At 40.5% G+C, this 1,002,888-nt stretch overlaps 3 protein-coding genes and 1 long non-coding RNA gene across 14 annotated transcripts; 2 read left to right on the top strand and 2 right to left on the bottom strand.

Moving 5' to 3' along the window:
- Positions 1–38,482: 38,482 nt before the first annotated feature.
- On the top strand, positions 38,483–111,903 carry pwwp2b (PWWP domain containing 2B). 11 transcript variants are annotated; one of them, XR_011882719.1, is made up of 6 exons: positions 38,483–38,568; positions 39,338–39,807; positions 42,145–43,770; positions 74,862–76,704; positions 77,153–77,206; positions 107,536–111,897. XR_011882719.1 is itself a non-coding variant. In XM_072239382.1 (4 exons), the coding sequence occupies exons 2-3, from the start codon at positions 39,650–39,652 to the stop codon at positions 43,754–43,756; spliced, it is 1,770 nt and encodes a 589-aa protein (XP_072095483.1). In that variant the 5' UTR covers positions 38,483–38,568; positions 39,338–39,649; the 3' UTR covers positions 43,757–43,770; positions 107,536–111,903. The 11 variants fall into 11 exon arrangements, 4 of the variants coding, with proteins under 4 accessions (XP_072095483.1, XP_072095480.1, XP_072095479.1 ...); XR_011882718.1 differs by lacking the exon at positions 107,536–111,897 and adding an exon at positions 77,822–77,925; XR_011882720.1 differs by lacking the exon at positions 77,153–77,206.
- A 303,328-nt stretch (positions 111,904–415,231) lies between these two features.
- On the bottom strand, positions 415,232–434,540 carry LOC140185757 (uncharacterized). The gene is made up of 3 exons (XR_011882712.1): positions 434,475–434,540; positions 418,274–418,537; positions 415,232–415,762 (listed from the first exon to the last, which is right to left on the bottom strand). It is a non-coding gene; the product is annotated as an uncharacterized lncRNA (long non-coding RNA).
- LOC140185756 (inositol polyphosphate-5-phosphatase A-like) lies at positions 433,411–914,484 on the top strand. Its single transcript, XM_072239377.1, has 16 exons — positions 433,411–434,019; positions 590,143–590,184; positions 647,168–647,268; positions 652,823–652,910; positions 736,638–736,701; positions 743,047–743,150; positions 765,672–765,724; positions 769,615–769,734; positions 808,814–808,898; positions 846,160–846,255; positions 846,337–846,411; positions 868,804–868,877; positions 888,190–888,301; positions 903,549–903,617; positions 912,664–912,751; positions 912,910–914,484. The coding sequence occupies exons 1-15, from the start codon at positions 433,945–433,947 to the stop codon at positions 912,742–912,744; spliced, it is 1,239 nt and encodes a 412-aa protein (XP_072095478.1). The 5' UTR covers positions 433,411–433,944; the 3' UTR covers positions 912,745–912,751; positions 912,910–914,484.
- A 3,406-nt stretch (positions 914,485–917,890) lies between these two features.
- On the bottom strand, positions 917,891–919,993 carry nkx6.2 (NK6 homeobox 2). Its single transcript, XM_072239767.1, has 3 exons — positions 919,579–919,993; positions 918,951–919,123; positions 917,891–918,145 (listed from the first exon to the last, which is right to left on the bottom strand). The coding sequence occupies exons 1-3, from the start codon at positions 919,991–919,993 to the stop codon at positions 917,891–917,893; spliced, it is 843 nt and encodes a 280-aa protein (XP_072095868.1).
- Positions 919,994–1,002,888: the final 82,895 nt, after the last annotated feature.

Here is a 1,002,888-nt window from a genome sequence, read left to right as displayed (position 1 = left end):
GGTCTCGGAGTTATATTCCAATCTTGCGTCCAAAATATTAAATATTGAATATTAATTGCCCAATAATAAAATCTTAGGTTAGGCAATGTCAAACCACCATCTTTCTTGGATTTCTGTAAGTATTTTTTACTTAATCTGGGATTTTTATTTTGTCATATATAAGAGGAAATTTTAAGATCAATAGTATCAAAAAAGGATTTAGGAATAAAAATTGGTATCGTTTGAAATAAATATTAAAAATTTATGTAAAATAATCATTTTAATAGCATTGATTCGGCCAATCAATGATGGAGACAGTGGGGACCACTTAGTAATCAGTTATTTAACCTGATTAATTAACGGTAAAAGGTTGAAATGGAATAGATCCTTATGTCTTACATTTCTTTTGAAGATTATATATAATTGCCACTATGTTGCACTTTGGGTGAATTAGATATCACTCTTAAGGACTTATTTTTCATGAATTTTGAGAGGTCCTCAAGGGTTGGTGGAACTGCATTAGTTCAGGTAAGTAGAGAGAATTCTATTGCACTCCTGACTTGTACCAAGATGGAGAGATCTAGAAGAGTAAAGACATACTGCAAGATTTGTAGCCCTTTACATTCCCATGTCACCAAGTATTTACGTGGCTGGTCCAAGTAAGCTTTTGGTCAACAGATTCAGATTTAGAGATGCAACATGGTATCCATCCCTTACCTTCCAACATCCTCCATGATGTTGATAGTAAAGAACTTGACAATGGTGATACCGTTGAATGTTAAGAATAGCAGGTTAGATTTCTGTTTGTTAGAGGTGGTTATTACTTGCCATTTTGGTGATGTAGATGTTATCAGCCTAAACTGCTTTATTGTCTGAGGATTTACAATGGAAACTGTGCATTATGCAATGATCCCAAACTTAGCATTTCCATGATCGTGGAAGAAAATCCTTGATAAAGCACATGAAAACTGGTACCAGCAGATTCTATTTCACTTATTACAATTTTGAGCAGAATATTGATTTTGTTTTTTCCATGGATAGTTTGGAGAAATTGTTATTATCATTAATTTACCGGTACACAATAAATGCAGAATTTACACTGCAGAATATTTTTAAATTGTGTGGTGCATGGCCAAGTGGTTAGGCCGTTGGGCTCACGATCTGAAGGTCGTGGGTTCAAGTTTCGGCCAAGGCAGTGTGTTGTGCCTTTGAGCAAGGCACTTAACCACACACTGCTCCAGAAAACCCAACTGAAAATGGGTACTGGCAAATGCTGGGGGTTAACCTCGCATAGACTGGCGTCCTATCTGGGGGGTGGGGAGTCTCATACTCTCAGTTGCTTCACGCCACAGAAACCGGCATAAGCACCGGCCTGATGGGCCACAAGGCTCGGGACAGACTTTAATTTTAACTAAAATACTCTTAAATTGGATGAATTTTTAGTCATTTGTATTGGTGGGTGGTGGGATTCTCCTCACTGGCTCTGGAAAAGATATACTGTATGTAGGTTAGCAAACACCAAGATTTACAGATATCCAGTTTCTTAAGGGGTGCTGTGAAGTTGAGACATTTCACGAGCCAGAACTCCTCTTCTTGTTCAAGCAGTGGTGCAGAAGTTATCTTGAGCCAATTTCAAAGATAATAGCATTCTATCAAGACTCTTGGCTGCAGATTTGATTACAGTAAAAGCTTTAACATTCAGAAATCTTTTAGTGAAGTTAACTGTTCTGCAATACCTGTTTTCCCTATGTGAGTTATCCAGCATGTGGCTTTAGCTCCCTCTAGTGGCTTAATCAAGTAGTTTTGGATGTTTTTCAGTGATCACAGTGACACAACTGGTGGTAATCCTTAAACTGTGTTTACTTATGTACTCCACCGCTCCTATCAAATAATCAGGTTTGTACAATGTAACATAACTCTTGATTAGATGATGAACTATAAAGACAAGTTTGAGGAAATGATTACATCACAGCAGCATTTGGCAAAGTTTAAATGAAGAATCAAGGAGGAAAATGTCTCATCTGGTTCAGAATATGATTGATTAGAGTTACTGTTGCACTGGTAGCTTCCTTCATGTTTGAAAAACATATTTAATAAAAGACTCTTTTTAGATTATTAAGACACGCAGTCCCCTTTTATTGTAATTTAGTAATGCATGCATTAAGAAATGATACAATATTTCCTCCAGTGTGATATCACAAACCACAGGACAGACCAAGACTGAAAAAACTGACAAAACCACATAATTATAACATATAGTTACAACAGTGCAACAATACCATAACTTGATGAAGAACAGTCCATGGCACAGTAAAAAGTTCAAAGTCTCTCAAATGTCCCACATCTCACGCAGACGGGAGAAGGAAGAAAAACTCTCCCTGCCATGCCCGACCACAGTCCGATTTTGAGTCATCCGAAAACTTCGAGCCTCCGACACCGAGTACTGAGCGCCATCTCTATCCGAACGATTCGACCTCAATCTCGGTCACCAGCAGCAGGCAAAGCCGGGAATTTTGAGGCCTTCCCTCTGGAAGATTTCTCAATCGCGCAGTACAACAGCAGCAAACTGACGTTTCAGAAATTTCTCCAGATGTTCCTCTGTGCTTTCACGTCTGTCTCCATCAAATCAGAATTGTCCACAGCCCCTATTTAACGGATACGAGATCATTTTTCACCGGAGGGCTGCACACGCGTGGCGTGCTGCTCTCTCTCCTCCCGACTTCATGATATTTTTATGAAGTTGTATTTACTCATATTTTAGGAATATGAGTAAAAAGAAAGAGCAAGCGAAGAGTGGGTCTCCATAAGTAAAGGGTTAATCAATGTATGGAGCCAGGTGATATGGCTAAGGTCCTAAATAAATAACTTGCCTGTATTCACTAAGGAGAAGGAAATGGAGGAGTCTTCACAGCGAAATTCAGGAAGGACAACTTGGTAATCTGGTGAACGTCAGTATGAACAAGCTATAAGGTATCATGGAAAGCATAATGGTTGATAATCCCACATTGCCACAGGAAGCCAGGGAGGAGATAGCTGGAGGTGTAATGGGTCCTGATAGAAATCTTTGTCCCTTCATTAGCCACAGGTGAGGTGCCTGAAGAATAGAAGTTTATGTTTTTTTTACTTAAAGAAGGGCAAGAAGGATAGGCCAGGTAACCACAGGCAAGTAAATTTATGTCAGTGATAAGGAAATTATTGGAGAAAATTCTAAGGGATAGAATTTATGTACATTTGGAAAGGCAGGGACTGTTCAGGGATAATCAGCAAGTTTTTGTGCAGGGAAAATCCTGGTTTACTAATCTGATTGAGCCTTTTAAGAAGATAACTAATAAGTCTGATAATGGTAGAACAGTAGACATTGTCTGTATGGATTTTAGTAAGGCATTTGGCTTGGGTCCAGCATGGTAGTCCACGCTAGTCCATAAGCTCAAACATATGGGATCAAATTGGATCTGAAATTGGTTGGATGATAGCAGGCAGAGGGTAGTGGTGAGAGAATGCTTTTCTGATTGGAAGTGGATGGCTAAGGGAATACCGCAGAAAGAGGGCTGGGATCCTGTTGTTAGGATAATATTGAAGATATGGATGTTTAAGATGGCGCTGCTGAAGGCGAGCAACAACTTATGAGTGGTTACCAAAACAAGGAATACAACAAAATACTTCATTAATTACACTTTTTCTGTTAAAAAAAAAGAGTAAATGATCATTGCACACAATGGAAAGATGAGTGAAGGCAAGGTTGAGTCAAGGATCAAAATGTGCAGGTGCGGAATGAAGGGATATTCGAGACAAAGTTGGGGCGAGTGAAGCAGAGCAAAGTTGGAGTAGATTAATTAAAAAGCAGCAGTTGATTGATTTTTGATTCCTACTGCATTGAAAATTCTAGTTCCAATTTAAATATTTCCCCTCCACAAATGTTTCTTGACCTGCTGAGATCCTCCAGCACTTTTTTTGTTCCAGATTGTGCCATCTGCACTCTCTTGAGTGTTGATTTATACTCAAATACACCAATGTGCAGATATTCCAGCTGGATATGTATAACAGATACTTTTAAATGTGTTGCACATAATATGTTCCAGATCATCAGATATGAGATCTACACAAAATGGAAAAGCACAATTGATATTGATCTTAAAACTAGTCCAATCAAGAGTGTTTGATATACCAGTAAATCTGAACAATAATAATCCACTTCACCAAAAGGTACGCCGTAGTGCATGTAAAGCTGCAAGGAAGAAGTTACATTTGTAATTTATACCTTGTTGATATTGAGTATACTGTAACCTCAGCCAAAGCTAAAGATTTTTGCTTTAATTGCAGAAGAGAATGTTGAAAATAATCAGCAGGTTAGGTAGCATCTGTGGACAGAGAAAATATAGTTATCGTTACTGATGGGTAGTTCTGACACAAACATGAAAGGTTGCTTACCTGAATCTACTTATTTAAATATTGATCCCTAAAAGCTATAACATGCCCTTGACAGAAAAGGAGAACTGTTCTATCCTGCATTGAGCTTTGTTGGAACTGTAAAGGAAGCCAAAGTTGGAGAAATCTGAGTGGAAAGGGGTTGGAAAACCCCTTTGCTTTGAGTCAGGCAACTCAAAGGCTGGGATCTCACCTGTGGACTTAATGGAGTCATTCTGTAGAATAGTCATCCAATCTGCAGTACATTTCTCCAATACAGAGCAGCAGTGGCTGTAATATACTACGTTGGGAAAAGTGCAAATAATTTAGTTGAGAAAATTCTGGGTCTCAGAATGGTGTCAATGAAAGAGGTAAAAGGGCAGGTGTTGCATCTTCTGTGGTTGCATGAGAAAGGAAGAGTAGTAGTTGGTAGGAGTATGAGATCAAACCATACAGTCACAAAGGGAATAGCCCCTTTAAAGTTCTGAAAAGGAATGTATGCTTGTATGTGGCACAGGGGTTTAAGTGAAGGTGGTGAAAATTATGGAGATAATCTGTTGAATGTGGAGGCTGGGAGGGTGGAAGGTGAGGACAAAGGAAATCCTATCACTGTTCTGAGTGGAAGGAGAGGAGCAAGAGCAGAAGTATGGTAAGTAGAAGAAAAGCATTTGGGATACCAGTTAACTATAGTAGAGAGGATCTCATGATTAGGCAAAGAAAAATATCATAGGAGCACTGGTGTCAAAAGATTCCTTATCAGGATAGATGTGGAGCAGGTTGAGAAACTGGGGAAGCAAAATGAGCAGCAGTGTGGTTAGGATAACCTTAATCTTTTAGCTACCTGTTACTTTAATTTGCCATCCCACTCCCACACTCTGTCCACTAGAGAAAGCAGGATCTCCCAGTGGCCACCCATTTTAATTCCACATCCCATTCCCGTTCTGATATGTCAATCCATGGCCTCCTCTACTATCAAGATGAAGCCACACTCAGGTTGGAGGAACAACACCTTATATTCCATCTGGGTAACCTCCAACCTGATGGCATGAACATTGATTTCTCTAACGTCCGTTAATGCCCCTCCTCCCCTTCTTACCCCATCCCTTACTTATTTTTATTTCCCCCTTTTTTTGCTGCTGCTTCTCTCTCTCTCTCCCTCTTACAATCACTCCTTGCCTGCTCTCCCCTCCCCTTTTCTTTCTCCCTAGACCTCCTATCCCATGACCCTCTCCCTTCTCCAGCCTTGTATCCCTTTCGCCAATCAACTTTCCAGCTCTTTGCTTCTTCCCTCCCCACCCTGCCTTCTATCATTTTGGATCTCGATCTCCCCCTCGCCCTCCCACTTTCAAATCTCTTACTATCTCTTCTTTCAGTTAGTCCTGACGAAGGGTCTCAGCCCGAAACATCGACTGTACTTCTTTCTATAGATGCTGCCCGGCCTGCTGCATTCCACCAGCATTTTGTGTGTGTTGCCTGACCTCCTTGTCTTGGTTTTCTTGTATTATTCCAACAAAACACAGAGTAAGCTTGAGGATCTCATAAACACAATAGACCAGTGAGACTTACTTCAGTGGTTGGTAAGTTGATGGAGAAGATCCTGAGAGGCAGGATTTATGAACATTTGAAGAGGCATAATATGATTAGGAATAGTCAGCATGGCTTTGTCAAAGGTAGGTCATGCTTTACGAGCCTGATTGAATTTTTTGAGGCATTTAATAAGATACCCCGTGCAAGGTTTAATGAGAAAGTAAGGAGGCATGGGATCCAAAGGGATATTGCTTTGTGGATCCAGAACTAGTTTGCAAAGAAGGCAAAGAATGCTTGTAGACAGGTCATATTCTGCATGGAGGTCAGTGACCAGTGGTGTGCCTTAGGGATCTGTTCTGGGACCCCAACATAAATGACCTGGATGGGGAAATGGAGGCAAGAGGAATTCTGTAGATGCTGGAAATTCAAGCAACACACATCAAAGTTGCTGGTGAGCGCAGCAGGCCAGGCAGCATCTCTAGGAAGAGGTACATCGACATTTCAGGCCGAGACCCTTCGTCAGGACTAACTGCAGGAAGAGCTAGTAACAGATTTCTTACTAACTCATCCTGCAGTTAGTCCTGACGAAGGGTCTCGGCCTGAAACGTCGACCGTACCAATTCCTAGAGATGCTGCCTGGCCTGTTGCGTTCACCAGCAATTTTGATGGGAAATGGAGGGATGGGTTAGTAAATTTGCTGATGACATAAAGGTTGGGAGTGTTGTGGATAGTGTGGAGGACTGTCAGAGGTTACAGTGGGATGTTGTAACCCGTGGTTTGTCGAATGTTGGATGAAATGCAAACCTTTGGGGTAACTTTGGTCTGTGTCTTCGCTATTGCTTCGCACGCACTTGGGTTCGGTGACAGTACCAATATGCTTTTTTTTTTGCTGGTAGGGGGAAGGTGGATCATTGCTTGCTGCTGCTTACGTGCAGGAGGGTGGGAGCTGGAGGGACTTTGGGGTTCTCACGTTTAACTGTCATTCACTCTTTAGGGCACTTCTCTGTTTTCGTGGATGCTTGCGAAGAAAAAGCATTTCAGGATGTATATTGTATACATTTCTCTGATATTAATTTCTACCTTTGAACGTTGATGGGATGCAAAACTGGGCTGAGAAGTGACAGATGGAGTTCAACCCTGATAAGCGTGAGGTGGTTCATTTTGGTAGGTCAGATATGATGACAGAATATAGTATTAATGGTGAGACTCTTGGCAATGTGGAGGATCAGAGGGATCTTGGGGTCCGAGTCCATAGGACACTCAAAGCAGCTGCGCAGATTGACTCTGTGGTTAAGAAAGCATACAGTGCATTTGCTTTCATCAATCGTGGGATTGAGTTAAAGAGCCGAGAGGCAATGTTGCAGCTGTGTAGGACTCTGGTCAGACCCCACTTGGAGTACTGTGCTTAGTTCTGGTTGCCTCACTATAAGAAGGATATGGAAACCATAGAAAGGGTGCAGGGGAGGTTTACAAGGATGTTACCTGGATTGGAGAGCATGCCTTATGAGAATAGGTTGAGTGAACTCAGCCTTTTCTCCTCAGAGCGACGGAGGATGAGAGGTGACCTGATAGAGGTGTATGAGATGATGAGAGGCATTGATCATGTGGATAGAATGGCTAGCACAAGAGGACATAGTTTTAAGCTGCTTGGAAGTAGGTACAGAGGAGATGTCAGGGGTAAGTTGTTTACGCAGAGAGTGGTGAGTGCGTGGAATGGGCTGCCGGTGACGACGGTGGAGGCAGATACAATAGGGTCTTTTAAGAGACTCCTGGATAGGTACACGGAGCTTAGAAAAATAGATGGCTATGGATAACCCTATAGGTAATTGCTAAGGTAAGGACATTTTCTGCATAGCTTTGTGGACTGAAGGGCCTGTATTGTGCAGATACAAGAGATTCTGCAGAGCAACACACACTAAATGCTGGAGGAATTCAGTAAGTCAGGCAGCACCTATGGAAATGAACAAACAGTTAATGTTTCAGGCTGAGACCCTTCATCAGGACTACAAAGGAAGAGGGAAAATGCCAGAATAAAAAGGTGTTAGAGGAGAGGAAGGAAGACAGGTTAGAAGATGATAGATGAAGTCAGGTGGATGGGAAGGTAAAGGGATGGAGAGGAGGAATCTGAGAGGAGAGGAGAGTGAACCATAGGACAAAGGGAAGAACGAGAGGCACGAGGGGGAGGTGATATTCAGCTGAGAAGAAGAGTTAAGAAGTGAGAGTGGGGACTAGCAGAAGAAGGAAGAGAGAGGGATAAAGAAAAACAGCTACAGGAAGGGGAAACCAATGCCCATGCCATCATGTTGGAGGCTACCTGGATGGAATATGAGGTGTTGCTCCTCCACCCTGATACTGACCTCATCGTGGCAGAAGAGGAGGCCCTAGACCACTACGTGTCAGAGCGGGAATGGGGATATGAATTAAAATGGTTGGTTAACAGAAGTTTTGCTTTTGGCAGATGGAGCAGAGGTGCTCAACAAAGCAGTCCCCCAATTTACATTGGGTCTCACCAATGAAGAGGAAGGAGGCCACATCGGGAGCAACAGATGCAATAGGTGGCCCCAACAGATCTGCAGGTGAAGTGTTGCCTCACCTGGAAGTACTGTTGGGACCCTGTATGGAGGTGACAGCAGAGGTGAATGGGAGGGTATACAGTTTCTTAGAATGAGGAACTTACTCTCTCCAAGCGTTATGCTATCTTTAGAACTCAGTATTGAATTAAACAATTTCACAGAAAACCGTTCTTGTTTGTTTCATAACTGGCTAATTCCGATGAAAGGTCATCATCTTGTGACTTTAAGATCTTCCCTCTCTCTAGACACCGCCTTGTCTGTTGAGGATATCAGGTATTTTCTTTTGTTTTGGATTTCCAAAAACTGCTGTGATTTGCATCTCTGATATCAGCTTTTTTCTCTCTTGTTTTGGATTTCCAAAAACTGTTGTGATTTGCATCCCTCAACTGCAACATTGCTTCTGATTCCAATCTACTTGCTTCATTTATATTCACTTTGCACTAGACAGGTCGGCTGTGGCTAACAGGCATTTATCTCCCTCATTTAGATGGCATTAATAGCATTTTTGTACGCCTTGGTCTCCACTCCATCAAAGACTCCCTACAACTTAAAATTCAGTTCACCTATAAACAAGGAGGAACCATCACTACCGCCTGTCTTCTGAATATTTCCATGGTTTTTGGAAAGATCATCAGTGTCATGAAGAGATACCAGATTAATACCATCCACAAACCTGTAAGGAAGCTCAAATCACAGCTTATGTGAGTCTAAGATGACCTGGGACTCAGGAAGGCTGGTGTTTACAGGATTCCCTGTGAATGCGGAGCAGTGTATATCGGCCAGATGGAGCATACGGGGGAAACTGCATCAAGGAGCATAGACATTCGCAAAGATCACAGGATTAATTATGACGACATAAAGTTACTGTGCCGCACCAATAGTTTTGGGACCGCCTGGTGAGGGAAGCCATTGAAATAAAACCAGAGGAAAAGAATTTCAGCAAAGACAAAGGTCTCACTCTGAGAACTGGAATTTGATTGTCAACAAAGTGGGACAGCGGAAACCTGATTGGAGGAGGACTAACCTATCAGGAGGGATGAACAATGGGGGTATATACCACAGGACCAGACATGCCTGGACTAGACCTTGTCATCGAAACGTCCGTTAAAATCAATACCTGTACCTGGCTGGAAGCCCAAGAAGAGTTTATTCGTCATATATGCCTGTAAAGCACTAGATCCTTTTTCACTTCTTTTCTCACTGTTCCAGTCTTGAAGAAGTACATTGACCTGATACTGTACATTAACTCCATTTCTCGTACCTCATATGTTATTACTCAACAGACGACATTGAGTATCTTAAACAATGTCTTTTTTTTAACTCTTGTATCTTTAGCATCTAAAGTTTTTATGTGTTCTGATTACTCACTGGCACCCTTTCTGTAGTGGAAGCCAATATCATGACCTCATGGCAATGCAGTCCAGTATTAGTCATTAACTGGAGCTAGCCTACAACTTCTGAGGGGTGTCCTTTTGCAAGCAGAGGTACACCTTAGGAATAAGTGAATGTCAAAGTCTGTAGTTTATTTATTTATTGAGATATAGCACGGAAAATCATATTCGCAAGTACATGTAGGCACAGGTCAAATGAAAAACTTAATTGCAGCAGAATCACAGGCACCTAGCATACATAAAATGTACTTCTGTTTTTTGGCTATTTGAGAGTAAATCTACATTAAAAGTTATGCAGAACAGCACCACAGTTGCTCCTTTCTGTTTATAACACACTTACATTGCCCTTTTGTTGACCTATGACATATTAGTTCCAAATACATTGTGCGCAAGTTATTTAAGCAGGTTTAAGAACCTAAAGAGCAGTGCAATAAATTTACTTAGTCTTGTATGCCAATAGTAGCTTCCAATTGTAAATCTCATACAAGTAAAGTTGCTGAGCAAGTTTACTACTTACAAAGTAATTCAGGCCATTTTCCTGATTACATTTATTAACAAGTTTCAAAAATTTGCTTCTCACCTTTGTAGGCATATTTCTTTCAGTTTGAAAACAAAGCCATTAAACAATGCATTGGATTTTCTTCTGCCGTATCTATTAGTGAAATCCAAACTCCTGTTGCTTTGGCTGAGGTCACACTGTAAAAATGCAAACTCACTTCAACTCCCTTAGAGATCATTTAATTTCCTTCTTCAAAGAACAGGGTTTCTCTTTCTCCACCATTGATGCTGCCTTCACCCGCATCTCTTCCATTTCCCAAACATCTACTGTCACCCTATCTTCCCGCCGTCTTAACAGAAGTACAATTCTTCCTGTCCTTACCTACTACCCTATGAGTCTCCACATCCAACAGATCATTCAACACAACCTTCATCATCTCCAAAGGGATCCTCCCATCAAACATGTCTTTAACCCCCCCCCCCCACTTTCCACAGGGATCACTCCAGCTGTGATTCCCTTGGCCATTCATCCTTCCCCACTAATCTCCCTCCCCACATTTATCACTGCAAGCAGCCTAAGTGCTACGCCTGCCCATTCACCTCTTCCCTCACCTCCATTCAGGGCCTAAACAGTCCTTCCAGGTGAGGCAATATTTCACCTGCAAACCTGCTTGGGTCATCTATTGTGTCCAGTGCTCCTGATGCAGCCTCCTCTACATTGGTGAGACCCGTCGGAAATTGGGGGAACGCTTCTTCAAGCACCTCCACTCCATCCACGAAAAGTGGAAATTCATGTTGGCCAAACATTTTAATTCCCATTCTGACATGTTGGTCCATGGCCTCAACTTGTGCCACAATGAGGCCACACTCTGGGTGGAGGAGCAACACCTTGTATTTCATCTGGGTAGCATCCAACCTGATGGCTTGAATAATTACTTCGCCTTCTGGTAAAAAACATTCTTTCCCTCTCACTCCACTCTTCTTCTACTTCCCACTCTGGCCTTTTTCTTTTTCTCACTTGCCAATCACGTCCTCCTGGGACCTCTTCTTCCCTTTATCCTATGGTCCACTCTCCTTTCAGATCTCTTTCTCTCCAGCCCTTGTCTTTCTAACCCACCTGGCTTCACCTATTATCTTCTAGCTATCCTCCCATCTTTTTATTCTGGCATCTGGCCCTTCCTTTCCAGTCCTGATAGAGGGCCTCGGCCCAAAACATCGACTGTTTGTTCATTTCATAGATGCTGCCTACCCTGATGAGTTCCTCCAGCATTTTGTGTGTGCTACAGTGAATTGTTTAAATCTTTTAACTTCCTATTTCAGTTTACCATCATTATAAATGGTGAAGAAAGAGCTTTCCCTTGCTGAAAGGCTTCTGAATTTTCCTGTGCTTTAGCCCCTTATATCATTTTCTGTAAAATCCCCATTCACTTAAAATATTATCAATCAGAAAACACCAGGGTAAACAGTCAGTAAAATATTAACTTTTATTTAATGTAATAGTCTTGAGAGCGGAGGAGGAATGAAGAAGAAAAATATCTAACTGGTATAAATATGCACCTGCAGTGGTTAGAAAATTGTGCCACCACAAAGGCTGTGTATAAGAAGGTCCAGAGTCACCACTACTTACTGAGGAGACTGAGGTCCTTTGAAGTATGCAGGCCTCTCCTTCGCATGTTCCACCAGTCTGTTGTCACAAGTACAATCTTCTGTGCGGTTGTGTGCTGGGGCAATGGCATCCACACGGGTGATGCCAATAGGCTTAATAAACTGATTAGAAAAGCTTTTACAGGAGTCAAACTGGACATGCTGGAGGCTGTGGTAGAACAAAAGACTACATAAAATCTCGGCAATTATGGACAATGTTTCTCACTCTCTCCATGCTACCTTGGCTGAACAGAGGAGCACTTTTAGAAATAGATTAAGACAACTGTATTGCTCCAAAGAGTGCTATATGAGGTTATTTTTACCCTCTTTCGTTAGTCAACCCATATCCATGGAAGTGATGACCCCCCCCCACCCATTAGAAAGTTTGATGTAACTTATTTTTTATTCCTTCTTACTTCTCTTCTAATAGTTGGATACCTGTGCACTTGTAACATACAGTGACACTGTAATTACCTTTGGGATCAATAAAGTATCTATCTCTACGTATCGGACTCAGCTCCTTTGTAGTTCAATGAAATATATAGGAGCTGTCTGTACAGGTGTAACATGCTTCTCCATTGGTGGCAAAAACATCAGCAGTGCTCAGAGGGCATTTTAAGCATACAATTATGTTCAAATAATATGGCAACACTTTTGCTATAAGTTATCGAAAGGAAAATACAATACCTTTTTTCTCATTTGAGCCCACAATTGCAATTTTCTTTATACATTCCAAATCACCTCTGTTTTGCAAAACAAATTGTGCAACTAACTTAAATCTCATTTTTTCATTCTCTTTGGTCAAATGCTAGAAGGCGGCGGTGGCAAACCATTTCTGTAGAAAAACTTGCCAAGAGCAGTCATGGTCATTAATGCCAGTTGGTGGTGTAGTGGCATCCACACCGGACTTCAGGGCGAGCGGTCCCAGATTCGAATCTGGACGGCTCCTTGGAGGCTTTCCATCCGTGCTGGGTTGAGCGTTGAGCTAGCAACTCGGCCTTGTAAAATAGACAAACAGCAAGGTTACTGCCCAATGCACCAAATAGGCACAGAGAGGAACTTCAATCATGGTCATCACCCATGTCATATGACATGGCACATAATGATAATGATTAGTAAAATGCAGTTGTTACTACATTATATTTTCTTTTTAAACCAAAAGAAAATAAATTTGTAGTACTGTATTACTTTCTTGTATTCATTTCTGAGAAGCCGAAATGCATATCATGACTTAATTTAGAAATACAGCGCTGTTCTCGACCTAGAACAAGGGGAGGATGCTAGAGGTAAGGCTGAGGAAAGAATGATTGTGATTAATCCTGAAAACCAATGAAAAATAAGCAAACTTTTGTTCCAACACTGTAGATCTTTTATCATTCTCACAGAAGATTTAAAAACTGCTGCGATCAAAGGTAATTTGAAATTACTCTTCAAAATTAGAAGACAATAATGTTCAGATTTATCTTCCCTCAACAGCCATAGGGAAATTACTGGGACACATAGTGACTGAGGCATAAGGAGAAAATAATGGGTCATGTGATCACATATTAATGAGAAAGAAAACCACATAGCTGCAACAGAGAAAATTTATCACAAACTGATCACATTCTTCTTTACCCAAGTGGAGATCAACAAATGGATAGTATCCATTTACTATAGTTAAAGTTAAAGTCTGTCCCGAGCTTTATAGGCTCATTAGGCCGGTGCTTATGCCAGTTTCTGTGGTGTGAAGCAACTGAGAGTACGAGACTCCCCCCTTCCCCCCCCACCGGATAGGATGCCAGTTAACCCCCAGCATTTTGCTGGTACCCATTTTCAGCTGGGTGAACTGGAGCATTGTGTGGTTAAATGCATTGCTCAAGGACACAACACGCTGCCTCGACTGGGGCTCAAACTCACGACCTTCAGATAGTCATAGTCATAGTCATACTTTATTGATCCCGGGGGAAATTGGTTTTCGTTATAGTTGCACCATAAATAATAAATAGAAATAGTAATAGTAATATTACTATTAGTAAATAGTAAATAGTAATAGAAAATAGTAATAAATTGTTAAATAGTAATATGTAAATTATGCCAGTAAATTATGAAATAAGTCCAGGACCAGCCTATCGGCTCAGGGTGTCTGACCCTCCAAGGGAGGAATTGTAAAGTTTGATGGCCACAGGCAGGAATGACTTCCTCTGACGCTCTGTGCTGCATCTCGGAAGACTGAGTCTCTGGCTGAATGTACTCCTGTGCCCACCCAGTACATTATGTAGTGGGTGGGCACAGGATAAGTGAGATCACTAGTCCAACACAACCACTTATTAGAGACAAGTTATTACTTAAGAAACATGTTGAGTCACAGGAGGGTGCCAAGGGTGAGTGCAACTGCATTAGACTATTTACTAAAGGTTATCACAATAAAGTGGATTCCCTAAGATTTAAGTTGAAACTGTGGGAAAAGTCTTAGACCATTTTAGTCAGTGTAGTGTGATATAAATCGAAACAAAAATATAGAACAAAACTAGGAAGAAAATTCTGTCAATTAAAAGCAATGGTTCTGCCAATCTGTGTATCTTGGTAGAATCGAGCTGCATGGAGGAGATGGTGCTGGGAAGTTAGTTACCTTTTTGTAGGTTTTTCCATGCAAGGGCATTGATGTTCCCATCCCAGACTGTGATGTAACCAGTCAGCATACTCACCACTAGTCATCTATAGAAGTTTGTCAACGTTTTGAATGACATGCTAAATTTTCGCAAACTTCTAAGAAGAGATCCTGCTGTCCCATCTTTGTAACGGCACTTGCGTGCTGGACCCAGGACAGATTCTCTGAAGTGATAATACCGAGGAGTTTAAAGTTGCAGACCTTCTCCACTTCTGATCGCCCGATGAGAACTGGCTCAAGGACCCCAGTTTCCTCCTCCTATAATAAATAATCAGATCGTTGGTTTTGCTGACATTGAATATGGTTGTTGTTATGGCACCATTCAGTCAAATTTTCCGTCTCTCTCCTATATGCCCATTCATCCTCACTTTTGATTCACCCAAACAACAGTGGTATCAGAGCAAACTAGTATCAAGTGAGTAGAGCAGGGGTCTGAGCATACAGCCTTGTGGTGCAGCTGTGCTAATGATGTTTGTGGGAGAGATGTTGCTCATCTGAACTGACGGTGGTCTAAAAGTGAGGAAATCAAGAATCAGTTGCACGAGGGGGTATTGAGGCCAGGATTATTGATTAGTTTTGAGGGTATGGTAGTGTTGAATGCAGAGCTGTAGTCAATGAAGAGCAACTTGATGGATGCATCTTCATTGTCCAGGTATTCCAGGATTGCGTGAGGAGCCAATGAAATGGCATCTGCTGTTGACCTGTTGTGACGGTAGGCAAATTAGAACAGATCCAGGTCACACCTCAGGCAGGAGTTGATGTGCTTCATCACTGTGGATGTTAGTGCTACTGGATGATGGTCATTGAGGCAGAGTACTATATTCTTCAATATTCTTATAATTGAAGCCTGCCTGAAATAGGTGGGTACCTCAGACTGCCAAAGTGAGAAGTTAAAGATGTCAGCAAGTCGATTAGCCCAGGTCTTCAGTACTCAGCCAGATATGTATCAAAATAACACCACATTCACAGATATTGCTGTATTGCAGTATAAGCATCTTCTTGTCCCTTATCAGTGCTGTTAACCTTAACTAACGAGGTAGCACAGTAAACAATGAAAAATGTAAACAGCAGCCTTCCCTTCATCTCCTTTCATTTTTTTTCATTGACACATATCAATTTATGTCACTTCAGCTTTGGCAAGCTTTGTTACTGGGCTGAAACACCTTTTGTATCAAAAAATTTTAAATTCCCTTTAATTATATCTGTCTGTGAAGTTACACTTACATATTGTTTCTCTCTATCATTGGCTGTAGTCATTAATTATGAGTAAGGATTGTTAAGACTTTTACAATTAATGGTAATAACTAAATCCAATATTTTAGGAGATTTTTGTTTACCTAGAATGTGATTGAAATGTGAGTGAACAAATTTGGTACATTTGAGAAGAACCAAGTGAACACAAAGAGGAATTATAAAGGGTTCAGTGATGGGATGAGGTGAAGCTGGGGATGCTTTTACAAGAACCATGAACACAAACCCATATCTATTGAGATACAACAGATACATATGGCCTAAATTCTGAAATTCTAGTTCTATTTCAATTAACTGGCAAGTGCAGAAGAGGAAATAAAGACAGTGATTTGAATGTGTATCTGTTGTAACTTTCAAATAGTGTATGTTTTAATATCCAAATACTACATCCTTTATAACATGCATGGATAAGTATCTTGCCATTAGCTTGTTTTGCTAATTCTGTTTTTTTTATTATGTGAATTCATCATAATTCTGAGTGCTGTCAAGTGCAAAGCAATTAGAACAGCAGGGCTGCTATGTTATTTGTTAGCTCAGTAATTGCTATGTGTGTGCTATGTCTTCATGCATTTCCTTCGACTAACTACATTGATGTTTTATCCAAGGAGAAGAGTACCAAAGCACTTCATTTTTTTAAGGTTACACTTTACATGACTCTTTCTGCTTAATATGTGAGCACGTTGTGTATTATTTCCTAATCTTTGCAAAGGAAACAAAGATCGCTTTGCCTATTACAAGTGACTGCAATGATTACAAGTTAACAAATTTAGTACACTGACAAAAAAACAACCTTGGTTCAATAACACATGGAAGAACTTTAAAATGAACTTCTTAGCTAACAGGTCAAAAATAACGCAAACTTGAGGAATTCTGCAGATGCTGGAAATTCAAGCAACACACATCAAAGTTGCTGGTGAACGCAGCAGGCCAGGCAGCATCTCTAGGAAGAGGTACAGTCGACATTTCAGGCTGAGACCCTTCATCAGGACTCAGGTCCCCTACTCTCAATGTAAAAAGCCTATCCACGTCAACTCTATCTATCCCCCTCATAATTTTAAATACCTCTATCAAGTCTCCTTCTACGCTCCAAAGAATAAAGACCCAACTTGTTCAACCTTTCTCTGTAACTCAGGTCCTGACGAAGGGTCTCAGCCTGAAACGTCGACTGTACCTCTTCCTAGAGATGTTGCCTGGCCTGCTGCGTTCACCAGCAACTTTGACGTGTGTAGGTCAAAAATAATGCTGATGAAATTTCAAGCCTGTATTCGACATTCAGCATAAATACTGGTAGGTGAGCTATGAGTGTATAAAAATGTCAGTTTTGCAAATAGTTTGCAATATCTTAATTCAACATCTTATTTTGGTACAAGTGAGATGATATAATTTCTTAAAGAATTCTCTTGCAATAGAGTTATTACTAAAATGTCAAACACAGGAATGGTAGAAATCCCTTTTATCACTGGGAACAAACTATAACCATAACAAACCTGAACTCCAATCATAGCAGCAGTTTCCTGGTTGTTGCCTTGTCTATAGTTTATATCACCTTCCTTCACCTCTATCACTTAATGCAGACAATTTTGAGGTTTTGCAATTTGGTTGGACCAAACAGGGCAAGTCTTACACAGCAAACAGTAGGGTACTGAGGAGTGTGGTAGAACAAAGGGATCTGGCAATACAAGTACATAATTTATTGAAAGCGGTGTGATAGATAGGGTTGTAAAGAAAGCTTTTGCCACATTGGTCTTCATAAATCAATGTACTGAGTACAGGAGATGGGATGTTATGTTGACATTGTATAAGATGTTGGAGAGGTATAACTTGGAGTATTGTTTGCAGTTTTGATCACCTACCTATAAGAAAAACATAAACAAGTTTGAAAGAGTATAGACAAAATTTACAAGGATGTTGGAGGACCTGAGTTGCAAGGAAAGATTGAATAGGTTACAACTATACTCTTTAGAACGTAGAAGATTGAGAGGAGATTTGATAGAGGTATACAAAAGTATGAGGTTTATAACCATATAACCATATAACAATCACAGCACAAAAATAGGCCATCTCGGCCCTTCTAGTCCATGCCGAATGCTTACTCTCACCTAGTCCCACCAACCTGCACTCAGCCCATAACCCTCCATTCCTTCCCTGTCCATATAGCTATCCAATTTTACTTTAAATGACAATATAGAACCTACCTCTACCACTTCTGCTGGAAGCTCGTTCCACACAGCTACCACTCTGTGAGTAAAGAAGTTCCCCCTCATATTACCCCTAAACTTTTGCCCCCTAGCTCTCAACCCATGTCCTCTTGTTTGAATCTCCCCTACTCTCAATATAAAAAGCCTATCCACGTCAACTCTATCTATCCCCCTCATAATTTTAAATACCTCTATCAAGTCCCCTTCTACGCTCCAAAGAATAAAGACCCAACTTGTTCAGCCTTTCTCTATAACTTAGGTGCTGAAACCCAGGTAACATTCTAGTAAATCTTCTCTGTACTCTCTCTATTTTGTTGACATCTTTCCTATAATTCAGTGACCAGAACTGTACTCAATACTCCAAATTTGCCCTTACCAATGCCTTGTACAATTTTAACATTGCATCCCAACTCCTATACTCAATGCTCTGATTTACAAAGGCCAGCATGCCAAAAGCTTTCTTCACCACCCTATCCACATGAGACTCCACCTTCAGGGAACTATGCACCATTATTCCTAGATCCCTCTGTTCTAAAGCATTCTTCAGTGCCCTACCATTTACCATGTATGTCCTATTTTAATTAGTCCTACCAAAACACAGTGCCTCACATTTATCAGCATTAAACTCCATCTGCCATCTTTCAGCCCACTCTTCTAACTGGCCTAAATCTCTCTACAATGTTATAGCTAGGGTAAATGCAAGCAGGCTTTTTCCAGTGAGGTTGGGTGGACCACAACCAGAGGTCACGGGTTAAGCATAAAAGGTGAGAAGTTTAGGGGGAAAATGAGGGGAAACCTTTTCACTCAGAGAGTCGTGAGGGTGTAAAATGAGCTGCCAGCACAAGTGGTGCATGCAAGCTCGATTTTGGTGTTTAAGAGAAGTTTGAAGGTACATGGAAAGTAGGGATATGGAGGGCTATAGTCCCAATGCAGGTTTTTAGGAGTAGGCAGTTTAAATGATTTTGGTATGGGCTAGATGGCTCAAAGGGCCTATTTCTGTGCAGTACCTCTCTGTGACTCTAACAATGCAGTGGACAGACCTTGAATTAGATTTTCCTGATTACTGGAATGCTAGAACATTGTGGGTGGGAGAACAATCGACTGTTATTCTTTAGAATTGATAGGAGAATGATTGGAACGTTATTCATTCATGTGTGGCATACATGAGTCCCAACTAAGTTCTATTAAGCAGAACTGGAGATATTTCCAATGTTAAGGAGATGTAAAATGATGAGATTGGAACAAAATAAGTGCTCATTTTCAGTTTGGGGCATTGCTGGTCCGAGATGCAACACTGAACAGAGGTAGAGGCTGAATAATATTCGGCCTGTAATAGAAAAGGAGGAGCAGAATATACTCAAATAAAATATATTTCAGTAAGCTAGGTGATGATTTAAAGGGTTAAGGCTGAAGATAACAAAAGCATTGGTGGATTGCTATCTCAGACAGAAATTTAACATCCTGATGGCACTCAGATTCCAAGTTTTTCAATATTTACCAACAATTCATAGATCCTATTGCAGAATTCTGTGTAGGAAACTTGTGAATGACTGATACTTATTGGGGTGAGAGAATTAAAAGCAAGTGCCACAGTAAGGTGATAAAAATTATCAGAAGACATTATCAGAAATGCCAAGAGGTATAGTGTACATTATTAAATTTTACTCGGGCAGTAGTCAAGCATTCAAGAGAAAAAATAACCAAGGGAAAGGACAGTGCAAGGTGGAAACATGACACTCAAGACACGTGGCTAACCAGCCCTGTGCTGAGCCTCCTACAATATTGATAGAGTCGCACAAGGTGTTTTCAAAGAGAAGATCTCATTAGCAATGGTCAAGGTACTTTTACTTTGTGCCATTTATTCCCTACCATTCCATATTGCAGTGTTCCTAAAAACAGGAGGAGCAAAACTCCAGGCTGATCTATTCTGCCACTGGTTGTGCCAACTCAGTGATTATATGTGAGCTTCAAGTGACCACAGTTCTAAAGGCATCTTTCTGCTACCTCGTGCTTATTGTTGCTTAGTTTTCTCATGGTATTGTAAGAAGTTGTGCCACTGAAAAAAATGTTCTTCATTGATATTTAATTCCAACTAAAATGTTAAACAAGATTTCAACTGTTTATGTAACGTATGTGAATGTTACTACTTGTAGAAAATGATTGTTTTGCATAGTATTCTGGGCTACTGAAGCATTTTGTTAGTCTTGTTTATGCCCTTCAGTGGCATTTGTTTAGTTTCAATGCAACACACCTACAAATTGCATTTCTTCATGCAGAAGCTGCATTATGACAAATCGTTCTGATTATATGCCCATATCCCAACTCGGGTTAATGCCATCTTGTTCAAACACGAAGCACGGTGTTCATATTTCTCAAGGCAAGTGATGAAGGATTATGGGCATCTCAGACAACTGCATTGGTTGGGTGCCCGATTTCTCATCTTCTCGTAACTGCAATTATAGTTGCTAAGAGGTGCCATGTTAACAGTGAGGAACATTGCTCATAAGTGTGCTGTGCAGTTCAATTTACAGTAAATATCTGATCATCCACAATCAAGTGATTCATGAATGCTGATCATCTAGCTCACTAGCTGATGTTTTCCATGCTCCATTCCCACTCACCAGAGCCCCTGTTCCTGTGCCTTCTTTCACTCACAAGGACCCTGATTTTCACATCCCATTTCCATGCACTGGGAATGTTCTCCATTTAAGCTTATTGATTTAATTGGAAAAGTTACTGTAATAATTTGTAAATCAAAAATAAGTCAATTTAAAGTGCCTTGGCATACTAGTAAGAAATAACATCCAATAGTCAGAAAAATGTGCTAATCTGCTATCACTGACATCCCAAGAGTGCCATACTGCGGGAGCTTTACTACATGCATCTTCTAAAGTTCTGTTGTGATCTGCAATATAAATGCCACTGGTGGTTTGGGGTTACAGGAGCCACATTGCATATCCCTTGTGCACAGTTCAGAGACTGAAATTATAGCCTTTGTGAAGCTCAAAAAAAAAGGATGAACACTGATGAAATAAAATTCCTCTTTAACCTTCAACTTCGTGCCATATTGGCAGCAATGTGATAATGAAAGACACTGCTGTTGTAACTGGCACGTACACAAAGAGAGTTTATTGATCTTATTTTAAAATATTTGCATATAACCACAGTCAATGTGTTGCAAACTTTATTAATCATTAACTTTATAACTATGAAAACATCTACAAGAGACAACTTTGCCAAAGGCAGCAATATTCCAAATACACCAGGAGCAAAAGTTCCAGGCCAGGGTTTTTACAAGCCTACATGAATCCCAGAATAAAATAGTGCACTGTCTTATTTCTGATTGGTCTGTTTAATAGGTTTGTTATGACGTACAGGAATCTGCAATAAACTTCATCCTTTGTTCCTTTTCATTTTAGCCTGGTTATGACTTTCAGGTACTTGCATTGAGGTAACGTGGAGTTGAAATTCACTGTAATTACCTGCTTAAATCACTTGTTGCTGCAGGAAATATGAAAAAAAAGTAGATGAACTTTATATTTCTCTTTCAAAAGTTGTAAAGTGTAGGATCCCAAAATATTTCATTGTTTATCTTTTCCTACAAGTTATACTTTGCAATTTGACTACATTCAGCCCAATGTTTAGCTTTTATAAAATACACATAGAATTTTTTCACACTTCACAAGTTACACAACATTTTCAAATAATACTCATTTTAACAGCTCCCTATTGCATTTATTGTACAGGAAAATGCATGCAGTTTAGTCCATCCAAAATTACCAAAGGGCACATTTTAACTTCAAAATTTATTTTCATCACAAATCCATCCACTTACAGTATCCAGAGTTGCCTTGATGGAATTCTGATGACTTCTGGTTAAAGTTTCTCCATCAGAAAATTATTAAACTATGAGCTTAAAAGTGAGAATACCGGTGCATTTCATGATTTGAATAATGTAATTGCTGGCTTTGTTGCAAAATTTGCGACAATACAAAGATAGGTGGAGGGGCAAGTAGTTTTGAGGAAAAAAGGGAGCTACAGAAGAACTTAGACAGATTAGGAGAATGATCAAAGAAATGGCAGATCGACTATAGCGTCATGAAGTGTGTGGTCATGCACTTTGGTAGAAGAAATGAAAGGGTTAACCATTTTCTAAATGGAGAGAAAATACAAAAATCTGAGGTACAATTGTATTTGGGAGTCCTTTTGCAGGTTAATTTGCAAGCTGAGTCTGTAGTGAGGAAGGCAAATGCAATGTTAGCATTCATTTCAAGTTGACTGGAATATAAAAGCAAGGATGTAATGTTGAGATTTTATAAAACACTGGTGAGGCCTTACTTGGAATATTATGTGCAGTTTTGGGCCCCTTTTCTGAGAAAGGATGTGCTGAAACTGGAGAGAGTTCAAAGGAGATTCACGAAAATGATCCTAGGTTAAACAGCTTGTCATATAGAAACCACAGAAAAACTACAGCCCAGAAACAGGCCTTTTGGCCCTTGGCCGTGCCAAACCATTTTCTGCCTAGTCCCACTGACCTGCACACAGACCATATCCCTCCATACACCTCCCATCCATGTATCTGTCCAATGTATTCTTAAATGTTAACCCGCATTTACCACCTCGTCTGGCAGCTCATTCCACACTCCCACCACTCTCTGTGTGAAGAAGCCCCCACTAATGTTCCCTTTAAACTTTTCCCCCCTCACCCTTAACCCATGTCCTCTGGTTTTTTTCTCCCCTTGCTTCAGTGGAAAAAGCCTGCTTGCATTCACTCTATCCATACCCATCATAATTTTATATACCTCTATCAAATCTCCCCTCATTATTCTACGCTCCAGGGAATAAAGTCCTAACCTATTCAACCTTTCTCTGTAACTGAGTTTCTCAAGTCCCGGCAACATCCTTGTAAACCTTCTCTGCACTCTTTCAACCTTATTAATATCCTTCTTGTAATTTGGTGACCAAAACTGAACACAATACTCCAGATTCGGCCTCACCAATGCCTTATACAACCTCATCATAGCATTCCAGCTCTTATACTCAATACTTTGATTAATAAAGGCCAACGTACCAAAAGCTCTCTTTACGACCCTATCTACCTGTGATGCCACTTTTAGGGAATTTTGTATCTGTATTCCCAGATCCTTCTGTTCTACTGCACTCCTCAGTGCCTTACCATTAACCCTGTATGTTCTACCTTGGTTCGTCCTTCCAACGTGCAATATCTCACACTTGTCTGTATTAAACTCCATCTGCCATTTTTCAGCCCATTTTTCCAGCTGGTCCAAGTCCCTCTGCAAGCTTTGAAAACCTTCCTCACTGTCCACTACACCTCCAATCTTTGTATCATCAGCAAATTTGCTGATCCAATTTACCACATTAACATCCAGATCATTGATATAGATGACAAATAACAATGGGCCCAGCACTGATCCCTGTGGCACACCACTAGTCACAGGCCTCCACTCTGAGAAACAATTCTCTACTACCACTCTTTGGCTTCTTCCATTGAGCCAATGTCTAATCCAATTTACCATCTCTCCATGTATACCTAGCGACTGAATTTTCCTAACTAACCTCCAAGGTGGGACCTTGTCAAAGACCTTACTGAAGTCCATGTAGACAACGTCCACCACCTTCCCTTCATCCACTTTCCTGGTAACCTCCTTGAAAAACTCCAGTAGATTGGTCAAACATGACCTACCATGCACAAAGCTATGTTGACTCTCCCTAATAAGTCCCTGTCTATCCAAATGCTTGTACATTCTGTCTCTTAGTACTCCCTCCAATAACTTACCCACTACCAATGTCAAATTTACAGGCCTATAATTTCCCGGATTACTTTTCGATCCTTTTTTAAACAACGGAACAACATGAGCCATTCTCCAGTCCTCTGGTACCTCACCCGTAGACACCGACGTTTTAAATATATCTGCCAGGGCCCCTGCAATTTTAACACTAGTCTCCTTCAAGGTCCGAGGGAATACCCTGCCAGGTCCTGGGGATTTATCCACTTTAATTTGCCTCAAGATAGCAAGCACCTCCTCCTTTTCAATCTGTACAATTTCCATGATCTCACTACTTGTTTCCCTTAATTCCATAGACTTCATGCCAGTTTCCTTAGCAGATACAGATGCAAAAAACCCATTTAAGATCTCCCCCATTTCTTCTGGTTCCGCACATAGCCGACCACTCTGATCTTCAAGAGGACCAATTTTATCCCTTACAATCCTTTTACTCTTAATATACCTGTAAAAACTCTTTGGATTATCCTTCACTTTGACTGCCAAGGCAACCTCATGTCTTCTTTTAGCCCTCCTGATTTCCTTTTTAAGTATTTTCTTGCACTTTTTATACTCCTCAATCACCTTATTTACTCCCTGTTACCTGTACATGTTGTACAACTCTCTCTTCTTTATCGGAGTTGCAATATCCCTTGAGAACCAAGGTTCCTAATTCCTATTCACTTTGCCTTTAATCCTGACAGGAAGATACAAGCTCTGCACTCTCAAAATTTCTCCTTTGAAGGCTTCCCACTTACCGATCACATCCTTGCCAGAGAACAACCTGTCCCAACCCACGCTTTTTAGATCCTTTCTATGAAGAGCTTTTGATGGCTCTGGGCCTGTATTCGCTGGAATTCAGAAGAATGAGGGTTGACCTTGTTGAAACCTCTCAAATGGTGAAAGGCCTATCAGTGTGAAAAGGATGTTTCCAATAGTGGTAGTGTCTAAGACCAGTGGACACCAACCTCAAAATAGAGGGGCATCCTTTTAGAATGGAGATGAGGAATTTCTTTAGCCAGAGAGTGTTGAATCTGTAGAATCCATTGCCACAGGCAGCTGTGGAGGCTGTATATTTAAGACAGATGTTGATGGATTCTTGATTGGTCAGGGCATGAAGAGACATGGGGAGAAGGCAGGAGATTGGGGCTAAGAGGGAAAATGGATCAGCCATGATGAAATAGCGGAGCAGACTCAATGGGCCAAATGGCCTAATTCTGTTGCTATATCTTACGGTCTTAATGGAGAGTTAGAAAATGTCTCTTACCATCATATTCATTGCCTCTGATGCTTGAAGTCTATTTTGAAGACGAGAACTTGAGAAAATGGACGCCTTCCCCCTGCCCTCAAAACCTGCTCTACCATTCAATATCATCATGACTGATCTTACTGCCGGCTTAAATTCCTCTGTGCCCAAAAGAAAAAAGGAATATTAGTCCATTTTAAGTGGCTGTGAGTTTCACTGACTACCTTCAGTTCTTCTTGGAATCATGTTTTTGCTCTTAACTAGTTAGCTTCTCAACTAATTATTAATTCTGGATTGAACACCATGATTATTGTGGAATAGGGTTGAAGTAACATTGTCTTTTCATTAATAACTTTGCAGCCACACACAATATGATGGAGGAATTCACTGGGTCAGGTAGCATCTAAGGAGGGAAACAGACAGTAAGCATTTCAGGTTGAGAGCCTTCATCCAGACAGAAAAATAGTGTGGAGATAGCTGTGATGAAGGGGTGGCGCAAGAGCTAGCAGGTGAATCCAGGTGAGAGGGGAGTGGGAATAGCATCAGAAGATGGGAGATCAAATGTCCAAGTGACAAAGAACTAAAGGTTCTGACATCCGATAGGAGAGGAAGTGAAGCTGATGGAAGTTGCAAAGTTTGTTGTTTTGGCTCTAGACCAAGACTGAAAAATTGCTGCAATCTTATGATCATATGCTGTAAGATTGGGGAAACTGGGTAGAGAGTGAAAGAATTGTGGAGTTTCGAAGGGGAATGAAGAAATCAACACCTGTAGAATTGGAAACATTTTCAATTGAGGAGCCAGATCTTGCAGCAGAAAACGATAAAATAGCATATAAACTGAGTTACCTGTGCAGCAACACCCCGCAGACAGTAGTGAGAGCTGGTTCACAGGCAATTGGGGATGTATTTTGGAAAAGATTTTCATATTTTATAGCAGTGCTGAAGCTAATATTAAATTAATATCCCTCGGAGAAAAAGCAAAAAAAGTTAGAAGAGTGCAGAATCATAAATGATTGCTATGACAAGGAATCCTGAGGGACCCAAGATTCTTCTGAAAAGATGCTCGGAATCGGAGTCTGTGGCATTTACACCTACAACCCTACAGGAAGCCCAGGTATGACCTCTGGATGGCAATCATCAGAGTGAAAAGGAAACTTTGTGTGAAACTGGATACACAATAAGATGAATGACAGCTGTAGCAGGGTTTGATTGCCATTACTTCCTTTAAGGCAAAACCTAACAGCATGAACTGATACTTCAATGCCTTTTATGCGTGCTTTGAAAGGGAAAATAAACTTACACCTGTGCAAATCCCCACAGTTTCTGGTTACCCTGTGACCTCTATCTCAACAGCTAACATCAGAACATCCTTCAATAGGGCGAACCCTCTCAAGGTGTAAGACACTGATGGTGAACCTGACAGGTTATTTATCGAAAACCTGTGCCAACCAACTGGTAGGTGTTCTCAAGGATATCTTCAAATTCTCAATACTCACTTCTCACATAGGTACTCATATCCTTCAAAAGATCATCAATCATACCAATGTCCAAGTAGGCAGGGTGAGCTGCTCAACAACTTTCAACTGGTACCACTCACTTCTACCGTGATGAAGTGCTTTGAGAGTTTGGTCATTGCTAAAATTGGTTTCTGCTTAAACAAGGATCTGTATCCCCTGTAGTTTGCTTACTTCCACAATAGTTCTGCAGCAGATTCAATCTCACTGGCTCTCCAGTGAGTCTTGGACCACCTGGACAACAACAAAACCTATGTCAGGCTGCTGTTTATCGATTACAGCACGGCATTCAACACCATCATCATATCAGTCTTCAAAATCTGGAGGCCTCTACCTCCATCTGCAATTATGTTCTTAATTTCCTCATTGAGAAATCACAGTCAATATGAATTGGTGATAACAACTCCTCCTCACTGACAACAAGCACAGGCACACCTCAAAGATGCACTCTTAGCCCTCTGCTCTACTCACGCTACATTCCTGGGGTACTTTTCAAGCACAATCCACAACTTCACCAATGATATTACCGTTGTTGGCAGAATCTCAGATGGTGACAAGGAGGTGTATAGGAGTGAAATAGATTGGTTAGTTGAGTTATGTCAGAACAACAACCTCTCACTCAATGTCAGCAAGACCAAGGAACTGATTGTTGACTTCAGGAAAGGGAAGTCGGGAGAACACACACCAGTTCTTATAGAGGGGACAATGCTACAAAGGGTAAGCAGTTTCAATTTCCTGGGCATCAACATCTCAGAGGATCTATCCTGGGCCCACCGTATTGAAGCAGACATCATGAAGGCATGCCAGCGGCTATAATTTGGCATGTCACCAAAGACTCTCATAAATGTCTATAGATGTACCATGGAGAGCATTCGGACTGGTTGCATCACCAGCTGGTATGGAGGGGCAAACGTGCAGGATCGTAAGAGTCTGGAAGGGACAAAGGGACTAAAAGAGGATGGGAGGAAAGGAGGAAAGTAATAATGTACATTAGTTTGCAATCTGGCCCACTGTGCAATTTTCTCCTAACTCACTTCCAGTTTCAGAATCTTTCACTATCAGACAATACTTCCAGTTTACTTTCTTTGGTACTTTGACCCAACTTTGTAAAATATCTTCCAATATTTTGATATGCTAAAAACACCATTTAAGTAACACTGCAAGACCTCTTATCTAATCACTGTTATCATAAGTAATTACACTTCGGAACACATTGAATGATTTTATTTCTATTAAGACACAAGACTTTAGAGCAGGAGTGGACCATGCAAAAGTTCAGTGCAGTGCCTTGTAATATCAGAGCAGGGGCAGAATTCCCCTGGTCCTCACCTCCTACCTCAATTGTCCATTCATTACAATTTCCATCAGTTCCACCAAGACTCCCGACCAGAAGCCCTGGATGAACCATGAGCTCTGCAGTCTACTGAGGACCAGATCAGAGGCATTTTAGTCTGGTGACCAAGAAATTCACAAGAGGTCTGGATATGACCTCCAGAAAGCCATCTCATGGGGAAGTGGCGATTCCAGACTAAACTTGAAGGACGCTTGACAGCGGTGGCAGGGCTTGAATGCTATCACCTCTTATAAAGTTAATTTAAGTGAGTTAATTTAAGTGACATAGATAACAACAGGCCTCAACTTCTAGATGAGCACAGTGCCTTATATGCTCACTTTAACTGTCTATACATGGAGGAACCATCACAAACTCCCACAGCCCCTTATGATCCTGTGATTTCACTAATCACTGAGGCCGATGTATGAGCAGCCTTCAGGAAAGTGAACCCATGAAAAGCATATGGCCCAGAGAGGATACCTGGACAAGTACTAAAGACCCGTGCTAATCACCTGGCTGGAGTGTTCAGTGAGATCCTTCACCTCGCAATTCAGTAGTCTGAGGTACCCACCCCCTTCACGCTAACTTCACTTATATCAGTGCCTAAGAAGAACGTAATAATCTGCCTCAATGACTGTCATCTGGTATCGCTTCAAATCAAATCAAATTCAGTTTTAATTATCATTCATTCATACATGAAAACAGCTGAAGGAAACAACATTCCTCTGGGGCCAAGGTGCAAAATATACATGGCACATTCAAGTTAGTTAGCTCACATACAGTCACGCAAAAAAGTATATATACAGCCCAAGTCCCTAAGTGACATGTCCCACAAATGGATGGTGTAGTTCCCGGCAGTCTGCAGAAGAAAACATGCACGCAATCCAGCTTGTCATTCCACCGATCAGACACTGTAGAGAAAGCACTGATGAGAGTGGCCAGCCCCCAATCAAGCATGGACACCACACTACACCACCTCCGGTGTCTCCTCTCCTGGACTGCAGAAGCAGGCAAGCCCACAGCTTGAGGCCTAGTCCTTGCTAGAACCGAGGCCATGCAGCTTCCCTGCCATCAACTGCACCATCAAACAAGGGAAACAGGCATGTGACATCTTACATTATCAATGTCCAACAGAGTCTTGCGATCACAAAAGAAACTTCCAAAATAATTACATATGGTTACACTGCACGCTGCCTTTGTACACCAACTCTGATGCCTTCAATGCCTTCCTGTAGCAGGCAGCAACATGGTCTGCACCAAGTCCAGCTCCTCCACCAATAAGCAGCTCACTGATGGGGTAGACCTGCAGTACCCAAAATTCTTGGAGTCCCGCCTTGTCTTGTGATTGCAAAAAAGGCTTTTAAAGAAGAAAAAATTCACCTTTTGTTGGCTCCTGAGAGGCCACTGCATTTGAACGCGTCATCATCTTACTGGATTACCAGACATCCACAGTGATGGAGTATTTTGAGAGGCTGGTGATGAAGCATATCAGCTCTTGCCTGAGAAACAATTTGAATCTGCTCCAATTTGCCTACAGGAGCAACAGGTCCACAGCAAATGCCATCTCATTGGCTCTTCACTTAACCCTGGAACATTTGGCCAGCAAAGATGCATACATCAGGATGCTCCTTATTAACTACAGTTCAGCATTCAATACCCTCATCCACTCAAAACTAATCAATAAGCTTCAAGACCTCAGTCTCAACACATTCTTGTGCAACTGGATCCTCGGTCTCAATGCATCCTTGTGCAACTTGTAGCCCCCAGTCAGTTCAGATTGGCAACAACATCTCCATCTCCTCCACAAACCCCATCAGCGCAGGTGCACCACAAGGCTGTGTGCTTTGTTCCCTGCTCTACACTTATGACTGTACAGCTAAGCACAGCCTAATGCCATATTCAAGCTTGATGACATCACCACCATCAGAGGCGGAATCAAAGGTGGTGACGAATCAGCATATAGGAGGGAGAGTGAAGATCTGGCTGAGTGGTGCCATAACAACAACCACTCACTCAATGTCAACAAGACCAAGGAGCTGATTATTGACCTCAGGAAAAGGATATCGGAGGTTCATAAGCCAGAGGTGGATAGGGTCAGCAACTTTAAATTCTTAGGTGCTAACATTTCAGAGACCTGTCCTAGGTACAGCACATAAATTATATTATGAAGAAAGCACAACAGCACCTCTACTTTCTTAGGAGTTTATGAAGATTTGACATGACATCTAAAACCTTAACTAACTTCTATAGATGTGTTGTGGAGAGTATATTGACTGGCTGCACCACAGCCTGGTTTGGAAACACCAATGCCCTCAAACGGAAAATCCAACAAGAAGTAGTGGATATGGCCAAGTCCATTGTGGGTAAAGCCCTCCTCACAATTGATCATATCTACACAAAGCAGCATCCATCCTCAAGGACCTCCATCACCCAGGTCATGTTCTCTTCCAATAGCTGCCATCATGAAGAAAGTACAGGAGACTCAGGACTCACTCTACCAGGTTCAGGAATAGTTACACCTCTCAATCACCAGGCTCTTGAACCAAAGGTGATAACTTCATTCAACTTCTTTTGCACTACCATTGAAGTGTTCCACAACCTGTGGACACACTTTCAAGGACTTGTCATCTCATGTTCTCGATGCTTATTGCTTATGTATTTATTATTATTATTTCTTTCTTTTTGTATTTGCACAGTTTGTTGTCTCCTGCACATTGGTTGAATGCCCAAGTTGGTACAGTCTTTCATTAATTCTATTGTGGTTATTATTCTATTAAGATTTATTAAGTATGCCCACAAGAAAATGAATCTCAGGCTTGCACATGGTGACCTATATGTACTTTGAATGTTGAATTCCACCACCAGACACATATTCCTCTTCCATCAGCGACACTGCCCTGCACCTCATATATCCTATATTTTGAATCCTTTCGCTATTTAGAAGGGGTAGTGACTCCCCAGTGCAGTCTTCTACCTCACTAGTTGCTCCATAGCACTTTCCCTCAGAACCACAGCAGATCTACACCTCCTCCCTACCCATCACTGTATCTAATATTTTCATTCAGTTTTCACTATAAGATCTCTTCTACATGAGAGAAACCAAATACAAAATGGATGAGCATTTTGCAGAGCAGCTACTGTATGTTCTGTTCACAAAGGTGACCTGGAGTTTCCTGTTGCCTGCCCCTTTAATTCTCCACCACATTCTCACACAGACCTTGCTGCCTGTGATTATTTGCACTACAACAAAGTCCAAGGCAAGTTTGATGGACACCACCTTATCTTCTGACTGGACACTTTGTAGTCTTCTCTATTCAAAATCAAATTCTCTAATTTCTGACAACTCACTTCCTCTGTTTTGCGCAAAACCATGCATTTGTAACAGAGGCTGTTTTGCTTCTCTTCTCCATTAGCTCACCCTGACCCTACTTATTTGCAACACATAACCACCCTATATCATTCTCTAGTAACTCCCTTGCCAACATGAAGTTCCTGTTAATGATCCACTTAAATATATCACCTTCCACCCTTAACTCGTGACCTCTGGTTCTAGTCTCACTCGACCTCAGTGGAAAAAAGCCTGCTTATGTTTACCAATCCATAATCCGCATATGTCCATGGCTATATTTCACTAAGAGTTTGAGAAGATCTGGTATGTTACCAAAGTGTAGTAACTTTCTACAGATGTACCCTGGAAAACAATTTGACGTGGAGACACCAATTCATAGGATCAGAAGAAGTTGCTGAGGCTTGTAAACTCAGCCATCTCCATCATGAGCACAAGCGTCCCCACCATCAAGAACTTAACCAAAAGGCAAAACTTCAAGAAAATAGTATCTAGTATAAAGGACTTTCACCATCAGGACATGCCCCATTTTCATTCCTACCATCAATGAGGAGGTACAGGAGGCTGAAGATCGAGATTCAACACTGTAGGAACAACTTCTTCTCCTCTGCCATCAGATTTTGGAATGTTCCATGAACTCATCTACACTACCTCACAGTTTGCTCTTATTTTGCACTTTTTAATATATTCTTCTTGTAATTTATAGTAATGTTTATGCATTGCCCTGTGGTGAAGACCTTCATCAGTCAGTTGACCATGAATATTGCGTCCTAACTGCCTTGTTATGCAAGCCTGGGCAGTACGATACGGAGAGCAAGTTGTTGCCCGTGTAGCAAGCTCCCCCTCTCCACGCATTTGATGAACCCAAAGGAACGGCAGAGGCCGATACAGTTTGGTACCAGCAGCGTCGCAGGAGTTGCCAGTCAGTATTGAGCTCAATGTAGGGCTCCAGATTTTTCCCTCAGGGTTTACTCCCAAAGTCTTCCACATGAGTGGGTATAGCCGCAAGTCAGTGGAGGTTTGAGATCAGAGTTTTTCTTCTCCTAGATGAGCTGCCAATCACAACTGACGAGCCCCATCTGCCTGAAGCAACTGGTTTTAAGGTGCCAATAACCCACCTTTGCCCCTTATCCTATCAGTAGAAACTTAGTAGTTTCTCCTGTCCAAGCTAGTAGCTAAGCCACACATGAAGGCCAGGAGCTGAACTTGATTGTCAGAGGCCATTTGAAGTGCACGCCATTAGGAGTATTTAATAGGTAGTGGAATCTTGTCTCCATTACCACTCCCAGCTGTAACAACCTTAAGGAACCTTATTGCCTTATACTGCTGCTATAAAACTACAAATTTCATGAGCTATTTCAAAGATAATAAACCCCTGATTTTGATTCTGAATCTGATCCATAGCTTTCTTGGGTAGATAATTTCAAAGAAAATTCCAAATAATACATCATTTTATCTGTCCTGTCCATTTAAGTTTTACCTAGAATGAAAAGGACAGCAAAACTGTTTGGTTCATGGCAAACATGGAGCTGGGAAGGAAATAGAGTTTTAGAAGCTTTACACAGAGTGTGATTGTAATCGAGATATTTAATAAATCGGAAAATTAAAGTTCATGAAATGGGCAGCAGAGAAGAGATAAAGCTGGAAGTCATAAAGAAATTCATCCTGATAGTTTCATGAATGGACAACATAGAAATCAAAAATAAGGAGGGGTAAGAATGGAAAATATAGTGAGTGCATAGAAGTTTTTGAATTGTGCTGATTGCATTTGGACAGATTAAAGTGGGATATATGAGGACAGTGCCATTGGGCTATTATAATTGGGCCATTAAAGAAAATTTGGAGAGATGTACATTGCTCATTGTATATCGAGAAAAAGGACACAAAGAATTGTCTCAAACAGTGTACGCCACTCAATGACTCATGCAGGGAGCTAATTAAAATAATTCTAAATCTCAAACAAAAAATATCATGTCCTAGAGTTACTTCATACCACCTTTTGGACTTCAAAAAACATTTCTGATTCCTTAAGTACAGTTGATGAAAGTTGCATAAAAATCAAATCTTCAGTTGGAATGTTTAAGGAACACTGATGTTGATTTCAGTGCATGTGTTCCAGCACAGCAATGGGTTACACCTAAACTGAAAGGAGACCAACATCCTGGAAAGTGAATTTGAATAGGCTTGGCAGGCAGGAGATTAGCTGGAAACAAGGAAAGATAATTGGATTATTTCAGTGCATAAAGAATTGCATTTATTTCATTGCAAGAGGTCTGACAAGTAAGGCAGATGAACTTAGGCGTCGGATAGCTACATCGGACTGGGACATTATAACCATGAAGGAAATATGGCTAAGAGAGGGACAGAACTGGCAGTTTAGTCTTTCAGGGTACAGGTGCTTTAGGCGGGGTAGAGGCAGAGAAAAGAGAAGGAAGGAACTTGCATTTTTGACTAAGGGGAATGTCACAGCAATAGTCAGAGGTGAAATCACTGAAGAATCATCCAGTGAGGCTTTATGGGTGGAGCTGAGAATAAAGAAGTGAATTATCTGAGTGTTAGGATGGTATGAAAGGCCTTCAACTAGACAACAGGAAGAAGAACTAATAGGCAAGTGATTGTGCAGAACTGTCAGAATAATTCAGGATCTTAACTTTCCTAACAAAGACTGGGACTACCGTATTAAGGAATTAGATGGCATAGAATTTTTTAAGTGTGTTCAAGGAAGTTTCTTTTAACAACATATGGAGGGCCCTGCTAGGGAGAGGGTAAAGTTCAACCTACTCTTGGGTAATAGGATGGTGCGAGTAACAGAGTTGACCTGTGACCATATTTCTATTAGTTTTAAGATAGTTATGGAAAGGAACAGAACTGGTCCACAGTTTCAAGTGCTTAACTGAGGCAAGGTTAATTTTGATGTTATGGGATAGGAGCTTGCAAAGGCTGATAGTTAGGTTGTTTGTGGACCACAGACAAGTAGGAGACTTTCAAAGGAAAGATAGCGACAGCTGAATGTCTACATGCTCCAGATAGAGTAAATGGGAAGGTTAATAGGAGTAGAGGTGACAATATTATTGAGGCCTAGTGAGGAAAAGGAAGGAGGCCTAAGTCAAGTACAGGCAGCTGTGATCAAGTAAATTCTGGAGGAGTACAATGGATGTAGTCAAGAAAGAAATTAGGAGGGCAAAAGGGGGACATGAGATAACTTTTGTCAGAGAAGATAAAGGAAAGTTTAAAATGATTTTATTAAGTATATTAAAGTAAAAGTGTAACTAGAGAGAGAATATGGTTCTCAAAGAGCAGAGGGAACCTGGACAAAATTTGAGTCACTCAAGTTTGAAAGATGCTCAATTGCTGTTGGTAGGGCTTGAATGTTATCACTTCCTACAAGGAGAAACCAAGAAGCATCGGTGACAACAAGGCTTCACTCCCAGATGAGCTGAATGCCCTTCATACTTGCTTTGACCATCAAAACAATGAAGACACCTTCACAAACTCCCACAATCCCCAATGACCTTATGATTTCGGTCACTGATGCCAACAAGAGAGCATGCATCAGGAGGGAGAACCAACAGAAAGCATCTAATCCAGAGAGGGTAGCTGGCTGAATACTAGAGACCTGTGCTGATATCTTCAACTTTTCAATTTGGCAGTCTAAAGTACCCACCTGTTTCAAGCGGGCTTCAATTACACCGATGCCTAAGAAGAACACGTTACTCTGCTTCAATGTCTATTGTCTAGTAAAGTGCTTTGGTGAAGAAACATGTTAACTCCTGCCTGAGAAGCGACTTGGATCCACTCCAATTTGACTACTATCATAACAAGTCAACAGCAGATGCCATTTCATTGGCTCATCACTCACTCCTGGAACATCCGGACAGTAACCATGCATACATCAGGATGCTCTTCATTGACTACAGCTCAGCATTCAATATTATCATTCCCTCAAAACTAATCAATAAGCTTCAGGTCCTAGGCCTCAATGCCTCCTTGTGTAATTGGATCCTCAATGTCCTCACTTGCAGACCCCAGGTAGTTCGAATTGGTAATGCATAACTGGTGGAAATGTACTTAATTCACAACCACCAACAATGAGTTGGGTTTCACTTTAAGAGCTAGTCTGACATGATGATGGTATTACATAAAGAGTTTTTAGCATGCTTTGGGTTCAGTTTTGTCACGTCCATTAAGTGAGTTGCTACGGCTTTTCTGAATCATAAAACGCCTCTGCCATTTTATTTGCGAAAACCTACATTAGTGACCCCAATGCTGTAGGACAATTCCAGTGTTATTGAACAAATCAGCCAATGTAGCTGCTTTGAAACCGCTGGAGTTTTGGGAGCAAAATGCCGCCGCTTGGTTCATGCAAACTGAGGCTCAATTCGCACTTCAAGAAATCTCTGCCAACAACAGGAAATGTTTCTATGTAGTAACTTTGCTCAGAAAATCCATGGCTGCAAGAGTGGTGACTCAACTAGAACACCTGCCTGAACACAATAAATATCGGCTGCTGGAAACTCACTTTTTACAGACATGTCAGGTCCCTAAGCCATAGTTTGACCATGTCAATGTGGACCTTGTTGATCCTCTTCCCTCCTCCCCTGGTTTCATGTACCTCCTTATCATGGTGGACCATACCACCAGGTGGCCAGAGGTTGTTCCTCTAGCATTGACGACAGCCGCAGATGTAGCTCAAGCATTCATCAGCACCTGGATTGCTTGTTTTGGCACCCCATCTGATAGTTCCTCAGACTGCGGTCTCCAGTTCATATCAAACTACAGGGCTGCAATGGCCCAGAACCTCAGTATTAGGCTACATTGCACCACGACATATCACCCGCAGTCCAATGGCCTATGCGTACAGTTTGACTATTCCTTAAAGGCTGCTCTGAGGGATTCCCTGACTGATGAGTGTTGGCATGATTGTCTCCCATGGGTTCTGCTGGGGCTTAGAACAGCTCCAAAAGAGGGCCTGCAGTCATCTGTGGCTGAGTTAGTATAGGGGTAGCCATTACGAGTAACAGGTGATTTCATTCCTGATGCCATGACTTCCTGGTTGGCCTCTCAACAGCTTCCCACCATCAGTAAGTTCAAGCAACACACATAAAAATTGCTGGTGAACGCAGCAGGCAAGGCAGCATCTATAGGAAGAGGTACAGTTGACATTTCGGGCTGAGACCCTTTGTCAGGATTAACTAAAAGAAGAGATAGTAAGAGATTTGAAAGTGGGAGGGGGAGGGGGAGATCCGAAATAATAGGAGAAGACAGTGTGGCCACTGGGAGATCCTGCTTTCTCTGGTGGACACACATTTTAATTCCACATCCCATTCCCATTCTGATATGTCTATCCACGGCCTCCTCTACTGTCAAGATGAAGCCACACTCTGGTTGGAGGAACAACACCTTATATTCCATCTGGGTAGCCTCCAACCTGATGGCATGAACATTGACTTCTCTAACTTCCGTTAATGCCCCACCTCCCCCTCGTACCCCATCCGTTATTTATTTATCTTTTATTATTTTTTTTCTCTCTCTCCTTTTTCTCCCTCTGTCCCTCTCACCATACTCCTTGCCCATCCTCTGGGCTTCCGCCCTCCCCCTTTCTTTCTCCCTAGGCCTCCCGTCCATCCCATGATCCTCTCATATCCCTTTTGCCAATCAACTTTCCAGCTCTTAGCTCCATCCCTTCACCCTCCTGTCTTCTCCTATCGTTTCGGATCTCCCCCTCCCCCTCCCACTTTCAAATCTCTTACTAGCTCTTCTTTCAGTTAGTCCTGACAAAGTTTCTCAGCCGGAAACATCGACTGTACCTCTTCCTATAGATGCTGCCTGGCCTGCTGTGTTCACCAGCAATTTTTATGTGTGTTGCTTGAAATTCCAGCATCTGCAGATTTCCTCGTGTTTGCATCAGTAAATTCAATTCCTTTTCACCTATTTCTACCTCCCATCATGGCATACAGCACTCTTGGGTTCCTGTTGACCCTCATTCTGCCTCGTTTGTTTTTGTCTGCCATGATGCACACCAACATCCCCTTAGGTCCCCTTATGATGGCCCATTCTGCATTTTGGAACAGGGCGAAACACCTTTATCATAGATAAGAGGGGTAAACATATTTCAGTAGATCGCCTTAAATCGGCCGCCAAGGTGATTCCGCTACCATGCCCCTGCTGTCATGACATGACCATCAGCATGTCCACACACCTCTGGACAAGCCAGAGGCACCTGCTGTTCCTCCACCCTGGGGACATAGGAACCAAGCTAGTCAACTCGTCCGAGCTCCAGACAGGATCACAATGCCAGTTTTAGTGAATTCTGGAGGGGCTGTGGAATTGTGGAATTGTGGAATCAGCTGCCAGTAGCTGAGGCAGGTACAATAATTAGAAAGGTTTAGAAGGTTGTGGGCAAAACACATGCAAATGGGACTAGTTTCCACAAACCAGTTGACTGAAGGGCCTGGTTCCACATTATATTATTCTATGACTCTATGTCACAAAATGATCACTTCTATCTTTGCTCTCCCTAATGTGGAGGGTTAACTTTGTGAGCAGCAAAGGGTTAGAAAAGGAAGGTGTTGCATTGCAGTTAGATGCTGTAGAAATGGGGAGGTTGTGTTGGGGTGCATGAATCATTAAACAATGTTGTTAATGAGGGGTCCTTTTGGAATGCTGAAAGGGGTGAGGAAGGGATGGGAAGTTATACAAAGTTATAGAGATGGCAAGGATGGATAGAGAGACCACTTTGGGTTGGCTGTTTTGGAGTGACCAAAGGCAAGTTCTTTCGACGTTCAGGCTGGGAAGGAAAAGTCTGAAGGTAGAAGGGTGGGAGTTACATTCTGGTTTTGCTTTTTTTCTCTGGAGCAATATAAAAGGCGCTGGTGGAACTCAGCTGGACAAGCTTGTTCAACGGTGAGAATTTTGCTTTTAATCTCTTTGTAAGTTTAAGAATATTTTGGTTGGTAACAAACTGCGAAAACAGCATGATAGCAATGGTAAATGGACTCACTTGCAATGTAAGCAACAAACTTATGCTGTGATTGACAGTATTGAGGGACGTGTAATCGAACCGCAAGAGGACGCTGTCTAGCGCTTCCGCAATCCATCCTTTGCATTGCTTTATTAATCATCGTGCTCATTAGGCCGCTGTGGGGCGTTTGATTCTGGAAGCTTTAAAGACTTCAAATGGTGTACCTTCAGGAAACCGTCTACGTGTAGTATTCAGTCCGTGCATTCTCAGGTATTATTTATTGCTCTTTTTAAATAGGACGATGCTTTACACCGTGTTCTATGCGTGGTTTCAAAGTAAAATCTATTTTATTACCCTGATTTGTTGAAGATAAATATATCAGAATCTTAGAACGAACAGTTTAAAGTTTTTTTGTTAATTGAAATGACTTGGTGCTTCGTAGGCCAACAGGGGTGATGTATTAGCCTATTGTCCTAAATTAAATTGTTATTTTAAGCCTAATTATATAAAATGAATTGAAAGATACATATGATAAGACTGTACTCACTGTTTTAAATGTAAGGATGAAAAGATCTACGACCTGGATACTTTAAAATCACGTTGGTAGTTGGCAGCACAATTGTTAATACTTTAAGGTTAAAGTAGGCCTGTAGCCAGTGCATAAACCACTTTTGTTGAGTCTGGGGAGATTAGTTTTTAAAGATCATGGAATATTAATCATAATCCAGGATTGAAAGAGAGCAACATAGTCAAATATAGACAGCTGTTAAGGTCAGTGCGCTTTATTTCCATATATTGAAAACAAAGAAGACGGTTGAATCCTAATTAAGCGCCTCCCTAATTCTCTCTAAACAGTTCTGCATGGATGAGATTATATTTAATGCTGCAAATTGGAATGAGAACCCAAGGAAGTGGATCAGCTGTGTTTAATCTCATCACAATTGTCTGTGTGAGGGAAGTGCGATTTTCTTGCGAATGATTGTCATATGCAGTGAACGGTGAATTGTTTGTAACATGTTTTTCCTGGTTTCACTTGCAGGGAAGAACGGTGCTTCTTTTCCCCCTCCCAAGCGAATCTTCCCCAGCCTGTGGTTCACGCTGCACTGGTGATCGTGTGCGTGAGTGCGCGCAGCTGTTTGTCTCGAGCTCCGGGATCAGGCGATGGGACGCATGCGTCAGGCACCCGCGCTCCGCTCTGGGCCGTGCGACTGAGCGAGCCTCCTTTTGATTGACAGGTGGAGGGCGAGGCGCGGGCACGGAGCGACGCTCGCTCCCCGCTGCGTCACCCTACCCCCCCACCCCGCCCCTCCCCCAATCACCCCCCGCACCCCAGCATTGCCCCGCCAGCAACATGGCGGCGCTCAGCCCGGAGCCCGGAGCCGCAGCGGGGTTACGAGCCGGCGCCCAGCTCTCCGTCACTGTGGAACACGTCGTTAGCGGCACCTTAGTGGTGTCCACCAACTTCGGAGGCAGCAGCTTCACCGGGATCCTGATAGACATGGCCAAGAAGTAAGTCCTCTGCCCTCCCCACTCCCCCAGCAACCACCCCTCCCTCTCCCGTCAGTGCACACATTTTATTTAGATGTAAAACAACTCGAGTTTGAAGCCACCCACGCTCTACAGCAAGCACTAGGCCTTTCAGCACAAGGGAGATGGGTAATTGGCGTTAGATCAAACACAATCTGCTTTGCAAAATTTGAGGAATTAATTCTTTGAATGCTGTCTAGTGTGACCTAGTTCATAATAGAAACAACTATTCTACCATTCTATATGGGCATCACGTTGGCAATCTGATTGAATCCTATATTTTAGATGTCATCCAATCAAGAACAATTTGAAAACATGCTGAGGAAAGGCACTTTTTTTTTGCAATAGCATCTTTTTCCCAAAATGATGCTTGCTATTTTGGCGCCTGATTGATAGTTTGAGGCACTGAGTACTAAACTTGCTTCTCTCTTAAATCATATGCCTTCAGTTCAAAGCAGCAGATTCCTTTAAGCAGTTGATATACAGCAAATTACAGAATCTTGACCCAGTTCTCTAATAAAAATCCATGCATAAATGGTGTTTTTATTTGACTGAAGAGATCCCTGGATAACTATGTAATAGTTCAAATTTAAATTTTATTTTGTCCTTTATTTTTTGGGTTGTCAACATTGCCCTAACCTAAAATCACTTTGGAAGTCATGAGATAAAAATTCCCTGCATATATTTTGTAAGAAAACCACGACTGGAATTTTGCTCATATTGGCTGAATATTTTGTATTCCAACTGAATCGGGATAGATACATCTGATTAGATGCTCTCCAGCACTATTGACATTCTATTGCTCTTTAAAGTCTGTTATTTGAGTGAGTTTTTTTGGTGTATCTTTTTGTAGTCAATACATTCCTTCAGAAGCTGCAAACAAAAGAAATGCTGGTTCAGCGGAATAAGGATTTCGTTATGGCTGGTCCTTTCAGTATAGTTCATAAAAAAAAACTTAAGTGTAAAATTTACTATTTGAAGGACTTTGGTTCCTTTGCAGAGTACAAATGGGTCTTCAATATCAAATTAGTTTAAATTGGCTCTTGGTGAACTTGAAGAGGACTTTCAGTTTTGCATGTCATGAGGCACAATCTGTACTTGCTCTACCATTTTTTGAAGTTCTCAGGGTTGTGAGATAGGATACTAATTATCTCCATTGCATTTTACTTCACACTGTTGAGCATGGTAGATCTGTGTTTGGCCTCTTGTTGCCCTTTCTGAGGCTCTGTTTTAAAACAGAATAAACTCCATGGAATCAAATCTAGAGCTTCCATTGCTGTGGAGCAGGTGCAGTGCAGTTGAAACCCTTTTCCCTAGTGAGTCCATGCCATTAAAATGCAGTGCAAGTCCTGGGTTCTCTATCAATTTGTGCAAGAGTGATGTTGACTAGAGTGGCAACAAGGAAATTGTTAGACATTAAAATAAACAAGTTTCAGTTCCTTGATTTGTTCATGGACATCATTGTGAAGATCGTGTACTGCCAATAAGTGCTCAGTTGCTGCTCACCCCCCTCCTCTGATAAAATACTAATTCTGAAATCAAATAAAACCCATCCTCTTGCCCCGAAATAACCATAATTGTTAAATTGACAGGATTGTTGCAGCTACAAGTGACACCTAGTTCACTTCTAGGCAGTTACCTGTGCACTTTTTTACATTTTGATATTGCTTGATCAGTAAAGTACAAGATAAGTGTTTTGCATTGCAATGTCAAATTGGAAATGCCAATAAAATAAAATTCTTTAATTGCTAACCATCATAAAGAGGACTTTGTAATATATTCATAAGTGTGATCTGTAGCTTGGTCACTTTCAGCTTCCTCATTTGCAGGAAATGTAGGGAAGTTTAAGGAGTCATTGCATTCTTTTTATTAAAAAAAACTAATTTGTAGTCTATTCTCCGCATATATTGTTTGGCCATGTTTAATTAAAAGTTGGAAATATTTAATAATATGATAAGTAGTATGTAAAGTGGTTCAATATGCCATCCTGTCTTTCACTTAAAATTTCAGCACTGTGTATTTTATAATTCTGCTTTGTTTTAACCCCCTCTGCAACTGCAAACAAAAACTGAAACCATTAATATGAATTTAGGGGATCAAGACTGCAAATAAAAGCTATTTTCAGTGGCAAGGTTCCACAGAATCTGGCATTCTATTTATAATCAGCACAAACCTTCATAATTAGATTCTAGTTAAAATTTCAACCATTTAATGTGGACACTTTCTTGTAGCCATGCAAGAAATTACATGGTCTAGATTTTGCTTTTTATTCTGTCAGTATGCCATTAACTCTTTGTTTCTTGAATATTTTTCCACCAGGTCTGGTTTGTGTGGTTTACTGCCAAACCCGTTTCCTGTTGAATCATGCACCAGTGAATTCCTTGATGGGAAAGAACAGCCAGTCTGTCAGACTGAGTCTGAGCTCTGCAACTTGCAGCACCCCAAGATGTCAAACAGAGAACAAGTTTCACCTCTTCAGCCATTACCAAAAACTGTGCCTTGCTTTCCACCTTATTGTGAAGGTGTACCTCTGCCACAACCTCTGGTATTGAGACAAACTTACAATCAGTGGGTTCCCCAGCCTCCACCTCGGACAATCAAACGCACCAAAAGGCGCCTCTCAAGGAATCGTGATCCTGGTAAGCTTATAATGAGCACCATTAGATTGCGACCTAGGCAGGTACTGTGTGAAAAGTGCAAAAACACACTAAATCGTGAGGAAGAGGATGATGATGACAAAGATGGACACAGCAATAAGAATGAGAAAAAGACTAGCATGGAAGAAAATGAAAAGAGGAAACCTGAGGTAATGTGTTGTGAAAATAGGAAAATAAAAAAGGAAAAGAAAGATGATAAATTTTCTAGTGAGATGGTGCATCGAAGCCCAGTAATTAAAATATCATACAGCACTCCTCAAGGGAAAGGAAAGGTGGTGAAAATTCCATCACGGGTACATGGCTCAGTTGAGCCATTTTGTCCTAAACGGTTAGGTCAAAATGAAAGTGTGGACCAGGACAAGAACACACATTGTGATGAGATGGAGGTTCTTCAAGAAAAGTCATTTTCTAGTCCATCTGGAACCATTCCAAAGCTAAAACTAACTAGGCCTTTGCATTCCATGGCAGACATCCCACCACCTAGAATTCGATTAAAACCTCATCGGCTCAGTAACGGGGACAATGTTGCAATTTATAAGGCTGAGCTTGTAGATGATATAAATAGTGAAGTGCAACCTGCACGGAGATCAGATAGTGGTACACTTCATTCTGAAGAATCCACAGGAAAGAGTTCGGTGGAGACATCAGGGAGTTCTGGAGAGGAGGACCAATGGAGGTATAAAAGGAGTCGTCGAAGCAAGGATCAAGATGATCTGACTGTATATTTAAGTTATAGGAAAAAAAGAGCAGATTCATCAAGCTTATCAGTCTGTAGCAACGATAGTCTAGATGAATCGAAGTCTTCTAGTTCAGAAATAACTTCACCAGAAATATGTGATTTTGCACCTGGAGATGATGCATCTGTGTCATCTTCTTCCAAAGAAGAAAAGACTGTGCCACCCTTAACTGTGAGACTTCATACCAAAACTGTCACAAGATGTGTAACAACCGAAGGCAGGACTATATCCGTTGGCGATATTGTATGGGGGAAGATTCATGGCTTCCCCTGGTGGCCTGCACGTATTCTCGGCATTAGTGTTAACAAGAAGGAAAATGGGACTCCAGTGTGGCAGGAAGCCAGGGTGTCTTGGTTTGGATCACCTACAACATCGCTGCTTTCTGTGTCAAAAGTCTCGCCATTTTTGGAGTATTTTAAGTTGAGGTTTAACAGGAAGAAGAAAGGAGTGTACCGCAGGGCGATTACAGAAGCTGCAAAGGCAGCTGATCACCTGACACCTGAAATCCGATCTCTCCTTTCGCAATATGAAACTTAACTGAGCCAAAGCAGGTGAGTGATGGTAAAGCTGGCTTCTTGAACTTCATTTCAGGTATATGATTAAAAATTTCCAGAAGCAAAATAACTGACTCCACAGGATTTGTACCCTGTAAATCAATTAAATTACCTCTGAAGATTCACAATTGGGAGAGAATAATACAATAGTATATGTTTAGATATGAGCATTTGGTAATTGGTTACATAGTAAAGTGTGACCAAAAGACTTTTTCAGTCTTTGAGGCCTTGGCAGTTCATAGAATCATGTTTGAAGTTTCTGTGGTTAGATGCTATTTTCCTGCCAGCAGCCCTGTAATTTCCTGGGATGGTGGGACCAAAATCAGATTAAATGCTGAGATTAAATACAATTTATAGACTGAAATCTATCAAGACTTCCCTCAGATAAATAAAGCTAGTGCTGGAGATAATATTTTTTCCCAGTTATTTTACCTATCCAGTTAAGTCATTGGAACACAGGTAGGTTTTGGTATATTATTGAGTAAATATATGCTAGCCAATGGGTACTTGTACACTTGTTGCCCTTACCAGGCCTGGTCTTATCCAATCTTGGAGATACAGCAATCCTCATTCCAATGTTCTAAGTGCTTGCACATCTGCATGGTTCTGTATTTTTGTATTCATGTGTGAATAAGTTTGCTCAAGATGGAAATCAATCAGCAACTCTCCTCTCAATTTTTCTATAGTCTCAATACCTAGGCCACAATCTGGAACGGTAGTGCTGCAAGTGGTGCACTGCTGTCTCGCAACTCTCGTGTTCTGCTTTCATTTCTGACCTTCAGTCTGAATAACTGTGTAGAGCATTGTTCTGCCTGTGACTGTATGAGTTTACCTGGGTTGCTTCAATTTCTTCCCACATCCCGAAGATATTTCTAGTTGGTAGGTAATTGGCTACAGTGGATTTCCTCTTGGTGTACAAAAATCAAGATAGTAATGTAAGAGAGGATAGGTTAAAGGGGAAAATAAAAGGATGAATGGGATTACTAGGAGAATTAGTATAGACTTGGTGGGCAAAATGGAGTTCTTCTACTCTGAAGAAAGTATTAAGTTAGAACCATTATTTTTAAATGAGCATTGATCCTAGAATATGCTGGAAGTTGTTCTCCTAAAGAGTTCCACAGCCTTTGATTATACCGGATTGGAATGCAGCCAATTCATAATCCATTTAAATTCCTACTGATTACAAAAGGTTTTGTCTTGTTACCCATTGGGTTGAAGCATTTCACCTGCATACTGTAATTGCTGGTATTTACTTTTTTCTGATGAGTGACTGGATTGGTGAAGTTGCTTATCAGTCATCAAGGAGCAGACCTGGCTGCCTTGCTGTGCCAGTGAGTGGGTGGGTGGGTGGGGGGGGGGGGAGAGTGGAGAGTCTCCTGCTCTTAGTGTAGGTGAGGTCTGTTGCATGGGAACTCCTGAGTGGTGGGAGGCATCTGGCTGAAAAACCTGTCTCAGTGTTGTTGGCAATTGCTTCACCATTATCACATGCTCTGAGACACAGATCATTCCATACAAAAGTTCATTGTAGCACTTGAGAGTGGGAGGGCGGGGGGGGGGAAAAGAGAGGATTGCAGAATGTAAGACCATAAGATGTAGGAGCAGAATTAGGCCATTGGCCCATAAAGTCTGCTCAGCCATTTCATCATGGCTGATCTATTTTTCCTCTCCTCCCTTCTCCCTGTATCCCTGTGGCAACGGATTCCACGGATACACCACCCTCTGGCTGAAGAAACAATGCCACACATAATTACAGAGGAAAGTGCAGTGCAGGTAGACAAGAAGGTATAAGGGCCATGGCGAGATATGTTGAGGGATCAAGGATTCGTCCTTCACATTTAAATATTTAATTTTCATGTTTAAATATTTCATCTTTATTGTACAAGAAGTGTGTTCAAGAGTCTTATAACAGCAGGGCAGAAGCTGTCCTTGAGCCTAGTGATCTGTTCTCAAGATTTTGTATCTTCTGATGGGAAAGGGAGAATAACTGGGGTGTCACTTCTATTATGTCTTCCTGAGGCTGGGAATTGTAGGTGGTGGGGGGGGGGCAGGCGGGTGCAGAGTGTGAGGATGGAGGACGGTTTTCATGATTATTCATTATTCATGATATTCTTATATTTTCTGTTTGGTTAGAAATAGAAAATACAAGTGTAGGGTTCTCAGTAATATTAACAGTAATGTTAACTGTTAAGGCTAACAGAAATATTACTGAGAACCTTACACAAGTGATATAGATCACTATGGTTTTGGCCGTTTGCTATATCAGAGAATTGCAGGCGTACTCTCATGATTTTTCAAATACAGTCAGTAAACATGACTTCCTGCTGATGATAGAATCAAGAATCAAAAAATGCCATTATCAAGGTCTGAAAAATGAATGTAGATTATAGAGGTTACAGATCTTGTGACAATATAAAGATGGGGAGAGGGGAGTTGCTCCTAGTTGATTGCAATATGCAATTTGTGGAGCAAGCTGAAATGTGTGCCAGAAGATGTATAATTGTTTTGTATGTTTTTTTTCCCTGGCTGAGCATTTAGTGATGTTAAAATGTTTCCACATATAATTGTTGCATGAGGAATTTTAGATTACTTGTCAGTACTGTTTATACTGAACTATTGTGTGATTGCTCATGAGATGGGTAATGGATAAGTTCATTCAGCTTCCGAGAGTTTTTGTGCATCTGGCTATTGATTTTTAATGATCAGTTGATCAGATAATCCTTTGATCCATTCAAATTTGGCTAATACCAAATGTCCAACCGTTGGGACCTATCAACTTCCTGAATATGACTTGTTTCCCTTGTTTTGATCATTTCATGGAGAGCAGTCTTGAATCCTATTAGCTGCCGGAGATGTTGCCAAGGATTTGTGAGACATATCCCACTTTTTCAGTCTGGCTGGTGATTTTCTGGACAGGAGTTCAACTTTTAAGATTGTTTTCAATTCTATCCAAAATTCAAAATGTAATTATCAGAAGTTAATCATTGATAGTGAAGACCATAGCAGGTGGTTGTATAATTGCGACAAAAGTGAAGTGATGCAAAGAAGTCATTTAATATCCTTGCCCTATTGAGCCAATTTTCTGTCTATTATAAGGAGCCTTTTAGAGAGCCAATTACATTTTCACTTGTCATCTGGCACCCATCAAGGTAAAAGATCTTTTGCTGTGATCACCGCAGATCACTGTATTCTATGTTCATTTCCTTTTAGCTGCTCACTTTTTAATTTTGTATTTAAGTATATTCTTTTCAGTGTTCAGAAGTGTTTCACTAGTTAGCAATTTGGGTGTTTCTATGTGTACTTTCTTTTGCCCTTGAGATTAGAGATGACTTTTCATTTTTCTGTAGAATGATTTGCGAAATTGACCTATTCCTCCTTGCTTTTAATTTATTGATCATTGTTACCTAAGCCAATTAACTTTTCCAAGTTTAGTTGCTTTTCTAATATTTCTTGATATGATACTTCATGAAGTCTTAATTTGTTGTTGCTGTCAACCACTGTGCATTTATCACGACAAGGTTATTTAAAATTGCATGTTCCTGACACTGGCTGGGCGAGTGATGATTATGGTGGTAACAAGTCACTTTGATATGGGCCATCATACTTTTTGCATAGCCTTTGAAGTCAAAGCAAACTTGATTTGAACTTTTTTTAAGAATATATTACTGGAGCTGCAAGTGTTTGAGCCTGGTTTGAAATTGCAATATGATTTTCTGACTTGTTAACATAATTTTGGGTTGTCACTTGAACTTTTAATTGTCTTCCATGATGTGCAGTACTTTTGTCCTAAAGGTTGCTGTAATTAAACTATTATTACTCCATGTTCTTAATGTGTTGCATTTTATCACCATAATTTTAGTGCGTAATGAAGTAATCAGCATTAAGTATCTTTGTGAATGAAGTCTTGTTTTCTCATTAGCGATTAAAGTTGCTAACTTTGTCTCAAGCTTTTTGTTAATATTTTAGCAAATACCCATGCAATATGAAAATTATTGCATCTAAATTTCTGTCGTAGCAAGGATTTCTACTGCTTTGGAGTTTGTGATGGTGTTAAATGCCATGAATTTGAAATGGCACAGCACTTAGTGGTCTCAGATCTCAAACTAAATATGGCAATTAAATATTTGGCCTTTAAATCACTTCAGCTGAAAATAATTCTGAATGCCTTCTGTGTTGTACTTTGCAGTGTCCGTTCAGTGATTTGTAACGGATGCAGCCTTGAATAGCCTTAAAATGGTCTGGTTATAATTAGAATAATCCCTTTAAATAGGTTTTGATTATATTGCATTGAAAGCATCTGGTCAGTGCCTCAAATTCAAGAGATACTTCTGCAGTAGAAAATAATTCATCTATTCAAGTTTAACAACGTCAACTTTCTCGGTGCTTCTTTTTAAAGAAGTTTTAGTTTTTCTATAAGGAGTTTGTGGGGGTGAGGGGAAAGCCAGAGAGAGTTATGTTTTTATTGCTGGTGTCAGTTAATAATGAAAAGAGCTCTACTCCATACTGTTTTTTGAAAGCAATTGTTTCTACATTTGCTAAAGCAATTTTATTTTGAAACTATGACTCGTGTTATTGATGTTTAATTCTGAGCCTATGAATCATAGATGTACCATTTCACTGCATTGCAATAATTCAGCCATTTTTATTCATCCTTGCTTGCAGCTTGTGATGGATAACTGGCAGGCAAGATTTCACAGAAGTTGGCCTGTCTGATTCAAGTTTCTAAATGGCTTTTTTTGTGCTTTTGTAATTTTGTACGGTTTTTTCTGTACTGTAATTATCTGGCTATATTTGGTGTGCATCCGCCTTTTGAAAAGGAACAGACACATTTACTGGACCTTTAGTTTGTTTTTTGTTCTATTTATAAAAGCAATTCCATAAAGTACTTTGAGGCTTATTATAAAATTTAGGGTGTGGATTGAGTTAAGAATAAATATGCATTAAACTTCAATTGGGCTGCAGTTCTCATCCTGTGAACAAATTTATGAGCGGGATAAAGGCTTTAAATGGATCTCCTAACATGAATGGGAATGAAAATTGCAGCTGCAAGAAAAGGAAAGATTTTGAGATCATTTCTAAAAGACGCTCAAAAGGGTTTAAGTGGGTGAAGTATTCTAACAAGGAAAACTTCTGATGATGAGTCTTGCACTATAAAATTAGCAGAGGGAAAATGTTAATTCTCTGACATCTATTAGAAGCAAGTACTAGCCCCTTAATTTCTGTGACCTTTGAGGGAATCTGATTTATAATATTTGTGTACAGTGATTGAAGGTAACGGGATGAACTTTTGCATTTAATTTGGTAAAGCAAAGTGCAGATTGAATGATGCTGTCCCTTGAGTATTACAAACTTTATGGCGTATGTTTGGGGCTTGCGTTCTTAAGTTGTACATATTGGAGACTTATTAGTGTTTATCAAGATCTGATATTTTCAGTGATTTAAAGTTTATATTGGTCTTAAAGTACAACTAAATTAAAATTGGGTAATGTGTACAAATGTTGACCAGCACAGGTTGAGTCTTAATCATTTCTTAACCCGCTCAGGATTTTTTTTTCCCTCTGAATTTGCAAAAGTTTTATTTTCTTACATTATTGTCTCATGACTTTCTAATGATCTACAGATTGCTAACCATTTTTATGTTTTCACAATCTGTAATAGAACTTTAAAAGCTATGTGCAGCATACTGTTTTAAAAAAAATAATTCTGCATGCCTGGTGCAAAATGGAGGGCATCTTGACTGGTTATATCATGGCCTGGTACAGAAGCACCAATGCCCAAGAGTGGAAAAAAACAACAAAAAGTAGTGGATACCGCGCAGTCCATCACAGGAAAAGCCCTCCCCACCATTGAACGCATCCAAAAGGAGTGCTGCAACAAGAAACCAGCATCTATCATCTAGGTCATTCTCTTCTTGCTGCTGCCATTGGGAAAGAGGTACAGAAGCCTTGGATCCCACACCACCAGGTTCAGGAACAGTTATTACCCTTCAACCATCAGGCTTTTGATCCAGTGCGAATAACTTCACTCACCCCGATACTGAACTGATTTCATCACCTATGGACTTGCTTTCAAAGACTCTACAACTTGTGTTCACAATATTATTTATTTATTACTATTTGCTTTTTTTTGTTTGCACTGTTTGCTTTTTACACATTGGTTGTTTGTCAGTCTTGTGTGTAGTTTTACATTGATTCTATTGTGTTCTACTGTAAATGCCCACAAGAAAATGAATTCCAGGGTAGTATATGGTGACATGTATGTACTTTGATAAATTTATGTTGAACTTTGAGTTTTAATAGTATTTTTTTTAAAAATCAGATTTTCCATGTAGGACTTGTTGTTTTGTTGGTTGGAGCTTAATTATTGAATAAAATTCAAACCTAATTATATTCCTAATACATTCTAAGGTGCAATTCAATTTTTTTTTAAAAATCTCAGTATGTTTATAGTGCAGTCCATGAGTATTCTGTGAAGTTTTGTTTGAAATTTGATTTCTTAGAATTAAATGACATCAGATCTCTGCCATGTTCCTTAATGCAAAGTTTGATAGTTGCCTGAGGCTTGGTCTCCCAATTATGCATTTGATTTATGAGCAGAGGACTGTTTGTAGGAACTATTGCTTTGGCAAGCACAAATGTTAGTGGAAGACCAATTCCAAATCATATTGCTCTGCCACATACATGTGTAAGCCCTTTGACCCACAGTTTATCCCACCCCCAAGCATCCATCTATAATCCCATTTTCCGTTAGTTGGTCTGTAGCCTTCACTCACTCGGCAATTCAAATGATCATCTATATGCTTGAATGTTGTGAGAATCTCTGACTCCACCATCCCATTGTGTAGTGTATTCCTGATATCTACCAAATGATTTGAAATTCTTCTTCCTATGAGTTCCTCTTACTCCAAACCTTTTAAGACAACTTCATACAAAACTTTTTCCCATAGTAAACAGCTCTGCTGTAGCCCCAGCAGCGCACACGAAATGCTGGAGGAACGGAACAGGCCAGGCAGCATCTATTGGGGGGGGCGGGGGGGGTACAGTCAACATTTTGACTGAGACCCTTCGGCAGGACCCGGCCTGAAATGTCAACTGTACTTCTATAGAGCTGCTTGGCCTTTTGAGTTCCTCCAGCATTCTGTGTGTATTGCTTGGATTTCCAGCATCTGCAGATTCTCTCTTGTTTCTATCTGTAACACCTCCTCCCTCCTCTCTCTTCTCCCCCCCCCCCCCCCCCAGTTACCTTGCTAGCAGTTTTGATTCATTTCTGAATTGGTCCATTCTGAACAACATCCTTGTGAAACTCCTCTTCCTTCTCAAGATACATTGTTCAGAACTTTACACAGTACTACAAGAATGGCCCAAAGCAGTGTTTTGTAATGTTTGTGATGGATTCCCGCATAACAAGTTTGCAGATTTGTATACGGTTGGGAGGGGTCGGGGTAACTACCAGGGCAAAGCTGCAGTGCTGGGGGGTGGGGGGAAGAGGTGTGCAGTAGTGACAGGGAATTCATTGATTCAAGGAGCAGACAAGATCCTGTGGAAAAGAAGACTCCTGGATGGTATGTTCCCTCCCAGGTGACAGGGTCAGAGATGAATTAGTATCTTTAGCATTCTTCAATGGGATGGAGAACAGCTAGAAGTTATAGCCACATCAGTACCAAAGGCATAGGCAGGAATGAGTGAAGAAGTGAGTTGAGGGTTTAACTAAAAGATGGAACATCCAGGGTGGTGAATTTAGGATTATTATCTGTGTCAAGTGCTGGTGAGGCAAGAAATAGGAAGATGGTGTAGGGGCGATGATTTTTGGATCATTGTGTTCTCTTCCAGGGCAAGTGGTAGTTGTACAAATGAGATGGTCTGAACTGGAGGGGGACCAATCTTTGTGGGAAGGTTTGCTAATGTTCCTTTTTTTTGTGGGGGGGGGGCAGTTAAACTAGAGTTGCAGGGGTATGTGAACCTGAGTCGGCAGGGTAGCAAGAGGAATGGTGGAAGGTGAAATTAAGTCAAGTTTTTTGTCATTTCGACCATAAGCTGCTGGTACAGCACACAGTAAAAACAAAACATTTCTCCAGGACCCTAGTGCTACATTGAACAACACACAACTACACTAGACTGTGAGACAGCACAGGGCTACACTAGACTAAGTAAAACAACATTTAAAAACTGCACTAGACTACAGACCTGCACAGGACTACAAGACTACATAAAGTGCACAAAACAGTGTAAGGCAGTACAATAATAAACAAGACAATAATAAACAATCCTTCGTCAGGACTGAAACGTTCCAGCCTGAAACGTCGACCGATCTTTTCCACGGATGCTGCCCGACCTGCTGAGTTCCTCCAGCGTGTTGTGAGCGTTGCTTTGACCCCAGCATCTGCAGATTATTTTGTGTCTACAGTAGAGGACAAATTACAATATAATAAATGATGTAGATGTCAATCCAAACTCTGAGTGTTGAGGAGTCTGATGGCTTGGCGGAAGAAACTGTTGCACAGGCTGGTCGCGGCAGCCCGAATACCTCGGTGCCTTCAAGCAAAGACAGATTGACTGGTTGAGTGTGGCAGGGCAAGGCAGATGAACTTGGAGCATAATATGTGGAAATGTGATGTTGTGGCCATCAGTGAAACTTGGTTACAGGAGGGGCAAGACCGGCAGCTCAATGTTCCTGGGTTCTGATGTTTCAGGAATGATAGGGGATTGTCAAAGGGAGAGGGGTGGTATTGCCCAACAAGGAAAATGTTATTGCAGTGCTCAGAGAGGATATATTGGAGGGCTTATCCGTTGATGTGATTATAGTTGAAACTGAGGAGTAATAAAGAATAACCACATTAATGGGACTATATTATAGACTTCCCAGTAGTGAATAGCCATTCACAATCGACAATGTGGGCACGTGGCCAAGTGGTTAAGGCAGTGGACTAGCGACCTAAAGGTCGCGAGTTCGAGCCCCAGCCGAGGCAACGTGTTGTGCAAGGTACTTAATCACACATTGCTCTGCGACGACACAGGTGCCAAGCTGTATGGGTCCTAATGCCCTTCCCTTAGACAACATTGGTGTCGTGGAGAGGGGAGACTTGCAGCATGGGCAACTGCTGGTCTTCCATACAACCTTGCCCAGGCCTGTGCCCTGGAGAATGAAGACTTTCCAGGCGCAGATCCATGGTCTCACAAGACTAACGGATGCCCAATAGTCAGTAGGATTTAGAGGATTGGGTCCAGTATCTTAGGTGTGTGTAGCATTCATTTTTCAATTCAATACATATACTATAGAAAAAGGTTGAGAACACACATTTAAATTTAAGTATAGTAAGCAGTCATTAACTTATAAATATGCAGTCATTTGTAGTTGGGCTTGCAGAGTTCTGTTCTTTCATCCTGGTACTCTTTTGTCCATGGCGCCTACTAATTCATCAGAACCATGCTCTTAAAATCTCAAGCTTTTTTCCAAATGCTGCCTTATTTCTGTAATCTCTGGTTCTATAATTCTAAAATGTATTCTTCAGTTTTGGTTTCTGGCATATCTTTGTTTTAATTCCTGGATCAAGCTGGCTATGCCTTCAGGTCTAAAAGTCTGGAATTCTCTCCTCAAAATCCATTTGTGCTCCATGCTAATACTAGTCTCTCTATCAAAGACTTGAGTTGTCAGACCAAATTTCCTTAAGTAATCAGATTGTTTTAATACTCTGCTAATGCACCTTGTTATAATAAGTAGCCTACTTGGGGGGGGGGGGGGGGGGTGACCTGCCGGGGAGAGCTGCAATAACTAAGTCTCTAGCACTGAGTCTGGTGCTGTGGCTCAGAAGAGGAGAAAGGCAAAAGGACTGCAGTGTTGATAGAAGATTCCATAGTTAGAGGAACAGATGAAATTCTGTGGCTGCGATAGAGGCACCTGGATGGAAAGTTGCCTCACTGGTGTCAGAGTCAGCGATATCTCAGATCCGGTCCATGACATCCTCAAGGGTGATATTGAGCAGCCAGAAGTCCTGGTACATACAGTATTGGCACCAATGACATGGTACATAAGGTGAGGAGGTAGAAAGCTGAAAAACAGGACCTCCACAGTACTAATCTCTGGATTGTTGCCTCTGCCAGTGAAGGTAAGAATAGGATAATATGACAGTGAATGTGTGGCTGAGGAACTGGTATACAGGGTGGTGATTTAGATTTATGGCTCATTTGATCTTCTCTGGGAAAGGTACACCTGTACAAAAGGAATGGGTTACACCAAAATCTGAGGGGGTCCAATGTTCTTGCAGGCAGGTTGGCTAGAGCTGTAGGGTTGTTTGGGGGTGGGGGGTGGGGGGGAAACTGGAGTGATGAGGTATTTGGTTTCCAAAAGATAGGCTATGTCTAGTGACACTCCTAGCAAGAAGAGGCTGATGATAGGCCAAAATTGCAATTTACAGGATGAGTTGCAATGAAAAAGGTGGACAAAAATTGAAAAGGGTGAATACAGGACCGAAGGATGAACTTGTAGCACAGTTACAGATTGGTATGTATGATGTAGGCATCACTAAATCTTGGCTGAAAGAAGATTATAGCTGGAAGTTTAACATCCAAGGATACACATTGTATTGAAAGGGCAGGCAGGAAGGCAGAGGGGGTGGTGTTGCTCTGTTGGTTTTTTAAAAGAAAATGGAAATCAAATCATTAGAAAGAGGTGGCATAGGGTTGGAGGGTGTTGAATCATTGTGGATAGAGTTGAGGAACTGCAAGAGTAAAAAGACCCTGATGGGAGTTGTATACAGACCCACAAATAATAGTAAGGATGTGGTCTACAAATTACTGTGGAAGATAGGAAATGCAAGCCAAAAGAGCAATGTTACGATAGTCATGGGGAATTTCAGTATGCATGCAGATTGGGGAAAATCAGGTTGGTGCTGGTTCCTAAGAGGGGAAATTTCTAGACTGCCTACAAGATGGCTTTTTAGGGGAACTTGTGGTTGAGCCCACATAACACAATTGAATTCACCCAGAAATTTGGGAAGGAGAAGCTAAGAGTCAGATGTATCGGTATTACAGTGGAGTAAAGGGAATTACAGAGGGATGAGAGAAATTGGCCAGAATTGATTGGAAAAGAACACTGGCAGGGGTGACAACAGAGCAGCAATGACTGGAATTTCTGGAAGCAGTTAAACAATTCAGAAGACGCAGGGTACATGTATCCCAGAGTGGAAAAAATATCTAAAAGCAAGATGAAACCGCCATGATTAATAAGAGGGTTAAAGCCGACAGAAAAGCCAAAGAGAGGGCATGTAATAGAGCAAAAATTGGTGGGAAGTTAGAGGATTGGGAAGCTTTTTAAAAACCAATAGAAGGCAACAAAAAAAATAATGAAGGTAAAAATGAAATACAAAAGTAAGCTAGCCAGTAATATTAAAAGAGGATGCCAAAAGTTTCTTCAGATACACAAAGTGTAAAAGAGATGAGAGTGGATATCTGACAGCTGAAGAACGATACTAGAGAGGTCATAGTGGGGGACAAGGAAATGTTGGATGAACATCATTCTTCTCTGTGGAAAAGACCAGCGGTATCCCGGAAGTTCAAGAATGTTAGGGGATAGAAGTGTGTCTCCGTTCCAAGGGAGAAGTTTCTTGGAAAACTGAAAGGGCTGAAGGTAGATAGGTAGGTGAAGGGCTGGACTAGATGGTGTGCACCCAAGGATTCTGGAAGAGGTGGTTGAAGAAATTGTGGAGGCAATTCATATTCATAGTCATACTTTATTGATCCCAGGGAGAATTGGTTTTTGTTACAGTTGCACCATAAATAATAAATAATAATAGAACCATAAATAGTTTAATAGTAATATGTAAATTATGCCAGTAAATTATGAAACAAGTCCAGGACCAGCCTATCGGCTCAGGGTGTCTGACCCTCCAAGGGAGGAGTTGTAAAGTTTGATGGCCACAGGCAGGAATGACTTCCTATGACGCCCTGTGCTGCATCAAGGAGGAATGATCTTTCAAGAATCACTAGCTTCTAGAATGGTTCCAGCAGATTGGAAAATGGCTTCAAGTGATAGACCTCAACACTGACATTTTCCCGTAAAACTGTCTTGGTACAATTTTGAGTTCATTGTTCCCTCTATGATTACAAGCTATCCTGGTCCTGAGGCAGCAAAACAGCTCCAAACCATAATGTTCCTTCCACCCTAAATTTTTGGAGATGCAATTTTCATCATTTTTCAGCTTCAGTTAAGGAGAAGTTATACTCACCATTGTTAAGCCACATTTGGAATATGCAGTTGCTGCATGGAACCCATACACAAACAAAAACACTACTTCCATCGAGCGACAGGAAGCCTGATTTGTTACAAATACTTACGAGAGAGAAACGAGTGTTACTCAACTTTTAAATTCATTAAAGTGGAACTCTCTCCAAGATAAACATGAAGCACACCGCCTGACCTGTTTTTACAAAATGTTAAATGGTCAATTTGATATAGACTACCAATCCCACATCAAACCCAAACCGGAGCAGATGAGGGCACTCAACTCAATTTGAAATACTAACGAGTCAGATGTGTACAGCAATTCATTTTTCCCCCGCACAATTAAAGCATAGAATAATCTTAATCCTAACACAGTCACACAACCAAACCCAATTAAATTTAAGGCAGCTTTTCTTCAAAAATCTCCTTCTTAAGCCCACCCTCCGCCATCTCCAGTTTAAATTCCATGCGGAATATTTTGGAGGATCAAGAAGCAAGAACCCTGCTTCACAGTTGGGATGAAGTGTTAGTGTGTAGTGTCCTTTTTCCTCCAAACGTAGTTATATGCATTTCTGCCAAGAAGTTCAACTTTTGTCTCTTCTGTCCACAGAACATTGTCTCAGAAGTTAGTTGTGGAACATCCAGGTGGTCTTTTGCAAACTTGAGACATGCAGCATTTTTTTTTGAAGAACAGAGGTTTCCTCTGTGGTGTCCTTCCATGAACAGCATTCTTGTTCTGTGTTTTTCTCATAGTGGACACATGAACGGAAACATTAGCAAGTTCTAGAGATTTCTGCAGGTCCTTTGCTGTTACCCTTGGGTTCTTTTTCACCTCCTTCAGCATTGTGTCTTGTGCTGTTGTTGTGACCTTTGCACTTTGCACGGCACCCACTTCAGTACAACAGTACTGAATTCCTTCCATTTGTAGTCATTTTCTCACTGTGGACTCTCAGGTCTTTAGAAATGCTTTTGTAGTCTTTTCCAGCTTCATGCACCTCTACAATTTTTTTTCTAATATCTTTTGAAAGCTGTTTTGGTCAAGGCATGGTGTTCATAAACAGATCTTTCTTGAGACGAGCAGGCACTAACCTGACTTTGTGTGCATTTTTTTTTAATAGGCAGGGCACCTCTGCAACCCACACCTCTGATCTGATTTCATTCATTGGAACACCTGACTCTCAGACATCCCACCTCTCCCGGAAGTTCCAGGAATCTCCCGCATATAAATAGTGGCTCCCTCATGCCTGCAAATTATATACAATATCCCGCAAATCAATTTTTTGAGAGAGAGCGAGAGAGAGAAAGCAAGAGAGAGCGCGAGAGCGACCACGAGAGAGAGAGAGCGTGCTATGGCAGAGTGTTCCAAAAAAAGAAAATATAAAACGTGTGTCACTCCAGACTACACTAAAGTGTACCCCTGCCTAATAGGGGTCAAAAATAATGACAGTGTTGCTCGCTGCACTGTTTGCAACCATGACTTTTCTATTGCCCATGGTGGGTTAAGACTGTAAAAGACCTGTTGAGGTGAGTTTAACAGGTGTCATTCGTTCATTAGCATAGCTAACGTTATTTAAGCTAGCTGCTGAGGAGCTACTCTATTGCAGACATCCCACCTCTCCCAGCAGTTCTAAGAGTCACCTGCAAATTGATGGTGCTACCTCTCTGAAATGAGTTTTTGCAGGGTGGGGTGTCTGGTCTCCAAATAGCTTTTGTAAAAGGCAGAGGTTCACATACTTTTATGAAACTAGACTGTGATTGTTTAAATGGAGTACTTTGTATTGAGAAGAAGTGCAATTGTTTGTCATTACTAATTTAGGCAGATTGTGTTTGGTAATCTTATTTATGAGTAAATAATAATACAAGGACCTGGTAATTGCAAAGAGGTCTCTTAACTTTTTGCAACTGTATATATATCCAGCCAAATGTAACTGAGTAAAGGTTAAGATCCAATAATAAAAGGGTGAACTTGTTAATGAAATATTTCACTGTATCCTGATTTATGATGACTTTTGGAATTTTTCCAATTTTGTTTGCTGCTGAAGTGTAGGCATTAGGCCTGAATATTTTTGCACTAAGAGCAACCATGCTGCTTCTTCCATTAAGAAGGAAGGTGGTCATAAAGGAACCACAACAGAGGATAGTACATTTGTTTTGGGGGCTGAGGACCCCTTTGGTGAAGCAGGCTTTCATCTTCAGGGCTGGTGTATAGTTTCATAGTGGGTTAGGTGTGGTGAGAAATGGAGCCATATACTTTCCTCATTGAGTTTCTGCTGTGGGATGGTCAAAGAGCAGTTAACTGAAATTAACAAGATCTTCAGCATTAAGTAAGGATAAGTTATTAAAATAATAGATGGAAATTTTCATTGTGATCAAAGTTTTAAAAAGTTTTAAATTCTAATAGGGTTTATATATTTTATGCTTTCTGATTCAAATTCTTCAAGTCCTGGTTTTCAGGCAAGCTGTATTTTAAATGTAGACTTCCCAATTTGATGAAATTCGCAATTTGTCTTTGACTATTTTTCTGTTATACACATCTAAACTATTGTGCTTCAAAAAAAAATTAACTACAAAAGGCCTGTTTCAATGAAAATGTGGGGCCAAAGAACTGCTTAAGAGTTAGTTGCCTTGTTTCTTACAACATATTTCTGAGCATTTAATTAAGTCAAATGACATATTGTCCAGTATTTGCCTGAATTGTTCATTGAAATCTTTTACATATTTAAGAAATTAGGGTTTGCCACCCTTTGCCATTTCAGAAGTAAAAGTGGGCATGATCTGATATCGGATAATGTTAAGTCTAAAATTCCCCCAGATTTAGATTCCCAGCAACGGGATACATCATTTTGAAACCACTTTGTCAAGCCTCCTTCTGAATCTTGTGTGGCCCTCCCCCCCACCCCCCGCTATTCTTTTAAAGACCAATGAATATAGCAAGTTCACCTTTTCCCTATAAGCAAATTCCAGAATTGATCTAGTCTTGTCTCCAGAGCAAGTATATCTTCCATTAAATAAGGAGGGAGAAGTTACATATGATTGTGTGTGGTACTGGCAGTGCTAAGTACAGTGGTAGCTTGGCAATACTCCATTTGCCTTCCTAACTATATGTTGTACCTACAAGTTCTGTTGACTTAATCTTTCTTGTGTTCGGACATTCTAGTTTCTCTGTACAGCAGCATTCTGTTGTTTCTCTCTAAATAAATATTCTCTTTATTCCATTTTATCTCAGAGATTTTTGCCCACCTTTAACTTGCATTTAATCCCTTTTATTTTGATTTTATATTCTCATCCTAACTTGATTTCTTACCTGCCTCTATTGTCAACAAATTAGGCTACCTGCTTTGTAATCCAGTTCTTTTCACAGATCATAAATATGGATTATATTTCTGAGGCACAACATGCCAAGAAGAAAATAATAATTTAATTTTATTCTGTTAATTGGCCAGTATTGCATACATGCTTGTATATTACCTGCAGTATGTTGAGCCTTTTTTTGTGCAGTAACCTTTATGCGGGCTTTTGGATTCCTCTGGAAATCCAAACAAACTACATCTACTGGCTTCCCTTTCATCTGCTGTTTATATTTCCAAAGAAATCTAATGAATTTGTCAAGCATGATTTCCCTTTCATAGAAGAATCGTGATTCTGCTTGATTATATTATGACTTTATAATTGTCTACTTCCTCAATAAAGGAATCTAGAATTTTTCCAGTGACATGTCAGACTACTATACTATAATTTTCCACTGTTGTCTTCCTAGTTCCTTAAATTAGGCTGTTTTTTTTATATAACAGGCTGTTCATTTGTAGTTTTCCAATCCATTGGAATCTTTCCAGAATATCTTCAGCACAGAATACAAGGAGTATGCCAGCTTTTAGAGGTATTAATTTGCAAATCTTCAGTGATTGTTTTAGGTCCCTCCCTTATTTCACATGACTAGATCTGAAAGGGCTTGTTTGCTAAATGATTTTTAAAACCTGTTTGTTCTGGGTGTAATCTAATAGTTCATCCTCCAGTGTACCTTTGCCAATTTGATTTGCACAATTTACATGAAGATTAGTGGTCCATGATTATTGTGCCTTTGCTGTAAGCCCCCATTTCTTTATTTTCTGTACTATTTCTTATCTCCTCCCAGACTAATATAACATCTTGATCTTCTAAACCAAGTTTACCCCTTGCCTCTATGTCATTCTTATCCTTTTATTAATGGAATGAATCTGTCTCCCTTTTCCTCTATATCTATTCTTCCAAAATTTATTTATTTCGAGATGCAGCATGGAACAGGCCCATAGAGCCCAATGAGCCACATTGCCAAGCAACACACCTCTTTAATTCTAGCCTAATCGCAGAACCGCTTACAGTATGTTTTTGGACTGTGGGAGGAAACCAGAGCACCCAGAGGAATCCCAGGTGCTCAAGGGAAGGCAATACAAACTTACAGAGGACGCAAAATTGAACTCTGAACTCTGCTTCAGGCTCTAATTGTGTCACACTGCTACGTTACTATGGCAGCCCGTGGTAAACTGCTAACTACTCTGGAGTATTTGATTCTCAGTTTTCATCACAAACTTTGATCAATACCCCTGTAATGACTGCATGAGCAGGTCCTGCCTATTTGTTTCCATTTGAATTTCAGGAACACTTTGATCATTTTATAATACAATGGACTTTTTTGTTTTAATTGTTCTTTCTTGTATCATTTTTAATATCTCTAAAATGTTCCTGTGATGTTGCTGCAGGTAAGTTTTTTTTTAATTAACTTTCATCCTATGCCACTTTAAAGACTTTCATTGCTTAACCCCTTTTTTGCCAACGAATTAATAAAGTTGTTATCCTCTCCCAGTCCAGTATATGAAAGATACCTTTTGGGTTTCGCCTTTTTTTTGAACTGGAGAGATCTGCAGCTTGTAACATCCCTAGCGCCAATTTCCTCCTACCTCCTCCCCTTTTCAAACTGTTCTGAACTTTCCTATTCGAGAAAATTGAAGTGTAGTAATTTAGTTTCTAATAACAGACTCTGATACCTGTCCCACAGTTAATGTTAGAGTGATAATCTTTTTATTTCCAAGTTTGCCTTTAATAATAAATGAACAATTATTAAACTCCAATGCAAGAGAGCAGTTTATGAATGAAGTGATTTTATTTAGAAAATTGAGAACCAACAGGTGGGCAATATCTTTCTCTTCTAACTGTGATGGATAGGTTTCCAAGTTCTGATTTCTGTCTTTGTGGTTTTTTTTAAACAGCTGTATCTACTAATTCCTTTGCTTTTATTTTCCTTTTTTTCTCTAGTACTTTCCCTCATCCCTTTTCCCTAAAGACCTGTACCAAATACATATTTAGTAAGTTTTCCATTTCCTGATTTCCTATTGCAATAGTATCTGGTGTTTCAAATCATGTATGACCAGTCCCCTTGAAATGCAAATGTTATCTCTAGAAAATTCACAAATGTGCTTAAAATTTTGCTGCCTAGAAATTTCATTGCATTGTGCTCTTTACTCAATTTCTCTCTCTATCCGGCCCCAGAGTAGACTGTGATAAAGACCATTTCCAATCATTCCACATCAGTAAGGGATTTCCAAGTGTAAAGCACCCATGCCTTGTTAATTTCTATGTCTGGGGAAGAATGGGATGATATCTTGCATGCAGCTCTCTAGTGGAACGCTGTAGAAGAATCTGGAGCATCAATATTCGAGCATTCAAGGACTAATTTCCCAGTGTAGCAGTAAATAAGAAACTGCTGTAGCAGAGTGAATTAAGATCCAAATGTTAAGAATAAATACTTTGTTCTAACAGAACTTTTTAATGGCATTTTTAATGTTTTCATATCAACAATTTAATCTGAAACTATGGGAATTTCTGGTGTGAATAACCTTAGGCCTGAAACAAAAATTTGTTTTGCAAGAAGAGTAGACATTTTAACATTGTAGTTCAAGTCCAGTTGTAAACCATCTTTATTTTTGCATTTGAGTGTTTATTATAGGAATTTTGGAGTATAACAAAATTCACTTATTTAAAAATGTGCTATCTTTTAGATTGGTTAGATAGCTAACACATTTAACAGACTACTGATTGTGTTAAGGTCGATTATAGCTGGAACCAGCAGATATTGGTGCCTTGGATGATTGTACAAATAGTAGTCATAGTCATACTTTATTGATCCCGGGGGAAATTGGTTTTCGTTACAGTTGCACCATAAATAATAAATAGTAATAAAACCATAAATAATTAAATAGTAATATGTAAATTATGCCAGGAATTAAGTCCAGGACCCGCCTACTAGCTCAGGGTGTCTGACCCTCCAAGGGAGGAGTTGTAAAGTTTGATGGCCACAGGCAGGAATGACTTCCTATGACGCTCTGTGCTGCATCTCGGTGGAATGAGTCTCTGGCTGAATGTACTCCTGTGCCCACCCAGTACATTATGTAGTGGATGGGAGACATTGTCCAAAATGGCATGCAACTTGGACAGCATCCTCTTTTCAGACACCACCATCAGAGAGTCCAGTTCCATCCCCACAACATCACTGGCCTTACGAATGAGTTTGTTGATTCTGTTGGTGTCTGTTACCCTCAGCCTGCTGCCCCAGCGCACAATAGCAAACATGATGGCACTGGCCACCACAGACACGTAGAACATCCTTAGCATCGTCCGGCAGATGTTAAAGGACCTCACTGTCCTCAGGAAATAGAGATGGCTCTGACCCTTCTTGTAGACAGTCTCAGTGTTCTTTGACCAGTCCAGTTTATTGTCAACTCGTATCCCTAGGTATTTGTAATCCTCCACCATGTCCACACTGACCCCCGGATGGAAACAGGGGTCACCGGTACCTTAGCTCTCCTCAGGTCTACCACCAGCTCCTTAGTCTTTTTCACATTAAGCTGCAGATAATTCTGCTCACACCATGTGACAGAGTTTCCTACTGTAGCCCTGTACTCAGCCTCATCTCCCTTGCTGATGCATCCAACTATGGCAGAGTCATCAGGAAACTTCTGAAGATGACAAGACTCTGTGCAGTAGTTGAAGTCCGGGATGTAAATGGTGAAGAGAAAGGGAGACAAGACAGTCCCCTGTGGAGCCCCAGTGCTGCTGATCACTCTGTCGGACACACAGTGTTGCAAGTTCATGTACTGTGGTCTGCTAGTCAGGTAATCAAGAATCCATGATACCAGGAAAGCATCCACCTACATCGCTGTCAACTTCTCCCCCAGCAGAGCAGGGCGAATGGTGTTGAACGCACTGGAGAAGTAAAAAACATGACCCTCACAGTGCTCGCTGGCTTGTCCAGGTGGGCATAGACACGGTTCAGCAGCTAGACAATGGCATCCTCAACTCCTAGTCGGGGCTGGTAGGCAAATTGGAGGGGATCTAAGTGTGGCCTGACCATAGGCCGGAGCAGCTACAGAACAAGTCTCTCCAGGGTCTTCATGATGTGGGAAGTCAATGCCACCATTCTGTAGGCATTGAGGCCGCTGGAGTGCGGCGTCTTCGGCACAGGGACGAGGCAGGATGTCTTCCACAGCACAGGAACCCTCCGGAGCCTCAGGCTCAGGTTGAATACATGGCGAAGTACTCCACATAGCTGAGGGGCACAGGCTTTGAGCACCCTGGTACTGACACCATCCGGTCCTGCAGCCTTGCTTGGGTTGAGATGTTTCAGCTGTCTTCTCACCGGTTCAGCTGTGAAGCCCTCCGTGGTGGTTTCGTGTAGGAAAGGGGTATAGTCATGCGAGCAGGGTGGGGGACTGTGAGGTTGGGTAGGAGGGGAGAGTGGAATATGTGTTGGTTGGGGGCCGACAACAGATGGCTCATGTGGGGGATGGGCAGGGGCCACAATGTCAAATCTGCTAAAGAACAGGTTAAGTTCATTGGCCCTGTCCACACTGCCTTCAGCTCCTCTGTTGCTAGTTTGCCGGAACCCAGTGATGGTCCTCATCCCCCTCCAGACCTCTCTCATGTTGTTCTGCTGGAGTTTCCACTCAAGCTTCCTTCTGTACCTGTCTTTAGCCTCCTTGATCCTGGCTTTCAGGTCCCTCTGTATTGCCCTCAGCTCCTCCCTATTTCCATCTCTAAACGCCCTCTTTTTAGCATTCAGGATGTCCTTAATGTCCTTTGTTACCCAGGGCTTGTTATTTGAATAACAAAGGACAGTTTTTGTCGGAACATTGCAGTCCACACAGAAGCTGATGTAATCAGTGATGCACTCTGTGAGCCCACCAATATCCTCTCCATGTGACTCACAGAGTGCCTGCCAGTCTGTCACCTCAAAACAACCCTGGAGCGCCTCATAAGCCTCCTCCAACCATTTTCTCACTGTCCTCGAGGTTGCCGGTTTACTCTTCACCAGAGGCACGTAGCAGGGTTTTAGATGCACCAGGTTGTGATCTGACCTTCCCAGTGGGGGAGGGGAGAGGAGCTGTATGCATCCTTAATGTTAGCGTACATCAAATCCAGAGTCCTCTCCCCTTTGGTTGTACAGCTCACATACTGCATGAAGTTGGGCAGTGTTCTAGCCATGGTAACATGGTTGAAGTCACCCGAGAAAGGAAGGTGAGGAAGAGACTGGCTGGCAGAACAGCTGAAAATTACTTGGATCACACTTTCAGCATTAATGTACACTTAATAATTTACAAATCACTCTGTACTTCTGTGTACTCAAGTCTTGAAAGATTGTCTGAATGGCAAGTTCCTGAGGTTCTTCTAAACTCATGGCATCACATCTATCTTTCTTTCTTTCTTTGAGTAATGCTTGTAAGCCCTGAAGCCAGATACTTTGCTGGCTCTTGGGGTCGTACATTAAAATGCCAGTGATCCTCAGGTGAAGTACTGTTAAGTTTCAGGGCCCCTACATGAATATAGTAGTCCTAAACTTCCCAGATATTTTGGTGAATCCATAGTGCTTTGCTGCTGAATTCATTTTTTAACCTAATAATGGCAGAAACTTGCTGATGTTTCAAACATACACTGGGAAATCTGCTTTCATAACAGAAGTCCTTACACATCTGGAGAAGAATGATGCTTATGTGAGAATGCTGTTCTTGGACTCTAGTTCAGCATTCAACACCATAATTCCATCAGGTTCGACAAGAAGCTTGGAGACCTCTCTGCCTTCACCCCGCCTTGTGTAGCTGGATCCCGGACTTCCTGTCAGGTCACTGGCAGGTGGTAAGAGTGGGCTCCCTCACCTCTGCCTCGCTGATCCTCAACACAGGTGCCCCTCAGGGCTGTGTACTAAGCTCCCTCCTTTACTCTCTATATACCCATGACTGTGTCACCACCACAGCTCCAATCTGCTAATTAAATTTGCGGGTGATACTACACTGATTGGCCTAATCTCAAATAATAATGAGGCAGCCTACAGAGAAGAAATCATCACCCTGACATGGGGTGTCAAGAAAACAACCTCTCCCTCAATGTCGCAAAAACTAAGGAGCTGGTTGTGGACTCCAGGAGGAATGGAGGCAGGCTAGCTCCTATTGACATCAATGGATCTGGGGTTGAGAGGGTGAACAGCTTTAAGTTCCTCGGCTTAAACATCACCGAGGATCTCGCATGGTCTGTACATACTGGCTGTGTGCTGAAAAAGGCATGACAGCACCTCTTTCACCCTAGGTGGTTGAAGAAGTTTGGTATGGACCCCCACATCCTAGGAACTTCCCACAGAGACATAATTGAGAGCATCCTGACTGGCTGCATCGCTGCCTGGTATGGGAACTGTGTACTTCCCTCAAGCGCGGGGCTCTGCTGAGAGTGGTGCAGACAGCTCAGTGCATCTGTAGATGTGAACTTCCCACTATTCACGACACTTACAAAGACAGATGTGTAAAAAGGGCCCGAAGGATCATTGGGAACCCGAGTCACCCCAACCACAAACTGTTCCAGCTGCTACCATCCGGGAAATGGTAACGCAGCATAAAAGCCAGGACCAATTCATGCTGACACAACTGTATTTCTATGTTATATTGACTGTCCTGTTGGATGTAAGAAATAAATTCAGTTCAATAACAACACATTCTGAATATATTTATTTGAATATTTTGGTATTTGCTTATGAATTGGGATTTCTTTTAACCATTTGTCCTGTTTTCCCCACGCCCCTTTCTCCCACACATATGTACCTAATTCCTTCACAAATCATCTACAGCAGAGGCATTTACAATAGCTAATGAGTCACGTCTTGGAGATTTTAGAGGAAACAGGAGTATGCCCAAACTTCCCACATAGCTGAAAGGAGAATATGCAAAATATTCCTAGGACATACATATTCATATAGTCCAGAAGCTTCCATTACTCTGTTAGTGTACACAAAAAATCTCAGAGCTGAAGAATGTCCCTCAAAATGCTGATCAAATTGAGTCCAAAAAGCTCAGGCTAGAGCACGTTTTTTAAAATATCATTCAGTTGCATAAATAAAACTTCTGGGTAATCTCTCAAATAGATAAATTATTATCTAAGAGAAAAAGGTCAATTAAGTTAGCTGTCCCATTGCTTAATACAAAGGTTTGGTATATATTTCAGCAAAAATATTGAGTAATTTCCTAACCCCTCTTTGACCCCGATGTAATCAGATCTCATAGACAAGACCGCCCTTTTTTTTTCCCTCATTGGGAGTTGAGGTGCTGGATAAGGCAATTAATATTTTTTCCTAATCTTTTATAGACAGTTTAGGTATTTGTTATAAAGTGGTATTAGAAATGAGTTGCTGACATCTGTTTATTCCTTTTTGCATAAATGGAAATGCATTTAGAAGTCATTAGGCTGCTACGTTACACTGCTGTTGTAAGACACTTGGCCTTTGTGCGAAGCCATTGAGTTTTCCAGGTACTAGTTTTGCAGTGTATTTCTGGAACTGAGATATATCAAATCTCCTTTGATAAGCTAGCGTCTAGAGTTAATTTTTTAGAGGGGTTAAATCCTTGAGTGGCGTTTTGATGAATATTTTTGAGCTTTGGAATTTTTTTAGTGTCTGTGACTCAGTGGAATCTTTTGGGCTTCCTGAATGTATGTGTTCAAGGAATATTTTTAGGAACATTCCATAAACTAGAACAAAGAAGCAAACTTCCAACCGCTGTTTTTTTTTAGTGTTTTTCTTTACCTCTGCCTCCTCCAGTTTGATAATGTTTTAGATATATCTTCAATTGTCAAAACCCCTGCTTCTTGAATTCTATCTCTAAATATTTTTCCCTGCAGTACTTGTAGACACCTTAAAATATTATTTTGTCCTTGGGTGTATGATGCTGTGAAGTACCACTTCGGGTTGTTTTACCTGGTATTGTGTGCCAGAATGTTTTTTGTGGTCTTGAAAAGCTTCATGGGTACAAGGAAGAGAATTTTGCAACAATTAGAAGAGCCATAAATGGGGGCAAGGAAGGTAGTGTGAATCTTCTGGTTATTAGCAGAATATGCCAAGTACTTTACATTGAAGAATGCTTGAGCAAACTTGCCGTTGCATCACTTGATTGCAGTAAAACATTCAAATGAAGATCCTTCCTAACATTGACATTAGGAATGCAAGTTCTTAATGGTTGAGAGGGAAAGGTGCAGCATGTCATAGAAACATAGAAAACCTACAGCGCAATTCAGGCCCTTCGGCCCACAAAGCTGTCCGAACATGTCCTTGCCTTAGAACCACCCAGGCTTACCCATAGCCTTCTTTTTCCGTGTACCTATCCAGGAGCCTTTTAAAAGACCCTATCGTTTCCACCTCCACCGCCGCCACCGGCAGACCATTCCACGCACTCGCCACTCTCTGCGTTTTTAATAAACAAATTTGAAGCAACAAAGAATGTATTACAAAAATTGCAACAAAAAGCTGTATATTAATATCTTGAATTTTTGAGTATGAAGACAAATTGTTGAGTTGTTACTTTTCCAGATTTGAGGATGTGATATTTTATGTTTGTTTTTAATTTAGCTTTTAGTGCTGCTAGTAAAGAAAGACTGAGTTTTTTCCAGGTTCCAATCGACAAGAATTTTTAAGAATTCTGAGAATGTTTGGCTTTTACAATTTATAGTGTTCTGTTTACAATAAGGGTTCAAAGTAAATTTATTATCGAAGTACATGTGTCACCAGATACAATGCTGAGGTTTATTTCCTTGTGGGCATTCACAGTAAATACAAAGAATATTGGGATTGAGTGGTTAGACACGTTGCTTTCCAACAGTGTTCTCATCTTTTGTTTAGCCTTCAAAAGGCAGCAACGATAACACTGAGGAATTTAAAGTTGCTGACCCTCTCCAACTCTGATCACCTGATGAGGACTGGCTCATGGACCTCCGGTTTCCTCCCCCTGTAGTCAATAATCAGCTCTTTGGTCTTGCTGACATTGAGTGAAAGGTTGTTATTGTCACTCTACCCAGCCAGACTTTTAATCTCTCTCCTATATGCTGATTCATTGCTATCTTTGATTCGAACAATGACAGTCATGTCATCAGCAAACTTAAGACCATAAGACAGGAGCAGAATCAGGCCATCTGGCCCATTGAGTCTGCTCCACTATTCAATCATGGCTGATGCTTTTTTTCTATCACATCCAAGGGTTGGACAATCTGTTCCACCTGTAATAGAGGGAATGTTCCCACATCAGTTTGACAACACAAATCAGAAACACAAGAGATTCTGCAGATGCTGGAAATCTAGAGTAAAACACACAAAATGCTGGAGGAACTCAGCAGGTCAGGCAGCATCTATAGAAATGAATAAACAGTCGATGTTTCAGGCTGAGACCCTTCTTCAGGGGAAAAAGTGAAGGGAGCAGAAGCCGCAATAGGGAGAAGCATTGACTCTGTGTGTGTGTGTGTGTGTGTGTGTGTGTGTGTGTGTGTGTGTGTGTGTGTGTGTGTCTATACACACAGACACACAGTGGCATGCAAAAATTTGGGCACCCCAGTCAAAATTTCTGTTACTGTGAATAGTTAAGTGAGTAGAAGATAAAATGATCTCCAAAAGTCATAAAGTTAAAGATGAAACATTCTTTTCAACATTTCAAGCAAGATTAGTATATTATTTTTGTTTTGTACAATTTCAGAGTGGGGGAAAAAAGGAAAGGAGCACCATGAAAAAGTTTGGGCACCCTAAGAGATTTGAGCTCTCAGATAACTTTTACCAGGGTGGCTTGTTCACAGTCATCATTAGGAAAGGCTAGGGTGATGCAAATTTCAAAGCTTTATGAATACCCTGACTCCTCAAACCTTGTCCCAACAATCAGCAGCCATGGGCTCCTCTAAGCAGCTGCCTAGCACTCTGAAAATTAAAATAAATGATGCCCACAAAGCAGGAGAAGGCTATAAGAAGATAGCAAAGTGTTTTCAGGTAGCGGTTTCCTCAGTTTGTAATGTAATTAAAAAATGGCAGTTAACAGGAACGGTGGAGGTCAAGTTGAGGTCTGGAAGACCAAGAAAACCTTCCGAGAGAACTGCTCGTAGCATTGCTAGAAAGGCAAATCAAAACCCCCGTTTGACTGCAAAAGACCTTCAGGAAGATTTAGCAGACTCTGGAGTGGTGGTGCACTGTTCTACTGTGCAGTGACACCTGCCAAATATGACCTTCATGGAAGAGTCATCAGCAGAAAACCTTCCCTGCATCCTCACCACAAAATTCAGTATCAGAAGTTTCCAAAGGAACGTCCAACTGTAACGAAAACCAATTTCCTCCGGGATCAATAAAGTATGACAAACAAGCCTGGTGCATTTTGGAAACAAGTCCTGTGGACTGATGAAGTTAAAATAGAACTTTTTGGACGCAATGAGCAAAGGTATGTTTGGAGAAAAAAGGGTGCAGAATTTCATGAAAAGAACACCTCTCCAACTGGTAAGCACAGGGGTGGATCGATCATGCTTTGGACTTGTGTTGCAGCCAATAGCATGGGGGATATTTCACTGGTAGAGGGAAGAATGAATTCAATTAAATACCAGCAAATTCTGGAAGAAAACTTTGCACTGTCTGTGGGAAAAAAAAAGCTGAAGATGAAGAGAGGATGGCTTCTACAACAGGATAATGATATTAAACACATCTCAAACTACACAATGGACTACCTCAACGGGCGCAAGCTGTAGATTTTGCCATGGCCCTCACAGTCCCCCTGACCTAAACATCATAGAGAGTCTGTGGATAGACCTCAAAAGAGCAGTGCATGCAAGACGGCCCAAGAATCTCACAGAAGTAGAAGCCTTTTGCAAGGAAGAATGGGCATAAATTCCCCCAAACAAGAATTGAAAGACTCTCAGCTGGCTACAGAAAGTGTTTACAAGCTGTGATACTTGCCAAAGGGGGTGTTACTAAGTACTGAACATGCTGGGTGCCCAAACTTTTGCTTCAGACCCTTTTCCTTTTTTGTTATTTTGAAACTGTTAAAGCTGGAAATAAAAACACACTTGTACACATGCTGTGGTGATGGTGATTGTGGAGGAGATATTGTAGCTAATCTGAACTGACTAGGGTCTGCAGGTGAGGATATTGAGGATCCAGTTGTACAAGTTGAGGTCTAGGTCTTGAAGCTTACTGATTAATTTTGAGGAGATGTTGGTGTTGAATGCAGAGCTGTAGTCAATGAAGAGCATCCTGATATATGCATCTTCACTGTCCAGATGTTCCACAATTGAGTGGTTTGGCACTTTGCTTTCCAGCACTGTCATCTTTTGATTAGTTTTCTACAAAAGGCAGTAGTGGAGCAGTGTATACTCAGTGAATAAAACAGTGAAAGTCTTGTAATTTTATTTTTTTTTGCTAGCATATAAATTAGTTGCTATATTTTCAAGTGTTTCATAAAGTGTAGTAGAATATTCCATGAGAGTCATTAATGTGAGCAAAATAATTTCCTCCAATTTATATTTTAAGTTTGTATGCTTATTTGCAATGAATTCTCTCCAATACTAGGCTATTACATAAAAATGCACTGTAATTCCTTTAATGCTATATGCCATTTCCTCTTTCCTTCTTACAGCCTCTTCAGCCTCTCCACTGCTGTTTATAATACTGCAATGTTTCCAATACCTGGATTATTCTCTCTGAGCTAGAATTTGCTCTTCAGGTGGAGCATTTTTAATTTCCATCCTTTTTCTGTTTTTATCACCATTCACAAAGTTCATTCAGCCTCTCATCAGAGCTCATCCAATGGATTTATGTAACCCTTCATTTACCTTGGGCATCTTTTACTTACTGCTCCATACTTTGCTGGCCCACCAGGTCTGTGGTGATGTAAATTACTCCTCTATTCCTCAGCTAGACCAATGAATTGTGCTCTACTGAGTGTGCTCTGCATTCTTTACTTATGATTGAGCAATCTATGCTAACGGCAATCTGTCTCAACAGATTATTAATGCATTTATTACCTCTGCAACTGATGCTGAGCATGAACATTGTATGTTGCTTTCATATACATAATCTTATAGATGTTTGCCCTCATTCACTTTTGCCATTTCTCATTAACTGACCAGTTATATACAGTAGATAATACAGGAAATATGCAAAACAACTTGTGCAGTTATTGATTGAAGGGGATTTAACCTGCAAATTTCCCAATTATATTTTCCCTATTGATGCTGCTAGACTCCGAGTTTTTTTTTCAGTTTGTTTTCACAGAAAAAGCAGGCCTGTGTTTCCATTGCTTCCTGGCTATAACTCCCACTTTCATTAACTAGAACTTGTACCAAACTCTGACTGTTCCTGGATTCAGATTCATTTATTTATCACATGTACATCAAAACGTGAAGTGATAGGTACTATTTGTATTAACAACCAGAACAACCTGAGGCAGTGTTCAGGGCAGCCCGCACATCTTGCATGTGCTCTGGTGCCAACAAAGCATGCCCACCAGCAATAGTAAAACAAGACCCTTTCCTTTTGACTTCCTCAACAGACTTGGACTTATTTTGGCCAGTGGGGCTCAACTTCTGGACTTCTGATTGACCATTGCGCTTGTCTTTGGTGTCGATCCAGGACTCAGCAATGAGGACCCCGAACACTTAGCCTTGAACTCTGGTCTTGCTCACTCATGTGCCTAGGGAATCACTGGCCCTAGTCTCCTGCTGGGTGGAGCTGCAATCCTGGACCACATCGAAGACTCATTGTTCTGAGGGCCCAATATCTGTCTATGGATGTCCTTCATCACACATCTATGTTGCTCGCTTTTGAGTGTGGATCAGAGGCCCAAACTCTGGTTTGACCCCTAATTACCCAAAACCCTGTCTCTAAACATTAACATGACCCCCAACTCCCTTCTCTATCCCCAACACCATTCCTACAAACCTAAAGACCTTGTACTGAGTTCTTTCTCGGCACTACCTCAATGCCAGTTTGCTAACCGACAATGATTGTGATCCAACAACATATTTTAAAACTTTGGCACCCCCCATCTCTTCAATGCTAAAATCTGCCATCTTACATTGACCAAATGTGTGGGTTTGTTACGTTTCCACTGCAGCAGTCTGATGACAGGCTGTATCTCTAATTCAGGAGCCCTGAACAATTCTAATATTCACTTAAAAGCTAGACATTGTGAGTAAATAAATAAATAAAATCACTGAATACAAACTTATTTCAATGAGGCTTTCCTAATCCTCATTCAGTGAATGAGGATTCTAGTCTTATGTCAGGACTCCATTGGGTAAGGTTGGAGGCAGATACCTTTATGTAATTTTGAAGTACCCTTGTACATTTGGCATCATCTTTTTTTGTAATACCTAATGTCTAACTTCCCAAGAGGAGCATAGTGCTGGCAGTTTTCTTCAGAACTTATCATGGCCAGCACAGTTCAGTTTATCTGCTTTATTGTGACTGGTGGACTTAACCTTCAGCAAGTTGTTGGAGAGCATCATGTCACATTTGCCATATTTCATTTAATATTGCTTACAATTTTTGAAATGTGCTGATGAGCTTCCAAATTAATTTCTAGCATTTATTTTTAGGATTGGAAGTATTTTAATTTTAAATGGTATTAAATTACTGGATGTTTTCACACATGATATTTACAGAGGGCTCTAAGTAAATTATTCACCTAACAGTAATTCAGACAGATACTGTCTAGCCAGACTGGTTTGGTTTCCAAAGGAATTCATGTAGAGTTTGCATGCAAATTAATGAGTAAATGGAAGTTTTGCTTTCCTGAATTTCTCAAAATATTTTATACACATTTTCCTCTTAATTACAATGTTTTAATTGTGTGCATTTGAAATGTTTACAGTTCATTTAAAAACTTTTAATCTTTAACATAAAAAGATACTAAAATTTCAAAATTCAGGTAATTGAGGCATACAGAACTTTTAAAGAGCATCCATAATCAGGTGACTAGAATGGCACATTATACTTGATATAATTTGGACAATACCTTGTGCAGCAGCTCTTGGTATTTGTGCTGTGATTTGCTCTTTATTACTAGGGTTTAAGTATCAGTGTAGGATCTAGCTTCTGTGATCTTGGATCCCCTTTTTGTGATCAGCGTTGTATTATCACTGCTTTGCACATCCTAAATTTCTTGTTTGTAACTTACTGCTACAACAACTTTTTGCACCACTTCATTGATTTTCTACAGTTTCATTGGCTGGTTTTTCCTTTATCTATCATAATGTTGTTATCTGAATGCAAGCTATTTAATATTCCCAAAACAAAGTGAAATCCTCCAATCAATGATCTGGCATCCAAATTAGATGTTGCATGTATTTCAAAGTCTCTGGAGAAAAAACTGGTCTTCAGGTAATAAGCTAAATGCATGAATGAGCACCTGCTCTTAATTGTACTTGCCTCAGCACATTTGTGGTTTACTGAAGTCAACAGAACTAATGTTCAAAAAGTAGTAATGTTCAGCTACAACACTTGTGCATATTTAGCAAATGTCTGCCAATTCTTTTTAGAAACATGTTTTTCTTTGTAATTTCAAACATTAACCTCTTATTATTACAAAAGATAATCTTGCTGCTCTGTCAGTTCCAACTTGCTTCTCTATCTATGCTGATTCCTGGCTGCTTTTCAAATCCTTAGAATCTCCTTCACTTTTGTTTTGGATCCCTTTTTCTTGGGAGGGGGCACCAGATTATTTTGGATGAGATATTAAGATAATGCCAAATGTCTTGTTATAACAACAAAAAGAAAATTAAAATCCATTAAGTTGTATAGAAAGCTTGGATAGGTGGGTCCTGCCAGCATGTTTTCTAAAATAGATTTAAATAGGGTTTTGAATTCTGCATAAGTAACTAGTTCAGTTAGAATACTGGAGATAGATTTTGTTAATGAATAATAGTTGGATTTATCACAGTTCAGTGACATTCGGCAGTCGAACCTGGCTGTTTAAACTGCACCTGATGGAAACTAATTGGGCCTGTGTTCTGCCCAGATATTCTGTCCTAGCTTGGATTGTGCTATGCCACCTGCCTTGGTATTTTACCCCGGTCTATTTGACTTGTCAGTAGTTAACGCAATCTTAACAAGATATTGAGCCAGGCATATAAATGTCCTCAGGGTGTCCATTTCAAGTTTGAATATGTAAATGATGCAGATTGTGGTGCTGGGCAAAGGGGGTGATCTTTGAGCACTGTCTCAGGGGCCAGCTTCAGATTTACCTCAATGTTGTGATTGGGAGAGGGGGTAGGGAGAAGAAATTACCTCACCTGGGGTTTGTGTGTTGATGTCATGTTTAATATTGAATTATTGTCCATGCATGGTGTTTTGCCTATTCCTTCTCTGGATCAGGAAGGCAAAAAATATAAATGCTTAATTTCTGATGCAGATTAGCCTGTTATAGCAGTATTGCAATGCATATTTGTAAAATGAGTAATTTTCAAGATGTCAAAGTCCAGTTGTAGAAATGCTTCAGTGCAAGTAGTTTCTTTCCACATTCTTTTAATTGACATGTGATGCAGTAATTTTCCTTTCTTCTCTCTTTAAGATAGCCGAAGATCAGGAGAAAAAAAAGTCAATATCCTCTCTGATTTAAATGGCTTTGATCTTCAGCCAGTACTCCATTGGAGAATTTTGTTTGGTATTTACGAGGCTATCGGATCCTGGTGAATTCTTGTCAACAGTTATCTTGAAGGAGCCGAAGGACTGGGCTTTATCTGTGACGGGCAAGAGTGGAGCAGAGGGAAGTCTGACATTTCATTTCGGACTGTTATTGATTGTGATGGAGCCCATATTCTCATGGGTGGACAGTGAATAGTATAAGTTGGAATGTAGCTATTTAAGTCACTACTCTTTGTCTAAGACTTGTCTCAATCAAAATAAAATTACTGCAAAAATTTCTAAGGGTGAGTAATGGATAAAGACTAGTCTCTTTATTTTGATTCCTGTTTTTTTAATTATGTAATGCAGTAGTTTTAATACAGCAAGTATAAAATGTCTAAATACTGCAATTGCCCACTGGTCTTGCAAACAATTGCAGGGCATAATAGGCATTATTTGTAACTTCATTAGCATTTAGCAGCATATGATTATCTCTGCACCAGATGCAAAGCTTGCAGAAGGCCTGTGTTGCCTCTTCCTCCAGTAACATTGGATATGTTCCAAATGCACAAGTAATGCTGAAGTAGTAATGGTTTGAAAATAGTTCCGTACTGTAACCTGAAGATGAAATTGTAACATGATGAGTTTACAGTGGAGAAGAGTTAATTAATAAAAAGATCAAGTTTCCAGGGGGAGTCCTTATTGAAAGGCATTTAATGTTGACTCTTTGACATTGAGCAATATTGTGGATGCCATGATTTGGTGTTTTCTAATTACACCCTGTTTTCATTGTAGAATGATGACTAGCTGTAATGTTTGTTTTGCACAACAATGCTAAAATAACTGCATACTGTCAACCTTTTGAAGATTTAATGAAGAGGAAAGTAAAATTTAATGAGGATCATGTCATGCCTGAAAAATAATACCTGACTGGTTAAAGGGGGTTAACAGATTTATTGAATGCATTGTTCTCGTGTTTAGAATGATTGGGGCCCGGAGTAAGTTATATTTTGTATAGTGGAGCTCGCTAATTCTGACTGAGTCTAATTTGTTTCAAAAAGATTGTCCTGTTTTAACCACTGAAAAAAGCACTACCTGATGCTTACCAGTGTGTCCTTGCTCAGTCTTGTTCTTCAGAGATGCCTTTTTGAGTATTCCATAATGTGCCAGTTAGTTATCATGTCTTCATGACTTGGAGCCATACACATCAGTAAGCCTGCCCTGTATTCTGCCCAAATATTCATTAAAGGTAATGTTCTTACTATGCAGATGGATTTTAAGGCTATGATAGGAGGGGTTAAAAAAAATCACTTTTGTTCCTAGCTTTGTCCATTTGATCCTGCTATAGTCTCTCTAGTTATCAAATTAGGCAAGTCTGAAATGCAGTCCACAATACAAGGAATGGACACTTACGTATTGAGAATTGATTATCTGCAGAACAAAATGAAAACACGAGCAGTTGCCTTCAGAAGGGAAATCTGGAGAAATGGAACAGTTTAGAAACAGCTATTTTGTATGGAATGTACTTGCCATGTGGGACTAGGGGGATCAGCAAACACATTCTGCAGGAGTTGAGAATGTAATTTGAAGTGAAATTTGAGGTGGTATTCACTCCTTGACTTCCTCTGGTCCATTTTTCTTAAAAGTGCGCAAATGACCTGTTTCAAATATAGGGTTTTGGGGTAATTCAGTTGTCAATCTCTTTATACAGCTAGGAAGCCTGAAGACTTATTTGAAGGATTCCACCACATTCCCAGTGCCCCTTTTTTTGTTGCAAATTTCTGCATGAGGTATGTAAGCAAACTTAAGTAATCAGTGTCATACAGACAAATTTAAAATTTGGTCTTTTAACAGAATTTTATATTTTTGTTCCTGCAATATCTTTGTTCTTTTGTCTTTTCCGTCTTGTAATTGTTTCCAATACCTTTCACAGAAGTCATGTTTAAGGATTTTTGTCCATTATTAAATGGAACAAAGTTACTGATTTGATTCTTCATTGGGGGAAAAAAGTATCTGGACATTTATTTTCTGGTTAAAAATACCATTATACAAAATGATAATTGTTTAAAAATAAACCTGGTTTTTGCTAGCTAGAATGGTTAAATTCTAAGATCCAGTGCTGATATCCTGTTTGTGAGAATTTAAAAAATTTAAAGTCTGTACGCATGGATGTTTTTCTCCTACAAATGTACCAACAAATAGACAATAAGTGCTAAAGGCATTTTCCTACATGTACAGATTCAGTCACTCTGCCTGTTGCCAACTTGATTTCAGGGACATCTCTTTATCATGGTGAGTAATCAAAAGACTCGAGCCCTTTTTGTGAATCTGTGTGTTGAAACAAAAATATATGTATTTACAGTACCAAAGCTATCACTTATTTTATCTTTAAAATTCCATTGAGTAGAAAATTTGATCCTGAAAAAAAAAGCTCTAATTGCTGTTTGTTTATTTTTGCATCCTGAAAGAGGTCCTCTGCATAAAAATATGTTGTGATGATTAAAGGCTACTGCAGAGTGTGTGTGTGTGTGTGTTTGTGCACAGATGTGTGTATGTCTCCTCAGAGTTATAGACGAAGTTTCAACTCCTCCACTTGCATTAGCATAAGTAAGCCAATTGGATTTGGGAAAAACTTATTAAACAATTCCCTGGAATAATTAGCAAGCTGTGACATGTATGGGACAGCATAGAACCTCAACTTCAAAGACCCTGCACTGAAAATATCAGTCTTAAATTGGATTTAATTTCCTGGATAGTAAATTGCAGTGAGCGATTCTAAGTTTACATGATGTGTACAGGAAAAATTTTATTTTGTGATTGTATCAGTTAATTTTAAAATGTGCGCTGCTGTAATTGTAAACGCTAGTGAATTGTATTCAGTCTCTGTATGATTTTGCTTTCCAACAGATTGAATTTGTGTATTTACTAGTGCACTTCCACTGTACAAACTGCTGATTTGGAGTAGCAACAGCAAGGTGAAAACTAATCAGCAATAAAGTCTATTGAAACAGTTTGTATATCTTTTTTTTTTGTAGTGCTAACACTGCATCTGAACTCCATTTGGTTCTATTTCTCTATTGTAAAAGTTATTTTTGACCATATCCCATGTAAATTTATTAACATTTGAGAGAATTGGAAACCAAAAGGTTACACAATACAGTACCATAGGGAAAAGCTGAGATTGTTAGTTCAGCCTCGTGATAATTGAATTACACACTTACAGCTTTTATTTTTGGACTGTGATTTTTTTTTTTTGGTTTATAATTTCCTCTCTCCACCCTACCCTCCAACCCATTTATGTAATAGGGTTACTTCAGAAATATAAATTTGATTGGAAATAATGTGGTTTATCTTAAAATTATTTCTGTGCCCCTGAAAGAATTTGTCTTTTCCTGTCAGTTTGGCCAAGTATACCAACTTCTTTAAATAAATATTCCCCTCTGTATATTTGAAGGTGAGCGATGAATGAACCTGCTGAGTAATAACTGTTTTAAACGACAATAACTCCTATTTATGAGTTGGTAGTTTTTTGCAACAGGTGTACCTCCAAGATTGAATGTTAGTTTCTGTGCAGTTTAGCATTTATTTCAGCTTGTTTTTGTTTACCCATGTAACATTGTTGTAATTGTGCCTCAAAGCCTCAAAGTCTTGCACTGAATACATTTTTTTTTGTAAATTGAGTAATTGCTCAAGTTACTGGTGTTGACAAAATAATATAAAGCAGTTCCAAATAAGGGGAAAAAATTAATGACAGTCATTGATTTTAAGCCACTAATAAGTGTGTGCTTTTCAGCATTCAGTATAATATTTCCATTGAATGCCTGCTTTGTCTGATAATCTGAGTGTTGATATCAGGAGAGAATACAAAATGGTTTTTGTCCTGTCAGGCAATCTGTGATTAGATTTCTTTTATGTGTGTTTAACCAGCAAATATCTTGTACGTAGATGACCATCTCATACTTTTCCTGGAGTGCAACAGTAGCATTCTATTTTGTATTGCTTTGCTTCAGATGTGATCAGATCTGGAAATAGTTTTCAGTTCAAAAATTTGTAAATAAGCATGCTTTGGTTTTATTGATTTGAATAGCTTTCTCTTCTCCCTATAACATCAGAGTTATGCTTTGAAGCAACTACTGTTTCAGTAGTTTGGATAGAAGCTGTTTTACTTTTTAAAAATAACTAGGTAGGAATTCAATTTGCATATGTTACAGCATACCTTGTTTTTTGAAAAGAAAGTCAAAGGTGCCATTATATTCTGCAGGATGTCTAATAGAAGTTGAGGAACAATCATGTTTTAAAGTTTACTTTTGGTTTTAAAGGAGGATTTGTGAAAGAGCAAGTTACTTACATATTCATGTCCTGTATAGGATACATTGGTTTAAGGGGAAACTAAATGAACCTTCCACTGTCAAATTACCTTGGTGAATTAAAAGATTCATCATCTTGTTCAATTTTGGATATGGCCTTTCAATGTTGCTAAATGCCCCAAGGCTCATTATAGGACTTATCAAATATAATTTTGATATCAAACCACCTAAACAGTTAATTAGAACTGGAGTATAAAGCTAGTAGCAGTTTCAATGACCAGAAAACTACTGAGCTATCTTTTTTATGTGGTTCACTAATTTTTGCAGTGTAGGAAATTTGCTGACCTTATCAGGTCTGTATCCTAAATTAGGCACTGAGCATCCCTTAGCAAACTAGTCTGTTCAGGAAAAATCATAGTTTATCATTATTTGCCTAAGTACATGTATGCACACGTGCAATGACAAACTTGCTTGCAGCAGCAGTATCACAAGCACATAGGATCATATAAGCAGCATTCACAAAAAAAAGTTATACACAATTTTCACAAAAAATGTGTAAAAATACCAAGTTCTGTAGGCCTGCATATGTTTATCCATGAAAGGTGGTGGACAGTTAAATGATTAATGCAAGACTGAGACTTCAGGAGTATCCCCATGTGCCAAATAAGTGCAGAAGCTTTTGCAACCATGTTCAGTCAAAAGTGCTGAGTGGGTAACCATTATGAAATCCCTGTTATTCAAAGTTAAAGTACATTTATTATCAATGTATGCAGTATACAACCCTGAGATTCATCTACCTGCAAAGAAAACATAAAACACCCAACGTGCAAAAAGAGAAAACAAGTCATGCAAAAGGCAAAAAAACGATCAATTACACAGAATATTAAACATCAAACAGTCTAGGGATGTTCAGTTTAGTTCAGTTCCATTTAGTGTTGCTATTCATTGATGGCAGAGCCAGTCTACCCTGATCAAAATTGCACAAAATAACAATTTTTTAAAAAGAGTAACCAGAAAAACTTGACAGGAACTATAGAGTCCTCTTAAAAATGAGTCCAATCCACAAACTGCACTGATCAAACCTTGCCCAAGAACAAAGACTCCTGCACCTTCCTTCAGCAGCAGCAGCAGCAAGCGAAAGAGATACCAGTCAAATGCAGGCACCACCTTCTGGCAGCAGTGAGTGAGAGGGCAAGGGAGACCAGTCAAACACGGGCATCTTCCTCTGGGCAGCAGCAAGCAAGAGGGAGACTGGTCAAGTGCAGACAGACACCACCGAGCTCCATCGCTCACCTCCCGCTCTCATCCTTGTTGATTGCAATCTGGCTCGACGCTTTAATCGGGGAGGAAAAGAGCAGGTCGTGGGTTCACGCTCCGCCATTAGGTCACACAGTCCATTTTCAACCACGCTGAATTCCATCAAAGGCAGCAAAAGTACCAGGTTGCTCAGTCGGCCCAAAAACATATTATCAAAATGTAAATTACAGGCTCCAATCATACACACATTAGTAGAAGTGTGTGTATGTGTATGTATGTATATATATTATGTTGTAGTAGGTTTGTGAACTGTAGCTATTGGTCACATAAAGTTGGTCTACAACTTTTTTCATACACTTTACCTGAGGTTCAGTGCTCTCAGTTTCACGAAACAGCAAAGGGTTGGACCAAGTGGCATTCACTATTACACTGAGCAATTGCACCGCAGCAAGTAGCTCCACTTCAGACAGACCGATCCTATACGGTTACAATATAACCTGGAGAATTACTAGGCTTTTTCTTGCTCACACCAGGAAGGGTCATATTTTAAATGTGGAATGGATGATCGTGTTTTAAAAAAAGCCCTATTGGTGCTGAAAATCTGAAATATAAAGAAAGTAAGTATTGTCGTGTAGAGATGCATATAACCTGAAAAGTTAACATTGTTTTTCTCTCCATCAGTGTGCTGCCTGACTTAAGAACATAAGAAGTGGGAGGAGTGGGTAGGCCATCTGGGCCCACCACTCCTGCTCAACCATTCAATTAGGTCATGGCTGATCTTGCGATTGGCTTACCTCCACCTTTCTGTCTTTTTCTCCCATGATCATAATGCAAAAATCTATGTCTCAAATAGATATATTGAAGTAGCTTCCCCTGCTTCCTTGGACAAACAACTCCACTGATTCACCACTGCGAAAAGCAGTTCCTCCTCATCTCTGTCCTAAATCTATTCCCCAGAATTTTGAGGCTATATGCCCTCTAGTTCTGATCTCACCTACTAGTGGAAACTAATTTCCTGCCTCTATCTCATCTATTCATTTCATAAATTTCTGCTTCTGTAAGATCCCCTCTAATTCTTCTGAATTCTACTTAGCATAGCCCCAGATAACTCACTTTCCTCATGGGTAGAGTGTAACCACAGGTGATTCAATTTCTCAGTGAATTGCTGGGCATTTTCTGCTTTTAATTTCTTTTTGATTCATGTTAAATTGATGGATTGGTGGGAAAGAAATTAACCATTTATCATTTAATGCTTGTGCATCTGAAATAAAAGAAAAATACTGTTTACATTCTGGAGTAATAAATGTATTTGTACTTTTTACTTGGAAGTATAGAGCCCCCATGCTTGTGTATAAATAGATTGAAAGCACAGACAATGGTTAACAAAGCTATGGATTTGTTCTGAGTTAGAATAGAAAATATGTTTTTTAAAAAGCAATGTTAAACTAATATGCTTTTAAACAATTCTGATCTCATTAAAACATTGTTAAAATAATACCAGTACTGAGAAATTGAATTTTGTGGAATAGTTCTCTATTATTGAGATACAGCAAGGAATAGGCGCTTCCGTCCCTTTGAGCCAGCAATCCCCTGGTTTAATCCTAACCTAATCACAGGGCAATTTACAATGTCTAATTAACTTGCAACTGGTAGTTTAAACAGTGTAGGTTTCTTAATGCCAATACTAATAAAATAGAATTTTTTAGATGTTCATGAGTGGAGTCAGTTAAGTGGCCATAGTGCTATTTCTTTTGGAAAAAACATGAACCATGATAGAAAAATATAAGGCAGTCACTGATAAATTACAAGAAACTTTTAAGAAGACAGAAGACAATATCATAAGTAAATAGAAAATTTTTAAAAGAAATGCAGGCATAAAATAGAAAGTTCAAAGGATATGTCACTGGAATCAAATTAAGAGGAGTAGCAGCTGGCTTGAGAGTCAAATTAACATTGCCTTGGACGCATTAGATTAAATGTCCTCTTTCTGTGCTGTATGTGTTTTGCAGTATGACGTGCTGTGCAATACATATTTGGGGATTCTATCTTGGTGACTGTCCCATAGAAATTTGAGTTCTAATTGACAAATTGGTGCATAAAAAAATAATAAATGATTCAAGCTTGTGTGCTGATTTTAAATAAATAATTCAATACAGTCTGGTATATTTTCAAAGCTATAATAAAATGTTTTCTGCACAAAAATAATTGTATCACTATATGTTCCCTAGTTAGAAATTTTGGATGAGTAATTATTTTCTGTTTTATTGTTCTGTTCTTATATTTAGTTAAAAGTTTGTTCTTTTTTTCTTCTGTTTGCTAACTGCTCTCATCTTTGCTTCAATCAATTTTACTACTCATTCCTGTCTTTCCTCTGGTCTATTCTGCCAGCATTACTCTTTGGCAATCGCTGTCTCTATCTCTCACTCCTCTCTAAGCTTGCCATCTATCTCTACTATATATAACTTTCCTCTGCCCTTGGTGCACCTCCACAGATACTTATTATTAAATATTTGTACTGTTATGTGCAACTGGCAGTTGGGTATAAAGTAACTTAAATTTTGTGGGTAACATTTACTTTTTCGGCAATGGAAACTACTTTGGAAATAAATAAAGGTTTTTGATTGCTAGCCATGCATATTTGGTACATTTTGGCTCAGCACTGTTTCTTTGACCTGGTTCCCAGAGAACTGAAATTTCAATGTCACAAATCTGTGCCAAGATATTTGCAAAGTTGAGTCCAGCAATAGAGCACAATGTTCTGAAAGTGCCTCCTAAGCACTAGAACATATTGGGACATCCTGGAGTTCATAAAGCCATTATTCAAGTAACAGGGTGTTATTTTAAATGCAGCAAAAAGCTGTAGATTCCACCAATAAATTGCATTCACTATTTGGAAGCTGCTTTTGCAGCATGTGTTAAACTTGAAAGCCTGCCTCCTTATTATGGCAATAACACTTCTGGACTGATGCAATTTTCCATATAGGATTTGGAAAAAATGCAGAATTAGGTTTATTATCACTGACATATGTGGTGAAATGTGTTGTTTTGGGGCAGCAGTGTACTGCAATACATGGAGTATAGTACAAATTATAACAGTATGCATATATGCAGAGCAAAAATAGTGACAGTATTCATGGTTTTATGGACCATTCACAGATCTGAGGCTCCTGTTGCTTCTCCCTGATGGTAGTAATAAAAAGAGGGCATGTCCTTGGTGGGCTCCTTAATGATAGATACTGCATGTTTTTTTTCTTGACACATTGTCTTTTGAAGATGTACTTGATGGTGGGGATGTTAGTGCCCATGATGGACCTGGCTGAGTCTACAACCATCTGCAGCTTTGTTTTTTATCCTGTGCAGTGGTCCCTTTATACCAGGTAGTGATGCAACCAGTCACAATGCTGTCCACTGTAGAAATTTGCTAGAGTCTTTAGTTACGTACCAAATATCCTTAAGCCCCTAACGAAGTGTAGCCACTGACATGCCACCTTCAGTGCATAAAAATGTTAGGCTCAGGATAGATCTTAAGCGATGTTGACCCCAGGAACTTGGCCTCACTCGGCCCGAAACGTCGACTGTCCCTCTTCCTAGAGATGCTGCCTGGCCTGCTGCATTCACCAGCAATTTTTATGTGTGTTGCTTGAAATTCCAGTATCTGCAGATTTCCTCGTGTTTGCACTATATCCAGTACTGGCCCCTTGATGTGGACGGGAGTGTTTTCCTTAATTTTCTCATTCCTAAAGTCCACAGTCAATTCCTTGATATTTCCAAAGTTGAGTCCAGCAACGGAACACAGTCACTCTTCCAAAGCAATACTCAAACTTGGGGATGTTGCTGTGTGAGATAGCATGGACACAAACTTGTGGGTTTCATCACATCATGGCTGTGCTGTGGGAGAGGACAATCATTCACTCTATACTGCAAAGGCTGAGCTAAGGAGTAATTTCTTCACTTAGTGAATATGTGGAATTGAGAGCCAGAAGTGGTTGAGGCAGGTACATGGAGGGAGAGGGCCCTGTTGGGATATGGGCTTACGCAAGAATTTGGGACTAGTCGGGTGGGTCCAGTGGTCAGCATGGACTTGTGCCAAAGGGCCTATTTCCATACTGTGTTGCTCTGTGACTCTAAATATCCTCCCCATTTTACCCTTTGAGCCTCCAAGAGGTCAAAAGACATACCGGTTGGTATGTCAGTTGGTCATTATAAATTGGCCCCTGATTAGGCTAGGGTTAAATCACATTACTGGTGGCACAGTTTGAAGGTTTGGAAGGGCCTATTCTGCACAGTATCTCAGTAAGTAAGTAAATAAATATTGAATACTTATGCAAGATCACTTCTCATCTTCTATACTGTAAATTTTGTCAGTTCAATCTGCCTTCATGTGACAGGTTTGTCATTCCAAAATTCAGTCCAGTGAATCTTAAATGGCACTCCCTCCACTGCAAGTATGTCTTTTTTTAATGCAAAGAGACTAAAACATATGCAATACTTTGGGTGTGGTCACCTCAACACTTGAGATAATTGTAGTTGTAAGTGGTTCTAGTCTGTATGTTCTAATTTTAGTTAATGAAGTAGGATAAACTTACTGCCAATTTCTTTAAATGCTCATTCCTTAACCCAGTAACTTAGCGAATGTTTACAAGCTGTTTCTGTAGATGTTTTAGAGGAGAAATGGGAAAGAATCAGTATTTCCAGTTTTATGTTTCATTTGGCATATACAGATCGAACTCGTCTGCCTGTTTCTATAATTAAACACAGTAGTCGCTATTAATACATGTAAGACAGAGGTGAAAATTTTGCTTTGACTTTGTGTAATGTGATTCTGCCTTATCCTGGCCTTATCGTTATGATTTGAACTGAGTGTGTGATTTCCTGTTCGATCAATAGTTGGTCAAAGTTTGCTGGGTTTGAAGCAACCTAACTTGCCCTCAGCTTTTGCTTTGCGACAGAACTTAACAGGGGCTTCATGGAATGGGGAAATCTTTAACCTGAGCATTTTAGCAGATGCCTCATTAGTTTCACTTTCCATTCCCTTCGTATTTGCTTAACAAACACCCTCCAGTCCTTTCAAACCTTGTTCTTATCTCCTGTGTAGCTCGCTTAAAAGTTCATCACAAATACTGGGTTCAGGCTGCTACTTGTTCCTCCACTTCGTTATTCTTCTCCCTACCAAGTCCTTGAAAACTCTTTATCATTAACCATGACTTCATCAATCTGAGTAATTTCTGATCTTTTACTGAAGCCTTTCTGACCAAACCATAAGCACTTACAAGCTCAACCAAAGAGAATGCAGATGCTCAAGTCTGAACCAATAATCAATCAGCTGCAGGAATTCAGTGGATCGAACAGCATCTGTGGGAGGAAAGGAAATGTTGATAGTTGGGGTCAAAACCCTGACAGTGGAGAGGTGAGGTGCCAAGTATAAAGAAGAGGAGTGGTAAGGAAGGATTCTTAGGTAATTAGAAGACTAGGAAGGGTGTAATCCATCTATCATTTACCTGCCACTGTCCCTCAACTCCACCCTCGCTCACAACCCCTACCCAGTACTAGCTTGACATTTTACACCCTCCTTGGTCTTCTAATCATCTCAGAATTTTTAATCGCTATTCCAGTTCTGTTTTTTCTGTCATTCTCTTCACTCAGCCCTGATGCAGGGTTTTGACCTGAAACATTAATTCCTTTCCTCTGCTTGACTTGCTGAGTGCCTCCAGCAGGTTGGTTGATGACACAATCCACATTGTTTTACTCCTGGTGGTTTATCGCTTCTACCTCCTGGAAAACTATTCTCCACATCCTCATTAATCTGTTGCCAATGTCATGAAGCCTCCCAACATATTATTAAATCTTGTTTAAAAATGCAGTCTACTTTTCACATTTATTTCAAGTGTTGTGATTCAATTCCTCACTCAGCAATTCTGATGTAACACCTTAAATTGCTTTTAAGTTGTAAAGCATGTGTCTTTTTAAGTGCTTTTCTGTATTCACCTGTTGGAACTTCAGTTCATCCACTAAGCTATCTCCTTTGTTTCTCATATTGGTTCTGTGTGCTTAGTGTTTCCTTCAAGTGTGGGGGAAACATAATTTAGTTATGTGTGTTTTCTTTCTTGTTGCTATATGTTGGATATAATTTAAATTGAATAATTTTGTATTTACTTGTGATACTACCTCTTTGCAGGGTTCCATCAGCAATAGGGCCTGTTAAGAATTGGCAGCACTTTCTCCTGGTGCTAATTTTACACCACATTGTTCAGTCTGTGTTCAGTTTACCAATCTACTTGTGCTTTCCCTCAGCCTTCCTTTGCTGCTACTTCATGCTCTTGGGCCTTTATTATCTGCTGTTTCTCATTCTTGTTTGGGTGTAGGGACAAGTGCTGAAGTGGGTCTTTGGACTCTGGATTTCTGTCTTTGGGCTTACAGATATCCCACCTCTCCCGGAAGTTCCGGGAGCCTCCCGCATATGAATAGTGGCTCCCTGATGCCTGCAAATTACATACAATATCACGGAAATCAATTTTTTTGAGAACGAGCAAGAGAAAGCGAGAGAAAAAGCAAGAGAGAGCACGAGGGAGAAAGCATGCGAGAGTGCGAGAGAGAGAGAGAGAAAGCAAGTGAGAGCGTGAGAGCAAGCAAGCGAGAGAGCACGCGAGCGACCACAAGAGAGAGAGAGAGAGAGCGCAAATGCGCCATGGCAGAGTGTTCCAAAAAAAAAGAAAATATAAAACGTATGTCACCCCAGACTACACTAAGGTATACCCCTGCCTAATAGGGGTTAAAGATAATGACAGTATTGCTCGCTGCACTGTTTGCAACAGTGACTTTTCTGTTGCCCATGGTGGGTTAAGACTTGTTGAGGTGAGTTTAACAGGTGTCATTCGTTCATTAGCATAGCTAACGTTATTTAAACTAGCTGGCCAGCTGCTAAGGAGTTACTCTATTGCAGACATCCCACCTCTCCCGGAAGTTCCGGGAGTCTCCCGCAAATTGATGGTGCTACCTCCCTGAAATGAGTTTTTGCAGGGTGGGATGTCTGGGCTTAATTGAAGAAGCCTAAATTTTCCACCAAGAACAAATTGATGGTTTTCAAATTCAGTCCTTGCTTACTGCTTGTCTTTGCATTGCAGTACATAAAATCTGTGAATTTATTGTCAAAATCCTCTTAAAAATGCATGGATTGACAGGAAGTGTATAGGATTTTTTAATGTGATTCTGCCTTGTGCAGGCGTTCAAAATAGTTTGGTATATTTGTGTTTGGATAATTTGAACTGATTTTTTTTTTCTGCTGCGCTGTCCACATTTAGTAGGTCTGCAAAAGGTTAATTTGCCTGCAAGTTTTGTTTTGCAGCAGAAATGTCGTCATACTGGAACATTAGGTGACTCGTCTTCTTTAAAAATTTTAAAGGCAGACGTTTGTAGATGTTTGATAAGCAAGGCTGTGAAAACTTGCTGTGGGTAGAGTTGAGGTTGCAATATCGTCAGCCGTAACTTTATCTCATGGTGAAAATAGCTTGAGGAGTCAAGTAACCCACCCCTGTTCCTAATGTAAATTTTTGTTTTGATCCCAAGATCCATTACAAGCCATGTATCTTTGCTAACACCAATTGTATCCACCTTCACAACACTTTCCCACTCCAGCTGTTTCAGTTTATTTGCTGCTGACATGCAATTTTATAACTTTATTATCGCAAGATTTGATTAGTTCAGGTTGCTCATGTTCCTTTCAGTCTAAAATTGAGCTCTGTAGCCCAGTTTGTGGCAAGTTCATTTACCCAACATAACCTCTGCTTGCTGATCTACACAGGTCTACAACACATTCTTGTAATAAAAATCCTTTCTTGACCTTGGCCCTCATTACCTCTGAAATATCTTTCATATCATGAAATCAAGATAGGATTGTAGAGTTACACACAGTGTGGAAACAGGCCATTTGGCTCATCATATTCATGCTAACTATTAAGTAATGAAACTAATACCCTTTGCCAGCACTCGCTTCATAACCTTGTATGTCTTGTTGACTCAGTGCTTGTCTTCATCATTCAATCAAGCAATGTGTTCCAAATATCATTGACCCTCTGCACAAAAAAGTTCCTTCTCCGATCTCCTCTAAGCCCCTTACCATAAACCAGTGTCCTTTTTTTTATTGTGCAGTGCCGAAAAGTTTCCTGTTATCTCCTCTGTCTATGCTTCTCACAATTTTGTATATCCTGCCCACAGCCGCCTTTCTTCTAAGGAAGAAGGCTTCAAAGGTCTGCTCTTCTTTCTTGACAGAAGAACCCCAATCCCCCTCCATCACCACACTCCTTTGTCTGGCAGAGCTGGTCCTCACACTTAATTGTTTTTCCTTTGGCTCCTCCTCATTTCTCCAAACCCAAGGTAGTAGCCATGGGCACTCACATGGGCTGAGCTATGCCTGTCACTTTGTTGGCTATGTAGAACAGTCTATGTTCGAAGCCTTCCCCGGTCATACTCCCCAACTCTTCCTCTGCTATATTAACTACTGCATCAGTGTACTTCATACACCCATGCTGAGCTCATCAATTTCATCAATTTTGCCTCTAACTTCCACTCTGCCCTTAAATTCACTTTGGCCACCTCTAACTCTGGAGATAAACCGACAGCTGACATGCTTTATAAACTGACTGATTCCCATAGTTATCTCAACTCTTCCTCTTTCCACCCTATTCTCTTTTAAAAATGCTGTTCCCTTTTCAGTTTCTTCAACTCTGCCACATTTGTTCTCAGAATGTGGCTTTCCATTTCAGGACATCTGACAGGTCTTTCTCCTTTAAAGAACGGGGATTCCCTCCCTCTACAATTGATGCTGCTCTCTCTCTCCCATCTCCTCCACTCCCCGTACAGCTACACTCTCCCAATCTTCCTGTCATTGTAATGGTAATAAAGTCCCGCTTGTCCTTGCCTACCACCCCATCAGGCTCTGCATTCAATACATTATCCTCTGCAATTTCCACTGTCTCCAAAGGGACCACACCACTAAACACATCTTTAATCCCCCCCCTACCCCCAACGCTTTCTACAGCAATCACTCCCTCCGCAATTTTCTTTTTCATTTGTCCCTCCTTACTAATCTAGAATATAGAACATAGAATAGTACAGCACAGTACAGGCCCTTCGGCCCGCAATGTTGTGCTGACGCTCAAACCCTGCCTCCCATATAAGCCCCCACCTTAGATTCCTCCATATACCTGTCTAGTAGTCTCTTAAACTTCACTAGTGTATCTGCCTCCACCACTGACTCAGGCAGTGCATTCCACGCACCAACCACTCTCTGAGTAAAAAACTTTCCTCTAATATCCCCCTTGAACTTCCCACCCCTTACCTTAAAGCCATGCCCTCTTGTATTGAGCAGTGGTGCCCTGGGGAAGAGGCGCTGGCTATCCACTCTATCTATTCCTCTTATTATCTTGTACACCTCTATCATGCCTCCTCTCATCTTCCTTCTCTCCAAAGAGTAAAGCCCTAGCTCCCTTAATCTCTGATCATAATGCATACTTTCTAAACCAGGCAGCATCCTGGTAAATCTCCTCTGTACCTTTTCCAGTGCTTCCACATCCTTCCTATAGTGAGGTGACCAGGACTGGACACAGTACTCCAAGTGTGGCCTAACCAGAGTTTTATAGAGCTGCATCATTACATCACGACTCTTAAACTCTATCCCTCGACTTATGAAAGCTAACACCCCATAAGCTTTCTTAACTACCCTATCCACCTGTGAGGCAACTTTCAGGGATCTGTGGACATGTACCCCGAGATCCCTCTGCTCCTCCACACTATCAAGTATCCTGCCATTTACTTTGTACTCTGCCTTGGAGTTTGTCCTTCCAAAGTGTACCACCTCACACTTCTCCAGGTTGAACTCCATCTGCCACTTCTCAGCCCACTTCTGCATCCTATCAATGTCTCTCTGCAATCTTTGACAATCCTCTACACTATCTACAACACCACCAACCTTTGTGTCGTCTGCAAACTTGCCAACCCACCCTTCTACCCCCACATCCAGGTCGTTAATAAAAATCACGAAAAGTAGAGGTCCCAGAACAGATCCTTGTGGGACACCACTAGTCACAATCCTCCAATCTGAATGTACTCCCTCCACCACCACCCTCTGCCTTCTGCAGGCAAGCCAATTCTGAATCCACCTGGCCAAACTTCCCTGGATCCCATGCCTTCTAACTTTCTGAATAAGCCTACCGTGTGGAACCTTGTCAAATGCCTTACTAAAATCCATATAGATCACATCCACTACACTACCCTCATCTATATGCCTGGTCACCTCCTCAAAGAACTCTATCAGGCTTGTTAGACACGATCTGCCCTTCACAAAGCCATGCTGACTGTCCCTGATCAGACCATGATTCTCTAAATGCCTATAGATCCTATCTCTAAGAATCTTTTCCAACAGCTTTCCCACCACAGACATAAGGCTCACTGGTCTATAATTACCCGGACTATCCCTACTACCTTTTTTGAACAAGGGAACAACATTTGCCTCCCTCCAATCCTCCAGTACCATTCCCGTGGACACGAGGACATAAAGATCCTAGCCAGAGGCTCAGCAATCTCTTCTCTCGCCTCGTGGAGCAGCCGGGGGAATATTCCATCAGGCCCCAGGGACTTATCTGTCCTAATGTATTTTAACAACTCCAACACCTCCTCTCCCTTAATATCAGCATGCTCCAGAACATCAACCTCACTCATATTGTCCTCACCATCATCAAGTTCCCTCTCATTGGTGAATACCGAAGAGAAGTATTCATTGAGGACCTCGCTCACTTCCACAGCCTCCAGGCATATCTTCCCACCTTTATCTCTAATCAGTCCTACCTTCACTCCTGTCATCCTTTTTTTCTTCACATAACTGAAGAATGCCTTGGGGTTTTCCTTTACCCTACTCGCCAAGGCCTTCTCATGCCCCCTTCTTGCTTTCTCAGCCCCTTCTTAAGCTCCTTTCTTGCTTTCCTATATTCCTCAATAGACCCATCTGATCCTTGCTTCCTAAACCTCATGTATGCTGCCTTCTTCCTCCTGACTAGATTTTCCACCTCACTTGTCACCCATGGTTCCTTCATCCTACCAATCCTTATCTTCCTCACCGGGACAAATTTATCCCTTACATCCCTCAAGAGATCTCTAAACATCGACCACATGTCCATAGTACATTTCCCTGCAAAAACATCATCCCAATTCACACCCGCAAGTTCTAGCCTTATAGCCTCATAATTTGCCTTTCCCCAATTAAAAATTTTCCTGTCTTCTTTGATTCTATCCTTTTCCATGATAATTATAAAGGCCAGGGAGCGGAGGTCACTGTCCCCCAGATGCTCACCCACTGAGAGATCTGTGACCTGACCCGGTTCATTACCAAGTACTAGATCTAGTATGGCATTCCCCCTGGTCAGCCTGTCCACATACTGTGACAGGAATCCATCCTGGACACACCTAACAAATTCTGCCCCATCTAAACCCTTGGAACTAATCAGGTGCCAATCAGTATTAGGGAAGTTAAAGTCACCCATGATAACAACCCTGTTATTTTTGCACCTTTCCAAAATCTGCCTCCCAATCTGCTCCTCTGTATCTCTGCTGCTACCAAGGGGGCCTATAGAATACCCCCAGTAGAGTAACTGCTCCCTTCCTGTTCCTGACTTCCACCCATACTGACTCAAAAGAGGATCCTGCTACATTATCCACCCTTTCTGTAGCTGTAATAGTATCCCTGACCAGTAATGCCACCCCTCCTCCCCTTTTTCCTCCCTCTCTATCCCTTTTAAAGCACTGAAATCCAGGAATATTGAGAATCCATTCCTGCCCTGGTGCCAGCCAAGTCTCTGTAATGGCCACTACATCATAATTCCATGTATGTATCCAAGCTCTCAGTTCATCACCTTTGTTCCTGATGCTTCTTGCATTGAGGTACACACATTTCAGCCCTTCTACCTTACTGTCTTTACACTGTTTATTCTGCTTCTCTTTCCTCAAAGCCTCTCTGTATGTTAGATCTGGCTTTACTCCATGCACTTCTTTCACTGCTCTATAGCTCTGGATCCCATCCCGCTCGCAAGTTAGTTTAAACCCTCCTGAACCATGCTAGCAAACCTACCTGCAAGGATATTGCTCCCTCTCCCTCTCCCTCTAGGCACTAGCGACCAAAGTGCTACAGCTGCCCTTCCTCCCTCACTTCCATTCAGGGCCCCAAATAATACTTCCAGGTGAGGCAACACTTCACCTGCGAATCTTCTGGGGTCATCTGCTGTGTCCGGCGCTTCTGATGCATTCTGCTCTATATTGGTGTGAACCGTCATAACTTGGGAGACCACTTTGTCGAGCACCTCCGCACCATCCGCCACAAGAAAGACTTCCTGGTGGCCAAATACTTTAATTTCAATTCCCATCCCCGTGTTGACCCATGGCCACTTTTTGTACCAAGATGAGGCCACACTCAGGGTGGAGGAGCAACACCTTGTATTCTGTCCTGATACCCTCCAGCCTGATGGCATGAATATAGATTTCCCTCTCTTGTGAACAAAACTCCCCCCCCTTCTCTATTCCCCACTCTGACTTTTTATTTCCTCTCACCTGCCTATTACTTCCTTCCAGTCCCCTTCTCCTTTCCTTTCTCCTATTGTTCACTCTCCTCTCCTATCAATTCTTTCTTCTCCAGCCCTGGACGTTTTCCACACATATGGCTTCACCTATCACTTTCCAGCTAGCCTCTTTCCCCTCCCCCACCTTCTAATTCAGGCATCTCACCCCTTCACTCCCAGTCCTGAAGAAGGGTCTCGGCCTGAGCCGTTGTCTGTCTACTCTGTCATAGATGAGCTCCTCCAGCATTTAGTGGGTTGCTATGGATTTCCAGCATCTGCAGATTTTTCTCATGTTTGGAATTGTGTTCAGTTCTGATTAACTCATTATAGAAAAGATATGGAAACTTTAGAGAGGGTGCAGAGGAGATTTACTGGGATGTTGTTTGTCTGCATTAGAGATATGTCTTGTGTGGAAAGGCTGAGTGAGTTCAGGCTTTTCTTTTTAGAGTGAAAGTGTATACAATGATAAGAGGCATAGATTGGAAACTGGTGCCTTTTTTCCCCAGGGCAGCATAGTTTTAAGGTGATTGTAGGAAAGTATATGTGGGGGGAGGGGGTATTTCGGAAGTGGGTGTTTTCATTTATAGCGAGTGGTGGGTGCGTGGACTGCTTTGTTGTGGGCAGATACTTTAATGATATTTACAAGACTCTTAAGCAGGCATATGGTTAAAAGAAAAGGAGAGTTCTATGTGGGAGGGAAACTTTAGATTAATCTTGGAGTAGATTAAAATGGCAGCGCAAAAACATGACAGAAGGGTCAGCACAATTCTATGTAAAACAAACCTAAGTTTTCTAATCATTGAAACATTCCATCCCGGGCAACCACATGGTGGATCTCCTCAGACCCTGTCCAGTGCAATTGCATGCTTCATTTTACTAACTGATTAATACCATCCTCTGGCCTATGACTATCTTCGAATGACACCAGTTGCTCCCATTTTTGCAAGGTATGGACCAAGTGCATACAAATAAGGTTAGTCTAGATGGATAAACAAGGGAAAATCTGCAGATGCTGAAAATCCAACCAACGCACACGAAATGCTGGGGGAATTCAGCAGGCCAGGCAGCATCTATGGAAAAGAGTAAACAGTGGAAGTTTCAGGTTGAGACCCTTCGTGAGTCCTGATGAAGGATCTCAGCCTGAACTGTTAATTTGGTCCTGAAGTTGTAATTGATTACCATTACACCGTACATTCTGTAACTATTGCAGTAATCATGTTTCTAGCTTCCTCCATTTAAATAATATGTACAACTTTTAAGTCCAGAGAAGACGAGAAACAGGGGCCCAAAATGAAACTCTGGATTCAAACCTGAAGGGCATTTTTTAAAATTAAATTTCTTTCATCAGTGCTAGTAATCTCAAGTTGAAAGGCAACTAGCTGGAAATTTTGCATGCTGAATAAATTGCTTGTACTATTGCTTTAGGGAAAATTACTTCAAAAATGTAGTACACATGATGCACAGCTGGAGTGAGTCTGAAAATCGAAAATAAAATTGCATTTACTGGAATCTGAAATGAGAGCAGAAAAGGCTGGCAGAACTCAGTAGGTCAGGCAACATTTGTAGAAAGAGGAATGGCTATTGTTTCAGCCCACTAGAGGAACGGAGCAAGTTGAGCAACAACTGTGGGGAGGAAAGGACTTGTTGACATTTTGGGTCAAAACCCAGCTTCAGCCCCAAAGTAGTGTTTTAACCCAAGCCTCCCACCTCCCCACTGATGCCACTTATCCCACTGAGTTTCTCCAGAAAACTGCTTCAGGTTCCAATATCTGCAGTCTCTCTTGTTTCTCCAGTTATTGTTTTAGGTCTGAAGCCCTATGTCAGAACAGAAAAGAGATTTTAAAAAAGAATTTTAAATTGCCATAGAAGGTAGTGCACAGAATCAGAATCACATTTATTGTCACTTTTCTTAAATGACCATGACAGGAGTAGATTTGGGCCATTTGGAACATTGAATCTGTGCTGCTATTTGAATGGCTGATTTACTTGCCCTCTCAACTCCTTTCTCTTGGCTTCTCCCCATAACCTTTGACATCCTTACTAATTAAGTACCTATCAACCTCCACTTTAAATATACCCAATGATTTTGCCTTCACAGTCGTTTGTGGCAATAAATTACACAGATTCACCACCCTCTGGTTAAAGAAATTTCTCCTTATCTCTGTTCTAGAGTGAGTTTATTGTATTTTGAGGCTGTGCTCTGGTTCTAGAATCCTCCACCACCGGAAACATCCTTTGCATGTCCACTTTGTTAGGCCTTTCAATATTTGGCAGGTTTCAATGAGATTTCTCCCCTCATTCTTCTGAACTCCAATGAGTACAGGCCCAGAGCTATCAAATGCTCTGCATAAGTTAACCCTTTCATTCACAGGATTATCTCTAATGCCAGCACATCCCCCTTCTTGTATATGGGACCCAAAACTCCTCAGAATACTCCATATGTGGTCTGACTGATGCCTTATAAAGCCTCAGTATTATGTCCTTGCTTTTATATTCTAGCCCTCTTGAAATTAATGCTAACATTCATTTGCCTTCCTTACTATCGGCGCAACCTGCAAATTAAATTTTAAGGCCTCCTGCACTAGGTTTCCTAAGTCCCTTTGTACTTCCGATTTCTGAATTTGCTCCCTCTGCCAATGGATCCTCGACTTCCTAACCAGAAGACCACAATCTGTGCAGATTGGTGATAACATCTCCTCACTGACGACCATCACTGGTGCACCTCGGGTGTGTGCTTAGCCCACTGCTCTACTCTCTGACTGTGTGACAAGGCACAGCTCAAATACCATCTATAAATTTGATGATGATACAACCATTGTTGGTAGAATGTCAGACAGTGACGAGAGGGTGTACAGGAGCGAGATATGCCAACTAGTGGAGTGGTGTCGCAGCAATAACCTGGCACAACGTCAGTAAGACGAAAGAGCTGATTGTGGACTTCAGGAAGGGTAAGACAGAGGAACACATACCAATCCTCATTGAGGGATCAGAAGTGGGGAGAGTGTGAGCAGTTTCAAGTTCCTGGATGTCAAGATCTCAGAGGATCTAACCTGGCCCCAACGTATCGATGCAGTCAGAAAGAAGGCAAGATAGCAGCTATACTTAATTAGGAGTTTGAAGAAATTTGGTGTGTCAACAAATGCACTCAAAAACTTCTATAGATGTACCGTGGAGAGCATTCTAACAGGCTGCCTCACTCTCTGGTATGGGGATGGTCAGGGGGGTGCTATTCCACAAGACCAAAAGATGCTGCAGAGGGTTGTAAATTTAGTCGGCTCGATCTTGGGTACTAGCCTACAAAGTACCCAGGACATCTTCAAGGAGCGGTGTCTCAGGAAGGCAGCTTCCATTATTAAGGACCACCAGCACCCAGGGCATGCCCTTTTCTGACTGTTATCATCGGGTAGGAGGTACAGAAGCCTGAAGGAACACACTCAGCGATTCAGGAACACCCCTCTACCATCCGATTCCTAAATGGACATTGAACCCTGGGACACTACCTCACTTTTTTAATATATTATTTCTGTTTTTTGCACGATTTTTAATTATTCAATATACATATATATGTACTTGATTTATCTATTTATTATTTTTTGTTTTTTCTTCTGTATTATGTATTGCATTGAACTGCAGCTGCTAAGTTAACAAATTTCACGACACATGCCAGTGATAATAAACCTGATTCTGATTCCAGTTTAGAAAATGGTCTGTGCCTTCATTCCTTCTATCAAAGTGCATGACTATACTTCCCTATGTTGTATTCCATGTGCCAGTTTTATTCACAGTCCTCATCTGTCCAAGTCACACTGCAGACTTCATGCTTCCTTAATGCTAGCTGACCCTCCACCTGTCTTCGTATCATCCACAAGCTTTGTCACAGCACCATCAAATCTGTTATCTAGGTCATTAACTGATACGTAAATTTTTGTTAGCAGCCTTTGAGTATATCATTACGTACAGCAGAGGAACCTGGCATGGTCTTCTACTGCTGTCGTCCAGCCTCTTCAAGGTTTGACACGTGTGTTCTGAGATGCTCTACGGCACACCTCTGTTGTAACATATGGTTATTTTAGTTACAGTCGCTTTCCTGGCAGCTTGAACCAGTCTACCTATTCTCTTTCATTAACAAAGTGTTTTTGCCCACAGAACTGCTGCTCACTGGATGCTTTTAAGTTTTCTGCACTATTCTTTCTAAACTTGAGATTACTGTTGGTGAAAATCACAGGAAGTAAACAGTTTCTGAGATACTCAAACCACCCCATCTGGCACCAACATTCATGCAGTCAGTCACTCAGATCACAGTTCTTCCCCATTCTGATGTTTAGTCTGAACAACGACTGAATCTCTTGACAATATATGCATGCTTTTATGCATTGTAGTGCTACCACATGATTGTCTGACTAGAGAGTAGTATTAACCAGCAGATAAACCTGATAAAGTAGCCAATGAGTGTGGATATAATATAATTTTTTTTAAAAAAGGAAACTTAAGGTTAAGGAACCCTGAGATGTGGTGATCATTATTTGATAGAATTTGTCCTGCACTTTCAGAGAGAGAAGTTAAAATCGAATGTATTGGGATTACAATTGAGTAAAAGTAACTATGGAGTCATAAGAGAGGAGCTGGCCAATTTTGATTTGAAGCAGTCACTAGCAGGAATGACAGTAGAGTAGTAATGCTGGGGTGTCTGAGTAATGGAAGATGCAGGATCGATTCATTGCAAAGTAGAAGCATTCTAAAGAGGGAATGAGACCATTTTGCCAGCAGATAAGTCAAAGGCAGCATAAAAGCAAAAGAGAGGGCATATAATATACCAAAAATTAGTGGGAAGCTGGAGGATTGGAAAGTTTTTAAAATCTAATAGAAGGCAAATAACACAGCAGTAAGGAGAGAAAAGCTGAAATATGAAAGTAAGCCAGCCAATGAGAGGATACCAAAAGTTTTTTTTCAGATATGTAAAGAGTAAAAGAGGCAAGAATGGACATCAGATCGCTGGGAAAAGACACTAGAGAGGTAGTAATGGTGTTACTTTTCGCATCAGTGTTCATTGTGGAAGGCACCAGCAACATACCAGAAATGTGAGATTGTCAAGGGGCAGAGTGAGTGCAGTTCCCATTGCTGAGAAGGTGGTGCTTGTGGGGCTCAAAGATCTGAAGGTAAATGTCACCTGGACCAGAATCCCAGGGTTCTGTGAAGGAGGGAGCTGTGAAGAGATCGTGAAGGCACTAGTAATAATCTTTCAAGAATCACTAGATTCTGAACTGGTTCCACAGGACTGGAAAATTGCCAATCTCACTATACTCTTTAAGAAGGGGGGGGGCAAAAATTAGGAAATTAATCAGGCCAGGTAGCCTTACTTCAGTGGTTGGCAAGATGTTAGCAGTCTACTTGAGGTTTCTGACACAAGATAAGGTAGGTCAAACTCAGCATAATTTCCTTAAAGGGAATTCTATAGACGTGAAATGTGTTGTTTTGGGGCAGCAATACAGTGTAAAGACATAAAATTAATATAAATTACAAAATAACTAGTGAGGTAGTGTTCCTGGCTTCATTCACCATTGACTAATCTCACAGCAGAGGGGAGGAAGCTGTTTCTGAATCAGAGTGTGGATCTTCAGGCTCCTCCCAGTAACAAGAAGAAGGCATATCCCAGATGACGAGGGTCCTCAGTGATGGATGCTACTTTCTTGAAGCACCGTCTCTTAAAGATGTTCTCAATGATGCCCATGCTGAAGCTGGCTAAGTGTACGATCCTCTGTCACCCCTTGCGATCTTGTTCTTGAGTTGCATTACAGCCTAGTATGGGCACTAGGCAAAATGAATAGGATGAAGAATACCAGTGATAGAGTGAGATCAGGTCACATGGGCTAGTATGCAATTAGAGGGTGATAATGTTTCTCTTTCTCTGTATTATGTGTTGCTATTAGCAGGGCTGTGAAACATACCCACCAGATTAGGCTGCATTTATAGAGAGAAAATAGAGGTATACAAAATTGAGGGGTATAGATAGGGTTTTTCCCCACTGAGGTTCGTGGGACTATAACCAGAGGTCATGGGTTAAAGGTGAAAAGTTTAAGGGGAATTTTTTCACTCAGAAGGTCATGAGAGTGTGGAATGAGCTGCCAGCACATGATCGATTTCAACGTTTAGGAGAAATTTGAATAGGTACATGGATAGTAGGGATATAGAGAGCTACAGTCCCAGTACAGGCCAATGGGAGCAAGCAGTTTAAATAGTTTGGGCATGGACTAGATGGTGCCAAAGGGCCTGTTTCTGTGCTGTACTTCTGTGACTTTTTTTTTTAAAACAGAGCTAAAATCATAGATGGATAATTGGTAGAAATGGCTAATTCGGATACCGATAAAAAGCATTCAATATTGCATCTGGTTGTGCACAGAGAAGGTGGGTGTTTTTCCTCATGTTTACATTAGGTCTCATTGAAACAGTGCAGGGGACCACAGACGGTTTATCTTGCAAATATAATTTATAATGACCCTGATGTGGTTCAGTGAATTGCAAAGCTGTATTGCCCTGGGTGGCCCAGATTGAACATTAAATATTTCTGAGTTGACGTGGTAAGATCTGAAAAGAAGAGATTCTGTGTCACTATAAATATTTAATAAATATTTCATTAGCAACAGCAATCAGAACATCTTTTTAACAGATCTCTGAAGATTTTCAGAAACATTCTCTTTTCAAACCTTAAGTAAAATCCACATAATCTTTCTCAGTATAATTTGTGTATGTTCCAGGCTTTAAGTAATTGATATGAACTACTGTCAAATGTTCACCAAGTTATACTCTTCCCACTCAGATATGATCAATGTTGTTTTTGCATGTAAGATAAGTATGTGAATAAATTCAGGAAGGACGAGCGATAAAGATCTCTGGGCACAAAGCCATAATGTCAGTTAATGTACAACATATGATTAATGTCACCTTAGCAAAATTGTGACACAGATGTATGAATAATACATGGTTTGACTATAAGAGCAGGCCCTAACTAGAAAATAAAGGCTTGTTAAAGGGTCCTTTCCTAGCTGGGTGGAATTGGTTATGTTTCCTCCCAGGTGGTCGAAGGTCATCCAGCTGTTAGGTAAGCCTCTGAATTCTTTATTGCCAAGGGACCCTAAACATCTGGGTCTTCCTCCACCCCCAATGACTTTAATTTCTGGTTCATCTCCATTACCGTCTGCTACTCTAGGACAGATGGGCACAGACCAGTCTTATTAGTTCAAGCAGCTGTTCCCTGGTCATGATCCAGCAAAGTTTGTGCATCGTTTACAACCTTGGGCCTATTGTGCATGTGATATACAGAGGGCACATGGCACATTGTGAGTCTGGAAAATATTGCTCTTCCAAAGCTTTAAACCAGACCGCAGGGTTTCATGTGAACACCATTTCAATACAAGATTTTACACTAAAGGATTTCTAATTATTAGCATTTTAAGATATTGATTCTATATTCCACTGTTGTCTCCAGGTTTGTTCTCAGCAAACCTAATGGTAGAATAGTAGGTATGCTAATTTGAGTTTCATTGGATTGTGACAACAGTTCCCTGTGGAGTTGCTGGTATTTCTTGGAGCATTACCTGTAAGTTTTGGGATGGAAACTTGCTGAGATTCCCCTGCATTTACACAGGGGACTTTGCTCTATCAAGCCACACTGGGTTAGACCCGCTGCATGATCCTTAAACCTATGCATTTCTTTGAAGATTGTAGAGCTCTGGAGTTTGTGTTCTAAGTTATTTGTTTTGCTTAACTTTTTTGATTCATTTTTCAAGATAGTTTATTTGTAGTAGTGATTAAAAGCTACTGCATATTAGAGACATTCAAAAACCTTAAATCTTTGATGGCTGTGATAAATGATAAAGGCTTTTCTTGTTGGCTGAACGGTTCCAGGGAGTTCCACAGCGGGGTCTTCTGAAGTTGTACCACTATTTAAGGGCCTGCAAGAACAGCCTTTCAGATCAAGGAATGCAAGTACAAAATAAATTTTTTATCAAGGTACATACACTTGCAAGATAAAGTTTGTGAACCTCTTGCATTTACCTGTTTTTTTGCATTATTTGCTCGTAAAATGCTGTCTGATCTTCATCTAAGTTACATTAATAGACAAGCACATTCTGCGTAAACTAGTAACACACAAACAATTGTCACCATATACACTCCTGAGATTCATTTTCTTGCAGGCCATACTCAATAAGTCTATAATATTATAGAATAATAACCCTAATAAAATCAATGGAAGACTGTACCAATTTGTGAATTCAACCAGTTGCTTTCCTGTGATAACATTTTGTGTAGAACTGCTCAGTGGTGAGGAGGACCTTACCTATGATAGACTGGGGTCATATCCGTTCAAGGGCATTGGTGTTTCCATTCCAGGCTGTGATGTAGCCAATCAATATACTCTCCACTACACATCTATTGAAGCTTTAGATGTCATGCTGAATCTTCGTAAGCTCCTAAGGAAGTAGAGGTGCTGCTGTGCTTTCTTCGTAATTACACTTAAACTAAGGGAGGAACGATTGCTGCCTTTCTGCCAGAGGAGCTAAATCTTTTTTACGCTCGATTTGATGCTGCCAATACTGAGCCCCTGAGGAGAGCTGCTGAAGCGACCGGCAGCTTGGTAATCTCTGAGGTCGAAGTACGCAGGTGTTTCCAAAGAGTGGACAGTCACAAGGCTGTGGGATCGGACGGTATCCCAGAGCAAGTACTCAGGATGTTTGCAACACAACTGGCAGGTGTGTTTACAGACATTTTTAATCTCTCCCTCTCCAAATGTAGAGTGCCCTCCTGCTTCAAAATATCCGCCATTGTTCCAGTACCTAAAAAGACCAAGGTAACATGTCTGAACACCTAGCGTCCTGTCACACTCACCTCAATAACAAGCAAATGCTTTGAGAGGACGGTCAAGGAATACACCTGCAGCATGCTCCCACCCACACTGGACCCCCTTACAGTTCACCTACCAACACAACCAATCGACAGATGATGCAATAGCCACAGCTCTACACATTGTCCTTACACACCTGGCGAAGAAGGATACTTATGTGAGAATGTTGTTGTTGGACTACAGTTCAGCAGTCAACAGCATAATTCCCTCCAGGCTCGAGATGAAGCTCAGAGACATCGGTCTTCACCCTGCCTTGTGTAGCTAGATCCTGATCTTACTGACAGATCGCCGACAGATAGTAAGAATGGGCTCCCTCACTTCTGCCCCTCTGACCCTCAATATGGGTGCCCCTCAGGGCTGTGTACTAAGCCCCCTCCTTTACTCCCTGTATATCCATGACTGTGTCGCCACCCACAGCTCCAGTCTGCTAATTAAATTTGCTGATGACACTACACTGATTGGCCTAATCTCAAATAATAATAAGGCAATGGAGACAGGCTATCCCCTACTGACATCAATGGATCTGGGGCCGAGAGGGTGAACAGCTTTAAGTTACATATACATATTTATTTTTTGAAAAAAAATTGCTATTGTGAGATTTCAGTGCAGTGTCCACTAAATTCAAAAAGTGGAGATGAAAGCAAAATGATTTTCTTTAAAGCTACTGAGGCCTAGAGAGCTAATATGTGAAACACAGTCCTGAGCTATTTTATACTACATAGAGCAAAAATGTAGTATGTAGTGATATGCTTCTAGACCAGAAGCATACCCACAATTTTATTCAAATTCAAAAGTGGCACAAAATGCAGTTTTCACCAGATACGGAAATTATGATATACTGAGATTCTGCTTGAGACAAGTGCAAACAGTAAAATAAAATAAAAGCACAGGAAATGTTCATTACCCTGTATTTTTTAACATTCTGGTGCTTATTGGCATTCAAAACAAAAATAATTTAACTTAAAATATTTACATAACTGTTTTAAAATAGTCACTTACTATAATTGTTATTGACTTATTTTAATTCAAGAGTTTGAGGAAGGGTAAGGTAGGGGGGAAGAAACATGAGTTATTTTCTAGCAAAGAATCCACACTTTTTTAAGGCGCCTGTATTAAAAACATTTGGCTCGTGTGGCATTTCAGGCATTTGAAGCTGGACACTATTGTTGCTGGATCAATGTGCAATATTTGAATATGACATTCGTCTGTCCTTAATTTTAACAACATACTTACTGTACCTATAAATAAATGGGTTAATTCCTTTGTTCAAAATAGCCCACAGAATTAATGTATTAAGCATGCAACTGTACCTAACAGCATTTGTGATTTTTGAGCTGTTCTGCTCTTCTATCTCTCAAATAAATTATCTTTTTATATTAAGATTAAAAATCATTGTACACATATTACAATAAACTGCAAAAGCAAGGTCTAAAACTTTGTTCTTAAATGTACTTGTCTAATGACACCTTTGAAATTGCCAATCTGTTACACTTTCATCGATTTTTAATGTCTGTAATCACATTTCTCATAAATATTGACTGCACTAACAGAAACAGTGCAGACTGTCTCCTTGGTAACAAAGCAGCCTTGACCATAAATGGGTAAACAAACTTGCAAAGTAAATGCTTTCAAAATTACCGAACATAGCAATTCAGTCCCCTGGCCTTCAGGTTACTCATTGTAAGAATTTGTGCTTCCTTTGTAAATTAAGTTCATATCTGTTCCAATTTACTGCTATTTTCCGACCATGGCATGCTGTAATGATAGGAATAGTCAATTAAAGCTGACTAGTATATTGATGGCACAAAGAACCTCACTATCATAGAAGTATCTGCCAGCAACTGTCCTGATAGTAAACAGATCTTAACATAGGAAGCATGGCAAGTAGTTTGTCCACTGCAAGTTCTCATTAACAACATGATGAAAACCAGCTAATTAAACGAGTGAGGCTTATTGAGGGATCAGTATTGGCCAAAATACCAAAGGTGATCTTTGTTTTTTTTTAAGTAACCCATGGAACCTATCCTATCCACTTAGGAGAAGAGGGGACAGTAATTCTGAAAGACCTGTATTACCCTAAACAGTCTGACTACATTCGCAGGCTACATCCTTAAGTATGAAATTTGCAAAAAAAAAAATCACCTTTTTATGATGGCAATGAGTGAGTAACCGAGCCGCAGTTGAAATTATGACAACATTTTGTAAAACTTCTGTGTGGCGTGCTTATTTAAAATGTAAATTTGGTTGGATATTTGTATTTCTTCACCTTGAGATGCATGCTGTTTGAAAGTTGCCTGTAAGTGCAACTTTCAAAAGCTGTTCATCTAAAAAATATTTTTGATTTTTGACCATGTAATTATGGCTAAAAGTTATGCCTGACTCATTGTTTTAACAGCTTTAAGTTCTACTGCACAAACTGATCTCATTACTTTATGCCAAGTATCTCAAATCACACATGATAAAGATATTTTTGTAAAATGAGGAAATTAGGTTATTTTAATTTTTGCACCTTGTTCATCAGCTGTGTATGTTGTAGGTTATTGCTGTCAATTTCTAAGTCACTACCAAGTAGTGAGTTAGTACTTGTGGTTACGGCAATTAATGTTCACTAACCTGGCCATTTGATAATTTTAAGTCTGGCTTTTTATGAACATGGTTTCTGATATGAAGACAATATCTACTAATAACAATGCATAAAAAATGTATACTGGGGTCACGTTCAGTAGTGTAAACACAATCACATTTCTATCTGTGGTGGTGTTGCTGGCTGTGAAATTCATTGCCACAAACAGCTGTGGAAGCCAATTTATTGGGTATATTTAAAATGAAGGTTGATAAATTCTTGATTAGTAAGGATGTCAAAGGAAGCAGGGAGAAAGCAGGAGAATAGGGAAAGAGGGAAAATAAGTCGGCCATGATCAACTGGCAGAATAGTCTCAATCTGCTCTATTGTCTTATGGTCTTACTGGCATTCTTCACCGGAAAGCTACCTTTAAGTTCTGTGAACCATTGAGGCCATTTTATGATTACCAGATTTCTTTTTTTAGCGTGGCGCCCATATAGTCAAGTAACAAGTGTACACAGGTGAGACATTAAGGGAACAAAATCTGAATTAGGAGGTAGAAATGAGAATACTTAAATCATGTATAGTAAATGAAATAACGTAAGGGAAATGATGGTGGGAGCAAGAGAGGAATGAAAAAGATGGAGAAATAAAAGTGAAAGTTTATAGTGGTCAACAATAATTTTTCTGAGAGAATAAGGCTCACATTTGACCAGAATATAAATGTACTTTCTGATTAGACATATCATTACTATCTCACTCTTGGGTGATTAGAGTGATCTTGAGTTAGGTACACACGAATATTGGGTATTTTGTACTTTGTGTGAGGCTCTAAAGGCTAATGAGTTCTGTGGCCAAGTGTCTTTCAAGCTATGTGTGGAGGAGAAACCGAGTTGGAGACAATGGATACGACGAGTTTGATGGAGTACACTTACAGCTTTTCACATTCAGAAAACATTGCTATTTGTCAATTAACAGACACTCATAACTCCATTGATAAGCCACTAATAAGGGAAATGCATGTAATGTTAATCAACTTCTGGTGGTATTGTCTTTCAAAGTACATTTTATTATGAAAATTATACAACCTTGAAAATAGTGTCCTCACAGACTGCCACAAAACAAAGAACCCCAATACATTAAAAGCAAAGGAAGACTGTCAAATACCCAGTGTACAGAGAGAGAGAGAGAGAAAGAAACAAATTCTGCAAACAGCATTCAGACTGAAGTTCACAATGCCAGGCATTACTGTAGCCGGTCTAGACGTCCACTAGTTGCAGGTCACAACTTATCAGGGATCTGCTCTAAATCACGACCCGATCCATCCATAATAAATCCAATGCTGGACAGAACATGAGGATTTCATTTCTTTTCCATATCTGACGCAATCTGAACCCAGCACATGTACTTGTGTCTTGTCAGGCTCTGATGGGGCAGCTTCAGACCAAAAAGCAAAGCTAAGTAGAATCCGTCTGAACATTTTTGTCAGTGCTATCATTCCCCCACTCTGCCATCCAAATAAGGCATTGCTACTAGGAAAATTAAGTCTTCTTCCTAAACCACAGCTGGAGTTATTCTTTTGCATGAGATCTCATCTGCCAACTGGAGACAGCTTCCCTGCTTGTTAATGGATCACTGCAGGAGTTCATAAGCAACCTGCATGACCACTACAAGTTCATTTTGCCTTCATTTGGAGTGCTAGTGAGAAGGCAAAGGTTTTCACTGTATTGTATTTACAGAGTTGTTCATGGAAAATGTATCCTGACATTTTATTGTATTAGGAATCTCATTAATTCAGTTTCAGATGTTGCTGTGCAATTACAGTGTTGTGATTGACAGGCAAGAAGAAAACACAAGCAATTTCCTCCACCATTATTGAAGTCATTCCCCCATCATTGTGTCCATGTAAAATTCATGAAAGATAAATTCAAATTTGGAGGATTTTAAATCTTTTAAAAATACATTTTCCTTTCCAGAAGGGTTTCAGTATTAATTTTAAATGTGTAATGTCATGACCAAGTTAACCTTTAAATCCATTGGCTGAGCAAATGTTTAGGTTAAACATCGTGTCAGCATATCTGTATGCTTAATTTTTTTTATTGTCTTTTATGCATATATGAATCAATAATCTGTTTGCATATTTTGTAGCAGTGCAGGGAGATAAAGAAACCAATACAACTTCAGTCACACTACCTCGCATAATGAAGCAGTAAAAGATCTTGAGAGATTAGAATGAGCGCTAACTATACACACGTGCCTTCGCTCTCTCATTTTTGAGAAGAGCAAAGCCTTCTTGAGTACTACAAACAAGTCACAGTTCTGAAAGTTTCACATGTAAATAGTACTTCAACAGCTGCCAAGTACTTTTTCAATGAGTGAGCATATGTGGAAATGTTGGCTGAATGCTTCTGGTAGGCAGTCTCATTAGCCATAAATTTGATTTTATTCTGTTACTGAATATGGTGTCGATAGGAAAGTTGTGGTACAGCTGGAGTATCAGATAAAAGTTAAAGCAGATTTGAAATTCTCTAGTTCCTTGCTGCGAAAAAGAAAGTATGTTGCTTGCTGAGGATATAGTATGTAAAACCACAATCACCCTCAATAAGGCACTGAATGTTCAATGGTTGGGAAAGAAAACATTTCTCATTTCCGGACTTACAGCAGCTGTGTTCACCACATCATATAAAGTTGAAACAAACACTTTATGATCATCAGCACAACTTTGGAAGACTTTAAAGGAGAGATCACTTTAGATGAAATTATGGCAGGGACTTGTGCATTATTTTGAATAAATGATCCACAAAGTTATAATTAGGAGATCCTGCCATACCTGGTAATTTATACATTGGAAAATAATGGCACTGGGGAGAATGTGTTTTGGTCTAAACATCTACATGGCATGACAGCCTTCTGATGCATTGCATTGACATTCTCTGCTGCAGATTATCCTTCCCATTCTATGCTGACTCTTTCCATTTGTCCACTTTTTATTTTAGATCCTTTTGCTTGCCTGGATGCTGACAATACCTGTAGATGCAATATCACTTGCTCAGACTTTTCCGGGAATCAACACTGAGATCAACAACTATCAGCGCTGAGACACGGCAGTGGAGGGCTGACTGAGTGAAGAGTTCTGCTGTCAAGACAGAGATCTCTGGATAGAAACCTGTTCGAACAGTTCCATCGAACTGATAATGTTCAAGTTAACATGGAGTAAGGAATGTCAGGCACATTTCTCGGTGCCTTAGAGCCTGCTGGGAAATGCCTCTCCTGGTACATTTGGCAAGATTTGTTTTCTCCCTTGCCACGTTATCCAGTATGCTGTCAATACCAGTTCAGTACAGCAGTTTCATCATCTGTATGATAATAATCTGCTCACAGAGTGACCAAGCTTTACTAATCCTGTTGCCCTGCAACAATACAATTTAAAGTGCTAAGACTGAAGTATGTATTGCCTGGCATCACTGAAATCTCTGACCACCTTCAATCTTAAATGTAAATTACATGCCTGAAATTTTTTTTCCATCAGAGGTCGAGGTCATACTTAGTCTCTGCTTCCTCAGCCAAAAATCACTCCAGCCAACCACTGCTGATCTTGGCGCTATTCCACATTTTGCTGCTCAGTGTTGCAGTACAGAGGGCAGTTAAACTTCAAACTCAAGAGAAGTCTTTATCTTTGTTTAGCTTAGAAGCAGGGAGCACAGACCCAGACATTCCATAAGGATTCAATATTGTTTATTGTCATTCTTCAATGCACGAATATGAGAACAAAATGGTTGTTAGTCCAAATCCAATGCAGCATAAAAACACAATAAATAGAGCAGCAATCCTATAAAACACAGTGTACAAGTAAAGAGGCAGTGCATGGGGGAATGAAGGGTGCTGAGGTGCTGTGGAGAGGAGTGGCTGACATGGATGCAGTGGTGGGGTGGGTTAATGGGTGGAGATGTTGATCAGCCTCATGGGCTTGGGGATGTAATTGTTTTTAAATCCAGTACTCATGGCCTCCCTGATAAAAGTTCCTCCATCAAAAACTGCACTCGTATTCTTGCAGAGAACCCTGGCAGCTGCCTGCTGAAAAATCACTGTGGCCCCCATGCACAAGGTACATGCCTTCTGAGAGCATCAATCTGCACCAGACCATCCAGGAGCATACTCATGTCCTGTCTTCCATCTGTGCAATATTCCCTCAGTAGCAACATCCTCAAGTAATTGGAGTAGGTTTGTTGCACTGTGTAATGTTACATCCCTTGAAGAGTTTTTGTTCAAATAAATCACAACTGCTCTGATGTATGCTGAGATGTACAAAAACCTAAAACAATTCAGTAGAGAATAATGTGTTAAAAACCAGCAGTGTTGGGGTGAACCAACATCAAAACATTGTACCTGTGCTGTGCTAACTATTGTGCGATGAGCTTGACCAAATTCAAGAGGGTTTAGCAAATAGTGGAGAATACATTTCACCAATTGTTGTGGGATTCTTTTGCCTGATGCACATGTGGAATTCATCACTGGCTCGGAGCTCCTTAGTCTTCTGCGGAGAAGCGCCAGCAACAGTAGTCATTCAACTCAAGCAAAAGAAGGAAAACTAGTAGAGAGCAAACATTTCTATACTTTCCTCCATAAACTCATGACGTGCTGAAGGGCTTTACAGACAATGGAGAGTTCTCAAAATGTAGCATTAGAGCCAGTTCACACACACTAAGTTCTTGCTGTGAATGATGTAATAAGAACTAGATATTCTTTTTGTGGTGAGGTTGCCAAACAGATGTGTTTTGAGGAATTAAAAATAAAATATGAGCAGGATTAGACCATTGGGTCTCTCAAGCCTGCTTTGCGATTCAATGAAATCATGCCAGATATTCTAGCTCAACATCATGTTCTCATATCCTTTGCTTCCCCTATTACCCAACAATTTATCAATCTCAGTTTCAAATACGGTCAGTGACTGAGCTGTCCAGGGGGGGAGAAATCCAGTGATCCACAACCCTCTGGGCAAAGGAATTTCTCCTTGACCCTTAGGTCAATGACCCTTATTTCTAGATCTCTCAGCCAGAGAAACCATTCCTGCCATGTTTACCATGTTGCTCCCTCTAACAATTTTGCACACTTCAGCAGGACTAGCAAAGATTATGCTAAAAAAAAATTTATTAAGCAAGAAATTTCCAAGGTTTTATTGCAATGAAACCATAATTGTGATGAGGAGGCATGACAATGAGTCTTGGTGAAATTTCAATGTTTTATATGACCTATATATACTGAGCAGATGGTGCTTAGGACAGGCTCAATAGGACTGTTGATCAGTGGAGCATTAGGTTCTGATGATAGGTGGGTGAAGATTATAGTGAATGAAATGGTTTATTATAATAACACTAAAGTAAGTGACAATCAGATAATCAGTTTTTGAAGTAACATATTCACAATAGAACAAAGTAATCCCATTCTGAAAGGTATCAATCATCTTTTATCTTATTTAATATATCATATTAAATATTCTTCCTGATAGGCTGAATGTCTTTTACACTCAGTTTGATGCACGGAACAATGTGCCAGCGAGGAAGGCTCCCTTTTCCCCCTGAGGAGCAGGCATTTTGTCCTGCCATAGCTCAAGCCCCTAGCCAGAGTCAACCCAAGTAACGCTGCAGGGTAGAATGACATACCCGGCCAGGTGCTGATGGACTATGCAGCCCAGTTAACGGAGGTTCTAACAGACATCTTCAACATCTCTCTTGAACAGACCAGTGTCCCATCAGGCTTCAAGGTGGCCACTATCATCCTGGTGTCCAAGAGGCCAATAGTGTCCTACCTCAATCACTACCGTGGTACTGACCTCAACATTAATGTACTTTGAGCAGCTGGTTATGGATCACATTAAATCCCATCTTCCTGCTACACTGCGCTCTTTTCAGTTTGCTTATTGCTGAAATCAGTCCACTGAGGATGCCATAGTCCACTCTGTCCTGTCCCTCCTGGAACATGGTGCCTCATATGCCATAATGCTGTTTATTGACTTCAGCTCGGCGTATAATACAATCACCCCTCAGAAGCCGGTGGGTAAACTGTCCTCATTGGGTTTCAACACTTCTCTTTGTAACTGGATCCTGGACTTCTTGACAGAAAGACCACAGTCAGTCCATCTAGGTGAAACATCTCTAGCTCTGTCACACCGATCACTGGCGCTCTCCAGGGCTGCATGTTCGGCCCACTGCTGACATATGCCTTGCGAGATCCAGTCCGAACTGAATCATCAAGTTTGCTGATGACACAACGGTGGTTGACTTCATCAACAATAACGATGAGATGGCATACAGAGAGGAGGTAGAGTAGCTGGCAGAATGGTGCATGCACATCAACCTGAGTCTCAACGTAGACAAGATCAAAGAGATAACTGTGGACTTTAGGAAGGAGCAGTCTGACCACTCCTCACTGCACATGCACAGCTCCTCCATGGAGAGCATTAGGAGCACCAAGTTGCTGGGAGTGCAAATAATGGTCCCTCTCGGCCCCTCAACACCCTCTTTGGTCAAGAAAGCACAGCATCTCCACTTCCTGAGGAGATTGAGGTAAGTGAGGCTCCACTACTCCTACCCGGCCCATTTTAACCAGTTTTTTACAGCAGCACCATCAAGAGTACCCTGACCAGCTGCATCGCTGTCTGGTATGGGAATTGCAAGGCACCTAATGTAAGTCCCTACAAAGGATTGCAAGGACTGCTGAGAAGATCATCATTATCTTCCACTCATTAGAGATATTTATCAGGAGCGCTGCGTACACAGAGCGCTTAGCATTATCAGAGACCCCTCCCATTTGTCCAACAATCTCTTTGACCCCTACCTACCTTAGGATTCGGACAAGAACTGTTAGGACAAGAAACAGCTTCTTCCCCCAAACTACAAGACTACTGAGCTCCCTGCTACCACCCAGGGCTCATCACATTTGAAGTGCCAGTAGCATTATACTGTTACTTTTTAACTTGTATGTACATGCACCTTATTATTTGTTAATTTATTTGTGGTAATGTAACTTTATGTGTAGTGTGTGTGAGTTACTGTATATATACCGTGTTGTGCACCTTGGTCCAGAGGAACATTTTGTATACATGTGTATGGCTGAATGACAATAAACTGAACTTGAACTTGATACATGCTCTGCATTGGTGTTCTGTGCAAATTGTATGTGGGGAGCAGCAGCTATTAATTACAAATTTACCAAATTTTCATTTACTGCTAAGGACATAATTTTACAACAGAAGTGAAAGGTAGGTTTAAGAGTATTCTAAACTGTCCATTATTTATTAATCTTTAATAATGATATTCTTATAGTAAAGTAGCACATGCAAAATATACCTGCAGTATATGGTCATTTGTATAGATTTTGATTGAAGTTTTAATATGTAATTGCATCAATGTCTACATATCAGAAATTTGCTGGCTGTAATGCCAATTACCTGTTGTATTATTTTACTTGCAATAGTTAATTTTATTACAGATATTTGCTCTTTAGATGTTTAAGTGCATGATTTCTATTGAGAAAAAGGTGAATCATTTTCATTAAACAAGTATGCACAACAAAATGATGCAAATGTTTTTGTGCATGGATGTTTGCTAAACTCTCTTGAACATGATAGTACAATTGACATCCTCTCATCCTTTGAGTGCTCCTGTCATTTCAGTTTCTCTGTATTTTTCAACCTTCCTTTGTCTACGTCACTCTAGTTGAAAGCAGTGACCAAGAAGAATTTTCTATAAGTTTAGTTTTTTACTGAGTTCATATTTATATGTAAAGCACAATTTACAGCATATTATTATTAGCTCTGTGTATGGAATTACAGTATGTCTATACTTCAAAGATTACTAGGTCACAAGGAATTTGATTTGTTCTGAGTTCTTGCTGAGTAGCCCTAAAGGTCATTAAGGTGATTATCTTTAAGAGATAACTTTCTTAGTGAAAGCATTTGCAGAGCTGACTGCTTCCTGATATGAAGACGAACACAACAGGAGAGCAGCCATAAGGCTTGGTATCCACTTCCTTTAGCTGCACAGATTAAGACAAGGTACTTTTACACCCAATTGATGTGGGCAAAGATAGATATGGGAATGAGCTGGCAATGAATACATCCAGCACAAATCTTTTCCTCTTTACAGAAGGAAACCGTTTTCAGGACTGCCATAGGAATTGAAGAAACATTGCCTACCTAATTGAAGAGTGTTGAGGACAACAATAATTTACATTTATATTGCTACCTGGAAATTGGATTGCAATGCACCATGTTTCTAAGCACTACGCAATTCCATTTCAATGAAAAACCTATTAATAATAATAATATGATTTATTTATAGAACAGGTCCCACACAAAGAACGTTGCTCAGGGTGTTTTACAATGGGATAAAGTGCAATCATGAAAATAAAAGGCAAAATGATGTTAGTTAAAAACAAGGCTAAATGAATAGGTTTTGTGCTGGCATTTAAAAGTGTCATCTGAGTCATGCATCCTTGTAGTTTTAGGTATTGAGTTCGACAGTTTAGGAGCATGGTTCAGAAAAGCTGACCTGCCAATTATCTTTTGAGAGAGATTGTTTACATTTAAGAAACCAGCAGAAGAAGACCTGACAGCTCGAGCAGGATTAGAAATCAAAAGCGACTCTGTGATGTACTCTGGTCCCAGACCACTGGGAGCTTTAAAAACAAGTAAGAGAACCTTAAAATCAATTCTAAAAGAAATGTAAAATCTAAAAGTAGTTAGGATGGGAATGATGTTCTCCCTGATCCTGGTTTTAGTTAAAAGTCTAGCAGTGGCGTTCTGAATAAGTTGAAGTTAGTCAATCAATTGCTTTGGAAGTCCAGAAAAAGTGCATTGTAGCATTCTAATCTATTTGATATAAAGACATAAATTAAATTTTCAACATCATTACGTGACTGAAATGGACGTACTTTTACAATATTTCTTAAGTGTAGAGATGATGCTCTGGTCAGTTTCTTGATTGAGAATTTTTAAAATTCAAACCTGAATCAAGGATAACACCCAGGTTTGTTACTTCTGATTTTCCAAGGGGAGCCAAGTTCCCAAGCTTCTCAAGAAGGGAAATCAGCTGGTTGTCTATCTTTTTGGTTTCTTATTTTGTCAGATATGCTACGCACAGAGATGTACGGTGGAGCCCTCAACATGCTGGAGCAACGTTGCCAGGATTGTTGGTTTTAACACGTCCAGCACCTGTGCATGTCACAGGCCATTTGTGTTGAATCAGGCCTACCATGAAGAGGATCCATCTCATTTGAACCCACTTATGTGTCTCAATTTGCATCCAGTCTTTTATTCCTCCCATATTCTATACAACTTGACCTTTGCTTGAAAACAATCCCACCCCACTTTAAGGAAAAGATATAAAGGGAATCTGGTGGATATATTTTTCAGACATTGAGTAGTGGATATGTGGTATGAGCTGCCAGAGATAATGGCAGAGGTGGGTATAATTACCATGTTTAAAAGATATTTAAAGATTTACTTCCAAGTGTGTCTGAACGTGAAAATACTTTTGGGCTCAGACCAGGTGCGATGAGTTTTATTAGGTTACTTAGTGGCAGTAACAGACTGAGGAACTGTTTGAGAGGGAATGAAGGGGTACATCCATAGTCGCTTTACAGGATGATAAACTTCCAGGGGGTGGGGTCAGAAGGTAGTTTCTTCACCATCATCATCCAATGATGACCAGATGAACATGTACTGCAGTGTCTGTGTCTTTTCTTGAACTTTTCTAAATTACATTGTTGAGGGGGAGATATTCCTATCTTTCCTTGACATTTTTAATTGCTTGTTTTGTATGCTATTCCAATTAATTCTAACTGATGAAGAACCGGAGCAAAGGTCACTAGAGTACTGTTTTAATAGGGCCTAATCTTCCAGAATGAGCTTATTATCATAATTCCATATAGTTTCAGGTGCGGCTTTGAAGGGCAGAGGAAAGCAATTTGAAGGTGAGAGATGGATATTGTGTGCTGGTAAAATTTACAGGGGTCTGGACAATTAAAGGGAGGGGTATCAGAGTCAGTGTAAAAAATCCTAGTCACTAGAGAAAAGGGTTAACATACAGTACTGTGCAAAAGTCTTAGGCACATATGTATGGCTAGGGAACCTAAGACTTTTGCACAGTACTGTAGTAATTTTATGTATTGCACTGTACTGCTGCAAAAAAAAACACAAGTTTCATGACATACGTGAGTGATGATGAATCTGATTCAGAAATGGGTCACTATTGTGGACCAAGAGTGGGAAGAGGAAAGGGAGAGGGGAGTCACATTTGGGAAAAGGGGAAGGTAGCGGGAAGCAGCAGAGAGACATTCTGTAATGATCAATAATCCAATTGTTCAGAGTCAAATGACCTTGCCTTGTGTCTCAGGGCTGGGTGTGTCGGCACCTGTGCCATGCCCCGCCCTGGCGCTCCTTCCCTTTCACCCATCCCACATCTGTCCCACGGTGCTCCACCCTCGCCATTCCCAACATCCTTTGCTTGCGCCAGATTTATAAACTCGTTCTCTGCTCCACATTGACAAAAATCTTAGGCACCCTAGCTGTACATATGGCCTAAAACTTCTGCACAGAACTGTATTTGGGGATGCACCAAGGTTATTAGGTGGTGAGAGGTGAATAGTGAAAATTGAAAGGTTTCAATAGGTAACATTTACTGTCAGAGAAATGTGTACAATATACATCCATGAGGAGTGCCCCAAAGAATGAATGACAGTTAAATGTTAGAACCCCAAAGACCCCCAGCATTACCCCTCCCATGCATAAGCAGCAGCAAAGCAACGACCCCCCACCAGCAAAAGTGCAATGGCATCCCCCCACCCACCGAGCACTCAAGCGTGCAGCAAAGCATCAGTAAAGACACAGACTTGCAATACCCCAAAGACTACCCATTCACCCGGTGTTCGACATACCACTGGCTCTCTCCCTAATAAGGGAAAAAGAGGTGCCCCCGTTTCACAGTGAGAGGGGAGACATAACAAAACAGCTCGCTGACTTATGGTGCTAAAAGTCTGTTGCACCGCTTCTTCCAAGCTCTCTGCCCAAAGGACCTGAGTCTCTGGGCACACAGTCAGCAGCCAGCTTGCTGCTTTCAATCGACCGTCTCCCACAACACACCAGTTTTCTGCGCCAGCACCTACCTCAGTTCTGCCCACCTCCAGAGGCACGAAATCCGGGAACCCTGAAGGCGCTTGTCCTTGCATATTGAATAGCGACCAGTCCTGAGACCCCGAGAGCATGTCCTATTTCCACAAAGAACCAAAGTCAGCATGTGACTCCAATAGAGATATTAAAGATAGAAATAGAGCTGTTTCCGAAAGTGCAAGCAAAGGAGTTGCGGTTAGGCGCCATCGTCCTCAACCTGATGAGGAATAACCCGGTATATGGCCTGCAGTCCTGGGTATTAAAATACTGCATTCAGTGGTTGCAAAAATATCTGTAGTCTGTGCCACTTTACCAAACCATCACCAATATTCCTGCAAGCAGCTGGAAGCAGGCCTGAAATAATTAGTTATTGTGGCTTTATTGTCCTTGTATAAAGTGGCTAAGGCCTAAATCTGACTCTATGCTGACCACCAACCAGTCAATTTAGCAATCACAGTCTGTGCCTGGTAGGTGCAGCAATGTAGTGTGGTTGGTGAACCTTAGATTCGAATAACCAGAGTATTGTGTCAGTTAAGTCCTCTTCCACTGGAAATGGAGAAGTCTAAAATAAATCTTCTTCCCTGTTTGGATTAACCACCCTGTACCCTGATATAAAAATGGTTACCAGATGGCCTGCAAACTTTTGTGTTACTTCCCATTATCTTCCTGGAAAGGAACATGAAGTGACGACAGAATTGCATTATGGTCTACCGCTGAGAGCATGGCATATCAGGAATGGAGTGATTCTAAAAGGCATTCATTTATTTCAAAATTCAAAATACAAAGTAAATTTTATTATCAAAGTGCATACCTGTCATCATATACAATCCTGAGATTCATTTTCTTGTGGGCATATTTAACAAATCTGTAGAATAATAACTGTAATGGAATCAGTGAAGGGCCACCCAACTAGGGCATTCAACCGGAGTGCAGAAAATGAACTGTGCAAATGCAAAAAAAAAAGAAACAATTACAGTAAATAAATATTGAGAACATGAGATAAAGAGTTCTTGAAAGTGAGTCCATTGGTTGTGGGAAGATATCAATGATGGGGCAAGTGAAGTTATCCCCTTTGCTTCAAGAACCTGATGGTTGAGGGGTAGTAACTGTTCCTGAACCTAGTGTTATGAGTCGTGAGGCTCTTGTACCTTCTCCCTGGTGGAGCAGCGAGCAGACAGCATGTCCTGAGTGGTGGGGGTCTCTGATGATGGACCCTGCTTTGTTGCAACAGCATTTCGTGTAGATGTGCTCAGTGCTGGGGAGGGCTTTACCCATGATGGTCTGGGCTGTAGCCACTACTTTTTGTATGATCTTCAATTCAAGGGCATCGGTGTTTCCATACAGGGCTGTGATGCAGCCAGACAATATATTAATAATATATATGTATCTTATTTATTTAGAGATACAGCACAGTCTTCTGGCCCAACAAGACTGCGCTGCCCGATTACACCCACGTGACCAATTAACCATGCGTCTTTGGAAATGAGAGGAAATTGGAGCACCCGGAAGAAGCCCACACAGTCACGGGAAGAACAAACAAACTTTTTACCGACAGCAGTGAAAATCGAACCCAGCTCGCTGGTGCTTTTAAGTGGCACGCTAATCACTGCACTACCATGCCACCCCTATAATATTATAGTCAGGCAGGCATTAGATATTTCTGTGTTGTTGTGTCTACTGCCATCATTTGGGAACTGAGAATGTTGTAGTAATTCTTACGACATAAGGAGGAACTCTCTTTAGAAAATCCATTGATTGCAGCAACAATACTTTGGAGAGAAATGGCAGAGCAGCTGCCATTGGAAACAAAAAACAAAGAACGCTAAAACAACTTTAAAATTGCTAACTCAAGCTCAAGTGCTGGCAAAATTAAATCATTGTTGAAAAAAAATTGTTCCTTAATTTTGCCAGGCATCAAAGTTAATGGGAAACTGTTCAAGTAATAGTTCAAAGTGGGATGCACATCATAGAAAAGAAGAGGCAGCTGAGATGAATAGCTGGTTGGAATTCATCCTCTCAGCTCCCACATGAAGAACCATTATCCCAATGCACGTTAGTGTCTTCAAACAGAAAGTAAAATGGCTAAGGAGGATGGTTTCAAATGAACGGAAAGTTATTCTGCTTATTCATCAGCCTAAAGGATATTGGTAGCTTGTCAAAAGATATAAATTTTGTATTACAAATCTGGTGTTCATTAAGACCCAAATTCTTGATAATATCACTTGAAATACCATTTGGAAAGCAAAATAAAACCACAGATGCTAGAAATCTAATAAAAACCAAAAATACAGGGTTGCTATGAATATTGCAAAAATATATACTTTTTATTCTTTTGACATCCACATAGTATTGACAAGCATGAATGGTTTACAGTTAAAACACATTGTGTTGTAAGGGACTATTGTTATCTATTCCAAAAAGCTAGTGTCACAATAGAAACTGACTTCGAGCTGACCCAGACTGAGGGATGGGTGGTACTTCTGCTTAATTGTAAGCATTTGCACAATTAATTTGTGCAGTCTTTATCCTTTTCCAAAATGAGCACAAATCTGCAGCACTGAAGTACTCATTAACTTAGCCCTGAGTTGGCAATACTGCTCTGTGAAACCACAAGTACAGCCAGAGACTACACTGGAGAATTGATACTGTATTATGTTACACTCATGCACCTTACCCTGTAGCTGAAGAAACTTTTAGACCAAAAGTGTACATAAATATACACGATGCATTAGATTTCCCAATCACATTCAAATTCATGTTTTATGAATTTTTCATTGTGTTGGTCAGACATATTAAGAGATATTTGCCAGGTGGCTTTGAGTCATTGACAAACAATGATTGAATGCACAAGCACACAGCTCCCATCCCCTGAAAGATCAATTAAAACCAAACTGTTGGCATGTTAAATGTATGCAGCATGGTAGACAGATGGACAACTATCCCCATTGCTGGAAGTAATTATTCCATATTGATTTGCTGTTGTTTAAATCCTTTTGAAACCCCACTCTTTGTGTTTTGATAGTGTTTTGAAAGGCAATGGTTTGTTCTTCAATTGCCCTGTAAGTTGCTAATTATGTTTCAGGCACATCTATTTCCTAAAAGCAATTTGACATTTTCATTTCAAGCCATTAACTACCCCTTTGGGATTGCAAAGTGCCACGTTTTGTGTGATGTGCTGAGCACTGTCAGAAACCTCTGTAGGCTCTTGCTCATTAAAGAAAAACACACAATGAAGCAATGTAAAATTTTATTTTTAAACCTTGATTTGTATCAACAAAGTGAAAGTAATAATTTGTGCAGGGAGTGGTTATTTTTCAATCCATTTTTTAAATGTTTAATGCAACGTTCATGTTTAATGTTTTTGGGAATATAAAATGATTTGGCCATAATGCTTAACAAACAGGTACTTTCAAATGTACGAATACAATCCAATAAATATGTACTTTTAAAATACATTGATGTTGTACAGTACTTTCAAACATGTAGTGTTTAGATCAATATTTCTGTTTACTGGCATAGAGCACTACAGCACAGAAACAGGCCCTTCAGCCCATCTAGTCCATGCCAAATTGTTATTCTTCCTAGTCCCATTGACCCGGACATGGATCATAAACAACAGGAATTCTGCAGATGCTGGAAATTCAAGCAACACACATCAAAGTTGCTGGTGAACGCAGCAGGCCAGGCAGCATCTGTAGGAAGAGGTGCAGTCGACGTTTCAGGCCAAGAGCCTTCGTCAGGACTAACTGAAGGAAGAGTGAGTAAGGGATTTGAAAGTTGGAGGGGGAGGGGGAGATCCAAAATGATAGGAGAAGACAGGAGGGGGAGGGATAGAGCCAAGAGCTGGACAGGTGATAGGCAAAAGGGGATACAGGAGAATCATGGGACAGGAGGTCCGGGAAGAAAGACGGGGGGGGGGGGACCCAGAGGATGGGCAAGAGGTATATTCAGAGGGACAGAGGGAGAAAAAGGAGAGTGAGAGAAAGAATGTGTGCATAAAAATAAGTAATAGATGGGGTACGAGGGGGAGGTGGGGCCTAGTGGAAGTTAGAGAAGTCGATGTTCATGCCATCAGGTTGGAGGCTACCCAGACGGAATATGAGGTGTTGTTCCTCCAACCTGAGTGTGGCTTCATCTTTACAGTAGAGGAGGCCGTGGATAGACATGTCAGAATGGGAATGGGACATGGAATTAAAATGTGTGGCCACTGGGACATCCTGCTTTCTCTGGCGGACAGAGCGTAGATGTTCAGCAAAGCAGTCTCCCAGTCTGCGTCGGGTCTCGCCAATATATAAAAGGCCACATCGGGAGCACCGGATGCAGTATATCACCCCAGTCGACTCACAGGTGAAGTGTTGCCTCACCTGGAAGGACTGTTTGGGGCCCTGAATGGTGGTAAGGGAGGAAGTGTAAGGGCATGTGTAGCACTTGTTCCACTTAGACGGATAAATGCCAGGAGGGAGATCAGTGGGGAGGGATGGGGGGGACGAATGGACAAGGGAGTTGTGTAGGGAGCGATCCCTGCGGAATGCAGAGAGAGGGGGGGAGGGAAAGATGTGCTTAGTGGTGGGATCCCGTTGGAGGTGGCGGAAGTTACGGAGAATAATATGTTGGACCTGGAGGCTGGTGGGGTGGTAGGTGAGGACCAGGGGAACCCTGTTCCTAGTGGGGTGGCGGGAGGATGGAGTGAGGATGGATCATAGCTCTTCATGCCCCTCCCATCCATACTTCTCTTAAATGTTTCAATTCAACCCTCATCCACCATTTCCACTGTAGTTCATAACAACTTAGTGTATTTTTCTAAACGAGAGAAAATCTGCAGATGCCAGAAATCAAACAAAATGCAAGAAGAACTCAGCAGGCCAGGCAGCATCTACGGAAAAAAGTACCGTTGACATTTCAGGCCAAAATCCTCCAGCAGGACTGGAGAAAAAAAAAGCTAAGGAGTAGATTTAAACGGTGGGGGGAAGAGGAGAGAGAAATGCCAGGCGATAGGTGAGACCTGGAGGGGGAGGGATGAAGTAAAGAGCTGGGAAGTTGATTGGTAAAAGAGACAGAAGACCATGGGAGGAAAAGAAAGGGCGAGGAGCACCAGAGGGAGGCAATGGGCGGGCAAGGAGATGTGAGAGAGGGAAAGGTGATGGGTTATGGTGGGGGGGTGGGCATTATTGGAAGTTCAAGAAATCGAGGTTCATGCCATCAGGTTGGAGACTACCCAAACAGAATATATGATGTTGTTCCTCCAACCTAAGTATGGCTTCATCACAACAGTGGATGAGGCCATGGATGGACATATCGGAAAGGGAATGGGAAGTGAGATTAAAATGGATGGCCACTGGGTTATCCCACTTGTTCTGGTGGATGGAGCGTAGATGCTCGGTGAAGCGGTCTCCCAATCTATGTCAGGTTTCACCGATATACAGCAGGCCACACTGGGAGCATCAAAGACAATAAATGACCCTAACAGACTCACAGGTAAAGTGTCGACTCACCTGAAAGGACTGTTTAGGGGCCTGAATGGTAGTGAGTGAGGTGGTGTAGGAGCAGGTGTAGCACTTGTTCCGCTTGCAAGGATAAGTGCCAAGAGGGAGATCAGTGGGGAGGGACAAATGGACAAGGGAGTCGCATAGGGAGCTATCCCTGTGAAATGCAGAAAGTTAGGGGGGAGGGAAAGATGTGCTTGGTGGTGGGATCCTGTTGGAGGTGGCGAAAGTTTTGGAGAATTATGTGCTGGACATGGAGGCTGGTGGGGTGGTAGATGAGGACAAGAGGAACCCTATCCCTGGTAGGGTGGCGGGAGGATGGGGTATGAGCAGGCATGCGTGAAATAGAGGAGATGCGGTTGAGGGCAGCATTGATGATGGAAGAAGGGAAGCCCCTTTCTTTGACAAAGAACACCTCCTTCTTTATAGAATGAAAAGCATCATCATGAAAGCAGATGCAGCGGAGAAGGAGGAATTGAAAAAAGGAGATGGCGTTTTTACTACAAGTAGTAGGTTGGGACGAGGTGTAGTCCAGGTAGCAGTGAGAATCTGTGGGTTTGTAATAGACATTGGTGGATAAGCTGCCTCCAGAGATTGAGACAGCGAGATCGAGAAAGGGAAGGGACGTGTTGGAAATGGACCAGGTGAACTTGAGGGCAAGGTGGAAGTTGGAGGCAAAGTGGATGAAGTCGACGAGTTCAGCACGGGTACAGGAAGCAGCACGAATGCAATTGTCGATGTAGCATAGGAAAAGTGTGAGACGGTCTCCAGTGTAGGCTTGGAACGTAGACTGTTCCATGCAGCCAACAAACAAGCAGGCACAGCTGGAATCCACGCAAGTGCCCATGGCTGCCCCTTTTGTTTGAAGGAAGTGGGAGGAGCCAAAAGAGAAATAATTTACAGTCGATGAGTGTGGTGTTGGAAGGGAATTGGTTAGGTCTGGTGTCCAGAAAAAAAACAGAGAGCTTTGAGGCCTTTCTGGTGTAGAGGGACTGGACATCCATAGTAAAAATAAGATGATGGGAGCCAGACAACTTGAAATCCTTGAAAAGACCAAGAGTGCGTGAGGTGTCACAGATGTAGGTGGGAAGGGACTGAACAGGGTTGAGGTATGCAGATACAAGTTCAGTGGGGCAGGAACAAGCTGAAACAATGGGTTTACCTGGACAAGCAGATTTGTGGGCCTTGGGTAGGGGGTAGAAACGGGAGATGCGGGATGCGAGGACTATGAGGTTGGTGGCAGTATTGGGAGATTCCCACAGTCAATAAGGTTGGTGATGGTGTGGGAGTCAAAAGCCTGGTGTTCCTTAGTGCGGTCCTGTTCGAGGTGTAACTAAGAGGAGGTGTCTGATAGTTGATGCTGGGCCTCAGCAAGGTAGAGGTCAGTACGCCAGATTACTACAGCACCTCCCTTATCTGCAGGTTTGATGGTGAGGTTAGGATTAGTGGGGAGGGAGTGGAGAGCAGAGTGTTTGGAAGGAGTGAGGTTGGAATAGGAGAGAGAAGTGTTAAAGTCTAGACGGTTAATGTCCTGTCGGCAGTTGGCAATGAAAAGGTCCACAGCAGGCAGAGGACCAGGGCAGGTTGTCCAGGAAGAGGATGAGGGTTGAAGACAGGAGAAGGGGTCATCGGTGTGGAGTAGGGAGTCCTTGCCAAAGAAATAGGCTCAGAGATGGAGGCGGCTGAAGAAAAGCTCAGTGTCATGGGGGGCGCGGAACTCACTGACAGGCGGACAAAGTTGAGGCCCTCACTGAGGACAGTACGTTCTACCTCAGAAATGGGAATGTCGGAGGGAATGGTGAAACCTGGAACAGATGAGAGCTGAGATTAGAGGGGGAAAGGGGATTAGTAGTGTCTGAGGAAAAGGGAGGTTTGGGGTATTTAGGGGCGATGGGGTAAGAGGAAGGTGGAGTCTCTGAGGGCCGAAGAGCTGGTGGCAGGACCTGAGAGAGACAGGATCGTAGAGTGGTGATGGGGGAAGTGGAGACAGGGGTTCTAGCGGTAATGCATGAAGACCCAGCCTGGGCCTTCTGTCTCTTTCACCAATCAACTTCCCAGCTCATTACTTCATCCCACCCCCTCCAGGTTTCACCTATCACCTGGTGTTTCCTCTCCCCTCCCCCCACCATTTAAATCTACTCCTCAGCTTTGTTTGTCCAGTCCTGCCAGTGGGTTTCAGCCCGAAACATCGACTGTACTTTTTTCTACAGATGCTGCCTGGCCTGCTGATTTCCCCCAGCATTTTGTGAGTGTTTCTCAGTATATTTTCTACCTGTGTTTTGTTGAAAAGGTATAAAATATTCCTTTTGAAATAATGTGCTTAGATTTCTGAGAGCTTATGCCCTACTCAATATGCTGAGTTGTGATTCACATTCTATATACTTACAAATTTAAAATTCGAACCTTCCCCACTTTCCTTTTTCACACCAAGGCACCAGCTTGTGACAATAGTACTGTTTCACACCAAATCACACCCAATGAATAGTTTCAACACATGAATGTTTGCATTTTATGAAGGTAGGCCTTTTATCTGTGGGAATCATTAATCCAAAATTAAGCTTCTCTCTGTGACTATAATTGAGCATTTTACAGTACTGAATGGCAGTGAAAATTTCTTTCCCTTAAGATACACGCACACACACACACACACACACCTCTCCCTGATTTTATTCACAGCAATATGTGGTCTACAAATTACAATGGGAGGTAGAAAATGCCAAAGGGGCAATGTTACAATAGTCATGGGGGAGTTCAATATGCACGTAGATTGGAAAAATCAAGTTGGTGCAGGATTCCAAGAGGGGGATTTTCTAGAATGCCTACGAGATGGCTTTTTAGAGCATCTTGTGGTTGAGCCTGCTAGGAAATCAGCTATTCCGGATTGGGTGTTGTGCAATGAACCAGAATTGGCTAGAGAGCTTAAGGTAAAAGAATCTTTTGGGGTAAGTGATCGTATTTTGATCAAATTCTCACTGAAACTTGAGGAGAAGAAGAAGCTAAAGTAAGTGGTATCAGTATTACAGTGGAGTAAATGGAATTACAGAGGCATGAGAGTGAAGTTGGCCAGAACTGATTGGAAAAGAACACTGGCAGGGATGACAGCAGAGCAGCAATGGCCGGAATTTCTGGAAGCAATTCGGAAGGCATGGGATATATACTGTATATATATCCCAAAGAGGAATAAATATTCTTGATGCAAGATGACAAAAACCGTGGTAAACAAGAAAAGTCAAAGCCAACATAAAAGCCAAAGAGAGAAAACATTAGTGGGAAGTTAGAGGATTGGGAAGCTTTTAAATACCAACAAAAAGTCATTAAGAAGGCAAATATGGAATATAAAAGTAAACAAGCCAATAATATTAAAGAGGATACCCAAAAGTTCCTTTGCCTACATAAAGTGTAAAAGAGAGATGAGGGTGGATATCAGACTGCTGGAAAACAATGCTGGAGAGGTAGTCATGGTGAACAAGGAAATGGTGGATGAACTGAATAAGTATTTTGCATCAGTCTTCAGATGGAAGACACTAACAGTATGGTGGAAGTTTCAGGTGTCGGGGGCATGAAGTGTGTGAAGTTACCATTACTAGAGAGAAGTTTCTTGGGAAACCGAAAGGTCTGAAGGTTGATAAGTCACCTGGAACAGATGTTGTACACCTCAGGGTTCTGACTGAGTTGGCTGAAGGGATTGTGGAGGTATTAGTATTGATCTTTCAAGAATCACTAGATCCTGGAATGGTTCCGGATGACTGGAAAATTGCAAATGTCACTCCACTTTTCAAGAAGGGAGAGGGGCAGAAGAAAGGAACTTTTAAGCCAGTTAGTTTGATGTCAGTGGTTGGGAAGATATTGGAGTCAACTTTAAGGATGAGGTCTTGGTACTTGAAGACACATGATAAAATAAGCCATTGTCAGTTGGCCTGGTTTCCTCAAGGGCAAATCTTGCCTGACAAATCTGTTGGAATTCTTTGAAGAAATATCAAGCAGGATAGACAAAGGAGAATCAGTTGATATTAGCAGCACACATCAAAGTTGCTGGTGAACGCAGCAGGTCAGGCAGCATCTCCAGGAAGAGGTACAGTTGACGTTTCGGGCCGAGACCCTTGACGAAGGGTCTCGGCCCGAAACATCGACTGTACCTCTTCCTAGAGATGCTGCCTGGCCCGCTGCGTTCACTAGCAACTTTGATGTGTGTTGCTTGAATTTCCAGCATCTGCAGAATTCCTGTTGTATCAGTTGATGTTGTGTACTTGAATTTTCAGAAGGCCTTTGACAAGGTGCCACACATGAGGCTGCTTAACAAGCTTTGAGCCCATGGTATTACAGGAAAAATTCTAGCAGGGATAAAGCAGTGGCTCATTGATAGGAGGCAAAGAGTGGGGACAAAGGGAGCCTTTTCTGCTTGGCTGCCAGTGACTAGTGGTGTTCCACAGGGGTCTGTCTTGGGACCGATTCTTTTTACATTGTATGTCAATGATTTGGATGATGCAACTGATGGCTTGGTTGCAAAGTTTGCGGACGATATGAAGATAGGTGGAGGGGCAGATCATTTTGGGGAAGGGGAGAGGCTACTGAAGGGCTTAGACAGATTAGGAGAATGGGGTAAGAAATGGAGATGGCATACAGTGTCGGGAAGTGTATGGTCATGCACTTTGGTAGAAGTAGTAAAAGGGTTGACGATTTTCTTATTCCATTAACTAAAAACTGAAAGGTGAACTCTTTAATGGACAGTTAAGTTTCAGGTCAAGACTATTCAAGAGTCTCCCTTTCCCTCTACAGATTACGCCTAACCCACTGAGTCCTTCCGGAAGTTTGTTTTTTGGTGCTCCAGTTTTCGGTATTTGCAGTCTGTTGTGTCTCCAACATTTTGATAACTTGTCAAATTAGCAATAATGATTTTGCAAACTACAGACCAGATATCTAAATGAAGTAATGAATTGGCATAAGTTTTCATTTCTGGACTTAGTAATTTCATTAAATTAGCACGTATACATGTATATTTGCTGCTGATCACATATTGTCTTGAAGAATCATGATTGCCTTGGCCAGTGAATCCCTCCTATTTGCATCTGTCAGGATCAGAATTGGTATCAATACATTTGCCTTCAGCCCTTCTTTTACATGGGGAGGAGTGATCTTTTCTGGTTATGGTAAGAAAAACTCAGACAGCATGATTCAATGATAAATAGGGTATTACATGCTTAACAAATTATTTCGTTACAATACTTTTCAATATCATCACACCCCACTGAGGTGTTGTGTAAACCACAGACATTTGCCAGATTTGTATGAAGTGCCTGAAGCATTAGCAATCCATCTGTAAAGGATGGGATGTTAAAAAATAACTTAGGCCATCTGATCTCAGGTTTTTAACCCTATGAAATGTCTCCACCCAAAATGTCAACTGTTTACACTTTTCCATAGGTGCTGCCTGGCCTGTTGAGTTCCTCCAGCATTTTGTGTGTGTGGTGCTTTGGATTTCCAGCATCTGCAGATTTTTTCATGTTTCAGGTTTTGAATGATTGTTTATGTAGTGAATAAGGAAAAAAAATGGTAATTTTGGACAGTATAGAACTTAAGCAGTAGTAACATATGGATTTTTGATTTAAGAAATCATTATACAGCAATTAGATATAACAAATTAATCTTCTATTCAAGATAATATTTATCTAGAACTTCTGTTGAGAAATTATGATATTTGAGCATTTGATAAGATAATACCATAGGTTCTTTGATTTTTTTTGCAGTTATATTTTGTCAATTTTCTCTCTGAAAGTTATTATCCAATACCAATTCTTTCCAAATGTTTCCTGAAGATATTAATGTCTTCACTACAATACCATTAGATGAGCGTAACTGCTTACCACTAATATGGGATTGATGGGAATGCTCTTAGCGTAAGCATGGACTATATGGGGCAATTGGCTTCCTCCCATGTTGTAAGAAAATATGAAGAGATTACCTAATAGTTTGTTCAAATGGCAATTATTTGTATTAGCCTTAATATCAATTTCAGAATTCAGTTCATCTCAGGTCAGCTGATCAGCCCAAATCAGCTGTCACCTACTGGTACATATATTAGTTTTCAAAAGGTGCCGCTGAATTCCCAGAAGAGCTGGAATTGATTTTACTTGCCTGTCCTACCCACCCCACCACCATCCCCAATCTAGGCACTGAGGTAATACCAGTTTAGAACCATATTTGCCTGGATGAGCTCACTGAACCATTGAGTACAGAAATAAAGTTTATTTCTTGGAAGATATTGAATAGAAAGAAATAGTAAAGATAAACGAGATTTTTAAAGGATTGTTCAAATCCTTGAATTGTGCAAAATTTATGACAATTGAGATGCTGTACTATCAAAATCTTGCATCGTATTTTAAATCAATTTTGCTGAAAAGCCACATTTTTATTGGAGCGTGGTTAAGGACAAATAAAAAAATCTTGTACAGATTATTTTAGCAGTAATTATGTAAAGAGAACAAGTAATAATGTTCTAGCATGAAAAGGCTATTGAAGTACAATATATTTTTGATTCAGTTATCATACTCAGGGTCTGGTCTCACCAGTTCCTCCTGTAGGCAGATATTGTGGTTTCTATAATGCAGAATGCATCTTTCCCTTCCAAATATCTGGACAGATAATGAACAGGAAAGGATTACTCTGACCAAGAGTGACGCAACATTTATTTAACAATGTGAAAGATTATGTGTTACAAAGTTTAATCACCTTGTCAATATATCAAAATAATGAATTTGCTTCTCCCTTGGCAAAATAAAAAGCAAGAAACTATATATTCACTTCTGTTCATTTTGCTGTGCTGAAGCCCTGTCCAAGCACTTTGTTGGATATAGATTTTAGATTAACAAGTTACCAAATGGAAGTTCACTGTAGAATATCTCCTGACAACAATACCTATCTGTGACTGGAAAGAGTCACAGGTCCGTTTAGAAAAGCAACAGGCACAAAATGTAGGAGGAACTCAGCAGGCCAGGCAGCAGCATCTATGGAAAAGAGTACAGTCGACGTTTCAGGCCAAGACTTCTCATCAGGACCGAAGAAAAAAAATTCTCTTTTTTCCTCCAGTCCTGATGATGAGTCTCAGCCTGAAACATTGTCAGTACTCTTTTCCATACATGCTGCCTGGCCTGCTGAGTTCCTCCAGCATTTTGTGTGTGTTGCTTGGACTTCCAGTATCTACAGATTTTCTCTTGTTTGTGTTCCAGTTACATAACTTCATCCCAAACACTTGTCAATCAAAAATTTGTACCTCCTGGCAACAGGATGTCATTAACATTGAAGATTTTGGAATTGACGGAAATGGCCAGTTTCAGTGATCTGTGTAAAATAGTTTGAATGACCTGCCAAAAAGACCCCCTTTCACATGGGGTAATCACAATCACGCCCTGCATACCAAGGATCTCTGGAGTATCCATGACAGCCTTGTTCTGAAGGGAGCATATTTGTCTGTCAGTATATCAACACCCTTTCCTTTTACAGAAAGCAACTGGTAACTACTGCCAACAATCCTTTAATAATAATAGAGAATGTATATCAGCATCTAATACAGGCAGGTATGTTTTTGTTGAGTGCCACCAGTAATTTAGTTTAAGTTTCAGTTCTTATACCAACCCACTCTGCCAGTCTGAAAGTTTCGGTAAACATTCTTTAAAGCTTATACTGTAGGTTTGGTATTTCTTTCCTCGGCCAAAAGGTAAGGTGCAAAGAATGCTGACAAAAAATACCACTGGATTTATTGATTTTGTGATATTGAATATTCCTACCACACTAATATAAAAACTCTCAGAATAAGTGAGAAGTGATTTTAAAAAAAGGTTGAAGTTAATTAAAACTTTTAATGGTAATTAATTTTCATTTTCAAATCAAGTTGTAAATTTTCTAATCCAGATTAAACCTCAAATTACTAGCCAGAATATAATGACCTTGTGCTGCACTCTCCTCGAATCGATCCAATTTTGTGACAGAAAATTCATAGCTTGAGATGCACAGCAGTGTGGAAATCTCAGCTGTGACTTTAAGAATAGTCATATCCACAAACGATAACATAGCACCTGTAGCAGTACCTCAGGGGCAGCAGAGAGAATGGGAGACAGTCGGAGTAGCGGTATTGTATTTATAGTGTAGGAGATCTTTCAGACAGTTCAATGGCGAGTCAAGTACAGTACCACTGAGATGATCTTTAGTCTCCTTATACACCATAGGATTCTGCAGGTGCTCCAGGGAGGGATTAGCTGCCTGATTTGTCTTTTGAGAATTTAATGTTTAGGTTGCTAAGCAATTAAAGGAAACAGTCTGCAAGACTGTTAATTTAAAGAATATCCACTCATTCTGCAACGCCTTACTTTCCAAGCAGTTCACCACCTAAACTGTAGCAGTTCTAGAAGGTGACCAAATATATCATTTCCAAGAGCTGTTAAAGATAGACCTAGACAACAATGTCCAAAGGCCAATAGAGCATCATTTTTTTAAGTTACACCCACTGAGACATTTATTTGTCACAGACTGTTCAGGTTCAGCATTTTCTATCTTTTGAGTAAGGTTTTAAATAGAATCATCCGTACATCATTAATCTCAGAAAATATGTGGTTTGTATGGTTATTGCCTTATACTTCATCATTTGAATATTATACAGCTTTGCCATGGAAGTGTAGTGCTTTGTTTACTTGGCTCCTAATCTGCACTCTGATCCCAATCATTCTCAAATGTGTGAAACAATGCCGCGACAGAAGTTTGCTCTGAGAATGCTGCATCTGTGTTCCCAGTTGCTACACAATAGTAAGTTCAATTTTTTTCTCACCTTCCTTGTTTCCAGTCTTAGCTAGGATGTCACATATTTCAGTGAGATTTATGACCCAAACTATTTAGTTGTCAAGGTTGCCATGAGTAATTTTCAGGGAGAGGTAATAGGGTTTGGAAGAGCATTAGCAATATTTTTCAAATGCCTTGACAAAGACTGCAAAAATTGCTGCAATGTTCCATAACATTTTCAGTTTGGGGGAACTGTTTTTATTCTATTAACTACATTGTGCGCTGCTGTGTGTCTATATCAATAGAAAAATTGGAAAAAATAAATGATTTCCATCACTGAATATATCAAGCATGTCCATAAACCAGGGGTTGCAAGATTGTGATTTGCAGCATTTGAACACTGACAGATAACGTCACTTCGCTGAAATGAAGCAGAATGTGTGTTTATGGGCCTGCATTCAGTAATATTCCTTCCCACAGTTGCTTTCTTGGATAAACAGACAAAATCTTTGAAACGTTGACAAGACACCCAGAAGTCTGAGTGGAAGAGATGTTCATTAAATTATTAAACACGGAACTAACTACAGGTGATTGTGTTGTGGCCTCAGGACTGCCCACGCAATTGATCCACTTAATCCTCTCCTGCACAGAGACATGTGTCAGCAACGCTGTCCATCTTGTGCAAAGAGAATCTTGGAAGAGAAACTATGTTTAAAATTTTTACCAGTCACTTACGGAAGTTCAGAAATGGAATGTGTGTAGGTGATTGGTTTCTTTTGAGAGAACAGTATGTCTTAACATAGAAGTAGAAAAATAACCCAACTTGCAAGGATTGCCTTTATGTCACAGGTGTGTTCTGAAAACAACCTGATAATTTGGAGGCTAGAAATAACAAGTAACACGTGCATCATTAACAACTTGGACTGAGACGGGTTGGATTTCTTTGATGATTTTTGTCTTGGAATCACGTTCCTTCAGTCCAGGTTCAGCATTTCTAACAGTTATAATGATACAGGAGGAGGTTATTTGGCACACTGGGTCCATGCAACGTTCCAGAGAAGCAATGCTATTAGTCCCATTCCCCATCTCCTTTCCCCCCGTGCCACTGCAAATACTTTCCCTCACGCATATCCATCAACTCCTGATTCTTTCTGCCCTTAATCTACACTCAGCAATCATTTATAGAACCAATCGAATGTAACAACATATTTTTGCGGTATTTATTGGAGTCAAAATGGTTGTTGTGATGCATCGAGTGTGGTAGTGTAGTGGGTAGTGCTTGTCACTCTCACTTTCAGCTTCCGCTGCTGGCTCTCCTCGCCAGGACCTCTCCTACAGCAAGTGTCATGTAGTGCCTCCTTACTGCGACACATGGAAACTGAACTCCTTTCAGACTCGGGCTGAACTACAGAGGAGGAAGAGGAGGTTTGGCCCCTGCACACATAGCATGCAGGCCCACTGCTGTGTAGACATGCCCTGGTGCTTGTGAACCAGACCCCCAACTATGGATAAGTAGCCCCACTGCCTTGTGGACAGCTTCGGGAGGGACGAAGGCTAAGGGAGTAAACCCAGACAGGAAATCCAGAGTCAAGCCCCTAAGGCAGCTGGACGTCATTGAACATCCTTCCTGCAGCTCCTGCAGCAAAGCCGGTGCCAAATGTATTGCTTCATAACCTTTCCTTTGGACTACTCTGGTGAGGCTGAGAGGAGGATCTTGACCACTGGGCATCTCAGGAGCTCCATACCTTCCGCCCAGGCTTGTGTTGATGATCATCAGCCATTGTCCTTCGAGACCAACGGATGCCAACCACCACAACCAAACTGGAGCACCCAGAGGAAATGTACACAGTAATAGAGAGAACCTGCAAGCCCCACACAGATGGAGGAAAGCTCCCAGAAGTTATAAGGCCCTCAGTCCCGTTACTGATAAAAACCTCATTCTCATCTTGTGCAACATAGGAAACCTATTTTGTAGGTTGGGTGGGACTGCAACTAGAGGTCATGGGTTAAGGGTGAAAGGTGAAATGTTTAAGGGGAACATGAGGGGAAACTTCTTCACTCAGAGCACCGTGAGGGTGTGGAACGAGCTGCCAGCACAAGTGGTGCATGCAAGCAATTTTTAAGAGAAGGATGGATAGGTACATGGAAGGGAGGGGTATGGAGGGCTATGAACCAGGTGCAGGTCAATGGGAGTAGGCAGATTAAATGATTTGGCATGGACTAGATGGGCCAGAGGGCCTGTTTCTGTGCTGTATTTTTTATATGACTCTATGACCCTTTTTCAATGACTCTATAACTACGCCCCTCTGATTGAGCATTCCTAATTAAAGTTAGATTGAGGCTGGTTAACTAGTGGGCCATAAAGTACTACTGTTTAATCTATTTGCTTGATGGCAATAAAAAGGGAGATTACTCAACTTCCACCCATGTAGATTGCCTGGAATTTCCTGTGACCAGTGTGTCAAGGCTTTCAAAGGGAGCAGCATTATGTGTGGTTCCGTTTTTAGGAAGATTATCATGACTTTTTGTTTTTGTTACATCAATTGCTTTTCAGGAGTGCCAAAAAATGTTGAAATTGCCTTTTGCAGCTTATGTAGTCTACATTCATAGAAGGGAAACTTGTAACATTTATCTTATATTGAGCAAGAGGAATTAAAGCAAAGGAAGAAAGGATGCTGATAAGGCGTGGTGACATGATCTGGACACCCATGACCATGCCTCCTTCTAACCCTAAACTGCTGACAGAGACAAATTTCACCAAGGAACAGGCCCCTGAGGTTGTGATAAGTTAGTTTGCCTTCCAAAAATAGGGCTAGCATGGAATGCTCTCAAGAAAATAGGACTAGTCACATGGAAGTTCATCGGCTTCTTTCTCTCTCGAACTTTCAACATACTCAATCACTTTGTTAGCTATGTGTAATATTTCAGTAATATTTATCACAACTTATCACGATACATCAAGAGCAAGAGGATAACAAGAGGAAGGGTGGGACCACCCAAGGATAAAGGAGGGAACATTTATTTGGATGCAGAGAATGTGAGTGAGGTACTTGCTTTAGTATTTACCGAAGAATAGGACATGGAAGATCAGGAGATCAGTTCTGAGTGTATAAGTACATTAGGGCGTCCTAATGAGTTTTGTTCTGAGGGCCGAATGGGATTTACCCCAGGTTGTTGAAGGAGGCAAGAGATGAGATTGCTGGGCCCTTGACCAGTTTCTTCATGTCCTCTCATTAGCGAGTAGCTAATGTTGTACCTCTATTTAAGAAGGGATAAAGGGAGATCTAGGTGTTCTTGTACATCAGTCACTGAAAGTAAGCATGCAAGTACAGCAAGCAGTGAAGAAAGCTAATGGCATATTGGCCTTCATAACAAGGGGAATTGAGTATAAGAGCAAAGAGGTCCTTCTGCAGCTGTACAGGGCCCTGGTGAGACCACACCTGGAGTACTGTGTGCAGTTTTGGTCTCCAAATTTGAGGAAGGATATTCTTGCTATTGAGGGAGTGCAGCGTAGGTTAATTCCTGGGATGGCGGGACTGTCATATGTTGAAAGATTGGAGCGACTGGGCTTGTATACTCTGGAATTTAGAAGGCTGAGAGGAGATTTTATTGAAACATAAGATTATTAAGGGATTGGACACCCTGCAGACAGAAAGCATGTTCCCGCTGATGGGTGAGTCCAGAACCAGAGGCCACAGTTTAAGAACTAGGGGTAGGCCATTTAGAACGGAGTTGAGGAAAAACTTTTTCACCCAGAGAGTGGTGGATGTATGGAATGCTCTGCCCCAGAAGGCTGTGGAGGCCAAGTCTCTGGATGTTTTCAAGAAAGAGATGGCTAGAGCTCTTAAAGATAGTTGAATCAAAGGTTATGGGGATAAGGCAGGAACTGGATACTGATAGTGGATGATCAGCCATGATCACAGTGAATGGCAGTGCTGGCTCGAAGGGCCGAATGGTGTACTCCTGCACCTATTGTCTATTGTCTAAAATCCTGGGAACTATAGTCTGGTGAGTCTTATGTCAGTTGTAGGGAAATTGCTGGAAAAAAATTCTTAGGGATAGGATATATGAGTATTTGGAAATGAATGGCTTAATTAGCAAGAGCTGGCACGGCTTTGTGTGTGGCAGGGCGCACCTTAAAAATTTAATTGTATTTTTTGACAAGAGGTGAGAGAGATTGATGAGGGTAGGGCAGTAGATGTTGTCTACATGGATTTTAGTAAGGTGTATGACAAAGTCCCTCATGGGAGACTAATCCAGAAGATTAAGATGCATGGAGTCCATGGCAAATTGGCAGTTCGGATTCAGAACTGGCTTTTGCATAGAAGACAAGGGTAGTGGTTGAAGGAACTTAATTGTGTTGGAGGTCTGTAATTAGTGGAGTTCCACAGGGATCTGTGCTGGGACCCCTGCTGTTTGTGATACAGTATTTAAATGACCTGGATGGAAATGTAGATGGGTGGGTTAGTAAATTTGCAGATGATACCAAGATTGGTGGAGTTGTGGATAGTGCAGAAGACTGGCAAAGAATACAGCATGATATAGATCACTTGCAGATATGGGCTGAGAAATGGCAGATGGAGTTTAACCCAGATGAATGTGAGGTGTTGCAACTCGGTAGGACAAATAGAAGGAGACAGTACACTGTTAAGGACAAGATCTTTAACAGTGTTACTGAGCAGACAGATCTTAGTTCATAGCTCTTTGAAAATGGCGACACAGGTCAATGAAGTGGTTAAGGAGGCTTATGGAATGCTTGCTTTTATTAGTTGAAGCATTGTGTTCAAAAAGTCAGGAGGTTATGTTGAAACTTTACAAAACTCTTGTTAGGCCACATCTGGAGTATTGTGTTAAAGTTGTGGTCCTTTTCAGGATTTGTCAATTACTATAACAGGTTCCTGCCAAACCTGGCTACTGTGCTCCACCCCTTATTACTACAGATTACTGCAGATCATTGCTACAGATCGGGAAGAAATGGCAATGGACAAAGCAGTGTGTCATGGCTTTCAAGAAAGTAAAGGAAATGGTGATGTCAGACACTGTGCTCACACATTATGATCCACATCATGAAGTGAGGCTTACCTGTGATGCCTCACCTTATGGTATAGGTGCAGTCATGACACATGTTATGAGTGATGGAAGTGAACACCCTATAGCCTTTGAATTATGTTCCTTTACCACTGAAAAGAAGAATTACTCAGAGTTTGACAGAGAGGCCTTAAGTCTAGTTTGAGGTGTAAAACGTTTCAACCAATACTTGTTTGGAAGAGAGTTTACCCTCACTACTGATCATCAACTACTAATATCCATTTTCAGTCTACAGAAGGGTATTGCACTAACAGCAGCACAAATGCAGAGATGTGCTCTGTTTTCTGGAAGACATAATTACAAGATCACATTCAACAAGACTACTAATCTTGGAAATGCTGATGGATTGTCCCAGCTATCCTAGGAAAAGGAAATAGCTGTAACAATTTACTAAAGAGGACACTCCTCTTGATGCATTCTCCCTAATGCAGATTGAAAGTCTCCCTATTATGGCAGAGATGCTCCAAAGGGAAACGAGAAGAAAAAACACGCGGTCTCAGGTCTACATGGCCACCCAAAAGGGCTGTAATGTGCAGCAGAAGCTCCAATTCCCCAATATTTACCAGTGCTGGGATGACTTGCCCTTGATGGCTGTTGTCTCATCTGGGGATTGACAGTTGTTTCACCATCCAAGCTGAGAGCTAAAGTGTTGGACGAGCCACATGCCAGTCATCTAGGCATGGTCAACATGAAAGCGTTGGCTCAAAGCTTTGTCTGGTAGCCTGGGATTGATCAGCAGATCGAGCAGCTTGCCATGCACTGTTCAGGATGCCAGCACGTCCCAAAGATGCCAAGGGCAGCATCCCTCCATCCCTGGGAATGGCTTGCATTGCCCTGGGAGAGGATTCATGTGGATTTTGCCAGACCATTCATGGACGCAAATTTCGTGGTATTAGTGGATGCAGGTACGAGGTGGCCAGAAGTGTTCCCAATAGCTTTCACTACAGCCTTGCACTCTGTTGATGTGTTGAGAAGCCTCTTCTCAAGGACTGGGCTACAGAGCTCTTAGTCAGTGACAATGGACCATGATGTGTTGCAGAACAGTTTCGCAACACTGAAAATGACTGGAATAAAATATATATACATTTGCAGCTGCAAATGACTTGGCAGAAAGTTTTGTCTATAGTCTGAAGAATGCACTGTGAGTAATGTCAGCAGAACACACTGTGAGTAATGTCAGCAGACCTGAGACACTGCCAATTTGCTCCTTGCATATCACAATACAGCACACTCCACAACCAACAATTCACCAGATATGCTGTTCCTGGCTCATCCCTTGTGCTCACGCTTGGATCTGCTCAAACCCCATGTCAGTAGGAGTATGCAGGACAAACACCTGAGACAAATTGTAGGCTGCTCAGACAAGGAGGTTTGATGTTTCGCTCCTGGACCAGCAGTCCTAGTGAGAGACTACAGAGGTTATCAAAGGTGGGTACTTGGAAAGAATAAGGACAGAACTGGACCATTCTCCTATACAGTGGAGTTTGCATTTGACATCACCTGGAGACGACACATCGATCAGTTGAAAAGAGCAGAGTCATTTGCTGGAGGAGAAAGGTGGCCAGAGCTATCAGAACCACTTCCTGCAGTCCCAGAGTCAACTCCTACAACCATGGAGGAGGCTCCAGAACCTGAGATTGTCTCAGCCACAAATCTCACCTGTGAATCAGAGTGAGCATCCTTGTCAGGAGAGGCATTATCCCACAAGAGTAAGAAATCCTCCACAGCAATAAAATTTATAGGGGTCTATAAAAATGGGTCTATCTATCAATTGCAAAAAGACAGGATGTATGGTGATATCCAGAAAGAAGGAGAATCCCATCTGCAGGCTGAGAATAAACGGGGAAGACATAAAACAAGTAAAGAACTTTTGCTACTTAGGAAGCTGGGTGACATCAGATGGCAGGTGCAACATGGACACCAAAAGAAGAATAAGGATGTCAAAAGACACCTTTACAGAATGTAGAGTATACTGACCAATACTAAACTGGGCATGACAACCCGCCTCAGAGTACTGAAATGTTACGTTTACCCAGTTATGTTATATGGCTCAGAATGTTGGACGATATCTAGTAACATGAGGAAACGAATTGTAGCAGCAGAGATGTGGTTTTTGAGGAGGATGCAAAGAATATCATAGACGAAATGAATATCTAACGAGGAGGATGTCATGAACAGAGCAAACACAAAAAGAGAAATAATGTATGAGATCATGAAAAGGCAACATAACTTCATTGGATGTGCGATTAGGAAAGAGGAGTTAGAATGCATAGTAATTATGGGAAAGATTGAAGGGAAGAAAGCAAGAGGAAGACAAAGACAAATGATGATGGAGACAGCAGCCAGAGAACTGGAAATGAATACCAATGAATTGATCCACTTGACCTCAAACAGGAGTGTGTGGGCCATGGCAGTCAAAGCTCAAACTGGGCACGGCACCTGATGATCATGATGACGATGATAGTACTTTAATGTATTGCACTGTACTAATGCCGCAAAAAAAACAAATTGCATGACATGTGAGTGATGATAAACCTGATTCTGATATAGGTCTCCTTTGTGGACTACAAGTGGGAAGGGGGCGAGAGAGAGCCATTATGGTTCAGAGAAGGGAAAAGAGGGGAGGGAGCAGGAAGCACCAGAGGGGCATTCTGTAATGATCAACTAACCAACTGGTTTAAATCAAATGACCTTGCCTGGTGTCTCAGGGCTGGGCAATTGGCAGTGTCTCAGGTCTGCTGACATTACTCACAGGGCACCCCATACCACCCCCTGCCCCTGGGATTCCTTCTCTGCCACCTGTCCCAAACCCTTCCTGCAGCACTCCATCCCCACCATTTCCAACATTATTTGCTCCTGCCAAATTTTGGAGTTAGATTTGGATTTACAAATCATAACAATGAACATAAACTTGGACACAATCCATTCAGTTCCCACTGCCTATGAACAACAGGATACAGAACTGACTATCACCATCACTATTATACTTTGTAATGGATGGGAGCCCTTAAAGGTGACCACCAGGCATCTCTTTTCCCTTTGTCTCTGTATATTGCTGCTCTTTATCTTTGCAATGCTCTCTCACTAACTTCACTGACAACATGCTTCTGAAAAGTATACCCTCTCTATTGTAACCACTCTTGGTTACTGTGAGGGCATTGGCCCACACTTGCAGCTGAATGCTGTTCCAGGCTTAAATGGCCCAGATCTTTCTTCCCGATCTTCATCCTCGCTCCTTACATTTACAAACAGCCTCTCACAATCATCAGCTCTTCAAATCTTCCTCCTATTTGTTCAGATCTGCGAATTCTCCTCTGTGGCCCTCCATCAGCAACACTCACATTAAGTGTTCAGATTTTTTCATTACTGAATCTCATGTTTAGCTTTGTGAATGAATGTCCAAACGTAGGCTCCCGGGTTAATTACTCAAGATGGAGAATGGGTTTACAGGGAGTTCATAAGGGACCTGTTGCTGCCTAACCTTAGTTATTGCAGTCTGTTGGTCACAAAGTCAAGGATACAATTGCAAATTATGGTGATGAGTCACAGGTTTAGACGTTTGGAAATGAGTTTTCTTGGAATTATAGTACTGAAGGCAGAGCTGCAATCTGTAAACAATATCCAACATTGGTGCCTTTACGATGCAGATGCTCCAGACATGAGTTCAGGGTTAGGGGGATGACATCCACTTTAGACCATTTTTTAAAGCAGGTGGGAACCTCAGAATAATAGAAGAAGAAGTAAAAAATGTCTGTAAATACTTATGCCAGCTGATCTATGCAGAATCTAAGGACTTGGCCAAGGACACTATCCTGGCTAGATACATTCTCCAGAAACACACATCAAAGTTGCTGGTGAACGCAGCAGGCCAGGCAGCATCTGTAGGAAGAGGTGTAGTCGACGTTTCAGGCCGAGACCCTTCGAATTGCTTGAATTTCCAGCATCTGCAGAATTCCTGTTGTTTACATTCTCCAGAAGATTGTTCTTATGATGTAAGTAGCTCATTTTCCTGAAAGGGGAATTTGATCATTGAGATCTTCCACAATAATCATTGGGTATGCAAGCAGTGAGCTGCCTCTCTTCCCCTCCATTAATAATATAAAGTTGCTTCACCTGATGGACCTTAACAAAGCTTAGCAAACAGAAAAATTCTTAATTTTGATTTCTAATATACCCTGAATTCATTGCTCTCAAAGACATATATCATTTAGGTTATGAAGTCAGAGAGATACAGTACAGAAGCAGGCCTTTGGATTCCCTTAAACCATAAACTATTCATCATGCTAATTCTACATTAATTCAATTTCTTTTCTCCACCATATTCTGCTCCCCTCCATCATAAAGGCAATCTACAATGGCCCATTATCCTATCAACCTCTGTGTTTTTGCAATGAGCGATGAAACTCGAACACTCACACAGTCACAGGGACAAAGTGCAACTTTCACCCATACAGGTCCTGGGGTCTTGTTAACCAGCCTTTCGAATCTGCCCCACAGGGACATTCATAGTGTGGACATCGGGGGAAAATTGTGAATCAGACTAGATGTAATCCTGTACCCAAGGCATAATAGCAAGCTTACTCTCCACTCAGCAAACAGGTTGCTGGAGGAGCTCAGTGGATCATAAGAATTAGGAGCAAAATTAGGCCATTCAGCCCATCATGTCTGCTCTGCTGTCAAGCAGCAACTGTGGGAGGAAAGAAATTGTCGACGTTTCAGGTTGAAACACTGCATCAAGTCCTGATGCTGAATCACCTACTGAGTCTGTCCAGCACTTTACTTGTTGCTCCAGATCACAGTATCTGCATTCTCTTGTGCCTTAGGCTGAATCTCATTGATCAGGCATGTGTACAGTGAGATCACAGGATGTTGAAAACTTAGAGTCTGTCTACACCCAGCTGGTTGATTTTCAGAGTGGCTTTCTGAGGAAAGTTACTATGAATCATAAGTTAATAAGTTATTTCTGAGAAAATGGCGGCACATTCAGGCACAGCAGCTTCTATGGAATTCAAAGGTGTTACTGTCTTTTAGAAGTATATTTTCTACAATCACAACATCCTGCTGGACATTAAGAACTTAAAGTCCACCCATCAGTGAATTTCTCCTTCGTGGAGGAACTGAAGGAGCTGGACTTGGTGCGGATCGTGCTGCTGCCTGCATCAGAGAGGCATTGGAGGAGGTGGTGTGCGGTCTAACAGTGCATGATCGGCTTAATCACTTTTCTTGTGATTGCAAGACCCTGTTGGTTATTGTTAATGTGGAATACTACAAGTCCAATTCACTGACTTGATGGCGAACGGACAGTGGGGGAGCTGCATGGCCTCAGCTGCAGTGAGGGCTAGGCCCAAAGCCATGGTGTTGCCTGTTTACAGCTGCCCAGGAGAGAGGCGTCAGAGTTGGTGCGCTCCTCCAGAGGCGGTGTGGTGTGGTGTCCAAGCTGGAGTGTTTCTTGCCCTCCAGCATTCACTCGGCAGAAGACAAGCCATATTGTATTCAACTGCAGACTGCTGCAACACTCATGGACTCAGGCTCTCAGGCTCTTGGACTATATTTTTTAGGTGACTGTATTTTACTGAGGTCTTATATGTGCCTTGTGCTGTGTGTGACTGTTGGTACTGTGCTTTGCACTTTGGCCCTGAAGTAATGCTGTTTTGTTTGGCTGTATTCATGGGTATTCATGTATAGTTGAAAGGCAATTAAACTGGAACTTGAACTTGTGAAACAATGGGCAAAAAAAGTCCCTGTCTATTTATCTAAAGTAGGATTGGGATGATCTGTAACAAGGGCAATGTTCCTCCCACTCCCACAATCCCTCAAAATAAATTCTAAACACTCTCTACTCTGCTGCTATTCTTCAGCTTGTTTTGCAACAAAGAACAACTTTCATTTTGCCCTTTTCAACTCTTTGTATTCAGTATTTTCCCCATTCGCTTCAGTTTTTCCATTTAACTCAGTCAAAAATCCTTTTATTTGTTTGTCTGCTTTCTTTAGGAGTGATGGTAGTTTGGAGAAATGGCTGGGAAGGGGCCAATTGGCTGACCCCTCATGCAATGCCTTTTATTTATTTGTAAAGGAAAGAGATAGGGAAATGTCCACAGATCCAGAGCAACAGCTAAGTTCACTTACATACAGACTGCCAGCCTTCTGTATTACCAATTGCATTGGCTCAATACCATGGTTAAAATGACTGGTTTGACTAAAATGATAGAGGGCCTCAACCCAAAATGTTGATTGCCCATTTTGTTCCACAGATACTGCTTGACCCTCTGAATTCCTCCATCATTTTGTGTGTTGTTCATTATTAAACTAATTACAACATACTGTACTTTAATCTATTATAGAAAAAGAAGGTGCTAATACAAAAGTTCATGACAAAGGAACATTAAAAAGAAATCCGCAGATGAGGGAAAGCTAAAATGTAAAACAGTAACAGTTGGAAATGCTCAGTAGGTTGGTCCCCACATCTGTGGGAAGAGAAAATGAGTCAACGTTCCAGGTTCAAGACCCTGGTCAGATTGGCTTGAGTAGCTGAATACTTCCAGCATTTTCTGTTTTTGTAAAGGTTCACTCATCAAGTCACTTCTTAATGAAAGATTGAGATTATCATACTTCTAAGTTGAAGACAAAAAAAGGACTGAAGATTTTGGAATCTGGAACAAGAAGAGGAACAATGGAAGAACTCAGCAGGTCAGGCAGTATCTGTGGAAGCAAAAGATGAAATTTAACATTTCACGTAAAGACCCTGCATCAGGTCTGAGTGGGAATGAGGAAAGGTTGTCAGTTTGTAGCACCATGAATGAGATAGAGGCTTGTTAGGTGATGGGTGGAGCCAGATAGGAGGGGACAAGGTGTAGATTCAATCATGGGGTGAAGGGATGGGAAAGGGGAGCAAAGAGAGTAGAAAACAAGGTGGATGGTAAGAATGTATGGGAGAACACCAACGGGTGGGTAATTGAAAAATTCAATGAGAAGTTTTTCTTCCAGCTTGCACCTGGCCTCTCCATAGTAATGAGGAAGGCCAAGGACAGACAATTTGGTGTGGGAGTGAGAAGGAGAGTAACCAGAACCTTAAGATGGCCATTTCAGATGGAGCAGTATGCTCAGCAAAACATTTGCTCAGCTTTCACTTGGTTTCTCCAAAGTAGAAGTGGCCATATTGCAAATATTGAATATAATAGACAAGTTGCAAGATGTATGGGTGAACCTTTGCCTCAACTGGAAAGGCTTCAAAGTGATCCCACCATCAGTCAAGTCTTTCCCTCTCCTTCCCCTTCTGCTTTCTGTAGGGATGGTTCTATCTGAGACCCCCTGGTCCAGCCATCTCTCCCCAGGCACCCCTCCGTCTCCAGGCACTTTCCCCTGCTACCGAAGAAGATGTAACACCTGAGCCCTCACCTCGCCCCTCTCCATCTACCAGGAGCCATTATGTAAACTTCATTTCAAAAGAGAATGAGAAAGTCTGATATTCATTCAGGCTGGTACGCAGATTCTCGGCAACAAGATATGTGCCTGGAGGAAGGTCCTGTGTGCCTGTCCTACTCAAAGAAACGGTTGGTAGAAGACAGCTATTGTGATCTTCTCCAAGCGTGAGAACCTTCACCTATCAGCGTAGCTCAGGTAGGCTCTGTGCCTTTTGGCTAAGGTCCCAAACCACCTTGGCCTGCCTCAGCCATAAAACTGTCTCCAGTAATGGATTGCAAAAAAATTATATTATTCTCATGACATTCATTCAGTAACTATTTCAGTAATTGAATGCTGGAAAAACACTTTCTGTAAATTTAGGTCTATTTTGTGTCCTTGGACAGTCTTATTATCAAAGTATGTATACTTCGATGCAACCTTGAGTTTCATCTCCTTCCAGGCAGCCACAAAAAAGGAAACCCAATAGAGCCCATTGGAAAAAGAAGACCGTCAAACACCAAATGTACAGAGAGAAAAAAATGAATGGTGCAAATGATTAAAGTAAGCAAATAGCATTCAGAACTGAAGTTTACAAAAGTGAGTCCATAGACACTGCAGCCGATTCAGGAGCAGTCTCAGTTCAGAGCAAAACTGTAAAGGTCATGGAGCAGTGAGTTGACCCAGCCCATCTCTCGACCCTCATCCCATGCCAAGTTCCCCCAGTGCTTCGTGGTGTACGACATCATAGAGCTTGGTTGAGTTGGGCATCTGGGCCTGTTTCTGTGCTGTACAACTCTGCCATGATGCTGTAACTTCATGTTACAAGTTATTTTTCAGCCTCTTTCTTGCTAGCCAGAAATGGAGTTTGATAAATGTCACTTCCCTGTTAGTAGACTGTGACTCTGAAGACATCAGTAACTTTAAAAACAAACCCTAGGACGCACCAAACACTTAGTGAGATGCAGCACTTGCCTGAAGATATCAATAAGCGACTAACCTGAAAGGTGATGATTACTGATCCTTTGTGACACACAGTCACATCCTCCCTTCCCTCTCTTACTGAACATCGTGGCTGCTGCTTAGTAGCAATGCAACAATGTAAACCTCGCACATCAAATTTAATAAATCCACCAGCTCAGCAACATTAACCCAGCAGCATTGAGCAGATTCTAACATAGAAGAAAAACAAACCTTTACTCTTAAAGCATCCTGACGAAGGGTCCCAGCCCGAAACATCAGCTGTTTATTTATTTCCATAGATGCTGCCTGACCTGCATCCAGACCCTTCATGGCTGGAAAATGAGGTGAATTTTTTTAAAGACATCACAGAATGGGTCTTTGAGTGCTGTAAACTACCGTGATTCTATGACCTGTTTGTGATATTAGGTGTGGTATAAGAACTAAATAAGATATCAGGGTTAAATCTGCTGCCTCTCTTTGAAATCGTGCCACGGAGTCCATGTCCTCCGGTTTAAATGGTAGACAGGGCCTAAGCTTAATAACTACTCTCAGTTCTCTTTCAGGTCTGTATTGAAGTGTCATTTCAGAATTTTACATCACTGAAATGGGACACGTAAGGCAGGCACAATCGGCTTATTCTGAGGAAACAGTACTACCAGCCATGTCATGGCTAGCGTAAACTGTGCCAATCTTGCATTTGCCTTTGGCTATCTTCCTGATCCCATGGAGTTTTTAACCCAGGGCCAGTGGAACGCCATTGATTTTCAATTGGGACGCAAAATATGACCTTAGAGGATAACTTTGAGCAGCTCTGGACGTACCAGTCCTAGTTTCAGGCTGTATTTTATTAGCATGAGTGGCAGAAATTAGGGCTAACCATTTCAGCAAATAGAGCTGAAAGGCAGCAGCATCTGATGGCCTGTAAACCATTCGATGGCCTATGGCTAATGGTCTATGATCCGTTTCAACAACCGGAGCTGACAGACAAAAGCAAAGCCGCTGCTGGAGTGGCAGAGGTGGGATTATGACTGTATTCATACTGAGAAAGAGCAGCACACACACATTCTCCATGAAAATCTCCCAGGTACCCACCTCAGATGTTGTGATAATTCATAGATTGATATCCTGAGCACTATATGGACACTGATGTCTGCAACCACAATACAGCTACATGAAACCAGAAAATCTTTTGGAAGGATGTGGCAGATTAGTCATACATTGCAATCCCCTTGGCTTTTCTCAGGGACTTTTAAATTTAAATTCTCATCATTTCCAGTAAGACAATGTTGGGAAAAAAAAAGTTACTGTTCTACCTAAATGCTGCAAATTTATTATCTTTAATAAAAAAAAATACTGATGTCGCTCTCCGCCTGGTGAACTTAAGTGGATTTCCCCAGCAAAGTGCAGTAGAGTTTCAATCTACCTAACATTAAAGAGCAGCATGGTGGCACGACTATGTGGTGCAGTGGCGTAGCTGGTACAGCAGCTCCAACAACTCGGGTTCAGTCCTGGGCTCTGGTGCTGATCTTGTAGAGTTTGGACGTTTGCATGTGACCCTGTGAGTTTCGTCCCACTTCCCAAACACGTGTGGATTGGTACTCTAACTGGCCACTGTCAATTGCCCCTGGTGTGTAAAATTTGGAAGGTGCTGATGCAAAATAGGGGAGAATAAAATGGGATGAGCTTGTTTGATTGTCAGCATCAAATAGTAGACTAAAGGGACTGTTTCCAAGTTGCATGAGTCCATGACTCCATGACTGACTCAAGTCAATCAATCACAAGTGCAAAATTTACAATTGTCCCAGTATCCATTAGGGTGGCAGAAAGATTTCAAATATTTTCCAGCATCTGCATATTAAGGTACTTTCCAACTTCACACCTGAAAGGTTTAGTCTAATTTGCACACTTGGCTCTCTCACCTTAGGTTTCTCAAGGTTCAATATTGATATCTACAACATTATTTATGGCAGCCTTCAAGCTTCTAAATTCCAGTGAATACTACTCATGTTTTTGCAACTTCTCTTGTAATTTTTAATCCCTTGAGTGCAAGTAACTCTACACCGGGTGCTTTCCAAGATCAATATTTTGTTCCTAAGGTACATGTTCACAGTGTACAGTAGTTTTTGCATAGCCAGGGTTTTGTACAATTTCAGCATAGTCAGAATACCAACTTGTATTCCAGTCCTCCAAGAAGGTCTTCAATCAATTAACCTTTCTAATTACTTTCTGGACCTTCTAACCAGACCTTATAGATCTGCGTCCCTTTGGATTTTGACTCCTTCTAGATTCCTGCTGTTTAGAATGTACTCTGATCAGCTTTGTTTTTGACTCAAAGTGCAAGCCCTTACATTTGCCTTGTTGGAAATCATTTCCTAAAACTTTGCCCATTTACTGTATCTCACTGTAATTCAATTCATCTATTTATGTTTACCATGTTGCCTGCCTTTGTGTCATTAGTGAACTTAGATATGTAACTTCCTATCCCATGATTAAATTATCCATAAATATTATGATTAGTTTGTAACCCCAGCCTAGATTGGATTGCATTTATTTCTGCATCTCCATTACAACCTGTTCTTAGTAAGATTTATTTTATCAGATTGAGGGGAGTTACTTTTGAGAAATATTATACAGCGACTGAAGAGGAAGCTACTCGCTAGTCTCTCAGGCTTCAATTAAAGATGTGTTCCAGTGAGCAACATCACTTAAATAATCCTGCAGTCCCAAAAATCCTGGAGAGCCTCAGAGTCTAAAAGATCACCATCAAAAAAGTTGCAGACAGTTTAGAATATAAAGGCGGGGGGGAATGCTGGTGGTGCACAGCCGCTCAGTCAGCAGCTCTGAATTAAAAAAGGCAAATTAGTGTTTTGGGTTAGAGTATTGTTTTCCAGGTTTTGTAGTTTTTATTATCTTTATTTTTATCTACCCACCAAGAAAACAGCATAAAAATCATAAACACGAGAAAGTCTGCAGATGCTGGAAATCCAATGCAACACACACAAAGTGCTGGAGGAACTCAGCAGGTCAGGCAGCATCTATGCAAATGATAGATAGTCAGCGATTCAAACTGAGATCCCTCTTCAGGACTGGGAAGGAAGGGGGAAGATGCCAGGATAAAAAGGTGGGTGGAGGGGAAGGAGGCTAGCTGGAAGGTGATAGGTGAAGCTGGGTGGGTGGGAAAGGTCAAGGGCTGGAGAAGATGGAACTGATAGGAGAGGAGAGAGGACCATAGGAGAAAAGGAAGGAAGAGGGAACCCAGAGGGAAGTAATAGGCAGGCGAGGAGAGGTAAAAGTTCAGAGTGAGGAATAGAGGAAGGGGAGGGGGGGTAAATTTGTTTACTGGAAAAGAATTCAATATTCATACCATCAGGTTGGAGGCTACCCAGACGGAATAAAAGGAGCATGAAAATCAGTTTTTGTATAATAGTAGTGCTTTAAGGCAGATCTTTTTTTAGCTTTCAAATCTATTATTGAAAGGCATTGCAGCCAAAGCATCTTCTGTGTTGATGTTCTGATCTGATTATAGTGTTTTCCTTTCTTGCATGTTGAAGCTGATGGCTTGTGGAATTGGTGAAATGAAGCATGAAGTAGAAGTGGTGTTTCATAAAGTACAAAGAGAATTCGTATCTAATTATTCCACCGTTCTCTTTATTATCCATCAGTAATTTAATCACTCAGCTGACCATTTATTTTCCCATTTCAACACCAGCATTCAATCAAGGATTAAATGAATGCTAATTTCATTCAATTTTGCACAGTGTCTTTGTATTCCTTATCCTGTCTCCTCACTTTAAAACTACATAAATATGCATGTCAGGCTGGGTTACCATGAAATTTGACAATCGCTCTTTTGTTTGAGGACCCTGTGAAATAAATAGATTGTTTATAAAATACAGTTTGAGTTTATTAATACAGTTCATAATGCCATCAACTCTGCCTAGAAGCTTTCCTTTGGGCACCAGCACCAGGTAGCAGCAGTAGTGTTTTGTATTGTGAAATTCATTCCTTTGATGAATTATGGGAGCAAAGTTTTATGGAGAGTCCTAGCTTTATCGACTGAAGATGAAATTCTAGTCATGTTTTATCTAACCATTTTGGAAAACAGTTTCTCGATTCAGAGAATAAATAAATCTGGCTGCTGCTCATTCCAATCAGGAAAGGCCCAGAGCTGATCCTTTACTTGAGTACAGTTACCATGACTCAGCTGGAATGAATGTTATTCATTCTGCAATGAGATCACCATCCCAGACCTAAGGAAAGTCTCGCCTTCTGATTGTATCATAGTCACACTGAATTAGAAGTACATAAATGAAGATGAAGGACCAGGATCATATGATATTAAATTAGAATCTATTAATATGCTATAATAATGCATAAAATTTTTGTACCTATTTAGATAAAATATATGAAGTATGTATGTGGTTGATAGTTGTCCTCCTCCAGGGCAACAGACATCACAGTGATTTTGGGAGTTATCTTGTGTCATCATGTGTACCCAGCAGATTTAAACAAAATAATTAATTTTCAAAAGGATCAACATTTCAGCTTCTACCTTTTTGCAAGTGTTATGTAATGATACATGCAAAAATGATTATTTAAGTGAAATCCCAGAGAAATGAAGGTACTTGCAGAACCATATCTATGTATATGGTCACAAGCAAGAGATAATCTGCAGATGCTGGAAATGCAAGCAACACGCACAAAATGGTGGAGGAACTCAGCAGGCCAGGCAGCATCTATGGAAAAGAGTACAGTTGATGTTTTGGGATGAGTCCTTTCATCAGGACTGGAGAAAAAAAGATGAGGAGTCAGAGTTAGAAGGTGGGGCGTTGTTATTGTTCAATTCATTAAGTCAGGTCCAACTCTTCGTGGCCTCATGGACCCCTGTACACAAAGCCTTCTTGTTGGAAACTGCCTCTCTAAGATCCCCAAGGTCATGCGCATTGTCTGAGTAATATTATCTATCCATCGTCCTCTCCTTCTTTTACCTTCTGTTTTACCTAACATGAGAGTCCTCTCCAAGGAACCCTGTCTTCTCATGATGTGGCCAAAATATTTGAGCTTCTGTCTCATCATCAAGCCTCCTAGTGAACAGTCTGGCTGTATTTCTTCAAGTATTGACTTGTTGGATCTTCTTGCTGTCCAACAAACTCTTAACACTTTCCACTAGCATCCAAGTTCAAAGGCGTCAATTCTTCTGTATCCAGCCTTACTAATAGTCCAGTTCTCACAGCCGTACATCACAGCTGGAAATACCGTAGACTTGACTATACAGACCTTCATACACAATGTTATGTCTCTGCTGTTCAGTATTTTATCTAAATTTGCCATTGCTGTCCTCCCCAGAAGTAAGGATCATTTAACTTTGTGGCTGCAGTTACCATCTATAGAAATCTTAGAACCAAGGAAGACAAAATCTGTCACTGCTTCCACTTCCTTTCCATTTACTTCCACAGAGTTAATCGGGCTAATTAACATAATCTTGATTTTCTTAATACTGAGTGTTACGTACCCCGTTACTGGGTTGCCAAACCAGCAGAAATGGACCACTTAGTTGGAGTCTGGTTTAACAGAAACTAATAAAGTTTTATTAAAGAAATAAGTAACACAGTACTCTAATCGTAAGGATATAAATGCAACAGGTTAGCAATGATAAAATACACGTACACAGAACTAGGGTAATAGGAATCAATCAAGCTCTATCGCAGTCTAGGGGTAAAATGATCAGTCTCAAGTGACGCGGAGTTCAGTTCAGCTTAGTACAGTTCGCAGTAATCACTGTTCCATTGGAGAGAGAGAGAGAGAGAGAGAATGCAAATTTTGATCCAAACAGACCTTTGATGTTCTTCGCAGTTAGCTTTCGGGCGATCCCTTTTATGTCTTCTGTGGTCACCGACTGTGACCCCTCCGTTCCGGATACAACCGTTCTTCCGCGGTGAACCCGGCACCCAGGCAAGGGCGGACACACACACCAGCTTCCAGCCGATCGTCCCTTTTCACCCTGTCAGTCTATGGTCAGTTCCCTCGAACCAGACCTCCAACTCCCACCACCTTGTGGGGGCACACCGCTCTTCCAGGGTCTCGTTATCTCGTGATCTCGTGGTGTGTGTCGTGCCTTAGTAAATCTGTTCTTTTTATCCCCCTGCTGGGGTATCGCCTGTCCATCAAACTTCAAACAGTTCAGGTTCAAAACAACTGGTCTGTCAATATTCTGAAATGTGTTTCTTTCTTGTTAATCTCTCTCTTCTCTCTTATTAGCATTTTGAATGTTTCTCCATTGTCTCACTTATCTCTCTCTCTCATTACCATCAATCTTCTGTTTTTCATCACATGAGGAAAAAACCAGCTTTTGCACTTTTTTCTTTCACTTTGATTAGAAGCTTCCTCAGATCCTCCTCACTGTCAGCCATTAGAGTAATATCATCTGCATGTCTGAGGTTGTTAATATTTCATCCGGCAGTTTTGATTCCAACATTTGAGTCTCCTAGACCAGGATTCCTCGATGTGTTCAGCATATAGATTAAATAAGTAGGGTGACAGTATGCAGCCTTGTTGTACTCCTTTCCCAGTCCTGAACCAGTTTGTTGGCCTGTGTTCAGTTCCAACTGTTGCTTCATGATCCTCACACAAGTTTCTCATAAGGCAGATCAGTTGTCCGGGTATCCCCATTTCTTTAAGGATTTGCCATAGTTTATCATGGTCCACAGTGTCGAAGGCTTTAGAGTAGTCAATAAAACATAGATAAATACTTTTCTGGTATTCCCTTGATTTCTCCATTATCCAGCGAGAGTTATCAATTTGGTCTCTGGTGCCTCTGCACCCGAGCGGGGTGTGAGGAGGAAGAAACACAAGGTGATTGGTGAAACTGGGAGGAAGGGGAGGGGTGAAGTAAAGAGCTGGGAAGTTGATTGGTGAAAGAGATAACAGGGCTGGAGAAGGGGGAATCCGATAGGAGAGGACAGAAGGCCATGGAAGAAAGAAAAGAGAGCACCACCAGAGGCAGGTAAGTAGATAAGGTGAGAGAGGGAAATGGGAATGGGGATTGGTGAAGGAGGTGGTGAGGGGGGGCATTACCGGAAGTTTGAGAAATTGATGTTCATGCTGTCAAGATGGAGGCTACCCAAACAGAGGATAAGGTGTCGCACCTCCAACCTGAGTGTGGCCTCATCACAACAGTGGAGGAGGCCATGGGAATGGGAAGTGGAATTAAAATGGGTGGCCACTGGGATATTCTGCTTTTGCTGGTGGATAGAGTGTAGGTGCTTGGCAAAGTGGTCTCCCAATCTACGTCGGGTCTCACCAATATACAAGAGGCCACACCGGGAGCATCGGATACAGTATATGACCCCAACAGACTCATAGGTGAAGTGTCACCGCACCTGGAGGGACTCCTTAGAGCCCTGAATGGTAGTGAGGGAGGAAGCGTAGGGGCAGGTGTAGCACTTCTTCCACTTGTAAGGATAAACAGTGAGGAGGGACGAATGGACAAAGGAGTTGCGTAGGGAGTGATTCCTGTGGAAAGCAGAAAGTTGGGGGGAGGTGGAAGAAAAGATGCGCTTGGTGGTGGGATCCTGTTAGAGATGCCGAAGTTATGGAGAATTATGTGCTGAAAGTGCAGGCTGAGGGGGTGGTAGTTGAAGACAAGAGGAACCCTATCCCTGGTGGGTTGGCAGGAGGATGGGATGAGGGCAGATGTTTGCGAAATGGAAGATATGCAGTTGAGGGCAGTGATGATGGTGGAAGAAGGGAAGCCCCTTTCTTTGAAGAAGGAGGACATCTCCTTTGTTCTGGAATGAAAAGCCTCATCATGGTGGAGACAGAGGAATTGAGAGAAGGGGATGGCATTTTTACAAGTAACAGGGTGGGAAGAGGTATAGTCCAGTTAGCTGTGAGAGTCAGTGTGGGTTTATAATAGACATCAGTAGATAAGCTTTCTCCAGAAATAGAGAGACAGAGAGATCAAGAAAGGGGAGGGAGGTGTCGGCAATGAACTAAGTAAATTTGAAGGCGAGGTGGAAGTTGGAGGCAAAGTTGATGGAGTCAACAAACTCTGCATGGATGCAGGAAGCAGCACCAATGCAACCCTGTATCTCTTTCACCAATCAACTTCCCAGCTCTTTACTTCACCCCTCTCCTCGCTCCCGGTTTCACCTATCACCTTGTGTTTCTTCCTCCCTCCCCCCACCTTTTAACCCTGACTCCTCACCTTTTTTTCTCCAGTCCTGATGAAGGGTCTCAGCCTGAAACATTGACTGTACTCTTTTCTATAAATGTTGCCTGGCTTGCTGAGTTCCTCCAGCATCTTGTGTGTGTTGTCTGTGTACGTGGTGTATTGTTCAGGAAGAAGAATAATCCTTTGCATGCAATAGGAGTTAATTTACCATGGCTGTAATGCTAGCAAGGTGAAGCAGTCTGATTATTTCAGAGGTGAGTCCAATGCTTTTGTCTGCTTGGTGGAATTTTCTTTTAAACTTCTATGTTCACTCTGATAATTTCATTAAATACCTGCAAAGAAAAGAGTTACTGAAATGCAGAACACAAGGGCTTGCTTCTCAATATGTTAAACCTATCAGAAAATGATAATTAATTCTCCTAGGTTGTTGATGAGTGATTCCAGGGATGGGGAATTTGATCTACAAGGTAGGATCACTCTTCTTGGAGCAAAGGAAATTGAGAGATGACTAAACATCGGTGTAATGTAAAGTGGGTTGATACAGGATCAATAACAAAAGCAACTTCCATAGGTAGGCGGATTGAAGATGAGGGGACATAGCTTTGAAGTCTTAGGCAAAATAAAAGAGTGGACTGTCAGGGCAATCATTTTTTTTAATGTGTCAATGAACCCACTAACTCTAAGAGTAGTAGAAACAGATCAGAGCTTGGAATTAAATAGCAAGGAACAAAATAATTTATAGGGTCATAAGAAAAGAGCAGGGGAAGAGAGCTGAACAATTTCTACACCAAGAGCCGATGTGAGTCTGATGGCCAAATGGCCTTCATATATGTCATGACAATTCTATGATTCTCTGAAAGCTCTCTCATCCATGCTTCACGAATAATTCAAATCTGCTGCATTACTCAGGTAATAGTGCAACCAGCCTTCAGGAAGAAATATAAGAACACAAGATAACAGAAGCGGGAATAGGCCGCTCAGCTCATCAAACCTGATCATGGTTAACTAACCCAAGCTTCATCTTCTGTGCAATTCATCATGCCTCTCTATTCTCTGATTTCTTTCAAAAAACGTATTCACGGTAGCTCATCCTTGTTACAGCTCAGGGCATCAGAGTTCAATTCCAACATCATCTGTAAGGAGCTTGTGTGTTCCTCCCCATGACCCCAGTGGGTCTCCTTCACGTTCCTCCCCATGACCACAGTGGGTCTCTGTCATGTTCCTTCCCATGACTGCAGGGGTTTCCTCATGTTCCTCCCCATGACCCCAGTGGGTTTCCTTCACATTCCTCCCCATGACCGCAGTGGGACTCCTTTACGTTCCTCCCCATGACCCCAGTGGGTTTCATTCATGCTCCTCCCCATGACCCCAGTGGGTCTCCTTCATGCTCCTCCCCATGACCCCAGTGGGTCTCCTTCATGCTCCTCCCCATGACCCCAGTGGGTTTCCTTCATGCTCCTCCCCATGACCCCAGTGGGTCTCCTTCAGATTGCTCCAGTTTCTTCCCACAGTCCAAAGGTGTTTGGGTTAGAAGGTTAATTGGTCATGATAAATTCTCCTGTGATTAGGTTAAATAGGTGGGTTACTGGGCAGCACAGCTCATTGGGCTGGACTGGCCGGTTCCGCACCGTATCTCTAAACAAATAAATATATCTCCCCCCCCCCCACCCCTGAATAATTTAGCCTCAACAGCCTCTCACTTCTCCTCGCTATAGAACATTCCACAAATTTACCATCTACAAGAAGAAAGCGAGACTTGTTTTTCCCTGCCGAAGGGTTTCAGCCCGAAATGTTGGCTGTACTTTTTTTATAGATGCTGCCTGGCCTACAGAGTTCCTCCAACATTTTGTGTGTGTTGCTTGTCAATCTTAGCATGAGATGTGACCATCGTGGCATTAAGTAAGGGAGCACAGATGATGAGAACTATGGAGGGCAGAAGGTTAATTCAGTCTTTTATTTCATTCAGATCCTAATCATGTCACACAATTAACCTTCGAACCTCTTTGTAGGAAGTGTGAAAATCAAAGATTCAAAGTACATTTATTATCAAAGTATATATGCCGTATACAACCCTGAGATTTGTCTTCCCCACAGTTAGTCATGAAACAAAGAAAAACCATGGAACCTGTTTAAAGTAAAACATCAACTCCCTCGCCACCCCACCACCATGCTAAAAAAAAACACAAATCATGCAAATGGTAAAAAAATGAGCAAATAATCATAGAATATAAAATGTAAATTACAAAATGAAAAAAGTCCAGGCATATTCAGTTCAGTTCAGTTCAACCTCACTTTCCACAGGGGCACAATTGAGAGCATCCTAACTGGCTGTGTCACTGCCTGGTATGGGAACTCCACTTCTCTCCATTGCAGGACCCTGCAGACAGTGGTGCGGACAGCCCAGCACATCTATGGATGTGAACTTCTGACTATTCAGGATATTTACATTGACAGGTGCATAAAAAGGGACCGAAGGATCATTGGGGACCTGATTCACCCCAACTGCAAACTGTTCCAGCTGCTACCATCTGGAAAATTGTACTGCAGCATTAAAGCCAGGACCAGGCTCCAGGACAGCTTATTCCACCAGGTCATCAGACTGATTACCTCACACTGACACAATTGTATTTCTAAACTGTAATGACTGTTCTGTTGACTATCTTGCTGTGCATATTATATATTACAAATTACTATAATTTGCACATTGCTCATTCAGACAGACATAACATAAAAATCCTCATGTATGTGAAGGGTGTAAAAAAAAATGAAGTCAATTCAATTCATCATGCTGTGTCGTTCGTTATCTGCAGGCCACCCCAATCAAAATCGCCAAAAATAGCAACAAAAAAGGAACAAGCTGAAACCAGAAACACATCATAACATGAACTTGAGTCCAATACACTAAACTGTTGATTAAACCTTGCCCAAGATCCAGAACTCCAGCACCATCCAACAGCGTCGAGGGAGAGAGAGAGCATTCGAACACAGGAACCTTCCTCCAGCAGCAGTGCAAGGGAGGTTGGTAGACATGTATCAAGTCTGCATTTCATACCTGGTCAAAGGATGATGCGGCTGGGTCAGGAGATAGTTGAGTCAATAAAGTGGGTCTCTGGATAGGAGAAGAATAGGATCCACTTGCTTTTGGAGGAGTTTCCAATGAGAAAAGCAGAACAGGTAACACAATGCTGTTTGTCAATGGGAAGATGCAGCATTGTTTCATTAGGTACAATGTCACAACAGAGGCAAAAATAGAACAGACCTACTCGGTTTTAAAGCAGAAAGTGATTCAATCTTTTAATTCTGATGATGCCATGATGGAAAGAAATTCCAGAAAAATAACATAATTACACGCTTCTTGTAGTTTTTCTGTTACCCTGGCAATGAAACAAGCACCCCTTTGCTCTGTTGTGAGAATTCAGCTTGGGGTTAAAAAAATCCAAATCACCCAACAAAAAAAATCCTAGTATGTAAATTTTTTCATTATCAGTCTATCCTCCTCTCTTGCAATGTGTTTAAAAATAATCAAATAGCTGGTTATCCACATAAAAAACCTTACAGAGATCCTTGTTTTCCTGATATACTGGTATGGACATGTCCTTGTATATTGTTTATGATTTTTTTTCATTTTTCATTTTATGAACAATAGACCAAGCTAGAGATAGACAATAGACAATAGGTGCAGGAGTAGGCCATTCGACCCTTCGAGCCAGCACCGCCATTCACTGTGATCATGGCTGATCGTCCACAATCAGTATCCAGTTCCTGCCCTATCCCCATAACCTTTGATTCCGCTATCTTTAAGAGCTCTATCCATCTCTTTCTTGAAAGCATCCAGAGACTTGGCCTCCACAGCCTTCTGGGGCAGAGCATTCCATACATCCACACCTCTCTGGGTGAAAAAGTTCTTCCTCAACTCCGTTCTAAATGGCCTACCCCTTATTCTTAAACTGTGGCCTCTGGTTCTGGACTCGCCCATCAGCGGGAACATGCTCCCTGCCTCCAGCGTGTCCAATCCCTTAATAATTTTATATGTTTCAATAAGATCCCCTCTCAGCCTTCTAAATTCCAGAGTATACAAGCCCAGTCGCTCCAATCTTTCAACATATGACAGTCCCGTCATCCCAGGAATTAACTTTGTGAACCCACGCTGCACTCCCTCAATAGCAAGAATGTCCTTCCTCAAATTTGGAGACCAAAACTGCACACAGTACTCCAGGTGTGGTCTCACCAGGGCCCTGTACAGCTGCAGAAGGACCTCTTTGCTCGTATACTCAATTCCCCTTATTATGAAGGCCAGCATGCCATTAGCTTTCTTCACAGCCTGCTGAACTTGCATGCTTGCTTTCAGTACAAGAACACCTAGATCTCGTTGTACTTCCCTTTTTCCTAACTTGACTCCATTTAGATAATAATCTGCCTTCCTGTTCTTACCACCAAAGTGGATAACCTCACATTTACCCACATTAAGCAGCATTTGCCATGCATCTGCCCACTCATCCAGCCTGTCCAAGTCACCCTGCATTTTCATACCATCCTCCTCACATTTCACACTGCCACACAACTTTGTGTCATCAGCAAATTTGCTAATGTTACTTTTAATTCCCTCATCTAAATCATTAATATATATTGTAAACAGCTGCAGTCCCAGCACCAAACCCTGCGGTACCCCATTGGTCACCGCCTGCCATTCCGAAAGGGACCCATTAATCGCTACTTTTGTTTTCTGTCAGCCAGCCAATTTTCAATCCATGTCAGAACTCTGCCCCCAATACTATGTGCCCTAATTTTGCCCACTAATCTCCTATTTGGGACTTTATCAAAGGCTTTCTGAAAGTCCAGGTACACTACAGCCACTGGCTCTCCCTTGTCCATTTTCATAGTTACAACCTCAAAAAATTCCAGAAGATTAGTCGAGCACGATTTCCCCTTTGTAAATCCATGCTGACTCGGACCGATCCTGTTACTGCTATCCAGATGTGTTGTAATTTCATCTTTTATAATTGACTCCAGCATCTTTCCCAATGATAAAAGAAAATTTCCTGGAAATTTATTGACATTAATGATTGATAATCAAAAATGATTGGTTAGTTATGATAGTTAAATAATTTTAATTACGGTATTTGCCATTTGATGTTAAGATATTTGGATTGAAGCCTTCACTGTTTCTTCCTCTACAGATGCTGCCTGACCTTCCCAGCATTTCCTGTTTTTATTTCAGACTACCAGCTTCTGTAATTTTTGTACTAATGGAAAATTTCTTATATCATTGGAGATATTTTCACTTCAATATTTACTCTTCAAAAAAGCTCTTAGTCCCCTTGGTTCTACAAGATGACTGGTATCTCTGTAGTTCCCAATTTCAATCTTATCCTCTCTTTATTCCCCTTAGATTGTTTTGTCCACACTCCAATCAACTCCTACTATTTACATATAAGTAACTAATAGGACATCTTGACTGCTCCCTCCATAATTCCCTTGTCCAAATTCAGCTGCAGTTAGTTACACTGAATGTGATCATATTGCTGCCTCTGAAAAGTGTGTTGACCAACAGCCAAACTATGCATCAACGTGTCTCTTCAGAGGCAATGCTACTACAAACTGCTAGGGGATGTAGGATTGCCACTGTGAGTTCCATGATTTCTGACTCTGACAAGCCATTGCCTCACCAAATGCTCTAAAGGAAATGGGAGCCTATTAAGAGGATTACATTGCAGTACACAGACTAAGGATATTGCATCACTTTGGTTTTGTATAACGTACACCAGACAGATTCTAGTTCCTGGGAGACTAACTGCATGGTTGGCGAGGCAGCTGTTCTGTGTTCCATAGCATTATTTACTTGCCATTAGGAGCAAATTTCCTTCCTGCTGTGAATTGTGTCATTCGTGGTACATGATATTTTATCATTGTATAGTATGTCACCCTTCTTACAATGGCTCAAGAAGGCAGTGCCTATCGTCAAGGATCCCCCACCATCCAGGTCATGCCCTCTTCTCGTTGGGAGGAGGGACAGAAACCTGAAGTTCCACACCACCAAGTTCAGAAGCTGTTATGTTCTGACAACCATCAGGATCTTGAATGAACTGGTACAACCTAAGCCTAACAAACCAATGGAATACCTCGGACAACCTTGCACCACTATGGATTTGTCTCTGATTGTGACTTTCGTTTGCACCATATTTTTTTTCTCCCTCCTTTCACTGTCTTTAATAATGTATATTTTGTGGGTTGTCTGTATCTATGTACTTGTCATGCTGCTGCAAGCATATTTTTTAATTCTACCTGGACCTCACCATACCTGTGCATATGACAATGACATTTACTTGATATTTTCAAAACACAAAAAATACTGAAGCAGTATTGTCCTTATTGTTTCTCCAACTTGAAAAGAGATAAGTCTGTGACCTTACTATATTCAGGGCACAACATATGGTTCAGGAATCCATCTGCTATGTAAAGTCATTTGTTTTCCCCTTCTCTCAATTCCTCCGTCTCCACCGTATCTGCTCTCAGGATGAGGATTTTCATTCCAGAACAAAGGTGTCCTCCTCCTTCAAAGAAAGGGGCTTCCCTGTCGACACCATCAACGTTGCCCTCACCCGCACCTCTTCCATTTTGCGCAAGTCTGCCCTCACCCCATTCTTTCGCATCCCCACCAGGGATAGGATTTCTCTTGTTCTTACCTACCACCCCACCAGCCTCCACAACCAGCACATAATTCTCCGTAACATCCACCATCTCCAATGGGATCCCACCACCAAGTACATCTTTCCCTTTCCCCACTTTCTGCAGGGATCACTCCCTATGCGACTCCCTTGTCCATTCATCCCTCCCCACTCATCTCCCTCCTGGCACTTATCTTTGAAAACAGAAAAATGCTACACCTACCCCTACACCTCCTCCCTCACTACCATTCAGGGCTCCCAAACCATCCTTCTAGGTGAGGCAACTCTTGGAGTCATCCACTGTATTCAGTGCTCTCAGTGTGGCCTTCTGTATATTGGTGAAGCCTGACATAGATTGGGAGACCACTTAGCCGAGCACCTATGCTCCGTCCGCCAGAAAAAGTGGGATCTCTCAGTGATCACCCATTTTAATTCCACTTCCCATTTCCATTCCCGACATGTCGGTCCATGGCCTCCTCTACTGTTGTGATGAGGACACACTCAGGATGGAGGTGCAACACCTTGTATTCCATCTGGGTAGTTTCCAATCTAATGGCACAAACATCAATCTCTCAAACTTCTGCTAATATACCCCTGCCCCCACCTCCTTCACCATTCCCCATTCCCATTTCCCTCTCTCACCTTATCTACTTAACTGCCCATCACCTCCTTCTGGTGCTCCTCCACTTTTTCTTTCTTCCATGGCCTTCTGTCCTCGCCTAGCAGATTTCCCCATCTCCACGAATCAACTTCCCAGCTATTTACTTCAGCCCTCTCCCCACCTCCCAGTTCCACCCATCACCCGGTGTTTCTTCCTCCCCTCCCCCCACCTTGCAACTCTGACTCCTAATCTTTATTTCTCCAGTCCCGATGAAGGGTGTCGGCCCGAAACTCCGACTATACTCTTTTCCAAAGCTGCTCCCTGGCCTGCTGAATTCCTTCAGCGTTTTGTGCGTGTTGCCTAGATTTGTAGCATCCGCAGATTTTCTCTTGTTTGTTTACAAACTGGATCGATTGCAAAGGAAAACTGTGCAATTACTTTGGGTTAAATAAAAAAATGCAATTAATTTTTGGGACCCCCCCCCCCGACACATCGACACATATTGAGGCACAACCAGTGCTCATCTGGACACTAACTGTGTGGGCTACTAGCAACCCTAGCGAAGCCCACTTCAGAGCCATTTATTGGAGACCATTTTAGAGGTCAATATTGGCATTGCCAATGACCTCCACATCCCGTGAATGAGAAAACAAACAGAACCTTTGAACAAGTGTTCCTTGGCCAGCCACTAACAGCCCTAATTATTTGGCTATACAAATGCCAATCACCATCTAGGCAATGAATTGCCTTACTTTTAGCTGGTTGGTGTTAGCTGGCATTTCCCGCTGAACGAAAGCAAGTGCCACCCACAAACCTGCACTGATGAAAAATAGTGAAGTTTACTGACTAACCAGCCAGAGATCCTCTTTGCATTGCTAGTGAACGTTTTCCTAGTACGTTATGCTATAGAAAAACATACATGCAAGAAGCCAGTTAGTATACACAAATTCGATTCTATGCTAGAAATTTAAAATTCCCTGAACCTTATTTCTAGGACTGATATTTTCCAGGATTAAATCCAGAGTTCAGGGCAAACCAGAAGGTACCAGTTTCCATCCTTGTCTATGAGATCGATGGGAGCTGTTTGACTAAAACTGACATCAATACCCATGATCTTAGGGGGGGGCAAGGTAATCAGCTGGGATAACTTGAGCATTAATCCATCGCAATTGTACATCAGGCAAAAAGAGTGAATTCAGCTAAAAGAGTTCGCTGACCTTGTCAAAACCAACTGCCCGCAGCTACATCTTTTCATCCGGAAGTGCTGTCCTGTGAGGCCACTGTTCTGCACACAGGCCACTGAATAAATTAACCCTACCACATATTTTGTGTATTAGTATTTCGAGTTTTCAATTTGAGTTTTGGCGTTTGATTTTTTTCCTTAATGTCAGCAAAACATGAGAGCTGGTGGTTGACTTCAGGAAGAGGAATGGTGCTCCTGCTCCGGTTTACATCAGCATTGCTGAGGTTGACATGGTTGAATGCTTCAAGTTCCTAAGAGTGAACATCACTATTTGCCTGTCCTGAGCCAACCACATAGATGCCAAATCCAAAAAAGTGCATCAACGTCTCTCCTTCCTCAGGAAGCTCAAGAAATTCGATAGGTCCTCTTTGACCCTCACAGATTTTTATTTCATACACTTTAGAAAGCAGCTTATTTGGTGGTTTGGTGCAGCAGCTGCTCTGCCCGAGACATCAGGAAACTTCAGAGAGCCATTGACTTTCTCTCCTTCCCTTAATGAACTCCCTCTAACTTCTTGCCGCCTTGGTAAAGCAGCCAACATAATCAAAGACCCATCCATCTCACATATTCTGTCCTTTTCCCCTTCCCATCGGGCAGAAGCTACAGAAGCCTGAAAGCATGTGCCACCAGACTCAAGGACAGCCTCTTGTCCTTGTTATTGTTGTAAGACTTTTAAATGGTTCCATAGTACAATAAGATTACAATCTACCTCATTGTGGCTTTGCACTTTGCTATTTATCTGAACGGCACTTTCTCTGTAACTGTTGCACATTATTCTGCATTCTGTTATTGCTTTTTTCTTGTACTTGCTCAATGCACAGTTGTGATGAAATGATCCGTGCAGAACGCATATAAAACAAGGGTTGTCACTGTACCTCAGTGATGTAACATTTATAAACCAATTTACCTTTTTACCGATTTTAAATTCACACCAGCAGCTCCCAATAAAATGATAAATAACCTAATTACTTATTTACATTGCTGCCATATTACCAAGTAACACACATAAAAGTTGCTGGTAAACACAGCAGGCCAGGCAGCATCTCTAGGAAAAGGTACAGTCGACGACGTTTGGGGCTGAGACTCTTCGTCAGGACTAACTGAAAGAAGAGCTAGTAAGAGATTTGAAAGTCTAGGTTTTGTATTTGTGTTTGTTTTTACAAAATATGGTGGCATTTTAACCCTGAGGGCGAGAGAGAGAGAGAGAGAATGTTGATTATGATTTGAGTCAGTGTGTTGATGGGGTTATGAAACATGATCATAACCACTGTGAATGGGCACACCTCTTGTGCATCTGGGCAAGGTTGAAGGCTGGGTCAGTGACCTATTCTCAAGAAGAAGATCAGGAATGAAGATCTATCAGTGACCAAGTATTTCAGGTTGACCAAAGATAAATGCTCTTTGGTCTGCCCAAAACTTGCAGGCCTGCCAGCATGTTGAGATGTCCGTGGAGGAATGTCACCGACTGGCACATTCCAGGCTGCAGAGGTGTGTGCTGAGGGACACTCTGAAACTTGGTGCAGCCAGCGCAAGGGTTCTGTGAGGAACAATCACAGTGTCGGGTTCTTCTGCCACTGGACAGGGAGGAGCAAGGTTACTGAGGAAGCTCCTCAATTATTGTAGTAGTGTGCCACTCAAGGGGACCGCACAATTGGCAAGGGTGCTATTGGTTTTATGGAATGTACTAAAACACTACTTAACACATTCATTGTGAATGTTAGAATGGAAAGGCAGGTTATTCTTGTAAATAATTTTTAAAATTATAAATAGAGTTTATTTGGTATAACAATCAGTGACCAAGTCTGTCCAATTGCAAACAAGAAAAAATCTGCAGAAGCTGAAAATCCAGGTGACACGCATGCAGTGCTAGAGGAGCTCAGCAGGTCAGGCAGCATCTATGGAAAAGAGTACAGTCAATGTTTTGGGCCAAGACCCTTCATCAGACCTCAGTCCTGAAATGTCAACTGTACTCTTTTTCCATAGATGCCGCCTGACCTGCTGAGTTCCTCCAGCATTGTGCGAGTGTGACCAGGTGTATCTCAGGCTTCTGCAGAAATGTACGTTTCACATCAGTAGTCTGGCTTTATCAATTTAGATAATCTGGCAGTGAAAGGAAGCAAAACCAGCCAAATCCTGCAAGCAATGTTTCTTTTATAACCCAGTTTGTGAAACTGTCAGCCCCAGAGTGATGCCTCTCAAGCTCCTGAAACTAAACTGTCTTGTTTGACTCACCAAGGCCGCATCTCCGAATGCAATCCAGTGTCTCACTTTGCACAACCCAAAGATCTCATTCACATCTCACCCTTCAAAGCTCTACTTCTCCATGGTCCCATTCTGGTTTTTTGAGGATACAAAAAGTAGGGCACCGAGGCAAGATCAAATTCTGTCTTAATTACTTAAATTGGTAGGTTTTTTTGCCAACAGATAAAAGTTCATAGCTAACATGCTCCTCAGCATAAAACAGTCACAAAGTTGACCTAAGCTCAGTGGCCACATTATTAGGTATCTCCTGTACCTAATAAAGGGGTCACTGACTATTTTCATGATCTTTTGCTGCTGTAGCCCATCCACTTCAAGGATCAACATGCTACGCATACAGAGGTGTCTTCTGCATGCCTCTGTTGTAATACATGGTTACTTGAGTTACTGTCACCTTCCTGTCAGCTTGAACCAGTCTGGCCATTCTCCTCTGACCTCTCTCATAAACAAGGCATTTTCGCTTACAGAACTGCCAATCACCAGATGTTTTCTGTTTTTCACACCACTCTCTGTAAACTCTAGAAACCGTTCTGTATGAAAATCCCAGAAGATTGGCAGTTTTTGAGATACTCAAATTACCCCATCCGGCATCAATAATCATTCCAATGTCACAGTCACTTAGATCACACCTCTTCCCCATTCTGATATTTGGTCTGGACATCTTGACCATGTATGCATTGAGTTGTTGCCATATTATAGGCTGATTAGATATTTGTATTAACGAGCAGGTGTACGTGTACCTAATAAAGTAGCCACTGAGTGCATCTTCCTGATAGATGCAAGAGCCAAATCTCAAGTTCTTCTTACCAAAAGATAAATATTGGACTTTTCCAATGAGTTAGCAGTAACAGGGGCAGATTCGGATATTTTTCCATTAAAAAAAACGCCCTACAATGGTGAATTTGCTGTTGAAATCTCGTAAGTAGAATTAAAAGTTTTTAAATTAATTAATTTCCCCGGATATATCCTGATGCTGTATATACTACAGATGCTGTATGTGACACAACATAAAAGGTAAAAGTAGTGATTTCAAATGCTGCTCAACTTATTAGTGAAAGTTTCTACACTAAACACAGAAAGAAAAATTATCGTTCAGGAATGGATCCTTAGACATTTTGATATTTATTGTGTGGCCCAGTAACACGACCCATCTGCTCTGATCTTATACAATGCTTTGTCTGAATGATTACTGAATGCCTGGATCATTTTTACAGAGGGCTAAAAGAACTGCTGTTAGCATTAGCAACTCACGCAACTAAGTCCAAACTGCTAACTAAGCTCTATTTTCATTTCTTCCCCAATTCCATTGCCTAATAAGGTATCAATGGAGATAGCTCACTCATGGTTGAAATATTTGGTTAAATACGCCCTCGAAGCACTTAAAAAAAAACAAATATTAGTCATTATTTTTCACTGATAACAAACTGAGAACATTTTCAAATATATTTCCAATTTTTGTGTTTGTAATATACTTCTGTGCGCTCCAGTTTTCCAATCAAAGCAGTTCGGGTATCATTATAACTGGATGTAGGTTAACTCCACGTGGTAAAAATTGGCTAAGAAATTAGAATTACAAAGAAATTGTTACCCAGTATACCTTTTACTGAATTGAATGGTGTTACCACAACAAACTTGCATTCAACATCAGTAAGACCAGAATTGATTGTGGACTTCAGAAAGGGGAAGATGAAGGAAAACACAGCAGTCCTTGTCAGGTATCAGGAGTGGACAGGGTGAGCAAATACAAGTCCCTGGGTGTCAGCTTCTCTGAGAATCCATCTTGGGCCCATCATTCTGATGCAGTTACAAAGAAGACATGACAGTGGCTATACTTCATTAGGAGCCTGAGGAGATGCAGTACATCACAAAAGACACTGATAAATTTCTACAGATGAACCATGGAGAGCATTCTAACTGGCTGAGTCACTGTGGGGGCTGCTGCAGAAAGTTGTAATCTCAGTCAGCACAATCATGGGTACTAGTCTCCTCAGCATTTAGGAAGTCTTGAAGGAGCAATGCCTCAAAAAGGCAGCATCCATCATTAAGGGCCCCTCAGGATTAATAAAGTATATCTACCTATCACCCAGGCCATGCCCTCTTAGAACCATAGAACATTACAGCACAGAAACAAGCCTTTTGGCACTTCTTGGCTGTGCCGAACCGTTTTTCTGCCTAGTCCCACTGACCTGCACCTGGACCATATCCCTTCATACACCTCTCAACCATGTACCTGTCCAAGTTTTTTTTAAACGTTAAAAGTGAGCCCGCGTTTACCACTTCATCTGGCAGCTCATTCCACACTCCCACCACTCTCTGTGTGAAGAAGCCGCCCCCAAATGTTCCCTTTAAACTTTTCCCCCTTCACCCTTAACCCATGTCCTCTGGTTTTTTTCTCCCCCAGTCTCAGTGGAAAAAGCCTGCTTGCATTCACTCTATCTATACCCATCATAATTTTATAGACCTCTATCAAATCTCCCTTCATTCTTCTATGCTCCAGGGAATAAAGTCCTAACCTATTCAACCTTTCTCTGTAACTGAGTTTCTCAAGTCCCGACAACATCCTTGTAAACCTTCTCTGCACTCTTTCAACCTTATTAATATCCCTCCTGTAATTTGGTGACCAAAACTGCACACAATACTCCAAATTCGGCCTCACCAATGCCTTATACAACCTCACCATAACATTCCAACTCTTATACTCAATACTTTGATTAATAAAGGCCAATGTACCAAAAGCTCTCTTTACAGTCCTATCTACCTGTGATGCCACTTTTAGGGAATTTTGTATCTGTATTCCCAGATCCCTCTGTTCTACTGCACTCCTCAGTGCCCTACCATTTACCTTGTATGTTCTACCTTGGTTTGTCCTTCCAAAGTGCAATATTTCACACGTCTGTATTAATCTCCATCTGCCATTTTTCCAGCTGGTCCAAATCCCTCTACAAGCTTTGAAAACCTTCCTCATTGTCCACTACACCGCCAATCTTTGTATCATCAGCAAATTTGCTGATCCAATTTACCACATTATCATCCAGATCATTGATATAGATGACAAATAACAATGGGCCCAGCACTGATCCCAGTGGCACACCACTAGTCACAGGCCTCCACTTAGAGAAGCAATCCTCCACTACCACTCTGTGGCTTCTTCCATTGAGCCAATGTCTAATCCAATTTACTACCTCTCCGTGTATACCAAGCGACTGAATCTTCCTAACTAACTTCCCATGCAGGACCTTGTCAAAGGCCTTACTGAAGTCCATGTAGACAACATCCACTGCCTTCCCTTCATCCACTTTCCTGGTAACCTCCTTGAAAAACTCTAATAGATTTGTTAAACATGGCCTACAACGCACAAAGCCATGTTGACTCTCGCTAATAAGTCCCTGTCAGTCCAAATACATAGAACATAGAATAGTACAGCACAGTACAGGCCCTTCAGCCCACAATGTTGTGCTGACCCTCAAACCTTGCCTCCCATATAAACCCCCATCTTAGATTCCTCCATATACCTGTCTAGTAGTCTCTTAAACTTCACAAGTGTATCTACCTCCACCACTGACTCAGGCAGTGCATTCCACGCACCAACCACTCTCTAAGTAAAAAACCTTCCTCTAATATCTCCCTTGAACTTCCCACCCCTTACCTTAAAGCCATGTCCTTTTGTATTGAGCAGTGGTGCCCTGGGGAAGAAGCGCTAGCTATCCACTCTATCTATTCCTCTTATTATCTTGTACACCTCTATCATGTCTCCTCTCATTCTCCTCTCCAAAGAGTAAAGCCCTAGCTCCCTTAATCTCTGATCATAATGCATACTTTCTAAACCAGGCAGCATCCTGGTAAATCTCCTCTGCACCCTTTCCAATGCTTCCACATTCTTCCTATAGTGAGGTGACCAGAACTGAACACGGTACTCCAAGTGTGGCCTAACCAGAGTTTTATAGAACTGCATCATTACATCATGACTCTTAAACTCTATCCCTCGACTTATGAAAGCTAACACCCCATAAGCTTTCTTAACTACCCTATCCACCTGTGAGGCAACTTTCAAGGATCCGTGGACATGTACCCCGAGCTCCCTCTGCTCCTCCACACTACCAAGTATCCTGCCATTTACTTTGTACTCTGCCTTGGAGTTTGTCCTTCCAAAGTGTACCACCTCACACTTCTCCAGGTTGAACTCCATCTGCCACTTCTCAGCCCACTTCTGCATCCTATCAATGTCTCTCTGCAACCTTTGACAATCCTCTACAATATCTACAACACCACCAACCTTTGTGTCGTCTGTAAACTTGCCAACCCACCCTTCTACCCCCACATCCAGGTCGTTAATAAATACTTGTAGATCCTATCTCTTTGTACTCCTTCCAATAATTTACCTACTACCGACGTCAAATTTACTGGCCCATAATTTCCTGGATTACTTTTACAGCCTTTTTTAAACAATGGAACAATATGAGCTATCCCCCAATCCTCCAGCACCTCACACGTAGATACCGACATTTTAAATATATCTGCCAGGGCTCCTGCTATTTCAACACTAGTCTCCTTCAAGGTCCTAGGGAATACCCTGTAAGGTCCTGGGGATTTATCTACTCTGATTTGCCTCAAGATAGCAAGCACCTCCTCCTCTTCAATCTGTATAGGTTCCGTGACCTCTCTACTTGTTTGCCTTATTTCCATTGACTCCATGCCAGTATCCTTAGTAAATATCGGCGCAAAAAAACCATTTATGATCTCACACAAAAAATGCTGATGAACGCAGCAGACCAGGCAGCATCTATAGGAAGAGGCACAGTTGATGTTTTGGGCCTTTTCTTCTTGAGCATTTTTTTGTGTGGGTTGCTTGAAATTCCAGCATCTGCAGATTTCCTTGTGTTTGCGCATTTAAGATCTCACCCATTTCTTCTGGTTCCAAAAATAGATGACCACTCTGATCTTCAAGAGGACCAATTTTATCCCTTACTATCCTTTTACTCTTAATATACCTGTAGAAGCTCTTTGGATTATCCTTCATCTTGACTGCCAAAGCAACCTCATGTCTTCTTTTATCCCTCCTGATTTCTTTCTTAAGTTTTTTTGCACTTTTTATACTCGTCAAGCACCTTATTTGCTCCCTGTTTCCTATACATGTCATATATATCTCTCTCTTCTTAATCAGAGTTCCAATATCCCTTGAGAACCAAGGTTCCCTATTCTTACGCAAACACGAGGAAATCTGCAGATTCACAATTTCGGATCTCCCCCTCCCCCTCCCACTTTCAAATCTCTTACTAGCTCTCCTTTCAGTTAGTCCTGACGAAGGGTCTCGGCCCGAAAGGTCGACTGTACCTCTTCCTAGAGATGCTGCCTGGCCTGCTGCGTTCACCAGCAACTTTTATGTGTGTTCCTTATTCTTATTCACTTTGCCTTTAATCCTGACAGGAACATACAAACTCTGCACTCTCAAAGTTTCTCCTTTGAAGGTCTCCCACTTACCAATCACATCCTTGCCGGAGAACAACCTGTCCCAATCCATGCTTTTTAGATCCTTTCTCATTTCTTCAAATTTGGCCTTTTAATTGCTACCATCAGGGAGGAGATACAGGAGCCTGAAGGTACACACCGAATGATTCAGGAACAGCTTCTTCCCCTCTGCCATCAGATTACTAAATGATATTGTACCCATAAATACTACCTCACTACTTTTTTATACTACTTATTTAATTTAACGTTTATTTGTTTCTTACTGTAATTTACAGTTTTATAATTACAGATTGCCATATAACAACAAATTTCATGACATATGTCAGTGATATTAAAGCTGTTTCTGAGTCTGATTCTACCTGGTGACAGCAGTTACCCAGCAATGAGACCTCTCTTCTTTCCCCAGGCCACCTGTGCATTGGTTGCGGCCTGTGCTGGGTCTGGGTTTGTTCTTATGTTTCTACCACGTTACCTGATGCAGTTAAGCTGACAGCAGTTATTTACCTTGAAACAGACAGGGATATCAGGAAGGAATTCAAGGATGCATTATGGTGGAAAAGTGAACAGGTAAATTACTTCACAACTTGCAGAGTAATGTTTGGAATTCAAGAGGGGAACGCTACCTTATCACTAACAGCACTTCAGAATCAAGCTTATTATTACTGCCTTAAATGATGTGCAATTATTGTTTCGTGGCAGCAACACAGTGCAAAGAGATAGAAGTATTATAAATTATGAAATAAATAAATAGTGAAAAAAATAAATAAGAAGGTAGTGCTTGTGGTTTCATAAACTGCTCAGAAATCTGATTTCTGAACAGGCTTCTAGATCACTGAGTGTGGGTCTTCAGGCTCCTGTACCACCTCCTTGATGGAAGTAACAAGAAGAGGGCATGTCTTGGATGGTGAGGGTGCTTAGTGATGGATGCCACCAAGTTGAGGCATTGACTCTGGAAGATGTCCTTGTTGTTGGGAAGAGTTGTGCCTGTGTTGGAGCTGTCTGAGTCTACAGCACTTTTCAGCCTCTTATTATCATATGCATTAGAGCCTCCATATCAGGTTGCAATGAAACCAGTCACCACTGTACATCTGTAGAAATCTGTAAGAATCTTTGCTGACACATAAAATCTCCTCAAACTGGAGTGCCTTCTTTGTGATTGCATCAGTACCTTGGGCCCAAGAAAGATCCTGCGAGACAACCAGGCACGATCAAGGAGGAAGCTGCCAGTGGGGTCTGTGAAAGTCTGTGTGTGTGTGTGTGTGTGTGTGTGTGTGTGTGTGTGTGTGTGTGTGTGTGTGTGTGTGTGTGTGTGTGTGTGGTCCACGAACGCCTCCACTTAGGAGAAGTTCCCAAATGCTTGCATCCTCTCTGCCTGTCTTCAGTGTAGATTTTGGGTTAGCTCTCTGTCACAGCAGGGAGCAGTGAACTGTGAGATGTACAAAGATGACCATCAGCAGCGAGGAATGATTGTTTGACTGGAAAACTGAAAGTTAACGCAATAGTGATCTGCTTGGGCAAAGCACTCAAGGTATGCCTGGCCAACACGGACACATTTCTGGAGGAACGCTGCAAGTCAGGCAGTATCCATGGAAATGAATTAATAGTCAACATTTCCGGCAAGGACCCTCCTTCCCCCTTCTTATTCAGGTTTCTTCCCCCTTCTTTTCCAATCCTGAAGAAGGGCCTTGGCCTGAAATGTCAAGTGTTTATTCAATTCCATAGATGCTGTCTGACCTGCCAAATTCCTCCAGCAGTTTGTGTGTGATACTCTGCATTTCCAGCATCTGCAGAATCTCTTATGGTTAAGGTATGCCTGAGGTTGTGTTTGAGATTTGTCACAAATGTCATTAAGGTCAAAGAATGCAGTTTGACAATTGATCCTTTAAATAGCATTATTCACACTGGACTATACTCTAATTATTCTGCAAGTAATAGGAGCCTTTGTATCACAGATCAGTGACACTGATGCCTCAGTGCGGATTGTGTGTGTTTGACTATTGCCAATGTTTTGGGGATGGGATACTGTATACTACCAAAATAAAGATGATGGGGTAAATAAAGCAGTCAGCAGTTAACATTGTCTTTGGTGCTAAAACAACCAGGAATACACAGAATATTGTTCTGTTCCAAGTTGCTAATATTCCTTTTTTCTTGGAGAGCTGTGCAAAGTAAAATTTTGTCTCAAACCTTGTTGGGGTGGCATGGTTGTGTTTTGTTTTGAAGCCAGTCAATCATCTTATCTAAAATTAAACTTTAAACTGCTCTTTTTAACGTTTGCCAAGAACATCTGCCTAAAACCAGAGGGGTCCTGCTTTAAATATGGAAATTGGAGCCCAAAGGCATAAATGAGACCTAATGCCAATGAAAAGTAGCATGACTGGGGGAATCCACTCAAATTTTTCTTGCCATTAGAATTGGCATTAGAAGAGATCCTTCACACAAATAATTAAAAATGAACTGAATTTTTGGAGGGGATTTCAACAGGCACCTGACACACTAAATTGCTCATTTGGTATGAGAATGAAAATATGAATTTCTTCCCCATACTGTCTTTGAGTTTAGGCAAACTCATTAGTTGCCATCGATCTAGATTTTTTTTTTGCTCTCTGTTTTTTTTAAATGTCAGTAACACTCAGTCAGCTGTCTTTTGATTTTTAAAGTCGATCCGTTTCACTATTAAAGATTTGACCTTCATTTAAAGTAATGCATCTTTTGCTTTAATCATCATAATCTTTCATCAGCATATGGGCCTTTCAAGTATTTCTCTACAGTATTTCAGTTTTCAATTTCGTGGCGTGTAAGCAGTTGTCTTGTAGTTTGTTTAAATTGCAATGTCTGTAGTACCATATTGATCTACATCTTCGAACAGCAGGCACAGTGTATTTTGCTGTAGCATAGTCTTTCAGACTGTTTACCCTCGTTTATTTTTCTTAAACTTGTATTGACATTCAAGGGTACAGATGCTTGAATTTCACTTACTCAAAAGCATATTCATAAATTGAAACGCTGATGCAAAGCTAATGGTGGAATGTCCTCAAACTAAAAATGGTGTGAGAAATTGCAGTACAGTGTGCAGTATGGCATTCAATATACACATGGATCTGCAAAAACCAAACAATGCATAGAAAGAAGCCAGACCCAGCTGAGGATCGGAGCAGTTACATAGAAACATAGAAAATCTACAGCACATTACAGACCCTTCAGCCCACAATGTTGTTCCGAACAGGTAACTTACTCTAGACGCTGCCCAAAATCTCCCGACCACATAGTCCTCTTCTAGAACATAATAGAGACAAGAGAGGATTGTGCCATTATAAAGATCTCCAAGGTCTAAATGGACATAAGAAGCCACTTTGTTAACTTTATTCTCCAGAAATTAATAAAAAACAAAATAAAGGAGCCATTTTATTCTAAATTTAGAGGAGCTGGAACAGAATTGTGTGTTTATGTTTGCTATTAATGACACCGGTGCCAAGCAGTATGGGTCCTAATGCCCTTCCCTTGGATAACATTGGTGTTGTGGAGAGGGGAGACTTGCAGCATGGGCAACTGCTGGTCTTCCATACAACCTTGCCTAGGCCTGCGCCCTGAAACCTTCCAAGACAGAAATCCATGGTCTCATGAGACTAATGGATGCCTATATAACAGATCAAAGTAAGAAATTGTGTAAAAATTCATCCCAAATAAATCTTGGAAATCTCGGACACATTCCTACAAATGGTTACTGTGTGAAAAATGAAGCAATACACAAATAGAGAAGTTGTGATTTGCATTGCTAAATTGATATTGAATTAAGAAGCTGGATGACTTTCTAACTAGACATGGCAGTTTGGGATCATTGTAGTTAAATTACTGGATTAGTAACTACTGCTCTGGAGAAATGAGATCACATTACCCTATACAAACTAGGAAATCTCACTTTTAAGTTTATGAAATAAATCCAGAACAGAACCCTAGTTTCAGACAACAAAACTTCCAGTGTGCAGTAAAAATAAACAAATCGGGCTTGCAGTTGCCAGTCAGATGAAGAATCTTGTCATCTTTACTGAAATGGTAGGGTAGATCACTTATTTTAGCAATGGATAATAAGTACTGGTCTCAGCATGAACAAAATAAATGTATGTGAGATTGATATGGCTGTCTGTTTCAATAGGCAGTTATTTGCATCCTTTTGGATATCATGACATCCCAGAGCACATTATAACCTATAAAGTGCCTTGTAAATAAATCCAATCTTCTCATACCCTATAATGAAATATATTGGATAGACAATACACACATTTTCAGGACAGCAGGTGTTCAATACTATATGACTGGCAACCATAACTAGCCAAGCAATATAACACAGATGGTGTGTGTTCCACTTACATTAAGAATTTCGAAGTTGAGTTTTCTTTATTGTTGTTCCATGTAGTTGTAAAGTGTTGAAATCAATACAATATCTTTTCAATAAGGATCTGCGTCAAAATTTTATGTCTTCAGTTTACTATTTCAGAGATTCTCCGATGACCTTTTTAATGTCATTGCTTTATCTCCTCAATTTTTTTGTGTGTTTGCAACAATATTGATTTTTCTTGAGTCCAAACATCGACCCGAAATGTCAACATTTCCTTCCCTCCCACAGATGCTGCTCAACTCGCCGAGTTCTTCCAGTGGATTGGTTGTTGCTCCAGATTCAAGAGGCAGCAGTCTCTGTGTTTCTTGTCTACATTTTGCCTGCATTGATTGGGCTGGATTTTTGTAACATAAAATATTTCCATATTTCTTGCTGCATCATCAGTTTTAATAATTACTAAATTGTGGCAAACTGCACTTGTCCAATTTGCTAGAGGTCAATTCTATTGATTGTCCCTGAAAAACTCAATTACCAGACATGAATCAGAAGGAAAAGAGGGAGAATTTCAACTCGATATGTCTCTTTTGCATACTCTGGACTCTATTGGTTTCAAAGATAGAAATATACACTCAGTAGGCAGGGATTCATCAAAGATAGTCAGCAGAATTTTGTGTGTAGGAGATCCTGTCTGAACAATTTGAATTCATTTTTCAAAGAATTAACAAAATGTATTGATGAGGGCAGCGTGTTTGATGTGATCAACATTGAATTTAGTCAGGCCTTTGACAGGATACCACATGCGAGACTGGTCAAAAACCTCCAAGCCCAATAGATCCAGGGTAGGTTAGCAAACTAGATCAAAAACTGGCATGGTAATATGATGCACAAGGTGAATGATTAGCTTTTTGACTGGGAGCTGGTGACCACATGCGCCAAAGAGATCAGTGTTGAGACACCTATTATTCATTACATATATTAACAGTTTGGATATATATCTAGGAAGTGTGATTAATACATTTGCAGATAATATGAAAACCAATAGTGCTCTTGATAGTGGGAGGATACTTGTAGGCTACAGTATCCTATTGATGAGCTGGTAAGATGGGTAGAACAATGGCAGATAGAGTTTTATCCTGATAAGTATTAATGTTGGGGGACGCTAATCAGGGTAGGACATACATTAGATTAGATTAGATTATGAGGACACGCAGTCCTCTTTTATTGTCATTTAGTAATGCATGCATTAAGAAATGATACAGTTTGTTCCTCCAGAATGATATCACAGAAACACAAGACAAACCAAGACTAAAAAAAACTGACAAAAACCACATAATTATAACATATAGTTACAACACTGCAAGCAATACCGTAATTTGATGAAGAGCAGACCGTGGGCACAGTAAAAAAAAAAATCTCAAAGTCTCTCGAAAGTCCCATCATCTCACGCAGACAGTTGAAGGGAGAAACTCTCCCTGCCATGAGCTTCCAGCGCCGCAAACTTGCCGATACAGCATCCTGGAAGCACCTGACCACAGTCCGACTCTGAGTCCGTCCGAAAACTTCAAGCCTCTGACCAGCTCTCCGACACCGGACACCAAGCACTGAGCACCATCTCTGCCGAACGTTTCGACCCCGGCCCCGGCAACAGGCAATAGGAAAAGCCAAGGATTTGGGGCCTTCCCCTCCAGAGATTCTCGATCACACAGTAGTAGCGGCAGCGAAGCAGGCATTTCAGAAGTTTCTCCAGATGTTCCTCCGTGCTTCTCACGGCTGTCTCCATCAAATCAGGATTGTGCATGGCAACCTACTTCACAAATACAATATCAATTTGGAGTGGCCGTGCACGCTACGTGGCACCGCCATCTTCCCCTCTCTTCCTACATAATGAATTGTAGGGACCTAAGGAGAAATAAGAAACAGAGGAGCTTTGTGGACATGTCCCAGGATCCCTGAAGGTGGCTGTACAGGAAGATAAGGTGGGAAAGAAGGAAGATAAGGTGGTGGAGACTTGCCTTCATTAGGCAGGAAACAGAACATAAGAGCAAGGTGGTTATGGTACAACTTTATAAAACAATGGTTAGATCACAACTGGAGGATTATGTTCAGACCTGGCCATCACCCTGTGGGAAAACTGTGGTGGCACTGGAGAGGGTGCACAGGATGTTGCCCATGATTGTGCATTTCAGTTTTGAGGAAAGATTGGAATGGCTGGCTTTATTTTCCCTGGGATAGAGGAGGCTGAACATTAACATGAGAGTGATATATATTTATGAGAGTGATAAATAGGTTAGATAGAAAGATTTTTTTTTCTGATGGTGAGTGTTTAAGACAGGAGGCCGTAGGTTTATGTAAGGAGCAAAAGGTTTGGAAGGGAAGTGATCAAGAGGATGGTTGTAGTCTAAACCACAATGCCAGAGATGATAGTGTGTAAAAGTATTCTCACAATACTCAAGCAACATCTTGAGGAACATTGGCATTGGAAGGCAACCAGCCAAGAACTGGTAAATGAGATTGCTATAGACAGGTATTTGATGGTCAATAATGACATAATTGGCAAGGCTGCATGATTCTATGACCCTGTGACTCTATATACTTGTGAACTTTGAAAAACAAAGGGAATATTTTCCACCATGGCTTTGCTTGTCCTCTTGCTTACATGTTGAGCATCCAAGGAAATCATGTGTTGGACTCAATAAAGACAATCTTAAAATGTCAAGTGCTTGCACAAATTAAACACAGATATTTGAAAATAAATGTAATTATGAACAGGATTTCTAAATGGGAATGATTAAGCAGAAAAATGATAGCTGTACAAAACAGTAGACTCTATCAGTACATTTACAAAGAATGCCAAAATAATTCTGCAGAGATTTTTGAAAAATAACACCTCCAATCGGAAGCAAGAAGTGAGTCAATATGTTTGAACCTCGTACTGACACTGCATACTTGTTCCTATTTTACAGGCTCAGCTTGCAAATCAGGATCTTATACTTCCTGATGACTATAGGTAATGATATATTGTGAAGGAAATCTCACATTTTAATCTAATACTAAGGAGTTGCACCAAAGTATGTTCATTTAAAGAGAAATATTTCTAAAGCTGAGATTTCTGTGGTGAAAAAGCTGTAACTATAGATTTGGCATGTCAATACATAGAACAGTACAGCTCAGTTACAGGCCCTTTGGCTCATGATGTTGTGCTGACTTTTTAACCTACTCCAAGAACAATCTAACCCTTCTCTTCCACATAGTCATACATTTTTCTTTCATCTATGTGCCCATCTAAGAGTCTCTTAAATGCCCCTAATTTATCTGCCTCTATCCATGCACCTACCACTCTGGGTAAAAGTCCTACCTCTGATATCTCCCCCCCCCCCCCCATACTTTGCTCCAAACACTTTAAAGCTATACCCCCTTGCCATTTCCACTCTGTGAAGAGGTCTCAGACTGTGCACTCTATCTATGCCTATTATCATCTTGTACACCTCTATCAAGTCACCTCTCATCCTTCTTCACTCCAAAGTGGACAGCCCTAGTTTGCTCAACCTATTCTCATAAGACATGCTCTCTAACTCAGGCAGCTTCCTTGAAAATCTCCTCTGCACCCTCTCCAAAGCTTTCACATTCTTCTTATAATGAGACAACCAGAATTGAACATAATACTCCAAATGTGGTCTAAGCAGAGTTTTATAGACTTGTAACATTACCCCATGGCTTTTGAATTCAATCCCCCTGACCAATGAAAAGCAATACACCATGTGCTTTCTTAACCACCCTAAAAACTTGTGCTACCACTGTGAGAGGTCTATAGATGTGGACAACAAGATCCCTCTGTTCCCCCACACTGTTAAGAATCCTACTACTAACCTTGTACTCTTCTTTCAAGTTCAACCATCCAAAGTGTATCACTTCACACTTTTCTGAATTGAACTCCATCTGCCACTTCTCAGCCCAGCTCTGTGTTCTATTAATGTCCATTGTGATGTACAACAACCTTCTATACTATCCACAACACCACCAACTTTCGTGTCATCTGCAAACATAGAAAACCACCCTTCCACTTCCTCATACAAGTCATTTATAAAAATCACAAAGAACAGATCCATGTGGACTACCACTGGTCACTGACCTCCTAGCAGAATATGCTCCATCTACAACCACCTCTGCTTTCCGTGGGCAAGCCAATTCTGAATCCACAAGACAAGCTCCCCTGTATCCCATGCCTCCTGACGTTCTGAATGAGCATATCCATAACTTGATTCATCTGTTTGTGGTGATTGAGGACTGGACACAAGATGTCACGTGTAGCAGTTGGAATGGAATTGAGCTGCAAAGAATTCTGTTGAATCTATTTATACTGTTTCAGAGAGTGTTGAAAGTGTATAACTCTAGCAGGTTTTGCTATCAATTTCTGCATCACCTTAAAATAAAAAAATTGAGTGAGTGAGTCCTCTGTCAGTCAGGGTCGACCATGGACATTGTGTCTTAGTTGGCTAGATATGCAAGCCTGAACAGTACAATGTGGAGAGCAAGCTGTTGCCCGCGTAGCAAGCTCCCCCTCTCCATGTGTCTGATAAACCCAAAGGAACGGCAGAGACCGATACAGTTTGGTAACAGCCGCGTTGCAGGAGTTGTCAGTCAGCGCTGAACTCAACGTAGGGACTCCAGCTCCAGGTTTTTCCTTCAGAGTTTAGCTGCTTGGCAGCAGAGGTTTGAGATCAGAGTTTTCCTTCCCCTAGATGAGCTGCCAATCACAACTGATGAGTCTCACCTGCCCGAGGCAACTAGTTTTAAGGTGCCAGTAACCCGCCTTTTCCCCTTCTCCTGTCAGTAGAAACAGTTCCGCTGGGCTTAGTAGCTAAGCCACATGTGAAGGCCAGGAGCTGGACTTGGTTGTCAGAGGCTATTTGCGGTGCCATTGGGAATGTTTAATAGGTAATGGGAGCTTGTCCCCATTACCACCCCTGGCTATAACAACCTTAAGGAAAATAAAAAATTACCCCCATATATTTTCATGTTACAACAGAGCAAGAGACCGACCGCTTGCCACTTTAACTCCGTGGCAACATCTAGCAGAGAATCCTGTCATTTACTTTCCCCTACTCTTTTCCCAGTGTTCTCCACTTTATTTTCTCCTAAGTGTCTGTAGCCTTCCTTTTAGAAAGCCTGGATTGATTCTGTATCTACCACCTCAACAGGTTGTGAACTCCAGATTGTTGTATATTCTTTGTAGTTTCATTTAATAATTTGTTAGCTTATGTGGAATTTATTTCTATGTTTCCACCATTTTTATAATAGGCTGCTGACCACTTTCCCATATGGGAAATATAAAAAATCTGTGAATGTAATACCTATTTAGATGGACAAAACTGTGCCTCTCTGTTTGTAAGCTTCCAGTTTCGATCTCCTAATCAATGAGTTACTTGTCTAAGCTACATCAATACTATCAAGTCACCTGGAGTGCTCATCTCGCACAACCTCTCATAGTCCCAGAACACATTCTACTCAATCAGGAAAGCTCACCACTGCTTTCTGAGGAGACTGAAAAGAGCTGGATAATGCACATCTATACTCATGTCATTCTACAGATGCGAAGTAGAGGATATCCTAGTAAACTGCATCACTTCATGGTAAGAAAACTGCATTGCAATGGACAGGAAAGCTCTACAGCAGGTAGTCAAAACTGCCCAACGCATCACTGACCCACCATTAAGGACATATGTACAGAACGGTGCTGGAAAAGGGTCAGTAACATCCTGAACGATCCCACACACCCCGTATATGGACTGATGGCATGAACGTCGACTTCTCTAACTTCCGCTAATGCCCCAACTCCCCCTCGTACCCCATCCGTTATTTATTTTTATACACACATTCTTTCTCTCACTCTCCTTTTTCTCCCTGTGTCCCTCTGACTATACCCCTTGCCCATCCTCTGGGTCCCCCCCCCCCGTCTTTCTCCCCAGGCCTCCTGTCCCATGATCCTCTCATATCCCCTTTGCCAATCACCTGTCCAGCTCTTGGCTCCATCCCTCCCCCTCCTGTCTTCTCCTATCATTTTGGATCTCCCCCTCCCCCTCCCACTTTCAAATCTCTTACTATCTCTTCTTTCAGTTAGTCCTGACGAAGGGTCTCGGCCTGAAACGTCGACTGTACCTCTTCCTAGAGATGCTGCCTGGCCTGCTGCGTTCACCAGCAACTTTGATGTGCGTTGCTTGAATTCCCAGCATCTGCAGAATTCCTGTTGTTTCCGTATATGGACTGTTTGTTCCACTCCTGTTATGGAAGAGGCTGCGCAGCATCCACACCAGGACCACCAGACTCAAAGACAATTACTTTTCCTAAGCAGTAAGGCCGATCATCACTTCCACTCACTAACCCACCCCACCATGCCCCAACCACCACTTTATCATTTCCTGCCAGTCACCTTATATATGGACACTCCTGTGCCTAGCATCACTTTATGGACATACAATCAATCAATCTATCTATATATACAAGCTATCTTCTGTATTTATTGTGTTTTTTAATTATTGCTGTGTTCTTTATCTTATTGTGTTTTTTTTTAATCTGCACTGGATCCAGAGTTACAATTATTTTGTTCTCCTTTACACTTGTATACTGGAAAGGACATTAAATAATCCTGAATCTTGAAGTCGAGTTGGGGGTGGTTAGAAGAAGTGTGTTGTTTAATTGTAAAATTGCTTGAAAATTGAACTGTACCTGGGTGGCTTAAAACATTGAAGGAGAGATCAACTTGTTGAAAATGTGACAGGTTAGATGCAGAATTTGGCAGGCTGACTGTGAAACTGAGCTGGGACACTTGAGCAGTCTGGGAAGGAGTTCTCTTAAAAAACACACCTTATTTTTTCCCCAGGGGCTTCCATTGTTTGTTGGTGATGGTGAGATAAAGATCCCATGTGTTCATTGGAATTGAATTTGTGTCAGAACATTATGGGATGAGGTGATAATGATCTTGAAATGTGCAGCATTTTTATGTAAATGTATAAACTTTGCATAGATTTCCATTATTTCCTGATCATTATCACCTCATTGCATCAGGTTCTAACACAAATAGAAGTTCAGTTTTGATAAACATGTTGATGCAATTTGTGTCTCCCCATCCTCAACAGATAATTGAAGGCCACTGCAGAGAAAAAAAGATGTTTTTGGCAGGAGCAGTCAGCCACCTCATAAAGCGTTGAAACTCTTCACTGAAGGAAACTAATTCATTGCAATACATTCAATTTAACCAATTTCCCCCGGGATCAATAAAGTATGACTATGTCTATGACTATGACTATTCTATTTTAATTACTATTATCATTGATTACCAATGGTCCGATAGTAGGGGTTAAATTAAGAAGATGTGGGTGGAAGTACTAGTTTATCACCATGGCAACTCTAGTTTCACTTCATAGAGATACTTATTTTGCTCTATCCAAAGTTCCCCCGCCCTCTCTACAACCTAAAGCAAATGTTTTCCCTCTTTTCAAGTCCGGAGAAAGGGTCTTTGATCTGAAATGTTAACCCACTTTCTCTTTTCAGGGACACTTTTTGACTTCCTGAGTGTTTCCATTTTTTTTGTAATATAAATGTGAAAAACATGTTTTCTTGGCACTCTATTACTGGACAATAAATAGACCTTAACACACTTGCTCATTCAATTAAGTGAACATTGGTGACAGGATTCTTTGATGTCTAATTGGAAATCTTTGTAGACCTCATAGAGTGCAGAATATTTGACCTGCTAACTGGCAGCTACTAGCTCCTAATTTTTCCAGGTTAGAGGGTGGGCAAACCTACATAAATGCATGCCTGTTGCCAAGTTGTTCACCTGTCTGCTGATTTTGCAATAAAATTTCTCCTTTATTGCAAAGCTGAGAGGGTGGCATCTCCAATTCTTTGAGATCACAGTTAACTTCTGTTCCCAATGAATCCAAGCTTTGCAGGATCGTTTTGTTGCACCCAGATCACTGGAACCTGGGAGACCTCAAGATGAATGACACTCCAGGGAAGAGCATGATCTCTGATTCCATCTGGGACTTAGTACTGATGGGGGGGTGGGGTGTAGCTGGTAAGGGTTTTATCTGGAGGCTAGGCAGGACTAACTTAAAAAGGCTCCTTTATTAAATTACATGACTGGAAGCCTAATAATAATTCACAAAAAAAGGTTTTCCAGTTGCTTTCTTCTGACGTTCATTGTCCAATGACTTCCCAAGTCAAAGAGGGTCATGCTGCCTCTAAACTGAAGATCATATTTCCTTAACCAAAAGTAATTATCCTTCAAAAGCCTTGTAAAGCATTTCAATAGAGATGATAGCTCACTTAAAGGACTGCCCACTTTAAACACTGCTTCATTTGGTGATAAGCTTTTTATTGCATAAACAGGTGCAGCAAATAAGGGAGATTCATACAGAGTGGATTGTGTTCTACGAAGGCATATTATCCAAGTCATCCTTTCTCAATGGGAATGGAATTGGCCGGAAGAACTGAATATGTTCCTTCAAAAGATCCAATACGACTAACACAGGAATAACAAAATGTATATCAGGTTGTCCACAGTGTGCTCACAACCCTAGAGGTTCAAAGATGTAAGGGGGATAAATGTTTAATTTCCTGTGGATCCCAGAGAGAAGGTGGAAATGGGGGAGAAAACTAAGGAGAAATGAGAGGGTTCAGAGCAGCGACAGGAGGGGTTTTTTGTATTGATCAGGAAGAGATGCAGTGTTCTCCCAGATTTTAAGTTTGATATTACTGGCATATGTCATTAAATTTGTTGTTTTGGGGCATCAGTACATTGCAATATATAATAATAAAAATACAAATTATATTAAGTATATATATGTGTGTGTGTGTGTGTGTGTGTGTGTGTGCGCGCGCGCGCGCATAAAAAAATCAATTAAATAAATACAAAAAGAGGAGAGGGAAAATGTGAGGTGGTGTTCATAGATTCATTGTCCATTTCAGAAATCCGATAGCAGAGGGGCAGAAGCTGCTCCTGAAATGTTGAGTGTGTTTCTTCAGGCTCACACTTTCCACTGCTGATCCCTCATTGAGAGCTGGTGTGTGTTCACTCAACTTACCCTTCCTGAAGTCCACAATCAATTCCTTGGTGTTACTGACATTGACTGCAAGGTTGTTGTTGTGAATGCTAAACTGTGATCAATAAACAGCAGCCTGACATAGGTGTTGCTGTTGTCCAGGCAATCCACGGCCGAGTGGAGAGCCAGTGAGACTGCATCCACTGTAGACCTATCGTGGTGATAGACAAACTGTGGTGGGTCTAGATCCTTGCTTAAGCAGGAGTTGATTTAAGCAATGACCAACCACTCAAAGCACTTCATCAAAATATATGTGAATGCAACTGGGCCATAGCCATTGAGGCAGCTCACCCTGTTCTTCTTGGGCACTGTTATGATTGTCACCCTTTTGAAGCAAGTGGGATCCTCCAAATGCAGCAGTGAGTGATTGAAGTTGTCCTTGAACACTCCTACCAGTTGGTTGGCATAGGTTTTCAGAGCCCTACCAGCTGCACCATCAGGGCAAGGGTTTACCCTCTTGAAAGATGTTCTGACATTTGCCTCTGAGACAAAGATCACAAGGTCACCAAATGCTGCAGGGATTCGCACAGGTGTCCTTTTATTCTCCCTTTCAAAATTCCTCACCACTGTTGCTGCGGTCTTCAGTCTCTGCCTGTATGCTGGCAGTAGAAGTACAGCCAGGTGATCAGACTTTCCAAAGCGTGGGCATGGGGTGACACAGTGTGTGATTTTGATAGTGATGTAATAACGGTCAAGTGTGTTGACTCCTCTGGTTCCACAGGTAATATGGTGGTGGTAGTTGTTCAGAGACTTCTTCAAGCTGGCCTCTATTGAAATTCCTCACAATGATAGAGAAGGCATCAGGGTGCACTATTTCGTGTCTGTTGATCATGATGCTCAGCTCTTCCAGTGCCTGTCTAATGTTGGCCTGAGATTTTTGCAGTGATAGGCAGGCGGGTGATAGAAGTTTGGAGCTGGAAGCTTCTGGCTGAGTGAGACGCCAGGATTAGGATCGGACCATGTGAGTCAGTCTAAGCAGGGTGCTCGAGTTAGAAAGGAGCATTACATTTTGAGACACCTGTTGATTATGCACAATATTTGCTGGATCTCAAAGAAATTCTTCAAACCAACTAAATGTATTGATCTTTAGCCAAAATAAGGACAGCAAAAACTTGTTTTCTGACTGATGTGCTGATGTCGGCTATGTGCAGCTGATGAGCTGAAAACTCTGAGTGGATTGATAGCAGGGTGGACACCATTCTTTGCCCCAGGCTTCTCCACACCCCTCAGCAACAGTCACCAGCCAATACTGAAGATAAAACTAACAAAGGGAGTTTATCGGCTGAAAGCTCATGTTTGGGTTCTGAACTGGGCTTTACAGAAATTACATATTTCTGTATGTAAATCGGTTGGGCAGAAACTTCTTGCAGTTCACAAAGATTATATATCCGGCACATTCTGTAGTTTTGAAAGAGATTAGGTAAATAAATCTTTAGCTTCCGAGAGCTTAATCAGTTCATAGAAATATTTACAAGGAGTTAGATTTGTTTAGAGATTTTGTTCTTTGGGACACACATTGTCAATTAACAGAATTGACACTATTCCTACTCATTTGAAAGAAAACCATAATGCCATACCTTTAATTCACCCTGTTGGTTATATTTCACACAGGTCAAAAAATGATTGGACTATGTGTTTCATTAACTCCCCAAAGCACAGTCTGACTCTTTGCACTGCTAGAGATTATCAGTTGATTTCAAATTGGGTTTCTGGTTACATTTCCACTTTTAAATGTCAGAATCCTAGTCTGCTGAGTGTGGGGAGATCTCTAATGTCTGAATGCCTCCTGCAAATCTCCTGTGGCCTACTATGGACAAGAAACGCAAAAACACATGCCAGCAAGTAATTCAATAAACATAATTGACTCAAAGATGAATGTTGCTGCAGTAGGAATGAGATTAGACTTGAAATGAAAATGATCTTGTATATAAATATGTTCCAAGTTAATGGGTACAGTGAACTCAATCTAAAGATATGAGTTCTCAAACTGCTGTTGGTGACATTCAATATTTTCGTTCGACATTGCTTAGTCTACGTGCTCTAAATTTGTTCATGCCTTTGTCCAGATAGTGCAGGAAAAATAAGTCAAAGGAATGTACGTATATTGTGTGAAGGCTAATACATTTTAATCCTCTTTAGATTTTCCTTTTCCTGCTGAAGTCCCTGACTCACTTTGAATTAAGGTTTCATGATAACAACAGCATCCTGATACAATTTCCATTCATGACTTCAATCTAACATTCTGCCGCTGTGATTTATAGTGCAAAGGGAAAGAGAGGTGTTACTGCAACTGGAGTGGACTCCTCTCCCAACGCTCACATGTGAAGACTTTCGAGTATGATAGTTGTTTTGTATTTAAGTTTTATTTTAGTTATCGTGTACATTGTTTAATTACAGGTTATATGTAAAAATACATACATGATGTAAAGTTGCATACATCATCACACTACTGGGGCTCCACAGGGGACTGTCTTGTCTCCCTTTCTCTTCACCATTTACACCTCTGACTTCAAATACTGCACACAGTCTTGCCATCTTCAGAAGTTTTCTGATGACTCTGCCATAGTTGGATGCATCAGTGAGGGAGATGGGGCTGAGTACAGGGCTACGGTAGGAAACTTTGTCACATGGTGTGAGCAGAATTATCTGCAGCTTAATGTGAAAAAGACTAAGGAGCTGGTGGTGGACCTGAGGAGGGCTAAGGCACCAGGACCCCTGTTTCCATCCAGGGGGTCAGTGTGGACATGGTGGAGGATTACAAATACCTGGGGATATGAATTGACAATAAACCGGACTGGTCAAAGAACACTGAGGCTGTCTACAAGAAGGGTCAGAGCCGTCTCTATTTCCTAAGGAGACTGAGGTCCTTTAACATCTGTCGGACGATGCTGAGGATGTTCAACTAGTCTGTGGTGGCCAGTGCTATCATGTTTGCTGTTGTTGTGTGCTGGGGCAGCAGGCTGAGGGTAGCAGACACCAACAGAATCAACAAACTCATTCGTAAGGCCAGTGATGTTGTGGGGATGGAACTGGACTCTCTGACAGTGGTGTTTGAAAAGAGGATGCTGTCCAAGTTGCATGCCATCTTGGACAATGTCTCCCATCCACTACATAATGTACTGGTTGGGCACAGGAGTACATTCAGCCAGAGACTCATTCCACCGAGATGCAGCACAGAGCGTCATAGGAAGTCATTCCTGCCTGTGGCCATCAAACTTTACAACTGCTCTCTTGGAGGGTCAGACACCCTGAGCCGATAGGCTGGTCCTGGACTTATTTCCTGGCATAAATTACATATGACTATTTAATTATTTATGGTTTTATATTGCTATATTTATACTCTATTCTTAGTTGGTGCAACTGTAACAAAAACCAGTTTCCCTCGGGATCAATAAAGTATGACTATGACTACCATGATACATGTGCACCCTGCTTAATGTAAACTCAAAGTTAGACCCGCATTTTGGACTTTTGTGTCTTCCTTTGCATTAGAGTAATGTCTTGAAATTAACATAACAATAGTTACGTTGTAATTAGGAGCAGGATAGGATACACAGCTTGTCACTCCCAGTTCCTATCTTGGAGACACTAGTTCCCATTTACAGCAAATCTAATAGAAAGTTGATTGGGATTAGTTGACTCATCAGAAATCCTTCTGTTTTCCAGTGCCACAGGCATCCCAGCAAGGAGATCCTTAAGACTGATTTTTCAACAACTAACAGTGAAGGATATTTCAAAGCAATCCAATCTTTCCCTCCAATGGACAGCAGGTAATGACAAAGATGAGGCAGTTAACTCTTGTGGAGATTCAATGCCATTCCAATATCTCTGCCCACTAAAGTATCTGTGAATTAAACCACAAATCATCTGCAGCATTGACATCAAAAATCAGCTATCACTTTAATCATGATCTATCACTTCAGATTTTGTCATTGAATAAATTAATAAATTGTCTGTGAGACAAAAATAAGCAAATTGTTATTAGTACAGCAAACCTAATCTAACCATAAAAAATCTAGTTCAGTAAGCTGGAATCATTCTTCAGGTCATCTCCTTTCTTGGGGAAGATAAACCATATTTTAAAATGTGCATAGTCAGTGAATCTTTAGCTTATAAGGAAATCTATTGCAGAGTATATAGCTTGAGAATTAAAACAAAGTGTGTCTTAGTTTACTCAGGGGTTTTTAACAGAGTGCTTCCTCATACATTGTTACAACCCAGAGGGCTGTTATGTGATATATTGTTAAAGGAACCATGATTTTAAATCAGCATTTATTGATCAGAGCTAATAGCATGTATTCTCCACAGGATAAGTGACGAGTTTGATGAAAGGGCTTTGTCTTGAAACTTTAACTCTGTTCCTCTCTACAGTTGCTGAGTTCTTCCAGCAATTTTTGATTTTATACCAAAATATCCTGCCTGTTCTCCCCTGTCTTTTTTTTACCCATGGAGTATTTTCAGTGGTTTCAATATTTGTTTCAGATTTACAATATCTGCTGTAGCTTGCACTCTGGCACAACAAGTGTTATGCAAGATCCTGGTAACTAGTGAGAGGCTTAATTGACTGTATTTTATGTCTGAGGATGCTGTGTTGCTGGGTTTTGCGATAAAAACAACATTTGCCTGCGATGTAGTTGTGGATATAGATTGGCAGAATATCCAGTGCACTTTATTTTTATGTATCCTGTTCGGGTTGGTGAAAAATCCTGAAATAGCCGTTCCTCACGGACCATCATTAATTTTTCATTTGAGTCAGTTTGTCAGGAAATTGGAGACTTTGCAAGGAATAATATTCTTTGACATATCTGTGTGCTGCTTAAAGATGGAAAATCTTTAGCTGCAGAGCTACAACGTCAATATTTTGTAGCTTGATCTAACAGATTCCTGGGAGATGGCTGTTGATGAGAACAAATTGTACAGCAGATGGAAACTAGAGGAAAACTGGGCTTCCTTCACTGTGAGCCAGTCTGCTGCCTTTCTCTGGTGTTCACTGTATCATGTGCACTGTTCTTTTTTCTCTCTGATGTAAACAAAAGCTTTCTTCAGTTGTTGATTTAATTGGTTTTGTATCAAACCGATTTGCACAGTATCGACACAGTACGCTTAAATGCTATGATGTCTCAGTAGCAATAACATCAATAACAAAAGAGTATATTAATAGTTGCCACAAGAGATTCTGCAGTTGCTGGAAATCTTGAGCAACACACACAATATGCTGGAGGAACTCAGCAGGTCAATCTGGAGGGAAATAAGCAGTCGAAGTTTCAGTCCTGATGGAGGGTCCAGGCCTGGAAAATTAACTGTTTATTGCCCTCTATAGATGCTGCCTGACCTGCAGAGTTTCTCCCGCATTGTGGGGATATCAATAGCTGCTTCAGGAAAGATTTATGAAAAGAAGCTCTCATGACTGAAGGAGGTCCAAAAGTATTTTAAATTTAGTGAAGTACTTTTGGAACAATACATTATATACAGGAAATTTTGTATTGCTCCTTATCGTACCCTGTGGCGGCATTTTTGCCATTTTCATAGCATTTGACTGGTTTTATGAGACTGAGTAGTTGTTAGCTCGACACTCAAGCCAGCACGAATAGAAAGCGTGCAAAGAGCCAACTGGATCCATTCGCCTCTAAGTCTAGTGCTGATGCCACTACAGCACCAGCCAGCTATTGCAGGAAAGACAGTGGCAAAATTCACACACCAGTGAGTAACCCAGACATGTCATCATTAGTGAAAGATTGGAAGGGATGATGAGTGACTTAGAGATGGGATAACTTGTGATCTAGTGATGTAATAGCTACAGATCCAGAGATTCACAGCTAGAATAGCCAAGGACACATAGATGGGAGAGCAGGGAACCAAGGAGGTGGAATCAACATTGACCCAGAGATAGAGATATATGACCAAGAGACCTAAGAATTCAGTGATGTGACACTCAAGAACTCAGAGATGAGAAACCCAATGACCCAGGGATGGGATAGCAAGGAATCAAAGACCCAAGAATACTCTAAAAGGATTAGAGCTGGGATCTCTGTTGTTTGTGATATGTAAAAGATTTTGAACATTTATATATTTTTTGCCTCTCAAAATCTTATGAGCTTCTATCAGGTTACCCCTCTGCCTTCTTCACTCTAGGGAAAGCAATCCTGCATACCGATTGCTCCCCACAGCTAAGGTCCTCCAGTCCAGGCAATATCCTCTTGAATCTCCTCTACACTAGGCTATTTGTTTGTCAACATTCCTTGACACCCTGCTACTCACTGTATCATTTACTGTACAATATCATTTACTGTCCTTATCATTTACTGTACAATATGTACTATTTCACTTGCTAAAACGCATCACCCTGCACTTGTCAGGATTGAGTTCCATTTGCCAACACTCTGCTTAACTTTCCAACTGATCAATCTCCTGCTGCAGCCTTATTTAAGATCATAAGACATATGAGCAGAATTAGGCCATTCAGCCCATTAAGACTGCTCCACCATTCAATCCTGGCTGATTTATTATCCCATTCTTTTGCCTTATCCCCATAACCTTACCAAGAAGCCATTAACCTCCATTTTAAATATACCCAATGTCTTTGCCTCCACAGGTGTGTGGCAATGAATTCCACAAATTTACCATGTTTTGACTAAAGAGCTTCTGCCTCATCCCTGTTCTAAAGGAATGTCCTTGCATTCTAAGAGAAATAACTTCCATCACTATCTATAGGCATGTCATCTGCAAGCTTACCTATCATTGTTTGTGAATGTAGGAAGTTTGACAGGTAGGTCCGTGGATAACATGGAAGTTGCTGGTGTTGTTGTGTTAAAGGTTGCCTCAGGCTATAGAAGGATGTAGTTCAGTTAGAAAACTGGCCGGAGCTTTGGCAGATGAAATTTAGTCCTGACAAGTGCAAGATATTGCATTTTGGTGAGTCAAATACAGATAGGATATATATAATGAAAATAGGGTGCTAAGAATTTTTGGTGAACAGAGAGATTGAGGGGTCCAACTCCATAGTTCCCTGAAAATTTCAACATAGGTCAAAAGGGTGATAGGACATACAAATAAAGCATACAAGATACCTGATTTCATGTACAGTATAGTGGATTCCAGTTAATTGGGATATACCAGGACCAGTACATTTTGGGCCACATAAGCAGCTGTCCTAATTAGCCAAAGTTTCATGGAACTATTTAAAAAGGTATAAAAAAGACAAAGAACTATTTAATTAAGTAACAAATTATGTATTTAAATGAAATACAGAGCAAACTGGAGCATTACCAATGCTACTACAGTACGATAAAACTATCTATTGGCTCCTTGTAGCTATTGACAGAGGAATTCATCCATTGTATGCTGCTGTGTTCCTTATATGACTGAATGAAAAAAATCAGTGCAGACACCGAGTGCAGACAATGGACTGCCTTCATGCAATGCTTTTGATGATTGCATCCTTCAGAACCTTCATTGTAACACTCAAGATGATTGTCGGTACCTTCAAATTCTTTGTAGTTGCTAATTTTTTGAAGTAGTGAAATAGTTTCAATTTCACTCGCAGCTGATCTCGGCATCTCCGAACCTGAGCGCTTGAAACCACAGTGAGCAAAACAATTCTGGATTGAGTTACTGCTTATTTCTCGTCAACTATCACTGACAAGAATCACCACTTTCGAACAGAAACATACACAACTGTTCACTCTAAGTACAGTATAATGTGTAACAGCCACGCAAGTGCACGTGACTAACACTAGTTAGAAACTGTCAGCAACAGCCTCCTGTCCAAAAGCGGCATAGTGTCCCAGATAAATAAAGGGAATCCCAGCTATTTTCTCAATTAGTTTTTGCTCTTTAAGAGTTGTCCCAGATAAGCAGCTGCCCTGCCTAACCAATAGCCCAATTAACTGGATCCACTATACTGGGACATAGAATATAAGAATTCGGATGTTATGTTGCACTTTCACAAAACACAGGTTGGTTCACTGCTGTGTACAGTTCAAGTTGCTACACTATAGAAAGAATGTGACTGTGTTGGAGATAGTGCAGAGCAGATGTTGCCTGGATCACAGGATTTTAGATATGGGGAGTGATTTGATAGGCTAGGCTGGTTTACTCCAGAGAGAAGGAGACTGAGGGGTAAACTTATAGAAGTATATAAGTGAAACCCCGGTTTCCTTGGGCTGCATGAGTCTAGGGAATACACAATCCGGTCCTGCCAAACCCATGAGATTGGGATGACTCCCACCTCAAACCCCAGTTTGTGTGGATGCTGCGTAATTTGCTACCCTGTTACAAATCACTTCCAAGAAATAACAGCTAGCACACTACATATGATTAAAGGAATTATATTTATGAATCTTAACTGACTGGTTAATAAAGAAAAGAAAGAAAAAGACAAAAAGGGCCCATTATAATTAAACAGTCAAATGTTGGAGCTCAACTCTTCCAAAAGACATGTTCACCGATCCTCAGTAGACTTCAGCACCTTACTCCATCGAATCACGGTCCCCCACCAGGTCGAATTCTACGACTGGTTCTCTCCAGCATCTTCTCTCTTCCTCTCCCGCCAAACAAAGGACACCAGCTCACACCCGTGTTAGGCACACAATACAAAAAACCTGCTCTCCTGATGGGATGGCTCACATTCCAAAGCACTCATTATCTCTAACCATAATCCAAACACTGCTGCTACAGAAAGACCATTACATTAGCAGTGAAACCTTTACCAGGGTGTTACATAAGATTTTGAGAAGCATAGATAGGGTGGATAATCAAAATCTTTTCCTCCATGGTAGGAATAGTCAAAATGAGAGGGCAATGCTTTCAGGTTGGATGTTGGTGTTTTAGAGAAGACCTGGGTAGTAAGTGTTTGGAACAAACTGCCAGAGGAGGTGGTGGAATCAGATACAATAATCATGTCTGAGAGACACAGGGATGCTCACTTCAATAGGCAGGGCATGCAAAGATACGGTCTTAATGCAGGCAAATTGAACGAGAGTAGATCAACAAAAGGTCTTGCATGGGTGAGCACATTGAGTTGAAGAACCCATTTCTAACCCGTACAATCTGCAATCCTATGAATCAATGAGTATAGCAGTGGTAGGCACAGATCACTATAAAAGAGCAATGGTACAAGTGTAGGCAGATCGACAGCTCAGATTATATACAATGATCAGCACTGAAGGCGTGGTGTGGGCCAATGTGCAGGAAGTGAGTGATGCAGTGACAGGATCAATGAGGAAACAATGAAAGTGCAGCACACACTATTCCATTTATCTTTAAATATCACTGTGGCATGGCGGGGTGGAGAGACATCTCCTTACACCTCCTTTGGTACACCTCCTTCCCTCTCCTAGCCTGCAGGTCGCCCTTGGGCTCCCTGCTTAGCCCCCCTGCCCCCACCAATCAGGTTCACATGAAACCATGGGAGCAGGTGATGGACGGTCATAAAAGCAGCTGGTGCATACCACAACTCCCGGTTACGCAACCTCTGATGCCAGGTAGACAATCTCTGAAGAGTGTTGTTAATGGCTGGGGTCACCCGTCTTGTAAAGACACTGCCCAGAAGAAGGCAGCGGCAAACCACTTCTGTAGAAAAATTTGTCAAGAACAATCATGGTCAAGGATAAGACCGTGATTGCCTACGTCAATGCGACACAGCACATAATGATGACACTAAAATATTAGCATAGGACAAAATATGGTTGAAATTCATCAAGTTTGTAATAACTAGCTCTTGGAAATGAGTTGGATTGTAATTTTGGCCCTTCCCGTTAAAATGCTGTGTACCGCTGCTTTAATCTGCCTGATGGGTAAATAGTCATGGGTTTACATCCACTAAATTGGGAGGAGAGGGTAATGAATTAAACATTCAAGTTGACCCAAATTGAATTTTATTCATAAATAGATAACCTTAACTAAATTTCAACCAATTTGAGTTTGGATGCCAAGGACTCATAGATGGAAAATGCCATCCTCTCACAATGCCACTTAACATATTAGCAAGCATTGTGTCCTGGCTGTTCTGTTGATTAGGGATTTTTCTCAATTCTGAGCTGAAGCTTTCTCAGGGAAGAAGAGATTTGATTCTCACTGATTTAGCAACAGAGTAGGCATGCAATCATTAACGGTTTAGCAATGCAGTGCGTATTTGAGTCTGATTTGAAGTAACAGGGTAAGAAGTATTTTTAGACCTAGTGGTGTAGGGTATTGCACACTTGATTTTAGCTGGATTAAAGGGAGTTTGAAACTGGGTTCCTCTCTGATACACACTGGCAGGTGGTATGTATATGTTTGGAAATATGGGGAGAATTGTAATCTCATGTCAGGAAACAGCTGTTCAGGGAGGGAGCAAGGTTGTTAGAAACCAATACACGAGAATGAAATTACATGAGCATCAGTACTTTTCTGTTGCAAATTAAGGTAACAATGCAATTGTCCGAATGCTGGGTGAGGAGACAAATCTGACAAGTTCCTGACTACTGTGTAGGGAACCTGATGCAAAAGTGCAACATTATGGCTGGCCAGTGAGAACTTGTTCTCAATTCTCACTGTTACCTTAATCTACCAAAAGTCATTGATTTGTATCACACTAATAATGAGAACAATGACTGTTTGAGGACTACGATCCAATACAGAAATGTGAACTGAAAGTGGGCAATGAAACGATGGAACAAACATGGAATTTCAATTGCTTAGAGATCACCATAACATCTAATGGTATGGTTGTTGCTGGAATTAGAAGGATTAGGATTGCTAAAAGCATGTTCAAATATTTGAGCAAGATACTAAAGAATAACATAATTGTTATGGGTAGGAGTGTTGTGGTGCTATGTTAATTCCACACCAATATATGGAAGTGAATGTTGGACAACATCAAACTGATGGAAAACTTGAAGCTGCAGAAATGTGGTTTTTGAGAAAAATGATGAAAATATCATGGAAGGGCAGAGTGACATATGAGGAAATGTTGCGAAAAGTTGGAATAAGAAGAGAGCTGATATCATCAATCAGGAAATAGCAGCTTGAATTTCTGGGACATGTACTGAGGAAAGAGAGGCCTGAACATCTTGCAGTAATGGGAAGAACTGTTGGAAGAAAAAATTGCAGTCGACAGCGCATGAATAAATCGAGGGATGGACAGGCAAAAGTTTTGAAGGGCTTATTAGAGCTTCTCAGACTAAAGACGGATTGAAGACCATGATCACCCACATCATACGACATAGCAAGTAATGATGAAGATGATGACTGTCAGGAGGAGGGGAAAGAGCTGGTCGTGTAAGGACCTACAACTATCCCAGAGGTTCTGGTGTTAAACTTACATCCGGCTGCTGTTTATTTATTACAGCTCAGTGTTCAACGCAATCATACTCTCAGTTCTAATCAAAAAACTCCAATAGACACCCCTATCAGAATCATGTTTATCATCACCCATATATGTTATGAAATTTGTTTTCTTGCTGTAGCAGTACAGTGCAAAAGTCTTAGATGCCCTAGCTATATATATGTACCTAAGGATTTTGCATTGTACTGTAGTTCTGATGAAGGGGCTTTGACCTGAAGCATTACCTCTGTTTCTCTTTGATTAGTTGTTGCATTACTTGCTGATGGTTCTCAGCATCTTATGTTTTTATTTAAGATCTTAGCATTTGTGCTTTTGCAAATATTCATTTAAGTACATGCACTAGTTGACCTTGAGCATGCAAAATTGTTGCAGGTGATTATGTCACAGAAGAATCTCGTTGTTGGGGAGTGGGATAGATGGGATTGTTAAGATTACTATGAGATTGAGCATAGACTTGATGTGCTAAATTGTTAAATCATAAAGAATTATGCACAGTTTATTAAAGTAAGAGGAATTAGAGCTGTTAGAGCTGCTGGGGAGGGTTTAAACTAATTTGGCAGGGGAGTGGGAACTGGAATGAAGGAGTTCAGGATAGGATGAATGGTAAAAAAGCAAAGATAGCATGCAGTCAAACTATCAGAATGTCCAGGCAGATGATAGGACAAAATTGCAGCCAGCAGGATGAGTATCAGTGCAATAGGGATGCAAAATCAAAAAGGGTAGCAAATGCAGCACTCAAAGTTTTATTTCTGAATGCGGGGGCGTAAGAAATAAGGTGGACAATCTTGTTGGTCAGGTATGATGTTGTGGCCATCACTGAATCATAGCTGAAGGATGGTTGTAGTTGGGAGCTGTATGTCCAAGGTTACACATTGTATCAGAGGGATAGAAAGGTAAGCAGAGGGGTGGCGTGGCTCTGCTGGTAAAGGATGGCATCAAATCAATAGAAAAATGTGACATAGGATCAGAAAATGTTGAATTCTTGTGGATCGAGTTAAGAAACTGCAAGGGTAAAATGATGGCAGTTATATACAGGCCTCCCAACAATAGCTGGGATGTGGACCACAGGTTACAACAGGAATTAGAAAAGGCATGTCAAAAGGGCAATGGGAGTTTTTAACATGCAGGTCGATTGTGAAAACCAGGTTGGTAATGGATCTCAAGAGAGTGGGTTTCTTGAATGCCTAAAAGATAGATCTTTAGAACAGTTTGTCATTGAGCCTGTTGGAGGATCAGCTATACTGGATTGGGTGTTATGTAATGAACTGGAGGCGATTAGAGAGCTTAAGATAAAAGAGCCCTAAGGAGACAGTGATCACAATATGATTGAGTTCAACTTGAAATTTGATAGGGAGAAAGTAAAATCTGACATAACAGTATTTTAGTGGAGTAAAGCAAATTACAGTGGTTGGCCAAAATAAATTGTAAGGAGATGCTGGCAAGGATGACAGCAGAGCAGCAATGGCTTGAGTTTCTGGGAAAAATGAAGAACATACAGGACAGATGTATTCCAAAAATGAAGAAATACTCAAATGGCAAAGTAGTACAACCACGGCTGACAGGGGAAGTCAAACCTAATGTAAAAACAAAAGGGAGGGCATACAACAAAGCAAAAATTAGCAGGAAGATAGAGGATTTGGATGCTTTTATAAACCTACAGAGAGGAACAAAACAAATCATTAGAAGGGAAAGATGAAATATGAAAGCAAGCTATCAAATAATATCAAAGTGGATAGTAAAAGCTTTTTCAAAAATGTGAAAAATAAAGGAGAAATGAGAGTGGATATAGGACTGCTAGAAAATGAGGCTGGAGAAATAATAACGGGGAATAAGGAGATGGCAGATGAACTAAATGACTATTTTGCGTCAGTCTTCACTGTGGAAGACACACTAGCAGTGTGCCAAATGTTGGAGTGTGTGAAGGAAGGGAAGTGAGTGCAGTTACTATTACAAGGAAGAAGGTGCTCAAAAAGCTGAAAGACCTAAGTGTACATAAGTCACCCAGACCAGATGAACTGCACCCTAGGATTCTGAAAGAAGTAGTGATAGAGATTGTGGAGGCATCAACAATGATGTTTCAAAACTCATTGGATTTTGGCATGGTGCCAGGGGACTGGAAAATTGCAAATATCACTCCACTCTTTAAGAAAGGAGGAAGGCAGCAGAAAGGAAATTATAGAGCAGTTAGCCTGACCTCAGTGGTTGTGAAGATGTTGGAGTCAATTGTTAAGGATGAGGTTATGGAGTACTTGGTGACACAAGACAGGATAGGACAAAATCAGCATGGTTTCCTTCAAGGAAAATCTTGCCTGACAAACCTGTTGGAATTCTTTGAGGATATTACAGGTAAGATAGACGAAGGGGATTCAGTGGATGTTGTATATTTGGACTTAAGGCCTTTGACAAGGTGCCACACGTGAGGCCACTTACCAAGTTACGAGCCTATGATATTACAGGAAAGTTACTAACATGGTTAGAACATTGTCTGAGCATTAGGAGGAGGCAGCGAGTGGGAATAAAAAGATCTTTTTCTGGTTGGCTGTCAGTGATTAGTGGTATTCTGCAGGGGTTGGTGTTGGGACCACTTCTTTTTATGCTGTATATAAATGATTTAGATGATGGAATAGTTGGCTTTGTTGCCAAGTTTGCAGATGATATGAAGATTGGTGGAGGGGCATATAGTGTTGAGGAAACAAGTAGGATGCAGAAGAGCTTAGACAGATTAGGAGAATGGACAAGAGAGTGGCAAATGAAATACAATGTTGCAAGATGCATGGTAATGCACTTTGGTAGTAGAAATAAATATGTAGACTATTTTCTATAAGGGGAGAAAATCCAAATATGGGGAGTCCTTGTGCAGAACACCTAAAGGCTAACCTGCAGGTAGAGTCAGTGGTGAGGAAAGCAAATGCCATGTTAGCATTCATTTCAAGAGGTCTTGAATACAGGAGCAGGGATGCGATGCTGAAGCTTTATAAGGCACTGGTGAGGACCCACCTTGAGTATTGTGAAGAGTTTTGGGCTCCTCATCTGAGAAAAGATGTGCTAACATTGGAGGGCATCCAGAGGCGGTTCACAAGGAAGATTCCAGGAATGAAAGGTTTATCATACGAGGCTCTGGGTCTGTACTTGCTGAAATTTAGAAGGATGTGGGGGGGGGGGGGATCTCATTGAAACCTTTCGAATGTTAAAAACCTAGACAAAGTAGATGTGGAAAGGATGTTTCCCATGGTGGGGGAGTCTAGGACAAGACGGCACAGCCTCAGGATAGAGAGATGTCTATTTAAAACAGAGATGCGGAGAAATTTCTTTCTCCGCCAGAGGGTGGTGAATTTGCAGAATTTGTTACCACAGGCAGCTGTGGAGGCCAGGTCATTAGGTGTATTGAAGGCAGAGGTTGATAGATTCTTTATTGGTTAAGGCATCAAGGGTTACAGGGAGAAGGCCAGGGAATGGAGTTGAGGAGGGGAAAAATGGATTAGCTATGATTGAATGGCAGAGCCGACTCGATGGGCCAAATGGCCTAATTCTGCTGCTTATGTATTATGGTCTTACAAATTACATAAAGAATTGAAAGGAAGCTTGAGTAATGCAGGGAAGTGTGGTGCATCACACTCTTTGTCAGCAGACACAAGATTGTTCATTCTGGTAAAAGAACAGTGAGAGTTCTACTCCACGTGGGTGAAGACAGACAATGTGGTAGAATGGATACAAAAAAAATTCAAGCATTACTGAGCTTCCTGCCAAGCAGTGCGGAAGTAAAGGTTGAAATGTTATAGATAATCTATTTATGTATCTATAATATATACGAAGGCCATGGGTGGGGCATTGTGAACCCTTTTTTTATTTCCAAAACATGTAGGTACAAGGTGCATTGTAAAGGATAGACCCCAAGAGAAACATTTTCCGGTTGAGTGTTGTCAGAATGTGGAATGCTCTGGTGGAGATAGCAACAACATTCAGAGGGAAACTTAATGGACTTTTGGAAAGGGGATTGAAAGAACTATGGGAATAAGGAACTCTGACCATTGCTCATGTAGAAAATAAACAGCCCAAAGATTGGCTCAGCCAAACTGAGTATCACCACGTTGGCATTTTTATGTACGTAAATAATTCCATTGGTGGCCTGATAACAGGGATAGTTCAGGCAGCACGGTAATTGCCCAACATTTCAAAAGAACACTTTGTTAGTCAGTGACTCAGCAGTCTCATGTAATTAGACGGAAATGGTATTCAATAAACCCGTGCAGCTGATGCTGACAACAGCCTTAATCATGCCGAGTGACAAGGCCCTCCTGCTGATTCCAGTTCCTTTCAACACCCTCATGTATAGAAACTCAGGGATATCATATTGCAGCATTCACAAAAGCTCTCCTGTACTTGACACTCTCATTGATCGGCAAGCACAAAAAACAAAGTGCGTTGGCTGCAAAGATGGGCGCATCTCATTGCAGGTGCCAAAAGAGAACGGAATCAGAATCAGGTTTAATATCACCTGTATAGTGTATGTTGTGAAACTTGTTTACTTTATGGCAGTATGCAATATATGATAATATGGAAAAAAACTGTGAATTACAGTATATAGATAAATAGTTAAATTAAATAAGTAGTGCAAAAACAGAAATTAAAAAGTAATGAGGTAGTGTTTATAGGTTCAATATCCTTTCAGAAGTCAGATGGCAGAGGAGAAGAAGCTGTTCCTGAATCACTGAGTGTGTGCCTTCAGGCTTCTGCACCTCCTTCCTGATGGTAACAGTGAGAAGAGGGCAGATGTGGATGCCTTGTCTAAGCTCTCTCCAGAAAACCTGCTGTTCTAGTTACACGCAATGTTCACCTTTTTGCTGTGGCTTTTCTCTTCTTCTTAAGCAGTCCTTTGAGATCAAGGATGATTTATGTCATCTAGTATTCTGCGCATTGATTTGGGTGATGAGTCCAATGAGCAAACTGCAGACTACCTCAGATCACATTATCCTGATCTTACCTTGATTACATTCTTAAATTCAGCCTCGATTACTTGCACAGAGTCCTGCCTGTGGTTGAATGCAAAAAGTCTGAATTGTGTTTTTTTTTCAAACCTCCAACTCTGAAGGCAGTCATTGGTATTTAGTCAATTAGTCATTATGTCAGATCATCAGAAGATAAGATCATGGCATCAGCAATTTAACAGCACTTTTACATTCAATCTTCAGCATGGGTTTGAGAATTCTGTCATATCTTTATTTTACATTTGTCATTACTTTAATCCTCTGTGTATTTCATATTGATTCCTTTGTCAGCCAAGTGGCTACTGTATGCCACAAACTGAAAGCCCATGTTCCAAGCCAAATTTCACTCTATATTAAAACGAGAATAATTCAATGGCTGCAAAAGCACTTTCCTATGGTAATGGTACATATTAGACACAATCAGACTGGAAGATGAGATGAGGATCAGAGACAATGAACGGGATTATAAAAGACTCTTTCGTTTCTGAGTATTTGGTGGATAACAGACCAGTTAGGGTGCCACGTGGTTCTCCAATGGTGCAACGCATGAGCAATAGGCCAAATGTCAATTCTTCCTTCAGGTCGTGTATTGCAGCTGAGCAAAGCTAATGCTGTAGATAGTTTTCACAGCAGATAACGGTCAAACTGGAATAAGTAAAAAAACTGAAAGTGGAGCCAGACTCTGCTGTACTCATGTTAAAGTATGGGCCATTTTTATCCATCACTTGCCACTCTCCCATCTGCCATTCCTTCTCTCATCTGTTACTTTTCACTACATACACAAGAGATTTTGTAGATGCTGAAAATCTTAAGGAACACACACAAAGTGCTGATGGATCTTAGCATCAATAGAGTGGAATAAATAGTCATCATTTTGGGCCCAACCAAGACACTTCATCGGGACTAGAATGGAAGGGGGTATCAGCTGGAATAAGAAGGTCTGGGGAGGGGAAGGAGTACAAACTGGCAGGTGATAGGTGAATCCCAGTGAGGGGGAAGATGAGTGGCTGGGGGAGAGGGGATGAAGTAAGAAGCTGGGTGTTGATAGATGGAAAACGTAGAGAACTGAAGAAGAAGGAATCTGATAGGAGAGGAGAATGGACCATGAGAGAAAGGGAACGAAAAGAGGCTCCAGAGGTACGGGTTGGGTAGGTGGGGAGAAGGGGAAGGAGGAGAAGTTACTGAAAGTTAGAGAAATCAATGTCAATGCCGTCCAGTTGGAGGTTACCCAGATGGAATATGAGGTGATGCTCCTCCTGAGTGAGTCTTTTTTCACTAACTTATTTCTTCTTCTGCTGTCTAGGAGGTCACTGTTACTGCTTTGGAGCAATTCTGGTACTTATTTGCAGCATACCAGTCTTGTCTTATTAGTGCCAAGGGACCAATTTCCTTTTCAGTTTTCCATTAACAGGACAACTAATCTCCTAGTTCAATTCCCAGCACTACTGATGCGCCAGAGGAATTTCAGCTCCAAGATCTCCAGGAGAGATCCTCAAGACATCTTCATTTTTATTTTAGCAGAAAAGTTGGTATGAGTATAACAGTGAAAATGTTTCAGTTGAACTTTTTCTATTGTCAATAATTTTAGCAAATTGCTCTGAGAGTATGAAAGCCTGTTAAGATTATTAGCGTCTGGCACAAAGCAGGTACAGGTAGACATAATGTTATCTTGGCTAATTACCTTAAAATTTAACCATAGCCACAATATAATGCTTTGATTGCATTCAGAATGTTATCAGGAGAAAACTTGTGGGTGCTGCTTCAGCATAGTAAGACTATATTAAAAACGCTGTATGCACATTTAGCACTGAGAAACAAAACAAAAAGGAATGGACCTCGAAGCAGGAAATGACTGAATTCACAGCGCAAAATCGGCTTGTCATCTTTTGTTCTTCGGAAAATTTCCCCTATCTACTATTGCAAAATTCTATTACACCTGAAATCTGAAGCCATGATGGAGTGAGAGGAAGAATATGGATAAGTTGTTGAGTGTTGGTGTTCATGTTTGGGCTGAAGTGTCTTAGGGCAAAGTCTGGGCTGAGAGGGTGAGAGCCTCAGTCAGAGAGTTGACAGTTGTGTCAGATGTAAATGATGGGAGATGGGAAGAGAGTCACAATCAGCTGGTGGTGGGAGAGGTTCTGTTTTGTAGTTGTTTGTGATGAGGTGTTAATCAGTGTTGCACTTTGGTGGGAAGAGGGAAAGGAGTGTATGGCAGGAGGCTGAAAAAGACTGGATACCAGAGATAAGTATAGAGCTTAAAATGAATAACATTTCCATGCAATGGACTTTGTAGCCTTGGATCTGATGAGGACCTCACTGGAGTGTCCACGCATTAATTGTGAGAGGCTGTTCTTGGTGTAATGGGTGTGCTACAGTAGGGTCTGGGGTATTGATTCATAGGTATCTATGAAGGAATGTTGAATGATCCAAATGGTGAATCTTATTTGTAGCTTAATTTTGTGTTTCTCTTGCTATTTGCATCTACCACATTGATCCCTTCCACATTCATGAAAAGCTGCATGATATCTGAACTTTCCTCCACATGGAAAATCTGATGGTGATGATATCTTTTAGACAGATTGGGATCTTCACTGAAATTTTCAATGTACCTTTGTATTGTTGACACTTCTTTCTCTTTGTTCAGTTATTAATGAAGTAATCTTCGTCAACGATTTCAGTAATGAATTTCCCTCAGGAACCTGGAACAGATTTGTCACTACTAGTTCTACAGCATTCAGCTCCAATTAGTACAAGTTGGGTAATGAAGTAACCCATGCAAGCTGATATCCATGTTGACCAGATAATTGACTGCTGCTACTTATTCTGCCAGGCAATAATCATCTTTGTCAGAAAAATGTACAGCCAGCTTTGAGAGTGTCAACATGAGCAAGCCTCCCACCATCAGGATCTTGGGATCACCACTAAACAGAAGACTAGCAGAGAAAGCCGTATCAACACCATGGACATACACACAGGGCAGTTGGCCACTTGAAAGTGAATAAATTACCCCTCTTGACCCTTCCACCATATGACCCCCAACTCCGAACAGGTGCCAAACTCAGATCAGCATCTGAATTCTTAACACTACAGTCATAATGAAACTGAAGAAGATCCTGTACATGAAGATGAACTCTTGACTTCACAATCTATACATTATGACCCTTGCACCTTATTGTTAACCTGCACCACACACTCTCTGTAACTAACTGCATCACTAAATTCTGCATTTGGTTTTCCCTTTGTACAAGGTTCATTGATTGTCCTGCATGGACTCTGTCTGCACTTCTCACTGCCTTGCTAATCTAAAACTCTGCTCACCTTGTACATTTCCTCTTCTCCCTCCCTCCCATCAGGCAAAAGATACAAAAGCCTGAAAATAGGAACCACCGGGCTCAAGGACAGCTTCTACCCTGCTGTTACAGGAGAATTGAATGGTCCTAGTTCAATCAGAAGGACTCTTGACCTCATAGTCTACCTTGTTATGGACTAATGCCTTATTGTCTACCAACGCTCCACTTCCTCCATAACTGTAACACTTTCTGTATTCTGTTATTGTTTTTCCTATGTACTACCTCAATGTACTTATGTGACGAAATGATCGGTATGGATGGCATTTTTCACTGTATTTTGGTGCATACAACCGTAGTAAGACACTTATTAATTACATCCAGTACAAAGCAGACTGCTTGTCCATTGAATTCAAATTCCCACTATATCCAATTTCCCTGCATACTCTTCCTGAGAAAATATTAGCGACCTCCAACTTAAAATGTCCTTTTAAGATGTGCAGATGTGGATCCACACATTCTGGAGACATGAGCACAAAATGCACACCGACAATCAAGTGTATTGCTAGAGAAGCCCTACATCTTTCAGAAGATAGATTAAACTGAGACTTATTTTTTCAGATGGATATGAAGTTTCCATAACACTGTATTGTCGAGGAGCAGCCATGTTATCCTTAACGTTGTGACCACTCCTTTACTTCGATTGACATCACTGAGGCAGATTATCTAGTCGCATTGGATTGCTGTTTTTGGAGCTTGTTGTGTGCTACCCGCTTCTTGTGTTTTCTACATCACAACAGTGGCTACATCATATTCTCCATTACTCTAGTATGTTTTAATATCTCTCTGAGGCTGTACAGGTGCTTATATAAATCCAGTGCAACAGAATGCAAGATGGAGATACACGCGATTGTGCAGATGCTGGAAATTTTGAGCAACACACACAAAATGCTGGAGGAACTCAACAAGTCAGGCAGCATCTATTGAGGGAAATGAACAGTCGACTTTTCAGGCTGAGACCCTTCATCAGAACTGGAAAGGAAGGGGGCAGAAGCCAGAATAAAAAGATAAGAGTAGGACCATAAGACATAGGAGCAGAATTATATCATTCGGCCCATCAAGTCTGCTCTGGCATTCCATCATTGCTGATTCATTACCCCTCTCAAACCCATTCCCCTGCTTTCTCAAAACCTTTGATGCCCTTACTAATCAAAAACCTACCAACCTCTGCTTTAAATATACCCAGTGACTTGGTCTTCACAGCCATCTATGGCAATAAATTCCACAGGTTCACCACATGCTGGCTAAAAACGTCCCTCGTCATCTCTGTTCTAAAGAGACTTCCTTGGATTCTGAGGCTGTGCTCTCTGGTCCTAATCTCCCCCACTATAGGAAATATCCTCTCCATGTCCACTCTCTGTAGCCCTTTCAATATTTGATAAGTTTCAATGCTTGCAGATAGTAGGTGAGTCCAAGAGAGGGGAGGGGAAGGTAGGTGGTTGGAGGGGGGGAGTAGGTATGAAAGGGAATGATGTGAGGAGCTAGGAGGTGATAGATGGAAAAGGACTGAAGAAAAATGAATCTGATAGGAGAGGACAGTGGTCCATAGAATAAAAGACAAGTTGGGGAATCTGAAGGAAGTAATCAACAGGTCATGAGACCAGAGCAGGAGAAGAAAAGGGAAGAAAGGGCCACCAGATAAAGGGAGAACATGGGGAGGAGGTAAACAACAAGGAAACTAGAAGGGAGTGGTTACTGGATATTAGAGAAATCAATGTTGATGCCATCAGGTTGAAGATGAACAAGACAGAATATGAGATGTCGCTCCTCCATCTTAGATCTGGCCTCATTGTGGTAGATGTCTGTGTGGGAGTGGGAAATGGAATTGAAATGGGTAGACACCGGAAGGTCCTGACTGTAGTGGCAGATAGAGTGAAGATAGTTGACGAAGCCGTCCCTCAATCCGTGTCTGGTCTCATTGGTGCAGAGAAGTCCATACCAGGAGCAACAGTTGCAATAAATGACACTGAGAAACTTGCAGGTAAATTTCTACCTCACTTAGCAAGACTGTTTAGGGCTCTGAATGGTGGTAAGGGGTGAGGTGTGGGGACAGGTGTAGTATTTAGCACAGTTACAGGGATAAATGCCAGGAGGGAGATCAGTAGGGATCAATGAGTGGACAAGGGAGTCATGGAGAGAGCAATCCCAGCAGAAAGTGGAGAAGAGCAAGTCAGGGAATGATGTGGCTGATGGCAGAATACTGTTAGAAATGGTGTAAGTTTTGGAGAATGATGTCAGATATGGAGGCATGTGAGGTAGTAGATGAGGACAAGGGAACTTTGTTATGTAGGTGTGACGATGAGGTGAGGGCAAATGTGTAGGTAGATGGATGAGATATGGGTGAGGGCAACAATGATAGGGGTGGAAGAGAAACCCCTTTTTCTGGAAAAAAAAGAGGATGCCTCAGATGTCCTGGAATGAAAGGCCTCATCTTGAAAACAGGTATGGCAGAGGTGGAAGAATTGAGAGAAGGGAATAACATTCTTAGAAGTGACAGGGTGGAAAGAGGGAGAGTCAAGCAAACAAGACCTTGTTCACTAGTTTGAAGAAGGGTGACAGAGTACTAGTGAATGTGCTGGACAATATTTCGCCCCTTAACACACATCATGAAAATAAACTATCAGTCTCATATCATGTTGCTGTTGGTGGGCCTCGCAGTGTGTACGTTGGCTGCTGCGCAGCAACAGTGGCCTTCATTAGGTCTAAAGTGCTTTGCTGTGAATGTGCTGTATCAAAGCTGCATTTCTTTCCAAAACCTGCATGGAGTCATCAGGACAAGAATATGACCATTCAAGGAGAAATAGGCATTAATGCCTTCTAAGTGCAGTTGGGAAAGGGTAGCAAATGAAGTATAGCCGGCAGTATCCTCAACCTGGGCGTGATTAATATTCCCAGAAATCAGTTAGCCTAAATCAGAGATCAGGTTCTAGATTAAAATGTTGCAAATTTAAAATAGCTTCACTTCGATTAACATTTCAGAAAACTGAAAACAGACGTCTGATCTGCATGCCTGTGGTGAGCAGCACAGTGTGGTAGTATGCAAGTGCAAGTCAATGCTTTGGGAGCTGGGCTGGCACGTGACCAGAAGCTGGCTGTCTCCCCACTTACTTAACTAAACAGCACATGCTGTCAGCTGGGAGTGATGGGGCAGGGAAGTGAGAGAGACAGCAGAAAGAGAGAGAGAGAGAGAGAGAAAACAAGATGAAGCCCTACAGCGTGGGCTTCTGCTTTTTTTCCCCAAGAATGCAGAGGCTGCCCACTGAATCTCCCAATAGTAGTTCTCACAGTGTCAGCAGTGTGACACAACTCGTACCCTGGGGCAAGAGGTGAAATCAAAGCCTGGATCTAATTCTCCCATCAATTAGCACACCCTTATTTGCGTAAATGTTGAGTTATCTCTTTCTTTGTAGTCATACAGGAATAATTGTTCATTGCTTGGGAATGTATTTTGAGAGTATCTTGCACTAGTTATGACTAGCTGTGCTGATTGACGCAACACCCGTGTTTTTTAAAGGGGAATGGCTGATGCCTGTCATTGGTTCTGGAAGTCATGGCGGAGAATGAAGTAGGGCAGGTGCTACAATTTACAGATCCACGCCTGATCGATGAGCTCGAGAGAGTGGCCGCACAGGAGACTCTCTGACTCGGTAATCAGACAGCAGTGACTTGAGGGGATACATCCCAGGGTGGAGTCATCTGCCACATGAGTAACACAGTGGGTCCACTGATAATTCTGCTGCTTCATTCCTCCAATAACCAACGTTTGATCCTATCCTTTGGATACGTCAGTAAGACCAAAGAACTAGTTGTAGACTTCTGAAAGGATAAGACGAGGGAACACACACCAGTCCTTATAAAGGGATCAGAAGTGGAAAGGGTGAGCGATCTCAAGTTTCTGGATGTCAGTATCTCTGAGGATCTGTCCTGGGCCCGACATAGGAAGAAGGCACAACAGTGGACTAGTCTATATTTCATTAGGAGTTTGAGGAGATTTTGTATGTCATCAAAAACGCTCGCAAATTTCTGCAGATGTGCCGTGGAGAGCATTCTAACTCACTGTATCACTGTCTGGTATGGGGTGGGGGGGTTGCTACTGGACAGAATCAAAATAAGCTGCAGAGAGTGTGTTGTCATCTCCACCTTGGGCACCAGCCGTATCACCCAGGACATGTCTTGTTCTCATTATTACCAACAAGAAGGAGATACAGGAGCCTGAGGTCAACAATTCAGGAACAGCTTCTTCCCCTCTGCCATCTGACTTCTGACTTCTGAATGGACTTTGAACCCATGAAAATCACACAAAATGCTGGAGGAACTCAGGCAGCATCTATGGAGAAAAGTACAGTCAATGTTTTGGGCCGAACCACTTCGGTAGGGCTGGAAAGAAAAAACTGCGGAGCAGATTTAAACGGTGGGGAGAGGGGAGAGAGAACCACAAGGTGATAGGTGAAACCCAGAGGGGTAGAGATGAAGTAAAGAACTGGGAAGTTGAATAGTGAAAGAGACAGAAGGCCATGGAAGAAAGAAAAAGGGGAAAGAGCACCAGAGGGAGGTGATGAGCAAGCAAGGAGATAAGGTGAGAGAGAGAAAAGGGGGTGGAAAATGGAGATGGGGGGAGGGGTTGGGGGCATTACTGGAAGTTTGAGAAATCGATGTTCATGCCATCAGGTTGGAGGCTACCCAAACGGAATATGAGGTATTGTTCCTCCAACCTAAGTGTGGCCTCATCACAACAGTGGAGGAGGCCATGGATGGACATATCGGAATGGGAAGTGGAATTAAAATGAACTCTGCCTCACTACTTTTTTTTATTTTTGAACTACTTACTTAATTTAACTATTAAATATATATGTATATACTTACTGTAATTCACATTTTTTCCCTCTATTATTATGTATTGGAATGTACTGCTGCCACAAAGACAACATATTTCACGATATATAACAGGCTGGTGAAGTTAAACCTGATTCTGATTTTGGTACTGTCTACATTGAATTTGCACAGCCTTTATAGTGAATTTATAGATTTCTCTTGGGTGCTCTTGTTTTCGGCCACATTCCAGTATCTGGTGGTTGATGAGATAATTGGGCACTGTAATTTAGTCCTAGTGCAGTTAGGGCAGGGAGAGTTGATGGGCATGGGAAAAGAGAGATGATGGTGGAATGGGACTGATGGTATTGCTCTGAGAGTTGAAATAGACTCAATGGCACAAATGACATTCTTCTCTATCACAAGAATATGTGAAAAGCCTTTGAGAAGCAGCCCCTGTTTCCTTCCACATCCCAGTGGCGTACAGCTTGTCTGCTGTAAGCTGACCTACTGTATAGGCGAATGATGAAATGTGGGGTAGTTGGTAGGGAGAATGGATGTGGATTATTGTAGAATTTGTGTAAATGTGCGCTCAATGGTCAAAATGGATTCATTGGGCTGAATGGCCTAGATTTGTGCTGAGCCTGGCTTCTCACATTGCTCCACTATAATAGACATCCAGTATCCATGAAGCAATAACTTCTGTAATCAAGGGCTTTATCAGACAGTTTTTACTCTTGATGTTCCACCAAGCACTTACCACCACACTATACCGATACGTCTCAGCTTGCATACTGACCAACCCATAACCTTCTTTACTGCAAGATTCCCACTAACATGTACTCAGTGATCAGTTTATTAGGTACCTCTTGTACCTTGAGTCATTTGAGCTACTGCTGCCTTCCTGTCAGTTTGAATCAATCTGGTCATTCTCCTCTGAACTCTTTCAATAACAAGGCATTTTCACCCACGTCCAACTGCAGCTCACTAGATTTTTTTTTTGCATCGTTCTCTGTGAACTCTAGAGACTGTTGTGCATGAAAATCCTAGGACATCAGCAGCTTCTGAGATACTCAAACCACCCCATCTGGCACCAACAATCATTCCATGCTCAAAGTCACTGCCATGTCATTGACTGATTAGATATTCGTATTATCAGGTAGGTATGCTGGTGTACCTAATAAAGAGGTCACTGGGTGTACCTGCTTTCTGTGACACCGCTGGAGCCAGCAATAGCAGAAGACAGGCGAGTAATCTTATGTCCTTCATCTCCTCAGTCGTCAGGACCGTAGCAATGCTTGTCCCTCTGTGCCAAGGAGCAGTCTTTGAGTATGGCTTTAAGTAATTGAGATAACCTGAGACAAGCTAACCTTGTGTTGCTAACACATGACGGTATGTAGCAGCGACGAGTTAGTCATCATGGCTATCCCTTGAGGTCGAGGATGATGGTCTTCATTCTGTTGATCTACTTATGGGCTCTCAAATGGCTTATGATTTCATGACCGATTGCATACGCATGAATGCATGAAGGTACCCAACAGTCAAAAGATACAAATCATGCTAAAAATGTGCTCTTGTTACTTGTATTCAGAATTGAAAGCAGGCTTGCATCCACCGTGCCAAAGAATTTCAGCTCCATGTTGTTTAAACTTCCAGCATTTGATTTCTTTCTTCCACAACGAGAGACAAGTTTTAACATCCAAGAGCTTCTGGATTTGGATCGGGGGTAAATAAAAATGTAAAAAGCACTCAAATCTGACACCGACTGTTTTATGAGAGGCAGGGGATCACCCTCCCAGGGTAGTTGGTTGTTTATTCAGATATGTTAATGAGGCTGTGTGCTTTGATCTGTTCTACCTTCAGCAATGCTCAGCTGGAATGCATCTTGGTCATTTAAAGGAGGCAAGGAGCATAAGAAGAAGCACTGCCTGTGGGCTAGAAGGATCAGTAATAACTTCATTGTCCAGCATGCTAACCCTCAAGCCTCTTCACCTGTGTTTGGAAAATAAAGGTGGGGTTGGTTGTAGCTGACGGGCCTGAGATTGATGGCCTAATATCCTAACAATCACACCCTTCACCCTCTGCAAATATCATCATCCTCAGTCCAATGTTCTCTCTTGACCTCAAAGCACACAGTGTTGCCTTGCTTACCTCTGCTATCAGAGACGCAAGAGACCGCAGATGCTGGAATCCGGAGCAACAAACAATCTGCTGGAAGAACTCGACGGGTCGAGAAACGTCCGTGAGAGGAAAGCAATTGTCGACATTTTGTGTCCTGTGTTTTGACCGGAAACTTTGACAATTCATTTCCTTCCACAGAGGATGCTCAATTCATTAAGTTCTTCTAGCAGGTTGCTTGTTGCTATTTAATGTCATTGCCCAATTTTCTTCCCTCCCCCCTCCAAGGTATCCCTCCCATTTCCCTTCTATACTTCCCTCTGTTCCTTGTTACCTTCCCAGCTTTGACAGCTCCCTCACCCCTACACCTTCAACCTCTTCCTCACCCTTCTCTACCCTCTTTAGCTGCAGCCTAGTGCTAAAGAATTGGTACCGATCGTAAACCAATCTCTTAATTTGGATAAGGATAAGAAGCAATTCTTTTCACATGGTAAGCAGTTCCTGCCATTAAGTTAATCAGGAAGAACATGAAGCTCTCATTTATTGAAGTTCATTTGGACTGCATTCAAACAGTGACTGATTGGATTTTCTGCCTGATTGGGTTATAAATATTTTTTCCACCACACACCATGCCTGAGTCTTTATTCTTTCAATCTTGTCAATTCTTTAAATTCTTCTTGTCCATAAGAGCTTTCAAACACTTGAGGGATGCTTCCACCCCTTAAGGAATCTGGCTATGACTCAGTATGCAAACTTCAAAATTTAAGTCCCTAGACGACAGCGCGCAGAGCGACCCTGAGGGTGTCCAGGGGGCTACATAAGAACAATACAAAATCATGGTTAGAAATATAATACAAAAAAATAAAGCTTTTGTTTTCATTGAAATCTGCAAAATTTGCTTTATCATTGCCTGAATATGGTATTAATATGAAACATTACAATGCTATGTATAACATGACATCATTATTTTACATAATTTTGCAATTAGTGCTATCGAGTGATTAGAAAAATAATCCAGACTAATTGTGTGATTGCAGAAGGAATGGGGTATTAATTGTGGTTTTACTCTGCTTATAAAGCAATTATGGAATACAAGACTTTTGTATTGGGGGCTTGCCAGTGAGCTAGTTAACCAGACTTGCAGTAGTTTATATAAGAAATGTCCAACAGGGCCTTGCAATGACAAGAAATACATTTAAGACAAACATGCGCACCACTTTCGCGCACTGCTTTCAACTCTTTCTTCCCTTGGTGACTGTAGCAAGCGACAACATGGCACGCAATAAGCCCATGACGTGCAGCTCCTCTGTTATCCAGCAACTCACTAGTGAGGTGGACTTGCATTTCTGGTTGTTCTTAATATCCAGCAGTGTTTCATCTCCTCAGCTGTCAGGACCATAGCAATGCTTGTCCCTCTGTGCCAAGGAGAAGTCTTTGAGAATGGCTTTAAGTAATCATGATAACCTGAGACAAGCTAAACTTGTGTGGTTAACTCATGACGGTATGTAGCGGTGACCAGTTATTATTGCATGACCAATTGCATATGTATGAATGCATGAAGGTATTCATGTATTCACGTAAGAAAGATGTAAAAGAATAACAATTACACCATTACACACGAAATGCTGGGGGAACTCGGCAGGCCAGGCAAGTGTCTATGGAAAAAAGTACAGTTGGTGTTTCGGGCCAAGACCCTTTGACAGGACTGGGGCCTGCTGAACTCCTCCAGCATCATATGTATGTTCCTTCGATTTCCAGCATCTGCAGATTTTCTTTTGTTTGACAATTACACCATTGGTTGGATCCTAAGAGACCACTGTGACCAACTGCAACACCATCTTACTGGAAGGACTTTGCTCTTCCCATTTACTTTCTCCATCCACTTTCTCTCTCTCTCTTCCTCTCTCATCCACTCTTTTTGTCTACACTCCCTTCTTTTAATTCCTCCTCTCTCTCTGCCCATCTGGCACAGTCTTCTTTCACTCTCCCTCAAACTCTTCTGCCTGTCCACATCACTCTACCCCACTGTTTCTCGTTACTCTTGCTTCCCTTCATGTCTCCGTCTTTCTCACCTTTCCCTTTCTCCCTCTCTCTTGCTCTTCTACCTCTTCCCTCAGTGTCTCTTTCTTTCCCCCTCTTATATTTCCCTTCTCTCACCCTCACTCTTTATTCTACTCTTTCTCTCTACCCCTCCCCCCACCTGCTCTCATCCCTTTTTCAAGTATGTCACCCTTTCCACCTGGAGCTGAGGCCTGTTTCCTGCAGTCTTTGGTTCCATGGGATTACAAGACATCCCACCAGCTGGGATGGGTGATATGACCTAAGGTAACAAACTGAACTTGGGAAATTGCCAGGACAAATGCCCAGGAAAGTGCAGGAATACAGTTGCCAGCCTTAAGGAATAAGGTGTGAGTCCAATCTCGAGGAATGAGATGTGGGTCAAGTTTCAGAAAAGTGGAAGGGGTCTGTTTGGTCTCAAGGAGGCGTGGATAGATCCAGACTCAGATGACAATAGTATGTCCATCATTAAGGAAGCTAGCCCTGGATGCATCCAGCTTTGCAGCAAGAAGTAGCATTATCGAGACTTGGATACAAGGGAACCCAGCAGAGTTTTTCCTCTTGTGAGCAGTTCTGGTGGCATGAGCAAGGCTGCAAAATGACTTAATTTCCTGTATGATTTTAGTCCAAAATTCATTCCTTCAATTTAAACAGTAAATCATTGCCTATTGAAGTAGCTATGGGTCAATGCAATATCAAACAGAGCACATTGATCAGATAGCATTGCCTAAAGGAGGGCATTGGTTGGAACTTCAGTCACTATTATCTCTCAGCCATGACCCACCAAAGCAGTCCCTCACAAAAGCATTAACCGGTTTCTCTTTCTACAGAGGCTGCTTGACTGGCTGAGATCATCAGCATTTTCTCTTTATTTCAGTTGAGACAATCAATTGTTTCATCTTCAGAATTGCAGTGGCCCTGGGTGGGGTCCAGGGTGCTGGGGATCATAGACTGGATGCTAAATGGAAAACTGCAAAAAGTTGCAGCTGCTTTTGTTTAAACATAACTAAGTACATAATTAATCGCCTTTGAAGCACTCTTGAGTCACTTCAAGGATGTAAAATGCTTATTTAAATACAAACTCCTTTTATTTTCTTTTATTAGTAGACAATAATTAGTGAAGGCGTGGATATTTTTTCCAGTTTTATAATTTTCAATTAAGTGAAGAGCTGTGATTTACCCTCATCTAGTTTCTCAATGTAAGCAGTTTGCTGGCATCTGGAAACTAGAAACACAAAGGAGTGTGGGGGGTGGTGTTGGACGGAAGTGAAGGAGAGGAACAGTAATCATCAGGAGTATTTATTTTTCGGTGAGAGACAGGTAGAAATGTTTCATTGTGTGACTTCATCAGGCATTGTGCTAGTGAAAATAACACAAGGTTCTTCCAAGTCAGAAAGAAGAGATAAATGACATGAGAAAGACTGCAGATGCACACACAAAATGTCGGAGGAACTCAGCAGTTCAGGCAGAATCAATGAGAGTGAATAAATGGTCAACATTTTGGGCCAAGATTCTTCTTCTGGACTGGGAAGGAAGGGTGAAAAAAGATTGGATGGTGGTAGGAGGCTAGCTGGAAGGTGACAGGTGAAGCCTGGTGGGAGGGAAAGGTAAAGGGCTGGAGAAGATGGAATCTGATAGGAGAGGAGAGTGAACCATAGGAGAAAGGGAAGGACAAGAAGCAAGTGAGAAGTAAAAAATAGAGTGAGGAAGAGGGGAGGGGAGAGAAAAAATACTGGAAGGAGAAATCAATATTCATGCCATCAGGTTGGAGGCTACCAAGCAAGAATATAAGGTTTTGCTCCTCTACCCTGAGGGTGGCCTCATCTTGGCACAAGAGGAGGTCATGAAAAGAAGAGACAGTTCCCTTTACATACTGCAATGCGTATGAGTGACTATAGCAAAAGAAATTGAAGGAATGGCTTTCTTTCTGGAAGGTTAATGAATTATGTCTCACACACCCTGTCCCAAATCAGAATCAAAGCCAGTTGAGAACTGTGCAGATTGATTAACTTGGTTATCAACTGCTTTAAAATCTGTGAAGCCTAGAACGCATCATCGAAATGACACACTGGTCAGTTAAGTGCTTGCTTCTTGCACTGACGTCAAACTGAACAAGCCGCACTCCATTCCAATTAAATTTTCCAGCCATCCCTGATGTCAGTTGTGCAGCTAATAATTAAAGGGCAGAAATAATTTTCATTATGCATGCTGTTATTGCTGCATTAATGTTGACATTTTTATGCAGAATTGAATTTAAATGACTGGATCAGCTGCCAGCAGAGTATCACATTAGTTACATCAATAAAGGTTGATTGATTTCTTCATTTCCTGCTTATTAAAGGACCTCCTTCCCTTCCATGTTATTTTCCTCCCAATTTGGGATATCTCATACAACAAAACTGACTTAGAAATGAGAAGATGAATAGGCATAAACCACTACAAATACTCCCCTTCTTTGGAAATTTCCCCCTTCCAGTGTTTGACCTCTATTTATTGAGTCCCTCAAGTAGAAAGGAGGACAGCGCTGACTCATACCTAGGCAGGCTATAGGTTTTACATGGTTGTTCCAAAGACACAACTAGGGTCATACATATTCCTCCATGAACTGGTTTACATTCAGGAATCAATTCTGTTAACAGAGGACCTCACTTGCACTAAGTGACACTCAGCACTGTTTATACCGTAGCATCATTAGATTATTTTTCAATTAGATTAGATTAGGTTATGATGACACGCAGTCCTCTTTTATTGTCATTGAGTAATGCATGCATTAAGAAATGATACAATATTCCTCCGGTGTGATATCACAGAAACACAGGACAGACCAAGATTGAAAAACTGACAAAAACCACATAATTATAACATATAGTTACAACAGTGCAAGCAATACCTTAACTTGGTGAAGAACAGGCCATGGGCACGGTAAAAAAAGTTCAAAGTCTCTCGAAAGTCCCACATCTCACGCAGACGGGAGAAGGAAGAAAACTCTCCCTGCCATGCCTGACCGCAGTCTGATTCTGAGTCGTCCAAAAACTTCGAGCCTCCGACCAGCCCTCTGACACCGAGCACCATCTCTGCCGAGCGCTTCGACCCCAGCCCCAGCCGCCATCATAGTGAATGGATGACTGAATCTATGTTAACTTTAAGCTCCCCATTACACTAATCCTATTTCTTACTTTCTCTAGACTCCAACTAACTTCCCCAAACCTCTAGGGGTAATTTACAATGATTAGTTAACCAATCCACACGCCTTTAAGATGTATGAGAACACTGGAGCACACATTCACAGTGAGAACTCCATGCAAACAGGTAGAAATGAGGATTGAACTTTGGTAACAGGAGCGATAAGATGGCAGCTTTACTAGCTGTGCCACTGTGCCATCTGCAAGGATTTTCATTTTTGAGTTTAGAAGATGTGATTTGGTATTGGTGAAAGTGAAGATCTGATTCCAAACAACTCATCTTCCCGGGCAACCTTGCAAACGGATCTACCAAATACTTGTTTTAACCTCTTGGTCATAGGAGCACATTGACAGCCAAGGGCAGTTTCCAATATTGGCTGCTTCTTTTAAGTACAGGCTTTCATACATAGCACATCCTTGCCAAGACCCCCTTGGCAAACTCCCTCAGAGGGCCCTTTTGTGTAAAGTATGTGGCTTTGGAAAGCATAGTTCTTCACCTGTTTGTCCTGGTATCCTCTGACTCTTTGGGAGTGCATCCTATCGCTCTCCCATTGTTGCATCATTCCTTTTACTCAATAGCAGCACTTTGTGGTGGATGGAAGAGTCTTGCTTGCACTCAAATGTGTCCCTTTAAGATTGATTGCAGCAGATGCTCCCACTTCGCTAAATATCAACAGTTTTGAGAACTTCTAACAGATCTAAAAGGCATGCAGTGCTGAAACTTACAATGTCCAACATGTTTTAAGATGCATCACAAAAGGAAATCTGGCGGTTGCACTCCATGAACCTTACTCTTTATCCAACTTTGGTAGTCGCCGATAGAGTGACTCATAATTTGGAGCATAAAGACATCATCTATTATCAAAGGTTCTTCTGCTGGAAGTTCATACTCATGAAGAGGGTCACACAGTCATGCGCTTGCTAAAAGTGCCCCTTCTCCAGTTAAACCAATTTGTCCAGTTGGAATTTCATAACATCATTACATTATACATTTGAGAAATATGTGTCTTGTGGTTATCAAAACTTCATCAAGAGGCTATAAAACTCACCCATTGTCTACTATTGACTACAGCCACATGATGTTATTAGAGAGACAGATAGTAGTTTAAGGGGTCATTCAACCCAGATAATGATGACTTAAGTTGGTGAGTGTTGCTGATTCACTAATCAACTTTCACCTACTTACTTACTGCCCTTTATGCCACTGGCATTTAGGGCAGCAATGAACGTCCTCCATCCCTGGCAGTATTCTAGGCTTCCTTCATCATGCCAGTAGCTTCCTCTTGATTTTTGTTACTGTCAGTCATGTAAATCCTGGGTGGAGACTCAGGATGTAGAAGGATTCTTCATTGCTGTTTCCGTAACAATTTTGTTTTACCAGTCAGGGTTGTTAGCCCTGAGCTGACCCCTCAAACCTGAAGGACCGGTGGACCACTCTTAGTCTGACCTCTACCCTTTGACCTGTTTGGCATGGGTGACCCTACCAAAAGCCAAAGCATAAAGCCCTGACTCCAGCCAGCACAGCTCTCCAGGTCATTGAGGCACAGAAGTCTCCAAACCACAACAAGGTTATGGTCCTCTTGGATCAAGTTTCACAAACTGACCAAAACTGATTCTGTTTGGATTGTTTCCAATCCGAACTTTGCTTCAATGAACTTTCCAAGTTCTTTTGGTAAAATCATGTATGTGACTGTTCAGCAGATACAAAGTAAATCAATAATTGATTGAATATAAAAATCCTACGTTAGAACTACATTTAAAAGAAGTGTATAATAGAAAATTTACCGATGGTGAGAAACATCAGAGTCTTTGGAAAAAAAATGTCCCTGGGGTGTAAGAGGAAGGAAAAGTTAATACTTAAAAAATGTGAAATGAGAGCAATAACCAGCTGGAGAAGAATATGGGGATCAGCATCAAAACAACTAAGGAACTTTTAACTGAAACATAGATAGAAAGATTATGGTTAGGATGTGATCCTTAGTTGAAAGCCTAACAATGTTTAATGCAAGGCTAACATGTTGGGGCAAGAATTGTGAATCTTCAAAGAACAACTGCTTTTTGGAGGCACAGAATTGTTGAGAAAACTAATGGGCCATCATATGCAACCCCAACAATGGAGTATCAGTTAGGATAATGGGTTATTAGAATTATCAGCATTAAGAAATCCAAAATAAACTTCCTAAGTTATATATCAACAGGAGATTGTAATTTTGCAGAACATCTTGAACAAAAATTTAATTCAGAAAGGCGCAGTTGGGTCAAAATAATTTTCTTCATGTCAACTTTCACACAAAGAGATTTAGTGGACTGCAGATCAAGATAATTGTTTCAGGAATCTATGTTGTATGTGGATGTGAATAAAACATGTTTGGAAGAATCCTGAGAGTGCAACGTGCAGAGATCAGCCGAGGCACGCCTATAACCCTGAAGGAAATGAGTGAGGAAGTAGGCGAGTCTCTTATTATTTTTGACCCTTTCATAAATACAGTACTCCAAGTCGAAAGATTAAAATGTCTTTGAAAGTGTTCAGAGAAAATTTACAAAGAATATAACGATTTATAATGACTGTTTCAAAATGAAGAAAACTTAGAATACTGTATTTCATGTTCTTTCGATATAAGAGGATTGGCAGTGGAAAGATATGGTACAGGTCTGCAAAGTAGAAAATAGTTCAAGTCAGTTATTGAACTTTGACACCAAACATAAAATTGGCATACAGAGGTACCAAATAAACAAGCCTTAATTGAGGCAGAAATTTTATTTTTTTCTCAAATAACCAAATACTATGCTAATAAAATTAATGGCCTGTCGATTAGCTCCTTTAAAGGATAAGCTGAATAAACATTTTATTAGGACAGAATTGGCATCTGCCAGGATCAAAATCAAAGGGAGTCAAATACTCTGTGGAACATGAAGGCTTGAGCACTGTTGGGAACATAAAAACATTTGTGGAATGTAGCTAGCCAGAGCTGAATAGACAGTCTGTTATAATATCATCCAGTCTAATGTCTTGGAATGATGGTGAATTGGGGCGATAGTGAAATCGGGGTATGAGGGGAAATATCAGGACTTTAATTTTTTTGGGGTAGGTTTTCCTATGTTATTTACCCCCCAAAGGAAATTAAATAAATGGTGTAGATTATTCTGCAAGGCAAATTACATGTGGACTGGAAAAGTAGTGTATACTTTGTTCTCCATTAATGATTTATGATTTTAGTTGAACACCTAGAATAGACAACAATTTTGCAAGTTCCATCAATCTGCTTGTTAATTGCTTAATTGCTGACAGCTCTTGTGAATTTGAAACTTGCTGGAATGTCAGGTTTGTGGCTTTTTAATCAGCCTTGAAGCAGCTCCATCTATCTAAATAATAAAAGCTCAGCTGGCCTTGACAGAAATTTAAGTAACAGACTTTGCTTTTGGTGTGAGCTGCCTGAAATATTATACTCAATGAATTGAAACCTTTTTATTGATTTAGATGTGATGGTATTAAAGTCTAAATTGATTTAACTTGCTGTAATGCAGTCTTTTCATGTTTCCAACTTAAGTGTTTCTTTCAAGAAAATCTGCTTAGAATTGACTGCAGAGCTTTCTAGAGATCCCACCATTGTCCTTTATTTTCATTTTCTTGGTTTATTAGAGGAGCATTGTGTCTGGTAAATGTTGTTTTATAAAGTAAAACTTCCTTTATAAGGACGAACAGGGCATGATGTTTGCATCAATGTTGTCATTCATAAGTTATTCAGTAAGATATTTTAGTAAGAGAGAAAGTTGTATAAAATACACCTTTTACCAAAAACAAGTATTCCACCCCTCTGAATAGCCATAGTGTTGCCATTTAAGCAAAAACCTGAGGAAAGCTACTCCAAAATTGCAATGGGAAGACAAACTAGAAGGCTATAACTTTGTTGAACATTAGAGTATTTATTCTGCAGTAAGTTTAGGATGTATGAAATAAGTTGCAAAAAGACTTGTTTCAATCATTCATCATTTTATTCCAGGGTGAAGAACTTTTGTTCTTGTGCAGCCTTTGATTTTGCAGGATTGCATAGTTTCAAGAACACCAAAACAAGCAGGAGCCTTTGTAAAGGTGAAGAGCTTTTGTGCTTGTATAGACTTTGATTTTGCATGATTCCTTAGTTTTAAGGACACCAAAACCTGGAGCCTTTGTAAAGGTGCCTTTGTGTGAAATGGGTACATCAGCCTTTGTAAGTGAAATACGAATGACTTCTCAGAAACATTCCTGATTTTAAATAGATGTATTGGCACCCTGTTTATTATTTACCATTTTGGGTGGAACTTTTTCATGGCCATTCAATGCGGAGGGATAGCATTTGGAATGGCACTGAGACTCTGGACTCCATGTATCAGGGGGATATGGAGCTTCAATATAAACAATACAAGAGGCAAACAATCTCATCTACCCTCTGGTCAGTCGCCTCTTAGCCCATCTGTGGGTCCTACTGTGACCTCATCAGTCAGCTCACAATCTGTAGAGTAATAACTCTATCCTCAATCCTGAGGGAATGCTAAAGAAGATATTATTTCTTAGTCTGAGAATTCCTCTTCAGCCAACAAGGTTGTTAACCATTGACAATTTTTTTTCTCACCCCTTCCTTAAATGTGATTGAGTTTTTCTTGTGCTTACTATCTCTCCATCCATCAGTGATACTTATATCCATTGTTACCACATCTTCCTCACCGCCTCTGAACTTCACAGGGACCATTTCCAATGTGGCACCAACGTGCCAGAAATGGCTGGGTCTGCCCTTTTCCCACTGCTGAGGCCTCTTTTGGTGATTGTAGTGATTTGCATGTAATTCTTTGAATTTAGCTTATTGTATTTACTGTGCACTATGGGGTCCCTGTACACACTGTAGAGATCAAGCACAGATTAATTGAATTTTTCAGAACACTTTCATGGTCTCTGAAAATGTGGCCCTGAGATTTTGATACCCAGTATATTAATGGTCTGTCCCACTTTCACTCTGAATTCTCAGCCTTGACCTTCTGTTCTCTTTGACATCCTGTTCTCTTCTAATGTAATTCCACAGGAACTAGTGAAGCAGTGCCTCATCTTTTGATTAGGAAAGTTTTTTTTGTAATCATATTGTTACTGCTGTCATTTAGACAAACCTTTTGCCACAAACACAAGAGGATCAGCAGATGCTGGAAACCTTGATCAGGACCTGCTGAATCCTGATGAAGGGTCTTGGCCCGAAATGCCATTTGTATATCCCCCCCCCTCCATCGAAGCTGCCTGACTTGCTTGAGTTCTTCCAGCACTTTGTGGGCAGGCTGACCTTTTGCTTTGTTACCTCTCCATTATAATGCCACTCAAATTTATGACTAAATAACTTTGGAAGATAAGTTTTTTGGAGTGAGGACAGCTACTAAATAACAATGTTTATTGCCCGTACAAACCTTGAAATCTGATTTTCAGGAAGTTGGCATCTTTGATGAGAGACATTGATCATGTGGATAGTCAGAGGCTTTTTCCCAGGGCTGAAATGGTTGCCACAAGAGGACACAGGTCTAAGGTGCTGGGGAGTAGGTACAGAGCAGATGTCAGGGGTAGGTTTTTTACAGAGAGTGGTGAGTGTGTGAAATGGGCTGCCAGCAACAGTGGTGGAGGCGGATACGATAGGGCAGGGGTCCCCAACCTTTTTTGCACCGCAGACTGGTTTAATATTGACAATATTCTTGCAGACCAGCCGACCAGAGGGGGGGGAGGGTTATTCAAGTAGGGTTAAACTCACCTCAACATGTCTTTTACAGTTATGGTTGCCAACTTTCTCACTCCCGAATAAGGAATAAAAGTAGCAGTCAAATCCCAGGACACTTGTGTTTACCTCAGGAAAGACTACTATGACCATGAAGCCTTGCGCGGGCACCTGTCTGTGCATGCGTGATGTGCGCATGCGCGTAGGTGCTGATTTTATTTTCCACAAATCAGTTTTGGCTTAATCTTCCCGACTATACTGTACATACATTATTTCTACTTTATATACGCTGTGTATTTATCATATCATTCCTGCTTTTACTATATTTTAGTGTTATTTTAGGTTTTATGTGTTATTTGGTAGGTTATTTTTTGGGTCTGGGATCACTCAAAATTTTTTCCCATATAAATTAATGGTACTGTAATTGCTTCTGCGCTTTACGCCATTTCAGCACGAAAGGTTTCATAGGGGGAAATACGGGACAAGGGCGGTCCCGTCTGGGACAATCCAATTTAGCCCGATATACGGGATGTCCCGGCAAATACGGGACTGTAGGCAACCCTATGTTCAAGTTCAACAGTGCATGACAGGGAATGAGGAAAGGTGCAGCTGACTCATATTGTTTCCTCACGGCCCGGTAGCACATGCATTGCGGCCCAGTACCGCTCCGTGGCCCAGTGGTTGGAGACCGCTGCGATAGGGTCTTTTAAGAGACTTTTGGATAGGTACATGGAGCTTAGAAAGATAGAGGGCTATGGGTAAACCTAGTAATTTCTAAGGTAGGGACACATTCAGCAGAACTTTGTGGGCCGAAGGGCCTGTATTGTGCTGTAGGTTTTCTATGTTTCTATGTTTAGAGTAACATAAGATTTCCACCTCCGAAGACTATTTCATGGAAGAGTCTGAATCCACATCAAGCTAAATAGATTAGATTAGATTAGATTATGAGGACACACAGTCCTCTTTTATTGTCATTTAGTAATGCATGCATTAAGAAATGATACAATATTCCTCTGGTGTGATATCACAGAAATACAGGACAGACCAAGACTGAAAAACTAACAAAAACCACATAATTATAACATATAGTTACAACAGCGCAACAATACCATGACTTGATGAAGAACAGGCCATGGCACAGTAAAAAAAGTTCAAAGTCACTCGAAAGTCCCACATCTCACACAGACGGGTGAAGGAAGAAAACTCTCCCTGCCATGCCCGACCACAGCCCGACTCTGAGCCATCTGAAAACTTGGAGCCTCCGACCAGCCCTCCGACACCAAGTACCGAGCACCATCTCTGCCGAACGCTTCGACCCCAGCCTCGGTCGCCAGCAGCAGGCAAAGCGGGGGATTTTGGGGCCTTCCCTCCGGAGATTCTCGATCGCACAGTAGCAGTGGCAGTGAACCCGGCATTTCAGAAATTTCTCCAGATGTTCCTCTGTGCTTCTCACATCTGTCTCCATCAAATCAGAATTGTGCATGGCATCCTACTTAGAAATACGATATCATTTCACCGGAGAGCTGCCCGCGCTGCCATCTTCTTATCTTTGACATGTGTCATGAAGTTAGTTGGTTTGCAGCAACAGTAAAGTGCAAAACATAAAAATATTACAAGTTTCAATAAGAAATGTTTTAAAATAGTGTAAAAAGAAAGGCAAATAGTGTTCAGGGACTCTTCAGAAATCTGTTGATGGAGGGAAAAAGTTGTTCCTAAAATACTGAGTGTGCGTCTCCAGTTACCTGATGGCAATGGGGAAAGAGGCATGTCCTGGACAGCAAGGATCCTTAATGATGGATGGCATTTTTTTGAGGCACTGCTAATTTATAACTTATAATTATAGGCAAATAATGTAAATTAACCTACATAATTAGAAATATTGCACTGTAAATCATTGCTGTTTGTAGCAAGTAGTCACTTATATTTTGAAGATATTTTCAGAAATAGCATTCTGGAAGCAATCTAAATATCATACAAGATTGTAGTCCCTGCAGGAGGCCCGCCATCATTATGTTGCCTATATTTAAATAGAATTGCAGTTTTAGATACAAAGTAACATCAGCTCATCAGAGCCCTATACTGTTATTACTTTCAAAATAATTTAATTACTGTGAATAAATGTTTTTCTGTTCTCAGGGAAAAATGACTCCCCTTTGCAATCAATTTCAGAGCACATTCAATGCAATAGCAATGCAATCTTTCATACGGAGTTGCATTGCAGGCAAAATTAGAGATTCTGCAAGTGTGTGTCATGTAATCTATGTCTTTTAAGCTTTTTTTTTGGTGTGTGCTGTTTACTGTCAGGCTCCCATCAGGAAAACCAAGTAAATCTCAACATTTTGCAACTCAGCACTGGGGATTACGAAGCAAGTGAGGAATTCAGGGCCAGTTTCATGATCTAGTTTTTAGCAGCACATGATAGCCATGTTATTTGCTATGGTGAAGTTATTCATCAGCATTAGTCACATCATTCCATTCAGTTTTGTGTTCTTAAAGATATATTGGCACAGTTTATATTTCTATTTCAAAGCTTGGCTGAGAAATTAGTAATTTAGTTGATATAGTCAATGAGTATTGTTAGTGACCAAATGTCTGCGAATGAAAGCTATTTTAGAATTAATCTGGAGTGCTACATTTGAGTGCGTGGATCTGGGATATGGGACTATTATTTTCTGGTTTTGGCTGGCCTTATGAGAGTATCAATTTTGTGCCTGACAGCCTGGAACCTGTTTTAACAGGTCCAAGTGTTGAAGATCTCATCTGTATTTAATATGCTGACTTGTGTATTAAGGAAGAAATAGTATTCAGCAAGCAAATCCGTGATCGGTCGGAAGCAGCTGTGTTTTAAAATTAAATGCCATCTACTGGATCTCTGTGCATTGCGCAGTGAGGCTACATTGTGTTTCTTCCGATTGCACATGATATAAGAGGTGACTGAAATCTGACAGCACTTGTTGACACAAAAGAATTATTTTCATTGGAGCAATTGACAACTTGAGTTATCACAATTCATTCTCATGACCTTGAGGTCAAAGTGCCAAAACAGCCAGTGATCTACCTCTTTGGTTCATTACTCTTATCAGTGACTTGTACTCCATAATAGCCTTTGTGTTGTAACTAGGGAGCTGTTCCAATTTGTAATGTTTGGGTGGAAATGAAAGAATTGGGGGTAAATTGGAAAGAATCCGTCTATTGTTTACATAGTGACTATTAATTATAGATTGGATAAAGTACATCTTTGTTATAAATAGGATCGTTACTGCCATCTAGAGAACTTAAGCAGATATTGGCCACATACAACCAATCCTAAAAGGTTGGGTTTGTCCCAGCATAAACGCTGTGTAAGGATGCTGTTCAAAGCTTAATCCTCAATGCAATACAGTAGTTTAAGTGGAGGCCATACATTTTCCAAGAGACATTCTATCAGGAATAAATTAAATGAAACTGCAGCAATTGTTTTCACTTGAATGCCTGAAATAACAAATAATTGTTCACATCATATGGAAGAATGTTGTATGATTGACTAACACATTTCAAAGTCATAGAGGTTAATCTACATATTAAAGTGAGACAGAAGGGTGTATTGACACCACCAGCAGAGTTCCACTGGGGTGTGAATAATGCACATTCAGTGGACATTTTGTTCTTTGTTTGGGATGTTTATCTATTGAGCCTAAACACAAGCCAATTTACAATGACCAATTAACCTATCAACTGGTACGTTTTTGGACTCTGGGAGAAAACCCGAGTACTTGGAGGAAACCCGTGCGGACACAGGGAGCTTATACAAGCCCGTTACAGACAGCAATGGGACTTGAACACAAGTGGCTGGTACTGTAAAGTGTTGTGCTAACCATGATGCCACTGTATATCGTTCACTCCAGCCCTGGATAGAATGAACTCGCACCAAGTTGGTCACTTGATTGTTCAGGGGAATAAATTGCAAGAAGGCAGTAAGAGTTGTTAGAACTTTGGAACAATCCATTTAAATGAATTGGAAGAAGGGGACTGAGTGTAGCGCAGCAAAATTTGCTGATGACACTAAACTGAGTGGAAAAGCAAATTGTACAGAGGATGTGGAGAGTGTGCAGAGGGATATAGATAGGTTAATGAGTGGGCCAAGGTTTTACAGATGGAATACAACGTTGGTAAATGCGAGATCATCCACTTTAGAAGGAATAATAGAAGAGCAGATTATTATTTAAATGGTGAAAGATTGTAGCATGCTGTTGTGCAGAGGGACTTGGGAGTTGTTGTGCATGAATCGCAAAAAGTTGGCTTGCAGATACAACAGGGATTGAATTCAAGAGCAGGGAGGTCATGCTGCAACTATACAGGATACTGGCGAGGCCACACCTGAAGTACCGTGTGCAGTTCTGGTCTCCAGACTTGAGGAAGGATATACTGGCTTTGGAGGCAGTGCAGAGGAAGTTCACCAGGTTGATGCCAGGGATGAAGGGGTTAACCTATGAGGAGAGACTGAGTCGCCTGGGACTATACTCTCTGGAGTTCAGAAGAATGAGAGGAGATCTTATAGAAACATACAAAATTTTGAAAGGGATAGATAGGATATAAGTAGGAAGTTGTTTCCATTGGTAGGTGAGACTAGAACTAGGGGACATTGCCTCAAGATTCAGGGGAGAAGATTTAGGACAGAGATAAGGAGAAACTGTTTTTTCCTAGAGAGTGGTGAATCCGTGGAATTCTCTGCCTAGGGAAGCAGTTGAGGCTTCCTCACGAAATATATTTAAGAAACAGATAGGTTTTTACATAGTAAGGGAATTAAGGGTTATGGGGAAAAGGCAGGTAGATGGAGCTGAATTTATGGACAGATCAGCCATGATCTTATTGAATGGTGGGGCAGGCTTGATGGGCCGAATGGTCTACTCCTGCTCCTATTTCTTATGTTCTTAAGCACAGTGTACGTCCCCTTTATCGGCTGAGCAAGTATCTCAGGTGTTTCAATGGCCAGTTAGGTGTGGGAAATAAATGCAGGGCTTGCCCATGGTGCCCAGATCCTCAAAGATGGATATGTTACAAAACTTATTCACAGCATATGAGCAGCTCACAGTGGCTACAGCAGAAACAAGCTGACCATGCTTCATTTTGGTATGGTGTGTCCTGTGCTTCATTTATCCCAGATTCAAATTAGTTTACTGTCATATACACCAGGGTGCAATGAAATTCCTAGCTCACATGATGATAACAGAATAGTTTGTGCTTGGTAATAATAAATACAGCAATTAGTGCAAAACAGAGGAATGGTACAAGGTAAAGTTGGGCAAAAAAATTGCTGAAATGACAATAAAGGAAGAGGATATAATTAAGAGAACATAGCAGGAAAGTAGTGTAATAGAGGTGGTTGGTCTAATATGTGCGTGGAAGTAGCTACTCTTGAGTCAGGTCATCAGAACTTTCAAACTGCTGTATCTTCCCTAAGAAAATAGAACAGAGGAAAGGGAATGGCAGGGTGGCAGGGATCTTTGATAATACTATTAACCTTTCTGAGGACACGGACTGTGAAGATGAAGAGGATGGAAGGATGTTATGAGCTTGTGATAAACTAGGCCATGTTTACCACTCTCTGCAGGGTCTTATTGACCAGAGCTGACTAGTTGCCATTTCACACTGAAATGAAACTTAACTGGCGACTTCTTTTCCTCTTGCTCCCATTTCACTGTTGACAGGTGATACTTCCAGATTGATTTTTAACATATTTGAAAGTTAACCTTTTGCAGACCTCCCGTACAAGGGTTCTCACTTCCAGTTAGCAGTAAGTGCGTCAGATTGACGAACACTATGATGGATCTTCACTTTCCAGGGCCTGAGAGATTAATCGCTAATCTCAGTTTTCTAGCGCGGGGGCATGACCTTTCCAAAGGGTCAGTTATTGGTGATAAAGTTTAGCACATGTTCTTTGCTCAGCTTTTTGCTCTAAGCATGAACCAGACTCCAGTTTTCAATGTAAATTGTGGGTGGTAATCAGTTTGAAGTGAAAAGCACAGACTGCTAGCCCACGGCAGGTGATTGGTGCTTAGAGGTCTGGCTTGTAACGTGAAGTGACCAGGAGTCTTCTTGCCTGCATTAGCCAAATGTAAGACACTGGGGTTCTGTCACTTAGCACATCAAACACGGTTACAAGTTGGAATGTTTGTATACTGGATGGGTCAGCCCTCACAGCATTCATTGAGGAAGTTTAGATCTCTGTCATCAGATGCTGTTAAGACCATTTGTGTGAGTTACTTCGTCCCACCGAAGGTATCTGGAAGACATCACATGCAGATAATGTCATCTAGTGGAAAATAGTACAATTATCAGAAGCATTGGGAATTGTTAGGAATGACAGAAAGAACTAGAATTCATCCCACAACCTTCAGTTTTTGCAATGGATAGCCTGTACTATTTTCAGGGATAACATTAAGATGTAGGATCAAGTTATTTATTGCGGAAGGAGGGGCAGAGCAAAGAAATGTGGTTGCTTTCTATAACATGTTCTGAACGAAGCTTGAAGCTGTTGTCAATGAACAGCAAGGCACTGGTGCGTGCCGCTGATCTATGTCAATTGCCATCATACCTACTGCAGATGCAGTGTTATTAACACTTTGGAAGCTGGACCGATCCTCAGTAGTTCTTGTGTAGAAAAAGAGTGCCTGCCCCAGACTCGGAGCAGAGCAAGCACAGACACATTAATAGCCACCGAAGCCCCAGTCCTTTGCCTAGCACACTCCCATATAATATTGAATTATTATTGTTCACATCACATCAAATGCTTTATCTTTGGAGCATAGTTGTGAAATAACTAGTGAAGGCTGGCCAGATAATTCAGAAGTTCTATATTCATGATAGAAATCGAATGGGAAATGGTAACAGTTTGGAATGTCATTATTTTGCACGTTGATAGTGCAAAAGTTTAACATTTTACACATTGGTTACTTGTTTATGAATAGTTTTTCATATATTCTATTGTATCTTATTTTTCTGTTCATGCCTACAAGAAGATGAATCTCAGGGTAGTATATGGTAACATATGTACTTTGATAATAAATTTTGCTTTGACTACTTTGAGTTTGATTCTCTTAGCATTTTTCTATACAATTTAGTCCAATAAAGCTAAAAATAGATACTAATCTTCTTGGTTGTTTTTACTAAAAGAAAATGCATTCTTGTTTTTCAAGTGATATATGTACAAGAGGCTAACTCTAATGTGATAAGATTATTCTGAAGAAGAATGCCTGAGGCAACTTTGTCAACTCTTCAATAAGCAAGGAGTGGAGAAATGAATTCCTTCTGTGACAATGCCTGTAGAAAACAAACTGAGGATAGCCTAGATTATATTTACTTCAATAGTCTAAATCTTGCAAAGAGTCACACAATTCTAGCCTAGCAATATATCATACACGTGGTGTAGATTCGGAAATATCCAGGTTTAATTTAAGTTCATCCGGAGGTTTTTGTATGTAATGAAGATAACGATGCAGGTCTTGCAATTGGAGGCCAGTGTTCTTACAACTGATTACCATTGTCATATCTGAGGTATTTGTGTGCATAAGATCCTTAAGGCTGAACTCAGCAGTAATTTTCTGAGATTTATTAACTTGGACTAGGAGCTGGTAATACCAGTGAGGTACAACAGGCAGATCTGTCTCAGAAGCTAGGTCAATGCCATTAAAAGACAGCATAGTAATACAGCAGTTGTTGCTATGGCTTCCCAGGTCCAGATTCATTGGTTTGAAATTGACACTGGTGCTGTCTATCTGGAGTTTGCATGTTCTCTCCATGATTCTGTGTGTCCTTTCCTTATACATGCTGATCAGTTAATTGGCTAATGTTCAGGAAGCTGGCAAAAAAAAAATCAAAGGGAGTTAATTGATGGCATAGAGTCAGAGTTACTTCAGATGGAAACAGGCCCTTAAGACCAGATTTTCCATGCCAGCTATGAAACCCATCAAACTAGACCCATGTGCCTACATAACTCCCATTATTCCTCTAACCAGGAAATTCCAATCTGGGTTCCACATATCCCTTGCTTAATGGTAATGGTCCATGGCATAAAAGAGGTTGGTAACCCCTGTTCTTAGTGTTTCATATCCACTTATCTGTCTGAATGTTCTTTAAGCTTGTAATTATACTTGCTTCTACAGCCTCCTCTGACAGTTTATCAAAAATAACCACTGCTTTCTGTAGTTTAAATAAATGCCTTTCACACTCCCTTTAAATCTCTCCTCTCTCACCTTAAATCTATGCCATTGAGATCCCCTTACTCTTGGAAAACTGCATTCACTCTGTCCCTCATGATTTTGAAACTTCTACATGGTCACTCCTTAGCCTCTCAAACTCCAGGACCCAGTGCAGTTTGCTTTGATTGAAATTGTGTGGAGGCACATATAATTCAGAATTATAAACCATCAGCAGTCCAAATACAGGTTTTTTTTTCTGAATGGAAATCACATAGAATTATACTTTATACTTTATTGTCGCCAAACAATTGATACTAGAATGTACAACCATCATAGCAATATTTGATTCTGCGCTTCTCGCTCCCTGGATTACAAATCGATAGTAAATATTAAAAAGTTAAATTATAAATCATAAATAGAAAATATAAAAATGGAAAGTGGAAAGTAAGGTAGTGCAAAAAAACCGAGAGGCAGGTCCGGATATTTGGAGGGTACGGCCCAGATCTGGGTCAGGATCCGTTCAGCAGTCTTATCACAGTTGGAAAGAAGCTGTTCCCAAATCTGGCCGTACGAGTCTTCAAGCTCCTGAGCCTTCTCCCGGAGGGAAGAGGGACGAAAAGTACGTTGGCTGGGTGGGTCGTGTCCTTGATTATCCTGGCAGCATTGCTCTGACAGTGTGCGGTGTAAAGAGAGTCCAAGGACAGAAGATTGGTTTGTGTGATGTGCTGCACCGTGTTCACGATCTTCTGCAGCTTCTTCCAGTCTTGGACAGGACAACTTCCATACCAGGTTGTGATGCACCCTAGAAGAATGCCTTCTACGGTGCATCTATAAAAATTAGTGAGGGTTTTAGGGGACAGGCCAAATTTCTTTAGTTTTCTCAGGATTATTTCTATGAACGTTCTGAATTCAGTACTTCCCTACTTACTGCATTTTCAAATATCAAAATTATTAAAGTGTTATCAGCACCAATGGTGCTTTGACATTAGTGGGACAGCAGCCCAACAGAATGAGGTAGAACAGGTATAGTTTAATAACTCACAAAACTGAGAGCAGAATGACACTTTATTCAGTTCATTGACTTTCAAATTTCTGCCTGGAACACATCTCTTTTAAGGAAAGGCAAAGTCTAATATTATTTGTTATTTGAATGGTGTGATGCACCAGCCAATAATGTGCAAGTTTCATAGAATGCAGGCCCCCGAATTATCCATTGGTTTTGATGAAAGAAATAAAGCTCCTAAACAGAAGATAATGAGTGACAACCACCTTAAGTTTGAAAAAAACATCTCAAGAAGTTACATTCTTGGTATAGTCTATATGATGTTACTTGATGGTTACTTAATGATCTATTGCATTCCTCAGATTCATTCTGATCTGATGTTCCTGTGAGTATATTTACCAGCAGGGCTCAGTGGCTACCAGAAATACTGGGTTCCCAGATCAACATTGTGTCAAATTGTCATTGGTACCTATGGTGGAAAGAACAATCATCTGCTAGATATTTGATATGCAAGACTTGGTGGTGCAGTGATCCTTTCAGTACATTGTGATCCATTCATTCTCTGAGCAATTGGCTAAGTACAACAAATTGTAATTAAGGTGACATACTTGAGTTGCTAAGATGAAAAGAGACTAGCTGTTGTGTTTAATGCATCAAGTATAAATTATCAATGTGTTTTTGTTGCTGTTATTGGCTCCCATTATTACCGACACGTGTTGAGACCACTTCTGACTACATTTCAACGTTACTTTACTCAAAATCAGGCAACATTATGGACACATTGTTTCTATAATAGATCCTGAAGAAGGGTCTTGGCCCAAAACATCAACTGTCTACTCGTTTCCATAGATGCTGCCTGACCTGCTGAGTTCCTCCAGCATTTTGTGTGTGTTATTATAGAAACAAACTAGATGTTTATCTAATATTATATCAGTGTAATTTTCTGTTCTTTCCAGCATTGGCTGGAAGCTAAATTGTACACCTTCTGATTATGGAGGTGTCAAGGAGATCACAGAGGTTGGTACTTTAATGACAGGAGTATGTCAGCTTAGTACTGGCTGCTTGAGTATCTTGCATGCAACCAGGGCCAATTAGTCATTGTTTTTTCTGCTTCAGTAATGATTTCTCGAGTGTTTGACAACAAATAAAGTCAGTCTGGTTAGAAGAGAAGTGGCTGCAGCAAGTGCTGGCAGCATTCAGGAAGTTGTTCTGTGTCTTTCGGACTGAATCAGCCTGCAGTTGCAGTCATCTCCCAAGTCCAGAACTATCAAAGCTTGATGTTGAGGTCACTAAGTTTCTGTGGCCAAGAACCATCATTTAAGACCATAGTGAGAGGCTAGAACCTATACTTAAACTATTTTGGAATATTTTGGTTATGAACTATACATACAAGAAAAATGCTGATTTAATATGACAATATGCTGGAGGAGCTCAGCATGTCAGGCAGCATCTATGGATGGAAATAAACAGCTAACATTTTGGGTTGAGATCATTCATCAGAACCCGAAAGGAAGGAGGAAAATTCTAGATTTCCAGCATCTGCAGTACCCCTTGTGTCTATTAATATGATTTCTTGTGCTCAGAATGGCTTCATATATATGCAATGCATTATGTATTTGCAAATGTTATGAATAAAATATATTTATGGAAAAACTAAAACTTGCTGACTTTTTACAAGGAGCGTTGCAGATTGGCATATTATAACGTCCAGGATTATATGGTAGGGAACGCACTGAAACTTGGTGCAAAAGCTCTGTAAGGACAGAGACGGCAGGGGATTTTGGACTCTTCTGATTATGGAATGTATCAAAACGAATTATTGATGGCATACTGACGTAATATAACTTTACCAATTCATTGAAATGACCTGTATTCCACTGAAACATATGAATGTACTGAAATATACAAATTGCCACATGTTTGAGTAACCGATGTTAGGGATGCATGCTGTAATATTGGGTATGGATTCCTGTGTGGAAGGGCTTGAAGATTGTCACAGAAAACCAACAATTTTTCCTCTGACAGATTACAAATTTTCCGAAGCTCTTCCTGAACCCATACAACACATCTCAGCTGTACTCCCTCAGAGGAGTGACAGTTTGTAATCTCTCCAAATATTTAGCTGCTCGCGTCTTTGTAGATTCCTGGCAGCTGCTACAGTCCTCAATTGTTTGTGTTGAGTTTGGTGTAGTCCTAGAGTTCAGAGCCTCACGAGATTTTATTCCAAGACTGTCTGCATTCTCCTTCACTTGAGCAAACCGAACGGTGTGAGAACTACCCGATGACATGGGGATGACGTGCACTAAGTGAATGCCGAGGCTCCCTGAAAATTTTAAATGTGTTGATTTGTACGTTTGGTTTTAGAAATTTATTCTGAGTTTGCCAATGGGATCCTGTGATGGTCAACAACAATGACAATGTGTCAAAGCTGGTGAACGAGCAAGTCTGCTTGGGTTTCCTATATTGCAATCAGATGCATTAAGCCCATGTGTGTGTCGGTTGCTACTGGGGTGAGCAGCCCTGCAGACAACCCTCATGATAACATAAGGGAGCAAGGCAGGATGAAACTATTAGACTGCTGCTGGCTTTCTGGTTGTTGCCTTGCAGTGCACTGTATAGTTGCACACCAGCTAGACACTTTTCAGTCTGCTGCATCAACAATTTAACAAGCACCTTCGGGCAGTTCTGCAATGCTTCAGGGCAGAAGCTTGCAGTCCTTTTAAGGACTCTGCCTGCTACACTATACTTCAGGGGTATGCCTACAAATGCACTTGTGCCTCGCAGAAGCGAACAAAGGACTGAAGTCTAGACAAATGACTTTCAGCATCTGGCATAGGGCTCCCTGTGGACTCCAAGAACTACAACTATCCCAGGAAAACACAAAACACTTGTAGAATGCAGCTGTCATCATAAATGAAGGAATAACCAGAGAGCAATGGATCAATGATCCTGTCATGTTTCCTGTGAGTACCTGAGTGGTCCAGTCTGCCTGTTCTGAAAGGGAGGGATGAGGAAGGTGTACTGAAATAGAAAAAAAGGTGGGTAAAGACAAGGTTCCCCTGGTGCTTTTACCTGTCAACCTTCAGATGACCTTGTAGTCATAGATTCATACAGCATGGAAGAAGGCCTTTCGGCCCAAATAGTCCATGCTGACCAAGATGCATATCCAATTTAGTCCTATTTGCCAGAATTTGACCCATAACCTTCTAAACCTTTCCAATCCATTTACCTGTCCAACTGTATTTGAAAAGTTGGTACTGCACCTGCCTCAGCCACTTCTTTCAGTTAGATTCCATTGGATTCCATCCTTTCAAATCAGATGTATTTTCCCTTGCACTTCCCTTTCAATATTCCAACGGACTGTTTCTTCTATAACTCCCTGGTTCTGCTTCCCATCTCCATCAGCACCAATCCTCATGCCTTGGCAACTTCCATCATATCTACAGTTACACAACACCCACTGTTTAACCTTTCACTCCCTGTTACTCTGCTCATAAACTAGTAGATAACATCAAAATAGGAGATACTATGGATAGTGAAGAGAGTTATCGAAGATTACAGTGAGGTCTGGATCATGGGCCAAAGAATACAGATGGGATTTAACTTGGACAGGTGTGTGGTATTGCACTTCAGTAAGTTAAACAAGGGTAGGTCTTGCACAGAAAATAGTTTTGTAGAACAGAGATTGAGGGTACTGATATATAGTTCTTTGAAAGTAGAGATACAGGTAGACAAGATGGTAAAGAAAACATGTTGCATGCCTCATTGGTTAGGGCAATGAGTACTAGAGATGAGACATCCTAGTAGATTTGAGGCCAAATCTGGAGTATTGTGTTCAGTTTTGGTCACCAAGTTACAGGAAGAATATAAATAAGGTTGAAAGAGTGCAGAGAAGGTTTACAAGGATGTTGCCGGGACTTGAGAAACTCAGTTACAGAGAAAGGTTGAATAGGTTAGGATGTTATTCCCTGGAGCGTAGAAGAATGAGGGGAGATTTGATAGAGGTATATAAAATTATGATGGGTATAGATAGAGTGAATGCAAGCAGGCTTTTTCCACTGAGGCAAGGGGAGAAAAAAACCAGAGGACATGGGTTAAGGGTGAGGGGGGAAAAGTTTAAAGGGAACATTAGGGGAGGCTTCTTCACACAGAGAGTGGTGGGAGTATGGAATGAGCTGCCAGACGAGATGGTAAATGCGGGTTCTTTTTTAACATTTAAGAATAAATTGGACAGATACATAGATGGGAGGTGTATGGAGGGATATGGTCCATGTGCAGGTCGGTGGGACTAGGCAGAAAATGTTTCGGCACAGCCAAGAAGGGCCAAAAAGGCCTGTTTCTGTGCTGTAGTTTCTATGGTTCTATGGTTCTAGAACTGTACAATTTTTTAGTGAGATCACACTTGGTATGTTATGTGTAGATCTGGTCACCCAGTTTTACGAATGATGTCATTAAGCTGACAGGGGTGCAGAAAACATTAGGAAGATGTTACTTGGATGATAGGGCTTATTAGAACAGGTTGAGGAGTGACCTTGTCAATTTAGATAGCATTCTGAGAGTCATAGATAAGGTGAGTGTCCACAGGGTAGGAAGCCTTAAAAATCAGAAGGTATAAGTTTAAAGTAGAGGGGAAAAGTTTAAAAAGGATCTAAGGGTCAACCTTTTCATACAGAGGCTGTTGTGTATATGGAACGAACTGCCAGAAAAAGCTGCAGAAATGGATATGATACACTTAGAAAGATTTTAGACAGGTATATGAAGATGAAAGTTTAAAAGTGATAATGGACAAATGTAGGCAAATGGGACCAGTTTGGGCTGACAACATGGAAGTGTTGGGCCGAAGGCCTGTTTCCCTGTTGTATACTGTATCTCTGACCAAACATTCCTTCACTTGTATTTCTTTCCAATTAATGTACTGCATTTGCTGCCCATGATGTGGTCATTCCTATACCGGAGAAACCCTAAGCACAGATCACTGTTGTGTGGACCTCCCCAGAGCTTCCAGTCTCATGTAACTTTAATTCACACCTTTGGCTCTTGCATGGTTCCAACTAATCCTAATACAAGCTTAACATAAAACAGTATCTCATTTTCCAACATGTCACATTGCAACCCTTGGAATTCCATATTAACTTCAAATAACCATCCTTTCCAATTCTAATACAGAAGTAGCAAATTGAGCAATTTGAGCAGCATCGGTGGAAAGAAACAATTAATGTTTTGAATGAGTGATCCTTTATCAAGTACAAGAAGGGAGAGGAAAATACTTTATATTTTATATGTCCAGCATCAGCACTTTGATTTTTTTTTCTTTTCAGTTCTAGGTTCTATGTAGTACGATAAGAAATCAATAGTTTGTATCATTAACTTTTCTCCCTCCTGCAAATGCTGGCCGGCCTGTCAGGCATTTCCAGCATTCTCCTTTATTTTACCTTTTCAGCAGCTGCTGTGGTTCGGTTCCACTTTCTCTCCCTTCATTCTCCATCTAGTTCCCAACCTGAGGTCCACGGATTCCTCGGTTAATGGTAGGGGTCCATGGCATAAAAAGGCCCAGCAATCTCTTATCTAGTTACATTTCTTTCCTGTACACCAGCTGCGGATAACAAGCCTTTGTCTCTCTTCTTCATCTGGAACCAACATCATTTATTTCATGAGCATAAGGAATAGGAGCAGATGTAAAGCACTTTATCCCTCAAGACTTCTTTGCCTTTCAACAACATCATGCTGATCTCTTACAACAGTGTTTTCCTACCAGACCCTTTGATTCCTTTAATCTTTCAATCTGAGCTTTTAGTATGGCCAGTGACTGAGCCTCCACACCCCTCAGAGATGGAGAGTTCTGAAGATTCACTTCCCTTTGAGTGAAGGAATTGCTCTTCATTTCAGTTCTAAGTGGCCTGCTCTCTTACTTTGAGCTCTGGTTCTAGCCATCCTTTAGGCAGGGAAAACATCCTTTCTGCTTTTGTTACATTGAGGCCTTGAACAGTTTTGAATGCTTCAGTGAAATTACCTTGTTTTTCTAAGCATTGACAGACCATCCTATCCAAACGCTCTTTGTGATTATGACCCTCCACTCCTGACAAAAAAAACCTAGTGAGTCTCCTCTGCACTCTCTCAATTGATACCACGTCCTTCTCATTGTCTGGTGACCAGAACTAGACACAAATTTCTAATCAAAAATAAATTATGCAGGAGAAGGTCACGTTCTGTTCCTGTTTCTGACTTATGAATCTGCAGTATTTTCCTTTCTCACCTCTTGACCTTGACGATATCTACTTTTGTGTATCACCCACATGCTCACCACTCTAAATAACTTCTTTTCATATTAATGATGGTCGACAGCAGAGTATACAAAAGAATGACAGCCAGAAATTTTCCCTACCTAACTTGAAAGTATGTCTAGTGTTAGACACTGCTAAAAGCCTCCACCCACCCACCTTGCCCAACAAGTGCTTAACTTTGCCCAAAACAGTTGTTTCTTAAACAGCTGAACAAAGCTTCTCAATTTACACAAAAATTAGGTTCTGCCCCTTAGCAAAGTATCAATTGTAGACCAGATTTTGGTTGACCTTCCTCCAAATTGTATCATATATTTGTGTTAAAACTATAAATTCAAAACTTTCCCCTTACTAAGATAAAGTATTAGGAAGACTCAATCATTCAAAATACATTAATGCTGATCTGAGTTCAATGCTTACAGACAGCAGTGAGAAGGTTGAAGTAATTTCCGAGATACAAAAGACTGCAGATGCTGGAGACTAAATATTTCCACTGAATGTATTTTAAAGACAATAGAAAGAATGAAGGCAGCAGTTTTTTTGTTGTTTTTGTTAACGATGAGCTTTGAAGCAGACTAGTTTAGTTTCTTTGCCAAATTTCTCTTGTCATCACATGGTTCAGACAAGCATCCACATGTCAGGGTATGTTACACCATCAGGATAATCTTTAACCATATGATATTCATAACCTACAACTAATGCTGTTGGTATACAAATTAACAATTGTGCATTCTCCTATCAACACCCTCTGGTTGATTCATTAAATTCCATCTTACTTTATGTAATCTATGCTGTTCTAGAAATTTCAAACCTTATAATACTTTTAGATAATGAAACTTTCAGAGACAACAGTTAAAAATTTGTTGTCTGAACCAGATATGCACTGTAGTAACATATGTGCATTACATTTTATTTATGAAATTTCACTCTTTTGACTTTAACAAATATGAATTTTAGGAGCAGAGTGCATGGAATGATACCATGCTGTGTGTTTTTAACTTGAAGGGTATGAAGTCTTCCCATGTCCTCATGTAACATCTTTTTGTGGTCACAAGCCTCAATTCCCTTACAGACTAGCAGGGAGCCATGCTGATTTCCTGGCAGGCTAATGCACAGACTTCTCTAAAATGTGGGTGATATGCATGGAAACAGTTTGGATTGGGTCGATGGTTTGCCTGGTTTGAATTCGATTTCCCCTCTCCACTATCTTTCTGTCATGGGAACAGAATTTTGGAGCCAATTTTTTTTTAATTAATCCCCTTGTGGGAACTGTACATCTGTCTGTATGTTTTTGTGTCAGATAAATTTTGTGTTGAGACACTCTCAAGAGGTAATGATCAGACCTGCAGAGAATTGGTAGCATTGAAGATTCATGAAAATATGGATCTGCAAAGAAAGCAGCCCCTGTTACAGATGGATAAGGGGCCCAGTTCATCTGTCTACCCTACCCATTGCTCTGTAAAGACTAGCTGTCCCTATGGCAAACCTAAATGAGTGCCATTCTTACTAGACTGCCCCAACAGTGCCTATGCACAAAAGCTTCTTTATGGAGCTTGCGAATGTTTACTGGCAGTGGGATTTTTCTGTTTGCTAACTAACAACACGATCACTTTTGCAATTTCCCCTCAGTATCTCTGAGGATCTATCCTGGGCCCAACATATCGATGCAATTACAAAGAAGGCACAACAGCAGCTATATTTCACTAGGAGTTTGAGGTGACTTGGTATGTCAACAAAGACACTCGCAGATTTCTACAGATGTGTCGTGGAAAGCATTCTAACTGGTTGCACCCCGGTCTGGTAAGGAGCAGCCGCTGCATAGGATTGGAAAAAGCTGTAGAAAGTTGTAAACTCAGGCAGCTCCTCAGCATCAAGGACACCTTCAAAAGGTGATGCCTCAGGAAGGCTGTGTCCATCACTAAGACATGCCCTCTTCTCATTGCTACCATCAAGAAAGAGGTACAGAAGCCTGAAAACACATGCATGTTTCAGCAACAGCTTCTTCCTATCTTCTATCAGATTTCTGCGTAACCAATGAACCCATGGGCACTACCTCAGTATTTTTTTCTCTTTCTTTTTGCACTACTTGCTTAATTTAATTTTTTATACCTATTTCTTATTGTAATTTATAGTTTTTAATATGCACTGTAATCCACACACATCAAAGTTGCTGGTGAATGCAGCAGGCCGGGCAGCGTCTCTAGGAAGAGGTACAGTCGGCGTATCGGGCCGAGCCCCTTCGTCAGGACTGGACGAAGGGTCTCGGCCCGAAATGTCGACTGTACCTCTTCCTAGAGATGCTGCCTGGCCTGCTGCGTTCACCAGCAACTTTGATGTGTGTGGTTTGAATTTCCAGCATCTGCAGATTTCCTCGTGTATGCATTGTAATGTACTGCTGCTGCAAAACAACAAATTTCACAACATACTGTGTTCCAGTGATATTAAGCCTGATTCTGATGAAGTACTCACATTTTGGATTGCATTAACTGGAATGCATGGCCTTTGATTTTTCTTAGCACTGGAAAGGTACCTTTAACAGATTACTTTACTGGGCCAATGCATGTTATACTGCATATGCCGGTTTGCCACTCCAGAATTCTATTGCATGTGAAGTTCAAGACAGAGAGGGCAATGGATCATAAGACCATAAGATACAGGAGCAGAATTAAGCCATTTGACCCATCGAGTCTGCTCCGCCATTTTATCATGGCTGATCCATTTTCTTCTCAACTCCATTCTCCTGCCTTCTCCCCATACCCTTTCACACCCTGACTAATCAACGACCCATCAAACTTCACCTCAATTTCAACCTGGCCTCCACAGCCACCTGTGGCAACCAATTTCACAGATTCACCACACTCTGGCTGAACAAATTTATCCTCATCTTTGTTCTAGATCCTTACATTAAAAATCCTTCCATTCTGAGGCTACACACTCTAGTCTTAGTCTCCTTTACTATTGAAAACATCATCTGCACAACCACCTTATTTAGGCCTTTCAACGTTCAGTATGTTTGGAGACAAGAGGGCGTACAGGAGCAAGATACACCAGCTGGTTGAGTGGTGTCACAGCAACAACCTTGTACTCAATGTCAGTAAGACCAAAGAACTGATTGTGGACTTCAGAAAAGGTAGAACAAGGGAACACAAACTAATCCTGATAGAGGGATCAGAAGTGGAGTGAGTGAGCAATTTCAAGTTCCTGGGTGTCAAGATCTCGGAGGATCTAACCTGGTCCCAACATAATGATGCAGCTATAAAGATGGCAAGATAGCAGCTATATTTCATTAGGAGTTTGAGGAGATTTAGCTTGTCTCCTAAAACACTGGAAAACTTCTACAGGTGTACCATGGAGAGCATTCTGACAGGCTGAATCACTGTCTGGTATGGAAGTGGGGTGGGGCTATTGCACAGGATCAAAAGAATCTACAGAAAGTTGCAAAAATTAGTCAGCTCCAACTTGGGTACTAACCTCCGTAGCATGGAAGGTATCTTCAAGGAATGGTGCCTCAGAAAGGTGGCATCCATTGATAAGGACCCCCATCACCTAGGACATGTCCTCTTCTCATTCTTACCATCAAGGAAGGAGGTATAGAAGACTAAAGGAATGCATTCAGTGATTCAGAAACAGTTTCTTCCCCTCTGCCATCTGATTCCTAAATAGACATTGAACCCATAAATGCTACCTCACATTTTAAAAATATATATTTCTGTTTTGCACTATTTTTAATTTAACTATTTAGTATACATATATACTTACTATGCCAGCCGGTGGTGTGGTGGCATAAACACCAGAGCTCAAGGCGAATGGTCCTGAGATCAAGTTTGGCCGGCTCCTCGCATGTTTTCCACTCATGCTAGGTTGAGCATTGAGCCGGCGACTCAGCATTGTAAAACACAGTCAAGCGCTATGGAAACGGCAAAAACGCCAACTGTTGTGCCATGGGGTGTGTAAAGGAACAACAATATACTTACTGTAATTGATTTACTTACGTACATATTTTTTTTCTGTATTGTCATGTGTTGCATTGATCTGCTGCCAATAAGTTAACGAAGTTCACAACTCTTGCTGGTGATATTGAATCTGATTCTGATTCACTGAGGATCTCCCCCGCCCCCCCCAAACCATTTTTCTAAACTCCAGTGAGTACAGACCCAGAGCCATCAAGCATTCTTTATACATTAACCCTTTCAGTCCCATGTTCATTCTTGTGAACCTCCTCTGGACCCTCTCCAACAGCACATGCTTTATTAGATATGAGGCCCAAAACTGTTCACAATACTTCAAATGTGGTCTGACCAATGCCTTATAAACCCGCAGAATTATCTTCTTGTTTTTCTAATCTAGAAAGAAATGAATACTAACGTTCCATTTGCCTTCCTTACTACTGACTCAATCTGCATTTTAAGTTTTGGGGAATCCTACACAAGGACTCCCAAGTCCCTTTGCAGCTCTGATTTCTGAATTTGCTCTCTTTTTAGAAAACTGTCTATACCTTTATTCCTGCTACCAACGTCTATGGCCATACACTTCCCTGCACTGTATTTCATCTGCTACTTCATTGCCCGTTCTCTTGATCTGTCTGAGCCTGGTGAGGGGGGTATCCTTAACAAAAAGGAAATATATTTGGTGTAGTTCAGACAGAGCACAGAATTCCATAACCTTGGAACTGCTCTGGTGTTTACTGATCATTAAAGCATATTAGCTTCTCCATTTGCCATCTGCCAGCCATGCACCTGTGATTGACTTACTCCAATCAAACCGGGTACAACCGAGTGCCACTATGTCTGTTCTATGTATTCGAACATTATATTTGTAGTGAACCATGAACTAATTCCCCATTTTTATTGAAAGTGGAATAAAATTGAAACGTAGAACAGCACAGGAACAGGTCCTTCAGCCTGTGCTGGACACAATGACAAATTAAACTAAATCACTTCTGTTCCATACCCCTCCATTGTCTGCATATTCAAGTGTCCATCTAGCTGCCTCTTAAATTCCATTATTGTATCTGCTTCTTCCATTCCAGCCACCTATCATCCTCTGTGTAAACAAAAACACCTGCCTGCATATTGCCTTTAAACAATCCCCCTCTCACCGTAAAAGCACATCCTCTAATATTTGACATTTCTACCTTGAGAGAAAGATTCTGACTGTCTACCCAACCTGTGCCTCTCAATTTTATGAACTTCTAACAAGTCTCCCCTCAGCCTTTGAGAAAACAACAAAACAACCTAAGTTTGTCCAACCGCTCCTTATAGCACGTGCTCTCTAATCCAGGCAACATCCTGGTAAACTTCTTCTGCAGCCTCTAACTTCAGTAACCTGAACCTCAGTAACCTTAAATTCCTGGGTGTCACTATTTCAGAGAACCTGTCCTGGACCCATCATTTAAAAATAATTGCGAAGAAAGCACGACAGTGCCTCTACTTCCTCAGGAGTCTGTGGAGGTTCGACATGTCATCGAAAACCTTCGCAAACTTCTATAGGTGTGTGGTGGAAAGTGTGCTGACTGACTGCATTACGGCCTGGTGTGGGAACACCAAAGCCTTTGAGCAAAATTCAGTGACTCAGCCAGTACATCACGGGTAAAACCCTCCCAACCTTTGAGCACATTTATATGAAACGTTGCTGTAGAAAAGCAGCATCCATCATCAAAGATCCTCACCTCCCAGGCCGTGCTCATTTCTCGCTGCAGCCATCAGGCAGAACGTACAAGTGACTCAGGACTCGCACCATAGGTTCAAGAACAGTGACTACCCTTCAACCATCAGACTCTTGAACAAAAGAGGATAGCTACACTCATTTAAGGACTCTGTTATATTGTTACTTCATGCTTGTTATTTATTGCTATTTATTTACATCTGCATTTACACAGTTTGTTTATAGTTAACAGTTCCTGATGTTTACACATTTCAGCTACTGTTCTATAGATTTGCTAAGCATGCCTGAAGAAGAAGAATCTCATGGTTGTATGTGGTCACATGTATGTGCTCTGATAATAAATTTTACTTTGAAGTTTGAACTTTTCCAAAGCCTCTACATCCTTCCTGTAAATGGGATGATCAAAATTGCACATAATGTTTTTCGATGTGCCCATTGAATTTCTTAGACTGTAATATTAAACTGTTAATAGAAATATTTTGACTCACAATGTACTGTACTTGCAAACCAGTACACAAACAGGAAGCAGAATGGTTAATTGTTGACATTATGATAAAACCTTATGATAACAAATGGAAATGTAGCACTTCTTTTCCCACCCACTATCCCCACAATAGATAATTTGGCATGGATCCGAGAAGATATGATTAAAGAATCTAGACATTACATGAGAATAGGACAGCAGCAGAAACCATAAACTTTGCTCTTAAAATAATTCTGGTCTTTAAAGAACTCATCTGGAAGTCACATCATTCTCTACAATTTCCACCATCTCTAAAGGGATCCTACCGCCAGGTACATTTTTACCTCACCTCCAATCTCTGTTTTTTGCAGGGATCACTCCTTCCATAATTCCCTTGTCCATTTGTCCCTCCCCCACTAGTCTCCCTCCCAGCACTTACCTCTGCAAGTGACCCAGTGCTACACCTCCCTCACCTACATTCGGGGCCCCAAACAGTGCTTCCAGGTAAGGCAACACTTTATCTGCGAATCTGCTGGGGTCACCTGTGTCATGGTCCGGTCCGTGAAGTCCGTATTCTGGTTCACGATCCAGTCCATCGACCCTTGCTCCAGGTTTTCCTGTCTACCCTGTTTCTGTTCTTGTTGAGCTCTAATTAAGGCAGCTGATGCTTGTTGGGGCTGGCTGCCTAAATACCTTCAGAGACGAGGGTGTGGGTGCTGGATAGTTCTTGTCCTACTCCTTGTATCCCTTCCTCTGCCTCCTGTTTCCTCGCCGGAAGCCCTGCCTTGTCTTGCCGGTAACTCTCGCCTCGCCTGAAGTTCTCGTCTTGCTTTGCTTTGCCTTGCCAGAAGCCTTGCCTTGTCTTGCAGGTAACTCTCGCCTCACCTGAAGTTCTCGTTTCGCCTTGTATTGCCTGAAGCCTTGCCTTGTCTTGCTGGTAACTCTCGCCTGCAGTCTTGTCCTGGAGCCACCCTGTACCTAGCTTCCTTCCTGTCCCTTGCCTCCGCCCAGATAAGCCAGGCCATCTTGCTATTACCTGCGGTTGGTTCTGTTCCTTCCTGTCCCTTGCCTCCGTCGGGTAAACCAGGCCGTCTTGCCATTACTTGCGGTTGGTTCTGTCCCTTCCTGTTCCATGCCTCTGTCGGGTAAACCAGGCCGTCTTGCCGTTACCTGCGGTTGGTTCTGTCCCTTCCTGTTCCATGCCTCTGTCGGGTAAACCAGGCCGTCTTGCCGTTACCTGTGGTTGGTTCTGTCCCTTCCTGTTCCATGCCTCTGTTGGGTGGTGATCCGTGCCCTGTCCAGGAGGAGCCTGCCTAACCTCAAGCCTGAAGACTCCAGCCTCATCCTGCCTGCCTGCCTGCCAAGCCTCGTCCTTGCCTAGTTCTGGGGTCCAAGCCAGAGGCAAGACCCAGGTACTGGGTCCTTGTCCAGTCTTTGGCTCGGAGTCCAAGCCCGGGCTCCTAGCTCTCTTGTCCAGTCCTGTTCCGGGTTCCCGGTTTTCATGTCCATGTCCTTGCCCCCACCCTGTATCCTAGTCCTGTCACTAGTACTTCAGTGTCTGTGTCTTGCACTTGGGTCCGTTCCTAGCCACCTCCGTGTGACAATCTGTTGTATCCGGTGCTCCCGATACGGCCTCCTCTACATTGGCGTGACCCGTTGTAAATTGGGGGACTGCTTCATTTGCCTAAAGGGGAACTTCCCGGTGGCCAAACATTTTAATTTGTTGTTTGCGATTTTAATTCTGATTCCGATTCCCATTCCCAGTCCAACGCGTCAGTCCATGGCCTCCTCTTGTGCAATGATGAAGCCTTCCTCAGGGGGGAGGAGCAACACCTTATATTCCATTTGAGTAACCTCCAACCTGAAGGCACGAATATTGATTTCTCCCTCCGGTATAAAAACAATTCCATCCCTCTCTCCCTTCTATTCCTAACTCTGGCCCCTTCCCTCTTCTCACCTGCCTACTACATTCCCCTGCTTCCCCTCCTCCTTCCCTTTCTTCTATGGTCCACTCTCCTCTCCTATCCCATCAGATTCCTTCCTCCCCAGCCCTTTTCCTTCCCTACCCACCTGGCTTCACCCATCCCCTTTAAACTATCCTCCTTTCCCTCTCCATATCTTTTTATTCTAGTGTCTTCCTGCTTCCTTTCCTGTCCCGAAGAAGGGTCTCGGCCCAAAACGTGGCCTGGTTGTTCATTTTTATGGATGCTCCCTGACCTGCTGAGTTTCTCCAGCATTTTCTGTGTTTTGACCTAGAGTTGGTCAGAGACAGTTTAGGACAGTAATTATTAGATTCACAAATGCAGTTCTGCCCGAACTCTTAACCTGCACTTTTTAACTTTCTGATCACTTTTCAATCCAGTTTTCTATCATTCATGTCATTGCACCATCCTCAATTTTCTCCATTATTGTCTTATATGGGATAATTTTCATATTGTCCACTTATTTACACTCTTACCAACTCAAAGAATTGTCAGCAGTTTGACAAGCACATTTTCCTGTTTTAAATCCACAGTGGCTCCATTTAATTATTTATTTGTTGAGAAAGCATAGGTAGGTATGAGTCAGACAGAAATGACCACTGCTGGGCCAGTTCACCTGGTAATAGTGGGCTGGTATTGAATAAGGGAGAGATGGATTAGTTCAGATTTGTGGATCTTGTGCAATAAGTAGGTGCAGCCTACTTATTGCACAAGTCACAACTGATAATGTCAGTTATCGTGATCAAAATACGTTGTTGTTCATCCTAACCAACCTTTTACTGTTGATACCATCAATCACACCATTGTTCTACAGCTCCATCCTCTGTAGTTAACTGAGGACAATCCTTCATCTGGTTTTACCCACCCAGTTGTAACTACCAGGCTGGCTGGTGGTGTAGTGGCATCAACGCTGGACTTCAGGGCAGACAGTCCTGAGTTCAAACCCAGCCGGGTCCCAACCTGGGCAGCAGCAGTATCTGTGCAGAGGAAAGGCCTGGTCCATGAAGTCAAGAAGAGTTGGACTCATCTTAACAACTGAACAACAACAATTGCAACTAACAGCAGTGTCTCTTACCAATGCATTGATATTTCTAGAGTGATCTATTGATCCCAAAATGTGACTGTTAAGATTTACAGACATGTTGATTGGAAGGTACTGACTTCCCGTTAAGCGGTATGATTGCATACAGTGGCAATACTATTCCAAGAAAAAGTAGGTTAATTCCACAATCAGTCAAGCCAATACACACTGCTGGCATGTCGGCACTGGTGTTTCTGTGTAATTTCTATTTACACTGAACTTTGTTTTGTAAATGGCTTTGGAGATTAGCAGTGTGTTGAATAAGCCATTTATAGTCAGAGTGATGAAATGCACTATTTATTCAAGGGTTTCTGTTTGACAAACTCTTGCATAAACAGTACATTTAAAATGGTAACAAATCAATGAATTTCATTTTGTTTGACCATGTGTTGGAAATATTGTTCAATTCGTTTTTTTCTCTCTCCTGCTTTTCTTAATGTGCAACACTCATGTTTTCATGAGACAATTATTCTAAGCTAAGATTAAGATCTGCTCAATTGTTTCTGACCCAGCACACCAGCTTCACCCCACTTCCCCCCACTTCCATCCACCATCCAGGCATCTGACTTCCGATAAGAGGTCTAGAGATCTTGATTACTCAGGAAGACCCCATGATCACAGCCACTTGTATTTGGTCTTAGTGTAGCAATGGTTGATGTTAATGTCATGGTGCTGATACTCCTGATGAAGCATGCTGCTTATTCTAGGGTGTTATGGTCTATGCCCTGAAGCTTTCTGAGGTGCCATTGATCACCTATGGGACCCCTGGAAGGTGGTCTTTGTATGATACTAGCAGCAGGGAAAGTAGAAAGTCATGTTTTATTATTTGTGCCGACAGCCACATAAATGGGAGTGTCTGCATGTTGTACTCTCCTGAAGTTCAGCTCCATTAATTTCAGAAGCAAGACACAACATGCAGCTTGTATACGATGAAGTCATGCTGAATCATATGATAATACTTCCAGTTTGTCCTCTGTCAAGTGTTGACTGATAACTCAATGATAGCATTTATGAGTTTAAGTCAGAAACCTACCTTAATATCACACCTTGGCTATATGCCTATTGTAGTATTAGATGTGATTATCTATGACTTTGGTGAAACATTAAAAGTTCAGACTTCTGCGTATTAAATAGACAAGAAGGAAACTCTTTAAAGAAGATCAAGGGACAGTTCTAAGTGAACTGGGCAACCTATATTCCCCATCTAAAGTGAACCTTTGCTGTTTATTTGAGTTGAGTGGATAGGCAAACTGCACCAAGTGGAAATTGGCTGAACGTTCTGAAGTTTGGTTGGAAAGCCATTTGCTCCATCTTTGCGGACTGAACGATCCAGCTCCAAGGAGAGATGAAAGACCATTCGAAGTCTGGAGATCTTAAACATCGCAAGTGTTGTTCTAAGTCCACCACGAATACAATGAGCTAATGAGTGGAGGACCAACGTACTTAACTCCAGTGGTCACAATATACACTACTGGACACCACCCCTGTAATTTCCAGATGTGTGTATGTGGCCCACATATTCCATTGACCTAGCAGTAATAGATTTTACAGAACCCAGGAGTCTTGCCGTTTGAGTGACTAAAAGGGGGACTGACAGCAGAGGCTACAGGCTGCATTTAGAATTCCTCTCAGGTAGGATCCCTTTAAGATAAGTACTTAAGACCATTAGGCCACAAGACATACGAGCAGAATTAGGCCATTTGGCCCATCAAGTCTGCTCAACCATTCTTTCATAGCTGATTTATTATCCTCCTCAATGCTATTCTCCTGCTTTCTCCCTGTAACCTGGACACTCTGACTAAAAAAGAACCTATCAACCTCCACTTTAACTATACTCAATGACTTGGCCTCCACAGCCACCTGTGGCAACGAATTCCACAGATTAACAATCCTCTGGCTAAAGAAATTCCTCCTCATGTATGTTCTAAATGGACATCCCTCTATTCTGAGGCTGTGCCCTCTAGTCCTAGATTCACCCACTACAGGAAACATCTTCCCTACATCCACTTGATCCAGAACTTTCAATTTTCGAAAGGTTTCAATAAGATTCCCCTTCATTCTTAATTCCAGCGATTATGGGCCCAGAGCCATCAAATACTCCTCACACATTAATCTTTATATCCCCGAAATCATTCTCATGAGCTTCCTCTAGACAATCTCTAAAGCCAGCACATCTTTTCTTGGATAAGGGGCCCAAAGTACTCACCATACTCCACATGCTGTCTGAGCAATGCTTTATAAAGCCTCAGCATTACCCCCTTGTTCTTATACTCTAGTCCTCTTGAAATGAATGCCAACATTGTATTTGCCTTCCTTATTACCAATTCAACCTGCAAGTTAACCCTTAGGGAATCCCGCACAAGGACTCCCACATCCTTTTGCACCTCTGATTTTTGAATTTTTTTCTCTGTTTATTCCTTCTGTCAAAGTGTATGACCATACACTTCCCTACACTATATTCCATCTGCCACTTCTTTGCCCATTCTTCCAATTTGTCTGTCTTTCAGCAGACTCCTTGTTTCCTCAACATCTACTTGCTCCTCCACCTATCATCATATCAATCAGCAAATGGCCACAAAGCCATCGATTCTTTCATCCAAATCATTGGCATGTAATGTGAAAAGAAGTGGTCCCAACATCGACCCCTATGGAGCACCACTAGTCACTGGCAGTCAACCAGAAAAGACCCACATTTATTCCCCCTCTTTGCCTCTTGCCAGTCAGCCAATCTTCTATCCATGCTAGCATCTTTCCTTGTTAAACAGCCTCATGTGCAGTAGCTTGTCAAAGGCCTTCTGAAAATCCAAGTAATCAACATCCACTGATTCTTCTTTGTCAAATCTTGCCTCTTATTTCCTCAAAAAAAATCGGCAGATTTGACAGCCACAATTTCTCCTTAAGGAAACCACACTGGCTTTGGCCCATTTTATCATGTGCCTCCACATACCTTAAAACCTCATCTTTCCAACCACTGGTGCTCGTGTAGGTCAATGGAAGTAGGCAGTTTAAATGGCTCAGCACAGACTAGATGGGCCAAACTTTCCTGTGCTGTACTTTTCTATGACTCCATGACATTGAAGTCATGCTAACTGGCCAAAAATTTCCATTTTCCTTTCTTAAAGAGCGGAGTGACATTTGCAATTTTCTAGTCCTCCAGGACCATTGCAGAATTTAGTGATTCTTGAAAGATCATTACTAATGCCTCCACAATCTCTTCAGCTATCTCTTTCAGAACACTGGGGTGTAGTCCATCTGGTCCAGGTGACTTATCTTCCTTCAGACCTTTCAACTTTCCAAGCAGCAGCATCTCCTTGGTAATGGCAACTACACCATCTCCTGCCCCCTGACTCTCTCAAATTTCTGGCATAATAATTATTAATAATAAACTTATTTGTATAATATATCAATAATAATTAACTGGCTTTCTTTCAGCACCTTAAGCTTTCACTGTCTCCTGGTGTGACTTACTACTTCCCTCACGTGTCCTTCCACATCTAGATATTAAAGTTTACACATCTACAATCCCCACCCCTCACCTCCAATAGTAATCTTATCTCTCATGTTGACTGTAATCTTACCCCCTTGACTATTGTGACCCTCAACTACCTCTGCAAGCTACCTTGGACTTGGTGCACTGATAATCTTCTCAGCAGCAAGCCCTCCAACTAAATACTTGCTGAGATACCAGAACTTTTCGAGTCTTAGAGGTCCTTTGGCCCACCAAATCTCGTACTGAAACTCACCTACCCATTTACATTCATCCTATTTCAATCCTATTTGCTATTCTCCCCACATTGTTATCAATGGTGACTAGTGATGTACCTCAGGGATCCATTCTGGGACCCTTACTCTTCGTGATTTTTTATAAATGACCTGGATGAGGAAGTGGAGGGATGGGTTGGTAAGTTTGCTGATGACACAAAGGTTGGGGATGTTGTGGATAGTGTGGAGGGCTGTCAGAGGTTACAGCAGGACATTGATAGGATGCAAAACTGGGCTGAGAAGTGGCAGATGGAATTCAATCCAGGTAAGTGTGAAGTGGTTAATTTTGGTAGATCAAATATGATGGTAGAATATAGTATTAATGGTAAGACTCTTGGCAGTGTGGAGGATCAGCGGGATCTTGGGGTCCGAGTCCATAGGACACTCAAAGCAGCTGCGCAGGTTGACTCTGTGGTTAAGAAGGCATACGGTGTATTGGCTTTCATCAATCATGGAATTGAATTTAGGAGCCGAGAGGTAATGTTGCAGCTATATAGGACCCTGGTCAGACCCCACTTGGAGTACTGTGCTCAGTTCTGGTCACCTCACTACAGGAAGGATGTGGAAGCCATAGAAAGGGTGCAGAGGAGATTTACAAGGATGTTGCCTGGATTGGTGAGCATGCCTTATGAGAATAGGTTGAGTGTACTCAGCCTTTTCTCCTTGGAGCGACGGAGGATGAGAGGTGACCTGATAGAGGTATATAAGATGATGAGAGGCATTAATCGTGTAGATGGTCAGAGGCTTTTTCCCAGGACTGAAATGGTTTCCACAAGAGGACACAGGTTTAGGGTGCTGGGGAGTAGGTACAGAGGTGTCAGGGTAAGTTTTTTACTCAGAGTGGTGAGTGAGTGGAATGAGTTGCCGGCAACAGTGGTGGAGGCGGATACGATAGGGTCTTTTAAGAGACTTTTAGATAGGTACATGGAGCTTAGAAAAATAGAGGGCTATAGGTAAGCCTGGTAATTTCTAAGGTACGGACATATTTGGCACAACTCTGTGGGCTGAAGGGCCTGTATTGTGCTGTAGGTTTTCTATGTTTCTAATAGCAGCAATTTACAACGCCTATTTAACCTACCGGCCTGCACAATTTAGGAATATGAAAGGAAACAAGAGCACCCATAGAAAATCCACATAGTCACAGGGAAAGCTTGCAATCTCCACAGAGACAACATCCAAGGTCAGGATTGTCTCTGGTGCTGAGGAATCAGTTCTACTAGCTGCACAGCCCTTCTTTCCTTTATATCTCTGTTTTCTGAGGAGGGAGGAGACGATGGCGGCGTGACGCAGTGCGCGTGGCCGTTCTGAATTGATGTCGTATCTGTGAAGTAGGATGCCGTGCACAATCCTGAGTTGATAGAGACAGACGTGAAGAAGCACGGAGAAACATCTGGAGTAACTTCTGAAATGCCTGCTTCACTGCCGCTGCTACTACGAGATCGAGAATCTCCAGAGGGAAGGCCCCAGATCGTTGGCCTTGCCTGTTGCCGGGGCCGGGGTCAAAACCTCGGCAGAGATGGTGCTTGGTGCATCGGTGTCAGGGAGCTGGTCGGAGGCTCAGAGTTTTCGGACAGACTCGGAGTCAGACTGTGGTCAGATGCTTCCGGGATGCTGCATCGGCAAGTTTGCGGTGCTGGAGGTTTACCGTCTGCGTGAGATGATGGGACTTTCGAGAGACTCTGGGACTCTACCGTGCCCATAGTCTGTTCTTATCAAATTACGGAATTGCTTTGCACTGTTGTAACAATATGTTATAATTATGTGGTTTTTGTCAGTTTTTTCAGTCTTGGTTTGTCATGTGTCTCTGTGATATCATTCTGGAAAAATATTGTGTCATTTCTTAATGCATGCATTACTAAATGACAATAAAAGAGGACTGTGTGTCCTCATAATGTAATCTAATCTAATTCTACTTTAAGAAAACCTCTATAGAAAGAAAATAATATTTCATCTTTCTCTCCTCAGCCGCACTTACTTGCTTTTAATGACAGCAACCAATTTCTAGCCATGTGGACCTTTCCGAGTATATGAAGGGCATAGGAAGAAACTGGCTATCATTCATTTTGATTGTCTTTCTTATCCTACTTCTAATTCTGTTTTCTCGTCCTTTCTTTCTATCCTTTATTTTACTCTCCTCATTTTTTTCCCTGATGTACTGTAGATCTACATTCACAATAAAGAATAGAACTGCAGGTACCTTTCACTTACTTGGGGGGGAGGAGAAAGAAATCTCCTCTTGTCTCTATCATTTTCTCTTGTTCTATGTAAATTTATTTTTATTGCATAAGCTTAATGGGCAAAAATATTTGGCATAATCTTTATCTAACAGTATTTGCCAAACATTGCAACCGGATATCAGATCAAGCTATGTTATTAAAATAATTCTGCAATGCATTTGCATGACCTCATTATGGTGAAGATTAAGCATGTGGCTCTACTGGGGCTCTCTTTAATAGAGCATCTCTGCAAGGAGCTATGTCCTGTAATTAATATTTTATTCTTTTTCTTCTTTAAAATTTATTTCTCGATAGTAATACTTGCAAAAAAAAAAAGAAAAAAATCCTTCATCCCTTCTTGCCTCGCCCTCAAACCCTTGCAGTCTCTTGTGTCTCTCTGTCCGGTAAATCTAAAGTACTGATCATTATTCTGCAGCATCTACAAAGTTATGTCAAATTATCAAGCTTTAGTTCTAAATCCTTTGGCTATGACTTAGTTGATAGCTGTCTCTCTTCTAAGATGGAAGGTTCTGCTAACCCAAACGAAGATCTTGCATAAATTCTGTTTGCATTTGATATATTAATGTGCCCACTCAACAGCTGTTGACCGGATATTTTACTACATAAAATATTAACTCAATTTATGTAAGATTCGTGTCCTTCCTAGAGGTACAGATGACATCTTTTCCTGATGGCGATAAAGTTTACAAGAGTTTTTGTAATCCTCCTTGAAAACAGCACACACTTTCTCAGTTTCAGGCTGTAGTGAAAACTTGGGGCACTTCAAGAGGGTGACAATGAGATGAAGCAGTTTTAAAATTATCTTTGGAGCTAAGTGCCTACAGGTAAGCAGGAAGCATTGTTCGGTGCAGAGAACCTTTAGATCTCTGATTTCAGCCTTGTCAGTGATGGAGTAAGAAATAATGCATCTGCAGCTTTCTGTATATATTTCAGCCACTGTGATTAAATGGGTGATTCATGTCAAGTTCTGTCAGTAGTGATCTTCTGAATGGTTCTATTGAATGTAATGGGGAATGGTAATGTCAAAGGAAAATAGTATCTCATCATGCTTTACTTAGATTTCCAGAGACCAGGAGATAAGTTACTGCATCTAAAGTTATTGCAGAAAGCACAGTACCATAATGTAGGAGGTAATTTTTTTGGGATGGATAGAAATGAGCTCACTTACAAGAAACAGAGAGTCAACATAAATATGTTTTTCTCATTGGCAAAATGCAATGATGCACCATGAGTTGTGTTACTGATGCCAGATTGTAGAGGAAGGACAGAACATTCTGAAGCATGAGCTTCCCTCTGAAGAATACTGCAAGGGGCCCTGAGCAGTCTAGTCCTTCATCTAGAACAGGGGTTCCCAACCTGGGGTCTACGGACCCCACGGTTAATGGTAAGACTCATTGGCATAAAAGAAGATCAGGAACCCCTGATCTAGAAGGTCTGAAAACCATTGTCTGCTGACTTTTGACACTCCAGTAGATGTCATTGTAATTATGTTCTTCAGCACTGACTGGAACTCAGACCAAAGAGTAGAAAGCCTTTATCCAATGAGAACTATCCATCTATCTGACATGATGGATGAGATATGTTGGGCGCAGTGACAGCCCCGGGATAATTGTGTCATGCACATCAGGCTTCCGTTAAAGACCTGCTGAAAGAGATGGTGATGAATTTCCATTTCCTTGTTTAGGGGGTCTACATATACGCCAATAATAGAACTATTCCAATTCCAATCACTTGAGAAGTAACGAACTACAAAATGGCAAATGTGGCATTAGACAGCTGTTGCACCCCAACACAACTGTAGAACAGGTGCTGGAGGGTGACTATGGAAGGTGAGTGAATCTATTGTTACGGCACCAGAAAACTGTCATTTTCAGAAGAATTATTCCTTGGTAGATGTTGCTAAGAGTATGGCTTCAGAAGCCACTTTGGCACTGGTCTGGAGAACCTGTTCCATTCTCACTTTCTGTATTTGGTCTCCCCTGATAAGTTGGAGTTGCACATGACTCCTATTCTCTGGAAGTATTGGAAACACAACGGGACAGCTACTGAAGTGCCCACCAGACAGGCTACCGTGGTTCCAGAGCTCTCACAGGCTTGCTACTGCATCCTCATCCCTTAGCTCTAAAGTAATCTCTAATCCAATAAACCTGTAAGTAATTGCATGTTTCCTAAAATAGTGCAGGTGCATGGCCTGTCCCAGTTGATAAGACTTGCTTTCTGCGCTCTGGTTTTCATTTCATATCTACAGGGAACCATCGGTTGGTATTGCACTAGAGTCACGGCACCCATGTGCACTCTACAGGTTCTGTGAAAACATGAAAGAGTGTCACTGGACATCTCATTACGCAGTATGAGTAACAGAAGGTTGTGATCATGTTTTGTAATCAATATATTGCTAAAAGTAACTTGCTTGCGAAATAGATGCTCCCAAGGTGAAATTCCAGGTTATTCTTCACTACCACATCACCGGCTAGGAATTGACTGGTTCTTCCTTGGCATATTTCTTACATTAAGGGAGGAGGTCAAAGCAGAAAAGATTGCAATATTTAAGAGGCATTTAGACAGATACAGGCCTGGAACTGAGGGATTTAAACCATGTGCAGGCTGATGGGATTAGTTAGATTGACACAGACATGGCTTGAAGAGCTTACTTCTGTGCTGTTTCCACTTTTCGATGCCTGAGCAGCACTTTGGAATATCCAAGCAGACTTGTTTAAGGTGCCACATAAATGTAGATCGTTCACTCAGATTTCTGCATTCAGTGCCTTGCGGATGATTACATTCTTGATCCTTTGTGCATACTAACAAGGTGCGGCATTAGGATAAAAATTTAGGAATACCCAGGAGAAACTTGGTCAGTGATGGTGTTTAACATGGAGACAATTTCTTCGTATTTCACCTCTAATCCTCACCTTATTCCATTCCTGAGCTGTGGAGCCCTATTACAAGATGCAACAGATTTTTTTTGTACCAAAACAAATAATGACTACATATTCTTACCAACAAAATGTCTTTGACTTACAGAAGAATATTGTTCAGTTTTTTTTCTGCTCACTGCTCCTTACAAAAGTAATTTACTTGGCTGCTGCAATGATATTCTCTTCTCATCACTTCTTTTTCCTCTCTGTATCAGTTTATGAGAAACGCTTCAAATAGTGAATGTCAAAACAAAGCTTGGAAGAACTGATTATCTGATAATATCCTCGGGGGCAATTATGAAAGAACAATATATGTGGATTATTACAATCTGCTTTACAGTATATGATTCTGACCTACAGACATGTCTCTAATACAAATTATATTTCCACAGGATTCCTAACTTGCCTTGAAGTTGCTTCTGTAACGGTGGCTATGTGGGAGAGGAAAGAGATATTTACTTTAAAGAAAAATAAATCCTCCATCCTGTTTCGATGATGCACTGGAGGCTATGCTCTCGATCTGACCAAAATCACCTCAATGGAGCCCCCAGTTGGAAAATCTATGGTTAGAGCACAGAATTCTCAACCCAGACTCAGGAAGATAGTAAATTATATTAAGTATGTCAGCTCCGCTTCAGAATGTAAAAATTAATGGACTAATTGGAAAATTAAGATGCTGTTTTGCAAATGAGAAGCTCACAGATAAATTTGGATGGTGTGAGGGAATAGAAAAATGTCTTCCATGGATGGAGAGACAGCTCCGTCCACTGCAGGAAGTGAACACTGAGTTATATGTGTCAGTGGAACTGGCCAGCATGCAGACCGTGTTGCTGCCTGCTACCCGATGGCATCAGAGTTGGTGCGTGAGGGCAGCATACAGTGCATTCTATGGGTGATTGTCTTGGACATTTTTGTTGGAATCGCAAGACCCTGTTGGACATTGATAACGTAAGACGAGGTCGGCGTGGTTCCCTTGTCTGGAGGTGTGACAGGCGGTGAGGGAGCTGCCAGGCCTCAGTTGTAGTGAGGACCAGGCCTCAAGCTGCAGGCCTCCCTGCTGCTGCAGTCCAGGAGAGAGACTCTGGAGCCGGCGTAGCATGCTTGGTTGGAGGTGGCCTCCTCCATTACTGCTGCCTTCCAGTGTTCAATCAGTGGAATGACAAGCTGGATTGCAACGGCTGCACACTGCCAGGAATCTGTACCATCAATTTGCGGAACATATTACTTAGGGTCTTGGACTACACAGGTGTATGTTTTTTAGCTCGCTGTTTTGAATGTGCTGTGTATGTTTGCATCTTGGCCCCAGAAGAATGCTGTTTCATTTGGCTGTGTTCATGTATGGTTGAAATGATAATTAAACTTCAACTTGATTTGATGTGAATTATGCTTTACAACTTTATGCAAGTATTTCAATTACTAGAAGGTTGCTGCTGTTACTATTATTGAGATGGATGAGATGGTTTTCAGGACAAATAATCAACACTTTGATGTTCCTGTTAGGATACAGCAGGTTTTCAATAAGGTGCTTCCTTTGTGACCATTGCCATTATTTTCACTATGGCAGCATTTCTATTGTTGTCTTCACTTAGGTGTTGTGGTGATGGAGATGACAGACAGGATTAGCAATGCCTACAAAATGCTGGAGGAACTCAACAGGTCAGGCAGCATCTAAGGAAAATAAACTGTCAATGTTTCAGGCTGAGACCCTTCATCGGAATCTATCAACCTGAAAGATCCTCTGTTTATTTCTCTCCATTGATGCTCCCTTACCTTCTGAGTTCCTTCAGCATTGTGCATGTATTGCTGAATATTTCCAGCACTGGCAGAATGTCTTGTGTCACTGACAGGATCAGGATATGTACTGTCCATCAGTCATCAACCCTTGTCATGGTGTAAGTGATGTGGGCAACCTCGAGGTCCCTCACTCTGTTCTAATGTCTGGAATGCAGTGAGATCTTCTATCTGTCTGCCTGATGAAACAAGGTGGTGATAACATTAGGATCGTGCTCCAGGTATTAGTCAGGAGCTCCACTGAAGTTAGATTTCCCTATTTTTACCTGTGCCAATCACATTCTTCCAGAGGAATATATCTTTTCCATTTCTGGAATTGAGGATGCCAAGGAGTATGAGTAAAACTTGGGCCATGGATGCTCAAGAACAGAACAAAATTCATTTTTGTTCTCATCCATTGCTTCCAATACATATCACATGCATTGACTGTAGTATATTCTCTCTGCATTAGAGTGAGCTGAACATCCACATTGAGTTCGGTTGACCCACAGTGGATCTCACTGAGGTGTCAAACTAGCTCATTCTTGAGGTTGATCCCATCTCCATAAAGATGGTGTTGTGGAAACTGAACAAGACAGACAAGAAACTGTTCTACTCTTGTCACTTCCACTCCACCGCCAAGATCACAATAAACTCAGTTATTAATTTACCATATGCAGACAAGGCTTTTCTACATCCATACTTGGAAGCTTAGCTCCAAGACATTAAATATTCCTTTACAAAAGTGTATGGGGGGGGGGGGTAGGACTTGTGCCAAATATCCAAAAAGCAAAGGCCCTCCAGCAACATAATACTTCTGCATAACATTGCCATCAGAGAATCCAGATCCACCACAAGACCATGGAAAATGTATTCCACATTCCACATGGCTGGAACTATCTCTCAGCAAAGAGCAGGAGGAACACACAATATCCTGTAGGAGGGAATGTGCATGCTCACATGCCCAACACCAAACTGCTAAAAACTGATGCTCATTCAATCTCTATCAAGGTAAGGGTCTACCAGGTAGACAGTAAGAAGGATTCAAGGATGTTCTGAAACCCTCCTTCGAAAGGTAGAAGATACTTACCAACTTGGAGTCAAAGAATTATCAGCATGAAAATAGGCCCACCAAGTCTGTGCTAGCCATCAAGCTGCATTTTTACACTAACCCTGCTCTGGTCTATTTTATTCTTTCCTCATTCTCACCAACACCACCCAAATTCTTTCACTCCTCCGTGCAATAGGGCCAATTTCCATTGGCCACCAGCCTGCACATTTTTAGTATGTGAGACGAAACTGGAGCAGCAGGAGGAAATCCACACCGTCACCAGGAGAACATGCAAACTCCACGCAGACAGCATCAGAGGTCTGGATTGAGCCCAGGTCATGGGATTTGGGAAGCAGCAGCTCTTCACTATGGGGGAGTGAGAATCCTCTGAGAAACGTTGGTCTATGACTGCTCGGAGTGGAGAAGAACCATACAGATTGGCATTGAGGCATTGCAAATCATGAATTCATGCAGCAGAAGCAACAGAAGTCTCGTGCAAATGGCAGAAGGCTTGCAACACTTTCCAAACTACTTCCTCCCCCACCCACATCAACCACCTTTGTTCCGATCAGTTGGAGGCTGAATCTAAGTCCTTCGTAATCTTAGCAGTTCAGACGATCATGACTAAACCCACTGACTCACCCAGGCAGCCCAGGCATTAGAAAACAGTCATTAAAATCGGAATGTTACAGAGGGCCAAGAGAAGTGGAACAGAGCAGAATCTGTAGCACTGGAGGTTAGAAAAGGTTACAAAGAAAGGGAGAGGAGACGCCATGTTGGAATTTAAAATGAAGGGATCATCAGAAATTCTTTTGGATTTCCTGATACTTAGCTGGAAGAAACATCTGCTTGCCCAGTACTGGAAATAGAATATAAGCTGCTGGTGGAAGTGATGGAGGGAAATGCACAGTTGATGCTTTACATTGACACCCAAATGGATTGATTGTCCATCTCCCACCACAGATGCTGCCTGACATATTGAGCTCTTCCAGAGGTTTGTTTTTTTTTAAATGCTCCAGATTACAGCATCTGCAGCCTTTGGAAGCCTGATAATCACTCTGAGAAATGGATGGATGGGTGGTGAGGGGGAGCTGGTTGAAGGCCAACATGACGGAAGAGATAATAACTAAGCAAGGAGCAAGAATATCATAAGTGTTGAAGCCTTTGAATTTCAGTGTGGTACTGACATCTGTGCTCAGGATGGGAAGGGTTAGAGAAGAGAAATGGCTAGAATCTACTTTGATAGTTGCAATCCCCTGTGACCTATTGCAATATACCTCCCTCCAGAGAGCTGCTGACGTGTGTTAGAAAGGGCAAGTAGATTGTTGTTCACAGTCAATTGCTTTCTTCCTCTGATGTGAATGTGGCTTCAAGTCTAGGCAATGATCCCTCCCACTCAAACACGTTATTCATGTTTGCTGGAATTTTCTTTTGTAATTGTCACTGATCACATTTTCTTGTTTTAAAAAAAATGTCCACCATGACACTAGTTTATAATATTTCCATTGACAAAACTTTTATTTGGAGTAACATTTCACTGGCAAACAATACTGCCCTCTAATGGTAAAAGTGAAGTAAGCAACTCTGCTTCCCTCTGTGGGCTCCGCTGTCTCTTTGATCGGCTGCAAATGGATATCCAGTGGTAAAGACTAAAATGATGGTTTTTCAACTTTTGTTCCAGTACCACAAACACTCAAGGAGTACGATAATTTTTATTTTATTTAATTGTGTCACACAGGCAGAAGAGCACTATATTTTCCTTCCCTGCTGTTTTCGTTTTATTTTCTAAATGACAAACTCTGAATTTATACTAGTCAGAGCAGGTTTCCCAAACAACTCCGGTCAGATTGGAGGCAGGTGCAGGATTTAGTCATCTGATCTAGTTCAGGTACACACTGAGTCAATAAGTTACACAGGGACTGCAAAGCCTGTCAGAAGAGATAATTCAATACAGTATACCTATTGAAGAGGACAAATATTGTAAAAGACTGGATAGGGACAATTTTATCCCTGATTGCATGTTCAATCTTATTAACAAAGGGGAAAGTCTACAAACTCAGTGGCATAATGTCTGAACTTCCAGGTTATTTCCTTTCCCTGCCTCAGTGGGACACTGTGCGATTGCTCCCTAAAACAACCTCCACACGCCTGTCGTGCATTTCCCAGAACACATCTGTTTTCAATGTTTGCTCCCAAGCCCTCCCTAACAACATCAATAATCACCCTTCCCCATTCAAACATGGTCTGCTATTATCCCTCAACAAAGCTATGGTAAAGGTCATGGAGCTGTGGTCACTGTCTCTGAAATTCTTACCCAGTGAGTGATCTGTCACTTGAGCAGATTCATTGCTCAGTACGAGATCCAGTAAGACCTCTCCTTTAGCCGACCTGTCTATATATTATGTCAGGGATCCTTGCCGCACATGCCTACAAATTCCACCCCATTTAAACCTTTTGTGCTAAGAAGGTGCCGATTGATATTAAGGAAGTCACACATGACAACAATCCTGTTATTTTTGCATCTTTCCAAAGTGCAGTACTGTACCTGAGTCTTAGGCACAAATATATGGCTAGGGAGCCTAAGACTTCTGCACAGTACTGTAGGAATTTTATGTACTGCCCTTTTCTGCTGCAAAAACCAAATTTTATAACATATGTAAGTGACGAAAAACCTGATTTTTGATATGGGTCTCAATTGTGGACTGAGATTGGGAAGGGAGTAGGGAGAGGGGAATCATAATTGGGGAAAAGGGGAAGGGAGAGAGGAGGAAACTGGAAGCACAATTCTGTAATGATCAATAAAACAACTGTTTGAGATCAAATGACCTTATCTGTTGCCTCAGGGCTTGGGAAGTGTGCACCCGCCCCTGGCATTCCTTCTCCATCACCTGTCCCACACACCTCCTGCGGTGCTCCACCCTCACCCATTCCCAACATCCTTTGCTCCCACCATATTTTCAAACTCGCTCTGTTCCACATTGACTAAATACAGTACTGTGCATAACTCCAGTAATCTGGCACCTGATTGCTCAGAGGTCCTGTCAGTTCAGCACCTACTCATTCACTCATCCAAAATGTGGACCGAGGGTCCTGAGAGTGAGTCATGCTGGGGTCCACCTGTGGGCCAGGTGTGCATCTCCAGCTCAGGAAGGTCCACCTGTGGGCCAGGTGTGCATGTCCAGCTAAGGATGGTCCACCTGTAGGCCAGGTGTGCATGTCCAGCTAAGGATGGTCTATGGTCTACCTATGGGTCAGGTGTGCATCTCCAGCTAAGGATGGGCCAGGTGTGGGTCAGGTGTGCATCTCCAGCTAAGGATGGGCCAGGTGTGCATCTCCAGCTAAGGATGTTCCACCTGTGGCCAGGTGTGCATCTCCAGCTAAGGATGGGTCAGGTGTGCATCTCCAGCTAAGGATGGGTTCCAGAACTCAAGGACAGGAACGTATGTGCATTTGTGGATGGAGCTGGGATCAGAAGCTTGCATATATCCCAGTCCCTTTAAACTCAGAAGATTCATTGGAAAAATTATTAGGTACAGCATCTAAAAACAGTGAACTAAGAATGTGTCCTGGTATAAATAGGACTAACAACAAATCATCCCAGAAAACCTCTGGTCCAGCACAACAAAAGGATGCCACATTATGAAAGTTTACTGTACTGTGCTTTTCTTCTTATTTTTTAGATCGTTATTTTACTTAAAGCAATTTGTTTTCTTGTTAAGTACACCCTTCTGTGTTGGGAAACTGCCTTCACCTGCATATCCTCTATTTTGTGGACATCCATGCTCACCCCATCTTGTTCCCATCTTAAACAGGGATAGTGTTCCTTTTGTCCTCACCTACAACCCCATGATTCTCTGATTCCAACCTATCATTCTCCACAACTTCCATCATCTTCAACAGGATCCTGCCACTAAGTACATCCTTACCTCCCCTCACTCGCTGTTTTCCACAGAGATTGCTCTCTCCGTGATTCCCTTGTCCATTCGTCCCTCCCAACTAATCTCCCTCCCGGCACAAATCCCTGCAAGTGACAGAATTGCTACACCTGCTATTAATCTTCTTTCTTACTTCCATTCAAAGCCCCAAACATTCCTTCCAGGTGAAGAAACACTTCACCTGTGAATCTGTTGGGATTAATTTTTGTATCCAGTGCTCCTGATGTGGCCTCCTTTACATTGGTGAGACCTGATGTAAGTTGGGGGACTGCTTTGTCGAGCACTTCTGCTCCATCTACCAAAAGCGGAAATTCGCAGTGGCCATCCATTTTAGCTCGAATTTTGACATGTTGGTCCATGGCCTCCTCCTCTTTTGCCACGACGAGGCCACTCTCTGGTTGGAGGAGTAGCACATCATATTCTGTCTAGGTAGCCTCCAACCTGATGGCATGAACATCACTTTCTCCTTCTGGTAATTTTATTCCCCACCCCCTTCCCTCTTCTTCTATCCCCCACTCAGGCCTCTTCCCTCTTCTCCTCACCTGCCTATCACCTCCCCCAGAGCCCCTCCTCCATCTGTTTCTCCCATGGTCTACTCTCCTCTCCTATCAGATTCCTTCTTCTCCAGGCCTTTATCTTTCCCACCCACCCGGATTCACCAATCACCTTCCAGCTAGCCTCCTTCCCCTCTTCCCCCCCCCCCCACTTCTTTTTATTCTGGTGTCTTCACCCTTTCTTTCCAGTCCTGAAAAAGGGCGTCGGACGGAAATGTTGATTACTTATTCATTTCCATGAAAGCTGCCTGACCTGCTGAGTTCCTCCAGCATTTTGTATGTGTTACTCTGGACTTCCAGCACCTGCAGAGGCTCCTGTGTGTGTCGAAGATAGTTGTTTACACCAAATGTTATATACAAGGATCTTTCACGCCTGTTCTAACATTTAAATGCATCACACACAAAGTGCTGGAGGAACTCACTTGGTCGTTCAGCATCTATGGAGGAAAAAGGACGGTTGACATTTTCGGTTAAGGCAGAATCCTGATGAAACACAATATGTTAGGTTTTTTTAGAATGAATTAATACATTTCCCAGCAATCAGCAGTAACAGAAAACGTTAACTTACAGAGAATTTATTAAAATAATGATCAAGGAACCATCAGTCTGAAAAAAAATCATGAGTACATAATCAAAAACTATTGAAAGCATTGGAACAGTTGGTCTTTATTAATGACTGTCTGATGGATCTCCAGAACCTACTTTGTTCTCTGTTTCCAATATATCCACAAAATAAACAGCCACTGGATTGAATAATTTCATCACTTGTTCATACATTTCAAAGCTTTAATCTGGCATCAGTTCTGGATATCATTCTTTGAACTTCGTGGCCAGCAAGACTCAAACAGAACAGTAAAAGACTGTGCAGAGCACTGAGGGGAGAGAGGCCTCCTTGTGCTGTCATGAATCACGCTGAAATATCGCCAGTGTCCAGCTGTCCTTATTGGCTTATTTCCTTCGAAGTGGGGGGAGGGAGCGAATCCTGACCAAAGTATTCCAGTCAATCCTCTCAAATGGTGAGAAACTGGCAGAGGCACTTGAACCTTGATCAAATTTTCTTCTTTGAATCTTGTTATTTCACACGGGCGCAAACCGCACTGGGACTTCTGTTATGGATTCCTTTCCTGCTTCTTTCCAGGAACATTGAGCTGATTGTTCAATTGCCTCTCACTGTGTTCATACAGACACCACAACTAGAACCTGACTGAATCACACTGCGGAGAACACACTTATCCATTGGAGGGAGTCCTGCTTCTAAGTTCTGCCTCGAATACATATTTTAAGCATATTTCCCTCACTCCTGCATGCAGAGTTAAATTCTTCAAAGTTCAAAATGCAAGGTACATTTATTATCAAAATACGTAAACTATATACAACCTAAAAAAAGACCGGCAAATGCTCAATGTGCAAAAAAAACCCAACAAATTGTGGAAACAATAAAAGTAAGCAGATAAGATTTAGAACTGTAGTTCACAAAAGTGAGTCCACAGCCCCGAAGCCAGTCGTCGTTGTAGCAGACTGAAGAGTCCATTAGTTGCAGGCCCCAGCCTTAGTTCAACACAGAGACAAATAAACCTTGTGGAGTAGTGAGCTGAACTGGCCCATCCCTCGCCTTCGGCCCAGAAACCCTGACTTCTTCAATCTGGCCTGCTGTGTAAATCATCCAAACCTTGGGCCGTTCCTCCATTTCTCGCTCTCGGATCAGGGCCTTGCCGCTTTGATATACTCTCAGGCCTGGGCCTGGCTGTCTTGATTCAGCCCATATCAACCTTTCTAATTCCACCCAGCACTTAAGTCGTTCAAACCTCGGGTCTTTCCTCTCTCTAGTGCTCGGGCCCTGCCACCTTGCCTCTTGCTTTGTCTCCGCTTGCCTCGCCTTGGTTCTGCTGCATTGAATCACCTGCAAGTCCACTCCAGCAATGGCCAAGCATTGGCTCATTCCCCGCTTTCGGGCGCTGGACCCAGCACCTCAGTTCGGCCCCTACATGCCGTGACCAGCATCCTGCACCTCCGGGACTTCAGATCACACCGCAAAAACTAATACTCTGCTGATATTAACTAATATTCCTTTGCCAGATAAGATTGTTAATGTTTTTTAAGCAGATGGAATTATTTTGAAAGGTCCGGTCAGGTACGGTTAAGGAATAGGCAGTGGATAATCATTCCTCCGAGAGGACCACAACCTTGTCATAGGGTTTGAGGATTGCGTGCCTCAATGACCCAGAGAATCGTGTTGGCTGGAGTCAGGACTTCATGGTTTGGCTCCTGGTAGGGTCACCCATGCCAACCAGGTCAAAGGGTAGAGGCCAGACTAAGTGGTCCACCAGTCCTCCAGGTTTGGGGCATCAGCCCGGGGTAGTAACCCTGACTGGTAAACAAAACTGTTACCGAGATAGCAATGAAGAATCCTTCTACACCTGAGTGTGATGGTATTTCTGAGTCTCCACCTGAAACTTGCATGACTGACAGTAGTGAAAGACAAGCTACTGACACGATGAAGGAAGCCCTGAACACCGCCAGAGAGGGAGGACCTTCACTGCTGCCCTAGACGCCAGCTGCGTAGCAGGCAGTGAGTAGGTAGGTAGCAGATGTTCACTGTTTGTCACTGTTACTTGCTCTGGAGCCTGGCTGCTTCCTGGTAGCAGTACCATTGATGGGACTTGGATGAGGGAGATATCCCTAAAACAAAATGGAAATGAATTGATCACAGTGGTAACCTTCCAGAGCCTCCTTCATGGCTTTGCACTGTGGAATAGCTGAGCCAAATGTTCTGCTCAGTCATGCTGCTTTTTGACCTGAGTCTGGTTGAGTTTCTAGTTCAGGTTGGATTCTTTCACAAGAGACTGCAGATGCTCAGACTTGGAGCAGCAAATGGTCTGCTGGGGGAACTCAATAGTCCACGTGGCATTTGAAGGAGGAAAGGAATTGTCAACGTTTCAGGTCCTGATGTAAAGTTTCTTATAAAATTATTAAAGGAATTGATAAGACAGAGGCAGGAAAGTTGCTTCCACTGGTAAGTGAGATGAGAACTCAAGATTCAGGGGAATTGATTTAAGCAGTAGATGAGGAAAAACTGGTTTGGAGAGTGGTGAACCTGTGGAATTCTCTGCCCAGGGAAGCAGTAGAGGCTACCTCATTATATCTATTTAAAGCACAGTCAGAGTTTTGCATAGCAGTCAAATTAAGGTTATGGGGAATAGGCAAATAGGTGGAGCTGAGTCCACAGCCCAATCAGTAATGATCTTATTGAAAGGTGGAGCAGAGGGCTGGCTGGTGGCACAACGACATCAGCACCGGACCCTGGAGCAGAGGTTCCCTGGTTCGAAACTAGTCGGGTCCGCTCCCAAGTACGCTTTCCATCCGTGCTGGGTTGAGTATCGAGATCGCAACCCAACCTTGTAAAATAAAGGGAAAATACTGCGAAAATGTCTGTGTGAGGAGTGGTGCGCCACACAGTCTCTCTCTCTCTCACTCCGTGCCTTGTAAAAAGCCATGAAAAAGACATCATTACGGACGCACGCATGGACACGCGGACGCGCACACATGCACACACAGACGCACATGCACAGACTCGCACGCACGCAGGCACACGCCAAAAAAAAAGAAAGATGGAGCAGGCTCGACAGACCAGATGGCTGACACCTGCTCCTACTTCTTATGTTCTTATGAGTACTTGTTGACGAGGCATACTCCTTTACTGCAAGGCTAACTTTAAGAACTGAGTGTACCACTTAGTGGGACCTTCATACACTGTTGAAGTAGACAATTCCGATTAGCTGCTACGTACTGCTGTCATGAAAGGATGTTTAGTTAATGGTTCTCACTCTTTTTAATAGCTTCTGTTTGTGTAATACAGAGGAACGCATAATCACAACATTAATATTGTTTTTCAAGTGTTGCTGCTTGAGGGGGATGGAAGAAATCAAAGAACATGGTTCTTTCAAGTAGAGTGAAGACAGTAGCAGTCAGTGTATACAGTATGTTGTTTACAGCAGCCAGTTTGGAAGGTATGAGCAGGCCCAGTCCTTTGCTTAATAAATGGAATGCGAGTGCCCAGTGGGCCACTTTTGGTAAGCAGAACTGACGCTGCAGGATGAACCGATGATGAATGGCCTTGCCAAGGACTTGGAGAGAGTGCAGAGCAAGGATGCAAAGCAATGTGAAAAAAGGAGTACAATATTTTTCTTAAAGCTACGGCTGGAATCGTTTGAGAAGGTAGTGAGACCACCTGTACAATGCACTGTGGAAGAGGTCCTATATAAGGGCATGGTGACTTTTTTTGAGCTGTTGTCAAGTTTATGAGGTACAACTAATAAACAGAGGAAATAATTGGTGAAACCATTGTCAAGCTGGCAAAAATGTACAATCCCCCCCAACAGAGCAATGTGGATCTCTCTGTGTAAGTACTGGTGAAGGAGAGAACTGAAACAACTTATTTAGTAGATTTAATATTTTAAATAGTATGAAGGGAAGCCGCCAGTACGAAGGCATAAAGTCATAAAGTTGAGTTTATTATTATGGGTACAAGGCAGAGGTCAGGCTGGCCAGCCAGTAAGAATGAGGACTGGTGGCGAGACTGGAGTTCTGAAATAAATGTATGTGCGGTAGCTTCACATGTACATAGCATCATATAAGCAGCACTCACAAGAAAAAAAAAACATAAGTATAAATTATACACAAGATTTACAAAAAAAATTAGAACAAAAAATCTATAAAGTCCATTTTATAGTGGTTATAGTGTGCTATAATATTTGTTTTATCGACTACACAAAAGCATTTGATAAAGTGAAGCACAATAAGTTATTTAAAATATTACAGGAGACTCTAGATCTAGATTCGAAAGACCTCCGCCTAATCAGAAATCTGTACTGGGAACAAACTGCCGCTGTAAGAATAGATGGAGAAGTGAGTCAGTTTACGAAAATCAAGAGCGGCGTTAGACAAGGGTGTGTTTTCCCCCCTGATTTGTTTAATGTGTACAATATTACAAAAAATAAGAGACATCTTGAGAATCAAAGTTGGCGGTGAAAACGTCAATAATTTCAAATATGCGGATGACACTGTGTTAATTGCAAGTACAGAGAAAGAAATACAAAACTTAATTGATATAGTTGTTGAAGAAAGTGCAAAAATGGGTCTATCTATCAATTACAAAAAGACAGGATATATGGTGATATCCAAAAAGAAGGAGAATCCTATCTGCAGGCTGAGAATAAACGGGGAAGACATAAAACAAGTACAGAACTTTTGCTACTTAGAAAGCTGGGTGACATCAGATGCAGGTGCCACATGGACACCAAAAGAAGAATAGGGATGGCAAAAGACACCTTTATGAGAATGAAGAGTATACTGACCAACACTAAACTAGGCATGACAACCCACCTCAAAGTACTGAAATGTTACATTTATCCAGTTATGTTATATGGCTCAGAATGTTGGACAATATCTAGTAACATGAGGAAACGAATTGAAGCATCAGAGATGTGGTTTTTGAGGAGGATGCAAAGAGTATCATGGATGAAATGAATATCTAACGAGGATGTCATGAACAGAACAAACACAAAAAGAGAAATAATGTATGAGATTATGAAAAGGCAACGTAACTTCATTGGACATGTGATTAGGAAAGAGGAGTTAGAATGCACGGTAATTATGGGAAAGACTGAAGGGAAGAAAGAAAGAGGAAGACAAAGACAAATGATGATGGAGAACTGGAAATGAATACCAATGAATTGATCCACTTGACCTGAAACAGGAGTATGTGGGCCATGGCAATCAAAGCTCAAACTGGGCACAGCACCTGGTGATGATGAGTGTTGCTAAACTGTAATGGTGATAAGGGTTTTTTCCAGTTGGTTGAAGAACTGAATGGATGAAGGGAAATAGATGTTCTTGAACCCTGTGGAGTTGGACTTTTGTATCTCCTACATGATGGTAACTGTAGAAAGGGGAATGACCTGGATGGCTGGAATTTTGATGATGCATGTTCCCTTCCTGAGCAGCACTTCCTGCAGGTATTACCAATAATGGAGAGGAGTGTGCCCATGATGTATCAGGCAGAGTCCTCTACTCTGTACAACGTCATACATTTGAATAGCCATAGTAATAGTGCGATTATGCGAGTCAAGTTTGATGTTCTCCTCAGGTGTTGTCTATTGCTGGGTCCTTAGGTGGCTGTAGAGGCTGATCCAGGATCTAGTTATTCTGGTCCAGTCTGGTCAAGAGTAAGTGGTGGCTATGTTTAGCGTTTGGGTCATTTGGCTGTTCAGTCTTTCCGCTCGCAGTTGCTGCTTGTTTTCTATGACATGATGGAGGTCGCTGTCATGTAGCACAGCTCCCTTCTGAACAGATTTCTTCCAGGTGTATCTATTGAGTGCAATGTCTTCCCAGTTTTTAGATGTCATGTTCAATTTCTTCAGATTGATTTTACCGATATCATTGAAGCTTTTCTTTTGCCCACTAGGGGCTAGCTGACCTTCCTTCAACTGGGAGTGAAGGATCTGTAAAGGGAGTAAAGGGGACCATGAGTTAGGCATCTGAATAACATGACCTACCCATAAGAGTTGGTATTGCTTTATCATGATGGAAATGCTGTTCATTTTGGCCTCCTTCTGTACGTTGGAGTTTGTGTGTCTGCCCTTCCAGATGATCCTTAAAATCTTTTGTAAGGGTCTTTGGTGATAGTGTTCCAGGGCTTTCAAATGTCCTCTGTAGGAGATCCATGATTCAGCTCCATACGGTAATGCAGGAAGGACAACTGCTTGATAGATCAAAAGTTTTGTTTGGAACTGTATGTTGTGGTCTTCAAAGACGCTTTTCCTTAATCTAGCATAGGCTCCATTAGCACTAGTCAGGCAGTGGTTGATCCCTGAGCTGATATCTGCTTTTGAAGGGAGAATACTGCCAAAGGAGGGAAAGTGGTCTACATTTTCAAGGGGATATTATCAACTTTTATACCAGGCTGGATAAATGGCTGGTTGGGCAGTGGCTGATAATGGACCTGTTTCTTTTATATCCAAGACAAGACCCAGGGTCCTGCATGCCTTGGAAAAAGTGTTCAGAATACACTGGAGGTCTTCAGAATCTGCTGTGATGGCATTGTCATCCACATATTGAAGCTCCATGGTAGTGGTGGTGTTGACCTTGTTGTTGGCCTTGAACTGGTGGAGGTTGAAAAGCTTGTTGTCCATTCTATACACAATTGGGAGGTCTTTGCCAATGAGGTCAAGGATGGCAGCAATAAAGATGACAAGGATGGGTGCAACGATGCAGCCCTGTTTGACTCTTAACAGTGAAGGGTTCTGATTCAGAACCACTTTTGCTGAGTACTGTGGCTGACATGCCATCATGCAGTAGCCTCAGTAATCACTGGAGTGTGTCAGGGCAGCCAGGTCTTGATAGTGTACATCAGAGAGCTTGGCAGATTACTGTATCGAATGCCTTTGCCAAAGTATAAGGATTGCCTTTGTTCATGGCATTTTTCATGTAATAGGCGTATTGTGAAGATTATATCTGCAGTACCTCTAGATGGATGGAAACCACACTGTAATTCAAGGAGTACTTCAGACAGCAGAAGGACTTGGTGGACTTGATTAGCTGTACCAGGACAGTTACAATATTTTCAATAGCTCTCTCATCACTACCTGCGATGCATACAATAGCAATGTCATCACCAAATTTGAAGATGTTATTGGAGTTCTGCTTAGCCACACCATCATGTGTATAGAGAATAGAGCAGGGGGCTAAGGACACAGCCTTGACATGTACCTGGGTTGATGATGACCTCCGAGGATGGGGTGAGAGTTACATCTGCTGTTGACCTGTTGCGGTGGTTGGCGAATTGGAACAGATCCAGGCCCTCTCTGAGGCAAGTGTTGATTGGTTTCACCATAACCATCCTCTGGAAACATTTCCATTATGACATATGTTTAAGAATGTGAGCCAGTTTTGCTTAGGGAATGAATCAAATGAAACGTCGACTAATCTTTTTAACTGATGCTGACTGACCTGCTGAGTTCCTCCAGCGCATTGTGAGTGTTCCTTAGGGAATGAATGCTGGACATGCAAAATCATCCTCATCAACTGTGATAGGTTAAGTGGTCACAAGAAGTGATTTTCGCTGGAATTCTTGCATCTTAATGGCTATAAAGGTAAGAAAGATTGATGTAACCTGCGTGGAAATCAGTGATTTGAGTGCTGCAAGAACACGTGGAAATCTAAAGATTTTAGTGATACATCCACTGCCATTCATTCACCACCTTGGTAGTACTCTTTTCATTATCTTTTGAGCCCTTTACATGGACATGATAGGAATCCATACAGTGAAGGCGGAACTTGATACAGGTGCAGATCACTCATTTATGTTCCGTTGGCAGTATGGGAAGCTACCCAGTGAAACATGATAGACAAGCTGTAATAGATCTCCTTCCAGGATGGAGCTACATCAATACCAAAGGAGGTGCAAGGTGCTCTTTCTGTTCGCTATCCTGTAGGTCACCCTTGGACAAGTTGGTCCTCCCAATCAGAATCACGTGAAGCATGGGAGCAGGTGGTGGATGGTCATATGAACAGCTGGTGCACATCACAAGCCCTGGTTGTGTGACCACTAATGCCAGGCAGACATCTAATGGTTGCGGGGGTCACCTGTCTTGAAAAGACACTGCCCAGAAAATGGCAATGGCAAGCCACTTCTGTAGAAAAATTTGCCAAGGTCATCATGGCACCATGATGGCCTATGTTATATGACAACTCACGTAATGGTGATAATGATGATGATTCTTGCCAATTTTGGGCCAATTATCATGGAGTCATGAGATACATTACTGAAGTGACATTACTAAAGCACGTGCTGATGAAATGTATTTATACTCCTCAATTGCCTTCAGGTTTTCTTGTGATCCTTCCATATTCGTACTCATTGAGGCATATTAAGACATATATTGGTGGGTGCCACGATAGCTTAGCTGCAGTGCGACACTATTTCAGCACGGGGCATCGGAGTTTGGTTTTCAATTCTGGTGTCTTATGTAAGAAAGTTTGTACGTTCTTGCCATAAGCATGTGGTGCTCTGATTTCCTCTCACAGTCCAAAAACATACCGGTTAGTAAGTTAATTGGTCATTGTAAGCTGTCCTGTGATTAGACTGCGTTTAAATAAATGGGGTGCTGGGCTGTGCAGTTTGTTAGGCCAGAAGGGCCTGTTCTGTGCTGTATCTCTAAAAACAAACAAACAAACAAACAAATCGATATCAGCACACAGGTTGGACTGGAAACAAGATCAAATCACAAATGAATGACCTGGTGCGCCTTTTGCGTTTGTGCCTCTTCCAAATTTTGATGATTACTCTTGTCATGCGCATACTTCATTAAGGCTTGACTTTTGGTGAGTTGGTGGTCTAAGTTGTGTTTTAGAAATAGCTTGCATGGTATTACTGAGCAGTGCAGATTGACAATCTGCCGGAGTGATTGTCATATGTTGGCAAACGGCCCATTTTGATTCAGTCACTCAAGTTCTATTGTTGATGCCAATGACCAGTGCTAATACCAGTTGCACGTTGAAGCTGCTGTGGTTGCATTACTGGCTTCATTAATCCTATCATTTTCTACTATCTTGCTCCTATTTGTTTCATTCTTCTTTAACAGGTAACAGTTCTTGCTATTCCATGGTTTGCCCTGATCTCAGGTCCAAACTAAATTCATTTCTGGATAAGTATCATGGCAAGAGGCAGGCTTTATTTAGTCCTGCACTAAATGATTGATTCTTCTTGCAATCAATAGTATTTAGATCAAGGGTTCCCAACCTGGGGTCCATGGCCCCTTTGATTTATGTATTGGTCCATGGCATGAAAGCAGTTGTGAACCCTTGATTTAAAGTAATATTCCTCAACAATAAGTTTCCAGTCCTCTTCCTCTAACTTTTTTTTGAAAAAAAGCAAGCTTTCCTGTTTACACAATGCTGCCAGGAAAATCAACAGGATTAGTATTCTTATGTTAAATACCACGATAACTTTAAAAAAAGATCTTCTATCATCAGCCTTTTGATTTTGTCGCACATTCACCAGTTCTGAATAATGTTGACCCGTTGAGGAAATTCTTTTCCTCTAGATTCACTTGCTGGGTACATTCTTTGAATTCTTTCATCAATGTGACAAAATGATAGTTACACACACAAATTGCTGGAGGAACTCAGCAGGCCAGGCAGCATCTAAGGAAAGGAGTAAACAGTTGATATTTCGAGCTGAGAGTCTATATCAGGACTGGAAAGCAGCGATGAGGAATCAGAATTAGAAGGTGGGGGGAGAGGAGGAAGAGGTACAAGGTAGTAGGTGATAGGTGAAACCAGAAGAGAAGGAGGGGTGAAGTAAAGAGCTGGGAAGTCGATTTGTGCAAGAGATAAAGGGCTGAAAAAAGGGGAATCTGATAGGAGAGGACAGAAGGCCATGGAAGAAAGGGAAGGGAAGGAGCACCAGAGGGAGGTGATGGGAAGGTAAGGAGATAAGGTGATAGAGGGAAGTGGGTTTGGGGAATGGTGAAGTTGGGGGGGGGAGTAACTACTGAAAGTTCAAGAAATTGATGTTCATGCCATCAGGTTGGAGGCTACCCAGACGGAATATAAGGCGCTGCTTCTCCAACCTTGGTGTGCCCTCGTTGCGGCATAGAGGAGGCCATGGACTGACAGGTCAGAATGGGAATTCAGTGATGTTGTGGGGATGGAACTGGACTCTCTGACGGTGGTGTCTGAAAAGGTGATGCTGTCCAAGTTGTATGCCGTCTTGGACAATGTCTCCCATCCATTACATAATGTACTGGTTGGGCACAGAAGTACATTCAGCCAGAGACTCATTCCACCGAGATGCAGCACAGAGTGTCGTAGGAAGTCATTCCATCAAACTTTACGACTCCTCCCTTGGAGGGTCAGACACCCTGAGCCAATAGGCTGGTCCTGGACTTAATTCCTGGCATAATTTACATATTACTATTTAATTATTTATGGTTTTATTACTGCTTAATTATTTATGGTGCAACTGTAACGAAAACCAATTTCCCCCGGGATCAATAAAGTATGACTATGACTATGAATAAAGGTAGAATTGAAATGCGTGGCCACTTGGGAGATCCCACTTGTTCTGGTGGACAGAGCATAGCTGCTTCTCATCTCTTTTTCTCAGTCCTGACGAAGGGTCTCGGCCCGAAACTCCAGCTGTTTACTCTTTTCCATCGATACTGACTGGCCTGCAGCGTTCCTCCAGCATCTTGTGCGTATTACTTTGATTTCCAGCATCGAAAAGACCATAAGATATAGCAGCAGAATTAGTCCATTTGGCTCATCTGCAAATTTTCTGTTGTTTGTGAGCATGTTAGTTATCTGATGTTGAATAAGAAGGCAGTTAAAATACATATTTGACTTCATAACAAGTTTTATAGAGTCATAACTAGTGAGCACCCGTACATATTAATAGATTCTAAACAGTAAGAAACCATTAATCCCATATTCCAGCATGTAGTCTATAACCTCTGATACCCAGGTGATTCAAGTGCTCATCCTGACACCTTTTTAAATGCTGTTATTGACGTTGCTTCTACAACTCTCTCCAGGACTGTTTTCTAGTTACTCACCACTCTTTGGGTGAAAAATGTCCGCCTCAAATTCCCTTGAAATCTCTTACCCCTTAATCTAAACCTATGCCCTCTGGTTTTTGATCACTCCTAAGGGGAAAAAATTCTGCAGTCTACTCTATTTCCACCCTTCTTAATTTCATTAAGTGCATGTCCCCTCTTAGCATCTTCTGCTCCAGGGAAAACTGACTGAGTCTCTCCTTAAAACTCAAAATAGTTTACCCAGGGCAACATCCTAGAGAATCTCCTCTGGACCCTCTCCAGTACTATCACGTCTTTTCCATAGGGTGATGACAGCAGCTGCATGCAGTGCTTCAGCTGAGGTCTGACGAAGGTTTTATAACATTGGAGCATAACCTAAACACAAGAGATGCTGAAATCCAGAGCAGCACACACAAAATGCTGGAGGAACTCAGCAGGTCAGGCAGCATCTAAGGAAATAAATAAACAATTGATGCTTCAGATCTCCCCCTCCCCCCTCCAACTTTCAACTCTCTTACTATCTCTTCTTTCAGTTAGTCCTGACGAAGGGTCTCAGCCCAAAACATCAACCGTACCTCTTCCTAGAGATGCTGCCTGGCCTGCTGTGTTCAGCAGCATTTTTTGTGTGTATTGCTTCAGGCCGTGACCCTTCTTCTGGACTGTCAAGGAACGGAGAGGAGGTCAGAATAAGAAGTGGAGGGGGGGGGGATACAGGCTAGAAGATGATAGTGTAGGTGAAGCCAGGTGAGTGAGGGAGGAATTAAGAAACAGGGAGAAGTGGAAAAGGTAAATGGTTGGAGAAGAAGGAATCTGATAGGAGAGGGGAGTGAACTATGTGAGAAAGGAAAGGAGGCGGGGCACCAAGGACGGCTGAGAGGCAAATAGAAGAAGAAGGAACAGGAAGGGGGAATAAATTACTGGAAGTTAGAGAAATCGATGCTCATGCCATCAGGTTGATGACTACCCAGACAGAATATGAGGTGTTGCATATCCAACCTAACAGTAGCCTCATCATGGCAGCAGGGAAGGCCATGGACCAACATGACGGAATGGAAATGGGGATTGCTTCGCCACCAGGAAATTCTGCTTTTTGCAGATGGAGTGAAGGTGCTCAACAAAGCGGTCCCCTAATCTATGGTGGATAACCTACCCGTTCTTGTATTCAATGCCTTCCTAAATCTGCACTGCTATCTTCAAAGATTCAAAGTATATTTATTATCAAAGTCTGTGTACAGTATGCAACCCTGAGATTCGTCCTCACACAGACAGCCATGAAACAAAGAAACAACATGGACCCATTCAAAGAAAACATCATACACCCAATGTGCAAAAAAAAAGAACAAATCGTGCAAACAGCAAAAAAAAGTGGAAAAGCACACAGATTATAAAACATCAAACTACAGAGTCCTTGAAACAGCCTAGGGATGTTCAGGTTAGTTCAATTCTGTTCAATTTATCACTGTCTCACACATTGACTGTAGGCTGCAGAGTTAGTCCACCCCAACCAAAATCACACAGAATAGCAATAAAAAAATGGAGTAACCAGAAGCTGACCATAAACCACATCAATTAAACCTTGCCCAAGACCCTAGACTACTGCAGCAATGCACGAAAGGAGTCAAATTCAGGCAGAGAGCGCTGAACACCCACTCACCTTCCATTCTCATCCTCGTTGATTTCACTTGATCGCACTGTAATCCGCGAGAAATAGAGTTGGTCATGGGCTCAGGCACCATCTCTAGGCTTCTTAGCTTCCAGGCCACTCACTCTGCTCCAAATCTCACCGAACTCCCTTGGTGACAGCCAAGGGCCAGATTGCTCAATCAGCCTGAAAACACACCACCAGAATGTAACTCACAGGTTCCAATCACACACAGCTTATTGGTAGAATCAGACTTGAAAAAAGAAAAGCTAGTAGTTTTGTGAACTTTTTTTATGTATTCATTTACAGGATGTGTGTGTCGCCAGCTAGTCCAGCATTTATTGCCCATCCCTAGCTGCCCTTTAGAAGGTACTGATGAGCTGCCTTCTTGAACCACTGCAGTCCCTGAGCTGCAGGTATACCCACAATGCTGTCAAGGAGGGAATTCCATGATTTTGACTCAGCAACAATGAAGGCACAGCGATATATTTCCAAGTCAAGATGGTGAGTGACTTGGAAAGGAATATCCAAGTGTTGGTGTTTCCATGTATCTGCTGCTCTTGTCCTTCTAGGTGGTAGTGGTTGTGGGTCTGTAAGGCGCTGCCTTAGGAACATTTGGTGTGTTGTTGCAGTGCATCTTGTAGACAGTACCCATGGCTGCAACTGTTCGCTGATGGTGGAGGGATTGGATGCTTGTGGAAGGGGTACCAATCAAGTGGGCTGCCTTGTACTGGATGGTGTCAAGCTTCTTGAGTGTTGATGAAGCTGCACTCATCCAGGCGAGAGGCGGGTATTCCATTACACTCCTGACCTGAGCATTGTAGATGGTGGATAGGCTTTGGGGAGTCAGGAGGTGGGTTACACACTGCAGGATTCCTAGCCTTTGATCTGCTTGGTAGTCACGGTCTGAAGGATGTCACCTTTGATCGTGTTGTTCGCCGGTGCCATCTTTAGACTTGCACACCAAGGTCCTCTGCTCCTTAATATTCTGAAGGACATTTTATAGCATATATCTTAGGCACAGTGGTACTCCAAAAATGTAACATCTCCTACTTATCTGGATTTTATTCCATTTGCCAACACATCAATATCACCCTGTGTCATCCACACTTCAACACATCCACCAATCCTAGTGTTTGCTAATTTTCTCTTCGTCTTCATCTAATAGGGTGAAAGCATTGAATATGTGAACTTCCATTTTGGTCTTCCATTTATCACTTTTCACTTGTCAGTATATTTTTTATTAGGAATCAAAGAAAGCCATTTTTGAATGTGGCCACATTTCCTCTGGGCATCAGTTTTGTCTGTTGATGTTTTGTTTAATTTCCAAAGCAATTTGGTGTTTTCTTTAAATGTGGTTTTTTGCATGTACTGGCTTTTTTGTGTGGCTGTTTTGGTGGTGGTCTAATGGATTGAAGCATATCCATTTCAATTCAACTCCTTAGTGTTGTGGTAACAGAATGCTTCAATCCATTCATCCGGTTAGGAGGACTTCGATTTTTTTTCTCTCTGTGGTCTGAGATATCACACACAATTTCCTTGTGATCTAGGTAATTTCAGAAATGACTTTTAGCTTCCCTCTTATGAGAAGCGAAGTTAACGACAAATAATAATTTTAGCCAATGTAATATGACAGCCCAATCTTTGTTTTTTTTAGTATAGTTTAGGGTTTTTTTTCTCTCTTTATAAAATATCTTTTTCATGGTTAGTTACTCAGAGATTGGGAGGCTAAACTACACTTGTTACTTGGAATCTGTGCTTGTACATGTTAACCATTATTAATGTAATCCTGATCTCTTTGTATCATTATTATTATTGTTATGTTTATTAATTTTGAAACTTACTAAAAAGATTGAAAAAGAAAGCTTCCCTCTTATGAGGAACACTTTCTCAAATGGCCTTGTAGTTCTCAACCTTGGCTCAGTGCTGATACTGTAAAAAGCTGAGTTGGAAAATCATGTGTTCAAATTCCACTCAGAGTCTTTAGTCCCTAATTTAGTCTGACATTTCAATGTCAACACTGAAGTAGTATGCTGCAATGCAGCATTGCAACAATGACTACACTTCAAAAATATTTAATTGGCTTTGACATGCTGAAAGTTTTCTGTTTTTTTTCCTCTTTCTATTTTACTGCTTCTTTCTTTTCTGTTGATTGTTGGCACGGCAACACAATAAAAGTTAAACATTTACAACACTTCTCCCCTAAACTCTCTGTAACGTGGGAAAATAAGCCACACATCTTTTCATATTAGTTTGCCATTTTTAAATAGTACTAATACATAATTGTGAAGAGTAAACTTCATCAAGATATGTATTTTAATTCTTTCTTAATAACGTATATAACCAAAATATTTGTACATTATTTTTATAGGTGTTAGTAAGTTGAAACTCCCTTCAAAGCTAATTATTTCTGATTAGGGAAGCAACTAGCTTTTAAACTCTTGGAAGAAGTAGTAGGAGATTAAAATAATTTCTGCAAATGAGGGGGAGAAAATGCAGATGAATTCAGGGAGCCCTCACCTTCCCTGATGACAGGATGCACATTTGCAGGCACCATCTGCATGTGGTTTGTTTGTTACATGCCACATCATATAATGTAGGCAATCATGATTTTTCCATGATCATGATTGTTGTTGGCAAATTTCTCTACAGAAGTGGTTTGCCGTTGCCTCCTTTTGGGCGGCGTCTTACACTTCCTTTGGTAGTGACTTATCTCCAACCCACCACCCACAACATATTGTACATTTTTAAAAAGGACAGAATAACTTCAACTCAGATAAAGAATTTGATTAGTAGCAGAGACAAATTATCTTATAACCTTCAACCTTGTTATTGCCATTGATTGAAGAAAATGACTATAAGATATAGGAGCAGAAGTAGGCCATTCGGCCCATCGAGTCTGCTCCGCCATTCGAAAATGGGCTGATCCAATTCTTCCAATCATCCCCACTCCCCTGCCTTCACCCCATACTCTTTGATGCCCTGGCTAATCAAGAATCTATCTACCTCTGCCTTAAATACACCCAATGACTTGGCCTCCACAGCTGCTTGTGGCAACAAATTCCACAGATTTACCACCCTCTGACTAAAGTATCTCTGCATCTCAGTTCTAAAAGGATGTCCTTCAATCCTGAAGTCATGCCCTCTTGTCCTAGAATCCCCTACCATGGGAAATAACTTTGCCATATCTAATCCGTTCAGGCCTTTTTACATTTGGAATGTTTCTATGAGATCCCCCCTCATTTTCCTGAACTCCAGGGAATACAGCCCAAGAGCTGCCAGACTTTCCTCATACAGTAAACCTTTCATTCCTGGAATCATTCTTGTGGATCTTCTCTGAACCCTCTCCAATGTCGGTATATCCTTTCTAAAATAAGAAGCCTTATAGAGCCTCAACATTACATCCTGCTCTTATATTCTATACCTCTAGAAATGAATACCAACATTGCATTCGCCTTCTTCACAACCGATTCAACCTGGAAGTTAACCTTTAGGGTATCTTGCACAAGGACTCCCAAGTCCCTTTGCATCTCTGCATTTTGAATTCTCTCCCCATCTAAATAATAGTCTGCCCATTTATTTCTTCCACTAAAGTGCATGACCATACACTTTCCAACACTGTATTTCATTTACCACTTCTTTGCCCATTGCCCTAAACTATCTAAGTCTCTCTGCTGGCTCTCTGTTTCCTCAACACTACCTGCTCCTCCACTTATCTTTGTATCATCGGCAAATTTAGCCACAAATCCATTAATCCCATAGTCCAAATCATTGACATGCATCGTAAAAAGCAGCGGTCCTAACACTGACCCCTGTAGAACTCCACTGGTAACCGGCAGCCAGCCAGAATAGGATCCCTTTATTCCCACTCTCCGTTTTCTGCCGACCAGCCAATGCTCCACCCATGCTAGTAACTTCCCTGTAATTCCATGGGCTCTTATCTTGCTAAGCAGCTTCATGTGTGGCATCTTGTCAAAGGCCTTCTGAAAATCCAGGTACACCATTTCTACTGCATCTCCTTTGTCTACCCTGCTTGTGATTTCCCCAAAGAATTGCAGTTGGTTTGTCAGGCAGGATTTTCCTTTCAGGAAACCATGCTGGCTTTGACCTATCTTGTCAGGTGCCTCCAGGTGCTCTGTAATCTCATCCCTAACAATCAATTCCAACAACTTCCCAAACAACTGATGTCAGGCTAACAGGTCTTTAGTTTCCTTTCTGCTGCCTCCCACCCTTCTTAAATAGCGGAGTAACATTTGCAACATCTGGTGTAATGCCAGAATCTATCAATTCTTGAAAAATCATCATTAATGCCTTTGCAATCTCTCCAGAGACTTCTTTCAGAACCCGAGGGTGCATTCCATCAGGTCCAGGAGATTTATCCGCCCTCAGACCATGAAGCTTCCTGAGCACCTTCGTAATTTTCACTGCCCACAAACTTCATTTCCCTGACACTCTTGCATGTCCGGTATACTGAAGAAGTCTTTCACTGTGAAGAGTGATGCAAAATACGCATTCAGTTCCTCTGCCATCTCCGCATGCCTTATTACAATATCTCCAGCATCATTTTGCTTTGGTCCTATAACTACCCTCGACTCTCTTTTACCCTTTATATTCTTAAAAAAAGCCTTTAGTATCTTCTTTGATATTTGTCGCCAGCTTCCTCTCATAATTCATCTTTTCCTTCTGAATGACCTTCTCAGTTTCCTTCTGCAAGTTTTTAAAAGCTCCCCAATACTCTATCTTCCCACTAGCTCTGGCTTCCTTGTATGCCCTCTCTTTCGCTTTTACTTTGGCTCTGACTTCGCTTGTCAGCCACAATAGTGTCCTTCCCTTTGAAAATTTCTTCTAGTTTGGAATATATCTGTCTTGCACTTCCCTCATTTTTCGCAGAAACTCCAGCCATTGCTGCTCTGCTGTCCTTCCTGCAAATGCCGCTTTCCAGTCAAATTCAGCCAGTTCCCCTCTCATGCCATAGTAATTTCCTTTATTCCACAGAAATACCGACACATTGGATTTTATTTTTTCCCTCTCAAATTTCAATGTGAATTCGATTATATTGTGGTCACTGTTCCCTAAGGGATCCTTAACCTTAAACTCTCTTATCACCTCCGGATTATTGCACAACACCCAATCCAGCACAGCCGATCCCCTAGTGGGCTCAACAACAAGCTACTCTAAAAAGCCATCCCTTAGACATTCTACAAATTCTCTCTCTTGAGGTCGATTACTAACCTGGTTTTCCCAATCCACTTTCATGTTAAAATCCCCAATGATTATCATGACATTGTCTTTCTGACATGCCTTTTCTATCTCCTGCTGTAATTTGTAATCCACATCCTGGCTGCTGTTTGGAGACCTGTATACAACTGCCATTAGGGTTTTTACCCTTGCCACTTTTTAACTCAACCCATAGACACTCTACACCTTCCAATCCTATGTCATCTCTTTCCAATGCTGTAATATTACTTCTTATACGCAGAGCCACACCACCCCCTCTGCCTACTAACCTATCTTTCCTATATACTGTATATCCTTGGACGTGCCAGCCAGCAAGCCACTTTATCACTTTCCAAGGCCACTGACTCACTCAAATGTCTCACGCTTACACGTACATACTCTAGCTTTTGCGCACATCTCCACAATTGCCACATCCATCCACGTCGCCGTGCTTCACGCAGAGCTGTGTGGGTTTGGTATCTCTCTTAAAAGTGGAGAGCTCAATTAATTAAGGTTTTTGTTAGTTTTTGGAGTAGCATGTAACAATATGTTCAGTGTTTCATTATTTACCTGCAACATCCAAGCCGTTACAAACCTTGCTATTCGGTTGGTGGTGTTTAATTCTACACTTTTCTGTGATACTGACTCTTTTTCTTACACTGTAATGTTGAGATTTAACAGTGAACCATCAATAACATCTACTGTTTGATCGAAAACTCAGGGTTATGGAAACACTTGTTGCTTCTGTTTTTTTTATGAACATCTGAAATGGAATCACAGCTTCTTCTACCAATTTGTGGTGGCAGTAGAGCTGGCAGCTGAACATCAGAATAATTCAGTGTTATTCCTGTCAGTAAAATAGTTTTGGATTAGTCTGAAATGAGTGCACCTATCTTGAAAACACACATCTTGCTTATTCACCCAGGGGGCAGAGCTTTTGCTTGATTGCACATGCGTTTATAATCAATTTGCATGCAAATAGTCAAATGATTGAGGAATTTAAAGTGCTAATTGCATCCAGTGCCAATTAATATTCTGCCGCTCTGATCAGCATCGCAATTGAGGGTGACACTTCCCTCAGAACTGGTCATGTCTGCACGTTTTGACTGAATTCCGTCTGCTTGTGCATACTGTGAAATTATTTAAAATAACATTTCTTCAGGCCAACAGCCACCAATAGATATCCTGCAAAAGATTTTAATTATAACATTTCATTAGCCAAGAAACTGACTACATTATATCAATCTAACAATCATTTAATTCATTATCATGTTTATAGCTCTTGGAATCATATTCCTCAGATATATTCGACGAATTGATCCATGCTCTCATATATGATTTTGAGACCTAGACTACCAACAGCAGGAATTGAGGAAAATACCACAATGTCATCTCTGCAAAATCTACCAAATTTCTTGAAATGGTTAAGATGAACTAGTGTCAATATACACTTTCAGGCTAGCATTCACAGTATTAGGGACTCTGGTCACATTCGGATAGATGCGTTGCTTGCTTGCCCAAAGCCAGTCTTCAAAAACTGATCACAAACAAGAGAACGTCTGCAGTTGCTGGAAATCCGAGCAACACACACAAAATGCTGGAGGAACTCAACAGGCCTGGCAGCAGCTATGGAAAAGAGTACAGTCGACATTTCGGGCTGAAACAGGACTGGAGAAATAAAGATAAAGAGTCAGAGTTAGAAGGTGGGGGCGGGGGGAGGGAGGGAAGGAAGAACCACAAGGTGATAGGAGAGTTCTTCCCTTCGACAAGAGTTTGATGAGACCCTATCTCACTGCTCCCCCTCTGTGATATCTGCTGCCCTCCGACTCTTCGACCACATGCTCACTCAGACCCACTACCACAGCCATGGACTTCCTAACTCTCTACTACATCCCCACCCCTGGTTTCACCTATCACCTCGTGGTTCTTCCTCCCCACCCCCACCTTCTAACTGTGACTCCTCATCTATTTTTTTTTCCAGTCCTGTTGAAGGGTCTCAGTCCGAAACGTCGACTATACCCCTTTCAAAAACTGATGCCATATTCCAATCTCTGCTGTGGGAAAATAGTACCAGCTGGAAATTGTTTGTTCTGTAACTTCCTGCTTACTATCTGTAGAGTGATTCTGTGAATGTATAAATGCTGCTAACTTGGGAACATGATGACTTGGATTAACACAATTACTGCATAAGCCCTGTCCTTCTAACAGGCTAAAAAAAACAACAACAGCTAGTTAACCATCTTAGCCAGCTGTAAAACATATCAAAAACCACTGCCTTAGATATTCAAAACTATTAACACCAATAAAACAGTTAAACTGCTTTAAATATTAACTTAATAATGGACAAAAGGAGTTCAGCACAAGTAAAATAATTCAAGTAAACAAAATTGCTATTAAAATACACAATTTCTCTGTTACCTTTCATCTCTCCTCACCTTCATTCCTCCTCATCCATCTGAATCAAGATGCTCTTCCTGGACAAGAAAATCTGCAGGCAATGGAAATCCGAGCAACGCACACAAAATTCTGGAGGAACTCAGTAGGCCAGGCAGCATCTATGGAAAAGAATAAAAAGTCATTTTTTGTTGATTGCCTCCCCCAATCACCATTCCCATTCCCGCTTCCTTATCTTACCTCATCTTCTTACCTGCCCATCACTTCCCTCTGGTGCCCCTCCCCCTTCCATTTCTTCCATGATCTTCTATCCTCTCCTACTAGATTCCCCCTTTGCCAGCCCTTTACCTCCTTCACCTATCAGCATCCCAGCTCTTTACTTCACTCCCCCCTCTCCTGGTTTCACCTATATCTACCACCTTTACGTATTCCTCCCCTTCTCTCATCTTCTTACTCTAACTTCTCACCTGCAAGTTCACACTCTCCATAAGAAGTCCAAAATCAGATTAACATTGGATAAAGACTGGTGATCACCCGCCATGGAAATAACAGCACAGAAAGTTGCCCTTTGGTCAAAAGAGTATGACATTGTCACTGCTACATAGACATTTCTTGCTACCTTGGTTCAACCAAACCAATCTGCAAATCAATTATTCCTTTCTCTCTTTTGTAATTATCCACATGCAGAGTATTTAATGCACATTTTAAAATCTAAACTGAAATATTGGCTTCTAATGTCAATATTGAATTTTGTTTATCAGATTTGTCCTTTTTGAGAAAGTCATTTTTGATCCAAATATCCCTTTTTATACCATTTCTGTTAATCTGTTGCAGTATTTCTTGGCCATTTAACTCTTAGAATTTTTGATTGAGACACTTTCTCTAGTTGTGACATAATATTGCTGAAAGTAGTTAATTTAAGATTCATTTGCCACTTTGCTGGGTGAGATACTTCACGACGTGCCCGTAGGTGGTAATTTGGTCCAAAGTCATCCAACAACAGCAACAATTACTACCTCTCACTTGAAGTTTTTCTACAGATGTTGAGCTGTATGTTCCAACCAGCCAGAATACACTAAGATCTCTACACCCTACATGAATTGCAAAGGTGGGGAATAGAACAGAATAGTTTACAGATATAATGTTTGAAACTTAGCCTAACCAGACTTCAAACCTAGGAAAAAAATTAACTGTTGTGGTTATTTAAGTAACATTTTCCTGATTGCCAACTCTTAAAATAGCCAACTGAAAACATTCCAACATAAGAATAAAGAATTTAATATTGTTATCTGTGATATTCCCACGGTGAAATTCAAAGGCCATTTTTTTTAAAAAAGGAGTTTGGCATCTGCCTTAGCTTTACACAATGGGATTTGGCTTTCTTGAATCAAGACGACTACACACAAGATTTGATCACAAGACACGACAGAGTGAAAGGTCCAGTTCAGTCAAAAAGGTGCCAGTGAACAACAATTCCTCAGGCGACATCTTTCAGCAAGCCAATCTCTTCAATTATTTTACTTTCTCTATGTCTTTTGCTTGTTCTTTTGGTCTTGATTGTGTTACAGAAACTGTTGGAGCCTATGACATGCAGTTTAAAATTCAATCGATTGATCTAGCTCTCTGCTGTGTCCGGAGAGGACTGAGAACACGAGCTGCCTTGTGGAGAAGACTAGAGACAGGGTCCTGAAGATGACCCAGAACATGAGCTTGCCTCACGGAAAAGACCAGAGATGGAGCACAGGGTCCGGAATGACTCCATTTCAAAGCGTCAAGTAAGATTGAAGCATGGAGGCGAATGTCGGAGGATCCAGTGGTCACTCTCTACAGAGGTCACGTGGGCAACGGCAGTCGGTAGCATTCGGACCCGGCATGACGGTCACTCCTCATGGAAGGACTGAGTTCATCTGGCCGCTTTCCTCAAATGCTGACGGGAAGATGACTTCAATATTCTGAGATTTATGTGATTATTGGACTGTAGTTGATATTAGTCTCCAGTTTTCGGTGCTTTCTTTCTTGTTGCTGATTGGCGGGTGGGTGATATGTTACTTTTTGTGAGTGGGAGGGGCTGGCAATTTGGTGTCTGATGTTCTTGTTGGTATTTTTCTGTGTGGGCGATCACTTCATTATTTATGTGTGAAAGAGGGGGTTGGGATTTTGATGCTATTGTTGCTGTTCTTTTCTCTGAGGGGGGCCTTGGGGGCTTGACGTTGTTGTCACAGTTCTGTTTTGCGAGGGAAGGGGTTGGTGTTTTGGGGTGTTTGATGTTCTAGCTGCTGTTTTCCATGTGGGCAATCTGTTAGATTTTTTGTGCGAGGGAGGGAATGGGGGGGTTGGTTTGGGGTTTGCGAGTTCTGTTTCTTTTTCTTTTTCATCCTGTGGTGGGGGGGTGTTGACATCTTTTCTTTCAACAACTCCCATTGTTTATCTGTGTTTCATGGCTATCTGGAGAAGACTAATATCAGAGTTGTATTGTACAGACATACTTTGACAATAAAATGAACCTTTGAAACTTTGAACAATTGAATAGTTCAGTAAATTCTACTTCTTAAAAAATTCCCGTGCTAATTTTTAAAGTTAGAGTATCAATTGGAAGCAGCTCACAGAATGACTTGGTATATTTTACACACCAATCACAGTTCCTGGTCATGGATGGACCTCTGCACAAGCAAGCACAAACCATTAATAGATAGCAGTCATCATTTTGCAGCAGACCTAGCTGCATCATTCTTATTTGCATCATGAGCAAGGAAAATGCTACCTGGTTTGAGGACTAATATATAGGCACTGGATGCAGGACGTTGGGGGCAGGAATTTTCTTTGCTTCAGTGCCATTTCTCCTCCATTGCCTCCTCCTATTGGATGATATGTAGCCATGAACTATCAAATGAGTTACTGCTCACACTGAACTTAACTGCCAGTCAACACACACACACATACACACACACACACACACACACACACACACACACACACACACACACACACACAACAACAACAACAACACTAACAAAATGCTGTAGGAACTCAACAGGCAAGACAGCATCTATGAAAAAGAGTACTATCAAAGCTTCAGACCGAGACGTCGACTATACTCTTTGCCAAAGATGCTGCCTGGCCTGCTGAGTTCCTCCAGAATTTTGTGTGCGTTGCTTGGATTTCCAGCATCTGCAGATTTTCCATGTTTGTTAACTGCCAGTGTTTGGTGAGAAGCCCAGACCCTTTTCCTGAAATGCAGGTATCTCAATTAGGCCCCACTTTGGTGTTTACTATGGCTGTTTCCCTATCTGCAGGGCAGATTTCAATAATGGGAACATATTGTTACTTTTGTCTTGCAGAACAAATGGAGAATTCTGGGTACTCTAACTTTTAAACTTCAGTGAGCTTCTCTCTTGAAGCAACTAAGTGCATATCAGGAATCCTTTTCTAAGTGCTACACTCTAGTTTCAAAGCTAATGGAAAGCTTATGTTTTTTTAATATATTTCTTTGCAGAGGGTACAGCTTATACACATGAGACAGAAGGATCTTAAAAGAAGTGTATGCACTTCTTTTGAAGGCTCTTCAAAGACTGTATCTGGAACTTCCAGCGGATGCTATTGTAGTCTGGAATGAAGTTGGTTGTCCCCAAGCCTTAAAGGGATGACATCCATAAAGGAATAACTTAAAGATAATTCATATGGGTAGCAGCTATTCTAACAAACCAATGCCACCGCTGGCGACCCAGCATGAGTTGTTATCCTTGTTTGATGTGTCCTCTGATCATTCCAATAATAATGTTCCAAAAGTCCAAGAACTGTATTCAATCCTTAATTAGCAACTAACAGAACAAACAATCTTGAAGTGATCCAATTTCTGAAAGTAAGATTAGCAATATTAAATGTAACTAAGTGGACTTGATTGAAGTTAAGTAAAGTTAAATGATTTCAAATGTGATTAAATAGAGTTAAGCGTAATAAATGCTCGACAAAAGATATGACATCCAGCGATCCTCAGTACTAAACTAAACCGCCCAGAGCAAAGCACGAATACGTAACTTATTCCCTCGCTTTTACTACGCCCCCACCCACGTGACTAGTTACCACAATAAACATACCAAACAGGCAACACAGAATACAATGCTGACGGAGAACAGATGCTTGGCCCCTACAGTATGTTTAAAATTAAGGGTGACATGGATAAGGTGGATGGTACAGTCTTTTCCACAGTTAAAGGGAATTCAAAATTAGGAAGCGTAGATTTAGAGCAAAAAGGGAAAGATTTAAAAGGGGCCTGAGGAGTAACTTTTTCAAGCAGATGGCTTTGCTTACATACAACAAACTGCCAGAGGAAGTGGTTGAGATAGGTACTACAGTATTGGTTAAGACTATCTTGGAAAGGTACTTAGAGTGGTGGGGCTTGAGGGATATGGGCTGGAGGCAGGAAATTGGGTCTTTAAGGATTTGTTTGGTCAAAGAACCTGCAGCTGTGCTGTACTGCTCTATGCTTTGCTAATTATTATTCATTACTCATTATTACGTAGGCTACGAGTTTTTCGAGATTCAAGATTGTTTAATGTCATTTCCTGTACACAAGTGTATAGGGCAGCAAAATAATTGTTACTCTGCATCCAATGCAGCATAAAAATCCACAAAAGATAAAAAACATTATAATAATACATGATGAATGTAAATACATAAGACAGCTTATATAACTAGATTGATTGGATGTCCATAAAGTGATGCTAGGCACAGGAGTGTCTGTACATAAGGTGACTGACATGAAATGATCAAGTAGTGGTGGTTGGCAGTACGGAGGGGTGGGTTAGCTGTAAAGTCAAAAACTTTGCTGTCTTTCTCCATTTAGATTCACCTTTCAATTAGGCATCTTTATTTTTCAATAAATGTCAACCGAAAATTTCTATTTTCATTAGCACTACATGGTAACTTCTATTTCTGGGATGTTCTACATAGAAAACTGAACCACCATTTCTTCTTGTAATATGAGTTGTGCATCAGACACCCACAGAATGACATCATTCTTTGTAACACCACCCTCCTGGACCACTACAGAGGAATTTGACCGTGTTGCTCCAGAGGACTGGAAAGAATTTGGATGGGTGCTGTTGGGGGTTTTGGTATATGAGGCTAATGGTGATGGCTGGCCACCTGCAAGGACAGTAATATCTTAAATCTGCTGGGCTGATCTGGGAGACCTGCCAGTAAAATCCTTGGTCCACATCCCAAAATAAAACACTCCCAGCAAATTCTGAACTCTTGGTGCACCATCCCATCTAGTAATGACCCTAAGACCGATCTTTCCCAAGGTGACCTACCTGCCATCAGATTCTTGATTCACCCACCCCTCTGTTCTATACTAATTCCAGTGTCTAATCTCCTTTTCTATCTGAGCCTCTCCAGCAGATCCTCAACCTGCATCCTAATACCCACTAAGATTCATAGAAACAGTTTGTTCCTGCTCTCATTGAATACCCATAGTACAAAAACACACTGACTGCAGAAACCTGCTTCAGATTGTCATCCCCAAAGCCCGGGTTCTAAGATCCCCACAATGGTTAAATGCTCAATTGAGTTTCATAGTCAAAGCCTTGGGAGTCTATCAAAACTCTAGTTTAATACAATGGAAATCTGAAAGCACCCTGGTGGATGCACAAGAACTTCTTTGTATTACTCCAAAGAGCATGTTAGTGGGCAGCGGTCTCCCATCTTTGACCTTATAGGCAACTCTCTCCAGTTGTAGTTTCCTGAATTTCGGCTGTCTTTCTCAGTGGAATTTAGTTCAAAGGCATTGTAAAGGATGGGAGAGGGGGGCAGCGGATCAAATTTCCCCAGCTACTTTTGAAAGTTCGGGAAAAACTCTTCCTCCGCCAGACACAGCACAATGAATCATTAATCTACAGATACATATCTACTGATACGGAGCAGAGGAGTTTCTGAGCCCGTCCAGCTAAACCAAGAGCGAGGTTGGATCAAGCTAAGCACTGGTCCAATTTCGAAAGGTCGGGTACGGACTGGAACATGGTGGTGGTGTCCCGGCCCAGAGTGCATCAATGCGGTGGAACTCAGTTGGGTGTTGGGACTATTTAAACGCCGGGTCAAGTGGATTGAAAATGCAAGATGTCAGGACCAGAGGTGAGGGTCAGGCCAGTTCTGTTTGCTGCTCTGCAACATTTACTCTGCTGTCCGTGGCACTGTCGCTGAGGCCATGTCCTGTTACGGCTGCTCTGGGCTTCATGTCTGTGAGCTTCGCTATGATTTGACCTGCTGTGTGATGAACTGAGGCTGAGGCTATGGGCCTTTGCTGGTTGGTCCAGGCTTCGGGGCTATGGACTCGCCTTCGTTCTGAATGCTGTTGCTTGCTTTCATTGTTTGCATGATTTGTGTTTTCTTTCTCTCTCTGGGCATTGGGTGTTGGTTTTTTTTTTAAAAAAATTGGATTCTTTCAGGTTTCTTGAAGCAGATGAATCACACAGTTGTATAATTTATACATACTTTGATAATAAATGTACTTTGAACTTTTGAACTTTGCTTTGCTGTTGGCCACAGTAAAGAATGCTGGGGATCACAGTTCTATCCATTTCCATTCAATCGTTGCCTGGGGACCAAAAGTAAGGTCATTATTCACTTTGTAGTCTCAGCATGTTTGTTGGAGACAGCTGCTAGTGACCTATGTAGAATTACCTGATCCATGGCTCTAAGGTATAGGAGCAGAATTAGGCCATTCATCCAATTGAGTCTGCTTTGCCACTTAATCTTGGATGATTTTTCTTCATCTTTATTTTCCTCTATTCACCACCCCTAAACCTTCTTACCAATGAAGAGCCTGTCAATCAATTTCCGCTTTAAATGCACTGATTGACTTGACGTCCAGAGCTGTCTGAGGCAATGAACTCCACCGATTCACTGCTCTTTGAAAGAAGCAATTCCTCACCAGTTTAGTTCTAAAGAGATGCCTCTTTATTCCGAGGCTGCGTCCTCATATCCTAGACTCTTCTACTCATGGAAACATCTACTCTATCCTGGTTTCAGTGAAATTCTGCATGTTGCCACTCCCCCCCAACCCTGCAACTATTCTGAACTCAGTTGAATAAAAGCCCAAAGCCATCAAATGTTCACCAGCTTTTCATGTGGATGGAAAAAGATTCGGATCCTTTCCCAGTGCACATTTTTAAATCCTCTTTCATACTTCCTGTAGTTTCATCTTCCTGCACAATGCACGTTAATGTGCAATTTGAAATGTTAGTGATTTACATGTGTGCTTTAATCCAAACCCAAACTGTTGATCAGTGTAGCTTTTCCACTGCAGTTTCACAATCATTTGTACACAGAATCTTCTGTGAAGGTTGGCACAACTTGAAAGAGATGGCATTGGTTTACCTTCATTTAATTCAGATATCCTGCCAAACAAATTTATCAAACAGCAGAATGTCCTATTCAGTTCTACTTTGTTTTAAATATTTAAACAACATGATGGATGGAGGTCGGTAGACTCAGTGGGTCTACACCAACACCAAAATAAATTTACATAAATGCTTGGAGTATTTATTCAATTCTTTGTCCACACCTTTCAACTATATTCACCTATCAATGAAATCATTTGTTTTAGCCAGTCATCAATCATAATGCTGCTTTAAGCTGTTTCCTGCCAAATGTTTGACTCTAACCATGATGGGATTGGGTGGGGAATGTGGTAAGTAGTGGTGTATGGAGGAAGGTATATTGACACTTTATCATAGTAATCTCAGACTGACATTGTGGTGTTGAATATTAACAGAAAGCAGAGCTGTTTATTTAATCTATTCATTATTCAGAATGTGGGTGATGTTTTCAAGGTCATGAATTAATGCCATCCCTACATGCCCCTGTGAAGATGGTGGTGAGTTACTTCCTTCAGATGCTGCAGCCCTTTCCACCAGGTCAGAATCAGGAGACAGAGGAGTTGCCACTCTTCTAAATTCCACCTCTTCATGGTCCCATTCTGGGTTTTTGAGGATACAAAAATTAGGGCACCAAGGCAAGGTCAAATGTCACTTTGATTACATAAATTTAAGGATTTTTGCCTACGATACAAAAAAATGTTCATAGATAACATGCTCCTCAGCAAAAAACAGTATTTCCTCTACCTAATAAAGTGGCTACTGAATATGTGCTCTTGGTCTTCTACTGCTGTACCCATACATTTCAAGGTTCAACGTATTGTGTATTCAGAGATGCTCTTCTGCACGCCACTGTTGTCATGCATGGTTATTTGAGTTACTGTCGCCTCCCTGTCAACTTGAACCAGTCTGGTCTTTCTCCTCTGACCTCATTAACAGAGCATTTTTGCCCACAGAACTTCCACTTGTTGAATGTATTTTGTTTTTTTTTGCACCATTCTATGTAAATTCTTGAGACTGCTGTGCATGAAAATCCTAAGGGATCAGCAGCTTCTCAGAGACTCAAACCACCCCACCTGGCACCACAGTCAATGTCATTTAGATCACATTTCTTCTCCATTTTGATGTTTAGTTCAAACAATAAATGAATCTCTTAACTGTATCACCATGCTTTTATGCATTGATTTGCTGCCACATGATTGTCTGATCAGATATTTGCATTAACGAGCAGGTATGCGAGTGTATCTAATAAGGTGGCCACTGACTGTATGTTAGAATGCCTAATTCTGGACCTGATTTTTGTGTAATCCATCTCAGTAATACATACTACATCAGGTTCCTCCAAATGTACAGTTCCTTTCAAGTCACCTATTTTATTACAGACACTGTGCATCGCTACTCAAAGTATTAATGCAGTAGTTTAACAATGTCCTAATTGCAGAAATTGAATATTGTATTTAGGTGTTAATTACCTAGTTTCTATGTTGTACGTTTCTTTAGTGTTTATCCTCCAGGACAAGTATCAAGTTAGAAGAATTTGTAAACCTTACTTACAGATAAAATTACTTCCAAACTTTTAGTATTCAGACTTTGAATATGCATGATACTGGCATCTGTAGGGAATGTACTTGTCAAGAAATGGTGGAGCATATATTGTCTGAATGCAGCTCCTATAGATGCAAAGGAAATATTTAATTGTTAAATTGAGACCTTTGGGGCAGACACGGTTTAACATGGAAAGTTTGATAGGATGTCATGCCATCATAATGTATATAAGTGTGTATTAGACTTTCTGAAATGCATTAGACATTTTGATATTTTTTGAGTTTTTTTGTTGAAGAAGAATTTTATGGGTATACTTTTGTCTCTTTGCTCCACAATCCGACTCAGTAGGCAGTGGTAATGTACCTCGTGTTGGTCTGCCAACCACCATTAAACTTCACAAGAAGAAATAGTAGTATTCAGATATGTTGTATTTGAGTCAATTCAATGTCCTCTGATCTCTCCCCTGAAATTAATCCTCCTATTTCAAATGGAACAGGTTAGAGAAAAGGGGAATACCTTTTGAAACTGGCATGTGTATAATTTTAAAGAATATACTGGTTGATAGAGGATTCACCAGGAACCTCAATGATAATTCTATAATGCTTCACATTTCAAAAAGTTCGAAGTAAAATTTATTATCAGAGTACATTCCTGTCACCATATACAATTCTGAAATTTTTTTTTCTGTGGGCATAATTTGCAAATCTATAGAACAGTAACTGTAAACAGGATTAATGAACAACAAACTGTACAAATGCAGACATAAATAAATAGCAATAAATAATGAACAAAATGAAAGCGCCTTTAACTGAGTCCTTAAATGAGTGTAGCTATCACCTCTTGTTCAAAAGCCTGATGGTTGAGGGGTACTAATTGTCTTGAACTTAGTGGTGTGAGTCCTGAGGCACTTGTATCTTCTACCTGTTGGCAGCAGTGAGAAAAGAGCATGGCCTGAGTGGTGAGAATCTTTGACGATTGATGCTGTTTTCTTATGGTAATGTTTCATGTAGGTGTGCTCAATGGTTGGGAGGGTTTTACCCATGATGTACTGGGCCGAATCCACTACCTTTTGAAGGATTTTCCACTCAAAGACATTGGTGTTTCCATACCCGGCCGTAATGCAGCCAGTCAGCACTCTTTCTACTGCACACCTTTAGAAATTTGCCAAGGTTTTTGATGACATGCCAAATCTCCGCAGACTCCTAAGGAAGTAGAGGTGCTATCATGCTTTCTTCACAATTACATTTAAATGATGGGTCCAGGACAGCTCTTCTGAGATATTGACACCCAGGAATTTTAAGTTACTGACCCTCTTCGTCTCTGATCCTCCAATGATTACTGGCTCATGGATCTCTGGTTTCCCTTTCCTGAAGTCTACAATCAGTTCCTTGGTCTTATTGACATTGAGTGAGAGGTTGTTGTTACTCCACCACTCAGCCAAATTTTCTATCTCCCTCCTGTATGCTGGTTCATCACCACCTTTGATACAGTCCACACAGTGGTGTCATCAGCAAACATGTATATGGTGTTGGAGCTGTACTTATCCACACAGTTGGGGTGTATGGGGTGTCAGGGAGGGGTAGCACCTCTGGTGGGGGAACATGTCGCGTCCTTTCAAGGTGGTTTGTCCACCTTTGGTCCCCATCTGGCATTCAGCTCTCACTTGTGGCTCCCCATAGCTGTTTGCATGCAACAGCGGCCACACCCTGGGCAAATGCTTCGACAAGCCAGCTAAACCAGGTGAGGGCAGCCGATGGGTCTCAAACCCTCGGTGAGATAGGTAGTTGTCTATCCCAGCATGTGAAAACAGACTTTGGCAGATTGAGCAGACGAGACCAATGGAAGATCCAATGGTCAAGAAGGCAGTATCTGCAAGCATCGTGGAACATGTAGAGCAGGACAAGACACAGAAGATGTCCTGGTCATCCACTGCGTCTTGTCCCACCTCCAGCCATCTCGACTCTTGTCCTGCCACTGGATCCAGATGGGAATTGGGAAGAGAGAGTGAAGCTGATGCTATGCAACTCTCCCTCACTTAAACTCAAATCAAGTGCTAGTCTGTTGAGGTCTTCATCGATGGAACGATGGACGAACCTAAATCTACACAGTCCTAGTTGTAAAGCAAGTAGAGCAGGGAGCTAAATACACACCTCTGAAGTGCTCTGTGGTAATGGAGATTGTGGAGGGGATGCTTAATGTACATAATGGTATTGTTTTTATTCTTTTCCGTGCCTTGTGGCGCATCGGGCAGCAACCTTGCTATTTCTTTAGCATTTGTCTGTCTTTTACAAGGCCAAATCGCTAGCTCGATGCTCAACCCAGCACGGATGGAAAGTGTGCAAGGAGCCATCCGGATTCGAAACTAGGACCACTCACCTTAAAGTCCAGTGCAGATGCCACAACACCACCAGCCGGCTATAATGGTATTCCACAGTTTACAACTGTGGGAAGAGGTGGTCCTTCCTGGTTTTATTTACTGGCGTATGTTAGAGCATTTTGTCTTTTCCATCAGTTTGATCTTGAAGGGTTTGGTGTTACTAATGAATAGAATGTAACAATATATATTTCCTGCACACTTCTTTCTCCACCAAAAGAGTCTGTCTGCAGAAATACAGAACTTTACAATGTATCAGAGTATCAGAGACTTTATATTGATCTAAAATGTTACAATTGGTTATGTCACATCTGCCTTTAAGTTCACACTTACCCGAAAAGAGCTGTCAGCGGAAACCACGTGCAACAATGTGATGGTCTCAAGTTGCCAATTCATCTGGAAGAGGTATGTGTGGTGATGAATCTGAGTTGTAATCTAGGAATAATTGTAGGCATTCCCAAACTGCAAGGATGAGCAAATGAACACAGTAGTTGGCTCCAGCTTCAACATGTGCACATTGGAGATATTTGCCATGGCTGGTCAAGAAAATCAGAGTAGAATGTTGTCAGTTCCAATGTGAGTTTTGTTGACCTAACAGATGCATTTGGCTCCATAATTTTTTCCAGACTTACTGAGGATGGTTGCAGTAAGGGGGCTGAGGAGGAGATGCTGGGGGGCATAGGGGTTGGGAACTACAGATGAGAATTTAGATTGGATTTTACCTGAGGCAGAAACATGTTAGGTCCAAAGGTACAATTTAATGTCAGAGGAATGTATACAATATACATCCTGAAATGCTTTTCCTTGGCAGCCATCCATGAAAACAGAGGAGTGCCCCAAAGAATGAATGACAGTTAAATGTTAGAACCCCAAAGTACCCCCCCAGCTCCCCTCCGTCCCACGAGTAAGCGGCAGTCAACAACAATCCCCCTCCCCCACCTGCAAAAAAAGCATCAGCACCACCACCAAGCACTCAGGCATGAGCAAAGCAATAGCAAAGACACAGACTTGCAGTTACCCCAAAGACTTTGCATTTTACCCAGTATTTGACGTACCGCAGGTTCTCTCTCTCTCCCTAATAAGGGAGGAAGAGGTGTCTCCATTTTTCCAGCGAGCAGAGAGACAATACAAACAACTCGCTAGTTTACAATGTTAAAAGTCCGTTACATCGCTTTTTTTGAGCTCCGTGCCTGAAGATCTCAAAGATCCGGGGTCTCCAGCCACACAGTCACAGATAACCTGACTCCCCCGACGGCACATAGGACTCCTGTTGTGACACCAACCATCGGACCGCCCGTCTCCAGAGCCCCGAGATCCCAGGCTTCTGAATCCAAGCCAGACTCTTAGGCAGAGCCTTTGGCATGCTGAACAACAATGGCCAACCATGGAAACCCGAGAGCGGGTCCCATTCCTGCAAAGAACTGTAGTCAGCATGTAACTCCAGATCAGGGTCTTCAAAGGAACCTTGAAAGAGAAAAATAGAGATATTAAAGATGGCAATAGAGCTGTTTCTGTAGATACAAACAAAGGAGTCGCCCTTAGGTGCCATTAACCCTCCTAAGCTCATCTAATTCTGGTTTCATATCAAATTCAGGATCACCTTAAGAGTCCTCACATGCATTATGAAGCCCTTGATGCTCCCAAAGACGTATTAGTGTCTTTGATAAAAAGGGAACATTCATGAGGTTCCCCATAAAAGTTAAAACAAAAAGATGTGTTTCTGTACGTCAATTTTCTATGATCCCATCTGAATTGTTCTTTATAAATGCTGCACTGTAATTTGAGCCTATTACACTGGGTATAGCTGAACTTCCGATGTGCCCTCCCATAAAATTTCCCCTCAAGAGAATTGCTTAAAGTATAAAACTAACCTTACAGTGGAAACAATGTAGTCATGGATATTATTTAATAATCTTATGTATATTTGGAATTGCTTGTGGCTGTGTATGTGTGTGTGTTTGTGGGTGTGCGTGTGTGTGTGTGTGTGTGTGTGTGTGTGATAGAAACAGGCTTTTCATTGGAGCTGATTTATTTAACTTTGTGTAACCTCTTAAATTGGATTAAAAATAATAAAACTGAGATCTGCGTCAGCTGACAGATTGATATCCTTTGCAGCCTTTGTGTAGGTTGCTGAGCTTGCGGATGTATGTTCACCCGAAGAATATAAAAGGCATTTTATGCAATGATCATTGGCAAGCAGTGCTTCCATAGGAGGTGTTCTGGCATTGCAGCAAATCTGTTAACAAACACTGCCTTTGTGTTTCTGAAACATTTTATAAGATGAGTCCTTCTTTATGCTTTCTGATTACTCTGAGCAAAGGAAATACAGTGCCTTGTAAAAGTATTCAGCCCCTCAAACCTTTGTTCACATAAATGAGAATTACACTGGGGATTTTGCTCAATTTAACTGAGAATTTTAATTTGTGAATCTCATGCTTTTTTTTTCACAGTAAAGCCCAAATCAGGGAAATTTGTGCAGCATGAAAAACTAAAAATTCAAACAACTGAAATGTCATCAGTTCAAAAGTATTCATCCCTTTTTCCTCAGTATTTCTTTGAACCACCTCCTACAGCTACTACAGCCAACTTGGATGAGTCTCTAATAGCTTTGCACAACTTGATGGAGCGAGATTTGCCCTTATTTCCTTGCTCAAGCTTTGCCAGGTTAGTTGGGAAGCAATGGTGGACAGCAATCATGAGATCTTGCCAGAGATGTTTGACCGGATTAAGGACAAGACTCTGGCTGGGCCACACAAGGATATTAGGTTTCTTCATTTGAATCTGCCCCATGGTTGTCTGGCAGTATGCTTCGGGTTGTTATCCTGCTGAAATATGAACTTTCTTCCCAGTTTAAGCTTTCTGGCAGAGGCTAGCATGATTTTATCCATGATCTCTCTGTATTTAGCAGCATTTATCTTCCATCAATCCTGACTAGATTTTCAGTCTCTACTACTGAAAAGCATCCCCATCGCATGATGCTACCTCCAGCATCCTTTACAGTAGGGATGGTGTTACCCGAACATTCCACAGTATCAGATTTACCCCATGCCTACTGCTTAGAGTTGAGGGGAAAAAGTTCCACTTTAGTCTCATCCAACCACAAGACCTTCTTCCACATCTTTACAGTATCTTCTAAGTGATGCTTTGCAAAGTCTTTACGGGCAAGGATATACTTTTTTTTTAGCTAGGGCTTCTTTCTTGTTGCTCTTCCATATGTACCATTTTTTTGCAAAGACTTAGAGATTGTGGAGCCATTTGCAGCCATTGACTCCTGCAGCTTACTCAGAGTGACTGTTGGCATCACAGTAGACTCACTTACACGTGCCATTTTTCTCTGGTGACTAAATTTAGAGAGGCTGTCTGACTTAGGCAGTGTGGCTGTGGTTTTGTACTTTTACCACTTTTTCACAATAGGCTGCACTAAGCTCTGAGGTATGTTCATGGACCCTTCCCCAGATTTGTGCTTCTCTGCTATCATTCCTCTGACTTGTCTCGAATGCTCTTTTGTCTTCATTTTGGTTTGACCTATTGAAAATCTACCATACTGCTGGAACTTACCAAGAGAGGGGTTATTTATTCTTATGAATTCATTGAAAAGTGGTGATACTCCAATTTTCTACATCAATAAATTGGATGAATTGGTAAGGTAATACGTATATTGCGTCTGAGGAAAGTTAGCGTGTAATTACAAAGGGGATGAATACTTTTGATTTTTAATTTTTAGTAAATTGTGGACAGGTTTTGGAATTTTTAAAAACTTCCTTATGGATTTTGAAGTGATGCTTGGAAGCTTGCTGGTTGAATTACATCTTATTCTGAAATTTACTTCATTCACTTATTCATGTAAGTTATTCTGTGCAACTCATCCCTGATCCCACTACATATCAGAATCACAATTTCTTTGGAATGCTCTTGTGAACATGGCATTGAACTCCATCTGCTGTGTATTTACTGCAGACCAGGGCCATAGAATTGCAGAAGCCTACAGCACAGAAGCAGCCCTTCAGCCTCAGCCCGTCTATTCCATGCCAAACGATTATACTCGCTCGTCCCATTGATCTGCACCTAGACCACAGCCCATGTATCTCCCGTCCGTGCACCTATCAAAGCTTCTCTTAAGTGCTGAACTTGAACCCACATCCACCACTTACACTGGCAGTTCATTCCACACTCATCCCACCCTCTGAGGGAAGATTTTCCCCCTCATGTTCCCCTTAAACATTTCACCTTTGCTTATAATATAGGTCATGCTTATATAATCTGTCAGGAGTGACCAATTTACACTGACCAGTGTTTGGTATAGGCCCCTCGGTGTCTGGAATTACAATGATAATCTTTGTATGAGCATAATCTGAACGTACTGAAGCTTGAAAGATTTTAGCAAGCAATAAATACGGGGGCCCATGCAGATGGTTTCATGTGGCATGGGCAGATAATTAAAACAAGGCTAATGATACAGTACCATTCCAGGATCTCTTGTTGATATTCTTGACAAAGATGGAAGATACCTTTCGTAAGGCATGTAATTCTCTGCTGCCATTGGTGCCGATCCAATTCTGCCACACTTGAAGCTCACTGTCCTAGGAGCAGCAACAGGGAGCTTGAAATTTTACTACCCAGAATGATTTGGTTCTAACTTACTGTAGATTCAGGAGTGATTTCCTCTCCTGTGACAAAATTTTATTTTACCTCAAATGCTGATGATTTCATTGACATTGCCACTTCAAAGCAAGCACTGTGTAAAGTAGTTTCTCAGTTTAAAAATGACAAATTTTCTGTGGTTTAATGTATAAAAAGCAACAGAACTGAGGTCAGTCAAGTGAAGCATTGAATTGTTAGGATGTATTTCAAAAGTCTAAACAATTAACAATCCATTTCTACATTTGTTGCTTTTATCACGACACTGTTTATATATTATACTTGCACTGGATTTCCTGCATACTGAAGAATGCTTTGTGAACATGTAGGGAATCAAAATTCCATTTGACTTAGCTATCAACAATTTCTCTGTGTTCATTTTGTTCTTTAGAAAATTGTGACTTTTTTGCTGTAGTGTTGATTGGCTGTTTTTAAAGGTATACAATATTTTAATTCCTGATACAGGAGAGAGATGTTAACTAGCAGAAGTAAAACTGTGAAGTTTTATCTTGTAATATAATAAAAGGACTGACCAAACAAAGTATTATTTGGGTATATAACTGGTGGGAAATGGGTGAGAGAAATGCTTTATGCCAGTTTTATTTGACAATGGAGCCTTCTGGAAAATACACATGAGAGATTCCTGCACAAAACTATTTTTAAACCTCTCACACACCTTCAGCCAATTTGCAAACAAACCCTTATAGCTCTGGGTGTCCCAATGGCACAGCAGTTCGCATAGCTGTCCCACAGCTCCAGTGACCTGAGTTCAGTCCTCACTTTAGGTGTTGCGGGGAGTCTGCACATTTTCTGTGCAACTGTGTGCATCTCCCACCCCCCAGGTGCTCTAGCTTCCTCCTCTTGCAGAAGACGTGATGGTTGGTAGGTTAATTGGTCTCAGTATATTGCCTACTTTATTGGTTGAACCATCCAACTGTTTGAATTGGTGATGGGTGAAAGAGGTGCAATAGAGATGATGGGAAAGCAAGAGGGAAAATAGGAAGCACATAAATGGGTGCTTGATGGTTGACGTGGATACATGCTGTATGATTCATCCTTTAACTCCCAGACTCCACTATCCCAATGCTGTGCTGAACAGACTACCATCTCACATCCCCAGTTAACATGATCCGCACATTGATTTCAGAATTCTAATCTTAAAGATCAATCCTTCCCAGCCCTCAACCAGTACACACCACACCACTCTGCACACATGCACACCTTAAACCAGGGGTCCCCAACCTTTTTTGCACTGCGGACCGGTTTAATATTGACAGTATTCTTGCAGACTGGCCAACCGGTGGGGTGGGGGGGGGGCGCGGGTGGTGTAGGGTTGCCAACGGACAAGAGTAGCAGTCAAATATGTTGTGTTTACCCTAGGAAAGACTACAATGATCATGAAGCCTTGCACGGGCACCTGTGTGCGCATACGTGTACGTGCGGATTTTTTTTCCTACACATAATTTTTGGCGATTCTGTTTGGGGGGAGGGGATTGTTAATCACGACTGGAATATAGGTGATAAGTGGCTAATACACTCAATTTCGTTTCTAAAAGGGTTTATCTAACGAATTTAATATTAAACACACAGTGCATATTTTCCTCGCATGAATATAGTGATAAGTCAATTATCAGGAGAGGACAGGGGAGCTCGAAGTAAGTGTTGAACGAACTTCTAGTAGAAGTGGTAGAGGTAGGTTCAATATTATCATTTAAAGAAAAATTGGATAGGTATATGGACAGGAAAGGAAAGGAGGATTATGGGCTGAGTGCAGGTCAGTGGGACTAGGTGAGAGTAGCGTTCGGCATGGACTAGAAGGGCAGAGATGGCCTGTTTCTGTGCTGTAATTGTTATATGGTTATAAAAGTCACTTATAAGTCAATAACATCATAACATTTTAAGTAACGTTTGGATATTAAACACACAGCACATATTTTCCCCGTATGAACATATAAAATCAATGCAACACACCAATATCGCTGAATCAGTGGGAGCCCTGGGCTTGTTTCCCTGCAACAAGATGGTGCCATTGAGGAATGATGGGAGACAGCGATACATGAAGGGGGTTCCTTATGTCCAGTCTATTCCGCAATTTAGTTTTCATTGCATTCATTGCAGAGGTATGTTGGAAATGGAAGCAACGTTTTCAGTGCTTTCGTGACTATCTCAGGATATTTAGCCTTGATTTTGATCCAGAATGCCAGCAGAGATGTTATGTCAAACATACTTTTCAGCCCGCTGTCATTTGCAGGCTCGAGGAATTGAACTCCTTCCCGCGCTAACATGGATGACGTATGCATAATGACCTCGCGTGCGTTCAAGTTCCAACAGTGACCGTGACAGGGAATGAGGAAAGGTGCAGCTGACTCATATCAGCAAATCATATGGTTTCCTCGCAGCCTGGTAGCATATGCTTTACGGCCCGGTGGTTGGGGACCACTTACTTAAACTGTACATCAACCTCTGCTTTTATTTGAGACATTTGGATTAGCTTTTTGAACATAACCTTTTTGGCAACAGTAAGACTTGCAATATTTTGTTTTACATTTACATAGAATATGCAGCACATCACAAATTATATCTTGCTATTCCCATCTCCCTTCAGCCATCCAGCCTCCTACATAGAAATCTAAATATCAGAGCTTTGAAAACTATTTGATTCTGACCCACATTAAAATCTACAGCTCCTTACGTCAACCTTCTCCTGAAAGTCAACCTTCTCCCTACGTCAACCTTCTCCAGGCCACATCCTGAAATTGAAGCAGACTGCATATTGCACATTGGGATATATATTTGTATCAACAGTAAGACTGTATTCATTTATAGTGGAATCAAATAAATTTATGTCACAGAAGGAGATCCATACCAGGCAAAAAATGGACTTTCGGTAAATTGCAGCCTTCCAAGATTTGGGCTATCCAGATGTTTTCTCAAATGTGGTGGTGATGTTTGTCTTCAAACTCCTTTAAGACAATGAGTGAAAAAATAATTTTCTTATCTCCTTTTTATCGTCTTTAAATTTGAGATGAAGATTAGCTTTATTAGTCACATGTACTTCAAAGCATACAGTGAAATGTGTTTTTAGCATCAAGACGAATCAGTGAGGATTGTATTGGGCAGCCTGCAAGTGTCACAACACTTCTGACACCAGCACAGCATGCTCATAACTCAGTGACCCTAAATGTGTATCTTTTGAACATGGGAGGAAACCAGAGCACCTGGAGGAAACCCACACGGTCACGGGGAGAATATACAAATTGCTTACAGACAGTGGTGGGAATTGAACCCCGATCTCATAGCTGTATGCTAATGACTACACTAAAATGAGGGAGGCCAGCCAAGGCTGTGTTGGAACAGTCAGGTCTGAAGGTAATGAATTGAATAAGGATATCAGTGACAGATCAGCAACAGTGGAGAGAGGCAATCTTCTGTTAGTATATTTATGTAATTGGAAGAAGAGAGCACTTAAAACTAAGGATTTTAGCTCCTGCAACAGCAAATCCCAGTATTTACCACTCCTGTGCTCACTGACCTACATTTAGGCAGATTTTGAAATAAATTCTCTTGTTTACGAATCCCTCTTCAGCTATCCATTCCCCTTTCCATCTCTGTGATTTGCTCCAGCCATCCATCCTTAGAGAAATTTGCAGATTCCCTGTATTTAATTGCTTCATTACTTACAGATAAGGCTTGAACAAAAGTGGCCTTAAGCTCCAGAATTCTTTTTGTAAAATTCACTGCCTTTCTGACGTCACTTAAAAGCTACCTTACTGACAAATCCTCTGAGGGTCTAACATCTCCTACTTTGATTAGATGCTGAATTTCTCAAGATATCAGTGCTGCAAAGCACCTGAAGGTCTTTGCTCCATTAAAGATATTACTTAAAATTGTTGTTCTTATCCCTCCCAATGGATTGAATTGACTTTATTGCTTACATCCTTCACATACATGAGGAGTAAAAATCTTTACATTACGTCTCGGTCTAAGACTGCAATTTATAGTAATTTGTAATAAATAGTATGTACGACAGGTCAATATAACATAGAAGCACAATTGTACATGTACTGTACAGTACACCTTAGTGCTTCATTTTTTAAATTAGATTTTAGTGAGTTGGTGTACTTGTTCTCAAGACAAGCTGCAGCTGAATATTATGGCAATTCTTAAGTAAAGATGAGACCTAGTGAGAGTGGCAAAACAAATTATTTTGAGTATCTGCTGCAAGTATTCTATCTTCCAAATTGCAATGAAACAGTTGTTTTTATCACACTGGTCCAAAGTAATTTATATCCTAGCAGAGATTAGCAACGTTTTCTGTGTAAAAGTTGGCTCGGAAATAAACTTCAATGTGTTACCTCCACCACCATTCATGGCAGCACATTCGCTGTGTAGGAGCCAAGCATCGCTTCTCTATCTGCGCATTTCCTATTTAGGAGCCATGCATCTGTTCTCTATCTGCATTATATTATGTCTGGCACATTTACTATGACAACCAGTTCCGTGAGTGGGGGGCGTGGTAAAACAAAGTGGATAAGTTTTCGTATCCATGCCTTGATCTGGGCAGTTTGTAGCTAGAGACGGACGGATGTCAAATCTGTTGTTGACCGCTTAGTTACACTCAAATATGCTACATTCGCGCTTAGTATGCTTAAGTTTCATTGCTTCAAGATTATATGTTTGCCAGTTGCTAATGAAGGATTAAATACAGCTCTTTGACTCTTGGAACAATCTTTACTGGAGTGAGTGGAGGGCGCGTCATACAAATATAACAAATCCATGGGGGTCGCCAGCAGTGGCAATTGGTTTGTTAGAATTGGCTGCTATGCCCTGAATACAGTGAAGATGGAGGCAGGCACAGTAGAGGTTATTAAGAGGCTCTGAGATGGGGAACATGAACATGCAGAGATAGAGAGATATGGATTATGTGCAGGCACAAGGAATTGGGAGCATTTGTTTAATTAGCTTAGCACATTGTAGGCCGAAAGCCCTGTTCCTGAGCTTTACTGTTTTATGTTTTACGTTGGATACAAAAGCAGGTATTAAACACTTCAGAGCAAAGCTGCCATTCTACTTTGCTGTAACAATGCCATCCCAAAATAGGCGTTTATCTATTTCTCTCATGGCAATTAGCTCTAAATAATATCTTGACTACTTGTTTACTGTTGAAAGATGATAGGGCTTCGTTTGATGTTCAACTGAAATTTAGCACTGTGAATTAAATTAATTGGTTAAACAATGGAAGAGCAATGCAGATTTTGTAAAAAAATATCTCTCCTGTGATAGACTTGGAGATACATAAGATAATGTAATGCAAGCTATATGAACAATGGGAGAAACTCTTGTTGCTTTATTGTGGCTAATCAGTCAACAACTTTATGCAGGCAGCAACAAGCGGGGCGGGTACCCAACACTCCAGTACCACTCAGCCACATTATAGATATAGCTTCCTGTTTACCATCTGCTTAAGACATAACTTACTTATATTAGCCTGATTACACAAGCAAACATGACCCTTTACTTCAATGGGCAACAGCGATCAATTTAAAGAAAAAACAAGCATCTGCAATCAGTGAAACTTTGTAAACAAGGATTTCAGTAAGTTTTTGATGTAGAGATTGGTATAAAATTCAAAGTTCAAAGTAACTTTTTTATCAGAGTATATATATATATCTCACCATCTACAACCCTGATTCATTTTCTTGTAGGCATACTCAATAAATCCAATAACCATTATAGACTCAATGAAAAAAAAACACTCAATCAGGCAGATAGAAACATAGGAACATAGAAAATAGGTGCAGGAGTAGGCCATTCAGCCCTTCAAGCCTGCACCACCATTCAGTACGATCATGGCTGATCATCCAACTCAGAACCCTGTACCTGCCTTCTCTCTATACCCCCTGATCCCTTTAGCCACAAGGGCCATATCTAACTCCCTCTTAAATATAGCCAATGAACTGGCCTCAACTGTTTCCTGAGGCAGAGAATTCCACAGATTCACCACTCTCTGTGTGAAGAACTTTTTTCTAATCTCGGTCCTAAAAAGCGTCCCTTTATCCTCAAACTGTGACCCCTCGTTCTGGACCTCCCCAACATCAGGAACAATCGTCCTGCATGCAGCCTGTCCAATCCCTTTAGGATTTTATATGTTTCAATAAGATCCCCCCTCAATCTTCTAAATTCCAACGAGTATAAGCCTAGCCGATCCAGTCTTTCATCATATGAAAGTCCTGCCATCCCAGGAATCAATCTGGTGAACCTTCTTTGTACTCCCTCTATGGCAAGAATATCTTTCCTCAGATTAGGGGACCAAAACTGCTCACAATATTCGAGGAGTGATCTCACTAAGGCCTTGTACAACTGCAGTAGTACCTCCCTGCTCCTGGACTCGAATCCTCTTGCTATGAATGCCAGCATACCATTTGCCTTTTTCACCGCCTGCTGTACCTGCATGCCCACTTTCAATGACTGGTGTATAATGACACCCAGGTCTCATTGCACCTCCCCTTTTCCTAATCGGCCACGATTCAAATAATAATCTGTTTTCCTGTTTTTGCCACCAAAGTGGATAACCTCACATTTATCCACATTAAATTGCATCTGCTATGAACTTGCCCACTCACCTAAGCTATCCAAGTCACCCTGCATCCTCTTAGCATCCTCCTCACAGCTAACACTGCCGCCCAGCATCGTGTCATTCGCAAACTTGGAGATGCTGCATTTAATTCCCTCTTCTAAATCATTAATAGATATTGTAAACAACTGGGGTCCCAGCACTGAGCCTTGCGGTACCCCACTAGTCACTGCCTGCCATTCTGAAAAGGTCCCGTTTATTCCCACTATTTGCTTCCTGTCTGCCAACCAATTCTCTATCCACATCAATACCTTACCCCCAATACCGTGTGCTTTAAGTTTGCACACTAATCTCCTGTGTGGGACCTTGTCAAAAGTCTTTTGAAAATCCAAATATACCACATCCACTGATTCTCCCCTATCCACTCTACTAGTTACTTTCTCAAAAAATTCTATGAGATTCGTCAGACATGATTTTCCTTTCACAAATCCATGCTGACTTTGTCCAGTGATTTCACCACTTTCCAAATGTGCTGTTATCACATCACAACTGACTCCAGCATTTTCCCCACCACCGATGTCGGGCTTACCAGTCTGTAATTCCCCGGTTTCTCTCTCCCTCCTTTTTTAAAAAGCGGGGTTACATTAGCCACCCTCCAATCCTCAGGAACTAGTCCAGAATCTAAAGAGTTTTGAAAAATTATCACTAATGCATCCTCTATTTCTTGGGCTACTTCCTTAAGCACTCTAGGATGCAGACCATCTGGCCCGGGGGATTTATCTGCCTTCAATCCCTTCAATTTACCTAACACCACTTCCCTACTAACATGTATTTCCCTAGTGTGCAAAAGAGAACAAGCTGTGTAAATACAAAGGAAAAAAAGAAGTAATAATAAATAAGTAAGCAATAAATATCGAGAACAGGAGATGAAGAGTCCTTGAAAATGAGTCCATTGGTTGTGGTAACAGTTCAGTGATGGGGCAAGTGAAGTTGAGGGAGGTTATCCCCATCGGTTCAAGGACCTGCTGGCAGAGGGGTAATAACAGTTCACGAACCTGGCAATCAAGCTCCTTTTCTGATGGCACAAATTAGCACCAAACGAATATCCAAATATTCATGGAAAAGCTCAGAGTAGGAACAATTTGCTGATGGCTCAGCTTTAAATTAATGTATATAAATGGAAAAGAGGAAAAGAGAAAAGAGGACCCTGACGAAGGGTCTCGGCCTGAAACGTCGACTGCACCTCTTCCTACAGATGCTGCCTGGCCTGCTGCGTTCACCAGAAACTTTGATGTGTGTTGCTTGAATTTCCAGCATCTGCAGAATTCCTGTTGTTTGCGTTGAAACATTCAGCAAGTCAGGTAGCATGGGAAAAGGAATAGGATTAACATTTCAGGTCAAAAACCTGTTCCCAGTTTCATCAAAGGATCTTTAATCTGAAATATTAACTGTGTTTTTCTATCCAGAGATGCTGCCTGACCTGCTGAGTGTTTCTAGCATTTCACCTTTTTTTGATCCAAGTACTTCACTAGGTGTATCATTTGCCAAGTCTAGAGTCCTCATTGGAAGAACATGAACCACTTTGCACTCAGTTGTGTTTTGCACTGAAGTTCTGTTATTGTCCTTCCTGCCACTTTGATATTCAAGTCTGTAAGCTTTGGGTGTACAGTTCCTGAATCTTTGTCTGTGACAGAGTGTGAACACACTTCTGCTCTTGCAGCAGAATTTGGCACACAACAGGAAGGTGGAAAACAGCACAGATGAGGTTTTTCTTTTCCCTGACACTTGGTAATGGAAGATGGGGGAACGTCATCCTTCTACAGCTGTTTCTTGGCATTTTCTTTTCCTGCTCTCCAAGGTGCATAGTTACACACTGGTGTGTCATAGGCAAGCATCAGACTCCTGGGATTTACCATCGCGACTACATCTACCACCACCAGCCATATCACCCCATTTTCCCAGTTCATTCTGGATCTGAAAGTAGCTGAGGATCTTGACCCAAAACATCGACTGTTTATTTACTCCTCTTCATAGATGCTGCCTGACTTGCTGAGTTCCTACAGCATATTTTTCTGTGTAGCTTAACTCACTGTCTGTTTGCAGTCTGTATTGCTAGTGGCATATATACTGTCCAGTTCCTTATTGTTCAAATAAACTTCTGAACTATCAAGTACTTCTCTCAGTTGTTATCAGAAATACCATTAAAATTGCTAGTCTTTTTTTAGGGATCATTAAGTAACTTTAATCAGGAGTTATGGGAGTGGTAACCAGTAATACAAATAGCTTTTACACTATTTAAACAGAACAACCATTGTTACTTAACCCCACTGAACCCAGACATTAGGCATAGGACATCTTGAGTTTGTTCAATATGGGGGTTTTAATATGTTCCGTTAATATAGAACAGTATCCATTGTTCTGTAAATCATGCAGGAAAACAATGGATACTGTTCTATGTTAATTGGACGTATTGAAAACCCCAGGATGAGTTCAGGAAAGGATACCAGCTAGTTTTCTTGTCACTTAACACAAGGTCAATTACATAGTCAGTCAATATTTGGGGTGTTTTCTTTCTGTCCAGAGAACCATCCATCAACATAGTGATAAAAGAAGCTTGTCCGAATTTGCAAAAGTGTTTGACTATCCAGAGGCGATCCTGTTATTTTGAGATGGTCTCCAGGTAGGGTTGCCAACTTACTCACTCCCAACTAAGGGACAAAAGTAGCAGTCAAATACGGGACACTTGTGTTTACCCCGAGAAAGACTACCATGACCATGAAGCCTTGTGCGGGCACCTGTGTGCGCATGCGTGATGTGCACATACGTGACGTGCGCATGCGTATACATGCGGATTTTTTTCTACAAATCAGTTCTGGTTTAATCTTCCTGATTCTATTAAGTGAAACTATACTGTACATACATTATTTCTACTTTATATAGGCTGTGTATTTATCATATCATTCTTGCTTTTACTATATGTTAGTGTTACTTTTAGGTTTTATGTGTAATTTGGTATGATTTGGTAGGTTATTTTTTGGGTCTAGGAATACTCAAAAATTATTCCCATATAAATTAATGGTAATTGCTTCTTCGCTTTACGCCATTTCCACTTACGAACGGTTTCATAGGAACGCTCTACCTTAGCGGGGGAAATACGGGACAAGGGCGGCCCCGTATGGGATAAACCAATTTAGCCCAATATATGGGATGTCCCGGCTAATACAGGTGAAGGGTCTCGCGTTGTAAATTTGACAACCATTTTCACTCACAGCTGCTGCCTGACCTGTTGAGTTCTTCCAGCTGCCTATACTTTGCTCCCCTCTAAGTCTGCTTGTTGTGCTGAATTAAGACCTTTAACGTCTGCAGCTGTGATCTCCTTGTGGCTCATTCAAAGTCATGACTCTCATAGCTGTGCAAATTTTGAAAATATGATTCTTTTTGGGCAAATGTAACACTTGCCTGTTCTAAACTGATAAGACTGTGGTAAGTAACAACTGTTGCAGTGATAACAACTGACTAAACTGGTCTCACATTGTTACACCATTGAAAAGGAGGACTGCCACACAATTCTCACATCCGATCAGATATTAATATGAACACACAGAAATTGGAAAATAAATCAGGTTTCATAATTAAGGGTAAAGTACTTGAATCAGAAATACAGCAATGTCATTGGAGACCATAGTAACATCTGTACAGCCTTCTTCAGCTCACCACCTCTCACAAATGTCGTAGTGGACAATTTTACTGAGAAATTTGTGAGCGGTGGTGAGCTGAAGAAAGTGAAGGTCATAAAGAAGGCCACAGGATTGCTAACTGGAAGGCCTGTTCATCTTCCAGCTCTACTGAGAGACTGAATTAGGGGTTCAATATTTAACTGGAGATTGTTTCAGTGGTCTGGTAATTGTGCAAGTGGTTGAATTATAGGCCAGGAAATTTTTCCAGTGCACCAGGTGGCATGGTAGAGCTCAATAAGAAGATTTCCTCACAAGGAAGTGACAGTGGATCTATCCTGAAGGGCTTGTTACCTTGATAGATTCTGTAATAAGTTGTCTCCTCTGATGCCACAGATCGTGGTTCTTGTATACACTACACTGGGCTCTGGATTCAAGTCTTTCCTCTGTGCAGATTGCTAACAAGAGTGCAAACAGCATTTTGACTCCTCTGGAACCTATTGTCTCACAAATCCATACAGCTGTCTATCCCAGACTGGGAGTATGACATTTCAGTTCAGGGGATGCAATATCAAACATGAAGGCAGAAGATGTTTGGTGTGGTCAGTTAATTGGGCAGCATACTTAGAGAGAAATTTGGGTGATACAGCTTCACTAGATTCTAAGCTGCTGCAATGTTCTTGTGAGTCCCTTCAGACACAAGCTGCAGGAGGCTGCAGTGTCAAACAGCTCATGAACTCTTGTCTAAGCCGTAATGGACTCCTCCGCCCAATTACAGTCGCAAGCCGAGGTAGTACCAGAGTGGCATTTGGATCACCCAATAAGGACATTAGCAACCCAATAATGTGTAGCTGTTTATGTACCCTGGTAAAACTTTGATACCGATATCAATCTCTTTTTGAAAAGTGGGCATTGGTCTTGAGCACTGTAGACAAACACCTGTTCCACTCCTGTCGGACAAGTTAGTTTCCAAGATGGGTCCTAAAGAGAGAGGAATAGTCTCAGTCACATATTTATGTATTGAAAGGCGGTGTTACGCAGGCTTGGGTGAAATTTCTGGTCTACTGGTTTATCTAGATCAAGCAATCATTATACTGGCACAGAATGTTAGGCTCTCTGTGTGGTTGATAACTTTTCAAAAGGTGGATTCCTTCATCTTCACACTTGCATTTCTGCTTTTTGGTTCATGATCATCACACCTGAGATGTCATTAACAGAACACCAATTCACAAACTGTTTATTGTCAAAGGAAGAAAATCAGTGGAGATATAATGTTTAATGTACCTCCACAAAGTTCAAAGTTCACTGCAATGTGCTATTGCTGAACAGTTCAGACTTGAGGTGACCTTTGGACCCTGGAGCCCTGTCCTTCAGTTCCTTGATGATGCGTTATGTGATGACTCTATTCTCCTGAACAATGCATTGGTTACCTGTTTAGTCCGTAAACAGTTGGAGACTTTCAGGAATTGGACTATAGGCACTCTGATTGTGTGGTGTAGTGCTACTTAACTCAAGATATTAAGTGCAGGTCTGCCACGGGATCCAGTTTAAATTTGACAATCGTGATAAAGGGTTTCAATCCAAAATGCTCATTTCCCTCCTTAGATGCCACCTGAGCTGTTAATTTCTCAGTGCTGCTATCAGTGAGGGGGTACAGGAGCCTGAAGGTACACACTCAAAGATCAGGAACAGCTTCTTCCCTTCTGCCATCTGACTTTTCAATGGACCATGAAAACCACCTCACGTTTTGCTTTCTTTTTGCTCGACTTACTTATTTTTTTAGAATTTCTTGTTGTAACTTTCAGGAATTATTTATGTAACGTGTCCATGATAACGATCCTGATTCTGATTCAGAGTTCCTCCTGCTTTTTGTGTGCTGGTCCAGATGTCCAGCATTCGCAGTTTCTTGTGTCACTTCACTTTGTCTTGCTTTTGCAAGAAGGGAAGCTGGCCTACACATTGATTTTCAGAGAATTGAACTTGGGCTTACTGGGAAGTGATGAAGTAAAGATTCCCATTTATAGACCTTTCACCGCTTGCTTTGTTTTGCTATTTCTCCTCCTCTTCTTTCCAGTTCCAGAATGTGATTCCTTGGAGGATCCATAAAATAAAACAGTTGCTGTGTGAGATGTCCCTGAACAATTCAGAATGGATCTTAACCACCCGAGCACTTCATTTAAAGTAAAATTAATTCACAGGATGTGGAATTTGCTAAGAGCATTTACTGTGATCTCATCAAGCAGTGTGTGCAAATACTTAAAATGTCAAAAAGGATAGGCTTTTAACAGGACAACTGCTTGACATGTGTAGCCCATGGTTAGCAAGCAGAAGTAGGGTCAAATTAGTGAGGCTGCACGCTCAATTAATGGGTATTGAGACGATTTGAGTTTTAATTTAAACATATTCAGAAATCTTCAAGTTGCATTGCTGTCAAAAGAATCTCCTGGGAAATCAGGACTGCATTATAACAGAAGAAAATGTAAAACTGGTAGAAAATGGGACTAACTTTGATGGGGTATCATGGTCAGCATCGACCAGATGGGCCAAAGGGCTCAATTCCATAACTTTTTTAATGTATATGTAAAATCAGTCAGCTCCATCAAGGGTACTCGTCTTCGTAGTATCCAAGACATCTTCAAGGTGTGGTGCCTGAGGAAGGTGGTATCCATCATTAAGGACCTCCCCCACCGACGACATGCCTTCTTCCCACTGTTACCATCAGGGAGGAGATATCGGAGCCTGGAGGTACACACTCCGCGATTCAGGAACAGCTTCTTCCGCTCTGCCATCTGATTTCTAGATGGACATTGAACCCATGAACACTACTTCACTAATTTTAAATTATTTCTGTTCTTGTACAATTTCTTTTAACTTAACTATGTAATATACATATAGATACTTACTGTAATTCAGTATTTTATGTTTATCATGCATTGCATTGTACTACTGCCACAAAGTTAATATATTTCACAATATATGCCAATGATATTAAACCTGATTCTGATATATACTTACTGTAATTCACAGTTTTTATTAATATGTTTTCCAATGTACTGCTGCTGCAAAACAACAAATTTCATGACCTATCTCAGTGATATTAAATCTAATTCTGATTCTGAATAACTCTATGATAGCAAGTGGGCAATGGGAAGAGGCACTTTAGTTCCCTTCATCCTGTTTCCATTTCTTTATTCTGGTTAAAAGAAAGGGTTGAGTTCATTGGGAGAACATCACATGATGCACTATGTTTTGGAAATTAATACAACTTTCTTTTTGAAGACTTGGAAATGTTATGCGGTCAGTGATTAATTCCAGCCAAATCTGCTCTGATATTTAGGATTCATGCTGAGAGTTTCGACACCAGATGGCACCACAAGGACAAGTATTTTCCTGCGTCATGAACCCAAAGGCTGCAGGTCCATATAAAAGTCCACAGGAATACAGTATCAGGGGACGTGTTTGGGGAAAACATTCTGCTTTCTTTGCCCAATTTGTCCCACTTGTTGCAATATATTTAAATTACTTTTGAAACAACCAGTCCAGGGATTTGTAAAGAAGGACTTGTAAGGGCCGTTTACCTTCTCCGAACATCTTAAATTGGAGCTCATATGATTTTTGCATTATGTACACTATCACATTATGTAGTTTAATTTAAAGCACTGTTCAAAATTCTTAGGCACATATATATATATAGCTAGGGCACCTCTGACTTTTTCACAGTACTGTATTTATCAACACGGAGTGGAAAGCAAGTTTGTAGATCTGGCGGGAATGTTGGGAATAGTGAGGATGGAGCACCATGGGAGGGGTGTCAGACAGGTGGCAGAGAAGGAGTGTGAGGGGTGGGGTTAGCACAGGTGAAGACACACTCAGCCCTGAGATACCAGCCAAGGTCACTTGATTCCAAACAATTAGTTTATTGATCATTACAGAATTTCTCTCCAGTGCTTCCTGCTCACTTCCCTCTCCATTCCCTTTTTCCCAACCATGATCCCGTTCTCCTTGCCCCCTTCCCATTCTCAGTCCACAATAGAGAGCCATATCAGAATCAGATTTATCATCACTCACATATGTCATGAAATTTGTTTTTACTTGCAGCAGCAGTACAGTGAAATATATAATATAGTTACAGTACTGTGCAAAAATCTTAGCTGTACATATTTGCCTTTTGCACCTCATAACAAATATCTGTAGATCGTCACACATCATGTTGATCATCACAATATTATTTGTATCATGTACTGTATATCCTCAAAAACATCATGCACGTCATTACAACGTCTCTACATCATAGACACGATGTTTCTGTGGTGCATCAGTAAGAGTCACTTGGGACATGCCCAATTTCCTTCGCCCTTTGAGAAGTTGAGGCATCAGTGTGCTTTACTGGCTTTGGGTACTAAAAAGGGGAGAGGGTCTCTTACTAACCTATTGAAAAAAATGTCTAATGGATGCCTTATGCAGGCTTAAGGAAAGCTTCTGGTCTCCTGCTTTACCTGAAGCAATGGGCCATTACACTGGCACCAGAAGATTGGACTCTGTATGTGCTCGATACCTGCTGACAAGATGGACTCATTTGGTTCATTTTCAACCCCATGTTGCTGCTGCATGGTTCACGATCTACAAATGTGATGCCACTTACAACTTCTGTCACAGTTTTTGCCTGCTGTTAATTGTCAGACAAAAGAATCAGTGGAGATGTGTCATAATGTTTGATGTAACTTAGCACAGTTAGTTCACATGAGATCCACATCAATATGTTAGTCGCAAAGTTGTTCTGATTTGGAAGATAAGCATCTCATGAGAATTGGAAGGAGAAAATATAAACAGAGAGACGCAGTTACCCCTCGTTGAGTGGAGTTGTTAACCCAGTTGTGCATGTGTAACACAACCATCTGTTCAGTTGCTTTGGCCCCACAAGATAAATTCCCATCCACTGACCACTGAGTACTAACAGTTACTCCCCCCCACATCCCAATGAAAGTCCTCAGTATTCTGGTACTGTCATTAAGAGACACTACTATGTAGAACGTTTTGCATTATTCAAAAGTAAACGACACGTTATATCTTGTGAAACAATGTTAATGCTACTCAATGCAATTTTGTCAGGAAATGATTTGTTAAATTGCATTCTACAAAGTCAATAATTTATCTCCAGGGCCTTTCATGCGTCTCATGTGTATACAATTGACAGCATTCAGAGTTAATACTCTAATCCCCAATATATTGCCATGGATTGCACCTTCTAGGCTTGACTGTCTGCAGGTATAAGAAGACAGAATGACTGACACACGAAGTGGCTTTTCAGGAAGCAGGGAGAAGGTCATAGGATGAGGTTCAATCCACAACATTAGGGCGGCAGGGTAGTGTGGTGGCTAATGTAACGCTCTAGGCTGCCAGTGATTGATCAGAGGATCAGGCTTCACTTCCCACCACTGTCTGTAAGGAGTTTGTATGTTATTCCCGTGACTGCATGTGTTTCCTCCGGCTGCTCTGCTTTCCTCTCACATTCCGAAGACATATTGTTCGGTTTGGAAGGTTGTAGGTGTAATGTACTGTAAGCTTTCACTGCTAAGGTAATGGCCGCTCAGTAATGTTCCACTGCTAAGGTAATGGTTTCTCTGTAGCAGCAGTGTTTGGGTTATGACTAGAGATAACGGGGCATGTTGGCCAATGAGCGGGATGCTGTTCTTTCTTGTGGGTCTGGGAGCAGGGATTTCGCAGTCTTTTGTCAGCGAAGGAAGAGGGAAGACGCGTGTGGAGAGAGCTGGTAGACCACCGGACGGTGTGGACGGGGAGAGAGGGTCCGAAGGTCAGTGACACTCAGAGGATGTCAATGGTGGACGAATGGCCTTATCTGTGAGCTCCAACGTGCACATTTGACCTCTTCCTTAAAATGGGCCCTTGTTCTTTTTATTTTCTTTACTAACCCTATACTCAGATTAAGATTTGTAAAGTTCAATCATTTAGTTGCATGCGGTGTACTGTCTGAGATATTTTGCGGTTTGGATTTGTAACTGGGCAACACATCACGCAGCATCCACACAAATGAGATTTCTAAGTCTGACGGCACCAGAGGCTGCCTTCCCCTAGACAAACACGTGCTGGCCAAACCTTTCCCTCCCTCCCACTTTCTGTTTTCCACAGGGATCGCTCCCTACATGATTCCCTTGTCCTTTCATCCCTCCCCACTAATCTCCCTCCTGGCACTTATCCTTGAAAGCAGAACAAGTGCTACACCTGCCCCTACACCTCCTCCTTCACTACCATTCAGGTCCCAAACAGTTCCTCCAGGTGTGGCGCCACTTCACCTGTGAGTCTGTTGGGGTCATATTCTGTGTCCGGTGCTCCCGGTGTGGCCTCCTGTATATTGGTGAGACCCAGCGTAGATTGAGAGACTGCTTCGCTGAGCACCTGTGCTCCATCCGCCAGAAAAAGTGACATCTCCCAGTGGCCTCCCATTGTAATTCCACTTCCCATTCCCATTCTGATATGTCCATCCGCGGCCTCCTCCACTGTCATGATGAGGCCACACTCAGGTTGGAGGAACAACACCTTATATTCCATTTGGGTAGCCTCCAACCTGATGGCATGAACATCGATTTCTCAAACTTCCAGTAATGCCCTCCACCCCACTCTCCTTCACCATTTCGCATCCCCTTTTCCCTCCCTCACCTTATCTCCCTGCCTGTCCATTGCCTCCCTCTGGTGCTCCTCCCCCCTTTTCTTTCTTCCGTGGCCTTCTGTCTCTTTCACCAATTTACTTCCCAGCTCTTTACTTCAGCCCTCCCCCTTCAGGTTTCACCTCCCACCTTGTGTTTCCCTCTTCCCACCCCCCCCCCACCTTTTAATTCTACTCCTCAGCATTTTTTCTCCAGTCCTGCCGAAGGGTTTCATCCTGAAACGTCGACTGTACTCTTTTCCTACATGCTGCTGGCCTGCTGAGTTCCTCCAGCATTTTGTGTGTGTTGCTCGAACTCTCAGCATCTGCAGATTCTCTCCTGTTTGTTGTTACTGTATTGATCTCCTTATTTAAAGAAGGTTGTAATTGAAAGAAAGAAAGCTTTGTAATTAAAAGAAAGAAGCAGATTGGAGAAAGCTTACTAGCTTTATACTGCATCTGGAATAATCTGGTTGTCTTGGGAGTGAAGAATAGACAGGTGAATTGAAAGATATTAGAGTCTGAGGCATCTTGGCAGGGTAGATATGGAGAGGACGTTTCTTGTGGGAGATAACAGAACTAGGGATCACTGTTTAAGATTGAGGAGTTTTCCATTTAAGGTAGCAATAAGTCTTTGGAACTGGTATCAAAGAGCAATGGAAACAATGCTTTTAGATTAGGTTAGACTAGATTAGATTATCAGGACACACAGTCCTCTTTTATTGTCATTTAGTAATGCATGCATTAAGAAATGATACAATTTGTTCCTCCAGAATGATATCACAGAAACACAAGACAAACCAAGACCAAAAAAACTGACAAAAACCACATAATTATAACATATAGTTACAACAGTGCAAAGTAATACTGTAATTTGATGAAGAGCAGACCATGGGCACAGTAAAACAAAGTCTCAAAGTCTCTCGAAAGTCCCATCATCTCACACAGACGGTTGAAGGGAGAAACTCTCCCTGCCATGAGCTTCCAGTGCTGCAACCTTGCCGATGCAACATCCTGGAAGCACCCGACCACAGTCCAAATCTGAGTCCGTCTGAAAATTTCGAGCCTCCGACCAGCCCTCCAACACCAAGCACCAAGCATCATCTCTGCCAAGCGCTTTGACACTGGCCCCGGCAACAGGCTATAGGGAAAGCCAAGGATTTGGGGCCTTCCCCTCCAGAGATTCTCGATCGCACAGCAGCAGCGGCAGCAAAGCAGGCATTTCAGAAGTTTCTTGATATGCTCCTCTATGCTTCTTCACATCTGTCTCCATCAAATCAGGATTGTGCACGGCCCCTATTTAACAAATACGGTATCGTTTCGGAGTGGCCGTGCGTGCTGCGTCGTGCCGCCATCTTCTCCTCCCCTTACCTCCCCTGTAAAGATGCCTCAGGATCTAACATCTTTCAATTAAGTCCCTTTTCAGACACCTAACCTCCAGATTCACCTGTCTATTCTTCACTCCCAAGACAACCAGATTATTCCAGATACAGTATAAATGTGTTTTGATCATTTTTAAGGAAGAAGAAACAAAAAGACACTTGTTGAGCAGGTAGGTAAGAACTTACTGGGAGTAGATTCTTCAGAATGCTAAGGAAATTTAACACATCCCCGATGACCCTCACCACATTTTACAGATGGACCTCAGACAGCACCCTACACAGATACATCACAGCTTGGTATAGCGACGGCTCTACCAAGAAATTGCAGAGGCCTGTGACTGCAGTCCAGTCCATCATCGAACCCGGCTTCCTTCCATTGACTTTGTCTACACGTCCCACTGCACGGGGAAAGTAGTCAAGGGCAACCCATCCCTCACCCCTCTCATTCTCCCTGCTCCCCCACCCCCAGTTAGATAAAAAAGTTTGAGAACAGGTATCAACTGTCCCAAGCACAACTGCTTTCCTGCTGTTATAAGACGATTGCTCAGAGCTATAACATGAACTCATGATCTCCCAGTATAACCACATAGCCATATAACAATTACAGCACTGAAACAGGCCATCTCGGCCCTTCTAGTCCGTGCCGAGCTCTTACTCTCACCTAGTCCCACCGACCTGCACTTAGCCCATAATCCTCCATTCCTTTCCTGTCCATATATCTATCCAACTTAACTTTAAATGACAGCATCAAACCTACCTCCACCACTTCTGCTGGAAGCTCGTTCCACACAGCTACCACTCTCTGAGTAAAGAAGTTCCCCTCATGTTACCCCTAAACTTTTGCCCTTTAACTCTCAACTCATGTCCTTTTGTTTGAATCTCCCCCATTCTCAATGGAAAAAGCCTATCCACGTCAACTCTATCAATCCCCCTCATAATTTTAAACACCTCTATCAAGTCCCCCCTCAACCTTCTACGCTCCAAAGAATAAAGACCTAACTTGTTCAACCTTTCTCTGTAACTTAGGAGATGAAACCCAGGCAACATTTTAGTAAATCTCCTCTGTACACTCTCATGAATAATATTTCTTCATGAAATATTATTTGCTTACTTGCACTGAACTTTCTCTGTAACTGTAACACTATATTTGACGTTCTGTTTTTTCTTTCTTTTTGTACTTGTTCATCAGCTTGATGTACTTTCGTAGAGAATGATCTGTCTGGGTGGCATTTAAAGCAAAACCTGATACCTGTGACAGTAATAAACTAACTCATTCTGCAGGGCAACTCGCTGGCCAATGCAGTCACGAGGAAATCTGCAGATGCCGGAAATCCAAGCAACACACACAAAATGCTGGTGGAATGCAGGAGGCCAGGCAGCATCTATAGGAGGAAGTACAGTCGACATTTCGCGTCGAGACCCTTCATCAGGACTAACGGAAAAAGGAGATAGTAAGAGATTTGAAAGCGGGAGGGGGAAGAGGAGACCCGAAATGCTAGGAGAAGACAGGACAATAGACAATAGACAATAGGTGCAAGAGTAGGCCATTTGGCCCTTCAAGCCAGCACCGCCATTCACTGTGATCATAGCTGATCATCCACAATCAGTATCCAGTTCCTGCCTTGTCCCCATAACCTTTGATTCCGCTATCTTTAAGAGCTCTATCCATCTCTTTCTTGAAAACATCCAGAGACTTGGCCTCCACAGCCTGTTGGGACAGAGCATTCCATATATCCACCATTCTCTGGGTGAAAAAGTTTTTCCTCAGCTCTGTTCTAAATGGCCTACCCCTTATTTTTAAACTGTGGCCTCTGGTCCTGGACTCACCCATCAGCGGGAACATGCTTCCTGCCTCCAGCGTGTCCAATCCCTTAATAATCTTATATGTTTCAGTAAGATCCCCTCTCAGCCTTCTAAATTCCAGAGTATACAAGCCCAGTCGCTCCAATCTTTCGACATATGACAGTCCCACCATCCCGGGAATTAACCCTGTGGACCTATGCTGCACTCCCTTAATAGCAAGAACGTCCTTCCTCAAATTTGGAGACCAAAACTGCAGACAATACTCCAGATGTGGTCTCACCAGGGCCCTGTATAGCTGCAGAAGGACCTCTTTGCTCTTATGCTCAATCCCCCTTGTTATGAAGGCCAGCATGCCATTAGCTTTCTTCACTGCCTGTTTAACTTGCATACTTGCTTTCAGTGACTGATGTACAAGAACATCTAGATCTCGTTGTACTTTCCTTTTTCCTAACTTGACTCCATTTAGATAATAATCTGCCTTCCTGTTCTTACCATCAAAGTGGATAACTTCACATTTATCCACATTAAACTGCATCTGCCCACTCACCCAGCCTGTCCAAGTCACCCTGCATTCTCATAACATCCTCCTCACATTTCACACTGCCACACAACTTTGTGTCATTGGCAAATTTGCTAATGTTACTTCTAATTCCCTCATCTAAATCATTAATATACATTGTAAACAGCTGCGGTCCCAGCGCTGAACCCTGCGGTACCCCACTGGTCACCGCCTGCCATTCCGAAAGGGACCCATTAATCGCTACTCTTTGTTTTCTGTCAGCCAGCCAATTTTCAATCCACGTCAGTACTCTGCCCCCAATACCATGTGCCCTAATTTTGCCCACTAATCTCTTATGTGGGACTTTATCAAAGGCTTCCTGAAAGTCCAGGTACACTACATCCACTGGCTCTCCCTTGTCCATTTTCATAGTTATATCCTCAAAAAATTCCAGAAGATTAGTCAAGCACAATTTCCCCTTCATAAATCCATGCTGACTCGGACCGATCCTGTTACTGCTATCCAGATGTGTTGTAATTTCATCTTTTATAATTGACTCCAGCATCTTTCCCACCACCGACGTCAGGTTAACCGGTCTATAATTCCCTGTTTTCCCTCTTCCTCCCTTCTTGAAGAGAGGGACAACATTAGCCACCCTCCAATCCACAGGAACTGATCCTGAATCTATAGAACATTGGAAGATGATTACCAATGCATCCACTTTTTCTAAAGCCACCTCCTTAAGTACCCTGGGATGCAGACCATCAGGTCCCAGGGACTTATCAGCCTTCAGACCCAACAGTCTATCCAACACCATTTCCTGCCTAATATAAATTTCCTTCAGTTCATCCATTACCCTAGGTCCTTTGGCCACTATTACATCTGGGAGATTGTTTGTGTCTTCCCTAGTGAAGACAGATTCAAAGTACCTGTTCAAAGGAGGAGGAGGGATGGAGCCAAGAGCTGGGAAGTAGATTGGCAACCCTTCCCCTCCTGTCTTCTCCTATCATTTCGGGTCTCTTCCTCCCCCTCTCTCTTTCAAATCTCTTACTATCTCTTTTTTCCATTAGTCCTGATGAATCATTTTGGGACTTCCCCTCTCCCTCCCACTTTCAAATCTTTTACTATCTCTTTTTTCCGTTAGTCCTGACGAAGGGCCTCAACCCGAAACATCGACTGTACTTCTTCCTATAGATGCTGCTTGGCCTGCTGCATTCCACCAGCATTTTGTGTGTGTTGCTTGACCAATGCAGTATCTGTTTAAAGATTTATCACTCTTCCTTGATCATGTCTCCTTGTTTTATTTTAAATTCTTAAGAAAGATTCTCATTTTGCTTAATTCACAGCAGAGATTGTGGCGTTGTTCACAAGTCTAGCTTCCAGGCTTTCTTTTTATAAAACAGAATCAACATATCTCTGTCAATTTCTACTTGTGTGCAAAAGAGAGAGCAGCTATGACAGAGTTCCAGTGAAGAGCATATTTATTACTGGAAAAGAATTCAATTCTCTTGTCTTAGACATGATCTTAGTGTTAAACAAGCCTCTTTCCTTTCTCACAATGAAATCTTCACAGTGTATTTTTTGTCATCGATCCAGTTTCTAAGCTAAAAGCAACACAAAGAAGAGTACTTGAAAAAATGCTAAATGCAGATTACCAGGTTGAAAATTATGCAAAAAATCAAAGGTGGCAGGGAGTTTAATGTTACAACAGGAATGATCTTAACCTCTCTTTTCTTGCAGGGAAAGCTTCATTGATTGCACCAATTCTACAGAAAACCTGGCTGTCTAATCCTCTTATTATTCCATTCTCCAGTGTTGGCTGAATCTATCCATGAAAGGGCTGAGGAAATGCATATTTGTAAAATCATAAAAGGGTTCCACCCCTGATTGTCACCTATATCTCCTGCCCCGTCATTTATACTCGTTGCCTCACACAAGGCAACAGGTTTGTGCAAGAATAGATGAGTGCTAATTAACATATTAACCTTCATACACTAGCATCTTTCACTCTGAATTAATAATCCACTGGCATTAAGCACTTTTGCACTGGGCAGCCTGCCCAAAGCATTACTGGCAGCTTCAAACTGAGGATTCAGCAAAGGAGTAAGACAGTTGCTAGCAATTGCTGCTTTATTTTCCTGTCCACAAAATATTGTTAATTGAAACAGAATTTTATTTTACAGAGATGTAGTCTGCAGCTGGGAAGCAGGGATGTAATATAATCTTCCCAACGTGCTCTAATGCACCAGCACTTTCCTACTGTAGTGGGGAAAACACATTGGCCTAGAAATCCAATCATGTAGTACTGACAGTTTCCGGAGTGTCACTGTGGAAATTTGACCAAGCATTGTTTAGATTGCTCATTGCAACTTCAATATCAAATGAGTCTCAAATTATGTCATCCCCCATGCAACACGAGAGATCAGCACACATTGCCCAGACAGTGGCTATTGAATTGAATTGACTTTATTACTCGCATCCTTCATATACATGAGGAGTAAAAATATTTATGTTATGTCTCTGTTTAAGTATGCAATGTGCAATTTATAGTAATTTATAATAAATAGTATATACAATGGGATAGTCAATATAACATAGAAATACAGTTGTGTCAGCATGAATTAATCAGTCTGATGGCCTGGTGGAAGAAGCTGTCCCGGAGCCTGTTGGTCCTGGCTTTTATGCTACGGTACCATATCCCAGATGGTAGCAGCTGGAACAGTTTGTGGTTAGGGTCATTTGAGTCCCCAATGATCCTGCGGGCCCTTTTTACACACCTGTCTTTGTAAATGTCCTGAATAGTGGGAAGTTCGCAACTACTGATGTGATGTGCTGAGCTGTCCGCACCACTCTCTGCAGAGTCCTGCGATTAAGGGAGGTACAGTTACCATTCCAGGCAGTGATGCAGCCAGTCAGGATGCTCTCAATTGTGCCCCTGTAGAAAGTTCTTAGGATTTGGGGGCCCACACCAAACTTCTTCAACCATCTGAGGCGAAAGATGCGCAGTTGTGCCTTTTTCACCACAAGTGTACAGATCACGTGAGGTCCTCGGTGATGACGATGCCGAGGAACTTGAAGCTGTTTACCCCCTCAACCCCAGATCCATTGATGTCAATAAGGGTTAGCCCGTCTCCATTCCTCCTGTAATCCACAACCAGCTCCTTTGTTTTTGTGACATTGAGGGAGAGGTTCTTTCCTTGACACCATTGTGTCAGGGTGGTGACTTCTTTGTAAACTGCTTCATTATTATTTGAGATTAGACCAATCAGTGCAGTGTCGTCGGCAAATTTAGTTAGCAGATTGGAATTGTGGGTGGCAACACAGTCATGGGTCTACAGAGAGTAAAGGAGGGGCTAGTACACTTGGTCACTTACAGGTTTTTTTCACAATACTGACCAACCAGGACAATATAAGATATGTTCAATGCCTACTTCTAACGTCCAGATAACCCCACATTGATTACCATACTCGCCTTCCCAACAAACCAATTTCCTTATGATTATTTGACTAGGCTTTTGACTGCCAATCCTTGTGGAAAATCTCTACATCTGGACCCAGATAACATTTTTTTCCCAATTTGGTGCAATTCAGCAAGTAATGCCTGATCAGAGTCCTCAGCATTCACACTGGAGCCTAAGTGGGAATGTGTTCCGTTGCTTATCCTCTACACCCCTGGGTACAATGCTTTCTCTTTACACAGGACAACCTAAACATGAATCCGTCTTCTCTCTAACTATTGGTCTTTAGAAATGGACATTAGTGGTTGCATTGGCAGAAGCTCAGAGCATTACCAATAGCTTTGGACACCTCTGTAAATGTGGAAAGAAAGATGTAACTATTCAACATGCCACTACCCATTTGCAACAGGCACTGTACATAAGCTTCCTCAGATTCTGGCTGGATGAAATTCTTGGACCACCCTAACTGACAGCACAGAGTGGACTGACGAGAGTCACGCAGAAAACATTCTCCACCTTCTCAGGACAACTACTGATTCACAATAACGTGTACCCCTTCTGGTCATACATCCGTCCTGGAAATGATTAGATTTATTAACTCTGTTAGCTTGAACTTTACCTAGGTGTTTGTACTACATTGCTGATGGAATATCCTCACCAAAGAAGCTGTACAGGCCTACTTTGAAAACAAGGGAACACTTTGTGGATAACAGTAGGCTTGTATGTCCTTGAAAATTAAAACATTATAAATAGCCAGAGGGTACTGACTCATCACGAGAGCAGCATACAAAGCCAGCACATATATTTTGCTGTTGAAGTAACCCATTTCTAATTTCAGGAAAATTTACACAAGCAGATGTCCATGTAACTTTACACGTATAAGCTATTGTTCTATTTGCATCAGTTTCAATGGGTGGTGACACATGATGCAAGCAACAGGAGGGAAGATACTTCACAGTCATTCATGTTGAGGCTGACCACATCAAGCGTCTTTGGATGATTGCCTCTGACGTTGCACATAAACATAGAAAATAGGAGACCATTCAGCCCTTGAGCCTATGCTACCATTCAGCACACTCGTATCTTTGTGATATCTGCAAACTTGAGATGTTGCATTTAGCTACGTCATCCAGATCACTGGTGTCTAATATGAGACAAGCACCAATCCTACCTGCCACCTGGGAACTCATACTCTGTTCCCCATCCAACAATGATCATGTTTCATGTTAGAAGGTGAGGCTGGTGTCACCTCCTCAATTCAAATTAATATCCACCAGGTTTGCTTCCATTGGAAAGAGGACTGAGCTGTCAATATACTTGATTATCCTTTCTTTGGCAACAGCAAACCATAGCACTCCCCAAGTGAAGCTAAACTTGTAAGAAACTAAGAGCATCAAAAAAGCTGCAGATGCTGAACTAAAATTGTAAATTACATGTTTTCTGTCTCTCATCCCGCAGGTGCTGCCCGGCCTAATTAATGTCTCGGCATTTTACAGTAGGTAAATAGGTTTAATGTCCTCATCTAAAGAATGTGGACTGCAGTGGGATTATTGTCTGTACCCAGTTGGCCCCTCAACTGAATGGCTTACAAAGTCAGTTCAGAGGACTCTTAAGAGTGTAGCAGATTGCTCTGTCTAGAGCTGCACACAGCCCAAATAAGTAAAGAGGAACACGCTCTTTCCTAAGTTCAAAGTAAATTCATTATCAAAGTATCTATATGTCACCATATACAAACCTGAAACTCATTTTTTGTGGACATACTCAATAAATCCAAAATAGAATAATAACCAGAATGAGATCAACGAAAAATTGAAAGGAATATCCTGGAAGATAGTAATGAATTTAATGGTTTTTACAATCCGGTATTTTCATGGTCTCTACTACTGAGGCCAGACTTTTTAATCCTTGATTTATTTAATTGCCTGAATTTAAATTCCCCTGCTCCCATGGTGGGTTTTCAAAGTCATGTTTCTGAATCAATAGACCAGTATGTTGGCTATTGGCGCAGTACTGAAGCACAGTGCCTCCCTGCTGCACACCCATTTGACAATTAGGTGTTTCATCATACCTCTGCTTTAATAACAAGGAACTAAAGCAGTAATGAAATCAGGCAAATAGAGATAGCTGGGGAAAGCTATTTATAGTTCCTCAGATCCAAACTATATGGAAAACGTTAACCAATTTCACATATGTTCTTCACCATGGTGCACTGACTCCCAGACTAAACCAGAAACCCTTGGAAAATCTATAATCTCATTCAGCAAGGGACCTCTCAACATTCAGCCATTTAACTCGTCTGGAAAATCTATTTGCAACTTAGATCCTGAATGGCAGAGACTTCCACCAGTTTGCTAAGGGATTTTCTTCATCAGTGAGTAAACGGCCACAAGGTAGCTGCATCACTGAACTACAAGCCACTTAATTTTTAATGCTTTCACAGTCTCATGGCTAGATGATCTGGTCACCTTTCACGTGAAAGCAAACGGAATTCCCACTCTAGTCATTATTGGTCTGTGGTTGTCAATTGCTCAATTCGAGTTCAACTCATGCATCTCTTAAAAGGGAATTGAAATGGCTTTATAGAAGTCCTGAAACCCGCTTGGTTGATATCATAGGCTGATATTGAACTAGAAGTTTGATTTACAGTTCAGGATACAATATCAATTATAATATCAACTGTTAAAAGCATGTGCTTAATTTCATCTAACACACATAAAAGTTGCTGGTGAATGCAGCAGGCCAGGCAGCATCTCTGGGAAGAGGTACAGTCGACGTTTCGGGCCGAGACCCTTCGTCAGGACTAACTGAAAGAAGAGATAGTAAGAGATTTGAAAGTGGGAGTGGGAGGGGGAGATCAGAAATGATAGGAGAAGACAGGAGGGGGAGGGATGGAGCCAAGAGCTGGACAGGTGATTGGCAAAAGGGATATGAGAGGATCATGGGACAGGAGGCCTAGGGAGAAGGAAAAAGGGGGGGGAAGCCCAGGGGTATAGTCAGAGGGACAGAAGGAGAAAAAGGAGAGAGAGAAAAAGAATGTGCGTATATAAGTAAATAACGGATGGGGTACGAGGGGGAGGTGGGGGTTAGCAGAAAAGTTTGAGAAGTCAATTTTCTTGCCATCAGGTTGGAGGCTACCCAGACGGAATATAAGGTTTTGTTCCTCCAACCGGAGTGTGGCTTCATCTTTACAGTAGAGGAGGCCGTGGATGGACATATCAGAATGGGAATGGGATGTGGAATTAAAATGTGTGGCCACTGGGAGATCCTGCTTTCTCTGGCTGACAGAGCGTAGGTGTTCAGCGAAATGATCTCCCAGTCTGTGTCGGGTCTCGCCAATATATCTGCTCTCACTCCATCCTCCCGCCACCCCACTAGGAATAGGGTTCCCCTTGTCCTCACCTACCACCCCACCAGCCTCCAGGTCCAACATATAATTCTCCGTAACTTCCGCCACCTCCAACGGGATCCCACCACTAATCACATCTTTCCCTCCCCCACCTCTGCTTTCCGCAGGGATCGCTCCCTACGCGACTCCCTTGTCCTTTTGTCCACCCCACCCCTCCCCACTGATCTCCCTCCTGGTACTTATCCTGATAAGCGGAACAAGTGCTACACATGCCCTTACGCTTCCTCCCGCACCACCATTCAGGGCCCCAGACAGTCCTTCTAGGTGAGGCGACACTTCACCTGTGAGTCGGCTGGGGTGATATACTGCATCTGGTGCTCCCGATGTGGCCTTCTATATATTAGCGAGACCTGACGCAGACTGGGAGATCGTTTCACTGAACACCTACGCTCTGTCTGCCAGAGAAAGCAGGATCCCCCAGTGGCCACACATTTTAATTCCACATCCCATTCCCATTCTGACATGTCTATCCACGGCCTCCTCTACTGTCAAGATGAAGCCACACTCAGGTTGGAGGAACAACACCTTATATTCCGTCTGGGTAGCCTCCAACCTGATGGCATGAACATTGACTTCTCAAACTTTGGTTAATGCCCCATCTCCCCCTCGTACCCCATCCATTCTTTATTTATGTACACACATTTGTTTTCTCTCTCTCCTTTTTCTCCCTCTGTCCCCCTCACTATACCCCTTGCCCATCCTCTGGGTTTCCCCCCCCCTCTTCTTTCTCCCTAGGCCTCCCGTCCCATGTTCATCTCATATCCCTTTTGCCAATCAACTGTCCAGCTCTTGGCTCCATCCCTCCCCCTCCTGTCTTCTCCTATCATTTTGGATCTTCCCCTCCCCCTCCCACTTTCAAATCTCTTACTAGCTCTTCTTTCAGTTAGTCCTGACGAAGGGCCTCGGCCCGAAACGTCGGCCGTACCTCTTCCTAGAGATACTGCCTGGCCTGCTGTGTTCACCAGCAACTTTTATGTGTGTTGCTTGAAATTCCAGCATCTGCAGATTTCCTCGTGTTTGCTTAATTTCATCTCTTGGCTCCCTCTTTCCTTAAGTTGTCTTCAAGTTTTGCTGTAAAGAGCATACAGATATAACATTGCTTGTTGCTGTAGTAGTGTAGCCCTACCCCCTGCTCAGAATAATAAAGTGTTACTCAAAGGCTCTGATAATGTACTTCACTATCTCTGTTTTAACCCACAATATAATCTTATTACTTTTCTTATTCTGACAGTGAGGAAATGGAGTCTTGCATCTTTGAATTTACAGCAGATGTCCTATTTGTGAGTTTCATAAGTGGACCATTCCCTGTTAATCTGGTGAGCTTTTAATAGTGCAGTGTTTGTGAAGGTACATAGAATAAAAATCCTTTGGTAATGAATCTGATTTCCTGACACATCATGAGCATTCATATTTTCAATGGCTGCAGGTAGAAGAACGCTCACTCAATCAGGCTATAATCAAATATTTATTTTTCATTCAATAAGCAAATGCATAGCATTCGATATAAGCAGTATGTCTACAATAATTACACACTTTACTGTGCTCCTCTGTTGTTTTGCCTTCTATATGAAATTTTCCTTGAAAGACTGGAAGATAGCTAATGTTTTTCCACTGTTTAAAAAAGGCTCTAAGAATAAACCAGGAAATTATAGGCCGGTGAGCCGGGAATCAGTAGCGAAAAGTTATTGGAAGGTATTCTAAGGGACCAGATATATGAGTATTTGGATAGAGAGGGACTGAGTAGGGAACGTCAGCATGGCTATTTATGCTGTAGGTCATGTCTAACTAGTTCTATAGAGTTTTTCGAGGAAGCTACCAAGAAAGTTGACGAGGGCATGGCAGTGGATGTTGTCTACATGGACTTCAGCAAGTCATTTGACAAGGTTCCGCATGGGAGATTGGTCGAGAAGGTTCAGATGCTTGGCATTCAAGATGAGGTAGTAAACTGGATTAGATATTGGCTTTGCAGGAGAAGCCAGAGCAGTAGTAGATGGTGGCCTCTCTGACTGGAGGCCTGTGACTAGTGGAGTGCTGCAGGGATCGGTGCTACATCCATTCTTCTTTGTCATCTATATCAATGATCTGGATGATATTGTGGTTAACTGGATCAGCAAATTTGTGGATGACACAAAGCTTGAGCTTGTGGGTGTAGTGGACAGCGAGGAAGACTAGGAAAGTTTGCAGCGGGATCTGGACCTGCTGGAAAATTGGGCTGAAAAATGGCAGATGGAATTTAATGCAGTTAAGTGTGAGGTGTTGCACTTTAGAGGATCAACCAGGGTAGGTCTTACACAGTGAGTGGTGGGGCACACTTGAGTATTAGTAGAACAAAGGCATCTGGAAGTGCAGGTCCATAATTCATTGAAAGTGCTGTCACAGGTAGGTAAAGTCATAAAGATTTTGGCACATTAGCCTTCATAGGTCAAAGTATTGAGTACAGGAGTTAGGATGTTATGATAAAGTTCTATCAGACATTGGTGAGGCCTAACTTGGAGTACTGTGTGCAGTTTTGGTCACCTACCTACAGGTTCAATGGTTCCATTTAATATCAGAGAATGTATACAACATACAACCTGAAATTCTTACTCTTCACAGACATCCATGAAACAGAAAAAAAAACAAAAGATGAATGACAGAAACATCAGAAACCCAAAGATCCCTCCCCCCTCCCACGCACAAGCTGGGAAGATGTAAATAAGATTGAAAGAGTACAGAGAAAATTTACAAGGATGTTGCTGGGACTGGAGGACTTGAGCTATAAGGAAAGATTGAATAGGTTAGAACTTTATTCCCTAGAATGTAGAAGATGAAGGGGAGATTTAACAGAGGTATACAAAATTATTTTATGTATGGATAGGGTAAATGCAAGCACTTGGTGACAAGGTAGAGATATTTCTCTACCTAAGGAGATGTCTGGTGCTCCTTCCCTCCATTAGCCTGCAGGTCACCCTTTGGCAAGGTATAGCATCTGCTTAGCCCCACGATCAGAGTCACATGAAGCCATGGGAGCAGGTGGTAGATGGTCATATGAGCAGCTAGTGCATATTACAAATCCAGATTATGCAACTACACCAGGCAGACGATCTCTGAAAAATATTGATAATGTCTAGGGTCTCCCATATTGTAAAGGCATTGCCCAGAAGAAAAATTTTCTACACTTCTGTAGAAAGATTTGCCAAGAACAATCATGATCATAAAGACCATGATCGCCTACGTCATACGACATGGCTCATAATGATGATGATGAAATGCAGCAGGCTTTTTCCACTGAGATTGGGAGAGACTACAACTAGAGGTCACGGGTTAGGGGTGAAAGGTGAAATGTTTAAAGGGAACATGAAGAGAAACCTCTTCATTCAGAGGGTGGTGAGATTGTGGAACAAGCTGCTAGTGCAAGTGGCGAATGCGACTTCAATTTCAACGTTTAAGGGAAGTTTGGATAGGTACATGGATAGAAAGGGTACGGAGGGCTATGGTCCAGGTGCAGATCATTTAGACAAGGCAGTTTAAATTGTTTGGCATGGACTAGATGTGGTGAAGGGCTTTTTTCTGTTCTGTAGTTTTCTGTGCCTCTATGACCCCGTTTCTGTTATAATTCTGTATTTCTTTATCCCTGTCCCTTTGTTGGACTCAGCTACCTATTAACTGGGACAAAGGGCAGCCTCAGAATTGTCAGGCGGAAAAGTCTCAATAAACTGATTAGAAAGGCTGGCTCTGTTACAGGAGTCAAACTGGAGGCTGTGGCAGAACAAAAGACCCTACAGAAAATCCTGGCAATTCTGGACAATGTTTCTCACGCTCTGCATGCCACCTTGGCTGAACAGAGGAGCATTTTTAGTGATACTTAGACAACTGCACTGCCCAAAGAGAGCTAGATGAGGCCATTCTTACTTTCAGCTATTAGGCTCAAAAATGTGTCAACCTATAGCAGGGGAAGTGATGATCCCCTCCTGTTAGACTGTTTGAAGTAACTTATTTTTTTTATTCTTTCTTACTTCTCTTCTAATATTTGTATATCTGAGTGCTTGCAATGCGACTGTGACACTGTAATTTCCTTTGGGATCAATAAAGTATCTATCTAATAACTGAACTCTTAGCATCAAGTGGATAATGTTTTGCGGTTGTCAAGTATAAAGAAACAGACAAGTGAAATGAGATTGCTGATGTGCTGATCTGCTTTAACCATCTTGAATAATTAAATCCTTTTCTGTGTAGGGATATAAGTATTGGAGTTTGCAAGACAAGTATTTTCTTCTTTCTTTTTATGAAGCTGTGTTTAAAATAGTGACTGTAATGCATATTACATGCAGTTTACTGAAAGAAGTCCCCATAATTGTGTATTGTGACCAGTGAGTAAAGGATTCAACAAATAAGCCACCAGACACATTCTTTACACCATATATAGATGTATTTATATTAGAACAAATTCAACAGTATTTTATAGATTCTTACTGCATAGACTTTCAAGTCTGAGAAGAATACAAATTTTGGCATGGATATCAACATTTTCTGCTATTTGTTGAGATCATGATTTATACATTCAGTGAACCCAGCAGATCTGAAAATAACCCAGCAAAGGGATAAATATCTTGTTTTATATATAGTAGCTGATTCAAGGTAGTGAATATTTTCCGTGTCCTTTATAATCATAACTGAGCTTTGCTTTCATGTTCTCCAAATTCAATAAATGTTTGCTTCCGTGTCACTTGTTTTCAGTTGCTTCGCGCTGTGAACAGCCTCTGGTTAATACCAAAAATAAATAGATTGCAAATGATTAGATTCTTCTTTTCAATATTACAAAGTACAGTAATCATTTACTGTCTAATTACACTTCAAACAGGAAGATGATTTATTTGCATCAAAGCCCTACAAATGTAACTCTCCCTCAATTAAATTGCTGTAGAATGTTTTTAAAGTTGTTTTTAAACCTCGTTTTAGGTGGAACATACAGGACTCATATTTTGCATTTATTTACCTTGCTGCCATATAACTCTCTGAATGATCTTATGCATTCCGTTCATTTTATTTTAACAATGCATCGTGGAGCAGGGCCCTTGAGCTATGCCAAGCCAGCAACCCCCAAAAACCCAATTAACCCTAACCTAATCACAGGACAACTTACAATGACCCATTAACCTACATGGTACGTCAGTGGACTGAGGGAGGAAACCCGAGGACCTGGAGAAAACCCACGCATGCCTCAGGGAGGATTTACCGAGACTCCTTACAGCACGGCATTGCAATTGAACTCTGAACTCTGAACTCTGAATGCCCCGAGCTGTAATAGTGCTGCGCTGACCTCTGTGCCCAGTATTCAGCAGTTTCATATAAAATTAGATATCTGACAGCTTCATAGATTAGCTTGAAGAGGACAAACGCTGAACCTGGAAAAAAATTACCTGGGCGATTGAAAGTTCAGCCAGATAGGTCCATGTATACAGCATATTCTCTTTTTGTCTATTTCAACCTTCTTCACTATTTTCTCAGAAGTGGAGGACCATGGAGAATAGACTTCAGGCAATTAAAATCTCTGCTGGAGATGTATTTGATCCCCAACCCCGAGGAAAGGACCATTCTGAGAAGGGTTAGAAGGAGAACCGCACTTGGAGTATGCCAACAGTTTTGAGATCTATATTTCAGAAAGGATGTGTTGTCATTGAGAGAGTCCAGAGAAGGTTCACAAGGATGATTCTGGGAATGAAGGAATTTACATGTGAGGAGCATTTGGCAGCTTTGGGCCTGTACTCACTGGAATTTAGAAGAATGCTTGGTGATCTCATTGAAACCTAGCGAATGTTGAAAGGACTAGATATGGTGGATGTGGAGAGGATGTTCCCTATGGTAGGGATGTCCAGAACTAGAAGGTGCAGCCTCAAAATTGAGGGGCAATTCTTTAGAACAGAGTTGAGGAGGAATTCGTTTTTAGCCAGACAGCAGTGAATTTATGGAATGTTCTGCCGCAGACAGCTGTGGAGGCCAAGACCGTAGGCATAGTTAAAGCAAACATTGATAGTTTACTGATTGGTTGGGGTATCAAAGGTTATGGCAAGGAGTATAGCGTTGAGTGAGATTAGCTATGATGCAATGGCAGAGCAAACTCGATGGGCTGAATGGCCTAATTCTGCTCCTATGTCTTATGGAGAATGATGGATGCTGCAAGATCCTAAGGAGGTTAGAAGAGGTGGATGAATATTTAAAGCTTGAGATGGGAATGCTGCAAACAATTTGAATCAGATATTAGACCAAAAGACATGTCAGAAGAATTAGGCTATTTGGCCCATCAAGTTTGTTCCACAAGTTATTACTATTATATTAATGATGAGCAAGAGATATTTCAGATTGTTAAACAAGCTTATATTCTTCTATGTTTTATTATTTGTTAGTTTATTTGTGGTAATATTACATTAGTGTTGTGTGTGAGTTATATATACAAAGTTGTGCACCTTGGTTTGGAGAAACATTGTTTTGTTTGGGGGTATGCATGTTTACTGTTGAATGACAACAAACTTGAGCTTGAACTTCTTGCTATGTTCTTCCATGGTCTGTAACTTAGACATTATCGAGCAAATTTTAGCCAGGACAGAATGTATTCAGCACGTGTTTAGGTTTTATGGAAGATGAAGGATAAGAATCCAAAATGGAGAATTATAGTGTGAAGGCTGCTGGTGATGTAGCAATATAGAGGGATTTTACCAGCTGAAGTACAGCAGAAGCTTCTGGATTGGGACTTGTTGCAGAGAGAGAAGGTTATTATTCTATTATGGATTTATTGAGTATGCCCGCAAATGGTGACATAGATGTGCTTTGATAAGAAATTTGAACAGTCTATGTGGTAGGACAGAAAAACTGAATTGGAAAATCAGCCCAGAGACCAACATGGTTAAAGCTGCAAACAATTTGACTAAGGTGTATAAAATTTGATTGTGCTGTGAGCTGCTGCCTTTTGTGTTCTCCCTATCATGTTACATGTGGTTTAGTCCGGAAGAAAGAAAGATGTTAGTAAGCATCCATTGAAATTATATGAGACGTGCAGTCCATATGTACGATGTACATATGGTAAGAGATGCAAAGACCCCAAGCATTTCCCAAACAAATGATCTCTACTACCACAAGAATAAGGACAACTGACAACTACCCCTGGGTTGTGCTCTATCATGCCTTGGAAATATATTGCTGGTCCCTCATCATCTCTGGATCTGAATCCTGGACTTCTGGCCCAGCATCAATGTAGAAGTACTTTCAACAGAAGAATTCCAGAGGTTCAAGAAGACGACTCATCACCAATTAGGAATTGGAAAACATTTTTTGTCTTGCCAACATTAACTAGACACTAGAAATGAAATTTGAAGTGTAACTGCTTTCCTTTTTGAATACAACATAATTCAGGGAATAAGCAGAGGGCACACAGTTTGAGCCAACCTGTTGGAACATGAAGCAGCGGGAGGAGGTTGTAGTGAGGACAGCTGAAAGGAGGAGTTAATTCCGACAGCTCTGTGCAAGCTGACAACAGTAAGACCAAGGTGTGGGAGGAACGTTTGCTTCATCACTTGTGGTTTGACTGATTTAAACATTTCATTTAACATTATTTCCCTTTAGGTCAATGTTTATCTGCCATTATGCAATCTTAAACTTCATATCCTTACATTAGTTGCTAAGAATTTCATTTACAAAGAGAGCTATTGCATTAAAACTGGAGTTCAAAGTTTTAAGTAAGTTTATTATCAAAATATATATCACCATATACTGTACAACTCTGTGATTCATTTTCTTATGGACAATCACAGTCAATACAAGAAACACAATAGAATCAATGAAAGATCACAACCAACAAGATGGACAACAACCAATGTGCAAAATAAAACTTTGCAAATACAAAATAGAAGGTGAAAAAAAGAAAGTGAAGAAAAAAAGAAATAATAATAATAAATAATAAGCAATAAATATTGAGAATATGAGATGAAGAGTGGATCCATAGATTGTGGGAACAGTTCAGTGATAGGGTAAGTGAAGTCTCTCTAGTTCAGGAGCCTGAAGTTTGAGGGTAATAACTGTTACTGATCCTGGTGGTGTGGCATCTAAGGCTCCTGTACCTCCGTCCTAATGGCAGCAGTGAAATGGGAGCATGGCTGAGATAATGGGGGTCATTGATGATGGATGCTACTTTCCTGCAACAGTGCTCTGTATAGATGTGCTCAGTGATTGGGGGGGGGGGGGGTGCTTTACCTGTGATAGACTTGGCCGTAGGTTTTTCTCTACAAGGATACTGGTGTTTCCATACTAGTCAGTATGCTGTCCACCACACATCTATAGAAGTTTGTCAAAGTTTTAGAAGTCATGCCGAATCTTCACAGACTTCTAAATAAGTAGAGACACTGCTGTGCTTTCTTTGTAAGTGGCACTTACGTCCTGGACCTAGGATGGGTTCTCTGAAATGATAACACTGAGGAATTTAAAGTTGCTGACCCTCTCCAGCTCTGATCCCCCAGTGAGGACTGGCTCATGGACCCTCCAGTTTCCTCCCCCTGAAGTCAATAATCATCTCCTTGGTCTTGCTGATATTGAGTAAGAGGTTGTTGTTATGACATCACTCAGCCAGACTTTCAGTCTCCTTCCTATGTATTGATTTGTCACCACTTTGATTCTGCCAACAGGCATGAGGTTGCTGGCAAATTTGCATATGGCATTGGAGCTCTGCTTAGCATCACATTCATAAGTATTAAGTGAGTAGAGTGGGAGGATAAGCACACAGACTTTTGATGTACCTGTGCTGAGGGAGATTGTGTGGGAAGTGTTATTACCAATCCATAAAGACTGGGATCTGCAAGTGAAGAAATTGAGGCTCCAGTTGCAGAAAGAGTTATTAAGACCTCGGTCTTGAAACTTGTTGATTAGTTTTGAGGGGATGATAAGCAGTGAATGCTAAGCTGTAGTCAATGAAGAGCATCTTGATGTATGTATCGTCATTATCCAGATGTTACAGAGCTGAGTGAAGAGCCAATTAATCAGCTATTGACCTTCTGTGTTGTAACAATGTTATTTTCAGACTTGGAAATAGAACAGATGTGCAATGTTTAACTTATCAAAATAATTACAGTATACAAAAAACAAGATTTTCAATTTAGATACAAGTTCCAAACTTATCAAGACTTCTGAAGGGATTTTAAGTTCTGCTGATTAAGTTATCTGATCTAATAATAACAAAGAATAAGGAAGATAATAACTTGAAATTAAAAAATACTTAGTCTTGCTCATGGTAATGACACAAAAAATTATGATGTTTGAGATAGTGAGGAGGATTGTCAAAGGCTTGATATTGATCAGCTGGACAGCGCAATCCAGTTGGAATTTAATCTTTGAAGTATGAAAAGATACATTCTGGAAGGTCAAATATACATTCTAGAAGATAGGACACACACAAAAAATAATAGGGCCCCAGAGAGTGTTGATGAATAGCCTGGACATTCCACACTTGAAGTTCAGGTCACACGCTATAGGAAAGATATAATTACACTGGAAAGGATGCTGAGGAGGCTCAGTAGGATTTTGCTTGGACAGTCATTTCAGTTATAAGGAGAGATTGGATAGGTGGGGATTGTTTTTCCTGGAGAGAAAGAGGCAATGGGTTGACCCAAAAGAGACATACAAAATTATGAGTGTGATAGATTGGTAGATCATAAGAATCACTTTCCAATGGTGTACATGTGTCAAACAAGAGAGCATGGTTGTAGGGAGAAAAATAGGAGGTCCACGGGGAACCTTGGGGGAAATTTTGTTCACAAAGAGTAGTTGGAAAATGGACAAAAAGAGGTGTTGGAGGAAGGTTCTAAATTAGTTATCTACCTAGAGTTGTTTGAAAATTTAAAAAAAAATTATGCCATTTCTTCAAACAAGTTGCAAAGCGACACCAACAGATTCTCTGCAACACATCTTCATTTCAAGAACGGTGAATATACAGGGATGAAATTCCTACATTGGTTATACCTTTCTTCACAGTCTAACCTGTGAGACTGGTCTATCCTACAAGAGCCAGCCATTATAGGATCACAACATAAAACAACCAACACTTTCCCAACTCCACAGGAGTCCTGGTAAGGAATGACCATTAGAGTAATGGGAAGAGGGTGGCAGGGTGCAGAAGAGAAACCTGCATATGCCTCTGAAGAAAAACGCATGCAGAAGCAGAATACTTGTGCAAAGGGCTCTCCTGGGAGGAAATTACTGTGAATGCGTGAATGCAAAATTCATTGAAGATTCCCTGCTTTGCTATGGAGCCAGGATTCAATATTTTGAATCAAGAGCAACTATGGCCTTGGCTTTGAATCTGAAAGCAATGATGGTGCTAATTTGCTAGGAAAACATGAAGTAGCAGATCATTTTGTTTCACTGGTTGCCTCTAGGAGTGTTTTATCTTCGCACGCCTGACATGATCCCAGCATCAGGACCATTTCAGATGACATGAACCCCTATGGTATGGTCCTTTTACACCATATTGGCCAATGTGGACAATGGGCACTCCTAACTCTCAGGGTAGTCTATGGTGATATATATGCACTTTGATAACAAACTTCCTTTGAACTTTAAAATCACAGAGTGTTTATTTATTTGAGATAGGGTTAGAATGACCTATTCTGCACTCTTGGAGCTGCACTACCTAGCAACCCCTGATTTAACCCAGGCCTAATCACAGGACAACTTACAATGGCCAATTAACCTACCAATTGGCATGTCTTTGAATTGTAGGAGGAAACCAGAGCACCCAGAGGAAACCCACATAGTCAAGGGAGAACATACAATCTCCTTACAGGCAATGGCAGGAATTGAACCTGTGTCACCAGTACTGTAAAAGATGGTGCTAACCACTATGTTACCGTGCCAACCCAGTTTCCAGGCAGTTCTGGACTGGAATGCTGTCAGGCATGTCAATATCTTACCTTCATCCTTTGGGAACCTCTCCCCCATCACATCCTCAATACCACAATGATACCCTCCTCTCAATGCAGCTAGTATCGCAATCCCCACCAAATGAACTCAACTCCAGTTGATATCCTGATCCCCACAACTCACCAACTCAACCACGGTCAACATTTCAAACTCCTCAGCCATACCCTAATCTCATTCTTCACCATCCAAAGTAAAATTTATTATCAGAGTACATACAGGTCACCACATACAACCCTGAGATTCTTTTTCTGCGGGCATACTTAGCAAATTTATAGAACAGTAACTGTAAACTGTTAACATCAGGCACTGCAAATGAACTGTGCAAATGCAGCTATAAATAAATAGCAATAAATAATGACCATGAAATAACAATATAAAAGAGTTTTTAAATGAGTCCTGAAATGAGTGTAGCTATCACCCTTTGGTTCAAGGGCCCGATGGTTGAGGGGCAGTAACTGTTCTTGAACCTGGTGGTGCGAGCCCTGAGGCACCTGTACCTTCTACCTGATGGCAGCAGTGAGAAAACTGCATGGCCTGGTTGGTGAGGGTCTTTGATGATGAATGCTGCTTTTCTATGGCAACATTTCATGTAGATGTGCTCAATGGTCAGGAAGGCTTTACCCGTGATGTACTGGGCTGAATCCATTATTTTTTTGTAGGATTTTCTGTTCAAAGGAATTGGTGTTGTCATACTGGGCCATAATGCAGACAGTCAGCACACTTTCCACCACATGTCTATAGAAGTTTGAGCAACACACACAGCATCTGCAGACTTTCTATTGAAGTTTGCCCAGGCTTTCGATGACATGCCAAACCTTTGCAGACACCTGAGGAAGTAGAGGCACTGTTGTGCTTTCTTCACAACAATACTTAATACAAGTCGAGGACAGATTCCCTAAGATATTAGCAACCAGGAATTTAAAGTTACTGACCCTCTCTGATCCTCTGATGATTACTGGCTCATGGACCTCTGGTTTCCCTCTCCTGTTCTACTATCAATCCCTTGGTCTCATTGACATTGAGTGAGAGGTTGTTGTTATTACACCACTCTGCAAAATTTTCAATCTCGCTCCTGTATGCTGAATCATCCCCACCGTCGATACAGTCCACAACAGTGGTGTCCTCAGCAAACATGTATATGATGTTGGAGCTGTACTTAGCCACACAGTCATAGGTATAAAACGAGTAGAGCACGGGCTAAGTACACATCCCTGCAGATCTCCTGTGCTGATGGAGATTGTGGAGGAGAGGTTTTTGCCAATCCGAACTGACTTTGGTATACAAGTGAGGAAATTCAGGATCCAATTGCACAAGGGGACATTGAGGCCTAGATGTTGGAGTTTACTGATTAGTTTTGAGGAGATGATGGTGTTATATGATGAGCTGTAATCATTAAAGAACATCCTGATGCATGTGTCTTTGTTTTCAAGGTGTTCCAGGGTTGTATGAAGAGCCAATGAGATAGCATATGCTGTAGACCTGTTGCTTTGATAGGCAAATTGGAGCAGATCCAAGTCACCATTCAGACAGGAGCTGATATGCTTCAATGCCAGCCTCTCAAACTACTTCATCACTGTGTATGTAAGTGCTACTGGGCGATAGTCATTTAGACAGGATACTATGCTCTTTTTGGGCACCAGTATGACTGCAGCCTTCTTGAAGCAGGTGGGTACCACACACTGCCAGAGCGAGAAGCTGAACATATCCATGAATACACCAGCCAGCTGGTCAGCACCGGTCTTCCATACTTGGCCAGGTACTCCATCTAGACCGGATGCTTTCCTTGGATTCACTCTTGAAGGCAGCCCACACATCACCTTCAGATACTGAGACCAAAAGATCATCAGGAGGCTTGGGGGTGCGCAATGGTTCCTCCCTGTACTGATGGTCAAAGCAAGCATTGAGCTCATCTGGAAGTGAAGTTATGCTGTCTCCTATGTCATAAGATATAACATTTTTAGGAGGTTATGGCATTCAAACGGTACCACAGCTGTTAAGCATCCCTCATTGATTCCAGTTCAGTCTGGAATCTCCACCTTGCCCAAGAGACGGCTTTCCACAGATCATGCCTGCACCTCTTGTAGCATTCTTGATCTCCAGATTTGAATGCCTCTGATCTGACTCAGGATTCCATTGTTCATTCAGGGCTTCTGATTAGGGAAAACCCTGAATGATTTCATGGGGACACACTCAACCACAGCTGATTTAATAAAGTCATTATAGGTGTAGTCATGCAGGTCCTCAGATGAGTTCTTGAACACAGTCCAGTCTATTAAATCAAGACAATCCTGTAACCATTCCTCAGCCTCCCTTGACCACCTCTTAGTTGTCTTGATCTCTGGAGCCTTGATTTTTTGGCTCTGTCTGTATGCAGGTAGTAGTACAAACAGATGATCTGACTTGCCAAAATGTGATAGGTTTTCCTTATCATAGTGTAGCAGTGGTCTAGTGTGTTGGGACCCCTGGTGCAACAGGTTACGTGCTGGTGATAATTGGGCAAGGTTTTCTTCAAACAGACCTGGTTAAAGTCATCAACTATAACTTGAAATGCGCCAGGATGGGCCATTTCTTGTTTACACACAGCATTGTGCAGTTTTGTTAGTGCTTGCTTATAATCAGCTACTGATGGTATGTAAACTCCAGTCAGGATCACAGATGAGAATTCCCAAGGCAAGTAGAATGGTCTACATTTAATCATTAGTTGGGAAACAAGAAGTAGACATAACCCTGACATTCATGCACCAATGAGAATTGACTAAAAAGCATACGCTGCCCCCTTTTTCCTTACTAGAGTTCAAGGTTTGATCCATTCTGAAACTTGTAAAACCTTCCAGTTGTATCACTGCATCTGGTGTATCCGCATCTAACCAAGTTCCAGAGCAACAGTTGATCTGTACATTGAATGTACAAGTGACTGTACATTCGCCAACAAGATGCTCGGTAGAGGAGGCCTCATCTGTCTGCATTTCAGCCCGTTTTGAATTTCGCCTCTCCTGTCGTGTTTTTGGCAATGGTGTTGAACCCTTAAAGGAGCTGTGCTTAACTCCACATTTAACCGTTGAATGCGACATCTGAAGATCATTGATGTAATTTCATAGTATGATGTTGAGAGAAAATTTGCATGCTGCAGGTTGCAACAGAAGTAGTTCAAAAGGAGTATATTTAAGAGGAAAGCGAGAAAAGATGTAGGCAGGCACCATCTTGAAAGCGATCTCCAAATCACAATAGGTGTCCCAGTCCCTACATCCCATCATCAAACCACAGCACTATCCCAATCCTTCCCATCTAATCCGCAGCTGGTATCTCTGTTCCCCACACCCCATCACCCCAACTGCAGTTAGTATTCCAGTCCCTAAAACCCCACCTAAGACCTTCTAATATCCAGATCAGCTTACTGGTTATCCATGTTACAACCCTTACCGTAGAAATCTCTGTCACTGTGTACAAATTCTCTGCCCCCCTGACTACTTCCCCACAATGTCATCCAAAATTGTTGAGTAATCTTGTCTCCTCCCCACCCCTCCACCCAAGTATGAGTACTATAATCCTGACACTTTTCCTCCCAATGAGCATCCTCCTGAAGTCCATGCCATTGGCTTCAGTACTGGTCTGATTGACCTGAGGTTCTCATTCATCCTGAACTCAGTTTTCCAACCGTAGGCCAGCTGAAATAACATAGTACATCCCACTGTCCTTGAGCTCAGTTGAAATTTGGCATGGGTGAATCTGTGTCTGATATGGACCATTGCTATTCTGCTGCTGCATCCATATAGTGCTCCTACTGAGATGCAAAAGAACATCTGGTTTGGTAACAACAGGACAATGAACCATGATTGTGTATTAATGAGGCAAATTTAAGACTATTAAAAACAGATGTTGAATTGATATCACAATATTTGAATATCACTTGGAATAGAGTTCTTTGTAGGGTTGTAAAACAAATATTCTGGAGCTACTGAAAGAAATATTGGCTGCTGTGATGGTAGGTGTGTAAGTTTTTTTTTCTGTTTTGATGATTTGGGACCAAATGGTCTTTCTCATATCCTATAATGTCCCAAAAGATGATGCTGTCTGCTGAGCTGAGTGACCCTTTCTTTCTGTTGCCGTTCCCCATCTTCTCATGATTTGCAAGAACTGCAAGATCCCTCTGAATGTGTTTCCTGGGAGTGGACACATCCATTACATTCTGTGTTTATAAATAAATTATTTTTGAACTCTCCACAATTTTAAACTCTCCATAACTGGATGCAGGCTAATTGTTATCCAAGTAATGTGACTAAAATCACTTGCTTCAGATTAGAAGTTGAAGGAACAGATGTTACAATAAAATAATTTTGTAATAAAACATGTTGAATTTTTGCCAAAATGATAGTATGTCTTCCTTCATGTGGTGCTTGCTGAACATTGAGATTTGCCTGCTGTGAAAAATGTTCCTTAAGAAAAACAAATTGCAGTTGTCTTGGTTACAGAGGTAGCAATTTGAGTTGAAATTGACCATCAGTGTAGCTTTGCTCTAGGGGATTGTTTGTTTGTGAAGGTCATTTGCAAGATGCTTTCAGAGAATAAAAAGAGAAACACATTTTTGTGGTAACTACTATGATGTGACATTACGTTCAATGTGTTGTTATAATTCTGACCTGGCTTTTCTTTCTATTTAGAATATGGCAGGAATGCCCTTTATATGCCCCTGCTGCAGCCTCTCCCTACACCCTGCCAATCCGTTTCCCTGCAGTCTGGTTAATTTATTTTTTAATGGATATATTTTTGGGATCTGACTGCCACCCGCAGGGCCGACCTTTCACTATTTTTGAGAAGGTAGCTGTGAGGTGATTCCTTGAACTACTGCTTTCCTTCCAGAGAAGATACTCCCCTGGTGCTGTGGTGCAGAGAGTGTCAGGTCTAGACCCGATGGTGGAATCATGATGATTCACAGTTTAGTGGGGAACCTGCACGTGGTGGCATTCCCATTCACCTGCCTGTAACACTGGATCCGCATCTCCAAGAGTGACTCCACTATATCAGAGAGGAGGAGGAAGGTCAGAAGCACTTTAGTTGAGTGGGTTCATAATTTGGGAAGCATACCAAATATCTACAGAAATTCCAGGATGTACACTGCCTCCTTGTTGGCAATGTTGAGTACATCAGTGAGCAGCTGGAGAGGGAGGATAAGCAGTCAGAGACAAATAGGTTCAATCGCCACCACCCCTGGTGTGCAGGAATCTGGAGAAATTATTGGAAATGTGGCAGGAACAAAATGGGATTAGCATAGATTTAATGAGTGCTTTGTTGTTCCTGCTGAAGGACGTTCTTCCGTGCTGTACAACTCCATGATTCTAGGTTGTGATCTGTATCAATATTGCTGATATTAGAAAAATCTCACAGATCCATCGAAAGCATCTACAGTAGGCACTGCCTGAAGGAGGCAGCATTTATCATTAAGGATTCCCACCGTCAAGGTCAAAGTTCAAAATATATTCTCAAAGTATATACAAGTCACCACATACAACCTTGAGATTCATTTTCTTTAGGGCACTTTAGAATCAATTTGACTTCAGAGATAGTGTAGCTCCTACTTTGGCAAAATAACTTCAGAGTACAGAATTGTGACAGTGCTCTGATACCCAATAAAAAAGCAAGCTTGCATTTATAGATCACTTGATTTATTGTTCCGATCTGTCAAGGTACTTCACAGCCTAAGGACTCTTGTGACAATAGACAATAGACAATAAGTGCAGGAGTAGGCCACCATTCACTGTGATCATGGCTGATCATCCACAATCAGTACCCTATTCCTGCCTTCTCCCCATATCCCTTCACTCTGCTATCTTTAAGAACTCCATCTAACTCTTGTGCTGCTGGTACAATAGGTTTGAGGGGATGACAGTATTGAATTCCAAGGTGTAGTCAATAAATAGCATCCTGATGTATGCATATCACAGTCCAGATGTTCCAGGGTTGAGTGAAGAGTCAACCAATTGGCATCTACTGTTGACCTGTTGTGACGGTACGCAAATTGCAGCAGACCCAAGTGGCTTCTCAGACAGGTGTCATCACCAACCTCTCAAAGTAACTCATCAGTGGATGTAAGTGCTCCTGGACAATAGTTATTGAGGCATTTTACTACTTTCTTCTTAGGCACTGGTAAAATTGAAGCCAGCATGAAACAGGTGGATACCTCAGACTGGCAAAGTGAGAGGTTAAAGATATTGGTGAACGCTCCAGCCAGTCGATCAGTACAGGTCTTTAATACTCAGCTAGGTACCCCATCGGGGCAGGATGCTTTCCATGGGTTCACCCTCCTGAATGATACTCTTACATTGGCCTCAGAGACTGAAATTACAGGGTCACCGGGAGTTATGGAAGTTCTTGGAATTGCCTCTGTGCTTTGATGGTCAAAGGGAGCATAAAAGACATTGAACTCAGCTGGGAGCAAAACATTGTCGCCTTTGTTGCTTGTTTTCACTTTGTGGCAGGGCTTCAATGTCATTACCTCCTACAGCGGTCATGCATCCTTCAGTGACTCAAGCTTGGTCTGGAATTGTCACTTCACATGTGAGACGGCTTTCCAGAGACTGTACATGGACCTTTTGTATTTTACTTATCCCTAGACCTGAATACCACTGATCTGACCCTCAATAAACTGCCTTAATGACTATGGTTCATGGTTGGGGAAGACTCTCAATGATTTTGTGGGGATTCACTCACCTACGACTATTTTTAAGAAGTCCGTGACCACCATGGTGCTTTTGTTCAGATCCTCTGATGAGTCCTTGAACACAGTCCAGTCCACTGACTCGAAGCAATCCCAGAGCCTCTCCCCTGCCGTACATCTCTTCACTACCCTACTTCTGGGTTCTTGCTGTAGCCACTGCCTGTATGCAGATAGGAGGAGGACAACCAGATGATCAAATTTCCCAAAATGCAGCTAAGGGATCAAGCGGTAAGCATTCCTTATGGATTATCGCAGAGGTCGAGTGTGTTGGGGCCCCTGGTGCTATAAGTGAAACAGTATGTTGATGATAATTGGGCAGAAATTTCTTCAAACAAGCCTGGCTGAAGTCCCCCACAATGATTTGAAATGCATTGGGTCACTATTTCTTGTTTGCAGATGGTGGCACTCAGTACCTCGGGTGTCTGCTTAACAATGGCCTTTGGCAGTATGTAAACTGTGGTCGAGATCAGAGAGAAGGACTCCCTTGGTAAATAGAACAGCCAGCACTTAATCATTAGATGTTCCAAGTTGGGGAACAAGAGTGTGATGAGACTGTTGTGTCTGAGCACCAGAAAGAGTTTATCATGAAACATAGACCCCCACCTTTTGCTTTCTCCAAATCAGCAGTTGCTCTATCCAGTGTATTGAGAAGACTTGGCTCTGATCACCAGATCTGGTGTGCCTAGATTGAGCTATGTCCCTGTGAAACACAGAATGCAGCAATTCCTCATTTCTCTCCAACACAGCAATCTTGCCCTCAGGTCCTCAATCTTGTTCTCCAGCGACAGTACACTTGCTAACAAGGTGCAGAGTAGAGGAAGTTTCATACCCTGGCATTTCAGTCTAGCTTGGAGTCCTCCCTCGCTTATGGCCATGGCAATGTACCTCCATCCACATAAAGGTGCCGTACCTGTACTCTTGGGTGGTAAGTCCGCTGAGTCCTTCTGAAGATCATGGAATCACTAGTTTGTTAAGATGGTTCAAAGGTACATTACTTGAAGGTAAATTATAGGCTGCAGATTGCAGTGAGAGTAGTTCAGAAGAAATATATTTAGAAGTTTTGTAAGCTGCCTGCAAAACATCACCATTTTTCACTAGCACCTTCATGGCCCTCTTCCCACTATTACCATCAGACAGAAGGCATAGAAACTTGAAGTCCCTCACCACAGGGCTCAGGATTAGTTACTTTCCGACAACCATTAAGTTCTTGAACTGACCTGTACACATTAATCCTATCTCAGCAATGGATCACTGCAGACTACCTGGTGCGTTATCTTAGACTTGCCTATGATTGTGTTTGTCCAATAATGTTGTGCACAGTGTATTCTTTTCTTCACTGTCTTGTATGATTTATGTATATTTATGTTCTGTGTGTTGTCAGAACCTTCATCTCTGTGATGTTGCTTCAGGCAAGTTTTTCATTTTACCTTGCTTCACTGTACTTGCGCAAAGACAATAAACCCAACTGGGACGCCCCCAGCTCTTTCCACAATCTCCTGCATTTACAGTGTTCAGTTTACTCAACAATTAGCAAGTCTTTGGGATGTGGGATCACAGAACTCAGCAGGATTCAATTCCCTTGAGTCCAGCCGAAAAGTTTCAGCCCAAAACATTGATGGTACTCCTTCCCATAGACGCCGCCTGGCCGACTGAGTTCTTCCAGCATTTTGTGTGTGTCGCTCGGATTTCCAGCATCTGCAGATCTTCTCTCGTTAGAAATCACATGGTCACATGTAAGCCCCACACAGACAGCATCAAACCTGTATCATTGGAGTTGTGAGGATCTCCACTGACTGCAGTGCCGCTGTTCCACTGTGCTATGAAGATCAATAGGTAAAGAAATATGATGATAATGCAGAGGAAGATGCAGCTGAAGGGACAGTGCAGATTTGTGGGACAGAGCAGCTAGTTTAGGCTAAGCTGGAAGCTGTGAACCAGACGGGTAGCCCCTCAGATGACAGAGTCGATGTATTCAGGCGAGTAAAGCAGGTAACTAAAGGATATATGTTGCTTCTTCTATTGAGGAGAGTTTAAACTGGCTAGGTAGTAGGGAGTCTAAGCATAAATTTAAAAGGGAGTAAAACAGAACTAGAAATACACTGTCTGTAGTTAGGAAAAGCAATGAGCATAAGAGGTACCTAATGGTAAACTTGAAATGGAAGTAAAATGGTGAACAATGCAGATAAGCTGAGCCAGTGATAGAAGGGAGAGCATGATATATTAGTAATTATTGATACATAGTCAAAAAAGACAGGGCCACTAGTTCAATACAGTAGTTACAGGATTGCAAATGGTGTAGAGAGGGATAGAAACTTGAGTTGGGAAGTACAGTATATAACAATACTCCTAAAGAAGCCAATACACAGGGAAAAAGGATGATATGTTTGAAAGATCATCTAATTAGGCATTATGTGTGAGTTATGGGTGAGTTAAAGAACAGACACCATACACTGGAATATATTCTGTCTTTAAACTGTCCAAGGAAATGGTAAAAGATTTGACAACTTAATAAAATGGGACAGAAATTATGGGATCTAAATTACCCAGAACTAAAAGGGATACAGGCTGGGTGAAAGAAACAGGACACAGAATTCACAAATTGCATTCAGGAAAAAATCCTCAGTTTGTACTTAGCAAGGCCTAAAAGAGAGTGATGGAAAGTCTGGATTTATTTTTAGGGAATGAAGTTCAGCAGATGGGAAGTGTTTAGTAGAAATGATCATAATTCAGTTAAGTTTAGGTATGGATATGGAAATTGACAACGGTACCATAGAAATTTATGTTCTGAACTGTGGAAAGCATATTTTATCAGGATGAGAATGACTAAAAGCAGAAGCAGCTACTTCAGGATTAGTCTGTCACACAGGAATGGCAGAGATTCAAGGAGGAGCTTCAGGGTAAATACATTCCCCCAAGGTGAGATTACCAAATCCAGCAAAGCCTGATGGACACAGTTGTTAAAAGGTAAGTTAAGGCAAAAAAGAGAATTTTAACTCAGACATTGCGTAGTTAATGCAGCAGCAAGCCCGGAAGTATGGTAGAAATACCAAATCAGGAGCGAAAATTGAAGACATATAAATACCAGCAATTAAAATCAAACCCAAAGGTGTGTCATAATTCCTTTAAGAACAAGATACTAACCCCTGTGGAAAGAATAGGACCTATAAGAGACCAAAAAGGTAACATGGTAGATATGGTGAAGTCCTGATTGAATATATTTAAATTATCTTCACAAAAAAGGAACTAGTATTCATGGATGCAAACACGAGGAATTCTGCAGACGCTGGAAATTCAAGCAACACACATCAAAGTTGCTGGTGAACGCAGCAGGCCAGGCAGCATCTCTAGGAAGAGGTACAGTTGACGTTTCAGGCCGAGACCCTTCGTCAGGACTAACCAGGCCTGACGAACTAGTCCTGACGAAGGGTCTCGGCCCGAAATGTCGACTGTACCTCTTCCTAGAGATGCTACCTGGCCTGCTGTGTTCACCAGCAACTTTGATGTGACTTGCTAGTATTCATGGATTTATGGACTGTTCAGAAATCTGGTGGCAGAGGGGAAGAAGATGTTTCTGAATGGTTGAGTGAGTCTTCAGGCTCCTGTTCCTCTTTCTGAAGCTGGCATTATTCCAAATGGTGAGGACCTTAGTGACTGCCTTTACTGTTTGGTTTTGGCCTCAAAGTGGATAAGTGAATGGGACCTGTTCTGAAATAAATTCCAAATCTTCTCACATAAATTCCCAGTGACAGTTAACTACCAATAAAAAATCAACTGTGTTTGCTTAAACTGCTAGTAGACTTTATTTGTCTTCTGTTAGTCTTTATGTCTCCTCTCAATAAATGAAACACAAAATTTTCAAATCATTGCCAATGTCATCATTGGGAGACACACAGAAAGTGCTTTGGTTGTGAGCAATTCTAGCATAAGACACAATGCACTTGAATATAAAAGTTTTGCCCAATGATCCACATAAATCATGGTCAGCATGAATCTGGAATTCAGATTATTTTTCTGCCATAACTCAACATTAGCATCTGCCATCCATCAGCGCTTGAACCCTTCTAGTAGGTTATATTGAGCAGAGGTAAATCGAGGCAACTGGACTTACCGTGTGGTCTAGAAGACATTTCACCCCCTCATCCAAGAGGCTTCTTCAGCTCTGATCCATGGTGGTTAGTTTTCCAGCTGATAAACTCTGAGAGTTGTTTGAAGGTATAGCAATCACATGAGGGTCATTAAGAGTCATAGAAGTAATGAGAGAATCACTCATTACAGCTTCTCAGCTGCGTTGGACTGGTCATGTCACAAGAATGAGTGATGCTCGCTTAGCTGGTTTCTGTGGCCAGCTACATGAAGGAATGAGGAAGCATGGAGGTCAGAAGCTGCTCTACAAAGACGTGCTCAAGCACCATATGAAGAACACTGACTTTGGACAGAAGAAGTTGGCACTGCATTGTCAAGAAGTCAATCCCAGCTATCGAGGAGAAAAGGCAGAAGAAATATGAAGCAGGTCATGAACGCAGACATTCGGTGCTAGACCAGTCAAATCACAAATGCAACCGACGTGGGAGACAGTGCCAATCCAATGCTGGTCTTGTGGCCCATAAATGTGCCTGCAGAGACTAAACTCTCAGCATAGTCAACATCAAAATCGATGGACAGCCAAAGAAGAGACTTACAATGAAGTCCTCACATCTTTACCCCAGCGTCTCCTCAACAGTTCACACCTTCATTCATGCAAAGATAAGACTAATGACGCTCTCATTACCTCTATGATTCCTAACAACCCTCATGTGATTGCAATGCCCTTAAACAACTCACAGAGTTAATAAGCTGGAAAACTACCTACCATGGATCAGAGTTGAAGAAGCCTCTCGGATGAGTAGCGAAACACTTTCTAGATGACACAGCAACTCCAGTTGCCTTGATTTACTAGTGCTTGATATGCAATGACCTGGGTGATTGAGAACCTTCATAGACATATTCTAATAGGTTGATAATAGGACTATCATCTTCCTGCCAGTCTTTTTAGCATTCTGTCATGTTGCATTATATCCATGTTTCCTTATTTCCACTTGGCTGAATGAGGCTATGTTGGCTCATTGAGCAATGCCATTTCCCTGTAATTAATTCTTCCCACATTCCCTTCAATTCTACCACCAACCTGCATGAGGCAATTTACAATGTAAAATTAACCCTCCAAACCTCACACCCTTATGAATGAGAAGGGAACTGGAGCACCAGGACGCTTTGAGGAGACATATGAAGCAATCAGGGGAATTGCAGACTCTACATAGGCAGCACCAGAAGTCAGAATTAAGCTCAGATCCCCACAGCTATGAAGAAGCGAATCTATGTGCTGGACCACTGTAATGCCCTTATTTCACTGGCAGTAATTATTTCCTATTAACTGAGTTTTAAATCTGATCTTTTTGTGGTGGAAATCTGAGTCAGAAATTCATAATGGTAAGTGCCCACTTTGTGTCTGTGGGGAAGGGTAGCCAGATGTTGAGAATCACAGAGGACATCATGGTTCCTTGAGGTCATATTAAGGCTGCTTTGCCTGCTCACATTGTCCAGGCATTAGGTCTCTTATTCTAGTAAATAAGCATCCCTTGCAATCTTGGGAATCCAATTGCATTTATAAAATACAAAGCTCATTGCTGAGAAGTGATATAAACCAAGATGGTAATTTTATCTGGAGGCAAGAAGAGCTAATGTGCTATTCAGGGGGGCTTGCAAGAATAGTAAACATCACTCAGTAAATGAAACTGGAAAAAAAAACTACAGATGCTGAGAATCTGTGAAAAAAAAACAGAATATATTGGAAACACTCAGTAGATCAGGCAGCACCCATGTAAAACAAAAAGTTAATATGTCAAGTCCCAGTTCATACTACAGTACGAATCACTGTTGCCCTAGGACCTCCTCCCCAGTGGAGACACAAGAGGCTACAGATGCTGCAAGGTGTAGCAACTCATAAAACACTGAAGGAACTCAATAGGTCAGGTTGCATCTACAGAGGGAAATGGGGAGGTAACATCTCAGGTCAAGACCCTTCATGTAGGCTGAGTTCTTCCAGCACTTTTTATGTTGCTCCTCTCCCTATGGTTACTTTATCCTTTTCAAAGCAATCTTTCTACAAGTTAGATCAGTGTCCAGATCAGGTGATCTTGGACTGCCTAGAGGCAGCGAGGAGTTTAGAACCTGCATTATGTCAATGCCATGGGAATTTGGTTTTGACATCAAGCTGCCATCCAAGGAAGGATAGAGGCTGCTTTAGGACAAAGTCCAACATCTTCCACAGACAGTCTGAGTGTTGCTCTTTGTTGCCTACCAACAGCAATGGATAAAGAGAATACAATTATTCATCTAGCAACTATTCTTGCATTAACTCTCAGGAATAAAAAGCTTTGTTGCCAGAAAATATTAAAAAAACACTAGAAGCATTTAACAGGTCAGCCAACATCTGTCGAAATAGAAACCAAATTAAAGTTTCAGGGTGATGACCTTCCTTCAGAACTGGCAGTAAAATTGGAACAAATGTATGTCAAATTCTTTACGTGATATTCAGTTCTATATTAATACAAAATGATTTCCTGACAAGATAACTGCTGGAATTCTCTGGGTAGCGTACCTACACATATATGGACAAATATACACCTGAAAATGAATAAGGTTAGCACATACACTTTCAGTACCTTGACACTCTAAGATAGTGTTTATTACCAAGCTTGTTTAATAAAGTTAGAAAAGCAAAGTAAGTTTATTGAGATATTAAACAGCAGAGAAGTTGGTCATTGGCAAATCTGGACCATATTACATGCTACATGTCAAATCAGCCCATTCAATTGCTGAAAGCTGAATCGTAAATTAGTATAAATCAAACCTCTTTGGGAGCTTCCACTTCGCATATAATTGAACATTACAATTGGAACGTAATTTGAATTAAATAACAGAAGCTACTTGTTAGTCCAGGGTTATACTCACTTGTATTCTCTTCCACTCCTGTAGAAAATGTTACCACTGAGCATGAAGGGATTGATTCTATTCAGGTATGAGGTAACTCTTAACTTCTGAATCCTTGCACTCTATTTCCTCCTAGCTCCCCAACCCCCACCCCCACTTATCCATTTGCCAGACCTTCCTGGAAATAAGACTTGGGAGGATTTTCCAACATTTTCTAGATACCTTATCTGAATTGCATTTCTCTGAATGTAGTTTTCCAAGTGCAATCTAATTGTCTTGGATTCCAAGAGACCTCAGGTTATGTAAACTCTGATCTGGTTCAAATGCTGTTTCCATGTATTTTAGTTTTATTGAGAATACTAGTCAATTAGAAAAATGGTACTGAGTCAGGCAATATTCAGTCAGATGATGTATAATTTCCATCTGTTCATACTGATGAATTCATTGGACAGGATGACAATTTCTGGTGTGTAAAACACTGAGGCCCATATTCAGCCAAGAAACTCATTCCTTATCCTGATGTTCCACACTATGAGCCTCCATTTTCTTCTACCAGTTTCATTACATCAAGTCTGATGTTCCCATCAAACAACATTTCCCTCTCCTACCCAGACAATGATTCAAACGGAATGTTTGTTCCCTCCTTGATATCATAGTTCACTCCTCAGTTGTTATCAAACCGTCTCTTACTGTGCAGAAATACCTGTTCTTTGATATCCTTCCTTCCTACATTCTAGCAAGGCAAGGCAACTCTTCCCAGCTGAAACAATCAATATAGTGCTCTCCATTCATGATCCAGGTTTGCAAACTGCTTTAGTTAAAGCTTCAAGTGAATGCCGCACATTTTCAGTCACTTAACATTAATTTTATAATTCACTACCACTCTGATCTCTAATTCCTAAGTTTCCTATACAGTCCCAGTGAAGCTGAACATAAACTTGAGGAGCCACACTTCATTTTCCAATCAGCCAGACACATCATGTTACATCCCTGACCCAACATTTTGTTGAACAATGTCAAAATTTCCATGAATGTCATTTATCCTTGTCTACACCCATTGCTTGTTACTTATTTATCCCACTACCATTTCTAATTTACCAGACGCACCATCACTCCTTTTCCAATTTAATGTAACTTCCATCCTAAACCCCCTTTGTCCTTTCCTCCCTCCCTTTCTCTTTCTCTCCAGGTTAAAACAGCCTTATCTTTAACTTTATGTAGTTTTGTTGAATAGACTTGAAATGAAACTGTTTCTCACTCTGGATATGCTGCTGATGAGCATTTCCAATACTTCCTGTTTTTCTTTCATCATTTTGTCCTCCGAATATGTTACTTTATGATCTCATTGGATCACATTATTTGAAGACTTCTATTTATGACTCAGTCTGGGAACAACGGCACTAACCTCTCCCAAATGAACAGCTGAACAGCTTTTTAAAATCTTTGTTAGCTTGTAGGCTAGTATTAGTTGCATTAAATATAAACAAACCAGCAGATATCAACGAACTTTTAATGTCATTATTCTTCTTAAGAAAATAATGTGAAAATGACATAAGGAGATCCTGAGATCTCCACTACCATAGATGCTAATCCTTAGCAAATTTGATTTATGCCATATGACAGCAAGAAATAGCTGAGAGCACTGGAGACAGTCAAGGCTACAGGACTACGACTGGAGACGTGCACTTTAAAATTAGTCACTTTTCCAGCTAAGTTGTTAATGCAGTTACAGTACTGGCATCTACTGCCAGACACCGTGGAAGTTTGCCGAGTTATGAGCTGTTCACAAAAGCCAAAGCAAATCCAGTTTAATCTCCTGCCCTATTTGTCTTAATTTCAATCAGCAACAAAGTGATAAAAGTTGTAGCTGCCATTGACAGCAAGTAACACCTGCTCACAAATAACCAGCAGACTACTGGCCATTTTGAGTTTTGCCAAGAGAACTTGGCTCTAGAACTCATCAGAGATTTTATCTAACTGTGGCCCTAAGAGATGAATTCCAGGGAGGATTTGAGCATCACAACCCATGCTTTGGTAAAGCTGAACTCAATAGGGATTGAGGGGTAGATGTCACAATGATTATGACTGTACCTTGCATAAGCAAGGTGGTTGTTTGTTGGCAGTCAATCATCTCAGCTCTAGGACATCACTGTAGGGCAGTGTCTTCAGTCCAGCCATCTTCAGCTGCTTTATTCATGGCGTTCCTTCCATTATCAGGAATGAGAATGTTGACTGATGTTCAGAGTCCCATTCCATTCCTACTTCACAACAAATCAGCTAAAGTGGAAAGACCTAGACAATGTTCAAATACAGGCTAATGTGCAGCAAGCAATGTTCATGCAGCAGAAGTGCCAGTCAAAAACCTTTTCCAACTGGAGGGTGATTCCACAGCTTTACCATTGTTTGGCATGCGAATATCAGAATCCTAGGCCGACCATTGATCAGAAATTAACTGGACCAGCAAAACAAATACTGTAGCTACAAGAGCAGGTTTGAGACCAGATATCTGGCACTGGATGACTCAAAAGCTTGACACCAACCACCTCTCTATTCATTCATGCTCTACATCACTGGCTCAAAGTAGCTGCAGTTTGTACCACCTGCACTTATTTGCCAAAACCGGCATAAGCACCCGCCTGATGAGCCTATAAGGCTCGGGACAGACTTACTTACACTGATTTGCCTACCTTACTCTGAGCATGTCACTAACCCAGAACCTCAAGGCAACAAATGCGCAGAAACACCAATGCCTACAGGATTCTCTCCAAGTTGCAAAACATCCAGATTTCGTAATATGACACATTTTTTGTTATGTCGCAATGTTTATATTTTTAGTATTCAATGTCACACTTCATCAGAACCTTTCTTTTATCTGTTCAGAGTCTCCAGAAAGCCAGTCATCCCATAATCATGCAATTGAATGTTTAATTTCCTTCAACATATATTCCAAAGTGAAATAATCTGTAATAGTGGACTAATCCAATCACGGACTAGAGAAAATCTGCAGATGCTGGAAATCCAAGCGACACACACAAAATGCTGGAGGAACTCAGCAGGCCAGGCAGCATCTGTGGAAAAGAGTACAGTCGACATTTTGGGCCGAGACCCTTCAGCAGGACTCAGAAAAAAGGATGAGGGGTCAGAGTTAGAAGGTGGGGGGAAGGGAGAAAGAAACACAAGGTGATGGGTGAAACAAGGAGGGGTGAACCAAAGGCTTGGGAAGTTGGTTGGTGAAAGAGATACAGGGCTGGAGAAGGGGGAATTTGACAGGAGAGGACAGAAGGCCATGGGAGAAAGAAAAAGAGGGAAGAACACCAGATGAGGTGATGGGCAAACATAGAAACATAGAAACATAGAAAATAGGTGCAGGAGTAGGCCATTTGGCCCTTTGAGCCTGCACCGCCATTCAGTATGATCATGGCTGATCATCCAACTCAGAACCCTGTACCAGCCTTCCCTCCATACCCCTGATCCCTTTAGCCACAAGGGCAGGAAAGGGATAAGGTGAGAGAGGGATAGGGGATGGGGAATAGAGAAGTGGGAGGCCATCACTGGAAGTTCAGGAAGTTGATGTTCATGCCATTAGGTTGGAGGCTACCAAGACGGAATATGAGGTGTTACTCCTCCAACCTGAGTATGCCTCATCGTGACAGCAGAGGAAGCTATGGATGGACATGTCAGAATGGGAATGTGAAGTGGTCACCCCACTTTTTCTGGTGGATGGAGAAGCGGTGCTTGGCGAAGTGGTCTCACAATCTACGTCAGGTCTCACCAATACACAAGATGCCACACCAGGAGCACCAGATGCAATAGATGTCCCCTACAGACTCAGAGGTGAAGTGTCGCCTCGCCTAGAAGTACTGTTTGGGGCCCTGAATAGTAGTGAGGGACAAGGTGTTGGGGCAGATGTAGCACCTGTTCCGCTTGCATGGATAAGTGCCAGGAGGGAGATCAGCAGAGAAGGATGAATGGACAAGAGAGTTGCGTAGGGAGTACTCCTTGTAATGTTGCTGTCCCTCTCCGTGCCTTGTGGCACATCTGGCAGCAACCTTGCCATTTCCTTAGCAACTTTTGTCTGTTCTTTACGAGGCCAAATTGCAAGCTCAACACTCAACCCAGCACGGATGGAAAGTGTGCAAGTAGCTGGCCAGATCCAAGCCCGGGACCACTCGCCTCGAAGTCCGGTGTGGATGCCTCTATACCACCAGCCGGCTTATCTTGCAACGTATGCTGATTAATTTAACAATATAATTGATGATTTTAATTATTTTATTAATGGATGCTGTATATAATTACTGGTTTTACTGGCATTCAGTTTTCTTTCTCTTTCCTTTAGCACATACAGATCACATTTTCTTTTTATCCAGGCAATGGTAGTAACTTACAACACAGTCCTCTTTAGCAAATCCTTGTTTGCTGGATCTATGTTTTCACAATATTCATGAAAATAATTATCTTTATGAGCCACAAACTACTTATAATATTTAATTTATTTTCAACATTCTTTATGAAAAAGAACAGCATGTAATTAAGGTATGAAATGTACACCATTGAAAATTGAAAACAACCTACAATGATAGTGCAGAATCTACATCTGACCAATTTAAAATTAAATTCCTTCTTTGAAATTTAGAAGAATAAGGGGTGATTTTATTGAAACATACAGCATCCTTAGGAAACATGACAGTGTAGATATTTATTAGTGGGAGAACCTTGAGCTTGAGGACATCGTTACAAGATCAGGGGTGGTCATTTAAAACCGAGGAATGTAGGATTGTTTTCTCATAGAAGGTGGTAAACCTTTAGAGTTCTCTCTACAAAAGGATTGTGAAAAGTAGATCATCGGAGATATTTAAAGTAGAAGTAGATACAGCTTTGAAAGATTGGACGACTGACGGCTGTGGAGGACTGGCAGAGAAGGGAGGAGCCCTGAACCAGATCAGTCACGATTGTTTTGAAGGATGGGGCAGCCTTGACAGGCCAAGTGGATTCTTCCTACTGCTCTTTTCTCGCATTCTTATGATTTGCTGCTCTTAGCGGAGAGATTTGTTTGATGAGACACCACCCAAGGAACTGGGGTTAGGATATCCAGATAAGTTTCCACATAGCAGTACAAGTGCATGTGACAAATCAATGTCTTCCTTTCTGAATTCCTTGCTGACAGCAATAAATTAAAATTCTATGCTAGCCATTTGAATTTGCTCAGTGATCTCAAAGAAATAGCCTTGTAAAATTCAGCCATTGGATCTATGTACAGAGAAACAAACACCAAATATATTAATTTATATCCCATTGCACCCAAGACTAATATGCTACACCTCTGGAAACTGGTCAGTGCTCATTTTGATCAGCTATTGAACGTGATACCTCAGTGCATTGTTGTACTTCTGGATTAATCATTAAGAGAACAACAGCTCAAATTGCACAGTGGGAATCTGAATTGTTTTTTAAAAAAATCTGTGAATAAAACATTAGCATCAACAAAATTGATCCCGAGGCTGCCGTGTTCTGCATATGCTTTAATCAAAGAACAGCAGCTGCCAGACCCTTTCCTGATTGTACATCACTCTTATTCCCCCACTACCCTCTTAAATAGCCACAACACATTCAGTAGAGTCACACTGTTTCAGTGACACAGGAAGAAGGTCCGATAAAACCTCTTTATCTAATAAATGCTAGGTTTGCCAAAAACAACACGTCACTAAAAATGGTGGAAACAAGACACAAATACAAAAATTGCACCATTTTGTATAAAAGCACAAACCATTTTTCGTTGGTCATATCTTGAAGAAAAAAATCAAAAATATTTATATTTAATTGCCTGTTACTAATTAGAATTGAATGGGGCATTCAATAATTAACATCAGATTTCAATTAATTGCTTATAACTTGATAAGTTTTGTAACTCCAAAACATAAAACTAATTGAAGGAAAAAAGACAGACCTAGGTGATGCTTGTGCTTTGCTTTGTTTTTGCTTTAGTGAGGTGCACACGTGATGTGGTGGCATAATGACATGTGCCATTTACGTACTTTTACATATATCCCATAATGAATTATTTAAGCAACAAAGAATGCTTAATCAAACAATATATTCACAATATTACTCAAATATTACTGAAATATTAAATACACAACACTCCTCCCTGCTTAGCAAAAAACTCCAACTCAAATGAATGCATCTCATGTTATGTCTTTAACCTTTCCAAGTATCCACTTTTGATTACCTCTGTAGTCCCTCACTAGGACTGCTTGTCCAAGAGTGTAATATCACACCTCCTTGTTTGAGGAGCCCGCAGTTTGTCTCAGCTGTTTGCCCTGCATACTCCTTAGAAGACAGAATTTGGTTAACATCCAGGTGTGAGCACAAGAGATGGGCCAGTAACAGCATAGCTGGTGATTGTTGGTTGTGGAGTGTGCTGTGTTGTGATGTGCAAGGAGGAAATTGGTGAGCTTCTAATTCAATGTCAGTGTAGTGTGTTCTGCTGACATTGCTTGCAGTGCATTCTTTGGATTCTCAACAAACCTCTCCACCACGCCATTTGTGGCTGGGTGGTACAGAGCAGATGTAATATATCTTTCCTTACGTTTTCAGGAATGCATTAGAGCTCTGCAGCAAACTGTGGTCCATTGTCACTGACTAGGTGTTCTGGAACACCAGTCCTTGAGAAGAGGCTTCTCAACACATCAGCAATATGCAAGGTGTAGTGCAAAGCTATTGGGAACACTTCTGGCCAATTTATAGCTGCAAGCACTACTACCAAGTAATTTGTGCTCATGAATGGTCTGGCAAAATCCACATGAATCCACTGCCAGGGCAATGTAGGCCATCCCCAAAGATAGAGAGGCACTGCTCTTGGCATCTTTTAGGCATTTTGGCATCCCAAATGTTGCCTGATCTGCTGATCTATCTCAGGCCACCAGATAAAGCTTCAAGCCAATGTTTTCATTTTGACCACACACAGATGACCAGCATGTACCTCCTCCAACACTTTAGCTCTCAACTTGGATGGTACAATAACTTTTAATCCCCAGAGTAAACAATCTCCGTCAAGGACAAGTTCATACTAGTGCTGGTAAAAATTGGGAAGCTGGAATTTCTGCTGCAGATTCCAGACATTTTGGGTGGCCTTGTAGATCTGAAACAGTGAGGGGTCTTTTCTAGTTTCCCTTTTGATAATCTCTGCTGTAATAGAAATAATTCAATTTGCATTAGGGAGGAGTACATCAAGAGGAGTGTCCTTTTTTCTAGTATTTACTTTTCCAAAGGTAAATGGAACAATTCATCAGCATTTCCATGATTAGCCATTCTCGGGAATTCTATCTTGTACTTGTGACCTCCAAGAAACAAATAACCTCTCTGCATTCATGCTTATGTTGTTAGTGGAACACCCTTCTGTGGATTAAAAATGGACACTAGTGGTTGATGATCAGTATCGAAGGTAAACTCTCTCCTGTACAAGTACTGGTTGTAATGTTTTACACCACAAATCAGACTCACTGTGTACATACATCTACTGATTCTTCTGGACACATCTTCAGTGATGTTTCTGAAATCACTGGTGTTTCGGGTCTTTCAACATCATACAACCTCCTCCAGGTGACCCAGCCGGGGCTGATCAGACCCCAGCTTGTGTCCAGATGGCTAGCTACTTATGACTCCATGGCTCCCCTCTTTTGAGCCACAGCCATCTTGGGGCCCTCTCTGCCACATCGGTGGTACTGCGGATGGCTCTCCTCTTCCTCTCTCCCTCGATGCCCAAATTGTTGAAAGCTCTAGCTAAGGAATGGGCTGCAAATCCCCTACAACCAACCTCCACTGGGAGACACCTCGCTCTCCATCCAGCCTGCTGACAGTTGCTGACCAGTCCTGCGTACTTGGAGAGCTTCCTTTCAAAGGCCTCTTCCAAGCTATCTTCCCATGGGACTGTCAGCTCCAGCAGCACCACTTGCTTAGTAGACTCAGACACTAGGACAATGTCTGGTCGCAGGGTGGTGGCTGCAATATGGTTGGGGAACCTCAGCAGCCATTCGAGGTCCACCAACAGCTGCCATTCCCTTGCAGAGGTCAGAATGCCTGCAGATGTTCTTTTGGCAAGTATTGGCTGCTCCCCAGCTCTGACAAAGGCAATGGTCTGCTTGGAGGGTCGGGACCGCTTCGCCCACTCAACTCCTGCGCTGACGGCTTCAGCGATGGTCTTCAGGACCTGATCATGCCTCCACCTGTACCGTCCCTCACCAAGTGCCCTTGCGCAGCCGCTGAGGATGTGCTCCAGGGTTCCTCGCTTGGAGCACAGTGGGCACGCAGATGACTCTGCCTTGCCCCATGTGTGCAGGTTTGATGGGCTTGGAAGCACATCGTACACTGCCTGGATGAGAAATTGGATGCGGTGTGGTTCGGCTTTCCAAAGATCAGCCCAGGTCACTTTCCTCTCAACCGCATTCTCCAATGTTGTCCAAGCTCCCTGTTGCTTCATTCGCACCGCCTTGCAGGCTCTCATCTCCTCCACTACTGCTCTCACCTCCTCCTGAACTAGACGACGCCTTTCCTTCCCTCTGGTGTCCATTTGGGGAGTTGGAAAGGATCCTAGCCCAGCTCGGCCTCGTGTGACCACTCCCACCAGCCTCCTGTGACGCAGCCTCGCCTCTGCTTCCTGAACAGCTTCCTCTGCCCTCCACTTCCTGCCAGTCCTCACTTGGATCCCTGCTCTACCCACCTTCAGGTCACTTGAGTCCCTATACTGTAGCACTTCTCTGGTTCTTGTTATCTTGAATTCTTCCTCCAAGGATTTGAAGGGCAGTTGCAGTTTGTTGTGGTGTCCATAGAGTGTGATGCTGCTCAGGCTCTTTGGCAGCCCCAGCTATCTCCTGAGGTGGTTGCTAACCCTCGTCTGAAGGTTTCGAAGCATGGTAGGGTACAAGATCCGTGGTGTACAAAGGCTGTTGTAAATCTAGTCAAGAAGAAAAGAAGAGCTTACGAAAAGTTCAAAAAACTAGGTAATGATAGAGATCTGGAAGATTATAAGGCTAGCAGGAAGGAGCTTAAGAATGAAATTAGGAGAGCCAGAAGGTGCCATGAGAAGGCCTTGGCAGGCAGGATTAAGGAAAACCCTAAGGCATTCTACAAGTATGTGAAGAGCAAGAGGATAAGATGGGAAAGACAGTAAGAAAGAGGATGTGCTGGAGCTTTTGGAAAGCATCAAGTTGGATAAGTCTCCAGGACCAGATGAGATGTACCCCAGGCTTCTGTGGGAGGCAAAGGAGGAGACTGCTGAGCCTCTGGTGATGATCTTTGCATCATCAATGGGGACAGGAGAGGTTCCAAAGGATTGGAGAGTTGCAGATGTTGTTCCCTTATTCAAGAAAGGGAGTAGAGATAGCCCAGGAAATTATAGACCAGTGAGTCTTACTTCAGTGGTTGGTAAGTTGATGGAAAAGATTCTGAGAGGCAGAATTTAGGAACACTTGGAGAGACATAGTATGATTTGGAATACCATAAATTCCGGTGTATAAGCTGAGAATTTGGCCTTAAATTTTGGTCCTAAAATTAGGGGGTCGGCTTACACAAAGGATGCCAACTTTGGAAAAACGAATGCACGGAAGACAGGTCGTATTTATTGGCTGTTTTGGGGTCAAATACAAAAGAAAATACAAATGCTTATGAAATCTACACAAAAGAAAAGATCTACAAAACACATTCTGTTTCTCAATTTACTTGTACACACTGTTGTCGTCAAATGTTCAGAGCTTGAGACTCTCACACTCTTCATTATCTGACTCTCATATTTCCCGCTGGAGTGAATGACTGACTTCCAGACATCATTCATTCGTTCTACTGTTGACGCATGAATTCTTTGAATGGTTTGTTTAAACTCACATATAGTGGCTGGAGCACGAACGCCAAACCATCGGGGATGACTGCAATGTCCGTATTTTCAGCTTTCTATGCTGCTTTTGTCTCACCTGACAAGTGCACTTTGAACATGTCCCAGACAAGTAGCGACTTTTCCCTCCTGAAACCTTCGGGAGTTGAAGCCACACCTCTTTAACCCACTTCAAGCAACCCGCTTTGTCCATCCAGCTGCGTTCTTGAACGTAAACAACAACACCCTGCGGGAATTTTTCTTTCTTTGGGGATGTTTTCCTCTTAAAAATCACCATCGGTGGTAGTTTGGTCCCATCAGCCATCCTTGTTCACACGACAGTAAAATGTTGCTTTTTGTATCCGGTTGTTTTGACAAGGACTGTTTTCCCCCAATTCTGATTGACAGTGCGGTTGCCAGCAAGATCAAAGAACATTGGTGTCTCGTCCATGTTACCAATCAGTGAGAGCGGGTAAGAGTGTGCCTTTTGATGCTTGCTTGCAAACGATTGGAAGGCCATAATCTTATTCTCAAGGTTGCTCGGCAACTCCTGAGCAATCTTTGTTTTTTGTCTCAACACAAGGTCATGTGTATTCATAAACCGGGTGCACCAACTTCACGTAGCTTTGAAATTTTCGCTGACCTCATGGTGCTTATTGGCCCATTTCAACACTCGAACTCGAATCATTTCTCTGGTAACAATGTATCCAGACGATTGCTGGTGATTCACCCACTCTAAGACTTTTTCTTCCAGTTCAGTCCACTGGCATGTTTTCCCATTGTTTGCACATTTCGCCTTTGGCATTTCCCTCGGCGTGTCCTCTGCCTTTCTCAACTCTCACTTGTTTCTCATTTACACTAAACTTTTTAACAGCTGCAGAATTATTTGTTCCTTTACCAAAATCAAGAATCTTCAGCTTGAAGCCAGCATCATATCACATTCATTTTAATCTTTTGTACATGGTGGTCGCAAACTCAATACTGAATACATGTGCTGTTCCCGCCACCTCGTGTTATGTTTTAATGAGATTACGATAGATGCTAAATGGTTTCATGAGGGTTACATTTCGGAGGATTCTTTACGATTGGGAACCTAATCAAAAACTTCCTTCCCTGATTTACTTATTAAGAATTTGTTTATAACGCTCCACAATGTGTAGGCCTATTTTCTTAACAGGTACTGGTTCACAAGATTTCCAGGTTCCGGATCCGGCAAAGCTGAGTACCGGCATGTGAGATCTTATGATCTTTTCTGGTTAAATCAAAATCCTCTACAAAAGGGGTCAGCTTGTACAAAGGTAACATGAAAAAGCCACTTTTTTAACCTTGAAAATGGAGGGGGGGGGGGGTCAGCTTATACACCGGAATTTATGGTAGTCAGCATGGCTTTGTCAAAGGCAGGTCGTGCCTTATGAGCCTGATTGAATTTTTTGAGGATGTGACTAAATACATTGATGGAGATAGAGCCGTAGCTGTAGTGTATATGGATTTCAGCAAGGCATTTGATAAGGTACTCCGTGCAAGGCTTATTGAGAAAGTAAGGAGGCATGGGATCCAAGGGGACATTGCTTTGTGGATCCTGAATTGGCTTGCTCACAGAAGGCAAAGAGTAGTTGTAGATGGGTCATTTTCTGCATGGAAGTCGGTCACCAGTGGTGTGCCTCAGGGATCTGTTCTGGGACCCCTTCTCTTTGTGATTTTTTTATAAATGACCTGGATGAAGAAGTGGAAGGATGGGTTAGTAAATCTGCTGATGACACAAAGGTTAGAGGTGTTGTAGATAGTGTGGAGGGCTGTCAGAGGTTACAAAGGGACATCGATAGAAAGCAAAACTGGGCTGAGAAGTGGCAGATGGAGTTCAACCCAGATTAGTGTGAGGTGATTCATCTTGGTAGGTCGAACATGATGGCAGAATATTGTATTAATGGTAAGACTCTTGGCAGTGTGGAGGATCAGAGGGATCTTGGGGTCCGAGTCCATAGGACACTCAAAGCTGCCGTGCGGGTTGACTCTGTGGTTAAGAAGGCATACGGTGCATTGGCCTTCATCAACCGTGGGACAGAGTTTAAGAACCAAGAGGTAATGTTACAGCTACATGGAACCCTGGTTGGGCCCCACTTGAAATACTGTGCTCAGTTGTGGTCACCTCACTACAGGAAGGATGTGGAAACCATAGAAAAGGTGCAAAGGATGTTGCCTGGATTGGGGAGCATGCCTTATGAGAAAACTCTTGAGTGAACTCGGCCTTTTCTCCTTGGAGTGACGGAGGATGAGAGGTGACCTGATACAGATTGATAAAGTGATGAGAGGCATTGATCATGTGGATAGTCAGAGGATTTTTCCCAGAGCTGAAATGGCTAACACGAGTGGGCACAGTTTTAAGGTACTTGGAAGTAGGTACAGAGGTGAGGTCTGGGTAAAATTTTTCACACAGAGAGTGGTGAGTGCATGGAATGGGCTGATGGTGCCAGTGGTGGAGGCGAACATGATAGGGTCTTTTAAGAGACTCCTGGATCTGGAGCTTAAAAAATAGAGGTCTATGGGTAACCTTAGGTAATTTCTAAGTAAGTACATGTTCAGCACAGCATTGTGAGCCAAAGGGCTTGTATTCTGCTGTAGGTTTTCTATGTTTCTATGTTTATCCTGGGCAGAGTGTATTGATAGGCAGTTCAATATCCATTTAGGAATCAGATGGCAGAGTGGAAGAAGCTGTTCCTGAATTGCTGAGTGTGTGCCCTCAGGCTTCTGTACCTCCTACCCAATGGTAATAATGAGAAAAAGGCACGCCTTGGGTGCTGGGGCTCCTTAGTAATAGACGCTGTCTTCCTGAGACACCGCTCCTTGAAGATGTCCTGGGTACTTTGTTGGCTAATACCCAACATGGAGCTGACTAGATTTACAACTCTCTGCAGCTCCTTGCAGTCCTGTGCAATAGCCCCTCCATACCAGAGAGTGATGCAGTCTGTCAGAATGCTCTCCATGTTTCTGAGTGTTTTTGTTGACATACCAAATCTCTTCAAGCTCCTAATCAAGTATAGTTACTGTTTTGCTTTCTTTATAGCTGCATCAATATTTTGGGACCAGGTTAGATCTTCAGAGATCTTGATGCCCAGGAACTTGAAACTACTCACTCTCTCCACTTCTGATCCCTCTATGAGGATTGATATGTGTTGCTTCATCTTACCCTTCCTGTCATAATCCCGACTGTTAATTCCCCATTTTCTCCTAATTTTCTTTGATGGCAGCACACCTGGTTTTCATCAAGACCCGCAGCATATGAACCCAAGCTTTACAACCACTAGTTGCCAGGTCGTTGGTTTTGCCTGTGTGGTAATTAACGTTTCCTAGCTGCTTAGGATTGTATGTTCTAAGTTTTGCTTCAATACCGAGAATTACCTGTGAAACTCAGTCTCTTCATGTCAAGATAAGTTTTCTAAGTTCTACTCCAGTTCCAAGGTTCACCTGTGAAACTCAGTCCCTCCGTGTCAAGGTAAGTCTTTTAAGTTTTACTTCAGCACCAAGGTTTACCTGTGTAACTCCGTCTCTCCATGCTAAGAAAAGTTTTGTCTGCCGCTTCCCTTTCTATGCTCCGTGTCAAGATCAGTTCTGCCTGTCCCCTGCCTTCCTGCACTCTCTCCTGTTTGCTGTTCAATGCTCATGCCCGCATCTACATCCTAACGCAACCTCCGTGTCTGTGTCCTGCACTTGGGTTCGCCCCATCTGTTGCAACACTTCCTGAAGTCCACAATCAGCTCTTTCATCTTTCTGACATTGAGATCAAATTGTTGCGACGCCACCACTCCACTAGTTGGTATATCTCACTCCTGTACACCTCTTGTCTCCATCTGAACCCGAGTCGCTAGCGCTGTAATAGCACTCTGCTAACTGAGTTGCTACCGTGCCACCCCTTGAAACATACAATTACAGGTTATTTTTCTATTTAACCACCATTACTAAAACGTAAACACACCTCCATAACTTTAGACTTTAAAAATAGCTTTCTGTCTTGAACGCAAGATTGCTTTAATTACAACGTACTCTGCTGCTGGCTTGATGTTCATATCCCACAATTATATTTAATTTAAAGTTGCTTACCCGTGGAAAAAATTATCTTTTGAAGTGGAAGATACATGCAAATGTATCATTAAAATTTTTAAAAATCAAAAACCAAGACTAGATCCGTAAATGTTTCCTTATTCAGTAATTCTGCTTTCTGATTAGTATGTTTTTGATCTTTCTTTGGCCTTGCTAGAGCTTTAGTTTCCTGCTTTTTTTCCACTAACTAGGCTGGACCTCTACTGGTCTTCTCTGGGAAGCTCAAAGGAATAAAAAATGCCCCACTGGTGAAACTTTCAGTTGACACTGTCCTCTCTACCCCCCCAGGTAAACTTCTGTGGCCTCTACTGCCATCTCCTGCTTGGCACAGCACACAACACAAAGGGTGCAGAATGAGTGACAGAATTTGTCTCTTCTCTTACTTTTGACCTAATGAATTGCACAAGTTATTCTTAAACTGAAGGCAAAATACAGTTTTTCAATTTATTTTTAATTGAACAGCCATTGCTTAAAGGCAACATGGAATGAAACAGCTGAATGCCTTTGAGAAAAGCAAATCTTGAAGTTTTCAGAACCTACTTGCACAATTTCTATTGCAGCATTATCACAAATAACTTTTTCCTAAATTTCCACAAGGGTTTGGATGTGGAGCATCCTGTGCTGTGGATATGAGGAAATCTGAAGATGCTGTAATTTCAAGCAACACACATAAAAGTTGCTGGTGAATGCAGCAGGCCAGGCAGCATCCATAGGAAGAGGTACAGTCGACGTTTCGGGCCGAGACCCTTCGTTGGATCTCCCCCTCCCCTTCCACGTTCAAATCTCTTACAAGCTCTTCTTTCAGTTAGTCCTGATGAAAGGTCTCGACCCGAAATGTCAACTGCACCTCTTCCTATGGATGCTGCCTGGCCTGCTGCATTCACCAGCAATTTTTATGTGCTGTGCTGTGGATAATGTAATAATAATATCTCATTACTCTTCACATCTGTATGTAAAACACGGCAGGCACAAACTGAATGTATTAAAAAGTCTGCTGCTAGAATTGACCAGGCCCAGAATACATAACAGGTGGTCGTGATCTTTTCAAAGGCTCTCTTCCGTGTATTTTTGGTGTTCAAATATCTCAGTGGCTCAAATCAGTGCACCTCCAAGTGTTCGAATCCTGACTGAAAATTATTTTTTACCAGAGTTAATACTAATAATAATAGAAATTGTCTGTGTGTGTGTGTGTGTGTGTGTGTGTGTGTGTGTGTGTGTTACCAAAATTTGTGTGGGCACTTGGCCAAGTGGTTGAGGCATTGGACTAGCAACCTGAAGGTTGTGAGTTCCAGCCCCAGCTGAGGCAACGTGTGTTGTGTCCTTGAGCAAGGCACTTAATCACACATTGCTCTGTGACGACACTGGTGCCAAGCTGTATGGGTCCTAATGCCCTTCCCTTGGATAACATTGGTGTCGTGGAGAGGAGAGACTTGCAGCATGGGCAACTGCTGGTCTTCCATACAACCTTGTCCAGGCCTGTGCCCTGGAGAGTGAAGACTTTCCAGGCATAGATCCATGGTCTCGCAAGACTAACGGATGCCTACCAAAATTACTTGTTTTCACTGTACTGCTGCCACAAAACGTGCAAGTTTCACATCATAAAAGCCAGTGATAATAAATCAGGTTCTAATTCTGATTAGTGTGTTCATGAAGTGGATTCTGTTTTGTTTAATCAAAGGAGGTGGGCTTTGCGGGCTAAGTCAGTATTTAATTGCCCATCCCAAGTTGCTCTTGAGAGAGTGGTGCTGTGCCTCCTCTGCAACTACTACAGTCCTTGAGGTCTGCGTAATACCCACAACCTTACGAATAATGGAGTTCCGGGATTTTGACCCAGCAGCATTAAAGGAAGGGATACATTTCTAGGTCACGGAGACTTGTGTCCTGGAGGGCAACTTCTGGTTGGTAGGGCTCCAATTCTTTTTCAGCTCTTGTCCGTCTGGCTGGTAGAAGTCATAGGTTTTGAAGATGCTGTCCAAGTAACCTGATGGATGTGACATGTTGTTACTCCAGAGCTGCATCCCTGGTCCTCCTGCACTTCTGTTCACTCCATTTCTTTCATATCTAACACCCTGGTTGACACCCATAATAATGAATCAATCTGTAATAAATTGAATTTGGAGATATGCAAATTCAACATACCTTCTGCGCCATGTTCAGTTGTCAGAATCAATTAAAGGGGCAATTGGAAGCCATTTCAAAGAAAACAAATGATGTGGTTTACTATTATGGCTTTCATAGCCTTAGAGTGCCCCAAAGCATTATGAAATCAATTAAATCATTTATAAAACGTATATTGTATTACATTGAAGTGCAGCAGCCTATTTGCATATATCAATATTCTAAAATGAAAACTGAGACGGTAACAAGGTATTGAATGAATGTTGCCTGGAGCACCAGAGGAATTATTTCTAAATATACCAAAGTACCGGTATCTTTTCTGGCCATCTGAATGGTTTGTCCTAACCAAGAATCTTCCTCAGAGTTGATGATATACTCCAACCATTGGGCTGATCCCTGTGAACTCTGACTTGGGTAAGAGCTGAACTTGGATAACTGAAAGACAGCATTTAATAATTTTTACTTTATATCAGAATCAGGTTTATTATCACTGACGTAGGTTGTGAAATTTGTTTTACAAGCAGCTGTACAGTGTAATACATAAAAAAAGCTATAAGTCACAAGTTTTTATGGTTGTCCTTTATGTCCAATTACAACAGGAAACTTGTGCAGAAGGGTTTTTCAAAGTGGAAAATCTGTTGTTCTGGGGCAGTTCCACCTCGACCTCAGAAGTCTGCATCCAGTGGTACAAATAAGTGTCATAAACTGGAGTCTTCCTTGGTTGTGGTGGATAACCATGATGACTTCTCCACAGAGTGTTGCAGTACCAACCTCCTAGCTGTTGGATCTCACTGTTGGTCTCATCCGCCCAGCCTGCACGAGCTAGCTTCTCATTCTAGGACAAGCATCACTGTAGTATGAGGTCACCAGCTGCCTTCGCCTGGTTTAGCCTGCCTATCAAAGCAGTATAGTGGGGTGTGACCACTGTCACATGCAAACAGCTACTTGGAGCCACAACTGAGTACTGGTGGGGACCAAAGATGAGTGAGTTGCCCTGGAATAGACATGATACACTCCTTCACCAAAGGGGCTACCCCTCCCTGGACACCCCAATCACCAGATAAGGTATAATAAGAAAACATCAGAAGAATAACTAGAGTAAAAAGAGCAAAAAATGGTGAAGTAGTGTTCATGGGTTTGTGGACCTTTCAGAAATCTGATGGCAGAGGGAAAAAAACTCTTCCTAAAAAGCTGAGTGTGTATTTCAAGTACATCAAGTATATTACTTTTTTGATATTATTCGTAATTGTTAAATGGTTTGTCCAAAACGTTACTTTACTCCAACAGAGAAAAGCATTTGCTCCATCTATGGTTCCCTAAAAATAGGGTTGTAGGTACATACGGTGGTGAAGAAGGCTTCTGATACACTGACCTTCGTCAGTCAGGCATTGAGTGCAGATGAAGGAATGCTATGCTGCAGTTGTACAAGACATTGGTGAGGCCATATTTGGAAGATTATGTTCAGTTCCGCTCACCCAGATATAGGTAATATGCCATTAAGCTGGAAAGAGGCAGAGGAGTTTTAAGAGGATGTTGCTGGGGCTCGAGGGACTGAGTTATAGAGGTTGGACAGATTGAGACTTTATTCAAAGGGGAGAAGGTGATTGAGAGGTGATCTTACAAAGAGATCTACAATTATGAAGGGAATAGAAAAAGTGAATTCACGCAGTCTTTTTCACAGGATTGGGGAATTTAGAAGTTGTTGGCCTAGATTTACAGTGAGAGAGGAACCAAAAGGGTACCTTTTTTTCACCATGAGGTTGATTTGTGCATGGAATGAGCTGCCAGAGGGAGTTACTGAGGTAGGTACATTAAAAACATTTAAAAGACACTTGGACAAGAACATGGATAGTGAAGGATTAGAGCGGTATGGGGCAAACACAGGCATATGGAACTAGATTAGGTAGACATTCTAGCCCATTTCTGTGCTGCGTGACTCTATGACTAAGGCTGTGTGATTGTGATCACAGGCATGCACACTTAGAATGAAATTTTAAGACCTTTTTTGGAACGGCAGTCTCAAAATGAAATGAGATGGCTTATTGGCTTATTGGAAGGAAACTGTCCTGTTTTTGGTGTACCAAGGAATTAGAATGGATTTTGGCCTTAAACAGTTAGAAAAATATAAGCATAACTGCAGTTTTTAAATATTCTGATAGTAAATTGAATTCTGTAGCTTTCTTTTGGGTATTTTACTCCTCATTCGGAACAAGTTGATTTGTGCAGTTGTCCAATGGGAACTGATGAATTGCAGTATTACAGAGGTAGTGTGTCTCCCTGTGTTACGATATGCACATGACCGCACCAGTTTCCAGGGTTTAGACGCTCTGATCTCCAGAATATTGACAGCTGGAGCAGCCCCTTTAAAGATCCAGGCTAACTGGCAGCTATGTTTTGGCGCCGGGATTTTATTATTTAAAGAACTGAGGTTTGGTGCTCAATTTTCAGCTTTACTTTGGATTCCTGTCTGGTACTTTGTTTAGAACCCTGTCCTCCTCTCAGTCTCGTATCATATCTCGATTCTAGTCTCGGATACTCCACACTTGGTCCTTACCATCCTCACCTGGGTCTCTCGCCATGCTGCCTTGGAGCATTAAACCATTAGGGAGCTAAATTCAATGTTTGTCCCCTCCTCAAAAAGAAGAACAGATATGGAGATCGTAACGTCTGTGATCCTATTGTCGACAACATGCCAACTTCATGCCCTCTGCTCAATTTGGTGATTTCAGCATCCAGTCAGTGCTAACTAATTTGTTAATTAGCTGCAAGCTTCAGCAGGGTTCCAATAGCATGTGTTTCTAGCATGAATTAAAAGATTACTTATAACCACGCTTCACCTCCTAGAGACATCCTGTGTCAGAAGCAGGTTCTGGCAGGCATTTTGCAAATGAATGTAATGTGGGAAGGCGTCATCCCATCATCATTTGATTTACAAGCTGCCTCACTCTAAATTTCCCCTCGTCACAAAATGGCACCGTTATGACTGCCGCTGGAACAACACACAATGACCTGTGTGGTGCGCTTCCATTTACCATATCAGTAGAATAACAATGAAGGAATCGAATGTTTCTCTGGTACGTGGTCAGTGGTCCCTATACCACAGCAAAAACAACTGTGCTTCCCATCCGTGGTCTGACAATAATGAATGAATCGTGTTTTTCTCTCTTTGGTATGGTTTTTATTTTAGTTACCTCTCTTGCATAAGACAAACCTTGGGAGGTGCAGACATCCTTGTCTCCAACTTCTAAGTATCCAGAAGCATGAAAGCTTATTGCCTTAAAGCTATTTATAATGTGGTTCAAATTGCAATTTGTGTAGGATTCAGATGTTGGCAGATTTTAAAGATAATTTTTCCATTAAAGCAATGCCATTCTGCATATTTGCCTTTAACATTCAACATTAATCATTAACAGTAAACAGATTGACTTGTAAAGTGACTGAATTTCCATCGAATGGATATCAGAGAATGTTTAGCCCTAAAGATTGACTACATTTCAAAGGAATTATTCCTTACTGAATGTCAAGCAGAGAATTGGCTCCTGAGCAACTTGTGTGGTTTGACTGAAAACACTAGAGACTGCAGGTGCTGGAATCGGGGACAACACACTAAAAGCTGAAGGAACTCAACAGGTTAGGCAGCATCTACAGAGGGAAATAATAGTTGATGTTTTTGATAGAGCCCCTTCATCAAGACTCAAGTTTCAAACAAGTTCGTAGATTTCCAACATTGGAAGTTACAAAATATTGTTTCAAAAATCAGGAGGCCCATTCTTCAAAAGTAACTTTAAGGATGTGAATGAATTATAATTGTCTTCTCTTTCTGATTCAACTGCACAAATACTGAAATATTTTTTCTGGAAAGGACTCATCGTTGAATACTAGACTCCACGCACAATCAGAAGACTGGAACAAGGGTAGAGTAACTATGACAGGGGAAGTAACAGGTGCTTTGCAAAACTATTAATAGCACACTAAGAGCTGATCAGATAAAATCCACATAAACTTTTAATCAACAGGAAGCACTACAGGATTTGTCATTTGGTGGAAATGTGCCATGAGTTCCAGTGAAGAACAGCAAAATATTAACTGCATTCTCTCCAAAGTAATGAGCGGTAGTTGGAAACAAATGTGATTGCGAGCACTACAAATTTTTGGGCTGCGAAATTTCTATTCCAAACATGCCCAAATTTGTTGATGATATGTTGGAACTCATGAAAGATGAAGTAGAACAAAGGAAACTAGCCCCTTTGGCAATAAAAGGAACACTCCAAGAAAATGTAATTCAATCAACTTGCCAGAAGTTAATTCGCAGAAGAATCATGCCAGCAAAGGCTTTGGACTCTGGTTTGTGCATGGGAAAGAAGAGAACCTAAGGAAAGTCGATATGTGTGGTCATGCAGCAATTTGTTCTATCAAATGGTTCCCTGAGGACACACACTTCCAAGTTTTCTTCACAAACAAGAGGAAGTCTGCAGATGCTGGAAATCCGAGCAACGCACACAAAATGCTGGAGGAACTCAGCAGGCCAGGCAGCATCTATGGAAATAAAGTACAGTCGACGTTTAGGGCCGAAACCCTTCGGCAGGAATGGAAGGAAAAAAGATTTGAAAGGTTGGGGGAGGAGAGAGAGAAACGCAAGGCGACAGGTGAAACTTGGAGGGGGAGGGATGGGGCAAAGAGCTAGGAAGTTGATTGGTGAAAGAGGCAGGCCATGGAAGAAAGAAAAAGATGGGGGGGGGGGAGAGCACCAGAGGGAGGCAATGGGTGGGCAAGGAGGTAACATGAGAGTGGGACAAGGGGATGGGAAATGGTGAAAATGGGGGTGCTTTCTTCACTGTTTATCAGCAAGTCAAAAAGGAGACTCAAGATACTGCAGATGCAATAATCTAGAGCAAAAAAAAACACTGCTAGAAAGATTCAATCGGTCAGGCAACAGCTGTCGAGGCGGAAAGATTGTTGCCATTTCATGTTGAGACCTTGCATAAGGACATAATCATTAATTGATCAGAGGGAATCTGTAGCAGTGCTCCAGCCTATGAAATGAAGGTAGGTGTGGTGTATGATTCATACCAAATACTCCACCGATAGCATATTTTATTGTAAATGTAAGATACAAAAGCAATGGCAACTTCTGCTAATATAAGCAGCATAATTCCTCTTTAAAAATACTGTAACAGCTGCAAATACTGACCAGCACTGGTGAGAAGAAAGGAATTCAAAGTTCAAGTTCAAAGTAAAATTTTGTTATCAAAGCACAGATATGTCACCATATACAACCCTGAGACTGGTTTTCCTGTGGGCATACACAATAAATCTATAGAATAATAAGCATGACGGAATCAATGAAAGACCACCCAACTAGGGTGTTCAACCAGAGTGCAGAAGACAACAAACTGTGCAAATACAAAAAGAAGAAATAATAGTAATAAATAAATAAGCAATAAGTATTGAGAACATGAGATGAAGAGTCCTTGAAGGTGAGTCTATTGTTGTTCGGACATTCAATGATGGGGCAAGTGAAGTTGATGAGGTTACCCCCTTTGGTTCAAGAGCCTGATGGTTGAGGTGTAGTAACTGTTCCTGCACCTGGTGGTGTAAGTCCTGAGGCTCTTGTACCTTCTGACTGATAGCAGCAGCGAGAAGAGAGCATGTCCTGTGTGGTGGTGGTCTCTGATGATGGATGCTGTTTTCCTGCAAGACCATTTCATGTAGATGTGCTCAATGGTTGGGAGGGCTTTACGCATAATGGACTGGGCTTTATCCACTACTTTTGTAGGATTTTCCATTCAAAGTCATTGGTGATTCCATATCAGGCTGTGGTGCCACCAGTCAATATACATATCTATAGAAGTTTGTCAAAGTTTTAGGTGTCATGCCAAATCTCCGCAAACTCTTAAGGAAGTAGAGATGCTGCCATGCTTTCTTCATAATTGTACTTACATACTGGGCCCAGGTCAGGTCCTCCAAAATAATAAAGAATTTAGAATTTAAGGTTGCTGATCCTCTCCTCCTCTGATCCTCCAATGAGGACTGGTTCATGGACCTCTGGTTTCCTATTCCTGAAGTCAATAATCATCTCCTTGGTCTTGCTGATGTTGAGTAAGAGGTTGTTGTTATGGCACAGCTCAACCAGATTTTCAATCTCCCTTCTGTATGCTGAATCATCTCCACCTTTGACTCAGCCCATGCCAGTGGTGTCATCAGCAAAATGAAATATGGAATTGGAGCTGTGCTTAGCCACACAGTCATAAGGTGTGGAATTGTGGAATTGTCAAAGCTTCGTCCGTCAGGGAGATAATCATTGGGAGGGTTGTTAAGAAAATAGGACATGGAATCTGCAGTAGCTTATCTTTCACAAATTTCTGGTGAATGACGTGGTGGAGAACATTGAAGACAAAGGAGAACATACATACAATGAGAGAAAGGTAGTCACAAGGGGGCCTGGAATATGCAATCACTGGGGGAGAATAATCAATCATTGCTGACCACAAAGTTTTTTTACAAAGACCTAATGATCAAAATTCAAGAAATTTATTCAACACCTGTGACTCTCAGGTGATGGTTGGAGGACATTCCTAGCATTTAAACATCCTCCCAAGTCATCATCAAGTAATCATAGACAACAATGCAAGAGTGAAAAAGAACAATTTTTAGTTAACTTTTTGAACATTATAGGGAGTGCTATGTAAATATTGAATGAAGTGATTAAAGTGGAAATTGAAATTCACAAATAAACCATGCTAGTATTTTTCAACATTTAAGAAACCTTGTACATTGAAATGTCTAATCTGAATAAGTTTTTAAAAATCATAAATAAAATTAATATTTTAAGCCCAAGTATATTGTTGAACCATAATTATGGTTTTGTACTCTACAGAGTGTAAGGATTATAGGGAATTTTTTACAATGGCATTGGTTTGGTAAAGATAGTTTAAAGTTGCATCAGTTCTAGTCTTCTGTTTTGATTACAGTGGAAGAGGCTGGAAATAATGTGGCCTGTGGAGTTGCAGTGAAATGCCAGCAGAAATTTTGGGATCTTAGTGTTAAACGATGTGCGCATAGAAATTGAAAAGGTCTCATTAGCTTCCCAAGTACCCTCAGCTAACAGCCTATGACTTCATCATGTTGTTAATGCAAATTTAAACAAACTGCATAACTTCAATTTGAATAAATTTACTTTGTAGCAATGATGAAGTAATGGCATTAGGATCAGAATCTTGTTTATTTGCACTGTCTACATGATGTGAAATTTGTTGTTTTGTCACAACAGTACAGTGCAAAGACATAAAATACTATCAAATACAAAATAAAAAAGTGTCTAAAAAAGAGGAGTAATGAGATGGTGTCCACAGATCACTCTGAGGTCTGATTAGAGAATAGGTGAAACTTTCTGAATAGGTGAGTGTGGATCTTCAGGCTCCTCTATCTCCTTTCTGATGGCAGTAATGAGAAGAAGGCATATTCCAGGAGGCAAGGGTGCTTAATGCCTTCTTGAGACGCAGTTTCTTGAAGATGTCCTGGAGGCTGTGCCTATGATTGTGCTGGCTCACTCTTCAACCCTCTGCAGCCTCTTGCAAATCTGTTCATTGGAAGCTCCATGCTAGGCTGTGATGCAACCAGTCACGATGCTCACCACCATACATCTATGGACATTTGCAAAAGTCTTTGGTAACATGCCAATTCTCCTCAACTCCCAATGAAGAAGAGCAGTTGCTGTGCCTTCTCTGTGATTGCACCAATGTGTGGGGCCAGGACAGATTCTCCGAGTTGTCGACACCCAACCATAAAGCTCCTCACCCTTTCCATTGTTGACCCCTCAATGAGGATTGGTGTGAGTTCTCCCAACTTCCACTTCCTGAAGTCCACTATCAATTCCTTGGCCTTGCTGATGTTGAGTATGAGATTGTTGTTGTGACATCACTCGACCTTCTAATCTATTTCACTCCTGTTTACGTCCGTGTTTCCATCTGAGATTTTACCAACAGTGGCAATGTCATCAGTGAATTTACTTGAGGCCTCCATTGGTCAGGATTGACCATGGATGTCATATCCTAACTGTCTAGATAGGCAAGACAGGACAGTACATTATGGAGAGCAAGCTGTTGCCCATGTAGCTCCGTCTCTCCATGCATCTGATGAATCCAAAGGAATGGCCAAGACCGATACAGTTTGGCACCAGCAACATCACTGGAGTTGCCAGTCAGTGTTGAATTCAACATAGGAATATCTTAGAGAGTTCAGATTTTCCCCTCAGGGTTTACTCTGAAACCTTCCCCATGAGTGGGTACAGCCACAAGCAGGGGAGCTGTTACAAGACACTCCCAACTGCGCCAACTTCACAATGATCTTTGGTCTTGTGTATGCTCCAGCATTTTCCAAGCCTTTATGCTCTGCGATATTACCCATAAGAATGTGTTCATCTACTTGGATGATACCCTAATCTTCATGAAGACCATGAAAGAGCATGTCGCTCAGTCAGGGACATTTTAAAGAGGTTTCTAGACAATGGACTTTATGTCAAGTTGGAGAAATCTGGGTTTCACGTGATGACTGTTTCATTTTTGGGTTTCATCATCTCCCATGGCAATATCAAGATGGACCCTACCAAAACCCAGACAGTCAGAGACTGGCCAGAACCATCCAGTATCAAACAAGTCCAATGATTGCTGGGGTTTGCAAACTGCTACCGGATGTTCATCAGGAACTTCAGCTCAGTGGCAGCTCTGCTGACGGCACTAACCAAAAGATCAGCAGTACCTCTTGCCTGGACTACTGAAATGGAGCTTAAGCAGTGGTTCAGAAAAGTTCCCAACTTGGATTCTCCTAAGCTGAATCTTACCTTCATAGTGGAGGAGGACGCCTCAGATATCAGAGTGCATGCCATCAAGTCCCAACAATCACTTTCAGATGGCAAATGGCACCCTTGTGCATTCCTATCCAGGGGGCTACGCTCCTGACAGAGAGGAACTATGACGTTGGGGATCAGGAGCTTCTTTCAGTTAAGTTAGCTTTGGAGGAATGACATCACTGGATAGAGGGAGCCAGGAAACCTTTTATCATTTGGACTGACCACAAGAACCTGGCTTAGATTCAGAAGGCCAAGAGGCTGAATTCCAGGTGGTCTTTGTTCTTTTTTAAAAACGCAAACACGAGGAATTCTGCAGATGCTGGAAATTCAAGCAACACACATCAAAGTTGCTGGTGAACGCAACGGGCCAGGCAGCATCTCTAGGAAGAGGTACAGTCGACGTTTTAGGCCGAGACCCTTCGTCAGAACTAACTGAAAGAAGAGCTAGTAAGAGATTTGAGAGTGGGAGGGGGAGGGGGAGATCCAAAATGATAGGAGAAGACAGGAGGGGGAGGGATGGAGCCAAGAGCTGGACAGGTGATTGGCAAAAAGGATATGAGAGGATCATGGAACAGGAGGCCCAGGGAGAAGGAAGAGGGGGAGGGGGGAAAATCCAGAGGATGGGCAAGGGGTGTAGTCAGAGGGACAGAGGGAGAAAAAGGAGAGAGAGAGAGAGAGAAAAAGAATGTGTGTATATAAATAAATAATGGATGGGGTATGAGGGGGAGGTGGGGCATTAGCGGAAGTTAGAGAAGTCAATGTTCATGCCATCAGGTTGGAGGCTACCCAGATAGAATATAAGGTGTTGTTCCTCCATCCTGAGTGTGGCTTCATCTTTACAGTAGAGGAGGCCATGGATAGACATATCAGAATGGGAATGGGATGTGGAATTAAAATGTGTGGCCACTGGGAGATCCTGCTTTCTCTGGCAGACAGAGCGTAGGTGTTCAGCAAAATGATCTCCCAGTCTGCGTCAGGTCTCGTCAATATATAGAAGGCCACATCGGGAGCACCGGACGCAGTATATCACCCCAGCCGACTCACAGGTGAAGTGGCGCCTCACCTGGAAGGACTGTCTGGGGCCCTGCTCTCAAATGCATCTCCCCCATTTCACGCACATCTGCTCTCACTCCATCCTCCCGCCACCCCACTAGGAATAGGGTTCCCCTGGTCCTCACCTACCACCCCACCAGCTTCCGGGTCCAACATATTATTCTCCGTAACTTCCGCCACCTCCAACGGGATCCCACGACTAAGCACATCTTTCCCTCTCCCCCCCCCCCGCTTTCCACAGGGATCGCTCTCTATGCGACTCCATTCGTTCTCCCCCATCCCTCCCCACTGATTTCCTGGCACTTATCCTTGTAAGCGGAACAAGTGCTACACATGCCCTTACACTTCCTCCCTTACCACCATTCAGGGCCCCAGTCCATCCAGTCTTTATTTGCCCTTGAAACAGCAATATCTGTGAGTCTTAAATTTTTGGTCATATTGGTAAATATTAAGTGGCTATATACATTTTGATGGAAGTATTATGTTTAGATGGTGGTGGGGTGGAGATATGTCTCTACCAAAGGAGGTGTAAGGAGTTCCTTATCTCTGCAGGCCACCCTTGGGAAAGGTGTAGAAACATAGAAAATAGGTGCAGGAGTAGGCCATTCCGCCCTTCGAGCCTGCACCACCATTCAGTATGACCATGGCTGATCATCCAACTCAGAACCCGGTACCTGCCTTCTCTCCATACCCCCTGATCCCTTTAGCCACCTGCTTAGAACCCCCACCCCCATTTAGGGTCACATGAAGCCACGGCAGCAGGTGGTGGATGGTCGTACGAGCAGCTGGTGCACATCAGAACTCCTGGTTATGTGACCACTGACGCCAGGCGGACAATCTCTGAACAGTATCGAGAATGGCTGGGGTCACCCATCTCGTAAAGACACTGCCCAGAAGAAGGCAACGGTAAACCAATTCTTTAGAAGATTTGCCAAGAACTATCACGGTCATGGAAAGACCATGATTGCCTACGTTATACGACATGGCACATAAAGATTACGTCCAAGTTAACGTTGCACGGCGAGTTTACTCTTGTTTACACTGCATAGTTACGGAGTGTTGTCAGTGTATATTACCTTGGTTAACAGCAATTTTGAGAATAATCAACAGTATTCGCAAAGATTACTTATCGAATTTAATACGTATTTTACTTAACTTTCTGCAGTTTCACAAGTAAGAAATCTCATTAAAAACCCTGAAGGAAGCTTCCGTTTCAGGTGCTTTCTGAGAAGCTGTTTAACCCGCTGTAGACATGCACAGCAAGTAGAGTGAAAAGATAGCTCCTCTTAAAAGGCTTTGCCCCGTGTACTGGATTCGTATCCGTATGTTGTCGATGATAATGCCAACTTCAAACCCAAGCAATGTTGATTACCAAGATTTGGAAGCCAGGTCGGAAAGTGACTCATCGATCGCTCGAGCGAAACCATGATTAGCATAGCGGCAGCACAAGTCGGCACCAGAGCTGAAGCGACAAGAATAAGGGCGGCTTATGCAAAGCGTGAAGTTAAGATGCAAATAGAGAAAGCTCGTATAGACATGGAGAAGACATGCGTAGACTTGGAGAGGCTACATTAAGTGCGCTCAGGGAAGAGTGTGAAGCTGAGGCTGCCTTAGCAGAGGTAAAGGTGTATGAAGCAGCAGATGACTTAGACAGTGGTGAGTCTATAATCAGAATCAGCCATGCTTTGCCGTCACAACAGCCAAAGTATCTTACTAAAGAATATGTCCAAACTCATTTTGGACAAAAAAATGATAGTGCTTCAGCTCTACAAGGAGAAGCTGTTCACACCACGCAGCCGGGGTGTCTTTCACATAGCACAGGTATTGACAGTCAAGATCTACAGCAGCAAAGACCCGCAATACCCCCTTCCACATTGCCACCTTAGCAAAGACCTCAGACAGGAGTTGCTACTGATGCCAATGCCATGTGCACAAACATGGGCAGACTGAACTTCCATCCAACCCTGTAAACACTTCTTGGCAAACCAGTCTCCACAACACTCTCGTTCAGGAGCAACAGGTACATTAGATTTGGCTTGGTATCTGCTCATCCAGACCTGGTCACAGCAGGACTAAAGGTGTTCGACCATAAGTCTGCCATTTATCTGTCCTGGAAGTCAAGCTTCCACATTGCCATGGAAAAACTAAGTCTATAGCCTAATGAGGAGTTAGACCTCTGTAAGTGACTTGCTGGGGAGTCACTGCAACACCCAGAAGGATTAGAACAGTTCACATTAATAATCCAGCTGTGCATTTACAAATGCTGTGGGAGAGCCTGGACAAATACCATGGCTCTCCAGAGACAATCAAAGAATCTCTCTTCGGTAGACTAGATAATTTTCCAGAGCTCTCACACAAAGATGCACAGAAGCTACAGGAGTTTGCAAGCCTCAAAAAACAAAGGTTACTTTCTGGTCAACACACATAAAATGCGGGGGGAACTTAGCAAGGCCAGGCAGCATCTATGGAAGAGTACAGTCGATGTTTCGTGCCGAGACCCTTCAGCAGAAAGTCAGCAGGAACAGCCGTTAGCAAGGTGAGTTCTAAGGTATCGGAAAAGCCTAGGAGAGCTCGTAAGGGTGTTATGCTTCGCGTAGAACTAGACATAATTAAGCATTTCGATTGTGGTGAGCGAAGTAAGGACAAGGTGAGTTTGGCTTGTGGAAGTTGAGGAAGATGATTTTGAAGAGGTTTTGGCATCTCATGACCAAGAACTGATAGATGAAGAGCTGATGCAATTGGAAGAGGAAAGGATAACAATCAAAACCGAATGCAGTAGCGAACGGACCGAAAGTGAAGTCTCCAGGAACTGAACGTGAAGCAACTGCATGAGATTTTCGCTGCACTAATTGCAGAAAAGTACGACTTTAATTTTGAAAGGGTACGTAAGTTTAGGACATATTTGCAAAATGGTTTGAGTGCTTACCAAGAACTGTATGATAGAAAAATGTGCAAGGCTAAGCAGTCAAGCATAGTCATTTTTCAAGCCTTCCACATCAGCCACAGCAGATGACAAACCTAGACCTTTGACATCGAGTCAGGCAGACATAGAAGAAGATGACCTGCCTGCCCTGATGGAAGCAGACGACGATAAGATGACACCCCAGTGTCCCACCACCCCAACCCCCAGGCCGTGGACCGATACATTAATTAGGTGCCACCCGGCACATTGTGTCGCCTCTGATCTGGGCCGACATTTACGTGCTGGGCGGCACCTAATTAATTAGCTTGTTTATTTTGGCTTTTTTTCTTAAAGATGTGTTGGGTGCGCCCCGGCTACCGCTGCACCCCTGCACACTTTGCGGATCGGTATCGGTCGGCGGCCTGGAGGGTGGGGACTACTGCACCACCCCAATCTCTGACAACTCAGCCTAACACACCATCATCAGCGTGCTCGGTGCTGTCTTCCCGAATCCGGTAAGTGATACTACACTGTACATACATTATTTCTACTTTATATAGGCTGCGTATTTTTATGTGTTATTTGGTATGATTTGGCAGCTTCATAGCTTAAAGGTTACTGGAGAGCGTGCTTCTGCCAAGAGCATTTGTGCCGTGTTTCTGCCAAGAGCACCTGCGTGAGATTTTCATTATGGAGAACGGTGCAGCAATGATTGCAGAAAAGTATTTCTACTTTATATAGGCTGTGTATTTATCATATCATTCCTGCTTTTATTATATGTTACTGTTATTTTAGGTTTTATGTGTTATTTGGGCATGATTTGGTAGGTTATTTTTTGGGTCTGCGAACGCTCACATATTTTTCCCATATAAATAAATGGTAATTGTTTCTTCACTTTACGATATTCTGGCTTACGAACCATTTCATAGGAACGCTCTACCTTCGGATGGCGGGGGAAACCTGTATTTGAAACTGTTCCTCACCAGATGTGGCAGTCCATTGCCTTAAGAGGAGAGCTATCAAGGGAGAGAGGAATTTGGGACTGAAGCACAGAGGTACATAGCAAGGCATTTCTATGTTGAAGGTGGTCTTGCATCACCTTCTAGTGCAAAGGAAGCAGTCAGTATGCTGAAAGCAGCATGAGGCATGTTGGTAAATCTAATCTCAGACTGCATAAGATTGCATCCAACTGTGCTGAGGTAATGCAACATTTCCCATCTGAAAATCTGGCCAAAGGCCTACATCTTGATCTTGGACAGGATCTCCCACCTATACAGCGCAGTCTGGACGCTGGATGGGACCTCATTACCGACAACCTTTATTTCCAGGTCGCTGATATTTGGCTTTTTTATTTTACTCCCTTTTGCTGAATGCAGTGAATGGAGTGATGAAAAGGAATCCCCAAAGCTGCCAATAATGCTCCGAAGAGTGGCGGATGCAGCCTGCACCTTCAAGGCTGATGTCTCCAAAGGTCAAATCATGATTGACTTTTAATGCCTGGTTGAATTAAAGCATTGTTCTATGTGGATGTCTGTAATGGGAAGAACACAGAATTTCATCCAAATAATAAATATAATGGTGTTGTCAAACTACATTCAATCACATTGCCAGTCTAATTTCGAACAGAGGAATAACTTAAATCAGGATATACACTCCAAGGAAAGCGAAACAATACCCAGATTTTCTTTTGCCAAATGCAATTTTTCTGTACTGTACTGGAGATTTTCATCTAGAACCAGATTACTAAACAACAGCTGAATTCTTTGCACATGAAGCATGTACTTGGCTAGATTAGATCAAGATGCTGTGGCACTTTAGGCTCTTGATTTAATTTCACTAACTGCACACTTTATGCAAATGGTGGCCACTGCACTTCTATAGCAGCATCAAACAGCATCCCTCACACATTTGGATGTCATATGAGCTAGATTCAATTTGCATACACTTGTCCTGCGGTGACAAGAATGAGCAAGGCATTTTCTGATCTCAACTCCTCACACCCTGCTCCCACAATTCTTGATTCATTTACTGACTCCACTTGTCTAATTTTTTTATATCAAACAGAGCCCAGGACCTTAATCCATGATTTTAACTTTAGTTGCATCTCCGGTGACTCATTTCCCCACCACCACCACTGAATCCTGGCCTGGTCATATACCAACCACTTCCACCAATGCATCTTTTGGTATCTTGGCCTTAGTACTCCAATAACCAAACTCAGTCTGACTCTCCAAGTCCCAAATTACTCCTCTTCTCAGCTTTAGTTATGATCATCCTGCCTATCTTTCTCACATCACTCTCTCTCCAAGCTTTTCCTAGCCATCCAATCTCCCTTATTTTCATGAGGTACCTGTTCTCCCTTTACAAGCACCATATTTTTGCATCTTTGCATGTGTAATATCGGTCTATCATGCATAGTACCTTGGGAAAAATCAACAATTTTCTTATGATAATTTTCTTCTGAGATGTTGGCTTGATCAAACTAGGTCTTTGGCACCATAAAAACACTTAATTTGCAATTCCTTGTGTAATTCAGATATGCAAATTATATATACTATTAAACTACCTAACCATGAAGCTCTCTAAAAGGCATTGTTTGCAGTATGATTGCAGGGTGGATTGTTTGGTTGTTTTATTAAAGAGAATAATAAAGTTTAAATGTTTGGACTATTCAGTGGTCCCCAACCTCCGGGCCGCGGACCGATACCGCTTCGCGAAGCATGCAGGAGTGCAGCGGTAGCCGGAGCGCACCCGACACACCTTTAAGGAAAAAGCCGAAATAAACAAGCTAATTAATTAGGTGCCACCCAGCACGTAAATGCTGGCTCAGATCAGAGGCGATTGCTGATTTCACTTGCTCTACGCGATGTTCACTCCTCTTTCCAGGGCGCTGGAGCCTTTAGCTGTTTCATTGTTTGGTCAATTTAAACGCCAGCCCGGACAGGCTGAAAAGACAGGGCTGTCAGGATCGAGGTAACATGCTGAATCTACACAAACTTCTAATAAGGTATAGGCGCTGCCATGCTTTCTTTGTAATGACAGTTACCTGCTGGTCCCAGGACAGATCCTCTGACACTTTTCAGAGAGAGAAACGTCGATCCTTAATGCTGAAGAATTTAAAGTTATTGACCCTCTCCACCTCAGTTCCTCTAATGAAGACTGGCTTCTGGGCAGCACCTAATTAATTAGCTTGTTTATTTTGGCTTTTTTTCTTAACGATGTGCTGGATGCGCTCCAGCTACTGCTGCACCCCTGCAGGCTTTGCGGCCCGATATCGGCCCACAGCCCAGAGGTTGGGGTCCACTGATCTATATGATTCATTGATACAATGTTGAAATTACATCAAATTGAATATGAAACTCAGGTTTCAACTGAGTACAAACTCCAGTCATTTCTTGTCAATTAACTTGAAAAGTGAACAATCCCCAATTCTCAAAGGGTAGAAGGGACATTTAGCATGAAAACAGGCCCCGGGGGCAATTGTGTCCAAACCAAGTACTCCAATGTATAACGCAAACACAAAAAAATTTACAGATGCTGTATATAAATCCTATTTTGCAGCCCTCAATTTATAGCTATTTATGCTATTGCATTTTATGTGTTCAATTTTGAAGACTATTATTTTGATGACCAAAGTGAGCAATTAAACAGAGGTAATACTGTTGTATTTATAGGGATGCCCTTATTTAGCAGGAGAATTGTATTTATGGCAATTGTCAGTGCTTCCTGCAGGCTGTCAATGCTTCACAGTATGTCTCCTGTAGTCAGCTTGTGCTGACACAAAGCAGATAAGCATTTTCCATTCCCACATTGCCACACCAATGCCCTGAGACTGCCACAGAAAGGTCCTGTATAAAATCTTTTCCAGATTTATTTAGAATGGATGTTCCTGCTTGCCTGCATACCTTTAATACCCTGCATTAATTCATGAGGTAATGATGTCTGGTAGGGAGACACTATACAAAAAAGCAATATTTAACTTGTACTGGAGATGCTGGTCTGGAACTTACAGTTATTATGATTCTGAAACTGCATTTATTTTTCAAAACTTACAGCAACCTCGAACATCAGTACATGTGGGACTTTGGAAGTTTAGAAAATATTGAACGCTCATTGTACATCTGTAGACTTCATAGATGGAATCAAAATGAGAAAAAAATTGCTTCAATTTCTTACTCACTATTTCTGTTATTAAAAATATTGAAGATAACTTTCCCTGAAAATAACATTTGAAACTCCATTCATAGCTTAGAAATTTAATCTTTCTTCAGTTGTGCTACATTTATTATTTATTGCTTAAAATTCAAAGATTCAAAAGATTCAAAGTATATTTATTATCAAAATATGTATGCAGTATACAACCTTGAGATTCATCTTCCCAGAGACAGCCACAAATCATAGAAATCCATGGAATCCATTCAAAGAAAAAAATCAACCACCCCCAATGTGCAAAAAAATATGTAAACAGCAAAAAAATCGAGCAAAAATAGAATATAAAACAAAAAAAATCAAAAGAATCATATTCATAGCCACAAAGAAGGCATATTCAATTCAACTCAGTGTTCATTATCTGCAGGCCAACCTGATTCAAAGTCACTCAAAGTAGCAACAAAAAAAGAAGCAACCAGATACACTTCATAATGTGACCTGCAGCGTTGAATCCACAAACCGCACCAATTAAACCTTGCCCAAGACCCAGAACTCCAGGACTCTGGCACCATCTTCCAACAGTTTCGATCGAGAGAGAGACCATTCAAATGCAGGGACCTTCCATTGGGATAGCCAGCAAGAGATAGTCACATGCAGATGCCTCCCTCTGGCAGCAGCGAGCAAGAGGCCGGTAGAGGGTGCTGAATATTTGCTTGCCTTCCGCACTCACCTCGATGATTTCAATCTTCTTCAGTGCTTTAATCGGCAAGATTGGTGAGAAATGGAGTCGATCATGGGCTCACGGCCCCATCTCTAAGCTTCTTGGCCTCAAGGCCACTCAAAGCCTCATGGATCCATCTCACCAGAGATAGCAAAGCACCAGATTGCTCAATTGGCCAGGAAACACACCAGCAAACTGTAGTTCACAGGCTCCAAAAGAACCAGAAACATATCGGAAAGAAAAAGAAGACGTAAAGGAAGTGAAAGAAGTAGTTTTGTCAGCTGTCTGGAGGACGTCAAACTTCGTCGTATTGTTCACCGGAGCCATCTTCCTCTGGGCTCATTTATTATTATTATATTTTTAGCTTTTATCAGCTCAGGCTAGTAAAACCTGAGGTGGGGGCATAGCCAAGCACACTCATTTCTCAGATTGCTGGGAACTTTCAGATTATGCTGGTGGTATTTTTGTATTGTGGCTTTCTGGAGATTTACATAAATATTGTTGTGTATCCCTATTTATTATTTATTTATTATTATTGTTTCCTTTTTTTGTATTTGCATAACTTGTTGTCATTTTTACATTGGTTGGGAACAGTTATTCTTTGATTCTATTGTGTTTCTTGTATTTACCGTGAATACCTGGAAGAAAATGAATCTCAGGGTTGTCTATAGTGACATATATGTACTCTGATAATATATTTAACTTGAATTTTGAAGATAGGCCTAGTATCATGGGACATCTTTTGTACTGTCACTTTATCATCAGATCTATTGAAACTATCTTATATGTGTTTACTTACCGCTTAGAAGTCAATCATATTTCAGAATTTGCTTTTGATATTTCAATTTCCAATTTAATCCCAAATGCACGCACAATCTTTATTTTGTTTTCAATAAAATGTTCAAAAGTTTTTAAACATCAGTGCATTTTTCTTCCTGGTTTATGACCTGTCCAAATTCAAATACTCGATTGACAGCTCAAGAATGCGTAGAACATTATCAAAATCTATTGGCACATTTACGAATTATTTCATCTGAATTTGATAATGAGCCTACTGTCTGAATTAGTGTGTTTACAGAACTATGGAATGCTATTGTAGATTGTGGACAATGTATTAAAATACTTCCATTATTCCTTATCCCACAATATCCCTTATTCCACCTCAACCACCATTGCTCCGTTCTTCACCTCCAGGGTGCTCCTGCTTTCTCCCACATCTCAAAGACATGTTGCTGAAGTAGGTCTATTGGTTACTCATGTAGATGGGTGGAATGATAATCAAGAGGACTAGAGAGAAAAGAATACAGGAAAATCAATGAGGGAGTGGAACTGATAGGAACATCTGAGAGTTGGTATAGACTTGATGGACTGAACGGCCTCTTTCATTGACATAGGGAAATAAAAGAAATAGGAGAAAAATATTCCTTGAATGAACATGCCTTCACACCCCTCCCTGGAATTAATTCCCAAGACCCATGCACAACCCACACTCATGGAAAGAAATGTCTAACTTTATCATGACTGTAACAGAAGTTAAGCACTTCGTTCCTTTATTATAAGTTTCTAATTATAAGGCAAACCTTTTGAATGATGGGAAAGATTACTGTCTGGGAAATATAAACACAAGAACTACATGATTCAATTAGTGGAAATATTCATTGCATCCCAGATTTATTAATGGAAGGGTTATAATTTTACTTAAGAGTGGAAGACATTCAAGGAATTCTAATAAATATGATGTGTAGGTCAGGGATGGGAGAAACTGTTGATGAGCAAGAATAGTCTTTTGAGAAACCATATTTATTAGTAGGCCTGCTGTTGAATCACTAAGTGCGCCCAAAAGACGCTAAGAACACAAAACAGAGATGGTGAGTCAGTCAACTAATCTGGAAAGGAAATTTATTTATTAAGCAGAACATTAATCTTTACAGATACAAAACTAGACAAGATCAGAAAACTGACCAGGACAAAACAAATGAGTGTACTATTAGAAGCACGTAGCATATAGTTATCATTTATCTTGTTGATAAGGAGGTTTCTGTTACTAATTGACTCAAAACAGAATTTACTTACACCTTTTCCTTTGCATAGTCACACACAGCCTGTAAAATAAAAGAGAATAAAAATCCTGAATTATCTCATTCTTTGATGTCTGTCTGCTTTTGGAAAGATCAGAGCCATGCACAAAGGAAAGGCAGAAGATCTAGTTCCAATCACTGGAAATCTGATTGTTGCATTATTATAATAGGTTTCACTTTTGCACAATGCAATATTAGACAGCAGACAGCTACTCATCAAGTGCTCAGACGAAAAAGGAGGTAACAACCATCATTGCAATTTGAGAAACTGACCTCCCATACAAAAACAAATGAATATATCATGACATCTTTTCATGGAAAATCAACTGATAAACTCACACTTTCTGTGCCAATGTTAGCCCACAGAAGTTCTATTAATGGTGAGCAAGTTGCATCTAATTTTGAATGTAGTTATTGTTTACACATATTCTAAAATGATAAAAAAAATATGACAATTGCGACAAAATGATATCCATGACTTGGGGGATAGATAAATGGTTTTGGAGAAAATGCAGAGTTCTGAGGAAGCTGATAGGCAGAGAGCAAAAATTGAGGTACTTCTATTTAATGTCAGGTTCCATCCCTTAAGGATAATCAGGATATCAATACAAGCAAATCCATTGGTGCAGACCACTAATGTTTATAGTCTTGCCGCGACAACAGAGATTTCACAGTCCTCAGTTGCTCAATCTACAGAACGTAATAGTCATCAAATAACCTGAAACTGTGATTATTACACAGGGACTTCTGCTTAACCCACTGCCCTACTGTATCTACACACAGGACTGTATGGCTAGGCACATCTCAAATGCTTCTATAATTTTGCTGAAGACACAACTATTGTTGGCAGAATTTCAGATGGTGACAAGAGGGCTTACAGGAGCAAGATAGATCAGCTGGTTGAGCGGAGTTGCAGCCACAACCTTGCTCTCAGTGCCAGTATAACCAAAGAGCTGATTGCGGACTTCAGAATGAGTAAAATGAGGGAACACACACCAGTCCTCATAGAGGGATTAGAAGGGGAAAAAGTGAGCAATTTCAAGTTCCTGTGCGCCAATATCTCTGAAGATCTATTCTGGGCCCAACACGTCAATGGAGCTACAAAGAAGGCACTTACAGCAACTATATTTCATTAGGAGATTGAGGAGATTTGGTATGTCACCAAAGACAATCACAGATTTGTACAGTTGTACAGTGGAGAGCATTCTAACTGGCTGTATTACCATCTGGAATGGGGGTGGGGCTTGGGTGGTGGCTACTGCACAGAATCGAGACTTGTAAACTTAGTCAGCTCCATCATGGCCACCAGCCTCCGCAGCATCTTCAAGGAGTGGTGCCTCAAAAAGGTGGCCTCCATCATTGCATCCCCCACCACTGAGGTGGTGCCCTGTTCTCATTGCTACCATCAGAAAGGTACAGAAGCCTGAAGGCACACACTCACTGATTCAGGAAGAGCTTTTACCCCTCTGCCATCTGATTTTTGAATGGACATTGAACACATGAACACTACCTCACTAATTCTTTATATTTTTATTCTTGCACTCCTTACTACAACTGAAGTGAGTACAATGGATTTAAAAATGTGACTAACTGCAGTTCGCATGAAAATCAGACTTCAGTTTCTGAGCATCATTTGAATGAATATGTTCCCACATTCTAAAAGTTCCAAGGTATTAAGGGGTTAATTTAGCAGATAACATCCAACTGTACGCTACAGCTCGGGTGGAAAACATTAGCTAAATGGCTAATAGCCAAGCACTGGAATGCTTGTAAGTTTCTAACGTTTTAAGAGAAAGCAGAATAGTGGTAGCCATCATGATAAGGAAACCCTTGGCATTTTAGGAAGGTATTTGGTCACACATTAACTGCGGTTTATGAACTGGCAAACCTAACAGAGAAGAATTCAACAGGAGGAGAGTCAAAATATTATTTACTTTTTCAATTATCAAAAGTAGTTCAAGTTAAGCATGAAATCATTTCAATTTGCATTAATTAGCTGAAACTTATTAACAGAGGGTTCCCATGTCATTTATTTTGGTTACTTCCTTAAGGGACTTCTCTACAGATCTCAGTAGGATCAAGAGGAGAGCCAACATTAGATTTTGTGGGTCAGCTATTGCCACAGGAGAGAGGTGCCCTAATTTTTAAAAAATAAATAAATCAGGTACAACTTGCAATTTTGTATTAATAAATGATTGAACAGTAATCCGGAAGGCAGTTGCTGAAGTGCATTTCTTATAGGCTCATCTCCACCAAAATCTGGCTTAACTTTATTCCATAGAAAGCATCTGGTTTCCTATAATGGTTAGGATAACTATAGGAAAATGTAAGACATACATCATTTATGGAAGCTTTCTTCCCAGAATTCAGCTAGGAATATTTCCATAGAATTTAACAATGATCAATTTATAGGTTAGTTTACTCTTGATAAGGAAATTACAGTATGTAAAGCTACACACATAATTTTTAAGTCACTAGATGTTGAGTGGAAGCGTAGACAAAGGAACAGAGGTCACATAGTGCATATTTGTTCACATACTGAAATTCCTGCATCACTTTTTCCATTACCCAGCTTGGAGGGAGGGACAACAGTTGGTTACTACTTTTATCAACCAATAAGATTTTTTTATTGAGTCCTGACAACTCCATTAATATTTTCCCAATGTAAATTTCAATGGGAAGGACTCAGACACAACGTTGAGGCAGCTTGCTCTCCTGATATGTAAAGCTGTGTGAATTAGCTGTCCAGTGTGAATTTTGATCTATACATTTTTTAATAGTGTTTCTGTGATCAAGGGACTTTCAAATGCTAAGAAATTGTCTTTTTGTTGTTGTAGGTTATGATTTACAAGAAATAAAATCTGTGAAATGGATATTAACTTCTACTATGTTTTAGGTTTCTTATTCAATTCTGATTATATTTCAGCATTACTTGTTGTCCATTATGCAGCTGTTCCTCTATCTCTGTCTGTCCTTGGTCATTTTCTCCATTGTACCCCAGGTGTGGTTCAGGGTTCTCAGCTGCACACAGATACAGAAGAATGCTTCATTGCTGTTTCTGTAATAGTGTTTTTTTGACCAGTCAGGGTTGTTAGCCCTGAGCTGAACCCTCAAACCAGGAGGACCTGTGGACCACTCTTAGTCTGGCTTCTACCCTTTGACCTGTTTGACATGGGTGACGCTACCAGGAGTCAAAGCACAAGGCCCTGAATCCAGCCAACATAATTGTCTGGGTCATTGAGGCATACAGGCCTCCAAACCCTACAACAAGGATATGGTCTCCTTGGAGGATATTTCAGAATGGAGGCAATCAAACTATAGTTTGTTGTGAATGTGTGTGAATTGTCCATTATGTGCCTATATACATGTAACTTTATTCATGAGGCAGAGGGTTTCAGGTTTAAGCTGTTCTTCAGAAACTTGAGAATATGATTCAAGTACTGGGGAAAGCTGATGTGTGCAGCATTGCTTTGTGTGCCATCTTGCAAGTCAGATTTGTACCAAAGACTCCATAAATCCTCATTAAAGCATTATATAATATCCTTTAGGACAATATGAGGAAGAATGATGACAATTTCCCATTATATGAGGAACCATTTATACCTGAGCTAGAAAAGAAAACTTTTAACTGGTTATTCATCTGACTGCTGCTTGTGGGATCTTGTGGTGTACAGCATTTGCCAGCCAGGTTAAACCAATTGAAGGTAGCTATTGGGCCTCATACCCCGCCGAGATAGGAACAAGCCTGTCCTAGCATCCTAAGTCATCTCCAGCAGACTGGGCAGATGAGATCAACGGTGAGATCCAACAACTATGAACGTGGTTCTGCAATGCTTCATGGAGAGAGAAGGATATGACAAGGCACAGAAGAAATCACTACAAATTCACTGCAAACAAAGGTGATTCCAGTTGTGATGACTGCTCGTATCACTGGTCCCAGACTATAGAGGTCGAGAGAGTGGAACTTCCTCAGTGCAATGGGTTTTCCACTTCAAAAACTCTCCCACACAAGTTTCAAATCTGTCATCGTCAGATACAATGGACAACCAATCAGTCATTTAGATATTATTTTCTTCTTCAAACAGTTCTTTTAACATGAGTAAGAGAAAAGAGCCTTCATCATTTTTGAGTTCTGTTACTTCCATGAGGATTCAAAACATTGCAGCGAAGAATACTTTATTAATTTTCCTTCTATGCCCACAAGAAGAAAGTACCTTCTTTTCCTTCTCCTATTATAGACTCCCCTGTTGTGAGATTTTTGATAACTCTTGCTGTAGGGAGGAATAATTGCAGGCCTTTAAACACATATTGTTGAACTCCTACAGCGATGTATATTCTGAGTTGAATTTGAGAGTAATTCCCTTCAGATCATTCTGCAATCTAGTCAAAGATAATTATTTTTCCGGCAAAAAACCCTGACTCCTTTTGAGGTCAGGAAAACCAGTGTGAAATGTCCTTTTTTTCCCCCTCCTCTTTATCAGAAGAGAGTTTCAGACAGAAAAGGCATGATGATCTCAAAGATACTGTATGTGAGTATGGCAAAGGAGATGGCCGTTGCTTGGAAACAAATAACATGAGGGACAGAAGGCAATTAGTGCTTTTAAAGCCCCAGGCTTCCACCTTGTCACAAATGATCATGAAAAGCTATTTAACACAAAATTGCCCAGGCTGTACATTTTTGTTAATGTATTTATTAGAAGATTGTACACAGGAACTGTATTTTCCTTAGGATTTTTGATTCCCCGAAATACCTAAGAAATTAAATCTACTCCATTTAATATAAGCAAGTTTCAGCTTCATCGTGGCTTCACTGATATGAAAATGGCCATTTGGGAACCGTATTGTGGGTCTTGAATAGAAATTCACAGCTACTTATCTGCCCTGGCCAATACTTTTCAAAATGCCAAAAATAATTGAATTCTTATTAAATATTAAAATATTCTGGCAGGAAGCCACTATGCAAAGAATGGTATTTTGTATTCCACTTTATCATGGCAATTGAAAATAACCTGTAACTTCCCATATAGATTTGAACTTTCTAATATATTAAGATGTAAGAGATTTTATCCAGAAAGATCCTTGTCTTCATGCATTTCCAAAGGCATTAATCGATGAAATTTCCACCCAGCCACTATTTTTGGATTTCTTGGAAGTTAGTAACAGACAAATACCAAAGGAGAAGATAAGATTTAATATTAGGATAAAACTGTGAAAGAATTACAAGCTGCAGTTACAGGAGTTTCCCACATTGCTGAGTATACAGAGTTTGTGTTGCAAACATGTTGGCTGGAGTTACTGCAAAACTTTGATCTGCCTCTTTATGTTCCTGCTATTTTTTTTCTCTCTGAACAACAAGTCAGATCATCAGTTCAAAATTTCTCCTATGAAAAATTTTAAATTAGTGCAAAAGTGATGGGATCCTTTGCAATCATTCAGGTCACCAATACAGCAAATAATGAATAGGAAGCTGATATTTTTTTCTGACTTTTTAAAAAATCAGACTCAAGTTAGTAAGTGGCATGACAAGTTGCAATATTTTTTTTTATCCCAAATCAGTTATTCCTAAGGTTTTCAGAGTCTAGTTAATTAATATTAAACACAAGAAAGTCGGCAGATGCTGGAAATCCAAAGCAACACACACAAAAAGCTGGAGGAACTCAGCAGATCAGGCAACATCTATGGAAATGAATAAACAGCCGATATTTCAGGCCAAGTTTAGAACTGAAATAGAAGGAGCAAATCGTTAGAATAAAAAGGTGGGGGGAATGGGAAGGAGGCTAGCTAGAAGGTGATTGGTAAAGTTTCCCCTGGGTCCTCTCTTCCTTCCCTTTCTCCTATGGTCCACTCTCATTTCATATCAGATTCCTTCTTCTCCAGCCCTTTACCTTTCACCATTTGGCTTCACCTATCACCTTCCAACTAGCCTCTCCCCTACCTTTTTATTCTGGCATCTTCCCCCTTCCACTTCAGTCCTGAAGAAGAATCTCGGCTGGAAAAATCGACTGTTTATTCATTTCCACAGATGCTGCCTGACCTGCTGAGTTCCTCCAGCATTTTGTGTGTGTTCCTTTAGTTAATTAATCTGTCTGGTTTGTGTTTATTGATCCACATTCACTTTCTCAAAGTTCTGAGAAGTTTAAATTTTTTGTAGCAATTCAGATGAACAAATGCAGCTAATTATCAGTCTTAAGCTTCTTTGTAAAGCAGCATCGTTTGTGTTCAGGAAGTGTTTGGGACACACTATCACAGTAATATGGTTGTAGTTAAATGTTCTAGATTTAGGAAACAGACATTGTTTATATAATAGTGTGTAGCTGTGCCAAATGCTGCTTGAACTTCAGTGGGCAGATGGAAAAATTTGATAGTAGTATTTATGGGCAAAATCAAAAGCCTTCTTAAGGTTAAAACAGCAACAGGAAGTTTTTACACAACTGTGTCCAATATCAAAGAATTCCAGTCCGTTGGATTTGCCTAAATTAAGGTAGAATAGAGACTAAATGATTCCACTCATAATCCAGAGGCTGCACTGATGATCCAAATTCATGAGTTCAAATCCACCAGTAAGTTATTTAAGTTCATTTAATTAAAAACATCATGGTCTTCAAAAGGGAGGTTTTACAAATAAAATGCAAAATACTCCAAATGCTGAAAATCTGAACTAAATCTGTTTGCCCTTTTGTTTTGTCGCCCTTCCCTCCATAAATGTGGCTAATCTGTTGAGTATTTTGCATTCTTTCCATTTATTATAGTATCAGTAAAGGTGCAAATAAGAGTGGACAGCCTGTAATGAGCTCTTCGGGATTGTGTGTGGCGCCGGAGAGCATTGGGTGCCAAGGTTTTTAAGAGCACCTGAATTGGTTAATTGTTGTTTAATAGAAGTCATAGATCATTTAGAGTTCTTCGTGTTTTTCTCTTTGTAATGCAGTAATGCGGTCTCCTAGTGCTTCCTGTTTAAGCTTGTTAAATTTATTTTGATAGGCTTAGGGTTTCTATGGTATTTGTATTATTTAAGCAGTCACTCAATTAGCACTAATCGTGGGGTCCTAGTTATGAGAATGTTACTTCTCATGGTGTCAGTTGGCTGAGCTGCCAATGTTCTCTTGGAAATATGAATAAACTCTAGTCATCGTCTCTACAACAGAGTCTGTCTTTCCTCCACACTGGGGTTCCAATATAGCCAACACACACTGTGACACAGCCAGTATCTTTTTCCCAGGGTTGAAATGTCTAATACTAGACGGCATAAATTTAATGTGAGATGTGGTAAGTTCAAAGGAGATGTGTGGGGCAAGTATTTTTATACCAAGAGTTATGAGTGCCTGGAAGCAACTGCCCATGTGGTGGTGAAAGCAAGTATGATAGAGGTGTTCAAAAAGCTCTTAGAGAGGAAATGCAAGAAATATGGACATTGTGCAGACAGAAGGGATTAGTTTAGTTGGGTATTTGATTTCTTATTTAGTTAGTCCAGCACAACATAGTGGACCGAAGGGCTTTGCCCTGTGCTGTACTGCTCTATGTTCTATATTCTATGTCTAAACTCATTGGTTTTACTGATGTGGCATTACATTACTTAAATGGTTTGAACTATAGGTAATTGGTTCCAGGTCCTTAAGTTTCTTTAGACTCACAACTGTCCTGTGATGCAGCATCACATACAAATTAGTTCAAGACAAATTGAAGGTGTGCATCACCAATGATGGATGCCTAGATCCAATGAATTAAATACGGTAGAGCATATATACAAAGAGTGTCATGCCATCACACAGAATTTCTGCTCAAACATTGGCCAAAAATATCTATAGAAGCCTTGAGGAACTGCTGTCTTTTGTTCCTGTAAAGGCACAAGAAGCTTGAGTCCTGTTCATGTACCGAGTCTCTGCCTAGCAGGACAATACTGTTATCCCTACTTGAGTGTTCACTCCTCATAGTCAAGCAGTAGAGTGCAAACATCTACAGCTTCCTAGCAAATACTTGGGAAATTATCCACTGAATCTGAGCCAGTTTAGTCCTAATGCAGGTTTAGTGACTCCATTAATTTTAATGGAGGGGGCGAGCTGTGAGGGCTTGAGAAATTTCCAGGAAATTATCAATATTTCAATTTAATTAACTTATTTTAAATGTATTTAATTGTTTTAACACTCTGTAGTGGTCAATTAACTTTCTTATTTTGTAACTTAAAATTAGTTAACCCTAGTTCTCAATGGTTGCTTTTTTAAAAAGCTCAGTTCAGAAGTGATTTGGTTTCACCAGCTATCAATGAGATTCCGGGCCATGCCAATTAGCATGGGGCTTTGATTATCTGATCAGAATTATCAGATTTAGCAGGTAGGCAATGGCTCTCAGAGTGCTCAGGCCATTGATTAGTTTTACCAGTCAGGAGGAGACCCAGCTAAATCAGCAGAGCCAATATCAGACTTGTCGCATAAATTTACCATGCCAAGGGTTCAGCGCTTACTAATAGCTGAACAGCAAGCAGATAAAGGCGAAGAAGAAAGGAAGAAATAAACTGGGCAGACCCTTGCTAGTTACAAACAAGAGAAAATCTGCAGATGCTGGAAATCTGAGCAACACACACAAAATTGTCCTAGACCAAGTCATCCAATTTGCCATCAGTAAACTAAGCCCTTAATCTTCTTCCACCATCTTTTCCTCTGATTCTGACTACCATGTATTAACTTAGCATAATTTTGAAATAAAGCACAACACAGAATTAATATTCTAACCAAATTTATAAATGTATCCATATTTAAGCCTACAAAGTTGTTTAAGAATTCATCAAATTCTCTGTCTAAATCCAGTTGCGTCTACTCTCCGTACTTAGTTATGGACTCTTTATCTGTGGCACGGAAGATGAAAGGCCTCTAATGTTCAGTGTATGAAGAATTCCCACATTGACCATCCATTTTTGGCCATCTCTACTGTCAGGATGAAGCCCAATGCAAAATGGAAGAGCAACATCTTAAACTCCAACTGGGTAGTTGACAATGCAACAGCATGAAGTTTTCCAGTTTTAGGTACCCCTACCCTTTCTTTCCCATCTCCTACCCTCCTCCCCCCAATCCTCCAGTCCTATTTTTGTCCCACTTCCTACCACCACTCACTTTCAATAGGTTTCAATAGGTACATTCAATGCCAGAGAAATGTATACAATATACATCGTGGAATTCTTCTTCACAGACATCCACGAAAACGGAGGAGTGCCCCAAAGAATAAATGACAGTTAAATATTAGAACTTCAAAGCCCCCCCCAGCTCCCCCCTCCCACGCATAAGCAGCAGCAAAGCAACGATCCCCCCATCAGCAAAAAAAGCATCTGCACCCCAGATTGAGCGCTCAAGCGTGCAGCAAAGCATCAATAACTTAACCTCCTTTTGTCCCCTTCCTTCTTCTCCATCCACCAACTTCAAACATAGGTTTCCCATCCATTAACTCACCATCATCTCCCATCTGGTTCTAATTATCATTTTACCTCTCCCATCTCCACCAAAGGTTTCCATTCTCATCTCCTAATCAGAATCCAGCACTAGTTTCCTGCTTATCTCCTTACAGCAATTGTCTCCCATTTTCACACTCCCTTCGTCCCATCTTGCTCCATCTGTTGTACTTTCTTCTCTTTTCTCTTTTTTTCTGTCTTCATTTGTCATTCACCTACAACAGGTTTCCAACACCACCTTAGGTGGTACCACCAGCCTATTACCTTCCACCTCTCTCACTCCACCAATCACCTCAGAGTCCTTCCTTCCCACTCCTCTCTTCTCTTTCCTGGCCATCTCATCTCTCCACAGGGTTTCGGTCTGAACCGTCAAGACCTTTCCTTCCCCTGATGCTGCTTGATCTGATATTCGGTGTGTGGAGAATTCCTACACTGACTGGTCCATTCTTGCCCTTCTCTGCTGCCAGGATGAAGCCTAATGCAAAATGGAGGACCAACACCTTATATTCTACCTGGGTAGTTCTTCCAGCAGATTCTATGTTGGTCCAGATTCTAGTGTCTCTAGTTTCTTGTATCTCCAAAAGATAGTGGATTTGTGCTCCGCAGAACAACAGCCAGGGATGGCTCTTCTAAAACTCTAGTAATCCACTGAAGAAATGATTGCTAGAAAAGCTGTGAAACCCAAAGATCCCTGTGAATACTGTGAAACACCACTCTACTGCCAATGACATGAACACAGAGGTTGAAAGGCAGCTCTTACTGGATACTGATCAAAGATTAATTGACTTCTTGTGCAGTTTTGTTTGTCTTATGTTGACGAATTTGTGCTTGGGATTTTCATTTTATGATTTTTTTTGTTGTTGTTCCAGTATTGTGTAATTCAACTCTGGCATCTAAATGTTAGCTAGTTTGTGCCTCTGCTGCAGTGGTTTTGGTAATCAGTTGCTGCACAATAATTAAGCTATAAATGTGCTGGTGAAATTATCCAGCATTTCCACAGTGGAAGGGATGGGCTCCAAGTTGTGCACAAACATGTGATCATGTGACATGCACACCAGAGAAACCACCCGGTCCAGATGCATCATGGCCTGGTATGGCAATTGCCCTGCACACAATGGCAAGAAACTGCAGAGAGTTGTTGGGTTGTGGATGCAACTCAAAAGAAATTGCAGAGAGTTCTGAAGGCAGCTCAATCCATCACAAAAACTGTGCTCCTCTCCAAGAATTCTGTCCACACTTCTTGCTGCCTCAGTAAAGCAAGTAGCATAGTCAAGGATCCCACCTACTTCGGACATTTTCTCTACTCCCCTCTCCCACCATTCAGAAGATACAAAAACCTGAAAGCACATACCACCAAGTTCAAAGACACCTTTTATCCTACTATTATAAGAATATTATGATAAAGATTGTTAGGTCGGAGCCATGAACGCTCAGGTACACATGTTGATTACACTGACTGTAGCTTCAATGGAGTGCATCTTTAACATTTGCTATATCCTTTGGGACCTGAGGGCATAAAGGGGGACCATCTAACCACATTGAAGGACACCTTTATTTGGCGCAAGCATAGACATTGATGAAGTGATTCGGATGCCCTGATCCTCAAAGGGTGAGCCCTGTTTTCTAGGTGAGAAGTGAGAGGCCAATCATGCAGTGATATTTTGTTTTTAATTTAATTCTGCAATAAACTGAGCTCTCAGCAAGTCATGGTTAGGATAACTGAAGTGTGTTGAATCGATAGTTTGGGAGTTATGGCTCACAGTGTTGAAGAGGGGTTGTAATATTCCTCTCTCTGCAATTTTAAATGAAATGCAATCTTTCAATCTAAAGCACAATTAATGTAGCAGAGAAACCACATGCAAGTGCGTATACTGTGTATTCATATATCACCATCAGCAGCAGTAATTTCAAGTATACAGTTCTTAAAAAAGGCATAAAGTTGGTATCTAGGTTTCATGTCCTCTAGATCTCTTTGGCTGAAGTGCTTCCTACCCTAATTATGTTTTATAAATAAGTTTTCTTGTTAAGTAATAGGTTGAGTTCGTCCTAATGAACAAGGAGAATTCTCAACGGCCTATATATTTTTTTCTCTGCCTTCAACTTCCTCACCACACGTAGAACAAAGTAGATTTGGAAAACCCATCCTTTTAATTTAAGCTGAGGTTCTGAAAATGAAAGGGATGATGTTACTTGAATGATCCCACATGGAATTGTAATTTCAGCTTTAGTTTTCCATAAAGCCAAATAGATAGCTAAAAATCTGTAAAAAGCAACATTCATGTACTGATTTATAAAAATGTTCCATCTGCTTTATTAACCTGTTTAGTTACCTTCACAAATGCAAGTGGTCTACTGTGTTAAACTCAGCAATTTCTCTTAGCATCACACATTACCTCCGAATCAGAATCAGGTTTACTATCACCGGCATGTGTCCTGAAAGTTGTTAACTTAGCAGCAGCTGTTCAATGCAATAGATAGTATAGAAGAGAAAAAACAAAATAAAATAATAATAGTAATAAATAAATAAGTAAATCAATTACAGTATACCTATATTGAATAAATTAAAATTCATGCAAAAAACAGAAGTAATATATATTTAAGAAGTGAGGTGGTGTCCAAGGGTTCAATGTCCATTTAGGAATCAGATGGCAGAGGGGAAGAAGCTGTTCCTGAATCACTGAGTGTGTGCCTTCAGGCTTCTGTACCTCCTACCTGATGGTAACAGTGTTAAAAAGGCACGCTCTGGGTGCTGGAGGTCCTTAATAATGGATGCTGACTTTCTGAGACACCGCTCCTTGAAGATGGAGTACTTTGTACTTTGTACTTTGTCCTGGGTACCCAAGATGGAGCAGACTAAATTTACAACCCTCTGCAGCTTCTTTGGTCCTGTGCCGTAGTCCCACCCCCTCCCCCCATCACAGGTGATGCAGCCTGTCAGAATGCTCTCCATGGTACATACTTAAAAAGTTTTTGTGTGTATTTGTTGACATGCCAAATCTTTTCAAACTCCATTAATGAAGTATAGCTGCTGTCTTACCTACTTTATAACTGCATCAATATTTTGGGGCCAGGTTAGATCCTCAGAGATCTTGACACCCAGGAACTTGAAACTGCTCACTCTTTCTACTTCTGATCCCTCTGTGAGGATTGGTATGTGTTCCTTCATCTTACCCTTCCTGAAATCCACAATCAGCTCTTTCGTCTTACTGACATTGAGTGCCGGGTTGTTGCTGCAACACCATTCCACTAGTTGGCATATCTCACTCCTGTACGCCTCCTTCTCACAATCTGAGATTCTACCAACAATGGTTGTATCATCAGCAAATTTATAGATGGTATTTGTCAAGTCACACAGTCATGAGTATATAGAGAATAGAGCAGTGGGCTAAGCACACACCACTGAGGTGCACCAGTGTTGATCGTTAGCGAGGAGGAGATATTATCACCAATCCACACAGATTGTGGTCTTCTGGTTAGAAAGCCAAGGATCCAATTGCAGAGGGAGGTACAGAGGCCCAGGTTCTGTAACTTCTCAATCAGGATTGTGAGAATGATGGTATTAAATGCTGAGCTATAGTCGATGAACAGCATCCTGACGTAGGTGTTTGCGTTGTCCAGGTGGTCTAAGGACGTGTGAAGAGCCATTGAGATTACATCTGCCGTTGGCCTGTTGTGGCGATAGGCAAATTGCAACAGGTCCATGTCCTTGCTGAGGCAGGAGTTCAGTCTAGTTATGACCAACCTCTCAAAGCATTTCATCACTGTAGATGTGAGTGCTACCGGGCGATAGTCACTAAGACAGCTCACATTATTATTCTTAGGTACTGGTATAATAGTTGCCTTTTTGAAACAAGTGGGAACTTCTGCCCATAGCAGTGGAGGTTGAAAATGTCCTTGAATACTCCCACCAGTTGGTTGGCACAGGTTTTCAGAGCCTTACCAGGTACTCCATCGGGTCCTTCTGCCTTGCAAGGGTTCACCCTCTTTAAAGACAGCCTAACATCGGCCTCTGAGACAGAGATCACAGGGTCATCAGGTGCAGCAGGGATCTTCACAGCTGTAGTTATATTCTCCCTTTCAAAGTGGGCATAGAGGCATTGAGTTCATCTGGTAGGGAAGCATCGCTGCCATTCATGCTATTGGGTTTCACTTTGTAGGAAGTAATGTCTTGCAATCCCTACCAGAGTTGCCATGCATCCGATGTTGCCTTCAACCTCGTTCGAAATTGTCTCTGCCCTTGAAATAGCCCTCTGCAAATCATACCTGGTTTTCTGGTACAGGCCTGGGTCACCAGTCTTGAATGTCACAGATCTAGCCTTCAGCAGACGATGTACCTCCTGGTTCATCCATGGCTTTTGGCTTGGGAATGTACAGTTAGTCCTTGTGGCACACATTCATCCACACAGGTTTTAATGAACATGTCCATCCCAAAGATTTGTCCAAATCGGTTCTTACATATTGTGAAGGACATCAGGTATCAAAAGTACATATTAAATAATCTAAAGATTAGCTTTATTTGTGACATGTACATCAAGACATACAGTGAAATTCATTGTCTGCATCAAATAAAATCTGAGAGGATTGTGCTGGGGCAATCGGAAATGTTGCCACACTTTTGGCACCAACTGATTAACCTTAACCCTAACCATACCATTGGAATGTGGGCAAAGCTAGAGCACATGATCACGGGGAGAATGTATAGGCTCCTTACAGACCCGGGTGCAAATTGAACACCAAACAATGAGCTACCATACTGCTATGTTCCAGACTAAGCATAAGGTTTCTAATAAGCTCCCAAAATCTGTGCAACATGGCATCACCGCAGATAAATGGAAAACTGGGCTGCATCTGGAGGTGAAGCTCAGATCTGGGCTAAAACTAAAACAGAGCATGATTTTTTTTTTAATAAGGAGATGAAATAACATCATGAAAACTGACAAACATCTCAAGGTGGAACGTCAACTGACCGCATTATCCGTTTTGGTGTTCCAGTGCAGCACAGTGTATGCGATTCACTGTTGAAGGTGTTACATTGAGACTTTAAACTCAGGTCCCCTCTCTAATGGAAATAAATTCTCCTAATGTGTGACTTTGTACCAGAGTCAAACTAGCATTCTCACTAACTTTTATTTAATTGTATTCCTTAGAATTACATTGTTCTAATTGCACTGTTGGATAAATATTACTCCATGCAATTGGTTGCTGCATTTCCTACATGAAACCAAAAACTTATCTGGCTGAAAAGCACTTTGGGAATCACAATATGAAACATGCAATATAAACACAGGCTTTTTATTTCCTTGGTATTTAGCATCATTACCATGCTTTGTTCAATATCTCCTGTAATTCTTATGCTTCATTTTTTTCTTAAATTATTTCTCTCCCATTTTTTCATTCCTTTATCAGTGGGGGATATTTTTCTGGACAAACTTTATTTAAACTATCTATAATCTTGACATTTTTTATTGGATTACATTAAGATTTTCTCTTTCCTATTATTTCTGAGTGTTTTTTTAATTATTTGGTGAAACGAAGGAATGCATCATGTGTATTTTATGTACCATTTACATTTTGTGAAAAAGACATCAATTTCACTCCCAACTTCCTTGTAAATTTCTGAAGAGTGGAACTCTTCATTGGCACTGGGATTCAGTAATCCGAGGTCCAGAGGGGCATTGATTTATAAAACACAGTAATAGAATTTATGTCAAACAGCTTGATGGCAAAGCAAGCTCTTGAGAAAAATGTTCGACTTTGGTCAATCTGCCTCAAAACCAGATGAAAGGATTATTAGAATGAAGGAGGTAATTCTAACATATGAAAGAGGACTAAATTACAACAAAAAAACACAAGGGTTTAAATATGTTGTGTGACATAAAGATCATCAAAATAATGAAAATATAAAATAAATAAGATGAAAAGGACATGGTTTAAATACAAATCCTACAGATTACAAAGGACTTTGTTTCCCACAGGGTAAATAACAAGCTTTCGGAGGAAGCAACTGCTTTAAGATGAACTGATAAAGATTTAAAAAAGGAATTGATTCATTAACTCATGAGAGGTAATTTCTATTGCAACAACTAATTATAATCTCCAGATTAATGCTTATTTCACAAAATAAATATAGGTTTTGAAAATTAGATTCCGAGTGCAACAGGAACCTCTTATACAGGAAGCGCGTATCAGAAATTAGAATGTACTCACATGCACAGATTTTCCATCCAATAATTTAAATGAGGACTTTGTTGTTATTATTAACAGATTGTGAAGACCACAAAGCCTGCTGAAGTTTTAAGTGCACTATTGCTGAACCAGACTTCCTTACAGCTGAGGAGAGTTAAAAATGTTACTAAAATAAGACAGATAACATGTTTTATTGGAAGTTTTAAATTCCAAGTTATTGTTTGTGCTATCCCAACTTTAAATTTTGTGCTTTGTATCAGATTCATCCAATTTATAAAGCAAAGTTTTATTTTGTTTAAATAATTCACATTGAAGTACACCTTTATTATTTTCTCAGAATCCAATCCAGTATTAGCTTAATATCACTGATCCTTATTTTTATTATTAGTCATAGTCATAGTCATAGTCATAGTCATACTTTATTGATCCCGGGGGAAATTGGTTTTCGTTACAGTTGCTCCATAAATAATTAAATAGTAATAAAACCATAAATAGTTAAATAGTAATATGTAAGTTATGCCAGGAAATAAGTCCAGAACCAGCCTATTGGCTCAGGGTGTCTGACCCTCCAGGGGAGGAGTTGTAAAGTTTGATGGCCACAGGCAGGAATGACTTCCTATGACGCTCTGTGTTGCATCTCGGTGGAATGAGTCTCTGGCTGAATGTACTCCTGTGCCCAACCAGTATATTATGTAGTGGATGGGAGACATTGTCCAAGATGGCATGCAACTTGGACAGCATCCTCTTTTCAGACACCACCGTCAGAGAGTCCAGTTCCATCCCCACAACATCACTGGCCTTACGAATGAGTTTATTGATTCTGTTGGTGTCTGCTACCCTCAGCCTGCTGCCCCAGCACACAACAGCAAACATGATCACACTGGCCACCACAAACTCATAGAACATCCTCAGCATCGTCCGACAGATGTTAAAGGACCTCAGTCTCCTCAGGAAATACAGTCGGCTCTGACCCTTCTTGTAGACAGCCTCAGTGTTCTTTGACCAGTCCAGTTTATTGTCAATTCGTATCCCCAGGTATTTGTAATCCTCCACCATGTCCACACTGACTCCCTGGATGGAAACAGGGGTCTTTTTCACATTAAGCTGCAGATAATTCTGCTCACACCATGTGACAAAGTTTCCTATCGTTGCCCTGTACTCAGCCCCATCTCCCTTGCTGATGCATCCAACTATGGCAGAGTCATCAGAAAACTTCTGAAGATGACAAGACTCTGTGCAGTAGTTGAAGTTCGAGGTGTAAATGGTGAAGAGAAAGGGAGACAAGACAGTCCCCTGTGGAGCCCCAGTGCTGCTGATCACTCTGTCGGACACACAGTGTTGCAAGTACACGTACTGTGGTCTGCCAGTCAGGTAATCAAGAATCCATGATACCAGGGAAGCATCCACCTGCATCACTGTCAGCTTCTCCCCCAGCAGAGCAGGGCGGATGGTGTTGAATGCACTGGAGAAGTCAAAAAACATGACCCTCACAGTGCTCGCTGGCTTGTCCAGGTGGGCGTAGACACAGTTAAGCAGGTAGACGATGGCATCCTCAACTCCTAGTTGGGGCTGGTAGGTGAACTGGAGGGGATCTAAGTGTGGCCTGACCATAGGCCCGAGCAGCTCCAGAACAAGTCTCTCCAGGGTCTTCATGATGTGGGAGGTCAATGCCACTGGTCTGTAGTCATTGAGGCCACTGGGGCGCGGTGTCTTCGGCACAGGGACGAGGCAGGACGTCTTCCACAGTACAGGAACCCTCCGGAGCCTCAGGCTCAGGTTGCAGACATGGCGAAGTACTTCACATAGCTGAGGGGCACAGGCTTTGAGCACCCTGGTACTGACACCATTAATGGAGCATCAAGCTGAGAAGTCCATAAAGCTGCTTAGCAATGCTTCACCTTTTGCATGCTTCACAATTTTAGTTTCATAGTTTAACCATGGGCCTGATTTTCTCATAGAAATTGCTGCAGGCACTCAGCAAGTCAGGCAGCATCTATAGAGGGAAATAAGCAGTCAACATTTAAGGCTGTGGTTTTTCATCAGTACTGGAAAGGAGGCTGCCCACTTTCTTTCTAGTCCTGATGAAGGTTCTTGGCCTGAACCGCCAGCTGTTTATTTCCTTCCATAGATGCTGCTTGACTTGCTAAGTTCCCCCAGCACTTTGTGTGTGTTGCTCAAGATTTACAGCATCTCTGCAATCTATTGTCCCTGATGAGCCTGAGTTTGTGCTGATCACACTAATTACTTTTGCACTTTCAAATTAATGTGTCAAAAATGCATGTCTTGCGGAAGTATCTCGGCCGGAAATATCAACTGCACTCTTTTCCATAGGTGCTGCCTGGTCTGCTGAGTTCCATGGATGTGTTGCATGGATTTCCAGCATCTGCAGACTTTCTTGTGTTTATGCATGTAATCAGTTTAAGAAACGAAGTGTCTTAGTAGATATACTGAAGTGGTTTCTCACAGGTGTTTCAAAGGACCTCTTGCAGTCATGGGCTTGGTTTATCTAAGACATAATGAATCTTATTGTACTTGTACGTTAGATTAAATCAAACAATTCTTTCATCAGAATTAGAATCACTTCATTATCAATATGTGAAACATATCAGAATTGATTGTGGTTCAGTGCAGGCATAAGACACAGGGCAATACTATAACAGACAACACAATAGCAACCAACAATTTACAAGACAATAGTGCAAACAGCCATGAGCAATCAGCAGTTAGCAGAACAGTCACACGTGCTAATGCCAATAATCAAATCTATGTAAATATGAACATATGAACAAACTTAAGAATTATCAACAGAACAAGGAGAGCAGGAAAGATCATATAAAGTGTGTTGTGCAGTTAGAGTGAGTGAGTTCTGCTGAGAAGCTTAATAGCCACAGGAAAGAATCTTTGGAGGTGTTGTGTAGTCCTAGTGGTGATGGATAGGTGTTAAGGTGGGTGGAGTCAGCAGTAAATGTTCCAGTTTTTTTCTATGCTCAGTGAAAGTTTGAGAAATGAAGTTCAGAGCCAGCAGAACTAAGTATGTTGTGGATATACTGTAGTCGTCTTCTTTTTTTTTACTTCCACCACATTTTTGATCAATTTGAAAATATATGATGGATTGGGACAGATATGGAAGAGTAAACACTCTTGAACTTAATGAAGGTGATTCACAGTTTTGCACAGATAACTGATGCAAAATGGTGAAATTCTGAACAACTACTTTATTTTTTTCCAAGTTCATTCCTCTTGCCTGTTGTATTTTCGTAGCTCGGTTATTTTTGGTCCTTGTCTGGGATTCCGTGAGCTCTAATAAGTTCATTAACTGTAGCAGCATTTTAGCTGAATCTCAGCCCAGTCCCCACATTTACCCTCCAGCAGGGGGCATTAAGGTCCGGAAAGGGGAACCTCCAGCTAAGAGCAATCTCCCCATCTGATTAACCCAGGACTATACAGGATCCTGAAGAAAGGTCATGGCTCCAAATGTCGACTACCTACTCATTTCTAGAGATGCTGCCCGACCTGCCAAGTTCCATCAGCTTTTTATGTGTTGATTTGCATGTTGCCTATAAGATTCCTGCAGCAGTCTGATAGGCCACAAAACCCAACACTCAAACTCAGAACTAGCACTTTGCATAGTGTTGGATAAACTCATTATTTGAATTGGTTTCCCTTGTGCTCACCACTAATTACGTATTGGCGTGTGGCCAAGTGGTTGGTCTAAGGTGTTGGTCTAGTGCTCTGAAGGTCACTAGTTCAAGCCTCAGCTGAGGCAGTGTGTTGTACCCTTGAGCAAGGCACTTAACCACACATGGCTCTGCGACGACACCAGTGCCAAGCTGTATCAGCCCTAGTGCCCTTCCCTTGGACAACATTGGTGGCATGGAGAGGGGAGACTTGCAGATGGGCAACTGCCGGTCTTCCATACAACCTTGCCCAGGCCTGCGCCCTGGAAACCTTCCAAGGGGCAAATCCATGGTCTCTCGAGACTAACGGATGCCCAATTATGTCACAGGTGGACATATCGTCTCTTTTTTCATTTTTTGCATTGAGAGCTGAAGTATACTATTTTTAGAAGTGAGTAAAAGTACTGCATTACAAAAGGTTATGGTGACTTTTAAGCATAATTTCTTTACTGTATTTGCTTCCAGAAATAAAATCAAATTTATTTAGTAGACCATATCAAACCATTTAAATGTGACACAGTTTAAAAATGGTATTTTGGGTGTATTCAGTTTTATTATAACAACAGAAGATGCTGGAAGAGGCAGCATCTTTGGAAGGAGAGAACAGTTAATATTCCAGGACCATTTGGTGGAAATGGGATGGAGAGAAAACAGGTTGGCTTTCAGTTTATCAAAACCGCTATACATCCATTAAAATTTATAGCAACTTGCAGCAGGGAAGCAAGTATGTTTTTATAGCAGTCTCCTTGGAAGAAAGCTGGAACACATAATTTCCTGTGTCTCTGTGAAAGGCTCTAAGGCAACCTCGCCAACGAGCCCAAGTCATTGAGACACACAAAATGCTGGAGGAACTCAGCAGGCCAGACAGCATCTGCGGAAAAGAGTAAACAGTCGTCATTTCAGGCTCTCTTTCCATAGATGCTGCCTGGCCTGCTGAGTTCCTCCAGCATTGTGTGTGTGTGTGTTGCTTTGGATTTCCAGTACCTGCAGATTTTCTCGTGTCAAATCATTGAGAATGGTCCAGCCAATGACTGATGGAGTGGAAGGATCACCCTGATTTATATTTCGCGGACGCATAACCGTTTGGTTTGTACATGATCACAGGAATCGGCAGAGAGTTGTGGACACAACTCAGAACATCACAGGAATCAGTCACCCCTCTGTGATTCTATCTATACTCCTCCCTGCCTCAGTAAAGTGGGCAGCATAATCGAAAACCCCACCCACCCTAAACATACTCTCTCTTTCCCTCTCCTATTGGGCAAAAAATACAAAGGCCTGAAAGCACATACCTCCGGGCTCAAGGACAGTTTCTATCCCACAGTAAAAAGACTCTGGAATGGACGTCTTGTACAATAGGATGAACTCTTGGCTTCACGGTCTACTTCATTATAATCTTGCATTTTATCATTTAACTTGCTCTGCACTTTCTCAGTAGCTTCTACACTTTATTCTGCATTGTTAATATTTACCTAATTTTAGCTCAATGCATTGTGTAGTGATTAAATGTGTATAAACAAGACAAGATTTTCACTGTATCGTGGTACATGTGATAACAATAAACCGGTACCAATCGCTTCAAGTGGCACTTGATTCTGTTTGAAGCATTCTGACATTTAAGTCAGATGTTTTTGTTCCCAAGATGTCTTTAACCATTCTGTCTTTGGAAAAGTAACTTAAATTTATGAGTATTCCAAGCACTTTCTATATTTATTTTTGAAGAGTGCAGGGTGGAATGCGTTGATGAAAGTTCTAGGGCCTAGACGATTGCTGCTGAGATGCATTAGCACCATTAAAAAACAATTAACAGTGGGTTCTGTGTTGTTGAATTTAATGGCCCTTATCTATTAATTTAGAAGGGATTAAATACTGCAATAAAATGGAAAATGCAGGAAACACTCAACTGGGCGGTGAGGAGGAGGGGGGGAGCGGGAGGGAGAGGAGTGGGGGAGCGGGAGCAGGAGGGAGAGGGGAGGAAGGGGGAGGGAGAGGGAAGGGGGAGGGAGAGGGGAGGGGAAGGGGAGGAGAGGGGGAGGGGAGAGGGAGAGAGAGAGAGAGAGAAAAAAGCAGCAGGTTTAGATGAAAGAAATGCTATTTATTTCTCTCTCCACAAATCCAGCCTGGTCTGTTAAATGTCAGATTGCTCCCTCTCTGGGCTCACTGCTGCAACAGTTCTGATGAAGGGTCTTGGGCTGAAATGTTGGCTGTTTATTCCCCTCCATTGATGCTGCCTGACCCAATGAGTTCCTCCAGTATTTAATATGTGTTTTCTGGAATTTGTTTACTTTGTTAATACTCAAATGGGTACAGAACTTCAAAAAGTAATTTTCTGCAGTTTTATGCTATATCAGGGATGTGATATGGTTCATCAGTTCTTTTGTAAGCAGTAACTAATGCAAATCACATCTGGGTAGATTAGTAATCCAATAGTAATGATCTCTTTATTTTTAAACCATTTAGATGGTGGCATTTCAGTAGCTAAGGAGTGTATGAGGATGACTGGCTGGGTCAATGCAGTAGGATCTAGAATAGACTCACTGGGCCAAATGGCCCCCCTTTTGTGCGGCAGTATTTCTATAATTCTGTGATGTTATAATAACACTCAACAGAACTGAAGCCTTACTACGCCTAGTGGCCAGTTTAAAAGATGATTAGCAGCAGGCAACATAATTGTCCTCTTTGACACAATGCATAGGGCATCAGTCCAACAGCAAAGTTTTCATAAAAGGGAGTTTCCATTATATCAATGGAAGAACACCTTTAGCGTAAGGCCTGTGCATATGACATAAGGGAATGGAAAATGCGAAACCTGTTATTGGAATAAGAGCAGGACCTGTTCCTGCAGTTGATGTCATTTTTTTTCCTTACCAATCCAGATGCCAAAAGCTGCAGAAAAATAAACTGAATTTAACCGATGAATCCCAGGTTAATTTTCTCCAAAACTAATCTGAAGATTAATACTTCATTTTCATAGTTATCTCTCATTACATATGCCAAAGCTTGAAAGTAGATTTAAATTACTTTTTTTAAATGCACACAGTAAATCATTTATAATTAGAGTTCTTAAAATGAAATTCTCAAAGCATTGGTTAAAAATAAATATCGTATTTGATTTAAGTGGAAGGATTTTCAATGTATAATCTTCCACAATTAGCTGCTATTAATGCATCCATTGATTCCTGTGACATAACAAAAAGAAGTCAAGAATTGAATTTCATTTAATGCATCAAGATGATTCAGATAAAATGTATCCTGATTGTTTTAAACATGTCAGGACAGCAAATGAATAATAATAATAAGAAAAACCCTTAACTGAAGTAAATGACCTATTATTTAAATTTGAATGTGTGTGTTCTGGAATGATGAAAGAGAGAAAGAAAATCCACTTTAATCCAGGATATTAATAAAGTTACAAAAAATGTAGCACCATCACTGAGAGAGTCATAACGTTAACACTACATTAGTGTAATGGATTTCCAGAACTGATATACACAGGCTTTTCCTGTCTATTGTTTTCACTATACAGTACCTGATGCACCTTCACTCTCCACAGGAAATGAGAGGTGTTCCAATCATCTTATAGCATACCACAGACAGAACAAGCAAGTTTTACAATACTGAGTCACAGGCTGCAAACATCATCCAAATATTTTGTACCCATCTGTCCTTTCTTGTATGCTGTAATATAAAAATATTGTTTGATTAATTTAAATGAATTTGCTTTATCACTTCATTGGAAGTAATATGACACCCAAATGTGGTTAGTCATACATTATTGCATAGCCTCACAAGGTGTGCAATCTACCATATTAAGATTGTTTGCCCAAGATTATCTGCCCAAGATTATAGAATGGGGCGTACTATTGACATCTGTCTTCTAACACTGTTAATATCCACTTCAAAACTTTTCTTCAGTTGGGGTCTTTCTGGTCCAATCATTTTAATTCTAGAGGAGATTATATTGATTTATAAAATATACTTGGAATAAATGACAGCCTTTATGATCTTTATGGAACTATGTGTTAATTTATTTAAAGTACCTCCAAGAGGATCATAACCTTGTCGTGGTTTGGAGGCTTGCATGCCTCAGTGACCTGGAGAGCTATGTTGGCTGAAGTCAGGTCTGTATGTTTTTGGTAGGGTCACCCATACCAAACAGATCAAAGGGTAGAGGCCAGACTAAAAGCAGTCCACCAGTCCTCCAAGTTCAGAGGTTCAGCTGAAGGCTAACAACCTTTACTGGTAAAACAAAATAGCAATGGAAACAGCAATGAAGAATCTTTCTACATCTGAGTGCAACAGTATTCCCGAGTCTCCACCCAGGACTTGCATGACCAACAGTAGTAAAAATTGAGAGGAATCTACTGACACAATGAAGAAAGCCCTGAACACCCCTGGAGTTGGAGGACCTTCATTGCTGTCCTAAGCGCTGATGCATAATGAGCAGTAGGTGAATAAGTTACTTATGGTAGTGTCAGCCTCATCAGAAGCTTTGAACAAGTGGTCATTCACTATGATTTGACTTGCTTGACTAATGGACACCATTCATTAGCATTGGTCTGCACAGCACCCATTTTTCAGGCACTGATAAGATCGGTGAAACTCATAATGCAGGCAGGAGGCATGTACACTTCTCTGGCTGGAAATGTACTTTATCCCAAACAATGCAAGAACAAATAAGAGGGGTGTTCGAAGCACCCTTGAAATAGACAGCACCCCTTTGAATGAAGGATAAATATTCAGTGAGAGTAAAAGTTTTTAATTCACAATTTCATTTTATGCAAATACAAATTCTGCTTCTTCCTTTTCTTATGCATAGCTTCTATTTTTTGCATTAGTTGTTTGCATTATTAGTCAACAATTGTGTTCTTTTACTTCTGTATTAATAGAATTCTTATAAATGAATTCAGTTATCAATCTCATTAATATGGTTTGAGCACATGGTGATAACCATCTTTTAGAACAGACAGTAATTTTTCGGTTCCTTGCAATCTCCTTTAAGTTATTTTAGTCAGTATGCTGGATATGGGAATTGCAGGCAAAGCAAAAAATTGTCCTTGAGAAGGTTACATGAATGATACTAGCATGGACAGAAGATTGGCCGACTGGCAGAAGGCAAAGAGTAGGAATAAATGGGGCCTTTTCTGGTTGGCTGCTGCTGTCTAGTGGTATTCCATAGGGATTGGTTTGGGTCTGCTTCCTTTAACATTATATGATGGATGATGAAACTGATGGCTTTGAGGCCATGTTTGTCGATGATGTAAGGATAGGTGGAAGGGTAAGCAGTTTTGAGGAAGCTGGGAGTTTGCAGAAAGACAGACAGATTAGGAGAATAGGCAAAGAAAAGTTACAGATGGGATACAGCATAAGTAAGTGTATGGTCATCCACCTTGATAGAAGGAATAAATGTGTAAACTATTTTCTAAATGGGAAGCAAATTCATAAACTGGACGTGCAAAGGGACCTGGGAGTCCTAGTGCAGGATTCCCTGAAGGTTAACTTGCAGGTGGAATTGGTATTAAGGAAAGCAAATGCAATGTTAGCATTCATTTTGAAGGGACTAGCGTACAAAAGCAAGGATGTAATGCTGAGGCTTTATAAGGTATTGGTCAGACCACACTTGGAGTATTGTGAGCAGTTTTGAGCCTCTTATCTAAGAAGGGATACGCTGGCATTGGAGAGGGTCCAGAGAAATTTCACGAGAAGGAGTCCGGCAATGAAAGGTTTAATATATGAGGAATGCCCCAGGCCTATACTTGCTCGAGTTTAGAAGAATGGGGGGATCTTATTGAAATTTACTGAATATTGAAAGGTCTAGACAGAGTGGATGTGGAGATCGTGTTTACAATAATGGGCAAGTCTAGGACCAGAGGGTGCAACCTCAGAATACAAGGAGGTCCCCAGAGATGAGAAGGAAATCCTTTAGCCAGAGGGTGGTGAATCTGTGAAATTTATTGCCACAAGCACCTATGGAGGTTGTGTCATTGGGTATATTTAAAGCAAAGGTTTGATTGGTAGGGGCATCAAAGGTCACAGGGAGCAGGCAGGAGAAAGGGGTTGAGAGGGTTAATAAATCAGCCATGATCAAATGGCAGAGCAGACCCAATGAGCCAAATGGCCATATCCTGCTCCTATATCTTAAGGTCTTAGGATTTTATTTGGGAAGTTAAGAGTCAAATATATTACCATGGATAGAGCCCAGACTGGATAAGGAGGGGAGATTTCTGAACACACTACCTGAGTGAATGGCAGAAGAAGGTAATCTCATCGCATTTAAGAAGCATACTGGCAAGCACATTAATTGCCAGGGTATAGAAATTTATGGTCCTGGTGCTGTTAACTGGGATTAGTATGAGAGGATAATTGATGGTCAGCATGAGCATGATGGGCAGAAGGTCCTATTTCTGTGTTGTCTGGCTCTATGACTCTATAACCTTTCTGTGAACTAAATGGGCTTTTACAGCAATCCAGCGGTTTCATCTTCACCATGACTGATCCTGTCTTGTTTTCTTCCCGCTTACATTTCAATTACATGTGCCAATTGCCAATATGGAATTCCAGCTCAGAACTGGAACAATGAGACTGAGAGTTTACAAATGTGAACTATTGATGGACTGATTGAGAAAATATGTTACAATTAATTTCCTGTGTGGTCTGTATAAGAATTATTATCTCCAGTGGTTTTAGTAAAACTTTGCTGAACAGCCTCAAGTTGCCTTTATCATCAGTAACTGGATTACCCCTCCATAGTATTGGTCAGGTAATTAGATGACGTTCAGAAAATCCATGCTGTTTCTTCACACAAAGAGAGAGCCGTCAATAAGACAACAACACAATGTTTTGCTGTGGAATAAAGGATTTGGCAAATAGTTGTGTGTTGGGGTAGCAGGCTGAGGGTAGCAGACACCAACAGAATCAACAAACTCATTTGTAAGGCCATTGATGTTGTGGGGATGGAACTGGACTCTCTGACGGTGGTGTCTGAAAAGAGGATGCTGTCCAAGTTGCATGCCATCTTGGACAGTGTCTCCCATCCACTACATAATGGACTGGTTGGGCACAGGAGTACATTCAGCCAGAGACTCATTCCACCGAGATGCAGCACTGAGCGTCATAGGAAGTCATTCCTGCCTGTGGCCATCAAACTTTACAACTCCTCCCTTGGAGGGTCAGACACCCTGAGCCAATAGGCTGGCCCTGGACTTATTTCCTGGTGTAATTTACATATTACTATTTAATTATTTATGGTTTTATTACTATTTAATTATTTATGGTGCAACTGTAACGAAAACCAATTTCCCTCAGGATCAATAAGGTATGACTATGACTATGACTATGACTATGACTATGACTAGTCAAAAGCCTAATCAGAGGGATAAGCATGACTCTTAAAGAAAGGTGGTGAGATGGTAAGAGTTAAGGATGCAATTCCAGAACTTAGGATCTGGACATTTGAAAGCATAGCCACCCCAGTGACTGTCAAAAGACAGGATATGGAAGGGGACAGAGATAGGGAAGGTTAGTGGTAGAGTTCATTACAGAGATAAAAAAGACAAGGCACACAAATATAAGGCAGAATCGAACTTGGTAAATGTTAGGATGTGCTGTAGAATTTTTGCATTCTTATGGAGAATAGGCCAAAGATCATTGATCAAATTTTTTTGGAATTGATCTAATGAAGACTTGGAAGAAAGTTTCAATTGCATATGAACTAAAGAATAGACATAGCTGGATAAAGCTGGGAAGTTGTGTACAGCTAAAATAGGGTACCAAAATTGGTTTAGTCTTACTCATTTGCCAGGGAGAAGAATGGATTTAAAACTAGTCACCTTCAAGATTGGAGGATAATTTATTTGTGCTCAGCAACACATTTGTGATGTAAAATGACTAACTATATTGCTGAGTAATCCTGAGTAATCCGTAAATAGAATTTTTATTCACTGATATCTCATTTGAAATAGCTCACAGTCTGAGTACAATGCACTTGACCAAATGAGCAGAGACTTGGGTTAGGAGCATGGAAGCATGGTACAGTTTTAATCTGTGGAACTCTAGCTTGTCCATCATCTGTCTCCACTTGATCCTTGATGACTGAATAGAAAGAGAAAACAAAACAAAAAGAAACAAACCATTTTGTGATAGAGAATTTTATGTATTTTTCTCCTTTTAAAATTTTCAAATATTTCTTATCAGTTTGCACAACCATGTTCTTAGAAGTTCTTGTTATGCTGTGAATGGTGCATTGTTCTTATTGAGATAGTAATAATTGGCCTATTTATTCTTTTTTTAGTGCATCTAATATGCTCATAGCAGCATACTGCATCGAGTGTCGGGCTTAGAACAGAATGTTTTGAAGCAGGCTGTTCCAGAACATTGGACGTCCTGAAAGCTTGAACCTTTTTATCCATTCACTTTGTGCATTCCTGTCCTTCGGGATTTTATTTTTCATTTTGTTGTACTGCTTCAATTTCACTGAGGCTACTGATCTGACTCTGCTTCAGCTGCAGTTGACTCCAGTAAACCCTATAAAACCATTATGATAGAACCTTTGATCGTACAGCATGGAAACAGGCCCTTTAGTCCACTATAGCAAGCATCAAGTACGTACCTATCTATATTCATTAAGTTTTCCAGATCTCCACTCATAGCATTCGTTGATCTGAGGGAAAACACAACTGTAAAAGTTAATCTAGCCCAGTGTTCAACCAAATCATGCACATCTGACCTAATTTTATTCCAAATGGTTAGTTACATTACAGATTCATAGCTGTACCCCATAGTGATTGAAAGACCATTGATGCATTTTCCCTCTTCAAGTGCAAAATTATGCACAGATGCAACTCTAATAGGACTGTTGCTGCTGCTTTAAGCTATTAGCAATATTGAGTGCAGAAAGGTTTAGCAAAAAAAAGGAGTTTTTAAAGACTGAGATAAACGTTGTCCTTTTTGTAAGGACAGGTCATTGGCAAGAATCTGTTCTGCCCAAAGTGCTAGTGAAAGCCAGGAACCATCCCTAGGGTGCTATCTAATATTTCCTTAGCATGTTAAATTGAAGGCCAGTGCTGCCACAAATTGGTCACATTGCTGACTCTTTTTTTTCCAACTGCTGTTTTTATTTGATTGTAATCCAGTCCTGAAATCATCATAACTTTTATGACATTTATAAAATGAATTTTAACTGTCTAATGACAGCTCAACAAACCCAGTAATTCTATATAAAGTAGTATCAACAAAAATAACATTTCAGAGTGAAATAAACAGAAGTTCTTAACAATTTTCCATTACGTTATTCGGTTTTGTAACTCAATTTTATTGACGGCTCTTTGTTCTCCATGTTTTATCATACCTTTCAGTGCACTGCAATCAGTTTGTTTTAAAATATATATTTCTCCAGCCTTTCAATTTTATAATGTTTATCTCAATCTTTTTGACTATCCTCTCGCACAAAAGCCATTTCCAGCCAAGGGTGTGTACAGTGCATTTTATCCAAGTTTCCATCTGTACTCTCATAACTGATGCCAATGAGATGGGCTGAACCAACCTAGAATGAGTGGCCTGTGACTGTTGTGTTGTCATCCAGGAGGGCAAATTTCCTGAGTTTGCTCTGCAACATCTCCTGAAGATGATTCAGATCCTAGGATATGTTGCTCTTTCCTTGTTCTGATAAATGATGTTTTACTGCAACACCAAAGAATTACTAAATTCCACTTAAAAAATTATATTTTCAATTCAGGCATATTCGTTATTCTCAACAATTGGTTATAATTTTAAGAGGGTGGAACATTACTGGAAAAGTTACTGTTCTTGTCAAACTAACAAGTTTGTGAATTTGAATGCTAAGTTTTCATTATCAGTTAGTGAATTCTTCACAAATTAATTATTGTGGCAAAGCCTTGTAATTCTAGAATATATTGGCCTAAAATCTGTGGGACATGGAAGACTTATTTTCGGCATAAAATGCTTGTATGTTGTTCACAATTTACTGGACATGATTTGGAGCATTAATCCTCCTATATGGAGCTATTCTAATTGTAAAATCAATTCATTACATTTCATACCCTTTCCTGGACAACTTAACTTGTTTATTTCCCTGTGTAATTACAGGATTACTTACTCAAGTGCATCACAATCCTTCCATTACTTGTTTAGATGCATGGGTTTTGTTGCTATTTGCCCATTGCAAATCATACTGTGTATTAATAATGAAAATTGTGTTACTTATTGAAGCTGACAATGTCAAAATAGTGTAATAGTCTTCCACCCATGATCCCCTTGATCATTTAAACCACAAGGTTCTTCAAATTTATATATATTTTCAAGGCATAGACTCATAGAGTCATAGAGCATGTAAAAAGGCCATTCAGCCCATAATTGCAATGCTGGCGAGTGGGCATCAATTCACTTTCCAGAACTAGGCTTAGACAATTCAAGTGCTCAACTAGACACTTCTTAAATGCTGTCAGCAACTTTGTTTCTACCACTCTTTTGGACATTGTGTTCCAGATGCTCACTACTCCTCAGGCGAGAAAGGTACCCCTCAGACCTCTCTAAATCTTTTACCCCTTTAACTAAATCTATGTCAGCTAGCTTTATCTTCTTTTAATTTTGTCCCCAGTTTCTAATCAACTCCATCATACTTGTTCTAATTTATTCACAAGATGTGGGTGTCATTGGCAAGATCAGCCTTCTTTGCAATCTGTGATTGCCTTTAAAAAGGTTGTGGTGAGCCATCTGCTTGAACTGCTGTGATCTGTGTAGCACAGGTACTCCTACAGAGTGGTGTGCAGTTTGTTCCAGGAATTTGCCTCCGCGATACTAAAAAGGAATATTGGCCAAGTCAGGATGGTGTGTGACATAGAGGGAACTTGGAAGCAGTGATGTTTTCACACATATTTTGCTCTTGTGTTTCTAGATGCTGGGCTTTGAAAATACTGCATTTAGAAGCTTTGATGAATTGTTATGGTACACTATGATGATGTCCTAGCTTGAAGTTGAAGCCAGGAGTGAAATGGTAAGATGTTGGATCAGTTGTGAATCAAGTAGGCTGATGTATCAGAAGTGTTCTTAATCTTTTGAATGTAATTGGATCTATACCCCTGGAAGAAGCTTTATTACACTTGACTTGTCCCATGTTCAAAGGTGACAAAGCTTTGAGAAGACAGAGTTGCTCACTGAACAATATTCAAGTCTAACTTGTTGAATTGAATTGACTTTATTTCTTACATCCTTCACATACATGAGGAGTAAAAATATTTACATTACATCTCAGTCTAAATGTGCAATGTGCAATCATAGTAATTTATAATAAATAGAACAGTCAATGTAACATAGAGTGCACTCAACTCAGCGTGAGTTAATCAGTCTGATGGCCTGGTGGAAGAAACTGACCAGAGCCTGTTGGTCCCATCTTTTATGCTGCAGTACAGCTTTCCAGATGGTAGCAGCTGGAATATATTATGGTTGGAGTGATTCAGGTCCCCAATGATCCTACGAGCCCTTTTTACACATCTGTCCTTGTAAATATCCTGAATCATGGGAAGTTCACATTTACAGATGCGCTGGGCTGTCCACACCACTCTCTGCAGGGTCCTGCGATTAAGGGAGGTACAGTTCCCATACCAGGCAGTGATGCAGCCAGTCAGGATGCTCCCAAATGTGCCCATGTAGAAATTTCTTAGGATATGGGGGCTCATACCAAACTTCCTCAACCGTCTGAGGTGAAAGAGGCGCAGTTGTGCCTTTTTCATCACACAGCTGGTGTGTACAGATAGGTCCTCGGTGATGTGGATGCCGAGGAACTTAAAGCTGTTTACCCTCTGAACCCTTGTCCTTGATACCTCATCATTTTCTGACTATCTGGGAAAGTTTTGGAACGATGGTCATTTTTGGGATGTTGATAGATGCGGATCTGGTGATGATGACGATAATGATGATGACGATGATGGCGATGGTGATGATGATGGCGATGGTGATGATGATGACGATGATGATGATGATGGCGATGGTGATGACGATGACGATGCCATTGAATGTCAAGATGTGGATGATCACATGCAGCACAAATGTTGCTTGTCACTTATCAGCACATACCTCAATTTTTTTCCGATCTAGTTGCAGAATGGGAAAAACTGCTTCAGTTTTTCATGAGTTGCAAATAGAACCGAACATTGTACATCATTATATATTCCACCTCAGACATAAAAGTGGAAGGAAGATACTTGGTAAAGCAGCTGAAGATGGTTGGTGCAAAGCAATTGAACTAAGGAACTCTTCCAATGAAATCATGAGACATAAACACAAAACACTCTGCAGATGCTGGGGTCAATGCAACACGCACAACACTCTGGAGGAACTCAGCAGGTCGGGCAGCATCTGTGGAAATGAACAGTCAATGTTTCGGGCCGGAACCCTTTGTCAGGACTGAAGAGGGAAAGGGCAGAGGCCCCTTATAAAGAAGGTGGGGGGAGGGTGGGAAGGAGAAGGCTGGTAGGTGCCAGGTGAAAAACCAGTAAGGGGAAAGATAAAGGGGTGGGGGAGGGGAGGCAGGGAGGGGATAGGCAGGAAAGGTGAAGAAGGAATAGGGGAAAGCACAATGGGTAGTAGAAGGAGGCGGAACCATGAGGGAGGTGATAGGCAGCTGGTGGAGGGGGCAGAGTGAAACTGGGATGGGGAGGGGGGAGGGAATTTTCTCATGAAAAATCATGAGACAGTCACCAAAATCTTTCCATGTTTTAGGGATGATTTTAACTAATAGTGTTTTCCTTGACACTGTTGACATCAGATTGACCAAACCTTCGAGTGTTCTTAAAATCAAGGGTAGCACTCTCATCTCGCCTCTGAAATTTAATGAACTTCAGAATCAAGTGACAAATTCAATCTACATATCCCTCACTAATAGGGTATTAGGGAGTAAACTTAGAAACACAGAAAACCTACAGCACATTACAGGCCTTACGGCCCACAAAGCTGTGCCGAACATGTCCTTACCTTAGAAGTTACCTAGGGTTATCCATAGCCCTCTATTTTTCTGAGCTCCATGTACCTGTCCAGGAGTCTCCTAAAAGACCCTATCATATCTGCCTTCACCACCGTCACCAGCAGCCCATTCCACGCACTCGCTACTCTCTGTGTAAAAAATTTACCCCTGACATCTCCTCTGTACCTACTTCCCAGCACCTTAAACCTGTGCCCTCTCGTGCTACCTATCTCAGCCCTGGGAAAAAGCCTCTGACTATCCACACGATCAATGCCTCTCATCATCTTACACACCTCTATCAGGTCACCTCTCATCCTCCGTCGCTCCAAGGAAAAAAGGCCGAGTTCACTCAATCTATTCTCATAAGGCATGCTCCCCAATCCAGGCAACATCCTTGTAAATCTCAAAATCACATGTTAATGACACCTTCTATTACTTAAGAGTAGACAAATGCGACATACCTCGATCTGTAGAGAAATACAGCATGGAATCAGGCCGTTCAGCCCAACTCATTCATTCTGACCAAGATGCCTATTTAAGGTAGTCTTATTTGTCTGCAGTTAAGCCATTATCTCCCCCCTAAACTTTCTTATCCATATACCTGTCATAATATTTTGTAAATGTTTTTATTGTGCCTTAATACATCTTGCAGCAGCTCATTCCATATACCTACCACCATTAGCATGAAGAAATTGCCTTACTGGTTCCTTTTAAATCATTCCCTTTCATCTTAAACTTATGTTGTCTTGTTATTTATTCCATTTCTATGGGAAAAAGATTGCATGTATTTACCCTATTGATGTTCCTCATGATTTTATACTCCTCTGAAATGTCAACCCTTAGCCTCCTGCTCTCCAAGGAATAAAGTCCTAGCCTGTCCAACTTCTCCCTATAACTCAGGCTCTCAACTTTAGACAACATTTTTGTAAATCTTCTTTGCACTCTTTCCAGCTTCTTCTGGAAGATAGGACATCCTCCCTACAAGAGAGTAACAAAAGCTATACACAATACTCTAGGTGTAGACTCACCAACATCTTGTTCAGTTTGATGGATTGATTGTGTCCTAGTTTTCATAAAAAAAGGTAAAACCTGTATTGTTATGCAGGTTGACTAACCTTTATCTGAAATGCTTCAGACCAGAAATGTTTCTGCTGTCAGGTTTTGGAATATATAATGAGATAGCTTGGGAAGCCACCATTTCCAGCATCAGAATTTATGTGCTACTGATAAGCAGTCTTTGTCTTACACTTGCTCATCACGCATATGAGCTTAACAGTAAAAATCATTACAAACCATTAATATAATGAAAATATAACGTGTGCAGGGTAGCAAAAGCAACACCTGAATCAGTTGTTGAACAACGGCAGGCTTTCAGTCTCCACCTACAATGCCGTGTTTTGATTAAAAGGCTACAGTACACTGAATTTGTGGTTTACTTTTTTTTTTGGTTTTTTGTAAGGTAGAAAAACAATCAGCATTGTAGACTTTAACTTTATCTGGTGTTAGATTTTCACCAGCGACAATCTTGGCAAACGCATGAATGAATTTCTCTGCTGCTTCGTGATCAACAGATGCTTTAAAAATTTAATGCTGTGCCTTTTCTTAAATTTCTGCAACCAACCTGCTGAAAATTCACAATTACCTTCTATTTTCAGCTCGTCATGATAGATCTTTGCCGTTTCATGACCAGCATACTGTTAAGCTGCATATGTTCACTCCAATGCTGACAAATCCACTCTTCAATACATAATCGAAATCTTCATTTTTCACTTTGTGTAGTGTTTTTCTATTTTTCATTAATTTCTGTTCACTTTTCAAACCTGTCTGTGGTGTAGAGACATGTGCATCACCTGAGAACCTTCCCATCGCCTTGTGGAGATTACTTTCTGCGACATCATGCCAGCATCTGAAAAAAAATTTGGATTTTGGAGGTTTTTGGTTTTTGGATTTTCAGATAAGGGGCACTCAACCTGTATTGGGATAGCTCAGTTGAGTTTTGGTTAGTCATCAAAGTTAGTTCTTCAGTACCACAATTGGACTGTTTTAGCTCACATATTTACTCTTTCAATAGGATTCGGTCATTTCTTGAAAGAATGAGGAGTGAGCTGAATTGGCTTCTTTAATGATGGGCCACCCAAGAAAAGCCTGAGATGCACCATTTACTGGGCACTTTGAGCTGAAAGTGTTTGCTAATTCTCCAGTATTGTCTATTGAACTCAAGGACGGGGCTCTGCCCTTTAACAGGATAAAAATATTTGAGGGACCTTCTACCTCTGTTAGCTGTTGAATTAACCATCCAGTTCTAATGATGAACGCGGCAGGGCTCCGGAGTATTGATGCTGATTTTGAAATCATTTAGCTCCATCTGCAGTATTTTACAGTGAGTCAAGAATCTGTATGCTACAGATTTATGTATTTAATAACAATTGAACACTGCTTTGTTTCCGGGCTGTTATTATGCACATGAATTTGGGTATGCTACGTTTAACATTTGCTCAACTTTCAGCAATGTGATCAGACAGAAATACACAAAATGGGTTACTGCACAATTTTCATTGACAGCACAGTAAAAGCCATTTTATTTTCCAGTTAACTAAGGGGTGATTTTAGTTGCTAAAATTTCTTCTGTGAATAAAGGGAGCAAGTTTTTGTCAGTTAAGCCCACTGCAATAAGCTGATTCCTGGTACTCTTATTACACTGCTGAAATAATGAGAACCTAAATGCACATACAGCAGACAATGCCATTTCCTGCCCTTTCAGCACTCAGTTCAGTCACGTTCCACTCTTCCACTATTTTTCCTTTATCCTAAAAATGGATCCTGCTCTTCTGACAATTTGCTGTAATTGTCTGCACCACAGGGTGTCTGCAGTGTTACTGCCCAATTTTGGCTGAATTTTCCGATTGAATCACCTGACATCTTCAATCAACCATTTCGATGCTAATAGTTCTAAGTGCATGGCAACCACCTTCAGTCACTTCTTGGGAGATAACAGAGGTGAGCAATTGGTGAAATATAAAGGAAGGCAGCAGTGACCACTGATTGTTGAGTCATTATCTGAACTTCAGTTGCAATATGCTGTTCTGAAGCAATTCAGCTGCCCCAATATTTTAAAGTATAAAATTACAAAAGAAATAATAGGTATATTATTATATAAAGGGCAAAGCAAAGTCTGATTATATTTTGTTCATTGGGTTATCTATAAAACACTTCGAATGTCATTCTTACATTCTGATTATTTTCACCTATTAGTTCCTGTAAGAGTTACTGTATTACTACCTGTGGTTGGTAAAACAGTACTTCATTGTGAATTTGAATTTATTAATACAAAATGTCCTTTGTCCAGAAACCTAAAACATATTGTTTAAGGAATGTTTCGATGACAACAAGCTCTCTCAGATCACTTTATAGGATAAGGTTATGTACAGCTGGTTCAGATCATTCCCCCTCCAAAAATGTAATATTTCTCAGTTGTTACACAACATGATTTATCCTGTATAGTGCCATGTCAGTGTTAGTTTTTGCTGTCCTTCCACACCTGAGTGGAATATGGTTAATCACACAAGGCTGACCCTGGCGGGACCAGAACGAGTTAATTAGAAGTTGCACCAAAATGGTCTCATTTAGGGCAACCATATGGGTTTGCATTACCAGTCAAGCAAGCGTAACTACTCAAGACATTGTTATAAACCCAAGTCCAGTCAAGTTGTTTATTTTTATATGTATAAGTACACATCACAGTCAGCTACAGCATACTAACTATTTTGAAATAATAAAGCTTTTCACAGTGGCATATGGGTCCAAGCACAATGACTATAATAAGCAGAACCTGGAGGGGGGACCTTTTCTATTCAGAGGGTGGAGAGAGTATGGAATGAGCTGCCTGCAGAAGTGGTGGATACAGGTTCGATTGCAATACAACATAGTCGATGACTATAATTGATACTGTCAGGTTCAGGCAAGTTTAAACGTTTTAGATTTTATTTTTGGTTCCATTTAGTTTTTTTATTTGTGGGTTTAGAAAAATTAAGTATTTTCAACAATAAAAAAAAACCACTGCATGCCTCAACTTTTAATCACAATGATATTCCCCTACAGCAAAATCTAAATTTCTGGGGAAGTATAAACTGATTCTGTAGCATTCTTGATCTCATATTTCTTTTAATGTCATACTTTCTTATGACATAACAGAAACCAATCAACTCATTGAGTCTATGCCAGCTTCTGGAACATTCTCTCAGTTTGATTCCTCAATTTATTTCCTGTTAACATTTTTTCTCTCACGCATTGCATCAACTTCTCCTTGATTGTCTTGAGACTCTCTTACACTACGGAAATTTACAGTAACTAATTAACCCATTAATGATGTAGGGGAAGGTTGAATAGGTTAGGACTTCATTTCCTGGAGCATAGGAGAATGAGGGGAGATTTGATAGAGGTATACAAAATTATGAGGGTATAGATAAGGTAGATATGAGTAAGCTTTTTCTAATGAGGTGACAGAGACTAGAACTAGAGGTCGTAGGTTAAGTGTGAGAGGTGAAATAATTAAGGGGAACCTGGGGGGGAGGGATCTTTTGTAGTCAGAAGGTGGTGCCAGCAGAAGTGATGGATGCAGGTTCAATTGCAACACTTAAGAGAAGTTTGGATAAGTACATGCATGGGAGGGGTATAGAGGACTATGGTCTAGGTGTGGGTCAATGGGACTAGACAGAATAATACTTTGGCATGGACTAAATGGGTCAGGAGGCTTGTTTCTGTTCCTTGTCCTCTGTGACTCTATAACCCAGCAGTATATTGTTGGGAGGAAACCAAAGACCAAGGGGAATACTTGGTCGGTCGCTGTGAGAACATGCAAACTCCACACAGAAAGCAAAGTGATTAAAGACTTAGGAACATTGCTTCTTTCATAAATGTCAATATCTAGAACATTTAAACAAGTCATCCCCCTGAAATTGCAGTGTGTTGACTAAGTACCCTGTTATTGCTGTTACTTGGGAAACACATTTAAAAGCTGCTTCCAACCTTTCACATATATTAAATAGTTGGAACTATAGCATAGCACAGATTTTACACCCTCATTAAAGTCTTCTTCGAATTTCTGGTGAAGAATGTTTTTAACTCTCACTTTAAGTATTAAAGTAATAATCATCTTTTTTTTTATCTCCTCCAGGGCTTGGATACATCAATCAGAGGGATAATGTTCTCTGTCACAAACCTAAATGGCAAAACAAAAAATATTTTTCTAAACACTGGTCAAGTTGTACAGTCAAAGGGATCACACTGCAGCAGAAATCTTATAAATGATTTATGGTATTTAACCCAAACAGTTAACACCTTGATAAAAAGAAATCCAATGAGACATTCTAAATGAGAGGATCACTTTCTGTACTGAAGCTATTTCCCGACAGAGTACAAAGGAAGCTCACATCAGCTGTCATGTACTTGTGAATAAAGAATCAGTATGAATGATGAAATTTGCTGCCTCCTTGAACTACTGTAAGTCAAATCAGCTTCCACACAGTCTAATAATTGTTCCTCTACTATTTCAAGTCATGTTGCCTGCCGAATCTTTCTACAGCCATACCACATATCATTAGTAGGTTAATTCACATCAACTTAGGATCTACTGAGTGTATAGAAAACTTTTGCCAACCTATGTTTTCAAAGAGAGACAATAGTACACTTGGATATTTTCAATATTGGCTATCATAGTGCTTCTCCATTTTTACTTTTGTGGAACCAAGACACTTGCAAGTGGATGAACTGTGCCTAAGGTATTTCATCAAGGGTAATAGATTTTCTTTTTAGCCCAACAATGCTTGCAATCCTTGTCATATAATTTCTTTGGCAATTACTTGCTCTAAAGCTGGTCCATTTGTGACAGGCAAATTCTGTTACCAGAAACTTTTCCTTAAGGAGTAATAACAATGACAAAATAGAAATATAAAGCTCTGATAATCAAGCATTTAAATGCTTAGAAATCCTGATGGTTTGATATTTAACTTGCTCATTAGTACAGATTGTGTTATGTGTTACATGTATCGTGTTGTGCATGATGCTCTGGAGGAACAATATACTGAACTTGAACTCGTTATCTACACAATATTCTAATTCTAAAAGCCACATGTGTCATTCATAGAGCAAAATGTGTGAAAACATGATTGACATTTACTGTGTACATATCTGCTACTGATGAAAAAAATATTAAAACCTATTTTTCCAAGCAAGCTTTCAATTTCCAACAGTTAAAACCAAAAAAAGCAAGCAGTAGAAATCCAGTAATTTCTTTTGGCTGACATGGAATATCACCAAGGAGAATAATTTCCAGTGATGAAGGCAAAGAGCTGATCTTAGAAGCTTTTGTCAATGGCCTGTAATATAAATTTGTGAAAAAGAAGGTGGCAAAGAATCAATATGGAACATGACTCCAGGAATATTTTAGCTACAGTCTGATAAAAGCACAATAAAACTCTGATAATCTGGCAGCTTCAGTACCCTGATGGTGCTGTATTGGTAGATCATCCAGACAATTGGATCCTAATCTTATTGAAAACCTCAAAACACTATAATCTAGTGTTTTTTAAAAAGTGTGAGTTCAAAGGGAGCAGCAAAGAGAATGCAGTGAGTTTCATTTGGTCAATTTCAGTTTGTCAATGCAAGCTGAAACACTCAGAGACTCTGGATCCTAGCACAACGTTCCCATGTTCCTGTGTTACCAACCCCAACACTAACTCCAGTTGTATACCTTCCCTTCCTCTAGGCCTCTTGCTCACACTCTGCACTAATGAATGCATTAAATCTCAAGCCGTCAGAATTTCTAAACATTTGAATACTGGATTATCAGTGCTTAATTGTATTTCCACTTTTAATGTCAAAAACACAAAATCTTTCATCTGATTTTTGCAGAGTATTATATTGCCTTATTAAATTCTCACGGAGAACTGGTGCCAATATTCCCACTTCTTCTATAGCCTCCAATATCTGCATATATTTCTAAATACAGCAATGACTTCCCTGAGAAAGCAGGATTGTCCTTCACCACCCACCCCCACGCTCCAAGAAGTGTGAGCATTTACTTGATAATTTGGTTGCAGTCTAATTTCTTGGCCAGGAAATGGATGAGATCTTAGTGATGGAACCACACTGTCTCATCTCTGATCTTATAATTCTGAATGAATAACTAGTTGTTTTCTGATAAATAATAATTGCATAATTATAGGATATTCCTTTCACAGCCTGGTGTGACTATGACCTCCTAATGCGATGGAATGACTTGATCAGTTTGGTAAAAAATCACTTCAGGTAACCTCGATAAAACAGGTGTGATTGATCTTGGTTTATTCCTCCTCTATAACCTACCACTCTACTCACTCCATTTTTACTTCCAACATCAAATGCAAAAAGCTTGTATAATTACTTATAACAACTCTGACCATCAGCTCAGATGAGAGTGTCGGTTCCCACTTTCTTTATAGCTTACCGTTCCAAGTTCTTTGGAGCCCCTAGCTCCTGAACTCGTCCTATGTCCTTCAGACTTATCAAAGGCTTTGACCCAATTCTAACAAAACTACTGACTGCCGATTTTTTTTCTTCTGGTCCCCACATCTCTCTGTCTGTGTCTCTGTGTGTCTCTCTCTCTCTCTCACACACACACAAGGCATCATCTTCTTCTCCTTTTAAGGAGTAAGTCATGAGACTCTGTACTTGCCTCTTTTCTTAACGTTATTTTCCTCCACAAAATCCTTGAATATACCTTTGTCTCCCAATTCTTCAGAATTTCCTCCAAATTCTTTGAATACATCTCATCACATGACGCTGGCCCAGGTCTTTTTTGACTGTGTCTAAGGCAATCTATTCCTTCTTGACATATCAGTAGCCATTGATCACAGCGTTCTTCTCCAGTACCTCTCCACTGATGTCCCTAGAGGATGGAAGCCATTTCCCATTACTGATTCTATTTCCTAGCCATCAACTTTCTAAGCTGCATTCTGAATCTGAATCATTCCTCTGCAACCAATAGCATATAATCCACTAAGATCTCTTATTTAAAACTCAATAGCATCAGCCAAAGCTGTCCCTACCTCAGTCAAACCTTAACACATGTCCTTGCCACTTCTAGATTCATCTATTCCAAAGCAGTTCTGCTGTTTTCCCTTGTTGTATTCTCAATAAAGGAAAAGACAACCAAAACCTCTGCTGCCCCTGTCCCTCCACCCAGCAGGCTGATGCTTCCTGGTCCACAGTTGCTCCCATTCAAACAATAATTTGACTTAAAAATGATCAAACTTGTTTTCAAATTCGTCCATGGCTGCACTACTATGACCCACCATTATTGCCATCTCCATGTATCTGCATTTTCGCTGTAACCTTCTATGGCACATTCTGATATGAACTCAAGCACAGTTTTGATGCTAAGTTCAGACCTACCCTCCAGATCACTAGAGACAGAGATACCATCAAGATCAAAAGATGTAAAGAATTGCATCCACACTTGGGCAATGGTTTTCTGCTTCCTTTCATGCATGTCAAAACTACTACTCTCCCACTGTGACCACTAGAGCTATTAAGCTATATATGTCCTTCAGAGACAGAATCAGGTCTACTATTGCTGGCATAGTGTATGTTGTGAAATACGTCTTGCAGCAGCGTTACGTAGCAATACAAACTAAAACAAAGAAGCTATAAATTACAGTAAGATATATATAGAAAATTAAATTATATTAGTAGTGTAAAAAGAAAGAAAAAAAGTGAGATAGTATACATGGGTGTATACCATTCAGAAATGTGATAGTGGAGGGGAAGAAGCTGTTCCTGAAATGTTAGGTGTGTGTCTTCAGGTTCCTGTACCTCCTCCTTGATGGCAACAATGAGAAGATGGCATGCTCTGGTTGATAGGGATCCTTAATGATGGATGCTGCCTTTTTGAGGCCTTCCCTTTTGAAGATGTCTTCACCACTGGGGAGGCTAGTGCCCATGTTGGAATTGGCTGAGTTTAAAAATTTCTGCAGCTTTCTGTGATCATCTGCAGTGGCCCCTCCATACTAGATGGTGATGCAACCAGTTAGAATGCGCTCCAGGGTACATCTGTAGAACTTCGCGAGAGTTTGCTGGCATACCAATTCTCCTCAACCTCCCAACTCCTATGTCCATGGTGAGCATGAAATGCCCTTCTATACTAATCCCATTTACCAGCAATTAGTTTGTAATGCTCAATGCCTTGAAGATTGAAGTGCTCATCTAGGTACTTTGTACCTTTCCCCAACACTCATTTGAAGTATTTTACCCATTACTGTAAACCACTGCCCTCCAGTTGTAGATACCTCTGCTGTGGGGGAAAAGTTACCTGCTACCTACCCTATCTCTGCTACACATTATTTTGTACACCTTAATCAGGTCCTGCACAATCTTCTGCACTCCAAGGAAAACAATCCCAGCCAATCCAGTCTCTCCTCACATCTGAAGCACTCAAAGATAGTCAATATCCCAGTGGATCTTCTCTGGCTTTTCATTCCAAGCCATCAGGTTCAACATTGAAAACTGGAAATTGATTTATAACTAAAACATCTGCATTGCTCAGTCAACATGGAGTAAACTACTATTTATTACTATTTGTTGTCCCAATTCTAAACTTGATCTTTAAATGCTTTCTTTTTATCTTGGTGCTTACTTTAATGTGATGCAAATTGCCATCTGATGTAATTGTATCAACGCTCCATAGCTTCCTTAATGAATTAAGTAATTTTATGTTTCATTTTAGCAATTTACACATTATCAGCAGGAATCTATTACATCATTGACTACTCAAGATCAAAGTGTGGTGTTTCCAGTGGTGGAGACTTAAATTAAATGCCATGGAGCTATCCTTGCTAGTCAATGGCATTTGCATGTCCCTGCCCTTTGTGGACTTGTGCTATTTTTTTCATCTAAAAGTACTTGAGTTAAATTACAACAATATGCAGTACAGAATACACGGATGAAGCAAATGGCTGAAAATCCTTAAATGGTGAGCTTCCAATCTCAAGTGTATAATTTGAGTTATCCCCCATGGTGTAAACAAGGACATGGGCATTACCACAGCCTCTGTCATGTATTTTACAAAGCATGATTAATGACATATGATCTTTCAGTGAATCAACTTCCCTGGGATTGGCAGGAGCCACAGCAGGAGGAACACTGAGAATATTAGGTTTGGGAAAAGTATGGATCCATGGGAGCAAGATAGTGAGAAGTGTACAACTTAGAGGCTGGTTACTAAGGGATTTTCAAAAGATGCCCACCCTTTCTCCACTGAAAATTGGGTGAAAGGTCTCTGAAACTGGAACCCAGCAGTATGCTTTGCTGTGGAAACTCCTGCCATTCATAAAATATTGCAGGTTGCCTGGTCAGCAGTTCTTAAATGGGACCTCTGTAAATCTTTCATAAAGTGGCCAATGCATTTTAAAACTCTTGCCTTTGTGAAACTAGGAGAAAAGAACTCATACTTCTGAAATTTCATAAAATTCCCCACTTGCCTGCACAACATGCTCCACCCTGGGACTGGTTCCTGTTTCTGAGACTCAGCCTATAGAATGGGGTAATTTTCTATTCTTCTAAAGGCAGAATTTCGGTTTATTCCAAATCAGGAGATGTTTTGATCCTCTTAAACATTTGTAAATCATTGACCTCAATCTTGTTGCATCTACCCTCCCTCCAAGTAGAAGGTCACGAGGGTTTGTTAAAATCAGGAATGGAGAAAAAAAGTTGCAGATTCACCAGTAATTTTTAAAAAAAATAACTGGGAAAATACTGGAAGAAAGAAAAACATCAACCCAATGTTGAAAGAATAGGACAGTGGAATTATTTGGAATTTTCTTTTGCAGGCTAGGTACAATAGACAATAGGTGCAGGCTATTCGGTCCTTTGAGCCAGCAGCACCATTCACTGTGATCATGGCTGATCATCCACAATCAGTACCCCGTTTCTGCCTTCTCCCCATATCCCTTGACTCCACTATCTTTAAGACCTCTATCTAACTCTTTCTTGAAAGCATCCAGAGAATTGGCCTCCACTGCCTTCTGAGGCAGAGTATTCCACAGATCCACAACTCTCTGGGTGAAGAAGGTTGTGTAACACCAAGCAGTAGGTTGTGTAACACCAAGGCAGTAAATATCTTCAAAGTGGGATTAATGAGTTTAAAAGAAATACATGCAGGTACTGGAAATCTGAAATAAAACAGAAGATGGTAGAAAGTGTCAAAACATCAGCTGGCTTCTAAGGAAAAAATAGGAGAAGTCAAGTAGTAGCTGTGAAGACAAAAGCAAAGGAGATGTTTCATTAACATATCTGACAGATAGCCTAAATATATTAAGGCTCTTCACTGGAACTAAAGAGATATCAGGGCAAATGATAAAAAGCTTGATGAAAGAAGAGTGTTTTTAAAGAGGAGATTTAGAGAGGTGGAGGGATTAAGAGAGGGCTGGGCTGAGAATTTTACAAAATATTGATTTTGTGAAGTGATTAAATCTGAGTTAGAAGGAAAACTAGAGTTCAAGAATTACAGAGGATTTAAAGGTTTGGCGGTACTATAAAGGTAGGGGTATATAGGACAATGAAGGGATTTGGAAAAAGGTATAAGCACTTTTAAATCAAAATGTTGCTTTACTAGAAACCAAGTACTGGGGCTGATACGAGGAAGGGCTGTGTGTGGATTGGGAATGTGGCAACCATATTAGGATGTCCTCAAGCTTACAAAGGATGGTCAAAGAAGGTCATATGGAATCTTGCAGATACAGCCTCGTCATGAGGTAGTAAGGTGTGGACATTGATTTCAGTTGGGCCAAAGGTAAACATTGGAGTCAAGTCAAAGACTGAGAATGGTAGTAAGAGTAAATAAATTGTTAGGTGGTCTGGACATTATTAGGGGTTACTGGGTGAAGTTAGTTGCTGGAATACTTTGTCATGTTTCTCAATTAAACGTAAAATACAGAAGGATTGAAAAGTCTGAAATAAAAACAGATGCTATTGAGACCAAGGCCGAGCAGTAATTATGAAGTGAGAAACAATTAGCTTTCCGTTTGGTGATCTTTCATTAGATAGGAACAAGGTAAAGATACAACTAAATTATGAGGTGCAAACAAAAAAGGGGAGAGAGAGAACAAAGATGAGATCTATGATCGGGTCAAAGGCATGGACAGTGAAACGCCAGGGAGAAGGGCAAGATATCTTCGGGGTGGGCAATGCAGAAATCAAAGTGGTCATATAGTAAAAAAAATAATAGTGTCTCTTATTCATTCACGGGACATATCTGTTGCTGACCAGGCCACGATCTATGATCTGGCACTTTCAGATTGTGAGGTGGATGTGGAGAAATTGTTTCATTGTTTGGACCAGTATAGAATAGATATGACATTTGGGGGCAGGGGTTGTAGAGTGAATTGCATGGCAGGTGCGAAGCAGAGGGTCTCCTCACTGTTGGCTCTGAACCAGGAGGGTAAAATTCCCTTTCTGATGGTATCACGTGGCCCATGCCCATGGCTCTGCACCAGGAGGGATCTTGTGGTGGGTATCAATAACATGTGCATACAAGTTGAACTGTGGTTTTGGATGATGTTGCTTAGAAGTGGCATACAGGGTGAAGGCCAAGGATAGAACTTTGAAGATGCAACAAGTAGTGGAATGGGTACAGGAGACAAGTTGTCACAGAAGATTCTCTGATTTGGTATAGTCATGGACATATTACTTAGAATCAGAGTTGGCTCCTAAAACCCGATTCAGCATTGAATACGGCCATGGCTGGCTTGATTGTAACCCAAATTCTGCAGTCCCTTGTACCTGCGGTAACCTTTCATCCCATTGTGAAGAGTTATATTGAGTAAATATTGATCTATTTACCTCTGCCCTAAAAGTACTCAACGACTTGGCTTTCACCATTCTCTGAAGAAGAGAATTCCAAATATTTTGACTCCCGGAGAGCCAAAATATTCTCTCATTTGGTTTTACAGGCGATCATTTTTGATATGTTTTCCCCCAACAGGAAGCATCCTCTCCGCATTCGTCCAATCAAGACCTCTCATGAGTTAACACAGTTATGTCATAACCTTTTTCATGCTTAAAAATTCTGGATAATAGAGGCTTAGCTCATCTGAGCATTCCTCATGAGAAAACCATCAATTCCAAAGATTCAAGTACATTTATCTTATAAGTATGTAGGTAGTATGCAACCCTGAGATTCATCTTTCCACACATATCCACGAAGATCAAAGAAGACCATAGAACCTGTTTAAAGAAAAATATCAACTCCCCACCCACACGCAAATAAAAATCATGCAAGTGGCAAAAAAAAAACACAGTATATAAAACACCAACCCACAAAGTTAATGAAAGGGTCCAGGCATATTCAGTTCAAATCAGTTCAGTTCAATCTGCGCTGTGTCGTTCATTATCTGCAAGCTGTCCCATCAAAATTGCCATAAATAGCAACAAAAAAAAGAATGACCAGAAACCAGAAACACATCATAATGTGAACTACAGAGTCCAATCCACAAACCACGTCAATTAAATTTTGCCCAAGACCTAGGCCTCCAACAACATCCTACAGCAGCATCAAGCGAGAGGGAGAAGGAGATCATTCAAATGCAGGGACCTTCCTCTGGAAGCAGCGAGCAAGAGGGAGAGAGAAAGAGACATCACATGTAGACTCCTTCCTCCAGTAGCAGTGAATGTTATTTTAGTAAATCTCTGAATTGTTTCCGGTACAGCAACATTCTTTCTTAAACACAAAGATAACTGCTATACACAGTAGTCTAGAGTATTCTCACCACTGCCCTACAGTGCTGATGTATAACCTCCTTACCCTATGTTCAATTCACCAAAGTAAAATAGTAAAACTCTGTTAACTTTCCCTAATTAATTTCAGTACTTGTATCCTAGCCTTTTGCAAGTGATGCTCTAAAATCATTGGATCCTTTGCACCTCAGAGGATTGCAGACTCTCATAATCTAGATTACACACTCAGTGGCCATTTTATTCGGTAACCCCTGACTTAATAAAGTAGCTACAGAGTGTATGTTCATGGTCTTCTGCTGCTGAAGCCCATACACTTCATGGTTTGACACGTTGTGCATTCAGAGATTCTTTTCTGCATAACTCATGGTTATTTGAGTTATTGTTGCTTTTCTCCCAGCTTGAACCAGTCTGGCTATTCTGCTCTGATCTCTCTCATTAACAAGGTGTTTTCACTCTTAACTGTGATATTCACCCAGAATAGCCACTCGATGTTTTGTTTCTGTTTTTCGCACCATTCTCTGTAAACTCTAGTCACTGTTTTGTGTGAAAATCCAAGGAAATCAGCAGTTTCTGAGATGCTCAAACCACCCCATTTGGCACCAACAATCATTCCATGGTCAAAGTCACTTAGACCACATTTCTTCCCCAATCTGATGGTTGGTCTGAACAACACCTCTCGACCATGTCTGCATGCTTTTTGTGCATTGAGTTGCTGCTACATGATTGGCTGCATGCATTAACAAGCAGTTGCATATATATCTAATAAAATGGCCAGAGTGTATATGAACCAGGGTTTGCAATTCCATATAACTGGATGCTAACTGGTGGCAATGAACACGGCTGATGTGAATAACCATGATGCTGGCGACAGACAAGTAGATAAGGATGAGGAAGATTAGATGCGACTGTCCAGTTCTTATGTAATCCCCTGGAGCTAGGATGATTTGCTTTAATTTCAGCTGTGGCACCCTTGAGATAGCTGATGAATTCAATGTGAGTTCTGTAGGCTCTGACATGGGTAAGACAGAAGATGCTCAATGGGTGTAAAGGAAATATATGAGGTATTCAATTCCTTTCACCATTTTCACTGGGCTTCTTCATGCTTCTGATGAAACTATCTGTGATTTTAATGTCTTCTCTGATGTTTCTACTCCATTTAGATCAGTCACAGGCCAGAGACTCTCAAATTGGTAAGGGAGGCTATACATTTTCAAATGGACTTTGAGAATATCCCTGGAGCTTTTTCCTTTGTTCTCCTGTAATCCCTTGTTGTGACTGAACTTGGACTAGAGTACCTACCGTACTTTGGGAGGTTCTTGCTGGGTGTATGAGTGAAGTGGCCTGCCCACTGGAGCCAACTAGGTGTAATTAGAGTCTTAAAACTGAGAATATTGACTTGGGAGAGAAGATTGACATTGACTTGTTTAGCCTGCCAATCGATAATGGAGGATTTTGTAAAGACAGAGTTTGCGCTACCTCTCCCACACTTTAACATAGTGGTTAGCCCATGTCGCTGAGGTATAAGGAATGGTGTTTGTTAGACCAAGGGTTACTGCAGATCTGTGAAAATTCTTTCCCTTAGACAGTCAAAGGCTGCCCTAGTGCACTGATATCATGGTGTATTTCTTCATTAATGTTTGAGGTGATTCATGTTTCCCAGAATCTTTTCACCAGTTACTTGATGACAATGCAAGTTGTGATTCTAACCAATGGATACATCAGTGAAGGCAGCAAGTCTGTAATGCTGCTCCAACCTACTTTGCAAATTTTGTCTTGGTGGCTTTCTACACATACAATGATTTGCTGCTGGAGTGGAGTTAATCTTCTTTAATTTCCATCGACTCCAATCAAGGACTAAGTGAAGTACATTCTCAGTCACTGAGTTAACACACTGAGCTCTGAATTATTTCTGAAGTTATAATAGTGGGCCTTTCACAAAACATCTGCAAAACATGGCTCTTGTATTCGATTGTCACACCACTTAAAGATGCTATTAATGAATTTGATAAAGAACCACTTCAACACCCACAAGAAGGTGAAAACCTGATCAAAAAGTTTCAAAGAAGCAGTGATGAAAATGGTTGGTGCAAATATGTTAAAGTGCAAACAAGAGAAAATCTGCAGATGCTGGAAATGTTAAATTACAACATATTCAGGGATTTCAGAGATATAAGGCAGATTAGAAATGGATCAGTTGTTTGCAAAAAGTAAGGAGCAATTTTGAGGAGAAGGGATTGCAGATACGAAGATGAAGGGATTATAAAATTTGCCTTCACTGATTACCACGCCAGTCGCACAGGAAAATCCGGACTGAATCTTGCGCAATTTGAGGCTGAATTTGCCTCTTTCCCAACCTCGGGGCGTCCCAGAGCGTTTCAGAGCCTTTGAAATACTTCTCGAAGTGCAATCGGTGATGTCACGTCGAGAGTCAAATACCACATCAGTTTAACTGAGGTTGAATTCACGGTGCAGAAATGAGGACAAACATAGATCACTTGCCATCACCTGATGTGATAATATTTTACATTCACTCAGTGATTAAGTAATATAACACAAATTGTTTCATTTGTCCATCTTAATGTCAATTTTACATCATAATCCAGAGTTATGTAAACTAAATAAACGCAAATGACACTTCCGAATACAAATTGACAAACTAAGTTACACTCAAACTGATCGTCTCACTATCGATCACTGAAAGTTTTGGAGAAATACCGAATAAACTCGGGAGATTGGGGTGGTTGTGACCCAGTATTCCGATTTCATCCATTATTCTCTCCGGATTCACTAGATGGTCTGGAGCATTTAGGTTGGTCTCACCAAGTGGCTTCTTCTATTTAGATTACAGTTTATAGCATATAAGAACTAGAAATTAAAACATTTATTTATGCACAACTATTCTGTAGTCCCTTGTGCATTCTTGTTTCTTGCTTTACTTTTTTCACGGTCTTGCATCAGTTTTAAACCTCCCCCACTCGGTTTATGCTTCCTTTCAGCGGAGCGGCTTGCTGATGGGCCCCACTGACAACTGCGACATCGCCCTTTTAAGAGCGAGATCGTTTTCATCTGGTAACTGACGTCAAGACAGTTTAGAAAAAAATTCATGCCTTACGAGTCAATTTCACGCAATGTTTCCTGGGCGACAGATTGCCCGAAAAAAAGAGCTGAGGCAAAGATCGCGGAGAGAGTGAAATGTTTGGAAACAGAGCGATCGAAGGCTTGTGCTGAGAGGCGGCGGGGAGGAAAGAGAAGAAAGTTTCTAGTTGTTGGCGAGAGGCTGAGAATGAGCGAAGGCAGCGGCAGAGGCAGCAGCGGCGAGCACTGAGCAGAGCCCCTGGGGCAGCGAGAGCTGGAGCCGGAGACACACAGCGAGAGAGAGAAAGAGAGAAAGAGAGAGAGACAGAGCGAGAGAGAGGCGCTGCGAATGAATGGAGGCGCAGTGATCGCGGCGTGAGCACGGGATATAAACAGTGCGGGGAGCAGCCTGAGCGCCTCTGACAGCCCCTTCTGCTGACAAGAAACAAGGTGTGCTCACACCCGCAGATTATGGCGGTGAAAACGCCTGCACAGGGCACCGGAGTCTTGCTGATAACAGCCAATGTTGGATCCCTGTTTGAAGATGTAAGTCTGCCTCTTGTTTTTAAACAGTATGGGTTGAGCTGGGGGAGGGTGGCGCTGAGTTTGTGCGTGTGTGTGTGGGGGGGGGGTTGGTGGAGGTGGTCTGTTTCTTCTCTGCACACTGTACTCTCTTGATCATAGTATTTAAGCAGGCCTGGGGTTTCGCTGGATTTCGCACGCTGGCGGGATTCCTCTGACACTCTCTTTCGCGCTCTCTCTTTCTCTGCCCCCAGTGTTCAGGAATCAGCAGCCGGAGCTGGGGGTTTGCAGCCTGCAGTGTCTGCACTCCGTTCCCTCACCCGCGCCGGCTGCAGGGTTTGGTTTCAGCCCGATCGTGGTGCAGCCGGAGCTGGGATCACCACTCAGTAGCAACTCGGGCATGTCAGGTCTGTTATTAGTAGGATGCGCACTTTCGGATCGTGCGTTGGACGTAGAGAAATGGTCCCGTTGCTACCTACCCGATGGCGTGCTGGAGACAGTCTGAAATGTGTTGCCGGAGTGGTGACGGTTGCAGAGTAGTTTGTCTGCTCGTTGTCAAATGAACTCTTTCCGATGGGCATTACATGAGCCGAGCAGCTGAGTGTGACAGACCGCCCTATCGCCTGGAATGAACCCTTCCCTCCCCCGCAAATAAGCTGACAGAAAGGGGAGATGTTGTTCTGTGTGTGAAACTGTAATTCATCTCACTCTATGTCCTTTCACCAACAGTGGCGCGTAGTTTGTACCGAGGCGCTTGCGGTATCGTGTGTATATCAACAATTCAAATGTTTTATAGTTAATGTAGACCCCAGATTCTCCTCACTAATTCAGATCTGAAATGTAATTCCTACTGTTAACTGGCGTGACACCTTGACACGGGATTCAATTCCGGAGCTCTGCGTTTTTGGTTCTCAGCAGTAACGACGCTCAGGTGTGGAATGTGAATGCGAAGTCAGTTCTGAGAAGTTGGCAGAGCTTGGCATGGGTTAAAACCATTTGTCACAAAGTAAAATGCCGCATGTGTTGGAAATCAGGATAACAACGTTTTAAATAGGAAAAAGTCTGGCAGCGTGTGTGGGGAGAGAAACTGAGGGTATAATGATTATTGTTTATTGTTGGTGCTTTGAAGAAAGGTCAGTGTCCTTAAGTTATTTTTTCTCCCCAGAGAAACCCTCTGAACAGTGGAGTGCATTTTTTTTTTGTTTTTGTATCGTCCAAGTTATCCGGATTTGGAACAGTCCAGTGGGAAAAGTGAACACGCTAATAATAGGGCCGGGTGGTGTGTAAGACTGACAGTCTTTGTTAAACCCGTACATCACTTTTTTTTTCTGAGCTAAAAACCAAGTCCAAATCACCACAGTCGCTTAAGGGTTGCGAAGTGTAGTTGTTACAGTTGATAGTGCAACTGGTTTATTTGAAGCTTTTGTGGGGTATGGAGTGCACCAGGACTGGCGGTCTACTGCAGTTAGGGAACTCTTTAAGTCTGAAGTACCATTGTACTTTTGATGAAAAATTAGTCTGAAGCTCATCTGTCTACTTATGCAGTCCCCTAGTATTACTGCAAGAAGTACAGTTTTTTTTAGGTGGTATTCATGTTTTAAGCAGGAGTTTCAAAATGTAGTTAATTGACCATTCTTTCCATTGTGGGGTCACATGGGTGATGCTAGTTGGTCGCTAACAACTGGGAAAATAAGTGAAGAGCTTTCACTATTTTTAGAGCGGCATTAGGAAACTATATTGCAAATTCAAATCTCTCTCTCAGCAGAATGACCCAGAATTCAGTTAACAGTGAGGAGGAAAGCTGCACCTGAACTTCCTTGGGCTTTATTTAGCTAGGCCATTGCTGTTACATAACGTGTGACAACATTTATGAGAGAAAGAATTTTTAGCAGATGGGTAAATTAACTTTGAAAAGCTGGAAAAAAGATTGATATTTGCAGAAAAAAATGCTGTGAAAATTGATCATGCAAAAATATGCAAGCTCTGTTTCACTCCTGGACAGTGCTTGCCAGAAATGTTGCATTTTTGTGAAATTAAATCTTCAGGAAGTTCCTTATAATTTTCAGGAGATGCAGAGAGAGGTCTTCAGTTTACTATTTATTAAAATTAACAAGTATTACCCCCTGCTTTATATATACAATTACAGTATACACCAGTGTTGTTTAGGGGCCTAGCCTCTCTATGACTATTTCGTAGAAAACATTATGGTGCATCAGAGCTTGGTCATATATTGAACTAATGAGCCCAGATCCCAGCTCAACAAGAAATGCATATTCAAGTACACGCTTTAATCCAATTTGAATATGTGAAGTAGTCATATAATCTATAATGTGTTGCCTTCACATTTTGATATGGTTACTTAATCATTGACGTCAGGATCAAATTAAAGAACACCAATGTCAACTGAAGTGACTACAGTTGACTAGAGTTGATCCCAGACTAACTTACCCATAGTATTTTTTATAACTGGTGCACAGTTTACCTCAACTTGTCAGTCGTGCTATGTGCACATCAGTAAATGCCAGTGAAAGTAATAACTCTGCCTCAAACATGTGAATATTGTGCGAATTGTGATTTTGCCCTCAAAATATGTAAAACCGGTGATACAATTAGATATCATATATCCAGCTAAAGCACGTAGATATAGTATCACTAAATTAAAAATAAATCCTTAAAAATCAATGTAAGTTTTCTCTCGATATTTTGTGTGAATATAGTTCAAGTGAGAGAACAACTTATGATGCTGTTGCAGTCTGGCCTTTAATTATTGTGTGGTGAGGAAAAGCTTCTTTGTCATACGGCAGTACGGCAACAGTGCATTTCAATGAATTTGTAGAACTCTAGTAAATTAATGATTAGCTTAAAATGTATTTTTTACTCAATTACATTTGCGCTCCTGGCTTCAAATAATAAAATTGGGATTAATAATTTTGTCAAATCATTGATACTTAATTGGCAATTTTCTTACAATCAGGATGCTTGTTTAAGCATGACATTACAGGAAACCAATTTGCACAATTGTGTTGTTGGGCCTGCTTTGAATTTTTATTTCTGTTACTAAATATATCATCATTGTTTTAGCTGGCAGAGCCCCATTTATAAGTACTGTATCGATTCAGTACTTTATTTGTGAATCAGAATATGTGTGCCTAAGTCCTACTCCAGAGACCTGAACACAATCTTATTCCACTGTAATGGTATTAGAGGTGCTTCTTTGGGAGGTGTTGTAAGATCTCACCTGCCCTACCAAATGAATATAAATGTCCTCTGGCACTATATGAAGTTCAATGCCATGGATAGTATTAATTCCTCAATTAATCCCAGTGAAGGGAATTAACTGTTCATTGACAATCAAGCAAAAAAGCTGTAGATTCCAGAAGTATAAAATAATATCTTACTGTGGCCCTCCGTTGGTCAAGGCCGACCGTGGAATTTGCGTCCTAGCAAGCCAGGGAAGTACGATATGGAGTGCATACAGCAGGCTCTCTTTCTCCATGCAGCTGATGAATCCAAAGGAACAGCAGACACTGATACAATTTGGCACCAGCAGCGTCACAGCAGTGGCCAGTCAGCGTTGAACTCAACACAGGGACTCCGGCTCTGGACTTTTCCTCAGAGTTTACCCCCGAAGCCTTTTCCATGGGTGTGTAGAGCCGCAAGGTTTGAGATCAGAATTTTCCATCTCCGAGATGAGTTGCCGGCCATGGCTGATGAGCCTCATCTGCCTGAAGCGACTGGTTTTAAGGTGCCAGTAACCCGCCTTTCCCCTTCTCCTGTCAGTAGAAACGGTTCCACTAGAATTAGTAGTTAAGCCACACATGAAGGCCAGAAGCTGGACTTGATTGCCAGAGGCTATTTTAGATGCTTGCCATTGGAAGCTTATCCCCACTACCTCCCTTATCTATGACAGCCTTGGGTAACCAAAGTAAAAACTGAAATCCATGGAAGTACAGGTCAGGTAGCTTCTGTGGTAGTGACTCTGTACTATTTCAAAGAGTGATTCTTTTCATTGGAACATTGGACAATAGTAAACGTTAGTTGGCTTTGACACTTCAAACCAGTTTGAGTCTTTCTGGCTGTTGCCTGATTTGGTGTGTATTTACAAAATCTTTTTAAATTATCTGCTCATTGTCTCTTTGCTCTTTGTTATATGAATTCTGTTGTCACATTTCCTGCATTACAACAGTGATTATACTTTCAGGTATGTTTAATCCTCTGTAAAGCACTTCCTGGGATAATGAAAGATATTATGTGAAGGATAGGTCTTTCTTCATATCTTTCTCAATTGCATTTTTGGACTTGATTCAAAACCAGCTGATTCAACTGGCTTGCTGAGTTTTTGAGGTGAAATTAATGTTCTATTGCAAAAGTAGGATTGAGAATTAGATTCCCAAGAAAGTCTGCAGATGCAGGAAATCCAAAGCAACACATACAAAACGCTGGAGGAACTCACCAGGTCAGGCAGCATCTATGAAAATGAATAAACAGTCAACATTTCAGGCCGAGACTCTTCTTCAGGACTCTGATTAGATTTAGATTTTTGCTTTGCTGATCCTAGTGACCTCTCTGAGCAGTGCTGGGTTCTGAAGTATTGGTTGGATTGAGGATTGTTACCTTTCTGTTTAAGCAGAATGTTGATGATGAGTGAAAGAAAATACTTTGAGAGTAGTGTTGAATTAATGTGCAACATTCTGTGTATACAAGTTACTTACCATATTTCTGAACTGCACCGTGAAGAAACACATGTTGTGAATGTATTATAAGGAATAAGCTATCATTTGCTGCTTTGTCAGAGTAATTCATTTTCAAATTATGTTCAATTGGCAATATATTGTGCATCAATGGGTAATTTATTGTGAATCCTTAATGAAACACATTACTTATATCTTACATTTTAAAAATAAAAATAGTGCATAAATTTCCTTTCTGTAATATTCTTCATTCCCCATAAGCTACCACTGAAAAACAAGATGTTGGTTGTGATGTTTTTTGCAATTCTATTCCCAACTCATATGTTTAGCTCATTAGTGTCCATACAATGCCAAGAGTTGGATTAGCTCTAAAAATGTTGTTCATTTGTCTGGACCGTGGTACAGGATAATTATGCAGCATGGCACTTGGTCAAATAGTCAAATTGAAACACAGGCTGCTGTATAAATTGAGCTGTGCTGTTGGAATCTGCTCTATAGCTTGATGATATGTCATTGCACTGCATTATCAAGTTCTGTGAATGAGAAATAAGTCAATAAATTCCACATATTCAAAAGTGGTTTTTTCTCACTCACATACTTCTCTATCAGCAGATCACTTATCAGATAATGTTAATTGCTTTTAAATATTATTGACCTGTGTTAGTATTAAAATAAAAGTAAACAGTGTGTAAACCACATGGTTAACATTTAAAAAAAAATTACTTGCAGTGTAATCTTCATCAAAGTTGCTGGTGAATGCAGCAGGCCAGGCAGCATTTATAGGAAGAAGTACAGTCGACCTTTCGGGCCAAGACCCACGAAGGGTCTCGGCATGAAACGTCAGCTGTACCTCTCCCTATAGATGCTGCCTGGCCTGCTGTGTTCACCAGCAACTTTTATGAGTGTTGCTTGAAATTCCAGCATCTGCAGATTTCCTCGTGTTTGTGTAATCTTCATCTTTGATTTGGATGTGGGAATCAAATTTGATGCACCTCAGTTTACTGATGAGTCAAAGCTTCCCGGCAATGTCGGCTGTGAGGATACAGAGAAGCCTCAGCGGCATATTTATGAGTTAAGTGACTGGTAGCTAGGAACGTAATGTGGAAATATCTGAGGTCATCCAATTTGGTAAAAGTATTAAAACCTTTTTTTTTAAATGGTGAAAGATTGAAAGGAGTAGGTGTTTAGAAGGACATCAGTGTCTTTGTACATAATGCATTAATGGTTAATGTCCCAGCACAGCAAGCATTCATGAAGATAAGTGGTACAGAGGATTTGAATACAAGCCAACATACATAAGATGCTGGAGGAACTCAGTAGATTGGGCAGCATCTGTGCAAATGAACAAACAGTTGATGTTTCGCGCCGAGAACCTTCTTCAGGACTGGAAAGGAAGGAGGAAGATGCCAGAACAGAAAGGTTGGGGGAGTGGAAGGAGGATAGCTAGAAGGTGACAGGTGAAGCCAAGTGGGTGACAAAGCTAAAGGGCTGGAGAGGAAGCAATCTGGTAGGAGAGGAGAGTGAACCATAGAAGAAAGGGAAGGAGGCGGGGTTGCAGGGGGAGGTGATAGGCAGGCACGAAAAGGTAAGAGGTCAGAGTGCTGAATAGAAAAAGGAGAGGGGGAGGGAAACAATTTTTTACTGGTAGGAGAAAACAATATTCATGTCATCAGGTTGGAGGCTACCCAGATGGAATATAAGGGATTGCTCCTCCACCCTGAGGGTGGCCTCTTCAGGAATAGGAATCGAAATGAAAATGTACGGCCACTGGGAAGTTCTGCTTTTGGCGGATGGAGTGGAGGGGCTCAACAAAGCGGTTCCTCCAATTTACCACAGGTCTCACCAAAGTAGAGGAGGCTGCATCAGGGATCTCAGATACACTAAATGACCCCAGCGGATTCGCAGTTGAAGCGCTGCCTCACCTGGAAGGACTGTTTGGGACCCTGATTCTTGAGTACAGGAGTAGTGATATCTTGCTCCAACAATATAGGACTATGGAGAGACTGGGCCTCGAACGTTAATGATGTTCTGGCTTTCCATAGTCCTATATACTTGTAATAGAGTGCAGCAGGCTGACTTCTGGGAGCACAAGCTTGCTGTATGGGGAGAGATCAAGCAGACTGAAACTTTATATTCTGAGGTATAAAAGAATGAAAGTTGATGTCATTGAAATACTTAAACTTCTTGTGAGTCTTGAAGGTTGAAGGGTAATTACGGGTTGAGGTGTCTACTGGCTGGAATGTTAAGAACCAGGTTTGCAGCCTCAGAATAAGGATGTAAATGAGAAGAAAGTTCTTTGTGCAGTTGTTAATTAAGTTTGAGGGCTTTTCTCCCCATCAGGGCTCTGAAGCAGGCATCCCAGCCTTTTTATGCAATGGACTAATACCATTAAGCAGGTGTCCAAGGACCCCAGTTTGGGAACCCCAGCTTTGGAAGCTCAGTCACTAACTACATTAAAGACAGAAATCAATACAGTATTTGATATTAAAGGAATCAAGAAATTTGGTGTTAGTGCAGGCAAGTTATACTGAAATAAAAGTATCAGCCATTAATTTATTGAATGTCACTGCAGGAATGAGGGGATGAATTGTCTGGTACTGATTCTATATCTGATGTGCTGTGTAAATTGAATGCCTCAGTAATTGACCCTTGGAGAACTTTGCCAAGTGCAGTTTCAATAAGCTCTTCAGAAAAAAAAATTGTATAAACTTCCTTTGTAAATATGCTTTAATAAATATATTTCAGTTGCATAGCTATCAAGCATACCAATTGAGGATTTTCAGAGGAGTAACAGACTAATGTTCCAAGATAAAAAGCAAATTTAAAAATAATTGCTGCCCTAGATGTTGTAAATCAACAGTGATTATCAAGGTTCAGTGATGGGTTGAATACAGTATTAGAAATGAAACATTTGTAAATGGTTATCAGGGTTGCCTGGATTGTAAAATATTTAGTCTTGGCCATTTGGTAGCACTTGCGTCTAATTCAGGCTTTATGCCCAACATGAGGTACTTGTGGACATAATCTGAGTTCTGTTACAGCAATGAAATATTCTGAAGTGTTGGAGATATACATTTTGAATGACGCATTGTCTGCGCCTGTCCTCGGGTGGATGCAAAAAGATCATTTGGTAGAAATGAGAAAAGAGCAAGGTATTCTGATTACGTTTATTCCGTAATGACAGAAACCACAGCTCCTGGTTGTAAAATTCATTGAGTTTTATAAATAGAAGCCAAAAGATCACAGGGAGCTTCAAAGAGACATTTCCAAAATGAAAATTAATGGCAAGCTGCATAAAGAGATAGTAAGACAGATGGGTCAAAATGGTGGTCAAGAAGAGGGCTTCAAGGCAACTGCAATGAGCAGGAAAGATTTTGATAGGAATTTTATAGCTCAGGGCATTGGCAGCTGAAGGTAGATCACCAAGAGTGGTGCAATTAAATTTAGAATGATCTAGAGGACAAAATTAGCAAATGGATATCTCAAAGGGTTACATGGCAGAGTAAATTATGGAGAAAGGGAAATGAAGTATCACTTGAAAACAAGAAATAAGATTTTAAGTTGAGGCACTTAAATGAGGGTTAATGTGAGCCATTTGGCACAGGGTGAGATGGTCAATAGGTCTTAGGATTCAGAATTCACAATGGCCTAGTTAAATAAAATCGATGGAGAAAAATACTTCTGGTCAAGCCTATATATAATTGACAATTTTTTTTTTACATTGTTAAAACAAATTAAGTGCTTGTCTCACTGTTGTGCCAAAATTTGTTGCTGTGTTTCCCTAACTTACATAAAGCTTCAAATGTATGTCATTAGCTGCAAATTGAATTGGACATCTTGAGGTCAGGGAAGACTTTGTTAATGCAGGTCTTTTTCCTTTTCTATTTTTGGACCCGCGTAGTACAGTACATTGGCATTAAAGAAAGCAGTTATAGGGATGTACATCATGTTATTTTCCTGCAAGTTTCAATCCTGACCCAGTATGGAGATTAAAAAAAAAGAATAAGCCATGTGATTCCTTGCAAAGAAAGAAGGGTTGTATGGTGCATTGTTATCCAGGGTCGGAATTAATTTCAATAGAAGTCATTGTTGTTAAGTCTATTGGTCTATAGACTGCCGACCACAGCTCGCCAGAGTCCTCTGTCCTGGACCTATCTTTCCTGGATGATAGAAGGTTGATTGGCTCTGTGGCTTTCACTGCATATCTTCATATGTCTTCTGGGTGAAGATCCTTCCTCCCCCAGGGATGGAGCTTCTCTTGGGCATTTCTGTAGTTACCCAGATGCAGTTGCAAACCCCACGCCCAACCCGTCTCCTTTCACAGCCGAGCTTGGGACTGTTCATAGCAGAGTCAGTTATGTGTGGCAATTGTCAAATAATTATGCTTTTGTTTGCAAAGCAGAAAAGAGACCAGAAGTACCAAAAGACAGCGGCAAGATCTCATTGCAATTTTATAATAGTTCCTTGGAAACAGGTTCTGAAGAAGACTTTTTTTGAAACAAATAAATTTGAAAAGTATGTCACATTCTGCAGTGTCTGCCACATTGTTACTTGATAACTGTCTTCTGTATAACTTGAAAGCTGATGGATTTTAGGTAATTCAAGCTCAGTTTTTAAGATGACAACCCAAACCAGAATTACGGTTGGTCTGAATTGGTGGGAGTGTCATCATTCACTTAAAATGCTGGCACTATTTTTCATAATTTCCAGGCTAATACATATTTCTTAATCACCAATTAAATTGGCCATTTTTTCCACATTATATTTTGTTGAACCCTGTTCTACAATTATATCTTATTGATTTCTTGCTTCTTCCATTATGTCATTAACTACACTTCAAAGGTATTGCCATCAAATGCTTTGAGACTTCCTGAAGTCAGGAAGTGCTGTGCATACAAACACATTCTTTCTTCCTTTGCTGATATACATTTCTTCAGATGCCAGGTTGCTGTGGTATTGTGGCTAGTGTACTTTTACGCCCACCTGAGGGCAGGTAATACCTCATCTGAAAGACAGAGTCTAATAGCACAGCAATCTGATGATACCATGCTGGTAAAATTGAAAATTGATAGTGAGTGAGGACAGGTGAAATCATGGGTGGAATAAAAGGAAGAGCCAAAAATGTAGCAAATGTTTATACAGGGTGATGTGTAATACTGTGCTGAGGATCAGACTTCACTAGTGATTAATATAAATCTTTTCATAACTATTTTAATGGAACTGAATGGTAAAAATAATGATTATAGAGCTGGAAAAAAACAAAAAAAGGAGTGTGCTCGGAGGCTTAGCCAAATACATTGATTTAATTAAGTAACCTAAAAGATAAAATAATTTAATAAAGAGGTAAATAAATTTAGAAAAGTAATTCCATAGGTCAGGGTCCAAATTTCTAAAGCCCTGGCTATTCAGCAGAGGTAAGGTCAAGGTGATGGTGCAAAAGACTGGAATGATACAAACGGAGGTTGGATGGGAAAATCACTTTACTGGAGGAACCTGCACGAATTAAGAATGAAAATTAAAATATGGGGTAACAACATTAATTTTTAGGTGTTGGACTATTGGCAGTCAACAAGGGAACTGTTGATAGGCAAGCAAAATTTTGCACAGCAGTTCATATGGGCAGTAGATTTTGAGCTGAAGTCAGTGCACGGTGGAGAATGGAAGTTAAATTGTGGGTGAAAGAGGGAAAAAGGTGCAAGTCTATGAAAGTTGAACGTTGAGGCCATTTGGCAGCTGATAATTGAAGTGAGTAGCCCCTTCACAGCTGAACCCAACGCTGCTCGCAGTTATTCAAACACAATCAGAAGCTGTTTACAATGGCTTTTCTTTCATATTGCACTGAATAGAATGCAGTTTTCAATTTGTGTAATGGTTGCAAACAATTTTTGGTCTAAATATCATTTTTAGCAGTATGCTACATCTTAATTGGTACCAAGCACTCACATGCAAGAACTCTATAACTTATGTTCTTGGTATTATTTTTTTTGTATTTTCACTGTGGTTGTCAGTCTTTGTGTGTAGTTTTTCATTGATTCTATTGTATTTCTTTGATCAACTATGAATGCCTGCAAGAAATTGAATCTCAGGATATTATACCGTGGTATATAAGTACTTAGATAATAAATTTACTTTGGACTTGAAATTTGAACTTTGAAGCAACTTCCCTGACACAGAAAATACAATTTTTGGAAGTGTGCAGTTTCATTCTTTCAACTTCTATGTATTGTTTGAGATTTTTTTAGTACCCCTTTCACTATCTATTTCTGTCTCTTTTATTTCTCTCCTGAATCAGTATTGGTATTTGTTTTATTTTATTTAAAGGTGCAGTATGGAACAGACCCTTCTGGCCCAATGAACCACACTGCCCAGCACCCACCTATTTAACCCTAGCTTAATCACAGGACCAGTTGACCGATTAACCTACTAACCGATGTGTCTCTGGACTGTGGGAGGAAATCAGAGCACCCGAAGGAAACCCACGCGTTTACTGGGAGAATGTACAAATTCCTTAGAGGCGGCACCGGAATTGAACTCCGAACTCTGAACCCCCGAGCTGAATAGCGTTGCGCTAACCGCTATACTACCGTAGCGCCTCGGTTTATTAGTGTCATGTGTACCGTGTACCAGTGGAAAACTTCTGTTTATGTGGCATCCAGGAAGATGATGCCATGCCTAACAACTTCAAGGTAGTAGAAAGAACACAGAGTGCAGATCAATGTTTAGCAGATACAGAGAAAGTGTGGCGCAGGTAAACAAATAAAGTTCAGGAGCCATGACAAGGTCGACTAGGAAATCCTTGTTTCATTCTTTCTATTTTAGTTACTGAGACTAATGTGGCATTGAATTTGTCATTCTAATTCGCACTTCCTAGTTCATACATGGCTTTGCTCATTAATGAATCTTTTTGTTTTGTTTGTTCTTTATTTTATTTGATCAGTTTTTGGCATCTGATTGTCAAAGGCAGTAACAATATTTAATCTGATTGTTATGGAAATGCTAAGTTGCTTGTACTGTTCACAAGAAGTCTATATGTTCTGTAGAAGGCATTATGTTGCTTGATAGCTCTTGGCATCAAATGTAATGCAAAGCTCTGTCGAAAGACTGTGGATAAGTGGAAGTACAACAAATGGTTGTACGGTTTATCCAGTGCTCATCACAAAATTTGGCCTATTATTTTAAATGAGTTTGTCAGTCATAGGTATTTCAAGTGCCCAGACATTACAACTGTCAATATTAGGAAGAATATGCACAAAAAATCCCTCTCTGCAGTTATAAATAGAATTCAAATATGGTAAAGCCTCTGTTAAAACAGTAGACAGAGGGATGATCATGAAAATCTATTTGGATGAATTCCAGTTTCTGTCAATGACTATAAATATGTTTCACTTCAGAACTATATTTTGCATTATTTTTCTGTCATGACAAGGCATTTCCTCCCAGCAGAAATTGCATCTTTTTGTGTAAAAAAAACTGAGGATCCTTCATGGCAGCTTAAAGTGCCCTGCTCTTTCTTCCAGTTCAGTAAGATTGTTAAGAATAATATTGGGCAAATTCTTGAGTGTTTAAGCATGTTTCCTCTACTTGTCATTTCTCTACCGTTTAGTGGATTTATATTTTACTGTGCTGTTTACATTTCTGGCAGTAAGTATCAAATGTATAGAGGGATTTATCAAGATAACAATCAGGTAATTAAAGAGGACTATGACTTGATTTAAAATCCCCTAGAATAGATGCTTGAGTTAAGCAATATGATTAAATGTTGTGACATTGATAAGATGTGGCATTTGAATTCCTTCCATTTTGTCCCTTAACTTCACTTCAGCAGAATCTCACACTCCCACGACCAGAGATAATATCAGAACTGTGGATGATTAAACCAGCATGTTTTAATTTTAGTTGATTTTGTAGTAAGAAGACCATGAGACAGAGGAGTAGAATCAGACTATTCGGCCCATCGAGTCTGTTCCGTCTTCCAATCAGAGCTGGTTTATTATCTCTCTCAATCAAGAAGCTATCAACCTCTGTTGGTCCATTTGGAGAAACGGGTACCAGTTACAAAAGACGGGGTGAATGCTCAACATGTAATTCGAAGAGGTGCATCAATCAGTGCAGTGGGACACAGGGCTGGGGTTTTTCAGCGACAACATATGGATAAGTTGTATGACTGCTCTGAGAATTGTTGCTCCAGAAAAGGAAGGGTAGACTGAGCCAGAATCTCCCACGTGCAAGTGGAGTTTAGCCTTCTGAGAAAAAGCTTATTGTAACTTTGATCTACAGTACTGTGCAAAAGTCTTAGGCACATATATATAGTTAGAGTGCCTAAGACTTTTGCACAGTACTGTTTTCGTCAACATGGAACGGAGAGCAAGTTTGTAAATCTGGGAATAGCGAGAGTGGAGCAGCATGGGAGGGGTGTGAGAAGGAGCGTTGGGGTGTGGGGTGGCACAGGTTCAGACACACCCAGCCCTGAGAAACCAGGCAAGGTAATTTGATTCCTTCTTCAGGCCTATCAGTTTCTTTGTCAAACCCCTATATCTATTTAATGTTATAAGAATATAATAAATAAAAGTAGGAGTAGGTATTTCTGTCCCTTAGGTCTGCTTTACCATTTTACTTTTTTACTTCAGCAATACTCTCATGTTCTAAGACTATTTACTGTTAACATTAGAACAGTACAGTACAGGAAAAGTCCGTTTGATGTCTGTGTCAACACGATGCCATTGCAAAAGCAATTGATATTTTTCTTTGACTTTACTCAAGTAACTAAGCATCCACGGTCCTCATGCTTAAAGGATTCCAAAGATCCACCATCACTTAGGTGAATACATTCCTTCTCATCTCTGTCGAAAATGGTCAATCCCTTGTTTTGAAACTGTGACTCCTGGTTCTTCTCATCCAAGGCAGAGGAATCATTGACTTAGCAGCTACCTATCAAATCCTGTACAAATGTTAATGGGGTGACCTCACACTCTTCTAAAACTCAAGAGAATTTTTGTTTCCGTTGATTACGTGCACATAGTTCTGTTAAAATTTTCTCTTGGGGTTTATTGATTTTGTTTATTTGCTGTTTTTAGTTTTTTATTTTTATTGGGGTACAGCACAGAATAGGCCCTTCCGGCCCTTCGAGGCACGTCACCCAGCAGTCCCCTGATTTAATCCAGGCCTATTGACAATGACCAATTAACCTAGGAACTGGTCCGTCTTTGGACTGTGGGAGGAAACCGAAGCGCCTGGAGGAGGTCCATGTGGCCTCAGGGAGAACATACAAACTCCTTACAGGCAGCAGTGGGAATTGAACCCTGGTCGTCTGTACTATAAAGTGTTGTGTTAGCCACTACGCTACCGTGTCGCCCTTTGATTATTTTATTGTGCTTGTCCATCACTTGTTTTTCAGTTTGAAGTGGGATTCACCAGTGAACCTGTGATTTATCTCCATTAGCACTTACTGAACTCCTATCTGTCTTGTTTCCTTGATCAACTGTGTTTTTTAACATCTCTGGTTCAGTCAGAATGACTACCTAACTCCCCCACCCCACCCCCGAGCCTTGTAAAGTATGCAAAATTTCTTCTTCTTGGGTAATCCCCCAGGATTGAGAATGTTTTGCTTGCACTGCAGTTTTGTGAGCTCTATGGTGGCTGATGAAGTAATGTAGGAACAAGCGTACTCTTATACAGATGTGGCAATCGTGGCATATTGGTGGGCAGGTGTGTGGTTTGTGAGGTGATGTTTTCCTTCAACTGCTTATACAGAGCCCCCACATGCTCCTGATGCAATGCTTTGAGGATCTCAATACTATCCTGAGTCTTCCTTCCTCATTTGGGATGGTCAGTGGCCGGAGATTCCCAAAGCATAAAGGGTTAGTAGACGCCCACCGGCTTCTTTCTAAGGTCAAAGTACATTTATTATCAAAGTGTGTGTACGTTATACAACCTTGAGATTTGTCTCCCATCAGGCAGTCACAGAACAAAGGAGCCCAAAAGAACCCATTAAAAAAAGATCGTCAGACACCCAATGTGTGGAGAGAAAATAAACAAATCATGCAAACAATAAATGCAAGCAAATTGCGTTCTGAACTGAAGTCCGCAAAGAGAGTCCATCCTCAGACCCTTACTTCAGTGCAGAGTAGAATATTGAGCTGAACCAGCCCACCCCTCGCCTTGGGCCCAGACCTTTTCAGTCTGGCCCGGTGCCTAAATTATCATCCAAACATCGGATTCAGTTGCCTTGATATGCTCTGGTGCCTTGACCCGCCGCCTCAATTCAACCTGCACCCGACCTTTCCAATTTGGCGGGTGTTTAAATCAATTGAACCTCAAGGTCTTCCTTGCTCTTGGCGACGAACCCACTGTCTCACTTACCCTCTGTTCTGCCACATCAAATTGCCTCATCATCGTGCAAAACACAGGGAAACAGCGAATAGCACCTTTTCTGGGGTTTCCACAGCTGAGGTTAAATTGATGGAGTTGGAGAATCCCTTAAATTAATCCCAGTGTCTGTTTTAACCATTTAACCAATGGAAACAAAAGTTATTGAAGATTGAAATTTAAAGTATTTCTGCAGGAAGGTAAAGTAGAATAAAATATATTCAAGTCTGTGATTTCCCCTTGAATGCATGTTTGATTGGTATGGCATCACCAGTGTTATATGGCGCAGGGGCAGAGTGACCGTCCCAGTGAGTGAAACTGGCAGATAGAATTACCCTCCATTAGTCATGTGGGTTTTACATTTTTTTTTTCATTACTGCATCAGATTTGGGAGGCAGGTATTTTCTGACGCCCCATCTCTTTCGCATCTGGATACCCTTGCCATGAGGTGGAGCATTGGGTGAGCATGATGGTAGTTGGTAAGTTGCCAATGCATCTGGAAGTAAATTGTAAGGTCCACATCTGATACAACAGGTAAATTGGGTAATTGAGTTCTATTTTACTGAAGGTGAGGAAATTGCACAATTATTATTAGGTTCCATTTGTAGAAACCCTTTGAAAGGAATCAGCATGCAGAAAGGCCTGTGGAATAGTGCCTTTAATGAAAAGATCCAGGTTCTGAGGAAATATAAAAGGAATCAAAACCAATTGATTTATAGTGCTGTACTCACAGGATGGCACCGCACTAGATTTTCCGTGTGAAAGCAGGGCTAATGTCTGGGATCATATCCTTTGCTGGTTATTGTTTGAGCTTATCTTTGCAAATCCTTTCAATCTCTGAAGCAAGGAATAAGGATAGTTGATGTGTATCATTTATTTAGTTGGCTTGTATGAATTTTAAATGTTTAGCTTTTTTTCAGAAAAAGCCTTTATTCTGCAAACATCGATTCTAAATGCTTGATTTCCAGGCATAAAACAGAATCCTAGGATGGTGGTTGTCATGCCGGTTTACTTGAATGAGATTTTTGAGACACCCAGCTGACTTGCAACCTTAAATAGAAACAAACATCAATCAAATATTGCATTAGAGTTACCTACTTAGGCGATCAGTTTTGTGGTACAATTGAAGAAAATGGATTGGTTCTCTTATTCTTACTTGTCTTTCATCCACACTTGATTCTGGCTAGCACAAAGGGAGTAAAGAGGGTCAACAGAGACAATACAAATACAATACGGTTGAGGACAACTTGGTTCTGAGGTACATGTTTTCTGCAATTTGTGTTGTCTTGCACAATGCAAGACAGCAGTGGCTCATGGTTCAAAAACAAAAAAAAATTAAACATTAATTTATATTATTTGATCCATATTCAAGATATTTACCCTGTATTGTTCAAACTGGTAACTATAAGGTAGAGTTGCTGTATTTTCAATTCTGTCCTCTGTTCCTCTCTCTGTTTCTTGGCTATACTCTGGTTGAGGTCAGCCTCATAAGTTCATAAACGACTTGCTACTAACATTCTCCAAAAATATTTTAGATAATAAGAGATGAAATAATAGCAGTAAAGCTTTGCCAGTTATTTCTTTTCTCTGGACTTTTAAGAGGCCAATAGTTTATCACAACCTGCAAGCATTACTATTTTTCTCTCAAGCATTCACCAAACTTCCCAGCATTTGAGTCATCACCGTATGGTGCACTGTCACTCTGAAGTCCAAGGGGCCACAGATGTGCTCAATTGTAAATATATTCCCTCTGAAATTGAATTTGAATGGGTGAGCTCCCCTAACATATTGATTAACATCAGATCTTTAACATCAGCACGGCTCTAGTTTTATGGAAATCCACTCTATACAAGGTGGCAATAACATTTGCACTGAAAACAATAAAGATAGTGAATTTAACCATAAAGTACTTTGCTGCCCTCTGAATGCATGAAAGTTATGATATAAGTACAAGATACGTTTTTTTTCATCTTCCCAAAACCTGTGTCATATGAAAATGATAACCATGCAGGTCTCCCCCAGGTTATGTTCCTGTGAACTGTGAACTGTGAACTGTTCATAAGCTGGACAGTTCACCAGTCAGAGATAAGATCACAACCCAAATTCCCAGGTAGCAGAAAAGGCCTGCAGTCCTCCAGCAGTTGCTGAATCCTTCCCACTGGTCTTCCAAGTGTTCATTTGTATGTACGGGCTGTGCATAAATTGGGTGTTTGTAACTTGGGAAGGATCTGTACAGCGATTTAGCAATAAAATAAACAATAATGGATGTTTTTAGGCAATTGCATTAGCATCGATCTTAGGCTGTAAAATGTCCAGGAACTGATGTATTTATTGCATGATTCATATTGGTACTTGTGTGTTGGGATCTTCAAGGGATCCATATGTCTATTGCAGCTTGAGCCATTGGAATTAGCTTTATTAAGCAATGTCAGTGTAATGACTCTCCACTTGTTTACTTCCTGGTAAGTAATTACTAACCAAATGTGACTATCTTTTGAATGAGTGATGTATTTTTAACATAAGATAAAAAATTCTTGGGTGTGTATCAGTTTGTGCAGGGTTCATTGCAAATGTGCGGATATTTGTAAGAAATCACAGGAAGTGCATCAATGTATGTGGGGAATCCGAGGAATTATGTGACTATGTGCAGAGAATCTTTGGTAATATGGCAGAATTGTGCAGAATAATATTTGCAAGGGATGTTTTGAACTGTCTCGCTATTTTTGAAGGGACCCCCAATAGTTAAAATATTTGAAAGCATGCAAGGAGTACTGGATATAAGTTGGAAGGGACTGAACAAGAGACAGATAGAGATGAGGTTTGAGGAAGTAAGTTCTGCGTGCTGACAAACCCGTCTTTACCTCGCTATCTTCTCTTTCAACCCTGCCATTGTCTAAACTGTCACACTGTTTGACATCTAGTACTGAATGAGCAGAAAATTAAAATTACTGCCATTGATTCCCAACACAAATTCTGTTCCCCAGCCAAAATGACCCATCTCTCTTTCTAAAAAATCTCTGCAGTAAATCACTTGTACCATTACTGCAACAATGAATGTTAACATGAGCTTCCGCGAACAAGGCAGTAGTATATTTCTACCCCTGTAATTACTCTTCACCATCCATGTATAGTTCATCTGGTCCCCTTATCACTGTACGTCCTTTATTTATTTACTAAGAGGTAACAGGGCAGAACAGATCCTTCAGGCCCAACGATCTGCACCGCTCAGTAACCCACCTATTTAGCACTAGCCTAATCACAGGACAACTTACCTACTAACTGGTGTGTCTTTGGACAGTGGGAGGAAACTGGAGGACCTGGAGGAAGCCTATGAAGTCACAGGGAGAACATACAAACTCCTTACGAACTGCACCAGAATTGAACTCCAAACTCTGGAACGCCATGAGCTGTAAAAGCATTGTGCAAACTGCAACACTACCTTATCTCTAGGCTTGTAATTTCAACGCACCTCTGCCTGACCTTCCACGTGCAAGTGATTCTTATTGCAATCACTTGGCTCTTCATCCATTGCAAGTCATGTCTTTCCCAGACAATTTCAGAATGAATGCTGAAGAAAGTAAAAATGTAATAGGAGGTTGCCTAGTCATCAGCGTTGAGGTAGGATGACAAAATTTTGTACACCAATCCCTCTGTTAACATTGGAGATGGTGGATATATGGTGTACGTAAGAAGATGATCAGGTTCAACACTGTATTCCTTTGGCAGGGTACAACATGTAATGGTGCCAAGACTGTGTCGGCAATGATTAATCTGCATTCCAATACTTGGAACATCAAAATGTAAACTCATTCTCCAAAGCAAGAAAATAAGAGATAAACATTTTATTAGGCACTGGGAACAAGTCAGTTATATCAGTAGCAGAGAACATTAGCTGCACATTTAAAACAATTTATTGTGCTTGACATTACAGGAAACTATTTGAAAATATTATAATGGTTCTTAGTTCTTTTAACATTGTCTGGTGTCTTACTATCCCATGTAACTCTCTCTTACTTAGACTAAATATATCCTTCTTTCATCTGTGGAGAATCCAGTCACATCTGAACTAGTACTTAAGAACTGACGCAAACTCTGAACCCAATAGAAAGATTACAATTCTTTCCAGTTGACAACTATTTACAAATGTGCTGTTGATGCTGACAATATTGCTTTTTTTCTCAGGGGTTTCGGATCAGCGCTTGTTAACAGAGCAAAAAACAAACTGTTTATTCATTTTAAGAAACATTTAGGAAACTTTACATTCCTGCTACTCCCGATTTCTAACCAGAGAGTGACAAGCAATTGTCATCTGAGAGGTTCATATGCTTTTTTTAATGTGAAAATCTGAGGTTCCAAACAGGAATACTGACAAACAGCTTGCCTGATTTTAAAAACAGAAGTAGCTTTGGAATAACTCAGTGGATCTGTAGGGGTACTGAACTGTGCAGCCTTGAAAATCTTTAGGGTTAATTCTTTATCTGTGCTGATAGCTCTGTCACCTCTGTCCTCTATCACATTCAACGATGATAATTGAGGAGCGGGGTGGATGTTGTGGAATGGGGTGGAGGGCTTATCTGGGATTCATTGCCACATTTTCTTTGGCTGTAATCAAAGAAAATTTGGCAATGAACCACTCAGGCGGATATAAGGACAAGTACTCAAAGGCTTGATCAAAATGGTTAGGTTTTAAGGAACATCTTTGGAATTCCATCTATAAACCAATTTTCCTGTATGGCACAGTGTGGTTTCCAGAGGGGTTTCCAGACTTGGACAAAAGCATGACAGTCAGTGATAGAGCAATTAAATTCACTTGCAACAGAAAAGCAACTGTTAGAGAGAGATGATAAAACAGTAGGTGTTTCCGACACCTCCCTCCCCTTTCTAGATCTTTCTGTCTCTGTCTCTGGAGACAGCTTATCCACTGATGTCTACTATATTTCCGACACCTCCCTCCCCTTTCTAGATCTTTCTCTCTCTGTCTCTGGAGACAGCTTATCCACTGATGTCTAGTATATTTCTGACACCTCCCTCCCCTTTCTAGATCTTTCTGTCTCTGTCTCTGGAGACAGCTTATCCACTGATGTCTACTATAAGCCTACTTTCCGACACCTCCCTCCGCTTTCTAGATCTTTCTGTCTCTGTCTCTGGAGACAGCTTATCCACTGATGTCTACTATAAGCATACTGACTCTCACAGCTATCTGGACTATTCCTCTTCTCACCCTGTCTCTTGCAAAAACGCCATCCCCTTCTCGCAATTCCTCCATCTCCGCCGCATCTGCTCTCAGGATGAGGCTTTTCATTCTAGGACGAGGGAGATGTCTTCCTTTTTTAAAGAAAGGGGCTTCTCTTCCTCCACTATCAACTCTGCTCTTAAACGCATCTCCCCCATTTCACATACATCTGCTCTCACTCCATCCTCCCGCCACCCCACTAGGAATAGGGTTCCCCTTGTCCTCACCTACCACCCCACCAGCCTCCGGGTCCAACATATTATTCTCCGTAACTTCCACCACCTCCAACGGGATCCCACCACTAAGCACATCTTTCCCTCCCCGCCTCTCTCTGCATTCCGCAGGGATCACTCCCTACACAACTCCCTTGTCCATTCGTTCCCCCCCATCCCTCCCCACTGATTTCCCTCCTGGCACTTATCCGTGTAAGCGGAACAAGTGCTACACATGCCCTTACACTTCTTCCCTTACCACCATTCAGGGCCCCAAACAGTCCTTCCAGGTGAGGCAACACTTCACCTGTGAGTCAACTGGGGTGATATACTGTGTCCGGTGCTCCCGATGTGGCCTTTTATATATTGGCGAGACCCGACGCAGACTGGGAGACCGCTTTGCTGAACATCTACGCTCTGTCCACCAGAGAAAGCAGGATCTCCCAGTGGCCACACATTTTAATTCCACATCCCATTCCCATTCTGACATGTCTATCCACGGCCTCTTCTACTGTAAAGATGAAGCCACACTCAGGTTGGAGGAACAACACCTTATATTCCGTCTGGGTAGCCTCCAACCTGATGGCATGAACATCGACTTCTCTAACTTCCGCTAAGGCCCCACCTCCCCCTCGTACCCCATCTGTTACTCATTTTTATGCACACATTCTTTCTCTCACTCTCCTTGTTCTCCCTCTGTCCCTCTGAATATACCTCTTGCCCATCCTCTGGGTCCCCCCCCCCTTGTCTTTCTTCCCGGACCTCCTGTCCCATGATCCTCTCGTATCCCCTTTTGCCTATCACCTGTCCAGCTCTTGGCTCTATCCCTCCCCCTCCTGTCTTCTCCTGTCATTTTGGATCTCCCCCTCCCCCTCCAAATTTCAAATCCCTTACTCACTCTTCCTTCAGTTAGTCCTGACGAAGGGTCTTGGCCTGAAACGTCGACTGCACCTCTTCCTACAGATGCTGCTTGGTCTGCGTTCACCAGCAACTTTGATGTGTTGTTAAAGAGAGAGTGCTAATTCACCATGACTGACACTTTCAGGCTTTGACTTTTATCCTCTGCTCTAAGATATCTATCAACATTGTCTAGGGAAGATAATCCCCTATACTTAAAATAAATTCTCTCATAATAAGTTTTTATAACTAGTGAAACCACTCATGAAATCGGTACATTGGTTTCATGTGGACTTGGAACATGTGCTGCTCTTGTACAATAACCAGATAAGTGTACCAAGTAGCACTTAAGTTACCCAAACACAACCATTCAGATGTGCATGTAGTCAGCCAGATCACATTGTGAGTGCTTAATTCTTTCAATACACAAACAAAACTGATGGCTTGGGGATGTTGTGGGGAGAGGAGGGTTGTCACCACATCATATCGTTTTACTGCATAGTTTTCCAGTATTGAAACTTGACACAGCACCTATTTGGCAGCACTTGACGATTATTTATTGAGATACAGTGTGGAATAGGCCCTTCTGGCTTTCGAGCCACCGCCGTTCACCAACCTCCAATTTAAACCTATCCTAGTCATGGGCCAATTTACAATGACCAATCAGCCAGCCTACTGGAACGCCTTTGGACTCTGGGAGGAAACCCATGGGACACGCGGAGAATGCAGAAACTCCCGACAGACAACGGCAGGATTAGACTTGCACCATTGTACAGATGATGCTAACAACTTTTTTCATGCAGTTGTGCCATAACACTGGACAATAAAGATTTTGCTTCCTGAATAGCTTTTGGACCGGAGAAAATCACATGGAAGGCATTCAAGGATGTTGTTGAAAATTTTCCAGGCAACTACAGAGCACCAGCTATGTGCAGTGGGTTGACAACATGCTTCAAGCATACAAAACCATGAAGTCACTAACAGTTCATTTTCTGCATTCCGATTTAGTCTTCTTCCCTGCAAATCTTGGTGGTTGACAGTGACGAGCATGGTGAAAGGTTTCACCAGGACATTGAGGTCACAGAGAAATGGTATCAGGGCAACTGGAATCCATCAGTCCTGGCTGATTATTGTTGGACACTTAATCAAGAAGCCTCAGACACTGAGTACAAATGAAAATCATCAACAAAGCACATTTTTAGCTTAGTTGAACTATTGCAAAGTGTCAGCATCATTATGCAATTAAATGCATTATATTCAATAAAAGTTAATTTTTTGTTTCTCCAAATTCCTACATGATATAAATAGTCTGAAATAATGTTTGTGTTCATCTTCAAGTGGTCTATCAGAAACAAAAAAAAAATTCTGAGGAAGCAACATTTTCAAAAGAATTTGTTGTCCAGTGCTGTGGCTGAGAACCTGTGCAAGTGATTGTCTGAGCATACCAGAGACAAGAAAATTACTACAGCAAGCAGTTGCCTTTTGGTGTTTCTATGCATATCAGGAAAATAAAACATCATTTAACAATTTGCCTCTGAAGGATATACAGTATATTATCTAATTTACAACATTGTGCCCCCTTGAACTTCTGTACAGAATCACTGTAATTACAGGTCCTACAGAGACAGTAACTTCATCGTCTGTTGAATAGGAGGACGTCATTTAGTACATCATGCCATTGCTGGCTGTTTGAAAGGACTTTGCATTTAGTTCCACTCATTTTTGCTTTCCATGCAAGTGCTTTTCTTTCCGACTGAAATCCATTTTATTTAGGAATTAATTACTTCATCTGCTTCCACCACTCTTGCTGGTCGTGATTTCCATATTTAAACAACCGGCAACATTTAGCGAAAAAAGATCTCCCCCATCTATTCCTAATTATCTTAAATCTGTGTCATCTGGTAATCAAATCTCCTTCCAGTAATTGAGAATAGATTCCCTTTTAGAGATTAAATTCAAATCTTTAATGCTCTTGTAGTGAAAGATGTAAGATTCATTGCTTTTCTTCATATGAGCTTCGTTTGCTTTGGCATCAGTAGAGCTGAGTACCTTCTGATGAACCCATGTGCTTATTTTGATGTCCAACCCATAAACTATTTTAGTTCATTTTATCATTTTTGTGCTAAATATTTTTGCAATGACAAAGCAAGTCATGCAACACAAGAATCAAGTTGAATAGTTCGCCGGATATTATTATAGAGGCCATGAAGTTCAGCAGCTTGCAGTTGAAAGTACTTTGGCAGCTTAATGCCTCTAGCTTTCCACTGTACACATACCCTGTCTGCCCCCTGTGCACCATTCCACTCTCTGACAATAAAAGCTCAGGAGGAGGTGCTGGAAAATGAGAGCACCATCCCATTTCTCAAGAGTTGGCACCAATGCTTCTCTGCAGAATCTTCTGTAATCACTAGAAAGTTCAAAGTTGAAAGTTCAAAAGTTCAAAGTAAATTTATTATCAAAGTACATATAGGTCACCATACAACCCTGATATTCATTTTCTTGCGGGCAATCACAGTAAGTACAAGAAACACAACAGAATCGGTGAAAGATCGCACCCAACAGTTTGGACAACCAGTGTGCACAAAAAAAAAAACAAACTATGCAAATAGAAAAAGAAAGAGAAAAAACTGAAATAATAATAATAATAAATAAACAAATAAGCAGTAAACATCGAAAACATGAGATGCAAAGTCCTTGAAAGTGAGGGCATGGGTTGTGGGAACAGTTCTGAAATGGAGTGAGTGAAGTTTGCCCTTCTGGTTCAAGGGCCTGATGGTTGAAGGGTAATAACTGTTCCTGAACCTGGTGATGAGGGTCCTGTGTCTCCTGTACCTTCCTCCTGATGACAGCAACAAGAAGAGAGCATTGTCTGGATGGTGGGGGCCCTTGCTGATGGATGCTACTTTCCTGTGACAGTGATCCATGTAGATGTGCTCAATGGTGGGGAGGGCTTTACATGCGGTGAACTGGGCTGTGCCCGGTTTTGTAGGCTTTTCCATACAAGGGCATTGGTGTTTCCACAATGCAACCAGTCAAAATACTCTCCATCACACATCTATTGAAGTTTGTCAGAGTTTTAGATGACATGCCAAATCTTCGCAAACTTCTAAGAAAGTAGAGGTGCTACTGCACTTTCTTCATATATGCACTTATGTGCTGGATCAAGGACAAATCTCCTGAAATGGTATCACTGAGGAATTTAAAGTTGCTGACCTTCTCCACCTCTGATCCCCCAGTGAGGACTGCCTCATGGACTTCTAGCAGTCCTCCTCCTGATATCAATAATCATCTCCTTGGCCTTACTAACATTGAGTGAGATGTTGTTGTTGTGGCACTACTCAGCCAGGTTTTCAATCTCCTGCCTACAGCTGATTTGCCCAACGATGGTGGTGTCATCAGCAAACAAATATGGCATTGGAGCTGAGTTTAGCCTCATGGTCATAAGTATAAGGTGACAAGTGACAAGTTATGTGCATGGTTGAGAGATTTATTAAAGAAAGACCTGTGAACTGACATCTTGACCATTCCCAGGCCAACAGCCTTAGCACTGAAGCCCAAGTAACACTGTGTTGGTTATTTTGTGAAGGCCACTTCATTCCCCCCATTGACAGGTGAACTTGGTGGTGAAGAAGGAATGCAGCATCCCAACGGTTTCCGGAAATTTCTGGCCCAAAATGGAGAAGTAGCAGCCAGTATAGTATTTAATGTTTTTGATCAGGTCTACACAGATAGCAGTGGCAGAAAAAATGTACTACCACAAAAACTACCCACTTGGACCATCATCCACTTCCTGTCCCATCAGTGGAAGATTTTATGTTCCCCACGTTTGCTTCATTAATTTAGCCTGAATCCACAAAACTGGATGGAAGCAAGACAACTTTGATCTCAGGGGACAATCTAAGCAGAGCACAGTCTGTTGACAAATGAGAGAAGCAGTGGTGGGGAAAGAAGGTGGAATATCAAATATCTCAGAATGACAGCAATGAATCACAGTCATATCATGTTTCCCACATTTGAAACAATCATTAAAGCTGTATAAAACAGAAAATTCTGGGACTTTGGATGCCTGCCCAACCAAGTAGTGCTCTCTATCATCTCTGTATTTGTACATTTTAATTTAAGTGCGCCACTGCAGTCTCAGAGCACTGAGAAGTTTTTAACTCTAGAATAATCAAAGGGATTCATTAGTTGTTCTACATTTCACATTGGAAGTAAATTGAAGCTAGCTTTAAAGTTCTAGGTTGTGGATTGTGCAGCAGGTTATAGAGCTTGTCTCTGTGTTTTTACTACCACAGTGAGTCAGTCCTTTCATTTTTACTTTCAATCTCGAGTGTTACGTATCACTAGGAGGTTGCATTGCCATTCATGGGTGGTTACAAGTCCCCTTGTGTGTGGTGATTCCACTATGAGTAGGTAGAGATTTATCGGGTTTTGAATCAGCAATGACATGTGATTTATTTTCTGAGGAATTTGGAGATGACAGAATTTCTTTATTTTTCTGGCTGGAGGATCGTGGATTTTTGGAGATGCCCCTTCAAGAAGTCTAGGACATAGGTTTATGAAAGTTCTCAGTCATTGTGTATCAAGCAGTAGTAAATCAAGGCAACTGGACTTGCTGTGTTGCCCAGAAGTAAGTCCAAAAGGCTTTTCCCAGTTCTGATCCATGGTGGTTAGTTTTGCAACTTATAAACTTTGTGCGTTGTTTAAAGGTATAGCAATCACATGAGCATTGTTCAGAGTCATAGAAGTAATCAGAGGGTCATTAGTCTTATCTTTGCATGAATGGAGATTTGAACTGTTTTGGGCACACTGGGGTAGAGGTGTTCGGACTGCATTGTAGATAGCTGATAGGTGGTGTCGACCCCACCCCCTCAGTTCAGGGATGGGTTTTCCAGTTTGACAAAGATGCCTTCTTTAACCCCTCTTTCAAACCACGTGTCCTCCTTGTCCAAAGTGTCCACATTGTTACCATGAAAGGTGTGTCCCTTTTCCTTTAGATGTAAATATACAGCCGAGTCATGACCTGAGGGTGTTAGCCCTTCTATGCTGGGCTATCCGTTTATGAAGGGGTTGTTTTGTCTCACCGATATACAGATATGCAGTTCTTACCGCATTGGATAGCATATAGAATATTGCTGTGTTCATGTTTGGATGTGGGATCCTTGGAGTGGACATGTTTTTGCCTGAGTGCATTTGTAGGTTTGTCAAACTGGACAGAGGTGGTGGGGTAGGACACCACCTATCAGCTACTCACAATGTAGTCCTAACATCTTTACCCCGGCATCTCCACAACAGTTCATACCTGCATTCATGCAAAGATAAGAACGAATATCCCTGTCATTACCTCTACAACTCTTAGTGGCTCTCATATGATCGCTATAAACAACTCACAGAGTTTATAAGCCGGAAAACTACCCACCATGGATCAGAACAGAAGAAGCCTGTCGGATGGGTGACGAAATGTCATCTAGACCACACAGCAAGTCCAGTTGCCTTGATTTACTGCTGCTTGATATAAGTCCTGGACAGTTGTTGCTGATGGAAGAGGCTGGTAGATTGGTGCTGTCAGAATGGGCTGCTGTGCATGAGGCATATCAGTTGGAAGACACACACTTGTACTGATGTAATGGTGAGCATTATCTCAGTGTTTTGCAACTCCAGTGACATGATCTTGCAGAATGTTTTTGAAAGAGCCCTGGGATATTCTGTCTTTCACAGGCTTCCCGAGATTGTCACATACATGATGGGAGGTGTGTTAAAGATCATAGGCTTGTCAGCTCTGTTGCTGTGATTGCTATTAATGCTATTTTGTGAGGTTTTCCCTGCTGCTTATTTGTCGCTCAGAGTCTGGTAGCATTGTGGTTAGGCCACTAGTGTAAACCACTGAGGCTTGAGCTCATAAGTGGAAGATGTGGTTCATTTCCCTGTGTGACAAATGGGGAAGTTATATTCAATGGCAATTCACTAAGAAGTTAGCAATAGTGACCATCAAGATACTGGGTTATCGTAGAAGCCAGTGCAATTCCAGTAAATGTGTTACTGTTTATGCAATCACAATGTTTGATTCATAAATGACCAAATAAGCCTTTCAGTTTTATCAGGCTGTTGCAATCGTCAGGAAATGTAGAGGAGGCCTGAACCAAAAGCAGAGCAGCAGAGATGATTTAGTGGTGAGTGCTAACTTCAATAATAACAGCAAAATAATCAGCCACTAGGGGCCGTGAAATAGGTGCTAAACACCACAGTCAACTCGGTAACTGAAGGCTGGGAACAACTGGTGGAGGCTGGGTGGCTTGAGAGCTGGGTTTAAATAGGCTGCAGGATTACAAATTGGAAACGATTGGCAGGTGATTCCTATTCCTATTAGCTGGGTGAAGACTGGGAGGTGCCTCCCTGAAGCAATGAAGTACAGAAAGGCTGGCCCTGAAGGAACGGCTGGCATCCAGCACAGCCGACCCAGCACGGTTGACAGTGTATTGTCTTTCTGAGAAACGGTGCTGAGATTAAGTGAGCTCCCCAACAGACTGTCACGACAGATGGGGATTTTAAGTCTTTTACTAATTGTCGTTTTCCAGTTACAAAGACAATGGAAGAAAGCTACAGAACCATGGTGGCTCATGGCACGTGGCCATACAGGGGCAAGCAAACAACTTGCTGAATTCTATCTACTGTATTTCCATAACAGATATAGCCTTAGTCCTCCATGTTTAAAAAAAAGCACTTGGCTCAAGAACTGGAAGTGTCAAAGACGTTAAGTGTTGACTGAAGGGGATTTCATTGTCTGGGAGTGGCTCTAGTGTTTATTATTACAGCACAGAATAAGGCCTTCCCACCACCCAGCAATCCCCCAGATTTAATCCTAGCCTCTTTATTCTTTTAACCTATTGGCCAGGGCTTTCCCAAGAATTTTGGTTTCAATGGGCAGGTGCGAAATGGGGCGATATGATGAAACCACCTCGGGATCACAGCCTGGTTTTGGTATCAGAGAAACATTGGCTTAAAGAAAGTGGGTGGCAATCTGGAAGCTGTCCTAGAGTGATTAAACATTCGTAAGAGCAAAGGTGACAATTTTGGACCAAATACTTTGAAGAATTCCATGCTAAAACCATCAGGACCCACTGCCTTATTATTGGGGAGGGAAGAGATGACCTCCTTGATCTCATGTAGGCTTATATCAGCATCAAGTGTATTTACTGAACCTGTTGACAGTGTGGGCAGATTCAGATTATCAAAAAATGCTTCCATAGCTTCAACGTCCGGACCGCCTTGTGATTGGTCAACATTAGCATAGAACTCCGCAAAACACTTATTAATTTTTTCTGGGTCCATCCATGTTGTCGTTTAAAGTTAATTTGGATAGATATATGGACAGGAAGGGAATGGAGGGTTAATGGACTGAGTGCAGATCGGTGGGACTAGGTGAGAGTAGGAGTTCGGCACGGACTAGAAGGGCCAAGATGGCCCGTTTCCGTGCTGTAATTGTTATATGGTTATAATCACAGGACATTTTACAATAATCACTTAACCCACCAACCAGTGCGTCTTTGGACTGTCAGGGGAAACTGGAGCACCCGGAGGAAACCCATCCAGTCACTGGGAGAACATCCAAACTCCTTGCAGGCAGTGGCGGGAACTGGACCCAGGTCACTGGTACTGTAAAGCATTGTGCTAGCCCAGTGCTACCATGTGCCCCAATGCTTGTTAAGTTATTGCAAGTGTTTTAATGAATGTCTGAGTGAAGTCTGGAGGACTTCACCAGAATATGTCTCAGGCTTAACCATTGTCACGCAAACACGAGGAAATCTGCGGATGCTGGAATTTCAAGCAACACACATAAAAATTGCTGGTGAACGCAGCAGGCCAGACAGCATCTATAGGAAGAGGTACAGTCGACTGTACCTCTTCCTATAGATGCTGCCTGGCCTGCTGCGTTCACCAGCAATTTTTATGTGTGTTGCTTAACCATTGTCAGTTGCTTCATCAGTGAGCTTCCGATGGTCTCACTAGATATGGCATTTTGTTTATCATCACATATTGTTCAGTTCTCTTTCCATGTCCTAAATAATTTAACAAGGCTGACATACCAGCATGGGCTTTTTGGTAGAAATCAGTCGGCACAGCATACAGGTCCCAGGCAATGACAGGAAAGGTTCTAACCACTTTCTTCTGTCTGTTAACAGCTTTGTTGAATCACTCATCAAAATCATCTTGGGGTCATCGTTAACTGGGTTAATGATTAAATGATTAACTGGGCAGTTGCAATAAGAGTGTGGGGACAAGCACAGATCAGAAAGCAGGCAGTCTGTAACTGAATCTCTGAGTCTCAAAAGCATTCCCATATCTGTGAGGCATTTGTCAGGTAGACGTTGGACCAGCGGCCAATTTCTTGTATGCCCCTGCTTTAAGTAGAGAGCCTGCTTGATCAATATCCCATATTCCACTTTAAACAGTCATTAGCTTCTTGACAGGTGCAAATGATTACAGTGTTTCTATCTACATGATGTATTGCAGCAACTGGTTAGGTTTTTGACAGCACCTCCCAAATCTACTGAGAGGATCGAGAACACAAGAAATTCTGTAAATGCTAGAAATCTTGAGCAGCACACAGAAAGTGCTGCAGGAACTCAGCAGGTCAGGCAGCATCTATGGAGAGGAATAAAGAGTTGACGTTTTGGGCTGAGTCTTGATGATGAGGGTCTTGGCCTGAAACGTTGGCTGTTAATTCCTCTCCATAGATGCTGAGTTCCTCCAGCACATTGTGTTGAGAAGATCAAGGGTGTATTTTCCTCCCACTCACTCTTCATTCTAAGTTGGTGTTAAATTATTAAAGCCCCACTTAAGTTGTGAATTTACATAAATCACAGATTATACAACCACAATAAAAATTACTATGAGTAGTGAGTGCGTCCCCTGTTCACACCCTCATTCTGACTCTCTCTCCCACACGGACTTTCTAACACTCAGACCAGAAAGGAAAAAGAGAGACCATGGTGCTAGTACATTGAGGGGAAGCACATTGGGAGTTAGTGCATATGGGTCCTGGTCAAGGGTCAGTTACCATCAAAGGAAAAATGGTGGATGTGGAGTGCCTGTCGAGGTTTTGGGGAAGAGCAAAGTGGGGAGTAGCTGGCTCACAAGTGAGAGGCAGTTAATAAGATAGTGGGAGCAAATGTTGGTGCTATGGCCCTCTGCTCCATCAGCTCCAGTGTGAGAGGGAGCAAATGCTTCTCCAAATTAGCACATGCTGTCCCACGGGGCTTTCAAGGATCATCTTTATTCATCATGTATTAAGAATTTCATGTGGTGTATTGGTCAGGACATGACATGCAACAAGAAACAACATTATGCAATTATAAAAACTGAAGAATTATATATAAAAATATGTTCATTGACTATAGCTTAGGCTGCGTCGCTGTCTGGTATGGGGGGGGCCACTGCACAGGACTGAAAGAAGTTGCAGAGTTGTAAATGTATTTGGCTCCATCTTGGGTACTAGCCTACATAGTATCCAGGGCATTTTTAGGGAGCAGTGTCTCAGAACGGCAGAGTCCATTATTAAGGACCTCCAGCACTCAGTGCATGCACCTCTCTCACTGTTACCAGCAGGTAGGAGATACAGAAGCCTGAAGGCACACACTCAGCGATTCAGGAACAGCTTCTTCCCCTCTGCCATTCAATTCCTAAATGGACATTGAACCCATGAACACTACCTCACTTTTTAAATATATATAGAACGTAGAATAGTACAGCACAGTACAGGCCCTTCGGCCCACAATGTTGTGCCGACCCTCAAACCCTGCCTCCCATATAAGCCCCCACCTTAAATTCCTCCATATACCTGTCTAGTAGTCTCTTAAACTTCACTAGTGTATCTGCCTCCACCACTGACTCAGGCAGTGCATTCCACGCACCAACCACTCTCTGAGTAAAAAACCTTCCTGTAATATCCCCCTTGAACTTCCCACCCCTTACCTTAAAGCCATGTCCTCTTGTATTGAGCAGTGGTGCCCTGGGGAAGAGGCGCTGGCTATCCACTCTATCTATTCCTCTTATTATCTTGTACACCTCTATCATGTCTCCTCTCATCCTCCTTCTCTCCAAAGAGTAAAGCCCTATTATTTCTGTTTTTGCACGATTTTTAATCTATCCAATATACATATACTGTAATTGATTTACTTATTATTATTAATTATTCTCTTCTATGTTATGTATTGCATTGAACTGCTGCTGCTAAGATAACAAATTTCACGGCACATGCCGGTGATAATAAACCTGATTCTGATTCTGAAATATGGCATCGTTGTCCATTTCATTGCTGGTGAGGAAGGTCAGTAGCTGCTTCTCAGCAGGAACAAGTTTAAAAATATCTAGAAGGATAAGGAGTGTTTTTGTATTTTAAGCAGCGTCCCGTCCAACAATGAATATGCTCCTGACTTCTAGATATGTTCATTATTAATAAAAAGTCACTACTACTTTTCTGTAATTAACATAGAAACATAGAAATCTGCAGCACATTATAGGCCCTTTGGCCATAATATAGTGAAACTGCCTAGAATTTCCCTACCGTGTAGCCCTCTGTTTTTCTAAGCTCCATGTACCTTTCTGAGATACCCTATTGTATCAATTTGCCTGTCTTTTCTGTAACTTCAGCTTCTCAAGGATGGGGAGTAAATGCCCTGCCGGGAACACTCGTGTTCAGCTGTTGAATTGGTTGCCAGATGAGGTGTGGCTTCAAATAAATTACCTTTTTATTTCCCCTAGCCTGTTCAATCAGCGCAGCACAAACACAAGCTTGTTTTTCATTGAAATCCAGGGCAGGTGTAAAGTTGGTGTTTACTGCTGGCAGGGGTGATAAGAACTGGTTAATTTCTTGGAGAGAGATGAAATTAAAAAAATAAATCTCCACCGAGGGCAATTCACAGCTGAATGGAGTCCCAGCTGCTCTGAATAAATGATCGATAGATTTTTATATATTATGGGATCGAGGGAGTTGGTGCTCAGGTAAAAGAGGAGCCATGATATTATGATATAAAGCCCTAAACAGGCTGGGCCTTTCTCTTTGTAGTGAATGATAATGAGAGGAAACTTGATAGAGGTGAACAAGATGACGTACATTCTCCCCGTGGCTGTGTGGGTTTCCTCCGGGTGCTCCAGGTTCTTCCCACAGCCCAAAGGCGTGCCAGTTGGTAGGTCAGCTAATCATTGTAGATTGTCCCATGAATAGGCTAGGGTTAAAAATTGGGGGTCGCAGGTCAGCAAGGCTGGAAGGGCCCATTCTGCACTGTATCTCAATAAAAAAAAGAGGCATAGATACAGTCAGTACCTTTACACAGGGCGGCAATAGCTAAAACGAGAGGGCGTAATTTAAGATATACACACACACATATGTTAAAATTTAGGGGAGATGTCAGAGGTGAGTTTTCAGCTAGGGAGTGGTAAGCAAATGGAACATAGAGCCAGAATGGTGGTGGAGGCAGAAACATTAGGGGCATTTAAGAGACTTAAATAGGCACGTGGATGAAAGCAAAATAGAGTGCTATGTGGGAGGGAAAGTTTAAGTTGATCTGGAGTGGATTAAAAGGTCAGCAGTACGTTGTGGGCTGTACTGTGTCTATGTTCTAATGGTGAAGCAAGCATGTGTGGCTAGATAGCCTGCTCCTGCTTTTATTTCTTCTGTTTCTCTACCAGCAGTGCAATCCAGCCCTGCATTACTCTACAAGAAGTATCCTTGTAACATAATCTTAATGTGAGTTTTGCCACAGTAATCTTGTAGGACTTTTTACTGATTAAGTGTATGTTTTTTATGCAAAATATCATGAGGGCAAGAAATATTCATTAATTTGTGACATCATCAACTTTAATTGATGACTGGTTGTTAATGTGGAATGCCAGTTTGTTGTTGGATTGGGCAATAGATTGAGCAAACACGAGGAATTCTGCAGATGCTGGAAATTCAAGCAACACACATCAAAGTTGCTGCATCAAAGCAACTTTGATGTGTGTTGAATAGATTGAGCAAACCTGCTTGAGACCGAGACCACCAAAATGTTTGTTTGATTTGAGTGGAAATTATCAGGTTGGCTGGAATGGGTTCCTTAAGGTTACTATTGCCGTGGGGATAAGCTCCCACTACTTATTAAATGCTCTCAATGGCGTACATCTCAAATAGTCTCTGACAACCAAGTCCGCCTCCTGGCCTTCATGTGTGGTTTAGCTACAAAGCCTGGCGGAACCGCTCATACTGACAGGAGAAGGGGCAAACGCCGGCTACTGGCACTTTGGGCAGATAGGGCTCATCAGCCGTGGTTAGCAGCTCATCTAAGAGAAGGAAAACTCTGATCTGAAATCTCAAACAACAGGAATTCTGCAGATGCTGGAAATTCAAGCAACACACATAAAAGTTGCTGGTAAACGCAGCAGGCCAGGCAGCATCTCTAGGAAGAGGTGCAGTCGACGTTTCAGGCCAAGACTGGTCTGAAACGTCGACTGCACCTCTTCCTAGAGATGCTGCCTGGCCTGCTGCGTTCACCAGCAACTTTTATGTGTGATCTGAAATTTCTGCTGCTTTGCAGTTATACCCAATCGTGGGGAAGGGAGTAGGCCCCGATGAAAAAGTCTGGAGCTGGAGTCCCTAAGGCAGTCCTACGTTGAGTTCAACTCTGACTGGCAACTCCTGCGACACCACTGATGTCAAACTGGTCTCTGCTGTTCCTTTAGCTTCATCAGCTCTTGGAGAGAGGAGCCTGCTGCATGGGCAACAGCTTGTTCTCTGCTGCCTTGGCTTGTGTACTGGCTTCCATGTCACGTAGACAGCTGGGATGCAACGTTTATGGTCGACCCCAATCAGCACAAGGTTCTTCGGTATGATTGCAGAAATGTCTGTGATTAAAGTGAGGTCAACTAGAAAGGTGAGCGGTTTATGTTGCTGTTACATGCCAAATAATCAGCATTTGAGGCTTATTTCTGAGCACTTTCATTGGCGTCAGTTTGGAACTTTGCAGTACGCTGAAGTTCTCTGGTTTGCTGATCAGAGATTAATCCTAATGTGTTACTTCGGAGAATGTGAAATGAAGCAGACGGAAAATCCTAGCAGTTTATAATAATCAAGAAGATTTTAAAGACATCATTTTGGGCATGTGTTTACACCGGCTTTACAGCATTTACTTCTTAACTCAATAATTTATGGCATTTAAATGATTGAGATCAAGTGTGCTTTTGCTTCATTTAAAAATATATGTTAAGAACCCTGCACTTCAATGTAATACAGTGGATTCAATTAATTAAGACGCATTGGACCAATACATTTTGGCCCAATTAGCCGAGGTTTCCTGGAAATAGTTAAAAGGTATAAGAATGACGAACTGAGTAACAAATTATGTATTACAATGAAATACAGAGCAAGTTAGATCACCACCAAAACTAGTACGGAACTTTAAAACTGTGCATTAGCCTTTGATACTAATACAAATAAAAACCAGCACAGACACCTAGTGCAGATAATGGACTGCCTTCATACAGCGCTGCCTACGTTTGCGTCATCCAAAAGAATTAGAGTACAAAGCTTCATTTTCATTGTAATAGTCAAGATGTTACCTTCATAGTAGAAACTACTAAGAATTCGATATCTTCAAATTATTTGTAGTTTCCATCTTGTTGAAGGAGTGAAATAGTTTCATTTTCACTCCTGGCTGTTTCTGGCATCTCCAAGCTTGAACGTTTGAAACTGCAGTGAGCAAAACAGTTCTGAATTGTCTTGCTGCTTATTTCTCGCCAACTATCAGTGACAAAAATCACTGCTTTTTGAACACAAGCACACACAACTGAGGATATTTAAAAATTGTTTGCATGAAGTACTGTGTTGTGTTTAACGGCCCACATAGGCGCACAAAACTAACACTAGTTAGAAACTGTTCAGCAACAGTCTCCTGCCCAAACTAAATGACATAGTGTCTGTAATAAACAAAGGGTATCCCGACTGTATTCTTGGTTAGTTTTTGTTCTTTAAGAATTGTCCCAAATAAGCGACTATCCCAACTAAACGTTGGCCAAATTAACTGGAATCTATTGTGTTGGGAACTAATTTTGTTCACATATGTATCATGGGATATAAGCTTACATTTATGACTTACTTTGTTTTTTATTACTGCTTCTGCCTATGTTGGAATTTATTTAACGATGGGTGAAAAATTTGGAAAGGGAGTTATCCAGGGCAGCCTTGAAACAGAAATGGGTCTGTTGTATCACTTAGTTTACATGAGCCAGTGAGTGTTAAAGGCTGATAGCAATTTACGGTCATATCCGAAAGCAGAAACAAAGAATAGGGTTTCAGTAAGAATTCTTTCACTGCAAATGTCTGGGCCAGAGGGCGCAGCCTCAGAATAAAAGGATATCCCTTTAGAAAACAGATGAGGAAGAACTTCTTTAACCAGAGGGCTTTGAATCAATGTAACTTATTGCCACAGATGGCTGTGGTGGCTAAGTCTTTGGGTATATTTAAAGAGCAGGTAGATAGGTTCTTGATTGGTAAGGGTGTCAAAGGTTCCGGGGAGAAGACAGGAGAATGGGGTTGAGGTGGAAAATAAGTCAGCCATGATTGAATGGCAGAGCAGACTCGACGGACCAAATGGCCTATTTTTGCTCCTATGTCATAAGTTTAGTGCTGTAATCCCACATGATTAATGTTTGATTTAACAAGCAGGGTAATAGTGAGCCAGTAACAATGCATATTTCAAAAAGGGCGGCTAGAAATTGGAGAGATGTTGTTTCCTTTGCAGTGTTACTGATATAAATTAAAGGTGTATTAAAGTTAGCATCAGCATTCAGCAATGGTACTACACCTCATCATTCTCAGGAACCCCTGCTTTTATTTTTTAAATTTCTTATGTCGAACTGTCGTGCCATGTTACGAGTTATTTTAAACCAATGTCATGTACGCTATTTCAGGTGGACATTAAAGATTCTGTGACCTTGTTCCAAGTTTCACAACGGAGCTCTGTTTACTATTTATTCATCACCTAATAAAACTGAAGTTTAACTTCGGTCCAGTCTGTGCCTCAAGATAAACGGGAAAAGCAGTGACAAATTTAGCAGAGGAAGAGCTAGAGCCTGTTTTCCAAACGGGCCCAAGGCAGTGCTAAATGAGCAGCACGGCTTTACATCCAGTAGAGGTGTTGCCTCACAGCTCTGCCTATCTCTGTTTAAACCTGCTCATGGCATTACCTGCATGGAGCTGGTGTATTCACCCTGTCACCCTGTGGACTTCATCTGGGTTCACATGTGAATCAGTTTACTCACACATCCCAAAGACATGCAGGTTCGAGGGTTAAATTGACCACAGTAAATTGCCCCTGATGTGTAGATCAGTGGCAGAATTCAGGGGGAGTTGTTGGGAATGTGAGGAGAATCTAAGGGGATTTGGGTAGCATAGTATGGACTCAGTGCATAGAACTGCCTTGTGAGTCTAATTGGCCTTTACCTATTCACAAACAAGAGAAAATCTGCAGATGCCGGAAATCCAAGCAACACTTGAACGGTTGAGGTCTTAGGGCTGAGATCCTTCATCAGCACCTCAGCTGATGAAGGGTCTCGGCCTGAAAAATCATGTGTATTCTTTTCAATAGGTGCTGCTGGCCTGCTGAGTTCCTCCAGCATTTTGTGTGTTGGCCCTTACCTGTTCCCAGGTTCCTATGTTTCTACGCTTAAAAAAAAACAGAAAATAGTTTGGCACTGTTTAGTCAGATTAGTTTACATTACAAATGCTTCCTAAATCTGACTTAAATTGCTTGAGAGAAACCAAGAAAAATTTGTTTGATAGAAGTTTCTGGGTACCATAAAGTACAAGTCCTGAAACTACAGTCTCAACATCTTTTGATTAGTGTAGAAAAGAAAATCCCTATCCATCAAAAGCAATTTTTAGTTCACTCATGTTTGAATGAATGGAAGTGACACTAATGATTTCAGAAGAAAATATTTCAAACAATTCAAATAGATCACTCTTAGTTCCATTTGTGGACTAAGGTGCAATCTTCCTTTTTGATTCTCTTTGAAACTGAACCTTTTGTATACTGCATTCCTGCTGCTAAATTGGTTCAGCTGCAGCTGTAGGCAACTTACCATTTTAAGGAGACTGCCCATCTGCTTCACTTCACATTTTCTACAGTGACACAGGTCAGCTTTATGGTTGCTCAGGATTCTTCATCCTAAAAGCATGTAGGTGTCTCCTGTCAAGGCTTTCCATGTGGACTTTTTCACAAATTATCTTTCCAACTTCAAGCAGTATGAGGCTTAGACAAAGATTAGTTGACAACTAACCATTTTGTACCCATCTTGTTTAGCAGCTGGACCTTCTAGAGTCAAGAGCAACTGTCATCCCTATAGGTATTTGATTCGATCATGGGACATAGTTGTTGTTGTCAAAACATTTAGTTCCTTGAAATCTGTCAGCTGGTGGGTTATACCAAAGGGCAATTCGGAATCCAGCACATTTCTCTGAGCAAAAGATTTCCTTCCCAAAATGATTTAACAAGACAGACTTTCAACAACTATTTAGAATTTTCATTGTCTAGCATTTTATAGCTGGCTTTTAGAATTAATTAACAATGTTGATTTGCTAAATACCAGGGTGGGATTACTCTGCAACATTACTTCATTTCTCTAGGCTAGTTCATGAACATAATGTACAGTGGCCATCTTTCATGACAAAAAGGCAGCTAGGGGAACTTTAGAGATAAAGGCACAGAGTGTGGAAAGAGATGGTAGAATAATAGTCGATGAAAGGCTCTGAAAGCTGATGAGAAACATTTCAAGCAACACCTCATGTTAATTCTGTATGTTTACCAATGTTACCCATCTAAACCTGAGATCCAGGTGTGCCTTTGTTACCTCCAGATTTAACCTGTCCATGGAAGTGTTGACCAGGCTTGCTATTTGATGACCAGACCTGGCTGGTGGCGTGGTGGCATCAGCGTTGGACTTCGGGATGAAAAGTCCTGGGTTCGAATCCAGCCGGCTCCCCTGCACGCTTTCCATCCGTGCTGGGTTACGAGCTGGTGATCTCTTTGGAAACTCACCCGGCAGGAGGCAATGGCAAACCACTGCTGTAACTTGCCTCGTACGCGGTTCGCCACTATGTCACAGAGGCGTGGAGGGAAATCATCCGCTAACTGGATAAACTCCAGATGCGACGTACCTTTCATTTATTTGATGTCCATGTCCAAATTTGTGATGTTCTGATCTCCTCACTCCTCTGTCCTAACTGCCAGATAATATTTGGCTCCAGATAACAAGGACTTAGTTTTAATCGATTGATACTTGTGTTCAAACCTCCTCATGGTCATCTACCTCCTTATGTTTGTAATCTCCTGTCATCTAGTCTGGCCCTATCATACAGTGGTTCCAAGATTTGTAGATTTGTCTTCAGCTGTTGAGGACTAGGGTTAGGGATTCCTCTTCAAGCTTCCATTCCTCAACTTTTCAATGATATCCTGCCGTATGAATGCAATTTGTTACTGCTGTAATTCTTTCCGATTCACCTATCATCCAGCAGAGAGTAAATTGGAGGAATTAACATGAAGTCAAAGCGGTGAAAAGATCGTCAGATCAAAGCTGCGCAGGTCTCTGGTTTTAATCTAACTTGAGTGGAAGATCATGGGTTTGATTTAATCAGACGAGAGTAAATCAATAGTCCTGTTTATTATCAGTTATATTTTTGTGTCCGTGAAAATAAAATTAAAAATCAATTGATAAATTACAACAGGCTGTGTCTTCATATTCATACAGTTTACACAATTACAAATTGACAAGTCCTTTCCTCATGTGGCTCTGTCTTCTTGCATAGATGCAATTAAGTGTTTTGATGCACACTTAATACACAGCTTATTCCAAGATTGTCTATGACACATGAATATATATACTGTTTGTAGACAAAATAAATCTTCCAGATCAACTTTTTCAGACTCCTAATAATATAAATTTTCCAATTTGTTGGTATTAGTTGCAGTTAAATTGACCTTAGCTGAGTGCAATATCATCTTGCTGTTGGCTTGTTTTTGTAGCATAAAATTTGTCTCATGTTAGTTGAAGGAGATTTCTAAGTGGGGTAGAAAAGCCAAGCTACAGATTTTATTGATAGCAAATTACTAACTTCATACTTTGAATTTGCTTTTCAGACCCAATAAATAAAGGGCTGCTTGTAGCTAAAAGGGCTTAGAAAATTGGACGAGACCCTCAGCACAAGTGACTTTTAGAATAAAGGGTTTTTTCCTTCTACAAATAACCACCTTAATTCTCTGGATCCCTCATGTATTTTTCATCCAAATACACCATTAAAAATAGAAAAATTAAGTAATTAAAGGTAGCTTAGAGTAACACCAGAGGGCAGTTTATTTGTATTCATCTGCATCCAAAATGAGCACAAATGCTTAACTTAGTCATCGAATTATAGTGTCAGCATCCATTATAATTAACATGTGAACAACAGCAAAAATAATGAGATAATCCAAAATTTCATATTGTAAACTCTATTGAGTAGATAATAATGAAAAATGAAATACAAAACAATAATAGTTTCATTCTAAGGCAACAAACACAAAATGCTGGAGGAACTCAGCAGGCCAGGCAGGATCTATGGAAAAGAGTAAACAGACAACGTTTCCAGCCGAGACCCTTCATCAGGATCTGTCTCGGCCTGAAACGGTGACTGTTTACTCTTTTCTATAGATGCTGCCTGACCTGCTGAGTTCCTCCAGTATTTTGTGTGTGTTGCTTTGGACTTACAGCGTCTGCAGATTTTCTTGTATTTATGTTAGCCTAGTTCTATGAATTTCTTTCTCCATTTTAGTTTTCAATGACGTATAAGGTTATTGTAAATGTTGCAACCACTATATACAAGAGGTGTCGACACATGCATGTGTTTATTTGAATTCGTACATTTTGTGGTACGAATAGCAGAGCCTGGCCTCCTTGAATCAACTGTAACAGGACCTGACTCTGATTAAATTGGATCAGTTGTGGGGAAAAAAAAGCTTACAAGTCTTTGCGAACAGGGTGAATGAGTCTGGTCAGATCTTTACAAGTAAATGCACTAAGATCCAGGATCCGGCAAACAAATACTTTACTTCATAAATACATGTACTGTATTATTACAAATGAGCAGGGGCATAAGGGGCATCTGAACTGTTGATTTTTCTGTTCGTGGGATTGTGGATGGTGATGATTGAGTTGGGTGTGCTATCACAAAAAAAAATTACAAGTCTTGGCTCAGGTTTGGTTATGACATAGTTATTTGAGTTTTCAGCGGTCATATTGGAACACCACCACTCTAGGTTCTCTTCCAAGTCATATTGTGACAAAGATATATGTCATTGATTCTTCCTCATCCCTATCACTGAGTCTAGATCCTGGAAGTTCGTAACAAGTACCGCTATGGATTGCTGTAATGAAAAGGACCATAGTGATTCAAGAGGGTCCACCCCATCATCTTCTCAGGGTCATTTAGGAATTGGCAATAGATACTGTTTTGCCAGTGATGTCCCGACGCTGAAAAATGTATGAAAGAAAGAAAAGCCTTTTACTAAGTGTGTGTGTATCCTCAAACCTTTTTTCAGTATTTCTCAAGCCATCTTTTCCCGATTTTAACTCTGAATTACTTACCACCTTTTGGAAATTGAGACTGTTTTTTTATATGAGATGACTGGATTTTCCCCCTCTGACAGTGCTGCCACAACTGATTGCCAGGGTGCCTTTGGAACTGCCAGTAAGATGCAAAGTCCTGTAGTCATTAACTCACTGGAGGAAGGAACTGCAGCTTCATAACCTCAGGGTGTCCAAATGAGTGCCTCGTTGCTGTTGGTGTTATTGTACTGTAAGAAATAGAGCAGCTACTTCCATTGAACAAGGTCCTTCAGACAATAACCAAGTTCAAGTTTATTGTCATCTGACTGTACATATATCCAACCAAACAGAACAAGGTTCCTTCAGACCATGGTGCACCCACACAACATAATGCAGACAAGCACATAAACTAAAATTATACTATAAATAAGTTAATAAAATAGAATTCAAAATGCAAGAAATAAAGCACAGCACAGCTGAACAGTAAACAGCTCGCTGTCCTAGTAGCAAGACTTTGGTGGAGGCAGGGTAATAATAAGGTGAACTTAGTTTTTTTTTAACAATGTTTGTCGAGTCTTGGATATTCAGCAGTTCTTCTCATTTATTTATTTGGAAATTAGTTTGCTCCACCTGAAGCAGGCAAAAGCCAAATTTGGCAGAGATGTACGGACTGAGTAGTTGAGTCTATTCTTGTTTGTTCATTCCTGGAACCTGGGATAGAAGGAAAAATTCCTTGCTCATCTTAAGGTAGCGGAATAACATGTTTGAGTGCAAATGGGACGTCCGTTTAAGGTTGTTGCCCGTCTTTGTGTTGCACTGGAGCTTCAGCTGAGTATTTGCTTCTGTCCGCAGAGTGATCTGGACCCAGTATCTTCTTTCGCAGTGCTGAAGTCATCATATGCTTGACTTGCTTACTTATTGCCCATTATTCTGCTGGCGTTTAGGACAGCAATGAAGGTCCGCTATCTCTGGCGGTCTTCAGGGCTTCCTTCATCATGTCAGTAGTTTCCTCTCATTTTTCACTACTGTCACTCATGCAAGTCCCAGCTAGAGACTTAGGAAAGCCATCATACTCAGATGTAGAAGGATACTTCATTGTTCTTTCTGTAACAATTTGGTTTTACAAGTCAGGGTTTTTAGCCCTGGGCTGAATGCCTGAAGCTGGGGGACTGGTGGACCACTCTTGGCCTGGCCTTTACCCTTCCAATTGTTTGGCATGGGTGACCCTACTAAGAGCTAAAACATAATACCCTGACTCCAGCCAACACAGCTCTCTGGGTTTTTGAGGCACGCAAACCTCCAAACTCTATGACAAGGTTGTGGTCCTCTTGGAAGATATATTTAACTAATGCTCTGGAAATCAGGGATCAGTTGTTCTGGAACACCATGCTGTGGACGACGGAGACCTCTCATTACATTTCCATCAGTCAGAATGCACCTGTGGGTCTTGAGGGGACCAGAGATATTTTCAAACTCTTAAAAGTTTTTGTTATCCTCACTTCAGCTCACTAAGAGCAATGGCACTGGAAGTGGATTCCTCAGAAACTTAATATAAGAAGAAGGAGCAGGTTAGGGCATTCAGCTTCTGCCATACAGCAGGATCATGGCTGATCTTCAATCTCTAACACTAATTTCTTCCCTTAATCCCATATTCCCGGCATTCTTGAGTAATCCAAAAACTATCAAAGTTGGTTTTGAATGAAATCTATGTCTCTATGCCTCCATGGCCCTAAATGAATGAGAAGTTACCATCTTTTGAGTGAAGATATTTATCATCTTCATTTCTAAAATGATGATCCCTTATTTTGAAACTGTTACCCCTCATTCAAAAGGATAACTTTCTTCCTGCGTCTACTCTGTTGAACTTTCTAAGGATTTTGACTGTTTCCATGAGGAAACCTCTCAGTTTTCTAAAATCTTTAAAGAACAGAGGCCTGGTACAGTCAACCTAGAGAAAACATTTCGTAGATACTTAGTATTTGGGACAATAGTGGTCTTTATTCTTTTATCATATATTTAACTTCTGCTGTTTGCAACTGGTAGTGATAATGGGCACACGGTAGTGTTCCATTCACAAATAAGAGAAAACTTGCAGATGCTGGAAATCCAAACAACCGAAATAAAATGCTGGAGAAACTCAGCAAGTCAGGCAGCATCTATGGAAAAAAAGTACGATCGATGTTTCGGGCTGAGACCCTTCGGCAGGACTTACGATAGCGTGATGGTTAGCAGAATGCTATTACAACACCAGCAGCCCGCCTTCAGCGCCCGCCACTGCCTGTAAGCAGTTTTTATGTACTCCCCGTGGCCATGTGGGTTTCCACTGGTTTCTTCCCACATTCCAAAAGCTCGGGGTTAGAATGTTAATTGGTCACATGATGTAAATGGGCAGAAGGGCCTGTTACTGTGAGGCATCTCTAAATAAAAAATGAAAATAAATAACTGAAGTTGCAGTCATGACAGATGACATTGACATTTTAGCCTGTTAAAAGGGAGTGCTGTTTTTTCAAAAGTTGCTTTTTTTTGCAGCTGCATTAATTATAGTAAAGAACTTAACCTAAATTTACTCAATTATTTGGTTCCTGTTGCTGCTGCGAATACTCAGGGAGTTAATTTTAGTCAGGCCTTAAAGAGGTTTTCCTTCCTGATTCTGCTAAAAATATACCATAATTAAATAAATACAGTATGAGATATTTCTCACTTATCAGGCACTGCAAGTGACCTTGAATGGAGAGCTACTTTTCTTGAAAACAAAATATGAAGTAGTGCTCATTAGTAGGGCAGCACAGTGGTGCAGATGGAGGATTTGCTGTCTTACAGTGACAGTGACCTGGTTCAGTCCTGACCTCGGGTTGCTATCTGTGTGGGATTTCCATGCACATTTCCCCGATTTTCTCTGGGTGTCCATGTTTCCTCCTACTTCCTACGTGCAGCTTGGTCACTGTAAGTTGCCCCTAGTGTGTAGGTGGGTGATGGGATTTGGGAGGACTTGATAGGGATTTGGTGAGGAGAATAAAATGGATTAGGGGGCAATTAGTGTTAAAATATCTCTTGTTATTTACTTAATTTATTTATTGAGCTTGGAATAGGCCCTTCCAGCCCTTTGATCTGTACCACCTAACAATCCCCTGTTATTATCCTAGCCTAATCATGGGACTTTTTACAATCATCAATTAACCTACCATTTGGTATGGAATCAAATGGCCGAAGGGCCCGTATTTCTACGTTCTTGCATTAATATTAGATCCTCATGTTGACAGTGAAAAAAATAATTTTCACTAATCTAACAATTGACAAGAATTAATCTTCTTTAAAACCAGTAAGTGCCAAATTTAGAGCAGTTAGCATGTTATTTTAGCTATCAGCTGAGGAAATCAAGGATGTTCTCCAACTCTTTGGACTTGACATTTATTCCATAATTAATGCCTCCACAAAGTAGATTAACTTTCCATTAATCTCAGCTGATGTTCCTTGGAATCTTCCTATCTGCAGAATTGTTGCTGCATTAACCTGTTAGACAACAGTAGCAGGATTTATGAAGTAGCTGTTTAGCTGTGAATTATTTTCTGATTTCTGAAGTTTCTGAAAGTTGGTACGTAAATGGAATTTTGTTTTTTTTTTCCACTTTTAAACGTCTTTTATTTACTGATTGGATAAGGTATGGAACAAAAGTTTGTAAATTGGTGAGTTTACAACTTTGATCTCCGGGGAACAGGACTTTGTTGATTGGTTATGTGGTTGACGGATCTGAACACTTAACGATACTGCTTATCAAAAAGAATGTGTTGTCCTTGGCATGAGCCTTTATAAAGGAGATGCTGCTGAACTCTTGACATTAATTTATCTACGAAATTCTTGTTTTGACAAGAGTCATGAAGGTATATGACTCCCTCAGAATTCACTGAATAATTCAGCAGTGCAGAAATTAGGAAGGGTGGCTCGAAACAGCATAAAGTGATGTAGCCTACCTTTTCTAGAATAGTGAATGAAATCATTCTCTTGGACTTTGAATAAATTATACTTAATATCTATTATAATTTTTTTCCCCTTACATTATAGATTTAGAATGGATTTGACATGGCAAACCCTTCTGCTGCTGTGATTATTGGATCCATTTTGCACAATCTGCAGTTTAGATTCACCTTAAAATGCAGCTAAAACAAACTTCTTAAAGAATTTCTTTATTGCTCCCATTTTCTGTGTATGCTGATGAGACCAGTGTCTCTTTGTGGTCCCTTTACAAAATTTTCAGGATGTTATCTTTTCTCTATTTTGACATTTTCAGAAGTCTTCTAGATTTTGCATTTTCTTCCATTAAAATGTTTTCAGGTTCCATAGCAACTACACTCCTTGTCTAGGATAATGCAGCTAAATACATGCTTTCTTGACAATTTCCTTTTAGTTGAGGTTAAGATATTCATTCCATTCTCTAATATGTACCCACTTCTAGATTTATCAGTTGATTCTCCATCTGTGAACATTTTGTGCATTTTTACCCTGTAAATGCCATGTGATTACCAGCCCTCTCCCTCCCCACCATCCTCCTCTGGCTCTTTCTCCACAACATTTCCTTTTTATGACCCCATCACTGCCACCGTCCCTCAAGCTTCACCCACTTCTCGATTCCTATGACACCCCAAGGCAAATTTCCATGACTTAATCTGCCAGTGTACAATGCACTGTGTACCCTTCAGAGATCCCTCACTTAACCTTAGAGGTAAGCATACCACAGCTTGAACTATAGTTTCAATTTTAATCAAATATTTCATTATTTCACGGACAGTAAGCTGATAAAAGACTCAGTACAGCCTGTCTTCCTTTCTGACTGGTCTGCTTCCTATTTGCAATATTTCTGATTTCCATTTGCTTTACAGCCTTCATAATTTTGAAAGATTTTTGATGAGTTTTAGTCACATGGCCACTGAACTGAGGATTAAGAGGCTGGCTTTTGTGAACAACCCTGGAACATCAGAACAGTGAAGATGCATTTATCAGGATGCTGTTCATTGATTATATCTTGACATTTAATACTATCATCCCCTCAAAACTAATTAATAAACTTCAAGACCTCCTTATGCAGCTGGATCCTTGATTTCCTCACTTGCAAACCCCAGTCAGTTCGGATTGGCAACAACATCTCCTCCACAATCACCATCGGCATAGGTACACTACAAAGCAGTGTGTTTAGCCCCCAACTCTACTCCTGTTATACTTTGTTCCTATGCCATATTCAAGCTTGCTGACAGCGCTGCTGTCCGTTGCGAATCAAAGGTTGTGAGGAACCGGCATATGGGAGGGAGATTGAAAATCTGGCCGAGTGGTGCCACAACAACAGCGTCAGCAGGACCAACGAGCTGATTATTGACTAGAAGAGGAGGAAACTGGAGCTCTATGAGCCAGTCCTCACTGGGGGATCAGAGGTGGAGAGTCAGGAGTGCTAAATTCCTCACTGTTATCATTTCAGAGGATCTGCTCTAGGTCAAGCATAGAAGTGCCATGACAAAAAAGCACAACATGGCCTCAACTTTCTTAGAAGTTTGCGAAGATTTGGCATGTCATCTAAAACTTCGTCGAACTTCTATAGATGTGCAGTGGAGAGTATATTGACTCGCTGGATCATGGCCTGTCATGGAAACACCAGTGCCCTTGAATGGAAAGTACTACAAAGCATAGTGGATACAGCCCGGCCCATCACATGTAAAGCCCTCCCCACCATTGAGCACATCTGCATGGAGCGCTGTTGCAGGAAAGCACCATCCATCATCAAGGAGCACACCACCCAGGACATGCTCTCTTTCATTGCTATCATCAGGAAGGAAGTACAGGAGCTGCAGGTCCCACACCACCAGGTTCAGGAACAGTTATTATCCCTCAACCATCAGGTTTTGAACCAAAGGGGATAACTTCACTCAAATCCACTCACCCCAATACTAAACTGTTCCCACAACCTATGGACTTGCTTCCAAGGACTCTTCATCTTGTGTTTCGATATTTTCCATAGATGCTGCCTGACCCGCTGAGTTCCCCCCGCATTTTGTGTGTGTTTTTCTCTATTTTTTGATCGTTTGCCTGCTTCTTTCTTTCTTTCTTTCTATGTATTTACTGTGAATGTCACAGGAAAATTAATCTCAAGGTTTTATATGGTGACATATATGTTCTTTGGTAATAAATTTACTTTGAACTTTGTAGGTTAAATGAGCACAATAAAGGCTGAATAAAAGACCAGGCTCCATGTTATGGTAAAGGTCTATTTAGACCAGCGGAATGATGTTGATATATTTAGTCTGTTCAGTGTGGGCACTTATCGTTCACTGCTGCCACTTCAATTGTCTGTATCTAATAATATGATTCTTCAATTTTAGTGACTTGGTGAAACAAAATGTTAACTTTCAGTCAGTTATTTGTTGTGCACAATGTACATGAACAGATAATAGCGTAATTTCAATTTCCATTAAATTTATCCAAGCATGACACAAATTCACCTTATGGCGCTTGCAACAACAGCTTTTGTGTTGAACAATTAGTAACATTCAGTTGTACGTGAAAACAAGTGCAGTCAGGAGTGACAACCAGTGTGTGTTTATATGATGCTATTGAGAAGGAGAAAGTGCGGAGGGAAGACTGACACAGTGTTTATGGAAACTATGTCAGTGGATTTAGTTGGGCTTAGTTAACGGCGTGCTTTTTCTGGAGGTAGTCAAGCTGTGGCAGAATGAAGAGACATCAGCTAATCAAAGATCTGACCTTTCACCCTCAGAATAAAGCCTTAAAGAGGGAGTCCGGTAATGGAAAAGAGTTTACACACACAGAATTCAGCAGCTGTGTAAGATTTCTAATGGGCAAAACTAAGGAAACAGAGTGAAGGTACAATTCATCAGTTTAAACTCTTTCATACAAAAATATTCTTATCGTTATTAGAAAGTCTTGGAGTTGTACAGCATAAAAGCGGGCCTGTGGGGCCATTGTGTCTGTGCTGTATTTACAGCCTTTGCACTTTACAAAGATTTTAATCATATGATCATTGACCTGAAGATTATGAAACAGTCGGTCATCATTTAATAGGTCTGTGAACCGTATGTTAAGTGATTACAATAAACTTTCTTAGTTTGTACCGAATACAAGACTAAGCAACCAATGCTCCATGTTATAGTAAAAGCTTGCTTTGGTATATTCACTCTGTTCTATGATTGCGGGCACTTATCACTATTACTTATACTAGTTAAGGCAAAAGTCACCATTCAACAGGTCCCTGTCTATTTGCTGCCTTGGTTTTAACTTCACAAGATGCATCACATCACACTTCTCTGAATTAAGTTTTGTCTGTCATTCTCGTGCCTGCTTTTCTAGTTGATATATACCCTGTTGTAACCTAAGGCAACTTTCTTCACTGTCCACCATATCACCATTTAGGTGTAATCTGTAAACTTAATAATCATATTACCAACATTCTCATCCAAATTGTTAACATATGTGACAGACAACTGATGGTCCAGCACATATTCCTGTGACACCCTGCTGGTCACAGGCCTCTTCATTTGCAAGTGACCCTTCACTCCCACTCTCTGTTTCCTACCACATAGACAATCTTGTCACCTGGATTCCATGTGCTATAAACCTTCTCAACCAGCCTACCATGTGGGACCTTATCAAAGGTCTAGCTGAAGTCCATGTAGCGACTTTCCCCTTGTCAATCTCTTGGTCCCCTCCTCAGAAAATTCAATCGATTTTGTAAGCTATGCTGTAATAAACTGGCATTCTATTTGCTGTTGCTGACTCATTTCAAATGTGCTTATTTGTTTTCATTTTGAATTTTATCTGAACTTTAAAAAAACACTTAATACAAATTTCCTTTTGCAAAAAGAGCTCAAATACCATTCTTTTTATATCCTGCCTCAGTCAAGGAATTGCTTCAGCATTAGTTGCATTATCACATTATATGTTTGCAATCTAAACACTTTCATAGATGTAATTTGTGGATTTTTGCATGGCTCCTCTCTGACAAGGCATGCAAAATCCCATTGATATTTTCAAAATTTTGGGAAATTTTACCATAATCTGGCTCCAGCAAAGTATGGCTAAAACAAAGTGGCATAACTTTAAGGATTAGGGAGGAAAATATAGGGCAATGTTGAGGGATGCGCTGTCAGTGTTGGCGGTAGAGATTGATACAATAGGGACTTTTAAGAGACTCTTTGATAGGCACATAGATGGCAGAAAAATGGATGGCTATGCAGGAGGGAAGGGTTAATTTGATCTTGGAGTGGGTTAAAGTATGTCGGCACAACATTGTGGGCTGAAAGGCCTGTACTGTGTTGTACTGTTCTATACAGTGGCATGCAAATGTTTGGGCACCCCTGGTCAAAATTACTGTTACTGTGAATAGCTAAGTGAGTAAAAGATGAACTGATTTCCAAAAGGCATAAAGTTAAAGATGACACATTTCTTTAATATTTTAAGCAAGAAAACTTACTTATTTCCATCTTTTACATTTTACTTTTACAATTAAATACCAGCAAATTCTGGAAGCAAACATCACACCGTCTGTAAAAAAGCCGAAGATGAAAAGAGGATGGCTTCTACAACAGGATAATGAACCTAAACACACATCAAAATCCCCAATAGACTACCTCAAGAGGCGCAAGCTGAAGGTTTTCCCATGGCCCTCACAGTCCCCTGACCTAAACATCATCGAGAATCTGTGGATAGACCTCAAAAGAGCAGTGCGTGCAAGATGGCCCAAGAATCTCACAGAACTAGAAACCTTTTGCAAGGAAGAACAGGTGAAAATCCCTTAAACAAGAAGCGAAAGACTCTTAGCTGGCTACAAAAAGCATTTACAAGCTGTGATACTTGCCAAAGGGGGTGATACTAAGTACTGCCTTGCAGGGTGCCCAAACTTTTGCTTCAGGCCCTTTTCCTTTTTTGTTATTTTGAAAATGTAAAAGATGGAAATAAAAGAAGTTTTCTTGCTTAAAATATTAAAGAAATGTGTCATCTTTAACCTTATGCCTTTTAGAAATCAGCTCATCTTCTACTCGCTTAGCTATTCACAGTAACAGAAATTTTGACCGGGGTGCCCAAACTTTTGCATGCCACTGTATGTGTGCTATAATCTATTAGAAAATATTGCAGTTTTTTTGGATTCAGATGTTGGCTGTCTGCATGGCTGTCTCTGCTGATGAAGAACATATAGCCTGCTTACCAGTAACATAGCTGACATAGCAATTGTTGCTTATTGTAGCATATCTTAACCTGTGGGAAGGTTGATGCTTGCTTTGATTGGCAAAGCTATGATGTCAACTAATGGACAGTATTTTTCATACAAAATATTTGTATTACCACCTGACATGATTATTTTAAAAAATCATTTTTGGTAATTTCCACTGCATTTAGTAAAAATTGCTGAAACCAATGGGATTAAAATATGCATATTTATTTTCCCGGGTAATTTATATATGGTTTGTATTATTTGTGATACTCTTTGTAAGGGACATGTCGACCTCTCTGAAAACTGTTCAAACCACATTGCCACATTATGCAATTATGCACACTTCAGAGATGATCATGCTTTAATGTCTAACAAACCAATGGAAACCAAATACTTAAGTGGCATAAATAAAAGCTCACATTCTATAATTCGTAATTCCTTTGATTTGTTAAAAAGTATTTTATATTTTATTGTTATCATTGCTCTCATTATTTTGTAACCCACACTGCAACCTAGTTTGCAAGTCTCTGACAGTTTACCACATATTATTTTCCACCTCTGTGTATGCATTTCCTGAAAGCTGTGGCTATTTTTGGTTCTTCATTCTTTGGCAGAGTTGTTGGCTTCATATCAGTACTCCACTTGAGACTGATCCAGTCTAACCAGTTCAGCACATAAGTCTCAAAAACTGCAAGTGATGGAACATTTCCAATAAATGTTGCAGTCTTTCCAGAAAATGCGGCAGCACATCAAATGTTTGCCTGATTTGGTTATACTAAAAAGTGAATAAAATGAAGAAATTAAAAAGTGTTACCATTTATATCTTGTTTACGACCCTATTCATTGCAGTAAGATGTGACATTTCGTGGTCATTTTCTCCTTTTGCATCTAAGTCTTACTTGCGGAAAGTCTACCTTTTGCTAGTCCTGAGAAGCAAAGAGGAAATGCATTTCCTCCCTCATTGCCCAGTTCGTAAACCATTTGCTTTTATTGTTGTGTGATTATGTCAGATTTTTTCAAGAGTGATTGCCCTATTTTAGGTAGCTGAATGTGTTCCTTCCCTTGTCAAAGGCCATGAGGTTTTGCAGTACAGAGACCTGTTTTCAAGCGCTAAATAGCCTCAAAAAGCCTCACATGTAGCAGGCAGGAAATACACTAGAAGTGTACCAACTGCCAGAGTGATAAATGCAGCATGCAGTGTCCTTGCTTGAAATGAATGCGGGCATATGTTCACGCCAAGTGAACAGAGCTGCAGGAGACTTCACCTCAAAGCTAGTTGAGGCTGAGCCATGCTACACCAACTAACCTGATATTTAATTAACGTGTCTGTCCATTGTCAGGTACCCCTTTACTTACCCCAGCCCACCCATCCACGTTTACCCCATTAGGTACCAACTGCTCCACCTGTGGGAAACTCTGACTAATTGGTGTCATGAGTCACCGCAGAGCTCACAAAAGTAGAGTGGAAGCAAACCACAGGTCTAACACATCAGTTAATAAAACACTTCTGTCTTCCTAAAAGTGATATACTTTCCAAATGACTTTGTGAATTTTGAACAAGTCTGCGTATTCAGTCAGACAGTATTTTTTTTACGTTTCCTTTTCCATTGTATATCATCTACTCACAGGATTTCTCAATGTTTCCTGCTAGATGTGATAAAGGGCTAACAATGCAGCCAGCTATGCTGCAACATCTCACAATGACCCCTTTGCTGGTCTCTGCCTCAATGCAACTGTTCACAATATCTTCTTCTTGAGCTATTTTGAATGAGGCAGTATGAATGGCAATACCTGTGAAGGCCCTTGGCTTCGAAATGGCGATTGTTTATGGAGCCAAGGCCAAAGAATAGATTAGCCATGATATAATGAAATGGTTAAAGAGGGTCCATAGGCTCCCTCTTCCCTTCCTACCCACTTTCCTCCCCCCTCCTTCCTCCCCCCTCCTTCCTCCCCCCTCCTTCCTCCCCCCTCCTTCCTCCCCTCCCCTTCCTCCCCTTCCTTCCTCCTCCTCCTTCCTCCCCTCTTCCTCCCCCTCCTTCCTTCCTCACTCCTTCCTTCCTCTCACCCCCCCTTTCCCCTTTCTCTCCCTCTTTCCTCCTTCTCCTCAAGCAGGTTCACAGGATTAAGTATTTCTTTTTCCACTTCAGTTTTGTGGATCCTGTGGTGACAGATGAGGCCAATGTGGGAAGTATAGGTTGTTCCATTGATGGGGCCTCTGTATGCATTGATTCACAGAAACAAGGTTGTTAAGGTCTGAGTTCACCTTAAGATCTGGACATTTGTCAGAGATTCCCAGGAGTCATTGGGTATGTTGCATTTCTCAGGAGGCTTTGACCACATCGTTGAATCATTTCCTCCATCTGCCAGTGAATCTCTTCCCACAGCAGTGATGCTGTATATTGGAGAATAACACCAAAATCCTGAGGCTAGATTATTATAGGGGGATGCATTATCATTTGCTGCTTTAAAATCTCGGTGTCAGCTGATGCTTTTTATTCATTCAGACTTGACAGCAGCTGCATTATTTAATTTGACATTACATTGACCAGGTTGACAGTATCTAGTAAACAATCTAGTGTGTCAGAAAAAGTTTGATCCTGAATTTCAAATTCTTAAATGTTGGAAATTCTGGACTGACCTTAGTTGAGTAATTTTAATCCAGTTACCTCAATCTCCACACAAAATGATGTAGAAAGCCTCATGTGAAAGTGAACCTGACCCACAATATTCAGCTTGTTGCTATTTTAGTAGAATTGTACCACAGCTTACCTTTAACATACTGTAACAACATGTGTGAAGGCATTCCATAATTATTGAGAATTTTCCAGTAAAACGTTGCAAATTAGATATTATGATTGAAGAGTGGTAAAATTTGTACAGTGCTAAACTTGAAAGCCTCCATAAATGGAACAAACTCCCAATGAGATTAATTTGAGCCAGTTGTTTAGTATGTCAGCAACATGCCAACTTTATATTACTTCTCTTCTCCTTCTCTGAAAGTGTTCTGCTCTTTCTCCTACTTCTATTATATTCCGTGGGGATTGCTGATAAAATTGTGCATATCTGGAAGGAACTGATTTCATAACAATCTTGGTCAGAAAACACATCCGTTAATTCATGGTACACCATTCTCTGCAGGCGTTTGCAACTTGAAAGAAAATCAGAAATCATGAAAGCATTGTAATTTTAATCCCTGCCAATAGAAATTTTAGTTCATAATCCTTTCTAATTGCATCTCTCATTAACAGTGTGAAAGTGGATGGTCGTAGCAAAGAGCTTCAGAGTGGCACCTAGTTTGTCAAATACGCTTAAGTTTTGATGGATATTGTACTTTACCTGCTCTGCAAACTTTAGGCAAGAGTGAATTTCAGCACCCTCACTAACATGGGCTTCAGCAGGACTTGCATGCATGCTCAGTCCAAGTCGTCATCTGTAGGGAAATTTTAAGTACCTTTTAAGGCAGATAGACAAGTAGCAGTGTATTGGGAGTTAGAGTAATGGATAATGTGGTGTGGTGACAAATGAAGGCTCTCCTATTAAGTGTACAGAGAGGCTGAGAATGTACATTTGGCAGAGTCAGAAGGAGAGTGGTTGAGCAGGGCAGACATTGACATATGCAGTGAATAGGAACTATATCAAACAATGGTGTATTTGTAGAGTATATTCCAATTAAACCCAACACATGAGACTAAACTATTAAGTTCTAACTCTGTTTTGCACCATAATTCTAAAAGTAGGAGGTTAAAATATCATGAGAAACGGTGCTTAATTGACTAATCTATTATTTTCCGATGGTGGAATAAATACTCGTCAATAAAATATCTGATTTTCTGCCTTCTGACTACTAATGTTATTTATAATTCTATTGCTTCTGTAGTGTCAAATACTTAATTTTGTGCTGAGGTATTCTATCGAGGATTATGAGAGGAGTTGCAATGCCACGATTTAGGAGGTAATTTTGGGTCTTTGATTGATGAGAGACAATTGGTGGAGTGTTGAATCTGCAGAAACTGATAATGTGTTGGGAAGACTCTCCTAACCAGGCAACCTCTGCATTTAAATTCAGCATGGGAAACCGTGCAGGAGCAATATCCATGGTAAATGTGGATTGCCAATTTTCAATATGCTAATAGATCAATTAGAATCACATTAACAGGGCCATCACTAATTAGCAGTGTGCCCAGGGGTGTTCTGTGCTTTCTGGAAAGTGTGTAAATGTGAAGAGAACGCTGGCATTTGAGGGGGAGAGAAAAGTACTTGTAAAGTAGTGAAACCTCATAGCAACTTTCTTAGTTGTTTGACTATTTGCAAGGCTGCTTTTATTGTGGAGGTAGGTCAAAAGGTTTTTGAATCTGGGTGTCAAGTGGGTGCATTGATGGGGCTCAAGAGAAAGTGGCAGTAATGAGTATATCCTGAGAATCCTGGATACACATTTCTCTTGCAATGGGTGTCTCACGTTCTGTGTACTCCTCAGATTCTTGGAAATCATGTGCAGAGACTTCATGCTCTGAGCTTTTTTATGAAGAGCACAACCAACCTGGAAATCTCAGGGGATGCTTTTTCAAGTGGTCCTGATCAAACCAGGCAAAAATACACATGTTCAATATCCTTATGGCTTGCTTCTTGATGTATCTCTTGGTTACCTTGCAATTGTGCCTCCTGTGCCTCATACCCTGATATTCAGTGACCTTTTCACTGTGTTCCTTACCTGAGAACATTCTGAGACAAGGGACATGGAAAGAGTTTGAGTGAGTGAATGAGTGACTGTGGGGGCAAAAGCACACGTGCAGAAAGATCTTCCTGTAGTTTCACACCCAGCTACTTACTGATGAAGGTGATGGGTGATCTGGCAGTGACTTCATTATTCTTTTTTTTTATGGTCAATGGATTTCGAATAATGAGGGTAGCCATTCAGAGCCAAAGTGCCAACACCTGCTCATCCTGACTGGTCTTGTTGCAGGAAATGGTGGTGTAATCGCTGCTTCTAGCCAGCAACTGTCTTAGAAATCAGTGTGTGGACTATAATATCTTTGCAGATGCAGTACTGTTTAAAAGTCTTAGGCACTGTAGATTTTTTATAAGGTTTCAGATGGTATGGCCTCCGCAGAGCCCTGATCTCAACATCACGAAGGCTGCCTGGGATTACCTGGAGAGAGAAGCAAGTGAGACAGCCCAAGTCTGCAAAAGAACAGTGTCAAGTTTTCGAAGATGCTTGGAAGAACCTAACAGTGAATTTTCTTTCAAAACTTCATGACAGTGTACTTGAAGAATTGATGCAGTTTTAAAGGCAATACTAATGATCTGATTTAGATTTTTTATTGCTTACTGCTCTTTATAATTTTTTTTGGATATTTATTAACTTTTCATTTCATTAATTTCAAACGCATCTTCACTTAACAGAATTTTTTTTTTTACATGTGCTTGAAACATTTGCACAGTACTGTAACTCCAGGACAGCTTGGAATGATCCAGAGGTTAGGAAGTTAGCGCTGTGGTAACTTTGACAACAAGTGAAAAAAATTTGACCAGCAAGTCCACTTGGCAATACTTCTTGTTCCAGCAAGTTGAAGCTGCCTACCAGCATGCAAAGTGAGACTCTTGACCTCCTTATGCATTGACATTCCAACCTGTTGAAAAAGTTTATCATTGTGCTGGTAGGACCTGGATAGCTGAGCACCATAGATCTAATGCAGTGGAAAACATTACACTGTATAAGACACTCCCATTCCCATTGACAGATCTCCACAGTGAAAATCACATGTGCTATTGTTCATGTACTCTTACCATTTATCACAAGTGGAAAGGGTACTTGTCAGCCATGGAATAGAAATCAGTAGGTGGTTGAACTAAATAATATTAATATGGATGAAAATTACATGGGTAGATTCTTGAGGGGCGTTGATAAGATGGAAGCAAATAGACTTGTTATCCCCAGGGAGGAGGTTCTAAAAACAAGATAGTATAGGGTTAAGATCAGAACTGAGATATTTAAAAGGGACATCAGGAATAACTTCTTTATGCAAAATGTGGAAGAAGCTGCCAGAAATAGTGGTTGAGGCAGGCACATTAGCAATGCTTAAAAGTTGTTTAGATAAGTATGTGGATGGGAGAGGTTTTGAGGGCTATGTGTAGATGGGACGAGCTTACTGGGGCAATATTTGGCATGGATGAGTTGGCCGAAGGACCTGTTTCCATTCTATAATTCTCTGTTACTCTACCATACCTTCTTTCTCTGGGAAAGATTGCAGACTATTGCCCCATGTAGGTTTGCACCTGTTCAGACAGAGGTAAAATACTTCTTGGAATTATTAGAAGTAAAAACAGATTATCCTTGATGTTTGTCCTCTTATCCACTTTGTTAAACATTTCAATGGTTATCTGTTGATTTGTGAGATTTGTGAGTAGCGTTACAAGTGCACAAAAATACAATATTAGAAGAGAAGTAAGAAGAATAAATAAAAAATAAGATACCCTAAGTAGTATAACAAGAGGGGGTCATCACTTCCCTGGCTATAGGTTGACTCATTATAGAGCCTTATGGCCGAGGGTAAGAAAGACCACATATATGACCTCATAGACCTCATATATATGAAAGGCCTCATGTAACTGTGGAGCAGCACAGTTGTTTTAGTCTATTACTGCAAGTGCTCCTGTGTTCAGCCAAGGTGGCATGCAGAGGGTGAGAAACATTGTCCAGAATTGCCAGGATTTTCTGTAGGGTCCTTTGTTCTATCTCAGCCTCCAGTGTGTCCAGTTTGATTCCTATAACAGAACCAGTCTTTTTAATCCACTTATTGAGCCTGTTAGCATCACCCGCGTTATTTTCTGTGTGTTGCTCAAGATTTCTAGCATCTGTAGAATTTTTTGTTGCTTAATGTATACAAAATCTTTCTTCTTTTTATTCAGAAATGTTTAAAATCTATATTCAATGCAGAGTTATAAACAAATTCTTTGGCTTCTGCGTATAACTGAAAACTCTTTGCACTCCCTGTTAATGCCATGGGAATAACTCAGTTGAGTTTCTCAATAACAAAGTAGGTAATATTGCAAAGAATTAATAAGGCAAGACGGTATGGCTGTAGAAGACAACTGTATAGAAGGTTGGCTGTTATACTGCACAGGGATCATATTCCATTTCAATTAATTTTTTATCAATGGTATTAAGGAAATGCATGCACACAGTCTAAACAACTGTACCACAGAGGACAAATATTTAAGAAATTTGAGCCCTATGGACTAGGTAGATGAAAGCTAAGGTAGAAGGGGAATTCAGCAAGTTGTATAGTATAACAGGGCAGATAAATCAATTCCAGTAGTTTATGTTTGCACAGGTTAGGATGCTGCGATGAGAGGACACCATTTTAACTGTGAAATTCACATTTGAAAAGTTTTCATTTTAACCTAGAAAACTCTCCTCTCTGTAGACTAAATTAGAAATGTATACTTATAAAAACATTGTAGTTGACTAAAGTACCCTTTGGAGATTTGTGATTAATGAATAAAAAGACAAGCTTGAAATGTTGCAGTTTGAAAATGCTCAGTTGGGACTTTAACTGATTAACAGTAAAGTGAAAGCTCAAAAAGGCTTATTTCAAGTACTTAATGCTATTAATAGGAACAATTCCAATCAAATATGTTTTCTTGCTTGTGCAGTTAAACCACTCCAAAATTATGCAATCCAGCCTCAGTGACATTTAGCTACAAATAAGCTGTTGGGGATTGCAAATTGTTCACTACTACACTGCTGTTTTTCTAACCTTATATCTGGCGGTACTTCTAAGAATTGCTTTGGCTTTCTGAACATTGAATGATACGAGATTAAACAAGGCACAATTGAAGGTATTGTAGAAAAAAAGAATTTAACGGATTTCCCAAATTCTGTGACGTCATGTGTTTTACAATATTTTACATTATCACCATTCAGTTATCTTCTGTCACTTGCACCAGCATCATAGTGCATGCTAACCAATACTGAGATGGAATGCTATCTTATTCTTGGAGTTTTTAATCTCAAAATATGGCACAGGGTGCATTGTTATGTATATTTTCCCATGCTCTCCATCACCCCCTTTCCTTCTCTATTCTGAATTTTCCTCATTTTAATGTCTTTAATCATTTTGCACTTCATGTGAGATTATTACTAGTTCAGATAAGTAAAATGGAAGTGAGAAAAAAGTAAGAAGAAAGGGAACATGGCTCAGACTGCATGTGGAATCCAGGAGAATACTCTGTATGGTTTGGAGAAGATGGGTTGTTCTTGATGCACATTATCATGAGAGTAATGAAACATCTGTGGAGGCAAAAGGTGAATGTCAGTGCTTTGTGTGTCGAGCATCAGGACTTAGAGGGACAAGGTAAGATTGCTGGTATGTAGGAGTATGAGAGACAGGTCAGACAAAGGCTGCTTGCTGGTAGATACAATCAGTTTGGAGGGGTGGGGAATGAAAAAAAATGTACAAATAGAGAAACTTAGGTGAACAGGTCTGCAATCCTACAAAAAAGCAGTGAATATGGCCCAGTTCATCAAGGGTAAAGCCCTCCCCGGCATTGAACACATCTGCAAGGAGCATTGTCACAGGAAAGCAGCATCCATCATCAAGGACATGCTCTCTTCTCACTGCTGCCATCAGTAAGAAGGCACAGGAGCCTCAGGACTCTCACCATCAGGTTCAGGAAGTTAGTTCCCCTTAACCACCAGACTCTTGAACCAAAGGTAACTAACTCCACTTGCCCCATCACAGAAATGTTCCCACAACATATGGACTCACTTTTAAGGACTCTTCATCTCATGTTCTTCAATATTTATTTCATATGTATTTATTATTAATATTTATTTTTGTATTTGCACAGTTTATTGTCTTTTGCACACTGGTTGAATGCCCAATGGGTGTGGTCTTTCATTAATTTTATTATGGAATTATTGAGTATGACTGCAAAAATTTGAATCTCAGAATTGTAAATGGCGACATATATGTACTTTGATGATAAATTTACTTTGAACTTTAAAGAGGTGAGTAAATATGGGAGGGGTATATCGAGTTAACTAAAATTAGAACTATACGAGCAATGCAAGTGGAAAATGAGACGCTGTTCTTCCAGTTTGCATTTGGCCTTATTGTAGTAATGAGAAAGACCAAGGACAGAAAGAGTGGCGTGGGAATGGGTAGGAAAATTAAAATGACATGCAACTGGAAGACCAGGATGGCCATTGTATAGGTATTGTGACTGTGGGTATTCCTTGAAATGATCACCCTGTCTGCACTTAGTTTCTCCAGTGGTTTGAAAACCACATCATGACCAGCAAATGCAATTGGCCAGATTTTGAAGACACCTAGGTAAATCTCTGCCTCCCCTGGAAAGGATCCTAAAGACTGTGGATGGTTGTGAGGGAGGGGCGAAGGTACAGGTGTTACACCTCCTACAATTCCAGGGGAAAGTGCAAGGGAATGGGTAAGAGTAGATGGAACTGTATTTGTCTGCAAACACCTCTTTTACTGGGATGTGGCAGTCTTCAAGCCAACAGAAAAACGAAGTTTTAGAACTCTGCCAATCGACTCAGGAGGTTACATGGCCCTTACAGACCTGGGAATCGGGTATTTTGCTAAACTAATAGCTTGAAAATATTGGCTCAGTTTCACTTAATGAGGCTTTAGGTTCCATTTTATCTTCAGACCAGAAACAAAAGTAAGTTGGCAAAAGGTGAAAGAAAGGATTTTAGTACTGTACCAGTTGTGTGCTACCCAGTGTTGAGATTACTCAGTAAAAAGAAGTGTCCTTCTTTGAAATGGCAATGGAGCAAAATGGCCGGAATAATTTACAACTGTCTACATTCCATACTGGATGGGAAATCTGGGCCTCTCCAGGCCAAACATCAGTGTTTGAAGCAGCATCCATCTTCGGGGAACCCATCCAGGACATGCTGTCTTCTCATTGGTGCCATCAGAAAGAAGGTACAGGAGCCTCAGGACTCACACCACCAGATTCAGGAACAGTTACGACCCCTCAACCATCAGTTTCTTGAACCAAGGGGGATAACTTCACTCAACTTCATTTGGTTCCCACAGCAAATGGACTAAATTTCAAGGACACTTCGTCTCATATTCTTGGTATTTATTGCTTGCTTATTTATCTATTTATTTAATTATCTATTTGTATGCCCGGCTATTTATTTATTTATTTATTTATTCTTTCTTTCTTTTTGTGTTTGCAGTTTGTTGTCTTTTGAACTCTGGTTGAACGCCCTAATTGGGCGACATTTCATTAACTCCATTATGGTTATCATTCTATAGATCTATTGAGTATGCCCACAAGAAAATGAATCTCAGAGTTGCATATGGTGACAAAGTATAAGTACTTTGATGATAAATTTACTGAGAACTTTGTACTTTGCTCTTTTTCTTGATTTATAGAAAGTTTATGCATCTTACATAGAAACTTTGATTTAGGATTAAGAACAAAATATTCGGCTTTGACATGCATTGATCTTTGATCTTAAAGGGATGCGAAATTCAAAAGCCATTTCAATATTTCCTTAGTTTAAAGAATGTAAAAGCCCATTGAATTCAGTTGATTTCTCCATGCATGACATTGCAGTAAATCATGAAGGCACAGTGGATGTACAGGTCGACACAGCTCCAGTGATCTAAGTTTATACTTAACCTGTTTGTGAGAGTTTATATGTTCTGCCTGTGATTGCTTAGGGTTCCTCTGGCTCTGATGGGATTTCCTGGCACAGTCCAAAACTGTATAGGATAGTAAATTAGTTGCTGATGGTAAATTGCCTCTTATGTTGATAGGTGATATAGTCGATAGGGTTATGGGGAGATTAGGTTACAAGGAAAATGATTGAGGTTTGCATTACTCTTTGGGGCAGCAGAGATGCAGTTGTCTGAATAACTTGAGGTAGACTTATTGTGGAAATAGAAAAGGACATGTTACTTTTTAGATTCCCATCCACCAAAGGAAATCTAAGGCTTCAATTTAAATTCATAATTTTGACTATGTTTGTTTTATTTTAAGAATGGAAGAAATCTGGTATTGTTTTTGGTGTTTTAAGGATAAGGCTTCACTACCAAGGCCGGCATTTGTTGCTTGTCCCCAGCTACATTTAAGAATGTGATGCTGTGTTGGAAACAGAAATAACAAGAGTGGCGTGTTAGCATAGTGGTTAGTACAACCTTTCACAGTACAGGCAAACTGGATTCAATTCCCCCTGCTGCCTGGAAAGTTTGTAAGCTCTCCCTGTGACCTCGTGGATTTCCTCTGGGTGCTCCGGTTTCCTCCGACAGCCCAAAGATGTAGGTCAATAGGTTATTGTAAGTTGACCCATGATTAGGCCAGGATTAAATTGGGGGGGGGGGGCAGGGGTTGCTGGGTGGCGTGGTTCGACGGGCATTTTCTGTGCCGTATCACGTGCCGTGGCTGCATGTTTGCCAGTAACACCATGTCCTCGTTTAGTCACTTCTAATTTGTACTGAGATTGTTCCCCAGTGCACTGCTTCAAAATTCTGTTGTATGACATGAGCAGATTAATTCAATTACATACTTTATTCTTCTGTTCCATCTTATTTCTCTTTTCACACCCAAGGGACCATGAAATTAATTGACTTTTCAGGCTGGCCTATTTTAGTTTTCAAATACATTGGCAACTGGGCCCAAAGTTTTATTTCTTTCTTCTGACCTATTCCACAATCAGTGCAAAAAATTTAAATTGGATTGTCCTGTCAAAAAATACACCTGTTAAAATAACTCCCATTCTGTGACCCTCTCCAAATGCAAACGTACCAGTAACAGGAATCCTCAAAGTAATTGTGTCAAAGAGTTGAACCATAGCAATATTGTGATTAGGTCACAGCCAGAAAATATTGTTGCTTGGACGTAAGCCAAGCAATTTTGAATTGAATTATCAATGGGTAACAAAAACAGGGCCAAGGCTCCTGGATGAATTCAGAAGCTCTCAGAAATGATTGTATTCTCACCCTTAGATACAAAAGCTGATAATTCTGTCTGTGAATCTGACCCTGAAGGGTTTGTGAAGTAGCCTTGTCTGCTGATATATATTGCACAGGTTTTAATTGATGTGTTAGCCTATAGCTGAGTGTTCACATTAATGACCCGAATAGTTTTGTCCAGACAATATTTTAAAATCCATGTTGTCCTGTTGCAGTGTCGCGATTTCTCTGGAAAAGGCAAGCACCTCCGAACAATATGCCTACCACTGGGGAAAAAAAAATTCTGCTGATGCCACTGTAAACCTGTATTAAAATTACACCAATGAAAAAATAATAATTCTGATTTTTATGGAATTAGCTTGTTTCCTTCAAATTTTCACTGCCATTTTAAAGATTTGCACTAACATAACGGGTCAGAAACTGATTAGAAATGAGGTCTCTATCCCTAACGGTCTTTAGTTGGCTCCCACCAAATGATGTGGTAGTTTCTATGCAGAAAATAAAAGATAGATTTGATGTTCTAGTACGTGTACCTTGACATATATGATCACATTGTCAAATTATTTGTAGGTAATTCATATATATCCTTATTAAAACTAGTTTAAAGATGAAAGATTTTAACTTGTTCATTTTCCAATTCAGAATGGCAAAGAGATTACTGAAGTACAGTATGCAACTGAAAGGTTTCATAAAGGGACTGGATATGAGTGCTAGAATCATGAAAAGATAATGACCTATTCAGCGCGAATTAACACTACTGCATTATTGAGTGCTCTGTCACATTTTTAACTTATAATGAAGCTGCCCCTTTTTTATTTAAAGGTTTCAGTTAATAGGATTTGGGAATAAAGAGGGATGCATTTTGGACGGCAATTTTCTGTAAATTAAGGCTTTTTGCATTTATATGGCTTTTGCTTTCTCTGGTGTACTGGTAGGGAATTCTTTAATGGGAAGCTAGGAGCAAAATGCTGCAGTTAGCCCGTAACCTTCACAAATGGATGTTTTCTGACCTTGTGGTTGAAGTGTTACTTTGTATTTTATCTATTGTTGTCAGTTTGTATGATGATAGTGTTGCCGGAGAATTCAAGGTCCCATATTAACATGTCACATCATAGTTGCTAAAAACGGTATTTACTTGCTAACTGTGCATTGCATTTTCCCCGTAACATGTACAGCCCTGTTCCCATATACCTTTGTGCTTTTCCTATACGTCACGCCCACCTAAGCCATATTTTGATGTATTTTAGTTTATAAGTACCCCAGGGCATCACTCAACATGCTGATGACAAAGTTTTGCGTAAGCTGGCAGTGCTTCAAACGTAAGACAGCTGGCTGAAAGTTTCAAGTTAAAAATCATCTCTGCTTCTTTGCCTGTCTGCCTTGCCGTGCAAAGTTTTCACTCAGAGACATTCAAATTATTCCAGATGAGTATGTAATATGCATGTAAAAGCAATTCCTGATCTTGCAGTAGTGTGTCGCAGATTCAAGGAAAGTTTAAAGGAACTTTGTGAGCCAAGCTCTTTATACTTAGAGGGTGGGAGCCTGGAAAGGTGCTAGAAGCAGTTTAGGAGGAATTTAGGCAGACACTTGAATAGAAGGGTATGTGCTGGCAGATTAATTTAAATTAGTGTCATGGCTAATGCAGACATGGGGGAACCAAAGGACCTGTACCTCTGCTGTATTGTTCTATGTTTTTATGTATGTCTCTGCAAGGAGTGAAAGGAGAATAAACAAACAACAGCTTCTGAGTGAGCTGCTGGATGGGAGCTTTGGGAAGAGTGTTGCTGAAATTTGTGAACAGAGGTCAGTGAATGAGGAATTGTTGGTCAGCTTCTATTTCACTGTGAAGATCAATAGCAATTGAAAAAGAAATGGACAGATTTAGACTCAGTAACACACACACACACACACACACACACACACACACACATGGGATTCTGCAGGTGCTAGAAATCCATTGTAACACACACAAAGTGCTGTATGAACTCAGTAGGTCAGGCAATATCTATGGAAGAAAATAAAGAGCCAGTTTCTCTTTCTCCCATAGTCCACTCTCCGCTCCTATCAAATTCCTTCTTAAGTCCTTTAACCTTTCACCAATCACTTCCCAGCTTCTCACTTCATTCCTCCCTCTCCCATCCACCTACCTTCCTCCTTGCCTCGTTTCGCCTATCACCTCCTAGCGTACTCCTTCCTCTCCCCCTACCTTCTTCCTCTGTTTTTTTTTATCCCTTCCTTTTCAGTCCTAATGAAGGGTCTCAGCCTGAAATATCAGCTCTTTATTCCCCTCCATAGATGGCTTCCTGACTTCTGATTTCCTACAGCAATTTGTGTTTAGCCGCAGTAAGATGTTTTGTTCTGAAGTTCAGGGAAAATCCTCAAATCTTTGCAATTGCCATGTTCTATAATGACAATAAAATAGTTACAGTTCTAAAGCACTATCATGACACCCCAATGCATTTTTCAACTAAATTAAATAGCTACTATTATACAGGTTGAGTACCCCTTATCTGAAATTCCAAAATCCTAAAACCTCTGAAATCCAAAGTTGTTTTGAACGATGGCATGATGTCACAAATGGAAAATTTCAGCAGGTGTTGGAAAGGTTCCCAGGTGATGCGCAGGTCCCTGCACCACAGACAGTTCTGAAAAGTGACCTCACACATGTAATGAACAGAAGTTAGTGAAAACTAGAAAAACACTGCATAAAGCAACAAAATGAAGCTCTCGATCGTGTATGGAAAGAATGGATTCATCAGCGTCAGAGTGAAGATATGCCACTTAACAGTATGCTGATCATGAAACAAGCTAAGATCTATCATGACAAACTGAAAATTGAAGGTAATTGTGAATATTCAACAGGCTGGTTGCAGAAAGTTAAGAAAAAGCATGGCATTACATTTTTAAAGCATTTAGAACAAAGAAATTCATTGATGAGGTTGCTAAGATTGTTGCTGATGAAAATTTAACACCAGAACAAGTCTCCAATGCTGATTGTATTTCTACCTTACATAAAAACCTAAAAAAAGTAAAATACAAATACAGTGCGCTGTAGCCTTTTAATCAAAACATGGCATCATAGGTGGAGACTGAAACCTGTCGTTGTTTGTCGTTGTTCAACAACTGATTCAGGTATTCTCCCGATGCTGCTGTGTTGCTTTTGCTACCCTGCACAAATTATATTTTCATTATATTAATGACATGTAATCATTTTTAGTTAAGTACATATATATGATTAACAAGTGGATGACAAATACTGCTTATCGATAGCACATAAATTCACAGTCAGAAATGATGGCAATCACAAGCTATCCGATTATATATTCCAAAATCCAAAAAAATTCTGAATTCCAAACACTTCCAACCCCAAGCATTTTGGATAAGGAGTACTCATCCTGTAATGTAAAAGTTTGGCAGACATTTGACACAGTGCATGATCCAAGAAACATTCATGATACTGACCACAGGCTAAAACTTTATGGTGGAACACATTTTCTTGTGCCACCTGAAGGAATTAATATAAAATCCAATTATTTACTTTCGAAAAATTGATCTGAACCCTCTTTGTGTAAAATGTGTTAATGTATGGAAGCTGTTGGATAACCAATCAGTGAGCAAAGCAGGTTTTGATGCCGCATACTCCAGCATTCCCTTCAAGGTAAGCAACTGCTATGAGTCATTTACACAGAAAAAGGCCAAAACTGGAATTAAAAGGCAACAGTTTTATCTGGTCCATTCCTGGTGAGTTTAAGGCGTTGATAAGTTGGGTAGATCCTTCTTATGAATTGTGCTTTGTTTTGACCTACTCTCCGCTCTCTCGTTCCTTCTCCCCTACCTACAAACTCCTCACCTCTGATATAATTTTTGGGCTCCACTTGGCCTTTCAGACCACCACCCCAACTCTCCCCACTGCTCACTGAATGTGTGCCCTTTCCTTTAGTGTCCCATTCCCCTGAAGAGTTTTCCCCCTAAAGTTACTTGTTAATTGTGACCACCTGCTGACCTGCTCCTAGACCTGGTTTCAGATCTTTCACAATCGCTCCACAACAGTAGGAGGCCCAAAACAGAGGAGCTTGTGGAGGGAAATACTGTCCTTTTTGTTCAATTGCCTGCCATACTGAACAGAATGGAATACTGCGGTGAGAGAAATTTGAACAAAACTGGCATCAGTTCCACTCATAGACTCAGAGGTGTATCACATGGAGCAGGCTATTCAGCCCGCATTATCCATTCCAGCCCATTTCCAGTCCCATTTACCTCAATTCCCTTCCTATCCAGCTTTGACCGTTTATAGGCAGTGCAAACTGTTTTGGTTGGGCACATGCTCTAATAGAACTTTTAAATCCATTTGTGAGGCCTTCACAGGATGGCACAGGCTTCCCTTGGTGCTGAAGTGGAGCACATTGTTATGCTCAGTTCACTGTACTGGCACTTAATCCACATCTGAGGTGTCTGAGGAAAGTCAGCTGAAGAAATGAAACATGAGAAAATCAGCAGGTGCTGGAAATCCAGAGCAACACACACAAAATGCTGGAGGAACTCAGCAGGCCAGGCAGCATCTGTGGAAAAGAGTAACCAGTCAATGTTTCGGGCCGGGGAATGGGAAAAAAAGATGAGAAGTCAGAGCAAGATGGCAGGGGGAGGGGATGAAGAAGTACAAAGTGTTGTGAAACTGGGAGGGGGGAAGGGTGAACTAAAGAGCTGGGAAGTTGACAGGTGAAAGAGGTAAAGTGCTGGAAAAGAGGGAATCTGATAGGAAAGCATAGAAGAGCATGGAAGAAAGGAAAAAGATGAAGTGTTGGAAGAAGATTTGTGTCTGAATGCTCTTTATTTGGATGCAAGTGAAACATTATTCACAGGCATCTGTTTATCTCCCCTTGGCGGCTTTGTCAGTTTAGACTTTGAAGCTGCTGGTCGCTTTTGTTTTTGGGGTTTCTGTGTTGTGATAATTTTCATGCAAACTGTTTGATTAAGGTCACTTGGGTAAGAAGGAAAAGTGTTTTGAGTTTATCTTAATGGGCTGCAGCAATAAATTACTTTGAAGTGCAGGACTTTGCTATCTCCACTAATTTAATAACCCTTTTCCCAAGATCTCTGATTAGTGTATCTGCTAGAACACAAGGCAACCATAGTAATGTAGAGCGCTTAACATCACAGTGAAGCAGCAGAACTGGCAGATGCAGCCTAAAGTTTGGACATAAGGTAATGGAAAGTTTCACTGCAATCATTCAACATATTAACTAGTTCAATGGAACGTCAGTGCTGAGTAATATGTTGAATAACTAGGGTGAAACTTCAGCACTTAAGTTAAAACTCAGTGTCCTTTAAGCCATGCCATAGCAGCCGACACTTACATAGCAAGCACAGAGAATGCAATTCCTGATGGGAGTTGAATTTATTCCCAGAAAGCAACCAGGAAAAATTAATTAACACCAGTAATTCATTCCATAAAACATATTATAGCTTGCGAGCCATTACGCAGTGGCCCAGATGTCCGGGATCAGTGGTGAAGGATGGTTCTTGCCGCTGGCCTCAAAAGACTCATGCTTGCCGACATTAAGTAGGCTCTGTGGTCTGTACTTCCTCTTTTCTGATGTCACTTCAGTCAGGCTTGTGCCAGAAGGGATTCATGGCATCGAGCCACAGTGGGAAGGCTGAGAAGGCAATCAAATTGCAAAATTACGACAAGTTGCTATATTATAAATTAGAGTTTTCACTTTCAAGTCTGACTTACACGCTCAGTTGTACAAGCCGAGAGTGCCAGATTTTGCAGAAGGTGAAATAAAGATGGGGGTGTTCTCACAGGATTAAAATGGAATGTGAAGTTTCTTAGGCAAAGGAAATATTTGAAGTATTTTTAGAAAATCAAAGGATTTATAACTTGTTAGTGAGTGGCAGGCCATGCATATCAGATTAATTCCTCCATGGCAGATGTTTTACGACATACACACACAAAATGGTGGAGGGGCTCAGCAGACCAGGCAGCATCTATGGAAAAGAGATTTCGTATTTTGTAACATAATTGTATTTAGGTTGCTTTTGGAAGTCACACCCTTTTCAACGTGTTGTAATAGTTTAGAAGAATAATAGAAAAACATAATGATTATGGAAGTGGTTTAGTAGAAACACAGCGGTATGAAATCATAAAGATCCAGTGACATGAGTTCAAGTCTCATCAAGTACAGATTTAAACTGAAGGTTTAAAGGTTCAAAGGTCAAGTTTAATGTCAGAGAAATGTGTACAATATACATCCTGAGGTGCTTTTTCTTCGCAAAACATGCATGAAAACAGAGAAGTGCCCCAAAGAATGAACGACAGTTAACTGTGAGAACCCCAAAGTCCCCCCCAGCTCCCCCGTCCCACGTGCAAGTGGCAGCGAGCAACGATCCCCCCCCCCCACCAGCAAAACTAAACACACATTGGGACAGTCACTGAGCCCAAGTGTGTGCTAAGTGATAGCAAAGACACAGACCTTGTAGATACCCCAAAAGCTTCGTATTTCATCTAAATTTGACAACCCACAGGTTCTTCCTTTCCTTGGCAAGGGAGAGGGAAGTGTCCCCCATTTTCTTTATTTCTTGAAGTAAAGAATTACTGAATTGATAACTAAAAAAAATGCTAGTTGAATAATTTCTGGGTCTGGTTTATTTGCGACAGAAGCCCATGGTCCCTGAAGTGGTCAAGCAAGACTCATTTCAAGGCTAAGGAAATATGTGTATAAAGAACACTAATGGATGAGTAAAACATTTCTATGTAAAGGTGAGGCTCATAACAAGTTTCAGAATGCATTAGTAATGGCACAGCCTGTGGGTGAGCAGAACATCACTGACTGCAACTTCTCAGGTGCTGTAGGGGAAAGGTTGAAACGCTGCCTTGCGATTTGCAGAGAAGTGATGCTGAATGTTGACGAACTTTAAAGTGAAAACCAATAATTTTGACCAATGAGTCTGCCAATAATGATTATTTAATCTTGCTGAGAAGAAATTATGTTTTCATTGGTGGAGGAGAAGTTGTTTGCTAAAGTGTTGACAGTCATTGAAAGCAGATTTAGGGCAGGGCAGGACCATCATACATTATATTGTAAAATGAGACTGAAAAATATGAAGAACATTTTCTGTCAATGCTTTAGTTCAGTGATGGATCATCTATAGTAACAGAATGGCCTACAGTAAACATGAAAGAATCCCCGCCAATGGCACAAATGAATGCCAAAATTAATGCTAATTTTTGGTAAACACATTAAAATAAATCTCCAAACTATCTGGCTTCTTGAAAATTTATCTGAGCATGTTTAGAATGGAAATTCCTCCTTGATTTTACTTTCCCAAATTATACATTTTATGACAGTAAATTACAACAATCATCTTTTGTGCAAACTCTACATTTTCTTATAAACTTGGATTTTATCTACAGTGCCATTTAAACTAAAGGAAATAAGTGCTGTAAGCAGTGTCCTCGAAGACATGCCTCCACCTTATGAGAGCTCTCCGATAGTTGCAACACAGACTACTATGTTTTTGCAAGATGATTCAGTCCCAAATCTGAAATCTGTAAGTTAAGTCTAGGTCCTTGGGCTCTTCTACTATTTATCGTTGATCCCTATTTCTTGAGATGTGCTGGTCTCCCTACTGGTAATTAAGATTTTGGCAAAGGGTCACTTTGCATTTTCAAGCTAGTGGACCAGGACTATGTGGTTTTATGGTCACAAATCTTGCCCTGACATCCAGCTCATACAGCTACAAAAACGTCATACTTCTTTGTGAAGTACCCAGTTACAGAGATACGCACACAGTAATATCTGGTATTTACTCTAGGTTTCTATTAGGAAATTAAAATATCGGGCAAACTAAACTGCACTTCACTATCTATAATTTCTGGCACTCTTCTTGATGTGAGCAAATGGGTGCCCAACATTTTTTTCCAGTTAGTCTTAATGTGCGCTGTTCCCTTTAAGTTGTGCAGGTGCGAGGCCATGCAGTAACTGAAATGCTCCCACGCACATACCCTTTGTTGCCACGCAGCTGGAATTTTATATAAACATTTAAAATGTTGCACAGTTTTCAGGCCACATAAAAATTTCCTGCTCAGAGCAATGGTTGGTCCACACAGTTGCAAAAAAAATTGGAGGGAATTAGGTGGTCAGTCATATTCTAAATAGGCAATTTACACTGACACTTGGTAGATAAATAGTAAAAAAAATAAACAACTTGTAATCTCGAAGTTGTGTACTATTGCTGGTTTATTTTGCATTTGCCGCAGAATTTAAAAATGTCCTTTACTTACTTCAACCAATCAGAGAAAAAGTGAGATAGATTGTTGGGCACTTGGAGCTTCAAGATGGTGACTGAGGTGCACTTTAGGGGCGAATTGAATATGGAACAGTGTCCGAGATGTTTGCACTTCAGCAATGATATCCGCTTTGAAATTTGCTCTGCGCTGTGTCCATAACAGCAACGTCAGGGTGACGTAAGGTCTATAGTCCGGATGGCTATCACTGACTATGGCAATCAACTTTTATGTTACAGTTTCTGAATTTGGAAGAATTTGCAGCATTTTACAGTTTATCATTGTTGCTCAGTGGAGGTTCGCTATTAAGCGGGAAGTTGTTATGTGCCTTTCTCTCTCCTCAGACACAAACCGGTACTGTAGGCTTTTCGTTAGCACAGTACCCACGCCCATGTTGGTGTCAACTCTGTCCTGCCCCTGAACTGAAAGGGAATCATTTTGTGTAAAACTGTGATGAACTGATGCCTAACTCCTCCATGCATCTTGACATTGACGACTTTAATGTGCCTGCCTATCACTCACCTCATAGCTCACAGCATTCTTCACAGGATATGTCACTGCATGGGAAGTTTGACTTGTGTGAAAATATTCTAAAATAAGGAAACTGACCACAGACCTCCAGCGCAGACTGATGATCGTACCCCAACCACAGATCTTCACCAGACCAAGGATCAAGCCATTTCCCCACCCTTGACTAAACAGCAAACATTCCTGATATCAGACCACTACCTCCAGCCAAGAATCAACTTGCTGTTCATCCCCCCTCCCCCACTATAGACCCCACCATCCCTGGCCAAGGACCTCTGTACCTGACCAGGCAGCACTAATGATGCACCCAGCACTCTCGTTCCAATGGCTATTGACTCTAACACTGAGTGTGAATTTGCTTCACTGGCTATACACTTATAGCACAACTGCTTAATGTATCTTCGCAGTCAATGTTATCTTTGAGTGCTGAGACCAAGAATTATAATTATACCAGAGAGTAACACTGTTCTCTATGTGTGGTGTTTGTATAATTTGCCTGCCAGCACTGCTGGTCCTGATGATTCATGCCCGTGCCATAAATATTTGAAACTTAGATGTATATTTTTATTAAAATTCTTTATGTAGCTTTTTCCACTTGTTCTCCCCTCATTGACACAGCAAAGATCACCTTATTTTCATGTTTGTGTGGGCAGAATATTAACCCTCCATACACAGCTAAATTCACAGTTTAGGATTCCTCAGTTGAACTATAAAGAGAGAATAACTTAGCTCAGTAGAAGGTTGTGGTATAGAGGAATAATAGTCATAGAACACTACACCACAGAATCAGGCCCTTCAGCCCATCTAGTCATGCCGAACCATTAATCTTACTAGTCCCATCGACCTGCAGAGGACCATGGCCCTCCATTCCCCTCCCATCCAGGTACCTATGCAAATTTCCATTTCTTCACATTGTCAGAATTAGAATCAGAATCAGGGTTACTATCACAGACATATATCATGGAATTTATTGTTTTGCGGAGTAGTACAGTGCAATGCATAAAAATATTGAAAATTATATAAAAGTACAGTGCAATAAAAACAGTGCAAACAGAGACAAAAAAAAAAGAGGGAGGTAGTGTTCATGTGTTGTCATTCAGAAACCTGATGGTGGAGGGGAAGAAGTTGTTCCTAAAGCCTTTTGAGTGTTTATCTTCAGGCTCCGCTCTGATGGTAGAAATGAGAAGAGGAATCTTGCTTTCACCATGATGTATTATGGTCAGACTGGAAGTTGTCCTGTGTGTTTTCTCTGCTTCTGTAGCGTGATATTGAACAATGTTGGAACTGATTTTGTTGGCACCTTAATGCTTGTATTAAGGATGAACATTAAATCTCAAATGTACCAGTGACTCCCACGTCCTGTAGTGAAGAAAAATAAATCTTCGACGTTTTGTTTTAATCAGAAAACAGAATTTAAGTGTTACATTACTCTTCTCATTCAGGAAAATAAGTTGAATTATTTCTTCCAATATATTTCGAGGAAAATGTTTCATTTTAGTGGATTATATGTTTTGTATTTTGGTTATTGATATATTGAAGAAGATGAATTAAGTGAAATTTTGTAGTGGGAAGTCTGCTGACTGGAGGAATACACACAACTAAAGTTGGCTACTCTTGTCACAGTGCAGACTGCAGCCTTAACTTTGGGAAGGGTTATAAATTAAATGTGATGCTGAGTCTTTAAAGGGCATTGGTCAGAATGCACTTGGAGTATTGTGAGAAGTTTTGGGCTCCTTATTTAAGAAAAGATATTTTGACATTGGAGAGGGTCCAGAGGTGGTTCACAACAATGATTCTGGGAACAAAAGGGTTAACATACGGGGAGTGTTTGGTGGCTCTGGGCCTGTACTCGCTGGAGTTAGAAGAATGTGTGGGGATCTCATTGAAACCTATCGAATATTGAAAGGCCCAGATAGAGTGGATGTGGAGAGGATGTTTCCTATAGTGGAGGAGTCTAGAACCAGAGGGCACAGCTTCAGAATAGGGGGACATCCATTTAGAAGAGGGATGAGGAGAAATTAGCCATAGGGTGGTGAATCTGCAGAATTCATTACCACACACGGCTATGGAGGCAAAGTCATTGAGTATACTTAAAGTGGAGATGGCTAGGTTTTTGATTTATCAGGATGTCAAAAGTTGTAGGGAGAAGAATGGGGTTGAAAGGGACGATAAAGCAGAGAAGATTGTGAGCTGAATAGCCTAATTCTGCTTTTCTGTCTTCTGGTCATATTGTCTTACGGTTTTATGGCCTAATTATTCCGGAGGATGCGAGACCCCATCTGAGCAATGTTTGTTCCAAGCATTCTGGGTAATAGAGGCTGGTCTCTCTTCTGGACATTAATGCCCTATTGCTGAGGTGGCTTGCATGGGTAACTCATCCGCTGCTGTCTGCAGTCCTGTTCTGTCAGAGTGTTTATTGCCCAAAGCAGGGCAAAACAAATTGAACAGAGGTCATCAATGATTATATGTAGTGGCTGATCATGAACCCTTTGTTACAAAATAACACAAGAATAAGTTTAAACAGATGCATCTGCTGAGTTTCTTGTGAATTTTATCTTGCCCCCTTCCATTTGGGTCTGTCCTATTAACAGAGGGCATCTGAAGCATCCCTGTATGCATTGAACCAAAAGTTCGGCATGCATTTGACTTTATAATAATCTTAATTGCACCTTTCTTTTCTCCCTTACTCATAAAAAATATCAAGGCATGATTTTCAGGGACTTTCAGCTGCTGTCCCAGAGGAACTGGGGCGTTGGAATTGCTCTAGGAGCTGAATTTAAGCCACTATACACTGCCGTTTATAATGTCTGAAAATCTGGGGAAGCTCGGGGCCTACAAAATTTTGCCAGTAATAAACCAAGAAGGTTAGTGGCTTTCATTGATGCCTCTACTGAGCAGAAATACATTCTACTTTTGTTGCTAAGAAAGAGTAAATTATGTCTTGTAGGGTTTTTCTTACCAGATTCTTGACTTTGACACCAACTGAGCAATTCTGTTGAAGTAGGTGATACAGTCACTGCACAGTGGGATGCAGGGCTCCAACTAAATACAAGATTGGCACATACATTATGAATATTTTGTTCTTAGCCAAAAGCTTAATAACAAGTTGTTGTATTTCTGGAGGAGGACAGTAAACTGTAAATGCTTATTACAACCCTGTTTTTTTTTCTAGTTTCACTTTAAAGGTCTGGATTTCATTACAGAAGCAGAGGAGACACAGCTAGGATTGAAAATAGTGTCAACTGTCCAATCTTTGATTCTATGTTTACTTTCGGTTTGTTTTGCCAGTTTGGAGGATGTCAACAAACACTTTTAACATATTTTCCATTACAGGCCACAAAGACAAACAGGGATTTTGTTGAAGTGTTATCTTGAAATGCTTGTGTGTGGCACAAGGCTCAAACAAACGTGGGAGAGGTGAAACAAGATACAAAGAGCATTGCTGGACAGTTCAGTTACATGAGAATAAGTAGTCCAATTTTTGCAATGGTATGTCATCATTATAAAGGTGATGTCGACATTATCCAAAATGGTGGAAGAAGGTGATTTTTTTTTAATGACAACTGGCATTTTAGACACAACATGTTTAAAGCAGATTTCACCTCGGAAGGTCTTCATGTTTTCAGAACGAATTTTCAGTTACTGTCTTGGAAACTAAAATAGGCGGGCTTCAGAAAGGAGCAAATGTACTTTAGGTTAATATAAAAGTGTACTTGGCAATATGCAAACAAAATGCACTTTTTATCTCTCTAATCATGTTTTTGTTTTAGTATCAATTAAAATCCCATGAGCATTTGTATTCTGGCAGGGTTTGTATGGTTTAACCGCCCAGGAGATTTCAAGGCTGTGATGATCACAGCCTATGCCGTCACTGCTTTATTTCCTCCTCATGCAACTTCTCATAGTTGTTTGAGAGGAATTAATCTTGACAATTTAAAGTAATTCCTGTGGTATCAGATAGTGTAGACAGGATTTTGCCAAGCATTGCAGTTGTGCAAGCTACTGTGTGTTCTGGAACTTCCGCTCTTGAAGCACAGATAAACCAAAGTTGTATTGATGTGGAAATCCGTTGAATACATTCCAGTAGTTTTGATGCCCACCTGTGTAGGGATGAATATTGCCGTAATAGGGGGATTGAAACTTGAGGGAGAGTAAGCGAGTTTTTGTAGTTATCATGGATAGTAAAGTATCTGGATCTCCTAGTCCAATTTCTTTCTCAGATTGTTTGATATAAAGGATTATTAAAACTGATTCCTGGAAATATTAATTGCCCAATCAATCTTATGGAGGACGATCTATTGGAAAATATTGGTGCTGCTGAGCAGTAACTTAGAACTGCAGAATTCATCATCCTATTGATTCTATGTGTGATTCAACAAAACACCTGGTATGATGCACCATTGAATGTAAACGAACAGTGCTAGATTGCATAACATTTTAGAGACCATAGTTCAAAAAGTTCAAAGTACATTTATTATCAAAGTATGTATACATCATACAAGCTTGATCTCTATTCAATCAACCTTACTCATCTTCTAACAGGCGGCCATGAAACAAAGAAATCCAAAATAACCCATTTTTTTTAAAAAAAGACCATTAAGCACCCAATGTAGAGAGAAAAAAAAAACAAATCATACAAACAATAAACACAAGCAAAAAGCGTTCTGAACTGAAGTCCACAAAGATTGTCCTGTCCACAGACCCTTAGCTCATCTCAGAGTGGAGAAGCGAGCTGAACAGGCCCATCTCTCACCTCGGGCCCTGACACCCTGACCTTTACAGTCTGGCAGGAGCGTGTGTTTAGCTTTTGAAAGTAGAAACAATGCAGTACAAAGTAGTGCATTTGGTATGATTAGATTGTGCAAAAGCTTGTTGTAAGACATAATGTGGTGCAAAATTGGCAAGGATAGTACCTTAGGTAATGTTTAGGAAGCAAAGTGGCATTTGTTGAGCATAGATATTTTGCAGCAAATGTCAAACAAATGAAGGAATTAAATGAGTCCAGAGTAGGGAGGCTCATGATAGCATCTTTAAGTGTGTAATGATGATTTGTCTTCAGCATTGCAAGTTTAAACTCACTGCTCCCTCCCAACACTTATCCCTACAAGCAGCCCGTTCATCTCCTCCATCACCTCCATTCAGGACCCCGAACAGTCCTTCCAGGTGAGGCAACACTTCACCTGCAGATCTGCTGGGGTTGGTGCTCCCAATATGGCTCCTCTACATTAGTGAGACCCATCATAAACTGGGGGACCGCTTTATCAAGCACTTCTGCTCCACCCTCCAAAATCAGAACTTTCCGGTGGCCAAGCATTTTAACTCCGATTCCCAATCACGGTCTGTCGTGTCAGTTCATGCCTTCCTCTCGTGCCAAGACGAGCCCACCTCAGGTAGAGAAGCAACACCTTATATTCCACCTGGATAGCCTCCAACCTGATGGCATGATTATTGATTTCCCCTCTGATTTAAAAAAAATAATAATTCCCCCTCCCCCTCCTTTCTATTTCCCACTCTGACCTCTTAACCACCTCCCCAGGGTCCTCTTCTCCTTCCCTTTCTCCTATGATCCACTGTCCTCTCCCATTAGATTCATCTTTCTCCAGCCCTTTATCTTTCCAACCCATCTGGTTTCACCTTTCACCTTCTAGCTACCCTCCATCCCCTCCCTGACCCTTGTGTTTAGGCGTCTTCCTCCTTCCTTCCCAGTCCTGAAGAAGAGTCTCGGCCTGAAACGTCTACTTGTCCATTTCCACGGAAGGTGCCTGACCTGCTGAGTTCCTCCAGCGTTTTGTGTGTGTTACCTTTTATCTATAGCTGGAGGTTTGGTTGCTAGTTGATTATCGCTGCTGTGGGTCTGCAAGTGTTCATTGTTTTTCACAGTAGTTTTAAGTTATAGAAGACCTTTTACTGATTTCAGTACTTCCGCGTTATCATTTACTGCAGGAGTTGTTTGCTTTGTTTTGTTGTTCCTCTCCGCGCCTTGTGGCTCATCGGGCAGCAGTCTTGCAGCTTTTTTAGTATTGGTTTTTTTTAGTGAGGCTGAGATGCCAGTTCAACGCTCAAGCCAACACACAAGGAGCCGGCCGGATTCGAACCTGGGACCACTTGCCTCGAAGTCCGGAGCGGATGCCACTACACCACTGGCCGGCTAGGATTTGGTTGCAATAATTACATATCACCTTCATTGCATTGTGACTGAACCCCCCTCCCGGGAGATGGGGATTGCATTGTAGGCAGCCGTCAGTGTGTCCACGCTAATGAACTTTTAAATATCTGGCTTTCTTGGCTCGAGCTGGAGGTAGTTGCATCACCTTGGACTTTGCTTTCTGCCTTTGCAAATGGAAATTAGAAATGACCCTTGTATAATGTCCAGTGATGGGTAGGACATACAGGCATATCCATCTACCCAAAGGTAGATCCTATTGGTTTTCAGTATGCACTTCTCCTGAGAGAAAGGGTGCAGGATACATAATATGCTTCATTGTTTTGCTTTCAACTCTGAATAAAGTGCCTAAGCCATGAGGTATGATTGGAGGTGTGTCAGGTTGTGCCTTTCCCTGCATGACAGTCTATGTATTTCCCTTTCTGAGAGGTGCAAGCTATCCAGGAGTAGTGGTGCCCATCATTAACTAGTGGTGGCAACGTTAGATCCCTGCTGACAAATATGACTAATTAACAATGTGGTTAACAATGTTTAAGTGTTAAACGTACTTACTTTGTTGCAACCCGTTACACTGCTGGCATTTAGGCAGCAATGAAGGTCCTCCATCTCTGTCCGTATAGAAGGACTCGTCATTGCTGTTTCCATAACAATTGTTTTTTTTTGACCAGTCAGGGTTGTTAGCTCTGAACCTGAGGGGACCAGTGGACCACTGGACCACTTTAGTGTGGCCTCCGCCCTTTGACCTTTTAGGCATGGATGACCCTACCAAGAGCCAAACCACAAGTCCCTGACTCCAGCCAACATAGCTCCATGGGTCATTGAGGCACACAAGCCTCCAAGCCCTACGGCAAGGTTGCAGTCCTCTCTGAGGAATTGTTAAATACAGTCAGTACAAAGTTGGCATGCTGCCTGTGTTGTGAAGAGGACACGAGTTATTCTTTTATTATTTTTCTTCCAACTGAGCTCCCTACATTAGTCTGAGTATGTTTTCTATTATTACAATCGACTTTCTAGGGAAATTGCATAGGATAATTGAACTTTTTATCAATTATTTTGCCCCTCATCCACGAGCAACTGTAGTTATGTTAAATTTAACAGAGGTGCAATCATCTCAGAAAGTGAAATATGGGATTCAACTGTGATTAGATTATGCTTCAATTCAAATCTAGGCTGCTGTGAATCAACACACGTAATTGAGCTAGTATAGGCACAGTTTTGATGGACCATATGGCCCGTTCTGTTTGTTTCCCGGAATTCTATGACTTACAACATTAAATCATCTAGACTATTTCTGATTCCAGGGAGCAACTGGAGCCAGAGAGACTTGAAAGCCATTCAAGTAATTAAAAAAAATACTTTTAAGTGTTGACATTTGCCGAAAAATAAATTTTAGGACAGTCCTCAGGTAATATTTACACAGTCTGTGTGTCAACATGTTATGTTTGTCGCAATGCATACGTTGTAGAGGACAGTTGAGATCAGGTAGCAGCAGGCTGGAACCTTTAGTAAAATAGCTTGCAACATCTAATAAAATAGTGATCCTTCTACTCAGCAGAAAAGATGTTCTATTGCTGAATCTTTAATTTCTTTCTAATCTCTTCTCTTTCTCCTGAGGTGAAGGCTCTCTGTTTGTCCATGTAAGATTAGATCCATATAACAGTTTCTAATTTTCCTCAAAATGTTATGGATTAAACATGAAAAGGGGTGAAAATATTTCTGCTGATGCCATTGGTGAGTTCAATCCTGTTTTATAGTCTGTAGCTTTCGGCACGTTATGTCGAACAGTACGAAATATTTTTTTCTTCTGGGTCAGCGTGCCCTGAAGAGGCTTTGCAGTGGAGTAGTAACGGGAAGGGGTTGCAGATGCTGGAACCTAGAGCAAAGAACAAACAACTGGAGGAGCTCAGCAGGTCAAGCAGCATCCTTGGGGGTGAAGGTACCTCGATGGAGGACATCAACCTGAAATATCGACACTTCCTTTCCCCCAGGAGCTACTGTGCTCCTTCTGCAGTGTGTTTTTGTTTCATTGAGAGGATCTTGTGACACTCTGTGATAAATCATTCACCACTCAGATAAGGCTGATTTCAGAGTTCAGAACACTGAAAGTAGAAGAAGGCTTTTGTTAAGACAGAGCAACAGTATGAAATATGATACACAGCTTTTAGAGTAAAATTGTGAAAGTAAATTCAGAATATATTGATAAAGTTAAGGTATGATTGGAGATTGATTAACTTTATTTCACGATAGGACTGTGAATGATTGAAATGGAGGATTATAATAAGTAATTCATAACTACAAGAAAGTCTGCAGATTCTGGGAATCCAAAGCAGCACACATAAAATGCTGGAGGAACTCAGCTATTCAGGTAGCATCTTTGGAAATGAATAGATAGTCGACATTTTGGACCGGATCCTGAAGAAGGGCCTTGGCTTGAAATGTCGACTATCTATTCATTTCCATGTGCTGCCTGACCTGCTGAGTTTCTCCAGCATTTTGTGTGTGTTGCTAAGTATTTAATTCATTGTTTACTTATAATTTTAGGAAACAAAACTTCTCTCATCTGCTCTACACTTGATCAAATATACACTGACCTAAAAGAGTCCTAACTGCTTTCTCTGAGGGGCTTTCAATCCACTTGCTAGGGTTAGAGGAAAGAAAGGCTTCAATTTCTGTAGAGCCCATGGCCTCAAGATATCTTTACAGGTAACTGAGGACTTGTTTGATGCCCCTGTTATGCAAACAAATTTTTATTCATTCTCCTAGCTACACCATTAATAATCTTATACACATGTGAACTCAACTACCTCTGTGTTTTCCTCCAAACTGCAGGCTCCCTTAGCTTGGAAGTATATCTCTGTCCCTTCATTGCCACTGGACATAAATCTTGGATCTCCTTATTCAAACAGTATTACAGGAATACTTCAGAAGGTTTGCAGTTGTTCAAGAAAATGGTCCCACTAACTTCCCAATGGGACTTAGTGAAGGGTTTTTGAGAACCATCCTGATCTCAACAATGGAAAGGAACAAAAAGCACAAAGGTGGCATCAACTTAACAAAGGAAAGAAATTACAATCTGGGAACAAATGTTACTCCTTGTCTGAAGTATCATATGTTGGAATATTTGTCAAGAATTATACACTAAAGTTGAATTAAATCAGAAAGAACATGTCAGGTTAGTTGGGCTGGGTGAGTGGGAAGAGGCTAGGGTAAACTTTGACAGCTACAAAGCAGCAAATATTGTCCTAACATGACTTAAAGAAACAGTCCTCAATGCTAATTATGTAAATAGGAACAATAGAAACAGAATACAAAATATGATTCAATTTCTGGAAGGTATTTATAGCACAGTACAGATGGGGGAAAGAATGTGTTTTGGAAAGCTGTAGGGCCTAGAACTCCCAACACTCAGTTGTGTACCAGGCATAGAATTTCATCTGAAATTTAATTACAATGCAGAATCAGATACTTACCTCACCTATCATGAAGTTGACATTCAGATTCTGGATTCTTTGTCTATTTGATATGCTAATGTTGCTATTGCTAATATTTGGCATGCATAATGACGTCCAGAGGCACGTAATGGATACCAATTATGAAATTTAGTCACGCATGAATGGCCCTTGCATGGTTTGGGACAGACCTTCAGATGAGCGTGAGACACAAGACTGTGCAGGTGCTGGAATCTGGAGCCAAAAACAAACTGGTGGAGGAGTCCAGGTCCCACTTCCAGCAACCGATGCCCCAAGCCATCCTCAGGATTCCAACTTTCAACATCATCCTGGTGACCCCAGGTCATTCCCATCTTAGGCCTCCAAGCCGTGCCTTGGTATTTCAGCCCGAAATGTCGACTGTACTTTTTTCCCCATAGTTGCTGCCTGGCCTGCTCAGTTCCTCCAGCGTTTTGTGTGTGTTGTGCGGATTTCCAGCATCTGCAGATTTTCTCTGGTTTGTGCCATGAGCCCACCCTGTTTTATTAGACAAGCTAGATACTGTATATTCAATTTCAATAGTGGTCTGGGCCTAGTGTGCACTAGAAATCTGCAAAGGTGGTTGGTCATTTTAAGCATGCTTTGGCCCACTCTACGTTGTGTGTTTAGCATAACTTTCCTGGAGTAGAAAAAATTTAAATGACATAGAAATGTCAAGGTAACGGTACACTTTCTTTTTGAACAAAGTACTAACAATCGTCCATTGTTCTTTTCCTCCAATTGATATGCAATATTTCTTTTTGACTAGTCTAATTATTTACCAATATTTGCTTCATTTTCTTTGTGAATAGTTTGGGGATTAATGGCTTTTGGCCTTAATAATATCATTTTAAGAATATTATAAAAACAATTAGCAGCTTGCAAGAGGAGTAAAGCACGTGCATTAAAAATACAGACAGACATCCCACCTCTCCCGGAAGTTCCGGGAGTCTCCCGCATATTAATAGTGGCTCCCTGATGCCCGCAAATTATATACAATATCACGGAAATCAATTTTTTTGAGAGCGAGCGAGAGAAAAGCAAGAGAGAGCGCGCGCGCGAGAGAGAGCGAAGGAGAAAGCAAGCGAGAGCAAAGGCAAGTGAGTGGGCGAGAAAACGAGAGAGAGCGAGCGAGAAAGCAAGCGAGAGTGAAAGCAAATGAGAGAGGGAGAGAGAGTGAGTGAGAGAGAAAACAAGCATGGGCACTTGAGAGCGCGCGAGCGACCACGCGAGAGAGAGTGCGAACGAGAGCACGCCATTGCAGAGTGTTCCAAAAAAAGTATAAAACGTATGTCACCCCAGACTACACTAAAGTGTACCCCTGCCTAATAGGGGTCAAAATAATGACAGTGTTGCTCGCTGCACTGTTTGCAACAGTGACTTTTTTATTGCCCATGGTGGGTTAAGACTGTAAAAGACATGTTGAGGTGAGTTTAACAGGTGTCATTCGTTCATTAGCATAGCTAACGTTATTTAAACTAGCTGGCCAGCTGCTAAGGAGCTACTCTATTGTAGACATCCCACCTCTCCCGGAAGTCTCCCGCAAATTGATGGTGCTACCTCCCTGAAATGAGTTTTTGCAGGGTGGGATGTCTGTACAGATGACTTCAAACTTTTGATGCAGAGCGTGTAATGACATGTAAAGTGCATTTGACTCCTTAAGGGAAGAATTCATGTTGCATTGTCATTGTGGAAAGAGAATAATAATAATAATAAAGTTATCAGCAAACAGGACCGCATCATTTTTGGTCTTTGCTTTTGAGCTAGACCTAGTTGAAAACTGTTAAAGACGAAGTATAATGTACTCAGCTGTCAAAGTTATAAATATTACATAAAAAGCACCCTACAAGCGGTTTATTTGGACAAGCTAGTGTACCTGCCAACTCATGGACTTTGTGTTCTGCACTAAGGGATCAATCTTTGAACCCAGCAGGAAAAAGCTGAGGCCTTGTGTAGCAATTCTGATTCATCTGCTTTATTCATCCTTCAAGGAAAGGGTTTCATAATCCTGATATTGCAGGAGAGAATTTCACTTCAAGTGAGTCATAGTTTTGATTTTAACAATCAGCAATAAGGCATAAAATATTACAAGTATTGACAGAGAACAGCTTGTTGGTGGTCAGGCATTTTCCTGGTAGCATTTTATGACAGGGACCACAGCTCACTATAGTAACTTGCCTTTTTCATGGTGCTGAATAGGCCAGATGATTACTTTGTATAAGGAAAACTTCCTGAACTGTTGGTTAGGAATGATAATGGTCTTCTCAAAGCAGGTGGGGACCTCAGATTGAAGCAGGGAGAAGTTAAAAATGTCTGCAAGTACCCCCACCAGCTGATCTGCACAGAAACTAAGGACATGGCCAGGAACTCCATTTGGGCCAGATGCCTTCCGTGAGGTCACTCTTTGAAAGACTGATCTTACGTCAGCAATGGTGACTGTGGCTATCTGGGTGGGTGGCAACATTTCAATCCCATTATGTTCAAAATATGCAGAGGATGCACTAAGCTCATTGCGAATGGAATAACATCTGTTTCAGAGCTACGATGTTGCATGCCACATGCAAGATACAATATTACTGCCAGGCAACCTTATAAAAAGCTGGTGTTCTTTTCACGAGCTTTGGTGGCACCTTTTCATGACCCTTAAGATTTCAGAGCTAGGTTGGAGATTTTGAGGCCGTCCATTGGTTGAGGTCGGCCATGGACGTTGCATCCCAACTGTTTACGTGATATGCAAGCCAAGGCAGTATGATATGGAGAGCAAGCTATTGCCCACATAGCAAGCTCCCCCTCTCCATGCAGCTGACGAATCCTAAGGAATGGCAGAGTCTGATACAGATTGGCCTCAGCAGAGATGCAGGAGTTGCCAGTCAGCATTGAACTCAACGTAGGACTGCCTTAGGGACTCCAGCTCCAGATTTTTCCTTGGGGATTACTCCCAAAGCTTTCCCTATGAGTGGGTATTGCCGCAAGGTAATGGAGGTTTGAGAAAAGAGCTTTACTTCTCTAACCACGGCTGACGAGCCCCATCTGCCTGAAGTGATTGGTTGTAAGGCACAAATAACCCACCTTTGCCCCTTCTCTTGTCAGTAGAAGTGGTTCTACTGGGCTTAGTAGCTAAGCCACACGTGAAGGCCAGGAGCTGGACTTGTCAGAGGCTAATTGAGAAACACACCATGGGGAGCATTTAATAGATAGCAGGAGCTTACCCTCATTATTACCCCCAGCTATAACAACCTTAAAGAACTGGAAATTATGACAGACAAAAAATGTCAGGCAGGTGAACCTCTGTTTAAGACTGAGTTTGCAAATTGCTGCTGTTTGAGCAAAATGGGAAGGTTGGAAAGATATCCAGTGCTGCTATTTTAATGGGCACACCAATACTTTGAGTAGGAGACAAATAAAATATGTCTGTGAAATAGGCAAATGACAAATAACAGAGACCAAAAAAACTGTGATTGCTGAAACCTTGCAGGTATCATTAATTCACAACTTGGGACCTCTCAGCTGGGTCATGAATGATCATCTCTATCGTGAATTACTCTGCTAATGGCAGATAGTGGCTACAATGTGTGCAGTGCAATTCCTCATCTACAATACTTTGGCAACACTCCTAAATTCCGCAAACTCTCCCATCATGGAGGACAAGGGCAGCTGGCATCCAGGATTACCACCACCTATATTTCCCCTCCAAGTTGCACCACTAGTCGAATTTGGAAGTATATCTCTAGTTTTTTCATTGTTGCTGGCATAAATCCTAGAATTCACTACCTAAAAACACTGTTGGACTACCTTAACCAGAATGATCTCAGTGGTTTAAGCAAATGACTTACTATTTGCATCTTAAAAGCCAGTATGGATAGGTACTAAATTCCTAGCCAGTGATGCATAGATCCCAGGAAATTGTATATATAAAAGGTCCCATTCATTTTATTGTATGCAGTTTACAGGCAGGGATTATGTGGTGTTTATAGTCCTGTCAGTTTGATCACATAACAAGATTATAGCTCACCAGGGGTTTCATGGTAGCGTAGTGGTTAACACAACGCTTTACAGTACAGGTGACCCAGGTTCAATTCCCGCCACTGCCTGTAAGGAATTTGTACATTCTCGCTGTGACTGCTGGGTTTCCTCTGGGATTTTTGGTTTCCTCCTAGAGACCAAAGACATACCACTTGTTAGGTTAATTGGCCATAGTAGGCTAGGATTAAATTGGCAGATTGCTAGGCAGTGCGGCTTGAAGGTCCAGAAGGGCCTATTCCATGCTGTACCTCAATAACTAACTAAATAGATTGCCATTTTTTATCTCTTTACTGTTTCCACCTTTATTTCCTTCAGGGAAAACTCTGTAATACCAAGCATTTCTTCAAAAACTCTTTCCATTTGGTGAAAGATTAGGGGAGCAAACATAACACCTTTTAAATGGGGCTTTCTCTGACCTTTCACCTAATTGAAGTTGACTGCTGTGGTGAATCCCCAGCAAACTTAAATGGCAAGTGAATTTCTTCTGAGCAAACTGATTGTTGTCATTCAGGCAAATACAAAAGCAGGTTATGGTGCTTCAAATGGTATGAAAATTGGGATCAGTAGATTTAATTGGGAAAGAATTGATCAGAGGATTTCTTGTTATTCCTTGAGTAATCACTGGAGATCTAATGCAATACACCCACAACAAAAGGCAAGTGGAATCTTAGGACAACATCTTGAACATACAGATATCAGTAAAATGATTGACAAATTGACAGATTTCATGTGCAGCGAGATATCTCATTGCAACTAGGCATGTGCTTGCTTCGACAATTAAGACCAAATGGTAAAGGCTTTGTGAGCATGACCCAAACAAGAGAAAATCTGCAGATGCTGGAAATCTGAGCAACACGCACAAAATGCTGGAGGAACTCAGAGGCCAGGCAGCATCAATGGAAAAAAGTACATTGACTGTTTTTTTCTATAGATGCTACTGTGGATGAACACAACCTGCTTTACTTTGTATGAATGAGGTGTTCAGCCTGCAGATTTATGCAGCTGGCAATCTAAGGATGCAGGAACCTGTTCATTCATTAAAATGTTTATAATCCCAGCAACGTAAAAAATACAATTCTTCATCTCTTGGAAATCTTACCTTGTCATTGTTAGAGTAGTAGATTGCAACGTGGGGAGAAATTAAGTTTTCCATCTGTTAGGCAGTACTTAGAGTAATGCAGCAGCCCTTCAGTATTATTTTATAATGTTTAGCTGGATTATATGTCCATCCCCTGTACTGAATAATTGCACTGTTGGATTCCTTCTGACTCAGAGACAAAAACTGTATGAACTGTACAATACTGTGCATATTGTCAACCACTGAAAAGATAATTGGGGCTGCAATTAGAAGCAATCACCAGTAGGTAAAGAAAATAAGTAATTACATTGTAAAAGTGCTGTTTAAAAGGTTGCCCTCTGCTCCTGGTTCAGTACATTTTTTAATATCTGGGGTAGTTTGTATATAATTTATGCAACCATTTTAAGTCTGGTCAATGGCATTATCTTTGAAGAGCAGGAGAAGGTCCTTCTGGGCCGGTAATTCCATAAACTCTTCCTTGACTTTAAAGGACAATGCAGGCGAAGAGACAAGGGCACTGCAAATGTTGATTCACATGGGTGTGCCTTCTATCCTGCCTCTGAATGCTAGGAATCAGGAAGATTTTTATTGCACAAACATATCTGCTGAAAACTGCTCAGAAAGGGCAGATCTGTTTGAACTTGTGCTTCTGTAAAGTCCTGTTCTGGCTGCTTAGGTGAATGCATTGGCTTTAATCGTCCTCATACGCATAGCACATAAAATGGTTCATGCTTTCTTAAAGTGATTCCATACTATTTTGTAATATCCTCACTGATAAAATTGCCATAATTTTAAAACTGTTTCTGAGTTCATTTATCATACTCACTCGCAAAACAATAAAGGGCTTTGCGATTAGCACAGGAAAATGATATTATATTTGCTGCTGGTGCTTCTAAATGTATTTTTCTCTAGAGAGAAATTCCATTCTTTTGCATGGATTTTCCCAGTTTTGAATGTGATACTTTGTATGACCGCAAGTAATGATCATACAGCACTGACTCTTTTTAGTAAGCATGTAAGCATTGTAAATTAAAAATCCCTTTTGCAACATAAAGGAAATTTGACGTCTTCTTGTCAGTAAGGCACACTTTTCAAAAAAAAAATTCTAATTGCTCCTAAGGCCAAAATGAAAACTAATCCCAAAAAGATGAATTGAAGCAGCAATTGTTCTTGGCAAAGGAAATTCGCTGTGGCTGTGGACTTTGTTAATGGAACAGGCAGCAGTGGAAAACAGGATTTCCTGTGGATGCAGCTTTGATAAGCCCAAGCAGCAGTTTCAGCACAAGCTAGCTGATGCAGATTCTGATCAGAAAATTGTGGGGGTGTTTGGTGTTGAATGAACCATTTCATTGGAGCAAAGAATAAAATTATGACAACATTCTAATAACCGCAGGGCAACCTGTGCTTTACTTTGAACTTGTTTAAATTACACACTATTCTAAATATCATTTTTGCCCTTTTTTTTTATCCTGTCACTTTTAATCTGCCACAATGTTTTCAAATTTAATTTTGGGTTTCTGTGTAACTTACCATCCCTTTGGTACAAGGATCCAAAGTGATCACTTCTCTGACTTTCAGTAACAGGAAGATTTATAAAAGTTGAGGCAAAAAGAAACCCAATGTCTTCTATTTTGTTGTGGCTTCCATTTATAATTTTCTGACAGTACCTGAGAAATTTGTATTAAAGACATTATGCTGTTGGTATACTGATGGCCCTTTCTGTAGACTCATTTTGTTGTATTATCCTTCCTGGCTCCATTTAATTCCTTAAAACACGCAGGCAGATGTGTTAACATGAATTATTTGTTTGAAAATCTCTAAAGAGTGTAGCTGTGTCTAAGATTAGTCTTGCTGTTGTCAGGCTTTTGATATATTGTTCCATCGGAAAATCAAAACGCTGTTAATCCAATTGTGTTGTAAATACAGGTTTTGTTACAAGGGTTATTTTAGTTGTGTACTTTTATAGGCAATAGGAACGTATTGTGATTTCATCTCCATACATCTCTGCCATCTGCAGAGCCATCTGCAGAATTTCCTTCTCTTAACGAGCCACTTGACAAATTCTTACGGAGGGCTGATAAGTGAAGAGGCCATTGGAAGGGATGGTGTGCCAAGGGAAAATGAGCTGTCAGCAAATCCCCAGCACTTGGGAATAATGCAAGTTTAAATGCATTTTGACAGAAATGTAAAACTGAGGCAAAGGCACTGACTTACCACTGAGCATTTGCCATCAGGGATATTCAGATGAGCCCTGTTTTCAGTTTGGGGGCAGACGTTACAATCGTCATCAGTCCTGGATGGTGGCACCCCTTAGCCCATGAATGGTGGCTTCTCCTTACACCAGGAATGCAGACTATTGTACATACTATTCCTTATCCCATAGATGGAGGGTTTCTCACTGCACCTGATACGGTGACTGCTGGCTGTTGGTCTCAATGATACTGACTCCACAGTGCTAAGAATTGTGATCACTCTGTAACCCAGAGATGACCATTCCATCTCCCAGTCATGGTGACCTCCCCCTATCCAAGGAACAGTGATTTCCCCCCCCCCATCCCTCTGATGTTGACTACTTCCTATCTTGGCTGTTCTGTTGGGTGTGGTCTTTCATTGATTCTAATATGGTTCTTGGATTTACTCAAAAACGAATCTCAGGGTTGTTTATGGTGACATATATGTACTATGATAATAAATTTACTTTGAACTTTACAATGGACTCTTGACCTCACAACCTACCTCGTTATGAGCGTGCACCTTATTGTTTACATGCACTTTTACAGCACTTTTTCTGTAGTTTTTACACTTCATTTTCCATTCTGTTATTGGTTGAACTTGTACTACCTCAGTGATTTGATCTGTATAAATAGTATGCAAGACAAGCTTTCCTCTCTACTAAAAAATTCCAATTCCAAATCTGTTCCACTACCTCACCTTAAAAATGGTGACCTCGCCCTATCCTGAGGTCAGTGATCTCTTTTTATTCAATGAATGGTGATCTCATTACATTCTATACATTTGGTGGTCAATTTCCATGAACATACTGATCTCTTGGCTGAATTCAGATTGGTCTACAGAGATCTTTAGGGGAATCGTGAATGGGAAGAATATGGAGAATCAAAAGTAGGCAACTGCACAGGGGGGGTAAAGGGGCAAGAAATTTCCCAGTATTGCTACTCCAATCATGCAGGGTGTTAAAAATTGTTGGTATGAGTGGTGAAGATGTTATTCCACTCTGGGGTATAGACTGTTAGAGAAAAGCCTGCCTCGTATGTTTTTGTTTTGCTTCAATCTGCTCCATTTTTAAATTCTGCTCTTATATTAGTACATAATCAGTTTATGCTATGAGGAGTCTGGATAACACGGTTTTATCTTCTTGTTCATAAAACCAAATTAACCTGCTAATGGAAGTCCCAGTATGCCCTCAGGTAGAGTTTCTACTTTAGATTGCTGTTTGTTGGGTTTCATGGTACCTGCTAGGCTAATCATTATCTCACAAAAAAACTAAGTGACAAGATGCAAGCTCAATATTTCAAGTAACAACAATCTGTTGGATGTGCCACTTCAAAAGCTTATGTACAATTTCGAAAGATGATAAAGGACCATAAGACCATAAGGAGCAGAATTATGCCATTTTGGCCCATCGTGTCTGCTACACCATTCAATCATGGCTGATCCTTTTATCCCCAACTTAGTCCCACTCCCAGGCTTCTCCCTATAACCTTTAATGCTATATTCAATCAAGAACCTATCATTCTCTTCCTTAAATACACCCAACAACCTAGCCTGCACAGCTGCCTGTGGTAACAGATTCCACAAATTCACCACCCTCTGGCTAAAGAAATTTCTCTGCATCTCTGTGTTAAATGGATGCCCCTCTATCCTGAGGCTGTACCCTCTTGTCCTGGACTCCCCCACTATGGGAAATATCCTTTTCACATCTACTCTGTCCAGGCCTTTCAATGTTTGAAAGGATTCAATGAGATCCCTCCCCCCCCCCCCCCACTACTTCTAAATTCAAGTGAGTACGGACCCAGAGCCATCAAACATTCCTCGTACAATAGCCGTTTCATTCCCGGAATCATCCTCGTGAACCTCCACTGAATCCTCTCCAATGCTACCACATCTTTTCTTAGATGAGGAGCCCAAAACTCTCCACAGTACTCAAGGTGAGGCCTCACTAGTGTCTTATAAAGCCCCAGCATCACATCCCTGCTCTTGCACACCCCTTGAAGTAAGTGCTAACATTGCTTTTGCCTTCCTTGCCACCGACTCAGCCTGCAAACTAACCTTTAGGGTGTTCTGAAGTCCCTTTGCATCTCAGGTTTTTGGATTTTCTCCCTGTTGAGAAAATAGCCTGCACATTTATTTCTACTACCAAAATGTGTGACCGTGCATTTTCCAACATTGTATTTCATTTGCTACTCTCTGCCCATTCTCCTAATCTGTCTAAGTCCTTTGGCAGCTTACCTGGTTCCTCAATACTATCTGCCCCTCCAGCAATCTTCATATCATCCGCAAACTTGGCAAAAAAGCCATCTATTCCATCATCTAAATCATCGATATACAGCATAAAAAGAAATGGTCCTATTCAGTGACCCCCGCAGAACACCACTAGTTACTGGCAGTCAACCAAAAAAGGATTGTTTTATTCTCACTTGCTGCTTCCTATCAATCAGTCAATGCTCTAACCGTGCCAGTAACATTCCTGTAATACCATGGGCTCTTAACTTGGTAAGCAGTCTCACGTGTGGCACCTTGTCAAAGGCCTTCTGGAAGTCCAAATATAGAACATCCACTGCATCCTCTTTATCTATCCTACCTGTAATCTCCTCAAAGAATTCCAACAGGTTTGTCAGGCAAGATTTTCCCTTAAGGAAATCATGCTAACTTTGTCCTGTGTCTCCATGTACTCCATAACCTTATCCTTAACAATTGACTCCAACATCTTCCCAACCACTATCAGCAGGCTAACTAGTCTATAATTTCCTTTCTGCTGTGTTCTTCCTTTCTTAATGAGTGGAGTGACATTTGCAATTTTCCAGTACTCTGGCTCCACGCCAGAGTCCAATGATTTTTGAAAAATCATTACTAGTGCCTCCATAGTCTCTACCGTGGCCCCTTTCAGAACCCTAGGGTGCAGTTCATCTGGTCCAGGTGACTTATGTACCTTTAGGTCTTTCAGCTTCACTGCACTCACTTCTCTTCCCTTACACCCTTTGACGCCTTGCACATTGCTAGTGTCTTCCACAGTGAAAACTGATACAAAATACTCATTTAGTCCATCTGCCATCTCTTTGTCCCCCGTTATTATTTCTTTGGCCTCGTTTTCTAACGGTCCTATATCCACTCTCATCTCTCTTTTAGTTTTTACATACTTGAAAAAATTTTACTATACACTTTGATATTTGACTCTGGTTCCCACCTCCCTGACAAATTAGTTTAAAACCTCCCTAACAGCTTTAACAAACCTGCCCACGAGAATATTGGTCCCCCTCTAGTTCAGGTGCAACCTCTCCATTTTGTACAGGTCATACCTCCCCTGGAAGAGATCCTAATGATCCAAGAACCTGAAGCCCTGCCCCCTGCACCAGCTTCTCAGCCACACATTTATCAGCAAAATCGTGTTGTTTCTACCTTTACTGGCACATGACACAGGTAACAGTTCAGAAATTACTACCCTGGAGGTCCTGCTTCTCTTTCTGCCTAGCTCTCTGAATTCCCTCTTAGGACCTCTTTGCTTTTCCTTCCTATGTCATTGGTACCAATATGTGCCGCTCACCCTCCCCCTCCCAAGTGCTGTAGACGTGATCTGAGAAATCCCTGACCCTGGCACCTGGGAGGCAACATACCGTCCGGCTGCCCCATTCACATCAACAGGAATCTTCTTTCTGTTCTTCTGACTATTGAGTCCCCCATCAGGACCGCCCCCCTCTTCTCCTACTTTCCCTTCTGCACCACAGACCCATGCTCAGTGCCAGTAATCTGGTCTCCGTAGCATTCCTCCAGGAGGTCATCCCCCAATACAATATCCAATACAGTATACTTGGTATTGAGGGAATTGGCCTTATCTCAAATAATAAAGAGGCAGCCTACAGAGAAGAGGTCATCACCCTGACACAGTGGTGTCAAGAAAACAACCTCTCCCTCAATGTTGCAAAACCAAAGGAGCTTGTTGTGCATTACAGGAGGATTGGAGACAGGCTAACCCCTATTGACATCAATGGATCTGGGGTTGAGAGGGTGAATCCCTTTAAATTCCTCGGCATACACATCACCGAGGATCGCACATGGTCTGTACATACCGGCTGTGTGGTGCAAAAAACACAACAGCGCCTCTTTCACCTCAGATGGTTGAAGAAGTTTGGCATGAATCCCCAAATCCTAAGGACTTTCTACGGGGGCACAATTGAGGATATCTTGACTGGCTGCATCACTGCCTGGTATGGGAACTGTACTTCCATCAATCGCAGGACCCTGCAGAGAGTGGTGTGGACAGCCCAGCACATCTGTGGATGTGAGCTTCCCATTGTTCAGGACATTTACAAAGACAGGTGTGTAAAAAGGGCCCGAAGGATCATTGGTGATCCGAGTCACCCCAACCACAAACTGTTCCAGCTGCTTCCATCTGGGAAACAGTACAGCAGCATAAAAGCCAGGACCAACAGGCTCTGGGACAGCTTCTTCCACCAGACCATCAGACTGCTTAATTCATGCTGACACAACTGTATTTCTATGTTATATTGACCATCCTGTTGTACATACTATTTATTATAAATTACTATAAATTGCACATTGCCCATTTAGATGGAGATGTAACGTAAAGATTTTTACTTCTCATACTTATGAAGGTTGTAAGTAATAAAGTCAATTCAATTCAATTCAGTTGGATGCACCTCAAGCAGATGTAGTTCCCTGGGAAACTCTGGGTCTCCCAGGGCTCCAACATCCAGCATGTAGAACACACAACGGCCATTTACTACACTAGGTACAGCAAGAGGAAAAAAAAAGGGAACTTTAACAGAAACCTACCAAGAACCACCACCTCTTTGGAGCCAAAGCCTCCTTTGAGTCAAAGCCTGACACTCCTACTCTCACCACTGGCCTGCTCCCAACAATGGATGCCCTTACAATGGCTGCCTGCTTGTCCCTTCTGTACTTTTATTTAATTTGCTCTGCACTGCTCTCACCGCTGGTTGCGCTGCTGGAAAAGGCTCGAACACCCGTGAAGCTCTCCTTTCAAAGAAGTGTCTGTTTGATGAAGGAAATCCACTCTGTGAATAGCTTGCAGAGCTGTGTTTTTCTGTGACACCTAGGCACCTGAGCTTGTGGAGTGAAGGGGGATGTGAATCAAAATTACCGCCAAGGTAATTAAAATACAAAAAAAAAAATTGTAGCAGTAGGCCTTCTAGTCCCTTATACCTGCCCTGCCATTCAATTTGGTCATTACAGATCTATGCAAGACCTGAACTCCTCTCTCTGTAGATCACTGTCTCTGAAGTCCTATCTCCATATTCATTGAGCCAGGTTTAAAAAAAAACTTGCAAAGTGACTTTGAGAGTCTGCTGTTATTAGAGTGCTTTTGATCAGAATTCTGGGGTCAACAGCCATCCCTATCCCACCCCTGTTTCATCAATCACCTCTTCTTATGTTAAAGTTGAAAGTTGACAGACAGGTTGCTAAGATCCTCGTAGAATGAAGCAGTCCACATCCCATGCATCAAGACCTGGATAAAATGGAGACCTAGTTTATATGATGACTTTAATATTTACTCCAGATATTTATCAAGTAATGTTGGCTCCCTTAACATTGTATAGTACAAGCATCACACCAACTACTGTCAATGCCATTCCATAAATTTCAGTGAAATGCCGCAAGTATTGTAACTGTCAGAAGAGAGAAGGATCTTGTGATCCTCTGATGACTGCATGCCTCTTGATTAACAAGAGTCTCCCTATTGCTCATGAGCCACAAATCAGAAGTGTGTTGCAGTATTCTCCAATTTTATGCATAAGTATGGCTATAGCAACACTTAAGAAGTTCAACACTGTTCGGAACAAAATGGCTTAACTTGAATCCATCACATCCTTCCACCACTGGCACAACTTGGCAGCACAGTGCACCAGTTACAAGAAGCTCAAGCAAAGTCTTGTTGACAGTACATCTAAACTGATTTCTGCCATTTAGAAGGCCAGAAGCAGCAGGAATGGCACCATCTAATTTTTACTATTTTTAATATTTAATATTTGTAATCCAGGGAGCAGGAAGCACAGAATCAAATATCGCTGTGATGATTGCACGTTCTAGTATGAATTGTTTGGTGACAATAAAGTATAAAGTATGAAGTAAAAGTATCTGCAAGTGCTGCTTCTTGCCATACAACGTCCTGACTGGGAAACAATTGCTGTTCCTTTATCGTCACTGCTAAGATTTCTGAAATTCTTCATCCAACAGAACATTTACCACTAGAATTGCAAGGAATTGGTTCACTATTGCCTTCTCAAGGGGATTTGGGATGGACAGTATGAATTACTTATGTCAGTGAAACTAAAACAGAAATCTATTAACATTTCAGGTCAATGACACTTCCTCAGAACTTGGAATTTCTAGGAAAGTTCATTGACCAAAATGAGTAATTGTTTTTTCTTCCCACAGACGCTGCTTGACTGGCTGAGTGGTTCCAGCATTTCTGTCTTTTTTTCAGATTCCATCAACTGTAGTTGTACTTATTTTTCCTTATGTCAGTGAAGCCCACATCAAATCCACTAATATAAGTGAAAAACAGATTTTTAAGGGAAAATAAAAAGCTGAGTCTACTGGGAGAAGCTGTGCATTGAACTAAAGACCAATATGTAGATTTATTGAAGAGGTGGTGAAGCATGTTACTTGTTAGAAGTTACTTTTCTTCAAGACAATATTTGAGTATTCAAAATTAAGAAGATTGACTAAAGCCATTTTAATGTTCTGAATAATCAATCATAATATGATAATAATGTACTTATTAGTATAAATAGAATCATATTGTGATTAAAGGACCTTCTATATAAAGAATTACATTGTAGTTGTATGTTGACACAAAATATTATAATAAATCACAAGATAGGCAGTGATACAGTATTATTGAACAGGACACATACATCAGGCATTTAATTTTAAATTATATACTGATACTACTAAACCGTGTGATAGTTTTAATTAATTTCCAAATTAAATCAGGTTACTTTACTATAGCTTCTAGAATTCTGTTTACGAAAACAATTTATTGATCTCTCATAATTTATTTTTTGAATAGCCTCAACCTCATGAAGGTAATCTCCACTGTGTTTTAAGGTGAACAGGATCCACACTGTGATTTGGGCAGGAGCTGTTTGGCCAATGGGTGAAGGTGGTTCAGAGGAACCTATGATGAGTTTCCTTGTGGTAGACAATAAGAAGATCTGTCTGTAGTTACCACAGTTGCACTTGTTTTGGTTTTTGAAGATGGTCACAGTAACATCTGTCTTCCTTTTTGTGGATAAGGGGATTGTGGATTTGTGGTTTAAAGTACCCAGGCACTGGAGATGCATGTTCTTCCAGTGCCTTGTTATTTCTGAGTTGGTTTAAGAACTTGTCAGTATCTTGTTAGTCAGGGGTGGCACAAGATTGGCCCAATTGTGTTACTGCCAGATGGAGACAAGCACAAGTTGTGGTTCAGTGGGAAAATCAGATTGGAAGAACAATCCTTGTGTGTCTCATGGGCACAAATGATCTGGGCTCTCCTACTTGTTTCTGAGGTCTGACCAACCTACAAGAGCCCTCCATATCTAGCACATCATTCTCCCGACAACTTCTGCCATTTCAGTTTCACCATTTCAACCTGACTTCCCAATCCCATTCTGATGTATTTGTCTATGGCCTCCTCTAATTCTATGATGAGGCCAAACTCAAGTTGGAGGAGCAACACCTCATATTCTGTCTAGGTAGCCTCCACCTCAATGGCATGAACATCAATTTCTTCAACTTCTAGTCATTTCTACCCCTTTCTGCCTTCTCTCCACATTCTGGTTATTCACTCACATATTTTCTTCCCCCTGCACATCACCTGCTTTTATTGCCCTGCCTCTTTTCCTTTCTTCCATGGTCCAATGTACTGTCCTTTCAGATTACTTTCTCTTCAGCCCTTTATCTCTTCACCTATCCCCGCCCAGCTTCATTCCACCACCCACCCATCTTCCACCTATCCCCTCCCAGCTTCATTCCCCCTCTCCCACCCACCCACCTTTCCACCTCACCTGGTCTCACCTAGCAAGTGCCAGCTTGAACTCCTTCCCCTCTCCCCAAGGTCGTATTCTGGCTTCTGCCCCTATTCCTTTCCAGTCCTAATGAAGTGTCTTGGTCTATTCATCGACTGTTAATTTTCCTTTATAGATGCTGCCTATCTTACTGAGTTCTTCCAGTATTTTGTGGGCTTTGCTCAAGTTTTCCATCATCTGCAGAATCTCTTGTGTTTATGGAAGCATCCCATAGATATTATCTCTACAAAATCATCTAAATTCACTGGAACCAAGATCAATATACCCAGTAATGAGGACTTAGTTACTGTATATTAAGACAGCTAAGTTGAGTGGACGACATCATTTGGATGTTCCAAAACAGATACTATATTCTCAGCTTTGTCAAGAGAAATGATTCACAGGCAGATGCATGAAGTATTCTAAGATGCGCTCAAAGCCTTTTTACAGAATTTGCCACAGACTGCTGGTCCATGACCAATCAAAACAGAATAGGAACATTTTGGATGAATAGGAGCATTGAGGATTTAGGATGGAATAGGAACATTGAAAATGCACCAGGAACACCCGGACACCCTGATTAAACAGCGGAAGGAGCACACCACCTCCTAAAATCCCCAGCTGTCCCATTGGCCTCCTTTTGCCCCATTTTGGAAAAATCTGTGGTTCTCACAATAGCATATGTGAACCCTCAACACCTTAGTGCAAGGAAGGCATCATTAATTTTGAGGGACTACCTAGGAGGAATGTTTATTGAATAATGTATAGACTTATTGAAAAATTAGAGGATCCCTGGGGTATAGAAATGCTTTACAGAAATCTGACTTTATCCATCTGCTCCCAGGGCGCATACTTCACTGCATATTCTCCCATGAATATATATAAACAAACAGTGTTTCCATGAAAACAAACCTGTCAACTGTATTTGATCGTGGATACATGGTGTAGTCTTCAAATTTGAATAATTTATGTCGAAAATGTCTATATGGGCAAATGTCCAAGTGTTTAAACCATGGTTTGATTAAAACAAGATGTCTTGGCTTTGTTTTGCCTTTGCTGGTGCTCTGTTTTTTTTTGACCGTATCTACATAGACCAGCTGTAAATGGATGAACTCCTTTTGGTGCTTATTTGTGTTTTCCTTACTGAGGAATTGTTTATTTAAGATCTGGAAAAATTGGTTTATGGGCACTTCTCAGGAGTAGATGCTTCACTTAACTTGGGGAGTGCCTGTATATGGTTTTATTGAAGATTATATGGGCTTAATAAGTTTGTAAAGGCACAACAGAACACAGAACAATTTGACAGGAGGAGGACGCAATCTGTTTCATATAAGAAAATGTTCTCTCACATTTAGCTTACTTGTGTTGGCAAGGCCAAAGGCTTTGCTAGTCAGGGCTTATGAAGTTTAAGAAAAATGCACATTTACTTTGGATGCAAAAAATCTTCTTGTTTTAGTTTCTGTTTAAGGCTTAATACTTAATAGGAAACAATTGATGCTAATTCACCTCAGCAAACAGTGACCACATCATCTAAGAATGCATCTTTATATAACAATTTAATGAATATATCCTCAATGTGCCTGCTACTTTCTTCAGTTAGTAAGGCATAAAAGTAGATTTTAAATACTTCGTTTACGACTTTATACAGTGATGTAATCTGATTTCCTTCTCAGTTGGATTTTGTACTTCTTCCTGTATAGAAATGATATTTTTCTACCGAGAATTCCAGTTTTCCCTATTGATGTGAAAGCCAGATGAGGCATGACCACGCACTGGGAAATTAAGTGATGAAATCAGCTCACCATCATTGTCAGTACATAAACGTAGTTCAGTGGGCAGGCTGCAAAAATATCGCTATGAGCAATAGAGAGTTTAGCTTGCCTAATACTAATTCACCTGTGATGGTGCTGGTATTTAATTGCTTCTTTACAAACTGAATAAGGGAATACATTATTTATTTCTCTTTTGGTTTGCTCTTGAACAGAAATGTGCATAAAATGGGCAGGTCACAAAACGTCAAGGTTGCCATTCCCCACAGTAGCCATCCAGAAAAGATGTAAGTCTATGAATGTGCATGCAAATGTTTGCCACATTATATTAAGGATATCTTAGCATGATCCTCCAAAAGATAGCAAATGTGTACTTTTGCATTCACCTGCTTCAGAAAAAATAGGTCTGGCATCTGCATACTGATGGCTTCCCCTAACTTAAGGCTCTCAAGCACATTAGCAACAATGTGAACAGCATTTTGCAGCAATTCAGACAAGAAAGACTGATTTGTAATGCAAATATTGTGAGATACATATTCACCAATGGAATTGCTTGTCATTACAAGAGATCAATTGTTTCATGAGTACAGATTGTTCCCTTGCCCTCAAAACTGAGGAGGCACTTGGTAAACACATAAGGTTCTGCAGATGCTGGAAGTCCAGACTAACACGTATAAAATGCTGGATGAACTCAACAGGTCAGGCAACATCTATGGAGAGGGGGAGTACTATAGAAATTTTCAGATGCTAGTGATGCTGTTTATCTGCTGGCTTACAAGGCATGCTTAAAATTCTAGTCAGTTTGCTCATCTCTTCTGAAATTTTTGTCCTATTTACTTGGTAATATTTAAATTAGGCTTATTTTCTGTCCTCCTTACTCAAGATAGTTATTTTTAGAACAACGCATACACCTGTGAAAGTAACATTTCTAATTCCATCCTTCCTAGAATCCTTGCCCCACCTTTCAAATCTACTCCTCAGCTTTCTCTCCTCCTGCTGAAGGGTTTTGGCCCTTTAACTGCAGCCTCAGTTTCACCTGTGATTTCCTCAGCCCTGGTTTCAGACTACTCATGCCTGGTGATTTGCCACCAGTGGTTCCGTTTCTCTGTGTTCCCCTGAAGCACACACAGTGCCAGTGTGTGAGTTGGGGACTGCAAAAGGGTGAACTCAGGTGCAGTACCCGGGTCAAGGAAATCACAGGTGAAACTGAGGCTGCAGTAAATGGCAGCGTGTTCAGATTAGTTCTCCATGCACATCTCCCACTTCCCAGCCAGACTGGACTTCCAACTGAGATGAAAACAAAATTAAACAGATTAGATGGTGGTGGGAGGAGTGCTGAAAAGATGCTTCTGCCACCAAGTGCCTATGAATCAGCCACGATTGTGGGATGAGAAGGAAGTGGGATGAGAAGGAAGTAGGATGTGAGAATATGATTACATCTAATAACACCTATTAAATTAGTTTATATCTGAAAGTTCAATATAGGTGTAGCCAATGAATTCAGCACCATCTCCTCCATGGGTCATTTTCTTCCAATTATATGTCATTTTTCTTGCGGGAAAGAAGGCAGTATAGCAATAAACATCATGCAGTGTATTTGAGTGCAGTGGCCTTACTTTTTAACTTGCTGCTGGTGATTATTTCAGACCAAACCACATCAATTGCCTATGAAGATGCCAATACCAGTAAGCACACTTCTCAGTGTCTTGCACTTCTGCTCCTTTACTATTTACTCCTATCAGTTCTGTGTCTAAGCATGCCCTAATTCCCCATAAATACAGGCCAGTTTCTTTTTCTTTCTACTTCTTTTCATAAGCACCCCCCCCCCCCAGCTTCAGTGAGTGAAATCTTTGGAGTTGCTCTTTCTTTCACGTGGAGCTATCTACTCCTCAAAGTACCTCAGGTCTAGGGTCAATTTCAGAATATCTGCCAGCATCTGTCTCCAGTTACAATGAACCTTCCTTTCAAGAGATGCAGGCTTGATAGATAGATAGATATACTTTATTGATCCTGAGGGAAATTGGGTTTCGTTACAGCCGCACCAACCAAGAATAGAGCATAAATATAGCAATACAAAATCCACAAACAATCAAGCAACAAAATGCAAACTATGCCAGTTGGAAATAAGTCCAGGACCAGCCTATTGGCTCAGGGTGTCTGACCCTCCACGGGAGGAGCTGCAAAGTTCGATGGCCACAGGCAGGAACAACCTCCCGTGAAGCCCAGTGTTGTATCTCGGTGGAATATGGCTGAGGTCCAACAGCAAAAAGTTCAATATCCGGACTACAAACACGTTCGTCCATCATAATATGACCCGGATTGCACCATCCGTTGTTAACCAGAGCAGTAAGCTCCCAGCTCCTTTACGCTTACCGCTCTCAGTGCACTTCAGGTCAGCCCGAACGGTCTGGAAGCCGTCCATGGAAAATATTTGATCGGGTATGTTCTCGTGCAGCCCCGTTCCAGTAAAACACATAACACTACACTCCGGAAATGTTCTCTGATGCCTGGCTAGCGCCGTGAACTCGCCAATTTTATTACCCACCGAACTCCTCTTATCCATAGGTCTCTGTTGTCTCAACCTGGTCCTCTTTCCTCACCTTTGTGATGCCCCTCTGCATCCTCTGTGTGTTTTCCTCCAGATTGTTTAGTTCTAAACAATACAGCCTATCTTTAACTGGAGGAAAAATGTTATAACAATTGCTTTTGGCTTCATTCTGCACCCAGTTTTTATGGGTCAGTCAAAATCTTGTTATCAGCTTTTGGGCTCTGCACACACATCGTGGAGTAGCAAGTTGAGAAGCTGCCTCCCAGCTGCTTGGGCATGGGTTTAACTCTGCCTCCACCACCGCCTGTATAAACTTGGCATGTACCAACATCGGCTTCGTTTAGGTGCTTTTGTTTTCTCCAGCATCCAGTTATGTTGGTATAATCATTGACTACTATAAATTAACTCTTAACGTGTTAATTCCCAGAAGAATCAGAGTTGATGTTGATAGTATCAGAAACACAGTAAGATACAGGAACGAGGCAAGAGATTGAGGTTGCTGCACAGGAGCTGGCATGGAACAGATGGGCTGAATGAGGTTTGTTTTTGCATTTTTCTAAGATGGGAACAAATGGAAATTAAGGAGGCAATTTGCATGAAGCAACTGAGGAAGAAATGTTTTAATGTTCCAATCTGTACTGTAAGTATGCCAGGAATAACATCACCAAACGGAATGTTGTCATTTGGCATGAGACCATCTCACATGCTGCCAGATCAGCCACGGGCTGGCTTAATAAACATTTATGTAGATTGCACATGGCACTGTTATATAATGTGAAAAGGCATTCCTCATTTCGGTCATTAGGGAGATATTTTGGCCCAATAGACTTACCTAGAACCTTCCACTCCTTGGTGCAGATGTGATTGAAGTATATCACATAGTTTGGAACAGGAAAAGAATACATTTCTGCTGTGTATCAACTTTGCCTTCTTTGTACTCTGTAGGATCGGTAATATTTGTACTTCCCTCCTGAAACTGGTACATGCTTTATTGTTTGCTGCTGGAAAGCACTCCTATTTTGGTCATTCGACCTATACACAATACAAGCTGTCAGTCTCACCTGGTGACTGTTGAGGGTGTCTGTAAATGAAAGCCAACAGAGAGAGACATAGTTGGCCATGGAGGAATTAAAATATGGAAGGAAACATCAAATTCAAATGGTTGAAGATCAATGGAATCAGATACACCAATCACCTTTGTTCTTACCATGTGCATAATGGCGATAGAGGCTGCCATTTTGTGAAGCTGCTGTGCGACCTCCATCTTGTGAACTGTTTGATGAACTGATTCTTTCTTTCTTTTCAAATCTTTTTATTGATATATTATACAGGAAAAATAACATGAGTACATTGAAGTAACAACACTTACAATGTCTCAAAAAAGACATTATCTTAAAGATTGAAAAAAAAATGAACTGATTCTTGTCCTGGGGTAATCTAATCAGAGCAATTGCATGTGGACACAGAGTTTTTGCTATGGGTGGTATGAAGCTCTTTATTTGGCACACAGAACCTGACAGCATTTTAAGTCACTCTGGAGAGAGGCTCCCTGACACAACATTACATCACATTTTTATATGCTAAGGATCCAAGGTAACAGGACGATTTTTATAGTTACAATGCATTCTTAATGCTTCCTTTGAGTTGCATATAACTTACAAACATGTAGATCTTCACTTCAACATTCCAGACACCTTAAATTGAATGCTAATGATCACTGTCTGAGCTGCATTCATGCATATGCAGACATTTCAGGTCATTTGGGTGTTATTGGTCAGTGGGGTGTTTCCTGTTTCGCAGTCAACCCCAGCCTGCAGCTCCATTGTTCTGAGCTGCATTTTAAATTCAATCTACAATCAACATTCAGGTCTGAAAACTGGTTACTGTTGAAATTTAATAGTTTCTATATTCCATAACTTCAGAATACGCCCGAACAACTGCATGAGAGCACATGGAAACAATTCAACAATGATAAGATAATTATCTCATAGATATTCCATAAAAGCTTTTTTTAAGGCTTTGTCAATGTTTCCTAATGATCGCATGAGCCATCATGCTAAATGTTGATGAATGGTCTGATTACTGTAAAGCCACTGTGTGCCAAACATGTCTCCTGGTGAGATTTCTCCTATCTGGTGGAAGGACAAACAATAAAATATTGCCCAAATGTGATGCTATAGAAACTGTGCTCTAAATAGCCATCAGTTTCTACTGTCCAGTGAAGAGCAGGAACTACAGAAGGAGGAAGGGTTTTGTCCAAAGCATTTTAAGTTTATTGAATGTTTATTTGACTATATTTCCAAATAGCCTGTTAAAATACACCCATATAGCTTTTGTTTGGACATGCCATTTAAAAAAAATATTGTTGTGCATTTATGTTGGGAGGGTGGAGGTGTGTGTAATAGTTCTGAAGCTAGCCTATTCATTGGGATCAAAGCAGAATATTGTGAATCAGAATCATCACATATCATTGGGCCTTCTGACTCAGACTCAGTTTGGTGATTTGATCTAACAAGCTTCTGAATTTGTTATTGGAACATGAAGAGCACTTTTGTTCTTGACCCCTTTTACAATGCCAGAAATTTCAAAGCTCTTGTTACTGAAGCAATTGCTGTTATTTTTCTCCTAAACTTTGGATTATAAAAAAAAGACCTCTCATGCCCCTTTCTAAACATCCTATGTATTACGCGATAAAGTGCCACATGGTCAAATTCTTTTCTGATGAAACATGGTATTACCAAATACAACTTGTTCAAAATTTTCAGTTCCATGTCTGTATTCCATGTGGCAAACAGGGTGAGGATGGACTTTGTTCTCTGCTATTTTGGGGAGCTATTGACCAGCTGCAGTGAAACAAACTTAACCCATTTATCAAGTCATTGTCCCATTTTCTTCCTATTTTCATGGGCCTACTTTGTGCTTGACTGGAACCCAATTTTACTGTCAATCCAGAAGGGCACACGCCATGAGTTCTACAGCTGTAGGAATCAGAGGCTGTGGAACAGAAATGGCTTAAGATGAAAAAAAACCTGCAATAACAGACATTTTCTAGCTACCAGGTCTTCCATAAAGAAAAAAATAAACCCTGTTTGCTAAGAAATTCATCCCTAGATCAGATGTCAGTGGATTTTGAGGCAGCTTGAAAATGTGCTGATCTAATGAACATTGCAGACCACAGATGAATTTCTCACCAAGTAATCGATCACTATCTGACTTCATTTGCATCTTTTTGTTTTATTCAACCTGTGTATATGCAGATAATTAAGTAAATCTCTCAGCAATTTAATGCATCATATCTGACATTTATTTGCATCCTTTTTCTTTATTCAACACGTGCACATGCAGATAGTTAGGTAAGTAACTAGATAGTTAAGGATTGAAGTAAGCTGCAGAGAGTTGTAAAAATAATCTGCTCATGGGTACTAGCCTCCATATTATCCAAGACATCTTCAAGGAGTGGTGCCTCAAAAAAGCGGTGACCTTCATTAAGGACCCCCATCACCCAGGACATGTCCTCTTCTCATTGTTACCATCAGGAAGGGGGTAGAGAAGTCTGAAGGTACAGACTTAGCGATTCAGGAATAGCTTCTTCCCCTCTGGCATCCAGTTCCTAAATGGACACTGGACCATGAATACTACCTCACTACTTTCTTTAAATTTCTGTTTTTGCACTACTTATTTAATTTAACTATTGAATATACATTTATACTTACTGCAATTCACAGTTTTTTTTTTCTATATTAATCATGTATTTCATTGTTGCTGCTAAGTTAACAAATTTCATGACATATGCTGGTGATATTAAACCTGTTTCTGATTCTGAAATGTTTGTTAAATATTTGTTGGCTGAATCTTTGAGCTACCATTTACACTCATTCATGTCATCTACCTCACATTGCAGCAGGTAAGAACTGATGACAGTTAGGAGTGTTCTTCATATATCTCATCCCAACTCAGTGTTTTCATCAATGCTTAATGATGCCCCGTTCTGGTCACACACGAGCAAGAAGTACAGAATTGATGGATTATGTCAAAGACTCTGAACCTTATCTGAATTTCATTTCTCTTTTATCCTAAATGCTGAGGCCAGCTGTTGCCTCCGCAATTATCAGTGCCAAACTGAACAGATTCCAACAAACTAACACAGAAATTGTTAATCCCTAGGACATAATTCCACAATACATAATATATTTATTCAGGTTTAGAAGGATGATGTCTTGGAAGTGGTGACTAAACACTAGTTTTTAAAAATATTTATGAATCATCTGTCGTATTCCACAATATGAAGTTTCTCTTGTAACTTACAACTCCCTTCCATTAGTTGAAGGAAAGCTAAACTGTTTAGTCGAAACCCCTTTGAAGTAAAGGGCTCAACTTCAATTTCTATAAGTCGTCTTTGGTTTGCTTCTCGTTATTAGGTTGGAAGTGCTGAGATGGATTTGGAGAGCCGTGGGATTAAATTCTGTTCAGGAACAGGGACAGACATGAGGCACATATCAGAACAAAGGAAGTTTGGAGAGTAGTCAATTCTAGTATTGGTATAGAACTCCACAATTGAAGTCTATTTTAGTTTCTAAGTACCACTGTGTCCAAGTCTTTGAAATCTTTGGGACGCTAGTCCTTTCTTGTCAAAATGCTTTGAAGATATATGGACAACATTCAAATAGACTTTCAGTGCCCTTCAGTGATCAGCATTTGTGAAATTTGAAGAAATGCTCAACAATTCAGAATCAGAATCAGAATCGGAATTGGGTTTATTATCACAGGCATATGTCGGGAAATTTGTTAAATTAGCAGCAGCAGTTCAATGCAATACATAATATAGAAGAAATCAATCAATCAATCAATAAATAAATCAATTATAGTATACCTCTACCAAACAGATCAAAAATCTTGCAAAAAAACAGAAATAATATATATTATAAAAGTGAGGTAGTGTTCAAGGGTTCAACGTCCACCCAGGACGTTGCTGTTATCTGCAAGTTACCTGGCATATTTATTTATTGTTAATTTACTTATTGAGATTCTGCTCGGAATAGGCCTTTGCAGTCCTTCAAGCTACACTGTCCGGCAAACCTTGATTTAATCGTACCCAGTCACGGGACAGTTTACAATGACCAATTGATCTAACAACTGGTATGTCTTTGTACGGTGGGAGGGAACCCACGTGGTCACAGGGAAAATGTACAAACTCCTTACAGGCATCACCTGTATTGTAAAGTGTTGTGCTAGGCACTGCGCTACCCTGCCGCACCATTGCTTGTGGAATACTTGTTAAGTTGTTTCAAATAGTTTATGGAATTTACAGTAGTTAATCTGATAAATGTTAAAATCATTCATTAATCTGTAAAAAGTAAATTTATTAAAGTATATTTTGAGTAGTTGGATATTCATATCAGAAATGTGATTTATTTTGACATTGGGCCAAGATATAAAATTGTTAACTCCATCGCATATTTTATCCAGCAACCTGCCACATTAATTCTTGTTAATTTATCAGTTGCCATGTGTGCCCAATGGTTCTTTCTGTTGCTTTTGATTGTCAAAGTGAGCCAAAGAGGAACAATCCCAGTTGGTGTGTCTTTTCTTGCCTTGTCTGATTTCTTCCAGGTATCCTTCAGTCCCCCATAGGTGATGATATTACTGTGGAGGAGAATAGTGGGCTGAGTCAAGGCTCATGAAACATTTTGACTCTCACCAGTAGTGGTGTTTAACTAGAAGTGGTATTCAACAGAAGGATAGAAAATGAGAATTTTTTTCCTATATTCTCTACCTTTTAGGTGCGACATTATGTAAAAAGAAAGTTATTAGATTATTTGTCATAGATTATTGTGACATTGAGCTAGATGTTGACAAACAGCTATAGATGCTTTAGGACATATCATAAGATTACAAGCATCTAAGCATAATTAAGTTTCCTCTTTATACCAATTGCTTTCTTAGGGTGCTTGAGTAGTGGTCTTAAGAGGACATCTTGGCAATTAAAATTTGGAGATTAGTGTCAGTGTTCTTTCTTCTGCTGAGGTAGTTCCTTGAAATTAAAGGTGGCTACTTCCTTTGGGTTCTGAGGTGACTAAAGAGGCCAAGAGGTGTCTTTTAGAATAGGTTGATGGGTAGTTCGTGAGTTGGTACATTCCCTTCTGCTGTCTGCAATCACTGCCCCTCTGAGCTGCAGGGGTGTGTGACTGCACAGTAGCTAAAATGCTCCCATGCACATAGCCTTTGTTGCCACGCAGTTAAAATAAGTTTATGAAATGTGAAAGTTTTTCTTTGTTGGACTGTATTTCATTATACCCTTCAATTAAAAAATATAATCAAAAGTTTGTGAATTTTCAAATTTCATTCTAATTATTCATATTCATAAGTATGCGTATTACAAAAAACCTTCTAAAGTGCCATGAAGTTTTCAGGCCATATAAAAATTTCCTGCTCAGAGCAAAGGCTGGTATGTGCAGTTGTTAACAAAAATAGGGGGAATATTGTAAATAAAATGGGTTTCTTTCTGTGGGATCAGGTTTCTTTCTGTGGGATCAGTGCATGGACTTGTGATCTTCCATAACATGTTGAATGTTTCTTCTCCATATTGAGCAGTCATGAGGCTGGAATTCTGAGGAATTGGTGGAGATATTACAGGTATTAAAGGAGGATTTGATATTCTCCTTGCATCTTTTTAATCTTTGTTCACACTTGGATGAAACAATTCAATAATTCATAAACTAATCTAATCCTATCTGACTTTTGTCAAATATTCAACATACTGTACGTATATTATCAAAGAATGTATAAATTATACAACCTTAAGATTTGTTTCTTTACAGGTAGCTACAAAGCAAGAAACCTAAAAGAACTCAATTAAGTAAAAATATTAAAATAAAAGACCAACACAGCAACAGAAAGGAGGAAAAAAACCCACAAATCATGCAAACAATTGAAGCAAACAACAACATTCCAAACCAAATTGAGCCCTTAGGTCGGAACCCCGGAGTAGGCCCCAAGCCTCGCTTATCAGTTCATCATAAGGTGGGCAATGGGCTTGGAGCACAGCAGCCAAGGCAGTTTTAATAATCTTAGTGCCATGGAGAGAGGAGTGACCATTATGGAGAGTGAGCAAAATCAGCTCTCGCCTCGGATCCCTAGACCCTCTCTTTTCAGTCCATCTGGGCTGATGTTTAAATTGACCTAACAACAAAACAGCGAAAGGCTCTGATGCCCTGGAGAGAGGAGTGAGCATTGCAGAGAGCAAGCAAAATAGGTTCTTGCCTCTGATCCGGGCCTGTGTTTAAATTGCCTAAACAGCATATCGTACCTTGCACTAGGACCCGGCTACTGCAAAAGGCTCAGGGCCTAGACCACGCCATCCAGCAGCTCACTCCAGGCCAAGATTTTGTTGCCCAGCTCGAAGCCGATCTCAAGCTCTTCAAATCAGCTTGGTGCCCAGAGCGATTCAACTTCACACCTGAGCCAGTTGTACAGACATCGGAATTCCTCTGCCCCAGCTCTGACTTCTCCTCTCTGAATTATTTACAACAGTTATTTCTTAATTGGTTTTAATCATTAACAAAAGGCTCTCACATGATTACATTACCCCTTTGCAAAATACACACAAATAAATGTATCTGCAGTTCCATCATCTTTAGATTTCTCTTTCTGTGCATTTTTTCGGTGGGTATTTTGATTTGAACTGTAAATGCTAATGACCTAGTAACTTGAAAAGTCCATCAAATTTGTTTTTGTGTTGGAGTTAAGAGTCATGTAAGATGCCATGATATCAAGACCTCAGCTGAACTGTGCCAGAATGTAATTATCAAATTAGCTGCCTGATCCATTTTGCATTCAGCCTAATCTTTACGAAGTGCTGCAATTTCATGTTTGACCTTCCACACAACGTTTCTATTGCTGGGATTCATTCTGAGTGTTGTCCTTCTGAGTGACGTGCAGCGTTTTCCTTGAGCTGTAGATTCTGCAAATATTCAGCCTTTGCATCAGTGCTTTCCTCATGATGAACAGTAATAATGCTGTCAATGCAAGTACGTTACTCTTGGTGTAGTAATTATTTCCTATTTCACTGATGATGTTGCAAGTTTTTATCATGCAACCTAAAGTACATCTGTTCAGAAATGCCAAGCATGTTCAATCCTGTTTGTTTCTGATACTCATTCTTTAAGAATATGTTGTACTTTACAATATCTGTTCTTGCCATGTGTTGCCTGTGTTGATCCTTAAGTAGAGACAATAGTGAATTTTGCAATCCTGTGGACTTGAAGATCATGCAATAAAGCCTTCATAAGGGGAGAGAGATTATTAAAAACATCTTTTACAGTTTTTATCCTATCTACACCTTTCAATTTTTTACACATGCTTGGGAATGTTCACGAATATTGATGTTTTCAATAAGTTCCAAGTTCTGATTATTTCCTGCTAGGCATGTGACAAATAATCATGAGCCTATGATGAAGTTTTAAACAGGCAAGGAAGAATTTATTCATTCAGACACAAAGAAGATGTCAGATCCTGTTTCATTGCTTTTGAACAGAAATGAAATTTGGCCTTGTGCTTTGTAGATGGGAGAAACACATTGAGATATCTGGTAGTGAACAGGCCAGGATACTCAGCCCATTCTCACCTTACCCCTGGAATACCATCCTCTGATCCATGTTTTAACTGAAGCTGCAACAAGGTCTGGAGCCAACTAGAGACCCAAGATGGGTATCTGTGAGCAGGTTATTAATGAGTCTGGTTTGAAGCCTCAGGCATTATGTGGCTGTCCCATTGAGTTTCTGGTCATTGGTAAGGATGCTGATGATGGAGGACTTCTGTGTCACTCCCTCTTGTTGAAGACGGTCATTGACATCTTTGTGCAGTAAATGTTTTTTTACCATTTATAACCCCGTATCTGAAGCTTGTGGAGGTCTTGTTACATGTAGCAAAAACAATTTCATTTACTGTGGAGTTGCAAATGGGACTGAACATTAGGAAATCATCAGTTAACATTGCTGCTTTGAACTTATGATGCAAAAAGGTCATATATGAAGATAGTTAGGCCCAGGAACTGCTGTCCTGGGTTTCAGGTAATTGACCTTTTGAAACCCACAGCCATTCTCCTTTGTGCAATGTATGTCTTTCAGGGTGTTCCTTCTTGATGTCAGTAATTTCAGTCTTGATACCAGGCTCAGTCAAATGCCAAAAAGAATGACCATAATACTCACCTAACCCCTGGAATTCAGTTTTGCGGTTCATATTTGAGTGAGGCTAGAGCTGAATGGTCTTGGCAAAATCCATACTGTCATTGGTAAGCAGATTATTTTTGAGTAAGTACCGCTAGCTGTTACTGCTGATGACAATTGCTGTTACTTTGCTGATGATTGAGAGTAGATTAGTTGTCTGTAATTGGCTGGATAGGATCTAGCCTGATTTATATGGACAAGTCATCTTTTTCAGTATTTTTGGCCGGATGCCAGCATTATAACACCTTGGTGAGAGACACGACTATTTCTTCAGTTCTACAGGCTATTTCACAGGCAGGATGTTATCTCGTTTCACAATTCTTGCTGTTTCAGGTGCTTTCTGCCATTTCATGACATCACATGGAGTGAACCGAATTGGCTGAAGGTTGGCTTGTGTAATGGTGGATTCCTTGGGAGGAAACTGAGATGGATTGTCCACACTGTGTCTGATTGAATGTATTTGTGAAGGTTTCAGCTATGTCTCTGCTTTTCAAAAGCAGGAGGCTGATTATATTTTATGATTGTCCTTTTCTCATTTGATGAGTAATTTTTTTTTCTCCAGAATTCATGGCTTTGACCTGATCCATTTGTGTGGGATCACTTAGCTCTGTCTTTGGCATGTTTTTGGTATTTAGTACACACGTGGTCTTGCACTGCAGTTTATCAGGTTGCCCCTGATTTTTTTTTCTTCTGTCTGGTGTTGCTCCTGGAGTATAGTCCTACACACCTTATTGAACCAGGGTTGATATACTGGCATGAATTGAATAATTCAGTGAGAGAGATGCCCGACCATGAGTATTGGTGCAGCTACTAATTATCCACTGTGCTTTGCGAATGGCCAGTTTTAACGAGCCAAACCTATTCTGAACCTGTTCCATCTATTGCCACACAAATAGTGGGATGAATCCTTGATATGAAGATGGGACTTCCTTCCCACGGAGACTGTATAGTGGTCACTCCAGGCGGTGCATCTTCTACAGGTAGATTATAGAGGACGAGGTCTGATAGGTTTATCCCTCATTCAGCTAAGCCGCTGGGTGTATTTAAGGCAGAAGTTGACAGGTTCATTAATGGTAAGGGGTTAAAAGGTTGTTGGAGAATAGGGCTGAAAAAGAAAATCAGCCATGATTGAATAGTGGAGCAGACTCGAAGGGCTAGATAGCCTAATTTTACTCATGGTCTTAAAGTTTTATGGTGATGTTAGTTTACTTGCTCTCTACCGCATATCTCATCTGCCAGCTGAGTACTCCAGTTTAGTCACTGTTGGTCACAGGCATTGAAGTCTCCTGTTCAGAGTATAGTCTGTGCCTTTGCTACTTTCTGTGCTTCTTCCAGGTAATCTCATCCCACTTGAACTTCAATGATGTGCAAACGCTTGCCTTCATGAAGAAGATTGTTCCATATATGACCCTCCCATCTCACGACAGCTGTATTGTTTATCCAGCTGAATCTGCCTTTTGGAAGGCAAAGTGATTTGGTTTGTTGATTGTACTTTGTGAATTGCCACGAGTGTTTTTACAACTTCCTTACTAAATATTTGCACTATGTTCTCTCTGACCCCTGGAATGACTTGTTAGGAAGCAGCGGTCTAGCTGCCTCAGGCAATGGAAACATTTTCTTCCAATGAAGTTGCCATGCCAGACCCACCTCTTTACCACATGGAATAATCACGCAGTGTCCTGTGTGGCAAAGTGCAGCAGGCCATGGAGGAAGCTGATTTTATGAAGGCTAGGGTTGAATTTGGGGCAGATTAGAGGTATCGTATTGGGACCTGGCTGGTATAAAATGGGTTGGGTCAGGTAGCAGGATGACAGCTCAGGTCAGAGAGGGCAGGAAGCTGACTGAGTGTTGAACTGAGAATTGATTAACATGGGCAGTTGTATTCTGAATTCAGGATGCTCGTCTTTGGCTGGGACCGGAAAGAAGCTTAAATAAATGCAGGGTTAGGCACGGGATGAGTGTGAGATGGAGGATGTAATGTTTTCTAATGAACTGAGAGTGTTGTATCATTTAGTTTACATGGGCCAGTGAATGATAAAGGATTATTCCAGTTAACAGACATATCTTATTATAGAAACAAAGAACAGGGTTTCAGAAAGAATTCTTTCACTGCAAATGTCTAGGAAAAAAGGCCACAGCCTCAGTATAGAAAGATGTCCCTTTAGACCAGAGATGAGGAGAAATTTCTTTAGCCGGACTGGTGAATTTGTGGAATTCATTGCCACAGATGGCTGTGGAGGCCAAGTCACTGGATATATCTAAAGAGGAGGCTGGCTGATAGGTTTTTGAGTTGTAAGGGCAGCAAAGGTTACCGGGAGAAAGCAGGAAAATGTGGTGTGGTGGGTGAATAAATCAGCCATGATTGATTTGCAGAGCAAACTTGATAGGCCGAATGGCCTAATTCTCTCATTTGTCTTATGGTCTAATGGCCTTTGCTGTGCGGTGCTTGTTAGAGTCATGGTGTCATAGAAGAGTACAGCACAGAAACAGGCCACTCGACTCATCTAGTCCATACCAAAACATTCAAACTGCCTATTCCTGTTGACCTGCCCTGGCACCATAGCCTTCCATGTCCGTCCCATCCATGTACCTATCCAAATTCTCTTAAATGTTGAAATCAAGCTCACATCCACCTCTTGCCCTGACAGCACATTCCACACTCTCACGACCCTCTGAGTGAACAAGTTTTTCTTCATGTTCCCCTTAAACTTTTCACCTATTACCTTTGACACATAATCTCTAGTTGTAGTTCCATCCAATCACAGTGGAAAAAGCCTGCTTGCATTTACCCTATCTATACCCCTCATAATTTTGTATACATACATCAAATCTCCCCTCAATCTTCTATGTTCCAAGGAATAAAGTCTTAAACTATTCAATATTTCCTTATAACTCAGGTCCTCCATTCCTGGCAACATTCTTGTAAAGTTTCTCTGTTCTCTTTCAACCTTATTTACATCTTTCCTGTAGGTAAGAAAGATGCACACAATACTCAAAATTAGGCTTCACCAATATCTTACACAACTTCAACATAACATCCCAGGCTTAAGAGTGGTTTACCCCTGATACTTTGTCCAATATTCTTATATTCTTAGAGGTGAATACATTTAAGCATAACATTCCAAAGAGTGTTAAGGTTGAGAAGGTTGATGGTGGAACAAAGAAACTGGAATATGAAGAGATCAAAACTGAAGGAAGATAGAGAGCTTAAATGATTGTAAGACTGCAGAAGATTAGTCCTACAGCAATAAAGAATTGAAAGCAAAGGTGAAAGTATTAAAATCAACCCAGTCCCAGTAAGGAAATTTAGATAGGTTAGGGCACAGCAAAATTGAAGGCAATGGGAATATGGAAGACATGACAATTCCTTTTACTGTACAGTCTTCAGCCAGATTCTCAGTCCATGTTTCATTCCTGCACCAAATGCAAAAAAAGTGATTGCTGTGGGAACCAGTAAATTAGCTATTAGTATTTTTTTAAGGACAGTTTTTATGTCAAAACGTTGCTTGAGAAAATATTGACCTTTCTCCTTAGGCATACTTTTGTCTTTTGGCTTGCTGTAACTGTCTCTGGATAGTAGAAACTGCTGTAAATAATATTATCTTTAATCTTCATAATGCAAATTTTATTTGTCTGAAATTTGTAAAATGCCACTCTTTTGGCAATCTAGCTGTTTCATTCATTGACTGGTGCCATGAACCCTAAACGGTCGTTCCTTTACCTACCACAGATAATGGCCTTGTCATAACTATTGTCTCGTTGCCTACCACAGACATGGCTGTAACATTATCTACACTTCAGTAAGGATTGAAAACATTTTTAAATGCCAACATACAGTGAATGTAACATGCAGTTTTTCTTCAATCAGGGCTTCTATTAATGAACATGGGAACTATGAATTTAAAATGGAATGTCTGGAAAAACACATGAACATGAATAAAGACCCCCACACTTCAGTTTGAAGTTGGAAATTATAAAAATACACTTAGAATTTTTTTCAAAGATAAAAATCTCTACCTTATTGTTTTACCTTGTTCATGAGGAATTCAGCTGATAGGTCTCAAACGTAGGGAGAAGGAAGGATTTCTAGGAGTAGGGAGTTACGAAGTGTCTTTCAAAAAGAGTGGTATAAGAGAGAAGAAAAGAGAAAGGCAGGCACAGTGAAAGTTATAAGAGTTTAAGAGAAAAAAGGGGCAAGGCTTTATTCGAGAGAATGGATTTTATAAACCAAAGGGCCAAAGGGATTATCTGTGTTTATTAAAGAAATGGATACTTATAGTAAGTGTATGTAAATTTTCAAAAATATTGTCTATACTGATACTAAAGAAAAAGCAAAGTACATTTTATTTAGTTCATATGTGATACCACCAGAGCAATTAGTCAAATTTTATTTGCTTTTTTGAATTTAAAGATATATTGTGAAACAGGTCCTGCCGGCCCTTTGAGCCACGCCACCAAGCAATTTAACCCTAGCCTAATCACAGGCCTATTTATAATGACCAATTAACCTACCAACTAGTATGTCTTTGGACTGTGGGAGGAAACCCACATGGACAGGGGGAGAACATACAAACATAGGAGGCGACGGGAATTGAACCTGGGTTACCTGTACTGGAAAGTGCTGTGCTAATCACTGTGTTACCATACTGCCCAAAGTGAAAATGTCTTCCTGCATTAGCAGCAGGAGTAGGCCCTTCAAATTCTTGAGTCTGTTCTGACATTCATTTATATATGTATGAATGTACACATATAAATGTATGTATACATTTTAATTCAATAGTCTTTGTTGACCTTGCACAACAGTAAATGTCAGTTTACCCTTGCATGTCGTTGAGGGAGGTTGTCTCATCTTCATATCACCTTCTCTGTGAAGAATTATTTTATGACACCATCTTTGACCAACTCTGTTTTACTCTTAAGGTCATGCCTCCCTCTTTTTGTACTTTCTCAAAAAGGCATCAACAATGCCATCATCGATGTCCTTTGATAAGAAAGCCAGAGGGGGTTGTTTCTATTTTTGTATGATCTTTGGCCATGGTGGCTGTAAAAAGAACTGCTGAAGCCTTCAGGAATTTGTCACTTCATTCTGCCATTTCTTTTTAGTCTCTGGTTATAGAAGTGTGTTGATAGAGCACATTACACCCTGTTACTTGTAGCTCACTGTTCATCTACCGGCCCATCCCTTAGTGTGAGCACTGCTCCAGGCTCATGTTATATGTATAACTCCATCACCTCATTTAATTCTTCAAAGCAGAACGCACATCTCGAGTTTTACTTCCCTGCACTGATGATTGCAGGATTATGTGTATACCTTTGGTAACTGTCACTTAGTTACTGCTTCGATCTCCTTTATCTCCATACAGATGTGAATGCTGGAATTGGTACAGTGAACTGACAAACTGCCCTTTTACCTCCTGTCCAAATTGATGGCATAAAAGTCTCTCCTCTCATACAGACACCCTGTCCAGCTTTCCATCTACCTTTATAGAATCCAAACTGTCAGCATTAGACAAATCTGAGTCAGGGATTATCAATCTAGATCTCTGTGGCTGATACATTGACTCATGACAAGAATATAATTGTAGTTAAATTCGTCAGGCTACACCTGTCAGATGGGGCTCAGAGAATGATTGTAAATTCAGTACATATCTGTCATTTTTAATTTTCTTTTGCTAGTCACTCTTTTTTCACTTTCTTTCTTCTGTATCTTTGTATTTCTCCTTCACTTACTGTGCAGAGGTTGGGAGATTTACAGCTGCACATTCTCTCAGCAGGAAGATTGGGCTTTCTTATGGATGGGGTAAAGTCAGCTCTACATCTGCAGCAATACTGGAAGCCCTTCACTAAACTTGTTGGGTTTATTATTTCCTTTGGGGCTTTTGGCAGTGATTGGAATTTTGGTCTGGGCTCACCTCCATGTCAGAAGCTTCTTAACTACCTTCAGCCTCAATACTGAAAAGCAGTCTCAGTCTGTTTTGTGATGTTAGCATTCTTTCCAATAGTTCTATTCACGGTACCACGTATTCCACACTTGCAAAGTGTGGCGACGCATGCAAAACAGGAGCATTGCAAATGAAAATGCACAGTCAGCCTTTGTAATGATGAGCTATGGAACAAAAGATGAACAGGTTGGAATGTCAGGTTGCACGCTGAGTAAACAAGCCCTTGACCTACCCAGAGCTAGGAGGCCATAGCCATTATTGGGTTTGTGTCTAATTAAATTGCTATAAGAGAAATGCTGTTGTCTGAGCATAGGATTGACTTCTGAAAGTCCTGAAAGGTTCATGTTTGTGTGTTTGTTTGTTTACTCACTTATTTAGTTAGAGACACAGTGCACAACAGGCTACTTCGGTGGAATAAGCCGCACCGTCTAGCAACCCACCTATTTAATCCTAGCCCAATCACAGGACAATTTACAATGACCAATTAACCTATTTACAAGCATGTCTTTAGACTGTGGGAGGAAACCAGAACACCTGGGCGAAACACGCGTAGTTTCTAGGGAGAACATTTGAACTCCTTGCAAATGGTGACATAATTGAACTCCAAACTTGTGAGCGCTCTGAGCTGTAATAGAATCGTGCTAACCGCTATGCTGCCGTGGAACCTAACAAACATATTTGATTGGATCATGGAGCTGGGATGGCCCTACGCTGAGAGGAAGTGGAGAAAAGATACTCAAGTTGATAGACAGCAGTTCACTCCTCCTTGCAGTATTATTTGGTAAACAACACCAGGATTATCATTAAAGCTCCCGTAAGTGGGGTACAAATGAGCTGCCAACATTCTCCCATTATTTCTAATGTTCGATTTAAGTCAATAACAGGAGTAAGGCCCCAATTTGCCTGTAGTAGTAGTGGTAAATATTTTACAGGTGGCAGGTGTTTATTCATTTACAGTGAAAATTGTATTGGGCAGTTGTGAGCATTATGTCCAAAAGGATCAAAGATAATTTTCCACCAAATATGAGGTAATCCAGTGTGCTTTGGGTACTGTAGTTCTGGAGTGCAGGTACCATAGGTTGAAGATTTCCCGATGACTTTTGAAGATTAGCTTCATTCCTCTAGGAAGTTAGTTGGAAATGAGATGCAATAGTATGGCAAGAAAGATTGGGAAAAGTGTTGTGGCTATGACAGGGCCTTGTTTGACTGAGATTAGCTCTGTTGAGCTGTTAGGTTACATCATAGATTGTATTCAGTCATTGAGCAAACACAAGATGGAGTTTAGATCTGTGGTAGCTGAGTTTGAGGAGGGTTTTCTACAGTACCTTCTGATTGATGAAGTTGAAGTCCCCAGTGAGTCATGGCTGATGCTGTTTGCTGGATTTTTCTTGTAGACAGTGACAATCATGCACACTATGTTTCTGGATGGGTGGAATCCACATTTTGATTGGGGAATGTGAACGAGGCAGTTGAGGGGGAGCCTGGCAATGTATTTTCTTGTTACAGATAGCACTGAGATCCTTCTGCAATTACTACACTTAGATTTGTTTCGTTGCTTGCAGACGTTCATTGTTTTGACATCTCAGAAGTCCCCAGTTGAGGACGTCGAGATGGTGGTTTTGTGACTGAAGCTTTCACAACTGGGATTCTGGAATTCAGCAGGAATGCCATCTGCTTCCATGGCTTATTATTTTTGAAATGAGATGTGGGCTTCTTGATTTTTTTGGTTGATCAAAGTAGCAGCAGGGGTGGGTCAAATAAGTTGCTTGGGTTATGACATTAAGGACGCATCATGGACAGAGTCAAGATTGAGAGTGTATTCAGAATGTTTCATCTGGGGAGATTGATGGCTTCTGTCTCCCTGGTGAGTACATCACTGTTCTTCACTTTCAGTGGTGAGAGTCGAGGGTGCTTGTGTACTAGGTGGCTTTGACAGTGTAGAAGAGGTTGAGTAGTCTTCTGTCCTCTCTTTGTTCACTATTTGTTCTTTAGGTCAGAGGTTTTCTGTTCGATCTCTCTTCAGAGGTCGTGCAGATAGTGTAGCACTTTGCAGTGGCGGCATTCGGGATTCAATCCCTCCACACTCCTTAGGGGGCTGATACATTTTTCACATGACTGCGTGGGTTTCTGCCGGGCGCTCCCGTCTCCTCACACAGTCCAAAGATTTACAGGTTTGGGTTAGTAAATTGTGAGCATGCTATGTGGATGCTGGAAGCACGGCACCACTAGCGGGCTGCCCCAGTGCACCCTTGAACTGTGTCGATTGTTGGTGTAAACGACACGTTTCATTGTATATTTGATGTACACATGACAAGTAAAACTACTGTTTATCTCCTGAGGTTACAGAAGATTGGTTTCTTTTCCCTTCAATAAAGGAGGAGCTTTCATTCCAGAATCGGAATGTATTTATGGTTAATTAGCTTCTTAATTTCCTTGTCATTCTCATCAAACCAGTTTGAGTTCTTCGAAACAGAGAAGCCAAGAGCCAATAACAACGGGTTTCAGGGCCTTCTGCAGCTCCTGTAGTCTGGGTGTTGACAGGTTTTCCATAGGCTGACTGAAAAGAATTGCCTTTGGTTACTGAGAACTTTAACTCTGATCATATGGCTACATATCTGATGAAACCAATGTTTTGAGACCAATTTTACTGAGATAATAGTGGATTAGGCGGTGGTCAGTCCAGTAGTCACCAGCGCCTAAAGTGGCACGGGTAATGTGAACATTTATACAGTCTCTGTCTTAGAAGAAGAGTAGAGTGTCTGGATCTGGAGTGTTACCATGATGGCATATGCTAGTCTTTGTGACGAAACAGGGTGCTCATTGTGGTGGGTACATACTTTAGCCTTCCCTACTACCTTCTTGTCAGTCATATTTTGCTGGAGGGTAGATCTGTTTCATTGCTGGCATTGATGTGGCCGCATGAGCATAATTTTTATTTTGCTTTGGGGTGGGCACCAGGATCTTTTCAGGATTGAAGTTGACCCGCGGCCTTCATCTATAGCCTGCAATGTGAGGCCGTAAGAACTGAAGACCGTTGGTATTTAGGTTCCATCTGAGAATGAGCCAGTGGGTCATAAGGTGTTTGCTAATTTTGCAAAGAGCACTGCTGAGACAGCGGGCCAGCCTATAGTAGGTAGCTAATTATGTTTGATCCTTTTGGACCTCTCTACCAACACTTTTGTTTTCAACTCTTGAACAGGAGTTTAGTGCTCCTAGACCTCACTTACTTTTGTGATTTTCAAAACTCCACAGTTTCCAACGGCTCAATCCCTGGCCATCTGACCACAACCCGCAAGGCAACGGAAGTCTTCCATTAAACATTCTTCTTCCTCCTGACCATCCAAGATCGTGACCCAACACTTTCCTCTATGGCCCTTCAAAGTAGGACGTGATCTCCAGCCTCATCCTGCGGCCTTTGATCTGATCATCCTGACCTGGTGCTCTGATTCTCCAGTGGGCCTGCCCTCAGGTTCAGGCAGTTCTTCTCCTTTACGGAAAAGTGTAGTTATCTTTCGGCAGAATTCAAATCCTCACGATGAAATTTACAGTAGAGTTGGGGTGGCCAAAAGAGATAAGAGCTCCTCATTGCAATACCCACCCATTTGGATAGAATGGATTTTCTATGTAAAATACATAAAATTAAATGTAGTGCAAAAAGAGAAGGGAAAAAAATTACTGGAAGAAAAAGTTCAATCAGAAACAAGGGAAAATCTTCAGATGCTGGAAATCCAAGCAACACACACACAGAATGCTGGAGGAACTCAACAGGCCAGGCAGCATCGATGGAAAAGAGTACAGTCGATGTTTCAGACCGATGCCCTTCCTCAGGACTGAGGCAGTGTTCATAGGTTTATTGTCCATTCCAAAATCTGACGTGGAGGGGAAGAAGTTGTTCCTGAAACATTGAGCAAGTTAAACCAAACCATCCTCAATTCCTAGATTTGCCAGGCTATGGATGGCATGAAGCTGTTACAACTATAATTTTAATTGCAGTCAAAGTTCCTCTTTTACAAAAGAAACCTCTTTATAGGCCATTAAGTATTTGCTCTCTCTTTGACATTAAGTTACCCAGTTCACACTATAAATTAGCTGAACTCAGTCATTGAAGCAGTGGGTTGGTGACGTATTTGGAAGTGAATCCCCTGTTCACAGTCAGTCAGCTTCCCAACAAAAACAAGAGAAAATCTGCAGATGCTGGAAATCCAAGCAAAGTGCACAAAATGCTGGAGGAACTCAGCAGGCCAGGCAGCATCTATGGAAAGGAGAACAGTCAACATTTTGGTTTGAGACCCTTCAGCAGGACCGGCTGCTTCTCAGTCTGTTTTCCAACCTAGTTTGTTTGTCCGAGCTGAGAATCCCGGTCTGTGTAATCGACTCTTTGAAGGTTCAGAGGCTGAACCATTTCCTGTAGCTTTACTCTTCAAACAATTACCTAAGTAAAATACTGAAGATGACTGTGAGGCTTGTGACATTTTATACAAGAGTGTGGTTAAAGTGCCTTGCTGAACATGTCAAATGTACTTACAGTCTCACTTTAATCTCTTTCACATATGTGCACACACACATGGCATTCACAAGTAACTTTCATGGTTTAATGACAGTCTGTGCTGAAATCCTGTTGGATTTGCAGTCCAATGTGCCTGGGGCTTCATTGCAAATTCTGGAGAGAGGTATCAGAGGGTATGAGGGAGGAGAGGAGAGGTATTTTGTGGCTTTTGTGTCGTGATTCATACTCAGATGTATTGATCACATTGAAACATACAGTGAAATATGTCATTTGCATTCACAACCGAGACATCAAAGGATGTGCTGGGGGTAGCCGGCAAGTGTTGAACACATCCAGTGTGAACATATCATGCCTACAATGTTCAGCAAAAGAACACAAGCAGCAATAATAACAACAACAACAACAGCAGCAAAATAAGCCCTTTGCCCACCCACTCACACACACAGACAGGCCTCCAACTCTGTCCATCCAGTCCTTGTCTCCAGTCTCTCAGACTCACAGAAAGCAGGCCTCCATTCTCCACACCCTGGCCTGGCCTGGCAGACATCGGGCCAGTCATCTCTGTACAAGCCGACTCAGGAGCTTCTACTTGGCGGACTCACTAAATTCTGTCTTTGCCCTTGGGACTCACCGAGCTCTGGGCTTTGCTGACCTCTGCATATCCACCTCAGGACGCACCGGTCACAGGTTTGACCTTCAGGCCTGGACTACAGGACACGGTAATCACAGGTTTAACCTTCGGGTCTCAACCTCCAGACTAGCACGTGGGGTATCACTGGCCTTCTTGACCGGTGACAACCCTCCGACCCAGGATTCACCACCCAGGGGTTCATTGGTCTCCTCAGTGCCTGCCAATCTAAACTCTGGGTTGATTGACCTTTGACACTGGAGCTCACGACCTGGGCTCCTATCACCAGCTCCTGCCCCTGACTCTTCATTTATTGATCCTGACCTCGAACTCTCCCTCATTGAGATTTGTCTCCTAACAGGCAGCCGCGAAACAAAGAAACCCAAAAGAATCCATTAAAAAAAAGACTGTAAACACCCAATGTGCAGAGAGAAAAAAAAAACAAATCATGCAAACAGTAAACCTAAGCAAATAATGTTCTGAACTGAAGTCCACAAACAGAGTCTGTCCACAGACCCTTAGTTCAGCACAGGGCAGAGCAGCGAGCTGAACTAGCCCAACCTCACCTCGGTCCCCGACACCCTGACCTTTCCAGTCCGGCTCAAACATTGTCCAAACATCGGGTTCAGTCGCTTCAGTGCACTCTGGGGCCTGGACCCTGCCACCTCAATTTGGTCTGTACCCGACCTTTCTGATTCAGCCTGGTGCTTAAATCATTGTCCAAACGTCAGGTTTAGTCACTTCAGTACGCTGTTTGATGATGCTCCCGTGGTTTTCTCAGTTAGGCTGAGGCTTTGGATAATGCAGGTCCTGAGACTGGGCTGAGGTTGGTGGCATATTAATCAAGGAATGACTTTGAAGGGGGTTGAGCAACAGTCTCAGAGAAAATGAGTGGCCCGCCAGCTGAGGTGTTCCATTTGGGAAAATATAATAATTTTTTCTCGCTATCTCCCCTGCAAACTCCTTGCTATTTTAACAACAGAATTTTGACAGTTTTTCCCATCAATTTTCTTCAAGCACCTGGCACCCTGATGGCTGAAGAACAACCAGCCCATTACTTGAAAAATGATTTTAAGTTCTGACGCTTTAGCAGCAGCCAATATCCAGTCAAATGTATTTCCCACAAGCGAAACAGGAATTTTGGCCATTTTCTCTTTTCTCAGTCCTGCAATGTTAAAATGTAGGAGATGATTTTTTCCTTCAAATCTTTGCCACCATAACTCTTTTGGATGTCCTTACCACTTCCAATGTCCATATGTCCTCCATTGCCCTCCCCACCATTCTTCATTCAATGTATTTTATCACTCAACACCACAGTTTTCTGTTCTACACACTCCATCTCAATCAGCATCTTGCAGTCATGGACTTACTGATATATCAAATTTACTCTTGTGTTTAATTCCTTCCATGGACAGCAGTTCATAGGAGTACTGACAGTTTACTGAATCCCCATCTCCTTTGAAGATTATATTCATGTATGTAGCTGTGTCTATGCAGGTTGCATTGTTAAAGGAATATTTTAAAAGTAGTTAGAAGAATTCAGTATCCTCATTGAAAGTGATTCCATGCCTGGGCAATGAAGGGAAATATGAGAAGCAATGTCTGTTGGGTCCAGAAAAAGATGTTGAAAGAATCTATAGAACATTACAAGTAGTGAAGGCTTTTAGCAAACAAACTTCTTTTAAAAAATGGCAAAATTAAAATATTCACTACGAAGTGAGAAAATAATATAAATTCAGCTTTATTACTGGCTTGTGGAATAGACTTCAGTCTTGGTTGAACACAGAGTTACATCAGTTTACACCTTAGCATGGAAGAGGTTCTTCTGGTTTTCACTGATCACCATGGCTTAGCACAAGCATCCAAGGCTTGCAGATGTGCTTAAATGTTCTGCCTTTTCTGCTGAATCTAGGCCATATTTAGGCATAAGCTGCACTAGTGTATCACCCTCATAATAACTCTCTTCCTCAACCAATTGAACCATATGACAAGAACAGAATATGAATTTTGCAAAGGAAGATATTTTTTAAAAATTTGTCTGATTTTCAAATGATGAGTCAATCACATCAGCTGAATACTCTCCATTTTGACATAGTGATTTTCTTCCCTTAGCTGATGAAATGATATTTCCCTGGGGATTGACTAAATGAACTCAGTGGAAGGACTCCAGCAAACAGAGAAATGGCTTCCTAGCTGCACATCCCTATTCTCCTTGGTTCTGGTATAGTTCCCATTGTGGTGTATATGTGCTCAACACTTCCATGGTCCTCCTGTTGATCTCACAACACGTCCACAATCACAGGTACCACCACTAGACTCCTCTGACAAGATGCACAGCTTGTCATGTGGTTGGGCCAACCTGCACTCCTCCTGCCATTGGTCACGCAACATGTCCGTTTTGAAGACACTCGCTTCCTGCACCAATTGGAGCTGCTCTGTTGAGAACTGGCATCCACCCATTATACCAACTGGACCCATTCATAACAGTAAAGAATAATAATTAATACAGTAGTCAGAAAGTTGACAAAGTGGGAGTAGTCTAGGATATTTAACGCTTGGCGTGTGCATGAAGGGTGGAAGTGTTGATAACTGTGGACTGCTACAGTGAAAAAGCAGTAACTATTTTTAGTCAATGGATGTAAACACATAGCTTATTGGTTCATTTTCAGAACTGATTGATAAATGTTGATCTTATGCAGATAGTGAATAAGCCATGGAAGAACTATTTAAATGGTATACAATAAAAACTAAATTCTAATATGCTAAATCTAGTCAATGCTTTGTTTGAGACCATCTCGGTAAATGGGGCCCATGTGTGAACAAACCCACTCATGTTTCATCTTGACAGTACAATTAGGGAAGTGAAGATAAGTGAATTAGAGTTGAGTGTTGTGGTGTGTAGCTCATGCTAATTAGAAATGAGAACTTGAATATTCCTGACCCTCTGTGAAATTTGGCCGCACTTGTCTTTGCTGTTTGGATGGGCTGACTGAAATAGTTAAATGTGCTGGTCACATCATATATTTGGCAACTATGCTACTTGCCAGGGTGGTAGTGCATCTTCCGCCCTGTTACTTGGACTAGTAACAGCGCAGCAGGTGCCTTGGCTGCTCATTCACAAGGTAGTACTTGATATAACACTTTGTCCCAGCAAGAAACTTAATTTCCACACGTGTAAATTTGGAACTAGGAGACGAGAATAACTGTGTACTTGCTTTGTGTATCTGCAACACGTGCAGTGCAAATGTAGCAACGGGCTGGGAGCAAGCATGACATTTAAAGTTTGACCATATATAGGGAAGCCTTTAAAACAAGTTAGTTTTGTACTATTTGTTCACAATACTTCAATGAATGAACCTACCATAGCATTTACCCTGAGTCCTTTATGTAGTCAATATGTGCTTTGTAAGAGCCTCACTGAGATCAGAGTATTTAACTCCGGTCTCTCTCGCTGAATTATTTCAACTCTTCCTGATATCTTTGCAGGCAGATTTACTAGCATTGATTCAGCACTTGACCACTGTATATTGTATCCATTAAAACATACATTAAAATGTATTTATTGTTAGGAACAGTTTAATCAAAGGCTTTCATAAGGAGGCAGGAACTGAAATTGGGTTAGCACGGTGGCTAATCTGGTTTGGATATATTAGCAGGAACGAAACAAATATCATTACAGATTTCTTGTGCACGAAAGTTTGTGCCTCTCTGGCTTGACCCTGCCATGATGACCATTGCAAGGATGCAATTTTTAAATGCAGTTAGCTGTTTTATTTGGGACTTAATAAAAGTTCTCTTCAGATTCAGCCTCCCAAAGGATATGCCTGACTGAAGGAGCAGATTGAATATGAATGTAAGAAATAAATATATTTTTTAGGCTAATGAGAACTTATAAACCTGCAAATCTTGTATATTGGTTATCTTCAAAGCTTATCTTCACTTGGCCTTTAAATACTGTAATATAATCATAGCAGAGGTCAATAAAAGATCATTAGTGATGTTTTGTGCTGACGACAGAACAGTTACATTTGAATTGAATGATCTCAATGGAGGGGAGGTTAAAATGCAAATATCTGGATCCAAGGAGGCTGCTTTTGCATGTACAATTACAGCTGTCAACTATGCAGTGCCAATTATATCAGTGGGCATTACTTGTGAGCTCCTTCAAGAACACTGTCAGGGAGCACACAGGCATTCAATATTATTGCAGAACAAGCATCTGCAAGAAGGCAATATAATGGAAATGATTTAAATTGGTGTTTAATGAGCATTACACACTATGTCACATTATACTCACTTCATCTGAGCTCATAGTGAGAGTATTGTAGTGTAAATACTTCCATGTAGCCTCTATGCCTCATATAACTGCAACTTCCTAAGTTAGCAAGCGTCATCATAGCTGTTAAGATTACTGAACTGGATTTATATGATCAAAGAGGTTTGATGCATGTGACAAACCCATTTAAGCATGGATCTTGCTGAATTTGAAGGTTACAAAACAGTCATTATGAAGGGTCTCGGCTCAAAACGTCGACTGTTTATTCCTTACTGTACATGCTGTCTGACCTGGAGTTCCTCCAGCATTTTGTATGTGTTACTATGGAAAACTAGATTTTTTTTTAAGTAACCTTAATGAATTTGACCAAATGCTATTGATCCTTGATATTTGATAAGAAATGAATCCTGAAGAATCTCCCTTTTCCTTTTCTCACAGAGGTATGGTTACTTTGGAAATACAAATAGCAGTGTATAGCAGGTTAATTGCAACAATGGCATTGCACTCTTCACCCCTGAGCAATGATTTGGAATGGTTTTCTACATTAGTCCAGAAAAAACTAAACTTCAAAAGAACCACTTTGAAATAAGTTCTTACATGCACAGATTTACCTTGTGTAAAATTATTAAAATTTACTTTAATTATTTTTTCAGAATCTGGGAATTGCAAACAAGATCAGCCAGCCTTTATGCTCTATCTCTTACAGCACTTCAGGTGAAGGTGGCGAGCCATTTTTTGCACAAATGCAGCCCTTTTTGTTGTGGTACTCCTGTAGTGTTGCTGGGGAAGGAGTTTAGGATTTGGACCCAGTAATAATGAAGAAATGATAATGTATTTCCAAGCTAGCATGTTATGTGACTTGGAGGGAGAAGTGCTTGATATTGTGTTCTTTTGTCGCTGAAGCATTTGTCACTTTTATTAGACATTCGGAGTTGGGGGAAGTGCTGTTGGAGCAGCCTAGATGGGTAACTGCGAAGCATTTTGGAAATAGACACACCGTAGCCACTGTACACCAGTAGTGGTAGGAATGTATGTTTAAGAGTGTTGGATAGGACATCAGTCAAACAACTTAACTTATTTTGGATGTGTCAAGCTTCTTTTGTGTTGCTGGAGCTGAGCTGATCAAGGCATGTGGAGAGTAATCTGTCATGTTCCTGACTTGTGCTTTGTAGATGGTGTTAATGACTTCAGGGAATCAGGATTTGAGTCACTCACCAGTCCTTGACTTGCTTTTGTAGCCATTCGTATATGACTGCTCTAAGGAATTTCCGGTTGGTGCTCATTTCCAGTAAGTTGATGTTGGTGCCTTGGTGATAACAATGCCATTAAATGTCAAGAATAGGCTTTTAGACTATTGCGTTGGGAAAGTCATTGCTTGACATCCTTGTGATGCAAATGTAACTTGCAATTTGTCAGCTGATGTGAATGTTGGATAGGCCTTGTTGCATGCTTCATTTGGTTGTATGGGATCCAGAGTAACAATCATTTCATTCTCCTTTACACTTTTGTACTGATGAATGACAATAAACAATCTTGAATCTTGAATTTTTGGAGGAGTTGCAAAAGCAATTGAAAATGCACAATCATCTCTTATGTTTTCTTGCTTTCCCTCCATTTCACTGTTTCCTTATCTTCCTCATTCTATATCTCCTTATTAGTTATGCTGTAAGAAAGTCTATATTTTTATATATTATTACTATAACATTGTTTGAAGAATGATTGGAGTCCCCTGGCTTGCTCTGTCCACACTCTGACCAACACTTTCCAAGTTTTTATGTTTCTGTACTGCTGAACTAACCCCTAAAGCAACCAAAATGCTAAAGCTGAAAATCTTCAAACAAGAGAAAATCTGCAGATGCTGGAAATCCAAGAAACACACCCACAATGCTGGAGGAACTCAGCAGGCCAGGAAGCATCTATGGAAAAAAGTACAGTCGACATTTCAGGCTGAAACCCTTCGGCAGGACAGCAGCTTGAAAATGAATCTGGCAACCGTGTGGTATAAGCTGGTGGCAAAGACATGTTCCCTGAAAGGATGCATGGCTGTAGCAGTGGGCTAGGTAAAAAATGAAATAGGAAATTGCCTTTTAAACTCACCAGAGAGCATAGGCCATCAACTTTTTTGCTGTTGAGGTTTCTGTAGCAGGCAATTTCTTTTTTATGAGGTCGAGTTGCTAGCTCAACACTCAACCCAGCACGGATGGAAAGTGTGCCTGGGGAGCCGGCTGGGTTCGAACTCGGGAGCCTTCGCTCTGAAGTCCGACGCTGATGTCACTAACGCCACCAGCCGGCCAGGCTAGGTAAGCACGTGGTCAAGGAGTCGGAGAGCAGTTGGGATCACAATAGGGGAGCAGTGAGAAAGTTTCACTGAAATGCCATCAAAGGGAAGATTTAAACTTCTTCAGGGTAGGCATCATTGGAAGAGTCTTCGCAGAGTAGTAATCAAACCACAAAAAAAGAGAACACCTGCAGATGCTGGAAATCTGAGCAACACACACAAAATGTTGGAGGAACTCAGCAGGCCAGGCAGCATCTATGGAGAAAAGTACAGTCGCCGTTTCAGGCTGAAAGCCTTTGGCAGGACTAAAGCAAACCATTCTGTTCTGCCGAAGGGCTTTGGCCTGAAACGTCGACTGTACTTTTTTCCATTGATGCTGTGACCTGCTGAGCTCCTCCAGCATTTTGTGTGTGTTAAGCTGAAAAGCTTTGCAACCAATGGAGTGTGTATTTAATCTGGAGCTGTACATTGTCAGCCTTGCCTCCAACAAATTTGAGCAGATTGTGGAAGATGAGTGTATGTATAAAATAATTTGCTATCTCTTCTGAGCTGACTGTATAATCCAGAGCAGTGAATTAAAGGAAGCTGTTGTAGTATTCTCTGCCGAAGCTGTTCAGTGGTACTATGCGGTGATTATTCAAAGCAGCCAGCTCTCAGCAGACCCTGCCAGAGCACAATTTGTAAAATTCATTTGGCATTCTGGAAAAAGATAAATGGAATATATGAGGCTACAGAAAATAGCACCATAAAGTAACCCTTTCATATTGTATTACTGTTTAGTTGGAATGCTGGAAGCTTCTGGTGCTTTGTTTAAACCATATAATCTTGAACTATCGTTTGTAGATCACTGAGCCAAGTTAAATATAAAAGAGTATTTCTAGCTTGAATAGTAGTGTGAAGGTTCTATCAATAGCAAATGTTAAATTACAGTCTTGTTAGTGATGTGGATTTGACCAGAAAATCAAAGGTGAAGGGCTGGCCTCAGAGTTTCTGTTCTTTGAATTTATTATCCTCCAGTTAAGTTGTTTCAATGTTTTGATCTGTCATGAATCACCAGGGAAAGTTATTTTTGGCATTGCCACCATGGCAGAATACCTATCCTGTCAATAATGAATTTTAATATTCAGTGAGCTATTTTTTTGCGGTATGGAGCTTTCTGAACAACTTAAGCTGTCAGGGACGGAAACATTTTGTAATACTTTTCATTTCCGGAGGGAGCTCCCATCTCAGAGTTGTCTCTCTTTCGGCCAAATGACACAGTAGATGATAAGAGATATTTTATTTGGTTGACCTGCCCAGCGTAGTTGGGCAGGAATATTTTGCATGTCTCTATCTGTCTGGACTATTGCTTGGGTTTGGGGCTGATAATCAGCCTGCCAAAATCTAGTGGCATCTTACTTTAAATATTCTGTACAGAGGATGGTACAGAAGCAGAACATGTTGGAAACACTGAATTAATTTCAGGTTGAAGACCCTTTATCAGAACTGGGAAAGTGAGGCATTTCATTTCTAGAGATGGCAGGGGAGGAATGAATAGGACATGGGACAGAATGAAGCAAGGCTTACTAAAGTGTTTCACTGCCTATGGAACTATCTGGTTGATAGATTAGTGCAATTAACACAATACTTAGCGTGTAGTCTGTGCAAATCCACAGAATTTGGGTCTATATTTAATAACTTTGCCTGATACTGGGGATATTGGCTTGGCAGAGGGCACATATTGATTTATATATCCTTTTGTAAATTTGTTAGATTTTGCAAAGGTATTTTTGGTGATATTTTCCAGCGCCTTGATTTGCCTGTGGTAGCTATTAGAAGAAATAAAGGAGGGCAGGGATCACTGCTACCCATAGGTCCCGTTTTGTCATCAAGCAACCTTTTTGTCAATCAGCCAACTTGCTTTTTTGATTACGTGGTGAATTTCATAATCCATGTCTGACTTCACCAAGAGGTGGTTCTTGAGCAATGGGAATTGGTTCACAGTTTCCAGGGTGTCACCATCTTTATTGCTCGAGGGCAGTGAGATGCATCGTGGTAGAGAAGCTTTATCAGGTGGATGTTAAATGCAAGGATCGTCTTCTGTGTGCTTCCATGATCAAGTTGGCAATGACTTGGGGCTTAGCCTCTAAGCACACGTAAACTCAAGTTGCACTTCAACCACATAACCTCAAGATTTGTGGGGAATAGGTATGGGATGGAGATGAGTAGGGACTGTTTTTCCCCAGAGTACTGAATCTGTGCAATTTGCCACCCTGGGAGGCAGTAGAGGCTACCTTATTAAATATATTAAAGATTTTTGCAAGGCAGGGGAACTAAGGGTTACAGGGAAAAGGCAGGTGGATGGAGCTGAGTTCATGGCCAGATCAGCCATGATCATATTGAAAGGTGGGACAGACTCGATGGGCCAGATGGCCTAATCCTGCTCCTGTTTCTTATGTACTGAGGTTTGAGTGACAATACTGTGTAGCTGGAGAAGTGAGTAGAGGAGTTTGATCATGAGAGCAAGGCCTGTTCACCCCTATATTTTAGTGTAAGCGCTGCCAGTGGTTTACACCTCGGAGTTGAGCATGTGCAAATGAAGGTGTCGTCTGTATAATGCGGCTTGGCTAAGGTCCAGGTAACTACTGCTCTGGTGTATTCTCAGAATCAAAATCAGAATCAGGTTTATTATCACTGGCATGTGTTGTGAAATTTGTTAACTTAGCAGCAGCAGTTCAATGCAATACATAATATAGAAGAAGAAAAAGAAGAGAAAAAATAAGTAAATAAATAGATGAATTACAGTATTCGTATATTGAATAGATTAAAAATCATGCAAGAAACAGAAATATATATTAAAAAAAGTGAGGCAGTGTTCACGGGTTCAATGTCCATTTAGGAATTGAATGGCAGAGGGGAAGAAGTTGTTCCTGAATTGATGAGTGTGTGCCTTCAGGCTTCTGTATCTCCAGCCTGTAGTGAGAAAGGGGCATGCCCTGGGTGCTGGATGCCCTTAATAATGGATGCTGCCTTTTTGAGACACCGCTCCTTGAAGATGTCCTGGGTACTTTGTAGGCTAGTACCCAAGATGGAGCCAACTAAATTTACAACCCTCTGCAACTTCTTTCAGCCCTGTGCAGTAGCCCCTCCATACCAGACAGTGATGCAGCCTGTCAGAATGCTCTCCATGGTACATCTATAGAAATTTTTAAGTGTATTTGTTGACATACCAAATCTCCTCAAACTCCTAATGAAGTATAGTTGCTGTCTTGCCTTCTTTATAACTGCATCAATATTTTGGGATCAGTTTAGGTCCTCAGAGACCTTGACACCGAGGAACTTGAAACTGCTCACTCTCTCTTCTGATCCCTCTATGAAGACTGGTATGTGTTCCTTCATCATACCCTTCCTGGTCCACAATCAGCTATTTCGCCTTACTGACGTTGAGTGCCAGGTTGTTGCTGTGACACCACTCCTTTAGTTGGCATATCTTGCTCCTGTACGCCTCTCGTCTTCATCTGAGATTCTACCAACAATGGTTGTATCATCAGCAAATTTATAGATGGTATTTGAACTATGCCTAGCCACACAATCATGGGTATAGAGAGAGTAGAGCAGTGGGCTAAGTACACACCCCTGAGGTGCACCATTGCTGATCATGAGTGAGGAGGAGATGTTATCACCAATCCGCACAGATTGTGGTCTTCCGGTTAGGAAGTGGAAGATCCACTTGCAGAGGGAGGTGCAGAGGCCCAGGTTCTGTATCTTCTCAATCAAGATTGTGGGAATAATGGTATTAAATGCTGAGCTAAAGTCAACGAACAGCATTGTGACATAGGCGTTTGTGTTGTCCAGGTGGTCTAAAGCCTTGTGAAGAACCATTGAGATTGAGTCTGCTGTAGATCTATTGTGGCGATAGGCAAATTGCAGTGGTTCCAGGTCCTTGCTGAGGCAGGAGTTTAGTCTAGACATGACCAACCTCTCAATGACCACCATAGGTTGATTATTTTCCTTTTAATTCTGTGGGAAGTTTGTTAAATATAAGAAACAACGTTGCATCATTAAAGTCCGAGGAAATTGCTGGCAACTTTGTTTAATTCCGGTCTTCATTGAGCATAATTACTTTGTAGACTTGCTGGTTAATTCTCGTTTTTTTTGTACTATTTTCCATTTTTCTAATTTTCCTATTTATGATTTATAATTTAAATTTTTAATATTTGCTATCGATTTGTAATCCAGGGAGTGGGAAGTGCAGAATCAAATTTCGCTATGATGATTGTACGTTCTAGTATCAATTGTTTGGCAACAATAAAGTATAAAGTAATAATTTCATGGCGTTTATATTTCTGGCTTAAAGTTAGATTATATTATAATTCTGAACTATGAAATAATTTATTTTGTCCACTCTGTTATTTGAGATTGTGTTTTGTAGTATATTGGTTGCCTAGGCTATGATTCAATCATTTCACTGGTAATCTTTTTACTCTTATGACTGATGAGATAAATTCATAGTTTAACGGGAAATTAAATTTTGTCACAGGAAGATGGAAATACTTACTGCATTAATTGCAGCATTCTGAACACAAGAAAACTTAAAAAATACACATAACATGCGAAAAGTAATACTCGTGAAAATCTGGCTGAACATTAAACAGTAGTGAACTCAATGAAGACCGGAATTAAACAAAGTTGCCAGCAATTTCCTCAGACTTTAATGATGCAACGTTGCTTCTTATATCTAACAAATTTCCCACAGAATTAAAAGGAAAATAATCAACCTGTGATGGTCATTGAGAGGTTGGTCAAGGGTGTGTTTTCTCCCCTGATTTGTTTAATGTGTACAGTGAAACAATATTACAAAAAATATGAGACATCTTGGGTATCAAAGTTGGCAGTGAAAACATCAATAATTTTAGATACTTGGATGACACTGTGTTAATTGCAAGTACGGAGGAAGAACTATAAAACTTAATTGATGTAGTTGTTGAAGAAAGTGCAAAAATGAGGTCTATCTATCAATTGCAAAGAGACAGAATGTATGATATCCAAAAAGAAGGAGAATCATTTCTGCAAGCTGAGAGTAAAGGGGGAAGGCATAAGACAAGTACAGGACTTTTGCTATTTAAGAAGCTGGGTGACATCAGATGGCAGGTGCGACATGGACATCAAAAGAAGAATAGGGATGGCAAAAGACTCCTTTATGAGAATGAAGAGTAAACTGACCAACACTAAACTAGGCACGACAACCCGCCTCAGAGCACTGAAATGTTATGCTTATCCAGTTATGTTTTATGGCTCAGAATGTTGGACAATATCTAGTAACACGAGGAAATGAATTGAAGCAGCAGAGATGTGGTTTTTGAGGAGGATGCAAAGAATATCATAGATGAAACGAATATCTAACGAGGAACAGAGCAAGCACAAAAAGAGAAATAATGTATGAGATCATGAAAAGGCAACGTGACTTCATTGGACATGTGATTAGGAAAGAGGAGTTAGAATGCACGGTAATTACGGGAAAGATTGAAGGGAAGAAAGCAAAAGGAAGACAAAGACAAATGATGATGGAGACAGCAGCCAGAGAACTGGAAATGAATACCAATGAATTGATCCACTTGACCCGAAACAGGAGTGTGTGGGCCATGGCAATCAAAGCTCAAACTGGGCACGGCACCTGATGATGATGATGATGATGATGATGAACCATCATCATCACCTGTCCTGGTTGGACTTCAAATGCGCTGACATTTGGTTGTTGATACAAGATGACCTACTTAATAGAATCTGATTGTACATTCTCAGTGTTGTAAACTCGAGGTAAATAATCTTTCTCATTACTACACAATGTAATTTTTTTGAAAGTATATCCTGTGAACATGTAAACTACTCAATTTATAAATGAATGTTCACAGTTGACATGCTTATGTTTATGTGAAATCATCAGGATAAAGGGGTAAAGCCTTGCATTTCTGACATTCGCATCATCTTGGCTCTGGACCCAACCTTTCAAAGCAGTGCAACCCCAGGTTTCTGCCCTTATACCCCTACCAAAATCCTAATAGAGTGGCGAACCAGCAACAGAAAATGAATGGAGAAGAATTTGTTGCTTTTTTTGTATCTTTCACCTTTATTCAGAACCAGGAACATTGTTTGCAGGAACAACCTGGTGTTACAAAGCTATGATGTAAGGAGCAAATACACAAACACATTTCTTTGTACCTTAAACATTACTACCAAGAGATACCAGGCTTAATATTCCATGTGATGAAGCTCAAAATAACTATTTGTCTTTCATATTAAGTTCAAGTAACTTAATTCACTCTGCTAGATATAAATTGAGAACTATTTAATTAGTAAAGATATCGAATATAGAGCTTAAATTTTATATTACACCTTTTTAAAACCTCAAAGTGTCTCAGGTAGTTTAGGTGATAACATACTCTTGAAGTTGTAACATTGAGAATTATGGAAGAAATTTATGGCACAACAAGTTTTCACAGACAGGAATGAAGCCACTGACCCCAAATCTACTCAGTGGTGCTTGATGAATCGTAGAGTTGGCAGGACACTTGGGGGAGCTCCTGTGCGAATTAATCAATTTTCGTTATTAGAGGGCAGAAAGACCTTGGTTTAACTTATTTGAAAGATGCAGCTTGCAAGAATATGTACTCAAGGTGTGACAACATTTCACTAGTTCAGAGTGCAAAATTTACATCATCCATTGTATCCTCCAACAGGTTACGGGTGGATTTTTAGAGCCTTATTAATTACCACTTTGAAGTGAGGTTAGCATGCATGCTCTATGTTAAGCACACTTCACAGGTTTGTGAAACTATATATATTGTACAGTCCTGCCTGCATCTACCACCTGAGAAGGCTTAAACAGAGCTGGAACCTAACGATCCTTAAACATACTATCTAATCTCCTCATTTTTTTTTGTAATATAATTTTTATTGAATTTTCAAAAGGAATACATGAAAAAATAGAATCTACCCTCCCCCCCCCCCCCATATAAAGTCCTACCTAAAAAGAAAGAAAGAAAAAAGAAAGAAAGGAAGAAAAGAACTGCCTGGGTGTTGGAAGGTTTCCACATGCTCCATGGGATTCAAAATAAATTTGGTATAATTATTTGTTACTTTCCCCAAGTGACCAAAGTCTTTATCGGAGCACTTAAATATGCCATCCTGTCTTTTGTAAATAAGGGGGCCAAATATTCAAAAATGTTACATATTTGTCTCTTAAATTATAAGTAATTTTTTCGAGTGGAATAGAACTAGCCATTTCATTATTCCAATGATCCATACTTAAATACGAATCAGATTTCCAAGTAACTGCTATAGTCTTCTTAGCTACTGCCAATGCAATTTTTATAAATTCTTTCTGATATTTATTCAATTTAAGTTTCGGTTTTATCCCTTCACTATCACCTAATAGAAATAATACAGGGTTATGTGGAAGTTGAGTTCCAGTAATTTGTTCCAATAAGATTCTTAAATTTATCTAAAAGGGTTGAATTTTAAAACAAGACCAAGTAGAATGTAAAAAAGTACCAATTTCTTGATTACACCGAAAACATTTATCAGATAGATTTGAATTTAATCTATTTATTTTTTGCAGTGTAATATATAATTGGTGTAAAAAATTATATTGTACTAATCTAAGTCGAACATTTATTGTATTTGTCATACTGTCAAGACAAAGTCTTGACCAATTTGTTTCATCAATATTAATATTCAGATCTGTTTCCCATTTTTGCTTTGACTTATGGGTTCCTTGTTTAATTGTCTGTTCTTGAATCAAACTATACATACAAGAAATAAATTTTTTAATTTTCCCTTTTTGTATTAAAATTTCAATTTCATTAGGTTTTGGCAAAAACATTGTTTGACCCAGCTTACCTTTTAAGTAAGCCCTTAATTGAAAGTAACAAAAGAAAGTATTATTAGATATTTTATATTTATCCTTTAATTGTTCAAATGACATCAATATACCTCATTCAAAACAATCTCCTATAAATTTAATCCCTTTTTGGTACCAATTATATAAAAGTTGATTGTCGATTGTAAAAGGAATAAGTCTGTTTTGGAACAAAGGCCTCCTTGCTGATAGAGATTTCTGTGTTTCATTATCAACATTTATCTTATTCCGTAGTTCAATCAAATGCGTTAATATAGGAGATTCTTTCTTTTCCCGTATCAATTTAGATTCCCATTTATATATAAAATCTTCAGGTCTATTTTCTCCTATCTTGTCTAGTTCTATTTTAATCCATGCTGGTTTTCAATCATCGAAGAAAGATGCAATAAATCTAAGTTGATTTGCTTTATAATAGTTTTTAAAGTTTGGAAGTTGTAACCCTCCTAACCCAAATTTACATGTCAATTTTTCCAATGATATTCTTGACATTTTACCTTTCCAAAGAAATTTTCTCACACATTTATTTAACTCTTGAAAAAATTTCTGTGGCAATTGTATTGGTAATGTTTGAAACAAATACTGTAATCTAGGAAATATATTCATTTTTATAACATTAACTCTACCTACTAATGTTATTGGTAATATCATCCATTTGTCAAGATCTTCTTGAATTTTTTTCAATAGTGGTAAATAATTAAATTTATATAAATTCTTTACATCATTATCAAGTCTTATACCTAAATACTTTATACCATTTACCGGCCATCTAAATTGGGTTACTAATCGACATTGACTATAGTCTCCTTTAGTAAGAGGTAAAATTTCACTTTTATCCCAATTTATTTTGTAACCTGATACCTTCCCATATTCATCCAATCTAGAAGATAATTTATGTAACGAATGTTGAGGGTTTGTTAAATAGATCAAAACATCATCGGCAAAAAGATTAATTTTATATTCCTCCTGATTAACTCTAAAACCCATAATATCTGGATCAATTCTAATTAGTTCTGCTAATGGCTCTATCGCCAATACAAATAAAGCAGGTGATAGTGGACAACCTTGTCTAGTTGACCTTTTTAACTGGAATGGTGTTGAAATTTGAGAGTTTGTCACTACTTTAGCTTTAGGGTTAGAATTTAAAATTTTAATCCAATTTATAAAAGATGTTCCTAACCCATATTTTTCTAGTACTTTAAATAAAAAATCCCATTCTAATCTATCAAATGCTTTTTCTGCATCCAAAGCTACTACTATACTCTTCTCATCCCTTTTTTGTGCCAAATGAATTATACTGAGTAGCCGAGTTACATTATCTGCCAATTGTCTATTTTTAATAAATCCTGTTTGATCCATATGTATTAATTTTGGTAAATATTTAGATAATCTATTCAATAAAATTTTTGCTATTATTTTATAATCCGTATTCAATAAAGAAATAGGCCTGTATGATGTTGGTTTCATAGGATCTCTGTCTTTTTTTGGCAATACTATTGCAATTGCTGTTGAAAAAGATTCTGGAAGTTTATGTATTTTTTCTGCTTGACGTATTAGTTCCATAAAAAGAGGAAATAATAAATCTTTAAATTTTTTATAAAATTCAGGTGGAAAACCATCTTCTCCTGGAGATTTATCACTTTGGAGTGATCCTAAAGCTTCTTCAACTTCTTTTAATGTAAAAGGCATATCTAATCCCTTCTGTTCTTCCAAATTCAATTTTGGAAGAGAAACTTGTGATAAAAACCTTTCTATCTCGTTAACATCATTTTGGGATTCTGACTGATATAATTCAGAATAGAAATTTTTAAAGGTTTCATTTATTTCAAGAGGTTTATAAGATATTTTATTTGCCCTTGTTCTAATTGCATTTATTGTTTTGGAAGCTTGTTCTGTTTTCAACTGCCAGGCAAGAATTTTATGTGCTCTCTCACCTAACTCATAATACCTTTGTTTAGTTCTTATAATTGCTTTTTCCGTTCTATATGTCTGAAGCGTATTATATTGTAACTTCTTATTGACAAGTTGTTTTCGTTTTTCTTCTGACATATATCTTTGAGATTCTTTTTCTAATTTTGTAATCTCTTTTTCCAATTGATCTAGTTCTGCCATATATTCTTTCTTAATTTTAGACGTATAACTTATTATCTGGCCCCTAAGATATGCTTTCATCGCATCCCATAATATAAATTTATCATCCACTGAATGAAAATTTGTATCCAAAAAAAATTGAATCTGTTTTTTCATAAAATCACAAAAATCTTGACGTTTTAATAATGTTGAATTAAATCTCCATCTATAAGCCACTTCTTCCTTATCAACCATTATTATTGTCATTAATAAAGGGGAACAATCTGATAATATTCTTGCTTTATATCCCATATTTTTCACTCTGTGTTGAATATGCATTGATAATAGAAACAAATCTATCCTTGGAAAAAGTTTTATGTCTATGGGAGTAGAACGAATAGTCTCTTTCTTTAGGATTGATTCTTCTCCATATATCAATCAGATTTAAATCCTTCATCAATGATAAAGTTAAATTTACTACCTTCGATTTTATAACAGCCTTGGTTGATCTATCAAAGACTGGGTCTAAGCAAAAATTAAAATCTCCCCCAATTAATATTTTTTCATGTGCATCCGCCAAATTCAGAAAAGCTTCTTGTATGAATTTTGCATCATTTTCGTTTGGTGCGTAAATATTCATAAAAGTCCATAGTTCAGAAAAAAGTTGACAATGTATAATCACATATCTCCCCGCAGAATCAGTTATTACATTTTGTATTCTAATTGGTAACGTTTTATTGATCAAAATTGCTACTCCCCTCGCTTTTGAATTAAGTGAAGCCGCAACAACACTACCCACCGAATCTCTCTTTAGTTTCTGATGTTCTGTAACGACCCGTAAAATGGAGGGGGTTAGTGTTTTGTATCCTTTCATTCACAACATTAGTAGGGGGGTATTTTGTTTTTTGTTTTTTTGTTTTTTTTCTATCTTCTTTTTTCTTTCTGCCTGGAAGGTTGGGAGGGAGACACATAGCAACATGATGAAGTTTAAAGAGATTCCCCAAGGAACTATGAGAGTTGAGAAGATAAATAATGTTTTAGATTGGAGTAACTTTGTTAAGAATAATGACTAATTTATTGAATTTTTTGAGTTTTAATGTTAACGGGCTTAATGGACCAGTGAAAAGAAAAAGAATCTTAACACATATTAAAAAAAATGAAGATAGATTTAGCTTTTTTACAGGAAACGCACCTAACAGAATCTCCTCAATTAACCTATTTCTACTTATTGAACAGTATATTCTCCTCTTTCCCCCATACAGTAAGCTGTACTCTTTTTCAATTCCATCCTTTACTGCAACCTCCACGTCATTCTTATGCTGGCTTTTAGAAAATGTAAGGGTCAGCTTCTATATGCTGATGTAATCTCGCACTGCTACATCCTTCAACCTCAAGCCAGATTTTTACTGGTATGGTTGACCTGAAATTAATTGTTCTTGAGTCAGAATTTCTCTGAATTCAACTGCAGGAAGACTGAGACCATAGTGAACAACACTGGTAAAAAATTTCCACTATACGTTAGAATGTAATTAATTGTGCAGAGCTTTGAGGTGTGATCTGAAAAAATACTTTAAAAATGTGAGCTATTAAATTTTATTTTGTGCATAATTGGTAAACTTTGGACCTGATGATTCAGGATTTCTATGCTTTTTTTGGAAAAAAAGCATTTGGATTATACAATTTGCTTCCTAGTATTCACCTTGCGATTGATATAAATATTTATTGAGACACAGTTCTTAGTTCATGTATAATGGAAAGATAAATGGGGGAAAAAGATTGCTAGAATTGCAAGGTCCAGGTGAACTAGGCTTATTATGAACTGATGGAAAGTGATGTTTGAAAGCCTAATGAAGCACAAACTGTGTGCCTTACACAAACAGCTGTTTCCATGGTTTTGGAAGCAAATAGAGAAAAAACAGAATAGCATTAATATTACGACAAGACTATTATTGCATGAAAGTGTTAGGATTCTTAATTACTGAATAGTGTGATTGAACAATGAGTATGTCTCCTAGCTGCTTAAGTGCAGAAGGGAGCTTTTTCCCCCTGATGCCTACTGTTTTGGCTGATGCAAATAGAAATTATGTTTAATTTGTTAATAGAAGGAAGACACATGCCCCAGCGTAAGTGCTTTCATGTGAGACTAGCTTTGTGTACTAAGCATCTGATGTAAATACCATTATTGGACCATCTGGAGTTCTCAAACTCTTAAGTACATTTTGCCAGACAATCCCCTAATTTACAACATTCAAAGTGTGAAAAATTATTTGCAAATATGTATTTAAAATAAAGAAATGTGATTTTAGTACTGAATAAAGCCTGTCTAACCACAGGAGCTTTCACTTAACAAGTGATACTCTCTGTCAAATAATTGGAAATAATTTGTTCTGGTTGTTTTGGCCAACGAATGATTTTACTTCTGTCATTTTTAAAACTTCTTTCTTCTTCCATAAGAACATTTCCTTCGTTACCTTTGATTTTCTTATACCAAGGACCAACCCCAGCTGAGAAGTCAGATAAGCTCTTGTGTAATCTTCTGTTATCAAATTAATATTCTTGGCTCCAACTTTATACCTTATTGAATCCTTGGTCTGTGCTGTATGACTCTGACTCACTTCATCCCGTTGAGTCTTAAGGCAACAAAACACAGAATTAGAAAATCTCATCCATTGGGGATAGTAGGCCTTTATGCAAGACAAGATTAGCATTTCATCCTTGAATGCTCAGTGTTCTACTACTACTGAAGTGTAATATCCGTAGGGACAAACTCATTTTTTAAACAATGAATTAGATAATAACTATTATCATCTGGCAGCTGTCAACTTCAGCATAATGTCTCTTGCTTTTATGGTAGTTCAAAGTAAACTTATTATCAAGGTACATATATGTCACCATATGCAACTCTGAGATTTATTTTCATGAAAGCATACTCAGTAAATCCAAGAAATGTAATAGAATCAATGATGACTTTGGCTTCAAGCCTCACCCGAAGACTGGGCCATGTTCACTAGTTTGATTAGTCAGAGCATGCTGCACTGTTAGAGATACCATTTTTCAGATGTGACAATCCCCAAACTGTTCTTTCAGCTAAGTATCAATGAACTATTGTGAGGAAAATCAAGAATGTTTCTCAGGATGACTTCACTAATAACATTGACATTGCAGAATAAAAACCATTTGTTCTTTTTCCTTATATCATTTTAGTAACTATATTGCAAAAGTACTGTTATCTGTACTGAAGTGTCCAGAATTGTTGCCATGTAAGGAAATAAAAACACAATGATCACTGTATTCTCAGAATCACAGTCCAATTGTTTCAGAAGAATTTTTTTTTAATGTTGGACATATAATCTGTTTCATTTCATGCTTCTTCGGTATGCACTAATTATCCCTCCCTTTCAAATGACTGTATTACAACTGGGAATATTTTGATATTAACCTCCTTTCTGGGATTATACACTCCAGAGTGGTGGATTCTGATGTATACAGTAAAAAAGCCAGTGGAAGTAAGCATACTTTGGCTGACTGGGATGAGGAAGGCCAGTTCTATCAAGACAAACCGTTTCTGCTTCATTCTTTATTCTTGCTGTAACTGTCTGTAAGGGCGTGTTTACTCTGCATGGTGAAGTTTAAGTGTAACTGTGGAATTCAGAACACTGCCTTCCTTTCCCAGCGTGGTCTCAGATCAGAATGATTTCTCCGGCAACTAGCACCAATATCATAATATAAATTGATTTGAACTCCTTTCCATCCAATTTACAATTCTTTCCTACTTCTGTGCAGATCATCTGATTGAAGATGAGCTTTTTGGTCGGCGCTTAGAATGACCAACCGCAGAGTAAAAATAAATCAGTTCGTAAGTCCTTTTCCTGCTGGAACTCTCCTTGCTGCCTGCGTGACTCCTGCTGCCTGAATGTGCCTGCTTCATTTGTTGCTTTGTTCACTCACAGTTTGGTAATCAGCTACTTAGAGCCATGGCAATTTGTTCATATTTCACTTTTTACACGAGAAAAGCACCACCAACACCCGTCTAAAATCATGAACACACTGTTTTTGTAGAAAAGTGAATTTTCTTTTATACCTGATTTGTTTAGGGTAATGAATATGGCCTGGGAATTTTCCTATTTGGGAAGAATGTATTAAATAGGTAGTACAAAAGCAGCGGATTTTTTTTCTTGGAGCACATTGTCGCAACATTCTAATGTGCAGTAATAGGCACAAACCTTTTTTGGCCATATGTGTACCAGGATATATCTTGTAAATCCAACAAGCACAAAGGATTTCCTTCTGCTCATTCTACAGTTGTGAAGGAGGTGAAGAGAATCGTGTGGGTTGCAAGAGATCTCTGTGAGGAACGAGGTTGGGTTTGACCACAGTTGGGCATTGCGATTGGAATCAGTCTTCTTGAGCTGGGTTACGTAAAAAAGCGAATTGATTGTCTGGGGAATCTAGCCTGACTTTCTCTGAGGTATTTTCCAGTAAAAATAGTTATAGACTTCCATGATAATGCCTCATGTGCTTGGTTAAAGGCAAGTACAGTGTTTGTGTTTTATTTAACATTCCATGTTTATGCTTAGAAATTAACCCCTGGTTGGTAGCATACAGTGTGATTCCATAGTACACTAATGCTTCTAACCAAGGATAAATTTCTTGGGGTTATGATTTGCTTGCCAATTGTTGGATGAAAAGCATGGGCAGTAGGTACCCTTTGTGTCGTCATCTACCGCTACTATTCTGAACTAGGAAGGTCAGGGCTAGTAACTTGCCCGATTCATAAAGTAAGTTTTAGATGTTGTACATCCCTACAGGACAAGTTCTGTAGCGCTGAAACTGGGAAGCTGGAAGCAGGATAGAAGGCTGGTGTGCCATGACTTTAGTAGTCCATTATTCTGCCCTTCTTTTTCAAGATATCCTGATCTGCAAACATATTAACAATCATATTTCCTCACTGAAATCATTGATGTGTGTTTCTGATCTTTTGAAGATTATTGAAATTACCTTACTGAATAATCTCTTCGCCTGAATATGTGTGGTTCCTCTCCTCACCTTGTGGTTCATCGGGCGGCAACTTTGCCGTTTCTTTAGCATTTACTGGTTTTTTTACAAGGCCGAGTTGTTGGCTTGACTCTCAGCCCAGCACTGACGGAAAGCGTGCAAGGATCCGGCTGGATTCGAACCCGCAGTCAGCTGCAGATGCCACTACATCACTGACTGGCTTTCGACTAGATATACTGCTGGTTAGTGGGATATGCAGCAATACTGCGTCTGGACTCGCGCACTCAATGCAATAGGTGGACATTTTCATTTCAAGATTGGAGTCTGTAATTTGCAGCTCCAGAGGTGCCTAACCGGAAGAAGTTCAAAGCTTCGCTTTGACAGGAGTTCAGTGAAACCCTGTCTCACTGCTCCTCCTCTGTGATCTCTGCTGCCCTCTGACTCTTTGACCATGTGGTCACCCAGACCTGCTACCACAGCCACGTATCACTCACTACCTTGTACCTCCCCCACCACCCCCCCCCACCTTCTTACTCTGACTTCTTATCTCTTTTTCCAGTCCTGATGAAGGGGCTCAGCCTGAAACATGGACTGTTTACTCTTTTCCCGAGATGCTGCCTGGTCTGCTGAGTTCATCCATCATCTTGTGTGTGTTATTTTGATTTACAGCATCCTGCAGATTTTGTCTTGTAAGTTATGATTGGTGTTTATTTTTTAATCAGCTTTTTCTTGTAAGTGCAAGCATCGTGCTAATTGGGTAGGGTGAAGGAGAGAGGTCTTGAATGAGGTACCTGAAATCAATTAAGCAGAATATTCTGTGCTATGAGATGCATCCGTGGAACCTACAGGTGGAAACTAACTGCTTCTTCTTCCTGAAGCAATAGCCTGTGGATCAAAGTGAATGCTAAAACATTATTACATAAAAACTTGGAAAATTTAAAAGCGGTAACAATGGGCAATTTTCATTTACAATATTTGTTTTACCTTGTTGTGAGGTTTTCATTAACCGTGGTCTAATTTACAACATTCATTTATTTATTCCCCTCAAAATTCTCAATAATCACATTATAATCAGCATTTTCTTGTTGTGGTTAAAATAAGAAAAATTCTTGTTATAAGATAAATATCTATGCATTACACAGACTTCTTGTCTTGAAATAATATTTGATTCTGTTTGAATTAAGTTGTTTGCATGTAACACTTCCTGACTTTCAGTGAATCACTTACCACTTTGAATGCCAACAACAGTACTCAGTGTGGTTATACACTTTTATCTCTGTGATCTACATTTCAACTTGGTCCAGCATAATGAAATGGGTGTATTTTCTGATATGTGAGGCATTTAGCAATCAGGTATTATTTCCTGTGAATATGTACCTATGCAATCATTCAACACAAATTTACATAGGATGAAGTGGAATCAAAAAGCTCCTGTGAGAAATAGAAGAAAGCCACCATGATCTAGTCAGAAATGCTGAGCATGTTCCACGAGAATACTTGAAATTGTGTGGTTCCTTTAATACAGTAAGTTAGATGTGTTGCCAACTCTTCCAAAACCCTCACTGGAATAAAAAGCAGAATTTGGCACAGAGCCGCAGAAGGGAAGCCAAAACTGGCAAAAGTGATAAATCTGAAGGAATGCCATAGAGGACAAAAGAAAGGTAGAAAGACTTTTATGAGGGAGAGTATTCTGGAGGCGTTGTCAATGGACCATTAAAAACTTAGGGTGTACAAATAGCAGTGTCATAGAAATGAAAGGTCTTCCTGTATATGATACCTAATTTTCAACTTATGCAATGCTAATACAGGGTAAAAAGTTTGATGAATGCTCTTTCTTCAATGCTGATATTCTCCAACTCCCTCAGTGTCGTAATTCACGATTAAACTTTAAATTTGGAAATTCTGCTTCTGCCTCACTGTTAACCAGTTATGCTGATAGAAAGTAAATCTGCCCAAACAAATTTTTGTCATTCATTGGCAGTGATCTTATCAGTACATAGGCCCAATTTTAATTGATAATCATAAGAAATGAGCTTGTCATTTTTACGTAAGATGAAAAATTTTGCACTTCACTGTGAGTAATCAGGAAACCAGATGGATATAGCTGTGACAATAAGTATGACATTTCTTTTTCTAAGATTCCATTAAGCTTGCATGTATTCCTGCAGAGAAAAAGAAATTTCACTATTTCTGAAATATCGTTTGATCAAATTGGAATTATTCTGGAGCTGGACGGAGTCAGCTCAACTTTTCTATTGAGGAATTGTAGGAATAGTTACTGAAAGCTCTTTCAAATCTTAACACACCAAGAGAAAACAGAACCTAATTACTTAAAGTAGAAGTACATTCCCCATATATTGTTAACCCCAGCGAATCAGTTCTAACATAATCATCCCGAATTTGATACCCCCAGAAAACTAATGACAGTCGCTGTGCATAGTTGCTATGGATATCAGTATTTGATCTATTTGAATTCAGATGAACTTATCAGCTTACTGTTGTTCACTGGGCTAATGAGTTCTGAATCAGAATCAGGTTTAATATCACCGGCATATTTTAACTTTGCAGTAGCAGTTCAATACAATACATAAGAATAATAATAGAAAAAAACTGTGAATTACAGTAAGTATATATGTATTAAATAGTTAAATAAGTAGTTTAAAAATAGAAATTAAAAAAGTAGTGACAAGGTGTTTGTGGGTTCAGTGTCCATTCGGAAATCGGATGCCAAAGGGGAAAAGCTGTTCCTGAATCATTGAGTGTGTGCCTTCATGCTTGTGTACTTCCTTCCTGATGGTAGCAATGGGAAAAGGGCATGTCCATTGTGAGGCATCACTCCTTGAAGATGTCCTGGATACTATGGAGGCTAGTGACCATGATGGAGCTGACTAAGTTTACAACTCTCTGCAGCGTTCATCCAGATTCAAGCATGTACGGCCAAATGTGGCTAATTGCATTTCTGATCAGGCAAGTGGTCACCATGGTGAATTGCATGAAAGTAGAGAGCAGAATGCACATTGTACTACTGTACAACTTTTACATTCTTGGTTCCTGCTCATTGTCTATATGTTACAGTGATATATAACTTGAATGAACAGCTTGGCTGTTTTAATACCAGTGGCTTAGGTGAGAGAGAAGGGCCATCAAACTAGATGAAGGAAACAAATTCAAACACTTATGCATATGAATGAATCATTAGAAAGGGAAAACAGCTTCTAGCTGTAGGGATGATAAAGATTATGAGCAGGTCTGGTACATCTTGGTATGTCAGTATGTATATTTCAACATTTATTCTTATAAATACAAACTATGCAGTTGGTGGACCTAAAACTTAACATGATAACAAGCAAAATGCTGAAGCTGCACAGAAGTAAAGGTTCTGGCAGTTGAGTGGAAAATAATAACAGTTTATTTTAACAAGAGTCTTATAATTACGTCATTATCTAAATTGTCATTACATGCCTATCCCTCAAATGGAAATTGGCCTTAAGGTTGTTTGGCACAATCATAATCTGAATTCTAAACTAGATTCTACACAAGAGACTTATTTAAAATTAAATTTCAGTTTGTTTTTATTAAGTTTAAACTGCCAGGTTGTGTTAGTTTTCATGTAAGGCAATTAGAAATTATCTGTATTATTGAATTTTATAATTAATCAGTTTTGACATTTTGTCAGTAATTTAATGAAACTCAGCTCTGGTGTGGGCAAAATAATCTGAATAAAATGGAACAATTGAAATTAGGTGGCAGTGATAACTTTGAGTTTTAATAGTTTAAATATTGCAAAGGGAACCAAAGAACAAGGCATACAAATGTCTGTCCAAAAATTATTGAAGGCATGGAATTCTGTTAATTAATGCAGCATGTTTTGACATAGTAAAAGGGAGGAACAAGAATATACAGCATATTTAGAATGTGCAACAAAGGAATGTAATTTAATAGTACTGCAGTTTTAGCATGAAAGAAATGCTCCAAATCATTTCGGAGAAAAACTGGTGGAATTATGGAAAGGGAAAAGGGAAAGGCAACCAAAAGTTTGTTTAAACATATGGTATTGAGTCTGCAATTTCCCACCTTTATAAATAGTTAATAAAAGGGTGCACTGTGAATAAAATAAAAGTATTTTATTTTCTTCTGAATAAATATTCACAAGAGTGGAATTCAGGTCCTGTTTTTTTTCTCATTCCTCAATGCCAGTTTATAAGCTGCCTTGGAGCCACAGGTGACCACAAGCAAGCTAATTTCTTTTTTTTAATATACGAACTAAAATCTGATCATAGAGTAGAGAAGTTGAATTTCATATAAAATAACTTTTATGTTTGCATAGAAGCATCTAAAGAAAATAATCTCACATTCATTCTGCATATTATCATTTCACTTCACTTGGTGAATTTGCTTACGCAGTAGTCCCCATTCTAACAGTTTCAGAAGAAATGGGAGGCAAAATGAAACCAGCTTTATTAAGGAACTTTAACTAACTTCACTGCTCTTTAAGGGGATGCCGGCAAGAGGCAACACAGCTGTTTCTGCTGGGAATAAACAGGGCACTTAAAGATGTTAAAACCAGCAACTGTGGAATTGATACAAATGCAAATTGTTGGCTTTAATTGTTGGGTCAATCTAAGCTACAGTTAGTTTTAAATGTTGTAATTGTGGTTTCAAGTAGGAAATTCTTGTAATTGGGTAACAGGGGTGGTGTGAAATCAATTCTGCAACTGTAAATAGGTTGTTTTGTGTACCTTGCCAAGCAGTGTGGGAGAAGCTCTGGAAGGGATCCTATATCTCAGTCCTTGTGCATCTTCACATTTGTGTGTAGCACGGATATTATTGCCGATAAATTGAAAGCTTTTTAGAATAAGTGGGACTTTTCTGTTTAAGTAAATGCTGGCATATTCCTTCTGAACATTTAAAACCTCATAACAGTTTTTTTTTGCATCATGTTGGGGTGTAGTGAGTACAGTCAGTGTGAGTAATATTTGGGTTAAGGTGGCCCTTGCATGCTTCAGCATGAAGGTACTTTCAAGAATAATAGATGCCAGACTATATACTAGACATATTTCTCAGAATAAATTCTTCTTACTGACATGAAAGTGCAAACATACATGCAAAAAAAATCTGCAAAGCTTAACCTACAAGTAAGGGCCCTTAACAACACAGCTCTTTGTATTTCATTCATCTTGATAACTTTGAGAGTTCTGTTATTTTTAGATAAACAGAAGGATATTCTTGACATGGGGAGCTTCAACCTGTTATTTGCAACCTAATTAAACCATGAAGCTTTGTTACTATAGCAGTAACATAAACAGAACATTTTATATAAGTGCAATTGGTCACATTCACTGCTTGGCTTAACATGATTTGCTTACCACAGACATCGAAAGCAAAAAATATAGATTGTGAATTTTGCAGAGAAATTGCGGCCCATCATGTTTTTGAACTAAAAGCATATGAGTTACTTATTATTTAGAAATACCTCATGAAATAAACTTGAGTGGTTTGTGTTCTGTAGCTATCTTCTCTTAAGCTTATCATAGAAGGAGACCTTTCAGACATCCAGTTCATGCCATTTCCCCTCTCCTTACATCCCTACACTGCTGCAATGATTCTCTTTTACCCACGTCTATTAACTCCCCTTTGATTCGTTGTATCATTAATCTGCTTTAAAGGGTTATTCACAATAACCACTTAACCAACCTGCACATTTTTGGAATGTGGTAGGAAAATGAAGCATATAGAGGAAACACACACAAAATGCTGGAAGAACTCAGCAGGTCAAGCAGCATCTATGGAAATGAACAAGCGGACATGTTTCGGGCCGAGACCCTTCTCTTCAGGACTGAGAAGAAAGGGGGGAAATGCCAGAATAAAAAAGGTGGGAAGAAGGGAAGGGCATCAGCTGGAAGGTGATAGGTGAATTCAGCTGGGTGGGAAAAGTCAAAGGCTGGAGAAGAAGGAATCTGATAGGAGAGGAGAGTGGACCCAGGGAGAAGAGATAGGTAGGTGAGAAGAATGAGGAATAGAGGAAGAGTGGAGTGGGAGGATATTTTTGATCAGAAGGAGAAGTTGCAGAAGGTTGTAAATCTAGTCAGCTTCATCTTGGGTACCAGCCTACAAAGTATCCAGGACATCTTTAGGTATCTCAGAAAGGCGCCATCCATTATTAAGGATGTCCAGCACCCAGGGCATGCCCTTTTCTCACTGTTACCATCAGATAGGGGGTACAGAAGCCTGAAGGCACACACTCAGCAATTCAGGAACATTTTCTTCCCCTCTGCCTTCTGATTCCTAAATGGACATTGAATCTTTGGGCACTACCTTACTTACTTTCTGTTTTTACACATTTTTTTTGTAATGTATTCAATGTATATAATTGATATACTTGTTTATTTATTATTATTATTGTTATTTTTATTTTATTTTATTTTTTTTCTCTGCTAGATTATGTATTGCATTGGACCGCTGCTGCTAAGTTAACAAATTTCACGTCATATGCTGGTGATAATAAACCCGATTCTGATTCTGAAATCAATATTCATGCCATGAGGTTGGAGGTTGCGCAGATGCAATATAAGATATTGCACAAGAGGAGGCCATGGACTGACATGTCGGGACAGGAATGGGAATGGGAATTAAAATACTTGGCTACTGGGAAGTTCCGCCTGTGGTGGATGGACCGAAGAAAGCCCCAGATCAGGGGGAGAATGTGCAAACTCTATGCAGACAGTACCCCAGGTCAGGATTTAACCCAAATCCCTGGAGCTGTAAAACTACAGCACAACCATTGTACCACACTCCAAATGGATGATAAAATTCCAGATTAGATTAGTTTACCTAATCCTTTCTTCCCGGACCTCCTGTCCCATGATCCTCTCGTATCCCCTTTTGCCAATCACCTGTCCAGCTCTTGGCTCCATCCCTCCCCCTCCTGTCTTCTCCTATCATTTTGGATCTCCCCCTCCCCCTCCAACTTTCAAATCCCTTACTCACTCTTCCTTCAGTTAGTCCTGACGAAGGGTCTCGGCCTGAAACGTCGACTGCACCTCTTCCTAGAGATGCTGCCTGGCCTGCTGCGTTTACCAGCAACTTTGGTGTGTGTTGCTTGAATTTCCAGCATCTGCAGAATTCCTGTTGTTTAGATTAGTTTACTGTTGTATACACCAGGGTGCAATGAAATTCCTTACCTGTGTGAAGCTCACATAGTAAATGGTATACACAGTAATAATAAATACAACAAAAGAAGCAGCTGCAAAATAATGAATAGTGTAAAGATCATAGTGCAAATCTGAAATAGTTCAAAAATATTTGTACAACTGCTTCCTGCTACGTAGAATTGAATCCTTCTGCTGACTGTATCATCTGGAGACTGCAATTCATCGTTGAGGATATTTTGTGTGAATGTAGTTCAGGTGTATAACTGGAATATGGAAGCACGTATTTTGCATTGTTAAAAATGAATAATGATTTAGCCTCATTTGATACACGATGGTATTTATTATTCTGAACTTTGCCAGTTTGGTGACGCTTTACTACTTAAGCTCATTTCACTTTTTGTTTGCCATTCCGCCACCCTACAGCCATAATAAAGAACAGATTTATATAATATATTCAATGTAATGGCATGTCACGTGAGTTTTTATTGAAGAACATATGACAATGAGCTTCATGTTAGAGCAGGTGAGAGAATGGTAGAGCAAGGTTTTAAAGAGCACCCGAGAAGTTTAGGGAGTAAGCTGCAGAGCGTTAAGGTGAATCTGCTGAAGGCATCACCGCCAGATGTAGAGTTGGCCAGATTGAGAAAATACACGAGATCCAGTCTGTGTGAGTGCCAGCTGGAGCAGGTTAGAAATAAGGAGCTGTTCTTAAGTAAAGATTGGTGAATGGAACTTGTTATGAGCCAGATAGTAGAATTTTGAATGTTTCAAAATTTTAAAAAAAATGCAGGGGGGTAGGTTGACCAGAAAGGTATTGACATTGTGACAGTTTTTCGACACAGTCAGGGGTTCACTGCTTAGGAAATGGAGTACAACATATAATAATTTGTGGGCACTTATTCTCATCAAGTGCTGGACTTTGGACAAGCAGTGCTAAGGGGTTTAGGCAAGATAGTAAAATCTAAATTTGTACTTTAGAAGCAGAGTTTTAATTTTATTTTACCAGAAATGAAACATCTGGTCTGTCTACACATTCCTTCATCACGGCTGCCTATCCTTAAGATATTACTGGATTTTGAAACCAACCACAATGTCCCATTTGTACATCACTTGCATGGACAGACAGCCATAATTAAAGAATATGTGGATAGTCCACATCTACTGGTTCCCATTATAAACCATATATAAACCACATCTAATGGTTCCCCCTTACCTTTTCTACCCACAGTGTCCTTAAAAACCACCAATAGATTAGTTAAACATGAATTTCCATGATTGACTTTGCTTAGCCTTATTACTTATCCTGAGACATTTGGTGTTTAGATCCTTCATTCTAGATGTCACTAATTGCCCTGCTACTAACATTAGGCCAATAAGTTGCAGTTCAAGACCCAATTCCAGGTTGACACTTTGATTCAGAACTAAATTGTTGGAGTGTCATTGCTTGGAAAATACACTGAAAGAATATTGCATCTTTTTCAAATAACTTCCCAGATTCCTCCCGAATAATTATTTCTCAGCTAAGATCATTAAAACTGATAAAGAAGCAGAAAATGCTGGTAACACTGGGCAGCTCAGGTGGCGTCTGAGCAGAAAGAAGCAGATCTAACACTTCAAGTCGAAAACACTTCAGCGGAATAGATCTTTGATTGTCAATCATCAAAAAAGCGTATCTGGATATTATCATATCACTGTTTATGGGACCTTGAGGGCACAGATTGGCTTCCATGTTTCTCTATACTGTGGCTGCAACTTCACTCCAATTTCACACTCCAATGTTAGGAAAGCCAATAAGAAAATAATTGAGGACTGCACACCTGTGGTGAGGACTGAAAAGCGATGGCCAATTGAGGCAGAGATTAATTTACAAAATTGCTTTGACTTGGTGGACTGGACCATATTCAGGGATTCATTTCAGATAAGTATGAATGTGCCATGGGTATCACCAATTTCATCGCAACATGTGTGGATGAGTGTGTGCCATGTGAATATAATGGGCAGACACAAACCAGAAGCTGTGGATGAACCATGAGATTCATAGGCTTCTGAGGGCGAGATCTCTGGTGTTCATGACCAGTGATCCAGAACTCTACAAGATGGAAGGCTACCTTAAGAGTGAGGAAGGAATTATGAGTGAAGTTAGAGACTGAACTGGGTGCACGTCAGCTATGGCAGGGTTGGCAGGCTATTACTTCCTACTAGGTGAAACCTAATATAAGAGGTTGTGATGCTTCACTCCCCAGTGAGCTGAATATCTTTTATGCATACTTTGAAAGGGAGAATTAAACTATACCTGTGTGAATCCCTGCAGTATCTGGTGACTCCATGACATCTGTTGCAGGGGCCAATGTCAGAACATCTTTCAAGAAGGTGAATCTTTGCAAGGCGTCAGGCCGTGATGGTGTACCTTGCTGGGCACTGAAAATCTGCGCCAACCAACTGGCTGCAGGACTAATGAACATCTTTGGTTTCTCAGTGTTGCAGTTGTAGTTTCCCAACTATTTCAAAAAGGCATCAATCATACTAGTAACCAGGAAGAGCAGGTTGTGCCATCACTTGGTAGCACTGACATCTACTGTGATGAAGTGCTTTGAGAGGTTCATCATGGCTAGAATTAACTCCTGCCTAACCCTCTACAGTTTCCCTACTGCCACAATAGTCTACAGTTGGTGCAATCTCACTGGCTCTCTGCTTGGCCATGAATCACTTGGATGACAGCCAGGCTCTTCTTTATTGATTAAAAGGCATGGAAATTTGGAGAACACACACCTGTCCTCATCAAAGTGTCAGCAGTGGAAACAAAGAGCGGGTTCAATTTCCTGGGTGTCAACATCTTTGAGTATTTATCTTGTGCCCAACATATTGATGCAAATGTGAAAAAGGCACACCAGCAGATAGATTTCATTCTAAGTTTGAGGATATTTGGTATGTCACAAAGACCTGAGCAAATTTCTACAGATGTACCATGGAGAACCTTATGACTGGTTGTATCGAGGTACCAATGATTGCCAAAAGTTGCAAAAGGGTTGTAAACTCAACCATGGGCACCAAACTCCCCAGCATCAAGCACATCTTCAAAAGCTGGTATATCAAGAAGTCTGGTATCCATTATTAAGGACCTTCACCATGCAGGGCTTGCCCTCTTCTCATCAGGGAGGAGATACGTCCTGAATTCACACACTCAGCAATTTAGGAACAGCTTCTTCCCCTCCACCATCACAACTTTGAACAGTACATGATGCAATGAACACGACATCACTGTTTTGTTTTTATTTTGCATTACTTATTTTTCGTATTTTTTATTGTAACTTATATTAACTTCCTAATGTATTGTACTGCACATGGGGACACAAAGCAACAAATTTCATGACCTTTGCCAGTGATAATAAACCTGATTCTGATTTTGATTCTCTAGCAGAAGAGGTCCTCAACTTCTTCAAAGCAGAGATCAGCTGAGGCGAAAGATCAGCTATGATTTTCATGAATGGCAGAGTAGGCTCGAATGACCAATTTCCTCCCCCTGTTCCCATTTCTTATGTTCACTCTCTTATAACTTTTAGTGGCTTGTGGAGAAAACATTAAAGTAGGTCAGCAATTGTTCATTATTCTGCTTCAAAAATGGTGTTTGGGTGAAGTGCTCGGGCTTGTGAGTGGCGGAAGAGATTACTGGCAGAGGTAAAATACAGTCAGTAAAGATCAATGTTCGTTCACTTCTGAAATTTCCCACAGAATTATGGATTCACAGAAACTGTACAAATTCATATGTTACTGTAAGATCCCTGTGGATATTAAATATTTAATGTAAATATTGAATAATTACTCAGGAAATGATTTCCTATTGTAATAGCAGCATTTCTAATGAGATCCATTTTAACTATGGCTATTACAGCTTTGGCAGGGGAATGGTACAAGGAAAGTAGGTCACTGCTGTGCATACAAAACTAAAAGCTTTTAAAAGAAAACCTGCCTCATTAGATTGCAGTAGGCATATGTTTTTTCAATACATATAGGTAAATTCAGCATTCCCTCTGAAAATAATTGAAATTTGGAACATGCACATATTTTAATGATATTTCTCTATGGATTTTTATGCCTCTCTTTATGCCTGATGGGAGTATTAGGAAATAGCTATTTGTACATTTGTAAGCAATTCTTAACTTCTAATGAACCAAACATTAGTTCAAAGTTGCTCAAAGTACACTGAAACTGCCACCTTTATTGTTTTCTCTCTTTATTACTGGTACAAAATTCTGCCGAGGCAGACCTATGGAAACTTGAGTAATACAATGTCAGTTATATTTTATTCTAAGGAACTATGCTAGTCTTGAATAATATTCTTATTGGAGAACCATAATTAGCAATGCTTTTAGTAACAGTGGAGCGCACATGTATGGGCAGGCAAAGATATACACAGACATGGCTGTAAAAAAGGTAGCAATTGTTCTAATTTAACTCACATTAATGTCTCTCCCCGTGCATGGAAATCATTCTGCCCAGGTATTGTGAGAACATGTCAAAAAAGTAGAAAAGCTTACGAAGTCCACATTTAATATTTGTATTGTTGTTTTAATTCATGGCTTGCCTTCTGATTAACATAAGATCAAATAGTGCACTGGCTCTCAGCAGGAGATGTAGGAGAACTCCCAATGGCCTCAGAGAACCATCATTATTTTGGTTTAGTGCTCAGTATACCCTCATCACAACCATGCAGTGTTAATGTGTTGTTTATTAGTGTTTGTTAAGCTGAGGACATTTCACCGGTATAAATGTAAGACTGGTGCCTCACTAATCATTGGCTTGAGTGAAGAATTAGAATATGCAGAAGATATTCAGCAGATCAGACAGCAGCTGAGATGAGTGACCCAGGGTTGATTTTTTTATGTCAATGAACTTTGAAAAATCTCAGAAAAAGATGACAGTAAATAAGATTCATTGAACTTTTCCAACTGTGATATAATGCCATAAAACTGAAATAGTGAATTGTTTCTCCCACCGCAGATGACGTGACTGGAGAATGTTTCCAGCATTTTCAGATATGTGACATCTGCAGGATTTTGCAGTTGTCCAGCACTGTGCAAAAGTCTGAGACAAATATATGAAGTTAGAGTGCCTAAGGCTTTTGCACAGTACTGTGTTTGTCAACGTGGAGCGGAGAGTGAGTTTGTAAATCTGGCGGGAGCAAAGGATGTTGGGAATGGTGAGGTGGAGCACCACAGGAGGGGTGTGGGACAGGTGGCAGAGTAGAAGTGCCAGGGGTGGAATGGAGTGGCGCGGGTGCAGACACACACAGCCCTGAGACACTATTACAGAGTGTCTCTCCCTTCCCCTATTCCCACTCATGATTCCCTTCTCCTTGCCCCCTTCCCACTCTCTGTCCACAATAGGGACCAATATCAGGATCAGGTTCATCATCACTCACATATGTCATGAAATTTGCTTTTTTTTTGTAGCAGTACAGTGCAATACATAAAATTACTACAGTACTGTGCAAAGGTTTTTGGCACTGTAGCTTTATATATGTGCCTAAGACTTTTGCACAGTTCTGTACATGTAAATATCAGTTGCCAAAATTGCAGGTCATCCTTTGTGCAATGGATTTGCAAGGTGCAGAATCAACTGTTTATTATTTCCATATGCTTTTTTTCCACTGAATAGAGGTCAAGTATAGTTTGCATCAAGAATGAATCATGATGAGTTTTAAGCTGGGAACAAGAGAGTTCCTCAACAGTTCACTGACAATCTTTGTTTGAAATGACCTAATTAGATCTGAAATGGATTCATATGGGCAGTTGCATGTGCACAGTTGCAAAAAACATGTTTTTCCTAGATTATATGACAGCTGTCTGTTCATTCTCCTGTTTCTCATACTGAAGACATTATGCCCAAATGGCACATTTCTGGGGTCCTGCCTTTGTACGATATGGATTAATAACATTTAATAATACTATAATTGGTTAAGATTAAGATAAAGGGAAGTCCAAGGAGTCAATGACAATTATAGTTGTCCCTGTGTCAGTCAACAGGTCATGGTATTTTAGGTGGTTATCCTTAATGGTAAAAATCCTTTTACTTCCCAGTTCTGACTGGCTGTCTGCACTTTTTCAGCATTTTCTGTTTGGTTGACAGATTGCTTTTCCCCTTCTATTTTTCTGGTGTATGATTCCAGACTTGTTACTGCCATTGCTAAATTTAAGACCCTGTTACAATATCAAGAGGTTCAGTGAAATAACAATATTTTAAAGACAGGTTTAAAATGCTGGATATGCCCAGATGAAAATAGTCTGTTTAAAAATAGTGCACAAAATTTTAGAGGTTTAATATGTTTCAGATAGCTTAATTAGCAATTGCTGTAACCACTTCAATACCAGTCAAATGCTTCTGTCATCAATGTGCAATGTTAGGGACTGTGATAAGTAATACTGTAATTTTCTCAGCAATAGGCTGTAATTTTGATACACCTTGAGTGAGAGATAATACCATCTTCAGCAATCTTTCTTGTTCAGCCGCGTTCACATCTTCCTACCTATAATCTTGGGTGTCAATTCTTTGAAGTAAAACCCAGAAATGCTGCAATGCTCATTCATTTCCAAATGTTCTCCTCAGTTCTGTGGAATTCAGCAGTGTATTTGGAATTGTAAACTGACATCTTTTGTTATTTTCACGAGCAAGAATATAAAGCGATTTCTATTTTGTTCTGAACAGCTTTCAGCACAGCCCTAAAAATGTATAATTCCATTTTGGTAATCAGCGTTCTCAGTTTGTTTATAGCCACAAAAGTAAATGAAAACTTGAAGCCGAACCCTCTTTTATGTAGTCCTCAAAATGCAATGTATAACTTTCTGGACAGGTTGTTTACTTTCCTTTCATCTTTTGTGTTTTACAGCCTGAAAACCTACAGAAGAATTGGCTTCGGGAATTTTATCAGGTAGGAATGTTTGTAAAAAGTATTGGAGACTTCCTCCCCTCTCACTGCAAACAAAATCAGTGAAAATTGAAGACAGCGCTGAGAAATGCTGTGAAGAATATTGGTGCCATGTCAGGTCATTTGAATATAGCATGTTTCGAAAGGAGATGAAAATGTGTTTTAACTAAGAATTCGTCATATTTCTATTCCATCGCCTGGTAATGATAATTCTTTTTATGGATTGCTGACATTAAGATTTTATATTTCAAACCGACTGTCATATCGTTAAGATGAAATAAACTCCTAAAAGGGCAAGTCAACCTGGCTGGAAATGTTCATCTCTGTTTAATAAAACTTCTGTTATTTTTATAATTATGCACTGACTTAACAAAATCTGTTTAGTGTCCCAGCTAATTCCAGCACTGCTGGAATTTACCAGCGAAGATTGATGTGCTTAATTTGACCCGTTCATTGTTTTGAAGCATTTAATTGGGCTTGCATGTAAGACACTTGTTCCCTAGTGTCTTAGCCAGTTTCTCGGTTTATTTTCTGATAGTCTTTGACATACTGGGTGATAAAGTGATCACTCCATTGCATTGTATCTGCAGAGATTATCCAAAAGTGGATTGGGCCATGCAAGATGCACAAGAAACTGTAATAGTAGTATGTTTGAAATCCTGAATTAATTGGAATTTGAGTTTCATGAACATAGTTACTTCTCAATCCATTTGGACAGGTTCTTTATCTTCCTGGAGATCTATTGTTATAATTTTATTCCCTTTGTTCTGCTATTATGTTCTACATTTTATTAAGTGCCGGGAGAGACTTTTCTACCACTGACTGTAAAGAGTCAATGACTCAAGTGTAAACATTTTATTGTTTGAGTTAGTATATTGAAATTTAAGGAAGAGTATGTGGTTGTTATCAGGGACAACAGAACACATAAATAGATGCAACATTAACTTTGCTGAGTGAATGCCATTTTCAACAGACAAGCTTGACACATTGCATGCCCTTATACTGTATGTATAAATAGTGTAGATTTACCTTCCCAAGAGAAGAATATAGCAAACATAACAAAGTTGCTGATAAAGTGGAATACTCCACTGGAGAGCAATGTCAAAGTTGATATGACAAAGGGAATATCACTTTTTTTCAACTGTGTTGGAATTTTGGGTTATTCTTGGCGGGTGCTGTCGACAGCAGTTAAAGTTTAAATCGTGAATGCAGTCTGCCAAGCCCTTATTTGGCTTTAAAGTTAGCACTTGCCTAATTCTGTATGATGAATCTTATCTCATACACTGGATAATGTACCCAGCAGCATAAAGAAGCCTTTTTATTACACCACACAGCAGATGAAATAACTGCCATATATGGCATGTTTTTGTTTTAATGAAACATAAATTATACAACATTTCTCTAAAAGAATTTTGGGTGCAAATATATTTTAGTTAGCAGGTTAAATGTTCCGGTAATGAGGATAAAATAGCCATTAAGTCATTTTTATCTTAACCTTTCTGTGAGTGTTAACCGCAGCCCTTATCCACCAATAATATAGGACAATGCCAGGCCATCTGCTTCATGCTAATAAGAGCTGTAGGTTTGGTTGGATGGTGAAATGTTATGAAGACTGAGGCAGAAAACCACAGTAGGATGAAAGTTTGCCATTGTCTGAAAGATGCCCTGCAGATGCTGGAATAAAACAAAAAAGCACAGGTTCTATTTCAACAGCTAAAGTAGCATCTGCGGAGGGAGAAACGCAGTTAGTATTTGAGGTCAGTGGATTTTCATTCAAGGTGAGGAAAAATTAGTTTTTAAAAGTTTTAATGTATGGTGAAAGTGGGGTGGGGCAGAGAGAATGAATGAATAGGCCAGTGATTGGTTGGGAGGGAGAAGTGATTGCCTGCAGAAGCTATAATGGTAAATTGGTTTGTTACTAGCACACATACAGAGGTAGAAAGAAAAAAATTGTCTTGCCTACTGTTCATGCAGATCAATTTATTACAACAGTGCCTTGAGGTAGCACAAAGGCAAACAATAACAGAATGCACAGTAAAGTATTCTAGTAACAGAAAATGTGCAGTGCAGGTAGACAAGAAGGTACAGGGTCATAACAAGGTAGATTGTGAAGTTAAGAGTGCATCTTAACATAGTATGGAACTGTTCAATAGTCTTGTAATGGGAGATGAGAGAAGAGAGCATGTCCAGTGTAGGTAGGGTTGTTGATTATGCAGGCTACTTTCTAGAGGCAGTGAGGAATGTAGGTTTAGTCCATGGGGGAGGAGGATAGTGCTAGTTTCTGTGATGTGCTGGACTGGGTCCACTATTCTGTATAGTTTCTTTTAGTCATGGGCAGAGCAACTAGTTGCCATACCAAGCCGTTATGCATGCAGGTAGGATGTTTTCTGCGGTACATCAAAAAAAATTGGTGAGGGTAAAAGAGGACACGAGAAATTTCTTTAGCCTCCTGAGGCACTGATGAGCTTTATTGCCCATGACATCTACATGATTGGACCAGGGCGAACGAATGAACGAATGACCAGACTATTGTTCATGTTCACTTGTAGGAACTTGAATCTGTCAACCCATCAACCTCGGCACTGTTGATGTAAACAGGAGCGTGTACCTGAAGTCACTGACCAGCTCATTTGTTTTGCTGACATTGAAGAAAAGGGTGTTGTCATGACACCATGTCAGGAAGCTCCCTTATCTCCTTCCTGTACTCTTGACTCATTGTTATTTGAGATAAAGCCCACCATGGTGATATCATCTGCAAACTTGTAGATGGAATCAGAACATATTTTGAACACATAGTTGTAAGTGTATAAGGAGCGAGTAAGGGGCTGAGGATATAGCCTTGTGGGGGTAACTGTGGCAGAGGAGTTGCTTTTGAGCCTTACTGATTGTGATCTGTTAGGAAGCTAAGGATCCCATTGCAAAAGAAGGTGATGAGTCCCAAGTCCAGGAGTTTGGAAATGGGTGTGATTGTGGATAATAAGAAATAATCTACTGTAGGTGCATGTACTGTCGAGGTGCTCCATTGGTGACTGTAGAGCCAGGGAGAAGGCATCAGCTGTAGACCTCTTTCGGCAGTAGGGGAATTGCAATGGGCAAGAAGGTTAATACATGCCTTCACCAGAGTGTCATAAAAAAGAACAGTTATCATTCCCTTGGAGGTGTAATATAATCTGAAAATACCAGAAAAAGAACTGTTAGAAATATAAGATCTAAAAGTTGGGGTTGCTAGTAATCTGAAAGTGCTCTAGATTCAACACTGAATTCTGCAATTCACACTTTGAGCTTTTGCAGTTCATATTTCCAGCTTTCACTGTCTTTTTGCCACCAGTATCGAAGGGTGGTTGATTGCTAGGCATTGAGTTCAAGTTCAAGTTTAATTACCATTCAACCATGCATGATATCGCCAAACAAAATAGCTTTCCTACAGGGCAAAACACATTACCAACAGCACACAGCACACTGCATATAGCACATAGCACAACTAGCACTTACTAAGGAATTGGATTTCATTAGTTTCAATGCATGATACAATTGTTGCATTGTGCTAAGATTTAATCACTTCTCTCATAAGAAAAATTGAGAAATTGGCTATAACAAGATTCAAAACAAAATTTGGGAGCTTTACAACCTGAGAGATGTACTATGAAGGAATCTTCAATGGGAGAAACAGAAACCCATTGCCATCAACAACTTTTCTCCCCAACGGTATGCTGCGGAAGGTCATTGGATCTTGAAGGACCCATCCCCATAGCATGCAGAGCAGTTGAATAGTTGATGGCCTTGGAGGTGTGGGAGACGGACACAGCAGTCATGAATGTCTATGACTGCCTAATGCCTGGGTGGTCTAAGATTACAGCAAGGTGTGAGCTTATCAGTGAGGCAGATGAAATACTGATGCATTAAATTACATGGCAGCAAACAACTGGGAACTAGAAAGAAATATGACTGGGAAAATAATAAGTAGATAATGAGATTTTGGAGTCTAGCTGATACTTAGATCAATGAATTGATGTCACAAGGGGACTATAATTTGTGTTGCATTTCATCATAGGATAGTCTTTATATTTTTCTCAAATGTATGACAAAGGTAGCTGGTTGAACTTTAAATCTCTAATTTACATCATTATGAGAAGAAATGGACATTGTATAAATTGTGATATTTAATAGGAACATGCCGGAAATAAGGTAAAAGTCAGATGTGCTAATGTGACCAGAGCATGGAAGTGTCTGATCCATATGAATATGGCTTCACCTAAAAGCCAGTAGATATTGCAAATACATTTTCCAAACAGCAGGCAATCACAGAAAAACTTTCATTGGTGGAGTAATTTTATATATTTTATGTATTGCACTGTACTGCTACTATAAAACAAATTTCACAATACAGTATATGTCAGTGATGATAAACCTGATTCTGATGAATGGACAGGACAAATGTACACAATATAAATTCAAATTCCCTCAGATGGTGAGACTTTCATCTCTAAATGGACTACTTTTGAGTATTTCCCCATTCTTTGAGGTCTTTGAGGAGAGTTAAAACTAGTTATGGCAGGCGCGGATGGGAAGCAGAGTGATAGGTCAGAGGATGGGGCAATTCGTGTAAAGGTAGATACAGTGTGTAGAGAGACTCTGAGGAAGGATAGGCACAAATGAGGTCTACTCAAAATTCCAAAGTTCAAAGTAAAATTTATTTTCAGTGTACATACTATGCATGTCACCACATACAGCCCTGAGATTCTTTTTTCTGTGGGCATACTTCACAAATCTATAGAACCGTAACTGTAAACAGTAAACAAACTGTGTAAATGCAGATAATAAATAAATAGCAATAAATAATGAGCATGAAATAACAAGATAAGTGAGTGTAGATATCCCCTTTTGTTCAAGAGCCTGATGGTTGAGGGGTAGAAACTGGTTTTGAACTAGGTGGAGCGAGTCCAGCGCCACCTGTACCTTCTACTTGATGGCAGCAGTGAGAAAAGAGCATGGACTGGGTGGTAAGGATCTTTGATAATGGATACTGCCTTTCTGCGGCAATGTTTTATAAAGCTACAACATGACTTCCTTACTCCTATACTCAATGCCCAAACCAATGAAACTTACTTGTGTGGCCATTTTAATGGAGCAATGGATTTAGATCCTAAGATTCCTCTGTACATCAGTGTTGTTAAAGGTTCTGCCATTAGATTAGATTAGATTATGAGGACACTGAGTCCTCATTTACTGTCTTTTAGAAATGCATGCATTAAGAAATGATACAATGTTCCTCCAGTATGATATCACAGAAACACAGGACAGACCAAGACTAAAACTGACAAAAACCACATAATTATAACATATAGTTACAATAGTGCAGAGCAATACCGTAATTTGATAAAGAGCAGACCACGGGCACGGTAAAAAAAAGTCCCAATAGCCTATCATCTCGTGCAGGTGGTAGAAGGGAGAAACTCTCCCTGCCATGAACCTCCAGTGCCGCAAACTTGCCGATGCAGCACCCTGGAATCACCCGACCACAGTGGACTCCGAGTCCGTCCGAAAACTTGGAGCCTCCGACCAGCCCTCCGACACCGAGCACCATCTCTGCCGAGCACCTCGATCGCACCCCGGCCGCCGAGCAACAAGCAAAGCCAAGGACTCGGGGCCTTCCCCTCCGGAGATTCTGGATCACACTGTAGCAGCAGCAGCCAAACAGGCACTTCAGAAGTTTCACTAGATTTTCCTCCGTGCTCTCTCGTCTGTCTCCATCAAATCAGGATTGTGCAGGCACCCTACTTGACAGATAACAGATATTCATCACCGGAGTGGCCACTGCGCGCTGTGTCGCGCCATCTTCTCCTCTTCATTAACTGTATACTTTCCTCTTATACTTGACCTCCCAAAATGCAATACCTCTTACCTGCTAAGATAAAATTCTATTTCTATTTCTCTACCCATATCTGTAACTGATCCATATTCTGCTGTATTTGTTGACAACCCTCTACACTGTTGACAACTGCTCCAATCCTTGTGTCATCTGCAAAACTTCTAACTAATCCACCTACATTTACATACAAGTCATTTATATATCTCACAAACAACAGGCCCCAGCACTCATCCCTGCTGAAGACCCCTAGTTACTAACCTTCAGCCAAAGTAACACCCTTTTACCTCTATCCTCTGTCTTCAATGGGTAAGCCAATTCTGAATTCTTCTCAATTTCCTTCTGTACTTCTACATTGGGTATCTTTTTATAGTCTCTAGATATACCCTTTCCCATTAGAAAAAGAAATCATAAACCAAAGTGTTCAAAGGGAGTGAGGGGCACACTGCATTATTTTTTCGTTGGCTTTCTGAAAAAAACGGTGAGTGTAAAAGTGGACCTGACAAATTTCTTTAGCTTCCTGAGGCACTGGTGAGCAATTTTGCCCATGGCGTCAACATGATCGAATCAGGACAGACTGTTGCTAATATTCACCCATAGGAACTTGGAGATATCAACCCTCTTGACCTCAGCACCACCGATGTAAACAGGAGCATGTACTCTGCGCCTGTCCTGAAGTCAATGACCAGCTCATTTATTTTGCTGGCATTAAGTTATGTAAACAACTTGCAGATGGATGAGTTAGCAAGTTTGTAGAATCAGAATCAGGATTAGGTTTAATATCACTGGTGTATGTCATGAAACTTGTTGGTTTATGGTAGCAGTACATGGCAATACATAATAAAAAACCTATAAATTACAAAAAGAAATGTATATAAAAATTAAATTAAGTAGTGCAAAAATTATGATTGCTGTCTCAGGTTATTTGCAGGAGTGCCCCGAAAATGAAGCTCTAATTCTGGAATTCCAAGGCAATGCTGGAGAGTTGGCAAATGTGCCTAGTGAGCCTGCTCTGTGATTCAGTTCATAGAATAAAATGCTCGCAGTTGCAACATTCTAGTTCCAGATAGACTCGATGCCTATTATTTTTGAACATGCTGGGGTTTCGTTTATCAATGCAATGAAAAATCTTAAGATAAAGCAGGAAGTGCTGATTTTAACTTAAAAGCGAAAGTGTTCGACTAATCTGGGCCTACGAACCTCTTAGGCTTGGTTTGGCCCTTCCTTTAATGTATTTGTTGATTCTTGTAAAAGCAGACCCCACACAATGTGGACCCAAGAGTCTAAAGATGCTGGAATCTGGAGGAGAGAACAAACTGCTGGGAGAACTCAGTGGATTAAGCAGCATCTGTGAAGGGAAAGGAATTGTCGATGTTTCTTGTCCAGGTTTGAAAGGGCAGAGGGATTATAGCCTGTATAAAGAGAAGTGGGGGAGGCAGGGGCTGGTAGGTGAAAGGTAGACTTGTCATCCACCTGTCTCCCAACTACGCCCCTCCCTTCCTTTACCTAGATCCCCTACCAGTCATCTCACACCCTACTATTGACCTTTAGCACCCTTCTTCCCCCCCCTTCTCTTTAAACTAGTTATTGTCCCTCGTCACTTTCAGCCCTGATGCAGGAATTTGACCCAAAATATATACTACTCCTCCTTTCTCCCCCCACCCCACAGATGCTGCTCAACTCTGAGTCCTACTAGCAGTTTTTTTTTCCCCAACGCAAATGTGCATAATTGTGTGCATACACAATTATGCACATTTGCATTGGGGAAAAAAAACAGGAGATTCTCTCTGGAGCCTAGTCCAGTGGGTGGCTGAGATTAATATAGTCCTGTGTTTGTCCAAGTCACACATTTCACTCAAAAACAGCTGAAATGAGCTTTGCTTTGCTCTCTGTAGTTTAGTTCTATATTTATTTAATTTCCGTGGTACCACTCTGAAAACTGAGGTAAATAAGGAAAGAAAGGTGGGTTCTTTCATAAAGTTGCCATTATGTTTTCTTTCAGTGAACTTTAGCTGCATTTCTGTATTTGGTGTCTTTGACACTTCTTACCTGCTCATCTCTTGTAGTGGTGTGACGTGAGAGTTTAAAGAATTAATGGAAATATTTCCCATATAAAGCCTCTCAAGCTATTGACGGTGATTTAAGTATCCAGATAAAATTTATTGTCTCCCTCCCAATCCCCAAATCATGGACAACTTGCTGATTCAGTGCACAATGAAGATGAAAATCTAATTCCCAATGTGGATTCTAATTGCAATGAACTCTGCTATGGTAACAACAGAGAACTTACACAGCATGGATGTTTGGTACTAAAATGCAGGCCAGCTAGACTTTCAGATTCATTCGGCAGTCATCATTTTCCACTGCTTCATCTAAACACACTATTATGTCTTATCTTTGGTTCATTCAACTTCCTTCTTTTTTGAGGTAGTTACTACCCTAATTTTCAAAGCACTGAAGATATTTAATGTGGCCTAGCATTCAACTCAATTTTGTACCGATTAATTAGAGTGCGCATTATCATTGTACTCTGCACCATTTTAGCAGTAGGAGTCAGAAGAAAATTAGATGGTTGTTATTTGATTCATAGCTCCGCTACCCCTGTGCCATGTTTCAGGCCGGTAACGACAAAGTGTGTTCATGTGAGAAGCTGGCTGCAACTGACCGGAAACATTCACAGTTTCACCCTCTACAGGTGCTTACCCAATGTGCCACTTCCATTATTTCCTGTTTGTTATTTCTGATTTCTAGCATGCAGCTTTTGCTTTCACAGAATAGGTTTTGTGCTCGTCTTTGTAAATCTTGTCAGTACAATATCCCTGCTCTTTCTAACCAATGTTAACTTTTGGTTGGATGACACCTGGTCTGCGCTGAATTTACCATTGACTGCCAGCTCCTGATCTTTGTAATTCCTTTCCCAAATCTTTTTGTTTTTGCCCTTTAAAGTGCTTCTTGGTGGGTTGGCATTAATATTTGTTTGATACAGTTCATATGAATCACCTGGAGGTGTTTTGCCAATTGATGGTACCATAAAATTAGAAACTGTTTGTCAAATGCTGGTATAATCCTCATTTGAATATTTCAGATCTGAGCTGTACATGAAGTTAAAAGCAGTTCCAGTAAAGCTGATTCTGCCAGACAGGCTGCAGAGAGAAAATAACATCAATTTTTTAAACCTTTGTCATCTACACTGATTTTTTTTCTGTATTTGTACTTACTATATTCTGTTTTTCCATGGTGTTATTTTGATTCCATCCTTCAATGGTGCCAAACTACTGCTAGATTTGGCATAAAACATAGAATTAATGTTGTAACATTAACAACCATATTCGAGCCAAGGAGAATAGCAACCTTTACTTATTGGTATTATTAACAATAGAATTATAACACAGGTTATATTTATTGTCCATTACCCTGACACTGGATGAAGATGTTAGTATAATAACATATATTTAAAATCTGGTGAAAAATAGTCTGAGCAGAACGGTGAATCTAATGTTTTCCTATTTCTGATTCAATTTGGCAGATTTTCTTGCCTGTTGAAAATAATGCAGTTTATTTTGCAGTTGAACCTCTCGTACCCTCCTTCACTAAATGCACTCCCCCCACCCCCCTTTGTTGGCTCCCATAGAACATCTGGTTCCTGTCAATAACAAAGAAAAACTGTGGTATCATATTGCAAGAAACAATCAGCTGGAGGAATTCAGCAGGTTGAGCAGCATCTGTAGGGTGAAAAGACATTTTGGTTTGAAATCTTGGGTCAGAACAATTGGTGACATGTTGTTCCATCTGTTTCACTTGTTGCAACACACTGCAGCTCTAAGCCCTGATTTACTAAAGCCAAGCATTCTGATATGATTGCCCATTGATAACATGTCACGTGCCTGCCATGAAGTCACTTTGCTGGTATTCTCGTCGTGAACGAGAGACTTGTGTCCCAGTTTCACCTCTTGATACCTTTAACTGTATGAATCATTTTCCACCACACATTTCGAGCAATGTGATGGGGTTGCCCTCATTCCTTCTCAGGAATTCAGCAGATTCAGCATGAGCAAAGTTACTTCTACTCTTTGTCACAAGGAATTGTTCATCGCGAAGGTTATTCTCAGAGTTTAAGTTGTCACTTTAATTCCAGGCATGTCCATCAGAACTGCTTCCACTTTGATCATTGCAAATCTGCATGTATTTTCGTTTGTTGGACCAAGACCATGGGTCGAGGATGGTTCTGCTTCCACCTTCCTTTGAGTAAAAGGCTTCCAAAAACTCATGAACTTTGGACCAAAAAAAAATCATCTCTTCTTTGTCCTCACTGGATGACTACCTTTTTTAAAACAGTGGCCTCCTTTTTCCAGATTCTTCCACAAGAGGAAACATCCCCTCCACATTCACCTTCTGAAAACACATCAGGGTCTTGTATGCTTCATTTAAATGACTAAGTGTACCTCAGATAAAGGCCCATAATGAGATATTCCAGTATTTGTCAATTAAAGCTCCTCCGAACTGCTCCAAATTATTAACAAGAATACCATTATTGTACATTTTACTTCAGATATATTCTCATTTTAAGCCCTACGTAGTTGAAGCATAACTTAACATTTTCATATTCAAACCCCTTGCAGTAGCTGATAATATCCTGCTTGCTAGTGTTCATAGCCAGCCGGTGGTGTAGTGGGATCTGCACCAGACTTCGAGGCAAGTGGTCCTAGTTTCGAATCTGGCTGTCTCCTTGCACGCTTTCCATCCGTGCTGGGTTGAGCATCGAGCTAGCAGCTCAACCTCATAAAACAGAGAAATGCTAAAGAAATGCAAGGTTGCCCACTGATGCACCAGTTAGGCGCAGGAGGATAATCAATGAATTTTACTAACATTCAGGATTAAATGCTGTTTTTCCATTATAACCATGTGCGAATCATGCACTGGCACACCCAGAAGCCTCTACATTTCAGACCCTTTCAGTCTCTTATCATTCAGATAATATGGCTTTGAATCCCCACAGAACTACACTATTCTTAACTCGTGCCTTTTTCTGTAATATGGTAACAATATATCACATTCTGTTTGTAACCCACTAATCTCACCACTAAACCCAATGCCAGACAACCAAACCCATATTTCATGATGTGCTTCTTCTTCAAAGAAAGGGGCTTTCCTTGCTCCACTGTCATTGCTGCCCTCACCCACATCCCTTTCATTTTGTGTTGTCTGCCCTCACCCCATCCTCCCACCGCTCACCAGGGATAGGGTTACTCTTGTCCTCACCTACCTAATGGTAACCTCTGCATCCAGCACATAATTATCCATAACTTCTGCCATCTCCGACAGGATCCCACCACCAAGTACATCTTCCCCTCCCCCACATTCCACTTTCCACAGGGATTGCTTCCTATGCGACTCCCTTGTCTTTTCATCCCTCCCCACTGAGCTCCCTCCTCATAATTATCTTTGCAAGCAGAACAAGTGCCACACCTGCCCCTACACCACCTCCCTCACACCCATTCAGGCCCCCACACAGTCCTCCTGTGAGCCTATTGGGGTCATCTACTGTATCAGCTGCTCCCGGTGGCACCTCCTGTACATCAATCTATATTCCGTCTGGGTAGCCTCCAACCTGATGACATGAACGTCAATTTCTCCAACTTCCGGTGATAGCAACCCCTCCACCAATCCAGTCTCCTTCACCATTTCTCAGTCCTGTTTCCCTCTCTCACCTACCCATCACCTCCCTTTGGTGCTCTTCCCCCTTCCCTTTCTTCCATGGTCTTCTACCCTCTCCTATCAGATTCCCCTCTCTCCAGCCCTTTATCTCTTCTACCAATCAACTACCCTGCTCTTTCTGTACCCTCCCCCCCCACTCCTGGTTTCACCTATCACCTACTATCTTGTCCTTCTTCCTTCCCTCCCCCTCATCTTCGTACTCTTAACTTCTCATCTTTTTTTCCAGACCTGACGAAGTGCCTCGGCCCAAAACATTGACTGTTTACCCTTTTCCAGAGATGCTGCCCGACCTGCTGAGTTCCTCCAGCAATTTGTGTGTGTTGCTTGGATTTCCAGCATCTGCAGATTTTCTCATGTTCATATTTAATGAATTGTTTTCATTATTTATCACTTCAGTCTGATTTCCATGTCATGAAAAATTTAGCAATTTAATCACACTGCACATCTAACATGAAATCATATGATGATTCTTTCATATCTCCAAAATAAAGGGTTCATGGTTAGTTAAGATAACAAGCACTTTTATTTAGCTTAAGGCTCCGACACACAAGTTCAGTGGTGCACGTCCTTCGGTTCCCAAGAGTATCTGCCGTGTCTGTAATTTTCTTTTTATTGTTGTGAATGATTCAATACGGACAATTATTAACACTAATTTACTTATAGACATGTCATGGCAGGTGCAGTCAGTCAAATGTCATACATGACCTGCACTTCCCTTTGTTGAGAATGAACATGTCAATCAGAATTGTGGCTGTTAACCAGAAGAAGGAAGGACCCATGGGAGTGTCACTTGGACTCATTAGTGATGCTACTCACAGGCTGCCATCTCTTGTGCCTGGAAACTGGATCAGAGAACATCCGTGTTTTAGGCATTAATGCCATGAAGGAGATAAGTTTAGAAACATGATGCACTGCTTGCAGATGTTTTCTGGAGAAATCCTATTCTCTGGCAAGTTGGACTTGGTAATTTCCAACAGGATCCATCTTCATGCTGATGTCCCTTGCCCATTGTGATCAGTACAGGGAGGACATCAGCAGCATAAAGGTTTGTTGGTGATCAAAATTACCAATGAGTTATTAGCAGGCAATTCAACAAGGGCTGTGGGAAACAGTAAAGCCTGTGTCATATAAGGGCGTCCAATATTAAGGACCTCCAGCCCCCAGGGCATGCCCTTTTCTCACTGTTAACATCAAGTAGGCGGTACAGAAGCCTGAAGGCACACACTCAACGATTCAGGAACAGCTTCTTCCCCTCTGCCATCCGATTCCTAAATGGACATTGAATTCGTGAACACTACCTCACTTTTAAGTATATATTATTTCTGTTTTTTGCATGATTTTTAATCTATTCAATATACATATACTGTAACTTATTAATTATTATTATTTTTTCTTCTGCTATGTTATGTATTGCATTGAACTGCTGTTAAGTTAACAAATTTCACGACACATGCCAGTGATAATAAACCTGATTCTGATATAAAGTGACACTGCTGGGGCGTCATCCATGCACTTAATATACCAGTCTCTGTATCATTTTCATAGAACTATCAACTACCAGTGACATGTGTTGGGGACGGAGGTTCAGACCTTGTTCTTATTGGATTGTGATTCCTCATCTCAGTCTCTAGCTCAGGTGGACTGATTGTGACCAATTGCAGCAATTGTATATATACACACACACACACACACACACACTCACACTCACCCCTAATCTGCATGGCCACCTGCAACCTGAGGTATGGTAAGATTCCTTTGATCACTGACTGTCTCAGCACCTGAGAATCATTGCATTGTTGAGTGTTGTAAACAGCAGTCCGCAGAAGATGTGCAACTTGCGTTTTAACATTAAAAAAATGCAGATAATACCTGATTAAACCAATGATGTCCAAATTTCATGGTTTTATTTTGGTAGTTTCAGATTTAGTGATAGTTATTCTTCATTACATCCTTAATGCAGAAGATATGTATGTATCCATTATCCATGTATCCATGTTTTGGGTATCACTCTTCCTTTGTAGGAAAAGCTTTAGATTTTGTTAAGTTGCAACCTAGTACCTGACAGCATGTTTGAGGAGAAGGGGAACAAAATATTTTTTGAACTGGGTTACTATTTAATAAATGGATACATTAAAGATAATCAGAGTTCAGAGTGTACATTAATTTGGAAGTCTCGTGATGGTTTTCAATTGATCTGAAATACAATTGGGTGTTTGGAAGTAAAGCAAAGCTGTGCCATGTAACTAGATCACAATCCATGGGGACAAATGAAACATGGGGTGAATTAAGAATGTCAAGGTAAAATAAGTTAACCAGGTTTCCATCATTGAAGAACACACTATTTAATAGTTACTTAACAGAGCCCACTTGTGTTCTTTACTGAAGAAAATTACTCTATATAGCTGATGTATAAAATAAAAAGTTTTTGTTAGGTTTTAGTGCAAACCACAGTACAACTTGAATGACCCTTACCAAAAATTGTCAGCGACCTTAGGCTAGGCACTGATGTCAACAGAGTCTCAATCCTAATTCTTCTTGATCTAAGTGCTGGTTTTGACGCAATTGACCAGAACACTCTCCTAGATCACCTTGAGAACTGGGTTGGCCTTTCTGGTAGTGCCCTTAATTGGTGTAGCTCATAAATTGTATCTTAGAGATAAATTTTTGGAGACCAAATTTCTAAAAGATACTATGCATCTCTTGGTGTTGCTCAAGAAAGTTTGCTTGGTCTGTACTTTTCTCCTTGTTCATGTTCCTCTTATAAGATGTCATTAGATGCCATAAACATGATTTCCACAGTTAAGTAGATGACACACAATTGTATATCTTGTTTGAGTCAGATAATAAAAATGCCCTGTCTTCTCTGATTTCTGGTATGTCTGCAATAAACAAATAGGTGAGTAATAATTTCCTAAAACTAAATGAAGATGAAACTGAAATAGCTTTGTTGGAAGGCTCGTCACTGACTACAGACGGCACATGGCGCACTCGTTAAAACATTCATCCCCAGCAGTAATAGTGACTGGGTCTGAACCAGAGCTGCTGCATGGATCTGTCTCATATAGAGGCAGCAGCAACCTGCACAGGTGTGCTGATGGTGGGGGATACCATCTTTAATTGGATAATTGAGTTAATTAGCTTTTTAGCTTTTGGTTGGCCTAGGGGGAGGGGCTTAGTGGTTATAAGCCTCGGGTTACCAAGGCTTTGGGGTTAGTTTTCTTTATATATAGTTTTGCCCAGTTTTTGTCTTGTTTTCAGGTAAGTAAAAGCACTTCAATCTAGTTTTGTGACTTAAGCTATCTTGTTATTTTTCTTAAACAATTGACACACAGTTTTTTGTGACAGTCTCAAAGCCGAAAGAGAGAAACTTCTTGATAAATGTGGGAATTTGGCTGTCTTTGTTAAATCAGCAGTAATTAGCCTGGGTGTTATCCTTGATTCAGAGTTGAATTTTAATTTATTTATTGAGATACGGTGTGGAACAAGCTGCTCTGGCCTTTCGAGTTGTACTGGCCAGCAACCCTCAATTTAATTCTAGCCTAATTACAGCATGATATGCAATGACCAACTAACTTACCAACTAGTAGATCTTTGGACTTTGGGAAGAAACCAGAGCACCTGGAGGAAACACAAGGTCACAGGGAGAACGTACAAACTCCTTATATACTGCGGCGAGAGTCTCACATAAAGAAACTGACCAGAGTGCCATTTCTATACTTAAGAAATATTACAAAGGTATGTTTGTTTCTGACAGGTAATGATGCTGAAAAACTAACTCACACCTTACATCAAATAGACTAGTTTACTGTAATGCATTTTTTACTGGTCTTTCAATGCAATCTATTGACAAACTTCAATTCATTCAGAATACTATTGCTAGGCTTTTAAACAAAACCAGGGTGAGGGAACATTTTACTACTGTTCTGGCTGCTCTGAATTGGCTGTCTATACCATTTAGAATTGATTTTAAAGTTCTCTTACTTGTTTTCAAAACTCTTAATGGTCTGGGGCTGGAGTACATCACAGAATCATTTTCATTTTCTAATCCTGCTCAAGCTCTCAGGTCTTCTTCCACCAGTCTCTTAAATTTAAACAATTTGCCTTAAAAGATAATTGGCAGGTCAGCTTTTTTGAACTACTCTTAAACTGTGGAATTCAATACCTAAACTATACCTCAGTTGACACTTTTAAGTGACAGCTGTAAATTGTTTATTTAACCTTACTCCTAACTAGCATCTTTTTGTCTTTTGTTTTCATGTTTATTTTTATTATTTTCATATTTATGCTTTTATCCCATTGTAAAGCACTTTGAATGACATCTGTATGAAAAGTGCTCTATAAATAAAATTATTATTATTAAAAGTGATCTCAGAACAACTTGATACATTTGCATGTTTATCTTCTCTCCAGGCCAGTTGAAAACAATTGGTTTTTTGAATGCAATTGAAGGTTTAGTGCCCACAGAGGAAGAGAAACCTTGTTCAAGCCCCCCATCTAGCTTTCACTGTCTGTGCTGCATATTTCAGTTTTGGAAATGAGGCACACAAAAATAGCACTTCTGTCATTTTTTTTTTTGCTACTTTCCACACAAAAGACTACAAAAGATTTTGAAATGCATGCTAACACAGGATAGAAAGTAAACTAAAATCTTGCAAATTTTAATAGTTTGGTGTTCTTCATATGGACTATTAAGTCAGTGTTTGAACTAAGTTACTGTGTGTCAGATGCAAGTACAGCTGCAGGCAGACTTGCTGGAAAGGGTTGTGGTGCAGTCTGACTACATGAAAGCAGCTGCATTATCTCAAGCAGGCAGGCAGCCAGCTCTATGGCTTTTCTCGTGATGTAATGGAAAGTTGTGGTATTCTGCATGTTTTATTACATGTTCTGACAGAATCTTTTGCCCACAAATATGGTCAAGACCTCTAAAATATAGTTCAGCCATAGATATGAAAAGTGGATTAAAACAGAGATGCTGTTAATAAACACAATTGCATAAATGGTTGGAAAACATGGCTGGTGAATGCAAAGTGCCTGCTTATTGGAACAGTGATCAGTGTTCAGTTTAAAATTATTTAAATTAATATACAGTAGTTAGTTGCTAGGTACCAGCATTGTTCTTAGCTGCATTTACGGTGATTTGTTTAACTGTTTTGATTAACAAATATTGTGCCTGTTTTTAAATATAGCACTTAACAAGCACCACAATGTGTATATTTTTAGGGACTGATTTTAGGGATAAGGATTTTTGTCTCTAGCAAGTAACTGTCTAGCTTAATTCTCAATGTTCTTTGTAAAGTTGACCAGATGAACTTGCAATGAATTCTGAAGTAACTTTTTCTGAAGGGCTGAGTGTTGTAGATTGCTGAAAGCAATATATAAATTGATAAGTTAAAGTATTATTTAAAAGCTTGCGTTATTGAGATCATTCTCAGATGCTGATTAGAGCACTTGGCTTTTGTGTTTGCAGGTTGAAAAGAGATTTCCTGCTGTACTGAAGTACGTTGGATATCCATGTGATCCTGCATATTTCCTCGAAGTCTGCATTGTTGGCTGACTTCACCAGTTTCACTGGGATCACTGAGGATTGCAGTCCACTTTCTTGGACTGTGCTCTGCTTGCACAAAAGAAATTAGCTGCTATCGAGGTTTTGCTCAGCATAACTCAGCAGCTCCACTTGGTTGATTGGTCCATTGGAAAAGGTATGAAGTTATAAGACATAGGAGTGGAATTAGGCCATTTGGCCCATCAGGTCTGCTGTGCCTTTCAATCATGGCCGATCCTTTCTCCCTACCTCAGTCTCACTCCCCAGCCTTCCCCCCCCCCCCCCATAACCTTTGATGCCATGTCCAATCAAGAACCTATCAAGCTCTGCCTGAAATACACCCAACGACCTGGCCTCCACAGCTGCCTGTGGTAACAAATTCAACAAATTCCACAAATTCGCCACCCTCTGGCTAAAGACATTTCTCCTCATCTCTGTTTTAAATGGACACCCTCTATCCTGAGGCTGCACCCTCTTGTCCTCAACTACTCCACCATGGGAAACATCCTTTCCACATCTACTCTGTCTAGGCCTTTCAATATTCAAAAGATTTCAATGAGATCTTCCCTCATCCTTCTAAGTTTCAGAGTACAGACCCAGAGCTATCAAACATTCCTCATATGATAATGCTTTCTTTCCTGGAATCATCCTGGTGAACCTCCTCTGAAACCTCTCCAATGCCAGCACTTCTTAGATGAGGAGACCAAAGCTGTTCGCAATACTCAAGGTGAGGCCTCACCAGTGCCTTATAAAGCTTCAGCATCACATCCCTACTCTTGTATTTCAGACCTCTTGAAATGAATGTTAACATTGCATTTGCCTTCCTCACCACCGACTCTACTTGTAAATTATCCTTTAGGGTGTTCTGCACAAGGACTGCCAAGTCTGTTTACATTTCAGATTTTTGGATTTTCTCCCCATTTAGAAAATAGTCTGCACATTTATTTCTACTACCAAAGTGCATGACCATGCACTTTCCAATATTGTATTTCATTTGCCCCTCTCTTGCCCATTGTCCTAATCTAAGTCCTTCTGCAGCCCACCTGTTTCCTCAAGACTACCTGCCCCTCCACCAGTCTTCGTATCATCTGCAAACTTGGCAACAAAACCATCTATTCCATCATCTAAATCATTTATATACAGCCTGAAAAGAAGCGGTCCCAACACCGACCCCTGCAGAACATCACTACTCACTGGCAGCCAACAGAAAAGGATCATTTTATTCCCACTCACTGCCTCCTACCAATCAGCCAATGCTTTAACTATGCCAGTAACTTTCCTGTAATGCCATGGACTTTTAACTTGGTAAGCAGCCTCTTGTGTGGCACCTTGACAAAGGCCTTCTGAAAGTCCAAATATATAAAATACACTGCATCCCCTTTATCTATCCTAATTGTAATATCCTCAAAGAATTCCAACAGGTTTGTCTGGGAAGATTTCCTCTTAAGGAAACCAGGCTGACTTTGTTCTATGTTGTCCTGTGTCACCAAATACTTCATAATCTCAACAATTGACTCCAACATCTTCCCAACCACTGAGGCCAGGCTAACTGCTCCATAATAGTTAGATAACAGGCTAATTGGTTATAAGATAACAGGCCAGCTGGTTACCTTTTATCTGTTCAGTTTCTGAATAGCACAGTGGTGCAGTTTGTAGAACTGTTGCCTCACAGTTCCAGCGACCTGGGCTCCGTTTTCATCTTTGGTACTAAAATAGGTGGGAGCAGAAGATGGCAGCGCGGGCAGCTCTCCGGTGAAATGATATCGTATTTCTAAGTAGGATGCCGTGCACAATTCTGATTTGATGGAGACAGATGTGAGAAGCAGAGGAACATCTGGAGAAATTTCTGAAATGCCTGGTTCGCCGCTGCTGCTACTGTGCGATCGAGAATCTCCGGAGGGAAGCCCCCAAAATCCCCAGCTTTGCCTGCTTCTGGCAACCAAGGCTGAGGTCAAAGTGTTCGGCAGAGATGGTGCTCAGTACTCTGTATCGGAGGGCTGATCGGAGCTCGAAGTTTTCGGACGACTCAGAGTCGGACTGTGGTCGGGCATGGCAGGGAGAGTTTTCTTCCTTCTCCCGTCTGCGTGAGATATGGGAATTTCGAGAGACTTTGAACTTTTTTTACTGTGCCATGGCCTGTTCTTCATCAAGTTATGGTATTGTTGCACTGTTGTAACTATATGTTATAATTATGTGGTTTTTTTAGTTTTTCAGTCTTGGGCTGTGATATCACACCGGAGGAATATTGTATCATTTCTTAATGCATGCATTACTAAATGACAATAAAAGAGGACTGTGTGTCCTCATAATCTAACCTAATCTTTATGGAGTTTGTAAATTCTTAATATAACTGTATGAGATTCCTCTGAGATGTTCCAGTTTCATTGCAAGTCTCAAAGACATGCAGGTTGGCTGTCATGACTAGGTGAGTGATAAGATCTGAGGGGAGTTGTTGGGACTAGGGGAAGAATAATAAAGGAATTATTGTAAGTAGATATGTCAAGGTCAGCACAGAATTGATTTGCTAAAAGACCTGTTTCTCTGCTGTGTGACTCTGATGCCCATTTCCTCAGCCTTTCTTCCATTCATTCTTTTAATCAGATTGCCTTTGTAAAATTGGTTTCCACAGACATTTAGAGTGACCTCCTTTGCATGTCTGCAACAACATTCCACCGGCTTTCTAACTTGTCTGATTGCATTTGCAACATTCAAAACTGCACAAGCAGAAATTTCCTACAATTAAATAATGGAGTAACCTGAAACAGTGACCGTTTCCCTTCCAACTGATGCTGCTTAACGTACTAGGCGATTGCAGCTTGTTTCTAGTATCTGCGGCTTTTGTGCCAGGAGTATGCCACACTTCCTTGAGCCTGCACCATCCTTTGAAAGAACTTGACTGATCTCATACCCCAGATCAGCTTTCCCAATTGCCATTTTCCTGATAACCTTAATGTTCAAAATCCAATTGCTTTCAGTCTTAAATATGTTAGTAAATGAACATCCACTGTGCTCTCAGGTAGAGGTTTCCAAAGGTTCCCCCAAAAGATCTATTTTTGTTTTTCTTCTGAATGGCATGCTCTTATCCAAGACTGTGTCCCTGCCCCTACCCCACTCTCCACCTAAGTGAAATGGTCTTTATCTGGGGGAATTTTTTCTGATCATTCTTCTCAGGATCTTGTGTGTCTTAATTTGACATCATCTGCCCCAGTGAATATAGGTCAATGTTCTTCTTGCTCTCTTTGCAGGGCAACCCCTCATCCAAGAAATCAACGGGTGAATTTATGCCATACCTGCATATCTTTACTTAAGTGCATAGACCCAGACCAGTTATCCAGAGGTGACCTCACCAAAATGATTTCTTAATTCTTTGCTGCAACTCACATGTATTTTCCGTAACTTGTGACCAGCATACCAAGACACCTTATTCATTAGCTACGTTTTCACTTCTTAAAAAGAGCTTTTATTCTTCCTGCTGAAATACCTAACCATATACTGTGTTTCTCTACATCATATTCCATCTACTACTGTACTTGTTATCTAATTTCCTTTTCATATTTCGTAATGGAAGGTTGGCAGCTGTTGATTTGCTTAACTGCTTCCTTACAACCAACACCTTAGATTCTCCTTTGCCAAGCAAATGCATCAGCAACTCCTAGCAGTCATTTCCTTAGCATAGCCCCAAGTGCATGCCATATGCAAACAGTGCAAGTTTGAATATTCCATGGACACAATGTCTTTGTCCATCTTGTACTGGCTCCAAGATATTTCCCTATCTCACCTGCAATTCCTATTTGAATTACAGGTTTCCCCCGCTGTCCGAAGGTAGAGCGTTCCTATGAAACGGTTCATAAGCCGGAATGTCGTAAAGTGAATACGCAATTACCATTTATTAATATGGGAAAAAATTTTGAGCGTTCCCTGACCGAAAAAATAACCTACAAAATTATGCCAAGTAACACATAAAACCTAAAATCACAGTAACATATAGTAAAAGCAGGAATGATATGATAAATACACAGCCTATATAAAGTAGAAATACTTCTGCAGCACTGTCTAGTGCAGCAAAAATCTCGTGGAAGCGCTCTCGGCAGAAACACGGCGCAAGCACTCTCGGCAGAAACACTCTCTTCAGTAACCGTTAAGCTATGCAGCTTCCAAATCATACCAAATAACACATTAAAAAATACACAGCCTATATAAAGTAGAAATAATGTATGTACAGTGTAGTTTCACTTACCAGAATCGGGAAGACTCCAATAAATTGCAGTTTCTTCACAGTTAAACACTTGCTTATACGAATAACCACCTGACGCAATTGACAATCACCTCTGATCTGGGCTGACATTTATGTGCCGGGTGCCCCCTAATTAATTAGCTTGCTTATTTTGGCTTTTTTCTTAAAGATGTGCTGGGTGCATCCGACTACCGCTGCACCACTGCATTCTTCGCGGCAATGTATCAGTCCACGACCTGGAGGTTGGGGACCACTGCTTAAACTATGAAGTTGCCCTTGCCTCAGAAACCAATCAAACCACCCATGACTACCTTTAAATTTCACTTTCGCAGCACTTTCATCACCAACATCCAGTGCTTTCTGTTTCAGCTTATTAAAAAGACTGACTGATTTCTCCTTAAGTATAAGAAAACTTAACGGAACACCACGCTTTGTACACCCATCAATCCACTTAAGCAATAGACTTTCCATTTTTATCCATTACTAGATGCTGACTAAGAGAGACCCCTTTCCTACGAGCAGAACCAACAGTAACATCGGCAGCTTTCAAAATTCTTTCTCTCTGCGTATAAGTAGTGCGAATGGTGGACGCAGACAAGTTCAACGCGCGGACAGTGTCCTTACTTCGTTCACCATGACCGAAACACTTAATTATGTTTAGTTTTACACTAAGTGTAACACCTTTATGAGCTCTTTTAGGCTTTTCTGATACCTTAGAACTCATCTTGCTAACGGATGCACAAAATAAATTGAGATAAAGCACGTGTTTAAGCAGTACCGGTTAGAATGCAGTACTGGGGGAGGAGCTTGGCTGTTCAGGCGCGCGTTGCCTTTTTTCGTAACAGTGAAAACACCTTCTGTTAGCCAAAACAGGTAACTAATGTAGGTCTTTCGTAACAGCGAGGTGTCGTAAAGCAAGCGTTCGGAAAACGGGGGCCCTCTGCATTTGTAAGAAAAGTCGCATGTGACTCTGTCCATCATCCTTTGGCCTTGCTCATCCTGTTGGAAGGTCTGTGTAGCCTTTTGCATGCCTAAATCCTCCTCTAATTCTTTTCTTCTATTTCATCTACATTTGCACTTATATGTTCCACTTTTACTTTTTCTGCCCTTTCTTTCTTTACCTCATCATCTCCCTAGTACTTTCCAATGACTAGACTTAACTGTGCTGAATTCTTTGTGTCAATCCCTTTTCTTGACTTTACCGTTTAATGTTCATCTGTCCTTAACCTAAGCTTTTGATCACTTATCCTGTCAGCTCCTTTAGTCGGCATTATTTATTTTTCCTTGTGCCTTTGTGAATTGATATATAACATATTTGATGTTCATGTCATTAAATATGCATTTTTGTATTCATTGATGTCTTAAATAATTTTTCCATAGTTCAGTTATGAAGAGCATTCCTGAGATCACATGTGGCGCATTATGCCTTCTTAATGTAGCAGTTCAGAGAAGGTTCACTAGACAAGTATGTAACTGGATGCATTGTCTTATGAAGAGACTACTCTTGTATCAGATTACATTTAGAAGAGTGAGAGGAGGCTTGATGATTCAAGATTGTTTAATGTCTTTTTCAGTACACAAGTGTAGAGGAGAATGAAATAGTTGTTTCTCTGGATCTGATGCAGCATGGAAAAAAAACAATTAGATGAAGAACACAATTTAAAAAAACACAATATACATAAATAGCTTATACACCTAGATTAATTCTTTGTCAATAAAGTGACGCCAGATACAGGAGTATCTGGACAGAAAGTGACTTTGACAGAAAATGATGAAGTTTGGTGTTTGGGGGTGTGGAAGGGTGGGTTAGTGGGTGGAGGAGGTGATCAGCCTTACTGCTTGGGGAAAGTAAATGATTTTGAGTCTTGTGGTCCTGCTGTGGATCATACATAGCCTCCTCCCTAATGGGAGGGGGACAAACAGTCTATGGGCAAGGTGGGTGGGATCCTTCAGGATGTTTCTGGCCCTTTTTCTGACACTTTGGCAGGTAGGCTGGTGCCAGTGATGCTTTAAGCAGTTTTGACTACCCATTGTAGAGCCTTCCTGTCCGCCACAGTGCAGTTTCCGTACCATGCAGTGATGCAGCATGTTAGTTTCCTCCCTACCGTGCATCTGTGGAAGGACGCAAGTAAAGATGTGCACAGTCCAGCTTGCTGTGCTGCAGATGTAAGGAGAAGTGTGAGTGGTGCAAGTTCTGCTGAAGTTTTTAACCACCTCCTTTGCCTTGCTGACAGTAAGAAAGAGGCTATTTGCCTGGCATGAGGCATCGAGCTCTTCCACTATCTCTCTAGGCTGTCTCATCATTGTTGGTGATGAGCCCCACCACTGTCGTGCTATTGGTGAAGTTGATAAAGTGATTATTCAGGTTTTTAGCCATACAGTCATGTGTGAAGGAAGTGTACAGCAATGGGTTCGGCACACAGCCCGGGGCACCCGTGTTTAGGATGATGGAGAGAGAGGATCGGTTGTGCACCCTGACTTCCTGAGCTCTGTTCATTAGGAAGTTGCACTGTGCAATAATCCCTCCATACCAGACAGTGATGTAGCCTGTCAGAATGCTCTCCACGGTACAACTATAGAAGTTTTTGAATGTATTTGTTGACATGCCAAATCTCTTCAAACTCCGAATAAAGTATAGCCGCTGACTTGCCTTCTTTATAACTACATCGATATGTTGGGACCAGGTTAGATCCTCAGAGATCTTGATACCCTGGAACTTGAAACTGCTCACTCTTTCTACTTCTGATCCCTCTGTTAGGATTGGTATGTGTTCCTTCGTCTTACCTTTCCTGAAGCCCACAATCAGCTCTTTCGTCTTACTGATATTGAGTGTCAGGTTGTTGCTGCGACACCACTCCACTAGTTGGTATATCTCACTCCTGTACACCCTCTCGTCAGCACCTGAGATTCTACCAACAATGGTTGTATCATCAGCAAATTTATAGATGGTATGTGAACTATGCCTAGCCAACAGTCATGTGTATATAGAGAGTAGAGCAGTGGGCTAAGCACACACCCCTGAGGTGCGCCAGTGTTGATCGTCAGCGAGGAGGATGTATCACCGATCCACATAGATTGTGGTCTTCCGGTTAGGAAGTTAAGGATCTAATTGCAGAAGGAGGTACAGAGGTCCAGGTTCTGCAACTTCTTAATCAGGATTATGGGAATAATGATATTAAGTGCTGAGCTCTAGTCAATGAATAGCATCCAGTAGGTGCTTGTGTTGTCCATGTCGTCTAAAGCTGTGTGGAGAGCCATTGAGATTGCGTTTGCCGTTGACCTAATGTCGTGATAGGAAAATTGCAATGGGTCCAGGTCCTTGTTGAGGCAAGAGTTCAGTCTAGTCATGACCAACCTATCAAAGCATTTCATCACTGTCGATGTGAGTGCTACCGGGTGATAGTCATTAAGGCAGCCCACATCATTCTTCATAGGGACTGGTATAATTGTCTTTTTGAAGCAAGTGGGAACTTCTGCCTGTAGCCGTGAGAGGTTGAAAATGTCCTTGAATATTCCTGCTAGTTGGTTGGCAGATCAGGACCTTCCACTTTGTGAGGGTTCACTGTCTTTAAAGACAGCCTAACATCGGCCTCCAAGACAGAGATCACAGGGTCATCAGTTGCAGCAGGGATCATCACAGCTGTAGTTGTGTTCTCCCTTTCAAAACGTTACAGAAGGTGTTGAGTTCACCTGGTAAGGAAGCATCACTGCTATTCATGCTATTGGGTTTCGCTTTGTAGGGAGTAATGTCTTATAGACCCTGCCAGAGTTGCTGTGCATCCAGTGTTGCCTCCAATCTCATTCAAGGTTGTCTCTTCACCCTTGAAATAGGCCTCTGCAAATTATACCTGGTTTTCTGGTATAGGCCTGGGGGTCGCCAGACCTGAATTTCACAGATCCAGCCTTCAGCAGATGACGTACCTCCTGGTTCATCCACGGCTTTTGGTTTGTACATTCAGTAAGTCTTTGTGCACACATGCTCATCCACACAGATTTTAATGAAGTCGGTAACAACTGCAGCATACTCATCCAGGTTTGAAGATGAATCCCTGAATATAGTCCAGTCCACCGATTCAAAGCAGTCCTGTAGGTGCTCCTGTGCTTCCCTTGTTCAAACCTTCTTGGTCCTCACTGCTGGTGCTGCAGTCTTCAGTCTCTGTCTATATTCAGGGAGTAGAAGTACAGCCAGGTGATCAGACTTCCTGAAGTGAGGGCATGGAATAGCATGGTAGGCATTCTTGATGGTGGTGTAGCAATGGTCCGGGGTGTTGGCTCCTCTGGTTTTGCAAGTGATCTGTTGATGGTAATTGCTTAGTGATTTTTTTTCAGAGTGGCCTGGTTAAAATCTCCCAAAACGATGGTGAAGGCATTAGGGTGCGCTGTTTCGTGCATGTTGATCCCATTGCTCAGATCATCTAAAGCCTGCTTGCCATTGGCCTGACGTGGAATGTAAACTGCTACAAAATGACCCCAGAGAACTCCCGCGGTAGGTAAAAAGGACAGCACTTTACTGCTAGGTATTCCAGGTCTGGTGAGAAAAATTAGGACAGCACTGATATATTTGTGCACCAAGAAGAGTTGATCATGGGGCATGCTCCCCCACCCCTGCTTTTGAGAGACTCTATAGATCTATCCTGACGGTGTATAGTAAACCCCTCGATCCGAATCGCTGCATTCCTTATACTGAATACGGTTTATTTCCATGTTTAGCTTTAATTAGCTTATTTTGTTGAGCATCAATGTATGTATTAACCAATCAAAGATTTACATAGTGCCTCATGATCTCATCTAGTTCGCTGTCATGCTCTTTGAAGGTTTCTTTGATTCAGGGCTCACTGAATAAAGCCAAGCCATGAGACAGATATTAAGTAGGTCGTAGAGAACCCAAAGTCATCTTTTGGGGATGTGCTGTACCTGCAATTAAAATGCATATGATGAGTTACTAAACCCAGTAGGTTTGAGTTTTAAATGGGTTAAAAGAGGAATACTATTGTGCCTAAATCAAGGATAAGTACTACCAAAAACCTGCTGCAAATACTATCTGAATGGCATTCATTAACCAGCTGAGTTCATGACCAGAAGTTGCCTATCCATTCTAAGTGAAGCCCATGCTGACACTGCTTATTTTGTTCAGTGCTGGGTTATACAGTATATTGGTTTTGAGTACCTGATTAAATTTGATTAGAAAGTGGGCAGCCTTCTGTGACACAACAGGATGATAATTTATTTCTGATTCCCTCCATACCAATTACAGTATCGTTGTCCCACTTCAGGTAACATGACATACTGTATAGTAAGAAGGTACTTGGCAGTTTACATATCTGAGGACAATCTGCATTTTGAACATTTTAAAAGGCTTGTCTTTATTTTTAGAATCAAAATAAGAAACTAAAATGAAAAGACTTGCAATGAAATGTATTTCTAAGCCAGTGAAATACCTCAAAACTTTTGTCACTGGCCTTTTTGCCTGTTGTGTTGCAACCAATTAGCAAATAGCCAGGACAACAAATAGGTAAAAGGCCATATTATCTGTTTGAAAGTGTTGTTTCGACAGTAAATATGGACCAGGTGATAAGGAGAGTGCCCTTGATATTTGGATTTATTAATTTGTGTACATCTGATTGATCAGGAAGAAATTTGATTCGGCATACCTAAAGACAATATTAGTAGATGAGTCTAGAGTTCAAGACCTGTAGTTCAAGGTCCTTTCATCAGCAAGTCCAGGCCAGGGGTCGAACTCCGATGGCGAAAACTGGAGGCCCAGAGGCCTGTTCTGGGGATAGGGGTGTGTGTGTAAAGGGGCTTGTTTTGATGTTGTTGTTTTGTTGCCATTGTGTTCTGTTTTGTTGTCTCCTGTGGTGTTCTGCTGAGCATTGTGGGCATGTTACGTTGGCACCGGAATGTGTGGCAACACTTGCAGGCTGTCCACAGTACATCCTTAGATTGTGTTGGTTGTTAATGCATTTTGCTGTATGTTTCCGATGTATGTGTGATAAATGAATGAATCAGAATCTGAATAGAAGTATCAGCTTAATTTATATGCACATGAGTCTTAAACTTAAGATGGACACAAACAGCAAGGCCCTTCACCAGAGGTGCTACCCCTCCTTGGACACTCCACACACCTCATGAGTTATTATTGTTAATGAAATCACATTGTGAGAAAAATGTTGATTGATAGGTAGATCTGATGTGAAGGTATTTTATTTCCCTCATGGTATAGTCTACATTTGTACTTCAGGGCAGCCAGCTTCCCTGATGCCCTACCAGCTTTGGTAATGGATACAGAAGGCCCTGTCCAAGGATAAATCTCCTGAGGGCTTTTTTCCAAGAAATGACTAATCACCTCCCTTTATCTTTGCTACATGTTTCTGCTGTTGTACTAATCAGTTATGGATATTTTAGTGCCTTTATTCAGTTTTGCTTTTCCTTTTACTTCAAGGTAAATATTTTGATTGTCACAATATTTAGTGCATGGAAAATATTTAGGACAAAACCTTATCAAAGATTTAAGGTTCACAGAATTTTGAAATATTAAAGTTGATATTTGTCTATTGAAAATGCGTTTTGCAACACGAAAATTTGGTCATTGGAGATAAATCTAAGTTTGACTGAAAGTAGCCAAAAATCGGTGAGGAGGAAACTAACAAAGCTGAGTTGCATGAATGATTTGAAAATCATCTGCAGAAATGAATTGGTGTTGTGAACTAAGGAGCATATGAACAATTCTACTCTGAGTATCAACTCTCTTGGCGTTGAATGTTAAGACAAAAAAAAATAACAAATACTGATTGGGTACTCTTATCTGAAATGCTTGGTTCAGGAAGTGTTTCGCATTCATATTTTGAAATATATAATGAGATAGCTTGGGACAGGTATGTCCCTATCTCACCTGGATACAAGGCTGCTGGCTACCCTCAGCTGGTTTAGCACACTTGTTGAAGCAGTGTACTCTGGTGTGGCTGCTGCCCTGTGCAAAAAGCTACTTGGAGCCACAGGTAAGACCTGTGTATACGGTGGGGGACCAAAGGTGGGTGAGTTGCCCCGAAATGGACACAACAAGGCCCTTCACCAGAGGTGCCGTCCCTCCTCGGACACTCCACACACCTCACAAGTAATTATTGTTAATGAAATTACACTGTGAGAAAAATACTGAGATGGGGCCTGAGGCTGACCCTTGTAAATTTGTGGATCATGAGTAAACCAGTGAATAACAAGGACTGAGTTTACAATATCAAGTGTAAAAATAGCAAACTGCTTATCAAATTATGCAGTATCTTTGGAAAGAAAAACATTTAATGTTTGAGGAAAATAATATTTCATCAAAACAAGAAATTTGTGCTTCAGAATCGTCAGCAATTTTTACCAAGCAGAGCATGCGTAAAAGCAATTTGGTCAAAATTATATTGTACTAGTAATTATTTCTGGTCAAATATTTCACTTCAGTGGGTTAATCCTGCCACATCTATATGCAATTCATCTCAAATCACCTTATGCTTTGTCAAGTGGTTATCTCCCTTTCCACCATTGTAGGTATAAATTGGAATTGCACCGTGCGAGCAGTGACCTTTCTGAACAATCACAGTACAGCCATAAAGACAGCCTATTATCATGTTGTATTTGTGTCTACTGTACTGGCAACAGAAGACCCGAGTGGGCAGCTTCAGATCTGACAGCAGCTTGCTCAAATGCCTGCAGCACCTTCCAATGTCCACAGAAAGAGCTGAAACAAACAGGGAACCATTTTTCAGCATTTTGCTGCTGAGATCCTCACAAAGGGCTTGGTGTTGAGCAAGACTTGTCCATGAAAGGTGTGACTACAGCTTCATGTTTGGATTTTCTCTCTGCTATTGTTGCCTAAAGAGCTGCCAAAAAGGAAACCTTAGCATTTCTGGTGCGTATTTATGATTCACCTAATATTTTCCATTGTAGAGGGTGGAGCTCCTTACAGCAATGATGCAGGAATGTAATTGCAACATAGACTGGAAACAACCTTTCATTGTTTACCTTCTCAAGATCTTCCAGAATTGTTACAGCTTTGTCAGATAACCCTTCTGTTTCTGCAGAAAATCCTGGTTTTTTAGTTTTTCTTCAGAGATATAATCTCTTATTTCAAGTATAAACAAAGAGAATCTTCATAGAATGTCAGGGCACAGCATTCAGCTAATGCATTTATCTTTATTTAGAATTGGGATTATATTTTTGATGTGGTAAGTTGCTTAATATTAAATTGCACCTTGGGTAATTGGTCATGTGAGCCCTGACTGAATAGGGTAAGGATCCTCATTCAAGCCATTACTGCCTGGATCTCAGCTTGTAGCAAATACCTTCCCCTAATCAATCATGGCCACAATGATCAATAGTGATCCTTGTTTCAGCAAAAGATTAGTTTTGGGAACTTGAGTGTTTTTGAATCCCTCCACTGCTTCAGAATTTCTTATCCATCCAACCTACTGCAGATCTCTGCACTCCACCCATTCCAGTTTCTTGTGTATTCCTCAACCATTGCCTGACAAGCTCCTTAAATCCAAAATTCTCTCCTTGCCAGCCCTCTTTCTTTGAAAATTTTTTCAACCTTTCTCACTTTGCTACTCTTCTATCTCCTTAAGTCTCTTATATTCTTTTTGAGTACACTTCCCTGATGTGCCTTGAGACGTGTTACTCTCTTATGGGTAAAATCTACATATATTGTCATTGTAGTAGATATTGTTGTTATTGAAGACTCATGTCTCCTCACAGCACTGGACTGTTTCTCCTTGACAAGGCTTTGTAAAGATCAGATGTCGTGCCTTTGAATCTTAACTCAAATTTTACTTTTGTAAGAATAAACTAAAAATACTTAGTAGTTCTATATGTTTGTATTAAAGAAATAAAATTTAAAAAAAAATAGCATCTTTTGATGTTAGACATGTAGAAGAAGCAGAAGGTCGATGTTTTATAAGTGTTAGCTCAACCTCATTTTGTAGATTTATGGATAATTTGATTCAGAAATTTTATTTGGAACATGAACTATTTGCACCATTGAGTAAATCCCATGAAATTTGAGGGCATTTATAGCACTCTCAGAAAATAATTAACTAAACCTTTTCTTGAACTTGCCCCTGACCGTTTCATATACCCCTAGGCTGTCATGATACTTTTCATGGAAGAGTGGTAACAGCACAGATCCATACCAAAGATGTGTGCTTCTTAGAAGTGTTTAGCTCCATGACAATGGCTTCATAAAGTATTCTTGACTATTCACCACTAATATCAGTTACTCTGTTTAAAAATTTTGAGCTAAATTATATTCTCATTTCCAATATACCTTGAATTTTCCTCAAAGCATTTTCAGAGGTGTTATTTGAAAAGGTTTTGGTTTATTTAGGGACAAAAGATGTGCATTCCCTCTCTAATTTAATCATATAGCACTTTCTACACACAAGTGATTCAGTGATTAAATCATTCCAACTAGGTAATTGGACACTGCAAATAATTGGGAGTGTGGTTTTATGAAAGGTGGTATATCAATTGTATTAGATTGTTTAATCACTGTCATTGTTAAAGCAAGTAGTTTCCACGTCTTTTATCAGTAATCTCTGTTTCTTGCAAGCTCGTGCCAGTGGCTATATCAGATGCCAGGAGTTATTTCCATGATGTAAGAACTAAGCTTACACCTATTTCAATGTAACTGTGTTGAACTGGATTTCCGGTGGCCTGAAGGAACAAGACACACCCTGTGATTTGAATCAGCTCCCTAACTCGATTCTATCTGTAGCTGATTGCTCTGTGTTCTCTGTAATGGATAATTTCGATTCAGTCACTATCAAGCAGGCTGCTCACTTCGCCACCCATTGGGACATGTTTGGGATTTTGTGTTTACACGGCAGTGTCTGTTGAGTGTACAACACTGACACTGCTGAGATAAGGGAATGTGTGAGGTTCATAACAGAGTGTGAGGCCATGGAACGTCTTGAGCATGCAGATGACAATTTTAAAAGCAGAGTGTTGAAGGAACCCTGAACAAATGTAGATCAGCAGTCATGGTGAACATTGTTGACCAGGACATGCAATCTGCCAAGGTTTGGGGAAAAGAATTGGGTAAACTCAGTTTCATAGGGATTGAATTGCTGACCAGAAAAACATTGGAACTGTCAGGTCTTGCAGTCAATACTTTACTGTAATTCCATGCATATCCATGGCTGTATATTCTTGCTTTGGATAGATAATCCTTCTCAGAGTGCATGATTGAAATTGCCCCTGGAAAAGCTAATTATCCAAAATTGCTGAATTAAGTGCTGAGCCTTAAGAATGGTAATGTGCCTTGTCTAGGAGTAGAGATGTTGTTCCTCAGGCCAGGCTGACATTGGGTTTCAATGAAAAATTGTGAAACAAGCATGAGAAAAATATTAGAACAAGAGTGGAATAGAAAATTGAAGTGAATGATAGGCATCGATTCAGGTCCAGAATAGACCTCAGTGGTTAATTGATCTGAGCCATAGGCTAGGAGATAGGGATATAACCCCAGGGATCTTTGAATTGAAGAGTAGAGAGCCCATGGTGCTGAACACATTCTTCTTCAAAGTGCTACAAAGACTCATCCCTTGACAAAGGATGAGTCTTCCTTGAATTGCTGATCTTCTCCAGCTTGGTAAAGTCAATCAATTTTGTAAAACTTGGGAAATTGTAAGTAGCCATGATCTATGTAACTACTGCCCTTGCTCTTTTTCATGCCATAGGTCACAAGTTTGGGAAATGTCCTATTTTATTTAAGAACAAGGTGTTAAGAAGTGGACTGCTTTACTGTAGATGGTGTTAAAGTAAGTAGGGAACAGTGACCATCCTTGCTAGTAATGTACACCTGATGAAGGGTCTCAGCCTGAAACGTCAACTGTTTACTCTTTTCCACAGATGCTTCCTGGCCTGCTGAGTTTCTCCATCATTTTGTGTGTGTTGCTTGCAAGTAATGTGTTTTCCGTGCTGACTGCCAGCCATTTGCAGTTCAGATTCTCTGGATGTTCATCTGTGTTCAGCAAAATATGGTGACCAGAACACCATATTTGAACTCTCACTCCACCATCCAAGTCATAGGGCTACTGATGTACTGGCAAGAGGGGACAGGTTCACTTTGTATCCTGAGTGGTGGGCTATGTTCCGCATGATCAGAGGTCTGAAAACGGAAAAAGGCCATTATCAAGGACAAAATGAATGGTAATTTGAAGAAGTATGTGTTAATACAGAACCATCAAAATAAATTACTCTTTAAGGAATATGTCATATCAATCTGATAATAAGTAGTTTTATGTTATAACAAGGAGGATAACCAGTCAACGTTTTACATGTAGACCTCCAAAAGACATTAACTAAAGGTACTTAATAGGTTATTTCTAAAATTACAAGTGGTATGATTTTAAAATGTTAGTAAAAACTTGAATATGAAATAAGTAGGAGGCAATATGAAATAAGTCAATGAGTGGTTGTTTTGTTTGCTGAAAGGGGAGGTTATGGGATCCTTCAGGATATGTATTACGTTAATTGCTTCTCTCATTACACAAAGGCATCATCTAGACTGCAGAATGCAGGCTGTAACTTGAAAGGCTATGAAAGACACAACGTACTTAGTGAACAGGAAGGTGGCAGAAGCCTGGAATGGGCTGACTTGTAACAGAAATTAAAACATAACATGACAGAACTACTCAACAGATCAGGTGATATCAGCAAGAAACAGTTAATGTTTCGGGCTGATGACCTCTCCTTAATGCTTTTATCAGTTCTGATGAAGAGTCCTTGACCGGTTTTGTAAACTTTCATTTCACTTCACTTCTCTGTGCTAGCAGTGTTTTATGCTTTTCGAGACATACTAGATGCAGTTTAATCCAGATGAGTCTGAAGTAATAGACCTTTAGAGAAACAACACTGTGAAGCAGTAAAATCTGAAAATTAACCAGACAGAGGAGGTAGCATTCAAGAATATTGGGACCTGGAGGCATGCGTTTAAATATTATCGGGGTTGGAATGGCAAATTGATGAATTAGTTAAGAAAAAACCATGAATCAAGTGGAGAATATATGTTATTCATAACAAATAGCTGGTTAAATCTGAGTTGTATCCGATTCTGGGTGCCACACTTTCAGAAGGATGGCAAAGTGTAGAGCAGGAAAGGGCCAAGATTTAGATTAGATTTAGAGATTATAGAACACAGGAGATTCTGCAGATTCTTCATGGACACCACAGTCATGGGGGACTTCAGTATACATGTCGATTGGGAAAATGAGGTTGGTGCTGGATTACAGGAGGGGGAATTTCTAGAGTGCCTACAAGATGGCTTTTTAGGGCAGCTCATGGTTGAGCCCACTAGGGGATCAGCTATTCTGGATTGGGTGTTGTGCAATGCACCAGAATTGATTAGAGAGCTTAAGGTAAAAGAACCCTTAGGGGTAAGTGATCATAATATGAACAAATTTACCGTGAACTTTGAGAAGGAGAAGCTAAAGTTGGATGTATCAGTATTACAATGGAGTAAAGGGAATTAAAGAGGCATGAGAGAGGAGTTGGCCAGAATTGATTGGAAAAGAGCACTGGCAGGGATGATGGCAGAGCAGCAATGGATGGAATTTCTGTAAACCATTTGGAAGGCACATGATATATACATCTCAAAGAGGAAGAAGTATTCTAAAGGCAAGATGATACTACCATGGCTAACAAGAGCCAACATAAAGTCAAAGAGAGGACATACAGTAGAGCAAAATTTAATGGAAAGTTAGAAGATTGGGAAGCTTTTGAAAAACAACAGAAGGCAATTAAAAAAGTCATTAAGAAAGTGAAGATGGAATACGAAAGTAAACTAACCAGTAATATTAAAGAGAACACCAAAAGTTTCTTCAGATACATAAAGTGTAAAAGAGAGATGAGAATGGATATTGGACTGCTGGAAAACAATGCTGGAGATATAGTCATGGGGGACAACAAAATGACAAACAAACTGAATAAGTATTTCACATCAGTCTTCACTGTGGAAGACACAAACAGTATGGTGGAAGTTCGAGGTGTCAGGAGGCATGAAGTGTGTGAAGTTACTATAACTTGAGAGAAGGTCCTTGGGAAACTGAAAGGTCTGAAGGTAGATAGAAAAGACATTCTTGCCATAGAGGGAGTACAAAGAATGTTCACCAGATTGATTCCTGGGATGTCAGGACTTTCATATGATGAAAGACTGAATCCACTAGGCTTATACTTTCTGGAATTTAGAAGATTGAGGGGGGATCTTATTGAAACGTATAAAATTCTAAAGGGATTGGACAGGCTAGATGTAGGAAGATTGTTCCCGATGTTGGGAAAGTCCAGAACGAGGGGTCACAGTTTGAGGATAAAGGGGAAGCCTTTTAGGACTGAGATGAGGAAAAACTTCTTCACACAGAGTGGTGAATCTGTGGAATTCTCTGCCACAGGAAACAGTTGAGGCCAGTTCATTAGCTATATTTAAGAGGGAGTTAGATATGGCCCTTGTGGCTAAAGGGATCAGGGGGTATGGAGAGAAGGCAGGTACAGGGTTCTGAGTTGGATGATCAGCCATGATCATACTGAATAGCGGTGCAGGCTCGGAGGGCCAAATGGCCTACTCCTGCAGCTATTTTCTATGTTTCTATGTAACCTGGACCAGATATTGTACACCCTAGGGTTCTGAAAGAGGTAACTGAAGAAAGGTAACTGGAGGCTAATGGTGTTCCACAGGTCTGTCTTGGGACCGATTCTTTTTACGTTATATGTCAGTGATTTGGGTGATGGAATTGGTAGCTTTATTGCAAAGTTTGCAGACAATATGAAGATAGGTGGAGGGGCAGGTACTTTTGAGGAAATAGAGAGGCTACAGAAGGACTTGGACAGATTACAAGAATGGACAAAGAGATAGCAGATGGAATACAGTGTTGGGAAGTGAATGGTCATGCACTTTGGTAGAAGAAATGAAAGGATTGACTAGTTTCTAAATGGAGAGAAAATACTAAAAAACTAAGGTGCAAAGGGACTTTGATTCCTTGTGCAGTATTTCCTAAAGGTTAGTTTGCAGGCTGAATCTGTGGTGAGGAAGGCAAGTGCAATGTTAGCACTAATTTCAAGAGGACTAGAATATAAGAGCAAGGATGTAATGTTGAGACTTTATAAAGCACTGTGAGGTCTCACTTGGAGTATCATGAGCAGGTTTGGGCCCCTTATTTTAGAAAGGATGTGTTGAAACGGGAGAGAGTTCAATGGAGGTTCACAAAAAAATTCCAGATTGAATGGCTGGTCATATGAAGAGTGTTTGATGGCTCTGGGCCTGTGTCACTAGAATTCAGAAGAATGAGGGGTGACCTCATTGAAGCCTGTCAAAGGGTGAAAGGCCTTGATAGACTAAATGTGGAGCTGATATTTCCTATGGTGGAAGAGTCTAAGACCAGAGGACAGCCTCAGAATAGAGGGGCATCTTTTTAGAACAGAGATGAGGAGGAATTTCTTTAGCCAGAGAGTGGTGAATCCGGCTTCTTTGCCACAGGGCGCCGTGGAAGCTAAGTTTTTGTGTATATTTAAGGCAGAGGTTGATAGGTTCTTGATTGGTCAGAGCATGAGAGATATAGGGAGAAGGCAGGAGAATGGGGCTGGGAGGAGAATTGGATCACCCATGATGAAATGGTGGAGCAGATTCGATGGGCCAAATGGCCTAATTCTGCTCCTATATCTCATGGTCTCATCAACCTATGCTGGAAATCAAGAGCAACACACACAGAATGCTGGAGGAACTCAGCAGGTAAGGCAGTATCTCGGAAATAGAATAGATTCAACCCTTCATCCAAACTGATAAAGTCATCTCAGCCCGAAACATCAACACCCTTTTGCTTTCCATAGATGCTGCCGTACCTACTGATTTCCTCCAGCATTTTGAGTTTCTTCACCCCAGAGATTAGAGAAACAGGGAATGTTCTGTATATACCAGGTGAGATCAGGGGTCCAGCATCTCAATAGATTGAATGGGTGGGAGTAAACTTTGCAAATGTAGTTCAGTCTGGGAAATGCTTTGTACGTTGACAAGTTGAATCAAAGGATGAATTATTATTTAAGTGGAGCAATATTACAGGTAAGTGTACAGAAACCTATATGTTCTTGTGTATGAATTACTAAAAGTTAGCAAATGCTGTGACAAGCAATTAAAGCAAATGGCGTATTGACCCATGTGGCAAGGGGTTGAAAAGTTTACTGCACATGTGCAGGATATTGATGATACTCTAATAGAAGGAGATTCATTGGGCTTATTCCTGGGATGAGAAACATTTTCTATCAAGAGAGGCTAAATAGATAAGTGTCTGTATTCTTTTGAGTTTAGAAAAATGAGGGGAGATCTTGTTGAAACAAATATGGTCCCAAGAAGGATGAGGTGGCAGATGTCGGGATTGGAAGATTTTTAAGCAAGATAAGGGGTCAATCATTTAAAAATGAAATGTGTAAAATAAAAGTCTTCTTGTAGGTGGTATTGAAGCTCTGGAGTTCTCTTCCCAGATAGTTAGGGAGGCCAGTAATTAATGTGGAGGTAGATAAATGTTTGAACGATCAGGGAATAAGGCCTATGGGCCGACCCTATTGACTGATTCTATCCTCTCCACAGTGCTACCTGACCTGCTGGGTTCCTCCAGCACTTTGTGTGTGTGTGTGTGTGTGTGTGTGTGTGTGTGTGTGTGTGTGTGTGTGTGTTCCTCAGTATTTCCAGAATCTTCAGAATCTCTTGTGTTTATCCTTTTATCTCGAATGTTCAATGTCATCTCATTTTCATTTTTAATGATGCAACAACGGGCACCAAAATAGAAAGTATGCACTAGCACATCTTCAGCTCTGTCGTCTTGCAGCAGGGAGTTTGACTTGAGGCTCTGAGTGTGTAACTGCCAGGGTTCATCTTTTCACGTATGCAAATGAAAATTCTACCAGTGCACTTCCTGGCAGATAATTTCTCCAAGAGAAGTGACTTCTTTTTCTTTTGATCCCCATTAACGCCTTATTGGAATGGACAGTGGAAATTCCATGGTGGAATAAACAGGAACACAGGGAAGAACTCTATTGCCAAGCTGGGTTGGCAGTGCTGCAGGCTGAAGCTTGCTGCAGGAAAATTTCCTTGGAACTGTTCTGAAAGTGGATCTTCATTTAATACTGTAAATTTCTTCTCAGATTTCAATTTCACAACAACTGTCATATATTTGATTCCTTGATATCATACACAACATTCCTAATTCCATTTTCACTTGTGAAATTTGTATTAAAATGTTGTTCCTTTCTGAAGATAAAAATAAGTCACGTTCCCATTTTTCAATCAAAGTTCATAGTGACTGACAAATCATTTGGCAGATTTGCAGGTTTTAATTTGTGGCCATATCTAGCCTTCCAATCAATTCCAATTGAAGCCAAGGATTCTCCCAGAGGAATCATAGTGGTTTCTCCTTCCATTTATAATGTTGGTGGATGGTTAATGGATTTGCACAATTTAGGGAAGTTTTCTTCCCAATTTGTTAATGCCTTTTTGAAAATGGGATACTTTCAGCATCACTTCAGTGGTTTCTAAAATTTTGAAGTTATTCAATCCATTGAAAATGTGTCAGGATTTCTATTTTCTCCTGGTTATACTCACAGTGTACAATAGTATTATTATAAATGATTTCAAAACACCAGATGGGGGAAATCAAATTCAGATTACGAGGCTAAAGTTGATAAAGCAGAGAGCTGTTGTTTTATGCGACATCTTGTCAGACTATGATACATTTATCTTGTCCAGAGTAATGATCAGTCATGTTCATAAGGGCTCAGACAATACTGTTCAGCTTTTTGGCATCTGAATGCTCTGGCAAAAAGGCAGGAGTCATGATTCTATCTATCTATCTATCTACTTACTTATTAACTTACTTAGATCCAGTGTAGAATAGACCCGGCTGGCACTTTGACCCATGCCGCCCAGCAATCCCCTGATTTAATCCTGGCCTAATCATGGGACAATATACAGTGACCAACTGCTACATCTTTGGGAGGAAACCAGAGCACCCAGGGAATCCATTGGAGTCAAGGAGAGAATGTACAAACTCCTTACAGACAGCGGTGGTACTTGAACCCAGGTCTCTGGTACTATAAAGCATTGTGCCAACTACTACGCCACTGTGCCACTCCAATTGACAGAGTGACACTTCAGCTATTAGCTTCTCATTTGTTTACTCTACTTCACCACTAAAAATGCCTGAACAACATAATTTTAAGATGTCAGACCAGGTTAAGTATGAATGGTAATAGTTAAAGATTATGATGTATGCCAGCCTCCTGGTGATCCAGGTGCACAAGTCAAGGGGAGTCACTGTATATTTTGGCCCAAAATTTCCTGTAGGATTGAGCCTCTAAGCTGAGTTACAGCAGATTTTTCCTGATGCTGCTCTGATCCTCGGTGACTGCATGCATGTGGGCCGCCACTGAAAGTGGGAGGAGGGAACAAGACTTGTGCACTTAACAACTGAACAATACTCCTAAGTGCCAGCTAACCATTGCTGTAGAACAGCTAGCTCTCCAAATTTGAAGTATATCTGAGATATACCTAATCAGAATCAGGTTTAATATCACTGCCATGTGTCGTAAAATTTGTTGTCTTTGCAGCAACAGTACAAAGCAATATGCAATGCACAATAATAGAAAAAACACATTATAGTGTGTGTGTATGTATATGTGTGTGTGTGTGTGTGTGTGTGTATATATATATATATATATATATATATATATATATATATATATATATATATATACACACACACACTTGGCAGAGGGGAAGAAGCTGTTCCTGAATCATTGAGTGTGTGACTTCCAGCTCCTGTATCTCCTTCCTGATGGTAGCAATAAGAACAAGACATTTCCTGGGTGGTGGGGGCGGGGAGCCTTAATGATGGTTGCCGCCTTTTTGAGGCATCGCTCCTTGAAGATGTCCTGGAAACTGTGAAGGTTAGTGCCCACGGTGGAGCTGACTAAGTTTACAACTCCCTGCAGTTTATTTTGATCTTGTGCAGTAGCTCCCCACCCCCACACCAGACAGTGATGCAGCCAGTTAGAATGGTCTCCACAGTACATCTGTAGAAATTTGCGGATGTCTTTGGTGACATGCCAAATCTCCTCCAACTCCTAATGAAGTATAAGCGCTGTCATGCTTTTTTGGTAACTACGTCAATATGTTGGATCCAGGATAGATTTTTAAAACATCGAACCATACTGTGAAATGTGTCATTTGCGTCTCATTAAATCAGTGAGGATTGTGCTGGGCATAGTCCACAAGTATTGTCGCACTTCTGGCGCCAACATGGCAAGCCCAAGCTCACTAACCCTAACCTGCATGTCCTTGGATTGCAAGAGGAAAGCGAGCACCCAGAGGAAATCCACCATTTCACTGGTAGAACGCACAAGCTCCTTACAAACAACGGTGGGAATCAAATCCTGATCTTACAGCTGTAGCACTGTAAAGCATTGCGTTAACCGCTATGCTATCCTGCCGCCTAATCAACAAAAAAATGTATTACCTAATGCTTCACTTTGTGTATGGTAATTTGGTTTTTATGGCTGGTTCTGCTGCAAAGTTTTTGAGGAAGTGAGTTCAACTGCTGGACTGCATGAGGAGTGTAAGGTCAGAACACTTCAAGAAAATGTTGCAATGGATCAAGAGCAAACTGAAGATTTCAGTATCTGTGTGTACATAACGTTAAAATCTCAAATTTGATAGCACTATTGAATTTGCTGCCTAGCACTGGCAGCAATTCCTGCAAAATCCAGTCTAATGGTTTAGAAAATTTAGCTTAACTGCTTCTATAGAAAAGTTGCTGATGAAGGTGGGGTACAGATTCCCTGGGATTTCCTCGCCTTTCTGGATTGAGGAAGGGAAGGAATGAGTATGGAAGTATTGAGTATAGAAGACAAAGGAAGGTAGCAAATGGGGAACAGCTTCAGAAAGTAAGAGGTTTAGCATTTTCTAGGAAATAAAAGGAAAGGAGCACCTCTTTCAACCGTTGAGGCAAAAGTAATAGTTGATATACAGAGGGATCTTCATTTGTTGGAGATACAGAAAGTAAACTAGCAGCTCTTTGGAATTTGGAAAAAGTCGGGATATTGGTTTAAGCTGGAGCATTAAAGCAAGTCTTGTTGAAATTGAAGTCATTTGGGAATTTTGTGCAGTTTTTATTTCCTTACCTATTCAAGAATATCCTGGCTTTATAGATACTGCAGCTTGATTGACTTTGAGAATGAGGGAATTGTTTGAGGAGATTAAATAAGATTTTTACTAACTTAAATTCAGAAGAATGAAAGGTGTCTCACTGAGACATCTAAGATTCTGAATGAGTTTGATGGGATACATCAAATTTCTTGATGGAATGCATAGAATTAAGGACATAATCCTGGGATTGGTAATAAAGGACATTCAAAATGTTATATATCTGCACCTAAGGTAGCCATCATGGGTGCTATTAGAGGAGAAAGGGGAAATGAATGAGGCAGAAGTTCAGCCACAGTCTTTTAGAATAGGGGGAAGCTTTTGATAACACCATTCCCAGATCATCCTGTTCAGCACAGATCAGGACTGAAACAGATTCTCTTTTACAGCGAGGATCATATCACAAAAAGACTACTGATTATTTGTAGAAGAGGGGAAAGCAAACCTGGACGGAAACTGTGGAGCCTTTGTTTCTTATAGTTAGAATTTTAGAGGCTTAAAATGCACAGATTCGTTTCTCTTTGAGACATAAGAATAAGCAAGCACCAGTGTAAAAGTATCCAAAATAAAAATGGATCGCAGATATTCTGATATGGAAGTCAGTAAATATTACTATTTCGAGGAACAATTCTGTTCCTGCTGGCTTATATTTTAAATATTGGAAAATTATACGTCATTGTCTGTGACAGACCTCTCGAGTGTACCAATTGCAGAGACATTTCAGTTGTTCTCTTATGTCAATGAAAGTGATGGCTGTAAACCTGGTACATTAATTGAATTAAAGGAAACGGCACAATAGTGCAGATTTCACAATAAGGTAGTTTGTACTTTTAGAAGACCGTTGGTAAAATGTGCCAAAACTCTTCACAGTCATGTTATCAGGCTGTACTCAGAAATCTACATCACCAGAAATAGGACAGACTTGACCTGTTGTGTTCCTCCCTACAATTGTTATTTTGGAGTACTTATGCACTTTTTTTTAAACCTCTGTTTTCCTAAAATGGAATATCTCCTGCTCTGTAAACTCAGTGATGACCTTTGAAAAACAGGCAACATCTGTTCATTTTAATGCGGAGGTGGTTTTGAGCTGAAGAAACAATACTGATAATTGATGTTAAAGGAATTGGAGGGTACATTTTACTTAACTGTTATTTTATAACCGTGCCTATAAATTCTGATGACTTTAATTCCCTCGATAAAAGCCAGTTGATCAGTTTTTCTTATCTAGGGGACAGCGGTTTAGTACAGGAAGATGAGTTATTCTGAAGTGTTTTGTGAGAGATAACAGCATTTGGAAATGTAACGTCTGATACAAGGGAGGTGATAGCGATAAACAGACACGTTGTTATGTTATTTTATCAAAGGTTATCGGCCTGATTTGTAAGAAATGACCTTGTCCCTTTCCAGTTTACCCGAATCTGAAGAGATGAAAGGGTTTGGCTAGAACAAGCCACTTTTATCTATTTCAATCTGCATCTAGTTAACCTGTGCTATTACGCGGTTCACGGAAGCCAGCTATTTACTGTGCTGTCTGCAGATTGTGGATGGAGTGCAAATTAGAGAGGTTGTTCAGGTTTGGTGGGTAGGGCCTAAAAGTCTAAACTAATATTGGAGGAAGGGGAAGAGGTGAGGCGGTGTATCAGGAGCTTGACACAAGTAGGAAGGATGGGTCAGTGTGTGTATATTTAGGAATAAGAGGAGGCACAGTCTGATTTAGCAAACTAGAACCCAAGAACCGGTTCAGATAATAAGGTGTCTGATGGGATTCAGCACCCAAAGATGCTGGCTGCTTTGCAACATGCATAGTTGAATTGGGAGATCATTTTTAGTACTTTATCCTGAAGGTGGTAAGATGGCGTAGTGTTTGGTGTAACACAATTACAGTGCCAGCCTATGTTCAGTCCCTATGCTGTCTGTAAAGAGTTTGTACATTTCCCCCGTGACTGCCTGGGTTTCCTTTGGGTGCTCCAGTGTCCTCCCACATTCCAAAGGTGTATGGGTTAGTAGCTTAATTGGTCACATGAGTGTAATTGTGTTCTGGAAGGGCCTGTTAGCATGGTGTATCACTAAGTGAAAATTAAAAGTAAATTCCCTAGGCACTGTTATTCAGAATGATGGATAGTTCCAAATTAGAGGAATGGAGGCTGAGGAGGGTGGCATGTGACGAGATGGTGATAACGGAGTCAGGTAGAAGAGTAAACTGTAGGAAACATAAGCTTGGATCCGTTAGCACTTAAGCAACACAGGAGATCACTGAGTTTTTGCAGATGGGTACCTTTACAGGTAGGCCGCCTTTGTCCCACCCCAATTCACTGCTGATGTTTTAAGGGCCCCTGATTGGCTATGCAGGCATCATACTATCAGTGCTTAGCACCCTCCAGCCCTGCACTCCTCTCCCTTTGTCACTTCCAAATCAAACAAGCCCTACCTGTCTTCCCCTGCATTATAGATTGAGTTGAGGAAAAGTGCTTGCACTGAGAATGCATCTACCATGTTTTCAGCACCCGCAGCCTATGGAATTCCACTTCTTTGTGCAGAGGTGCGACATCACCCAACCCTGTGGAGCAGGGTCCCATGAAGCAACACCATTTTGGTCCAGCTTCATCATAAACAGAAATTTGAAGTTCAATCATCAATTCTAATTCTTTATGCAAATTTTGTATTATTACATTGAATCACAGCAAAGTAGGTCATTCAGACCAATTAATTTATGCCATTGTTTATGGACAAACAAGCTTCCTCCCACTTTACATCGTCTCAGCCCGTCATTGACTTTCCTTTCTCCCTGATGTTCTTGTCCTCCTGCATTCTTGTTTATGCATCTATTTTAATCAGCTCATCCTTTCCATGTTTAGGCCAGGATGCTTAAACATCCACACTTCCACCACTCCGAATAGCAAAATTTGTCTTTTGTGTGAGCTTACTTTTGGAAAGACTTGATGGTGATTATTGATCACATTTTGTAAGTTCCATTGGTCTTGGCATTTGGATTACAAGAGAACAGATTATGATGGCTTCTGGAAATATCTCGCATAGTGAGGGGGTCGAATGGTGAATGGTCAAGAGAAAACACAGTCCATTTGTGATGTTATGTTCAATAGCATAAATGGGAGTTTAAAGTGGTGCTTCTGTTGAGACTAATTTGTTGGTATCGAAATGCATAATTGGTGTGGCACAGAAGCATAGTGGTTATCACGATGCTTTACAGTACCAGCGACTGGGGTTAAATTCCTGTCACTGCCTATAAGGACCTTTTACATTCTCCGCTTGACCACGTAGGTTTCCTCTGGGTGCTCCGGTTTCCTTCCACAGATCAAAGACGTACCATTTGGTTGGTTGATTGGTCATTGTAAAATGTCCCGTGATTAGACTAGGGTTAAAATGGGAGACTGCTGGGAGGTGCGTCTTGGAGAGCTGGAAGGGTTTTAAGTGTCACTGCAAAAGAGGCTGGGAATGTTCTCTATAGCTTTCTTCCTTAATGTCTTTTTCAAGATATTGAGGTGTGTGTGTGTGTGTGTGTGTGTGTTCCTCATAATGGAGAGAGACATATAACATGAAAAACAATTTTGCCTTTAGGTTGTGGTTGATTTCTGTTGTGGCTGCTAAAGGACTGCTGAAGTGCATTCCAGGTTGTTAGTCCAAGAAATGTGGGATGTGGTAGACCAGCTATGGAAAGGCTTCCTGGTACAGGACACTACTTAGTGAAAAGGTACCTATCTAATGATGCCCAGCAGGGACAGTTGTAAAATGAAGAACAAGTACAGAAAGGGGGGAAAAAAAGCCCCTTTTTCTATCTTGCACATTATAATTTTAGTAGTTAGGAAATTTACATTGCAGCATACTGAAGAAAGGAAGTGGTTCAGTATCTCGGCAGAATTTGGGCATTTTACCAATCAACTTTTGAAATTCCAACCTTACATGCTGAGAGAAGAGCCACTACATTTAAGTGTAATCTTATGATGAGTGTAAGTGGGTAAATGCTATCCCCTTTGGACAGATGGTACATTGCAACTCCAGAAATTAATTGCCCCTTTAATGGGAGTAAATGCTGACCAGCAAATTAAACAGCTGGACAGTGATCAATTTGAAAGATTTTGGTATCGTGTCTGATCACAGGGCATCTGAAAACTATCACCTTAATGTGGTTTCTGAGTCATACTAATCAATGCAGGACAGCTACACAAGCAATGAAGGAGTAGTGGGCTTAATTTAAATAGGCTGGGGTCACTCAAAGGGGAACACACTAAGTCACAGATTTCAAAAATAAGTACCTTCAATGCCTGGCATGATATTTACTTCAAAGTAAAGCTTTGAGGCGATATTCCTTCTATTCTTATGCTGGGCTCATACAAACCACAAGGGGCACTGCCTCCTTTGACGTGCGATTGCTTAGTCACAATCAGTCCTCCAGTGTAGCATTTCGATGACCACCTGCAGATTTGGACATCCTGGAAGGATATTCAGCAGTTTGGAATGACTGTGAATATATTGATTGGTGGACTGCATGCTTCCAACTTTATGCACCTTCCCTTTTGCGAACTTGTCCAGTTGCTTACAGCTCTGAGAGACAATTATTCGAATAACTTTTCTCCCCCTTTTAAAGTAAGTATATAATGTGGCTGCTTGAGCATTTTCCCAGTGAATCAGAATATCTTTGCTCAACCATGTGGTCTCAAACCATTAATCACAATAATGAGTACGTAAATCCTCTATAATTCCAATTTATTATTCTGTGATTGGTCAGTGACATAGAATGCTAGTATAAACTCCCCAAACCATAATAAATTGTTAACATTCAAATGGGTTTATTTGAGCCAACCTGCTAATATGACTTGTGCAGACTACAATAACATGAAGTCACTACCTATTAAAGGGAACATATTTCACTTCTGTTTAATATTCAGAATAAAATATTACATTTACTTTATAAAGCAAATTATTTATAGCTTTCCTTTAGTCTGACAGATGACATTACATGTACAAAGATGTAGTCTGCAATACATGAAATATTATACACACTTTTCACAATTAGTTCATTTAGTCTGAGGGTTAAATTATCAACTTGATTTTTGGAGGGACACTCAAAGAAAAATACGAAGTACTCCCAGATTTCAATCCCTTTGCTAATAATGTTCAGAGAGTCAGAAGACCATGGAATCAGATTGCTTATTGATTTAGATAGATGTCTAGTTTCATCAAACTATAATCTCTGTCTAACACATTCCGGTGAAAGGTCACCAATCTGAAACATCAGCTATTTCTTTCTCTGCAGATGCTGTTTGACCTGCTGGGTATTTCCATCATTTTCTGTTTTTATTTAACAGTTCCAGCATTTATGATTTTAGGCTTTTTATTTGGTTCCAGATATAACTTGCTGGTTTTAAATTTGAGGAGATAATGGAAATGCCAAATTGGTTAAAAATCTTAGTAAAGAATTTACTAGCAGCACTGAATTTTTAAAAAAAAGAAAAAATCATAGTACACCCAGGTACACACAAATAACATTTCCTGTTTATCACAAGTCTGATCTAAGTAAGTCACAGTTTCCCATAATTTCACATCAGTGCTTCTTTGGTGAACTTTACTAGCATTGTAAGAAGTGAGGGCAAAGATCTAGGAACTGCAGTGTGGTGGGGAAAAATGTCTGTTTTGGCATCGGCAGTGACATCTACTCCCCTTTTCACAGCACCTTTCTCTGCAAGTGGTGCAGATGCTACACTAGCTGCTTTACCTCCTCCATTCTCTGTCAAAACATCCAGACATTCCTTCCAGGTGAACCAGGGATTCACTTGAATTTCTTCCAATTTACTGCATTACAGATGGTGCTTACAATGTCGTCTCCTGTGTATTGAAAGTGACCCTGAGCTTCCAGTTGCCTGTCAGTTTAATTTTCTGTCTCTGTCCCGCACTGACCTTTCTGTCAATGTGAGTTTAAGGAACAGTTTCTGATCCTTAGAATGAATGGTAAGTTCATTCACCACTACTCTGAATGGATTCTGTGGTGCACACTCATTTTCAAGGGCTCTTTACAGCTCACGTTCTCAGTATGATATTTATTTGCAGAGTTTGTCTTTTTTTGTACATTGCATCTTGATATACAGTTTTTCATAAAATGCTATTGAGTTTCATTTTTTTTCCTGTAAATATCTGCAGGAAAATGACTCAATGTATGTGGTAACAAGGTTTAAAGTATATTTTATTATTAGAGTACATATAGTATATGTCACCATGTACAACCCTGAGATTCACTTTTCTGCAGGCATACTTAGCGGATCTATAGAAATTGTAACTATAACAGGATAAATGAAAGATCAACTGGGAGATAATAAACTGTGCAAATGCAAATATAAATAAATAGTAATAAGTACTAAGAACAAGAAATAACAAGATAAAATGTCCTTAAAATGAGATCATTTGTAGTGGGAACATCCCAATGGATGGGCAAGTGAGTGTAGTTACCTCCTTTTGTTCAAGAGCTTGGTGACTGAGCGATAGTGACTGTTGCTGAACCTGGTGGTGTGAGTCCTGAGGCTCTTGTACCTTCTAGCTGATGGCAGCAGTGAGAAAAGAGCATGGCTTGGGGGTTGGGTGGGGGGGAGAAAGGATCTCTGATGATGGATGCCTCTTTCCTAAGACAGTGTTTCATGCAGATGTGCTCAATGGTTGTGAGAGCTCTTCCTGTGATGTACAGGGTCGAATCCACTACTTTTTGTAGGATTTTCCATTCAAAGGCATTGGTGTTTCCATACTAGGCCATGATGCAGCCAGTCAATACATTCTGCACTACACATCTGTTTGATGAGAAACCAAATCTCCGCATACTCCTGAGGAAGTAGAGGTGCTGCCTTGCTTTCTTCACAATTACATTTACATGCTGGGTCCAGGACAGATCCACTGAAATAGTAACACCCAGGAGTTTGAAGTTGGTGGCCTTCTCTACCTCTTATTTTCCAATGAGGACTAGTTCATGGGCCCCTAATTTCCCTCTCCTGAACTGTACAATCAGTTCCCTGGTCTTGCTGACATTGAGTGAGAGGTTGTTATTATGATACCATTCAGCCAAATTTCCAATGTCCCTATTTTGATAATAAATTTATTTTGAACTTTGAAATTTGACTTTGTATGTTATAGCTATCAGACTTGACATTCAATTCAACAATTGTAAATAACTAGATTCAGTGTGTATTAGAACTGGCCAGCGTTCTTTGTGAAATTCAAAGCCTACAACTCAATTAGTAAACAATTTGTGAGAAGTTATGAGAAAGAAATATTTACTATTAATGCCATGCATCTGTGGGAAGAGCCCACAATAAATTTATTTATAGGCAGTTTGTGCCGTCGGCCATTGTACAGTGGTGGACCATCCTGAGAGCTAAATCTTGTCATTATCCCCATCTTCCTTGGCTTCTGACTCTTGTCTCAGCTTGAGTGAGTGCCCTCTTTTTTTTTTGTTATAAACAAAAAAATTCATAACAGAAATTTAATTGCACACAACATATGAACTTTGCGCTGGCTGGTAGGAATTCCCAGCTGTCATCTGTCGCTCTTGGCTTCTCATCGTTGCCTCTCGCCTCGGAAAATATTGTGAAAGAAATGTGTCTACAGTGAATGTTAATCACTCCCATCTAATTAACAGAGCTTCTGCCACATTCCATGTGGCAATTTCTGCAACACACAAAAAGGGATTGCTGAGGTGGTCAAGTCTATTTTGTACATTTCTGGAGAAAAGGCACCAAATTTTAAATAAAACCATCGTGTTACTCCCTTGTTATCTTTATTAAATAGCTGTGAATGCATGTGGTTTTTCAAGTGTTTCTGCCTTATGCCACATGTGTCTTTGACAGGTAAATAAGGCTGTAAGTATAATATGCAAAACTTTTTGCTGGTATAGGTATTTTTTAGATTGGCTGTCAGGCTTGAAGAATGCAGTACAATTTTGAGGGTGCTGACGTAGCAAAACACACACATATAATTCTTGGAATGTACGTTTGTACAAAAGCTGCTATATTCATGGACAGGAGGCCAAAGCTAATGAGGTTAGGGAATAGATAAGAGGAGAGCTATTCCAAAGCCTGATCAAAGAAATTAATCTAAATGAAGAGGAAGAAGTCACGATGCAATGAGATACATTTTCAGATAATGGCACCAGGATAGGTGGTATCTTCTACCTGCCTGGCGTGGAGGACCTTTTCCCATCCCCTCCATTCTGACAGAGGCAAATGCTCAAGAGTCCAGAGATGGTGGAATGCAGGGTTTTGGAATGCTCACAAGAAAGTCCATGAAAGGCTTAAAAACAAGATGGCAGATTTAAATTTCGAGATCTTCAGTATTCAGCAGCTAGCGTTGAGCAGCAAGAACAGGGATACTGTAATGGGTGAATGAGACTTGGTCTGGATGGGATATGGCAACAAATAATTAAAGTTGTACTTTTTAAAAATGAAAACGTTATGATTGCATTTGTAGTCACGTGATCATAGATGCTTTCTACAACAAGTAAAATTTTTAAAGTCCCCTTTAAGTCCCTCCCACACAGTGCAAGATGAGCAATGATAAAGTTAGATGTTGCTTCTGATGAACTTCTCTCACCCCACAAGTTAGGTCTAATCATAGATGCACTATAAATTCTCATCAATTTCTTTGAAAACGCGCTGGCAATTTTTCTGATGTTTTGTCTTAAACTCAAACTTGCATTTCTTGTTCCCCTCCCATAACAGATTGTTTACTTTGTCTTAAACTGAGCTAACGTGCTGGGAGTGGAATATTTTTAGTATTAGCAACTGCCTGCTCAGCACAGATTAGATGCAGAGCAGCCAAAGTTGCAAGCAGGAGGAGTGACACAGATTGGAAATATAGTTTTCAAGATTGAGCTACATAATTTTAAATGCAATGTGCATTCAGTGGTCACTTTATTAGGTACATGTGTACATCTGTTTGTTAATGCAAATATCTAATCAGCCAATCGCATGGCAGCAACTCAGTGCATAAAAACATGCACGTCTGGTCAAGTGGTTCACTTGTTCAGACCAAACGTCAGACTGGGGAAAGAATGTGATCTAAGTGACCTTGACCTCGGAATGGATGTTGGTGCCGGATGGGATGGTTTGGGTATCTCAGGAATTGCTGACCTCCTGGGATTTTCAAGCACAACAGTGCCAAACATTTACAGAGAAAACAGTAAAAGCATGCGCTGAGTGGCAATTTTGTGGGTGAAAATGCGTTGTTAATCAGAGAGGTCAGAAGAGAATGGCCAGGCTGGTTGAAGCCGACAGGAAGGCAACAGTAACTCAAATAACCACATGTTACATCCGTGGTGTGTAAAAGGGCATCTCTGTGTGCACAACATGTCAGTCCTTGAAAGGAATGGGCTACAGTAGCAGAAGACCATGAATACACAAAAATGTATAGATAATCAAATGGCCTGCACCTAATAATGTGACCACTGAGTGAATAATAGAATAGCAGAATTATCAAAAAAATAGCTAAAGTCATTATCATTATATATGAATGACTTCACCAGATGACAGCTAACTTTCTATTACAGTTCCTCTTTAATAAACTATTTCGTAGGGTGACACACAAAATGCTGGAGGAACTCAGTAGGTCAGGCAGCATTTATGAAAAAGAATAAACAGTCCACATTTCAGGCTGACACCCTTCTTCAGGCCTGAGAGGGAATGGGGAGAGAGGGAAAGAGGCTAGCTGGAAGGCGATAGGTGAGGTCAGGTGGGTGGACAAGGTTGAGGGATGGAGAAAGAATCTGATCGGAGGGGAAAGTGGGCAATAAGAGAAAGGGAAGGAGGAGGGGGCCCAGGGGAAGCATTAGGCAGGTGAGAAGAAGTAAAAGGTCAGAATGGGGGTGTAAATTTTGTTCAACGGAAGGAGAAATGGATATTCATACCATCCGGTTGAAGGGTATCCAGAAGGTATTTCACAGTGTGCATCTCTCACCAATATTTATGTATTTTGTGTTGTATTTTCAATGGGATTTCCAGTTGACAGCTGTATTTTGTGGGATTGTTTATTTATTTATTTAATTAATTGAGATAGAGCATGGAAGTAGGCCTTCCCAGCACTTTGAACTACACCACCTAGAAATCCTCAGTTTAATCCTAGCCTAATCTCAGGGCAATTTACAACGACCAGTTAACCTACCGACCAGTAAGTACATCTTTGAATTGTTGGAAGGAAACTGGAGCACTCAGAGGAAAGATAGTCACGGGGAGAGATTACAAGCTCCTTACAGGCAGTGGCAGGAGTTGAACCTGGGTCGCCCGTACTGTAAAGTGTTGTGCCTACCACAATGCCATCCAGGATTAGCCAAATTGATTTACATTTTAGCAGCAGGGAAGGTTTTGATTTGAGACTTGGTTTCTGGGGGGAAGGGGTAGACGGCAAAAACCCTGCCATTCAGGTTGGGAGTTTCATCCCCGTCTTCTTAAAATCTTTAACTAATTTTCCATAATCTTAGAAGCATATGAAACAACTATTCATGGGTTTGATATTACACATGGAAAATCACTAACTTAATCTACTATCATGTTGCTGTGAATCTTTCTGAATAAAATCACATCACACATTCCATGACTTATATCGCCCTCCCTCAGTTGAAGTTTAATCTGTAGTCTTGGTGCCCTTTCCTGGAATATCGATAACAATTTGAATAACTTGTATTAATGTTGTATGGTGAGATGAGGGCCACCACTGGTCAGAGATGACCATGCATATTGCATCCTAGCTGTCCAGATATGCAAGCCTGGGCAGTACGGTACAGAGAGCAAGCTGTTGCCTGTGTAACAAGCTCCCCCTCTCCATGCATATGATGAACCTAAAGGAATGGCAGAGATTGATGGAGTTTGGTACTAGAAGCGATGCTGACTGGCAACTCCTGCATTGAACTCAATGTAGGACTGTCTTAGGGACTCCAGCTCTGGATTTTTCCCTCGGGGTTTACTCCAGGAGCCCTCCCCAAGAGTGGGTAGAGCTGCAAGACAGCAGAGGTTTGAGACAGGGCTTTCCTTCTCCCAGGTGAGCTGACAGCCATGGCTGACGAGCCCCATCTGCCTGAAGCGACTGGTTTGAAGGTGCAAGTAACCCACATTTGCTCCTTCTATCAGTAGAAATGGTTCCCCCGGGCTTAGTAGCTAAGCCACATGTGAAGGCCAGGAGCTGGACTTAGTTGTGAGAGGCTATTTGAGACACAGGCCAATGGGAGCATTTAATAGGTAGTAGGAGCTTGTCCCCATTACCACTCCCAGCTATAAGAACCTTAAGGAACCAAAATATTCATAGTATCAAAATGAATATTATTATGCAGGCTTTTTCCACAGGATTTAGTAAATTATGCTATGTTTATTTAGCTCAATCTTATTCCATTTTGTGTATATGAGAAATCCCTAAGGTGAGAGTTGAGTTCTTAAATTTGGTCAAAGGATTCAGATTAGGTACATTGTCAAATACACCAGGGTGCAATGAAATTCTTTGTGCATGTGAAGTCCATAGTAAAAAAAAAATAACAACAAATAAAGCAAACAGCGCAAAGAACAGAATGATGCGTAGTGGTTCAAACGCGGTCACGCTAAAAGAAATGCTGAAATTACATTACTGGAAGATGTAGAACTAAGGATTCAAGAGCATGGCAGCCCCACCAGGTAGGGGATATGAAAAAGTCAATTGGTTCAGAAGTTTCATAGCCATTTTTGAGACTGGTTACCTGGGCTTTCAAGCTCTAATATCTTCTCCTCAGAAGTAGAAGAGAAGAAGGGGAATGAAGGGCACCCTTGACAATATTACTAGCACAAGCCAAAGCTTCTCGAATGCTAAGAAAGTACATAGGATGAAGTGCTTTCATGATCACCACCAGCATGAAGGGATTGGGGAAGATGCTGGGGATATGGATGCTTAGGAACTTGGAGCTTTAGACCAGTTCTATAGCAGCTCTGTTGCTGTGGTTAGGGCTGTGTTCACCCCGTGCCTCCTTTCAGCAACAACTAGCTCTTTCATTTTGCTGATGTTAAAGGCTAGATGTTGTTCTGACACTATGACAAAAAGTTCACAATCACAATGAACGATTAGTTCATCTAATCATTGTCATTGACCTAGCTTACAACAGTGGTGTTATTGATGAACAAGAGTGGGTACCTTCTTTCGCCGCAATGTCAAAATTCAAGGTAAATTTTATCATCAAAGTACATATAAGTCGCCATATACGTCCCTGAGATTCATTTTCTTGTGGGCATTTTCAGCAAATCTTCAGAACTGTAACTAAAACAGGATCAATGAGAGATCGACCAGAGTGCAGAAGACACCAAACTGTGCAAATCCAAATATAAATAAATTGCAATAAGTATCAAGACCATGAGATAGTGAGATAAAGACTTCTTAAAGTGAGATCATCGGTTGTGGGAACATTTCAATGATGGGACAAGTGAGTTTAGTTATGCCCTTTTATTCAAGAGCCTGATGGTTGAGGGGTAGTAACTGTTCTTGAACCTGGTGGTGCGAGTCCTGAGGCTCTTGCATCTTCTACCTGATGGCAGCATCAAGAAGATAGCATGACCTGGGTGGTGAGGATCTCTGATGATGGTCCCCACCCATTGTCATGGGTATACTGGGAGTAGAGCAGGGTACTGTGCATGCAGCCCTGGGGAGTACCACTGTTGAGGGTCAGGGTCAACAAAGATCAAAATTTACCCCAGGCTGCAACTTGTATATATATTTCTGTATAGATAAATATGTAGACACGTGCCATTTGGAGATGGCTGATGGCAAGATGCACATTGCACTAAATGAGCAATTCCATCTGGAAAAGAGAGACAGAAGAAAATGTGGTGCTGATACCTACTGAGGGAAGCGGTGAAGGTTTGTTAATTGTACCTTCACCACCTTCCAGTTGGCGCTATCATCATTTGTGTCTTGGTCTCCATCTTATCATGCCCACTCTCTTTGATCTGTCGCCCCTGTCACCCTTCTAGAACGTAATACATGATTAATTTATGAAAAAGAGGACAGTCAGCATTTCGGGCCTGGATCTCAGCCCGAAACAGGGTCCCAAAGCGAAACATTGACTCTTTATTCCTGTCTATAGTGTTTTGTGTGTGTTAAGCTACAAAGGGGGAAACAAATCTTACAATGTAGCTGTAAAATGAATGGCACTATTTGGATCTACATACTGCGCTAAAGTCTTAGGCGCATATATATAGTAGGGGACCTAAGACTTTTGCATAGTACTGTAGTAATTTTGTATTACACTGTACTGCTACAAAAGTAACAAATTTCATGACATATGTGAGTGATGATAAACCTGATTCTGATATAGACCACTATTGCGGACTGAGAGTGGGAAGGGGGCAGGGAGAGGGGAATCATGGTTGGGAAAGGGGGGAAGGAGAGGGTTGGGAATGGGAAGCACCAGAGAGATCTTCTGTAATGATCAATCAACCAATTGTTTGGAATCGAGTGACCTTGTCTGTTGTTTCAGGGTTGGGTGTGTCTGCACCCATGCCACCTCTTGCCCCTGGCCCTCCTCCTCTGCTACCTGTCCCACACGCCCCCTGTGGTGCTCCATCCTCGACAGCCCTAACATCTTGTGCTCCTGCCAGATTTACACACTGGCTCTTTGCTCCACATTGACAATACAGTACTTGCAAAAGTTTTGGGCACCCTAGCTATAATACTATAATATATAAATATATATATGCGCCTCGGACTTTTGCACACTACTATATATGTCAATCTAGTCCATCAAATTGAGAAAGATTCAATAACTAAAATTACATCTCCTACTGTCTAGTCAGAGGGAAATGTATAACTGTCCTGGATTATACAGTATATTTTAAACTCTTCCACAGATAGTTCAGACCCACACCAATGTTTACCAAGATGTTTAAACTAAAAGGAAATTCTGCCTTTGTCACTGATGTACATTTTTCAAGAAGGTTTCCTCACGGACCAGTCCTGCTTTGACTGGGGCAGAAACAGAAAGAGTTAGAATACAAGAAGAGAAAATGGTGATGGTTGTGGTATGTGATTGAGTGATGATGGAAAGTGGAAAATTGTGAGGCACTTCGAAAAGGCTGTAATGAATAATCACAGAACATTGATGCCTTAAATACCCAGTATTTTTTTTTTTAAGATCTAGCCACTGGTGACTTATTCAGGGCTTATTGCCAATGTAGAAATCTGACATGCTGGGTCATACTGCCAGAGGTGATTCTTCTACAATAAGTTTGTTTCCCACAACACTTGTGTTCAGAAGTAGATGGAAACTTCCATAAGTACCTATGTTCCTTATAATCACGTTCAATAATGTGTATAGGACGACATCTGTATCTTTTAACAGATTTACCCATCACTTTAGGAATCAACAATGGGGGAATTTGTGGGATATGCTCACATCCCATTTAAAGGAGACAAATGGCAGCTCCCCCAGTCATTTGTATGCAGGTCGAAGCTGCTTACTTATAAATGAAATAAAATGCAGAACCAAAGAGCATAGAAAATAATACAAACAGGACCGTACTTAACGATGCATGAAGTAGAATCTGTTTTCACTGAGGTTGGGTGGGGCTACAACTAGAGGTCATGGGTTCAAGGTGAAAGGTGAAAACTTTAAGGGGAACATGAGGGGAAGCTCAGAGGGTCGTGGGAGTGTGGAATAAGCTGCAGCACAAGTAGTGCATGCAAGCTTGATTTCAACATTTAAAAGAAGTTTGGATAGAAGTTTGGTGGTAGGGGTATGCTGGGGTATGGTCCAAGTGCTGATCGATGGGAGTAGGCTGTTTAAATGCATCAGTATGGGCTAGATGGGCCAAAGGGCCTGTTTCTGTGCTGTACTTTTCCATGACTCTTAAGGATAATACACCTTTTAAAGGAAGTTTGAAATGAAAACAGAAAATGTTGTAAATACTCAACAGATCAAGCAGTATCTGTGGAGTCAGAAATTGAATTAAAGTTCCAGGTTCATCAGTTCTGTTTCTCTCTTTAGTGTCATTCTCTGAGTACCTCCAGCATTCGCTGTTTCAGATTCCTAGCATCTACAATAACTTTATTTCAGGCAGTTGTTCTTTCACCTCTAAGCAATGCATTAATGTCAAGTTAATTGGGTTCTCAGTGTTCCATTTGCTCCTCTCCTACTTTCCAACTTTTCACTTAATTATCAGTATTGAGAGAACAGCTCCCTTTTAAACTATAATTACTCTTTCTAAAAGAAGGCAGGAAACAAAAATAGTTTTTCAATATGTCCCAGCATGTTGATTTGAATTAGTCTGTGATGAGTAATTATCAAAGTGCTTTTCAGCTTCTGCTGTGAACAATGAGATAACCTTATACCTACTGCTACTGAAGAGTACATAAATTGAGAGGAGGTGTGCTGTTAGTAAACCACCACTCCAACCACTTCTCAGAGCCAACTGAATCAGAGAGCTGCACAAACAGTGAAGCAGCTAGCCCACAGTGGGAACGGTGTATAGACCAACCAGGCCGCTCGTAGGCAATATAACACTGGGGAGCAACACCTCCAGTCCATAGCCTGATAGAAAAACTGGCTCGTGAACTCAGCTGGAATAAAGTGCTACACCTTAGAAAACCACTCCATTTTCAGCAGTGACATAGGCTGATTGGCAGTGAAGGCCTTGTATCTTCTTTCCAGTGCAACTGATAAATCCAAAGCCATACACACAGTACTGTATTTGTCAATGTGGAGCAGAGAGCAAGTTTGTGAATCTGGCAAGAGCTGAATCTGGGGGTAGTGAAGGGTAGCTCCATGGAGAGGGTGTGAGACCAGTGTCAGAAAAGGAGTGCCAGAGATTGGGGGGGGGGGGGTGCAGGTGCAAGCACACCCAGCCCTGAGACACCAGGCAAGGTCATTTGATTCCAATCAATAGATTTATTGATCATTACAAAGTGTCTCTTTGATGCTTTCCGCTCCTTCCACTCTCCCTTCCCCTCTTCCCAACCATGATTCCCCTATCCCTGCTTCTTTCCCACTCTCTGTCCACAATAGAGACCCATATCAGAATCAGGTTTACCATCATTCACATATGTCATGAAATTTGTTTTTCTTGTGGCAGCAGTACAGTGCAATACATAAAGTTATTACAGTACTGTGCAAAAGTCTCTCTCTATTTTTTATATATATATAATACATATACACACACTGTATACTTCTGCAAAACCTAGCAAATAAATTTTCATTTGCTTCTATCTTAAAATTACCCCCTGTATCAAAAGCTTTATTTTTTTTTAGCCAAACTTGAAGAAGGGTCTCGGCTTGAAATGTCAACTATTTATTCAATTCCATAGATGCTGCCTGACTTGCTGAGTTCACACATTTTGTGTGTGCTGCTTTGGTATTTCATTGATCTCCTTTAGCTGTAGTGGTGACAATATATTTTTTCTTTTTCTTTACAGACCGTGCACACACACAAGCCTCACTTTATTGCATTGCATTGCCAAGAAGTTGGAGGAAAGAATTATGAAGCCTCAATGTCCCACGTTGATAAATTTGTGAAGTAAGTATTGTGTTTGCCTAACTCTCAGCAAAATGATGACTTGGGCCTTTATTACTAACAAGGTGAAAACATGGGAATTTAAGACTCATCAGATTACTGAGGTGCTATGTTAAATTGCATCAGTTACTTAGCTGTTAGCCAATCGTCATTGATTTGTTTCATATTTCCATTCATCATTTAGTACACTATGTAAGGTAAGGTGGAAAACAACATTGTTATGACTGATGAACCGACCTTAATTCTTAACAGAATCTGAAGGTCATTGCAAACAGATCTAAGAGCATTGTACCACAGTTCTTTAAGCTTCATATAATATCTAGTTTACATGAAGCATCGATCTCATAAGAATGAATTAAGAACAAGAGCTTTGAGTTATTTCCAACAAGGGAGATTCTGCAGATGCTGAAAATCCAAAGCAACACAAACAAAATGCTAGAGGAACTCGACACAGTAAGCAGCATCCATGGAGGGGAATAAACAGTTGACCTTTCAGTCCTAAGGAAGGGTCACGTCCTGAAATTTTGGCTGTTTATTCCCCTCCATTGATGCTGCCTGACTTGTGGAGTTCTTCCAGGATTTTGTGTGTTGCTCTGAGTCATTTAAACTCAAGTGAGAAACTGAACTGGGCAATGATCTGATGGTTCATATTAAGGTCAACAATAAAACATTTAAATTAATTACTTATTTGTCCATTAAGAAAGATATCACATTTTAAGTATAATAGTTAATCCACCAACATTTCCTATCTTTATTGATGGACAGTTCTAACTCAAAAAAATTTTATCGTGTTGGTCTTGATTTAATTTCAGGGATGGCTGGGTTGGCTGAAATGTGTTCTTATTGGTTCTTTGGAGACAGCTGTATTCCAGGCATTGATTTCAAGTAATAACTTCCCCATTTCTAACCCTCATGATTGGAATTTACAGTTGATTCAATTCCAATTGATTTTTTTAGAACAGCGTTCAATATTTCTACCAACTTCTTTGCGTAGATGTGTTTTCCTCAAACTTCTCTCTGGATTATATCTTCTAGATTCCAGAGTAAGCAAACATAGTTTCCTCTGACTCTATCATTTCCCTTGGTCTCTTGATTGTCAGAATCAGAGTCAGGTTTAATATTACCAGCATATGTTGTGAAATTTGTTAACTTTGCAGTAACAGTACAATGCAATATAAATATATATGTATGATTTTTCTATATCTACAAATGTTTGTATCATATATAGAAAAAACTGAATTACGTTATACATTATATAGTAAAAATAAGTTGTGGAAAAACATAAATACATAACATAAAGTAGTGAGGTGGTGTTCTTGGGTTCAGTGTCCATTTAGAAATTGGATGGCAGAAGGAAAGAAGCTGTTCCTGAATCATTGAGTGTGTGAGTATCAATCAAATCATCCTTTACCCTTCCAAATTCCAGGAAATACAATCTGTATTTTTCAGTCTCTTCCCAAATCAATAGATGGAGCCTAGATGTAATTCAGATAAATCAATGGCATGTTCTCTCCCACCCCCACAGCGGAGTGATGAGGAATGGTGTCCAGAGATTCTTACCATGTGCTCCTGTCCCTCTAAATACATTTGTCAGCAATGAGAATTATTGGAAATCAAAACACAGCAGATTCTGAAAATCTGAAAAACAAACCATACAATGCTGGAAAATCAGCAGTTCGGTCCGCATCTGTGGGAAGAGAACTAGGGCTAATGTTTCAGCTTGATGGTGCCCTTTATCATTTGACATTCTAAAAGGCCTTTTGGATCTTGTTTCCCTTCGGGTCCCCCATTGATTCTAACTTTTTAACCATTTAAAAAGTTCTGTTTATTTTAAATTAAAGTGATTGACTTCAAACTCACTGATATTAAATTTGATTTGTCTCAATTTTGTGAATTCACTTAATTTATTAAAATTATTAACTAAAATTAATGTCCTACTTTTTAACCCATAGCAGGTTCACAGTTAAAATAACACATTTTAAAAATGTATGCTGTATTACAGCAATTAAGGAAGAAGCATTCTAAATTCTAAACTGAAAATATTGCCGATTACATCCCAATCAAGAGCAGGGCTCCCTCTGCTGGCACAGACATGTTTACAAAGTTTCTTCCAGATACTGTATTACTGGAAATACCTCCCCCTGCTGGCTTGAGCTGGTTTGACTGTACCTCTTCCTGGAGATGCTGCCTGCCCTGCTGCGTTCACCAGCAACTTTTATGTGTGTGGTTTGAGCTTAGTTGTGTGTTTGTGTCCAACTTTTCCAAGAAAGTGGAGCTTTTATGTTTTTAGAGCTCACATTCCTATTGCCACATCTATCATCTTCATTTTCAGAAATTTAGAATTGGAATTCCAGAGCAGAAACTCTTTTAATTCTGTATTGAACACTGAGCTTCTTATCAGTAAGAAATGATGAGTGTAATACTCAAAATGACTATCAATTGTTCACTATCATTTTCAATAATTTGATTCCATCTGGAATTTGATCCCTTGTCATCAGTTGAATTTGCCAACCAGTCCACACATATAGACCAGCTTGGGGGGGGGGGGGCGGGGACCTCATCTTTGTCCTTAATTGTCCTTTAACATATTTAGCTTCATCAAAACATCACATGGGCAAGGATGAAGATCTAGCCCAGCAAGTGCAGAAGCATCTCCATTGTCAAAGGTCAAGTCATGGATAAAAGATTTCATATTGACGGAACGCCTGTCCCAACTGTTTCAGAGCTTGGGCCGATGATATGATGCTAAGCTCAAGTACACTGAGCGGTTTAAACAACTGAAAAAGGATACCATCATGTACATAGCTCGCATCAACAAGACCTGGCTGCCAGGAAAACTCAAGCTGTGCTGCTTCTAGTTCAGCATACTCCCAAGACTCATGTGGCCTTTAGCGGTGTATGAAATCCCCATCAGCAAGGTTGAAAAGCTCAAAAGAATGATCAGCCCACATGTAAAACAGTGGCTTGGACTTCCACGATGCTTAAGTCCTGTTGGACTGTACGGGAACGGCAAATTGGAATTACCAGTTGCAAGTCTTGTGGAAGAATTCAAATGCACCAAAGCAAGATTGGTCATGACCCTCAGTGAATCTGAAGATACTGTTATTGAAACAGCGGCCCCAGGGTGGCAATGGGGAGGAAGTGGAGTCCATCTGAAGCCGTTCAGAGAGCTAAGTCTGCTCTTCGCTTCAGGGATGTGGTTGGCCAAGTCCAACATGGGAGAGCCGGGCTCAGGCTCGTCCCAAAGCTCCTCAGTGGCACAAGGCAACATCAGTGCAGAAGAGACTGCTCGTGGTGGAGGAGTTGCAAAGACAGGAGAGGCAGAGCGAAACGCCAGGGCCGTCTCAATGGCCAAGCAGTGCCAGTGGACTAATTGGGAGAGCCTGGGAAAGAGGAAACTTAGCTGGCGTGACATCTGGGAGATGGAGGGATCTCGGCTAAGTTTTGTCATCAGAGCCACTTATGACCTCCTACCCACACCCCAGAACCTGAACCAGTGTTGGGGAGAAGACCCCGCTTGCTTTCTTTGTCAAGCACCTGGATCACTAAGGCACATTTTAACAGGATGCACCATGAGCCGCACCCAGAGGCGGTACACTTGGTGGCATAACCAAGTTCTGGGACAGCTGGCATCAATCTTGGAACAGAGGCGAGTCACCACAAATGCTCTCCCACAAACATCGGCAGGAAATGTCCACATCACGTGATTTGTACCAGCAGGCCAGCCTCCAGAGCACCATATAACATCAAAAGATGTAAGCATTCTGCAGGTTGCTCGGGATTGGAAAATGGACGTGGCCTTGGGGGGGAAAAAAAAGCTTGTGTTTCCCCCAGACATTGCGGCTACAACAGTCCGGCAAGACATAGTCCTGTGGTCCACAGCAGCCAAGCTGGCATATGTTGTGAAATTGACAGTACCATGGGAATACCGTGGTGTCGAAGAAGCTTATGAGAGGAAAAAGACCAAGTACTCTGAACTGGCAACTGAAGCTGTCCAGAATGGCTGGAAGACCAAGATATTTCCTGTAGAAATGGGATGCAGGGGATTCGTTGCTGCATCTACGGCTAGTCTATTGAGGAAGATGGGGGTGAGGGGTCACTCCCTCCAACAAGCGATCAAGTCCTTGTCAAATGCAGCAGAAGAAAGCAGCAATTGGATTTGGATTAAAAAGAAAGACAACAACTGGGCTGCAAGATGAAGACAGGAGGGTATGGAACTGAGGGGAGTGTATGGGACGCCAGGTAGCACTGTTGAGCCCTCTGGAGACGTCGTGGGCTTTTCAATGAAACGTCAAAGAAGGAGGGTGCCCACCTGATGACCCCGATGATGTACCTATCCTCCCTTCTTGTCACCACTCCAAGCCCACTGCCCACATCGAGAGTGCTGACTTACCATAGGGATTGAAACATCAAGTCCTAGTATCTATCTATCTATCTATCTATCTCGCTATTTCTACTTTATACAGGAATTATACTTTGTTGGGAGTTGAGGAGATTTAGTATTTATTTAGCAATACAGCATGGAGTAAGCACTTCCAGTCTCCTGAGCTTTGTTGCCCCAGCAACTCTACAACTCTGATTAACCCTAACCTAATCACGAGACAGTTTACAATGAGCAATTAACATACCTGGTCTTTGGACTGTGGGAGGAAACTGGAGCACCCGGGGAAAACCCATGCATTCTACAGGAAGGAAGTAGAGACTCCTGCAGAATGGCACCAGAGTTGAACTCTGAACCTTGGAATTTCCTGAGCTAGATCCCTTTTCCTGAGCTGCATTAGCGTCAGGCTAACCACTATGCTGCCATGGGAAAAGATTTTAAAATTATAGTTGACACAAGCATGTTTTGCTTGCTTTGATGTTTTTGGGATACACTTCAATATAAATGGGAGCCTTTCCACTCATGGAGATAGTTGGGCTGTATCAGGCAGCAGCTTACAGAATGAAACCAACATCAATGTGGTTGAGAATAGCATACCTTCACATTATTGATCAGCTACCTTTGATCGAATCTTTCACAGTTCAATCAACATGTAAAGACTACAAACATCAAGCTACATTTATGAATGCATTTGATTTAATTACTTTTCAGAACTTTTGCTCTACTTTACAACAGTTTTCCACCTTTATTTGGTGGGTATTCAATTAAAATGTTCAAAGCATTTCCTCATGTTCAGCGTTTTCTACTGAACCAAACATGCTTACAGAAGGATAGTTTATAAAACTCTACATTAACAATCTGATTCAAGTAAACCTTTCACCAAGGCCCAAATGTGACAGGACACAATTTTAAAATTGTATAATTAGGAATAAAGCTAGTATTCTCATTGGTGAGTTTAAAATCAGGGAGCATATTCTGGTTTAAGAGTTGCCCTTTTAAGGTGGGTAGGAGAAGGAATTTCTGTTCACCTGTGGAATTTTGCTTTGGAGAGAGATGGATGATGAATTACTGAATATGTTCAAGAATTAAAAGACAAGGCATTTTGGAGTTACTGTAGCAAAAAACAAACCTATCCTAAAAATTCCATGAAAAAACATTTTCCTTCTCTTATTGTAGAGAACTGCTATCAAGTGATGAAATGAAAGAGTATAACAGAGCACGAGTATACTTGGATGAAAATTATAAATCAGCTGAACATTTTACGGTAAGATATCTTCCTCATGCTAATCTTGTAATTGAAGGAAGGACAATACTAGAACACACATTCAGTGGCCACTTTATTAGATGCACCAGTACACCTGCTCATTAATGGAAATTTCTAATCTGCCAATCACATGACAGCAACTCGATGCATAACAGGATGCAGTTATGCTCAAGATGTTCAGTTGTTGTTCAGACCAAATAGCAAAATGGGGAAGAAATATAAGTGATGTTGACCTTGGAATGATTGTTGGTGCCAGACGGGGTGGTTTGAGTATCTCAGAAGCTGCTGATCTCCTGGGATTTTCATGCACAACAGTCTCTAGAGTTTACAGAGAATGGTGCGATAAACAAAAATAACACCCAGTGAGTGGAAGTCCTGTGGGCTTTGCTAATGAAGGGGGTCAGAGGAGACTGGCTAGACTAGTTCAAACTGACTGGAAGGCGACAGTAATTCAAATAACCACGCATTACAACAATGACGTTCAAAACAGCATCTCTGAATGTACAATACGTCGAACCTTGAGGTGGATGGGCTACAGCAGCAGAAGACCACACTGTATTTCACTCCTCTACTTAATAAGGTGGCCATTGAGTGTATGCCTTCATTATATATTATGTCAAGCATTTCTAATGCAAAGTAGAAGCATAAACTTTGTGATGTTATTCAGATACTAAAATGAGTATGTTACTGACTTCAGCACACAATAAAAATTGAATGATTTATTATTGTTGGGGATCAGATGATCTAGCAATAATTCTAGCTCACCCCCAGCACTGTCAGAACAAATTTGCAACCTCCAAGACTAAGTTGCATAAGATTCTGAAGATCAACTTCCAGCTTTACTGGTGGTAATCTTGCACATACTGTAAGACAATTTTTTTTTGTTGAAACATGGATTTAAATGCTTTAAGTGGATTAGTAAATTCCAGTAACACGAGTGTCTTTCATGGGAATTGGATAGAATTTTGGTTAACTGCGTGGATCACGGAAATCACAGCCATAAGTAAGTATATAACCGGTATAGGATATTTTGTGACTTACAAACAACAAGTTTTTTTTCCTTCCTCTGTCCTGGAACTTGCAGTAACTCGAAGTGATGTTTAATACTGATGATTTAACTAGAAATGAGTTTGTAATAAATTTGCTTGATGGTTTAATCTTTATCACGTAGAAAGACTTCATTGTCCGTTTGTTTGGATTGCACGAATTATTTCTGTGACATTCCTAGTAAGTCGGATTTATTTAATTTTGAATTTTTGTTGAGTGAACTGGAGAGAGATATTGCACAATTTGATACCTGGAACTCTTGTTGGAGAATGTATTGGTAGTGGAGGTAATATACAACAAATTTGGGTTTCAATTCATCAGACAAATTTATGATAGGAAAGGTGTAGAATGATTTTTAAAGAATTCTAACAGACAGTTGGCTGGTAACAGCTTCATAGCAGTTCCTTGGTGGCTTAGGATAATCAGTAAATCCTCACCCAAGAAATGAAAGTTACCCAGAGGCTCTTGTGTCAGTAATGTGAGAAAATTTAACTGTTTTTCTGTAGCCAAAAAACTTCATACACTAAATCAATTAGCCTAGCTTGCAGTAACAGCTATCAATACTCCTTAAAAAGCCCTTTCAAAGAAGTTCTTCCTACTCATTTTCTGCCAATTTTCATACCTGATTGTACTTTGAAGAGCATTGCAACAGATGTTTTCTAATAATCGTACATCACTAATCTAAACCAAACTAACGATAATGATGCTCATGGAATTGGGTTAATGATTGCAACTTAACAGCTCACTGTACTTATTGAAAAGCTATTTTTTGTCCCACTTCCATTATTCAAACTGCTTGAATTTTGACTTCATGCATGGAAGTCTAATGGTGAGCAGTATTTTAAACTGCTTTGTGATTGGTAGAAATAGATGCACCAAACCATAAAAATTTGTAAATATCCATGCCCAGTCCTGCACAAGTGAAAAGTTAAGTTCATTCTCTAGCATTACGCAGTGGCAAGAAAAATAAGCTGAGAAAGGAAAGAGTCCACACATTGTGTGCAAATATTTCAAAGCTGTCATTAGACAGTCACATGTCTGTAGTGGTGATTTTGAAATAATACTTCACAGTAGATAATCAGACAGACATGCGTCTAGTCATCATGAATACTTGGTTTTCTCATGATCCTGTGCATCGATCATTTCTCCCCCTTTCTGTGATTTGTATAAAACTTCCATCAGCGATTGTATAGGTCGGCAAGCAAATCTGAGATGTTGAACTTTGACGTGCACCCTAACACAAGCAATGTGACAGCAAATAAGAACACAAACCAAGAAATGTGATGATGTTCTTACAGATGTCAAATTGGGTTTGAAAAAGTTCATTGTGGCAGACGAACATGTGTTGACTCTCAGCAGAAGGTATCTGCCCAGCAGAGTCTATGCTTCCAACTGGCTTGCCTGTTTAAGTACCTATGGGATCTAATCCCTGCTAAATTATCAAGTTAATTTTGCTTGAAGGGAGTTGTGGCCATCTTGCTACTCTGTCCTGAAGAAATGTCAACTGTTTATTCATTTCCATAGATGCTGCCTGACCTGCTGAGTTCCTCCAGCATTATGTGTGTGTTGCTTTGGATTTCCATCATCTGCAGACTTTCTCATGTTTCTGCTTTACTCCACTGTTGTTGCTTCATTCCCTTAAGCTCTTTGCTGCTTTTTTCCCATGCTGCTTAATTTGTTCCAGCCGCTTCCAGTTGCCCCTCAGTCCCATGGTCACTTTTGCACTCTTTAATAGCATCCTACTGAACCGTCCTAAATCAATTTCTGTGCCTGGATTGAAGGGAGTGCATGCATATTTTAATATGTAGTGTTGAAAAAGTGTGGAAAAATTAACCAAGGCATATAGTTGTGCAGTTAATCTCATGCGATAAGTGCTCAATTTTGTTTTAGATAGGTAGTTCTTCCGACTGTTTATCTGAAAGAACTCCCAAAACTCTAGAATTTAAACTGATAATTATACCAGGTTCTGACACTAGGTGGCACTGAACAGCAGGAGTTCCACTGGAACTGGAGTAAAACAGCTGGAATAAGGGTAATGAAAAAAGCAGGGACTGCATTTGAATAATCAAGAAAGAACACAGTAAATGATGCAGTTTCTGACTTCAGTATACATACTAATGATGCCAGAGTTTTCTTTTAAACAAAGGCAGGGAAGCGTGACATAAATTGGTGTAAATGAAAACAGCTGGTTTTTTTTTTGGTTCTTACAATGTATTGGGATTCTTGTGGAGTTCATTCTGCTGTGTAATTAGGTAATTCAGAACCTGAACAATTCAAGTTCCATTGTTTATTGTTCAGAAATCCATGATTCTCAGTCAGTTTTTGAGAAATGTTTTTCTTGTTTCCAATGAGCTGGTTTCTGTTGACTGCATTAAATTCTGTTGTCTATCAGCAGTGAAGGGTTTTAACTATCTGAATCATTATTTTTTGAGTTTGTACACCTTCAAATTTTGCATGAGAACTGCAATATTTTAACCTCCAGGCATGTTTTACTCAAGTAGCCTCACATGCTTATGCGGAGTTCATAAACAATTAATAAGACATAAATTTGCTCTTCTTACAATGGACGGGAATTCATGTGCATTTCCTAATTTGTTTTTACCACAATGATTAAGGATCAAGGATCAACTTTATTTTCCATATATATTTGGATGTATTAGCTGTTCTAATACATGTATTTACCACAAGAAGTACATCCTCTGTTGAGCCTTTTCATCAATGAAGGAGATATGATTCTCCCACGTGAGGTCCTGCAGAAGAATGATGCCCAGGAACCTGAATGTTGAAACAGTGCTAACTGTAGAGTTATTGATGATGAGTGAGTGGAAAGGAGTCACATTTCTCCTCAAGTCAATATGCATAATAATTAATTTTAGAGGTGGTAACTGCGATTCAACAACCAGTTGGATTTTTGAGATTCTGGCTGAGAGGTCTCATCATGAGCTCTGCAATTCAATCCAATTCAAACTGTAGTCATAAAGAAACGAAGGAAATAGGGTTTGTGGTTTCAATTCCGTTCTGACTAGATGTGCCTAATACGTTACTGAGCAGTGCTTCAGATAGGCATGTGTTGTCAATATTAAACTAGTGCAGTGCAGGTGGCACGTTCTTGTATGATTCTTCAATCACTTCATTGGAGCAGAATGGAAAGAGCAACTTCTTCCTTCTGTTGATCTGCGATTGCTTTGGTGCCATCCCTTAAACTTAACAGTATTTAATCTTTCAGGCCTGACGTCTCTCACCTTAATGAGTCCATAAATAAACAGAATTCCAAACATATCTTTCTCTTTGTAAAGTGACCACAGCTTGGCTATATGGTGAACTCACTGTAGCCGGGAAGAAAGGATCCGTCAATATCCGTGGTGGGAGCTTCTCTATTCCTAGAACTGTGGCTCTCAGAGCTCTGGGGCATTAAGCCGGCAGAACAGGAAACACGAATAAATTGTTAAGCATAACTTCTTCACTCAGTGGATGATAGGAGTGTGGAACGAGCTGCTGGCAGGAGTGGTGATGCAGGTTTGATTTCAACATTTAAGAAAAATTTGGATAAGTACTTGGACGGGAGAGATATGGAGGGCTATAGTCTGGGTGTAGGTCAATGGGAATAGGCAGAATAACTGTTCGGTATTGACTAGGTGGGCCGAATGGCCCGTTTCTGTACTGAAGTGCTCTCTGATTCTATTATACAAACTGCAAAAAAGATTGGAACATGTTCAGTTGTTTAAAGTAGAATCGGTTGTTTAAAGTAGAATAGCAATTTAAAGTACAATTTGAAATACCTGAAATGAGCATTAAAAAGGCAAGAATTGTAAATAGTATTTGAGAAGAATAGAATAGCAATACAGTAACTTGTTTCTTAGAGTGGAGTATATCAACCCATGATGTACAACTTAGTGCTCATGGTAATGGTGTTTTCAGAGCTTTCCACAGTAATACTAGTTTGTAAATCCTTGGAAACTCGTCTCTTCTGTGGCTCTACTTGATTGCATCAGTGAAAGCTAGAATCAGCACAGTACCTGAGTAACCCACATAAAGTGCTGGAGGAACTCAGCAGGTCAGGCAGCATCTATGAAAAAGAATAAAGAGTCGACTTATAGGGCCGAGAAATTTCATTAGGACTCCTTGATCAGGGCAATACCTAAATGCTGTTTTCAGCATAGCACTTGCGTGTACTATATGCTATGAAAAATTAAAGCTGTTGCCAGTCTCAGGATAGAATAATAATGAACAGAAATAGTTTTGCCATATTTGTGCAGCAGAAAAATGTGCTAATAGGAAGCACATGAATTCTGGCTAAATATACTGATTCCAAACTGAGAACAGGATTTGCTTGTCTGCTTATGTTAAATATGCTTTGTTACACCATAAATTCAATGTGATCAATAACTCCTGTATTCTTGTCCTCTCAGTTAGTAACCAAAATCTTTGTCTGTTGGATTTGGTGATAATACTTTATTGTTGCCTGTTTCAGTTAGATCTTCATGTTAATTAGCAGTTTGTTCTTCTGTGGTCAATACTACGTCTCAATAAATTACAGATTATCGATTTCATATAATCTCAACAGCTTTCAGTTGGAGAAGAGGAGTTACAGCCGTTTGTGTTTCTGAACATCTTTTGTTTGTCACCCTGAGATTTTTCCCCTTCTCCAACAGCTATTTCACCGCTTTCTTCATGCCTCAGAATTCCCTGTTCTTGAGTAAATGTCTTCATCCCAGAATAATATCCCAGGTAGTGTTAATGTTTACAGATAAAAGAAATGTCATACATAATAGGTCAATATGAAACCAAAGTAACGTGGAATAAATTACAAACTTAATTATTGAGAGTTGCTATTAACAGTTGTATGTTCAACACAATCTATTGTAAAAATAGCTGAAAGTTGTTTGCTAATAGTAACTAATTAATTTATTACTGTTTGGTCATGTCTTAATGCTGTATTGATTAGACTATCTTGCCCAGCCTATGAAGCTTTGCACTCAACTTTATTTAACTGACATTTGAATAAAGGTCAAAGACAAATAGTAGCAATAAAAATATCCAAACTGCCTGTAGGTCAGGACTGATGGCTGAAAGATTTTGATGGTCTCAGAAGGGCTCTTAGTTGAAGTTAATCAGAAGGCAGCTTTGTTACTATGTAAAAATTAGACCTAAATCTACCTGAACTATGGCTAAATGTCTATTTTAAATTAGTAATTGAGCAAAGCAAGCACTAACAGTAATGTGTCACTAACAAGTAGTGGCTATGTTCATTCTAGCCACTACCAACACCCCACTGCCCAAGAGCACTGGCCCTAGCCCCAAAATCAATACCTAGTAATTCAAAGACAGTCATCAAATCACAATCAATAACCCTGTGCAGCATCCACTGTTTCTGAAAGGCTTCACATGAGCCATGAAACTGGCAAATGGGACGATGTCCCCAATGTCCCTTCTTTAAAAGTCGCCTTAACATGGTGAAATTTAGTGATATGATTATATAACGGAGGAAAGGGCTATCTTTCCCTCTTGATGCTCCACTTTCCATTTGTAACTTCAGAAAGATTCCAGAAAAGTTGTGTGATCAATTGAACCTCCAGATTTGTAATGAGAGTAGAACATTAGATGTAGGTTGAGGTGATTGTTAACTATCCTTTTGAACTAAGATCTGTAAAAAATGTTGAAGTAATAGTACCCCCATTGTATGGTGTTTAAACTTACCATGCCAAGGAAATGAGATGAGGAAGAGGACCAAGGATGCAAATAAAGCAGACAGCACAGGACGAGGAAGGGAAGACAATATTAATTATCTTGAGAGAACTGGGAATAGAACCAGAAAGTTAGACAATGAGGTTAGATGGAGAGGGTCTTGAGCATAATTGTATTTATTTTTTTAGAGATACAGCATGTTAACAGGCCCTTCTGGCCCAACAAGCCTGCACCACCCAATTACACCCATGTGACCAATTAACATTCTAGGCCCTGATTATCACGAGTGGAAAGGAATGGGGAAGAAGCCAGAACTTCGTTTCCAGTCATGACAAGGGGCTTCGACCTGAAATGGCAATTGTTTATTTCTCTCTGTAGATGCTGCCGAACCTGCTAACTTCCTCCTGTTTGTAGCTGTGGATTTCCAGCATCTGCAGATGCTCTTGTGTTTAGTCTCTACTAACCGATACGTCTTTGGAGGAATCTGGAGCGCACAGAAGAAACCCGTGCAGTCGTGAGGAGGGTGTACAACCTTACAGTCAGTGGCAGAATTGAAGTTGGGCTGCTGCTGTAGTAAGTTTATACAAACCACTGCTCTACCGAGCCATCCTGCCATGATGATGCAGCTGTGGAAAACTCAGTCAATTGTACACATTGCTTATAATCAAATATTCTAACCATGCAACTAAATTCTAACAATATAGTGTGAACACAAGAACACATGTAAATAGGAGACAGGAACACTACACCCCGCCCCTAAGCCTGATCAGTGCTATTCAATATGATCATTGCTGACCTATGCCAGACTCATCTACTGTGCCAATTCCCCACAACCTTCGATTCCTTGATCTTTCAAATATTTGTCTATCTCTGCCGCCCTGAGAGCAGAGAGTTCTGAAGATTAACTACCCACTGAGATAAGACATTTCTTGTCATCTGTTTTAAATGACGAACTAATTTTGCAACTATGCCCCCTTCTTTGTGACTCTCCCATTTGTGAAAACATCTTGACATCTACTGTTATGCCCCTTTAGAATCTTTCTGTTTGAGAAAGTTTACCTTTCATTCTTCCTAATTCCTAACCGTCTAGACTTTGTCAATAGGACAATTATGTATCTCATCTTAAGAATTAGCATGGCAATTTCCACTGCCTCTAACCTCTTCTCTTCACCTTCCAATCACCTCCCCCTGGTGCCCCTCCTTCTTCCCTTTCTCCCATGGTCCACTCTCCTCTCCTCTATCAGGTTCCTTTTTCTCTAGCCCTTTACTTTTCCTGTCAGCTATCATCTTCTGGCTAGCCATCTTCCCCTCTGCCCACCTTTTTATTCTGGCATCTTCCCCCTTCCTTTCCAGTCCTGAAGAAGGGTCTTGGCTCGAAAAGTCAACTGTTTATTCATTTCTGTAGATGCTGCCTGACATGCTGGGTTTCTTCAGCATTTTGCCTGTGTTGCTCCAATGCTACTGTATCTTTTTTGTAGGTAAAGGAACATAAAATGTGCACGGTATTCTAGGTGTGATCTTACCAACACCCTGTACAACTCTAGTACAACTTCCTGAGCATTAAACTCCAAACCCTGTGCAATAAAGGTGAAAATGCTATTTGCCATCTTCATTAACTGTTGCACCCTGCCTGACTACTTTTAGTAATTCATGCACTAGAGCTTTTTTGTAGTCTCTGTTCACGTACATGGATAAAATCTTTAAATCCCACTTAGAGAGGTGCGTGACCTCACACTTCCCCACATTAAACTTTGTTTATTAGGTTTTCACTAGTTGCTCTGTGTATATGTATCCTATTGCAGAATCAGTGTATCCTCATCACAACATACCCTTTCATCTGCTTTGTATCATCTGCAAACCTCCTCCAGATTATTGATGTAAATAGTGAATAATTGAGTGCCAAGAACCATTCCCTAGAGTACTCTATTTATATCTCACCAGCTTGAGAAGGATGTATTTCAAAGTTCAATGTAATTTTATTATCAAAGTATATATCTGTCACTATATGCAAACCTGATTTATTTTCTTGTGGGCATACTCAATTCATTTATAGAATAATAACCATAATGGGCAATCACATTCAACCAGAGTGTAGAAGACATCAAACTGTGCAAATACAAAAAGAAAGAAAGAAAAATAATAATATTAAATATCGAGAACATGAGTTGAAGAGTCCTTGAAAGTGAGTGCATTGGTTGTGGGAATATTTCAATGATGGGGGAAGTGAAGTTGAGTGAAGTTATCCCCTTTGGTTCCAGAGCCTGAAGGATGAAAGATAGTGAGTCCTGAGGGTCCCATACCACCTTCCTGATGGCAGTAGCGAGAAGAGAGCTTGTCCTTGGTAGTGGTTGTCCCTGATGATGGTTGCTCTTTCCCGTGACAGCATTTCACATAGATCTGCTCAGTGGCATGGAGGGCTTCCAATGATGGACCCATATTTCCAACTCTGTTTTCAAGGTGCCACCTAGTTTTTAATCAGTGTTACACACTTCCTCAAATATCTTGAGCTCATAAGTTATACCCCAGGATCTTGTGAGACACCTTGTCAAATGCTTTAGGACATCTAAATATACTTCATCAGCTCTCCCTGTCACAGTTTCAAACAATATAAGCAAATTTGCCAAACAGGATTTATTATTAAACAATATCGATGAAGTTATCCTTCTGAAATGATTAGTAATTTCCTCTTTGATTATCAACTCTAGCTTTATGCCAGCAAGTTGATCTATAGTTCCTCACCTTCTGAAATCTTTCCATTTTGACCAAAGGTATCAGATTGGATATTTTTTAATCTTCTGGTTCTCTCGGAATTCAGTGAATTTTGAATTTTTTCAACCGATGGGTCATCTATCTCTGCAGATTTGTCCACTTGAATGCAGGCCATTGGGTCCTGGTGATTTGTTCATCTTTACCCCTGTGAGTTTCTCCAATACATTATACCTTGTGATTACGGTTTTTACAAGTTCCTCCATGTTATCTGTTATCTTAATAACGTTTGCAATTACTCCAAGGTGAAGAGTGATGTAAAAAATTACCAAGCATATCTGCCATTGCTTTGCTTCACATTATTAACTCACCTAGACATCCCACATTTTCCTTAGCCATTTTCTTCCTATTTATGTATCCATAAAAACTTACTGTTTCCTTTGAAATTGATTATATTTTGTAAATAAAGATCGTGCAAGAATCTGATGATGACCCTTTTAAACAAATTGATTTTCCTGCTGGTTTCATAGGAACAGTTACAGTTACATACAGAATTGCAACAAGACTTTATTTCAATATCTTAAGCCAATTAAGGCAGTATATCTATAAAAAAAAACAATGAGTAAAGAGGAGTTTTAAGCAGAATGAGCAAAAGCTAAATTTCCAATTAAAATTTTAAGCAAGTCAAAGCCAGATCATGTCTTTGATTCAAGGCTAGCATGAAGGTACAAAAGTGAGGAGGAATGATTAAGAATCGAGTCAGAGGAATACACATTGCAAAGACAAATCTTTCCGTGAATGGAACTGAATTTCTAGGGCAAAAGGGAATATGCACGGGTATTCTGCCTCTTTACTATTGAGGGCAAGTTACTATCCCACAGCCATTCTGATGGTGTGATGAAGTTTGGAAATTAGAACTAAACGTGGTTTCAAGAGGTCTAAAATACAAGAGCAAGGATGTATTGCTGAAGATTCATAAGGCACTGGTGAGGCTTCACCTTGAGTATTGTGAACAGTTTTGGGCCCCTCATCTTTGAAAAGATGTGCTGGCATTGGGGAGGGTGCAGAGGAGGTTCACAAGGATGATTCCAGGAATGAAAGGGTTATCATATGAGGAACGTTTGATGGCTCTGGGTCTGTACTCGCTGGAATTCAGAAGTTTGAGGGGGTATCTCATTGAAACCTTTTGAATGTTGAAAGGCCTAGACAGAGTAGATGTGGAAAGGATGTTTCCCATGGTGGGAGAGTCAACTGGGGATTCTCGAGGAGATGAAAACAGTTCAAAAACCAAACTGGGATCTCATCAAACTTGTCCCCTGCAAGCTCTCTGAAGCATATTGCTCTTTCATGAGAGCTCAGTGGTTTGCAGGCAATGTACGCTTGTATGACTGTCATGGTAATGGTGCCCAGATGTTCCTTGCCTATATTTGGACACCAGAGAATGGAGGAATATGGTCCATGTGCAGGCAGAAGGATTAGGTGTCACTGGCGTAATTAGTTTGGCACAACATTGCAGGCTGAAGCGCTTGTTCCTGTGCTGTACTATTCCATGTTCTACCACTGCACATGTCCAGTTGCTTTCATGCATTAGGATATCAAAAGCTTGGATAATCCAGAAACAAAATTGCAAGCATCAGTGATAGGTGTGAAAAGTCCACTATCATGTTCAGTTTTCCAATTAAATTCAATGCTTTTAATTAAAATGCAAAGGTCATTGCAGGGTCATGGGTTTGAAATACAGTTCACATGAGGGGTGCATGCTATTGCTGTGCTATGAATAGAATTTCCAGATCAGTCTGTTTGCATCTTTTTATACATTCCACAAAGAAAATCCACAAATATAATTTGAAATTAGCATTTCTTGCAATTGCAATTTTAGCAAGAATGATATGGATCTCATTTCTCACCTTGATTGTCTGGACGTCTGTGGAACAGATACAGACACATCATGTTTAGTTGAGATATGACTACTAGACTTGTATACTCCATGCAGCTCAACAGTTCTACACGCTATCAACCTCTAATACTGCTCTCTAACGTGAGCTTGTGGGCAACTCACCTGGAGAAATTCAGACTTTCAAGGGGTGAGAATGAAGGCAAAAAAAACCATTATTTATACCAAAAACGCTAGAGAATGTAAAAAAAAACAGATTTATTGTTAATATATTTTATAACATGTTACTTTTGTAGCAAGTAGGTAAAGCATTTTCTAATGGAGAATAGGAAAATGGTTAACTCCTATGAACGGAGCAAATTGTCAGCTTACACAAGTGTCCTTGGAAGTGAAAATTTATCGGGTTCCATTGTACAATATGTTTTGTGTGGTCATTTTTTGCCAGGTATCTTGTTGGAAGCCTATATATAAATAGATGATGGTTGTCAATTGTCACAGCAACATGAAAACTCCATGGCACATAGCTGACCACTTACATCTCGACTATTTTAAAGGAGGCACTACACTTCATTGCCCATCTCCAATATGATCTTGAACATCTTCCACATTAATACATAACTTGCTAAACCTTTGAAGAGTGCTGCAGCCTTGGGACTGCATTAGTCAGGAGTTTCCCATGGTAATTAGTGAGAACAGTGAAAACCAATAAAAGTTTGTTTTTAATTATACTGATTTTTAATGTATGCCTCTATAGAGCCAGGAGGTGCAAAGTTCTCTGAATCCAAGCCAAACGCTGTGGTCTGGCTTGCCTAACCATCTTCCAGCCCATCACAAAAAAACATTCCTGAGGGTTACTGCAGACAGGGTTGGAGGGGATGCAATGTACAATTTATGTTCCTCTCGTTTGGCTGCCCTTGAAGACAGGAGAGTTGAAAATCCTGCCTTGTGTTAAGTGATCATCAATGTCGTGTCTCATAGTAAAAGAGCAGGTCACCGCTTGACACTTTCCTACATTTTGCATTGTTGACGTTTTCAAGCATTAAACAAATGCATTTGAACTATTCTTTTAAATGCAATAAAGTAATAGTTAAAATATCTTTACAACATTAATCTTCCAATTGACCAAGCATAAAATTTTGTATTTTAATTGTAGAAGAGATGCCGGTGAGAAAAGCCCCATTACAGAATTAGATTAACTTGATTAAAATGGCTCAGCAAAAACCATATTCGCTTCTAAGGCAGATGGAGAATCTTGAGATAAAGTGCAACCATATTTAATATTAATTGAGACTGTCAACTTCCTGCACATTTGGTTTATTTGATATTCACAATGACAACCATATCTTTAACATTTACATTTGACCTTTACTGTATCACTCCTTTAACTCATTTTCTATTAACTTTCCTGCTCTTTTTAGGCGATAATCAACACAATATTAATCTCCTCCAAAAAGTTACCCATGGCCTTTAAATGTATCACTTGAGAAATCATTACTGCAATTATCAAGGATAATTAACTTCTCTTTAATAAGCTACAAAAGACTTGGCTGTAAGCATGGTCTCCATCAACCTATGGCTTATTAAAGCAAATCATTTTATGCAAACTCTTTAAAAGCACAACTGCTGTAAAAGCGGCTGGATTCTTTGAACCAAGAAGCATGATCCTGTGAACGGGATAGATTTTTGATTGAGAATTGTGTCTTGAATTTATGTCGAACATAAACTCTGAGTGCATTTCCAGCTTAGACAAAATGTGACTGAGATGGAATAAGCCATCCAGCCTTTCATTTTGTCTAAGGAAAGGCAGAGCAGTTCCAAATCATTGAAATGAAGTAGATGTCACAGAGTAATACGCTGTGGCTGTAATTCTTCTTCCTGTACGCACAGACATACTGAATGGCGATCAATGAATCCACCGTAGTAAATGAATTATAACTGTGTATTTCAGGGCATGGTTTCGGGTTTGAATAATTTTGTTTGGAAATTTATGGAAAATTAATTATAGTTTACAGATGTTCCTTGGCTCAGCAAAAATTGGATGCATTTATGATGAGGGACGTAATCTTCTTTATGAAACTGTCTGTGCTTTGCTCAATAAAAGACAGGTCTGATAAACTGTATGAGCTGAGATTGGTTTACTAAGGGCATCAGGCGCTGCATGATGGGCTAAATCATTCCTGTCTGGCTCCATGTCTGGATAATGATGTGATTCTAGCGTGGCTGCACCTACATCACCCACTGTACATTATGATGTGCTGCAGTCAACTGGCAGGGTCTGTAGTGAAGGTGAAACTGTCATATCGATCTTTTTAGCGCTAAAATATGAGCCACTTTACTTTGCTCCTGAAGCTGTGATGTGAAAAATAATAACTTGAAGCCAAATTAAAAATATTGATCATTTGATGTGTTGAGAGTAAATAAACACCTACAGAAGTTTCAGGTCATTTCAGGAATGTTGTTTAACAATAAATAAGGCAACCTGTCAGAATTTGGGGGAGGGAGGTGCATCTTTTTCTTCCCCCTTGCAAATTGATTTCTCATCATTTACATCCCATAATGTTGCAGACAACATTTTTAGTCCTTAATTGCACAATCTTCTTGATATTTCGGCAAATCATCTCTCTCTAGTCGATGAGTTGTTGTTAATCCACTTGTGCATTGATTGATTGATTCGGTACTCAATAAACTTGCATTACTTCACTTTATTTAGAGCTTCTATCATAATTTTTTGTACATTTAAGTTTGACTGTTTTTATTTCCCATGTAACTGATGAGAAGACATTACTCTATTAAATACAAGGCTAACGATTGCTACACAGTTTGCCTTATTGTTATTTTTGTGCATTTTAAATAGGGTGAGGTATTTTCTGCATCACGCTGATAAAATGAACAGGTCACAACATTGTTTAAGGAGCAATTGTTAAACTAGAAACAGCAATGTTGGAGGGGACATTGAAGGCCGACCTATGGTGTTATGTATGGAAGCCATTTAACTCCTTTGACACCTGTTGCCTTTGCTGTTTCACAGTTAATACTCCTTTATTAATGTTAATGGAGTTGTTTTCAATGTGACACACAGTTCCTGAACGATGGAACTACCCTGAATTCCTTTTTTCACCCTGTTGGATCACAGGCTGAACTAAGGTTGAAGGCTCTTGTTTCTATTGTTATTGCTGCTCAATATCTTTGGTCTTTTAAGGTGTATTTGCAAATAATTTAGATCACAAGTGAACTTGAATGTAGTAGTTTCAAACAAATTGATGGAATGATACACCCTTTCCATTTTGGACCGATACTGGTTCCAGGGTACATTGAATACATTATTTTGATAGCAGATAATCTCCTGTTAATGAGGAAATCCACAACTTAAGCCTAAGGGGGCTGAAGAATGATAAAAAGACGATTAATTTATTTTGTTTTCTTTATGTATCAAGTACAGAATCCATCGGCCCCTTACCTGTTAACTAACCTGAGTGCTAAATGAGGCTGTTGTGTATTCAGATATAACTTCCACTGTGAAGGAAGCACCGAGTTTAGACAAGGTATTGGCGACTCCTCTACATGCTGACTTTTGTCTTCTCAAATTTGCTTCACCTAATTTGTAGGTTTTTGATATTTATCTATTATAATCTATTCATGCTTGTTTGGCTTAATTTTCTCATTTTGCCTACCTGAAAAAGACAGGCTAGGAGGGGAAAACATGGGGTAAAATAGGAAATTCCGTTTAAGCTTCTGAGAGAATAACTCAATCACACCTTTCAAAAGTCGAATGAAAAACAAAGTGAAAACAGAAAGGCTTGGAAATGCTGAGTTGGTAAGGCAGCATCAGTAGAGAGGAAAGGAGTTTGCAGTTCAGATCAATAGCCTTGTGTTATTAAAAAAAAGCTTTAACTTTGATTTGAGCTTGAGAAAATCTGCCTGATCCTCCTGAACATCCCCAGTATGTTTTGTTTTAATCTTTTTGAAGTTGGTGAGGGAAAACCAAGCATTTTTTTGAAAGAGTTTTAATAGACATGTTAAAATACCTCTCCATCCCCTTTGATAACGAGTACTGGCAACCTTTTGATTTCACATCACACCTAAAATTGATCGGGGTTTTGGCCCATGTCCATGTGGACCTCTGTGGCAATTCTATTGTGCAGCCCAAAATCTTATCTCACAAATTAGATTGAGCTTTTTTGAGGAGGTAAATGATGAAAACAGGGTGGTAGGAAGTCCAGTGGTTTATATGGACTTTGACAAAACCCTGCAGATAGGCTGATCTAGAAGGCCAGAGTCCATGGGATTCATGGTGTATTATAATAGTAATAATAATAATAAGTACTTTATTGATCCCAAGTGGGAAATTCTTTCATTACAGCAACATTTAAAAACACACTAGGCAATAATTATGAATATAATAATAAAGTACATAATAATGATATACACAATAATTTACCAAGGTGCAATAATGTGCAATAATAATAATGTACAAAATAATAAAATGGAGACTATTGTACTATGATGTGTGTTCTCCTGTCACACAGAAATTAAACTGTTGAATATGCTTATTGCATTTTGTAGGGAAGATTATATTCCAAACTGTCTCTGAAATTGGCTCATTGATAGGAGAAAGAGGGTAGTAATTGAAGCAACACACACAAAATGCTGGAGAATCCCAGCGGACCAGGCAGCTTCTATGGAAAAGAGTAAACAGTCAAGGTTTCAGGCCAAGACCCTTCATCAGGACATTTGTGTGTGTTGCTTGGATTTCCAGCATCTGCAGATTTTCTCGTCTTGATAGTAATTGAAGGATGTTCTTGTGTCTGGGAGTCTGTAATTAGTGGTGCATTGCAGGGGATTGGTGCTTGGTCCATTTGTCTGATAAACAACTTGTGTGAGAATGTACATGGACTTACTAGTAAGTTTGCTGATGACACATAAATTGGTGCAACATAAGATAGAGAAGAATGTTATGAAAGGATACAGAGATTGACAGATCAGCTCGAAACTTGGGTGGCACAGTGGCAGATAGAATATAACTCAAATAATTATGATGTAATGCCTTTTGAGTTGTCAGACATTAACAGGACATGTACAGGATATGGCTGGGACTGCAGGGTGTTGCTAAGCAATCTCAGAATACAAGATCCCAGCTTCCTGAAAGTGAATAGGGTAGTGAAGAGGGCATTCGGCATGCTTGCCTTCATAGGCCCAGGCATCACATCTAAGTTTTGGCATGTTGTGTTGCAGCTGTACAAAATGTTGATCGGGGTGGATCTGAATATTATGGATGTGGCAGCACTAGAAAGAATGCAGAAGGGATTCACAAGGATGTTGGGTGGAATGGAGAGCATTTCTTATTAGGAGAGATTGAATGGGCTAGATGCTGTGTTTGGTAACTCCAAAACAGGAAACTAAACTGAATAAAAACACGGAGCTGGGAATAAAATGTCCAACTTCATTTTTACTTTAAGCCAGTTACGTACAAATATGGTGGTGGTGTGATAACGTATGTCATTCATGTACTATTACATATAAGGAATAATTTAAGCAAGCAAAGAATGCTTAATCAAACACATTTACTTATTCAATTTAACAAAGACTTATTTAATTTAACATATACACTCACATACTTGCTGTAATTCACTTTTTTTTATATATTATGTATTGTCACAAAATTTAAAAAATTTACAACATATGCCAGTGATATTAAAACTGGTTCTGATTCTGTCTGATACTTACAATATTACTCAAATACCACCAAAATATAAAATACACAACACTCCTCCCTGCTTAGCCATAAATTGTCACTCAATATTGAATGCATCTCAACTTTTTTATATATATTAAAAAATACTACATAATAAAATTACTCTATAGACATGCACAGCATAGTAAAATTTAAATTTTACCATTCAAGTGTAAAGATTTGATCGCTGTTGAGGATTCCTTACTCTGGTGGGATAATATCTTTCCTCACAAGGGGAGTCACTCCGCTTGGCAGGCGAGACTTGTGGCTGTGAAACAATCTCAGTTTGTTGGGGCTTCCTCCTTGATGGTTGTAGGAAGTGGTTCTGACAACTTTGGTCACCTTTCTTCTCCAACAATTGACTCTGCTCTCCTCAACTGATCAATGCATCATCTCCAGATGACATGAGACGCAATCTCTACTGTGTAAGGGAGTGATCCAGTTCTGTCCTTAATCTTTTGATTGATTAAGGACAGAACTTTTGATCAACTCTGTCTCAAAAGGACTGCTTGTCCAGGAGTGAAACATTGAACCTCCCTGTTTGGGGAGCCCTCAATTTGTTGCAGCTGTTGTCCTCTATACTCCTTCAGAGATTGGGTTTGAGGAGATCCAAGTATGAGTGCAAGGGATGACCCAGGAACAGAATAGCTCGTGAATTGTTGGTTGTGCTATTTGCTGCATTGTGATATGCAAGAAGGAAATTGGCAAGGTTCTGATTCAGTGTCAATGTAGTGTGTTCTGCTGACATTGTTCGCAGTGCGACTTTCAGCAAACCTTTCCGCCAAGCCGTTTGTAGCCGAGTAGTGCTATGGTGCAGATGTAATATGTCTTATGCCACTCATTTTAAGGAATGATTGAAACTGTTCTGCAACAAACTGTCGCCTATTGTCACTGGTTAAGTGTTCTGGAACGCCAGTCCTTCAGTGAGGCTTCTCAGCACATGAACATTGTGTGAGGCTGTAGTGGAGGCACTTCTGACCACTTTGTAGGTGCATCCACTACTATTGTAAATTTGTGCCCGTGAATGATCCATTTTAATTAATTTGTCATTCACTTTTGGTGTAAGCCAAAATGCTTGTTTGTTCTTAATTTTCACATTGTAAATTTCGAGGCTACTCAGTTCTGAGCCACTCTCTTCAGATGCCTTATCAACTACATGCGGATTAGTACTCCTTTTGACAATTTGACGTTTAATCTTTTTCTCTTCTCTGGGCATCCATTTATTTTTGACTGCCTGACATGCTCTGTGCATGTGTCCTGCTTTGTTGCCTTTTCTGCAAGTTTCACCTTTAAACCTGTGTTGATTTGGTGCATGTGATCCCCTGCCATAATGGTCACACGATTTGTTTGGTCAGGCCAGTTTCTGTTTAGACCAGGGTTTCCAATTTTTTTTTTTTTTTTTTTTTTTAAAGATGCCATGGAGCCTTACCATTAACCAAGGGGTCCATGGACTCCAGATGGGAACCCCTGGTTGAGATGTTGCAGTTTTGTTAATACTCATTTTCATTCCTAATTGCAACTCAATTGCATCTCTGTCTGCTGCTTCCATTGATATAGCCATTTCAGCTGCACTTTTAAATATAAGTTGTGCTTTAGTTAGATTCCACAAAATAAAACGTTCTTTCAGTGCATCATTAAGCAAAACATTGAACTAACAATGTTCAGACAATCCCTTCAATGCAACCACATACGTTGAAATGGACTCCCCTTGCTTTTGATTCCGCTTATGAAACTGAAAGCATTCTGCAATCAACAATGGCGTCAGTTCTAAATGTTCCTGCATTATTTTCTTGAGATCATAAAAGCTAATTTTGGCAGGCTTGACTGGAGCAGTCCAACTTCTAAGCAAATTGTATGCCTTTAATCCCAATGCAATCAGCAAAACTGGTACTCATTTCTCATCGGTTATTCCATCTGCTTCAAAATACTACTCAGTTCACTCAGTATACAATATCCAATTATCTCTTCTGCAATCGAACACATCTATCTTTCCAATGTAGCCAGCTATTTCAGCTCTCTTTTAAAATTTATGATTATTATCACCAGGAGTTCACTCTTTTATGAACCCATCAATTTGTCCATTTTCCAAAGAAAGCACATTGTGCTTTTCTTTAAACTCAATTGTTTCTTGTATTTTAACTAGTCGGTAGTCATCTTGGGTTTATTTAAAACTTCCTCATCACCACTATTATGTTTCGTAACTCCAAAACATAAAACTAATTGCAAGAAAAGAACGAGAGCCCAGGAGATCGTGTATTACTTTAACTTTTTACTTCAAGTGTGGCGCATATGAATGATGTGGTGACATGATGACGTATGCCATATAACCTGTAATAAATAATTTAAACAAAAGAATGCTTAATCAAGCATCATATTTACCATATTACTCAAATGTCATTGGACTATTAAATACACAGCACTAGGTTTATTCTTGCTGGAACTTAGGAGACTGAAGGGTGACCTTAAAGAAATTTATAACATTTTGGGGGCATGGATATGGTAGATAGTTATTCTTTTTCCCCAAGTCTAAAGCCAGAGGGCATAGGCCTAAGATGGAAGGGGAGGAATTTAAAGGGGATCTAGGAGCAAGTTTTTCCATACAGAGGGTGGCAGTTATATGGAATGAACTGCTAGAGGAAGTGGTGGGGGAAGACAGAACTACAACATTTAAATACATTTGCATAGGAAAAGAGTAGAAGAATAATTGGCCTAAAGTGGGAAAATTAGGTTACTATAAATAGAATTGGTATGAAGAAGTTGGGACAAAAGGCCTGTTTTTGTGCTGTACCCCTCTGACGCTTTATGAGACTGAGAATCTTGGTTAATATTAATGGAACAAGGATTCGAAAAGTAATTCCATATCCAACTGTCTTAAGTTAGCCTAGTCAGGAAATTACATCTTGCTTTGTTCTTCTTTGTAGCACATCACTGAATGTATATAGCTATAACATCAAGGATCTTTGTGATTAAATTTTGTATGGTTAGATTTTTTGTGTACACTACAGCAAAAGCTAAAATTGTTCTCCATCGTACAACTTAATCTGCAGATCTACACTTGGGGACACATAGAAACTTTGAGAAATTGAACTGTAGATAGAGTTTGAAATTCAAAGTGTTCTAGAGGTTAAAACATTAAGCATCACTGTATCATTGTAAATGCAGAAGCATTTTGTGAAATTACATCATTTAGAGAAAATTAAAAATATGCTTATAGTGGGAATTATATCTTTACCTGCTATTTATTTTGTCATAACCCTGTTGCATTAAGTGATTGTTCGTGTATCTTTGAACAAAAGGTCTTGAACGACATGCTTAAATTCTTTAATCAAATTGTACCTTTTAAGAAGAGCTGTAAGCCACTTATTTCAGCTCTCTGAATTAGCAGTCTTGTTAATTAGATCTAAAACTCTGCAGTAGCCTTTTCAAGAGCTTCAAGCACAGCAGGTACTTAAAAGCTGATGACGGTTAGGAGATCCGCACAAGTATTAAATATTTTAATTGTTTAGGTCTTATTCCACTTCAGAGGTATTGAAAAATGCTCCTCTACTTATCAGTGTTAGTCTGGATTTTGCAGTCAGAATATTGAATGCTTGTTGAATCAGATACCCAGTTCTTGCGCCCACACAGACATGATCAGGAAGTTAGTCTGATGTGCTCTGTTTCTTGAATAAACTTTATTAGCCTAATCCAGCCTTATCAAAAGGATCAACAAAAAATTCATGAAGGAAGTAAAGTAACATTTCTTGCCCACTTGATGCCTCTTAATAATATCATAATTCAAGGACAGTGAATTCTTAATAGTGCGGCCCATGGCTTATTTAGTACTAAATGACCTCTACTTTATTTTGAAAATTAATTATATCAAACATGGCATCTCATTCTATCAGCATTTAGTTGCTGCGGACATTCCTTTAAAGACAAAAGTTTAATTTCTTTTCCTATTTCTCATTCTCTTTTATTTTGTTTTCAGTGCATTATATGGCATTGAGTTAAATGTTCAGTCTGGCAATACCTAGTTTAGGCTCTGTTTGCCTCATTGAGTGAGTTCAATTTGATTGTTTGAAGAGACTTCTCATTGCTCTATAAACTATTTTTGGATCCAATAACAGAGTCTCAGTGACTGCGAATCTGTGCTCAAAACCCAGTAATCTATGGGGCAGCTGAATATGCAATGAACTGTGAACATTGTGCATTTACCGCTGACAGTTTTAAGGTCAGTCTGTTTCAAATCAGTTGTTTCGAATGAAAGATATCATAGGATTCCTGTGAATGTCTGGTAAAGACTGTCTAACAACAGAAGAGGAACTGGGAATATGGCAGCGGTGTTTAAATTGGTGAAGGCAAATTGAACAGAGTTGCACAGGATTAAAGAACTGTAAAGAGTGTTGAAATGGCACACCCCTTCTTGCATCTCAATACAAGGAGAATTTCTATCTAAAAGTCCAAAGTAACTTTATTATCAAAGTATATATCCATCACCATATACAACCTTAAGATTCATTTTCTTGTGGGAATAGTTAATAAATCTGTAATAGAATCATAGCCATTATAGAATCAATGAAAAATCACACCAACTGGACCATTTGCACTTACGAATTTTGTTGAACTGGAACTCTCACTGTTGCATGGGGCAGAATAATGCAGAGACAACAATATACAACTGGCATGGTGAGAGGCAAGCATCTGAGTTGAGGCGTGGGTTAATATTCACTGTTACACACTGGAAATAAACTGAGAGAGCAGGTCATATTCAGCCTGGATGGGGTATCTACTCCTTGGAAGTTTAAAGCTAAAAGTGAACCTAAGTATTTGGAAGGATAAAAAAAAAATGGAAATCACAAACAAACTGAAAATACTGGAAGGGCTGAAGTTTCATGTAGAGAAAGGCAAAGTCGGTGTCTCGTGTCAAGGTCCACTCATCAGAATTACTCTTCTTGAGGCTCTGGTCAAGAAAAAGAAGGAAGTATATATTGGTCTTAGGAGGTTAGGAACAAGTGAATTTCTTGATGACTATAAAAAGATCAAGAATACTGGAGGGAAATCAGGAGGGCAAAGCAAAGTATGAGATGGATCTGGCAGGTAAGGTTAAGGAAAATCCTAAGAAGTTCTTTAGCTTAAGAGTAAAAAGGGTGGCTAGAGAGAGAAAGGTCCCCTTAGAGAACAGTCCTATTACAAGAGAGGAGGTATTTGCAGTTTTACAGTGAATTAAGTTGGATAAATCCCTAGCGCTCATGCCTAGAATGTGATTTTCATCGGCAATTAACTAGACAGTGAAATAGCAGTCCGACAAATGCATAAAGACAGGGTCCATGGAAAAAGAAACAGATGACTTTATATCAGAACTAGGAACATTTAGAGATGGAAGAGGTTTTATGTGACACTGAACACCAAAAGGGGAGGAGCAACAGTCTGTGGTGATCAAAAGGAGATAGACGGAAAAAAGGGTAAATCTAAAGGAGCTGCTGATGGCAAAAACTTGGAGATGGAAATAAGGGGACCGAAATCCAAGGAAGGATGTACATCAAGGTTGCTATGCAAGTGTATGTTGGTTGATGGACAACTCCAGAAATGGAGGTAGAGAAGCCAAGAGTATGAAGTGAACCATAAAAATGTGTGACAGGGATGAAAATTTGATATGAAGCTAATGTTATTTTCCAGTGTAGAGTACAAAGAAGAAGTGACACCAAGATAGTCAACAGAGAACAGGAAATTGGATGAGGGAATAGCCCAGAGTAAGAATGGGACAAAAAAGTGAAGAGAATAGGAGGACTGCAGAGAGGACCTACCATCTCCTCACCAACAATCAGCAATGGTGCACTGGAAGGATACATGCTTGACTCCCTACTCTACTCTCTCTCTCTACCCACGATTGTGTGGCTAAGCAATGCTTAAACACTATCTACAGTACACATAAATTTGCCAATGACACAGATGTCGTTGCCAGAATTTCAGAAGTTGATGAATAGACATACAGGAGTGAGATAGATCACTTGGTTGAATGTTGTCGCAACAACATTGCACTCAATGTCAGTAAGACCATGGCCCTAGCAGAGATACTTAAGTCATCTTTTGCGAAAGGGGAGGTACCAGAGGATTGGCAGATAGCCATTGTTGATCCGCTGATTAAAGAAGGATGTCAGCATAAAACAGGAAAATATAGGCTGGTAAGTCTGACGTCAGTTTTGGGAAAGTTATTGGAAGGTTTTCTAAGAGACCAGATATATAAGTATTTGGATAGACATGGACTATTTAAGGATGATCATCATGGCTTTGTGCTTGGTAGGTATGTCGAACCAATCTTAGACAGTTTTTTGAGGAAGTTGCCAGGAAAGTGGATGAAAGCAGGCAGTGGATGTTGTCTACATGGGCTTCAGTAAGGCATTGGACAAAGTCCCAGATGGGAGGCTGGTTAAGAAGGTTCAGTCACTCAACATTTAGGATGAGGCAGTAAATTGGATTAGCCATTGGCTTTGTAGTAGAAGCCAGAGAGTGGTAGTAGAGGGTTGCCTCTGACTGGAGGCCAGTGACTAATTGTGTACCGCAGGGACTGGTGCTGGGTCCTTTGTTGTTTGTCATCTATGTTAATGATCTGGATGATAATGTGGTTAACTGGATCAGCAAATTTGCAGATGACACCAAGACTGGGAGTGTAGCGGACGGTGAGGAAGGCTATCATGGCTTGAGGAGGGATCTGCATTAGGTGGAAAAATGGACTGAAAAATGGCAGATGGAATTTAATGCAGGCAAGTGTGAGGTTTTGCATTTTGGTAGGACCTCCCAGGGTAGATCTTACAGATTGAATGGTAGGATACTGAGGAGTGTGGTAGAACAAAGTGATCTGGGAATACAGATCCATAATTCATTAAGAGTGGCATCACAGGTAGATAGGGTCGTAAAGAAAGCTTTTAGCACATTGGCCTTCAAAAATCAATGCATTGAGTACAGGAGATGGGATGTTATGTTAAAGTTGTACAAGATGTTGGTGAGGCCTAATTTGGAGTATTGTGTGCAGTTTTTGTCACCTACCTACAGGAAAGATGCAAACAAGGTTGAAAGAATGCAGAGAAAGTTTACAAGGATGTTGCTGGGTCTGGAGGACCTAAGTTATAAGGAAAGATTGATTGGGTTAAGACTGTATTCTTTAGAACGTGCAAGGTTAAGAGGAGGTGTAATAGAGATATATGAAATTATGTAAATGTAAGCAGGCTTATTCCACTGAGGTTGGGTGGGACATGGGTTAAGGGTGAAAGGTGAAAAGTTTAAGGAGAACATGAGGGGAAACTTCTTCACTCAGAGGGTTGAGAGTGTGGAATGAGCTGCCAGAATAAGTGGAGCATGCAAGCTCAGTTTCAACATTTAAGAGAAGTCTGGAGAGGTTCATGAATAGTAGTGGTATGGAGGGCAGTGGCCTTGGTGCAGATTGATGGGAGTAGGCAGTTTGAATGTTTTTGTCATGGATTAGATGGGCCAAATGGCATGTTTCTGTGTTGTACTTTGACGACTTGACTAAGACCAAGGAATTGATTACGGATTTCAGGAACGTGAAGTCAAGGGAACACACAGCATTCCTCATCGAGGGATGAGCAGTTCCTGTGTGTCATCATCTGATGATCTATCCTGGGTCCTCTATATTGATACAGTTACAAAGAAGGCACAACAGCAGCTACATTTCATTTGGAGTTTGAGGAGACTTGTATATCACCAAAGATTCATGTAAATTTCTACTGTGGAGAGAGATCTAACTGGTATGGAGGGACCACTGTACAGGACTGGAAAAAGCTGCAGAAAGTTGTAAACTCGGGCAACTGCATCATGGGCACTAGAATCTCCAACATTACACCTGCAAAAGGTGATGCCTCAAAAAGGCGACATCCATCATTAAGGACCCCTATTGTCAGGACATACCCTCTTCTCATTGCTACCATCAAGGATGAGGCAGAGAAGCCTGGAGGCACATTCTCAACATTTCAGGAGTCGCTTCTTCCCAACCACCATCAGATTTCTGAGTGGACAATGAACCCGTGTACACTACCTCACTATTTCTGCTCTCTTTTTGCACTAATAAATATATCTCTTATTGCAATTTATAGTTTATTATTATATATTGCAACGTACTGCTGCCACAAAACATTTCATGGCATATGCCAGTGATATTAAACCCAATGCTGATTCTGATGTACTAATATCCAGGAGAGTGATCCTACACATTTTGGGTTACAGGACTTGCTGATTTTTTCTGGTAATGAGTTGATATAATTTCTTTTTGCACAAGAAACAATTGCAACAAAAACTGGCAACTGGTCAGCAAAGGCTACTTTCTTTGGAAGTGAACTTTTCAAGATAGCGTTCAAAATTACTCCTGTTGTGATAGATAAATAGTTGAAATAGAAACTGCAGCATGGAAACGTAAGAAAAACACTATTTCCAAGAAAGAAATGTTAGTTTAAGATGTCCATTGGAGGGGTAGCTTTCACAAACTGGCATATTTGGAAATGTTGCATTTCTTTATTTGGGAGAGAAAGCTCAAAACAGTAGAATAGGGTTGTTCTTTAAATCCAAATTCAAATATTTTTGATTAAATTATACCTTTTTATATATTAATTTTACTAGTATTATTAGCAATAAGATCACTACTGAAGAAATACTTATGAATTGACAATAAATATAGTAGTCTTCTCCCTAAGTTATGTCTGAATTAATGTATGTAACTGTAAAACTTCTGAACAGTGTCATCTCATACCTGCTAATTGCAAATCAGTGGATGTGGCTCTATTTTTTGATATTGCAGACTAGTATACTCAGACCCATGATCATTTTGGACTTTGATACTAAGGCAAAATGTTACTGTGTCACTTGCCCTGAACTATCATTATCTAGGAACCATATTTGGCTTTGGACATCAATTCAATCCCACTGTGTACCTGTGGAATAAGCATCTTATTAGTTTAATAGTGTGTTAAGTATTGGTAGATGGACAGAAGGGCAGAATATGAGGGGGCTTGCATGATTTGGAAATAGATTAATGCAGAATAGAGTTTATCCATGTCCTCACAAGTACAAAAATAACCGATATTTACACAGCCTCCTACTAGAAACAGGTAGGTGGTTCATTTTCTCATTTATAGTCTTGCATGAAATTCAACATCATGGGTTTTAGCTGAATTGTCCCTTAGTCATCTTTCAAGTCAGGTGCCCATCTTGCAAATGGGAAAAGAAAAATATTGATCGATACCACCTCAAAACATTTGACCAATAAATTATTTAAATCACTTCCAAGCAATTATCTATAAACTACTTTTGTGTGCAATGTGAAGCTTCTTTATCAATTTTGTTTTGCTGGTTCACTACTAAAACAGATTTGTGTATTCCTGAACTTGCAATGATCATGAACCTTTGCTGTTTGAAAAACTATCCATCAGAGATGCAGGTTAAGAAGACAAACTAGCAGAAGATCGAAAAATAAAGATCCTTCAGTTTGGTTAATTGTTGGCTCCTTTAGAGGGGCAAGGCATTATAGAACTAAGTTGTCAATGCAAACTGGTATCCAAATAGAGTAAAGCTGGACAGGATCAAAAATTTGATGAGGTATTTTGAATGCCATTGAACTATTTATGTGATTGAATTACCTAATGCTTAAATTCTAATGTATGTTGGTAAATGTGAGCAAGCTGGAGATTACTACTGTGAACAGCACCCTTTTTATTAACAGCTGTATTAAATACAGAGCACTGTCTATAAATGAATGTTGGCCATTCCATTTAGCAATACAATTATTTAAAGGTTTTTAGAAAGGGTTAGGGAAATGAAATAATACAATTACTTTTTGTATTTCATTCTGGAGTTAAGTGCATTTTCATTGTGTCATTTTTGGAATCTGCCCAGTTTTCTTCCAATATTAAAAATAATTGAGTTTGTCCCATAAATTAAATTTATCAAATTGTGTTATCCCCTTTGAAATTGGATAGGTATCCTGGCAGTCTGACCAAGAAGTTAATCTGCTTTCCTTAAGCCTTCAGTGTCTACAACTGCAACAAGATTGCTACGATAGAACATCTGCCTGTCACCCTGGACACTGTGTAATTTTTCCCATATCCCTTTTACAAATAATGATATTTGGATCGAGCATTAACAGGCTTAATTACTTTAAAATTGTCATTTTAATTTACACTGATATAGTATTGATCATACAAGCAGAGATTAAACTGTTCACTGAAGCAGATGATGGGGAATTAAACATTAAAGGGTCCTCATGGGGCTGAGAGGGTAGTCCAGAATGTGCCATGAGAGGAATGATATTTCTCCGTAATGAACTGACAGGATGCAGGGACATGAATCTTTGGCCTGTAAAAAAAAAAAAAAAAAAAAAAAAAGGAAATAATGGGGTTTGGGAACCATTTGCAGGTTATTCATTCACTGCCATGCACCAATTCTCCTGTGATTCATCTACTTTACTTGCATTTATTTATCCAGTGAATTCAGGTTACTGTATATGACCTTTTAACTGAGCAGATTTTATATGAGGGTTCAGGGTGGATTTGCAGGTGAAAGAATCTGCTGTCGACAACAATCTTAGAGTACCAATAATCAACATCATTAGCTTTACGCGCTTCAGACCTTTCGCATTGCTTTTGTACACACAAGGTGTTTTACATACACAAGTAAAATGCCTGCTTATTGCTATTAATAGAAACATTAATTGAAAATATTGCCATCCACTTTTATTTGAAAGAATCAGGTGGAGTTAGTGCCTTTTTGAATGTAATGCTTATGTATTTTTCTAGAGACTGGATATTGCAGGTATAATTTTTTATATAATTGCTGCTGTAAATTAACATCTAAATCTAGGTAAGCAAGTGATGGTATTACCTGAATCTAACAAATAGTTAACTGCAAAGTGAATGTATATGGTAAGACTACCTTTATTCAGTTTCTTTGGTTGACAGCTTTCAATGTTTCAGTTCAAGTTAAGAGTGAAGAATGTATGTAAGTTTTTAGGATGGCAGGTTGAGGTGTTTGATGTGGCACCGAGCTTGGCAGTTAGCTTGCAGGCGCACATCATCACTAGTCGAGGTGACATCCTCAGTGCACAGTTGTTGGTGTTTCTTTCTGGGAGTGCTTGCGTTTATATAGGCCCCCTGTTCACTGCGTCGGTCCTGATTGGCTACCCCTTCAGTTGACCTTTGAATTCTACTGGCTCGTGTTTCTCTGGCTCTTAGGGATTCGTAGATGGCACCTATCTCGATACATTTGTTTATGGAGTTATCAGAAGAGAACCCACACTTCTAAAAATTCTTGTGCCTGCTTCGTGTTGGGCTACGCCAGAACCTCCGTGGTGTCCTAGTTAAGGTAGTGTCCTTCTCAGTCTCAGATACTGAGATCAACAATAGTGAATCACGTCTCGGTACCGCCAGTTTCTGTTCCCATAAATGAGTTGAGAGTTTACATCCTGTCTTTGTAAATCTTTGGGTCACTAGGAAATTCTCTGTAGTACTTCTGCCGCAGCTGCATTGTGCTTGCCCAAACTAGAGTTTGACTTGTTTCAAAATAAACCACCTTCATCCTGTTACCGACTGGAATGATTATGTTGGTTTCAGTTTCAAAATTAGCTGCTTTCATGCCAGCGTGAAATGAACAGATCTGAGAGTTTATCAGGGTTCTTTTAATTTTACTGTGTATTTAAACATGGCCATACTTACACAGAGACCGAAACATTAACAAATCATCTACGTAGGTCTAATATGATGGTATATTTCAGGCTATAATTCAGTAAGTTCTCAATTCGTAAAGTAATTTATGAATAAAACTTATATCGATATGTTACCTATTAACAGAATGTCCCACCAGTACCTTCACCCCAACTTTAGCAGCACTCTGATGAGTAATAAATTCAGACAGAATCCTGGTGTGGTTTTAGGACCCAATCAACTTCGTAATGGGTTAAGCACTGTGCAGCCATACAGCCCACAGCACCAGAAGCTACCCCTTTGTCCCAGTTTATCTCAACAGTATCTAGTTACTGCTCAATTGATTATAGGTGCACAGTTATGATTAAACAAGCAAGACCTCTTCTGTTTAAAATTCACATGAAGATAATTTATTCCATCAGCCTGTTCTATATTAGCAATTTTTAGTCATTTCTTGAGATTTTATATTCATTTTCAATCAATAATGAGGTATAATGACCTTTTATACATCTTTAGAAAGTGACGACATCCTAAGCTCCATTCTATGAATGAACTCTCGTCATAGATTAGGCAGATACTTAATAACCAATTCAGAATCACATTGCTGTGCCTAAACTTTCTCTTTGATTCCTGCGCATTACAAAACATTTCAGAATATTTTGAAACAAGTAAACTGAATCTGAAAAGAATATTTCATTACATATCAGTATGATGACCGGAAACACTCAATAATCGAGAGAAGCATTTGAAACAGAGATGTTACAATTATGGAGGTAGGCATTATAATACATTTATGCACAACAAGATTCCACAAACAATAAGCAAAATAGCTATTTTTCAGGTATTTATGGTGGTATTAAAAATAAAATATTACAAATGTGCAATTATGTCCACAATGTGATGCAGATATGCATAAACTGATCTCTGACAAAATAGTATTTCTTCTGTGCTACAGTTAAGTGGCAGCAAAGTTTCCTCTAAACTATGGGTGGGTATAAACTCACAACCTTTGTATTTGGAGTCCAGGTACCAATTGGATAAGGTAAGTGAAAATATGCTTAAAATACTTCTGAAGTAGATCTGAGCCACTGAAAATGGCATTGGCTTAAGGAAGATGTGTGGGAGACAGATCCCTGAAGGCAAATGAAGGCACTCATTTAAAAACAATGTTTTCCTAGCTTGTCTGTTTGTACAAGTTCTGAAACCTGGCGGAAGTAGCATTAGAAACAATTTCACAGCTTCACCTTCCTTATCACAGAAGAGAGAACATAGCAGGTGATTTCAGAAATGTTGCAATGAGGATTATCTTCAAAGTTCAAAGTAAATTTATTATCAAAGTATATATATCACCATATACAACAATGAGATTTATCATCTTGTGGGCATTTACAGTAAATCTACAGAATAATAACAATAACAGAATCAGTGAAAGACCACACTAATTCATGGAGGCTCGAAGTTTTTGGACGGACTCAGAGTCGGCTGCAGTTGGGTGCTTCCAATGCATTGGCAAGTTTGCGGCACTTGGAGGTTCATGTCAGGGTCAGTTTCTCCCTTCTATCGTCTGCATGAGATGACAGGGCTATCGGGACTTGAGACTTTTTTTTTAAACGTGCCCGTGATCTGCTCTTTATCAAATTACGGTATTGCTTTGTACTGTTGTAACTATATGTTATAATTATGTGGTTTTGTCAGTTTTAGTCTTGGTTTGTCTCGTGTTTCTGTGATATCTTTCTGGAGGAACATTGTATCACTTTTTAATGTATGCATTTCTAAATGACAATAAATGAGGACTGGGTGTCCTCAATCTGACTAACTTGGTCATTCAATCAGTACGCAAAAGACAACAAGCTGTGCATATACAAAAAGAATGAATAATAATAGTAAATAAATAAGCAATAAATATCAAGAACATAAGATGAAGAGTCCTTGAAACTGAGTCTACAGGTTGTGGGGACTTTACAATGATAGGGCAAATGAAGTTCAGTGATGTTATTACTTTGGTTCAAGAGCCAGATGGTTGAAGGGTAGTAATTGTTCCTGAACCTGGTGGTGTGAGTCCTGAGGCTCCTGTACTTTCTTCCTGATGGCAGCAGTGAGAAGAGAGCATGTCCTTGGTGGTGGGGGGTTCCCTAATGAAGGATGCTGCGTTCTTGTGCTCAGGTTTGATATAGATGTACTCAGTGGTGAGGAGGGCTTTACTCGTGATGGACTCGTTCATTGCCATGGTGGAAGCATGGCAGGAGAGGGGTGACTCCAAGCCAGGCTGAAACGCAGAGGGAAGAGTCTCCCTCTACCTGTCATCTTGTTAGCAAATGTGCAGATGCTGGAGAACAAGGTTGAGGACCTGAGGGCAAGATTGCTGTATAGGAAGGATTTGAGGTACTGTTGTATGTCTGAGCGAGACTTGGCTATCTCCCAGCACGCCAGATACAGCGGTCAGACCGCAAGGCTTTTCAATTTTCCATATAGACCAAACTGCTGATTTGGAAAAGGCAAAAGGTGGAGGTGTGTGTTTCATGATAAACTTACAGTTGGTGTTCCAATGTGGCAATTTTGTTGAACTCGTATTCCCCTAATCTTGAACACCTGGGTCACATCACACCCAAGTCTAATGCAAACTAGGTTGCATCATCACCTCAACAGATTTCTCAGTCTTGGTACAACTAGCTTCCTTTTGGAGTGGAACTAATTTGCAGGAAGAGTGGAAAGTCACTTAACCTGCATAACTTCCACTTCCAAACCAAGATAACTTCTACCTTTGCCATCAAGCTTTCAAACTGTAGAACACAGGCAGTGTTTGAGAATGTACACAGTCAGAGACCGAAGTCTAATTCATTGTCAGTTTATTCACTAAACAGTAAAATAAAAGTGTTTTAAAACTAAGTAGGCACATAACTAAGGTGCTTTACCAGCTGCAGAAACATCAAACCCTCACAATAAAAATTCACGACGGAAAAGTGGAAAATGTGAAGTCATTTTTGTTTCTCACATGTCACCACTCAGTGACGTTGATGGTGAAATTCCATACCATTGGCATTGTGCTTCTTCCAATTGTACCTGGTTATCTGAGGGAGAAAATTATTGAAAATCAAACCCAGCATAAAAGTTTTAGTCTACCACTCAGCTCTGATTCCTTCTATATATCTCTGAGACCTGGGTTATCTACAACAAGGTGTTCAAAGCTCTGGTGATGTACCACCTACACTGTCTTTGCATTATCTTTCAATTCCACTGCCAGGTTAAGCAAACAAGTGTCAGCTAACATCCTTGAAATTGCAGTTTTAATTGTAATCAACAGGTTCTACTGGGCAGTCTGGGTTGCCTGCCGGAGCAGACTCGTAAGTGTTTACCAAGTGAATAGAGGTAACGATTCAAGAACATTATGAGAGTCTCGATGTAAAGGTCTCAATTTGTAGCCCATGACCACAGAGGCCCAACAAAAACAATGGATGGAGCACATTGTCTCCCATTCTTCCCATTTCATCAAATAATTCTTGCTCTTGATGAGGTCTTCTCACAAGCCAAAGAACTGGAATGGAAGACAGTCATCCTAGGAATCGTCTCAGAAGTGCCAGCCTGTTTCTTCATTAACTCAACAGTATTCCTTATTCTTTCAACCAATGACAATTATTTTCAGTTTTTTTAAATACAGAATAGATAAAAGTTGAAGTGGTGTATTTGTATTTTCAGAAGCTTTTGTCTGGGTGCCCTACAAGAGATTATTAAACAAAAGTAGGGAGCACAGTGTAAATAGGAAGGATACTGGCAATGATGAGGATTGGTTAGAGGTCAGGATTCAGTGTATAGGAACAATCCTATATTAATGATGCATGAGGCTGTGACAACTGAGATGCCACAAAGACTTGTGATAGTGAGTTGTTTATTATCTATCAGAATGAAATGTGTGAGAGGATCCAAATGCGCTGATGATACAAAGCCAAATGGCAACGTGGGCTACCAAGAGTTTGCGGAGAGGCTTGGGAAGAATACAGACAGGTAAGGTGAATGTACAACCTAACGAAGGTGCATCTGAGGTATAGAAAGTGCAGTAAAGATTTGCAACATTGACGCCTGGCTTGGTGAGCTAGTTGGTTGAGGAGAGATTCAGCAGACCAGAGTTCAGAACAAGGAGAAGTGACCACATTGGAATGTACAAAATTCTTCTGCTACTTGATATTTCCACTGGTGTCATGTACACGTAGCATATGTAAAATACAGGTGTAGTCATTCAGGATGAATGGAGAATAGAGAAGTAACTTCACCCATGGAGTGATGAACCTTAACGTTCTCAACACAGGAGGGCAGTGAAGGCTTATATGCTGAGTGTATTCAAGAAGGAATCAATAGACTTTAGATTAGGGAATCCAGGTTAATACTGAGGGGAAAATTTTCCCATAATCTTATTGAATGGCATGGGCTGCCAGAGGGCCTACTCCTGTTTCTGTTTACTCTGTTCTTTTGAATTACCAACGAGAAACTTCAGCATTCAGTTTTAATTCAAACTGAAATTTTGTCACCATTTCTGACACAAGCTTTATTCCTGCTTCACTTATGTTTCACATATTTGATAATATAATATAATAGTGTCCTGATGAAGGGTCTTGGCCTGAAACATTGACTATTTATTCCCATCTATAGATGCTGCCTGACCTGCTGAGGTCCTCCAGCATATTGTGTGTATTGCTCTAGATTCCCAGCATCTGCAGTACCTCTTGTGTCTATAATAATATAGTCCTTTTGTACATTTCTTTAGTTTTTTTTTTCTCTGTTGCTTTGGAGATACCAGCCAAAGATACACGCCCATGAACATAATCGAACTCCTAGTAATCACGAGCAGTAAATAGTCATTCATTTAGTTTGGGTCCAGGCAATAAATCAAACCAAACCCTCTGTTGGCTGAAGAGGATCACTTCACATTTCATACATATTTGACACCTTGTCCAACAACAAACCAATGCAGAACTTACTGAACAAGTATGATTGCAGGCTGAACCCATCTCTCTTCTCTTCCAAGAATAACTACGATCACATTTCCTCATCTCATGTGGCACAGTACATACTGTAGTAGGGACCTTTCTGATCTACTACCATAAAATTCCCATTTGGTAAATTGACTTAGTATTGAAAGCATGGGTTTGAATATCTGTGCTTGTGGTAGACCTGGCTAAGTCTACAGCTCTCAGCAACCTCTCGTGATCCTATGCATTGAAGTCTCCATACCAGACTCTGATGCAACCTGTCAGAATGCTCTGTACCGCATATAGTACTGTGCAAAATATTTTGCACAGTACTTTTGCACAGACTTTTGCACAGTACTGTAGTAATTTTATGTAGCGCACTGCACTGCTGCGACAAAAAAAAAACAAATTTCTTGACATATGTGAGTGATGATAAAACTGATTCTGATATGGCTCTCTATTGTGGACTGAGAGTGGGAAGAGTGCAGGGAGCGGGGAATCATGGTTGGGAACAGGGGAAGAGAGAGGAGAGAGAAGGACATTCTGTATCGATCAATAAACCAATTGTTTGGAATCAAATTATCTTGCCTGACGTCTTAGGGCTGGGTGTGTCTGCACCCTCACTATCCCCCTGCCCCTGGCACATCTTCTCTGCCACCAATCCCACAGTCATCCCGTGGAGCTCCAATCTTGCCATTTCCAATATCCTTTACTCCCACCACATTTACAAATTCGCTCTCTGCTGCACATTAACAAATACAGCACTGTGAAAATGTCTAAGGCGTCCTTGATATATTTTTTATATATAAACCTAAGACTTTTGCACAATACTCTAGCTGCCCTAATGATATAGAGCCACTGGTCTGCCCTCTTTGTGATTGAATCAAGTCATTGGGCATGCAGCATCTGTGGAGGAAAGGAGATAGTCAATGGGTTAGAGATTCCCGATCAGGACTGAATCTGCTGAGTTCCTCCAGCACTTTATTTATTGTTTTGCTCTGGATTCCAATATCTGCAGACCCTTGAGATTCCAGTAATAGTGATATTTTCAAAAGGAAGACTCTTACAATAAAATCAGCTGTCTGTAGGAGCCTTGTATTAATATCAGTGAAACTATGCAGTTCAGCAGGTACCTTATCAGGAATGACTTGTCATATACAGTAACTCTCCTCTGCCTTCTATAATTAATTCTTAATGTAAGCCGGAGGATTAAATTATTTAAGCATAATGCTTGTGTTTCTTTTTTGCCGTGAATTGGACAAAGTAACCACTGAAATGTAAAAATCATCAACCAACTGCAAATTACTGAAAGTTCACAATTTGTCTTCCAGGACCTCCATGGTATCTGATGCACAGAGGAGCCCAGAGCTGCACAGCAGAGGGAGATGCTTGCAGCTCTTATAAGACGTGCCTTTTTAGTACTTACAAGGCACCAGTCTGAGCTGATCCCAACCCACCTGGGAAACCACCTCAGGCTGATTCTCTTCCACTTCCATTATTCACCCACTAAAGAGGTCATCACTAAGAAGATCTTCCCTGCTGTTCCCCTTCCAACAGCACTGACCACCAAACCACCTTCACAGTTGTTACCCAAAGCCCCATCCTTGCCTGCAACTGGTTGTTAACCCTTCACAGATAGCTCTTTTCCATCCCTCAAGGTCTTCAAGTTTTCAGGTTCCATTCTGGCTCATGGTAACTAATGGCCCTTGCCTCACTGCCACAATCTGCAGCCACATCTTGATTCCTGTCTCACATTAGAGAAAAACCTATCTAGTCGTGCTTTGTAATTTTTCAGTGACTGGTCCTTGAATAAAGTGTTTGTTGGCCCACCACACATTGCTCTATTAATGCACTCTGGAAGTATCAATCAGTTACTAGGTACCTGTTTCCGTAAGGTTAACAAATTTATTTTATGCCTGGTTAAATCATGTATTGAAGTAAATACAGCATATGCTGGAATGGGAATCTGAGTTGATATTTCAGGTTGAAGAACCTTTTCTAAGTCTGAAATCCAAGGACGAACTACTAATTACGACGTGTATTTAGTATTTTGCTGCATTCTAAAGAAACTCCTTTCCTATGGAAGCTGGTGGATCTTCAAAGGTGCTGCACATGGTCCTTTGTAAGGTAGTTGTTTTTACAGGGTTGCATCTATAAGAGTGACAGGGTTATGGGTGGAGTAGGACTGGTGGCAACCCTGTCTACCTACACCTACAACTTGCGGGTAATTATATTGTTATGCAGGTGTCCTGACAAGGGTTTCTTATTAAAACACCAGAATTAATATTCTGAATCAAAATTTGAGAGGCTTCTCTCTGCTACGTATGTGTTTACCTCAGCTGAAATTTACATATACTCACCACCAGCTTGGAGGTCAATCAACTGACGATCCACAGAGGCACAGCTTCCAGTGACTGATCAAGTCTGACTGCAGTGCCTTCCTTAGTGACCAAGAATTCTTCTTATTAAGGTAATGTGACGAGAGCGGTAGGTGAGGATGGTTGGACCGAAGTGCTGGAGTATCCGAGACTGGAATCGAGACATGATGCAAGGCTAAAACATGAACAGAGTATGAAACTAGATGCTAGACGATAATCCAAGCAGAGCTGATGATTGAGCACTGAACTACTGTTCAGATGCTCCTTCAATATTGAAATTCTGGTGCCAAACCATAGCCACTAGTTAGCGGGGCAGTCCTGCATCCTTAAAGGGGCCACACCAGCTATCCATATTCTGGGGAGTTAGAGCATCTCAACCCTGGAAACTGGTGTATCATAACAGGTAAAATCCAGCTGCCATCAACAATTGTAGGTGTAGCTTCCCCTTAAAGCTAAGTCTGCTTTACCCACTTCATCTCTGCATGGAAACAGGTCCTTGAACCCATCGTGTTCACAATGACCATTAAACACCTATTTTACTCTAATCCGCTGTTAATCCCGTATTTTATTCACCCTGCATTCTCTTTGACTCCCCATAGATTTTAACCACTCACCCATACTTTACAGTAATCAACTGACCAATTAATTGCACTTCTTTGGGATGTTTGTTGTTCGTCCATCATCGTCGTCGATGAAGACCTTGATACCATTTGATGGTGTTGAGACTAGTGCTTGATTTGGATTTAAGTGAGGGAGAGTTGTGCAGCATCAGCCTCATTCTCTCTTCCCAATTCCCATCTGGATCCAGTGGCAAGGCAGAGTCGAGACAGCTGGAGATGGGACTAGGCGCAGTGGATGACCAGGACGTCTTCTGTGTCTTGTCCTGCTCAATACATTCCACGACGCTTGCAGAGACCACCTTCTTGGCCATTGGACCTTCCATTGGTCTCGTCTGCTCAATCCGCCGGAGTCTGTCTTCACGTGCTGGGATGGACAACTCCCTATCTCACCGAGGGTTTGAGACCCGTCGGCTACTCTCACCTGGTTTAGCCGGCTTGTCGAAGCTGTTGCCTGGGATGTGGCCGCTGTCGCATGCAAACAGCTACGAGGAGCCACAGGTGAGAGCTGAGTGCTAGGTGGGGACCAGAGGTGGACTAACTGCCTTGAAAAGGACGCGACATGTTCCCCCATCAGAGGTGCTACCCCTCCCTGACACCGCATACATTTTGGATGTAGGAGGAAACTGAAACACCAAGGGGGAATTGTAGTTGCAGGGAGAACATAAAAACTCCGCACAAATGGTATCGGAGTTTGAATCTGAGTCTCTGGCGGTATCAGACTGAGTCTCCTCCAGTTGTTTCCACTGTGTTTTCTATTCATCCACACATCTCCATCTACCAGTTTTGTTTTTTTTTTGCATAATTGAGCATTTGAGCAAATAATGTGATGACACACATTACCTTTGCTCAATTTCTGGGATTGTTCATAACCTGTTTCCTGCACAGCCACACATACAGTCACCTAGCTCTGTTAAAGTAGGCACAATTATCCACTCTTCCTGCTACAACAGGAAATAACTATGACCACTGAAGGTAACACATGCATGAACATCTCACACCCTTGGTTTATGTCTTCAAGAGATCTCAGTAAACATTGAGCTTATTGATTTGTAAATAGTGAACCTTTGGAACACACACAAAATGCTGGAGGAACTCAGCAGGTCAGAAGAATAAAACAGTCGTCGTTTCGGGTGGAGACCCCTATTTAGGAGAAGGGACCTGAAGAAAGGTCTGGGCCCAAACCATCGACTGTTTATTTTTTTCCATGGATGCTGCCTAATCTGTGTTGCTCCAGCATTTTCTGTGTGTAGCTTTGGATTTCCAGCATCTGCAGACTTTCTCATGCTAGTGAACCTCTGTGTCTGTCTCTCATTGCCTTCATGTCTCACTTACTGTCTCATTAATTCAACAGGCATTTCTTTGTTCCTTTTTCTCCTTATTTCCGCTAAAGTAGACCATCAGGAGAAAGCCCAAGGAAGTGCATGGAATTGTGTTTTCCTGCTGAGAATTAGCAGGTTGATTGGCAGAGTTTTCTACTGACAAAAATACTCGGGTGATATTTAAAGAATTCTTTAGCTTTCAAAGTTCAAGATATTTTTTGCCTAGTAGAAACACAGAGACTATATCTACTTAAGTTCGTTCAGTCTATCTCTTGAGCTACACCAAACAAAAATAGGACCACATTCTAATTTTAGTACGATCATTTTCCAGACTACATGGATCATCATGATTCCAATATTTTACTTCAGTCTCCTTTTTTAGAGTCTGTGAAGGGTGAAAAGTTCTGTATGGACATTCAGTTGTTGAGTATATCCAAGACTGGTTAGAATATTGGTCACCAGGAGGATTGCAGAATATTACAATGGAGTGGGGTTATGGGCTTGTGCCTGAAGATTGTACATGATTTGTATATCCTGGAATGATCACCTAAGGAGTTGACAGTGTAGATGAGACATTATGCTATTCCCTCTCTTAGCATAGGAATGGATTAGAGAAATGAAAAGACTGGATGGGCCAAGTTGATGTAACATGAGGAAGTAACCCCATTTCTGTATTTCATGGCTATTTGGAGAAGAGAAATATTAGAGTTGTATTGTACATACATACTTTGACAATAAAATGAACCTTTGTAGCCAGCATTTTCTACCTTAGTAATTAAAATGAGACAGCAGGCTCAACAGTCTGTCTGGCTCATTCCTCCTCCTCCTTTATCTCCTTATCTTCGGATCTCATCACCTGCTGAATAGTTGAAACCCTGAATAGCCTTTCCCTTCCATTTCTCATGCCAGGAAAACTTTGGAAAGGGTATTGAATCAGGATTATTTGTAGGTTGAGAAACAAAAGCAAAATGAATGACAAGATTGCAAAAGTGAAACCATTGAAAGAACATTGCGCTTGCATGCTCCTGGATTTCTATGGGATTTTTTCCAGGCTGGCATAAAATCCATGGAAGATTGCTAGACCCACCTCCCCCTCGACAAAATGTGTTAATGGTGAAAATCAGCCACTAATGCTATTTCTCTGGGGATTGCAACCACCTCCAACTGAGGTGCAGCTGTAAGTATGGAGAGACCCCCCCCCCCCCCATGTGGATTCAGGCTTGCTTATTAGCAGTGAGTTGCTCATATTGAATGGTTGAAATAGGGATATAGTCAGTAATTTGAAGATATTCCGATAGCTGTCAAATTGCTATTTTGCTGTGCCTTAATTTTTCCAGATTCAACTTGGCTTGGACTGTAATTGTTGATGTATTTAAATATTGATAAGTGATAATGACTTAACAAGTGAGTAATAATTGAAATAGATTTTCCTTTTTCAGATATAAAGTGTTATATGCTATCCTGACAATGCTGAATTGTTCTGAAGTCTTGTGGTCTTGTAGGCACAAGATATAATCCAATTTTCTACAGAAACTGGGGGAGACAGCCTGGTCCATCACAGGCAAAGCCCTTTCCAGCATTGAGCACATTTACATGGACTGCTGCCATAAGAAAGCAGCGTCCATCATTAAGTACCCACTCTATTAATATCATCCTCTTTTCTCGCTACTACCATCGGATAGGAGATACAGGAACCTTAAGTCCCACACCACCAGCCTCAGGAACAGATTCTACCCTTCAACCATCAGGCTCCTGAATCTTTATGAACAACTTTACTCACCAGAACATTGAAATGATTCCACAACCTACAGACTGAATTTCAAGAACTCTGCAGCTATTGTTCAGTATGTTTTTTTATTAGCACATTTTGGATTTTTTTTCCACGTTGGCTGTGTGTTAGTCTTTGTGTACAGTTTTTCATAAATCCTATTGTATTTATTTTCCTGTAAATGCCTGCAAGAAAATCAATCACAAGTTGTATACGGTAACATATAAGTTCTTTTATAATAAATTTACTTTGACTTTTGAAGTGAGAAAAGAGGGTATTGGTGATATTTCCTGAGATCAAACTTGAATTTATTTTCAGGTGACGTCTCTGTTTATAACTAGGTGATACAGATTTTTAGTAGATTAAACTTCAGAAGTTCTTTTGAGCTTGCTCACACCCCTGCACTTACCTTTTATCTAACTGGATGCAGTTGTTTATGCAAAGACTTTTTCTCATCTAATGGTTGAGACAGAGCCAGGGCAAATTTGTGATGCAGAGTGACTGAGGAAGAAATTTTACAAAAAATATGCTGTGGAATGTGACTTATTAACGTTTACGAAATGATCAACTTGCAAACTGATTTCTATTCATGGATTACATGACGGATTAGAAAAGTTGCAGTACTTCTGCAGAGAGGTGACGTTTATAACATTGCCCTCTCTGGCAGTGTGACGTTGTTCATAGGCCTCACCATCAATTTGCTCTATCACCACAAAATTAGACTCTGAGGCCCTCCGTTGGTTGCAATTAGCCATGGATTTTGCATCCCAGCTGTCTTATGAGATAAGCAAGTTAGGCCAGTACGATATGGAGAGCAAGCTGTTGCCCATGAGGCAAGCCCTCCCTCTCTACGCAGCTGATGAATGGAGAGGAACAGCAGGGATGGATACAACAGCATTGCAAGAGTTGCCAGTCAGTGTTGAACTCAATGTAGGACTGCCTTAGGGACTCCAGTTCCAGATTTCACCTTGGAGGTTAGTCCTGAAGCCTTCCCCATGAGTGGGTACATCCGCAAGTCAGCAGAAGCTTGAGATCAGTTTGCCGCCTTAAGTTTGTAATGTGAAGAACAAGGAACAAAATACCTGGAAATTATTTGCTTGTATCTTAGCTCTTATTTATGAATTCTAATTATAATAGCCCTACATCCTCCACCTTGTGTCTGGTGGAATCTGACCAAATTTTGAGACCTTACGTTGCAAGAGTTCAGAGGTGGGTATTGTGCCTGAATGGTTCACTAGCATTACATTAGAGGAGGGCTCAATTCTCATGCATTAGATACGATTACTGTACCAATATATGAGAGCTGGATCGAGAAGTTGCTGAAAGAAGGAAGGCTTTGATTGGAAATTTACTGAACGGAAAACCAGTAAAGTCATATTTATTAAATCCTATGCTAAATCATTATGATAAAGAAAAAATCTGCAGGTGCTGGAAATCCAAGCAACACACACAAAACGCTGGAGATTTCTCCAGTCCTGCTGAGGGGTCTCGGCCTGAAACATCAACTGAAGTTTTTACCATAGATGTTGCCTGGCCTACTGATGTCTTGTTTAAAAGAATATGGAAAGCCCTTTCTGAATGTCCTCACTCTCAGATGAATGGTATTCCAGTAAGACATCCTGAACAAGAGGAGACCCATACAGTTTGTTTAAAGGCTGATCTTTTATACATAAATCGGGTGTTACAGGCTGCGCCTGTTTCTGGGACCATTGAGGAGGATGGAGGAAACAACAGATAAACTGATTATGAAAGTATAAATGGGGGCAAAAAGAAGGAAATTTTATTTTTAAAGGCAAAGATTTAACAGGGAAAGGAGATGCGCATCATTGACAAAGGTTAATAGTTTGCATGACTGAAATAAATGTAAAATGGAACTAGAAGATGACAAAGTGTGAAAGACAATATGAATATAGGAATACTTTCTGTGGATGAAAAGGAAGGGAATGTGATGTAAGGAATTATGAAATGAACATATATTAAACATTTGTTATTATTTGAATATATCCACAATTACAGACTGTTAGAGATTTTTTTGGGGTTAGTTAACTTTAACTGACTTCAGTCACTAGCCTTCAGATTCAAATATGAACTGTGGATTAAATCTAAAATGCAGCTCTAAACAATGAGTTCCTAAGAACTGTGAACCAAGTAAATTGGAAGAACAGACATGCTGATTTAAATATGCTTGTGTATATTTGGGTGCCTGTAATATAGGTGTGAACAGGGGATGTGTTGGGAACTATACTGCATGGTATCTGGGATTCGATAATTTGGGTTGACTCCACAATAGGCTCCTCAATAGTGCTATAAGTAATTGACTGACTATTTAAGAATCAAACAGCTGGGGCTGTTTCCTGCTGTTAGGGCCTGTTTTTACATGTATGGAGTGTGCTGCTTCTTTGCTGCATTTGTGCCAAACAATTTGGCATCAGTGCATTACGTGAGAGTTGATACCGTTTTTGTGCCCGGTTTGTTTCAGATGTATAGATGTTGTGCAGAAAGAACCATGTGATTTCTCAAAAGCAAATTTGAAATATTCAATGAAGTAACAATTGTGGTTAATGCAGTAATGCTTCAAAATGCACAATGTGTATGAGTTTTTAGATTTTGACTTCACATCTTTATGGGTATATTTGCATCTGCTTTTATAACAGATGTCATTGCAATCATTTTTGTCATCTTTTGACATACTCTTATCCATAGAAGCATAAAAATAGTTTAAAGAGTTTAAAACATGTACCACCTATTATTTGATTAATGCTGGAGAGTGCATAGAATATATTGGTGCAGCATGCAAGGACTTCATTAAAATGAAAAATAAATAATGTCAATAGAACTCTGAGGCTTTTTACTGTGCCCATGGTCTGTTCTTTATCAAATTACGGTATCGCTTTGCACTGTTGTAACTATATGTTATAATTATGTGTTTGTCAGTTTTTCAGTCGGTTTGTCATGTGTTTCTGTGATATCATTCTGGAGAAACATTGTATCATCTCTTAATGCATGCATTACTAAATGACAATAAAAGAGGCCTTAGTGCTTTGATTAGAGAGTTTCAAAATATTAGGTGATGATAACACAGTGGTATCTTTTGTCATGTAGAATCTGTGCTGTTAATCATGGTGAGATCAATGGATTACAGATCTACAGCGCAAAGCTCATCCTATAATTGAAAGAGAATCCCCACAAACAGAGATCCATTCATGATGCATCATCGTCGTCATCATCATCATCATTATTCTGTGCCATCATAGGTGATCATGGCCTCACGACCATGATTGTTCTTGGCAAATTTTTCTGCTGAAGTGGTTTGCATTTGCCTTCTGCTGAGCAGTGTCCTTACAAGATGGGTGACCACAGCCACTATCAATACTCTTCAGAGATTGTCAGCCTTTTGTTATTGGTCACATAACCAGGAATTGTGATATGCACCAGCTGCTCATACAACCATCCACCACCTGCTTGCATGGCCTCACGTGGCCCTCTTTGGGAGGGTAGGAGCACCTTACGCTTCCTTTGGTAGAGGCATACCTCCACCTCACCATCTGCACATTCATCATGCACGTATCCTAAAACATGCTTTCTTTTAATTATCCCCTCAGTTTTCTCAACCATCAACTGACAACATTTTTCTGAGAAACTGTCTTGCGATACATTCTGCGGTGTAATCAAATATCTTTTATTTTTCATTAAGGTTTTTTTTAATGCCTCAATTCAATATATAAAAAGCCCATTTTACAATCTGGACAATCACATGCTATAAATAAAGTAGTCATATGCCCAATTCTAAATTGGACTTATTCACTTACTTGCATTCTGAATGCAGTAAGTGTCAGATGCATCAGTACTACTCTTTATAGATAAATGAATAAGCCTCATATGGCCTAACCTTGTGCTTTTTGAGTGAAGCAAAAAGTATATTGGTACCCTTGTTTTCACTGGTAGTGTTTCATTGATTTTCACAGATTTAAAGCAAGTCTAAAACATTTATCTATTCCATTTACTGAAGTTCTTTTACTGTAGTTATAAATGAGTCAGGGTTATAGTTAACACACACAATGATCGACTGTTTTATTATGATTAAGAGATTTTTAGGGAGTATTTTTGTGACTGGCCTTTTCTAATCAATATTTGTATGAAATAGAACATGTTATAAATTGAATTGCAGATAAAGATTTCTGGTAAAGCTGAGTCTGGATAAATAATCCATTCATGAGGAATATAATGATAATAGAAATAAAGAGAATGTTGATATTATTTAAAATGATGCACTAAATGAAGTGATCATCTTTGAAAGAACTGTTAACTTTCGATCTGTGTGGTTGTAGCATTGCACTAGAACTGTAAATATAATTACATTTCAGTTTTAAAATTGAGAAGCTATGATAGCGCTCTAATATATCTAGGATAAAATTCTGCTATCTTAGTGATGATTATTTAATTATTTTAAATATTAAAATGTGCTTAGATAACACTGAGCAACAAATTGTTTTGAAAGTGTTGCTTCCTCAGAATTTCTTTTTTGTTTCTGATAAACCATTTGAAACTGAACACAAATATAATTTCTGGCTATTTGTATCACATAGGAATTTAGAGAAACAAGAAATTAACTTCTATTGAATATAACATGTTTAATTGCATAATGGTGCTGCTGTTTGGCAATAGTTCAACAAAGCTAAAAATGTTTTGTTAATGATTTTCATTTGTACTCAGTGCCCGAGGCTTCTTGCTTAAGTGTCCAACAGTAATCAGCCAGCATTAATGGATTCCAGTTGCCCCAATACAGTTTCTCCATGACCGCAATGTTCTGGTGAAACCTTTCACAATGCTCGTCACTGGGAGCATCAAGATTTGCAGGGAAGTAGTCTAAATGAAATACAGAAAATGAATCTTTAGTGACATGTTGCACTTCTTAGTTTTGTATGCTTGAAGCATGTTGCCAATCAGCTGCACATAGTTTTGTGCTCTGTAGTTGCCAAGAAAATTTTCAACATCCTTGAATGCCTTCCTTGTGATTTTCTACAGTCCTACTTGAAGTTCTTCAAATTGCCTGTCATTGATGACATGTGTTATTTGTGGACCAACAAAAAGATCTCTCTTATCTTGGCATCAGTTATTCTCATTTGAATTATGAATTGAAATAACAAATATGGGCAATTAAACATGGTGCATGGCAGGGAACTTTCATGGTGATTTTCATTGTTCAGCAGCCCAAAATCCCTAAGATAGTATTCAGGAAGCAAAGTCTTTTTTGTCCAGTGTAATTTCTACTTGACCTTTACCCAAACTGGCTGAAAATGTCCTAAATATGAAAGAAGCCAGAGATAACTCAACTACTAAAGCATGTTGGTCTTGAAATGTGATCACACAGGGTTGTTTATTTCAGGACTGGACATTTAAAATTGGAGGTTTGAAAGAGTGAAATGTAATCTAGATCTTTCCACCACTCTAGGAATTCAATCAGGCACTTTGTTGGCTTGATTTGCACATGGCTTTCGATACAGTCACCACATCAGATGCACATTATGTGATGTCATTTCCTATCCAATGTTCCGTTAGGATAGGTAGGGAGAGAAAGATAGGTAGAAAGAGTGAGGTGTGAAGGAATGGAGATAAAATCCAAAATAAACCATTTCTTGTTGAAGTAGAATTACCATCCCAAAAATTTGGATTGATTGCTATTATAATGTGAACAGTTTACCTGGAGTAAAATTGGATTAGATATTTACAAATCTATCCATGTGAGCTGTTCCCATTTTTTTCCAGCATTAGGTGAGCACTTAAGATGTTCTTCATAAGTAAGGGCATCAAAGGTTACCAGGAGAAGGGACAAGAATGAGGTGAGACGGAAAATAAATCAACCATGATCAAATGGCAGAGCAGACTTATGGGTTGAATGGCTGAATTCTGTTCCTATGTCTTATGGTCTTTATCTATATTTATATATAAATAAGTAATACTTAGTCCTGCTGAAAGGTCTCAGCCCGAAACGTCGACCGTACTCTTTTCCATAGATGCTGCCTGGCCTCCAGCATTTTGTGTGTTGCTGAGACCTAGAGTCCTTAAAAGTGCGTCTGTAGGCTGCAGAATCCATTCAGAGTTGAACTTAGTAAAGATATCCACACTCATTCAGGTGCCTGATGGTTGTAGGTTAATAACAGTTCCTGAACTTGTTGGTATGGGATCTAGGGCTCCTATATCTCTTACCTGATGGTGGTAGTGAGAAGAGAGCATGGCCTGTACGGTGAGGGTCCTTGATGATGGATCGTACTGTCTTGTGGCAGTGCTTCTTTTAAATGTGCTCAACGGTGTAGAGGGCTTTGCCTTTGTTGGACTGGGCTGTATCCACGGCTTTCTGTAGACTTTTCAGTTCCTGGGGATTGGTTTTCCTATACCAAGCCATGGTGCGACCAGTTAGCATACACTCCACTGTTCCTCTACACATCTGTCAAAGTTTTAGGTGACTTTCCATATCTATGCAAACTTTTAAGAAAATGCAGATACTGCCGTTCATTCTCTGTGATGGCACTTCCGTGCTGGTCCCAGAATAGATCTTCTGATAAAATAACGCCAAGGAATTTAAAGTTACTGACCTCCACCTCAGATCCCCTGGTGAGGTCTGCCTCATGAATCTTCAGCTGCTTCCTCTGGATGAAAAATAATCTGCTCTTTGGTTTCAGGAGTATTTTTTCTTATGTGTACAGTATTATACTTCAGAAGCAAAGTATAATTCACGCATACTTCTATATTTACATGTTTAGTGCAAGCAATTTCAAACAAATTTCTACTCCATTGACCTGGAAAGTAGAATATTTAATAGAACATTCCCGAGAAAGGACTGACTGGGTTATTTTATGCTGGTATTAAATTTTACATTAAGGTCTGAAGAGGGTGTGATCAGTAAAGTGAGTATGAAAAGTTAGAGGAAGGTAACAGAAAGTATATGCTTGGCTTTAGAGATGGGTAGAAGACATGAGATAAGAAATAAAACCTCATTGTTAGTGTTTCTTTTGTCTGAGTCAATTATAATGGGACCGTAACTCAAGAAAACATTGATTCTACCTCTTATTGCAATCTTCATAGACTCTAAGTATTACTATAAAAGCAAGAGAAAATCAATCCATGTTCTTCATAGATCACAGGCAAAATTAATTTTCTGTGGTGTGTTATGTAGGACTAGATGTTAATATCCCTTATTTGCACTCCTGTGACGTGCTGCCTAGACTCTGTGGGGTGGCCAAGTGAGTGGTGGTGGCATCTTCTGGGTTATCAAGTGGGCGCCCTCTTCCCTCAGTGTTTCGCTGATAGGCCCACGACACCTCCGGAGGGTTCAGCAGTGAATCCCGGCGTCCCGGGCTCACCCCCTAAATGCCTTTCACTCACTTGGGAGCCCAGATGGAATCCTTTGTCTTCATCCAGAGCCACTGACTACCCTTTTCAGCAGCGCTGGAGAGGTCTTTGACTGCTTGTCGATGTGTCTTCCCTCGCACTCCCAACTCCCGGAGTAGCCTTGATGTTGATGTGGCTACAAATCCTCTGCGGCCTACTTCGACTGGTCGGACCCTTGCTTTCCAACCACGTTGTTGCGCATCGGCTGCAAGCTCAGCATACCTCAGCTTCTTGTGTTCGTGGGCCTCATCCACTGCATCCTCCCAGGGCACTGTAAGCTCGATGATGTAAACGAGACGGAGTGAGGCCGACCATAATTACAATCTCATTTTTACACTGTCATTATAGAAACCTATAAAACATTTGACAAACATATATTGAAGCAGCAGTAAAATTGTGAGAACAGCAGGACCTGCTTGGGTACTGCAGACTTCTGAATACTTGGACCAAATATTTCGCTAGTCATTGAAACTTAAGTCAGTGATAACAGTTCTGGTTACTCAAGGAACATCTTTTAGAGAATCAAAAGTAATAAAACATGAAATACGTAAAGAGTGAAATGAAAAGTACAAGCATGAGAAAGCCTGCAGATGCTGGAAATCCAAAGCAACACACACGTAATGAAGGAGGAACTCAGCAGGTCAGGCAGCATCTATGGAAATGCATAACCTGTCAATGTTGCTAGCTGAGACCGTGCGTCAGGATGAAAAGGGAGGAGAAAGACATCAGAGTAAAAAGATGGTGGGGGAGGAGAAGGAGGTGATGGGTGAAGTTGGGTGGGTGGGAAAAGTAAAGGGCCAAATAGAAAGAATCTGATAGGAGAGGAGAGTGGACCATAGGAGAAAGGGAAGGAGGTAACTGAAAGGAAAGAAAATGAAAAGTATAGTATTTCTTTCAGTTATACCATTTTTTTGTATTTGTAGCCAGTATATTACGCAACCAACTCAGCCAATATGAAAAAGATGCACACGCTTTTAATTGGCCCTATAGACTAAATTGCAGCTTGAAATATTTTATCTTTTTATTAACTATAATTTTGTCTAATGTATTTTAAGATAATGAGATGATGTCATTCATTATTTAATAATATCATACATCATTGGAATAAATACAAGTAATATAAGCTTAATTGTTATGAGAAATCCCTGCAGAATCAGATTTGGATATTTGGCCTTTACATTATGGTAAGTGGTGAACTTTGATGCAATTAGTAATGTGGATAATAGGTTGAATATAAAAGCTTTATGGTCTACTAAAAGGTTGAAGTAATTTGCTACAACTAATTTCAATGAAGTTATGTTTTCTTATTTCAGTTTTGATTTTCTCAGATTATATTGCCATCTGTTTCATGAAGGTGTTGAAAACTCTTAAACGCAAATTATTAACATCAAAGAGCATCCTGTTATGTTTGGGGCTATGAAAGTACCAAAAGAATTATTATTTTACTCAGGCATATAACCATACAGAGCGAAGTTCAGCCAATTAATAATTTGATTAAAAGTTTCAAGGAAAAGAAAACTGAGACACTCTCCAATAGAAGTGTTTTGAGATGCAGATATTGGATCTGATTGTTCCAAAAACAAGCAAAATTGCAGGAATACATGAACATCTAGGTCTATACATGCTGAAATTAAAAAGAAAGAGCGGATTTTATAGAAACATGAAATTATGAAAGGGTAGATTAGATAGAGGTAGGGAAGTTGTCTCGACTGGCAAGTGAGGGGGAATAGATTCAGGATGGAGATGAAGAAAAGCTGCTTTTCCCAGAGGGTGGTGAATCTGTGGAGTTATTTGCCCAGGGAAGCAGTAGAGACATTTAGATTGATTTTTGCATAGCAGGGGAATTAAAGGTTATGGGAAAAGGCAGGTAGGTGGAGATGAGTCCATAGCCAGATCAGCCATGATCTTATTGATTAGCGGAGCAGGCTCGACAGGCCAGATGGCCTTCTCCTGCTACAATTTCTTATGTTCTTACTTAAACTCAATACTAGGAAACAGTTTAAAGAGGAGTATATTGAAAGTCCATGACTATTTAGTTACATTCAAGTGAAGTATGACAGTAAGTATTAAAAAATAAACAATAAATCTGCAAATGCTGGCAATCTAAAACAAAAACACAATTCTTGGAAATGCTCAGCATGTCAGGCAGCATCTAAAGTGGGAGAAAGGGAGTTAATGTTTCAGGTGAATAGCCTTTAATAGGCTGAAATATTTAATGATCTTATATTCCTACTTGCTATGACATAGAAGGTGGCTATTCAACCTATCAGGTTCATATCAACTCCTCTATTTTTATTTATTCTCATTCTTTCTCATCTATTCCTTGGTTTATTCACCATTACCCTATTGCCAGTTGACTCACCACCGTGCCTTGGGATGTGAGATTAAACAGAACACAGGGTGATAACCCTGGCAATTAGCAGAACATGCAAACTCCTTACAGACAGCACCTAATGGAGGTTTCTGTCTCCACAGCTGCTACTTGACTGGTTGAGTACTCCCACCATTTTCTGTTTTTATGACAAAAACTCTTTTGTTTATAGAAGCAAATAATAAATTGCTTATGATACTATGCAATTCTTAGGGACACTAGATTGAGCTGCATATATACAATCATCTTAGGGTTGCATGGATTTAAAGCTAAATAAGACAACAATTGTTATAAAGTAAAAGTAACATTCAATTTAAATAAACACACACAAAGTGCTGGAGGGAGTCAGCAGGTCAGGCAACATCAATGGAAATGAATATACAGTCAACATTTCAGCCCGAGACCCTTCTTCGGGACTGAGGAGGGTTCTCAGCTAATAAAGTCGACTGTCTATTCATTTCCGTAGGCGCTGCCTGAGTGACTGAGTTCCTCCAGAATTTTATGTGTGTTGCTTTGGATTTCCAGCATCTGCAGACTTCTCATGTTTATTGAATTTAAATATTTCGTATGATTGTTTCACAATAGTACACATTGGTATGGTGTCAGCTTCTGCTTTTGGAAAGTGAACTGCTCGGGGACAGAAAACTAGTTTAAATGAACATACCTTCAATATTCTACACGAACCTTTTAGTTGTCGTTGTCGTCATCATCATCTCCAAATACCAATTATGCCGATGACGCTTAGGGTGGCAATGCAGGTCCTCCATCTCTCTCTGTCCTTAGCCAACTTCGCTACTGTGCCCCGGATGTGGTTCCGGGATCTCATTTCTGTCCCATCAGTACAGCGCCAAGTTGACTTTGGTCTCCCACATTTCCTCCACCCTCAGGAGTCCAATGACGTGTTGTCTTGATGATGGAATTGGCCTCTCTTCTCATCACCTTTTAGTAAAGATGTTTTAATGTCAATGCTGATATTTGAATCTGAGATCATTATCCATAATAATTCTCAACCTTTAAGTTTTTTTTAAATACTATTCTCTCATTTTCACCAATTCCATCATTTCCAGAATGCGCCTAGTCCAGATTTACTTCTCATCTCCAGCAATGGTGGTTATATTTGTCTTCCAATTCAGGGGGAAGCATGCTCTGAAGCAAGAGAAAATCTAGGGTAATCGCAAAGCAACAAAATAACATTCACTGCATTTCATTAGTAAGGCACTCTGTGATATCTGTGCTTAGAAATCAAAGCACCTTCGATAATTTGTGTCACTATTGCTAGATGCCCTTTTAAAAAGCTCTCAGCAGACTGGTATGACCAACAAGCAACTTCTGGGTATTTGTATTGAACTGATTGATAATTGCAATACCTTTTTCACAAAAATTATGAAAATACCCTTAATCTTACCATTATATTAACAATAAATTCCAGTCTCTCATTTATTTTGAAACTCGTACCTTGATGTTCAGGAAAAGTGTTTTATAAAATTGACTGAAGAAATTAGTTCTGACTTGTCTGTTGCATTGACATTTAATTGACCATGGAGACTTTATGACTGCATACAGAAATATGTGCAATACTGTCTTCAAGCATATATTAAAGGAGATGATAACAAAGTTTTGTTTTGAAGGGCATCCCAACAATGAAGAAACTAATTATTGAAATTGCTTTTATTTAATTTTGCAGTGAAAAGAGATTGATAGAGTAGGAATATTGTACTTAACCTTTTTAACCTTAAGATAATGTAGTGCATTAGTCCATAATTTAAATGATCAACACTCCAATGTAAAAATAAACTTGCTTCTAATTTAAAGGGATTATTTCATTGACTATATGAATCAATAATATTGTGGACTGTATCAGATTAATTATGCTTCACCACTACGATATTTTGGCATACATGTTGCCTTATGTTTGAGCATTTTTTTTCTGATCCATGAAGAAATTGCAGAGTGCTGCTTTGCTTTTTTCTTTGTGGTCTGATATGTAGGTTTGAATTTATTTTAATTTGTGCCATAAATTAACAGCAGGTAATTAAGAATTAAATGGGGTTGAAATTTGCCAGGAAAAACAAGGTTAAGCATAAAAAGGAATAGATGTTTAAATCTTTCATATCAGCTACTGGCAGCCTTGAGGGGAATAACAAATTCAGGTTGCTCTTGAAAAGCTACCAGGTACAGGCACATTACAATTGGCATAGATTTCAACTAGTATTCTTCGGTTTATTTCACGCTGTACAATGTTGTTTATTCTCCGCTTAACAATGAATGAATGTCATTGTCTAACAGTTGCAAAATGGAAGTCAGGCAATATATTAATTTACCCAACAGCAATATACTCCAAGACATTGTGTAGGTACTTTAATGTAAATAGAAGAAAAACATTGTCTGGGTTTAAAAACACTTGACGGCTGTCAAGCAAAATTGAAGATGATGTTAGATCAATGCCAGCAGCAGCTTATTCAAATTTCTAAAGGAATTTGGCAGCAATGCAGTGACAATTTTCATAACTCATTTTTATTGTGGTATTTATGGTTGAAAAGCAGTACAAATCCAACGTGGGGAGCAATTTGTGTTCCTCAAGTAACAAGGGGTATATAACATAACAAGGCTGTACAGAATCCAATCATTCAAGTGCAAATGACAATCTAAAGTTGTCAATGGAACCCCCAATATCATTATCAAAGCACAAACTAATCGGTGGAATTTGTTTGTTGTGGTTTGTTGTCCTCTTGTAACAATGATGAGCCCAAATAAAATACTTAAGCAAGTCATTAATCATTGCTTTGAATATGTAGAGTTGAAGTGGTCTGTGGTTTACAAGTAAAATAATATATATATTTTTTTATTTATTGACATACCACGTGGAATAGGCCCTTCTGGTCCGTCAAGCCCAGCTGCCCAGCAACCCCCCAATTTAACCCTAGCCTAATCATGTGACAATTTACAATGACCAATTTACCTACCCTGCGGTACATCTTTGGACTGTGGGAGGAAATTGGAGCACCCGGAGGAAACTTACACATTCACTGGTGAGATTATGAGCCAAAAGATGGGGAATAACTAGACCAGATAGCAGAGGTAACTCTTTTCCTGCTTTCAGGTCATTAGTTTTGCCCTTGTGTTTCAGTAGTATTTATTCTACTCCTAGCTACAATGTAAAATGTTAGTACAGTGGATTCCAGTTGATTGAGGCACATCAGGGTTAGTACATTTTGGCCCAATTAAGCAGTTGCCCCAGTAATCTGAAGTTTCATGAAAATAGTTAAAAAGGCATAGAAGGTTCAAAGTGAATTTTATTATTGGAGTACATATATGTTACTACATCCAACCCTAATTCATTTTTCTGCAGGCATACTCAGCAAATCTATAGAATTGTAACTATAACAAGATCATTGAAAGATCAACTGGAGGACAGCAAACTGTTCAAATGCAACTATAAATAAATAGCAATAAATAACAAGAACACGAAATAACAGGATAAAGGGTCTTTAAAGTGAGATCATTGGTTGTGGGAACATCTCAATGGATGGGTGGCTGTTTATAGTTAACTTTTTTTGTTCAAGAGCCTGATGCTTGAGGGATAATAATTGTTCCTCAACCTGGTGGTGTGAGTCTTAAAGACAAATTACAATTTAACTGAGTAACAAATTAAATATTTAAATGAAATGCAAAACAAATTGGAACACTACAAAAACTTCTGTAGGATCATAAACTGTGTACTAGTACTAGTTCCTAATAGCTATTGACGGTATGCTGCTATGTTCTTTTGATTGACTGTAAATTAACAAGATCAGCGGAGACACCTCGTGTAGATAATGGTCTGCCTTCATGCAATGTTTTTGATGACTGCACTCTCCAAGTCTTAATTTTCATTATAACATTCAGATTATTGTTGATATATTCAAATTCTTCATAGTTCCTAATGTTGAAGTAGAGAAATCATTTCATTTTCACTCCTACCTGTTTGTGGCATCTCTAGGCCTCAATGCTTGAAACCGCAGTGAACAAAACAGTTCTGGATTGTCTTGCTGCTTATTTCTCACCAAAATCGCTACTTTTTGAACACAAACACACGTAACTAACACTATTTCAAAACTGTTTGCTTTAAGCATGGCATAGTGTCCCAAATAAGTAGCTGCCCCCATTTAAACAATGGCTCAATTAACTGTAATAAGTCAATATAGTTTCACATTTGATTATAAATGCAACCAGTTTGAAGAGGTAGATTGCTATATCAGCTTAAACTATTTGATGGTGCATATCTCCTAGAAGCGAGTACAGTAGCTGTTAATTTGCCTCTCTGATGATGCACATTGCAGGATGACTGATGAATGTCCTCTATGTCTTTCATTGTTTAAGACCTACAGAAATGATTACATAACATGTTCCCTGTATGGCAAGGTACTTTGACCACAAGCAGCACAAGATGACTAAGGTGTAGAGCTGTCCAATTTATTTATTAGTAACAGGTTTGCCTATCTTGCCAATGCTTTTTGACATCTGCTTACATTATTTATAAAACCATAACATATAGGAGCAGAATCAGGCCATTTGGCCCATTGAGTCTGTTCCACCATTTCGTCTTGGCTGATCCATTTTTCCTCTCAGCCCTAATCTCCTTTCTTCTTCTCGTATCCCTTCTTGCCCTGACCAATCAAGAATCTATCAACCTCTGCTTTAAATATACATACATACTACGGCTCTACAGATGCCTGTGGCAACGAATTCCAGAGGTTCAGCCCTCTCTGTCTAGGTGATCATTATCTGCAACCACTCCTTCTCCAAATGAATACTTAAGTCCCTGATCAATTGACCACCATTGATGATCCAGCCCACTAGAAAATTCCCAGGTCATCAGATGGACAGACTTCTAGTTTCTGTAACTATTCTATCCCACGTTGTACATTTTGTACTGAACTAAATTGTACAGGTGCATTTTCCCAAAGGATCTAGGCTAGCTCATTATTATAGAAGTTTAAGGTTTTCATTTAAAGCAATACCACTGCTGAACTTCACCCAGAGTATGTCATCAGCAATAGCTGAAATTGCAGTTCTTACAAATATAATCTTGTTGCTGGCATAGGAGATACATGATTCCTTCAAATATGCATTTGTTACATTATGCTGGTAAAAGGTTTGGCTGCTATAGGGAAATGTGCCAGAAATGATGCACTTCGTAGAATATTTAACACCTTGAATACAATACCCTAAATTCAATAGGGAGCAGTTGAACAGCATGTCTGATGATTCTTGGGCCTACAGGAAAGAATGATTCAAAATGTACAAAGTCAGTGATAGATCCTGGTCCCCAAAGACAGGTGGAGCAATTGAGATAAGCAGTATTTGCAATAGATAACCTCGGTGACATATTCATCTTAATAATGATCTCTTTCCTAATCCAACGGCCAATAACATGTTCTGCCAGAGTGGTTCTGCTTTAATCTATTTGATAAGTGCAAAGAACAAATTTAGCAGTGACTTATTTCCCCCCTTTGAATCAGGAAGAAAATCTGAAAATACCATAATTTACTAAGTTATTTACAACTTAAAACTTTAACACAAGTTAGTGAGAGAAACTAAATTAATAATCTTCCTGATGATCAGAAATATTAGTATTGACACAAGCATCCAGCAAAGCCTTGAAAATAGTTGATGACTTTGGTTCCAGTTGTTTCCCTTTGATTAATTAGTTTCAGAAATAACATGCATGTCAAAAGGGGTTCATATTTTTTAAAAAAGCAAATGCACATACATCTGCATTAATTTTATATGGTTACTGTTCTTCTCACTGGCTGGTTCCCCTTTCAAATTTTATAGTATGTTCATTGCAGCTGTAGTTAGTCTTTGACTTTTTAAAATTCTGAAATTATTTGGAATGTGAGTCTTGATATAAAAAGCAAGACATCTAAGTGTGAAATATAGACGTGCAAGAGTAGGAGACAGTGAAACTAATGAGGTGTACACTAGTTGCTTATAACAGGGGTCCCCAACCTTTTTTGCACTGCGGACCGGTTTAATATTGACAATATGCTTGCGGACTGGCCAACTTGGGGGCGGGGGGGAGGTGGTGTTCAAGTAGGGCTAAACTCACCTCAACATGTCTTTTACAGTTAGGGTTGCCAACCTTCTCATTCCCAAGTAAGGGACAAAAGTATCAGTCAAATCCTGACGAAAGGTCCCGGCTCGAAACGTCGACTGTACCTCTTCATATAGATGCTGCCTGGCCTGCTGCGTCCACCAGCATTTTTTGTGTGTGTTGACGAGACACTTGTGTTTACCCCGAGAAAGACTACCATGACCACAAAGCCTTGCACGTGCTCCTGTGTGTGCATGCGTGATGTTCGCATATGTGACGTGCGCATGCATGTACGTGCCGATTTCCCCCCTCCCCCCACTAACCAGTTTTGGCTTAATCTTCCTGACTGCACTGTACATACATTATTTCTACTTTATATAGGCTGTGTATTTATCATATCATTAATGCTTCTACTATAAGTTAGAATTATTTTAGGTTTTATGTGTTGTTTGGTATGATTTGGTAGGTTATTTTTTGGGTTGGGAACGCTCAAAAATTTTTCCCATATAAATTAATGGTAATTGCTTCTTCGCTTTACGCCATCTCGGCACGAAAGATTTCGTAGGAACACTCTACCTTAGCGGGGGAAATACGGGACATGGGCAGTCCCGTATGGGACAAACCAATTTAGCCCAATATACGAGATGTCTTGGCAAATACGGGACAGTTGGCAACCCTATGTTCAAGTTCAACAGTGCGTGACGGAATGAGGAAAGGTGCAGCTGACTCGTATCGGGGACCACTGGCTTATAATACAGGAATATAGACAATCACTAAGAAGTGTGGAGAGAGCTAAAACATCAGAATCAGGTTTATTATGAAAACAACAAATTTCACAACGTATGTCAGTGATAGTCTGATTCTGGTTTTTATTCTGGTGTTTAGCTTTCTCCACAACTCATTCTCTATATTCCTGTATTGTATGCAATGAGAGTGAGAATAAGAACACACACACACGCGCGCGCGCCTCACAGGTATTACAGACTATAATGCCAAGATTTGTTTTAAAAAAACAGGTGCAGTAAGCCATAAGAGCAGGATAGATAAGAACAGAATGGTGCAGTTTGGTTGTATATGTATTTAAAGTGAACAGGATGGTTCAACAATGGAGATTTACAAGGTGAATCTAAAGCAAGGCTGTTGATGAGAAAGAGTTAATTTTGATGTCATGCACGTACATCGAATTTTCGATGTCACACAGGATTACCAAGAACCAAAGTTTTACTAAACTCGATGTTCTGCACATGCTTGTTAGAATGTGGAAAAGGAAGTTAGCAGTATTTTGCAATTGTTACCCTAAATTTCCCTGTCGCGGTGGGATACATGATTGAAAATTGTTGAAACTACCATAGACAAGGCACTGCATGGTAGAGATCATTGCCAGTGCAATCAACATGGTTGCCAATAACCTCAAGTATTGAAGAAGAAAATCACACAAGCTTTTAAGTATCTGCACAAGTGTAGATGCCCACAGGATAGTGGTCGGTGTGGTGGTGACTAGATGTGTTCTACAGGAATCTGTACTGGGCCCACTGCTCCTTATGAAATAAAAGATAATTGGATGAAAATGTGGATGGCTGGATTAGTACATTTGCAGAGAGTTGAAGATTGGTGGTTTTGTGGATAGAGTAGAAGACCACCAAAAGTACAGTGATCCATAGATCAGTTGCAGGTATGAGCAGAGAAATGGCAGGTGGAGTTTAACATGGCCAAGTGTAAAATGTTGCCCTTTGGGAGAGCAAATATAAAGAGACAGTACACTGCTAATGAGAAGGTCCCTAATGGTGCTGATGTACAGAGGGATCTTGGGATTCAAATCCTCACTTTTGACACTACCTCACTTTTTTAAAAAGTACAGTATTTCTGATTTTTGCACATTTTTAATCTATTCAATATATGTACACTGCAATTGATTTACTTATTTATGATTATTATTTTATTTTTTTCTCTTCTATGTTATGTATTGCATTGAACACTGGTTGTTACGGTGATAAAGAAGGCTTATGACATGCTTGCCTTTATTAGCTGAGGAAACTCTGATTGGGCCATATCTGGGGTATTGCATTCAATCCTGGTTGCCCCCATTATAAAAAGGATGTCGAAGCTTCGAAGAGTGTGCAGAAGAGGTTTATACATTCCAATTTGTCAGTCCATGGCCTCCTCTTGTACCTAGATGAGTCCACCCTCAAGGTGGAGGACCAACATCTTGTATTCCGTCTCGGTAGCTTCCAACCTGATGGCATGAATATCGATTTCTCCTTCTGGTAAACACATTTCCATTTCCCCCTTTCCTTTATTCCCCACTCTGACCTTTTACCTCATCTCATCTGCCTATTACTTCCCCCTGGATCCCCTCCTCTTTCACTTTGTCCTATGGTCTACTCCCTAAGGGGGAAATACGGGACAAAAGCGGTCCCGTATGGGACAAACCAATTTAGCCCAATATACGAGATGTCCTGGCTAATACAAGACAGTTGGCAACCCTAACTCCCTTATCAGATTCCTTTTATCCCCAGCCCTTGACCTTTTCCACTTTCCCACCCGTCTGGTTTCACCTATCACCTTAGAGCTAGCCTCCTTCCCCTCCCATTACCTTTTAATTCTGGCATCCTCCCCCTTCCTTAGTCCTGAAGAAGGGTCTAGGCCCAAAATGTCAACTATTCATTTTCATAGATGCTTCCTGACCTGCAGGGTAGGTTCTACCAGCAGAAGCTGAGCAAACTTAGTTTGTTTTCTCTGGAGCATCGGAGGCTGTGGGCAGATGTGATAGAGATTATCTCAGGCTTAGTTAGAATAGACAGACAATATCTTTTTCCCAGGGTTGAAACATCTGATACCAGAGTGCATGCATTTAAGGTGAGAAGCAGTAAGTTCAAAGGAGATGTGTGAGACAAGTTTTTTTGCACACAGAGGAGGCAAATGTAATAGAGGTGCTTGAGAGGCTCTTGAATAGGCATATGAACATGCAGCAAATAGAAGGAAATGGACTTTGTGTGTGAAGAAGGGATTGGTTTAGTAGGGCATTTGATTGCTACCTTAACACACTTTGCGCCCCTCTTCCCTCCGGGAGAAGGCTCAGGAGCTTGAAGACTCGTATGGCCAGATTTGGGAACAGCTTCTTTCCAACTGTGATAAGACTGCTGAATGGATCTGGGCCGTACCCTCCAAATATCCGGACCTGCCTCTCGGTTTTTTTGCACTCCTTACTTTCCATTTTTCTATTTTCTATTTATGATTTATAATTTAAATTTTTAATATTTACTATCGATTTGTAATCCAGGGAGCGGGAAGCACAGAATCAAATATCACTGTGATGATTGTACATTCTAGTATCAATTGTTTGGCGACAATAAAGTATACAGTAATTAGTTCAACACAACATTGTGGGCCAAAGGGCCTGTTTCTGTGCTATACTGTTATTCATTATTGTGTTAAAACCAAAGGAAGTGTCACGGCAGCATAACAGTTAGCATAATGCTTTTACCCTGTCTGTAAGAAGCTTGTATGTTCTCCCTGTGATCACGTGGGTTTCCTCCGGGTGCTCCAGTTTCCTCCACATTCTAAAGATGTATAGTTTAGTAGGTCCATTGGTCACGTGGATGTGATTGGGTAGCATGAGCTTGTTGGTCCACAAGGGCCTGTTTCTGTGCTGTTTATATAAATATTTGAAAATAAGTAAGTGTGAAGTTGTACCGAAAGCAGCGGTTTATTTTTGCGCCAAAAGTATTTGCAAATTTATAGCAACGACTCAAAGAAAAAGTGGAGGCAATTTTTCAGGCATAGAATCCTGATAGGTATGCAGAATTTAGATTGTTCCTAGGCATAGCACAGTAGAATTTGTTTGCTAGATCTTGCATCATACCCCAGGGTACTCTCTTCAGTCACCTGATGAGGTAACTGTAGTCTTTGGCCTGGAGCAGATGTCATCAGGTGGTGCCCAACCTTCATAGAGAGTTTCAACCCTTAACCACTATGCTGTCTCCAGCCAGCGGGTCAGCAGTAGTAGCCAAGTCACCGCCCATCTGCTCCTGACTTCCAGCTCAACTCCTCTCGCCTGCTCCATATCCAGCAAGAGGCTCTTTCTGCTTCCTCCCCCATCCTGCGAGCTGCTTGGTTCTTGCTCTTTTCATCAGGGCCCAGTGCAGACAGCAACCTCTATGCCGTCCTTGCCGCGAACCCTCTACAGCTGATCTCCACAGGGAATAGCCACATCTGCCATGATTTGTACTTGCTTTCCTGGACTAAGGACTGGTACATCAGGGCCTTCCTCCCGTGAGCCTCCTTGCATCCTTCCTCCCATGGTACTGTGAGCTCCACCAGGATGATTTTCTTGTCTTTGGTGGACCACAGTACGATGTCTAGTTGAAGTGTGGTTTGCACCACCTCTGGGAACTGCATCTTCCCCTCCACATCATCCTTTACCTCCCATGGTTTGGCAGTTTACAGCAGATTGGATTTAGGCCTCTTTGATGTGACTGTTGTGGCCCTCTCCATGATGAAAATGGCTGCCCTGTTTGTCTCTCTACCAGCCGGTCTCGTTTTACACCTCTCCCACTCCAGTGTGTCAGTACTGGTGTCATTATATCTATTGTTAAAGGAAAATCAAAGGAAATCAAGAAGGGCAGTTGGAGCACAATGCAATAAAGGCAGAAGACTGTTACTTAGTCCTGTGTGTAATAATATGTATATTGCATCTTTGAATTATGAAGTAGTAGCTGTTATTACTCATGTATTGGACAGTGGTCATGGGACCATGACCACTTGCATTTACATCATTTGCTGTGATGAGCAGTGAGAGAAATTATGCTCATATTCAAATCCTAATTGTCTATAGAGTGAAAATATTTTATTAGTTCCCATTGAGCAGACATATACTTTAGTTACGGTTCATTGTCCAAATAAAATGCGTTTCTTAGCCATGTTGAGTCATAACCCTGTTTTGAAAGGCTAGTAGTTAAATATAGAGTCTGTCAAAATTGCAGAACCAAGCTAGCCAATGCACCTTTGCAGAGTTACAAATGGCATCAAGACTTTTCCAAAAAATATATACTGAGAAATGGACTGCACATTTCTTACTGTTTTTTTTTTTGCATTGTTATTTGAAATGAAGCAAAGTGGAACGTAATAAATTGGCACTGCAGCACCCAACCAAAGAACTGAGATCCATTTTCTCAAGCCATCTGTTTCTTTTCTGTGTGTTTTGATACAAAATAATATGAAGCAGACTCTTATCACAAGACCAATCTCTGTAAAGCAGCACGGCAGGAATGTAAGTGAGAATTGTTAAAGAAACAGTGAAGAAACAAGTATTACAGTGGAGCTTGTCTTTTGAATTTGATTAGTCATTTTTTCTCAACTATGGGATGATTCCACCTTTCATAACAAATTATACTCCTGCTCAATAAATATTTAGGAAGGTTCAGAATATGACTGAGCTTAGTTCATGTTGGGCTTTTGAGGGGAAGGTACTTACTATTGCTGGTTAGCAAGAATGGGCTGAACACCCATCAGATTAGATTAGATTATGAGGACACACAGTCCTCTTTTATTGTCATTTAGTAATGCATGCATTAAGAAATGATACAATATTCCTCCGGTGTGCTATCACAGAAACACAGGACAGACCAAGACTGAAAAACTGACAAAAACCACATAATTATAACATATAGTTACAACAGTGCAACAATACCATAACTTGATGAAGAACAGGCCATGGCACAGTAAAAAGTTCAAAGTCTCTCGAATGTCCCACATCTCACACAGGCGGGAGAAGGAAGAAAACTCTCCCTGCCATGCCCGACCACAGTCTGACTCTGAGTCATCCGAAAACTTCGAGCTCCGATCAGCCCTCCGACGCCGAGTACTGAGCGCCATCTCTGCCGAACGGTTCGACCTCAGTCTCGGTCGCCAGCAGCAGGCAAAGCCAGGGATTTTGGGGCCTTCCCTCAGGAAGATTCTCGATCACACAGTAACAGCGGCAGCGAACCGGCGTTTCAGAAATTTCTCCAGTTGTTTTTCTGTGCTTTCACATCTGCCTCCATCAAATCAGAATTGTCCACGGCCCCTATTTAACAGAAACGATATCATTTCACCGGAGAGCTGTGCGCGCCACCATCTTCTCCTCCCGCCAGATGTTGTGGAGGTCCCGATGGAGCTGGCTGGTGTCATGATTGCTTTGTCATGTTTGTGGGGCCATTGTTGGGTTGTGGTCAGCCTACCTTGTGGGCCACCCAAATGTGAGGAAAGTTTGCAGAAGTGTTGTGCTTTTCATGCCATTACACACCAGTGCACCTGTCCAGATGCTTCGTAGCTCATGAAACACACAGAGGCCCAAAGACAAAATATGAAGCTTGAGATCACAGTAGGTTGTTTCTCGAAGAAAACATTTTGTTGTTTAGTAACATAAATGTTGCACTACATGATAAAACCTCTAGCTTTCTGTTTATGGTAGATGTATCGTGGCACGGTAGTATAGTGGGGCAGCACGGTAGTGGAGTGGTTAGCACAGCGCTTCACAGTACGGGTGATCTGGGTTCAATTCCCGCCGCTGCCTGTACAGTCTCTCCATGACTGCCTGTGTTTCCTCCGAGTGCTCCAGTTTCCACCCACAGTCCAAAGATGTATTGGTTGGTCATTGTAAATTGTCCTGTGATTATAGAGGATTGCTGGGTGGCATAGCTCGAAGTGCTATATCTCAATAAAATAAAATGCTGAAAATACTCAGCAGGCTTTGCAGCATCTGTGGGGAGAGAAACATATGCTGCTGACCTACTGAATGCCTCCAGAATTTTCACTTTTAATGTCGGGTTTTTGGCATTTTGATTACTTTTTTCCAAGTATTCTCATAGAATATCCAGTTTCTGCTGGAGTGTGAATCACGGATGTTTTCAAACCACAGCAAAACAAATCATTCAACATATTGGCTGGTATTGTACCTTAACAGAGAAGAAAATTGCTCCTTTTTCTATCTCTCGTGTCATTACAAATATCAGTAATGTCCTTTATTTAAAAATACAACAGTGAGCACTGCAAGGACAGCATATTAAAATAAGCTTAGCACATGTCTCCTCTGTCTGGAACTGACTTGTTATGTTCTAAATTGTCAAACAAAAAACCTATTCATTTCTGCCCTAATTGGGAGATCTGTAATTGGGGAATATGACAGAGTTCAACTGCACTATGTACTATCTGCCAGGTCCCATAGTGTATGCTTTATAAAATGCTCTTCAATTCAGAAGCAGAATATCATTAACTTTGTAAGTGGATGAACACAATGGACATGCAATTTAATTAACTTCTAACATTGTATGTTGGAAGGTAGACAAAATGAAATTATGCACATATTTCTCAATAATGCAGGCAACCTTGAAAGGGCTTGATTGAAGCAGGTCAGACTGGGGTACTGCTTTGTCCAATTATTTCATATTTACTTGAACTCTAATTTTTTTTTAACTTCTGTAGTTTATAAATCAATCATGGTTAAATGTATGACATTTCCAAAGATTCTCAAACTTGGAGCAGTTTAATATGAGCTCTGATATGCTCAGTGTATCCAGTTACAATCTAATGCCCTTTTTTATGACAATGACCACACAGATATTAAATGAAGTGGGCAATAGGATTTGTTCAGTTTCTGACGTTCCATGACAGAATATGGATGAAAACCAATGAAAATCTGCAATGCCTTAGATACCATTTGTCTAGTCCATGTTGCTGCTTTCTAAAGAGAAATTAATAATATCAAGGCGCAGAGAATATTTGAAATTAGTGTCTTAAAGCAAATATAAGACTTGATATCAATTTCTCTTTAGTAAACTAAACAAAGACAAGACATTTTACAACACAATCTAATAAAACATTAATGGTATGTACCGTGTCTGATAAGCTCAAATCAGCGATGATAAATAGCTTACAGCCTATCCTTTTTAATATAAAATTTAATGGAAGTACATAAATGTGAGCCATGCCTGTTTGCTGGTCGCACCTCTCATTGTTCACATGTAACAGATGCCGCAGCTCAATATTTATTTTGTAATTATGGAACAAGTTTTTCAAGTGAAATATTCACAGAGTTGATACAACTGATACTAATAATTTAATGAAAGCATTAAAAATTTTCCTATGAGCTTTTGCTAATTAAATTAGTTTAAGTAACATTAGAATTACTGTAAACTTACCTTAGCTGTCCAGAATTTCAACTTTATACATCAGTGTCGCTCATCGGAATTCTTTTCGACATTGGAGTGATTTGGCATTCTTCCATTTTTTTTTCTTCAGATTGCTTCATTTTTCAACTGTTCCTCTCTGCTGGATGGACAGAATAGAGATGAGTTTTTGAGAATAATGGATAGGATATTTGTATCTATATAGCACCTTTCACAACAGTAGGATATCGCAGAGCACTGTCATAAATAGAGGACTGGTCCTTGAGGTCAACTTGAGAGTTAAGACCCTCTCTTAATGGGAAAGCACCTCACTTGATGAAGGTGAGGTCAGCACCTAAACATCTGGACAACTGCTTGGGTGCAGCTGTATCCCGCCACTGGCATTCTGTTCTTCAGAGCTTCAAAAGTGAATGAGAGTAACTCATAAATGATTATTTATTGATGAGCATTTTATTAATTGATGGATGCTTTGAATAGTATCACTGCATTTTTGGGGGTTTCTTAAAATTTACTCAAGGCATTTCGAAAACTCATTCTGGATTCAGTATCAAAATAGTGAATTTCAAGTTAAAAGTCGTGCCTGCTCCCGTGCTTCAGTTTTTGCAGATTTGTGCAGCAGTAAAACTCTCTAGTTAGGATGGAAAGATTAAGTCCTTTCATCATAATTACAGATAAACAGGTGGCTTATGCAGGTTTTCAGCGTCAGTTCACGCCTCAGCTTGTGCCACATGCTGACTGGGATAAACAAGGACACCAAGTGAAATTCAGCAAAGTTAGAAAAGTCATATTAAACAAAGAAATAAGTGGATACAGATAGCACACACAAAATGCTGGAGGAACTCAGCAAGGCAGGCAGCATCTATGGAAAAGAGTAAACAGGGGACGTTTTGGGCCAGGACACTTCATCAGGACTTTGTACAGCATTTTGGGTGAGTTCCTTGGATTTCCAGCATCTACAGATTTTCTCTTGTTAGTGAATACAGGTAATTTGCTAATCCTGAGAGAATAGCTCAACAAAGACGAGAGTAATTGCTTAGTGGCTGGATTACGTGAATAAATTCTAGATAAGATATACTTTTCCATAATGCTCCATAAAACATCATTTACAACATGATTGTTGTGTTTATTTCTGTCTGCAGTTAATGCAATTACTCATTTTCTCCTTTGGGCCCTACTCAGAAGTTAATAGATGCATTTTACTAATGGAAAATTAAGTAGAACTACTGACAGTGAGGTTTATAAATATGTAAAATATAGTTTTAACTATTTCAAATGAAAATGGCAGAAAATCAATGAAATGAGACGTGACAAACATATAATTGACATATGCTATTGTTAAGAGATCAGGGTGCTATCAGCAGAGCATTTTCTAATTAATATTTTTTGATTGGAATTTCTAATCCATTCACTAGTAATGACATGCGAAGTATTAAAAGAAATCATTGCTCAATTTTAGTTTGAACTCTGACATCTAAATACTTATAGTTACATGCACAATTAGTGGTTTGCTCTATTGTTACTCATGCAGTTAATTATAGATTGTGAGTTATAAACTTAAGTATGCAATTTTGTTCATGAACTAAGTTTGTATATATGATGTCTCTGTTGTGGCAGCATTTATTGTGGCTTTGTTGATTTCCAAATTTTCATCCAAAAAAATGTAAGTAAATAGAGCTGTGAACAATAGACTGTCTCAGTGGGTTGCAGAATTGTAGATGCGCACAGGAGACCTGAGTGAAAATCTAGACTGGCAATTTTATTCGCTGAGTGTGGGTGCTGATCCTTTTGGAATTTACTGCCTTCATGGGCAAGGCATTCTAGTTGCTTGTTAGTGGAGACTTAGTTTGGAAAATCAAATGCCATCAAGGAAATCTGTGAAATTGAATGAAAGTAAGTTTTTGATCAAAACTGGCGGCATAGCAATTGTCAGATTGCTAAAAGGAGTCAGTTTCCTAAGGGAAGAAAATCTCCCTTGGGCTCTATGCAATTCCAATCCTATACACTTGACTCTTAAAGGTCTCAGATTTGTTCTGTGTCCACCACAAGGTTTAACTGATTTTGTGAATGTGCAGTTTTAACTGTATTGCACCTATACAGTACTTTTTAAATGAATTATACACTCTGTTGCTTTATTAGGTACAGGAGTGGAACCCAGGGTTGCTTTCTGCTTCATAACCCATCATTGTTGTGCATTCACAGATGCTCCTCTGCACGCCACTGTTGGAATGTGCGGTTATTTGAGGTACTGTTGCCTTCCTGTTAGTTTGAACCAGTCTGGCAATTCTCCTCTGACCTCTCTCATTAACAAGGTGTCTTTACTCTCAGAACTGCTCTCACTGTATGTTTTTCGCACCATTCTCTGTAAGCTGTAGAGACTGTTGTGCCTGAAGATCCCAGGAGACCATAAACACAAGAGACTCTGCAGATGCTGGAAATCCAGAGCAACACGCACAAAAATGCTGGAGGATCTCAGCAGGTCAGGCAGCATCTATGGAAATGAATAAACAGTCGATGTTTCGGTCCAAGACCCTTCATCAGGACTGGAATGAAGGGGGAAGATATCAGAATAAAAAGATGGGGAGAGGGGAAAGGAGGATGAGCTAGAAAGTGATAGGTGAAGACAGGTGGGTGGGAAAAGTAAAGGGCTGGAGAAGGAATCTGATAGGAGAGGAGAGTGGACCATGGGAGAAATGGAAGGAGGGGCACCAGGGAGGAGCGATAGGCAGGTATGGAGAAGAAGTAAGAGGCCAGAGTGGGGAATACAAGAAGAGGGAAGGGCAAGGGGAAAAGCAAAAAAAATACTGGAAGGAGAAATCGATGTTTATGCCATCAGTTCGGAGGCTGCCTAGACAGAATATGAGATGTTGCTCCTCCACCCTGAGAGTGGCCTCATCATGGCAAAAGCGGAGGACTGACATCGCAGAACGGGAATGGGGATGAGAATTAAAATGGCCACCGGGAAATTCTGCTTTAGATCAGCTGTTTCTGAGATACTCAAATCACCCTGTCTGGCACCAACAATTATTCCGTGGTCAAAGTCACTTCAATCACATTTCTTCCTCGTACTGATGTTTGGCCTAAACAAGAACTGAACTGCTTGATCATGTCAGTATACTTCTATATATTGAATTGTTGCCACATGATTGGTTGCTTAGTTATCTGCATTTTGACAAGCAGGTGTGCAGGTGTACCTAATTAAGTGATAATTGAATGCATATTAGTGGACCTGGAAACATTTGGTTTATTGACTAAAAAGGTTTGACATTCACAAAAGCAGTAAAACTTGAATATCACTGGAGAAGTATTCCATAGCTTATATAAACAGGATGTCAACTTAATTTGTTTATATTGTCATACTAAATGTGTTTATGATTAAAGGTGTTCACAAAGAGTACAAAAATCAACTATTGACCTGTGCAGCTTGTGGAAGTGGGGGCAGGGCTTTGCCAAAGCATTTAACAGCTGTGGTGCAGACCATGGTACTGTGTCTGGGTTTCCTTGGGCGTGCGAGGTAAGCCGTCCACATTTGGCATGGTTTTGTTTGGATTTGGGGCTGTGTTCCTTTTGGGAAAATGCTGGTTTCATTTTGAATTGTGATCATAGCAAAATTTTAATTCACATTTTTTAGCTGGGGAAGCCAACATTCATTGTTGTTGTTGATGTTCAGTGTCGTCGAGTTGCTGTCGACTCATTCATTACCCACCCATGACTGCAATTGAAATAATGTTGGTGATCTACCATTGGTCAAGGTGACGCTGAGCTGGGATCTCCATTATGATTGTGGCTCACACTTAGCTGTTTTAGAAGTTTGTAGGCGTGGTTGAGGGGGACAGAGGATGGAGTTAGGGTCAGGAATGTGGGGGAGTTAGAGATCAGATTTGGGTTTCGGGACAGGGATATGAAGGAGTTGGAGATTAGCCCTCCACTCTGCGCTTTACGTTCAAAGTCCTGCAATGTAGACATGGGAATGAAGGACATCCAGAGTCTAGTCCTCTGCTACACCCTCAAAGGCCAATGACATGGACGGGTGATGAAGGACATGTGTAGATGTCGGGCTGCCTCAGCGTCAGTGGGTTCTGGAATCGGATGTCCGTGCAAGCAGGTCACTAGGACTGATCAGTCGGCAAGCCCTAGGGGCCTTGTCAGTAACGAAGATCGAAGCCTGAAGGTCAACCAGAAGTCTAGAAGTTGAATCCAGATAGCCGAAGTCTGAAGATTGGAGGCTGGAGACTTGTCCTGGAGTTGGATGACTGTCCGTATGTGGAAAGGAGCTTGTTTTGCTGTTGCTGTTTTGTTACTTATGTTGTTCTGCCAAGCATTTTGAATATTGACTTCTCTAACTTCCGTTAATGCCCCACCTCCCCTTTGTACCCCATTATTTATTTATTTAGTTATTAATTATTGTCTTTTTTTTTCTCTCTCCTTTTTCTCCCTCTGTCCCTCTCACTATACTCCTTGCCAATCCTCTGGGCTTCCCTCTTCCCCTTTCTTTCTCCCTAGGCCTCCCGTCCCATGATCCTTTCACTTCTCCAGCCTTGTATCCCTTTTGCCAATCAATTGTCCAGCTCTTGGCTCCATCCCTCCCCCTCCTGTTTCTCCTATCATTTCGGATCTCCCCTTCCCCTCCCATTTTCAAATCTCTTACTTTCTCTTCTTTCAGTTAGTCCTGATGAAGGGTCTCGGCCCAAAATGTCGACTGTACCTCTTCCTATAGATGCTGCCTGGCCTGCTGCATTCACCAGCATTTTTTGTGTGTTGCTTGAAATTCCAGCATCTGCAGATTTACTTGTGTTTGCATTGTGAATGTGTATGTTGACACAGGAACGTGTGACAAAACTTGTGGACTACCCCCCTGCACATCCTTAGGAGTGTTGGTTGTTTACGCAAATGATGTATTTAGTAACTGAATTTTTGCATATTCATCCCCAGATTTTGTTTCTCTTCTTGCATGATTTTTAACTGTCTATTCAACTGATATTTATTTGTAAAAATAAAGATATACTTTGGAAAATTATAACCAGCTTGGTGTACCAGAATAGACTTTTTTCCCTGAAGAAGGAAATAAGCTGCAGTCTTTTCCCCCTCTTATTTTAATTATGTGCAACACTAATTTTGCCTGTTTCACTTTCTCAGATTCATGGTTGGTGAAAATACTTAGTAGTGAGAGTAATATTTCATTGAAAGTAATGCAGATGTGTGTAGACTGCCTAGAAATTAATTGCCAGTCTAGAGTGCCAAATATACAACATTATAGTGGCAGCACATTGTTTCTGTGCCTTTAAAGTTCACTTTCATTAACTTCAGCAGAACTGAATTGCATAAATAAGAGTAGAGCATGTTGCCACCGCTGAATAACATATTTGATACCACTGACTGGACCTAGATTTCTAGAATGATTAGTGACATACAGCAAAAGGAATATCTCGTCAATCCTATGATTGATGTCAACCCTTGGTGAGCTGTTATTTTCATTTTAAAGTTAAAATTATGGTAGTGGGGTTTTTATTCATTTTTCAGGTTATTGTCGCACATAATTGCCCATCCCTAATTGCATTTGAGATAATGGTAGCGAGCCTCCTTCTTGAAGCACTGATGTCTTTCTTGTTAATAAATGAATCTGAAACAGAAACAGGTTTAATATCACTAGCAAATATCATGAAATTTATTATTTTGTGGCAGCAGTACATTGCAATACATAATGATAATAAATCTATGCATTACAATAAGAAATAAATATACATATAAATCAAATAGTGCAAAAAGAGAGCAAAAAAGACAAAAAAAATTGTGCGAGGTAGTGCACATGGGTTCATTGTCCATTCAGAAATCTGGCGGAGGGGAAGGAACTGTTCCTGAAAAGTTGAATGTGACACTACAAAGTTGTGTGCCTTCAGGCTCCTGTACCTCTTCGGCTGGGGTGATATATTGCGTCCGGTGCTCCCCATGTGGCCGCCTTTATATTGGCGAGACCCGATGCAGACTGGGAGACTGCTTTGCTGAACGCCTACGCTCTGTCCGCCAGAGAAAGCAGGATCTCCCAGTGGACACACATTTTAATTCCGCATCCCATTCTGATATGTCTACACCTTGCTGTTACGAAAGACCTACATTAGTTACCTGTTTTCACTAACAGAACGTAATTTCACTGTTAGAAAAAAGGCAGCACATGAAAAAAGTAGTGCGTGATAAAAGGCAGCACGCGCGCCAAGCTCTTCCCCCGGAACTGCATTCTAGCTGGCATTGCTTAAACACGTGCCTGTGAGCGTCTGTGCTTTATATTGATTTATTTTGAGCATCCGTTAGCAAGATGAATTCTAAGGTATCGGAAAAGCCTAAAAGAGCTCGTAAGGGTGTTACACTTAGCGTAAAACTAGAAATAATTAAGCATTTTGATCGTGGTGAACGAAGTAAGGACAAAATGAGTTTGGCTTGTGGAAGTTGACGAAGATGATGTTGAAGAGGTTTTGGCATCCCGTGACCAAGAACTGATAGATGAAGAGCTGATGCAATTGGAAGAGGAAAAGATAACAATTGAAACCGAATGCAGTAGTGAATGGACCGAAAGTGAAGTCGTCCAGGAACTGAATGTGAAGCAACTGCGTGAGATTTTCACTGCAATTGACAACGCTGCAATGATTGCAGAAAAATACGACTTTAATTTTGAAAGGGTACGTAGGTTTAGGGCATATTTGCAAAATGGTTTGAGTACTTACAAAGAACTGTATGATAGAAAAATGCGCGAGGCTAAGCAGTCAAGCATACTGTCGTTTTTCAAGCTTTCCACATCAACCACAGCAGACGACGAACCTCGACCTTCGACATCGAGACAGGCAGACATAGAAGAAGATGACCTGCCTGCCCTGATGGAAACAGACGACGATGAGATGACGCCCCAGTCTCCTCTACCCCCCCCACCACCCCAACATCCGACAACTCAGCCTAACACACCATCATCAGTGTGCTCGCTGTTTTCCTGATTGCGATAAGTGATACTACATTGTACATACATTATTTCTACTTTATATAGGCTGTGTATTTTTATGTGTTATTTGGTATGATTTGGCAGCTTCATAGCTTAACGGTTACTGGAGAGTGTTTCTGCCGAGAGTGCTTACATGAGATTTTCGCTACGGTGGACAGTGCGGCAATGATTGTAGAAAAGTACTTCTACTTTATATAGGCTGTGTATTTATCATATCAATCCTGCTCTTACTATATGTTACTGTATTTTAGGTTTTATGTGTTATTTGGCATGATTTGGTAGGTTAGTTTTTGGGTCTGCGAACGCTCACAAATTTTTCCCATATAAATAAATGGTAATTGCTTCTTCACTTTACGACATTCCGGCTTACGAACCATTTCACAGGAACGCTCTACCTTCGGATGGTGGGGGAAACCTTTATTTACTATCAGAATCTGGGCTTGTGTCAAGGCCAGCACTTAATGCCCATCCCTAAATGCCCTTTGAAAATGGAAGTTAGCCTCTGAGTTGGGGCTTCGCAGGTCTTTTAGTCAAGGTACTCCCATTGAGCTATTGGGTAGAAAGTTCCAGGAATTAGACCCAGCAATGCTGTAGGACTGAGTGTATCTGCCCAATTCATAAAGATGGGCATCTCAGATTAGAGCCTATAGTTGTGGTGTTCTTGTTGTTCCTGGTGGCAGGAGATATGGGTTTGGGAGGTGTTGTCAGAGTAGCCTAAGCTATTAACTGCAATGCCTTTTGTACATATACCTACAGCCACAGAGAATTATTGTGGGGGGGGGGTGGAGGCTGTATTTAGGATGATGGATGAATCAGCTTAATGCAGCTCCAAGAAGACGGGTATACATGATACAAAAGGCATTCACCCTTCTACATCACCTACTGACTGGACAATTTAAATCACTCATATTACCTATGGCAAATAGTCATACAGTGGTCGCAGTCTTATATAAAGGAGGCTCTTCCATAATGAATCCTATAACAATGCAACTTCATGCAAAGAAATGCAAGAGTTATACTCATTAGTAGTTTAAAAGCAATTTTAGGCCAAAAAAAAACGCCCAAAGAAGTTAAAATCATATGTTATGTGAAAGCAGCACTCACATCACTGGTTATTCTGTAAAGCAGAAGTCATTTGCAGTAATTGGAGAAAATGACTCATCCTTTGGCCCACATCAAATTGTCTATTCCTGAAATAAATTGAAGCAGTTAATATAAGACTTTTCGTTAAAAAGGTGCAACATTTGTGAATAATGTGTATGTATCAACTGAGAAAACCAGCAAAAGATGGCCAACAGCTTCAGAAAGATGGAATGCAGAATGGAGCTGATGATGATCAGCATGAGAAAACAATTAGTCTTTTAGACACTATGATTTAAAGCCTTGTATCAGGTCCTTTAATTTGTGTTTGAGGGAATACAATTATCAGTACGTGAAAGCCTGAAGAGTGGATGCTAACATTAAAGGTACAAAATAGCAGGGCCATATCTACACACTCCCTGAGCATAATTGGTGAGAAAAGATTTTATACCTTAATATAAAGCACAATGTGTTTTAATTAATTTTCAGCTTAATTGTCAGATTTTAAATGAAAAAGTAAAGTGTTATTTAAAAAAAAAACAAGCTACCACTCACCCATAAATTTCACATTCCCATATTTCCTTTCTCCCTCTTCATATCCATCCCATTTCTGGCACAAAGAAATCAATTTCCAGAACACAGAATTCTAGTTCGTCTATATTAGGTATGATTCTTTTGCCTTTATAGAGAGGAGACTACATCAGATACAAAGCTGATACTTGTGGTTATGATTACTTGTCAGAATAATATTGTTACGTTAGGAGTGTACTTTGCACACAAATCATTCTAGTCAGTCCCTTGGTGTTAAGAGACAACCATGCGCAATTTAACTTGTACACATGTAGAGACTGTCCACATCGCTGAAGGTTTAATTGATTCTTCTTAAGTTTCCTCTATCCAGCTTGACTGCCTGACCATTTAAAATGCAATGCATTAGGAGTTATTTCCCCTGCAATGTCAAGAGCAAACCAGTGAAAGAGTATCCCTAAGAGATAGGCACTATGATCATAACCGATTTAATAAAGACTGAGCTAAAATCAGAAAATGTAGAAACACTCAGCAGGACTGACAGCAAATCTGGAAAGAGGAATAGAATTGATGTCTTAGGGTTCAAGACCCTTTGTCAGAACACTTAGATTTTCATAATGATTGATTCACATTTTTTTGGCAGTGTGAAGAATTAATGATAATTTTCCTGCACTTCACTCAGTAACTTACCGTAAGTTGAAGGCAGATATTATTTGGACATCTAGGGGCAACAGTACAAAGCCTCGTGCACCTTATTGTTTCTTCACTCTTGGTTCGAAGGATCTAACACCTACCTACCCTCTTACATTTTGGCTTGGGACTCTATTTCATGAAACTACTATGATACGCAAGTGATAAACAATGGATTTTGTTTTTTAAACTTTGCTATTTCTGATCACAAAATGAATTTTTCTCAACATCAAAATAACGTTACCACATAGATGGAACTGTCCTTGTCTTAGAAGTTGTTCACCTTGAGTAATTTGACAGGCTGCCTCTCATGGTTTTCTTTATTTGCCACTTTCAGTAAGCTCAGTACAAAGTGGTTGGGTCACAATAAGAAATACTCATCAATTAAATGTATGATGGTATTGTTGCAGTGGATGAGCTAATATGTCAAGGAGATGGGCAGGACCTCATGTTTGGGCTTTTGACAAATCAGTAAATGTTTAATCTCAAGATGTGTGGGTACTCATAAATAATGCAGTGGTTACTGAGACAGAACTCTGGCTGCGTTAATGTCTTCCTAGTGAATGTGATCATTGAAAATATGTCAATTAAATCTCTTCCTCTTCAGTTGCATCTTCAACAGTCCAATTTTTTCCCCAAAATTTTACTTTTCTTACCATTTGTTTTATATTCCCAGAAAGATTAAGAGATACCCATTAAATGTCATTCTTGTGAAATAAATCAATATTTTGTCTGTTGGTTTTTAGAATTCAACACAGATAAAGAAATCCTGGTTGTGCTTTCACATTTCAGATTGTTTTCTTTTGTGTATTAGTCTCAGTTACAATTCCCTATCAATGAAAGTGCATCGATCAAGTTAGCTTTCCTTAAATAAATCTTTGCTTAACAAAATAATAACAATCTATTGAGATCTGCAGCATTTTACTCTTGGAATCTTTTCTCCAGATATTTTTCTTTAATGTAGAATTAATGAGAACAGATTTTACTTAAGACATCACATTTGTGATTTTGAAGTGGTGAGGAGATTACAAGGATACGTAAACATATTTGTTGTCACGGTGCAGACTGTTGGTCCATCAGTCAACTGGTGAGTATCTGATCTGAAAGCCAGAGCATAGAAGTTGTTGTTAGATAGTCAACCATGTCAGTCCTGATCATAAGTATTAACAAGGTCAAGGCAATGCCCTAAAAATAGTGTACATACCTTTTGGCAAGAATTCCATAAATAAAAATACATTTGACTTCTAATTCTAAAACAGAAGACTATTAAAAGTATAAGATAATGAGATTTCTACTCTCTGAATTTATTCTAAAGACCTGTCATATGCTATGCCAACCTATAGGGATGTTTCTTTGTACATGTGCACTATTTTCATAAGGTATAAATAAAATTACCTTACAGGGAAAAGCAGAATGTGTTGATTCAGTTCCAAAGGAAGTGACTTTTAATGTTGTCGCAGTATCCATTTGTTGAGCCATGAGCTATTTGTAATGAGCTGTTCGGGTTTGTGTGCAGTGCCTGAGAGTGTTGGGTTCCAGGGCTTTTAGAACATCTGAACTGGTTAATTGTTGTTTAATGAGACTTCATTATCATTAAGCATTCCTTGTGTTTTTTGTTGAGCGATTCAGTCTTCATAATGTGGTCTCTTGGTGCATTCTGTTAAAATTTGCTAATTTTATTTTGATGGGGATTCTGTGTTACTTGTATTATTTAAATAGATTTAGCTCTAATTGCTGTGTCCTAGTTTGAGAATATTGTGTCTCGTGGTGTGGTTCAGCTGAGCCACTGATGTTCTGTTGGAATTCTTATGAATAGACTTGGTTTGCCACCCCTACATCAGAGTCTGTCTGTCTTCCGCACATAGGTACCAACATTGCCATACCCATCGTGACATATTTCCCTGTAGACATTTAAACAATACATTACCAGGAAAGACATCATTAATCTTCTGTTAAGATTAAAACTGAAGTCTCAACACCAGAACTGATATACAAATCGCTGTTTTAAAAGAAAAAAAAACAGTCACCATTTTTAGCTATGTCACCAAACACTTGGTCTTTTCACAGGATGCACCATGAAAAATCAGTGGTCAATTGTTTTTTCTGTCCTGAGCTGACCATAACCTATGCAGAAAAAAAAAGGTGGAATTTCTCAGCATGGCACACAGCATTTTTGCAGGGAGAAACAATCATCATTTCAGGTGGAAGAACCTCTGTCAGAACTGATCTTAACTTTCAGCAGAAGTGGAAAAGAGAACAGTCATTAGACATGGCAGGCAGTAGACAGTTATAATGGGAGGCCAGTCTGCTGCTGCTCAGTTTGCTAACCAAGAGTTCACTGATCACAGAACTCAGCTCAGAATGAATTTTCAAAAAAAGGGTCTGATAGTAAAGGAAGCCTTCGATTCATTTTCCAAAACACTGAACAAACTGTGTTTGTTCCTGTCAGAATGAAAAGCAAGACTAACAAGTTTATTGGGGGCGGGGGGTATTGAAGCCTTGGTTAAAAAGAAGAAGGAGGTCCATACTGGGTATAGGCAGCAAGGAACAAATGAGGTGCTTGAAGACAATATGAAATGCAAGAAAACAATTATGAGGAAAGACAGGAAGGCTGAAAGGTGGCATGAAGTTTCTCTGGCAGACAAGTTGAAGGAAAATCCCTTGGGCTTCTACAGATGTAAACAGAACCAAAAAGGTAAAGGACAAACTTAGTTCATGTGAAGATCAGCGTGGTCATCTATGCATGGAGCCGAAATAGATGGGGGAAATCCTAAATGGATTTTTTTTTTCTCTGCATCAGTATTTACTCAAGAGATGGACATGGAGAGAATAGAACTGAGGCAGAACAATAGTGAGGTCATGGGCCATATCCAGATTACAGAAGAGCAGGTGCTTTGCTATCTTGAGGCACATTAAGGTGGATAGGTCCTCAGGACTTGACAAGGTCTCCCCTTGGACCTTGTGGGAAGGTAGTGCAGAAATTGCAGAGATCATGGCAGAGGTATTTAAAAGATCCTTAGGCATGGGTGAAATGCCAAAGGACTGGAGGAGAGCTAATGTTGTTCCTTTGTTCAAGAAAGGCTCTTAGAGTAAGCCAGGAAATCATAGGCCACTGAGTCTGACATCAGTAGTGGGCAAGTTATTGAAAGGTATTCTAAGGGGCAGGATTTGGAAAGACCAGGACCTGATTACGGACTGTCAACATGGCTTTGTGCAAGGTAGGTTGTGTCAAACCAAACTTAGAGACTTTTTTTTAGGCGGTCACCAGGAAAGCTGATGAAAAAAAGGCAGTGGATTTTGTCTTCATGGACTTTAGGAAGGGCATTGATAAAGTCCCACATGGGAGGCTGTTCCAGAAGGTTCAGTCGATTGGTATTTAGAATGAAGTCGTAAATTAGATTCAACATTGGCTTAGTGGGAGAAGCCAGAATATGGTAGTAGATGGTTGTCTCTCTCTGACCGGAGGCCTGTGACTAGTGGTGTGCCACAGGGATCGGTGTTGAGTCCGTTGTTGTTTGTCATTTATGTTAATGATTTGGATGATAATATGGTAAACTGGATTAGCATATTTGTAGATGATACCAGCTTTAGGGGCATAGTGGACAGCGAGAAAGGCTATCAAAGCTTGCAGTGTGATCTAGAAGAGTTGGAAAAATGGGCTGAAAAATGGCAGATGGAAATTAATCGGGGCAAGTAGAGGTATTGCACTATGGGAGCATAAACCAGGGTAGGACTTACACAGTGAATGGTAGGCACGGAAGAGTGTGGCAGAACAAAGAGATCGGAGATTACAGATCTATAATTCATTGAAAGTAGTTTCACAGATAGATAGTGTCATAAAGTGAGCTTTTCATAAATCAGAGTACTGAGTACAGGAGATGGGATGTTATGTTGAAGTTGTTTTTGATGTTTAAGGCCAAATTTTGACTATTGTGTGTAGTTCTGTCCCTTACTTATAGAAAAGATATGAATAACATTGAAAAGAGTACAGAAAAACTATATAAAGATGTTGCCAGGACTTGAGTGCCTGATCTATAGGGAAAGATTAGGACTTTATTCCTTGCAGCATAGGTGAATGAGGGGATATTTGAATAGAAGTATATCAAATTTTGAGGGATATTGACACAATAAATATAAGCGGGCTTTTTCCTAGAACTAGAGGTTGTAGGTTAAGAGTGTAAGGTGAAATGTTAAAGGGGAACCCGAGGGGAATCTCAGAGCGTAGTGCATGTCTGGAACAAGCTGTTTGCAGAACTGGTAGATGTGGGTTCAATTGCAATATTTAAGCGAAGTCTGGATGAGTACCTGGATGGGAGGGGTACAGAGGGCTATAGTCCAGATATGGTTTGATGGGACTAGGCAGCATGGATTAGATGGGTCAAAGGGTCTATTTCTGTGTAGTGGTGTTCTATGATTCTCGATGTGTGTGCCCTGAACGACATTTCGAGCCTTTCTAACTCCCAATTTACAACCCTGAGATTCCTTTTCTTGCGGGAATTCACAGTATATACAAGTAAATGAAAGATCGCACCCAACAGGACGCAGAATAACCAATATGCAAAAGGCACCAAACTGCAAATACAAAAAGAAAGAAGAAAAAAAGAAATAATTATAGTAATAATAAAAAATAAGCAATACGTATTGAAAGCATGAGATGAAGAGTCATTGAAAGTGAGTCTATAAGTTGTGGACACAGTTCAGTGATGTATGAGTGAAGTTGAGTGAAGTTATCCCTTCTGGTTCACTGAGGAAGACATCAGTAGTATACCGGACACTCAAGGGTGTCAGGGAAGAGAAGTGTGCACAGTCACAATTACGACAGGGAAAGTACTCAGGAAGCTGAATAGTCTAAGGGTAGATAAACCTCCCAGACCAGATGGTACACACCCTTGTGTTCTGAAGGAAGTAGCTGTGGAGATTGCGGAGGCATTAGCAATAATCTTTCAAAAGTCAATAGATTCTGGCATGGTTCCGGAGGACTGGAAGATTGCAAATATAACCATATAACCATATAACAATTACAGCATGGAAACAGGCCATCTTGGCCCTTTTAGTCTGTGCCAAACTCTTTCTCTCACCTAGTCCCACCGACCTGCACTCGGACCATAACCCTGCATTCCTTTCCTGTCCATATATCTATCCAACCATCCATCCTATCTATCGAACCTGCCTCAACCACTTCTGCTGGAAGCTCGTTCCACACAGCTACCACTCTCTGAGTAAAGAAGTTCCCCCTCATGTTACCCGTAAATTTTTGCCTTTTAACTCTCAACTCATGTCCTCTTGTTTGAATCTCCCCCATTCTCAATGGAAAAAGCCTATCCACGTCAATTCTATCAATCCCCCTCATAATTTTAAGCACCTCTATCAAGTACCCCCTCAACCTGCTACGCTCCAAGGAATAAAGACCTAACCTGTTCAACCTTTCTCTGTAACTTAGGAGATGAAACTCAGGCAACATTTTAGTAAATCTCCTCTGTACTCTCTCAATATTATTGACATCTTTCCTATAATTCGGTGACCAGAACTGTACACAGTACTTCAAATTTGGCCTTACCAATGCCTTGTACAATTTCAACATTACATCCCAACTCCTATACTCAATGCTCTGATTAATAAAGGTCAGCATACCAAAAGCTTTCTTCACCACCCTATCCACATGAGATTCCACCTTTGGGGAACTATGCACCATTATTCCTAGATCCCTCTGTTCTACAGCATTCTTCAATGCCCTACCATTTACCATGTATGTCCTATTTTGATTAGTCCTACCAAAATGTAGCACCTCACATTTTTCAGCATTAAACTCCATCTGCCATCTTTCAGCCCACTCTTCTAACTGGCCTAAATCTCTCTGCAAGCTTTGAAAACCGACTTCATTATCCACAACGCCTCCTATCTTAGTATCATCTGCATACTTACTAATCCAATTTACCACCCCATCATCCACTCCACTATTTAAGAAGCGGACAAGGAAACAAAAAGGAAATTATAGACCTGTTAGCTTGATATCGATGGTTGGGAAGTTGTTGGAGTCGATTGTCAAGGATGAGGTTACAGAGTACTTGGAGACATATGACAAGATAGGCAGAACTCAGCATGGTTTCCTTAAAGAAAAATCCTGCCTGACAAACCTATTGCAATTTTTTGAGGAAATTACAAGTAGGCTAGACAAGTGAGATGCAGTGGATGTTGTGCATTTGGATTTTCAGAAGGCCTTTGACAAGATGCCGCACATGAGGCTGCTAAACAAGATAAGAGCCCATGGAATTACGGGAAAGTTACATACGTGGATAGAGCGTTGGCTGATTGGCAGGAATCATAGAGTGGGAGTAAAGGGATCCCATTCTGGTTAGCTGCCAGTTACTGGTGGTGTTCCACAGGGGTCCGTGTTGGGGTCGCTTCTTTTTACTTTGTACATCATTCATTTAGGCATCTGTTAGCCTTGCGAGACCATGAATCTGCGCCTGGAAAGTCTTCACTCTCCAGAGCGCAGGTCTGGGCAAGGTTGTATGGAATACCAGCAGTTGCCCATGCTGCAAGTCTCCCCTCTCCACGACACCAATGTTGTCCAAGGGAAGGGCATTAGGACCCATACAGCTTGGCACCGGTGTCATCACAGAGCAATGTGTGGTTAAGTGCCTTGCTCAAGGACACAACATGTTGCCTCGGCTGGGGCCTTCAGGTTGCTAGTCCAATGCCTTAACCACTTGGCCACGTGGCCACTATTTGTACATCAATGATTTGTATTATGGAATAGATAGCTTTGTGGCTAAGTTTGCTGATGATACAAAGATAGGTGGAGAGACTGGTAGTGCTGAGGAAACAGAGTCTGCAGAGAGACTTGGATAGATTGGAAGAATGGTCAAAGAAGTGGCAAATGAAATACAGTGTTGGAAAGTGTATGGTTATGCACTTTGGTAGAAGAAATAAACGGGCAGACTATTATTTAAATGGGGAGAGAATTCAAAGTTCTGAGATGCAATGGGACTTGGGAGTCCCCTTAAGGTTAACCTCCAGGCTGAGTCGACGGTGAAGAAGGCGAATGCAATGTTGGCATTCATTTCTAGAGGAATAGAATATAGGAGCAGGGATGTGATGTTGAGGCTCTATAAGGTGCTGGTGAGACCTCACTGGGAGTACTGTGGGCAGTTTTGGGCTCCTTATTTAAGAAAGGATGTGCTGACATTGGAGAGGATTCAAAGAAGATTCACTAGAATGATTCTGGGAATGAGAGAGTTAACATATGAGGAATGTTTGTCCGCTCTTGGACTGTACTCCTTGGAGCTTAGAAGAATGAGGGGGGATCTCATAGAAACATTTTGAATATTGAAAGGCATGGACAGAGTGGATGTGGCAAAGTTGTTTCCCATGGTGGGGGAGTCTAGTACGAGAGGGCATGACTTAAGGATTGAAGGGTGCCCTTTCAGAACAGTGGTGTGAAGAAATTTTTTCAGCCAGAGGGTGGTGAATCTATGGAATTTGTTGCCACGGGCGGCAGTGGAGGCCAAGTCATTGGGTGTATTTAAGGTAGAGATTGATAGGTATCTGAGTAGCCAGGGCATCAAAGGTTATGGTGAGAAGGCAGGGGAGTGGGACTAAATGGGAGAATGGATCAGCTCATGATAAAATGGCGGAGCAGACTCGATGGGCTGAATGGCCGACTTCTGCTCCTTTGTCTTGTCTTATGTCTAGCTTGGGCATTAGTATAATTGAAGCCTGCTTGATTTAGCTGGGTACCTCAGACTGCCGAACCAAGAAGTTAAAGATATCGGGGAACACTCCAGCCAATTGATCAATACAGGTCTTTAGTACTCGGCCAGGTACCCCATCTGGGCTGGATGTTTTCTGTGAGTTCACCTTGTTGAAGAATGATCTCGAGTCATCCTGAGGGACTGAAATCACAGGGCCTGATCACAATGTCCCTTAATTTAACACTCTCAGCCAACAGCTCTGACCCTATCCCATTAGGATACGTGTATAGTGAGTCAGTGGACTTGGGTAGTTGCAGCAAGAGCAGGCGGAAAGATAGTTCTAATCTCACCAAAGATCACAAACAAATTGTGCTGCAGATAGCTCAGGAAAAAAAAGCTCATTGCAGAGCGTACAAAAGGAGTCTGGTGCCAATGCACTGTGAACTATTTAGTGAATTGACAGGCCGGGCAGAAACCCTAATTCAATGTGAAGGCAACACAAGTTTGAGAGTGTGAGTTAGCTAAAGTACTGTACTGTGCCATGATTGGAATCGTGGGCTCCTATGCAGCGTACTTCCATGGGTGTACTTGCTACAAATGTCAGTGTCAGTATCATCTAAAAAACAAGAATCCACTTTTAATCTCCAAATTCATCCTATTGTAATTTTTAAAGTTACCTCTCTTTATTCATTATAGGTAATTAGGTAACTTAGTACATTAAATGCGATGCCAACATTTGTTCATTTGATCACACTGTATAACTTTTCAGTACAAGCAACAGGCAGCTTCAGTGAAGGGTCTCAGCTCGAAACGTCGACTGTTTACTCTTTTTCATAGTGCTGCCTGGCCTGGAGTTCCCCCAGCATTTTGTGTATGTTGCTTGGATTTCCAGCATCTGCAGATTTTCTCTTGTTTGTGATGCAGCTTCAATACCCATTTGAAACATATTACAAACTATCTTTACAGGATTTTTCTCTCTTGTAGAAAGACACAGTAGCAAGTAGCAAGACTTCACCACTTGTCTTTTGGTTTAGAAAACTTGGCGTGAATGAAATGGGTAGCAACTATTGAAGAAAAATATCATGGCGGAAATATAATAAAGCACGATCAAATAGTGCAAGTTCCTGTCAGAGGCGCCAAGTTGAATTTTGAGAATCCAAAACAATTTAGCAAGTTCTTGAAATGGTTTCATCACTGAAATATAAATCTTTCTACCTGTCTATTTGTGATTTGTAGCATGTTAAACATGTTGGTTTTTATTTTTTATTCCTACTTGCTGCCTGCCTACCTCCTCAGTTATGATGTATTACCAATGTGGGAACAGTGATTCTGAGCAATATCCCCTCTAAATTTTTTTACAGCTGCGCGAACCAGCCATTGCTCTGAGCAGGAAACTTTTACATGGACTGAAAGCTGCGTAGCACTTTAATTGTTTTTTTTTGTAACATGTACACATAAATATTTTGAATGAAAATTGAAAAATCACACATTTGATTTTAAAGTAATAAAATACAGTACAACAAAGAAAATCTTTCATGTTGCATTCAGCAGGCTGGCAGTTTATTAACAGTGAGCTGTGGACTTCCTTTCTGTGTTTATTGTTACAACTTCCAACAGTGTTGTAACTTCAAACACTGTCAAAGTAAAGATTGTTGTATGTTTATTATTTAGAAATTTTATGGATTATACTCATCAACACATGGTTAATTACGAAGTATTTCACAATTTTATTATCATAATTTCAAAATTATATGAACATTTTAGAAACGAACATTCCAGCTGCGTGGCAACAAAGGCTGAGTGCGCAGGAGTATTTCAGTGAAGCTTAGAGGAAACATTGTTTCTGAGATCGCTTTGTGCAAGTGTGACTGAAAGCATGGCTCATGATAATGACGTTGTAACATGGCACAAACAAGAAGGCATGATGCACATTTATTATAGAATTAAATTTGAGACAGAAACTCAGACTTAAAATTTTATACGGTAGAAGTGATTTGCTAATTGGAAAAATTCAAAACATATTTATTATCAAAGACCGTATAAATTATACACCTTGAGATTTGTCTGCTTATAGGCAGTCATAAAGCAAGAAACCCAAATATCCCAATTTAAAAGAAAAAGAAAGGCCAAAAACCACTGCACAGAGAAAGAGAGAAAAAAATACAAATCATGCAAACAATAGAATCAAGCCATCAGCATTCCGAACCAGACTGAGTTCCCAGATCTGCTACCGGAGCAGCTGGAGAAAGCCCAAGCGTTGGTCCCAATTCATCACACTAGATCAACTTCGTGTCTTCTCCATGTTTCCCAATAAGGTCACTAGATATGCCGTGAACTTAGTCCCTGTTGAGCTGTTTATGCCGAGAGTGGAGAATGAGTCTTTTTGCATAGTTTTAAGCTGTGTTAGGGAGCTGAAATATTATCTCACCCATGGTGAGATTGTGCAGTTGCTTAGCTAGAGTTTATAGTCTCTTCAACGTTTCTTTTAATGAGCCTGCCAGGTCCAGGAAGGAACAAGAATTCAGGGGTGTGGCAAATAAACAGAGTACGGGTACAGTGGAGTGAACTAAGAGATTTGATTGTGGGTTTGGAGTGGCACAGCAAACTGAGAATAGACAGTGAAACACAAAATCAATGTGCCAAGGCAGACAGATTAAACAAGATGCCCACTAGCTCTAATGATGTTAGATTCACTGTAATTGTGTGCTCACTGGTAGTTGTGATGTGACTAAGCAACTGTGAAAGCATGAATGCCAATATGTTGCAATATCACCATTCTCATCATGACTGCTTTGCAGTGCTCTAATGTTGTGTGTCCTCAGCTTTATTGCAGAAAATATCTTTTAGACATTGCCACATGATGATTTCATGAAAATGTTTTTATTGTTTTATTTTTTACAATATTACATACATCAGAGTTAAATAAAACTTAACCTCTAAACCTTTGTTTCTTTTTCAGGCTTTAGGAAATCTTTACTTTCTTCATGAGTCTTTGAAAAGTACCTATCAATTTGATTTTAAAGGTAAGCTTTGAAATACCATCAGATACCATTTGTTACCGGACCAGTATTAATGTATTTATTGATGTTGACATTGCATTTGGCACTAGATTAAGTGTGATGCCCTACCTAAAGCTTTTTACAGCTGGCAGATTTGGCTCATTGCTTAACAAAGTAATTGCTGCTTAATTAACTCATTCATTGCTGCTTTCATTCCTCGGATATGCACACATACTCATTGCAACACTGATAACAAAATTATTCATACATTCAATTATTTTGAAGTGAATCAACTAAATTGCTTGTGAATGAAAAGTAATTTTATCTGTGACCATAAGGATTTAAAAGCCATTTCTGGTACTTTAAAAAAAAAATAATAAATTACTTCTGTTATGTAAGGGTCTGCCTTAATCTAAAAGAACTTCAGTGATAAAGAATATTTGTGACCATGAGAAATAGATTGCCTGCTAATCTTGCTTTCTATTGAAGTTTTACATTCCCCATTTTCTCATTGTAAATCAATTTATAAAATATCTGTGTCATTTTTTAATGAAATACCACAAAGAGATCTTCAATTCAACTATACTGTTGTGCAATGTTTGTATTAAAACATTGTCATATTTAGTGAAATAGAAATATATAGTTTGATAGCCAAGCAACATAGAAATAATCTTTGAACAGGTTATTCACTCAGACAGGAAACTGACTCCTCATTCTCCACTAGAAGATAGAATACTTGAATATATGGCTGTAATCCAAAAAGATTAAACTTTCCAGTTCATTAGTAGGGTGCAGAATAGAATCAATGCAGTACATTAGCTAGCCCCATTCACTATGGTCCATGTAAGATTGAGTTTTGTTTGATCATGAATTTATCCTATCATAACCCCTCATATTCTTCAATCTCTCCAATAAATTGGTCCTTAACCTTTTCAACTCTAGTGGGAAAAGTCCAGGTTTCTAAAGTCTCCCTTCATAACTATAACCCTTAATCCATGGCAACGTGGTAATGAAACCTATGGTGTTACAAGAAATACGCATCTGTTTTCTGAGTTTGTTTTTACATTTTACTGGTAAGTCCAGCAACCCTACCATGGGCAGTCTATGCTTTGTTTGCATCACAAGCGAATTGTTGAGTATTTTTTTTCTCTTTTAAAATTTATTTTATTTAGTGATACAGTGTGGAGTAGGCCCCTCTAGCCCTTCAAGCCACACTACCCCAGCAACCCCTGACTGTGTATGTACACACACTCAGTGGCCACTTTATTGGGTACTAGAATAGAACCCAATGTGGTCTTCTGCTACTGTAGCCCATCCATATCAAGGTTTGAAGTGTTGTGTGTTCAGAGATGCTCTTCTGCACATGACGGTTGTAACGCCATTTACTACCTCCTTCCTGTCAACTTGAAGCAGTTTGACCACTTGTCTCTGATCTCTCTCATTAACAAGGCACTTTTGCCCACAGCACAGTTGTGTACTGGATATTCTGGTTTTTTTTTTTTTTTGTACAGTTCTAGAGATTGTTGTGTGTGAAAATCCCAGGAGATCAGCAGTTTCTCAGATACTCAAACCACCCGGTCTAGCACCAACAATTATTCCACAGGCAAAGTCACTTGCATCACATTTCTTCCCCATTCTGGTGTTTGGTTTGAGCAACAACTAATCCTCTTGACTACGTCTGCATGCTTTTATGCTTTGAGTTACTGCCACGTGATTGGCTGATTAGATACTTTCATTAACGAGGTGTACAAGTGTATCTAATAAAACAGCCATATCTCAGGAGATACACATTTAAAGTCTCATGGTGTGTGTGTGTGTGTGTGGTGTGTATATACATACACATACACACACACCATGTGCTACTTCCCTGCACCACTCCTGCATTGTTGTTCTATCTTTACAATTGACTTTCCAGTATATAATCATGGAGGAAAATTTCTTTAAATAACATTATCATGTGACAGTCGGAATATTTCTTAAAAGAGCATCCATCTGATTCACAATGAGCCATAGCAGAAGAAACCAGTATGTAACAAAACTGCATTTAATTGCAAATAACATCAAATTAGCGATCACGAAAAAGCCATCGAAGGAAGTAAAAATTTAAGAAGTTTTGAACCCCGTTCCCAGAATAAGGGATTGACCTTTAGCAGATCTTATAACAGTGATGTTATGAAGTACAATATTATTGGAATAAATTGTAAATCTTGTTGGTATGTATAAATTCATTTTCATGTATTTATTATATAAACATATTAGCCTAGATATCCAGTTGTGTGGCAGATATTTTTCTGCACTTTGAGTTTTAGTGTAAAATTGCTCACTGAATATGATTAGAACTGTAATTTTTCTGTAGTTGTAACTGGCTGCATGGTAGCATGGTGGTTAGCACAACACATTACAGTAGCAGTGACCCAGGTTCAATTCCCTATGCTGCCTGTAAGGAGTTTAAGTTCTCCATGTGGGTTTCCTCCGGGTGCTCTGGTTTCCTCCCATAGTCCAAAGACATACAAATCAGTAGGTTAATTGGTCATTGTAAGTTCTCTCATGATTGTGGTTGGCAATCCATCTTTCCTCAAAGGGCAATAGACAGATCATCATCATCACAAGCCAGAGTCAAGATCCCCCTCTCGGCCTCACTAGTGCAGTCCAAAGGAAAGCTTATGAAGTGATGTTTTGGCACCAGCTTGGCTGCAGGAGCTGCCAGAAGGATGTTCAATGACATCCAGCCACCTTAGGAGCGCCACTCCGGATTTGCTGTCTGGGTTTACTCCCGTAGCCTTTGTCTCTCCCGAGATTGCCCACAAGGCAGTGGGTCTATTTACCTATAGTTGGGGTTTACGAGCACCAGGGCAAGTCCACACACCGGTGGGCCTGCATGCTATGTGTGCAGGGGCCAGATCTCCTCCGTCCTTTACAGTTCAGCCTGAGTCCGAAAGGAGCTCAGTTTCCGTGTGACACCAGCATGGAGGCACTACATAAGGCTTGCTGTTGGAGAGGCTGTGTACTGGCAGGGAGAGACTTACACATTCAGCTCTCCTTTTCGCAAGGCTGCTACCCAGCGGTGTAAGCTGAAAATGAGAGCAGCAAACACTACCCACTACACTACCACACTCAACACATCACAACAACCATGTCTCCCCTGATTAGACTCGGGTTAAATAGGTGGGCTGCTGGGCAGTGTGGCTCAAAGGGCTGGAAAGGCCTTTATCTCAATGCTCTATCTCAATAAATAAATAACAAGTACATAATGCTTCATTTAGATGTTGGTTGCATGCTGTTCTGCTCTTAATACCCATTAATATGAAGCACATGGTGATCATAGTTTAATTGTCCTCTGTGAAATTGATTCATTCATCTGCAAATGCGGAATATTATTGTCAACATCCTGCCAGCCAATCAAATGGAGGCAAATGACCAACAACAAAAAAAAATACTATTGTGCGAAAAATAAATTAAATTTTCTTGGAAGACAGTTTTTCTTTAAAGAACACATGAAATAATAACTTCAGCAACTTATTCAAATAAAAAATACAGATGACTTTTTCACAAAACTGCATTGAGTAGCGGATAGTTACATTTAAAGTTTGTGCATGATATCAGACACATACACTATTGAGAATAATACAATGTAATATAATAATAAATATAATAATACCAAGCTTAATTGAGAATGAAATTTCCCAATCGCCTCTACTCCACCTGGCTGTAACACGAGCCCGAAGAGCAACCTTCAAGTAATACTCAGTGTGGGCCATATATAGAAAAACACATCTGAACCGCAGGGATTGTTTCATATAATTATTAATTACCTGCAGACTCATTTGGAGGAGATCTCATTGAGTGACACAGAACTGAAGACAACAATTGTCCACTAAAGCTCAAGTTCCTGCTGAAGATACTTGGCCCAAAACATCGACTGCGCTGTTTTCCTTCGGTGCTGCCTGGCCTGCTGAGTTCCTCCAGCATTTTGTGTGTGTTACTTAGCTCAAGTTTCTGTTATTTTTGCTGAAAAATGGGAGCCATAATATTGGTCCCACTGCTCTTTCAGCTGTTACAGGAGCACAAAGAACAGGGCTATACATAAGGTCAATGGAGGAGGGAGAGAGAAATCTTGCCAGTGTCTTGCTAGTTTAATCTCCAGAGTCTTTCTTCAACTAGGTGTCTGCCTTTGATTGTCTGTAGGCCAGGGGTTTCAAAGTCAATGAACCTTCACCCTTTTATTGAGTTCCAGCCACACGCCCTCATCTTAGATTGCTTTTCTCTCAGAGGTCAAGATCACTACCGGTCTGAATTTCGTAGTCTCGAATCATTCTAGGTGCTTATGAGGAATCCATGCTACATTTTGCAGTATGCAATTCATTTCTGTCACAGAAATTCTCCTCAGAGAGAAAGGACTGGTAGGCCATTGTAAATTGCCTGTTGAATCTGAGTGGAACTGATGGAATGTGGGGAGAATTAAATGGGATTAGTGTAGGCTTGGTTTAAATGGGTGCTTGTTGGTTGGTTTAGACTTAGTGGGTCAAAGGGCGTCTATGCTGTGTGACTCCGTGACGTTGCCTCCTTCTCCTTGACTAGAGGTTAGAAAGCATCATGAGTGTGCAAGGTTTGTTAAATTGCAAGCTTCTCTCTCTATGTCTCCATCAGAGTGTGAGAAGCGACATCTGGAAGGTCTTGAAAGAGCAGATGTTTCATCATGGGAAATTCTGCAACGAGGGTCACTGTTTGAAAATAGGGACTACTCACTTTCGGCAGAGATAAAGCCTTTTGTTTCCTCTCAGGAAGTTATGTGTTTGTGGGAATCAATTCTTCAAAAAGTGTGGAAGCAGCATCTTTGAATATTATTAAGGCAGATGCAGGTAGATTCCTGATAAATAATGGGACATAAGGTTAGAGAGAGATGGCAAGAATGCAGAATCACGGCCTTAATGAATGGCAGAGTGGTTTGAAGGACTGTATTGCCTCCTTCTCTCCTAATTTTTATGACTGCTCCTCACTGAATATCCAGATAGTAAAATAGCCAGCAGTAAAAACCTCTGCTGTCAATATTCTGCACCCAGAAAGCTTCTGTGGTGTGTTCATTCTGAAGCTACCCACTTCTGTAGGTTATATCCTAGACTAAATACTGTGTATATCTTTAGACAGTAATTGCAATGATACCAAGATAACCACACAATCATAAGTGTTATACAGGCTGAAGATAATGAAAAGTGGTTTAAAATCAACTTCAAGATATGGGGCTGGAATCTTCTTTGGGGTTTCTTCACCACTGCCACAAACTTGATAGAAAATTCATCAAGATCAATAAAGAGATTATCTATTAACTTCAGAGTCATATATCATAGAAAAGGACAGCACAGAAACAAGCCCTTCAGCCCATCAAGTCCAATTAAAAAGCCTACTCCCAATGACTTGCACCAAGACCGTAGCCCTCCGTAGCCCCACTATCCATGTACCAATCTAAATTCTCTGAAATGTTGAAATCGAGCTTGATTGCACCACTTGTGCTAGCAGCTCGTTTCACACCCTCACAACATGCTGTGGAGAAGTTTCCCCTCATGTTCCCCTTAAATTTTTCACCTTTCAACCTTAACCCATGACCTCTAATAGCAGTCTCACCCAACATCAGTGGAAAAAGCCTGCTTCCATTTACCTTATCTATACCCTTCATAATTTTGTATACCTCTATCAAATCTCCCCTCAATCTTCTTTGTTCCAAGGAGTAAAGTCCCAATTTGAATAACATCCTATCTCCTGTACTCAAAACTTAAGATTTATGAAGGTCAATGTGCCAAAAACTTGCTTTACAATCGTATCTACATGTGACTCCTCTCTCAACGAATTAGGGACCTGTATTCCCAGATCCCTTTGTTCTACAGCACTCTTCAGTGCCCTACTGTGTAAAACCTTACCGTGGTTGGTCCTCCCAAAGTGCAACACCTCACACTTGTCTGCATTTAATTACATCTGCCATTTTTCAGTCCATTTTCCCAGATGGTTCAGATCCCACTGCAAGCTCTGATGGTCTTCCTTGCTTTCCACTACACCTCCAATCTTGGTGTTCAATTTTGACCAAGATTGGGGTAGAGGAGTGAAAAAACTTGAAAGCTGGCAAGAGGAATGTTTTCTCAAACTTCCCATGCAATTAAAACCTAATATGAAAGGTATTAGCTTGATATTTATTATATTCTGTATTTAATTCCAAGTAAGTATAAAGCATGTTAATCACAAACATCACCATATCAAAGGAAAGCATGTAGCAGCACATGCTATGGTATCTTGAGGAGTCTACAGACACTATTTTATTGAGGAGATCAGTGAATTTGTTGATGGATGGTTTTAGTGTTTCTTGTGCTTTCTTTCTTTTAGCTAAAAAGTACAAAAAAGTAACGGGTAAAGAAATATACTCAGAAACATTAGAAAGCACACCAATGCTCGAAAAGGAAAAGTTTCCACAAGATTACTTCCCTGAGGTAAGTTGCATTGTCTTCTGCCACATAAAACATGCAAGGTGAACTCGTAAAGTTGTAAAAGTTGCTGCTGTTGTTTCTTTGAGAGATTTTATTATTCAAAAAAATTCTAAATAGAATAATTGAGGTGGGATGCATGCAAGTGAATTGAAGAGAAAGTTTGGTAAGTGGTAGATAGAGAACCACTTACATTCTTCCAGTCGTTGCCTGTGGGCTCTTTTAATGACATGACGTTACAATAATTTCTACATTAAAGTTCAGTTATAGAAATGTTTGTATAACACTTCCATGACCTGATGTCATGAAGCATAATCAACATTATGTCTGGATTATAACATATATTATCTTGATGTACAGGAGTAGAACCCAGTGTGGTCCTCTGCTATTCTAGCCCTTTCACTTCAAGGTTTGACATCACCGTTGAAATGTATGGTTATTTGAATTACTGTTGCCTTCCTGTCAGCTTGAACCAGTCTGGCTGATTCTTTCTCTGCCACCTCAGCTACAGCCCTGCTGGTTGACTTGATCTCTCTTCTAGTGAAGCCAAGGTCACGCTGCCACTTCTGGAGAGTGAATATAATAAACCCACGGCAGCCTACTTCGAATGACCTCTGACAACATGATTTCACCTACAGAGCTGCCGCACACTGGACTTTTTTTTTGTTCTTCGCGCCATTCTCTGTAAACTCTAGAGACCATTGTGCATGAAAATCCCAAGGGATCAACAATTTCTGAGATACTCAAACCACCCTGTCAAGGACCAACAATCATCCCATGGTCAAAGTCACTTAGATCACATTTTTTCTCCATTCTGATGTTTGGTCTGAACAACAACTGAACCTCTTGACCATGTCTGCATGCTTTTATGCATAGAGTTGCTACCATGTGATTTGCTGATTGGATATTTGCATTAACGAGCAGGCATATAGGGGTAGCTAATAAAGTGGCCATTTAGTGTATGTTACCAAAACAAAATTTGGGGGACGCCATGTGCAATAGCCTTGATGTGCATCTTATTTAAAGCCGGTGTGTGCTGTCTTTTCATGTTTATCTGCTTTCCCTATTTGAAATCTGCTGTGGACATCCCTCAGAGATTTTAGCTCCTTTTCTGTTTCCTGTAAATTAAGTTGTGGTAAAGCTTCTCTGTTTTGTTTCAAACGATGACCCAAGTTCTTTACATCTTTTTGAGGTATTATAACTCAAAAATTGTTCTATTGTGCAGATGATTTAATATTGTTTTCAGTGATGTAAATAAAGTCAGAGTATTTATAACTGGTAAATATATCAGATTGAAAACATTACTTTTAATCTTAATAATAACCTGCTTCATTGTACAACTGACAGATATGCAAATGATCCTCTCAATTGGTTTAAGACTGATTTCTTTCTCTTTATTACTGCCGCTTAAAGATGATCTAAAAGTAATTACATTGATTGAGGTATAATGCAATCCAAAATAATTACAATTCACTGCATATAAAACTAACAAAACTTTTCATGGTGATTTATTATACCTCTTGGCTGTATATGAATCTCAAATGATGCCTTTGGGACCAGCACTTGAGATAATGTTAGGCTATTTAAAAAGAACAGATTTGTGTAGTCTATCAGACCTGAATACTTTTTGCCAGTAGTGAGAAATTGGTTGTTATCATACATCACAGATACTGCTCAAAGCTCTTATGAAAGATGAATTAATTTCACTAATGCTTCAATGTGAACCTTTCATGAACAAAGCTGTACAGGGATAACCTTGTAGGGGTCTCTAGTTTTTCAATGGTGATTTATGTCATCTTTTAATAAAGGAAACAGCCTGTATATAATCCATCTGCCGTGCCAAGAAATGATACTGGCATGGACTGCTCGGGATTTTTTAACTTCCATTTTTATTTAATGCTGCAGACTGATGAAAGGTTTCAAGGAGACTAATATAAGCCTGGTTTACATTTGCTGTTGCTAAATTGATTGGTAATCCCAGCCCTAAATTATACCGAACCCCTCCCCAACCCCATCAGTAATTGTCATCATAAGGATGGATTACTACGAAGAAAGCCATTGAAGGAACTGACAAAATATTTATATGGACATTTCTCTGCATCAACCTCATGGGCTTTATGAGATCCAGAAGGTAGTGTTAGGATTCTTTAGATTTCGCATTTGTCAGTTCAGCTGTGGGCACAAAGTTTAGATTTAGAAGGATTTTTTAAAAGTTTGCCTCAAAGTGTATCATTCTTTGTCTTTATTCTTGAGCTTCAACAACTCTGCGAAGCACCAAAATAGAGATGACCTTCCTTTTTACTTCTTACTCCCTCATTTATGAGGGTCACTTACATTTTGCACTGTACGGTTGACATTTTGTTTTAGAATGTGAACCTCCAATCCTTGGTCAGTGCATTGCTGCTCGAGTAACACAATAATTCTGCAGATGCTGGAAATCATGAGCAACACTCACAAAATGCAGGAGAAACTCAGCAGGTGAGGCATGTCTATGGAGGGGAATAAGTAGTCACTGTTTCGGGCTGAGACCCTTCATCAGGACTGGAAAGGAAGGGGGCAGAAGCCGGGATAAGAGGGTGGGGGGAGGGGAAGGTGTTCAAGCTGACGAGTGATAGGTGAAACCAGGTGAGGGGAAAGGTAAGTGGATGGGGGAAGGGAGATGAAGTAAAAGCTGGGAAGGATAAGGTGGAAGAGATAAAGGATTGAAGAAGAAAGGATCTGATAGGAGAGGACAGTGAACCATGGGAGAAAGGGAAGGAGGAGGTGGAGGGGAACCAGAGGGGAGGTGATGGGCAGGTGAGGAGAAGAGGAGTGAGTGAGTAATCAGAATAGGGAATGGAAAAAAAGAGAGAAGGAGAGAGGGGCAGAAATGACCAAGAGTTGGCTTCAATGGGAACTGCTAGTGGTCAATTGTCCCCACTCAATTACTTACCAGATCACACAAAGCTGCTGTTAATCTGGGGCTTACTCAGTGGCAGATGCAAGGATTTTTGTCTCTTCTCTTCTACATCACTGGGTTCCACATGGAGTCCAGCACTGAACTGAGAAATCTGCCTCTCCAATCCAACATCAGTCAGGCGTAGGCTAGGATCTGGGATTGTACTCAGTTGGGTAATTGTTTAGCCTGGAGGTTTAATGGAAAAAAGTTTGTTTACTTATTTATTTCTAAATAGATTTATCTTTATGTTAAATTATTTTAATAGATTTTGTGCCACAAGTTTTATAGGCGTCCATTACTCTCGTGAGACCATGGATTTTTGCCTTGGAAGGTTTCCAGGGCACAGGCCTAGGCAAGGTTGTATGGAAGACCGGCAGTTGCCCACGCTGCAAGTCTCCCCTCTCCGTGCCATCGATGTTGTCCAAGGGAAGGGCACTAGGGCCGATACAGCTTGGCACTGGTGTCGTCACAGAGCAATGTGTGGTTAAGTGCCTTGCTCAAGGACACAACACACTGCCTCAGCTGAGGCTCAAACTAGCGACCTTCAGATCACTAGAGCGACGCCTTAACCACTTGGCCACGCGCCACAAGTTTAGCCATTCTTAAATACTACTTACTTCCAGAGAGATTTAAATTTTTAGAAAAGTCTACAAGCTTTGACAGTAGATAAAGCTGTACACCCTTCTTTTGATCGTGTTAAAAGCCACTTTGAAGAACCAAAGCTGCATGGAGAGTCATTGAGAACATAAGATGAAGAGTCTTTGAAAGTGATCCATAGGATGTGGGAGCAGTTCGGTGTTGGGCAAGTAAAGTTGAATGAAGATATCTGTCACTGGTATGAATTGTGAGGTTCCTGTACCTTCTTTCTGATGGCAGCAGCAAGAAGAGAGCATAGCCAAGTGGGGTGGTGGTCCCTGATGATGGATGCTCAGTGGTGGAGAGTGCTTTACCTATGATTTTCCAACAAACACCATTGATGTTTCCATACCAGGCCCCGATGCAACCAGTCAATATACTCTCCACCACATATCTGCAGAAGTTTGTCAAAGTTTTAGATGTCATGCCAAACCTTTGCAAAATCCTAAGGAAGTAGAGGTACTGCCATGCATTACAATTACCTGCTGGGCCTAGGACAGATCCTCTGAAATGATAACACATGGAATTTAAGGTTGCTGACCCTCTGCACCTCTGGTTTCCTCATCCTGGTCAGCTCCTTGGTCTTGCTGACATTGAGTGTGAGGTTGTTCTTATGGCACCACTCATCCAGATTTCCAGTCATTCTCTTATATGCTCATTCATCACCACCTTGGATTCAACAAAATTGTGGTCTCGTCAACGAACTTAAATGTGGCATTGGAGCTGTGCTTAGCCATACAGTCTTAAGTATAAAGTGAATAGAGCAGAGGGCTAAACGCACAGCATTGTGGTGCACCTATGCTGATGAAGATTGTGGAGATGTTGTTGCCAATCTGACGTGATTGGCGTCTGCAAGTGAAGAAATCAAGGATCCAATTATACAAGGAGGCATTGAGGCAAAGGTCTTGAAGCTTATTATTAGTTCTGAGGGGATGACGGTATTTAATGGTGAGCTGTAGTCGATTAAAAAAAACATTCAAATGTATACATCTTTGCTGTCCAGATGTTTCAGGGTTGAGTAAAGGACCAAGGAAATACCATCTGCTGTGGACCTTTTGTACCAGTGGGCAAATTGGAGTAGATCAAAGTCACTTCCCAGGCAGGAATTGATGTGTTTCATCACCAATCTCGCAAAACACTTCATCACAGTGGATACTGGGTGATAGTTATTAAGGCAGGTTACCATGTTCTTCTTCAATACCGATATAATTGGAGCCTGCTTGAAGCAGGTGAGTACCTCGGACCACTGAACCATGACTAAGCAGAAAATGTTAGGATCCAATCCAAAAGATAGCTTTAGATGCAGTGGTCTTGGTTGAAATGTCAGAAAATGCAAGATAATCATTTACTCTAATAATTGTCAAAGTACATGTTGATATTTAAAATGAAAATTAAAAAATGCCAAAAATGCTCAACCAGTCTGGCAGCATTTGTAGAGTAAGAGTTATGGTTAACATTTCAAGCTAGTAACCTTTCATCAGAACTAAGCAAGAATTTGGGGTGTTCTAGAATGTTTAAGAGCCAATAATAAATGTGCCTGTGTGTATCAGGGTTGTTGCTAATGTAATGTAGCAAAATAGAATAATGATGTTTGCCAGGAACTTGAAAGATTTCCTGGCAAACATCATTTACTTCATTTTTAGCATCTGACTTCTTGACATGTTATTTTTGTGCTATTTCTGAAACTAACCATAGTCCCAATAATGTGTTGTCCAAGGATGTGTGAAATAGATGTGCACTGGCTTACTTACACTGATGCTGTGATTGTGCTATGAGCTTAGGCTCAACACCATGTCACGATATGCCCTGACACGGAAATAATCTGTAGAGAGATTCCCTGGAAAATGATGCCATGGCTTATTTTGCATTAAAATCAGTTTCTGTTGTAGTGAGGGCCAAGTTTTTGGCTCTGTAATTTGAGTGCACCATGGGAATAATATTTACTTTCTGAGTGCAGACATTTTTTTCATGATATGAAAGGATGTCCTCCATCCCATTGAACTTGTTGGCTGTCAGAGCAATTCGTCGCAGTCCCTCACGTATCCAGCAGAGAATACTTTCTAACTTACCCCTGAACTCCACCCTGTTTCTTCACTTGGGGTAATTTAGCGTGGCCAGTTAACTTACTGTCCAGCACATCTTTGGGATATGAGAAGAAAGTGGATCATCCATTTGGAGGAAAACCAATGGGAATCTGTTATCACAGGGAGACCATGGAAACGTAACATATTCAGCATTGGAGTCAGAGTTGGACTTGGGTTGCTGGAGCTTTGAGGCAGCACCAACCGACTCCAATTCATCAAATTGATTTCACTGAGATCAAAACTGGCAAAGGGTGCAGCTGGCCAGATCATCATCCAGAAGGTGAAGATGAAAGTCTCCTCTGAAAATGTTTTTTTTCTGGAAATGAGTACAGAGTTCATCAGCATCATTCATTTGGAAGACTAGCTACAGAATTCTGGCAGGTTGAAAACTGATGTCTGCATCTGGGATCAAACACTCACTTATTCACTTGCACATATAGCACAGGCAGGCTGCATTTCAAATGGAGCATTCAGTTGCACCTTATGTTATTGGATCACGTATCATATGCAATGTTCCCTCAAGATACCTTAAGCTGCTCTGTTGAATGTAGAGCCATTACAAACCTAATATAATCAATAAAAGGTAAATAGCACCTGGTCAGAAGTTCAAAATAAATTTATTATCTAAGTACATATATGTCATCATATAAAACCCTGAGATTTGTTTTCTTGCAGGCATGCACAGTAAATCCAAATAAAAAATAGAATCAAAGAAATACAGCACCCAACAGGGTGGAGAACCAACTAATGTACGAAAAGACAACAGGCTGTGCAAATACAAAAGAAAGTTAGATAGGTAAGTTAGTAAATAAATAAATAAACAAGAAAGCAAGCAATAAATATTGAGGACATGAGATGAAGAGTCCTTGAAAGTGAGCCTATAGATTGTGGGAAAGTTCAGTGATGGTATGAGTGGTTGAATGAAGCTATCCCCTCTGGTCCAAAGCCTGAACCTGGAGGTATGGGTTCTGAGACTCCTGTACCAGCAGCAGGAAGAGAGCAGGACGGGGGTGGTGGGGGTCGCTGATGATGGATGCTGCTTTCCCATGACAGCATTCTGTGTAGGTGTGCTGAATGGTGGGGAGGGCTTTACCCGTGACAGATCCACTACTTTTTGTGCGATTTTCTGATCCACAAGCATTTGCTAAGCAAGCACATTTTAATTATTACATAATCCATTAAGGAGTTCTATAGATACATATTTGTTTAAATGCAGAAATCACCATCACATGGAGTGATTGAGGTGATTGGTTTTGAAGCATTTAAGGGGAGGAAGAACAAGCTTAGGAATTGAAAAAAAACTGAAGGATGTGTGAAGGAGTGAGATGTAATAAGCTAAGCGGATGTTTAAATGCAGACACAAATTTTCTGGATCAAGTGCCCAAATTCTGTGCTGTAAACCATAGATATATGCTCAAAACACTAAAACCACACCGTTGTGGAGTGCACTGGAATGCCTTATGAAGCAAAATTGAGAAGATGAAGGTAAGAGTTGGATACCATCAGTTTGCGTGTATGGGCGGGGGGTTATATACTTCGTGAATTATTATAACTAGGGGTAAAAGATGCATTAGTGTAGGCACAGGTAATTTGAAGACTCTGAGGGTGGTACTGTACTGAAGCCAAGAAATGTCATTGCTATGTTACTTCAGTTGGGATGGGTTAAAGGAAATACATTTTTAGTAAATGAAAATCAGAAGCTGCAGATGCTGGATACCTGAAATTAAAACAGAAACTGCTCAGCAAGTCAGGCAGCATCTGTGAGAAGAGAAACAGAGTTAACATTTCAAGTCAGATGTGCTTTGTCAGAGCTGGAATTTTTCTTAGAATGGCCATAGCATTGTCAAGGTAGCTATGGAAGGGTATAGGCTTGTTTGCTAAAATAGACATGGAGAGATCCAGAAAAGAAAAAGAAATGTCAGAGATGAGCCATATGATGATGACACCACTTTGGAAAATGGCAGTAAGCACAATTATATTTTTGAGTTCTGATGAACAGTCACTGAGATTAAGCACTAACTATTATTTTTCCACAGTTGCTTTCTGGCCTACTGAGTGTTTCCATCTTTTTTTGTTTTTATTTAGCATAATTTATAAGTTTCTAGATAGCATGTTATGATCTCAGAATATCTCAGAGCTTTTTTCCAGCCACATGTAGGGCCAGGGCAGTAGGGCTGGCTGGATAATAGAGTAACAGTGATAGAGGGGCAATAATTTTGTCTGATCAGGAGAGAACGCTGAAAGATAAAATGTCATTGTTGCAGACATATAAAGTGGAAAGGTTACATTAGGCAAGGTAACAAATTCAGGCACTTTAGAAGAAATGAGAGTGCAGATCATTGCTATTTTGTTGGAAAGGACTGATGTATGCAATGCTATATTTCAGAAAGGGCAGAACAGCAGTAGTTTAAAAGGCAATGTGAAAACTGGGGAAAGAGCACTGTTGACATAATCAGGGTGCATGCAGGCTAGGCATGATGTGGAATGATCAAGGCCAGAGTTGAAATCATTGTTTACTGGCATGGACAAAATGGGCTGAATGGCAGTCTGTGCACTTTGAACTTTAAACTATGTTGTAAATATTCTCTGAGTTATGAAAGGAATCAAGAGAGCAAAGAATGAACTCAGGTAAATGAGTCTGAGTCAGTACAAGTAACCATGGAGAACAGAGGGAAAGGCAGAAAGGAAGATTTAGAAACTGTTGTTTTAATTAATTTAACATAAGAGAAAATCCTGAGTATTTCATAATGTGACTGTGGTGGAGAATGGAAGGGGTGAAGTAGCAAATGCACAAATCCTCTTCTACCCGGAGTGATTTAAATTAAAATTAGTTTGCAAAAAAAAGAGAAAACAAAGGATGTATTTAACATTGAGTGGTGATGATATCTTACCAGTGGAACTAGTAAAATGGAAGACTAATTATTGCCATCCATTCTCAGTTAAAAGCACCCATTCAAGTCAATTCATAAAATTGTGTTGAGTGCTGTATGACATGACAAATATGAGAAAGATTAAAAGGTGCTTTGTTAGTAAATAGCAGTAAATAATTCACATGATAATTTGCACACTGATAAAAATATGCTTTGGGTTTATTTTTAAATCTTGAACATTTTAAACATGAAATTTATCATTTGAGCCATAATGTAATCACAGTAATAAGGTTGGATGAGTTCAGTTTTGGTAAATAAGTTAGCTTGACATTAATTTAGGCAGCTGGCCTTCCCTCGTGCTCATGCCAATCAGATGTGAATCATTGTCCATTAATTCGCACAATCTGCCTTGGTATTTTAGCATAGAGATGGGTCACCACTAACTCTATACACTGTTATATTGCTTGCATTAAACTGAACAAGGAAGAACTGAAGATAATTATGCAGCGGAAAATACTATTTTAAATCCGTGCTAGAATGTTGCTCTTTATATGGCATTTAGTTACAGATTAGACAACAAAACCATAATATAATGTTTATATGTTTAAACCCTGAACTTTGGCTAGACAAGGGCATGATTTCATTCTGTGTGACATTTTTAGTTTTGGGACATATCAAATCAATTTGTGTAGCTGTTTGAATTGGCTACTATTAATTACATGCGCAGATGTGTTCAACATCACCTGATATATCTAATGCTATTAATTTAATGTATCAACAGATTTAGAAATAAGCACTAATTGAGCATTGCTGCTTGATAAATACTTACCCATTTTGTTTGTTTTTATTTTTCCTCATCTGGTCTGCTGGATACTAAGTGACTCCTGTTTTATTCCTGGCAGCATTAAAATGACTTAAGGTTAACTTCTGGTATAATTTCAATGATCTTTTGATTATTGTAGAGTGACAGAGTACTGAAGGAAGCCAGTTAGGCTCTGGTGCCTTTCCCCAAATCAATTATCAACGATCCTTGAATTAAAATGTCTTGAAATATCACAGAATGACATTGGTGAACCTCATGGTTGAGAGCATCCAACAATTTTAACAACAGTAATTTCAGTAATTTTATTTCTAGAAATTTTTTATCATATAAAGAGCTTAGAGATTTGCCTTCTGTTGGAGATTTGCCTACAACCTTCTGCAGTAGAGGAAAATAGGATGCAAGTTGGTATTCTAAGAATGGTCAGTTGGAAGGTCGTAGACCAACCAGTCTGGATCAGTGGGAAGGAACTTGATCGTTTGCATCACATGGAACAAGGCACAAGGCTATGAAGAAGGAGCCACTTCCCATGCTGATCTCTCCTTTATGTTCCTATAGCACTTTGACATTCAGAATTACCACAGGAATTCTGCCATGTAGATCCCTGCAAGGTTCAATGTTGAAAGAATCATTTTTTTGGAGACAATTATAAACCCTTACCCTGGGGTGTTGATTGATCCCAGGGAGTTCATCTTTTACATCCGGCTGATTTCTGACGTCTGAAAAGAACTTTAAAAGATCCAAATCGTGTTACTTCGCTTGGTTAGGCCTTTGGCTCCCTCTTTTGGAGAAGCGGAGTGGGCTTCCACAGTCCAGATGACCACCCCTATTGTGCAAATGGAGGCATGAAATCCTTCAGCCTAATGCCAAGGTAATGTTCAATCAACAGTGGCAGTGAGTTGCCTTCATAATATATGGGCAATGAGTTCAAAAAAGAAACTCTCCTACTGGCTGGTGACATGCTTACTTTACTAATAACTCTGGCTGCTGCAGGCCTAACATTTAAGTCCCAGGACGTCACTGAGGGCCCAATTGTCTTCAGCTTGTTCCTCAATTATGTTCCGTCTAATGAAAATTCATAAATCGTTATGCAGTGTTTAGCTTATAGTTGCTCTAAAGCCACCCCTCGGCATGTGAATGATCCAGACGACAGCCGGGCACCTGCTGATATACCGTCAGTTACATAGTGACACATAAATGTTCACTGGTGATCTCTTCAAGACGTAATCAGGTACCTTCCTTTCATATTTTATGACATTATCATTATTACACTTCCTCTCGTTACATTCCTGGAGGTGACCAATGACAAGGAATTTAATAAGATTTAAGACATAGGAGCAGAATCAGGCCATTTGGCCCATCAAATCTGCTCTGCATTTCGATCACAGCTAATCCGTTTTCCTTCCCACCCCCATTCTGCTGTCTTCCCCCTGTAACCGTTGATACACTTACTAATAAAGAACCTATTAACCCCTGCTTTAAATATATCCAATGACTTGGACATCTGTAGCAATGAATTCTACAGATTCGCCACCCTGTAGCTAAAAAAATTCCTCCTTGTCTCTGTTCTAAAGCAACATCCTTTTAATCTGAGGCTGTGCCCTCTAGTCCTAGACTCCTCCACTATAGAGAACATTCCGTCCACATCCACTTTCAATATTCGGGTAGGTTTCAATGAAATCCTCCCTCATTCTATAAAACTTTAACAATTATAGGCTGAAATCTCCTCATATGTTAGCCCTTTTGTTTCTGAGATCTTTCTCACATAAAACTCCTCTGGACCATCTCCAATGACAGCATACCTTTTCCTAGATATGGGAGCTATTGATTAAATGAGGAACATAACTGGACAGTAGCTGCAGTATTTATCACCCAAAGTATGCACTCAAACAGTCTGCCAAGGCTTTTTCTGCATCTCCTTCCAAACCCATGACCCCTACCACTGGCAAAGAGAAATGCAGGCAAACACCACTGTAACAAGTTCCATTTCCAAGTTACATTCATTCTGACTGTTACTTCCTCATCACTGGGAACCCTGAGACTCCCCAACACATGAACATTGTTGGAGTACCTTCATCGCATCGGCTGCAGCTGGGATCGGCAATGGCCAATACCTGAGGTCAGTCACAAATGGTGACAGAGGTGTCCTTGTCATAAATTCAAATGAAAAATATGATCCAGCCATAGGAATTGGAATGGTCTCGAGCCTAGTGAAGTTAGTAGGTAGAAATCTCCATGTTGTTGCATTAGTATGATAGAACTCCAGCGATCTTTTTTTAAACTGGGAGACGTCTTCAATTTGGTGTAAAGGCTGTCTGAATTTGAAGGTTTATTTCCTGTATCTCCCCAAGATGGATCTTGCTGTTAGCTGAGCTTGGCTGAATTACCTAGTTTACCATGCCTGTGAATGGTGCACTAGGTGTGATCCTTCTCCCTTCTCACATGAATTTAGAGCTTTTTTTCAGTGTGTACTACTTGATGTACCCACTGTTAATTAAGCCTTGCAATTTTATTATGTATTGAAATCATTACGTTCCCTTGAGATGCCTCCCTGATCTTCCTCACATTCATGCCTATGTTTAATAATAGATATGAACACTTGTCAGAGTCGATGGCACTTCTTCCTTTGTCTCTTTCTGTTGTTTACTTTGTTCAGTGAAATCAATCCTGCTGTGTTGCTGTTTAATTTGATATGACTTCTCTCAGCAAAGCAATAGAAAAGATGAATTGAGACATTGCATGGAACATTATCAATCAAACTTGTAAGCATTAGTTATTACTCAGTGCATTTTGACATTAGCCTTCTGTAACCTTTGTCTCCTTGTTGATGTTCTATAGAGGTTTTACCCCATATACCTGATGTATTTATGCTGATGCTGTTTACACAGGTTGTCTAAAAGGTCAGTAAGAGCTTTCTTTAGCTTAAGGCCTGCTTTAAATGTGACATTGCATATGAAATGTCTAAAGCCAGTGTATCATCCTGTGCTTACAAAAGATTAATGAGATATTAATCAAAAAATATCTGAGTATTTATATGTATTGTCATCCATTTACTAATATACTACTATAGGAATTTAAAAAAAACATATCTTTAGCAACCACTATGATTTGATTCATCAAGAAAGGCCAAAGGAATAACATCTCTAGAAAATTTCTCATTTATGTATACTGTTAGTAGATTTCCTAGAGATTAATACCAGGTGTGGACTTAAAAGAAATATGCAATTTTGGGGTGAACTTCTGGAAAAATTGTCAACATTTTGGGCCAAGATGAAGCCAGTCCTGATGAAGGGTTTTTAGCCTGAAATGTCAACTGTTTGTTCCCACCCGTAGATGCTGCCTGACCTGCTGAGTTCCTCCAGCAAAGTGTGCATTGCTGTAGATTTCCAGCATCTGCAGTACCTCCTGTGTCTTGGAAAAAGTGTGCATCTTTGTGAGAACTACTGAAATGCATTAAGATATAGAGCATATGCAGAGTGTATGTTATTGTTCTGGATTTTGCAATTGTAGTAAAGCTAAAACTGTCAGCATCTGCCACCTTAACTCTGTGAAGGAAGCAGCAACCTTGGAATTTCTGAACATTAGAGGATTGATGTTGAAATCACAAAGGTGGTCTAAGCATTCAGTCTTGGCAGTGAACTGTGTTGTTCTCCGTCCAAATAAAGGAGATTTGTTGAAACTGAGGAAAAGTTCAAGTATGTGCAAACTGGTGTCATTGTTAAATATCCTTAACATTTCACAATTCATTGTTTGGTGTCTCAGTAAAGTCTTAGTAATATCAAGTTCATGTGACATCATGAAGGCAGTTAGCTGAAACAACAAGCAGGATGTCCGAGTGTGAGGCTTTTCAGGTCCTAAAGAAAACAACTTTACAAAGTAGTAACGGCTGTTTAGGAACCTCTTGGACTCTCCCTCCCACCTCACTTCCCAAAAAAAGTTTAAATTTTATGTATGTGGAATGAAATTTGATCAAATAAGTACTTCAAAATGGATTTTTTATGGCAACACAAACTGAGTGGGACGAAGAGACTTCACTGTCACATGACGCCATCAATATTGATGGAAGAAGTACTCAAAGACAGACTTGTGTATGGACTTGGAGACTTAACTGTGTAAGATAGATTGCTTTTAGAAACTAACTTGACCTCAGAGAAAACCAGTGGCGTGGAGCAAGAAGAATTATTTTAGCTGGTCATCAGGATAAGTGCAGTACCAAGTAAATCTCTATGGCTAACAGTGATGGGCTGCAACTGGAATTTAAGGGAATTCAATGATCAAAGAAGAATTATGAGAGGGAAGGTAAGTTTTACAGGAGAAAACTTTACCCTGATTTAATAAAATATTTCGCAAGTGCCAAAAGGCAAATCCGCCTGCCTGGAAAATAATCATTTATATGGAATCAGGTAGCCAGAACAAGGAGGACGTGCTTGTTTAAAAATTTGAATTTTTTTTCCATCAGTGAAGTCAATGCTTACAGTATGAATGCTTATGAGTATATTACATTTAGATGAGATTCAGGAAATTGCTTGACATTTCAAATAGATACAAAATTAGAACATAATTTAGTTCTACTTCACATCCATGTAGAAGTACCTAATAATTTTAAGCTTGCTAGAGTGGAACTGTTTAAATCTGCAATTGTAACCTATAGTAAAGCTTGTCTTCCTGTTAAGGGGCAGATACCACTGTTACATCAGTATAGTTATATGAATGTCAATTGGACTGTCAGCTTGTGATTAGTTTGATTATAAAACCTCTTTGAATAGAAAGAGTATGACGATAGTGATTTACTTAATCAAAACATCTGATGGGGAGGGCGTTCACTAGATATGTGTTAAAAGATTATTACCCAGTAAATAAGGAGTACTTATTACAGAAGTAGTCTTAAGTGATGGAAATAGGCAACTTATGGCGGAGGACCGAATCAAGTTTGACAAAACAGTACAGGATCAAATACATTTTGCCTCTCCCAAGCTGCTTGTGGCTTTAAGGCATAGGTTAAAAGAAACACAGGATGAAACAGTGAGACAAGATCATTCTCATTCCTGCAACTGCAATAACTGCTAAGATTCACTCAATGATAGCAATATTGAAGAAAGGTGGGTCATTATGTACACATCTAGATCCTAAAGATTTGAATTAAACTTCTAAAAGAGAGCTCTGTCTATAATGGAAACTGTTAGCCACATGCCTACAAGATGCTGAAGTTCTTTACGATTCAGGATGTTTGAAATGGGTTTTGGGCAAATGAGTTTAGATTAAAATTTCTCATACTTAAATACTTTGAAAGTACCATTTGGGAGGTATTGTCGGAAGCATTTGCAATCAATGGTATATTAAAAGCTTTCCAACAGAAAATCACAAAATGGTTGAAGGACTTCAGCAAGTAGAATTCATTGCTGGGGCCTTTGTGGCCATGGAGTTCAGAGCTGGAATAAGCAAACCAAGGGCAATGTAAAACGTGCAGTAAGTGTGGAATAGTGCTAAGTGAAGGCAAAGTGAACTCTGGTGGCAAGAAGTTATGCTTATTGGATATTTGTTAAAGCAGTCCCCACTGAAAAATGTGGCAGACAGAGACCCAGTCTTAGTTGGGATTTGCTCCATATCTAGGTTTCACACTCATCGATCATATTTGGCAAGGCTGCTCAGAGATATAAAATAGAAAGATACAATAGTGGTTCTGGGAAGTCTTCCAAGGATTGGTGCTGAAAAATATGAACTAGCTTGTTAGATAGCAAAAATGATGCAGGGACAATTGTAGCATAGGCATCAAGGGTATTGATAGTGTTGGAGATGAGATACAAACCAAGTGAGAAGGAGCTCTTGCAACATTTTTGTTTACCTGTGGTAAATTTGAACTGTATGTCTATGGATAAGCAACAATGGATGGTGAAATAGGCCACTGACTGTTGAAAACACTGTTGTTCCACCACTAAATTTTGCATGCAACTTAAGAGAATGCTCCTGTGCTAATAATTTGTTCCTCTTAAAAAAAACTCGTACAAACAAATGTGATAAGATGACACTGAGCCAAGCATTATTGTATTAATGATTTTATCAGCTAGATGATACTAATCACTGTAAAATACATTCAGTTGGAAGTGCAAGTCTGAAACAGCAGAATCCTATAGCGATAGATAAGCTAGCTGAGAAGCAGATATAGCTGTGAGTTGTTAACAAATATACTCTAAGGTCACATCAGAGATGCCCGAGTGCCTCTCAATCTTCACTCTGATTTCTGAGATGAGCTATCTGTACAAGGAAATCTGATAGTCAAAAGATGATAGCTCATGGGCCCAGCTATCTGATGGAAAATACCCTTGTCATTCAGGATGTTAGCATCGAATGTGGTTTTCATAGAATCTAAGACTAACTCAAATGGCTGGTAATTACAGTTATTCAAATGTAGTGTTTGGCACCCTGACATATGCCAGGTAAGAAAATATCATTTAATCACCACCTTGTAGGTTCGTGCTGGGCATAGGTCAGTGCTGATCTGTGAGAGTAACATGACCATTCTCGTTGTGGTGTGGCTATTACAATTGTTTTGTTGATGCGACTAGACTTTCTTCGATTACTATGAGCAGATGCCTTGAAAGAAATTTACATCACCTTTGCTAGATTTAGAACACCAGAAAACCTGATTATTAATAATGGACTGCAGTTTACATCCAGAGAATTTGCAGTGTTGGCTATGAAATGGAGTTTTTGATATGTGATATCATCACATTTATACTCACAGTCATAAGTTACATCTGAGAATATTCTCAGAGCAGTTAAGCTTTTCACAGAATACAAGAGCTATGGTAAATATATTTTCATTTGTTGGACTGATGCAACACATGAGGTAAAGCACTAGAATCTAGTATTGCACAGAGGCTAATGGACTGCAGTAGGGCGGCATGGTAGTGTGGTGGTTAGCACAACGCTTTACAGTACCAGTGACCCGGGCTCAATTCCCTCCGCTGCCTTATAAGGAGCTTGTATGTTCTCTCTGTGACTGCGTGGGTTTCCTCCCACAGTCTAAAGACCCACTGGTTAGTAGATCAATTGGTCATTGTAAATTGTCCCTCAATTAGTCTAGGATTAAATCGGGGTATTGCTGTGTGACGTGGCTCGAAGGGCCAGAAAGGCCTGTTTCTCAACAAATCAAATAAACAAATAAGCAATGATCCTACTGCAGACAGTCCACTGTGAAAAGTCTCATACACCAGCATAAGAAACCACCTGAAACTGAAGATTGTTCTATATAGTTCTCCAGCAACTCCAGTTCTTCAGTAGCTGAAGCAACTACAATAATAACATCAATAGCTACTGTTGCCGCAGGTCACTGACTCTAAGTGTGTTCGACAACGTTAGGCGCCAGCCCACTGGAAGGACTATGTGCTATTATAGAAGTTGTCAGTTTGCTTCACTTAAAAGTAAAGGTACCACTTTAAGCAAAAAAAAAAGAAAAAATGAAAAAAACAATATCAGAGACCTATGAGATTACCTGAGCAGATTCATTTATTTACATAATTGCAAAGAAATCTTGGATATATCTCTGCATGTGAAACAGAAAAAAAACAAAGCAGTCTGTAGAAGTGCTTGTCTCTTTTAATGTGGTTGTTCTATTTTACTTAAATAAAAGTCAAGTTCCCTTGTAACAAATCTTGACTATGCTTATAAATTAAAGAGGAATCAATACAGTTGCAGACGTATGGTGAACCATTAATTACTTTGCCACTGGTCACTGTACGTACATGAGAAAAGTGAGAACAATGGCCCTCTAATAAACTTACCGTATCGAATCCATCCCATTTCATTCTATTCAGGCACTTCTTAAAATCGATAATCTTTGGGCAGAACGTGAAGATCGTAAGCAATGAATGGTTTAAGTAAATCTAATTTCCTTTATTCATTCATGAAGTCTAGCGCTTATTCCATCCCCAATTACCTTTGGCTTGCTAGGACATCTTAGAGGGTAACTGAGAATCAAACACCTTGACATGGATATAGATTCACGTATTATTCAGGCTGGTTAAGAATGATAGATTTCCTGTACTTCTAATGATGCAGTTTTCCTCCAATGCCTTAGTTTCATGGCCACCATTACTGATTCAGTCTTTTACTTATTTAAATGCATTTAAATTTCCCAGCTGCTAAGATGAGATTTTAGCACCTCATAGTTTCGTTTATTTATGGCCATTTCCTCTCATCTCAAATTTAACCATTCTACTGTTGTCAACTTCAACTCTGAAGTTTGGATTTCATGAAACTCTGCACCTTCACTTCATTTTCATCTTTCCTTATCAATATCTCTGCAACCAAGCTTTGGGTCATCGGTCCTAATATCATCATCTGTGACTTGGCTTGAACTTCAGTTTGACAACAGCCGGTGAAGTAGCTTGGTATGTTTTACTATGTGACTAGAGGTATACAAATGGAAGCTGGTACAATTGACATTAATCTTTGTGACGTGCAATATTTGGCTATGTCAGTCATTGAGGTATTTGACTTGTTAGTGACTACTCTACATTAATGGACATATTTGACATCAGATCAACTTAGATTTCTTTCCTTCTGTCTGCGTCATCCTTTGAAGATTGTTTATTGAACAATGTGCAAATTGTATGGGGGGAATTTAGAGGTTAAGATACATGCATGAAAGACTGCTGCTGGAAGTGGAAGTTTCAATTGAAGGAGCACCGATATCAGAAAATTAAGGGAAGAGACTGCTGGATCATATGGATTCCACCTGACCAAGTTGGCTGATACGTGGAATAGCTAGAGTGATAGCTTTGACTTTGTTTCATTTCACATATGCCCTCAGTGACCACTTTATTAGGTACAGCTGTACACCTGCTCATTAATGCAAATATCTAATCAGCCAATCATGTGGCAGCAATTCAATGCATGAAAACATTCAGGCATGGTCAAGATTGTTGTCCAGACCAAACATTAGACTGGGGGAAAATATGTGACCTAAGTGACTTTGGCTGTGAAATGATTGTTGGTGCCAGATGGGTGGTTTGAGTATCTCAGAAACTGCTGATATCCTGGGATTTTCACACGCAGTAGTCTCTACAGTTTACAGAGAATGGTGCAAAAAACAAATAAAATACTATGGGCAAAAATGTCTTAATGAGAGGTCAGAGGAGAATGGCCAGACTGTTTCAAGCTGACAGGAAGGTGACAATAACTCAAATAACTAGCCATTACAACAGTGGACTGCAGAGGAGCATCACGTCAGACTTTGAAGTGGATGGGCTGCAGCAGCAGAAGACCACAAACATAATGAAAGGTAAATCTCCAAGTGCGCTGAATAACAACCTGACTGAAATGAAGCAGCTTGCATCAGTACAGTGAAATTATCAATTGTTACAAGACAACTGAGGCAACATCCTAGAAAAATCCTAAGAGATGACGTTCAGATTAAAATGCACATTAATGATAGATGGATAATTATATAAACATATATAAAAGGAGTTTGGTCTATTAGCCCTTACTAAGTGGTATTTTCAAACTGTCCAAGTTTGGGAATAAAGTAAAAACCCAAGAAGAAGTCATAAATTTTCCGGAGAAGTGGGCTTCTTAAAAATATAGTCAAAATTGATGAAGAGTTATAGCAACACTGAGTGTGACAAATGAGGTTAAAGCAGTTATAAGGAAAGGTCTTAGCCCAGTCAGTATGTGTAGAGCAAAGGAGAACAAGGAGCAGAAAATAGTGGTATATATAGATAGAGTTAGACAGCACATAAATCAGGCTATTAGAGGAGCTTGTGCCAATGATAATGCAGTTGTACCGAAGGAAACTTTAATCTTATAGAGTCTCCATAAACCAAATTGTCGAAACTTCTTTGGAGGATGATTTCACAAAATGCTGTTTTCTGGAACAAAATACTGAGCAGTCAGTTGACAGCAAACCAATTTTGATATAATTGTGTGAAGAATAATTATAATACTGTATAGGATTTTATATTAAGAATAAAATGGCTAAATCTTAAGTCTTTAAACAAAAGCACGTATGGAGACTTGAGATGATAGTTGACCAAAGTGGATTGGGAAATTAGATTAAAGGACAAAATGGTTGATGAGCAATGGCAAACACTTAAAGAAATAACTCATAATTCTCCTTAGATATTCCTTTGAGAAATCAAAACTCCATTAGAAAAATGACTAACTTCAAAAGCTAAAAATAGTTTTTGATTGAAAGGCAAGTTTTGCAAAGGAATGGCAAAGAAGGTGATAAAGAGGATAAAAGGGAATAGTTGGTAAAAATATGAAAGCAGGTTAGAACAGCTTTTATAAATATCTAAAAAGGACGAGGTAAACAAAGTTAAGCTTATAAAATGAAACAGTAAAATTAGAGACAGAGGAGAAATTGTAGTTGAGAATAATTAAATCACAGATTCCTTTGTGAAACAAATATCTTGTTGATTAAGGTCATCTGATGAGAAAGAACACAAAGAATAGTTCACATTCTTTGTTGAAGAATAATAGGTGATCTCATTGGGATATGTATGACTTTTAGAGGGCTTAATTGAGTAGACATTGAATCTGTTTCCCCAACAAGTGGATCTAGCATTGTGAGCCATGGTCTCTCACTATGGAGTCAGCATCTTGAGTATGAGATGGCAAGATATTTCTTCATTCAGAAGGTTATCGATATTTGGAGCTCCCTACTGCATAAAGCTATAGATGCTCAAATGTTCACAATCATTAAATTCATTAATGAGTAGAGGATTGTTGGGCACTAAAGATGAAGACAGTGATACAGAGGTTCAGAAACAGAATAGGGTTTAATATCAATGGCATATGTCATGAAATGTGTTGTTTTGTGGCAGCAATACATTGTTATAAGGTACATAATAATAATAACAGCTATAAATTACTATAAGTATATATAAAAATGTAAATTATGTTAAATAAGTAGAGCAGAAAGAGGGAGAAAATACTGAGGTAGTGTTTGTGTTCATTGGCCAATCTGAAATCGGTTGGTAGAGGGAAGAAGCTGTTCCTGAAACAGTGATTGTGTGTCTTCAGCTCCTGTACCTCCTCCTTGATGGCAGCAATCAGAAGAGGGCATGTCCTGGGTGATGGGGTCCTTCATGATGGATGTCACCTTTTAGAGACATCACCTTTTGAAGGTGTCCTGGATGCTGGGGAAGCTGCTGCCCATGATGGAGCTGGCTAAGATCACAACTTTCTGCAGCTTTTTTCCTATCCTGTACAGTGGCCTCCCCATAGCAAGTGGTGGTACAACCAATTAGAATGCTCTCCCATGGTACATCTGGGAATCGGCTCTGATTGTATTGTATTGAATGCTAACAATCCTATTTTGTATGTTATTAACCTTCGTTTTGTGTTCATGGTGCAAAGCTGTTCCTTACTCACTTTGAACAGCTGAGCAGTATTCTGCATAGGATGCTGGCCAGTCTTGTTTTGAAAGCAACAATGAAGTTAAAATTCTTGTTGCAGCTCTATCAATCTCACAAGACGATGCTGAAAAACTATTAAATTATTTGTTAAACGTCTCTGTTATTGCTAAACACCACTGCTCAGCAGGATCACCGAATCATAGAGAGATTGCAGCATGGAAAGAGATCATCTTTGTCTGTGCTGGCTTCGTGCAGGCAACAGCTTGGCTCCTCCCAGTCTCCCACATTTTCTTCTATCACACTCTTTGTTTTATTTCTTTTTGAGAACATATCCAGTTCCTTGGTTCTTTGCAACAGGTGCTTGCCATTTTAACATTTTATCTGTCTGTAACATTACATGATTTTAAATACTAGTACCAGGTACCCTCTCACATGGTTCAAACAACCCCATCCATTCTATAATGGGGAATTCCATCCATGAAATCAAAGATTCTGGCTTCAGGAGTCATGCTTTGTTACCTTGCCTTAGGTCTTCACATCTTTCCTGTAATGCACTGCTCAGAGTTGGACAGAGTAATCCAAATGTAGCCAAACTACTGTGTTATGAATTTTCACCTACTTTTTATGCTCTTTACCTTAATTTAAAGAGGCCAGAATTCCCTATATTTTTATCACTACTTTATCAATCTTCCCAGCCACTTCCAAACATGTGCACACATTCTTCCAATTCTCTCTGTCCCTATAACCATCATAAGATAGAATAATATGACCCACATGATGGATCATAGGATCACCAACATACATTAAACGGATTGCAGCTGATCTGTGGGTTATGTGGATCATTTGGGCTACTGCAATATTAACTTTTCTACTATTATTCTACCTCATTATTTGCATTTTTTTATTTATTTTGTAACTTAAAGTATTTTCTATGTTGTGCACTGTACTGCTGTACAAAACAACAAATTTCACAAGATCTGTAAACCTGATTCTTGTTCTTTTGCATTCATACAAATGAATCACTGAAATACAGAAATAATGTCCAAACTTGGTGCACCTGTTGAACAATTTGCAAACAAGCTGATGAAGAAGTTCATGTGATCCTATGAGCATGAGTTTATTGAGAAGGAAAATGCTTTCAGCATCCAATTGATGGCACTAACTGGCCGTCATTTGTTCCTCAGCCTTAGCTACATTTGGAAAAACATCAAAAACTCCCATCTTCAATTTGTGTGCTTCTCTAAAATGAAGCAATGGTGCATGTAAATATTTTGAATGTTGACCTTTATCTGCTCCAGGATATGGCAGGTACCCAATGTGCTGTGCATTTCATGATTGTGCTGAACTTCGATCCAGTAGAATTCTGAAATAATGCACAATATTTTGACAGTACAAAATGAGTCTCCCCTTTTCTTGTCAGTTTTGTGTAAATGTTTGTGTTGAGATATGTTGCGGTTGCATCTTCTCTAAGTGTAGCGGGTGTAGGGTGATTAATTTCTATGCCGAGCCGCTACTTTCCTTGAATCTAGTGGAATGAACTGCGTGTGATTACAGTGATTTATAACCAAAGATAAATTATTGCCACAGATATAAATCAAATGCCTTTTCTTTTCTGGCTCAGTAATTTTCCGCTGCAATTTGATAGTCTTCCACTCTGCTCATGTTATAAATGATGTGTACAATATCTCTGATAGCTCCAGATTTTTTGGAAAGGGAAAAAGCTTGTATGTAATGTTCATACTCAGTTTCCACACTGTGAAAATTGTGCTCTGTTTCATGTGCAATGTAAAATTCACATTGTTTCTTTTTCCATTAATAGTGTAAATGGTCCAGAAAAGGCTTTATCAGAACACGATGGAGTGTCACTGATTGGTATGTTCCTGTGCTTTTATTTATTTTTTTTAGTTTTGCAATTATTTGAAATATATTTAATGGTGGAGTGAGTGTTGATTGGGTCAAGTCATGATTTGACATCCTGACCTTTGTCAGTCATTCCACTGTCATTTGGTATCCCAGGTGTCCTTGAAACTGATTTTCTGATTGATCCATCAGCCTTGACCAAATTTTACATGTTTCTGAGGATATTTGCAATGTAATTTAAGCTTTTGATTTACCCTAATTCAGTTGCACCTTTTTCAATGAGGAACCCTTCCAAGTTTCTTCTTTTTGGAATTTATGCATGAATCTTTCTTTCAACATAATTAGCGGAGAACCACACCAAAATTTTAGCATTTAACCCACACTGCAGCCTTTGTAAATCTCCCTCACCAAGCAGGTTGCTATCTTACCTACTGATATTTCTGTGATGTTCCATTTTTCTTTCTAGTGTGAAATTTGTTTTTGCAGGTGGTGTTACTATGTGCTTGATTAAAAATTCTAGTATTTTCCCTTCTAGTTAAGTTACCAGGCCTTTAATTTCTATGTTTTTAATGTTTCCCCTCTCCCCTTTACTCACTCACACTCTCTCTCTCTCTCTCTCTCTCTCTCTCTCTCTCTCTCTCTCTCTCTCTCTCTCTCTCTCTCTCTCTCTCTCTCTCTCTCTCTCTCTCTCTCTCTCTCTCTCTCTCTCTCTCTCTCTCTCTCTCTCTCTCTCTCTCTCTCTCTCTCTCTCTCTCTCTCTCTCTCTCTCTCTCTCTCTCTCTCTCTCTCTCCCTCCTCCCTCCTCCCTCCTCCCTCCTCCCTCCTCCCTCCTCCCTCCTCCCTCCTCCCTCCTCCCTCCTCCCTCCCTCTTCTCTCTCCCCCCCCCCCCCCAAGAGACTACTTTGAACCAAAGTAACTCTCTTGTCTCCTTTATTTTCTTTCTTTGTTGTATCTTATCTGGCATTCTTCTGGCTGTAATATATCACATAATCTTTTGATCCTGTTTTTAAGTACAACTGGGATAGAGTTCTGCCAGTGTTCGTATACTGTATTTAAAAACCATCTACTGACAGATACTGAAAGAAATGGAAGAGACTGGTGCTTTTGTTAATGTGTATCTTTTTCTCACAAGTTTTTCCAGCCATCTTCTATAAACCTTTGTGTTTTGCTTCCCGCAGAGCAAAGCCAAATGCCTTTTCTTCAATTTTATATCATAGGTGTTTAAAAAAATCTAACACTTTCCTCACTCAGTGCACATAAAGCCTGTGCCAAAAAGATGCCATTTGATGAAGCTTGGAAGTGGGATCAGTGGTCAATGTTGCCCCTTTCTTGGCTGTGTGATCTCAGCAGTTTTGAGCAGCACCCAATTCAATAGTCAACTGAACACAGGCCAACAATCGAACCTCAGATTTTTATAAACTTGAATTGAAAGGAATACATTGAGAAATTATTATTTAATTCTGGGGAATAAATTAATATTTAATCCATGTTCTGAAAAAAATAAAATTAATTGATCTAGGTTCGCAGAGATTTCACTGGGCCATGAGTTGCCATTTCAATGCAAATGGTAACAGGCTTACTACATATCACATGTGAAGGGATATATGACATTTCATAGTTTTGAACTTGGCTCCTCTTTTTCTCTTCTCCCCTGCTGAAGGTAGTAGCCCTGAATTACCAGGAGCTTGTTACATCCCTCAGTTGCAACTTCAATGGAAGTTGATGTAAACAACTGAATGTTGTAGTCCCATTTCTCCAGGGACTCTGCCAAACTCCCATCAAAGTTGACACAGCAATTAAGTCAATATTTGATAGCAATTTTTAAGAGCAGGTCATAGAGTCATAGAAAACTACAGCACAAAAGCGGGCCCGCTGACCCATCTAGTCCAAACCAAACCGTTTAAACTGACTCGTCCCATTGATCTGCACCTGGACCATAGCCCTCCATACCTGTCCCATCCATGTACCTATGCAAACTTCTCTTAAGCATTGAAATAGAAATTACACCCACCGCTTGCACTGGCAGCTCATTCCACACGCTCACCAGCATCTGAGTGAAGAAGTTTCCCCTCATGTTCCCCTTAAACATTTCACCTTTCACCCCTAAGCCATGACTTCTCGTTGTAGTCTCACCCAACCTTGGTGGAAAATGCCTGCTTGCATTTACCCTATCTATAACCCTCATAATTTTGCATACCTCTAGCAAATCTCCTCTCAATGGTACACATTCATTGAGGCTAACAGTCAAAAGTTCAAACCCTGTCACATGTTGTAAAATATTTTAAAAAGGGGAGTCTGTGGGAAGGCACCAATAAAAAAAAAATTGTTACAAATACCCAATTGTTTCATTAACATCTTATAAGGAAATGAACCTCCTTGACCCTTCACCAGGTCTAACCTGCACATAGCTCTATCCCCATCATACATGTTTGACTCCAATGACAGCCAGAAATGGCAAAACAAGCTACCCTTGACATGATGTATGCTGTTATGATAGACAGAAGATGCTATGGTGCCCGAATTACTTGAATTGTAGATCTACAGTGATCACTAGAGATGCACGTAACTGTACAGGTCCAGCTTTACCCTAATAACGGAGCTCTGGTCTAATCCTCACCTAATATATGCATGTATTGACATTCCAAAAGGGGCTTTTGGTTGATCGCTAGGTCCTGAGATACCATTTCATTTTCATCCTCCTTGCTGCCAATGCAGTAAAATCAAGGCCATTTGTAATGCCATCCCATTAGTTCAATTGAAATCGATGAACTCCATGCAGGTCAGAGATATGAGACCTTCCAACCAAAATGACTGCTGAGTATGGTGCAACTACCAAATGCGAGTTCAACGAGAGAGCTCTGCTGGGTCCTTGTAGTAGCATATGATTATGTTCCAAAAGATGCTATTTAGGGTATCAAGTAGTCTTTCCTGATGCATATTTACCACAAAAAGGAGTCTAATAATTAATTTAATGGCCCAATTATTTTACAATGACTTCATTTGTATGAAAATATAGTTATGCCTCTGCTTTATTTGAATACTGCAAAAAAAGTGCATTACATCAATCTGTGTAAGGTGAAATGTAATCTGTAGATATAATTATTAGTGATCACTTTCCATTGGTTGGGAGATCTAAACACCTCCATTCTTCACCAGCTTTAGCATCCTGACTAATATTTCACAGATATATAGTTACTATAATATATAGCTGTGGTCACACTGGAAGCAGAATTGAAGGAAATCTCTCAGCTAATGAATACTACTTAACGGGGGAAATTATTTTCTTTTCTTATTTTTATATTTTTGTGTAAAACTGTAGCCTCAGTTCTCCTCATAAATCTGAGAGTGCTTCTGAATGCAGGCTATAAAACACTTAAAATAATGAAGTTCAATTTTACAGATTTTTAATGACACTTAATAAACTAATGTATGAAATGGCACATTTTTATGAGTATGTTATTCCTTTGTGAAGCTACACTCCAAAGTATGTACATGGGGTACATTATTTGCTTTTCATAGATTAGATGGCAATAACATTCAATATATAAGGTGTGGGCTGACAGGTATAACGAGGTTCCATCTGCAAGGTGATAGATATCAGAGTTTACTTACAACGTATTGTTTAAAAGCAATTCCCCATTAAAATGACAGCATGCTTAGTAAGCAGATATGAATATTGTCAAGCAAGGAAGCTGAGCATTATTATTGACACAGTTTTGTTTTATTCACCACATTAATTAATCCCAGTATCCACAGAGGGCATGATCTGAGAATACAAAATGTTTTTATAAAGCTCTGATTATGGCAGTTTGATTTGGAAGAGTACAATTTTATAAATTCTATGGTGATCGTAAGAGCAATTGCATGATGATTCCCTTATGTGATGGTTATTTTCCTGACAGTGCCTTTGACTTGGTGAACATTCATCTTTTCCACGATGCTTCCAATTTAATTGCTTGGGAAACAAGCCCATCTGTCTACTCAGGAACCCGACAGAAAGCTCTCACTTATGTGCTAGATAGGTAAGCAATATGTCTACTTTATATTTTGTCTCCTGAAACCACATTCCTCGCTTGGAAAATAATTTGTTTGGATTTGGTGGCCAACATCATGAAACTTTTACTTTAATTTTGTGGCTTGCATTGGTGAATAGAATAAATATTAAAGGAATACTTAATTTCTGAAAAATATTTGCTTTATGCTCCTTGCTCTGCAGACAGACCCACTACACAAAGATGTAAATGCATAGAAATGTGTCATTGCATTAATTGGGCAAACATTCTTGGTTTGAAATTATGTATCCCATCTTTGTCTTTTAAAAATATAAAGCAATACAGAAGTTTTTCATGAGATTGTTCCTTTATCTGAATTTCATTCTTAAAGTGCATTGAATATTCAACAAAGAAAGTACCAGATGGGAGCCAGCAGTCGCTGGAATGTCTTCATGTAAAGCTGTTCACAAGCTCTTAATTTGAAAAGAGGGTGGGATACACTTTTTTTCTGTCTGTTTTCCAAAAGATATCCAATGTGCAAGCACATAAAGGTACTCTGAGCACCATATCATGAGAATATTAATGCATATAAATCCCATCAGGCTTACTCTGCAGTCTGAAGAATATACTGAGAAAGTGCAATGTTGCCTTGATTTTTGACTTTTCATCTTGGAGTTCAATGCTTCACCTAACCCTTTCATGTAACCAAACATACCTGAACGTATTCAGTTGCCAGAAGGATCCTCACTGGCTTTATTTAAGGGTATCATCAATTAATGTTGATTTGTGATTGGTTTCAATTGGCTGTTGTTGAGTTTGCTGTTTCCTAATTTGTGTTGAAATTGCCATCATCTGCAGGGAATGATACAGCAGATAACTTTTGGTGACTTCAGAACCTTTGCACAAATAATTCTTCCCTCAGACATGTATCTGTTTCTGGCATTCTCCTCCGAATGCGGCACAGGAGGGACAAAGTGCAAAGTGTACTGAGTTGCCCTCGGTTTAATCACCTGCATCAGAACTGGAAGATGACCTTGTCCTTACGGGAGCAGGCTTCTCCACAATCCTTGATCCCCTGGCTGCAGGCAACCTGTAGTGTAGCGGCTCGCGAGATGCTATTGCAGCTCATTGCATTCTGAGGTTGGAAGTTCAACTCCATTGCCGTCCTGTAGGAGCCCCTGCATGTCCTCCCATGGAACGTGTGGGTTTTCTCTGGGTGCTTCAGTTTCCTCCCACAGTCCAAAGACGTACTGGGTAGGTTAATTTGTCATTGTAAGTTGCCCCATGATTATGCTAGGGTTAATTGGGGATTGTTGGGTTGCTGGGGTGGCGTTGCTCAAAGAGCTGGAAGAGCCTAATCTGTGCTGTATCACTAAATAAAATAAAATAAATAAAAAAAAGTGTCCAGTGTGTCATTATAGTATTCCTTCCTTTCAGTTAGACAGAGTATCTATCTGAGCTTGTGGCTAGGAGTGTTAATTGGGGAGGAAGATGGGATGCAGGAAGGAAGGTGGTAGGATACTGTAACCTTCTCTGGTTTCCATTCCACTGCATTCCACGACCATGGCAATAACAAAAATGATGGTGAACTTTATCAGGTGATGCATTTGTGACTCAGATTGGAGGAACAACACCTCATATTCTGTCTGGGTAGCCGCCAACCTGATGGTGTGAACATTGACTTCTCAAACTTCCGCTAATGCCCCACCTCCCCCTCGTACCCCATCCGTTATTTATTTATATACACACATTCTTTTTCTCTCTCTCCTTTTTCTCCCTCTGTCCCTCTCACTATACCCCTTGCCCATCCTCTGGGTTTTTCCCCCCCTCCCCCTTTTCTTGCTCCCTAGGCCTCCTGTCCAATGATCCTCTCATATCCCTTTTGCCAATCAACATTCCAGCTCTTGGCTCCATCACTCCCCCTCCCGTCTTCTCCTATCATTTCAGATCTCCCCTCCCCCTCCCACTTTCCAATCTCTTACTAGCTCTTCTTTCAGTTAGTCCTGATGAAGGGTCTCAGCCCGAAACATCGACTGTACCTCTTCCTAGAGATGCTGCCTGCACCAGCAACTTTGATGTGTGTTGCTATACAATTAGTTAGTGTATTTGTTTGGCCACTGGACCCTCCTGCAACAGAGGCAGTGGTATGTCTCTGAGTGCACACAATGTGTTTGGATGATGTGCCAGACGTGCTTGAGTAGGTGGCAAAGTCTGCAGGCTGTGAATTGTGGGTTCTTGCCATGCGCCATTGTTAGCTGGTGATATCTATGAGGCAAAACTATAAATGTTGGGTCATCTACTTGCATTCCTACATGGTTTACATGGTCTGCATGAAGGTGGCATTGCCACTCCTCAGGCCTGTTCAGTATCACAGCCCTCTCCTTCTCTCTACCCCCTCCTTCTCTCTGCCCCTCACCCCTTTCCAAGCATTATCGTGTTTCCTGTTGTAAGGCTGGTTCAAGCAGTAATGGTGCACAGTCACAAAGAATCTGAAGCATTTCTTACTGAGGAATTGAGCCTGTGGAGAGCTGAATTAAATATTTAACTTCAGTGAGAACAAAGATGCTGCAGTCATAAAGTAAAGACGTATTATGGGCTGGTGTCAAATTAGCAGATCCAATGCATTTGCACCTGAATGTTTGGCCAAAGCTATTTTGTCATGCCTAGCCCAGAAAGGCTAAGCTTTAAAAATACTACCTTATATCCATTGGGCTATAATCCACTTAAAATTATCTTTGCAGACCATTTGAATTGGTCCAATTCAGTCAATGTTTTAATAAAGTTAACTTTCTCTGAACCATGTTTTATTATTTTGTATATTCTCCTCTCCTTATATTCTGGGGAATTTCAAAATCAATAGAAATTACCCATTGTTAATTTTTGTATATTTAATGGATTTATGTTTATGTTTACTTTTTGCTACTTTAACTCAGACCATTGTATTGGTAAAATAGTTGGTTGATATGTTAAAGATTTATGATAAGTATACTATGCATTTGCGATAACATCATGGATAATCATTCCAGCCCTTTGTGTTTAGGCAATGCTCTAATTTAAAAAAAATTATTAGCTGACAATATGAATTATCATACTGAAGCAAATTGAAGCTATATTTGCATACTTGATTTTGGGTGCATTGTGAAGTTTGTGGGATGATAAGAGTTTGTAACATAACTTTTTTTCTGTCAGTATCTATTATTTTCTTTATCCCTGCTGCTTCTATTCACTTCAGAATCTTTATATGTTGGACTCTTATTTTTCTTCTAAGGCTTCACTGTGTAACCCTCCACTATGGTTGTAGCTGGTAGTTGTTGAGAGGATGTCAGCTGTAGTTTACCTTTTTTTTTAAGAAAAGTGACCAAAGTAATTGTGTACATGCCTTCCAACATTTTGGCAGCACTGCTTGCCCTGACATGGAGAGGCAGAGCATTTTATTGGCATATTGAGATGCTGGTCTAGAATCCCTGATTTAATTTTACTCGCAGGGATAACTGCTCCCTGTGGTTTTCCTGGCTGCCTTAAATGACGTCTTCGGTCTCCTCATCACAGCCAATCTTTTGATATCAGTGCTCCCTCTACTTAGCCGAAGACTAATAGGCAGCTGGCACTCTCATTTGCTGACGAGTATTTAAGCAACAAACAAGTTGCTGAAGGACAGTGACGTCCTAGCAATGATAGAACTGGACTGGGCCCCAGAATATTTCACCTCAGAATGCTGTTTGAGCCTTTGACATCAGGAAAGGTTGAGGATGTAAATAAATTAATTAAAATCAAATTAATGTAAGATAATTAAAATGAACTTTCTCTCTTGCTTCTGAATCCACAGCCCACAGAATCTTTAAGTAAATAGCAGTTTCTGATCCTCTAACGAGTCTGACCTGTGCTAGGTTCAGAAAAGTGATTTCCCAATGTACTGCAGTAGAATCTCAGCAGGGCCAGGCTCTATCACTAAAGAACTGGACTCTTGTACCTCACTCCCACAATGTGCAACCTTGACTTTGTTCTGGTTACTGTATCCATGATTAATCTGCCATATTTAATTTCAAACTGGTCAATCACTGTCTACAGGTTCTGTCTTAGATTCTGAGATACAATATCAGGCACATTTGAATTACTTTACCACTATAAAGATGTAGTCAAGTCTTAAGGTATTTAATCACTCCCTTGGATGCTTCACCAGGGTTGGCAACAAGATTGGGGTGAAGTGTACAAGTGGGCACCACTGCCTGGCAGACGTTATGGTGCCAAATCATCTTTTGTTTTGGTTTTATTTTTTGCTTTCACATCTTTATCTTTATCCTTCTTTCTTCATTGGACAAACTTTGGCTCTGTTTATATGAAACTGATTTCAGTCTTAGTGATTCTTAAAGGGCAGAAACCCAAGTGCAGTATTGATTTCAATATGGTAATTGAACCCAGTTACAAATGCACTCTTTATTTATCTTAAAGCATTAACTGAGGCAAGTGATTATCACTTGGATCCACCCAGAAATCTCTTTTTAACTGTTTCTGTGCCCAACTTCAATATGTAGACAATGTATCATGTAAAATGATTTGGAATGAGGTTTGTCCCCAAAATTCAGCAGGATACGATTGAGTTATTAAAATTTGAAAGTAGTTATATCTGACCCTAACCAATTAACTACAGAATTTAGTAATGGCTAGACAGTAATAGGGTATCAAGCTTACACCAAAAAGGTAGCATAAGTGGTTGGTCATAAGCCCTAGACTTAACCTTCTTCACAGGGTGAACCCTTTGTTGCCAAGTGTCATAAGCCTCAGTAAATCCGTAAATTTAAGAGAGATGAGGATAGATTTGGAGCAAAGTGATGGGTGTTTACTGTATTGTTATAATCCAAGTTGAGCTGGAGAGCCTTCTTTCTGAACACTAGGATTATCTTTTCCCTGCGCTGAGTCATCATGGCCACCCTGCCCACACCTCTGGATCAGGGGCCAGACTCATCCATTCGACAGCAGTCCTTGCCAATGTGTGCAGCCCGTTCTGGCGTCCTCTCTGCCTGGGTGAAAGGCAAGCACATTAAATCAGATTTCAGGTGGGGAAACTGGTGCTTGACATAAATACGATGCAGAATTGAAATCACACTATAAATGGAAATCCAGGCTTCTGGATTCCTGTCCGAAACTCGTCCAGCTGTGCAAATCACCTTGTAAGTTTCTGGGTCCATGGGCATGGGGAAGTGATTAGAGGATCGTAACTCCAAATTCCTGATGGAAACAGTTAAAGATGCAAAGTTATGGCATGTACTCAGCAATCCTGCAGGTGGAGCACTATAGTAATTCACCTGATTGAGACTGGATGCCCTAGACCTGCCCTGGATCTATGCCCTCTTTGTGTTGAAGGTGCTTGCAGTCAGATCCACGATGTCACACGGGTGCTCTTCTCCGACCACTGCCACCTTCGAACCGACAGTCGCCAAGAGGAAGATCAGACAGTAGGCAAGGGGATGTTGAACTTGAGCAGAAAGCTGCTGATCTCTGAGAACATCTAGGGGCCGTACTCAGAATCAGAATCAGGTTTATTGTCACAAACATATGTTCTGAAATTTGTTGTTTTGCGACAGCAGTTGAATGCAATATGTAAAGAGTTACTATGTTACAATAAAAGTGAATAGAACAAAAAGGGAGGAAAATAGTGAAGTTGTTTCCATGGGTTCATGGACCATTCAGAAATGTGATGGCAGAGGAGAAGCTGTTCCTAAAACATTGAGTGTGCATCTTCAGGCTCCTGTATCTCCTCCTTGGTCGTCCTAATGAGAAGTTAGTAGGGAAGTGGTGTTAGGTAAATTGAAGGGATTGAAGGCAGATAAATCCCCAGGGCCAGATGGTCTGCATCCTAGAGTGCTTAAGGAAGTAGCCCAAGAAATAGTGGATGCATTAGTGATAATTTTTCAAAACTCGTTAGATTCTGGACTAGTTCCTGAGGATTGGAGGGTGGCTAACGTAACTCCACTTTTTAAAAAAAAGAGGGAGCGAGAAACCGGGGAATTATAGACCGGTTAGCCTAACGTCGGTGGTGGGGAAACTGCTGGAGTCAGTTATCAAGGATATGATAACAGCACATTTGGAAAGCGGTGAAATGATCGGACAAAGTCAGCATGGATTTGTGAAAGGAAAATCATGTCTGACGAATCTCATAGAATTTTTTGAGCATGTAACTAGTAGAGTGGATAGGGGAGAACCAGTGGATGTGGTATATTTGGATTTTCAAAAGGCTTTTGACAAGGTCCCACACAGGAGATTAGTGTGCAAACTTAAAGCACACGGTATTGGAGGTAAGGTATTGGTGTGGGTGGAGAATTGGTTAGCAGACAGGAAGGAAAGAGTGGGAATAAACGAGACCTTTTCAGAATGGCAGGCGGTGACTAGTGGGGTACCGCAAGGCTCAGTGCTAGGACCCCAGTTGTTTACAATATATATTAATGACTTGGATGAGGGAATTAAATGCAGCATCTCCAAGTTTGCGGATGACACGAAGCTGGGTGGCAGTGTTAGCTGTGAGGAGGATGCTAAGAGGATGCAGGGTGACTTGGATAGGTTGGGTGAGTGGGCAAATTCATGGCAGATGCAATTTAATGTGGATAAATGTGAAGTTGTCCACTTTGGTGGCAAAAATGGGAAAACAGATTATTATCTGAATGGTGGCCGATTAGGAAAAGGGGAGGTGCAACGAGACCTGGGTGTCATTATACACCAGTCATTGAAAGTGGGCATGCAGGTACAGCAGGCGGTGAAAAAGGCGAATGGTATGCTGGCATTTATAGCGAGAGGATTCGAGTACAGGAGCAGGGAGGTACTACTGCAGTTGACATACCTTGGTGAGACCACACCTGGAGTATTGTGTGCAGTTTTGGTCCCCTAATCTGAGGAAAGACATCCTTGCCATAGAGGTAGTACAAAGAAGGTTCACCAGATTGATTCCTGGGATGGCAGGACTTTCATATGAAGAAAGACTGGATGAACTGGGCTTGTACTCGTTGGAATTTAGAAGATTGAGGGGGGATCTGATTGAAACGTATAAGATCCTAAAGGGATTGGACAGGCTAGATGCAGGAAGATTGTTCCGATGTTGGGGAAGTCCAGAACGAGGGGCCACAGTTTGAGGATAGCGGGGAAGCCTTTTAGGACCGAGATTAGGAAAAACTTCTTCACACAGAGAGTGGTGAATCTGTGGAATTCTCTGCCACAGGAAACAGTTGAGTCCAGTTAATTGGCTATATTTAAGAGGGATTTAGATATGGCCCTTGTGGCTACGGGGGTCAGGGGGTATGGAGGGAAGGCTGGGGCGGGGTTCTGAGTTGGATGATCAGCCATGATCATAATAAATGGCGGTGCAGGCTCGAAGGGCCGAATGGCCTACTCCTGCACCTATTTTCTATGTTTCTATGTTTCTATGTAAGAGGGCATGTCCTGGATGGTGAGGACCCTTCATAAATGAATGCTGCCCACCCGAGGCATCGCCTTATGAAGATGTCCTCTATGAGGGAGAGGCTGATGCCCATGATGGAACTGATTGAGTATACAATGCTCTGAAAGTTTTTTTTTCAATCCTGTGGATACCAGATGGTGATGTAATCAGTCTGAATACTCTCCAGGGTACATCAATATAAATTGGCTAAAGTTTTGGTGCCGTACCAAATCTCCTCAAGCTCCTAATGGCCTTCTTCAGAATTGCATCAATATGTAAAGCCCAGGATAGACCCACTAAGTTGACGTCTGGGAACTTGAAATCTTCAGTTATTCCACCTATGACCCCTCGATGAGGACCGGTGTGTGTTCTCTCAGCTTCCCCTTCCTGAGGTCCACAGTCAACTTGATGTTGAGTACAAGGTCGTTGTTGTGACAGCCACTCAAACCAGCTGATCTACAGTATCTCCTTCCTTTATGCCTCCTTGTTGCCATCTGAGATTCACCAGCAACAGTTGTGTCATCCGCAAATGTATAGATAGCATTTGAGCTGTACCTAGCCACACTGTCATGAGCGTAGAGAGTGCAGAGCGGTGGATTTAACACACATCCTTGAGGTGCACCTGCATTGTGTCAAGTGAGGAGATGAGAATCAGCATCAGGTTTAATATCACTGGCCTAAGTTGTGAAAGTCATGACATGTGTTAACTTAGTGGCAGCAGTACAATTAAATACATAATAGAGAAAAAACTGTGAATTACAGTAAATATATATATGTATGTGTATGTCTATTTATATACTGATGAGAAGAGGGCATGTCACGGGTGATCTGGGTCTTTAATGATGGATGCCACCTTTTTGAGGTACTGCTTCTTGAAGGTGTCCTGGATACTATGGAGGTTAGTTCCCATGATGCAGCTGACTAATTTTACAACTCTGTCAAGTCAAATCAAGTCAAATTTATTTATATAGTACATCTAAAAACAACTCACGTTGACCAAAGTGCTGCACATTTCAGAGCAAAATACAAGAAACACAGACATAACCAACAAGGCAAACAGCTTATAGGCACAAAAGAAACAACAGAAGGGCCTAGGCACAAGCCAAAAATCAGCCACATCAGGAGGATTCAAACACTAGTGAATAAAAGTAAGTTTTGAGCCTGGATTTAAAAGAGTCGATGGAGGGGGCAGATCTGATAGGGAGGAGAATGCTGTTCCACAGTCTAGGGGCTACAATAGCAAAGGCGCGGTCACCCCTGAGCTTAAGTTTAGATCACAAGACAGCCAGGAGCTCCAAGTGAGCCGACCTGAGGGACTTGGAAGTAGGATAAGAGGTTAGAAGGTCTGTGATATAAGGGGGGGAGCCAGCCCATTTAGGGCTTTATAAACAAACAGGAGAATCTTAAAATCAATTCTGAACTGGTAGCCAGTAGAGAGCGGCCAGGATAGAAGTATTATGGTCCCTCTTCCGGGCTGGAGCCTGGCTGCAATGTTCTGGACCAGTTGCAGATGGGATAGGGACGACTGACTAATCCCAGTATACAGGGAGTTGGAGTAGTCCAAGCAGGAGGATATAAGGGCATGGATGACTTTCTCGAGATCTTTGAAAGAGAGAAACTGCTTGATTTTGGCAATAGCATGAAGCTGGAAAAAAACTGGCTTGTACTACTGCATTAACTTGCTTGTCAAACTTAAAGGCGGAATCAAATATCACACCAAGGGATTTAACATGGGGTTTGACAAGGGTGGACAAATTACCAAGACTGTTGGTAATCACTTTGATGGAGTCAGGGGGTCCAAATAGGTCAACTTCAGTCTTGCCTTCATTCAGCTGTGAGAAGTTTTGTACCACCCAACACTTTATGTCCTCAAGGCAGTTCATGAAGCTGGCTAGATTTGACTGGTCGTTTGGTTTCAGGTGGAGATAAAGCTGTGTGTCGTCAACAGAATAGTGGAAAGAAATGTCATATTTTTGAATGATTAGGCTGAGGGGAAGCATATATATAGAGAAAAGACTGGGACCTAGTATGGAACCTTGTGGGACCCCGCAGGACAGACTAGCTGGGGGAGAAGAAAATTTGCCTATGTTGACAGAAAAGCTTCTATTTTTGAGGTAGGATATAAACCAGTTCAAGGCAGTGCCATCAACACCAACCCTGTATTGGAGACAGTCTATTAAAATGTCGTGATCCACAGTATCGAACGCTTGTGCTGAGGTCAAGAAGAATTAGAATGGCAGAGTCACCTGAGTCGATAGAGAGGAGCAGGTCATTGTACACTTTCAGCAGGGCAGACTCTGTGCTATGATAAGCCTTAAAACCTGACTGAGATCTTTCCAAGATGTTGTTTTGGTGTAAGTAGGGCAGCAATTGACTGAGAATAACCTTTTAGAGAACCTTTGACAGGAATGGAAGTTTAGATAACCTTCCATCCCAATACCAGATAGTGACACAGCCAATTAGAATGCTCTCCATGGTACATCTGTAGAAATCTGTGAGTGTCTTTGGTGACGTACCAAATCTTCTTAAACTCCTAATGAAATTTAACCACTAACTTGCCTTCCTTATAGCTCCAGTGATATGTTGGGTCCAAGTTAGGTCCTCGGAGATATTGACACCCAGGAACTTGAAATTGCTCACTCTTTCCATTTCTGATTCATCTATAAGGACTGGGGTGTTATTTCCAATTCACACTAGTTGCAGAGGCACTTTACAAAGGCCCAGTTTTGAAGCTTGCTTATTAGTACTGTTGATGGTGTTGCTGGTACTCACATTGGGAAACCATGAAGCTCCTGTTTAATTCCATAAAACACTGGTAGGAAGCAACCACGGAGAATATGAACAGGTATTTGTCCTTGAGGGATCGCAGAAAACAAGACAGAGTCAGAGGAGATGTTGTCAACTTCAGATGAACTTGCAGCAAATTCTGCTTCTGTACCCGAAGCGAGGAGTGAGCAAGCTTTGCTATTTGCCTCGGAATCCTCTAAGATCATCTTCTGTCTCGTAGTCTACTTTGTGGAACAGGATCAGATGTGCTTACATAATTCAAAGGACTCACAGGGCGGGCTTTGTGAACGGCTGCCTTGAGGAAGAAGATGGCTCACGGACGGATCTGTAAATTCTGTGGCAGTGTATATGCATTCCCTGCCATTCATGGAAGAGCACATTCTAGAAAGTTCCTGACCACAGGACCATCAGGCAGAGGTCAGCACTGAACATCCTTCAGGTGGATCCTGTGGGATGGTTTCTCAAGCAGATTGTCAAAGTCATTTGGCAAAATTCTTCATCACCTGAACTCACCAAAAAGCCACCAAGACCTTGTTTAGCTTGCAGTGTAGTGAGGTGTAAAAATTTGAGCAAGAAACATTGAAAAAAATTATCGGGGCTGTGACTTAGCTTTATCGACGTCAGTCTTCAAATTATTGAATTAATTTTCCACAATTGTTTACCATTCCATTAATGTTGTTTTACTTTTGTAAGGTAAACATTTATTTTTGCAGAAGGCAATAACACTGTTAGGAATGATAATAATTAAGTGAATGATACAACATTCCAACATTATCCAGATGAGCACTTTTATTGCTAAGGCATTGAAAGTTACAGACCAAGTCCTGGTAAGTGGGCTTAGTGGAGCTGGATATTTCATGGTTTGCATAGGCATGGTAGACCAAAGATCCAGCTTCTATGCTGTGTAACTCTCTGACCTTATAAATTTCGCGGATATTCCATGAGTATAGTTCTTACTGCTTTTCACTTCTGTTCAGAAATTAGAGTTGGTATTTTGGAGGTTGTCAAGTCCTTGACTACAGTACAGAGGGCTTGCTTCAGCCAGTCAAGTGCATGATTAGTAATAAAATACTGGAAATACTTCGCCCTGAAATATTAGCTCTGTTCTCACAATTGCAGACTGACCTGCTGAGTATTTTGAACATTTTCTGCTTTTACTTAAGATTTGCATTTTTGACCTGCACTCTATTGTTTTTAAAGTTGATCAAAGTCACATGAAAACAAAAAGTCCAGTGATTCAAAGTGTTGCAGTGTATTTCTGATGGAGTGTTTTTCTTCACATGTCACAGGGAGCACTCTCAACCAGGACATTGATGTACTAAACAATTAGAAGCACAAAACACAACACAAACATTCATCAACAGAAGTAATGTGCAAATGCTCACGGTCTTAATTGATTTATGGATTGAAGATGAACTGAAAAGTTGTCACGACATTCTGATAACATGCACCTTGAATTTGGTCTTTATTTATCTCCATGTTTTGAATGCAAATGAAACCAGTTTTCACGGGCATGAACTTCATGCGGGCTGATAGAGTATAGGAAAAGTGATTTGCAAGTTGAGTACCAAATAGCCCACTGGCTAACACAAAATACTCTGCAGATCCTGGGATCAAAGCAACACTCACAACACGCTGGAGGAATGCAGCAGGTCGGGCAGCAGACGTGGAAATGATCAGTCAATGTTTTGGGCCGGAACCCGTCGTCAGGACTGAAGAGGGAAGGGGCAGAGGCCCTATAGAGAAGGTGGGGGGAGGGTGGGAAGGAGAAGGCTGGTACTTTAAGTCTGGTCTACATTCTATGCTGTAAAATAATTGGAAAATGACACTGGTTGGTGAGATGGAGAGCAACTGGGTACCAGCCACCAGCACAATGAGAAACTCTAAAGTAAGAGACCACAAGACCAGAATTTCCTTGAAGATTCTACAAAAGAGGTTCGCAATCTGGGGGTATATGGTAGGGGTCCACGGCATTCAAAGGGTTGGGAAACCCTGCTCTACAGGAATACACTTTTCTTGGATAACCTTTTCTGTCTGCAGACCAGGTATCAATAAGGAGGACAACAGTAAAAGGTTTAGGACAGGGCTTGAACAGTCTTTGACCAGAAGCTTTTCTTTCTGGACACTTGTTCCACACGAAAACCAATGATCTGCAACTGGAAAGGTTAGAACTGGAGTCATTCCTTTTTAACCACCTGTTTACATAACAACAGGAAACTTCTTATGTAAGCGCTGATCAAACGATACAATTACTAGAACAGTTCTGAAGATCTAACATTAGGCTCAGAATAAGCAATGAAAACCAAGTCTATAAGAGAAAACGTAAAAGCCTATCTGTGCATTTCGGGGTGGACTGTCCAAAAGATATTCAATGAAGAGTAATGAGCTGACAATTTAGTCATCTATTTTCTGTCAATGGGAATTTATAGCCAATTTGGAAGGCAGCCTCTTGTGTATTTTATTTTGCTTTTTTTTAACAAGTCAACTGAACATTGCCCCCTCTCAGTGATCAGTGGTGTGTTGGGTGTCCTGATCCCAGGACGCAAAGCTCTGAAATCATAACATTTGTCATTGGTACTGTGCAGATGACAGACCATTGTGGTAAATTGTGATGCAAGTTGTATAGAAACTTCCAGCCATCAAGATATGATTGAGGAAATCCTCCTTGTTTCTGAAGGTATGTGTAACAGTATCAGGGAGCAATGCTGGAGGTAATTCCAAGTGATTTTGGTAAAATTGTTGAGGAAATGTAAAAGATTAAATGACAGATTTAAAACGTGACACTATCTTCTTTTTAAAAACATGGCTTCCCAATTGGGACCTCCCACAATGTACTGGGAAGTTTATAGCATTTTTCGCTTTTGGGCCAGAAGTTTTATAATGTATATCATTAGAATGTTGCAGCACCAGAGCTGGCAAATTCATTTGTCTTAGAGGAGAGTAGATTTTATGGTGTGCAACTATTGTGGGCTTCATTTGCACAAATCAATTATTCTGACTGATCATCCAGCCACAGATCCGGACCTCCATCATGAACAGTGGCAGGGAGACATAATAGGAAAGCTCTGTAGAGCAGTGAATAATGGGAAACTCCTTTCATCAGTGCAGCTAACCTTTTGGCAGCCACCAGCAAACTCTATTCTGATCCACTGATAGAGGAAACAATACACTGGGCTGAGTTTGAATGAATGCTGCCACCAACAGTGTAGCCATTCAGAAGGTTTTGGGAACCATCTTTGGCCATTGTTCATCACTACTCCTGCCGACAGTAGGAAAGAAGAAGTGAGAGCAGCTATGGTGTAAACCTCTTTTTCAACTTTAATCTCTCTGAAAAGCAGTGTAGATCTACATTTCCAGCAGGGATACAGTAGCTATGTGGTGTCAGATAATCGCACAAGAGAAGTTTCAAGCTGGGCTTTTGAATCACTTATCTGCATGAACAGGGGCAGCTTTAACTCCATTCAAAAGGGAGTGATTGTCTTTCCTTGAGCCTTTAAACTTGCGTAAGAACAGCATTTTAACACCAAAGTGCTTCTAACTAATAGTGTATACATAAACAGTTTTGAAGGCAGCAATTTAGTCCTGTGTTCAGTGTAACTGTCTGCTTGACTGACCGCATGCCTAAAATACCAAATATAGATTCGAGCAGAATTTCAGCATTTTTAGTTCAACTAAACATTTTTCAAATCTTTTAAAACTTCTGCAATTTAGAAAAATAATGTGCTGCAATTTACCTGTCTCTTACTTTGTTCTGTATCATAATCCTAGTCGCAGTCCAATCCAGGGTGCCTGCTTCCTTCGATGTGCCAACCATTGAAACTTCCTGAAATTGTCCTGTGTATTCAGCTCCGTGTAGCTAGATTTCTAAAAAGTGACAGTACTCCTCTGTTTGCCTTTTGAATGTTCTCTGGCCTAGTTCAACTGCAACATTTTTACATTACAACTGTGAAATCTTGGCATAAAGCATCTCTTTGTCCCTGCCATTATTGTCTCACATATATAGTCCATTGTCACATAGCTGAAGTTAATTTGATCAACATTGGGACATTTAACTTTTATGTCTAGTCAAAAGAGCTGTTTCATGCTCATTTTGCGTATTCTAAAGAAATGATTGCCAGAAAAATAATGTTACTATTAACAATTCAAAGCAATTAGTTTCCCAGGGAGAGGCTATGTGGTGCACAGGCTACACACAACAATTCTTTGTCATTTTATGGATGCTCATCAGTCAACTGTCACCACATTTCAAAGACCCTCCAATCTAAATGTTTCCCTTTTGGCTTTTCCCAGAACTGGTAGTTGAATAAAGGGAAGAAAAGCTACTCAGTTTCTAGGCAAAGACACAGGCAGCCTTAAAGATCCAGCTTCCCACTGGCATATTTTGGATTGGCCATCTAGCCTTGCCACATTCCTCCCTATCTCCCACCCCCTCACACCCATCCCAAAAACCCCACCCCAAACACCACTGCCATGTAACCACAGTTGTAAGGAACAATGAGAATTCCCTTTTTTATTTTTATTTATTCATTCAGAGATACAGCGTAGAATAGGCCCTTCAAACCACACCGCCCAGCAACCCCTGATTTAATCCTAAACTATTCACAGCACAATTTATAATGGCCAACTAGCCGACTGACTGGTATCACAAACACAAGAAAATCAGCAGATGCATCTGCTCTTTCTTTACAGTCCTGATGAAGGGTCTCGGCCCAAAACTTCGATTGTTTACTCTTTTTCATAGATGCTGCCTGGCCTGCTGAGTTCTTCCAGCATTTTGGGTGTGTTGCTACTAACTGGTATGTAATTGGAATGTGGGAGGAAACCTGGGCACCCAGAGAAAACCCACACATTCCACAGGGAGGATGGCCAGATTGCCTACAGATGATGCCAGAATTGAACTCTGAACTCCAACACCCAGAGCTGTAATAGTGTTGGGCTAACCACTACACTACCACGGTGCCCGTCCTCACCTTCAGTTACCTGAAAATCCAGGTAAATGTAACAGGCATTCAACAAGATGGAGCAATGAGTGAAATTATTATGTTAAATGAGAAAATGACAGGCATGAGTGACTGATATGATTCACAAGTGATGCAGTTCCATTTACCATTACTATTATTTCATTTGTACCTTGAAGTTGCTCCTCAGATATCAAGGAAGTGTTGTAATACTCATCTTTGTAAATTCAGTTTATACCCACCATTTCAATGACTATATTTAATCACATGTCAGAGTTAAGCAAATTATTATAGGAAATAAATAATTATAAATATTCCAATCAAAAATAAACTATTTTTTTCATTACTAGTAATAACTTTGGACAGAGTAAGGTTTGAAGTTTAAAGTTCTATAAATTAACCGCTGATAATGTGAGTGAAACCTGATGTCAGGGTCACACTCCTTTTGTGGGTCATTTGACTGGACAATATGCAGCACCGCAGGCTGAATCTAATCCCTAGACATATATTTCATGCTATTGGTATGAAGCATCATGTACAAAATCCTGAGGAGTTTAGACGAAAAGCCTTGCGTGATTTTACTTTAACGAAGTGTTAAAATATTACTTAATTGGATTGCATCATCGCTGTAGCAAAAATGGGCAATGCCCTTAAAATGCAAATTAGTTAATTTTGGAAGGTCATCAAGCCAATCTTTTTGATAAATTTCGAACATGATGAAGGGTGCCATTATTTGGAAATGAAGCATTTCTCTAATTTCGACAAATGGTCTAAGGATCGAGCCCTCCTGATAGAACTTCAACTATGCCACCCGAAGATGTTCCATGGGACCAACTGCAGAAAGATTCCTCCTCAACGTGAAATGTTACTGCTTGTTTATCTTGGCTTTTGTCAGTAAGATTGCTGGGCTCGTGCGAGTTATTATAATGCCTCTGAACGGAAAATCCTACAAAAGGTAGTGGATTCAGCCCAGTACCTCATGGGTAAAGACCTCCCAATCATTGATCACATCTACATGAAACACTGTTGTAGGAAAGCAGCATCCATCATCACCCAGGCCATGCTCTCTTCTCACTGCTGCCATCAGGTAGAAGGTACAGGAGCCTCAGGACTCTCACCATCAGATTCAAGAACAGTTACTACCCCTCAGCCATCAGGCTCTTGAATAAAAGGGGATAACTTCACTCATTTGCCCCATCATTGAAATCTTCCCTCAACCAATGATCTCACTTTTAAGGACTCTATAACTCATTATCTTATGTTCTTGTTATTTATTGCTATTTATTTATATTTGAATTTGCACAGTTTGTTGTCTTCCACACTCTGGTTGATCTTCCATTGATCCTATTGTAGTTACTATTCCATAGATTTGCTGAGTATGCCCACAAGAAAACAAATCTCAGGGTTGTATGTGGTGACATCTGTGTACTTTGATAATAAAATTTACTTTAAACTTCGAACTAATGGACTGTTTCCAGTTTTGACTCTATCTCCAGTAGGTATAAAGATAAGCCCAAACCCATTTATTTGGGACTGTTCCAGCCCGTATCCCCTCTAATTTGTAGTGACCAGTGTGTGCAGAAATCTTGTGCTGTGCAGTTTTTTACCCAGTGATGACAACATGTGCGCACTGAATAATTTCTTCAATTCAAACAGTATAAATAAGCCAGTTCTAATATCTACAGACAAATCCTCACAAACTCCAAGTTGTAAGCACCGTCCACATCAGAAACCACTAAAAGAAAAGGGATTGTGTATGATTGTGAAATGTACTTAACATGCCAGGGAGGTAGAGGGTTTAAATTCCTTTGTGTGCTAGTGGCAAAAGATGTGTGCGCACACACCTTAGAGGGAGCATTGGTTCCATCCTTTGGGGGAAGATCTTTGTTCCATGCTAAGGTTTAGTAGGCAGTTGGGGGGGGGACCATCTAATTCTGGTAATAAGTGATTGTGCAAGTTTTTCCCATTGTTGAATCTTGCTAAATTGCTTGATATGTTGTCTTCCATTTACTTCTGCAAACTTGTTGCATGCCATCAACACAGCAGTTGTCAGGACCTTCCTTTATCCATTCAACCTGTGACAGGAACCAATGTGTTTCTAATAGATGAGATTGACACTGGACCAGTATTATAGCTGTAAAAGTGAAAATAAAATCTAGCCATTTTATGTAACCCAAAAAGGGTGATTTACTCTCAAAATATATTTTCTCTTTTATAGTTATAATACTACTATATATAATTAGAAAGTCTGTACAAGACATTAGTTCACACAGGAGAAGAAGAGATTTCTTAGAAACCGGCAGGTTAAACGTTCATGTGTAAACTTGTAACTATTAGCCTTTGCTAAGTTTTCCCTTTGCCAAGTAGATTGTTTCAGTTGGCTTTAGCTGGTAGATTATGCAGGCTACAGCTGCTTTATGGTCCGATCAACTGGCAGCTATCAACAATTAAGTATTGTCTTACAGTGCAGTAAACATCACACTTGATTGGTCAGGAGTGACGTGATGTTATTTGATTTCTATTTATTTGAAAACCCTCTTAAAACAATCTTGGACTTCGTTAGTCCCAACGGCCAATTTACAAAGGTCCCTGGCAGCAACACTGAGAACACCACAGAAAATCCATTCTCTGTGAGTGCATTTTTAGTCATTTAAAAGATAACAGCCAACTGTCCCATTAAAAGACTGAAGGCAAAGATTATATCCCAAAATGAATAGAATTGCAATGCAGAAGTTCTTGAGAGATTTGCCCAAATTGTTGCCAGCATTGCATTCAGCCGAGTTACTTTGTGACCATCGGTATCAGAAATAAAATTTTCTTAACAGATAAGTGAACTGGCAAATGTTCATAAAGTTTAAATTCTCTCTTTTAACAGCAACACTGTCCTTACATTTGTTGCACTGTGTTAAAATGGTAGAAATCATTCATGTCTTCCTGGGTTGCCTTCACTCATAAGAAAAACATAGAAAATTGAGTATTGTTTATCAAACTAAATGGGAAAGTAAGTAAAATGGAAAATTTATGCATTTTGTTTTGTTTTCGATTGCACTGAAGCCTTGGCTGAATGATGAACTGTTTTATAGTGCCTGTTTTTATAACATGCATGACTGAAACCCTCAGATGTTACACACCATACAGTGTGAAAAATTATAAATATGATGGAAGGGAAGAGATAAAACATATACATTATCCCACTAATGATTAAATAATTGTTGCAATTTATCACATGAGTCAGCAAACATTACAGCCTTATTGCATTAAAGCTCGAATGTGAAACGGGGGAAAAAATCTATGTACACATGATAAATCTATTGAGAAAGGTTTGATTTCTCATGTTCTTCAGATTTTTCTTATGCAGTCAATGTTTGAAGTACATGGCCATTTTGCTTAGAATTTTGCAAAATCTTACCCACACCGCTCAATCATATCTTGAGTTTTGCCCTTTTTTGATACATTTCGCAATGTGTACGAGTTGAAAGGTGAGTAAGCAGCTGGCTTTCACCAATGTTCAAGGTTTTGCCATCAGCCAAATTGCACAATTTTGGGGGGATATGAGGTGATTGTTTGGGCAAATCAGAAATAAAGAGAGATTGATGTCTGAGCACAGTTTAGATTATCACTCTGCCTTGTTGCCCTAGGCAAGGGAATGAAAGGGGTTTCTTTAATTCTTTCTGAGTAATGCACAAACTATTCAAAATTGCAGTAGTTGGCATTTGGAGTCTGGGCCTGAAATTGGAAAATAGGATCTCAAAATGTTAGATTTGTTGTTGCCTTTCCTCATACTGCTGCTACTTAATCACATTGTGGAAAGGCATTGAAACATGTGTTACCTATTTAACTGAATCTAAAATGGCTCTATTAATTGGAAATAAGTACTGTACTTGCACCCCACTGTTAAATGGATACATAAAATCAAGCCCTATATGGATTAATATGTTTCCAAATTATTTCTAATGCCAAATATATCAATTTGAGTGTCAGGAGTAAATGTGTTTTGAATATTTAAACAGATGGAAACGAGGGGCACAAAATTTAATTTGTATGAAAAATTAGATCCGGAGTTGTTTATTGAGACTTGTTCCTCGAATCTCCTTTTCTTACACTGGAATGTCCAAAAGATCCTTTTCAGATTTGTTATCTGTGTTTTAATAATCATTATTCTGTTTGTTACTGGATTTATAAATCTTCTCAATGTTAAACACGCTTTAGTCTGGTTTTGATGCACTACAAAAAATGACAAACTGATCCTAATGAATATATTTTATTTCCACCTGTGTTTAGATGAACCCAGTGATTTATGGAATGAAAGCACAGTAAAACTGTACTGGCCTCAGTGCCTGGTGGATTTATATCCGAACTAATAATTGAAGTCATGGCTTGTTAATATAGTGGCAAAAACCATTGGCATCAAACACTGTTTTAGTCTAATTTCATATGGCAAATACGAGCAGAAGTCCGGGGTTAATAGTTTCATGTTCAATCATAGCTTGTAAGATTCAAGGTGAAAAGTTGAGAATGCTGAAGTGAATCTGAGCTTTGCTTCAGCATCTAGAATAGTAATGTAGCAACAGCCGAGCTGTTCGTAGGGTTGCAATCCCAATACTGCATAATCGGGAAACAAATTTGTTGGAAGCAGAAAAGATGCACTACACCAGATTACACATGTCCTAATAATAATCCTTCTTGTGAGGGAAATAAATTGTGAAAATGTGTGAGTGAGATTCAGCGGGTGTGCTATCTATAAAGCTGGAGCTTGTCAATCAATTGAATTTTTGTGCTGATGGTATTTGCCAAACTGGCAGTAAGAACAAAGGATTGGTGATTAACTATGTGCTATGTACATCGTGCCTGTCATTCACAAATTAACTTGTTTATCATCTAGTGAGACTTAAGCTAATTACTGGCTATTGGTTGTAGATTTCCATTGTACTTCCTGGTGCCAGCAAAAAGGGAGAATGAAGAAACTTCCATTTTTAAATAAAAGCCCAGTGCAGTTGCAAAGGATTCATTGTTATTTGAAAGCCTGTGTGGAATATCTAGCGGTTCCTTCTTTCTAAATTATACCGGTGTCAGTGTTCAACATAAACCCCTTCACTGCTTCAGTGTGTGTCACAAAAACAAAAGGACAGAAATATTCAGCTTGTCGGGAAGCTTCTATGGAGAGAGAAATGGAGTTGACCTGCAATATTAACTCTGTTTCTGCATGACATGTATTTCCAATTTTATTCTGTTTTTAATTCAGATTTCCAGCGCTTGCAGTTTTGTGATTACATTCAGTTAAAATTCCAGCTCAGGTAGTTAAGGCAACAAAATTTTTCTTCTAACCATGTATTCCAAATTACATAAGAGCATTTCTTATGTAACAATAGGAAAAACAATAGTATGCTTTATAGAATAAATTTATTTATACTACGGGCAGTGCTTCCCTAACTCCCAGTGATTTTATAGAATTTCATCTTTGATATGAGGATGAAACCATTAAAAGGAACAAGTTCTAGTCCAAGAATTAACATGATATAATTTCCAAAAGTGAGGATATGATCACCTCCTAAAATTAGTTTATACCTTTGAAATTCTCCTCTGACCTTTCTCCCCAAGAACTGCTGTTCACTGGATGTTCATTACCTTTTGCACCATTCTCTGTAAGCTCTAGAGACTGTTATGCATGAAAATCCCAGGAAATCAGCAATTTGTGAGATACTGAAACAACCCCATCTGGCACCAACAATCACTCCACGGTTGAAGTCACTTGGATCACATTTCTTCCCCATTCTGATGTTTAGTTTGAGCAACAACTGAACCTCTTGACCATACCTGCATACTTTTAGGCTTTGCGTTGTTGCCACGATTGGTTGATTTGCACTAATGAGCAAGTGTAATAAAGTAGTGTATATGTGTACTCTAAACATTGCTGCTAATTGCATAGTATAATGCTGGCAAGTAGCTTGTCATCATTGCAACCGCAAAATCAAAACTTCTGCATTTGGTGATACATATCTAACTTACTGATAAAGAAGCGTGTTTATAGGGCAGTGATCATCAAGATCATGGCTTTTTAAAACATTTTTATTTAGAGATACAGCACAGTAACAAGCTCAACAAGTTCCCACTGCCCCAATTACACCCATGTGACCAGTTTGCCTACTAATCCATACGTCTTTGTAATGTGGAATGAAGCTGTAGCACCCAGAGAGAGCCCACACAGTCACAAGGAAAAGGTACAAACTCCTTACAGACAGCACTAGAAATGAACCTGGGTTGCTGCTGCTGTAATCGTGTTATGCTAACCACTATGCTGCTGCGCTGTGGTTCTTTCTCAGCATGATTTTCCAGACTAGCTGTCATGGTCCGGATCGGGGTCCCATTAAATTTAGCTTGTTCCTGTTATGATCCGGACCGTTGATTCCCTGTTTTCCCATGTCCCTCGACTTTGGTGATTAGAGCCAATTAATACTCGGCTGAACCGGTAGTTTATAGTCTCTGGCTTTCAGCCGTTTGGTGCGGGAGTGTCTGCAAAGTCACGGCGTGCCAATGTCATCTGGCCAGAGCAAGCCTTGTCTCCGCCGGAAGCGAGTGCCGGTAATTCGCCTTTCCTCACCGGAGCAACCCTGTCCAGTTACCTTGCCGAAGCAAGCCTGCAAAGTTTCCTCATCAAGGTGGGTCCATCAGTTAACCCGCCGGAGAGAATCAAGAGCCGCTGTCTACTGTTCCTGGGCCGTGTTGAGAGCTCGGCACTACCCGGAGGTCCCAAGCACCACGTCCTGGCTCCGGCGGCATCCAAGTACCACGTCAAGTCCTTGCTCTGGCGGTCTGTGATTCTTGTTCTACCCCCCTGTCTGAATCCCTTCTCTGCCCCTCTCGCCTCTAGCCCTCGTCTGCAGCCCCTGCCTGCACTTCGGTCTAGTTCCATCACCGGAGCTAGATAGGTACTGTCTGGTGTTCATTCGTGGTGGTCTTGTTTTGCCTTGTCCTCACCTCCGTGGGGTAAGTCAGGCCATCTTGCCGTTGCCCCGCAGGGAGTCGTGTCTTGTCCCGTCTTGTCCTCACCTCCGTGGGGTAAGTCAGGCCGTCTTGCCGTTGCCCCATGGAGGGTCATGTCTCGTCCTGTCCTCGCCTCCGTGGGGTATGTCAGGCCGTCTTGCCGTTGCCCTGCGGGGGTCATGTCTTGTCCTGTCCTCGCCTCCGTGGGGTAAGTCAGGCCATCTTGCCGTTTCCCCACGGGGAGTCATGTCTTGTCTTGTCCTGTCCTCGCCTCTGTGGGGTAAGTCAGGCCGTCTTGCCGTTGCCCCGCGGGGGGGGGGGGGGGGGTCATGTCTTGTCTTGTCTTGTCCTTGCCTCCGTGAGGTAAGTCTGGCCGTCTTGCCATTGCCCCACGGAGGGTCATGAGTCCCAGCCCTATGACCTGTACCCAAGGAGGGGTCCCGGCTCTCTGTTCTGTGTGCGAGTCCCGGCCCTATGTCCTGTTCCCAAGGAGGAGTCCCGGCTCTCTGTTCTGTGTATGTGTCCATGGTTCCATGTACCTGCTCTCCTGAGACCGAGGCTCTGTTTTCCATGTTTCTCCTCTCCCTAGCCCATGTCATGTCCATGCCTGGTTCTGGGGTCCAAGCCCGAGGCAAGACCCAGGTACTGGGTCCTTGCCCAGTCTCGGGCTCGGAGTCCATACCCTAGCCTCTTCATGTCTCCTCTAGATCTGGGAGCCGATTCCAAGTCCAAGCCCAGACCTTTGGTCCCAGCCTAGTCATAGTCCTGAGCCCTTGTCCAGTTCGCTATTTCCTGCTCCTGCCTTGCTCTGCTGGTATCGAACAATAAACTAAATCTAAGTAGCCTCTCAAGATGTGTCTTGCATTTGGGTCCACACTTGCTCCCATGCCCCTGCCCAGTGTGACACTAGCAGTATATCCTTTGATTCCCTTCATACTCAGATATGTATCAATGTACTTAGTGACTAAGCCTCTGCAAACTTCTGGAATAGGGAATTCCAAAGATTCATCAGAGGACATTCCTGGAAATATTACTTTCTTTTCATAAATCTAAGGTGTTCAAGTATTACATTATAATATTTCCATTTCACCGTTAACACTGAGTGTATCTGTAACTACAGGTTCTCCTACAGGGAGCTAGACCTTCACTATCCACTCTGCTACATCTTCGCTCTGTCTAGGAGGTTGTATATTGTTGAATGTTCAAGATCTCATATTAAAATTGGTGGATTCATTTCTCACTCTTAAAAGGTCAACACATACTTCGAGAATTGTGTTTCCAGTTTTAAACCTCTCAGTCAGAAGAAGCATGCATCAAGCACTTTAAGAATTAGCAGTTTAATTTTTTTCTAAACTCTAAAGAATATAGTTCCAGTTTATTCTATCTCCCCTCATAACTTGCCATTCCTAAAGCCAATCTACCGGTATTTTTCACTTTATTCCACATTATGTTCCATCTTCCTGTGTTTTCACACATCTTCCTGAAGCCCCTTTGTCTCCTTTTTGTATTCATAATTTCCACTTAATTTAATATCGTTATCAGCAGGCTTGGAAATATGTGGTAGTAGTAGAGCGATCATTCAAATCGACTACAATGTTCTCCTAAGGGATGTCTATTGGTAGGTCCTCAGGTGGCTGTGGAGGCCAATCCAGGATCCACATTTTCTGGTGCAGTATATACAAGAGTAAGTAGTGGCTATGATTAGTGGTTGGGTCTGTTGGAAACATGACAAAAGTGTGGATATAGGTTGTTAGTAGCTGGGTTCCAAGCTGACCAACTCAAGAATGATCAATTCATCACCATTCTTTTCTTTCTGTGTGCTAACGATCTTTCTATCCATGTATATTTCTCCTGATTCTGTGTTCCATAACCTTGTTCATCTTCCTCTTGTGTGAGATCAAGAATCTTCAGACAATCCAAGTGCAAAACATCCATAGGTTCCACCTTATTTATTTTGCTAGTTACATCCTTAAAGAACTGCAATAGATTAGCCAAATATTACTTTCTTTGCATAAATCTAAGCTGTTCAAATATCACATTATAATATTTACATTTTCCATAATTCAGGAGGTTTTACAGATGTAGGAAAAAGCCTTTACATTTCATGCAAATTGGAATTAACCTATATTGTATATTGGATTTTGTATATTGTATATTGTGCAGTTCTTCATATAATGCAGTAAGTTATCGAAACAGTAATGGGCTATGTGCATCCTAAACATGTTCTGTCATTCAATAACATCATGCCTGATCCTTCACCTCATCTCCTTTTTTTCCCCCAATTTTCCTTTGATTTCTTGAATTAAATGTTCACAATGATTGAGCATCTGTTGGGCTGAGAGTTCCAATGGTTCATAATTCATTCAATGAAGAAATGTCTCTTTGTCACGGGCTAAGTATATAATAATACCCTTAACACTGAGTGTATCTGTAACTACAGGTTCTCCTGCAGGGGAGCTAGACCTTCACTATCCACTCTGCTACGTCTTCTCTCTGTCTAGGAGGTTGTATATTGTTGAATGTTCAAGATCTCATATTAAAATTGTTGGACACATAATCAATCATTCATTTTGATGACAATTGATCAAATATTTCATGGAAGGAAGATTGCTGTAGGAAGAGCTGAGGAATGGCACAGCTTGGATTGCTCTCGTCAAATGGCCTCCCCTTGTGCTGTTATCAATTCTGCAATATTAAATGTGATATAGATTGGATTACAAGGCTGTTACATGTAATTATTATTATAGCATAAAAGCTATGGGCAGTAACTTGATTCATTCCATTTTCAGATTCTCATTTCCTCAAAATCAACACAATTGTTTTTAGTGCTTTGGGAATCATGCCAGTTTTCTTCACTTATACAGTCTCCAAAAACTTTGAAATGTTGTAACTACTTAAACCGATCTTTAGAACTGATTTAATAAACTAATGGTTTGTTTCATAAGTGTTATGCATTTAAAGAGTGATGCAGGTCTATTATTTTTAAACCATCAGGTGAGTTATTGAGTTCTGCGTCAGCCTTTCTCATTTTTTTCTAGACTGAGCACTGCTGCTATTTTGCAGTTAGCAGTAAATTGCCATGGGACAATTAACAATTTCCTGGAATTACGTTGATCATATTTTATGCTATATGATGATTGTTGAATCATATGCTGGACCTCTACTGTAACAAAAGCAGTTGCAAGAGAACTCAATCAAAATACTATGTTTAGTCAGCTAGTCACCACTCTCAGAACATAAGAATATATGGAAATAGTAGCACAAGTAGACCGGTTGTCCCCACAAACTTGTCTGGTCATTCAACAAAAGTAATCTGCCCAAGACCTTAACACCTCTACTGCCATGATGAGGTCGCTCTCAGGCTAGAGAACGGCTCATCATAGCAGTAAAGGTGATAACATCCAACCTGTCGCATGAAGCTTGATTTCTCTAGTTTCCAGTAATTTCTGCTCCCTCCCTCTTCTCTCTTTCTCAGTTTCCCATTCTGGCTCCCCCTTACCCCTTCTCTTCTCACTTGCCCATCTTTTCCCACTGGTGCCCCTCCTCCTTTTCTTTCTCTCCTATCAGGCTCTTTATTTTTCACCCCTTTACCTTTTCCACCTATCATCACCCCTCCCCCACCCACCTACCTTCCCCCACAGCTGGTTTCGCTTATCACTTTCTAACTTGTACTACCTCCGCTCCTCCTAATGTCTTATTCTGGCTTCTGCCCCCTTCCTTTCCAGTCCTGACGAAGGATCTCAGCCTGACATGTTGGCTGTTTATTCCCTTCCATAGATGCTGCCTGACCCACTGAGCCTGTCCAGCATTTTGTCCGTGTTACTCTGGATTTCTAGCATCTTCAGAATCTCTTGTGTTTACCTTAACACCTCTTCTCATTTCCACATTCTTTCTGAATGTTATAACCCTGCTCTTTAACTACCTTCGGTAATCTGGTCAGCATGACCATCTGGAGGAGGTAATATCACAGATTCCCCTCCTTTGGTCTACACAATTCCTATGCATATCACTTTTAAAGTATGCCCCCTTGTAACTTTTTTTAAAAAAATTTTATTTAAGATATCGTGTAGTATAGGCCCTTCTGAAATTTTGAGCTGCGACACCCAGCAACCCCCAATTTAACCCTAGCCTGATCATGAGACAATTTGCAATGACTAATTAACCTATCGACCGGTACATCTTTAGACAGTGAGGGGAATCCCACACAGTCACACGGAGAACATAGAAACTCCTTACAGACAGTGGTGGGAATTGAACCCAGGTTACTGGCACTGTTACACATTGTGCACTACACTATTGTGGCACCCTCTGTGTCCCCTTTCTCAGGTCTACCCCAGCTCTCTCAATTTTGAAAAATATCTCAACATCTACCCCCACCCCTTTTGTTTTCCCTCTTTCTGGTGGACCGCTCACCCCTTCTTTTCCCATCCCCCGCCCCCATAATCTGCGCATCACTTCCTTTTGTTTCCCACCCTTTATTTCATTGTCTACTGTACCCTGCTCTCAGATTCCTTCTTTAGCCCTTTGCCTCTTCCGCCTATCACATCCCATTTCTCACGTTCATTCCCTTTCATCCCTTCCCTCTGCCACCCTCCCGCTTTTGCCCTCACCTGGATTCACCTATCACATTCTAGCTTGTACTGCTTCTGCTCCCTCACCACCCCTGCACCTCCTTATTCTGGCTTCTGCCCCCATTCCTTTCCAGTACTGATGAAGGGCCTCGATCCGATACACCGGCTGTTTATTTCCATGCTGCTTGACTTGCTGAGTTCCTCCAGCATTACCTGTGTGTTTTTCAGCAGCTACCCTGTTCTTTTCCTTTATACATTTCAGTAAGGTCACCCCTCATTCTTCTAAACTTCAAAGAATACAAATCTTACATTTTCAGCTCTTGATGAGAGGACAACCACCTCATCCAAAGAAATGGCCTAGTGAATCTCTCTGGAATGCTTCCTATACCCTTTCTTAAATAAGTGGAGTAAAACTGTAATGTGTACTCCAGGTTCAGCCTTATCTACATCCTGTACAATTATAAAAAATGTTACTTCTAATTCTAAACTCCAACCTCCTTGAAGGCCAATATTGCTTTCCTAATTGGAATATTGTAAGGCCTTGATAGAGTGGATCTGGAGAGGATATTTCCTATGGTGGGGGAGTCTAAGACCAGAGAACATAGCCCCAAAATAGAGGAGAGATGAGGAGGAATTTCTTAAGCCAAACAGTGGTGAATCTGTGGAATTTGTTGCCACAGGCGGCTGTGGAGGGAGGTCTAGTCATTTGGTATATTTAAGGCAAGGACTGATAGATTCTTGGTTAGTCGCGGCATGAAAGGAAATGGGGCTGAGAGGGAAAATGGACCAGTCATGGTGAAATGGTGTAGATTCGATGGGCCAAATGGCCTAATTCTGCCTCTATATCTTATGGCCTCTAATTACTTGCTGCAACACATCTCTATTACTTTACTTTATACTTTATTGTCGCCAAACAATTCATACTAGAATGTACAATCATCACAGCGACATTTGATTCTGCGCTTCCTGCTCCCTCGATTACAAATCGATAGTAAATATTAAAAATTTAAATTATAAATCATAAATAGAAAATAGAAAACTGGAAAGTAAGGTAGTGCAAAAAAAAACCGAGAGGCAGGTCTGGATATTTGGAGGGTACGGCCCAGATCTGGGTCAGGATCCGTTCAGCAGTCTTATCACAGTTGGAAAGAAGCTGTTCCCAAATCTGGCTGTACGAGTCTTCAAGCTCCTGAGCCGCCTTCTGGAGGGAAGAGGGACGAAAAGTGTGTTGGCCGGGTGGGTCGTGTCCTTGATTATCCTGGCAGCACTGCTCCGACAGCGTGCGGTGTAAAGTGAGTCCAAGGACAGAAGATTGGTTTGTGTGATGTGCTGCGCTGTGTTCTCGATCTTCTGCAGCTTCTTCTGGTCTTGGACAGGACAACTTCCATACCAGGTTGTGATGCACCCTAGAAGAATGCTTTCTACGGTGCATCTATAAATATTAGTGAGGGTTTTAGGGGACAGACCAAATTTCTTTAGTTTTCTCAGCAAGTAAAGGCGCTGGTGGGCCTTCTTGGCAGTGGACTCTGCTTGGTTGGACCAAGTCAGGTCATTTGTGATATTGACCCCAAGGAACTTAAAGCTTTTGACCTGTTCCATTTGCACACCACCAATGTAAATTGGGTCGTGCGGTCCGCTACTCCTTCTGAAGTCAACAACCAATTCCTTTGTCCTGCTGACGTTGAGGGACAGTTTTTCATGTACATGACATCAACTCCAAAACAGACATTTTGTCCACAAGAAACTACTAAAGACAAATTTAAAGATTGTGTCCAGTTATCAAAAAGCAACTCCAATGGGGAAGGATGATATACAGTTGCCAGAAAAAGTTTGTGAACCCTTTGCAGTTACCTGGTTTTCTGCATTAATTACGCATAAAATGTGGTCTGATCTTCATCTAAATCACAATAATAGACACACATAATCTGCCTAAGCTAAAAACACACAAACAATTCTACTTCTTCTCACCAATACTGAGTACACCATTTAAACAATCGCAGTCTAGGTTCAAAGAAGTATGTGAATCTCTGGGGTAATGCCTTCTACAAAAGTTATTTGGAGTCGAGTGTTCCAATCAATGAGTTGAGATTGGAGGTGTGGGTTATGGAGGTGCCCCGGCCTTTAAAAAAGACACAGGTAGTCAGGTTACTGACAGAGCCTGCTCTTCTCAAGAAAAATCTATTTATGTACACCATGCCTGGATCAAAACAACTTTCAGAGGACTTTAAAGAAGAATTGTAGGGATGCATGAAGCTGGAAAAGGCTACAAAAGCATTTCGAAAGACCCGAGTGTTCATCGGTCCACAGTAAGTGAAATTGTCTACAATTGGAGAAATTTTAGGACTGTTGCTACTCTCCCTATGAGTGGGTCCCAAGAGCACAACATTTAATGCTGAAGGTGGTGTGAAAGAACCCAAGGGTAACATCAAAAGACCCACAGAAATCTCTAGAACTTGCTAAGGTCCCTGTTCATGTGTCCACTGTAAGAAAACACTGAACAAGAGTGGTGTTCATGGAAGGGTACCTCGAAGGAAACCATTGCTGTCCAAAAAAAGCTTTGCTGCATGTTTCAAGTTTCTGGGACAATAATCTGTGCACAAATGAGATAAAAGTTGAACTTTTGCAGAAATGCACAGTGCTGTTTGGAAGGAAAAGGGCACTGCACACCAACACCAAAACTTCATCCCAACTGTGAAGCATGGTGGAATGAGCAATTATGGCTTGGGGCTGCTTTACTGCCTTAGGGCTTGGACAGCTTGCAACTGTTGAGAGAGCAATGAATTCAAAATTGTATCCATTCGTTTTACAGGAAAATTTCAGGGTAGCGGTCCATCACCTGAAGTTTGATAGAAGTTGGATGATGTAACAAGACAATGATCTGAAACACAAGAGTAAATCAACAACAGAATGGTTTAAAAAGAAGAAAATTCATGTTTTGAAATGTCCAAGTCTGAGTCCAGATCTTAACCCAACTGAAATGCTGTGGCATAACCTGAAGAGGGCTGGTCATGCCAGGTATCTCAGAAATATTGATGAATTAAAACAGTTTTGTATGAGGGAATGGTCTCAAATTTCTCCAAGATGATGTGCAGGGCTGATCAACCAGTTACCGGAAATATTTGGTTGAAGTTATTGCTGGGTCACACCAGTTACTGAAAACAAAGGTTCACATACATGTAATACTGGATCATTTTTCTCAATAAATAAATGAACAAGTAAAATGTTTTGTGTTATTTATTTGATTAGGTTCTCTTTATCTAGTTTTAGGACTTATCTGAAGATATGACTGCATTTTAGGTCATACTTATGCAGAAATAGAGAAAATTCTAAAGAGTTCACTAAGTTTCTAGCACAACTGTATAAATGATGAAAAGGTGGAGAAAAGACCAGATTCGCTGTGCCATAAGAAAATAGTGGCTGTCTTTACTGGAAAATCCCAAATAGGCAGAGGTGATTTTTCATTAGAAGAAGAGTGACTGAGGGATGACTTGATTGAAGATTTAAAAGACTTTAGAAGGAATAGTCACATATTTCCATTTGCTGAGACGATCAGAACTAGAGGCTATAAATATAAATTGGGTATTAATAAATCCAAAAGCGAATGTGGGAGAATAGTTTTTTTATTCAGAGAGTGATAAAAATGTGGAATTCACCACAACAAATTAAGTATTGATGAATTGAAGAGAAAGCTTGACATAGAAAGTATTCATGAGATTGGATAAAAAGAAGAGATTTCTAAAGATTCATAGTCCACCGAGTGAAGAAAATTTTCGGCATCACATTTCTAATTGCTAGTCCTGATAAAGGGTCTTGGCCTGAAACATCGACTGTTTACTCTTTTCTGTGGATGCTGCCTGGTCTGCTGAGTTCCTCCAGCATTTTGTGTGTGTTGCTCTAATTGCTAGAGACTAGGTGGTAGGTGTAAAAGCCGGCATGGATCTGTTGAGCAAAGTGGCTTGTTTCTTTCCTGAATGTGTTGTGACTGGCGAATATTGTCAGGTGAGAGGTATGTCTTGTAGGAAGTAACTAGCAGCATAGATCTCTGAGGCTGAAGTAGATAGTGGATGACTGAAATGAATTAAACATTAAATGTTAGTGGCTCCTGTAGGCAAGAATAATAGATGAATATGTGACACATTCCTCTGACATCTTTCTGTCTGCTCCATCAATGGATGTATTAACCTATTTGAAATAGTTACAGAGGAATGTCATCAGAATGCTGTGATTACTAACAGTAAGTTCTTACCTCAGAACAGTTGAGCGCCAAACATCCATCATCGTACTCTGCCACTGAAAAAATGGAGTAACAGGACTTGTCAGCAGTTGACATTTATACATGTAACCTCATCTAACTTCTAGGGGGAAACATATTTTAATAAAGCACTAGATTATCTGTGAGGGAAGGGCTTACAATTCAGTGAATTAAAGAACTTCCTTTCCAAAAACCTAATTTTCCCAAAACCAGTCACATAATGTTTCAGATGATTTTGTAATCAACTTGTGACAGGCCCCATTTCTGCCAGCTCGAAGTACTTTATACAATACCCACTTTATGTAATTGTCGTCTGTTATGGACAGCAAGAAAAGAACTTGGCATGGCAGGGATAGTTGGGGGAGCGTAGAATGTACATGTGGCTTCACCCAGTCATATGCCTCATTCTGCCCTCTGTTTCCAAAGGTCTAAGGCAGAAATGATCTGCTCCTCTACCACCAAAAACCCTCAGAATAGAACAAAGACCAAATTTCATCACAATTCTTGCTTGTATTCACCCCAGTAATTTAGATCCACTTTTACTTACAGAACCGATATGACAGGATTTTTAATGGCATGTACACATTTGCTCTTTCAGTAATTTGACCAATATGCCTGATGAAAATAATTTTAATAAGTGTTCCTGATATTTCCTATTGCTTCTCCAGAAACCTGTCATACTCGTCCTCCAGCCTCAAACACAGCCCAATGTTAATTTCCATCAGGCACAGGAGACTGTCCCTACCTTCTGAGACCAAAAAGCATGCGAGCCAGAAGGATTTCCCTGAGCCTGGCTGATGCTTTGACTCAGGGAGGAAGGCACTTTGCCTCCTAAATTCAGGCAACTAAATTAGATATCACTGAATTACTCCATAGGCAGAGCAGTAACTTATCTCACCCAAGTACCATGGGACTGGAAAATATCTGCTTAATAAAGTACTTCACTGACTCCTAGATTTCAACATTCAATTGTGTGAATTATGGTGCAGAACAATAGCACAGATAAGTACTAAGTGGTTTGGCTGCCACTGTTTCAGAATTATTGCAACCTTTTTGTATATTTAACTTGATGGCCAAAATAAAAAAATTCTTACCACCAGGGTAATTGGCAGAGCTGAAGCTACTTTTGACTGTATCTGTCCTTCTCCACTGTGTTCACTAACCTTCCTGTGACCTTTAGCGCTAGTTTGCATTGCTCCTAGTGACTTCTGTTCTGGATTCTGTGCTTTGGGAGGTCACAGAGACTTCCATTTCATATGGAATGTATGTAAATTTCCCTTTTGTTTGAACATTCTACAGTGTAAGTGCTTAATAAAAATTAGTGACAGTTCGACAAAACCCACTTTTCTAACAGCTTCATATTGCATTTCAAAAATCTGTTATGGCAGATACCAATTTGCCTAAAATCATTACCAAGCAGGAAAACTGGAAGAATAAACTCTTCTCAGCAGTGATAAATTATGTGTTGACCCCCAGAACATCTCTTCTTAGCAGGCTTGAAGAATCGGCACCTCATTCAGTCTGTTTGATGGAGCTTATTTTTAAAATCTTTTCACTGATGTCAGCCTGGGATGAATTGGCCAGGAGAAGCATGTTTATAGACTGTGTGAAGAACTTTGTCTTTGTGTGGGAATGTTGGTGACACTGTTATGGTTTGCTTGAATGAACTGTGATGACGCAGCTAATAAGGCATCCTGCTGGGTGTCATGGCAGGCAGCTTTCAGACCTCCCACCTAAAGTCATTCAACTCCAGCCACTGTGGATAATTTTCTATTCCCAATTCTTCCTCTACAAAAAGCAAAGTCAACTTTCACAGGGAATGCCAGATAAGTACTTCAGGAAATAATCTTGTAAACAAAATGTTACCTTCTGACCTGCAGCTGATACCTTGACTTAGAACAATTGAATGATACAGGCTATCGTATTAGGCATGGCAATTAACTGAAAAGGCAACTGATCCTTCTTACAGAATGGCTACGAAATGTTATAGCAAATCAGAGGATTTTGCGCTCAGTCGTTTTACCGCTGCAGTGTCTGACATGGCTACTTTTGTGTTTTTTGTCCTGTTTTTTGACTTTTCAAAAGCTTATGGTTTATTGGCAGCACTGAATTGAGAGGAAAACGTAAGTCTCTAAGCTCTTCCATTATTCCGGTAGCACCATCTGTCCTTTGACAGTTGATTCAGGAAGAAATCTCTTTGAATGCCTTCGGTTTTATCCCTTTTAGAAAAGCCAGCCCTAAATTTCAAAGTGTTTTATCTGTATCAATCAGAAGAGACGTTCTTAGAATAATGTCCTGTTTTTGAAATGTTTTAATTTCTGTTTAAAACTTAAATTGTCATTTTTCCCCTTACATCAGGCAGGTAACTATGTTATATCAAACAGGGAACTGTGTACTTACCCAATTCTGACTCCCACACTCAGATGCATAAAAGCTCCATAAAATCAAAGTTGTTGTTGCATATACATTTTTGATTTGTAAAATTGCAATTTTTTTGATGAAATGTACAAGTAGTCATACAAGGTAAAATTGAAAACTAACGAAGTCTGTGCTCATGGTGTAGTGGTATCTGTGTTGGACTTCAGAACAAAATGTCCTGGGTTCGAATCCGGCCGACTCCTTGAACTCTTTCTATCCGTGCTGGATTGAGCGTGGAGCCAGCAACTCAGCCTGGTAAAACTGACAAAAGCTAAAGAAATGGCAAGATTGCTGCCCGATGTGCCAAACCAGATGCAGGGAGGTCTCTAAAAACAAACAAAATTACAAAATTATGAGATTTTTAATAAAGATCAGTATCACATTAAATATAGCTATAGTGTATTCATGACTAACTTAAGAAGTTCACAATTGTCAGACATCTTTTGTCGAAATACAAAGTGTGCTAGTGTCAGTGATTGTGTTGAAGAGTATGATGTTATTTTTATACTGGTGATTTTTACTCTGGATTTCAAGAGGTTGGTGTCACCTTCCAGCAATCATAGTGCTCAGTGAAGCAATGTTATGATGGTGATTGTATCCTGGAGCCTGGGTGAAGAAGAAGAGGCTTGACACCAGACTAGTGCTGGTCCCTAGCCTTAAACTTCATTCAGTGTCACTGGAGAGGCCAAGTGGAACCCTGTTCTACAGATTCAAGGGGAACCTGAAACATGTTAAAAGAAAACTGGTGCGACTTTTAGGATTCTGAAGAAACAACAATGTGCTCGAAAGAATTGAAAAGGCACGAATCCCCTCAGGGTGGCAGAGGGTAAATAATATACAGACCTGATGGCAAGAATATCAATTTCTCCTTCCGTTTAAAAAAAAAATTCCCTCCCGCTCCCCTCTTCTTCTATTCCCCACTCTGGCCTTTTGCCTCTTCTCACCTGCCTATCACTTACACCTGGGTCCCCACCCCACCCCCTATCTGTTCTCATATGGTCCACTCTCCTGTCCTGTCAGATACCTTTTTCTCCTGCCATTGACTTTTCCCACCCATGTGGCTTCACTGATCATCTTCTGGCTAGCCTCCTTTCCCTCTCCCTGCCCTTTTATTCTGGCGTCTTCCCTCTTTCTTTTCAGTCCTGAAGAAGGGTCTCAGTCGGAAACGGCAACTGTTTCTCCATTTCCTTAGATGCTGCCTGACCTGCTGAGTTCCTCCAGCATTTTGTGTGTGTTGCTTTGGATTTCCAGCATCTGCAGAATGCCTCGTGTTTATATTATATGGGCAGTAGGGTAGAAGTGAGGAACCTAGTTCAAAATAGTATATCTTGTATATGATCTCTATTCATCTCCTCAGTTTTAAGTACAGCAGCAAAAAGAATAAGAGTGAGCATCATTGCTTCAAAATATAGACAAGGCACTGGGAAAAGTGAAGAGTGTTGTAAAATTTTTAAAAGCTATTTTGAATTATTTGATCACTGTGAATCAGTAGTTTTGTTTTAACATTTTGTATTACCTGTAAAGAAAGCAAACTGCTATACAGTTACAGCTGTACCGAGGTAACAAACAGGTTCAATTTTTAAAGATCTTTGTAAGTCAAATTTTATGCACGAGTTGGAAAATATGCAGAAATTGCTCAATATGGTAACTGTACATCCACAGTATTGCAATGAATGGCATCAAAACACCCATATAAGACTGATAAAAAAATTAATTACTAGAAGATGAGATAGAGAGCAGAAAATAGTTCTGCTATTTATAGGAATGTATGTTTGTATGTACCGTTTGTACATAGACTTTTGAATGTAGGAGAATAGTGGGAGTTTCTTCATATGTAGAGACCTCCATAAGTCAGACATACATAACTTTGGGACAGCCTATAATGCCGGACAATGTCAGAGAGCCTGCTTGATTATAATTCAACTAGGCTGAATCAGAATCAAAATATGTTGTTATCACTGACATATGTCATGATATTTGTGGCTTTACAGCAGCAGTACAGTGCCACACATAAGAAATTACGATAAGTTACAATAAGAAATATATTAAAAATAAATTGGATAAAAAGTGAGAAAATAATGAGGTAATGTTCATGAAACCTAATGGCAGAGGGGAAGAAGTTGTTCCTGAAATGTAGAGTGTGGTTCTATTTAAAATATTGGTGTTATATTTACTGCCAAGGTGATGTTCAGATCATTTGGCCTTGCCAGTACTATGTCCGGCTGCCTTCACTCAAATAACGTTACCCAAGTCTGCCCTTGCTTCAGCAAATCTGCTGCTGACAATGTCATTGATAACTCTTCATTCACTGAAGACATGACTCAATGCATTCCTAACAAATGTATCTTGGTATAATCTGTCAGCATATTGTCATTCAAAATATGCTGTTTCATCTAACAGCACTGATCTTGCAGACTTACAACAGCTCCCATTTAAGTAATGCATTATTTAAAATGTTTATCCATATTTTCAAATCACTCTGTATTCTTCCCCTCAGTTTCCATAGCATTACAGCTCTTCTTTGTAACTAAACTCGCAGTCATCAACAAATTTATTCGTCAGCAACTTTGATTTCCTTGGTGTTATTTCACTATTGCCATCAGGAGGGAAGTACAGGAGCCTCAGGACCCACACCACCAGGTTCAAGAACAGTTATCACCCCTCAACCATCAGGTTCTTGAACCAGAGAGGATAATTTCACTCAACTTCATTCACCCCAACACTGAACTGTTCCCACAACCTATAGAAGTACTTCCAATGACTCTTTATCTCCTGTTCTTAGTACTTACTGGTTATTTATTTATTATTATATTTGGTTTTTTTTGTATTTACTGTAAATGCCCACAAGAAAATAAATCTCAGGGTTGTATATGGTAACATATATAGTACTTAGATAATAAATTTACTTTGAACATTGAACTTAGTAGCCACTCTATTGGTACTTTATTGTTGTCAACAAGTAATGCTTTACACTGGAATTTTCTCTCTAAGCTTACTGTCTCTTCAAATTTCTCATTTCAAATACCTATTTAAAAATTGACCAAGTCATTGGGCATTTTGGTATTAATGTGATAGACTTTGGTTATGTGCTTTGGAGTATACATTATGATGTTAAGTAATAGGAAGCTGGTGGCAATGTAAGAGGCAAATCCTCTGCTCTGATGCCACAACTTATGCCTTGACTTACCACATATTATGGCACACTGTCCAGCACGGGGTTTAAATTGGCTGTGCTGTGTCAGTGGACTCCTCATGAAGTCCAATGAGGCAGTGAATTTCCATGGCTTACCAGCTCTCATGCCAGGAAACAGAATCATAGAACACTGTAGCACAGAAACAGACCTTTGGCCCATCTCGTTCATGTTGAAATATTTTTCTGCCTAGTCCCATCAACCTGCATTGGGATCGTAGCCCTCCAAACCCCTCCTATCCATGTACTTATGCATATTTCTCTTAAATACTGAAATCAAATCTGCATCCACCACTCCTGCTAGCAACTCATTCTGCCCTCTGATCACCCTCTGAGTAAAGAAGTTCCCCCTCAGGTTTCCCCTAAACATTTCATCTTTCACACTTAACCCATGACCTCCATTTCTAGTCTCACTCAATCTCAGTGGAAAGAGCCTAGTTGCATTTACTCTATCTATACCCCTCTATCAAATCTCCCCTTAGTCTCCTACACTCCAGTGAATACAGTTCTAACCTATTCAATGTATCCCTATAATTCAGGCCCTAAAGTCTCAGCAGAGTAGGTTACTCGCCCCAGTAAGACATCCCAGTCATTCTATACAATGATGGCCAGTCTAGTGCAGGCTGTAATTCCCCTTAGCAATCAATTTCTTCACCTTTCAAAACTTTATTATCTTTAAATATATCGAATGATGTAAGCTGCACATATCTCTGAAATGGAGAATTTCTGAGATTTATTATTCTCTGTGTGAAGAATTTCTTATACATCTTGTTTTAAATGACCAGACTCTACTTATAGCTATTTTCTCTCTTTCATCAGTGGAAGTCCAGCCCACACCAACACCGCCCTCAACCCTAACCCTAACCCTCAAAAAACTGCATGCTTCCTCATTTCTCTAAACTCAGAAGAATAGCAGGTCATTGTCAGAGGTGATTTCTCTGGCTCTTTACCCTGCTCTGGGCTGTCAGAGATGACAGCGGGACATCAATAGGATGCAAAACTGGGCTGAGAAATGGCAGTTGGAGTTCAATCCAGATAATTGTGAGGTGGTTCATTTTGGTAGGTCAAATATGGTGGCAGAATATAGCATTACTGGCAATACTCTTGGCAGTGTGGAGGATCAGAGGGATCTTGGGGTCCGAGTCCATAGGACACTCAACGCTGCTATGCAAGTTGACTCTGTGGTCAAGAAGGCATACGGCGCATTGGCTTTCATCAATCGTGGGATTGAATTTAAGAGCCGAGAGGTAATGTTGCAGCTATATAGGACCCTGGTCGTACCCCTCTTGGAGTACTGTGCTCAATTCTGGTTGCCTCACTACAGGAAGGATGTGGAAACCATAGAAAGGGTGCAGAGGAGATTTACAAGGATGTTGCCTGGATTGGGGAGCATGTCTTATGAAAATAGGTTGAGTGAACTCGGCCTTTTCTCCTTGGAGCGACGGAAGATGAGAGGTGACCTGATAGTGGTGTTACAAGATAATGAGAAGCATTGATCGTGTGGATAGTCAGAGGCTTTTTCTTAGGGCTGAAATGGCTAACATGAGAGGGCATAGTTTTAAGGTGCTTGAAAGTAGGTACAGAGGAGATGTCAGGGGTAAGTTTTTAACGCAGAGAGTGGTGAGTGCGTGGAATGGGCAGCCGGCGGCGGCGGTGAAGGTGGAAATGATAGGGTCTTTCAAGAGACTCCTGGATGGGTATGTGGAGCTTGGAAAAATAGAGAGCTATGGGTAAGCCTAGGTAGTTCTAAGGTAAGAACATGTTCGGCACAGCTTTGTGGGCCGAAGGGCCTGTATTGTGCTGTAGGTTTTCTATGTTTCTAACATCCTTGAAAATTTTCTCTTTACTATTTCAAACATTGATATTTTTCTTGTAGGTAGGTGACCAGAACTGCACAAAAAACTCCAAATTAGCCCTCAACCAAATCTGTCCACTGATCAGTCCAAACCCCGGTTAAGTTACAATAACCTCTTTCCATGAATAAGGAAGAATCTGCTGCCAGGAGAAAAGTTTATGGAGTATTTTATTTAATTTACTTTGATGTTTTAATTGTTTTAAGGTGTCAGTGTGCGGTTTTTAGTCTTTTAACTTCCAGTAAAAATTTAATACTTTTAAAATTTTTATTGCAAATCAGCAGATTTGATGAGTTTTGAAGACTGGACCTCACCGGCTGTCAAAACCTCTCCAGCAGTGCAGCCAGCTGTGCTCTCTGACATAATTCTTGTATTGAAACAACTGATGTACTGTGATATGGGGATCCAGCAGAAGATTGTCCACAAGCCCACACATGAGGGAGCAAGCACAAGTAGCCCACAGTCTCCAGGCAGCTGAAGATCTGCTCCAAACTTACTTTAATATTGAATTTTGTTTTATCCAAAGTTCATATTTAAGGAAAAACTCCCTGGTTCTGCACTTTTTGGCAGGAAGCCACTCGATGGCGTTTATACCTTAAATTATTCGAAACAAATGAAATTGAGCTGAAATGATATGGAAAATGGAACATGAATTTCCCTGTTTTTACCCTAGGATCACCGACCAACGATATGAGAAGGTGCCACATTTCCTGTTTGGTGATTTTAACTTCAGATTGGATTGTAAAGGTGTTATAGAGGTAGGTGCTGCAGTGCACATGTTTTACTGTGCTTTATTTCTCTTCCAGTAAGTACTTGCTTTTAACATCTGGTTTAACAACACACTCAAGAATTGGAATGATTTTGCTGCTATAAAGTTGCTTCACAAATGCAAGTTCTTTGTCATTTTCAAGAAAACCAAACTGTTGCTAATATTGATGTTACAATATAATTTTGCAATTTACAAAAAATCAAATAAAAAAAAGTAGGGGAAGGTGATGAAATTCAGTAAGCCACTGTATGCAAATATCATTGAAATCATTTATATCAGCATATGCAGCACTTACCCCCTATATGTAAATGTACTGTCCTCTCGCCCTGATATTATTAATACAGTTACAAGCTGCCCCATGTTCTGGCTGGAGGGGGAGTTGCAGTCCTAAAAAGTGGTTTGTATTGCAATTTTCTGTAATGTCAAGATACGTTATTTGTGCATGCGTTGAGCAATGTAAGTTGAAAAAAAAGTTGTGTTTATTCATTTAGATTTTCCACATAAATTCCAAGTGAGCAACTTTATTCCATATCTCAGTATTTTCTGCCAGTGATTTGTGAATTCTGTAAAGGCAGATTTCCATCACCCAGGTGGTTGTACAGGGGTATTGAGGAATGGGGGAAGGTGGAACGTCTGTATATATTAACTTTTTAAAGTGAAATGTCACTATTTTTGTTTCATAACAAATGGGAAAATAGTATGCTTACTATCCCTGACCAGTAATGTTCTGATTTGTAATCTACTGAATAACATCACCTGGGGAGTTGAACATGGTGATATCTATGCAGTGGACCGTATAATACACAGACAATCTTAATGAATATGAAAATAAATGCAAGAAAAATATTGGTAAAAAAGAACCTTAGAACAAAAAGAGGAAAACAGAGAAGGTATAATTTTACTTACTGGCAAACATTACAGTAGAAAGAAGTGTAATATTTTGGTAGCATTTGCATGCAGTGAAATAACTTAGGCTAGAAGAATTTCTTTTCACCAGGGAGTGGATGAAACTCATCAAATTGTATTACTAAGTTACAAATATTCACCAAAGTTATCCAACCAAAGTTATCCAATCAAATTTTTTCATTGCAAACACGAGGAAATCTGCAGATGCTGGAATTTCAAGCAACACACATAAAAGTTGCTGGTGAATGTAGCAGGCCAGGCAGCATCTCTAGGAAGAGGTACAGTCGACGTTTCGGGCCGTGACGGGCCAGTCCTGATGAAGAGTCTCGGCCCGAAACGTCGACGGTACCTCTTCCTAGAGATGCTGCCTGGCCTGCTGTGTTCACCAGCAAATTTTTTTCATTCACTTTTTATGTAACAAAAAACTAAATGCTTCAGATTCATGGGTTTTATTTAGTCCACATGAAAGCTAGGAGCAAGATAACCTAGACATTCAATTCTAATTCAAGTTCAAGATTGTTTAATGTAATTTCCAGTGCACAAGTATAAAACAGAATGAAATAATTATTACTCTGCTCTAATGCAGCACAATAAACACAATAAGATAAAAAAAAACATGATTATAATAAAAACACAATAAATATAACTACATATGAGGGGTGATTGATACGTTCGTGGCCTAAGTTAGAAGGAGTCAATTTTTTTAGAAAACCTAGCACATTTATTTTTCCTACATTTACACACTTAGTCCAGCGGTCGTGGAGCATACGGATCCCTCCTTTGTAGAAGTTGGCGTCTTGGACCTCCAGAAAGCGGTCCATAGCAGGGGTGATTGATAAGTTTGTGGTCTAAGGTAGAAGGAGATGAGTTATTAACTTCAAACTTTCTGCATTTTCACTCAAAGAGTTGAACTGCACGTGCATGTAATGAGAGCTGTATAACTCATCTCCTTCTACCTTAGGCCACGAACTTATCAATCATCCCTGCTGTGGACCACTTCAACAAAGAAGGGATCCGTATGCTCCACGACCGCTGGACTAAGTGTGTACATGTAGAAGGGGGCTATGTTGAAAAATGAAGGTGCTAGGTTTTCTAAAATTGACTCCTCCTACCTTAGGCCACGAACTTATCAATCACCCCTTGTATCTTATAAACATAGATTAATTGTATGTCCATAAAGTATTGCTAGGCATAGGAGTGTCTGTCCATAATGTTGTTGCGTGAATGAAGTCACCGGAGAAAAGTACTGGTAGAGTTAAAGCAGCCTCTTTATTCAACAAAGCAGCATCAGATTGAGACATTTTTGGTGCAAACATCTGGCTGGCCCAAAGTTAGGCTCAATATTTTAAGAGCTAAACATCACAGGACAATTCCATATTTACACTGTATCCACAATGCTTTCTTTGAAACTACACACAGATGTCACACCTCCCAATTCACACCCACACCACAGACATATAAATGAATTTTAATCACCATTGTCTGGACTGTGATTTAAAGCTTCTAGGAACCAATTGTTCAGAGCTGCATTTTAAATTAAATTACAATTTATATTCGCATTTGAAGATTGGTGGCTGAAGTCATTTGCTAAATGTAAATGTGCTAAACCCAAAAATCGCTCTTTAACACTGAAAGGAAATGATAAAGCAGTGGTAATTGGGGCACAGAGGGTGGATTATTGGCTGGTCGTGCTGATCAACTTACTGCTCAGGAAAAATAACTGTTTTTGAGTCTGGTGGTCATGGTATGAATGCAACGTTGCCTACTTTTTCATATGAGTAGGACAAGCAGTCTATTAGTAGGGTGGGTGGTATCCTTCGTGATGTTACTGGCTCTTTTCCAGCATCTTTCTGTATATAAATCTTTGATGGTGGGTAGGCTGGTGCTAGGGCCTTCCTGGCCGCCACAGTGCAGTTTCCATACCATGCAGTGATGTTGCTTGTTAGGATGCTCTCTACTGCTCATCTGTGGAATGAGGTGAGAATAGATGTGCATTCTCCAGGTATCCTCAGTCTTCTCAGAAAGCTGAGGTATTGGTGTGTTTATCTGATTGTATATGATGTGTTCTGAGAGTGTAAGAGGTTGTATGAGATGTGCACCTCCAGGGGTTTGAAGTTGCTTGCAGTTTCCACTTCTGAGCCACCAATGTACAGAGGGGCGCAAGTGATCCAAGCTCTTCTGAAGTCGATAACCATCTCCTTTGTATTGTTGACACTGAAGAAGAGGATATTTGCCTGACACCAGGCCTTGAGCTCTTTCACCTCCTATCTCATCTCCACTGTTGTGTCACTGGCGAACTTGACAATGTAATTACTTGGGTGTCTGGCTGTGCAGTCAAGTGTGAGTAGAGTGTACAGCAATGAGCTCAGCACACAGTCCTGGGGTGCACTCGTGTTGAGGATGGTGGCGAGGGAGGAGTGCTTGTGCATACTGACTACCTGAGGTCTGTTGGTTAAGAACATATAGGAATGCTGAAATGCTTGAGAACTGAACAGTTACTTAATATGTTAAAAAGGCATTGCAAAATGAAGTACAAACTATTCTTGCCATAAAAGTATTTTTATTTTGATGATAAGAATCTGAGAATTAAGACAAGAATATTATTTATGCAAATAAACCCAGGGATTCTGATTTCTGCTTCTTAAAGGTTCCCTCATTATGTGCCATGTCGTATGACGTGGGCAATCATGGTCTTTCTATAACCATGAATGTTCTTGACAAATTTTTCTACAGAAGTGGTTTGTCATCACCTTCTTCTGGGCAGTGTCTTTACAAGATAGGTGACCCAAGCCATTAACAATACTCTTCAGAGATTGTCTGCCTGGCATCAGTGGTCGCAAAACCAGAACTTGTGATATGTACCAGCTGCTCATACGACCATCACCGCCTGTGCCCGTGGCTTCACGTGACCCTGATTTCGGGGTGGTGGCAGCTAAGCAGGTGTTACACATTGCACAAAGGTGATCAGGCTAGCGGAGGGAAGGAATGCTTTACACCTCCTTTGGTAGAGACATATCCCCCCACCCATCTACTTATAAGACAAGTGTTTAAAAAAAACTATTGAAAAATTTGTTTGTGGTGATGGCGCGTTAGTGGAACTGAATTTTGGAAACAGATTGAATCATGTTCATATTATAGATAGAAATGATCGCTACTAACTGGGTGTGAGTTTATAAGCATTTATAGGTTGAAGTTAATTGAACTCCTGTTGAGTGCGTTACTTATAGGCTTAGTTCAAATTTGATCTCAGGTTGACCAATAGTTTATTTACCCTGTGGGGTTTTGTAGCAGTTCAAGGCTGTTTCAAATTTTCAGCCACTTTAAACTTGCAGCAGCCTTAAATCTACTTTTTCCTGTAATGTGCCACAATGAATTCGATGAGATTACTTCCTCCAAACAATTTCATTCTTCCTCACTGAATTTCTAAGAGAAGTATTGATTCTGGAATCTCTGTTTACACCATTACCACAGAAAAATCACTTCACATACACACACATACTACAGTTGTAATGATTTTTTTCTTATTTATTTATTTATTTTCTAAATATGGGTATTGCCACCAGGGCCAGTATTTATAGTCCATCCTGATTGCCCTTAAGAAGGTGCACAGAAGAAAATTACTTGAACTACCACAGTTCTGGTGGAGGTTTCTTGCACTATGCTATTGGTTGGGAGTTTCAGAATTTAAACGGAGAGATGATGAAGATCTAGTGATATATTTCCAAACCTGGGTCAAATCCAACTTGGAAAGAGGCCTGCAAGTGTGATGTTCCTGTCTACCTGCTGCCTTTGTCCTTGCCTTCTTTAAGAGGTCGTGAGATTACAAAGAGCTGTGGATTTAGGGGTTTGGGAAATGCTCCCTGAATAACTGAGGTGAGTGTTTTTTGCAGATGGTATATAAAGCAGCCCTAGTTCACCAGTGGGGGGGCGGGGGAGAAATGAATTTGTGCAGTGATGTGTGGGGTGTCCATAAAGTGAGTGACTTTGGCCTGAGTTTCTTGAATGCTGTAGGAGTTTCACATCCTTGGAATAGAAAATATTTCGTTACACTCTAGACTTGTGTTTTGTAGATGGTGGGAAGACTTGGGGTATCAGGATGTGAGTGAGTCACCACAGGTAACCAGATTCAGGTCAACATCTCTTGTAACTGTAGAGTTTGTTTGGCTAATTCATATCTTGATGTTGGCCTACAGGATTTTGATGGTATAGGCTCTGCATTGAATGCCACTAAGTATCAGAGACAAATGTGAAAGATATCCTAACTGAAATCAATGCTGGTCCACAACATTTGGGAATAGTTGCAAATGCTTGTCTAGATTACAATATGGCCAAAGTGTCTCTCACACTTAGCAACTAAATATCTTCAGTTCTGTTACCCACTGAGATGCACTGAAGCAAGACAATAAATCTGCAGACTGGTGTTAATAAACATAGGTATCTGCTAGAGGAAGACTACTGATGTTTGAAGACTTCACAGGACTTGTTCACATGTTTGCAATCACAGGACTTCCCTTTTTCCAAGGATCCTGCAGTGGAAGAGCTCACTTCTTTTACTTTGTGGTGATCTGGGAGATAAATCTATTTTTGGGATCGCTGTATGTTGATTTGCACTGTCAATCAATGCTCAGATGGGCCTGCTTAAATTATCTTTACTTATACATTTTCCTTTCCTTTTTTACTTCGAGCAAATTGGATTATTGTGCAGGGGTCAGGACAACAGCTCAGGAGAGCTCATTGCCCACAACTGAAATTTGTTTATACCCATTTAAAAACATATTGTACCTCTGCCTGTATCAGGTCATCCTACTTAATAAGAGAGATAGATAAACTGATAACAATCATTTGATCTGGACTGACAACTGTATCCCTGATTCCACTGCCTACATTAAAAGTCAAAGTCGGGTTCAAGTTTATTGTCTTATGCACATGTGTAATGAAAGAATTACTCGCTACAACATCACAGGCACATAGTATCAGATGAGCAGCATACAGTCCAGAAGAAAAACGTTAATTAAACATAAAATATACACAATTTTTTACAAAGAAGAACACAATTAGAACCAAGAAAAACATCCATTGTAGTCTGAAGTAATTAAAGTGGCCATAGTGTTGTTTGAAGTGGTGATTAAAGTTGTGCCAGATGATTCAAGAACCAGAAGATCGAAGGGAAGTAGCTGTTCTCGAGGCTGGTGGTGAGAAACTTCAGGCATCTTTACCTGCTGCCCAATCATGCTGCGAGAGGGTGACGTGGTCTGGATAGTGGGGGATCTTTGATGATGGAGATTGCCTCTTGAAGCAGCACCTCACGTAGATAATTACATGTTGTTTGATCATCTATTAAAGATGTTTCAAAATGCCATCCTAATTACTGTAATTTTACTATGTCTTTGTAATATGCATTGTAAAGTGTGTTTTGACATGCCATAATTCAATGTCCTATTAAATCATTGTTATGGCTTGAAACTTTAGCCCCACTCAGACTTAAACCACAGTAAGGCAATATTGACAGAGAATATCTATAGTATTTTTGATGCAGATTCTGGGAAGATTATTTTGGTGCCAGGATTTTCAATATGAGTGGAAGAGCAAAAGGCCTAAATATTCTTTTCTGTAGCTCAGTAAAGAGGAGCATTGTGCAAATAAATATCCATGAAGAAGTGTTCGGTTAAAAAAAAAAGTTGTAAACTTAAAGTGCAGATTGTGAAGTCCATATGTTTCTTTCCGATATTTCATGGTGTGCTAACACATGGGCAGTTGTGTCCAGTGATGGGCAACTTGTGTCTGGATGCCATCGTGTGATTCTCATCCATGCACATGTGGCCTGTGTGCCGCACTGCCCATACATGCACATACCTCACAGCACGTGTATGGTCTGCTTCATCATTTCTAAAAAGATACCTACCATAGCAGGTCCATTACTGTCAAATATGACCTTGGGAGACAACTTCAAGTAGGTTCTCTTGGTGATAGAACAATTCTTACAGTCAGTCTCCTTCGAGTCTAGTGATGACCGCTCTTTCTTAATGATGCATGAAGTCCTAACCTCTCTTGGATAGGTCCCTTTTGTGACCTCCCACCACACTTTGGACTTAGAATCTATCTAATTGCTTGATGAATTTCACCACAGCAGAGGAAAGGGCTGTCACCCTCCCCAAGTACCCTCACCATCTCATCTTTCCCATCTATCCCCTAACGCTTTCATCCTCCACATCTGTGCCCCCACCGCCACCATCCTTCCCATTTATCCTCCACCACTACTATAACCTTAATCCCACCTGGTCCATCGTCACCCGGCTCTGTAGGCACACAGTAGATTCGCTGTTGTGCAGTTCCCAGTTTTCCAGCACATGGAATGTGCACACTCTTTGTTATTTGCCAAGGTAATTCTCAACCATTGGTCAAATGGGCATGTTCTTTCCATTGACAGTTCCTTGACTTAAAAATCAAGTTTAAAGAAAAAGAAAACATTTTTATTGTCCTATTATATTTTCATGTTGCTGAAGATCAATCTTTAACTCGCGACTCTTGGGATAATCTTGGCAGATTGGGAACTCCTGTTAGGCAGGTGTCTGGCAGAGACCACATGGATGTCTGGGCCCCAGATAAGCAAATGGTTCTTTTCATGCTCCTCAAGCTGACTTTATTACAAATTATTTATTACTTCTGAGCAAATCGGTGCAAGGTTTTTAAAGGCCTGGCTTTGCCTCTATTGTTTCCTTGCTCCATTAAAAAACTGAAGAGCAAATATCACTTCATTGCCTCGTTGCCCTGAGCACCTAATCAGCACCAATTGCTGGAGCCACTGCAGTACTTGTAATTGGTGCTTCTTTGTCACTACTGAGATAATGCAGATTTCAAGCTCATTATTCACGTAATCACAGCCATCACAGCTGTGTTTATTCTAAGAGCGCATTGTTACCTCTGCTGTTTATGCCCATTATAGGGGAGGTTAGAATGGGGATACAATTCATTTACAAAGTCAGGAGGAGAGAATGCTGCCTTGAAAGAAGCCATATCTTATACTGGGAACAAAAGGGAAAAGCAGGACAATCCAGTCATAAAAAAAGGAAATTTCATCATGAGCGTGGGAGGGTTGTATGAACACTGGCAAAAAAAAATTCCTCAAAGTTTTCTGTGTTTTGGTTTAAAGTCACATGGAGAATTATCTGGAGGGCATGTGTAAAATTTGTATAGGAGTGGGAATGTTTGTAAAGTAGTGATCGGCAGTGCTTATACTTCCCAGATCTTCAGGAACATATAGTAAAAATGGTGCAAGCTGTTCCGCTGATGCATACAATAATTCCTTGTTTATTTACATGCAACCAGAGTAAACCTCTTAAATTTGACTGATAGTTGTGGAATCTTGGGGCCACCTTCTTCATGGGCCATTAGATGGATCTTGCATGGTAGCATCACTTTAAACTGACATGTTGCTCTCAATTGGCCCTTTGTAGTCTGTGTGCTGCAGCTATTCTGAACAAGTGATTTTCTCAGAGACTCTGCATTAACTTGCCTGATACTTGCTCTGCAGTGCTTTTTTTTTACCATTTCACTACTCCTGTATTATTTACCAATATGGTCTGGTGCTGACTCAAGACTGAAATTCTGCTTATCCACTTTTCCAACTATCTCCTTTGGTTGTCTGTTTTCCCTCTTTCCTCTTGTGCTGAATCAAAGGCTACTGGTCCTGAAGGGAAAGTCTCGACTGTTTGCTCTTCATCTGTTCCTGCTCTACCAAGCGTTGCGTTGAAACAAGATAAATTAGCCCCAAGGATTCTAATCCAGTCCCTACTCAATACTATGAGTCTCTGTGGTATGGTTTGTTGCAATTATGGGCAACTTGATCTCCCCATTATCTTGAGCACGGGTTCACCTCATTTCTTTCAGCGTTTTGCAACACTTAAAAAAGATCCAACGAACATTTATTATCAAAGTATGTATAAATTATACAACCTTGAGATTTGTCTGCTTACAGGCAGCCACAAAGCAAGAAACCCAAAAGATTCCAATATAAAAAAATCAATGCCCAATGCGCAGAGAAAGAGAAAGGCACACGTCATGCAAACAATAGAAGTGAGCAACAGCATTCCGAGCCAAATTGAGTCCCTACATCCGAATCCCTGATGCAGCCTGGAGTAAGCAAAAAGCCTCTGTCTCAGTTCATCACATTAGCAGGACAAATCACCACGAAGCTCACAGACATGAAGCACAGCAGCTGGGGCAGTCTTACAGCCTCAGCGTCATGGAGAGAGGAATGAACATCGAGAGTAAGTGAGCAAAATCAGCCCTACTCTCACCTCCGGTCCCAACACCCTGCCTTTCTAGTGCATCTGGGCTGGCGTTTAAATTGTCCAAGCAGCAGATCGTGCCTCGCGTTAAGACCCAGGCCCCACTGCAGCAAAGTGCTCCGGGCCTAGGGCATGCCACCCAGTGATTCACTCTGGGCCTAGACTGTAGCACCCAGCCTGAAGCCGTTCTCGCTCTCTCCAACTCAGCTCGGCGCTTAGGGTGATCCAACCTCGCACCTGGGTGAGTTAGACGACTATCGAAACTCCTCCCCTCTGAGTCACTCACTCCAGCATGGCTCATCTCTCACCTCGCCTCTTCATTGTTTGCGGTGATAATTTACTTCAGAAAAGGAATTATTAATAATGTTTTTAGTTGGCATTCTTACCTTTTGAACTCCCAGTAGGCTGTCGCACGCCTTCAGTAGTGCCATCTTAAACATCAGAGTATGTTAACTTTCTATTATTGGACCATCCACAGTGGGTGTCTTACAGTACATCATTATTGCAGTAATACCCACACATATAATATCCTGGACCATTTATTTTAATGTAGTTATGCACATGGCTTTTGCCATGGTAACAGCTATGGTGTAGCTGCCTTTGAATCTGTGTGTAATTACATCACCTTTGGCCTCAGTGCTATTCAGGGCATCTTCATGAATCTATGTGGCAGGCAAATTTCTTTATCTCCGAGCAAACTACAGACAAGAATTCTCTGTGTCAGCCACATTCTGTTTGCTTCTCAAGACAGTTCCAGATATTTGGTTTTACTATAGTTGAAACCATGAGCTGTTTCAAATGGGCAAACGGAAGCAGAATGGTTTTCTTAACAGGGATTCTTGCCTCTTTCAATCACGCGATTTACAGTTTTCTATCTCCAGGGTTCCCAGAGCTGAACAGGTTTCCCACTGAAACTGTCCTTAAAGCCATATAGTTCAGTTCTACATCTTGAGCAATTTTGTCATCAATCTTAAGGTAGCAATTTTCCTTGGTGACGAAAAGGGGTATAAAAAAACAATCAAATCTGTCTCATCCAACTGTAACTACTTAATTTCAATTTACTGTACCTTCTGCTTTCTTTTAGAAACTGAATGCAGTCTTAATTTTGTCAGTATTCCTATCCTCCTCTGTGCAGAGCTGGAACCAGTTCACTTAAGCCATTCTGCACAAAGCCACTCTGTCACATCATTCATTGGTTAAATTCTAACATCCACTTGAAGCAAGTGCAGTCCCTTGCAAACTCCACAAAGACAGCACCCAAGGTAAGGAGTGAAAGCAGTGCAATCAAAATTACATGTAATTCTCCATAAATTCACATACTGTAGACTCCTGGTCAAGTTCCCAGGTATAAACCTATGATTTAACAAACTGTTGATTCATCTTAAGCACCAGAATTTTCAGTTTATAATCCAGACTAAAATTACTCAGAAGTGTTATATTTTCAGCAGTGCTCTCTGTTGGTTATTTAATATTTCAGTAATATTTGAGTGATATTGTAAATATATTGTTTGATTAAGCATTCTTTGTTAATTACATAATTCATTAAGGGTTACATGTATGAAGAACGTGAATGACATACATCATTATGCCATCCTCTCATAAGTGCGTGCCTCACTAAAGTAAAAATGAAGTAGACACGTATATCCCTGAGCCCATGTTTTTCTTTTGATTAGTTTTGGAGCTATAAAACATAACAGTGATGATAAGTAAGTTTTAAAAAAGAGCCCAAGGCATCCACCTACCTGTTGAAGCACAGCAAGACGTTCAAGTTTTAGAAATCAGTGCTGAATGCTTTCTTCGCAAGAGTGAGAGAGATGGTCAACTTTTTATTTAAAAAGGCTGAAAAAGAACAAAATTCATAGGTTCATAAACAGTGAGTACTAGGTGATGATAATAAAAAATTAAAAAAACAGAAATGGATGACTACATTAGAAAGAAGCTTTTTGTATGACGCATGGCTCCGGGGTTGTACACCTAATGGGTTCTCTTTTTTTTCTCACTTTTCTGCTCAGTAGGTTTTTTTTGGTTATCACAAAATTTTGTTTTCAATCTTTAAGATAATTTTTTTTTGAGGCATTGTAAGTGTTGTTGCTTCGATGTACTCATTTTATTTTTCCTATATATACAATAAAAAGATTTGAGAAGAAAGAAAGAAAGATAAATGCTTTCGATTGCACACCAGATAACTGGGTAATGTGTACAGAACCAATTGAGCAGTATTTTGAAGCAAATGAAATAGCCAATGAGAAGTGAGTGCCATGTTACTGAGTGCAAAGGTGGGAAAGCGTACAATTTGCTTCGAAGTTTGACTGTTCCAGCCAAACCAGCCGGAATTAGCTTTGCTGATATTGTGCAAGTAATGAAGGAACATTTAGAACTGAAACTATTGTTCAATGCAGAATGATTTAGGTTTCAGAAGTGGATTCAAAAGAAAAGGGAGTCAATTTCAGCATATGTGGCAGAATTGGAGAAGTTGCCTGAGCTTTATTAGTTTAGTAAAGGACTTAATGATCCACCAAGAGATTGCTTAGTTTGAAATCTTGCAAGAAAGCATTCAAAAATGGCTCCTACATTAGCAGTTGAATTTGCTGTATCAATGGAAAGGATAGACTGCGTTGCAATTGAGTTGCAGTCAGGAATGAAAGTGAACATGAACAAAATTGCAACGTCGAAACAGAAACTGGTTTGGCCGAACAAATTCTGTTACCATTGTGGCAGGGGCTCACATACACTGGAGCAATGCAGGTTTAAATGTGAAACTTGCAGAAAATGCAACAAAGTAGGACACATGCAAAAAGCATGTTTGGCAGACAAAAAAATGGATTGCACATGGAAGAGAAAAATATAAAAAGTCAAGTTGGAATTTCAAAAAGAGCACTAATCTGCATGCTGTTGATGAAAAATCTGATGATCATGTGAATGACAGAGATTTATAACATAAAAACTAACAACATACAAGCAACATGGCTTACACCTGAAGTGAATAGCAAATTAATTAAAATGGAATTGGACACTGGCCCAGCTGTTTCAATCATTCCACAAAACATGATTGAATGGCATTTCAAAGATGCTGAATTGAAGCTTGCAGATATCCAACAAAGAACTTATACTGGAGAAAAGATAACTCATGTGAGAATGACATTTGTAACTGTGAAATACAACAGCCAACAAATCATATTGGTCTTGTTTGTGGTAAAAATTAAGAGGGCCAGCATTGTGGGGTTGTGATTGGCTGAGACATCTACAACTTGATTGGAGATCCATCTACAATTTGCATACCACATCTCTGCAATAAAACCAACTGAAAGTGAGTTAAGAAAGGCACTGGATGATGTCACAGCAGTGATCAAGGATGGCATTGGAAAACTCAAACATATCAAGGGTAAAATAGTGTTAAATGAAAATGCCCCACCCAAGTTTCACAAAGCCTATCTAGTTCCTGATATTATTGTGAGCTCGATCGCAGGGAGGCTGAAGGAATTCTTTCCAAGGTTGAGTGGCAATGCCAGTGGTCCCAGTAGCCAAGAAGAGTGTCAGGTTCTGTGGTGATTTTAAGGTCACCACCAACCCACTACTGAAAGCAGATCAATACCCTCTGTCCAGGACAGAGGATATCTTTCTAAACCTTTCTGGAAGGAAACACTTCAGAAAAGTGGATTTAACTGATGCCTACCTACAGATGGAGATGGAAGAAGTGTCTGAAGTGTTTCTCACCACAAACACTCACAAATCCTAATCATTACCATTGGCCTATTTTTGCAGTACCATCTGCATCTCTACTCTGGCAGAAAGCTATGGACTAAGTGCTGCAAAGCTGCCCAGGCACTCAGTTTTACCTGAATAGCATCATTGTTACCAGTTGAGGTGACAAGGAACATCTCCAAAATCTCAAATCACAAACCAGGGTTTTAAAAAGATTAGAAGATTATGGGCGCAGAGCACGATGCAACAAGTGTGAATTCTTTAACTGAAGCATCACTCACTATGGTCATACTATTGACACACAAGGATTACACAAGTGTGCTGAGAAAATTCAAGCAGTCATGTATGCCCCAATTTCAAAGGGCATGTTAGAGTTGTAGTTCTTTTTAAGTTTAACAGATTACTGCCAAACTTGGCTACTGTGCTCCACGCCTTGAACTCATTATTACTGATCAGGAAGAAATGGCATGAGACAAAGCAGTGCGAGGTGGCTTTCCAAAATGACAAAGGAAATGGTGACATCAGACACTGTGCTCACGCATTATGATCGACATCGTCCAGTGAAGCTTGTGCATGATGACTTGCCTCATGGTATAGGTGCCGATCATGTCACATGTTATGAATGATGGAAGTGAATGCCCTATCACCCTTGCAACACATTCCCTTACCGCTACAGATAAAAATTTCATACAGATTGACAGAGAGGCTTTGAGTTTGGATTGGGTATAAAACGTTTCAGCCAGTACTTGTATGGGAGAGGGTTTATCCTCGTTGCTGATCATCAACCACTAGTGACCATTTTCAATCCACAGAAGGGTGTTCCACTAACAGTAGTGGCACAAATATAGAGATGGGCTCTGTTTGTTGGAGGACACAATTACAGGATTGAATTCCAGATGACAACTAATCATGGAAAGGCTGATGTATTGTCCTGTTTACCCTTGGAAAAGGAAATATCTGATGAATTTACAAAAGAGGACACTCATTTTGAAGTTTGTCCTAAATTTCTCCCTATTAGGGCAGAAATGATTCAAAAGGAAACCAGAGAAGACCCCACACTGAATCAGGTCTACATTGCAACTGAAAATGGCTGGAATGTGCAGCAGAAATTTCAGTTCCTGCATTTTTACCAGCACCAGGATGAACTTGCCCTTGACAGAACTTGCCTTGTGTGGGGATTGAGAGTTATTGTATCATCCATGTTGAGAGCTAAACTGTTAGAGGAGCTACACGCTGGTCATCTAGGTGTGGTCAAAATGAAAGCGTTGGCTCGAAGCTTTGTTTGGTGGCCTGGGATAGGTCAGCAGATTGAGCAGCTTGCCAGGCTCTGTTTGGGATGCCGACATGTCCATGAGAAAGTCAGAACCACTTCCTGCAACCACCACAGAGGAGGCCCCAGAACCTGAGATTGTTTCACAGCCACAAATCTCACCTGCCAGGCAGAGTGACCTCCCTTGTCAGTAAAGGTGTTATTCCACAAGGGGAAGAAATCCCCCACAGTGATTAAATACTTAAACCTAAATTGGACAATTTAAAATTTACTATGCTGTGGATGTCTATATAGTAGTTGTATTATCTAGTATACTATATATATATATATATATGTGTGTGTGTGTGTATATATATATATATATATACACACATACACATACATACACTTATGCTTAGCTATAAACTCCTAATTAATAAATTAATAGGGAATGCATCTCATCTTTTATTTTGTATACACACACACACACACACACACACACACACACACACGCACACGCACACACACATATACATATATATATGTATGTACAAAAATAAAAGATGAGATGCATTCCCTATTAGGAGTTTATAGCTAAGCAGGGAGGAGTGTTGTGTATTTAATATTTCAGTAATATTGGAATAATAGTGTAAATATTTTGTTTGATTTAGCATTTCTGTTGTTTACATACTTCATTTAGGGTAGTATGTACAAAGTATTTGAATGGAATACATCATTTTGCCACCACATCATAAGTGCGCACCTGCCTAAAGTAAATAGACAGTAGATGCGTTTGTCCCCAGGCCTGTGTTTTTCTTTCGATTAGTTCTGGAGTTACAAAACTTAACACTATTTTCTGCATGTAAAATCATTTCCTACCATTTGGGATGGATATAAAATTTCCAACAGCACTCTCTGAAAAGATTCTGTTATGTCGTCTTAGTCTGTTGACCCAGAATTTATACTTTAACCAATATCTTCACAACTGCTTCATCGAACTGGTGTATGTGAGTCTTACTGTGTACAAATGAGTTGTCATCTTTTATCTAAAATTAAGGGCCTGAACTTTACATCTAATCCATTGTGCACTGAGGATGTCAAGAGGATGTGAAGGGCACACTGTATGTGTTCCATTTACATGTTATATTCTGCTTTCAGCCTAATTTTTGAAAGAAAAAATGCATTTTTTGTTTACCTGTTTCAAATCCTTTATAAGGCAGCTGTTACAGGCCAGTTATTAGGAGGTAAATGAGTTTGTATGAGGATAATATGGTCTCCCTTCTGGTGGTGAAGCTCCTAGGCTATTCTTTAAACCTTGTACAGCAGAGATCAGAAGCTTGCTGTGTGTTGATGAACTGCTGTTTCCTTTACCCAATTATTGAATGCTAGGCCACTCTGCTCGATATTCTAGCCTGATGAACAGTATTAACCTTATTCTTATTTAAGCCAAAAAAAAACACATTTTGGTGTTATAATGCACAAAAATTCATTTAATGAAGTGCTGCAATTTTTTTGGTAGCTTTATTCTATTGTCTTCATGCATCTGGGTATGTGTTACAGCTGAGGCCGGGTCGTGACCCTTTTTTTTATAAATTTGAAAGCATCCCATAGATCAGTGTTTGCTTCTTGCTGTCATTTTGTTCTTTTAACATGTAGCAGTGCCCTTTCCCCTGTGCTGTCCAGGCAGATGTTGTTACTTGCTGATTGATTTATTTGGCATGAGGGAGGGGAGCCCTTCTGGGGAGGGGCAGGGGGAGGGGGGAAGGGATATATCCAGCAGGCCCTGTGAGTTTGATGTGAGAAAAAGAGAGTACCTTTCACAATCCTAGTGGAGTGAAAATGGTAACTCCCCAAGGACAGCTTGTAGACTTAATTCATAACCTGGTGACTTCCGAGCTCCTTGCATCTTAAGAGCACTTAATATTGAAAGTCCAGAACTATAATGGGCACCCAGTGAAGAGATGAACCTGGAGCCAAGGTAAAGATAAATGATCATAGGTATCTAAAGTGAACCAATTCTTAATGCAGCCAAAATGAGTTTTTTTTTGTCGAAAGGTGAAATAATTGTAGCTCTCTTGTTAAAGACGGAAGAATGAGAAGAACAGACACTAACTGGTGAGGTGAATGGCTCAGGCTTTGTAGTGTATGAGTCTGATTTAACTTTATTCAATATCACACCCCAATGTTGCACAGACATTTATGGATCTACAAAGAAGCATCCTGAAGAAGGGTCACAGCCCAAAATGTTGACTGTTTATTCATTTCCTGCTGAGTTCTTCCAGCATTTTGTGTATGTTGCTCCAGATTTCCATCATCTGCAGAATCTCTATGTTTAAGATTTTCTACATGTTTATTTTAGTACTGCCAGACCTAGAACAGGGATGAGAAAGAATTTCTTTAGCCAGAGGGTGGAGAATCTGTAAAATCATCAAGTCATTGGGTACATTTAAAGCATTGATTGGCAGGTTCCTGCTTCGTAATGGTGTCAAAGCTTACGGGAGAAGGCAGGAGAATGGGTTTGAGAGGATTAATAAATCAGCCATGATCAAATGATGGAGCAAACTCGATGGGATGAATGGCCTAATTCTGTTCCTATTTCTTACCATCTTAGGAACACTATGAAAAACAGTTGGGGAAATGAAGAATCCCTCCATTTACAAAAGAACCAGTACCTTGAAAATACATTATGTAGCTCCATATTTCTGCGTCTTGTGTGAAATTACAATGAATAGTAATGTCAAAAATGTATCGTGAGTTGGATGGTATCTGACTCCCCGTATGGACATTGACATTGACATCTAGTGGCATGTAGTGTAAGAATTCATTTGCAAGACTTTTGTTCATGCATGTAGAACCTGTGTCAACAGTTAGCCACACATGTAAGATTAGGCCTTTACACTGCTTGAGAGAACTGCTTCAGTGTTATTTACAAGTGACTGAGCATAGTAGATCCCATTTTCATGGTAAAATGCTTACTCAGATTGTCTTCCAACTCCCCCATACCAACCAACAACAGCACCTTAGTTGTAACCCTCACCTGACATTTTCCAATCTATAGCTTGTCAACCTAACTAATCCTCACCTGCTCCATTGATACCTAGCTAACCTTATTCTTATCTTGCACCTCTCATAATTGTCCTCCTCGTCCTGAGTCTGATTCTTTCCTGACCCTAGACTGCCTTTCTAATCCCATCCTGACAAACAGTTGTCCTCTGATCCTCCAGCCAGTTCCCAGGCTCCTCTCATCAATTACTGTAATGCTGAAGTTTGCCAAAGAAATATTCATCCAAGTGTTCAGCCTGCTGCTGGTGCTCCATGCCTTGGGCTTTGTGCCCTACCAACTCTCTACCAACGAACCTAAAGTTAACTTTGTTCACCTTTTTATTCCCCTTTCCCTCTTTATATAGATTGGTTACCCTTCCCCACCTGATCCATCTGCCTTATCCATCTAAGTTTCTTCTTTTTTGGCCTGCACTTTTTATCGCTTCTCCCACCTGTTTCATTCTGTTCATCATCCTTCTCTTCCAGCCTCTGTCCCTACCTTCCCACTCCCCAACTCCCTCTGACTCCATCATTCCATCATCCCCCATTCCCCCCTCACCTGACTCTACCTCTTGTCTAGCAGACCTCATCTCACCCCAGCTCTCTCATCCCTTCATACTGTTAATCCTCCTTCCTTCACAAGGTCAGTGGTGCATGGTCTTAACCCATCACTTTGCCTCCACAGATGCTGCTCCATCTGTTGGGTTTCTCCTGCAGATTGCTTTAGTCAGGTGTTTTTCAATTTCCATATACTGATCTTCCCCCTAAAACCAACTTTCCCCACATCAATTAAATGTATTTATAATTAACATGTACCATGGAAATGTTATTTAGGATCCTCGCCAACAATCTGAAAGGCAAATTCCTCATTGATTTCTCTGCCTTGGTCCAATAACTGTCATTAACTGTGGATCATGGAAAGCACATTTGGATTAGGATCAGGTGTAGACCCCTCGGACTTTCAACCCTTCCTTACCAACATAACAGTTGAGGCTGATCTGAGTGCAACTTCAGCTCTGCATTCCTGCTGACTCATGATAATGTTTCTCCTCCATTATTAACAAGAATCTGTCTAATTCTGCCAAAAACAAAATCTGCTCTTTAAAGAATACAGCTTTAAGAATTCACAACTTGAGGGGAAAAAATGCCTCATTTCTGTTCAAAATGAGAAACTGTTTATTTTAACAAATGAGAAAACCTGCGCATGTTCGAAGTCAACGTGATACACACAAAGTGCTGGAGGAATGCAGCAAGCCAGGCAGCATCTGTGGAAAAGAGCAAACAGTCGACATATCAGGCTGAGACCTTTCATCAGGACAGTGATCCTTAATCCTAAATCCTAGAATCCCTTAGAAAAGGAAACATCCTCTCCTCTTCCACTCTGTCAAAATCATCAGAATCTACTGTTTCAATCAAGTGCTCTTAACACTTTTTTAGAACTCCAGTTTAGATGATCCTGCTCTGTCAAACCTTTCCCCATAAAACAACCTGCACATTTCAGATATTTGTCTGGTTTAGTCTAGTTCAGAACTGGTTCTACTGCATTCACATCCTTTTGTAAACAAGAAGACCTGTACTGTTATACAGTATTCCATATACGGTCTTGTATACATATATATTCTGTTCCCCTTGCAATGAATGGTAATGTTCTGTTAATTTTCCCATTTATTTATTGTGCCTGCTTACTAGACTTGAATTATTTGCTATGATACCTACATCCCTTTGCACTCTGCAATCTTGTATCATTTAGATAATATGTTTTGTCATCAATTTTCCTGCTGAAATAGACAATTTCACATTTTGCTCCATAAAACTCCATTTGCTGCATCTTTAGTCACTCGCTTAATGTATCTATGTTGCTTTGTAGCTTCCTTATGTCTTCAAATTTACTTTTCCTATCTGTTTTTATATCTTCAGCAAAGTTAGCAATCATACATTTCCTGACTTCATCTGAGATATTTATAAAAGTGATTAAAAAGTTTAGAAACCAACACTGATCACTGTGGCAATCACTCATTATATCTTACTATTCAGAATGGACTCAATTATGTCTACTGGAGGTATCTTGGGATAGCCTCTACTGAAATGTAAAGCTACCAATGTAGCCTCAAGGTGATTCCCGATGACTCTGGATGCAAGGCAAATTTGCTGTGTAAGTTAGTGTCCACTAACTGAAATTCAATGGGCATATATTTAGCAAACAGAATTATATGAACACCTGGATCCTCTTACTGGAATCTTGCACTACAAGGTCTTTGGACTTCCTCTTCACTGCTATGGAAAGTAAGAAGGCTAAAGAGAGATCCTACAAGTAAACCTGAGATTCAGATTCAGAATCTGAGATTTAGTCAGATTCAGATTTAATTATTACATGTACATTGCAACATACAGTGAAATGCATTGCTTGTGTTCACAACCAATTCACCCAAGAATATGCTGTGGGCAGCCCACACGTGTCGCTACACTTTCCTGCATCAACATAGCATGGCCAGAATGTTCAACAGAACAGCACAAGCAGTAACAACAACAGAACAAAACAAGTCCCCTTCCCACCCTCCCACCCCCTCACACTCACAGACAGGCTTCTAACCCCAGGCCTCCGATCCTTGGCCCCAGACTCTCAGGCTTAAAGACATTGGACTTCTAACCTCCAGTCCATGGCCTAGACTACATACTTGACCTTCAGTCCTTGACCTCTGGATTGCCAACTTTCTTCTTCAACCTTCAGCCTTTCTACCTTCAGACCGTCCAAGCTACAGACTTTGCCAACCTCTGGGTATCGATCCCAGGACTTGCTGATCAAGGGTTTGACCTTTGTGCTTCAGCTTCTGGACAGGCATGGATCTCTGACCCTGTAAACTGGAGTGCGGTGGGCGGGTGGGGTGGAAGGGACACAGGCCCTGGTAACTTCTGCCCATACAGACCTCTGACTCATAACTCACCGACCAGGGGATTGCTGGCCTCCTCAGTGCCTGCCAACCCAGACTCTGAGCACCAGCTCCTGTGCCTAATTCTTTATTTCCCCCTCATTGACCCCCAGCTCCCAGTGCTGTCCCCAAAACCATCCCAAAGAACCTCAGAAAACAACTATTGTGAGTCTCAATGTTGACAGACATCTCTGCGCCATCTTGATCTGAACACTAGCACTAACCGAAGAGTCTTTGGCAGGAGCCAATGACCTACCTCATGCCTGTCCCTAAACCTAAATCTGAACCCTAAAACCTCACACTGTCCCCAAAACCATCCTTACTGCAATGGAGGAAGATGAAATGAGTATCAGTAGTGGACTTGTGTGTTACGTCTATACTATAAAGGGAGCATTGAAGCTTCTGCAAAGACCACTGGGAAACCCTGTACAGAGTAATGCAGTTAGGTATGTTGCCCCTGCAATGTTCAAAATATTTGGGAAGCAGAGCCTGTGCAATGTCTCTTGCACCATTCACTGCCCTTCAGCTTTCAGCTCTATTTACTCTACTTCCCTTCAGTCTACTGGATAGGGCCATCCTGTCTCCCACTTCCCATTCCTCCTGGAGTTAATGCACTTGGACAGCTGCTAATATGCTCTGATCTTTGAAGAGAAGCATTTACTTTCTGTTCCCCATCACAATAAACAAAGACAATATTGAGTGCAGTTCTGGTCCCCCCCGTTACAGGAAGAGGATGTGAAGGATTTTGAGAGGGTGTAGAAGAGGTTTGCCAAGTTGCTGTGTGGATTAGAGGGTATGAGCTATAAGGAGATGTTGGACAAACTTGAGCTGTATTTTTTTTTAGACCATTAGAGGCTGTTTAAGATTCTAAGTGCATTTATTATCAAAGAATGTTTATACAACCTTGAGGTGTGTTTGCTTAACAGGTCTTCACAAAGCAAGAAACCAAAAACAACACGTTTTTTAAAAAAAGACGAATCCCCAGTGTCCACAGAAAAAGAGAAAGAAAAATCAAAACAAATCATGCAACCAATAGAAGTGAGCAACAACAGCATACCAGACCAAATTGAGTCCGTAGATCCAAATCCCCAGAGTAGGCCGAAAGCCTCAGTATTCAGTTCATCATATTAGCAGGGCAAATCGCCGCAAAGTTCACAGACACGAAGCACAGCAGCCGGGGGCAGTCTCACAGCCTTAGTGTCGCAGAGAGAGGAACCCCTAGACTATCTGGGCCAGCTTTTAAATTGTCCGAAACTCACACTAGGACCCGGGCCTTGCAGTGGCAAATCGTTTTGGGCCTACTACATGCCGCTTAGTAATTCACTTTGGACCTGGATTTTGCTGCCGAAGAAGCCTTCCTCGACCTCTCCAAATCAGCTCAGCGCTTAGTGTGGTCCACGCTCGCACCCGGGTTAGTTGGACAGGCATCAGAACTCTTCTGTCCCGTCTTCTCCCCTCCGAATCATCCACTCCAACAAGTGCGTTGATTTTGCAGCGCAGCAGTATGGCACATCCTGCAAATTCACTTTGCCCTCACCTGTTCTTCATTGTTTGTGGTGATAGTTTACCACAATTTATTTTTTTTAAAGCATTATTACTAATGTTTTTAATTGAATTTCTCTGCTTCTGAACCACCAGTAAGTTGTCAAATGTCTTCAGTAGCCCCATCTTAAACCGGAAGTTTATAACATTCTGTTAGGCACAGATAGAGTAAACAATCATATCTTTCTCCCAGGGCAGAAATGTAAAATACGAAAGCACATGCATTTAAAGTGATGGGGAAAGTTTAAAGGAGATATGCAGCACATTTTTTTTTACAAAAGGTGATCGGTACCTTGGACAGACTACCAGGGATATTGCTGGAAGCAGATCTGATAGAGGCATTTAAGAGGCTGTTAGATAGGCACTTGAATATTTGGGGAATGGAGGGGTATGATCATGTACTGGCAGAAGAGATTTAATTCAGTGCAGCATTATGTTTGACACAGACGTCATAATCCTGGGGCCTATGCTGTGCTCTTCTGTTCTATGTTCTTTTCTGTCTCGTCAAGAGTATAGCTGCATTTACAGTAACACGTTTACTCTTTGCAGTGGTTGATCACAAATTAATCCCAACTGTTCACAAGAAGTCAAAGTTCAAAAGAGCCCACTACTTGTTGAAATGTCTTAAAGAAGAGCTTTCCCTCAGAAATAAACAATCTGCCCGAGGAACTCTGTGGGTCAAGCTGCATCTGCGGGGGAGGATAGGAATTGCGGCTACTTAAGGTGAAACCCTGCATCAGGACCAGCTTTTCATCACTCTTTCCATTACAGGGAACACACAATAATGAAGTACCTCAGTGCTTGCAGGTTCATCATTAATCGTAAAGACACTGCACCAAAAGTAAGATTTGTCCCAGCAAGTCTGCACCGACCATCACACACCCATTTACACTCATCCTACATTAATGAACATCTTTTATTCTCCTTACATTCTCATCAGCTGCCCCCGCTACCACAATGCACCTTGGGTAATTTATCTACCAACTTGCACATCTTTGGCATATGGGATGAAACTAGGGCATTTGGAGGAGACCTACGTGGTCAGGGGAAAACATGTAAACTCCGCAAGTACTACAGCTCAAATGGTTTAGTGTGGTGTCTCTGTTGACAGTTTCTTACAGCGAACAAACTGTCTCTCGCTGTAACTCCCCGAACTGCAGAAGGTGACATGAGAGACACATATTAAATAAGTGGTGTTAAAAGTATGCATCATTTATTTTAACTGCAATTATTTATTTCTTATGGCTGTAAATAAATGCACCCAATGGAGATACCTCAGTTAAAAACCCAGGGAGGTGACAGTAAAATGTTAAGGGTCATCCTTTGGATTATGGCTTGTTGTTGCATAGAAACCACTGGAAATAGGAAAACTAGGACTTAGAAAAATGTTTTGTGATGTCAGGGTGACAGGATAAAGACAAATAGCTTTCCAGCACGTGTTGTGAATTGAACAGACACTATAAGTGGTCACTCTGATGGTCCAGTACCAATGTAGTTTTCTTTATTTCATGAGAGAGAAATAGCATGATTTTTCTGTTATTTAAGATGCAGAAGGTTTAAATTATTAAATAATTTGATGAAGTAAGATGAAGAATGTAAAGAATAAAATAATAGTTTAATCTGACTCAGAGTTATGAAAATTACACTTGAGCCTTGAAATCTTCTGGAAGTTTAGAAAACTTATGTGAAGGTTCTAATGACATACACATCTGGGCATACAATCACATTTTATAGCAATGCACCAGCATCTCATTTGGTTTGAATATAACATTCATAAACTAATCATGATTTTTTTTCTCTGTTTCTCTCAGAATATGAGTCATCTTTATTTTTCACACTGGATGTGTGAGTTTCTATTATACCTCTCAGATTAGGTTAATTTGCATTTGTACATTCCTGGAAAATAAATACCATTGCTTTCAAGGTGCATAATTAGACATGATTTTCCTTCAATTGCCTTCTTACAAGACCTTGAAAAATTAACTTTATAACTATTTGGAACATCCATTAATCCCTTTTAGAAGGGTAGAAATTAACATGGATGAAAATTCCGTGAATATTACCTTCTTCAATTGTACCACTTCCATGAAACTTTCGCCTGGGGGTGTTCATGTAATAGTTATTTAAATAGTTATCCATCTTCAAGGACCCCCCCCCCCCCCGCACCACCACCACCCAGGTCGTGCTCTTTTCTCGCTGCTGCCATCAGGAAGGAGGTACAGGAGCCTCAGGACGCACACCACCAATTTCAGGATCAGTTACTACCCTTCAACCATAGGCTCTTGAATCAGAGGGGATAGCTTCACTCACTCCAACGCTGAACTGATTTCACAATCTTATGGACACATTCTTAAGGACTCTGTAACTAGTGTTCTCAATAATTATCGTGTATTTGCACAGTTTGCCGTCTTTTGCGCGTTGATTGTCCATCTTTGCCGTGTGCAGTTTCTCATTGATTCTATTGAATGCCCTCAAAAGAATGAATCTCAAGGTAGTATATGGTCGCATATATGTACTTTGATAATAAATTTATTTTAAACTTTGAACTTTGCCAAGAGAAATTTATAGCATGTTAATTTCTATTATGTTTAATGTTTTAAATTACTACATTAAAATGAGTGTATTCTAATACATTGTGAGAACCCGAAAACAGCCCAGCCCCTTTTAGTGGAGCAGCCAATAAAAGCAAATGGTAGGAAATTCAAATCTGGGCACTACCAAAGCCTCATATTTAAATCTGCATTAAGGAATATGGCATCTTTGTAACCTTGTGAATTTTAAGCTTCTTCCTTTCAGAAAGAGATTTTTTAAAATGACAGCCACTCTGCTACAGAAAAACAACATGATTTTCAAAAGAAATCAAAGTTCTTTTAAGGTTTCAAATAAAAACTATTCTTTGGTGTTTAACTTATTACGTACAATTAAATGCAATATTAACTACATTTGGAGCAAAACTTATTTCAGGACAGTGTGTTTTCATTGGCTCAGTTGAATGACATCACATTCAATGATAATGATTATTGTTTCATGGTAAGTGTTTACTAGCTTTTAGTTGATTAAGTTCAAAAAATTCGAAGTTGAAAGTAAATTTATAATCAAAGTATGTATGTGTCACCATATACAGTACTGTACAAAAGTCTTGGAAATACACATATACCTAAGACTTTTGCACAGTACTGTACTCACGTACGATTCATTTTCTTGCAGGCATTCACAGTAGAACAAAAAAAAATCAAATGAAAATCTACACACAAACTAAGACTGATAAGCAACCAATGTGGACGAAAAGACAAACTGCAAATGCAAAAACAAATAATAACAATAATAAATATGTAAATAATATTGAGAACATGAGTTGTAGAGTCCTTGAAAGTGAGTCATTCAGTGATTGGTTCAGTGATTAGTTCAGTGCTGAAGTGAGTAAAGTTATACATGCTGGTTCAGGAGTCTGAGGGTTGAACTTCTTGAACCTAGTAGTGTGGGATGTGAGGCTCCTGTGCTTCATGGTGGCAGCAGCAAGGCAAGAGAATGGCCTCAATGGTGGGGGTCCTTGATGATGGATGCTGCTTCCCCTTGACAGTGCTCCTTGTAGATGTGCTCAGTGGTGAAGAGGGCTTTCCTGTGATGGACTGGGCTATATCTACCACTTTTTGTAGGCTCTTGCATGTTTCCATACCGGGCGATGATGCAACCAGTCAGGATACTCTCTCCACTGTAATCAAAGTTTTAGATGGCATGCGGAATCTGTGCAAACCTCTAAGAAAGTAGAGGCACTGCCATGGCTTTTTGTAATGGTACTTAAGTGGTGGTCCCAGACAGATCCTCTGAAATGCTGACTTCTGACACCAATGTGGTCTCTATTAACAGTTTCTCAGTGGCTTTACAGGAGTCTCATGTCAGTAAGGAGATATATCAATGGTGGAGAGGGCTTTTCCTGGGATTGACTGGGGTATATCCACTGCTTTTTGTAGGTTTTGTATTCCTGGGTATTCGTGTTTCCATACCAGGTCGTGATGCGACCAGTCAGGGTACTCCCTCCACTGTGATCTATAGAAGTTTGTCAAACTTTTAGATGACAGCCAAATCGGCGCAAACTAAGAAGCTAGAGGCGCTGCCAGTAACCTGACAGTAACAATTACCTTTCGTTTGCCTGTGGCTAAAAGGGATTTCCTCCATGGTAAGGTGAAGAATAGATTGGATTAATCAAGTCATCCTGTTAAACTCTCAATATCAGAAGTAACAAGGTGTAGTATTCGAATTAGCATTCAGCCTGTTTGGTTGGCACCCAACACAGATTTCCACACTCCATGCTGGAATTTTACATCCCTCACTATCATCATTATTCCGAAAACAAAACATTTTAATTTTTCTGCTCATATAATTAAATGAATTTAACCTATATTTTAAAATGTTTGGGGTATGAAATGGGGAGTATAGCATCTTTTGATGCTACAACAGTGCTTTCTATCTCCATCACATGTCTAACAGTGAGGATCTTACATGTATGGAGAAGTATTATACATGGAAAGAGGGGGATAGGTTAGATGTTCTCAGTTTGGATGATGGGTCAGGCTTGAAGAGCCAAATGGCCTGCATATTGTCCTATTTTCTGAGTTTAAAAGTATATGCATGAAGTTGGGAGAACGGAGGGATATTGATATAAGGGCAAGGTTGTATTGTTCATTCCCGTTGATTAGAAATTCCTTTTCACATAAAGCATCCCAGTAAGGCACATGAAATCAGATACTTTCCCTGCACCCCGACCAACCTTCTAGATCTGAATGAAGCAAATTTTAAAAATCACTTCTGAAGGAAATGAATTGCTATTTGGATGGTTCATCAAAGGAGTAATGTATCAGTCAACTGGCATTGTTATGCTCATCTACAAGCACGATCTTGGCACTTTATTTGAGATATATTACATTGCTCAGCCTATAATGATTTGAAGTGTGGGATAGTTTCTATCAGCAGGAATGCATTGTCTAGATTCCCTGTGTTAATACCCTGAAATGCCCTCAGATTGTATCAAAAACCTACATGTTTCCGGGTATAGATTTACTCTGTGGAGATCAGTAACTGAATGCTGCAGCCACCCTTGCATTAACAGAATAATTAATTGGATCAGACATAAAGAATTGACTTCAATTGACCTTTATTCACTGATCTCCTTTGAAACTGAACAAAAGGCACAGCCACGTGGATACTAATGGTGTCACTATGCTCTCCAGAGGTGGTCCGCATTCCCGCCGAAACAGCAAGCTAATAAAAGCTTGGCTAGACCTTGTGATTGGCCAGACCAATCACAGACATTTTCCGTGAAGTCAATGTGTATAAAAATGACTTTCGAAGAATTTTTCAAAGGAAAAAAGTCTACAGTTTTTAAAAAAAATCTGTAACCTTTCTAGTTTTAAATGCCATTGAAATGTAAAATGCAGTTGTGTCGCTCAGTCAAAGCAAACACATTTGTGCAATGATTCAGTTTCTGCAGACAGTATGCACCCTCCTTTATGTATCATTTTTCATTAAACAAAAGCAGACATATAAACCTAATCCTTTTGGATAATAAAGAAAGAACTCTTCATTTATAGATTCCTTTGGGTAAGGGACCCATTATTCAGATAGGACATTGAGATCTACCCAGTTAATTACGTGATAAAGATCCCATGACACTTATATAAAAAAAAGCTTGCAATTTCTCTAAGTGTCTTGGCCAATAGTTGCCCTCCAAACATTATCACTAAAATTACTTCATTCATTGTTTATCCTATTTGTTGTTTCTGAGAATCTTGCTGTGTGCAGATTGATTGCTATTTACGTATTTTATTGAGATACAGTGCAGAATAGGCCCTTCTGCGATTTGAGAAACGTCACCCAGCAACCCCCTATTTAAACCCAGCCTAATCGCAGGACAATTTACAATGGCCAGTTAACCTACCGACCGATACATCTTTCTTTGGATTGTGGGAGGAAGCAAGAGCACCCAAAGGAAACCCACACAGTCACGGGGAGAATATACAAACTCTTTACAGACAGTGGTGGGAACTGAACTCAGGTCGCCTGTACTGTAAAGCATTGTGCAAACCACTGCGCTAGCGCACCACACCCGTAAAACAGCACATGCAACTTTAAATAATTTTAGAGTTGATGAAAGGTCCCGATGAAGAGTCTGGGCCCGAAACACTGACTCTGTACACTTTTCCATAGATGCTGCCTGGCCTGCTGAGTTTCTTCAGCATTTTGTGTGTGTTATCTAAATAATTTTATTTCATTAATCTCTCCAGGCTCCTCAATCTATGGAAATTAATGATTGATTCTTTTCTATATCCATACAGAGTTCTTCTTTTTAAAAATATCTTATCCTTTGTTAGATATCTTGCATTTGGAGTGTCCATCATAAATCATGTTGTAAATCTCATTTATTGGACTCTTTTGAGGTCAGAGTATTAATGTAATATTTGCTTAGCTCTTGTCTTTTTTTATTCACAGTAAAAAGTTTCAACAATGTGCCACAGAATAAATTGTAATTTACAGCTCAAGTTAATCTATTGTAAAGCTCAGCAAACAAAGTTTGGATGTTATTCATCATCTATCAGAATGTTAAATAGACTGTTACTTTTTTGATGTTATGATTAAGACATGATCAATTCAGAAGGCCAACAGCTTTTCCAGCAGCATATCACTTTTTCTATTCTTTTCACTGGGATTTTTGACACTTCCAATTCCTCCCTGCCACTAACCTTGCTACGAGAAAGATCCATTGGAGGTTAATTAAATCCATCATCAAAACAACGAGAAGCCAATGAGGCATATAATCACTGAAATAGTAAATTAAATGATGCAATTGTTTTCCCTTCCATCATTCAACGGGAGGGCAGGAGCTGTGTTATCAATGCAGCTGACTGTATTGTTTCACAACTGGCGATGGGCACTTCCAGCCCCCAGAGAATCTGGATGCATGTGGCCATAAACCAGGTTTTAATTTGCACAAACAGAGGAGATTAAACTGTATCAGATCCTGGGTCCTACAAAGCTTCATTATGTGGAAAGATGACACTGTTAAAGAATAAAAGAGAGGTTATTCCCAGCTGGAATTAACAGCATCGCCTATTTGAGATGTAAATTAATACAAACAGGGTAACTGAGTGGAACAGAAAAGCCAGGACTTTGATCTAATTTGCCGAAGCACTGAGCATAATTAAAACATACACAGAAAGAATGCAGTTATGTTGCATTTTTAATAGGCCGTAGCATCATTAATGTAATTAATAATAACATGTTTAAAAGTAGCTGCTGCTGTCAGTGTGAGCATGTGTCTGAATAGAAGCAACTGGCAGCTGTGGGCTTCAGCTGGCATGGTTTGACATGGAGAGACAGTGGTACCAGTAACACCCGTCACTGAGCGGGGAGCCTGGCGCGAGATGCTGCCACACCTGCCATTCATCACAGAGCCGACACTGATGATGATTGATGGAGGTTTGGAACCTCAGAGCTTTCCTTGCCAAGGACTAGCTGTGACTCTTGCGGAGTCACCAGCTGTGCCTTGTTGCCAGGGTTTTTGAAGATGAGGCTCATTTCTCTAGAGCTTTATCTTAATCAGGCTGTCATATTTTCAAAATTAATTAAGACTTTGTAAAAGGAGTCATTGAGCCTGCTCTATTTTAAATGTTCATCACCACGGAAAAAGCCGTGGAAAACATCTTAAGCACAAAACATGATATTGTAGTTGACAATACTGTTTAGGAGAACCCACTGCAAAGATCATTTTCCTTTCTGATGGATTGCAAGTACTAACTATAAAAAGCCTGTTTTTTTAAATTATAAACTCTGTTAGGTCCATGAACTGTAAAGGGAGCATGTGGACTGGCACTTTAAATGATTGCTAAACTGGTGCATTCTCATTATCCTGTATAGATCATGTGATGCAGCCCTTCAAAAGGTAGTAAAAGGGGACTGTAGATACATTCTGCAATTTAGTGAAAGTGGATGTGTTTCCCCTTCTACAGCTGACTTGCTACTTATTAAATTGGTACTTTGGAATTTTTATTTTTTATTAAAGACCAGAAAAAAAAACTTGTTTGCAAAACAAGTATGGATGCCCATACTTCCAGATTACCTTTTCTTTGCCCAGAGATAAACAAGGTAAATTTAGTCAAGATCACAACAGTTCAATCTTTGCCCAATGATCAGCTATTAATTATACTATGATGTCAATCCAGTTTTGGTTAAGTGCAGCTTAGTGTTGTGCTAATTGATCCTTTTTAAAGAATAATGGTCATCCAAAAGTCCTATGTTCTGCTAATTGATTCTTCTGACAATAACTGCAGTTCTGTGGAAATACATGACTCTCATTTGCTTTACTTATCCTCTTTAGTTTTATCTCTGTCAGGATTTGTGTTTTATTGTCTTGCTGTACAAAAACAATTGCAGGTATCATTTTTTTTCCAGAATCACAGAAAGTGCTTCTTTTGGGTTGTGTGCTCACATTGGTTTAACTAACATCTGTTTCCAGATGAAATCGGGTAGGCTCTAGCTATATCCATCCTCGTAGCTCTTCTTATCCCACACCATTGTTCCCAATTTCATGCTATCAGAGAGGCCGCATGTTTTCCTCAGCCAAGTTGTCAGAGGCATAAAAGCTGAGGAGCAGGGTCACATTTAGAGGGATGGGCATGAAAAATTGGTAAAATGTATCGGAAGCCCACCCACTGGATGGTTGCTTTGTGCTGCTCAGACTTAGATTGACCAAACCTACTTTTAAATTCATTTCTGGATGCACACAGTTAAACCCAAGCTCTCGCCAGTCTTCCTCAATGATAGGAGCCAGTGTGCCTTTTAAAATACTGGATCAAAATGTGCAACACTTTTTTTTTAAATGGTAGTACTCAAATGAACTGTGTTCCCTTTTCTCTTCAACTTTCAAATATTATTGCGTCCCCACCAAAATTCACACTATCGCTAATAAACCACTGATAAACCTCTGAAATTAAATCGACACTACTGCATATATCAGCATAACAAAACAAGAACTTAAGAGTTCTTTATTTTACTTCCTAAATTTCTATGTTTGCAGGCTTTTTTCTTAAAAATTAAAATTCTTAATTTTTGGAAGTAATTTCACTCAAAAACAAAGCTCCACAGCCTGACAAATGTTACAGTGCATGTCTAAATCTAACTCACTAATGAACCTCCAGATTCACGCATTGTTGAAAGCTAAAGCAAGTGTGTTAGGCATCATTAGAATTTCTTCCTTTGAGGCAAAATTGTAGTAACTGCTCTCTTGAAGAAATGCAGAGCTTTATCCTTCACTTCATGGACGTGTCATGCATTTTGTATGTTAAACAGTCTCATGGACATCTGTCATGATTGGTTTTAATCTGCTAGCTAAAAGTCTGGATTTAATCTTGCATTACATCTCTTTGTACTGCAGTCAGTAAGTGACAGTATTGCCATGAAACAATGACTGTACTCATTCCATCCAATATGCCATGTGGTAGACCTTTTTTATGGACCAGTTCTTTAGAAAAGAATACAGGACAATGAAGCATCTGGTGGGCTTTTCCTGTTTCTAAGTTTTTTTTGTTAGTAATTCTACTCACCCAGGCCGCACATTTCTCCCTTGATGCTACTCACCGAGACAGGGTGTGTCAACCTAGTGGTGAGAGGTCAACAGGCCAAAGTGATGAATTTTTATGCTGCTGTTTCTTATGTTTCTGCTCAGTCACAATTTTCTGCTTGCAGTGCAAACGCTGAAAGGAATCACAGAGAGCAATTTGTCCTCCTGAGCAGGGAATTGGATGGCAGATGAGTTAAAATGTGGAAATCACATTGAGCAGAAGAATACACAAATGTCTTCCTGTGGAGAAACAGAATACTGCTGTCAGGGTTTAACACAGGCAGTACATTGGAGATTTGTGGTTCTCAGCCATACGGGATTGACAAATGAATTTAATAGCACTTTTTTAAATATTGAAAAGGAAATAGCACCTCAATACCTGCTGAGGAGTTTGTAGATGTGCTCCAGGTGTTCCACTGAAAAAGGACATACTATTAACATCCCCAGAATATATCAAAGTCATTCCTTTTTCCAATTAACTGTATTTTACAATGAGCACCAGCAGAAATCTGATAATTAATATTTTTTATTAGCTGAGATTTTAATAACACCCATAGTGATTTTGCACTGAGATTGGAGAGTGGTACCACAGCCTATGACATATCTTTCTGTGCAGCCAGCCGTTTCTTTGATGTCATGTGGGTTTTTAAGTTTTCAAGTGGTCATTCTTCAACCTCTCTACATTTCAATGCCTCCTCAAACGTTCTTGATTCCTTGCTTAAACATATTATTCTAGAAATAAATGAAGTCAGCCGTATGGTTCTACACTCTCTTCATTTTTCAGGTTAATCTGGAGCTCTGATTGAGCTCATTAAAGCCATAGATTAATTGCAGTTCATAGTTATTACATATTTTAATGATGGTAGCAGTTATTTTTATCAGTTGAGTTCATTTGCCTTGCAACCATCAAAAAAGCATTAAAAAGCTAAGTGTTAAATTATTTCTTCAATGATATTGTTTTATTACTTAATCAACTAGCCATGTGAGTATTTTTTAGGGTATTATTATGCTTTAGGTCTCTAAATTGAATAGTTTTACAAAATAAAGTTCACCTACTTGCAACCATATCTTAATTTGGGGATGTTTTAACAGCATGACAATATCAATGAAATGTGTACAGACAAAAAAAACATAAGTTGCCATGTAATTCATCACTTTTATATATTTTACACACGCGTTCAAATAGTAAAGGGACACCGTTGTTGTAGTAGCCCTTTAGAAAATCACTGCAAAATGGAATGTAAACATCCTATGCAGCTACCAACCACAATCTCATTAGGTATAAATGCCATAAAAGTCACTTGGTAAAACCAATGATGCAGAAAGGAACCCCAGTTGTAATTAAACCAGCGACTAACACTAACATCTTTTGTAAATCTGATTTCTGATGTATAATCCAGTATTTGAAAGGCTGTAGATCAGGAGAAGGAGAACAGTGTCTAAATGGAAATGAAGCTACCCTGAGATCATTTCTGAATTTCGTTACTTCAGAAAACATGAGAATAATGGATTATTTATTTTGATCAGCAGCATAGGAGATTTTTGCTACTTAGTGAAACATTAAATCGGTTCGATATGAGGGCAGTCCAGGTTCTCAGGAGGTGCTTTAAAATCATGACTGTTGAATTGTGCCCGCTTGGAGGTTGGTACAATGACTTTTGACAGTGACAGTAACTCTGCCTTGTCCTTTGCCGTCCTTTTCACCCATTCACTTTGGAAAGCAGCTTAAGTACACTTAAGCGCATTAGCATTTGGATGCTTGGACCATATTGACCCTTGATTGGAAAGTTTAAATGACTGAAAGATGGACCGATTTGTTGGGGCTTTAGAAAGCTGGAGGTTTCTGCTTTGGTTTGTTCTGGTACTTGTTCTGATGTGGTGCAGCATTTAAAGACGACCAGGCTGATTTGTGACATATGAGTCTAAAGGGCTCTTTGGTTTGATGTGATTAACTAATCTGTGCTTTGAATTTAAAACTTTGAGCCAGTTGTGTTCAGTATGGGAACCGGCTCTTCTGTGGATTATGTCATTTGAACACAGATGGTAAACTGTTCCCTGATCAAAAGGGGAAAAAAAGGACAGGGAGAAATGGTTTGGTTTGAGTGCTTAGTGGTGTGTGGCTGAAATCATTTTTACATACTAGAGTTTTCAAAAACATTGTACAGCATTGATTAGATATTGATGGATTTTAACACTTTCAGCACATACTGGCTGCATTTGATTATTGTTCATATTTTAGTGGTTTATCACCTGCCTAGGAGCTATTTGGGTGACAGAACTTCCTCTTTTTTTAAATTCTGCTGCTTGCTCATAATTAGACCAGTCTTCATAGCCACTTGAATTTACTGTACTCTATTATTAACATATGTTCCGCTACAACTTTTGATATTCCTATTGGTTCCTGTCAGCTCACTTTAAACGAAGCCTCCGTTTCAACCTTTATTTTATGCTGGATTCATTAGGAGTTTTATTGCGTAATGTGTCATTTATACATCTGATAAAACAAGTTTAATTTTTTTGCGACCAAAGCAACGAGAATTTGTAAAATGCAGAACAAACTACTGTAAGACATAAAAAGAATCACATGGAATGTACCCATGGTCTGGAATTAAACAGTATAGCCCACACCTTGTAAAATTACTGTTGCTACAGAGACAGTGGGAAACTAAGTCCAGTGACGTAACACTTCAGCACAGGCTTCTGGACGTGCACAGGGGTAGATGCTGGTCATCCAATAATAAGAAGAGTTTCGCGACCTCTTAGAATTTTAGTTGGATTTGTCCACCCCTTTTGCTTCCCAACCAGCTCCGTGAATGGGAAGACTTTCCTACTCACCTGGATGGATTTGTCTTTCTATGAAAAATGCACATTACAAGTTCCCTTTAGATGGTGGTGTTATAAGCAGAATATTTAACTACTGATATTCAATTTTCTTGTAGAATTTTAGCAGAGAGGCACAAAGAAAGCAATGTGTTGCAGGCATTGATATTGCTGCTGGATTGAAGGGTAGATCATTTTTGGAAAAGGCTCAGCTGGGATATCTGTGGTAAATCTAATTGATAGTACTGTGACCCTTGGGAAGCATGACACTAGCCTGAGCGCAAAATGTTGGCTCCCTTACATAGAGGAACACACACAAAATGCTGGAGGAACTCAGCAGGTCAGGCAGCATCTATGGAAAAGAATAAACAGTCGACATGTTGGGCCAAGACCCTTATTCAGGACTCCGAAGGAAGGAAGATGATCCCAAGTTTAAAAAAAACATAGAAGGGTCAGGCTACTTTGGAAACTAGATGCCTTGAATGAAGTCCTCATCGCTTAAGACCTTCTTCTGGAAGCCCCAGTCTTTGCCCCATTAATTTCAATAAGGTTAGCTGTAAAATCAATACGCAAGGTACTACAGAGGCTTGAATCTGAAGCAGTATGGTGTATTGGGTCTTTCAGTCCAGGTGAAGATTCTTGACCCAAAACACCAATTTTTGTATGTTTGGTATGGGCCCCCAGATCCTAAGAACTTTCTACAGGGGCACAATTGAGAGCATTCTGACTGGCTCCATCACTGCCCGGTATGGGAACTGTACCTCCTTTAATCTCAGGACTCTGCAGGGAGTGATGCGGACAACCCAGCGCATCTGTAGTTGTGAACTTCCCATGATTCAGGGCATTTACAAGGACAGGTGTGTAAAAAGGATCCGTAGGATCATTAGGGACCCAAGTCATCCCAACCACAATCTATTCCAGCTGCTACCATCCGGGAATCGGTACCACAGCATAAAAGCCAGGACCAACAGGCTCCAGGACAGCTTCTTCCACCAGGCCATCAGACTGATGAACTCACGCTGATTTGAGTGTACTCTATATTACATTGACTGTTCTATTTATTATACATTACTATGATTTCACGTGGCACATTTAGATGGATGTATGTGAAGGATGTAAGAAATAAAGTCAATTCAATTGTCCAATTTCCTTCATTGATGCTGCCTGACCTACAGAGATCCTTTAGCATCTTGCATGTTGCTTAAGGTCAGCTGTAACATTCAATTCCAGGCAAAATGTCAACATTCCTTCTGGGATCAATGTTTGCCATAATAGCTGGGTCCATATTTTCAGAGCAGAATTCAATGTGCCCTGGCATATTACCTTAGAGGAATTATACATTCAGATGTTACTTTATTAGGTACACCTGTACACTTGATCATCAATGGAAATATCTAATCAGCCTATCATGTGGCAGCAACTCAATGCATAAAAGCATGCAGACATGGTCAACAGGTTCAGTTGTTGTTCAGATCAAACATCAGAATGGGGAAGAAATGTGATCTAAGTGACTTTGACCGTGGAATGATTGTTGATGCCATTCGGGGTGGTTTGAGTATCTCGGAAACTGCTGATCCCCTAGGATTTTCTCTGGAGTTTAGAGAGAATGGTGCAAAAAACAAAAAGACTTCCAGTGAGTGGCTGTTCTGTGAATGAAACGCCTTGTTGGTGAGAGACGTCAGAGGAGAATGGCCAGACTGCTTCAAGCTGACAAGAAGGCGACAGTAACTCAAATAACATGCGAAACAACAGTGGTATGCAGGAGAGCATCTTCAATGCGCAACACATGAAACAATGGAGTGGATGGGCTATGGGAGCAGTTGATATTGGTGTACGTAATAAAGTGGCCACTAAGTGTCCTTGTGCCCTTCCCAAAGCAAAGGTTGTTATTGCTTAATTTGGTGGTATCATTGAAACTGACAAAGAATATTAAAAAGTTAGGAAACTCAAATATGTACCCGTGTTTTCTCTCTTTTTGCTTGAACAGTGAACCTCATGTGATAGTAGATAATGGAAGCTCACTCTTACAGAATTCACAAATCCAAATAAAGAATGAAAATTTGCTCATATGGAATTTATGCGAGAGAGAAAATTAAAAACAAAATGTGAAAGAATTTGATAAGGGCTCGCGATACTGATGGAAGGAACAGCTATCCTCAGTACTGTATCTGATCTGCAACAAGAGTACAAACTGAGTAGGAACAGAAACTCCTTCACATCACCACAATATTAGCCACCTGCAGATGCAATGTTTGTGGACAACTGAGACCTGATTGCTTTTGGAGCTAACATCAGGTTAGGTCAATTTTCAGACATTTTCGACAGCCTACCAATATGTATTTCCCCTTGTATGCATACCTAGATGGCCTAATTCCAATTTTAAACCATTTGTCACAAATTTACTCAAGATCATTATGTGAACCTAGATGTAGAGTAGACAATGGCTGTAAAGCTGTGGCAGTCACAATTCTGCACTGCATTATACCGATTATCTACACCATCATCTGCCTTCATCACTGTTCCCACTGCCCTCCATCCAGCCCTAGGTGCTGCACTGCCCCTCCTCCCAAGCCATACCTTCTTGCAGCTTGCTGGCAAGGCAAATGTGTCAAATCTTTGTTTGCAAATGGTAAAGTTTACTTGCGCTATAAGTAGTATGAAGAGCAGGACAGCTTACTGAGATGATACCAGTGGATCACCAACATATTAGTGGGCCTCATTCCTTCCATTGGGGTTATACATTACATTACCTGTGTAAAGTTGATTTGAGATCAGATAATTTCTCTCTCCATTCTGTACAATGACAGCTACTTGCTTCCTCAGACAACAAAGGAGGAGGTCCTTTTAAATCATATATAATTCTGACTCAACAAATTGATACAAAAATAATCTTAATTGTTTTTGTCCTTAATGTTGAATATAATTGAATGTATCATAATGAATAAATACATTTTCACCAGCATCTTAAACCGCAGTGTTTCATATCTAACAGTTCCTTCTCTAATTCACTGAGAAAAATCAATTGTAAAAATGAAGTCAAGGAAGATCAATGCTTAATTCATTTTTTAACAATACTTTTGGTCACTCTATACCAAATATTGACAACCTAAGTAGTAATTTGATGCACCTCCTTTACCAGTGCTTGTTTTAATTTTATTTAGGCGCTCTGTGCAACAGCAACAATGCAAACTATTCGGGCTGCAGACACCAATCAAATAAACAAGCTAATTTTCCGTGAATCAATGAATGATCGGAAGGTATGTTTTACAAGGGAAAATTATTAAGTAAGCATGCTTTGCACGGAATATGTATTTAAGTGCATTTTCTTTTTACTGCAGGTGGTGCTTCAACTAGAAAAGAAGCTTTTTGATTATTTTAACCAAGATGTATTTCGGCAAAACAATGGTGTTGAGGTGAGAATTTGATTTGCCTCTCAAAGGGTGGGTTTATGACACAGTTAATTTTGAATTGTTTATCGAGTCTCAATGGCAAAAAGTGAAATCTAATTGTCTTAAGATACTTGTCTATCTAAAATGTGACAGTTCGTTAATGTGTATTACAGAGCTTTTCATCACACCAGCACAATGTTAATCAATTAAATTACTTAACACAGCTTCTTTATTGAGCTTGTCTTTTGAACCAGAATTAATGCATCTCTCCAGATTTTCATTTCCATTGGCTTAATTATAAATAAGTAAAAATCAGTACAGATGTAAAATGGGGAAAAAACTGATATCATGAAAACTTTGAAGTTGCTGCAAATGAGCTCACAGAGTCCTGAGCAAGGAAAATGTAACATATTCAGAAGATACAGTTCTGTTCAGGTAGCATTCTGGAGTGTTTTTCCCTCACTGGATGTTGCTCTAAAGTAGTTGGTCTTTATAAATATAGTGCCTTTTTCTTGGAGTCATAGAATTACGGAATCACGCAGCACTAAATAGACCCAATGGCCCATTGGTCCATGCCAACCAAAATGCCTCTTACAAGCTGGTTCCATTTGCCAGCATGTAACGGACAACTTTCTAAACCTTTCCAGTCCATGTACCTGTCCAACTGTCTTCTATAATTATTATTGCACGTGCTCAACTTCTTCCTCTGGCAGCTGACTCCACATAGACACCACCCTTTTTTTTGTCGAAAAGTTGTCCTTCAAGCTCCTCGTAAATCTTTCTTTTCTCAGTTTAAATCAATGCCCTTTAGTTGTTGATACCCCCGACTCTGGGAAAAAGACTGAGTCCATACACCCTGTCTATGCCCCTAATGATTTTTAAACTCATCCATAAAATCACCTCTCAGTTTACAAGTTTCTGCATCTTCTTGTTAAAATGTACATTGAAGTTTCCATACCAGGCTATGATGCAACCAGGCACAATGTTCGCTACTGTACACCTATACAAATCTGTGCAAGACTTTGATGATTTACCAAATATGCATCAATGTGCTTCCCCACTGTCACATCAGTCACTTGCCCCATCTTAATACCACAATTAGGTCAAATACCCTTTCCCTACTAGCTACCTTTGTATTTCATCCATGGAAGTTTTCCTGAATGCACTTAACAGAATCTACCCATTTAAGCCTTAACAGTGTGGCAGTCCCCGTCTATATTCAGTAAGTTGAAATCACCTATAATGACAACTCTATTGTTCCAGAGTCCTTTTTGCAGCCACAGAATCTCCAGTCTGTCCCCCTAACTATCAAATCCTCTATCACTATATTTCTTTCTTCCTTCACTCTTCCCCACTGAGCAGTCCTTATGTCATTTCCACACCCCCTCCCAGTCGTATCCAAAATGTTGGTAACCAAACTAGCTTCTGCCTGTACCTTAGGTGTGACCACCTCACTAAAATTCATATCTGTGAAACTCTCAGCATCACAGATGATCCTGAGGGCATTCCACTCCAGCTCCTTCACATGGTAGGCCAGGAGCAGCAGCTGGACACACTTCACATGTGAAATCCTCATTGACACTCGAAGTCTCCCTGGTCTACCAACATGCTACAGGAGGAACATGCCACTGCCTTAACTGCCATCTGAATGCTCTAAGACTATAAAAGAAATTTAAGGAATATTTCCTGTATCTATGCTCACCAAGACCTCTTAATTCAGAAACTTAAAATGATTCTGTGAATCTGATGCAGATTTGCAAATTCAGTCTTCAACCTGCCACTTAAAAAATGCCATTCCCTTAGTTCTTTAATCAGTCTTCAATTAGATTATAGGCAAACTGCCAAGTCTGTAATAATGCTAACAGAGAGGGACTTCTCTTTCTCCCAGGGAGGTGGAGTTTTGAATTTTGAGAAGTGATGGTCATTGCTGGAAGCATTCATCATTTTTAACTCAGCAGACAGAGGGCAAGCTTTGTTTGGAAATTATGTTCTTTGGTGATCAATTATCTTTGTACCAGTTAAAGGTGAATGTTTGTTTTCTGTTATATTGTACATTATTGAACTCATTATAGCACAATGAGAAGTAGTCCATCAAGTAACTAGTCTTATTTTCATGTTTCCCTCTACATCTTTTCTTGGCATTTATTCTCGTTCCTACTCCACCAACTTTCCCTTAGCCCAGTGGTCCCCAACCTCCAGGCCACGAAGCATGCAGGGGTGCAGTGGTAGCCGGGACGCACCCAGCACATCTTTCAGAAAAAAGCAGAAATAAACAAGCTAATCGGTCTGCGGCCCGGAGGTTGGGGACCACTGCCTTGGTCCCACTCCTACCTGAGTATTGCCACTAAAGGACTGAAAGGCTACTGCTATTAATGGAACAAACATTCCAGGACCATCAGAGAATTTTGGTTGTAACTACTGTTATTACAAGAATCCTCAACTGTGCTACAGCATCAGCTTTGTTGAAGTGATTCTAAGTGCTCACTGGTACCTGACCCATCCTCCTGCTTTGATAATCCCTTGGTGTCAAGGATGTCTTGGTTCCCCTGAATTTCTGAAGAGTGGAAGATGCCCATGTGTGAATTCTTTTAACATCAGGTGACCACTGTTGAGTGAGGTCTTAGTCTGTTTGTCAAGGCTGTCCAAGATAATAGGCGATGAGATTCTGCAGCATAGAGTTAGAACACACATGGAAAGGGACCTACACAACCCCGATGTCCATGTCTAATACCATGATACCATGCAACAGCACAAGCAATTATGAAAGAAGGTTATTGAAAGGAATTGATTTCAGGAGCACTGTAGATTATTTAGCCACTGCCACAGTGCACTTGAAACCTCGCGGGTTTCCTTGGTAAGTCTAGGGAATATACACTTCGGTCCCACCCTGAGCTTGAGACAGCTCTCCCACCCTATGCCCTGGTTTGTGTGGATGCTGTGTAATTTTCTATCCTGTTACAACTCAGTGCCAAGAAATAAGAGACAGCACACTGCATACAATTAAAGGAATTATATTTATGAATCTGAACTGATGGGTTAGTAACGAAAAGAAAGGAAAAAAACAGAAAGAGCCCATTATAATTAAACAGTCAAACATACACAAGTTGGAGCTCCACTCTTCCCAAAATTCATATTCACCGATCCTCAGTTGATCTTGGCACCTTGCTCCATCGAATCACGATCCCCCACTGGGTCGAATCCAGAACCAGTTCTCTCCAGTGCTTTCTCTCTTCATCTGCGCCTGAACAAAGGACACAGCTCACATTCCAAAGCACCCATTATCTCTAATCATAACCCAAAAACTGCTTCTACAGAAAGACCATTACATTAGCAGTGAAACCTTTCCCAGGGTGTTAAACACTGCTAATATGCAATTGATATTTGAGCAAGTTTATAAATGGTCCTATAGTTTGATTTATATTTCATGCCTAAACATCACAAATAATATTTGTATAATGTAACACCCTGCTTCTGAAATATAAACTATGAGGTTTGGTTGGAATATTTCCGTGGAAAAGACAATGGTTAAGTAAGTGCACATGAGACTGTTTTACAATGGGCTGTAGCATTCATATTAAATCAGAGTTGATCCAAACTGAAAGTGATAGTTCAGCATTTACCATCACCTCTGCCCTGAAGCAATTCACATGCCAGAAGATATCAAACATCAGTCCCTAACTCATGCACTGACGGTATCCTTAGGGGCAGCAAGTAGCCAGGTTTCGAAGGTGACTGTTTACATCAGACTGAATTTAATCAAGCTGAATCCCAGCCGGTTTTAACCCAGCAGCACAACAAGGGAGTTTTTATCTGAACAAAGATTTGAGTAAATACTTATCCCCCATTTCGGTGAAGGCTAGAATGCGAAACATTTCCAAATTGAGAACAAATATAAAAATGCCCTTTGGTATAAGTAGGGTTATAGTGCATGAATGTCTTCTCTCTTGAGCAGTAAAACTTTCTGTAGAGTGATTAAATCACAGGTACATTAGTGAGAACCACAACAGGCCTAATTAATTCCATAGATGAGAAAGACCCAAATTATTTTTCACAAGAGGAATACTCAGTTTAGAGCTTTCGGTTCTTCCTATCCTAAATAACATTATTATGGCATCATGTTTATTTCCTGAACTGAAACAATTTAAACCAGGGAATTTTTTACATTTGAAATATTCTTTCGGAGGGCTCTTTTATTTGGTCAAACTTGAGATGTCGGCATCAGAATTGCTCAGAGAGTCCTTTTGTTAGCTCAGTGACTAAATTCCTTGCCCTGTTTTACACTGACATGTGACTACCTAGAAGATTTCTGTTTCATTTCAGATCTCTGAAATGAGACCCAGTAGTGTGGCCATGATTCTGGATTTTGACTCCAACTGAAACTTGGTCATGGGGGATATTGAACAAGAATAAGTATTAGATTTAAAATTGATGAACCATTTGGGCTTAATGCTCTTTGTATTTTGGCTTGTACTTGTTGTATGACAACTTGGTGACGTTCCAAAGGGCTGCCAGAAGCAGTCGCCATCAGAAAGAATTTTAATTTAATGTGAAAACATAAAGTTGGGAGAGGGGACAATGTCTCAGGGTAAGTGGTTGCTCAGTTCAGAATCACTTTTATTAACACTGACATACAGTATGCGTGAAATGTGTTTTGCGGCACAGCAGTACATTGCAATGCATTAAAAATACATAACAACAAGTGTGTGTGTGTATATATATATATATAGAGAGAGAGAGAGACAGACAGACAGACAGACAGACAGAGAGTGTGTGTGTGTGTGAGGTGCTGTTCATGGGTTGGTTCATTGTCCATTCAGAAATCTGGTTTTGAAAGCTGTTCTTAAAACGTTGAGTGTGTGTCTTCAGGCTCCTGTACCTCCTGCCTGATGGTAGCAATAAGAAGAAGGCATATCCTAGTTGATGGTGATAACTTTTGAAGATGTCCGTGATGCTAAGGAGGCAGCTTTTTCAAATGATCCTGTGCACTGGCCCCTGCATACCAGATGGTGATGTAACCAATTAGAGTGATCTTCATGGTACATCTGCAGAAATTTGCTATAGTCTTTGGCAATATACCAAATCTGCTCAAACTCCTAATGACGTATGGCTGCTGACATCCCTTCTTTGTAATTGTTTCAATATGTTGGACCCAGAATAGATACTCAGAGATGTTGACACCCGGGAACTTGAAGCTGCTCACCCTTTCCACTACTGATCCCTTGTCAAGGACTGGTGTGTGTTCCCTTGACTTCCCCTCCTTAAGCCCACAAGCAATTTCATGGTCTTACTGATGTTGAGTGCAAGTTTATTACTGCAATGCCACTCACCAGCTGATCTATCTAACTCCTGTGCTCCTTCTTGTCACCATCTGAGATTTTGCCAACGGAAGTCATGTCATCATCAAATTTATAGATGGCATTTGAGCCACACAATCATGGGTGTAGAGAGAGTAGAGCAGTGGGCTGAGCACGCATCCTTGAGTTGGTCCCTGTATTGATTGTCAGCAAGGAGGAGGTGTAATTTCCAGTCTGCACTGACTGTGGTCTCCCGATGAGGAAGTCAAGGCTGTTAAGGCAAGTCACTTAAGACTGAGGTAAAGAGGAATTTGCTGTGTGATCATACAGGGCCCAATTCACATTTTAAATTATTAAATTATTTTATTATTGTCACATGAACAGTGGAAAACTTGTCTTGCGTGCAGTCCATACAGGTCAATTCATTACAACAGTGCATTAAGTTATTACAAGGAAGACAATAACAGAGGACAGAATAAGGTGACAGGGAAAGTGCACTGCAGGTGAACCTCTCTCTGTCGTTACCACAAAACTGACGTCAAGGAGGAGTGGTAATGAGATAAAGTGACAATCTGGCAAACATTAACTCTTTCATAAGGACAATTTGGAATAACCAATAATGCTGGTGTTGCCAGGCACGCACGCACACACTGATGAATGAACCACACTGGAAGGTCTAAGTGTGGGGAGAAAACTGTTAATTATAATGAACTGATAGAATATACTCCTGCTAAAATAAGGGTATGGTTGAGATGGCTTGCTATTCGTGCTGTTTTATGTACAGTGGCATGCAAAAGTTTGGGCACCCCGGTCAGAATTTCTGTTACTGTAAATAGTTAAGTGAGTAGAAGATGAACTGATCTCCAAAAGTCATAAGGTTAAATATGAAACAAATGTTTCAACATCTTAAGCAAGGTTAGTGTATTATTTTTGTTTTGTACAATTTTAGAGTGAAAAAAAAGGAAAGGAGCACCATGCAAAAGCTTGGGCACCCCAAGAGATTTGATCTCTCAGATAACTTTTACCAAGGTCTCAGAGCTTAATTAGCTTGTTAGGGCTATGGCTTGTTCACAGTCATCATTTGGAAAGACCAGGTGATGCAAATTTCAAAGCTTTATAAATACCCTGACTCCTCAAACATAATCCCAACAATCAGCATCCATGGGCTCCTCTAAGCAGCTGCCTAGCACTCTGAAAATTAAAATAAATGATGCCCATAAAGCAGGAGGATACTATAAGAAGATAGCAAAGTGTTTTCAGGTAGCCGTTTCCTCAGTTCGTAATGTAATTAAGAAATGGCACTTAACAGGAACGGTGGAGGCCAAGTTGAGGTCTGGAAGACCAAGTAAACTTTCTGAGAGAACTACTCGTAGGATTGCTAGAAAGGCAAATCAAAACCCCCGTTTGACTACAAAAGACCTTCAGGAAGATTTAGCAGACTCTGGAGTGGTGGTGCACTGTTCTACTGTGCAGTGACACCTGCACAAATATGACCTTCATGGAAGAGTCACCAGAAGAAAACCTTTCCTGCGTCCTCACCACAAAATTCAGCGTCAGAAGTTTGCAAAGGAACATCTAAACAAGCCTGGTGCATTTTGGAAACAAGTCCTATGGACTGATGAAGTTACAATAGAACTTTTTGGCCACAATGAGCAAAGGTATGTTTGGAGAAAAAAGGGTGCAGAATTTCATGAAAAGAACACCTCCCAAACTGTTAAGCACAGGGGTGGATCGATCATGCTTTGGGCTTGTGTTGCAGCCAGTGGCACGGGGAACATTTCACTGGTAGAGGGAAGAATGAATTCAATTAAATACCAGCAAATTCTGGAAGCAAACATCACACCGTGTGTAAAAAAAAAAGCTGAAGATGAAAAGAGGATGGCTTCTACAACAGAATAATGATCCTAAACACACCTCAAAGTCCACAATAGACTACCTCAAGAGGCGCAAGCTGAAGGTTTTGCCATGGCCCTCACAGTCCCCCGACTAAAACATCATTGAAAATCTGTGGCTAGACCTCAAAAGAGCAGTGCATACAAGACGGCCCAAGAACCTCACAGAACTAGAACCCTTTTTGCAAGGAAGAATGGGCGAAAATCCTCCAAACAGGAATTGAAAGACTCTTAGCTGGCTACAGAAAGCGTTTACAAGCTGTGATACTTGCCAAACGGGGTGTAACTAAGTACTGACCATGCCGGGTGCCCAAACTTTTGCTTCGGGCCCTTTTCCTTTTTTGTTACTTTGAAACTGTAAAAGATGGAAATAAAAAAGTAATTTTAAAATTTTAAAGAAATATGTCATCTTTAACTTTATGCCTTTTGGAAATCAGGTTATCTTTTACTCACTTAGCTATTCACAGTAACAGAAATTTTGACCAGGGGTGCCCAAACTTTTGCATGTCACTGTAAGTTTGGTTAAGCAGCTTCTTCTGTTTATTTACCAGAAACAACTGTATACTTCAGCTCCAATTTAAAAGGCTACCACTTCTTCTTCACATAACTGCACACGTTTGAAGGGATGTTGTGTATGAGACTTCAGTTCTGCTAGAAGCCTGGGTTATTCATGTTTCAACACATACAACCTGCAATCATTCATGCACAATAGAAAAAGCAATCCTCCGTCCCTTCACAGAAAAATTATGAATTAAACCCAAAGTGTGAATTTTCCTTAGCAATCTCTGTCCATTGAAATATTCTGAAAGCCAGTCACCTCCTCAACTTTTGAGGCAGATTTGTACTTGAGTGGAAAGCATCACTCATCTCTATTGATGACAGGACAAGATTCTTGAACTGCTCCCCCTTGGAAACAATAAAATCTCAGAACTATTTAAGAGGAAGGAAACCATTTCTTCACTGCCGTATTCCTAGCAGCTGCCCTGGTAAGGTCAAGCCTCATAATTGACAGTTCATTATTTTTTAAATTCATGGTCATGATAAGGAATGAACCTGCAGAGCTATATTATGAGAGTAATATTGGATTACGTTGCACCTACTTGCCATCTCAGCAGCCCCTGTGACCAACACAGAATAAGTGCTACTAGTTTCCCAAAGTGCAATCTGCATGTATCAAATTCCGTACCACATTTCGGAACTGGGTTTAAATAAATTTCTACCATGTAGTACATCAGACAGCAGGGTAGCACTTATGGGCAATGAATGCACAAAATATAGAAACGACCGTAATACCAACATTCTATTTAATTTCTGTTGCTGGATGAGCCATTTGAAACTATAATTGAGCAACTTTGATAAAGCTTACTTAAAACCAATCCTGGCCCAGTTCTTTGCTGATGCAGATGATCAAGGTGAAACGATAACTTGCAAGGGGTTACTGGTTAATTCATTCCTTTCAAAGTGCTTTCTTTCCGACAGTGGGCAAAAGTCACCCTTGGCCCATCTGTAGTCAAGAACACTGTTGGATTTGCAGTTGTGTTATCAAGGTAATAGAGGCGGGTACTCTTAAAGCCCAACATATTCTTCATTCTATTATTCTAACACGAATCCAGTTGTAATGAATGCTATTCCCTGATTGTTGCAAAATTATAGAAAATGGTTTTGTACTTTTACTGAGTGAAGTGAGAGCCCAAAATTTAAGATGCAGTTTATTCCCTGAAGATGAGCAGTTTCAGCAATCTTGCATTGAGGTAATACGTTCCACTTGCTGCTTGCTTTTCTGACTGTGAACATACCACTTCATTTTTTCACATTCACCATGTTGCAGCAGAATTCATTATGTTTGATTTCATTGCAATGCGAGAAGGTGAGCAGCTCTTCTAGATCAACTTCAGGGAAAGATAAATGATTTAATGAGCCATTTGAGATAATCTAATCTTCATGGTCTAGTTATACACAGAGCAGTGTGATCACTAAAAACAAACTGCCCTTCCTCAGGATGAATGTTCCTAGACCAAAATCCCCCCCAAAAAATCTATTGCATCCTTCATCAACCACTAGTCTTGTACCAGGTTGACAGAAATTTAATTCAAGTCAGCTCTTGAAAATAATTATTGTATTTTGAGAGCAGTAATCATTGGTTTGGACATGATTGAATGTGTCCATGCCTATTGACTTTTTCTATGATTTATAGGTTTGTTTAGTCGATATTCCCATCTAAATTGTATAATTAATTATAAGTGTAGCTGTCAAGTCAGAGGATGGAATGCACTGATGAGTATTTGGGTAGATTAAATTTTCCTTTGCCATACAGATGTAGAATTGGGAATTTCACAGGCCTGCTGCTGGATAAAGTTGTTCTTGGTGCCTGCTTATTTAGTCTCTGACTTGCTGCATGCTGAAATGCCATTGATTTTTTGGCTTTATCTGTGTGATGTCTCTCCAGTAACACAGGAATCTATTTAAATTGAACAATCACTGAAAAACTTTCCTGTCAGTAAACTGCTCTGTCACTGTCCTCTTAGTCTCTCCCACACACAGTCTACTAAACCACAATTTTATCCTTGCACCACTTTATTAGATGTACAATAATATACCCTTCTGAAATTTGTTTTGTTTATAAGGATGCATTTGTAATTAATAGGATTTGATTTTGTTTTTGAAGCAGTTTGCTCTGAAACATCTGCTATTTTTTTGTCAGCAGAGTCTAGGTATGCTATTTTCTAAAGCTGTATTTTAAAGTGAATAACCCTTAAATGTCTGTGTTTTGTTCTCTTGCGTTCAAATCATCTGAGCAATAGAAAGGTTAGAAGTAAATTGTTCCATGTGTGTGTTTTGGCTTGGTAATAATCCAGTGCCTTTATAACATGGTCATTAAAACTCAAACATAGTTTTTTAAGTTTTGCAACACATTATGTACTACAACAAATAGTTACATAATTTTGCAGATATGACATGATTGTTGATAGCAATGGAGGCAGCACACCAAGTTCAAGTTCTCACCTTATCTCCTTACCTGTGTATTGCCTCCCTCCGGTGTTCCTCCCCCTATACTTTCTTCCATGGTCTTCTGTCCTCTCCTTTCAGACTCCCCCTTCTCCAGCCCTTTATCTCTATGAATCATAGTGAACTCAAAGAGTAAAATGTAAATGTCTTCTTTTATATCATTGTTAATATACTAATTTGAGTAGCCTAATCCTATTTCATCAGTTTTCAACTATTTGTTACAGTTGGTTAACAATTCGAACAGCAAACTTTTCTAATGTTCTTGAAGAGCTGATCTATCTTCGTAGTGCCACACAGATAACAACAATCAATGGGACAGCAGCTATTACTGTTCAGGAAGGAAGGAATCATGTAAGCACAGGTCAGACTGGGAATGCAGTTTTTCTTGAGGCTTGTTCTGGTGCGTACAGGTACCCGAAAAGTGAGTTTTCTCTGGTCAGTCATAAGCCAAATGTAAAGCTGGCTCTTCCTACTAAAAAAGTAATCAGAAAGACCAGGAATAAATTACTTCTGACAGATTGCATCAGGCCTGTAGCCAATTGTGCAAAACCTGCATTTGGGGAACTCAATGATTCTAATGTTTTTTATAAAGCATATTTACGTTGCCAGTTAAGAGAAGCAGGAATTAATGTTATAAATGTCGCAGGGAAGTCTCTAGAATCTAAATTAAAGGTGGACCAATATAGACAACCGAACTGTGTTAATTCACAGGAACTAAGCAACCTAATGTCATTCGAAAAGGTTCAAGGAGATCCTAGATCCTTCATTACTTGCTTTTGATTAGTACTGGTGCATTTATTTAGAACAAACTTAAACAGACAATTCAAGATGTTTTCAAATGATCAAAACTTTCATTCACAGACTTTACGATCAGGCTATTTCCAAAATGCTAGTCACATTTTCTCTTTCTCCAAACATCATTTAATGTTTGCATCAGCAGTGCCTCTAGTGAATGCTGCTGATGAGTTTGACAAATGTAAGCAGCATCACCTCTTGATCTGGCTCACTGCAGGTTTGGTCTTTGGATACTGAAGAGTAATAGCTGCTGTTCTGCTGACTGTGGTAGTCCAGGATGTGCCAAAGAAGAATTAGCAATTCAAGAACAGTGGAAAAGTTTCTGAATTCCTGTCAAATAACTGCACTGAATCATTTGCTACATTTTACATTTCCAGTATAACAATTTTCCTTTTTTTTGTAATTTATTTTTTATTGAATTTCATCATCAAACAAAACTTTCCATAAGGTGTATTTCAGATACTGTATGTATATGTCATATAGTCATATTTGTCACAAATCTCCACATAATATTTATCTGAGGTATACACTTATAGAAAGGTGAGGAAAGAAAGAACAATCAAAAGAAGAAAACTATGTACAAGGTAGGGAGTGATCTTTTTTTTTACAACTTACTCATTGACTTGTGAGAATAAAATCAGGCCTATGAGGTGTTATGTAGTTAAACCATTTTTCCCAGTATGAATCAAATTGTTCCAACTTATGATTAATAGGTGCTGTTATCTTCTCCATTTTGTAAATGGCCATTGTAGTTTCCATCCATACATTTAAAGTTGGGCTCTGCTGTGATAACCATTTCCTGGTAAGGGTCTTTTTTCCAGCCACCAGCAGTATATTCATTAAGTATATGGTTTTACTTTCTAAGGGTATTTCACATGTAAAGATGTCTTGTAGGGCATTGTGTATCCCACTCCAGTAGTCTTTGATAACGGGGCATTCCCAGAAAATATGATAATGGTTTGCATTTTGATTTCCACAATTTCTCCAGCAAACAGGGATGTTCCTATCATAATGGGATTTCTGAGAGGGTGTAATAAAATATCTTACCAAGTTTTTCCGTCCAAACTCCCTCCATTTCTGTGAACTGGTACACTTCCATTGATACCTCCATATTATTGTCCATTCTTCTTCGGATATAATTATCCCTCCTTTCTTCTCCCATTTTGTTTTAATATATGAAGTCGAATGTATTTTAAGATTTGACAAACCCTTATACACGCTTGAAATGATTCTACTACCGTTATCTGAACTATATGCTTTTCTAAATAACTCTATCAAGCATGTACTTTCCTTGTTTACATTTTTAACCATATAACAATTACAGCACGGAAACAGGCCATCTCGGCCCTTCTAGTCCATACCGAACTCTTACTCTCACCTAGTCCCACCCACTTCCACTCAGCCATAACCCTCCATTCCTTTCCTGTCCATATATCTATCTAATTTAACTTTAAACGACAACATCATACCTGCCTCAACCAAAAAACAATGAGTGGGGGAGGGGAGAGAGAAACACAAAGTGATAGGTGGAACTGGGAGGGGGGAGAGATGAAGTAAAGAGCTGGGAAGTTGCTTGGTGAAAGAGATGCAGGGCTGGAGAAGGGGGAGTCTGATAGGAGAGAACAGAAGGCCACAGATGAAAGAAAAGTGGGGAGGACCACCAGAGGGAGGCAATGGGCAGGCAACGAGAGGGAAAGGGGGATTGGGAATGATGAGAGAGGGGAGGCATGACCAGAAGATCAAGATGTCAATGTTCATACCATCAGACTGGAGGCTGCCCAGACAGAATACAAGGTGGTGTTCCTCCTACCTGAGTGTGGCCTCATCGAGACAGTATAGGAGGCCATGGATTGACATTTCCATTGAGTATATTGTTTGTGGAAGCTCGCTGTGTTCAAGTAGATGCTGAGTTTTCTGCATAAAATCATTGACTGCTTTTGAAACATGTGGCGTGGAACCAGCACTTGCCCCCTCAAATTAATCTGGTATGTTAACAACAGCACGTCACCTCCCTTTTCCAAAGTATAATTCAACCACTCTATTACCATAAATTCTATAAGTTTACACAAATGGGACATCAGTGATATTGGTCTGTAATGAGAAGAATCCAGCAGAGGTTTCCCAGGTTTTAGAACACGACACTACAATTGCCATTTTCCATTAGGAGGGAAGATGGCCTGAAATCCAATTATGATTTAAAAAATGTAATATTATCTCAAAAGAATTGTTGACCATATGTTATTGCATGTTTAAACATATGGTCAACAACCCTCCTATTAACATACTGTCGCATCTGTAGATACCGATAAAAGTCTTCATTTTTCTAATAAGTGTTTCTCTTTAAGTATTTCAAAACTGAACAGTGTTCCTTCTTTCATTATATTGCTGTACTGTTATTCCTTTAGCTGTCCAGTCCTTAAATCTAGCATCCAGTTTATTTGGCGTAAGATCCGAGTCATATGTATACCATTTAAGAATTGCAATATCTCCCTCTAGTTTATTTTCTTTTATAATAGTTTTCCATATTTTAAGAGTCTATTTCACCCATGGATTATCAATAGTATTTATGTACCTTTCTAGGTTGTTATCAGACAAAATTGCCTGTATGGGGATGGAAAGTATCCCCTCCTCAATGTTTTTCTATTGAGCGTCATGTGATGGGTTACACCAGCATATCACAGTTCTCAACTGTGCTGCAAAATAGTAATCTCTAAGAGAAGGTAGGCCCCATCCCCCCTTTTCCTTGGCTAATGGCAAGGTTTTGAGACAAACCCTAGGCCTTTTACCTTGCCATATATATCTTGATAGCATCTTGTTTCATTCATTGAATTGATTTTGGTTAATCTGTATTGGTAGGGTCTGAAAGAGATATAGTAGTCTGGGCAGTATATTCATTTTAGTAGATTCAATCCTTGAACTGAGACCAAGAAAAGGAATTAGGTTCCATCTTGTTATATCTTCCTTAATTTTTTTATATGTAGGCTGATAATTGCATTCTAATAATTTCGCCAAATCTTTTGGCATAATGATGCCCAAATATTTGACAGACTCTGTTTGCCATGCCCAAGGATATCTACTTTCAAATTCTCTTGGTGGGCTATAGTTTTATGAAAGTAGCTGGGTTTTATCTATGTTGATCTTGCATCCTGATAATTGGCCATATTGTTCAAAGGATTATATCAATTTAGTTAAAGAGTATGTTGGTTGCCCTAGATAGATCAAAATGTCATCCGCATAACAGACCAATTAATGTTCTGTCCCTTTAATAGTAATTCCCCTGATATCTTCATTTTGTCTGATGTGTTGAGCTAATGGTTCCAGATAACCAGTAGAACAATTTTCAATTGCGTCCTTTCTTTCTTTTTCAAACCTGGAACGAAGAAGCTCAGTGTGAGGGCGGCATGGTAGCGCCGTGGTTAGCACAAAGCCCTACAGTACAGGCGACCGAGGTTCAGTTCCTGCCACTGTATGTTCTCCCCGTGACTCTGTGCATTTCCTCCCTCAGTCCAAAGATGTACCAGTCAGTAGGTTAATAGGTAAATTGTCCCATGATTAGGCTAAGATTAAATCAGGGGATTGCAGGACGGTGTGGCTCGAAGGGCCAGAAAGGTCTATTCTGTGCTGTATCTCAATAAATAGACCTGGCTGGTGGCATAGTGGCGTCAGCTTCAGACTTCGGGACGAAAGGTCCCGGGTTCGAATCCAGCCAGCCTCTGCACGCTTTCCATCCGTGCTGGGTTACGGGCTGGTGATCTCTTTGGAAACTCACCCAGCTGAAGGCAATGGCAACCCACTGCTGTAACTTGCCTCGTACTCGATTCCTCACTATGTCAGAGAGGCGTGGAGGGAAATTGTCCAGTAACTGGAGGAACTCCAGATGCAATGTACCTTTCCTTTCCATCTCAATAAATAAATACTTAAGTATCACTGATTGTTAGTCTCATATGGTATGAAGGCCATTTTCCATCATTGATCTTCAAGAAAATATCTCCTCACTATTTATTGGGAACCTTAATGGATAGAGCCATGCTGAGTTCCTCCAGCATTTTATGTGTATTGCTTGGATTTCCAGCATCTGCAGATCTTCTCTTGTTAGTTCATAGTTAATAGTTAAAATTTTTGATGAATGAGTGACACTAATGACTTGAGTGGGCAGGAGAAACCCTGAGCAGGTGTGCTGCCAAGTTTAACTGTCCTTGGTGCCCACTATGGGCTCAGAGACCTGGCCAAGCTGGCTCTCTGCATGCAAGAGTTGTCCTACCAAACAGAGTGAGTGCAAGTGGGCCGGACTCCCTGCCTTCCAAACAAAGACATCTAAACACTGGTCAAATAGATGTTATTAATTCCCCCCAAAAAATTAAAAGGTATTAAAAAAGTTAAATCACTTTAATGTGAAAACAATTAATTTAAAACATTAGTATAATAAAGTAAAATATGCAAGCATTCACCTGCACTTTCCATTTTAGTTAAGATGGGCAAGCCCATTCTAATGGCTGGAGTTGGGCTTTTTCTTAGGGTCAGAACAGTTTGTACCCAATAAACTGGAAAAATGCATGCATGGTGCAAAGTATGTGAGAATGTGGTGGATTAAGTGAATATTGGGCATCCTGACAGGGGATTATTGGTTGGTGAATGCTGGGGAATTTGGGAATTGAATTGGCTCTGAAGCAAGAGACAAAACTTGTTAGATATGGAATCTGAAAATCTTTGTCTTTACCTACATTGGCCAGCAGAGTGAGGTTTATAAAAAATATATACGTTTTGAAACATATAAAATTCTACAAGGGTTGGACAGGCTAGATGCATGAAGATTGTTCCCGATGTTGGGAAAGTCCAGAACGAGGGGTCACAGTTTGAGGATAAAGGGGAAGCCTTTTAGGATCGAGATGAGGAAAAACTTCTTCACTCAGAGAGTGGTGAATCTGTGGAATTCTGTGCCACAGGAAACAGTTGAGGCCAGTTCATTGGCTATATTTAAGAGGGAGTTAGATATGGCCCTTGTGGCTAAAGGGATCAGGGAGTATGGAGAGAAGGCAGGTACAGGGTTCTGAGTTGGATGATCAGCCATGATCATACAGAATGGCGGTGCAGGCTCAAAGGACTGAATGGCCTACTCCTGCACCTATTTTCTATGTTTCCATGTTCCTGTAAACCTCCCAGCACTGCATTCAGGTTCTCCCTCACATTGACTATGATGACATTAGCTCCCATTGTTTTTGATATCTGGAACCTGTTCTCACCAACATTCTGGGAGACCTGTGAGTAAATGGAATATTTTCTACTTTGCATCATGTGCTTCTGGGTTTCAAGCAGTCAGAATATCTTGGAGTTTCTCTCTTTCACACTGCACATGACAGAGCCTCTGTTATTTTTCCACTTTAGGAACATAGCACAGTAGTAGGTCCTTCCAGTCCAACACGACCACACCACTCAATTGCACCCATGTGACCAATTAACCTTCTAACCCATACATTTTTGGAAGGTAGGAGGAAACCAGAGCACCCGGAGGAAACCCCAGCAGTCACAGGGAGAACATACAGCACCTAGACTTTAGAGATACTGACCTGATTTGAACCCGGATTTATGGCTCTGTAAAGCATTACGCTACTTGCAGTGCTGCTGTACTGCCCTCAAATCATGACCGAATTGTAGAAGGACATCATTTGTCAGTGTATGTTGCAGCTGCACTTCACCACAATTTCAGAGCTACCATCTAGAATGTTACTGGTGCCCTGCTGATGCTCCTAACTCAATCAAAGCAATGAATAATAACAAAATGGTGACTTTACTGTATAATGCAACATGAACTTCGTGTAACACACACAAAATACTGGAGGAACTCAGCAGGCTAGGCAGCATCTATGGAAAAGAGTAAGCAGTCAATGTTTTGGGCCGAGACCCTTCAGCAGGACTGGAAAGGCAGGGGAGCAGTCAGAATAAGAAGGTGAGGTGGGGAGGGAAGGAAGAAATAAAAAGTAAACATGAGGAAATCTGCAGATGCTGGAATTTCAAGCAACACACATAAAAGTTGCTGGTGAACTCAGCAGGCCAGGCAGCATCTCTAGGAAGAGGTACAGTCGATGTTTCGGGCCGAGACCGTTCGTCAGGACTAACCGAAAGAAGAGCTAGTAAGAGATTTGAAAGTGGGAGGGGGAGGGGGAGATCTGAAATGATAGGAGAAGACAGGAGGGGGAGGGATGGAGCCAAGAGCTGGAAAGTTGATTGGCAAAGGGGATATGAGAGGATCATGGGACAGGAGGCCTAGGGAGAAAGAAAAGGGGGAGGGGGGAAAAAAGCCCAGAGGATGGGCAAGGGGTATAGTGAGAGGGACAGAGGGAGAAAAAGGAGAGAGGGAGAAAAAGAATGTGTGTATATAGATAAATAACGGTGGGGTATGAGGGGGAGGTGGGGCACTAGCAGAAGTTTGAGAAGTCAATGTTCACGCCATCAGGCATGAACAATAAAAGGTGGCAGGTGATAGGTGAAACCAGGAGAGGGGAAGGGGTGAAATAAACAGCCAGGAAGTTGATTAGTAAAGGAGATAAAGGGCTGGAGAGAGAGGAGTCTGATAGAGGACAGAACACCATGGAAGAAAGCAAAGGGGGAGGAGCACCTGAGGGAGGTAATGGGCGGTAAGGAGATAAGGTGAGAACTTGGTGTGCTGCCTCGATTGCTACCAACGAGCTGAAAACATCCATGTTTGACAATCAGCTTCAATAGCAATTACAGTGCAGGGATGTTCGTAGCCATCATTTTGGAAGTGGATGTGACAACAATGTAGATTTGAACATCAAGTAGGATCCCAAGGCTCTAAGTAGTCTGGCACAATCTCAGCCGGTTACCGCAGAACGTAATGAAATTGGAGCCTATGAGAGGAACTGAGTTTCTGGCAGGGGCTGAGGTCAATTGCTTTGTTCTTCACGTTATTTAATCTTCTCATCTGGTTATAGATTGTGAATAAAATCTGGTGTGTCATTTTGTTTTGGATTCCACTTGTACATCAGGAGAGGAACTGTGATTGCAGTAATTTTCTTGGGTAAATCAAATGCAAAAGTAACCCTACAATTGTAACTACGAGTGAACTTGGAGACAGGCTAGCATCAGGAAGGATCTTACAGGGATTTTGGCATGATTCCAGGACCAGTTTGTTTTGCTGCTCATTTACATTGTGCCAAGCAGTCAATAACCTGAAATTGAGAGGTGTGGCAAAAGGATCTGAAATTTTCACTACCAGGGACTCAAGGATTGGTCATAGGCATATACATAGGCACATAAATGTAGCTAGGATGCCTAAAACTTTTGCACAGTACCATATTTCTTAACTTGGAGCAGAAAGCAAGTTTGTAAATCTGGTGGGAGCTAAGGATGTTGGGAATGGCGAGGGTGGAGTGTCACATAAGGGGTGTGTGGGTGCAAACACACCCATCATGGAAACACTTGGCAAGGTCATTTGATTCCAAACAATTGGTTTATTGACTATCACAGAATGTCTCTAATGCTTCCCACTCCCTTCCCCCTTTCACGACCATGATTCCCCTCTCCCCACCTCCTTCTAACTCTCAGCCCACAATAGAGACCCATATCAGAATCAGGTTGAACATCACTCACTTATGTCATGATCTTTTTTTGCATGACAGCAGTACAGTGCATAAAATTGCTGCAGTACTGTGCAAAAGTCTTAGGCATCCCAGCTATGTATATGTGCCTAAGACTTTTGCACAGTACTGTAGTTAATGTTAGCAGATGAAAAGTTGCAACAAAAGATGGCCCTTTGCCCCTCACACCTTCCTGGCTATTCAGTGGAATCAACGCTCATCCGCATCCATGCCACTTTCCTGCAGAGTCCTTGCATCCCCATCACCTTAATATCCAAAGACTGATTGATCTCAAATAGATTTACTGAATCAGCCTCCATAGCCTTCTTTGGAAGAAAATTCCAAATATTCACTGTCACTTCTCTAAAAAAATCTTATCATCTTGTTCCTGAAGGGCTGATCCCTTATTTTGGAATGGCAGTTTCTGGTTCTGGAGACCCCAACCAGTTGAAACATCAATCCACATCTAGTCTGTCAAACTTAGGATGCTCAAGAAATCTTACACGGTCCACAGAAGGTTCTACCTTGAGTAGTTATCTACTCACATGCCCATTCAGCTGATGCTTCAGTGATGACACCACTGACAGCAATCTATTACTGGAGGGATCAGTGTAGCAAAAACAGGTCACACAAAATGGATCAGGAGCCTCTGAGCAGGGAGTAAAGGCATTCCCATCAACAAAAAGCTGACGGCCTTGTAAACCCCAATCCCAGTTGAAAAACTGATCAACTGCTTGCAACTACTTTGCCTACTATGATAGAGAAGAAACTGAGAAATGTCAGACCTGAGACTTAATAGCATTACTGGATCCATCTCATTCCTGACTACACATATGTGCCCATGGGGTCTCTAGCTAATAAGCCAGCCCTTTCCTCAACAGGAAAGGTTTCCACCCTCACAATACACAGATACTGTGGGTCATGAGCAGTGTCTGCTGATGGTCAGTGCCATATTTCTAAGCAGCAGATACTGCATCCTCAAGGAGACTGAATCCTTAAACATTTCCTGCCACTGCTACCTAGGAAGATAAACCCTTAGGGATAATGGCCACCCTCACCAAAGTTCGAAGTATATTTATTATTAAAGTGCATCTATGTTCAATCCTGAGATTCATTTTCTTGCAGGCATTCACAGTAGAACAAAGAAATATAATATAATCAATGAAAAATTACACACAAAAATATGCAAACAACCCACATGCAAAAGAAGACAAACTGCAAATAAAAAAAAAACATACAAATAAATTTAAAAAAATATTGAAAACATGAGATGTACTGTTCATGAAAGTGAGTCCATAGATTGGTACAGGATTGAGGTGAGTGATTTATGTGCGCTGGTTTGGGAGCTCAATGGTTGAAGGGTGTTAACTGCACCCAAGGCTCCTGCACATCCGTCCCTATGGTTTGATCCACTGAGTTCTTCAGTAATTTGTTTCTGCTTTGTGAAGAGCGAGACTGAAAAGAGACCCTCTTGTGCTCAAGAGGAAGTGAAAGTGCTCAACAAGCCACAGGGAGATATGTAATCAGAGGAAGTGCCTGTGCTCCAAGGACACTAGCTAGGTCCTCCATGGAGACAAACCTTGTTAGGAGGGGGCTCCAGTTTCCTCCTCCAGATTGAGACTCTTGCAATTTTTCAATCAATATAGAAATAAGATTTAAGTCCTCACAAAATATGCCAGGGTGAACTGTAGACCATTGAAAACAGTTGGAGCAAGCTTTTTTCATAATTAGATCAAGGATTAATTTGTGAGTGTTTTATCATCAGTGTAAGTAGCCCTGGAAAAGGAGGACATGAGAGTTTATTATTTCTCACCTGGGCACCCTCAGCTGATTATCAGTGTTAAAATGAGAGTGTGGAGACGGGTCACTGCAGGCACTGGGTGCTATATTTATCCTTATATAATGTTTCCCTCATCAGGGAGCCCCCTGAAGCCCTGCATTCAATGGATTGCCTCTCTGCTGTGTTGGGAGGAGAGGCTGTTAGCGTTGGATGGTGGCCATTTTGGGTCAAGTCCCTGAATCAGGACAGGCTGCAATATGTACCCAGCCTGATTTTAGCCCACCGCCCCTCATGCATCATTCTTTCTGGGATAAAGCCGTGGCAGTAGTCCACTGGCATCTAAATATGTTTGAAATACGGATGTAGAAAACTACTTTTGTTCAAAGTTAATAAAGCATTTAAAATTTTAATAAGGTGATTGTTGAATAAAATTATTTGGATGGAGTTCATAAGTCCACATTTGATAAATCAGTAAAAATATTTGAACAATGTTGCCATGATGCAAGGTGATCCCTGCCTCTCAATGGAAAGGTGAGAGAACTGGTCATCCTTGCAGGTGATTCAGGTGACTGCTTTCATACAGATAATTAATGTGTACAAGTAGCTGCTAATTTTGCATTTCAGGAATGATTTATGAGGTGGCATGGGATAGAGGGACATAATCTAATTTAGATCAGAACCTCTGCCACCCATACAATGGTATCTGCACAGCTGTGAGATGAGAGATGATTAATGGGCAGTAACGTAAACATGCTGCAGTCATAAAAGGTGTTATTTTGATGACATACTTGTCAGTATAGGAAATGACACTTACAAAGAGTGATGGTCAGTAGCAGAACAGATTATTATGAGCTTTCAGTCACTTATTCACTTGCAATCCAGGTTGAGTACAAATATTGATGCAAAGATAATGCTGTTTGTAACAATTTGAATGGCTGTTTGTACAAAAGCTGCTAATAGCTCCATGATCTAACCTTGGGCTTCAGTAAAAGTTACAGAGAATGGATCACAACTCATTTAATGGGAGAATAATGCACAAGAGCTGTATTATGTGTGGAAAATGAATGTCATTACTTTCAGACTCTTGAGATTGTATTAACTTCAGGTCATCACAAACCAAATTGTATGTTATCCTCCAAACTAACATCATAAAAAGTGTGAATAATCCTGCTTTCTCTCCGTGCACACTATCAGCCTACCCCTCCCCATAAACCACCACCCACTCCAACCCTCCTCCTGCCCCCAACCATTTTATGCTCTTTCAGTCATGAACAGGACTGTTTGCATTATAGCCACAAACATTAATTGACAATTTAAAATTAAAAGTGATTTTTTTGCCTGCTTGTGGGGGTTTGCTGCTAACCAGCAACTAATGGGCTTAGAGGGCATTGATGACAATGCAGAGCTGTCACCAAAACAGCTTTTCACTGTCCACATTTTGATTTCAAATTTCACAGTACTTTTAGGTAAGGTTGTTTAAACTAGGTTAAGAAGTAAAACTTAAAATGGAAAAATAATGAAATATAATTAGAAGTAAAAAAAGACATTCATAAAAAGAATCTCTGGAAAGATTTGTGAGTGGAAGCGCTACTTTTATGATCAAGAACTAACATCCAAAAGTAAATAATTGTTATAAGGTTAACTGCAGTGAACAGTCAGTGAAATGTCAACTGGTAAATAACTAGTTTGTTCATTGAATGACTGAGTTACGCATTGATGAGGAAGTGCCTGGGCTTCATCCACGTCTGGTCTCAGGCAGTGCACTGTAATTACTTTCTGTATTGTTGGATAGCAAGGGGGAAGTTAGCCAGTTTTATTTTCCATGGAGTAGTTGTGGATTGGGTCTGATCGTGATGTTCGCAGTGTTCAGAAAATCTGCCCACTCCAACAAAGTATCTGTGTTCGGCTAACTGGACCCCATCAAGAAGCAAAGAACTTCTAAAGATAATGAAAGGGGATAAATTTGAAAAGATTTTTTAATAATTCAGTTGCAATGAAATTCTGTAATTATAAGCTATTGTGAATTAACGGTTTGTTAATCAATTTCTTTTCAGCTTTTAGAATTTGACAGAGAGCTGTCTGTATTTAAAGACAAGTTGAGTGAACAAGAGATTGCATTTCCACCCAGGTATCAAATTTATCCTTTCTATATCCTGTTACAAATATTGAACTGAAAGCAGTATCTCTGCATGAAATATAAAAAGAGAACCTTGAATATTTAAGGTGTTTAATTTTCTTTACAATGATGTGAAAAGTGGTTCTGTCGTTATCAGCATCCTTTGCAAATGTTTTATTGGGATCACAAATGATTAACAGGGCCACTGATCCCAATGAAAATGGAGAGAAAATACTTCTGTTTAGAGTAAGGTTGTGACTTGACCTTTGACTGTGTATGTCATTGAGTGCTTTATTAAACTCAGTTGTTTTTTTTAAATCTTGCACTCAAGGTAGGGGATCTTAAAAATGTGTCCGTTCATGCATTTCAGTAACCATGACTTTTTAATATTAGCGTATTATATATTTCATATTCTGAAATTTATCTAGTGATAATACAGATCACAAACAGTATATCAAATAAACCACAGAAAACATTTGTGTTTTACATTGCTTTACATTATATGTATTGATATTGCATATCAAAACATGTTCTAGGACAAACAGCTTGTTTATTTTCACACCTATCTGTCAAAGAACACAGGGGGGCAAAGCCTGGCCTTTCTTTGAATATCTGGACATTCTTTGAAGGAAACCAGAGTGGGCACAGAACAATAGCATTAAAAAGGAGAAAAGAAAATGGAGACAGGATTGGAAAAAATAAATTGAACAATAACCATAAGACCAAAAGACATGAGCAGAATTAGGCCATTCGGACCATCGAGTCTGGTCAACCATTCAATAATGGCTGATTTATTATCCTTCTCAACCCATTCTTCTGCCTTATAGCCAATGACTTGGCCTACATGTCCATTTATGGCAATGAATTCCACAAATTCACCACCCTCTGGCTCGAGAAATTCCTCCTCATCTCTGTTCTAAGGAGACATCCTTCTGTTTTGAGGTTGTGTCCTATGATCCTAGACTCCTACTATTAGAAACATCCTCTCCACTTACCGTCTATCTAGGCCTTCCGCATAACAAATAACAGGAAGTTTGTAGACAGCAAACAACAGGAATTCTGCAGATGCTGGAAATTCAAGCAACACACATAAAAGTTGCTGGTGAACGCAGCAGGCCAGGCAGCATCTTTAGGAAGAGGTGCAGTCGACCTTTCAGGCCGAGATCCTTCGTCAGGACTAACTGAAGGAAGAGTGAGTAAGGGATTTGAAAGTTGGAGGGGGAGGGGGAGATCCAAAATGATAGGAGAAGACAGGAGGGGGAGGGATGGAGCCAAAAGCTGGACAGGTGATAGGCAAAAGGGATACGAGAGGATCATGGGACAGGAGGTCCGGGAAGAAAGACGGGGGGGGGGGGGGGACACATTTTAATTCCACATCCCATTCCCATTCTGACATGTCTATCCACGGCCTCCTCTACTGTAAAGATGAAGCCACACTCAGGTTGGAGGAACAACACCTTATATTCCGTCTGGGTAGCCCCAACCTGATGGCATGAACATCGACTTCTCTAACTTCCGCTAATGCCCCACCTCCCCCTCGTACCCCATCTGTTACTTATTTTTATACACACATTCTTTCTCTCACTCTCCTTTTTCTCCCCCTGTCCCCCTGAATATACCCCTTGCCCATCCTCTGGGTCCCCCCCCCCTTGTCTTTCTTCCCGGACCTCCTGTCCCATGATCCTCTCGTATCCCTTTTGCCTATCACCTGTCCAGCTCTTGGCTCCATCCCTCCCCCTCCTGTCTTCTCCTATCATTTTTGATCTCCCCCTCCCCCTCCAACTTTCAAATCTCTTACTCACTCTTCCTTCAGTTAGTCCTGACGAAGGGTCTCAGCCTGAAACGTCGACTGCACCTCTTCCTAGAGATGCTGCCTGGACTGCTGCGTTCACCAGCAACTTTTATGTGTGTAGTTTGTAGACAGGGCTAGATTGAAAGAGAGTACTCATCTTTGAAGTGGTATCAGGAGAATTTTTACAGCCATTTTAAAAAAAGCAGATTGTGCTTAACATTTCATCCAAAAGACAGTGACAGAAATTTATTGATGTTGAGGAAGGCCTTTTGCACTCTGTACCACTATAAAATACTCATAGGAATAGATCAGGTGAACCTGGGACCATGACCAGGTTTGCAGAGAATCCAGAGGAGAGATTGCCCGAGGACTGAGGTTGGATCAGAGCCTTAGTAGTAGCACATGTCAGTGTCCTCCAGCTTGAGTTTGGATTTTGAACAGTGTTAGGAAGCAATTATATGGGTGAGATCAGGACCAGAGTCAAGAAGCGATCACAGAGTCAGGTTAGAGCCGGAGAGCATTCAGGAATTTGGAGCCAGAGGTCGAGTGCAATCAAAGCATCAGGAGGTCAAATCAGTAGTCAGGTTTAAAGTTTTAACAATGCTACTTGCGTAGTAACAATGTTCCCCCTAATTTGTAATGACAAATGTGTGTGCAAAAATCTTGTACTGTGCAATTTAATAATGTGTGCACCAAATAATTTCTTCAACAAAAACAGTATAAATAAGCCAGTTCTAAAATCTGCAGACAAATGATCGCAAACTCCACATTGTCAACACCATCCGCAGCAGAAACCGGAAAAGGAAATGTGATTGTGTCTGATCGTGAAATGTACTTTACATGCCGACAAAGTAGAGGGTGGCAACCTTTTGTGCGTAGTTTAAGATCCTTTGTCTGCAAGTAGCAAAAGATGTGTGCGTGCGCACATCTTAAAGGGAACATTGAGTAGCAACACATGAGGAAAAAAAGAAGAATATCTTTAAACTGCCAAATAGTAAATAACAAATATTTTGAAGCTTCTGACTCAAAATATTCTTCAAATATTTCATAATTTGGCCTGTGTTCGTGTGCGTCTGTATGTGCACTTGTGAGTGTGTGTGCTTATTTGAATGTGCACACATTCAAATTGAAGTTGATTTTCTTGTCTATTTTGTATCTATATTGACTCTCAGTGTACCACACTTCTCTATATACTGCATGGCATATTTTGTTTATCAATTATGTATTGATGCCTTTTGACATTAATATTGAATCTGCTTTCAGCATTCATTCAAACAGGTATTTCAGTAGACAATGACTTGCTGTATCATTTTTTCCCTTGTCATTTCTTTAAACGTATCTCTTTGGTATCTATCATTCTATCACTGAAAGAAGATTCTCCTTATTAACTCTTCCAAGTTTCCCCTTTACCTTATTTGCTTCTTGGATAAGTAATCCATTCTCTCTCTCTAATTAACTCATGCCTAGAAAGTGGATTGGTTAATGCCTGTTTTATGAAGAAATCACACATAAATGCAACTTAGCTAGCATTTGATGAAATACAGGTTTCCCCCGCTATCCGAAGGTAGAGCATTCCTATGAAATCGTTCGTAAGTCGGAATAGCGTGAAGCGAAGAAGCAATTACCAGTAATTTATGGGGGAAAAATTTTTGAGCATTCCTAGACCCAAAAAATAACTTACCAAATCATACCAAATAGCACATAAAACCTAAAATAACACTAACCTATAGTAAAAGCAGGAATGATATGATAAATATACAGCCTATATAAAGTAGAAATAATGTATGTAGAGTGTAGTTTCACTTAACAGAATCAGGAAGATTAAGCCAAAACCGATTTATAGAAAAAAATCGGCACATACATGCATGTGCACACATCTGCCCGCGCAAGGCTTCACGGTCATGGTAGTCTTTCTCGGGGTAAACACAAGTTTAAAGCGGGCGTCTTTTTTCGTAAAAGTGAAAATCCTCTTTCAGTTAACGAAAACAGGTACCAATGTAGGTCTTTCGTAAAAGCGAAGTGGCGTAAAGCAAATGTTCGTAAAGTGGGGGACACCTGTAGTGTCATTGGCACTTCCAATCAGTCTTCATTTGAGTGAATCTGATGGTTTTCCAGCATCGGACATATACTTGTTCTTTCTCCCATTTAACACCAACTTCTGTCCTGACTGGCATAAATTAGAACAGTGTGGTGTAACTTGCAAACTCTCTGGACAGAGAGATGCTTTTCAGTTGGAGCTTGTTAAATCATTGTCCCCATCTAGACATTTTGATTACACCACACACTATTTTAATGTCATGATAGATCGCCAGCCATCAGTTGAGACAACCCAGACAGCACAGAATTTCCTCCCACATTCCAAAGACGTACAGGTTGGTAGGTTAATTGGTCATTGTAAATTGTCCCGAGATTAGGCTAGGGTTAAAAATTGGGAAATTGCTGGGCAGCATGGCTCGAATGGCCAGAAGAGCCTATTCCGTACTGCATCTCAATCAATCAATCAATCAATCAATAAATAAATAATACCTCGTATTCTCTGCTGCAGAATCATCTCTTCTGATCATAAAACATTAACAAATGAATCACTGAATCATTTAGTGAAGTAGCTTACTACAATTGTTTGCAGTGGTGTGGAAGCACATATCTTGTAAGGATATGAAATCTATTTGTTCAAAGCTAGATAGAATCAGGATACTCATATTAGGAGGGGTGGTCAGGATCTTCCTAAAATGTAGCCCAGTGTCACCTCTTACCAGCCTTGATATCGCACTTCACATTTATTTTACTAGTGGTCATAAGTGTTGGTGCCTTGCTCCTGTATGAAGTATGGCACTCTTCTCAGACTGGGACACAAGTTGTTAAAAATGTTGGTGAACTTAGTATAATCCTATTTTAGGTCTGTTTCTCACTGTGAACCACCATAATATGGTTTCAGTTTTTTTTATTGGCCAGATTCACTTCTTTTTATGACTGAAAGTAAATCTGTGCCAACACGATGTGAAGAGTACTTCCTTAAATCACCAAACTGAGGGATATTTCAGTTTCTCATTTTTAATTCTTTGTACCATTTAAGCAAAGCTCTTTTTCATCCTCTGAAAGGCATGGATTTTCTAATGCCTTGGGTCCAGAGTTTATCATCGTATTTTAACAACTCTAAACATTGCTTTGCTAAGATTCAACATAATCAATTTAATTTTTCAGTGAGATCCCCCCCACTCATTCTTCTAAACTCCAGTGAGTATAGGCCCAAAGCTATCAACACTGCTCATGTGTTAACCCTTTCATTGCTGGGATCATTCTCATGAGCCTCCTCTGGACTTTCTCCAAGGTCAGTACATCCTTTTTCGATAAGGGGCCCAAACTGCTCACAATACTCCAAGTGCAGCCTGACCAATGCCTTACAAAACCACAGCATGGCATCCTGTCTGTACCATTAGTACAATTAACATTTCCAAGTTTTGTGTCATCTGCCCATGATAAAGTTACTTATTCACAGTATTTCAGAAAGAACAGTGATGTTTTTTGAGATTCAGCCATGAAATACGACAATATCCTTAACCTTACTGAATGAATTAGAAAAAAAACTGCATTGATCCAGTAGCTTCCATTCCCTTATAATGGCCCAAAGCACACCACAGCTATCAAGTTACCTTTGAACTGCTATGACTGTCACCCAAGAGACAATAGTGCCATTAAGGTCTTAGACTGAAATGAGATAACTGGTCGAGAACCCTTGATGTAGGATTGCTGATGGAGGATTATTATTGATGGGACTTCAGAAAATTTGTCTGCTACCTTTGGATAGTATCCAGAAATATTTTGCATCAGTTAGAAAAGGAAAGAGTGTGAGTGTGTGTGTGTGTAGGGGTGTTGTTTAATGATTATTCTGAAAGGCTATACCCCTTCTGCATTTTGATACTGATTGAAAGTCAGGCTTGATCCTATTGTTTCTAACACAGATGTAAGAATACTTGAGGCCCTCCATCGGTCAGGGTCGACCACGGATGTTGTGTCTCAGTTGTCTATGTGATAAGCAAGCCAGTACGCTAGCCAGGGCAGTGCAACATGGAGAGCAAGCTGTTGCCCATGTAGAAGGCTCCCCCTCTCCGTGCAGCTGATGCATCCACATGAACAGCGGAGTTTGATTCAGTTTGGCACCAGTGGTGTTACAGGTGTTGTCAGTCAGAGTTGAACTCAACAAATTCCCTTAGGAAATCCAGCTCCAGATTTTTCCTTGCGGTTTACTCCTGAAGCCTTCCCAATAAGTGGGTATAGCCGCAAGCTAGTGGAGGTTTAAGATCAGAGATTTTCTTCTCTTAGATGAGCTACCAGCCACAGCTGAAGAGCCCCATCTGCCCAAAGTGAATGGTTTTAAGGCACCAGTAGCCTGCATTTGCCCCTTCTCTGGTCAATAGAAACAGTTCCACCAGGCTTAGTAACTAAGCCACACATGCAGGCCAGGACTATTTGAGACGCATACCATTGCGAGCATTGTATAGGTACTGGGAGCTATGACATTCTTAAGGAACCAATAAGGCTATTATGATTTCTGCATCCAAAGGGTGGCAGAAATATGGAATTTCCACAAACGGCATTTAGCGCTTAATGTGAGATTTGAGATTGATAGATGGCCTATTCCTGCCCCTATATTCCACAAGACCATCAGATGTAGGAGCAGAATTAGGCCATTTGGCCCATTGAGTCTGCTCTGCCATTTTATCATGGCTGATCCAAATTTCCTCTTAGCACCAATCTCCTGCCTTCTCCCCATATCCCTTCATGCCCTGACCAATCAAGAAACTATCAACCTCTGCCTTCAATATACATAAAGACTTGGCCTCCACAGCTGCCTGTGGCAAAGAATTCCACAGATTCACCACTCTCTGGCTGAAGAACAAAATCCCTCCTCATCTCCATTCTAAAAGGACGCCCTCTATTCTGAGGCTGTGTCCCACCATAGGAAATATTCCTATGACTAACATTATTTTATAATTTGGAACTATTTTATAATAATCTTATCACTGTCCCAATATTAATGTGACATCTGAAATTTGAAAAAAATGTATCTGATATTGTCTTAAACATTCAACAAGTGTGATTTACTTTAGAGCAGCAAAATGGAACCTCACAAGTGACACTGCATTATGTGTGAAAGCCTCTATTCCATGTGCAAACACCAACCTATTCGGCTTCAACCTTAAAGAATAAGTTTGGCAATAATTAATTCTTATGTCAGAAAAGGAATCAATTACTCAGGGTCCCAATTACATATGAGGAAACCATTCAACTGTAAAATAATTTCAAGATTGACTTTTTATAATGAAAATAAAGCACTTGACACTGAATTAAGCAAATAGATTTACAAACCAAGTATTAACATAAATCAAATCATATAGAAACATAACAAATTTTGAGTACTTCACCCTGAATTCTTTAAATATTTTAATTTTTTAAATTAACTCATTGAGTTTGTTTGAGGGAATATTTAATTTGTTTGATTGAGTTGACTGAAATACACGAGTTCATCAAGTTCAGTTCATTCCTAATCAGTCACATGAGTATAATAATGAGGAGGTTATTGAATAGGATCAGAACTGGGACACACACAATCCATTTAAATGTGTCCAGTTCTTCAGAACAAATTACAATAAAATAAAAACCAGAAACAGAATAAAAGTTGTTTTTTAATCAGTGATTTTCACTTGTCAGACAGTATCGCAAAGTGTTTTATGAGTTCATTATTTAATATGTTCTTCAGTGGAGAAACGTATAGCACAAGCTTTGTTGTTTATTATCATTTGAAGAATAAGATGTACAAATTGTTCATCTTTGATTCAGCTTGTTCCCGTCCATGACAGAACACAAACACTGCATTTTTTTTTCTCTTTTGAGAGTTTCATTTCTGACCCGTCCTCACAGACCTGCAGAGTTTCTAGAATGTCTGCTAACTTGCCAAGGCAAGCATCAAGCTAGTATCAACTTAGTCTTAAACACCAAACGGTGAAGGGACAACTGTATATCATTCCTCACTTCCATTGCTGCTGTCTAGACTTGGCAAACACCCCGATGTGGGAAAGGAGCCATTCGTTTAATCACAACGGCTGTGATTACAAAGTATTCCCTGCTGGGCGTGTTAGCAGTTTTAAACATAATCAATGCCTAATGGCTTCATAAATAATACAACTGAGACTCTTAACAAATTATCATTTAATTTTATGAACTGTATAAGACTCACTCTTCATTACCTAATGTTTAATGTCAATTCTGGCTCTTTCTCTTCTCCTTAGATAGTTTACCATCATGCAAGTTAGTGCATTTGTACAAGTAATACAACAAATTGCACAAAATCATGCAACCATTGTACAATCTATATTGAATATTGACTAAGACTAAAATAAATAATACCATTATTCTATATTCTTTTAAAGCAAATGAATAATCTGGAATCTTGATGTTGTTTTGGTACACTCAATTATTCCAATCATTGAAACTAATGAACAACATCTAGAAGATGCCATCACATTTGACAGTCAACACTAGGGCTATATTACAGTTGCTTTTAATGTTTAAGATTGTGCATGCCTCTAACAGCAAGTACAGTTTGTATGTTAAATGCAGCACAGAAATAATTTGTACTTAGCTTACAAATTGTGTACATTGTCATTAACACTCCTCTAATGATGAAAGATATTTCACCAGGAACAAATTTGGAAGAAGTTCCTTTTTGAATATGAGTTTATCATAACAAGAGCTTTGAAATACTTAGTGAGAACACAGCACTATATCATTTCCATGTCACGCCTCTCTGACTCCAGAATGAATGCTAACATGGGAAAGCCAAATTCAGCACAAATGTGTGCAGTGTTCGGTGTTGCCACAACTGACCTGATGGATGACTACTTGAACGTAAGCAATATGAATTTACAGCTTCTATCATATACTTTAAATCACAACACAAGGTACGGGAATGTAACTTTCACCGATTTAACAAAGTAATGTACAAAGTTTCATTAATTATATTTTGGATAAAACAAAAATCAAGGGCCCATTGACCAGGTCACAAGAGCTCATCCATTTTACAATACTTTATATATCGTAGAATTTATTAAAGGGTGATGCAGGTCAAGGTTTAAGATTAAAACATTGTACTTTGAAACAATTTTAAAACATTGGTGGAATGAGTAGCAGCAAATTAAAGATTTGGAGAGGCAATTTCTGAGAGCAGGGCTAATGATTTCATCAGTGTAGAGCGTAAAGGCATTGTAGGATGCATATGAAATGTAGAGCTGAAGAAGTCTGCAGTGGTTGAATAGAAAAAGGCCACCAAAATATATTTAAAGATTGAGCCTTTCAAAGGTACCTCAGCAGAGGTAAGGAAATTTGCAAAGATTGGTAAAGATAAGTAACTTTAGAAGAAAGCTCAGTGTAGGATAGGATATTGGCCACAGGGCAGTTGGTGGAATTAGTTTAGAGTAGAGAGAAGAATAATATAGAATTGAACCTCGAGTGATGAAATCATGGATAAAGATTTGGTACCATAAGTTTTGAGTTTGACGTAAGTGTTGTTGCTGATTCAGAATCACGGGAGGTGGGTTTGCTAATAGAAATGCTATAGCCAAAAGCCAAATTTTTTTTTGACTTCCTCTCTGTACCATGTGGTGCATTGGGCAGCAACTTGTAATTTCTTTAGCATTTGTCCGTTTTTTATGATGCCAAGTTGAAGCTCAGTGCTCAACTCGGCATGGATGCAAGGAGCTGGCCAGATTTGAACCCGGGACCACTCACCTGAAGTCCTGTGTAGTTGCCAGTACACCACCAGATGGCTCAAGACCAATGTAGCACAACTGAATGGCACATTGCAATTTTGTATGTGTCGTCTCTAGGTAGAATTCTGAGTCACATTTACTAAAGGCACATTAGGGAAGGGCATGAACATTAAAATCTTGCTCATGATTTTGATTCCATTGATTTCAGCAGAACTAAATTTCTGAAAGAGTGTTGACTACCAGATACTGCCTCATGCATTTTGAGCCTATAACCAAGGGTTTTTTTTTGAAGATTCTAAAAATATTAGGCTCAAACACAGAAGCTGGAGGTTGCAAGGAAGTACCAGTTAATAAATCTGGCACAGACTTTGTAAGAAGATATTTCTGTGGTCCAACTGGTGGAAGGAGTGACAATCCTGAAATTGAACTGAGTTCCAAAAGCGAGATGGAATTGTCTTGTGGATAAATGAAACTTGTGGTGAAGCCACCATTATAAGCTTTAGAATCTCAGGTTAGAGAGCAGGCCTTGAATAATTTTTGCACAGAAAATACAGTGGAAAACAATGGATTATAGGTTTGTGTCCACCTCAAAGTGGAAAGGGATCAGTGGAGAGATGGACTTTACTCTAAGGCAAGGGGTCCACATTGTTTAATGGTATTGGTCCATAGCATAAAAAGGTTGGAACCCCTGCTGTAGCGAGGCCCAGGATGGGGTGAAGTGTCAAAGTGTTAGTCACAAAAATTGAGATCGAAGGGCATCAGGCATGATTACTATTACCTGTTGGGGTTGAGAGCTGGATCCCATTTGTGAGTAGGGGAAATAAATGGGTCTGTGTTCAGTTTCTGTCTGTTATCCACATTTCAGTGGGTGCCGGTACAATACCCCCCAGGACCATGTAATGTAATATGTTTTTGTGGCACTTTTTCAAAGGCCTTGTGAAAGTCTTAATACACCATATTGACATATCAATTCTGCTAATTGCAACCTCAAAAACTCCAAATATTTGTCACATATGATTTCCCTCTCATAAATCCATGCTGAATCTGCTAAATAGTAACTTATTGTCCAGGTTTATGATTACCATTGCATCATGATTCCATCCCTTCCCTGCCATTGTCTAATTGTCTATTGTTCCTTCTATTTTATCTTTTCCTTTCTCCCATTTACTGTGTCTAGATTGAGATACATGTGAAGTCAGAAGTTTACACACACATTTAAACTCAGTTCTTCACAATTCCCGACACTTAATCCCAGAAAACATTCCCTGTCTTAAGCAACACACATCAAAGTTGCTGGTGAACGCAGCAGGCCAGGCAGCATCTCTAGGAAGAGGTACAGTCGACGTTTCAGGCCGAGACCCTTCGACAGGCCAAAATTCCCTGTCTTAGGTCAGTTAGGATCACTACTTTATTTTAAGAATGTGAAATGTCAGAATAATAGCAGAGAGAATGATTTATTTCAGCTTTTATTTCTTCAATCACTTTCCCAGTGGGTCAGAAGTTTACATCCACTTTGTTAGTATTTGGTAGCATTGCCTTTAAATTGTTTAGCTTGGGTCAAACGTTTTGGGTAGCCTTCCACAAACTTCTCACAATAAGTTGCTGGAATTTTGTTCCATTCCTCCATACAGATCTGGTTTAACTGAGTCAGGTTCGTCAGCTTCCTTGCTCGAACACACTTTTTCAGTTCTGCCCACAAATTTTCTCTCAGATTGAGGTCAGAAAATGATGTCAAGTCTGGTTCATCCTTGGGAGCAACTTCCAAATGCCTGAAGGTACCACGTTCATCTGTACAAACAGTAGTACACAAGTATAAACACCATGGGACCACGCAGCCATCATACCGTTCAGGAAGGAGACGCATTCTGTCTCCTAGAGATGAACATACTTTGGTGCGATAAGTGCAAATCAATCCCAGAACAACAGCAAAGGACCTTGTGAAGATGCTGGAGGAAACAGGTAGACAAGTATCTATATCCACAGTAAAACGAGTCCTATATTGACGTAACCTGAATGGCTGCTCAGCAAGGAAAAAGCCACTGCTCTAAAACCGCCATAAAAAAGCCAGACTACAGTTCGCAAGTGCATATAGGGGCAAAGATCTTACTTTTTGGAGAGATGTCCTCTGGTCTGATGAAACAAAAATTGAACTGTTTGGCCATAATGACCTTTGTTACATTTGGAAGAAAAAGGGTGAGGCTTGCAAGCCGAAGAACACCATCCCAACCGTGAAGCATGGGGGTGACAGCATCATGTTGTGGGAGTGCATTGCTGCAGGAGGGACTGGTGCACTTCACAAAATAGATGGCATCATGAGGAAGGAAGATTATGTGGATATATTAAAGCAACATCTCAAGACATCAGCCAGGAAGTTAAAGCTCAGTCGCAAATGGGTCTTCCAAATGGACAATGACCCCAAGCATACCTCCAAAGTTGTGGCAAAATTGCTTAAGGACAACAAAGTCAAGGTATTGGAGTGGCCATCACAAAGCCCTGACCTCAATCTGATAGAAAATTTGTGGGCAGAACTGAAAAAGTGTGTGCGAGCAAGGAGGCCTGCAAACCTGACTCAGTTACACCAGTTCTGTCTGGAGGAATGGAACAAAATTCCAGCAACTTATTGTGGGAAGCTTGTGGAAGGCTACCCAAAACATTTGACCCAAGCTATACAATTTAAAGGCAATGCTACCAAATACTAACAAAGTGTATGTAAACTTCTGACCCACTGGGAAGGTGATGAAAGAAATAAAAGCTGAAATAAATCATTCTCTCTACTATTATTCTGACATTTCACATTCTTAAAATAAAGTAGTGATCCTAACTGACCTAAGACAGGGAATGTTTGCTAGGATTAAATGTCAGGAATTGTGAAAAACTGAGTTTAAATGTATTTGGCTAAGGTGTATGTAAACTTCTGACTTCAGCTGTATCTGTCCTAAGATGTCTGGACTTATGGAAATAACAAATAATATCTCTACATCTGTGTCTTTCACAATCTTAGGATGCAGGTCATCTGTTCCTGGTGATTAATCATCTTATAACTTCAGTATTTTTTCCTAAACATTTTCTTTAACTGATACTATTTTCTTTTGATTTCCTCATTTACTTTTGCAGCCATAATTTTATGCTATTTCCAGCAGTTTTCCTCTGTTTGCATCCATGAAGACAATGGTTCAATGGTTCCATTTAATATCAGAGAATGTATACAGCGTGCAACCTGAAATTCTTACTCTTCACATACATCCATGAGACAGAAGAAAAACCCCGAAGAATGAATGACAGAAAACATTAGGACTCCAAAGCCCTCTCCCTTCCCACTCAAGCAGCAGCAAAGCACCAACCCTCTAAGCACGTTTGGATAGCGGTAACAGAATCGGTCTGAGTCAGCATGGATTTACAAAGGGAAAATCATGGTTGACTAATCTTCTGGAATTTTTTGAGGATGTAACTATGAAAATGGACAAAGGAGAGCTAGTGGATGTAGTGTACCTGGACTTTCAGAAAGCCTTTGATAAGGTTCCACATAGGAGATTAGTGGGCAAAATTAGAGCACAGGGTATTGGGGGTAAGATACTGACATGGATAGAAAATTGGTTGGCAGAAAGGAAACAAGGAGTAGGGATTAACGGGTCCCTTTCAGAATGGCAGACAGTGACTAGTGGGGTACCACAAGGCTCGGTGCTGGGATCACAGCTATTTACAATATATATTAATGATTTAGATGAAGCGATTAAAAGTAACATTAGCAAATTTGTGGATGACACAAAGCTGGGTGAAATGTGAGGAGGATGTTATGAGAATGCAGGGTGACTTGGACAGGTTGGGTGAGTGGGCAGATGAATGGCAGATGCAGTTTCATGTGGATAAATTAGGTTATCCACTTTGGTGGCAAGAACAGGAAGGCAGATTACTATCTGAATGGTGTCAAGTTAGGAAAAGGGGAAGTACAATGAGATCTAGGTGTCTTTGTTCATCAGTCACTGAAAGTAAGCATGCACGTACAGCAGGCAGTGAAGAAAGCTAATGGCATGTTGGCCTTCATAACAAGAGGAATTGAGTATAAGAGCAAAGAGGTCCTTCTGCAGCTGTACAGACCCCTGGTGAGACCACACCTGGAGTATTGTGTGCAGTGTTGGTCTCCAAATTTGGGGAAGGACATTCTTGCTATTGAGGGAGTGCAGCGTAGGTTCACGAGGTTAATTCCCAGGATGGCAGGGTTATCATATGTTGAAAGATTGGAGCGACTGGACTTGTATACTCTGGAATTTAGAAGGATGAGAGGGGTTCTGATTGAAACATATAAGATTATTAAGGGATTGGACATGCTAAAGGCAGGAAACACGTTCCTGCTGATGGGCAAGTCCAGATCCAGAGGCCACAGTTTAAGAATAAGGGGTAGACCATTTAGAACGGAGTTGAGGAAAAACTTTTTTCACACAGAGAGTTGTGGATCTGTGGAATGCTCTGACTCAGAGGGCAGTGGAGGCCAATTCTCTGGATGCTTTCAAGAAAGAGTTAGATAGAGCTCTTAAAGATAGCCGAGTCATAGGATATGGGGAGAAGGCAGGAACGAGGTACTGATTGTGGATGATCAGCCATGATCACAGTGAATGGTGGTGCTGGCTTGAAGGGCTGAATGGCCTACTCCTGCACCTATTGTCTATTGTCTATTGTCTCTCCCCACTTCTTCCAGCAGAAAGCATCACCCCCCCCCCCACCCACCACCTGCCTGGCAAGCAATAGCAAAGCCCCCACTTTCAACTCACAGACACAACTTACTTTTTTAAATTATTCTGCCATTGCCTTTTTTACCCCTGATGTTCAGTCTCCCAGCAGTGATCTCTTGAGCACTTCCTGACATAACCCATAATGCAATTCTTGCCTGCTGACCAGGCCCAGAGTCACACAACAGAACTTTGTCAGGATGAATCATGTCTGTGATTCATGCCAAAAGAGTGTTGGAGGATACGCCTAACTTGGCCTGGGAACTCACTGAGAGCTTTGTTTAAAATTTCATTCCCTGACCTGATTACTTTAGTCTGAAAGTAAGTATTGGTCACATTAAGCACAGACTTGACAGCTCCAGCTATTAGCAATAGAAGAGGTGCATCTTTTAATTCAGGAATATTAGTACACTACCAATCAGTGAGCAGGAAGCAGCTATGAATGAAGACTTCTTGAAGAAGGGCAAACATGTAAGTAATTGATACACTATCAAGCAATTCATTAATTACAGTGTTGACTCTAGAAGGTTGTAAAGTGACATTGTTTAAAAGTGATTTTTTTTCCATTGTACACGCCCTTTAGTGAAGTTTGCATTCTGATAAATGTGCAGGAATACTAATCTAGAGAAATTAATCAGCTTGCAGGAGTGACCTGCACATGTTTTTCATTGTATTAGGTTGCCATGTAATCTGCAGGGATACACAAGATGTGCACATATAACAGAACATCCCAGGCTAGTTTACATTGTGGTTAATGAAGTCTTGTTCAGGACTTCTCATCTGCAATCTAGCCCTTTAATTTGAGCAAATTTAATGAGATATTGGTCAGTGAGATAATTAAATATTGTTAATTGCAAGTTGAAATTTATTTAGCATTTCTATTAAGTAGAAATCAGTGTGATAATAACAGATCTGGAACATTAAGTTTAGCTTTCCAGGCTTTTCTAAAAGGAATGTTTTCAGCTTCTGTCGACAGAAGAGATCCAAGAATTTATTGTAGTAAACCTACCTGGGTAATTTTGATCAGATATGCAGTGGAGTGATTTAAGTATTATTTGCTCTATTTGTCCTTTCCTACTGCAGCCTGATTGACCCCATTTTCTTCAAAAACCTTTGACCCCATTGTTAGCTTGGTCACCATGGTGTTATTGTAACATTTGCAAGTAGCAGCTGTTTAACACATAGTATTTTAACTGTAATGTTTGCAGTTCTGTGTTTACCATACTGATTAATTTTTAAAATGAGCTGCACAACATCACTTTGTTTATACTGCGAGAAAGCTGCCACTGGACATGTTTGAAGCTTAATGCAAAACTGGAAAAAGAAAGTCATTTTTAAAGAAAAGTAAGAAGTCAGATTAACATGGAGAACAATGAATTTGCATTTTAAAAATTCCAGCATTCATCTCAAAAGCCCTTTATATCAGCTAATAAGCTCTATTTATTCAGGTGCAATGTCCATTTTAAATTATGCTTCTTCTACTTTGGTAATTTCACAACAAAATTAGGAATCTGGCTAATTGTTTCAAATGATATTATTGGTCTTTACAATGCAATAATTATTTCTGGAAATGTGTAATACCTTGAAGTGATTGTACCCATTCACAAGGAGGTGTTATGTTTGAATGGATTCATGCATTGATTTTAGCTTTGCAGCTAAGTGTTTTCTAATTCAATATAACACTAATGTTGTGTAAGCAGGGTTTATTTTGTTCTGAAACAACTTCAGATCACAGTGGGAGATCTGAAATAAAACTTGAAAAAAGGATTTACATAAAAAATCATTCTTGATTCCTTGCACTAAATAGCTGTGTATATCAGCAGATGTGTTATTAGCAGAATATAATATTCCACTGCAACACACACAAAATGCTGGAGGAACTCAGCAGGTCAGTCAGCATCTATGGAGAAGAATAAACTACTGACATTTTGGGCCAAGACCCTCCTGATGAAGCATCCCCTAGTATTTTGTGTGTGTTGTTCTGGATTTCCAGCATTTGCAGAATCTCTTGTGTTTAATATCCCAGTGCAATCATAGGGCCCATGTAAGCCAATTGCCCTACACATGCTCCTGTTTCGTGTGTTCTCATGTTCTTCTCAACGCATTATGATTATCTATACTGATAATTCCATTATCTTTGGTGATTGCAATTAAGTTTATTAACGATCTTTGACCCACTTACCCACACTTTTTGATTGTGTACAGTAATTGAGAGTTTGTTGCAGGAGGATAAGGGCAATTATTTATTATTTATTCAGATACAGTGCGGCGTAGGCTTTTCTGGCCCTTTGAGCCATGCCACACAGCAACCCTCAATTTAACTGTAGTCTAACCATGGGGCAATTTCCAATGACCAACCGGTACGTCTTTGGAGTGTGGGAGGAAACCGGAGTACCTGGATGAAACCCACGCGGTTGTAGGGGAAATGTATAAACTCCTTACAGGTAGCAGCGGAATCCTCTCTGGATCCTCAATATCTTTAGTTCTGAGATTCAACTCGGCCCTGGATGTCTAATGTATTCAGCAGGAGGGGACAGTTAGCACGTTATCCCAAAGATAATTTGCCGCAGATGACTGGCATGTTCTTTTTTTTGGGGGCGGGGTGCAATGAAAGAAACAACCCTAGACTCAAAGCAAGAGCTGAGACCTCTATCAGAAATATGCCAGGGAGTGAGCACTAGTCTGTAGCTGGAGGCTTGAGAAACAGAGGCCTAAGATTACTTCTCACAATAATAAAGAAAAGGGTACTGTGCAGATGAAGATAAGCTTACCTTAGAGGAGAGCAAAAATTGCCCCTTTTTCCATGCATTTTAGTGCCTGGACGAAAACTCATCTACTGACTTGCCAGCAGAAATTTTGTCATCAGTAGAATCACTTGTCCAGAATAGAAAAGATTTCTCTCCCCATATTTTATTCAGCTGAAGCAACACCATCTGAAGGGCCAGCCCTCAAACGGCGCTCTTTGCCAAGATATTTCATATCGCTCTGTAGCCTTACTACAAACTGTACAGGAACTCTAGTTTCCTGCCCATCCCGAAGATATTCAGGTTTGTCAATTAACTAGCCACTGTAAATTGTCTCTACTGTATTGGTGAACGATAGAGTCTAGGAAGAGTTTGTGGCAATGTGGAGAGAATCATAATGGGAATAGTCTAGGGAGGAACTTGATGGCTTGCACAAATTCAATAAGCCAAAGGGCATATTTTTATTGCACTCTGTAACATCACAAGTAGTCAAAGGAACAATACGCAAAGAGGCATAGACCTTACCCAACCAGAGTTTTTTCACGGGTTGATGCACACTGCACACTGCCCCCATTCCTGGTCATACACCAGTCTTTGGCTCGATTGGAATCATCACCATCATGTAGGATTTGCAGTGCAGAACACTAATTGAAAGTAAGGAACAGTGGTGCTTAGGAAATTTCCTGGGCTCCACCTGTTTTGGTGAGAGAATGTCATTGAGGCTCATGGCTGATCTTTATAGATGCTAGGAGAGGAGAACTTCTACATCGGGGCTCACCTCACCGCTCCCCAGTAAACCACAGAAATATCTGATGACCACTGAAATGGATCTTATCGATGAATGCAGAAGTTTCTATCAGCAAGGTTCACATGTAGGCTTTTAACACATTCGTGCTACCGTGCTTTTTATATCTCCTCTAGGAAATGCAATTATCTAACATAACAAAATTAAAACTGCATGGAAATGTCCTAAAGTGGTCTTTAGCTTTTGTTTGTGATTTTTGCCAACCAAAGTGTGGTGTAAAGTGAGTAACATTCAGGATATGTTATAAGGCCCAGGAGGAGTAAGATTGCCAACTTCCTCACTCCCAAATAAGGGACAAAAGTAGCAGTCAAATACGGGACACTTGTGTTTACCCCAAGAAAGACTACCATGACCATGAAGGCTTGCGCGGACACCTGTGTGCACATGCGTGTATGTGCCGATTTTTTTCTACAAATCAGTTTTGGCTTAATCTTCCTGATTCTGTTAAGTGAAACTACACTGTACATACATTACAGTATTTCTACTTTATATAGGCTGTGTATTTATCATATCATTCCTGCTTTTACTATATGTTAGTGTTATTTTAGGTTTTATATGTTATTTGGTATGATTTGGTAGGTTATTTTTTGCATCTGGAAATGCTCAAAAATGTTTCCCATATAAATTTATGGTAATTGCTTCTTCGCTTTACGCCATTTTGGCATGGATGGTTTCATAGAAATGCTCTACCTTAGCAGGGGAAATACGGGACGAGGGTGGTCCTATATGGGATAAACCAATTTAGCCCAGTATACGGGATGTCCCGGCTAATACGGGACAGTTGGCAACCCTAAGAAGGAGTGAAGCAAGAATTCCAACCATCTTGGAGATCTGACCCAACACTGGCCATTTTACAAGTCTGTGAAAACCAAGAATTGTTTCGGATTGAGGCATTTGCCAAGAACTGGAAGACCAGAATACTCCTTCACTCAGCTAGATTTTAATGTTTCTCTGGTCCGTGCTTCATTCAGTCTAACCACTGCTCTATGGCCAGTGGTTGTATCTCTTTAAATATTATAAGGCTCATTTTGAAGAAAGCATCTTACAAGCCATCACTTCTGAAGGGAGAAAGTGATGAATGTGAATGAGCTGTCGATGAAGAAGAAGTTATTATGGAATCCCTTGTCCTCTTTTGTTAGAGCAAGAGAAAATTATCTTTGTCCCCTTTTCTCCTTGTGGTTGAAATGCTGCTTAAAAAGGTGCTCAAAGTGTTCCTCAGGGGGTGAGTGAATGGAGGAAATACTCGAGTAATTTTAACAACAAAGGAAAAAGTAAAGCTGCTCTACATATAATAAAAATAAAATGATAAATAACAAAACATGCTGGTCACTTTGCAAAATGCTCAAAAGGTCAAGTAATAGACATCAGTACCTTTTGACTTGTATTACTTTAACAGTTGGGAATATAAAAGCCTTATAAAAGATTCTAAGCGCAAAGTATTTTATTTTCTCTTGTACGAAAGAGAGTGAATTACCCTGGTTTCCCTTTTCCAGCTATCCATACAGTGAAGACTCAACTCAGGGAAAGCAGTACATGAATACAAGATGTCCCTCATGGTGCGATCGGATTCTTTTGTCACATTTGGCACGGGATCTTATTCATAAGGTAAGTAGGTGGCTCAAACTTTTGTTCCACTAATACAGTACTGAGTAAAGATAAGAATGAATATTTAGTTAGGATTTACTACAAGTTTTGCATGTCTTATCAGTCTGTGCATAAAATTACAGGTGACCAGAGGACACAGCATAGAGGGGCATCCATTTAGAATGGAGATGAGGAGGAATTTCTTTAACGAGTGATTGGTAAATCTATGGAAATTGTTACCACAGGCAGCTGTGGAGGCCAAGTCTTTGGATATATTTAAGGAAGAGGTTGATAGATTTTTGTTTAGTCAGAGCATGATGGGATACGGAGAGGAGGCAGCGGACTAGGACTTAGAGTGAAAATGGATCAGCCATGGTGAAATGCAGAGCAAACTCGAAGGGCCAAATGGTCTAATTCTGCTCCTATATCGTATGGTCTTATACTTATCTAGATCATTATCCTCCTTACCTGCAGTATTTTGCATACCACACAGGGAAAGGTTCTTGAGGGAGTTGGATAATTTCTTACTTCATTGTACTTCATTAATTCCAGTACAAAATTAAAGATTGAAAGATGAGCTTTATTTGTTATGTGTACAACGAAACCTCAAACCATACACTGGAAATGCGTTGTTGGCATCTATGATCAGCACAACCCGAGGATTTTGCAAGTGTCGCCACACTTCTAGCACCAGCACAGCATGCCCACAACTCACTAACCCTGACTGTGCATCTTTGGACTGTGGGAGGAAACTGGGGTACCGAGAGGAAACCCACAGAGTTACATGGAGAATGTACAAAGTCCTTACATTCATGGAGGGGTGGGAATTGAACACCAATTGGTAATCACTGGCATTGAAAAGCTTTGTGCTACCCACCATCCTAACCATGCTGTCTGATTAATCTGTTAAAGAGTAAAGTGATCAATAAGGATCAGGAATGCCTATTTCAAACTGTGTACAATTTGTCTGCTGTATCCTCCTGAGATGAAAGATCAAGGGAAAAGCTTTCTCTAGATATCAGCTGTTCTTTAATTCAGCAGGAATATGTTGCATAGATACAGACTGAAACCAGGTGACCCTTGACACTGGCTGAATGTATGATGAATGTTGCAGTGCTAATTTTTTTTCTTGAGTAACAGACATTCTGTTGGAGGCATTCAGCAGGACAGCATTATAGAACCATAGAGAACAGAAACAGGCCTTTCGGCCTATCTAGTCCATGCCGGAAAATTATCTGTTGGGGGGGGGGGGGGGGAGAAATTGCCAGTAGACCAAATGCTTCTCGACCTGCTGAGTTCCTCCAGCAGGCTGTTGTTTCTTTTTCACTCCCTTTTTCAGGATTTAAAATCACTCGTGTCCTTATTTTTTTTTCTTGTTTGACTGAATCAGTATAAATCTTTTAGTTTCTGTCCATTTGTTTTCCTTTAACCTGGCTGCTGTGTTGTGCTTCCATCAGTTAAATATCTGATGCCTTGGCCATCCTACATGCTCAGAAACATCCCACTAGCCCTTGTCAAACAACCCATCTGAAACGGATTGAACAGCTGGAGCCAAGTACAAAATGGCCATTGAGACCTAAGAGTCATATTTTTTATTAGTGTTTATTAAAGCTGTAATTTGCAATTTATATTAGCTATCCACTCACAAGACATTTCCATGGTTCAGAGCACTGAAGCTCTATTATGCTCCATCATCGAGTGAAGGGAAACCAGGTGAATTGATGTCCTTTGGAATCCACAACAAATCCCATGAATTTTTGCACAGCACATAACCTGATTAACTACCTGAACATTATCATTTTGCATAAAAATGCTAGGTTGTTTTATTGAGCAATAACACATTAGCAACAGACCATTTTGCATTCTGATGAAACATCGGTTATCCCACCTATTTCCCACAAAAGACTCTGAATCTCAGCACAATGCTCTATGCGAAAAAGAAACATTCCTCTCTGTTGGTGTTTCCTAATGTAGACATCAGCAGTTGTCACAGTATTTCACTTAAGGACCAATATCTTTAAAGATATGAGGTAATATGGTTAAAAAGTATTTTATTCCAAATCACTGTTTAGCTTTTCATTCTTGCCTTTCGCAGTAAGGGTAATTTTGAATCAGTAAATCTGACAGGGTGATCATAGAATAAGTCTGGTCAGGGCAAAAATTGTTCTCTGGATGTAATTCTTTCCATGTCTTTTTTATATTTGTATGTATTCTCTCTCTCTCTCTCTCGCTCTCTCTCTCTCTCTCTCACACTCTCTCTCTCTCCCCCCCCAATTGTACACCTTTATCACTGCCCAACCATGAACCAAGTATAAACCATCCACCTGATGTAAATCTGCTCACTCCCATACACTTGTGTCCATTAATTTTATTACTGCCTCTGTGATCAAGTAAAGGTAGCATCTGTTTCTTCCCATAATCCTTAACTTCGCATTTTTCAAACTTTACTATTTATCACAACCGCAACCAAGAACCAGGTCTTTATTTGATGTTACCTGTGCAAAGGTGAATTTTCATGGTAATTTTGACATTAATGTTGTTACCATGAAAACGGCAATAGATGAGTTACATGACTCTTTAATGCACACACTGAAACCAATGTATATCATCCTTCACTCTGAATGGACCTTCAGGATTTGTGAAGGTTTAGTTGCTTTTACCTGGTGGTAATTTTACTTGGTGCTAATGTCTTCAACACTTTTTCTCAATATGCATTGGAAGTTAAAATGGGTTGTTATAAAAAAACAATAGAATTTGAATTAACTCACAAAATGACAATTTATTTTCAATAATGAAATCAAACTGATTTTTCTATTGGTGGTATTATGTAATTATTAAAGATAATTCTAAAACACACTTCAAAAAGAGACACATACCAAACTCCAAAGTCCATTTGTTGTTCTAAATAATGACAATGGTAAAGTACTAGCCTAGTATTCAGAGTTTATCTTAATAGATAGATTAATACTTGAGAAATTGGTTTATTTAATTGGCGTTCCCGGAGGCAAAAGTACAACATTGAAGTTTAGCAGGGAAATATCTGGTAATTTAATGTCCAAGATTAATAATAATGGTTTAATTATTGACACAGTTAATTATCACTTTTATTTTATGTAGTTTTTAACCGGTTGAACCCTGTTGCCTTTTGACTGCTTTCTATGATCATTCTCATCAGTTTGATATTGCTCCTGTGCTGATCTTTCTCTTCTCTGACTTCACACACTGCATCTTCTTCAATTCAGAATAAAAAGTAAATCATCTGATCCATAAAATTCCTTTTGCATTGTAATTAGATTTTGCCACTTTGCACATTTATATTATTGCCTCCATTCATTGCCCAGGTACATAATTGTACAGATAGAGAGCTCACTGTCGGATATTGAGGAGAGGGACCCAGCTAATGTGTGAATCATCTCACATTAACAAACGGCATGTTGAACACAATGCACTAGGCGTTACAGATTGTACAGACATGGAGCTGTAAACAGCCACTGTGCAACATCATCTATCATGCCATGGTCCGTTAACTCGCCATCATGTTATTTTATGCTTTCTGAGCCCTAACACACCAAAGGTTGGCCACTGCTATGGAGCTGCATAACTGCTTGATAGCATGTGATAATGAATGCTCAGCGAAGTGTAGTTTTGTTTCTGCTTGTGTGGTGCTGTAATTTGTTTATCTGTCTTAAGATTATGCAGCTGAAAATCTACAATTTTATGCTGCTTTTGAAAATTATCATCTTGAATTTGATTAATGCACTTGAACTTCCTGCTGTGACTACATGATGATTCCAGAATATTGAAAGTGTCCATGCATACAAAGAAAAGGTTACATTTTGATTGCAGGCAACAGTGCTTTATAATAACGTGTCTGACCTTAAATCAGCTCATTGCATTTAAAACTAATTAGAAGATTGTTGATTTTTTATGTTTTATATTGTAGCTTTATTTCATTTTCTCTGGTGCCCATTTAACTGTGTATCATCAGTATGAAGCTACTCTACCACCAGAACCTTTTTGTCAAATCCTTTTATAAATGAGACTTTTTTAAATAGCTTTTTCACTTGAATTCATTGCTTGAATAGCAACTGCTTGTTTTGATATATTTTCTGTTACAAATAGATGGTTGAAAGGATTTTAGACTTAGAGCTATAGAATTGTTATGACACAGAAGGAGATTATTCAGCCCATCAAGTCCCGGATGGTTCCTTGCAAAGCAGACCAAGTTGTTCCATTACTCCTACCACTCTCTCGGAGCCTTACAAGTGCCTATCCAACTGACCCTGATCCCCCTACCCTCTCAGACGGTGAATTCAAGATCATCTGCAATCACTGTTTAAAAAAGCTTTTGCCTCACATTGTGTCTGAATATTTTGCTTATCTCTTCTAATCCATCACCCAGGCCCCTGAATCATCCACTAATGGGACCACTTCTCACTATTTGCCCTTTCTAACTCCATCGCAGTCTAGAATACCCTTATCAAATCCCCTCAGTGTTCTGGGCTCCAAAGAGAACAGTTCAAATTCTCCACACAGACTTCGTAGTGTGCTAGTATTGGGTTTGTTGACTGTGAGGTTCTAAGCTCAAATGAAGAACTTAAGCTCTATCTGATTTAAATAGTCACAGGTACTCTCACTAAAGGGAGGATATACTGTAGCTGCCGAACCTTCAAAGACTAGTTCACTTCCCTGTTCATCCTCCACGGCGAGTTTAGCTGCCAATACCCATTATTTGCTTGGTGGGACCCCCTCCCTGCTAAGGGGGATATACTTCCAGCTAACAAAACACAGTTTACTTAGTTTCATTGAGATACGTTTACATCCAGACAGACTTCTTAAAATGCATTTAAAACTCACAGAGGATTTCTATCTTATAAAAGATTTCCAAATTATAAAGCACTTCTAAGACACAAAGAATTTCCAAAGCATAGATTCAATTCCTATAAGCTAAAAAGACATACCCATGAGCCACAGACAAAGCAGTCATCCGTCACAGAAATCGAAGGCAGAGGAATGGATGCTAGTTCACACCATGTTTCTGTCATTCTTTTTGACGTTTATTAGCCATTCCTAAAAAGCCTGAACTGCTCTCTAAATTTAGTCAGCGTGTCTTACCATGCACCTCTTGAACAGTTAGACCAGGTGCTGTGAGCCAGCAAATCTGCTATATGAACAGTGCTGTTGTTTGCAAAGCTGTATTTTTAACTTCAAAATGATTATTACTTGCCATTTACATTAGTAACTGGCAGGCTCCTGTTTATGAACAGAAGCTAAACAAAGAATATTGGTTGAGAGTTTAACTTATTAAAAGAAAACAGTTTGATCTTTATATGTGGCAGTTGCTATGTTCTGAAAGCTGAGCTTGGCAAAAAGACAAGTCCCCCCCCCCCCCTCCACCCAGCATATAAAATATATATATATAGCTGAAAGTCCTCATTCTTAGGAATCATAAACACAACAGATTCTGCAGCTGCTGGAAATCCAGAGCAACGAACACAAAATGCTGGAGGAACTCAGCAGGTCAGGCAGCACCTATAAAAATGAATAAAGTCAACATTTCAGGCCTAGATGTCGTCCTCCACAACTTCAACCATCTTCAGTGGGATCCTACTACCAAACACATATTTACTGCCCCGTTTTCCTCAGGGATTGCTCCCTCCATTATTCCCTTGTCTATTCATTCTTCCCCACTAATCTCCTTCCTAGCACATAGCCCTGCGAGCGACCGAAATGCAATACTTCCTCCCTTACCTCCAAACAGAGTTCCAAACAGTCATTCCAGGTGAAGCAACACTTCACCTGCAAATATGTTGGAGTCATCTTCGGTATCCAAAGCAGCCTGCTCTACAATGGTGAAACCTGGCATGAAATGGGGACCGCTTTGTTGAACACCTCCACTCCATTCGCCAAGAGCCAGATTTCCCAATGATCATCCATTTTAATTCCTATCCCCATTCCCATTCTAAGTTGCCAATCCAGGGCCTCCTCTTTTGCCAAAATGAGGCCACTGTCAGGATGGAAGAGCAATATCTCATATTCCATCTGAGTAGCCTCCAACCGGATGCATGAACATCAATTTCTCCTTCTAATAGAAATTTCCCTCCCCCTTCCCTCTTCTTCTATTTCCCAGTCTGTCCTCTTAACTCTTTTCCTTACCTGCTTATCACCTTCCCCTGCTGCCCATTTATCTTCCCTTTCTCCCAAGGTCCACTCTCCTCTCCTATCAGATTCTTTCTTCTCCAGCCCTTTACCTTTCCCAACCACCTGGCTTCACCTATCATCTTCTAGCTAATCTTCCTTCCCCTCCCCCCACCTTTTTATTCTGGCATCTTTCCCCTTCCTTTACAGTCCTGAAGAGGATCTCAGCCCAAAATGTAGACTAAGATTCATGTCCATGGATGCTGCCTGACCTGTTGAATTCCTCCAGCATTTGGTGTGCATTGCTCATCCTTAAAAGCATTCTGCTTTATGCACAAATCAATTCATGGTCATCATGGGTAAGGTCCTGCTTTATTTGAAAGCATATCACATGAAATATCTTGGTCTTCAGACATGCTCAATTTCCTTTAATGTTAAAGTCATTCTCTTTTTCTTCTGAAAATTACAATCAAGGAAGTCAGACTAAAAGGTGAAAAGAAAACAGAATCCTACTCAGAAGCTGGCAACAAGAGAACATTGAAGCTGCCGACACAACTTGTTGGCATGAATGAAGTTTAACCAAAAGATAATACAGAAAACCAGCACTTGCTGTTGATGTTCTAGTTTACATAGCTTCAAACATTACAGAAAATCATGAGATGTTCCTTTGCTTCCATTGCATTGCTTAATTTGTTGAAACACTGAGGTACTGTCTTACTACAATGCTGACCACAGATCTCTTATAGATCTTCCCCCAGGCATGTGAAACCTCTCCTTTCAAAAAAAAATGGGAATATAAACTAGCGGAACAGAAGTTAAACAGTAGTCACTTTATTCCTTTATCCAACAATTCTTGTGGCTCTTGGCTAGTTTCAATGTATATGTCATTTTGTGTAGAATTATTTTTCATGATAAGCTCTTTGATCCTTGTTTTTATTTATTTATTTCTTTATTGGTACACTTCTGGCAATCCCAGAACCCTGATTAACTCGAACCTAATCTCAGGACAATTTACAATGACCAATTAATGTATCCAATTAGACTTTAGACTGTGGGAGGAAAGTGGAGCACCCAGAGAAACCCCATGCATTCCACGGGGAGGATATACAGAAATCCCTTACAGAACGGTGCCGGAATTGAACTCTGAAATGCCCGAGCTGTAATAGTGTCGTGCAAACCGTTACGTTAGCCCAAGGCGTAAATTGCCAAAGAATAAATTGCACTTTCCAGTAAGAGCAGACATCAGTCTTGTGGCAGAAGGATGACAAATATACTCCTAGCAGTATTTGGGTGCCCCAGACATTCACTTAATCAGCCTATTAGCTCCTTGCAAATGTTAATGGGAAAGTATCGATCTCTTCAAAAAACTGAATACCATTTAGGGTTAAATAAAGGCTTAGAATCAGCACATAATGTTTCTGTGGCATAGCTAGTTACCAGTTTTTTTTCTAGAAAGTACTCTATCTTTGTTAAGCTCTTCGGAATAAACAAACTCCTTCTGGCTCCAGAGAGCCGCTACTGGCCCTGACTCATTTCCAGCTCCTAGTCTTCATTCAGTCCCCAATCCACACCATCCACAATCACGCCTGCTTGAGGGCCACTGACAAAGGACCATCCAAATTGGAAATTGTCAACCTAGGGAGCTGCACTGAATCAGCACCTGCTGGCAATGATATTGAACCCAAATTCTTTGAGATACATGATTTCAGTTGCTAATTTCTGGCCTAGATTGAAATCTTTGTACTGAATAGGGTCACTGATAGCCTGAAAATTTATTAATGACTTAAGTGAGGGTAAGTAGAGCTAAATTTCCAGATTTGGGAATGAAATAAACTTTGGAGTATAGTGAACTGTCAAGGAGGTAAGAATAGAACTGAGGGATATATAAAAAGGCTGGTGGGATTGGCAAGAAGAGTGTAATTAAAATTTACTGCTGTGAGATGTGAAGTGCTAGATTTTGGTAGAAAGAATCAGAAATATATAAATTAGAGAGGACAACACTAAAAAAAGCTACAAGTGCAGAGAGATCTGTGCATAGTTCATTGGAGGTAGCAAGAAAGCTCAAGAATATAACATCTAAGAGTTGGGTTTTTGAATAGAAGAATAGAGTAACCATGAAGTAATATTGAAACCATAGATCATGCTGTCTAGTTCTGGATGACACATTAGCAAAATTGTGAAAGACTTGGACATGGTGTGGAAGAGAATTACTAAAATCATTTCAGGGATGAGGGAATTTAGTTACTTGGATAGATTGATTAAGGAAGGGAAGTTCTTGGAACAGACAAGATGCAAAGAATTTAATGGAAGATGCAAATAAATTAGACAGAGAGGAACTATTCCCGTAGGCAGATGGGCCAATACAAAGCATAACAAAAGTGAAGCTGATGGGCCAAAGAACTAAAGTTGACTTGAGGATAAGCATCATTATGCACTAACTTTTTAGGGTCTGGAAGACAATGCTGGGCTTGTGAGGCCAGATTCATTTGCACCATTCAATAATAAGATGAAAGCCAATAATTTGAAGAGCTATGCAGAGAGGGTGGGAGAGTGCCACCAGCACCCTCATCCCTGAAATAATTCCAGCAAATCTTTTTTACACCATCTCTAATTTTTTTACATCTTTGCTAATGCACTCACCAATATGCTTACCAACAGAAGCACTCTACAACAGATGTCATAGCATCTGTCACGCCCCTGGCCCTGACACACCTAGAAAAATGGGGCACTTATGTCAAAATGCTGTTTCTGGATTTAAGTTCAGCGTTCAGCATTCAGCACTATTGTCCCATTGACCTGATTAACAAGCTCCTGCTCCTCAGTCTGAATGTTGTTGTTCTTCCATCTTCGATTTCCAGCATCTGCAGATTTTCTTTTGTTTTTGATCATGAAAGATCAACTCAGATCAACTCTGTTCCCGTCGAATAAAAATGTTATTTTAGCTGTACATTTGGTGTTCTTTTTTGTCCATTTTGCACGTATATCTTTAAACATACTCATTTAGGAACTTAAATAAAAAATAAACTTTCTTAATCAGTTTGTGCAAAATAATGAGTTGTTTACACTTTCTCAGCTCAGTGGTAATTTTGAGAGTGAGAAAATCTTACTGTAGCCCAACAGCAGTACCTGAGTGCATAATCCAGGCTAATATTTGAAGGAGGTACTTGTATGAAGGGGGAAGGAGGGTACCGCAATGATGACAATGTAGAAAAGAGGCCCTATCTACCTCTTTATATGAATGGAAAAGGCCCATAAGCATCTCTTAAACAAGAACGTGGAAAATTTCCCAACACCCTGATCAATATGTATGCCTTAATGTACATCAACATTGCAGATTTTTCAAGTCATTGATTATATCAGTGTTTATGAAGCCTTACTCTGTAAAAATTTATGTATGAATATAACATACAGTAGATTACAGTTAATTGAGCCATTGGTTAATCCGGGCAGTCACTTAATTGGGGCAACTCTTAAAGAACTAATTGAGAAAACGTTCAGGTTTCTCTTCATTTATTTGGGACACTCTGCTGCTTAGTTGGGACAGGAGGCTGCTCAAAGGTTCAAAGGCTCATTTTATTGTCAAAGTATGCATGTACAATACAAGTCTGATATTTGTCGTCTTCAGATAGCCAATGAAATACAGAAAGACCATGGGAATTAATGAAAGAAAAGACATAACTCCCCCCACCCTCCGGCACGAAAAAGAATCAAAATAAAACTGGCAGACCACAAAATTCTCTGCCCCCTTTATCTGCCGGGAAAAAGAAGCAACAATTACAATCCCTGACGCCCTCACTTGCAAAGAAAAACAGCAATGATAAGAATCACCAAACTCACACGTAGAAAAAAAGCTGGCAACAATAACAACTCCCACCCACTCTCTCATAGAAAAAAACAATAAAAATAACAATCCCTGACCCCCTCACCTGCAGAAAATAAGCAGCAACAATCAATAACAATCCCTGGCACCCCCCCACCCCAACTCTCAGAAAAAAACCCAGCAATAATAACAACCCCTGATCCGCAGGGAGGATCAGCTATAGTAGCATCCTCATAGTCATAGTCGTACTTATTGATCCCGGGGGAAATTGGTTTTCATTACAGTTGCACCATAAACAATAAATAGTAATAGAACCATAAATAGTTAAATAGTAATATGTAAATTATGCCAGTAAATTATGAAATAAATCCAGGACCAGCCTATCAGCTCAGTGTGTCTGACCCTCCAAGGGAGGAGTTGTAAAGTTTGATGGCCACAGGCAGGAATGACTTCTTATGACGCTCTGTGCTGCATCTCGGTGGAATGGGTCTCTGGCTGAATGTACTCCTGTGCCCACCCAGTACATTAGTTAGTGGATGGGAGACATTGAACAAGATGGCATGCAACTTAGACAGCATCCTCCTTTCAGACACCACCGTGAGAGAGTCCAGTTCCATCCCTACAACATCACTGGCCTTACGAGTGGGTTTGTTGATTCTGTTGGTGTCTGCTACCCTCAGCCTGCTGCCCCAGCACACAACAGCAAACATGATAGTACTGGCCACCACAGACTTGTAGAACATCCTCAGCATCGTCCAGCAGATGTTAAAGGACCTCAGTCTCCTCAGGAAATAGAGATGGCTCTGACCCTTCTTGTAGACAGCCTCAGTGTTCTTTGACCAGTCCAGTTTATTGTCAATTCGTATCCCCAGGTATTTGTAATCCTCCACCATGTCCACACTGGATGGAAACAGGGGTCACCGGTACCTTAGCTCTCCTCAGGTCTACCACCAGCTCCTTAGTCTTTTTCACATTAAGCTGCAGATAATTCTGCTCACACCATGTGACAAAGTTTCCTACCGTAGCCCTGTACTTAACCTCATCTCCCTTGCTGATGCATCCAACTATGGCAGAGTCATCCGAAAACTTCTGAAGATGACAAGACTCTGTGCAGTAGTTGAAGTCCGAGGTGTAAATGGTGAAGAGAAAGGGAGACAAGACAGTCCCCTGTGGAGCCCCAGTGCTGCTGATCACTCTGTCGGACACACAGTGTTGCAAGCACACGTACTGTGGTCTGCCAGTCAGGTAATCAAGAATCCATGACACCAGGAAAGCATCCACCTGCATCGCTGTCAGCTTCTCCCCCAGCAGATCAGGGCAGATGGTGTTGAACGCACTAGAGAAGTCAAAAAACATGACCCTCCTCCCCCCACACAGAAATTAACACATCACCCGCTTGCCAATTAGCCACATGAACAAAAGCACCCAAAATCTGAAGGAAATCAATATAAAGTACAGTCCAATAATTACAGAAATCTCAATATCGGAAACACGTATTTGTCTGGATATGAGAAGAGCGGCCGTACGAACTCAGTGCTTCCATAGAGAGTGATTGCCAACCTGGGTCCCGCATTCGATTCAATCTGCTTCGCCGCTTTGAGATGGAGTCGTTCATGACCCTGCACCTCATCTCTGGTCTTTTCCACAAGTCAGCTTGTCTTCTCAGTCCTTCTCGGCCCCGCAGTTTCTAACTAGTGTCAGCAGCGTTCACTTTTGCGGCTGTATAACACTACACTGTGTTTCGAGTGAACAGTTGCATCATTATTATTAATTTGGGCCGACGGACGTCGAAATAAAAATCAGTAATTTTTGAGACTAGTTCATGCAGAAAGGCAATGGAGGCCTATTTTCTGCACTAGTGTCTGCACTGATGTGAACTTACAGTCAATCAAAAGAACACTGCAGCGTTCACTGGATGAATTCCTCTGTCGATAAGTATCAGGAACTAATATACAATTTTATAGCACTGTAGTGCTACTGATAGTGTTCTAATTGGTTCTGTATTTCATTTAAATATATGATGTGTTACTCAGTTAAATGGTAGGTTGGCTTTTTTTATATACCTTTTTAACTATTTCCATGAAACTTCAGCTGATTTGGGCAGCTGCTTGATTGGGCCAAAATGTTCTGGTCCCGATTTTTCCCGATCAACCGGAATCCACTGTATTTTGAAAATTAATTCACAGATTGTGGGACATTCTGAGAAAAGAAATTGGAATGCAACCTACTTCGTTTCTTTCTTTGTCACTACCATTACAGTATTGACAATATTGTGAGGAAGGTAGGGGGGTAAGGCAGCAAATTTAGAAATGATGTAAAATATCCTGAGTCATCTTATTTCACCTTTCATCTTATTCCACCGAGATGCAACACAGAGCGTCATAGGAAGTCATTCCTGCCTGTGGCCATCAAACTTTACAACTCCTCCTTTGGAGGGTCAGACACCCTGAGCCAATAGGCTGGTCCTGGACTTATTTCATAATTTACTGGCTTAATTTACATATTACTATTTAACTATTTATGATTTTGTTACTATTTATTATTTATGGTGCAACTGTAATGGAAACCAATTTCCCCCGGGATCAATAAAGTATGACTATGACTGTTTCAACTACCTTTTTTTATTTTGAAAAGATCTTGATACAAAGGATACGTTGAAGCTCAAAGCTACATTATGCCCCAAGTAAGCAGGGCTGTTTTTTAAAAAGAAAGAATGAGACCAAAAAAAAACCCCCAAAGCTCATTAGTTTCTTCATCTAAATATTACCCTCTCAAACGCAAAAATCCTGGTGTTCCAGTTGTCTAGCCAGTCAAATCCAACTATCAATCGAGATTGACAGAATTTTGGCAACTATTCTCAAGTGTTTCCATGTTGCTTTAACATCGACTGCTTTTTCTCAGTCATTTAATATTTTACAAAACTTCCATCAGAGGTTAAAACAGTAAATGTATTGTGCATATAGTGTAATACAACTTGGCTCCATAGTTTAGTGGGGAGTTGTTAACTGCAATTCATTGTCTATTTGCGCAGGATGAAATGGGCAGTATGAGCTGCTTCTGAAAAGTCTTGCACAGTCTATGATTGGATATGTTATCATTCAATCATTTATGTCATGTGGTCATTAGCTGCTTCAGAATCTTTATTAAATCATTATATACTGATCATGATAAAATCATTTTGCAAGAAATTATCAATGCAAGCTTATGTTTGTACATCAGATTCTTAAAAAACAGACTTTAAAAGTGTAATTGACATTTTTGAAATGCACACTTAAGGGAAAAGCTAATATAGACTTGAGAAATAAACCTTTTAGTTTTATTTGGTTTATTTTTGCTAATTACTGTTTAGTTCACATACAATGGCAGGTCAACTCATTTTCAAACATTCTTTCAGTTGCTGTCAATGCTTCTGTCCACTCGAGACTAAAAAGTAAAAGTTTCTCAAAAACCTGATCAAATTTACAGTAGATCTGTTAAAATTTTGCTAATATCAGTTTAAAATTGTAAAATACTTACAGCAACTCATTCTGAAATGTAAACCCCATTTATGTGAACAAAGGTTTGTAGTTGTTCTCAATTACTTTATAAGATCATTATAGTAATTGCTCATCTAATCACAAAACCTTTTTAGAAGCAATTATCTGCAGGTCAATCTGAACTTTGTCACACGGGGTTATTATGCTATTACTTAATAATGAAACAATGATGAGTTTCCTCTGGAATTGTTATTGTCACGGATTGGAAAGCTTGTCTTGCATATTATCCAAACAGAACAGATTACTACACAGTGCAATGAGGTGGAACAGGGTAAAACTGTCATAATGCAGAATGAAATGTAACAGCTACAGTGAAAGTTCAGCCCGATCACAAACAGCGAAAATCTGCAGATGCCAGGAATCAAGGCAACACACACATAATGCTGGAGGAACTCAGCAGGCCAGACAGATTCTATGGAAAAGAGTAAACAGTCGACATTTTGGGCCAAGACCCTTCATCAGGACTGGAGAAAAAAGATAAATCGGAGTAAAACGATTGGGGGGAGGGGAGAAAGAAATGCAAGGTAGGAGGTGATAGGTGAAACTGGAAGAGCGGGAGGGGTGAAGTAAAGATCTGGGAAGTCGATTGGTGAAAGAAATAAAGGGCTGGGGAAGGGGGCATCTGATAGGAGAGGGCAGAAGGCCATGGAAGAAAGGGAAGAGAGAGGAGCACCAAAGGCAGCTGATGGGCAGGTAAGGAGATACGGTGAGAGAAGGAAGTGGGAAATGATCATCGATTTCTCGAATTTCCGGTAATTCTCTCCCCCCCCCCCCTTCACCATTTCCAATTCCCATTTCCATCTGTGGGGGCCACAAAGATGAATGAAAGTCACAAGTAGGCCAAAAGCAGAAAAAAGATTGAAACCACAGGATTAAACCACAACAGTTTCCTGAAAAGTTACAGATGTCTGAGAACAGAAACTTAAAAGCATATCTATAAATAAGGTAATTCATAAAGAAGAGGAAAATGGACAATGCCAAATGTGGGAATGATACCATCAATTATATCTACTAGTGGGGAAGAATTATGCCAGGACAGAGGTTCTGCATATTAGTAAAAATTCACTATAATGAGGATGTTCTCCTCTGAACTGATCTGCAGGTGGTCTTCTTTTAAAAATACTCCAATGTTTTAAGGAGACCACAGTAATGAAACTAGTGTTTCCTGCATAACTATTTGAACACATAAAAGAGTAAATACCAGTATTTATTATTAGCAGTTTTGAGCCTTAATTTGCTGATTTGTACAAAGCACTTAGCAATCCTGTGGTAATGGTTTATAACCATAGTCCTTTTCAAGGAGTCCTTACAAGCACTTCTGTTGCTTAAGTTTAGCTTCTAATAATCACGTTGTTGAAGCACAATGAATGAAAGAATGAAGGTATTATAACAAAATCATTGATGTCAGCAGACTGCCAGCAAGATGCAGTACAAAAGCCTTTGCTATTATTCCTTGTAACTGTAATTATTGCTTATCTTTATTTACCCTCCCACACCTGCTTACCACCGCCCTAGATCCACTCCCCTCTCTTTCCCCACCGTTACCTAATGCAATAGTTCTATTTTGTAATCACTGTCTAACTTTCAAATGTTCAGAAGAGTTTTTACAAATCCATGCAAGGATAGCTTTGCAACTCTACTTGCTTGTTGAAACTCTTGTAGATTGGCGTTCTCACTGCGTCTAAATATTTGTCTTTGCAGCTGAGCAATTGTACTAAGGTCTTTGCTGTGAATAGCCACTCTGTGTCTAAAGAAAGTGATCTCTGTTTTACAGGCTGAAAACGATGAGAAGTCAGTTATCTATGACAACATTGGACCAAATGTTTGCATGGGGGACCACAAGGTAAAGAGTACTTTGTTGTTGAATTCACGATTCTATTGAATGCAATGAATGCTATTGTTTCCTCTATTGGTAGCAGTGCTCTATGGTATGTGGCATGTCAATTATTTTTATTTCCATTATGGTGTATTTGCCATAAGGTATGTATTTGTTCTATGTGTAACTATCAAATTCTAATTATTAGTCTGAAACAATGTTAGAAAGAATGCAGCTAACAAGAAAAATGCATTGTCCAATTAAAATAAGTACTATTCCCTTGGACACATTTTAATGAAAATGGTGTGAAGATCTCACCCATTAGTTTTATATTGTAACCAACGATTCAGATTCAGTTTTATTTTTTCACTTATACATCAAAACATACAGTGATAAGTGTTGTTTGCATTAACAGCCAACACAACCTAGGGTTGTGCTGGGAGCAACCTGCAAGTGTTCTTAAACCGACATAGCATACCCACAATGCTTGGCAGAACAACACAGAACACAATAAGGAACAAAACGACAACAGTAAAACAAGACCCTTTTCTCCCTCCCACCCTACCCACATGCAACTCCAGGGCAGGGCTCCTGTCTCCAGTCTCCAGGCTTCAGCCAATGGGCTTTGACTTCTGGGCTTCCAATCGAATGGAGGTTGAGGCTTTTCAAACTCTGTTTCTTCTGTTGATAGTGCTCATTGTCAAAGGTGCAAGTGCTGATAGCCATTGTTTAGATGCATTGACGTTGATTGTATCCATAAATATGGATAATTGGGTTTGGTTTTGAATTCATGGGCTGTGAATAAGCAAATACTTCAGTGATTGTCAGCAGAGAGAGTTGTGATGAAATGCCTGTTCGCTTTAGTTTTATTCTCTCGGGAGAAGAGGGCGTTACTGATAGGCCAGTGGGTTTTGTTCACTTTGAGTTATTCTTGAGAAAATGGTGGTGCTTCTTTTGTGAGCAGCTACAGATCTGTCCTTTCAATATCCCATCTCCACGTGGAGTTAATGCATCAAAAATATGGCTGATATTGAAATGCTTCATTCCTTTTAACATGTTCTGACAGTTGTTTTGTATCTTGATTCACCCTTATCACCATTTACTAATAATTGCTGACATCAATCCCACTCTCCCATTCTCCTTTCTCTACCCACTGATTCACCCTTTCTCTCCTCCATATTATATTGGCTATCTCCCCTGCTCCCCCCTCCCTCACTTTCTCTGAGTCCAGGTGAAAGATCTTGATCTGAAACGTCAACTGTCCATTTCCCTCTATAGATGCTGCCTGACCTGCTGATTCCTCCAGTGTTTTGTGCTTTGCAACCTACCAACTAATGTGTCTTTGAAATATATGGAAGAATTGGAGCAGCTGGGGGCAGCCACTCTATCACAGGGTGTCACAACATCAACCTTGCACTCCATATCAACAAGACCAAGGAACTGACTGTGGAAGTCAGGGCGAGGAAGTTTATTATTTGTTTATTTATTTTACTTTATCCTAGCGATACAATGCAGAGTAGACCCTTATAGCCCTTTAAGCCACACCGCCCCAGCAACCCCACAACCCAAATTAGCTCTAACCTAATTTCGGGACAATTTACTATAACCAATTAACCTACCCAGTAAATCTTTGGACTGTAGGAGGAAACCAAAGCACCAGGGGAAAACACATGCATTCCACGGGGAGGTTGTGTTCCTTACAGAACCGCACCAGAAGTGAACTCCAAACTCTGGTATGCCCTGAGTTGTAATAGTGTCATGTTAATTGCTACATTTGACATAGCGAAGTTGTCAGTGCATCAGTGTATCTTGGTTCAGAAACATTAAAATCTATTATAATAGAAATTAAGGATTAAAGAAGAAGTAGAAATTAAAACAAAAAATAAAACCACGCGAAGCAAATAAACCGACCTGGGACCTGGGACCTGGGACCTGAAGTGTTAGGGGGTGAGAGCAAGCTCCTGATTGTTGGGAGACCGTGCATTGACCAGCAGAAGAGTGCAGCCAGGAGATTGCCAGCAGGGCTCTGCCAGTGGACAAGACCTTTCCAAATCCACATGGGTGTGCCGAATTTACCAAAACCTGTCTGCTGGCCAAACCCACGAAATAGGAGCCTCTGTGTTTTTACAGATCACTTGTGATTTTTCTATTTGTCAAACGCTATTGCCTTATTCTCTACAAAAGGATATTCAAATTATGAAATTATAATCACTTACTGAAACTGAAAAGGAACAATTCCATGATGGTGAATCAAGATTCAAGCTTATTCATTGTATCATTTGCATTAGTAACCAACACATCCAAGGGTGTGCCACGCGCGACTAGCCCGTAAATGTAGCCACACGTTGCAATGCCAACATAATGCCCTCAATGCTCGGCAGAACAACACAGAGCTCAACAAAACAGTACACAACAAGCAACAAAACAAAAACAGCAAAACAAATCCCTTTCCTCCCTCCCATCCACACACACACACACACCCACTGCCCTAATCCCAAGACAGGCTGTCTTCTTCAGTCTTCAGCCTTCAGCTGACTCAATCCAGCTCACACGGCAATGGAATATATATACTCTCACAAAGCAGTTCAATATAATTGTCCGAGCTCATAGGACTAGATGTTTCAATCCCTTTGATAAGCAGATCCTAATTTGGGTCATAGCGTAGAGATCTTGAGGTGGGGTTTGGTGGGTGGCAGATGCTTCCTGGGGATCATCAGGTGGGCACCCCCCTTCTTAGATGTTCTGTCAATTTAAGCCAACTACATCTCCAGAGAGCGCAACAGCATGACCCAGCGTCCTAAGTGCACCTCCCTTCACATCTGGCCACCCATGGGTCATTTTAGGGCCCAGCTGCTGTCACTCCTCTTTATCCATATCCAGTGACTACTTCGCTCAGCTGCCTCCGAGAGTTCTTTTATAGCTTGCCACCGGCCCTGGCCTCAGACTCCCAATCCCTTCAGCAATCTGACCACAAACCCTCTGCAGCCAACCTGTACTGGGAAACTCTGCACTTTCCATCCACGCTGCTTGGCAACTGTGGCCAGCTCAGCGTATCTCACGTGTTTCCGCTCATACACCTCGCAGATGGCATCTTCCCAGGACCCTGTGAGCTTTGAGATTACTACAGCCTTCACTGCTGGACCACAAGACCAAGTCTGGTCTGAGGGTGGTAGTGGCTATCTCCGGGGGAAATATCAGCCTTTTGTCAAGGTCGACAGCCATGCTCCAGTCACGAGCAGGCTCCAGTATGCCTGACACCAATCGTGTCACTGAGGTTGGCACTGTCTGTCCTTGCTGGACAAAGGGGATGGTGGTTCTTCCAGTCAGATGGGGCTTAGAGTTGTTATTCAGCCCTTGCTTCTCCACAATGGATGCAAAGTATCTGAGGACCTGATTTTGCCTCCATGTATATCTCCCTTGAGTGATGCTTACTTTGCAAGATGAGAGGACGTGCTTGAGGTTTGCTGTTCTTCCACAGAGTGGACAAGCTGGATCTTCACCGAGCCACTGGGTCAGATTTTTAGGAGCTGGGAGAACATCATAAACCGTGCTTATATGGAAGCTAATCTTTCTTCCTTCTGTTTCCCATAAGTCTTTCCAGCTGAATTTTCTTTTTGTCCGCTGTCGCTGCTTTGCCTGAGTCACTGCTCTGGCATATCTCATCTGCTTCTCCTGTCGCTGTACTTCCTCCACCACCACAGTTCACCTTTGCTTTTGTGTTGTCACCTTTTGGAGTTTATTATTTGTTTCCGTCATGTTTTGTAACTTAAAAGCATTAAGTTAATTCAAGGGAAGACATGGGTATCTATGAATGTGGGACTAAGTTCGCGTTTACTTTAAGCAAGGCATATTATGTGGTAGCATGATGATGTATGCAATTCACGTATTTTTACATATAACCCGTAATGAGTTATTTAAGTGAACAAGAATGCTTAACAAATATATGTATATATAAAAGATTACTCAAATGTTACTTGAGTTTTAAATATACCACACTCCTCCCTATTTAGCTATAAACTCCAACTTAATAGAAAGTGCATCTCAATTATATACACAGAATACTATATAATACAACTACTATACACAGATATCCACAGCATAGTCAATTTTAACTTATTCTATTCAGGCCTAAAGATTTAATCACTGTGGAGGATTTCTTACTGTTGTGGGATAACGTCTTTCCTGACAAGGGGATCACTCAGCTTGACTGATGAAAATTGTGGCTGTGAAACAATCTCAGGTTCTGGGGCCTCCTCTCTGGTGATTGTAGAGTTGACTCTGAGATTGCAGGAAGTGGTTCTGATAGCAGTAGTCAACTTTCTTCTCAAACAATTAACTCTGCTGTCCTCAGCTGGTCTCCAGATGATGTCAGATGCAATCACCACTGTGTAAGAGAGTGCTGCAGATCTGTCCTTAATCTTTCCAAGTACCCACTTTTGATTACCTAAGATTATGGAATGCAATTACCTAATACTTCTCTAGGCAATGACAGGGACTTTACATTTTAGAGCAACAGACTTTGAAAGTATGCAAAATGTATTTTCAAACTATTTTTTCACCTATAATTTTATCAGATCTACCTAATGAGTTAAATTTTCTTAATTGCACACTCCAAAAGCTGCCGTCTAAAGCAAGATTCTATGCTGAGTGCTGTCCAGTTTAATTTTTGGTGCAGCCAGTCTGTCCTGGGTTGCTAATTTGCACCATAACCTCTTCCTTTTGTCCTTGGGTTTTATGTGGTTATCAAGAACATGAAAGTGAAAAGTTAATACCGACGGTGCATTTGAACAAATTCCTATATGCCTGAGAGAAAAATAATTAGCATGCAGGTTTGTGAGAAGAATTTAACTATGGGATAATTGCAGATAGTAATTGAAAAATTAAGTTATCTATTGCAAAAAAAAATCATTAATGGTATAATAATTTATGTAAATGTATTGTATAGTAAGTGGTCAAAAGAAAGGAACTTTTACTATGCTGAACCATAATTAGAACAAATGTGTTTGCTTTGTGGTAGGTTTTATTGATATAAGGAGTAGGCTGGTTCCACTCAGTGAAATAACTTGATCAATTCTCCTTAACAGCAAATCAGCATTCCTATGTGAAAATCTGCTGAGGATAGAAATACTCTTCTGGTTTCCTGGAACCACGGGAGAACTTTTACGATATCTGTGGATGTGGCTGTGTCCCATTTCACATTAAGTTTCAGGTGGCTGTCAAGTCCTCTTTGATTATAACAGCTTCAGTTGGGCAGATTTGCCTGCAACATCAACATGAAGTTTCCAAATTGTTGCAAAAGGTCCTGGATACTGAATGGCACTGGAAAAGGCACATTAATGGGACTTGCACTGTGGGTCAACAAGGCAATTTTCAAAGCCCAAAGCAAAATGTGGAATTTTAGTCATAATTATAAACACAGGACTAATGCACAGGAGGAAAGTGATTCTACAGCAGATGATATGAAATGGAAATAATCAACACAGTGCACCGTTGTCCAATAGAAGGTGCTACATTATCTCAGAAAGTAGCTGGTTAGGCTGCAATTAGATAGCCAAAGGTAGAACTTAATTCGAGCCAGGGCCAGATCTGTCCATCTTCCTCAATTGCATAAGTAGAATTATCAGGAATGGAAAATCTAGAGGAGTAGTTGTTAGGAAAGAATGCATGAAAGAGTATTGTTCATCAAAAGTTCTCACTCCTTTACACCTGGTTCCAATGAAGTTAGTGAACTAAATATGCAGAGGTGAATACTTCTGACATCCAAAACTCTTGCATATGTTTGAAGATAAATATTTGCCTCCAATTATGTAAACTCCAAATTGGTCTTAAGAGTTAGAGCTACATCATTAGATTCACATTGTCTTTCTAACAAAACAACTTTGTCATTGAACAATTAGAAGAACTTACTTGTAAGAGAAATAGTTTAACTTGACATAACTTTATTGTTAATGAGGTAATTTGGATAATTTATGTTTCAAACAAAATTGCTTAAAAACAAAAGAGGCAAGATAAAGAAAAGAAAACTGGAGAACATTTACTTAAGAGGTGTGCTAATATACTTTTCAAGATTAAATTACTATTTGATTCTCAATAACAGAGGCCATTTGAACCCAGTCCATGGTTATTATATTATTAAATACATTAAATGGTATACTTCAGTATAATTTATTAGAGAAGTGGCTGCAGTATTATCTGTAAGATTTTATCAAATGAGGCAGCATAATTTGAAAGGAAGGTCACTGATCTAATTTGTGAAAAAACTGAAAGCCACTCAGAGGCAGCACTACCAAATAGTCGTAGGACACAATTCAAACTGCAGATGCTGGAAGCTGAACAAAAACCAGAAAATGTTGGAAGAGCTCTGCCATTCGAGCAGCATATGTGGAAAGAGAAAACAGTTAATATTTCAGATTGAAAACCCTTCATCGGGGCTAAAAAGTAATGATTGTTGTGTCTAAATGCTGTCTCCACATCTGTCCCATTCGCATAAAGATTTGCTCAAAGCAATGCCCAGTCTTATTAACTGTAACAAAGATATTTGATTCATTTTTGTTACAGTTAACAAGACTGGGTATTGGGTCTTTCTCAAACTTCTTCAGGCCCGGAACCATTTAAGAAAAACGCACAACTTCTTACACCCCTTCACTGAAAGATGATAGTAATGGTAAATTTTCAAAAGATTGTTTTCATCTACCTTTCCCTTCGTTATGTAGCTAATGTTTTCGACTTTCCCCTCTGTTTCCCCAATTATGTTCTTGGCTTCTGGATGTCCCACATCTCACTCTTACCTCTTTCACTGGTATCACTGTTCTCCAGCTGCAATATTTTGAGTCTTCCTTCGTCTGCTTCTATTTTGGTAACTCCACTCATCCCCACATCCCTCACACTTTCCTTATGGGTGTTCATTATTTACCCTTTGCTCTGTATGTCCTCTTTCTGCTCATAAGTTCTTTCACTATCCTCTCGCCTTCTCACCTTTCTCTATTACTTTTCTTCTCACTTTTCCTTTTAGGCCTCTCCCCTTTTAGCTGATAAGCAGATGGTCTTGTCTACTTTCAGCATGAATTAGGATGCAGTATCAGGGGAGCATAAGAAAGAAGAGGAAGGAGCAACACATCTATATGAGGCAGCTGGGAAACAGGACTTTAATAAACCAAGGGAGACCTGAGCTTCAATAAGATTTATGTGCACGTGCTATAATGTTAGCTCATTTTAATTTTAGGTCATCATGAGAGCCAGGCTGAGGTAAACCTGGAGAAATTTATAGCTTTTTAATTTTACATGCAATAAAGCCTTTCCAATGTCTTATCCTGTTGTCTCATGGAAAATTATTACAACTTGTTTTAAGTATTATGTAATGATTAATATCACTGCCTGTGCTGCTGCTAAAAGGTTCCTGGTGTGTTTCAGCACGTAAAGTCCTTCGATGGAGACTTCTGCCTGGTTGTCCCAAATCAAAAGCCAAATCCACCGTTGCAGCACGATAGCTTAGCAGTTGAGACAAGCACTTTACAGTGCCAGAAGTTACCGAACAGGGTTCAATTCCTAGCGCTCTCTGTTAGGCGTGTGTGCGTTCTGCCCATGGCCATGTTGGTCTACTCTGGATACCCTGGTTTCCTCCCACAGTCCCAAACTGTGAGGTTAGGGTTAGTAAATTGCAGGTTTGCTCTGCTGGCATTGGAAGCATGGCAACACTTGCAGGCTGCCCCCACAATTCTTGCTGATTCGATTTGCCGTAATGACACATTTCACTGCATGTTTCCATAATTTCAAGCACATGAAACAAATGAAGATCATCTTTATCCTTAATCTTTAGGATGCCTAGTGTGTTAACTGACTCCCTGCATCTATTGCCACATTCAATAGACCAAAAGGTGGTTCTGCAGCGAGTTCCTGTACTGACTGGAATTTAGAAGAATGTGGGGGGGGGGAGAGGGGAATCTCATTGAAACCTACCGAATGCTGAAAGGACTAGATAGGGTGGATGTGGAGAGGATGTTTTCTATGGTGGGGTTATTCAGAACTAGAGGGCACAGCCTCTGAATTGAAGGGTGACCTTTTAGAACAAAGGTAAGGAGGAATTTTTTTAGCCAGAGAGTAGGGAATCAGTGGAATGCACTCAGTGGAGGCCAAATCCGAGGGTATATTTAAGGTGGAAGTTGATAGTTTCCTAATCAGTCAGGGCATCAAAGGATATGGTGAGAAGGCGGGTGTATGGGGTTGAATGGGACCCGAGATCAGCCATGATGGATTGGTGGGGCAGACTCAATGGGCTGAATGGCCTAATTCTACTGTGTCTTATGGTCATGGAAACATACAGCACAGAAACAGGTCCTTCAGCCCATCTAATCTGTACCAACCTGATATTCTGCCTAGTCCCTTCAGTTTGCACCCAGACCATAGTCCTCCACACCCTTTCATTTATGTACTTAATCAAATTTCTCTTAAGTGTCGCAGTTGAACTTAAAACTACCACTTCTGCTGGCAGCTCATAATACCCTCTAAGTGAAACTTCCTCTCAGATTCCCTCAAATATTTCATGTTTCTCCTTATACTTATAACCTCTAAACCTGAGCGGGAAAAGCATTCATGCTATCTATATACTTCATAATTTTGTGTATTTTTATAGGAAGTAATTAATGATAGTTAATGGTAAGTTATTGATACTGTATTTTTCCTTAAACCATTGCATTTTCATGGCCCTGTTATCTCTCAGCTCCATCATGAAATGTGACCAATCTGCATGTCTATGACTTGTGGCCTCATTTGCATACAGATTGTTCACACTTCATGATGGAGCTGAGGGTCATAAAGGACATATTAGAAATGCAATGCTTTAAGAAAAAAATGCAAAGCAATAACTTATCATTAACTATCTTTAATTAATAATGCCTTCCCCAAAACACCAAACTCACCCCTAAAGTTATCACATTGAAATAAGTAGTTTAGCTTGTTGATTTCCCACTTGTTAAAATAAATCTCATTTAGTTATCCCAACTAATTCCTTGAAATCCAGCTTGTAGTATTTTGAAATGTCTCATTAACTGAGTGACATGTTCTTTTCTTCTTCTAGCCTGTCTTCCTGTTCTTTCGAATAGCTGCTGGGGCAGGTAAACCTAATAGAAATATGCGCAACTGTTGTGTGGTGCAGTGATGTGGTGGTAAATATTAATGTTTTATTTTACTTTTTACAATTCATCAACCTTCTTTTTGGGCCTTAAATTAACATGCTGGTACAATTGAATTTTGATTATTCTTACTTCCGTACATTACTGTACTGAACAAGTTTTTGTTTGTTGCTCTTTTGCTTGCCTTGCAGGTAAAAAGTGTCAACGAAATGAGAAAATCTTTCGCGAAACTGCCCTCTAGTCCGTTTGCACCAAATTATTGAAAGTGGACCAGCAGGGATATCAGAACACTCACAGACATCTTTGTAAATCCAACCTATGTTGATGCTGTATTTCCTGGGCCCTCACCTCAGACTGTTCATCATTCATTCTGCTTTGACGCCCTGAAGTCTGTTCAAGATGGCCACACATACCTCACCATTTCGTACATTCCTGTGACACTTGAATTAAATGTGGGACAATTTTAAAATGTGTCACAGATTTGTTGCCAAACGCTAACAGTAGAATTTACTACACCTTTTAAATATCTCACATTTATAATATTTAGCAGAAAACATTGTCTGTCTTTTAACAAAAGAAGCTGTTTCCTTATGTAAAAATGTATGAAGTGCAATGCGAAAATTGTATATCAATACTGTACTAGAGAGGGTTTTTTGTACATTCGATTGTATAGGTAGTGGATTTCCTTTCAGTCATGGTTTTATTGAGATTTCTCTCACCATTTTATGTCTGTGTTAGGCTAGTTAGGTATTTTTGTTTTGGTGAATTCCTATACTACGTATTGCCACATTATCTTGTTTTGAATCACATTTTAGCTGCTCTTCGGTTTTATATCCACTTTTAAAGAAAAAACTAATTTATAATATCCTTCCAACTGCCCTATGCGAAATTCTTTTTGTAAACATTGGCTGCTTGTCATCTGACATATCACCTATTTGTTATTATCAATAGTAAATTCAATATATAAATCTGTAAGTTCTTGACCAAACTATGCTTTAGATAACTTAGATTGTGCCATTGTTGATAAAGTAATCAGATTTATTATAACCACCATACATAAATAGCAGCCTGTCCGCGTTAAGTCTTTCAGTTGTAACTTATTCCTAATAATGCCAAGTTTTCAGAATGTGAAATTTAATAGGATGGGAACCATGAGATTTTTTTGTAAACTATTTCTGTCTATTTTTGTTACTGCATATGGTGCCAAGTATCTATGGACAGAGTTTAGTGGGAATCCTTTCTTCAGCTTTATCTTGCTACATGTGCTTCAATGGATTGTATATAAACCCCTGAAACCCAAGGTTGCAAATTTCGTATTCTACCGCCTATATTTAATCTCCAGCGCTAATATCGCCAACTTTACACGCTGCCTTCTTTACGACATTTAAAAGATGATTAGGTCCGAAGATTGGAAACACAGCCAATGGCGAAACGTTTCTCCTATCGATTTAATTTAGTACACTACAAAGTTCACAGCTACTTGATGGCAGTGGATTGATGCGTGTTTTCGTATAAATCACTACGATTGGAAATGATTTTGTGTCTACCGGCAGAATTTATGCGCCCGTGACCGTGAGATCATTCTCGTTTGTAGACAAAGTGTAAACAAAAATACAGTGCAGACTAGCTGTACCAATGTGCCCATGTATCGATAGCCACTCACTGTAAACTATTTTATTAAATCAGAGTTTCAACTTATGTGACGTTTATGGGCTATAAAAATAAATTTCTTTCTTTCTCAAACAATTAAACGGACATAATTCGTCTTTTCTGTTTCGGACTGGTTTTTCTCATGACTGGGATCATCTTGATATGTATCGAGAATCCCTTGTTTTGCTTTCTTTGCACTTCTCGGCGCCCTTTCCCGGCCCAAAAACCAAACGTCGAACGCGAGAATGGGATTTCGAATGTAGGAGGTGCCCCAGTTCGCAGGCAAAAATGAAGGCTGAAGTTGGGGCGGGTGCCTGTCCCTCTCTCTCTCACTGGCCACAAGTACTGTGCAAACTCCGAGAGACAGAGTGAATGGCCCAGTATCAGGCAAAGAAGGGAACAAAAAAGAAAAACAAGAACATGACCAAGTTTACGATTATACTTCTATTCTCATCCTCCACCTTCACGTCATGGGAAAGTTGCTTGAACTTCCACGGCTGCTCTGATGCTTCAGTAACAAGTGGCGCGTTACTATCATCAGAGGTGCATTGTCGGATATAGAATTAAATGATGTCACATTACATTTAATATTAGTGAGACGTCCTTGTTTTCAGCTTGAAATTGGCAGACACTGTCAAGTGGCTGACGTTATCTCTAGTCATCTAGTATCAACCAGATCTGGGTGGGTTTCAGACATATTTAACTCTGTACAAAGCACGAGTGTCTTAGCAGGGAAAACTTCCTGACATGAAAGCTGGTGCCGAATGTATCATGTCCTTCCAATTAGCTTACCATTTTTTCATAAGAATCCTCATTTCGTGCTCGAAAATTGGTACTGTTAAAGTTACTGAGGTCAGGAATCCGAAGCATCTCAAATGAGATAAACGCCAGATGATATTTTTTGAAGAATTGAAACTATAAGATAGTGTAAATATTTCAGGAAAAATATCTTTTAAAACAAAGAAACACTTTACATCATTGAAAGTTAAGTTTAACGCCGTCACGAGAACCTCTAAAAACCATCAGACCTCTCGTCATATAGTTTCATTCGCCTTAAAATATTTAATTCCTTCTTACAATTTACAAACATTTGTGACAATTATTTTGTGTTTTAATCTTTTATATAATTTTTTTTGGTTTGTAATCTCGGCGAAAGACAGATTTCTTATTCTTAAATTTAAACTTCGCACAATATCGTGGACGGTAACAATTGCGACAAAGAGAAAATGTGTTCCTATCCACAAAATTCTGCTCTTTTTCGGAAGCAATTTTGCGGCTCAGAGTAAATGGGGATGGATGAGAACCCCCTTTTCATCCCTTCCGTACCTCGCTTATTTTAATCAGCGCTTTTCCTCATTTCAGTTTGCTTCCCTGTAACGTGTAACATACAGGTAGATCAATGTGACCTTTCCATCCGATCAAACTTCTGCTCTATCACTTGGACATGTCTGACAATCTGTCCTAACTCACGACGTGAATCACCCCTTCGAGATTTCAATAGTTTTCTCTGGAGTTTTTGAAGTTTTAAGGCGCGCTCTCTTTAACAAAATGTCCCCGTTCACTTTGGGATGTGATGCTTTCATTTCTTTTCAGATCACAGTTAAATGGATTTTCCTAGCCACCTTCAGTACTAATAGGTCGTCTTCATAGAAAAAAATGCTTACTTGCCCTCAAAACTTCTCTCAAATCCAGGGTAAATTCTTCAAAGCTATACATCTGAAGTATTTAAACGAAATCCACAATCTGCGCCAAACGGTCGTGAATTTTTGTAAATATTCCAATGCTAATTTAATTGGCTCAATGTACTTGAATATTTCGATGCACTTTCTAAGAGAAATGGCTTTGAAAAATTTTCCGAAAGGTCTCAAACGTACGAGACCGTGCGTTTGGCATTCTATAGCCGTGGACGGAATAGCCTGCCTCAATGTTTTAAAATATATCTGCGTTTCGGCTCTTCCGTCGACCTACCAACCAGTCTAGAAATTAGAAATTAAACAGGCGTCTACTGTTGCAAATATGATTTTGGAATAATGTGGGCCGAATATTTATTTTGCCCCAGAGTAGAATGGCCAGAAGCTTAGCCCACATCTCATACGTCAGACACTTCACAATTCTTCTAGGAATCAAAAATGTTTTAAAAGATACATTTTCAAATGTATATTTTTCATCATCTTAACTATGGCATGAATACGTGTTTATCGAGGGCGAAAAAGCCACCGAACGCATATAAACAATTTGCATTAAAACGTGTCAATTCAAACATAAAAGATGATAAAACAATCAAAATCGTGACTGTAAACGCCAAAAAATATACAACTAAGATTAACGTGGCCAAGAATTAAATTCCAACCTGTTAAAATTGAGAATATTGGCTAGGTTCATTAGTTGCCTTATCTGCAAATCTTACCAGACTGATTGTAAACTTAGATGTTTTAGCTACTAGGATGTTGCAATATATCCAGTCATTTTGGATCCTATCACATTATTACAAATTATTCTGTTCTAGACATTTCGAATGTTTAAACCTGTTGATTTCTTTCTGCCCGAGTTCATTTATAAACACGACAACCACTTTGCTCATCAGCACGAAGTTTGTAAAAATTAATCTTGGGAATTTGATTGAGAGAAACCGTTCCTTTAAATAGCATTAAATTGTATTGCGTATTTACTTCATGTGGTTATGAATTCGCTCTATGCTATCAAACTTCAAAGGTATTTCAGTTACTATAATACCACAGACCCGATATTTAACAGCTTTGGTTAGATTGATCACCGATGGTTCATCTCTGTAATTCACAGCGAGCCAAAGGCAAGTGTTTTAACCAGATATAATTTGACCCTTCTCATAAGCGATCCGGCACTTAATTCGGCAGACAAAACCAGCCGGATTCGGACGACTAGGTTTCATATTGTTAAATAATTTATTGGCAATACAAAGTTCTTTTTTCAACTATCGTGGACGCAATAATATTTCCTTCCAATCATCTTCAACAGAATATTCAGAGGTTTCCTTGGGATTTAATGGCCCCGATTTGGAATGAAGCCTCCGAAGGAATTCACCATCACGGGCGAAAACAAAATATTAGCCTTTGAATGTAAATACACAAAAAATTTACATTTAATTTTTTACAACACAAGCGTGCATCATAATATGTACAGCTACAGTTTAAATCTGTAATTCATACAAAACGATGAGTTCTGGATGTCATTTCTTAACACCGAAAATCCTAAGAAAAAGACGGGGAGAATGGAGATTGAAGGGGGAAGATAAAATCCCAGCTTCTCTTTCCAAATGGTCTGTCTTCTGAACAGGTTCAGTCCGTAATTGATATAATCAAGCTGTAAGATAATTCCATAACTTATTCTGTAAAAAATATATACATCTCACATACATTAGGCTGTACAACACATATCACTTATTTCTGTGGAACATCGATTTATTTAAAACGTTTTTATACCCTGGTTAATTCAGCCTTTGAAGTTCTTCAAATAATTATTTCGCTGTTTTTGTGTTGAAGTTTGTCACAAAATTTCTGGGCTGTTGTTGTGTGGGTCCAGGATGGTAAGGGAACTGGCGGTTTTGTGCTTTTTCAGTAATCGTGTGATTTTCTCGTCGTCTGAATTGGGATCCAGAGGTCTATTGTACTCATCCTCGTCCTCTTCGTTTTCCGACGTTTCTTTAAGTTTTTCAGTCTCTGAGTCGTGCTTCTTCTTGGCCGTAGCCATCTCGGCAGCGTGCTTCTTCCTCCATTTGGTCCGTCTGTTCTGAAACCACACCTGTTGCAAGCACACAAAATGGAACAAAATAAATGATGAGCATTCCACTGCCATTTCCCGCTATCCTCCCAGCCTTACTTTCAATTGCAAGGCCGCAATAAAACGACAACAAACCGCAACGTAATTAAACTATTTTCTTAAATATTGGAGATGCAGTGGTGGGAGGAGCTGAGTTTTCTATTTGCCTAATAGCTTTTTCAAAGTCTTAAAACTAAGGTGAAAAGAAACAACGGCGTGTAGCGAGGAAATTGTGAACTGCTTTAGGTCTCAATACACAATTCAGCAGCATCACGGTTTACCCTGAAACTATTTGCGGTGGAGAGTCTTGCAAAAAAACATAAGCACTGGCAACAGTCTTCAGGCCAATACTGTTAATACTTAAAGGACAACCAGTTTTAGTAAGGTAGAATACATGGGCACAATAAGGGTTTACTATCATTCAGAACTTTTGCCTTACGACCTACAGTATATTCCCAACAATTTTAAAACAAAAAAAAACTTGCCTATGTTAAGCCATTTTTACTTAAGTGTTGGCAGAGGCTTCCATTTGCTTGAATATCAAGAAGTATTTTATTTTGTTTCAAATCCCGGCCTGGTAAAAGTATTCGGATTACGTTTCGTGAACTCTGGTCAGAAATATCTATAATTCGGCAGCGTTCAACACAAGGTTTGAAAGTCCAAGTAAATAAGACTCTTGTAACATTTAATCAAGAAAGCAGCGGCCTGTTTGCCTCCGGATTGGTGTACAATACACTTCCTGTCTCTCTTAATTTATTTATTGCAGTGAAGATAGAAAATGTTTTACCTTAACTTGGCTTTCTGTCATTCCTAGAGAATAAGCTAATCTGGCTCTTTCTGGTCCGGCTAAATATTTCGTTTGTTCAAAGGTCTTCTCCAAGGCAAAAATTTGTTGACCTGAAAATGTTGGCCTGGAATGTTTCTTCTTTCCGTCCTTGTCCAAAACTAAACTACCTTGCGCTGCAGGAAGAAAGGAAAACAACTTAAAAACAACGAAATACATCAAAACACGCGAGCTCATTTAAACTAGCTGGTCGTGTTTTTAAAGCGTATGCAAGCAAAGAAACAAGCAGGTGTAGATAACTGATTATTAGCTCTGTATTTTTTAAAATAAATTTGAACCAACTGGTTAAAGAATATCATTTCTTCCCACAATAGAGAAGTGATCATCAGGCCACATTGATTAACGAGCCTCGTCTCATCAATTGAATCAATGTTTATTACCGATGTTTACGACAATGGCCGCTATATTTCAGCCAAAGTTTTGAAATGCTTGACTGAAAACATTTCTACAGAATCAAAAATGTCAAGACCGTGTTTTGGCGAGAGAAATCACACAGCAGCCTTGAGAGCAGACTCCTGCGTAATATTATTTTATTTTTTAAAAAAAGCAAATGTGCGTTCGCAGTACGTACTTGGACAGGCCAACCTGGGATCTCTCCATGGGGACCCCTGCATCATTCCCGGCCAGAAGATTGGGGGTCTCCCCGGCAATTCAGCGAGGGGCTTGGGGTACCTCGAGACGGCAGCAGCTGTTGGACTAAAATACATCCCCGCCGTCGTGGCAAGTCCGCTCAGTCGAGGAAGTCCGGAGAGCAGATTGCCAGTTGTGGATGGGCGGCCTAGAATGTCGCTAATTCCGTGCGGCGTCCCCAGCGGGATCTGTGCGTTCAAACTCGCCAGAGCCGGGGCTTTGAAGCTCGAGGGATTCTGCAAAGAGTAGGGAAATATAGATGTCTTCATTTCAGTCATATTATGAAGCGCAGCCAGCGGCGTACTGCTCAGGACGAATGCGCTCTGGCGATTATCCATCTGCCCGACGGCTAACATTTGATCAGATCATAAATTTGACAGGACCCACCAGTAAATGCTGCGAGATCTTGGGTCGTGTTTGCTCTTGATTATTTTTTTAAAATCTGGATTGGAGATAAGTGTGCCCCTAATGGCAAGTGTTGTTATTATTTTTCCAGGAGAGTGTATCCAGAGAAATGTCCAAGAAGTCTGGCTGCTCAAAGCTCTGTTCTCTTGCCTGCACGCTTTCCCGGGTTTAAGGTGAAATTGACTCGATTCGATCGCTAGGGCGCGGGAGATGCGCTGATAAACCACAGCAGCACCTGCCACTCTCCCATCCCGATTGGTCAACGGCGGCCTCTGTGTCCATGTGATTGGGCGATCGCCTGCAATTCCTACTCCTTCCCGGCTCGCTGGAGGTGCGTCACTTTGGAATTCGGAGCAACCGATTCTACTTAGAGACCAAAACACTTACCCAAATCGCAGGCTGTACATCGGTTTCCGTTTGAGTTTTATTTCATATTTGTCTAAGGAACAATTAAATCGCTTCCGCCCTCTCCATCTCTCCCGCCCCCTCTCTCTGGAGCGGCATTCTTCTCCTTAATTTTTAAAAATTCGTGCAACTTTGTTTTTACTATAATTGGACTGGAGTTCAGGTTCTTTTGTTTTGGACAAGACTCCACAGAAGTCAAACTCATTTAGTAGCAGAACGAAGCCTCTGATGCCCGCGTTATCCTTAATTGCCGTGTAATTTAACAGATCTCACTTATCTGTGGTATTAAATCAACCAAGAGAAGGGAAAGGCTCATTGAAACAAACGTAATAATTTCACTGAAGTATATCGCTATCTTTCAGCCATGGGATTTTCCTCTGGAATTACGATTCTCCAGAAATATTTAAGGGATTGTGAGAATCTCTTCTTTGGGCTTTTAGTGAGTTCAAAATTAATAGTTAAGAGTAAACATTTAACTTTCAAAAAAAAAGAGGACTATTTACTGTCAAAAATAGCATCTCAACAACGAATTCACGATTTTTTTTTTAGTCAGGCATAACCGGCTTCAACATTTGTGATTTGAGCGATTGTGGTGCACGAATATTCCACGACATTGCTTGCAATTTCAATTGCCCACAAAAACCGAAGAATTCGTCTCATTTACTTGTTGCTGAAACGGAAATCATAAAGCCTCTTCTTTTTCGGTGTGCCTGATATTAAACGAACTAATTCGGAACAGCTGTTCCACTCGTTATCATGGGGAAAAGACTCATTGTACATGACAGCTTACAATGTGAGTGAAATACAATTCTCTGATGCTCCATTAAAATGCCTGTCATTTTTTTCTTATCGCCCTTTCCTTCATTTAGAATTATATTTAATTTTTGGAAACCCACCGTTTGTGCGAGTTTTGAAATCATTTACAAGCGTTACAAACCATGATTTCATTTCTACTTACATTGCCTTGTCGGATTTGGTTTAAATATTTTGTTAAGGGTTTCAAGTTCACCGTTTAAACATTAAAATTATCCGCGAAACAACTGGACAAATAATGTAGAAGACTGAACTCAGAAAGTGAAATGGCTTGTAAATATTTATTCAGTATTAAACACTCACTTAAATTAATACGAAATATCTTAAAGCACAGCTGAATAAAATTCAACTTATATGGAAAACTTAAATTGCACTATTGTTCATGAAACTGGTCCTCGTACTTCGAGATTACATTTTTAATATACTCTCTCTGAGACCAATTATAATGCTCTATCATGTTCTATGTAATTTGAAATTATGATTAATAGCTCCGATGATACCTATTTCCACTGGGTTGGTTACTTGAAAGTTATACTTCAATCATTTGATTCAGTAGTAACACTTTTAAGAAATCACCCATAGCATTAACTGAGATATGTGAGCTCATGCGGAAAGAGATTATAGGCCCAAGTATCCGCATTTGGTACAAGGTTTTGTAGTAACGTGAATCGCTTTGTTTTAGCTTTATTCCAAGCAGAGTAGTTCAAGCAACTGTAAAGTTTAAGTAGCGGAGGTCAATATTTTACCAAACAAGCGCTTTGAGAATGTGCGGTGAGACCTCTAGCGAACAGAGAGGGTTTAGCAGGGATGGAATCAAACCCAGGCTCCCAAACCGTAGCACTTTCATTAGAAATTTAGCATTAGCCATATTATTTCAGTTAGTAATCGTAATCTTCGACAACGAAGCATCCTTTTTGTACTAAAGACATAAACTGGTGACAACAATCACAACAGGTAAGTGGGAACAAAGCAAGTTCCTTTATGTTTCAGTAGCGCGTTGAGTGAAGTACCATCAAACAAACCCGCGCATCTATAGCGTCCTTATCGAACATAAAGTACTGAAATCCAAGTGACTTCATATAAAATCGAAAAGAGCAGATTAGCGTCAGGTAACACGCTCGTGATTAATTGGGGCATTTTCATTTCGAGGGGACGTTTTCCAGACACTTATCGATTCCCAATGTGCAAAGTATTTAAATTAGAACTTAATGAATTTCCTTAATCTAAAAGACTCAACTACAGCAATGCAACAAGATTGCTCTAATTACCAATTTTGTTCATGTCAGTACCTCCCATTTCAACATTTTGTTCAGAGAAGCCCCCCGATTTGCACTCCACGTTGATTTCTATCTCAGTTCATGTCTATAATTTTCATTTTTCCATAACATTGTGACATTTAAAAATAATATATCGGCGATTTGGTCTAGCTCCTTTTTCAACTGCAGTTATTAATCCGTGCATATCCCGTCACATTTAATCTCAATATGGGTTTACATCTTGGAATTAGTAGACCACTAGGTTTTGTTTGAAAGATACTCATTGATAAGCCCCGTCTTTTTCAACCGGTTTCATATTCTCTCATTCGCTACGACCGATCCAAGCGGTATGAAACTTTAATATTCTCCAATTTATTCCAACGTCAAAATGACCTGTTTTGTGATAAGAATTGCTTCAACTGACATTTTAAAAGGAGCAAAGTAATAGACGTGTTCACCATTGCACTGCAGTCGATACCGTTTCGATATCGAATCTTTTGAACTAGATAGGTTCAAAAGATTCAAAACAACGACCGGTTTATGAAAAGTTAGGACAGCAGTCACAGAAACATTGGACATGTATGTTTTTACAGTTATACGTATAACATTATTATCGTTATATATTTACATAGCTTATGAATTGAAAGTGAACAAATAACTCGTTTTAATTGAATTTGAAACATCTATTTTTTACCTTGCATTTATTTATTTCAACGGGAATTGATAATTTAGGGAAAACGAATTAACGTCCACATCTAACACCCGCTCTCCCCACAGCACCCATTAACTGACCAATTCAAATAAACACGCCATGATTTAACGTAGTGAAACCTCTTCGATTCCTGTTGACTTGTGTTGGGTGTCATTAAACACACTTGTTTTAATGGTTTTGGCACGGAAGTAAATGGTTGCTGTCTTTTTTAAGATCAAGTTACATAAATTATGGAGGAGCTAGCACACGACAGGTCTGTAGGTCGATTCGACCCTCAGAGGTAAAGCAAGCCTCCAAATAGGCTGCGATTTAGATGACGGTGCAGAGTTTCGCTAAGGGTGCAGGTTGTACTTCTTGAAGGGAGACAAGTCAGCATTCCCATTCGTACCGAACCCGGAATATTTTGAGAACAAAATGCCGACTGCTGAAAATGCGCACAGTGCATCCCACTTAAAGCTCCAAATCGACTTGTGATGGTGCAACTTGATACGTTCTGGTTAATTCTAAAACATTAAACCACTTCAGTGAAAGTCAAGTAAACCTAGAAAACATTTTGAGAGGAGGTTAAATTGTCAAATAATTATTAACCAATTTTGACTAATATTGGAGTTCAGTGAAATTGAAAAGAGAAATCTTTCGTAATTAGAATTATTATTTATTTTACATCAAACCTTTTCTGATTATTAAAGCAAGCTGGGTACAATACAAGTAAGTATACTGAGTACCTTCATAGATGGTGTATCCATTTCTGGAAGTCAATTGCGAGAATAAGACAACACGTATAAAAACAGACTGCCTGCCGCACATGATTTTTGTGTGCGGATCAAATGTTTCTTTTGAGTTAAGCTGTAACAATTAGTTATAGATGCTTGAGAACTTAATGAATACGCATAACAAAGATAGAACAAGCAGGCAATTGTCTCTAACTCTTTTCGGTTTGCCTTGGCGACTACAATGCTATATTAATAACAGCTGACTTAGTTTGAGTGTCCTTCGACCTGAGTCAACTTCAACCCTTATCTCTTCAACAGAGCATCTCAATACTAGCATTTCACAGACTGCACATATAGAAATTTCAGTTTAGTTTGTATCAGTTCCGAACACACTTGAAGTCTTGGCGTGGATGTTTCGTGTATTGTATCTGGTATTTAAATGGCTACTTTTCAATTTTGTTTCCAAGTGTAAATTTTGGCTTCGGAGGAGAATTAAACATATTTTATTTGGAAACAAACTGATATTGCAATACGTTTTATTGAGCCGTTAAAAATGAACAATTCTTAGGGTAATTTCTGAAGGAAAAAGACACAACGCTGAAAGTACGTACTCCTCGAAGCTGAACTCAATGTTTTCGCGTTTGGCTAACCTTCTGGATAATTGTAACATGTTCCCTGCTCGGCACTTCCACCAATGTTAATACTACAGTCCGATAGCAACGCTAGAACATGCTAAACCCCTGCTCATTGGGGAACCTCTCAGGCCTAAAGGGGAAAATGAGATGAACAAGAGCCCAGTAAAATATTAACACTGACTTAAAAAAAATATTTCGCCCAAAGCTGTTTAAGAATTAACGTGAATGATAATGCATTCTGTTGATCGGCGAGTATTCTTGTGATTCGCATAGTTCCATGATAATTCTTTACCACCCCAATCTCACTAAGCTATCTATTACACTTGAAACTATGTTGGGATTGTTTTGCGGAAAAGCTATTTTCGGCAAATAATATATCTAAGTGAAAGAATTTGATTTTCTGTTTACAGTTACAAATGGAGACATTTAATTATATTCATTACAGAATAAATTGTTTTTTTAAATACTTGAAAGATTTGAAATGTAAAAAAAACAATAAAAATATCCTATCTACTTTATTAAAACTGAAAGGTTTTTAAAATGTTCTAGAAACAATGAGTCATTTCAAATAATGTTCAATTACCTTTGAATTTTATGGAATATACACACAAAATATTTTGACTCAATAGAGAGTAAATGTATAGCAGTGTATCAAAACAAAATCAATTATTTATTTCAACAATTGATTTTAGTTTAAAGTCTTCAGATTAACTTGACTTGCACAATGATTCCATGAAAGTAGGAGAAGCTTACAACAACTACTTATGCCAAGTATGGTTTTTGTTCAATACAATTGCCACATGTCAGCATACCAACATTATTTTAATAAGCAATATTTTTCATTCTGTTTTCTGACTTGGTAATTGAAGTTTGAAATCAGCTACCATTCAGAATTCACTAAAAAGCTACTAACATTAAATTTAAATCAAATTTGCAGCATTTAGCCTTTGTTGTCTTGCATGGACATGCCAACTCACTGTGTTTCTAATGTTGGGCTGCTTGGTGTATTATGGCACTCATTAGAAAAGAAGCACAATGGGAGGGTCACAGTAACACACTTTGAACATGGCAATCTGGAGTCCATTCCAAGTCACCTCTTTTCATTTCAGGAGTTCATTCACAATATGATGCACCCAGCACATAAGAAACAATGTCTACCAAAAACATGTAGGGGACTTGCATATCAAATGTTATGAACAGCATTAGGAAATTATCAATAATCACTTGCACAAGGGCAACACTTGCTCCAGACTGCTATTTATTGAATACAGCTCAGCATTCAACCCAATCATACTCTCAGTTCTATTCAACAAGCTCCAAATCCTGGGGCTCTGGACCTGCCTCTGCAACTGGATCCTCGACTTCCTCACTAGGAGACCACGGTCTGTGCAGATGGGAAATAACATCTCCTCTCACTGATGGTCAACGCAGGTGAACCTCGAGGATGTGTGCTAGGCCCACTTCTCTACTCTCTCTAAACTCATGATCATGTGGCCAAGCACAGCTCAAACACCATCTATAATTTTGCTGATGGCACAACTATTGTTGGCAGAATTGCAGATATTGAAGAGGAGGCGTACAGGAGCGAGAGGGATCAGCTGGTTGAGTGGTGTCACAACAACAACCTTGCACTCAACATCACTAAGTTCAAGGAATTGATTGTGAACTTCAGGAAGGGGAAGTTGAGGGAACACACACCAGTCCTCATCGAGGGATCAGCAGTGGAAACAGTGAGCAGTTTCAAGTTCCTGGGTGTCAATATCTCTGAGGATCTGTCCAAGACCCAACATACTGAAGCAGTTACAAAAAAGGCAGGGCAGCAGCTGTATTTCATCAGGAGTTTGAAGACACTTGGTATGTCACCAAAAACACTCGCAAATTTCTACAGATGCAGTATGGAGAGCATTCTAACTGGTTGCATCACTGCCTGATATAGCAGGGGGTGGAGGGGCACTGTACAGGATCGAAAAAAGATGCAGAAAGTTGTAAACTCAGCAAGCTCCATTATGAGCACTGACCACTCCAGCATGCAGGAGATTTTTAAAAAGCGATGCTTCAAAAATGCAGCATCCATTACTAAGGACCTCTATCACCCAGGACATGCCATCTTCTCATTGCTACCATCAACAAGGAGGTATGGTCGCATGAAAACTGACACTCAATGTTTCAGGAATAGCTTATTCTCCTCTGCTGTCAGATTTATGAATGGACAATAAACCCATGGACGTACCTCTCTATTTTGCCCTCTTTTTTCACCACTTATGTTTTTTAATATATACTTATTGTAATGTATAATTTTTATTACATATTGCATTGTACTGCTGCTATGACACAACAAATTTCATGACATATGACAATTATATTAAACATGATTCTGTAAAACAGAAGTTGACACTAGGGAAAATAAATCCAGAAGGAACATTCAGTGAATCCCAGTAACACTAATTTCTCAATCTCCCAGTAATTTCTGCCCCCTTCCCTTTCTCTCCCCTTCCATTCCTTATTCTGGCACCCCCTTACCCCTCTTCACCTACCTATCACCTCATTCTGATTCCTCTCCTCCTTCCTTTCTCCCAAGGTCCATCCTCCTCTCCTATCAGATCCCTTCTTCTTTGGCCCTTTACCTTTTCCACCTATCACCTCCCAGCTTCTCACTTCATCCCCCTCACCTGGCTTCACCTATCACCACACAGCTTGTACCCCTTCTCCTCCCCCACCTTCTTATTCTGGCTTCTTCTCCCTTCCTTTCCAGTCCTGATGAAGGGCCTTGGCCCGAAATATTACTTTATTACTTTCCACCTTTCCATAGATGTTGCCTAACCTGCTGAGTTCCTCCAGCATTTTGACTGTGTACTCCCTGTTACATCTCTGGGTCTCAGCAGTCTTATAATTTACTCAATCTAAGAACCTCAGGGGTCCACCAACAACATTTGTGTACTCCCCTCCCCACTCTGTCCATTCATCTGCCTCTAATATTGGCAGCAATTAAAGGTAAACCAATGAAGTTGCTCTAAATCCTTCCTAATTTTTTTTTACCGTCCTAGTTCTTCTATCAATTCATTTGTTAAAATGGGAAACAGGGTGAGTAATACAATAGAGACCTAATTAATGCATTTTAGGTTATTGTTTTCACAATATGTTTTTGATATTTGAATTCTATCAGACTTCTGTGTTGGTCTGAGGGTTTAAAGATTAGCCTTATCATTATCACTCATAGATGCTGAGATTTAATTAGACAATTTACAAATAACATTTCCTAAAATATACACTTCAAAAGCAGAATTCACACTAAATCAATGGCCTTGAGGGTTCCTTGTTCATTAGATGACAATATTTATTTATCATGTTAAAGCAGAACGTCCCCCAAATCACCTGAAGTATGCCAATGGAGATGTTTTACATTATTAAAAAAAAACTTAATCCTTGTTTCACCTATTGTAACATGTTTCCCATCTCATATTTTGATAATCACTGAATTGAACAATTCAGAAGCACAGTTTTCAAGGCACATCTTTTATGCCAGTTCATCGCAGCAGATACACTCAAATTTGTAAAATAGCAATAATATTGAAGAACTAAATATCACACAAGTCAAAGTCAGGAAAGAAAATAAAGCATTGTTATGAAAGTAATGAGTAAAGATTAAAGATCTTAAAGATTAGTTTTATTGATTACATCATACAGAAACATTAAAACGTGGAGTGAAATGCTTTGTGTGTATCAACAGTGCGAGAATGTGCTGGGGGCAGCCAAAAGTGTCACCATGCTTCCAGCACCAACATAGCATACCCACAACTTACTAACCCTAACCCATACATCTTTGGAATGTGGGTGGAAACCAGAGCAAGTTCAAGTTCATGTTCATTGTCATCTGACTGCATATATATATATATTTAGGGCTCATATGGGAGAATGAGGAGGTGATAGACAGAAGCTACAGAGAGGTGGTCACACCAAGGTTGTAGGAGATAGGTAACTGGGTGACTGTCAAGAGAAGGAGGGGAAGTGCACAGCCAGTGCAGAGTACACCTGTGGCCATCCACTCAATAATAAGTATATAACTTAGATACTATTGAGGAGGATGAGCTATCGGGGGGAGCCACAGTGACCAGGTCTCTGGCACTGGGTCTGGTGCTGTGGCTCAGAAGAACAGAGAGGTGAAGAGAACTACAGTTTTGATTCTTTAGTCAAAGGAACAGAGGCAAGGTTCTGTGGGCATGATAGAGAAACCCAGATGGTATGTTGCCTCTCTGGTGCCAGGATCAGGGATGTCTCAGATTGTGACCATGGAATTCTCAAGGGTGAGGGCAAGCAGCCAGATGTCTTGGTACATATTGGCACCAATGACATAGATAGACAAGGTGAGGAGGTCCTGAAGTGGGATTTTAGGGAGCTACATAGAAAGCTGAGAAACAGGACCTCCAGGGTAGTAATCTCTGGACTGCTGCCTGTGACATGTGCCAGCGAGGGTAAGAATAGGATGATTTGGCAGGTGAATACATGGCTGAGGAACAGGAACTGATGCAGGATGCAAGGGTTCAGATTTATGAATCATTGGGATCTTTTCTTGGGAAGGAATTATTTGTACAAAAGGGACAGGTTACACTTGAATCCAAGGGGGTCCAATATAATTGTGGGCAGGTTGGCTAGGGTTGTTTGGGTAGGTTTAAATTAATTTGACAGGGGGATAGGAAGCAGAGTGATAGGGCTGAAGATGAGGTAGTTGGTTTACAAACAGAGGCAATGTGTAGTGAGACTCGTAGTAAGGAGACGCTGATGATAGGGCAAAATAACAGTCAAAAGGATGAGTTGCAATGTAAAAGGCAGACAAAATTGAGAAGTGTGAACACAGGACTAAAGGCATTATATTTGAATGTGCATAGTATATGGAATAAGGTCCATGAACTTGTAGGACAGTTACAGATAGGCAGTTATGATGTCGTAGACATCACTGAATCATGGCTGAATGGAGATTATAGATGGGAGCTTAATGTTCAATGATGCACATTGTATCTAAAGGAAAGGGCAATATTACAATGGTCATGGGGGATTTCAATATGCAGGTAGATTAGGAAAATCACGTTGGTGCTGGATTCCAAGAGGGGGAATTTCTTGAATACAATAGACAATAGACAATAGGTGCAGAAGTTGGCCATTCGGCCCTTCGAGTCAGCACCGCCATTCACTGTGATCATGGCGGATCATCCACTATTAGCATCCAGTTCCTGCCCTATCCCCATAACCTTTGATTCTGCTATCTTTAAGAGCTCTATCCATCTCTTTTTTGAAAGCATCCAGAGGCTTGGCCTCCACAGCCTTCTGGGGCAGAGCATTCCATATATCCACCATTCTCTGGGTGAAAAAGTTTTTCCTCAACTCTGTTCTAAATGGCCTACCCCTAATTCTTAAACTGTGGCCTCTGGTTCTGGACTCACCCATCAGCGGGAACATGCTTCCTGCCTCCAGCGTGTCCAATCCTGTAATAATCTTATATGTTTCAATAAGATCCCCTCTCACCCTTCTAAATTCCAGAGTATACAAGCCCAGTCGCTCCAATCTTCCGACATATGACAGTCCCGCCGTCCTGGGAATTAATCCTGTGAACCTACACTGCACTCCCTCAATAGCAAGAATGTCCTTCCTCAAATTTGGAGACCAAAACTGCACACAGTACTCCAGGTATGGTCTCACCAGGGCCCTGTACAGCTGCAGAAGGGCCTCTTTACTCTTATACTCAATTCTCCTTGTTATGAAGGCCAGCATGCCATTAGCTTTCTTCACTAATACCTATGAGTATTGGGACTGATTATTTTTATGTTATATGTCAATGATTTTGATGATGGAATACCTATGAGTTGGCTTTTTAGAGCAGCTTGTGGTTGAGCCCACTAGGGGATATGTTATTCTGCATTGGCTGTTGTGCAATGAACCATAATTTACTACAGAAATTAAGGTAAAAGAACCCTTAGGGGAAAGTGATCATAATATGATCGAATTCACCCTGAAATTTGAGAAGAAGAAGAAGCTGAATTCAGATGTATAAATATTGCAGTGGAGTAAAGGTAATAACAGAGGCACAAGAGAGGAGTTGGCCAGAATTGATTGGAAAAGAACACTGGCAGGGATGATGGCAGAGCAGCACTGGCTGGAATTTATGAAAGTGATTCAGAAGTCATAGAATCTATACATCTTAAAGAGAAAGAAGAATTCTAAAGGCAAGATGACACAACCATGGCTAACAAGGGAAGTCAAAGCCAACATAAAAGCCAAAGAGAGGGCATATAATAGAGCAAAAATTAGTGGGAAGTTAGAGGGTTGGGAACCTTTTAAATAACAACAGTAGGCAACTAAAAAGACATTAAGAAGGTAAAGATGGAACATGAAAGTAAGCCAGACAATAATATCAAAGAGGGTACCAAAAGGTGTATAAAGAGGCGAGAGTGGATATCGGACTGCCGGCAAACAATGCCGGAGAGGTAGTAATGGGGGAAAAGGAAATGACAGAGAAACTCAACAAGTATTTTGCATCAGTCTTCACTGCGGAAAACACTAACAGTATGGTGGATGTTCCAGGTGTCAGGGGTCATGAAGAGAGTGAAGGTTCTTGGGAAACTGAAAGGTCTGAAGGTAGATAAGTCTCCTGCAACAGATGGTGGACACCCCAGTGTTCTGAAAGAGATGGCTGAAGAGATTGTGGAGGCATTAGTAATGATCTTATAATAATTACTAGACTCTGGAATGGTTCTGGAAGACTGGAAAATTGCAAATGTCACTCCACTCTTCAAGAAAGGAGAGAGGCAGAAGAGGGAAATTATAGGCCAGTTAGTCTGACCTCACTGGTTGCAAAGATGTTGGAGTTGATTTTTAAGGATGTGGTTTCAGGGTACTTGGAGGCATATGATAAGATAGGCTGTAGTAAGCATGGTTTCCCCACAAGAAAGAGTTGCCTTACAAATCTGTTGGAAGTCTTTGAAGAAATAACAAGTAAGGTAGACAAAGGAGAATTGGTGGATGATGTGTACTTGGATTTTCAGAAGGCCTTTGACAAGTTGCCACACAAGAGGCAGATTAACAAGTTACGAGCACATTGTATTACAGGAAAGATTCTATCATGGATAAAACAGTGGCTGATTGGCAGGAGACAAAGAGTGGAAATAAAGGGCTCCTTTATTGTTTGACTTCAGTGACCAATGGTGTTCCACAGGGGTATGTTTTGAGACTGATTATTTTTATGTTATATGTCAATGATTTGGATGATGGAATAGGTGGCTTTGTTGCAAAATTTGCAAATGATACAAATATAGGTGGGGGGCAGGTGGTTTTGAAGAAATAGAGAGGCTATAGAAGGACAGACAGATTAGGAGAATGGCAAAGAAGTGGCAGATGAAATATATTGTTGGGAAGTGTGTGGTCATGCACTTTTATAGAAAAAAATGAAAGGGTTGACTATTTTCTAAATGAAGAGAAAATACAAAAATCTGAGGTGCAAAAGGATTTGGAGGTCCTCGTGCAGGATTCCTAAAGGTTAATTGGCAGGTTGAGTCTGTGGTGAGGAAGGCAAATGCGACAATTGCATTAATTTCAAGAGGATTAGAATATAAAAGCAAGGATGTAATGTTGAGATTTTATAAAGCACTGGTGACGACTCACTTGGAATATTGTGAGCAATTCTAGGCCGCTTATCTTGGAAAGGATGAGTTGAAACTGGAGAGGGTTCAAAAGAGGTTCACCAAAATTATTCCAGGATTAAACAGCTTGTCATATAAAGAGCGTTTGATGGCTTTGGGCCTGTATTCATTGGAATTCAGAAGAATGAGGGGTGATCTCATTGAAACCTATCAAATGGTGAAAGGCCTTGATAGAGTGGTTGTGGAGAGGACGTTTCCTGTGGTGGGAGAGTCTAAGACCAGAGATACAGCCTCAGAATACAGGGCTGTCCTTATAAAATGGAGATAAGGATGAATTTCTTTAGCAAGTGTGTAGTGAATCTATGGAATTTATTGCCACAGGCAGCTGTGGAGGCCATCTTTATGTATACTTAAGGAAGAGGTTGATAGATTCTTTATTTGTCAGGGCATGAAGGGATATGGGGAGAAGGCAGGAAAGGAAAAATGGATCGGCCATGATGAAATGGCAGAGCAGACTCGATTGGCCAAATGGCCTAATTCTGCTCCTATATCCTTTGGTCTTAAGGTCTTATACAACTAAATCAAACAACTTTCCTCTGAATCATGATGCACCCAATAAACATATAGCACACATAGTACATCAACCAAAGTATTACTGTAACTGAGTTAATGAAATAAAATTCAAATGCATGCACCTGGAGAAAGTCCATGTGCTCTCAGAAGACGCACACACTCCATATGAATAGCATTTTAAGCTTGCCAATCAAAAAGGATAAATGATTAAGCTAATCAAATGTTTTTAATAAATTGCACACTACCTTTTTCCCAGCAGAAAATCCACAGTAAATGTATTCTTCATAACACATGAAAACTGTATGCAATAAACAAGAATAGAATGTTTATTAATTGTCATGAAATTTCATGTATTAAATTAAAAACGCCTCTGAAATGAATTCCCAGAAAGACGCTCTTGTAGATCATGGGGCTTGGCTGGAAAAGCCAGCATCAGCTCACTCATTCCTCGTTAGTCTGAGACCCAGCATCGCCTAGGTCATAACTTGTCATATTCTATCATTTCTCAAAATTCCTCACGCTGTTTTCTAATTCTGTTCTACCTGCCACATTTTTGTGGCTTGGATTTTGCAAAATGTAAAAATATTAAATTATAATAAAAGTAGTAAATTATTCTTACACAACATCTCTAATGTAGTAAAACACCATAATGTGCTTTCATGGAATATTGCAAACAAAATTTTGACACAAGCACATTAGTAGATACTGAAGCTGGTGGCTAGGTGGTTGAACAAGGAAGAACATTTTAAATAGGTAATAAACTTTCAAGAGGAATCACTGAACTGAATATTTCAGAAGAGCAATTTTTAGACTATAAGACCATTAGACATAGGAGCAGATTAGCCCATTCATCCCATTGAGGTTGCTCCGCCATTCCATCATAGCTAATTTATTATCCCTCCCTACCCCATTCTCCTGCCTTCTCCCCATAACCTTTGGTGCCCTGACTAATTAACCTCCACTTTAAATATACTCAATGACTTGGCCTCCACGGCCGTCTGTAGCAATAAATTCCACAGGTTCACCACTCTCAGCCCAGAGAAATTCCTCCTCATCTTTGTTCTAACTGGATGTCCCTCTGTCCTGAGGCTGTGCTCTCCAGTCCTAGACTCCCCCACCATCGGAAACATCCTCTCCACATCCACTCTATCGAGGCCTTTCAATATTCGATAGGTTACAATCAGATTCCCCCTCATTCTTCTAAACTCCATGAGCACAGGCCCAGAGCTATCAAACACTACTCATATATTAACTCCTTCATTCCTGGAATGATTCTCATGAAACTCCTCTGGACCTTCTCCAATGCAAGCACACCTTTTCAGAGATAAGGGGCATGAAACATTTCACAATATTTCAAGTGCAGTCTGACCTTACATTCTTGCTTTTATATGGTAGTCATCTCAAAATGAATGTTAACATTGCATTTGCCTTCCTTACAATGGACTCAACTAGCAAGTTAACTTTTAGGGAATCCTGCACAGGAACTCCAAAGTCCCTTAGCACTTCACATTTCTGAATTTTCTCCCCATTTGGAAGACAGTTTACATCTTAATTTTTCTGCCAAAACACATAGCCATACATTTCTCAGCACTATATTCTATCTGCCACTTCTTTGCTCACTCTTCTAATCTGTTGAAGTCCTTCTGCAGGCTCCCTGCTTCTTCAACACCACCCAGCCCTCCAGTTATTTTCATATCATTCACAAACTTGGACACAAAGCCATCGATTCCATTATCCAAATTGTTGCCATATAACGTGAAAAGGAGTGGTCCCAGTACTGACTCCTGTGGAACACCATTAGTTACCGGCAGCAATCCTCTGTCCATGCTATAATCTTTCCTGTAATACCAAGGGCTCTTATCTTGTTAGCAGCCTCATGTGTGGCACCTTGCCTAAGGCCTTCTGAAAATTCAGGTCAACAACATTGGCTCTCCTTTGTCTATGCTGCCTGTTATTTCCTCAAAGAATTCCAACAGATTTGTCAGGCAGGATTTCCCCTTAAGGAAACCATGCTGACCTCAGCTTATTTTATATGCCTCTAAGTACCCTGAAATCTCATCCTTCATAATGAACTCCAACATCTTCCCAACCACTGAAGTCAGGCTAACTGGTCTATAATTTCCTTTCTTTTGCCTATGCCTTTCTTAAAGAGTGGAGGAGCTTTTGCAATTTTTCAGTCCTCCAGAACCATTCCAGAATCTAGCAATTCTTGAAAAATCACTATTAATGCCTCCATTATCTCTTCAGCTACCTCGTTTGAAACCCTATGGTATAATCCATCTGGTCCAGGTGAGCTATCTATTTTCAAATCTTTCAGCTTCACTAGCACCTTCTCCTCAGTAACAGTAACTACACTTATTTTCTGCCCTCTGTCACTCTTGAAATTCTGGCATACTGCCCCGTGTCTTCCATAGTAAAGAGTGACACAAAGCATTTATTTAATTCATCTGCCAATTTCAAGGCATATCTTTCATGCCACATTATTGCAGCAGATTGACTCAAACTTTTTCAACTGCAAAAATATTGCAGAACTAAACATCACACAAGTCAAAGTCAGGAAAGAAGGATGAAGAACTATTATGAAAGCTATCATGAGGAGCCTATAGATTTTTGGAGATTAAATATAAAGAGACAGTACTCAGATAGTGATAAGACCCTTGTCAGTGTTGATGTGTAGAGGTGTCGTTGGGTCCATACTCTTAGCTTCTTAAGCCTGGCTGCACAGGTTGATAGGGTGATAAAGGAAGCATATGACATTCTTGCTTTATTATTCGAGGAATTGAGCTCAAAAGTCAGGTAGTTATGTTATAGCTTTATAAAACTTTGGGTTGCATCTGGAGTATCTGGTTACCTTCATTACAGGAAGGGTGTTGAGACTTTGGAGAGGGTGTAGTAGAGGTTTATCAGCATGCTACCTGGATAAGGGGATGTGTCCTAGAAGGAAAGGTTCATTCCCCTGTAGCTGTTTAAGCTGAGTGGAGATCTGAAAAAGATCTCTTTTGAAATGCTAATACCAGAAGGCATATATTTGACACGAGGTAGGGTAAGTTCAAAGGAGATGTGTGTGGCACATTTTTTTTACAGGAAGAATAATGGGTGCCTGGAATGTGCTGCCTGGTGTGGTGTTGGAGCCAAATATGATAGAGGCATTCAAGAAGCTTTTAGATAGACTCATGAATGTGCAGGAAATGGAAGCATTTGGACATTGCGTAGGCAGAAGGGATTAGCTTATTTGGGAATTTGATTACTAGTTTAGTTAGTTTGGTATAACATTGTGGGCTGAATGTCCTGCTTCTGTGCTGTACGATTTCAGGTTCTATGTTTTAAGAAGGAGTTCTATAGTTTGGGGCATTAGCAAGTCTTGTAGGGCTATGGAATTCAGAATGATTAAGAGGTCAGAATTTATTGGTACAGAGATTCTTTGGGGTTTTGTTGAGATGCAAGAGAATAGAGAGAGGGGGAAGTGAAACCATAGAGAGATTTTTGAGCTTAGATTAAAGACTTCCTAAGATAACAAAAAATGAAAAAAATGAAATGTTTTTAATTATATGTAAAATTTATTGTTCAGTACGGTTTACAATATTTTATTCCTATATATCTAGCGACATGCTATGTCATTAGGCCTTAATGTGAAAGCCCGAACAAAAACATGAATGCTCACTTGAAAACTCTGTTACTGTATGTCATTGAAACATTAAAATCACATGAAGTTAGGTTATAAAATACAACAGCTATACATTGATATGGAATTTGGCATTGCAATTCTGGTGAAAAGGTTGTGTTCACCAAATGTGTAAAAATTCTGCCATCTACCTATGCACACACAGAAAAAGAGACCTGTAAGTCACTGTCAGTACTATCCTGTTTCTCTATAACGTTGCACTTTTTACTGCAATTAACACAGAATCAGTGAATTTATGCGAACTTCTGATTTTAACACACTATTCCTGCAGTAAAATCATTAGTAGCATTAATCTCTTTGGAATGAAGTGAAAGTGAATTTTTAACAGCTTGGTAAGTTATAGTTACTCATTTCCATAGACGGTGCCAGATCTGCTGAGTTCCATCTGCAATTTATGTGTGTTGCTACTGAAAAACTTTCCGAGTCCTTTAAAACTAATCTGATAATTCTGTGGTTTCATTTACTTCATCCTGTTATATTATTAAACAAACAATATTAATTTTAAATTTGCTATTTTACAGAGTCTTTATGAAGATATAACTTGTACCTTAAACCCATGGATATGGTCTGATCTTCAATTAACTTACATTTTTTTGGCAATCTGAGAGAAATGTAATCGGCAGACGCAACTACTGTGCGTGACTTTTGATGGCACACAAAGCAAACTTCAACTGTCAATCCAAGTTCAAAGTAAATTCAAAATTCAAAGTTAATTTATTATCAAAGAACGTATACCATGTACAACCTTGAGATTCATTTTCTTGCAGGCACCCCGAGAAAAACAATGAAATACAGTACACCAGAAACCACTAAAAGTTCACACAACGATGACTAATAAACATCCAATGTGCAAAACAGGACAAATGGTGCAAGCAATAAAAAAGTGAACAATAATACATAAAACATGAGCTGCAGGTGTGAGGTCCCCGGCAGAGAGTGATTAGGTTGTGAAGTGAGTTCAGTGCTGAGGTGAGCGAAACCAGTCCAGGGGCCTGATGGCTGCAGGGCAAAAACTGCTCCCAAACTTGGCAGTGTGGGAGCCAAGACTCCTGCACCTTGCACCTGATTGGAAGAGAGGGAGGTGGTCTAAACACAGGCAGACGTGTTGGGCTCAAGTGGGGGATATTGGCTGGCACAAAGTAGTGAGGCTGAACATTGTTTACCACTATCCAGCCTCAATGCTTTTATCTAGCTTGAAGTCTATCCCAGTGATGCCGACCTTGATCTTTAAGGTGCTGTACCAGCATTCCCGAGAGTCAAGTTCACCAGATCCTTCAGGAGACCGCAGGTTGCATATTATGGCTATTGTAGTTCGGAAGAATTATATCTATTTCTGGAAAGATGGTGGTGTGCTCAGACACGGCAGCTTCTATCTGGTCACTTGCTTACCCACTGCCATTATGCTGCTGGCACTTAGGGCAGTAATGAAGGTTCTCCATCTCTGGTGGTGTTCAGGGCTTCCTTCATCATGTCAGTAGCTTCCTCTTGGTTTTCACTACTGTCAATCATGCAAGTCCCGAGTGGAGACTTAGAAGTAGAAAGCTTCTTCATTGCTGTTTCCTAAACAATTTTGTTTTATCAATGAGTGTTGTTAGCCCTGAGCTTAACCCCAATCCTGAAGGACCAGTGGATTACCCTTAGTCAGGCCTCTATCCTTGGACTTGCTTAGCATGGGTGACCCTACCAAGATCCAAAGCATAAAGACCTGACTCCAGCCAACATAGCTCTCCGGGTCATTGAGGTATACCACTTTAATGATGTCTCCAAACCAAGCAACAAAATTGTGGACCTTTTGGAGGTTCTATAGAGTCAACCAAAGATGTTACTGTTTTTTTAAAAACATATTCTTATGACGTTATGAACTTAAAGTACTGCAGGTTTACCCCATCAGCGAGTTGCTCATTGATGGTGAACCTGAAGGAGCTGGACTTGGTGTGGACCGTGATGCTGCCCACGACAGAAAGGTTTCGGTATGCAAAGGCGATGTGCAGTCTGACAGCAAGTGATCGTCTTAGTCACTTTTCTTGTGATCACAAGACCTTGTTGGACATTGTTAATGTAGAATGCTGCAAGTCCTATTCACTGGTTTATTGGTGAACGGTGGGGGTGGACAGCAGTGGAGCTGTGTGGCTTTGGTTGGAGCGAGGACCAGGCCTCAAGCTGTGGTGACACCTGTTGGCAGCCGCCCAGTGTCAGAGTTGGGTGCTCCAATTCCAATTCCAATTTAGATGGTAGGTGAAGCTGTGAGGCCTCAGTTGTAGTAAGGACTAGGCCTAAAGCTGTGGTGTCGCCTGTTTGCAGCTGCCCAGGGGGAGGCTTTGGAGTCGGGCGGTCTAACCTCCAACTCATCATTGACCTTATAGTCAAATTGAAGGATGAGCTTGGCATCAAACTTCTGGAAACAAGGTCTTCTCCCAGCTATCCCCACTGCACAGCACTCTCAGCAGAGGCTCTTAAGATGTGGAAAGTAGTTGACAAATTTCCCAGGTCTTGTTCTTGATTGTGCAGTATATGTTAGAGTATGTGCTGATGAAATTCACTGTCACCTTCAGATTACAAATCTATCATTCTTCCTACTGAAGAAAAAAAAAATTAAAGACTAAGACCTCAAACACCCCACCAGCATCATGATCTTACAAGCATTATTTTAATTTTGGTCACAAGAAGAAACTTGCAGTAGGACAGAGACAATGTTTCAACAACCTTCTTAAAGGCTTTTTAAAAAGCTGTAACTTTCTCACAAACTCAATGAACCCCTGGCTCACAATTGTTCAAAATGGAGACAAAATATCCAAGAAGGCTCTGAGAACCCTGAATTTCTATGAAAGAAACTTGAGGAGATAATTCTCAAAAATAAAACAGAAGTATTTGATATTCTGTCCCACCCATCTGTGTCATCTGTGGAAGAGTCTGCAGATGGCACCACGGATACTTCATCCACCACTGAGCTCACAGAATTAAAGTGCAAAGAAAATTTCTGCAAACACAGCAGACTGCACAAGAAGAGAATGTGAATGTGCCCATTTTTCTTAAGTGATTCCAAATCATGCTGATCTTTTGAGGGATATTATACACTTTTGAGTCTATAACATAAATATAAAGATAATTACAACATATGTGTTTTTACTTCCTGATTTGCTTTCTGAGCAACTTCTTCAGTTTGTTTGGCTCCTGAGCCTGCTTGCCTTTGCTGTTCCCTTATAAGGAAGGCATTCAGCCAAAGTTTCAACTGGATTAGGGAAATTAGTGCTTAAGTTTCTACTTAGTCTTTGCAGATAACTTAATGCAATATCAATGTTGCGTGCCATCAATGGCTTCAAAATGTGTGCCAATATATCTTCCAAGTGATATTGTTGTATACCGTGGCCACTGCACTTCTTCTGCATATCAGCACAGAGTTTGAAACTCCCATATTGGCAAAGACAATTACTTTCTATAAAGTCACAGGATATTTCAAAACATTTTCAAAAATTTCAGTGTTGTCACTTCAGTAATGTAACTGCAAGCACCCATAAACAGTAACCAAAGAAATAACTCAGTTATCTTCCCTAGGTTACCGGTGGAGCATAAATGACATCCAGGGCCACATCTCCCTTTTCTCTACAGGGTTTGTAAATTAGGTAAGCGTTTACCTTAACAAACGGTCATTTATCTGAAATGTTTCTCTCCCTGCAGGTGATTTTTGTTCTGCTGAATATTTCCAGCACTTTTCTATTTCTTTGCTTTGTTGTATTTCATGTTCAGCTATTTTCAGCTCCTTGTATATTTTCTTATCTGCATCTCACTTTATTTCAATATCTAATGTTCAATTGTCTAAAACTACCCCTTGAACAATCATCTCATCTACTAAAAGATGAACTCTTGTACTTTTGATCTCCCAATCTATCTCATCAGGTCCCTTGAACTTTACTTGTCTATCTGCACTGCACTTTTTATGAAACTGCAGCACTATATCGTGCATTCTGTTCCTCTTTCCACTGCTTGATTTAATAATATAATGCATGATCTGTCTGGATGGTGTACAAGCAAAAAGCTTTTCACTTTGTCTTGGTAGATGTGACAATAATAAATCAATCTATTGCAAGCTGGTTGCTCGTTGCTCTCTATTGGCATACACATTCGTTCTGCTAACCACTTCTTCAATTTGCATTCTTCCTGTGACAAATTACCTGTCATTTCCCCACCTGTTCACTGAACTGGACTCACTTTCAAGGACTCTTCATCTCATGTCCTCGATATTTATTGCTTATTTATTTATTTTGATCCTAATGTGTTTCTTTTATTTACTGCGATTGCCCGCAAGAAATTGAATCTCAAGGTTGTATATAGTGACATATATGTATTTTGATAATATATCTATTTTGAACTTTGGAATTTATCCTCTCGTCCTCCCATTTTCTGGATTCTGCATTGAAGCATCAAGTAGAACATAAATTATTGGGTAAGGGACTGGATATCTGAGGAGGACCTCTCTCACTCAGTGAATGGTGAGTTGCTGGAATAAATTGCTTGAGAGAATAGTGCAAGCCAAGTCACAGACAGAATTTAAGAAGTGCCTAGATTCAAGATTCCAGTACATTTATTATCAAAGGATGTATAAATTATACAGCCTTGAGATTTGCTTGCTCACAGGTAGCCACAAAGCAAGAACCAGGAAAGAATCCAATTAAAGAAGAAAAATAAAAATAAAAGAGCAACACTTGATCCACAAGAGAAAGGAAAAAAAAAGACAGGTCATGCAAACAATTGGAGCGAACAACAGCGTTCTGAACCAAAAATAAGTCCTCAGATCTGAATGCTGGAGGAGCCTGGAGTAGGCCCAAAGTCTTGCTTATTGGTTCATCATTTTAATGGGTATAGAGCAGCTGGGGGGCGGTCTTCATAGACACATTGCTATGCAGATGACCATCATAGAGACCGAGCGAAATTGGCTCTCGTCGTGATTGAAACCTTGTCTTTTCAGTCTATCTGGGCCAGTGTGTAAATTGCCCCAGCGAAGGAACAGCAAAAGGCTCTGACGCCCTGGAGAGAGGAGTGAAGACCACGGAGAGCGAGTGGAATTGGTTTTTGCCTCTGATCTGGGCTGGTGTTTAAATTGTCTAAACAGCACATTGTACCTTGCACTAGGACCCAGGCACTGTTGCTATGAAGGGCCCCAGGCCAAGACTACACTGCCCAGTGACTTGCTCTGGGCCCAGATTTCATCATCCAGCCTGAAGCCGTTCTCTAGCCCTTCAACTCAGCTCAGTGCCCAGAGCAATTCAACCTCACACCCGGGCCAATTGTATGAGCATCAAAATTGAATCTCCGCTGCCTGGGCCCTGATTTCTCCTTATGGCACACAGATCAATCCAACCTCGCTCCCGGGCCAGCTGTACAGGCATTCGACTACATCTGCATCGATTCAACACTTGAACTCGCCTTGCCATCGTTCGTTCTGTCACTGTTTGCCGAGATAATTTAACACAATTGATCTCAGAAAAGTATTGTTAGTGATGTTTTTAGTCGGATTTCTTAGCTTTTTAACTACCAGGAAGCTGTAACACACATTTGGAAGTACCATCTTAACTGGAAGTTAACAACTGAATTACAGAAAGCTTTGGCCATTTGCTGAAAGAAAATGGGATTAATACGGATCCGAAGTGATGGACTGAACATCAATTTCTCTAACTTCCAGTAATTTCTCTGCCTTCTCCTTCGCTCTTTTTCCATTCCATTCTGCTTCCCCTCCTCTTTTCCTCACCTGCTCATCACCTCGCTCTAGAACCCCTCCTCCTTTCATTTATGGTCCACTGTTCTCTCCTATCAGATTCCTTCTTCTTCAGCCCTTTATCTCTTCCACCTATCACCTCTCAGCTCCTTACTTCACCCCCCCTTCCCCACACCCCCACCTTCCCACTCACCTGCTTTCACCTATCATCTACCAGCTTGTACTCCTTATCTTTCCCCCAACTTCTTATTCTGGCTTCTGCCCCCTTCCTTTCCAATCCTGATGAAGGGTCTTGACTTCATCAACTGTTAATTCCTCTTCATGGATACTGCTTGACTTGCTGAGTTCCTCCAGCATTTTCTGTGTTGCTTAATATGGATGGGACCCCACTGGTCAGTGTGGAGGTGTTGGGCTGAATAGCTTGTTTCTAAGCTGCATGACTCTGACAGCCACCTGACTGAAAAGCACCCCGAACAAAATAAGCAAGTGCTAATGTTTGATCATCTGTACCTCATATTTCTCTGATATTCAATGTTGTCTACAATTGAATTGTATTTCCATGTCTGAAAGTGCTCTGAGAAACCTTGATATTGTGAAAGGAAATCATAAATAATTATCTTTCTACTGTGTTTTGTTTCCCTTCATCATTTTTATCAGACTTCACTGACCCTAACTAGGTAACAAGCCAAATACTATAGACACTGGAAATTTGAAATGAAGTTGAATGTACAGAATACACAGCAGGTCAGGCAGTATCAAATCATTAAGCGTAAATATGTATTTTTTTGCTTATCATGTGCTCTCTGACTGTTGGACCTTTTTAACACTATTTTATTTTAGGTAACTTTTTGACTCACCATTCTCGCAATTATCTCCGCTTCATAGGACATGAGCATACCTTTTGACATTCTGATCACCCCTCCTTCCACAAACAATAAAAAGAGCTCTGGAAAAATTCTTCTGTTGTGCTAACCAATGATCTAAATGCCCAATGCCACTTCCACTTCCCCTTCTCCTTTCCCTCCTTCTATCTAACCCCTAGTTCCAATTGCTCTCCGCTGCCACCCCCATTTTGTCTGTATCCAACTGGTTTCTGTATTCATCTGTCCAACCCCCAATTTCAATTGCCTCCATTGTCAACCCCGTTTTAGAGTATTCTCATTGTTAATTCGAATTGATGACTGTTTTCGAGTGTCTACATTAGGGAGTATGTTTCAGAGAAAACTTAAAAGTTATATATATATATATATGGAACTTCAGGAATCAGCAATAATTTCTGAACCCTTTGTTGTCACATCTCTACTCCTGTTTTTCCCCTTTCTCTGCATTCTTTCCCATTCCCTCTGCCCTCCAGCTCCCATCCTTGATCCATCTCTGTCACTTTTCTCCAATTTCCTGCTCTTTTTCCCTTTCCTTGGTGTCCATTTTCCTTTCTTTTTCATCCTGTCCTTACCCTCCCGAGTAATTGCTGCCCTCCTCCCACCTTGCCTTTTCAATACCCTCTTCTTTATATTATCAATTTCCTTCTTCCCCTCCACCCTCTGCATCTGGGAAAAGACAAAATTGTGAGCCAAGGTTTATTTTATTCAATAAAAGTTATTTTTAATTGATTCCCCATTTACAATATATTGTACGTGAATATACAATGTTAATCAATACCTAGAACACAAACAAAATGCTAGAGATCAGGGCATCCATGTTCTTGATGAGGGGTCTGAGCCCAAAAGATCAACTGTTTATTCCCCTCTATAACATTGGCTGGCCTGCTGAGTTCCTCCAGCATTTTGTATGTGTTTCTCAAAATTTCCAGCATCTCTTGTATCTTTAAACAATATGCGATAGTTTTATTTAGTCAATATCAAATGAGCCATAACTATTTCAAATTTATTACACTGAGTGTCTTTGCAGTAATATTTCTGCAGATCTGTTTCATAAAACAGGTTTTTTTTGCAGCTAGAAGTGTGACCTTTATTGTCAAAGGGAGATGTGTATGATGAGACACACCAGTAGAAGGCCTGTGCTTTGTGGGTGTTGTGTACAACAGTCTCATGAAGCCTTTTGTTTGCATGGTAGAGCAGGGCAGCATTTGGTCCCCAGATTTGACCCTGACCTCGAGTGCTGTCTCTGTGGTGCTTGCACTTTCTTTCCACCTTCCAAAGAGGTGCTAGTTAATTGGCTGTCATGAATTACCCATTTGTATAAGTAAATGGCAAAAGAATCCAAAGGAAAGGTGTTGGGTATGTGAGAGAGAACCTCTTGTATGGCTACAGGGAAGTAAAGGGAATGGGATCTTTGTGTCCTGGATTCCAGTGTATACCTGATAGCCAAAAGGCCCCATTTGTGACATAGTAAGTGAGACTGGTAATAGGCTGGTTGGAATAATATGCTTCAGTGAGTGAATTGACAATGACCTCAACCTTGCCCTCTGAATAAAAGAATCCTTGTTTGGTTGGCTGCCAGTGACGAATGGTGTTCTGCAGGGGTTGGTGTTGAGACCACTTTTTTTTATGCTGTACATAAATGATTTAGATGATGGAATAGATGGCTTTGTTGCCAAGTTTACAGATGATATGAAGATTGGTGGAGGGGCAGATAGTGTTCAGGAAACAGGTAAGATGCAGAAGAACTTAGACAGATTAGGAGAATGGGCAAGGAAGTGACAAATGAAATACAGTGTTGGAAAATGCATGGTCATACACTTAGGTAGTAGAAATAAATGTGCGGACTATTTTCTAAATGGGAGAAAATACAGAAATCTGAGATGCAAAGGGACTTGAGAGTCCTTGTGCAGAACATTCTAAAGGTAAACTTGCAGGTCATGCACTTTGGTAGTAGAAATAAATGTGCAGACTATTCTATAAATGGGGAGAAAATCCATAAAATCTGAGATACAAAGGGAGTCCTTGTGCAGAACACCATAAAGGTTAGTTTGCAGGTAGAGTCGGTGGTGAGGAAGGCAAATGCAAGGTTAGCATTCAATTCAGGGGGGCTAGAATACGGAAGCATGGATGTGATACTGAGGCTTTATAAGGCATTGGTGAGGCCTCACCTTGAGTATTGTGAACAGTTTTGGGCTCCTTGCCAAAGAAAATATGTGCTAGCATTGGAGAGGATTCAGAGAAGGTTCACAAAGATGATTCTGAGAATGAAAGGGTTATCAATCAAGGAATTGGAATTTGCTCGCTGAAATTTGAAGGATCAGGGGGAATCTCATTGAAACCTTTTGAATGTTGAAGGGCCTAGACAGAGTAGATGTGGAAAGGATGTTTCCCATGGTGGGGGAGTCTAGAACAAGAGGACACAGCCTCAGGATAGGGGGTGCCGATTTAAAACAGAGATGCGGAGAAATTCCTTTAACCAGAGGGTGGTGAATTTGTGGAATTTGTTACCACAGGCAGGTTGTTGGGTGTATCTAAGGCAGAGATTGATAGGTTCTTGATTGGACACGGCATCAAAGGTTACAGGGAGAAGGCCAGGAAGTGGGGCTGAGGAGGGGAGAAAAGGATCAGCCATGATTGAATGGCGGAGCAGACTCCATGGGCCAGATGGCCTAATTCTGCTCCTATGTCTTGTGTTCTTATCATTTTAAAACATCTGAAAAACTATACTTAAGCAAGTCTGGACCATTAATTTCACAATTTGAAAACTATTCTTACTTTCTAAATGTAGGTTATTTGCAATTCCCCTGAAATGATTTTACAAAAGGTGGGCGTATTTATTTGCTTGCAGAAAGTGGGAAGAAAATTTCCAGGTAAATGCCTAATGGGAAACTATAATTTGCAAAGTAGAATCATTTTCTCTTAATTTATAGAGCAATGGAGTCATTAAGTATGGAAACAAGCCAACTGGCCCACCACATCCATGCTAACTAGAGGAGACCCATTCGTATTAATTCCATCTTCCAGCACTTGGTCTACTGTCTTCTATGCCTCAGCATTTCAAGCGCTCATTAAAGCCCTTCTCAAATGCTGTCACTGACTCAGCCTCCACCAATCTCTCAGGCAGTGTATTTCTGGTATTCACAACTCTCTGGGTGAGTCAGGTCCTCCCCAAATCCCTTCTAGACCCCTTACCTATCACCTCCTAGCTTTTTACATCATTCCCCTTTCCCCCTCCCTGATCCACCTACCTTCTCTCTCACCCCAACTCCACCCATCACCTGCCAGAACACACTCCTCCCCCTCTCCTCACCTTTCCTTTTTGGCTTCTGCCCTCTTCCTTTGCAGCCTTCATAAAGGGTCTCAGCCCGAAATGTCAACAGTTCATTTCCTTCCGCGGATGCTGCCTGACCTGCTGAGTTCTTCCAGCGTTTTGTGGGTGTTTCTCAAGATTTTCAGCAACTGCAGAATCTCTTGTGTCACCCTAACTATCTGCTAGTTTTACACTGATGTGATTGAGAATTAAAAGAGCTCAACAGCAATAAAGAAGTATGTACCTCGATAAACTTGCATCGTCAGGAATGTACCTTGGCAATCATAAGGATACTAAAGTTAATTACACTAAACAATCGTGTTGTGTATTGAATTCCTGTTTTAATAAATAATTGGTACATTGTATGTTGATGGCCTCAGGGGCATAACCTGAACAGTGAGTCCTCAATGCTGGCAGTTGCTGAGTATCTTAATGGATCAGAGCTGTCAGGAAAAATAGCATCAGGATTGTGCTCAGTAAACTGAAAATCACCCAGGTAGGATTGGGTGATGGTTGTATTCTGGAGTTACTGATAGTTTTGGCGCTATCCCCCGGAGACATTAAGTTCATAAAGTTTATAACAAGTGCTAATTTCTGTCACAGCAGAATGTTTTCCATTAAAATATTTTGTTTTAATCTCCAATAATATTTACCCTAAGTGCAAGGAAGTTCACAAGAAGGCTGCAGATGTTCAAGCTAACACAATTACAATATTATTATCAGAAAGAGCTTTGATTAGCAACCAATCCAGACATCACAAGTTTTGAGGGGAGGGGTTTTCAATCAGTTCCACTGCCCGAGGATAAAAGGCAGCAGGGGTCGCACAGCGAGGAAGAGCTTTGACCAGCAACCAGTAGGCACTTGGGATTGATTAGCGAGAGCAGATTAAAGGAAGGCAGGAGTAACCACACCGGCCATCGTCAGAGTGGACAGAGTCAGAGTGGTGATCTTGAAGCTTTAGCTCAGGGTAGGCAACCTACAGCCCGCAGGCCAGATCCGGCCCGCGAGCAAATATTGGGATACTATGCTTATCCGGCCCGCGAGTGATTTTTCCTTGTTCTGAGTGTTTCACACGACCACACTGATGGACATGCATGGCGTCCTGTTACACTGGCCCCAGGTTCCATTTTGTTCCAAACCAAACACTGGTATATACGAATGACAGGAAGGCAGAATACCTTATTAATATGTATTAGATACTCTCCGTACACGCGCAGGTTTTCAGATGGGATCGTTCAAATTTGTAAACAGAAACAGCGTCACTGTGTTTTAACAAGAAATCCATGCTAAAAGGCAGACAAAATCAGTAATGGTGAATACAGGACTGAGGCTGTTGTATTTGAATGTACACAATTTACAAAATAAGGTGGGTGAACTTTTAGCACAGTTACAGATTGGCATGTATGATGTTGTAGGCATCACGGAATCACAGCTGAAAGAAGATTATAACTGAGAGCTTAATGTCCAAGGATACACATTGTATAGAAAGGACAGGTAGGAAGGCAGAGTTGGCGACATTGCACTGTCGGTAAAATATGAAACCAAGACATCAGAGAGAGGTGACGTAGGGTTGGAAGGTGTTAAATCTTTGTGGATAGAGAAAGGGTAAAAAGACCCTCAAACAGTGGTAAGGATGTGGTTTACAAGTTACAATGAGAGATAGAAAATGCATGCCAGAAGGGCAATGTTGCAGTAGTCATGGGGGACTTCAATATGCAAGTAGACTGGAAAAATCAGGTTGGTGCTGAATTCCAGGAAGGGTATTTCTAGAGTGCCTACAAGATGGCAGGGATGATGGCAGAGCAGTAATGACTGGAATTTCTGGGAGCAATTTGGAATGCAAAGAATATATACATCCCAAAGAGGAAGAAGTATTCTGAAGGAAAGATGGCACAACTGTGGCTAACAATACAAGTCAAAACCAACATAAAAGACAAAGAGAGGGCAGATAATTGAGCAAAATTATTCAGAAGTTAGAAGGCTGGGAACTTTTTAAAAACCAACAGAAGGCAAAGATGGAATAGGGCTACGCTACCAAAAGCTTCTTCAGAAACATAAAGTGTTAAAGAGACCCAAGAGTGGATATAGGAGCATTGGAAAGTGATACTGGAGAGGTAGTAATGGGGGATAAGGAAATGGCATATAAGCTCAATAAATATTTTGCATCAGTCTTCACTGTGGAAGCTCCAGGTGTCAGTGGTCATGAAGTGTGTGAAGTTATCATTACTAAGGAGAAGGTTCTTGGGAAACTGAAAAGTCCAAAGGTAGATAAGTCACCTTAACCAGATGGTGTACACCCCACCGTTCTGAAAGAGGTGGCTGACAGATCATGGAGGCATTATTAATGATCTTTCAAGAATCACTAGACTCTGGAATAGTTCTGGAAGACTGGAAAAATGCAAATATCTCTCTACTGTTCAAGAGGGGAGAGAGGCAAAAGAAGGGAAATTATAGTCCAGTTAGTCTGACCTCAGTGGTTGGGAAGTTGTTGGAGTTGGTTATTAAGGATGTGGTTTCAGAGTGTTTGGAGGCACATGATAAAATAAGACATAATCTGCATGGTTTCCTCAAGGGAAAAACTTGCCTGGCAAATCTGTTGGAATTCCTTGAAGGAATAACAAGTAGGATAGACAAAGGAGAATGTTGATGTTGTGTACTTGGATTTTCAGAACACCTTTCACAAGATGCCACACATGAGATTGCTTAACAAGCTTTGAAGCCATGGTATTACTTGAAAGATAAAGCAGTGGCTGATTGGCAGGAGGCAAAGAGTGAGAATAAAGGGAGCCTCTTCTGGTTGGCTGCTGGTGACTAATGGGGTCTGTGTTGGGACCGATTCTTTTCATGTTATTCGTCAATGATTTGAATGGTGGAATTGATGGCTCTGTTCCAAAGTTTTCAGACAATTTGAAAATAGGTGGAACAACAGGTAGTTTTGGGAAAGTAAAGAAGCTACAGAAGGACTTAAACAGATTACAAGAATGGGCAAAGACGTGGCAGAGGGAAGGGGAGTGTATTGCCGTGCACTTTGGTTGACTATTTTCTAAATGGAGAGAAAATACAAAAGTCTTTGATGCAGAGGGACCTGGGAGTCCTTGTGCAGGGTCCTCTAAAGGCTAATTTTCAGGTTGAGTCTGTGGTGAGGAAGGCAAATGCAATGTTGGCATTCATTTCAAGAGGACAAGAATATAAAGGCAAGGATGTAACATTGAGACTTTATAAAGCCCTGGTGAGGTCTCACTTGGAGTCTTGGGCCCCTTATCTTAGAAAGGATGTGCTGAAGTTGGAGATGGTTCACAAAAATGATTCCAGGTTGAATGGCTTATCATATGAAGAGCATTTGATGGCTCTGGGCTTGTTTTGACCAGAATTTTGAAGAATGAGGGATGACCTCATTGAAACCTATTGAACGGTGAAAGGCCTTGATAGAGTGGATGTGGAGAGGATGTTTCACATGGTGGAAGCATCTAAGACCAGAGCACAGCCTCAGAATAGAGGGATGTCATTTTAGGACGGAGATGAGGAGGAATTTCTTTAATCAGAGAGTGGTGAATCTATAAAATTCTGTGTCATAGGTAGCCATGGAGGCCAATTCGTTATGTATGTTTAAGGCAGAGGTAGATAGATTCTTAATTGGTCAGTGCATTAAGGGATACAGGGAGAAGGCAGGAGATTGGGGATGAAAAGAAAATTGGATCAACCACGATGAAGTGATGGAGCAGACTTGATGGGCCAAATGGCCTAATTCTTCTCCTATATCTTATGGTCTTATTATTTATAACTTGAGTACACACCAACCCTGCAGGAATGCACCAGCCAGACCTCTCGGAATGTTCCCCAGCCCGAGTTCACTCCACCGCCTCAAGTCAGCTTCCTTCTATGATCAGGAGCACCTGCACTCCGTTTTTAAAAGTGACCGCTATTGATATTTTAAACCTAATAATCGGTCAGTTTCTTGGATTTTGGAATAGTTTTGTGTACTATTTCCCAATTACTTGAAACTCTGATTTTCAATGCAAACTCTATTTAGCTTATGTCAATTACTATGCATGAATATTTAAGGCTGATATCATTAATAGGTGTTTAAAGTGCTGAAATAAAGAGATAATGCCATATTTAAGAAGTTAGTCACAATGCTTTTGAGGAAAATATGCACCTAAGGCAGTGTTAACACTAAATTATTCACCGACAAGTGAGGAAATATAATTTCCTCCTAGGTTCCATTTCATGTTTTCTATCATACCTGCACTTATTAATTTAAAGTTTAGTGTCATCCAAAACCAGTCCATGAGTCAGTCCCTCTTGGAGGATCAGTAGCTTTAAATTCCTTGGTGTTATTATATCAGAGCATCTGTCCTGGGACTAGCACATAAATGGCATTACAAAGAAGGCACGACAATGCCTCTGCTTTCTTAGAATTTTGCATAGATTCAGTATGTCACCGAAAAATTTGACAAACTTCTATAGGTGCACAGTGTAGAGTGTCTAAACTGTTTGCATCATACCCCAGTGTGGAAGCAGCAATGCTGAGGAATGAAAAAGTCTACAGAAAGTAATAAAGATAGCCCAGTCCATCACAGACAAAATCCTCCCCACTATTTAGCACATTTGCATGGAGTGCTGCCACATGAAGCAACATTCCATCATTCAGACCATGGTCTCATCTTGGCGGGAGGTTGATAATCCTTGTCCCACACCACCCGGTTCAGGGACAGTTATTACTCTCTGACTGTCAGACCCTTGAACTGATGCGTATAACTACACTCACCACCGCTCTGAACTGATTCTACAACCTACAGACTCACTTACAAGAACTCTTCACAATTCATGTCCTCAGTACTTTTTCATATTTACGCAATATGTCTTCGTTTACACATTATTTAGTTGTTAGTTGTTTTGTTCATTTATAGTTTTTTTTTGTACATTCTGTTGTATCTCTTTATTTTCCTGTAAATGCTTGCAAGAAAATTCATCTCAAGGTAATATATGCAAACATATATGTACTTTGGTAACAAGCTTTACTTTGACTTTGAGATAGTTTTCTGCTCAGTAAAGGAGCTATGGAAAAAAATCTGTATTTAGAACTCCAAGCAAGCTGGCCGTTTTGGAGGAGGAGGATTGCAACGTATTTTGGAAATATAGCCCTGGATCTAATGGCTAAGTAGTTAATATGTTGCCCTGATAATGATTTTGGTTCATTGTTAATGCTATTATGACAAGTTAACAACCATCTTTGAAGTTGTTAACGTTAAAATTGGGAGCAAAATTGGGTTTTGATGCGGACTTCAGCTTTTCCATTCTGTTAAAGGCAGTGAAGCTGAATTTAGTACAGAGCACAGGACAGTGAGCTGATGTGATACTAACCATTTTATACCGTTCAATTTCAACAACTTCAGTTCATCAGTCAAGACATTTTTTAACCTACTTCAAACTGGCATGTTACAAACACATCAAAATTGTCAATGTGCATTGCTGAAGCACTGAATTTTTCATTACCGTTTTGCAATACATTAACAATCTTTCAAGAGAAAATCTCTGGTGTCCTCCCACATTCCAAAGATGTACTGGTTAGTAGGTTAATTGATCATTGCAAATTGTCCTGCGATTAGGCTAGGGTTGAGTAGATGGGCTGCTGGCAGGAAGGGCCTATTCCTTGCTTATCTCTAAATAACTATAAATAAAATCAATTCTGCTTCTTTTCAAGGCAGGTAACTGAGGGAGGGAATGCAATTGTCCTGAATGACAGCACCCTCTCCTGGAAAACTTTGAGAAGGGCAATGGTTATTCCAATTGACAAGTGGAAATCAGCTCATCTTTCTGTGGAGAAACAGAATGTAATCCCTCGGAGTATGTAACTGGCTAAAGCAGACTAGGAAATAAGCTATAGGTTTTATATTTACATATAGAATGTGAACTTGCATCATTTAAAAATGTAGACGGTGTACAGTGAATATATGTTAAAGATGGGTAGTCAATTAAGTTGAAAGTCATTAACAGAAGAGATTCTGCATATGCTGGAAGTCTAGAGTGATGCACACAAAATTCTGTAGGAACTCGGCATCTATGGAGGGGATATCATCGACATTTTGGGCTGAGGCCCTTCATCAGGGTCTTGACCCATCTACTCTCCTCCATCGATGCTGCCTGACTTTCGGAGTTACCTCAGCATTTTATGTGTGTCACTCTAAGTTCAGAGTCACGTAGGTAGGTTGGAAAGTTCTTATGATCATTGAATTATTGTTTTAATGCAATTAGTGGAAAATCAAGCTTTTATCTAGAATCAGTCAGCTTTAAAGTAAAGAATTATGTCTTTGTATCTCTTTATAGATTTTTTTCATCTCTTCAATCTTTTTCATTATGCCATTAATATCACAGCAGGTGAAAATCCAGCACTGATTCCAGCCGTTCGCAAACAACAGCCTAACAAACTGAATATGATTAATCTAATACAGAGGTCTCATTATTATACATTAATGAATCCTTGAATTTTGTCAATATAAATTATCACAGCAACTTATTGTTCAGAAATATTGTATTTAGAATAGTAAATTAATGCCTCTTGAAATCCTATTATAGTGCCTACACTGAGTCCCCCTTATATATTGACACAGATATTTGTTATCTGAAGAAAAACGTTTGAAGAATTTTCATGCCTGCAAGCTACTCATACAGAAAAAGGTTCTCACAATGCTTATATTTCTACGTAATTAATGGGGGTGTGGTGGGTGGGGAGGAAGATGGTGGAGCAGATGGAGGAGGTGGTCTTCCTGTAGGTCCCAAACTGGTGTAGGGAACCTATTGCTGACAGACCTTTAAGTTAGAAATGTACCTGTTTCTCATTTATGTCCATCAACTAAATAATCCACTCTGCCCAGTTCTGGAATGATCTTCCACAATACTCTGAGCCTTTGACTAATTCATATCTCCAGTTATTGATTGCACCCTCATCAACCACCCACAAACCCCTCCACCTGAATACCAATCTCATATCCCCAACCATTAATCCCTCCCTGACCATCAGCTGAAACACCACTCAACCACTTAGTAATACCATAGTGTCTACACAAAAGGAACCACACCCTTCCCATAATCAACAAAACACACATGCAATGACTGACAACTCTGAATAACCCATCCATCAGTTCCAATTCCTTGACGACCCACTTCCATCTCTTTTGATGAGAGGTCCCAACCCCAATCCAATTGTCCCAATCCAGCTATCAAATCTATCTCTCTCTAGCTATCAAGGCCAACCCTTGACCAGTGATGATCTCTCTCTGGTCACCACACAGCCAACTCTTAGCTCAACAACTGTACCCATCATAAATAAAGGAAAAGTTTTGGAAACTAGTTCAGTGCAAGGAGAAGGTGAATTGGTGTCAATGATCTTTCATCAAGATGAGGAAAGTAAAAGAACCCTCTTCCTGTAAATTGTGTTCAAATGCCAATCTTCCTCTCTCATCCTTGAGAACACTTCGGATTTGGCCAAGATCTAAGTCCCAGCACCAGATCTGGCTCATTCTTTTGCTTAGTGCACAGGAGTGGAGAGTATCAATGTTTGAAGCACCTCGAACCTCACGCCCTTTGGAATTTCCAGCAGCTGCCACGTGAACATGATGTTTGATGGTCTGCTCTGAACTGCCTTTCAAGCCGTCAATAATTTTCTAGGGTTTTCTTTTGCCCCTTTCTGGAATTTGCTACTTTTCAGTTCTCCTTGACTATTTCATAGTCTAGCAAATTATTTCTTTATTTATTCATTTACAGGACGTGGGCGTTACCAGCTAAGCCAGCATTTATTGCCCATCCCTAGTTGCCCCTGAGAAGGTGGTGATGAGCTGCCTTCTTGAACTGCTGCTGTCCCTGAGGTGTAGGTACATCCATGGTGCTGTTAGGGAGGGAATTCTGTGATTTTGACTCAGCGACAATGAAGGAATGATGATACGTTTCCAAGTCAGGATGGTGAGTGACTTGGAGGGGATTTCCAAGTGGTGGTGTTCCCAGGTATCTGCTGTTCTCATCCTTCTAAATGGTAGTGGTTGTAGATCTGGAAGGTGCTGCCTTAGGAACTTTGGTGTGTTGTTGTAGTGCACCTTGTAGATAGTACACACTGCTGCAACTATTCGGTGATGGTGGGGGAGCTTCTTGAGTGTTGATGGAGCTGCACTCATCCAGGCGAGTGGTGAACATTCCATTACACTCCTGACCTGAGCCTTGTAGATGGTGGACAGGCTTGGGGGAGTCAAGAGGTGAGTTACACACCACAAGATTCCTAGCCTTTGACCTGCTCTGGTAGCCACGGTGTTTATATGGCTGAACCCAAGGTAACCCCAAGGATTTTAATAGTAGGGGATTCAGTGATGGTGATGCCACTGAATGTTACTTGCCACTTGTCAGCCCAAACCTGGATATTGTCCAGGACCTACTGCATTTGGGTATGAACAGCTTCCCTTTCTGAGGAGTCACGAATGGTGCAGAATATTGTGCCATCATCTGCGAACATCTCCACTTCTAACCTTATTGTGGAAGGAAGGAAGCTTTTGCGGTATCCAGTGCTTTCAGCCATTTCTTGATATTGTGGAGTTAATCGGATTGGCTGCATATTGACATGTGGGATGCTGGGGACTTCTGGAGGAAGCCGAGCTGGATCATCTACTCGGCACTTCTGACTGAAAATTGTTGCAAATGCCTCAGCCTTATCTTTTGCACAGGTGTGCTGGGCTCCTCCATCATTGAGGATGGGAATATTTGTGGAGTCTCCTCCTCAAGTGAGTTGCTTGATTGTCCACCACCATTCACAGCTGGATGTGCAGGACTACAGAGCTTAGATCTGATCTGTTAGTTGTAGGACCACTTAGCTCTGTCCATTACTTGCTGTTTATGGTGTTTGGCATGCAAGTAATCCTGTAATGTGGCTTCATATTGAGGTATGCCTGGTGTTGTTCTTGGCATGCCCTTCTGCACTCTTCATTGAACCAGGGTTGATCCCCTGGCCTGGTGGTAATGTTAGAGTGGGGGATATGCCAGGCCATGAGGTTACAGGTTGTAGTTGAGTACAATCCTGCTGCTGCCAATGGCCCACAGCACCTCATAGTTGCCCAGTCTTGTCCTACTATATCTGTTCAAAGTCTATCCCATTTTGTAGGCTGGTAGTGCCACACAACGCGGTGGAGACGGGATTTAGTCTCCACAAATACTGTGTGGTGGTCACTTCTACCAATGCTGTCATGGACAGCTGCTTCTGCTGCAGGAAGATTGGTCAGAATGAGGTCAAGTGTGTTTTTCCTTCTTATTTGTTCCCTCGCCACCAGCTGTAGTCCCAGTCTAGTAGTTATGTCCAATAGAACCCGACCAGCTCGATATATGGTGGTAATACCGAGCCACTCTTGCTGATGGACATTGAAGTCCCCCACCCAGAGTACATTCTGTGCCCTTGCCACACTCAATACCTCCTCCAAGTGCTGCTCAACACGGAGAAGTACTGATTCGTCAGCTGAGGGAGGACAGTACATGGTAATCAGCAGGAGGTTTCCTTGCCCATGTTTGGCATGGTGCCATAAGACATCATGGGGTCGAGAGTTGATGTTGAGAGTTGCCAGGGCAAATTCCTCTCTACTATATACCACTGTGCCACCACCTCTGCTATGTCTGTCCTGCCGGTGGGACAGTACATACCCAGGAATGGTGTTGGTGGAGTCCAGAATGGTAACTCTAAGGTATGATCCTGTCAGTACAACTATGTCAGGCTGTTGTTTGACTGGTCTGTGAGACAGCTCTCCCAACTTTGGCACAGGTCCCCAGATGTTAGTAAGGAGGACTTTGCAGGGTCGACAGGGCTAGTTTTCCCGTTGTCGTTTCCAGTGCCTAGTTCGATGCCAGGTTATCTGTCTGGGTTCATTCCTTATTATTTTCTTTTTAGTGGTTGGATACAACTGAAAGGCTTGCAAGGCCACTTCAGAGGGTACTTAAGAGTCAACCACATTGCTGTGGGTCTGGAGTCACATATAGGCCAGACCAGCTAAGAACGGCAGGATTCCTCCCCTAAAGGACAGTCACCATCTAAATTCACAGTCTATTACCTTTGAAGCTACTTCTAAGCTATAAGCCATCACATTCAGTGGGTTGGCAAGTTTTGGTCCTAGCTCTCCATCAGATTTTCTTTAGAACTAGTATTTTACAATGATCACTCGTTTTATCCTTGTTTCCACTATTTCTAAGACACTTCTGTCTTCTGCGGTGAAGAAGTGTACTCAGCTGCTGTGTATTCATTGTCTTGCATAATTTGTGTATAATTTATGTTCTGTGTGTTGTCTGGACCTACGTGCCTGTGATGCCGCCGCAAGCACGTTTTTCATTGTGCCTGTACCTCTCCATACCTGTGCGGAGAACAATAAACTCAACTTGACTCGGTAGTTTGAGCCCACCCTGGAACATTAGTAGACATTAATGCATTGTTTTTGTTGGGTGTGAACAGCAGCATGTTGTGCATTCCACCTGCTCCCTTCCTGACTCTTCAGGATCATTGCCATAATTTTCTTGACCGTAATTTGCTTGCTCATTATTCAATGGTTGCTTGATCAATTTGAAGCAAATGGGATGGAAATTCCTTCCTAGACACGTGTGTTAAGTATGGAGCATTATCGCATATTAGAAAGGTAATCATTATGCAGTAAAGCACATTATGTGGCATAAATGTTATTCAAGTATTTAAGCTTAAACTGGCTCCAGGGTCCATTAAATGAAATTTGCAATCAATGAATTGAACACCCTACTACAAATCATCAGAAAATCACTACTAGTAAATGTTCCTGTTTGATCTGCTCTTCTCAGTAATTTTGTAGTCTCTCAAGCTCATTTAACTTTCCTATTAAGTAGTTACCGATTTTTCTTTAATAATATCTGGTGCAATTCAGGCTTTTTAAAAAAAAATTTCTACTGATGTAACAACATTTTATACAGAAGTTTTGTTATTTAATTTCAGTCTGTGTTGAGCGCATTGTATACCATTTTACAGTTCAACGAGACTGAACTAACACTTTGCATACCTCCTAATTTCAGATTTTTTTTTCTTGTTCCTCTCCGTGCCTTGTGGCATACCCGGCAGCAACTTTGTCATTTCTTTAGCATTTGTCTGTTTTTTTAACAAAGCCGAGTTGCTTGCATGCAGGCACCCAGTCAGATTCGAACCTGCGACTGCTCGCCGCAAAGTCTGGTGTGGATGCCACTGCACCGGCCTGCTAACTTCAGATTATTTGTTGTTTATTAATATGTTCAGATTACTAGGCTTGAAACATTGAGTCAGGTTTCTGTCTGTCAAACAGATAATATCCTCCCAAGACCACTTGAGATGTTCTAGTCAATCGGACAATTTATAGCAGTGGATAAATGGGAGACAATTTCAGCTGACTGAAGATTCCGAACCGAAGGACATAATCTGAAAATTAGATCAGGGCTATTCAGATTTGCAACCACAGGCGACCTTTTCATATAGAATAGATGGAAATGGAAATCTGAAGCTCCATCTTCCCAAAGCTGCTGAAAAATTTTAAACGTAATTTGATGGATTGTTGTGTCAGTGTACTAAGGAATATGAAAGCATGTCAGGTAAATGAAGTTAAGATACGCAGGTCATGATGAAGATTAGGGATGAATTGATTAATGGAACAGGCTTGTGGATCTGAATAGCTCAGTCCTGCTACTACATAAGACAAAATCAATTTAATCTGAAGCATGCCAAAACATTGAATTATTACCATTAGTGCCATTCCTTCACTAGGTTAGGCCAGGCAGAGCTAAGTTGGAAAGCTTACTTTAACCTGTGACTGAAATTCCAGCAATGAACACATTTTGTCTTACGTTGAGTCCTGCTTGTTAATAAGACAACTCAGTTCTACTGTCTTCCGCTTCCCCTTTCCACTGTTCACCTTTGATGATAAGGCTTTCATGTAACTTAAAGCATAGAACAGAACATCATCAGAGACGACCTTTCAGCCTGTGCTGAAAATGATGTCAATCTATCTAACCCATTTGCTTGCACAGGGTCTACAACCCTCTTCTCTACCTGTCCATGTGTTTGTCTAAATGCCCCTTAATTGTTGCTATTATATCTGTGATCTTTGTCCCACACTTCACAAAATTAATCTGTGCTTCTATATGTGCCCACAAAACTATGCCGGGCAGCACAGTTTGCATGGACAAGTTGGGCCATTGGGTCTGCCTCCATGCTGTTTGACTCTCTGGCTCTAACTGTCTGAAAACTTCATCCAAACCTTTTGGGCATTTCGCCTGATCTCCTTGTACAGCCTTGGAGTCCATTTCACTTCTTGATTTTTGTTTGCAAAAGAAGTATCAAAATGCAAATTGTAATTGCTCCCATCATCTAGAGCTGTCAGGAATGTCTACTTGCTCTGCATTTCACAGCTCCCACATACCTTTGTCTAGGTTTTTGTTTTGTCTATGTTCTCAGTCTCTACCATCTTGCATTCACTTATTGACTGTAACCTTATTTACAGTTTAGCACATGGGTCACTCTGATTTTCCACTGTCAGAGGCAGCTGCCTCCCCCACTGTTCCTGCACTTTTAGGCCCCTTCTGTCTCCTTTCCAGTTCTGGTGAAAGGTCGTCAACTTGAAAGATTAACTCTGTTTCTCTTCCTACAGATGCAGCCCAACCTGCTGAATACTTCCAATATCTTCTGTTTTTATTACACAGTAGCAGAGAATCACAGAGCTGTAGAGCACAACTTGTCTATGCTGACTAAATTGTCTATCCACGCTAGTTCCACTTGCCTGTGTTTGGATTATCTCCCTCTAAATGTTTTCTCTCCATGCACTGTCTTAGTAATAACCATTGTAACTGTGCCTGCTTCTACAGCTCCCTCTGGCACTTCACTTTGTGTACCCACTATTGTCTATATGAAAAAGTTTCCCCTCAGTTCCCTTTTAAGTCTTTCCTCTCTACCTTAAATCCTTAGATTTCCCTATCCTACTTATACCCCTCATGATCTTATATATCTCTATCATGGTCACCCTTCAGTCTCTTACTGTCCAGGAAAAAAATGTCCCAACCTATCCGGACACGGTATAACTCAAGCTCTCAAATCCAAGGCTGAATTTTTGTGTATGTTTTCTGCACCATTTACAGTTTCATGACATCCTTCCTTACAGCTGGATAACCAGAGCTGCACAAAATACTCAAGCGTGGTCTCACCTTGGCTTGTACATTTGCAACATGACAATCCAACTCCTGTACTTAGTGTCCTGAGTTAAATTCCATCTGCTTCTCCTTTGCACATTTCCCTAGTTCACCTAGATCCTGTTCTAATTATAGATAATCTTCCCTGTTATCTCCTACACCATTAATTTTGGTGTCATCCACAAATTTACTAACCATGTTAGCAATATTGTCATTCAAATTGTTAATATAAATGACAAACAACATAGATCTCTGTGGCACACCACTAGCCTCCAATCTGAATGACTATCTTCTATCATCCTGTTCTCTTCAACCCAGCTAATTTTGTATCCAACTGAAGAATCAACAGGTTCTCTAGATACAAAATGCTGAAGGAGCTCAGCAGGTCAGAATAGATACTCAGCAGCATCTAAGGAGGGAAGTAAACAGTTAACGTCACCCTTCATCAGAAGTGGAAAGGAAGGAGGAAGGAGCCAGAATAAAAAGGTAGGGGAAGCAGCACAAGTTAGCAGGAAATAGTTGAGTCCAGGTGTGTTGTATATTTAATATTTCAATATTGTACTATGAATATATTGTTGATTACATATTCTTTGTTGAAATAATTCATTACAGGTTATATGTTAAAAAGAAGTGAATTGCATACATCATGGCATTACCACATGATATGTACTGTATGCACCTCACTTAGAGTAAACACAAAGTTAGAATCATATTTCAGACTCCCTCCTTTTCCTTTTAATTAGTTTAGTGTTTTGAAGTTACAAAGCATAACAGTGGTGATGCAGTATTTTTAAAATAAACCTGAGAAGACTATCTACCAGCAGAAGTGCAGCAAAACAGTCGAGTTTAATAAAAGTCTTGCAGCAAGTGTTCTTTGGAAGGCAAGACACAATCAAGTTTTAAAAAATGGAAGAAAATGGAAGAATTCATGAGCTTATAAAAATTGAGTACCGGGTGATTGTAATCATAATAAACAAGCAGAAATGGCTTTACATCGTAAAGATTGATGTGTTTGATTACATAACTGATAAACTGGATTTTATATACTGAACAGATTGGGCAATATTTTAAAGCAAATTAAATAGCCAATGAGAAACAAGTGCCAATTTTGCTGAGTGCATTGGGTTTAAAGGCATACAGTTTGTTTAGGAGTTTGACTGCTGAGCTTTGTTGATATCATGAAAGTAATGCCAGAACATTTAGAACTGAAACCATTGTTGAATTCAGAATGCTTTAGGTTTCGTATGCAGAATCAAAGGAAGGGGAGTCTATTTTTGCATTCATGGCTGAATTGAAGAGCTTTTCTGAGTATTGTCAGTTTGGTAATGGCCTTAATGATACACTGAGAGATTTTTTAGTTTATGAAATTTTACAAGAAAGCATTCAAAAATAAATTCTAACTGAAATACAATTTACATTTAAAAGAGCAGTTGAAAATGCTATATCAATGGAAACAGCAGACAGAGATGCCATTGAGTTGCAGGCAAGAATGAAAGCAAGCATGAACAAAATTGCAGTCTAAAGAGAAACTGGCCTGTCCAAACAAATCATGTTACTATTGTGGCAGGGGCTCGCATACAGCAGACAATGCAGATTTAAAGGTGAAAAATGCAGAAAATGCAACAAAGTAGAACACATACAAAGAGTGTGTCGAGTAGACAAAAACAAATGAACTGCACATGAAAGAGAAAAAGATAAAAAGAGCACTAATCTGCATGTTGTTGATGAAAAATCTGATAATCATGGGAGTAACACAGAACTGAGTAGTCTTGAGATTTATAATATGAAAACTAAAACAGAAAAGCAATATTGTTGGGGTTTGGGAACTGAAGTGAAGAGACTGGGGAAGAAGCAGTTGGCTCACCAATAGAGAAAGCTTGGAGACAGTGTGTAAGGGAGGTTAGGCAGGTGATAGAGAAGGGATGTGCTCAGGCCAATGGTTTGAGATGTGTCTATTTTAATGCAAAGAGTACTGTGAACAAAGCAGATGAGCTTAGAGCGTGGATCAGTACTTGGAGCTATGAAGTGGTGGCCATTTCAGAGACCTGGATGGCTCAAGGACAGGAATGGTTACTTCAATGGCCCTGGGTTTTCGCTGTTTCAGAAAGGCCAGGGAGGGAGGGAGGCAAAAGAGGTGGGGGCGGGGCACTGTTGATCAGACATACACACACATATATATATATAGATCTGAGCCGTACCCTCCAAATATCTGGACCCGCATCTCGGTTTTTTTGCACTACCTTACTTTCCATTTTTCTATTTTCTATTTATGATTTATAATTTAAATTTTTAATATTTAATATCGATTTGTAATCCAGGGAGCGGGAAGCGCAGAATCAAATATCGCTATGATGATTGTACGTTCTAGTATCAATTGTTTGGCGACAATAAAGTATAAAGTATAAAGATAGTGTCACGGCTGTAGAGAAGGTGGGCGTCATGGAGGGATTGTCTATGGGGTCTCTGTGGGTGGAGGTTAGGAACAGGAAGGGGTCAATAACTTTATTGGATGTTTTTTATAGACCACCCAATAGTAACAGGGACACTGAGGAGCAGATAGAGAAACAGATCCTGGAAAGGTGCAATAATGACAGAGTTGTTGTGATGGGAGATTTTAATTTCCCAAATATCGATTGGCATCTCCATAGAGCAAAGGGTTTAGATGGGGTGGAGTTTGCTAGGTGTGTTCAGGAAGGTTTCTTGACACAATATGTAGATAAGCCTACAAGAGGAGAGACTGTACTTGATTTGGTATTGGGAAATGAACCTGGTCAGGTGTCAGATCTCTCAGTAGGAGAGCATTTTGGTGATAGTGATCATAATTCTATCTCCTTTACAATAGCATTGGAGAGAGATAGGAACAGACAAGTTAGAAAAGCGTTTAATTGGAGTGAGGGGAATTATGAGGCTATCAGGCAAGAAATTGGAAGCTTAAATTGGGAACAGATGTTCTCAGGGAAAAGTACGGAAGAAATATGGCAAATATTCAGGGGATATTTGTGTGGAGTTCTGCATAGGTACGTTCCAATGAGACAGGGAAGTTATGGTAGGATACAGGAACCATGATGTACAAAGGCTGTAATAAATCTAGTCAAGAAGAAAAGAAAAGCTTTCAAAAGGTTCAGGGAGCTAGATAATGTTAGAGATCTAGAAGATTATAAGGCTAACAGGAAGGAGCTTAGGAAGGAAATTAGGAGAGCCAGAAGGGGCCATGAGAAGGCCTTGGCGGGCAGGATTAAGGAAAACCCCAAAGCATTCCACAAGTATGTGAGGAGCAAAAGGATAAGACATGAAAGAATAGGACCTATCAAGTGTGACACTGGGAAAGTGTGTATGGAACCGAAGGAAATAACAGAGGTACTTAATGAATACTTCACTTCAGTATTCACTATGGAAAAGGATCTTGGTGATTGTTGTGATGACTTGCAGTGGACTGAAAAGCTTGAGCATGTAGATATTAATAAAGAGGATGTGCTCTTTAAAGCATCAAGTTGGATAAGTCGCCGGGACCAGATGAGATGTACTCCAGGCTACTGTGGGAGGCGAGGGAGGAGATTGCTGAGCCTCTGGCGATGATCTTTGCATTATCAACGGGGACAGGAGAGGTTCCGGTTGATTGGAGGGTTGCGGATGTTGTTCCCTTATTCAAGAAAGGGAGTAGAGATAGCCCAGGAAATTATAGACTAGTGAGTCTTACTTCAGTCGTTGGTAAGTTGTTGGAGAAGATCCTGAGAGGCAGGATTTATGAACATTTGGAGAGGTATAATATGATTAGGAATAGTCAGCATGGCTTTGTCAAGGACAGGTTGTGTCTTACGAGCCTGATTGAATTTTTTGAGGATGTGACTAAACACGTTGATGAAGGAAGAGGAGTAGATGTAGTGTATATGGATTTCAGCAAAGCATTTGATAAGCTACCCCATACAAGGCTTATTGAGAAAGTAAGGAGGCATGGGATCCAAGGGGAGATTGCTTTGTGGATCCAGAACTGGCTTGCCCACAGAAGGCAAAGAGTGGTTGTAGATGGGTCTATTCTGCATGGAGGTCAGTGACCAGTGGTGTGCCTCAGGGATCTGTTCTGCGACCCTTACTCATCGTGATTTTTATAAAGGACCTGGATGAGGAAGTGGAGAGATGGGTTAGTAAGTTTGCTGATGACACAAAGGTTGGGGGTGTTGTGGATAGTGTGGAGGGCTGTCAAAGGTTACAGAGGGACATTGATAAGATGCAAAACTGGGCTGAGAAGTGGCAGATGGAGTTCAACCCAGATAGGTGTGAAGTGGTTTGTTTTGGTAAGTCAAATATGATGCCAGAATATAGTATTAATGGTAAAACTCTTGGCAGTGTGGAGGATCAAAGGGATCTTGGGGTCCGAGTCCATAGGGCGCTCAAAGCAGCTGCGCGGGTTGACTCTGTGGTTAAGAAGGCATATGGTGTATTGGCCTTCATTAATCGTGGAATTGAATTTAGGAGCCAAGAGGTAATGTTGCAGCTATATAGGACCCTCGTCAGATCCCACTTGGAGTACTGTACTCATTTCTGGTTGCCTCACTACAGAAAGGATGTGGAAACCATAGAAAGGGTGCAGAGGAGATTTACAAGGATGTTGCCTGGATTGGGGAGCATGCCTTATGAAAACAGGTTGAGTGAACTCGGCCTTTTCTCCTTGGAGCGACGGAGGATGAGAGGTGACCTGATAGAGGTGTATAAGATGATGAGAGGCATTATTCGTGTGGATCGTCAGAGGCTATTTCCCAGGGCTGAAATGGTTGCCACAAGAGAACACAGGTTTAAGGTGCTGGGGAGCAGGTACAGAGGAGATGTCAGAGGTAAGTTTTTTACGCAGAGAGTGGTGAGTGCTTGGAATGGGCTGCCGGCAACGGTGGTGGAGGCGGATACGATAGGGTCTTTTAAGGGACTTTTGGATAGGTACATGGAGCTTAGAAAAATAGAGGGCTATGGGTAGTCCTAGTAATTTCTAAGGTAGAGACATGTTCGGCACAACTTTGTGGGCCGAAGTGCCTGTATTGTGTTGTAGATTTTCTGTTTCTATGTTTCTGTACCTTATAACAGAAGTGAATGGCAAATTAATTAAAATGGAAGTGGCCATTAGCTCTGCTGTTTCAGTCATTCCACAAAATGAGTTTGAACGGCATTTCATAGATACTGAACTGAAGCCTACAGATACTGTAACCAGTTAAAAACTTATACAGGCGAAAAGATTATTCCTGTGGGAACGGCATTCGTAACAGTAAAATACAACAACCAACAAACCACATTGGGCTTGTATGTGGTAAAAACAGGAACCCAAGTTTTGTGGGGACGTGATTGGCTGAGACAAATACAACTTGATTGGAGATCTATCTACTATTTGCATGCCACATCCCCTGTAATAAGGTGAATTAAGAAAGATACTGGATGATCCCACACTGTTGCCATGCCGAGCACCATGAGCCATTGCCCACCATTGGGAAACAGTTGTTGCTGCCAGCTTCTGTGCCCCTGGTTGGAAAGCATGTTGGACCAAGAAAGGATTATACTGCTCAGAGGAATTGTAAAAGTGATGAAAACATCAGTCCAGCTACAACAGTTTTTGTAGGCAACCCATTTGAGAATGCCTCTGATATGTTAAGTCAGGCAGTTACTTGTGAAATGTGGTTTGATTTTAATCTGGAACAGAGTTCACGAAGCTTCAGGAAAATTGCAAGCATTCGACTTTTGTGGAAGACAAAAAACTGCTTGTAAAAGTGGATGCAAAATCCAAAGCCCAGCTGGACGAATGGAAGATCAAAAAGTAAGGAGTCCATGGATGCTGTCAGGTTGGAGATGACCAGGATGGAAAATGAGATGTTCCTTCTCCAATGTGTGCCTTGCTTCATCGGACGGTAGAGGAGGGCATAGATGGACACATTGGTGTGCAAATGGCAAGTGGAATTAAAATGGACGGCCTCTGAGAAAATTTTGGATTTTGCAGGGGATGGAATGAAGGTGCTTGATGAGGTGGTCCACCAACTGCTTGTGGTCTCCCTGATGTAGAGGAGACCACACCAGGAGCAACGCATGCAATAAATGACACTGATAGACTCAAATGTGAGGGACTGCCTCACATAGAAACACTCTTTTGGGATCTGAATGGTGGTGAGGGAAGAGGTGTAGGGACAGCCATAGCACTTAGCATGGTTGCAGGGTTAAGTGCCAGGAGGAAGATTCGTGGGGAGGGATAACTACGTAAGGTAGTCATTCAGATCCCCCCGTGGAAACCAGGGGGCTGTGGGGTGGGGTGAATAGGTCGTTAGAGGGAAAGATGTGCCTGGTGGTAGGTTGCCATTGGGGATGGCACAGGTTGTGGAGAATGATGTGTTGGATGGGGAGATTCATGGGCTGATTGGTTAGGACAAAGGGAACCATATCCCTGTTATGTTATGGGGTTGTGGAATGAGAGAATACATTTAAGGAGTGGAGGAGATCTGAGTGCGGGCTTCTGCCCTCTTCCTTTTCAGTCATGATGAAAGGTCTGTGCCTGAAACATCAATTGTTCATTTCCTTCCATGGATGATACCTGACCTCCTGAATTCCTTCAGCAATTTGTATGTGTGTTTTTGGTTATATCACCCAGGGTCCCATATCACCTAACCTTCCAAACTAGCCTAGCTTGTCAAACAGTTGGTTCACAGGATCACTCCAAAAGCTTGATGTAATTAGCCCATCACAGTTGTGATCCAGATCAGATATAGTGAGGGAATTAAGGAGGGAAAGGAAAATTGAAGTAAGAGAGAATGAAACTCAAAGTAAAATAAGTAAAGCAAATATGCATTAATATTTATAAAAGGACGTGATTTAATTTCAAAGTGATAGATTGTCAGTGCTGGGAAGATCCACAGAATCTCTTACAAATGATGTATGTTTAATGTGAAACAAAACCAAAAATGCTGACTATATTCAGCAGGTCAGGCAGCATCTGTGGCGAGGGAAAACAGTTAATGCTTGAAGTTGACAATCTTAAATAGAAGTGAGGAAAATTAGAGACAAACATATTGAAAGACTCAGAGAATGGTGAGGGGTTGGCTGTGCACGTTGGACAAGTGGAGGTGGTGTTGTGGGAACATCTGCGAGCAGTTGGAGGAGAGGAGAAATTAAATGACAAGAGGGATAGTGACACAAACTGAAAGAGGGTGATCAGTGCATAACAGAAGGTAGATACGTAAATGGAAACTAATTAGGAGAAGTTGAAAAAAAATATCTGAAGTTACCAGGAGGGATAAGGGGACTCTTTTGCTGAATATATCTGACTTTTTCTGTTTCATGTCTGCTTTCCAGCATCTGCGGTAATTTTATTTTAGGCCATGTATTTTAACGGCTTCAAGAAGGACTTTTGCATCACTTCAGCTTGGCTCTAACTTTCTTTTGTAGGTTTAGTTCATGTCTACCATGTAAATGAAGCAAGGTCATGGAGTTCAATACATCTTAATAGTGGATCAGGCTGCTCAGTGCTGTTTCTGCAAAACTAGGAGTGGATTGGTGCCTATTTTCAATTTCTACATTTAATCACACATCCTAATATTTTTGGTTAAGATTACTGTTGTTTTAGCTCACATATGACAGGCCTATAATTCTGTTTCTTTAAAGCCATTATTTTATGACTGATGGATAAATATACCTTCACATATTTTGGATGGAATTAGAAAAAGCTGAAACATAGGAGCAAAATGACACTGATAGCATCTGCAAACTATTAATAATCTCTGATAAAGATGAAACACATATCTTGAAATTTGTTATTTCTCTGTAGATGAAATAATCAGTAACAAGAATAGTTGTTGTGAATTAATACTTAAATAAAATTCAGTTTCCAATAGATATTGTTAACTTTTTTAAGTATAACTTCAGCAAGTTTGTCCAGTGGAAGAATGCTTTATATTCATTTATTGAATGATGCATTTTAATTTAGAGCTAGCATGAGTTAAAATGGCATGGTGAATAATTTGTATTTGATTTGATAATAATCTGATATTAAATGAATAAATGTCACTACAAAATAATTCAACTTACTGTCCAAAAGGAAATGTACAGGCCCTCCCCACTTTATGAATGCCCTACTTGTGTGCAGCCTATACATAAGAGCCAGTATTCGGAAGATCAGTGGTCTAAATTTGCTGACACCTGTGGGTCAGCAGAGTTCATCTGCTGTCTGGGAACTTGGTTCATGGCAATATTTATGATTTACAACCCTGATGTAACCAGGAGACAACCTGTAATGATCACTTCATATTTAGGAGAAACAAGTAAACTTTAATTTTATTGTGCCTTTCAAATGTTCAGGTTATTTCAAAGCAGCAACATAGCAAATAAGCGTGGTTTAATGGAGTTAAACTTGGTTTATCTCCAGAACAGCAAAAGGCTTGTTTCAGAGATGTTGAGACATTAGGTGAACTCTGCTAATATGATTGAATCGTGACAACAGGTCTTTTACATTTACTTCAACAGACAAATACCCAAAGTTCAATGCTTCAGATAGCACCACAAGTAATGAAACACTCCCTCAAAACTGCTTTGAAATGTCACAGAAAGTGTGTGATTATTTCACTAGTGGATACTTTGAATGCAAAACTTTGGAATTTTGCAATCATTAAGCCAAGGTAGTTGATAAGAGCTTGTAAAAGGCAACCAATAGTAACAGGCAAAATATGTTGACAACTGATCACCATTTTTGGATTTGGTGTGCAAGTATGCACTAGCAAAGCCTGACCGTTCCATGATGCACTATTTGTTACCCTGGTGAATTTATAAAGACAATAAGGCAGGGAATCAGGGTTTGTTATGTTTATGATTATTATCAACTTCAGAAGTTTGAGATGTTTTATTTCTATTGGTACCAAGTCTTCTGCAGAGAGTATCACTAGTACATGCCAAGAAACCTTTTCCCAGTAACAACTTCTGACTGTTAGCTTTGTAGACCTGAAAGCAAAAATAACTTCAATTGCAACTTGTCCCTGGAAAGGAGGTGAAACCTACAGTAATGAATAATAAATTAAAATATGCATTGAATCTATGCACATACCTACTGAAAAAAAATGTGGCCAAAAGCCCAAAGGCAGAAAGAGAATCAAGTACTTGTAAATCAGTAAGTAGAAATCTACCTTAGTGTATAATTCCTTCGGAAAACTGGTAACTGTTTCAAAGATACTAAAGTTCTATTACACTGACTTTGTAGCAATTACAGTGAAAAGCAGATCTCTGAACCAGGAGAGGTTTGTGCACCTTAAAATATGAAGAAATGAATAAATGTTTCATGTTCACCTGTGATAAGAAGTTTCCTTTAATTTGTCAGTACTTAATGTTGATTTACGTGCACAATGATAGTATTGGGGCTGAAAGACAGAGGACTACAACTAAGTGTCTTGCAGGCTGTTTAATTGATATTAGTCTGAGTTCTTCCTTGTCCAGCATAGGTGATCATTATAAGATCATGCAGTCGAAGGGGACTATGTCATGGCATTTAGCCGAACTGCTATTGTGATGGAAATTCACTTTCTAGGAATGGAGATTTGATATGTGCCATTAAAGAACTTCATGATGATTTGTGTCAGTGCCACTGGGTGGTAGTAACTTATTTCTGATTTGTGGGGTTTTTCTGGTACATGGATGATGGTAACTGATTTGAAGCATTTGGGGACAGCAGCCTGGATGAGTGAAATGATGAAAATGTCTGTGAAGACATCAGTGAGCTAGTATGCACCCTCCCAGAGTTGTAAACTGCAATGTTGTGTGGCCCAACCGCCTTATGGGGACTGTCTCTCTGCAGGGTCTGTCTCACATCTGCTGCTGTTACAGAGAGTGGCTGTTTCCTTGGGAAGGGGGTAGCTTTCATGGCTGCCCTTGTGTTGCATGGCTTTAAGTGTGCATAAAAGTTGTATAGAGTGTCAGTAGTATAGTCAGCGCTGTTTTTCCTTGCATTGCCAGAAATGCCCTTGATGCCCAGTCACATATGCCAGGGATCATTATCGGACAGCTGCTCCTGAATTTTTTTGTGCAGAGGTGGACTTAGCCCTCTTGGTGCCTAAGATTAGGTCTCTTCTGGCTGCTCTGAGAGACATGAAGTCAGCATCCCAGGCTGTTAGTAGGGAGCGCACCTCTGCATTCAGCCAGGGCTACTGGCTGGGCCACGAGATAACCGTACCTGAGGTACCAACGTCGTCTGCACACTTACTGATCATTGTAATAGAGATCAAGGAAGGTTCCAGACTAGACTTGTTTAAACACATCAAACATGGTTACAGATATGATCAATCAATAGTTGGGATAGTTGTGTACTCAGAGAGTCAGCCCTCACAACATTAATTGTTTTATATGGCTAGTTAAAGTATTGGAATCACATACGAGCTGGATATTTTTCATCAATTCAATCATTAGATGAAGTCTGGAACTGAATTCAAAACTTGTTAAGTCTGAGAATGCAATATTCTGCTCAAAATTTGCCATGGCAATACGTCAAACTAAAACTGACACAGGATAACTGCTCAGCCTTTAACTTAGCACCGAAAAGTTTTTAGACAACAAGTCTGCAGTATAGCACAGTTTTTGTGTAAACCTGAATATTCCACTTCTTAAATTCTGAAATACTGCTAATGTACTGGTGGAAAAGAAAATTTCAGGTAAATAATCTGTTCATACTGACAAAGATAAAATAAATATACTATGAACTTAATGAAGCAAATAAGTTAAGTGGAATAATAATTAAAGTGATTTTAAACCTTAGCCTCTTGTGCCTGCCATCAGCACCACATGGCTCGAGAAGTTAATTTATGGTTAATGCCTGTGCTTATTCTTGCCACTGGCATTGCTCAGCCTTACAATAACTGCTCACTTTAAAAAGTTCGCCAGTATCTTACCCAAAATGCTTCTTTATTTGTCAATGTATCACAGAGCCTTGGGTAACTGCCAGGGTCAGAATACTGTTTGTGACTAGTGGAAATTGAATTGTTTGCTTCTCGTTCCAAATCCCAGCAACTAAGTCTTTTGTGTCTCCTTTCTGAAATCAATCAGTTTAATTAGATTTTGTTAGAAAATTTGAAGCATTTTATGGTTTTCTTTTAAATAATTCCTCCAACTGTGCCAAAGTGCTGTGTAAATTTTGTTATTTTTCGTTCTGATGTGAAATTTAATCGAGGTTAGTAGTTCAGAATGAATACAACAGAATATGAAATGGCAGTTATTGCAACGTGAAGCCATTATTCAAGATGAGAAAGAAAACCGAGTGTTCCTTGTGCTGTAATTGAGCAATAGCCCCATTCTCTACTGCATAATGACAAAGGACAACTGCAACTTTAGCACTATGGACATTACTTTTCACTGTGTTTCTTCCTTGCTTTCGGGTGCCTCTTTTTCGCTTTGTTAAATAAGTTTTTTGATGAATCTATTTTCCGTAAGATCAAAAAATGTCTGAATACAGCTCTTTAGAACAATATGTCATAAAACAACTTAAATTAATATCCAGCTTCTTGTACATCTAAGGACTATTTAACAAACACTAGAATTTTGGTATATATTTTCAATATATGTGGGTAATTGATATGTTCCAATGATTGTGAATTTAGATTTTAGTATATTTAAGTTGGCTATGTGTCTTAATTAATTATTGACAGAAGAGCATAAAAACACTGGTTTTGTAATATCTGGTAATATCTATTTTATTGAACAAATATCTCAGTTCCTGAAAAAGGATGTAGTGCTTTCCTGGCCTATATGACAAATAAACTCTTCTCAGACTTCCGGCTGGGTACAGATATCGATTATAACCAAGATTATCATCTCCATCCCTGATGAAAATGGTGGAGATTGTCATTGAAATGTCAGTTATAATCGATACCTGTACCCAGCTGGAAGCTCGAGAAAAGTTTATTCATCTGAATTCCTTTTGAATATATAGTATATACCGTCCAAATTATACCAAGGGCAAATTGCATATTGATTTTCATTTCCCATATCACCCATGGAATAAAAGTCAATTGTTTTTATTCGAAAATAATATATTTGTATCAGACAATATGTTTTTCTCATTCTAACAATTGCAAATGCACCTTTCATTTTGCATGTTCTTTAATCTGTAAAATTTAGAAGTGTCCAAAAGAATAGGTATACCGAATTTCATCATCAAGTATTTCAAGAACATTATTTGTCACCACTGTTTTGTCAATCAATTTTTTTCTCTGTTATAATGTCCTAAGAACAGACTTAGAAGTATTTCAAACTGACAGCCTAGAGTTGGAAGCTATGGCCACCAGATGGCATTCCCTAATGATGAGTTACTAAGAATTCTAACATCCAAAGTAAGCTTCAAGATTCAAGGTTCTTTATTGCCTTTTATCAGTACGCAGATGTAAAGGAGAATGGAATGGTGTTACTCCAGATCCGATGCAACATGATAAAGCACAATAAGCATAAAGAACACAATAAAAACTCAATAGATATAAATACGTAAGATTATCTTACCTACATACTGTAAACTGATTGTATGTTCATAAAGTGAAGATAGGTACAGGAGTATCTGTACATGGGGTGACTCTGACAGTAGTGGTGGGGGTGGTGGGGGTGTGGAGCGTAGTGGGGTGGAGGTGTTGAGCAGCCTGACGGCTTGGGGGAAGTGACTGGTTTTGAGTCGAGTGGTCCTGGCATGGATGCTGCACATCCTCTTCCCTGACGGAAGTGAAGCCAACAGTCCATGAGCTGGGTGGGTGTCCTTCGTGATGTTACTGACCTTTTTCTGGCAGATTTCTGTGTATGCTGTGTGTTAGGAAGACTGATGCCAGTGATGTGTTGGGCAGTTTTAACTACCCATTGTAAAGCCCTTCTGTCCATTGCAGATTAGTTTCTGTGCCGCACAGTGATGCTGCAAGTTAGGTTGCTCTCAACTACGCATCAGTTACTGAGGATAGCTTTTTTTCCAAATTCTAGATCTATTGAATTACTTAAATTTAATGCAGGAAATGATCCATGACTCCACCTGCTAGTTTAGGGTTAGTGGCAGGGGGAGGCAGGTGGGCTTAAGCAAAGTAATTTACATTTGATTTTCTGAACAAAGGGATAGGGTCTCATGACATGTCTCTGCTCCTACTTTTTTATGTTCTGAAGCTGTGAAAGCTGCAATGATCTTTTGAATAACTGAGACAGTGAAATTACTATACAGGCATATAAAATCCTCCGCCCCATCCACCAAAAGCAGAACATCCCAGTGGCCAAACATTTTAATTCTGATTCCCATTCCCGTTCTGACAGGCCTACTCTTGTGCCATGATTAGGCCACTCTCAGGGTGGAGGAGCAATGCCTTATATTCCATCTGGGTAGCCTACAATTAATTTCTCCTTCTGGTAAAAAATTATTCCTCCCCTCTCCTCTTCTTCTATTTCCCACTCTGGCCTCTTACCTCTTCTCAGCTGCCTATCACCTCCCCCGGGTCCCCTCTTTCTTCCCTTTCTCCTGTAGTTCATTCTCCTCTCCTATCAGATTCCTTCTTCTCCAGCCCTTTATCTTTCTAACCCACTTGGCTTCATCTAGCACCTTGTAGCTATCCTCCTTCACCTCCCCCTACCTTTTTATTCTGGAAGCTTCAGCCTTCCTTTCCAGTCCTGAAGAAGGATCTTGGCCTGAAATATTGACTATTAATTTATTTGCATAGATGCTGCTTGACCTACTGAGTTCCTCCAGCATTTTGTGTGTGCTGCGTAAGATTTCCAGCATCCAGAGTTCCTCCAGCATTTTGTGCGTGAAATCCGTGAAATTTGCACAACATTGTGATGTGCTCGATTGGCTATGACTATGCTTGTGACTGTTTTCTTCGTACATCTGTACACTGTTTCAAATACTTATCTATTTTCCTGTAAAATTATGCAGAATTCTCTGCTGCAAAGTCTCCTGGAGGAAAAGCATTTAATTAACTCTGTTCATTGAAACAAATTCTGATGAACACTTTCTCAAAAATAAGGGAGATAACAGAAACCAATGAGAGTGAAATTGGTTAAAGGAGCAAACAGAAATCCCTTCAGGGAGATAAGCGAAGCTTTCTCAGGTGGCCATTACTGAAAGAAGAGTGGTAGGGAATTAAGCAATAAATCAAAAGCGAAATGTTCTAGATGTTGAAAAGCAGTATTAAAAATAGAAAAATGCTAGATGTACCAGCATTTGTCAGAATTCGATGAAAGATCATCAGCCTGAGATATTAATGCTCTTTCTCTCTCTATGGATTCTGCCTGATTTACTGAGTATTTCGTTATTTGTTATTTTAATTTCAAAATTCCAGTATAAGCTTTATTTTGTTTTAGTAATCATCATCCCCGTTCTCTCAAAGCTAAAAGTTCAAGGTACATTTATTATCAAAGTATGGATGCAGTATACAATCATGAGATTTGTCTTCCCACAGGCAGCTATAAAACAAAGAAATATCATGAAACTCATTCAAAGAAAACATCAAAAACACAAATGCAGAAAAAAAGAATAAATAGTGCAAACGGCAAGAAATAAGCAAAAGACAGAATATAAAACATCCAATCACAGAGTTATTGAAACAGTCTAGGGATGTTCTGTTTAGATCAGTTCAGTTCAATTTAGTGCTGTGTCGCCTGTTGACTGCAGGCCACAGAGTCAGCCTGCTCCAATCAAAGGCCATAAGACCATAAGACAAAGGAGCAGAAGTCGGCCATTCGGCCCATCGAGTCTGCTCCGCCATTTTACCATGAGCTGATCCATTCTCCCATTTAGTCCCACTCCCCCACCTTCTCACTATAACCTTTGATGCCCTGGCTATTCAGATACCTATCAATCTCTGCCTTAAATACACCCAATGACTTGGCCTCCACTGCCGCCCATGGCAACAAATTCCATAGATTCACCACCTTCTGACTGAAAAAATTTCTTCGCATCTCTGTTCTGAATGGGTGCCCTTCAATCCTTAAGTTATGCTCTCTTGTACTAGACTCCCCCATCATGGGAAACAATTTTGCCACATCCACTCTGTCCATGCCTTTCAATATTCGAACTGTTTCTATGAGGTCCCCCCTCATTCTTCTAAACTCCAAGGAATACAGCCCAAGAGCGGACAAATGTTCCTCATATGTTAACCCTCTCATTACCCGAATCATTCTAGTGAATCTTTCTGAACCCTCTCCAACGTCAGCACATCCTTTCTTAAATAAGGAGACCAAAACTGCCCACAGTACTCCAAGTGAGGTCTCACCAGCGCCTTATAGAACCTCAACATCACATCCCTGCTCCTATACTCTATTCCTCTAGAAATGAATGCCAGCATTGCATTCGCCTTCTTCACCACCGACTCAACCTGGAGGTTAACCTTAAGGGTATCCTGCACGAGGACTCCCAAGACCCATTGCATCTCAGAACTTTGAAATCTTTCCCCATTTAAATAATAGCCTGCCCGTTTATTTCTTCTGCCTAAGTGCATAACCATACACTTTCCAACATTGTATTTCATTTGTCACTTCTTTGCCCGTTCTCCCAATCTATCCAAGTCTCTCTGCAGACTCCCTGCATCCTCAACACTACCGGCCCCTCCACCTATCTTTGTATCATCAGCAAACTTAGCCACAAAGCCATCTATGCCATAATCCAAATTGTTGATGTACAATGTAAAAAGAAGCGGCCCGAACATGGACCCCTGTGACACACCACTGGTAACCGGCAGCCAACCAGAATAGGATCCCTTTATTCCCACTCTGTTTCCTGCCAATCAGCCAACGCTCTATCCATTGTATGTAACTTTCCTGTAATTCCATGGGCTCTTATCTCGTTAAGCAGCCTCATGTGTGGCACCTTGTCAAAGGCCTTCTGAAAATCCAAATATACAACATCCACTGCCTCTCCCTTGTCTAGCCTACTTCTAATTTCCTCAAAAAATTGCAATAGGTTTTTCAGGCAGGATTTTCCTTTAAGGAAACCATGCTGAGTTCTGCCTATCTTGTCATATGCCTCCAGGTACTCTGTAACCTCATTCTTGACAATCGACTCCAACAACTTCCCAACCACCGATGTCAAGCTAACAGGTCTATAATTTCCTTTTGCTTCCTTGCCCCCTTCTTAAATAGCAGAATGACATTTGCAATCTTCCAGTCCTCTGGAACCATGCCAGAATCTATTGACTTTTGAAAGATCATTGCTAATGCCTCCACAATCTCCACAGCTACTTCCTTCAGAACACGAGGGTGCATTCCATCTGGTCCGGGAGATTTATCTACCCTTAGACTATTCAGCTTCCTGAGTACTTTCTCTGCCGTAATTGTGACTGCGCACACTTCTCTTCCCTGACAATCTTGAGTGTCTGGTATACTGCTGATGTCTTCCTCAGTGAAGACTGATGCAAAATACTCATTCAGTTCCTCTGCCATCTCCTTATCTCCCATTATAATTTCTCCAGCATCATTTTCTATCGGTCCTATATCTACTCTCACCTGTCTTTTACTCTTTATCTACTTGAAAAAGCTTTTAGTATCCTCTTTGATATAACTTGCTAGCTTCCTTTCATAGTTCATCTTTTCCCTCTTAATGACCTTCTTAGTTTCCTTTTGTAAGCTTTTAAAAACCTCCCAATCCTCTGTCTTCCCACTAATTTTTGCTTCTTTGTATGCCCTCTCCTTAGCTTTAACTTTGGCTTTGACTTCTCTTGTCAGCCACGGTTGAATCCTTTTTCCATTCGAAAATTTCTTCTTTTTTGGAATATACCTGCCTTGCACCTTCCTCACTTCCCGCATAAACTCCAGCCACTGCTGCTGTGCCATCCTTCTCACCAGCGTCCCTTTCCAGTCAACTCTGGCCAGTTCCTCTCTCATGCCACTGTAATTTCCTTTATTCTACTGAAATAACAACACATCAGATTTCGGCTTCTCTTTCTCAAACTTCACAGTGAACTCAGTCATGTTATGATCACTGCCCCCCAAGGGTTCTTTCACCTCAATCTCTCTAATCACCTCTGGTTCATTACACAACACCTAATCCAGTACAGCCGATCCCCTAGTGGGCTCAACAACAAGCTGTTCGAAAAAGCCATCTCGCAGACATTCTACAAATTCTCTCTCTTGAGATCCAGTGACTCAGTGTAAGTAACTCAGTGGTAAGGCATCAGCCGGATTCAGCATCTGTGGAGGGTCGAGACACTTCATCAGGGCAATCCATCATCTGTCCTCATCCATCCATCTTGAATTTCTATTTCTCTCCACAGACACTGCCTGATCTGCTGAGTTTCTCTATTTTGTTTGTTGCTCCAGATTCCAATGTCTGTAGTCTCTTGTCTCACTTGTCATTGTGCTTTTTTTTCTGGATGGCATCACGATCTGGGAAACTGACTGATTGTTTCTTCATAAGCTAAGGCACTGAGCCCAAATGCTCACCTGTTTGCTTTGGCTAACTTGACATAACTACTGAAGTTCAAGTTTAATTATCATTCAACCATACATGAATAGCCATGAGTACAACTAAACGCGACAGCATTTCTGCGGGGCCAAGGTGCAAAACACAGTACCAACAGTCATACACAGCACAAGGCGCACATAGTACATTAAAAGTGGAAAATCGGTATAACTTTTTAAAGCAGTTGTGTTATTATTAAGGAAGAGTATACTATTTTATTTCTATAGATATTGGTTAAACATGTAATTTTGTCTTTAATTGGGCAGGCACAGCTGGATAACATGTTGTGAGCTGCAGGTGTCACGGAGAAGATAACGATGAAGGCATCCAGCTTAAAGTGATAAATTTTGTTGACTCAGAAGAACAAACTTCTACACAGCAAAATGAACTGGAATTAATAATGTCATAAAAGAGATTTAAACCTGCCTGAACACATTGAAGTTAAACGTGCCAGAAATACTGTCAGGCACTTTGGAATTATTTCAACTTGTTAGCAAATATTTTTAAAATCCGTTATGTAGAAAGAAATTAATGAAATGAAACAACAAATGATTTGGAGCAGGCTCATTTAATGTTTATTCTCACTATCTTTTTAAAGTTATGGTATTTGTGGCTGGTTTTACATTTTAATCTGGAGGCTATTTTCTGCCTTCAGTAATGTATTGAAACTGACATGTTATTTGAGAAATTAAGGTAATCCTTTTCATCTATCCGATCTGTATCTCATTAGAAGTTTTAAGTCTGGTGAATGTCAGAGAACTGGAAATGAATACCAATGAATTGATCCACTTGACCCAAAACAGGAGCATGTGGGCCATGGCAGTGAAAGCTCAAACTGGGCACGGCACCTGATGATGATGATGATGATGATGATGATGATGAGTGTCTGATGTGTCAATAAACCATAGGGATCAAAAATTTCAGAGACTGTAAAGTATACATTCCTCTTCTTGAATCATGAAGTGGGATACTGAGTCCAAGAAGTTTGTGCCAGAAATTGGAAGATGCTTAAGCATGATCCCTATTCTCCTGTCACTCTCCCATATTCCCCCCTTCAATTTTTTATCAATTAACTTTTCAGAAGAGTTGATGAATCTGCTTCTGCTATTTATTCAATCAGAATTTTCAAAGTTATAACAAATGTCTGACGACAGCAAATCAACCTTATTCCATGTTAGATTTTTTTTCAAACAAGTAATTATGTTGTTTAGTTATAGATCCTCCTGTCAGAGGAGGCAGTATCTATGTACTGTATGTCCAGATCCTTGATGATTACGAATAGTTTGGTCAAATCTCCCTGAACACTCTCTGCTCCAGGGAGATAACACCAGCATCGCTCATTTTTTTTCTAGATGGTGGATGTTTGGCATTCCTGGTAAAATTCTACCATTCCACTGTTCTAGTAATTATCCCTGTACCATCACTAAAACTATTGGGCTCAAAGTTGGCTTATACAACTCAAGAAATGTGGCTATTCCCATCTAGGGCAATTTTGTGCACATTACAGGTGCTTTAGTCAGCAAGGTAATCAGTCTTCTCATTTCTTCAATGAGTTTGTTGTTCTTCCTACAGCTTTTCTTCCAGCATAATGCTCCCCCCACCAATAATTTCAGTAGTGATGCAATATTCAATATCCATCTGCTGTGAGATTTTTAAACTTGCTGGTAAGAAAACAAAGGATAATTCTGATTTACTCACTGAACAACCAAATGTTATTAATCCCTCAGGCACAAGATACTGCAAATGCTGGAAAATAGAGCAGTCTGCTGAAGGAAAGATTTTTAAAGATTAGATATGTACTTCGAAACATATAATGAAATGTGTTGTTTACATAAAATTAAATCAGTGAGGATTGTGCTGGGCAGCCCACAACATCTGCCACGCTTTAGGCACCAACATGGCATGCCTACAATACACTAATCCTAACTGTGCATGTTTGGAATGTGGGAGGAAACCAGATCACCCAGAGGAAGCTTATGCCATCATGGGTAGAATGTACCATCTCCTTCGAGACAGCAGCAGGAATAGAACTCCTCTCTGTGATTTTTGGCACTGTAATAGCCACAATACTGTACCACCCTCAGTGGGTTAACAGCATCTCAGAGCAGAAAGGAATGTCAATGTCTGGAATTGAAACCCTCCATCATTTCCCCTGAAACAGTGCTATCAGAACAATGAGTATTCAAACTGCATTCACTGTCCCCACTGAGACTGGTAAGCTGCTTCAATGTCAAGTATAACCTCGCGTTTGTGCCTTAACTGATTGTGCATAGAGGTTAGTGTTGTGGTCACCCTTAGCTTCCTAGATTTAACAAATGTTAATCTGATAATAAACACAAGACATTTTGCAGATCATAAACTTGTGAAATTCCGCAACCCACACACAAAATGCTGGAAGAACTCATCAGGTTAGGCAGTATCTATGGAAGTGACTAAAAAGTCAATGGTTCGGGCTGAGACCCTTCTTCACAACTGGAAAGGAAGAGAGAAGATGCCAGAATAAAAAGGTGGGGGAGGGGAAGGAGGATAGCTAGAAGATACATGAAAGCAGGTGGGTAGGAAAGATGAAGAACTGGAGAGGAAGGAATCAGATGAGAGAGGAGTGTGGGCCATAGGAGAAAGGGAAGGAGGAGAGCACCCGGGGGAGGTGATAGGCAGGTAAGAAGAGGTAAGAGGCAAGAGTACAAGAAGTTGGGGGGGGGGGAGATTTTTTGAACTGGAGGGAGAAATCAATATTTGTGCCATTAGGTTGAAGACTACCCAGACAGATTATAAAATGTTGCTCCTCCACCCTGAGGGTGGCCGCATCATGGCTCAAGAAGAGGCCATGGATTGACATGATGAACGGGAATGGGAATTAGAATTAAAATGTTTGGCCACTGGGAAGTTCCACATTTGGCAGATAGGGCAGAGTTGCTCGACAGAGTGGTCTCACCAATGTAGAGTAGGCTGCATTGGCAGCACTGGACAAAATAGATGACCCCAGCAGGTTTGCAGGTGAAGTGTTGCCACACCTGGAAGGACTAATCTCAGCCTTGAATATAGAAGGTGAATGAGCAGGTGTAGCACTTTGGTCACTTGCAAGGATAAGTGCTGGGAGAGATATTAGTAGGGAGGGATGAATGGACAAGGGAATCTGCAGAAAGTGGAAGAGTAAAGATATGTTTGGTGGTAGGATCCCTTTGGAGACGGCAGAAGTTGCAGAGGATGATGTGTTGGTTGCAGAGGATCATGGGGTGGTAGGTAAGGACAAGAGGAACATTATCACTGTTAAGGCGGTGGGAAGATGGTATGAGCGCGGATGTTTGAGAAATAGAGAAGATGCAGGTAAGGACAGCATCAATAGTGGAGGAAGGGAAACCCGTTCTTTGAAGAAAGAAGACATCTCAGTGAACTGGAAAGAATAGCCAAATCCTGGAAACAGATGAGGTGGAAACAAAGGAACTGAGAAAAGGGAATAGCCTTTTTACAGCAGACAGGGTGGGAAGAGATATAGTCAAGATAATCATGGGAATTGCTAGGCTTATAAAAGATGTTGTTCAACAGTTTGTCTCCAGAGATAGAGGCAGAGAGACTGAGAAAGTGGAGGGAGGTGTCAGAAATGGATCAAACTAATTTAAGAGCAGGGTGGAAAACGAAGGCAAAGTTGGTGAAATTGATGAGCTCAGCATGGGTGTATGAATCTTCACCAATGCAGTCATCAATGTAGTGAATGGAGAGTTGAGGAGGGTTACTGGGAAAGGTTTGAAACACGGACTGTTCTACACAGTGAGCGCCTAGGTAGACATAGCTGGAGCTCATGAGGGTACCCATGGTTACCTCTCGAGAGTGGAGAAAATGTAAGGAGTCGAAGGAAAAATTGTTGAGAGTGAGGGCCAGTTCTGCCAGACGAAGTAGGGTGGTGCTGGAGGGGAACTGGGTTGCCCTTTTATTGAGAAAGAAACCGAGAGCTTTAAGGCCTTCTTAATGGGGGTGGAAACGTATAGGGACTGGACATCCATGGTGAAAATGAGGTGGCCAGGGTATTGAACATTATTGAGGAGATCAAAAGCATGAGAAGTCTTCAGGATGTAGGTCAGAAGGGACTGAACCAAGAGGGATAGAATGGAGTCAAGGTATGAGGACATGAGCTTAATGGGGCAGGAACAGGCAGAGACTATGGGCCTACTTGGACAGTCAGGTTTGTGGATCTTGGGTAGGAGGTGGAAATGGGCAGTTTGGGGTAAGGGAACAATGAGTTTGTTGGCAGTGGAAGGGAATTCTCCAGAGTTGATGAGATCAGTCATGGTGTCAGAGACACGTTCTGATGGTCCAGGGTGGGGTCCTCTTCAAGGGGTAGATATGAGGAGGTGGCTGAGAGTTGCCACCGGACCACAGCAAGTTAGAGGTCAGTCTGCCACACTACAACAGAGTTCCCTTTGTCTGCAGGTTTGATGGTAAGTTTGGGATTAGTGCGGAGAGAATGGAGGGCAATGCCTTCAGAGGGAGTAAGGTTTGAGGAGGAGAGAGGAGTGATGAAGTTGAGTTTGTTGATGTCTTGTTGGCAATTAGAGATGAAAAGCGAACCAGAGCAGGATGTCCAAGAAGAGGAAGAGAGTTGGAGATGGGAGAAAGGGTCATCAGAGCATGGTGTGGAATCCTTGCCAAAGAAATGGGCTCAGAGACGGAGGTGTCGTGGTGGATGCAGAACTCAGAGGTGTGGGCAAAGGGAGAGAAAGGTAAGGCCATTGCTGAGGACAGAATGTTCTGCCTCAGAGAGAGGCAGATCAGAGGGAATGGTGAAGGCAGGGAAAGGATTAGAGCAGGAATCTGAGGGGGTAAGAGATTTGGTGGCATCAGAGGAGAGAGGAAGGTTGGGGTGGGAGGAAGCTGAATGCTCCAAGGGCCCAAGAAATGACAGTGGAGCCCGAAAGACTCGGGGTTGGAGAGTGGTGGTGGGGGAAGGGGAGCCTGGGGAGCCCAGCGGCAGCGAGGAAAGTCTTACCTTGGAAGTACTGGCAGTTGAGGTCTAGGCTGGAGCTGGAACTCATGCAATTTGCAGTCTGAAGGTGTCTGGGGTCATAGGATACTGGAAATTCAGGGCAACACACACAAAATGCTGGAGCAACTCAGAAGGTCAGGCAGCATCTATGGAGAAGAATAAACTAGCCTGGAAGCTCCTACCACCAGGCTAAAGGGAAGCTTCTATCCCTTAGTTATAAGACTCTTGAATGATCCTCTAGTTCAATAAAATGAACTCCTGACCACACAATCCACCTTGGTATGACCTTGTAATTTATCATCTTGTCTGCACTGCACTTTCTGCGTAACTGTAAAGATGTATTCTATATTCTGTTAGTTGTAGTCCTCTAAGTATGAATCCTTTCAGTTTTGATCTCGATTCATTACTTTGTCTGTACTTGAGCCAAAAATTAAAATTACCTGAACTTCACTCCTTTCTTTTCATGAAGTTGAGAAGGAAACGTGCATATGAAACATTTGCTCCAGATCAGGTAGTATGTAGTTCCTGATTTTTTAAAGTGGAATAGTTTATCATATCTTTGTACACATCAGTTGGTATCCATATTCAATTGTACCAAAGAGAAACAGAATTTTATAGCTTTGAGTGTGTCTGGCCCTCAGCAACTATTGGAAATGGCTCTGGCGTTAGTTATACCAAGCTGACTCTGGAAATAATGCATGCCAAGCTTAATTGAAAGGATAGTTAATGTTCAGCCAAGCCATCCTTTGAGAAAGAGAATGTGCTGGTGGGAGTTCAGAGTGGGAAGAACTACATATTATCTTGAAAAAAACTGATTCAAGTATAACAATGGCCAAATATACAGTACTGTGCAAAAGTCATAGGCACATGTTAAAAATTTATGTAATAGCAAAGATGCTTTCAAAAGTAATGAAGTGAAAAGTTTCTAATCTCAGAATACTATAGAGAGCAGCAAAGAGTAAAAATCCTTTAAAACTGCAGTTTTATAAGAAAATTGGCTGGTAGGTTATTCCGAACATCTTGGAGAACTTGCCTCAGTTCTTCTGCAGACTTTGGCTGTCTCGCTTACTTCTGTCTCTCCAGGTAATCCCAGACAGCCTCAATGATACTGAGATCAGGGCTCTGTGGTGGCCATACCATCTGAAACCATATAACAAAATCGAGGGTGCTTAAGACTTTTGCACAGTACTGCATAACCAATGTGCATAACTAATATTCATGATATAGATATTAATAACGGGGTGGTATTGAGTTTTTGAAATGGATATGATTTCCCCTGCACAGACAACAACAAATATTAGGCTCTTTTTACCTTAATAGTTACAAATTTTTATTAGAATTTCAATGTTGCTGAACGTGCTCAGTCACCACTGACTAGGAAGATAAATCAAGAATCTATGAATAAGTGATTCTTTCTGTAATTCATCACCCGCTTTATTCACTGCAGCCTTCTCTGGTGCCACTTCTTCAACAGAATTACAACACATGGAATTTATGTGTCTATTAAAGTTGCTGCTGTAGAAATGCACTGCTATTGGGGCTGTTACACATGATGGGCATTGTTTAAGCAGGTTTTCTTCAGTCCCGCTGAAGGGCCTTGGCCTGAAATGTCGACTGCACTCTTTTCTATTGATGCTGCCTGGCCTGCTGAGTTTCTCCAGCATTTTGTGTGAGTTTCTCAGATTTCCAGCATCCACAGGTTTTCTCTTGTTTGTAATTTGGATTAAAATGCCTTCTGATTTTAACTGTATCAAATAATTCTAAAGCAATGCAACATAAACTAAACAAACCATATTATTTGAGGATGTGACTAAACACATTGATGAAGGTAGAGCAGTCGATGTAGTGTACTGTATATGGATTTCAGCAAGGCATTTGACAAGGTACCCCATGCAAGGCTTATTGAGAAAATAAGGAGGTATGGGATCCAAGGGGAGATTGTTTTGTGGATCCGGAACTGGCTTGCCCACAGAAGGCAAAGAGTGGTTGTGGACAGGTCATATTCCGCATGGAGGTCGGTCACCAGTGGTGTGCCTCAGGGTTCTGTTCTGGGATCCCTACTCTTTGTGATTTTTATAAATGACCTGGATGAAGAGTGGAGGGATGGGATAGTAAATCTTCTGATGACACGAAGGTTGGGGGTGTTGTGGATAGTGCGGAGGGCTGTCAGAGGTTACAGCGGGACATTGATAGAATGCAAAACTGGGCTGAGAAGTGGCAGATAGAGTTCAACCCAGATAAGTGTGAGATGGTTCATTTTGGTAGGTCAAGTATGATGACAGAATATTGTATTAAACGTAAGACTCTTGGTAGTGTGGAGGATCAGAGGGATCTTGGGGACTGAGGCCACTCAAAGCTGCTGCACAGGTTGGCTCCGTGGTTAAGAAAGCATACGGTACATTGGCCTTCATCAATCGTGGGATTGAGCCTAGGAGTCGAGAGGTAATGTTGCAGCTACATAGGACCCTGGTCAGACCCCACTTGGAGTACTGTGCTCAGTTCTGGTCGCCCCTTTGTAAGAAGGATGTGGAAACTATAAAAAGGATGCAGAGGAGATTTACAAGAATATTGCCTGGATTAGGGAGCATGCCTTATGAGAATAGGTTGAGTGAACTCGGCCTTTTTCCTTGGAGCGATGGAGGATGAGAGGTGACCTGATAGAAGTGTATAAGATGATGACAGGCATTTATCATGTGGATAGTCAGAGGCTTTTTCCCAGGGCTGAAATGGCTAGCATGAGAGGGCACAGTTTTAAGGCACTTGGAAGTAGCAGAGGAGATGTCAGGGGTAAATTTTTTACACAGAGAGTGGTGAGTGCATGGAATGAGTTGCCGGCGATGGTGGTGGAGGCGGATACGATAGGGTCTTTTAAGAGACTCCTGGACAGGCATATGGACCTCAGAAAAATAGAGGGCTATGGGTAACCTTAGGTAATTTCTCAGGTAAGGACATGTTCAGCATAACTTTGTGGGCTGAAGGGCCTGTATTGTCCTGTAGGTTTTCTATGTTTCTATCTTGTTGTTTTTTGTATATTGGACCAATATATACAGAATGTCTGTGTTTTGACAAACTAATTGGCTCTCTGGACAAATAGTTCATCCACACAGCAATGGCACATTTTGTAGGTATCGAAATGAAAATAGTTTATAGATTATAATTAAGTTAAACTATCCAAATTGCTTTCATTCATTTCTGAGATCACAATCTTTCAATTTGGTTATTTACCCGAATCTTTAGGGAAAAGAAGCATCAAACCAAAAATTGTTTAAGTGTGGATAAAATATATCAGAAGATGATGTCAAAAGAATTTAAAAACAACGTAATGAAATGACTGTGCAATGAAAACCATTGCCTGAGCATTTGCTAAATTGATGCACAGTACAGAATTTAAATGCAAATTGCTAAATGGATATATGGTACAGAATTTAAATGAGTGAATTGAAGTCAGTGATTGGTATTGTAGAGGAAAGATTGCAGTTCTACCTTCATAATTACTGATGTATATACAATTCCTTTGCTGTTTACTGTCTTCATCTGACTTACACTGTCATAACCATGCAACTTCCTATCAGTGTGTAATTTTGCAATCAGTTCCTGGATTCCAATAGAATACACCACAGGTATCATAATTAACTTGAACAGCAAACCCTTTATTCAGGTTGTCATTTTGGCTGCCTATTTTCTGAGAAATATTGTTCATTTTCATTAATGTATGACTGTAGTAGGCAGAGCTATTTATTTGACCCCTACAAATCCTGCTTTTCCATTTTTATCCTTCAACTTGTATCAAAATGGACTAACCTTTTTTTAATGTCATGACCCCGTACCGTTAACCGATGGATCCACAGAGCCCAGTTTGAGAACCCCTGACTTACCACAGGATGTCCAGGTACTTCATAGGAATCTGTGATTTTGGTAACCCAATGGGGTCATTGAATCGTGCCAGAATTAAGTCGATGATTCGGAACAGCCCACAGAGAGCAGAAAGACCCCAGAAAGACATGGAAAATGGTGAAATTAAATAACTGGATGTAATCACAGATGAAGCTGGTTACACCTAATGAAACCAGAAAAGACAACCATGATGGAAATGTACCAAATGAAAATCCAAGCTCATTTTTCAATTAATGCTTTTGTGGAAAGAAATACCCAAAAATGTGTCTTGTTTAAAAGTTACTTTGCTGTAAGATGTAAGGTAAAATAACTACAATTCCATTGAGACCGATAATCAAGGACATGAGCACATATTAATTGCAGCAGCAATAACATGTTAATTGGAATTTTACAATTTCTCCCTTGGAAAAATAAATTTTATGTGTGAAGTAAGGCAATGGAAATTATTAGAAGATAATAATTAATAATATTTAATTAATTGATATTCAATTACAGTTGAATATCAGGTAGCTATTTCCACTAAAACAAAACTCTGCCACAACTGGAGCAATCAACAATTTAAATAAAGATTCATTCCTAGTGCTGGTGGATAAGCTAAATTTGTCCAAGGGAGAAGTCTGAGGAGACAGCAAGAACCTAGGATGAAATCTAAATGTGGACTAATTTTCTATGCTCCCTTTACATTTGCATTGGGGGGGGGGTTAAGATGACATTTCACCAACTCTATCTGCATTAAGGTAACTTGTTTGAAGAGTTACTGTCTTGTGGCAGAAGCTTCATCCTTTATGGCATTCATTCACTCCAGCAGATTCAATTACACTATTGTGATTGATTGCTTTCTGTTGGAAGAATGCTTGTTTAGGAGCTGAAGATGTGAAGCAAGGCCTTTCTTGAGTTCTTTCGAATCCTTGGAATAAATTGTGATATTCTGGCTAGCTGCTAAAGTGTTTATCACTTGCTTACCTGTTCTAAACATGTAAATGCTTCAGGTTTGGACTGCAGGATTTCAAACTTGAGGCTTGTTTAAGTAAGGACTTCAGTTTTACCAAAAAACTTGTCCTGGATATAACAGATTGCCAGATATTTTATAGAGGGCATATCAAACAAGAACATCTTGTCCACAGAATTTCATTGACTCTGCCCATGAAGTAAATAGCTCAGTGATGAGGCCAAACCTGTGAACAGTGAAAAGCCTAACAACTTTGGACTAGAAGAAACTGAACATTGAATATCAATACTACCTTTCCATTCACAATTCTCTCATTTGTATTTCATAACCTTCTTCAAGTATTCAACTACATTGTTGATATTCAGGAATAGTTAGTTACAATCTATTTTGCCACTTCAATCCTGTTCCTTTCTGACTAAAAAATTAGAGGTTGATTCACTGGTCTTGATTAAGTTTGCCTATGTTACCCATGGTTGTGATGAGATATTTTGTAATGAGACGCAGCAGCTATTTTGTCAGAACAATGTCTTGCACTCTAGTTTCTTGGCTATTTGTAGCTGCAAGTCTGCTCCTTCATCCCCTACTGTCCCAGTTGACCTCCCTGTGGAGCTCAGCAGTTGGATTGAGTGGCATTTGCCAAGTACACATTGTTTATGTTATCTGGAAGCAGTTTGTGCTATCAGGTTATCTGAGAAGAGCAGTGGATTAACTCAGGATCTTTCTTTCTTTGGGAGGTTCCCCACCTTGCCCTCCAGCATAAAGCTGCCCGCAGGACTGCCCAGCAAACTGTTTCCCACACATAATTTGTGTGCCAAAGTCCATGAGTTGGCTTCAGGCACTCTTGCTGTCTGCTGACTATTTCTGGTTTTTCTGTTTTATTTCCCTTCCCATCATTTGGACTAATATTGTGATAGAACACGCTTCTAATTCCTCAGCTTGGTATTTGCTGGACAATAGGTTCAGGATGGACACATTGGCTCTGAAGAATGACAGTAAAGATCTTGAGATTCTCTTTGGAGTGGGTGGACTTTGCAGCAGCCCCCACCCAACTCTCTCTCTCTTTCTCTCTCTGATACAGCCTACATTTACCTGGTCAAGAGTATAATCTCAGATGATCTATCAGATGAATTCCTGACTGACATTACTTTTATTACTTTTCTTCCCCTACACTGCCAAGCTAGACCATAAAACATAAGATTAGAATTAGGCCATTCAGCCGATCGAATCTGCTCTGCAAATTCCCTTCTTGGGAGTAGAGCCTAACCTGAAGTGAGGATATGTCCAGCTCAAGGAATGAATTAGATTTGAGGCAGACCTAGAGGGGCTGAAGATCACAAGGAGAGCAAACTCAGTTTAAAGGACAACCTGGCAGCTTCACCCATGGCTAGAATATGTTGTATCTTCTGGGCTGCAAGCTAAGGCTTGGGTGCTCTGCTATTGATATATATGCTCTGTCTTATCCACTGCCTGAACTGAGCCTGAGACCCTATTCCTCCCTGAGCTGGAGAACTCCTGAATGCAGTTCTTGATGCTCGGCATGTGATGGCTCGGCCTGCATTACTGCAAGTGGAGATAACCCACTGCTGCAAAGAATGGGAGACTGCAGATTCCACAGAGCTCAACATGTAGCAAGGGACCAACATACAGGGAAATTAACTGTTTAGCTGCCAACATAGTAAGGCTATCTAACAGTGTTTCAGATAAACCAATGCACCATGATTGGAGATAAGGTTAAGGGTATTTGCTTCAGGGTGTTTTGAGAGCTGAGTGGTTAGTATTTCATTTCCTGTGTTCACCAGTGACTGCCCTTCCTACGGGGCAAAGGCCTGGAAGCAGGAACTTGTATAATGTAATGTGAATACGTGTACAAGCCCTCTCTGCCCCAAGGCTGAAAAAAAATCTTTGACGGTTGGCTAGTCATGTTCTATTTGTAACTGGCTGGCAAACCTGCCTGAGACTTTGAATGCTTCTGAAGACACAGACATCAAAAAGTAATGAAGCAAATACAATAACTAAATATGATTAAACAATTAAAAAGTAATACTGAAAACAAACAGAAACACTGTAAGACATTTAAAAATTCATTAAAGATATAACTCAGATAATACATTTCCTGCCTTTTGTGGCTGCTCTTTCCCATCAAAGGCACCTTGCTCTTTGTTCCTGTGCCAGTTCCAAGCTGGCATAGGTTCTGAGGGATGTAAGTACTGAGAATTAGCAAGAACCAAAGCTGGCCAGTAAAATCCCAAGTCAGTCATCACCCTGACACAGTGGAGTCAAGAAAACAACCTCTCCCTCAATGTCGCAAAATAAGGGAGCTGGTTGTGGACTACAGGAGGAATGGAGACAGGCTAACCCCTATTGACATGAATGGATCTGGGGTTGAGAGAGTGAACAGCTTTAAGTTCCTCGAGATACATATCACTGAGGATCTCACGTGGTCTGTACATACTGGCTGTGTAGTGAAAAAAGCACAACAGCTCCTCTTTTACCTCAGGCAGTTGAAGAAATTGGGTATGGGCCCCCAAATCCTAAGAGCTTTCTGCAGGGGCACAATGGAGAGCATCCAGACCGGCTGCATCACTGCCTGGTATGGGAACTCTCTTTTGCAGGACTCTGCAGAGAGTGGTTCAGACAGCCCAGCGCATCTGTAGATGTGAACTTCCCACTATTCAGGTCATTTACAAAGACAGGTGTGTAAAAAGGGTCCAAAGGATCATTGGAGACCCGATTCACCCCAACCACAAACTGTTCCAGCTGCTACCATCTGGGAAACGGTACCGTAGCTTAAAAGCCAGGACCAACAGGCTCTGGAACAGCTTCTTCCACCAGGCCATCAGACTGATTAACTCACGCTGATACAACTGTATTTCTTATGTTATATTGACTGTCCTGTTGTACATACTATTTATTATAAATTACTATAAATTGCACATTGCACATTTAGACGGAGATGTAACATAAGATTTTTACTCCTCGTGTATACGAAAGATGTAAGTAATAAAGTCAATTCAATTCAATAGATTTGAGACCTCCAGTTTGCCAGCCATCTTAAAACTGCTGATGGTGCTGGAGATGGCAATGGTGGGGTTGGGGGCTGTGGACAGGAGGAGAAGGAAGAAATTGACGGTGGCTCACTTCAGCACAAAGGTAATAATGTTTTCATTTAAATTAGAGATACAGCACGGTATCAGGCCCCTTCGGCTCAACGTGCCAGCTGATTACACCCATGTGACCAATTAACCTATGAACCCGCAGGTCTTTGGAATGTGGGAGGAAACCAGAGCATGTAGAGGAAACCCACGTGGCCTTGGAGAGAGTTGTACAGACTTCTTACAGGCAACAGCAAAACTGAACCCAGGTCACTGGCACTGCAGTAATGTTACGCTAGCTGTTATGCTGTCCCAGTAGAGTGCTGTTCTTGTAAGTGATTGACAACAACTATTTTTCTTTAGACCTGTATGGAAAAAAAAACTAATCATAAATCACTTAGCTGGTCAAGCAACAGCAGTCAAAGAGGTGGATGGGAGAACACAGTCAAAGTTTCAGGTCAAAGACCCTTCATCAAGACTAGAAAAGTGAGATAATGAGAGCATTTTAAGAGAATGACGAGGTAGGAAAAGCAGAGGAAACGGCCATTTGAGTGCAGTCCAAAATTGTCAAGCTAGTAATCACTTTAAAGCAGGCAGCTGGAGACAAACATAAGAAACAAAAAGATATAAAGATATACTGCCATATTTGTGGAGAGAGAAAAATAATCATGGTGTATATATAGACACACACACCCTTACATATACTTAAACTGTGAAATTCAATATCAAATGCTGAGGAATGCAAAGTACTCTGATAGATCATGGAGGCAGAAGATAGAGAAACCTGGAAAGGAGTGGAACAGAAATTAAAGTTATGGCTAATGAGAAGCTCAGGGTCACCTTCATGGACTACTGGGAAGTGCCCTATGAAAGGAACTGCTTTGACAAAGCGGTCATTCAGTTTGTGCTTGATATTCCAGCCGTGAGGAGACCACATGATAAGCACTGAATGCTGCAGCCTAAATTTGAAGAGTGCAGATGAACTGCTGTGTCACCTGGAAGGACCGTTTAGCTGTTCGAAGGTGGGAAAGGAAGTGGTAAAAGAACAAGTATTGCATTACAGCTGCAACAGTTACAAGCAGGATCTTCAGAGGGGGAGTGATTGGTTAGGGCTTCCTGCATCTGCAATTTACTTGCTCACAAGGGAGACCCTAAGCTTTCAGTTGCTTGTCATCTTCCATCTGTAAACCCTTGGGACTCGTGTTGCATCCATTAAATTCAAGTAACAACCCCTTTGTTTTCTTTCCTTGCCATAAACGTGACGGCACCATTTTGTTTCACTTCAATTTATGTTTTTCCTCCGTCTCTAACTGCCAGCTTTTAGAGGAAAACATCTTTGGTCTACATCTTATGGTGGGCATGCCTTTTGTCCTCTCCCAAATCCTATTCTCTGCAACTTAAAGAAACACATAATAGTCCAGTTCTGATAGAGATTTCTTGACCTCAAAAACCAACTGTTTCTCTCCCCGCTGATGCTGCACAACCAGTTGATTTTTTCCCCCCAGAATTTTGATTTCTTTTTTTAGGTTTTCAGCAGGTTTTTGTTCCAATCATTTCACAAATATAACATTGGAAAACCCTGTACTCTCTATCAATAAGGATGGGATTATTAAGAGCACAAAAATGTTTTCACAATTCCTTCATTTCTAACTAGCACAGAACAGTAACACAGAAGATATTTATCATGATATGGGTTTTCAAATTTCCTTTCCTCTCGGTGATGGACGAGGAAGTATTTGGTGAGCCACAAAATCATGCAGTAAATACTGTATAGGCCCACAGGTTATTACATGAGTGAGCTAAAAATGTCAAGTCCAGAGATGAAAAAAGTGAAGCATTTTTATATGTTGTCCTTGAAATTCAACTTTTTATTAAAGGAGGAGAAAGGCATGAGTTGAAGATTTGTGGAATGGAAAATAAATCTCGTTAAGTGCTGTTTACAATCAGGCTACAGCCCCGGCGTAAACAATTTTACAATATATAGTAAAATCTGAAAATACAGAAGGCCTTCTTTCCTGTTTGGTCTTTGATTGGAATGATTGAGAGATCACAATACATCAGCTATTGCAGTGAACATACATGATAAAAGTTGTAACGGAGATGTTGGGGTTGAAATGGAAAAGTCTAGCAAATTTGTACAAAGATCACAATGTATCATTAACCTCTGCACATTTGATCACCCCTTACATTGCCACTGCCTACTCTTTCTCACAACTCTAGAGTCAAGCCAGCGACCTGTGCAGTTTAATACCTGACACATCACTTTAAAACATGTAGTGAAAGATATCCAAAAGTTGCAAGCTCTCTGCTTAAATCTCGCCTTCAAGCTAGTCCATGTATGATCACCCATACTTCAGCTAATAGCTTAGAGCATTGGCTCATGAAAATGCATCTTCCTTCTTCGGAATTCTGTTCTCCACACAAATATGAAAGTTATTCATGGGACTGAGGTTGTAAGTAGTGGGATAGGGATGAACATCAAAGGAGTATGCTCACATGATCTGGATCTTTTCAGCAGAGACTGTGGGATGAGAATAGTGTGAGATGAGAAAAGGAAGATTACTCCATTTCTAATTGTCTGAGCACATCACCTGCCCTTGGATTCCCACATGATCACTCCCATATTAGTAGGTTAGTTGGTCATCGTGATTAGGTGAGATGCTGGGCAGCATGGCTTGTTGGGTGAAAAGGCCTGTTCCACAATGTATCTCTAAATAATATTAATAATAACCCATGGGGAGGGTGGTTCTGCCCCCCCTGGGGTGCATCCCCAGGTGGCAGATTGGGGAAAGCTCTGCAGATATGCAGGACAGGTGGGAAATAAAATACCGCCCACAGACCAAAACAGAAACAAATCTAAGCGCGTCTGTACCCAGACAGGGCAGTGCTTTGGTCAGCGTCTGTTCTGCATGTTAGGGGTAGCTGAAACCAAAGCCCGGCTGTAGGTATAAAAAGCAATACCCTTTCACTTTAGAAGTGGAGAGATATTTACGAACAGTGTGAGACAGACGCTGCCTGGGGATCACCAGGGCATGCCTGGAGCTAGCATTAGGCATGACAGTAAGAGAACTGCTTGTGGTGCACTGCTGAATGAGAGGGCAGTCTCTGGGAAACCCGATAAGGAAACAGCCGGATATTAAGTATCACAGTCTTCACCAAACAGAACTGGTAGGATGATAACATATGGACAGCCTGGATAGAATAGGAACTGAAAAGACAAAAAAAACTCTAACTGAGTGTCTCTCCTGGAGAGCCTGATGAGCTAAGGAGAATTAACAATTGAGATAAACCTCAGCTCTCAATATAATACATTAGTAGAAGTTTCATTTGCATGTAAAGCTTTAATGTACATGTTAGGAAATTTCAGTTTGTATTCCTCCCGCCTGTAACTGAGTGTGGATTCATTATGTAGTGTGGATGGACATGAAGACTGCACTGAGTACCGTCTGTGACTCCATTGGCAAAGCTGGGCCATCCGATCTATGGGCAATCTTAATTTACAATCTACCCAGGCTGTGCTCTACCTAATCCAGGAATGTTTGGCAGGCTAGAAAATAGGAAGCATTTGTTTGTTGTTTTGCTTTGAGGGGCTGGTGAGGGGAAGGGATTGCATTAGTGCCATAATATCCACTCCAATTATTACTTTAATAATTATCTCCTCACTCATTGCCACAGAAGCCCCTTTCTATAACAGGGAGGAAGAATACTGCTTCTGTAAAGAGGCAGTTCTAATATCCTGGTCCCAGTCCTTTAATATGATTGCAGATCACGGGCAAGACACAATCCTTGGTACAGGAGTCAGCTTTGAGTGTATAAAGCAAAACATTGACTTGACAGATCATGAATGATACAACTTCTTATTTGAGAATTGAGAGGGAGAAATCACAAGATATAATTTTGACAGCCTGAAGTCTGAGTTCATGGCAGCAAAGTCAGAAATTGGATTCAATGTGCAATAATACGTAGTGAAAATAAACCATTAGCAGCAGAACCTGGTCACATACAATATGTGTTGGTCTCATTTGTGGAATCAAGATTGGGTGCCGGATAATTGTCTTCACATAATTGCCTTCACAAAACTTGTGATTTATACACATGGTCACATTTCACAAGTGGACAAGTTTAGTCCCAATGACCCAGGGGTTTCTAACCTGGAGTCCATGGATCACTTGCTTAATGGTATTAGCTATGGCATAAAAAAGGTTGGGAACCCCTGCTATAAAAGGGAAAAAAGAGATGAGATAAACAAAATATATTCAAGTGTCAATAACTGTAACTAAATTCAGGTTAAATACAGAGTTAAGATTAGATGAAAGCAAGGTATCATATGTCTCCTGAAAATTATGCATTACCCCACATCCTCCACTGAATTTGTTGGCCAACAATACAATATTTAAGATAAGGGCAACAGCTTATCATGGACCATAGTAACTGATGAAACAAATGGTACATTTACTTAATAAGTAAGAATTAAGACTAGAGCAACAAACAGAGGAATAACCGCAGTAGAAAATTAATTTTCAGATCAGGTTTGGCAAGAGGGAAAAAAATGAATAGAAAGAATTTATTTAGAATGTGTGTCTGAGAGAGAGAGAGAGAGAGAGAGTGGTAGACAGAACCAATAAAAATTGAGATGCTATTCATTTTACTGATCAAAGTCTGATTCAGAAATGCTGTGATGTGCATCATTAAGTAGAAGAGAATGTAGATGCTAGAATCTGGAGCAACACATGAGATACTGGAGGAACTGCAACTCAGACAGCATTTAGGGAGGAAAATGGACAATCAGCTTAAGACCTTTCATTTTGACTGGAAATTTGGACTAGTTCAGATGAAGAATCTTACCTGAATCATTAACTGTTCATTTTTTTTCCATAGATGCTGCATGACTGCTGAGTTCCTCTAGCATCTTATATGCTGACATAGAGTACCAATTTCTCAGCCTTTGAAGATCTAGTTGGCTTCATCCCTGTACTTATAATAGGGCAAGCACAGCCAATGATCCTCAGGTGAGGGTACTAGATTACAGGGAGGTCTGAACTCAGGCAAGTGGATAATGGGACCATACAAATAGAGTACCATGTTTGTGCTGGTATCATAAAGACTGAAAACATAATGCAGTAGCTGTTTCCCTTAGGCAAAAAATTCATCCAGAATATGACTATGATTTGGACAGGTCTCAAAAGAGGGTATTTTTGTTTCCAAGAACATCTGTCAGTTTTGTTGATCTTGCTTGAGAAATAATTCAGAAAGATGAGTCCCGATGAAAAGTCTCGGCCTGAAACATTGACTATAGTCTTTTCCGTAGAGGCTGCCTGCCCTGCTGAGTTCCTCCAGTATTTTGTGTGTGTTGTGTAGAGATAAGTAGGATTCAGAATGAGAATTCCAAAGCTCGTTGTTGTAATAGCTGAAAAGGAAAGTGCTATACCGCTGCAATCCTTGGTACATTTTTGTTTTACATCTTTAGTCCGTTTTGGCCAAATCAAAAGGTTGACTGCTCCTAAATCACTGTCAGCATCTCCCATTTTGAGTTTCACTGTACTATTTTTATGTATTTATTTAGCACACACTTCTGCAGAACGCATTGAGGTGCAGTTTATTCATTCAATATGCGTAAGACACTGATCTTTTGAAGAGAGGAAACAATTCTATAAGGCAGGTAATCTACTTTGCAGATACTTGATGAATGAAGGATAGATACTAATTCAGATACTAATTATTCTCTTTCAATATTCCCAACTGACAGTTTTTATTCTTATAATATTCAGAGTTAAGCTTTAAGTCACTCATAATGATAGAGGCTACTTGATATTTTAAAGGATTTATCTTCAGCTACAATGCACTTCTAAATATAAATTTTGCCAGAAAGTGAAATCAAACGTTATTTAATCCAATTAAGAATACGTCTATCAAGTAATTAGCTCTTTAATTTTAAATAACCAATGATGCAATGAAGATCTGTTGACTTTTAACATTTTTCAAGCAATTATGTTACAGAAACTGAGTGGTCACTAAGCCTGTAATTCCAATTAACTTTGACAACACTGGCATTTTGTAGAACGGCTTTGCCAGTGAAAAATAAATCAGCTTTTCTTTATTGAAATTTCATAAGTGGCAGTAATTAGTTTTTAAAAGCTTTGCCATGATGCCTCTTAATAATTATTGAGGAGAAATCAGGAGACTATTTGTCAATAAGTGTCAGTGATAAGACATCAGTAAACAAATTCTAATGCATATTTTAGTACGAGCTGTTGGATTGTTTTCTGGCCCTTTTTAAACAATGAAATAACCAACAACTCAGTGTTGCATCAAGAATAATCTACTAGTGCAGACAGAGTCATAGATGTCTTGGATAATGTTTGCAAAAGTATAATTAATACCTTGATAAAATAAGGTATCATTATCACATCACACTGACTAGACTTTACAACTGTTTTAAACTGTTGGAATAGGTTATAGAACTGGGCATATTATTTGAGTTAGTTTCTGAAAATATATTAAACATTATTTTAAGGCAGCAAGGATTCGTCTATAATGCCCCCTAACTGAATATACCTATTGTGTCTGACTTTGTAAATAGGCCAAGCTAGTGATTAGATAAGGCAAAAGAACAACATCCAAAATCTCCTTCCCCTAAAAACTAAAATGTAACAATATGGTTTGCAACGGCTGATTTTTCTTCTGGATACATCATACCTGGGACGATGAACATTGTTGAAAAATATTCAAAATATTCATCATGACATCTTCCAATTAGTGATGCAAGCTTGCAATCAAAAACACCATTATTTTGAAAAGATAAACAGTGGTCTTTACTGTTGTGAAGGGATACATGCACCATAAGAATGTTATCAATTGTTACATGCTATGCATATTGCTACAATGGGTTTAGGAAGTGATACTAAAGACTTTGTGAGTTGCTGCTCAATCTCAGTAAATTTGTATTTAACATTCATAAGTGGAAGTAGTTTTATGAAAATAAATATGAGAAAGTATAACACAGCAAAACAGTATAGTACTAAAATAATATTTTGAATTGTGAATACATCATGCTGAATAACTATCCAAGTTAGCCTTAATTTACAAAAGATTTACAGTACAACCTTTCATGTTACTCCAAGCCTGTTTTACCATTTACCTCTTTTAACTTTATCCTCATTTATTGTCCACAGGATTTTCCTATGTTGTTTATCTTTATATTTATCTGACATCTTTTTCTTTTATTTTCATATTTTTTAAATTTTATTTTCATATTTGTACTTTTATCCCATTGTAAAGTATATTGAACTACATTATCTGTATGAAAAATGCTCTAAAAATAAAGTTATTATTATTATTATTATTATTCTTTATTTTCTCAGCTCAACCCAGTAAACCTAAGGTTTGGGCATAGCCAAGCATGGTCATTTGTCAATTGCTAGGAACCTTCAGACTATTCTAGTGGTGTTTAGTATTGTGGCTTTCTGAAGATTTACATAGATATTACTGTGTAGCCCTAATTGTTTAATGCTATTGCGTAGTGCCTTTGAGATGACACCAGTTGTAGATATTACTCTCAGGACGATGTATACCTTGTTCATGTTTCAAAGTCTTTCAATTTCCTCTTTTAATTCTGCATATTTCTGGTGTTTTTCACTTATTGATTTCTGTAAGTTATGTGTGTTTAGAATGGATACATCTATTACATACGTTTTTCTCACTTGTTTATCCTGTGTTATTATATCCGGACCATTATTATGGATCGGGCAATCCATAATAACTGATCGGTCATAATATATTTTGTGTATTCTGACTCTAAAACCAGATCAGGCTTGTATTTATAGTAAGGTGTTATTTCACTTGTGAGTTCATATTTTACAGCAATATTTTGATGAATGATGATATCTATTATTAGGTGGAAAAATATTTGTGGAAATTCTTTTCAAAAGGTTTTAAGTCCTCCTTTCAATATTTTGTATATACAATATGCTCACTGGAATTCAGAAGAATGAAAGGGTATCTTAAAGAAACATCAAATTATGAAAGGGATAGATAGATAGAGACAGGAAAGTTGTTTTCACTGATAGGTGATACTAGAACCAATGGCATAGCCCCAACATCAGGGGAATAGATTTAGGATCGATATGAAAAACTGCTTTTCCCAGAGATTAGTGTATCTGTGGAATTCTTTGCCCAGGGAAGCAATAAGGCAACCAGTAACTCAGCAATAGAGGTGCTGAGACGCCAGTTTAACTCTTTCTTAATGATGTCACTCACTCTGTGAACATGATGTTTTGGTCTTCTGGTGTAAGGTCCTCTGATTCTCTTATTCTTTTATTAATCTGACCAGTTCCTGCCCACCGTGTTTCATAGATATGTCAAAGAATCCAAGGCTATGATGGCAGAAAAGTGCTCAGGTCAGTCATTGATGGGTTTGCCCATGAATGTCCTGTTATCCCGGTTTCTGAACATCATCATACAGCGGAGTGGAAGTTGCTTATGTATGATTTCCTTTCAGAGGGTAATTGCACACCAACACCAGAGAAAGTTGACAGAGCAATGTCCTGATTCTATGTCAAACTACCTCAGCCATAAAGCTCACAGCAGGTACTTATTTTTTTCAGGTTTTCAATGGGTTTCTGGTCTTATGCATTTAATCTACTGTACATTTCATAGCCCTTTTAAATCATCACAGTCTTCCAAAGCTTCATTTCATGGAGTTTCTCACGATAGTGTTGGTATCCGAACAAAAGTTTCACATAGTTTTCCAACAAGATTTGGAAATTGTGAGGTTGTCATAGTCAAATGTGCTACATTTTCACGTATTGTGATGGAAATGTAGAATCCTTTATAGACCTTGAAATAGATGGGTGCTAGTTTCGTGAAAATTATTTCTTAATTCTGCACATTTTCTCACTTTGTACAGTACCATGCCGAAGCCCTAGACACATATATATAGTTAGGGTGCCGAAGACTTTTGTACAGTGAAGTGAATGAGGCCTCCTTCAGTCAGGGTTGATCATGGATATTGTGTCCTAGCTGTCTAGATATCCAAGCCTGGGCAGTACGATACGGAGAGCAAGCTGTTGCCCGTGTAGCAAGCTCCCCCGCTCCATGCATCTGATGGACCCAAAGGAACGGCAGAGGCCGATACAGTTTGGTACCAGCAGCGTCGCAGGAATTGCCAGTCAGAGTTGAACTCAACGTAAGACTGCCTTAGGGACTCCAGCTCTGGATTTTTCCCTCATTGTTTACTCCCGAAGCCTTCCCCATAAGTGGGTATAGCAGTGAGGCAGCGGAGGTTTGAGATCAGAGTTTTCCTTCTCCTAGATGAGCTGCCAACCACAGATGATGAGCCCCAACTGCCTAAAGCGATTAGTTTTAAGGTGCCAGTAATCTGCATTTACTCCTTCTCTTGTCAATAGAAAAGGTTCAGCTAGGCTTAGTAGCTAAGCTGCGTATGTGAGTGATGATCGACTGGATTCTGATATGGGTCTCTTTTTGTGGACTGAGAGTGGGAAGGGGGCAGGGAGAGGGGACTCATGGTTCAGAAAAGGGGAAGGGGGAGGGAAGGGAGAGGGAAGCACCAGGGATTCATGTTGTAATGATTAATAAGCCAATAGTTTGGAATCAAATCACCTTGCCTGGTGTCTTAGGGCTGGGTGCGTCTGCACCCACACCACTCACTGCCCCGGAACTCCTTTCCTGCCACCTATCCCACACTCCTTCTGTGCCACTCCACCCTTGCTATTTCCAACATCCTTTGCTCCCGCCAGATTTATAACCTTACTCTCCCCTTCACATTGACAAATACAGTGCTGTGCAAAAGTCTTAGGTGCCCTAGCGAAATAAATGTGCCAAGATTTTTGCATGGTACTGTACATGAAAGCATTTTTGTTCTCTCCTATAAATACATTAACAAAAATTTAAAGTTTGTGCAATAGTTGTCTTGTTCAGTACTGTCAATATAATCATTGTGATGATAAATGCACTGCAGACATGATCCACTAAGAAGTTCCACACAATTAATCTAAATATTGTATCTTATTACCTTGATAAATGACTGTTTCTTTGTTCAGGCAAATATGATTAACAGAAAGATTATTCATGTCATATATATGTGACTGACCACTAAGCACTAATATTTGTTGAAGGATTGTACTCCAAAATCATTATTTGAATTATTATTTGTGCTTTGTAACAAATACATTGACTAACAAGTGATGTTTAATTTACGTATAGCTAATAGCATGCCAAGTTTTTGACTCTAGTTTTAATGTGTTGTTTCTTGTTGAAAAAACTCTTACTGAACCTGATGGTGTGAGTCTTAAGGCTTCTGTACCTTCTTCCTGATAGCAGAGGCAAGAAGAGAGCATGTTCTGGGTGGGGAAGGAGATCCCTAATGATGGATACTGCTTTCCTGTGACAAAGCTCCATGTAGATGTTCCCAATGATGCAGAGGGTTTTACCCACGATGGAGTGGGCCACACTCTCTACTTTTTGTAGGATTTCAAAGACTGATTGGGGATAGTCAGCATAGTTTATGTATCACAAATTTGATTGAGCTTTTTTGAGGAGGTGAACAAGAGAATTGATGAAGTCAAGGCAGCAAGTGTTTTCTACATGGACTTTAGCAATGCTTTTGACAAGATCTTACATGCATACTATTCCAGGTATTCCAGAAGGTTAGAATGCATGCAATCCAGGGTGACATAGCATGCTGGATACAAAATCGGCTTTGTGGTAGGAGGCAAAGGGTAATCATGGATGGTTAATTTTCAGATTGGAGGCTTGTAATCACAGGTGTGCCAGAGGGATCAGTGTTGGACTTTATTGTCCATCATGAATATTTATGATTTGGAAGAGAACAATGGTGGCACAATGGTAAGCTTGCAGATAATGCCAAATTTTATTTGGAACTTAACTCAAACAAGTAGGAAATTATGCCTTGGGGAAACTAAAACTGGTTAGAACATACACAATGAATGGTTGGACCTTGGAGAATGTCCTTGAATAGTAGGACCTGAGCAGACCGGACATAGCTTGCTGATAGTGGAAATGTAGTTAGACATTCTTCTTCTCATTATTCTTGACATTACTACCATCAGCGAGGAGGTACAGGAGCCTGAAGACCCACACTCAAATGTTTTAGGAACAGCTTCTGATCTATCTGATCTCTGACAGATCTATGAAACCATGAACACTGCTTTGCTATTCCTCTTTTGCACCATTCTTCCATGTGATTTTTATTGTAGCGCATTGCAGGTTTTACGTTTTGCACTGTACTGCTGCCAGAAAGCAACAAAGTTATCAGCCAACACAATGAGTTTATTATGTGAATGTGATTTCATGCCACATTTGTACAAATGTTGCTTAGGTTGCACTTGGAGTATTGAGTGCATTTCTGGCCACCATTCTGTAGACAGAATGTGATTATGCTCAAGAGGTACAGAAAAGATTCATAGGAATTTTGCCCAGATTGGAGGGTTTGAGTTGTGAATAGAGATGGAATAGGCTGGGACTGAAACAAAGGAGGCTGAGGGATGAGCTTAAGGATCCTCATAAACTGATGAAGGACATAGACAGGGTAGATGGTTGCAGTCTTTCCCCCAGGGTAGGGGAGTTTAAAATTAAAGGTTTAAGGTGAGAGGAGAATGATTTGAAGGGGATTTGTGTGGAGGGTAGTGGGCATATGGAGTGAACTGCCAGAGGAAGTTGTCCAGATAGGTACAATTACTATGTTTATTGCAGTTGTATAATGAAAAAATTGGATATCTCACACTCCTCTTCCCAATCCTGAATATAGAAACATAGAAACATAGAAAATAAGTGCAGGAGTAGGCCATTCGGCCCTTCGAGCCTGCACCGCCATTTATTATGATCATGGCTGATCATCCAACTCAGAACCCCGCCCCAGCCTTCCCTCCATACCCCCTGACCCCCGTAGCCACAAGGGCCATATCTAACTCCCTCTTAAATATAGCCAATGAACTGGCCTCAACTGTTTCCTGTGGCAGAGAATTCCACAGATTCACCACTCTCTGTGTGAAGAAGTTTTTCCTAATCTCGGTCCTAAAAGGCTTCCCCTCTATCCTCAAACTGTGGCCCCTCGTTCTGGACTTCCCCAACATCGGGAACAATCTTCCTGCATCTAGCCTGTCCAATCCCTTTAGGATCTTATACGTTTCAATCAGATCCCCCCTCAATCTTCTAAATTCCAACGAGTACAAGCCCAGTTCATCCAGTCTTTCTTCATATGAAAGTCCTGCCATCCCAGGAATCATCTGGTGAACCTTCTTTGTACTCCCTCTATGGCAAGGATGTCTTTCCTCAGATTAGGGGACCAAAACTGCACACAATACTCCAGGTGTGGTCTCACCAAGGCCTTGTACAACTGCAGTAGTACCTCCCTGCCCCTGTACTCGAATCCTCTCGCTATAAATGCCAGCATACCATTCGCCTTTTTCACCGCCAGCTGTACCTGCATGCCCACTTTCAATGACTGGTGTATAATGACACCCAGGTCTCGTTGCACCTCCCCTTTTCCTAATCAGCCACCATTCAGATAATAATCTGTTTTCCTATTTTTGCCACCAAAGTGGATAACTTCACATTTATCCACATTAAATTGCATCTGCCATGAATTTGCCCACTCACCCAACCTATCCAAGTCACCCTGCATCCTCTTAGCATCCTCCTCACAGCTAACACTGCCACCCAGCTTCGTGTCATCCGCAAACTTGGAGATGCTGCATTTAATTCCCCCATCCAAGTCATTAATATATATTGTAAACAACTGGGGTCCCAGCACTGAGCCTTGCGGTACCCCACTAGTCACCGCCTGCCATTCTGAAAAGGTCCCGTTTATTCCCACTCTTTGCTTCCTGTCTGCTAACCAACCCTCCACCCACACCAATACCTTACCCCCAATACCGTGTGCTTTAAGTTTGCACACTAATCTCCTGTGTGGGACCTTGTCAAAAGCCTTCTGAAAATCCAAATATACCACATCCACTGTTTCTCCCCTATCCA

The sequence above is a fragment of the Mobula birostris genome, chromosome 21 (assembly GCF_030028105.1).
Source record: "Mobula birostris isolate sMobBir1 chromosome 21, sMobBir1.hap1, whole genome shotgun sequence".
Lineage (NCBI taxonomy): Eukaryota > Metazoa > Chordata > Chondrichthyes > Myliobatiformes > Myliobatidae > Mobula > Mobula birostris.
This window is presented reverse-complemented; position numbering and strand designations above follow the sequence as displayed.

Bases quoted from the DNA above. Each gene is read 5' to 3' on its own strand.
- pwwp2b (XM_072239382.1), top strand. From the start codon at position 39,650: ATGGCGGCGCTCAGCCCGGAGCCCGGAGCCGCAGCGGGGTTACGAGCC. The intron at 39,808-42,144 runs GTAAGTCCTCTG...TTTTTCCACCAG, and splicing joins CTGATAGACATGGCCAAGAA to GTCTGGTTTGTGTGGTTTAC.
- LOC140185756 (XM_072239377.1), top strand. From the start codon at position 433,945: ATGGCGGTGAAAACGCCTGCACAGGGCACCGGAGTCTTGCTGATAACA. The intron at 590,185-647,167 runs GTAGGAATGTTT...TTTTCTTTACAG, and splicing joins GGCTTCGGGAATTTTATCAG to ACCGTGCACACACACAAGCC. The intron at 808,899-846,159 runs GTAGGTGCTGCA...AATTTTATTTAG, and splicing joins ATTGTAAAGGTGTTATAGAG to GCGCTCTGTGCAACAGCAAC.
- nkx6.2 (XM_072239767.1), bottom strand. From the start codon at position 919,993: ATGTTAGCCGTCGGGCAGATGGATAATCGCCAGAGCGCATTCGTCCTG. The intron at 919,124-919,578 runs GTACGTACTGCG...TTCTTCCTGCAG, and splicing joins TCCCAGGTTGGCCTGTCCAA to CGCAAGGTAGTTTAGTTTTG. The intron at 918,146-918,950 runs GTAAAACATTTT...TGCTTGCAACAG, and splicing joins TGACAGAAAGCCAAGTTAAG to GTGTGGTTTCAGAACAGACG.